Source organism: Lissotriton vulgaris, chromosome 11 (assembly GCF_964263255.1).
Source record: "Lissotriton vulgaris chromosome 11, aLisVul1.2, whole genome shotgun sequence".
Lineage (NCBI taxonomy): Eukaryota > Metazoa > Chordata > Amphibia > Caudata > Salamandridae > Lissotriton > Lissotriton vulgaris.
The window spans coordinates 907,307,482-908,460,914 of NC_141699.1; the positions used below are offsets into that span (position 1 = coordinate 907,307,482).

Here is a 1,153,433-nt window from a genome sequence, read left to right on the forward strand (position 1 = left end):
TTTTGAAAACTAGACACTCGGGCAGTCCAAGGTAGTCCAACCACTTGTGTGGCTTTCACCTGTTTTTCATGCCAAGGGGCCCTTGAAAACATCGAATTGTGGCTATAACTCACTGCGGGAAGCAAAAAATGTCCTACCACCCAGCATTCTACCACCTCTTCCAAAAAAACTGGTACCTCACTTGGGGGGTTGGGCCTAGCACCCGAGACAGGAAAGGGCCTAACATGCAACTTGAACACCACATTTTTCCACTGCAAACTAACCTTTTCTCTGTCTGCAATTTGGGTAGCTGTTACTTTTAGGCACTAATTCAGCCGGCACAAAATGAAAACTAAAAACCCCGCATATTATTGAAAATTTAACACCCGGAAGGGGAGGGGGTGGGGTCCAGGGTGGAATGTGTGGCTATCACAAGGTTTTCACAAGCACTTGCAAACCTCAAACTTTGGCTTAAATTGCATTTTCCTCACATTACTGCGAGGGAACCTACTGAAATCTGAGGGAAGCCACACATTTCCTGTCACTCAGCATTCCCCTAAGTCTGATAAAAGGGTAGTTTACTTGTATGGCTGGGCCTAGTGCCCACAACACGAAAGGGGCCAAAACACAACCTGGACACTTACAATTTTTCCACTGAAAATTACCCTTTTGTCTGCAATTTGAGGGCTGCCGATTTTGGCCCTAGCTCAGCCGGCACCCAGGGAAACCTACCAAGCTCACACATTTTGAAAACTTGACACCTGGGGAAGTCTAGGGTGGTGTGACTTGAGTAGCTTTCACCAGGTTTCCTTACCCAGAAGGCATTGTAAATCTCAAACTTTAGTTAAAAACACACATTTTCTCGCATTTCTGTCAGAGAAAGATTTAAAATCTGTTAAGATTCATAAATATTTTACCACCCAACATTTCCCTATGTCTTTCGCTAAAAATGGTACCTCACTGATGTGGATGGACATACCACCAGAGGCAGGAAAGGGCCCCAAAAGCAATGGGGAGACAGCAACATTTCCTCTGGAACAATGACTGGATTTTGCAATGCTGGTAGCTGCGGTATATTGTTGTAGGCTCAGAGGACACAAAGAAAATCTACCAAACCCAGACATTTCTGAAAACTAGATGTGTGGATCCCACAATATTTTATTACTCACAATGCCCTGCAAACCTCAAACTTTTCCTAAAATTTAGCATTATCCTTGTATTTCTGAACCATAAACGTCCGTAATCTGCAGCGATAAAAACCCTACCCCACTTTTAAGGCTTGGGGCTACCGCCGGCGACAGGAAACATACCAAACCAGGGTCAATGGGAGTCCTCTAAAGAGGCACATCACTCTAGACACCCCTCGGTGCCTAGTTTTAAAAATTGACTGAGCCTTTGTTGTTTGTACGCCACTTTGCTACATTGTATCCAGAGGAGGACTTCAATGCCCAAGGTGCCCTGCGGCAGCAGCTGCATGCATCAGTTACACCCACGGCAGCGGGCGCTTAAAAGCAAGATTAGACTCCCAAAGCGCTGGACGCGCGCGCCCGTGCCCGGGCGAAGCCCGGGCAAAGGGCTGGCACCTCTGAGCCCTTCAGAGGATGAAAGAGGCCGGGCTAGGCCAGGCTATTAACATCTACAGGACAGGACGGGTTGCGGCCAAAGGACACTTGCTGAATTTGACTCGAACTGAGCCTTCAAGGTATTGGGTAACCAATATGATTGACATCGCTTTTTATTTATATTTTGTTTCCCTATTACTCTGCAGACTGTATCAGATTGTACTGTATTGATCGACTGGTGGGGGAGGAAAGTATGAGTAAGCGCACAGGGCAGGGGGTGGTGGGGACACTAGATGTATTCCTATTAAGGGCAAAGTCAGCTTTAATTCATGAAATTTCCCTAACTGAGCGACGTCTTTCATTAGAGCCAAGTCGTCCCCCTGCCATGTGAGTGTAAATGCCCCCTCTGAAAACATCAATCCTACGCGGAACTCCCCCTTACCGGGAGACCATCACATATCGGCACCTGACTCAGAGATTGCTGACGGTATTGAAGTATCTGATAGCACTACGAGACCGAATGTAGTCACTAGGGGCCAGAAAGTTAAAATCAGTCAAGGGACAAACTCAGCACCCCCATCTAAGAAAAGAAAGGCCCAGTCTGCTACTAAGAAAAAAAATTCCCCCCTTTAAAGGCTATGGGACTAAACATAAGGCATTGGAGAAGAAGGTTTGTACAGGACATTCCACGGCACCTAAGGACACTGCTCAAACAGCCCCTATTTTATGCCAGGAAAATGATAATATTGAGTTTTGGAAAAAGTTGGAAACAGTAGTTTCAGCCCTCTTGAACCCACTAATGCTTAAAGTATCTGCTCTGGAGGAGAGTGTAGCAAAATTTGAAAATCGGGTGGGTAGTCTCCCCCAGAGTGACCTATCAATGCAATACTAGGGGCACCTCAACAAGTAGATCCTTGGGTCTAAACCACAAGGAGATTAGGATAGGAACCCGTCGAATGGGGCTGTGTGCCGGCAGTACCAACAAGATTCCTCCCATAAAACTAATGCTTCGGCTGGGTCTCGGCCACTCCATCCAAGAGAACCACTTTACACCAATAACCAAAAACAGCCTGTACAGGGTTTGAGGCAGCGAGTGGTTGCTAAATATACAAAAAGAGATTCTCCCCGCTAGGGATTTTTATAAACAGGGAGCCTAGACTTTAAGTGATTCAAGACATCTGAATCCAACTAGGGGTAATCTGACTGGCCATAGTAATTTGCACCTTCTTCCCGAAGTAACACCATAAACGGTCATAGTGGCCAATGTTTCCCCCCTGTTATCGGGGGAGCTGGAGCATTGGTAAACACTTAGGAATAAGTCTTTACACCTACCAAGTGCCAGAACAGATATTACAAACCCGCTATTCACAGAGTTCAAGATGGCTCGGCAGATTGGCTGGGTAGGTAATTCTAAAAAGACCTTAAATGGAGATTGTGTAGTCTTAACTTTTAGGACTCCAGCTCTGGTCCGAACAATACTAGGTCAGGGGGGTGATGGCAAGTCAGCACAATGGGGATAAACATCTTAACCCTGAACATTTTCTACCAACCATATAGATCCTCGCAGTTTATGCCAGAGGAAGACAGATCAGACAGGTTAAGGCAAATTAGGTATGCTATCCCAGTCAACAATCGTTACAATATCTTTAACACTCTAGAAGATATTGACTGACTGGCTCCACAAAGTAGCAACACAAATCAGGACGAGGGCCTATCTAGATCTTGTGGTAATGTAACCCCCTTCAAAGGTTCTAGTGTCTAAGCCACCGCCTATTACATTAGAGTTGGAACTGTGCGAGAGCATAGCTCCAATGTCCGTATTCTGTGAGCCCCAAACACGAGTAAACCCTCACATGGGAAATTCAAGTTTGACAGTTACCTGCTGCTTGGACAGTTACCTGCTGCTGTGGATACCGTTTCTGGTGCTTACTTTGACCCCTAATCTCGCCAGTCACCTTCCTGCCTGCTGGTCCCCCCCCCTGCCGCTAGGAACATCGCGGTCGCCAAGCAGGGGGACCACAACTCCCAGGAACCTCTACGGCACGACCCCACCCACCGACGCGCCCGGAAGGCGCTTTAAAAGAACGTTGCTCCTTCGGTGGAGCGGGTGGTTTGGACAGTTACCTGCTGCTTGGACAGTTACCTGCTGCTGTGGATACCATTTCTGGTGCTTACTTTGACCCCTAATCTCGCCAGTCACCTTCCTGCCTGCTGGTCCCCCCCGCTGCCGCTAGGAACATCGCGGTCGCCGAGCGGGGGACCACAACTCCCAGGAACCTCTACGGCACGACCCCGCCTACCGACGCACCCGGAAGGCGCTTTAAAAGAACGTTGCTCCTTCAGTGGAGCAGGTGGTTTGGACAGTTACCTGCTGCTTGGACAGTTACCTACAGCTGTGGATACCGTTTCTGGTGCTTACTTTGACCCCTAATCTCGCCAGTCACCTTCCTGCCTGCTGGTCCCCCCCGCTGCCGCTAGGAACATCGCGTTCACCAAGCAGGGGGACCACAACTCCCAGGAACCTCTACGGCACGACCCCACCCACCGACGCGCCCGGAAGGCGCTTTAAAAGAACGTTGCTCCTTCGGTGGAGCGGGTGGTTCGGACAGTTACCTGCTGCTTGGCTAGTTACCTGCTGCTGTGGATACCGTTTCTGGTGCTTACTTTGACCCCTAATCTCGCCAGTCACCTTCCTGCCTGCTGGTCCCCCCCGCTGCCGCTAGGAACATCGCGGTCGCCAAGCAGGGGGACCACACTCCCAGGAACCTCTACGGCACAACCCCACCCACCGACGCGCCCGGAAGGCGCTTTAAAAGAACGTTGTTCCTTCGGTGGAGCGGGTGGTTTGGACAGTTACCTGCTGCTTGGACAGTTACCTGCTGCTGTGGATACCGTTTCTGGTGCTTACTTCGACCCCTAATATCGCCAGTCACCTTCCTGCCTGCTGGTCCCCCCCACTGCCGCTAGGAACATCGCGGTCGCCGAGCGGGGGGACCACAACTCCCAGGAACCTCTACGGCACGACGCCGCCCACCGACGAGCCCGGAAAGCGCTTTAAAAGAACGTTGCTCCTTCGGTGGAGCGGGTGGTTTGGACAGTTACCTGCTGCTTGGACAGTTACCTGCTGCTGTGGATACCGTTTCTGGTGCTTACTTTGACCCCTAATCTCGCCAGTCACCTTCCTGCCTGCTGGTCCCCCCCGCTGCCGCTAGGAACATCGCAGTCGCCGAGCGGGGGGATCACAACTCCCAGGAACCTCTACGGCACGACCCCGCCCACCGACGCACCCGGAAGGCGCTTTAAAAGAACGTTGTTCCTTCAGTGGAGCAGGTGGTTTGGACAGTTACCTGCTGCTTGGACAGTTACCTACAGCTGTGGATACCGTTTCTGGTGCTTACTTTGACCCCTAATCTCGCCAGTCACCTTCCTGCCTGCTGGTCCCCCCCGCTGCCTCTAGGCGCTTTAAAAGAATGTTGCTCCTCCCGCGTCGCGGGACGCGCGCAGGCGGTCGTCGGGCTGAGCCCGGGCAGAGGGCGGGCCGTCTGCGGCTGTCAGAGGTCACAAGACGCTGGGCTGGGCCTATCCTCTTATGTTTCTTGGCCGGGACTACTCGAACATTATTCCAGTAAGCTGTCATCCTTCCAATATTGTTATTGCTTTCTTTTGTATACATTGCTTGAGCCATCTCATTGCTTGATACCAACTTAGTGGTTTAAAGAGGTTTAATTAGACTTGTATTATTAACACTACACACCATGACCTCACGTGTGCCTAAAGGAAACTCCTCTTCAATAGGAGGGCTAAATAGAGGTACCCTAGACAACTACATCACCAGGGTCACCTCTGAAATAGAAAAATAAATTGTATTGGCTGAGCGACGCTTGTCCGTCGAGCTTCTTAAGCACAAGTGCTCATCCTTGGGCACAATACAATTAGCCTACTCACCACATTCCAGCAAACAAATAGTAAACAAAGGGCATGATTTATCTAGCAATGATAGTATTCCACTACTCCTGCAAGATAGAACTCCTTCAATCGACATAAACAGTGAACTAAACATAAACCCTTCACCCTCTCTTTCCAACTCGATACTAGAGGTAGAAGTTTTATCAGATACACTCCCACCCATAGCAGAGATGTCCCAAAAAGAGAATAAACTCCCCAAGAATCATAATCGAGTTCAAGGACCACCAAAAAAAAGAAGGAAAGGGGGGAGTGGACCTAAAAAAAACTACAATAATCAAACCAATCTTGGTAAATCTCCCAAAGGCCTCTCCAATAATACAACAAGGATACCTACCTTAGTCACACCTCAACACCACTTAACAAAAGAAATACCAAGCCCCGATCTATTGGAAAGTATTGAACAACTATTTAGATACTTCCTATTGCCTCTCATTGAGAGATTAAAAAGAATGGCGTAGCAACTAGGGTCCCTGGAACTTGCAATTGAAAAAAATACAGGGTTAATTAAGGACTTATCAAAGACCACTGCAGTACCTTTATATACTATGCCACCTCTAAAATCAACTGTCCAAAAGGAAGTATATATAAATAACCCAACCAACCCAAAATCAAATAAATCACCATCTCCCAAATTATTGAAGCAAAACGAAAGCGTTAAAACTAGGACCAAGGAGGCACAGGGGGGGAGGGAAATCTTATCCTACAGGAAGTGTCCCGAATTCTCCTCCCCGTGATAATCTTGCTGGGGTAAAAAAGCCTAAGAGGCTACAAGTTGAATTGCCACCTGAAGCGGTCCCATTTGTGGTGGTTTTCACGGGAGTCCCAGTATTAGAGGATGGGAAAAGAGAAGATTACTATCAGCTAAAAAACAAAGTCATATATTGGCTGCGACAGAATCGACCACTTCCTCCAAACATAAATGGGGAAATTCTACATGTACGGTGACTTCCCTGGCTGGGCCATAGAACAAAAGATACAGTGGGCGATATAATTATCATTAATTTTAGAGATCATAGAGCAGTCAGATACATTATTGAATGGTTCTCTGAAAATGGAAGTAATCGTATTATACCACACGATATGACCTACTTCTACCCCCGTCCCCTACTGTAAATATAACTCATTCCAGGGCTCCATCCCGATATCAAGATGAATGATTTAATTTCCCTATTCCGGTCTACAACCGCTACGCGGCCCTCTCGGGTATGGAGGGAGGGGACTGCCTTCATTCCCGGAGCACTCTGAGGGAAACCACGGATAGTACACAAAGAGATCTACCCACGAGTAGTAAGCTAAATTCTTGCCATAACCTCCCTGATCCTCGTTCTAAATTTATACAGATTCAGGTAACAGGTTCAGATCTGTTGGTTAACCCTATTGGGATAAACCAGGTCCACCCTCTCCCGGGGCCACAAAAGGACTTAAATCCTACATTAACAAGCAAACCTTCATTAGGTACTGTGGGATGCACTGGGAATGGAAATAAACCTCATATTTCTTCCTTATTCTGGAATATAGCAGGTCAACGCGCAAAGTTAACAAATGATGAATGGAATGTCTTTATCCATAAGTTTGAAATCTTAGCATTCCAGGAGACCTTGATGAGATCCATATAGAAGGATTTAAAACCTACTTGTCGCCAGCACAACCATCGACATCGGGCCGCGCAAAAGGAGGACTAACTATATACATCTCAAACCTCCATAATACAATTGAAATAACCCCTATCAAACTGGAGGCAAATTTCCAGATTCTTAGTTTAATTCTAAACAAAAGGGATAATTTCCTTATAGTAAACTTCTATAATAATCTCCCTGATGGAGAAGCAGTGACCTTGGTATCCTTAATTCGTTTTCTATTAATATCTAAAATAAGGAAGACACCTACAGAGGTGGTAATTATTTTGGGGGGGGGGGTGGGGATTTCAACCTGGGACCATGCCCAGTCAGTAATCGTAATATCTGTGGTATTCACGATGAGAGAAATAACCCCATTCCACATTTCAGACACTCAACCCTAGGCAGTTACTTAAATGAAACCTTGTTTCAACTAGCTCTGGTACAAGCTCATAATCTGGACAATGGAGAGATATTAATGGCCCCTACTTTTCATGGGAGAGGCCACCAAACCATCATAGATTACATCCTGGTTTCCAATGGAGAGAGGATTATGGATACAGTATTTACCACACATACAAACGCATTGAGTGACCACTATCCACTCAGCATTTCTTTGCCACTGTTCCATAATCCAAAAAGCAGTCTCTGCACTATTTTAGCACAAAATAATATATCACTGAGTAGGTTAAATGGATACGCGTTAAAATGGGGAAAAGTAGATCCCATAGCATTTACTAAGTCAGTGATAGTAAAGGCCTTCCCCTCCATTATGAAATGCTTAGCTCCAGACACACCGCAACTGGAAGTCATTTCCAATTTTGGTGTGATTATTAATGCTATAAACGAAGCTCTCTGGATTGAAATTAAACATAAATCAAAGAAGAGGAAGGGATGGTTCAATCATGAGTGCACGGCCGCCTATTCAAAATTAAAAACTGCGTTAAGGAAACCAGTCAGGATCCTCCATGAGATAACAAATCTTAAAGAACTACAAAATACTGCATTAAAGAATAGGAAAGCAGAGATAAAGAAACAACTCTGGGACCAACTCCATGAAAGCTGCACCCACAAATATAGTGTCGCTTTCTGGCAAGTGGTCAAGTCCCCTTTTTTAGCTGATAACACTAATTATCCAAAACTAGAGGTGGCAATAGATGAAAAGGATTGGGTCCACCATTTCTCTAGGATGTTTGCGACTGACACAGAGGTTGTCAACCAACAGGAACTAAACCCTCGTGTCCATACAGACACCCCCTATCCCATTGACCTAGAGTTTTCATTGGACCAGGTTGCTCTCGCTTTGAGAGCAAGTAAAAATGGGAAGGCACCGGGTCCAGATGGCGTACCCATTGATCTTTTTAAAGCCCAGATGGACCTCTCGACCCCCCTGCTAACCAGAGTCCTAAACGCATCATGTGCAACGGGCCTTATGGAATCATGGTCCAAATCCATATTAGTTCCTATTTTTAAAAGGGTACCGGGGGTCGGTAACCTGCTATCGTCCAATCTCCCTCTTAGACTCGCTTGGTAAGGTGGCGGGTCGAGACATACATTATGAAGTGTGGTGGGAGGAGGAAAAGGTTAAGGGGTATGTATGTGGACAGGCAGAAGTTAGCTACAACCAAGAGCTTTTCTTACTTTGGTATCCTATTTAATCAAAGTAATTCATGAGCTCAAACATTGTCAACAAAAAAGCTAGCGTTTGCAAAGACAACAGCTGCCCTCACCTCCTTCTCTAAGAAGCTAGGCAGGAAACCCCCAGCACAGCTTATTCAGATTACTAAAGTTAAATGTATTACATCGGCAGTGTATGGGGTGGGAGTTTGGGGTTTTGTTAGCCAATTCAAGTAGTACAATTCCTCTGGGCTTAACCAACGGAAAGTAATCTCACCTTTGGATTTTCGGCGACCCTGCTGCCTGCTGCCTGCTGTTACTAATACCACTGGCCGGACCCGCTTCGCGGGTCCCGCTGCGCGGTTAGCAGCGGCCGCCATACATCGCATTCCAGCAAGGGGCTGGGCGTCTCCACTGACCGGCAGGGCTGCGAGCTTGCAGCGGGGGACTCCAAGGACCAGGAGTCCCCGCGCGCCCGTCACCACCTGGGCTGCTCTCCCTGCCGGCTCCACCCCCATCCACCTTTCTTAATCGGCGGCCAAACACTCTGCAAGCGGATTCCTCTGGGCTTAACCAACGGAAAGTAACCTCACCTTTGGATTTTCGGCGACCCTGCTGCCTGCTGCCTGCTGTTACCGCTACCACTGGCCGGACCCGCTTCGCGGGTCCCGCTGCGCGGTTAGCAGCGCCCGCCATACATCGCATTCCAGCAAGGGGCTGGGAGTCTCCACTGACCGGCAGGGCTGCGAGCTTGCAGCGGGGGACTCCAAGGACCAGGAGTCCCCGCGCGCCCGTCACCACCTGGGCTGCTCTCCCTGCCGGCTCCACCCCCATCCACCTTTCTTAATCGGCGGCCAAACACTCTGCAAGCGGATTCCTCTGGGCTTAACCAACGGAAAGTAACCTCACCTTTGGATTTTCGGCGACCCTGCTGCCTGCTGCCTGCTGTTACCGCTACCACTGGCCGGACCCGCTTCGCGGGTCCCGCTGCGCGGTTAGCAGCGGCCGCCATACATCGCATTCCAGCAAGGGGCTGGGCGTCTCCACTGACCGGCAGGGCTGCGAGCTTGCAGCGGGGGACTCCAAGGACCAGGAGTCCCTGTGCGCCCGTCACCACCTGGGCTGCTCTCCCTGCCGGCTCCACCCCCATCCACCTTTCTTAATCGGCGGCCAAACACTCTGCAAGCGGATTCCTCTGGGCTTAACCAACGGAAAGTAACCTCACCTTTGGATTTTCGGCGACCCTGCTGCCTGCTGCCTGCTGTTACCGCTACCACTGGCCGGACCCGCTTCGCGGGTCCCGCTGCGCGGTTAGCAGCGGCCGCCATACATCGCATTCCAGCAAGGGGCTGGGCGTCTCCACTGACCGGCAGGGCTGCGAGCTTGCAGCGGGGGACTCCAAGGACCAGGAGTCCCCGCGCGCCCGTCACCACCTGGGCTGCTCTCCCTGCCGGCTCCACCCCCATCCACCTTTCTTAATCGGCGGCCAAACACTCTGCAAGCGGATTCCTCTGGGCTTAACCAACGGAAAGTAACCTCACCTTTGGATTTTCGGCGACCCTGCTGCCTGCTGTTACCGCTACCACTGGCCGGACCCGCTTCGCGGGTCCCGCTGCGCGGTTAGCAGCGGCCGCCATACATCGCATTCCAGCAAGGGGCTGGGCGTCTCCACTGACCGGCAGGGCTGCGAGCTTGCAGCGGGGGACTCCAAGGACCAGGAGTCCCCGCGCGCCCGTCACCACCTGGGCTGCTCTCCCTGCCGGCTCCACCCCCATCCACCTTTCTTAATCGGCGGCCAAACACTCTGCAAGCGGATTCCTCTGGGCTTAACCAACGGAAAGTAACCTCACCTTTGGATTTTCGGCGACCCTGCTGCCTGCTGCCTGCTGTTACCGCTACCACTGGCCGGACCCGCTTCGCGGGTCCCGCTGCGCGGTTAGCAGCGGCCGCCATACATCGCATTCCAGCAAGGGGCTGGGCGTCTCCACTGACCGGCAGGGCTGCGAGCTTGCAGCGGGGGACTCCAAGGACCAGGAGTCCCCGCGCGCCCGTCACCACCTGGGCTGCTCTCCCTGCCGGCTCCACCCCCATTCACCTTTCTTAATCGGCGGCCAAACACTCTGCAAGCGGATTCCTCTGGGCTTAACCAACGGAAAGTAACCTCACCTTTGGATTTTCGGCGACCCTGCTGCCTGCTGCCTGCTGTTACCGCTACCACTGGCCGGACCCGCTTCGCGGGTCCCGCTGCGCGGTTAGCAGCGGCCGCCATACATCGCATTCCAGCAAGGGGCTGGGCGTCTCCACTGACCGGCAGGGCTGCGAGCTTGCAGCGGGGGACTCCAAGGACCAGGAGTCCCCGCGCGCCCGTCACCACCTGGGCTGCTCTCCCTGCCGGCTCCACCCCCATCCACCTTTCTTAATCGGCGGCCAAACACTCTGCAAGCGGATTCCTCTGGGCTTAACCAACGGAAAGTAACCTCACCTTTGGATTTTCGGCGACCCTGCTGCCTGCTGCCTGCTGTTACCGCTACCACTGGCCGGACCCGCTTCGCGGGTCCCCGCTGCGCGGTTAGCAGCGGCCGCCATACATCGCATTCCAGCAAGGGGCTGGGCGTCTCCACTGACCGGCAGGGCTGCGAGCTTGCAGCGGGGGACTCCAAGGACCAGGAGTCCCCGAGCGCCCGTCACCACCTGGGCTGCTCTCCCTGCCGGCTCCACCCCCATCCACCTTTCTTAATCGGCGGCCAAACACTCTGCAAGCGGATTCCTCTGGGCTTAACCAACGGAAAGTAACCTCACCTTTGGATTTTCGGCGACCCTGCTGCCTGCTGCCTGCTGTTACCGCTACCACTGGCCGGACCCGCTTCGCGGGTCCCGCTGCGCGGTTAGCAGCGGCCGCCATACATCGCATTCCAGCAAGGGGCTGGGCGTCTCCACTGACCGGCAGGGCTGCGAGCTTGCAGCGGGGGACTCCAAGGACCAGGAGTCCCAGCGCGCCCGTCACCACCTGGGCTGCTCTCCCTGCCGGCTCCACCCCCATCCACCTTTCTTAATCGGCGGCCAAACACTCTGCAAGCGGATTCCTCTGGGCTTAACCAACGGAAAGTAACCTCACCTTTGGATTTTCGGCGACCCTGCTGCCTGCTGCCTGCTGTTACCGCTACCACTGGCCGGACCCGCTTCGCGGGTCCCGCTGCGCGGTTAGCAGTGGCCGCCATACATCGCATTCCAGCAAGGGGCTGGGCGTCTCCACTGACCGGCAGGGCTGCGAGCTTGCAGCGGGGGACTCCAAGGACCAGGAGTCCCCTCGCGCCCGTCACCACCTGGGATGCTCTCCCTGCCGGCTCCACCCCCATCCACCTTTCTTAATCGGCGGCCAAACATTCTGCAAGCGGATTCCTCTGGGCTTAACCAACGGAAAGTAACCTCACCTTTGGATTTTCGGCGACCCTGCTGCCTGCTGCCTGCTGTTACCGCTACCACTGGCCGGACCCGCTTCGCGGGTCCCGCTGCGCGGTCAGCAGCGGCCGCCATACATCGCATTCCAGCAAGGGGCTGGGCGTCTCCACTGACCGGCAGGGCTGCGAGCTTGCAGCGGGGGACTCCAAGGACCAGGAGTCCCCGCGCGCCCGTCACAACCTGGGCTGCTCTCCCTGCCGGCTCCACCCCCTCATTCACCAATCCCACCGCCATAAAAGAGAAGCAACACCCCCGCTGCGCGGGAGGGCGCCGGGAGCAGCCCGGGACAAGGGCGGGACCGTTTGAGGCCGTTAGAGGCCTAAGAGGACTGGCCTGGCCCACCCCCCTTGGTTCGTGTCACTGTCATCGTGCCTGGACTTCGTGATTAGTGAGTACTCTACAGGAACTATAACTGCCACACATCATGTGTACTCGGGGTATTCGCAGTAAGACTGCACTGGGTTTGACCAAGTCAAATGGTACCTTGGATGATTTTCTTGTAAAAACAAACTTGGCAATAGATGCCGAAATCACCAAAATGCAGAAGAGGGTTTCAATTGAGCTAGACGCTGCGCGCAGGCTCTCCCAAACATTTGCTAACTCCAAAAAATCTTCCCTGGTAAACATTGCGTCTGCTGCATCCCCCCAACAGGCTGCACGCCCGCTCCCTCTGTTAATTCACGCCGACATTCATCATCATTCTCCCCCTTCTTCTCCTCCACTCCCATTAGACTCCTCCTTTATTTTCACTCCCATGCCCTCTAAACCTACTGAGGGTCATGTGCCTACTGAACAGGGAATCTCTATCACTGTGCTGGACATCCCTCCCCCTTCCTTTTCTGTAGTAAAAAGTAAAAACCTAGATTGCCAAGCCCTGAAAAAGAAAAATAATGCAAAATCTGCTTACGCTCGCAAGAAAGCAAAAATTGCAAGGCAGCAGTTTTTCAATCATAGAAGAACTCTGCCCAACACAGGGGAGCTCAAGCAAACATCACATTCGGCCACTCAGCCAACAGGGGGTGATAGCGATCTTACCCATTTTAACATTTCTGCTGTCCCTGTTTCAGAGAATCTTGCTGTCTCTGGCGACAACTTAACAGGGGGAGGGCAAAATGAGCTAGGGAGGGACATGGACAAGGCGGGTGATGATGAAGATTTTCTCAAAACAGTCTGGGTAACTTTAAAACAACTATTGTCACCTTTTGAACTCAGACTGTCACACATTGAGAATCACCTTCTTGAAATGGATAAGACCTTAGTATCCCTGGCCACGCTTAGCCTAAAACAGCTGGAAGCAACATATCCCCATATTAATGAGGGTGCCCCCCAGGTTAGTAATGATGGCATCCAACCTGTACCAGCCCCTAATGCTGGCATCCAACCGGCTCTAGCCCCTAACAAGGCCTCCATTGCTCCCTCAATTCTGCCCTCACCTTTGCCCCCCCCATTACCCAAACCTACTCCAATTCCCAAACCCCGGTCAATTGCAAATGTCTCTGTTCCTCCCCCATCTAATTCATCAAAACCAGAGATAAAACCCCCCAAAAAACAGGTGCAGCCCAAAACTTTTCCTAGAGCTGACCAGAAGGCAAACAAGCCTATCACCCCTCTTTCACAGAGCACATTTAACCAACACCAAAATCATCAGAACTTTCGCAGGGGCTATATTGATCTCCCTCCTGATGCCGGGCCCTATGTTGTCATCTTGGCTGGGGTACCTCCGCTTGACCCTGACACTGTGGAAACCCAGTGGTCCTTAAAGAACAAAGTGATCTACTGGCTAAATGTTAATAGGCAGCTCCCTCATACCACCAGGAGCAGGGTCTTAATGGTCAGGCGAGTCCCATGGGTGGGGCGCACTTATAAATCCATACCGGGAGACTGCATTGTGGTGTCATTTGCAGACCCTCACACAGCCCAACTCATCACCACGTGGGATCCATATGCGACTGACCAATCCATCGTCACTAAACCCCTTACCTTTTTTTACCCTCCAAAACAGATAGTAGAGCTACCTGGGGCCTGGTCTATAGCCCACAATCGCAGATGGAAGGGGCAGGGGCAGGGATGGCAATCCACTAATAACTGGTGGGAAGGAGCACCCACTATGAACAGGTTCGAATGCCTAGATCAGGTGGATTGACTGGGAGCCGTCGATTTCTCACCCCCGTCGAGTGCCCAAAATTACTTAATGAATGCCAGTAACAGTGATAAATCACCACCCATTAACAAAAATTCAACCCTTTGGGGGGCGGAACAATCCTGCCCCGACCAGCGTCCCCTTGCTGTGCGGGCCACACAACATTTAGAGATGGCACATTCCCTAGTTCCGTTAGACGTAACGGGGAACGTGGGCCAACCATACCAGAAAAAAAGCAACTCCAAGCATTCACTTCTATCCTGGAATGTAGCAGGCCTGGGTAATAAGATCACCCACAAACCTTGGTTGGAGATCGTGCAGAAGCATGGCATTCTCTGCCTGCAAGAAACTTGGCTCGTAGAGGAAAGTCACATTATGGGGTATCGAACATTCCATTCACCCGCTGTTCCCTCTCCCCAGGGTCGAAATAAAGGGGGTCTGTGCATATATACATCGAATGTAGGGGATATAAAAGTATATAACTTCCATTCTGATCAATACTTCCAAATCCTTTCATTCAAATGGGGCACCACACAAAAGGTGATACTGGTGAATTTTTATAATAACATGCCAGCTAATGAAATGGAATTGATTTTGAACAAAATGACACACCATATTCACAAAGTGAGAGATCAAAACACGGGGGACCACACAGTTCTGTGGGTGGGAGATTTTAATTGTGCCATCTGTCCATCTTCTGAGTTAGGTTTGTGCGGCCTTTCAGATCACGAGGAGGATGGCCCTTTTCACTTCTCGCACACCAACCTGGGGTCTCTCCTTAACAGTATTATATTTTCTTTTGATCTTATCTTCATCAATCAGGCATGCTCCCCCCCAGTTCCCTTTGCCCCAACATATAATGGAAGAGGCAGTGAAACTACAATCGACTTTGCACTAATATCACCCACTAAACCCAATTTTATAACTTTCTGGGAGATCGGGGATGACCCAATGAGTGATCATTATCCTATTATCTTTGGGGTAAGGCTCTCAGAGGGGAAAGCAAAGGAATCCAGCGGGCCTCTTTATCCACTTGAGGTCACTCTAACAAAGATAAACGGCTATGTGATAAAGTGGGAGAAATTGAACCCTACAATTTTCTTTCACAACCTCATAGCATCTTGCTCTACAGACATATTTGTCTGTTTAGAAGAAGACACTGATCCAAAGGCGATCATGGCAGCCTTCGCTAATATCCAGCGTTACATAAAAGATATGCTAACTAGGAGCCACAAAAAGAATGGGAAACACACATGTGGGTGGTTTGACTCCAGGTGTACAGCTGCCCTAAAGAATTTGAAGAAAGTTTTATCCGCCATTCCCAAAGACAGGGTTCAAATTTCCCAGGCGAGACGAGAGTACAAGAGGGAAATTAACCATCGGAAGGTGACAATGAAGAGGGAGGCCTGGGAAGCTTTGGGGGAAGCTGCTAGGAATAAGGACACTAACCTCTTTTGGAAAGTTATAAGATCAGAATATATCACAAAAGATAGTGACAATTGCATAGACGTAGCAATCACGGCAGAGCTCTGGGTAGAACACTATGGCAAACTTTACACCAATAGCCAGGGGGACACCCAGAACCAACAAAAGGCAACTTCATCCTTGAATAAATCAACTAAGGATTACCCGTTAAGTGACCCCCCAGTATCCCGTATCCAATTAATCTGGTTTTTACCTCCCTAGAAGTGGAAGATGCCATCAGGGAAAGCCCGTCAGGGAAAGCCCCTGGCCCCGACCACACCCCAGTGGACGTTTACAAAACAAATCTGGATTTCTGGGCTCCCCTGTTAACTAACGTCTTAAATATGGGAAACAAATGTGGCTTAATTAACACCTGGTCAGACGCAATTGTAGTGCCCATCTTTAAAAAGGGGAACAGGGACGATCCTGCTTGCTACCGTCCAATATCGCTATTGGACGGCCTCATGAATATTGCAGGAAGGATCGTTCTTAAGAGGATTCAGCACTGGGAGACAGAGAAAAAGGTCATCTCGGAACTCCAATATGGGTTCCGTAAGGGATTGGGTACCCAGGAACAATGCTTAAACCTGTCCTTATTGATCTCCAAATACACTGAGGCTAAAAAAGGGGACCTGTTCGTTACCTTTGTTGACCTTAGCTCAGCATTTGATTGTGTGGACCACCTGCAGCTCTGGTCAGCTTTGGAACATATCGGGGTGGATCCTATCATAATCATATTCATAAAAGAATTATACAGAGATGCCGGTGCCAGAGTGAGGGTCGGGACCCAGGGACAATGCACACAGAAATTTGCCATAAATAGAGGGGTTAGGCAAGGCTGCATACTTGCGCCCCTCCTATTTAGTTTTTATATAAACTCCATCGTAGAGCATTTAATAAATCTGCCAAGTGATTACCCAGCTGTCAATGGTAGGCCTGTACCTATTCTTTTATATGCCAATGACGCGGCAATTATGTCTAGGACTAAGGTAGGGCTGCAGAGAGCCGTGACTGAATTTTCATCCTACATGGGGAAAAGAAACCTGAAAGTGAACACCTCTAAAACTTTCTCCATGTCCTGCACCCAAAAAAACAAAAGGCCGCAATGTTCAATATATCTTGATGAGCAAAGAATTGAGATCACGGACACGTTCTGCTACCTGGGTGTTGTCTTTGAGAGGAAAGGAGGTTGGAAACATGCAGTATCTGCCAGGAAACTTGCCTTCACCCGTGCTATTGGGGCCCTGCGAACCTTCGCAGCTAAAATCGGGGGCAAACCGATTGGTGAGATGTTACAGATCTATCAAGCCAAGTGTATAGCGACAGTCACCTATGGAGCAGGCCTATGGGGCTTCGAAAATGTGTCCTCACTACAAATCTGTGAGAACCTTTTTATCCGCTATTTACTAGGTGTGAGCAAAACTACTTCGACTTTTATTACCCACATTGAGACTGGCCTCAAATACCTTAGCGACACTATAAAGTTATCACCGTGTCTGCTTTGGCACAAAATTTGGACCACTGTGGAATGCCAATTTAACAGAGAACTCATCACGGACTGTAAGACCCTGGATGGCGCATCCAAAATCAAATGGTTACGATACGTCCAGCTGATGTTCTCTAACATTGGACATCCCGAATTTTATGATGATCCACAGTCTCTAGAAAACTTGTCCAGGCCAGCTCTCAAAAAACTTTTAATCACACACCTAGAAAGCGCCAGATGGAACACTGAGAAACTTAAAAGCACTACCTTGAGTTACCAAAAAATTACCCCTATTGAAGGTTTACAATTGTATCTCAGGATTGAAACTGCACCTTACCCTCGTATGCTCTTACTAGGCTGCGTTTAGGGACCTTCTTTCGTATGGTCACCTTCCCAAAACAGAATGATTGGACTTCGTCAAATCTAATTTGCCCATGCGATGATCATTCCTCGCAAAGTAACATTCATATTATGTTCTTTTGTAATCTGTACTCTACCCCGAGGGAATTGTACCTCTTACCTCTTCTTAAACGCTGGGGCATAAGAACATGCAAAACTGCTTATCTGAAGTTACTCTTGTTAGATGAGGTGTATGTTATCTTTGTTGTTTCTCGCTTTTTAATGTCAGTGATGAAATACAGAAACTCTATGATGAAAGCCTTACATGTTTAAATTAACTAGACACTCGAATATGAGGCCTCTCGTTTATATGTTTATCACTGACTTTTTATATATGGAAAAATGTTTTATAGATTCTTTACAAATTTTCTTAACGTGGAAACCATTTTTAAATTTATGGTATAAATTGTACTTGTATGCTTTTATGATTTTTCAGATAAATCGAATAAAGCTAAATTTGATTTGATTTGATTTGAAGTAGTACAAAATTCATTTTTAAAATATCTTATCTGTCCCAGCTAGCACCTCTTCCTTTGCTTGCCACAATGAGCTGGGTCTCCCGTTTATCTCAGATCTCATAGAACTTGAACCCATCCTGTTGTGGCACAGGATTTGGCTAAATGAGCCAACCAAGTTAAATAGAGAGATGCTACAAGATTGTCGTAATTTAGAGGGGGTTATGTATAAATTCCTTGGATTAGGTATGTTCTTAATTTTATGAATGACCTAGAGCCTGCAGAATTTTTTACTGACCCAAACTCAATGCAAGGAATCCCCAGAAAGAAGCTAAGAATAGAGGGGATCCAGCACCTGGGCTTAATAGGAATGTCAGAAGAGATCCTAAAGCCCAGTGTAAAACAACATGAGCTAATTTTAACCTCTTCTGACATTGAACCATATTTAACATTTGTTTCGGGTAGTTTTGACAGGCGACTTTTAACTTAGTTTAGGTTGGGTACTGTTCACAGATGATTGACTTTTCCAAGTATGAACGATTGGTCACGGACACTGCAACCCTGTCCATGTGAAAATCAGGCTGAGCAGTCCAACACACACTTAGTTGTATTCTATACATTTTATATAGCATTAAGTAAAGTGTGGATTCTTCCACTTTTAAAACAACAGGGGCTAAGGCAATGCCGCCCAGCCTTAATCAAACTGCAGTTCTTGGAGAACGAACATGTAGCTTGGCGCATAGCAATATTCCTGAAGAAAGTACTGCATTTTAGAAAAAGTATGATATGTGATGAATTTTAATTGTGATGAATTACTATTGAACAGATTGAATCTTATCACTGTGTTTTTTTAACTCTTATATTGAATTTTATATACTGTTATTTTTCTATGCGTAATATTAGGTCCTGCTTGTATTTTTAGGAATGTTTTCAAGCTTTTATGATTGTCACAAAATGCAGTTGAATAAGCTTTCCTTGACTTGACTTGACTGAGTTTGGCAAGTTTCCCTGGGTGGTTGCAGAGTCTGGGCCCAAATACCGGATCTACCTACATTGACAAATCAGGTAATTTTTTTAGGGAAATTGTTGATGCCTCCGCAGTGCATTTTGGTCCTTTTCTGTCGCTGGTTCTATACCACACACACAGGTGAGGACCCATTTTTATCAGGAGGCATTTGGGAATGCTGGGTGTTGGGAAACGTATGTCTTCCCACAGATTCCAGTACTTTCAATCACAGAAATGTGAAGAAAATGTGTATTTTTAGACAAAGTATAAGGTTTGCAAGGGCTTCTGTTTAAAAAATCATTGTACGATCTACACAAGGCACAGCACCCTGGAGTCCCTAGTTTCCAGATTACAAAAATATCCGGGGTTGGCATGTTTTCTACAGAGTCAATGTACATTCTAGCAATGAAAGTCAGAAAATACAAATATTACTGCACAACCATCCACTACTCAAATACACACACAACCTGGCTGTTTTTGGCACAAGAATGAGTGAAAAGTTAAAAAAGTAAAGTTTATTAACCAATTAGTTCACAAAAATGAAAACACAGAATTTACTGATAATTAGATAATTGAAATTTCAGGATACTGAACATGACACCATCCTCTTTACAGGCCATTTACGAACATTTCATGTGTAACACACAGGAAAACACTCACACTACTAGCAGCAGACCCAACATATTACAACTCTCACATCAATAAATGGTATCATTGGAGAGCCCTTCACTTGCATAAGCCAACAGGAATTGCACAACAATCATGCTACCAATCATCCAGACTTCAACCAACATACAAACACAGCAGCAGCAAGTCAGTACACACACACTACCTGCAAGCCACCACTACACGCACCGTCAGTCAACTGCCAAGCCACAACACCAATGAACTGCCACCACACACACCACCAGTCAACCCCAGCTATGCACACACTGCATGTCAATAACCACTGCCAGTCTACACACACACACGCAAACAGTCAAAACACTGGCAGTCAACCATCACTAAACACACACACACACCACAAGCCAGCCACTAATGTACACACATGCCAGCCAACTGCCATTACTCCCACACACACCTTAAGTCAACCGTCACTACACACACACATTGCCAGTCAATAGTCACCACACACACACACCTCTAGTCAACCACCATTATACAGACACAGCTAATCAACCATGACTACACACACCACCAGTCAGCCATCACTACATGCACACCGCCAGCCACTACAGGCACACAGCCAGTCAACCTTCACTACACACACTCTGCCCATCAACTGACAATTCATACACCACCCACGCACACACACAGACTGCCAGCCAACTGCCATGAAGCTCCATGTCACTTTCATTTCTAAAGTATACAAAAAAGTGATGGATGGAATGCTTGAATTATTCTTAGTCACTGGTAAATATCCAGGCTGCATCCCAGACCATCGTTATTCTGAAAACCATGCCACTTCAGTTCAGCTGGACTGTTCTCACTGGGGCAGGGTCAAGACTGATTTGCATATGGACTAGGAGACACTCGCAGTTCACTCCATACACGGACCACTCTACGGCGGGTCGGGGAGGCCGAAGCAGGGCTCCAACCACAGAAGACGACCCGGCGCCGGGATCTAGGTTCAGTTGTCTGGCGCACCAAATCGAGACTGAGACGGAAAATGAAGAAAGTAATCCTATGTCAGATGTGGAGGAACAGACTGAGCACTCTCTCCACCCTCTAGTTGTCGCCATCCGAGAACTGGAACAAGGAGCGACTGGCAACTCGTAGGAGCGCGAAATTGAAACCCAAGATTCCCACTCCTGAGAAACTGTAGAGCTGAGATCTGAAACAGCAGCTTCCTAGCCATGGAGACACGCAAGTTACAAGCACTTTTTCATTTGTGTGGGCACACACTGTTATTTGTTGGTTAGTTGACACCTCTCGTGGCCCGCACGGCACAGGTAGTCCCGTCCTACAGTTGGCTGGACAATCATGCCCAAGTGCCCTGTTGGGAACCTGTGTTTAGGGCCCTAGAGATCACCTAGTTGGGATCCCAAGTGGGAGGGCGACAGACCTTTGCCACCTGGAAGTTCTGCACATCAACAGTTGTACGGATGGGATGGACGGGAGGGGAAGGTGGGGTGGGGGAGGCGGGGATGCGGGATTTTCGATCAGTTTGGTTGAAGGGAAGTTGGGTGGGGGGGGGGGGAACGGTTAGTTGAATGCAGTCATCTGGAAATGCAGGCATGCACCTTGATACACCGTACCGCACATCCATCGCAGGGACAAACAGTGACTGAGGATCGAAAATTAAGAGGGGACTGGTGAATGCTTACCTCAAGAGAGTAGCACCGGATATCATTTTATTACAGGAGACGCATCTTAGAGGTACTAAATGTGCGTTCATAGCGAGGGGCCGCCATACAGTCCTGGCACATGCAGGATACACGTCAGACTCCAGAGGGGTGGCGATACTAATTAAAAAATCGTCCCCGTTTTGCATCACACGCACATGGCTAGACCCCCAGGGGACATATGTGGGAGTGCAAGGGACATGGAAAGGGGGCAGGTACACTATAATTTCGGTCTATGCTCCGCCGAAACTCCAGGCCCGCACACTTAAAGCAATCACATCCATTCTCCTGGACACAGCGGATACCATACAAGTAGTAGGTGGCGACTTTAATGATGTAATGTGTGAAGTGCAGGATCGTACAGGGACAGCACGTAGGGGGGAGACACAGACAGCCCTGGCGCAGCTGATGACTAATATAGGACTCACAGACGTTTGGAGGTGGCTCCACCCTACGCAGACAACTTACTCTTTCTACTCAGGGGCACATAGGGTCTTTTCGAGGCTTGACTATATATTCACTTCGAGACAATACCTAACAGCGGACGACGTGGCGGAATACAAAGCGAGGGGTATCTCGGACCACTCACCCTTATATGCACAGATGGGACGGGTGCGGGGGAGGGGGGGAGCCGAATGGCGCTTAGCGGCGTGGGACCTTCAAGTGCCGGAGATTTTACGTGGCATCAGAGCTGACATTAAGGTGTATGTGGCTGGGAATGAAGGAACAGTCGACTCAGGGGTCACCTTCTGGGAGGCGATGAAACCGGTCTTACGGGATAGAGAACAGAGTATTTGGGGGAGGATCGACGAACAAGACAAGCCGAGGTTGCGGGCCTGGAAATAACAATCTTGACCATAGAGAAGGAGTATCAAACACGAAAAGACGCAGGGACTCTCCGACAACTGCTAGATACCCAGAGGAGGTACAGGGAGGTGGTTTCAAACGAGGCACGGACCCAATCCCTGGCAACCCTTCACCGTCTATATGACGTTGGGGATAAGTCCGGAAAGATCCTGGCTTGACTTAGCAGAAAGGAACAGGCGGCAAGGTAGGTAGAACAGATCAAGTCGGTGGATGGAAGTCAGGTCCGCACTGATGAGGCGATAGCAGACGTGTTTGCGTCGCACTATGAGCACTTCTATGCGGCTAAAGACCTGGGGACTAGTGAGGACGCGCTGCAATACATAGGACACACGGAGGTACCCACACTGTCCTCCGAAGCGTGCACAGCACTGGAGGCGGATGTAACGCTAGATGATATATCTGAAGCCATAGCCAAACTGAAACCGGGTAAGACGCCGGGGCCGAATGGATTTCCGGCGGAGTTCTTTAAGCGAACGACTGATCTCTTGACACAACACCTTAAGGCCCTCTTCACGGAAGCATATCAGGTGGGGAGCTTACCACCGGACCTCGACCTAGCTACCATCGTTCCGATCTATAAGGAAGGCAAGCCGAAAGACGAATGTGCCTCCTTCCGTCCCATCTCCCTCCTTAATATGGAATGTGAAGATTATAGCGACTATTCTAGCAAACCGCTTGAGATCGATTATTCCAGACCTCATACACATGGGTTTCTGCCGGATAGGGCAACCAAGTTAAACCTCCGACGCACACACAATTGGTTGCAAGAAGTCAAGGGAAGGAGAGAGCCTCATTGGTTTCTTTCCCTCGACGCGGAGGAGACATTCGACGCGGTACATTGGCCATTTCTGATGGCGGCGATGCGGAGGTTCGGCCTCGGCCCGAAATTCCAGAGGTGGGTCCAGCTTCTTTAGACGGCACCGAGAGCGTGGGTTCGGGTGAATGGGAGGTTATCCCGCGAATTCCGAATCGAAAGGGGTACGCGCCAGGGCTGCCCTTTGTCCCCCCTTCTATTCACACTAACCATTCAAATCCTGGCGGCGAAGATACAACAGAATCCAGAGATTTGTGGCTTCTCACGGGAAATATCAGCTACCGCGCCAGAAAAAATATCACTCTATGCTGACAATGGGCTACTGTTCATTACTAAACCTGAAACTACGGTCCCGGAACTGTTTAGGGAGTTAGATGGTTATGGCGCAAGGGCGGGTCATACCATTAACTGGCACAAGTCGGTCCTCTATGATCCACAGGGAATGGAACAAGGGGGGAACTTACCGGCGCAACTGGTCAACACCTCGGAAGGATTTCAGTACCTGGGTATTTACATTACCCTAGATGGGAAACTTTCATTCAGTAAGAATACAGAACGGATAATGGGTAGAGTGGTGGCGGATATGACCAGGTGGAGGCAACTGCCGCTCACCCTATTGGGTCGGGCTGCAATGTACAAAATGATTGTCCTCCCTAAGTTCCTATATGCGCTCCAAAACGAATATTACCCGCTCCCGGCTACGACGATACCCAAAATTCACGCGGACCTTCGTACTTTTCTATGGCTGGGGAAGCAACCGCGGGTAGCCTTGTCGACGCTCCAATGCCACCAATATAGTGGGGGGATTTCGCTCCCCAACCTAGAGGCCTACTACTGGGCAGAACACTTAACACTGATAAATGATTGGATGCACGCCCCAGCGGACCACCCGACCTATGCGTTGGAAAGGTTCAAAATGTCCACCAAAAATCTATTGTACTATCTCTACGGAGGTATGGTGAGGGTACCACTTCTACCGGCAACGGTAATCACACTGAACGCCTGGACCAAGGCCACAAGGCGAATGGGTTGGGAAAAGAGACCTACCCGGCAGACGCCGTTATGGCACTGTCAATGGTAAAAGAACTCAGTAAACTGCGCGGCTTCCGAAGGTGGGATGACATAGGCATATCGAATATCGGGGATGTGATTGCTAAGGGGGAACTGAAGTCCTTCCAGACACTTAGGACTGAATTTGGGTTGCACCACACACAACTCTTCAAATACATGCAGTTGAGACATGCTTGGAGGGCCCAAAATATCACGCTCACGGAGATACCGGAATATGCACCATTGGAAGGTAGGCTTCTTCAGAAACAGATAATGGGTTAGGCGGTATCCCTCACATATAAAACTTTGACCAACAACATGCTAGGGGACTTGGCATGGCTGAGGAGCGTGTGGGAAGCGGAAGTGGGAGATATGGAAGATCTGGACTGGGAGATAGTCCTAATGCACCCCCGGGAGGTGGCGATCCAATCGAGACTACGCCTCATCCAGCTGAATGTGCTCCACAGAACCTATTTTGATAGGGTACGACTCCTTAAAATGAGGAAAATAGAGGATCGGACCTGCCTTAGATGCCGTCAACAGCAAGGGGACTTCTTTCACACTATCTGGGCATGCGACAGGATACAAACATATTGGACGCACATATTCACGGAGCTAGGGGAGGTCCTAGGGGTGGCTTTGTCGCAAGAACCAAAATTAGCACTATTAGGCAAGACAAACGAGGTGGACCTGCCACGTCCACTGCTTATCTTCCTGGTGCTCGCATTGGTGGTAGCAAAAAGGGACATTGCAAAGTACTGGGGGGCAACGGAAACACCTGACATAGAGGAATGGAGGAGGGGTTTGGACTTATATATGGCGGCAGAAAGAGTGACTTATAACGCAAGAGGCTGTCCCAAAAAGTTCCGAAGAGTATGGGCAAAATGGAGGCAATACCATGGATTGGAGGGTGGGCAGTAAGGAGGGGGAGTCCGGGGAGGGGGGGTTGAGACCATTACGGAAATACCACATGTAACATTGCCGACGGTGAGAGCTTCGAATAGGCACACTACAGGGACAAGGCGGTGTAAACGAGACCAAGAATAGGATGATGTAATGTTTGTGCTTTGTGGTGGGAGGGGGGGTGTAGAGGGGGGTATGCTGCATTTTACCATGCCTGTATAATTAAAGTTATGAACACAAAATGCAAAAATTAGAGTTTTAGAAACAAAAAGTTGCGCAAACGGCTGACAGTGGCTGAATGTTGACGCCACGCCAGCAGATGTTTCACTCTTTACATATGCTTATTGATGCGACAATAGAAACAAGTTTAAAAAAAAAGACTGATTTGCATATGGCTTGATGCAAACTGAGGTGCCATGGTGTGCAGAACTATGATGGACTGGGACACAGCCCAGGGTGATTACCGGTGACTGAGATTAATTCAAGCATTCCATCCATCCCTTTTTTGTGTACTATAGTGTAGCACCCTAAGTGGGATGGGTATGTCCAGACTTGGGTCCCATGCACACAGTGCCACTGGAACAAGCTATACCTGGATAGTGAGCCCTAACAAGGGTAGAACCAGTCCTGGGTTGCTTGTGTTACAGTTTATGGAGGACCTGGCCTGGCCGTTCGGGCTGGACTGCTCCCGTTGGAGCAGGACCAAGACTGATTTGCATATGGCTAGGTTCAAACTGAGTTGACATGGTGTGCAAAATAGCAATGGACTGGGATGCTACACTGGTAATTACCAGCATTGCTCCCTGAAAGGTGCTCACATACCCATGCTACCCCAAGTGTCCAATGTCTTGTGTGAAGCACGCGCACACATCACAGCACATCACATCCATGCGAGGGATCGTTTTGTACTGCTGCTTTTAAAATGCGAGTGGTGCAAAAAACAGTAATTTCCTTCCTGTTCCCCTACTTCTTATAAAAGACATGGGTGGGACGCTTAATTGTGATAGTTTAAATGCTTCAGCTGAAGTGTCATTCACTCAGCCTCCTGAAAACAAAGCAGATCAGACTGCTAAGCAAGCCTTTCTGCCATGGTGCCGATGCCACCTCCCTGAAAGAAATGCAAATGTGCGCTATGAGTTAATCTGCATATGTAAAGGGTAATCTGCAAATGGAAGGATGCTTGGGAGCCGGTACTGGCTTTAATTGATTGAATCACTCTAAGCTTTATGATGACAAAGATTTATTCTTTTGAGTGGAAGTGCAAAGAGTTAACAACTGAGCTGTGAAGTGAGTGCTTTCAATTGTAATTGTATTCATATAGTGCTTACTACCCCATGAGGTGTTGATGAGACAGTAATGTAAAATAACTGATTTACGTACAGTCTGGGTACTACTGAAATCTATATTTTGGAAGCACCATGTTATCTTAAACCTTTTTGCGCATTTTGTTGAAGTCTATCTTATACTGTGTGTAATGTAAGTTTAAAATAGACTTATATATCCATAATGCATTCAGTCACTGGCTGTGACCTCATAGCACTAAAAATACACAAGTCGCTATTCTCCTCTGCCCCAACCAAGATTCCAATCTGTGGCTCTCTGCAGTGCATTAACTGATAGAAGTTTCATAATGTACTATAGTGCATTTCCGACTAAGCAACAACTTTTAAAATGTATTTTTCATTTAAGCTGCATGTTATTTTATATGTAGCTACTTGACAGACCAAAACAACTTCCAGAATATATCCACATCTTGTAGTATAATAAAAACACATAGAATGTGCGTGCCCCCCAAACATAAGCTCCACTTTTTTCTTTCCTACAAAAGATTAAATATTTGTAGTGATTGCTGTTAGACTTCAGTAACTCTCGCATTTTGACTACGTTTTGGTTTGCCTCCAACAAAAGTAGGCTGGCATGTATAATGTTGGTGCAGGTTAAAAGGTCAAGTACCAGACCTCAAAAAACATGTAGGTAATGGCCCAGTTGGATGTGTGTTCTTGCCTAAGTTGTGTAGGATAGGTTACTGAACATCAATTTGTACAGTACCAGCCTGGGAGCAACAATGTCCCTGTTCTACATTTCACATTTTACTTACTCTTGCATTCCCTAACAGTATTTGCTTTTTCACAATGGGGTAGCTATAGTTTCTTTCTTGAAACATATTACTCATGCATAGTACTTGGTGTTAGGAGTTGCTCATTTGTATCTCTGTGAGTTTAGGTTGTGGGTGGGCCACGGTTGAGACCTGTGGAGTTAAGTCTGAACACAATGAGAATTCCTCACTGTGCCTCTTCATGATTCCTAAAGGGGTTGAGAATACTTATTCGTCTGATCATTGGCCTCTCTGCAGAGCACACAGAGCAACGGTGAGGTGCATCTATTGGAATTACTATTATATGCAAAAGTGTGTTAATCAGATGCTACATTTCTCCACCCTATGAACAATGCTGCAATTGAGAATATTTTGTAAAATCTTTAGTAAAATATTATAATGGTACAACCATTGGAGTTTCTAAACCTGGAGTGTACTTGCATGTGTAACCAATTCATGTCATGGCGTGTGTATCCAAATTGCAAACCTGTCTTAAGACCCCTCAAGTGGTGCTGTATGTGTGGAAAGGCACTTTCTTTTCACTTTTTTAAGCACAAATGAGGATTGGCATTTTCACCGATGTTTGCCGCTGCACTTGCATGCATTGTCAGGTTCTTGGCGCACGTTAGCCTTGGCTGCAGCGCAGAGACACCTTACACTGCCGCACACAGAGGAAAAAAAATAGAGGAACCATTGATTACCATTGGCTGAGATTAATTCAAGCATACCATACATTAGGTTTTTCTATACTTTTATTTGAACCTCAGGATAAATGGATTACATACACAAAGCAGATATAGAAGAAAAAGATTAAACATTCAAGCTTTTTTTCACATTTAAAATAGCCCTCCTATTGGTAGAAGATGAAAAACCAACTATGTGTACATGAACAGCAGGTTTTACTAAGCACATCAAACAACCTTATGTCAAAACAGAAAATATGCATCATTCCAGACCCTAGTTCCCGTTGCCTTTTACCCTCATGGTTGCTCCCAATATTTGAGTTGCGAACGGTACAAATAAAAACACGTACATAGTCCAGGATTAGAAGGACACTTAGAGCAGTACATATGTCTCTCCTTATGTACTCCTCTTTGTACATAGACTCTATTTCTCCGATTTGGAGAGACTTTTTTTGGGTGTTGGAGGAACATATTCAGGAAGGTGGCAATCTTTTAGTTTAATACACCACACAAGAAGGGCCTGAGGAGATTTAAAGACCAAAGATCAAGTAAGAAAAAAACATACAGCTTGTTTCTGTTCCGTGATAAAAAAATAAATGTGTGTAATTTAGGCATTCGTAATCAGCAAGTAAAAAAGTCTAAAGATAAAGAGAAAAGAGGTGTTTCTAAAACAACCTCAAGTTTTAGCATGTTTGAGGTAAAGGAACTCATGTTTTGTATATTATCACGGCGTGTTGTATGTGCTCTCTTAACATTTATATTGGCCAAACAAGTCTATCTCTAAAGGCATGACAAAAAAGTAGCAGAAGCGGGCATTTGAACGCCCATAAAACCATACTTGTTGTGGAAAGATGTGGCAGACACAAATTCGTGCCTGGGAAGGGTGCCCGTGAATGGAAGAGCACTGGCTTATCTCTTCCTGGTTTCTGAAGTCATCTCCACCAACTAGAGACTCACGGGTTTAGTGATAGACATAGAAGACAGACTCAGAGTCTCAATAGAGGAGACCAGTTGCCTGATGGTGTTTCAAAAACACACGTCTAAGAAATTATGGGAGTTGTGGTTCCTGCGATTGAGTAGTTATGTGAAGATCTTGTAAATATTTTATAAACTAAGGGGAAGAAAAATAACAATTTTGATTATAAAGAGGGCCAAGGCACATATATATATTATCCCATGAAGAACCGCATTGATTACCCGCTTTTGCATCACAAGAGGGAGAGTTAAAAAATAATATTAAGGAAGTGTGTAGACAGAGGGGACATGTAATAGTTGAACCCCAAAATGGGTCGAATTACGAACTCTAATTGTGTTCCGATCAGTTGTCGTGTAGCACAACAGAGAAAAAAGTTACAGATAACTCGTCATTTGTTCGAAATTTACAGTGTGGTAAATATTCAGGGTTCCAATGGGCAAACTTATAAGTAAGGATACAGGCAGTACTTATACGAAAATTGCTCATTGTCAGCGATAAAGTACTAGATTGAGCAATTTGAATCTATGTCCTCTTACCCAGCTAGTCACAAGTGCCTTTAGGGTGTGAACCAAGGTACTCGACTGATGTGGTACTACTTTTAGCAACCTGTCTGGTAACACAACTGGATGGGGGTTTCACCTGTACGATCGGGATAAACTAAACCAAGGGATTTCATCATTGAGACCTAGACTGGTGCTCTTTAGTCTGAACACCGAGCGTTGCTCTTTCCTAAAGAGATATTGTGACATGTTTGTGATAGGTTGTCAAGTCGTCAGTTTATCTAGTACTGTCCATTTAAAGTAATTGACATCATAACCCTTTTTTCTAGAAGTGTGAGGTGAGCCTTGTAATCTGTTTCTTGCAACGGATAGTGCTCTTGTGTTCCAAAATGCAAGTTTTGAGCTTAGTAGTTGTCATACCCACGTATCTCAACCCCCCAGAGACATGTGATTAAATAAATCAAGCACTCTGAGGTACAATTGGTGTGCTGTTTTTGCTCCCATGGTCGGTCTGTGCCTATCTCAACATGCGTAGTGTGTAAGGTTTGGGCACAAATGCTGCACATGCCACAAGGAAAATGTCCTTTTACAGGTGGGAAGTTTCAAAGCGTAGTATGTTGGTTTCTTGGCTCTGTGTGTAGTCTTGTGTGTACCAGTTTGTCTTTGAGGTTTGCACTTCTTTTAAATGCAAACATTGGTCTAGGAAGAGAACGTGATGCTTTATTCAAAATCTTCCACTTTTTGGTAATGGATCTCTGTATTAGGCCTGACGTATTGCTGACACAATTCAATCTGTTGGTTGGTTCCTTTGGAGACTGTGCTTCAAGAATAGCCTCACAGTTGTTATTCCTAGCTCTCTTTGCCCACCTTTTGATCAAAGTACGCGGATATTGACAGTTTCTTACACACAAGTTGTTGGACCGGGCCCTTTTCAGGGCCATCCCCAACGTTTTTGCCTTCCTCCTGCATTTTTCTGATCTGTTGTTTTGGTTTTATGACTCTGGACTCTTTACCACTGCTGATCAGTGCTAAAGTGCGTGTGCTCTTTCCTGTAAACTTGGCAATACATCTTAGTCGACACCTGTGTGGCCTATTTATTTTACCCTTAGTCCTTTATACAGTGATATCCTATATACCCAGGACCAGTAAATTAAATGCTACTAGTGGGCCTGCAACACAGCTTGCACCACCACAGAAGTAGCCTTTCAAACCTGTCTCAGGCCTCTGCCACCTCTTTTTTTACTCGTTCTGTGCTGCAAAGCGCTGTGCCCAGGTATGTCTCTGGATATGCTCCTATCCATGACAGGCTATTTAGGTCATCATTTGAGAGTGTGTCAACCAAAGGCTTTTCTAAGCAAGCCCGTCTGTGCCTGTCCGCTGCAGGACTGTGCCCAGAGCCTGTCCCCCTGGCCGATTACACCCTCATAGCGTACAGCGTAAGAGCTACTCCAGAGCTGCATTTCCAGCTCTTAAACCTTCAAGGAAAGTCTACAATTGCCCTATATTGAGCCCTACAACACCAGATACTATTCACTCCTTCTGCCCTGAATGCAACACAAGAGTCATTTACCCAAACTCTCAAAAGGTAGTACCGCCAATGGTTTCCGGGTTGGTGGAAGTGTCTATTTAGGCTAGCTCCTCAGACTCGAAGATCAGTTGTGTGTTTATCAATGCTAGGTCACTGGTCTAACACCATTTTGAATTCTCTGAATTTCTAGATGTACTTCAGTCTGACCTGATTTTTATTTTTGAAACCTGGGCTGAGCAGACCTCGTGCCCCGGTACTTACAGGATACACTATTTTGAGATTGGCCAGACCCCACAATAAGGGTGGTGGAGTAGCATTCATCTCTTGCAATTAATTTTCAACCATTTTTACACAATCCTTATCCTCTGAGTACTAAGCCTTTATGTTCAGTTTTAAACTAACCAAATTGCAGTCCTTTAATGGCCTTCTTCTATACCGCCCATGCCAAGACTCTCCTTTATCCACGCAATTAAATCGCTTCTTGGAATCCTCTCTTTCTAAATCAGATTCCACTTTATTAGGTGACTTCAATTTCAATTGTAATTGAAGTCATCCAAAAGGATCCTGATACAGAACTTCTGGTTGATAATGTGTCCTGCTTTGGATTTGGTCAGTTAGTAGATGGTCGTACGCACCTGGCTGGGCACACATCTGATGGAGTATTTACTAATAATTTTGCCTTCACTAGCCCTACTACACTTCCCCTAACTTGGTCAGACCACAGGTCAGTACTCTGGGAAATCAAGCTTCCATTCAAACCTCTTTCTGCTGAGACTGCTGGGAAATCATTTATTTCTCATGCCCCTGAGTTAAATTCTATTCTCGCTGGTTCCCAGCCAGAGAAGCCAAAGACATTGATCCAATGTTAGCAAACTTTTCAGGCCAGCTGAAATCTACTGTTTATAAATTAGTCCCTACAAACACCACAACACTTAGAACAAGTAATCCCTCTGCACCCTGGTTTAATGACACACTTAGGGTTATAAAACAAGGTTGTCGCAGACAGTAGCAAAATTGTGGGAGAGCTTGTGACCTGATTAAAAAAGAAAATATAAACAATGTGTTGCGCAAACTCTTATTGACCATAAAATCTGCCTGCTCCATTAAACAAATAAAATCTGCCAGTAATTCGACCAAGGCACTGTTTCAACCTGTTACCAAACTCTCCACACCAGCTAATAAAAATTCAGCAGAAAGTAGTCAGGGCTTCTGTAATTCACTAGTGAGTTTCTTCCAACAGAAAGTGGAGGTAATCTTTAATAGATTCTCCTCCAGCATTTCTGAATGCCAAAATAGTAATGCTATTAGGCCAGTGAACCCTGGCAGGATCTACGTTAGTGAGTTTGATCATCTTACTGAGGATCAAGTCAAATTGGTCATCCTAAATACGAAGTCAGGATCTCATCGGACCCTTGTCCGCCTCAGATCATCAATCTAGTACCTGGTGCAGTGGCCCCCTACCTGGCAAAGATCTTTAATGCCATGTTTAGTTTGAGAGTGTTTTCTAAACAGTGGAAAGCAGCCATGGTTATTCCATTGTTGAGGAAATCAAACTTAAATGTGCTGGACCCTAATAGTTATCGACTATTTCCAGGCTTCCCTTATTGGTCACGTTGGTAGAGAAGGCCATGAATATGCAGCTGGACATTTGTTGGGAAAACAGCTATCTGCTAGATGGCACACAGTTTGATTTCTGAAGTAGTCACAGCACAGAATGAGTGCCAATTCAGACTAATAAAGAAATTAGGGTCTCAGTGGATAAGAGTGGTAATGCTGCCCTTATCCTGCATTGACTTGTCTGCAGTATCAGAGCTTAGGGATTGAGGGTGTAATTCTGTCTTTGCGGCGTTCCTTCCTTACAGATCGTATTCAATCTGTTTCATTGGAAGATTTTACACAGGAGCCCTTCTTGTTACCTTCTGTGGTTCTACAGGGCTCATCATTGAACCGAACTTAGTTTAACCTTTACGTAACACATTTGGCAACTCTGATCAAGTACTTTGGGCCGTCCCTAGTTTCCTATGCTGACGATACCCAGATTGGTCTCCCCTCCCACTTTGTTGAGCAAGAACATTTTGTATAGCCACATAAGTCAGTAAGCATGCTTGTATGTGCCAGGACCTCCCCTTGGTTTTATGCTGACTATGTAACCTATGCATATATAAGGCACCTGTTCTCTGTACTCCTTAGACTGGCTCCTACAGTGGCCTGAGGGTACCGTATGACGCAGTCTCCCTCATGTGAGGTTAATAAATGCATTGTTTTTATATTACAGCTTCCATGCCAATTTCTTCTTTGTTGGTTGAAAGGACAGACGAGCTGGGCTCTCTTCCAATGCTGGGTAAGAAGGTCAAAAGCCTTGACGGTCTGGTTGTTCATAGAGCAAGTTTATAAGGTGATCTCTGCATCCTTCTATAATTAACGTATTAGCAAGAAAATTGCTCAATTTCTGCCATTTAATCTGCTAAAGACAGTTGTTATTGCATTAGTCTTATCTGGAGTAGACTATTGTAACAGCCTTCATCAAAACCTTCCTAAAAGGCCAAAGGCAAACTGTGAGTCCTTCAAAACTCTACAGCCCGATACTTTTGAAGATTCCTAGATTCTATTTGGCCTCACAAGCCATAAGTGGGCTACGTTGACTCGCTGTAGAGAAATGTATAGTCTTCAAGGCCCTTTGTGTTGCTTTCAAAGCACTTCATGGTCTAGGTCCAGGCTATCTGAAAGAAAGGTTCAGATGATACAGGCTGGGTAGGACCCTTTGTTCTAGCTCTGCCATACATCTGGTAGCCCTTCCTGCAAACTGTCTTCTTTGGGTGGCAGGAGTTTTGTCATCTGTACTTCCCAAAATTGGAGCCTTCTCCCTCAGGATCTTAAATCAGCCACCTCATTGTCAGGTTTCATGAAATCTATGAAAACCTGGTTGTTTAGTCATGATTAGCTGCAGTTGGTTGCCTATAGTATTGTCACTGGCAGCGCAAAGATGTCTCCGGGCACATGTTGCGGTCTACAAATTAAAAATCAAATCAATCATTAGGTGATGTCATGGTCTCAGCAGGGGAGGGATTGGGTTGGCAGCAGAAGAGCCAGTGACGGCAAGTGTCGGGGAGGCTGTGGGGGAAGCGCAAGTGCTTTTCACACGGGTGGGTGCCAGGAAGTGCTGGACACATAATTAGCACCTGTGAAGTGGTAATAAGGATGTGCCAAGCACGTCCTTAACACCCACCAGTTAAAGAGCAATTGGGTATCATGAAATTCTATTAAGCATCTGACCTATCTGGCCCTGTGCTGGGCAGCTTGTTCGTAGATGAAATCATCAAAATTCCATTACAGTAACAAATGTTAACACAAAAAAGCAATCAGATCATTAGTATCAATAGGTAGTTGTGTGAGGATAGCCGGAGAGGTCAAGATCTGTTTAGGACTACAAAGCAAAACCCTGGTTTTACCTCCAAATGAAGTTATTACTTGCTCCATTTATACAGAAATACATGTATGTCATGGGCATGTGACTTCAAGTGAAGTCCTTCAACTCTATTCAAGTATAACAAGCCCCTTACAAAGAAAGAACAGAGGGGATGGAAGGTGACCCCTTGGAAATTCCACAAGAGGTGGGCAAGGGTGACAAGGGAAATGGACAGTGCTTCACTAGCTGAGATGTGAGCTAAACAATGCTGTGGTCAGAGAATCCCACTATTGATCTCAGACCCAAGGTGAGCCACCTGTGATCCACAGTGTCAAAATTCCTGGAAAGATTGAACATAGTCTACACTGTGTGCTCTACATGGTCCACTTTCTTTAGAAGGCCATCTCATACACATAAAAAAGCAGTGTGGGTTCCTGTAGAATGTCCTTCTGTACATAAACATTATTTCCTGTGGCATGTTACTGCTATAGCCTGCCCCCAATGTTTTCTATAGGAGTGTGTTGCAATACTGGTGTTTGGCCGCGTGGAGTGCTTGATTTGCTGAACTACATATAAGCCTGATTTGTCATGGTTATGGCTGTAAGACCATTAAACATTGTGTGTTTTGTGGATTTCAATTGTGTTACTCTCATGTGGACGCATGTTTTCTATAGGCCTGTCCTTCCCTAAATCCCTCCTTAAATTTCCCTAAACCCCTCCTATTTAGTAGTAATTATTACCCACCCCCTTCCCTTCCACATTTACTACTAAATCATATGCCTTCATATGTGGAGATCTCTGCCACCTAGGAAGAGAGTTTCACATGAAAAGGGAGGTGAGACAGAGGTGGAGATATCCGGTCGTAAGTTTGTGAATGGTATTTTCTAGTTCATAAAGCAGTTATACTGGATACTACTTTAAATACTCCAAAATGCCTTTTGTGAATATTACCCATCATCATTAAACTACTAATTTAAAAGTAGCATCTTCGTGCTTACACAGCAGCTGTAGAGCTGGAAATTAGAGGGATGACCGAGGCTCTTCGTTGACTACTGTATAGACGTTTTAAAATACCAAATAGAAAGGTTTGCATCCCTCAAATATTTTGATATGAGATCAGTTCTGTGGCTCTGATACACACTGATATGCATGGCTGAGATTTGTAATACCTAAAAGTTCATGCCATACATCAATCAATATAACTTGCATTTACTGGGCAAGCTTGCAATTCAGTGTCTTAGAGGATTACAAAACAGACTTTAACCGCTTCGACGGGGACGAAATTCCCCCGCGGTGCTGGGGAATTACGCGTGTGCACAAGTCGGACGGCCCCCAGACGGACGGGGGCCGTCCGACACATGCACCAGGTTAAAGTGAAATTAAGATGCAAGGATAACGCGGATTGAACTACAAGTTGGTGCAGCAAAGAACTATTAAAGACACATTTTCACTGTTCCCAAGAAGATAGCTATGGAACATGAAGAGGTAGCACACGTCAGCTGAAATGACTTTGGCAAGGCTTGACCAAATTTAGATCCAAAACAAATATGCTACAAACTATTTGGGTGGCTTCTGGGTTGCCCAGTACAAGAGTCTTTGAAGATTGTTTGCATGGAGTAACTGTTACCATGCTCTAAGTTTGGCTGCATTTACTGGGTATAGTGAAGCACAGCTAAGGGTGTGACAAAACATTTAGGGTGAGTCTCTGAACTCTCAAATATTGTTAATAAAGGTATGAGACATCTAATTGTTCTGTATTTTTTGTTGAGGTAATATTGTTGCTATTCTTCTATAATATATACCATAGTTGTCATGTATGCCAGGGTTTTAGAGTAGGTAGTTACACTTACTCATAGTTACGCCTACTCATGGTCAACCTTACATAGTCACAGCACAGCCAATGGTGTTAATTCTAACTATCAATCTAATCTTACTGAGGTTAAATCACAATATAAATATCTTGGTATTTTGCTTATATGACTCAGTGCATTTGGTAGAAGATTCTCAGGGCATGCATGAAGACTTCTTGGAGCAGGTTTGAAGGTTCTGCTAGTTAATCTTTAATGTAAAACTTATAATCAATCAATCAGAGTACTTGTAAAGCGCGCTATTTACCTGTGAGGGTCTCAAGGCTCTGAGGGGAGGGGGTGCCGCTACTGCTCGAAGAGCCAGGTCTTGAGGAGTCTTCTGAAGGCGAGTAGGTCTTGGGTCTGCCGTAGGTGGGTAGGGAGGGTGTTCCAGGTCTTGGCGGCGAGGTAGGAGAAGGATCTGCCGCTTAAGGGTGTTCGTTGGATGCCGGGAACAGCGGCAAGGGCGAGGCTGGCGGAGCGGAGCTGGCGGGTGGGGGTGTAGAACCGGAGTCTACTAAGTTCAGGTACACTGGTCCGGCGTTGTGGAGTGCTTTGTGTGCGTGGGTGAGGCAGTTATGCCATGGCCTAGATTTCTCAAGGGCTTGAGTTTCCCTTGCGTCAGGCAAGGTGAGGCAAGGCAACGCAAGCCCTTAAGTCAAATATACTAAGCTAAGCAGAGCCACCTTGTGTGGCCATGCTTGGCTCAGTAAATCTGAAGTAAAGTAAGGCAACACAAGTTGCTGTCTTGTGTAACTGGGTGGAGCGTGTGTGTTCCCATGCATCCATCCATAGTTTTTGGCATATTTCCAGATATAATAAGACTAGCCAATCTGGAAATGTGTCAAAATGAAACGCCTTCCCAGTAGATTTGTGACATGGAGAAATAGGTTTATTTCTCCTAGTTATTTCCTCTTTGTGTGTGTGCTGCAGCACACACACAAAGAGGAGCACACACATCGGCAGCACACATAAGAAGAGGAAAATGCCTCTGATGATTGTTTTTGTGCAGGAAGGTGTCCCTTCCTGCAAGAAAGTAATCCTGGCTTTAACGCAGTCAGCCTTGCACTAGTGGCGCAAGGGTGCCTGCATTAGTGCTCGGCAACCACAAGTGTAGAAGCACAGAGAGAGCAGGAGTTCACGATATGTTAGTAACTATGGCACATTCCTGCCCTCTCCATTTGATGCAGCTCAATGCAGCAAGTTGCCTTGTTGCATTGCATTACACCAACTCTTTGTAAATCTGGCCTTTAGTGTTTTGGAGGAATAAGTACTATTTATTTCATCCAATAAAATCCGACGCAGAATTTATTGGGTGTGATAAATAGAACCTATTCTAAGTTTTTGAGGAATAACTTGTGGATTTTGGTACTGAGTTCACCAAATCTGCAGGCTGCTGTAAACACAGAATGGTTTACCCCAGCTAATTGTCAATAGGGATGAACTGCTGAAATTTAACAGAAAGGATGAGGTATGTAATGCCCCCCAGTAATGGCCGGGTGTCGTAAATACCACCTACCTTGGAATTCCAACCTGTGCATAAACCTCAGAATTCAAACAGAAGTTGCTCTGCAATGGTCAAACTGACAAACTCAGAATCAAGGCCTAAAGATTAAGGGGCTTGTTTAGTTAAAGTGCATCTACACAGTGATGTGACCTCTATCCAGGAAACCCATTTTAATAAGAGTGACTCATCCTAGCACCAAATGGGATGAGTTGGACAAGTCCTTGGTGCCTCCATTAGCACCTTCTGTTGAAAAATATGTATCTCTCTTCCATCTAAGGCTCAGTGTACTAAGCCCTTGTGTTGCTGTTGCATCATGCAATAAGAAGATGTAATGCAACACAGGGGCTTAAGTGGCATTTGCAGAGTCGCGCAAAGCCACCTTGCGTGACTTTGCGTGGATTAGTAAATCCAGAGTAATGCAAGACAGTGCAAATCAATTCCTTGCATTACCCTGTGTTGAGAAGGCATTCCACGGGAGGATGTGGACGTTTCACCCATGGATATTGATGCATTCCCAGATTCACTAAGGGTAGTAAACCTGGGAATGAATCAAAATGCTGCACCATATCAACAGAGGCGTAACAAGGAGAAATATTTGTATTTCTATTTGTTTGCTCTTTCTACATGTGCTGCATTCTGAAGCACACATGGAAAGAGGAAATTACTTTTGAACATTGTTTTATGTAGTGAGGTGTAACACAGGCACCCTTGCAACATGGCACAAGTGTGCCTGCGTTGGCACTAGGCAGCACTGTGTGCGCAAGCTCAGAGAGAGAACAGGAATGTGCCATATCTTAGTAAATATTGAGCATTCCTGCCCTATCGATTTGACGCAGCGTGGCACAGGAGGTTGGTTGTCTTGCCTTGTTGGATAAAATGTTAGTAAACCTGAGTTTAGTGCTTGATCTGGGAATTAATAAAGAACTCAGGAGTCCGTTTTGGAGTAGGACGGGCAGGAGAGCTGTGTTTCAACCTGCCTCTAGCTCAAGTGCTCAACGTGAACCTACTCAAGCAACTGCAACACTTGCTCTTGTCCGTCCATTAGCAAATCAGACTCTTCAAATGCATTGGACACAGCAGGTGCTTTTGGGATTCTTCCGGGATCTTCGGCATGAGACGCTAGGACTCTGTGTCCATCATAACCACTCCTACTGGCCCGCTATCATTGTTGTGCAGTTTTATGTCAAACGATCTTGATACCTTGGATGTATGATACACTAGCGGCATATATTACCAGGTATTGTCTTTGACAGCTCTGTGCAACTTAAGTAAGCTGCAGGTACTTGATTTCACTGAGGTTTCTAAGTTTGCTTCCTCTTGGGAGGAGGGGGCGTGGACAGGCGGCAAGGCAGTTGCTGCCGTCAGGGCAGTTGCTAGTGCAGAGGCGGCCTTAGGCATGTGCAAGCTGTGCACCTGCACAGGGCCACCAAATCCCAGGGGCCACCACACCAATATATATCCTTAATATAATAATCCTCTGAGGTTGGATACATATTTGCGTGGCGGTCCCTGGCAGGGATTTGGCAGCCTCCAGCTCTGTTCCACTTCCAAATACCCTGACCCCCCCCCCTCTTCACTGGCCTCCGTGCTCCGCCCCACCTGGACCCCCTCTTCCGGGGCCCCCTACCTACGCTCCCTGCCCAGTTCCGCCATGAGCCTAGAGCCGCCCCTGGCTAGTGGGATCGGCAGCTGCAGAGACTGAGGTCAGATTTAGGTGCTCTTAACAGGCAAATTAAGAAAGGTGAAAACTTGTATTGCTGGGCATGGCAGAGCACAATTGAGTTCATTACATTCTTCAAGTTGGAGTACCCGAGGTCACTCCCTCATATCCGGATTCTTCAGATACATCAGACACTGTGAATACTTCTGAGGATACAATTGATTAGGTATGCAGGATTTTAAAAGCATTTTAAAGGCACTAAAACATTTGTTAAACACTTGTAGGCTTTTTAAGCACTTTTAATTACATTTTAGAACTTCTAGGCATCAAAGTGATTCAAATATTGTTGGACAGAACTTATATCAAGCTGACGTTTCTTTGCAGTGGGTGGAGGCGGTGGCGGCAAACCATGTACTAAAAGGTGAAGGGAAGGAGGAGGTGGATTCTGTATTAATGCAGTAATGAGACTAAAACTCTGTTGACGCAGAGATCTAATTAGCGGTACTTCGCTGCTTGAGTTTTGCGTTGAAAACTGAAGCTACAATAACAATATTTAGAAGTATAGTGGATGTTGTAGAAAACATTTTAAATCAAGAAGAGAAGGAGGCTATTAAATATACAACTAATTTGGAAATTAGCAATACTGCAATTGTGTCTATCAATCAGTGAAACAATCCCCAAACCTATGAGTAAGATTCTCAGACTAGCTGAATGTTTATCATTTGGATTTTGACACTTTAGAACCTTGGTTATAATGTTCCTAGAGCCCTGTATTCTCAGGTCCTCGTTGTCAGTGGCCCCACTGCCCAAGGGACACCATAAGTGCTACCTGCGGGCATTTATGGGGCGGTCTCTCTGGAGCTCGTGAATGTTAAGTAGGCAGCTGCTCCTTTATCGAGGCCTTACAGCCATTCTTTTAGCTTATTTTTTTTCTTTTTTATCTCGGGGGTGCCCAGCGCCACTCGAGCACACCCACATGCTTCCAGTTTTGAGGGCAGTCCAGGTAGCCCACCTCTGGCTGACCGTGCTCGCAGCACAGAGAAGTGCATGAGTATGTAGTTCTTCTCTTCTGCCCGCTCCTGCGGGTAGGGATCTCCATAGCTGTAGCAGCCCCCCGCTACCCCCAGGCACCATCACGGGGAGCTGGGCAGGCCCACCACTGATGAGGGCAGTGTAGCAACACACCCCCATCCTTTTTTCCGTGCTCAGGCCCAGAGTTGGGGATCCTGGGCCCGTCTCCCTCTCCATCTAGGGGGAAGGTGAAGGCACTCCCTGCCCCTGGCTTCATCGGGGTGTAGATTTCAATGGCTTGGGCCTCCCAATACATAAAACTGGCTGTGAATTGAGATACCCAGGCCTTGTGAGCTCTGGGGAGGTGGCACCACGCACGCCCCCTTCCAGGGCTTGCAAATTAACAGTACTCCTTTTGGAGAGCCCTAGGTCCTGGCACATCCAGGGGGACATAAACCACTTTGGCAGTGGAGCTCCACGTGCTCCAACCTTGATGGGAAGGTCAAATCCTTCTCCTGCAGATATCCCAGGCCACGTTGGGCCAATTTACTTGTTCATGGGCTCATTTTGCTCCTGGCTTCAATATGTCCCCAATGGAGCACTTTCCTTAGACTTCCGACCTCTAAAGTGGCAAACTTTACAGAGAGCTTGTTCCACTTGCTCCCTACGCCAGCCTTTCGCCTTTTTTGTCCTCTGGAGCTTATCTCCTCCTTGGCGCAAAAGTCCAGTTTTTCCCCCAACTAGTCCCAAAGGGTTAGTAAGGGTACAATTTTCCTGGGGAGAGCCCCATTAGTCCTGGGGGCAACTGTAGTCACAGTCCTTAGTCCAGATGGATATCATGGGGTTCCTTTTTCCAGTTGTCCATGGCTGCCACCTCCAGTCCCAGTGTCCAGCAGAAAATCAAATCCAGGAAAGGGTTCTCTCTCTTGCACAAGACCTTTTATCTGGGGATGGAAGGTTCTAGAAGCAAGGCAACTCTGGCCTATCCTGGGATACCATATGGCCTTTCCGCCTCTGTCCCAACCCTCCTGGACGGACTGCGAGGACATTTCAAAATGACTTCACCCAGAAGTTACTGGTCACATGACCTCCGAGGGCCTCAGCTCCGTCCCTTGTTGACATCACTTTTAGGGCCTTTCCCACCAAATCTTCAAAGGGAGTCCCTTTCTGTGTTGGATCCAGAGTTCTGGGCTCCTTTCTTTGTTCAGTGGGCTTGGGGTGGCTCATCCCTGGCACATTGTGACAACGGATTGATGCAGATCCTTAATTTCCACCCCTTTCCTCCTCAGGAGCTGAGTCAAGCACTGTTAATTGCTCCCTTTGTGTGGTGAGGCCTTTGTTCCTGCTGCTGGAGAGAATTTTAATTAACATTGCACAGCAGGGTGACAGAAGGCCTGGGCTCTGATCCTGAGATGAGCCAGAGAAATATAAAAATCCTGGATGACCCTTAAGCTGTTCAGATATCTTCTAGGAACTCTCATATTTGGGTTTGACTTACAGATTCCACTCCAGTTCAATATGTCACTGGTCTCTGGAGGCCAAGGTAAAGCATAGTTGCACTCTAAGGCAGTCTTCCCCGGAGGTGTATAATGCAGTGTCATTGCAGACAAGACAGTGAAGCACACTGACTTTCCCTATGAGTGTACATTAACATTATGAGTCCTACCCCAGGTCAATCTCCAGCCCTGCAGAGCCCCTCTGCACCAGGCTACAATGCAGAGTTACTGAGCTGCACATGACAAGTCTCCCACATGCAGCCCTCACACGAGTGTGCCTGTGTGTGTACATATGTTCATGTGTAACCAACCATATGCCCCCTAACCTTTCTGCATCACAGGGGCTTTATCTTAAATGGAATACATTGTCAGTTAGCATGCAAAGGCCATTTGCTGTGAGTTTACCATGGGTCACCAGTGGTGGGGCTAACCCTCAGTAAAAAGGTCACATACCAGGTGGGCAAAAAACAAAAAAATCCATCACCTTACATAATGTAATTGGATTGCAAGTTCTTTTTAGGGGAAAGGCGGGGCTTTCTAAAACTCATTTTACTAATTCATGATATAAGAAAAAGTAAAAGAGCATTGAGAGGTTAGTCTGTTATGCATTCCTTGAAAGTAATAAGTATGATTGGAAAGTTTCCACAAATTGTGGAACAGAAAAATAGTAGTATTAATTTGCTCAGATTTTAAAACATATTAATTGTATAATGTTAGGTTCTACAGATTTTTAAATTATACATAAGGTTTGATGAATTGTACATTTTATAATGTTTTATAATGAGGTTTGTAATTGTTTAATGGACCACAGTCCCAATAAACTGATTTGTGACTGACTTTAGCAGTTTTATCCTCATATAGTGGATTTTAAATTCCACTCAGCTTTCCATGCAAGGTATTTCTGCCTAGATTTATTGGTGACCACTGAGTGACAAATTGTTCTTATTACATGTTCCAATCATGTGCATGTCATACTTGTCTAAGGGGAATATTTACAAGGAATTGTCGGAGCGCGGCGTTAGCCTCCTCGGCTTAACGCAGCGCTCCACCACTTCTGAAACTTAGGGCTGCACCGTATTTAGAAGAATACTGTGCAGCCTTGCGTTTTCCCCTGCACTGGTGCTAAGTTAGCTGCCTAGCCCCAAGGATTGCTTATGTGCAGGAAGATGTCCCTTCCTGCACATAATCTTAAATGGCGATTTGAAACTTCTATGTGTGCTGCTTAATCCAGCACACAGAGAAGTGGCAAAAATTAATTTTTTTAATGAATGTTTATGTGCATGAAGGGACACCTTCCTGCACATAAACAATCAATTGTGTTTTGCTGTTTCTATGTGTGTTGCACAACACAGCACACATGGAAACAGCAAAAACGAGGAGAAATTAAACATTTATAATTGTTGTGCCAGGGTAGGACTAGGTTTTCCTTGGTATTAATTCTGGAGCTGCCCCATATTTACGCCACCCTTGTAAAATGGGCCAGCTCCAAAATCAATGGGTGTTGCTGTGGAACGCCCACCGCAACACCCATTGCCCTCCCCTTTCATGTTAAGTATAGTGTGAAAGGGTGCTATATTTACAAGGCACTGTTAGGCCACTTTAACTGGCGTAACACTGCATTGTAAATAAGGCAACGCCCCTATAGCCTCCACAACATTGTGAAAAATGACATTGTGGTGGTAATAGGGGCTTGTAAATATGCCCCACATTCTCTAGATGGTTTCTGATCCTCACAATGTTTAATAATCTCAAATGTGATGATACAATTGAAGCAGTCGCAGAATATTGGCTGACTTATTTTACACTGGTGGCCTAGGTTTACACACATTGACATGCAGTAAAGGCCTGTGTATCCCATTTAAAAAAAAAATCAAGTAATCCCGGGGGTAGAGATAGAAAAATGTTAGAAATTATTAAAGAGCTGGACATTATTATATAAATGCAAGGAGGTCTCTAATATAAATCTTGCCAAGTTAACCAAGACCGAGCAGCATGTCTAGCCTGTCCCATGGCCAAAACGGATGAAAAGATTTTCTAAATGTCAACCAGCATAATTTGAAGGGAGGAAGAGATACTTGAGGCCTTTAGCATACCTACAATGGTGTAAGTAACATGGCGATATGATTCTATGAATGAAAAAGACATATCCAACATTTTTGACTAGCCAGAAAGACAATAAAAATATTATGTAATTCCTCAGCACCCATGACTCTCCAAAGGTCAATTGGGCGAGCCATAAAGACGGTGATAGTAGGTTCGGAATTCTGTTACAGTGAGTCCCAATAAATACACATAATGATCAATGCCCAGCTAGGTCCACCACTCATAAAAAACACATTTTAATTTACATGTATGACAGTAAAAAACAAACCAGAAGGTCCTTCCAACTTTTTGGCAGGGATAAAACTCTAAACATTATTCTAGCGCTTAAAAAATCTAATAGGAAGGGCTAGAAAGATCTGCAAAATCAATATCATGTTTTACACTGCTCAAGATCAGTGAGGAGGAATAGCAATACATTGTTTTTGTCCTCTCACAACTACTGGGACCACTTCAGGTGCATAAATGATAACACAGCCAATGGGTTGATCAGTATGTCTAGGCCGTTGTGGTATTTCTGCTGGCAAGAAATCTCTGTAAATTAAATCCACATTCAAGGCATCAATGCTATGCAGGTCATGAGTTCAAAGCCCATCAAGGGCAACTCTGCTGTCCATCCTTCTCAGCTCCATCAATTAAATGCCATACACTTAGATAATAGTAGATATTTACCAGCTTTGCAAATGATATAAGTCTGTGATGAAGGCTATATATCCAGCACTTATCCTGTGTACTTGTTTACCTGCAGGTAGGGGTTCCTGGCAAAGCTCAGTGGGGCTGAGCGAATGCTGCAGCAATCACACTCACGCCCCAATAGCTTGTCACCCAAAAGTGAACTTGGGATCTGAATGACTAAGCAGAGATGCTTCTGGTTGTCTAAGGAAAACTCAACAGAGTCAAGTTCACTAGTCATTTTGGGGTTCCTGTGCTATGAATTTGCAAAAAAGGTCCAGCAATGTTCAGGATTCCATTGGTATCTCACATTTGGCACAACCATAGCAGTTCCAATTGTTATAATCCTGTATGTCATTGACAGACCTATTCTGTCTGCAACAGACCTCAAAGCTCTTATGACATAGATCCTGAAGAGATACTGCACATGTTCTATGCCAGCAGCTGAGCAACAAGTCTTAAAGCTTCTAGTCAGGGTGAGCGCTTGAGCTATCCTCCATAGAGGTCTCAATAAGTAGGCTACGTGTGCTACATGTCAGAGAATTATCTTTGTCTCTGAGCAGTCCAGTACCCCATCTTCCTGGCAAGGCATTGAAAAGGGTATCTGCTTAAATGTTTCTTTCACGTCAGCCTTATGAGGAGCATCAACCTGCAATCCTGGTACATCATCTTCCTCTTAGCTGGTGAAGCAGACCTTCAGATAAAATCAAGATGAAAGGTGGACAACTGAAAGATGCTTCACATTAAAATCATCTCAACAGTATTGTTTAGCAATAGCACAGTGTTGTTCAGAACGGGATGGGACATACTATTGCAAGTAAGAATATTATTTGTATAACTGTTGCTTATAATATTGTACTTTAATTTCATTGTTAGTTATGTTTTTTTCTTCATTTTGTAAGCTATATTTTTATGCATTTCTATTTTTAATTGTATTTAGTGTTACATATGTGTTTTAATAATTTAAGCATTCTATGCTTTAGAAGGTTTTTGTTAATTTATTATTCAAATGTTATATTATTTTTTATGTAAGATAATGTATATTTTAATACTTTAAAATTGTAGTATTTGTTTAGGTTTTTGGGGTTGCATAGTTTTTCAAAATACATGAAACGTGTTTTAAAATAATAACTAATCTATTGTGTAATTTATTATTTAATTTTTCACTGATGTCTATTAAGTACGTAAATAATTATGATTTCATGGGGTAGCTGGGTTTAATGGGGAATAAGGGGGAAGTCTGAATACTGAAATAGTGATTTGAATATTTTCTCAACTATTAAATAGAGAATTAATTGTTTTGACACATTAAATATTAAAGCCATTCATGTTTTTATTTTATTTATTGATTAAATAAAGGTTGGTTTGTAGGATAGAATAAGTGTATAATATATATTAATATTTAACTATGCATGTTAAATAATAAAACAATGTATATTTGAAAGATAGATCAATATCTGACAATTAGAATAATATTACAAAAAATTATGTAGATTAATATGTTTACTCCAGAAAATGAACCAATTTCCCCATTGACACAAGTAATAGTATAAAGAAGAGCTGCCCTGGGTCAGTGCAGAACCAAACACGTGTTTTGTTGCATTTGAGGTATTTAAAGTTTATTCATGTAACTTGAAATTTGTGAGTTGATGCATGAAATGAAGACTAAATAAGTCGGAAGTATTGAGCAGAGATTGACACTCTGTTTCCGAATTGTTTGGCAAACGGTAATGAATTCACTTACAAAAAACCTGTATCTATGAACTTTAAAACCTCAGTTACAAAAAAAGTCAGAATAGCTCCTAATGATACGCCCCTGAACTCCTCAAAATCCAACATTTTCCGAAACAATGGTAGTGTGGATGGAGTGCGAAAAGTAAATCTACACTCCATTGAACACCTTCCCAAATGTTAGCTGGGTTGAATTTACAACAATTAACTAGAAACTACCCAACATGAAACACGTTCACCTGTGAAAGCAACATTTTAATTAACCCATTTTAATTAAAACTGCGGTGCTTGTGGAATCCATATTAGGAATGCTCATGTTACCTGTATTATTGATTTGCACCTCTCCTCAAGCGTGAAGTCTTGTTTAGTGCAGGCAGCAATAAGAAAGAATTTCCAAACGGTTTTGAGTTTCCAAACTCCTTTATGTTTTTATTTTACTTCCTCCTTCCTTCCACAAATTGTGTACTGTTTCAAAGTAATGCTCACGTGATGTTCACAGTGTGCATCATTGAAATGACGTGCACGTGTATGTTGTCAGATTTTCTGGTACTCCAAGGACCAGTGACGTAACGAAACTTGAGGGGCCCTCCCTGCAAGGTACATGGAAGGACCCCCCTCCAGACTCATTCAGGAGCTCTCAGGTCAGGGTACTGTGCAGAGGGGGCCCTGGAGCTTGGGAACCCCCTTCTCCGTTGGGGTTGTGGGGGCCTATGTTATGCCACTGCCTATGGCAGTGGAAGACTCGATTGCCATATTCGGTATATTCATACAGTACCTATCAAATGTGTTCAGGCTTTTTGAGGGCTCTACAATTAATTTATCTTTAACAGTGTTGAATGCTTTGGCTGAAACCACCTTCAAACAGTGCTAGCACATTTGATTTTGAGAATTGTGAAGTTTGATTATGTTTAACACCTTTGCTGCGGCGGCTATTCCGCCACAGCGCTAAGGGGGCGTCGAAAAGGTTAATGATTACAAGATTTAAATGGATACTCAAGTTGCCATCAGCATGGGAGTATCAGGTCTGGGTAGATACTCATGAGGAATGTATGGGGCCAGTCCCTCAATAAGGGAGTGTGAACGATTGATGGATTACATGGTACAGAGCCGGTGGGTGAGCACTACCCTAGTGCAGAAAGAGAATATGCAAGAGTGCAGGGATTCTAGTACACACCGTGATGGGTGAATGTGCGAGTGAAAGAGGGGCACTTATCCAGCCACCCTAGAACCCGGAGAACCTCTTCTTACTGCTACAGGAACATTTTAAATATAAGGATGTCAGCGGCCAGATACCGAAGATACTTTCCTATATTCTTTCAATGAAAATGGAAAACAACTGTCAGTCCCCCTTTTCCTTTTACCTTCCCTCTAACCCCTTCCAAGTGATCAGCTGCAGCATACAGCTGGTGGATACCTACATGTTTCCCTGGTTGTGAAAGAGATCATTGAAATAATAATGGGGGCTAAGAAATCTAAGCAAGAGCTGCCACTGGCAAAGAGACTCCAGCCTATGAGATGTAGCATCAATATCGAAAGAGCAAATATAGGTATATTTAAGAGTATGTTGGGCTTGCTAATGAGGACTGGAAGAAGTAATTTCCTGAGAAAGGTATCTTTGATATAGAGTATTTGAATAATTTAAGAAAAATATTATAAGATTCAATGGGCAAGATAGATGTGGAACTAGCCTGTAGTCCTACATTGGTTTGAGGAAGCCAGTTAAGGTAAATATGAATTTCAAGTATGTGGATTGAAGGATACTCGTGAGAGACCCAAATTCCAGGCTGTACGTCTGACAGGCAGCGTTTGGGCTTGCGTCAATACTCCCCAATCTCCTCCATACATATTGCCCGAATTATAACAGAATAAAAAAACAAGAAGAACCCTAAAAGTCAGGAGTATATATTATATGTATTGGGTTTTTCCATGCTGGCTGCACATGTGGGAGGAGCACCTATGGTTGCTCCTGAAAATGTAGCAGTACTGATGGATCAGCTGATATAATGGGTGCCGGCAACAATGTGCCTTCCAGCACTGTGAACAAGCCAAATGCAATGAACACAGAGAGACAGGCTGACAGAACATTCAGAAAGTGTGCAGCATCACATTGACTCATAGATGTTTATTTCTACTCAACTCAATGGTACTCACTTTATCGACCTCCGATGGATAAAAGGCTGAGTTGACCCACCAGGATTTGAACATGTGACCATGAGGTCGAGCAAAGGCCCCTGTAATGAACGCATTAGTCCACTTAGCCACTAGACCTGGCTTCACATCTATGCCCCTTGAAGATATGTATAGGTCAAGGTACATATGCATGGCATTATGTTAAGTAAACCTATAAATATGTAAACTTACATTCAGAATATTTTGGTCTTCAATATATTGTTCAAAATATTCTGATAGCATGACATTGTTGAGTCATATTCAGATGAAACATCAAGTCACTAACATATCCCTTAATTTAGTGACATTTTAGTGACAACCCACACAATTTCCTTATTTCCTTTGAGGGAGTATCCTGTTCCTGGAGTTAGAAGAGGAGTGACAATTCATGCGTCTTGTTCTCTAGCAGATCCCTTAACCACTAGTAAACAATTCCCTAGTATACTTGATAATCCTGTAAACGTTTGTGGAGCTGTAGACCGCTTTTGAGTATTACAAGCCAAACTGAGTAAATCAACTGTTATACCTGCTGCTCAGCCAGTGTGACTGGGGTGTGAAATTTTGGTGTGTAGAAGATGGCTTTGAAATTTTGGTTGAGTGAGAGAGTCAGTTGGAGAATGGGCTGAGCCACAGGAAGGCTGCTCCTGGTGGGGCTCTTGATTTTAATATCTAACTTAATAAATCATCTCACATCACCTACCCTGGACTACTGGGCATCTTTTAATTACAATATATTATGGCAATGAAAAACATAAATTGATGTTGGGTACCTGGCTGCGTCAAATCAGTATCATCACGGAGTGTGCCTATGTCATTCACGGTGGAGAGAACTGCCATACTAGGTGTTCTTGGATGGAGTGACAGTTGTCATGAGTTACACTCGATCTTGTGCACTCTGGGAAAATGGGGAGAAACCCGCAGCCATTGCTATACACAGCATTTGAAAGGGCCGAGAGATTGTGACTGTCGCACACCTTACCTTATTATCGGTGTCTCATGAAGGGGCTGCGGACAACTTTGTAGCGTCTACGATGCTTCCAGGTATGTAGAGGACGTTTGCAGCATCAATGTGCCCGGAACCACCCGGCGGTCTTCGCTTCGGCGTGAAGCCATCTTGCCAGCTGGTTGCTGTTTCCAAGTGTGTCTTTTCGGCCACATCATTTGCTCTGTGTTACAGAACAACAGCAAAGTTTCAGCAGATGAGAGGAAATTCATTGGACCCAGTTACTGAGGTAGTGAAGTAGATCAGTTTCCCAATTGATCGTTAGCACTGAGCGCAGTTGAGTAATGGCGAGGATTATGAAATGCAATCCAAAAGAATTACCCTGAGCCAATATGATTTTCTGTTGATGATGTGTATCCTGTTTACATCTAAGGCAGTGCCAATAAATAAAGACAAGACAAATTCAGCAAAGAGCCACAAGTTGGGAAAGGGGAAAAGGAATCTTCAGATACTGCGCTTTATGATGACCGATATCTCGGGGAAGTGATTGATGTGGAAGAAACAGACAAGCATTATCTTGATTTGGTGAAGTGTGGGTTTTGGCTTTTAGAGAGTATCACTGCTGCCCTAGTTTGAAGGCACTATCACTCGACTGCAGAGACAGTGTCAGAGGGCACCCTGAAGTTGGCACCCCCTAGACTATGCCTATGCCATTCAGAGTTAAGGTAACATCCATACAAAGGAGGACATTATGAAAATCTCGTGGATTTATTGCTTTGCTCATGAGTATGCATATATGGTAGTTATAAAATTAGCTTGCGTGTGCATAGTGTGTTTGTAAGGACATAGATTTTTTGAGTTGAGCGTGTCAGTTGTATGAGTTCTAGTGGTGATCTTGAGTGTTACTGGGGACTATTGATATATTTATACATTTATTTGTATGTCCTGCATGGGTGTCAATTTTCATTAAGGGTGTGTTGGGTAGTCCATTCAGTATTTCTTCCACAGTGTTGTTTCTGGGGAGTGACATGTACACTTTTGGGCCCAGTTGTGAGTGTTCTGAAGTGAGAGTTATATGGTCCTTATGTAAACCATGTTCTGGTCTTGAATGGTGTTTCAAGTGTTGTTCCACCCTTCCTATGGGGAAAGGGTGAAGGGCAGAGTTTTAGCCAAACGACTTGTGTTTGAAATTTGTGTTCCCCCCTTACTATGGGTTAGGGGTGAGAGCCAACTCATGGGTGTTTGAAGACGTTTTTTTAGTGTGCCACCCATCCTACGGGGTATGGGTGAAGGGCAGGGGTTGAGGCCAAACTACTTGTGATTGGAAAGGAATTCCACTCTTCCTTTGGGGTAAGGGTGAAGGGTAGAGAGTAAGACAAATTAGTGGTGTTTGTAGTTTTTGTTCCACCCTTCCTGTGAGGTAAGGGTGAGGGGCTGAGTTTATGTGTCAGTGAAGTGTTGTTCCACCCTTACTTTGGGTTAGTGTGAACGGCATTATTCAAGCCAAATGACTTTTGTTTTAAGCGTTGTTTCACCCTCACTATAGGCTAGGGTCAGGGGTAGTGTTAAGCCAAGGTTTTTCACCTTCCCCGTTGGTTTTCTCTTGTTTTGGATGATTCTCTACGGTGCCTCCGGTGATTGGATCCCTATGAGTGGCTTTTAGGTCAGCCTGGCCAGCTGACATGTTTGTGGCATTAGGGGTCTGTTTGGGGATTTGTGGTGTGGTAGAGTGTATGTTGTTGCTGGTTAGAAAGAGAGAAGATGAGTGTATTCTTATTTGTTTCTATGTAAAGAAGGGTTATGTGAGTGTATTCTTATCATTTGGTTAAATGTATTTAATTTATGTGCTGTGGCAACGTGCATGGTCCTTTCCAATTAATATATTTATGATATGTTGCTTATTCATTTTTAAATCATGTGTAATAATTTCCACCTGTTATTTCCATGCACCTTTACTACGTCTTGTTTGCTATAGTATACATGCATGCAAGAGCTTTCTATTGTTATTCTTGTAAAGAAGGGAGATGTGTTATACCTGCTGCTCAGCCTGTGTGCCTGGGGTGTGGAATGTTGGTGTGTGGGTTGCTGTGGAATGTTGTTTGAGTGAAAGAGTAAGTTGGAGAATGGGCTGAGCAGCAGGAAGGCTGGTGAGGCTCTTGATCTTAACATCTAATTTAATAAATAATCCCACATAACCTACCCTGGACTACTGGGTGTCTTTCAACTACAACAGGTACCTAGTAAATTCAGGAATGATTTAAAGGAAAATGAAATTGACCTCAGCAGGCTTCAGGTGATGAAGGTGCTTTAGTAGCTGCAAACAAAGGGTGATGCTGTGACTGAAATGAACACAGTTAGGCCTGACTGGACTGAAATTAGTCATTGTAAACATAACACAAATGAGCCATTAGCTTATTATTTAGAAAGCATAATGGATATTTTTGAGAGATACTCTGGTATAGTCCAACCTGCAGGGCATGCTTAGGAGGCTGAAAGTGCTGCTTCTGTTGAGGGCTGGAGGCCTAAGGAACAGGAGCAGCTCAGAGTGATCTGCATTGGTTGACAAACAGAAAACCTCTGTGTAGTCACACAAGAGAGAAAAAAGGAATCAAATGAGAAAAGATTAACGTCCTTACAGTTGCAATCTTTTCAACAAACTGTAAGAAGGAGGAACAGGGGAGGCCTTTATAGGTAAAAAAAAAAAATTGGTCAAAGAAAAAGATGGAAACCAAGATACTGGGTGAATAAGCGAGAAGGAGCTCCCCCGGAAGGTTCATGTTTCAGGTACAGACGGCTGAGTCATTGGAAACTGGATTTACCTGTTTTGAGTGTGGATGTGTTTACCCAAGCAGCGTAAGCCAATGTTACCTAGATTTTTCAGACTGAAGATCCAAATATCTAAGTACTATTGTCCTCATTAACCAAAGGGCCCCTTATGTGAAATGTGTGCTTAACAAAAGTATACTTCATACCTCATTGATACTGGTGTTTTGATTAAACTGCTTTAAGGACCTCAGCATTTCCCTTTAAAAAAAAATCTGAGGCACGTCCATAGGTGCAGCTAGCATTTCTAATCAGTGAGCATCCCATTACCAATCACATATCCATTACTCTATGTCTCATTACTAAGTAACATGCCATCTTGTTAAGTCTTACTTCTGTTGCAAGGTTGACCTTTTTTGTTTGCTCATAATGTGCCCAAAATAAGGGCACGGTGGTTCAAATGAATATTTATAATGTGAGCTAGTGAAAGTTATTTAATAGTAGTTCAAATTGAAACTATGTGTAAGTTAACAAGACCTACCAACATTTTGCAGACAGTGATCAATTGTGTAAATTAAATTGTACTTGCGATAGTGCCCCTTTAAAAGTACCAAAAACGTATGAAAATGAAGTTCTTGCTATTGAATGCAAAATCAATAATTGTAAGTGTACAAAATTGGAGTATTAGTTTAGAGGGGTATCCACCTCATGTAATAATGTCAACCTTGTGAGGGTGGAACACTAGAGTCACTAAATAAACCTGAGCTTAACCCTCTGGTTGCTATGGTACAGAGTAAAGAGGCTCAACTTAGAGGCAATGTGTAAAATATGTATTCAGTACCAAAACAGTAATAAAGCCACAACACAACACACACAAAATACCAAACAAATGTTGTCAATAAGAGAATATTTAAATTAAGAAAATTATACCAAACTACAAAAATCAAATGAAAGGACCAAACATTATGAATTGTAAAGCTTATATTAAAAATAGCGCCATAAAGCTTTGGGCACCAACTGTGGCAGCCATGCGGTTGTGCTTGACTGGTACCAAGACACGATTTAAGCCCGACATCGGTGTAGTGCAGGTCAGATACAGAGACCAGGTTCAACTCTGTCAGACGTTTTACCTTCGTACTTAGGGGTTCATTAGGATGATAGGCGGACTTTGTCTGCCCGCCATCCTGTCGGAATTCGGGACCGCCCGCCATAAGGGCGGGGGTCCCGTGGGGGGTATTAAGATGTGCCCGCCACAGTGGAGGGCCCATCCTGCATTTTTAGCATTGTGGCGGGCAGTGCTCTCTGCACCGACCGCCACAATGCTAACAATGCATTGATGCATTTGCATAAACAAAGCGGCAGGCACCGCGCGGTGCCTGCCGCTTTATTTATGCAAATGAAGGGGGTACCCCCCACCTCTCCTTCACTCTGGGGGCCCGCAGGGGGCCCCCAGAGTGAAGACCGCAAGCCTTTCCGTGGCGGCATCGCCGCCGCGGAAAGGCACCTACAGACGCCCATCATAATATGGCTGGCGGTGTCTAATAGACACCGCCACCATATTATTCCTTTTCCGCCCCGGCCGCAAGGCGACCGAGGAGGAAAAGCGGCGGAGGGTCTTTCCGTCTGCCGAGGTCCCCCCGCCATACTAATATGGCGGTGGGGAAACCAGTGTGGATGTCGGGCGGATCGCTACCGCCAGGCTGTCGGTGGCTACCGCCAGCCTGGCGGGGGAAATCCGCCCGACATCATAATGGGCCCCTTAGTCTCTGAAATAGAAGCCCAAAATCTTCAGTATGGCAAAGCAGCAGGCTGAGGAGGTCTTCACAGCGTTGAATAGCCATTGGACGAGGTCCCAGTGAAGGCAATGACTTTTGACCAAAAGGCTCGGATTGTGAGAAACTTGTATTTCGGGTCTAGACAAGATCACTCACTGGATACATACTTCTGGAGCCTTCACCTGGTGCAGATTTCTACTTTCCAATTGGGGTCTAATTTATATATTATATTAACAGAGAGGGTACTCAGTCACAATTGCAACTGAGTGCCCTCCCCGTCAATATAGGCGTCCCCCCATCGCATTTACATTTGGGCAGACACCAAGATAAGCAAACTCAACTGGAGCGTTCGGAGAATATACATTTTTAAGTAAAATGTAAAGCTCAGCTTTATATTCTATAGTGCAAACAAGCACTGGTGACTGATACGTTTAGAAACTTAAAAAACATTTGAAAGAGATGTGTTTGGCTCCTCTGGCTCGAGTGGGTTAGCAAAACAACAAGGAGAATGTTGGAAGCCCCTAAGGAGTATATGGAAAGTTACTTGGTCACCAAAGCAGTATCAAGTCCATTTCCACACTTTACATCAAGATGTCCATAGACTTCAATGGAATGGTCCTGATGCTGGGAATGCAGGTTTCTGAGCATGCTGAAAGATACTCTGGGTCGAAAAGGGGTGTCCTTGCACTTATTCTTCAGTCCATTAGTAAGGTGGGACAACTTTGGCCACAGGGGTTAGTGTCCCTCAAAGTCCTCTTTGGGCCAGTAGAAGCCCGGCTGGGCTATCAACCTCCGTATGAATCAGGTGCAGTCCAGCAGTCAGTGCAGCCTCTCTTGCCAGGTCCAGGGGTCAACAGGGCACTCCTTCATTGGTCATGTTTCCAGTTCCATTTGGATCTGAGGTTCAGTGTGCCAGGGGTGCTACATTTATGCCCAGAAAATGCCCAGAAGGGATGCTGCAAGCACTGGCCAATGGGCTATCAGGATCCCTTCTGCCTTGTGACAACTTCTGGCTATGTGTGGTATCTGGCATTGCCAGAGTGCACTATTCTGCCCACTCTCACGACGTTAGGAGCTAGCTTGGTAGCGCTACCAAGAGGTGCGGCTGCCTATGGGCTACACACCCATGAGAAAACCGGTTTGGGCACTGGCCTCCCCTCTCTGTTCCCTCCGCCATCCTGTCTACCTGATCAAAAGGAACATCCATCAAGAGTATAAGCGCCATTTGCCAACCAAAGGGGACTCTTCCTTTGAAGCTTGCCTTTTGGGCTAACACCCTGAGTAGCTTCCTGCAAGGAGGAGGTGACACCTTCCTTTGTAGCAGGCTGCTATTATTCCTGAGCCTGGGAGTTGCTCACCCTACTTACCCGGAGGCAAAAAGGCTGCCTGGTGGCCGGCAACTGTGTGAGAGCCCTGGACAAACTGGGCAACAGAATATAAACTTTCTAAAAGTTATCTTTCCTTAAAAGTGACATTGAACTTGACTTGAGCTTCACGTTGGGTTTAATGCCACAATACATTTGATACCCTATAGTTCTGTCTTTAGTTGTTGAAGTTAGTCAGAGTGAGAGGTCAGGCTGTAACTCTGTTAGTCAATAGGGTTACTAACTTTTCCATAGAAAAAAAACATAATTTGGAAGTTCAGCTGTCAGGACAAATTAAAAGTATACGCCCTACTTAAGAATATATAGCTCTGTGCCCTAGGGCTCCATAGACCTTCCACAGGGTAGACTTACATACATTGTTAAGAGGAGTGGAGGCTTTGACATTGGTTTAAATGGCAAAGTTGAAATAGCCTGTGAAAACTGCTCTTCCAGGCTGCAGTGGCAGACTGGGAGCCATTTAGTACTTTGTCACATATACGGTGGCACAACCAGTGCTGCAGCCATGGGGACGCTCTGCCTTACACGCCTTGGGTACCTTTGGTACCATACACTAGGGATTTATAAGTAAGCCAGTTTATGTCAATTGGGGATAGTCAATTCACAATATATTTTGTAATAGGTTAGAACACTGGCACTGATGTCTGGTTATCAGTCATCAGTGCACTCTGGGAGGCAAAATACCACCAGCTGTTTGTCCAAATTGGGGCAATAGTAGGGGGAGGGAAACCTGCAAAAAGTCTGTTTTCTCACAAACACTAAAGGGAAAATATAAGCTGGGTCCAATTCACATCTCTGAGCTTCTTTGAAAATTGATTTGATTTTTCTCCGCTCATTAAACCAAACCCTAGCACTGGGCAGAGCAGTGCTATCGAAGACAGGATTGAATTGCACTGGTTGAGTGTGTGAATTTGAAAGCTTGGTTAGCAGGAGATGCAGCTAGCCTGGAATGGGTTGTGCTGATAGAATGGATTGCAGACCCGGAATTGTTGGATTTCTTTGGGTGACAGCCTCAGCAAAGTGGGGTCCATCAGCAAAAGAGTACATTTACAGAGTTGTCTGGTGGTTATGAGGAAAGGTGAAGCTGTAGTTATTTGTCATGACATATCATGGAATACACTGCAGATCTGGCACTTCCTCTCTGTTTTTGGGGTGCACGTGTACCCCAGATATTTGTCTAGTATGGCTATAAGGCATTCCTGACTCATGAAGTTGGACACTGTAAGCTGTCCAAGGTGAGGAAAGCATGGTCCTGGGCAAGACCTCAAACTGGCAGAACATCCAAATCAGGCAACCAACTGCACCGCACAAAACTGAAAGACTTCCTACGTATTTGACACATGACTTCATTTTCACTAGTCCTGGCACCTTGGACAGTTCATGGCCCACAATAAGAGATACTGGTGCATTTGAGCAGCACCTCTTGGACATTGGGATGTTCTTGCCGGTTTGTCTATAGCAGTACTTACTAAGCAGCCTTAATGTAGTCAAACAGCACCCCTTACTGTTTAGCACACAGGTAGAAGAGGGCAAAAGGATATTTGAGCAGCAGCTAGCCTTTTATCAAATACAATTTTATGATGGGCAAATGAGCCTCGTACATTATTTTTACTGTGGTAGACATGGTTATTTCAGAATATTCCAAGAATTTCTCCTCTAAACTCCCTGTAAAGCCTTTGCACTTTTAGCAAAGTTCTTCACCAGTTTGTGTGATGAAGAGGATCCAGTTCACTCGCCGATCTCAGTTGTTCTAATTCTGGATGTTGAGCAGTCAATTCAATTCAAAGATACTTTATTCGGTAACTGATAGAGTTGACCTTTACTTAAGTCAATACAGTTAAAAATACCAGTTCCTACAAAGTTAAACAAAATATTAAAAACTTTACAAAATAGATTTGCGATATTTAAAAACATGTTTTAAAAATGCAGTTACAGAGGCTATAATAAATTCATTTCCTAGCGACTGCAAAAAACGAAACGCTATTTGACATTGTCTCAGGTCTGATCTTTTTAAAACTGGAATAATCCACATTTTTCTTGGGTTAGAATAAAATTTGCAAAAAAACATTACATGCAGTGTTGATTGGGTCGAGACGTCGTCACAAGGACATTTGCTTAATATTCTTGACCAGTCATTAGGAGTTGGAAAGCTCAGGCTTCTATGTAGAATATTAAGTCTCAACCGGGTCAATAAAAATCTCTCATAATCATTAGTAGTCAGGGTGATATACATTTGTATAGCAGTATGTGTATAGGTCATAGAATATTTTTAGACCGTGGACTTCTTCATTTCTATGGTGTTTCTAATTTCACACATTGCTTTAAAGTCTCTCCTAGATAGAGTACACAGTATATGTGAGCTGTCAAAATAATGATTTTTTTATATCGCCTACACTAATATCGAGTTATTAATATCGTAGGGACAGAATATCAATGTCAAGATTATCGTTGACCAGAATATCGACCTTAAGGTAAGTAATATGTTTTTTAATATCGAAGTTAGTAATATCGAAGTAAGTAATATCTTTAGCAAAAATATTGCTGTTAATAATATCGATATTAATATTAGTGGTATTTATTTTAGTATGCATTTTATATGTATGTTTAACATTTTTTTATGTATTTTTAAAAAAAATATATGTATTAAATGTTTAGAAATTAGTAATTTTGTTAAGTAAATTTTGAGTTTTAGTATCAGAGCGGGTTCTTGGTTTATAGGGGAATAGGGTGGGAAGTAATTAAATTCAAATTAATTAATGAATATGTTTTTATTTATTATTATTGATTATTAATTGATTGATTATTAATTGGTAATTAATTTGTATTAATTGATTACTTTATCATTATATTAATTAAAGTTAATTTATTATTTTATGTACTGTTATTGTTAATTAATTTATTATTAATTATGTATTAATTGGTAATTAATGTTAATTATTTGATTAATTGATAATTAAATTAATGATGTTAATCTTTAAGTGTAGCGGGTTGTGGGTTTATAGGGGAATAGGGTCTGAAGTAATTTAATTATTTATTTATTTATTTATTGTTATTGATAGTTAATTTATTGTTAATTATTAATTGGTAATTAATTTGTATTAATTGATTAATTTATAATCATATTAATTATAATTAATTTATTATTGTTATTTATTTATTGTTATTGTAAATTAATTTATTGTTAATTTAATATAACTTGGTAATAATTTTATGAATTGATTAATTGGCAATTACATTATTAGTGTTTTTGTGTGTTTAGGCAGGAATAGGGTGGGAATTATTTTAATGTTATTTAAGTAAATATTTATTCAATTGTATTGGTGTTTATTATTAATTTTTTAGTTAATACATTTTTAATGTTATTTATGTTACAAAAATGATTTAATTAATAAGTATGTTAATTTAACCCCTACGCTAACCTACATTTTCCACGCTCTTACATTCACTGGAGTTGGAATATTAATTTTAACCCCTCTGCTATCAATCAATCAATCAATCAAAGCATTTGTAAAGCGCGCTACTGACCCGTGAGGGTCTCAAGGTGCTAAGGGGTGGGGGGACTGCTACTGTTCGAAGAGCCAGGTCTTGAGGGGTCTTCTGAAGGTCAGTAGGTCTTGGGTCTGCCGTAGGTGGATGGGGAGGGTGGTCCATGTCTTGGCAGCGAGGTGGGAGAATGATCTGCTGGAGGCGGTCACTCTACAGATGCTGGGGACAGTTTGAGGGCTTGGTCTGGGGAGCGGAGCTGGCGGGTTGGGGTGTAGAAGCTGAGTTGGCTGTTGAGGTACGTTGGTCCGGTGTTGTGGAGTGCTTTGTGTGTGTGGTTGAGGAGCTTGAAGGTTATCCTCTTGTTGATGGGGAGCCAGTGCAGGTCTCTCAGGTGGGGTGTGATGTGGCTGTGGCGAGGGATGTCAAGGATCAGGCGCACTGAGGCGTTCTGGATGTGTTGTAGCCGTTTCAGGAGTTTGTCCGAGGCTCCTGCGTAGAGGATGTTTCCATAGTCGAGTCTGCTGCTGACGAGGGCCTGGGTGATTGTCCTTCTTGTTACGGTGGGGATCCACTTGTAGATCTTGCGGAGCATGCGGAGGGTGTTGAAGCAGGAGGAAGAGACGGCGTTGACCTGCTTTGTTATGGAGAGGGTGGAGTTGAGGATGAACCCTAGGTTGCCTACGTGGACGGTGGGTGTTGGCACTGTTCCTAGTACGGTCGGCCACCAGGAGTCATCCCACACAGAGGGGGTGGATCCGAGGATGAGGACCTCCGTCTTGTCCAAGTTCAGCTTCAGTCGGCTGTTTCTCATCCAGTCAGCGACGACCTTCATTCCTTTGTGGAGGTTGATTTTGGTGGTCCTTGGTGAGGGAGAGGATCAGCTGGGTGTCATCGGCGTAAGAGATGATGTTGAGGTCGTGCAGTCGGGCGACGTGGGCGAGCGGTGCCATGTAGATGTTCAACAGCGTTGGGCTGAGGGATGATCCCTAGGGTACACCGCAGATGGTCTTGGTGGCTTCGGAGCGGAAGGGGGGGAGGCGGACGCTCTGTGTTCTGCCATGGAGGGAGGAGGTGGTCCAGTCCAGGACCTTCTCTTGGATCCCGGAGTCGTGGAGGCGTGCTCGTAGTGTGCGGTGGCAGACCGTGTCGAAGGCGGCTGAAAGGTCCAGGAGTATGAGGGCCTCGGTTTTTCCGTTATCTAGCAGGGTCCTGATGTCGTCGGTAGTGGTGATAAGGGCAGCTTCGTGCTGTGGATGCTGCGGAACCCGGACTGGGACGGGTCCAGGATGTTGTTCTCCTTGTGGAAGCAGGTCAGTTGCTTGTTGACGGCCTTCTCGATGACCTACGCCGGGAATGGGACCAGGGAGATGGGTTGGAAGTTTTTGAGGTCTTTGGGGTCCGCCTTGGGTTTCTTGAGTAAGGCGTTGGCGTGCTATCCAAAACTTGCCCTATTGTTGCACTCACTGGGGTGGGAATAGTAATTTTAACCCCTACGCTATCCAACATTTTCCCTACTTTTGCACTGTTTGGAGTTGGAATAGTAATTTTATTACCTCCGCTATCTAATATTTTTTTGTACTATTTTAGTTAGACAACCCACCAAGGCATTGTATGACTGCGGCTCTGCATGACCTCATTTGGTTTTTCCTAAAGATCTCGCTGAGGACTGGTTTTTGAAATTCTAATAACGAGGGACAAATGCATAGAAGGTGTAGTAGCGACTATTCTCCTTGTTCGCACTGGCGGCATTCTTTTGTGGGCCATGTAAACTTCCATTTTGGGGTCAGATCCTTTGTAAGGAATTAACCCAGCCGCAGCAGTGTCAAGTAGTGCTTTTTGTAATGAGAGAAGTGTTCAGATAGGCACGGTTGGGGTTTCAGAAACTGATAGGATTGAATCACTGCCCATGCATGGTTTTTCTTAGAAAAGGCAGTTTAGTCCATTAACAGCGAGATTCGTTTAGTTGCACTGTTCACCATATTTTTCAACCCAGAATAAGAGGTTGTTGTGAGCCAAGCCTTTTCAAGGTGTAGGTCCTCAAGTGATTCTTTTTAAAACTGCAACAATAGAATTATTTTGCCTCGCTTGCTTTTCAGTTTCTTCACAGCAAAAGTAGGCTAAAGTATTGTCTTCTGCTTGCCTCATCCGCCAGTAATATTTGACCATCGCCCCTTGTCTGGCAGGTCTTGGATTTTTAAGCCTGTATTCCAGTCGAATTTGTGCCTGAGAAATATACAGAGGGATTAAAAACAGGCTCTTGAAGAAACAAGAGTGGGCTGGGTTTAAGGCGGCGGCATCTTTTGTGTTTAAGATTTCCTACCCATACGATAAAGTTGGTATAAATTTAGCAGCAATTAACTTAAGCAACTGACCTGTTGGGCAGCCTTTTAGCTTCTTTGAAAGCCTAAAGGAGTTGTTTTGCCTTATTTTTCCCTTGGTCCAGGTCTTGCTTATAGTTGAGTTAGTGGTCAAGTTGGAACCCTTGGTATTTGTATGAGTCCACCTGGGATATTGGTTTATCCTCCAATATCCAGGTGAATTTGCCTTTTGACCCTATTTTATGATGTCTAGAAAAGCACAACACCTTGGTTTTCTTGAAGTTTATTATTAGCTGAGCGGAGATGATATAAGTTCTTAGTTGGATCATCGCTGCAGGCCTATTGGAGTTTGCGCTAAAAGAGCAATGTTGTCCGCGTATTGGAGGCTGGTGATTGGTGTTTTGCCTAGTTTTGGGGGGTCAGTTTGAACTTGTTGGAGATACTTCTCAAGATCGGCGGTGTAGATATTGAATAGACAGGGGGCCAGCATGCACCCCTGTTTTAGCCCGTTTTTAGTTGGAATCTTGTTCCTTATGGTGCGGCCATCTCCTTTCCTTATCTGCACCACATATCTGAGTAAAGGTTGATTATCGCCTCCAAAAGCATAGTTGGTGCCCCCCAACTTTGCATTTTAGCCCATAACTTCTCTCTCTGTACTTTGTCAAATGCCGCTTTGAGGTCAATGAAACACGCGTACAGGGTACGGGGTGTTGCAAAAGCTTGATTAGCTAGGACTGTCACCGTGGAGATGTTGCTGAGGGTTCCCATTCCGGCCCGAAATCCGGTTTGTGTTTTTGTTATCAGATTTATGCGGTTGGACCAGTCTCTAGATATACATCTTGGCTTCAACGTCCATCAATGCAATCATTCTATAGTTAGCAGAATCTGAACGTGAGCCCGATTTATATATGGGATTTAAAATACTTCCTTGCTAGGAATGAGGGATCGTGCGGGATGCTAGCGCGTATGTGAACAGCAGGGTGAGGATACCAGACCAGAATGAAGGGTCATGTCGGAAAAGTGCATTTGGCAAGCCGTTGAGCCCTGGTGCTCCCTCAGGTCTTAGGTTTTTTATGATTTTGAGGACCTGATCTTGTGTGATTTGTGGTAAAAGTTCTGGAAATTCTGCCTTTAGTGTCTTGTGGGCTATTCCTGGTGTAGGAACTTCCTGGCTTTCATCGCCTAGGAATGGAGTAGTTTTGTATGTAAGATCGATATGGGCTCTCCAGGTGTCTTCCATTATTTCAGAGTTGAAATGCCGGTTCTTGCCATTTGATAACTGATTAATAACTTTGCAGAAGAGCTTGGAGGCTCTCTGTTTACTGGCATGAAGGAGTTTCGCCCAGAGATGTTCACTGAAGTTTTTTTTGGCCACCTTGATGCCCCTTTTTAGGTCTTTTCTTGTTTTTGATATTAAGTAGAGAATATCCTGGGAGGGTTCTGAGTCTTGAATTCAAAGTTGTCTTAAATATTTATTTAATTGAGTTTTTTGTTTCCTTAGGCTGTTGGGGAACCACGCTGCCCCTACTGATCTTCCTTATTTACGACCGTTGTCTTGAGAATTTGTTGTTTAGATCATGAGTGAAAGATACCCAGTCCTTTAGGCATCACAATTCGATTTTGAAATTCTCAAGAAGATGAATGCATGTGGCCAAGATGTCTACAATTTTTCCCTTTTTCCAGGTGAGTCGTTTTAAGTTATAGCATTGCATTGGTAGGGACATTGCATTATCTGTTATAGGGATTGCCGTACTTATAAGCAAGGTGAAGGTTTGGGGCTGATGATCACTTTCTGCCCTCTCTTTTATTAGGAAGTTCGCAATGTATGGGAGAATGTCCTGATCTATGAATGTGTAATCAAGGATTGAGCCTGTTTTTTGCGTAACCCTAGTATATGCTGGGGGGCTTTCTGACGGAACTCGCCCATTTAGCACACACATTGAGAGTTCTTTTAGCAGGAATGCACACCAGTTACTATGTGTATCACGTTGTTTGCTTGGTTGTGTGTGGCCTAATGTTTTTTCTTTCCTGCCATTTAAAAGGTTCATGTTAAAATCTCCCGACAGAAAGATGTTAGCTTGTGGATGAGCGAGTTTGAGAGTGGCTAATGTTTCTGTTAAATTCTCAATACTTGACCTCTATTTTGTTTGAGTGAAGGATGGATGTAGACGTTCAAACTAAAAGAGGACGAGGCCACTGGTTTGATGCGTGACATCCAAGTCGAGTCTAGATCTACTTCGGAAACTTCCCATGTAAGGCCAGTCGAGACAAATATGGAGAGGCCTCCTTTAGCTCTTCCATATTTGAAATCTCTCCTAGCCGGATAGATAAATTATTTATGTCCTACAATTGGTGTAGGGTTTGTCTGCCATGTCTCTTGGAAGAGGAGGAGGTCATTCTGAGTGATGAATGCCATAAAGTCTGGATCTTACAATTTTGTGATTAGGCCGTTCACATTCCAGGAGCAGATGTTCCAACAGTTAGCTGGTTTGATGCTTTGGATGGGTTTGTTCATGCCATACCGTGGCTGGTTCTGGGTGTGTTCTTCTGCCTGTAAGCCAGGGACATATTTGCTGCGGGGTGAGCGATGGTGATGATGATTTTCCTTCCAGTTTGAGCTGTACCATTGATTCAGCTATATTGATCCGGGCCTATCTACGTGGTAAATCATGGTTTTGCCAATGGTGTTCAAGGTGTCTAGCAGATGCAACCATACTGCAGATGGTGGAGAGCTGGCTCTCTGTTCCTGAAGTCGTTGGAAATCCGGGGATGGAAAATCCAGTGCGCAAGGCGACTCTCTTGGTTGGTCCCTTTTTTGTGACGATGGCATCGTCAAAGAATTTTCAAAGTTTTTTAGTTTAAAGTGCATGTCATCATGTTGGTTAAAGAGCAAAAGTTCCTGTCCACTTAAGTGGTCTTTTTCCAAAGACTGAGGTGGCGAGACAAATTGGTCCTGCTTGTTTGTGTGCATTTCAACGGAAACCTGCATGTCTGCAGAAAAGGCCGCCGGCCGCTTATGTATTTTTCCATAAGGACAAAGGATGTTTATGCTCGTCTGGAGTATTAGAATGGCCCCATTGTTACCACTGGAACTGGGTGAAGACTGTTGTTGCTGCTGCAGTGGTTGTGATTCTAAAGACAAAGAGTAATTGTGAATTAGTGCCTCCATTGTCTTCACGGTGTGGGTTTGTCCACTTTCTAGGAGACTTTTAGATGTTTCAATTTGCGAGCCTTGAACTTCTGAGTCTGTTGTGCACTGGGAGTATGGTCGTATCTCCCAAAGATCTTCAGTTACGGTTTTGTTACGCTTGCCACTTCTGTCTTGGGATGCATTTGTATAAATTTCACTTTGAACTTCTATAAATTCATTATTTGGATTATTATGCTTTGGGCATTTGAAATCGTTGGAGTCGTTATTGACCTTGTTTTTCTTGATGGCTTTTGGGGCCACATTTAAAAAGTCAGTGATCAATAGCCGTTTGCTACTGTTTGGGTATGAATGGTGCTTTGATGGCACTGATGGAACTAATGGAGTGCCTTTCTTGCCTCTGTCATGGGAGACATGTGGAGCCGACTCAGTAACTTTTTTGCTGCTGCTGCTGCTGGTGATTGGCTTCGTGCTTGCTAATCCGGGGGTTACTATCGTACCCGAAGTTGAAACTCCCAACACGTGCAGCCTGTTGCCGTCTGTTTGCCTCAGCCCTGTTTGGGTCCCTCCTGATGTGTCTCCCTGTGTGATTCCAAGTGTAGTACTGATATCCTCCATTCCTGGCATCGTAGGGCCGTCCTTTGCCATCTCCTGATGGCTTTTTATCTTTTTTAACCCCTCTTCTTGTTGTTCCTGATCTAATAGCGGGATAATAGGAGCGATTGCCAACCCGCTGGAGCTACTGCAGTTTGAAAATATGAATTGAGGAATGAGGATTTTAAGATAAATTAGAAGATTAACCTTTTTTTCACAAATGGTTGATTTCGTGTTATGCCTGAAAAATGTGAATTTAAATTAGTCAGACTGTGCAAATAAGTGATGTAGTTAGCCTGACTTTCCTATGAGAGCAAGGTGCAGGACTGGGGGGGGGGGGCAGTTGGATCAAAGTCATAGCCCCTCACAACCTCCCCCACACCGACTCCTCACCATTTGTCCCCCTAACCTGCTGCTTCTGCCTCAATTGCTGCTGGTCGCTGTCAGCTGGAGTGAATATGTGCTCTTCCTGCTGAGGGAAGGGGGCTCCTTGCCAGACTCTTTGTTTTTGCTCTGTACTGGGCTCCTTGCTGGGCTTCTTGTCGCGCACTGCGGCATGACCTGTGCTTTCAGCCGCCTTATAACAGCTCACTGCCACCTTCTCGTGAGCCTGGGGGGTGCGGATGCCTGAGCCATGGACCCAGAGCCGCTAGAGCCACACGGAGCCGCAAGTCAGTGGCTTGGCAGTTTGTTCACAGAAGATGCGGGTGGGGAGATGCGGTCAGGCGGGCGGGCGATGACTCGCCCGCCCCTGTTCCAGTTCCTGCTCAAGCTCCCTGCTGCCGGCTCCCGCTCCGTAGACTGTAGTCCGTGCTCCGTGCTCTTCTCCTCCTGCACTTCCTGCAACCTGCAACCGCAACCGCAAATTCCGCAATTTCTGCAACAGGAAGTGATGCAGGTATTCACATTTTTTCCAATTAGTTGTTAATAAATTGAATATTGTAGCAATTAACACATCTAATAGTTTGCCATTTATGTGAGAATCAGACCACCCTTCCCAAGCACTACCTAAAATATTTTTAGGAAATAGCATTCGTAAAATATGAATATCTAAAATTTCACTGATTTTGGACTAGACATTTTTTCCCAAAAACATTTATTGAGAGTCAATAAAAAAGCATATGAGCTAAAGTATCCTTTTCATTAGAATATGGCCAACATGTGGCATTGTTCGCTATTTTTTATCTCAGGGGATACATATAATTTACCTTAAATAAAATATAAGTTTGGGTAATACTAGTAGTTCTTAAGTAGAATAAATCGTAGACCACATCTTGTCCCACACAGAGTCATCCTAAGACACCAATAAAAGTACTTACTATTGTAATTCACTAAGCTGTTGCTCCCCTAAGGAATTTTAGATGTTTAAAATGTATGAAAAAGAGGCTTTTGGTCTATCATACATTGAGAAAAATGTTACGTTCTAAATCAGTATATAATTTACAAGTTAAGCTCTATCAATACATGTCTCAATCATGCAAACAAGTTTATCGTACTGATCTGAGGCCAAATTAGACAAGTCATCAACAGCTAGATTCATGAAAGAGCCGTTTTGCGAGTCCTTAATAGCGATTATTAAGGAATCGCTATTAAGGACTTGCAAAACGGGATTCATGTAGGAATCGCTAAATAAATTGCGATTCCTACACATTCCTTATTTGAGATTAGCAAATTGCTAATCGCAAATAAGGAATAACTCCTCATTCATTCCTATGGGCCTAAAGGCCCATAGGGATGAATGGGGGTATTCCTTATTTGCGATTAGCAATTAGCTAATCGCAAATAAGATAGCGATTTCAAGGGTGCCAGGGGTGTCCAAAGGACACCCTGTAGCACCCCTAAAATGCAAATTTACACAGGTGTTGCGCACACACATGTCCAAAGGACATGTGTGTGCGTAACATGCAACTGAGAAAAATGCACTAAAGTGCTTTTTTCTATTTTTTCGCTATTTACCACGAAGTCAGACTTCGTGGTAAATAGCGGCCAAATATTGCGAATTCGCAATTTAAAATTGGTTAATGAATTGCATTTAAGGAATCTCTAATAGAGATTCCTTAAATGCAATTCCTCGCAAATATGCGATTTCACAAATAGCGATTTTTGCATTTGGGATGATGAATCCTAAATGCAAGAATTGCGCTCGCAAAGGGCCAGATTCTGAGAATCTGGCCCTTTGCGAGCCGATTTTTCGTTCATGAATCTGGCTGTATGTCTCTGTACATTTTTTAAATATAAAAAAAAATTCGAATCTGGTGTACACAAACAGGGCCCTCAATCTCCATTTGCTGTGTGAGGAAAGTTGTTCATTATATGGTGTGGGTAGGGTGTTGAAATATTGATTACAAAAATATAGTTTACAAAAATATAGTTGTAAAAATATCGTTTACAAAAATATCGACACCCTATACCTAAACAGGTAAGTACATAAATATCTACTCAAAAATATTGTTGTAATAAATATAGATGTAAAAAATATCGACTTTTTAAATTAATTAATATTACATTAAATAAAAAATAAATATAAGTGCTATTAGCAAAATACATTACATTACTTTTATTTTTTGACTATTTAAAACAAATTAACTACACTTTTTCATTATAAACTTAATAAATGTGTACATATACATATATTTAACACATTACTTTATATAACAACAATAATACATACATATAATTAAAATATAAAATATATTATTAGTTAAAACATTTGATAGCGAAGGGGTAAAAATTACTATTCCCACTCCAGAGGGTGCAACAGTAGGGAAAGCGTTGGATAGCGTAGGGGTAAAAATTACTATTCCCACTCCAGAGGGTGCAACAGTAGGGAAAGCGTTGGATAGCGTAGGGGTAAAAATTACTATTCCCACTCCAGAGGGTGCAACAGTAGGGAAAGCGTTGGATAGCGTAGGGGTAAAAATTACTATTCCCACTCCAGAGGGTGCAACAGTAGGGAAAGCATTGAATAGCGTAGGGGTAAAAATTACTATTCCCACTCCAGAGGGTGCAACAGTAGGGAAAGCGTTGGATAGCGTAGGGGTAAAAATTACTATTCTCACTCCAGAGGGTGCAACAGTAGGGAAAGCGTTGGATAGCGTAGGGGTAAAAATTACTATTCCCACTCCAGAGGGTGCAACAGTAGGGAAAGCGTTGGATAGCGTAGGGGTAAAAATTACTATTCCCACTCCAGAGGGCGCAACAGTAGGGAAAGCGTTGGATAGCGTAGGGGTAAAAATTACTATTCCCACTCCAGAGGGTGCAACAGTAGGGAAAGTGTTGGATAGTGTAGGGGTAAAAATAACTAAATGTATTTACTCGTTTAAAAATTAACAAATCTTTATATTTATTTAATTAATCATTAATTAAATAATTATTCAATTAAAATGTAATTAATTCACTACATTTTCACTTAAAAATTCCACTACACATACCTAAAATTAATTAAACAATTAACATAATTAATTTACATAATTATTAATCAATTAACTAATTGAAATTAATTAACTATTATTTATTACACTATTTATATTCAATTAACACATTAATTAATCAATTATTTTATTATATTTAAATTACTTCGCACCCTACTCCCCTATAAACCCACAACCCGCTACGGAACTATTAACACTAAATTCAACATAACATACGTTATTAACTAATAAAATACTACAAAAAGAGATGTTCACTGAAGTTTTTTTTGGCCACCTTGATGCCCCTTTTTAGGTCTTTTCTTGTTTTTGATATTAAGTAGAGAATATCCTGGGAGGGTTCTGAGTCTTGAATTCAAAGTTGTCTTAAATATTTATTTAATTGAGTTTTTTGTTTCCTTAGGCTGTTGGGGAACCACGCTGCCCCTACTGATCTTCCTTATTTACGACCGTTGTCTTGTCTTGAGAATTTGTTGTTTAGATCATGAGTGAAAGATACCCAGTCCTTTAGGCATCACGATTCGATTTTGAAATTCTCAAGAAGATGAATGCATGTGGCCACGATGTCTACAATTTTTCCCTTTTTCCAGGTGAGTCGTTTTAAGTTATAGCATTGCATTGGTAGGGACATTGCATTATCTGTTATAGGGATTGCCGTACTTATAAGCAAGGTGAAGGTTTGGGGCTGATGATCACTTTCTGCCCTCTCTTTTATTAGGAAGTTCGCAATGTATGGGAGAATGTCCTGATCTATGAATGTGTAATCAAGGATTGAGCCTGTTTTTTGCGTAACCCTAGTATATGCTGGGGGGCTTTCTGACGGAACTCGCCCATTTAGCACACACATTGAGAGTTCTTTTAGCAGGAATACACACCAGTTACTATGTGTATCACGTTGTTTGCTTGGTTGTGTGTGGCCTAATGTTTTTTCTTTCCTGCCATTTAAAAGGTTCATGTTAAAATCTCCCGACAGAAAGATGTTAGCTTGTGGATGAGCGAGTTTGAGAGTGGCTAATGTTTCTGTTAAATTCTCAATACTTGACCTCTATTTTGTTTGAGTGAAGGATGGATGTAGACGTTCAAACTAAAAGAGGACGAGGCCACTGGTTTGATGCGTGACATCCAAGTTGAGTCTAGATCTACTTCGGAAACTTCCCATGTAAGGCCAGTCGAGACAAATATGGAGAGGCCTCCTTTAGCTCTTCCATATTTGAAATCTCTCCTAGCCGGATAGATAAATTCTTTATGTCCTACAATTGGTGTAGGGTTTGTCTGCCATGTCTCTTGGAAGAGGAGGAGGTCATTCTGAGTGATGAATGCCATAAAGTCTGGATCTTACAATTTTGTGATGAGGCCGTTCACATTCCAGGAGCAGATGTTCCAACAGTTAGCTGGTTTGATGCTTTGGATGGGTTTGTTCATGCCATACCGTGGCTGGTTCTGGGTGTGTTCTTCTGCCTGTAAGCCAGGGACATATTTGCTGCGGGGTGAGCGATGGTGATGATGATTTTCCTTCCAGTTTGAGCTGTACCATTGATTCAGCTATATTGATCCGGGCCTATCTGCGTGGTAAATCATGGTTTTGCCAATGGTGTTCAAGGTGTCTAGCAGATGCAACCATACTGCAGATGGTGGAGAGCTGGCTCTCTGTTCCTGAAGTCGTTGGAAATCCGGGGATTGAAAATCCAGTGCGCAAGGCGACTCTCTTGGTTGGTCCCTTTTTTGTGACGATGGCATCGTCAAAGAATTTTCAAAGTTTTTTAGTTTAAAGTGCATGTCATCATGTTGGTTAAAGAGCAAAAGTTCCTGTCCACTTAAGTGGTCTTTTTCCAAAGACTGAGGTGGTGAGACAAATTGGTCCTGCTTGTTTGTGTGCATTTCAACGGAAACCTGCATGTCTGCAGAAAAGGCCGCCGGCCGCTTATGTATTTTTCCATAAGGACTAAGGATGTTTATGCTCGTCTGGAGTATTAGAATGGCCCCATTGTTACAACTGGAACTGGGTGAAGACTGTTGTTGCTGCTGCAGTGGTTGTGATTCTAAAGACAAAGAGTAATTGTGAATTAGTGCCTCCATTGTCTTCACGGTGTGGGTTTGTCCACTTTCTAGGAGACTTTTAGATGTTTCAATTTGCGAGCCTTGAACTTCTGAGTCTGTTGTGCACTGGGAGTATGGTCGTATCTCCCAAAGATCTTCAGTTACGGTTTTGTTACGCTTGCCACTTCTGTCTTGGGATGCATTTGTATAAATTTCACTTTGAACTTCTATAAATTCATTATTTGGATTATTATGCTTTGGGCATTTGAAATCGTTGGAGTCGTTATTGACCTTGTTTTTCTTGATGGCTTTTGGGGCCACATTTAAAAAGTCAGTGATCAATAGCCGTTTGCTACTGTTTGGGTATGAATGGTGCTTTGATGGCACTGATGGAACTAATGGAGTGCCTTTCTTGCCTCTGTCATGGGAGACATGTGGAGCCGACTCAGTAACTTTTTTGCTGCTGCTGCTGCTGGTGATTGGCTTCGTGCTTGCTAATCCGGGGGTTACTATCGTACCCGAAGTTGAAACTCCCAACACGTGCAGCCTGTTGCCGTCTGTTTGCCTCAGCCCTGTTTGGGTCCCTCCTGATGTATCTCCCTGTGTGATTCCAAGTGTAGTACTGATATCCTCCATTCCTGGCATCGTAGGGCCGTCCTTTGCCATCTCCTGATGACTTTTTATCTTTTTTAACCCCTCCTCTTGTTGTTCCTGATCTAATAGCGGGATAATAGGAGCGATTGCCAACCCGCTGGAGCTACTGCAGTTTGAAAATATGAATTGAGGAATGAGGATTTTAAGATAAATTAGAAGATTAACCTTTTTTTCACAAATGGTTGATTTCGTGTTATGCCTGAAAAATGTGAATTTAAATTAGTCAGACTGTGCAAATATGTGATGTAGTTAGCCTGACTTTCCTATGAGAGCAAGGTGCAGGACTGGGGGGGGGGCAGTTGGATCAAAGTCATAGCCCCTCACAACCTCCCCCACACCGACTCCTCACCATTTGTCCCCCTAACCTGCTGCTTCTGCCTCAATTGCTGCTGGTCGCTGTCAGCTGGAGTGAATATGTGCTCTTCCTGCTGAGGGAAGGGGGCTCCTTGCCAGACTCTTTGTTTTTGCTCTGTACTGGGCTCCTTGCTGGGCTTCTTGTCGCGCACTGCGGCATGACCTGTGCTTTCAGCCGCCTTATAACAGCTCACTGCCACCTTCTCGTGAGCCTGGGGGGTGCGGATGCCTGAGCCATGGACCCAGAGCCGCTAGAGCCACACGGAGCCGCAAGTCAGTGGCTTGGCAGTTTGTTCACGGAAGATGCGGGTGGGGAGATACGGTCAGGCGGGCGGGCGATGACTCGCCCGCCCCTGTTCCAGTTCCTGCTCAAGCTCCCTGCTGCCGGCTCCCGCTCCGTAGACTGTAGTCCGTGCTCCGTGCTCTTCTCCTCCTGCACTTCCTGCAACCTGCAACCGCAAATTCCGCAATTTCTGCAACAGGAAGTGATGCAGGTATTCACATTTTTTCCAATTAGTTGTTAATAAATTGAATATTGTAGCAATTAACACATCTAATAGTTTGCCATTTATGTGAGAATCAGACCACCCTTCCCAAGCACTACCTAAAATATTTTTAGGAAATAGCATTCGTAAAATATGAATATCTAAAATTTCACTGATTTTGGACTAGACATTTTTTCCCAAAAACATTTATTTAGAGTCAATAAAAAAGCATATGAGCTAAAGTATCCTTTTCATTAGAATATGGCCAACATGTGGCATTGTTCGCTATTTTTTATCTCAGGGGATACATATAATTTACCTTAAATAAAATATAAGTTTGGGTAATACTAGTAGTTCTTAAGTAGAATAAATCGTAGACCACATCTTGTCCCACACAGAGTCATCCTAAGACACCAATAAAAGTACTTACTATTGTAATTCACTAAGCTGTTGCTCCCCTAAGGAATTTTAGATGTTTAAAATGTATGAAAAAGAGGCTTTTGGTCTATCATACATTGAGAAAAATGTTACGTTCTAAATCAGTATATAATTTACAAGTTAGGCTCTATCAATACATGACTCAATCATGCAAACAAGTTTATCGTACTGATCTGAGGCCAAATTAGACAAGTCATCAACAGCTAGATTCATGAAAGAGCCGTTTTGCGAGTCCTTAATAGCGATTATTAAGGAATCGCTATTAAGTACTTGCAAAACGGGATTCATGTAGGAATCGCTAAATAAATTGCGATTCCTACACATTCCTTATTTGAGATTAGCAAATTGCTAATCGCAAATAAGGAATAACTCCTCATTCATTCCTATGGGCCTAAAGGCCCATAGGGATGAATGGGGGTATTCCTTATTTGCGATTAGCAATTAGCTAATCGCAAATAAGATAGCGATTTCAAGGGTGCCAGGGGTGTCCAAAGGACACCCTGTAGCACCCCTAAAATGCAAATTTACACAGGTGTTGCGCACACACATGTCCAAAGGACATGTGTGTGCGTAACATGCAACTGAGAAAAATGCACTAAAGTGCTTTTTTCTATTTTTTCGCTATTTACCACGAAGTCAGACTTCGTGGTAAATAGCGGCCAAATATTGCGAATTCGCAATTTAAAATTGGTTAATGAATTGCATTTAAGGAATCTCTAATAGAGATTCCTTAAATGCAATTCCTCGCAAATATGCGATTTCACAAATAGCGATTTTTGCATTTGGGATGATGAATCCTAAATGCAAGAATTGCGCTCGCAAAGGGCCAGATTCTGAGAATCTGGCCCTTTGCGAGCCGATTTTTCGTTCATGAATCTGGCTGTATGTCTCTGTACATTTTTTAAATATAAAAAAAAAATTCGAATCTGGTGTACACAAACAGGGCCCTCAATCTCCATTTGCTGTGTGAGGAAAGTTGTTCATTATATGGTGTGTGTAGGGTGTTGAAATATTGATTACAAAAATATAGTTTACAAAAATATAGTTGTAAAAATATCGTTTACAAAAATATCGACACCCTATACCTAAACAGGTAAGTACATAAATATCTACTCAAAAATATTGTTGTAATAAATATAGATGTAAAAAATATCGACTTTTTAAATTAATTAATATTACATTAAATAAAAAATAAATATAAGTACTATTAACAAAATACATTACATTACTTTTATTTTTTGACTATTTAAAACAAATTAACTACACTTTTTCATTATAAACTTAATAAATGTGTACATATACATATATTTAACACATTACTTTATATAACAACAATAATACATAAATATAATTAAAATATAAAATATATTATTAGTTAAAACATTTGATAGCGAAGGGGTAAAAATTACTATTCCCACTCCAGAGGGTGCAACAGTAGGGAAAGCGTTGGATAGCGTAGGGGTAAAAATTACTATTCCCACTCCAGAGGGTGCAACAGTAGGGAAAGCGTTGGATAGCGTAGGGGTAAAAATTACTATTCCCACTCCAGAGGGTGCAACAGTAGGGAAAGCGTTGGATAGCGTAGGGGTAAAAATTACTATTCCCACTCCAGAGGGTGCAACAGTAGGGAAAGCATTGAATAGCGTAGGGGTAAAAATTACTATTCCCACTCCAGAGGGTGCAACAGTAGGGAAAGCGTTGGATAGCGTAGGGGTAAAAATTACTATTCTCACTCCAGAGGGTGCAACAGTAGGGAAAGCGTTGGATAGCGTAGGGGTAAAAATTACTATTCCCACTCCAGAGGGTGAAAAAGTAGGGAAAGCGTTGGATAGCGTAGGGGTAAAAATTACTATTCCCACTCCAGAGGGCGCAATAGTAGGGAAAGCGTTGGATAGCGTAGGGGTAAAAATTACTATTCCCACTCCAGAGGGTGCAACAGTAGGGAAAGTGTTGGATAGTGTAGGGGTAAAAATAACTAAATGTATTTACTCGTTTAAAAATTAACAAATCTTTATTTTTATTTAATTAATCATTAATTAAATAATTATTTAATTAAAATGTAATTAATTCACTACATTTTCACTTAAAAATTCCACTACACATACCTAAAATTAATTAAACAATTAACATAATTAATTTACATAATTATTAATCAATTAACTAATTGAAATTAATTAACTATTATTTATTACACTATTTATATTCAATTAACACATTAATTAATCAATTATTTTATTATATTTAAATTACTTCCCACCCTACTCCCCTATAAACCCACAACCCGCTACGGAACTATTAACACTAAATTCAACATAAAATACGTTATTAACTAATAAAATACTAGAAAAAATACTACTTTGACAACCAATACTCATTAAAAACACTAAATTACTTATAATTATTTAAAAAACGATATTTTTGTAAACTATGTTTTTGTAAACGATATTTATTACAACTATATTAATGTTAACGATATTACTTACCTGTCTGTCGATATTCTGGTCAAACTATATTTTTGACATCGATATTTCTTCTTGTAGATATTTCTGCGGCGATATTAAGGTTAGTCGATATTTTTAAGACGATATTCCCGCTCTGCACCTATGGTGTGGATGTGCGACCTCACCGTGAAATAAACCCACAAACCCATATCAGGTCAAGGAACCAAAACAGTTCAATAAGGAGGAAATGCAACACAATAAAAATTCAACACCAATATATAAAAATAGGTTGCATTTTTATCTTAAAATAGACACCTCAACAACAAAAATCCACTTGAGGCTTCTGGGGATGTGACTATTTAATGAAACAATCAATCACCGATTTTCACTTAGCGCAATAAATCATTGGCTCTATTGCAACTCACGGTTTAGGGTTAGCAATGACAAGTAATTACAAAACAGGGATAAAGACACTCTTGTGGCGGCCCGCTCTGGCAGGGAGCCTGTCACAGGGACCAATAATGTTCAGTTGAACAATTACCTCATATTCAAAGAAGCCTCCAGTCATTTCCAGGATCTATGGGTGCACCTCCATATACTTCTAAGGAGTGGTACTGACACAAGGGATACAGGATGTGGAAGATGCTCAAGGATGCTGAAGATGATGAGCTGGTATTGAGAGTCTTCCTTGGGTCACACCTCAGTTCAATGAACATGGTGGGACGCCTTTGGCCATAGGGCTTGATGGCATTCAAAGCCCGAGTGAAGTCCAGCCAAAAACAAGTTGCCATTGGTCTACTGGTCTCTGGATATAGGTGAACCATGTGTTCCCTTTAACTGGCAGTAACTTATATGCTCAGCAGCCAAACTGCATTCCAACATCTCTCCCAGGTCCAGCAGACTCAGGTATACTTTTGAGGGTTGGGACTCAGTCTCCCAGGCTGCACTTTGGCAGTCAGGGGTGATCCTCTATTCTTGGCTACAGCTTACCCTGGGCCCTTATTCCAGACTTCAGGTTCTCTTGACTATGCTGTAGGGTTGTTTGTGCTCTTGTTGCCACATACACACCTTAAGGGAGGCCCAGCAATGCTGCATGAGCCCTCCTTTGCACACCTGGCCAAGCAGACGTTTCCAGTGTATTTCCTGGCAGAAACTCCACTCGAATGACAGGGAACACAGCTACTTTCTTCAGGCCAGTAAACCCTCCCCACTCAAAGCTCACCATAGCTATGGGATGGAACTTTATATCATTGTCAGAGTTTACTATCTGGTTCACCTCATTAGGAATTATTTGGTCTAGGGAATCTAGCTTGACTATTACCATTGTTAAGCTGGCACCTGTATCTCTGAGAGTCTTTACCTAAATCCCATTGATTTTGGCCACTGTCTGTAATTTTCCATACTGGGGGTCAGGTAGCGAGTGTGTCAAAATTCCACCCCAGCCACTGATGCTAGGGTGGCCTCAGTGTACTCTTTGGAATCCCCAGGGACAACTTATACCTACACCCCTACACTGGCAAACACCCTTGGGATAGCCCCCTGTGGGTGATGTTTTGGTGCACACAGAGTCTCTTCTCTTGTGTCCTGGCTGCTGTCTGTCAAAACATACCCCAGCTTTTGAAGGGTCATAATTCTCTCCCAGGTACTTCCGCCCCTTGGATTGGGATTGGTCGTGGGACTCTCCCCACTGGGAATTCTTTTAGTGCTCTTTTGAGAACTCCTTCTGTTTGTCTTTGTTGCCAACATATTTTCCCTGAAGAGGAGCATGACCTCATTTCTTAGGATCACCTCCATGGGACTTCTTTAATAACCTGGCGTGCACCCATTCCTCTTGCATCTTACCCAGTTCTCTAGAGCTGAATAGTTTAGAATCAACCAGAATCAAGTGTAATGTCTCTATTAGACAGTTTGTAAGTATGTGCTCCTTAACCCACAAATTAACCAAATTATAGAGCACTTCATACATGTCTACCTTGTTACCCCTTAAACAGCCATTCAGTGCCTTTACTGAAACATCAACAAAGTTCAGCCATGTCAGTGTTGCCCCCTTATGTGGGTTCCTGAATTTCTGTTGTTACTCTTCTTGAGTGAGACAAATAACGCTATCAATGCTGCTTTCATGTGAGTGTAAGACTCTGCCACCTCATCCTCTAGGGTCAGAAGCCTATCTCTCAGCACCACTGGAACTAGTTTCCACATTACTGACACCCAATACTTGGCATCCACATTCCTCCTCCTAAGAGCTGTCTCTCATAGGAAGCCATCCACTTATCTACCTCATCCCACTTTTCATACTTAGGTACAATCCCTTTGGGAAATCTTGGATCATTGGCACCCCCTGCAGATACCTCAGTTTCCTTGTTGCTGCCACCATTCCCTTTAGACCTCAGGCACAGCATGACCCTCCTCTCCACAAGGGCCAGTGTTCTCTCCTCTAGGGTCATCCTCCTTTCCTTCAGGTCCAGGAGGCTTAGTTGGGTCTCGAGGTCTTTTGGCCTTCTGTCTGACATCAAGCTCCTCTTACTGCCAGCTACTGAGGGGAGCCTTGGGCGGATGGTGGGGTCAGGGTGTCTCTGTCTCCCTCATCCTCCTTGTTGATAAATCGCCTGTCTTCACTGCACTCCTCGCTGTCATGGGTAATCTTACTTTCCAGAAGTGCTTGGATCCCGTTGACTTCCTCCCAGGTCCTCTGGGCCTTCTGGAGATTCTCCTTTTTTGCTGTAGAGCCCAGGATGATCTTTCTGTCCTTGCATAATCCTCTCAACTCATTGATTTTGAGGTTGTACAGAGAGGCAAATTCGATCTCTGTTTCTTGAACTTTTTTGATGACTTTTAAAAACTTTTTCAAACATTTCCAAACCTTTTAAAAAGTTTGCAAACATTGTCTATAAGACTCTGGAACTTGTCCAAATGAAGCAAAACTGTTTGGTGAGCACAGTAACTCCTTTCCAGGTGTTGACGTTGCAGATTTGTAGGTTTTCAAACTTAGCAACCGAGTGGTACTGGAAAACACATGTTCTGGATCCCACATCTAGGCACCAATGTGAAGAAAGTGGTATATATCATATGATGTGACTGAGCAACCTGAACATGTAATGAATATGCAAACCTGTATCAGGACTAGTCAGATTTGGTTGTTAACCCTTAACTCAGATCTGTGTACCTGTGGCTCACAGCAGTCAGGCATTCTCAAAGGAACAAGGGTAAAGCATTAAGAAGTACTAAAACTGTTGAATGAAAAGGGAATGCAGCACAATAAAATACAAAACTAATTTAAAAATTACGCTGTATTTTTATCTGTGCATAGACATTTCAATGACACAAATCCATCAGAGTGTTCTGGAGGTATGATTTTTTAAACAGCAATAAATGAAAGATGTTCACTTAGAGCAATAAATCAACTTACTCACCATTTAGGGTTAGCCAAGACAAGTACCTTGAAGACAAGTATAAAGGACCTCTTGTAATTAACAACTCTGACAGAGAGCAGTCATATGAACAAATAAGGTCCAAGTTAACAGTGATCTTGCAGTCAGAGCAGTCTCCAGTCCAGTTCCAGGCACTGTGGCCGAACCACCTTAGATCTCAATGGAATGGTTTTGATGCAAGGGATACAGGATGCTTAAGATGCTCATGGATGCTGAGCCAGTGTTGGGGGCCTTCCTGGGGCCACTCTTTGGTCTACGAACATAGAGTGGTGAGTTTGGCCACGGGGCTTGTTGTTCCTCGAGGTCTGGGTGAAGTACAGCCAAAAAACATGTTGGCATTGGCCTATTGGTCTCCTTTTGCAGCAAAACTATTTGTTCACTTTAGCTGACAGTCATTTTCTTGCTGGGTGATCAAACTGCACTCAGATTACTCTCCCTGGTCCAGCAGACTCAGGTGTAACATTTGAGGGTCAAGACTCTATCTACCAGGCTGCACTCCGGCAGTAAGCACTGAGCAAGCCTTCTTGGTTACCAACTTGTCAAGGCAGGCTTCTTCAGTGGCCCTGTGGTTGTAACATGGAGTCATGGAGTCAGACAACTACTTTTGGAGTCACGTTCTCTGTCTTGGACTTGGGAGTGACTTTTCCCTGAGTGGGACACCACAGGTACAGTCATTTCTTTGATATCCCAAGTTGCAGCATGTGCAGTCCGGTCTTGGAGCAGCCCCTCAATGATTGTTCCAGGGAACAGGAGGGCAGTCCTTCTTCACTACTCTCTCCAGTACAGGCGTGGCCTGAGGTCTGGGTGTCATGGGTCCCATTTTTATGTCCAGTTCTTTCCCTTAAGGGATGCAGTGACTGCTAGTGAATGGGTTACCAGGTCCCCTCCCACCTGTTGCGTGCTTATCTAGGATCCTGATCGATACTGTGACCTTATGCCCCTATTCGGCTATAAATCCATTTATTCCCTATATTGGCATAACCGTTAAAGTGCGATATTCAGAAAGTCATCTCTGGCCTCACACGAACAGAGCCACATTCCAGCATAGTTCTCTGCCACTTCCTTTGCAACCAATTAGTGCAATGACAGAGCAGAAGTCACTATCTGATATTCCTAGATTAACACTCCGAGTTCTTCAACAAGATAAAAACTCAGCAAACCTGGAAATCCCCGCTTGCTGTGTTTTGATTAGTAATGGAACTCTAATGAGCAACTGATAGCTATCACTTCCTAGTGACATCTTTAATTGACGTCTTATGTCCAGCAAACTTACGTCAAACCAGGCACCTGTCAGGTATAAATATTACCAACGTTGCCTTAAGCAATTGCTGGTGTCCCATTCCTGTTGTATGCTGTTGTCGCCTGAAGCTGCTGATACCATTATCGCTGCTAAAGCGCGAACGATGGTGTGGTGTAACTAGGAGCTGAACAGCCGTCCCTCTGCGAAGAGCCCAGCAGATCCCAAGCTGCCCGCGGACGCTGTCCCCCCTCCTTCTCCTCGACGCGCTGAAGAAGAGACGCTGTCTTTCTCCTGCTGAGAAATCCAGCTCCAGCGTTTCTAGTCTGCCCTCGCGGGTGACTGGGATACCGAGTTCCCCCTGAGGGAGATACCAGACCTCCATCATTCTATTCAGAGGTATGGTGTTGACTAAACCCTTATTGAGAATTCTTGAAGCAAACCTTGGCAAAACCAACTTAACTTAAAGCTACTTACTTACTCCCCTCCCACGTGTTAGGCTTAGGTCAGGCACACCGGGGTAGGCTTAGTTAGAAGCACCAGTTGAGTATTTTAGCCTATTGTATATATGAATGTATATATGTTTTATTACTTTTAAATCATTGTATGGCTAAGAAACCATATCAATGCTTTTACAGTATTATCTCGCAATACTTATCTTACTGTACGTACTTTTTATCATAACAAGTCTTGCAATTGTGGCAATACATTTCTCTTGTATGAGAAGAAAGACTGTTCAATAAATGTTAACCTTTTATTGACAAACGCCCGTCTCTCTATTCTCTACATCTCGTGAAAGTAAACTGCACTAACCTGACTGAGTGAAATACATGTCTATTGTTTCACACGACCCTAGAGATTGACTCTTGATCTGAGGAGCAAAGTTGTCATGTTGCACGGTTGTTGGAAAGCTGAATCCCTTCTTGTCTGTGCCAGGGAAGCTGATCACTTCCTATGCAGAGAAGAAAGTTTCCAGTGACCTCTGAGCTAGTTGGTAACACACCCAATTAAGTTTAGCATAGTCAGTAGAGGCCTGGAAGATCCGCACTTCTACGTCGATACTACTGTTTATGTTATTCCAATGCGCAGGGCCTAGTGGGAAACTAGGAACTACACTACATGGCGCCCAAACGTTTGGTAAGGCGATAAACTAACGCAAGACTTTAGAGTAACTCAGTCGTGCATATTTCACACCCCTTTCTCCCGTAAATACTCCAATAGACGTCTGGAGTGGGTGAAAGGTTAAAATCCGCCCGAACTCAGTAGGAAGAGATTCCTATGTAAAGCTCTGGTTTATTCAACGTTGAAGGATACAGTGTTCCAAAATATTGTGCACCTAATCTTTGTCTCCTTGGAGACCTACTCTACAAAGCCTGCATTTATAAAATGTCAGACAGTGAAGAAGAAAGGGAAGCAGCTAGGCTGGCAGCCCTACTAATAGAGGAAGACACAAGTCTCCTACAGACAGACCCGGATGCAATTATCAATCTAAACTTTAAACTTTAAAACTTATAGAGAACGGACTGACACCACAAGGTGGTACAGTAATTTTCGTGATAGAGGCTCACGAATATCGGCAGGCAAAGGTATTCTATTCATGGATAAACTTTCCAGCGGCAAACGCTACAACAAAAGAGTTTCACTATTACAAAATAGAGGAACCTCCGGAAGAGTACGCTCCTTTCGAGGAGATTGAAATTCCACTTAAATTCCAAGAGCATCTGCTCTGGTTTAATGGCGCCCTAAAACATAATGATCACATTACCAGGCTCGGTCCACTAGGTAGACCAGGAGCAACGTGGCCGGTTCTAGCCAGCTACACACCACATCCTGACATTGCAAAAATGTCTAGAGAAGAGCTGTTAGTACAGCTAAAAACATTAATTAAAATACATAGGCAATTAGTCCAATATGTAATGCGGACTGCAACAGTCCAGCCAGCTGTTAATACACCACAGCTGACCCCTCATCAGGGGAACACTAATAAAATTACACCACTGAACATACAGTCATGTCTTGGTAAAACACCCGTAAAACGGGAACAAATTCCTTTCTGGTTAGCACAGAAAATCACTCAAATAGAGGCAGTATTTCCTGATACTACCCCTATAGAGAAACACAGAATCTTGACCATCTGCCTTCCTATGGGAATCGCACCACACGTGGAGGACTGCGACACTTGGGGTACAGTCTTTGCTTCCATTTACACAAAAACACACGGTGTTCCGTCTATGGCGGTAATACCAGAAGTGCTAAAACAGATTCAAAATGAATACGGACCAGAGCCAGCTTTAAATCTAGGTATGAAATTACTGAAAGACTTCAAGCAGGTCTCGGCTATATTATTAGCCAACATAAAAGGAGAAGCAGCATCTGTGGCGATCCGCCAGAAGTTGAAGGAAACAGATATAAAAGATCCAATTGAGCTTGCCAAAATCATAGAAAAATGCTATGAAGAATTAGGTAGAGACAGCTTGGGTGGAAAACCGGTTAAGCCCCAACTGCTCGAAAATCCTGAAAAATTATTTATTAAAAATAATTTAAACACTCCTAAAAAGAGCTGGGATGGAAATAAACAACTCAATCCCAAGGAAAAAGTTTTCCAGTACAGAGGAAGGTCTCCTCGACGGAGGGAAAGAACTCCGACTCGAGAACACCAGTCTCCCCAGAGGGAGCCCTCTGAGAAAAGATATAACCTTAGAAATAGGGATAATCTGAAAAAACCTGATAGATATCAAAGTATTGATACACGTCCCTCTCGATCTTTTTCGCAGAAATCGGAAAGAAGAGGACGGTCAGACCCAGGAGAGCACACCAAGTCCAAAGACAAGGAACCTGCTCAGAGTAAAAAATCTCAATTTTCAAAAAAGAAGGTAGCCAGTATTAGAGTAATCAACCATGCCGAGAATACTGAGGACACAGATGAAAAACGGGGAGTGGGCATTGACAATGTTGGACAGTGCAGCAGAAATCAGTATAGTGTGCAAGATCTTGATGAGTCATCTGGAGACAGTGGACACGAATGAATACATTCAGGTTGAAACTGCCGACACCAGACTTAGCGAGCCCCATAAAATATACGAAATAACATTGCGTATAGAGGGTGATAAGCCTAGGAAAATAAGAGGTCTATTTTGGGATAAACTCTAAAAAGGCTATGATATTCTGTTAGCTGAAAGAGATTGGCCCCCAGAGTTTGTCAGGGAGTGCCCTCGTGGCGAAGAAGTGATTATGCTTGCCTTCTCGAATCACATTCCGATTCACAAAAAATATATATATGCAAGGAAATGGGCAGTAGCCCAGGCACCTGCATTATATAAAAATCATGTAGGATGGGATGAGGACTCTCCTCCTCACAAAATCCAATTAAAAAGTGAACCAACTGCCCAACGGCAGTATCCCATTAAGCAAGAAGCTAAAAAACAGGTCAGGGAGATCTTAGATCAACTTGAATACCAGGGGGTGATTGAAACATGCACCTCTCAAATGAACAATCCTTTTGTTTCCTGTCTCCAAGCCAGACAATTCATATCGTCTAGTTTTGGACTACAGACACCTTAATGCATGTTGTAAAACTTTTGCAGTACAAAACTCGCATAGTGCAGCCCTAATGAATAACATAGTTAGGAAAAAATATAAAACGACATTAGACATATCTAATGGTTTCTTTTGTCAAAACATTGCACCGGAAAGCAGATATTTGACCGCTTTCTCAGCATTTGGGTCGCAGAAAAAATTCTGTCGACTCCCACAGGGGTTCAAGAACAGCCCAGGACTATTCTCAGCTAGGGTAACAGAGTTACTACAAATATATGATGATGAGGCATTATCTTACGTAGATGAAATCTATCTCACAGACGACGACTTGGATACTCACTGAAAAGAGTGAACACCATTATACTTGGGTTCGCAGCAGAGGGTTACAAATTTAACTTTAAGAAGTCTCGAATTGCCCATCTGACAGTACTATTCTTAGGGTACGAGTTATCAAGTGAAGGGAAAAGCCTAGCGGACAACTTCTTAGAGAAGTGCGCTGTACTCCAAGCTCCAAAAACGCTGAAGAATTTACAATCCATACTAGGTTTTCTGAATTTCGGAAGAACTTACATTCTAAATTACGCAGAGAGGGTTAAACCTCTCTACGAACTAATTAAACCTGATTTTAAACAAATCAATTGGACTCAAAAACACACAGAAATTTTGAGATCACTGCAAACAGACATGTTAGCTAAAACAAAATTAGATACACGTGACAACACACGCGATCTTGTAATCCGAGTCATCCCAGGAAGATGCGGATTCACGTACCTGACCTCTAATGAGGGAGAAAAGGTACCAATTTCAATTAAATCTCACTTGTACACACAAGCAGAAAAAACATTCAGTCACACAGAAAGAACTGTGAAAGCAGTGCAAATCGCATTAGCAAATGAACGAGAACTAGCACACGGCAAAAGGATTAATATCCTCACAGCGGAATCTGCCTTCGAGGCGCTATTCAGCCCAATAAACCTGCCTACAGTGTCACTGGATCCGAAATGGATACAGTGTATAGATTCTCTAGGAGCGGAAGATGTGAAATACTATTTCGCCCCGCAATTTGAAGAACTGAATGATTTAGAATATGAAGAAGAATATCCTCTGCCAATCGAACTTCTGCCTCTCCCACAATACGCCTGTATAATCTATACAGATGGATTTGTACAGCATTTTAACGTAGAGAGAAAATCCTACGATGCAGCATGTGCGATCATTAAAGGTCGTTGGCTGTGAGGTAAATTCAGACCGAAAGTAATAAAAACTGAATCTGTAAGAAACTGTTCGGTTCAGAGAACTGAAATCAGATGTTTAAAGATGGCGCTCGAAAATGCAGAACGTGAATTCCCGACACTTATCGTGTGCGATTCTCATTTTTGCGTCAACTCTTACAACAATAAACTGCAGAGGTGGATTGAAAACGACTACAAAGATGACACAGGTGCCACAATAAAGCATAAATTGCTCTGGAAACAGGTAGCTCTTTTACACAAAGAACTACAAAAGACTCACGTGGTACACGCACAGAGTCTTCAACCTGATGGCGTTCACGTTGCAGGGAATTCATTGGCTAATACAGCCACAGCGGAAGCAACTAAACCGGCTTCCGTAGCCACAAAAAAGCGTACAGGTAAATACATAGACGGGGAAACCATGCTGGCAGTAAAAACGACCGTAAAAGGCGACTGTGCAGCACTACCCGTGAACTATCCACTCAATTATGCATACATAATCGATGCAAACTCCGTTCCTTTTGCTCGAATCCCTGGAGTGGGGGACAGAGTAATTCCAAACACGAACAGGAGAATATTTTTAATAGTAGACGCACATATGGGTTTGGGTCCTAGGCACAGAGAGATCAAGGAATCACTAATTGAATTACAATCAGTATACTGGTGGCCTGGAATGAGTGTAGAACACCAAATATATGCAAACAACTGTGAAAACTGCAATAGGGATCGCAGTAGTGAACCTTGCTACCGGCTACCAATCAGAAAAAGCGTAACGCTGCCTACACCCCATCCTGCGTCCTATTAAACAGTTAAGTCTAAGCACACTTAAAAAATGAGGCCTCCAGCGCTCGGCTGACGCTAGAACGGTTATAAAAGATTTGCGAGTCTTTATCGGCACATACGCAATTACCACGTTCCATTCTGACCAGGGTCCTGCTTTCAGCTCTCGAGCTTATAAGGAGGCCATGGCCAGCATGGGAATTGGGTTGCGGTATTCTTGTCCGTCGCACCCCGAAGGGAATAGTGTGGTAGAAAGAAAAAAACGTGACATAAAGCAATCTATAACAGCGAAGGTATTAGGTTCAGGCGCTGGGTGGGTCAAACATTTAATAAGTGTCCAGACTAGTCTTAATAACTTGCCAAGAAATTCTCTAAAAGGTTTCAGCCCATACAAACTATTGTTCAGAATTAGAATGAACATTCAGGACCTCGATAGTCAAATGTCAGTGGTACAAGAAAAAACAACAGACTTTGACATCAAAGATCGTTTGGCTGTTTTACAGGAACTGAATGAAACAAGAAAATCCTTAAGCAACATAAAGTTAAAACAACAGCCATCTACCACTGACGAGGCACCACAAGCAACAGCCCCAGCAAGGCCTGTCTGGATTCCAAAGATTGGGGATCTAGTCAGAGAAAAGATCGCGGTGAAGAAGGAATTTGGGCCTTCTTACAGAAAAGCAGTACCTGTCTTGGCAGTCACCGGAACAAGATCAGTTGTACTACCGCCCCTTGCTGGTAAAAAGGAGAACAGAGTCGTGTCCATCGACCTGGTAAAACCACAAGCATGTGGCCTATAATCAACAGTAGGCCCAGTGGACTCCCAAGAAACAACAGAATACCCAAACTTGCAACAATCCAAGAGGTTCAAACTGAAAGACTAATCACATTCGATCAGCCTGCAGTGCACAGAGAAGGACTATGCAATAATTCCATGGAACTCGTGCCTCTTGAGACACAGATTGAAACAGTTCGTCAAGAAACACCAGTCTACAATAATGTGGCATCAGAAAATGCTACAGAAAGACAGATTGAAAGAACAATCCCAACAATTGACAGAACTGCCTCTGGTTATTTCATCAACTTCGACAACTTCTCTGAAGATCAAAACGACCCCGAAGTGATGCCAGAAACAAAAAAGTATTCTAAAGAAAATACAACAGGACTCCTTCAACAACTCAAAGAATTATATCTGGATTCACCGTTGATTGAGCATTGGATTATTTCAGGGGTATTCATACTCCTACTATGCCTAATTTTAATTTTAATTTTAGGGAAGTTTATTACAATTGAATGGACACAGCAAGTCAGAACATCAACCTAGTCCTGAAACCACACAGATCATCCCACGTGAAGAAAAGAGAACTGTCAACAGTAAATGTCACAGCAATTCCAATACCTGGTGGGGTAGTATGGGAGAAAACAGACTATGAGATCTATGGTCCGGTCGAAATCCTGAAGTATCCTCATCAACTGAAGGTTTCCTTAAGTGACTTTGTAAAACCTAGTACATTCTCTGATGATTGGGACTTTAACAGTATTAATGACATGATGTCTGATTTAGTAATGTCAGCTAGATTCACAGAACATGATTATTTACAAGGTTCATCTAGTTATGAGCAATTATTCTGCTACACACATTATGGTGATCATTACTTGCATAAATCTGCACAGCCTAGAAATGTTTTTATGTATAATCAATGGGAACATTGTGCTACACCACCTAAAAGCAGTTCTAAAGCATTTTTTGAGAAATTCAAATACTTCTCAGGGTTTAACACCAGTGATGCAGAAACGTTTTATTACAAACTGTTAGATAAAACAGGAATGAAAACAATGCTGACAAATTCTAAATTGATATATTCAGAAGCATTTTATGAAAAAATGATGACATTTGGGTTTGATTATTGGAAAAATAATATTGAAACGAAAACAATTTGGGGTACAAAAGATTGGCAGGTACAAGGCCTTGAAGCACTATTCAGAACCTGCATGATACCAGAACAAATGATGTTTTTAAATGACACAATACACCAAACATCCTGTCTTGGCCTAGCTAAGATCAAAGACCTTAAAACACTGTCTATTCCAAAGCCAATACCTGAAAATACAACTACAGATGTTGAGATAGACGTAACTAAAATTTTACATTTTAACAGAACACATCCTGATTGGAAAAAGTGGTTAATCTGGCCTACTGACACAAACAGCTGTCAAGATAGATTCCTGAACAAAACACAGGGGTTAGAAATGACCAGACTAGACCCTAGATACTCCCAGAGACAACATCCAGGGATAATAACAACATACAGTGTAGGGAAACTCTGCCTTGAATGGCTAACATCATCCACACTGGCTGAAATTAAGCAACACTTGTCTTTACTAAAAGATGGTGCTGATTTGCGTGATTTCATTCTTGGACCACGCAAACAGCGTCAAAAGCGTTTCATAGCGACCAGTATCTATGCTGCTGACAACGAGGCTTGGAAAGTCACACAGATTGAAACAGCAGAAAAAATACGAGAAATTGATCGTATTAATTTGGAGAAATCACTTTCTGTGGTGGACAATGGGTTAATGACTCTGTCTTCCAGAATATATTCGTTGGACAATATTGTATCCTCTGCCTTTGATGTGATAGATAGAGACTTGCTAATGTTACAACATGGCCAATCTCAATTACGTTCTATTATACAATTAGGCTGGACGCTGCAAAATCTTCGTTCAGGCTATGTGCCTTGGCGTTTAATCAACACAACGCAATTATTTTCCATTTTTAACCTTACTGATAAACAGATCAGTTTGGCACAGAAATGAACAGACTATACAATCCTGAGCATCGAAAAACTTGAGAGATTACCATTGACAATGTCAGAGAGTCCTGTCATTGAATGGATAATACACGGAATTATCACCATTCCGATAACAACTTTCCGATTTAAAAAGTGCCTTGAATACATACCTACTGGCCAGTATGAACAATTGGGTAAAGGATATGTAAAATCTGAATGGAAATTACCATACACACATTCTTGCTATAGTGACAGCGACAAAAATGTATTTCTTAGTGGTGAAAATTGTAAACATTCACTAAGCGGTATACTTTTGTGCCAGGGTATTAATTTACACGGAGCTTGTGATGGAAATTCTAACAACCTTTCATGCCACCAGCTTGTCACACCTGCAACTCAGATAGAGCCCTTCTTTATGCAACTCGCAAACGGGAGTTACATTCTTAGAACGGATCACAGATGTTGTGACCTAGTGCCAGGGAAAAGTTATCTAGTAAGTGTAACATCCATGGTCAAATGCTGTATGCAGGCATTGTTCCCGAGTGGGCCTGCAGACACAGTGACTCCCATCTGGCCTCGTCTGAATCTCTATTCTATACGAATTGATACTTTAAGCAAAATGAAGTCTGTGCTTTTGCAGACAACAGTGCCTATAACGTCATCAAAAGAGACGTATGATCTTCTAGTTGCAAGGACAGCTACTGAAGTTCATGAACTTTTATCAACAAATTGCCCCGTGCATTTCGTAGAAATGCTTAGCCAACTCCTTAACATGTCTAGTGCCACAGGCATCCCAGGCATATTTAAGTCGATTTTTACGGGACTGCTAACACCTTTTCAAGCAATTTTGGGAATCGTTCCTAATTTTGTACACTCTGTTTTTGGCGGCATACCCTTATTTTTGGGACTTGTAGCAGGGATTTTATTTTTGACCATCCTGCTTCGTTATGGCAAGCCAAAGCTCAGACATAGCTCCCATGGGAATGGAAGAGACAATCCTAGCAATGCGCTACCGGGACAGGATAACTAACGTCCTTGGATTGGCCAGGCTGAGAGATCTAAACATGACCTGGTTCCTTTCATTCAGACCTATATGGCAGAACTGTATCTTACCGGTACTTCGATGTATGCTATGCGGAGATGAGTGCGTGTTGGACATCTGTCTTTCACTTCCATCAGCAGTACCAATGGACGTCGATACTTTGCTCAGTCCGATAACGGCTCACGCATTGTGTTGTCCCCAGCGGCTACCAATCCTGATGACCGCATTCGTTGAGACTCCTGTGCTACGACTAGGTGGTAACAGTTGAGCAAGTGACAAAAGCAGCATCACCCAGGTACGACCTTCTGTGAGCATTGCTGCTCCCGACTATGATGACAGCAATCATTCTCACACCTGCCAAGTTACAGCACTATCGAATTTGGTTGAACTGTCACCTGATTTTGTAGACCAATTCTTTGAGAGCCTGTCTGATATGATGTTCTCACCGAACAGAAATAATAACTTTGGAGAAGCTTTCTGACACACAGCGTTCCCATGAACTCTGAATTCGGCCTTCAGTTTTGATCAACAAAAACTGCTAAAAGCGTTGGAACTCTATTTCCCCGTTCAAGCATTAATTCTTTTGAATTGGACATTTTTTAATATTGACCTTTTTTTTGGCACGAACAATTCTTTGCTTAAGGTAAAAACTATTCTTAGAGAACAGAAGCTTCAAACTTCTATTTCTAAACACATCCAGAGACATAATAACTTACATCAGCCTCTAGCACATTTATTGCAATGCATTTATATGTGATGATTTATCTCACCCTTCTTCTGTTTCAGAGATATTTCATGTGTAATTCTTTTTGCATAATCGTTCATTTATTTCATATGCTATAATTTTTGAATGATTTCTATGCTTCAAAAACGTACAGTACCTAAAATTCACGTATTACATTATACACCTATTTCGAATGCATTTATGTATTTTGGGGTGGGCAATGTTACACATACATCTTATTGCTCTAGTTTTAGTAATTTGATGGACATGAACCCGTGGAGTGGGTGTTGCGTGCTTATCTAGGATCCTGATCGATACTGTGACCTTATGCCCCTATTCGGCTATAAATCCATTTATTCCCTATATTGGCATAACCGTTCAAGTGCGATATTCAGAAAGTCATCTCTGGCCTCACACGACCAGAGCCACATTCCAGCATAGTTCTCTGCCACTTCCTTTGCAACCAATTAGTGCAATGACAGAGCAGAAGTCACTATCTGATATTCCTAGATTAACACTCCGAGTTCTTCAACAAGATAAAAACTCAGCAAACCTGGAAATCCCCGCTTGCTGTGTTTTGATTAGTAATGGAACTCTAATGAGCAACTGATAGCTATCACTTCCTAGTGACATCTTTAATTGACGTCTTATGTCCAGCAAACTTACGTCAAACCAGGCACCTGTCAGGTATAAATATTACCAACGTTGCCTTAAGCAATTGCTGGTGTCCCATTCCTGTTGTATGCTGTTGTCGCCTGAAGCTGCTGATACCATTATCGCTGCTAAAGCGCGAACGATGGTGTGGTGTAACTAGTGGAACTGCAGTGACATTGCTAAGTATAAATCTCAGGCAAAGGATCTTAGTATAAAACTAAGACAGAGGAAATACCCGGAAACTGTAATCAGAAAAGCATCAAAAAGGGCCAGGAATAATAACCGCGAGGCCCTCCTAGAGGATAATCCTCGGAGGGAGGAAGCCGAAAAAAGAACAGTATGTGTCACCACATATAGTCCAGTCACCAATCAAGTGACCAAGTTGATGAACAAACACTGGCGCACTCTGACGAGTAGCGGTCTATCTTTGGAGAAGCCATTGTTTGCCCATAGAAGGGGCAGGAACTTGAGAGACATGCTTGTCCACACAAGACCCCCCCCCCCCCACGAAAAAGGATCAAACAAGACTTCAGGGCATACATGGTCACTATCCATGTGGTAACTGCAACAACTGCCACCTCACTAAAAAAAGCCTGAATTTGACTTTCTCAAATGGGACACAATGGGAGCAACGTATGTTCACAAATTGCAACAGCAAGAACGTTGTATATCTGATCACGTGCCCCTGTGGAAAAAAATACGTTGGTATGACAACAAGACCTGTTAAAGTGAGAATCAATGAACACAAAAGTAACATCAGATGTAAGAAACTCACCACCAAAATGTCAACTCACTTTATCGAACACCAACACTGTGTGAATGAGCTGCAGTGGACGGTTATTGAACAATTACCCTCAGAGGTGGGCCTTTTGGAAAAAGAACAACGGTGGGTGTTCAGGTTGGGAACTGACACAACGGGGCTTAATGACTCTATTCCGTGGAGCCTCTTGAGATAATAACTGTCTCTAAAACATTACGTTGTTCATATCCGAAATCATGATGCCTTTGGTCTAGTAGGTCAGACTGCCATCACCTTACTATGTGCACATGGCCTCCCCGCCCTGCAACTGAGACTCATCTGTGCCCTGTAACTGAAACTCATTTGTGCGTTAATCCATTTCATTTTTGAAATCTAAAGGATAATGTGAGCCCCCTTTTTTAGATATTTATTGGGGCAAAAACACTAGTGTACAGTACATGCTTCTAATTTACAGTACTGTACAAAACAATTATCGAATAATGTTACTGTCTCCTCCATTTTTGAATAATAATTGTGGCCCGTTTTTTGAACCCAGCTCAGCCTAGGAGTACACGCTCTTTGAAACTAGTCGGAGGCATCGTTCCTCCTTGGCCTCCGCGGTACCATTCTTAGCGCTCCTGCTCCACGCATGTGCGGTCGCCTTGTTTGACCGCGCATACGTATTAGACAGTCTGCAATGCGCACGCGCGCCGGTAGTATTCCACAGGAGCGCAACACCGGACCTCCAGTGATTGCGATCTCCGTATTTGGGCATATACCGATTCTTATTAACTAATTAACCATCACCAATTACCACGAGGGGTAGTGTATTTAAGGGCCCTGACGCTACACAGGCTCACTTCATCGGAGCCGCGTTGAGGGAAGTTAGGCGAATGGCCAGTGCAGTAACCGTGAGTTTATGGGTGACAAAGACGAGCTTTTTTCTACAAGTATGGTAGATACAATACCTTGCCTTTTTTCCAACTGAACCTCGTTCATTAATGTTGTTTTAGGTCTTTTCTGAGCAGGAAGGAAGGATCCCCAATATACGCTTAGGCTCATGAGGTCTTACACTTTAGAACTCTAAGTAAGACTTTCTCCTTCTGGTTATGTGCTCTCTTTCCATCAGAGCAGAGAGTAACTCTGTGTTTTGTGTATGTATGTGTCAGTACAGTTATGTCCATTTGTGTCTTTTCTTTTCTTCACAGGGTCCCATTATTTTTGGTTTGACCTTGTGATACTCAGAGAAGGTTTTCTTCTTCTCCATTGATTTGCTTGTACTGTTGCATGTATTTATCTATGCATTTCTTTTTGCAGGTTCTTTCGCCAACTGGGCGCAACTGCATTCGCTAACACTAAAAACATTGTTAGGAATATTACACATTGTGGTAATTTTGTAATTTTTTAATAAAACACTTTTACATTCTGCATGTGAGTAAGGGGAGGGTAAGTGCATAACCCTTGTCCTGAAGAAGGAGGCTGTGACCTCCGAAACATGTTGACACTTTTACAGTGGTTTTCGATACCTTAACTCGTATCTACTTAACCACGCCCTGCACTTCTTTTAATAATACCAGCCGGGGATTAAATTAAAATCTTTTTTCCTCCCACGTGCCAGGTATTTTTTAACTTTTCACTTTTTTTCACCTCACCTCACTCACACCTTGGTTCTATATACACACACCCCCACACATAGTTCACTTCAAAGTGCTCCTGCGTATCCGCGAGTCGTAGCACGCCGCATCCCGTAGAGGGGTGCGAAGGCCCCGATGATGAAGCATGACACCAAGGGGCCTGTTGGTGTGTGAGGGGCATTTAAACAACACTGTGTGTCTCCCCATCACTTCAGGGATCACTACCACCTTGAGTGGATTCCACTTTGTTTATTTATACATTTAGGGAGACTGAATCCACTGACTCTCTCTCTCCCCCCCTTCTGTTAAAATTTGTGTATTGACAGCGCACAGCTGTGGGAGCCCCTTCCTATCTTTATTTCCACTTTTGGACGTACCCAGACACACATACAAAACACTTTAGTCTCAAAACCCTCCTGCTCTCCTCACCTAACAATATGGAGGACGAACATGGATTGACCTTTAGCGAAGATGACATCGACCGTATTCTGGCTGATGACAAACCCTTTGAAGGCCTTAGTAATAGTGACCCTGGCCCTGCTGTAGCAGATTGGGATGAATTAATGAATGTCCGGAAAACCCAAATTAGGACAGCCCTCCATGGCTTACTAATGAGGGAGTATTTACGAAGCAAGATGGCTCCACAAGGCTTACTAGTCAAAACAGAACCGTTTATTTTCCAAGATGACCTCGTTTTTAAAAAGGCATGGTCACTCATCTCGTGGCATTGTACCAGGGATTGGCTGGTACTCATAGTTCAAACTGCCGCAAGAAAGTCAGTGGAATTAAAAGTTGAGATCCAAAGACTAGAAGTACAGCTCAAAGCTTTCATTTCCCCTGCAGAGTTGAAAAAAGGCCTTGAGGAGCTAAATCAACAAATGAAGGATTTTGAGGCAACCTTAAAACAAAGCAAATTTAACAAATTCAAAAAAGATAAAGATCGCTTTACCCCTGAGAGAGCCTACCCCTACACCCGAGCTGACTACGTTATGAAGGACAATTCAAGTGATACTGACAGTGTCAACTCTGATAGCAGTAACTCAAGTAATAAGTCAGGAGGTTTTCAACAAAGAAAGCAAAGGGGAGGGTTCCGTCAGCAAAGGGCCCAATTTCCACGCCAGAGAGGCTGGCGAGGTTTCCAAGGACCTCAATTTAACCCTTACCAACCGCCTTTCCAATTCCCACAGTACCAGTTAATACCACCACAAATGGGACAAATGTACCCACAATGGGTTCCGGATCAAACCAATGCTCCCCAGAACCAACAGCCTTTTTTATCTTGGGGCCAAGGATCGCGCAGAGGGTGGAACAAGAAGGGCAACAACGTCAATTGGCAACCCGCAGAGGAGGCAGACCCACGGGTAGTAACGAGGAGCATGACGGCGAATCAGGCGTCATCGAGCAACAGGGGGACCTAGTTATCAACATAACTCCCTGGCCCCTCACTGATTTACAGATGGAGGTACTAAACAAAGGCCTAGGATATGTCCCCACGAACAAACCAGACATTTTCTTATTGCACAAAGAAATGCAGGAGTTTATTAGAACTATTAAACTGCGGGCTTTTTTCAAAGATAAGGAGCCATCCCCAGAGACCCCAGACACCGGTTTAAAACCGAGATCAACTTTTACACCATTGGATAATCAACTCCCGGTTGAGGTTCTGGCTTTCGAAAAAGCCGTAATGCAAGAATTAAAATGTCTAGAAAATAAACAGAAGATTTTTCAGAACATGTCAAGGATGGAAAATGAGGCCATTAAGGAGTTGAGGATGAATAAGAACCTGATCATAAAACCCGCGGATAAGGGTGGGGCAATAGTTATCCAAACCATCTTAGCCTATGATAAAGAATGCAGGAGGCTCCTTTCTGACAATAGGAACTATCAGATCCTCACTGAAGATCCAACTGAATCACTGAGAGTTCAGATAGGAGGCATGGTGGAAGAGGCACTTACCCATGATTGGATTACCAAGAAGGAGTCGGAGTTTCTGATACAAAAGAATCCACGGACTCCTTATTTTTACACCATACCCAATGTGCACAAAAACCTTGACAATCCTCCCGGTCGCCCCATTGTTTCAGGCATCTCATCTATTCTGGAACCCTTGTCCAAATTTGCGGATGCCTTTCTTAGACCAATTGTGCAGGCCACTGACACATATCTGAAGGATACTAAGGCAGTACTCCAACTGTTGAAGAACCAGACTTTCGATCCCAGCTCCCAGATGCTCCTCAGTCTTGATGTGGAGAGTCTCTATACGAGCCTCCCACACGAGGAGACTTTACAAATCATCGAGGAGGTACTACACTCTAAAAACTGGGAATACCACACCCCACGAAATGTAGTACTTGAATGTATCTCATTGGCCCTTACCAAAAATTTCTTTGAGTATGAGGGCACGCTCTTCTGGCAGAAACATGGGACCAGTATGGGCAGTACTTTTGCCCCGAGCTTGGCCGGACTATATGTCCATCATCTCGAGTCCACAAGAATTCTCCACCCAGACAACCCATACAGGACGAGAATTCGTACCTGGCGGAGATATATAGACGACATCTTGGTCATCTGGGAAGGAGATTTGACTACGGTAACTGACTTTACCGTTTGGCTTAACAACCAGAATGCCTTCTTAAAATTTACCTATCAGGTGTCTAACCAAAGCATGGTCTTTTTGGATTTAAACATCTATTATGAAGCAGGAGCCCTCAAAACTGAAACACATTTCAAACCAACGGCCAGGAACTGCCTCCTCAGATTTGACAGCTTCCACCCACGTCATCTGAGGGAGAATCTTCCCTATGGACAGTTCCTGCGTCTTTGGCGGAACTGCAGTGACATTGCTAAGTATAAATCTCAGGCAAAGGATCTTAGTATAAAACTAAGACAGAGGAATAACCCGGAAACTGTAATCAGAAAAGCATCAAAAAGGGCCAGGAATAATAACCGCGAGGCCCTCCTAGAGGATAATCCTCGGAGGGAGGAAGCCGAAAAAAGAACAGTATGTGTCACCACATATAGTCCAGTCACCAATCAAGTGACCAAGTTGGTGAACAAACACTGGCGCACTCTGACGAGTAGCGGTCTATCTTTGGAGAAGCCATTGTTTGCCCATAGAAGGGGCAGGAACTTGAGAGACATGCTTGTCCACACAAGACCCCCCCCCCACGAAAAAGGATCAAACAAGACTTCAGGGCATACATGGTCACTATCCATGTGGTAACTGCAACAACTGCCACCTCACTAAAAAAAGCCTGAATTTGACTTTCTCAAATGGGACACAATGGGAGCAACGTATGTTCACAAATTGCAACAGCAAGAACGTTGTATATCTGATCACGTGCCCCTGTGGAAAAAAATACGTTGGTATGACAACAAGACCTGTTAAAGTGAGAATCAATGAACACAAAAGTAACATCAGATGTAAGAAACTCACCACCAAAATGTCAACTCACTTTATCGAACACCAACACTGTGTGAATGAGCTGCAGTGGACGGTTATTGAACAATTACCCTCAGAGGTGGGCCTTTTGGAAAAAGAACAACGGTGGGTGTTCAGGTTGGGAACTGACACAACGGGGCTTAATGACTCTATTCCGTGGAGCCTCTTGAGATAATAACTGTCTCTAAAACATTACGTTGTTCATATCCGAAATCATGATGCCTTTGGTCTAGTAGGTCAGACTGCCATCACCTTACTATGTGCACATGGCCTCCCCGCCCTGCAACTGAGACTCATCTGTGCCCTGTAACTGAAACTCATTTGTGCGTTAATCCATTTCATTTTTGAAATCTAAAGGATAATGTGAGCCCCCTTTTTTAGATATTTATTGGGGCAAAAACACTAGTGTACAGTACATGCTTCTAATTTAAAGTACTGTACAAAACAATTATCGAATAATGTTACTGTCTCCTCCATTTTTGAATAATAATTGTGGCCCGTTTTTTGAACCCAGCTCAGCCTAGGAGTACACGCTCTTTGAAACTAGTCGGAGGCATCGTTCCTCCTTGGCCTCCGCGGTACCATTGGTAGCGCTCCTGCTCCACGCATGCGCGGTCGCCTTGTTTGACCGCGCATGCGTATTAGACAGTCTGCAATGCGCACGCGCGCCGGTAGTATTCCACAGGAGCGCAACACCGGACCTCCGGTGATTGCGATCTCCGTATTTGGGCATATACCGATTCTTATTAACTAATTAACCATCACCAATTACCACGAGGGGTAGTGTATTTAAGGGCCCTGACGCTACACAGGCTCACTTCATCGGAGCCGCGTTGAGGGAAGGCAGGCGAATGGCCAGTGCAGTAACCGTGAGTTTATGGGTGACAAAGACGAGCTTTTTTCTACAAGTATGGTAGATACAATACCTTGCCTTTTTTCCAACTGAACCTCGTTCATTAATGTTGTTTTAGGTCTTTTCTGAGCAGGAAGGAAGGATCCCCAATATACGCTTAGGCTCATGAGGTCTTACACTTTAGAACTCTAAGTAAGACTTTCTCCTTCTGGTTATGTGCTCTCTTTCCATCAGAGCAGAGAGTAACTCTGTGTTTTGTGTATGTATGTGTCAGTACAGTTATGTCCATTTGTGTCTTTTCTTTTCTTCACAGGGTCCCATTATTTTTGGTTTGACCTTGTGATACTCAGAGAAGGTTTTCTTCTTCTCCATTGATTTGCTTGTACAGTGGCATGTATTTATCTATGCATTTCTTTTTGCAGGTTCTTTCGCCAACTGGGCGCAACTGCATTCGCTAACACTAAAAACATTGTTAGGAATATTACACATTGTGGTAATTTTGTAATTTTTTAATAAAACACTTTTACATTCTGCATGTGAGTAAGGGGAGGGTAAGTGCATAACCCTTGTCCTGAAGAAGGAGGCTGTGACCTCCGAAACATGTTGACACTTTTACAGTGGTTTTCGATACCTTAACTCGTATCTACTTAACCACGCCCTGCACTTCTTTTAATAATACCAGCCGGGGATTAAATTAAAATCTTTTTTCCTCCCACGTGCCAGGTATTTTTTAACTTTTCACTTTTTTTCACCTCACCTCACTCACACCTTGGTTCTATATACACACACCCCCACACATAGTTCACTTCAAAGTGCTCCTGCGTATCCGCGAGTCGTAGCACGCCGCATCCCGTAGAGGGGTGCGAAGGCCCCGATGATAAAGCATGACACCAAGGGGCCTGTTGGTGTGTGAGGGGCATTTAAACAACACTGTGTGTCTCCCCATCACTTCAGGGATCACTACCACCTTGAGTGGATTCCACTTTGTTTATTTGTAACTAGGAGCTGAACAGCCGTCCCTCTGCGAAGAGCCCAGCAGATCCCAAGCTGCCCGCGGACGCTGTCCCTCCTCCTTCTCCTCGACGCGCTGAAGAAGAGACGCTGTCTTTCTCCTGCTGAGAAATCCAGCTCCAGCGTTTCTAGCCTGCCCTCGCGGGTGACTGGGATACCGAGTTCCCCCTGAAGGAGATACCAGACCTCCATCATTCTATTCAGAGGTATGGTGTTGACTAAACCCTTATTGAGAATTCTTGAAGCAAACCTTGGCAAAACCAACTTAACTTAAAGCTACTTACTTACTCCCCTCCCACGTGTTAGGCTTAGGTCAGGCACACCGGGGTAGGCTTAGTTAGAAGCACCAGTTGAGTATTTTAGCCTATTGTATATATGAATGTATATATGTTTTATTACTTTTAAATCATTGTATGGCTAAGAAACCATATCAATGCTTTTACAGTATTATCTCGCAATACTTATCTTACTGTGCGTACTTTTTATCATAACAAGTCTTGCAATTGTGGCAATACATTTCTCTTGTATGAGAAGAAAGACTGTTCAATAAATGTTAACCTTTTATTGACAAACGCCCGTCTCTCTATTCTCTACATCTCGTGAAAGTAAACTGCACTAACCTGACTGAGTGAAATACATGTCTATTGTTTCACACGACCCTAGAGATTGACTCTTGATCTGAGGAGCAAAGTTGTCATGTTGCACGGTTGTTGGAAAGCTGAATCCCTTCTTGTCTGTGCCAGGGAAGCTGATCACTTCCTATGCAGAGAAGAAAGTTTCCAGTGATCTCTGAGCTAGTTGGTAACACACCCAATTAAGTTTAGCATAGTCAGTAGAGGCCTGGAAGATCCGCACTTCTACGTCGATACTACTGTTTATGTTATTCCAATGCGCAGGGCCTAGTGGGAAACTAGGAACTACACTACACACCTTGTGATGACTACCAATAAAGTGTGGCATCTAGCTAGCCTAGAATGTACCATGATGCCCACTCCCAACATGGAAGAACCCCTCACTTGGTGTGTGGAGCCCTCCATCCCCATCCTAGAGGTGTGGCTACCTGGGGCTATACATCCAAGAAAAAAAACTGTTTGACAATGGCTTCTCCCTCTGTGTCCAAGATGCCTGCCTGTCTGCTAAAACAAAAGAGCAGCGCTTCTCGTGTGTGACTACCATTTGCTCTTCAAAGGTGGCTTACCCTTTTAAGCTCACCTTTTGGGCTCACACCCTGTTTGGCTTTCAGGCCAGAAGAAAGTCACGCCTTGTGCCTTGGCAGATCATTTATGTTCCTTCCTAAGATGTGTTCACACACAGTCACTGTAAAACCTTGGGCAACAAAGTGGCAACTTTCTGAAGTTGCAATTTCTGCAAGAGTTACAATAAATTCGAGTTTAGCAACAAGTTGTGTTTAAAACAACGATTTTGATACCTTGAAGTACCACATATAGCAGTCCCATTCAGAAGTTAGGACTACTGAGCTGTCAGCCTGTAACCCTGTACTTGTCAACGGGGCCAATAACCTTTATACAATAAAAACAACAATGTAGGGTTTTTATTGCCAGGACACATAATAACACACGTCCTACATTTTAATATAAACCACTCTGCCTTAGGGCTCATCAGGCCTGCCGTAGGGGTTGCTTATATATATTAAAAAGAAGGTTTGGGCTTTGCCATTACTTTAAATGGCAAAGTCGAGTTAGGGGTTTAAAGGTACTTTGCCAGTCAGCAGTGTTAGCTGGGAGTCATGCTTTGCATTGCTGTGCTTGTGGTGGTACAATAACATGCCAATTGTGGGTGAGACAAATAGATATATACTTTTAACGGGTCAGAGCACTGCTATTGAGGCCTGTTTGGCAGCACTCAGTGCACTTACAGAGTCGAAAGATCAGCAGCATCAGCCCAAAAACTTGGGGTGATCATGCAAAAAGACAGTTATCTTACTTTGGCTGTTTTTTTCATTTCATAAACATTCTGATAAAATTCCACCAAATTTGCTGAAAAAAAGACGAAGGCAACTTAATTGAGAGCATTGAAATGTGCAAATTAATAACAGGGAGTAATGTCACACAGTAGAAGAGGGCTTGCACACAATTTATTAAGGTTGAACTTACAGCTTTCCCCTCAGGCACCATACTTGAAAACCATTTATGTGGTTCTCCTTAACTGTAAAAGCAAGAGCAGGTTAGAAATTATTGAATAGGGAGGAAAAAACTCAGACAAAGAGCCCTCATTGCTTGCAGTCATAGTTATCATGGCTATGTGACAATTAATGTAAAGAACTGGTCCTGTGAGACTATGAATAAACAGTTTTATAATTCTAGGCATAATATGGGCATCAAAGCCATAATACTGCCCATGCATACATAAGGCAGAACTTGGCATAATTATGGTAATTCAAGGCATATTGTGGATGAGCATGGGATGATGGCCCTCGCTTATGAGGTTTGAGATTTTAGATTTCATTCAAATACTTTCAGCTACCAGAGCCTCTGGTGCAAACAGATCAGAGAAAACAATTATCATATTTACTGTAAATAATATAAGACGACTGGTGCATAAACAAAACATATAAAATGCAAACATGTGATTAAGAATAAGAGGCACATTAACTGGCCATTGCTTGACAGTATGACTTTGAAGGCAGTAATAAGCAAATGGCAGGGGCACAGCTTAGTCAGTGAGATTTGAGGGGGAGGACCCCAAATTTGCCAACAAAAAAGCAGTGAGTTTTATGGTGGAGGGGTGAGATGGCCAAAGTTCAAAATGGACTTCTGTGAGCGACTGATTTGCATTGGGTGGACCTATGTCTAGAGTCGCACAGTGGACGAAGAATGATGGGTTGGAATGTGACCTGGAGAAACTGCCACTGGTTAGATTGGTTGCAAGGACTCATCCCATCTCATTTTATGTGTTTGATGGCCAGTAGTATGCCTGTACAGTTGAGACTGTTTCAGCCTTCCAAGTCTACTATGACAAAGGTTTGTGAATTCCAAAATATAGAAAATGTGCATCTATTCAAGGAGTACTTCTATATGTGCAGATTTATTACTTTTTTGGTAAACTGATCACTATATATATTTAAACTACAGATCCAAAATATGAAAAAAACTCTTAGTGAAATGAAAACAATAAAACAAAACTGGACACAGACATAGTAGACCTGACTCCGGGCCTCTAGAGCCAACTATGAAATCAAGAATTCATTTGAGGGGTGTAACACCCCTACTGACACTACGCCTCTGCCCATCCTACTTGAGCCTGATAGTTCTCCCTGGGAACTCATGACTACCGTCACAAACAACACATTGCCCTGGGCTCCCGCCCTAAGATCACTTATTTTAATTTTATTTTCAGCTACAAACACTCTTCTTGGTCAATGCTACAAGAACAAAACACAAAGGTATCAATGGGTCTATAAATGAAAGTCTAGCCCTCCTGTGGCATCCTACCTAAAAACAGTGGAAAACAGGAAAACTGAAAGGTACCCTGATCTCAATGTGATCTAAAAGGATACCCATCAGTCACCACATGGAACCGCCCTTCATCATTTGGGATTCCTTGTAGACCAACCACTTGGAAAACTGCCTGTAAATATGGAGGCTTGGAACTAATTACTTCCAATGAACCTGGTAGTAACCAGTATGGTCTAAGTATAGATGTTACTAGCTTGTGAGTAAATGTGTGACTGATTTGCAGTGCATGTGAGAAAAAATAGTGAATAGTGGTGAAAATAAAATTGGGTGAGGGAGCAATATGAAATTTTATTCTGTGTTCTGCTCAATCCTCCAATGTTAAAAAAGCAGCAAAGGTAGTCTTAACAAATAGCTACCTGGATGGAAAAGGTGGTCGACATGTTTCAGCAAAACTGTAGGACAAATGTGTCCATTACCTTCATCAGGACCTAAATATAAATTATGCTACTGCAATTAGATAGTGCAAATATGAAAAAGGTACAGTGATTGCATGGGTGTCATGCTATGACAAAGAAAGAGATCACCTGATTTCCTAGGTGTTTTCTTAACCTGTAGCGGTTATGCCTGCATGTCACTGGTAGGAAGACAAAAACACAGACAGACAATAGGTATAAACACTAGACACAGTAGTAGACATATCGATATGTAAGTGATAAACATACTCTACTCAAACATGAATGTTTCATTCCAAATTAGGTTTTGCTATCTGTTTTTAACATGAAGGCACATAGTTATTGTTCCTGGATGTGACTCAGAGAACTTCATCTTACCCCAGTCGTAGGAGTTTGCAACCTCACCTCGCCTGGCAGCGGCTCAGGGAACGAGGGAAGCACCGCTCTGTTAAAAAGGAGGCAAAAACAAGAAAATAGTGATTGCTTCCTGTCAAATGAAAAGTATGCACAGCAGTGAAAATGTCACATCCATAATGGTTAAAAAGTCGATGTTTCAGTTGTTGTATATCAGGGCTGAATAGAACATCTAGAGAAAGGTTTGCCCTTAGCCTGTCCTGACGCTTAGTCTAGAAGGTAGTCTAGTAGCAATGCATAGTGTCACGGAGAAATACGCGTCTTATCCAGACAACCATTAACTTAATAGTTAAGGTTGCCATCTATCACGTAAGGGTAATGACAAATGCTCTATCGAGTCTCACACCGGCTGATGAGAAAGTTAAGTTATGATGGTACCGGCGAAGGAAATAGCCGCCCAAAGCATACAGCGTGAACCGCCATATGCGTATGAACAGTCACCTAAACGCCCACCAAGAGAACGCTTAGCGTGTACCGATGGATAGGATGTAGCAAGAGGAAATGACTGCCGGTAGCTACAAGCCGCTGCTCGTTGTGCGGAATAGGAAACTGCTTAGTGCGCAGAGCAAACTTACCTCTTCGTCGGTACTTCTCCGCCGGCTTCTGAGCCGACTGGGGAGGTACCCGAGCGGAGGGTGAGCCCCGCTTAAGAGCGGTGTCCCAATTGGATCTTGAGAATCATGTGACATTAACTCAAAGGCCGCTTGTTTGTTTACATCCTACGCGGAAGTGCTGCCTCGTATTTAGGCAGCATTCTGATAGGTCGGGACAATCCCAAGTTAAAAGTAGCTTGGAGTAGTGGCCTTTCTTCACGCTAATAGTGGCTGTAGTCGGAATATTTACACATAAAAATGTGATACTATTAGCGTCAACATATGTATTATTAAATCTTGAATAAATTAATACAGAAACTTAGATGTTAAGTTTTAGCGATCATATGGTGCTCGTCAAAACAAGTTAGTTAAGGTGTGATTCAGAACATAGGTATGATGTTGAGATAGTATCCACATCGTTCGGATATAGTATGTGTTGAACTCGTCGGAAACAATTTTAGGCGAATTGTCACTCCGGGCGCAAAACATCAGGAAGTTCTAACGATTCCTCATAAAAATTGCCTGAAAATAGTTTCAAAAAGATATTTATCAGCAGAACTATAGAGGATCCTAATGAATTTAACAAGAGGGCATGGAAACATTTTTTGTCAGTATGGTAACCTTCCCTCATTGCTGGACTATGAAGGGATGTATATATGTTGAGATTATCATGGTGGAATGACGCCCCCCAGTATGATCTGTCATAAGGTGGACCAAGGAATCTCGTCATTTAATCCTCCATTGTATTTCCCCAATTTGAATAACCATTTCTGTTCTCTGTAGAGTAGAAATTTGGTGAGGTCTGTAACATGAGGAGGGATGTATGGCTGTTCTAGAACAGTCCAGGTAAATGCAGTAGGGGCATGTTGTTATCCAGAAAATGGTTGGTAAGTTTGGTTGCCTGCCTTTTGCATCTGATGGTACTTTTGTGTTCGGAAATTCTGATTTTCACTTTCTGAGTAGTCATCCCTACATACTTCAGTCCACATGGACAGGTTACGAGATGAAACAATTTTATTCATTAGTTATGGTCTAATCACACTATCCTCAATGCCACTACAGGATTGTCTCCAATTGAAATGTTGAGGGGGAGAAAGGTGGGATCCAAGCTTTCTCCCAGTTGGTTGGTCTAGACCAAGACAACACTTTGACCCTGAGGAAGTCAGAGAAAGGGTGGTGAGACAGCAAAAGGTATACAAAGACACTTACGACAAAAAGTGGGGTGCCAGAACCAAGGCCTGGAGAACAGGGCAGTGGGCTCTGTTAAGGAAGCCCCAGGTGGCAAGCGGCAAAGGGGACAAATTCTATGAGCCAGAGAAGATAAAATTTGTAACAAACAATGTAGCGGCTCTGGAAAACTGTAAAATGTGGAGCATGGATAGACTCACAGAATGCCCCCCAAATTTGATTCCCACTGAAAAGGAGGAGGAGGACCGGTTTTGGTCCAAGGGGGGTTCTGGTCCTGAAAAAAGAGTTTGCAGGACAGCGCTCCCTCTCAGGTGGCAGAAAGAATTTGTAATGGCCTAGGCTAGTGTTCCTGTTTTGCTCACCTGTGCATTTTCCTGGTGTACTTCCTGTTCTTTTGACTCCTCTCTCTCGCTCTTTCTCCTTCCTTTCTTCTCTCTCTTTCTGCCCTTACTTTCCGCTTTCTCTCTTTTAGGGAGGGAGATGTGTTGTATCCTACATGTTCTCTCCCACTTTTCCCTTTTCCCCCCTCCTCCTTTTTCCCTTAGCCTCTTCCTTAGAATCCTCAGCTGGAGGCTGTTTAGAATGTTGGCCATCCTGTCACACTGTCACCTGTGGGACTGGCAATTGGAGGTGTTTACTTTCTACTTGCAATAAAGAAGTTTACCTTACCTTCTGGTGCCTTCAGTTACTTCAGAAGCCTTTCATTTTAGTTCATCAGTTCATATCACAGCATAGACAGACATTTATTAAAAGATATAGTTTTCAGAAACATTCCTAGCTCACTGCCCAACACAGTGCTATTAGTGAACTGGCAAGTCAGTCATGTAAACCCTGAATGTAGTCTACATTCTTTCATCGATCAAGCAAAATGACAGTCTATTAATTCAAATATAAGGGATGCGTGTACAGCGCACACCCTGAACGTATGTATTTAAAGGTGAATGCTCATGTTATGTTATGGTATATTATGTTAAAGTAATGTATTGAACGCAGACAAATACCCGAAGGTGTCAAGGCGCTAACACTAAGAGAGTAAGGACACATGTATAATGAGTTATTTAGGAATAGGCTAGGTTTTTAGGTTCTTTCTAAACAGAAAGAGGTTTGAAATTGGCCCTTTGGAAAGGGGAAGTGAGAATAAAAAAGTCAAGGCTCTGTGAAATAATGTATTTGCCTAGGATCATTCAATTTGGGCAAGCCGGAAATCCAGTATTGATTCCCGGCTAACTGTTTTCGCAATTCACTCTTCAGCCACCAGATGGGTCTCTCCATCTCTCTCTCTCTCTCTCTCGCTTATTTACATAAAAGGTCACTGCTTTGTCTTTCACTCTTTGCTGGCGAAGAATAAAACCGAGAAAGAGATAGCAGGCCCAACTCAAGGGGCCTAGACCCATCGACCAAGCCAAGAATGCATTTAATTGGGGGCTGTCGCATCCCAAACTCCCTGCACCCAAGCTGCGCCACTGACAAAGTGCTATGGTATCAAGTATAACATGGGCACTTGCAGACATTTTACCAAGGGCCAAAAAGTTTGGTTTCTGGTACGACAGAGGGCCACACATAGATACCAGCAGGGGGTGGTCGGGCGGGGGGGGGGTTATGTGTTTGTAGGGGAAGCAAAGTATGTACATCTACTAGCTGAATCGAACAATCCTGGCTTTCCAACGTGACCACATTTGTGTGATCCTGGACAATTGTTTCATTTTACTTTCCTTCATTTCCACATGTAAGAGGTCCTCGAAATGCATGACTTCCGAATGTGTCCTGCACAAAAAAGTTTCTTGTGTTGCATTTAATAAACTATAATGTTGTTCATGTATGCTAGCAACCCCAGCCTCCCAGAGGGTGCACATAACAACTGACTTGCCTCTTAGTTTACTATTTGCATTGTTGCCAGGGTGGTGGGGAAGCATGAATGTTTCTAAATTCACGTTTGCAAACTATCACCTTAAAAAAAGAATACTTCTCAATGCACTGATAGAATCTGATCTACTAAGGTGAAAGGTTCTGCATCTTTATAAATGAAGGAGTTCCTATAGTTAAGCACTTCAGGTCTCCCCAGCTTACTCATATCTTTAACTGCAATTAACGTTTAAATAAATTCTTGCCTGTATATTTCACATATGTTTTATGTTAGTGCTCTGTCAAGTAAACAGCAGCCTAGTGCTGATAATGACCAGAGGACTGCATGTAAAGAACAGGTTGGCCACATGCGGCCCCCGGGCCGTACTTTGAGCACCACTGAAGCATAATAACTTGGGCATTTCATTTCTTAACAGGAACAGGTAAATGGCACTGGCTGTTCAGGATCTCTCCATTATGTCTCTAGTAAGTTATAATTCCATCTGATATAAGCACAATCATTTTGCCTGCACCATTCTGGAATGTGTTTTTCTTTCTTCTTTGCTTATCACTTTTTATTAAAGGTTTGGTACCTAACGGGGTAAGGAGTATGGGGGGTAGAGAGCATGATACATGGAATAAACAAGCACTGCAAAACGGGTGCATCATGAGGTACAAATCATGTGGTAACCCGTCAGGACAAGTGTGCGCAGGGGCTCAGTGCGGACATCAACAGGATTTTTTCACGCTGCCGTAGGGCTGCCCAGGATGATCAGCACTAGGAGGGCTTGCAGGACATTGGATGGGGCATGAGGAGGGGAGGGTGAAAAAAAAGGGGAGGGTGAAAAAAAATGTATGTGCCCTTGGTGAGGTGATAGCCAGGATAGTGGGAACAGAAAAGAAAAGGAGGCAGAGGGGAGGCCCAGTGGGAGAAAAGAAAAGGGGGGAGAGGAGAGGGGAGGGGGGGGCAGCAGGGGTGCGAGAGGGTGGATGGGTGTCCAGCAGGGGCCAGGATAAGGTCATAGCGTCAAGGGTAGGGGCAGTGCAGTGCCCAGTCCTCCCGCAATGGACCGATAATTTGCCCGCCGTCATGGAGGAAAGGTTCCCAGGTAAGGAGGAAGATCCCTGCTTTGTCCTGTAGGTTATTGATGGCCCACTCATAAGAGGCAATCTGGTACATAGCCAAGATCCAATCATCATGGGAGGCGGAGATGGGTTAACTCCAGTGGGGGAGGATGCAGTTCCTTGCTGGGACAAGAGCCGTGTGGAGTAGACGACCCTGAAGGCACGAAATAGCTGTGAAGTCCACGAGGTAATGATGTAGGATCAAAAGACAGGGCAGAGGAACCATGACTGGCAGGGCTCTCACTTTAGGTGGCACCAACTGCCTCCCTGAAAGATTGAACCATGGGGCAATCGTAGAGCATATGAACTGGGTCACAGCAATCGCTATTGCATCACCAGCAGTTAGCATGTGGCAGCAGGCCTGTCGCTCGCAGTTTTGCCGGGATCCGGTGCCATGTATGTAGGTACTTAAAATGGAAAAGCTTGAACTGAGCCTCCTTGGCACCATGATCAAGCGCCTCCAGGAGTTCCGCCCAGTCCTCCGGTTCATATTCTGTCGGAAGCCTGGTTTGCCATTTGATGCAGAGATCATTCAGTAGGGTTAAGGAGAATGAATGGTGACTCAAAAGGTTGTAAAATCCAGACATCACTTCCCGGAAGCGACCCCAGGCTTTGAGGTAGGAAACCACAGGGGAGGACTGGAGGGACCAGGGGCTCATGTCTAGGCAGGGTATGAGGTAATGCTGCAGCTGGAGATACCACCAGGACTGTTGGGACAGGAGGCTGAACTCCTCCAGGAGCGTTGCGAAAGATTTGAGGGCATCATGTTCAAGCACTTGTTGGAGGGTGTGGATGCCCACAGTGCACCACACATCCCAGTTCAGGACCCCACCACCGATGCGGAGGCCAGAGTTACACCATAGATGTGCATGATCATGGAGGTTCCACCTCAACGAAGCGGTTCCACCTCAATGAAGCGGTGGGCCCTCTGCCACAATTTGATTATTGCTTGGAGGATCAGGTTCTTGTGGTGGAGGGTAGGAGCATCACCCCTATATAGGGGGTGTTAGACTTGGCATCTTTTGGAGTGTTTCCCCTGAGTTTTTGCTTTCTGACCTCCCGGTGTTGACCTGTTTATGCTGGCGTAACGTTTCTGTGCACTTTTCGCACTGCTGATCAGTGGTAAAGTGCAGGCGCTCTCTGTGTCAATTGTGTTATGGATTGGTGTTTCCATGATTGGATATTTGATTTACCTGTTAGCCCGCAGTAAAGTGCACTGCGTGTGTCAGGTCCGGTGAATCAAATGCTACCCGGGGGCCTGCAGCACTGGTTGTGCCACCCCCGCGAGTAGGCCTGAAAACGGTAACTCAGACCTGCCATTGCAGAGTCTGTGCGCAGTTTGTAACTGCCATGTCGACTAGGCCAGTGCACACACTGTCCGGTCCCTAACCTTCCCTTTTCTTACATGTCAGACATCCCTCAGGGAGGCCCTTGGTACCCCTGTGGGCAGGGTGCAATGTATGTGAAAGGTAGGACATGCCCTGGTGTGTGTGGCATGTCCTAATAGTGAATTACAGCCAATTTTGTTTTTCACTATTGCAAGGCTACCAGTTCCCCATAGGATAGAATGGGAGGGTTGTTTATAACATCTCATAAACATAACTGGCCCAGGGAATTCGGTAAGAAAATAAAAGTTAGTATGCCTGAACTCAGAATCTAAAGATGCATCTTTTAGTGAAGGTGATTGTTGTGAGAAGTTAGCCTGGCATATGATGTCCACTAATTCTAGTGGGCACCTTGCACCAGTCTAATTGACCCTTATTGATGGTGGTTGTAAAGTCAACCTTATAGGAAGCTATCCTAGTGGTAGCGTGGACCAGCAGTCTTTAGGCTAAGACTTCAGTAGGCGAGTTAAGCAAGTTGTTTTACCATATATAATCCATTGAATAACAAATGAAAGGACACCACACAAGGTATATATCAAATATATATGTATTTAATCATCTAAACACAACCCCTCTGCACTCTTTATGAGGTCAGAGGTAAAAATACAATACAAGTCACACAGTTAATATACGATAAGTTGCACTGTATACATTATGCCCTAGGGGCCTCACAAACCATATACTAAGAAAGTGGTATAAGTACCACATGAGAGTTAGAAATCAGGCCTGGGGCCTGGGGCCTGTGGAATCACTCGGGCTATACTAAACAACCAAAGGCTAGGAAGTAGGAGGCCCACAGGAGACGCGTGCAGTGTCTAAACACAGACACAGGTTACCATTGACTTTCTATGCGAAACGAAGAAGTTACAAATATACAATTTAAGGACACTTCCGGATGGACTAGGATGGAGCCCTTTTAAACTAGGACACTTCGAGAGTCAAGACCCACGGGAGCACCGGAGTACTCGTGCTACCACACCCAGGGAAGCCGGGTGCATAGGTGTCTTTTCGTGTCGGGTTTCGTCGTCGTTTTCTATGGAGAGCTGCAAAGAAGTGCTGCAGGCGACCATAGGAAAAGTGTCCGGGTGGATCCAAGGGTGGATCGGAGATGTGAAGAACCTGAAAGCAGAGGGGACAGAGTCTGAGTCACTAGTCAGTGACCAGGAAGGAACCAGGCGATGTCGGGTGCTTTAAGGTGTAGAAGGTGAGTTTGTCTCTTCAGCCACGAGGTCCAGGAGGTATCGACGATCACCAGGCGCTGGATTCGAGTTGTCCCACAATGGATCTAGATGACTGCGGTGTCGGTATCCGGATTGGACCCAGTCAGTCAAAATACTCTTTATTCGATTTTTGTTAAAATAATAAAAGGACAACATACAAATACAATTTTAAAAAACATCAATTGATCTGGTTACTAAATTTCAACATGTTAACTTCATTTTACCAAAAAGTTACAAAAGTTAAAAATTATTACAATTGTTAAAAATCTCCTTTTAAAACCAAGTTTGGATTAAAATAAGGCTATCTTTTCTTCCTTGATCTGAATGCAGCTGTTAAATAACAGGCAACACTGAACATAGTATGGGTATCTGCCAACATTTGAAGAAAAATTAAAGCTGGCCTTATTTGAGTAAAGCCAACAGCCCTTAAAACAGGAAGTAGATATTTTACCCTCTCCCTAGTGTAGAAACCACAGAAAAATGTAAAATGGAGGGTATCTTGTACTGAGAATTGATCACAATCACAGGGTGGTCCATCTTCAGGTTTTGACCACACAGGGAAATTTCCTAATGAATAGTGAATTAAATTCAGCCTGAATTTTGTAAGTAGGAGTCTATGGAGTGGGTTGGTCACAATTTTTAAGTACGGTTTCAGGGAGGGAGTGGTCGTTAAAACTATGTGCGCCCTTACCGAGGGTTTCCTCAGTTCCGACTCCTCTCTTGCCATACATGCTCTCTCCAAAAACGCCTGCTTGACCCATCCAATATCTTCCCTTCTGATGTTAATTGGGTCATTAAAGAGTTCCGATCTCCCCAGCGTAGAAAAAGTAGATCTGATATATTTCAGCCAGGGTATTCTCATGGCATTATCCCTTGAGATAACATCTTTAAGGATGGCGTGATTTAACGTTAACTCGGGGTTCAGCCATGTTTTAGACCAGAAAAGAAGTGGGGCTAGTTTTAATTTATCAACAATGTAGGGCAAGCCCCTTTCTTCATGGATCGAGAAGGTGGTGTGGAATTTGGGACATATAGAATTTTCCTAATAATACCATTTTCCACCCTCTGTATTTTTACCAAGTTTGCAGTGGTGGTTTCTGCCTGTGGGCGTTGGGGCTCCGCCCCGTTGCCAAAAGTGCTAGATCATATTTTATTTATTTTAAAAAATATACCTTTTTTTCCTTTTAAATATTAAAATAATTTAGTCTCCAATCTCCGTGACCATTACCGAATACAGCTAGGCACTGTCTGCCCGAGCAACCCCAATCACTGATACTGCCGCCGTGACTAGACGCAGGAATGTCAAGTGACGTGACTGACCCCTTGCGGGCGCAAAGAAGCTTAAGTATTTGCCGGCTGAGAACCTCACAGCCCTGAAGGCTGTGATGTCATCAGCTCGGCAAAGACCTAGCTTCAGGGCCCAGTCTCCACCCCCTGATGGCGTGGAGGTGAAGTTAGCCCCGGGCGTTTTAAATCCAAGCCCGGGATCGCTAACCCTCCACGTCAATCAAAGAGTGGAGACTGTCACCCCACCCTTTCCCAACTCATTACAGGGCGTGGTGAGACCCACCCTGTGACGAATTGGGAAAGGGGTGTGACAGGCGGGAAGCAGAGGATTCGAGTCTGGCAGAAGAGCGAATGGATTGGCCTAAGGGTCAGGAGTTTGTCTGGGGACCTGTGCACGGCAGAGGAGCTGAGCACCAAGACGGCAAGGCAACAGGTACGTTTTATTTAATTTTTTTCATGGACGCTGTCGGTGAGGGGGAGGTAGGGGTTGCATACACTGTGTAAGAGTGACCGGGCTTGTGCAACGTGATCCTGCAGTGTTAAACAAAAATTGTTGGAGGCTTTTTAAAAGATCGCATGTTCCCCTCCATAGTTATTCACAATGCTCTGAATTGTTCGGTCACTGAGTTTATGTTCGTCTCGATTCATTGGTGTATTGTTTTGGAGGGAGGCTCGATTCATTGGTGTATTGTTTCGGAGGGAGGCAAGTATGCATTTTCAGTTTGCTAAGAATTTCCCTCCATGTATATAAACGCAATCCCCCTACTTCAAGTGTGAAATTTCCAGTTTTGGTGAACACGTATAACTTTTTGCTTCTGCCTCGCAAAATACCACTCAGTGTAACGGAAGTCGATTTACAAACAAACGCACACATATCCTGCCAGGGTGAGATTTTAAACCATAAGTTCTGCAGCATGAACATAAAGTGTTGCACATGGATTTGGAACCTCGGGCGTCTTCGAAGCAAAGGCAAGTGTGTTAATAACTTACACTACCCAACCGAGAGCGAAAGGTGCAAGGAAACAACAACAAGAACACATGTGGGAGCCAGAGGAATTTTTCACGTTTCCGTGCACAGTCGGCCTTTTATATAAACATCTGAAACAACAAGTATACTCTGCAGCCACTCGTAATTTTCCTCCTAAATGTCACTCTAAAAACTATGTATAAAACTGCAATAAATTATTCCCTACTAAAACACTGATGCTCATAGTATACTACAAGTACAATGAATCCCTGTGACTAAAATATTCACGGCCATATCTCCTATGCATGCATGACAGGAAAACTACTTCTGGAGATTAACTCTCACCATGACGCTTCTGGGGTGCACACTCTCAGGGCTCACTATTTCACAAGTACGATATCGGGGCGGGGACTTGTTCTGTTAACGCCCCATCAGTTTAAAATTCCACCAGCCGCCACTGCAAGTTTGCATATCCCCACATAGCGGGCCCGTACATAGCAATTGGAACACACTTGCTGTTATATATTTTAATCACTGCCTCCATCGGTTTAGCTCCTAGTCTTTTTGTGAAGGCCAACAGAGCTGAAGATGAACGTGCTAGACTGAGACTCTTTGCTTTGATCTGGGGAACCCAGGACCCTCTTTGATCAAAAAGGACCCCCAGATATGGAAAAACTGGTACCCTAGAAAGAATCTCGCCCTTGCAGGTAAAGGATTTTTTGTGCAACATATTTACTTTACGTCCTATGATCATGGTATGGGACTTAGAAACATTAATTTTCAGATCTAAGTTCTCCATGAAGGAGCCAAAACGGTCCAGAAGGGCCTGTAGGCTGATACCGGTTCGTGCAATTAAAACGGCATCGTCCGCGTATAGGAGGGCTGGTATCTGTTCTCCTCCTACACGCGGTACGTCAGCCATTCCTGCTTCGAGGTGTTTCCCCAGCCCATTTATATAGATGGTAAAGAGAAGGGGGGCCAGGATGCAGCCCTGGCGCACCCCCTTCTCAGATTTAAAGCTGTCCGTACACCTTCCATCCCTAGTGGCTCTTATTTTGGCATTAAGGTCCTGATGTAACCTAGCAATAAAAGCTACCAGGTGTTCTTCTATACCTATCTCAAGAAGGAGAGTCCATAGCTTACTCCTGTTCACCAAGTCGAAAGCCGAGTAGTGGTCCATAAAAGCCAGATATACTGACCCCTCCCCGGCCACCGTATACTTGGAAACCAAGAGGTGAAGATTGGAACATTGTTCAAGCGTCCCTCTATTTTCACGAAACCCATATTGGATATTTGAGAGCCCCCCATGCTGTTCTTAATTATCCCTCAGTTTGACCAATAAGACTCTACCTAAGATTTTAAAGGTAGAGTCAATAAGGGAAATCGGGCGGTAACACCCTGGGTCCTCCCGGTTTCCCTTCTTGAAAATAGGTACAATAATGGATGTTGCCCATGTTTCAGGGAGGGTTCCTTGGTTTGTTACTCTGAACACTCTAGCCAATACTTTGCTCCAGAGTGTCGGGCAATATTTAAAAAAGTCCGCCGGCACTCCATCGGGGCCTGGTGCCTTGTTTTTTGTAGATTCCATTATGGCTTTATAAACCTCCTCTTCAGTAAACTCTACTGTGGCTAAACAATGGTCCATCTCAGTAATGCCTATGGTTTCATTTCGGTTGCCTCCATATATATTACTAAAATGCTGTACCCATTTCTCGTCAGGAATTACACAATCTGTAACCATATTATCATCCCCCGAAAAGAAAGAATGATTGATAATGTCCCAGAATTGTTTGCTGTTTTTAAGGACATCTATATTAAGAAGATCATTCCAAGCATTATTTTTGATCTCGTTTTTCCTTGCCTTAACGTTTGCTTTATAGGCCCGCCTCAAGTTTGAGATTAGTTCTTTATCTCTATCCTTGGCCTTAAGGGCCAATTTCAGATCTCTATGGGACCTTGAGCATTTGGTATCAAACCATTTGTGAGGCTTTATAGGGTACTGTGATAAAGGTTTTGTGAGGTCCCTGGCGGTTTGTGCACAGATAAAATTAAAAGCTGTAATAATTTGGTGATTCGAAGTAGTTTGATCCAAACAAGTTTCCAGTGGTCCCTCAATTTTGGGCAATAAAGTATCCATAAACTTTTCCTCCACAACCTTGCCCCATTTGAGCCGTCTGCCTTGATCACTGGGCACCGCCATGGTGCAAACCCGGGATTGTCCCACTTGTTTACGCCATAAGTCACTCCAGTGTATCTCAATCGACAGAGGGTTATGATCACTATGGGGTGTGGCAGTTGCTTTATAATCTCTCACCTTTGAGGTGAGGCCTAGGGAAATGAATATGTAATCAAAATATCGACCCATTGATTGAGCCTTTAAAAGTGGGTACCATCTCATTTATTACAGTTTTATATGGTTCATACATATTAAAACTAGCAAGCAGTAATTCAAGTGCCTCCCCTGTTTTGGTATGTTCAAAGTGAGGGATGCCAGCTCCATTTGGGGCCTCTGCATCACCTGAGTGGCACAGTAGTTTACATTTATGGCTATTGAAGTCGCCCATTAAAAGGATGTCAAAAGGAATATGTGTATTTTGACTGTAGTTATTAATAAAGTTCTCCAGATAATCCACGTGGTCAGTTTCAGTTTGTTAAAAGGCATTATAAAAGTTAGTTACGAGTATAATACACCCTGGGGAAACTGTCCATTCTATTGCCAAGATATTAGGAGAGCCTGAGTCCAGCTGATTAAAAATCCCTACTAAGTCTAAAGAAAAAAGTATAGTAAGCCCCCCTTTCGCTCTCCCAGCATTGCTAGAGCTTGCTGGTGTTGCGAAACTTAAGAAACCATCTAGGAAGAAGGTTGGTGAGGTGTTCCAAGTTTCTTGAAGAGCTATCACCTTGTATTTAGAGATATATTTTAGCCAAGTTGGGTCTGTCTTTTTAGCTCTCGTCCCTGCAACATTCCAGGTCAGGAATGTACATGGGGGTGGAGCCACCATCTCAGAAATTACTTGTATTGGTGTCGTTATTGGGGCTAATAGTCAGTCATTTGTGTTTAGGTCAGTTAAGGGATTGAAGCGGTTTACCAGGTCCAGGCTTAGGCCTTCACTATATTGTGTAGGTCTATTTAGTCTTGCTTTCCTGGTTACTGTTTGCCACCCCTTTCCCACTGGCTCTATATTGGGGGGTACATTCATATATGAGTTAAAACGGGTTTGCGGGGGATAAAAGAACCCTAAGAGAACCGCCCTGAGACTATCATTCTCCCGTATGTCTGATCCATCCCAAAACAGACTAGTCGGGCAATGAGCATTATTGAAATTTATCACCACACAGTCACCTTTCACAGTTTTGGCTTGCTTTCCCACCCACCCCACCCTTCTCGCCACAATGATACTGGAAGACGTATTAGATTCACCACTACTAGAGTCGTCACACCATTTTTTTGCCTTTCCTATGAGTGTAGCAGTGGATTCAACCTCGCCTTTCCTTAACGGGGGCACCCCTATAAATACGGCCACAAAAGGTACTACTGCTGGGGGCAAGTTTAGATGGATCTTACTTTCTAAATGAGTGGGCTCCCGTAGTATTGGAGGGACCTCCTGTGGGATGGTAGATATAAGTGGCTGGGGTTTTCCTGGCCCTACACTGTATACTGCCATGGAATCATTAGTAGGCACCAATAATGGTGGTGGTGTCTGCCGTTCACTTTGGCGTTCTGAGCCCAGTATATCACCCTTAGACGTACTATCAAATTTTTTCACTAGGTCGTCTATCAGGACACATTTTTTTAACAATCCTTCGAGGCATGTATTCATAGTATCAACTATGTCCTTCGCAATACCCACTAAAAGGGGTTCAATTTGTTCCTCGAAGAGAGCCTCAAGATGGTCCTTCAATGTCTCCTCCACCCCTTTTCTAGCTTGTGGGTCTCCCTCACCCTTCTTTCTCTTTTTCGCGGATGGTTTTGGATTACCAGGTGAGTCCAAAGTCACTATGGGTAGCAGAGTGTGGGGTGCGCAAGTTTGAGGTAGACTAGGAACAGTAGCAATAGTGGGTTTCATGATAATGACATCAGGCTCTAAGGGGATAACTTGCGCTGGGGTTAGTACGGTTGTAGAGGGAGACTTGGCTAATAAGCCCAGTTCTTGCTGTGCTGTAGCAATTTCTTTAGTTAAAGCCCCAACTGCGGAGGTAAGGTAGGACATGATGGAGTCAGAGTGTTTGGCAACTTTTGCCTTCTTCCCACCATCATCTGCTGTAGCTCCATTTTTGCGCTTACCCATTTTAGCAGCAGATGTACAATGGGTGGCCCAGCCCTGCCTGTTCCTGCCGTGGACTGCCGTAGACTGTCCCGCCCTTGTCCCGGGCTTCTCCCGGCGCGTGCCCGCGCGTGTCCCGTGGGACGGGGTACTGGCGCTGCCTTTATGCGCCTCCTGGCGCTGGTGAGGGCGTCACTCAAGTGGGAGGGGCCCCGGCGGAGCCAAGCCCGGCCGGGAACCTGGCGGAGCAAAGCCCGGCCCTCTGCTGTTGGTGCTGCGGCGCTTCGGGAGCTGCGCCCGTCCGTGATGCTGCTGGCAGTGTCTGTGTCCCCCAGCAAGAGTCCGCTGCTGGCGCTGCCTTTATGCGCCTCCTGGCGCTGGTGAGGGCGTCACTCAAGTGGGAGGGGCCCCGTCGGAGCCAAGCCCGGCCGGGAACCTGGCAGAGCAAAGCCCGGCCCTGTGCTGTTGGTGCTGCGGCGCTTCGGGAGCTGCGCCCGTACGTGATGCTGCTGGCAGTGTCTGTGTCCCCCAGCAAGAGTCCGCTGCTGGCGCTGCCTTTATGCGCCTCCTGGCGCTGGTGAGGGCGTCACTCAAGTGGGAGGGGCCCCGGCGGAGCCAAGCCCGGCCGGGAACCTGGCAGAGCAAAGCCCGGCCCTCTGCTGTTGGTGCTGCGGCGCTTCGGGAGCTGCGCCCGTCCGTGATGCTGCTGGCAGTGTCTGTGTCCTCCAGCAAGAGTCCGCTGCTGGCGCTGCCTTTATGCGCCTCCTGGCGCTGGTGAGGGCGTCACTCAAGTGGGAGGGGCCCCGGCGGAGCCAAGCCCGGCCGGGAACCTGGCGGAGCAAAGCCCGGCCCTCCGCTGTTGGTGCTGCGGCGCTTCGGGAGCTGCGCCCGTCCGTGATGCTGCTGGCAGTGTCTGTGTCCCCCAGCAAGAGTCCGCTGCTGGCGCTGCCTTTATGCGCCTCCTGGCGCTGGTGAGGGCGTCACTCAAGTGGGAGGGGCCCCGGCGGAGCCAAGCCCGGCCGGGAACCTGGCAGAGCAAAGCCCGGCCCTCTGCTGTTGGTGCTGCGGCGCTTCGGGAGCTGCGCCCGTACGTGATGCTGCTGGCAGTGTCTGTGTCCCCCAGCAAGAATCCGCTGCTGGCGCTGCCTTTATGCGCCTCCTGGCGCTGGTGAGGGCGTCACTCAAGTGGGAGGGGCCCCGGCGGAGCCAAGCCCGGCCGGGAACCTGGCGGAGCAAAGCCCGGCCCTCTGCTGTTGGTGCTGCGGCGCTTCGGGAGCTGCGCCCGTCCGTGATGCTGCTGGCAGTGTCTGTGTCCTCCAGCAAGAGTCCGCTGCTGGCGCTGCCTTTATGCGCCTCCTGGCGCTGGTGAGGGCGTCACTCAAGTGGGAGGGGCCCCGGCGGAGCCAAGCCCGGCCGGGAACCTGGCGGAGCAAAGCCCGGCCCTCCGCTGTTGGTGCTGCGGCGCTTCGGGAGCTGCGCCCGTCCGTGATGCTGCTGGCAGTGTCTGTGTCCCCCAGCAAGAGTCCGCTGCTGGTGCTGCCTTTATGCGCCTCCTGGCGCTGGTGAGGGCGTCACTCAAGTGGGAGGGGCCACGGCGGAGCCAAGCCCGGCCGGGAACCTGGCGGAGCAAAGCCCGGCCCTCTGCTGTTGGTGCTGCGGCGCTTCGGGAGCTGCCCCGTCCGTGATGCTGCTGGCAGTGTCCCCCAACAAGCCTTGACAACCGCAACCCACGCAGGCTGTCGAGATTGGCTCTGTTGCAAACCAGCAAATCTGTGGTGCTTCTCCTTTTAAGGGAAGCTGGAGCAAACCTAGAGCAACCAGGAAAGCAAAGTAAATTCAAGATGGCATCTTCAGGGGGCTCACTAGCCAATGGGCAAGGAACCAGGAAGACGTGTCAAGCTCAAATGCAAAGGCGGGGCCCACGGGACACTCGCAGAGTGTGGGGGCCTGGGCTTTGTTGCAAAATGGTGCTCAGGCTAGGGCTTCTTGTACCCCAATGCACAACTTACTGAGGCTTCAGGAAAGAAGTGCAGGTAGCAAAATGCAGGATGTCCAAGATACCCGGTCCCATATCTCTCGTGTCTGCCACAGGTCTCAGCTTTGCTGTGGATGTGGGTCGGCGTCAGAGAAGTCTAGAAGTCCAGTTCTTGAGTCGCAGAGTCTTCGGGGTCCGACGGGAGCATTGAAACTGCAGACCGGCAAAGTTGCTGTTGGTGCCTGTTTGCACAGGGTGGTCATTCCTTGACCACAAGGGAGATGTCTTCCATCTTCCAGTCAGAAAAGAATGTCGAAGGTCCAAGATATGTCTTTCAAAGATTCATCCAGGATAATCTAAAGTCCTAGGGACAGAGCTCTTATACTTATACTAAGAAAGGGGGCTTGATTACCTGACTAGGTCCCTCCTATGGGTGGACCTGAGAAGGGGGTGATTGCCCCCTTTCCATTTGTCCAGTTTCGCGCCAGAGCTGGGGCTGGAGTGCCCCAGCAACTGGTTTGAACCGGGCTATGCATGGAGCACCTTGTGTGCCCCAGGCAGTGCCTAGATGCATTCACTGAATGCAGCCCTCCCTGCCCCAATACTATGCTTGATTCCGTTCTGGGAAGGACATGGCTTTTGTAGTTCGGACTGGACTGTTCCCATGGGGCACAGGGTCAGAGCTGATTTGCATATCGCCATTGTCTAACCCATGGTGGTGTGGAGTGCAAAAAAACGATGGATTTGGGCCCAGATCTTTGGACTGGGGTGAATGTGTGACATTGATCCACATTCGGTCCATCACCTGTTTTGTTTGCCAATACTAGGCATGAGCGTGAAATCCGTTACGCCCGCGGATTTTGCGGATTTTGGGGAAATCCGCAATCCGCGAATTTTGCGGATTTCCCGAATCCGCAAAAAAAAAATCCGCGGACGTAACGGGTTCAAAAGTTGAACCCACACTCATGTAACTATTTTACAATGGTGCCAGCAAGCTGCCAGCGCCGTTGTAAAATAGTTACAAAGTTAGCTTGCACAGGAACCACTAGATAAAACGAACCAGGTGCTGCTTTATTTTATCTAAGTGCTTCCTGTGCAAGCTAACTTTGTAACTATTTTACAATGGCGCTGGCAGCTTGCTGGCGCCATTGTAAAATAGTTACAGGCACAGCTTTACAGGTCACTCAAGGGACCCCTGCGCCCTTCAGGGCGATTGCATAGTAACACACACATGGTCACTCGACCTAGTTGATGCTCAAATTCAGTGACGCATTCATTAGCCCAAAAACAATCATGAGCGTCTTCGAGGCTGGACAGGTGTGCCTCTTCCCAAATCTACCGTGGAAAATCAGCTGTGATGCTGGGTAGAGGGCGGCCTTTGAATGGTCGCTTGAACTAGTTGATGCTCAAAATCAGTGACTCATTCATTAGCCCAAAAACAATCATGAGCGTCTTCGAGGCTGGACAGGTGTGCCTCTTCCCAAATCTACCGTGGAAAATCAGCTGTGATGCTGGGTAGAGGCCTTTGCATCCTTGACTTTCATGAGCACAATCCCCGTGCTGTTCCTGTGACCAGGAGCTTCTTTCTCTTCATCTGCTGAACTGATCTTTCTCTGACCTTTTATTCACAATGGAGGCACATAATTGTGTTCGCACGGGTTGCTGCAAGTTCGCACGCGTTTTGTACAATTTCGCAATTTGCGAAATTGTACAAAACCCTCGCGAACTTGCAGAAACCCGTGCGAACATTAAAAAAAAAAAATCCGCGCGGATTCGCGGATTTTGAGGATTTTGGCAATCCGCAAATGAGCAAATGCGCAAATCCGCGGATTGCCAATCCGCAAAATCCGCTCATCCCTACCCAATACACAAAACCCCTGTCTGAGGAGGTGCCAGCACCTCCCTGGAAAGGAAACCTATTGTCCAGGCCACCCCTGCCGGAGTTTCGTCCAGCAACAGGAGGTCAGACTCCAGTCTGTGGCAGCAGCATCCATTTTGTGATGCTGAGGCTCTGATTAACTTTAACCGGGTAAAGCAGTAACTACATGTCTTCTCCCTCTAGAAGGGTGGAATGCTGCCCCCGCCGCCAGAATTGCCGAGGGGTAGTATTCCAAAGTGTTTGACACGTTTTGATAAAGCCAAACCAAAGTTAGCATTAACCGCGAGGATTACAATGCACTTAAGAGTATATGGTATGGCTATATCATAGAACAGCTATAAGGAGATGGTTCCGAAAGCTGCAGAGGGGTTCAGCTCGTGCTAGGGCACCCTCTCACATAAAAACCAAGCACTCTGCCTCCAGGATTGTCGAGGCCTACCATAGGAGTGGCTTATAGGTGCATATGTGTCTATATATAAAGGTAGATATAGGTATACTATATCTAAGTAAGGGGTGATTACACCACCTTACCCAGGCTGTGTGAACAGACCTGTGGTGTCAGTTTGGAAGGCAAACCAGGGGTTGCACAATACATGCTGCAGCCCCTGGTAGGCCTAGGGTGCACCTATGCCCTGGGTACCTATGGTACACTATACAGGGGCTCACAAGGGTGTCCCAGTAACCAATCTGGCATGTAGTAGTAAAATCTTTATTCGGTTTCATTTTTACAAAGAGAACCATAAAAGTGTACAAACATTTTATAAAATTTAACAATACAGACTAAAATTCAGTTTGGTAAGAGATCATCATTGACTTATCAAGTAATTTTAGAGGTTGTTATTTTCAAGGTTTAGCCTATGCTTAAAAATGCATTTTAAGAAGGTGCTAACAACTTTACACACGTAAGCCGAATTTAAGAATTGTAGCCATAACATAGCAGGGCGACATCTTCTAAAATGTAAAGATCGAAGCAGAGGGATTAACCAAAGTTTGCGATGAACAGAATAGAATTTACAAAACAAAACAGTATGCATTATTGACTGTTCTGATAGTTCATCGCAAGGGCAAAGAGTTAAACATTCATCCCAGCTGTTTCTTTTAGGGAATGCTACCACCCTGTGGAAAATGTTCAACCTAAATCTCGTTAATAGGAAACGGCATGTACCTAAAGTACATGGTATCAATTTAGAGAGAGAACAGCTGGGCTGTGGGTCTGATTAGCAGGCCCACAGCCACATTAAAGTCGAAAAAACAGAGAATCACAGCAAAAAGTGGGGGTGACCATAGGAAGCAGACCCTACTCTCCCACAATTGTTACATTCTGCGTTTGAAAATACCACTTTTAGAAAGTGGGTATTTTCTTGCTCAGTCATCCTGTGTGCCTCTGTTGGAATGTGCATTGCCTGTCTGGGGTTTGGATGACAGAAGGCTGGGGGGCCGGAGGGGCTCTAGATAGTCTAGGTAGGTCAGGAAAGAGCTGAACAGACCTGGGCTACGATGGGGGAAGCGGGAGGAGATTTCCTTGCACCTCAAAGGGCCTGGTCTACCTCTGACAAATGCCGTCTCCACCTCCTGCCAGGAATTCACACCAGAGAAGGCCCAACTGGTTCTGGCCGGGCACAGACACCCTCTGCCTGAAAGATCAAAGGATTTTTGGGAATAAATACTAGGTCCCAGACCCCTGAACTGGGGGACACATCTGGAACAAGAAGACTGCCAAGAAGGAGAGCTGGAGAGGCTGTGAAAAGGAACTACTGCTTTGCTGCGTGCTAAGCTGGGCTGACCTGCAGTGGCTGCTTCTGTCTTGGGCAGTAAAAGGCCTGGACTGGACTTTTTGCAATCCAATTTGTGAGTCTCTCCAAGGGCTTGAGGTAGAGCATGCCCCCTGTTCAAAAAGTCTCAGGAACAACAAAGACTTCAAGCTCTTCTGCCCTCAGCACTGTGAACTGTGTGTTTTGTGATGCAAATAGAGGAAAAGTAACTTGACGACGTCTATGACGCCGCTGCCGACTACGTGTCCTGAAGGCACCACAGAGGGCACCACTGCAACGCCGCACCGCAACCTTGGCCTCACCGACGACACCTGTTGACGCCGCCTCCGAGCCGTTGCTTGCACCGTGACCTGGAGGCTCCGCACTCAGCACTGCCTTGCTTCATGCCGAAGCATTGGCATTGCAGAGAGCACTGCCGCAATTTCACACCGAGACCCTGGCCTCACCAACGCTGCCTGTTGATGCCGCCACCGAACCGCTGCTCGCACCACGACCTGTGGGCACCACACTCGGCACTGCCATGCTTCACGAGGACACCTTGGCCTGCCTGACTGAGCTATCCCCACAAGGAACCCTTTTTAATCCGTGTATTTTTAGAACTGTGAACTTTTAAGTATAGTAGTGTGGATTTTTATCGTTTTTGGTCTTGTCTTAATTATATAAAAATTAGATATTTTTCTAAATTGGTGTGGTGTCCTTTTGTAGTGCGTACACTGTTTTACTGTTGGTCATGTGCAAATGCTTTACACACTGCCTCTAAGATAAGCCTGGCTGCTCGTTCCAAGCTACCAAGGGGGTGAGCAGGGGTTATTTTAGAAGTGTAACTCCCTTATCCTGACTAGAGTGTTGGTTTCTGCCTCGCTTTGGCGCAAGTCTCAGCTAGCCAGAAATCACATTTCTAACAGGGGTATAGACCCAAAGGGCAATACAACATGGTCCGCTCCATCATTACCCACAGTGGTGGGTCCAGCGTCCCAGAAAGCATGTAGGCAAGATGCGCCAACTGAAGGCCAGGGCGTAATTCTCGAATGAGGGGAGACCCAGGCCTTCACATGAACGATGGCCCAGTATTTTGCTGCTGGACACCTGGGGGCGGGTGAACTCTTTTTTATATCAATTTGCTGTACTAGGCCACAGCCAAACTTAACTGTAAGCCAAGCCAGTATCTTGTTTTGGAGTGCCTCACAAGGTTCATAATGAAAGGGCTTTGGGACATTCGAAATCAAAATATTTCTCTTATCTTGAATCTTGACTTTCAGTTTTCATTTGTCACTCCTGGCATGCAGCTTTCAAATATTAAGAGTGAATCAGGAGCCGCTCACCTGAGCTATCGCTCTCAGTGTCACAATCATAGTAATACCTTTTTATATTGTGACCATCTATGGTACGAAAGGGCCTACTCCTTTTATAATGCTGGTCCCCTGGATAATGAGCATCATTCTTGGTATACTGGCCCCTTCCTTTGCATAATGGCGCCCCTCCCTGTAACATTACCAGCCAAGCCATCTAGAGCATGATGGTACTAATACTGCTCTGACATCGTGGTAGTTATTCTTGACATATCATGGGCATCCGTTTCCACGCACCACTAGTTACCTGCAGGAAAAGCTACGGATGGTGGGTTGAAAATGTATATGATCGATTGAGGACTCCGATGACCCTTATGTCTTCCTCTGTTGATGGCAAGCCACACCCCAAGGCTGAGTGAACATTTAGAGCCAGATTTACTAGCATTTCTTGCAACAGGACACAGAGTTGCATAAAAGGGAGACATCAAAGATGTGCCACATTTACAATCATATGGCTCACTTCTGCTGCCTGCTTGCACTGATGTACTGTATGCTGCCTAGCACCAATGCCGGCACCTTTACAACATGGTGCAAAGGTGCCGGCGTTAGAGGCAGTATTGTTTTTGTACAGGAATGGACACCTTCCTGCACACAAAGTATCCTTAAAGGTATTTTCCTTTTTTTTCTATGTGTGATGTGGAATGCATCATACATAGAAAAAGGAGTAACAAGGCCAAATGCAGATATTTCTCCTCACTACTCATGGTTCTGGGAGGTGTACCATTTTGAAGTATCCCTAGGTATACAACGCTTTGTATAGCTGGTAATAGGCCAAAATCTATAAGCGCTTCTGGGGGAACACATGTACTCCACCCATGTAACGCCTCTCTACTGAAAGGTAATGCAAGGCATTGATACGCGTTGCCTTGCATTACATTGGATTTGCTAAACTACCCAGAGTCAGGCAAGATGGCTGTGCATGGCTTAGTAAATCCCACTAAAGGTTTGCTTTGCCTTGCGACAACTGGCAATAGGGCAATGCAAGCTCTTAGTAAATCTGGCCCTCGTGTTTTAAATAATAATTTATTGACTAAAGTTAACACATGTGACCAGAGGCAGCTGCTACTTAATGAGAGTGGTGAGACGGGGTGAAAAATAAAAATAAAAAATTCACTTATCTGCACGCCGGCCACCGCTGACTCTAGAAACAGGAAGCACACAGGCTCCCAGACTCCCCTAGCCAATCATGACGCTGCTGCCACCAACATCATAGCAGTGTCGTCCCGCGCAACGTTTCGGTGCTCATACAGGTACTCAAACCTGTGCATGTTCTCTACCCAGGATGTGCAATATAGCCGGGTGGAGAACATGCTAAGTGTGAATGACTGTTTGGCCGGCTCAAGATGGCTGGTCAAACTGTCATGTACACAGTGCTTAATTTGAGCCGGTGCTTTCAGGTGGAGGAGCCGCCACTGCATGCGAATCATATATTTACTTAACACTTGACGTAGGAATGTGTTTAAAATAACTACATGAATACATCGCCAATTAATATAAAAGGAATGGCCGACATCCATTTTAACCCCTTCACTGCTGCGGCAATTCCCCCGCACAGCTAGGGGGGGGGCCGCGCGGCGCTCCCATGCTCATGACGGAACCGCTCCGTCACGAGCCTCGGGCGCGCTGTGCTTGTGATGGAGCAGTTCCGTCACGGCCCCGCGCGCTCAATGGAATGCTCAGCGCAGGCATGGAATCCGCGCCGCGCAGGCACACCGAGCAGGCCGTGACGGAACCGCTCCGTCACCAGCACAGCGCGACTGAGGCTGGTGACGGAGCGGTTCCGTCACTAGCATGGGAGGGGTTGAAGAACTGCACATTATAGCCCGCATCTAGTCAATACTATTTTCTATGTATTGGTCTTTATCAATGTCAAGAATAATATATGTCAGAAAAAATCATTAATCAAGGCGCTGTCTCTCAGTCATCCATTTATTCATCCATCTATTTATGCCCTTATGTACACAGCTTCATCTGTGCACCGTCTCATCATTGTCTCTTTCACCCAAAGGCCCATCCACACCACCACACATGCAAACGTACCGGGTATTAAAGAGGCATGTGTACTTATTTTTAAAAAAACACAGACCTACTGGTTTTGTCAATGCTTGCATTTTTTCATGTCCTGTGGCCGTAATGTGTTTACATTTCCATCTAGATTCATATGCTAAACTAACTCCCTGCTAGCTAGCTTTCATTGCAGTGTTGTATAATGGGTCCCAGGGGTACTTGGCATGAGCCGGTGTCCCCCTGGGGTATTTCGAGCAATGGGATTATCCTCATGTGACCTGATTGGATGTTCGGGTGTGTGAGAGGGGCTGTCCAGGCGCGGGGAGGGAGAGGGAGGGCGACGTCACTCGATGCGAGTGAAGGAGCGGTGGCGTCGTGTTTTTGAGGAATTCCTGTCAGTGCTTAGTTATTTACATTGCGTTGCTGTTTGCTTCGACGGCGGTTTGAATATTCAAGCCATGTCAGCAGAAGATATTGCCAGAGAGGCAATAAGAGCACTGGTGGCTGTTGGGCGTACTGATTTATTACGGCCCGGTGCTGTGGTGGAAGGTTCTGTCGAAGTGAAGCATCCTCGTCGCCTAGCAGCGGAAGGGGTGGGTCGCGCTATCGCTGCTTGCAGGTCTGTAGCAGGTAGTACCACTGAGACTTTGTGTGTGGAGAAAAAGCCCACAAAGAGCGCGCTCTTCAGGCAGGAGTAGCCGAGGGAAGAAACCCCCACCCCCACGTTCTGCCTCAGCTCCATGTGTGGTGAGGGGAAGTCAGCTTGTCTTTGCACCTCACTCCAGGAAGCGGGCAGGAAGGCGAGGAGGTAGAGCCAGTTTTGCGCTAGATACTAGATTGCGTCATGTGCAGTTAAGTGAAGAGACTCCTTTCAGTGAGAGCAGTTCAGGAGTTGACAAGACGTCACAGGCGCCAAGTGTGTCTGTTTTGCAAACGGAAGCGGCATTGTCAGGAGGAATACCCCCATCGACCTATGCTGTACCCAAAGTGAGCAATAGAGTCGACATTGCGCCACAGGTTTGCTTCATTGGTCAGAAGAATACTTTAGTAGATTATTCCAGTGACAGCGAAGATGAAGACTTTGGACAGTTGGAGGTGGTGGAGTTTGAAAGCGCCATGGTTGGAGAACTGGCGTCGAATGAACAAAATATGCAAAGTGCGTATTCAGACTGTCAAGAGGTTTTGTTACCTCAGCCAAGAGGCCCCCGCGGGCTTTGAGTGATGCAGACTTTTGTTATGAGGAGCCCCATTCCTCTAGCGTTACATATGACTGTCAGGCGGTTGGGTGGGGTTTTGTGGGATCAGCAAAGTGGGGAAAATCCTGGTTGGGAAGAGGGTCAGAGTGTGAGAGGGGTTGGCAGTAAAGACAGTGAAAGTTTTGAGTTTTTTCCGGAATCTAGGCCTCCGCCTTGTCACCCACGTGTGGATTTTGATTCTGGATTTGGTCCACAGCAAGGGCAATGGGTTTGGGTGAACCATGCTGATATGCGCAAAAAACAATTCTCTGGTACTCCATTGGAACAGGTAAAAGGTAGGTATGGAGCGGTTCCTCGCTGGAGCAGCGGGAACTTTGCGGCGGGCTCTGGTCACATTTCTGAGGTACAGAGTTCTATTCCTGTCACAGCGAAGCAAAGTGCGGCTTTGGGGGCGGGGCGTGTTAGTAGAAGCAAATCTGGTGAGGATTTTAGGCCCTCGGCCGGGCGCTTTACACGGAGGCCTGTGTCTGAGGTAACATATCATGATGTCGACATTGGTTCTGGCTCTATGCCAAGCACTAGTTTTGAAAATGCTGAATTCCGAGATGTGCATGAGGGTGATTATGACGATTTTGATAAAGAAAATGAAATTTATTCAAGGGCTTGGGTGTCTAAAGAGGTGGCTGCTGGTTCGGACGGCCAGGTGTCTGGAGGGAGGGGGGACGGCCATCTCACCTCTGCTAGTGTATTTCAATGATCCGGAGCGGTTCTCTCTTCGGAGCGTATGAAGCATGGCGGACATCATCAGCGTGATGGTCTGAAGGAATTTCATCAGAGGGCTTCGCAGCTACCAGCAGGTAAGGCAGACTGGTGGGCTGCGTGGACACGGCCTTTGACAACCGGCCCATGTGTTGGGCCTGTGGAGGGTGGAAATGGGGTAATGGCGAAAGGTCAAGAGTTGGATTCGGGGGCACAGGAGACGCCACAGTCAACTTCGGGGTCTGGGGTTCAGAAGGAAAGGGAGGGAGGGGTGAGCCCGGTGTCATCAGTAAGTAGCTCTTTGCGCAGTGAGGATCCAAGGAGTGGTCGTACAAAATTGTCTTATATGGGGGTGGCCATGCCTTTGGGCAATCACTTGTCGCAGAGAACAAGGCAGAGGATTTGGAGCCACGATTATGTGGATATTTTTCGCCTTTTACATAGAGACCTGCAGGCCAGGGAGGGTTCTAAGGAGGAGGAGCTGGAATTGTCCCGCCGCCCCAAGGTGCCAAAAACAATAGAGAATTGGACGGCTGCTTTCATTATATATGCCAGTGTTTATTGTGAGCGTTATCCAGAGAGGGCAGTGTCACTTTTTAAATACATAGATATCATCAGAAGGGCGCATCTACAGGCGGGGGGCTATGCTTGGTTGAATTATGATGAAGACTTTCGTGCTAGGGTGAGTCTCTTTAATGATAAACCGTGGGGGGAGGTGGACCAAGAGTTGTGGCTACAATGGTTGTCGGGGCACCCCTCTTCCAACACGATACATACGGCCAGTGGTTTACCAATAACTTATCGGCCCTTTCTGCAGCGTACCGCCACAGTGGGGGCGGGTGGATTGGGGAGAGGACAGTTACCTACCACAGGAGCTTGTTGGGGTTTCAATCGTGGCTCCTGTGTGCGCCAATATTGCAAGTTCAAACACGAATGTGCACAGTGTGGTGGTAGACATGCCATTTTCCAGTGCTTTCCTAATCAACACCAAGGAGACCATGGGAGGGGACAGAGGGGGAGAGGTACACTGCCACCACTTATACCAAAAGGCTCCTACCCCAATTAGGCTTCAAGCGATGATGCAGTGTCTGGAGATTTACCCGGATAGTGAGGCGGCAGTAAAACTGATTTGGGGTTTTCAGTTAGGCTTTTGTATTGGGTATCAAGGTCCTAGAGTGTTGCGATGGGCTGATAACCTCAAATCAGCGAAGGAATTGTCTAATGTGGTTCGTTTCAAATTGCAGAAAGAGTTGGAGTTGGGTAGAATAGTGGGTCCTTTCTCACATTGTCCCCTGCCAAATTTGATGGTCTCGCCTCTTGGAGTTATTCCAAAGAAGGCCCAAGGTGAGTTCCGGCTTATTCATCATTTGTCCTGGCCGGAAGGGCAGTCAGTAAATTACTTCATCTCGTCGGATGACTCGACGGTGTCTTACGCGTCAGTTGATGATGCTTTACAGATGGTTCGCAGGGCTGGTGCGGGAGTGCAACTAGCGAAATGCGATATTCAAGCAGCTTTTCGTTTGTTACCCATGCAGCCCATGGATTTTGAATTACTGGGTATGTACTTTGAAAATGCATACTATGTGGATCGTGTTTTACCAATGGGATGTTCTATTTCTTGTTCCCTATTTGAAACCTTTAGCAAATTTCTGGAATAGTGTGTTATTCGTCGATCTGGGCATGCGGCAGTATGCCATTATTTGGATGATTTTTTGTTTGTTGGTGAGGCTGGTAGTGAGCAATGTGACAAGGTTTTGGCTTGTTTTCAGAATTTGGCAGGTGAGTTTGGAGTGCCATTGGCGGCAGGCAAGACGGAAGGTCCGACATCGAAGTTGGTCTTTTTGGGTATAGAGATTGATACCACAGCAATGGTGGCTCGTTTGCCCTTGGCTAAGGTGCAAGAGATCAGGTCTTTTCTGCAGGAAATCATTGGCGAAAAGAAGTTACAACTACGTCAGGTCCAGAGGCTGCTGGGTTACCTTACTTTCGCATGCAGAGTAGTTAGAGCAGGTAGAACCTTTTGCAGGCGCCTTGGTTTTGCAATGGCGGGGGCTTCTTTGCCCCATCATCACATACGACTGACGAACAAAATAAAGGAGGATTTGCTTATCTGGTTGAGATTTTTGGATGACTTTAATGGAGTGTCTGTCAATTTTGTAGATGAAGACACAGTGTGGCAGGTACAAATTTTCTCAGATGCTTCGGGAGCCCAAGGATTTGGGTTGTTCTGGGAAGGACGCTGGTGCCCAGAGCTTTGGCCGGCTCATTGGTTGGACCAAGGTCGTAGCATCGCCTTCTTATAATTTTTCCTGCTTTTGGTTGCATTGCAAGTGTGGGGTGAAGAGTTTAAGGATCGCTGTGTGTTGTTCCATATAGACAACATGGCGGTGGTGAGTCTGGTCAATGGTCAACGAGCTAAAGATGTGAGGGTTCTACACTTGTTGAGGGCGTTCATGTTGCGAATACTTCAGTTGAATATTGTGTTTAAGGCAAAGCATATTCCTGGGGTGAACAACTCAATTGCCGACGCTTTATCTCATTGCAATTGGCAGAGGTTCCGGGATTTGGCGCCCAGAGCAGAGAGACACAAGACACGATCCCTTCGATCATTTGGGACCTGGGGGAATGAGGATTGCAGAGCTGGTTGAGCATTCTATAGCGGAATCCACGAGAAGGAGTTACCAGCAAGCGTGGTCTGAATTTTTGCGCTATGCTTCGGATCGTGAGAAGGACGGTACAGCAGTGGAAAGTGAACAGTTTATGTTAGAGTTTGTATTATATTTGGTGGACAAAGGTTTGTCTCATACGACGATTTCAGGCAAGCTTGCAGGTATTTCATTTTATAGCCAGTTATTGTTAGGGAAAGTGGTTCGGATAGGTTTCCTTTTGAGGAAGATGTTGAAAGGTTTTGGTAAAAACAAATTGCATGCAAAACAGTTGAGGGATCCTATTACATTTGACTTGTTACGGCGTATTTTGGAAGTTCTGCCTGGTTGTTGTTACAATGAATGGGAGTTGGTACGCTTTAGGTTATGTATGGTGTGGCTTTTCTTTGGAGCGTTCCGCATTTCAGAACTACTTGGTCTACGGAACCAAGTTGGGATTCAGACGTCGGATATTCACATCCTTGGGGAAAACATCTTACAGATCAGGTTGAGACAGTCAAAGACAGACCAATCAGGGAGTGGGACATTGGTGAGATTGGGAGGGAGTGGGGTGGTGGGTTGTTGCCCTGTTGAAGAGTGGGGATCATTTTTACAGTCCGCAGTGTTTCGTTCTGGAACAATTTTTTGTCATAAGAAAGGGGATCAGTTGACTTGTTTTCAATTTTTGGCAGTACTGAGAAAAACTCTGTCATTGGTTGGGGAAAATCCAACATGCTTTGGTACTCACTCTTTTAGAATAGGCGCGGCTACGGAAGCTGCTAAGTTGGGTTGGGGGAAAGAAGAATTACAACGCATAGGGCGATGGAAATCTAACTGTCGTTACAGATATGTGAGATTGTAACGTAATTATCGCTGTGTTTATATTAGTAATGTTGGTTTTTGTATCACAGGTCGAGTTCTGGATTTCCCCCGCAAAAAGAGGACTTGGATTGTTGGACATTCTATAGTTAAATGGGCATCAATTTTTGCTGAACAGCAAACTTGTGGACGAGGGTTAGGTTTGTATAGCAAAGAACACGAGGTTTTATGGAAAGGTGTGGGTGGAATGAAATGGAAGGATTTATTTCCCTTGCTATCTAAATTAGCTGCGGCTTGGGGAATACCAGACTTGTTAATAATACACCTTGGTGAAAACGATCTGGTGGACTTGTCAGGATTAGCGCTCATTAAACAAATGAAGCTGGATCTAGAGGTAATTAAAGCCAATTGGATGGGTACTCGGGTGGTTTGGACTGAATTTGTGTATAGACATCAATTGAGAGGTGCCCGAGTACATGCGGCTGTAGAGTAAGCTCGCCGTAAGTTAAACAGAGCTCTAAAAAATGTCTGCACAGCTATGGGCATAACTGTGCTGGCTCATGAGCATTTTTCCAGCAAAATACTTCATTTATTTCGCAGTGATGGTGTACACCTGTCACAGATGGGGCAAGCATACTACATCATGGAACTACGTGATGCACTGGCCAACTTGTGGTATGTGGATTTATGATGTTCGCAGAAAGAAATATAACAAAACAAAAAAAAAAGAATTTTGAGCAAAAAGATAAGCAATGTAAGCACATTGGCAACAGGGGGATGCGATGAGAGGTTGGGTGGGGCAGGAAAACTCTGAGGGTTTTCCTGGGTGGCGTGTTCTTAAGGGATAGGATAATCTAGAGCAGATTCATCCTTTCTCTATGGGGAGGGGTTGGGAGGGTAGGTGGGAAAGAAAATGAAAGATGGAAATAATACTGGTTGATATGGAACAAGTTATGGATTGTTGTGTTGGCAAACAATAAAGCATTGGGGAATGGAGATGTATACAATTGGGAAAAAGGTTTTGGGGAAAATCGTACAAGGTATTGTTGAATAAAGATAATGTTGCAGAGTCTGTCTTTGGCTGTCCAAATAATAAAGGTGACCTTTTATGCTATTTAAGCAGAGTCGTGTGAGAGTCCTTATTTGCGCGATGGGTCCCAGGGGGACTTGGCATGAGCCGGTGTCCCCCTGGGGTATTTCGAGCAATGGGATTATCCTCATGCGACCTGATTGGATGTTCGGGTGTGTGGGAGGGGCTGTCCTGGCGCGGGGAGGGAGAGGGAGGGCGACGTCACTCGATGCGAGTGAAGGAGCAGTGGCGTCGTGTTTTTGACCCACCCACCCACCCTGGCTTTCAAAGAAGTCGGGAAGGGTGTTTTTTGTTATATGTTTTCGATGTACTCTTGTCCTGCTTATAGACACCAAAGAAAAAAGATGTCACTTTAGAGCACTATTGACAGGCTCCTTTTGTTATGTGTTGTTGGCATGTTCTAAAGGGATAGGATAATCTAGAGCGGATTCATCCTTTCTCTATGGGGAGGGGTTGGGAGGGTAGGTGGAAAAGAAAAGGAAAGATGGAAATAATACTGGTTGATATGGAACAAGTTATGGATTGTTGGCAAAGAATAAAGCATTGGGGAATGGAGATGTATACAATTGGGAAAAAGGTTTTGGGGAAAATCGTACAAGGTATTGTTGAATAAAGATAATGTTGCAGAGTCTGTCTTTGGCTGTCCTATTAATAAAAGTGACCTTTTATGCTACTTAAGCAGAGTCGTGTGAGAGTCCTTATTTGCGCGAACGGAACCCCTCATATCAGAGAATGACGTGCTTCACAACTTAAACTTCAGGGAGAAAACGAAATGACTTTTTATGATATCCGGAGAGCTGCCAGATAGTCTATAAATCTTCTGCGCCTATAACTTACACCTGCATGTGTTTACATTTAATAATTAATCTATTCATTTATTACTTTTATGCAATTTAGCTTTTGTATGCAAACTTCTTATTCGCTGGTAAAGAGCATTTCGTTGGCCCCTTTTCTGTACTGCCTTTCTTTTACAAATTTGAGCTAACTTTTTCAATCCGGAAAAAACTCTCACTGTATTTTGTTTGGTCGTGTTTTCCTTAATAATAAAGAAAACAGGCTAATCTTGTTTCGGACTGAGAAACAGTATCGAAACCTTTCGCAATAGTAACAATCTGCCTTAGTGAAAAGAGTGCTACTCGCCTCCTGTAGATCTCATCTTAAATAAAGCCCCCGTCCCGCCACCAGAGTGTGCACGTGAGACACTATATTGCGAACTGCGGTGAACGGGTCCACTGGTTTTCACTCACAGAACAGCAATATATTGAGTACATATGTGGTGCGACGAGAACCGTTCACAGGAGGGGGCGTGGGTCAGTCAAACATTAAAAGCAGGCACAGAAAGAGCAGACGCGGCATCTCTCTCATGCTAGTTGTGACGTGACTCCTTGACGTCTAGACCATAGCGCTGGGGGCAGGTGCTCTTGGGAAACCAGCAGCCTTCTTGGAAGTGAGCTCCTGAGCTCGAGGGAACCTGCTCCGAGATCCTGATTGGTGAGTTTTCATTGCATGCTGCCTTTGATATTAATTCATTTTAGGAGATGGCTGTTGCAGCCCCGAGGACATCTCCTCACTCCTAAAAAGATTATTAAACAATAAGTGTCTCCTGTGCGTTCTTGACCATGTTTTCTAATATTATTGTTTTTTCACGTTTCTGGTAACTTGTTTTTACATAGCTCTTTGCACAAGACATCTTTCCTTTCTAAGCGCTGTAAATGACAGGTGCTAATATTACTTAATTGAATGGTATTCGTTTATCGACATTGGATGGATAAAAGCGGATCACAGGTTTCAGCAAGGAGCTTTCAGCTTACGGAGTCATGAAGATTGATTGATTGATGTCATTTCTAACAAAGAAAACTTTGACAAAGCCAATAGGTCTAGCTGTTTTAGGAGACTCATGAGAGCGAAAGCGTAAAAGTTTTAGAATGCGCTGTTCTTTTGATGCTTTGTTTCATTAAACTCTTATATAAATATATTTAGTATGTGGAAAACAACTCTAAAGGTGGTTAAAATACATCTGGTGAACATTTTATGGTCATGTATTTGTTCTTGCTTCAGTATGGTGTGTGTGGTCTTCTAACGAAGTGTAAAATCAGCCGTATTGAAAGTAATTATTGTTATTCCTTTGAGTATTTTTTTTATGATAGCTTTGTTGTGTTAAACCCAGATCTTATGAGAAGCAGTTCACCCCAATAACGAGTCCCACATAAATGATATGTAACTTTTCATAATCAACATTATACCAATGTAATGGTGGGTTTTCATGAAGGATTATAAAAGAGAAGTTGGCAACATTATAATTATGCTAACAAACTCTAACCAAGTTGACAAACTTCGCCGCCAAATTTCAAAGTTAGTCACCTTTACAAAAATTCAGCTGCAGAAAAAAAGCAGCTTTAAGACGTTTTTGCGGGAAGATTGTTCATGCAAAATCATGTCTTGATGTAGAATTCTGCTCCAAAAAATGTAGGTTCAACTATGGTATTTTTTGCATATTTTTTCTCTCATAGGCTCTATTTTGTGTGATTGTTTCCCTCTCTATATATTTTTTAAGCCTGGCCATTCTGTGAGGCTAGCAAAGTGGACAATGTTTAAAAACATAACTTCCCAAAGACCAAAATTGACAATTTTTCAAATATCACACACCTATTTTTAAATTGGTCTGTAGAGTAGCCTTCCCGTTTCTAACGGCCAGATTCATGAAGCTGATTTGCGCTCGCAAAAGGCCAGATTCTCAGAATCTGGCCCTTTGCGAGCGCAATTTTTGCATTTGGGATTCATCATCCCAAATGCAAAAATCGGTAATAGCGAATTCGCAAATTTCCGAGGAATTACATTTAAGGAATCTCTATTTGAGATTCCTTAAATGCAATTCATCATCCATTTTTAAATTGCGAATTCGCAATTTCGGGCCGCTATTTACCGCGAGGTCAAACCTCGTGGTAAATGGCGAAAACTTAGAAAAATGCTTTTAAAAGCATTTTTCTAAGTTGCATGTTGCAGACACACATGCCCTTTGGACATGTGTGTGCGCAACACCAATGTAGTTTACCTTTCAGGGGTGCTACAGGGTGTCCTTTGGACACCCCTAGCACCCTTGAAATCGCATCCTTATTTGCGATTAGCAATTTGCTAATCGCAAATAAGGAATGTGTAGGAATCACAATTTATTTTGCGATTCCTACATGAATCCCGTTTTGCGAGTCTGTAATAGCGATTCCTTATGAATCGCTATTACAGACTCGCAAAATGGGTCTTTGATGAATCTGGCAGTTAATCTTTTCCTCGGGTATTTTTGCACTTCATGAAGAGAAGGGTGTCAGAAGCTATGAGCCCGATTGACGAAGAAAGTCAGATGATTGCAGGCAGGCTCCCCGCCTCCGCCTCGATGTCATCCTCCGACTTTCTAGAATTCACAAACATAGCCCGGGAGAACGCCTGGAAAGCTGCACCCACATCAGGCTTCCAGGAGAGTTTGGGAAGCCATGTGCCTCTCCCAGGAGGATCCTCTCCCCGTTGTGCAGAGTTCTACATAGTGAATAACTCTGCATAAGGACTTATGCAAATGCACATTCTTGTTTCTCTGTGTGGAATTTTTTTTTCCCTGTGGAGAAACCCCTTCCGCTACATACGCACCTTGGGCCATATTACAGAGAGTGCCCCAGGGGGCAATAGGTGTTTGCGCTCACTTTGCGCGCCACCAGGGCACTTAGGTATTACAGTAGGGGCAGCAGACGCTTGTGCGGCTCCTTCTGTAATACCGATCCCAGCGCTACCTGCAGAGGGCGTTCCCTCATTTGCATGGGGATGTGCCCCAGGCAAATGAGGGGATTCCTTCGCCTCTGCGCCCATGCCGTATTACACAGGCGGGCGGAGAGGCAAAGAAGCTGTTAGGAGGCGCACTGACAGTGCTCCCCCTGACAGCAGCCCTCACTGCACTCGCCTGCAAGGGAATCTCTAATCCTCTTTCAAAGTACAGGCGGATGCTGCCTGCACTGTGAAATCAGTGAGGGGCTTTAACCCGTTTACCGCGGCGGTGCGGGCGTTCGACGCAGTGGGCGGGGCTGCGTCGGCCGTTGGTCGTGTGCAGCACCCAGGAGGTAGTTCTCGCGTCTGCCAATGTCCGACGCGAGCACGCAATGGGTTAATGCAGCCGCTCTATTTTTCAAAGGAATGTGCTGCCCCCCAGGCCAGCGTAAGGTTGCAGCTGCCCTGGGGGCATGGCATTCCCCATAATGCGGTGCATTTTCATTGTTTGCGCTGGGTGCACCTTTTAAAAGGTGCACACAGCGCAGACAACGAAAATGCGCATTTAATGTAATGCGGCCCCTGATCTGGTGCTGTTCCATTCCCCTTCCCCTTCCCCTTCCCACCCTGGACAGGGATTTAGACCAGTCCTTGGCTATGATAAAAATCTCACCATTTGTAGTATGGAAGGCTGCCAAGATTTTGGTAAATGCATCCAAATGTACTTTTTTGTCAGCATTCACAGACTTCAAGGCTAACCAAGCACTGAACCACCCTTTTCCCCACCCTATAAGGGAGATTTAACGGTGAGGAGAAACTGCACAGAGAGTCCCAGACACATAAATTGGTCTTCCCCTGCCAGGAATCTCTTTGTGAGTTCCTCACAGCTGTAGGTAAGGTAAATGTGGTTGGAAACCTACTCTTTCGACCAGATTTCCCTTTGTGATCCGGGCCCTGTGTTGCCATAACATGTTAAAGATGAGAACACTATTGGGAGTCAGTGTTTCACAAGTCACATTACATCCTTGTATTTTAATGTTGGATCCTGTAGGTACTATTGCATTCCTGGGAGTCCCTAGTGTGCAGTGTAGTCCCTGGGCCAGTGTCCAATGGATCAGTGTGGTGTTGCAGGTTAATGTCCCTAGGATGCAGTTTAGTGAGGTGAGTAAATGGGCTTACATCTTCCTGAAAAACTTTTGTAAATTACTCACAGGTGTAATTACAGTAGATTTGGTCTTAGGGCTAAATTTACCTTTTTGAATAGGGATGCTTCAAGACAGGGGCACAATTTTAAGTCTGCATTTGACATGTCACATTGGATCATTGTTTTTTATTAATTGTGTGATCCTGGAAGCACAATTGTATTCAAGGCCCGGCCATGGGTCCAGTGCTGTGACTAGGGCAATGTCCATAGGGACCAGTGCGTGCAGGTTAATGTCTCTAGGATGTAGTTCAGTGTGGTGAGACAGTCTGCCCAGGGTGTAGCTGCTGTGCTTGGTTAGTGCTCCCACGATGCAGCACAATCTGGTGGGTATGTGACCTTAGTGTGGTGCGGTGTTGTGAACATAAACACAGTGCTAGCCTTTCTTCGTAAACTGATTACCTTGAGGTATTACTTAATAACCTGAATGTTGCAGAGTGGCATTTCATTCTTTAGGTTCATCAGGTTTGGATCTATGATTCACTTTAAGTTATTGAATAAACAATGGGTCTCCGTTGGAGTTTGGGGTGGTCTGCATTAGGCTGACCCATTTGATAGTTCACACAATAGAGAGTTGGGCACCTGGCTGGTGGCCTTTTTCCTCTGTAATGGTTCCCATATCCAAGGCAAGATGGCGTCAGGGAAAAAGAGTGAAGGGAGGTCTACTTGGCCATGATAGCACAACGGGACTTCCAACACTTAAGTGTTTTCTGAACACAGATCTCCAAAGTGGGTTTCATCATCATAAAACAATAGATGATAACTCCTATATGCTGAGAAATGTATGTGTGGTGTTTACTATTCGTGTCCAGGACCGTCATGACTGACATGGTGGTCTTGAAAAAAACAAACACTGGCGGGGATGGTATTGGAGACACCACACTGTATGGTTTAGCTCCTCTAATGCTTTCTTACCACCTTCAGGTAGAAGTGCAAATGATTTTGCTGATAGCAGAGCTGGGGGTGGCTCCACTGCTGAGTAGAAAACAAATTCTCCTGACCTCTACATGGGAGGGAGGAACCAAGAGGCGGCCGGTCATGACATTCGCCATTTGTTGGTGGATGTCCAATTTTCGCCATCCTAACGGAGGCCTGTTTTTCCTGAACTTGACTGGTGTGCCAAGCAGTACAATGCTATTACATGAACCACAACGAAACCTAATTCAAAGAACGAAAATTCTTCCAGTTGGTCTTTAGCACATGCTTTGAGGTCTTCTAGACTTACTAAGCAAGTAAGCAAAAGGGTATATGTGGACTCTTGGAGAACTATTTGGATGATAAGACGAGGCAGCCCATACTCCAAGATACAGTCATTTCCGAGATTGGAGTTCCCAGCAGGTTGTTGAGCCAAAGGCAAGCCTGACTAATAGACCTCTTTAGAAGGATTTTCTTGTAGTTAGGGCTCACAGATGTACTTCTTTGTAAATGTTTACATTTTTTCCTATTTGTGTAGTTGAATAGTAGACATTGACAAGGTTTATATTAAAACTCTGTGTTTGCCTCATCCGATGCTCGTCAAAATCCTTGCAGTTAGATCTGGAAAGGTCTCTAGAACAGTTTTTTACAGATGCGGGCAGCTTGTTTAGATAAAGGTTTCCCTAAACTAAAAATCACAGGTTTCCCACTTACTCTTGTCTAGGAAAAGGCTCCCAGGGGCAGATTTACAAGGGACTGGCGCTTCTGTAGAGATGCGTCTGTTTCTCTGCACCAGCCTGCGATACCCGTGCACCACCATGGATGCGCCATATTTACAATAAGGCACACCATGGCACAAGGATTGACAGATGCTTCACCATCAGAAATTCTGACGAATCTGTTGGCCCTAAAGTCACGCATTGCTGGAATCGTTTCGCAAGCACAACGCAACTCCAGCAATGCATTTTGAGGCCGATAACTATTGTACCTCGTCACTCTTATGCCTGCTTCAAGCAGACATACGGTTTTGACGGAGTGGCGTCTTAGAAGTGGGGCAGTGAAATCTTGTAGATTTCACTGCGTCACTTTTACAAGGGTAGTGTAGAAGCGGCCACAGAATGCAGAGACGATAGGTAGGGTAAACATAAGCCGTTTATTAGGTAGGTCAGCACCTCAGCTACGGGTCTTCCTCAGGAAATGTATCCAACTCACAAAAGGTGAATCCTGATTCGGGCAGACCAAGAAGTATAATTTAACCCAAAAAACGCCAGTCAATTGTTCCAGGCGTGGTCCTGTATCAAAGATTAACAGCGTCTTGAAACGGGTGCCTTCACCATAAGCTTATGGTGAAGGCACCCATTTCAAGACGCTGTTCAGGATTCACCTTTTGTGAGTTGGATACATTTCCTATTTTGTGCCTTTCCAATGAAGGAATAGCATTACAACCGGTGTTAAGCTTTTGGAAACACTCGAGAATACCATTTATCTGGTGGCCACCCTCATCCATGGGGCGCCATCTGCCTGCAGTTTAGGTTTATTCCCCTATCACGTCCTGAGGAAGACCCGTAGCTGAGGTGCTGACCTACCCTCCACAGCGCCAGGGTCGAAACGTCGACGCTCCCCACGCTCGTCTTCGATGCCTGTGCCCCATCCCGCCCCTATAAAAGACTATAATATAAACGTATGATTGATATACATGGGACAGGCTCAATACTAAAGGAACAGAACCTTAGCCTTTTTAGAACCCTTGGATTATATTTTTTACTTTTTCGTTCTTTCTTCTCACTTGAGCACAACAACTTTTGCACTTTCTACTGCGCCTGGCAGAATTCTCCCGACTTTCTTGGGAACCTTTGTAAATATGTATATATGAATACAAATAAATTGTTAATTAATTTTTCTATAAAATTTAGTGTTGTATGATTTGTTTGGGTACTTTGGGACAATACTGCTAACGCATTTAGCCTGTGTGTTTTTCTTGCCCTTTCTTTCAGGATTAAGTCCTAAAATAAGTAAAATGAATATTTCTTTCAAATGTGAGTTATTAAATTGTGTCTAGGATCCCAATGTAAATGGGCAGCAAAAAGTGACGCAACAGCGGCGCAAAAGTGATGCATGGAACTTATAATCCTTTCTCCTCCCCCCTTATGGTCAGTGTGACTACTGAAAGCAGACTGGAAGGGGACATTAGGCTGCTGCTTTCCCTGGACATCTGCAGTTTTGTTTGGAAAGGGACAGGAAGGGAATATAAGTGGTAGGTTGCTGGAAGAACTTTGAAATGCGGAGGGCTACAAGCATCTCTGTGAGATACAAATAGCTGAGATTGGCATCACTCAGGTTATTAGAACACCAAACACTCCAGTATTCTGGTAGACTGCATCATGACTGTTCTACTTCTTGGGTTAAGCGTTGGGGGATGGAGAGAGTCTTTCAGTAAAAATATGATAGGCATTTTCAATTTAAAAATGACAAAAGCAAGCAAAGTGTATCCACAACATGCAATATTGTGGAATGTTAAAGAACAGGGGCCATATCATGTTCCCATTTTCTGCCCTGTGCTCTGTGTAAGCTCAGAAAGGGTCTATGCACTTGTAATTGGTATCATCAACATTTATATTAGCTTAAATAATCTCTAAGTTAATGCATGTTTTGCTGAAAGGAGCGCTCGGAAATACAAAATAGTAGTTCTCTTTATGTCTTTCTACCCATTGCTCTTTCATTGTCTATTTCTTTCCCTACATCTTTTCTTCCGTCTTTTTCTTCTATTCTTCTGTCTTTCCCTATTTCTGTTTTTTTGCATTTTCTTCCTGTCTTTATTTCTGTGCCTTCCTCTTTCTTTGTCTTTCAATATTTCTTTCTTCTATTTTTCGCCTTGTCTTAACTTTTTCTCCCTGCTATTTCTTTTTTCTTCCCTTCTCTTTGCTTCTCTCATTTTTTAAAATTCTTTGTTCCTCTTTTTTTCTACTTTATTTAGCTTTCATTTTTCTCTATGTTTCTTGCTTTTACTTTCTTTCATTTTTGTTAATCTCTTTGTCCTTTTCTCCTTCCTGGTTCTTTTATTCAAATCATTTTCTCCTTTCCCCTTTTCAGTCTTACTTCTTCTTTCTTCCACCCCTTTATATTTATTTTTTCTTCCTTTCTATTTCTATCTTCTTTTTCCTTCCTTTCTTTCTTCCATTATTTGCTCCTTTATTCTTCTTACATCTTCTTTTTCCATTTGTTTCTTTTTATCGTCATCTTACTGTCTGTCCCTCGACTTAAATACTTTCTCCCATTTCTTTCTCTTTCTTTCTCATCTTCTGTCTTACTCTACCTTCTTTCTCTCCGAGCTTTTTCTTTCATTCTTTTCTTTCTGTATTTCTGGTTCACTTTTTTACACCTTTCATTCCTGTTTCTTGCCTTATTTCTATCTCTCCCTTCTTGTTGTCTTCTTCCTTTCTCTTTACTTCTTCATTTAATTTCATTATTTTATTTTCTTTCTTTCTTTGTTTCTCTGGGTCTTTCCATTCATTCTTCCTTCCTTTCTTAATGAGTGCCGAGAATCCTAAAGCAAACTCTTATATGTTTACTTGTAGATGTAACTATGAAGTCTACATATGCCTCGCCAAATGTAGTACTGCTAATTGTCCTTGTTAAGAATGTAATGCACATGCTAACAAAATACCTTTCTACTTTTCTTGTTTGTGATTTTCAACTAATGGACTTGAGGGCAATTAGCCAGATAGTGGTCTTTTTGGCCCCAACTCTCAAAAAGAAAGCAGCACCATCCTATGTATTGCATGACAATGAGACCACATGCCTCATTGAGGCACTCACCTTTGAGAGGTAATTCATTAACAATCGCCAAAGGACAAAACTGTTCCTGGGTACCACTCGGGAAATCCCTTTGCAATACAGCTCCTGCTCCATTAATATTGTGCGTTCTCTGGATTACTCCAGGGGTGATGTATAATTACCTGATCTTTCTGTACCCATGTCTAATACCTAAATTAAGCCTTAGCTCAAGAGGGCTTTCAATGATCAGAAGCAGCTCTCCCTATAGGACAGTTTGGAGACCCCTCAGTAATTGACGAATGGTCCAGAACACGGCAGCGAGGCTTATGGTAAATGCATGCAAATGTGAACTTCTATCGGAGTCCCAGCAAGGCTCCCTTGAGCTGCCCATGTTATGTTATGTTAGGTTATTATGACTTGTATAGTGCACGTATACCCTTAGGTGTCTTGGCGCTTCTGGTTCTCCATACTGTGTTTCAGACCACTGTTCCTAAAAGAGCCACATCTTTAGTTGCTTTCTGAACTCAATGCAAGAGGGAATTTTCCTAAGGTATAGTTGAAGAGTGTTCCATTCCTATGAAGTATTGTAACTAAAACTCCTCCCACCCCAGTTCATTTTTTAAAATTCTAACCGTAGGTATTTGCCGAGCGTAGAGGCCTGTTGGTGGAGTACCATCTGAAAAAGTCAATGTATTAATTTAAGGCATGTGGCTTCCTGAGCCCAGGCTTACCTTTCTGCAATCCAGAAGGCATCACTGCACTTGTGTGGGCCGCCTGAATTCTGACTCTCTTCATCTTTTGGTGGTTTCTCACTTCACACAGAGACACCTGAGGGAAGGATCTTTTCAATCGTAGCCCCACAACTCTGGAATCGGCTTGCACTCTCCATTGTCAGACAATTCATCACAGTGTCTTCCGGAGAGGTTTCAAGGTCTACTTGTTTGCTAGTCTTTTATCATTCAGATTTGTTGATTTCTCTATTCTGAAGTCCTAGCGGTGTGATACCATCAGGCGAGCCTTCGGTCAATGAATATACTCACTCTGTAAGTATACTCATTCAACTAGAGCTTAACTACTTAGCCTATACTTCCTTTTAATTTATCATGGTGAAGAATTTTGTGATATTCTTTCTTCTGGAGTTCTCCAAGCACTAGAAAATGTAATTCATTGCAAGCGAAGAGAGACTAGAAAAAATAAAATTAAAGTATAAGCGTAAAGTAACTTTATAAAGTCGATAAAGATAAACGCCGTCCTAAATTGAGACAATAGGTCTAACATAAGGATACGAATGCAAAGCCGAATGTTTTAACTTAGTACACGTGTACTTGTTGCTTTTAAGTGTCAAGGAATATCGGGATCAAAGTTCATTCTCCACTCCATTAGGAAGGCGCCAGTAGACCGACTGGAGGTGCTGAGCAGCATTATAAATATTCAAATAAACAGAAATCTATTTTTTTCAGAGGGTGATTATGTGCCAAGTCAACTGTTGAAAGACAATTTTCTGTTTCAGTGGAAAACAATGCAAGGGACATTTCCGGTGTGGGTGAAATGGGATCTTTCTTTGGTATAATGGTAATGAGCTTGATAATGTTACTTTTAAATGAACTGAAGACACAGTGAACGATTATTTTTGAGCTTGACATAGAGAAAATGTTTGCGGTTCAGTTTTAACTGAGTTTCCCATCACATAAAGACTTATGCGTCCAATAAAGGTATACATTGTTAGAAAAGTTTGTGACACTGTATACTAAAAGAGAAAGAAACATTCAGGTCAGGCATTATTGCAATGGCCGAGCAAGAGGCCATGGGTCCTAATGCAAGCAAAACAGAAGCAGCCAAATACTACTGGTTGGATAATAATAGCGCCAACAGTCCAAGTGCAGCAGGAAACTCACACCCAACTGTCCCGGTGGAACTGCACATGCTGCACCATCAAAAGCTTTATACATGAATCAATCAGCACTCTTAGGGGTCGATTATGATGGCGGACGGACCCGAGTCCGTCCGCCACCATAGAGTAGGAGGGAACCTCCGCATGGCCTGCGGAGTTCCCTCCTGTGCAATTAGGATGTGACCGCCACCCTGGCGGTCACATCCTCTATTTTTACCATTGCGGCGGGTGTGGCTTCAAGCTGCATCCGCCGCAATGGTAAAAATGCATACATTGCATTTGTATGCAGAAAGCGGCAGGCACAGTGCGGTGCCTGCCGATTTCTGCATACAAATGCAGGGGGGTACCATAGGTACCCCCCTTGTGCACCCCCCACCCCCCTTTCACACAGGGGGCCCGCAACGGGCCGCCGCAGTGAAGTTACACATGCTTTTCCACGGCGGAAAACCCGCAGCGGAAAAGCATTTTAAACAGCCCATCCTAATATGGCTGACGGTGTCTGAGAGACACCGTCACCATATTAGAGCTTTTCCGCCGCGGTTGTAAGCCAACTGCGGCGGAAAAGCTGAGGACGGAAACCAGGACTCACCAGCCATCCTAATGTGGCGGTGGGTCTTTGGTGGGTCCGCTGCGGTTTTTCTGCATCCTCCGGGCCGGCGGTGGCTTCCGCCGGCCCGGAGGATGCGGAAAAACCACAATCGTAATAGGCCCCATAATGTGGACCACATTTTTAAAAATGTTATGTTTAGATTTATCAGAAGTCTAATAAATCACTGTGACTGATTGTTCCCTTTCGGTGCTCTATAAACCTCCCCTCCACAGGCACCCCATTTCATGGGGGTTTGGTTGGCGCTAACCTGCACAGAAGTGGACCCAATGTCTGGTCTCTGTGGTGGGCATACTGGAGGGTTGCAACACATTTCTATATCATTCATAGGGACATAGCTATAACAAAATGTCAGAGAGCGGAGCTGCGCCAAATTTGGCAGCGCTGCACTCTGACATTTTCAAAAAGCAGGGATGCACCTATTTACTACAATACAGCGCACTCCTGTCTTTTCCCTAGCATTGGCACTAAAATTAACTGCCTGGTGCCAATGCGGGCACCCTTGCACCGTTGTGCAAGAGTGCTGCGTTGCAGGGAATGATTGTTTATGTGCAAGAAGGTGCCCCTTTCTGCTTAAAAACAGTGCATAATTACTATTTGTTCATTCTATGTGTACTTCGTTCTGCAGCACATTATTCATCGGTTGTTTATGTGCAGGAAGGGACACCTTCCCGCACATAAACAATCATTAATGGCTTTTTGCTCTTTCTATGTCGGTAGAATTCTACAGCACACATAGAAAAAGCAAAAACGTGGAGAAATAAAAGCATATGCCATTCTAACGCCTGCTCTTGCATAGCATTAGTTTTTGGCGCTGGCGCAGATTAACACTTCCTTGTAAATCTGGGGCTGCGTCAAAAAGGAATGGGTGTTGCAGTGGAACACTCACAGCAACACCCATTGCACTCCCCTTTCACGCAGATACCTGCGTGAAAGAGTAGCATATTTACAAAGCGGCGCCACTTTGTACATTCAGTGCAGGGCATACCTCCACTGGAGTATAAAAAAAGCGCCTCTCTGGTGGTGCTAGAGGCTTGTACATATGTGTGGACACAGACAATCCACATTGAGTATCTACCAAAGAAACAGTCGCCAGTTAGCTCAGAGCAATATTCAGAATGCTTAATTACAGCCTCTGTTACAGGTGACTGAATTGTAGTACAGGACAGTCACTGTTCTACTAAAAGCTGGTTATAAACACATACCCTGGATACACATATTTTTTGTCACTCACCCTCTAGGGCCTATTGGCAGTAACTTTACTAAATCCACTTCATTGTGGGCAGGAGCATCCCAGCCCTCAGGTGCATCTCAGCCCTCAGTGTGTGGCGGTAAAGATCTCCTCTCCCAAAAGCATCCCTTACCTACTGTGAGTAGTGCAATCGTTAATAGTAAGGCACTACTCCTCATGTGAGCAGGTGTGGAGATGTTCACCTGGTAGTGATCCATAGTTAGGAAATAGAATCATTTAGCAATTTTCACTCCCACTGGCAGCCTGGTAGTCACCCATTGACAACCCACCAGGGAACTGCAGATCCACGACCAGTAGCTCCTCTCCATCTTTTGCATTTTATACCTCGTGGGGATGGTTTGCAAGACATAGTTTATCTGTCTCTTGGTGACTTGATCATGGTCATTTAATCCTTCGGTCCCTTAAGATTTGGGTCTTCTTGTCATGCTGGGGCCCTTCCAGGAATGATGACAGGTCCCTACCATCCAAGTAAGACATGGCAGGGCTCAGCCAAGGTGCCCCAGTGGCTGCATCTGCACGCACCACTGTATTCCTTGTGAAGTCAATCATCCAACAACGATGGCTCCAGTCATGCAAGAACCTATAAACTCATTTGTTCTTGCATCATCTTTACTTCCTGGAGGAGATACATTGTCAATGTCCTCCCAGTATCAGCAAAGGGCACATCTGCACACTCCTAGATTTCTGCAGGGAGGGTGTTTCTAGGCCATAAAGCAGGGGCACAATGCAAAGACATAGAACCAAGGGAAAAACAATCCAAGATGAAATCATGGTTACAGAGGAAGTGAAGGGTTGAACATGTCAAGCCCAAGGCAGAGAAGGAAAACCATTTAAAACTTTCTAAGCGAAAAGAAGAAAGAATATCAGTTTCAGTAATCCATCAGTGATGGAGCAGACCACAGAGAGGATGAGAGACAGAGGTTTAATCAAGTGGCCATGTCATTGAATGACTGTGTGAATGAATGTTTGTTCCTTTTTATCGGGATTCACAATGTAAGGATACATTTCATTCTTAGATTTTGGATAGTAAGCTGAGTGTAAGTGATAACACTGTGGGTAAAGGAACACCAAACAACTGAATGTATATGAAGTAAAATACTATAAAGGTTTTTGCACCGTTTTTCTAGTAGCATGGGGAACATTTTAGCCAAAGAGAAGGAACAGCAATGGGAGCTTCTTTTTCACCAAACTTTGCAAATCTATCAATGGGTTGGTGGGGCAAAGGAAATTCTATAGGGCCAAAATGGCATCATACTTGAGAAAACTATACTTTGGTTACATTTTATTGATGACTTACTGCTCATATTGGATAGAAGTCAAAATGAATTCAAACAGTACTTTGCAGTATTGATCAAGAATGAATTTAACTTGTGATTCACCTACATAGGGTGTCCTTCAAGAGCAATATATTTGAGTAAAGATATATTTGTGAACAATGGATAACTATATATAGCTCTTCACCGAAAATACACACCAATGAATGGCATACTACGTGCAGAGGGATTTCATCCAAATACTCTTGATATGGAGCATCCCATACAGTGATTTATTTTGTTCATTAAGAGAAATTTCTCAACAGAATAAGATTTGAATAAACCGGACACCAATGCATATAAACAATTCATACATCTTGGGTACCCCATGAGGGTAATTGAAAAAGGATGACTAACAGCACGAGAAAGAAGAGAAAAGATCTGCTAATAACAAAAAATGAAAAAAGTACTTATGAATCGCAGAATGATCCCAATATCAGGATAGTAACCATGTTTTTGAAGGAAGCCACACAAATCATACAAGTTATGAAAGTCAATTGGAATATACTGAAAATTGAACCACAGGTGGCAGGAATAGTGGGAGATTCTCCAAGAGTAACATTCAGGCAAGCCAAAAGTCTCAAAGACAATTTAGTACATAACAATTTGAAAGTAGAGGAAAATGTCCCTCTCTGAAGGGTCACCCCGAACATTTTTTCTTCCGCCTCCTCTTTTTATGACCTTGTTTTTGTGGGCCTTAGGACTCTGAGCATTTTACCACTGCTAACCAGTGCTAAAGTGCAGTGTGTCTCCCAAAACATGGTTTCATTAACCTATCCAAAAATGATATATTTAATGTATCTATAAGTTCCTACTAGAGTGCCCTACCTGTGACCAGGGCCTGTAAATTAAATTGTACCAATGGGCCTGCAGCACTGATTGTGTCACCCACACAAGTAGCCTTTTAAACATGTCTAAGGCCTGCCACTGCAGAGTCTGTGTGTGCAGTTTACACTGCCATGTCGACTTGGCATTTAAAACCCTTTGCAAAGCCTTAAACTCCTCGTTTATTACATATGTCAGCCCTAAGGAAGGCAGTAGGCAGTCCATAGGGCATTGTGCTTTGTAAATAATAGGACATGCACTTTTCAGTTTTGCATATCCTGGTAGTGAAAAACACATTCATTCACTTTTCACCACTCTGAGCCCTACTCCTTTCATAAGTTAACATTGGGAATTCCTTATAACACTTTTAAGCTGTAATTTCTGATTGAGAAGGACTAGCTCTGTCATGTTTATATAATTGAAATGGTAATGATAAATCCTCTTTACTGGTAACGTTGGATTTAGCATTACTATTTTAGGAATTCCACTTTTAGAAAGTTGGCTTTTCTCTGCTCATAAAGCTCTGTGTGACTGCAGCCTGTGTCCAATACACATTGAGGTGTGGGTGAGGACAGCTTGACTTTGTGCTTCCCCCCTAGGGAGCCACACATGAATAAGGCTAGGTGTGTCTGTATGCCCATCTGCATCCTGATGGCTAATCCCAGGCAGGATGGGAGAGAGGAGCTGACACTTACACTGGAAAAGTCAGTGTTCTGCCCCCTTACAAAGGACATATTACCCCTCTGTAGCTAGTCTGGAGCTAGGGCACTTCAAAGACCCTCATTTGAAGTCACCCCCTCTTCAAAGGCACAACTGGACCTGTAAGGAAACTCTGTCAGGAAGGACTGCTGTGCTGCTATACTAGACTCAGAGATATCAAAGTCTCACGACTTTCTCTTGTGCCTGGTCCATTGGAAGTGGACCCAGGCGCTTGCTACAGTCAAGCCAAAGCATCTCCTGTCTGAGTGTAGCTGAACTGATGGATCATCGCTGTTGCAGGAGCAAGATCGGCACCTCGCATTTGGAACCAGCGCATCGCCTTAAAGAACCAATGCATCAGAACCAATGCACCGCTGCAGTGTTGGGAAGATCGATACATCCCTTCGCCTGCATGGAGAAAACCGGTACATTATCTCCAGACCCAAAGCCTCTCAGCTCTGCACATCATCTTCAGGACTGGCGTATCGCCAGCACTGCGTGAAGGAAATTGAAGCATCACCTCGACTATGGTATCGACACCAACGCATTGCTCGGTTGCACTCCGCATCTCACTGTTTCGACCAGGATCAAGGTATTTGTTTCAGTGGGCCTTGCGTGGCTCCTGCATCAGCCCTTCACTCCACCGTGTTTGGTCTGAACTCTTGACTTTGCCTCGTCCAGCGTGACCCAGATAACCCCCATAGTCGCTTATTGCTTCTAAGTGCATTTTTACATATCATTTTAGAAAAATCATATCTCATCATGTGCTCATTGGATTTTTGTCATTTTGGTCTTACTTTATTTATATAAATCAAATCTTTTTTTCTAATTTTGTGTGGAGTCTTTTTGTGGTGTTTTCATTTTGTTACTGTGTGTTGTGTTGCATAAATACTTTACACGCTTCCTCTTAAGTTAAGCCTGCCTGCTCTGTGCCAAACTACCAGAGGGTGAGCACAGGTTAATATATAGTTTGTATCTGACTGACCCTGACTTGAATTGTGGTTCCTGCTTGGACAGGGGGCATACCTCTGCCAATCAGAAACTCAATTTCTAACAATAACCATTCGAAAATAGTGGAAGAAGATACTGAGAAAACTGGTGGAAAAAATTAGAAAGGATTTCTAAAATGTAACCATTGCAAAGTCTGTGAAATAGCAATGCGCACAAAAGAATTCACGTCAAACAATGAACGTTTAAAAATAATAGACTACAATCACATGTACAAGTAAATACACAGAATATGTTCTCAAATCCCCATGCAACTTAATATATGTGGGTAGTACCATGTGCATGTTAAAAAAGAGAATCCTAGAACATCTCATATGATAACTAACAAATACAAGAACTATCCTGTAGTAGGACATTTTGAAAGAGCATATGATAGCAATTGGTAGAAGCTAACATTTTTTGGTACAGAAAAAAGCGTCCCTCTTGCTTTTTTCCTTAAAAAACAAAAGGTTACAGAGATTTCATTTTTAGACACGTGATTCACTCATACAAAACATGGGAAATTTAGCCGGTACAGTTAGCTAACTATAACCCGTGCCTCACAATACACTGCTTATGACCGCACATATTACATCACTAATGACATGGTCAGTGACATCAATGATGACATCACTGATGACATCATCCAGTGACTGTGAGTGTTTTAAAAAGGTTTATGAGTTTAAAATATATATACCAAGGTGTATTGGTGAATTATTGGGTGTAGGAGGCCTGTATGGATGATTCAGTGGGTGCATGACTGACTTTATAAATGAGTGATTAGGTGTCTCACTGAATGTATGGGTGAGTGACTGGTTGTGTGAATGCCTGTATCAGAGTGTTAGTTGGTGTCTAAGTGGCTGTATGGGAGTGTGAATGGGTACGGGAGTGGCTGCATGGGTGAGGGATTGGTTGTCCGAGTACACTGTTTAATAAGACTAAACCATGTCATGAGTGATGTAATATGTGAGGTCATAAGCAGTGCATTGTGGGGGCGTGAGTTATAGTTAGCTCACCAACTATAATGGCTGAATTTCACTGGTTTTGTATGAGTGAATCCTGAGCCTAACTAAAATGTCCCTAAAACCTTTGTTTTTATCCGGGAATTTCAATGGGTTCTTAAATGCTAATTCCTAACTGTAAAGTCCCTGTAACCTTTGTTTCTTTCAGTGAATTTCTGAGGTTTTTAAAATGCTAAATCCTAACTAAAATATCCCTCTATCCTTTAGTTTATTTCAGTGAATTTCTATGTTTTTTTAAGGAGTAGTCAATGGCAAAAGTCTTTTATCACTCCAGGCACAGTAGTAAAGCTTTGGATTGGGAAAATACCATTGATGCCAACCTGGAATGAATAAAAGCAACCCCCAACACGCGTCTCGCTGTCATTTTAACTATTCAGAGAGGTTTCGCTTTGTCCAGATACAGGAGAGCATCCAGTATAAGTCAAAACAATATCCTTATAGGCTTAGAGTCAGTCAGTCAAAAAAGCTTTAATATCGGTTAAAAACCATAAAAGCAACAGTGCATAATTACATAAGCTACCAATTGATCACCAGTGAGCAGCAATACATAGTATACATAGATAAACAATAGGCTTAAAACAATAAATAGAGTTTAAAATAGTAAAAACAAATAAAAACAGCCCATGGTATTGAAATTCCCTAGTATATACAACGAGGTACTACACAGTTAATGACTTGGGGCAGCTTGGTGCTTGAGTTTTGCTCTTCTAGAGCACCACATAGAAAACAGGTATCTGGAAGTCGCAAACACAATTAACGGGGAGGATCGTATTTCAGCAATCTATATACATCCCTGTAATCCCTGAAGCCCCTGGACTTGCATAGCCGTAGGATCCATTTAGCTCTGGCCATGAAGTATGAGGGGCAGGAGAGCAGAACGTGCAGATCTGTCTCCTCGGCTTCATCACACCCCAGGCTTAGAGTGCTGCATACATTATGCAAAAAGGAAGCAGAGAATTCTGGATGGATCCCAAGTTTAGGTGGCGAGTGGCTCAGGTATAGAGCACCCTACAACACCAGTGACATGCCGAACCTGCCCACCTCAAATGTCTATTATTATAGCAAGGTTTTTGAGCATAGGATTAGCATAATGCCATCCATGCTGAGCTAGAAAGGGACAAAAGGGCATATTTGTGAAATAGTGGTACAGCGCATTAAGTCACCTTACTGCGCTGCACTGCGTCACTAGGAAAGGGCAGGAATGCACCGCATTTAAGGTATACGGCGCATTACTGATATTTCCACTTGCTTTGGTGCCCTTTTGGTAGCCTATCGCCAATGCAGGCATCCTTGCAGAAGGACTGTCTTTTGTGCAGGAAGGGACACCTTTCTGCACAAAAATAATTCTGAGAGGAATTTTCCTCTTTCTATGTGTGCAGTAGAAAGCAACATTAAAAGAGGAAGTAACAAGGAAAAATAAAGATATTTTTCCTGGTTACCTGTCTCCTGGGGAGGCGTATCTTTTTGGTGCATTCCCAGATTTACAAAGTAAATCTAGGAAAGCACCAAAAAGCCTTGGAGGTGCGTGGGAACACCCATGGAATGCTTACCCAGGGCATAGTAAAGCAATGCAATGATTTGAGCTGCGCTGCTTTATTCCAGATTTTTGGAACAACTCAAATGAATGCATAGCGGCTTTGCATGGATTAAAAAATCTGACTTAAGGTTTGTATTGCTCTTGCACCACAGTGCGTGGTACAAGAGCGACAGAAACAGGGTCATAAATAGGGACCAAAGTCTTTTGCCATTTCTGCAGCAATGTCTTTAAGCATAGAATTAGCACAGCACCATGCAAGCCAAGCTGTAAAATGTCAAAAGCCTTTTACCATTACAGGCACAGTATTACAGCTTCGGATTAGTGAAATACCATCCAAGCCAACCTGGAATGAATAAAAGCAACCAGGACATGTGCCACGCTGTCATTTTAGCTCTTCAAAGAGGTTTAACTTTGTCCACACACAAGGAAGTGTCCAGTATACGTGTCACCAGGATGTTCGGTGGGGGGGGGGCTAGGGGTAAAAACCCGGAAGGAGACAATGAGATACTTGACTCTATTTGAGAATCCCTTTTATTAGTGAGAGCTATGCAAGTCTTTCATATATTCCGAATTCTTTCGTTCATGGGTTTTTGGGCCTCAGCTTGGAGTCTCTTCTTCTCTCGTGGTCGGGGTTCCACCTGATTCAGCAGTAGAGATGATGTCCCTCGGAGGAGGAAAAGAAAGCCACAGGTTCCTCATACTAGGCATCCCCACGGATGTGGACCTGCCGTGCCATAAGCTCCTGTTGGCTAACCTTCAGTTGGTGGTAGCCAAGAGAGACATTGCAAAATTTTGGGGGGCTCCACGACCTCCCTCGTTCATGGAGTGGAGATCAAGTATGGATCTCTACATGGTGGCGGAGAAGGTGACATACAAGGCAAAAGGGTGCCCACGGAAATTTCGAAAAATGTGGATGCCATGGATAGAGTATTATGGTTTAGACCTCAACATGGAAGAGGAAGGGATCGACTTACCACAAAGCAGGTCAGAGGCCGGACCTTGATGTCTGTGATATTTAGCTCACGGTTGATAAATGTACCTGTGTTGGAAATGAACCCATTTTTATGCCTGTATCCAATGTTGACCCATGATCATGTGTTCTCTGTCTGTTAATTACTGCAACATCCTCTGCCCACCATTGCTACTTGCTGCCCACTATTCAGCCCACATTGTATATTAATGATCGTCTTACATATATGTTTCACTCGTTAAAAATCAATAAAAACATTTTACAAAAAAAAAACACTGTGAAACAACAAGGAGTCCTCAATCAGGATCAGGGACCTGATAGATGGCCACACTAGATCAATTTATACTGGAGTACAAAACATTTCCTGTAACATTCAGCAAAACAATCAAAAGTGAACTTGAAACAACATATTAAAATAAGTGACAAAACTGTAGGGTGAGGGCCCTAGGGTAAAATAACAATTATTATCAACCAAACAGAAAATAAATGGAGAACCATATGTTGGGAGAAATGTCAAGTCTGTCAACATGGGGACATGTAAAAGAGAACACAATGATGCAGTTAATGATCACTCAGGAAAATCAATTTGGCCTGATTCTTGAAGTAGGCAGTGGAAATATTGGCTCTAATCTCAGTAGGAAGAGCGTTCCAGATTTTAGGCGCAAGGCAGGAGAAAACACGTTTGTATGTACTTTTCTTTTTGAATTTGGGAGGTTTCAAGAATAGTGTGGACGTACTTCTTAAGTTACGACCCGAGCCTGGAAGAACAAGCTTGTTCGCCAGATAGGCAGGAGCATTGTAATGCAAGGCTTTATACGTGAGGAAAGCTATTTTAAAACAAATCCTTGCTTCAATAGACAGCCAGTTAAGCTGCAAAAGGTCAGGTGTAATATGATGGTGTTTTTTGGAGCCAGTGATGAGCCTGGCTCATGTGTTGAGAGTGGCTCTGAGAGGGACCAAACTCGCTTTAGGAAGCCCCACATGGGTCACCAGACCATATTCAAGACGTGAGATCACCAGGTATTGTACTGCAGGCTGTATGTCTTCGGTTGGAAGGAAAGGTTTGGTTATCTTGAGGGTGTTAAGATAAAAGTTGGCACTCCTAATAGTGGCACTGATGTGAGCTTGCATATTAAGGTATTTGTCCAAGGTAATGGGGTGCAGTTAGGGCTGTGAGTTGCTTGAGCCAGTCCAGGGTAGGTGCAGAGTGATTGTGAGGGTCAATCAACAGGAATTCAGTTTAGAGGGTATTCAATTAAAGATGGTTCTGTGCTAACCATTGTTGAGTTTCCGAAAGAGCCTAATTTAAAGTTTTAATGTCATCTAGAGAGGAGATCTTCAAGTAACGATGCCTGTCATCTGCATACATGTGGTAATGAATGTTAGATTGGTTCAGAATGACAGTGAGAGGTTTCATAAAAAGGTTGAAGAGCGTGGGCGAGAGTGCCGAACCTTACAGAACTCCAATCCTGACCTGGATACTAGAAGCAAGGGACAGGTTGAGTTTAATCCTTTGTGTGCGGTTATTTCGGAAAGAGGTAAACAACTTTAGGACCGGTCCCGCTAGACCCATCCTACGTTGAAAAAGATTAATCAAGGTTTCATGTTTGATGGTGTAAAATGCAGAAGACAGGTCCAGAAGGATTAGAAGACGAGGGACATTTTGATCAAAGGATTTGAGGGCGTCCTCCACAATGTGCGTTAGTGCAGTTTCAGTACTATGCCCTGCTCTGAAACCGGATTGATATAGGTCCAGTAGTTGAAATTTCTCTATATGATTGCAGAGCTGCTTGTGGACGCATTTTTCGAGCAGTTTGGCTAACGTCATGATGCTGATGATAGGTCTGAAGTTCTTAAGATCAGATAGATCCGGGTTGGGCGTCTTCAGGATGGGAGTGACTTGCCCAATTTTAAGGCAATCAGGAATGCTCCCCTGCAGGATAGATTCATGAATAATGCGCAACCAAAGAGGTAGAATGGGCAAGTTGAGGTCTTTAAAATTTTTTGCAGGCAATGGATCATTGAAGTGATTGGCCGGTTTTAGAGTTGCAAGCTCCTCTGGAGATGTGGTGAGGATTAGAGGCTGCACCATAGTTGCAGCTCCAGTTCAATTTTCCAAGTTCGTTCCCCTTATTTCTTTGATGCCAGGTAAGGGCTGCATGATCGTTGTATAGAATGAAAGGCTTCCCCTCCAAATAATAGTGGAGCTTCTCAATACTCCATTTCAGGGCTAGACATTTTTTTCAATGGTAGGATATACATACTCCCTCGGGAAGAGTTTTCTGCTTATATAGAGCACTGGCCTCTCCTGCCCTTCCTGGTCCAACTAGGAAAGGACGGCTCCAACCCCTACACCGGATGCATCTGTTTGAAGTATAAAGGGCTTACGAAAATCAGGTGAGATCAATACAGGGGCAGTGGTGAGAGCAGTTTTCAGTCTCTGTAAAGCCTTGACCTCAGATCAGAAGGACACTTAAAAAGAGAGGGAGAAACTGTTTTTTTGAGCAGGTCTGTGAGTGGGGCTGGGATGTCTGAAAATTGGGGTATAAACCGCTTATAGTACCCTACGAGACCCAGAAAGGCCCTCAAGTGTCTTTTTGTTTTGGGAAAAGGGGCATGTACTGCTTTGATCTTCTCCGTTTATGGTTCGATCATACCCTCCCCCAAAAGATAACTAATTTACTTGACTTTCTGATGGGCAAGTTTCTATTTCTTGGCGTTAATGTGTAGGTGTGCATTTGGGAGTTCAGATAGGACAGCCTGGATATGATTCAGGTGTCCCGACCATGTCTTGCTGATATTATGATGTCATCCAGATAGGCAGATGAATACCTTTGGTGACATACAAGGAGGGTGTCCATGAGCCTCTAGAAAGTGGCAGAGGCACCATGTAATCCTAAGGGTAAGACAGTGAAGTGATATAACCCATCTGGGGTGGAAAAGGCTGTTTTGGTCTGAGGGGTTTAAAGGGATTTGCCAATAGCCTTTTGTAAGATTGAGGGTACTGTTAAAACGTTTGATAAGCTTGTCCACCCTTGGTAGGGGATATACGTCTTGCGTATAGACCTGATTAATGGCTGGAAAGTCTATACAAAATGGATACTACAGTCTGGTTTGGGAACAAGTACGATAGGCGAGCACCAGTTGGTCTTAGATGGAACTATGATACCCATCGCTAACGTCTGTGCGATTTCCTTTTGTAAGGCCACTCTACGGGCTTCAGGGACCCAATAAGGACTTAAGGTATTTGTTTGATTAGGACTCCCTCTTTTGTGGGATCAGAGTTTAGGGATAAGTTCACTCAAATGTTGGTTGATATTAGTTTCATTGACAGTGTGAGGGGACTTTATATCTAGCAGAATTCTCTGGACAGCACTAGGAGGAGATCCTAGCCATTTTTTTGTAGGTTGATGTGATACATCTAGGCTTTCGTGGGGGAAAGGCACTACAGATAGGTGACCCTACCTATATTTTATATTATTTCATAGGGGCCTTGCCATTCCTTTTTTAGTTTGTGAGTAAAGTTGGGTAACCGACTAAGGGTCCAATCACCTACGTTTATTTCTCTCCAACGCTTGCCCTAATCATAAAAGTATTTGAGTTTTGTTTTGGCTTCTCTGAAGGTTGTCATGGGCAATGGTTCTCAGTTTGCCCAGATATACTTTTATCTGATTGGCAGAATCTAAGAGCGCTTTGGCTGCACCTTCTTTCTCCAGGTTTCTTTTGTAATTTCGAGAAGGGTGCGAGACCTTCGCCCAAAAAGAAGCTCGAAGGGGGAGACACCCAAGCAGACTTTGTATTATGAAGAGGGCCAGTGGTAGGAGCTGGTCCCATTTTTTCCTTCCCCGGACAGCAATTTCTTTAGAGTGAGCTTGGAGATGAATGGAGTCCCCTGAACTGTAAGAATCTCTTGGGGGAACCCCATCCAAGAGAAAATCTCTATTAGGTGCTGGGCAGTGATAGTCGTGGTGGCTGTCCTTAAAGGTATCGCTTCTGGGTATCGGGTAGCATAGTCCATGATAACCAGGACATGTTGGTAACCCTACGTGAGCTTAGGCAAAGGACCCGCGATGTCCATACCTATTCAACCAAAAGGGTTTTCCTATGATTGGTAAGGTTTGTAGGGGCACCTTAGGGGGTTTTTATTTTGGAAGATACTACACTCTTGACAATATTGTTTGATTTGAGCATATATACCCGGCCCAAAAAACTTTTCAGTATGGCTTGGCTGGTCTTTTCGAATCCACAGTGGCCGGCTAACAGGTGAGAATGAGCAAGTCAAAGAGAACTAGTAGTTGAGAGTCCTCGCCCTCTTTTGCACTTAAGGTTGTTTTGTGTGTCTTTGGTACTTTGCCATGCATTATGGAGGGACCGATCATTCAGTTGAGCAACTCTAAAATTATTATCCATAGCTCATGGCTCTGGTGTGAGAAGAGCATTATGTGTGGATGTTTTCTCGGTTTCTTTCGGCATTCTGTTTATAGGCCATAAGGTTCCCAAGCAATAGATCATAGAAATAAGGATTGTCTAAACCCAAACTAAGCTGCGTAGGAAGGGAAGGAAGGACTCCAACCTCAACTACACTTTCCTGTCCCTCCCCGTTAAGAAGCGTTAATCGGGCCACAAGATAGTCTTTCGTGTCTCCATGTACACACCTGATCCCTTCTTTTCTATTGGGAACAACCTGGGTGGGGAGGACTAACTTACTTCTTATTACAGACTGTCCACATCCCGAATCCAGTAGGGTGGTCACTGCTTGATTATTTAGTTTCAAACGTACGTAATAGACAGGGCCCATCTCTTGGGCATATAGGAACGACTGGGGCAGGTAGCTGCGGTCCATGGGCTCTTCTTCAGTCCTTTCTTTTTTATTCTACAGACTTTGGCAATGGGACCTCATTCCCCGCAGTCAAAACCCTTGGGTCCTGAGGTAGAAGGTGGTTCTGGACTCCCAGATTTGATTCGTAGAGGCTCATAAGCGGGTTTGCTAGGTTTCCTTTCCTGTTTCTGGGAGTTAGATGGAGTAAACTTCTGATTTCTTTCTGGCTCTACTACAAAACTATGGGTCTGAGCCCGAGAATAGGTTGTAGCCATTTCAACTGTGTGGTCCAAGGTTAACCCTGCATGCTGTCTGAGCCATTTCTGGGTTCCAAAGGGGAAAGTATCCAGATATTGTTCAAGATATATTTTGTCCATTATCTCCTCTTTGGTAGATTCCAAAGGCTTAAGCCATCGATCCGCTGCATCTTTCAGCTTATAGAACAGGGTCTTTGGGGTGTCTCCTGGGGTGCCCCCTTTCTTTCTGAATTTTAATTGATGGGTTTCGTTGTCCACCCCCAGTCGATCCATGGTGTATTGTTTCTTTGATACGCTGCTTGGGCTTCCCTTATTAATAAAGGAGCTAGATAAAAAGGCCGTCGCTCGGGTGGCCAAGCACTGGCCCTGGCGGCCCTTTCAAAGTTGAGAAAAAAATCTAAAGGGCCCTCTCCTGAAACATATTTTTGCAGAGGTATCATAACCCCAGGTTTAACATGCCCCGACCTTGTCCCAATCCGGAAACCAATTGAGTTTGTCCTTCTGCTAGTTTTGTTACATTATCACTTTGAGACCCGATAGCGGAGGAGAATACCGCTATTTCTATCTCTGCTTACTTTATTTGTCTTTCCAGGGCCCTTTCCAGTTTAGTCTGGCCCTCTTTTAACTGATGTACTATGTGTTCAATCTTTTAGCAGATGGGAAATGCCCACATTCTCCACCACTTGTCACCAGGATGTGGGGATGTGGGGTAAGACCCCAGAAGGAGAAAACGTGATACTTGACTCTATTTGAGAATCCCTTTAATCAGTGAGAGCTATGCAAGTCTTTCATATGTCCTGAATCCTTTCTTTAATGGGTTGTTGGGCCTCGGCTTGGAGGCTCTTCTTTTTATATCGATGTCAGGGTTCCACCCGGTTCAGCGGTAGAGATTCTGCCCCTTAGAGGAAAAAAAGAGAGCTACAGGTGACTGTCAGGAAGTCGGTAACAGGCAGTAGGGTAGGGTAGCGGTGAGGGAGATATCACCCGAAAAGAAAAGAAACCTGGACTGCAAAGAATGTGCCGGGCACCACCACCAAGTGAAGTCCAGTTAAGTCACCGGCTTTGTTTTTAGCTTTTAAAGTTATGTCCTCCCCTTACTTCTTTTGCTCCCCGTGATCCCTCACATTCGGAGTCGTGCCTAGGACAGCCACGCTCCTCCGGGAGCATGACGGGGCGAATCCTGGGACCAGTGGCCTCCTGGCATCTCCTCTCTCTCTCTGGGATGGCTTCTCGGCTTTCCGCTGGAACAGGCATCCCGGCTGTACTCCACGCTCTGTTGTTCACCGGCGTCTCTCCGCTCTGTTCGGGTCTCTCTCCGCCTTCAGTGTTGCTTGCTGCTTCCTTTTCCGGATTTGGCAGCACTATTCCGCATCCCCATTGGCCAGGGGTTGTGTCTGTCATAAGGGTTTGTGGAACCCCTTCTCTGTAGTTGTTGGACTCCATAGATTTATAGAGACAGGCAGGTGAGGAAGCCTGTGCAGGAAGGAATAGAACTTCATTCGCCACAAACGTCGGGGAGTACAGTACAACTTCCCCTATGTCAACCTCGACCCCTTGACAATAAATACAAAAATACCTTTAGAGGCTTGAAGTGTTGCATATCTTATGCAAAAAAGATGCAGAGAACTCTGGGCAGTTCTAAAGTTTAGGTGGAGAGCAGCTCCTGTATAGAGCACCCTACACCACCAGTGACATGCTGAAGCTGCTCACCTAAAAATGGCTGTTATTCTAGCAAAGTTTGTAAGCGTAAGATTAAAATAGTGCCATCCACACTGAGCTAGCAAAGGAGAAAGTCTTTTGTTATTTTGACAGAAAAATCTTTAGGTTTAGGATTAGCACAGCGCCATCCACACCAGTATAAATGGAAACAATACCCTTCCAGGCTTGGGACTGCTCTCCACCTACACTTGGGAAATATTCAGTGTTCACTGCTTCTTTTTTGCATAATTTATGCGGCACTCTAAATATGAAGGGGTTTTGTACTGTTATAACGTCTTGCATTTGAGTTCAGACTTCGCAATGCATGCTTCCAGAGCCAGCAGCTAAGAGGAAAGGTAGAGCAGATCATGAAGCATAATTAAAGTAGCTGTTATGGGAATGAAAAATGAAATGGTGCTTTTCTTTCTTAAGGTCTGTTTTCCTAGTTATACGGTGACAATCAGAAAGGAGCTATGTATGTCAAAATGTTGAGTTTTTGCACTCTTTCAGTAATTATAGAAGCATTAGAATCTTTCTACATGTTTCTACCCAACCCAAGCTACTGCACTTTTTAATGTTTTTTTACACACAGGTAAGCTGCTCAGCTGTGGTCTGGAATTACTACTCTTGCTAAATTTGACATTTCTGACTTTTGTTGGTAATTTAACAAAATTGCTCCAGTAAGTGCTGGAGAGAGGAGCAAATAAGGATTTAGAATTCATTGAGATCATCTGTTATTTCTCCTTTGCCCTGTTATTTGTCTCTATATAAAGAATATTGTGATGCTCTGTCTGTTATTTCTGTCCCAAGGGTTTGATTGTGGAGAAGGAAGGGTTGTCTTTACTACTGAGAAACATCCAAGTATTGTGAGAATGCCAGATTGTCAAGATGGCCAACCTAGTACAAGTGCAATCGTTTTCATATTTTTGTAAACCAATGAATGGACCAGTTACCTCTCTTGTCAAACATACCTAAGTCTCCCAGTTTTCTGTTTTTACAGTTTTTTACAGATAAATACAGACATAAAACAATGTGTTTTCTATCTGCATTTATTTTTAAAAGTGGATAAATACAGAAAATTGGGCCTCTTTTAAGGGACTCTGCTGTCTTTCATGAATTATAGTTCAACAGCTGAGCAGATGGACAGCAAGGGAAATTAAAGAAACACAATGTAATTTCATTAAATGATACATTTGTGGTATAATGCTAATGTTTACCAGTGGATGTTTTGTTATATAATATTTGGCAGCTGAAATAGCTAAAACAGACAGATATCAAAGAATGAGTGTGCGTCAATCAGTTAAATAAATATGGAAATGTACAGTTTTACAACTTAATTAAGCGCAAAACACACAACAAATATGGATAAATACAGGTAAAGTGGGCAAAAAATAAATATGGATAAATACAGACGGAAATGCTAAAAAAATAAATACCATAAAACTGGGAGCCCTTAAACATACCATATGTGGGCATTCCACCCTGAGAAGAAGATGGAGGCCGACTGATCTCTTCCCCTGACATTGATCCAGGTGATTCCAGGCTGACACACAAAGCACCAAAATAGAACTGCGCTAAAGGATTGCCACATGGGTTGCAAATGTGGTGTCTGCGAGAGGAGTCATGGCCCTGCTTGACTGGGCACCTACAAAGACACAGTGCCAGAAACCATAAGCTGTAATTCTCAGTGTCATATGGAAAAGGTCCTTCTCCCTGCAGATACAATCTCTTTAAATAATTGCACTGTGTGAGTATGGCTTTTCCATGGGGTAGAAGATATTCAACAAAAATTCCTATGCCGCATGATACTGGATACAAGTTATTACCCAGTCCCTCCCTGGTATGATGAGTAACTTAGTGCACAAAAGTTCCCTTGCTTCCTGTTTAAGAACATGGGAGGCCGCCCCATCTGAAAAGGCAGACGTTAAATTAAGTGCCTCAATTGTACGATTGTATGTGCTGCCCGTGGCTAGTGGGCTGGCAGTTTGGCTCAAGATAAGAGGGTGCACTAACACCTGCATCCTTAGGGCTAGCAAAAGTACCAGTGCAAGATCACCATCTGCACTGTAGCCAAGAGCTTCATAAGCAAGTCCTCAGCCTCTCAATACTATTCTTTGTGTTGAACCACCACAATATTCTCCATGGTGAGAGATAAAGCAGGTGCAATACCCAAATCAAGGAAGGTGGAGAAATACACCAATGTACTACAGATTTGACCAGGGTCACGGGGGACTCACTTCGTAATCCACTTAATTTATATTCACAAGGAGACACCTGTGCCTCCACTAGGCTGATTTTGAAGGTCATACAAGTCTCGCAACATGCACTGGAAGTAAAAATTGGTGAAGTGTGTATGGACTTAAATCCTTAAACTGGAAGATATTGTGGCATGGTATAAAGACTTGAAATTATATTAAAACAAACTGGCAGTATGGTCTGAGGATGTCAAGCGATGCTCCCGCAGCAATGATCTTAGGGGCATATCATCAAGGCCAACATCGCCGCTTTTATGGCCGTTTTCGGCTGAAAAGCCACGACTGAATTACCTCAGTATTAGCAAGGACACGCTAATAGGCATCAGCGCGTTTCCTTGTGTCAGCCGCCGTTTCACTAACGCCTCGCATCGCATTGCATCTCTAATGAGATGCAAAGAAGGCGTTCTCTCAGGAAACAACAGTGAAAAAGTTGCTAACCGCACATCGCGGTATTTACAAGCCGGACCCCGACACCCATAGCGATATAAAAAGCTGCGCTAACCGCGGTTATCGCCGTAAGCTAACGTCTGCTAAATTTCAGACTTAGCTATATGTAAAAGGCAGGTGGATTGTCAGGCTACGACCACCATGGTGTATCAACAATTAATTCCCTATCGCTGCAGTGTCATACCTGGATTTCCAGTGATAATCCCGCATTTCGCTGCTATCGCTGCATTATTTTTCGCTTTGGAGATAAGCGTTGATAATAAAGCAATATCTCGGCGATGAAATGCAGCGATAGCCGGCAATATTTAAAACAGCGCTTTCCGATCATTATCGCAGCTCCTTGTTAATATGCCCTTTAGGTTTGTGGATTTCTCAGACAGAAGCAGAGGCCATCCTTCCGTAGGTGTTTGTGGAATTGTGGCACAAAACTATTCTTCACCAAGATGGAATCTCACTCTGCTTACATATAGAATGGGTCCAATTTTCACTTAATCTGAAACCACCACCAGGTGCTCCTGCCAGACCCCTGATTGCCAGGTAGCTGACCTCCAGAGACCAGGACCTTTTTACAAGGAATGACTAGGGAGAAAGGGGAAGGACACTATGAAGCACTTGTAATCCTGCTATTCACAGATTATACCACACTTGTGCAGAAACAAAAGCAATCCTTTGATCACGTCAAACAAAAGGTATGCACAATGGCCTCAAGTATGTGTAGAAGTATCCAGATAACATGATCTTCTAAAACAAGACATATTTCTTCGAATAGGTGTTACAGGGTTTGACGCAGATGGAAGAACACCCACAAGCAGTCAAATAGCATTTGTAAAGTGCAACACTGTGTCCCCTAAGGGTATCTGGGCAGTTACTGCACAGCGACTCAGATGGGAACTGGAAACCCCCTAACCCAAAGAAGCAAGAGACCAAAAAAGTGAAGATTTAGATGCAAATGACATACCGTATACCGCAAGTCATTTGATGATGCTGCTGCTTCTATGACAAGCAACAAGGATTTCTTGAGCAGAGAACCCACAGACTCAGAGAAAGAGGCAGTGAATCATGGTGGCACCACCGACAACCAGTGGCATAGCAAGGGGTGGGGGGCTAGGGGCGGTTGGTCCTCATGGGGTGGCAACCTGGTTCGCCAGAATCCCCCTGCTCTCTTACAGCTGCAGTAGGGCAGCAAACACTGGGACTGCCAAAGGCAGCAAAAGACCTAGCTAGGCCACTGCCGCCAACAATGTCTCACACCAGCCAGGCCTCCCTAGGGAACAAAGATTAGATAAGTGTGTTCTCCTCATCATTTGTGGTCTACTTTATCTAGATCAAGGTACCAGGCTGAGGGGATGGGGAGCATTCACCCTAAGGTGTGTTTGAGTGAAGTGGATTTCAACAGGGTTCAAGGGCAAGCACACACTTATTCATCACTGCAACTTCATCTTTTCTGATAAATCGATGCTTTGACCATGAAGCAAATTGTTAAAGGCATGTATTTCCATTCCATTGAGTTGAATAGTCTGACTGGATTAGAAATTCCTCTTTGGGTTACTTGTTTATTCTGGTAACATTACTTTTCACCATGGAAAGTTGCAGGCTAATTGAATACCACAGGCATAGGGGACAAGGGGTATTTTCAATAGATGCTTAAAGTCTCAGAAGTGTATGAATGGGCTATTAGTTGTTAGTACTAACATTTATCTCACACGTTAGGAGTGCGTAGCAACAAATAACCGAATATGTTCTCCAATTACATACAGTGCAGCATGCCTTAAAACATTTGATCCAATGGCAACAGACAAAAGGAGGGTGGCTCTTCCATAAGAAAAGACCTACAGACAGGCAGAGAGGGATAGGTCACAAACGCATATCCATATGGGACCACATTGAGCTGCAGTTTGGACGCGGTGCCCTGCCTTGAACAAAGATGCATCTACCAAGACATCAGCAGGGTTGGAATTTTAGATTTAGCTAGTGATTCGGCATACTCATAGGTACAGCAAATTTTAGCTTTCTTTAAACATCATTGTAACTCAGTCACATATTCCGCTTTGGTGTAGGGTAGGAATTATTACTTTCCAGTCCTGAAGAAACGCCACAGATCCCTTCTGGACCATATAGGTGTGAAACGTGTTGACCTCATTAGATACATTGAGAGACTCATGGTTCATAATATTCCACTAACAGCACTCACATCTCTGTTTTCAGCCCTGCCAACAGTACCACTTTATAAAAATCAAACGTAATCCTTGGGTAGTTTTCAGACTCATTTCACTTTACACACCACCCTACCTTCACATTCCCTCACTCCTCATAATGGAAAAATGAGATCTCCAATAAAGAGCCCTTTTGCGGGGACCGTGGGGCATTGCAGTTCCTGCCCCATGAGGAGCAAAGCCCGCAAGCGTTTGGGTGTGTGAGGGCTCGATCTTCTGAAAAGGAAGATTCCTTTGACCTTATAATATTCCAACCACCCCTCTTGTACTCTTTTTTTAGGAACAGCCACCCTGCTTTTTTATGTAAACTTCTAGATCTAAGCACGGATGTTGGACCTTCTTCATTAGATCTTGGTCCCCTCTTTTTTTTTTTAACAATTTTTATTATTTTCATTGTGATAAGACTGTACACGTTGACAATCAGTACGACAATAGTTCTGCAATGTTCTAGATATACAGTTATACATAATCGGAGTTAACAGAGACAGTACCACGTTAGGCAGTTCATCATGCAGTCTGTTATGGTTAGCAGTTCAAATGTCACAGTCCCATTCCCCCTCTTCTTCCTCGCCTGAGCTGGTGTCATCTTCTTCTGGTAGCGGATCGCACAGTTCCCCCCTATATGTGTTCCAATTAATCCAGACTCTGTTCCACTTATGAGGGCAAGCCCTAGATACATACACCGCTCTTTCAGTAAACATCAGTAAGTCCATGTTCCTGCTCCATTGTGCCAGCGTGGGTAGTTCAGCTGCGGCCCATTTCTGCGCAATATCTCGCTTCGCCACCATAAGGTCCAACGTGCCCCATATTAACCCATACCTGGATAAGTCATTTGGAGCCCAAATATTCAAAATACATTTACGTGGTTCTGGAGTTAGTGACACCTTTAGTGTTTGTGAAATCGTGTGCAGTATTTGACGCCAGTAGGCTGCTATGTATGGACAGTCTCAGACGGTACGGAACAAGGTAACCCCTGCACCACAGTTCCGAAGACAATAGGGATGCGGTGCCCTCTGGAGTTTGTGTAATGTGGTTCCAGTATAATACAAGCGATGTAGGATTTTTAATTGTACTAGTCTGAATCTTGCCGAGACGCCCACCTCCATTGGGGACACCAATGCTTCGTTCCACTCCGTATCATCCATATCGCCCAGTTCTTCCACCCATCTCTCGCGCAGTTTCAGTGTGGGGTCTGCGAGGTTATTCAATAGTTTTTTATAAGTAAGGGAAGTTGCACTATGCTGCATGTAGTCAGTGAGTAGTCTATCCTCCATTGGGGAGAATTCTGGGACGCCAGTCTCCGCTGGTATTGCTTGCAGTAGTGCGTGTCTGATCTGTACATATCTGTAGGTTTCAGTTGGACCCAGATCATACTGGTGCTGGAGTTGGGTGAATGGGATTACTGTCCCTCTGTCCCACAAGTCTCCCACAGTCGATATCCCTATGTTGTTCCATTGTGTAAACCCTTTACTCCTTCTTAGTTGCCCCAATGCTTTGGTGTCGCAGAGTGGGGTGAGTTTAGTGATTGTGTCCTTCGAGCCCAACTTAGCCTGTGCTCTGTGCCATATCGTGATTGTGTGTTTCGTTGGATTTAGCAACCTTGCCACCTGATTTTTATTATAGAGCGCCAATAGCATGCTATCCGCGCCCAATTGAACCCAGCCAGCCCTGTAGGCTGGATCGTCCCTGGGTGCATGAACCCATTGGTTAATTATTTTGAGTTGGGCTGCCCAGTAATATAATTGCAGGTTTGGCAGTGCAATCCCTCCCTCATACCAACTTCTATTCAGTTTGACGTGCAGGTCGGTTATTCCATAGCAGGTTGGAGACCAACGTTGTCACCTGCTGAAAGTAACGCGGTGTGACTGGGTAAGGTGATTTTTCGAGGGGGGTATAGGAATCTTGGGAGGGCCATCATTATGTAGAGTGATGCCCTACCAAGAAGCGTAAGTGGCAACAGTGCCCAGTGCTTCACATCGTTCGTAGTCGGTCTAGGGGTGGTTTCAGGTTCTTGTCATAGAATTCCATCTGGCTATCTGTGATATATATACCAAGGTATTTGAAGGAGGTTGTGGCTCTCGCAAGCGGGCATTCCCTGTCGAGTGCGGGCGCCGGCCCCTTCAGAACATACGGGACTGACTTCGACCGACCAGTTCAGTGTGTATCCTGACGCCGCCCTATATTCATCGCACAGTGCTAGTAATGGCGGTACACTTCTTTCTGGGTCTGTCAGATACACCAACATATCGTTGGCGTACAATGATGACACGCAATCTTCCCACCTCTCTTTCCAGCTAATGCCTTTCAACAACGTTGTATTTATAATCAATGCCGCCAGTGGTTCTAATACTAGGGCAAACAGCAGGGGCAAAAGGGGGCATCCCTGCCGGGTCCTTCTCGCCAGTTGGATTGTGCATGAAATGTGACCGTTGGCCACTACATGAGCAATTGGATTGGCGTATAGAAGGCGTATCCAGGCTGTGAATTTGGGGCCAAATCCCATGCGGGTCAGAACGCGAATAAGTGCCCCCATTCTTGCATCTAATGAGAGGATGACGGCTCGGTCCAGTAATAACGGAGGCCGTGCCAGCACCCCGTGTAATCGTCTGAGATTGTGAGTGGTGCTCCTGTGTGGCATAAACCCTGACTGGTCGGGGTGGATCAACAGTGGGAGATGGGTCATTAGTCTAGTGGCCAACAGTTTTGCGAGAATCTTCGCCTCTGCATTGATAAGAGAGATAGGGCAGTATGACGTGCAGTTTGTCGGTGGTTTACCAGGCTTTGGTATTGCCACTATCGGGGCCATTCGTTGATCTCGTGGGAGTTCTGCCCTCGTGAGACTTTCCGTGTACATAGCCAGCAGCAGTGGGCTGAGTGTATCTGACAGGAGTTTATACCAATCTATGGGGATCCCACTGGGTCCCATGGCTTCTACGGATTGTATTGCACGTATAGCTAGCTGTATTTCGTCTATAGTGAGGTCAGCTTCCAAATCCTGGACCGCCTCCTGAGGAAGCGTACTGGTCACAATGTGGTTAAGGGAGTATAGGGCTGCGTTTTCCGTGACCACACAGTCAGGGGTATACACCCTTTCAAAGTTGTCCGCCAGTATGTCCACAATCTCCTCAGGGTGCGCCCGCGGTTGTCCCTCTGTGGTGTGTAGTTGTTGTATGGCTCTATTGCTCCCCCACATCGTAGACCCTGTGAGTCGTTGCCGAGATATTATCAAGGACTTGTAGGTGGAAGTGGTCTCTATACCACTGCTGGTGTAATTGCAGAGCGTGAGCTAAGTCTGCCGGGGGGTCTGCCATGTGGGTTACATTCACTTTGTGCAGTGCCAGCTCCAGCTCCAAGAGTTCTTTCCATTGTTCCCTTTTGTGTCCCGTAATGGAAGCTATTGCTTGTCCACGAAGGACTGTTTTGTACGCTTCCCAAAGAATCGAGGGAGAGGCCACTGATGTTACATTTTCGGCAAAGTAAAGTTTGATCGCTTTCTAAAGGTCTTTCTTGATTTTTGGGATTTTCAGGAAATTGGGGTAGATGGGGTATATTCTCCTCCTAGTCTTCTCCTGGCTGGATAGAGTCAGCACTATTGGCGAGTGATCTGATATGCCCCTAGGGAGTATTTCATAGTATCAACCGCGTGCATCCCATTTCCCAGCAACAGAAAGAAATCTATACGGGACAGACTGTTGTGCACTGTCGAGTGATAGGTGTATTGTGCCGCAGTGGGGTGTTTGTGTCGCCAAATGTCTGTTAAGCCCAATGCTGTCAAGAAACCCTGGAAGCCTGTGGGACTAGATGTACGAGCCCGCGCCGGGAACTTATCTACCATCTGGTCTGCCACTGAGTTGAAATCTCCCCCAAAAATAATGTCTCCCTCCGGAAGATCCACCAAGAATTCTCCCAATGCTGGTAGGGCTGCTGTTTGAAGTGCCGGTGGTATATAAACTGATACTGCGAAGCGTCCCTGGTCATCTATTTTGTGTTGCAAGAGAATGAATGGGGAGGTTTTCTTCAGCAGAATACCCGTCCCTCTGGAGCCAGATGTGAATTCAGAGTGTGCTACCATTTTGTAGCCCCGTCGGTCTAGTGCCTGACATGCCCTCCCCGTGAGATGTGTTTCCTGCAGTAGGACTAGTACTGGGCCTTGTCGTTTGATAGCTTGCATTACCAGCCCCCTCTTGATTTTGTCTCCCAGCCCTCGGACATTCCATGTCAACATTCTTAGGGGCGGAACCGAGGTCGTCCGCGTCAAGCCATCATGGGCTGTAGATTGTGAGGTTTGTGACATAGTTGAGTGGTTTGGGTGTGACTAGTCCAGTCTCCCCTGATAGTAGAATACCTCTGTTGCCTCGTCGTGTGGCGTGTAGTACTATCTCGTTGTATCGTGTCATAGTGTGTGAAATATGAACAATAACAATTAAACTTGCCACCTCAACCCCCCTGACTGCCTCCCTGCTCCACAGACTTGCAACCGCCCGCCTCCCCAAATTAGCAGAGTGCTTATCCCTATCCCCAACCATTGTACTTACTTGTGGGGGTATGGAGAGTCATGATGGCAGTTGCCCCATCTGTCCTCTTTAGCCTCACCCGGTCAGAGTCCAAGGGCAACACGCCCTTCACAGCAGATGACATCCATTGTAGCCCCTTGAGTTAGTCTATTATGAGTCCGACTGGTGTTCGCCGTGTTCAGAACCCATTGCCGACGGGTCTTCCAAGCTGTCGCGTCACGACGTCTGTGTTTCTGTTAGAGGCTCGTGTCGCTGGCCTCTCTGGGCCTTGTTGTTGCGGCGAGGCGCTCCCACCTGTCACCAGCCCTCCAGCCATTCCTGTGCGGCCTCAGATGTGTCGAAGAACCATGTCTTGTTGTTGTCAACTATTCTTAGCCTTGCCGGGAACCGCATCGAGTAAGGTAGTTATTTCGTTCTTAGTGCTTTCTTGACTTCCTTGAAAGTTTTCCTGCGATGGGCCACCTCCGCCGTGTAGTCCGGGAAAAAGGCAATTGTTGAGTTTTGAATCTTGATCGGTGGTGAAATCCTTGCCGCCTGGAGTATTGCATCCCTATCCCTGAAATTGAACAGTCTGGCTAGCACTTGTCTTGGTGCCGCCCCTGGCTTAGGCACTCGCCGGGCACTCTATGCGCTCTTTATACAGAGAAAAAATGTGATAGTCCTTTGGGTTGCAACTTGGTTTTGATCAGTTCCTCGACATACAGGTCCATTGCTCGTTTGCCTTCTGACTCCGGCATTCCCAAAATTCGTACGTTGTTTGGTCTTGAGCGCTCCTCCTGATCATCCAGCTTGTCTAGCAGTTGTTTATTGACTGATTGCATTCGCTCCATCGCTAGTTGCAACTCCGAGGTATCCTGAATCAGAGACTTCGTCACCGCTTCCACTTGCGCCACCCATTACGTCATTTTGTGAAAGTCCGACCGCAGTAGGCTCACGTCGGTGGATATTGATCCTACCGTTGTCTGTACGCTGGACAAGGTCTTCATTATATCTTCCAATGTCACCTTCTTGGCCCCTTCTCCTTCCAGGCCCTTTCCTGTGGAATTGCGTCCTTCTGGCTGTGGTGGGTTGCCTTTATCATAGGCATATTTGTCCAGTCTGGCTTGTGCCATGGTATTTCTGGGCCCTCTGCCTGACATTATAGGCGGTATGGCGAATCCTCAAGTTGTGGGTGGCTCCTTACCAAAATATGTACTTATGTTGTCACTCCGTGTCACAGCTGCTATGATTAGAAATTTGCAGGTATGGACTTGAATGTGGCGTCAAGACTTCCGTGTATAGTATAATGTCACTGCAGTCTTTGCGCTGAGAAGATGTGGTAGGTTCGCCTTCGCTAGAGGTTGTAGGTATGGCTTTACTGTCGGGAGTTGCTCCCCTCGCAACCCCCGTCACTGGAATTGCGAAGCCCACCGCACCGGAGGCAGTTGGCGCATCACTATGAGTCCAGGGCTTCGCGTAGTGATTCTTCGTCACCGACTATGACCTTTGTACAGTCCCTCTTTGCGTTCTGTTCCTTATGCCCTCATGCAGTGCTTACCCCTCTGTTCCCCCACTGGCTTCTGCTGCCTGTTGCCTGAATCGGTGTTCCACTCGTGTATCCTGTGTGTTCCCCACAGCTGGGCAGTACAGTGTGGGTATGGGCTGTGCAGGACCGTCTAGTGACCGGGTATTTTCGCAACAGGATACTCACTCCTTCCAGATCTCATACGTGCTCGCAGGTAATGGGCTCGTCGCGTCTGTCTCCCGGCAATGCTCAGCGGGGGGGAGGGCGGGAAGGCGAATGCCGTGCAGGAGAGGATCTGCGTCAGACCACTTCCAGCAACCAAGGCCGCGCGTCCAGCCGGAGTGGCAGGTCTCAATCTGTGCCTCTGTCCCGTTTTTGTAGGAAAGTGAGCGGCCGGCGGGTGTGGTAGACTCCCCTGGTCGGGCGGGGGTGCACAACCCACATTTACTGCTCCTTCGTTCCGGATTGTGTCTCTCAGTCGCTCCTCTTCTCCACCGGAGTCAGGCTAAGTTCCGGTCGCCGTTGCTGCTGTGCCCTCATTTCCTCCCGGGCATGCGATCACTCAAGACCGGTGCTGCTGAACTGTGGTTAGGTCTCACCGGACTCTGCACGGCCTCTGGTATTCTGGGTGTCGGAAATTCACTGGGATTGCACCGGACGGTGCCGCTCAGACTCCAACCCTGGGATCAGCCTTCAAAGGCTGCTTTGTGGCGGATTTGAGATACGGATTTATGGATGGGGCCGCTTCGACCACAGAGCTCCTTTGTTACACAGCCACCATGCTTGGCTGCTAGCCACGCCCCCAGGTCCCCTCTTCTTTTGAGTGATTGCACAATGGCAACAGACACAACATTGACCTCACAATAAGCCATAAGCATCACCTGAAATGTGAATAGGATACTACATAAGATCAAGAGGGTACCATTCCTCAAATTAATAAAGCAACAGAAGGTAGATGTGATGCTTCTGCAGGATACCCACTTGTTGGGTAACACCTACTCCTTCTTGGCCAGGGAGAGGTTTTCTGTTGCAGCCCACATGGAATTTGGTAGGAGGTCCCAGGGGTGGCGATTCTCCTGTGAAATAGAAACCTGCTTTGCGATACATCAGACATGGCAAAACTGTTATAGATGCTTTGTCTCAATCAGAGGCATACCCCAGGTGGCCACCAGCCTCAATGGTGAGTCTATATGTCCTTCCACAATGTATTCCTTCTATCCTTTGAAGCATGCAACCCATTTTTTACACAACTCGCAGCCAATATCTTAATCATAGGGGAGACCTAAATGGAGTGACAAACTGGAAAATGATAGGACAAGGCAGTTACGATATCTCTAAAAGGGACTATGTATTTCAATGACTTACTCTTAGGCATAGAGTTAAGGGACATATGGTGCCATTTCCACCCTGATCACAAAGAGTTCCCCTTTTACTCCGGGGCACACACAGGACATTTTCCAAGCTAGACTATATACCTATGTCAGTTACTGAGTGTTATGTTGTTAAAAATATGCACTGGCTGGTGGTCTCTTTGATCATGTCCTAGTAGAAATGTAGATGCAGTGGGAAGTGGGAAATGGAAAATGGAGCATTAAGGGGAGGTATGGCGGTTGAGAGGATGGCACCAGATTGATCCAGAACCAGCTGCGGCTCGTTGATAAGAATGCCAGGGCTATGCCCCCTTTCATTTTGCATCCAGACAGCTTTGTTTTCTTTTATTCAATTGGAATATTTTGATTTGAGATTCAACATCTTCTACAGGCTCATTCCCAAAGCAGAATGACTGGACTAAAAACTTACCATCATGCCCATGTGATTGTAATTCTCCGCAATCCTCAATCCTTGTTTTATTGTTCTGCAAGTTCTATGAGGCTCCACGTAGACGCTGGATCGTTCCAATACTGAGGCAAATGGGTCTTCGAACTTGCCGTCCAGCTTTCCTAGTACTACAGATGCTAGAAAATGAAGTATATGCAAAATCCATTGTCTGTTTTTTAAAATTTTGTGTAAACCATCGCCCAAATCTTAACTAATTATTTATTGCTTTATTTCTTAAGTCATAATCATGTATTTTCTTTTTAAAATTTTGAAAATGTAAATGTTGTACTTTTATGGTTTTCTCCAAAAAATGAAAATCTAATAAAAATTTTGACTGACTGATTTATTTATATTAAAAATGTAGAATGTCGCTAGGCAGGTAGTGCAGAAACACACATCGCAATTTACTTTCCTGTCTTCCTACATGCTGTAGTGCATGTAAAAAGATTTGGCAGGTTAATTAACATATAACTGCCAGATGATCTCAAAGCCCCGAGGCCTGTGAGGTAATCAGCCCGGCAAAGTCATAGTGTGCAGCTCTATGGACCTCCTTCTCCTAACAAAGAAGTAAACTTAGCCCCGGGTGCTCCAGTCTGCATCCCTGTACTCAGGTACTTTTCCCAACGGGTCACCTCACTCAATCAAACCCTTTCACAGATCGTCACAAGGTGGGGTGTGATGAAAAACCTCACTGACTTCTCCCACCATGACGAGCTGTGAAGTAGTCGGCCAGAGACTGCAGCATGCTAGTCATTGTGTATTGAAGCCTGTGCAGCAGTTGAACTCCGCAAGGTTTTAATACATGCACGGTTACTCTCCTGTAATCTTCATTACTCCGAGTCGTGGTCTTCCTGTTCCATTCCTTATGCATGAGCAGTTTGCCTGCTCCACAGAAACGATTACCTAGTTGACGTCAAAAGACTTCTCCCAATATGGTGCTGCCTACTCAGCATGCATGAAGGGGAAGCACATCACTAGGACATCCTGAGAATACTAAAGAAACTCATAAGAAAGAAAAACAAAAAACAATCACCGTAAAAAAAACAGGGTGGGATGGATGGGCTCCGGAATGGAATGGAAAGAGCAGGACTTGAAGTAATGAAGATTACTGGTGAGTAACCAGGCATTACCTCCTCGTCCGTCTTCCCGCCCCATTCCTTACGCATAAGCCCAAACCCAAGTGCATGGTGATTGATCCACACAGAAACCAAGGATGATGTAACATACATCAGAGGCAATGCAAAAAATAGCACGAACCCCAGATCTTGTACAGCCGACAAAATATGAGCACCAAACCTTCAGGACACAGCTATCCCCAACCAAAGACAGTAGTGGGAAACAAACGTGTGGGGATAAGCCCATTGAGGAACCATACAAATGGCACACAGTGACCCTGAAACAATGCCAAGGATGAGGAAGTCAACACCCATTGAGTCACAAGGGATAGAGAAGGCACAAGACCCCACCCAAAGAGACCACAGGTGGCATATGAGGAAGGCCAAATGTATAGGAAATCCAGGTCGATGCAAAAGGCCTAAAATACATCCAGAGAACGGAGAACCACAACCTCCAAAGAAGATGTGGCAGGAAAAAACACAGGCAGGACAAAACTCTCAAAACTAACAGAAACTAGGGGTTCAAATTTGGACCACAAAATGCCAGAAGCACCAATGGAAGACATCGGACTGGTACTTGAGAGCAGGCGACCCGACTCAGAAGCAAAAAAACAGCAAAAAGCGAGCCAACAATGGAGAGAAAAAAGACATAATGGAACCCAAGAAGGCCAAAATGGAGACCCACAGAAAATGGAGAGGGGAGATCGACAGAGCCAACAGAAAACATCACAGGAAATAGGAGACAGACTCATTCCCCTACCCCAATAGCCAAAGGTCCACCAAGGATGACTGCAAGATGCTAGGGTCGAAGGTCTGTGAGTGAACCAGATCGTCTGAGTCACTGCAAGGGAACAACCCCGAACGAACAGGGATAACCTCACAAGAGCCAAACTCCCAGCTGGAGGCTGAGGAGAGAGAACGGGCTAAAAAGGGGAGCAAGCAGTGGTAATGAGTATATCGGAACCCACGAATGCAGACAAGCAGTCACGTCCTCAAGAAGGGGAAACCACAATCTCGAGACCAGTATGGAAAAATCAGAAGAACCGCTGTCAGAACCACCCAAATCTCCCAAGGACCTGGGAAAGCAAGGGCCATGGGACGAAGAAAGCATCGAGGGTCCACGGCTAACAATGAAGGAATCAGGCCCCAAACAGGAGGAGAAGGACAAATTCGGCAGAGGCAAACAAAGCAAGTCAGGGAAGGCCAAACCAGGAGAGAAATGGCCGAAAGAGAAGGGGACACCCAGTCCAAAAGAAACTACTGGCCCCCTCACCAGCTCCCGAAGACAGACCACTGGGAGAGAGTGGAGACTCCCCAAGGCCCACGAATCAGCCAGTGTACCCCATAGAAAGGAGAAAACAGAGACGAACCAGTCGACTGAGGCACGAACAACCAGGACGGTTGTCCAAACACAGATAGCATTTGGCCGAAGGAGAGGAGCGAAACAAAGACAATGCCTGCCACAACTCCACCAAAACCCAACAGTATGAAGACTGGAGAGTCCAGCAAGGCAGCATCAGCCCAGGGCCCAGGTAGTCTCCAGCAGCACCTCTTCCCCTGGCATACGCATCAGTCCACAAGACCACTGAGGGAGAAGGAACAAGCCCCTGAGAGAGCGAGAGGCGACAACCACCAATGGAGAAACCCCTAACCTCCGGGGTCCCAGGAATGAAAGCCACTGAACCATGAGAATCCTGAAACCAGGGAACAAATGGAGACGGCCCTGGAGAGCACAGGCAGTGCGGAGGCCATCTCTCCCAGACTCAGCAGTCATAGACGGGCAGACACCCAAGGTTGGGAAAGAACCCATTGCCATTACATCATGCAATTATGGTATGGAGGAACTGCATCACAGATATGTTTACTGTAACTGTACCCCCTATATGGGACTGCATTCCAGGAAGCCTCAATAAAAATGGTGCAGATGTGTTGGGAGGCTTATCCTTGAATATCAAGAGTATTTGTTTTTTCAAAACAAATGTTATTTAATTTTCTGCCATAGAAGGGCCTGAGGGGCCCAGTCCAAACACATATAGGACATTACATATTGACATAGCACAGTTATCTACATCGAAACATAACAAAGGCAAACTGCTATTCAACAAAATAATCTGGTGTGCTTTGTCCCAACTATGCTCCCAAGATTAGCCTTCCTGCACCCAAATGCCCAAACGTGCCTAAATTGCAAGGCTGTCCAGAACAATAGATCCGCTTATCATGGTTCATTGTCCTGTTACATTTCCACAGAGTACGGAGGCTCGAGAGGCAGGCCTCTGTAGTCGGCCCAACAGATCTTGGGATGCCTCTAGGGGCCACACATCCTGTGATTCTGGGCAAATCACTTAATCTCCCCGTACCTAACAAAAATGAATGTGTCCTCATGTAATGCCACTGGTGCTCGTGTGAAGCGCTCTGATACCCAATACCTTCGGGTCAAGTTTGCTCTATATAAAACTCCGTAAAATAAAATAAAAAAATAAATGATGCCTTCATACTTACAGTTCGGGTAGAGAAGTGTAGTTTGCCTCCGTTTGAGCAGCCAAGGACATGACACCACAGTGTAAGCTTATGTTTCAAACTTGTGAGGCTTCTGTTCGGTCTTTGCTGTGAGCCCTAGAATGCCATGGCAATCTCAATCTATGGTGGCATCAGAGTAGATTACTAGAAGAGGAGTCTGAGTCAAGATGAGACAGCATATGGAGCTTCACGTCTTTCTCTTCATCTGTCTAAATGAAAACCTCCTCTGTGTTGTCAAAGAAGAGTGTGCAGCAGTTATAGCCAACTCTCAGGCAGACCAGGAACAGGAGCGCATGGGCTATCTTAAAGTCTCGAAGGCGAGCTTTTGCCGCCGCAAAGAATTGATGTCGCTGCTGAACCACCCTGGTATAGTCCGGAAAAATCATGATGCGTTGGGACTCAAAGGAGAGAGATTCTTGCAGTCTGGCCTGTTTAAGGATATTGTCTCGGTCTTACAAATTAAGTATCCTAGCAATAATGGGCTGCTGCTTAGCGCTAGGCGGGGCTTCCTCACCCGGGCGCGGTATGCCGGCTCGATTATGAAGCAACGGGTAAGAGTGCCAGGTGGAATCCAGTCTACGATCCACTTGGCAAGGATCTTTTCTATGTCATCTCTCACTCGCCGCACTCTTGAAAGCCCACAAAACTGAGGTTATTTCTGTGGGGCTGTGTCTCAGCATCTTCAACATTTAAAAGTATGTATTATTTTTGTAATGTATGTTTGAATTTTGTAAAAGTAATGAATTTTATGTTAATTGTTGTGTAATTTAATTCTATAGCTGGTTGTGGGTTTATAGGGGAATAGGGTGGGAAGTAATTTATTTTTAATCTATGTTTTTAGATTCATTTAGAATTAATTAATTACATGTTAATTTTTCTTTGCATAAATTAATTCTGTTGCGGGTTGTGGGTTTATAGGGGAATAGGGTGGGAAGTCATTTAATTGAAATAAATTAATGTATAATTTTATCACTTAATAATTTAATATTTAATAATGTATAGAGCTCATTAAGTTAATTAATTTATTAATAATCAATTATACACTGATTAGTAATAGTTAATTGGTTATTATGTTAATTGTGTAATATTTGTTAATAATTTGTGAATAATTAGATATGAATTATTAACAATTAATTTGTAAATATGTTTATTAATTATATTGTTAATTGTAATTTTTTAATTAATTAATTGATAATTAATTATGTTAATATATTAATATGTTACAATATTGTAGGTGATGTTTATAGGGGGAAATGGTGGGAGGTAAATTAATTTTTACAAAATAATTAATTGTTAATTAATATTAATTATATTTCAGGAGTGGGTATATTAAATTATTCCCCTACCCTATCCAACACGTTCCTTACTGTTGCACCCACTGGAGTGGGAATAGTAATTTTTTCACTCCCGCTATCCAACGCTTTCCCTACTGTTGCACTCACTGGAGTTGGAATAGTAAATTGTACCCTTCCGCTATCCAAAGCTTTCCCTGCTGTTGCACTCACTGGAGTGGGAATAGTACATTTTACTCTCCCGCTATCCAACGCTTTCCCTGCTGTTGCACTCACTGGAGTGGGAATAGTAATTTTTACACTCCCGCTATCCAACGCTTTCCCTACTGTTGCACTCACTGGAGTTGGAATAGTAATTTCTACCCTCCCGCTATTTTATTTATTATATTTTATAAAGTTTTATATAGTGCGAACCAGATCCCGAGGGATATCAGAGGGCTGTACAGAAGAACAGTTGTAATCACAATAATGAAAGACAAGTGATACACAGCAGGAAGAGAGGGAGAATGAAACTCCAGCACAATATCGGATAAGATTACCAAACAGATATAGTCACAATAATCACCAACAAATGCTACACAGCGAGTAATGTGATTAACAGGTCAATAACAGGCTGCTTCAGGGGGCAATGCCAAATTAAGGTAAAAATGTGTTCATTAGGGAACTTTTGGCTTGAAGTTTACAATCAGTAATTGATGATATTCTGTGCAATTCTGGTGGAATAGAGTTCCAGATCTTTGGTGCCGCACCTGAGAAGGCTTGAGGACAAGTTCTCTTTTTATTCATGATATGTGGTTTCAGAAGGAAGTTGTTGGCGCTTCTTGAGGCTCTCTCGCCACATGATAGTTCAAGCTTTTGTGCTAGGTACCTGGGGGTGTTGTCGTGCAGGGCTTTAACAATAATCTTGAACTGGATTCGAACTTCATAGGGCAGCCAATTAAGAGACTTTAAGACTGGTGAAATGTGCTCATTTCGTTTAGTACCAGTAATTAGTCTGGCCGCAAAGTTTAGTGCCGAGTTTAGAGGAGCAACGGTGTATTTGGGAAGGCCACAGAGCGTACGGCTTCCATAATGTAGTCTCGGCAAGACCAGTGCTTGGACTGCTTGTAAATGTAAATGTGTTTGTATTTATATAGTGCACTTCTACCCTGAGGTCTCGTAGCGCTGTATTCATACCGCTGTGGAACCCTTCCTGGCTTTCCTTTGAGATTTCCACTCCTGGGCACCCCCAAAGTGAAGCCAGGCATCCAAGCGCTGCTGGGGCCGTTGTGGAGATTAAGCAAGCTATTGCCCAGAGTCACAAAGTGGGACCCATGATTAGACTAGGCACGAGGCGAGAATTATCAGGTCCAGGGAGATTGAGTCCAAGAGCCGCCGAGGCAGAAATTGAACCCTGGTCCCGGGCCAGACCTCTGCATCAGGGTCTGCCGCTCTAACCACTGAGCCACGCTTCTCCACGCTTGTTTGAAGTAATTTTGTGGAAGGAAGGGCTTGATAGTTCTCAGTGTCCTTAACAAGTGATTAGCTCCCTTACATACATTGCTGATATGATTTTTCATATTCAGGTGCTTGTCCAAGGTGATTCTGAGGGATTTGGCAGAGTCTATGATGAGAGGGGTGCAGTTGAAAGCAGTGAGGTGAGTCAACCAAAGGTCTAGCTTTAAGGGGTGGTTCGGGGGAGAGATGAGAAGTTACTCAGTTTTGGAGGTGTTGAGCAGGAGATGGTTCTCAGTTAACCAATTTTGAGTAGACGTTAAGGTAGAGTTGAGTGTTATGATGTTATCCAGGGATGAAATTTTCAAGTAAAGTTGTTTGTCGTCAGCGTTCATCTCGAAGCGAACATTCTTGTCATTTAGAGAATTAGCAAGAGGTTCTAAGAAGAGGCTCAAAAGGATAGGGTAGAGGGCAGTGCCTTTGGGGACAACCATGAGTACTGGAGAGGACTAGGAGAGGGAGTAGTTTGAGTTAACTCTTTGTGTTCTTTGGTGGCGGAAGGAGGAGAACCATTGAAGCACCAGACCTGAGAATCCCATCCTGTTCTTCAGAGTGGAAAGGAGGTTGACATGATTAACCGTGACAAATGTGGAGGAAAGATCTAGGAGGATCAGGAGGCAGGAGTCATTTTGGTCGAGTATATTTATTATGTCGTCCATAACGTGCGTGAGTGCCGATTCTGTGCTGTGACCTTTCCGAAAGCCTGATTCATGTTGGTTAAGGAGTTGGAAATTCTCCATGTGCGCGCAAAGTTGGAATTGTACACGTTTTTCGAAAGTTTAGCTAGAGTGGGAATGTTAGATATGCGGCGGAAATTATTGAGGTCAGATTTCTCAGCGTTTTTTTTTTTTAGTATGGGTGATACCTGTGGTGCTTTTTTCGACATTCCGGGATCCTGACTTGGGATAGCGAGGCATTTATTATCCTTGTCCATGTGGGGATGAGAGATTTCTTGATCTCTTTAAAAATGGTCGGGGGCAATGGGTCACTGAAGTGGTTGGATGGATTGATGTTCTGATGAATCCTGTAGATGTCTTTTTCACTGAAAGGGGTAAATGAGCTCCATAAGGCCTTGTTCTTGATGATCAGGCTAGTGTGAAAGGGCTTTTCAATGAAAAGAGGTGGTGCGGGCCCAGGAGCTGGTATTAGGTCTTTCTTGAATGCAAGTTTACTGGAGAAAAGTTGTGATTACTCAATGAAGAAAGCAGAAAATTCATCATCAGATGGTGGGCTGACAATGGAGACAGAGTGATATGTATCATTACACCCAACAATTGGTTCAGATGAAAAAATACAAAATTAACAATTAAACAATAAACAATAAATCGTAAAAGATAGAAAAATGAAGAAGCCTATGCACACACAATAATACATTTACAAAAACAGTTATAATTTATTATGGATATACTTTTTTTTTTAAAACGTTCCTAGAGAGAACAATCACGCTCAAAAAAAGGGGAGGTGTTGGCAAAACTAAAACAAACAATGCAAATGCCAAACAAGTGGCTGACATACAGACATAAAGAATACAGAAAGGAACAACAAAATAAATTATATGTCTTTTCACAGATTATAGCCACAAATAGCGTCGACGGCGTTTCAACCGCTGGATAACTGTGCGGTCATCTTCAGGACAACAAGTGCTTTTGAGCGAACAAATTCTGAATATAAAACAAGCCAGTCATGAAAGAAATGGCATACAAATGAGGCTTCCAAAATTGCGAATAGTGAATACCAAAGTGGAATCATCCAATTTGGGTTAAGGGGTGTAACTCCAACGCAAACTATATTATTTACAATGATATTTAGGATTCAATATTTTTGTACGTACCTGTTTGTAGATAGGAATTAGATATTCTGGTAGTCGAAATTTTTAAAGCGATATTCTGGCAGATCTATATTTTGATCGACGATATTCTGACAGTGATACGATTTTCTCCATGTGGCTCACCCTAAACCCTGTGCAGACCATTCCTATTAATCCTTCTTAGCTTCACAAAGTCCCTTGGCAAAATATGCCTGTAACATGCCTGATTACTGACCGGTAATGTGAAACAAACAGAATAGAGGGCAGGAGTGTAATAAGTCCAGAGGAAAGAAAAAGTAATTCTTTGGGTAATTAGGAATACTGTTAACTAATTGAGGTAATACCCCTAGTTTCCATTCCTCATCTGAGTGCTTGTACAGAAGAAGAACCAACAATAAGACATCAAACTGAAGAGACAAATTAAATGACAAACCATATCAGGATCGCACACCACCTGTGAGTTTACTATGGGTAATAGGAGTATAACCTGGGCACCCAGACACTGAAGACACATATTGATCCACACGTTCAGCCAACAGTGAAGGTCTTGGCATGAGACTGTCCATGATCATAGCCCCCCTTGATACTGCAGATCCTACTTCCATCAAGGTATGGCATGCCCCTGAGCTGAGAGAACCTTCTGAAGGGAAGGGTCTAGTCCAAGAACCCGGAACACAGTGATCCACCAGGGGTTCCAAGGCTCACCCACCTCGAGATCAAATGCAACGCTAGAATTATATGTTCCGAACTTTCTAACTCCCTCACGGCACCCCGCCATACAGACTTCAAAATCTTATGTTGATCCACTGTGACCTTTTGTGATGCGATCCAATCCTTTGAAATACACTTTTACGAGAATGGAGCTGCATGTGCGGGATGCTCTCTCTTACCGCATGCTTGATATGTTAAGAAGGACTGGACTTAACCTGACTGGTCTCAGCCTAGTTGGAATTATCACCGGCTGAGCGACAATCCAGATCTTCATCTTTGTTCAGCTCTGATGAAGTCGCTGAAGCAATTTCCACATGCGACGAAACACGTGTCGACTGATTCTTCCACTGATCACTGAATTTTAAGAAAAATGAAGAGGCTGAACATCTTGCAACATCTCTGAAAATATTTCCTTTCGTTTGATGTATTTTGTACTGTAGCACTTATATATGTGTACTGTGTAAACCTACTATTTATGTGTGCCTAGGTCTTTGTTTTTGCTAGTCCAAGAAAGAAGCCAGCCTAGGATGCTGCTCAGGTGTCCATCATTTACAACACCCCGTATCCCCCCCCCAAGAAATGTGCTGAAATGCCATTGCAGAAGAAAATGATTACGCAGAGGTTTCTTTTTTAACCCTCAAAGACGGAGCCTGTACATGGGCTACAAACGACTTGTTCATTGAAGTACCCCCAGAACATTCAAATTCAAGACCTGAGACTCATGGTGAAGATTCTTCTTCACAGATTTAGTTCCATCAACCCTTACCCATATGAAAAGTCTTGCACACAACAGTGCAGCACTAACAAATACTACCACACAACTCTCATGGAGGTAACATCAGAGAATAAATGCGATTATCATGCCGTCATGTAATTACATAATTCAAAGTAAAGTACTCTGCACCCTCATACATTGATAAAAAATATGTGACATAGATATTAGCCTGAACAGTAATGTACAGATGTATGACGTTACAACGCATGCTTTTACCATGCATGCCGTTACAACGCAGTTTTTACAACGCATACCATTACAACGCATAGCGCTTTGGGGTGCTGGATAGTGAATAGTTTAATTTACTATTCCAACTCCAGTCCCCGTGGATAGTAGGGAAGGTGTTGGATTGTAAATTAAATCTATGCCTTATCCTAGAGCGCCCCCCCAGCGCAATGCGTTGTAATGGTTTGCGTTGTAATGGTTGCGTCGTAATGGTAGTGCGTTGTAAAAGTTTCGTTGTAAAGGTTGTTCACCGTAATGTACAGATCTATGTGGACTTTCTTTAACATAAGTTTAAATTGCTGCTAACAACATCAGCGAGAAAGGCACCCTCAGAATTGATGAGCAGTGCACCAACCAATAAGGGCATCTCTGAATCAGGGAAATGTTTAGGGTCCTATCATGAAAGAGATCCATCAAAGTGGCAAAGGACAAAGAAGGAGGAACCTCATGCCACTTGTATTATATGTAAGCCATTGAATAATAGACATCTCCTTGGCCTATACAGTTGACCTTATAGACACTGGGAGGAACTATATCAGTTTCCCAAGAATTACCAGATCAAATACCACATGACCACCTGTAGTCCATAAAGCCTATCTTTGCCTGTGAAGCAAATAGACTTTGCAGGACTGAGATCTAGCTCTTTGAAGGGGGATAAGGACAATATCCTATTAGCCCCCTGCAAATACTTTCTTGTGGAAAGACATTCCTCTGAGGATGGTTATTTCTGACAGCCGAGGCACCTCAGCTGAATGGAAAGGAGGGTGTCTCTTGTGATGTGAAGCAGAGGGAGTGACAGGCGGCTAAACAAGGAACAAGCTTTTTGCCAGGTTGCTGCTGCCTGAAAGAAATACAAGCTTAGTGATACCAAAGAAATATTTTTTGGGAGTGGTAGTGTAAGGGTGTTAAGAGCTGTGGAGTGTGTACTTTTTAGGATACCTATTAAAATGTTTGTACTTTGTAAAGTGTGATTGCGTATTACTAAAATCTGTGGGCCATATTATCAAGAATGGCGATAACATTATTGACGCTTTAGGGGCAGGAAACTGCTGCTAAAGCGGCGATAAGGGGCTTGATAATATGCCCTTGTGAATTCCCATCGAATCCCAGGTCCACACCAGAACTTGGGCTTCTATGGGAATTCTCAAGGGCATATTATCAAGCCCCTTATCGCCGCTTTAGCAGTAGTTTCCTGCCGCTAAAGCAGTGATGAAGTTATCGCCGTTCTTGATAATATGGCCCTGTATTTTGAAAGCATTTTTTTACCTTAAACATAATTCTTTTTGCGCATGCCTGCACGTTTCATGCCCTCCTACCTTATACTGTAGAGTGCTGTGGCTCACTGGCTAGAGGCGGCAGACCCGGAAGCAGAGAACGGCCCGGGACCAGGGTTCAATTCCCGACGCGGCAGGGTCGTGGACCAGGGTCGGCGGACTCGATAATTCTCGCCTCGGTGCCTACTCTAACCAGGGATCACACTCGGCAACTCTGGGCATTAGCTTGCCTCATCTCTACAACGGCCCCCCACATTCGCCGGGGATGCCTGGTTTTACCTTGGAGATACCCAGTAGGGACCATCTCACATGGATAGCCAGGACGGGTTCCCCAGCGGTCTACAGCGCCACGACGCCTCAGGGCAGCAGTGCGCTTTACAAGACCACATACATTACATACATTACATTACATACTGTGTGTGAAGCAAACTTAGGAAAATAACGTATTCACTGTGCTTTCTGTCATAGGCTTGCACCACGTAGCACTAAAAACACAAAAGTTACCCTTCCCCACTGCACCAAACAGGATTCAATGCTGTGTCTCTGATTACACACACAGGCATCAGCAGTGATTACATTACCCCTTAGAGGTGTCCTAACATAAAAGTGCATTTACCACTAAATTGTTTGACTTGTATTTATTTTTCATTTACAGTGTGTGTTATTTTACATGCAAGTAGTTACCTGACGTTGACAGGTCAACAAAATAATCAAAAGAATATTTTGTTCTTTTTAGCCTTGTTTTTGTCCCTGTTTCCACACTCACTGCCACCGCACTCGTTGGACTTGGGATCACAGTTCCCATACTTTTTTCCAAGCACTTTGACCACTGACCTGGGCTCACATTTTGCAAATCTAGCTAGAAAGTGCCACCAGGTAGAACATTTTGGGCCTCGTTTATTAAATGTGTCGCATTGCTGCGTGAAAACAGCAATGCAGTGCTTTTCAGTGCACCCTCCTTTCGACACCATGGTTGGGCCGACTTTAGTGTACAGTGCTCCATTGTCACAAGGATTTACAGATAGGTGAGTATTCCTGAAGTATCTGTAGGCGCAAAAGTAATGCACTGCTGGGGTGTGTCTGAAAACAGATGCAACTCCAGCAATGTGCCCTTTCACATGGGCAGGACTGCATCAGTCTTATGCTTGCTGTGAGGCAGGAGTAAGATTTTGGTCCTGTGGCGTCCTAGAAGTGTTGCAGTGAAATCTCATTGATTTCACTGCACCAAGATAACGACCCTTTTTTGCGGGGGAACGCCCACCCTGCATACATTATACCTGACGCAGGTATAATGAAGCGCAGGACTTTATAAAGTGATGTATCTGCTTAGATGTGCCACTTTGTAAATATGGCGCAACATGGTCCATTTTTTACGATGCTGCAAAAAGTGACGCAACGGCAGTGCAAAGGGCTCATAAATAAGCCCCATTGAGACTATTGTGAGTGATGGAGGAAAAACTTGCAGATCTGCATTCGTAGACTTGCTTCCCCATCACTCATGCTTTTGCAGTGAATGGCATCTAACCACGGTGCAGACCCAAAGAAGGAGTAAACAGCACGTGGTCTCAATATGAGCCTAGCAAAGATAGTGGACTATAAAATGCACATCTACGTATGTAAGTTCAGAAGCTTTGCTTAGACTTTTTTTCTTGAGTACGTGCCTTGTTCCGGGCTCTGAGTTTGCTTTCGGGAAAAGGTGGGGTGAGGGCACGACACAAAGGAAAGATACAAACAAGCAAGAGACAGGCAGCAGAACACTTTTTGGAATAAGGGAAGACTGCATTAATACTTCCCAAAATACAGAGACATTCGGGCCCTCATTTAAGGAGTTTCATTGTACGGCAGCGCATCAAGTCACTTTTGCTGCGCTTCCCTGTGTCAAAGTGAAAGGACAGAATGGACTGGGCCTCATTTATGAGAAATGACGCATCGCTGCGTGAAAGCAGCGATGCGTCACTTCTCAGTGCGCACTCCTTGCGACATTCCTGATGCGTCATATTTAATGTATGACGCATCATGACGCAAGGCGTTACAGATGCGTCAGTATTTCTGACGTATCTGTAAACGCAAAAGTGACGCATTGCTGGAGTGTGTCACAAAAGTGACGCAAATCCAGCACTGCATCCTTTCACATGAGGCAAGCCCCATGTGAAAGGGCCTGCATCAGTCTTACGCCTGCTCTGAGGCAGGCGCAAGATTTTGACGCAACCGCGTCCTAAAAGTGACGCAGTGAAATCTCATAGATTTCACTGCGTCACTTCTACGACCCTTCCTTGCGTCAATACGCCCCCCTTGCATACATTATACCTGGTGCAGGTATAATGTGGTGCAGGGGTTTACAAAGTGATGCATCTACCTAGATGCGTCACTTTGTAAATATGGCGCAGCAAGGCGCATTGTTTACGCCACTGGTGCGTCACAAAAAGTGAAGCACCAGTGGTGTAAAAGTGACGCACAACCTCATAAATGAGGCCCTCTGTATTTATCCACTATGGTGATTTCCTTTTCTTTCCCCCTGCACTGGCTCTGCAGCCTAGCACCAATGCAAGCACCTTTGCACCAAATTGCAAGGGTGCCTATGTTGTCGGCAGGATTGTTTTTGTGCAGGGAGGGGCACCTATCTGCACAAAAACAATCATAGGAGGCCCCAACTCAGGCACCCTAACACCATGGTGCAAGGATGCCTGTGTTGATGGCAGGGTTGTTTTTGTGCAGGAAGGGACAACTTCCGGCACAAAAATAATCCTGGGCAGCTTTTTCCTCTTTCTATGTGTGCTGCAGAATACAGCATACATAGAAAGAGGAATAAACATGGAGAAATACAGTTATTTCTCCTTGTTACACCTCATCTCGGAAGGCGTAAAGTTGTGTCGCATCCTCAGGTATACATGGTTTTATAAATCAGGGGGAGCATTAACATCCATTGGTGTTGGATGGGAACACCCACCGCAACGCCCATGGAATGTCTCCCGAGCGCAGAGTAAGGCACCACAGCTATTTGCACTGGCTTGCCTTACTCCATATCCATAAGGCCATGCAAAGCCATTCGAAGTGGATTTTTTTGGCCTCATAGATATAATTTCAAGGTTTGCGCAGTCGGAGCATCACAAAAAGTCTTGGCAACATTCCACAAAACGCCTCACTTGAGGGTGCAGAAATATGAAAAATCATGTGTTTAGGAAACAATCAGGCACATGCATCAACAGAGAAACCGGTCGCAAACGGTATTGCGACCGGTATTTTGGCATTTGGGATGCATCATCACAAATGCAAAAATTGCAATTTAAGTAATTTCTAAATTGCGATTACTTAAATTGCGATTGCATTTAAGGAATCGCAAATTGAGATTCCTTAAATGCAATGCATTAAAGTAAAAAAAATCGCGATTTCGCTAATAGGGTTCGCAAATTACAATGAAGTTAAACTTCATGGTAATTTGCAAAAACTTTGAAAAATGCACTTTTGTGCATTTTTCAATGTTTCATGTTGCGCACACATTCCCTTACAGCATGTGTGTGCACAACATATGTGCACAGATCAATTTCAGGGTTTGCAACAGGGTGTCCTTATGACACCCTTGCACCCTGGAATTGCATGCGCAATTTGCGAGGACCTATTGGTACCTCAGAATATCTTTGTTCCCACTAAAACTGATGAAATATGCATTTCTCCTGCCAAAGCTACCAGAAGCTGCATTTCCTGAGGGAAATACATTGTCTCATAACGAGTTTGACAAAGCAATACTACGAGTGTTTTGATATTTATGGACCAGAAATTGCTAGGTCTGGTGTTTTTACACCCAGTAAAACTGTATGTGATGAAGGGAATGGGCTGGAGCACATAGGCGGAGACTGACCCCATTGGCCTCCTCCGAGGCCATAAGGGGAGCGGCGAGCGCTCCCTTCAGTGATGTCAAATCCTGCCGTCGTTACCAACCCCCTCACCAACTCCTGTTCGACACTCCTGACCCACAGCTCTCACCCCACTGGTGATCTGTTCCACCTGATCAGACAAGTGGTAAATCCAGGAGAGTAGTCCCTGGATTTGGGGAAACATGCAGATTTCTAGCTGTTATTTCTCAGTCTTCAAACCTGTTCCTTTTCCAGGGACCAAAACTCATACTGGCCAGATATAGGTACAAGGAGGCCAGCCAGAGTCGGAGCTTGGTGAACTGCAGGATCAGAACACAGAAGCCCCTTTCCCTCATTCCATGTCGCCCTGAAGCCCCCACTTCTGTCCTCACACCTACCAGGAGGCTTCAATGTGCGTGATCCAGCACATGGACCTGCCAATTTCCCAGGTGACGAAAAGGCGAGAAGAGGCCGATCAACAATAGCCCCGGTCGAGACTCTTTTTTCTAATAGATTAACTGGTTCTATACTACCATGGTTCTCTGCTGGTGGTTTAGGGGTCATCAAGATTATTCATTGAGAGTAAGAATTTCCCTTTCGAGCTCACAACCAAACTGATGTCGTCCTCAAAATCAGTGAGAACACCCAATGCCCTCCAACTCACCTGTCCTGCCACCTCCAGAAAAAAAGAAAAAAAAGAAATGCAGTTAGGAGCGTGCTTTATAACTGGTACAGAAATACCGTAGCTGTTGGGGATGATGTGGAAAAAAGGCAGAACTGGGAATAGATGCTTAAGTTATGGGAGATGCAGTGCCAACAGCGTGATGCTGGGACTCTAAAGTGGCGACGAGGCTGTGGAGAGACATGACTGTGGAGAGATGTGTAAATTGTGAAAAACTGTGGAGCTGTAAAGTGCCGTCGGGGTTCTGGAGATAAGGTAGTGGTGTGTATAGATGTGGCTGTGGAGAGATGGTGATGCAGGGAGGAGATTCTGCCGTTCTGCTAAAATGCAGGAGTAAGGGAAAATGAAGGGGTTGAAGAGAGATGAGGGGTCAGGGCAACTCTGGAGAGACGAGGGTGTTGTGGAGAGAGAAGGGGAATGTGAAGAAATTAGTGGACTGATATGAGATGGCTGTGGACAGATAAGGGCTGTGGAGATATGAGGCAGCTGTGGAGAGGAGTGGCAGTGCAGTTAAATGTAGGGGCTGTGGAGTAATAGAGCGGCGAACATTCAGAGCTTCTGTGGCAAAAGGTGTGTGAAGAGGTGCAGAGGCTGGGGAGATATGTTAAGAGAAAAGATACAGAGACTATGGAAAAATCAATAGGGATTGTGGAGAAGTGAATGGGTCTGTGAAGAGATGTGATGACGAAGAGACATACTTTTGCTGCTGCTGGGAAATGTGGCAGTGAAAAGGTGCAGGAGCGCTGTCGAGAGGCTGTGTAGTGAAGTCATTCATGGGGTGGAAAGAAAAGTAACAGTGAAGAGAAGCAGCTATGCAGACATTAAATAGGAATTCCGGAGAGATATTTAGGCTGTGGAAATGGGGGAGTGAAGAGATGCAATGGGTGTGGAGATATCAATGGAGACTATGGGAAGATGTGGGGGCTGTGGAAGGATGGAGCAGAGAAGTGATGGAAAGGATTTAGCTCATAGATGCGACAGTGAAGAAATGCAGGCGCTGTGGAGAGATGGGACAGTCAAACCATGCAGAGGTGTACAGAAACATGACAGTGGAAAGATGGATCGCTGTGGGTGGATATGACTGTGAAGAGACACAGGGGCTGGGGAAAGATGGGACAGTTAAACCTTGCAGACGAGTACAGAAACATGACAGTGGAGAGATGGATCACTGTGGGTGGAGATGACTATAAACAGATGCAGCCTCTGTCGAGAGATGGGACAGTAAAACCTTGCAGAGGTGTACAGAAACATGACAGTGGAGAGATGGGTCGCTGTGGGTGGATATGACTATGAAGAGACACAGGGGCTGTGGAAAGATGGGACAGTCAAACCTTGCAGAAGTGTACAGAAACATGACAGTGGAGAGATGGATCACTGTAGGTGAAAATGACTATGAACAGATGCAGGCGCTGTCGAGAGACTATGGACTATGGAGATGGATCGCTATGGGTGGAGATGACTATGAAAGATGCAGGCTCTGTCGAGAGATGGGACAGTGAAACCTTGCAGAAGTGTACAGAAACATGACAGTGGAGAGATGGATCACTGTAGGTGAAAATGACTATGAACAGATGCAGGCGCTGTCGAGAGACTATGGACTATGGAGATGGATCGCTGAGGATGGAGATGGCTATGAACAGATGCAGGGGCTGTCGAGAGTTGGGACAGTCAAACCTTGCAGAGTTGTGCAGAAACATTACAGTGGAGTGATGGATCGCAGTGGGTGGATAAGACTGTGAAGAGACACAGGGGCTGTGGAGAGATGGGACAGTCAAACCTTGCAGAGGTTTACAGAAACATGACAGTGGAGAGATGGATCACTGTGGATGTAGACGACTATGAACATATCCATGCGCTGTCGAGAGATGGGACAGTCAAACTTTGCAGATGTGTACTGAAACATGACAGTGGAGAGATGGATCACTGTGGATGGAGATGACTATGAACAGATGCACGGGCTGTCGAGACATGGGACAGACAAACCTTGCAGAGGTGTACAGAAACATGACAGTGGAGAGATGAATATATGTGAATGGAGATGACTATGAATAGATGCAGTCGCTGTCGAGAGATGGGACAGTCAAACCTTGCAGAGGTTTACAGAAACATGACAGTGGAGAGATGGATCGCTCAGGATGGAGATGGCTATGAACAGATGCAGGGGCTGTCGAGAGATGGGACAGTCAAACCTTGCAGAGGTGTACAGAAACATGACAGTGGAGAGATGGATCGCTGTGGATGGAGATGACTATGAAGAGACACAGGGGCTGTGGAGAGATGGGACAGTCAAACCTTCCAGAGGTTTACAGAAACGTGACAATGGCAAGATGGATTGCTGTGGATGGAGATGACTATGAACTGACTGATGCAGGCGCTGTCAAGAGACAGAACTTTCAAAACCTGCAGAGGTGTACAGAAACATGACATTGGAGAGATGGATCACTGGGGATGGAGATGACCATGAAAGATGCAGGTGCTGTTGAGAGATGGTTCAGTCAGAACCTGCAGAGGTGTACGGAAACATGACAGTGGAGAGATAAATAGCTGTGGATGGAGATGACTATGACAGATGCAGGCACTGTCAAGAGATGGGACAGTCAAAACCTGCATAGGTTTACAGAAACATGACAGTGGAGAGATGGATCGCTGTGGGTGGAGATGACTATGAAAGGTGAAGGGGCTGTGGAGAGATGGGACTGTTAAACCTTGCAGAGGTTTACAGAAACATGACAGTGGAGAGATGGATCGCAGTGGGTGGATAAGACTGTGAAGAGACACAGGGGCTGTCGAGAGATGGGACAGTCAAACCTTGCATAGGTTTACAGAAACATGACAGTGGAGAGATGGATCCCTGTAGGTGGATATGACTATGAACAGATGCAGGGGCTGTTGAGAGATGGGACAGTCAAACCTTGCATAGGTTTACAGAAACATGACAGTGGAGAGATGGATCGCTGTGGGTGGAGATGACTATGAAAGGTGAAGGGGCTGTGGAGAGATGGGACTGTTAAACCTTGCAGAGGTTTACAGACACATGACAGTGGAGAGATGGATCGCTGTGGATGGAGATGACTATGACGAGACACAGGGTCTGTCGAGAGATGGGACAGTCAAACCTTGCAGAGGTTTACAGAAACATGACAGTGGAGAGATGGATCGCTGAGGATGGAGATGGCTATGAACAGATGCAGGGGCTGTCGAGAGATGGGACAGTCAAACCTTGCAGAGGTGTACAGAAACATGACAGTGGAGAGATGGATCGCTGTGGATGGAGATGACTATGACGAGACACAGGGTCTGTGGAGAGATGGGACAGTCAAACCTTGCAGAGGTTTACAGAAACATGACAGTGGAGAGATGGATCGCTGTGGGTGGAGATGACTATGAAAGGTGAAGGGGCTGAGGAGAGATGGGACTGTTAAACCTTGCAGAGGTTTACAGACACATGACAGTGGAGAGATGGATCGCTGTGGATGGAGATGACTATGAAGAGACACAGGGTCTGTCGAGAGATGGGACAGTCAAACCTTGCAGAGGTTTACAGAAACATGACAGTGGAGAGATGGATTGCTGTGGGTGGATATGACTGTGAATAGACACCGGGGCTGTGGAGAGATGGGACAGTCAAACCTTGCAGAGGTGTACAGAAACATGACAGTGGAGAGATGGGTCGCTGTAGGTTGACATGACTATGAAGAGACACAGGGGTTGTGGAAAGATGGGACTGTCAAATCTTGTAGAGGTGTACAGAAACATGAGAGTGGAGAGATGGATCGCTGTGGGTGGAGATGACTATGAAATATGCAGGCTCTGTCGAGAGATGGGACAGTGAAACCTTGCAGAGGTTTACAGACACATGACAGTGGAGAGATGGCTCTCTGTGGATGGAGATGACTATGAAGAGACACAGGGGCTGTTGAGAGATGGGACATTCAAACCTTGCCGAGGTGTACAGAATCATGACAGTGGAGAGATGGATCGCTGTGGGTGGATATGACTGTGAAGAGATACAGGGGCTGATGAGAGATGGGACAGTCAAACCTTGCAGAGGTGTACAGAAACATGAAAGTGGATAGATGGATCGCTGTGGGTGGATATGACAGTGAAGAGACAGGGCCTGTGGAGAGATGGGACAGTCAAACCTTGCAGAGGTCTACAGAAACATGGCAGTGAAGAGCTGGATCGCTGTGGATGGAATAACTATGAACTGATGCAGGGGCTGTGGAAAGTTTGATAAGTGAAGAGTTGCAGGGTCTGGGAGAGATAGGGCAGTGAAGAGGTGCGAGATATAGTGAGATCGGGCTATATGGGGATACCGTGGGTTGGAAAAAGAAGGCAGTGAAGAAATGCAAGGGCAGTGAAGAGAAGAAGGGAAGGGGTGAAAAACATGTAGCGAAAGGAGGCAGTGAAGAGTTTCAGGGCCTGTAGAGAGACATGGCTGAGAAGAGGCACAGGTTGTAGAGGGATGTGACAGGGTAGGGATACCAGGGAGGTAGGAAGATGGGGTAGTGTGTGTGTATGTATGTATGTATGTATGTATGTATGTATGTATGTATGTATGTATGTATGTATGTTTGTATGTATGTATATATGTATGTATGTATATATGTATGTACCTATGTGTGTATGTATCTATCTTTGTGTGGCATAGTCTCACAAGGCTAAAAGCAGCGAAACACACTATACAGTGTCAAAGTTAAAGAAAGCATCAATGAGTGACTGGAAGGGAAGCTGGGGGCTAGGAGTGAAGTGGACAGTTACTTTCTTGTGGTGCAGTGCTCTTTAAAGAAGTGTACTTGCAGCTCTTGCCTAAATGTTACCTGGTGAAATACAGTTGTGATGGGTAGTGAAGAGATGCACAGGGTTTGGAGAGATGGGACCATGGAGGGGTGCAGGGGCTCTGTAGAAAGGAAGCCGTGAAGCGACGCAGGGGCTGTGCATGGGTGGGGAAGGAAAGATACAGATGGCTGCAGAGAGATATGACAGTGAAAAGATGCAGGACCTGCATAGAACTGCGACAGTGAAGAGATGCAGGGGTTATGGAGGGACGGAGAACTGAAGAGATACCAGGGTCATTGAGAGAAGCAGCAGGAAAGGAATGAGATGGGACAGTGAAGACATGCTGGGCTGTGGAGAGAGGAGGCAGTGGAGAGGTGCAGAAGCTGTGGTGAGTGTAAAAAATAAGAGATGCATGGGCTGAGAAGCGACGAGGAAGTGAAGAGATTCAGTCGTGTGGATAAACTGGCTAGGGGAGGTGTATCAGAGGCCTGGGGAGAGGAGGCAGTAAAGAGATGCAGGAGCCGTGGAGAGTCATGACAGAGAAGAGATGCAGGGCTGAGGAGAGTCATGACAGAGAAGAGATGCAGGGCTGAGGAGAGAAAGGGAAGATAATGGATGGAGGGGCTGTGAAGAAAGATGGCTGTGGGGAGGTGCAGTGTTTGTGGAGAGAAGGGACAGTGAAGGTATGCAAGGGCTGTGGGGTGAGGAGGCAGTGGAGAGATGCAGGAGCCATGGAGAGTATAAAAAAATAAGAAATGCAGTGGCTGAGAAGAGATGGGAAGAGATTCAGTGGTGTGGCAAACCTGGATAGTGCAGGTATGTCAGGGGCTTGGGGGGAGGAGGTAGTAAAGAAATGGAGGAGCTGTGAAGAGTCATGACAGAGAAGAGATGCAGGGCTGAGGAGAGAAAGGGAAGAGAATGGATGGAAGGGCTGTGTAGAAAGATGACTGTGGAGAGATGCAGTGTTTGTGGCGAAAATGGGCAGTAAAGAGATGCAAGGGCTGTGGAGAGAGGAGGCAGTATAGATATGCAGAGGCTGTGGAGAGTCATGGCAGAGAAGAGATGCAGGGCTGAGGAGAGAAAGGGAAGAGAATGGATGGAGGGGCTGTGGAGAAAGATGACTGTGGAGAGATGCAGTGTTTGTGGCGAGAAGGGGCAGTAAAGAGATGCAAGGGCTGAGGAGAGTGGAGGTAGTATAGATATGCAGAAGCTGTGGAGAGTCATGGCAGAGAAAAGATGCAGGGCTGAGGAGCGAAAGGTAAGAGAATGGATGGAGGGGCTGTGGAGGTAGGTGTTTGCGGAGAGATGCAGTGTTTTTGGAGAGACGAGGCAGAGAAGTGATGCATGGGCTATGGAGTGTTGTTCCTCTAAGGGAAAAACATTTACGAGGTTTGTGCAATGCCCTGAAGCAAATAGTTTCAATCACATTAAGCAATGAAGTCTTCACTTTCTGCAGACTTCAGTGCAAAAAAAAGGCTCAAAAAGTGTTTGTCTTGAACCAAATCATAAATGGTACATTGATGATAATGCAACCTTACTCAAGCCTTATCAACACATGTTCGTACTTGACCATCCCCTATTAGCGAACCCACCTTTCCCATACAGACCTACAGCAGGAAGGAGGTTACCCACAGACCTTATACCATATTATCTGCATCCCCTCCAGAGTCCCACCAATGGCCGCTCTAAGCAGAACCCTCCTCTTTGAGCACAGTGACCAGACACCACTCCTACATCAGGCTCAATGACTGAGTTGAGATCAGCAGGCCCACTGCACCCCAATTATCTTATCCCAACCAGTGTTAAAGACGACACTTTACATGTGTGTATTAGACCCAATGCCCCTTTGTTGTGGCACTGTGGACTTCAACTGAGGCTAAAGAAGATGGGACCTTGAACACTTCATTCCACAAGTTCAACAAGAGGGGACCTTTTTAGGTTACGAGGTCCAGGCCAGTTCAGGACCGCTTACCTGCCTTTTTCTATGACAAGCTCAAAAAGGGGAGGAGATTTGGATGCTAGCCTTTGCTTCATAGTTGGAGGAGATGTTGCTTATGTGCAGCAAGGTCAGTTTCCTGAGGATTTTAAACATACAACAGACCATGCTTAATTCTTTCCTTCTGTTGACAGGAAGCCAGTACAATTTCCATAGCCCAGAACGTCTCTGCGGGTAGGACAGATATGAGTCTGGCATTGTAATTTCATAGGATTTAGAAAATATTTTTTTTATTTTGAGTGAAGCCAAGGTCAATTATTTTGCAAGAGTCAAGTCTTGAAACAACCACGGTTCAGATAGGACAATATTTCCCAGAGAAGGGGAGCACCACTGGAGTTTTCCGGATTAGCTTCAGGTTGTTTGACCATTTGTTCTCAGCAGAATACCCCGAGGAACAAAAGATACAGCAGACTCACTGAATTCAAGGGGGCATATTATCAAGGCGAGCGATAAGAGATTATCACCGTTTTAGCAACAATAATTGTATCGCCCTATTAGCAATAATTGTATCACCCTATTAGCAAGCTGTCGTTAACAGCAGTTAGCGACAGCTTGTAGGCGATAGTGAGCGGTTAGGGGCCCGCTTTGCATGTAAGCGATATTTATCTCTAATGACATGCAAAGTGGGTGTACCCAACCTGTTAGCGACTGAAAGCAGTCGCTAACATCGCTATCGCCTATTATCAACGCAGGCTTAGCGATGGAAATATTCGCGCTAAGCGCAAATATCTCAGAAACCTAACGCCTGCTCAGACCAGTTCTTAGTCTGTATATCCAATGGGAGGTGGATATTCAGGCTAAGACACTGTTAGCGATCATGCCTGAATATCGCTGGACTACCAGCGATATTCACGCATTTTGCCGCTATCGCCGGAAATGTTATCGCTTTAGAGATAAACGTTGCTAATAGCACGTTATCTCTGCGATAAAATCCCGCGATGCGCAGCGATAAAAAAGAAATTTGCTAAGCTTATTTAGCGATAAATATTGCTAGCTGTTGCTAATATGCCCCAAGGTTTTCTAACTGAGGCGACATTATGGGCAAAAAGTTCTAAAGAAGAAGGTCAGATGGTAAGCATGGTTGGATGGTAGTTTTCCCAATAAGGAAGGTTACAAATTCCAGGGAGGGTATGGACTTAAGTGTATATTTCAAAGACTATTTGTGATGCAGATGTATTGGGGTGTCATTTTGTAAATTCTAGTACATTGTATTCATTATTTTCATTCCTGCTCTGCAATGCAGCAAATCATATATTTATATTTTAATGTTATATTTTATTACCAACTTCAGGGCTAATTCTCAAAGAAAGTAGTACATTTGCACTCATACATTTACAGATTTACTATTATTTTGGGGCTTCCAAAAATTCCCTGGAAACTGAATGCTAAGCTGCACCAGGCAGTGATTTTCATGAACATTTTTAGGAAGGTTGTGGGACACTTCTATGAGGTTCCACTTTATGCTGTGTAGAACTCTCCATTCCCAAAAAGTCCACATAGGGAGATTAGAATCTGCAGTGCTTATTTTTTTTTTGTCCATAGGGAACACATTTATCCCTGTGGATAAATCTCTTCCTCTAGCAAATCTTGGGGTAATGCATTCCTCATCCCACCCCCCCACAAAGGGATCTACACCAACACTGTGTTGGATTACAAATGTTACAGTTTCCATGGTTGAAAGGGGAACAAAAGGAGTTTGTGAATGCTGAATATTGTACTTGTTTATTGGTGTTCCCAAACTTGCTTTACATGAGGACACATTCATTTTTATTAGGAACTGGGAGATTAAGTGTTTTGCCCAGAATCACAGGATGTTGCCCGTCCTTGTCGTGACTCGAACCCAGTTCCCTAGATTGCAGGAAGCCACCCTAGCCATTAGGCCAATGGTTGCAGTGGCTTTTGACCATTGCAGTCGTTCAGAACAGGTTACAGGTTGATCACCTCACGATCCTTCCCCAAATTGTTGGACTGACACTGCTGGTTTTTCAAATCTGGAGTGCAATTGACCCTGCTGAATAGGCCCCAGCACACCTGCTCTTACCCCTCTATGTGTATGTGCAATTGGCTAATCTTCGGTTGGCATATTTAACTGACCTATATGTCCCTGGTATATGGTACAATGTGTACCCAGGGCTAGTAAGTTGAATGTCACTAGTGAACTGCAGAACTTATTGTGCCACTACTGTGACAAAGTGGATTTATGGCTCTAGGTCTGCCACTTCAGCCTAGTCGGGCAGCTTTTAAACTGGCAAATTAATATGGCAAAATAACCCTTTTACCAAGTCTTTCTTTTTAATATTTATAAATCACCACCTAATACATTCCTTAATAGCACATAAGGCAAAGTGCCAGGTAGTAAAAAGAAGGATATGTTGAATTTAAAATTTACATGTCCTGAGAGTGAAAACTCAAAATTTTCATTTCCATCTTTGTAAAGCGGGTGGCCCCATTGGCTAACATGAAATTTCACTAGCTCATGCACTAATTGCTAACTTCCATTTGGGGCCACCAAATCTAGTACTCTAATGTATCAAATTAATTGTTACATTGAACCCAATTTAATGCTGAAGTCAGATTTTAGATGACTTTTAATACCAAGGTGATTTTAGAAATTCAATCACACAAAAGAGGGCCAATGGAGATTTGAAGACTAGCGGATATTCACTCCCAAATCATACCTACAAAATACAACAAAATGCCCAGGTCTGAAGAGCTAAAGAAACTATATGAAGCCTAAGATGGAAAGGGGTATTCACTTATTAGGATGAAAACCCTCACCCACCAATGGTGGCATGCTTCACTATAGGGTTTCTTCTCACACCGCAACAGCAAGTCACATTGTGGGCTACAACTTCCAAACTAATTGGGAGGAGATCTTCGGATGTTTTAATATAAACCAATGTGAGTCAGTAGTCTGGGTGAGTGATGCAGAGTGTAAAAAGTGCTAATGTGTAACGGAGGGAGAAAAAAAGTAAATTGAAACTAACTCCACAGCAGATGTTAGACTTTATTAATGTCTGTTGTGGTCAGGATTGAAAATATGGACAAGCAAATACTCAGTGAGGGATGTATACAACCCTTATGTTCTCCTTGTTGGTCCAAATGTGTCTACCCTCAAATAAACCATCTCTAAGGTGCTGGGGCATTCATCAGGACCTATTTTGATTCACTTCTGCTAATCGCTGTTGTAATGACAATCAGTGCACACAATAAAAATAACACATTGATAAAATGGTCACCAATACTCATAAGGAAATCCACTTATTCAGGACCTGTAGAGGAATAAAGTATGGTCAGAACACCTTGGTTTTATAACAACACAATTAGCTGTAGCACTATTAAACTGCATGTAAAATCTGAGTGCCACCAACAACCCATGTGGAAACAATATATTTCCTAATATGTGGTGTCAGCATGCGGTCAAATTCTCACCATAAAACACGTTAGCTAGTCCTACCCGCAAAAGTCAGGTCTCACATCTCTGCTCAAGGTGTCCCTGACAATGTGCCCAGGGTGCACACTGACATTAGAATAGAGACTGAATTGGGCAAAATCTTTCGAGAAAAAAATAGAAGAACTCACTATTGCGCTCACAGACCCAATACCATGGACAAGGATAGGCCTCCAGAAAAGGGTGTAAATTAAACACACATGGCTAAGGACTTAATAAGCATTCCAAAAGTGCACAAGAGTGACCCATGCTAAAAGATAGGTAATGATCAGTAAATTCAATCAAAAGTTTAAAACCAATTAAAATAAACATCGACATGTAAAGAAATAAGGCTTCCCTCACAATGGCAACTGTTTGCTTATCCGTACTGTGGCCCCTAAGAGCCAGCAACTCGTATTTACAGATCTCTGGCACATCGATGGGCAACACTTTTGCCCCCAGTCTTACGAAGCTTTAAGTACACAATTCTGAAACCAGTCACATTTTCTCAGAGGAGAATATTTTTCGCTCCAATATTAAACCTGAGAAGTGTCATTTCGATTACATTTTGTTTATTTGGAGAGACGATGTAGAGGCTATTGCGTGATTCCAAAACTGGTTAAACTTGAGGAATCAATTTTTGACTTTTACATGTGATTACAGAAAGGAGAGCGTACCCTTTCTTGATGTATTGATTTACCCCTTCAAGGGTGCTCTTGAGACTGAGCTATACAGGAAGCCTATGGCTCAGAATTCCCTTACATTTTACAGGAATTATCATCCTAAATCTTTAAGGGACAACTTGCCTGTGGGACAATTTAAGGCAGAATCGTTCTCAAGTTTCCAGGTTTAAGGAACATACAAAGCTTTAACCACACAGCTGATACAGAGACAATACCCTGCACATCTATCTAGTGCACACCGCTACTAAATGAGGGAGCAGCAACAATCGTGCCGCCTTGCTAGAAACAAGAACTAAAGTGATGTCTCCAGACAGAATAGTTTGTGTAAATACCTTTAAAAGCTTTTCTACCTCCATAAAATGTGTGATTTTTAAGAAATGACGCATTTCAAATAAAGGTAACCATGCCTTTCAACAACCTCTTTTTGCCTTCAAACGAAGCCAGAACCTCAACGATCAGCTGGTACATACGAGGCTGCCCCATCCCCACCCGAGATCTATACAAGAGACATTGTGGGATTTAACTTCTGTCAGGGGCCATTTCCCATGTGGTGAGTGAGTGCACTAAACAACAAAAGGCACTTCACACCCCATGGGAACTTCCACCTCACTCAAATTGCAGCAGTGATAAACTCATTTACCTTATCACCTGTCCATGTGGTCTCCGGTATGTAGGGATGACGAATCGTAAGATCAGGTTACGCATCACAGAACATCGCAGCACCATTAGATGCAAATGGACCTCTTAGGTTTCATATACTTGTTTTAGCTGTTCATACCCGGGCATTTTGTTATGTTTTGACTTTAGAAAGTCACTACTTTCTTGCCCCAAACTTCTAGTGCCCCCTTCGGATTAATTGCAGTAGTGGTCACGAGAAACAGCCTGCTGCCCTCCTGCTAAGAGGTGTGAAGAGCTCCCATGAAGGGAAACAAAGGATCTGCTGGAGAGATGAGAAATAACCTCCTCATGCCAAGACAGCCCAAGGGAGGTAGCCACAGATGGACCAGTTTTAAAGGGACTGCCACTTCCGAGAGGCAAATATGAGTCACATCTTAGCTTGCCTGTTCCTTTGTGTAGGTAGAGATACTGGCATTCCCTCAATAAGGGGAATGCCACGGCATGACCGATTTTACAAGACGTGTTGCTCATTATACTGGACACATCTCACAGGTGTGCCCATGACTCTGTCCCCAATAAGAAGGTTCCTGACATCTTAGATTTGGGCTGAGAGATGCACTGTGGGATTGTTTAGTGCCACGTCCACAGAAAAGTATGTAAAAGTGTGTTTGGTTGTGCCATGGGAACTGTAGCCCAGTGGCTAAAGAGTCTTCCTCACAGACAAATTTGAAATTAGCATGAAAGTGGCACACAAGGCTTCCAGACTCAGAACACCATTGGCCTCGGAAAGAACAGAGGGTGGACTACACCTGTGGACCTCAGAAAGAAAGGCTGCAAAAAGGAAGACTGCACCTGCTGCACCTACTGAGCCAAGGCAGTACTTCAGAAAGAGAAAAAGCTCCTAAGGGCTGGACCTGCTACCTCTTGTGGCACGGACCAGTGAGGGATTCCATTGGCTAGTTGCGTAACCTGCTGTTAAGCTCATAGGCACAAAAGCTAAAGAAGCCCTGAACCTACAAAGTGCCCTGGTGACCAGTGTGCACTGAAGTCACCCTGGACTTCACTGGAGTAGCAAAAGAAATAGAGTTCTAGCCCCCAAGAGGTCCCTCTCAGGTACAAGGCCAATGTATAGCCAAACATAACGGCTTCTAAGCCCAGAATCTGAGGCTCACACACTTCCGCTTCTTCCCAGTTTGTAAGTAGCCTCGAATGCTGCTGAACATGAGGGCTTTCACTGGATCCCCGAACTTTGCTGATATGCTGACTTCTACCCCCAAAGCTGGACTCAAGTTGCAGAGGACTCCACCAATCTTACAGTGGAGGAGGAAAAGAACCAGAAACTTTTCTAAGTGCAAAGGTAAAATCTTGACCAAGGCAAACCCGTCGCCTGCATTTGACCCTGACTTCCACCACAGATAGCCAGAAATGTTTACTTTGACCCAAACTCTCAAGTTCGAGCCTCAGAGACTACCACTAAGAGAACAAGGCAGTGATTTAAATGCTTTTTCAGAAAAATTCAAAATCTTTTCAGAGTGGAATGCAGTGATTTATGAAAAGCTTTCAAAAATCATAACTCAAATTCACTTCATCAGATTTGTGTCATTTTAGTGTCTTTTTGAAGATAAAAATGTACTCTAGTTCTATAAATTGGAGTAGGTTTTTATTGTATTGCGTTTTTCACATAATTACTATTTTTGTTACTGAGAAAGTTAAGCCTGACTGTGTGCCACATCTACCCAGGGCTGAGCTAAGGTTTGTGACATTATCATTTGGTGTGGTCTCACAACCACCCTTAATGATCAACTTTTCTCACAAGTACATAGCGTGCACAGTAGCAGCCACTAATGATTGATTTCAGCATGGATGTCTCTTGAAAGTATTGATCCTCCCACTATTTAGATAGGGCCTTCTTTTATGGGACACTCCCCTTTGTTCTCAGTATTATTGATTGACCCAACAGAGTTACATCTGCATGAGGTCCCCCTCAACTTGTTGCCTTGAGCAAAGAGGCAAAAGATCCATTGTTGCTCCCAGTCTTTGACAGACTCACAGTTTGATTTAGAGTTTGGTGGATTGGGTACTCTGTCGCAACAGCATTGGAGTATGTCCTCCGCAAAACTAAATGTCCGCTCGCCTTATTAAGAGTCAGGAGGACTTTAAACATATCAGTGTATCTGTTTACTTTAGTTCAAACAGAGATTGCTTGGACGCGACTGTTTCGAAAGATCATACTATTTCTGGCGTGCTCTTTGTATTTGCGAGATGTAACTTTTTCCTATCACTCCAAAAGAACACAGTTCTTGGTCAGACTCTTTTTTATTAGATAACTTTTGTAGTCTTATGTGAGATTTGAAAGACATGTTGCTGCTCAAACTAATCTTAAAAAATGTGGCTGGTGTGGCACCAAGAGGATTTTAAAGATAACATGAGACAAAAATTGTAATATCATTATTCTGTAGAGTGCCTCTTGCCACAGTATTTCATCTTTGTATCGCTCTGTTGTGTCGGGTGTTCCACCTCAGTGGAACTTTTGTATTAACCTCAGAAGGATGAACAGCTGAACGTAACCATTAGAAACAAACAAATAGGACGTGGATACAGTAAACTGATTTTTACTGCCAGACTGTAACTTACTGCTGGGGGAATGTCCTAGCCTTAGCCAGCTGTGGAAATTTTAGCAGACCTACACTAGTGGTACGAAAACTTATAAAGCCGCTTGGCTCCACTGAGTTCTTTTTAACATTGTGAGATTTGCAGCCTGGTGCGCCAACACACCCCATTTTATGACGCCCTCCCGCCCAGCACCCAATGGCGGCCAACACAGATCCGAGATAGCGGGCACGGGCGGGAGGGGGGAGGACGCTGGTGCAGGACCCAGGGAAGCGGGTATTAACCCCTTCCATGCTGATGACGAACCCCAGCCGTCATGCACTACGGTGCTCGTGTGCTGATGATGGCTGGGGTTCGTCACGGCCCGCCCCTGTTCGTGTTGTTTACAGCACACCAGGGGAATCGCGGCCGCATGGAAGGGGTTAAAAAATTTAATAAAACATGTATCTTCTTGTCGCTTCCTCGCTACATCTCTCCTCCATAGTCCTCCCTTGATGGCCTGATCAAGAAGCACACCAAGGCTTCTAGCCAGCAATCACAACACTGCTATAGCAGCGTTGTGATTAGCTGACTCACGCAAAGCAGCGGAAGAAGGAGAAAATAAAATTGTAATTATGCAAGCTATTATCATTTTATTTTCCCTTTACTTCACCGCTAAAAATCATTGGGGGGACACATCTACCCCTTCACATCATTTGATTGTGGAGACTAAAGCAGTTGGCCCCTGCACACCATATACCCCTCCCCTGAATCATAACTTGCTCCCAAACCTGCCACTTCCTCTCTGTAGTGCATCTCAGGAGGGTGGCATGCTCAAAGGCAGTCTGATGCTGTGGTAGAGAACGCCCAGCCCAAGGGAAACCCTGAAGCAGAAACTCATCTTTGATGCTGCAACGAGGTTGTGAAACTTATCTTTTTGTGAAGTCAGGCAACATTAGAAAACTTCACCTAACTTTGGAATTCTGAATTTTCCAACTCTGCTACCAAAATATGGGGCTTATTTATGAGAGCCCTGCGCCACTTTTGCACCACATAAAGTCGTAAATGCGTGACACACTGCTCTCATAAAGATTTATGAAGCCACGCAAAGCCACCCTACATGGCTCCGAGTGACTTCATGAATCATGAGTAAGGAGACGCATCGCAAATCACTCGTCACCTTACTTTGCGCGCAGAAGGCATTCCATGGACGTTGCAGTGGGTTTTCCCATGCAAGACCCTTGGAATTTGACGCTGACGCACATTTACTAAAACATGTACACCTTGGGAAGCTTTAATTCCATACACCTCCCGATGTGAGGCTTAACGAGGAGAACTAACTTAGGAGCATATTACCAACCTACAGCGTAATTTATCGCTAAGTAGGCTCAGCGGTGACAATATTATCGCCGTGGTTCACCTGTTTTTATCGCAGATATAACTTGCTATTAGCAAGGTATATCTCTAGAACGATAAAAAGCAGGCGAAATTCGTGAATATCGCTGTAAATACAGCGATATTCACACATTATTGTGACAATGCTCTTAGCCATGTTATCCACCTTCCATTGGATAACATGGCTAAGAACTGCTCTGGGCAGGCGTTTGCTTCTGGAGATATTCGCGCTTAGCGCGAATATTTCCAAAACTAAGCCATTGTTGGTAATAGGAGATAGCGATATTAGCGACTGTTTCCAGCCGCTAACATCTTGGCACGCCCACTTTGCATGTCATTAGCGATAATTATCGCTGACATGCAAAGCGGGCCCCAAGATGATCGCTATCGCCTACTAGCTGTCGCTAACTGGTGTTAGCGTCAGCTTGGTAATTGGGCGATCAAATTATCGCCGCTTTAGCGGAAAAAAGTCCAGATAAAGCGGCGATAATGGCCCTTGGTAATATGGCCCTTAATTTCTCCTTGTTTCTTCCTCTTTCCATGCAGCACACATAGAAAGAGAAAAAACACCTCTTAGGATTGTTTTTGTGCAGGCAGTGCCCCTTCCTGCACAAAAACAATCCTGCCTGCAATGGAGGCAGGTGCCTGCATTGGTGCTCGGCTGTTGAAATGGTGCTAACACAGGCAGAAAGGACATGGAGGCACCGTATTGCTTAAATACAGGTCGTTCCTGCCCTTTCCCTTTGGGTGTCTTCCTGCGCTGCCCTACGCTAAAATGCCATATATTCTGCCCTAAGTAATTTGCACATCACAATTATGCACATGGCAAAGCAAAATAACATAGCTTGTGCATTTGCAAAATGCATGTTCACCCAACGGCCATCTTGATATTACCCAACTCAGTGGCACTCATTTTATCAACCTTGGATAGATAAAATGCTGAGTTGGGCCTGGATTTGAAAAATTGATCATGAGGCCAAAAGCAAACTCTTGCAGTGAATACATTAGCTCACTCAGCCTCTAGGCTCAAACCACAGAGAGAATTGGTGCATTGCATTCAAATGTACCAAGAGGCATGCTGTACTTTTCGAGGGCAGACACACACAAGACTGAAACATGCCTATTACCAGGAAAAAAACAGGGTCGATATAACCGTGAGCAGATTTCTCATTGAAGTTACTATTGATTTTCTGATTCACGTATTTGCCATGTGTCTCGTGGCAGACTAAGTACAGTCATTCGCAGTAATGCTGCGTGGGAAAACGGCAAAAGGTGAAATCCTGCCTTTGAGTTTATGAGTCTCAATTCTTAAGACATTTGACATGGGTGGGGAGGGCGCAGGCCACATAACCTTAAAACGGCAGATTTAATGGGGCCGGGCATTCATCAGCTGTAAGTCCGTGCTCGTGACGTAAGCCTGCAGGGTGGCCTTGAAAAGTGATGAGACCTGAGACCTCAGAAGTGCCTTGTAGAATTTGTGTGCGTTTCTGATCTTCCTAATCGCTTACATTTGGACTCTGCGTGAACTTTCTTCTTTTGAGCAGCAACTGGCTGTTCATAAGAGAGTGTCAATGCCTCTGGTTTAGTGTTTAAACCCAGCATGAAAGTTGGTCATAGTTCTAACCACGCTCACTTATTTATTCTTCTGCTGTCCTGGATCTAGAAATCATTTATGCCCGTTGAATGAGTTTGTTCACCGGGGCAGCAGACGGGAACTTGCTCCTTCTGAAATATAACGAGCGCGCTTGCAAACAGCGGTGTATGGCGGCTGTAGTCACTTCATGTCGGCATCTTCCATCAAAGCAACAAAATCCCGACAAATTCTAACCATTTTGAGGTCATGAACCCGAAGTGGGGAATAACCTGCAACCAGCCATTGTGAGGTAATGAGCCCGAAATGGGGAATAACGTGCACCTGCAGGATCAGTTTTATGGGTTATTTCCCAAAAATAAGCCCGATTCCCTTCCCCATATCGCTATAATTTACCCCTGCTTGGAGGTGGTGGTAAAGGGCAGGGGGAGAATGGGGCAGGAGGCTCTCAGGGGCTTACGGAGGGTGTCATCCAGCTGCCCCAGTTGTGCAGGAGGAGCCCGGGTGTTCGCCAGACTCCACAGATGCCTGTAAAGTCGTGGGCCTGAGGCCAGCAAACTTTGGAAATAATAAGAGAGAGACAGTACACACGGTTACTGGAACTGGCCCGAGCACCTGCTCCAGGGCCCTTTCATTTGCAGGGTCACCTGACTGGTGACGCATCTGTTGGATGGGTGTGGGGTTGGTGTATGGCCAGCCCTCCAAGGAGTGGCTGATAAAACTGGTAGCTGCTGAGACACTAGATTGTGTCCAGTAGGACACTACATTCCTCCCAAACTTTATTGAAATACAAAACAAACACTAGTCCAACCTGTGGGAGTAAACAACAATAAAAGAAATACCACAGGGTCCATCAACATCTAAAAGCGAGCAGCGGGAAAGCAGTCGACATGGGGCTGATAACACAAACTACAATGGGACATCTTCGCTTGCACCCATAATTTAGCCTGAGTGGTTCAGGACACGAATGCTGTCTTGGAGAAGTCAGCGCACTCTGGGAGCATACCAGTTGAAACATGTCCTTTGGTCTGAAGTTGCTCCACTTCGCTGACGTTGAGGATGATCTGTGGTAGGTCCCAAAACTTCAGTAAACAGAATGCGTCATGAGAGTGGTTGGAGTCCATTGTGAAAGTTCATGAAGGTGTTGCTTGATGGACTGAAGACAGTCTTGATGTGCTGTGAATTATTGAAGTCTCTGTTAGACGGCCTTGCTGCATCCTGGAGTCCGTCGGTGGGGCAATGTCAAGTCTATCTGTCTTGTTTGGGATGCCACCGGCCTGCTTGTGGGCTGCACTGAAGATGCATATGTGCCTTCGTCAAGGCAGCTGCAAGTTTACAGAGGAGCTGCTGCATAGTCGTTCGCACAAACCTCAGGGGTAGATGGGTCTTGGTCAAGGCATGCTCTCGCTGCTCGGATCTGATGAAAGCCAGGTTAGCAGGTAGTCAGTGGTTCTTCTTGTTAGCTGATATGGCAATGGTGTCGGACTCTGATGTTAGAAACTCCTGGGATGGTAGCATTTGACGGACTTGACATGGTCTGGCTTGATGGAGTTGCCAGCCATGTGGTGAACCTGGATGACATTTGGTGACAACTTGCCGTGATGGTTTCAAGCCTTCGTTCTTGAGTAGTCGACCACTGGGAGTGAGGTTGGCCACACATTTCAATTTCCTTTGGGGAGGCATCTTCATCATTGTGCCTGAATGCTGTTGGGTTGCTGATTTTTCGCTGACTGTGTCTGGATAGACACGCTGAGAAGCATGAGGCAGAGACTCTGTTTGCGTATGCTTACAGCTTAATCTCAGGTCTCCCACCGTGCAGTCGCCAGGTCGTTCTTGTGATGTGTCACCTAGTTAGCTTGCTGCTTGTGTGTCTGGATGCATTTCCTTAGCAGCTTGATTCTTCTTGAGCTTCAGGGATGGGCTCTCACAACTTTCCCTCTTGAATTTAGTCGGTCGTCTGGTTCTCAAGTGTAGACCAGCAAGTCATAACTAGATCTTTTCTTATAGGTGCGGTGCCCTGCATCATCTTCCAAATAGGCCAACAGGGCCTCTGAGTAGTCAATGGTCTGTGGACCATGCTGGCGAGGGTATGCAGACAAAATATCGATTTTTACATGTAGACATACAATAATGTCGATGTTTAAATAATAATAATAATTTCTTTATTCGGCTTTACACATAGGAAAACCATAAAAGCAACATTTAAAAATACAATTACATATTTAAATGAGTGATCATATTACAAAATAAAATAAAATTCAAACAAAGACAAATTAATGTATTTTCAAACAGAGTATCAAATTGTTTCATTGCATCGTCTGGAACTAGATCCAGGATACATTTTACAGATTTTTCCTGTGCTTCATAACGCATTTTAGAAAATTAAGGACAAGATAACAAACAAGTTCAGATTCTAGCAGTTGGAGACGTAGCATTGCAGCGCGACACTGTCTAAGTCCCCAACGCCTTAATAGTGGTAGTAGCCAGATTTTCCTGTGAGGATGATGGAATTTACAAAACAGTATTGTGTGTATGTTGGACTGTATGGATTCCTCATCACAGGGACAGGGAGGGGGAATTAGGTCCCATCTATTTCTCTCGGGAAAGGCTACTAATCTATGAAAAAGATCCAATCTGAATCTTGTCAGTAACATTCTATCATGCGTACTAGTCTGTAATGTTAAGTACGGCTGGATAGAATGTGTGACCTGGATCAAATTCGCATGAAGGACCGAGGATTTTGTCGACTCAGAAGTCAACCTCAGGGACTCTAAATGTCTCAGGGCCAGTTGTTTCAACACTCCCTTTGGAAGGTCAATAATACCTTCAGGTTGGAGATAGTACTTCTCGATGCCGAGATCCCTGAGGAAGTTTCTGATGTACCGAAGCCATTTTACTTTTGAGGATTGATCGAGAGCCATTGAGTCCACCACGATTGCCTGTGTCAGCGCATTTTTATCAGAGGTCCAAATGCACCGCCAAAGCAACAATGGTTGGATCTTTAGCAGATCCTCTAGGTAAGGAATTCCAAGTTCCACGTGGGATGCGTAAATTGAAGTGCATCTCGGTGTTGCTAAAAGGAATCTGAGGAAGGTGTTTTCTGCCACCTGGAGGGCGCTAACATCTACGTGTCCCCAGACTCCCGCCCCATACAATGCAATGGCCTGACACTTGGCACTATACATTTTTAATAGCTCCACTGGTGCCCTCCTCCCCAATCTCTGGGAGAATCTCATCAGGGCCACTATGGATCTTTTAAACAGGTGGCACCTTGCTTCTACTGCTGGCCTCCAAGTCAGCCTTTCGTCGATCATGATTCCCAAATACGGGTACTGGGCAGTTACCTCGAGTTTCTGATTTTCGAGATAGAGGTCCTTTACTCGTTTTTTCCCACTACCTGCTATCATGACAAACGTTTTTTTGACATTCACATGTAGGTCCAATCCACCCATGTTGTCCGTATATCTATTCAGGGATTTCTGTAATTCTCGCGGAGTGCGCGCCAGGGTGACAGCATCATCTGCATAAAGCAGAGCGGGAATCAGGCGCTGTTTTGCCCGCGGGAGATCCTGGCCCCCCTCAACATCTCTAGCTCCAAGCCGTTCGTGTACAATGAGAAGAGAAAGGGGGCCAGAACACACCCCTGCCTGACTCCGCGCTCCACTCCAAAAGATGCTGTCAGCTCTCCGTTTGCGCCAAAGCGCACCCTTGCCGATGCTTTAGAATAAAGCTCTCTCAAAAAGTCTAGAAGAGAGGGATCCACTCCCATTTGACCGTCCAGAGTTTTGCGTGCGAGACGCAATCAAAAGCGGCGGACAGGTCTACATAGACCATATAGACCGTGCCCTTCTTTGCTTGGGCATATTTGCCCAATATCAAGCTAAGATTGAGGGCCTGCTCTACCGTTCCAAACCCCTCCCGGAATCCGAACTGAAGGTCGGAAATAATGCCTCCCTCCTCCGTCCACTGCTGGAGTCGCTCAAGGATTACCCTGCCAACGACCTTACCCAGAGAGTCCAGCAGTGAGATGGGGCGGTAGCATTTCACGTCCTGACAGTCCCCTTTTTTAAAAATAGGCACCATGATGGAATTGGTTCAAGATTTTTTCAGTCCCACTTTTGCGGCTGCTGTACACACTCTGGTAAGAATGGGGGCCCAGAGATCCAAATTGTGTTTAAAAAGATCCACTGGGACCCCGTCTGGGCCTGGAGCTTTCCCATTTTTACTTGTTTCCAGTGCCACTAATAGATCGGGGATGTCGAAATGCAGGGGTATTGGGTATTCAACTGTTGGATGTGTGTTTTCTGTCCCACCTGCTGTTACTGTATTTTTAAAGATTTTAGAAAAGTGGGACACCCATGTATCTTCGTCTATAGCCACTTCTATCTTGGGACTGTTATTGTCTGTTAAGTAGGGTGATCTGACGGTACGCCTGAAAGCCTCGCTATTTTTGGAGACGGCACTAGTATGTAGGTCGTCCCAAAGTTTCTGTTTTAATTCATGAATTCTTAGTTTGCCTTCCCTTCCATATTGCTGCCTAAGGAGTTGGATCTGCTCCGAGTCTCTGGGTGTTTTATGCAGGGCCAGCTTTAGGTTAGTTAGGGCCACGGTACAACTATGGTTAAACCACCCTTTAATAAATGGGTTCGCGGTCCTTGGTTTCACCGTGAGAAGTCCCTTGATTTTCTCTAATATTTGGGTGACATTTTTTAGGACTTCTTCATCTGTTTCTGATAAATCCAGGCATTTAATTATATTTGGGTATGCCGCATTTACCAATTGTTTTGTAATTTCGGTTGGATTTATTTTTCCCCATTTTAATGTGTATCCATTTTGTTTACCTAACTCCAATTTATTCTGGGCACGAGTTTTCGCTATAGCTGTATATAGGGGTTTGGAATCAGTCAAGTAAAGATCAATCCTCAGAGCGAAATGATCACTAAGTGTATTAGTCAGAACCTGGAAGGGTCTAGCTATGCGTAGCAGTCCAGACGACAGGAGGATGTAATCGACTGTCGTTTGGTGTCCCCTACCCACATATGTTGGTTGGAGGGAGTTTGAACCTGAACTTGGCCTATAGGCTATTACAAGATCCAAGTCAGATAACAGGTTATTCATAGCAATCCCCACCTTGGTATGGGCAAAATTCATAAGTGGAGCATCGTGCTCATCCGCTATCCCGCATCAATGTTTTCCGGCCTGTGGGCATGGGTGGAGATTGAGATCCACTCCCCATAGAAGATGAATTGCCCCTTGTCCTGCCTTCGACTGATAAAACTGAGTTAATTTCTCCTGAATATTAGAGAGAAGAGTCAGGAATTGGCCATCCTCTAAGTTATTATAGAGGTTAATCAAGAGGATGGACTCCTTGTTCCTAAAGGAAAGAGAGAGTAATTGGAAATTTGGGTCAGAGTCGACTATGGACACTTTTAGGTGGTTCACGGTGTTTGCAATGTATGTGGTTAGCCCTCCCTTAGGTCTGCCTACACTACTGCACAGGGCTGGGATAAAGTATGTTTTATAGCCCAGGAGGTGAAGCTCTGTCATAGACCATGTCTCCTGGAAGCAGATGATTTTACCTTGCTCCAGGAAGTGCATGTCGGTCCCATCCTCAATTTTAGGGCGTAAACCCGCAACATTCCAAAAGAGGATAGGTATGGGCTGTGGCTCTAAATTAACCGCCGCAGCTTCGTTTGCTGAAATTTTTTTTTTGTTTTGGGCATTAACTGGGGTAAGTTAGAGTTAATGGATTCGATCTCCGTTAATGGTCATTCGACCATTTCGAGGCCACTAAATCTGTTCCTCGTCGGGATGCTGAACCAGGGATCCCAGCGAGGCGGCTCTCTATGAGCCGTCCTCAGCGTGTGCGGACCCCAGTCGTCCCATCCTCCTCCCTGATAGCGTGGCCCCGTTGTGTGCCAGGAACTATCATGGTCATGATGACGGGGCCCCCTATTTGCCTTGTGTTGGCATATTCGAAGTGACGGGGGGCTGCTACAGCCCAGGGGGTGTCATGATCGTAAAAAGGACCGTTACGCTGTCTTGAGGGGTAGAAAAAGGAGAGTGGTTTGGTCCCTATACCATCATTTACACTCGAGTGGTCCCAAGAGCAAATATAATCTACTGCTCGGGGGTCTTCGAATGTAATCACAATGCAATCTCCCGGAATTGTTTCTCTGCCATTTCCCACCCATGAGGTCCTACGTACCTTCAAAATCCTACATTGCCAAGTTGGCGGAATGGGGCGATTGATATTTAGCCAGTGTTGGGCCTTATTTTTCAAGAACCACATTGGTTCAGCGTTGTGGTCCACTAGCTCGGCCACACCTGTCATTACCACTACAAAAGGACATGCTTCCGGTGGCATATTGGCTGGAAATCTAACTTCAGAGGGTCCCCTAGGGCCATCTCTGTTGGATACTGGGGCCGAGGTTTTCGGGGCCGGAGTTTTAGAAGCTGGAGTTTTAGACGCCGTAGTTTTAGAGACCACTTTTTTTGGTGCCGATGTCTTGGGTGCAGGTGTTATTGTTGACAGGGCATTTCCCTGTGGCAAAGTTGTGGCAACATTAGTAGAAGGATTCACTGTGCTGTTATTATTCAGTGTTTCAGGGAGTGTTAATTTAGGTGTTGCATCTGAGGGTATAGGTACGTTCTTTTGTGTAGCTGCAGGCTTAGGGAGGGTATGTTTGTTCTGTTTGTTTCCCCCCGTTTTTTGGGCCCGACACTTGTTTGGATTGTGTGAGGTTTGTAAACTTGGATAGCTGATTCTCTATCTGCGCTAATCTTGCTTCTACTGGTTCAAGAAAGGATTTTGATAAGTCTGCGATCTTATTTAGCAGCTGGGAGTTATTACTATCGGTTGTTCCTTGCTCCAGGATAAAAGGGGAAACAGCCGTTACAATGCACCTGTTACAACGCACACCGTTACAACGCACACCATTACAACGCAGGATCCTTTACAACGCATGCCTTTACAACGCATGATATTACATAGCAGATGCTATTACAACGCATGCCTTTACAACGTAAGTATAGGTAAGTATATCATTTTATTAAACCTTTTTTTTAATTTCCAAAATATTAAAAATAATTAAAATAAATTAATTAAAGTTATTTTTTATGTATAGTTTGGGTTTTGGGGTACACAGGTATTTTTAGGGTTCAAGGTTGGGTTTGGGTTTTGGGGTACAGGGGTATTTTTAGGTTTCAGGGCTGGGTTTGGGTTATGGGGTACAGGGGTATTTTTAGGTTTCAGAGCTGGGTTTGGGTTTTGGTGTACAGGGGTATTTTTAGGTTTCAGGGTTGGGTTTGGGTTTTGGGGTACAGGGGTATTTTTAGGTTTCAGGGCTGGGTTTGGGTTTTGGGGTACAGGGGTATTTTTAGGTTTCAGAGTTGGGTTTGGGTTTTGGGGTACAGGGGTATTTTTAGGTTTCAGGGTTGGGTTTGGGTTTTGGGGTACAGGGGTATTTTTAGGTTTCAGAGCTGGGTTTGGGTTTTGGTGTACAGGGGTATTTTTAGGTTTCAGGGTTGGGTTTGGGTTTTGGGGTACAGGGGTATTTTTAGGTTTCAGGGCTGGGTTTGGGTTTTGGGGTACAGGGGTATTTTTAGGGTTCAGGGCTGGGTTTGGGTTCTGGAGTGCAGGGGTATTTTTAGGGTTCAGGGCTGGGTTTGGGTTTTGGGGTACAGGGATATTTTTAGGTTTCAGGGCTGGGTTTGGGTAATGGGGTACAGGGGTATTTTTAGGTTTCAGGGTTGGGTATGGGTTTTGGGGTACAGGGGTATTTTTAGGTTTCAGGGTTGGGTTTGGGTTTTGGGGTACAGAGGTATTTTTAGGTTTCTGGGTTGGGTTTGGGTTTTGGGGTACAGGGGTATTTTTAGGTTTTCCGGGTTGGGTTTGGGTTTTGAGGTACAGGGGTATTTTTAGGGTTCAGGGCTGGGTTTGGGTTTTGGGGTACAGGGGTATTTTTAGGTTTCAGGGTTGGGTTTGGGTTTTGGGGTACAGGGGTATTTTTAGGGTTCAGGGTTGGGTTTGGTTTTGGGGTACAGGGGTATTTTTAGGTTTCAGGGCTGGGTTTGGTTTTTGGGGTACAGGGGTATTTTTAGGGTTTTTTAAATACCTAATCTATTTTTTTAAATATATATATATGTAGAAAATAATTATTTAAAAATAATTTAATTTATTAAATTAATTTAATTTTAATTAATTACATTTTTTAATAAAATAATATGCTTACCTATACTTACGTTGTAATGGCATGCGTTGTAATAGCATCTGCTATGTAATGTCATGCGTTGTAAAGGCATTCGTTGTAAAGGCATTCGTTGTAAATGCATCTGCGTTGTAAAAAATGCGTTGTAACGGTGTGCGTTGTAAAAGTTTGCGATGTAACGTCATACATCCGGATAAAAGAAAAAAGGGGATTCCAGACTAATAGGGGCAGGAGTGTCATGTGCCGACTGATGGATGATCGCAGAAACTACTAGCTGTTCTGCTCTAGGGGGTGGATTCTCTAACATACTGGGCATATCGCCGATCTCATTGAGGATGGAATTTTTTGGATTGTTCTTTTGTTTCCTCATTGCGCCCTCCCTCCTCCCTCTTGCTTGCCTTCTTTCATCTGCTGTAATTTGGGGTGTAATTTGAGGTAACAGCTCTGGTGTTCTTTCTAGATCTGAGCTTATCTGAGAATCAGAAAGCTGGGAAGCCGACAGGTCCACATTGTTTGGCAGGCTACGCCTGCCCTCACAAAGGGTCCTCTGCCCAGCGTTATTATCTGGTGCGGGAGTTCTTGCGTCTGCTAAGTTACCCATGGAGGATCTCTTAGCGAACGCTAAGTCCAAGGGCACCCTATCTTCCATCAAAGAAATACTATGGTCAATAAATGAGTTTGCCTTGGTAATAAAGTCGTCCATGGGGCCTAACAGCTTGCCCACACCCCCTGATGCCTTGGTTTTGTTTCCTCTAGTTAACACCATTATTCCTGTTAGACAAATACAGGAAAATAAGTTCTAACATAAACATAAGGTCCATGAGACAGAATATTTCAAAGGTCGCAGGTGCAGAGTCAGTAATTTGACAGTACATACGTTTCGATGGAGATTACCAGAGGTGGGAGTTAGAGAGATGGCCCGGTCCGGACTCTCGCATCCTCGAACGGCCTCAAACGGCCCGCCCTTTGTCCTGGCTTAGCCCGGTGACCGCCCGCGCGCATCCCGCGTGGCGGGAGTTGGATTAGATTATATGGGCCTCCCAGGAGGGGGCGTGTCCGGTGAGGGAAGAGGGAGCAGGTGTGTGGAGCTATGCCTGCTGGGCCTCGCAGTCCCTCAGTATCCAGATGCCCTGCCCCGCAGTTCTGTGAACGGCGCCCGCGAAGTGGGGGCCGTGAAAGGTAACAGGAAACACCTTCTGGATCCTCATATTCAGGAGCAAAGTTTCAAAACGGCAATTTTAGGGCAAAGTAGCAGCACCCAAAGAGCGTGGTCCGTAATGCGCTGATGTAGAGCCAGGAAGGGGCGTGTCCAGTGAGGGAAGAGGGAGCAGGTGTGTGGCGCTATGCCTGCTGGGCCTCGCAGTCCCTCAGTGTCCAGATGCCCTGCCCCGCAGTTCTGTGAACGGCGCCCATGAAGCGGGGGCCGTGAAAGGTAACAGGAAACACATTCTGGATCCTCGTAGTCAGGAGCAGAGTTTCAAAACGGCAATTTTAGGGCAAAGTAGCAGCACCCAAAGAGCGCGGTCCGTAATGCGCTGATGTAGAGCCAGGAGGGGGCGTGTCCAGTGAGGGAAGAGGGAGCAGGTGTGTGGCACTATGCCTGCTGGGCCTCGCAGTCCCTCAGTGTCCAGGTGCCCTGCCCCGCAGTTCTGGGAACGGCGCCCGCGAAGCGGGCCGTGAAAGGTAACAGGAAAGACCTTCTGGATCCTCGTAGTCAGGAGCAGAGTTTCAAAACGGCAATTTTAGGGCAAAGTAGCAGCACACAAAGAGCGCGGTCCGTAATGCGTTGATGTAGAGCCAGGAGGGGGCGTGTCCAGTGAGGGAAGAGGGAGCAGGTGTGTGGCGCTATGCCTGCTGGGCCTCGCAGTCCCTCAGTGTCCAGATGCCCTGCCCCGCTGTTCTGTGAACGGCGCCCGCGAAGCCGGGGCCGTGAAAGGTAACAGGAAACACCTTCTGGATCCTCGTAGTCAGGAGCAGAGTTTCAAAACGGCAATTTTAGGGCAAAGTAGCAGCAGATGTTTAAATATCGAAGGGACATAATATAGAGGGTAAGTTATATCGATAGATTTAATATCGATATTAGTAATATCGATGTTTTAAATATCGATGTTAGTAATATCGATGTTAATAATTTCGATATTACTAATATCGATTTTTATACTATTTTTATGTATATTATTATTTATTTATTATGTTTTTATTTTATATTTATGTAATTTAATAACATTTTGTATTTTAGTACTGTAGCGGATTGTGGGTTTATAGGGGAAAAGGGTGGGAAGTAATTTAATTATACTGAATTAATTATTAATTATTAGGAATTATAAATTAATTTTAATTAATTGGCAATTTATTTGAAATAATTGGTAATTAATTTCTATTAATTGATTATAATTGATAATTATGTTCTGCAGTGGGTTGTGGGTTTATAGGGGAATAGGGTGGGAAGTAATTTAATTATACTAAATTAATTATTAATTATTAGGAATTATAAATTAATTTTAATTTATTGGTAATTAATTTTAGTTAATTGGTAATTCATTTTTATTAATTGATTAATTGATTAATTGATCATTGTTCTGTAGCGGGTTGTGGGTTTATAGGAGAATAGGGTGGAAAGTAATTTAACTGATATTAAGTAATATCGTTTTTTTAATTAATTGTTTTGTTAATTATATTATTGTTAATTAATTATTAATTGGTGAGTATTTATTATTAATTGGTATTTATTAATTTTTGTAGTTAATTATTTATTGCTAATCATGTTTTTAATAATTATGTATTGGTATTTGTAAATGGTTTATATTTATTTAATAGTTACGTTTTTTATTATTTTAAAATGTTAATTTATTTATAAGTATGTTATTTTTACCCCTACTCTATCCAACACTTTCCTTACTGTTGCACTCTCTGGAGTTGGAATAGTAATTTTACCCGTACGCTATCCAACACTTTCCCTACTGTTGCACTCTCTGGAGTGGGAATAGTAATTTTAACTCTACGCTATCCAACACTTTCCCTACTGTTTCTCTCTCTGGAGTTGGAATAGTAATTTTTACCCCTACGCTATCCAACACTTTCCCTACTGTTGCACTCTCTGGAGTGGGAATAGTAATTTTTACCCCTACGCTATCCAACACTTTCTCTACTGTTGTACTCTCTGTAGTTGGAATAGTAATTTTAACCCTACGCTATCCAACACTTTCCCTACTGTTGCACTCTCTGGAGTTGGAATAGTAATTTTACCCGTACGCTATCCAACACTTTCCCTACTGTTGCACTCTCTGGAGTTGGAATAGTAATTTTAACTCTACGCTATCCAACACTTTCCCAACTGTTGCACTCTCTGGAGTTGGAATAGTAATTTGTACCCCTACGCTATCCAACACTTTCCCTACTGTTGCACTCTCTGGAGTGGGAATTGTAATTTTTACCCCTCCGCTATCCAACACTTTCCCTACTGTTGCGCTCTCTGGAGTGGGAATAGTAATTTTTTACCCCTACGCTATCCAACACTTTCCATACTGTTGCACTCTCTGTAGTTGGAATAGTAATTTTAACCCTACGCTATCCAACACTTTCCCTACTGTTGCACTCTCTGGAGTTGGAATAGTAATTTTACCTGTACGCTATCCAACACTTCCCTACGGTTGCACTCTCTGGAGTTGGAATAGTAATTTTTACTCTATGCTATCCAACACTTTCCCTACTGTTGCACTCTCTGGAGTGGGAATAGTAATTTTTACCCCTCCGCTATCCAACTCTTTCCCTACTGTTGCACTCTTTGGAGTTGGAATAGTAAGTTTTTTACCCCTCCGCTATCCAACACTTTCCCTACTGTTGCACTCTCTGGAGTGGGAATAGTAATTGTTACCCCTACTCTATACAACACTTTACCTACTGTTGCACTCTCTGGAGTTGGAATAGTAATTTTTACCCCTACGCTATCCAACACTTTCCCTACTGTTGCACTCTCTGGAGTGGGAATAGTAATTTTTACCCTTACGCTATCCAACATTTACTTACATTTTTTAATTTGTTTTACATTTTTATTAATTGTTATTTATATTATTATTTTATGTGTATAAATGTATTTGTAATTTATTATATTTTTATTTATTTATAAATTATTAAAATACTTTTTTAGAGTTATTATTAATGAAGTATATACTATGTATTATATCTATATTATTATTTGTTTTTATTACATTATTTATTCATTTTAAATATTATATTATATTTTAACTATGTTTATTACATTTATAAGTATTATTTTGTTTATATTAAAAAAAATTTAAAAAACGATATTTTTTTAAAAACGATATTTTGGAAAACAATATTTTTTCTCTCGATATTTTTGTTAGCGATAGGATGTCGATATTTTTGTAACCGATATTTTTGTTGCGATGTTTTTGTAGGTAGATATTTTTGTAATCGATATTTTGTCATAGATCCGCTGGCGAGATGTCTAGTTGCTTGAGTCTCTTTTTCCAGGTGCAGCAGCATGTATCTTCTCTAGAGTCGGCAAACAGGACCAATCGGTGGTCGATTGTTTCCTTAGTCCAGCCACCGGCATCAGGTGTTGGGCTCTGGCTTGGTGAGGATCATGCAGTTGCTGATCAGGTTCTCCTCCTCAGCGACCTTCTTGAAGCTCCTACTCCATGTGTTCCCCTTCAGGGAATTGCTTCCACGGGCAATAAGGAGCTGTGGTGGTGGCAGCTGCCACTCAGGGTGTACAACTCTCCTCATGCCTGTTTCAGGCCTCTAATGACTCTGTCTTGGGACAGGGTGGGGAAGGACACTCTCTGAGAAGTCTTTAGCCCATTGCAGGGCAGTGCTGGTGCACTGGAGATGTAGAGGCTCTCCCTCCTGCATCTGGCCCATGCTAGGCCTTTCCACTCCTTTTGTCTCTGTGGAGTGCTGGAGCTCTAGGCATGTGTGTGGGGCTGATGGCAAGGCAGCTTCTTACATCTCATGTTGTGGGGAGCAGTGGTAGTCTTCCTCCTCATAGCATCAGTGGTAACGTCTCTCTTGCGGTGGTGGTCGTTCACACCAGGGGGCTTGCAGCGCTGTCTTCTTTCTTGCGATAGTGGCTGATGGCTGCTCGGGGTGCGTAGCGCTCACCTCTTTTGTCGGGGGCTTTTTCATCATTTGGAATTTTCCCTCAGGTCAATACACATTGATCCTTCTCTGGGGAAACAAATCTCTGGAGGCATGCAGTGGCGGCTATGCCTACTGGCTGATGAGTAGGGCCTTGCCGGGGACAACAACCTCCTCTGCTACTGTACTTCTTTTCTTCTTCCTGGGCGCTGCCTTCTTAGGCTTTCATTGATCTCGTGGCAGTACTTTGGTTGGGGAAGCGTTTCGGCTTCTTGGGTCTCTTTGCTGTCACTATACTCACCTTATGCCCCGCTGTTACTCCTTATATTGCGTGCATCTCTCCGCCCTCATGCTCGGGGACAGTGTTTGGGAGCGCAGTGGGCTTACTTCACTTATTGCTTGTGTCAGGCAGAAGGGCAACTTGCACTTAGCAAGAGTGTGTGTTCTTTGCTGCTGACACTCTTTCATGCCAGCATTTCTGGGCAGAGGCATGAGCTGGAAGCCTCCCATCTGAGCCTCTTATCATTGCTGATTCTGTGGGTCCTTAAAGTCTCTTAGGCCTATGCTGCTTTATTAGAAGTTGCGGGGCACCGCAGACCCATTGTCATGTGGGTGACGTGTTTTTCTTTTAGACTGGGATATTGGGTGTCGCTAAGTCATGAAGGCATACTTTCTAACGTTTTTATAGTTAGATCCTACTGTTTATGTTGGGATGTTTTCACATATGCTTCATATGCTTTTTCTGCTTTCTGTGTCTTCTTTAGTAGTTTGTACATTTCCAGTGGGAATGCAAATAACTTATGCTTTCAGTTGGTAAACCATTGATGTATGGCTTGCATTGCTGGTACAATCTGTGCACTTAAGTTTGACAAACAAACCATAGGGTTGATGGCTGGCACTGGAACATAAAATATTAGTAGGCAATTTACAGAACTGAGGGGCTTAAAACAGGTAATGCACATCTGGTCTGATTCCAGGGATAAGTCATTTGAACAATATAAACGGCAAGTTAGTTCTTAACACACAATAACATTTTACCTGCCCCAGGCACTAGTGTTTGTTGCCAGGAGTAATTCTATTGAGTGAACGAGGGTCAACAATGAACAACCACTGCTTCTCTCTCCAACCAGGCCTGCTCAGGACAACAACAAAAAACTTTAACCAACCTATCACCTTGAACAACCAAGTGTAGTAAAAAGCTTGGTGGACTATGATCATAAGAAATACCATAGGGGACCACTAGGGCTGCTCAAAGCAGTCAGCTTACTAAACATCATCAACTGGTCATCTGTCTCTCACACCATTTCATCCACCATACTGCTAAGCGCTGCATCTCATAACATGATAATCGCACTTTGGTGGATGGACATCACATATGACATGAAAACACTTCCCACCAAAGATCAAAAACAAAGACAACACCCTCCTAACCAGAAACTCAACATGGCATAACTTCCTGCCCATGCAGGCAAGCGCTTCAGTGCTCAGCATAAGTTAGCAAGCGCTATGTAAATGCTGCTGTACAATATAATACAATTGTTTAGAGAGTGAGACAGGCTTTCTCTGTTGCTTGTCTAAGTGTGACCAAACCATCTTCAATCTTTAATGCAGCATTTTACCAGTGCAAAATGGCTCAAGGGCATTAGAACACTTTACAAAAATATCTAGGCTATTTATAATTGTTTCCCCTATTTAGACTCAGGGAGATTAGGGTCCTTATTTAAAGCCTGGTAGTCTTTACTCTGTTTGCCAGGGTGGTGCTAGGCATTACATATGCCATTCTGATGAACAGAAGTCGGACATATTTAGAGATCACTGGTGCACAGCATTAATATTTGTACCCTCCGAGGTACCAATATCACGGCATTTCCTCAGAAGGAATCAAAAGTTTGGTGAAAGGGGGCCGTCTGTTTTGATTTCTATTCACCAACATTTTTGTTTTTCAAAAACAAACTCCCTAAGTGGCTGTTTGTATTTAAAAAAAAAATAACAAATGACCCCTCCCACCCAGGAATTATTTACACGTGCATTGTGGGGTCATTATTTTATTTCTGTTCAAGACGTATAGAAAAAAGGAAATCAGACTGTCTGCTATAAATAGGTCAGGCATCTGAAACCTTTACTGTGACAGCCAGCAGTCTGTCAGGCCATGAAAGTACTCTTTCTATCGATAAAGTAACAAGGGCACCGCTGATGGTCCGCCCCTCTCTAAATAGAATGATCAGACATGTTTAATGGAATGCCCTCTCTGCCAAATTCTAAGTCAGACCCTTAGTGGTTTGCTTGAAACTCAGGATGTTGAAGTGAAGCCAGGATTCGAGTATGGTTCCTCAAATTCCAAAGCCAGCTGCTCTGGCCACTAGATCCATTTCCTCCTTTCGTATGCTGCAAGGAGATAATCACATGAATGTATCTTAAGGCGCTTGATATGTTATGTAATGTTATTGCAATTTAAATAGGACTTATTTTAACACTTATGTAGCTGTGTTGGGCTCGCAGCAGACCAGTCAATTTCTACATTTGTTCTGGGTTACCTTTTCAGGGTCCGATTCTGATGCGGTAGGAAGGCCTCCTAAAGTCATTTGCTCCATCCGAATCAGATCGGGAACTTGTCTTTCCAACCGACTTGGAAAGGTTTCTGTTTGACCGAGTATGATACGAGTTAGGTCTTATGAATATCCCAATCCGAAACCAACGGCATTCAGAATGACTGACGGAGTAGAATCGTACATCTCTACGGGACACGTTTACAAACGACTAATTAAGACGCTGGATTCGGATTGACCTTCCAAATCGTGCCTTTCGGCTTGAATCAGCAGTCATAATCAGACTTTGGGGGCCCGTAGCAGGCCCCCTGCACCCAGAGCCTTCCCAATCGGGCCTGTGGCGGTACTCATGGGTCTCCCCTTACCAGCCATACACAGTGTGACAGGCACAAGGGGGTGCCCACCACAGGGTGCCCGATTTTCCCCAGCCACCCCTTTCTTCAATGGGAGCCTTTGCATTCGCTAGAGACATAGGCTCTGATTTAAGTAAATGGTAGTCCGGCCCAATTGCATCTGGAAGCATCCGTATGAATCGTACTTGGTCAGTCAGACTCTCCTGAGCCGAGTGGGTCGGAACCCATTCTCAAACCCATTTCGTCGGGAAGAGTTCCTAACTGCATCGGAATCAGGCCCTCAGTTGGAAATTTTAACTAGCTTAAGATAAGTGATGTATCACTGTAATGTATCATATTTACGTAAGTCTGTGGCACAAAGGCCAGGGAGGCTGATGCTGGAACACGGGGGATCACGGTTTGATCTCTGGCGCCGGCAGCAGGCAGCCCAGCACCATGTGACTCTGGGCAATTGCTCGCTTAATCTTCCAGATGACCGCTAGCACCTTGATGCCTTTGGGGAATTGTTTGCGATTTACAAATACAAATGCTGGATACTACTACCCCTGTTGAGGAGTGTAAGTGCTTTGCCTAAAAGTAGCTGACTGTGTCATAGGAACCCGGAGTTAGTTGTGTGGTCAAAAGTATGACAGCAGAAGAGCAATGCATACATTTAGGGGCACATTAGGATGGCGGGCGGGCTTTGCCCGCCCGCCATCCTAGCGGAACTCGGGACCGCCCGCCTAAAGGGCGGGGGTCCCGACATTGCCATTAGGATGCGCCCGCCACAGTGGCGGGCGCATTCCTCAATTTAACATTGTGGCGGGCAGTGCTCACTGCTCCGCCCGCCACAATGTTAAAAACAAAAGCACGCATTTGCATATTCGAAGCGGCAGGCACCGTGTGCCACCCCCCTTTGGCCTTCACTCTGGGGGCCCACAGGGGGCCCCCAGAGTGAACACCGCATGCCTTTCTGTGGCGGCATTGCCGCCACGGAAAGGCATTTAAAAAAGCCCATTGTAATATTGCGGGCGGTGTCTGACAGACACCGCCTGCATGTTACTCGTTTTCTGCCCCGGCCGCAAGGCGACCGGGGCGGAAAAGTGGCGGGCGGTGTTTGGCTCCGCAGCGGTCCCCCCCGCCATTGTAATGTGGCGGGGGGGGGAAAGGGTGGCGGGCGGGCATTTTGTCGGGCGGATCGCCACCACCACCATGGCGGTGGCGATCCGCCCGACATCATAATGGGGCCCTAAGTGTCTTGCATGCAGTCATTATATTTTGCCTGCTCTGTTCTGCCATTGGGCAGCTTTCAATGTTAAATGTTTTTGAACTTGAGAGTAAATATTAAAAGTAATAGTACATTTTAGATTGGTTGTGCTTATTAGTTCAATATAACTGATTTAAATAGTTTGCTAGGTAGTTCGTTTGTAAGTGACTACATATATGGTTATTCTTCCATCTGTAGTATAAAAGCCCATGCTTATTGATAGCTTTATTCTCTCTTACATAGATAGCCATGTTGTTAGATTTGGGGGTCTCTATTTGGCAGAGGTAGGTACCTTTGACCAAATTAGGACCCTTGTGTCTAGTCAGGGTAAGGGGGTACACTCCTAAAATAATCCCTGCTCACCCCCTTGGTAGCTTGGCATGACCAGGCAGGCTTATCTTAGAGGCAGGGTGTAAAGAATTTATGACCACATACAGTAATACAGTGACAACACTACAGATGGACACTACACAGGTTGCATTATAAAAATAAGTATTTTTATATAGACTTAACACAAGACCAAACAACAAAAATCCACATTACACTAATCAAGATATGCTTAAAAATAGATTGTTCACTTAAAATCTGTCTCTAGCAACAGACAACTCCAACGTGAGTTATCGCGATGTCGTGACAGGAGAAATCCCGAAGCCCGAAGTACGGCGTCGACCATGAGGTGCACGGCGTCGGGCCCGGAGTCAAACAGACCCCCAAACAGTAACTTTGAAAAGCGATAAAAAACAAAGACAGCTCACGGCGTCGGGGAGGTGCTGCTTTGTTGGAGCTGTGCAGCGGCAGTTCCCTACGACCCCAGGGAAGGTGTAGACTTGGTTCCTTACTGCAGCGCAGGGGACGTGAGATGACGTTTCCTTACTGCGTCAGGGAGGTGACGTCAGGATGGCCATGAAACCACGGTTCCTTATGATGTCATGCTGTCGATGGATTCTCGGTCACCCACGTCGAGGATAGGCTCCGCGATGTCAATGTCAGCTTCGGAGTCGATGCGGCCCAGCAGAAGGCGTCAGGACCAAGGCACAATTTGGAGCTGCGCTCATGGCTTTGGTCAGGTTACGGCGTCGCTCGCTGGCGTCGGTGTGGCACGGTGGCCGGCGTCGGGTCTACGATGTAAGTCGGAGCAGCGCGCACTGTTTCAGAGCAGAAGACGGCATCGCTTGCCGGCGTCTGTGTTGCAATTTCCTTCTGCAGGAGCTAAAACCACAGTTATAGATGTCGGCAATCAGAAGGGGTGAAGTCTTGTATCCCTGAGACTTCAGGCAGGAGGCAAGCTCAAGTTCAAGCCCTTGGAGATCTTCTTCAAGATGATGAAAGCACATTCAGTCTTTTTTCTCCTTTCTTTGGCAATGAAGCAACCCCTGCAGGCCAACCCTAACAACACGCAGCATAGGAATAGTCTCCTCCTTCAGTTTCCCGGTTCTTCTCGTCAGCAAAGGTTTGTCTTCATTCCCAGAAGTGATCTAAAGTTCTTGGGTCTGGGTCCCAATATTTATACTCATTTTCCCTTTGTTCTGTGAAGGCAGAGAGGCCTTTGCCTAGTCCAAACCAGTTCTGGTCAGTCCTGGAGCACTTTGTTTACAGGACTCCTTCTCTTCCTTTGACAGTGCAGGCCAGGGACATCAGACGCACCGCAGGAGGTGGAGCCAGCATATTAGAGGGAAGGCCCAGCCCTATTCAGGTTCCAGGTGCAACTCCTCCCACCCATCTACATGCAGATCTCTCTATTCAGCCCTGTGCTGACTCACCCTGTCTCCTGGAATCCCCTAGCCCCTGTCACTCAAACTCCAGACAAGGAATACACAACCTAGCAGAGGCAGGCTTGGGTAGTTAGGCGAGAAAATACCTACTTTCTAAAAGTGGTATTTTCAAACAGAGAATGTTAAAACCATCTTCACTAAAAGATGTATTTTATCATTCTGAGTTCAGGCATACTAAACTCGAATTTCTACCTAGTTACCTGAGTCAGTTAGGATTATAAGATGTTATAAACAAATTGCCCAATCTGGCCTATAGGGAACAGGTAGCCTTGCAATAGTGCAAACGAAAATGGCTGTAATTCACTATCAGGACATGCCACACACCAGGGCATGTCCTACCTTTTACCTACAATGCACCCTTCCCTTGGGCCTACCTTAGTGGTGACTAATATGTATAAAAGGGAGGTTTAGGGACTGGCAAGCGGGTGTACTTGCCCAGTCAACATGGCAATACCAGTCTACACACAGGCCCTGCAAAGGCAGGCCTGAGACACACTTTACAAGCTGCTCCGGTGGGTGGCACAATCAGTGCTGCAAGGCCACCAGCAGCATTTGATTTACAAGTGCTGTGCACACACAGTTCACTGTACTAGGGTCTAACAGCAAACCAAACAAGCTAATCATGGAATCACTAATCCATACATCAATCTACCATAGGGAGCACTTGCACTTTGGCACTGAATTGCAGTGGCACAGTGCCCACAATCATCTAAAACCAGCAAAAACATCAGAGGCAACAGCAAACAATGGAAGAGAGACCCACACCAATGGTGCCAGATGTAACACATGTCTTCTTCATGATTTTGGTGACTAAAAACCAAAGACTAATTCCATTTAATTATATTTAAGCATGGGCGAATTTTGCGAATCTGGCGTTCGCGAATTTGCGGATTTGCGAACTCGCAATTCGCAAAATCCGCAAATTCTCGCGAATTTGCGGATTTTTTTTTGTGTTGGCAAGGATTTCTGCCAGTTCGCGAGGGTTTTGTACCAGTTCGCAATTGCGAACTTACATGTCGGCTCGCAACGGTCGCGATTATGTTGTTTCTACGTCTGGGTCATCATCACAGGTTCCCAGCACCCTCTGTTTCACCCATGCCACCCTCTGGTATATCAATGCCACCCTCTGGTTCATCATCACTGTAGATTATGGGGGGAAAAAGCAAGCACACCTGCCCTGCTTCAACTGACATGAATTAATTTGGGGTTGATTTATTAATGTGTCACTGTTTTAAAATTCCAGTCTGCACCTGCTTCCTTATCTGTAATTTGCTTTCTGTTGCAGTGCAATTTTTTTTTCCAGGACCTTTGTGGCCTACTTGTAGCTATTCTATGATCCGGCTGTGAGGGTCAGAGCAGGGTCATACAATTGTTGCAACTAGCAACTGAACTCTGGAGGGGCCCCAGTCAGGAAGCACTACAGGGAATGGTTACTAATGATGAATTTGAACTTTTGCACCTGCTGCTGAGTGCTTTCAGTTTAGCAAAACTCGTTTTTCTGCAGAACAGCAAATGCAATGCCAACAAACTTACTTGTGAAAGTTTATTTCTAATCCAAAAGTGATCCAAAGAAAGTCAAAAGGCCTCAAATCCAAAAAAGGGCAGGCAAATGTCAACCTGAGGAGTTATTCTGATAAAAATCATCATTTTCAGAAGGTCTATGCTGCTTGCTAGTGGATTTCTTGTGCAGAATTGCAAATTTTGTAATTTCGCGAGTGCGAGATTGTTGCTGCCCGCCGCACCTACATGTTCGCAATTGCGAACTTACACCGCACGCCGCAAAACTGTATCACCAAGAAAAAAAAATCTGCTGCGTGCGAATTTGCGGATTTTCGGTAAATTCGCGAGCGTTCGCGGATTGCGAATTTACCGAAAATCCGCAAAATCCGCGAGCGGAATGGATTTTCCGCCCATGCTTAATTATATTTTAATACATTTGAAGTGTGACATCTGAAATGAATTGCTTGGGAATTAAATACTTTCAAGTGGAAAGAAGTGGATTTAGAGACACATAGGGTGCAATTACAATCTCATACAGAAAGCTTTCCTACCAAATTGGTTCCGGAATGCTTTCGGAACGACTCAGTTCGGGGGAGTCGGACCGAGCGATTTGGATGCATCCATATGCTTCTTGATACAATTCGGTTGGACTTCCATTGACTTTAATGGGAGCCTGTGTTCGAACATGAAAACAGGCTCCCATTGAAGGGATAGGTGGGGAAAATCGGGCATCCTGTGACAGACACCTCATTGAGCCTGCCAAACTGTGCATGGTTGGGAAGAGGGTACCCGTGGGTACCCCCAGGGGCCTGATTTGTGGGGCACTGGGGGAAGGGGGGCCTGCTACGGTGCCCCAAAGACTTTTATCGACATCTGTTTTGTTTCAGGCAAACTGAATCGGAACGGTTGTCCGAATCGGCCATCGCAATCGCTCACTTAGACACCGTGTCCATAGGCTCAACTCGGACCACCCTAATGGATTCCAGGCATCGTAATCAGTCCCTCAGAACTGGGTACGATTTGGTCGGAAACAAGGGTTCTGAATCGGATTCGGCAAACCTGAATCCGATTCTGAGCCCTTCCAACCGGGATTGTAATTGACCCCATGGTGTTATACGATGGATGCTATATGCTCAAGATTAAAGGATCCGCTGCACTGATTTAGGAAAAATCAGTGACTAACAAAATTGTTATTTTGACCCCGGGCACTGGGTTGAATTCAATATGTGTATATACACATACAGTTTAAAACATTCAGCAATATCTTTAAAAAAATGTATAATTTTGTAAAGATGTGCAAAGTTCCCTGCAGTAAACCTTTCTTTCACACTAAAGGTTGAAGCCCCTGTTCCACCAGCTTGGTCAGACCATCATTTAATTTCCTTTCCACGTAAAATCACAGCAGGTTTGTAAAGCTGGAAAGGTGAATGCCTACCGCCCTTGGCACTCCAACTCCGATGCAACCTTGAACACAGCTTGTGCCCAAGTCATGGTTGATAAAGCTGGAGATATTGACTTCACAGCCACTTCCTTCAATTTAAATCTTAAGAAGTTTGACACACTTATGCCCTTGAAAAAGAATGGTAGTAAAAGGATTTCCTCTACTGCTTCTTCATTTTCAGCGAGCTAAAAGCAGAAAAGCAGACAGTCAAAAAACTAGAGAGGAAGTGGCGATGTAATTTCACATCTGAAGACAAATCTTTCTACAGGGCTGCCCTTACACAGTTCTGGAAAAACATAAGAGAGGCAAAAGCTCTTATGTTTGCAAAATAAATCAATGAAGCAGCGGATACACCTAGAACTAGATTCAAAATTGTTGATTCTTTCCTAAACCCAATGGCGGGAAAACAATCAACGCCATCCTCTGAGGAGTTCTCTGATAATCTGTCAAGTTTTTTTCCACGAAAAAGGTAACAACATTTACTCCAAATTTAAAGACAACAAGAATCAGGTCTCCATTAGATCACCACCAAGGGCTCCAAATAATTTTCCCCAACTAACCTCTTTCAATAAGATATCATTGAAAGACTTAAATGATCATTCAAAATGCCAGATCGGGCTCTCCTTTCGATGTTTGCTCTTGTGCGAGCAACTCCATAAATTCAAAAATCAAATCTCTTTTTAATCTCTCCCTAGAAACTGGATCTGTCCTGCAAGCTGGAAAATGGCAATGGTGTCTTCCACTGCTAAAAAAGACTAACCTGGACCCTCTAAACCTGAGTATTTATAGACCCATGTAACTATTTTCAGGGCTAGGAAAGTTGCTAGAATCTTTGGCCAATCTTCAAATTACCAAATTCAGCATTAGATGTGACAGATTAGGAGTGGTGAACTTGTATGTTGCACCACACTCTTGCCACAGGGACTTCATATACTTAAAAATCGGTCTGGTCTGACACCACCTCTCTGGGAAACCCACACGGGAGAAAATCCCCATCAGTGCACGTCCCACCACGGGGCTGTCACTGTCCTGAGAGGGATTAATTCCGGGTACCGGGTGGCAGGGTCCACCAAGACCAGGATGAACCTTTTGCCCATGGCTGTCTTGGGATCCAGAGGCCTCACAATGTTAATGCCCACCTTTCAAAGGCGGTGCTGACCACAGGGAATGGCTGGAGAGGAGCCTTGCGCGTCCTCCCACTCTTTCCACTTGCCTGGCAGTCTGACAGGTCCTGCAATGAGTGTCTGAACTCTTGCGCATTTGGGGCCCATAAAAGTGTGTGACAAGCCTTTCAAAGGTCTCATCCTGCCCCAAACATCCTGCTAAAGGCACATCATGAGCCAGTCCCAGGAGAAAGGCTCTGAAACGTTGGGGGTACCACCAGCAAACAGGCTGACCCAGGCTCAGTAACCTTAGGCTCCCTATACAGGAGACCATTCTCCCAGTAGATCCAATGTGATCCAGACTGATCACTTGCTGCCTAGTTTGCAGCATGCTGCCGCAAACCCATAGGAGAAGGGCACTTGTTCTGCTCCTCACAGAACTCTTCCCTGGAGGGACCTCTTTCTTGCTGCCAATGGGTCAGCTCAGGCAGGTCTCCCAGTTCCGCAATCTCTTCCCCGGTAGGATCCAGGACATCCCCTCAGCATCTGCCTCCTCCCTACCTCTTCTCTTTAAGGCAGGCACCTGGGCCATTTTCTCAGGCTCCAGGTCCTCTTGAGCACCCTTACTGGTTGCCATAGACTGAGTGGTCACGCAGGCCCACTCAGGCAAACCCAACATCTCTAAATGAGCCCTTCGCTCCACCTTAGCCCAAGGGGAACTCTCCAAATCGTTACCCAACAGACAATCAACAGGCATGGCTGGCCTCACAGCTATTTGAAGAGTCCCTGAGACCCCCCACCCCACTCACATGGGAACCTGTGCCACCTTGCAGTGGCTCTCTGTGTTGTCAGCGGCAACAACTGGGTAAAATGCATTGGGGACTACCTGCTCTTCAGACACCAGCAGACAACTGACAGCTGTCACACTGGCTCCGGTGTCTCTAAGAGCTACCACCCTTTGACCATTGATGGTCACCCATTGCCTGTACTTTTTGGTGTTATCAGACAGCTGGGTCCTGGGGTCCACCTCACAGTTTCCTAAAGAGACAAGGGACATCTTTGCGGGACCCCACCCACCTTGGGCACCCATCTCTTCCCCCAGGACTATACTAGCCAACTGTCGGGGTGGTGCACCAGTGGGTTCTGTCATCCCATACAATGGACATCTAGCATCAAAAGAACAGTGGCCTACTATACCACACGTAAAACAGGTCTTGGGCCCCTTGTGAACAGGCTTATCTTTCGGGGCCCTTTCTGGAACTCCCTCTGTTTACCCTTGTCCCCCCCACTCTTCTGCTGGGGACGCTGCCCACCTTTGGCAAAGTCTCCCACATGACCCTTCTGGACCCAGGTGCTCACCCAGCGGTCCGCCTCTTCAGCAAGCTTCCTAGGGTTAATCAGCGTGCTATCAATAAGGTGCTAGCGTAGCTCTGGAAAACAGTTATTTGACAAGTGCTCCCATGCAAACAAATCATAGAATGCCTCAAAATTATCCACTTTACTACCCTTCACCCAACCATCCAATGCTCTGCAAAAGAAAGACACATATTCAACCCATGTGGTAGACTCCAATTTTCTACAATTCCTAAACCTTTGTCTCTATAACTCGGAAGTCAAACCAAATCTGGACATTAGGACTCTCTTCATGTGGGTATAGGGCATCTGCTCCTCTGTAGGTAAATCCGACAAAGTGTCCCTCCCATCACTAACAAAGCGGCCCTACAACCCCTCTCCCCAATCCTTCTCAGGGACCTGGTGGACTAACATTGCAGCTTCATAAGCCCTAAACCATTGAAAAATATCCTCATTCTTGTGGAAATCTTTAACTACGTCTTTGTGGATGTAGGCTCTTGCTTCTACAGGCACTAGCGGTGCGTTGCCACCAGAGGGAGGAACCTCTAAACGTTTGGTCTTGAGCTCAAATTTCCTCAATCCTCTCTCATGCTCAAAATGCATTCTCTTTTCCTCTAAGGCTAACTTCTTCATCTCTAATTACATCCCAAGCTCTATTTTCTTGCTCTCTATGTCTCTCTGACCATCCATTTTGAGCCTAGCTAGCTCCAACGTATGCATCCTCACCTTTGCTCTGCGCTCCAGCTCTCCTGGGACAATCCCTTGGAAGAATCACTGCTGCCCACCCCTGAAGGTGCTTTCCTCCTGATTGGGCCCACTGGCCCCACAAGCTGCCCATTTAAATCTGCTGCCTCCATCACTGGATTCTCAGGATGCTCACTGGCATTCCTAGATTCTGCCCCGGCCCTCAACTCCTTTTGGTATTCCTCTTTCCTGTTGAGGCCTTTCACAGAGATTTTAAATTTCTTGCACAAAGCTTTGAAATGAGGCACGGTGTAAGTATCGATTGTCTCCTCTTCCAATATGATGTCTACAGATATTATGGATGCTGATTTGCTCCTGGTAGAAAAATCTGGCAGTTCTCAAAAATCAAAAATAGAAAAGAAGTTCCAAGGAAAACTTTCAAAAAGTATGTTGTTGTGTTATGGTCTGCACTCACTAGTAGTGGACCAATCACTGTATATGAATAACAAATGCAAGTCCAAATCCTTACCGCTGACCACCACTGTTAGATTTGGGGGTCTCTAGTTGGCAAAGGTAGGTACCTTTGACCAAATAGGGACTCTTGAGTCTAATCAGGGGAAGGGAGTACACTCCTAAAATAACCCCTGCTCGCCCCCTTGGCAGCTTGGCACAAGCAGGCAGGCTTATCTCAGAGGCAGTGTGTAAAGCATTTGTGAACACATACAGTAATACAGTGACAACACTACAGATGGACACCACACTGGTTGTATTATAAAAATAAGTATTTTTATATAGACTTAACACAAGACCAAACAACAAAAATCCACAATCCACAATCCACAATACTGTACTCGGTTCCTTACTGCATCGCCGGGGGTGTGAGACGACGGTTCCTTATTGTGTCAGGGAGGTGACGTCACGATGGTGCCGAATCCATGGTTCCTTACGATGTCATGCTGTGGATGGATTCTCGGTCACCCACGTTGAGGATCGGCTCTGCGATGTCGATGTCAGCTTTGGAGTCGATGCGGCCCTCCAGCAGGAGTCGGGACCACGGTACAAGTCGGAGCAGGGGAGCGCAAATTGTGCACTGCAGGTACCATGATGCAAAGGAGAAACCTTTTCTGGGTTATGATTTGGTGTCTGGCCGTACACTTTTCCCTGCCCAAACTGTTTTTCATGACCTTCTGTACCATTTATCACACATTCCTAATGTTCCTTTTTTTAAAAATTACATTCCGGCCCATTGATTATACTTTATCCGGCCCCAGCCGGATAGTACGACTCGAGCCAGAGAGTACGGCCCCAGCCGGAAAGTACGGTCCCGGTGGGGAGAGAACACTCCGGGTGCGGAGAGTACGGTCGGGGTACGGAAATTCCGGCCCGAGTGCGGACATAAAGTTAGGAGTCGTAAGTGCATTCTGTGAATACCAAAAATCGTATGTGCCTTCTGTGAATACCAAAAGTAGTAAGTTTAGGATTTTGTCTCAGATTAGTTCTGTGAATCGGCTCCCTTGTTTTCTTGCCACAATTTATAACATCATTCGAGGAGGTCAAGTGTGGTGTCCCTCAAGGTTGGCTTGAGCCTGATGTTAGTTAACATCTATATGGCCTCCATCGTACAAGTCTGTGGTTTCAACATTGTATCATATGTGGACAACACACAATTGATATATGCCTTTAACCACCTGGATGAGTTAGTCACGGCCCATTTTCAGGGCTGCCGTAAGGCAGTAGCTGTCTTGATGCATCAGAATTGTTTATGCCTTAATTCTGATAAATCAGAGATGACCATCATAATTGGGTAATCCTCTCTTCCCTAATGATGTTGCTAAAAATCTGGGGATTAAGATTGATACCACCTTCTCCATTATGCCCCAAACTAAGACCATTGCATGAGTCTGTTTTGCCTTATTGAAAGCCCTGGGAAAGACCCTCAAGTTTCTGCCCGGAAATGCATAGAAAGACACCATCCATGTCCTGATCACATCAAGACTGGATTATGCAAATATCCTTCTCATTGGATCCCTCCAAGAGCTGATAAACAGACTGTAGCAGGTACAGAATGCTGTAGCCTGGTTGGTGCTGAATATTTTTTGGCAAAAAAACGGAGTTTGGTCCTGGGACAGGGGTTCAACTGGACCGTAATATAGTAGAGCAAAAACAATGTTGTCCCCCAGAATAATTTTCTCTCACAACTTTTGAGAATACAAACAAGGGAAAAAAACCTATTGTTTGTATGGGTTATTTTATTTAAACCCTTTTGACAGTTAATTATTGAGTAATTTTGAAAGACATTTTAAGGTAGAGAAAAGACACTACTTACACACATTTACACTATTTACACTATCATACAGACAATTCTATACACAAGACAATATATACAAATGAATTCACAATTATAGGCAAGCTTCTTTTACAATAAGAAAAACAACAATTCTGTTCGCACAAGAAAATAATCTTTGTGACAAATTCAACTTATTAAAAAGCCCAACCAGGGTCAAAACAACAGGAAAAGGCAACAGAAAAATCACTTTTTGCTCAGCAATCAGTCACAGTTAACAAATTACTGTTAGTTTTGTTTAGTCAAAAAATGCCTATTCGCCGTTATGCCGACGCGTTTCAAATCTGGAAATGATCACAGATTCTCTTCAGGGCTCTGTCAGTGTGGAATTCTATAAAGATAAAGGAAGCTTGATTTAGCCACTATTTACAAGGATTAAAAGCCTCCCCCTCAAAAACACAAGGGCAGAAGTCACAGAATTTTACCTTTTCTTGAGGGTAACGCGATCCCACGTTCCAATAATTCAAATAAAGAGGGGCCTTTTGTTATGCAGGGATTCTGTTAAAAAGATTACAACATGGGATTTAGTACTGAGCTTCTCAGAGACAGGAAGGTAGGTGGTCTCATGATTCAAAGCACACATTCCGTACCTTAGAATGTAAAAACGGGGGCACCACTATTTGTTATCTTCAGAAGTGGTTCATCCGCTGTATGCCTATTTGCACAGCCGCCTGCAAAGACACAGACAATGTGCTTACTTGACTCCATTCGCTTGTGCTAGATTAATCAAAAGCGGTTTGCCTAACAGTTAGCGTACCTGAGTATCTTTGTTGAGGGAGTGAGGGTTTTCTTCACAATTAAATCTGACTCTCGCAGGTGGGCCGGGGTGCCTCCGCGGTATCTCGCTGCGTGCTTCAATCTCGCTTGGATCTAAAAAAGTTATATTTAAATTGTAAAAGCGCGAAGGGGCTACTTGTCTAACGTACTACAGGAGACGCGCTGACACTCACCTCTCTGTTCAACCACGTACCAGGAAATGCAAACTCATTGGTGGAAAACCACCATGTGAGGCTGTTACTTCATAGCTAATCCGCCGCTAAGCATTGTGGACTTTGTAGTTACCCAGATACATCAAGTTTAAAGGCAGGAGATCTCTGATAAAGAATTGAGCCCCGTTTGGGTACTATTAAATTTTAGTATCAAATACGCTTCTTTTCGCAAAAGCATTTGATAGCTGCTTCCACTCAAATTAGTTTGGTTCAAGTTGAACAGCACAGTCCACTTGAACTCATTTTCCCCATGATTTTGATCGATAAAATGTTGGACAAGGGGCGCTGTGAGTACTTTGTTTTTAATGCGTGACCTATGTTGCGTCATGCGTGTGTTGGCCTGTTGGTTTGTTTTACCTATGTAAATTTTTGAACAAGGGCAAATAATCGCGTAAACCACGTTTTTGGTTCTACAGTTCGTGAAATTTGAATGGGTCCACGTTGTAGTAGTGTGACAGAAAATTTTCCCTTCGATCGTTGTATCGCAAGCGATACAATTCCCACATCTGTGGTGGCCCTCGATTGGTTTGAGTCCCCATTTAGACAATAAGTCGCTTTTGGGTTTTGGTATTCTGATATCTGCACGAACTAATTGTTGGCCAATATTCTGGTTCTTTTTAAAGGCAAATATTGGACGGGGGAATGGCATTTCCAATTCTTCTAACAAATGCCAATGTTTCAAAACCATCTGTCGAATTTTGTGAGTTTCCGCACAAAACGTGGTCACGCAAACTAAGCTTTCAAGTTCACGCTTCTGTTTTATCTCAAAGAGACATTCTCGTGGTGTGTAACGAGCCCTCTTAAACGAATGTTTCAGTAATTTACTTGGGTAACCTCGTTTTACCAATTTGTCACAAAACTGTTGGCCATGTTCCTCAAATTGGTCAATTTCTGAACAATTTCGCCGAATTCTCAGGAGTTGTCCGTAAGGCAAGTTCGCCCTCAAGTTTCTTGGATGCCAACTGCCGTAATGAAGGATGGTATTTTTATCCGTTTTCTTCCTGTATAAGGATGATTTCAAAACGCCTCCCACATTACTCATTTCCACATCAAGAAAAGTCATTTTGACATTGCTTGAGTCTAGTGAGAATTGTATGTCACGGTGTCTCGAATTTATCCATTGGTGAAAGGTACTCAAGTCGGCGGGGCTCCCCTGCCACAGGAGCCACACGTCGTCGATGTACCGGTACCAATGCATTATATTCTGTGAGTAGGGGTTGTTTGTCTCTATGAATCTTTTTTCATATTCCGCCATGTAAAGGACGGCCATTTCAGGAGCATCGCGGTGCCCTTAATCTGCATGTAGAAATCGTCATTAAAACGAAAATAGTTCTTTTTCAGAGTGATCTCTGCCAATCGCAGTATAAAGGATGTGGGAACTTTGTGGGGTCTCTCTCTGGATTCCAAATAGAGTTCAATCACTTCAAGTGCCTCCTCTTGGGGTATTTGAGTGTAAAGGGACGTAACGTCCATTGTCACCATTAATTGTACTGTATCATTAAACACAGTTCCCTCTACTTTTGACAGAAAATCCGTTGTGTCCCGTAGATATGCCTTCACTTCAGTCACAAACGGCTTCAAAAAGAAATCCACAAATTTGGATAAAGGCTCGAGACACGAATCGCACCCCGAAACAATTGGTCGTCCGGGGGGATCCGACGAATTTTTATGAATTTTGGGCAGAAAATATGCCACTGGGGTTCTAGGAAACTTTTTGATTAAAAATTCAGTTTCCTTGGGGCCTAAGAAACCACTATCTTTCCCATTTTGCACAACATCAGCAATCAAAGATTGAATTTGCTGTAAAGGGTCTTCCGACAATTTCCGGTACCAATCTTGGTTGTTTACATGCGAACAACCTTCAGCTAAGTATTTATCTCTAGACCAGATGACAACGGCACCGCCCTTGTCAGCCTGCTTTATCACCAATGTGGGATCTTCCTTAAGATTTTTTAATGCTGTCCGTTGTCCCTTTGTGATATTAGGTTTCACAAATTTCTGCTGATGTTCCAATTTGTTAATTGATGACAAAAGAATTTGTTCAAATGCCAATACTTGCTTGGGCACATTCTGGGTGGGTATGAAAGTGGATTTATTCCTAAGTCCCGTTGTCTCCATGTTGCTACTTGGAGGTTGGTTAGCAAAAAACGCTTTGAGACGGATTTTGCGGCAAAATTCTAATGTCTCAAGTTTTATTTTGGTGAAGTCTGTGCGTCTAGTTGGAACGAATTTAAGCCCCAAGTTCAACACAGACTCTTCGTCTTTTGACAATGCCCGAGTTGATAAGTTGACTACGGTGGACGGATTTTCTACGACTTGTAGTAATTCCTCCGGGTTCGCATTTCCCATTGTGGTTTGAACCTTACCTTTGACTGCTGGCCTTTGTCTAAAAAAGGAGTTTGTTTCTTCCCTCCTCTTGAGTCTGAACTAGATGACTCAGAGGACGAGGTTTCTGAAAAAGTTTTATATCTATTTCGCGATCTACCTTGGAAGTTTGACAGTGCTCCTCTAGATTCTGGTTGGGAGTAGAAATCGTCTTTTAGGAAGGGGTATGCTCTTTCCAATGTGAAGGATTTAGAGTCCCTTTCGTACTGTGCTGTTTTGTTATTAATTGTATTGTCTTTGAAGGATTGGATCTCTTTGTCGATTTTTTCTAAAAGAGCTTTAGAATCTGAGACCACCTGGTTGTCTCTGATCGCTGTGGTAAGTTCCTCAATCTCTTGCAGTTCTTTTGCGCATATTCTTTGGGCGGTTTCGATGGTGTGGACCATAAGGTCCCTGCTGCACTTAGTGTTTATGCAGCTAAAGCCCTTTTTATAGTCTGCATCCTCAGTAAAAATGACTGGGACATTTTTCACCTGGAGCCCCCACGGGATGGTCCCACCCCTTAGGTGCTTCAGGAGAAAATGACCATGAAGTTCCGTTCGAATCTGTTTCTTTCGGAGCCTAGTTAGTTTTTCGGTTTCGTTCTGTTGCTGAGCTGAAGAGCTCAGAGTGACTTCTGCAAAGGGGGATGTGGCTAGTAAATTCTTTATATGATTTTCCGAAAAAGACAAAGTGTCCTTCTCGCCCATTACTTGGGAAAGACGGGGTAGTCCTTCCAGGTAGCGAGCCAAACAATCACTCAAGAAACATTAAAGATTTAATGCCCTTGAAACTCTCGCGAGTGTGCACTCGCTCTAGAATTTGCAAAAAAACGGAGTTTGGTCCTGGGACAGGGGTTCAACTGGACCGTAATATAGTAGAGCAAAAACAATGTTGTCCCCCAGAATAATTTTCTCTCACAACTTTTGAGAATACAAACAAGGGAAAAAAACCTATTGTTTGTATGGGTTATTTTATTTAAACCCTTTTGACAGTTAATTATTGAGTAATTTTGAAAGACATTTTAAGGTAGAGAAAAGACACTACTTACACACATTTACACTATTTACACTATCATACAGACAATTCTATACACAAGACTATATATACAAATGAATTCACAATTATAGGCAAGCTTCTTTTACAATAAGAAAAACAACAATTCTGTTCGCACAAGAAAATAATCTTTGTGACAAATTCAACTTATTAAAAAGCCCAACCAGGGTCAAAACAACAGGAAAAGGCAACAGAAAAATCACTTTTTGCTCAGCAATCAGTCACAGTTAACAAATTACTGTTAGTTTTGTTTAGTCAAAAAATGCCTATTCGCCGTTATGCCGACGCGTTTTAAATCTGGAAATGATCACAGATTCTCTTCAGGGCTCTGTCAGTGTGGAATTCTATAAAGATAAAGGAAGCTTGATTTAGCCACTATTTACAAGGATTGAAAGCCTCCCCCTCAAAAACACAAGGGCAGAAGTCACAGAATTTTACCTTTTCTTGAGGGTAACGCGATCCCGCGTTCCAATAATTCAAATAAAGAGGGGCCTTTTGTTATGCAGGGATTCTGTTAAAAAGATTACAACATGGGATTTAGTACCGAGCTTCTCAGAGACAGGAAGGTAGGTGGTCTCATGATTCAAAGCACACATTCCGTACCTTAGAATGTAAAAACGGGGGCACCACTATTTGTTATCTTCAGAAGTGGTTCATCCGCTGTATGCCTATTTGCACAGCCGCCTGCAAAGACACAGACAATGTGCTTACTTGACGCCATTCGCTTGTGCTAGATTAATCAAAAGCGGTTTGCCTAACAGTTAGCGTACCTGAGTATCTTTGTTGAGGGAGTGAGGGTTTTCTTCACAATTAAATCTGACTCTCGCAGGTGGGCCGGGGTGCCTCCGCGGTATCTCAACCACGTACCAGGAAATGCGAACTCATTGGTGGAAAACCACCATGTGAGGTTTTCCACCAATGAGTTCGCATTTCCTGGTACGTGGTTGAACAGAAAGGTGAGTGTCAGCGCGTCTCCTGTAGTACGTTAGACAAGTAGCCCCTTCGCGCTTTTACAATTTAAATATAACTTTTTTAGATCCAAGCGAGATTGAAGCACGCAGCGAGATACCGCGGAGGCACCCCGGCCCACCTGCGAGAGTCAGATTTAATTGTGAAGAAAACCCTCACTCCCTCAACAAAGATACTCAGGTACGCTAACTGTTAGGCAAACCGCTTTTGATTAATCTAGCACAAGCGAATGGCATCAAGTAAGCACATTGTGTCTTTGCAGGCGGCTGTGCAAATAGGCATACAGCGGATGAACCACTTCTGAAGATAACAAATAGTGGTGCCCCCGTTTTTACATTCTAAGGTACGGAATGTGTGCTTTGAATCATGAGACCACCTACCTTCCTGTCTCTGAGAAGCTCGGTACTAAATCCCATGTTGTAATCTTTTTAACAGAATCCCTGCATAACAAAAGGCCCCTCCTTATTTGAATTATTGGAACGCGGGATCGCGTTACCCTCAAGAAAAGGTAAAATTCTGTGACTTCTGCCCTTGTATTTTTGAGGGGGAGGCTTTCAATCCTTGTAAATAGTGGCTAAATCAAGCTTCCTTTATCTTTATAGAATTCCACACTGACAGAGCCCTGAAGAGAATCTGTGATCATTTCCAGATTTGAAACGCGTCGGCATAACGGCGAATAGGCATTTTTTGACTAAACAAAACTAACAGTAATTTGTTAACTGTGACTGATTGCTGAGCAAAAAGTGATTTTTCTGTTGCCTTTTCCTGTTGTTTTGACCCTGGTTGGGCTTTTTAATAAGTTGAATTTGTCACAAAGATTATTTTCTTGTGCGAACAGAATTGTTGTTTTTCTTATTGTAAAAGAAGCTTGCCTATAATTGTGAATTCATTTGTATATATTGTCTTGTGTATAGAATTGTCTGTATGATAGTGTAAATAGTGTAAATGTGTGTAAGTAGTGTCTTTTCTCTACCTTAAAATGTCTTTCAAAATTACTCAATAATTAACTGTCAAAAGGGTTTAAATAAAATAACCCATACAAACAATAGGTTTTTTTCCCTTGTTTGTATTCTCAAAAGTTGTGAGAGAAAATTATTCTGGGGGACAACATTGTTTTTGCTCTACTATATTACGGTCCAGTTGAACCCCTGTCCCAGGACCAAACTCCGTTTTTTTGCAAATTCTAGAGCGAGTGCACACTCGCGAGAGTTTCAAGGGCATTAAATCTTTAATGTTTCTTGAGTGATTGTTTGGCTCGCTACCTGGAAGGACTACCCCGTCTTTCCCAAGTAATGGGCGAGAAGGACACTTTGTCTTTTTCGGAAAATCATATAAAGAATTTACTAGCCACATCCCCCTTTGCAGAAGTCACTCTGAGCTCTTCAGCTCAGCAACAGAACGAAACCGAAAAACTAACTAGGCTCCGAAAGAAACAGATTCGAACGGAACTTCATGGTCATTTTCTCCTGAAGCACCTAAGGGGTGGGACCATCCCGTGGGGGCTCCAGGTGAAAAATGTCCCAGTCATTTTTACTGAGGATGCAGACTATAAAAAGGGCTTTAGCTGCATAAACACTAAGTGCAGCAGGGACCTTATGGTCCACACCATCAAAACCGCCCAAAGAATATGCGCAAAAGAACTGCAAGAGATTGAGGAACTTACCACAGCGATCAGAGACAACCAGGTGGTCTCAGATTCTAAAGCTCTTTTAGAAAAAATCGACAAAGAGATCCAATCCTTCAAAGACAATACAATTAATAACAAAACAGCACAGTACGAAAGGGACTCTAAATCCTTCACATTGGAAAGAGCATACCCCTTCCTAAAAGACGATTTCTACTCCCAACCAGAATCTAGAGGAGCACTGTCAAACTTCCAAGGTAGATCGCGAAATAGATATAAAACTTTTTCAGAAACCTCGTCCTCTGAGTCATCTAGTTCAGACTCAAGAGGAGGGAAGAAACAAACTCCTTTTTTAGACAAAGGCCAGCAGTCAAAGGTAAGGTTCAAACCACAATGGGAAATGCGAACCCGGAGGAATTACTACAAGTCGTAGAAAATCCGTCCACCGTAGTCAACTTATCAACTCGGGCATTGTCAAAAGACGAAGAGTCTGTGTTGAACTTGGGGCTTAAATTCGTTCCAACTAGACGCACAGACTTCACCAAAATAAAACTTGAGACATTAGAATTTTGCCGCAAAATCCGTCTCAAAGCGTTTTTTGCTAACCAACCTCCAAGTAGCAACATGGAGACAACGGGACTTAGGAATAAATCCACTTTCATACCCACCCAGAATGTGCCCAAGCAAGTATTGGCATTTGAACAAATTCTTTTGTCATCAATTAACAAATTGGAACATCAGCAGAAATTTGTGAAACCTAATATCACAAAGGGACAACGGACAGCATTAAAAAATCTTAAGGAAGATCCCACATTGGTGATAAAGCAGGCTGACAAGGGCGGTGCCGTTGTCATCTGGCCTAGAGATAAATACTTAGCTGAAGGTTGTTCGCATGTAAACAACCAAGATTGGTACCGGAAATTGTCGGAAGACCCTTTACAGCAAATTCAATCTTTGATTGCTGATGTTGTGCAAAATGGGAAAGATAGTGGTTTCTTAGGCCCCAAGGAAACTGAATTTTTAATCAAAAAGTTTCCTAGAACCCCAGTGGCATATTTTCTGCCCAAAATTCATAAAAATTTGTCGGATCCCCCCGGACGACCAATTGTTTCGGGGTGCGATTCGTGTCTCGAGCCTTTATCCAAATTTGTGGATTTCTTTTTGAAGCCGTTTGTGACTGAAGTGAAGGCATATCTACGGGACACAACGGATTTTCTGTCAAAAGTAGAGGGAACTGTGTTTAATGATACAGTACAATTAATGGTGACAATGGACGTTACGCCCCTTTACACTCAAATACCCCAAGAGGAGGCACTTGAAGTGATTGAACTCTATTTGGAATCCAGAGAGAGACCCCACAAAGTTCCCACATCCTTTATACTGCGATTGGCAGAGATCACTCTGAAAAAGAACTATTTTCGTTTTAATGACGATTTCTACATGCAGATTAAGGGCACCGCGATGGGGTGCCCTTATGCTCCTGAAATGGCCGTCCTTTACATGGCGGAATATGAAAAAAGATTCATAGAGACAAACAACCCCTACTCACAGAATATAATGCATTGGTACCGGTACATCGACGACGTGTGGCTCCTGTGGCAGGGGAGCCCCGCCGACTTGAGTACCTTTCACCAATGGATAAATTCGAGACACCATGACATACAATTCTCACTAGACTCAAGCAATGTCAAAATGACTTTTCTTGATGTGGAAATGAGTAATGTGGGAGGCGTTTTGAAATCATCCTTATACAGGAAGAAAACGGATAAAAATACCATCCTTCATTACGGCAGTTCGCATCCAAGAAACTTGAGGGCGAACTTGCCTTACGGACAACTCCTGAGAATTCGGCGAAATTGTTCAGAAATTGACCAATTTGAGGAACATGGCCAACAGTTTTGTGACGAATTGGTAAAACGAGGTTACCCAAGTAAATTACTGAAACATTCGTTTAAGAGGGCTCGTTACACACCACGAGAATGTCTCTTTGAGATAAAACAGAAGCGTGAACTTGAAAGCTTAGTTTGCGTGACCACGTTTTGTGCGGAAACTCACAAAATTCGACAGATGGTTTTGAAACATTGGCATTTGTTAGAAGAATTGGAAATGCCATTCCCCCGTCCAATATTTGCCTTTAAAAAGAACCAGAATATTGGCCAACAATTAGTTCGTGCAGATATCAGAATACCAAAACCCAAAAGCGACTTATTGTCTAAATGGGGACTCAAACCAATCTAGGGCCACCACAGATGTGGGAATTGTATCGCTTGCGATGCAACGATCGAAGGGAAAATTTTCTGTCACACTACTACAACGTGGACCCATTCAAATTTCACGAACTGTAGAACCAAAAACGTGGTTTACGCGATTATTTGCCCTTGTTCAAAAATTTACATAGGTAAAACAAACCAACAGGCCAACACACGCATGATGCAACATAGGTCACGCATTAAAAACAAAGTACTCACAGCGCCCCTTGTCCAACATTTTATCGATCAAAATCATGGGGAAAATGAGTTCAAGTGGACTGTGCTGTTCAACTTGAACCAAACTAATTTGAGTGGAAGCAGCGATCAAATGCTTTTGCGAAAAGAAGCGTATTTGATACTAAAATTTAATAGTACCCAAACGGGGCTCAATTCTTTATCAGAGATCTCCCGCCTTTAAACTTGATGTATCTGGGTAACTACAAAGTCCACAATGCTTAGCGGCGGATTAGCGGATTAGCTATGAAGTAACAGCCTCACATGGTGGTTTTCCACCAATGAGTTCGCATTTCCTGGTACGTGGTTTAACAGAGAGGTGAGTGTCAGCGCGTCTCCTGTAGTACGTTAGACAAGTAGCCCCTTCGCGCTTTTACAATTTAAATATAACTTTTTTAGATCCAAGCGAGATTGAAGCACGCAGCGAGATACCGCGGAGGCACCCCGGCCCACCTGCGAGAGTCAGATTTAATTGTGAAGAAAACCCTCACTCCCTCAACAAAGATACTCAGGTACGCTAACTGTTAGGCAAACCGCTTTTGATTAATCTAGCACAAGCGAATGGCGTCAAGTAAGCACATTGTCTGTGTCGTTGCAGGCGGCTGTGCAAATAGGCATACAGCGGATGAACCACTTCTGAAGATAACAAATAGTGGTGCCCCCGTTTTTACATTCTAAGGTACGGAATGTGTGCTTTGAATCATGAGACCACCTACCTTCCTGTCTCTGAGAAGCTCGGTACTAAATCCCATGTTGTAATCTTTTTAACAGAATCCCTGCATAACAAAAGGCCCCTCTTTATTTGAATTTTTGGAACGCGGGATCGCGTTACCCTCAAGAAAAGGTAAAATTCTGTGACTTCTGCCCTTGTGTTTTTGAGGGGGAGGCTTTCAATCCTTGTAAATAGTGGCTAAATCAAGCTTCCTTTATCTTTATAGAATTCCACACTGACAGAGCCCTGAAGAGAATCTGTGATCATTTCCAGATTTGAAACGCGTCGGCATAACGGCGAATAGGCATTTTTTGACTAAACAAAACTAACAGTAATTTGTTAACTGTGACTGATTGCTGAGCAAAAAGTGATTTTTCTGTTGCCTTTTCCTGTTGTTTTGACCCTGGTTGGGCTTTTTAATAAGTTGAATTTGTCACAAAGATTATTTTCTTGTGCGAACAGAATTGTTGTTTTTCTTATTGTAAGAGAAGCTTGCCTATAATTGTGAATTCATTTGTATATATTGTCTTGTGTATAGAATTGTCTGTATGATAGTGTAAATAGTGTAAATGTGTGTAAGTAGTGTCTTTTCTCTACCTTAAAATGTCTTTCAAAATTACTCAATAATTAACTGTCAAAAGGGTTTAAATAAAATAACCCATACAAACAATAGGTTTTTTTCCCTTGTTTGTATTCTCAAAAGTTGTGAGAGAAAATTATTCTGGGGGACAACATTGTTTTTGCTCTAGAATATTTTTTGGCAGCACTCAATCAGATAAGAGCCTAAAACCACTACTTTGGCCAAAGAATAAGATTCAAAGCCCTTCAAGATTATGATTCAAAACATTTAGAGCGCTGCAACAGAAGGGCCCGTTGTATATTATAACAAGATCAAAAAGTACCAACCACTCAGAAACCTCCGGTCGACTCACCAAAGCTTGTTGTAAGTCCCTAAGATTCACAAATCAAGAGCAGGAGGCTGAGCCTTCTCTTTCCTGGTTACCAAGCTGTGGATCTCTCTTCCTGATCACCTTTTAACCATTACTTCCGAGATCAATTTCAAGGCCTGCTTGAAGACTCATATCTTTAAAGAGATATGATTTTCTTCTTAGTCTTCTTCTACTTTCTCCTCATGGAATATCTTGGTCCATAAGGGGGTTCTGTTAGACTCTGGTATTTGTCGGCAACTAGCGCAGAGACGCTCCAGTTGAACCAACTGTTGTGCTCCATAAAACACCATAATTCATTCATTTTATATACTTCCACTGGTTAAAAAACAGAAAACCATTGACATTCACCAGTTATACGTAACTGACATAAGTATAACTTGCACCCACATAGATTTCAGATGTAATCACTGATGTAATATGTGAGGTCATAGTCACTGCATCATAGCGAAGCAAGTTATACATATGTCAGTTACGTATAAACTTCAAATTTCAATGAATTTTTGATTCTTAAATGGTAGTGCTTTTCAGTGAATTTGTACGTTTTCTTCACGTATAGCTCCACTTTATCCTATGTTTTTTGCTTCTTTCAGTGAATTTCTGTGTTTTTTTAATGTAAAGTAATGTCCAATTAAGAAATTTTCCGTCCAACCTCCTTAGCTGTGCACCACTTTTGGGTGATGGCCAGAGGGTGTTGCCATTCGGGCCTGACCCCAGCACCTCAGCGGATGGAATAATATCCTGCAATCCATGGTCTTTGTCCATACAAGGAAGGCGGTTGACTGGAGGGCGTAGCCTGCAGCCAGGCCCTGCGCCTACCCCCGCTGGCAGCCAACACCCCTACAAGAACCCAACTAGCACAGACCCTCCTATCCCACATTTTCTTTCTTTTAAGTCCTAAAGTTGGCCCACAGAAGCACATGGGTGGCCACAATGGCTCCAGCAGTAGACCCATGGGATTGTGACAGGGTAAATTGATATTTTATCTTTGGCCTGGGGGTCCCTCTAGGAATACCCCATAAGGGCCAAGATTTCAGGGCACCCCTACTCTGCCCCCTATTACCTCTTTTCATTCAAACTTTCAAGACACAGGGACTAAATCCCTGTGTTCTGAAATAGCAAACTCAACAATTGCAATCATATTGCAGCCAGTCAGTGAGAGAACTTGGTACCATGGCACACCATGGTCCAGTTGCTTTTCCAGGGGACTGAACAGGCGACAGGGGAAAAAAGCACTTGCAGCTAATCAAAGCATGCCATTTTCTCTTTTTTTTGGTCCTACGGGACTCCTCTGGGACCAACTATCAACAGACAGATAATGTTTTAACCTTAATTTGTAAAAAAAACCAACTGAACAGATTCACAACAAATCACAAAAAGCATACTTCCCAAGTAAAGATCAGCTTTCTTTGCCATTTGGAGTAATTCTGTTCAGCCATTTTTCTGTATTGTGTAACTTTAACTGTGATAAATGCATGGTGAAAGAGTTGTTTGCCCCCCCCCCCCCCAATTTTCACAGCCCCCACTTGATGGATCACCAAAGCTTTCCAGGAAGGAGTTGAGGTGAATGAACATTTTGTTTTGGGAGAATTTGTGAAAAGTTGTCAAAGAACTCCAAAGTCTTTAATAAAACAAAATAAAATGTTCCCTAGCTGTGACTCACATATAGCTACCAATACTGTATATTATATATATATATATATATATAATAGAATGTATTTTCCATAGGAAAAGCATTTATTGATTTGCCAATATCTTTGGCGCAGTTTGACGAATCTTTGCGAAAGTATTAAAACTGATGGGGCGCTCCGTCAGCTCCTGTCTTGAAAGTTTCTTCAAGCGGGGGGGGGGGGGGGTGAGGGGGGCAAGAAAAAAGGGGGGTCCTTAAACGCATTTTCTCCATGTTCATTTCCATAGGAAATTTGAAACAAGTTACAGTCCAAACTGCTGAATGGAATTACACAAAATTTGGCAAAAAGGTTGGTCTTGGTCCGGAAAGCGACCTTTTTTTTAAATGGTGTAAATCTATTTCAGTAGTTCCAGAGGAATCTAAAAAAGAAAAAAATTGATATCTGAGCACAGAGGAGGAGTGTATGGGTTAGTGAGTGGATGTGTGTGTAGACCTATGAAACAGTGAGTGGGTATGTAGTAACTGGTATAAATGTGCCTATGGTTTCGATAATGATAGTCTGTATTTTAGAGTGGGTTATATTAGGGTGTGAGGAGGTGCATCAGATATTATGTGGATGATGTCATCAGTGATGTAATCAGTGATGTCATTTGAGATGTCATCAGTGATGTCACTGACCATGTCATGAGTGATGCAATATGTGATGTCATCAGCAGAGCATTAGCTCAACTAACTATAACGGCCAAATTTCTCTGGCTTTGCACGAATGAAATGTCCAACTAACTATAACGTCCCTGAAACCTGTGTTTTTTTCAATGAATTTCCACAGCTTTTTAAATGCTAATTTCTAACTATAACGTCCCTGAAACCTATGGTTTTTTCAGCACATTTCTAAGGTTTTTTAATTGCTAATTTTTAACTATAAAGTAGTAGTTGCGTCTGCAGAGTGGTGCAGAAAGTGGCCCGAGCCTCTTACCAGCGCTCAGGAATTCCACAATGTGGGACTTACAGGAGGTACCAGAAGGACTACTTGGCCGCCAAAGTCCCTCAGGAGTAAAGTGGACTTCATCCCCCAAACAGTACTGTCCTAGGATGTGTATTTGCAGAGTGGTGGAGAAATGTGAGCGTGGCCTCCAAAGGCGTAACAGGAGGGGTAGTTGGCCCCCAAGGTCAACCTTGGGGGCCAACTATCCCTCCTATTACATCCAGTAAGTCCCACACAGCGGAATTGCTAAGTTGTAATAGCAGGCCACGCCCCCTTTCCCCACCACTCTGCAAATACACTCCCTGGCATGCCCTTGGATGGGGATTAAAGTCCCCTACTCTGCTGGGGGTCCTTAGGGGCCAAATAGCCTACCTGATACCTCCAATATGCCCCAGATATTGGGATTGCTGAAAGTTGGGCACACGCCACACCTCCTTTCTCCACCACACTGCAAATGCACCTCCTGGAGCATTCTTGGTTGGCAGATTAAGTCCCCTTGAATCTTGAGGGTCCCTGGTGGCCAACTAGCCCACCAGGTACCTCCAGTAAGCCCCACACTTCTAACTTGCTGGGAGTGGTCTGAGGCTACTCCCCCTTTGAGGTCCTCAGGACATGTGGACCTCATCGCCCCACCAGCAGGGCGACAAGAGGTGTATTTGCACAGTGGAGCAAAAAGGGGTGTGACCTTGCACCACCTCTCAGAAATCCCACTGTATGGGGCTTACTGGCGATACCAGGTGGACTAGTTGGCCCCTAAGGACCCTTAAGGATCTAGAGGACCTAATCCCCCAACCCACAACATGCCAGGAGGCGCATTTGCAGTGTGCTGCAGGGAGGGGGCGGAGCCTCCAGCGATGCCAGCTTTTTTCTCCCTTTTTGGGGGGGATTACAAGGGGGCTGTGTGGCTCCACTTCTCTCCATATTTTCTGGGCCCTGAGGACCCCATCCCCCAGGGCCTGCCACTTTTGATTTTTGATTTTATTTTTTAAACGGGAAGGGGATCGCACGGCCCCCCTCCAGAGGTGGATCTCAGCCCCAGTGACCCCAGGGCAAGGCCACATATTGATATATTTTTTTAACGGAGGGGGCTGGGCAGCCGCCCTTCTGAGACCTTTTCCAGCCCCGGGGACCCCATCCCCCGGGCATTGCCTCGTATTATTTTTTCTATCATTATTTTTTCAGGGGGTGTTGAATGGCCCTCCTTCCCTGGGCCACTATTGGCCTCTGGGACCCCATCCCCCAGGTCCTGGCCAGCCTTTCTCTTTTTTTTTATTTTGGAGGGGGGATGCATGGCCCCCCTCCTGAGACCAATTATGGCCCTGGGGATCCATCCACCGGGGCCTGGCCCTACATTGGGGACCACAGGGGGAGCCCCAATGCCCCGTGGTCCCAACTTGCTCACTGCCTCCAGCGGGAGCCAGCATTGCTTTTGGACAAGGGGAGCTGCTGACATGCAGCTTTCCTCTTCCAAAAGCAATCTGCTTTGCCACATGGACGCCAGAGCAGGTTTTCTGCTCTCGCTTCCATGAAGCAAAGCAGTGTTTGCAATGACAGGGCGGGAGCTGCGCATTTCAATAATTAATGCCCTTGGGAGGTGGTGGTCCTCGGGCAGTGTGGGGGACTCAAGCCCCCGCACATTTTATTACAAATAGCCCTGGAGAGGTGGCAGTCGCTGGGGCTTAAGGGGGCCCATGAAGCCCCCCACTCCACAATAAGGAATTCCCCAAGAAGGTGGCGTCTCCAGGGCAGCATGGAGAGGAAGGAGCCCATCACAACACTTTTTAAAAAAGCCCAGGGAGGTGGCAGGTCCCCGGGGCTAAGGGGGCCCCGCACTCCCCCTCTACATAAATTTGGATTGCCCCATGGGACCTGGCCGACCGAGGACTTAAGAAAAATGAAGCGCAGGAGCTCACGTTTTGTTTTTTTAAATATTTTCTACCTATTCACGCACCCAGCGTGACTCTGGCCTAAAATAAAAAGCAAAATGCTTTTTTGGGCCTGTGGTCCCTGCAGGTCCCCTGGGCAGGCCTAGGGGGTCAGGGTGTTCCTACCCTGCCCCCTTGCTTGTTTTTTATCTTTTTTTAACTGTTTTCTTGTGACTCATTTATACCGAGCAAAAGACACACAATTGATGGACGGAATGCAAATCAAAACATTCACCCCAGTCAAGAGATCTGGGTGAAATCCATCATTCTTTTGGTCACCATGCCACCCCAGTTTAGACCTGGCCATATGCAAATCAGCCTTGACCCTGTGCCTCATGGGAACAGTCCAGCTCGAACTGCCAAACCAGGTCCTCCGTGGACCGGAAACAAGCATCCTAGGACCGGTTTCAGGGTTTTACCCCTCATCAGCCAGGACAGCTTGATTCCAGTGGCACATTGAGCCCAGGACCCACGTATGGGCATACCTGACGTACTTAAGGCGAGAAAGCAAAAGGCACACAATTGATGGACGGATTGCAGAACAAATCACAACATTCACCTCCAGTCAAGAGATCTGGGTTAAATCCATCATTTTTTTGCTCACCATGCCACCCCAGTTTAGACCTGGCCAAATGCAAATTAGCCTTGACCCTGAGCCTCATGGGAACAGTCCAGCCCGAACTACCAAGCGAGGTCCTTCCTGGACCGGAAACAAGCATCCTAGGACTGGTTTCAGGGTGCCACCCCTCATCAGCCAGGATAGCTTGATCCCAGTGGCACAGTGAGCCCAGGACTCACGTCTGGGCACACAGGTGAGCGCCGCTGAAATGAGTACATTTAAAAAGTTTCCATGTGGACCATGCTGAGGTCATGGACATAGAAGAAATATGCACACTCAGGTGAGGAATCCATGTTATCTTCACAATGCCTGTCAACCTACTATACATTGAAACAGGAATGTTATCTATATATATATATAAATGAAAGTATGTCTGTTTGTCCTTTATGCATTACTACACCATTCATACGATCGCCATGAAACTTTGGTAAGTTGTTGAGTACACTCCCGCGAAGGTTTCTGGCAAAAATAAAAAAAGAAAGAAAAATGTGTTAAATATCGGCCCCCCAGGGCCCTCATAATCTTTCCAATACTGAACGTTTACAGTTTACGGTGCGACTTGCTTTTGCAATGACCATCAACAAAGCACAAGGACAATCGCTGCAAGTGTGTGGACTAGATTTGGAGAATCCGTGCTTCTCACATGGACAACTGTATGTGGCCAGCTCACTCGCCGGAAAACCTTCTGATTTATTCGTGTACGCACCAGATTGAAAAACAAAAAATACTGTGTATCCACAAGCACTCGAAAAAATAAACAGAATTAAAACAACACTTTAAAATGTTTTCCATATTAAAATGAATAAGTTTCAATAAAAATGACACAATGTAAAGTGAATGTTATCATAACAAGTTTCCTTAAATTTCCTTTCTTCTGAGATCGCAGCAACGCGCGACGGGTAAGCTAGTTTAAAATAAAATGAATGAACAATTTAAACAAAACAAAACACACTTCAGCATTGGAAATGGTATATGCAATCATGGCTGTGCAAATATAGAAAAGTTTCAGACAATGTACTGATGACATGTAAATCATAGAATGTCACAAGGTTTCAAACAAACAATATGCCCTCATTATTAAGTTGTACCTATACATTGCGCAGTGCATAAGATATGTGTTGTAAATGGAGGTCACATACAAACACGTAAGTTCCTTTTAAAACTGGTGAATGAAAATAACATATTTGTGCCTACTCATCAAGCCCTAGTGGTCATACACTTTCTCCCTTGGTACACTACATGAACAGACATACTGGGCTCCACCTCCTGAAGACCATGTGCTAAGTACATATGTAACTAGTGTTGCACCTTGACACAACCAAGACATGTTGAGAGAACAGACCCAATGTTTGAGCCAATGGCATACAAAATTTAAAACAAAAGGCATGCACTGGAAAGGCTGCAGGGGAGTGGGAATGGCAAAGCAGGGTTACAAGTGTGAGATTAATTCTTTGTCAGAATTTAACCCATGTGGGATTTTACTGTTGAACATGATGATATACCTAGATTCCAGCTTCCTCAAAAGATGCTCTCTATTGTCTCCTCTGGGGTTTTTAGGAATGGTGTCGACTACATAATACACCTGATCTTTTGCTGAGCCTTGGTGGTGCTCATGGATATGTCTGGCAATTTTCTAGAATGTCCTAACAGCGCCAGCGCTGGGTCAAGGGCCATGTCAACCTCCACAATCCTGCTAATCTAAAAAAATGGAAACCCAGTATGCCTGCACTCCCGGGCACTGCCATGCCATTTTAAAGAAATCCGCCTGCGACGGGTGGCACCTGTCACACTCCGCTGAGTCGCGAAGTCCGTACCTGTGGAGCCGCTCCGGGGTGGAGTAAACTCTGTTAAGGTAATTGAAATGAATCAACCTATGTCTCCCATTTAAAGAGATGCGCTTAGTGTTCACGCAGCAGTAGCGCCACATGTCGTCGTCTATGGAGACCTGCAAATCTTTTTGCCATTCTAGGCGGTCTGGGGTGAACTGCTGCTCCCTGTGCGACATCGCAGATTTATATAAGTTGGTCAGCAGCTAGCGGGGCGACTCTGATTTAATGATGTCTGAAAGTTCGGGGACCTCAGGCGGTTCAGCCAAGTCGTTCCCCAGTAATTCCAAAAGGGCACTGCGAACTCGATGGAATGGAAATTTCAGAAACAGGGAGGTGTTAGTGCAATTCGCCACAACCTGGTCCCAGGTTTTGACCTTCTCGTCCTAGAATAGGTCCCCTGCAGTGTTAATGTTCAGTTTGTGTAGGGCCTGAACTACGCCTTTCTCTGCTATGGGGAAAGCCATTGTGCCCATTGCACCGGCATTATAGGTGAGTAAAGCAGTGCCCCACCCCGAAGCCGCAGAAGACAAGGCCACGCGTGATTTGTGGCTGTGATGGAATCCAAGATCCCAGTCCTGAGGTCCATCGGGCCGAAGACTGTCGTCGGGAGCAAACGGGGGGCGGCAAATACCCTTTCCATGCATACGTGGGGGACGCGTCCGTCACCGTGAACCTAAGTGTGCAGATGCACCGCTTGGGCTGCTCTATAGTAAAGCTCCATGTCAGGGGCTCCAAGGCCACCCATGGCGTATGGTAATGTGAGGGTAGTCCACTTCGCTCGGGGTTGTTTGCCCCCCCATGCCAGTTTGATCATAAGTTGCGTCAGTCTCTGAAAAAAGACTTTAGGCGGAACCATTGGTATGGTGGCAAACAGGAACAAGAATCTAGGCAGCACCACCATTTTCATGATCGAAATGCGACCTTGGAGAGAAAGCGGGAGTCTGCACCAAGCATCCACGTCGTCCTCGAGTTTACCAACGGCAACACCGTAGTTTTCTCGGAACAGGGTCTCAGAGTCAGTGTGGAGTCGAACTCCCAGGTACCGGATTGAGTTGGTAGTCAACTGCAGTGGGTATTCCATGTCAAATTCCCTGGTATCAGGGGTGAGGGGGAAGGCCAAGGTCTTTGCCCAGTTTACTTTTAAGCCAGAGAGGGCGCCAAAGCGCACCACCTCTCGTAGCATTGATGATAAGTTGTTTTCCGGATCCTGTACTTATAGCAAAGTATCATTAGTGTACATTGAGACAACAATTCTATATGTGGGGAAGCCTATACCCTCATTGCCGTGGTACTCTCTTAATGCACAGGCTAGTGGTTCTGCCACCAGTGCATACAGCAGGGGAGAGAGCGGGCACCCCTGTCATGTCACCCTGAGAATAGGGAAGGAGTCTGTGACAAGGTTGCCAAGGCGCAATCTGGCACGTGGTCGATAGTACAGTGCTCCTTTCATCTGGAGGAAGTGGTGGCCCAGCCTCATGCGACGCAGTACCAAACGCATAAAGGGCCACTCCACAGAGAGAAATACACCAATTGCTTTTTGATCCTGCTGTACATGTTGCATGGTGCCTAGTATATTGTACGTAAGGTTCCTGCTTGGGATAAAGCCAGCTTGCTCTGGAGCAACCAGCAGTGGCGCCAAGAGTGCTAGTCGATTGACCAGTATTTTGGCGAATAGTTTGGTATCGACATTTAACAGAGAGAGAGGTCTGTAGGAGCTGCAGTCGTCGTGCCCCTTCCCCGGCTTCAGAATGGTTACTAAGAGTGCCTCTCTCATGGAGTGTGGCATTTTGCCCTCCACGCAGATGTCATCGACCAGCGTCAAGAGGGGTGGAAGCAGCTGGTCCCGAAATGTTTTATAGAAACCCACCGTGAGGCCACCTGCCCCAGGGGCGCTGCCCGAGCGCATACCAGCCAATGCCTCAATAATTTCATCATTCTCAATAGAAGCATAAGAAACTCCCTGTGCGTGTTGGTGAGCGTGGGAAGATCTATGTGTTCCAAATATTCAAGGATTTCCTCATCTAAATCGTCGCTCTTGGAGGAGTACAAGTCTGAGTAGATGGCACTAAATAGGTGGGCGATTTCCAGCTCGTCCGTGAGGGTGATACCCTCCCCGATTCTCATCTCCGTCACCTGTTGCCTTCCCCTCTTTCCCTTCAACACTCTAGCTAGAACCGCGCCCGGTCTCCCCTCCTCTCCATACACCCTCGCCGTCACGTACTTTCCCATATGTTTAACTTCCCTATCGGCCTCCTCGTGGTATTCTGTCAGGAGAGCCTTTATCTCGTCCGCTACCTCTGCATCTGCCTGACTTAGTTGACGTTTCTCCAGCTGCCCTAACCGCCGTTCCAAGTCTGTCAACCGCTGTCTAATGGATCGGAGAACCCCTGAATGCTTAGTCATCACTATGCCTCGTATGTAGACATTGAAGGCCTCCCATACCACTTGGAAGTCATCTACCGAGCCAATGTTAGCTTCAAAGAAGACATCAATAGCTTCCGCAATCTCGCCTCGGAACAGGGGGTCAAGAAGAGAGTATGGTGGGAACTGCCATGTAAACGGGGAATGATTCTCCTAGGGGCTTCAAGCACCAAGAGAATCGGCGAGTGCTCCTATAAGGTGCGTGGAAGTACGCCGGAACCACCGCCAAGCTCCAGAAGAGACTCCAGCGGATCCAGAACGCCTCAGCCAGACTCATCCTCGACATCCCACGTAACAGCCACATCTCCGGACATCTGAGAGACCTACATTGGCTCCCCGTCAACAAAAGAATCACCTTCCGTCTCCTCACCCACGCACACAAAGCCCTACACGATCAAGGCCCGAGCTACCTCAACAACCGAGTCAACTTCTACGCTCCCAAACGCCACCTCCGATCAGCCAGCCACGCCCTCGCCGCCGTGCCCCGCATCCGAAGAGCGACAACAGGAGGAAGGTCCTTCTCCTACCTGGCCGCCAAGACCTGGAACTCCCTCCCGACCGACCTGCGCTTGACCCAAGACCACCTCTCCTTCAGGAAGAAGCTCAAGACCTGGCTGTTCGAGGAGTAACGGCACCCTCCCCCCAAGCGCCTTGAGACCCTACGGGTAAGTAGTGCGCTCTATAAATGTCTTTGATTGATTGATTGAACCATACAGTCCCGTATCTGACCAATCATGGAGGAGGATATGAGCCAGTAGTCTATTCTGGTGTGAATGTCATGATAAGCGGAATAATGTGTGTATCCCCCCTTCCCTGCATGTCTCGATCTCCACACGTCCTCCAGGTCAAGTCTGGTGATAACGCTGTGTAGAGTAAGCGCAGCAGCCGACGGCTTACGTGGGGGCCCAGAAGATCTGTCTAGGGTCAGCTCCGGCACTAAATTAAAATCCCCACCCCATAAGTAGTGTGTAGCATTGTAGTCTGTAGCAATTTCCGCAAGTGACTGATAGAAGTCAGGGGAGTCGTAGTTTGGTCCATAAACATTAAGTACTACGAGGTCCAGCCCCAAGCCTACACACCTTGAGACAACATAACGGCCAGCCGTGTCTGCTCTCAGGAGCGTCTGCGTAAGTTTGGACTTTGGGTTGGCCCAAGTTAACACTCCTCTGGAATGGGAGGTGAATCCTGATACAGCACTATTGTCCTCAAGCCCCCTACTGAGGAGTATTCTGCTTGTGGCCGGGAGGTGAGTCTCCTGGAGGAGTGCCATATCAATGTGCTGACGCTGTAGATAACTCAACACCTTCCTCACCTTACGATGGTCATTGTGCCCCCGGACATTCCACGTAAGTGCCCTAATCATGGCTGAGGATCGGGCAGTGCCTGGATCAGTGGTGCCCGACATGATACCCAACCTTGAGCTCCCTGTAGTGTAGAATCTTGTGTGTGTTTGCCTTAACCTGTGTGTGCCAAAACCCAAACTCAACTCTCCCTCCCCCTCCCAATTCCAACTCAGAATTTCCCCTGCCCCCCACCCACAGCGGACCACCCCCAACCTGGCCCAGCTGAACACTCTACTACCCACCCCCCACCCAACCCAAATCACAAACATCAGGACCTCCTGGAGGTCAACAAGGTGAATTGCACGCGGGGGCCAAGGTTACCATACAACAAGTGTGTCGTGCAGAAGCACCAAAAACAAGACTCTCAGTTTCAGCTCCTCATTGTAGTACATCTTATGCATCAGTTGCAGTCTCGCTATACAAGCCGGCATGCATACATAACATCCTCTAAAGTGTCCCCTCATCTAGCTTATATCGTCCCCCCGGCACATATCCTGGAGCTGCCACATACTGTCCCACCGTTCATGCCCTCTGAACCGTAAGATCATGTCAGCAGTGCTTATGTCCGTAATCGGGACATCACAGTCTCAATCAACGTGGTTGGTACTGTGGGTCTCATAGACCCCTGCATACGCCCCTTCAAACAACATGCAGAATGTCAGACCAGTCTGAAGATTGCCCTCCAGGCTGGCATAACCATTTGTTGAGCTTCATGCTGTCAGTGTCCAATAGGGGTAGATACACAGGCGGACTTCACTCCTGCTCGTCAAGCTGGCTGCTTTCATTCTCTCCATGTGAAGGGCTGACCCCGTCCTTCCGACACTCCTTCATCCATCCTTTGAGTGCTTGCTGTAGGGCTCTTGGATCAGTAAATAGGTGCGAGTGACCCTGTCGATTCACCCGCAGTTTTGCAGGATATAACATCGCATAGTCCAGCCCCAAGTCTCTGAGCTGGTGTTTGAACGGAGCAAAGTGTTTGCGGGCTTCCTGCACCCTAGCAGTGAAATCAGGGTAGAGTGATATCTCGGAGCCCTCAAATCGTAGCGTTTGTTTTTCTCTGGCTGTTTTGAGCACAGCATCTCTGTCTCTATAGTTGAGAAGCTTAGCAATAATGGGGCGCGGCGGCGCTCCCGGTCGCGGGTGAGGGCCCAGCGAATGATGCGCTCGCTCCACAAGAAACATCGGGGAGAAGACCTCCTCGCCGAGGAGCGTGACCAACAGTTATTCCACAAATTTCTCCATGTTGCCCATTGACGTCGTCTCTGGCAGGCCCGTGATTCGCAGATTACATCGGCGTGAACGTGCCTCCAAGTCCTTAGTTTTCTCCTGCAGGGCTAGCATCATTTTCTCGACCTTTTTGTGATCAACGTCAAGTACGGTTTGGGCCTCCTCCACCTCCGTGAGCCTCCTCTCCGACATATCGAGCCTCTCTGCGTGCTTGTCAATGCGCTCCGCCATCCTATCCATCCTGTAGTTGAGGGCGTCAATCTTTGCCCCCAGGGACGTCGTGCTACTTTGAAGACCTTTCTCCATGGCTAGTAACATGGCCTTAATGTCTAGGCCCGCAGCTAGGTCCTCTGCCGCGTGCGCGTTCTCTCTGTCCTCACCTGGGGACTCCTGCAACTTCGAGCATCTTTGTGCGAAGGATATCTTGCTCTGGGTTTTATCCCCTCTGGCCATCCTGCTCGTCAAAGCAGGCCACCTCCGGTCCCACGACACACTGAAGATAGTGACACCCCCCGTCGAAGCTCCGTATGGTGTGAGTGATTCGTTTTGTTTCGCCCTGGGTATGCCGCCTGTCAGCGCGAGGGCCAAGGCCTAGGGTGGAGCACTAGAGCACCTCAGGTTGTGCGCCGTGGCGCGCTGCAGCAGGGTTCTAGGGTGCATCCACAGCGTGGGCGCCCTTGTTGTGTCCTTAGCTCAGAGCGAGAATACCACCACAGTTCCCAGGTGCACTCTGCATGACTCTCCACTGCTTTAAAGGGCTGCCGGGGGGGTGCTCGTTGGCGATCCGGCTGGGTTGCACTCGATATATAAAAGAAGGCGGGGGAGGGGCTCAGGTGTTGCGCCTGGTGTTGGCTAGGCGCAGAAACGCCACGGGCCTAATGGCGCCGTTTAGCCAGTCAGTAGAGAGGGGCCCACAATGCTGATTAGCAAGGTCGCTCGTTGGCAGAGCCTGTGGGCGTATTGTCTGTGGGTTGTGGGGAGGATCGCCGGTACGGGCTCAACTCACGCAGCCGCCGGCACCAACGGAGTGCCGCTGCCAGCAAACGAGGATCCGGTGCAGCCCACCCGAAGTCCCCCCAGCACTAGAACTCAGGGAGCCGGACTCCCCCACGCATACAACCGAAGCGCTGGGATTCAGAGCTTGGTAAGGGCGCTGTGGCCGCCCGCAGTTGCGCCGGGCAGCAAGGTTCTTCCTTCCTCGCAGGCCAGCGAGGGGACGGAGGGGGGGGGGTGTCGCTCACCGCCAGTGCCCGGGCTGGGCACACGTAGTCCCGCAGTCCTCTGGTTGCTTCCTCCGGTCTGGCACTCCGGACGTACGCCGAGGCCCCGCAACCTCCAGCCTCACGTACTGCGACGAAAGGCGGTCTGATATGGCACTGTGGGTCGCTGCTCCGAGGCCCTGCACACCCTGGGGCCGCCGCGGTATTATAGAATATAACTCGTAATCATTTATGGGCCAAAAGTATTGCAGGATCTTGGTTACACAAAACCATGGATAGAAGCCTGTCTTAGATCATTTGAAATGAAATCCAAGAGAATTGCCTCTTTAAATCAAAAACATACTAACAGCACCAAAGCATTAAATCGTTATTGAAGCATAGCGAGCAAGTGCCCATTTTACTAAAGTGAAAAGTGCATTGTACAAATTAGCATACTGTGCCAAAAACTCATTTATGTGCAAGCCTGCTGCATACTGACGTTTAAATTATGCATAAGGTGCATGGTTCATTCTATCCTAAAGCCATATTGTGCATCTACTCCATTGTGAGGCTCATTTCATTAGAGAGTAACCAAAGAGCATAAAGATATTGATGGGGAAGTGCCCATTTTCACAAAAATGCAAAGTACTTTTGTAAAGATTGGCATTTATGTGCAGAAAAATCCATTTTGTGCAAACCTCCTGCGAAGAGAACTTTCAAAGTTGCAAAAAGAACCTTATATAATTGGGAAAATATAATTCATACTACAATATTGGTCTACTGTAATCTTAATCTACACATACTATGGAAATTAGTTAAAAAAAACTAAGTATCCTAAAACCGTCCAGGAGAAAACAGTGATTATGAAGTGCTCTTGTGCATAAAACCAGATAACCCTGGTAAAAGAATGATATACTCAATGCTTCTTACACAGATTGGCTACAGTGCATTGTTTAGTTCTAAATCAGTACTTAACTCATCTTTAGATGGATATAAAGATCTTCTTCAATGTTCTAACCTGCCGTGTCTTTTGTATTGAACCTCAGGATGTGTCTAGACTCCAGTTGCCTAAGGCAATGTTATCTCTGGCCTCCTCTCATCCTATTGGGTACTTGATCTAGTACAAAATAGCTGAAATCCTCTACCCTGCTCTCATGCACTGCTTCAAAATGTCTTGCTACAGGGTACAACTGATTTCTATGTTTAATAGCCCTGACATGTTGCAAAATTCGTTGATGGGCCTTCAGAATTGTGCTACCTATGCACAGCTTAGAACAGGTGCATTTCAACACATAGACAACAAACTCACTGTTGCAGTGTAATGTTTTCTAAACTCCATCAGAGAAAGTTAAGGCCAATTGTGAGGTATTAACCCCATACCATAACCCCATACTGACCTTGCAACTATGACACTTTTTGAAATAAGCCTTCCCATTAGCCACATCCCTCGTTGTTGCATTTCTGGACTACTGACCACCAAATCATTTCTCATTGGCCTTGCTCTCCAAAATGTCAGGTGTGGCCTACATGGGCCAAGGACAGGATCACTAGAAAGCTGATGCTAATGTTGTAAGATCTGCGGCACTTTCGTGTTCTGTGTGCAAAGGCCTGTAATCAGTCGAATTTCTTGCTGACTCTCTAACCCTGTATTTTTATCCGAGAACAGTCATTGTTCGTTTGTTTTGGAATTCGCTCTAGTTCTAAGTTCTAGTTTAAGTCTTTTGGCCTGGGGGTATCACTGCCATCTTCAATTCCAGCAGTGGAGAGCATTAACTTGAATGCCAGCAACCTAGACAATCGGACCATTACTTATGTGGACCCCAGAGGTGACACCATATCTCCTGCCCCTGCACCAGACATTAACACATCAGCCACCCTGATGAACATTGATGCACCTATTGGGGCGAAACGCAAAAGGAAACCAGCTAAACCAGTAAGCGTCAAGAGGAAGCAACCAACTCGCCCCTGTTCATCACGCACAACACTAAACTCTTGGATACGCCCTTCTACTAATCACATAACAGCCATGGCCCAGGTACACACACCAGCTATTAATTCCCCCAATCGCTCAATTGGAACTCAGACTGAGATTGATTTGTCCTTTACTGATAGTAGCAAGAGGGGCGACATGGGCATAAGCTATATTGTGGACACCATCACTGATAGTATAAAGACTGCACTTGATAGTTTTCTTGTCGCTCTGAGGGATCGTTTGCTTGTCCCAGAATCTGTGCCATCTATGCCTCAGCCTTCGATTTCCAACACTGTTCCGACCGCAAATCCCAGTATGATTGTGTCCTCTGATTTGGGAATGTCAGCTAAGCCTCTTAATAATGCCCCAGTCCACCACCAGACCCCGATTGATGTCCCCAATTTGAACTCAGGGTCAGGGTTTACTCAGTGTGAAATGTGTAACAAAATTCGGTTGTGTTTTGAACCTGGGAGTGCTGGTGGGTCAAATAAGAATATTGTGAATCGTGGGACAATCCGAACCTTTGAAGGTAATGCCACACAAATCACGCCATTTATTTCTATTTCTCCTGCGGCCCCAATTAATACTCAGGCTGTAGGTAACATACTGCGAGAGGGCGTTACTGACCCCACCTGTTCGTCAGACCATAGGGGCAATAGGGAGGTATTAAATCTACCCCCAGAAGCGTGCCCATATGTTGTGGTTTTAGCAGGTATCCCCCTTCTATGGGATAACCACACAGAATCATGGGAGCAATTACGTTATAAGAGCTTGGACTGGCTCTCCAAACATAAAAGGCTTAGGGCGTCACTAATAGAGAATATCATCATGGTACGGAGAATGGGATGGGTGGGTACGTCCCCAAAATGTATCAAGGGTGATTGTATAGTCATTAATTTCCGCAGACCATCCATGACAAAATCAATACTATCACTACAGGAGGAGCAAGCTAATTGAACTACCAGTATATGGGCCTTACCATTAGGCTATTTCTATAAGCCCTTACCAGAGGCACTCCGCTCTGACCTGCCTAGTACACCCCTGCCTTTATCAGGTGTAGATTGTCAAGATTGACTACCCACTTCTTTCAAAAACTCAGAGCCAAAGAAGGTCGAAGAGTCTGTAATTGGCCAAACTTGCCCCCTGTCTTGTGAACCCAACATCTCAACTGTATTTTATGATGAATTTACTCTCAAAATATTGAGCTGGGATGTGGCGGATTTGGCTTCTAAATTAGATTCACCTGATTTGTTGGTCTTGATTTATAGCCAAGACATCGTAATGCTTCAAGAGACCTGGGCAACCGGGACTTATTCTTGGAGGGGTTTGAATATTTTAACATCATATCCCCTACCCCAGACTCAGGACGGCCCATTGGTGGCCTTTCAACGTGGGTCAATATTAGGGCAGGGGGACGTGCTAGGGTTCTAGGCACTAATAATGATAATTTCCAGGTCACATTCTATACATGAGGGACTCCACTTTACATTATTAATTTCTATTATAACAATTTTAAAAATGTACCCAATATGAACTTTATTGATTGTTTAATTTTATTTCTAATTTACAAGCAGTTAATTGTGGCGTCAAAGTGAAGAGCATCTGCTTAGGTGGAGACTTTAACGTAAAAATCCCAAAGGGTATTCACTTAGCAATTGACCACACTGACACAACACGGTTATGTCGTAGAGGAGAGCAGCTGCTAGATCTCCTAAGTGCTTATAACCTCTTAGATGTTATGGAGCTTGCAGCTGTGCCCACTTGGGATGGCTACATAGAGCCCACCTATAGAGGCAGGGGTTCAGCCTCTACCATCGATTACATTTTCATTACCGCTTGTTTGGAAAACTGTGTGTTAAAAGCAGAGGTAATTACAACAAATCAGGGTGATCACAACCCAATAAATTTGACTCTGAACCTTACGTCCAGATTAACCTATAACAATATGCAGGGTGCCAGTGATTTGACTCCCACCACTGACAACATAGACTGGTTTGGCATGGTATAGATAAGAAAGCGGTATTCTATAGGATGGCTAGATCTTACCCCAACCTGATCAACACCTGGTTGACGTTCAGAGAGTTTAACCCTGATGTAGTCGGTGCTTTCTCGTAGCTCTGTACCGGTATTAAATCCCTGTTGTCTAGGCCCAATAAGAAAACTCATTTGGTTCTAGGCTGGTTTAATGCCAACTGCTCCTCAGCTAATAGAGCCCTTCGCAGGGCGCTTGCTAATAAACCTAGAGATAGCTCTCTCATTAAATCACTTAGGACAAATTACAAGAGAGCCATTGCAATTGGAAAGGAGGAGATTATAAAAGAGCATTTGGATAACCTCATTCTGGCCAATACTCTAAAAAATGGTAAGGAGTTTTGGTTGGCTGTTAAAGGCATGAGGTCTCTGGGTAACTGTATGTTGTCAATCAGGTGCAATATTTCCAGTGAGTCTTGGGAGGCTCATTTCAGTAAGATCTATGCTGCCCGATTCCCCCTACTCCTGTTGAAGAGATTATAACAATTACTATGGTCCAGATTGATTTATCGGATGTAGAGGAGGTCATTGATCAGAGCCTGGGATGTAAAGCTCCCGGGCCCAATGGGTTGCTTATCGATCTAATCAAAAGTCACCCTGATTTTTGGGCACCACTATTGCTAAATGTTTTTAACAGCTTAACTAATTCTCCCATACCCCATACTTGTTCATCCAGTATTATAGTGCCTATTTTAAAAAAGGGGGACTGCTCAAATCCGAGTTGCTACAGGCCGATCTCCTTGATCGATAAAACTTTGAAAATTATGGGGAGGGTACTGTATAACATAATCAAGTTTTGGGCCGAGGAACGCCAGATTTTACACCTGTGTCAGCTGGGGTTTAGGAGTAACATTGGTACTGTGGAACAATGCCTTAACCTCAACTTGATAATCAGCAAATATAATATAGCTAAGAAAACACCTGTATATTTGGCATTCATTGACCTTACGTCGGCCTTTGACTTTGTTAACAGATCTTGGCTATGGGCCACTCTTTTAAATTATGTACTGGACGAGTCCCTCATCTCTTTTTTAGCTTATTTGCACAAAGATCAACACGCCCGGGTGCGCATTAGCAGGGATGGTGAGGTCTCCAAAGCCATTGAGGTAGGAAGGGGGTCAGGCAGGGCTGCGTCCTGGCGCCCCTCCTATTTATGTTATACATTAACGATTTAAATAAGTCTGTGGCAACACTAACTCAGGATGTCCCATTTATCAATGGTAATAAACTCCCTGCATTGCTATATGCCGACGATGCAGTGCTGATGGGGCGTACCCTTAAAGCTCTCTTCTTCTTGGTCCATGGCTTTGTAGAGTTTATGGCAGCCCTGGATTTATGCACCAATTTAAAAAATCTTTTTTAATGGCGTGTGAGTCTAAGAAGCATTTTAACTCATCTATAGTTTTAAATTCCAACTGTTTACTGAGCACTCGCACTTTCCCATACCTTGGTTTGGTATTTGCATCTAACGGGGCGTGGACTGTTCATGTGGCCTACTGTAGGAGGAAGTTTACAAACTCTATTAACACTATACTTGGGATTCCTAAGCCAAGGAACATAAAGGTGGTGCCGGCAATTATTAAGATCTTCAGACTTCAATGCATACCAGTTGCAACCTACGGTGCTGAAGTCTGGGGGCACACTAATAGTGCTACCCTCCAGGGTGAAGAGAATAGATTTTGTCGTAAAATCCTGGGTGCACCCATTTCATCATCCAAATATGCTAGTCATTGTGAATTAAATTTGGCGTACATTGAAGACTACATTAAGGCTCTCCCAGCCCTATTCTGGTTGAGAATCTGGAAAAACCCCACTGCCCAACTCACCAGGGAGATAATCTTAGATTGTCTGAAATGCGACAAGGGGATAGACATACCATGGCTGGTTGCGGTCCGCCAAAGCTTAACTAGTGTGAACCATGAATTTGTATTTGTAAATCCCTCAGACCTTGGCTCTATCAGTAGTAAATCCCTCCAAAGAACACTCTATGCATCATACAAAAGTGCAAGATTGGCCACAGAGCATAAAAAATCGTCAGTCGCCAGATACATGCATATTGAGCCTGTCCCCCCGCGGTCTCTAGTCATTTGTTAAAACCAATTGGTAGTTGGGAAAGGGCTTACTCTTCCGGCTGAGGACTGACACAATGAAATTTATGCTCTCATTTCCCATGTTTTTCACCCCTAATCTCGACCTTTTAATCTGTCCGTGCAATAACTAACACAAACAGTTGATGCTGCACTTTTTATTCTTTTGTTCTTATTATTTAATTTTTACCAAAAGGTTTTTGATTACTTATTTTAAGGCTTCATGCGAAATCGACCATAAGGCAGATTATGGGATGGTGATTGCTCTTAGAGATGATGAGTTAATTTTTCGTGTTGGCTCTTTTTTTAATGCAAAAACAACAGTTGATGGACAGAATGTAGTGGTGCACACCCATAACTTTATGCGCCCCTGCTGAATCATAGTATTGTATTTCATGTTTTTTAACATAAATTGTCAAATGTCTTTTTAATGATTTGTCTTATTATTAGACAGTGCACTGTATTACTGGAGGCCTTTTTCATAGTTTTACAGAATGTTGTAATTGCTTTTTTGTCTTTGCACTTTTATGGATATGTATTTTTATCCGAATAAAGTTTATATTGATTGATTGATTGATTTCGTACCCTTAAGTAACTTCTGATCGTATCCCATGGCAGTGAACTTTTCACTAAGTTCCTGCTGGGCTAGCTCTATAGCTGTACAGTGCTGCTACAATTCCTCCACATATGGAAATTCTCTCCCTTCAGACAGAACAAATTAAGGAAAATGTTCGGAAAATACTTGTAAATTTCAAAACCTACACTCTGAAAGAAAATATTTTAAGCAAGGCTTTAAAAGTAGGTACTTTCTCCAAAGGTGACTACAACTTTGAAATTCGATCTGACATATCTAAAGCTACAATGGACAGACAGTGGGCACTTGGGAACTACATGTAAGATCTGAGCTCACTAGGAGCCACAGTCCAGATGAGGTTCCCAGCTCTACTAAGGATTATGTGGAGTAACAAGACATATAATATTAGAGAACCAAAAGAAGTTGAGATACTACTTAAACAAATTAAAGCAAAAAAATAAGGGCCTGATATGGCATAACAATAGCCTCACGAAGATGGAGCTCAAATAGGGCAATCAGAATTGTCCAATGACAGTAGGGAGGGTTCTCCAGGGGAGGGTGACAGGTGTACGTTTATTCTTTCTTTTGAGCACAAGTTCATATTTTTTTTGATGGGGTGCATTTGGGGAAAAAAAAAATAATAATAATTGTCTGATATGCAAGATACAAGGAAGCCAAGGTCCTGGTAACTGTACAACAAAGTTAATACCACTAAGGTCGGTGAGGAAGAGGGTAGAAAAAGATGACTGATCCTGAGGGTAAAAATAAAATAAAGATTATAACTTGGAATGTAAACAAGCTGAGAGTAAGGAGAACACGACAATTTTTTTTAATAACTTGAATTATTAAAATGTGATGTTATAATTTTACAGGAAACCCATCTCTTAAAATCTGAGTGGCCCGAAATGATAAAATATGAAAAATTTGTGGGAAAAATGTCTGTACAAACCAGATGTGCTGTATTAAGGGAGTGGCAATAATTGTTAAAAAACCTTGTAGAAGAGTATGTTGACTCAAAAGGCAGATGGGCAGCTGCTAAGATTAAATTAGAGGAAAAGTATTTTTTTGTAGTCGGGTATTACGGTCCAAATACGGTCGATCCAGTTCTGCTTCAATCTTTATACACTCAGCTAATTGACATATCCATTCCAATTATTCTGGGTGAAGATTTCAACCTATCATTAGATCCAAGGGAGAGCTCTAAATCTTCCTAAAATGAGGGAATGGCTGAATAGATTCAAAGAAGATTTGGGTCTAGTGGACATTCGGAAGAGTAAAGGCGACCAAAACAATAGATTCACTTACAAAAATCAAAAATATGGTTATGCTTCAAGAATTGACTTTTTCTTGATAGATAAATAGCAAGTAAAAATGTAATAAAAGTTGAATATGTATCTGCTCACCTATCCAATCACACCTTAGTTCAAATAGAAATAAGTCAAGGCCACCTTAAGGGGGAGGTTAGGTGGATGTGAGATCGCACACTTCTGTTTGATGAACAAGTTATAGAGAAGTTGAAGGTTATAACAGAGGAATACTTTCAAATTAATGCTAATGGAGAATTTTCCATTCAAGTAGTTTGGGACGCTTATAAAGCGGTTGTTAGAGGAATACTGATTGGCTTAGCAGCAAAAAGAAACAAGGAAACTAGACATACAATAAGTCAATTAGAGTCAGATATATTAGACCATTACACGATTTATGAGACAGTAACCTCTAAAGCAGAACAAGAAAGCGCAAAAGAGGTAATCTCCAAAATGAAGTGTGACTTATCAAACTATTTGGAGGAAAGGGTAAGGAAAAGATGGGAAGCTAGCAGATTGTCAAACTATAAAATAGTGGGAAACTTTTAGCATGGAAAATTAAGACTGACTCCAACAGGAATAAAATTATGGCAATATGTAGTGGCCTGACGGGTGGAAAGGTAGAGAATAGGACCGAAATAGAAGAAGCTTTTGAAGATGTCTTTCAATCTCTGTATGAGGAGAACCAATTACCTCATCGTCCCTCCCTCGCTTCCCTTCCTTACAAAATTGAGGCATCCCTGCCTCACCAGACACCCGTACCCACGTGATTTGTCACGTGGGGACTATATGTAGTCCCCAGCCCCCTCATACCTCCTGTTTTTTTCTGTGTCACCACTGTGAGACGCGCGTCCCACGCGCTGGCCGTTCTGCGGAGCTGCGGTCTTTTTCTCTATCTTGAGGGCTTCTCCCTCACTTGCTATCGCCACGAAGCGCTTGAGGGTTTTGTCCTCCTCTGATGAGGATGGTGAGGTGCCTGTCCCGGCTCGTAGGACCAGGTCCCAGGGTCCGGTGGATTCTTCTGCCCACCTGTCTGCTTCTGAGGTGCAGTCCATGATTGAGGCTGCTGTGTCTCGTGCTTTGGAGGCGAGGGGTGCTAAGCCATGGCGCAGGTCTTCTCGTGTTGCGGGGGATCCGGTGGACTCTCCCTCTGAGGACTCATCTTCTTCTTCTTCGGACTCTGCCATTCCTTTTACATCTTCGGGGAAGTTTGTGCGTAGGGAGGAGGTGCCTGCTATTCTCCAGCACATCAGGGAGAACCTGGGGTTTTCTCCTTTTGCTGCTCCCATGGGGTCCGAGGACATTTTTCCCCAATATGTTAAGCCTCCTGAACTCACTATGCCCTTTCATGGCAGCATCAAAGACTTGATTTCGGGGGAATGGCGGGACCTTGAGCGCGCCTCTGTTCCTCGCTTTTTACAGAAGCTTTATTCCCTGGAGGAGGGGGAGGTCTCTCTTCCTCACTCTGTGAAGGTGGATGCCATGTTGGCCACTCTTATTGGGCGCACTTCTATTAATCCTGAGGATTGTTCGCCTTCGGATGCCAGCCCGGCTGGGGCACCATCCTTACTCCTATCCCCAAGTCTCCGTCCAAGAGGGAGGCTCTACTGGAAGGGGTTCGGGATCTTCTGTCAAAGAAGGCGATCGTTCCGGTCCCGCTGGCGCAGCGAGGTCTGAGATGTTATTCCATTTTGTTTCTGGTCCAGAAGGTGTCAGGGGGATTCCGGCCGGTTCTGGACCTGAAGAGGGTGAATGGTTGGGTTCGGACCGTTCACTTCAAGATGGTGACTTTGCAGTCCATCATTCCGTTGGTGGGGGTCCGGGACTTTATGACGTCTTTCGATTTACAGAACGCCTACCTTCACGTTCCTGTGGCTCGGACTCATCAGCAGTTTCTTCGCTTTGCGATTGGCGGCTTCCACTTCCAGTTTGCGGTTTTGCCATTCGGGCTGAAGTCCGCCCCTCGGGTCTTCACCAAGCTCTTGGCCCCCTTGGTGGCCCTGGTCCACTGTCAGGGGATATTTTTACATCCTTATCTGGACGACTGGTTGGTTCATGCTCCCGCTTTCCGGTTGACTGTCGTTCACACAGACTTGGTGCTGGCCGTTTTGAGGGGGCATGGCTTTCTTGTCAATCTGGGCAGTCGTTCCTTGTTCCTTCCCAGGATCGTCTCTTCATTGGGGCCAGGTTTCGGATAGGTTTGGGAGTGATCACTCTGCCCGAGGCTCGGGTGGTCAAGATTCAGTCTCACATCCTGCCTCTGCTGTCCGATCCAGTGCAGGTGGCGGCACGTTGGCTGCAGGTTCAGGGGGATATGGCTGCCACGGTGTTTCTGGTTCCTTGGGCCAGATTTCATTTGCACACACTGATGGCTCATGTTCTGGCGCATTGGTCTCCCCATTGCCTTCCCCGTTCTTCTCCGATCCCGGTTTCCCCTCAGATCAGATCTTCTCTGGGTTGGTGGCTGGTTCGGGGTCATTTGCTGAAGGGTGTCTCTCTCTCTCCTCCGGCTCCGGTTGTGGTGACGACCGATGCCAGCCTCTCGGGTTGGGGGGCCTGGCTGGGGGTTCATCAGTCCAGGGGCTTCTGGTCTCCCGCTCAGAGCAGGATGTCGTCGAACTGGAGGGAGTTGGAGGCTGTCCGTTTGGCTCTGCTGGCCTTCTCCCAGTTTCTGCAGGGTTCCGTGGTCCTGGTCAGGACGGACAACGTCACAGCCATGGCTTACGTCAACAGGCAGGGGGGGACGAGGTCCTCTTCTCTGGCCCTAGTGGCGAGGCGGTTGTTTGTTTGGGCGGAATCTCATCTGTTGGCTCTCTCGGCGATCCATATTCGGGGGGTGTCCAATTCCCGGGCGGATGCCCTCAGCAGGGCCAATCCGTCGTCTGTGGATTTCTGCCTTCGTCGGGAGTTGTTTGTGGCTCTGACGTTGCGTTGGGGTGTTTCGGTGGTGGACCTCTTTGCGGATGTGGGAAATGCCTTGGTGTCCCAGTTTGTCTCCCGCTGTCGGGAGGGGTCGGCCTGGGCGGTGGATGCTCTCTCTTGCCCTTGGCCCCGCGGGCTTCTGCATGCATTTCCTCCTTTCCCCCTTCTTCTGCGCTTCCTGCTGAGGGTCCGGTCCTCGGGGGCTTCTGTGATTCTGGTGGCTCCGGCGTGGCCTCGTGCCTCCTGGTTTCCTCTCCGGGTGGAGTTGAGGTCGGAGGTGGAGTGGTTGCTGCCTCTGTCTCCTCCCCATTTGGTCTTCCCGGCGTTTCAACAGGATGTTCTGGGCCGGATGCGCTTGGCGGCTTGGAGGTTGAACGCCTAGGTCTTCTGCAACGAGGGGTTCCGGCTGGTTTGACCTCTACTCTGCAGGTGGCTAGACGCGCTTCGACCAACAAGTCTTACCTACGGCACTGGCGTTCTTTCAGTCGGTGGTGTCTTGTCAAAGGTTTGGACCCCTCTTCCTCTTCTTTGTTTGAGGTGATGCTGTTTCTTCAGGAGGGTGCTTCCTTGGGCTTGAAGGTGTCTTCCCTTCGTTTGCAGTGGGCTGCGATTAGGGCGTTTAGGAGCTCTTGGGGCAATCTCTCGGATTCTGAGGGGTTGGTGAGTCGCCTTTTTAAGGGTTTGAGTAACGTTCTTCCTGCCCCTCGGCGGCATTTTCCGACCTGGGATCTTTCTCTAGTCTTGGACGCCTTGATGTCATCTCCCTTTGAGCCGTTGGTTTCTGTGGATCTGCGCCTGTTGTCCTTCAAGACTTTCTTTTTGGTGGCCATTTCGTCTGCTCGCCGCCTGAGTGAACTGGGTGCTCTTTCTTCCAAACACCCTTTTTGTCGAGTTTTTGATGACAGGATCGTGTTGTGACCTATTCTTTCCTTTCGTCCTAAGGTGGACTCTCAATTCCACAGGGATCAGGAGTTGGTTCTTCCTTCCTTTTTTTGGTTCCCCGTCCTCGGAGTCTGAGGTGCGGCTTCACTCTTTGGATGTTAGGAGGGCTCTCCTGGTCTATTTGGAGCGGGTCGCTCCTTTCCGTCTCTCAGATTCCCTTTTTGTTAATTTTGGTCCTGTGAATAGGGATTTGCGTCCTTCTACTCCTTCCTTGAGTCGTTGGGTTCGTTCTCTGATTTCTTTGGCGTACAAAGAGGGGGGCACCTTTCTCCTTTGGGGGTTCAGGGTTGTTCCACTCGCTCCATGGCTGCTTCCTGTGCGGAGGTCCAAGGGGCTTCCATTTCAGAGATCTGCCGGGCTGCCACCTGGGCTTCCCCGCTGACCTTTGCCTCTCATTATAGGATTGGCCAGGAGGTTGACTGTGCTGATGTGTTTGGACACAGGGTTCTTTCCACTATGATTCCTGAATAGTGGTTTTTCCCCTGGTCTTCTGTGTTTTTTAATAAACCTGTTTTTTGCATACCTTCTTTGGTTGTCCTGTTTGGCTTTGTACATCTCAATTTTGTAAGGAAGGGAAGCGAGGGAGGGACGATGAGGTAATGCTTCAATTACTTACCGGTAATTGCATTACTCTGAGTCCTACTCCCTCGCTTCCCTTACTTACATCCCTCCCTCCCTCCCTGATGATCCAGGCTAACCTTTTGGTATGGTTTCGATCTGTGTGGTATTACAGGAGGTATGAGGGGGCTGGGGACTATATATAGTCCCCACGTGACAAATCACGTGGGTACAGGTGTCTGGTGAGGCAGGGATGCCTCAATTTTGTAAGTAAGGGAAGCGAGGGAGTAGGACTCAGAGTAATGCAATTACCGGTAAGTAATTGAAGCAGTACCTACTCTTAGGCCATGTAGTAGAATCTTATTTGAGGGAATCATTGATTTTGAAGTTTGAGGTTGAGTTAGGTGAATCATTAAACGCAGGAATTACTAACGAAGAAGTACTGAATGCATTAAAAAGATTAAAAAAAGGGAAAGCAGCAGGCCCAGATGCCATTCCCAATGAGGTCTATGTAGTCTTAAAAGAAACACTGACTCCTAGACTAGTGGGCCTTTTTAATCTGTACTAATATAATAAAGAGAGAGCCCAAACCTTTGAGGCAGGTAATCTCAGGAACCACAGCATCAATCACAACACCCAATACAGCGTTGGAAAGGGCAGTTGCAGCAGAAGGACATAGGCTATGCAGATGCCCACCATATACATTTAAAAGGTAAAAGAACCGTGCCAGCAAAGTAGTCCCTTGTAGGCGTGTCTGCGTTGTGCTCTGGGCGTGTGCTGTGGACGTGACAACCGCTGGCAGCGTGTGGTACGTTCCGCCCTTCATGCCATGTCTCATATCTTGTGCTGTGGGCGTGTGCTGGGGGCGTGGGCGTGTGCGGGGCGCGGGATTACGGAAAAAAAGTGAGCGTTGTGCCCAATATTTCTTTGTTTTTTCTTCCCAGGTTCTGCAAATTCCAGCTCCGGGTGTCCACCCTGCTCCCTTTAAATACCCCTGCACCCCATAATCATAACCCACCCTTATTCCTTAAAATACCCCAACACCCTTAAACACTAACCCATCTTAACCCTATCAATATACCCTGTACCCTAAAACCCAAACCTATCCCTAAACCCTAAAAATACCCCTGTACCCTAAAACCCAAACCTAGCCCTGAACCCTATAAATACCCATGTACCTCAAAACCCAAACTTACCCCTGAACCCTAAAAATACCCCTGTACCCCAAAACCCAAACCTAGCCCTGAACCCTAAAAATACCCCTGTACCTCAAACCTACCCCTGAACCCTAAAATACCCCTGTACCCCAAAACCCAAACCTAGCCATGAACCCTTAAAATATCCCTGTACCCCAAAACCCAAACCTACCCCTGAACCCTAAAAATACCCGTGTACCCCAAAACCCAAACCTAGCCCTGAACCATAAATATAACCCTGTACCCCAAAACCCAAACCTACCCCTGAACCCTAAAATACCCCTATACCCAAAAACCCAAACCTAGAACTGAACCCTAAAAATACCCCTGTACCCCAAACCTAGCCCTGAACCCTTAAAATACCCCTGTACCCCAAAACCCAAACCTACCCCTAAACCCTAAAAATACCCCTATACCCCAAAACCCAAACCTAGCCCTGAACCCGAAAAAAACACCCCTGTACCCCAAAACACAAAACTATATCTGAACCCTTAAAATACCCAAACAACCCAAAACATATACCTCAGAACCTCAAAACATATACCACTATACCCATACTTACCTTATCCAAACATTTAAAAAAAACATGCTGTCGTAATTTGACAATGGCCGAGTTAGCGCTTAGCTGTGCTACACGTTTTCCCGCTTAACTTGGCTATACTCGGAAACGCCATTTTGTGTGTTACGGCGGCCATCTTAGATCATAAGTGGCCTTGTGGCCAGCATGCCCTTTAGTCCGTCTTTCCGTGCCACTGACCACTCGAGTTTGCCCAGCAACAGGTTATTTTTAGTACTGGTCAAGCCTGTACATGCGCAGTCCCCACTGACCAGTCACCCCTTAGGAATGTGCCGCCAAACTGACCAGCGGAGTTGTAACCCCTCCAATGAGCTGGCTGTGTTCCAAAAATGACCATATATGTACATAATGCTCTGTAACTTTGTACCGCCTATCTTTTATTACCTGCATATTGTATAAAAGAACGGGTCACACCGATGTTCGGTGTGATACTTCTTGCATTACCGAAGGGTGCTGTAGGAATGTACCACCACCCCATGGGGTCTTAATAAACTTGTTCTTTGTACTTTTCAGTTTCCGTGCCAACAGTTCTTTCAATGTAAGTGGGTTATCTTCGGAACATGTAGGCCTTGGGAACCCGATACTACAATGCTTTTACCATTCATGCATTCACAACGAATTTCGTTGTAAATGTATGCGTGGTAAAAGCACATAAAATGTAATGCCATGCGTTATAATGGCATTGCAGAGTCATGGTACTTTCGTAATGAAAGTATGCGGAGTGATGGTATGCGGAAAGAAAGTTGCGGAATAATGGGTGTTTACCCTCCCCCGGTAAGTACATTGGTGGCACGGTGGCCCACATCTCCAACATACTCGGAACCCGATACTACAAATTGGCGACCACGAAGGGACTCATCGGCGACTCGGATGCCCGAAGGAGAGGTCCTGACGAAGGTTTGGAAACTCGCCATGGACGCGTACGCTGCCACCGAGTGACCCGAGTCTTGGCACCCGCGGTGTTTCTTCCTTTCCTTATGATCTGACCTTCCAGGTGGCACCGGTCTCCGACTGAGTTCTTGATCGTCTGCGTTGCTGGATAAAGTGCCGTTTGGCTGATTCGATTAAAAGACCTTGGCAGTTGGAATCTGGACCTTTGAGACTTTGGGTAAGATTTGTGATCGGTAAGGTAGTTTGCGAACGCTTACTGAAGTTCTATGATTTGTGATCGGTAAGGTAGTCCTCGGACGCTTGCCGAAGTTCTATGACCTATGACTTTGATTTGAGTTAGCTAACATTTGTGAATTTGTGAACTTTGAATCTATATGTGTAGTGCACTTCACATAGGCAGGCATGTAGAGATGTTTCTCTAATTTTGTTTTTATTCCTTTGAGCGGCACATCTGTGTGAAGTACTGTAAGTGCCATTTTTGCGGTATCACGCTTTCGTGATACTTTTTGAACATGCCTGTTTTCAGCACACTCCGAGGGATGTGCTGTCTTGGAAATGGTACCTCAATTAGGTTAGCGGAATCACAGCCGGCTCCCCCAGAAGGAACTCCAAATCGGGAGATGTATATCAAATTTGGCCTTCCCCCTATAATGTACAGTAAATTATGGAATAGGTATACTAAATCGGATCCTGAATTACAATGGCCTCTACATGGGTCGTTCGATTTGCGTAAAGTACAGTTTGTGGAGCAATGTTTGTTTCAACGAAGGTCTAGACAAAATATGTTTGATTGTGTACGAATGTGGGAGAAAGCGGTGCGTGAGCGAATGAAACGTGAAGTTGCCTTGGCGGACAAAGAACAGCGCAAGGCTGCTCGTGATAAGGCTTTACAGCTTGAGGAAAAGGAGGCTCAGGAGAAGAAAGAGAGGGAGGAACGAGAACGTAATTTGCAAACGACTGGTCAATTCCCTATTCGCCGACGCTTTATCCTGTCCTTAATAATGAAATTGATGATTTTTCATTGCTAGATCGATCACCGCCTCCGTACGTTTCGCCTACGGCTCCAGCTGCAGATTCGGATGACGATGGACAGGATAAGCCGGGAAAGAAGGGTGCATCTGGTGTCAGGTTTTCTGCGGAGAGATCCGCACATTTACGTAGTTGGGCTCGTAAAGTGAATACGAATTTTGTTTCTCAGTCTGAAGTTGTTACTGAAAGGGGTACTTGGACAGAACAAGAATTACTGTCTTTTTTGGCTACTTTGGCAGATGAAGTTGTTATCGCATATCGTCAACTTTCAGATACGCTAGAACCTAAGGCTGTGTCAGTTCACCGTGAGAATCTGGATAAAGGTATATTTGATCTTGCAGATGTTGATGCCCTTTACAAGCAACTGATCCAGCTGCGAGATGAGACTACCAGATTGCGGGACGAGCGGAAAAAGAATAAGGAGTCCGGGCCGGAGTCTAATGGGCAATCTAAGGAGTGTTCTCTCCGGGGTTCAGATAAGAGTTCTGCGATGCATGTTATGCCTATGCGTGAAGCCGCACCTTTATATGTTCCACCAAAAGGGGAAGGTACAGATGATGATAAAATGTCAAAGGATGCGAAGGGGTATTTTGTATATAACTGGGTGTATACGCCTTGGAATAGAGCAGATGTTATGGCGTTGAAAAATTCCTTGCCTGACCTTCGTAAAAATCCGGCGGCATTCTATGAAGGGGTGGAAGGGGCTATTTTGTCTTGTGTGATGACTCTTGTCGATATAGATCTGTTTTTTGGGTTAATTCTTCCGCCTGACATGTGGAGACAAATTCGTAAAAATAATGATGAAACGATACTTGGGGGAACATGGAAAGAAATAAATGCAGCTGATTTAGATAGGGAACCGGCATGTAAGCCTTGCCAGTTGATTTTAGACCTCCCGGCGGCTATTTTGAATAAATTAAAAACGCTCGTACCTTCTAAAAAGATTGATTGGACTATGTTAGCTTCGTGCAAACAAAAGCCAGATGAAACGGTTTCAGATTTCTTTACACGCTTCGAAGAGGCGTTTCACGATTACAGTGGTCAATCTTTAACAGATGATACGGGTCGGCATTTGTTTGTAGATAAGTATGTGACTAATCTCCTACCGGAGATTGCAAAGCGATTGAAATTGAGTGAAAGTTCCTGGGCCACGGCGACCCCTGCGTCTTTGTTAACTATGGCTCAGTATTATGAGCGGCAGGAGTTGGAGGCTAAAGAAAGTGTTGATAAAAAAGCGAAAGAATTGAAAATGAAGGTGATGTTGGCACAGGTTCGTGGAACACAGGGTAGAGGGAACGATAGAGGTAGACGAGGTGGAGGCAATACGTCGTACGGTCGTACGGATATAGCGGAGGATCAATGTGCTTACTGTAAGGAGTTTGGACATTGGGCTGATGATTGTCCGGTACTTCGTGAACAGCGTAGTCAGCGTGGTAGAGGAGGTGGACGGTCGAGGGGAAGTTACTCGGGAGCAAGAGGTAGTGGAGGTGATCGTAGCAGGTTTGACGAGAGGGGCCGTGGCCAGGATGAACGTAATACGTTTGATAGACGGAACCAGTATCAGATATCAGAGGGCGAGAATGTGGAACATCAAGATTATGTGCACGCATAGGATTGCGTAGGATGGGGTACGGAATCAATTGAAGTGCCGGTAGATCAGAAAGGACCATATGTAACAGCGGGCATTTTGGGTTCTACTGATCAATTTCTAGTCGACACAGGAGCTACTCGTAGCGCTTTGTCAAAAAACTTGGTTCCGAGGGCTCCCCTGTCTGGCGAAATGATAACATGTGTAGGGTTCGATGGGACACCCTCCCCTAGCCCATTATCAAAACCCCTTGCACTTTGTCTTGACAAATTTTTTAGTTTTGGTCAATTTTTGCTATCGCCCCATACACCAGATAATATCCTGGGCATCGATTTGCTTAAATATTTTCGAGCAACGATACGGTGCGCTCCTGAGGGAGTGCGGGTTATCCTGAATGACAATTATACTGACTCAGATAGGTTTTGTACTATACTAGACATTCCAGCTTTGGCCTCTCTCCCGCACACGTTATGGGCGACCTCAGACACGGATGTGGGAGAGATGCGTATTCCACCTATTCATATTACTGTTAAGGAGGGGGCCTCTCTGCCACGGGTGCCACAGTATAAGATTTCGAGGGAAGGTGAAATTGCCCTGACACATATTGTTCAAGATTTGATCACTGCAGGAGTGGTGGAAGAGGTTCCTTATAATGTCTGTAACAGCCCTATTCTTCCGATCCTTAAGAGAGATACTGACGACAAAGTCTATCGGTTTATTATTGACTTGAGAGAAATTAACAAAAATTGTCATTCCCCAATACCCGGTGGTGTCCGACATTACGACCTTGCTTACACTGGTACCACCAACGGCAACGACCTTTAGTGTAATTGACTTGAAAAATGCGTTCTTTTCCATCCCTGTCCATCCTGATAGCAGATATTTGTTTGGCTTCACGTTAAATAATAAATCGTATAGATTTTGTCGTGTTCCTCAAGGTTACACTGAGAGTCCAAGTATCTACAGCCAGGCTCTGAAAAGACAGCTTGATTCCTTTGAGTTACAGTCTGGGGTTGTCCTTATCCAGTATGTGGATGACCTTTTGCTTGCTGCAGACTCTTATGCACAATGTGAGGAGAGTACGATTGCTTTGCTTTCTTTTCTGGCACAGAACAATCACAAGGTTTCTAAGAAAAAGCTTCAATACTGTAGACCCAAGGTGACCTACCTCGGTCATCTTTTGTCTAAGGAGGGGCGTGCATTAACATCAGATCGAATTCAGGCGATTTTAGACACACCAGTCCCCCGCACGCAGAGAGATGTACGTGCCTTCATAGGTTTAATGTCCTTTTGTAGACAGTGGATTATGGGGTTTTCGCACATTATAAAACCCTTGTTAGCGTTACTGTCCAAAGCTACACCAATGCCCCTTGAATGGACAGATGAATGTCAAAATGCCTTTGAACAATTGAGACAAGCCCTCTGTTCTGCACCCGTATTAGGTACACCAGATTATACGAAGATTTTCACATTGTACGTGCACGAGAAAGATGGGTGCGCGTTATCAGTGTTAGTGCAAGCACATGGGGATAAGCAGAGGCCATGTGCGTATTTTTCAGCCATTCTTGATCCTGTAGCACGAGGGTTACCTGGGTGTTTTCGAGCAGTTGCAGCAACAGCAGTAGCTATACGGCAGAGTAAGGGAATAGTGTTATCGCACAAACTGTTGGTATTAGTTCCCCATGCAGTAGATGCCCTGTTAAATCAAACAAAGACCCAATATCTCACGAGCGCACGTTTGACAGGATATGAGCTCACACTTCTGGCGCCACATATCACACTAAAAAGATGCGCTACCCTGAACCCTGCCACTTTATTGCCCTATCCGGTCGAGGAGGGTCAGGAAGAAAAACATCATGACTGTGTTTTCCTGACCGAGGAACAGACAAAGGGTCGTGTCGACTTACAGGATATGCCACTTCCAGATGTGGATGGGGAACTGTGGGTTGATGGATCGTGTTTGAGGCTGCCAGATGGCACGACTTCCGCAGCCTATGCGATCACGACACTTAAGACAGTGGTGGAAACAGCTAGAATACCACAGAAATCGGCTCAAGCAGCAGAGCTGATAGCCTTGACAAGAGCCTGCGAATTGAGTGCTGGCTTATGTGTGAACATATACACAGACAGCCGGTACGCCTTCGGAGTAGCACATGACTTCGGGCTACTCTGGAGAGAGCGTGGGTTTTTGACTTCTCACAGAGTACACATTATGCACGGAGAACTAGTGCGTGATCTCCTAAACGCGTTGCTTTGTCCAAAGAAAGTAGCGATAATAAAATGTAGTGCCCACAAAAAGATCACCGATAAAGTGGGTCAGGGAAATGCCTTTGCGGACAGCATAGCGAGACAAACGGCTATGTCACGAACTGACTCCCCCATGTATGTGACACAATCACAGGCTGAGCGATGGAATAATGCTAGAGCAGAGATATTAGATATTCAGAAATCAGCTACTGAATCAGAACTTGCGGCATGGGCAGCAGATGGGGTGCTAGATGATGAAGGTTGTTGGAGAAGCAAGGACATGGAGAAATGGAAATTGCCTGCAGCTTACTTGCAAGCGATGGTCCAGATGACGCATGGGTTGGCGCACGTGGGGGCTCTTGCAATCACTCGACTGTTAACACGAGTTTGGGAGCATCCCGAGATTGCTAATACCGCTAAGAGAGTAGTGCAGACCTGCCTGATATGTTTGCAGCACAATCCTGCAAAGGGGACCCATACTCCGAAAGGAGGGTTCGTTCCACCTTCCGCACCATTCGAGGTACTCCAAATGGATTATATCCAGCTTGAGCGTTGCAACAACCTGAAGTATGTCTTAGTGGTGGTATGTGCTTTTAGCAAATGGGTAGAGGCTTTCCCCACGAAAGACAATACAGCTCTAACAACAGCTAAGGTGTTGCTTAAGGAATTTTTCCCTCGATTTGGAGTTTGCAAATTTTTGTGGAGCGATAATGGGCCTCATTTCGTCGGGAAAATTGTGGAGTATGTGCTGAAGGGGCTGGGGATTCAGCAGAAGTTTCATGCTGTGTTCCACCCTCAGTCGGCAGGTCTTGTTGAGCGGTACAATGCCACGTTGAAACTCAAACTGGCTAAGATTGTGGCGTCTACGTCATTGAAGTGGCCGGATGCCTTGCCGCTAGCATTACTCTCTCTCAGATCAGTGCCCCACTCGCGAACTGGCCTCACACCGTATGAGGTGGTGTTTGGAAGGCCTATGAATATTTGGGGAGTGCCCAAGCCGCGATTCATACATGATGTGCCTTGCATAATGATGAACGATTATTTGGCACGATTAACAAATGATTTGCTTTCTATTCACCAACAGGTTCGAGAAGCGCTCCCTGACAACTCTACTGGAGAGGGCCATGATCTTCGCCCTGGAGACCACGTTATGATCAGATCGTTTGAAAGGGCAAACAGCTTGGAACCGAGGTGGCGTGGCCCCGAGCAGGTCCTCCTGGCGACTCGAACAGCAGTACGAGTGACCAACAGAAAGCGGTGGGTGCACTCAACCCACTGCCGTCGTGTTTCTCCTGATCTGGTGAATCCTGCTGTGTTGACTGACTACAAGGAGATTCTGGAGAAAGAAAAGAGCCCAGCCGTGACGTCGGCCGAAGTTGAGGGAGCCTTCCCGGACCACACTGTTTCTGGACGAGAGCGCTATAATCTGCGGCCACAATAAGGAGAAGATTTTTGATTTTTCGAGACTGGTTGGTTACCGCTCTGGGGTTTGTGAAACGGAAACCGGGAATCTCAAGGGGGGGGGGATCAGTTCTGCCAAGAGTAGCGACACCCGTCTTGACCCCGGTGAAGAAAACAACGGCTACCTCGGAGCTCAGCACCGTATTTTTCTTTTTTAGGTATATACATATGTATATTTGAGACTTTGTGAACAATTTGAACTATCCGAGACATTAAGAACTTTTTGAACTATGGCGTCTTCTGCATCACGAGACAAAAGAATACTTGGTGCCTTCCTTTTTGTCTTGACAATTGTGGTAATAGCTGTGATAGCCTGGGTAGTTGAACTCGTGGTGCCTGCACGTGAACATTTGCTGCCGACTACCCCGGCTCCATCTGAACATTTTCAATTCACATTGCCCTATCATGAAGAACGGCACCAACAGACTTATTTGAACAATAGTTTTATTCAGATTCTGCATCATACGCATAACATGACAAATACGTCTAATTGTTGGGTGTGTGGGATGTTACCTGGGCACCAGAAGAAAGGGGGCACTCCACTCATTCCTCTCCCGTTTTCACATAATGGATCCTGTAATGCCTGGTACACTCTTCTCTTCACTTTGAGATGGCCAACAAAAGGGGGGGTGCTTTTCCGTTTGAATAAAATTTGTTATCACGACAGGGATGGGTATCCATGAGCTGAGGGTACTCGATTTGAATGGGAGGAGTACCGCCCCGATAATGCATCCGCCCCGCGTGTTTACAGCAATCAACGGAACATCAATGTATCCAGCTCGCATGTTATTAATGTTATTGCTACTAAAGCTGATCTGTGTATACGCAATAAAGGTACAATTCCGGTGGGGAAAAGTGAATGCAACACCACACTTACCTTTGACAGCCCGAATGGCATATCGTTTGTAGCATCTCGCAATACTTATTTCATTTGTGGAACGAAAGGTTATCATCAGCTTCCGTTGGGATGGTTAGGCACTTGTTATGTATCTTTTGTACTACCCCCTGTATTTATCGCCCCGCCAATGTATCATAATGATTATATTTTGTATCATGATTTTGTTTTGAATCGTGTCAAACGGACTGTTGTTCTGGACGATATCGACCAGACCGATACTGCCTTACAGCAATATGTGGACTTTAATTTGGGACTGTTTTCCTTTGTGGGGGCCGCCCTGAATAGTCGGAAAATACGACGATTGACCCGTGTTGTTGAGGCTGTAGCCAATGATACTGCTATTGCACTTGGAAATATTACGGAAGAACTTCAGATTTCTAGGATTGTTACGCTCCAAAATAGAATGGTTTTAGATGTAGTCCTAGCTGACCGTGGGGGGGCATGTAGAATTATCGGAAGTAGCTGCTGTGTATATGTACCTGACAATTCTCCATCTGTTTATGATGCCATTTCAAAATTGCATAAGATAGCTGCCGAAATACACCCGGATAATGGAACTTGGACTCTTTCAGGGTGGTTCTGGTCAATGCTTACCACTTGGGGTTGGAAGCTGCTAACAATTTTATGCATCATTGTGGGGATACTGTTCTTTGTATGCTTATGTATTCAATGTGGCCCAGCTTTCTGTTCTATGTGTTTATCGGCTTGCGTACCATCAAGACGAGCTCTTGCTCATGACAAAATGATGCTTCATAAAGAAGTAACTCAAATAATGCTAATTGATATTGAAGACGAACACCCTGATTATGTTCACTATGAGGTAGCTTCAGCTAAACGCTAAAAGGGTCGTCTGTCGTAATTTGACAATGGCCGAGTTAGCGCTTAGCTGTGCTACACGTTTTCCCGCTTAACTTGGCTATACTCGGAAACGCCATTTTGTGTGTTACGGCGGCCATCTTAGATCATAAGCGGCCTCGTGGCCAGCGTGCCCTTTAGTCCGTTGTCCGTGCCACTGACCACTGGAGTTTGCCCAGCAACAGGTTATTTTTAGTACTGGTCAAGCCTGTACATGCGCAGTCCCCACTGACCAGTCACCCCTTAGGAATGTGCCGCCAAACTGACCAGCGGAGTTGTAACCCCTCCAATGAGCTGGCTGTGTTCCAAAAATGACCATATATGTACATAATGCTCTGTAACTTTGTACCGCCTATCTTTTATTACCTGCATATTGTATAAAAGAACGGGTCACACCGATGTTCGGTGTGATACTTCTTGCATTACCGAAGGGTGCTGTAGGAATGTACCACCACCCCATGGGGTCTTAATAAACTTGTTCTTTGTACTTTTCAGTTTCCGTGCCAACAGTTCTTTCAATGTAAGTGGGATATCTTCGGAACATGTAGGCCTTGGGAACCCGATACTACAATGCTTTTACCATTCATGCATTTACAACGAATTTCGTTGTAAATGTATGCGTGGTAAAAGCACATAAAATGTAATGCCATGCGTTATAATGGCATTGCGGAGTCATGGTACTTTCGTAATGAAAGTATGCGGAGTGATGGTATGCGGAAAGAAAGTTGCGGAATAATGGGTGTTTACCCTCCCCCGGTAAGTACATTGGTGGCACGGTGGCCCACATCTCCAACATACTCATATTTTTTCACCACCGATTTGAAAAATGCACAGGTCTCTCTCATTGATGGCCAGCACCGACATACACTTTTAGACACACCTCCCGCCACAAGTTCTAGAATTGCAAACTTTAGAGCTGGGGAGCTACGTTCGAATCACGGCATCAGCTCAACATCCTGTGATTCCAGGCAAATCGCTTTGTCTCCCCATGCCTACCACAAATGAATGTGTTCTTCTGTAATGTAAATTGTGCTCATGCCATGTTGTCGAGTTCGTGCTATATAATATTGCAAGGAAACATAAAGTAGGGAAACTCGAGTTCACACACTACTGAACGCGCACTCTTAAGTGCATCAGCAGTGCACTGTGAATCGGAGCGTTTCACAGGCCTGTCAGAGATAAGAAATGCTATCAAAACGAAATCCTACAAAAGAATATACTACTGGCGGGCAGCAATTCATACCTGGACAGCGTCGGGACGGGCTGCTAGTACCATCTAATTGGAAGGTATAGCACTCGCTAAATCTTGGACTGATGCCACTATTAGCCTGATTCTGAAACCAGGAAAGGATCCCCTTAAATGTGAGTCATATAGACCCATATCCCTCTGAAATACCAACTATAAATTGTTTATGCAAATATTGCCTACAAGACTAGGAAATGTCACTGACAAACTTATATACATCAACCAAAAAAGGTTTTATAAGGGGGAGACAGCTACACAACCTCACTCACCAGCTCATTGGAGTCATCGATATTGCAACCCAAGAAAAGATCCCATTGGCAGTTCTCACCTTCGACGCTGCCAAAGCGTTCGATCGAGTGAATTGGTCATTTTTGCAGGAAGCTATATCTCACTATGGCCTAGGAGGGAATATTTCGAGAGCAATAAGGAACATATATACAGCTCCAAAAGCAAAAATACTTATAAATGGAAGCTTATCAAAAGAAATTAAGATTAAAAGAGGGACGAGACAGGGCTGTCCTCTATCCTCCCACCTCTTCAATCTATACGTAGAACCTTTCGCAAATATGATGAGGAGATCTCAGGAAATCGTCCCTTTTAAATTTAAAGGATGGGTCAATAAAGAGGCCCTATATGCTGATGCTTTAATGGTTTACACAAGTGACCTAAAGAAGTATTTTCCCACTATTACAAAGTTGCTAACAGATTTTGGAAACATTTCAGGTTACCAAGTTAATCTTCAGAAAACAGAAATAATGTACTGAAACTTAGAATCATCAAAAGTGGGAACAAAAAGCAGAATAAAATACCTGGGAATAGTGGTTTTAAAATTCCTTAATTGCAATTAGCAAATTGCGAATCGCAATTAAGGAATACTTTACCATTCATTTCTATGGGACAGGAGGCCCATAGGAATGAATGCGAAGTTATTCTCAATTTGCGATTCGCAATTTGCAAATCGCAAATTGAGAATAATTTCAAGGGTGCAGGGGTGTCCAAAAGACACCCTGTTGCACCCCTGAAATATGCATGGGTGCACATGTGGCACACATACATGCCCTAAGGGCATGTATGTGCGTCACATGGCACTTTGAAAAATGCTAAAATTAGCATTTTTCATGGCATTTGCAACTTACTACCAACTAGAAGTTGGTGGTGATTTGCGATTCCTTAAGGACATTTTGCAATTTTTTTTGCGTCCATACATTGCATTTAAGGAATCGCAAAATTTGCGATTCCTTAAATGCAATTGCAAAATAAGGAATCGCAAATTTTGCGATTCCTTGCTTTGCACCAGATTTTGGTTTACATACCATTTAGCTAATTCGCATTCGCAAGAGCCGAAATTCTGCAAATTTCTGCCTTTGAGAATGCGAATTTGCTTGATACATATGGCCCTTAGAGACTAGTATCCCCTATGGGGAAATGCTTTCGGCTGAGGCATATCCATACTAATTAAAGGGACCTAATGGAAGCTCAAGCTGAGAGCAAGGTACGTTTCCTAGACAGGGGGTACTCTAGAAAAGTCATTGACAACGCTATTCTAAAATCTATGCGTAAGAATAGACACGACCTGCTGACTGAAAAACTGACTAGTAAAAACAAAACCTCACTTAGAACAAATTCTGTGACTGATGAAACTAAAAAGTAATTTAGAATAATCATCCAATATAGCAAAAAACACAAACAGCTCCAATCCATCACGTTTGCAATTGGCCCATGGTGCTCAGTGACCCAGTGATTAGCTCAAAATTATCCATGAGACCGTCCATCACATACAGTAGGGGTCGACCGATGCGAGATGATCTAGTTAAAACTAGCCCAGAGATCATAGAGGCAACTAAATGGCTACAAACCCATACAGGTTTTTTTAAATGTAAAACCTGTAAGGCTTGCCAACAAGGTAACAATAAGACAATGTACATAACTTCTTTTGGTAAAAGAAATCGCAAAATACCAAAGTTACTTACGTGTAAAACCGAATGTGCAGTATATTTCTTTTCTTGCCCGTGCGACCTACATTGTGTTGGGAGCACAAAGTTACAAGTACACAAGAGAATTTTACAGCATTTGAGGGCAATCAATCAATAACCAAGATAACACATATCCGGTGGCAAACCAATTTAAGGACAAATATCAATCTCGTAGTCAAGATCTCAGGTACTATGTCCTTGACGCAATATCACTAATAAAAAAGAGGGACCCAAATACCAAAGGGAGTGGGCACCAAAAGACAAATGTCAAAAAATAGAAGTCCCCTTGGGTACATAAATTTGAGTAAAACTACTCACATCAACTTACAAGTCACAGTATGCTAGGTATATATGTAGTAATCAAAAAAAGGCAATGCAGCAACCCTAAATATATTGAATACATATCACAAATTTATTAAATACAGCAGACATTAAAAAAAGACCAATATGGTCCATATCAGAAAAACATATCAAAATACATTAAAATTGCATATAATTAAAGAGTCATACATAATGCATTGTAACGGGACAGAAATATAAGGAAAATGTAGGTTCCTATTGGTAAAAAAGGAGACACAAGAAAATGATGAGCACAATTAAGCTTTGCGTCAGAACTGTTTTCTCTCAAAATATAATGTGTTTCTCCTTTAGCATCGACGCGTTTCGGTGAATCACATAGATATCATCACCTTCTTCAGGAAAATGTATTACCATCCCTTAAAATCTTATATGAGGTATCGTGTTACGATTCACATATTAACCGATTGGTGCCTCAGCACTTTCTTATTTTCATTTCTTCAAGTCCATTCACGGACATAACCATGTCTGCATGCAACAGCGTAATTTTGTCTGTGTGTAGGTCAAAAGACATTCAATAAAGCTGGAACAAGAATCATTCCAGTGACGTTCCACTCATACGTTATTCGTCTGAATATGACGCAATATCACCAAGTAGAGGAGGTGGTGACAGAGAGCACAGATTGTGGCAATTAGAAACTAGATATATATTGGAGCTAAACACAAAACAACCGTTTGGGTTAAACATAACAGAAGACCTATTTACCTGTCTTTAATCATTTAATATCATGTTGACCACATTTTTAAGTAAACAAACATAATGAATTTAAACATTTAGGAATAGGTTTTATCCAATGTATTATGTCTATAGATTTTATCATGTATTTATCAAATATTTATTGACTTTTTAGTACCATATTTATTCATATTTATATATATTTATACATGCACACATTTATATCCGAGCAAAATCTATCTATTATGGATCTTATTTTACTGCTCATTAAATAGGGATTGCATTGTATTGTATATTCGAATATCAACGGATACGTAGAGAAATGTAGTTAGGTCTAAAACTGGGATAAAATGAATGCTATAGACAGGAACATCTTAATGTGTATTAGAATTCACGATCAGAATACTCTGGGTATTTAAACCACAAGAAGGCAGCAGGTACATTGAACAAACATAAAGATGATAAACACACAATGAAAAAATAAAAAAAACACGATTTATAAATATAAGAAGGCAACAGGAGAGCACTGTTTGGCCAAACAGCTCAGTAATGGTAACTGGGGCCCCAGTACCAGGAAATAGATGAGTCAATTGACTAAGGAGCAGTTGCTGTAGTAACGATATATGTAAAAGAATACAAAAAGCATTCATGCACTTTATTTGATGTCACAATTTGGATACATTTTAAATTCTATATGCACTTTCATTTGCACATAGTAATAATTTGCACAGTTTAACAGTCATTGGCACAATCAGGAAATTGAAAGATATATTTATCAAAGTTTGCATCCTTATGATTGAATAAGGTATTTTGCATCACTGGGTACTATAAACGAAAAATGTATAATGATTTGGGGTTAAGCATCAAAAAACGTTTTTAGATTTTGTATTTAGCTTTTATGAAATGCTTTTATCTACAAACCTCAACTAGCAAAGACTGTTGTTTATATTTATTGTATTGAAAAATCACGTGTCAATGATTTTACTTGCACCCGTCACTTTAAAAAGCCTATGACAATGCCAAACTACGTCATGTGATCAAGGCCTGAGGAGGGGCTGAAACGTGTCATGGCGATATGCACTACTAAAAAATAAAAATCAGAACTTACTTTTGTGGTCCGTATCTGTTTCTGCCCTCAAATTGTGCGGAGAGAAACGGGAAACTTTGCATATATATATATATACACACACACTCACACACACATATAGATATATATATATATATATATATATATGTATATATATATATATATATCGAAATCTGAGACCAATACAGACATACCACGTCTCATTACAGGATACAATGCTTACCATAAGCAAGTGAGGAGCATAATTTACAGACATTGGCCTATAGTTCGGAATGATCCGATAATAGGCAAATGCTGCACTAGGAACCCACAACTCACGTTTAGGAAAGCAAAAAGTATGAGGGAAGAACTAGTTAACAACACCCCAGTGCTGAAGAAGAAAGAACCGCCATGGCTAAAAACTAAAAATGGTTTCTTCAAATGCACTAAGTGCAAAGCGTGTCAATATGGCACCAACACTACACAGGTGGATGTGCCACATAGAAAAACCCCACTAAAGATACAATCTAACTACTCATGCAAAACAGATTTTGCAGTCTATGTATTACAGTGTAGCTGCAAAAAACTGTACGTAGGCAGTACAATACACCCGGCCCACGTAAGAGTGTTACAACACCTTAGGGCCATAAAAAATAATGACCCTACGTATCCAGTGGCTAGGCACATAAACATATCACACGCAGGCAATGCAGACAATATAAAATACTTTGTAATAGACCATGTGCCACATAGCGCGAGAGGGGGAAACAGACAGCTAGCCCTTAGGAGGTTAGAGTCACGCTACATCATTCTCCTCGACAGTAAGACGCCGCATGGCCTTAATGCTGATGAAGCACTGAGTGTACATTTATGAATCCGTTAGTGAGGTACATTATAAATTTATCTAAGTAACCCCCTGTACCAATCCTCCCAAAACAGAGATTAATATGCAATTATATGTATATATTTCACATGTCACTATCATAATGGAAATATATATTATGCTCACTGATTTAATTTGGTTATCCCTGATTCATCTAATCCTTACGGTTAGACATTGCTAATATGTGAATTAAACAATTAGCCTTGTATGATGCGCATGTAGCATTACCTATACAATGTGTTGCCAATGCCCACTTGGGCTCAATTCCAAACGTTTTTTTTAAAAAAGAAACGCACAGCGAACCATTATTTTCAAGGTTCTTATGCACAAATGGGCACTAGACCCAGTATTTTGTTTTTTAAGTACCAACATTGTTTTTGTACTTACACAGTCAATTCGAATGGTATATTTGTGCAAACACATTATGTTTTAAAATCTACACAACGCATTCAATTTCGTAAAAAGTGCAATGTTTTTTGGCGTTAATTTTGTAATTCGGCAATGATTCAATTGTCCAGTATCTATTTAATGAATTATATGTGGCTTAAGCTTTAATTGCTTTTATTAAGTAAGAGCGGTTAATTTCACATAACGCTGTAGTTTTCCAGTGAGATTGTAACTGGTAACCATGACTACAGGGAAACCACTGCGAGACCCAATCACATGTTGACATGTTTAAAAGCTAAGATCTAATGTTTGCTCTGTGTTGTGAGCAAGGCGGCTGTGACCGTCGAAACGCGTCAATCCTTTTGTGCACTGAGTAAATAAACTCTTGTTCCTGATTGTGACCCCACGGAGTCAGCGCCTGATATTTATGTTTGGAAGTCGGGATTGGATACAATATTACGGGGAAAGCCTGAGCCCCGCACGCTGACCCACCTTGATCTGGAGCACTTTCCTGAACGGGCAGAACGTTTTTTGGCATTTCTTCGAGGAGAAGAAAGGAAGGCGCCCCCCAAGCCAATCGATCGGAAGGAACCTGCGCGAGCGACCGGCACGAACAGGGTGAGCGGGTTACTTCGTGTGCCGGAGGGCATCGGGGAATCCAGGTAAGCCTGCAAGTGCTGCGAGCAAACGCGTGGATTTCCACACAGGTGGCTTATGGGAGAGGTAGTCCGAAACGGAACTCTCAGATAGACCGAAACGGACAGTGGGTGTCAGGAACGATTGAAATTTATCTCAAAACAAGTGCAGGATGGCGGAGGATTGGGAAAGGGAGCGCTTAGAGGCAGCGCGAGACATCTTTGAAGATGTAGACAAAAAATCCAGCACTGGCAAGGGAAGTAGCAGTGACAAAAATAAAACAACCAATGAATCGGATGTTAAAACACTACTTAGAGAATATGAAAAACTACGCAAACAAGAAATCTCTAAGTGGTGGGAGTGTACTTCTTTACGCAGGTACCTGGAGGTTAGCAGGGTACCCAGAGGCCTAAGAATTCTTCTTGCCCCAACATATGACAATCCGGATCCCAAAATGTTGGAAGAATGGGCAAATAATAATGCACAGTCATCAAAAAACATGCTGGAAATTCTGATAAAATATGCGACATCCGACAGAGAGAAACTTTTGTCGCAATTATCCAATGTTGCCCAAGATTTAGACAAGCAAGAAGATCAAGATTTTATAACCAAACAAATGACTGATATAAAAATGCGTGTAAGTAAATATGAACAAACAATAAAAGACCGTAAAGCTGAGAAATTTCAAAGAGACCGCGCAGACTACACCAAAGGTCGGATCTACACGTTTGCAAAAAAGTATGATAGCTATAGAAAGAAAAGACAAACTACCTCTGACTCAACAGAGTACAGAACACCAGAAGAATCAGAAGTAAGTTCTGGAGCCGAATCTGAACCGGGAACATCGGGGACGAAGACGGCAGAAGAAGAAATTCCCACTCCTGCAAATGAGTTGGATTTTTTACGCGAGGAAAGACTGAGAACCCTAAGGCCACGTGGCCGAAGGAATTCTACACAACAAGAAAAACCTGCAACCTCACGAAAAGCAGAAAACGCAAAAACAGGAGATGGAGCAAATGCAAACCTGCAAAAAGACAATACAAGGAAACAGAACTACAGAAGATACAACAGGAGATAATGGAAACACAACCAGAGGAAAATATGCAAAATAAAAACACAGTCATTAATCTTACTAACATGGCTCTCACCAAAGAAGAAGAAGAAACCCTATCTTTAGGATTAACGTACTGTAAACGAACAAACTTCAACTACACTCAGACCAGAATAGATTTGCACCAATTCACAAGAAAACTAAAACTGAAAAAACATTTCTTCAATACTCGAGAAATGAACAGTTCGGAAAACACTGCATCAGGAACCACAAATTGGCAAGTCGATGACATGACCTTTATCAGGGAAATGGCGGAATTGGACAAAGATGTATCAAGTGAAATCATGAACACCCAGGAGGTAGCAGAACATGCAGGTATAAGTATTGGGAGTTCATCCAAAACGAATTTCAAGCCAAAATCTACATTTTGCCCGATTATGCCAAAAGACTGCATAGACATTTTTTCCGAAAAAGTGATCTCTGATCTCAAAACCCTATCATGGTCAAGCAGCAACAATTTCAACAAATCACATGTAAATGAAAGAGTTGCTTATGAGAAGGTAATGACCAAAATAAAAGAAAAAAGTGATGTAGTAGTACGTTGGTCAGATAAAGGCGGCAACGTAGTTCTCTGGCCACTGGAGATGTATAATGCTGAAGCACTGTCACAACTATCTGACAGGGATTGCTATCAGAGGATTAGTGAAACCAACATCATCAGCATAAAAGAAAGATATCACAGAAGCCTGTATGACTGGAAAGCTGCGGGGACAATATCGAAGAATGAATTCGAGTTCCTACGAAACAATTACCCCGTCACGCCGAATCTGTACCTAATCCCGAAAGTGCATAAGGACTCGACTTGCCCACCGGGAAGACCAATAATTTCCGCTATCGGAGGCCTTTTCGAAAATACCAGTAGATTTGTGGATTCCTTTCTACAACCCTTCGTAAAGGACCTACCCTCATATACACGAGACAGTGGAGATTTTTTGAAAAAAATCTATGATATCAAATGGGAATCAGATTTTGTTTTTGTCACACTTGATGTTCAAAGTCTTTATACGAGCATAAGACACCAAGATGGACTTAAGGCTATTAGACACTTCCTAGGGGGCCGTAGTCTAGATCTGTACAAACACACACAAATGTTACTGCAAATGGTTGAATGGGTTTTGGAAAACAATACATTCAGTTTCAATAAATTACTGTACAAACAGATACAGGGGACTGCCATGGGTACTTGCTTCGCCCCCAGCTATGCTAATTTGCATATGGGCTGGTGGGAGGAGCAGGTACTCAGGGTGAAGTACTTGGAAGAAATGACAGAAAATGTAAAGTTTTACTGTCGATATATAGACGATATCTTCCTAATTTGGAAAGGGAGTGAACTGAGGGCCCAAGAGTTTGCAGAAAGGTTGAACCAAAATAGTCTTAACCTTAAATTTACTTGTAACACAAGTACCATAGGGATAAATTTCCTAGATCTGGAACTGTGGGCCACAGACAACACAATTGAAACCAACACCTACCGTAAACCGACAGCTGGCAACACCATTTTGCACGCTGCCAGCTTTCACCCTCCCAACCTCATTGAGAGTATACCGTATGCAGAGTGTCTCCGCATGAAAAGAAACTGCAGAACAGTTAGTTCATATAACCAATCTAAAACCACACTTTTCAACAGATTAAGACTTAGAGGATACCCAGAAAAAACACTGGAAAAGGCAGAACAAAAGTGTGACCCAAAAGACAGAAAAGAACTATTGTTCAATGAAAAAAATCCAAAATCGAAATCTGAGACCAATACAGACATACCACGTCTCATTACAGGATACAATGCTTACCATAAGCAAGTGAGGAGCATAATTTACTGACATTGGCCTATAGTTCGGAATGATCCGATAATAGGCAAATGCTGCACTAGGAACCCACAACTCACGTTTAGGAAAGCAAAAAGTATGAGGGAAGAACTAGTTAACAACACCCCAGTGCTGAAGAAGAAAGAACCGCCATGGCTAAAAACTAAAAATGGTTTCTTCAAATGCACTAAGTGCAAAGCGTGTCAATATGGCACCAACACTACACAGGTGGATGTGCCACATAGAAAAACCCCACTAAAGATACAATCTAACTACTCATGCAAAACAGATTTTGCAGTCTATGTATTACAGTGTAGCTGCAAAAAACTGTACGTAGGCAGTACAATACACCCGGCCCACGTAAGAGTGTTACAACACCTTAGGGCCATAAAAAATAATGACCCTACGTATCCAGTGGCTAGGCACATAAACATATCACACGCAGGCAATGCAGACAATATAAAATACTTTGTAATAGACCATGTGCCACATAGCGCGAGAGGGGGAAACAGACAGCTAGCCCTTAGGAGGTTAGAGTCACGCTACATCATTCTCCTCGACAGTAAGACGCCGCATGGCCTTAATGCTGATGAAGCACTGAGTGTACATTTATGAATCCGTTAGTGAGGTACATTATAAATTTATCTAAGTAACCCCCTGTACCAATCCTCCCAAAACAGAGATTAATATGCAATTATATGTATATATTTCACATGTCACTATCATAATGGAAATATATATTATGCTCACTGATTTAATTTGGTTATCCCTGATTCATCTAATCCTTACGGTTAGACATTGCTAATATGTGAATTAAACAATTAGCCTTGTATGATGCGCATGTAGCATTACCTATACAATGTGTTGCCAATGCCCACTTGGGCTCAATTCCAAACGTTTTTTTAAAAAAAGAAACGCACAGCGAACCATTATTTTCAAGTTTCTTATGCACAAATGGGCACTAGACCCAGTATTTTGTTTTTTAAGTACCAACATTGTTTTTGTACTTACACAGTCAATTCGAATGGTATATTTGTGCAAACACATTATGTTTTAAAATCTACACAACGCATTCAATTTCGTAAAAAGTGCAATGTTTTTTGGCGTTAATTTTGTAATTCGGCAATGATTCAATTGTCCAGTATCTATTTAATGAATTATATGTGGCTTAAGCTTTAATTGCTTTTATTAAGTAAGAGCGGTTAATTTCACATAACGCTGTAGTTTTCCAGTGAGATTGTAACTGGTAACCATGACTACAGGGAAACCACTGCGAGACCCAATCACATGTTGACATGTTTAAAAGCTAAGATCTAATGTTTGCTCTGTGTTGTGAGCAAGGCGGCTGTGACCGTCGAAACGCGTCAATCCTTTTGTGCACTGAGTAAATAAACTCTTGTTCCTGATTGTGACCCCACGGAGTCAGCGCCTGATATTTATGTTTGGAAGTCGGGATTGGATACAATATATATATATATATATATATATATATATATATATATATATATATATATATATATATATATATATTTTTTTTTTTTTTTTTTTATACAATTTGCCCGAAAGCTTTTCAGAGGGCACACAGCAAAGCTTCCGCCATTCGGCATTCACACACCAGCTTGCAGTGAAGGTTCCGATTCAAACTTTTAGAGCCGACGCGTTTCGAGGCGGAACTGCCTCTTCTTCATGGGCTGTTTGTTTCGGGCGTGCATCAAGGGCTCACATAACTATGGTTCCGATTTATAACAGGAAGTGTCCCAGCCCCCAGTGGGCGTTGTTCTTGCCTAGGAGCGTCACAGCTCCCTTTAGGCGCTGTAATTGCCAGTCTGTAATCGGTGCTTTCTGGGAACCGTAGTTAGTTATGTGAGTAACATTAAAATCCATTAGTGGGATTGGTGTACGTCCTTTAGTTGGATTTTAGAACTCACTGCTCGCTGAGTTCAGAGGAAGCGTTGCGCTGAACAGGTGTAGATTAGTACTACTCCACAGCCTCGCTTGTCAGTCTTGCGATGGTGCTCAATCTGCACGGCAGGGCAGCCGTGTAAGAATTTTTTTATACAATTTGCCCGAAAGCTTTTCAGAGGGCACACAGCAAAGCTTCCGCCATTCGGCATTCACACACCAGCTTGCAGTGAAGGTTCCGATTCAAACTTTTAGAGCCGACGCGTTTCGAGGCGGAACTGCCTCTTCTTCATGGGCTGTTTGTTTCGGGCGTGCATCAAGGGCTCACATAACTCTGGTTCCGATTTATAACAGGAAGTGTCCCAGCCCCCAGTGGGCGTTGTTCTTGCCTAGGAGCGTCACAGCTCCCTTTAGGCGCTGTAATTGCCAGTCTGTAATCGGTGCTTTCTGGGAACCGTAGTTAGTTATGTGAGTAACATTAAAATCCATTAGTGGGATTGGTGTACGTCCTTTAGTTGGATTTTAGAACTCACTGCTCGCTGAGTTCAGAGGAAGCGTTGCGCTGAACAGGTGTAGATTAGTACTACTCCACAGCCTCGCTTGTCAGTCTTGCGATGGTGCTCAATCTGCACGGCAGGGCAGCCGTGTAAGAATTTTTTTATACAATTTGCCCGAAAGCTTTTCAGAGGGCACACAGCAAAGCTTCCGCCATTCGGCATTCACACACCAGCTTGCAGTGAAGGTTCCGATTCAAACTTTTAGAGCCGACGCGTTTCGAGGCGGAACTGCCTCTTCTTCATGGGCTGTTTGTTTCGGGCGTGCATCAAGGGCTCACATAACTCTGGTTCCGATTTATAACAGGAAGTGTCCCAGCCCCCAGTGGGTGTTGTTCTTGCCTAGGAGCGTCACAGCTCCCTTTAGGCGCTGTAATTGCCAGTCTGTAATCGGTGCTTTCTGGGAACCGTAGTTAGTTATGTGAGTAACATTAAAATCCATTAGTGGGATTGGTGTACGTCCTTTAGTTGGATTTTAGAACTCACTGCTCGCTGAGTTCAGAGGAAGCGTTGCGCTGAACAGGTGTAGATTAGTACTACTCCACAGCCTCGCTTGTCAGTCTTGCGATGGTGCTCAATCTGCACGGCAGGGCAGCCGTGTAAGAATTTTTTTATACAATTTGCCCGAAAGCTTTTCAGAGGGCACACAGCAAAGCTTCCGCCATTCGGCATTCACACACCAGCTTGCAGTGAAGGTTCCGATTCAAACTTTTAGAGCCGACGCGTTTCGAGGCGGAACTGCCTCTTCTTCATGGGCTGTTTGTTTCGGGCGTGCATCAAGGGCTCACATAACTCTGGTTCCGATTTATAACAGGAAGTGTCCCAGCCCCCAGTGGGCGTTGTTCTTGCCTAGGAGCGTCACAGCTCCCTTTAGGCGCTGTAATTGCCAGTCTGTAATCGGTGCTTTCTGGGAACCGTAGTTAGTTATGTGAGTAACATTAAAATCCATTAGTGGGATTGGTGTACGTCCTTTAGTTGGATTTTAGAACTCACTGCTCGCTGAGTTCAGAGGAAGCGTTGCGCTGAACAGGTGTAGATTAGTACTACTCCACAGCCTCGCTTGTCAGTCTTGCGATGGTGCTCAATCTGCACTGCAGGGCAGCCGTGTAAGAATTTTTTTATACAATTTGCCCGAAAGCTTTTCAGAGGGCACACAGCAAAGCTTCCGCCATTCGGCATTCACACACCAGCTTGCAGTGAAGGTTCCGATTCAAACTTTTAGAGCCGACGCGTTTCGAGGCGGAACTGCCTCTTCTTCATGGGCTGTTTGTTTCGGGCGTGCATCAAGGGCTCACATAACTCTGGTTCCGATTTATAACAGGAAGTGTCCCAGCCCCCAGTGGGCGTTGTTCTTGCCTAGGAGCGTCACAGCTCCCTTTAGGCGCTGTAATTGCCAGTCTGTAATCGGTGCTTTCTGGGAACCGTAGTTAGTTATGTGAGTAACATTAAAATCCATTAGTGGGATTGGTGTACGTCCTTTAGTTGGATTTTAGAACTCACTGCTCGCTGAGTTCAGAGGAAGCGTTGCGCTGAACAGGTGTAGATTAGTACTACTCCACAGCCTCGCTTGTCAGTCTTGCGATGGTGCTCAATCTGCACGGCAGGGCAGCCGTGTAAGAATTTTTTTATACAATTTGCCCGAAAGCTTTTCAGAGGGCACACAGCAAAGCTTCCGCCATTCGGCATTCACACACCAGCTTGCAGTGAAGGTTCCGATTCAAACTTTTAGAGCCGACGCGTTTCGAGGCGGAACTGCCTCTTCTTCATGGGCTGTTTGTTTCGGGCGTGCATCAAGGGCTCACATAACTCTGGTTCCGATTTATAACAGGAAGTGTCCCAGCCCCCAGTGGGCGTTGTTCTTGCCTAGGAGCGTCACAGCTCCCTTTAGGCGCTGTAATTGCCAGTCTGTAATCGGTGATATATATATCAAGCTCCAAACTGCCCCTCTGGCACCAAACACCAAAAGTTCCCAAAACTTGCTCCGTAATCATGCACAAATACCTAGACAATCAAAAAGTATGTTGTCTTTAACATGCAGTATGGTTTTGAGCATATTCAATTATAGGCAAAAATTGCAAAAATTGTATCTTTGTCGTAGTTAATGAATCACCAAAATTGTATAAATTCAAAACATTCAACTCATGTTCTTATTCATTCAATTGATTCAAACCAAGTTACCTTTATAGGGTGTAATATTCCTCTAACTACTGAGTATAGAACTGTACTGAAAGTGCTTATAAGTGCTGTATAAAGTGATTAGAGTGCTTAAAAAATTAATAAATAACTAATCACAGTAAAATGTCTTGTGACTGTTGTGATCAAGTAGATAAATTAGATTGACTTGATCACCCAATTTGTTTGGAATACAAAATAAGATGTAATAAAAATTGAAAATAAATGCAAAAAAGGAACAAATAAATAGAGTTGCAGATTGCTGATAGAAGTTGCTATCAAAAAAGAAGACTCAATGCAAGTCATCATAAAATTACTGAAATTATAAATATGTTCAGCTTATAGTGAAAAATTACGGAGGTTTAGGGTTGCTTGTCTGACTAAGAATTCATGAAATTCAAATAGATTCCTGCTGCCATGTGACGTACAAAAGTATAGGGGAACTGAAGACATAAAAGCTTCAAATGCGGGTACAAAAATGTGGATCAAAGTGTATATATATATGAGTGACTAAATAGATGGCCATTTTTCCTGTAAGTGCTGGTATTGCACGACTGGTGTGAAAACATCTACTCATTCTATATAAATAAATAAATATATAAATATACCCATAAATATCATAGTATAAAATAAGTATAAAACTAATTATGAGCGTATCCATATACAATATTAATTACTTATCACCTGTAGTAACACCTGTAAACATAGAAATACTGTAAATTAATATCCCTTGACTGGTGTAAACAATCACTCCAACCTTCTACATTCATAAATATGTAAACATATAAATATGTACATATATAAATATTTTAATATAAAGGAAATGTAAAAACCTGTCATATGGTATAGTTACGTTGTTTTCATACCAGTTCCGCATATCTAATGGAGCAATGTTGTCTACAAAAAATTGTACAGTTCCTCCCCATTGTGCAATCCATTAGGAGTACAGGTGTTTAATTCTAAAATGAACTTGGCTTCCAACTGTCTAAGGACTTTTTCTCTATTTCCTCCTCTTCTCATTGGTGGTGCTGCTGCTAAGACATGCTACTTCAGTTCTTCCAGTCTATTCCTATGTACCGCCTTAAAGTGTCTGGTCACTGGGTAATTCATGTCAGAATTGACTATCGCTCTCAGGTGCTGAAAAATACGTACATGCACCTGAAGATTGGTACTTCCTGCGTATTGTAAGTTGCAAGTGCAACCCAACACGTAGACAGCATATTCTGTCCGGCAGGTGTATCTTGCCTTAAGGTGGTTGATGGATGCCCCAAACACGGTAGAGTACTGTGTAGTGTTTATTCCAAATTTGCACGCTCTACACATGTTGCACTTAATAAAACCGTTACGGGGTGTTTACCACATTGTACCAGGATGACTGACTGGATTGGTCAATTCAGGACTGGGCTTGACTAGGGCATTGTACATGGATTGGGACTTTCTGAATGTCAGTGTTCGGGGGGTCGGGAATAACTGGCTCAAAATCATGTCAGTTAGAATTATTGGCCAGTGTTTATTTATGATGGTCCTGATCTTTTTGTGTTGACTACTGTATGTAGTAATGAATCTCATAGAGTTGGTTTCTAAGTTCTCTACCACTGTATTTCCTCTTCTCTTGAAACCCGATTTCTTGGAGCAAGTTAATAAATCATTTCTGGACTTGGTTCTGACTTTGGACAATGCGATGTTAATGACCTGATCACTGTACCTCCTGGCTAGGAAACTGAGTCTGCTTTCCTTGACACATTCTTCAAAAGAATGGTCGGTGCTACAGATTCTTCGTAGCCTTAGGAATCCCCCATATGGGATACTTCTCATCAAGTGGGATGGGTGAAAACTGGACGCATGAAGCGTCAAATTTCCGGCAGTGCTTTTTCTGTGTAGGGAGGTCTCAATACCATCTTCTCCTATACTGACATGAACATCTAAGAAGTCAATAGATTTATTATTGGCTTCTGCAGTGAACGGAAGGTTCAATTAATTGACATTGAGTTCCTGGATAAAGACTGATGTTTCAGACCCCTTCCAAATGAATATATCGTCTATAAAACGCCTCCAAACTATGATGCGTTCTTCCCATGTGTCTTTGTACTGTGCCCGTAGGACCTGCTCCTCCCACCAGCCCATGTGTAAACACGCGTAGTTGGGGGAGAAGCAGGCCCCCATTGCCACACCCCTGATCGGATGGTACACATCTTGGTTAAATAGAAAGTAATTGTTCAGAAGACATAGTGTGATCATTTCTATGATCATTTTACAGTGTTGGTACTGTTCAATTGGTTTACTCTCCAGAAAATATTTAACAGCTTTTATACCATCAACATGATTTATACTTGTGTACAGGGCACAAACATCAAGTGAAATCAGAAGATAATCCGATGACCATGTAATCTCTTCTAGTTTTTCAAGAAAATGAGTTGTGTCCTTGATGTAAGACGGCAAGTCAACCGCTAGTTCTTGTAGATGGTAATCCACATACTCTGAACTTTTCTCCAGAACTCCTCCTCTAGCATTGATATTTGGTCTTCCAGGTACAGGCACAGTTTTTTTTATATATCTTAGGTATAAAATACATAACAGGAGTTATCGGGAATTCAGTTTGTAAATAATTAAACTCATCATTAGTGATTAGGTTATCTTGTTTCCATCTGAACAGTTGTTTCAAGCATAAGGAGTTCAACGTAGACAGTTGCTGTGCATTCGATTTGGCATAACACTGGGCGTCATTGAGATGTTTGTTAGCCTCAACCATGTAGTCAGTTCTGGGCCATAGAACTATATTTCCCCCTTTATCTGATTGTTTTATTATTACCTTGTTATGTTTTTGTAGTTTTGCCATCAAGTCCTGATATTGCTTGAACTTGAAATTGGTGCCCGTTTTGCGTTGTTTGTATATATCAATCCAAGATCGAAAATAAATCCAGTGCATTCCTTACGCTGTAGAATTCTTTATTGCCACGATGTCAAGGTCAGCAAATTTCAGCTTTACATTCTTTCTCAAGTATGCTCACACACACTCACACATATATATTATTATATATATATATATATATATTTTCGGCATAGAACGTCCGTGGCCACAGCATGCAGCAGCAAAATAGACGAGGCAAACCCGATTTCTGTGGTTGTGGTAAGTTTATTCAAGTTCAATGCTCATCACCACTCCGCCATAAATATATTCAACGTCCGCTCGTCAAACGCTGACCGTGGCCCCTCGGGAAGTGGCACCAATGCCGGCCGAGCACGCCGGTAATTCAAAACTTATATATATATATATATATATATATATATATATTACCTACTGGCGGTCGCCAGTAGGTATATATAGTTAGGATTTTTTTCCTATGGGATTTTTGAAAATTCTATGTCGAATAACTTTGGCGTTTGTGGACGGAATTGGCTGAAAATTTGAGGAAAATGGCACATTTTGTGTTTGAGCAGCCCCTGAAAATTTGGGGGGGTTTCGTCAAGGGGGGGGCCGAGAAAAAAGGGGGGGTCCCAAAACGCGTTTTTAACATTGAGTTTTCCATAGGGCGGTTGGACTCACTTTTAGCTCGAACGGCTGAATGGATTTCCACAAAACTTGGCAAAATTGTAGATATGGTTTGCCCGACGTGCCTTTGCTATGTCTCAATATATGTGCTCCAGTGGATTTTGAGAAATTAACGTTTTAAAAAACAGATATATCTGTGACAGCGCTCCGGTTAGCGCCCCGGTTCGCGTACCTGACGCGTAACGGAACTTCGCGAAGCGAAGCTGATTGGCTCTCCGGTGTCTGTCAACATTCTAAACAGTCCGGAGCGGCCGCCATCTTGTCTCTCGGTAGGATCGAGAGACAAGATGTTGTGAAAAACGAAGGGGGAAAAGAAGGAAAGGGGGCAAGGTAGACCCCTCCTGACCCCCTAGGATTGATGAGGGGGATATTAAAGTGCCCCGCGGGGCAAAAAATAAAAAGAAATTTTTTATTGCAATTTTTCCCTGTAGAGGCGCGTCCCGGTACGCGAACCGGGCAGCTAACCGGGAAGCTAACCGGGAAGCTAACCGGCAGCGTAACGGGAGTCTGAGGAGAAGCTTATTGGCTGTCAACATTGTAAACAGTCCGGAGCGGACGTCATCTTGTCTCTCGGTAGGATCGAGAGACAAGAGGAGAAAAAAAAAGGGGGAAATGAAGGAAAGGGGGTAAGGTAGAACCCTCCTGACCCCCTAGGATTGATGAGGGGGCTATTAAAGTGCCCTGCGGGGCAAAAAAAAACAAATTTTGCGATTTTTCGCGGTAGAGGCGCGTCCCGATACGCGAACCGGGCAGCTAACCAGCAGCGTAACGGGAGTCCGCCATCTTGTGTTTTTGGAGCGTCCGGTTCGCGTACCGGGTAGCGTCCCGGTAAGCGTAACAAGGGGAAAACCAAGAGAAACAGTAAAAAACAAATTTAAGGGAATAATTTCCACCAAACTTTGTAAAATTGTAAGGACTGTTTGTTTGATGTGCCTTTGCAAGGCCTCAAGATATGTGCACGTGTGGATTTTGTCTAATTAAGGTTAAAAAAAATATATATATCTGTAAGCGTGCTCCAGCGCGCTTACGTTACGGGTTTTGTTTGCGCTGCAGAGCCAATACGTCACGGTTATGCGACGCGTCATGAGGCGTCTCACGTGGCTACATGATATGTCACATAAAAAAGAATATATTTTACAGCTATAGATATTAGCTTTTAAAAAACCAATGAAATTCACTGAAAAAACCATAGGTTATAGACCATATATAGTTAGGAATTTGCATTTACAAAACCTTGAAAATTCACTGAAAAAACCATAGGTTATAGACCATATATAGTTAGGGATTAGCATTTACAAAACCTTATTTTACTCGCACAAAACAATTGAAATTCGCATATATAGTTAGTTGCAGTAACTATATATCGCGCACCCGCAATCCACTGCTGATGATGTCAAATATTACATCATTCATGACATGGTCAGTGACAGCACTGAGGACATCACTGATGACATCTCAAATGACATCACTGATGACATCACTGATGACAACATCCAGTGACTGTATGTTTCTGTAAAGTTAAAATATGTCTTACATATTGAAGAATGAATGGATGTATAAGTGTCTGGATGAAGGATTTAGTAGGTGCATGACTGACTGTAATAGTGAGTGATTAAATGTGTCTCACTGAGTGCATGGGTTAGTGACTAAACTGTCTTAATTTGTGCATCATTATGTCTGTTGTTCTGTAAACTGCTGCATGTGTTGATCAGTAGCTATATGAGTAACTATATGGGTTATTGATTGGTTGCCCAAGTATTTGTATGGGAGACTGAGTGTGTGTGAGGGTGGCTGGGAGGTGTATGACTCTGTGCATAGATGTGTGAGCAATTGATTCACTAGATGTATGGGTTCAAAAGTGCATGTGGAAACAGCTGTATGGGTGGTTGACTGTGTGCATGAGTGTATTGGTGAGTGAATGGATATGTCAGTGCGACATGTCAAAGTAAGTACATATGTAAAACACAGTACATGTGAGAGTTGACATATATAAATAACTGTGCATAAGAGCCAGTGATTGTGTGAGTGGCTGTATGGATCATTGTGAACTTGTATCAGGGATTGTATAAGAGAGTAAATATTTGTTAGTATATGTTTGAATAAGTAAGGTGTGTATAACTGTATAGTTGAGGAAATGGAGGTGTGGTTGATTCTTTGCATGACTGACTAGGTGTGTGAGTATCTCCATGGATGAGTGACAGTCTGTGAGTGTCTGTTTACACTGAGTGTATCTAAGGTTATATTAGAGTCTGAAGAGGTTCATCGTATTATCACATGAATGATGTCATCAGTGATGTGATCAGTAATGTCAAATGAGATGTCATCAGTGATGTCATCAGTGATGTAATTTGAGATGTCATCAGTAATGTCATCAGTGATGTCATTTGAGATGTCATCAGTGATGTCATCAGTGATGTCATTTGAGATGTCATCAGTGATGTCATCAGTGATGTCACTGACCATGTCATGAATGATGTAATATGTGACATCATCAGCAGTGGATTGCGGGTGCGCGATATATAGTTACTGCAACTAACTATATATGCGAATTGCAATGGTTTTGTGCGAGTAAAATAAGGTTTTGTAAATGCTAATCCCTAACTATATATGGTCTATAACCTATGTTTTTTTCAGTGAATATATATATATATATATATCCTACTGGCGGTCTGCAGTAGGTAGTTATTGTTAGGACCAAGTTTCCATAGGAAAAGCATTTTTGGGATTTACTTATAAATTTGGCGTCGTTTGACGAATCTTTAAGAAATTTTCCCCAAAATTTTTTTTTTCAGCTCAGCTCCTAGTATGTAGGGCTCAGCTTTCCAAACTTTTCATGTTGGGGACACACATTTTGGAGATGCATCATTTTGGGACACAGTAAGGCAGTGTAGCGAGCGAGCATAGCGTAACAAGCCCAAACCACCTAAGGGGGGTTCAGGGGGGGTTCTCCCTCCAACTGTCTCTATCCCTCTCTCTCTCTCTCCCTCTCCCTTCCTCGTGTCTCTATCCCTCTCTCTCTCTCCCTCTCCCTCTCCCTCCCTCTTGTCTCTATCCCTCCCACTCTCTCTCTCCCTCTCCCTCCCTCTTGTCTCTATCCCTCTCTCCCTCTCCCTCCCTCTTGTCTCTATCCCCCTCTCTCTCCCTCCCTCTCCCTCTCCCTCCCTCTCCCTCTTGTCTCTATCCCTCTCGTCTGTCTCACTCTTCCTCCCTCTCGTCTCTCCCTCCCTTCCTCTCATCTCTCTCTCCCACCCTCCCTCTCGTCTCTCTCCCTCCCTCCCTCTCGTCTCTCTCTCCCTCCCTCCCTCGCTCTCATCTCTCTCTCCCTCCCTCCCTCCCTCCCTCTCTCTTGTCTCTCCCTCCCTCCCTCCCTCCCTCCACTTTCTCTCCCTCCCTCCCTCTTGTCTCTCCCTCTCTCACTCCCTCCCTCTTGTCTCTTTCCCCTTCCCTCCCTCTTGTCTCTTTCTCCCTCCCTCGCTCTTGTCTCTCCCTCCCTCCTGTCTCTCCCTCCCTCCCTCTTGTCTATCCCTCCCTCCCTCTTGTCTCTCCTTCCTTCCCTCTTGTCTCTCCTTCTTGTCTCCCTCCCTCTTGTCTCCCTCCCTCCCTCCCTCCCATCTGTCTCCCTCTTGTCTCCCTCACTCCCTCTTATCTCCCTCCTTCCCTCTCGTCTGTCTCCCTCTCATCTCCCTCCCTCCCTCTCGTCTGTCTCCCTCTCGTCTCCCTCCCTCCCTCTCGTCTGTCTCCCTTCGTCTGTCTTCCTCTCGCTTGTCTCCCTCTCATCTGTCTCCCTCTTGTCTTGTCTCCCTCTCTTCTTGTCTCCCTCTCGTCTTATCTCCCTCTCGTCTTAACTCCCTCTCTTCTTGTCTCCCTCTCTTCTTGTCTCCCTCTCGTCTTGTCTCCCTCTCGTCACCCTCCCTCTTGTCTCCCTCCCTCTTGTCTCCCTCCTTCTTGTCTCCCTCCCTCTTGTCTCCCTCCCTCTTGTCTGTCTCCCTCCCTCTGTCTGTCTCCCTCCCTCTGTCTGTCTCCCTCCCTTTGTCTGTCTCTCTCCCTCTGTCTGTCTGTCTCCCTCCCTCTGTCTGTCTCCCTCCATCTGACTGTCTCCCTCCTTCTGTCTCCCTCCCTGTCTCCGACCCTCTGTCTCCGACCCTCTGTCTCCCTCCCTTTGTCTCCCTCCTCTGTCTCCCACTCTCTGTCTCCCTCTCTCAGTCTTCCTCTCTCTGTCTCCCTCTGTCTCCCTCTGTATCCTTCCCTCTTTCGTCGTCCCTCTCTATCCGTCCCTCTGTCTCCCTCCCTCTCTCTGTCTCCCTCTCTCTGTGTCTTCCTCCCTCTGTCTTCCTCCCTCTGTCTCCCTCCCTCTGCCTGTCACCCTCTGTCACCTCACCCTAGCTTTTGGTGCAGTTGTAATTCAAAGAACACAGATGTCTACTGTTTCTCCTTAATGGAGATAGCTTAAGTCTGAAACATTGTTAAGAATCAAATGAGGTTTCATTCAAACTAACATTCCCTTTAACTCTAAAATAAGTATTGGCAAAGCCGTGCCAGTTCGGAAAGGTGCCACATTGTGCAAATTGCCATTAACATCTGATAATATGCTGGCAAGAATAGCACATACTTTTTCTTTTAATCTCATGATTAATCACCAGTCCAACAGGATTTATGCAAGGACAAAAGTCACATGCTACATTTTCTAAAAGACTTGTGTCCTACAATAGGACATAAAATAAAAGTTGGAAATACAGCATAAAATCAAGAAGGTGCAAACACCACAGTACATGCTATTACACATGGATGCTAATAACATTTCACTTTCCAGCATTTACTTGTTAATGCGGCTTTGTTGTGAATCGCCCGGTCCCCATAGAGCAGAGTGTCTTGGAGTCTGCGCTGCTGCGGCTGACTCCGAGACACTCTTTCAAATGAATGCCTCTTAATTAGCAGCAGTTATGTGCTGAGTGGATAGAACGACCACACAATCCACCAGGTACCTTTCTTAGACTTAATTTTTAATTGTTAAAACAACAGGTCAAACATCTGAGAATAGTGGTAGTGTGTTAATCCAACTAGTAGATACCGCCATACAAACTTCCACGTATTCTGATAGCTGAGAGAGCAGGACTGTATCTCACAAATAATTAAGAATAGATGAGGACTCTCAGCATATTAAGCTCTCAGTATCCTAGACTATACGGTCCATGTGTTAGTGATAGCGATATTCTGTTTATGCAGATACACCTTCCCCTTCCATGTAACATCATTGGAACAGGAAGTGTAAGGGAGAAATGTGAAATCTAGACTTTTTGGTCCTCAACAATTGGATATAGTGATAGCAATATTCTGTCCATGTAGACACACCAGCCCCTTCAAAGTAATATCCTTGGAATAGGAAGTGTAAGGGAGAAATGTGATATCTAAATGTGTCTTAATAGACCCCACCCAAGTAAGCATTATGATATGATCTTGGCATGATTCTTTTTTCTCTTTTAAGTTTTGCATAATTAGATTGTATTAATGATAATATGAATACTGTAAAGGTTTTAACATGAATGTGTGAACAATTGTATGCATATTTATTGTAGGGTATCTGTTCAGACCCCTAAACACGACAGACATCCAACAATAGTCTTGACAAAGGTGGACCCCATTCTCGCCCTGAACCACCGAAACGCGTTGACGCTTATCTTCTGTACAATTCAAGCCTTTTCCTCCCATGTTTATATAGAAATTGTTTGTGATGAAACATGGTAGTTACTATAAAGCAGCTTTGAATGTACCACTTGTATTCAACAATTCTTATGTTTTAAAACTTCTGTCTGTCTTTTGTATTGTGCAGGTCACAATAGATTGTGTTATTAATTGTATTTTTTAGTTTTAAACTATTATGTCTAGAGAATTTTGTGATGTATAGGTAAAAGATGAATTGTTTTTATTATTTACTTCTTTAATAAATTTTTTTGTATTTTATCTTTGAGATTGCATTAGTTTTGACTCTATATTTTACCTTGAGGCTATTTTTAAGCTTTTCCTGTATTTATCTCAAGGGAATTAGTTAATTACTGAGTGCCCTTAATACTGGTGTCATCCCACGACACACCCACCATTTGCAGGGGACACAGTACTGTGTCGGGACACACAGTTTGGAAAGCTCTGGTGTAGGGTGTACACAGAGGTAGTGTGAATATTGCATAGACCATGGAAATCACGTCTGCAAAACAGCGATGCGCGGTATTGCGGCAATGTTCAGTAGGCTTGTGCAAATCATATCGGGAAAAGAACAATGCGCCGTATTGTGGCCTTTCTTTAATATAATGTGCAGTAATGTTTACTTATAATGCAGTGTTCACTTTTATCACGGATAGTGTTAGTTTGTTAGAGGAAATTTTATATTATGTGGGAGGGCATGTTCTATCCCTGTGCGCGGAACAAAATTAACGTTTAATTGGCTGAGGTGTTCCAACAGCGAGCTTAATGTTGATTGACTGTAAACCATTGAAAGTAGAAGTCTTGCTAGCCATTCCCTACCCCTCCGCGGAGTAGCAAGGACATCTGATTGTCTCACATGTTCCAAGCGGGACCTTCCAAAGCTTAATGATCATTGGCTACTAACCATTGAAAGTAGAAGTGTTGCCAGCCATTCCCTTCCCCTCCGCCCAGTAGCAGGGACATCTGATTGGCTGACGTGTTCGAAGCAGGACCTTCCCAAGCTTAATGTTCATTGGCTGTAAACCACTGCAAGTAGAAGTGTTATCAGCGATTCCCTCCCCCTCCGTGGAGTATCAGGGACATCTGATTGGGTAACGTGTTCCAAGCAGGACCTTCCCAAGCTTAATGTTCATTGGCTGTAAAGCATTAAAAGTAGTAGTGTTGGCAGCCATTCCCTCCCCCTCTGTGGAACACCATGGATATGTTATGGGCTAAAGGGCTCCGAGTACAAGTTTGCTCCTTATTGGCTGGGAATGGTTCATTGTTGTCAGCCATTTTGTGACGCACTTCAAAGGAGTACAGGAAAAAAAAGTAGTAGAGGGGGCGGTAGGAACACTATTAACTCTGCACAATGGTCACAAGGTGGTGGACAGGGACTGTGAAGGTAAAAATTGTTTTTTATATATTTTAAGGGCCATTTATATAATTTGCATGGGGCCTACAAATCACGGCGGGAAAATAACAGAGTGTGTTGCGGTCTTCTTTTTATTAAGTCTGCGGGTGAGATACTTCCCAGGAGCACTTTTTACTTAGAACGTGGTGTTTACTTTTCTGATGGGGAGGTGTGGTTGCGCTGCAAAAATTTCAGTCTAGGTTTGAAACAGTATTTATAAAGCAATCACTAATATACTGTCTTAGGAAAGTGAAGCTGTATATATCAGAGGGGTGACAAATAAAAACGCAATTCATAAAATATCCCTTAAGCGTGGCTACAGCCTGCCTTTTTTTTGTCACCTATAGTTTGTAAAAGTATTGCCCCATATTCTTGTTAATGTAAAAGGGCATCAGTTACTTTTAGATAAAGTAGAAAAGAAGCACTACAAGAAACACTCCCGCACTACATCATCTCAGGTCACAACAACAATAAGAAGTAAAAAACAGTTAAACTCAAAATACTTCATATTACATAGAAATGTACGCTTTATCGATATTTTAAATGAAGCACTATGTATACAATTTATTTTTTAAGCAACTACTATTTTATAAAACATTAGCAGTGTTACAAACTGTGAGGTAGTAAGTTATCAATGGAAATAACTGTAGTATATGTTGTTAATTTCTCGCACAGATAGATCTCCAACCCCTTTGAACTACTCTAGTTACAGTATTAAAATATACAGGGTGAGTTTAAAGTATTCCACAGGAGTACAAGAATGAGGACCACATCAAAATAAATCTAAATGTTTATAATTTCTATTCTGTAGAACTCGGGAACGTTCTGTCGTTGTGCTTAGAGGTCACTCACTGCTCCCCTAAGAGATCACGTACTTCTTTAAGAACATATAGCATAGTAGTATAATATACACTACTGTTGGTATATAATCTATAGGGAGAAGGAGAATAGGAACCACAGAAGAGAAAAAGAGAAATATCAAAGTATCATTCAGAAATGTAGGGTTTATCAAAGGCATTCAGTAAGAAAGTATCTATGCAAACAATCTTTTTTTAAGTGCAATTCCGAAAAATATTCTCATTGTAAAAATATCCGATCATGTAAGTTATAAAGGTCAGTAAGCAGTATTTCAGTTGGTTTACTCCTGGCTGCCAACAAATCTCCAACTCTTGTTGTCTGAAAAAATAACACTGTACTACAATATAAAGAGTGTCACTGATGCCAGACAATAGGAAAAGAAAAAGAAAGTTCTGAACACAAAACAAGATGAATAACGAAATATTTTTCAGCGGTGAATATGTTCAAAGGTTCTTTTCTCCAGGACTGTGAAATCTTTCGTCTTCGGGTCGACGGGTCATGAACGCCAGTATGAATGTGAATATTACAATATACATACTCACACTATATGATTCCAAGGGGGAAACAGAGTAAGAACCAGAAGCTACTGACTTTACATATAAATTTTTAGTCTTCGCACCCACGGGTCATTAACGCCCCTGAGGTCAAGTATAGTGTCAATATTATAATATACAAAGTCACACTATATGAGCCCAAAGGAGCTAGAAAAGGAACAGTGTTTTCTCTATTCTGTCTGTTTCTAAATACAAGCTGCTGACGTTACATATAAATGGAAAAAACAAGCAGTAATACTTTTTTTCTAAATACAAATCTTTAAATAATCACAAATAGCTACATATCATAAATATCTGCTATGCCATATTCAAACAACTTACAGCTCCGTAATATATTTTGACCCCCAGGGCCAAGAAAAGCATTTATTTTTTAACAAATCGGCCGAACTCAGGCTGGGTGCGTGAATCCAGCCGAGAAAATGAAAAATAAAGTGAAGCGTGGGCTCCCACGCTTTGTTTTCTTTTATTCCCTGGGTGGGCTAGGTCCAGGGGGCAATGCCCAAATAATAAGTGGGGGACCACATGGGCCTGCAGGTCCGGGGGACCGCCATCTTCCCAGGGCTTGTGTAATTAAGAGTGGGGGCATCCCAGGCCCCCCAATCCCTGGGGAATGCCACCTCCCCAGGACTTTGTTTAATTATGGGTGGGTGCCTCACGGGCCCCCCCAAACCCTGTGGACCGCCACCTCCCCGGAGCATTATGTTATTATGAGGGGACCACCACTTCCCCGGGGATTAAATATTATTAAACAAATTGTTGGAGGCTCCAGCCCCTCCCCACACTGCCCCGGGACTACCACGTCCCTGGGGCAAACTTTAAATGAAGTGTGTGGGTCCGTTGCGGCCCCCGACCCCAGGGACCACCGCCACCCCAAAGTCGGCTAATACAATGTCACGGGGTGCCCACCCCGTGACAATGACGTTTGCTATCGTTGGCGGAAGTGCTCCTGCCCTGCCATAGCAAACACTGCTTTGCTTCTTGGAAGCGAGAGCAGGAAACCTGCTCTTCCTTCCAAGAAGCAAAGCAGAATTGCTTTTGGGCAAGGGGAGCTGCATGTTAGCAGTTCCCCTTGTCCAAAAGCAATGCCCACTCTTGCAGAAGGCAGGGAGCTGGCTGGAACCGTGGGGGCATTGAGTCTCCCCCCATGGTCCCCAACTTGAGGGCCGGCCCTGGGGAATTGGGTCCCTGGGACCAGAAGTGGCCCGAAGGGAGGCCACTCGACCCCCTTCCTTTTGATGTAATTTGAAAAAAAATAAGGCCGGGCCCCAGGGAGAGGATCCCCAGGGCCATAATTGGCCTCAGGAGGGGGGCCACACAGGCTGGCCAGGCCCCAGGGGATGGGGACTCTGGCTTCAGAATTGGCCCAGGGGAGGGGTCCATGCAGCCCCCTCCCGGGAAAGATAAAAAAATAAAAACGAGGCCAGGCCACAGGGGATGGGGTCCCCGGGCCAATCATGGCCCAGGGAAGGGAGTCCAGGAGACATGTTTGCAGAGTGGTGTAAAAAGGGGGCATGGCCTTCGAGCACTCTCAGCAAACCAGCTGTATGGGGCTTTCTGGAGGTAACAGAAGAGCTAGTTGTCACTCATGAGGAAAGGGGACTTCATCCCCCAACCAAGAGGGCGAAAGAAGGTGCATTTTCAGAGTGGTGAAAGGGGGCGTGGCCTGTGTCCACCTCTCAGCAATCCCACTGTGTGGGGCTACTGGAGGTAAGAGGTAGGCTAGTTGGCCCATGAAGGCCCCCAGCAGCGAAGGGGACTTCAATCCCCATCAGAGAGCATGCCAGGGAGTGTGTTTGCAGAGTGGTGGGCAAATGGGGCATGGCCTGTTATGAGAAATTAGTAATCCTACTGTGTGGTACTTAATGGAGGAAATAGGAGGGGTAGTTGGCCCCCAAGGATGTCCTTGGGGGCCAAATGCCCCTCTTGTTACCTCCAGTAAGTCCCACACAGTGGGAATGATAAGACGTCTTCGTAGGCCATGCCCGCTTTCTCCACCATTCTGCAAACGCGCCTCCTGGCAGACTATGGGATGGGGATGAAGTCCACTTTACTCCTGAAGGACTTTGGGGGCCAAGAAGCCCTCCTGGTACCTCCTCTTGTAAGTCCTACTCAGCCAAATTCCTGAGCGCTGGTCGGAGGCCCAGCACCCTTTCTCCACCACCCTGCAAACACGACTACTAGTTAAAGAAGCATTTGCAATATAATAGGTTTCGCTTTTGAGAGAGTTTGAGCTGGTGGCGTTGTAAATGTAAACGTTTCTTACTAATGTTTTTTGGTGTACAGTGGATGTACATTGTCTGTAGTGAATTATGTGGTATGTTGTGTAGTGAAATTATGTGAATGGAAAGTATGTGGTATTTAGTTTATAGGAATTATGTGGAGTGGGATTACGCATTTTGGAGAGTAATTATATGGTATTGTGGTCTGTGTTGTGGAGTGGTACCTCAGGTTTAGTCTTCCTCATTTCCATAGAAGCTAAACGATAAACTCAATGAGACACAAAAAAAGAAGGAACTACTGAGGAGCAATTCTGGACCTAGTCGGAGGTATGAGCAGGGCCACTGGAATTATGTGACTGTTCGGCTGCACCAATTTTCACATAATTAAACATTTTCCCCATTTGCCAAATATTCTATCATCTGCTGCCTAATCTGCAGATTTGAAATAAAGCCTTGTTTCTAGCTCAAATGGCTCAAATGTTCCCAAAAATGCAGCTTCATGTGTTACAGCGTGGTGGAAGGCCCTTTGCAAATCTGTAATGGTTACGTGCTATTTATTGCTTAATGTGGATGTAAAATTCTCTTGCTTCTTTGTACACTCATCTTGCCTCTTTCTGTTCCTCTTTTGCCTCTTTCTGCATTTCTCTTGCCTGTTTCTGCACTTCCCTTGCCTCTTTCTATAGCTCTCTTGCCTCTTTTCTGCACCTCACTTGCCTCTTTCTGCACCTCACTCTCTTCATTCTGCACCTCTCTTGCCTCTTTCTGCACCTCAAGTGCCTCTTGCTGCACTTCTCGAGCCTCTTTCTACACTTATCTTGCCTGTTTCTATACATCTCTTGCATCTTTCTGCACCTCACTTGCCACTTTCTGCTCTTCTCTTGCCTCTTTCTGAACCTCACTCTCTTCTTTCTGCACCTCTCTTGCCTCTTTCTGCACCTCTATTGCCTCTTTCCGCAACTCTGTTGCTTCTATCTGCACTTCTCTTGCTCTTTCTGCACCCTTCTTGTCTCTTTCAGCACCTCTGCTGCTTTTGGTGCACTTCTCTTCCTTCTTTCTGCACCCCTCTTGCCTCTTTCTGTACTTGTCTTGCCTCTTTGTGTACCTCTACTACCAACTTTTTCTGCACCCCTCTTGCCTCTTTGTGCACCTCTGTTGGATCTTTCTGCACTGCTCTTGCGTCTTTTTGTACCTTATGTGCTTCTTTCTGCAATTCTTTTTCCTCTTTCTGTACTTCTTTTCCTTCTTTCTGTACCCCTCCTGCCTCTTTCTGTACCTCTCTTGCCTCTTTGTGCACCTCTCCTATCTATTTCTGGACCCCTCTTGTTTCTTTTTGCACTTCTGTTTTTTCTTTCGCCATCCCTTTTGCATGTTCCAGCAACTCGTTTGCCTCTTTCTGTACCTCTCTTGCCCCTTTCTGCACCTCTCTTGCCTCTGTCTGCACACCTGTTCCCTGTTTCTGCACCCCTTTTGCCTGTTTCTGCAACTTTTTTTCCTCTTCATGCAGTTCTCTTGCCTCTTTCTGCACCTCACTTGCTTCTTTCTGTACTTATATTGCCTCTTTCTGCGCCCTCTTGCTTCTTTATGCACCCCTATTATCACTTTCTGCACCCCTTTTGCCTGTTTCTGCAACTCTCTTGCCTCTTTCTGCATTCTCTTGCCACCTTATGTACCTCTCTTCCTTCTTTCTGTACTTACCTTGCTTTTTTCTGCACCTTTCTTGCTTCTTTCAGCACCCTTCTTCCTTTTTTGCATCCCTCTTGCCTCTCTGCTGTGTTCTTGCCATTTTCTGCACCTCTCTTGCCTCTTTCTGCACCTCACTTGCTTCTTACGGCACTTATCTTGCTTTTTCCCCACACCTCTGTTGCTTCTTTCAGCAATTCTCTTGGCTCTTTCTGCACTTCTGTTGCTTGTTTCTGCACCTCTTGTGCATCTTTCTGCACCACTCTTGCTTCTTTCTGCACCTAAGTTGCTTCTTTCTGCACCCCTCTTGCCTATTTTTGCACCCCTTTTTTTTCTTTCTGTATCTCTCTTGCATCTTTCTGCACCACTTTTCCCTCTTTCTGTACCTTTACTGCCTATTTCTGTACCTCTCTTGCCTCTTTCTGTACCTCAGTTCCTTCTTTCTACACTTCTCTTGCACTTTCTACACCTTTCGCTCCTCTTTCACCACCTATTGCTTCTTTATGCACTTCTCTTCCTTCTTTCTGCACCCCTCCTGCTTTGTACTTGTCTTGCCTCTTAGTGCACCTCTCCTACCTTTTTCTGCACCCCTCTTGCCTCTTTTTTCACCTCTGTTGGTTCTTTCTGCACTGCTCTTGCCTCTTTCTGCACTTCTCTTGCTTCTTCCAAACCTCTGTTGCTTCTTTCAGCAATTCTCTTACCTCTTTCTGTACTTTTCTTCCTTCTTTCTGTACCCCGCCTGCCTCTTTCTATAACTTTCTTGCCTCTTTGTGCACCTCTACTATCTCTTTCTGCACCCCTCTTGCCTTTTTTGTACCTCTGTTGGTACTTTCTTTCTTTCTACACTGCCCTTGCTTCTTTCAGCACCTCACTTGCCTCTTTCTGCACTTCTGTTGCTTGTTTCTGCACCTCTTGTGCATCTTTCTGCACCACTCTTGCTTCTTTCTGCACCTCACTTGCTTCTTTCTGCACCCCTCTTGCCTATTTTTGAACCCCTTTTTTCTCTTTCTGCATCCCTCTTGCATCTTTCTGTACCACTGTTCCCTCTTTCTGTACCTTTCCTGCCTATTTCTGCACCTCTCTTGCCTCTTTCTGTACCTCAGTTGCTACTTTCTACACGTCTCTTGCACTTTCTACACCCTTCGCTCCTTTTTCACCACCTATTGCTTCTTTCTGCACTTCTCTTCCTTCTTTCTGCACCCCTCCTGCTTCTTTCTGTACTTGTCTTGCCTCTTTGTGCACCTCTCCTACCTTTTTCTGTACCCCTCTTGCCCCTTTTCGCACCTCTGTTGGTTCTTTCTGCACTGCTATAGCCTCTTTCTGTACTTCTCTTGCTTCTTCCAAACCTCTGTTGCTTCTTTCAGCAATTCTCTTGCCTCTTTCTGCACTTTTCTTCCTTCTTTCTGTACCCCCTGCCTCTTTCTGTACCTTTCTTGCCTCTTTCTGCACCTCTCCTATCTCTTTCTGAACCCCTCTTGCCTTTTTTGCACCTCTGTTGGTACTTTCATTCTTTCTACACTGCCCTTGCTTCTTTCAGCACCTCACTTGCCTCTTTCTGCACTTCTCTTGCTTGTTTCTGCACTTCTCTTGCGTCTTTCTGCACCTCTGTTGCCTATTTCTCTACCTCACTTGCTTCTTTCTTCACTCCACTGGCCTCTTTCTGCAACCCTCTTCCTTCTTTCTGCACCTCCCTTGCGTCTTTTTACACCCTTTTTCCCTCTTTCTGTACCTCTCTTGCCTCTTTCTGTACCTCAGTTGCTACTTTCTACACGTCTCTTGCACTTTCTACACCCTTCGCTCCTTTTTCACCACCTATTGCTTCTTTCTGCACTTCTCTTCCTTCTTTCTGCACCCCTCCTGCTTCTTTCTGTACTGTCTTGCCTCTTTGTGCACCTCTCCTACCTTTTTCTGTACCCCTCTTGCCTCTTTTCGCACCTCTGTTGGTTCTTTCTGCACTGCTCTTGCCTCTTTCTGTACTTCTCTTGCTTCTTCCAAACCTCTGTTGCTTCTTTCAGCAATTCTCTTGCCTCTTTCTGCACTTTTCTTCCTTCTTTCTGTACCCCCTGCCTCTTTCTGTACCTTTCTTGCCTCTTTCTGCACCTCTCCTATCTCTTTCTGAACCCCTCTTGCCTTTTTTGCACCTCTGTTGGTACTTTCATTCTTTCTACACTGTCCTTGCTTCTTTCAGCACCTCACTTGCCTCTTTCTGCATTTCTCTTGCTTGTTTCTGCACTTCTCTTGCGTCTTTCTGCACCTCTGTTGCCTATTTCTCTACCTCACTTGCTTCTTTCTTCACTCCACTGGCCTCTTTCTGCAACCCTCTTCCTTCTTTCTGCACCTCCCTTGCGTCTTTTTACACCCTTGTTCCCTCTTTCTGCACCTTTCATGCTTGTTTCTGCACCTCTCTTGCTTCTTTTTGTACCTATGTTGCTTCTTTGTGCACTTCTCTTGCATCTTTCTGTACCCTTTGCTCCTCTTTCACCAGCCATTGCTTCTTTCTGCACTTCTCTTCCTTCTTTCTGCACCCCTCCTGCTTCTTTCTGTACTTGTCTTGCCTCTATGTGCACCTCTCCTACCTTTTTTTGCACCCCTCTTGCCTCTTTTTGCACCTCTGTTGGTTCTTTCTGCACTGCTCTTGCCTCTTTCTGCACTTCTCTTGCTTCTTCCAAACCTCTGTTGCTTCTTTCAGCAATTCTCTTGCCTCTTTCTGTACTTTTCTTCCTTCTTTCTGTACCCCGCCTGCCTCTTTCTGTACCTTTCTTGCCTCTTTGTGCACCTCTCCTATCTCTTTCTGCACCCCTCTTGCCTTTTTTTGCACCTCTGTTGGTACTTTCTTTCTTTCTACACTGCCCTTGCTTCTTTCAGCACCTCACTTGCCTCTTTCCACACTTCTCTTGCTTGTTTCTGCACTTCTCTTGCGTCTTTCTGCACCTCTGTTGCCTCTTTCTGTACCTCACTTGCTTCTTTCTTCACTCCACTTGCCTCTTTCTGCAACCCTCTTCCTTCTTTCTGCACCTCTCTTGCCTCTTTTTACACCCTTGTTCCCTCTTTCTGCACCTTTCAGCCTGTTTTTACACCTCTCTTGCTTCTTTTTGTACCTATGTTACTTCTTTCTGCACTTCTCTTGCCTCTTTCTGTACCCTTCGCTCCTCTTTCAACCACTTTTGCTTCTTTCTGCACTTCTCTTCCTTCTTTCTGCACCACTCCTGCCTCTTTCGGCACCGCTCTTGCCAATTTGTGTATCTTTGATACCTCTTTCTGCACCCCTCTTGCCTCTTTCTGCACACCTGTTCCTTCTGCACTGTTCTTGCTTCTTTCTGTACCTCATTTGTAAATTTCCGCATCCCTCATGACTCATTCTGCACCCCTCTTCCCCCACCTCTCTTGCGTCTTTCTGCTCTTCTCTTGCTTCTTTTTGCACTGCTCTTGCTTCTTTGTACACCTCTCTTGTAAATTTCTGTATCCCTCTTACCTCTTTCTGCACCCTTGTTCCCTCTTTCTGTACCTTTGTTGCCTATTTATGCACCTCTCTTGCCTCTTTCAGCAACTCTGTTGCTTCTTTCTGCATCTTTTGCCTCTTTCTGCACCCCTCTTGCCTCTTTAGGCACCTCTATTGCTTCTTTCTGCACTTCTCTTGCTTCTTTCTGCACCTCTGATTTAAAAGTAGTTTTAATCCCCCTGCTCTATTATGTACTAAGGCCTTAGAGGGGAGGTCATGCCAATCATAGGGGTACCCCAAACCATAGTGTACCCTAGTGTATGTAGTTGATTTCACTGTATTTTAAGTGTCTTTTAGCATAGCACTGGCTCCAGGGCTGGTTAGTCAGAGTCAGTTACCACCAGTACCCATCAGCAAAAAGTTTGGGGCACAGAATGACTTTGCAAAAAGGCCTCTTTCAGCACCTCTGTTGGTTCTTTCTACATATCTCTTGCTTCTTTCTGCACCTTTCTTTGTTTTTCTGGACTTCGGTTGCCTCTTTCTGCATTTCTCTTGCTTCTTTCTGCACCTTTCTTCCTCTTTCTGCCTATGTCCTACCTATGTAAGCATAGTTCGAAATGAGCATTTAAAAAGCATTTGAAATTTACTGAAAAAAACATAGGCTTCAGGGACGTTATAATTAGAAATTAGCATTTAAAAAACTTTTGAAATTCACTAAAAAAAATAGGTTTCAGGGATGTTATAGTTAGAAATTAGCATTTAAAAAACCTTAGAAATTCACTGAAACAAATACAGGTTTCAGGGACGTTTCAGGGACGTTTCAGGGACGTTTCACGGACGTTTCACTGACGTTATAGTTAGCTGGACATTTCACTCATACAAAACCAAAGCAATTAGCCATTATAGTTAGTTGAGGTAACTATAACTCGTGCCCCCACAATGCACTGCTGATGATGTCACATATTACAACACTCATGACATGGTAAGTGACATCACTGATGACATCTTAAATGACATCACTGATGTCATCACTGATTACACCATCAACGTGATAATCTGATGCACCTCCTCACACCCTAATATAACCTTTGATACACCCACTCTAAAATACTGACTACCATTTTCGAAACCAAAGACACACCAATACCAATTACTACATACCCACTCAGTGATTCCTAGGTCTACACACACATCTACTCATTCACCCATACAGTCATTCATACATGTAGTCACTCATCAACCCAGCACTATCATATGCACTCATAACCTACACAGGCACTCACACACTGCCACTCATCCATAGAGTTACTCGTACACATAGTCAGTCATGCAAAGAATCAATCACACTCCCATTTACTCACCTATACAATTATACACACGCTGCTTCACTTAATCATACAGATACTGACACATACTTACTCCGTTATACAATCACTGACACAGGCACACATTCATCCATACAGCCAGTCTCACAATTAGTCACTTTCACATATATACATATATATAGTCCAACACTCACATATACTGCCTTTCATATGTAGTTACTCACACATATACCACTAAGACATCTAAACACGTACCAACAGACCCATACACACACTCTCCCTCCCATACAGCCCATCACAGATGCACTCTTGACCCATACACCAAGTGATTCACCCACTCACACATCTATGCACAAAGTCACACACCCTCCACCCGCCCACACAGACACTCAGGCACCCATTCAGATACACAGACAACCAATCAATAACCCATATAGACACTCATGTAGCTACTCACCAACCCATGCAGACACTTACACACCAACTGACAGACTGATACAGACATTCACACAGTTTAGTCACTAACTCATGCATTCAGTTAGACACGTTTAATAACTCACTTATACAGTCAGTCGCACACCTACTAAATCATCCATACAGACCTTTATACACCCACTCACAACCACACACACTCAACCACACACACACCCAACCACACACACACACAACCACACAAACACACACACACACCTTGAATTGGGTGTCACTATATTATTCTGAAGTTGGGCACATGCAAAGGGTTTTCAAAGAAGTTTGACACTATATAAAGGAAGAATAACATCGACAAAGGTTTAGTTTTGAAAAAAGACAAGCTACACACACAAGTAAGACGTGACAATTTAAATGTTGCGGAAAAAGTCTTGTTCTGCATACTTTTAGGAATCATTGTGTGTAGTACGCATATCCCTTTTTTTTTATAAACTTGGGGATGGTGTAGTACAGTTTATATGTTTTGTTTGTTTTTCCTTCTTTTAATGTCCAGATCGATACAACGATCATAGCTCCTGTTTGAAAGAAGGGCTCACAGAAGGACCTTAGATGACTTATGCGTTCCCTCATAGGCTGGTACGAGAGAGAGTAGCTGTTTGAGGGTGATTACAGTGTTTGTTATAACTGTGTGTTTGTAGATGAGAATAATGGGAACAAATAGGTAGAACTTTTAGTGACACAATGTTGTGTTGTGCTTCTTCCATTTGACAGTTTTTCTAAGGATGATGTGGCCAACTCGGGTGCTGTTACGACCAGTATAGCCCTGAAGAATTTGCCGAAAAATCACAGGCATTGAAACATGTTGGCATGTGAAATGGGTATGCATAAATAGCAACCTACACACATTTTTAATTTGACAGCTCACTCCTACTAAATAATAAAGTATTGTGTGAAAGGTGTGCCTGTTAATTTTAATTATACCTTGTCACTAATAGAGTGTGTACTTATTTGTCACTCTCTTTTGCACCCACACTTTCCTATGTTTAGTTTGTTGGACACTTTTTTGTTGTAGACGAGGTGACTGCCGATGATGAGAACAGTGGGCGTATCTGGTGAGTACCTGCCAGCTATCCCCTGGGTGATTTGCCTGTGAGGGGTCACCTTGCCTCTTCCACATTTTTTCATTTCTTTCAAATTCACTAATATTTGGTGTTTACTGCCTATTCAGAAGTAGAGTTGGGAGATTGAAGTAATCAGTCACCAATTGTTTCTACTTTGGAGAGACTGTCAGTGGAATGGAAGTTTTTTAGAAAATGAAATTTGTTAAGGCATTTGATATATGGCAATTAACCATAAGTAAGGAATAGGTTATTTTGCAAAACAGCCAAAAATGTTGTGATATATACACCTCGTAAGGTAGATAACGACAAGTGATCTACATACTATATTCTTTCGCCTTGTGGTGCGGGTATTGTGGATTTATATAATTTTTGAGTGGAGGGCTACCCGTATCCCCTAGATATAACCTCTGGGCTCCTTGTTGTGGATACATCTTGATTCTTACCAACTTGATCACCTCCATGAAATCCAGTGTTCGCAATGTGCCTCTGCACTTGAGCATTCACATTATTTGGCATAGGAGCTTGTGGCAGCTATAACTGTGGAGCAACTACCTGCTGCTGCTGCTGCTGCTGCTGGTGCTGCTGTTGATTCACAACCACCTCATTCTGCATCTGTGGATTTAAATTTTGATTTACCCCATTATTCTTTTGAGCGGATCTACACTTGTTCTTCCAATGTCCATACTTTCTGCACCCATGACAAGGAAATTTCTCCTTAGCCTCCTCTCTACTCATTTTACCTCTACCTCCACTAGGTACCTGACCATTTTGAATCTGGCCATTCATCTGAGAACCACTGTTTCCTTTTTGCTGCTCTGCTACCTTCAATTGTGCCCGAATCATTTTCTCTTTTAACTTTTTATGTCTCCTTTCAATGTCGTCACTACAATACTTTGCATGCCTCAAAATGTAGTCAATTGTTTTGCTCTGCCAGCAAATCAAATGCTGCTGAATCATGTTACTAATCTCTGGTTTAAATCAATCCAAACAAAAAACAATACACAGAATGTCCCATATCTTTGTCTCCAATATTCTCGAACCCACTGTAATGTTTGAATACCTGCAACAACCTTTCATAGTAGGCATGTACTGACTCCTTTGGTTGGTTGGCCTGTCTATCTTAACCCAATCTGTTTCCTTATGGGAAATGTTCCCTTTCAGAAAGGTTATTACCTGATTATACTTTCTCATCACCTCATCAGATGGTGCACCTGTTTTAGGATTTCTAGGATATTCTTCTTTTAGCCAATCGACAGGGATCTTACACTCTGTCCACAAATCAGCTGAAACGACAATCTCAAACAAATCATCTAGCTCTTTTAACAAAACCTTTGAAACTGTCACAAACCTCTCTACCTGTTTGTACCGCTCAACTGTTTTTTTTCCTTAACCTAGGGAAATTGTTTGTAAAATAATATATCCTGAAACTAAGACGCTCCTTTACAAGCTGCCTCTTCTATCTTTTTTGTCCATCTACCTTACCATTGTTCTACTTTTCCCAATGTTTTCAAAATATTCATCAACTCCTTTATCTGTAATCTTTCTCCAGATGCATTCAAACTTTCTGAATCCTTATCAGTAAAATCCATCCTGTAGGTTTTCTGCAGCACTGTTGACTTCCCTATGTCTAGTCCATATTCACTAGCAGCCTCTGCTATTTTCTCATGAAAATTTCTTGCTCTCCAAGTAATAATTTTACACAAAACAACAGCTCTTCATCTCGGTAAGTCCCTAGTCTATCTGGAATTAATGTACCAATAATTATCTCTTCCAAATCTACTCTCAATTGACTCACATTTATACTCTGTGATTGTGGTTTTCATTTTTCCATTCCCTTTATCCAATCTTCTAATTCATCTGGTGAAAGACCACTGAACTCTCTGTAATTGGAGTGACATTCAGCCGTATTTTCCTCGGGTCCATTTGAGTACCTCTCTTAGAGGTCTCAGTTCTCATCTCACAAACCGGAAAATCTAACAACAAAGTATTTCTGTCTGCCTGTCATCCTCATCCGCTACCGTCACCATTTCACTCCTTACACTACTCCTTGGAACTGCCAACGTATTTACTTTTGGTAAATACTGTTTTTCTCCATAAAAAGAAATTATGGGGCCAATGGTCATTAGTGATGCATTTGGGATCCTTTCACCTGAAGTTTCTTGATATTGCGAAGGTCTTTTGGTCAAAATGTCATCTAACAACTCATCATCAGAATCGTTTGGGTCATAGCCTAATCTTGAAGTCTCTATATTTTTTTTTCTCTTTACATTTACCTCCTGTCTGGACTTCTGTAACTAAAACTGGATATAAACCCTCAGTTACTACAGCTCTCATAAATCTTTTAATTTTATCTTCTCTTCTCACAAAAGGATATCTAGTCATTATAATTCTGTATCTCCTGCCGCCTCAATATTTCTCTCTTTCGAATGCTTCTACCTCCCATTCCTCTAATACTTCATACTATGTAGGTCTGGGAAAGCTATACCACCATCATCCATTGTAAATTCCACCCAATTCTCTAACCAAGTACACGTATGGTATCCTCGCTCCAACATCCTAAAGGAAGCAGGGGTTCTGGGAGGTGGAATAGGAATTCCCTCTCTAGTCACTATTGGTTTGTCCTTTTTAAAGAAATTCTTAATTTTCTTAAGCAACTTCATTTTCCGACTCTTTTTGGTAATCTATCTCAGAAAAACAAAGAAGGAAACCTTTCCGTATTTCTACTTATTCTATTTGTCTGTTCGCGTTAACCCTGGTTGTAGGACTACGCTACGCTCGCGGAGCGTGTGTAGTTTGCGCTACTATGCGCTACACAAATTGCACGCAGCACTTTGCAAAAACGCGTAGCGTGGTGGGCATTTTTTGCTTGCTCATGGTCCTCAACGTCCAGTTGGCGACCGCGAGCGAGCAAAATCAACATCCCGGCAAGACTTTTTCCTCGTTCGCGATCAGCAACATCAAGTTGCCGATCGCGAGCGTGGAAAATATACCTCCCGGCGAGATTCTCAACACGGGGAGGTCAGGTTTCTCATTGCGAGTGGTCGTGTATGCTAGCGACTGCTCACAATGAGAAACTACCAGTCCGCGTTGAGAAAGCTGCCACCCAAGTACAAATCTACTCGAGCGGCAGAAAACGACCACTTGCACTGTGCAAGATGCCGTTTGCAATGATTGCACAGTGCGGACAAGCATCCGGCACTGTGCAATCAGCGCGAACAGCATTTTTCCTACCGCACTACGCAGTTTGCGTAGCTACGTGTAGCTTGCGTATTGCAAAGTGCACTTCGCGTAGCTACGCCTAGCGCTACTACGCAAACTATGCCCAGGGTTAGTTCTCATCCTAGACCAGCGTGAATCACACCAACCGTCCAATCAGAGCTCCACTACATAAGCAATGTCTCAACCAATACAAATACAGTTCAAGTAAATCGACCAATCACAGCTCCCTAAAATCCCTCTATCTGATCAATGCCAGTGCGGCTTTTTCTGACGGCAGTATTATTCCTTCTACTGACCCTCCATTTACAAAATAATACGGCAATGTATTTCTATGTTTTCTTAATCAAATTCTTGTTAGAAACAACACAAAAAATGCTACTTTGTCTGCTCCACTAGATAAAGAGATATTCTTCACTTTTCAAAGAGAAATTCTTTCACTTCAAGTAAAACAACTACCAGCGCCATTTAACACCCAAACAAGCTACAAGTGGACTTGCTACTTCTCTAGGGATAAGGCCAAAGTTTCAAAAGAGGACTTTTATTTTAAAGAGGTCTTGTTACTGCCCTGGGGATATGGCCAGAGTTTCGGAAGTGGCCCCTTCGCTATTTTAGACACTTTACTTACATACGAAATTGTCCCTAAATATAACATCTACAGGCTTCCCCTGTACAGTATTATAACAGACAAAGTACTTCTCCAGTGTGATAACATATCCACACTCTTCTTCTGCCTATTTCAGGCTAAATCTCCATCCCGGGATCTTTCAGGTAACTATGTACCTGTACTTCTAGACAACATAGAACAGGACACTAACTTTTCATGTTAAGAATATATAATCAATAATCAATCATTATTACCAAGCTAATCAAGAACTAAACCATCCTCTGCTACCAGAAAACTGATCCAGCGCTACACTTTATCAGGGATCAATACTCATTAACCTTTCATACAAATGGCCCATACACATTCACCCAACTCATGAAATCCATGTTGTGCTGGGGGTCAAGTTTTAATGACGTGAAAAATCGCTTTTTCACAGGTTCATGTCTAACGTTTCTAAATACATAACTAAACCTCTATATCAACTCTCTTTCCTCTGGTCGATGGAACAATTGGTTGAGTAGTTGATGGTAATAATAATACTATCTAACTATCTAGTTATCTAAATAATCACAGACACATTGTCAGTGATATTGCTCTCCCACCCTCGCAGCTCCACCATTAAGTGAGACTTCCCCATAGCCCCTGCACTCACGAGTGTTGGTGTTCGAGACCCTCCTCCACCCGCAGGTTATGCCTGCGCCTCATCCCTGGTGGTCCAGTGGACCTCTGTCTCCGTCTCTCACTCCTCTTTTCCTCTCCTGCTCCATTTTACTTGTTTTTTCACCCTCATTTTTTATCTCTCGCTTTTGCTCTCCTTTTGTCTCTTTCCTCCAATTTCTTGCCCTTTTCTGTTTTTATTCCACTTTTACTCCACTCTTTCCCACTTTTTTGCCCATTTTTTCCCGCCACTTCTGCCCCCGTGGTGCCTCCCCCGAGCTTGACCGGCCCAAGCCAGTTCCCCTCTTTTCTCCCACCTCCCAGCTGTCCAGCCCTCCGTGGCCCCTACTTAATGGCGGCCGCTCTGGGGACAGGCGAGCAAGAACACTGACTCATTGTCAGTGAAATTACTCTCCCACCCTCTCAGCTCCACCATTAAGTGATGCCTCCCACGAACCTCTGCACTCTCGAGTGTTTGTATTCGAGGCCCTCCTCCACTCGCAGGTTATACCTCCGCCTCAACCCTGGTGGTCCAGGAGGCCTCTGTCTCCTTCTCGCGCTCCACTTTTCCTCTCCTGCTCCATTTTACTAGTTTTTTTACCCTCATTTTTATCTCTCCCTTTTACTCTACTATCTCTTTTCTCCACTTTTCTTGCACTTTTCTGTTTTATTCCACTTTTTCCACTTTTTTTGCCCGTTTTTCCCTACCAATGCTGCCCCCGCGGCACCTCCCCCCCCAGCACGACCAGCACGACCGGCCCAAGACAGTTCCCCTCCCCGCTCCCGCCTCCCAGCTGTCCAGCCTTCCCACTGGCGCCAATGGCAAGCCCGTCTGCACCCGTCCGTGACCCGACCGCAACCAGCGCCAGGAACCCTGGACCTCCACATCACCAACGCTACAACCCAGCGGCACTCCCCGTACTCAACCCAGGTCGCAACAACAACTGCAATCTAGCATTACCAGCTGACACCTACAGCACCGCCAGGAACACAGACCCAGCACAACCTGCCCACAAGAACACACCCGAAATGAAGACCCTGCAATGCATCCTCCTCAATGTCAGATCACTTCACAAACACACCACAGAAATCTGGGACCTCCTCGACAGCACCACCCTGGACGTAGCATTCTTCACCAAAACCTGAGCCAACACCACCTTGGGACCAGACATCGCCATCCCCATTGCCATTCCCCAAGGATACAAGATCTCAAGGAAGGACCACCACACCCGCCCGGGAGGAGGAATCGCCATTGTAAACAAATCCACCCTCCGCCTGAGCACACTCCCCAACGAGCCCACAGATCTGATGGAACACCTTCACTTCAGGATACTGGCCAGCCCTACCACCACCCTCTGGGGAACCCTCATCTACCGACCCCCTGGACCTCATTTGCCAACTCCATCACAGACCACGCATACCATCACATCCACCAACTACACCCTGCTGGGAGACCTCAACTTCCACCTTGACAACCAACTAGACCCCAATACTGTATCCCTCTTGGACAACCTCAACAACATTGGACTTCTCCAGACCGTGACCGAACCCATGCACTCAGCGGGACACACCCTCGACCCCCTCTTCACAACAGGAAACTCCATCACTTTCAGCCACACCACCAAACTCCCGTGGACAGACCTTCGATGAATCCACTTTTCCTTCAGAACACCCACCACCCACAGACACCATCACCTGCTCCCATGGGGAAACTGGACCAAAATCACCAATGACCAAATCACCTCCTCACTCAGCAACTCCACGCCGACCACCGGGGAAGATGACGACCCGAATACCGCAGCACGAACTCTGTACAGATGGATCACCGACAGCGTCAACACCATAGTCCATCTCAAGAAGAAGAACAACACACGCCAGAAAGGCCAAATGGTTTACCCCCAAACTTTGAGAGTCCCGGTACACCTGCTGCCGCCTTGAGAAGACCTGGAGGAGCTCCAAATCCACAGAAGCCCATAACAACTTCAAAGCCGACACCAATGCCCACCACCAGCTCATCAGACACACGAGGAAAACTGCAATTGAAGACAGAATCTCCACTCAACAGCAAAGAACTCTTCAACATCATGAAGGAGTTCGCCCAACCCACCAGCGAGTCAACTGACATTCCTCCCTCACAAGACCTCTGCAACAAACTCAGCACCTTCTACCACCACAAAATCAAGGACATCTATGACAACTTTGAGGAAGACAACCAACACACTGACAACTTTGACGAAGACAACCAACACACTAAACCCCCACCAGCCACCCACGACACCCTGAAGCCAACAATTGACAGCTGGACAGCCCTCACCAACGAAGACACACTGAAGACGATGAGGTCAATCCACTCCGGGGCCCCCACCACATCTTCAACAGAGCCGCCAACACCAGCGCACCCATGCTTTGCCACACCATGAACCGCTCCCTGGTGAACGCCTCCTTCCCCGACAATTGGAAACAGAACGAGAACAACCCTATCCTAAAGAAGCCCTCGGCGGACCCCACCGACCTCCATAAACTACAGACCCATCTGCCTGCTCCCGTTCCCAGCGAAAGTCATTGAGAAAACCATCAACAGCCAACTCGCTACCTTCATCGAAGAGCACAACATCCTCGACCCGTCCCAATCAGGCTTAAAAAAAAAACACAGCACAGAAACTGCCCTCCTTGTCACGCAACAGATGATATTCGCTCCCTACTGGACAACGGAGAAACAGTAGCCCTCATCCTCCTCGACGTCTCAGCAGCCTTCGACACGGTATCTCACTGCACCCTAAAACGCAGACTCCAAGATGCAGGGATCCGGGACAAGGCTCTTGACTGGATCTACTCTTTCCTCTCTGGCAGAACGCAGCGGGACAGACTCTCCCCTTTCCTCTCGGACCCTACACCAACCACCTGCAGAGTTCCCATGGGTCCTCCTTCAGCCCAACGCTCTTCAACGTCTACATGACTCCCCTCACCCCCATCTTCAGAGCCTATGGACTCAACATTGTTTCATACGCAGACGATACCCAACTCAACCTCTCCCTATCCAACTCAGCCAAACACGACTTCCAAGGAGGCATGGAAGTTGTCGCCAAATGGATGAAAAGCAGCTGTCTACAATTCAGCACCGACAAGACAGACGTACTCATCATGGGCCCACACCCCGAGGCCTGGTGACCCCCGGCCCTCGGAAGCCCACCCACCCCCATGGACCACGCACACAACCTTAGAATCATTCTAGACTCTGAGCTCAAAATGGACTGCCAGATCAACTCCGTTGCATCCTCCTGCTTCCACACCCTCCACCTCCTACATAAGACCTTCAAATGGATCTCCCTCGAGCACAGAAAACCATCACCCATGCCCTCGTCACCAGCAGACTCAACTACAGCAACACACTCTACACCGGAATGAACAAAACCCTCACCCGCAAGCTACAAAACATCCAGAACGCTGCTGCAAGACTGGTCCTCAACCTACCAAGACACTGCCGCATCTCCCAGCACCTGCGCACACTCCACTGGCTCTCCATCGAGGCTAGAATCACCTTCAAGAACCTCTCCCACGCACACAAAGCCTTCCACAACACGGAACCAGCATACCTCAACAGCCGACTCAACTTCCACACACCCCAAAGAACCCTACGATCAGCCCAGCTCTCCTACGCATTGGTTCCCCGTGCCAGAAAGACCAGATTTGGGAGGCCACTCCCTTTCCTTCCTCGCGGCCAGAACCTGGAATGCCCTACCACTTTACCTCAGACAGACTACATTACTCCCCATCTTTACGAGAAACCTAAAAACTTAGCTCTTCGACAGACCCCCTCCTTGATGGACTGGAACCTGCACCTCCCCAGTGCCTTGAGACCCTTATGGGTGAGTAGTCACACTCTACAAACACGTGATTGATTGATTGATTGATTGATAAGATTAATAAAGTTTATCTCAAATTCAAGCGAAAAATTAATGCTCATCGCATACAGGTTACAAATGCAAACATAGAATATCACAAAAGGGAGAGAAAAACATCAGCAATAATGCAAACAGTGTCATACTCATCAATGAACGATATGCATTTGATGGAGTGGAAAGATGAAGAGACATAAGTTTCAGCAAAATAATGTGAAACAATATACATATACCGGAGGGGATTGATGAAGAAACATAGGTTTCAGAGACAAAAATACATTTGCAAATGATTATGCAAAGTACGAGTCATGAAGATAATGCTAACTCAACGGATCAGTGAAATGCCACACCCCTGGCCAAGGAGGTAGTGCGGGTCCCCTGAAATGGAGTCAAAGTACAAAGATTTCAGATCTCAGGGGCGGGACAGAAACAGGAACAGCTAGGCCTCTCTGCAAACCGACAGAGACGAATCACCCCTCTCTCCTCTCCAGACGACCCACTCGCCACCCCCCAAAGTTACCCCAGTTATACCCTAAAACCTACATGTCCAACCCACGTTAGTTGAAACAATTTATTAAACGGATTCTCCTATTGAATGGTTTAGGGGGTGTTCAATCACAACACCATGATCACATTCAGAAATCTGCAGATCATTGTTATACATCCTTTCACATTACATAATTCTTGACTAGTACATTCATTTTAATACTTGTAACTTTTTCATTATTTCACATGAGTCTTTCAGCTACGTCCGCGGAAGAAGTCTTGGGTCCCACGGCCAGTCTCATCTTTTGGCAGAAAAACAATATTTTTCGTAGCTGATCAACCTTGACTTTTCAGGCACTTCTGCAGTGCACAGCTTTTCTGTCTATTTGTTGGGTTATTCGTGCTCTCTCCAGCCCCATCTATCATGTCAATTTTAGGAAAATGCAGGCCCATTCGGCCCACTATGATGAATAAAATATAAGCACTCATTAATTACATGGAAATGCACTTACCACCCACCTTTGCACATGTTAATATTTTTCTTAGCAAAACTATAAGCAAAAGCGGCATTATTTATTATTATTTTTAAAGCAAGATGCAAGATGCGAAATGCGGCCTAGTCATGCATTAATTTTGTTTCTTTCAAAGCGCAATGTAAAATTGCGGCCTAGTTCTTTCATTTATTAGTTCACATTAGTGCACACATGCGCAAAGCGGTTTCCCATGTGTTTCGTGTGATTTGAATGTTAGTGTCCACTGCACACTGTTTGTAAGTATTACGGGAGTGTCAATTCAAGCAGGTTTCTTTTTGCAAAACCCTGCTCCATCAGCAGCCAAATGGCATGTGTAAGTTACCATCAGGTGGAAGCAGGCAATAACCATATGGAAGGTTTGAAAGGCCTCCTAAAACAAGCCCGAACATCCACAATGGCTACCCTTTGTGCCATGATGATGAGGAGACAACACAGGAAAAGGAGAAGACAGTAGAGTTTCTTTAGGCAGTCATCCTTTTTGAACAAACAGAGGAGGCGGATTGCAGAAGATACAGACTAAGCAAGGCTATTATACTAGATGCTGTGGTTGAATATCTGACAAAATATCCACAGACAGAAATAGACCTACAAAAATATCTATTACTATTACTGGGGGCCGATATTGCCGACCCCCTGTAACAAAAATACAGCCCCCAGGGGTCCAAAATCGGCCCCCACCCTAGCGGCCCACCGGGGAAACGCCCGGTGCCCGCTAAGGCCAGTCCGGCCCTGGCAGAGGTGCAGGTGGGGGTGCGGTTCGGAATCACTTGTGACCCCTTACGAGCCAGTGAGTGCAGTGAGTGCAGGTGAGCTCCGGGGAACAGTAGTTGTTGCACCATGTAGGAGGGACTGACTGGGGGGCATGTAGTGCTAACGTGGAATTGTTGTTGTAACGCTTCCACGAAAAGAGTGAGAGGAGCATTGCCTGCAGACGACACCCTCAACCCGGTGTGGGACGGGGGAGTCGATAGTCTCTGTGCCAGGCGCCCCTAGGGGGGCAAAAGGCAGAAAGGAATTCAGCTAGTTTTTACTGCAAGGAGCTGACTGGTGTCTGGTCCGGGGGGCTCCTGCTCCTAAGGAGCCTAGCCTGAAGCAGTAGCAGGTAAAGAGGCAATTTGAAAACTTGGCAACTAGACAAACAACTTGACAAACAACTTGACAAGCAACCGGCACTGTCTATTGAACTTACTGCTCCAGAGGGTCTGTGGCTAATACTAGGACAGTGACTGTGGGGCTGTCAACAGCTACAAAACTCTTCGAGGAACTTTTGTGGTTGAAAAAAAGGGAGACTTTTATCAAAAGGCCATTGAAGACAAAAACACCCAAAGAAACACACATTCAGAAAAAAGTGAAACTATGAGGTCAGGACGAGAGAGATCTACCTTTCCTTCAATAAAAAGGAAGGAAAAATGACAAGGTTCTATCGCAAAGAATATCAAAGCAAATACAGAGGGGGTGGCTCAGATTTAATCAGTGTATAGAATGTTTACAAAATCCATCAATATACCAAGCAAATTTGATTTCTTAAAGGATCCAGCGGGTGCAATGTTATCCCATCACAAGGGACTGGATCAATTACCTGCACCTATTTCACCAATTACACCAATAGGAAAAACAAACCCAAGGAATGGTCAAATCAACACCAACAAAAGGAACAATGCAGGGCCCATGAATCTAACTGGGTCCCAGGCGGAACAAGAATTTAGAGAACACATGGACCAATCATGGGGGTCTATTATGGATCTGGAACTTTTGACAAATGCTACAAAATCCCTGAGATCATTCTCTGAGTATTGGGCCTCACCAACCAATTGAGGTACAAGTAAAAATCAATAAGCAACCTTCAAACCATATTCAATATGTGGAAGAAAACCAAAACAAATAGGTCTCAGTAAACACAACAAAAACATTGATTCTTACAGCACTGACGCCTAGAACACAAAATATCATAACAAATTAACTATTGGTAGGAAAAAAATCAAAGCCCAAAGGAGCCAAATCCCACATATACTCCGGAAAACAGGTCTCTGAATAGTAAAGATAACATACAAATTCATGCAACAGCAGGGAGTTAAACCTCCAGCAATATCCCGGTAAAAGATAATCTTCGCCAAAACCGTGATAGCTATCACTCTGTAGTAACAACTGACTCAGGAACAATATGGGATATCTTCTTTAAAACATCTAAACTCACATTAGAGGCTCTGAATTATCAATCAAATAAGATGGATGACCAAGTGGACTTGCTCAATATTGTGGCAAAATCAATATCAGCGACTGATCAAAAACTTGCTAATCTGAATATAATAATAACGTGGGCTCAAGCATACACAACTACATTAAACACAGACTGCACCTGTGGCTCAACAATTGACAACTAGCATCAATCCCGGAAGTGCTGTCTACTCTTATTGAGGACCTAAAAATAAAAGTAACTAAAGTAGGGGGTAATAAAATACTTACGACGACTGAGCAAATCGCTAATGAAAAGGACCCAAAAACGGTCAGCACAAACACAAATACAGATCTAGTAACCAATAATCAATTGACAGTAAATTGCGTTAAGCCGGATACGGAAGGTAGGCAGAAAAATTCAGTCAGCACTACCCAGCCACATCTGTCACGACGTACGAAGAAAAAATTGAAAAAACAACTGAAGTGCCAAAAGACTACACAAATTAGAAGGAGTTGGGGGCAGTCAATGTACGTCTCGACAGAGCCAGTAAATAAATCTGCTCAAAACCAGGAGAGGCAATTGCTTAAAAAAGCATATCCATACATTGTACCTAGAGACTTTACTTTATGCATTTCCTTTGTACTCTCCTAGATGGGCTTCGCCCCTTCTGGTACGCTGAAAATTCAATAAAATTTATTGTTAAAAAACAAAAACATATCTGATATTTACTAAGACTCAAAAACAAAATAAACCTCTGGGAGAAGGTCCTGCTACAGTAAAGATCACACATTAAACTCACCAGCTACTCGAGAATCAGAGCCCATTGTAAATGGAGAGGCAGTAGAGAAAGTCTTACAAGTCACAATTGAAACCAGTATGGACAAAACCGATTGCCAACTTTCTAAAGTGACACTTGGTGAAGGTACAAAAAAAACTGCCTCTGACCAGTAATTTTTCCAACACACACAGAGAGTCACAATGTGAAGGAACAATACAGTTACAACTTGTGTCTAGCATGACACTAAATTCCGCCTTTACTAGCAACCCATGCAAAACCATTTTCAGCCACAATATAAATCAAAGGGTAGGCACAATACATTAAATAGAGGGAAATCTACTAAGGCACCTTCAACACATATCATCATTGTCTCATATAAAAAGTGGAGATATGGTTAGTGTTCAGCTTGAACCAAGGAATGAAGATATCCCCAACAAAGATACTATAGTGACCTGGACCAACCATCATATGCTGGAAGCAGTGCTTACAGAAAAAATCTTTAAAAACTGGGGTATTTCAGTAATGGAGCCAGAGCAAGAAAAGTACACATTCATTTTACTTGAATCAGCTAACACAAGAAACCTCACAATTAAAGCAAAAGATCACTTGCATGGTATATTGAGAGGAACATCGAAAATACAATCTGATCAGAAACACCAGAATTTCACCATATCTGTAAGAACACAGGAAGACACGATCACAAACAGGACAGTAAATGAAGATGCACTGCAGAAAATCCAATGGAAGGATCAACCCAGCAGGGTAAGCAGAGAGACACAGCATAGTACTAGCTACTCCCGATGTTTAAGTGGACATTTCCGATGTTTCGTTGACTCAACAAGAGTTCCCTACCGTAAATCCTTTAGTATTTGAAAAGTCTAGCATATCTTGCCCTAAACAAAATAGAAATTCCAATCTCAAAATCGTTTCCTGGAACGTGGCAGGCATACATAAAGCTCTCAAACAAGTAATAGCAAAAAATATATTGCTGGAAGGAGATATTATATACAATAAATATATAACAAACTTGGGCCACAGATCAAGTACATCTGGAAGGCTACACCAGTTTTCATAAATTAGCAATTAAACACAACCGGTATGGCAGACCATCAGGAAGAATATCTATTTACGTAAAACATCTAAAACTGCTGACAGTAAGGAAGATAAAAACCGAGTCAGATATGTTACAGGCACTCGTTGTTGAGGGAAAAGGGTATAGAGAAGGCAGCGCTTCAATCCTAGTTATAAATGTATATTTAAATGTGCATGGTCCATCAAAATTGAAAGCTACAAAAACCATTATAACCTCAATACAAGAAATTATATGCACTCACCTGCTACCAGCTAAAGTGATTGTGGGTGATTTCAATCTTCACCATCTGGGAATGAACACGAGCAACAGGACATACCTAACCAGCTCTGAAAGAATTTGTAATACCTTCTTGCAAAACTATGATCTAAAGTCCACCGAGGTAATATTAAAAAATTGCGATCCCAAATGTTCAGGAATGACCACATTTAAGATTTGCTCGACAACTGACTATATATTTCCTTGTAACCAGCTTAATCAGAAAATAGTTCATTTTTAATTCAAATCACACAAAACCAGTGACCTCGCAATTCTCCGTGTTGAATTGAATATCACTATCAAGCAACAGGAACATTCTTATGCAATTTCTTATTCAATAGGGACTGAGGAATACTCGTTAGTCAGAAGGTTAAAATGGAATTAGCACCAGTCCACCTTATTTAACACATGGAAAGATAAACAAGCAGTTGGAGTAAATCATCCAGCAATCAAGCCCAGTATGGTTAATTGGACGGCGTGGATTTCAGCCTTGAAAACTGCTCTCAGCAATAACAATAAAGCTTGTTTTCAAACAAAGACGAAAATTACACCACAAACTAGTTATAACAAAAGAAAACTAAGTGTTATAACACGCACTCTAAAGAGGCCAAAAAGAGCGCTTAGGATTGCGGGGACCCAAAAAACAAGGGACAAATGTAAAGATTTATGTAATAAGTGCAAACATCTGTTATGGTCTCTCAAACAAAACAAATTAGAGGAGGACTGGATAACGATACATGAGCTGACAAAGCCTCACAAGCAACGACAGCTTTGGCAATATATAGCCCGCCTGGAAAACGGTAAAGTAGACAGGTGCAACTCCGTACACGGAGACGCATGGCAGAGACACGTCTCCACAATTTATATTGAAAAGGAAGGGTGCATTGAGTTAGGAAGCACAGTAGAACGCCCCATGGTGAGCACAAACATAGAAGTGGAGGCTACAATGGAATTCCTGGGCAAAGAACAAGACTACCTTGTCATTGAAAAAGTAATAAAGATACAAAAGATGGGGCACCCAGGCCTAATGGTCTTCCAGGAGCAATCTTTAGAGAAGACCCTGCATATTGGGGAAAAATGCTATCAAACCTTTTTATCGTATGTCGATTATAAGCGAAGGTGCCCGACTCATGGCGCAGGTCATTTCTACAACCAATATTCAAGAGATGCGATTATACAGAACCAAAAAAACAAAGATTAATTGCTCTCTTGGATATTGAAGGAAAAGCCTATGCAAGTACCCTATTGATAGAATTAAATAGATGGATCAAGGAGAATTAAATCCTCCCTCCCTATCAAACTGGATTTTGCAAAGGCTGCTCTACAATTGACAACATCGTGGCCATGTCGTACCTAAGCCAGCAAGAAAATGTCAAAAACAAAAACTCAGTCTTTGCCTGCTTTGTAGACTATTCAGTGGCTTTGATGGGGTGCCTCGATATAAGCTTTGGGCTAAACTGCACAACTGGCAAATTCCAGCAGGTCTCCTTAACGCCATCATTTTGCTGTTTATTAATACTTCGATTAAAGTAAAACTAGCAGATAAAAATACAACAAATAAGTGCTTCACAAATCGTGGTCTAAAAGAGGGATGTGTACTAGCCCCTACATTGTTTATTTTATTTACTGCCGATCTGGGAAAGATGCTCCAGAATCTTGCAATCCCCAAAATCAGAGCCAATGAACTTCAAATACTACAATACGCTGACAATTTAGTGGTGATGGACCACACAAAAATTGGACTACAAAGGGGTCTAAAAGCCCTTAACAATTATAATGAGAGAAATTAATTAATAATAAATTCTCAAAAGACTAAAGTAGTTATTTTCGGTCATTGTCCAAAAATAGAATTATGTAAATGGCACATAGGCAAAGAGATTATCTCGGCTGCAAAATCTTATAACTACCTTGGGTGCTGGTTAAGTGATTCGGGCAAAGAGACGCTACATCTGCATAAAATGAACGCCAAAGCACAGTCGACAATCTATGCCCTGTGCAAATTGCACAAGAAAAATGCAAAGCCCAACGACAGTCTCCATCAGAAAAGTACCACAAGCCAAAATCAGGGCAACTGTGGGATACGCACAACAGGCATTGCCAGGTAAAATGGATTCCATGTTAGAAAAAGTTCAATGTGTGAATAAAAATTCCTAGACAGTTCAAATATTGAAAAACAAGTGACTTAAAATAACACCAAAGAAAGGTAAGACCAAAATCATATAAAAACAATCACAGTTTTAATGAACATAGTTAAAAATCATATAGAATACTAGACAACAGAAACTATATGATGACAGTACAGTAATAAAAAATCTTAAAATTCATTCACAGTGTTAATCCTAACACATGGACAGCCTCAAAAAGACATTTTGTACAATTATCGTACATGTCCTGGAGCAGTGGCAAATAAACTCGAGTTATTGTACTGTCATCATACATCATGCAAGACGGCCTGGTGTGCGGAGCGTTGGCTGGCACTAGCTGCGGTGAGTAGGGGGTGGCTCGTCCCTGGCTGGTGGCTGCAGAGGCGGGCGAAGGCCATGGCCTGCAAGCTGTGGCTGGGGCTGGCGGGCACGACTTGCTGCGGCTGTACCTTCTTTATCGCGCCACGTTGCTGGTCCTCAGCATACAGCCAGGTCTGGGGCTGTCGGCTGAGGCCGAGGGGTGAGCTCTGGTCGGCGCATGCCCTACACCGCCTCCTAACAACCTGCCAAGCTGCCTCTGAAGGATCGTTCCTGCCGGGGTACCTCGAACCTGCATGAGGGCTTAACCGATGACGGACAGCTTCTTCTAACTCAAGCCTGCACAGAGATATTGCCCACCACGTAGCAGTGAAGCGGTTGCTGCTGTCCTATGTTGCTGCTTGCATTGATCCCTCACCTGAGTGCGTGGCCTCGCGTGGCTGCCTGGTGGCCTGTTGGGTGACCTGCTGAGTTCCTGCTGCTTCTCCACTGTGAGCCCTGTTTTTCTCATTTTGACTTCTCCATGATCTCTGTGGTGTTGGGCCGTGGGCGGAAGGCCTACATCCTATGAGTGTAGCCTCTGCTTATCAGTTACACTGGCTAGTGGCTCTTGCAAATGTTCTCTATCGAATAGGGGTAGCTCTAACCCGCGCTTTGGTACGCTTCTGCCTGCTGGAGTATATCTGTCGTCGGTCCCTGGAGCGCTACTTTGCAAATCGTTTCTGGGCCTGGGGAGGCGCCTGGTGTCTAGCCCCACTGTTCATATCAGAGGATGCACTGGGGGGGACCTGCTCCGTGGGACAGAGTGTATGGGACGCCTTATCATCAAGATACCCAGTGTACGTAAAAGTGCCCCGCAGTTGTCATCAGATCTGCCACCATTGTAACCTCCTTAGTGTGCCCGGCGGAGAGTTCGACTTAGCTCGGCCTGGGCCTGACTGCTGGCTGATACCGGGTCCCATAGAAGAGGCGCCCACTGTAGCTTCGTACCTTGGCAATCGAGTGGCTCAGTTGTGGGTAGAATGGGGAGGACTGATGTCTCAACCTCGCCTCACATTTGAAGAGCGTAAGTCATCCAAGACCCCACAAAAAGCTGCCTCTAATTCTGAGGCGGATGCCCAGGATGGGGGCCCTTCCACACTAGAGACAACACTGTTGGCCATGCAACGTAACCTCCAAACCATAGAGGGCACTATGGTTGCGGTACTTCCGCGCCCGACCACATGTCATCATAACTCGAAAAGCAAGGTGCCCATGTGGGAGAGGTTGAGCAATATATGTCTGCCACTGAGGATGGTCTGAGTGAGGTGGCAGGGAAAGCACTCATTATGGAAAAGGTTCTCTCCCTTATCCAGGCCAAGAATGAGGTCTTGGAAGCCCGCTCCCGCCAAAATAACATTCGAATTACGAGGCTGCCAGAATCAACGAATGTGGGCAAAATGGAGACCTTTGCTGAGATCTTGATTAAGGATAGCTTTGGTACTGAATTGCTATCCACCATGTTCATCATTGAACGGGCCCACCGCTCCCTCGCAGCTAGGCCTGTCATGGGTGCTCCACCCCACTCCACCCTGCCCTGTTATTGCGAGGGTATTGATTTATAGGGACAGAGACGCTATCTTGCGCATGGCCACAGAAAAGGGCACTATCAAACACCAAGGTAACACACTCTCTTTTTCCCCTGATTTTACTGTAACGGTACAGGCTCCACGCAGGGAGTTCGGGGCTGTTAAAAAGTTCTTACAATCTGAAGGTGCCCCGTACGCCATGTTATATCCTGCCCGTTTGAAGATAGGCCTGGATGGAGACTCAAAACTTTTCACCAATCCCAAGAAACAGCTGTGCAAATCCCAGGCACTATCGGAGGCTGAGGAACAGTAGGAATGCGGGGTACACACGAATATTCTGTCTTGCCACGTAGCCCCACTGGGCAGCCCTATCTCTAAATTGTTGAATGTTCTGACTTTTATGCATTCCATGTTTATCCTCCCTGCACAGGTGGACATTATAGAGAATTATTTTTATATTTTGTCTCTCTTATCTCTCTGCAATGCACTACTGCTTTGTCATGGGGCTTTATGCTGTACTCTGACCAGGCACAGATGCTGTTCAGCTCAGCCACCTCCTGTTGGGGACGCTGAAGTAGGTGGGGGGTAGAGCGATGGTGGGGGCAGGGGGGACTGGTACTTTCAGGCTTAATTCACCTTTTCATTTGCAGGACCAGGCATGTACTTTTTATTTCCCCAACTGACAGGCCTATAATGACTTTCTTGACTCAATGAGTGTGACTGGTAACCTGGAATGTCCGAGGCCTCAACACCCCCAGAAAGATTTGATCCGTGTTGGCTTGCCTAGATAGAATGGACGTCCAGATAGCCTATTTACAGGAAACCCATCTCACGAAACTGTCTGAAAAAAAATATTGGGAATCGGTGGGCTGGGGTGCGTGTGATATCCTCGTATTCTAGTTATGCAAGACGGGTAATGATCCTGGTCAAACGTGGGGTCCCATTCGCACAGACACGGATGACTCAGGCCGGATTGCGCTAGTGCATGGGCAATTGAGTGTGTTGCTAGTGAATGTGTACGGCCCGAATATCGACAACCCGGCCTTTTTTTCTGATGCATAGCGCTGCATTACTAGCTTCCTGGAGGTGGAGATACTCTTGGATGGTGAAATTAATGTTTGCCTGCACTGATTGATGCTGGTCGTTTGTGGGATGTGTGGTGATTGCGGCACCCTGGGGCGCGCAAGTGCACTTTTGTTACCTCTATTCATGTGACCTGGTCTTGCCTGGATTTCTGACTGGCCACTGAATCTGACTGTACCTGGGTGGTGGAGGTCCGCCATATGGTTCATACACTCTCTGACCAATCTCCTGTGCTCATGGAGCTGCAGGTTCCTGCGTGCCAGCGGCCTCCGTACACTTGCCGTTTGAAGCCATCCTCATTGTCTGACCCCATCTTTAAACATGCAATTGGGGAGGCTATTCACAATTTCTTCAAGGAAAACGAGGGCTCGGTTGACAGCAAAGGCGTCCTCTGGGAAGCATTCATGGCGACTATTGGGGGGGGTGCATGGGGGCGCAAGCGGGCATCTTGATGGACTTGAGGCGTAGGATTAATAAATTAGCTGCAGAAATCTCCGCTTTAGAACGATCCTACGAGTCAGACCCTTGCCCATCAACACTCTTGGCGATCCAGGATTGGTCACTGAGCACAACGACACAATTGATCAAGAGATGGCCCATAGGTCTAGACGCAGTAAGGCTCGATATTATGGTGAGGGGGGCAGACCTCGTTGCTCCCTCGCTCAGAAGCTGGCTGATCCACACAGCCAGGACTACATTACAGAGCTTCTTGACGAGGCGGGGGAGGCACATTACACTACGGCGGAAATTAGTGGGACCATACTGGACTTCTATGCCAAAGTGTATGAAAATAAGACCGTTGTACACCAGGACTATATCTACGCGTACTTAGATGATGTTGCCCTTGGTTGGCTGCCTTCGAGTCACAGGGAAAATGTTATGCAACCTTTTGACAAGGAGGACGTGAAGCTTGCTATTATGTCCCTCCCCACATATAAGGCTGCGGGATTGGACGGGCTCCTTAGTGAGTTGTATAAGTCTTATGCGGATATGCTGGCCCCCAGACTTCTTGAGGTCTACACGGATGCGTATGAAACAGAGAGGCTCTCTTGGTTATGCTATTGAAGCCTGACAAGGCATCTAATCGCTGCGACTCCTACAGGCCCCTCTCCATTATTAATATTGATGCTAAGATATTAGCTAAGATGATTGCTCTTTGACTTCCTTTAGTTCACCTGCTGGTGCTTCCTGACCAGTCAGAGTTTGTGCCAGCCCGGTCCACCACGCACTATCTGCGCACGCTGTTCTCCACCCTGCACTATTTCGACTTTCGACGATTTTTAGGCCGTTGCGGTGCTGCTTGACCCAGCAAAAGCATTTGATTCCCTTCAATGGGATTACATGTTTACATTCCCTCCACCCACAGTTCCCCTACTTTTTCCCCCCAGTTCGGCCACTGGCTAGATGTAAATAAGAATTTTGAGCCTTTGGTGCTGGGACCAACTCAACGGAGCAAATTCATTCCTGTGCATGTTCAGGGTCTGTGCTACCTGTATATTCTAGCATCAGGGAGCTAGCAAGCAATTTTAGCTGTAGCAGGAGGGTATCACAAAGTGCTTTTTCCAGGGTGTTTTGAAAAATTTGAATGCAATGTTAAGCGGAATAAATATACATATCCCTTTTCCAAGCAGTCCTGCAGATTTGCAGAAACCTAAATAGATTTTTTTTAAATCAAATTGCAGATTTACCTAAGGTAATCGACTGTGTACATGGAACACACTGATATGACCCCTTCTGCGTACCAAGTATCTTTATGGGGATAAAAATCAAAAACACTTCCTTAGCAATGCAGGTGGTGTACAATGCATACACTATTATAACAAAGAGTGTTGCCCTAACAAGCCTAAATGTATGGTTTTTGGCAGTTAAAAGGCCCCTAATATACAAATGCGGGTAGGCACAAATGACATTGAGCGTTTCTCTACCTTTGAATATTTGGGAATAAAGTTAAACCATAACTTGTTCTCAACCTTGCAGCTAGAGCAATGTCAAGCAAATTTACAACAGTTTAGCTCGAGCATAACAAGAAGGGACAAAGCCTCAGTCTCAAAGGAAATTTCACCTGCCATTGAAATGTATAATATCAAGGCATTAGCGATAGCGTTATATGGAGCAGAACTATCGGGCCACACGAACTGTGATATGTTATCTGTCACAGAGAGTAGAGTACTCAAATCCCTGCTACCCAGAGTACCCCACTCATCCTAATGTATTTAGATCTTGTCCATAAGCCTACTGCACAAAAGGTACCCAGTCGCCCAATTCTATACTGGCTTTGTCTGAGGACAACCGATGAGCTTGCTCTTTACTGAGTTGGCATAGGAAAGTGTATCCATTCTATTGAAAGTGCAAGAATACCATGGCTGAACTGCATTAATTTCACATTGACCAGTTTGGAAATGGGAAGGTTCTGGGAACACCCCACAGACATGACGATGAGTTCCCGGTCATTAATCAAAGAAAAGTACTGGAACTTTGTGATGGAGTAGAGTTTTTTGTACTGCAAAAGTGGAGACATTGTGGACATTTTTCTGATTTTAAAATGGTACCATCCTTAGAACACTTTATGGAGTATGCTGTACCTCCCCTAGCTCAGAAGCTGTATCTTGAGCACCAAGACCTACTGTAAAAACTGGAGACACCCCCTGATATTTCTGACAAAAATTCTGCTTGTATTACTGAGACAGAAATGATGGCCCATCTTATCTGCTACTGCAAGGACTGTCTCACAACAGAAAAAATTGATAGTTCTGCTGTGCAGGAATATTGGCTGCACACGATACAGTGAGGCACTAAGAATTCTCAAATCTGACAATTGCACTTTAGTGGGTATATTGAACCCCCAAATACTTGGTGTCTGTCTGGTTGTTCAGAGCACAGCTCCTAATAGAAACATGCTACTGATGAATCATTCTTTTAAATCTCATTATAAGATATTCTTAACTTTTTTAACATTTTAAAACCAATTGACTAGTTTATATAAATTGTTTATGAACTCACGCACCTTTTACAAAGTTTACTCTAGGATAATGATTTGGCAAATAGATTTTCTAGTGGTCAGTCCTATTACTAAGGAATTGCATGTGTTGAATTGTGTTTTTAAGAAAATTATCTTCTGAAGTGAACTATTTTAAGGATGATAGTTATTGAAAATCCAATTTGATGATATGCGTGTATTTTTGGTACCTTTAAGGAAAAGTATCTCTTAGTAAGTTACCTTTTCCCTGCCTGAAGCGACTGGAGGGTAATTTGCATTAATTTTCCTGCTTCCTCCCAGCCTGTACTTGGCATGCATGAGGTTTGAAATTCCTCCCAGGGGCTACACAATAGGAAACTGTGATTTAGCAGATCTGCTGGGTTCACGCATAAAACTTGGGGCATACTTAAAAGGAAGTGCAGGATCTCAAGACAGTTCTTGTGTATCTACTGTTTGGTTGCTAAATAAATCCAGCTTATGTCATACCAGACTTCTGTCCCTCAGTTTGTTGTGGGTACAGTGGCTGCCTTTAACTGAAGTTTAGTGTTCGATGTGGGAGGACACTAGGAATATTATAGTACACTCCCCTCTCATATGCCCAGCCATCAGAGCCCAAGTTAAGTGTGGTAGAAGACTTTACCCATCTTGAAAATACTCAAAATGGGCACGGTTGGACCTGGGAACTTTTATCACATTGATTAGAGCTTGCCCAAGAATCATTCCCACCCACTGGCTAGTGCAAAGTATAAATGTGGCATCTTCAGGCAACCGCTGCAGATAAGACCCTATACCTGCAGGGGTTCAGAAGAGGAGTGGACCAGCTCCCTCTGGTAGCTTGAACAAAGACATGAACTCCAGGGATATAAGGCTAACCTCCGGTTCAAGCTACAGACATACAACCAGCTTCAAAAGGTTTTTTCTTCACAGTACCCAGCTAACCAGTGGAAAGCAGGCCTGGGCTGGGCCCTGTTGTTAGCCACTACCCGGTGATTCTCTATGTGACTCCCCCAAGGTTCTGTGGGGGCTCTATAAGTGTACTTCAGTGGTGGATTAGGACTTAAAGTATAGAAGTTAAAATCTTTAACCAGGACAAGCCTGGTTTGTGTATACGACCAACGTGCCATTGCGGCCATCCTCAAATTCTGCAGATGTCCTTCTACAGTGACCATTTTTGGCGCTATTTCTATTGAAAATGTTAAAATTTCATGTCCCTTTATTGGATTTTTGTCATTTTGTTATTAAATGTAACTCTATTTTTCTAATTTGTTTGAGATCTTTATTGTTTTGCATTTTAATTCATGACTGTTTTGGTAGTGCATAAATACTTTATGCATTGCCCTATGTTAAGTCTGCCTGCTCTGTGTCGAAGCTACCAGGGGTTGAACTCAAGTTAATTTAGTGTCTTTGAGAGTTCACTCTGGCAAGGGTTGTGACTAGAACTTGAGGTTGGTAGTCTCTCACCCCAAATAATAATCAAATTTCTTATAGGTAGTTGCTGCTAAACGCTGTACTGAGCAACAAAGGCCTGAAGACAGTTTTCTGAGTGACACTGTCAACACCTCTGTGGTTCGGCTTCCTCAGCTGTACCTCAACATAGTGTTTGTACAGCTTCTGAAATGTCAAACATTCGACATGCCATGCATTCAAGACCATTCTTTACTGTATTTTGCAATTCCATCGCTCTATGGATTAATTCACACATCGCTTTACACTGTTTCTTTTGGACTCGAAGCACTGCACTTTCCAGTTATCTAAAATTTTCTGACAGTAATGGCCAAATCAAAACCAAGAAACAAAACAAAGTCGTCGGAGCAACCCACTTATACTTAACCAAAATGTCTGTCACGCCACCAAAAGACCGTCTAACATCTCGCCTTACAAATCATCACAAGACAGGGCGACAGTCAGGGCAGCAGTCCTTCGCAGCCGTCGGAAAGGGGAAGCCTCGCAGAAAAAAACCTTCGGTCCACATCGACATGCAGGGGTCGATGAAGTGGCGGCCGTCCTCCAGAATTTCCTCACGGGGCTCCTCACAATCTTCGGGCTTGGACCAGTACCACTGAAGTCGCCCCACGTTGAGCGCCAGTTGAAGAACCGGGGTTTAACCCAGCAGCGTCAGGGGCACGCCTAAGATCTTCGAGTTCACCTGTCTTGGTATACAGAGACACAGAATACTTCTGGATGGCATAAGAGACCAAGTTTATTAGCTGCAGCTAGTAACAGTGATCCTAGAAATACATCACGGTGTAAATTCTCAGGAGACTGCTCATTTTACTAAGGCGAGAAGTCTCCTTTTATACCCAATATTCACATTATGAATGTACACCCACTGCACAAAATTCAAGCCAATAAGGTACATTTTCAAACAAAGTATCACATAACAATAACTCAATTTACAGTATCCCAACCCAAAAGTTAATTATTAGGAATGTCCCAAATTCAATCTCCACAAGCCGGACAAACCTATAATTGAAAGCATAACCCATGTAATGAAGAAACATAAAAAGAAACAGTAACAGATGATGAACAAGATAAGGCATGTGCAAGGAAACTAAAAGTTAACAATGTCCTGAACATTGATTGGCAATCTCAGACAAAGATCGATCGGGAAATTGGCTTTGCGAGGTCAGTTTCAGGTGAAGAGGTCAGTTTCTTACTGTTCATTTCAGAGTCAAAAAGAAACCTTAGTTAATGTATACATGGACTAAAAAGGCCAGGCCACTTTGTTCGCCAGGCTACCTTCACAGGCCTACGTGAGGGCAACACAAAATGGTGGCACAATATAAAATGGAGTCAGTCTCGAAAATTACAGAACTTCAGTTGATGGAGCGGATGTACTTAAGCCACAGGAAGGGGTAGATGCAGGGGGAAAAGAACCTCAGAAGGTGGTGTTTATTTCCCTCAGCAATCCAAATTGGAAGGTCACCTCGATGCTGACGCTGGCAACCTCAGTATGGAAGTCGGGCACTACAGTGTGGATGTAAGCAAACTCCTGGTATGTATCCCACTGCAGCTCCTTCATTTTTGCAGATTTAAGTCAAAAGCTGGCCCATCACACTTTGGGAATCCAGGTAGACTCCCAGGACGTGGATGATGGAAGCCTGGGTGTGAATATCCTCAGCTGGCTTTCTCTGGGAGCCCACATTTACCCTCCCAATAAGCCTACCCCAGGCCCTGACCCCTAAGCACAGGGTCCTGGTTCCTCCATGACTAGGGTGGTGCTAGCTGAATCAGCAACCAAGACTGTGTTGCACAGGATGATAGTCACTGTGCTTGGGACACAGGTGGAGGGGCAGTGGTTACCGTGTTGTCGTAGCTGTCTGTGGTGGGAGATGTGGTTGTGGGCAAAGTAAGTCCCACTGTTGGCGTCCGCTGAGGCTTACCAGATGGGCCAGGACCGTCATCCATGTCCACCCCTTCGGGAGCGTTGTCATCACTGAGGGAGTCTTGTTGAAAAGGAGAGGAACTCTGTTGGATTTCTAACCGATGTTCTGGTGCAGTGGTGGATCCATCTGTTCAGAAATGGAGAACATTGTTAATGGTGGAAGAGAGGTATCTACATCTGCGCTATTTGTATCAAGGTAATAGTTAGAGTTTAGTATTGTCGGCTGTTAGGTTGAAGTTGGTTACTAGACATTTGTTGACATTTAATCAAAGTATTAGATTTCATCAGCTCATTAGGTGTGAAGCTATGTGGCATTTTAGCTTTAGGAAAGACATCTACAAAGCTCAGCCACCAACACAATGTTGTCATACCATGTGGTTTTGTCCATTTCAAGGCATCGTTGTGTCTAATTCAGACAAACACCCAGCTTGTTTGTAAATGTAGCATTGTTCGTCATGTGAGAAGTGCAGAGTCAAAGGGTCACCTGGCAGTGCTAATGAGATGACTTTCATTCATGGCTGACATATATTAAGGGTACACCATTGTTATATTGTCACTCATGCTGGGAATGGTTTCAGTTGATGGGTCCAGGACAGCTTCAAGCAAAGCATGCATGCGTACATCTGAGTGAGTGCAGCTTGGTCTGTGCATTGCACTGACAATGATGGGTAAATATCAGTTGTAAAATGGGAGACTAGTGAGAAGGGGCAATAGGAGTGTACCATCTTGGTAAGAGTTGGCGTGACAAGGCCTCATGGTAGTTGTAGTCACTTAAATCTCACTTTAACAACACTTGAGTAATGGTAATCTGCATGAACTGTTGACATCAGTTGTAACATGGGAGACAAGTTAGAAGAGGCAAAAGCAGAATTGCATCTTGGTTAGAGTTGCAGTCACAGGACCTCTTGGTAGCAGTGGTGGCTTTTCAATGTCACTTCAGCAACACTTCAGTAACTGTAACCTGCATTAACAGTTAACATCAGTTGTAACATGGAAGACAAGTGATTAGGTTTAAAAGCAGTGTATCATCTTGGTTAGAGTTGGACTGACAAGGCCTCATGCAGTCACTTCAATGTCACTTTAGCAACATTTGACATACGATCAGTATACCATAGCTGTTGTCAACATGCATTTGAGGTGGACCATACATTTACATGTTTACACATATCATAGGTCCTGGATAGATATCTTAATGGAAATCCACCTACAGGCAGCATTGCAACATGTGGCATGTCATGGAGTTGGAAACAAGTGGAATTATACGCAATAGTATACATTGTCACAGACAAACCACCATCTCAGATACTTTGTGTATTGCATGCTAGGAAAGTAGATAGAGGACAGAATAGGAAAAGCAGAGTTGACAGCAAACAGGACATTGCGATATTGTAGCAGTTATTGAAGTGTAACTTACCAGAGTCCTCCCCCCCACTATTCCTTACTATTCCATACTGCCTCTCAGTATGCAAGATAGTCAAGACCTTCTCCTTCCAGGGTAAGAGTTGTAATTGTGCGCTGGGAAGGCCACAGCCAGTCCCCTGAACGTCCAGGTAGTGGCTCTTGTACTTGGTACGGACTCTCCGGATGAGGTCTTTCCACCTCTTCCTAATGTCTCCCTGTGTGTGCAGGGTGTTACCAACTGCATTCACTCTGTTGGCTAGCCTGTCCCACACTTCTAATTCCGCACTGAGATGAGTATGCTAGAATTGGGACCCAGAAATGTATGGCTCTACTCTTATGATTTCATCCACAATGACTATCAACTCTTGCTCAGCTAAGCTAGGTAGTTTTTGTAGGCAGGATGAAAAAAACTAAAATGTGAGTGAATATGTGAATGAAGAGCAAACAAGTGATGAAGGTAAAACAGTGCAAAAATAATTTCAAGTGATGGGGAATGCTAAATGTGAGGATGGAAAAAGGAGTGCCTTCTTTGAAAAGTGCAGTAAATGGCTGTCTTGTTGGGCTGCAGTTTGGAAGCAAAGGATGCTGGTCAGGGATGGGGCGTGTTTTATAGTGTGTTTGCAGGCGTGTCCACTTGATAAAGCACATTGGGTGTATATTTTTTAAATTCATCGAATGCTCACAGTTTTGTTTTATTTTTTTGGTTTATACCGCAGCAGTCAACTGCTGCTGGGTAACCGCCGTTTGTTGAGCATCTCTGTGGGACCGTGAGTATGAATGTGTAGTCGTAATATGCCTAACAGGTGGACCATGGACCTGATGGCGTTGTACGCACCTATGACCGTTCAGACTGCCGTGGTACAACTGGGTAGATCACTGTGGCCGTGGTCAGCGTTTCAGACAGCACAGCTAATAATACTGCGGGTAGTAGATCGCCGGCGCAAAAGTGACATGAATGATGTGGACGCCATTCTAGGGCGGTCAGACCTCCAAACTCATAGTAAGCCCCTTACTGCAAATGGTTCTGTGGAGACCCGGAAGTGCTAGGATAAATAAATGCCTTTTTCAAAATATCATATTGTACAAATTTATGTACCAGTTATTAGTTTAGTATTTTGGGCCATAAATATCAAAGACTTTTAACATTCTGAATCTATGGGGAAATGTGTTACTACATTAGAGCTTTGGACTATAAAAGAAAATAAACTTGTGGATGTTATATAAGATAGTGGACACTTATGCGTCTAGAATATTGCACCTAACCATTTAGTATTTTTTTAATTCACATATGTGGCATATTAAAACTACTACTCCAATAATTCAAGTTTTTGTTGGACATGATGTAAGAAGTAGATTGCATACATGAAACATTTGTACATACATTTTTAGCAAAGTGAAAAAGCATGACGATGTGTATGCTGAATTTAATATTATTTTCATGCACCTCTTTTTTTAATTACAAAACCCCTCCAGAAATTTACCCTTACCTTTTATGGTGGCTACTGAGGCTGACACCACTTACTGCCTCGGATTCGCCTAAACCTATATCTTGTTCCACATCACACTCCTCTACCAAAGTTTATAACTCAGCATCAATGAATATACACTTTCCCTTCCCGCTGCCATCCTCTGCAAAATTCTAAGCAGATTTTTTTTTATAAGTTACAAAATAAAGAAGTAAATCATTATATGTATACAGTACAACTTTTAGCTCTGCATTACAATAAGAATCTTAATGCGGACCCATGCTATCTTTCCACCTGGATATAGGTTCCCAAATTCTCAATCCTCGCATCTTACCCCTCACACCTTTCCGAGCATATATAGGTTTCTCCAGATTATAAGCCACTAATAAGTTAGCCAGCCAATTTTGCATAGCAGGTGGGTTTCTATCGAGCCATGCCCTGGCTATGGTCAATCTATATACTGCAGCGGCCACAAAGATAAATTCTCTCTGCGTATTTCCCCCATCTGGGCCTATCCCCAACAACAACAATGAGGGGGTTAGAGTTATTTGAATATCCAATGACCCATCTAAAAAGCGTTCTATATTTCTAATCAAGGTGTGCAATTGGGGGCAAGTAGCAAATACATGCACAATATCTGCCTCCAGGGAGTTACACCTCGGGCAGGTGATTCCAGTAGTACCTCCCCATTTGGCTATTCTCGCTGGGGTAAAATATCATAAGTACAGAGTTTTATAATGCTGTGATTGAAGGGGAGCAGAGCACAATACCGTACGAGCCAATTCAAGTGACTCCTGGAATATTTCATTCAGAATGCTCAATTTATCTACCCATTTATTACAATACCTTTCCATATCATCTGCTTTCTCTTTCAACAGACATGCATACAAAGACCTGATTGTGCAATCCGCCGATACCTGTATTTTCTCCATAATTTCATTTCTTTGATACCTTGCAGGCCCTCCTTGTTTATTACTCAAAAAGCTCCTGACCTGCAGGTATTTAAAAAACGACCTCCTATCGATATCATATTTCGCCGTAAGGTCTGCAAACTGTACTATCCCTTCCGTATCCCTCAAGTCACCGATCTGTACTATTCCCCTTTCAGCCCATCTAGCCATTGTACCATTCGCAAAGACTGCCGCCGGGAATGACCTATTCTTATATAGCCTGGTATATCTATTAAATCTTCCAAGACCTGTCTTTTTTAGAAAAGCATTCCAAATCCTAACTGCTGTTTTAAATCTGGTCCTCTTATAGTACCCATATTCCGTGCAGTTTAAGAAGCAGTTTTCTGCTTCCTCTCCTAAAACAGCCGCGTAGACTTCTGTCGACATAGTTGTCACTTTTTGCTCATTACCACCCCCCCCCCATTAACCCCTGCATATATTGTAAGGCAGTGGCAAAATAATACATTCTAAAATCAGGTACCCCCCACCCCCCTCTCTCTCTCGGTAAAGACATAAATCTGTAAGCCCTCCTGGTCTTACCCTGCGCCCAGATAAATCTATTCAAAATAATCTCTAATGAGTTAAACCATTTAATTTAAAAAAAAGTGGGGTAGATCTAAATAAATAAAGAAACTTGGGGAGGATTAACATTTTAATAATATTAGTGGTGCCTACCAAGAATAGGTGTAGGTTATTCAGTGTTTCCAAATCCGACTTTACCCTTGGTATTAGGGGGGAGATATTATTTTCTCCAACTTTATCTAGATCTGATGAAATAGCCACCCCTAAATAAACTGCAGTGGTAACCACCCGTGAGTCATTGCAGCTAGAGTGGGCATTTTCTATAATCTGCGTCTTTGATCTATTAAGACTATATCCGGAGACTTGTCCAAACAGCTCAGCTTCGACTTCCACCTCTCTGATTGACAAAAGAGGAGCTGGGGTAAGTATTGCCACGTCACCGGCGTAGGCAAGTGTTTTAACCACACCTCCATTCACCCTCATGGGAGAAATAAGTAGATTGAGTTCGAGCCTACGCAGGAGAGGCTCTAGATACAGTGCAAACAACAGTGGGGATGAGGGGCACCCTTGCCTCGTCCCCCTCCCAATGTTAACAGCTGCTGAGTACCCTCTGTTAACTCTAATATTAGCCATAGGTTTATTATATAACGCCTGTATAGCCCTAATAAATCCTTCTCCAATACCGCACCACCCCATAGTCTGCCATAAGTAATCCCAAGAGACCCTATCGAATGCTTTTTCAGCATCCAAAAATAGGGCTGCCATAGGGTCTCCCAGGACACCTGCCGCATCAAACATGGTAACAACCGTCCTAATATGCTGCGTTGTCCCTTTACCGGGAATAAATCCATGTTGTGCTGGACTTACCAAATTCTCAATAATCCCTGACAACCTTGTGGCTAGTATTTTAGAATATACTTTAACATCAGCGTTCATCAATGTTATCGGCCTATAAGACCCCGTGGCTTTTGGATCCTTCCCCTTTTTCAAAATTACAATAATATCCGCCCCCCCCCCCCATGATTGGGGGATCGACTCCCCTTTTTGTGCCATAACCATGATGTTAAACATATCAGCCATCAGTGAGCCTTTAAATACTTTATAAAACTCTACAGGAATCTGGTCCGGTCCTGCTGCCTTATCCGATGGTAAACTGCTCAATGCAACATTAAATTCATCCATGTGTAGTACGGCTTCTAAAGCTTCACTTCCTTCCTCAGACAAATTTGGGGGAGCAATTTCTCTAAGATATCTTGCAATATCGTCAATATTTCTTTCCTTCTCGGGAGTATATAGGGTGGTGTAATAATTCCTAAATACTTCTCTAACTAAGTCAGCCTCTCCTACCACATTACCCTGCTGGTCCTTAATCTCTTTGATATCTGATGTAGCCAATCTCTGTCTAGTACGCACGGCCAAAATGTGCCCTACCCTTTCGCTCAATTCATATGCATTCTCTTTTTTAGTCAGGTAATTCTTTGCAGCTTTCTCGGCAATACCTTCTATGGCTTCCGCTTTTAGAGCTATAATTCTAAATAAGTGTATTTCTAACGGGCGATTCTGTAATATAGCAGAGGCCAAATCATCTTCCTCCTTTATCAACTTCAATCTTACTTCCTCCAGTCTTGCTCTCTCTTTCTTCTGCCTTGCTAAAACAAAACTTGTAGTCTCCCCCGTATCCCCGCCTTTAAAGCATCCCACACAACACCTGGTGGTGCAGTTTCTCTATTAATCTCCCAAAAGAATTTAATCCATTCCTCCATATATTCTCTATAGGCGGGGTCTTTTAATAAAGCTCTTTCAAAAGTCCACTGTGTTCTGATATTTTGTTCCTGCCCCATTTTCAAAGTTAATATCAACGGGCTATGATCTGACACTATCCGAGGCTGCTTCTCCATTTGCGAGCCCTGCATTAATGATCTTGAAATTAAGAAGTAATCTAACCTGACCAGAGTTCTATGTGGGGCTGAAAAAAATGTACTGCCATCTAATTGTGGGTGCAGCTTGACCCATGGGTCCACCAAAGAGTTATGTAACACCAAATCTACCAAAGCCTTATACACTTTCTTTTTCCTCCCCCCATACTGTCCTCCTGTCTGCAAGAAAGAGCAAGATGGCGGACGCTGGATTGCTGTGTGCAGTCGCATTCATCCCCTCTCCAGCCTTAAGGATTCCAGACGCATGATTTCAAGATGCTGAATACCCTGAATGGCGCCTGTATCGACATCGTATGCTGGTTCTAAGCTGCTTGGCGTATCTGGTACGAGGCCTGCCATAAAATACGTTCAGAGGTGTTTTCTGGTTATCACCTGGCTCAAGAAAGGTGCTAGGGGGCTGATGAGCGCGTTCGGGCTCAAGAAGAAACAGCAGGCACAGCAGGCACAAGCGATTAGGATGCCCGCAAGGACTCCAAAGCAAGAAAGGGAGAAAGAAAAAACGATGTCGGGAGGAGTATCTGTGAGCACCGAGGATTTGAACAAACCCCCTCGCAACCCTGGTGCCATCCCAAAGACAGGAATCCCAGCCGGGGGGAAAAAGAAAACCGAGCAGAAATCCAAATCGGCTCCTACGGTGCAGGATAATACCGCAGCACAACGAGCGGCGATATCTAGAAAGGCGGGGAGAAACGGAGAAAAACAGAAAGGCAAAGAGTCGACGCTGCGACAGCCTACCATTACAGAGGCCTTTTCGACGAAATTACCCTCGCAGCACACAGAGGATACTGCCGGCAGCAGAGGCAGACGGGACAGCGGCATCAGCGGTGCTGGTAAAGACGGCGAGCAGCAGGATCTTCGGGAGAGCGTCCTCGAGGACGCCGTGGACGCAGAGACTGAGGTTGCTAGGCAACGCCGCAGACCCGACTCGGTGAGTGAGCCTGAGCATGATTCAATCACGGAGATTCCCGCTACAGTCCCGACAGAGCAAGCAAATCAGGCACTACGGCCAGAAGGAAGAGACCTCAACCCTGCTACCACTGTGAAATGCAGAGCTAAAACTGCTGAGGGCTCGGGGCAGGGTGAATTTGAATTTGGTAACGCTGACATGTTGGGGGCCCTGATGCTAGTAGAAAAGGAAATGAACCTAGCAAAGGGAGAGGGGGAGTCTTCTAAAACATGGGGAAGTACCCTTAGCCTCAAAAGTAAAGATGGAGTGGGTGAGGGAGCGGAAAAGGCTGAAGGAGGCTCTGCTGAAGGAGACTGTTTTTATTCCCTTAATGAGGAATCGGAGTTAGAGCAAACAAGTGTTGGGAGCTCAGAGGAGTCCTCTGGCTCTGGCTCTGAGTCCAGCACAGATAAAGATACTACTCAGAAAAAGAAATCGCTAAAGTTATCCAGGCAGCTTTCGGGGGGTTTTGAGGGGACCCAAAAAAGATTAGTCTGGGACTACTCAGCAACCTCACAGTCGTACTGGGAGGAGGATGGCAATAATCCAGAAATCCCACCTGGAGGTTCAACGCAACAGATTCCTGTAGAGCTCCTGTTTAATACTCTTAAACAAATGCAAACGGAGGCCAGGGCTGAAAGCCGGAGAGCAAGGCAGAATGCCAAAAAAATCCAGAACACAATGAGAAAAATGAATAAACTATATGATGAACTGGCAGAAAGGGTAACAGAAGTGGAAGAACAGACAGGCAAGTTGGAAGAAGATATGGGGGACTTCAAGACCTTTAAGACGGACCAGGAAAAACTTTCAGAAGATTTCCAATGGAAGCTGGAAGATTTTGAGAATCGTCAGCGAAGGAATAACATTAGACTCTTGGGTGTGGCAGAGGGGATTGAAGGGCAGGACACGAGGCGATTTGTAGTGAATATGTTGAAGGGGGCTTTCCCAGAGTCAGAATGGCAATGGGAGAAAGAGATCCAACGGGCACACAGATATCCCTTCACAGTGAAGCAGGGAGTAAGAAAGGATGGGCAGGGCTCCTTTCCCAGAGCAATCCTAGTAAATGTGGGAAATTTCTTGCTAAGGGAGGAAATTATCGCTACGGCTAGACCTGATAGTAAGAGAACATTTGAAGGTACTTCATTCTTCGCTAGGCCTGATTTTTGCCACGTAACGGTAGAGAGAAGGTGGAGGCTTAGACAGCTGATTGCACCATTACAGGCATTAGGGTCAGAAGCATATCTTCTCTTCCCTGCTAAGTTGAAAGTGGTGACAAAAGGGAAAATAAGAATGTTTAATTCAGAAATTAAAGCGCAGCAGTTTCTTGAAGAACTGAAAAACCGGAAAGGGGGCTAAAATGCTGAAAATACTGCATATGGTGGATTGAAACTAATGCATAGATCTGCTTGATGAAAAGGGTTGGAAAAGGGTTGATTTAGGGAGTATTTCAGCTTGTGATTATATAGGCTGAGGGGGGATGCGATTGACGCAATTCAAAAGCGGCCACATATAGGTCATTTTTGACCTATTTGCCAGTAAAGGGGGGAGGGTGGTAGTGGGAGGGGAGGGAGGTGAGGGGTGGAGGGGTGGTGGGTGGGGGGGGAAAAGGCACAACTCTTTGGTATTCAGTGTTTGATTCAGCACATTGTTACATGGTGTAGGTTTAGAGGTATATGGTACACAAAAATAGTAGGTTTTCGCATAAGAAATTTGTGGCATTACGATGACATGTAAGATTGCTTCTATTAATATTTGTGGACTCAATTGTGTTAGCAAGAGATTGAGAGTGGCGGCCTTGTTAAAATCTTTAGAGCTGGATTTGGTATGTCTACAAGAGACACACATAGAAGGAACAAGAGCATATCTATTGGAACAACTTGGACTTAAAGTTTTAGCAAACACTAAACAAGGGACAAAAACAAGAGGAGTTGCAGTGTTGGGTAGAAATAGTGATATAGTAGTAAGAAGAAAGAAAGAGGATCAATGGGGAGGTGGGTGATTCTTGAAATTTGTTCTAAAGGGGAGATTTTAACATTGGTAACAATTTATGGCTCTACTGAGGATGATCCAGATGTCCTACAATACTTGGATATCGAACTGTCTCAATGGCCAGAGCCTATTGTATGTTGCGGGGATTTAAACATTCATGTGCCAGATAGCTCTTTCTTGCAGACAGGAGGAAAGTATGGGGGGAGGAAAAAGAAAGTGTCTAAGCAGATTTTTTAATGGATTTGGATGTTGAATTAGCAGTGATGGACTCTGCCCCTCTCCCCATTTCTCTAACACTGCAGCTGGCTTATTTCCTGGTTTGATGATGTCATCAGTGACTGCATTTGCAACATTAACAAATTGCGAATTTTACCATTGATTGCAATTCCACATTTTATAAATGGGAATTATAATGAATAATTATCACATTAAATGAGATGTTAGTACATAAACATTAATAAATTGCATTTTACGAGTCATTATTTTTTGCAAATTAGATTTTGTTATGTCACCCTTTATTGAAATTAAGACCACAGTCCCTACTTGAATTCTGTAAACTAGAAAGATAGCTAATTCCATGAATATCCTGTTGTTCCTAAATATGGCAATGATTTGATCTTAACTCTAACTCCATATTCGTGACCTTACGAATATTCATAAGAACATTTTTCTCAATAATATAATTTCAGGTTACTTCTCTGTTATCCAACAGTCAATACAAAAATAAAATACACAACAGGCAATGGGATTCTGTGAAGGGAATCCTGTATTCAAGTAGCAAGTTTCTGCCTGCAGTAACATTATTACACAATTGCCTAGCATGGATTTGTGCGGCAGAAGGGAATTTATACCTAGCGCTCCGGGGGCCGTATTATATATTTTCATTGTTTGCACCGGGTGCACCTATTCAAAGGTGCCTAATAGATGTGCGGGAGGGGAGAATGGTGCCAAAGAATTTGATCATATTGTCCGGTAATAATGTAGTCCAAAATGCATTCTCCGATATACATATTCATTTATTGGGAGCAGATCCAACGAGCTTAAATCAAATAGAAAGAACAGCAGTCGACACGTGTTTCACCCATGGGGCTAAACAGGCCAGAGGCTTATTCAAGGCCATAGTCTTTTTAAAGTCATGTAGCATGTAAGTAGTACTCCTGCAGTCACTGCGGTCCTTATGGAAAGAGCCCCAGGGGCAGCACATTCATGTGAAAACAAAGCGCGGCTCTGTGTTTTACAGTGCCGGCGACACTGCCTGCACTTTTACAGGGGATTAGAGATCCCCTTGCAGGCGGGTGCAGTAAGGGACTGCTCCTGCCTACAAGGGGATGTCTGGGGACCCCATTTCGCCCCTCCAGAGGGTTGCTCTGAGGGGGTGCACTCCCAGTGCGCCCCCTGAGAGCTTCTTTGCCTCTGCGCCCATGTCGGTTTTATGGCGTGGGAGCAGATGCAAAGGAATTCCCTCATTTGCATAGGCCACGCCCGCATGCAAACAACGGAACGCCCCCTTAAGTTAGCACTGATTCTTTGAGTACTCCAGCGCTATCAGTATTCCTGAAGGGGACGCACAAGCCTCTGCGCCCCTTCTGTAATGCCAAAGTAGCCCGGGGCGCACAAACACCTGTTGCGCCTCCAGGGCACTTACTGTAATACGGTCCATGGTCTTATGTTTGTTTTTTTACATTTCCATATGCATTCATTCATCTTTATTTTTGGGTTTTCTTTTGGGGTTTGTGAAAAATAAAGCTGCAGCTAGTATATTTATGCAATTATTGAATTTATAAAAGTACATTTATAATTGAATGTCTAAAGAGTTTTTTATGCAACACATACCCACATATGATACATTAATACATTGAAAACATGAACACTGGCACTCAGACACATTCATATGAGCAGCGGTTTAAGCTTCATTGGAAAACGTTGTGCTTTTTGTCAAATGTTCCACAACCACTAGAATAACTGTGCGGCCTTGGTTAGTTAGTAACTTGAAAATATAGTCCAATAAAACTGCTTGTCAAGCTGTAGGTGAAAGAGGCAAAGGTTTACTTTGAGAGCTCTTAATTTGGGCATAGGTTGGGCATGGTTTTACGTAACTTTTAGCATCAGAAAATCAATATTGAAAAAATATATGGTATGATGGTTAAACCCCCTTTGAGGCTAAATTAATGTCCCCCTATTTTCACTCTCCAGCTTATCTTGTTGTGATAAAGCATAACCCTTCCTTTCTTTGGATCTTGTCTAGAATGTATCACAAAACTGTACAGAAAACAAAATCCATCTGAGTTCTCTAGGAGTAATTGCTCGGGTTAACTTCAAAAATTACATATTCCTGTAATCTGTATATGTCTTTATAGTGTGTTTTGCTTCTAACAAATAATGCCTCAATTCTAGATCTTGTGAAAGCCACACGTTTCTTATCACTAATTATATAAATAACTCTGCTGTTGAAACACCATTGTGAGCTAGTAGCCTTCCGCTGTGCCCCCTCCCCCTTGCCCCCCCTACCTCTCCCTCCTAGACTCTTCTCTCTTTCCCCCCTTTTTTCTTTCTCTTTCAGAGGAGAGAGATGGACAGGGGGTTGGTCAAGCATATATTTTGATGTAACCCGGCCAGTAGGACTGATACCGCCAGCCCAATGCGCCGAAGATTACATGTTATATGTCATATGTGTTAAAGAAGTAAAGCAGGGACGGACAAGCATATTTTTGTTCTGGGTGAACTGTTTTATCAGCAACCATGCCACAATGGAGGTCACCCCTGTATTGACAAATTAATGACGATAATATGTTATATGTTATAAGTGGTAAAACCAATAAAAAATATTTTTTTTAAAGAAACATTCTTGGAAAAGTAAGCAACTGGGTGAACGTGGGCAGTCTTGTGTGTTTTCTGAGACAAACCACCACCCATCGCATGATAAGAATCATACATCTCAATAATGAAGGGACACTCTTCGTTGAGATGTTGCAAAATGAGGGAACTATAAAAATGTTCCTTCAGAAAAAAAAGCCTGATCTGCTTTTGTTGACCAGACAAAGGCTACTCCCTTGCAGAATTACTTGGTAATGGGCCTTACAAATTCAGACAACTGATTAATAAACCCCCTAAATAAGTTAACAAAACACAAAAATGTCTGAACTTGCATAACTGATGTAGGTATAATCCAATGTGCTAACACTGCTACTTTAATTTCGTCCATCTGCAGGCTTTCAGGTGTAATGGCGGGCACTCTGTGAAATGTTGGCTACAGGGTTAGTCCTGTTGTTTTATGTTGGTCATCACTATGTTTTGATCCCGCCAGATTAGTGCAATCGATTCCTAGCTGCTGAATGAAAATCTCACTGCTGCTATTCTTAATTTTAATTGCGCCGTTTGTGTAGTTTGTCTTCACTTTTAATCCTCTGTCTTCAAGTAGTAGCCGCAGTCCCCGTTCCGCCACGGCCTGTGCCGGTTGAGCGGAGGGACGGTAATGCTCACACTTTACTTCCGGTTGCTCGCCTAGTAGCGCAGTCAGCATTCCAGCTTCTGCACCACATTCCCCAGGTCTACATAAGGCAATGCAGGGCGCAGATGCGCCGGCGGCGCGCCAAAGGCAAGCCCGTCTGCGCTCCTCCGTACCAGACTTCCGCCAGCTGCCAGGACCCTCACCATTCTGGTGAGTGGCCAGCAATGGCAAGGATACAATACTCTAGCCAAGAGCTTATACATCTTAATAAACTTTATTCAGAACAATTAGCCTCACAGGGCAACACAGCTACTAGCAACTTCAAGACAACCCATGCCTCAATGAACCAACATCATGGAGTACACCCCAAACACTATGTAATTTGGCTCACACAATAACTTCCAAATCATTAAAAGGGATATATTCCAATGCACGCTCCATTCCAAAACATACCATGGAAATATGGAGCCTTATGGATATGGAGTCACCAGATATCTGTTTTATAACAGAATCTTGGCTACACGAACACTCCTCTACAGATGTAGTAGTTGCCTTCCCACCCCAATATACCATAACCGGGGTGGATAGAAAGAACAGAAGAGGAGGAGGCCTGCTCATTGCTACAACCTCTGGTGTGACCATTACCGCTTTAGAATCTACTTGTGCTGATCAATTAGAAATATGTATTTTTAGAATAGACAGTCTATCTCAGGTTACCTGGAGAGGAGCTTTAGTATATAGACCTCCTGGCCCGAAAAATGACTTTACATACAAGCTGCTAGAGAGAAATGCTCCACATGTGTTAGCCACTGACCTTTTCCTCTTAATAGGAGACTTTAATTACCATGCAGTGATTCTAGTCAAATTGTTGTCTAAATACTAAGATATTCTGTATCTGATTCAGTAAGTGCATATCCTCAACTACAGTAAATTTATACAATTGATTGTAAATTAAAGTTGTAGTCATAATTTGTATACAAGGGTAATATATGTGCGTTCATCTTATAAAAAAAAATCACAGAATTTCTGATGACAAAGAGGTAACAAAATAGAATACCCACCCACTGGTAAAATGATCACTCTTGTGTGGACCTTAAAGGGAAATGCACAGAAACAATTATGCTGGCAATACTCAGAATGTAACTGATGTGTACTGGCACCCCATTCTATACTAGTTTATTTAAGGTCAGTTAAGGCATGCCCCAAATTACCTTAAACTGTGGGAATGAATGAAAACAAAACTTTTTCTTGATCATTCCCTTAACAGACCAGTACAATCACATGTGTATGAAATCTCACTAAACTTGAAGATAAATTAGAAGAATTCACTGCCTTAACAATCTTAGGAATCTATTTCCTAATAATGCATTTGTAGGGATTCCATTTAATATAATTCCCTGAAGCTCCATAATATACAAATCCTGTCTCTTTCCATGCTTTCTGACAAAGTGATCTTCTTATGAACTATCACATGGGCCACAGCTGAACATGTGGTATTCACAACCCAGGTATGAACTAACTTGACTTTTTCACTCAACAAGGTAATTATTTTCATTATTGAGGATTCAAGTTTTCGGGCAGCTGTTATCTATCAACAGCAGTGTCACTACTGCCTGACTCTTAAAATCTTGGTTTCATTCTACAGTTTTCCACAAATATTCTTCCACTCCACAAGAAGACAAACTGTTTGCATGAGTTATTTCTCTCTTTCCTCTAGGCATGTATAGAATTAGACCCTATTATACCTTCTAACTGCATTGGTGCAGAAGTTGCTTTAATCCTATTCTCATCTACTTTATGTCAGACTATTAAAAGCTTTTGACTATTCTCAACACAATCATTTAAACTCACCACACATAGCGGAATGATTAACTAACTAATTATTAGGAGGATTAACTACCTGGACCAAGAAATCTTTCTTGGCAATACTTTGAAAAAATAAAAATGCCCTCTTAGTGTCTGGCCAACCAGTCGCACTACCAATCAATGAATGTGTTAATATAACTCAATTCATCTTCACTTTGTTTCAAATGTTACAACTCACTAGTTAAAGAAAGAACACTTGACTTACAATCAAACTACTTCTGCATCTGTTCAGAAAGAACAGAAGAATTATAAAGCAAATTATAATTCCTCTTAATCAAGGAAATACTCCAACAGATCACATTTTCATAAAGGTATAACACAACGAAAGCAACCTTGGTGGGATCATTTTAAAAAGTCACAAGTTTGCATAAACAAATGTAACTGATAATAAATGTTTCTTTGGAACTCCGTAGAACCTCTCTGCGGATGGTAAGGGTGTAATTGGAGTGAGCACAGAACAAGGATGTGTGAAAAATGTATTATATCTCAAGGACGGTGGCAGTGCCCAAGAACCTGATCTCTTATCCTCTGTAGACAAAGGTGCCTGACTGTTATTTTAATTTTCTGTCTTCAACAAATTATGTATCTTCTGTTTATTTGACAGTAACTATGAATGCAGTGACTTATCCTCTGACAGAACTATGGTAATTTTTGATTGTAATTTAATTATGACCTCCAAGATCTGAGTCCGAATAGTGTCCAGATCTATGGGATGGACGATAACGTGTCGTAGGCAATATGTCATTATACACTACAATTGAAGATGTGAAGAGGACCAGTACATGGTCGACCAAGTCATGCAGGTGGAGGGCGGTGGTGATCAACCATGCCAAATGCAGTGGATAGTGGGAGGAACCACCAGGCATTTACTGCATCCTCAAAGCCCTTGGACCTCGCAATGAGTTGGAAGCACCATATAACAATATCAATACAGTGCAATATAATTCTTATAGGAAAATTAATTTAAAAGGTTAAATAAAATGTATGGGGATCAAATTTATTTATTTGTACCTCCCAAAATGGCAAAGATTGGAGCTGCAATCAAGGAGCTAATAAAACATTCTGCTAAATGATATTAAAGATTATATCACACAATTGCCTGAAGGACCACTGTGCTGGTTCACACAAAAAGAAAAGCAGGTGAGGGCAAATGGAAGGAAATGTTGATAGTTCTCACCAAACCGTCTTTAAAATCTGACCAGTGACTAGTGAGGTGTCTGGACTCATACACAAGAAAACACAGGAAAGGACTTGAGGCACCGTATGACACACTCATCTTAATAGTGTGATGGAAAGGAGGTGAAGATGGAATCGATTAATCCGAACGAATGAGGTCTGAGGTATCTGCTTTCAGTGATGCTGCTCCTAGTATGAGGCAACAAGCCTATACCAATATTTGGTTAATATCAGTCAGTTGGGATTAGTGACACTAACCAATAATAAACCTCGTTCTTCGTGGTACCTGCTCACCTTTAATGACAGAGCAGGCGTGGGGACATCTTCGGTGTGTTACCGGGCTAAGCACCTGTCCGTTCATTTACACTCGGTGTAAACTGCAAATAAATGGGAAATAATGTGCACAGAAAAGGATAGAAGTCCAACACTCTTCATTCCAACAACTTTTAATTGTTCCTATAGTAGTTAATTCTGGAGGGTGCTGGTAGTTAAGAGATCCTGACCAACTTATAAACAAAGTAGAACCTCAATGGCGTCCTTATCACAGCTATTTGGCCGGACAACAAATGTGATCTATTCAGTCACCACAACTTTGATACACAATTTTTTGTAATTTCATTTATTAGGTAAACTTCCAATTAACCTTCAGGTATCAAATGGAAAATAATTCAATATTATATCCAAAGTGATTTATACTTATATTCGCAATAGTTATATCCGCAAGCCTGTTGCATTTCAGTCAAAGAGTCCAACTTCAGGGGCAAATCTAAATAAAATGAGACAAAAACAATCATGTAAGCGCTCTGTCAGCCAATTTCACATATATATTCATCAAGAAACGTTTGTCCAAGAGTTAGATGCCTCTCTGTTCCAATAGTCTTTATCCTGTGAGTCCCACCTCTCGCTCCTGTATAGCTGCTCAACATTTTAAGAGCCAGTGTGCGTGTTATTTACCTTTACACAGGCCTGTCAGAAGTCAGTGTGAGGCCTGGGGCCTCATTTATGTAAAGTGACTCAACGCTGCATGAAAACAGCGATGCGTCACTTTTCACTGCGTCCTACTTGCGACACCAATGATGCGTCATATTTACAGTATGACGCATCATGTCGTAAGGAGTTTCAGATACGTCAGTATTTGTGACGTATCTGTATGGTGCAAAAGTGACGCATTGCTGGAGTGTGTCACAAAAGTGACACAACTCCAGCAATGTGTCCTTTCACATGGGGCAAGCCCCATGTGAAAGGGCCTGTGTCCGTCTTATGCCTGCTGTGAGGCAGGCGTAAGAAATTGACGCATTTGTGTCCTAGAAGTGGCGCAGTGAAATCTCATAGATTTCACAGCGTCATTTCTACGACCCTTTCTTGTGTCAATACGCCCCCCTTGCATACATTATACCTGGCGCAGGTATAATGTTGCGCAGGGGTTTACAAAGTGACGCATCTACTCAGATGCGTCACTTTGTAAATATGGCGCAACAAGGCACCTTTTGTACGCCACTGGTGCGTCACAAAAAGTGACGCACCGACGGCGTGAAAGTGGCGCACAGCCTCTTAAATGAGGCCCCTGGTGCCTAAACCTAATGTGGGGCCCCATGGATGCTTCTTCCTTTTGGGCTCCAGTATGCAATTACTGAAACCGAATTTAATTAATGGAAAGAGAAAACATGGCGTCTCACGTCATCTTGTGGTTTAGCCACTCAAGCTGAATAACTAATAAAGAAAAAGACTGGATTGTTTCAAATAAATATTTATAAATAAATGTTGCCGCAGACGTGTGGAACCCTGGAAAGCACGGGTGCCGAGTATAATGCCTTTCTACTTCCCCTTGTGACTGTCATGCAATTATGCACTGTTTTGCATGTGCAGTTTACACCAGATGCAGGGACCAGAGAAATGTACGCTTATCTCCTAGGGTGCTAAAACGGATGCTTCCAAGTCTTATGCATCATTATAATTCCAGTACAATTCTGGGTGATAAATACTGCGGAGTGCCAAATTTACCGGGTGCACTATTACTGCACTGTTCAGATGTGAGAGTTTTAAAAAGGAGATGTAACACAGTAACATCCTGGGGTCTATTTACAAAATTCACATGCAGTGCAAAGCCAAAAATGCTGTGCAGCGTTACATAAGGAAAGAGAGCGTCATATCTACATAGATGCGGCACTCCCATACTCTCTTACCGGCGCACAATCAGGCTGCCAAACAACACACACACACCTCTGCCTTAGTGCAAAGGTGTCTGCATGCATCTACTATAGGTTTGGTCTGAAAGGATACCCTTTGAGTACAAAATACTATAGTTACAGCAATTGTAAAAACATCTCCTACTTTGTATGAATGCTGCACAATGCAGCAAAGTCGGAAAAGAAAGGAGAAATAAAAGCATTTCTCCTAGATAGTGCCTATTTCAAAAGGGTGTTATTTTGTTATGCAAAACCCCGTCTACTTTTTTTACGCGATAGGGTTTTACGTCAAAAACCATGGGGAATATTTGCTTATATTTCATGCAATGCAGGGCAGCAACCCAGGTGACTGTGCTGCGTTGTGCGAAAGGGAGACAGCAGAAATGCTCCATATCTACTAAGATATGGTGCATTTCATCTGTCAGGAAACAACCATTACAACACAGCCATTACAAAGCACTACCTTTACAACACAGTCATTACAAAGCACTACCTTTACAACGCAGTCATTACAACCCAACATCCTTTACATCGCATGCAATTACAACGCAGCCATTGCAACGCATGCCACTACAACGCATGCCATTACAACGCATTATAAGGTAGGTAATGGGAAACATTCATTTTTAACCCCACACTATCCATCACTTTCCCTACTTTTGCACTCACTGTAGTGGAAATAGTAATTTTTACCCCTCCACTGTCCAACACTTACACTACTGTTGCCCCAAAGGTATAATGTGTTGTAATGGTATGCGTTGAAATGGAATACTTTCTAAGTGTAGTTTCTAAAAATGCGTTGTGATGGTCTGCGTTGTAAAATCATGCATTGTAATGGATGTTGAGATGTAAAAACCACGTTGAAAATGCATGCATTGTAAAAGTTTGCGTTATAACGTGTCCTATTCCTTCTGTCTCCAAGCGCTGGTGCACTGTGTGTAGCTCAGCACCAACACAGGCACCCTTGCACCATGGTGCAAGCATGTCTACATTACAGGCAGGATTGTTTTGGGGGCATAAATGGAGATCTTCCTGCACAAAAACAGTCATTAGGGGCGTATTGAAGTCGGCATGCATAGAAAGAAGAAATAACAAGGAGAAATAAAGATATTTTTCTTCATTATGCCTGCTTCAGGGAGGGGTAACTTTTTACCCATTCTAAGAATGCATCAACATCCATGGGCAGATCATTGGGAATGCCTATGCTTCACCCATGGAATGCCTGTGGAGAGGTGTGGCTCACTGGTGTGAGGCGGCAGACCTGTAAGCAGAGAACGGCCCAGGACCAGAGTTCAATTCCGGACGCAGCAGGGTCGTGGACCAGGGTCAAAATGGACTCGATAATTCTCGCCTCGGTGCCTACTCTAACCAGGGAACACACTCGGCAACTCTGGGCATTAAGCTTGCCTTATCTCTACAACGGCCCCCCACAGACGCCAGGGATGCCTGGTTTCACCTTGGAGAAACCCAGAAAGAGACCATCTCACAGGGAAAACCAGGACGGGTTCCCCAGCGGTCTTCAGCGCCAGGATACGCAATGGAGTCGCAGTGCGCTTTACAAATACACACACATTTACATGCCTCCCTGGTGCAAGTAAGCAAGGCAGTGCTCTGCGGTGTGTTGCATTACTTTGCATTTACTAAACCACACAGAGTGACTTTAGATGGCTTAGTAAATGTCAAAAACGATTTTGTGTCAGGGCTGCTCCATAAAAGGGGTGCAGCCCCGACACAAAACCTTAGTAAATCTGCCATCACGTGAGTTGGTACTCGCTGTATGAATTCTAATAGTGTTTCAGGCGCTCCATAATTGCGATTTGCATGGCAAGGGGTTTGAGGGTCTTACTGTGCCTATCGAATGAATTTGTAACATTCATCTGCCTGCCTCACCACGGAGTATTTACCTCAAGGCTCAGAAGACAATGTAACTGGCTTGCATCTTTGTTGCTTTCAGCGGTTATTACAATACGCGTACCTTGCGAGCTGGAACAATGTAACAAATTATACTTTTAAACATCTGTATTCTTGTTGCTGAGCATTGTCAAAAGGCTGAGCTGTGCTCCAAAGCCGACACAGAGAGCACAGGCAGCCAGCAAGATACATAATTGCCGGATTTAAATGAGGTAATGTGTTTGCACATTGCCTGGGGGCATCAGGTTAACCCTAGTGAGCACAAACCAGAAGACCAGGCCGCAACAGAGAAACGTGCAACTTTACAAGTGACACTGCATCCGAAGGGCTGGTGGCTACATTTTCTTTTAAATAGTCTAAAAGTAGGCGCAAAGCACTAACACGAAAAGAAGACATTAGCAATTACACAATTTCTTGTACTTAATGTAAACAGAGTGGTGTAAGAAACTACAGAAGCAGAATACCAGTAAAGTTAGATATTTGTGCCCACATGCATCAAGCATTTTTGGAGTCGCAAACGGTGCGATTCCTTACAATCGGCCGTTTGCGATTCCAAAAATGCTTTTTGAGATGCATCATTGGTTTTTGTTGAAAATCGCTAATTTTGCGATTTTCTAAAATGCGATTGCATTTAAGGAATCGCAATTTTGCGATTCCTTAAATGCAATGCATCATTCTTTAAAAAATTGCGATCTTGAAGATTGCAAGTGCAAATTACCATGAGGTTGAACCTCGTGGTAATTTGCGAAAAATGTTTAAAATGCTCAAATTAGCATTTTAAACACTGTCATGTTACAGACACACATGTCCTTAGGACATGTGTGTGTGAAACATCCATTTTAAAATACATTTCAGGACCCCCCCTGCACCCATGGAATGGATCAACATTTTGCGAATTCCAATTTGCGAATTCGCAATTACCATTGATTCCTATGGGCCTTTTGGTCCATAGGAATCAATGGGAATTGCGAAATCGCAAATTGGAATTCGCATAATATTTGCGATTCGGTAAAAATTGCGATTTTTACCGAATCGCAAATATTATGCACTTTCAATAATGCATCCCGTTTTGCGATTCCTTATTTGCGATTCGGTAAAAATCGCAAATTTGGAAACGCAAAACGGCAGTTTGATGCATGTGGGCATTGATGCCTTACCAGGGAGGCAGAACTTTAGTCTCAAAAATGCTAACAATTGTATTAGGAACCTTTATTAAGCGGTATGTGTGTCCTTTCAGTTACTATTACATTATTGAAATCATAAAGTGAGTATAACTCCAGCGGTGTTTTCATTAGCCTGTATTTAATCTATAAAAAAGGCCCATGCATGAAATTACTTATGGTGCTTGTATTTGTTCCCATACAGTATATTTCATATGATTGCCACCTAATGCTGATAGAGGAGTGATTGGTAAGTTGACACACAGGCTAATTTCACATGAAGGGTTGTCTGTGTGACTGAGACAGTTGAGGGTTGGGCACAAGCCACGGTCCACGACCCTTTGCCGAGGTTTTACGGTAGTAAACAAGATCCCTGGTGACAGTGTAGGGCAAATGGATACTTCTTTTGCAACTTTTAATGGATACCACATAAGGCGTGCCTCCTAACTATCAAGTAGGACATATCCTGGGCCCTTAATATAGTAGACAGAAAGTCAATGGACAAAATGTTGAAAGGTAAGCCTGTATAGATTCTCCATACCCTTCACACATATATATATATATATATATATATATATATATATATATATATATGTATGTACTTTATCCAACAAGGGGCGGGTTTAAGTCCTTTCAAAAACAAATCTAGTTTTGTCCCACTGATGCCAAAAGACTCGATTGATACCTACCATGACATGATCATAAAAGACCTGAAGCAACTTAACATAAGTACTAAAAAGAACAAACATCAGCGTGGCGCTGTGTTCAGGAGACTTGCATATGATAAATTGGTCAAAAAACTTGGTGAAAATTGTGACATCGTGATAAAAAAATCCGATAATGGGGGTAACCTTGTTTTATGGGCTAAAAAACAGTATATAACCGAAGCTTAGAAACAACTAGGCAATGAGCAATGTTATCAAAAAGCCACTTCCAAAGAATATGAGAACGCTAGAATGACCCTGCAAAAAATGTTAGCCCAGTGGAGAAGGGAAGGCCTGCTATCTAATGATGAAAGTACATTTCTATTCAAAGATCACCCGGTGCTACCTGTTTTGTATCTTATTCCTAAGCAGGTAGTACCCGTACCTGGCGGGCCTATCATATCTGCTATAAATAGTGCTCGCGAAAACATTGGTCAATACATCGACCACTTCTTACAGGATTTGGTTAAATCACTCCCAAGTTTGTAAAGGACACTGGGGACTTTCTGACAAAAATTCAAAATGTAGAGTGGTCCAATGATTTGTGTCTAATGACTTTAGACATAGAATCCTTGTATACAAGTATCAACCATATACAAGGATTAGAAGCGGTCAGACATTTCTTAGCCATCAGACCTATTGAACTGTATTCGCACAACAACATGATTGTGGAATTAATTGATTGGTGCTTACACAACAATTTTTTCCTTTTCAATAACACACTGTACACACTGTACAAACAGAAGAGGGGAGTCGCCATGGGGGCCTGTTTCTCCCCCAGCTACGCGTGTTTACACTTGGGCTGGTGGGAGGAGCAGGTCCTTAGGCGTCAATACAGGGCTGTATGTGACCAACATATGGCGTTGTATCTTCGATACATCGACGATGTTTTCATCATTTGGCGCGGTGACATAGCATCCGCACAGCAGTTCGTCGATAGTATCAATAATAACAACTTGAATCTAACTTTTACTTCCCACATACACACCACTCAAATAGAGTTTTTGGATGTTAAGCTTAGGATTGTTAACAACAGATTGCAAAGCACTTTATACAGAAAGATCACGGCTGGCAATATTACATTGCACGCCAATAGCGCACATCCTAAGCACCTTATCGCTAGTATACCCTACGGTGAGGTCCTTAGACTCAAACGTATTTGCAGTGATGAGGATGACTTTCAAAAGTGTGTTGAAGATATGCGCACCAGGCTAAGTGTGAGAGGCTACAGCAATAAAATCATCAATGCGGCCATTAACAAAGCTGACAAACGCCCCAGAAGCAGCTTATTCAAAGAGGGGTCCTCTCAATCAATATCTGAGAATACCAACTCAGATAACCCCAGACTAATTTTGACCTACTCACGTCAGGAAAGGAAAATCAGAGCCATTGTACACAAACTTGGCCTATTGTCCTCACTGACAACGTCCTGGGAGAACGGCTATCAATTCCCCCCGCTGTGACTTTCAGAAAAGGTAGATCCATGGGTAATGACCTGGACAAAAATTCTCCAGAGACAAGAAAACCGACACTGTGGTTACAGCCTGCAAATGGTTTCAAAAAATGCACTGTGTGTCGGGCTTGCAAATTCGGCTGTAATAAGTCGACATATGAAACCCCTTTTGATACTTCCCCTATCTCCATCAAGGGGAGTTTCAATTGCAAAACGGACTTTGCTGTCTATATCCTGACATGTACCTGTGGTTTAAATTATGTGGGAAGCACTAAGCTACAGGTACATGTCAGGATTCTACAACACTTGAGAGCCATCCTCCATAATGATGCTGCCTACCCCGTGGCTAGGCATTTTGCGAAGTGCCATAATAAAGACATCAATTGCCTCTCTTATTTCATCATTGCCGCTGTTCCAAAATGCAAAAGGGGCGGCAATAGAGAAAAGAAATTAAGACAGCTGGAGACCAAGTTCATACTAGAATTAGATAGCAAATGGCCAAGGGGGCTTAATAACTCGGAGGAAATGTACACATACTTGTAAATAGTGTTTTTATATTTATGTATTACTACAGTTCACTGAAGTTTCGCATTTGCACTTTATCCATAGTCCATGATTATACATAGTTATTCTGCAACGTTTACTCTCATGGCTCTCTTTCATTTTTAACCCAGTTTATATTGACTGTTACAACAAGACATAGTTTTCATGGCTTCTTCCATACGTCCTACGGACATTGGTAATATTGTTTTCAATATTCGATTGTATGAAGACATACACTTGTATGTACATAATATTGTTCAGCTATGAATTTCAATATTGTTGACTTTGTCGATATAATCTGCACAATGGACACTTTATATTTATTACTTTTTGCATTTTTGCACAAGACTAAGCACTTTTGGGTAAATTTTGCACTGTTCATGGTCAAGCAGGACTCAAACTAGTTCTGATTGAATGTATGAATGACGGGGTCAGTATATTTTATATAACATTTGATCATAGTAGAGCTTGCCTAAGGATTTCGCAGTTTGACAAACTTGCCTTGGGTTTTAATCAAATATTTAATGTTGTATAAGTTTTTATCTATGCATTTAAGCAGCTATTATCTTCAACATCATTCCGAAAGACGAGTAGTTACTCGGTAGTCTTTCCTTCATATTCATTCATCACGTGATTTGTAGTCCACACAACAGAGGGGGTGTGCACATTGGTGTAAAAAATGTATAGAACCCAATAGTAGTGTACTGTAAATAACCGGGCCCTATTTTTTATAAACTCCATTAAGAAGTCTGTGCCTCATAATAAGACGTGACTCCACCCACTCTCACACAGAATGCGTGAGGTCCTCCTCTCCTTGTTTTGTTATGCGCACACATGTATTTATTAATTTACAAGAGGAGCATATTACTGCATTGTATATAATTGAAGTTTTTATAATAACTGAGAGGAATAACGATGTTTAACACATTCTGTGGTTACTTGCACAACTTACAAGGTAAGTCCTCTGTTTATGTCCTTGATTGTATCCACGTTAAATGTCAATGATTTCAAAGCATTTTTTCACGTGATCAAGCCGTTTTCTGGCGAAATGCGTTGTGGAATAAACAGCACTGTTTGGATTTTGTGATTACCTCTTCTTGTCCTGAGAGCGTGTTTTATGAACTTATGGTGCATAAGAGCAAATGATTGTCGGAGTAACTGCGCCGACGTACACGCCACCTTTCCCGGGTGGCGGAGATCCAGAAGGAGTAACTTGACTTGTTGACTTGTGGAGATATATATATATATATATATATATATATATATATATATATATATATCTCCACGGACTCCTCTCAAACAGGAAAAGGATGACAAGCCACACCATCAGGTACTGGGGAAAGTTGTTTATTCGGGCATAGCAAGCGGGGGCCGAGATAAAAGGGGGGTCCCAAAACGTGTTTTCTCCATGTTAATTTCCAGAGGGCGGTCAAACTCACTTTTAGCCCGCACCGCTGAATGGATTTGCACCAAACTTGGCAAAATTGTAGAGACTGATAGCCCGATGTGCCTTTGCTATGTCTCAAGATATGTGCTCCAGTGGTTTTTGAGTAATTTAGGTTCAAAAATATATATATATCTATAGGCGAGCCCCGGTACGCGCACCGGGGACGCACCGGCCACGCTAAGCGACTTGCGCACGGAAAGCTGATTGGCTCTCGGTGTCTGTAAACATTCGAAACAGTCCGGAGCGGCCGCCATCTTGTGTCTCGGTAGGATCGAGACACAAGAGGTGGCAAAAACAAAGGGGGAAATGACCATAAGGGGGCAGGGTAGACCCCCCCTGACCCCCTAGGTTTGATGTGGGGGCTATAAAAGGGCCCCGCGGGGCAAAAAACTGAAAAACAATTCGATTTGCGCGGGGGGAGCACCCGGTACGCGCACCAGGGAGCGGACCGGGGGAGCGTAGCATGGGGAAAACTCAGTTTATTCACTGCGTCACCTCTGCGACCCTTTCTTGCGTCAATACGCCCCTTTTGCATATATTACACCTGACGTAGGTATAATGTGGCGCAGGGGCTTACAAAGTGACGCATCTACCTAGATGCGTCACTTTGTAAATATGACTGAATAAGGTGCATTTTTTACAGCACTGGTGCGTCACAAAAAGTGACGCACCGGTGGCGTTAAAGTGACGCATGGCCTCATAAATGAGGCCTTCAGTCTTCTAGTCATGCGTCATATTAAATATATGACGTATTATGTTGCAAGTACTTACAGATACGTCAGTATTTCAGACGTATCTGTATGCGCAAAAGTGATGCATTGCTGGAGTGTGTCACAAAAATGATGCAACTCCTGCAATGCATCCTTTCACATGGGGCCAGGCCCCATGTGAAAGGGCCTGCATCAGTCTTACGCCTGCTGTGAAACAGGCGTAAGATTTGGACGCAACAGCGTCATAAAAGTGACGCAGTGATATCTAATAGATTTCACTGCGTCACCTCTACGACCCTTTCTTGCGTCAATACGTCCCTTTTGCATACATTACACCTGACGTAGGTATAATGTGGTACAGGGGCTTACAAAGTGACACATCTACCTAGATGCGTCATTTTGTAAATATGACTGAATAAGGTGCATTTGTTACAGCACTGGTGCGTCACAAAAAGTGACGCACCGGTGGCGTTAAAGTGACGCATGGCCTCATAAATGAGGCCTTCAGTCTTCTAGTCATGCGTCATATTAAATATATGACGTATTATGTCGCAAGTACTTACAGATACGTCAGTATTTCAGACGTATCTGTAAGCGCAAAAGTGATGCATTGCAGGAGTGTGTCACAAAAATGATGCAACTCAAGCAATGCACGCCTGCTGTGGAACAGGCGCAAGATTTGGACGCAACAGCGTCATAAAAGTGACGCAGTGATATCTCATAGATTTCACTGTGTCACCTCTACGACCCTTTCTTGTGTCAATACGTCCCTTTTGCATACATTACACCTGACGTAGGTATAATGTGGTGCAGGGGCTTACAAAGTGACGCATCTACCTAGATGCGTCACTTTGTAAATATGATTGAATAAGGTGCATTTTTTACAGCACTGGTGCGTCACAAAAAGTGACGCACCGGTGGCGTTAAAGTGACGCATGGCCTCATAAATGAGGCCTTCAGTCTTCTAGTCATGCGTCATATTAAATATATGACGTATTATGTCGCAAGTACTTACAGATACGTCAGTATTTCAGACGTATCTGTAAGCGCAAAAGTGATGCATTGCTGGAGTGTGTTACAAAAATGATGCAACTCCAGCAATGCATCTTTTCTTACCCTTCCACACCCCCGTTCCTTTTCAACATTTTCTTTGAATATCCACATTCCCCATGTTCACTCTCCTTCACCTTACTTTCCTTCCCAACACTCACCTTCTTGCAGTCACCCTACTTCACTTCCTTTCTCCTCTCATACCTTTCTGTTCTTTCTTACTCATTTTCCTTTCCATTATCAATGCACTTCACTTCACTTACTCTTTTTCATTTTTTTAAGAATATAGCTCTTTGATGAGAATTGGAGGTAGTTCTGAAAAGAACTTTTTTTTTCTTCTTGTTCTTCTTTTTTTAGAACAGAAACAAAAACAGGGAATGGAAACTGCTCAACAGGAGCAAAAAAAACAAAAACAATTAGGGCTGGGAACGGCAGCGATGGTTCTCCAATGCTCGAACCATGAGCAGGACACTTTGCTCCCCAAAGGTAAGTAGTTGATCGCAGTATCTGCATTTCAGGACACCTTTGTTGAATGCAGGCTGAATGTTTGGAACCAGCTCCTGCGATCGCCCCCTCACAGATGTAGTTGCTCCTCCGGTGGATGTAGAGGCCCCATCACTGGGAACCTCTTGTGCCATAGCCCTGACACTTTCCCGGGCAAAATTGTGGGGGTGCTTCCTCTCCACATGGCGAAGCATTGTGGAGTTCCCAAAAGAATATTTTTTTGGGGGGTCACCCCGTGACAGGACTGTATGGCAGATCCTGCACTCCACTTTTGGAGCATTCACCTTTTTCTGGTCATCTGGTATGGAAAAAAATTTCCAGATGAAATGCTCTTTCACCTTTGGCTGAGGAAGCTCTTTATCAATGAATTTAGGCTCATCTTCACTGCTGGATGGTCTGGCAGCCATGATTAACCAAGCAAGATCGAAGAGAAAAAAGGCAGGTCTTTCAGTCACAAAAGTAAAAGAAGAAGTGAAGGAAATGGGTGGGGATTTCATTCTTTGTAAAAAAAACTGTTAGCAACCAATGAAAAGTGTTATTTTAAGGTCACATGGCTTGACGCGCTGACGCTGCGCGCACCGGAGCGCTTCCGGGGGTGCATACGCGGCGCGAACGTAGGCGCTTCCTGGGGCGCATATGCCGCGCGAACGTAGGCGCTTCCGGGGGCGCTTACGCGGCGCGCCGAAGTGACGTTTTGATAGTTTCACGGAAATGCAAAATTATTTTCATTTCCTCATTCAAAAAAACTGCTTTTATATGTATGGTACTAAATGGCTTGCGTATTTATTTACTTTTCATCCATATTTTTTTACACGAACGCAAGTAGCGCTCTGGGTGGGCTCTCCGGAGAGCTTACAGGTGCGCGGCCCCAGAGCGCCCCAAGAAAAACTAGTAAAAAAAAAATGTATTATTTAAAAAAATAATACTAATTAATACTCACACAAAACAGCATATTAAACAAAATTGTAGGTTACAAACTCGATATAGAAAGGAATTAGCATTTAAAAAACCTATGAAATTCACTGAAAAAAACATAGGTTTCACACCAGTTATAGTTAGGAATTAGCATTTAAAAAACCTATTAAATTCACTGAAAAAACCATAGGTTTGACACCAGTTATAGTTAGCTGGAAATTTTACTGACATAAAACCATTGAAATTCCCACGTTATAGTTAGTTGGACTCACTATAACTTGCGCTCCTGCAATGCACTGCTGATGACGTCACATATTACATCACTCATGACATGGTCAGTGATTGGGTGTTCCACCATCAAAAATTTCCTTTCCTCCTCTGAGATAAGTCCGTTTTCCTTCCATTCATTCAATTTATTTCCCAATTCTGTTTTGTAGTTCAGTGTCGGGTCCTTGGATAGGCATTCATAGTTCTTGAGATCTTTCAGCTGGCGCATGGCTTCTTCGATGTAATCTGTTTTGTTCATTATCACTATATTTCCGCCCTTGTCGGCTGGTTTTATTTCTATAGTTGGGTTGTTTTTCAAAGTTGTTATGGCCAGCCGTTCTTGTTTGCTGAGGTTTTCTCTCCCTTCTGATGAGATCGGTTTCATTTTATCCAATTCGCCTAATACCAATTCATAGAATGTGTCAATCTTGTTGCCTGGGTTCATGATTGGGCAAAATTTGGATTTATTTTTAAGTCCGGTGATTCTTCTCTTATCAGTTGTGACGTCCATTTCTGTGAGTAATTGTGTGTCCGTGATTTGGGATGATGTGGTGTCATGAGCTAGTTCATATGCAGTGCGTAGACATGGAATTTTACTGATATTATACTCGCCACTTGCTTCATCCGTAAGTTGGACCTCTTGTTGTGCCAGTTCTTTTCTTGGTTGGGGATGCTTTGTAAAGTGTTTCCTGAGTTTCAACTTCCTTATATATTTATAAAGATCGATTTTTGTATCCACAATGTCTTGATGTGATTCAGGGCAGAACGATAGGCCTTTATTCAAGAGAGTTGTTACTGCTTGGTTTGGTGTGTAATTGGACAGGTTTATAATTAAATTTGGTGGTGTTTTGTCGCAAGGTTGTTTCTTCTTCATTTTTTGGATTGTTTGCGATTCCGCAGGTTGTACCCGCTTGATTTTGTTTCGTCCTCTCCTTGTTTTACGTTTTGTCCTCTTGATTGGTATGTTCCTCTCCCCATTGGTCGGGATGTTTGGTAGTTTCTGTTTCTTGATTTGCCTTTCGGTGCCTGTTGTTCCTGATAAGACAGGGTCAGTTCCTCTAAAAAAGTAAACCTCCTCATGTTTCTGTTTGGTCGTTGTTCACCATCACTGACCTCAGATTCAGGCTCACTTCCAGAGGTTGTGGGATCTGCCATTGGTTTCCAGTGTTGTTTAAGGATGTCATATTTTTTCGCAAACGTCAGGATGGTGCCGAATTCATAGTCATCCTCATCCCTGCGGAACTTTCTTTGCTTTCTCAGTTTCACCTCTTCCTCATGTTTGTCAAGATTTTTTTCCATGTCACTGCGTAATTTCTTAAGGGTGCCCTCATCTTCCTTAAGGGCTGTAATTTGGTTTTCAATATCCCTGATCTTGTCATGAAATTCTTCCACATCTTTCCTTGCGTATTTTATTATAATCAACATCATGTTGCGCGAGCATCCCATGTTGTTAATGCCCCATTCTTCTAGCATCTCTGGTTTTGTGTCAGGGTGATTAGGAAGCGTGAAAATTCTCAAACCTCTCGGAACCATCTTGTTTTCTATGTACTTTTCCAGGGTGATTATTTCCCATGATCTGGAGATTTCCTTGCGCATCAATTTCTCTAATTGCGCAAACAATTGTTTTCTAGAGGTAGCAGTTGGTTGTTGTTCTTTACTAGCTTCTTCCCTGCGTTCTGGTCTGTCTTTTCCTTTCTCAAACAGACTCTCTGCTGCTGTTGCTCTTTTTGCTACGCGCTCTTCCATGATGAAATCCTGATGGTTTGCCAATTGTTTTATGTAGTTGAGTATTGTCACACTTGGTTGTGCTCTAGTGTAGTTTGCTGCGTAGGAACTTCTGTTTGTTGCTCCAATTACTGGTGTTTGTAAAGGTCCTCCCTATACTGGGAAACCTTGTCGTACTGCACTGTTTGTGACTAACGCGACCTCAGTAGATAAGATAAGGTATCGCTACTGTTACTTTAAATCTCTTTCATTTAGAGTTCTTGGTATTGTGGCCGCACCTCGACATGTATTCTCGCCGCGTTAGTCACAAACAGTGCAGTACGACAAGGTTTCCCAGTATAGGGAGGACCTTTACAAACACCAGTAATTGGAGCAACAAACAGAAGTTCCTACGCAGCAAACTACACTAGAGCACAACCAAGTGTGACAATACTCAACTACATAAAACAATTGGCAAACCATCAGGATTTCATCATGGAAGAGCGCGTAGCAAAAAGAGCAACAGCAGCAGAGAGTCTGTTTGAGAAAGGAAAAGACAGACCAGAACGCAGGGAAGAAGCTAGTAAAGAACAACAACCAACTGCGACCTCTGGAAAACAATTGTTTGCGCAATTAGAGAAATTGATGCGCAAGGAAATCTCCAGATCATGGGAAATATTCACCCTGAAAAAGTACATAGAAAACAAGATGGTTCCGAGAGGTTTGAGAATTTTCACGCTTCCTAATCACCCTGACACAAAACCAGAGATGCTAGAAGAATGGGGCATTAACAACATGGGATGCTCGCGCAACATGATGTTGATTATAATAAAATACGCAAGGAAAGATGTGGAAGAATTTCATGACAAGATCAGGGATATTGAAAACCAAATTACAGCCCTTAAGGAAGATGAGGGCACCCTTAAGAAATTACGCAGTGACATGGAAAAAAATCTTGACAAACATGAGGAAGAGGTGAAACTGAGAAAGCAAAGAAAGTTCCGCAGGGATGAGGATGACTATGAATTCGGCACCATCCTGACGTTTGCGAAAAAATATGACATCCTTAAACAACACTGGAAACCAATGGCAGATCCCACAACCTCTGGAAGTGAGCCTGAATCTGAGGTCAGTGATGGTGAACAACGACCAAACAGAAACATGAGGAGGTTTACTTTTTTTAGAGGAACTGACCCTGTCTTATCAGGAACAACAGGCACCGAAAGGCAAATCAAGAAACAGAAACTACCAAACATCCCGACCAATGGGGAGAGGAACATACCAATCAAGAGGACAAAACGTAAAACAAGGAGAGGACGAAACAAAATCAAGCGGGTACAACCTGCGGAATCGCAAACAATCCAAAAAATGAAGAAGAAACAACCTTGCGACAAAACACCACCAAATTTAATTATAAACCTGTCCAATTACACACCAAACCAAGCAGAAACAACTCTCTTGAATAAAGGCCTATCGTTCTGCCCTGAATCACATCAAGACATTGTGGATACAAAAATCGATCTTTATAAATATATAAGGAAGTTGAAACTCAGGAAACACTTTACAAAGCATCCCCAACCAAGAAAAGAACTGGCACAACAAGAGGTCCAACTTACGGATGAAGCAAGTGGCGAGTATAATATCAGTGAAATTCCATGTCTACGCACTGCATATGAACTAGCTCATGACACCACATCATCCCAAATAACGGACACACAATTACTCACAGAAATGGACGTCACAACTGATAAGAGAAGAATCACCGGACTTAAAAATAAATCCAAATTTTGCCCAATCATGAATCCAGGCAACAAGATAGACACATTCTATGAATTGGTATTAGGCGAATTGGATAAAATGAAACCGATCTCATCAGAAGGGAGAGAAAACCTCAGCAAACAAGAACGGCTGGCCATAACAACTTTGAAAAACAACCCAACTATAGAAATAAAACCAGCCGACAAGGGCGGAAATATAGTGATAATGAACAAAACAGATTACATCGAAGAAGCCATGCGCCAGCTGAAAGATCTCAAGAACTATGAATGCCTATCCAAGGACCCGACACTGAACTACAAAACAGAATTGGGAAATAAATTGAATGAATGGAAGGAAAACGGACTTATCTCAGAGGAGGAAAGGAAATTTTTGATGGTGGAACACCCAATCACCCCCACCATATACTTCCTCCCCAAAGTTCATAAAACTCTGATAAAACCTCCCGGAAGACCTATAATCTCCAGTTGTGGCAGCCTGTATGAGCATGTGTCCATTTTCGTTGATCACTTTTTGGCTCCGATAGTCCCCACCTTGAGCTCTTATATTAGAGACACGGGGGACTTCATGCGTATTCTGATGAATACTGAATGGCAGTCCAATTACTTATTAGTGACAATAGACGTCATCTCGCTATATACATCAATAGAGCACGAGATAGGCGTGAAAGCGATACAGTACTTCTTACAGCAATGCCCGATAAAAGAACGAGAACACTCTAAGATGTTGATCGAAATGATCAGATTATGCCTCTACAACAATGTGTTCCTTTTTAACAAAAAGGTATACAGGCAGAAATGCGGGACAGCCATGGGAGTTTCTTTCTCTCCAAGCTATGCTAACCTCATGATGGGGTGGTGGGAGAGGAGCATAGCTTGGAGAGAGGAAAACGACCATTATATGGCACAAGTAGCGTTATGGTTACGCTTCATCGACGATCTCTTCCTATTATGGAAGGGAACAAGGTCTGAATTCCAAAACTTTTTTGATGAACTGAATAAGAACACTGTAGGTCTGAAGTTCACACATACCATCAGCAATAAGGAAGTGGTGTTCCTGGACACAAAAGTCTATGTCAACAACAACCAAATCCAAACAACAACTCATAGGAAGGAAACGGCAACGAACAGCCTATTGCACGGACGCAGCTTCCATCCTCGAAAATTGAAACAAAGCATTCCTTATGGAGAACTGCTAAGAATGCGAAGAAACTGTTCGGAGGAAACAGAAAAAGAAAAAAACTTCAAAGAAACTACAGTAAGATTCACACAAAGAGGGCACAAATATCAAGACATAAAAAAAGGAGAAGAAAAAGCCAGAAAGAAAACAAGAGCTGAAACCCTACTGCCCACGCAAAAACCTAATAAACAGGATAAGGACAATGATAAAGAACCGCCAAGGATGATCGTCACGTACAGCAAAGAAAGCTATAAGATACAGACAATACTAAAAAAATATTGGCATTTAATTCAAAAAGATCCTGACATAGGTAAAAACATTGGAGAGAGACCTCTAGTAACCTATAGAAGAGCATTGAACCTTTCGGATCACTTGGTGCACAACCACTTTGAAAACACCAAAAAAACGAACAACTGGCTGACAGACAAAAACAAAGGATTTGTAAGATGTAAAACCTGTAAGGCTTGCAAAATAGGAAAAAATGTCAAGACTGTAACAGATCCAGCGGGCAAAGCATTCACAATACGGGAAAATATAACCTGTGAAACCAGTTTTGTGATATATATGCTCCAGTGCTATTGTGGAAAAAGATACATAGGCAGCACAACATGCCTTCTAAAAAAGCGCATCCTAGAGCACATCCGTGCGATACAAAATGGGGACTCAACATATGCAATGGCCAAACATATAGCAAGTCACACCAACAAATCATGGCTAGATGTGCAATTTTTTGGTCTAGCAACGATTCCACAACATGAACGTGGCGGAAATAGAAAACTAAAACTATGCAGAATGGAATCAAAATTAATCATGAGGTTCAAGACCAAGATCCCGACAGGCCTGAATGGGGATGAGGAGCTTTATTTCCACTTGTAAAAACATTTTTGACAATCCCTATCTACAGCAAATGACTAAGTACCATTATGAACTGTGTCACTACTAAGAGATACTTCTATGAAAATAGTTGACAGTTCCCAGAACTGCACATACATAGTAACTAATTGATTAATTGTACACACTTTTTGGTTGGTATCTCAATGTAAGTTTTGTTTATGGCGACCAATTAGTGGCAGTGGCAAGGGCACTCAGCCCTAGAAACTAAAGAATTCTGCACACGGGAATGTAAAAACCATTAATTATTCCTTGTAAATTGGAACATGTTTCTTTACAAAAGTTGCAGACTGTGAACACTGCCAGGTTGCCAAAAAGTGCGAATTTTGGGACTATAACTACAATTAAGGCACTCAGCCGGAATTGTGACATCAAAGCCAAAAATGTCATTGCTTGAATTTTATTAACATGAAAACCAGTGTAAAATTCGTTATATTTGAAATGTCAGTGGGAATTTCCCATAACTAACTACATGTCCCATAATGCACCAAGTAACTACAATCACTTAAATACTGAAAGTGAAGTAGGACAATTGTTTATGCCGCCGTGAGAAGGAACCAGAAGGTTTGAAACGCGTAGGCTTGTACTTGTGCACTGAATAAATCAATAACTTCTGACTAACGGAGTCCTGGAATAAAAAATTTTTTTGTGAGAAATACAAACAAACGGAGCCCTGTCCTGGCTTCGACTCCAGCACCGACCAGCTAAGCGCTCCCTCTGCGACAGGACAGCTAGTGTTGAATATATATATATATATATATATATATATATATATACACATACTCTGGAAAAAATTAAGGTGCTAAGATGTGGAGTTAAAAATATTATATCTATGCTCAAGGGAGTAGTCAGAAAATTAAAATACCCCCACTTCGAACCAAAGCTCTTATGGCACCAAGCAAGGGAAGCAAGGTCATTGTTACTCTCTCCCCAGAGGTGTTCTCTTGTCTTTTCCACCCAAGCATCTACCCGTTCATCCTTTCATTCTTCCATCCACCCGTGATTTCCACATTTTCAACTTTACATTTTGTCATTCATTCATTCTTTCGTCAGTCAGTCTTTCACCATTCCGTCCATCCACATCCATATTCAAACCTATCCCTCTATCTTCAAACCTATTCATCAAAGCAATCTATCTATCCACCCTTTCACTCTTCCATCCCTTCACTCATTCATCCATCTTTTCACTGCATCCATCCACTCTTTCACTTTATCTATTCATCTCCCCTATTCACTCAGCTGTCTATCCTTTGACTCATCCATCAACCCTTCCACAGACCCATCTACCCATTCATTCATTTACACTTTCACCCATCCATCCACACTTTCACTCATCCGTCCATCCATACAGCCTCCCATTGCCAAAGTTTAATCCCCATAACTCCATTTAATGGAACTGGCGGCTGTTTTACATGTCATGACAGCCAGTGTATTGTTGTTCCATCTGACTACTTCCTGTTTGGGCGCCAAGATACCCGTAGGGTGACAGTTGCGCGATACAAATACAAATACAAATACAAATTCACTAATTCATCCTTAAGTCTATATTTCAACTCGTTCAACCTTTTACTCGTCCCATCTATCCACCCTTTCTCGCCATCCATCTGTCCTCCCTTTTACTTACCTATCCATCTTTTCACTCATCACATCCACCCTATCACTGATCCATTCATCCACCCTTTCATCCACCCACCCTTTCACTCGTCCATCCATCCATTCTTTCACTCGTCCATTCTTCTACCCATCTTCCCTTTCACTCACCCATTCATTCACCCTTCCACTTACACATCCATCCATCCTTTCACTCACTCTGCCATTCGCCCTCCTTTTCTCATTAATTGTGAACTTTTATCTGCCAAGTTGAAGACAGAATAGGCCCATGAAGAACTCCACCTCCACCACTGCTGTAGCAACGCACCTGAAACCCATCCCTACATCCATCCACCCACTTACTCGCCCACCTTTTTATCCATTCACCCTCCCTTTCTCTCTTCTATTCACTCTTTCTCTCATCCATCCTTTCATCCATCCATCCACTCATTGATCCATTATTTTACTCATCCATCTATACATCCATCCTTCTTTTCACTCACACTTCTTTCCTTCATCAAATCAACCACCCTTTCATGCCATCTATCCATCCATCGGTGTATCCGCCCTTCCATTCCTCCATCTAATCTTTCACTCCTCCATTCAGAAACCCTTTCATTCATCCATCCTTTCACTCATCTATCCTTACATCCATCCTTTCACTCATTCAGCAAACTATCTACACATACACGCTTTCACTCAGCCATCCATTCACCTGTTCACTCACACATCCATCCATCCTTTCACCCACTCATTTCCACATTAATTATAAGCCTTTATATGCTGAGTTGCCCATCAAGAACTCCAACCCCACTATAGCTGCTGACACTGGGGGTTACAATACAACTACATCCTTCATCTCACTCATCCATCCGTCTTGTAGTTCATCCATTCATACTTTCATGCGGTCCACCCGTCCATACACTCATTCACCCCCTGTTCCACTCATCCGTCCACCTTTTCACTCAACCATCAATCCTTTCTCTCATCACCCATCCAACCTTTCACTCATTCATCCATTCAGCCACCTTTGCATCAATCCACCCTTTCCACATTCATCCATCCTTTCTTTCACTCATCCATCCATCCTTTCATCCTTCCGTTCATCCATCTACCATACCTTTCATATATCCTTTCTATTCTTTCACTCATTCATCCTTTCACTCATTCATCCATCTCCCAATCCACCCACCCATCCATCCACCCTTTCACTCTCACATCCATACATCCATTTATTCACTCATTCACCCAACAAAGGACATTCCCTTCCTATCACGTTAATTATGAGTCTGTGTCTGCCAATTGCAGACAGATGAGTCCCATCAAGAACTCTGCCCCTGCTGTAGCTGCTAAAGCGGGGGATTCGCAACGCCCCTGCCTATGCTTCCCCTATATGCACTTATCTTGCATTTTTGTCCATGATATTATGATACCAAAATATTCCTGTGCTTGCTATTCCATGGTGCAATCGAGGGAAAAATTGTCCTCGTATCAGAGAAACAGTTGAATTTGTATTCATTTGCCATTCCCTGCACATAATTAAAACAACCACATATGTTGAGTCCCTTGTAAGTTAAAGGTAGACATATTTAAAACATTAAAATGTTTTCTCCAAACTCCTAATTACACCTAAACACAAACAGAAAGAATGAACTGAGAGGACATCCTGAGTACAGACCAGCTCTTAAAAAGGGTATTTCATAAAAAAGGGCAGTGATGGGTCAAAAACGTCAATACATGGTATTCAAGCATCTGCATGATACGTATTTTGTTCTTTATTTTTATGAAGTTCACCACTACACAGGTGACACACAACACATAGCATTTGATGATGCCCTTTTTGGTCTTTTATACTGAGATGTAGTAATAAGGTATGTTATCAGTAGGTCACATATATGCAGTATAAACTAGTATCACCAGTGGCTTGAGGACTAATCAATACACCCACCTGAATTATGCAGCCCACTGTGGTCATGGGAGAGCAGCAACACTTAGAGTCTGGGACACAGAAGCCATGGAGTCTGTAGTCCCCAGTGGTGCTCCCACGTGCCTTATCGTGTTTTCATTGTTCTGTCCATTGTTACCACTATGGTACAGAAGCAAAGATCTTAAACTGCTACTGGAGATTATGTCTGATTTTAACAGTAGATCATGACATTTAGGAGAAATATTACACACCTTTTCTCTGAAACATTCATTAATTCAGGAAACTTCGCTGTGATTGGTGTGCATATTGGAATTATGACAAAGAGTCTGCAAGAAAGAAATAAGGTGCCAGGAAGTGCAGGGTGACGGAAGAAAGAGGCATGAAGTGGAATCAAGACCAAGCAGCCTTGCTATTTGACAACCCCAGCATTTGGAGGTGCTGGAGGGGCACTTGACCACTGTACAGTATGAAGGAGTTCCTGTGTTCATGCACACAGGGCAAGTGCACGAAGAGAAGACAAATACCATGGAGGAAACAGAGATCAGCCTGGCTAGTCTGGACTGCCTCAAGAATACCACTAGGATATGCACCTGTTCTACAACAGATATTCAGTCGTACTAATTGCAACCCAATAGCCAATGCAATTGGTACTGTCAAACACAATCACCCTATTACCCTCTCTAGTTATGCTGGTGCAGGCATGCCTAGAGTGTTCCTGGTAGATGTCCATGGTGGGTAAGATTATGAATGTCCCTGTGAATCCCGTTGAGTGATTCTTGGACGCTGTTTTCAAGTCAAGGCTAGGGAAGAAGAACTACAGTGCCCAGAAGTCCTAGTGCTGTACGAATGCGCTAAAAGAGGGACGCTGACCCGTGGTGCAGGACGCGTGCTGGAACATGCGCTGGAGCGCACCCGGGTCAAGGGAGGGCATTTCTACGCCTGTCGGAGCCCGGAGGAGGCTGGTCTGGGCCACCCCTCTAAGATCTATGACTACCTAAGGTATAATGTCCCGTGTTTATTTGCTACTGTCATTACCAGCTCCATGTCATTGGTATTACTCGTTTGCACTATAGACAGTATCAAGGTTCTCTATTAGGATGAGCAAGCGAGAGGGACAGAGTGCCAACTGGGCGGAAGCATTGTGGGGACACTTGACTCATTTTAAACTAGGGCTACCTCAGTTCTAGCACATGAGATTGAGAGGACAGAACGCCACCTATCACTGGAACCTTTTCTCCCAAAAAGGCCCTCTCTGGGGGGGGGGCGTCTTCTCACATCACCCCTGACCAACCTCTGCTAACAGACAGGGTAACGGAAACAGAAACATTTACGGGATCTATACCCCAGGAACCAGTATTGACTAGCACCTCACCATGAGCATCCACTAGGGCAGCAGTTGCGAAAAACGTTCGGGAACCATTCTTGAAACTGCTGTAAAGAAAAAGAGGGGTGGGGACCCACAGAGACCAAAACCAGCGAAAGCCCCGAGATGAATCAACAACGGGTGGCATGACACAATTGAACTAGTACAATGTGGCCCAAGTCGTACAGATACAATAACCTCTACCCCATGCCCTTTGATGAATGAGGTTATGTGGCAGAGACTAGATCTCTGGTTTCTACCATGCTTGATCCCATTTCATTATGACTAACAAGACTGAGGAGTAACTAACTGGCCTAGAATCCCAGGCTAAAAATAGCGTTCGTGCATTGGAGGCATTATTAGTAAAGACTGGATCAACGATTGGCCCAGAGCCCCAAATTCATCAGGGGATACGCAGAACAGATTCAACCACAATGCCCACAAAGACAACATCTGCTCCCCCAAATCTGGCATATCCTTTATGTAACAACTCTAATATTTGTGACAGCGTAACCCCTAGTATTACAGTTGGCACTTCTAGTAAAACTGCCCATAGCCATCTAAGTCAGCCCAGCTCCAATGACTTAAATGAAGTGGGGGATAAAACAAACCAACAAATGAAAAATTCTAATACTGCACCTACAGGTCAAGATAGAATCCAGACAGGGTGGAGCTGTCAAGGTGATTACCAGAGGGAAGCAAGATCAGTTTCTGGGCCACCGACGACTGTAACTCAGACTTAACATCTCCCCCCCAGTGGCCGCTGCCCTGGTTCTGGTGCTGAGTAACGTACCACCATTGCGGGAGGGACAGGCAGAATCGACAGCCCAATTAATGTCTAAGGCCCCCACTGGATAACCCAAAACCTTGGGTATGTTCAGCAAGGAAAGAAATGCGGGGAGACTGTGTGGTTCTAAATTTTAAAATTAAATTTGTTGTCAGATTCCTCCTATAACATTTAGGTAATGGTTCTTTTAGAAGTGAAGAGCTCCCAAGCACAATTGCTTGACAAGTTGATGAAAGGAACCCAAGCATCAACAACTCTCAAGAACAATTGTATTTTAAGTCCAGACACTCCACCCCTAAGTGAGACTAAGGGTGACCTGGCCGTCCTGGTAACAACTATACATTTATATATAGTTGGAGACATTTTTTACCAAAGGAAGAGGAAGTAAATTGACAGTACTTACCTTATGACAAGATATTCTGGAAATTCAAAATCCGAGGTACTTATAGGTGACGATATCCCACATCATAGAAAGAGACAGCAAATTTGGAAACACCAGACTAATTGACTAGATACTGATGAAGTTATAATTTAAGAACAACTTCTTAAGAAACAAAGTTGATCATTCTGCAACAACTTTTCAAGCTGATTGAATACAGCCAAATCAAAAAAACTTTTTAGATTGTTTTAAAAATGAAAATGGTGTCCTGAAGAAGGTGACGATTTCACTCACCGAAACGCCGCGTCGACAACATTTTCTTCCTAGAACATGAATTGTTTTATTATGTATTATGTTTTTTTTAATAAATATGATGATGTTTTTACAAATGTGATTTAACAATATACAGAGAAAAGCTGGATAAATAAAAGAAGAAATATAAATCTATTCTCCTTGCTCTCCTGCCTTGCGATTTACTGCATAATGTTGAGAATGTGTTTAGGTTTAGATATCATATAGCTGTAAATTTGTTGATCTACTGTGAGACTCCATGTTATACCCTACTGGACTTCAATTTATTATTCATTCAAGACCTGTAGAGATCTTCTCCTTACGTATTAAGGAAAAGGGACTCTTGTATTTGTCTTTTGTAAACCCATCCCCTTTTCCAATAAAAAGGGTTCCTCCCTATATGAATTGTTTATCTTTTAGAAGTTCGCACGTCACTGTATTTCCATTGGGATTTTCTACAGACCTCCTTACCCACTGACAATAGGGGACTATCTACAGCACAGGGAGGGACAGATATGAGGGCCTTCATGTGTAAACTCAAGGTTAACAGGCCTGAGGCTTGAGAATAGATTTGCACCTTTCTCCGACCTTGAAGCCTGCAACTGACTACAGTCAGTGAAATCAAACTCTCAAGCAAACTGTGAAAGCCAGCCCATCTTGGCCCCTGTTATTGGTGAGAGCCCACAGTCATCTATAATACATCAGGGGGCACAAAAAAAACATCCTAAATATATCCTCATGGAATGTGGCTGGCATCATTCCCAAACTGAGCGATAACAACTGGCAAAATGTTTCCACCGAAACAGGTTGGAGTCAACGATCGATTATATACTTTTAACAATTCCTCTTAGTACAAGTGCCTCCAAGGTAGGAAACTCCTTCTCGATTTTTAGTGACCATGCTATTCTATCCATAGAGCTGAAGGTATTTATATGGGACACACAAAACCACAAGCATGTTGAAACCCCAATTGTGGCAAGGAAAATGGAGTTTAACTGAAATGGACCCACGCTGATAAAATTAAGTTGATCCTAGAAATTATACTAAATACACAAGACAAAATTCTATTGTCTTTAGATCCAGGAGCCGAGGCAGTGGAAGTTGTGTTTGCTTTTTGGGACATTCTAGAAAAAGTAAAATCGGCCCTCACACGAATAAAAGCACCAAATAAAGCAAAAGGTAGGGGCTGGTTTGATTCATCGTGCACAAAGCGAGGAAGGCTCTGATGCAGGCTTTGAAAATTAGGCCCAGAATCCCAGAACAAATAAAATTATTGCAGGCCTCATACAAACTGGCACGGAAAAAAAAAAAAGTCATCTAGGAGGACTTATGGGTGGACTTTGACAAGGCAGCCAGTATGGGAAACAGCTGTGATTTTTGAAGGCTAGTAAATCCACCACATGTCAAAAACCCTAGCAACGCACAATGGATCCGTTCCCAGCGTCCTATTTCAGAGAAATCGAAGGTCGTCAGAAACAGCTCCTGTGAGATGGTAAACCCTGTATAGCGTTCTCAAAGTTAACTCTCGAATGGTATGACAGAGGAATAGGGTTACCCAACCCAAAGGAATACCACTAGGTGTCCCAACTGGCGGCAATCAATCATGGGGTGTAAGGTCAACCAAACGATCCTGGATTTGCCATGGATAGGTGGCAGCTCCCTGGGGGAGAATATACCAGAGCGTTATATGCTGCGCCCAGCAGATTTCAGCTTACTGGACCCACGTCGCACGATGTCCAGGTATGGCGTTCAGTCAATAGACACCTGAAGTGGGAAGGCAAACTTACACTAGCCACACCACTCTGGAACTCTGAGAAATTAGGGAACCTCTGGAGAGGAACTGTCCACACATTCGATTCACTCAAGCTGCAGTACAGTTTGAATGATAGTGAGTACTTCTGTTACCTTCAGGTTCGACATGCGATGCTTTCCCAAATCCCCAGGGGAGCGGCACTTCCAGACGCCTCTCTCCTAGAAGACAGGGTGCTAGTCGGACACCTTCCTGAGAAGACCATCTCTCTGATCTATAGGAAATTAATAAATAACATGGAGGATGCATTGCTTAATCTCAAAAGACACTGGAATGAAGACAGCCTAGAACTAGAAGACGAAGGCTGGAAGGAGGCGGTTTCTTCCTCGCGAGTGGTGGTAATCTAGACAAGGCTGCAGCTAGTGCAGCTTAAAATACTACATAGGACATATGTTACAGGTCCCCGTCTAGTTCGAATGGGTCATTCACAGAGCGGAGAGTGCAGAAGGGGATGTGGGGAACTGGGGGCATTTATTCATATATTATGGCACTGCCAACACATACAATCATATTGGAGGGAGGTCCAGTGCACGCTGCGGGCGGTCCTAGGGATAGACTTGCAGCTAGAGGCTTGTAGAACCAACTGACCTGAACACTTACACAATGCAATAGGCAACCTTAACTTTCATGGTAGCGAAGCGTAACATCGCTCAACTGTGAGGGGCTAGACAGTCGCCTCGGATAGGGAGGTGGATGGAGGATCTGGACTGGTGCATGTTCAGGGAGAAGTCAGTCTATATTGCCAGGGGATGCCCGGGGAAATAGAATACGGTGTGGGAAGCTTATAACCTTTGCAGGGGGGGGAGATCTGTACCCCACCAGACCGTTCGATAGATGCGGATAGGCTTGAGACCCCTTGATCTACCTAATACAATAACTGTGTATCATTTTGAATGTGTGTAAAATGTTTTTGATGAATGATGGTGACACCTGCTTGTAACCACCTGATGTGTTTTGGCCGAAATGTTTAATAAAAATAAATATTCGAAAGAAAAAACACTAGCAACCCCACAACAGACACAAATGTTGATAAGGAGGCATGGGTTTCACGTTTTGAGAAAATGTTTGCCCTAAATTTTCACACCCCAATCTCCTCCGTGCTTTCGGAGCAAAAGTGCCACAACCCTCTATCCTTCTCACTTATTGAAGTCAAAGCAAGGCTAGGTTTATGCAGTATGGGAAAGGCCCCAGGTCCCAATTGATTTCTTTCAAGATAATCCAGACTTATGGGTACCGCTTTTAACGAACGTCCTGAATAGTATAGCTCTGGTAGGCCTCCCCCCCTTTGTGGTCAACAGGTGTCATTGTCCCAATCTATAAAAAAGGAGACAGGGCCAACCCCAAGAATTATAGACCGATTTCCCTGCTGGACACAACATCGAAGCTCATGGGCCGCCTCCTCCTCTCTAGGTTCGAGGGGTGGGCTAAGGATAAGAACATCTTAATCCAGGCCCAATATGGATTGCGGAAGGGGTACTGTGGATCAGTGCTTGAATTTAGAACTGACCATAGAAAAATATACCAGAATGAAGGACGAAACGATTTACATGGCATTCATGGACCTGAGTGCTGCGTTTGACTGCGTGGTACATGCTAAGCTATGGAATATAATGGAGACGGTGGGGGTTGACCAAGCCATATTAAACTTCATTAGACAACTATATCTACACGCTGTGGCATCAGTCCGCTATACTAAAAATGGAGACTGTAAGTGCCATTTTAAAATTGCCAGGGTAGTAAGGCAGGGCTGGGTCTTGCCCCATATCTCTTCTCCATATATACAAATGGAGTCAAGAAAGCACTTACAGTGGCCTCCTGGGATGTCCCTGTCTTTGACTCCCAACCGCTACTAATACTGGCTTACACGGACCACGCAGTGTTAATTGCCAGAACAGGGCTTGGCTTACAACATCTGATAATCGTGTATGTCTCTTTTATGGATTCATTACAATTGAAGGTAAATCAAACTTATGGTCAGATGTAGGTAAGAACATATTACCGATTCCTAAATACCGAATTTTACTGATTCGGTATTTAGGAATAGGTAAATGTGATGTAGCAAATGATTCGGTAAATATTACCGAATAAGTAATATTCGGTATTTACCGATTCGGTATTTACCGAATCGGTAATTCCCATTCATTCCTATGGGCCTGGAGGCCCATAGGAATAAATAGGAATTACAGATTTGGTAAATAACGAATCTGTAATAAGAGGAAGACTTACAAGGGTGGCAGGGTGTCACATTGACACCCTGTTGCACCCCTGAATAGTGCATGGGTGCACATGTTTCAAAAAGGGGGTGGTGATGAACAGAGTGTCTGAATTAAGCAGACCACTCTTACCCAGTCAAAGATCAGGGCTTGATCCATCACCGTTATTTAGCTCACTGCATCACCCCAGTTCAGAACCTGGCTATATGCACATTAGTCTGACCCAGTGCCTCATGGGAACAGGGCAGACCAAACTACCAAGCCAATTCTTCACCGGAAAGGAGACAAGCTTCCGGGGACCGGTTTCTGGCATTTCAGCCGTCGTCGGCCCGGCTTGCTTGAATTCTGGTGGTGCAGTGAGTAAGGGACTCATGTCTGAGTATACCCTGCCACACTTGTGGTGGCCAAAAACGATTCAAAAAGGGGGTGGTGATGAACAGAGTGTCTGAATTAAGCAGACCTCTCTTACCCAGTCAAAAGATCAGGCCTTGATCCATCACCGTTATTTAGCTCACTGCATCACCCCAGTTCAGAACCTGGCTATATGCAAATTAGTCTGACCCAGTGCCTCATGGGAACAGGGCAGACCAAACTACCAAGCCAATTCTTCACCAGAAAGGAGACAAGCTTCCGGGGACCGGTTTCTGGCATTTCAGCCGTCGTCGGCCCGGCTTGCTTGAATCCTGGTGGTGCAGTGAGCAAGGGACTCATGTCTGATTATACCCTGCCACACTTGTGGTGGCAAAAAACGATTCAAAAAGGGGGTGGTGATGAACAGAGTGTCTGAATTAAGCAGACCACTCTTACCCAGTCAAAAGATCAGGGCTTGATCCATCACCGTTATTTAGCTCACTGCATCACCCCAGTTCAGAACCCGGCTATATGCAAATTAGTCTGACCCAGTGCCTCATGGGAACAGGGCAGACCAAACTACCAAGCCAATTCTTCACCGGAAAGGAGACAAGCTTCCGGGGACCGGTTTCTGGCATTTCAGCCGTCGTCGGCCCGGCTTGCTTGAATCCTGGTGGTGCAGTGAGTAAGGGACTCATGTCTGAGTATACCCTGCCACACTTGTGGTGGCCAAAAACGATTCAAAAAGGGGGTGGTGATGAACAGAGTGTCTGAATTAAGCAGACCACTCTTACCCAGTCAAAAGATCAGGGCTTGATCCATCACCGTTATTTAGCTCACTGCATCACCCCAGTTCAGAACCTGGCTATATGCAAATTAGTCTGACCCAGTGCCTCATGGGAACAGGGCAGACCAAACTACCAAGCCAATTCTTCACCAGAAAGGAGACAAGCTTCCGGGGACCGGTTTCTGGCATTTCAGCCGTCGTCGGCCCGGCTTGCTTGAATCCTGGTGGTGCAGTGAGCAAGGGACTCATGTCTGAGTATACCCTGCCACACTTGTGGTGGCAAAAAACGATTCAAAAAGGGGGTGGTGATGAACAGAGTGTCTGAATTAAGCAGACCACTCTTACCCAGTCAAAAGATCAGGGCTTGATCCATCACCGTTATTTAGCTCACTGCATCACCCCAGTTCAGAACCTGGCTATATGCAAATTAGTCTGACCCAGTGCCTCATGGGAACCCGTGCAGACCAAACTACCAAGCCAATTCTTCACCGGAAAGGAGACAAGCTTCCGGGGACCGGTTTCTGGCATTTCAGCCGTCGTTGGTGCATGTATGTCTGCCACATGGCACTGTTAAAAAAGCCTAAAATTGTTTTTTTAACGGTTTTCGATATTTACCACCAACTTGTAGTTGGTGGTAAATAACGAATCCTTAAATGAGGAATGCACTCACTTGAGTGCTCCCTACATTAGGGATTCGGTATATTACCAAATCGGTATCTTAAGTATTCGGTAATTTACCGATTCCTTAAATTTCCGATTCTGTAAATTACTGAATCCTTCAATTTGGCCTCCTACCTCTGAAAAGCCTAATACCGATCGGTAACGGACAAAATTCAGTAATTTCGGCCATTACCGACCGCTATTAGGCTACCTACACCTGGCCCTAAGTCTTTTGTAATAGTAGCTGGGGCAACAAAAAGCGATAAAATGCCAAACCTTCACGCAGATACTAAAAGAATAGAGGTGGTGGACTCCTTCCTCTATTTGGGGGATCTTTTTGACAAAGACCTATCATGGTCAAATTTAGTGGAAGGAAGGAAGATGGTAATGGAGAAGGGCATTACTGCTGTTATATCCTTTGTTCGAAAACTGGGCGCAAAACCCTTACTACCAATAAAAAATATCTATCAGGCTAAAGTAAAGGCAGCAGCGACTTATGTGGCAGGGGTGTAGGGTGTGGTAGTGTCAACATCACTGCAAACATCACTGCAAACCACTGAAAATATATATTTTTCATCCATAGTGGGTCTCCCTCTTTTCTTCTCAAATCACATCTTACACTTGGAATTGGGCGTGCCCTACATTTCAGACTCAATACAGCTAGCCCCAATTCTCCTTTGACATTCGATCTGGCGGAGAGACACAGTGACACTCACACAAACAATAATAAAGAGTTGCTTAAGCATGGGCAAGTGGAAGATGTCTAGGTGGCTTAGCTATGTGGAGTCAGTACTAAAGGAGATTAGTCTCCCTGAACTTTTTAAGGTCCCACTCTCTTGTAAAAAAGTCTCTAAACAAAAGATCACCAACATGTTCTTACTGATGTCTAAATATAAGCAAAAGGAATACCATAAAGAGAAACATGCGGTCTGCATAGACCGCCAAAATCCTCCTCTAATAGAGGGAGGGGGGTACTCTTATCTAGTGAATGTCAACAGGCCACAACACAGATTTATATTATTGGGGTTCCACACGAACATGATCCCTCGATGTTAGGTTATCCGGAAAAAATATATAACCACTCGGATTTAAGTGTGTGTCCATGTGATAATCTCTCACCACAAACCGAATTGCACCGAATTGCACCTAGTCCTATTTTGCAGGCTCTAGGAGAAAGAAAGGAATGACTACCTCAAACCAATTTTAAAGCAAGGGAATTTTAACCAGTGCTGGGTGGCACTATATTTTTTTAAATCATTATGTGATCCCATGGTTTGCTATTTGGTAGCAACATTCTCATGGGCATGTATGAGAAAGTGGAAGGGGGCGGCACTAAGACCAGTGAGCTTGTAACACGATAATACAACTGTATAGTTTTAGTAGATGAAATATTTTTTATTGTATTAGGGTCTTTATTCTAGAATTATTGGTGAATTATTTGCTGTTGTTTTTTAAAAAAATGAAGGATTATATATTTATCAGTGCTTTTATGATCATTTTAACTTGATCAAATAAAGATTGAAATTGAATTGAATTGAATCGAATTGAATGTCAGGCAATGTTGTAAACCACAGATGCAAAGGTAACAGATGGCAAATTCCAAACTGTTCAATCTCTGAAAAATGTTCTTTTTTTTTAAAATCTTTTTTATTGTTTTCATTGTTAGCTTTGAAAAAGAATTCAGGTTGAACACAATCACATTTTACTGCCAATGTACATTCCCATATCATCAATACAATCATTACATATCTATATTTTTTTATCTCTTGTGGTTCCCCAGGCAGTCTCTCTAAGTGTCTCCCGTCGCTCTCCCTACTGCTCCCCACCTGAACTGTCTCCATTGTGATCCGGTGGTGGCTCACATATGTCTCCCCTGAACCTGTTCCATGCTCCCCATATCTTGCTCCATTTCTGGGGACAGCCCCGATTGATAAATACTGTCCTTTCCGCCACCATGGCCATGTCCATGTCTTTACACCATGCTGCCAATGACAGCACTTCCGACGCCCCCCATTTTTGCCCTATATCTCGCTTAGCCCCAGCGTGGTCCACTTCTGCGCCTGATGAGTAAGGTCATTCGGTTCCCACACGTATAGCAAGCACCTCCGTGGCTCCGGAACCAACAATACCCCCTCAGTCTGCGATATCGTTCTCATTATTGTTTTCCAGTAATCAGCTATCTTGGGGCAATGCCATGCTGTATGGTAGAAGGTCCCCTCCTCCCTGCAACCTCTAAGGCAATATGGATGCGGTGTTCTGCCCATCTTGCATAGAGTGTATCTAGTGTGGTAGGTGCAGTGCAAGATATTAAGCTGTATTAGCGTGAGTCCTGAGGGTATACAAGGTATAGAGTCAAAATATCGAGTTTTTATTATCGACCAGACATAATATCGAGTAAAAAATATAGAATAGACATAATATCGACTAGACAGAATATAGACTACCAAAATATCGACTAGAAAATTTTTATATCGAATAGAATGGACATAATATCGAATCAAAAATATAGAATCGACATAATGTCGACTAGACAGAATATAGGCAACAAAAATATCGAATTTAAGGTAAGTTAATATTAATTTTTAATTTTTGTGTAATATAATTCTGTAGCGGGTTGTGGGTTTATAGGGGAATAGGGTGGGAAGTAATTTAATTCTAATTAATTAAATATGTTATTTTATTTATTGTTATTTATTTAGAATGAATTGTTAATTTATTATTAATTGGTAATTAATTAAAATATAATTGGTAAAAAAATTTAATTGATTAATTGATAAATATGTTATTTTAGTCATTTATTTTCTGTAGCGGGTTGTGGGTTTATAGGGGAATAGGGTGGGAAGTAATTTTATTATAATTATTTAAATATGTTATTTTATTTATTGGTATTTTTTGGAAATAATTGTGAATTAATTATTACTTTGTACATAATTAAAATATAATTTGTAATTAATTTTAATTGATTCATTGATAAATATGTTAATTTTATTAATTTATTTTCTGTAGCGAGTTGTGGGTTTATAGGGGAATAGGGTGGGAAGTAATTTAATTATAATTAATTAAATATGTTAATTTATTTATTGTTATTGATTTTGAATTAATTGGTAATTAATTATTTATTGGTAATTAATTAAAATATAATTTGTAATTTATTGTAATTGATTAATTGATAAATATTTTACTTTTATTACATTATTTTCTGTAGTGGGTTGTGTGTTTATAGGGGAATAGCTTGGGAAGAAATTTAATTGTAAGTAATTACATTTTTTAAATATTTTTGGTTGTGTCTAATTTTTATTTATTTTTATAGTGTAAATTAATTTATTGGTAATTGGTAAATAATTAGTATTAGTAGGTAATTTTTATTATTAGTTATTTTTTATTTGTAATTTTAATTGATTAATGTATTTTATACAATTGAAAAATATTTTTATTATTTTGTAATTGGTATTAATATTTATGTTATTTATATTTATATATGAAGTATTTACTTTCCCTACTATTGCACTCACTGGAGTGGGAATAGTAATTTTTACCCCTACGCTATCCAACGCTTTCCCTACTGTTGCACTCTCTGGAGTGGGAATAGTAATTTTTATCCCTACGCTATACAACGCTTTTCCTACTGTTGCACTCTCTGGAGTTGGAATAGTAATTTTTACCTCTAGGCTATCCAACGCTTTCCCTACTATTGCACTCTCTGGAGTAGGAATAGTAATTTTTACCCCTACGCTATCCAACGCTTTCCCTACTGTTGCACTCACTGGAGTGGGAATAGTAATTTTTACCCCTACGCTATCCAACGCTTTCCCTACTGTTGCACTCACTGGAGTGGGAATAGTAATTTTTACTCCTACGCTATCCAACACTTTCCCTACTGTTGCACTCACTGGAGTGGGAATAGTAATTTTTACCCCTACGCTATCCAACGCTTTCCCTACTGATGCACTCTCTGGAGTTGGAATAGTAATTTTTACCCCTACGCTATCCAACGCTTTACCTAATGTTGCACTCACTAGAGTGGGAATAGTAATTGTTATCCCTACGCTATCCAACACTTTCCCTACTGATGCACTCTCTGGAGTTGGAATAGTAATTTTTACCTCTAAGCTATCCAACGCTTTCCCTACTGTTGACTCACTGGAATGGGAATAGTAATTTTTATCCCTACGCTATCCAACGCTTTCCCTACTGTTGTACTCTCTGGAGTAGGAATAGTAATTTTTAGCCCTACGCTATCCAACGCTTTTCCTACTGTTGCACTCACTGGAGTGGGAATAGTATTTTTAACCCTATGCTATCCAACACTTTCTCTACTGTTGCACTCTCTGGAGTGGGAATAGGTATTTTTACCCCTACGCTATCCAATGCTTTCCCTACTGTTGCCCTCTCTGGAGTGGGAATAGTAATTTTTTCCCCTACGCTATCCAATGCTTTCCCTACTGTTGCACTCTCTGGAGTGTGAATAGTAAATGTAACCCTCTCTCTATCCTACGGAAAAAATATTGTATATTTTTTGTTAATAATATGTATATATATATATATATATGTTTTAAAATATATATTTTTAAGTTACATTAATTATTTATTACTTTTAAGTTTATTTAAGTATTTTAAGTATGTTTAAATTAATTATATTTATTGTTATATTAGTTTTAAATTACTTTGAAGATATTTAAACAATTCGATATTTTGACTGTCTATATTTTTTCCTATCGATATTTTGGAGTCGATATTTTTGTACTTACCTGTTTGTAGATAGGAAGTCGATATTCTGGCATTCTATATTTTTACCTCGATATTTTGGCAAGTCGATATTTTGACTGTCGATATTCTGTCAGTGATCCGGTATACCCACCTCCCTCGGTGAGGCCAGTGCCTCCTGCCACTCTGTATCATCTAGGTCACCTAAGTCATGGGTCGATTTATCCCTAAGAGGTGCTGTGGGATTCTGTAGGTTATTAATTAATTTACGATAGGTGAATGACGTAGCTCGCTTTTGAATGCAATCCGTTAGCAGCCTGTCCTCCAAAGGGGAGACCTCAGGCATCTCCGTACCCTGTGGTAATGCCGCGATCATTGCGTTTTTAATCTGTGTATAGCGAAAAACTTCTGTCTGTACAAGCTCATAGTGTTGTTGGAGCTGCTCAAACGTGATCACATTCCCTTTGGCCCAAATGTCACCTACTGTGGAGATGCCTATGATATCCCATTGCTCAAAGCCCTTGCTGTTTCTAAGTCACCCCAGCCGTTTAGTATCCCAGAGCGGAGTAGGTAGGTTAAAAAACCCCTGCCAACCCAACTGAGTCTGCGCTGTATACCATTTTGTAACTGTGTGCTTTGTGGGCCCTATTAGCATTGAGATGTGTTCCTTATTATATAGTGCAGAGAGCATATTTCCTGGCCCCAGGAGGAACCTATCTGCCCTGTATGCTGGGTCTGCCTGTGGAGCATGTATCCACTGGTTAATGAACTTTAATTGCGCCGCCCAATAGCACAACTGTATATTAGGGAGTGCTATCCCTCCATCGTACCATCCTCGAGTCAGCTTATTCTGTGCTATACGCGCCGGCTTGTTGCCCCATAGCAGTGTGGACAGTGTGGACACCTGGGCAGAAATGTTCTTAAAGTATCCCGGAAGTGCGGGGAATGGCATGTTTTCCAGTGCATATAGAAACCGGGGCAGCGCCATCATTTTAAACAGCGCTGCTTTTCCCAACAATGTCAGTGGCAGAGATTCCCAGTGCACAACATCTCTCTTCAGACGCTCCAGTGGGGTGCCAGATTTCTAGAGAAGAAATCATCTGGGTTAGTTGTAACATGTATGCCTAAATACTTAAACGAGTCGTTTGCGATCTGAAGCGGGCATCCAGCAGGGAGTTGCGGTGGGGGGCTGTGTAATATGTACATAACAGATTTGAACCAGTTGATGGTGTATCCCGATACCCTTCCAAAACGTTCACAGATATTAAGGAGAACAAATATTGAGCGTCTAGGGGCGGCCAAGTACACTAATATATCATCCGCGTATAGAGAGATGTGTTCGTCCCACCCTTCTGTCCACTTGAGGCCCCTTATCATTGGCTGAGCTCCCATCTGATGCATGCCGCCAATGGCTCGAGCGCCAGAGCAAAAAGCAGTGGTGACAGGGGACAACCCTGGCGTGTCCCTCTTGCAAGCGGGAAGTCATCAGAAATGTGTCCGTTAGCTGTAACATGTGCCAGAGGTTTAGTGTACAAGAGGCGAACCCATGCACAAAACTTGGGGCCGAAGCCTAGATGGTGAAGCACTGTGAACAGGAAGGTCCACTCCAGCATATCGAAAGCCATCCGCGCATCCAATGATAGCATGACAGCTGCCTTTTGTAGGTACGGAGCTCTAGCCATTACCCCATTAGGGCGCCTAAGATTCAGTGCAATGTTTCTACCCGGCATAAACCCGGACTGATCCGGATGTATTAGATTCGTAAGATGTGGTGCTAGTCTAGTCGCCAATACTTTCGCGAGGATTTTAGCTTCCGTGTTTATCAATGATATCGGGCGGTATGAGGTACATTCTATCATAGGTTTCCCTGGCTTAGGAATGGCCAATATAGTAGCTAATCGTTGGTCAATCTGCAATTCACCCTTCTCCAGGCTATCAGTGTACATGCGCAGTAGGTGTGGGGCAATAGTTCCCACCGTTTTCTTGTACAGCTCAATAGGCACCCCATTCGGTCCTACCGCTTTGCCGGACTGTAATGACCGGATCGCGGTTTGCAGTTCTTCCACCGTGAGGTCCGCCTCTAACTCTAGGGCCTTCTCTGAGGTAAGCCTGTGCATTGCTATGTCTTTAATGGAGGCCAGTGCCTCCTCCATTGTCATTGTGGATGATGAGGTGTATACTCTTTGGAAGTGTCGTGCTAGTGTTCGGACTATCACCCGTGGATCCGCCGTCGTCTGCCCTTCCTCTGTTTGTATCTTTGCTATCCCCATGTTACCCCGCTCCTTCTTATCTAGCCATGCCAGAAGCTTTCCTGCTTTGTCACCAAGTTCATATATTTTATGTCTAGTGGCCTTGACCTGGTTTCCTCTCTAAGATATTCTCTATATTGTTGCTGCCTGATGTGTAGGTTCTGGGATATAGCTGGTGTGGGGTCAGCCGAGTGTTGCGTTTCAGCCTTGTGCAAGTCTAGTTCAAGGTCATGCAATTCTCTCTGTTTCTCCCGCTTGTGCCCTGCAATAGAGACTATGGCCTGCCCCCTGACTATGACTTTATAAGCCTCCCATAGGATAGTCGGTGAGCTGACTGACGGAGCATTTTCTTCAAAGTAGTGTTTTGTCTCTTTAATGACCGCTTTCCTGACTTTTGGTTACTGCAAATTGCCGGGGTAAATACGATAGACCCGCTTGCGAGTCTCGTGATGATATGAAAAAGTCAACAGTATCGGGGAGTGGGCCGAGATGCCCCTAGGCTTTATTACTACATCTTCTACGCTCTTAAGACTATCCATTGAGGCCAAGAAATAGTCTATTCTAGATAAATTGTTATGTACCCCTGAGTGGAAGGTATAGTGTCGTGCCGTTGGGCGGTGCTGTCTCCATACATCAGTAAGTCCGAGTGCCTCCATAAAACTCTGCAGGCGAGACACACCAGATACTTGTGTCTTCACCGGGTATCTGTCCAAGGTGCCATCTATAGTTGCATTAAAGTCCCCCCCCTATCAGAAATTACCCCTCCGGCAGGTTAAGTAAATACTTGCTACAGGCAGGGAGCGCTATTGCATGCAGGGCAGGAGGAATATATACTGACACCACATTGACCGATCTACCCTTCCATTGACCCATGAGGGCCGCAAATCGACCCTGATCATCCTTTTTTGTTTTATGTATTATGTATGGGGATTGTTTCTTCACCAGAATGTCAACACCTCTGGAGCCAGAGGAGAACTCCGAGTGTACCACCATCTTATACCCCCACCTATCCATTGCCTTACATGCAGTGGCAGTGAGGTGTGTTTCTTGCAGCAGGGCTAGCGTCAAGGCGCAGCGCTTCAGACTTTGCAGAACCAGGCCTCTCTTTATCTTGTCCCCCAGTCCATGCACATTCCACATGAGTAGTGTCATTCTAGCAAAGAATACAATGTTAAATTATCATTTAAAAATTATTAAAAAGCAGTTATTCACATGCATAAAGAAAGGGGCCCGTCTCCTAGCTAACCACATAGCACCCAGAAATGTGACTACAGCACATGCATTCAAAGGACAGTAGTCCGATCTAAGTATACGGAAAGCTGTGCTGTGGCTACTTCTGCCTAGTTCCTTACATAGGGGTGAGAGCCAGAAGGAGCAGACACGAGCATAGGCGGGACAAGCATAAACAACAAGGGCTACAGTTTCCTTCAGATGATTTCATGTAACACAAGCCGGAGAATCAGATGGTGCCCATTTATAAGTAAAATCTGTAAGTGGTAAGGTGTCTGCTTGAAACTGGAAATATAATTGTCTAACTAGTGGTACAATTGTATGCATCAATTGTACTTTAAAATGCTTTATTTGGCCTCATTATTTCACAAAAGGAGGATGAAGAGCCTCTTCTGTCCTCTGGAAGAGTGTGCGCTTTCTTTCTTTGCTCTTTAGAATAACATGGCAGACACTGCTTAATTTGAGCTAGTGGTTGCATCCGTGACTCACCAACACTCGTTTTTGGGGACAGGTGCCTATTTTTCCACCTCATCGTTATTATATATGGGGTAACCCGAGAAGAGTCCTAGGACCTGGGTATCAAGTGTTGCAGATATGGTGGTCCTAGACACAGAATTCCACACACAATTAATCCAAAATTACTCAACTCAATTATTTTTTCATATGAGAAATTAATTCCTAAAGTGAAAAAACAAGAAACACAATAGCCCAAAAATACACAGGTGTCCAATACAAACACAAAAACAGGTTTGTTTTCACGTTTTAAAAGTAGAGGAGAAAACTCTACTATTTATTCATGATAAAAAATCTCCTCATAGAGCAGTATACAAATATACAATATCTACAATTCTGAACAGAAGGGGTTACCGAGAGAGAATAAAGTGCATAGAGTGAGAAATTCTTGTGCTCGTGCAAAGGAAAGAAAGGACCACGCGGTCAGGGGATATTGAGTAGTATGGTCATTGAAGAATCTGTTGGCTTTGATTCTAGACAGAGCCTGCCCTCAAACGTTGGTCTGTAAAGGAATTGTAATTGTCTTTACAGCGATCACTTCGCTCAGATGGTTTTCAGTCTTCAGAAAGGGTGAGTGGGCAGGGGCATAGGAGATGCAGGCTCACTGTATGGAAAAGATGTCGACGTTTCGACCCAAGGATAAAAAGGGCAATTTGTATCCTCATAGGCGGGTCTTCATCAGGACGGGACGGTGAAGGGAAGGAACATAGTTACATTGCATTCATGTAACCCCAGAAGTGTAGGCGGACACCCTGTTAGTGGTGCGCCTATTTGCCAACTGGTCAATTCGTTAAAAGAGAGCCGATCAAACGTGCTCTCGAGTACCTCGCTCTTTCGGCGAAAGATGATAAGTTGGATATTCAGTGAAGCAATATACACGCTGTGTCTCCTCCGTAGAACTGCGCGGCCTATCAATGGGGCTCTGTCTGTAACCGACCCGTCCTGATGAAGACCCGCCTATGAGGATACAAATTGCCCTTTTAATCCTTGGGTCGAAACGTCGACATCTTTTCCATACAGTGAGCCTGCATCTCCTATGCCCCTGCCCACTCACCCTTTCTGAAGACTGAAAACCATCTGAGCGAAGTGATCGCTGTAAAGACAATTACAATTCCTTTACAGACCAACGTTTGAGGGCAGGCTCTGTCTAGAATCAAAGCCAACAGATTCTTCAATGACCATACTACTCAATATCCCCTGACCGCTTGGTCCTTTCTTTCCTTTGCACGAGCACAAGAATTTCTCACTCTATGCACTTTATTCTCTCTCGGTAACCCCTTCTGTTCAGAATTGTAGATATTGTATATTTGTATACTGCTCTATGAGGAGATTTTTTATTATGAATAAATAGTAGAGTTTTCTCCTCTACTTTTAAAACGTGAAAACAAACCTGTTTTGTGTTTGTATTGGACACCTGTGTATTTTTGGGCTATTGTGTTTCTTGTTTTTTCACTTTAGGAATTAATTTCTCATATGAAAAAATAATTGAGTTGAGTAATTTTGGATTAATTGTGTGTGGAATTCTGTGTCTAGGACCACCATATCTGCAACAATATTTTTCCACCTCAAGCATAGATCCAGAGCAAAAGTGAGAAAACACAAAGGGGTGAAGAAGAAGGGAGAGAAAGATTCAAAACAGTGGCAAAGGGTGAAAGCAGGGATGGAAAAATATCCTACAACAGTGAGATAAAGAGCAGGCAGCATGTAGTGACTGAACAAACAGGCATGTAGTGAAATGAGGTCTGGGCATCCTTCCGATTGGACATTCCCTGGGACCCAGGACTGATGGCTGTAAAAATGAAGTGCTCTTTGCGGGTGTTTACACACCACCTCTGGCGCACATTCCTTAACACCTTGGCTGCTAGGGGGTTTTCCCCTCCTGTGCTGGAACTCATTTTTTCCCATTGTTCATGACAAGGTCAGCTCGTCATAAGCACAGCGCAGGTAACACCCATGACGAGCTGACCTTGTCATTAGCATGGAAGGGGTTAAGGGCCGTCAATACACTATACTGAACAACAGCCGAGTGTGACTACATCACACTCCAGTGCCAAAAGTGTCCAGTGTTTCCCGGTGCATCCTACTAGAAAGTTCAGGCAGAGCATATGAGCACTATTAAGTGTACATTGCCTCTGACACCATAGATCTCACAAATTATTTATTTTCAAAGTCCTATTTATTGACAATGAATGCTTAAATACTTTTAGCACATTATTTTACGAAGAGTTCAAAGAGGTACACATTGGGTGTAAACAAATCATTTGTGATTATCTCCTTATATCATAAAGCACATTCAACATATATTACAACAAATAACTTGCTGACATCAAAGTAAATCAACGTGAGACAAATAAACAGTACACAGTGATAACATTAATAAGTTCATATATCAACATTATCTTTAGAAATTGATATATCAGGGTCCTACTGGGAATCTAGGAAAGATTTTATGGGTATCCTAGGGGTATGGTATCAGTTATTCCCTCAAAGGAGTAATTAATTGTCCTGTATCTAGCCAGGGAAAGTCACTTGTTTCAAGAAGAGTTTTAGGCCTTAGTGTGAGATGCGTCTCTAACTGTATGTCCTATTATTTAACTGGATCATAGGGCATGCATTTCTCCTGGCTCTGGAGTTGAGCCTAAGCGTTTTGACCTTTTTAATCTTGACAGGAGAAGTTGTTTGGACAGGTCTTCATCAGGGCTCGCTGTAGGTGCTGTGGGACATCATGTTACACCTGGGGAAGGGTTGTAAGGGGCATGTTTTAGTACTTAGATCTGAGATATAGGACCAAGAGCTGTGCTTTTTTTTGGTATTTTCAGGTGCTGATTAGTACATATTAAGATCACGTACCCAATTTCAGTGGAGGCGATTCTGCATGTCGTATTTACATGTTAGTCGCAGGAGGCGATGTGGTGATGATTCCCACGGTGGCGTTGTGGAACTGTGGACCCGCAGTCTGAATGTACTGCGAAAAAAGTGAGGAAATGAATTCAATGTCATAGTGTGTCAATGGCGTCCTATAGACATATATCATGTTGCATTGTGGAGCCTAATGCATGGTTCGTGGGAAACAGCGGAAATATCCTGTTATTTGTGTCTTTAAAATGCGTGAAAGGGTTACACTTTGTTATTCAATCTGGTTCTCAAAGATACTTAATGAGTCTGGGGCCCGCCATGGGCATCGCGTACCTGGGGGTGATCGGTGTGATCGGTGTCCGCTTTTCCTTTTTCTTTAGATTCGGCACGGCGACCTCTCGCGGAGCAGTCTATCCGCGGGGTGGAGGCACGAAGGTGAATGCCTTTCTTTGATTTCAGCGTCTCCTCGCAAAGCGTGTCGCTCCTCTACCGGCTCTCGCTGTGTTGGGTTTAAACAGCGCGCGTCCGGCGTGGAATCTTTCACCGGGGGTGTGAGAGAAAGAGGCGTTCCCATTGGTGGGTTCGCCGGCTTGTGTGCATCGGCGCTCCTGATTGGTCAATGTCTTCGCGTCGTGAGCATGTGATCTCGTTGCTATGAGATCGGGACGCTTTTTGCAATCGACATAGAGGAAGACCGAAGTTATTGCACTGGGTTTTGTGTTATGGTTAACACGTGAAGCTGGATATTTCCGCTAATTCATTTAGTCCATGATTTACAGTGTCAAGATACATGATGGTTTTTGCTTCTTGCTTTGACAAGTTGTTGGCCACATTTTTGGCTTTAACATGTCTTACCACTGTCCATTTGAAGTCGTCTGGTCCATGATGTTTTTCAATACAGTGGGGGACCATGGGTGCATTTTCTTTCTTACATCGAATCCTGGAACGGTGTTGGGATATTCTTGTTTTTATGGGTTGGCTCGTTTTGCCAACGTACGCAAATCCACAAGGGCATATGACACAATATATAACGTTACAAGTGTTACAGTTTGTGAACACGTCGTGTTTGATTTGTTTCTGGCCGTATGAGAATATTGATCCTTCTATAGTGCTGTCGCAGGAAATACAGTTTCCACATTTGTGGTGTCCTCTGACAGGTGGAAGGTTCAGAAGTGACTGAATGGAACTTTCTTGCCTTGGCAGTGATGTATCTGCTCAACCAGTTTATTTCTCACACTCTCGTTCTTTTTCAGTGCGAAGATAGGTGGGGCATCAAAAGGTTTCAGGCTCCGTACTGTGTTCCAATTTTTGGAGACTATTTTCTTGATTTCTGTGGTCGCTCCAGAAAAGGTTGTCACGCATACAATTGGGGTGTCTTCCTTGTTCTTTTCTTTGGGGATCAAGAGGGTGTCTCTAGGGATGTACCAAGTTCTCTTCATGGTTCTCTTCAATAACTTCTTGGGATATCCTCTCTCGCTCAACTTATGCATCAGCTCCTGGGCATGGTAGAAGTAATCAGTTTTCTTTGTACAATTCCTACGCAATCTCATGAATTGACTTAGTGGTAGATTTTCACGGAGATTGCGTTGGTGGAAGCTGGAGAAGTGTAGGAAGGTGTTCCGGTCAGTCTCTTTGGTATATAAGGTGGTATACATGATGCCATCTTCGTGTTTAACCATCAGGTCCAAAAAATTGATTTGTGTTTTATTGTATGCCAAGGTGAATTGGATGTTGGGATTGCGGTCATTTAGCCAGACAACGAATTCTTTTAGTTGATGTTCTTCGCCTCTCCATAGCATGAAGACGTCGTCTATATAACAACGCCAAACTTTTATATGCCCATCAAATGGATTGTTGTTGTAAATCCAAGTGGCTTCGTATAGGGCCATGTACATGATGGCCATTTCTGGCGCAAATGGACATCCCATGGCCGCCCCCATAGTTTGGAGGTATTGGACGTTGTTGAATTTGAAAAAATTGAATTTCAAGCAGATTTCCGCTAGTTTCAGTAAGAAATCTGTGGGGACATTGTGTGGTCTTTCTCTCTTTTCAAGGAAGAATTCTAGGGCTTCCAAGCCTTCTTCTTGGGGGATATTGGAGTATAAACTCACAATGTCCATGGTGACCATAAGTTCCATTGACTCATCAAAAGGTTGGCCATCTAGAAAATGTATTGCTTCCATCGTGTCTTTAATGAAGCTTGTAGTCTGGCCAACAAGGGGTTTAAGGAAGGTGTCGACATATTTTGCTGGTCGTTCCAGGATTGAGTTGACTCCCGAAATAATTGGACGGCCAGGAGGATTCCTGGGGTCCTTATGGATTTTGGGTAGAATATACATCAAAGGTGTTCGTGGGTTCTTGTTTATCAGATATTCTCCCTCCTTTTTTGGATAGCCAGCCTTCCTTACGACCTTGATTTACTAGAGTTTCCAGACGATGTGTCAGTTTATCGTTCCAGTTGTCATTCGTTTTTTTATAATACTTCTCATCCGCAACTTGCCGTTGGACTTCAGCTTCATACATTTCACGTGGGAGGATGACAATCCCCCCACCTTTGTCCAGCGGCTTGATGATGAGACTTTTGTTGTCTTGGAGTCCCTGTAATGCAATTTTTTCATCCATTTTGAGATTCCATTTGATGTATCTTTTCTTCCTCTTTTCGAGCGTATCGAGATCACGCAACACGTTCTTTTTGAACGTTAACAGTTCCACAGGCATCTGACTGGAATGTGGGAAAAAGGTGGAGGGGTTTTTTAGTCCAGAGTAATTCCTAATCATTAGGTCTTGCTGATTTTCGAAGATTTCCAATTCACCTTGGCATACAATAAAACACAAATCAATTTTTTGGACCTGATGGTTAAACACGAAGATGGCATCATGTATACCACCTTATATACCAAAGAGACTGACCGGAACACCTTCCTACACTTCTCCAGCTTCCACCAACGCAATCTCCGTGAAAATCTACCACTAAGTCAATTCATGAGATTGCGTAGGAATTGTACAAAGAAAACTGATTACTTCTACCATGCCCAGGAGCTGATGCATAAGTTGAGCGAGAGAGGATATCCCAAGAAGTTATTGAAGAGAACCATGAAGAGAACTTGGTACATCCCTAGAGACACCCTCTTGATCCCCAAAGAAAAGAACAAGGAAGACACCCCAATTGTATGCGTGACAACCTTTTCTGGAGCGACCACAGAAATCAAGAAAATAGTCTCCAAAAATTGGAACACAGTACGGAGCCTGAAACCTTTTGATGCCCCACCTATCTTCGCACTGAAAAAGAACGAGAGTGTGAGAAATAAACTGGTCCGAGCAGATACATCACTGCCAAGGCAAGAAAGTTCCATTCAGTCACTTCTGAACCTTCCACCTGTCAGAGGACACCACAAATGTGGAAAATGTATTTCCTGCGACAGCACTATAGAAGGATCAATATTCTCATACGGCCAGAAACAAATCAAACACGACGTGTTCACAAACTGTAACACTTGTAACGTTATATATTGTGTCATATGCCCTTGTGGATTTGCGTACGTTGGCAAAACGAGCCAACCCATAAAAACAAGAATTTCCCAACACCGTTCCAGGATTCGATGTAAGAAAGAAAATGCACCCATGGTCCCCCACTGTATTGAAAAACATCATGGACCAGACGACTTCAAATGGACAGTGGTAAGACATGTTAAAGGCAAAAATGTGGCCAACAACTTGTCAAAGCAAGAAGCAAAAACCATCATGTATCTTGACACTGTAAATCATGGACTAAATGAATTAGCGGAAATATCCAGCTTCACGTGTTAACCATAACACAAAACCCAGTGCAATAACTTCGGTCTTCCTCTATGTCGATTGCAAAAAGCATCCCGATCTCATAGCAACGAGATCACATGCTCACGACGCGAAGACATTGACCAATCAGGAGCGCCGATGCACACAAGCCGGCGAACCCACCAATGAGAACGCCTCTTTCTCTCACACCCCCGGTGAAAGATTCCACGCCGGACGCGCGCTGTTTAAACCCAACACAGCGAGAGCCGGTAGAGGAGCGACACGATTTGCGAGGAGACGCTGAAATCAAAGAAAGGCATTCACCTTCGTGCCTCCACCCCGCGGATAGACTGCTCCGCGAGAGGTCGCCGTGCCGAATCTAAAGAAAAAGGAAAAGCGGACACCGATCACACCGATCACCCCCAGGTACGCGATGCCCATGGCGGGCTCCAGACTCATTAAGTATCTTTGAGAACCAGATTGAATAACAAAGTGTAACCCTTTCACGCATTTAAAAGACACAAATAACAGGCATTTCCGCTGTTTCCCACGAACCATGCATTAGGCTCCACAATGCAACATGATATATGTCTATAGGACGCCATTGACACACTATGACATTGAATTCATTTCCTCACTTTTTTCGCAGTACATTCAGACTGCGGGTCCACAGTTCCACAACGCCACCGTGGGAATCATCACCACATCGCCTCCTGCGACTAACATGTAAACACGACATGCAGAATCGCCTCCACTGAAATTGGGTACGTGATCTTAATATGTACTAATCAGCACCTGAAAATACCAAAAAAAGCACAGCTCTTGGTCCTATATCTCAGATCTAAGTACTAAAACATGCCCCTTACAACCCTTCCCCAGGTGTAACATGATGTCCCACAGCACCTACAGCGAGCCCTGATGAAGACCTGTCCAAACAACTTCTCCTGTCAAGATTAAAAAGGTCGAAACGCGTAGGCTCAACTCCAGAGCCAGGAGAAATGCATGCCCTATGATCCAGTTAAATAATAGGACATACAGTGAGAGACGCATCTCACACTAAGGCATAAAACTCTTCTTGAAACAAGTGACTTTCCCTGGCTAGATACAAGACAATTAATTACTCCTTTGAGGGAATAACTGATACCATACCCCTAGGATACCCATAAAATCTTTCCTAGATTCCCAGTAGGACCCTGATATATCAATTTCTAAAGATAATGTTGATATATGAACTTATTAATTTTATCACTGTGAGGTTCCGTGACGATTTGAACCCGTGTTTTCAATATTGTCGGAAATACATCATATTGGTATCAGCGAACCGCAAATGATCCATTTAGCATATCCTGGTGTTTTCGCTACGCTACGAGCAAGAGTACTCCTGTTACAAACACATTTCCGATCTATCCATGGCATCCATCTTAGATTATGGCAGCCATTTTGTGTTTCTTGCCCTCACATACGCAATAACCTCTGATTTCTCCATTTCGATTAAGGACACGTAGGCTTGGCCGGCGATTCACCTTTCTAGTGACACGTGCACCTTGGAACAGAACACACTGTAGCTGCATGACTCGACAAAGGCTGCCTCTTCTGCCCGAGGCCAGTCCTGCTATACTGGTTCTCGTGTCCGTTGGCCTGATTATGATTAGGCGGCCAAAGCTGGTAGCCTTGCCCATTTACAACCCACAAACATCCCTTATCCTACTTTCCTATCTTCCACACCTGGCTCCGTTCCTTTCTTTCTGAATCTTTATTAGGGGGAGGTAACGAAATTTACGATGAGGCGGTCCGGCTCTTGAATGCAATATTGACAAGGGATTGTGATGAACTAGTGGGAACCCCTCTTCGTAATGTTTGACATCAGATATTATCAACGATTCCTGTGCAACGCCAAATATTTATTGTTTAGGACACAAAGGTTTGGGAATGTACTAACATGTGAAGAATTTGCCTGAAGCCCAATTTTTAGTATATAAGGAGCAACCCTCTTTGTTCAATTTGAACAGGCTCCTAGAATCTGCCCGTGTGTAGTTTCTGTGACTTCTGTGTCCCTGCAGTAATAAACCTTTGGTCTTTGACGCCACCATCGAGAAGCCCGTGTTTCTGTTTATTTGTGCACCAAGACAGGTGGAACTCCGGGGTCTTCGGGTGTTGTTCCCTGACACCTCTGGACGGAACCAAAAAGTCCAGAACTCCAATTGGCGCCCAACGTGGGGCGACGTCATTCGGTACCGGTCCAAAAGCCTGAAGAGTTCGAGAAGCTTCGTGTGAAGATTCCTGAGGGAGGCGCCCCACTTCATCGATCCCGGCATATCGCAAAAGTGGCCCGAAGTTCTCTTCCACGAGGGTTCCCGTTCAGGATGGCTGCAGTGGGCTGTTGCCTTGACCGTCGCCCTGTCTTGGACCCGAGGTGCAGTCCTTAGTACGGCGAAACGTGACGGGTTTCTCCTTGGTGACGTCTTCAGTGCCTCAGTTAAGTATTTAGTGGTTGCTAGCTGGGTAATTCGTGAGGGTTGTTAAAATCCTTTTGGTTCTTGGTTTGGTTTGGTTTCGTAAGATTATCACTGGTTGTTCTGGTTACGATAATCTATTTGGTTTAGTTTGGGTATCGATACATTTGTTCGCTTTTGGTAGGCCTAAGCTCTTGGTTCGAGTGCACATCCCTGTTTGTGTTGTTTGTTCTGTGTTCCGGATTACAAAATGGTAAGTCGGAAAAATTGTATATTGTCGTGTTTTGGTTGCAACAGTGATTCACGATTGGAGGACTCATGTCTGGTTCCTCCGATTGGGACTCCTCTATATGATCTTTATTGTAAGCATGGTGTGGGTCCTATATCTTATAATGAGGTGTGGGTCCGCTATACGGAAAAAGACGGTGTCCTTAGTTGGCCACTGCATGGTAGTTTTGAACCCGAAATCCTTGATAATTTGGAAGCGAAATTGTTTAGGAAGAAAGCGCGGCCGGCAATGTTTGATTCTTTCCGTTACTGGCGAAAAGAATCTAAACAGAGAGAAATTAAAAGGTTGAAGAAAGAACAGAAAGAGCAAGAGTTGACTTTAGAACAGGCTGTTAAGCAGCTGCAAGTCAACGAGTCTGAGAAGGCCGTAGAGGTGGCCATTAGAGAACATAATTTAGCGATTGACAAGTGCTATCCTGCCTTGCCATCGAAAACGACTAAGATAGTAGAGGACTCCGAAAACGATCCTCTGTTGTCTTACTTGTTACAGTCACCTCCACCGTATGCACAAGGTGCTACGGCTCCACCTGTACCAAATGTTCAATTGCCGGTTGCTGGACAACCTGGTATTCCTGCTCCTGCCCCTCAGAATCAAGCTCCTGTACCTCCTGTGGTTAATGTAAATGTTCCTACGGCCCCTCCACTTCCTGGGTTGCCGACTTCTCTACCTATACCTGTATCGCTTACACCTACTGTTTCACAAGCTATCTTCCTCGATACTCCTACTGTCCCGTTATCTGTTCCAACTGCTACTGTATTCTCTGCATCTGCCAGTATGTTGACTCTGCTTTCTGTTCGTCGAAGAATCACTGATTCTGTTTCTAACATTCTGTCTCCTTTCTATAAATCTTTAATTAAGACTCCTACTTCTGACTCTGTACAAAGACGTAGTCAGCTCCCAAGTACTGAGGAACGGGGAATATTAGATTCCACGGCTCTCAGATGGATTTCGAAGAGTAGAAGATATAATACGAGAGATGTATTAGATACATTTATGCAGTGGAACGAACCAACACAACGATATGTTTTTGACGAGATGTGCTCTCTTTTACGTGAGGAACTAGAAGAAGATGACTCTGAATCGAATTTAGAAGACTTAATTAAGGTCCAGAAAGAGTTTGCTGCAGGAATGATAGTAGGTCAAAATATAAAAGAAGCGATGGAACTGATTTTAAGTTATAGGAATGATCCATCGCTCCGTTCACCGAGAGACTTAGAGAAAAGTAGTACGAAGCAGAATCGCCAATATCCAATGAGGGAGGTTCCTCCAATTTGGCGCGATGCTGTACAAGCTGATGCGGTTCGTGGTATTGCAGCCGCTCCGGCGCAATTCCAGAGAGTATGGATACACATTCCGTTGAAGCGAGCCGAAGTGTTAGCAGTGAAACAGGCTTTGCCAGATCCGCGTAAGAATCCTGCTGGGTACTATAAGGAATTAGCACAGACAGTTGAGGCTTGTGTAATGAATCTAGCGGATATTGACATGTTATTTGGAAATGTAGTACCACAACCGATTTGGGCTAAGATACGTAAAGAGAATCATCCAGTTGCCCTAGGTGGTGATTGGGCAGCTATCATTGCAGCGGATGGCCAGCAAATAGGTGGTTCCAAACCCGAACCTCTAATTGCTAATCTTCCAGGTAGAATAATTGACTTAATGAAGACTCTGATGCCAGCATTGCGTGTTAATTGGGACAAGTTGTCCGCATGCAGGCAAAAGAAAGACGAAAGTGTCTCCGACTTTTTCACGAGGTTCGAAGAGACTTTTGTAGATCACAGTGGTCAGGATATGAACACAGAAGGAGGACAGAGATTGTTTGTCGATAAATTTGTACACAATTTGCTACCTGAGCTATGCAATAAATTAAAAGATTCCGAGAGTGCGTGGGCTGTCTCTACAACTGCGCAAATACTTGCAACTGCACAGTATTATGAAAACAGGGATAAAGAGGAGAAAGAGAAATCAGATAAGAAAACGAAAGACTTAAAGACTAAAGTTCTTTTGCAACAGGCGTATCCGCCTCGCATGAATCAGACCAATACGCAGCAAGGGTCATATCAAAGGACAGATTATAGTTCACCAAGGCCTCAATATCAATGGAATCAGTGTGCGTACTGTAAGAAAGAGGGTCATTATAAAAATGAGTGTCCAGTCTTAGCGCAAAATAACGCAGCCGCAGCTCAGAGAGGTCGTGGTGGTTTTGTGCAGAATTCTAGAGGTCGAGGACGAGGTGCTATGCCTCCACAGACGAATGATCGCCCTCCCAATCACTTTGATCAGCGAAATGGACAGTCTGCCCAACAAAATAGATCTCAACAGTATCATGTTGAGGACTATTGTGAAGTGGGTGAAGGATTTCAGCAAAATGAGTACTAGGACAGCCATGGACAGAGAGAGGGAGTAGTATCAGTTCCAGTGGATCAGAGTGGGCCTTATGTCGCAGTAGCAACATCAGGTGTAGTCGAACTGTTTCTGTTGGATACTGGTGCTGCAAAAAGTTCTATCATTCATGCGAAACTCCCTGGCGCACCTTTGTCCGGCTCAACAAATGTTTCTGTAGGTTTTTCAGGCGCCCCTGTTTACAACCCCGTATCTGGTCCTTTGTCTATTTCTGTGGGACTGTGTCAATTGAAAGCACCCCTGATTTTGACGACAGGTTGTAATGAAAATCTGCTTGGTTTAGACTTGTTAAAACGCCTATATGCGACATTGTACTGTTCTCCGGAAGGAGTACAGCTTACGTTGGGTAAAAGAATCACCTCTCCGATGTACTTGTCAATGGATGCACTCCCGCCAGAGCTGCGTTCACTCCCTGATACTCTTTGGGCGACTGGTCCTAATGATGTAGGCCTTTTGGAAATACCACCATATGTAGTCACTTTGAAAGCAAATGTAAAATTTCCACGAATTCCTCAATACAAGATCTCTACTGAGGGTGAACGTGCACTTTTACTGATTGTGCAAGATTTGATTAAGAAAGGTGTGGTTGAAGAAACTAGAGGAAATGTCTGTAATAGTCCTGTATTACCGATTTTGAAACGAACTGATCCTTCAAAGCCTCCAGTATATAGATTTGTTATAGACCTCAGAGAAGTTAATAAAATTGTGATTCCGCAATTTCCTGTGGTTCCAGATATTACTGCCTTGTTAACATTGATTCCTGCTACAGCCACATGGTTTTCAGTCATCGACTTGAAAAATGCCTTTTTCAGCATTCCGATAGCAGAGGAAAGCAGAGATATTTTCGGCTTCTGTCTAGGAGGTCGAAGCTTCAGGTTTAAACGCGCTCCACAAGGCTATTGTGAGAATCCATCCATTTACAGTCAGGCATTAAAAAGTCAGTTAGATTCCTTTGTACTTCCTCCTGGTTCTGCTCTAGTGCAGTATGTAGATGACCTTCTAGTGGCTGCTGATGACAAGGAAACTTGCAAAGCAGCTACGATTTCGTTATTGCATCATTTGTCTAATTTGAATCACAAGGTGTCACCTTCGAAAATGCAATATTGCTGCCAAGAAGTGACCTACCTAGGTCATCTCTTGTCAAAGACGGGAAGGAAGTTGACCCCAGAGAGAATAAAAGCAATTACGCAGATGAGTGTTCCTCGCACACAGAGAGAAGTACGTGCCTTTCTAGGTATTACCTCTTACTGTAGGCAGTGGATCCCAAATTTTTCTCTTTTAGCAAAACCATTGGTAGCTTTGACTGGGAAAAATGTTCCGAGTCCGGTGCCATGGTCTGATGAATGTCAGGAGAGTTTTTCTGAGTTACGAAATGCACTTTGTTCAGCTCCTGTATTGGGCACACCCGATTACAGCAAACCATTCACGCTCTATGTTCACGAAAGAGAAGGTTGTGCGTTGAGTGTTCTGACACAGAAATTCGGTGATAAACAACGCCCTTGTGCGTATTTTTCATCAACATTAGATCCGGTAGCTAGAGCGTTACCTAGTTGTTTGAGAGCTACAGCGGCAGCTGTGGCTTCCATTCGACAATCTGCCGGTTTGGTGATGAACAACATGCTAGTGGTCATGGTTCCTCATGCTGTGGATACACTCATGAACAGAACCAAGACACAACACCTTACCAGTGCGAGATTATCTGGCTACGAGCTAACACTGCTAGCGAGTCATATTCAGATCAAAAGATGCAATGTATTGAATCCAGCAACACTGTTGCCGGCTAATCAAGAGTCGAGTGATTCCGAGCCCCATGATTGTTGTTTCAGAACTGAGGAAGAGACAAAAGGACGAATTGATTTAAAAGACACTCCATTGTCAGATCCAGATGGCACGTTGTATGTTGATGGGTCATGTTTTAAATTGGAGAATGGTGATGTGACTGCTGCCTATGCAGTAACGACTTTGAGAACGATTGTGGAAACTGCAAGAGTGAGTCAGAATTCTGCCCAAGCTGCAGAATTAATCGCCCTAACAAGAGCGTGTGTTTTAGCTAAGGGAAAGAGAGTGAATGTGTTCACAGATAGTCAGTACGCGTTTGGCGTGGCCCATAGTTTTGGCCGTTTGTGGAAAGAAAGAGGTTTCATTACGTCCCATGGGACTAAGATTCAACATGGTCAGTTAGTTAACGACTTGTTGGAATCTCTAACCTTGCCGACTGAAGTTGCAATAGTAAAATGCAGTGCTCATAAAGCAATCACGGATGATGTTGGTCGTGGGAATGCTTTTGCTGATGAGACCGCTAAACAGACAGCTAGAGATATGATGAGTAGAATGTATGTTGCTACGTCTGCAAGATGGATTTCCGAGTCTGGAATGTGTGAAGATGCAGTGGAAAGTGTGAAAGAGATTCAGAAAGAGGCAACTGAGGAGGAAAAATGTGCATGGAAAGAAAGTATGGGCAAGTTGGATTCGAGTGGGTGTTGGATTGACTTGTCGGAACAACAGCGTTGGATGTTGCCTGATGCGTATGTGCTTGCAGTGGTGACAATGGCACATGGAGTAGCGCACATAAGTTCTAAAGGAATCTGTAAAATGTTGGCTCCAGTCTGGAAGAATGATGGTATTAGTAAATGTGCAGAGAGAGTGGTGAAAAATTGTATGGTATGCCTGATGCATAATCCTGGCAAGGGAACTCCTACTCCTGCTGGTCACTTTGCTCCTCCCTCTTGCCCCTTTGAAGTGATTCAGTTAGACTTCATTCACATGGATCGATGCAATAACTTAAAATACGTCCTGGTGGTAGTTTGTGCTTTCTCCAGATGGATCGAAGCATATCCACTAAAGGACAATACTGCCCTATCTACTGCCAAAATTCTTCTCAAAGAATATTTCCCTAGATATGGAATGCCACGGATTGTATGGTCGGATAACAGAAGTGAGTTTATAGGGAAAGTTATGCAGAGTGTGTGTGCCGGTTTAGGTATTAAGCAAAAATTTCACGGTGCAAATCATCCCCAGTCTGCTGGTTTAGTTGAGGGTTACAATGGCACCCTCAAACTAAAACTTGCTAAAATACAGGCATCCACGGGTTTATCTTGGCCAGACGCACTACCTTTGGCTTTGTTATCCACGAGAGCGACTGTGCATTCTAGAGTAGGGCTTAGTCCATACGAAATTGTCTTTGGCCGTCCCGCTAACATTTGGGGAGTGCCAAGGCCAAAGGAATTTTGTTCTCTAGAATATCCAATGTTGATTGACTACCTTTACGACTTGACTGCTAAATTGAGTCTTATTCACCAACAGGTTTTCGATGCATTGCCAAAGCCTCCGGAGAGTCTAGGCCATCAGCTGAAACCCGGCGACCACGTTGTGGTGCGCAATTTTGCGAGGACGAAGAACCTTCAGCCCAGATTTGTTGGATCCTACCAAATTCTGCTAACGACGAGAACTGCTGTTCGTGTGGCTGGTCGCAAGCATTGGAAACATGCAACACATGTCAAACGTGTGCCCCTACCACTTCCTTACGACGACTGGGTTAAGAAGGGAATTGGTGCCTCTGAATTCGAGCAAACACCCAAGTTTGTCCCTTTTGGCAATGCTGAATTGATAACTGACACTTCGAACTCTGACTCTCCTCCTGAAAATACTCCTTTGAACTCTGAACATTTGTCCTCTGCATCAGAAGAAACTCTGTCATCTGCGAACCTGAACACTGCAACATCTACTAATGATACACTATTTTCCGATCAAACAGTTCCTGCAAAACTAAGATACAACTTACGATCTCGTAATATGGACAAATAAAGCAGGAAACTGCCTATTGTGATATTCTGAATTTTGAAACTTTTGCCATCAGCCAGGAAGTTTGCTATTGTTTTATTGTTTTCAAAAATTTGCCTTGCCGTCTGGGTAGCCGTAGGGTCGTGGCTGTGTGCCTAGTTGAATTTGCGGGGGTCTGACACAAGGTCGATCTTTCTGTTGGTTCTGGGAACTCCCAGGGCTGATAGAGGCATTTTCATCTACGTACACATCATCAGTGGTCGCGAGCGGATTGTAGAAGATGGAGCTTCCTGCGCTGCAACGAGAAAATGTGATTTATGTTCGCAGAAACAGACTTTACAGAATCCTTCATAGTAAATGTTTTCTGATGCAATGTGCTATTACATTTTTAATTGTTTTAAGAACATTGGTGGGCGGAATCGTTTTTGGTATAAATTTAATCCTTGTGCCAGTAACTACAGTACCTCCCCTTGATCCTGCTACTTCTACTGTTTCTTCCATACACTCTTTTCACTCATTTCCTGAACATGAGCAAGCTCGACGCTCAGAATTTATCAATAACACTTTCGTACAGCTCTTGCACCAACACCAACTGGTAGTTAACACTACAGACTGCTGGGTGTGTGGCTTGATACCCCACACTATGGATAAAGGCATTCCCTATCTGGTTTTGCCTTTTAGCTATAATGGATCATTTCAGGCCTTTCAAACCATCTTTGCTTATGCCCTTGAAACCTATCCTCCGCGTCCACCACGTTCCACTAAATATAACTCTGCCAACAAAGCTTTAGTCCAGGGAATTATTGACATGATCAAGGACGTCAATAACACTCCATCTTACCCTAGAGACGAATTGCGAGTATATTTGAGTTAGAATTCTTCAGAGTATCGCCTTAGTTTAGGGGAAAGCAAGCGTAAAAGCTCAACTCCAATCTGGGTCGTACCTCACCGAGGTCAGGTCTGTTTGCAAGGAAATGGGAGAAATCCGAGAGCTCAGCTAGGGAGAAGTGAGTGCGTAGAGACTTACGTGTTTCCGTCTAACTCTTCCCCTGCTTTTCTCACTGCTAGGGGTACCTACTTCATCTGTCAAGACAGAGCGTATACATGGTTGCCTGCTGACTTTTCAGGATCATGTTATATTGCTCGATTGTTGCCTCCGACATACACTGCTTCATCTGACTATCATAAGACCAGAATAGCAAGAGGTGTCTTCAGCAAGGAAGATACCGCTGGCCAGGAAGCTGGAGACTTCTTCAAAGGTTTCCTTCCGTTCTGGGGCCTATGGCCAATAGTAGAAACATACGTCAACTAACACGGGTAGTTGAATCTACTATTACCGAAACTGCTGGTGCCCTTAGCAATTTGACAGCTGAGCTTCAGGCGGATAGACTCATGATGTTGCAGAACCGTATGGTTCTAGACGTAATACTTGCAGATCGAGGTGGGGTATGCAGAATGATCCAATCGAGCTGCTGTGTCTTTATTCCCAATAATGCTCCAACAGTCTATGAGGCGATCTCTAAGCTACACAAGATTTCCGACTCTATACACGTAGACAAGGGAAACTGGTCCTTCATGGAGTGGTTTTGGACTCTGATATCAGCGTGGGGATGGAAGGTTCTGATGGTCATTGGTGTCATCTTAATATTCCTGTTCTCGTGTTGCCTGATTATCCAGTGTGGTCCAGCTCTGTGTAGTCTCTGTGCTGCAACCTGTTTTAGAAAACCACCTGCGTTTGGAGAAAAGGCGCGAGAAAGGATGATGATACAACAACATGTCACTGACCTGATGAGCATAGAATTAGATTCTGACATAGACTGAGTAATTGCCTATGTAAGGGCAAAAGGAGGGTCTGAGGTTCCGTGACGATTTGAACCCGTGTTTTCAATATTGTCGGAAATACATCATATTGGTATCAGCGAACCGCAAATGATCCATTTAGCATATCCTGGTGTTTTCGCTACGCTACGAGCAAGAGTACTCCTGTTACAAACACATTTCCGATCTATCCATGGCATCCATCTTAGATTATGGCAGCCATTTTGTGTTTCTTGCCCTCACATACGCAATAACCTCTGATTTCTCCATTTCGATTAAGGACACGTAGGCTTGGCCGGCGATTCACCTTTCTAGTGACACGTGCACCTTGGAACAGAACACACTGTAGCTGCATGACTCGACAAAGGCTGCCTCTTCTGCCCGAGGCCAGTCCTGCTATACTGGTTCTCGTGTCCGTTGGCCTGATCATGATTAGGCGGCCAAAGCTGGTAGCCTTGCCCATTTACAACCCACAAACATCCCTTATCCTACTTTCCTATCTTCCACACCTGGCTCCGTTCCTTTCTTTCTGAATCTTTATTAGGGGGAGGTAACGAAATTTACGATGAGGCGATCCGGCTCTTGAATGCAATATTGACAAGGGATTGTGATGAACTAGTGGGAACCCCTCTTCGTAATGTTTGACATCAGATATTATCAACGATTCCTGTGCAACGCCAAATATTTATTGTTTAGGACACAAAGGTTTGGGAATGTACTAACATGTGAAGAATTTGCCTGAAGCCCAATTTTTAGTATATAAGGAGCAACCCTCTTTGTACAATTTGAACAGGCTCCTAGAATCTGCCCGTGTGTAGTTTCTGTGACTTCTGTGTCCCTGCAGTAATAAACCTTTGGTCTTTGACGCCACCATCGAGAAGCCCGTGTTTCTGTTTATTTGTGCACCAAGACAGGTGGAACTCCGGGGTCTTCGGGTGTTGTTCCCTGACACCTCTGGAAACCCACCAATGAGAACGCCTCTTTCTCTCACACCCCCGGTGAAAGATTCCACGCCGGACGCGCGCTGTTTAAACCCAACACAGCGAGAGCCGGTAGAGGAGCGACACGCTTTGCGAGGAGACGCTGAAATCAAAGAAAGGCATTCACCTTCGTGCCTCCACCCCGCGGATAGACTGCTCCGCGAGAGGTCGCCGTGCCGAATCTAAAGAAAAAGGAAAAGCGGACACCGATCACACCGATCACCCCCAGGTACGCGATGCCCATGGCGGGCCCCAGACTCATTAAGTATCTTTGAGAACCAGATTGAATAACAAAGTGTAACCCTTTCACGCATTTTAAAGACACAAATAACAGGCATTTCCGCTGTTTCCCACGAACCATGCATTAGGCTCCACAATGCAACATGATATATGTCTATAGGACGCCATTGACACACTATGACATTGAATTCATTTCCTCACTTTTTTCACAGTACATTCAGACTGCGGGTCCACAGTTCCACAACGCCACCGTGGGAATCAGCACCACATCGCCTCCTGCGACTAACATGTAAACACGACATGCAGAATCGCCTCCACTGAAATTGGGTACGTGATCTTAATATGTACTAATCAGCACCTGAAAATACCAAAAAAAGCACAGCTCTTGGTCCTATATCTCAGATCTAAGTACTAAAACATGCCCCTTACAACCCTTCCCCAGGTGTAACATGATGTCCCACAGCACCTACAGCGAGCCCTGATGAAGACCTGTCCAAACAACTTCTCCTGTCAAGATTAAAAAGGTCGAAACGCGTAGGCTCAACTCCAGAGCCAGGAGAAATGCATGCCCTATGATCCAGTTAAATAATAGGACATACAGTGAGAGACGCATCTCACACTAAGGCATAAAACTCTTCTTGAAACAAGTGACTTTCCCTGGCTAGATACAGGACAATTAATTACTCCTTTGAGGGAATAACTGATACCATACCCCTAGGATACCCATAAAATCTTTCCTAGATTCCCAGTAGGACCCTGATATATCAATTTCTAAAGATAATGTTGATATATGAACTTATTAATTTTATCACTGTGTACTGTTTATTTGTCTCACGTTGATTTACTTTGATGTCAGCAAGTTATTTGTTGTAATATATGTTGAATGTGCTTTATGATATAAGGAGATAATCACAAATGATTTGTTTACACCCAATGTGTACCTCTTTGAACTCTTCGTAAAATAATGTGCTAAAAGTATTTAAGCATTCATTGTCAATAATAGGACTTTGAAAATAAATAATTTGTGAGATCTATGGTGTCAGAGGCAATGTACACTTAATAGTATTTACCTTGATTCCAGCCTCTGATCACCTTAACAGAATCAATCCCCTGTGATTTTTGCCGAGCATATGAGCACTGCACCCAGGTCGCCGGTAGACACAAATTAGAATACTAGAAGTGCCCAGTATTAATGCTGGACAGTGAGATTCATTTTTCAGGGCCACTTGTCGGCACTGGAGTGGATGCAATGTTGCACCAACAGGTGCACTGTTTTTATAGGATAGGAAACATGTATAAGGTGCGATAGAGACCCCCCACTCCACCCAGCACCCCTCCCCCAAAGCCTTTCAGCGCTACAGACCACCATCGAGTTTTGAAAGTTGTGAAGCCCTGGTTCTCGAATGGATATAGGCCGGGTCGATCAGTTAGTGCAAACTGTCTTTTTTGCTCCAGATTGCCTGTGCTGGTTTTTTTCGAACTCCGCGGTGATATACCGCCCTTTTATTGCATGCATTATAATGCAAGACAGTCATATCGCCACATTCCCCTACTTCACAAACTCAGTATAACAGGTACTTGTAATAGTCCTAAACAGACGATAGGTAGGCGTGATAATATTAAAAACAGTAATACTAGTTTTGGCTTTGCAACGTAATGCGAGGCGAAGGGATGGGCCCAATATAAGTGTAGGTCGACATTATTGGCATAGTGTCCTGCGACTATATCTGCACCCTGCACCGTTCCCAGAACTCCGCTTTGCAGATGTCAAAATAGTGATTTGTACAAGAGTGCAGAAAAAGATGCGCACTAGGACCAGGCAAGCGTCCACAAAAAGCCCAACAAAAGACCGGATTCGCCGTGGTAGCACTGCACCTGTACGCCGGCCCTGATGTAAACAAGCCGGTTTGGTCCTCATGTTGCAGCTAAGCACAGCCCCGCTGCCTGCCGGCTCTTCCTTGCTTCTCTCCTCCGGCTTAGTACCCCGACCAATCGGCTGGGAGAGTATCCTCCCGAACCGGCATGCTTCGTGAGAGGTACCCGCCGCCGATCTCCAGCCCGGACCTGCCACCCTCATGCTACAGCTGGCCGTGAGTTATAAGCAAGCAATTACTGCTGTTACACGGGGCGCCGTGTACTGCGTGCGCGCCGCTTTTGTTGATCTATACATATGCAGCACTGTGCAGGTCATTCGACAGTGACCATGACATGTAATACGGTGTGCAGCTGATAACAGCGAAGGCACATATTTATTTGCATGACCGCCAGGATGAACCTTCACCAGGCTCAGTGGAACGGAGGCGGGCTGTACGCAGGGGGCATTCACCGGCCACAATAAGCGGCAGGTGCGACATTCACGTGCATACGCAGAGCTACTATTCCATAATATTGGCAATACTGCGCTATTAGCATAATATAGCTCAACAAACTGGAACAAAGTACAGATTCCTGCATAACTTGCTCAAGGGTCAGATGTTTCATAAGGTGATATTTCGTAGCGATTGGTTTGCAATTGCTTTCTGTGCCCGCCTTGGTCTATGCCCCGGTTTATTACCGGATCCGGTTTGTATCCAGCTGCAGGCGGATTGTTACATGTTGCTGTTCTGTACCGGCTTGGGTGAATTGGACTGAGCTGGTTTTGGTAATTAAATGAGACATAGACGGTCTGTTTTATTTTGTGTCATATGATTAATAAGGATTCGCCGAGCTATCACATGAGGGCACATGCCGCCGCCTCCTGCCCTGGAGGCAGGGACCGTGGTTTGTGCCAACCGGCGACCATGACCTTTACGCAGACAAGAAACCCTCGATATCTGGATGTTTGCGTCGCCAGGCTGCTCGGATAGTGGCTGGGCTTCGCGGAAGCACGGACGCTTAACTTCACCCTGACGCGGGCGCGAGCGTGCCTGCTCCGTCGATGCCTCCCTCAAACCAGACCGAGCCGGTATGGAAATGAAAGGGCGCAGCGTTATGGTGCCGCGCTGTAAAAACACACACAGACACCGCACCGCCAATGACTGGTGGCGCCTCGTCGAGGTATCTGTCCACAAAGGCAGTGGCATGACAACAGGATAAGCCAGGCTCGCCACGCGCCGGCGGCGTGCAGGTAAGCAGCAGGAAGCCTTCCGGCTACGAGTCACCGCTGTCACCTCACGCCTCAGAGCGCGCGGGGAATACCTCAGGTGCGCGCCCCGGCCTGAACGGGGAACGCCCCGGCGACGCCCTTTCAAGGGCCCCCACGCGCAGAAAGCATCCTGTCTGGGAAGGGGCTCGCGCGGACTGCTGCGGCACCGGGTAACTGCCGGTCATGCTTTGTGTCAGACACGCGCTCTCCGTCCATCCCTCTTGTGCACGCATGCCATCTGTGACGAGGGGACAGGCCTGAGATGTCACTCTTATTGTGTGGTGATAGCGGTTGTGCAGCGTTTTCTATCTGTGTCTAAGCGCACGAGGGCCTGAGCTCTCTGCGGGCTCGGGTCAACCCAATCCAGTCACGGTGTAAAAAGGGCTGCGCGAGAATCCTCCTAAATCTTTCGAAATGTCACTCTTCTGGTCTGTCTGCCTCCCAGGGCTGTCGGATCATGGATGGCTCGCGTCTCAGGGACATGTTATGCAGGTCCCTGTCACGACGAGGTATTCTCTTGTACTTGAAAGTGAACTTTAGCTTTTCAAAGCAATGCTCCACGTCTCAAGTTTACTATACCTCCGCGCCAAAGACTTCCGGCGAATTCCAGGCGCTTGATGCATGAGAGGGTGTCCCCATAGGCCACTGATAATAAACAATACATGGGTGATGAATGAATAGGTTAAAAACTAGGGCAACAGAAAGTAATAAACATCAGCAAGCCATTGGACGATGGAAGACAACTCAGTGGGTTAGTGTGTTTGTTAGTACTCCGTGTATGATACACGTTCTTCACGACCTTAATCTTTTTAGGCCAATGCGTCCCATCATGAAATACGTTGGAATGAGAAAAGTGTGGTGGTTTCTGTTAGAAGAGTGGATTAAGGAGCATAACTAGGCATCCTTACCAAGAGAGGCGTGGGATAAATAATGGATGAGGATGGGTGGATGCATGAATGATGTATGGATGGATGCATGCATGATGGGTGGATGCATGATGGATGGATGGGTGGATGGATGGACGTGGGTGCATGAATGAATGATGTATGGATGCAGGATGGTTGGGTGGATGGATGGGTGGATGCATGAATGATGTATGGATGCATGCATGCATGATGGGCGGATGCATGATGGATGGATGGGTGAATGCATGAATGAATGATATATGCAGGGTGGGTGGGTGGATGGATGGGTGGATGCATGGATGCATGCATGATGGCTGGATGCATGATGGATGGGTGGGTGGATGGGTGGGTGCATGAATGAATGACGTATGGATGCAGGATGGGTGGGTGGATGTATGGGTGGATGTATGAATGATATATGGATGCATGCATGCATGATGGGTGGATGCATGATGGATGGATGGGTGGATGCATGAATGAATGATGTATGGATGCAGGGTGGGTGGGTGGATAGATGGGTGGATGCATGAATGATGTATGGATGGATGCAAGGTGGTTCGGGCTCGCTCCCTGCGCTCGATCGCTGCGGTGCAATATGCAAATTAGTTTACGCCCCACCACTTACAAATGTCACCAGCTGCCCCTGCATGTAAACTAAAATCCTAAATCCCAGACAGCGCAACCTGACTACTATTTGAATTCCTCTCTGTGCGCTCTCTGTCATTGTATCCAGATATATCCGGGATCGGACTGGGGCAGAAAATAGGCCCAAGCACCTAAATAAAAATGACCCATTTTTAGGGAATTAGAAAGGTAAACAAGCACTGTCAAAGCCAATAGGATTAGCCTAGGGGAGATCTATGGACTTTGGCAATGTTCATTTTTTAGTTATGTTGCACATTTTGGAAGGTATGGACTGTTACTGTATAGCATGGTATGTTATGGTTTGGGCTGTCATTCTATGCTATGGTATATGACCTCTCGTGTGTATGGTATGGTATGATCTGTCATTGTATGGTATGGTATGATATTTCAAGGTATGGTATGGCATGTAATTGTAGAATAAGAGTTGTGTGATAGGGCCTGTCATTTTAAAGTATGCTATGGTATGATATTGTCATTTTATAGTATGGCATGGTGTGTTTTGGCAGCATTTAGCCTGTCATTGTATAGTATGGTATGGCTTCACATTATATTGTACTGTAAGGTATGGTATAGTACGATATGGTGTGGCCTGTCATTGTAAGGTATGGTATGGTATGGCCTGTCATTTTATAGTATGGTATGGTCTGGTCTGTCATTGTATGGTATGGTATGGTTTGCCATTGTATACTATGATATGGTTTAGCCTGTCATTGTATGGATTGGTGTGTTCTGTTATTGTATAGTATGGTATGGCATGTCATTGTATATAGTATGGTATGTGGTGGCCTGTTATTGTATATAGTATGGCACATCATTGTATAGTATGCCATGGTATTGTCAGGGCCACTGGAATTATGTTATTGTGTGGAGACAGTGATTTTCTCATACTTACAGATTTGCCACATAAGCCATCAGCAGCAGCATAATTCGCAGGTTTTACCCCAAAATATTTTTTTCTAGCTCAAACAGTACAAAAGGTATTAAAAATGCAGCTAAACATGTTGCTGTGAAGTGAAAGACCCATTGCAGAGCTGGACTGATCACCTTTCTCTTGCTTATTGCTATATTTGGGTATTAAACTGATACTGATGAGGTGCAACCAATGCACAGACAGTGTTACCAAGTTTTAAAGTGATGAAATAATAAAGTAATACTATCACAAAGTGTGTTGCATTATGCTTCATAATTTACCTTTTCGTGCCTCCTAATTTACTCACCCCTGGCCCATAATTTGGCCCTACCCTACAGCATAATTCCAGTGGCCCTGGGTATTGTTTGGTATGGCCTATCATTGTATAGTATGGTATAGGCTGTCATTGTGTGTATGGTCTATCATACAGATAATACATCTCCCACTTCCTTTAGTTAGCCACTTTTGTTGCAATCTGCATTTTTCAGCCTGGTTTAAACATGGTTACTTGACCCCGTCCTCCCGCCACCAGTGGCCGGCTGTCCATGCCTTTCTCATGGACAGTGGGCTGTGTCTCAATATTTGTTTATGGGAGAACAAAGGTGACAAAACCAGAAGCTTTACTTAAAAGGGTGGAGTGCTGTGAACTGTGAAGAGGGAAGGCCTGCCCATTGACTCCCTGAAGGACACTGAAAATATATCTGTCTGGACAAACGTGAATGGAACCTAGAAATTCCGAGCATTTGGCCACAAACAGGGCTTCCGAGCCAGTCATGACCTATCAGCCCGTAACAGTTGCTACATAGTGGCTTGTAGTCTGACACGAGGAAAGACGAAACTAAGCATCCCAGAATGTAAGGTCCTGGTTGCTTATAAAGTCAAACTGACTGAATGAGAGAGGTTGTGGCGATGAGAGCGACTTTGGAACTGTATTACTGCACAGCACATGAAGTAAGCTTGGGGTGATAACTGATTTTGTGTGTTCATTCAGCGATGCTCATTTTTTTGACCTCAGAAAGATTAAAGACTGAGTTGGGCCTTTGAATGACCAATGCAATTGGAGTGAATGACCACAGGTTTATCTAGTGAAACAACAAACCACAAAGCCAATGTGAACACAAAGGTATTGTGAAAGCGTTCTAAGAAGAAGCAGCCAGTCAAACCAATCCATTCGTTAAAATTCACAGGCTCACCCTTTTAATAGAGGTTAACATTTTTTTAAAGTTATGATTGACAAGTACAATTTTTCCTTTCCCCCTGCCTCTGTAAAATGATTTGTCTGCAAACACAGAAAGATGACACAACATGCCAGATGCTCGGAAAGGCTTGCGAAGCTGAGAAAGAGTCAATTTATTAGGCAGGTTCCAGCTTCTGATATCAAATCAAATAGTTTATTTGCAGAGTTACTTAAAACCATTACAATGCGTGCAGAGGATAAAAGCATTTGTAAAATATTAATTCGCAATAATAACATTTCATCATAATTAAAATATAAACAGTTCTGTTGTTTACAAGTTTAGAGCGATTCACATTTGAACATGTGAGAGCAACCTTTTCTGTTGTCAAATGCTGTGATTGTTACTTCTCCTGAGAAAAATTAATAATCCAAAGTCTCCATTCATTAAATCTGGTCAGGTACTTTTATTCATACCTATCACTTGTGTTAAATAACACTTTTTTTTGGAAAATTGTACTTTCTTTGGCAAAAAGGGAAAACATATATAACATATTTACACATATACCATAATGGTGGTATATGTGTAAATATGTTATATATGTTCTCCCTTTTTGCCAAAGAAAGTAACATTTTCCAAAAAAAAGTGTTATTAAACACAAGTGATAGGTATGAAAAAAAATACCTGACCAGATTTAATGAATTTTTGTATTTGGTCTGTGGAATAATTGTATCATAAACAACGAGTGTGTGGGCATTTTTTGGTTTCTTTACTCTATTATAATGAGCCAGCCCACCCTCAGTCCCGACAAAAGGACCTAACTCCTTTGTGTATAGAGTTTTTTCGGAAGCCTGTCTGATTTAGCAGGATTATTTAATTGTTCTCTGCCCAAGGTGTTAGTTTGTCTAGCAGTGTTCCCGCAAAATATTTGTCCTCATTATCGATCAATGCTACTAACCGATAATTGGCTGGCAAGGCCTTGCTGCCGCTTTTGTGGATCGGGATAATCGTTGAACCTTTCCAGGAATCAGGGATGGTGCCCAGTCGTCTTTCTTCCAGGAATAATGATTGGAGTATTTTTGCCTATTCTTCCTGGCTTTGTATAAACACGGCAGGCGGGATTCCATTCGGGCCCGGCGCTCCTTCCTTTCTTCCCTTCCTGATCTGTTTCGTGATTCTTAGATGCTCAGTGCCGATTGGCCTTTCTTCCTGATGGTGGATTAAAATAGGAGATTTGGATGTATCATTTGACGTTGGTCGGGTAACGGCGGATCAGTCAGGGGAAATACTATTGACTCTTTCCCTTATTCCGGTGTTAATATATTGGCTGTCCGAGTCAGGTCTACTTTGCTCTGGTTCGGGCAGACTATTGCTTGGACTGTTAAAGTGGGAATTTAAGTAGCTTGCCCAAGTTTCCTCCAAAATGTGGGAGGTAAGTCCTCCGTGATGCGGGTGGATAATTGTATTAACTGATTTACAGAAGCGATTGCGGGCGTTATGCTTTATGTTATGCAGAAGTTTTACCCAGAGGTCCTGTTCATAGTTATTATTAATAGTCCATTTCAGCTTCTTTAGTTGAGTTCTTTGTTGCCGCAGGGAAGTAAGGAGCAATGTGTTCCCAGGATCATGACACAGAGATCTTATGTAGCCATTTATCGTTCTCTTACGGACTTTTATTTGCTCTCTTTGAGCCTTGGATGTCTTTTTCTCTTGTGCAGGCTACAAAAACTCCTAATTTTTATGTCTGTGGCCTTTATGTTGGTGAGGTTAGTGGTGAAGCATTCCCAAGTTCGTATCAAGTCTTTTTCAAGCGGTTGTGGGAAAAAAAGGTTGATTGCTGTGTCTGTTAAAGACTCTATGCTTTCTGCCATATACTTAATCCTCTCAATAATTTATTGTGTAGCTTGAGCCTAAATGTGGAGCAGGATGAATGCTGGGCTGAGAGTTACCGCTAAGATGGTCTCTTGTGGACGATGGTCGCTGTCCCCCTTGTCGCCCATTCTAAAGCCTTCTAATATCAGTAAGGTAGCTCAGCATTTTAATGCAATTCATCTATACTACTATAATAAAGGAAGAACTTTCAGCCTTTGAGGAGGGTAAACTCGGGAACCACAGCGCCAATCCACACACTCGATACACCGTTGGAATCGTCAGGGTGTGTAGATGGTTATAGGCTATATAAATCTATTTTTAAAACGTTATTTCAAAAATTTACAGTAAAAAAAAAGTAGTCCCTCCGAAGTAGCGCCGGCCGGGACGTGCATGCTCATGTCAGGAGCGCAGGGAGGAGAGGCGTCCAGGAGCCAGACGAGGAGCGGCGAACATGGCGCGGGGGAGGAGCGGTGATGTGAGGAGCAGCGGACAGGCCAGCGGCGGTCAAGTGAAGCGGCGAGGAGCGGTAAACTGAGGAGCGGCGGCTGAGGTAAGGGGACCCATGTCGGACCAGGCGGGGGTCGGGGCAGGTGCTGGATGGCCCGGGCGGGGGCCGGGCTGGGGCCGAGCTGCTGCAGGGGCTTGCGGAGGTCGGGGCAGGTGGTGGACGGGCCGGGCGGGGGCCCGGCTAATAGCTGTGGGACAGGACTCTCCAGGGCTTAGGAGACAGGTCTTAAAAGAACATCTATCTGGTTTAAATCCCCTCGACCACCGTATGTTTATGCCTCCCGGAAGTGAAAAGGAAGCTTACAAATACTGGCGCCTACGCGTTTTTCTATACCTCCGACTGCTGCTCTCATGGAAGGTGTGGAGACGCACAGAAATCCTGTTTCTGCGAATATGTTTAAATGCATGTTTGTACTTCTCAGAACTTTGTGGTAGTGATATTTTGCACATGAACATTCTGTTGTAAACTATATTTTCAACGGGGCGGGCGGGCGGGGGGCGGAGAAGCCTGATTGCTTCCGGACAAGGTCGGGACAGGCTGCTAGTAAGTGTATATTTGCATAAGGTAAATGTCACATTATCCCATCTTTTTGCTTGAGGCTGTGTGTTCTCTAAATCTAATATATGATGATCCCACTTCTAGACTTTTTTTGCATCAAATCTGTCTTAATAAAATGTGTGGCTATTTGGCTGCGGAACTGTGAAGTGTGACAGGGAGAAAGGGCTTGAGCACCTCTATGTGATAGGATACAGGACTATGTGTAAAGTTTGTACAGGATTTGGTGTTTGTAGGCATGTAAAAACGCTTGAGTGAAGTGAGAAGTGGGGCACAGCAGCCAGAGTGGCTGACTCCAGAGTGTGGGGCTGACGGTTAGATCGCCGGCAGCAGCTCAGCTCAGCTCAGCTTAGCACCATGTGACTCTGGACAATAGCTTACTTAATCTCCCCGATGGCCCCCAACGCCTTGAAACCTTAATGGGTGATATGTTTGCTCTTTCCAAATAGGAATTATTACTATTATTGTGAGGGACTGTGTCTTGTGAGTTCAGATGTGTGCTGAACACTTGGATTGCAGTATTTCAAATGGCACACACAGTTTGAGTTGCACTTATGAAGTTTTACAAGAGAGCCTTTCCCCTGCCTCTGGTACTGCTCACTCCAGTAGAGGAGGCAGTGGAAGTCTCCCTCACTTTGTTGTCACTTACATGAAAAACATAGAGGGCTTGATTACTGAGGAAGAAGAAACAAGAAAAACAAGAATGACAAGAAACATGAGGAATGGAGGAAAGGGCAAGCAACAGGGGAGGGAAGGAGCAAGTAACACCCTATGATGGTGGGAGAGGTTCGGTGCAAGCAGTCACAGGGCACAGGAGGGAGCAAGCAACAGTGTAAGGAGAGTAATTGGGAGGTGGGATAAGCAAGAATGTTGCATGGGGAGAACATGCAGATACAAAACGAAAAAAACTAATGTTGCACAAAACATGACGATCCGAACCCCCTCCCCAAAAAAATATAGTCCAAATATATTTTTTCCGAAGCACAGCGCCAGAACGGGAATGGGTGGGGGGGGGGGGGGGGGGTAGAAGAAAATGTCCCTGCTTCACAGTATACGGGTACTAATCAAGTGGAATTAATCTGTGCTTGCTCTGTGCTCCTCAGATAGGAACAGAAGTGACGTATTGGCTGTGCTAACCAATTAGGAGGCAGCAAAGAAGAACAGCACTGGAGTCAACCTGTGGTAAGCAGCAGGCTGGATCAAAGTCCTTTAAGTAAATCCAACAAGAAAGCTTAGGCAACGGACTTGTAGAAAAGCACCTCATGACTGTGCTGCAGTCCTAATAAAGAAAAGGTTCGTGCACACTTCTCGGCACCCGTTGCCTTTCAGTGCCACTGGTCACAGATTCAGAAACTATATTGCATAAAGAGCAGTGCACTTGAACAAAAAACTTTTCAGTCTCTCTATTTTCTTTCAATCCTTTATTTTCAAATCCAAATGAAGTTTCACAAAAAGACAGCCAACGTGTTTGGTTCAATTCGGCAACAAGGCAAGTGAACTTCTTCAGGGCTCTTTAGATCAAACAAAAAGACTCAGTAGTCATTAACATTGGTCAGTTCACAAGCTGGAAAAATATGTAACCTTTCGGCGAAAGTCTACCTCCAACTCTGCATCGGGTCAGCTCAATGTACCAGTAATCGTATAGATGAACAAAGGGATCAATTCCCTCAATCAATATTCATAATTCCCAGTGGCATAAAATCCGCCTTAATAAGCGGTCGCCTACGCCTCCCAAACAAACACCATCAGAAGGCTGAAACTCAGCCCTGAATATTGATTGAGGGACTTGTGTAAACCTATGTGGCAACCAGGGGTTTGTGGTTTTCGTGGAGTTCAGCATGCTGTTTGACGATTTCCATGATTACTCTCTTCTGCAGACAGCAGAGGGATTTCCCATTTTTATTTTGCCTCGGAAGGTGGGGAAGAGCTCCTCCAACCTCCTGAGTGCTTGTGTGGCTAGTTCAGCCCCCGAGCACTGAAACACATAGGAGCGGTGTTGTTGGAAAGGGGAGAATCTCCCCTTTTCAATGGTACCCTTCCCTAGTGGATCCCTGCTTCGGGATCACTTCAGGAGACTGATCCCCAAGGAGGGATCCACCCACTAGCACCAGAGAGGGGGAGTGGTGTGGATCCACAAAATTCCACCCACCCCACATTCCCTAAAGTCTTCTGATAAAAATGGTACCTCCCTTGTGTGTGTAGGCCTAATGCCCACAACAGGAAACGTTCCAAAACGCAACATGGATACCACATTTTCACAGTGAATACAGGCCCTTTTTTTGAAAAGTGCCTAGCTGTATATTTTGTACCCTAGCTCTGCCGGTACCAAGGAAAACGTAGCAAACATATACATTTTTCAAAACTAGACACCCAGGGCAATCCAGGATGTGGTGACTTGTCTGGCTCTCATCAGGTTCTGTTACCCAGAATCCCTTGCAAGCCTCAAACTTTGTAAAAAAAACAATTTCCTCAAATTTCGGTGGTGGAAAGTTCTGGATCTGCGAGGATCCACAAAATTCCACCCACCCCACACTCCCCAAAGTCTTTCAAGAAAAATGGTACCTTACTTGTGTGGGTAGGCCTAGTGCCCGGGACAAGAAATGGCCCATAATGCAAAGTGGACACACCACATTTTCACAGTGAAAACGGACTCATTTTTGCAAAGTGCCTAGCAGTAGATTTTAAACCCTATCTCTGCCAGCACCTCGCAAAACCCAGCAAAGCTATACATTTCTGAAAACTAGACTCCCAGGGGAATCCAGGATGGGTTGACTTGTCTGCCTCTCACTGGGTTCTGCTACCCAGAATCCCTTACAAACGTTAAACTTTGTTTAAAAAACCCCACACATTTTCCACCAATTTCTGTGATGGAAAGTTCTGGAATCTGCATTGATCCACAAATTGCCTACCACTTAGCGTTCCCTCAGGTCTCCCGATAAAAATGGTACCTCACTCGCGTGGCAGGGGCCCAAAACGTATTGAGGAGACATCAAAATTACCTATCACAAAACAAGCTGGTTTTGCAACTGGGTCACCTGGGTTTTTGGCCCGGGCTCGGCGGCCATCTTGGCAAACTACAAAACCAATACATTTTTTTAAACTAGACCCCCCAGGGAGTCCAGCAAGGTATGACTTGCATGGAACCCCCAATGTTGTCCTACCCAGAACCCCCTGCAAACCTGAAATTTAATTGAAAAAAACACTATTTTCACATATTTTTATGAGGAATCACCATGCTGCCACAAATGTCCTACTCCAAAGCATTCCCCTTGGAATCCCGAGTACAATGATACCTCATTTGTGTGGGTATCAAATGCAGAATTGGCTAAAAAAATGTTTTTAAATGTAGCGCTTAGAACTCTTGGTGCTATACCCTTAATCCCTATGTTTGTGGCTCTTCCAAGTCACAGGCCCTTGCCTCACCCACATTAATGAGGGCTCATTTCACTCTGGAGATTGAGGGGAATGCTGTGGGGTAGGACCAAATCCACACCCTTCTGAAAACTAGAGACCCGGGGGAGTCCAGGGAGGTATGGCTTGCATGGATCCCCATCATTTCCATAATCAGAATCCTCTACAAACCTCAAATTTTGATGAAAAAATAAAAATGTTCTCAAATTTCTGTGTGGGAAAGTTGTAGGATCACCAGGCTGACACAAATTTCCCACCACCCATCGTTCCCCCAGGTCTCTCGATAAAAATGGTATCTCACTCTTGTGAGTGGGTCAAGTACCCGCGACAGGTAAGGGCCCAAAACGTATTGTGGAGACATCGAAATTACCTATCACAAAACAATCTGCTTTTGCAACGGGGGTCACATGAGTTTTTGGACTCGGGCTTGGGGGCATTTTAGGGAAACCCACCAAACCCACACATTTCTGAAAACTAGAGAGCCAGGAGAGTCCAGGGAGATACTTTTGTGGATCCTCAAATGTTTCCATACCCAGAATCCCCTGCAAGCTTCAAATTTTGATTAAAAAATCAAATTTCTCTCAAATTTCTGTGTGGGAAAGTACTGGAATCTGCATAGATCTACAAATTTCCTACCACCCAGTGTTGCCCCTGGTCTCCCGATATAAATTGTACCTCACTTGCATGGGCGTGTCAAGTACCAGCGACAGGCAAGGGTCCAAAATGTATTGGGGAGACATCAAAATTACCTATCACAAAACAACCTGGTTTTGCAAGGGGGGTCACCTGGATTTTTGGCACGGGTTGAGGTACTGAGTTTTTCAGAACCGGTACTAATCCGGTAACCCAGCGGTGTCAGGGCAACACCCAAAGACCCCGGATTCCCCTGTCTTGGCAAACAGAGACACGGGATACTTCTTGATGACGTCAAAGACCAAAGTTTATTGGTTGCAACCAGGGACAGAGATCTTCGAAGTACACACGGGTAGTTTGTCAGAGACTGCACACTTAGATAAACGGAGCTCGGTCTTTTATGCCGAAAATCATGCCTCAGGCAGCATTACAATTTACATTTGGTGCATACAAACTGACCAATGGCAATGTAGCATTTCAAAAGTAGCAAATGACGACAGTCAAAGACAATCCCATTTTCCGTTGTCCTGCCCACCAAAAACGATCGCACATATGCTTGGTTTCCTGTTCGATCAGGCCGGACAAACCCACCATAAACCCTTCAACCCAGATCGATGATCAAGTCGTAAAGGAAAGGCAAAAACAGATGGAAAGGAGATAGAGGAGTGGGAACGGTGTGCCATAAACTCGGGGCACGTCCTGTCCTTTGATCTTTATCAGACCAGCTGCTGAACAAGGAACTGGCTCAGCGGGGTTCGCCCCAGGCAAGGAGTCAGTTCGGCCAGGTCAACCAGAAGTCAGCTAAGGCGTACGTGTCTCAAGGATTTCTCGGCCACAGTCATCGGGCCTATGTTAGGGCAACCATACAAAATGGCTGCCGTATACAAAATGGAACCCGGAGGTTCAGACTAAACCCTTGAATATAGAGTGTTCTCCTATATCGATTCATACGAAAACACTCAGACACGTTACACTCGCCATTTGCGGTCTGTCGAGACCAAAATCGTCCATTTCCGACGATCTTCACAAATCGGGTTCGGAACTATCGAACCTCATTTGGAACCACGGAACCACAGGGTCTCGGCTGCCATTTTGGGAAACCTATAAAACCCACCCATTTCTGAAAATTAGACACCTGGAGGAGTCCAGGGAGATAAGACTTGAATGGATCCCCCAACATTTTCCTACCCAGAATCTCCAGCAAATCTCAAATTGAGCTTGAAAAATAATTTTTTTCTTAAATTTCTGTGTGGGAGATCTCAGGAATCTGCATTGATCCACAAATTTCCTACCACCCAGCGTTCCCTCAGGTCTCCCAATAAAAATGGTACCTCACTCGCGGGGTGGGTCAAGTACCCTCGACAGGCAAGGGCCCAAAACGTATTGAGGAGACATCAAAATTACCTAGCACACAACAAACTGGTTTTGCAAGGGTGTCACCTAGGTTTTTGGCCCCGGGCTCGACGGCCATCTTGGGAAACTACCAAACCATCACATTTTTGAAAACTAGACACCCGGGGGAGTCCAGTGAGGTATGACTTACGTGAATCCCACAATGTTTTTTCACCCAGCACCCCTTGCAAACCTCAAATTTAGCTGGAAAAAAACCCATTTCCCACATGTTTTTGTGTGGAATCACCGTGCCGGCGCAAATGTCCTACCCCACAGCGTTCCCCTTAGTCTCCTGAGTAAAATGATACCTCACTTGTGTGGGCGTCCAATGCAGAATAGGCTAAAAGCGTGTTTTAAAGAAAATATAGCGCTTAGAATTCTCAGTGCTACACCCTTAATCCCTATGTTTTTGGCTCTTCCCAGTCACAGGCCCCTACCTGACCCACACACATGAGGTATCGTTATACTCGGGAGTCTGATGGGAGCGCTGTGGGGTAGGAAATTTGTGCTGGCACAGTGATTCCACACATAAATATGTGGAAAATGTGTTTTTTTCAGCTAAATTAGAGGTTTGCAGGGGATTCTGGGTGGGAAAACGTTGGGGGATCCACGCAACCATACCTCGCTGGACTCCCCCGGGTGTCTCATTTTCAGAAATGTGTGGTATTACTAGTTGCCCAAGATGGCCTTTGAGCCGGGGACAAAAACCCAGGTATCCCCCTCCCCCCCCCCCTTGCAGAACCAGGTAGTTTTGTGATAGATAATTTTGTTGTCTTCTCAATACGTTTTGGGCCCTTGCCTGTCGCAGGTACTTGGCCCACCCAAGTGAGTGAGGTACCATTTTTATCGGGAGTCCAGGGGGAGTGCTGGGTGGTAGGAAATTCATGGATCCTTGCAGATTTCAGAACTGTGCCACACAAAAATTTGAGAAAAAGTAGATATTTTCATCCAAATCGGAGGTTTGCAGGGGATTCTGGGCAGGAAAATGCTGAGGGTCCATGCAAGCCATATGTCACTGGACTCCCCCGGGTGTCAAGTTTGCAGAAATGTATGTGTTTTAATGGGTTCTCCAAGATGGTCACTGAGCCCCGAGCCAAAACCCCAGGTGACCCACAAAAGCCATACCTCCCTGGACCTCCCTGAGTCTCTAGTTTTCAGAAATTAGTGGGTTTCGTATGTATCCCTAGGTGGCCGCCAAGCCCGGGACCAAAAACTCATATGACCCCCTTTACAAAAGCACATTGTTTGGTGATAGGTCATTTTGATGTCTCCACAGTATGTTTTGGGCCCTTGCCTGCACAGGTACTTGACCCACCCACAATAGTGAGGTACCATTTTTATCGGGAGAACTGGGGGAACTCTGGGTGGTAGGAAATTTGTGTCAGCACGGTGATCCTACACAGAAATTTGACAATTCATTTTTTTATCAAAATTTGAGGTTTGCAGAGGATTCTGGGTAAGGAAACGTTGGGGGGATCCACGCAAGCCATACCTCCCTGGACTCCCCTGGGCCTCTAGTTTTCAGAAATGTGTGGATTTTACAGGTTTCCCTAGATGGCTGCCACTAATGTCCTTTGGGGAATGTGGGGTGGGTGGAATTTTGTGGATCCACACAGATTCCAGAACATTACACCACAGAAACGCAAGGAAACTGTGTTTTTGTTTTTTTATAAAGTTTGAGGTTTGCAAGAGATTCTGGGTAACGGAACCTGGTGAGAGCCAGACAGGTCACCCCATCCTGGATTTCCCTGGGTGTCTAGTTTTCAAAAATGTATAGGTTTTCTAGATTTCCCTAGGTTCCGGCAAATCTAGGGTTCAAAATCTACAGCTAGGCACTTTGCAAAAAAAGGGTCTATTTTCACTGTGAAAATGTGGTGTCCACGTTGCGTTTTGGGCCGTTTCCTGCTGCGGGCAGTGGGTCTACCCACACTAGTTTTCAAAAATGTATAGGTTTGCTAGGTTTCCCTAGGTGCCGGCAGACTTAGGGTTCAAAATCTACAGCTAGGCACTCTGCAAAAAAAGATCAGTTTTCACTGCGAAAATGTGGTGTGCCCACATTGCGTTTTTGGCCATTTCCTACTGTAGCCACTAGGCCTACCCACACAAGTGGGGTATCATTTTTCTCAGAAGACTTTGAGGAATGCTGGGTGGGTGGAAATTTGTGGATCCATGCAGATTCCAGAACTTTACATCACAGAAATGTGAGGAAAATTTGTTTTTTTTTTACAAATTTTGAGGTTTGCAAGGGATTCTGGGTAACAAAAGCTGGTGAGAGCCAGACAAGTGACCCCATCCTGGTTTTCCCTGGGTATCTACCTTTAAAAAATGTATAGGTTTGCTAGGTTTCCCTAGGTGCCGGCAGAGCTAGGGTTAAAAATCTACAGCTAGGCACTTTGAAAAAAAGGGTCAGTTTTAACTGTAAAAATGCAATGTGTCCATGTTGCGTTTTGAGCCGTTTCCTGTCACGGGCACTAGGCCTACCCACACAAGTGAGGTACCATTTTTATCGGAAGACTTAGGGTAACACAGAATTGTAGAGCAACTGTTGTTACCTATTGACTTCTGATACAATTTTGGAAATTTGCAAATAGCTACTGTTTTTAAACACTATATTTTGTTCCAATTTCGGAAATACATAGGTGTCTTTCATCCCGATTTTTCAGTATATATATTTTCCCAAATTAATTGCTATATACCCGGTACACAATAAAAAAACATTGCAAAGACGCTGCTCAATTATTGGCTCTGGGTTCGTCAGGTTCTTTGTGACCCTACAAGACCTATGAAGCCCCACAACCAGAAAGGTCCAGCGGATGTAACGGTAAATTGCATTCAAACATCTGTCATAATTAGAAGACGTTACAGATGAAAATGTTGGCACAAATGGCTGTCTTTTTCTACTCATTTTCAATTTTTCCACTTTTCAACTGTTAGTTTCTATAAAGAAACTTTGAAGGATCTACACAAAGGACCCCTTTCTGAATTTACAATTTTATCTACGTTTCTACAATGTATAGCTTTCCAGGATCCATCATTGCTTTCATACCCATTTCTAATATTACCTGAAAGAAGGTTGAAAGCACACAAAAAAAATCAAAAAAAGGCTCTGTCCCAATAAAATGCCAGAACAGTGTAAAAATGTTGGTTTTCTGACAAACATCTGTCAGTCCCTGAAAGCTGCTGGGAAAATTGGGATTTCAGCCCCACAAACCCTTTGTTGATACCATTTGCAGGGAAAAAACAGACGCTTTCATTTGCAGCACTTTTTTCTCATTTTTAAAAAACAAAACAAAATGTAACTATATTTTGGATAATTTCTTGTTCCCCTCCAGGAGAATCCACAAACTCTGGGTACCTTTAGAATCCTCATGATGTTGGAAGAAAAGGACGCAAATTTGACGTGGATACCTTATGTGGTCAAAATGTTACAGGTGCCTAAGCGCAAACTACCCCAAATAGCCAAAAATAGGCTTAGCACAGGGGAGGCCTAGGAGCGAAGGGGGTAATAGTGAAATTTTTTTTGTTTGTGTGCAATAAACACTGGTGCTACATGTAACTCCTGCGTCTGATGGGTGCTGCATGGAGTTAAATCCTCTTATGTTAGGACAGTAATCATGAAGAGAGACTATCGGGTAATACTTTGGAATGTATGACATTACAACGTGGTCTTTACACCGCGATACGTTTACAAAGCAGTAATTACAACGCAAGTTGTTACAACGACTTGCGCTTGAGGTGCTGGACTTACGAATAGTATGATTTACTATTCCAACTCCGGCCTACGTAACAGTAGGAAAGGTGTTGGAATAGTAAATCATACTATTCCTTAGTGTATGGCGCCATCCAGCGTAAGTTGTAATGACTTGCGTTGTAACGGCCACGTTGTAATCGTATCAAGGTGTAAAGACCGCGTTGTAAGGGATGTCTCCCAATGCTTTGCCTACATACTCCAGTTCCCAACACTGGATTTTCTCTTATGCATCACTATACCTAAGTCCCTCCCTCCTGACCTTTGACATTAGGCAGAACAGAACGGTAGTGTGGAGGCTTTGACATACTGAACAGTACGTGCCCTGGCAGTGCCTTCAATTTAAAAGCCCAGGAAAGGAAAGGGATATAAAGGTTAAGTGGCAGGTAGACCTTTAAAATCCTGATGTAATATTCCTCGAGAGACTAAATGTGTATCTCTCAGTCTGGCAGGTTAGGGTACTGTAATACGTGTGGTAAGGGAATGCATTATCAAGACCGCATTTCATTACCAAATGCCCTGTGTGTCATTTGCCCTGCAGGAAGCAATGTTTCATGTCCCCATAGCAGTATCACTGAGACATAGGTTGCCAGAATTTTGGGGCTTTGCCTTTGTGGGGAAACAGAAAGCTCTATTGCATGTCTCTGGAAAGCATGCCCCCTGCCTTCAAATCTTCAAAGCAAGCTGTAGTGTTTTTGACCCCCCCCCCCCACTCAGCACACACACCAATCATGTTGGGGCGATGATACCTTTCCATGATGTGGAATAGGGCATCAAGTCAGGCTCTCTGTTCACAAGGGCACAACAGGTGAATCTCCCAATCCTAGTAGACCCGCTGCTATTATCGCCCTGGGCTGTAGAATACTGATAGCGAGCGGTGACATCAAAATGATTGTAGTGCAGGGCAGTCCTTTTTCGCTGTTACCTGCTTTGGAAGAGCAGCCTACCGATCTCACCAGCACTGGAAATTGTCTCCTCTAATCAGGTCCTTCATCCATCAATAAGAGGATTGATGGTGCATGTGAGTGTACTACAGATGTGTAGATTTTCCATATGTGCTCATCTATGTGCGAGGAATGCACGTGGAGAGTGAAACATGCATGTGGCACAGTGAATTCCCTGACAGGAAATGTATATGGCAGGGAGTCCCCCCGATCATACCAGGGATCTGTTCCAGTTGTTTGGAAAGCGGAGTTTTGCTGACATTAACAAAGGAGACACGGGGTCGCTTTGAAGTTACGAAGTTCCCTCTGCCTCTTCCTGCCCCATTGTTTTCTGGGAGAGGCTGCCACGAGAGGACAACAGATGTTGGAGTGGGGCAGCCTCTCTTGCCTTTGTGCTCCAGAGAGGAGAATTCCAGTTCCTCCAAGGCTCCCTCTTCACACTTGTCACAAAAACCATGGCTGAACCAGTATTTGCAGAATTCACAAAAGTGCAAGAGTGTTAAGAACCGCTCACAGAACTGACTGGTGGAATACAAAAGGATTGCCTGCAACTTGAGTATAAAGATCAGCACAGACATTCAGACATTGCACTAATATTTCCTAATCACAATCCTGGTCAGTGGCGGAGCTGGGGGTGAGGGGCAAAGGGGGCCATGGCAGGGAGGGCAGGAATAGGGAGAGGGGGGGGTTAGGGGACAAAAATAAATGAAAATAAAATAAAATATTAACTTATCTTCATGCCGCCGCCCACCGCTATGCCTTCTTCCTTCTTCTGGGCACAGGCTCCCAGACTGCACTGCGGCCAATCATGACGCTGCATTAAAACAGTGCCAGGACTGGTCTGAACACTGTCAACTTGCACCCCCAGGCAGACTGTGAGCCTGTGCCTGCTCTCTCCAGCCCCAGCTGCTTCAGCATGCATGACAGTTTGGCCCGCCTAAGACTGTAACAGTGCCCACCACTCCCCCACCAGCAGTGTCATTCCCCTGGACCTGCCCCCAAAAGTCGTCAGAGTACTGGGGGCAGGTCTAAGAGGAATATACTAAAACCATAATAAAATGAATTTAAAACCAGTTTTATTATTGTTTTATTTGAGGGTGGTGGCAAAGGGGGTCCTCCGGAACTGGGATTGGAGATATGGTAGGAACCACGCACCTTTGGCTACCTAGGAGTCCAAATTTACCACTCTGAAACTCAACTGATCAAGGCTAACATATTACTTGCCTCAGACACTCTATCACCTCCAGGCACACACCACAGGAAACAACCTTAACAGCACGGTCATTACATTGTGTTATCTTTACAACGCGGTTGTTACAACAACGGCTTTGTAACATCGCAGTAGCATTACAACACAAGTCGTTAAAATGACTTTCTCTAGATGGTGCTCTAAACTAAGGAATAGTATAATTTACTATTCTAACACCTTCCCTACTGTTGCACACACTGGAGTTGGAATAGTAAATTATACTATTCCTAAGTCCAGCGCGCCATCTAGAGCAAGTCTTTGTAACGATTTGCGTTGTAATGGTACTGCGATGTAACAGGGCAGTCGTTGTAATGACCACATTGCATGTCATTTTATATATTCCACACCACCTATCATTGGCCTTGCTACCCTCGTGAAAACGGTGATTTTTCCACGATTGTTATAGTTTTCGCTACCCTTTCTGCTCAAATTCCAAGGGCTGTTTTTATTTATTTATTTATTTATTTATTTATTGCAATTTTTAAAGCGCGCAAATACCCCTACGGGTGTCTCGGCGCTAGTGTTTACAGAGCTCGCTGATGGTGTGACGGGGGAGTTTAGGACAATGAAAACAGCCATGTTTTAAGGCTCTTTCTGAATTTGAGGAGCGTGGGGGCAGTTTTAATATGAAGTGGTAGGGTGTTCCACAATTTGGCCGTGGCGATTGTGAAACATCTGTCTCCCCAGCTGGCCTTTCTTGTCCTAGGGACGTTCAGCAGGTAGGCAGAGGAAGATCGAAGGGTCCTGCGTTGTTCCAGTGGGCGGAGAGCTCTTTTTAGAAACTGTGGTCCTGCATTGTTCAGAGTTTTATAGGCTATGCATAGAGCCTTAAATTTAATTCGGCTCCTAACCGGAAGCCAATGTAGTTTCTTGATATGAGCTGAGGTTGAAGTGAACTTAGGAATGGATAGTAGGGTTCTGGCCGCCGCGTTTTGTACTGTCTGGAGCTTGTTGAGAACCTGTTCTTGGGCATTCAGGAGAAGAGAGTTACAGTAATCGGTTCTCGAGAACACTAAGGTGCTGATGAGTGTTTTGCCCGCGGACTGTGGTAGGTAAGGAAGTAATTTTTTTATTTTTTTTAGAGTGTAGAAGGCAGATGATACAACAGCATTGGCGTGGTGTATGAAAGTAAGTTTATTGTCAAAAATGACTCCGAGGTTTCGGACCTTGACCACCGGTTGGGGGGGGGACCCCATCTGAGGTGGCCACCATTGAGGGGACCATGCTGGGCGCAAGCTCCCGAATGTCATCACCTCCGTTTTATCGGAGTTAAGTTTGAGGCAGTTTGATGACATCCAGGAGCTTATGGCCTTCATTCCCTCCTGAAAGTTGGCGGCGATAGATGCTCCGTTGTTGTGCACTGATAGTACTAATTGGGTATCGTCGGCGTAGGTTGTCAGGGCAATTCCATAAGATTTTATCACCCTCGCTAAGTCCGATACATAGATATTAAAAAGCGTTGGACTTAGCGAGGAGCCCTGTGGAACGCCACATGGGAGGGAGAAGGTCTGGGAGGTGAAATTACCCATCTTGACAGTCTGGGGGCGATTAGCTAGGAAAGAGGCAATCAGGTCTTTAGCTTTGCCTCTAATTCCTAGAGCTGAGACACGGTCGATCAGAGTGACATGATCGACCGTGTCGAAAGCCGCAGAAAGATCTAGGAGTATTAGGACTGCCGCTCCTCCCATGTCCATTGTCGTTCGAATTTCGTCGGCGGCCTTTAGCAGTGCTGTCTCCGTCCCGTGTCCCTGTCTGAAGCCAAACTGAGTGTCATCAAGTAGATTGTTGGCATTGATGAATTTCGAAAGTTGAGTGTTCATGGTTTTTTCGAAGAGCTTGGCTGGGAAGGGGAGACATGCGATGGGTCTGTAACTAGAGGGGAGCAGAGGGTCCAGGGTTGGCTTTTTTAGAAGTGGCTTGATGATAGCCTCCTTCCAAACAGAGGGATATATTCCTGTTGAAAACATGGCATTGCAAATAGTGGTCAGCGCGAGGGAAATGGCTTCTGGAATGAGGTTTAGGATAGCAGGGGGACATGGGTCTAGGGGGGATCCGGATTTCGTGCTGGTTATCAGGCGTTGAATATACTTCTGGTCAATGGTGTCGAAAACTGATAGAATGGGCGATGTATTCATGGGGAGTGCCATAGGTGAAGGTGAAGGGGAGGAATGAGAGAAGGTAAGGAAGATGGAACTGACTTTTTCCTCAAAGAAGCTGGCCAGAGCATCTGTTAAAGACTGGGAACCTTCTAGGCGCGGGGCAGGGGGGTTAGACAAAGTGGTAACCACCCGAAATAGTTCTCCAGCTGAATTTTTCGCCTGATCGATTTGGGAAGTATAGTAGCGACTTTTTTCAGCAACTATTAGTCTTTTGTAGATGGTGAGAGCGTTTTTGTAGGTCGTTTTGTCTGCGGAGTTGTAGTTGCGACGCCACTGCCTTTCAAGATTCCTGCAGTACTGTTTCTGCGTCCGGAGGGCTTCAGTGAACCACGGGGCTGAAGGTATTTTCCTGTTTCGATGGGAGGATTTTATCGGAGCAAGTATTTTACAGGCCGTATCTAGATTCGTCAAATAATTGAAGGACGCTATAATGGGGTCCTGCTCACCGGGAATATAATTCTCCTGCATACTCTCTGCTAACTGAGCTGTGTCGAGGTTTTTCCAGTCTCTATAGGAAGATTGGTTAGGGGCAGTAGGAGTGGGTTTGGTATGGTTTGTTTCAACCGTAAAACAAATCACTGCATGGTCTGTCCAAATGAGGGGGATAGTTTGGGTGACAGTTACAAGGGGACTATTGGTGAATATACCGTCTAATGTATGGCGTGCCTGATGCGTAGGAGAGTTTATCAGTTGTAACAGGCCAGCAGCTGATAGATCTGTGAGTAGCTGAATGGTATCGTGGTTGTTGGTGACTTCTAGGTGAAAATTAAAGTCACCTAGTATGGTGAAGTGAGGGGTGTCTGCGGCTGCTTCGATTAAATTGCCTATATTAGCGAGAAATTTGGCTCTTGACCCCGGAGGGCGATAAATTAGCATGCCTTTGAAGGATGATTTAGCCGAGAGGCATAGTGTGAAAATGAGAGACTCATATTCAGAGCAAATATAAGGTTTCGTCGTAAGTTTGAAGTGGTCTTTGTAGATTATAGCAATGCCACCCCCTTTTTTTATTGGCCTGTCTAATCTACAAACATTGTAGTTAGTAGGAGTGGCTGCTCTAAAGTCTGGTCCGGAGGCTTCGTCCCCCCAAGTCTCTGTGATGAATAATAGATCTAGGTTATGCGCATCAATCAGGTCGGCGATTTCTAATTTGTGCTTGGGGAGGGATCTTGCATTTATTAATGCAGCTTGAACCAAAGGGGGGTCGGTTGTAGAGTGGTTCGCAGCAGCTATTGTGCAAGTAGAACATGGAACTGGGCCCAGGATTGGGCTGGAGTATCTGAGATGAGGTAGGATATGAGGTAGGGCAGCTGTAGGCCTAAGTTGTAGTAATTCGGCAGAGGTGTATGTCCGTCTCGCCGTGTTAGTAGGTCGTGGTAGTGAAGCAGCAGGGGGGCTGGCCCCTGGCCCGTCCTCGGCGCGGACGAGCGCAGACGAGCTTGCCTTAAGCGCGCCTTCGGCGCGCCCGCTGCGCTCGTCCGCTGCGCTTCCGGTATTGACACATGTTAAATAGTGGGTGCTCTGACGTCAGAGGGGGTGTGGTCAGCCGAAGTGGGCGTGCCTGGTGACTCCCTCTAGCGAGGTGATGGCGGCGGTAGACAAGCGTTTGCAACCGAGACAGCAATTTGATCAGCTGCTCGGTATGCTCAGGGTGGTTGCTGGGTCAGTGTCAGGAACGTGATGGGCTATTATTGAACCTGCTGTGGAGCAGTGTGAGGCATAGGGTTTCTTAGTCCAAGCTCTGACTCCCGGCTGCTGTGGGTGGGCTGGCATTTCCTGACTATGATCTTTAATACCTGCCTGCATGGTTAGTCTGGGCAGCACAAATGCGGAAATATTCAGGGTGGCATCCCAGGAGCCAAATTTGGTGAGACCCCTGGCTGGCATGCCCACTCCAGCTACTTCGCTCCTCAGGGAGACGACAGGGTAGAATGGAAGCTATGATATTTCTCACGCTTAACCACATCTGGGTCCAACTACTCCAGTGGACCCACTACAAACTCCCTTACACTCGCAAATTACCTCTGTCTGCTTTAGCAATGCTCAACGTCCTGGGTGACTGGCGCGGGTTACGGGAGTGGATGGTTTTAGGAAAACTCTTTCTGGGGGATCTCTACAACAATGACAAGCTCAGATACCCCACACCCTTGTAGATGCGTTTGGATTTTTCCTCATCACGTCCTACTCTATGGCTCAGTTTGGGCCACGATTAGGGCCCACTGAAGGCACAGCGCCATTGAATCCCTGGTACACGCCCCCTACAGATAGAGCACATGACTTTGAGTAAAGTCAAGGCGATAACGCTGCTCTACAACGCATTAGTAGGACAGGTTATGATAAACCTACAGACCTGTGGACCCACTAGACAGAGTTAGTTACTGTCCCAGTAATGGACAAGGATGGGGATAAAATCCTTGAGGCCACAGTCCATGTCTCCAGAAATGACAGGTTCAAACATATCCAATATTGCTTCCTCCATTGAGAAAAACATTATCCTGAAGAGGATAAATGCAATGTTCACTGAAGTACATGCAACGTGCCTCCGATGCGTTGCCTAGGCGCGGACTTCTTTCCTATGGTGTGGGATTGCCTGGCCCTTCACACTTACTAGTACACTGTAACACACTGCATTACTAAGACTACCAGACAGCACATCTTAAATACCCTGACCTACCGCTTATTAGTACTATTTCCTTGACCTCTGGGAAAACTCATCCCATCCAGGTTTATAGAAGTCCAGCTGACGATGGCCTGGAAATCTCCCTGGGGACCAAACCTCATGCGGTGGTCATTAAATGGGCAGAATGTGGGGGTGCACATTTACACAGATAGGCGAGGCATGGGCTCCGGTCACCAGAACATGCAAATGCATGGGACACAATACTGAGGGACTGCCCCCACATAGATGGCTTAGGCAATTTACTGTTAGCCCTGATAGTGAAGAAGGTGGCTCGAACTTATTGTGTGTCCTTCCCCCACTCACGCACATCCTACATCACTATGCTATCCCCAAGCACCACAATGGGAGCTCCCATCCACCAGACAGTTACCCTGAGGATCGTAAGTGAATTATACCACTCCCGACCTTCAGAATACTTCATCCTCTATCATCCCTCCACCCCAGCAGGTTGATAAGTTTGTTTAGTTTTTTGTTTTGTCTTATTGTTCTCATGTATTGGCTTCCCTACTTTATGGGGCAGTATCCCACCTGTTGAACCAACTTTGTATTGCTGGTACACTGTAATTTTCCACTCTCTATTGGGATTTTGCCTGTTGCAAGCCCCTGTCACCTCTTACAACGAGGCATTTGCATATTAATATGTCATTTTTAGAGTTGACAAGCGCCGTTATAGGCTATTGTCATCATTTTATACTTATTGGTCTGGATTGCATTTAGAATTCCGAATATGAGTCATTGAGATATACAAAAAAGCCCCTAATGTATTTCAATGTAGGAACTCGTATGAGGTGTAATGATACAACAAACAGCTAATAGCTTGAGCTAAAAGGGAAATAGGCCTCTGGTTGGACCTGAAGCCCACTCTTTGTATATTTTAAAGAACTGGCATTAAAGCCGTATCAAAGAAAGCAATATTAATTGCCTGTATCACTATGGGAAACAGTGTTTACAACGCTTTCATTGCATCGCAGTACCATTACAACGCTGTCATTACAACAACCGCAATGTTAGTAGTGATGCATTACATTGCAAGTCATTACAACGACTTGCTCTAGGGGGGCTGGGGTATTGGAAATGAATTCCAACACCTTCCCTACTGCAGCGCCAACTAGTAATTAAATACTATTCCTAAGTTTAGCGCGCCCCCTTGTGCAAGTCGTTGTAATGACTTGCAATGTAAATGCATCGCGTACTAAAAACGCAGTCGTTTGTAAAAGCACATGTTGTAAAACATCGCGTTGCAATGTACCATATTCAGCACTACAGACAGCAAATGTGACTCCATTCTCAGGTGAGGGCAAAGGACAAACGTTACTTCACCTATGATGGCAAAATCCTTGGGCCGTCCTTCCTTGGGTGGGTGACCAAATAAAGTGTTATCCTTCGGGATGGTGCATTTTATGGTGGAACCTGGTTCTGTGCCTCCCAATGTTCTGCTATTAAAACATTCTTTCTTGGTCTCGGATACGAGAGATGCAACTCCTCAGAAGAATCTTTTAGCCCATGGCAGACAATAGTCTTTGTTCTTGTTTCTTGATCTGCCACTACATTTAAGCTTCCATGCTGTCACAAAACAATAAGCACATAACTGTAGTCACTTGACAGGCTATTTATTGTGTCATTGAGACAATGTTAACTGGACCAAAGAAGACACAAGTGCCGTGAACAGTCGCCGCTTGTATTCTGGTCACTCACGTTGTTCCCGTGTTACAGTTACGTCACGTGGCATAGTGGCGTAATTTCAGACGTTTCATGTAACAGGCATAATTCAGAATGCTAAAAATTACGCGCACTGCCCATGGCGTAACAGAGAATTTCGCCCAGGCCTTGTTGCCTGAAGCTGGAATTGGGGAATTCCTGGGGGTCTCGCAGTCGCTCTGTTTGAAAGGAGACCGCAGTGCTAAATTGTCACAGCAGCAACCTGACACACCAGCAGTGACATGTCGAAAACGTCGATCCAAAAAGTGAGCGTTATGTTCGTCTACATTTTGGTCCTATACTAATGTTCTAAGATGATCTTAACATAACATAAGCACATAGCACGCGCAGTATAAGCATGTGTCCTTCTGAGTACACGTCGCTGCAGATTTGATACAATATGTCACTTGTGAACTCGTACTTGTTGGGTCAGAGAAAACGATTTGCTTTCTCTCTAGAATCAGGATGTATCATGTTCTGTTTGTTCTGTCTTTTGTTTCTCTTGCCCTCACCATTACTCCTTTTCTACATCGTGCGTGTTTTTCATAATCAGAAAATGTTTAAAAAGATAACAGGAAAGATTACAATGTTTTACTTAATCGCACTGCCAAAAAAATCAGGGCTTTGCAAGAACATGCTTTAAAAACAAAAGAATATCCCATCAAATTAACACCACTTGGAATGTAATTTTTCTTTCTGGTGGTTACATATAGTTCATCTCAGCCTTGGCGTTCTTGCCTCGTGAGTATCTTGCAACATATCTGTCCTTCTTTTTAATTTGTGCCTCGCTGTGCAAGCAGATCACAGGCTTGACGCTGATGACCCTGGAGACATAATACGTATGAGTCATGGAAGGGACACGGCTAGCATCACCAGGGCCCATTTCAACACTATTTGATGATATTGAATTCACACCAGGATCGCTGCCGCTTGACCCAATTAAGGCCCCCTTACAATCGGAGGAGAGTGGAAAAAGACAGCCAGTTGCCAAAGGACATTGAAACAGATGGTGTCTTGGTTAAAAAGTTTTGTCGCTAGAAGTGCATTTTAATATATAAAAATGTTAAGCAAACACAGTCTTCTAACGAAATGTGGTTGTGGATACATAAAAATAATTAAAAAATATATATTAATAGTTATATATAGATAAAAACAAAAACAGACAAATATTTTTAGCAAATAGCATAGTTTTGCAACGAAATTTGAAAAAGCTGTGGATAAATTAGTTTGACTGGTAAATCTCAATGTCTGTTTTGTCTGTGTCGCCTCCCTGTACATACGGCAGCTGTGGTGGTTGGGCAAAAGGGGAAGAAGGACAAACATAGCAGGGGCACAGCCCCATCTGGCCCCGCTCTAGAGATTTTTTAAGGTATTTTTGCATGCATTTTAATGTCTTTTTCGGAAACCTATAATTTTCATAAAACAAATTCAGTAAAACATATCAAACACATACATATGCATACAAAGCTATATTTCAACAGAGCAGGCAAAATGTTCTGTTACATTTAATAAATCAGTATTTAGCAATGTACTAATCAGTCAACAAATTCATGAAGCAGGCACATTTAATCCTAACGTGATACATCTTGGGTGAGGCCAATCCGCCTCTTTGCATAAAACCATGTTCTGAAAAGAAAGTTAGCGGTCCCAAACTAGACATCTAATAGATCTTTCTTCGGTTGTAAATCACAGTACCAACTAAACAAAATGTATCGATCTTCACAAAGCTTGTCTCCTCAATAGTGACTACCACTATGTCATCGAGGTAAAAATATACAAGGAAGTTTAGATTTACTACTTACATCTACTTACCTTAACAATATGTTCAAGTCGACATTGTGGAGGCAATATTTTTGCAAGTTAGTATCTAAGAATTGATTTTGGGACCACTACTATCTTCTTACAATAACTACCTTCAAAAATCAGACATTACATGATTTCAAGAATTGCAGCAATCTTTTTCCCCTCAAGCTGACCTTGTTTTCTGTGCAAAAGCTAGAAAATGCTGCCACGGAACCCACAGCATTCATCTGTAGAAGACATCAAACCCATTTGACAGGGCTACTTTAGGCAATTAACTACTTCAATGTACATTTACTATAACATCGCACAGCGCACCCCGGCACCGAACGTTGTTGCTTTGTCTTGGAGGGAGAGAGCAGGACAGCGCCATATTAAAACAAGCATTGACATAGCCAATAGGTCTCGCCTTTGGGACCTTATAAGTGTTTAGCCGTAACTATTGGCACATGTGGAGGATGGTTGCACTTGAGGCAAAGGCGCACGTAGAGCATCAGGCACGGGAAGCTGGGTACTTCTGGAGCAGTGTTACAAGTAAGCTCACGTAAGACAAGCTTTATAGATCTCATTGACAGACATTCCTGTGCAGACAGAAAGGGTGTTCTGCAGCTGCAGCAAGGAGTGCCAGAACCAGTGTGTTTTCATAAGATAATTGTAGGACGGGAAAGAGGCATGTTCCTGATGAGTTTCCCTAGAAAGGTCTGTGCAAGGTGCACTTTTTGAAAACTGGGGTGCAGTGATTTTTTTCTTTTTTTTTTAGGATTACATGTTTTGAGAACTTTCAGTCATGGATCACTACTGAGGACAGTAACTGAGAGTGTCGACATGTATCCAGATTTCTCCTTAAACCACAATGTAAATTTGTGGGTACGTCGAGGCGCTGGGTTGAAAAGGGATGGCGCTGTATAAAACGTATACATAACACGTTAGCCCTTTGCATTGGAGTGATTTGTGGGCGGTGCAGGCATAGGCGGGAGGGAGGAGGTGGGTTAAACTTTTGAATGTGCACACAAACTATCTTGCCCTTTTCCGACAATAGTATGTATTTAAATATAAAGGAGAAGGACAATGTCTTTGAGCAGCCACAAAAGCATAAGGGGAAACATGCTGCTGTTCAAATGCAACATAAGCACAAGTGCTAAAGTGTAAAAATTACAAAATAATGAAGCAATACTATAACAAAATGTGCTGCTTTGCTACTCAAAATGTATTGCAGGTGTTGCATAATGAGCCATATAAACCATATATGTCATCCACTGAAAATCAAAGCAGGGTAATGCACCGTGGAATACAGGGATCATGGACTTTGGAATAAACTGACAGAAGAAACTACTGATAAAAGCCACTTCAAGTTCAAGAAACGTTTGAAAGCAGAAATCTTCCAACGTTCTTTGAAGAGGCACATGCCACATTATAGCCAATAAAGAAATGCCGATGTCACAACATATCTCCAGCACATACATGTTCCCATGGGTAAGGGCCCAAGCCCTCAAGCGGTGAGGATGACAGTGATGTGTATCACGATTACTTCTTGACATAAAATAACATATGACATAGCATAACATGATAACATTGAAGGTTCAATTGCAAATCTGGAACGGAAACTCAGCATTTAACTGAAACAATATTGGATGGTTTCAACCAGCAAGGCCCTGATCTAAACCGCATAGTAAAGGTGAGCGTGCACTGATACACAAACAAAGCAGCAGGCCAGGGAGAAGAGGGCCGGGTCTAGACGGCTGCAGAAGCTCTAATCGAAGACCTCAGATTGGAGCACCTTTCATGACCACACCCAGCTAGGGCTGTTGTCATCATTTCAGCAGACATGCTGAGGGATTCACATAAACTGTGCACAAACACCACATCCGCAGCATAATTCTACACCTTCATCACACATGCAGGCTGAAACACAAGCTCCCCGGGGGCGCTGGCAGAGACAGCACCTGCATTTCTACAGAGAATGTGATGTCTTCAATCTCGACACGGCTTGGTTTCTCCTTACAGCTCCCTTTTGGTGCCAGACGTCCCTTCAATTGAGCAACTATTGACAGTACAAGTGGGCCCTACACAGCAACTCCCGTCAGAGAAAGATAGAAAAGGGCCCACGGCCCTCTCCTTACCTTGAACTGGCAGTCGCACGTGACGCAGTCTCCAATCCTTAAACACTCCCCATCAAATTTACAGGTATTGGTGTCACAAAGAAAAAGGTTGTTTTCTCTGTCGTCCTAACCTCGAATGCAAGCGAAAGAAACAGTTTCAGCTTTGAGACCAACTCGGTGATTCAATCTAATTTTTAAACACAGATTTCGCTGGTACAATGATCACAAAAACAAAGACAAGCATCCAACACACGCCCTCCTCTGTCACCACCTCCTCTATTATTTTTGCAGTTTTATTCAGCGCAAGCTGGACCCGAAGGCATTGGAGCACTTTACATGAGCACTAGGTACAAAGCACATTTTTGGCAGGCAAGGGGGATTAAGTGATTTGCCCACAATCACAGGATGTTGAACCGAAGCCCAGACTGGAACCTGGTACCCCAGTTCTCCAGTTCCGCCTCTCTCCCCTATAATGTAAACACTGTTAATTTGCCTTTAGCAAATGCTGCTAGAGCTCATATGATGCTCTCAGTTGTAGTTTAGTGCCTGCTGCCTCCTGTTTCTCTGTTACATGCGTATGTTCAGCGTTTATTTCCACTCTTGCTAAGTGTTGCCGCAAACATTCGAGTGCACGCGAGGCTCCGACATCACGCGCCTCCTAATAAAGACAAACAGGCAGTGGGCCTAGCTCGAATGAAGATTGATCAACGCTAAGTTCCACTTGCAGGAGGGGTGCAAGGTCACCCGCAAGTAGCTGAGCCAGTCTCATTGCTAGATCTCTCATCCTCAATTTGCGCAGACATGCTAACAGATGTGGCCGAACCGGCAACTTCTAAGTGACAGCAGGAATTTAGATTTCAGCAGCTTCCCTCGATCGCCGCCCACCCCCGGCCCATTATGCTGCACAGACCCGTTACATTAGACGTCAAACCCATTAGGATTTGTCCTATCCACTTTTTGGTATCTCGCATGTGCAACTGAATCCCTTACTCGCTGCAAGAAGAAAAACAAGGCTTGTCAATTAAACAAGCACCCTTCCCTGTTAGAGCTCGCGCTGCAACGTGTTACCGTGCCATCAGGACTACAACAAGCCTCCTCTGTTGAGCAGGTGATGTGCCCACGCTACCTCATTCACATCCCATTCCGACTCTTGCCCTTGTTAACCTGGTGCAAAAGGCGTCTGTGGAACTTGGCACCATTCGGATGTATCAGGATGCATAGTTGGTGCCTTGTATTTCGCTCTCGGCACGCAACAGATTGCACCAAATGTTGCGTATTTTTTTCAAATACTTTTCAGGGGGAGGATAACCCCTGGCGTCATATGCTGCTCGTTTCCCGACTGTCTCTAGGGTTGGACAGTCCCTGAGGGCTCTCCGAGGTGTGACGCCTTGGGCTCCTCGCTCGTCTAGTCGTACCTCCGCCCGAGGTCTTTTTGATAAACAGGGGAGAGGCTTCTATGAGGGACCCACACAACACAGGGGTGATTCTGAAAGGGACAGATTCCAATTAAGCTAGCAGTCTAGCAGAACAATCTCAAAACATTGTAGAACCTCACAAAGTGAGCACAACAATGCACAACATTGATAATGAGGAACGAGGCTTAGGTAAACAAGTGCACGCTCCTCGCGCCGCAGCAGGTGGAGGCACGCGCACCTTGCGCTGCAGCAGGGGGGAGGAGTGGGGTAGCGCGATTCCCTTGCGGGAGCGATAATTGTTACCATATGGCAGCGCTCGCTCCCGCAAGGGAATAGCCACACATGCACGCATTGCCATTGAAGGCAATGTAACGCGTGCACGCTTTTAGCCTGAAAAAGGCATCCGATGGCTACAGGTCTCTTTCCTATGCAGCGCATGCATGCTGCATAGGCGAGACCTAAAAAAGGGTAACTGGACATAATATCGACTACATAATATCGAATGGACAAAATATCAAAGGAAAAATATCGACATTAACTAAATATCGACTATAGGAATATCGTTGGACAAAATATCGACTGAAAAAATGACAAAAAAATATCATTTACAAAATATCGACTCAGAAATATCGACCAGCCAAAATATCGATAAATAGTCAAAGTCAAAAATATCGAGAATATGTAGAAAAAATGTTTAAAAAATATATATATTTTATAAAAATATAAATAGTAGTTAATGTTTAGGAGCGGGTTGTGGGTTTATAGGGGAATAGGGTGGGAAGTAATTTAATAATAATTAATTAATTAATATATGTTTGTTAATTTTTTAATTAGATTTTAATTGGTAATTAATTAATATTAATTAGTTAATTATTGTATTAAGTATTTAGCATATTATTTTAATTAATTCATTGGTAATTAATTAATAATAATTAGTTAATTATTTTATTATTTTTTTGCATATTTCTTAAATTAATTAATTGGTAATTAATTAATTTAATTTAGTTAATTACATTAATTGGATTAATTTAATTATAATCTATAAATTTATGTTAATGTTAATTAATTAATTGGAAATAAACAATAATAAATAATTAATTCTATTAATTATAGCTAATGTGCTAATATATTTACTTTTTGTTATTGTTAATTATTATTTAATTGTTAATTAAATATTCATCGTTAATGTTGTGTAAATTACTATTTATAGTGTTCAGGGTCAGTTTTAAAATCTTTGTTAAAGGGCTATTTTTTTGGGTTCTGGGTCAGTTTTCAGTTTGTGGGTAAAGGGGTATTTAGAGGGTCCAGGGTCAAATTTCAGTTCTTGGGTGAAGGGGTATTTTTTGGGTTGAGGGTCAGTTTTCAGTTTGTGGGTTAAGGGGTTTTTTAAGGGTTCAGGGTCAGTTTTCAGTTCTTGGGTAAAGGTCTATTTTTTGGGATCAGGGTCAGTTTTCAGTTTGTGGGTAAAGGGGTATTTAGAGGGTTCAGGGTCAGTTTTCAGTTCTTGGGTGAAGGGGTATTGTTTGGGTTGAGGGTCAGTTTTCAGTTTGTGGGTTAAGGGGTGTTTTTAAAGGTTCAGGGTCAGTTTTCAGTTTGTGGGTTAAGGTTTTTTTTAAAGATTCAGGGTCAGTTTTCAGTTCTTGGGTGAAGGAGTATTGTTTGGGTTGAGGGTCAGTTTTCAGTTTGTGGGTTAAAGGGTGTTTTTAAAGGTTCAGGGTCAGTTTTCAGTTTGTGGGTGAAGGGGTTTTTTAAAGATTCAGGGTCAGTTTTCAGTTCTTGGGTGAAGGGGTATTGTTTGGGTTGAGGGTCAGTTTTCAGTTTGTGGGTTAAGGGGTGTTTTTAAAGGTTCAGGGTCAGTTTTCAGTTTGTGGGTTAAGGGGTATTTTAAAGATTCAGGGTCAGTTTTCAGTTCTGGGGTAAAGGTGTATTTTTTGGGGTCAGGGTCAGTTTGCAGTTTGTGGGTAAAGGGGTATTTATAGGGTTCAGGGTCAGTTTTCAGTTTGTGGGTAAAGGGGTATTTATAGTGTTCAGGGTCAGTTTTCAGTTTTTGGGTAAAGGTGTATTTTTTGGGGTCAGGGTCAGTTTTCAGTTTGTGGGTAAAGGGGTATTTTTGGGGTTCAGGGGCAGTTTTCAGTTCTTGGGTAAAGGGGTATTTTTTGGGTTGAGGGTCAGTTTTCAGTTTGTGGGTAAAGGGGTATTTGTAGGGTTCAGGGTCAGTTTTCAGTTTGTGGATAAAGGGGTATTTGTAGGGTTCTGGGTCAGTTTTGGGTTTTTGGGTGAAGGGGTATTTTTAGTGTTCAGGGACAGTTTTGGGTTTTTGGAGTACAGGTGTACAGGGTAAAATAAAAAACTTATACATTAAAGCTATTACAGGAAAATACAAAAAAATATAACATTACATTATTAAGTTTTACATTTATATAAAAAATATATGTATTAGCACCTTCCCAGAAAGTAGCTAGAGTGGAGTTGGAATACTAATTATTAATTGGTTAGTGTCCAGCACCATCACTGATATTAGCTACACTGGAGTTGGATTAGTAAATAATCATTGGTCAGTGTCCACCACATTTCCTGATATTAGCTTGACTGGAGTAGGAATAGTAAATCATTATTGGTCAGTGTCCAGCACCTTCTATGATATTAGCTTGACTGGAGTAGCAATAGGACATATTAAATTGGTCAGTGTGCACCACATTTGCATACATTTTTTCATTACTGTCTTATAATATTACAAAATAATGCTACATGGATGTTTTCACAAAACTTTATTAACCATTTTTGAAATTTTTATTGTGTACTAGAATACAATCACAAACAAAAATAACATAACATTATTTTGACTTTTAGTATTCGCAGAATAACACATTAACATTTATATACATGTTGTCAATAATAAAAAATAATTTGTTTACAACATAATTTCAGTAAATATAAAATATTCCCATCATTCACTTAGAGTTACAAGTATTTATATTGAAATAAATAAAAAAAATATTGTTTTATAAATTTCTTCCATTAATATGTAATAATGTTAATATTAAATATTTATATTATTAAATATATATATAAAACATTTATAATTTTAACAAGTAACATGACTATTATTACATTTGTTAGAAGACATTTAAATACAAAATACAATATTTGTTGATATATATTTCAGACAATGTTGTTTTTAAATTAAACATAGAAATCTATTATGTTGTAAACTTTATAACTGTATAGGGAAACAATATGTTTAATTATAGCATCTGGTATTGCCAAAATATTATTTAAGCTATTATATACTTTTGTTATAGTTATAAATTATTATAAATCATTTTGTAATAAATAATAAAAATAATAACAAATGTATTTTTTATTATTATTATTAATTAATAAACATAATCATTCTTTTATTATTTTCAGAAAAACATACATTCACAGATAAAAAAAATACATTTTTTCTGGGCATTGTTTATATATTAAATGGTTATAATTTTGATATTAGTAACAATAAATAAGTTATATTATTTATTATTATTAATTATTACCATAAACATGTATAATGTTTACTTAAAAATAAACACAAACTTATTCATATAAATGTACACAATAACAAAATATTTACATCTTTTATTCAAAGTCTTACATATTTTTTTAATATTATTAATATATAATAATTATTATATATTAATTTATATTAAATATATTTATTTTTCTTAAATAAGTTAAAAATATAATGAGTATAGTGTATTAATTTGTACATTTATAAATGTGTATGTATTATATTTTTTTAATATAACATTGTATTGTCTATGATACTTTTACACAAATGGTTTAAGGGGACTACTTTTTTACCGCGTAAGGTTATTGCGCTCCATTCTGGACTGGAGAAGCTCGCGGTTGGGAGTTGCTTCGCGTGGAGAGAGGTAAGGTTATTTTTACATACAAATTATAAGTAAGTGGTCATGTTTGAGGATATAATCGAACTTTGTAGTGTTTTTTGGTGTATGTATTAATTGTTTAAGTAGCGTTTTGGTGAAATGTCTTCGTTATAGATGCGTCGTGAATGTTTTAGTTCTAGTGTTATTTTAAGTGTTCGGAAATGTCTTCTTACATGGTTAATGTTAATTGTGAGTGTATTTACAAATGTTATGGGCTATTTGTGTGTGGGTTTCGTTATGTCTGTTATTTTACAGGTTCCGGTTCCTCGCATGAAAACTACATGGAAGGAAGCGTGTTTTTTTCCGGAGAAACTAATGTTTGACTTATTATGGTTATGTTTTGACATTTATCTCCTATTTTTCGTGTTTGCCAGGAGCGGTTTTTACACTTTTTCAACCTTTTTCAGGTTTTTGGAGGGTTTCGAATTGGATTGATGCATTGATATGCGTGACCGTTTTTTAAAAGTTGTGTGTATATCACTTTAAATACTAAAGTGTCCACACTACTGTTTTCGGGATTTCCTGGAGCGTTTTTTTAACTTTATTTTCGGGTTTTTGAGGGTTTCCCATATTGGATGTGTCCTATATTGGATTGGATTGTATGGATTGCATTTTGCTTGATTGCTCCTTTCTCATCTACAAAAATTGTAAGTATTTAATTTACAATTTTTATTAGGTGGGAAATGTCGATTTTTAATGTCATGTGTATGTGTGATGAAATTATAAACATTGCATATTTGTTACGAAATATTTTTCCTAATTTTGATAAGTTTGTCAAACAAATATGTATTATTTATAATTGATTACAAATGTTTATGAAATGTAATTTTACCATTATTGTAAGAAGACATTAGTATATTTAGTTGACATTTTTATAGTAGACTTTTAGCTATTATTGACAGGTATTCTAATCCTCTAGTTGTAGGGTATATTGTGACTTGACTTTGAAGTAGTCGGAACATTTGTTTAGTTTGTTTAGTGAGTTTTGGACCTATTTGGGACACTGATTGTTCCATTCTTAGTTCCTGATAGCTTTGTTCTTTTTTCAAAGCTTCTAGAAGGTTATGGAATGTGGGTTTGCCTCTGCTTGTAGTTGCTTGGAAAGCATTATGCCACCCTTCTACACTGTTGTTTGTTTTTGCCTCTTGGTTTAAAGTACTAAGATAGACATTCCACCAAGGGATTTGGAATTTGGGTTGGCGTCGATGTCCAGATCTGTGCAACCTTCCCACCCAAGTATCTTCGAAATAGTCCAGTAATGGGGTTAGTTTATCTTCATTCCTCTTGTAATATGTGCTGTCAATTAATAAATTGTAGTGTTCCGCTACATCTGTAACAGAGACGTAGGCCAGGGCTATCAATTTTTTTACTTGATAGGCAAAGGTGCTATCTGTAGAGTATAGTATACTTAAAGTAGATTTTTGGAGATGCCTCCATATGCTCTGATTAAAATGATAATAGCAACCCTGGATTTCTGTGTGGGGAAATGTTCTCAAAATGCTATTAATCATAGCTAATTCGAAATCAATAATTATTTTTTCGCCAGGGGCAAACCGAAAATGTGGAGGTCTGTGTGGGGTGCTTGGAACTCGTACCGAGGTGACATTTGTACGCCCCCTGTGGAGATGGAACTTGATGTCCATCTGTCTCCGTAGCGTCCCTTTCCCGTGGTTCCATGACTGTTATCCTGTTGTGTTACTCCCCACATGACCCGATGTCGATACCTGCATTGCAAGCTGCGTAGGGTGTGCGGCCCCCGATCTCCCCCAGTGATGTAAGCCCAACGTATGTGATGTGTCCTCAGCCTAATTTCCTTTTCTCCCTTTCTCCTTCTTCTCTTGTTCTTTCTTTCTTCCTTACTTTATTTCTTGCAGCTTTTGTTGTTTTATGGTTTATTTATTCTAATGTTCTTATATAATTGAAATTAAACCTGACTGCTCCTGTCTACCGTTTGGTGCACGAATAGAAATGCTACCTCAATGCTGCCTGGCCTCCGGGATGTATGGCTGAATAGCGGTATACCTTTTCTACAAATAAAGGTTTTCCAAAAAAAAAAAAATTATTATTATTTTTTCAGGAAAATAATTATTGATTTTCGTTTTGAGAACATTTAATATTTCTGTATAAGTGTTTTGCTGTTTGTTGGGTAGCAAACAGTAAATGAAAGGTATGTTAGAGTTATGGTATAAACCGTGGATGGAATACAGTTGATAAAAAGGTTTTGGGCATGGTTTAAATGTTTCATCCATCATCCATTGGGGACGCTGTTGGATTTTTCGTAAATTACTTGCAGTTGCAAACATAATGATTCTGTTTGTACTGCTTTCATTGCCAAAAAGGATAAATTTGTCTTTATTGTGTGTGATGGCCATTTCTGGTGAAATAATAATTTCCTCAAAAGTAGTTGGGTTGGGTTGGGTTGTGATTTTAGTGCGTGCAATTGTGCGTTTCAGGGAGTCAATAGAGGGTAGTTGACCTGAAGCATGGGCTGGGACTTTTACCAGTTCTTCTTTAAGGATTTGTGTTGTTGGTTTATCACTTTGTGTGCTATCACTTTTAATACTTTCTAAAGCATCTCTTATTTCAATTTCTGTGACATTTGGGGGATGATTGTGTTCCCTGGTAAATAGCACATTAGTTTCCTCAGTAGTAGCCCTCCCATAACATTTGTTGGAGTAATATTTGGTACACTTCCAAAAAACTTTTCTACCACTTTGTCTTTCCTGATTATACACATAACCCATGTAACATAATAGTAATTTATTTTTCTGTGACATGACAAATTCTGCACCTTCAGTCATTTTGATTTACTTGTTCTAGGAAAGAGTAGAAAGAAACAAAATCAAAACACATATTTTTCCTTTTGTGGTGCTAACATCATTAATGATGTATTTATACTTACAGTTAATCAAAGTAGTAGTCACAAATGCAGAAATGTATTTTGAAGGATTTTCTTGTATGTATGTCTTTATTTACTGTTGGTATGAAAATATAGAAATGCCACGTTAATGTTTACACATAACAAACGTTTTTCCTACAAAACAGCAGTTGTCATTTTTGCTTACTTGTACATTTGATGTAAACATTACATATACTTACTTGTTTAAATAGTAGACTTGTAGTAATTGGTGGAGTACATCAAGGTAGTACAGTTCAGATCTGTAGAGAAGATAGAAGAAATAAATGAAAATTATTATAATTAATATTTTGAACCATTGGGAAATGGGAAATATTTAAAAGTATACTAACTTCTAAATAAGTCGTTTTCTTTGCTGTAGGCAGAATAGCTGTATGATCTATTCAGAATATCTGTTGAGGAAATATAAAATATATAACATGTTGTTAAGAACATAGTTTGTGTTATTTTCGGCAGTTTTAGACAAATGACAAGTATACTTACATTTTTTACAAGGGTAGTCTTGTCTTTTGGTATAGCTTGTGTTGGATGTTTTTATAGGATCTGTAGAATAGATGTATGATGTATTCAGAATATCTGTAGAGGAAATTCAAAATATATAACATGGTGTTAAGAATATAGTTAGCGTTTTTTTGGGCAGTTTTAGACACATTACAAGTATACTTACATTTTTTACAAGGGTACTCTTGTCTTTTGGTATAGTTGATGTTGGATGTTTTATATGATCTATAGGGAAGATGTAAAATGCAAGATATGTTGCTTAGAAATTTGCAATTATAAAATTGGGTGTTTAATAACAAAAACATCTATACTTACATGTTTAATTAGTGTAGTTTTATCCTTTTTTGTGTAGAAATAGGAAAATCTCAGTATATCTGTAAATATAATGTTTAAAATAAATAAATAATCTTGTAAATTAGTGTTTAAAAACAGCAGTTGGTGTATAACAGAGCATTAATATATACTTACAATCTGATTTTCAACGTGAAGAAATATGACCATGTAATAGGAATTGTTTTGGAGTAGTTTCTATCAGAAATGTAGGAAGAGATTAAAATAAAATAAGTGTAAGAGTTAGGAGATGTAAGGAAAATAGTACACTTCTAATTTAGATTTCTAAATAATGCAGTGTTACTTACTTGAATAATTAGCTAGTGAGCTAGATCTTTAAAGATGTTTATTCTGGAACAAAATCTTCAGAGTGTTGGCTTCTACTTTCCATAGAGTTAGCAGCAACAAATGGTAGAATGCATGTATCCCTTTTATAGTATATGTATTTTGTGTGCTTTGATTTGATTGGTTGTAGGATGTAAGGAAGCATTGTATAGGCTAGTTTGAATTTTTTTTAGTTAATTGGTGTGTTTGCTGATGTGAGAATGGTGGTATGTGCTGATTGCCGCATTAAAGCAGGTTAGTTGTTAAATGAAATAGATTTTTAAGTGAAAATAAGTAATGAATAAGTTTGTTAAATGCAAAGAATATTTAGAAAATGATATAATGCATGTAATAGAATGTATAGCAAATGTTGATTAATAGGAATTTTATATAAGTAACAGGTATTATATGTAAAATGAATTTTGTATAGAGCAATGACTTTTATTGATGATTAATATGGTATTTTAGACATGAAAGTGTACAAAAATGAACTCGATATTTTTGTTTTTAACGATATTTTGGTAGTCTATATTTTTTAGTCGATATTTTTGTAGTTTTAGGGCTAATTTCATGTACAACGATATATTTGGAGTCGATATTTATAGAAGCGATATTTATGTACTCGATATAGTAAATACTCGATATTTTTGACTCGATATTTTTGTAATTTGTGTAATAAGTATAGAAAGTCGATATTTTTGTCGTCGATAATTTGTCAACGATATTTTAGTAAGTCGATAATGTGACCGTCGATAATATTTCAGTGATCCCTAAAAAAGATATGACACTGCTGCTCTAGCTCTTCCCAAGTACTGGTGCACAATGAGGCTCACTTGCGCCATGCACACACATTTGCACAATAGTGCAAAGGTGTGGGCGTGATATCTGTCATAGAATTTGTACGGGGAAAAACAGAATGCTCAGGCATACTTTTAAACTTTTCCTATTGTATATGCTGTATAGTGAAGCATACACACAAAGTTTGAAAAGTTTGTAGAAAAAATAACTTTTGACGTACGTTGCGCCTGCCTCAAGGATGTAATATTTTTTTTGTGCTAAGTCCTGTCTCCCATTGTTTGCCGAAAGGATTTGCGTATAAAAACGATGGTGGGAGTGTGAGAACACCCATGTTCCGTCCATGGGACGCCTCCATAAAGTTTATGTTTATGTTTATCTTTATGGGATTTGTAAAGCGCGTGACTACCCTTGGGCATCTCAGCGCTAGGAGGCAAAGGTGGGGGCAGTCAACATTTAGTCCTGTGGAAAAATCCATGTCTTCAGCCTTTTTTTAAAGGTGAGCTCGTTTTCAATGAGTCAAAGTTCCGGGTCTAGGCTGTTCCAGAGCGTGGGAACCAGATGCGTGAAAGATCTTCCACCCCATCTGGCTTATTCGATTGTAACCGCTTTCTTTAGAGATTTTGAGCTGGATCTAAGGTGCCTGTGGGGTGAATAGCGAGTGATCAGCTTTTGAATGGAGGCAGGACCTCTCCAGTGCATGGCCCTGTGGGCGATAGTCAGAGACTTAAATTTAATTCTGGCTTGGATCGGGAGCCAATGCAATTTACGCAATCCTTGCTCGGCTGATTGACGTCTGGGTATGTTCAGCAACATTCGAGCAACAGCGTTCTGAACAATTTGAAGGCTTTTAATGACATATTTGGGTGATCCCAGAAAAAGGAGTTGCCGTAGTCCAGTCTCGATATAACCAGAGCCTGGACTATTGTTCTCCTTGCATCCTCTGGGAGCTAAGAAATAATTTTCCTAATCAGACGTAACATCCCAAATCAAATCCCGGACAATTTATTAGCCTGAACCTCCATGGTTAAATTCTGGTCCAGCCACATGCCTAGATCTTTAATGGCTTCCTTGGGGGAAGGGGGTGGCCCCCAACTTGTTGGCCATAAAATTTCCAGTCGTGGATTAAAGATATTGCCCAGAATCATCAGTTCTGTTTTATCTCCGTTCAGCTTGAGCCTGCAGTTCGACATCCAAGACCCAATTTTTTCAAGGCAAGGGACAGGTTGCCGGTGGTCTGAATTAAGGGAGTCTGAAATTGAAAACACTAATTGCGTGTCGTCAGCATATGACACGATGGAGATGCAGAACTCCTCTATTAAATGAGCCAGAGGACTGAGGTAAATATTAATAACGTCGGACTCAGGGAGGATACCTGTGGAACTCCCCATGGTGCTGAAAGAGGGTCCGACTGAAATCCGGCCTGCATACATAGGAAGTACCTGTCGCTTAGAAATGAGGCCATCCATTTCTTTGCAATTCCTCCTATTCCTGCATTTTCCAACCTTTGGATCAACACTGAGTGGTCTACCGTATCAAAAGCGGCACTCAAGTCTAAAAGTACCACAGCTGCAGTTTTCCCTTGGTCCAAAATAGACTTGAGTTTTTCAGTGACCACCAGCAGGGCTGATTCAGTGCTATGTTTAGGTCTGAACCCCATCTGGGTCTGATGAATGACACTATTGTTTTCAAGGAAGGCAGAGATTGCAGTATTCACATGCTTTTCTGCAATTTTTCCCACTATTGGCAGTAGCGAAATTGGGCGATAGTTTGATAGATCGGCGGGGTCCAGATCTATTTTTTTCAGCAAAGGCTTAATGATTGCATGTTTCCAGGCTCTTGGAACTTGACCTTTTTCCAAGGAAAGATTAATTAGATTGCATAGTTGAGTAAGCATTGATCTTCCTCCCTGTACAAGAATGTGAGGTGGGGCTGGGTCCCGTGGGGAGTCTGACTTAATTTCTTGTAGTAATGAAAATATGAGGTCTAGAAATACGGCATTTAATCTGCGCAGACTGCATGGGGTGCTGGCCAGGGCGGAATCGATCGCAACACCAGCAGTGATATTAACCCTTGATGCTAAGATGGCCTTTGACCTTGTAAAGTGGAACTACTTGTTTGAGGTTCTGTCGCGTTTGGGACTTGGCCCACGGTTTACCGCATGGATTAGACTCCTATACGCTGACCCGGTTGCACAGGTAGTAGCAAACGGCCATATTTCGCGCACATTCCCACTGGGGAGGGGCACACGTCAAGGTTGCCCCCTTTCGCCATTTCTATTTGCGATCTCATTGGAACCCCTAGCTACTCTGATAAGGACCTCCCCGCTCCTGACTGGCATACGCTGGGCGGAGGGCTGGGAGGACCGACTTTCACTCTATGCAGACGATATGCAGGTATATCTCACAGACCCAGAACGCGGGGTGCCTGCTCTATTGCATCTCTGCGATAGTCATGGTAGGGTGTCAGGATATACGTTGAACTGGAGCAAATCAGAACTGTATGTACTGAAGGGACCGGCCCCAACACTGAATGCGGAATGCCCTCTGAAGATGGCAGGCTCGCCGTTTAAATATTTGGGTATCGAGGTTACTAGGGACCCCTCGGAGTTCATGGACAAAAATCTGGGGCCTCACTTGGAAAGACTCAAGCAGGACGTTAAGTTCTGGTCAGGGCTGCCTTTAATGCTACTGGGAAGGGCGGCACTGTGTAAAATGATGGCTTTGCCCCGATTTTTGTACATACTTGAAAACACGCCATATCCGTTGGCTCCAAGATTTTTTCAGAAAGTGTCGGCAATGGTATCCAATCTTTTGTGAGGGAACCTCCCGGCGCGCATCGCACAATCTAAATTGCACAGGGGATGGTACGATGGTGGGATCGCCTTGCCTAATCTAAAACTGTACTATTGGGCAGCACATCTGAAACCCATCAAATACTGGATACACACTCCACAAAACGAACCAGCATTTCAGGCAGACAGGGCACAATTGGGCACAAATAGTTTACTGGCTCCGTTGTACGACCAACGTAAAATGCGCAAATTGGTGGGGCCCACCAGACTAACTGTGGAGCTGTGGCATACAGCAACAGCAACACTGGGATGGAAGGGGAGAATAACCAAGCTTACCCCACTGTGGGACTCTCGAGCCTTAGGTAACATGAGAAACAGCAGAGGGTTCTCACACTGGGATACTATAGGTATATCTACAGTGGGGGATCTCTGGGAGAGGGGTGGTGTGATACCTTTTAGCAGATTGAGGGAGCTCTACGACCTGGGTGAGCGGGAGCTATATAGATACATTCAGATACAACATGCGTTACTGGCTGCTCTGCCCCCGGACACGGATCTGCCAGAATCGTCCCCACTGGAAGACCGCATTCTCACGGACTTTATGATGGAACGCGCAACGTCACTCACGTACCGTAAACTACTTAACAACCTACCGGACCCACTGACCCCTTTGAAGGAGAAATGGGAGGGAGACACTAGTGAATTGGACGAACATGAATGGAATGAGGCAATAGCATCGCCTAAGGAAGTGGGCATCTCCGCACAACTGAGACTTGTACAATTGAAAGTGTTACATAGGGTGTACTACACGAGGACTATGCTACACCGCATTCACAGAACACAACACCCTTACTGCCTTCATGGGTGCGGGGAGGAGGGCACGTTTTTCCACACCATATGGGACTGCCCCCGGGTCCAGGAGTTTTGGAGACAAATACTGCGAACAATGTCACAGACGCTGGAGATCTCACTGTTACCTGAACCAAAGAGGTGCCTCCTAAATATATGGGAACCTACTGATCTATCCAGATATGGTCAACTTTGGGTCACGGTGGGCTTGAAAGTGGCGAAACGCGATATTGCACAGCGATGGGGAGCGGCAGAAGTGCCAACAAAGACGCAATGGTGCCTGAACATGGATGGGGTTATGATAACAGAAAGGGCAGTATACTTCAATCGAGCATGTCCGGGGAAGTGGAACAAAATTTGGACCAAGTGGAATGTGTACAGAGGGGAGATATGTGATCCCTTACCGGAGGATGACCAGGATGTGTCAGATGGGGAGGGGGAGGAGGAATGAGGGTTCTCACAGAGTGTGAGGGAGAAGGATGCCATAGACCTTGGGTTTCACCAACGTTGTAGGGTAATATAATGGGACGAGTGGGGGAGGTCACTAGGGAGTATAGTTCAACGAAGCCGGTATACTCACACTAGCACGCATTTCAGGCAGTACTGGAGGGACCGGGTGGAGTTTTTAATGGGGGAACTTTTCATGATTCAGTTATACACGACCGATATCACACAAAACATGACCACAATGTGATTCCTGGAGTTTCTTTTGTTTTGTTGTTGTTTTTATAAAAATAGAAAATCAAGAACCAGTATTGATTGACATTATAATGACTAAAATGTACCTCATCACGGTGCAGTTACAATGGTGTTCAAAATATCCGACATTCTGACAATGACTTGATGATACTGCATGATGTTACAAGATCGTTATAACGGCCAGCCCGTTGGGTTGTAGGCCTTGAGCTGTGTAATTTTGAAGGTGCAATAAAGGTTTTTGAACAAAAAAAAATATGAGGTCTATATTTACCGGTGGGATGGAGGTAAGAGCAGGACCAGCCAGTTGATCTGGTTCCCTTAAATCGCTTCGTGATTCAACATGGGGGTTTAGTGGCGCTCCTAGTGTCATCATTGGATTGGGCGAAGAGAGTTATAAATATTTTCCACTTTTCTTTTAAAGAAAGCGGCCAATCCATTACAACTTTCCTTAGAATATTGTGGGCTGATTGCTCCCTGTTTTACAGTGGTAAGTCCTTTAACAATTTTAAAAATCTCCTTAGGGGAGTTGGAGGCCTTTGATATCTTTTCCTCAAAGAAGATAGCCTGGGCTTTCCTAATGCTCGTATGATAAAGCTGTATCGCTATTTTGTAAGATTTATTTAATTCATGGTCATATGAATTCCTCCAATCTCGTTCCAATCTTTTGCAAAAAATTTTCTGAGCAACCAGCATTGGTGAGAACCAAGAGGCTCTATTAGAATTTTTGTTAGATAGGGGGCCTGGCTTCCTAAAGTTCCTATCAATGGAGCCATTTACCCATGTCTGCCAGTTATCATGGGCCTCTTCTGGGTTTTCAGCGTCTGGAAGCGTGGTGGACTCCAGATCACTGATCCATGCTTCCGGAGCAATCCTGGGCCATTTTCTTCCTACTAATATGTGTTCTTTCTTTTGTTCCCCTCCCAGGGGTATTAGGAGATGCAGAGGGATTAGGGCATGGTCGGTCCATGGCATCCATATAGGATCTAGTACCTTCAATCTCGGGTCATTTGAAAAAATAGGGTCTAGAAGATGACCTTTCTCATGGGCGGCCTCCAATACCAGTTGTTCGAGCTGTAAGGCTTCCAGGTCAGCTAAGCATCTCCTAGCTGTAGGATCATTGAGATCCTCTAGATGTATATTAACGTCTCCTAACATTGTGATGGCACTCTTCTCAATGAGCATGCTTGCAACCAAGTCCGGGACTGTGTCCAGGAACTGCCCACAAGGTTCTGGTGGTCTATAAATTAGTCCCCCTGGAAAGGAGCTTATGGCGGAGAGAGATATTCGAAAACTGAGGGCCTCAGATTTATCTACATTCACGGGGCATATCATGCATTCAAATTGCGCTTTATGAATAATGGCTAAGCCTCCCCCTGTAGTTCCTACACTGTCCACGCGGGAAATTTCATATCCCAGGGGTAGGGCATCCACTATTTCAGGGGCTGAACTTTCCCTGAGCCAGCTTTCGGTTAGGAACAAGACGTCCAGGTTCTCGTTTTCTATTAGAAGTTTAATTTCCACCACATGCTTAGGTAGGCATCTGCAATTAATTAATCCCAGTTTCATGACTTTACATTGAGTCGTATTAATGTTTAGTTCCTGACCGTAGTGCACACTTGCTGTTCCCATGAATCCGCAGATCGTGCAGCACAGTGGTTGCTCTAAAATCATAGTGTGTTTACACAGTGGATGAACCACTGTTTTTAAGGCTAAAAGTTCCGAGCTAGTATAAAAGCGTGAGTTTCCTAGGGTTAAGGTGCCATGGGCAGGGTCCCTGGCCCCATGTCCCAGTGGGGCGTGGACGGCAGCAGACGGGCTTGCCTTTGGCGCGCCTTCGGCATGCCAGTGACGCCCCCACTGCGCGCGTCGGCTGCGCACCAGTGCCGGGCCATGCCCGATTTAAATAATATCTGCCCCCTAATGCAGTAATGAACTAGACCGCCAACTTCAAAATGGCCATTACTTAATGGCAACCCGGAAATAGTGAGGTTAGGAAGTGTATCTCCCTCCACAACAAGCAGCTCTAAAAGCTGTGGTGAACCGGGGAGTCACGGTCAGTTTTTCAAGCCCCAGAGCATTTCAATAAAATTTAAAACACTTATATGACAATAAAAACAGTTTAAAAACGAAGCGCTATCGCGCTGTGCAAAAACGCTAGCAGCAAAATGACAGTACTGATAACAGCTAAAAAAGCCCTCTCAACTAGCGTGGCACTTTCCCTGGCCAGCAAGGGATTAAATGTAGCTGCCTCCAACCTTGTCATCTGTGCATCAGCGCCATGCCCAATTTAAATATTGTCCGCCCCCCTAATGCAGTAATGAACTACACTGTTGACTTCAAGATGGCCGTTACTTGATGGCAACCCGGAAATCGTGAGTTGAGAAAGTGTATCTCCCTCCACAACAAGCAGCTCTAAAAGATGTGGTGGACCGGGGAGTCACTGTCAGTTTTTCAAACCCCAGAGCGTTTCAATAAAATTTAAAACACTTATATGGCAATAAAAACAGTTTAAAAACGAAGCGCTATCGCGCTGTGCAAAAACACTGGCAGCAAAATTACAGTACTGATAACAGCTAAAAAAAACCTCTCAAGTAGCGTGGCACTTTCCCTGGCCAGCGAGTGATTAAATGTAGCTGCCTCCAACCTTGTTATGCACTGCAAAGTAAATAAACCTACACCTAGTGCCAGTTTAAGTCACTTTTAATGACATTGTACTGATGCAAAGTGTTGCTAAATCTTGTCATTGGTACATAGAAAATAAGAAACGGCACGAGGCAAACTAGATATAGGTATAGTTAATCATGTCAGGAGGATGCCTCCAGATGGCTGGGATGAAACGTATGCAATTAGTGTTATATGAGACAGGTGACCTTACAAGCCTCTGGGATTTAATCAATCCTAATGGGTCCTCCTAGAGACACAGGTATCATGGGTTACTATACATAGAAAATGCCAATGTTTCTACAAATAAACTTTGACCATTCAATGGATTGGCTCAAAATGCAGCACATGCTTTGTGAATTTAAGTATGTCTGTGTTCCAAATATTGTGAAGATTGGTCAAGGGATTTAAATATTATTCTGGAACACATTCTTGGGTGTGCAATGCATACAGAATCGGCTTGTTCATTTTTGTTCTTTGATTGGGCCCACACTACTGTACACATTCACCAAAACATGGCATGAAGATAAAAAATTTCCAATAATGGCAAACCCGGGATGGCGTAGCAGTGGCGGTGCGCACCGGCGGTCTGATTGCCATATTATGAGATTGGCAGTCAGACTGTCATTGAGCCACTGCAACTGCTGGGGATCCATGCGGTGGCATGGTGGTGTGCGGCCCATAATATGCTGGTGGTGCCGCTTTGGCACCGCCTAGCATTTTACAAGTTTCCTCACTGTCCCAGTTTTCATCGTGGTTAGCCTGCCATAAAAAGTGTGGTGGTGAGAAAACTAAGGGGGCCCTACAGGGCCACCTTTTGTCTCAGTGCCATGGGGATGCATGCCCCCCCAGTTCCTGCACAGCATGCCGTACAGGAACTTGCTTTGGTGTTACCATTGCTGTGCCTTTCCAAGGCTCACCGCCTTGGACCTCCAAAGTACCACCTGCCAGACCACGAGGAAACTCGTAATCTGGCGGGCGGCGGTCGACTTTGGCAGTGTGGGAGTGGGAGTCGTAATCAGGCCCTTGTCTTCTAGAGTGCTTATCTTGCCCCTAGAAAGTGTACCATTTTGCTGACTTGACACATTTCATCTGCAGAATGCCACACTCCATGTGGACACTGCTTCAAAAATGGGCTGCTATCTTGTGCTTAGAGTATCATTGTTTCAAAATGGCAAGAAATCCGCCATGTTTGGAAGCAACATATTGGCCTTCCTCATTCGGTATGAAAATGATATGCTCTGCACAACACCATTCCATGATGGCCTCCCAGTGCGATTTTTACTAGGTGGGGATCTTAGAATGCTATTGATCATAGTGTACCTTTGTTTTATAATAACAAGATAGTTTACAAATTACTTCAGGATGCGACAACCATATTTGAACTTTAAAACAGTGATAAACTGCACGCAATACCGTTCTAAGATGACTGCCCATTGTGATGTTTGATATTTTACCCATTTTCTTACCTGCATGAATATACCTGCCACATTCAAGAGGCCACATTTTTCTTTTCTCTTATTTTATTATTTTCATTAATCCTGCATATGCTTGATGGTCTTTTTGTGTGTTTTTTGTGAGGGTGAATGCAAGAAGGAGCCAATGGGTGGATAAAAGGATTCCTGAGTATAGGTGATGAGTGGACTTGTTATCAGTTAGGTAGTACCTAAATTCCTCAATGACTAAAGAGGTACTTTCATTTATAAGCCACCCCAATCGCATTGCAATTCTTGAAATGGTGTACATCTCTTCAGTAATCTGAGAAATATTAGTGATTGCAAGAGCAACAGGTCTTGTTCGGAAACGTCAGTGTTATGTATAGCTTTATTGTTGGGATTCACCAAACAGGCCTTGTTAGAAATGGGGGTCTCTAGTTGGCAATGGTTTGCACCTTAGTCCAAGTAGGGCCTCTTCCTTCTAGTCAGGATAAGGGGGATATGCTCCTGAAATAACCCCTGCTTAGCCCCTTTGTAGCTTGGCATGAACAGCCAGGCTTATCTCAGAGGCAGTGTGTACAGCATGTGCACATAACCAATGGCAATGCAGTGAAAACACTACAAAAGGACCCCACACCAGTTTTAGAAAAATAACCAATATTTATCTGTGCAAACAAGGCCAAAACGATAAAAGACCAATATACAGTGATCAAAAATAGGTACTTTGCAAGTATGACTTAAAAATGCAGTTCCTTGAAATCAGTAGCTCTGTCCAGTGCTACTGCGATGCTGAAAACAACAGATTTCAACAGTTCCAGTTGACTGCGTTGATGTGGACCAGAGTTAGTGTCAGTAGACTCGTAAATAGTACCTTTGGTTCCGGCCAACCGCGTTGGTGCAGGCCGGTTGTGGCAACCTTCACAGTTGCGATATGAAGCATAGCAGTGCGGCGTGTGGTGCCCTCAAGTCACAGGCAGAGGCTCTGGGACGGTCGTCCATCGGCGCCAGTGAGACCAGGGCTGCGGTGCGGAGTCAGGCGCTGCTCGTGTTGGTGTTGACAGGTAACAGTGCAAGGGACAGTTACGGCTGTTGGGAGCTGGATTTGGCTGGCCCAGATTGCGGTGTGGGATGGGGCGGTACTTAGTGCAACTTACAAGCAGCGCCCCCACCACAGTGTGGTCATGGGTGTTGCAGTTAGCGGGCAGTGAGATCAGGGTTGTAGTGCGAAGTGCAGTGGTGCCCTCTGCTGTGCCTTCAGGACATGGAGTCTGCAGCAGTGTCAGTAGCAGTGTCGTCTGCTTTCCCCCTCTGTGCCAACTGAAACCGCTGTTCCAGAGGCAGAACGCAGAGGTAGGTGAGGTCTTTGCTGTCCCTGAGACTTCGTGAACAGGAGGCAAGCTCTATTTCAGGCCCTTGGAGATACTCAGCAACAAGTAAAGAAAGTTCAGTGCAGTTCTTTCACTGCCCATGGCAGAAGCAGCAACTGCCGGCCAACCCAACAAAGCAACAGCACAGCAACGGAGCAGTACTCCTCTTAGCAGTTCTTCCAGCTCTTTTTCTTGGCAGGTTCCTTGATCCAAGCAAGTTCTCTGAAGTCTTTTATCTCTCTGAGACTTCCAACAGGAGGCAAGCTCTACTTCAAGCCCTTGGCGAAAACTCTAGCAGCAGGAAAATGAAAGTAAAATCCAGTCCTTTCCCTGCCCAAGACAGAAGCAGCAAGAAGCAGGCCAACAAAGCAGAGCAGACCGAAAGAGGCAGTTCCTCCTGACCACTTTTCCAGCTCTTCTTCTTGGCAGGTTCCTTAGTTCAGCAGTAATCTAAAGTTACGGGGTCTGGGACTCAATATGTATATCACATTTTCCTTTGTTCTCTTGTGGCAAAATTCTCACAGCCCAGACCAAACCAGTTCTGTCCTCTCTGGCCCAGCTTCCCGGCAGGAGGTGGAGACAGCATTGTGCAAGGGAAACATAGCCTATTAATGTGCAAGGGAAATCTCCTCCCACCACTCTAGGTGGTCGAGGTGTGTCCTGCCTTTCCTGGATGAGTAATGGCTGGGCTGAATAGACCTGGGCTGCATTCAAGAGTAGTGGGAGACGTTTCACTAGCACCTCAATAGGCCTGCTTTTAGAGGGTTCTACATTCTGATGTAAACATTTCATAATCATGTCTAATTTGTTAGTTACAACCTGCTGTATGATTTGTTTCTTGTCTATTCTATCCCATTTTAACTGGAACCCATTTTGCCTAGCTAGGATTGGTTTACGGACCTTTTCTGACTGCCTTGGGAAAACATCTACACCAGTGACCTCAAACAGCAGTAAAGTATGGTCACTAAAGTTAGAAAATTGTGTAGTGGTTTCAATCCAAAACTTTGAGGCTCATTTTTGGGTTCCGAACAGACCTGAACAGGAAACTAAGCTGAATGCAAGATGGTGTACCCAGAAAAAGTGCTGAACCTGAGCAGATGCAACATCTTTGCCCCTGTCTTCATTATCCTCTCACTGGCTCCCTGTTGCTAAAGGAACTCATTCATAACTCTCTTCAGTTATGTAAATAACTATTTCTATCAGTTGGTAAATGTGACATGATCTTTCTACAATCTAAACTCAGGCTCCACTGTCAAAGCAGGAGACTCAGATCTGAGATGGATTTGCTTTGCTGCAGACCCAATTTTCCCCATTTAAAAAAATACAACTTAGTAGGAGATCATTCTCTGTAGAGACATATAAGCTCTGGAATGCATTTCTGAGCGAAATTTGAACATTTGCATCACAGAGAATTTAGAAGGGGTGAAGAAACCAAGCGGTTTCACAGAATGTAATTTTAACTGGGCGCAATTTAAAGAAACTACTGATCTGTGTACACAAACTGTGAACCTCCCTCTCACACTATTTTCCTCCACACCTCATGCATTATTGTATTGCGACATACCTGAGGTAACACGATAGAAGCACACTTCTAAACCCCGTGCTTGACACTAACGCATGCCTACCATAGGCTACACTTCAACCAACATTCGTTCAAGCACACATAGGAAATGAAGTGGACACTTGCTAGCCCACCTAAGAAGTGTTTTGTTCCTAGTAAAGGGTAGGAAAGTGCTTTATAAATGGCAATGCAAATCCTTCTGCACTTTATAAGACCACCCACCATGGTGCCCTTAAAAAGGTGTTGTGTTCTGTAGTGTCTAGTTTCAGTAGATTTAGCAGAGGACCTTTTAGGTTCACCAGGAATATGGGGTGCAAATAAGCATATTATAGCTCTCACCGACGCCTATGTATGCCACTGAACACACCTACCTGATGCAAAACATGGTAATAAAGCTTTATGGATCATGTACATAAATGCTTCTCCTACATAAATATTGATCGCCTGCATACTTGAATATTAAGAAATTGTAAACATTTTTTTTAAATATTGGCTGGTTTTCTACGGAGCAGTCACATTACTCTGTCAGTATTTGCAAACCTGTAGCCAATACATAAATTCTAGATTTTGAAGAGATGATTCTTTTTTAGGGGCTACACACAATGTCATCCCTGCAGTAGTGCATTTGATGATGTGTGCCATGTCCTTAGCCTCACGGCTTTACTTTTTCTTACATGCTTTAACTATTGAAAACTTCACTGGAAAAGAGACAAAATAACATATACTCTCCTGTTGAGGCTGGGATGAAATGTGGTGAGCTATTTGCAGTCAGGAAATAACCCTGTTACTGCTTTGCTAAGACATTAACCATTAAAAAGAGGTCTCGTCTAGTGTAGGTAATCACTCACGCATTCCTTTTACCTGTGGAGAAAAGAAACACACTTACTCAAAAAATGAAGCAACAATTTAAACGTCTGTGTACTATGCTAGTTATCTTAACGTTTTTTTAAAAATTCTTTCCTCTTTTGTAAAACTGTAATTTGAATATGTACTATGCATAGTTGTAGGCAGTAATCATTTGTTAAACTTTGACCCTATGTATAATGTTCATAGTTACGTAAAATCACTCGAGACAGTTTAATCTTACACTGGTAATGCTGCGTGGAGTTCACGGAACTCTGGTAAAATGTTCTTTCTATGGAATTCGGTAAGTTATTAACAGTATATTCAGAACGTATGGTACACTGTGCCAATCTTCATCTCAACTTTCTTTCCATCAGCGAGTATAACAGAAGACTTTAAGGAGAGCCACGCCTAGATTGACAGTAACTGATTGCCTGCCTACTTATAGCAAAAAGATCTTTGGCATGAAATTCTTGTATTTCATTGTTAATCAAAATTATGTGATGCTTGTCACTAGGAAATGTCTATATTTTAGAATTTCCAGTTTTCTTTTCTTCTATATTGTATTCTGTGTATACTTGAGAGGTTGTAAAACATGTATACTTGTGAAAGGTTGTCCGTTCACCCGTTAGCCTCAAAGGCATGGAGAAAAATGGGTGGAACTGATGTCAGCACTCCGACCAGGTCTTCTTGTGGCTCCGATGGTGTCACGCAGAGTCGCTTGCGGAGCCGTTCCATAGTGACGTCCTCATCTAGGTGGGAGAGCTGTGAGGGAGGTTTTTGTGAAGTGCTTTGCATGGGGTGGTTCAGGGGTTGAGGAATCTACAGGCAGATACTGTATCAACCAGAAAAAGCTTTACCAAATGTAAGTAACTTCTTCATCCTTACGAAACCTCCTTACTGCCTTTAATCGGGGAAATAGGGGTAGATCATTATGGTAAGGTTCAGACTAAGTGGTCCGGCGAAAGACTGAATGAAAGCAGGAGAGCAATAACTTTCCCAGTGTTAGAATATTACTTTGGGCCTGATTAATAAAGTGTTGCTCTGTGTGGAGTTGTGACTAATTCTTGAAGTAAATAACACCCATATAAAGGAGTAAGACACATCCACCTCGCAGCAGAGGCATGCAAAGGGTAGCAGATGTCATATAGCCACGGGAACATTAACATGGGATAATAGCAGAGAAGTTTTAATTTTTTGGCAATTTATCCTTTTATGGTTCATTCTGTGTATCGGGCTACAAACATTCACAAGAGAACCCCTCTAGCTGGTGTAGGTACCATCAAGAACAAGTGGCCCGATTCAAAGAACTAACTTACTACAAAATCCTAAACTTACTACCATTTTGGTATTCACAGAATGCACTTACTCATTGTGGTATTCACAGAATACACTTACTCATTTTGGTATTTACAGAAGGCACTTACTCATTGATGAGTAAGTGCCTTCTGGGAATACCAAAAGAAGTAAGTGCGTTCTGTGAATACCAAAATGAGTAAGGGCATTCTGTGAATACCAAAATGGAGTAAGTTTAGGATTTTGTAGTAAGTTAGTTCTGTGAATCGGGCCCTATATCCTTATAAGTCAAATCTCTCATGCGACATTTTGGCATCTTGCACATCCCAGTTATAAAGTAAATAGTGCTTATCCAGAGAAGAATTTTAGCATGTAACTTGGCAAATACTAAACCATTTTTTGTAATACAACCATCATAGTCCTAATGCTCCAGTTATCTAGATTTTTTTCAAAGCAAATTTTCTACATTATTTTCATTAAACTGTGTCAGCGCATTGCCTTGGCAGCATATATATGACCCTTTCTGACAAGAAATCTGCAGCTTGGCTGTCTCACAGTTTGTACATAGTGCAATAGATCTTTACTCATATCCTAGCTGATAAAATGACATTGTGCGTGCTTCCTCTTTCCTATTCATTTGGCTGATGCCCAGTGAAGCTGTTTAGGCAGCTATAGAGGAGTTTTGCTCTGGTTTACCCCATCGGCCGTCACCTACACAGCCGGACATTGGACATTGTTTTTCCTCATGTCCCCGTTGTGTTTTTCCTTCCTTTCCCCACCTCCTCCCTCCGTGATCCTGCGGCTGCCTCCCCTTTCCAGCCTTTCTCTCATCGTATTCTGTCACCGATACAAGGGATGTTTTTGGATCATTGGTCCCCATGTCTATCTCTCACTTTGACTGCCTTTTCCCCCTAAAGTACTTTCCCCCTTGCCGGTCTGCTTTCCTTACCCCGTTTAATCATTCCCCCTCTACCTTCCATTCCCCATCAGACGTGTGTCGTTCTGGCTATGCTATGCGCTAATAACTCATGTTATTGTGTAATCCCTATTTTTCTCAAATGTTTATACATGGCTCTTGTAACTGATGTAATTTTATTACCTGTAACTCGCTGATTCCTCATGTAAAGTGCTCTGATACCTCCGGGTCTAACCAGTGCTATATAAAACTCTGCAAATAAATAAAAATAAACATGGAAATGCGAGTAACTCTGCCGTATTTTGATATGGTCGGAGATTTTAGGTACACTATGTACCACAAATGCAAATATTTGACTTGTTCATCCCCATCCTCTTGTGACTGCATTGTATTGAAGCTCGTACCAATGAGATGATCCTGCACTACATTGGCAGACTGGAGCACTTCACATGGTAGTGCTTGGTTTGAAGAGTGTTGAATTGGTAGCCAGGCTCTGGAACTCCCTCCCTATACACCTGAGAGCAAACTGCAATCTCACCTGTTTGAGAAAGCTGGCGAAGACACACTGTTTATCTAGACCTTGCACCACTCTGCCATTGCCATATCTGCTAGCCCTGGGAAGCCCGTGTTTGGGTAGCCATGCGCTCTATAAAAATTGGGTAACATAACATAATTTGCAGTGTGCCCTTTGTGGGAAGGTTTTAGGTCCCGTATGTCATGACTGGAATGGATCTCTTATCCTGATATCCTTCACTGCCAGTGCTTAATTTGGAAAAGATTGAGTGCCCGAGCCCAAAGCTCTGCTTAGAAGCCTGCATGCAGCCAGTGCTATTAAATGTTGGTGCTGCAAATACCAAGGCTGCGTACTCTTGAATCCACCTCATGCCTCTTTCATCCACCAACCAACACTCCCTCAGCCGCGGTCGGCAGTAGGAGTTCCGGTAGGGCGGTGACGTGGGGAGGGGGAGGGGCAGAGTTGGGGATAGTAATGTGTGGATTACGGAGTTTAACAGGTAAGTAAACATATAAATAAATAAAACAAATTTCGTTGCGCGCACTGCATCGCATTTGGTGATGCAGTGCGCGCAACGAATTTCGTTTTATTTATTTATATGTTTACTTACCCGTTAAACTCTGTAATCCATACATTACTATCCCCCACCCTGTCCCTCCCCCTCCCCACGTCACCGCCCTGCAGAAACTCCTACTGCCGACCGCGGCTGCACTCCCTCCATCTTTATCTCACTCTTGCGGGTTCCTTCTTTCTAATTTGTGAGGGGTTTGCCTGCCTTCTTCTTTCACCTTTGTGTGTTTTTCCCTCTCTTGCTCTTGGTAATTTCCGATGAGGAAACATAAGTGCCAGTCCCCAAAAATGACTGCCTCTGGGCCCCACGGGCATCCACTGGCTCAAATTAACCACTGATCACTGAAATTAACCTATTCGCTGTTGTGTGGCTGAAATGGAATGAAGTGCACTAACATATAGCTGCCATGTGGTGTTACCTGCCATCCATGAGGGTGGTAAAGCCCCACTTCTTAGCGGGTGTTAGCTACTGAGGAGCAATCTATAGAGGTCAAGGGTTTATGCTGTATGGATCTCACCCAGGAGTTGCAGGTTTGAATACCAAACCAATGCATTGGCTACAGGTCACCAGGTTAAATACTCTGTGGAGTTCAGTCAGAAGCAACAGAGGAGTACTTCTCAGTAATCCACTGATTACAAGCAGCCACAGTAAATGCTGTTTTGAATCTTCCCCAGAGTGAGGAATCAACACAGTGAGTATCTGGAGCTGTAGGGAGTATTATCTACATTTGTAGGGTAATACTGTGGGAAGGATTTGATTAGGTTATGTTAACTTTTCTTGAGTGTCAATTGTAACCATTGGAGCTTTATCATGCTTGAGAATGAGGCAAAACTTAGATTTGATAAAAGAGATTATCCGGTGAAAAAGCCAGTTTTTCAGCATTTGTCTAAAAATTACATGGTCCTCGAATAAGCCTCAACATATCTGGAAAGGAATTTTAGAGCACTGCTGCTCATAAGGAAAATTATAATTGTTACATAAAGAATTCCTAGGCAACTACTGGGTCAAAGGCAATGCAGACCATCAACCTACAATGATAGCACTGCACTCAATGTGCCACCGTTAATATATAAAAAGTAAGTTTTATTAATAAAAAACTCTGGTTAAAATAGATACGAAATTCAAGAATTCATGAGGTTCAATATCAATCAACAATCAACATAGATAAAGTAACATGCCAATGAAACACAATATCTGACAGAAAATATTGGGGGACTATGTCGCAATGAACTTGATGAAGCCATGGGTGTCTCTTAATACAAACGGGCACAGAACATATTGTGCATGAGTGAGCCAGTCATTGATTTAAAAAAGAAACGGTATCTCAATGGGCACTTTGAGCAACACACACTGTCAAATGAACATTGACCATCAAAATATTACATTTGACCGAGGCAAGTTGCACGTTTTCCCTCAACTGATCAATTTTTTTTATCAAACATGCACTCAGTTATTGCTGTCACCACCTTCAGATACCTACCCAAATGGAGTAAAAGGATCTGAGTGTTGAAGGCAGGCGCGTAAAGTTGAAAACTGAGCCCGCTAATCTGATCTGTAGCAGCGTATACCTGTGCATTAAAATGGCATAGATGGAGATGACCCACTGGGGCGTCCATATGTCAGATCTTAAGGCATTCTTAGAGAGGCAGCAGTTGTGACTTTGTTTGGCCATAGTCAACCAAAAAGCAGATACAATAGTCCCAAGCCTTGCTCACTATGGGCATAGACTTCAAGCAGAACATTAGGATCCTATTATCGAATGTGTTGAAAACAAAGGAGAGGTTTAATATAAGCAGTAGGGATAAACCCATAACTGCAAGTCATTCAGCATGGCAATTAGCGATTCAGTTCCTTTACCTAATTGGAAACACACCACAAACTTGGCTTAATTTTCTATTTTTTTTATGAAATTGTATAACAGAACGACTGCTGTTGAAACTAGAAATTTCACAGCAAAAATAATATTGCAATGTGAGGACGAAATCTCCTGGCTCCGTGAGGTTCATAAACTTTTCAAGAAGCGGAGGAACTTTCGCCTTACATTATTTCAGAATTAAAGCATTATCCATTGGACAGAGCTGGTTTTTCAGAGGTTCAAGTGCTTCGGTTAACCAGTTGTGGAAGGGCAAGGGCCAAAGACATGTCATGATCATAAAAAGTTGACAAACTCTTATGATACTGAGTGAAACTGAGTAATTAAAGTATCACAATCTATATATATAAAAACAAAAGTATGTCTGTTTGTCCTTAATGCATTACTACACCATTCATCCGATCGCCATGAAACTTTGGGAAGTTGTTGAATACACTCCTGTGAAGGTTTCTGGCAAAAAAAAATTGTTCAAAGTTGAGTAAACTCCCGCGAAGGTTTATGGCAAAAACAAAAAAAACAAATTGTTAAATATCGCCGCCCCCCCACCCCCCGGCCACCCAGGGCCCTCATAATCTTTCCAATACTGAATGTTTACAGTTTACGGTGCGACTCCCTTTTGCAATGACCATCAACAAAGCACAAGGAAAATCGCTGCAAGTGTGTGGACTAGATTTGGAGAATCCGTACTTCTCACATGAACAACTGTATGTGGCCAGCTCACGTGTCAGAAAACCTTCTGATTTATTTGTGTACGCACCAGACGGAAAAACAAAAAATACTGTGTATCCACAAGCACTCGAATAAATAAACAGAATTAAAACAACACTGTGAAAATTTTCAAAACGGGGGTTTAACTAGCTGGTGGGCAACTGAAAATATTCTGTCAGTAAATAGGTTTAATGTCTTGTCAGGCTTTGAAGAGTGTGATTGACGCCCTGTGAATGAGAATTCCCTACTAAATACTTCCAGTGGAACATCTACCCTTGCAATTGTATCAGAGAAAAATGATATAACTACTACCCCCAGGGAAGAAATAGTACCTCACCCTTTGACCGAGGTGGGAATGGGAGAAACGGGGGAAATTGTGTACCAGTTGAAAGTTTGTACTCTCATGGAGGCTGTACCTAGTGTGGAAATAAGAGAAGGGATAATCCAGCCAGGAACTACCACTAGTGATATCTCCCCCAATACAGGAATAGGGAAACCACAACTCAATCCTGAGGTAGCTGATGGAAGTATAAAAATCCTCTTGTGGAACGTAGCTGGGTTAAAAAATAAGCTACTCACGCCTGAGTGGGGTACCTTTATGGCATCACACGACATCTGCCTGATGCAGGAAACCTGGGCATTGGAGGAGAGTGCCAGCCCAGGTTATGCAACCTTTGATATCCTGTTAACCACTAGGGGTAGAGGTCGCCCATCATGTGGTTTATCGATCTGGGTAGGCACACATTTGGGCGTCCAGGCAGTCCAATTGCCAACTAACGCTCTAGACGTCCAATGTGTGCTACTGACACCCCTAAACATGCCCCAACTAGCCGTAATAAATATTCACTAAAGGCCAGTCAGGAATGGACAGGAATCAAATACTATTAATGTTTTGGATCTTTTACATCCAGGCACTTGACCCCTCAATCGCTATAGTCCTTGGTGGCGATTTTAACTGTCAATTCAAGCCTCTGACCAGCCCCGAGCTGGGTGAGCAAGATGATGAAGACTCGTTTTGGCATATTTCTGACCCTAAGAATCCCCCTGTTAGGGCATGGACCCCGCTGGTCTTGCAAATTAAAACTTTCACCCTTGCAACGTCTCTGCGGGCGTGCATTGGGAGGCTTGACCCTGACCGACCGGGGTCAGCCACATTCAATAGGGTAGAACAAACTTCCATCATTGATTATATAATGATGGAAGCAAAACATTGGGATAGTTTGATGGAATTTAGGGTCCTACCGGGGCAAGATATCGACCATAATGCCCTTGTCCTATCACTCAAGCCAGGGAGCTTCGGGTTGACAAACCCTGATGCCAAACCCAATACTGAGATCTTGCCCCTCACGGTAGCCAACAATAGGCGTAGGGTTAAATGGCCCTATTTTCAGGACTCCCCTAGAAGGCTTGCTGATATATATGAGATCGCTGTACCTAGGATTATTGAGATGGGTGACTCTGGCCCCAACGGTCAAGCCGCAGAAATCCATAGGAAGTTGGCTCTCTCACTGGAGGGTTTGTTCTACCCAGTAAGTGGGAATAAACGGTGTGGGGCTAAGAAGACACACCCCTGGTATGATGACAACTGCAGGAAAGCAAAAAGGGATCTCGTCTCGGCAATCAAATCTAGAGATAGTGTAGGAATTAGGCTATCTAGACAGCTCTATAAAAAGGCAATTATTAAAGGTAAGAAGGATTGGGAGGAAACGAGGTGGGAGGAATGAGATTTGCGCTCCTTTCCAAGGATGCCAAGTCATTCTGAGCCATTGTTAGCTCAGGTGTAAGAGGGGGAGGGGAGGCCGTTCTCCCGAATATTGCACCCTCAGTGTGGGAGGCGCATTTCGGCGCACTATATACAAATATGGAATCTGGTGACGTTCATCGCCCAGGTTCCAAATCTGCCCAAGAGTATAGAACGACTAGGACGACGAATTCGTTCCAGGAAGGAGACGTGGCCCTTCCGCCATCCCCCGTCCCAGACCCCCACCACGAGTATCGACTGGTGAGCGACTCGGGCGCGAGGCTGCGGGTGGATTACCTGGAAGCTCCAGAGACTTACCTCCCTGAAATGCCAGAGATCATCACCCTGAAGGAGGTAGAATCTGCCATAGCAAGGCTGACCCCCAATAAAGCTCCTGGCCTTGATAAACTGCCTGGGGACCTGTTCCGATCTCAACCCAAAATATGGGCACCATACCTGGTTATCCTGTTCAATGCGGTTCTTACGGGGTTTGATTTACCGGACACCTGGTTGGGAGCTGAGATCGTCCCCATTTACAAGAAGAGTTGTCCGCTAACCCCATCAAACTATAGGCCCATTAGCCTTATAGATGTAACACAAAAACTAATGGGTAGAATCATATTGGACAGGATACAAGGGTGGATGGAGGAACACCAAATACTGACTACTCTCCAGGCCGGATTTAGATCAGGCATCTCAACCCTGGACCAAATCTTTAGGCTCCTGGTCTTATTTCGGAAAACAGCAAGAGTGGAGGGTGGCAGCCTCTACTTTGTCTTTGTGGACCTGCGGGCCGCATTTGATCTGGTCCCCAGGGAAAAGTTGTGGAAAGTACTCGCAGATTTGGGCCTCCCACCTTACCTATTGAACATTCTAACTAGATTGCATGCTGGCAATTATGCTCAGGTTAGGTGTGGGAGACATGGGAATCTTTTAGCCCGTTTTCCCATATCTAGGGGTGTGCGACAGGGGTGCGTCCTGGCTTCCACGTTGTTTAGGCTTTTCATCAATGGCCTTGTGGACGCCTTAAATGGTGTAAAAGACAATGATGCTCCCTGGTTGGCCTCTGTTCAGGTGCCCGCTCTGATGTTTGCGGATGACACTTTGTTGTTATCCAAAACATCATCGGGCATCCAGCGTGTTCTGTATGGGTTTGTATTATTCTGTGCCTCGCGGGGTTTGGAGATCAACTTGGACAAAACCAAGTTTAAGATCTTCAATCCCCCGAGACAGACCCGTCCGAACCCTGTCTTGAACAGTAATCCCCTGGAACGGGTCAAGACTTTTATCTACCTTGGCATCACGTTGACAGAAGATTTTGGCTGGGGTCACCAAATTGTTAAATCTGCGCTTAGACTATCGCAAATAGTAGGGGGTATCAGCAAGTTCCACACAACATCAGGATTTAAACCGGTAGCTCCAGTCCTTGAAATCTATGGACTCCAGGCGAGGACAGCAGCTATGTATGGCGCTGAACTCTGGGGACACAAGAATACCTATAGCCTCTTGAGGGTTGAGCAGTCCTTCATGAGGAATTTGGTGGGTCTACCACAGAGTACACCACTTACCCCCTTGAGGCTGGATTTGGGACTAGAGTCCATAAAGGAAATGGTAGCTGCCCGGCCATTGCTCTACTGGAGGAGGTTCTGGTCAGCACCGGAACTAGTATCCTTAGAGCTGAATTTTCGGAGGTCTGGGGTCATATAAAAAACAAAAATATTCCTTGGCTATCTCATATTAAGGCCCTCACCACCTATGTAGGATTGCCCCAGCTATGGGAGATCCCCGTGTTGAGCTGCCCGAGTACAGCTAGGGCACAGCTGTTAACCCTGGTGAGGGAGAAAAATCTACTTGCATTACACCGATTAACAACCCAGGGTAGGCTGTCTGTGGAGTTCCTCCTAGTGAAATCTGTACCTCGACAGGAGGAATTCCTAGATGTAGTCCAACCCCCTCTTGCGAGGAAATTATATACTCAATTGAGGCATGGTTGCCTGCCAATTAGGGCATTTACCTCGAAATGGGCTAAAACAGAAAACGTATCTAATAATAATAATAATAATAATAATATGAAATTTATAATGCGCTCAGCTTACCCGGGGGCATCCCGGCGCAACAGACCAGAAGGAGAGACTAAGCTAATCACTACTATGGAAACAAGTGGGTCTTAAGAAGTTTCCTGAATGGTAGGATCTTGGGCTCTGAGCGAATCTTGAGGGGCAGAGAGTTCCAAAGAGAGGCCACTTGTACAGAGAAACGCCTGCCCCCAGAACGAGCTCTTCTTACTCTCGCTAACTGCAAAAGGTGTTTTTGGTCCGAGCGCAGCAGACGTGGGGGTTTGTAAGGACGGGCCATGTTAGCAAGGATGGGGGGGCCTTTGCCATGTAAAATTTTGTGGGCTGTACATAGCGCTTTAAATTTCACCCGCTCCTTCACGGGGAGCCAGTGAAGCGCTTTGAGGGCCGGAGCAGCAGACTGCCTTCTGGGAACATCCATAAGGACTCTCGCAGCTGCGTTTTGCACCTGTTGGAGGGTTTTGAAGGTCGTTTCGGGAGCACCGAGAAACAGCGCATTCCCATAATCGAGCCTCGATAGAATTAGGCCACGTATCAACAGCTTCCTTGCTGGATCAGGAAGCAGAGGTAGCACCTTTCGAGCTGATCTCAGTAAACCAAAGCAAACCCCACGGTCTTCCTGGCATGAGTCCTGAAGGACAGGTCTTCTTCCAACCATACTCCCAAGGACTTGATCTCCTTCTTGTGGGATGGTGGGTCACCAAGAGACCGGGGCCAGCAGCTCGCAATAATGGAGGGGCTGGAATTGCCCAGGAGCATCAGCTCGGTTTTACCTCCATTAAGCTTTAGGGCGGAGATAGACATCCAACGATAAACATTGGCAAGGCAGTCGTGTAACACCTCAGGTTGTTCCGCCAGCTGAGTGAGGCCCACCACCAGCTGAGTATCATCAGCGTAACTGATGATCTTCACCCCCGAAGGGGCGACCACTCTTTCAAGTGGAGTCATATATATATTAAATAGGGTAGGGCTCAGTGATGAGCCCTGCGGGACTCCACATTGAAGGGGGATTAGGGCAGATTGCTCTGACCCTTCCCAGACTTGGTAGAAACGGTCAGAGAGAAAAGATCCCAACCATTTCAGGGCCGTCCCTGAGACACCTACCTCTGACAGACGTTGGAGGAGCACCTGATGACTCACGGTGTCAAAGGCAGCACTCAAGTCCAGGAGGATCACTGCCACTGACCCTCCTGTATCTAGAGTGCTCCTTGCCTCCTCCACTACTGCCAGCAAGGCAGTGTCTGTTCCATGGCCGGGGCGGAAACCAGTCTGGGAATCTCCTAGCAGGTGGTTAGACTCAAGATGGTGAGAGAGCTGACGGTTGACCAACTTCTCTGCAATTTTAGAAAATCCAGGCAGAAGTGAAATTGGCCTGAAGTTGGTCAAATTGGATGAATCCAGTCCTGGTTTTTTCAATAGGGCTTTCACCACAGCCTTTTTCCATCTCTGGGGCACTGTGCCCTGAGCGAGTGAAAGATTCAAGAGATCAGTCAGAGGAGTTGACAAGGTGTTAGCCACGAGCTTAAGATGTTTTATGGGAACTGGGTCACTCGGGGAGCCACTCTTCATCTCCAACAGGACTTTTATCACCTCCTCTTCCGAGAAGGGGCCCAAAGATGCTAGCTCAATCGAGCGACTTGTGAGGCTAGTAACCGGTTCATGGCTTTGAGGAATAGTGGGTAAGGAGGATAAGATTTTCTCTATTTTTGAATGGGAGAAGCTGGCCAGTTCCTCACATTTTTCTTTGGGATTATCATGCAACACTGGAGGGACCGGGGCATTCAGAAGTTCCTTGAAGATTTTAAACGATTCTCAAGAAGAATTGCTTGCTCTCTCAATCCTGTCGCTAAAGAAAATCTTTTTAGCGTCCTTCAGTGCGCTTTTATATTTCCTCAACTCCCTTTTGTAATTGGCCCGGCTTTCTTCCGTCTGCTCTCTCCTCCAAGCACGTTCAAGCCTTTTACAAGAGGTTCTGATGCACCTAAGTTCGGGGGTATACCAGGGGGCAGAGCCAATTCTTCTCTCCCTGACAAGCCTCCTTTTATTCGGGATCAGTAAGTCCAGAGAGTTAGTCAGCCATTCGCCCAAGAGCTGATCAGCGATGTTGGGGTCATCTACGGGGTGAGGACAGGTTCTAGCTAGTTCTTCCACCCAACTGTCCACCGGGAGCTTCGACCAGAGTCGTTCCACAATATGTTGTCTTGGTGCGGGGTCTCTCCGGTTCCCCAGCAACCAGCTAAACGGAATGAGATGGTGATCGGTCCAGGGGAGAGCCAACATCTGGAGAGCCTGTAGGTTCGCAGAATTAGCAAAAACCGCATCAAGCTGATGACCTCTAATATGAGTAGCTCCCATATTAACGAGATGTAGGTCCAGTGCCCCGAGCGAACTTAAAAAATCCCTTGCTACTACGTCATTGGGGTCGTCAAAATGAAAGTTGAAGTCCCCAAGAATGACAAAGTTGGACGAGGCAGCAGCCAGTGGGATAACAGCCTCCATGAAAGAATCCACAAAGTTCCCTAGCGTAGCGGGAGGCCGATACACAAGGAGGCCAGAGATAGAGACAGTAGAGGAGACGCGAAGGGTAAACTGACAACTTTCAGCGTTGTTGATGCCGCAGTCTACTGCTTTGCATAAGAATGTGTCTCTGTAGACAATGGCCACTCCACCCCCTCTCCCATCCGGCCTATCAAGATGGAACATGAGGTATCCCGGGGGGGGCGCGTTGACAATGTCGGGGTCGGAGCCTGTAGTCAGCCACGTTTCCTTCAGGAATAAGACATCCAGACTATGGTCCAAAAGGAGGGAGTGAACCTCCGTGGCATGACAAGGCAGTGATCTGCAATTAAGCAGAGCCATAGTCCGTGAGTCAAGGTCCTTGCGAGTGTTATGCGGGCCACAGGCAAGACAATGTTTAAATGCGGAACCCTCAGTCCAGTAGTAGCAACAGCTGGGGTGTCTGGCCGTGCGTAGAGCAAGCAGTGTGTCCCGCGAATACCTGTGAAAGGGGGTCCGAGGGCTAGAAGAGTTAAGCAGAGTGGTATGCCCTAAGCCCGTCTGGGCCCGGACGGGCACAGACGGGCTAGTCTTTGGCGTGTCTTCGGCGTGCTGAAGGTGTGCCCGCTGCGCTCGACCGCTGCGCTGTCGAGTTGTGAGCATGGTAATGAGGTGGAGGAGGAGTGGGCGTGGCTAAAAGCGATGGGCGTGGCCCCAAGTCACGTGGGAGCTTGACGCTGAAAGGGATATTGATCTTCCCTTTCAGGCGCTCGCTCTCTAAGCAATGTGCAGTTTTAAAATAACACAGCACACGAGTGTGCAGTCACAAGAAATAAAAGCAGTTTACACAAAAGTAAACCCCGGCTTCCGCCTCAGGGTCCTATCAGGTCAGCACCGGCTGCTTGCTCAGCCCGGCGTTTTGTACTTCCTGGGGGGGCGTGGCTAAAAGCAATGGGCGTGGCCCCAAGTCACGTGGGAGTTTGACGCTGAAAGGGATATTGATCTTCCCTTTCAGGCGCTCGCTCTCTAAGCAATGTGCAGTTTTAAAATAACACAGAACACGAGTGTGCAGTCACAAGAAATAAAAGCAGTTTACACAAAAGTAAACCCCGGCTTCCGCCTCAGGGTCCTATCAGGTCAGCACCGGCTGCTTGCTCAGCCCGGCGTTTTGTACTTCCTGGGGGGGCGTGGCTAAAAGCGATGGGCGTGGCCCCAAGTCACGTGGGAGCTTGACGCTGAAAGGGATATTGATCTTCCCTTTCAGGCGCTCGCTCTCTAAGCAATGTGCAGTTTTAAAATAACACAGAACACGAGTGTGCAGTCTTGCCCAGCATGTAATTACATTCGAGAAGATGTTGCCCATGTTATGTTTTTCTGCCAGGCGTATATAGCAATAAGAAAATGCTGGTTGAGCCCACTATGTAGAAACTTGAGCTTCAGGCAATATATGCAGGCGTGTAGAGCTTTAATGCACGACACCTTGCCACCTATTGTCTTTGCTGTTTCTCGCTTTTTACATGGTATGTGGCGACGAAGGAAAGGTTTTGTTTAAAGTCATTGTAAATATACCTGGATTAATTCTTTAAAAAAAAAAAAAAAAAAAAAACTATCTTATCTAAATTGCCAATCGATAACTATTTGTTTAATTAACTTCTTATCTGTAATATCAGTTGTTCGGTAAACAGAAATAATATCGAGTCCAAAATATCGATTGGACAAAATATCGAGTAAAAAATATAGACTGGACAAAATATAGACTAGACAAAATATAGACAACAAAAATATCGACTAATATCGACTAGAATAGCCAAAATATCGATTCAAAAATATAGACTAGACATAATATAGACTAGAAAAAATATAGACAACAAAAATATCGAAAATAAGGTAAGTTATTAATATTTAATAATATTTGAGTAATATAAATCTGTAGCGGGTTGTGGGTTTATAGGGGAATAGGGTGGGAAGTAATTTAATTATAAATAATTAATTATGTAAATTTAATGTAATTGTTACTTAAATAATAATTGGTAATTAATTAAAATATAATAGTTAATTAATTAAAAATGATTAATTGATAAATAATTAATTTTTAGTAATTTATTTTCTGTAGCGGGTTGTGTGTTTATAGGGGAATAGGGTGGGAAGTAATTTAATTATAATTAATTAATTATGTAAATTTAATCTAATTGTTAAGTAAATAATAATTGGTAAATAATTAAAATATAATTGGTAATTAATTTAAAATAAATAATTGATACATAATTAATTTTTTTAAATTTATTTTCTGTAGTGGGTTGTGTGTTTATAGGGTTCAGGGTCAGTTTTCAGTTTTTGGGTAAAGGGGTATTTTTAGGGTTCAGGGTCAGTTTTCAGTTTTTGGATAAAGGGGTATTTTTAGGGTTCAGGGTCAGTTTTCAGTTTTTGGGTAAAGGGGTATTTTTAGGGTTCAGGGTCAGTTTTCAGTTTTTGGGTAAAGGGGTATTTTTAGGGTTCAGGGTCAGTTTTCAGTTTTTGGGTAAAGGGGTATTTTTAGGGTTCAGGGTCAGTTTTCAGTTTTTGGGTAAAGGGGTATTTTTAGGGTTCAGGGTCAGTTTGGGGTTTTTTGGTAAAGGGGTATTTTTAGGGTTCAGGGTCAGTTTTGGGTTTTTGGGGTACAGGGATATTTTTAGGGTTCAGGGTCAGTTTTGGGTTTTTGGGGTACAGGCGTACGCTTTCTCTACTGTAGCACCCACTGGAGTGGGAATAGTAATTTTTACCCCTACGCTATCCAACGATCTCTGTAATGTAGCACCCACTGGAGTGGTTACATTAAATTTAAACCTTTTGCTATGCCACGGTAAATATATTCTATATGTTTTATTAATAACATGTATTTATATATATATGTATTATTATTATTAATTTTTACATTTACATTAATTATGTAATAATGTTACATTTATTTAATAATTTTAACAAAGTTTATATTAAATATATGTAATATTATAGTAGTTTTAACTTATTTTAAAGACATAAAAAAATCGATATTTTGACAGTCTATATTTTTAACACTCGATATTTTAAAGTCGATATTTTTGTACTTACCTTAGTGAAGATAGAAAGTCGATATTATGTCCCTCGATATTTTGTCATCGATATTTTGGGAACTCGATATTTTGGTAGTAGATATTATTTCAGTGATCCCAGTCGTTCATATTTATTGTTTTAACTACTGTGCCTTGTATGTATTTTAGCTGCACTTTTATGGTCTTCGACCGAAATAAAGTTATCATTGTTGTTGTTAATACAACACTTTAAAATGTTTTCCATATTAAAATGAATACGTTTCAATAAAAATGACACAATGTAAATTGAATGTTATCATAACAAGTTTCCTCAAATTTCCTTTCTTCTGAGATCGCAGCAACGCGCAACGGATAAGCTAGTCTTTAATAAAGAAGATGAGACAGATATAGTAAAAGCACCACTCAAAGCCAAGGTGGAGAAGGCACATCTTTTACTTTCTGAACATTTGAGAAAACATAAGGAGACAGGTTCTCTCACAGTTTTACAGAGTTTACAAGAGTTGGCATAAGGTCTGCAGAAGATTGTAGATCCCTTAGAATTGAAAAGATGTTTTTGAAGCATTTTGAGCTTGAGATGTCCTAAATGTGTAATATCCTTTTTAGAATCATTCAGCTGTAGGGACCCTATTTCTAAGTTCTTGAGGATCTCCATGGTTTAGAAATGATTGACTGGAGATGGCTAATGTTCAAAACAGCTTTGACCTTGTATTTAGTGCTCTGTTCAGGAGCACAGCTGGAACAGAAGGTGCATTGGACCTGGGGCCTTGAGGTGGGAGTGAGTTAACTGTGCCTGCTGGTGCAGACCTCGGGGAACAGCTCATGGGGGTACAGCAGGTACTGACTCATGAGCACTCACAACCTTGACCTGCCGGAGCAGGACAGGTTCTGACCACATTGAACCATTGAGGTCCTCATATGCAGCAACAAGAGTCTCTAAAACAGGTTCTGGCTAGTAGACAGGGTGCGGGAGAGCACCCTCAGGGGCATTATAGATATAACCCACATCTTGGCAAGATTTTACGGCTCTACCGAGTGTGCTTTCATTAGGCAGGCTCACACACACTGACCAGATAAGTGATGGGTGTGCAGCAGTGCCCGTGCTCAAGCGCAGAGCATACCACCCACCCCTGGCAGACAGAAAAGCAAAGTATAAAATGCCATGCTGTGTGGCCTATGGCACCAGACAAAAAAGTACTCCAAGAGGCACAGCCTCTCTGGCTGACAAGAAGGGGAGCTGAAGTCTGGTAACATAAATTGAGAAGAATATGTGAGACAGTGCACAACAGGCTGCTCTGACAAGTCAGTGTGGGCATGTGTTCTGATCTATGTTCGCTTTAGGGAGCACACCTGCGCGCCTGCACACCTTTCCTTTTAAACTGGAGCAGGCTCTCTTTTGGAACGCGTACGCCGAACATGCAGGAAGATTGACTGCAAGTGCTCATTTAAAATGAGTGATTTGAAAGTTTCTCTTGGTGCACGATGGCACTCACGCTCTGTGAGAATTCTTAAGAGAAGTGTGGAGGCATTCAGGGGCATTCTGTGCAGAATCGTGCTGATTTTACACACGTTGCCAGCTTGGGACTGCTACTTGGGTGTTTTATGTAAATAATTAAGGTATAGGAGGCTGGTGATTGGGCACTGTGCTGTTGGGCATTGTGTTGAGACCCAGCTGTTGGGATTGTGGGGCGTTAAGCAGTTTGTTGTGACTGGATACCCTCTCAGGTGATTAGTGTGATTCATAAATCAATTTATCATAACATAATGTAACATATGGGAAGGCACTTTCACTCTTGTAGAATAACTTTTATAAATTCTGAAAGCCTTTGTGTGATTTGTCATTCCCAGAGGATGCCACAAGTGCACAATCCACCTAGCTCTAGAATATTTTGGGCAAAGGAAGAGCAACTGTTTCTCGGTCTTATAGAAAAACATGCATGACAGACACAAGGTAGACACTGACTGTGCAGGATCCCATGTAAATGGAAACACAACAATCAGCAAAGTCCTGTACCCAAACAGCAAAGAATGTGAGTGTGTACATACTAGTCAGATACAATTTAGGAATTTCTCGGCCTTAGGCACAGTCTTATGCAATAGAAAAAGCCTTGTGCAGCTGTTGATGGAACTAGGCAACCCATTCAGAGCAGCAACTCTACCAGTATTTTGATTTGACAACAGTAACCACAGTAGGTGTGACTGTTGAGGGCTCTTTCCAAAAATTACCTAGGCCCTGGTCATACAACTATTTTTTTTTGCATAGGCCAACCACTTGATCCTCTTGGAGCTGTTTATAGTGAGAATATCAACAAAGCCCTCTCTAAAGGGTCGCAATTCCATAATGGCCCATAAGCGTACCCAATAAAGTACCACCGTTAGGGTGGCAAATGCAGATATAGGCTTAAGTTCAAGGTCCAATGTAAAAGGAACTAAGGGGGTGCCTCTATCCATTACTGTTAGAGCTTTTATGAAGTTCTCACTAGCTCCTGGTTGACCTGCGTGACAGTGGACCCATACTTCTGTGCCATATAATACAGCACCCCTTGGTTGGGCCGTCTCTATCACACCTGCTGAAAGAATCCAATACCAGAGTGCCTTTTTAGCAAATCTAAGAATAGCCCCAGCTCTATGGGTTAACAAAAGTGAGCTTTCAGAAATCTGTGGGGCCCTTGATCTGGAATCAGGCAGACGAAGCCCTAAATAGTAAATTCCTTGACCCTTTCCAAAGCGTCCCTTCCCAAGCTTACGGTACCCCTTCAACCCCCTGAAATAAGTTATATGCTAGGTTTTGGATGCATTAATTGTAAGACCATATAACCTACAAAACAGACTCAAATCTGTCAACAAGTGTTTGTAAACCAGCTCTGATGTTAGCTAGCAGAAATGTATCATAACCAAAGAAAAGGGCCAGAACGTTATGGCCTGCAAGCATGGGGGAATCATTGGCACAGTTTCCATTGATCCTTTCGTTGTGAGATCTGGACTTCTGGTTAACACTGAAGGATAGTTACCATTTTGTTCTCAAAATATACAGTGATAAAGACCAATATTCATGTTTGTATATGGCCTCACTAATTCAATACATCGCTTTAATACCTGCCAAATTGCTCTTTTAACATTTTCGAAACTCAAAGGCCCTCGTTCTGGGAGCTAGGTGATATTCATTTCTGCTGGTAACAAATATAGCAGTCGAATAGGGAATGACAAGTAATGCAGCAAGTACTGAATGAATTCCCAATGTCTTCTACTCTGGTATCTCACCGGTTTAAATCTGGTGAAATGTTCAATTGGGAAGCAGCTGAAAAATAAGGAACTAGCCTGGCAATTAGTTGTGGTTACTGATTCCTGCAGTAAGTCCCTCATATTTTAAGGGCACTGTCTGGATCCCAGTGCGGGACATTGTGATATTCCTGCATCCAGGAAATACTGATACCAATGGTATCCAACTCAAACCCCATTCATTACTATGAGCACCAAACTTGCTCTTTCCTATGAAAGGAAAAAATATGGAGGGAAGATCTACATAAATGTATGGAGTAGTGAACATTTTTAATAATACATTGCATTTGTAGAACGCCTAATATCCACAATGCTTATCTGTCTATGTAAACCTCTACTTACCCTGCCACTAGAATCACAAAAATGCCGAAATGTATGAATTCTAGATTTGCACATACGATTTACCTACAATTCCATATTTTTGGAGTTACAAAATTACAGATAAACCTTTCTGGCAAGTTTACTCATCATGCAGGAAAAGAGTAACCGTAAGGCAATAACAAGCGAAAGTCTGGCAGAAGTCAAAATCTTTTGCAAAATTCACTAGTTTCTGCTTTTTCTTCTTATGCAAAATAAGCTGCCATGTAGATTAACGGCTTCTTCTATACATTCTGAAATTAGGAAGGGGGTTGATACTTTCACAAACCCAATTTGAAAACGATGTCAGCATTCTTTTTATATCAGTACGAGTGACTTTTCAAAAAAATGGTTTCAGGCTTGCTTGGTTTCCCCATCTGTACATAGAAAAATCTCTTTGTTAGAGTTCCGCTTTATCTCATACCAGGTTCCTGATAGTAATTTAATGTTTTCTATTCACAATGTTTCTCTGCAGGTTTTGAATTGCTGTTTCCCCCTTATCTCAAATTTAAGATTTTTATCTGCTTAAGATGTCTTTTAAATTCCAAGGGTCATATAGTTTATTCCGAACAAGTGAAGCAATAACCTGCACACTCTACCTACGCAAGTGGAGCTGGAAATTTGCAAAGATTCTAAAGTTAAAGACAAGCAAATGGGAAATCCTGCAGAGTATTTACGGGAGAATTCTAGTTTTTTGCCCCTTAAAAAAAAGTACTAACTCCCCATAACTCTTCATGCCAGACAGAATTAGACAAATATTTTGGCAGGCTTAGTGCGAGCAGAATGCAATCTGCTTTAACATTTTATTTCACTAAAACAGAAAGTGACCTAGACTGAGTGCAGAGCTGCACGTGCACTAACTATGAGACTCAAGCGCAGCCTGCCCTCTGGCAACCATCCTCCGATTTTACAAGGTTTACGCAATAAATCTGAAGCGCAGGCCGAGCCCTCAGCACAGGAGATTAAAAGAACGTGCCTACATGCCGGAAAAGTTTTTTTTTTTTTAACGCGCAGCTCGTGTTGCTTGTATGAAGCAAGTCAATTTAATAAACAAAAATGATACCTGTGTTGATTGCAGGAGCTGGCGCTCATATAAATTCCTTATTTCACTCATGCTGGACAGGACGTTTGTGGTATCTTGGTTTTCTCTATGCTATCCTTCTCTACCTCTATTGGAATGTTCATGTGATGCATCTATCAGAATGTTGGTGATCTGCCTGACAGATTACAGTTGGCTGGGCTGAGCACCATGCTGGATGCTCCTGGTGGGGTCTCTCTATACATCTTGGAATAAAGCATCTCTAAACTACATCATCTCTTGTGGACATTTCATCATTACAACGTTGTATATTTTTAAACGTTTATTGGAACTTTGGCAGTCCTGCTGCACACTTCCAGCCGGATGTGCCCCGAGTCAGAGGCGCAACTAGAGCCAAATTTTGGGGGGGGGGACTAAGAAAAAATTTCGGGGGGGCTGAACCTTTAATCAGTAGGCCAGTAGGCAGAGTGGAGCTGCAGGGGCTCTTAGAAGGGGTGAAACAACCGCAAGGCCTGATTAACATTCAAATGGTCTTTAAAAGACCTTTGAAACCCGGAATCTGTCTCATCCCGGGCTGCCACACACGACTGGGGGTGGCTGAAGCCCGGTGAGTTCATTGGGTGTTGCGCGCCCGCCCCCAGTGCAGCCAAAAGCGAAAGCCCGCTCTCAAGCATTCTTCAACTTAAATAATACAACATTCTATGAAAGGCAGGCGCGATCTGCTCACGACGTTACATCACTAACGTGATGAGGACAGACACTCTTCAACTATGCCTGGACAAGGGTGGGACTTCCTATGAGACATACCAGGCAGCAGCTACAGAAGGAGAGCAGCGCAGCAAATTGTTTTAAGAATTACCGGTCCATCCATCTGCCGGAGGTGAAAAATCCTATAGACCCGGCCCGGTAAAATAAGTGCCTGTGCTGAGCACCGGAAAGCTCCGGCTCAAATTAAGCACTGGACTGAGGCTAGGGGTATAGGTGGGAAGGGTCAAGTGAAAACAGTAATGGGTTCATCTGAACTACTATATTCACGCCCTAATGTTGCAAATAAAAATATTTTTAGGTCGAGCCTGGGCGGCGCATTCGGTGCCCTGCGAGGCCTGCTGTATTTAGGTAGGGACTTGGAGCTATGACCACTTTCCGCCCACATTTTTCATTGGCTGGTGTCATTGTCCACTGCAAACTGTGGCTGTTCATTGGTCAAAAGGCTTAGTAGTCCCTCCTTAGTACCACCTTGTCTCAATTTGTAACCTCCCATTGCGACACCCTTTGTTACGTGGGTTGTTTCTTGGTAGGCTTTAATTACAGCCTCCAAGCACTATTTTCTCAAAGAGCATTGTCCTGCCTGCTGCTGCAGCCAGGACACGCTCTCTTCTAACGCTTTAAAAAAAATATTTATAGCACGCATTTGCAAGGCAATAAGTCTCACATTTGCGAGAGTTTAAGCTATTGGCTTTGTAAATGACAATGTCTTTTATTTACCTGTTTTAAAAACAACACATAAATAACAGGCATTGTCTTTTACAATGGCAATAGGTCAAACTCTCATAAATCCGGGGCCTATGGCATTGCAAATGCTTGTTTCAAAAAGTAGTAGAGGTCAGCAAAGCAGTCCTTGTTCCATTTAACTTTTTGACTTCATGTTGTATGGTGAATATGCAATGCTGCTTCCTAGGAGTATTTTATTTTCCCAGACCTGTTACAGTAATTTATTTGTTCATGCAGCTTATGAATCTTGTACAGCGGCATCATGCAAGCTCTGTTGCCTTCAAGTGTTTGGGTGAGTTTAGGGAGTGGATAGGGTTTATGATGGGGCAAGTTAGAACGCTCTGAAATTGCATCTGAAAGCAGTGTGAGTTTCTCCTAGTGCCTCACACTGTCAGTCAATCAATAAACTTTATTCGGTTTTCATTTACAAAACCATAAAAGTCCCATAAATACATACATAAAAACAGTAAGTTATTGACATAATATTAAAAAAGGGTCCACACAAATGAGTCATCTGTAAACGAGTCTAAGTAAATATACTAAACGTCCATAAAGTGCCAAGATCTCAATGATGCTTTTAAAAACCTACTATAAAAAAGATACAGTCATCCTTCAACATTTGTAGATACATAAGTGCTGGTCTGACTTGATTAAAATTCATTTTCTTTAAAATAGGAACTAGATAATACCTTCTAGGGACTACATACAGCTACATAAAAACATGAAGTGCAGCGAATCCTGTGGAGACTTTCCGTCGCAGCCACAGGGAGCTAGCACTTGACCTCTTGAGGCCCACTTTGGTCTAGCAAGCAAAAAGTGAAAAAGGTTAATCCGGAACCTTGTTAGGAGAAATTTCTCATGTGTCGACAGGGAACCCATGAGATATGGTTCTGGAACAGGCGTTGTAATTAGCGGAAGGTATGCCCGGACACTGGTTTCTGTGCCTCTTCTGCCTCCTGGTCTAGTCGCCTTTTGTTCAAGAAGGCTATCTTTGTTAATTCCACATCCCTTTTCACGATTACATCTGAGTTAGAAAATAGAACGCCCCACACAATCTGTTCAAACCCTCTTTTAATATAGATAAGCTAAGGGATACAAGCCATATTATCAAGGGGCAGGCACTCTTTTAAAATCGCTTTGGTAAGTATTAAATCACTATTTAGCCAACACTTTAACCAGAAGATCAGGGGGCGCAGAGCTAGAGTGTCACTTAGATAAGAGACCCCCAATTCCTTGTGGACTGCCATGTTCTAGGTTCCTTGTGGGATGCACAATAATCTTTTTTAAAACCCTTTTTCCGCAACCTGGAGTGGTTTTGTTGCCGAGTGCCCCCAGATCTCACTACCATAGGTTGCTATCGCTAAACTTTTAGCTTGATAAAATTGTAACATGGCTCCTGTCAGCTTCTTCCTCACTTTAGAAGCAAAGTTAATTATTGCTGCATTAACCCGGGCCAAATCCCCTTTTTTCTTCCGAATCAAGGGGTCCCATTTTAGTTGTTCATCAAATAAGACCCCTAAATAAGAGAAAACACGTGTGCGTGGGATTTTATCGTTGCCTGATCTAAACTGAAAGCTCCTTTTCGCTTGCTTCCCTACTTTCATGACATAGGACTTCGAGTTGTTAATGGTTAAGTCCCGATCTGTCATAAATCCCAGAAAAGCAGTTAAAAGGGTTTGCAGACCTAATTCAGTTCTCGATATTAGAACAGCGTCATCTGCGTAAAGCAGAACAGGAATATCCGGCCGTCCTACATAGGGGAAATCGGCCCGGTTGCCAACAGCACACTTTCTAATTCATTGATATAAAAATTATATAAAAATGGCGCCAGAATGCTACCTTGCCAGACTCCTTTCTTAATCTCAATGTCCTTGGTGACCTGTAAATCCTGGGAGTACCTAACATTAGCTTTTGTCGATGAGTGCAGGTCCTCAAGAAAGTTGACAATACTGTCTTCCACCCCCATTGCCCCCATGGACTTCCACAGCTTGACCCTGTTGACACAGTCAAAAGCGGATGACAGATCAATGAAAGCAAGGTGGATGGTGCCAGAATGTGCAACGGTGTATTTACTCAATACCATGTATAAATTGAGACATAGGGCAACGGTGGAACGCCCCGGCCGAAAGCCGTATTGGGCATCCGACAAAATCCTATTACCACTGAGTTGATAAGCGAGATAGGTCTGTAGCAATGAGTGCTATTTCTATTTCCCTTTTTTTTTGTAACTCTTTTTATTAAAGACAAAAATAAATAAAGACATTACAAAAAGGAAATCGACTCTCAGGTGAACACATACAGTTTCAACACATGGGTCATTGTGGCAAGGTACAGAATCAAATATAACAACATTTGACGCTAGGATCTTGGGGATTCCTGTGCTTCAAGGTCTAATCTCGGTGTAGGTGGTTCACAGATCTCTCCTCAGTGACTGTTCCATGCCCCCCACGTCTTCCCCCTCTTCTTCGGGCAACCCCTGGCTACGTATACTGCTTTCTCCCGAAACATACACCAGTCAAGGTCCTCCGCCCATTTGTTGACTCGGGGCGGCTGACTGGCACCCCCAGAGCTGAGCTATATTTCGCTTAGCCACCATGTATGCCAGCGTCACCCATTGTTTCTGGTACACATTTAAATCTGTAGGCTCTCACACATTCAACAAACATCTCCGGGCTTCTGGTCGTATCTCCGCACCCAAAACTTCCCACAGCACATCATGAATCGTCATCCAATATGTCTGTATCCCTTCACAGTGCCAGAGAATATGTATTAAGGTGACAATTTCTCCACATTCTCTCCTACAATCTCCACTCTCGGCTCGTCTCATTCGTACCAAACGAGGCCCAGTTATATAGGATCTATGTAATATCTTCAACTGCACAAGTCGGAGCCGCATCTGGATAGCGACTAATTTCGGGGAGGAGACCGCCTCCGTCCAGTCCTCATCATCAAGCTCTAACCCATCTGCGCTCCATTGGGCTCTAATCCGCTCCAATGGGTTCTCCATATTGTTGACCAATTTCCTGTATATCAGGGAAATAGTTCTCTCAGGAATATGCCCATCTAGTACACGGTCCTCAATAGGAGACGCCTCCGGGAGTACCTTGCCCTTAGGGACATGCGTTGTGAGGGCATGCCTCACTTACCGATCTATTTCCCGTTTTAAAAACTGGAACTATAGTAGAAGAAGCCCAGGACTGTGGACACCCGTTCTTTGCAGCGGCGTTAAATACGGACTCTTGAATCGGAGCCCAGAGCGAGGGATCTGACTTAAATAAGTCAGGGGGATCCCGTCTGGGCCCGGAGCTTTGTTAATAGTTAGCCCTAGAATCCCTTCCAAAATCTCACTCCTGCTGAAGCTAATCACAGCGTCCTTTCTATTCCTGGGTTCACTATGGTTGAGCTTGAGCGGGCAATCAAACATAGATTTAAAATGGAGTACCCACTCCTCCTCTGTGATATGGACCACTATGCCATCCCCACCATCCTTATAAAACAGGGGCCCATTCACAACGCTCCAGAACCTTGAACTATTCCTCAAGGTGCTAGAGTCAATTAGCTCATTCCATACTTCTTCCTTCAGGGTTCCCCTACGTTTGGCCAAGGCTAACATATTCTGTTCTGCATGCTCGGACCTCAGGTTGATTACTTGGTTTGGCCGCCAGAGCTTCCCTCAGCGGCTTAGCTGATTTGGAGCAGTGGGAGTCAACCTATCTGGGGCTATGTACAGCAATGCCACTAGCGGGCACACATAACAATTCCCATACTTTTGTTGCTAATACTTTATAGGCGCTAAAGATTTAGTTTGGGGTAGACCTCACCGATGTACATAGTTCCATTTTGTGGGCACAAGATAACTTCATGTTATTATCAAAAATATCAGGCGATACTTGCAACCACTTTAATCTATGTTTACTGTCTGTCGGTTTCAGCGTGCCACTGGAGGGGGCCCTACCTGATTTTACCGCTAAAGGGCCCGAGAAATTAACTGATACAGGATTATGGTCACTGAATTCAATATCTAAAATGTTAAAACCATTAAAAAAGGATTGTAATGATGCAGAGATTATGATAAAATCAATAAATGATCCTCTTCCATTTCCTTTAAACGTCGGTATAGGGAACTTAGTAAATGGATCAGATAAGAACATCGTAACCCCATGTCAAGATCATTCAGCATGTTATTCAACAGTTCCCCTTGAGAGTGGTGTTCAAACTGAAATCCCGGCATACGGGAACCGCCTAACTCTAAAATACAAGAAGTTGAGGGGTTACCACAGGGGTGAATATTAAAATCACCAGAAACCAGAAGGTTATAAGAACCTGGGCCCATGTATTTTTCTATAAACCTCCCAAGTTGGTAATATTACATTCCTCTAGTGGACAGGCCACCGAATTATAAAAGTTAAGAATTCCCCATCTAGTGTCCCCCCTAGTTGCTGACAGTGCCAGAATTCCCTGATGTGGAGTTAAAATCACCTGCAATTTGCAATCCACAGTGACGGAAATATAAGTAACCAAGCCACCCCTTGACCTGCCACTCACAGAAGAAGTGGCCAGAACAAAGATTGCCTTGTAGCCTTCTAAGAAAAGATTACAATCCACTGACCATGTTTCTTGTAGGCTAATTACAGTGTATTGTTTCACAAAACGTACCCATCGAGGATCTTGGAATTTATTAGCCAATCCAGCAATGTTCCAGGATTGGAAATTGTTGGGCCTCACATCTACAAGCTTCAGGGCTGGTTCCTTTAAAGTCTGGGGAGGTCTTGCTGGCAAGGGGCCGGGAACTACAGGAACCTGCAGTCAACCACAGTTCTTCAACCCAGATAGAGCTGAGAATCTATTTCCTAGCTCCACTGTTTGAGGATTATATAGCCGTCCCCCTTCTTCGCGTACATAATGAGCTGGGGTGGAGCGCTGTTGCAGAGGAACTTGTATATTTGACCATCTTCCTAGTTGGCGTGCCCTATGGCCATGCTCTGGCATCTCCCTATGATGAACTGGGTTATAAAAATAGCCCAATGGAAAAGCCTTAATAACAGAACCAGTTAATGGTGTGAGACTAAAGTCCCTGGATAGAATGCGCCCGGCAGTGAAGGGGTTATCAAAGTTTACAATAACACATTCTCCACTGTCCGTTTTACGCGAGTTCCCTACCCAGTTGACCCTACGTGCCATTAGGATATTTTTAGATACACGATGGCCCAAGGTGGTATTGTGTGAGAACCACTGAGTGAGTTTGTTCTTTAGTTGCGCAAAATCTTCTTTAACCCCGGTTGTAGGCGGAGATACATTCCCCAGTACCACTACATAAGGGGTAGATTCAGGTGGAACGTCTATTGTTGGGAGGTTCAGAGTATAATGATCCCTTCTCTCCAGCCCCCTTTCTCTATGCGACCTAGATGATCCTTCTCTACTAAGGGGCTGGCAGGAAATAGCCCGCACGTCGGGGCTACTAGGCCCATTAGTGTTACACCTATTCTTGTCTTGTGCCTCACCATTAGCTATAAGTCTTATGGTGGACCCACCCTCTGCCCCCTCCTGGGTATCTCTTTTTCCCCTCCTCACTGTATCAACTATGTTGATAGGTGGGCTCACTGCCGGGGTAACAAGAGGATTACGGCTGGGAATTCCCTCTCGTTGGGCTAACCTCCATTCTATTGCACTTATTTTTTTAAACATAGGGTCTAATAGCATGGATAACATGGTCTCTAACCTTATCCAGAAATTCCCCTCCTCGGGCCCTTGAGTAAATAAACTGCCATAGTCTGATTCATAGAAAGTGGAATACCCTCACTATCAACACCTGGGGGCGGAATAGATGGTGAGGGCCTACCGTGAGTTCCCTGAGTGGATTTTGGATTTGTACACCCTCGGTCCATTTTTTTTAAGTGGAAGATTCAAGCTTGGCAATCTGCCCTCTGGTAGTCGCCTTGGATTTCACAGTAGTGGGTTCATGCTCCTTGGGTGGACAAAGACCAGCATTTGTTGTTATAACTGATGGTACAGATAGAGATGGACTTGAGCTGGCAGTGGACACAACCTGGCTGAATGTCAGCAAAGGGCCAGGAAGTGCAGGGGTTAAGGAAAGTCTGCCTATCGGGGTTTGTGGATCAAGAGATAGCATTCGTTCTGTCAATTGAATTTCATGCACGAGGGCAGATTCCGCCCTCAGAATGAAGGCATCTAATGTACAAACCACACTATTCCCCGGGTTCACTTTCCGCTTACTCATGATTATTGTACAGTAAAACACCCTATATATAATACAACAGTCCTTAAAAAGGAATAGCCCTGTAATTATTAGCCAATTACTTAATGTGGTGTACAATGGGCAAAATGCAACATGCAATGTGCAAAAGGCAGGTCGAGGCTGAGACACACAGTACTGGAATCACTAAAGCAAGAACTCCCCAGAACCGTTATTACAGTCCTCAAAAAAGTGCTAAATGCATTAAAAAATAGTCAGCAGCATCTAATAAAAACAGTTAATCGAAGGAATGACGTTAAAGTGCAAAGTGCAGTGCAAAGTCCAGGCACACAGGACAGAGTCTATAAACCAGTATAATTTACAATACCAAGTATGGTGTAAATAGACAGTTCGCGACTCATTCAGCGTGGCAAAAGGATATTCCAGGTTTGCGAGGCTCCAAACAGTAACTCTACTGCCCTGGAATAAAAGTTAAATATCACGAAACAGTACCTGTAGAAGACCATGATAATAGATGAAAGGGGGGTGGCCCTGCCGTGCCTCTTCCTGGCGATGACGGGCAAGGACGGGCCCACCCTTGGCCCGGGCGCCGCCCGTGAGCCTCCCACACTGCGTGGGGCGCTTGACCTATTTGTAGCGACTCTAGGCGCAAGCTGGAACGTCAGAGGTGTGCCTCCGGTTGCAGGGGGCTGCTGGGAATTGTAGTTGCTGACTCGCGCTGGCCGTTTCCCTCATGGCATGCAGGAAAGCACCTAGCCGTTCCCCTCAAGGCACTGTGTCAGAGGTGCTGGCCGTTCCCCTCACGGCGCACAATGGCGGCAAGAAAGGTAGGTCTCGTGCCTCACACTGGGCCCTAAGGGTGTTCAGAATTCATGTTCATACAGTCTTTGGGCTCTCTGTAGAGCACAGAGTGGAGGTCTAATGTGTGCCATTTGGAACAAAGGAGACGTATAGCTGTCAAGATGTTGAGAGTGAAGTATTGGAGGTGGGAAAGTCAACAAATTAACAGGGTGGTCCGAGGGAAGGGTCTGGGTTGGCTTTATGAGCCTGTGTATGAGCAAAGTCCCAATAATGTGTGGTGTGTAAATTGGATCACTGAAATAATATCTACTCCCAAAATATCGAGTTCCCAAAATATCGATGACAAAATATCGAGGGACATAATATCGACTTTCTATCTTCACTAAGGTAAGTACAAAAATATCGACTTTAAAATATCGAGTGTTAAAAATATAGACTGTCAAAATATCGATTTTTTTATGTCTTTAAAATAAGTTAAAACTATTATAATATTACATATATTTAATATAAACATTGTTAACATTATTAAATAAATGTAACATTATTACATAATTAATGTAAATGTAAAAATTAATAATAATAATACATATATATATATATATATATATATATATATATATATATATATATATATATATATATATATATATATATATATGCATGTTATTAATAAAACATATAGCATATATTTACCGTGGCATAGCAAAAGGTTTAAATTTAATGTAACCACTCCAGTGGGTGCTACATTACAGAGATCGTTGGATAGCGTAGGGGTAAAAATTACTATTCCCACTCCAGTGGGTGCTACAGTAGAGAAAGCGTACGCCTGTACCCCAAAAACCCAAAACTGACCCTGAACCCTAAATATATCCCTGTACCCCAAAAACACAAAACTGACCCTGAACCCTAAAAATACCCCTTTACCAAAAAACCCAAAACTGACCCTGAACCCTAAAAATACCCATTTACCCAAAAACTGAAAACTGACCCTGAACCCTAAAAATACCCCTTTACCCAAAAACTGAAAACTGACTCTGAACCCTAAAAATACCCCTTTACCCAAAAACTGAAAACTGACCCTGAACCCTAAAAATACCCCTTTACCCAAAAACTGAAAACTGACCCTGAACCCTATAAACACACAACCCGCTACAGAAAATAAATTAAAAAAATTAATTATTTATCAATTATTTATTTTAAATTAATTACCAATTATATTTTAATTATTTACCAATTATTATTTAATTAACAATTAGATTAAATTTACATAATTAATTAATTATAATTAAATTACTTCCCACCCTATTCCCCTATAAACACACAACCCGCTACAGAAAATAAATTACTAAAAAGTAATTATTTATCAATTAATCATTTTTAATTAATTAACTATTATATTTTAATTAATTACCAATTATTATTTAAGTAACAATTACATTAACTTTACATAATTAATTATTTATAATTAAATTACTTCCCACCCTATTCCCCTATAAACCCACAACCCGCTACAGATTTATATTACTCAAATATTATTAAATAAAAATAACTTACCTTATTTTCGATATTTTTGTTGTCTATATTTTTTCTAGTCTATATTATGTCTAGTCTATATTTTTTAATCGATATTTTGGCTATTCTAGTCGATATTAGTCAATATTTTTGTTGTCTATATTTTGTCTAGTCTATATTTTGTCCAGTCTATATTTTTTACTCGATATTTTGTCCAATCGATATTTTGGACTCGATATTATGTCTGTTTACCGTGTAAATTATGCAACACACATCATGCAAAAATATAAGATGATGTCTTAAAAATTCCAAAAAGCATTTATCTTTAACATACGGAAGAGTTTCACTTTAGTATATCAGAATATTTCACGGCATTAAAAAGCATTTAATAAAATTGAGATTTTTTAAATATGAATTTAAAAACATTTATGACTCCTGCCAGGACAACAATGCCATTAGTGAACTAAGAGGTAAGTCAGTTGTCATGTGCACCCTACATATGGCCTATATTCTTATTATAGCCGGAAAAACAATATAGTTACATATATTAAATCGAACACAAGATATGTTTTGTACAGCGCACACCCATAGCTTACATATTCCAACATGATCTCTTTTGCAATAATGATGAAAAAAGAGACACATAAATGAAGCATTTGTTTAATATCACATAATCAGGTCAAACACGGAAGTTAAGATTGATCCCAGGTTTTTTGTTTTCACACTGTGCAACTCTGACAATAAATAGGTATCTTGTTCTCTCTCCTACTTTACATCATGTTCATGTTTGTCTTCAATTTTTGGCACATGCGCTGAGTGTGTGGGTGGCAGGTAGAAAGGTAGAAGCCACATGAAAGCTCAGCTTGTTTTGGTCTTCATGTCCAAGAGGATCTCAAGGGGAGCCAGAGTCAGGCATCTGGCTCAAACCTGCATTGGCTCACCCGCCTCTCCAAAGTGTTGACAGTGCCTAGTCCTAGTCAGATGCCCCAGTGGCTCTTGGGGCTTTCAGGTGTACCAGAGAAAGCTGGAGGATTGAAGAGCCAGCATAGCCTAGGTGAAGACAACAAACTGTGCAGTGTCAGCCCCAAGAGATGGAAACTCTAGCCACATGAAAGCTCAGCGTGTTTTGGTCTTCATGTCCAAGAGGATCTCAAGGTGAGCCAGAGTCAGGCATCTGGCTCAAACCTGCACTGGCTCATCCATCTCTACAAAGTGTTGACTGTGCGAAAGAGTGGAAGACTGATCCTTTGAGGGGAAGGAGGAAATGCATAATGAGAGAGAGCATGTCCTGTAATGGCATGCCATCCTTGACACTCTGGAGGAATCAATGGTCTGTAGAGATGTACAGCTAATGATATAAGTGAAATTGCACACTCCCTCCTACAGGCCAGCAAGAGGCTCTGGGCCCAGAACCAGCTGCATCTCTATAAAAATCAGACACCTGGATCAGACTGATGGCCGCAGTGACCTGCAGCAGTGACGCACCCGGCTGTCACTCTAAGCTTGTGCCATGAGGAGCACCACTTTCAACTCCTTCATGGCATTGGTGTGCATGAAGTTGCATTTCTCACACAACCCCGTGTTATGTTTGGGTTCTAGGCACCAGAGGTATATATCTGTTGTAGTCCAGTGTCAGGGCATAGCTAGCTCATCTCCTGTTGTCCAATAACAGGCATAGCTAGCTCATCCAATCCTTTGTTTCAATTTTGATTCTACTGCTTGTAGTCTTGTTGTTATGATGTGGTGAAAAAGTACATGCAAGAAATAAACATGACTGGACCAGCTAATCATGCCTGACATGGGAAACCTTGAGAGCTCTGTTGAATGCTTTTGCACACTATTCATTTCATTTCATGAAGCTTTATTCGGTTCAAATAGATGACCATAAAAGCACATACAACAACATGGTAAAAATAAAATAATAAATACAGTTAATACATAATTCATAATCATCACATCAGATAAGGTGTAGTTATTTATGTTAAAAAGGCATATCTAATCAATTAACCAGAAAAACAATTATATTTCTAAAAAATCATGCTTTTCCTAGCATTGATGCACCGATTTAAAAGCGTTGCAGTATAAAAACAGATATCCGCTGATTCCAAATTAAAAATTAAGTTCATAGCATGTGCAACTGTTCGTACTCCGTACTTAATAAACATAGGTTTCAGGAAAGCAATACGAAAGTAAGTGTACAGTTTGCAGAACAACAGAAAATGTACAGTGCTTTGGGTGGATACATTATCACACATACAGGGCCCAGTCGGATGATTCTTGATATTAGGATGGGCCACCAAACAGTGAGCCATTCCGAATCAGAGCCTGGTTAATACAAATTTGTGGGAATTCCTAGTCAACATGGTTAAATACAAAGGAAAACCTATAACAGTGGTATATTTGTTGTAAAAAATGACGGTAGACAAAGATCCGACTGCAATTGCCCGCTTTCTCCCCATAAATGTCAGGAAGATAGTTTTCATTTCAGATTTAGAGATCATAGATGCAGCACCAGGTTCATCTAAAAGATTGAGTTTAAAAATGGCCGAAAAACAGCCAACGACATATTTTAGCCAGGGAATGTTTTGATAATTATCCAGGCGTAAGCAATCTTCAACGATAGATCTATTAAATTGCTTATCATCCTCTAGCCAAATGGATCGCCAAGTCATCAAAGGCCTAAGGCCTAATAGATCAGTTAAGTGATTGACTGCAAGCTCTCGATGGATTAACTCAGTCGAGGCTGACTTGGGCAAACAGAGGAGCCTTTTTAAAAATAGATTTTCCTCCAGTTGTAAATCAGAGGCGCTACTGTGACCCCAAACTCCTGCCCCATACAGAGCTATTGTAGCACATCTAGCCTGGTAAATGTTTAACATATCCCTTGAACGACGATCCCCTATCTTAGCGGCAAATCTGTAAATACCGTGGGCATTTTTTGCAATTTTATTTCGGATATTAGTTAATTCATTTTTCCATTTCCTGTCATTAGAAAAAGTAATACCTAGGTAACAACATTTTTCCACCTGTTGCACCTTCTCTCTATCTATGAAAAATGTCTTTAAAACTCTAGCTTTAGCTCCACAGGCCATTGTGTACGTCTTCCCTTTATTTATTACCAGCTTTCTATCTTTAATGAAGGAAGAAAAACAGTCCATTAATCGCTGTAGTCCTACCGGAGTTCTTGATAATAAAATAGCGTCATCGGCGTATAAAAGCACCGGCACAGGTACACCGTTGATCTGAGGGGCATCAGCATTAACTTTTTTTTAAATGACATCAATTTCATTATTGAATAAAATAAATAAAAGGGGAGCCAAAACACAGCCCTGTCTAATTCCTCTTCTGACACTAAATTTTTGGGTGCATTCTCCTCTAGTACCGAAGCGCACACTGGTTTTCAGCTTCTCGTATAACCTGGCCAGGAAAAAGATTATACCTTCGGGTGCGCCTAGTTTCAGCAGCGTAGGCCACAGTAGTGCATGGTCCACCATATCGAAAGCACTACTTAGGTCTGCAAAGCAGAGATACATTGAGCCTGGTTTGGCTTCGGTATACTTCCCGATCAATAGTTCAAGATTGACACATTGATCGAGCGTACCGCGACCCTTTCTGAATCCAAACTGACTATCAGCTAGTATTCCATTCTGCTCAACCCACTCCTCCAATCTTACGAGCATGACTCTACTCATCACCTTGACAGAGGAGTCAAGGAGAGAGATTGGGCAATAATTCTTTGCGTCAGATCTCGTACCCTTTTTATAAATTGGTACTATAATTGATTCACCCCAGGTTGCAGGCGGCTCGATACACACAGCCGCATTAAAAACAGTAGTAAGAAGAGGTCCCCATACTTCTGGTGCTGCCTTATAAACATCTATAGGGGCTCCGTCAGGGCCCTGGGCTTTCCCTCCTTTACTGTTACGTATTCCGCATTCAATCTCCTGGACTGAAATGTCAAGTGGCAAGACTGACCACTGATTCTGATCGTTCACTAAAGGTCTATTGGTATCAAAAATATAAGAGAAATGGGCAATCCACCCTTCACTCGATACATTAGATGTTAACTCTGGAGTTTTGTCTTCTTTTAGGAAGGGGGAATTAACAGTGGCCCAAAATAGGGTACAGTTTGAGAGGTCTGTCGCTTGGTTCAAAGATTCCCAAGCCAATTGCTGTAATTCATGTTTCCTCAATTTGAGCTCACGCTTATACTCCATTCTCAAATGAATTAGTACATTTTTGTCCCTAGGCTTGTCTCCTAATGCCTGCTTGAGTTTAGTTAATGCGGCAGTGCATTGATGGTTGAACCAACCCGGTCCACTCCTACGTCGTCTGTTATTATGTCCAGTAAATTTGGCATCAATAGCTTTGTTGATTACGTTAAAAAGTAGTTGTACTCTTTCAAGGTCAAATCTATTTTCTAAAATAAAAATAATATTCGGCAGGCTCTCCTTGATTATAGAACTAGATAGTTCGTCGGCCTTTCCCCCTACCCATCTTAGCCTAACCCCATTGTTCCTATGAGGTTCTACATCAGTAATTGTATTACCTACAGCAACCAAACTACCTTCCCAAAAACTGGTATTCATGATAATTCGATTATGATCGCTTAGTGTAGTAGCTTCTATTTGCGGGGGGCACAATAAGGGATTATATTTGGTGACACGATCACATGGTCAATGACAGAAGTGGCATGCCAGTTTTTGAAAGTAGGAATTGCCAGTCCATTATTGTCTTTACAGCACTCCATTATTTCCAGACCATAGCAGCCCATAAGCTTATGCAGTTCTTCGCACACTATTCAAAGTAAATGTACTTAATGGCACACACATTTGAGTTCTGTCTTTCCTGTGCCCGTTTATGCTGTTGGAGTAAATGTCATTGGGTACTGTTATGATCAAGACAGTCTATAATACGTATGACGTAAATATGATTATTACATGCAACTAAGAGTGAGTCAAAATGAACCTTTTACAATTAAATTGAAGTAGTAGAACCAATTGACTGTGCTAGCTCACGCACTGCAGTTACCTGCATTGGTGGAGTGGTGTGGCTCACTGGTTAGAGGCGGCAGACCCGGAAGCAGAGGACGGCCCGGGACCAGGGTTCAATTCCCGACGCGGCAGGGTCGTGGACCAGGGTCAGCAGACTCGATAATTCTCGCCTCTGTGCCTACTGTAACCAGGGATCACACTTGGCAACTCTGGGCATTAGCTTGCCTCATCTCCACAACGGCCCCCCACATACGCCGGGGTAGCCTGGTTTCACCTTGGAGATACCCAGTAAGGACCATCTCACAGGGATAGCCAGGACGGGTTCCCCAGCGGTCTACAGCGTGGAGATACCCCATGTGGGGTGATTCATGCACTTTACAAGACATCATTAAATTACATTGTGCGTTTTACATGCTTTTGTTGCCACACACAGATAAAAGAAATTAGACGGAACATTGGTTATGATCTGGTGGGCCGATTTTTACTGCCAATTTCCTTGATATTAAAGCAAACGTTGCTTCCAGCATGCTGAAATCCATGCAGCCTTCCATACCTTGCATCACACCTTTTCCATGTGTCATTCACTATTTGGGGGACACTCTTATTGTGGTGCCTGGGCCTAACTTCTGTCCCTGTCCGACCCTGGATAATCACTTGTCACTGTGAAGTAGAATATGTTGGTATTGCCAATAATATGTTAGTTGATAGTCTAATGATTTCTAACATGAGCATTCTCATTTAAACGCACAGTTGCCTCTATAAGTCATCAAAAGCATTAACATAATCTCGCCCCTTCTCCCATGCACGCTGAATGTGCAGGGCCAGCTCTTGAGTTTTGCAGCCCTAGGTGAATTTACCCAACTGCTCCATCACGCTCGTGCCAGCAAGTTATTTATGTAACACATGTATTGCACCATCAACTAGGACCGTAGAAAGAGATTTCTGCTGCTGCCCTTTGGACCGTAATTAGGCCAGTCAGGCAATGATAGCACGTTAATTAATGAATTAAGAGATTGCTTTACATGAGGCACTCTTTTTGTTATTTATATTTATATATTTATACAATATTGTACAATATATATTATATATATATATATATATATATATATATATATATATATATATATATATATATATATATATATATATACTTTATTATTATTTAATATAGTTGCTACTCATCAATTTTTATGTCAAGGAGACGGACACATAAGAAGCATGTGTTACTGGGTTTGGTATACGATATTTGTAATCACGTGGCCTTTTTATTAGTATCAATATTATCTCATATATCATTGCAGAAAGAACATTTAAATGTAGCTTTCACTTCTTTTTCTATTCTTTTTCTTTTTTTTTATTTATGTATGCTCACATGTACCTCTTTAAATTTAAAGGAATACAGGACCACAGACTCAAAGTGAATGCATTTTGAATCAAACGGGCACGTTTAAAACCTCTTCTTTCCCCACCTCTAGGTAAATAGGATGTGCTCCTTGCATGTCTGTTTAATTGTTATGTTATGTTATGTTAAAATTACTTGCTATAGCGCACCTATCACCCTGGGGCATCTCGGCGCTGTTATGGATTCTGGTAGGAGGTGCAAGTCAGATAAAATTAATATAGATAGGTTTTTAGTAGTTTCCTGAATTTGCTGTATATGGGGGTCCCTCAAAGGGTTGTGGATAGCTTATGTCAGTATCTTGGGGCTATGTAAGAGAAAGCCTTGCCCCCGGTGCGAGTTTGACAAATTTGGGGAACACACAGGAGGCCTTGGGTGCTTGATCTGAGATTTCGGCCGGGTACATAGGTTGTGAGTTTTATCCCAAGAAAGCATGGGCTTTGCCTCTCAAGGCATTGTACGTAAGACAACACATTTTAAAGTAGGAGAGCTTCTTCACTGGGAGCCAATGCAATATCTTTAGCAGAGGTGCAGAAGGGGTGCTGGCGGGACGGTTCAGAACTAGTCTTTAACCCCTTGCATGCTCGTGACGGAACCATTTCGTCACGAGCCTCGGTAATGCTGTGCTGGTGACGGAATGGTTCTGTCACGGCCCGGCCGCGGCCTCTGCGCGGCGCGGCGCTGATTTCACGCCTGCGCTGAGCGTTCCATTGAGCGGGCGGGGCAGTGACTGAACCATTCCGTCACAGGCACAGCGCCACCGCGGCTCGTGACGGAGTGGTTCCGTCACGAGCATGGCGGCGCTGCGTGGCCCCCCCTCCCTCGCTCGCGCCGCGGCGGCGGAATTACCGCCACGGCCAAGGGGCTAATTTAAATTGTTTTGTTTGTTAAGAGTGATGTTTGGATACGGATTACACCCATACAGACATCTGAGTACCAGTCTGAAGCTGTGATAATCACGTTTACATGCTCTTCTACCCCTGGCAGTGGAGCGGTGAAGGTGTGGTGAAAGGGTTGGAAAGGTCAGGTTGTATGGCCAGCTCTGTGAACATGCTTCCTGTTCCTGACTTCCCACCCTTTGTACTCGACATATAAACATTTTTTTGTGGTGCTTCGAATAGCTGTGCTGCTTTTATAACACCTTTTCAATGTGTTTATGAGATGGGACAATCTGTATGGAGTTAATAATTCTTTGTGTGTATTAACCTGGGCATGGTAAATACACTTTAGAAGATAATTGTTGTCAAGGGAGAATTCATAGCAAGCCATCTATAAGGCATACTGCTCATTTTTAGGAAAATTGTTGACTTAAAGGTTCTTCAATGACGGTGGACACATGATTGAAGGTAAATCTATTAGTAGAGCTGTGATGTGGGTCGGATTGAGCGGCACCCTGATTAAGAGGGCGAGCCGTTTTGGAAAGGCTAACCACTTCCTAGTGGGCGATGTAAATTTATGTTATTCTTGTGCTCAGAGCTGAATTGTACACTGTCTTTTAATATCCTATGTTCTTATGAATTTTAGTTGTGCCGCAACGTTTCTTTGATAGCATTTTAAAAAGTGTTCATGCTACTGATTTAGCAACAGTATTTTCTTGCCTAGACCCCGGTCCACCACGGCGTATGCCGTTTGTTGCGGAGGGTCGCATAGGCAATTACTCACTTCCGCTTGGACTAACAAGGATGAGATTGCCAGTGCTCTAGTTGATCTGGCCCCCTTCCCTACTTAGCCGGGAGGAAGGCGCGGACAAACACAGCGGCGCGCCGGCGGCGCGCCGGCGGCGCGCTGAAGGCAAGCACGTCTGCGCCCGTCCGCGCCAGAACGCTGCCAGCTGCCACACCAATATCGTATTCTTGTGGGCCCCTTTCCCCGGTCATTATTACCCTTCGAAAATGGCTGTTATCACATCACCTCTCATCAGGTACGCACGGAAAGAACTTCTGGATTTAAATTCTCCCCTTATTGTGGCATCAGAGGCATTATTAGCCGATATTCGTAAGGCCCCTTGTGCTTTTAACATAGAGCGACTAGTAGAGAGTCGGACTGAGAGGGATGAAGCTCAGGCCGATTCCATCAGCCCAGCACAGGCGAAATGTACGGCTGTATAAACAACTGTATATTGGAAATGCCTGGTAATAAAGACAAAAGAGCATGCAGAAATACGAAAAAGATCACACTTGCTGCCTTTTCAGATAATTTTCAGATAGATCCAATAGACCTGAAGGCAAATGTCAACCTAGCAGCAATTCATCTGGAGTCAGCCGTTGGCAGGGCATTGGTTAGGATTGCTCCTTTACGAATGGTTAAATGCAGGGAGAAATTCTCACCCTGGTTTACAGACCAATTAAAAGATCTTAAGACCTTGACAAGAAATGCCGGGAAAACCTGGCGGAAAAGTAGAAACTTAAATGACCGTAAAACCTATCAAACCCTACACACTAAATATATGAGGGAAATAAGAACTGTCAAAAGAATGCACTTAGCTGAACGGATACCAAAGCTGAGAACTCTTCTAAGGAGCTCTATCAGATTTTAAAGGAATTTACTTCCTTTAAAAGTCCACAATCAACACCAAATACCGAAGAATAGACGGAAGAGCTCTCTAAATTCCTAGAGGATAAAATCATAAACATATGTAATTCCTTTGGACCGGATACTACATCTATTGAGTATCCAGAGCATGACTCATACATAAATGAATCTTCATGTACAGACGAATCCTCCCCGAGGTGGGCCACCTTTGAATTGCTTGATAATGAAAAACCATGCTAGTAGGGCGGAAAATTAAATCAGGCTCCCCCAATGATTAATTAACTTCTAAACTATTTGCCACCTTTGCCCCAGCGCTAGTGGATTATTTTTCTAGCCTTTTAAATAAATCTTTGGAAGAAGTGGAGGTTCCTAAAATCTGGAAGGCGGCAAGAGTCAGACCTATATTGAAAAAACCTGCCACAGATGCAAATGCTTTTACAAACTATCGTCCCATTTCCCTCCTGCCATATTCAGGAAAAGTGTTGGAAGCATTTGTAAATGAACAGCTGGTTAACTACTTGGAGACAAATGACCTACTCGATCCATCACAGTCTGGCTTCCGTGCAGCCCACAGCACGGAAACCGCATTGATCGAGGTTGCTGACAATATTAGGCTTGCCTTGGACAAACGTCAATCTTCTATTCTTGTCCTTTTAGATCTGTCGGCCGCCTTTGACACCATCTCCCACCAGATCCTGATTAGAAGGTTGTGGGAGTGTGGTGTCAGAGGGCAGGTATTGAGATGGTTTATCAGTTATTTGACCAACAGGACGACTACTGTACAAGTAGACAGAACTTTGGCCAGCACTCGGCCCGTCAAAAGAGGTGTGCCTCAGGGCTCTATTTTGAGTCCCTCGCTTTTTAATGTTTACATGGCCCCACTGGCCAAGGTGATCAGAGAATGCGGCTTTGACGTGTTGTCATACGATGATGACACGCAGGTACTGGTCACACTTGGCCCTGACGCAAATGAGACAAAAAGGCGTTTTAGAAACTGCATGTTAGAGGTAAAAAACTGGATGAGCCAAAACCACCTTCAGCTTAACGGCAGTAAGTCTGAGGTTATGTTATTTGCGAGAGCGAGTGAGCACTGGACCCAGGACTGGTGGCCTTCGAAACTGGGGGAGTGTCCTGTCCCAAAGGAATCAGTCCGCAATTTAGGCATCCACATGGATAACAACTTATTCATGAAGGACCAGGTTAACCATATTGTGGGCACCTGTTTCGGAATTATGCGGAGTCTACGCAGGATCTTGAAATGGATGCCAGCTGAAGCACGTAAAATACTGGTTCAGTGCCTGATTGTAAATAGACTAGACTCTGGTAATTCACTACTCCTTGCCATAAACGAGTGCCATATCAGGAAACTTCAGGTTTTACAGAATACGGCTGCTCGTCTGGTCTTAGGCCTGCTTCGAAGATCTCCTTCATTGCCATGTTTGAAAACCTTACATTGGATCCCTGAAAAAAAAGAATCACTTTTAAGACCTTATGTCTGGTTCATAAATACGTGTATGGATGGGGACCAAAATATTGGACCCAAAAACTTACATGGTATCGACCTGGCAGGCAGTTGAGATCGAGCACTAAGTTATTGCTCACGCCTTTTAGAGCTCAAACTGCCAGAAATGGAGGTTGTGCTTTCTCTTTTATGGCACCATCACTTTGGAATAAATTACCTCTGAGTCTTCGTACCGTCGTAGAACATACAAACTTTCGAAAAAAACGAAAAACCTGGCTTTTCTGCTAAAGTTCTTTCTATGGCTCCTTCCCTCTTCAGGACTGTCTGCATGCGCCACGAGACTCCTTTTGGAGGTGATATGTGCGCAATACAAATGTCCATACTAGACTAGACTAGGGATTGTGTTGCTCCTGCGTCACGTAAGGCAATGAAAGCCTGTAAATGGGATTTAATAATCCATGCAAAGCCACCTTGTGTGGCTCAGCATGGTTTGGTAAATGCAAGGTAATGCAAGGCAGAGCATTTCGCTATCTTGTGTTACCTTGGGGCAGAGAGGCGGTCGGTGGGTGGTGTTTGCATCCATCCAGAGATACATACGAGGTGGTGAGATGCACTCCTTCATTTCCCATTATATTCCTTATAAAACATACTCTTTAATTTCAACCAGGTCGGCATCCTCGCTTGCTCCGCGCTCCATCCAATTGCGCTGCAATGTAGTATGCACACTGGGGCACCATCTTCCGATCCCCATCAAGCTGCACAGCCCTTGTAACAAGTCCAATAAATTAAATTCCTAATGAACGTTTCATTTATTCCACCATTTTTACATGATTTATTCAACCTTTTTATCTGTATGTTGTCTTCAATTCATTTTACCCATTTTCTTCTTATTCATTTTCTTCAGCATAAACACAGGAGTGGACGATGTTTCTGCATGTCACGTTTATTAAAATCACCCAATGCATTTCGGTAAAAACCCTTCTTCGGGGGTGTCATGACATGTGCTGAATCTGTCTTCGTCCGAGATTCTAATCAAAAAAATCCTTTCGCATCTCACTCTGTTACCTGCCATCTCAAATTGCAAACCTGCGAAAAATTCATGCTCCTCTTGTGCGCGAGAACATCCATCCACCCATGGATTTTAGGTCATTCCTAAACTTACAAAGCTTTGTAAATCTGGAAGTGCCTTAAAATCGTACGCCTCCCAGACCCAGGCAAAGCGAGGAGAAATATCTTTATTTTTCTTCGCTGCTTCCTTTTTCTCTGTGTGATTTCAGGGGAAAATGCCTTTGAGGGTTGTTTTTTTTCACAGGCAGTGTCCCTCCCAGCACAAAAGCAATCCAGCTTGTGATGCAGACCCCCTTGCGCCATGTTTCAGGAGTGCCTGCAATGGCACTAGTCAGCACACAGTGCACCAGTGTAAGAAGGTAGCAGAAATGCACCATATCTGTGTAAATATTGGGCATTTCTCTTGTTTACCTTTCATACAACGCAGCAAGTTGCCTCGCTGTGCTGCATTGCGTGAAATGTTAGTAAATGTACTGCTAGATCTTTTGCCTAGTCCAAACCAGTTCTGGAGCACTCTGTTTACATTACTCCTTCTTTCCTTTCACAGTGCAGGGCAGAGACATCAGACACCCCACTGGAGGTGGAACCAGCATTGTGGAAGGAAAGCACTTTGTTGACATGATTCCTTCTCTTCTTTCACTGTGCAGGGCAGAGACATCAGACGCAACACAGGGGGTGGAGCCAGCACTGTGGGGGCCAGCACTGTGGGGGGCAGGCACAGTCCTATTCAGGTCCCAGATGCAATTCCTCCCTCCCATCTAGATGCAGGTCTCTCTATTCACCACTGGGCGGGCTCATTCTGTCTCCTGGAATCCCCCAGCCCTGTTACTCAAACTCCAGACAAGGAATACACAACCTAGCAGAGGCAGGCTTTGGATAGTTATACAAGAAAATACCTACTTTCTAAAAGTGGTATTTTCAAACACAGAATGTTAAAACCAATTTCACTAAAAGATACATTTTATCATTTTGAGTTCAGGCGTACTAAACTCGAATTTATACCATGTTCCCTGAGTCAGTTAGGATTATAAAATGTAATCATCTAACTGCCTATTCTGGCCTATGGAGAACAGATAGCCTTGCAATAGTGAAAAACGAAAATGGCTGAAATTCACTATTAGGACATGACACACACACCAGGGCTTGTCCTACCTTATACTTACAATGCACCCTGCCCTTGGGCCTACCATTGGGGTGTCTGATATGAAGAAAAGGGAAGGGTTAGGGACTGGCAAGTGGGTGCACTTGCCCAGTCAGCATGACAGTACCAGACTGCACACTAGCCCTGCAATGGCAGGCCTTAGACACACTTTTACAGGCTGCTTCTGTGAGTGGCACAACCAGTGCTGCAAGCTCACCAGCAGCATGTGGATTTACAAGCCCTGGGCACGCTCAGTGCACTGTACTAGGGTCTGGCAAGTAAACCAGACAAGCCAATTATGGAATTACTAATCCATACGTCAATTTACAATAGGGAGAGCATATGCACTTTAGCACTGATCAGCAGTGGTAAAGTGCCCAGAGTCATAAAACAGCCAACAACTGGTCAGAAAAAATAGAGGAGGAAGGCAAAAAGTTCAGGGATGAACCTTCAAAAAGGACCAAGTCCAACACAACCCCCTTCCAGCCAAAACGCAGGGTAGACCAATCACTACCTTGATGGGCTTCCCTGCATTGGGCGATAGAACATGGACCTGGCCCGCAACAGCAGGAGCATATTCCAGTTCTACGCCAATCTGAACCTATTTAATTGTGTGCTTATAATCAATTCCTCTGTCCATACTCTCAGGGCCCACCAAGCTAATCCATGGGGAACCCTTCTATTCACCTGTGGACACCACCTGTGCAGCATCTAACCTTAACTTAGTCATAGGTGTGTCCCAACAGATAGACAGCAAGTCACAGTGGCCACTGACAGAAGTCAGGGATGTGACCCAGGACTTATGCCTCTCAGGGCTCTCAAACCTCTGGGGGCTTGGTACCCTTTGACCATTCTCCCTCCTGACAGGTCAGGCATGACATCCTGGCACTAACCCACCAGCCCTAAGCCTGTTCCCAGTGGCTGGACCAGAGACTGGGGTGGCCTCTCCCATACCCGGCCCTCCTCCTTTGGGCTCTGTACCCTCCCACCTGGAGCGGTACCCCCTCCAGAATTGTCAGGGTGCCTGTAGCAGGTGTTCTGCACAATTCACCCACCAGTTCAGGGGTTCTATCCTGCAGCTGGGCTACCATGTCAGGGGGGACACCCTGAACCTGGCCCTCCAACCTAGGGTCTAAACGCTCAGGCTGCACCGGGGTCAGAGGCGAGGACTCCCTCCCTCTGCACCACCTTCCAGAGCACTGCACCCTCACAATTGGAGGGGTCCCCCTAGGAGCTACCTTGGTCAGGACACTGATTACAGTTGCCCTTTCCTCCAGTCAGACAACCTCTGAACCTGGCTTACCAAACCAGGGACCCAACCCTGCGGTTGAACACTTGCCTGGCAACCCAGGACTTCCTTTGGAGTGCATATACCCTCCCCGAGGGTGACACATAACTCATGTGTCGTGTGACAGTCGGCCTGGAGCAGATCTCCTGACTCCTGTCCCTCTGACAGTGCGCAAAGATCCCCGAGGACAGAAGTGGTGTCACCATGGTCACTCCTTGGTGACTCAGCCCTTCTGGCTGACCCCTGACCCAGTGCTTCCTCCACTGGGGACTCTTTCCCCCTCTCACCCCTCAGTCTGGACCTCTGTACCCTCCCAACTGTAGCCGCATTGCCAGACACCAGAACTGATACAGGCCTGATTACAGACACTCCCAGCTCACAAGACACTCAGGGATCCCCCTCAATGGGTGGCCCATCAGGACAGCCTAGGCTCCCCACCTGGTGTTCCCTTAAATAACCATCCAGGCTCTGAGACTGGGTTTTGGGCACCTGGGGACACACAGCCCCACACTCACTCCTCCACTGAGACATTACGTGAGCCCCTACACCACTCCCACTACAATGGGACATAGCTGGGCCACTCTGCACCACTTCCACTACTCTGGGTTGGAAGATACCTGAGCCCCGCCCCTCAGGGTCACTCACCAATGCCTCTCCAGACCCTCTAGACTCCACCAAAAGGTCTGCCTCCAATGTGAGCTCCCTGGGGTCAGAGAACTCACTCTCCAACAGGTGTTGGCATAGCTCTGGAAAACAGGGACTTGCAAAATGCTCTCCCATAATTGGATCACACAGCCCCCCCCGCCACAGGGGTTAACAAAACTATCCTTCACCTCACCATTCAGTGCCTCGCACAAGTACTCCACACCGTTCTCCTGAGATTGGCAAGACAGTATCTGACTGTCTCTGTCACTCAACCCACACTCTTCTGGGTGGTCTTCACACTCACCTACCAGGACTTCAACTTTGGGGGAACCCCTCTCCCTGCACCTCTCATCTAAAGTCAGTAAAGTGTCCCTCCCACCACTAGGATCATGAACCCCTGTGCCAGTAACCCTATTCTCCTCAGGGATGTTGCTCACTACTGGAGCTACCTCATGTCCTTGAACCTCGTGGTGTATGTTAACCCCTTCCTTCAAGTCAGGCGCAACATATCTTCACATCGCTTAACCAAAACCCCCCACCATATCATCGGACCCAAACCAAGCTGCCACCAAACTCACACAATGGATCACCCACAGCGCTGACGAATTAGCACCCTTGAAAAACCATCAGATCAAACAAGGTAACAAAAAGGCCCCCTGGTTCAACAATGACCTTAAGAAATCCAAGAAGTTATGTCGTACCCTCGAGAAAACCTGGAAAAAAACCCTACCACTAACAACCTGACCACCTTCAAGGACGCCATCCGCAAACATCACCAATTGATCAGATCCACCAAAAAAGCAGCATTCAAGGATCGACTCGACAACAACTCCCAAAACAGCAAGGAATTATTCAACATCGTCAAAGAATTTACCAACCCCACCGCCGGCTCCAACGACATCACTCCCTCCCAAGACCTCTGCGACTCCCTATCCTCTTTCTTCCACAACAAAATCGACATTCATAACAGCTTTGAAAACCTATTCGAAGAACAACCCACTCCACCCATCTCCGATCCAAAACAGCACTCTCACAATCTCTGCGCCTGGAACCCAATCTCTACTGAAGACACCATCCGTCTGATAAACTCTAGCCATTCAGGTTCACCAACTGACCCATGCCCACACCACATTTTCAACAAAGCAAACTCCATCATCGCACCCCATCTCCGCGATGTCATCAACTGCTCCCTCAACTCCGCTACCTTCCCAGAAAGCTGGAAACATGCCGAACTCAGCGCCCTTCTGAAGAAACCCACAGCGGACCCCTCTGAACTCAAGAACTACCGCCCCATCTCACTCCTCCCCTTCCCGGCCAAAGTCATCGAGAAAGCCGTCAACAGCCAGCTCGCCGCCTTCCTTGAATCCAACAACTCTCTCGACCCCTCACAGTCCGGCTTTCGAGCCAAACACAGCACCGAAACCGCCCTCATCGCTGCTATGGATGACATCCGAACGCTATTGGACAACGGAGAATCAGTTGCCCTCATCCTACTTGACCTCTCCGCCGCCTTCGACACAGTCTGTCACAACACCCTCATACAACGCCTCAACAACGTAGGAATACAAGGAAAAGCCTTGGACTGGATCATCTCGTTCCTCGCTGGAAGAACACAAAGAGTCCGCCTCCCCCCATTTAAATCAGAGGCCACCGAAGTCATCTGCGGCGTACCACAAGGATCATCACTCAGTCCCACCCTCTTCAACGTGTACATGAGTCCCCTCGCAACCATCGCACGACAACACGACCTCAACATCATCTCATACGCTGATGACACCCAGTTAATCCTCTCCCTCACCAAAGACCCCAACACCGTCAAAACCAATCTACACGAAGGAATGAAAGAAGTAGCCGAATGGATGAAGAACAGCCGCTTAAAACTAAACTCTGACAAAATGGAAGCCCTCATCTTAGGATCGTCACCCTCAGCTTGGGACGACTCATGGTGGCCACCGGCTCTGGGCACAGCACCCACACCCACAGATCACGCTCGGAACCTGGGATTCATCCTAGACTCCTCCCTCTCAATGACCAGACAAGTCAACGCCGTTACATCATCATGCTTCAACATCCTACGCATGCTCAAACAAATCTTCCGCTGGATCCCCACCAAAACAAGAAAAACAGTCACCCACGCATTAGTCACTAGCCGACTAGATTATGGAAACACCCTTTACGCCAGAACCACAGCCAAACTACAGAAAAAACTACAACGCATCCAAAACGCCTCAGCCAGACTCATACTCGACATCCCCCATCAAGCCCACATTTCCGGTCACCTGAAAGATCTCCACTGGCTTCCCGTCAACAAGAGAGAAATGTTCCGTCTCCTCACCCACGCACACAAGGCCCTCAACGACTAAGGACCCGAATGCCTCAACAAACGACTGTCCTTCTACACACCCACCCGCCAACTACGTTCATCCAATCAAGCCCTTGCGGAAATCCACGCATCAATAGATCCACCATGGGAGGAAGATCTTTCTCCTACTTAGCGGCCAAAACCTGAATTCTCTCCCCACTCACCTCCGCCTTACACAGAACCACCTCTCCTTTAGAAAGCAGCTAAAAACCTGGCTATTCGATAAGTAATGCACTCACCCTCACCCAAGCGCCTTGAGACCCTCTGGGTGAGTAGTGCGCTATACAAATTTCTGAACTTGAACTTGCTCCCTCAGCATTAGATAACTCAATTTTGCTGCCACCATCTGAGCTGTACTCCACCTTCAACTCAGCAAAGCTCATTTTCTGAGGGCCCAAAGATCTTCTCCTCGGGCTAAGTCTCTGGACCTCATCAATCTCTCTCAGCTCTTCGTCAATTTATCTCATCCTCTGCTCATAATCCAGAAGCCAGCTATCTTTTTCTGTTTCTCCTTCATTTTCAGGGAATTCCTCCTTCTCAGGCTCTGCTGGTATTGTTGCCTTCCAGCTGGGTAACTCATACTGAAATATGGATGCCTCTAGATCCTCCCTGGACCTTCTCTTCACAGGCAGCCCCCTTTCCTTGCAAAACACACGTAGCTCCTTCATTGTGTAGACAAACATGTGCCAGAAGTCGAGTTCCATTTTGCAACAACTAACCAGAGCCATAGTATCAAAAATACCTTCAGGAGGACACCATAAAACTGAAAAAACAGTATGTGGTTGTGTTTGGTCTGCACTCACTAGTAGTGTTCACCAATCACTGTACATGAATCCCAAATGCAAGTCCAGAATCCTCACCGCTGCCATCAAGCCCACATTTCCGGTCACCTGAAAGATCTCCACTGGCTTCCCGTCAACAAGAGAGAAACGTTCCGTCTCCTCACCCACGCACACAAGGCCCTCTACGACTAAGGACCTGAATGCCTCAACAAACGACTGTCCTTCTACACACCCACCCGCCAACTACGTTCATCCAATCAAGCCCTTGCGGAAATCCACGCATCAATAGATCCACCATGGTGGAAGATCTTTCTCCTACTTAGCGGCCAAAACCTGAATTCTCTCCCCACTCACCTCCGCCTTACACAGAACCACCTCTCCTTTAGAAAGCAGCTAAAAACCTGGCTATTCGATAAGTAATGCACTCACCCTCACCCAAGCGCCTTGAGACCCTCTGGGTGAGTAGTGCGCTATACAAATTTCTGAACTTGAACTTGCTCCCTCAGCATTAGATAACTCAATTTTGCTGCCACCATCTGAGCTGTACTCCACCTTCAACTCAGCAAAGCTCATTTTCTGAGTGCCCAAAGATCTTCTCCTCGGGCTAAGGCTCTCTGGACCTCATCAATCTCTCTCAGCTCTTCGTCAATTTATCTCATCCTCTGCTCATAATCCAGAAGCCAGCTATCTTTTTCTGTTTCTCCTTCATTTTCAGGGAATTCCTCCTTCTCAGACTCTGCTGGTATTGTTGCCTTCCAGCTGGGTAACTCATACTGAAATAGGGATGCCTCTAGATCCTCCCTGGGTCTTCCCTTCACAGGCAGCCCCCTTTCCTTGCAAAACACACGTAGCTCCTTCATTGTGTAGACAAACATGTGCCAGAAGTCGAGTTCCATTTTGCAACAACTAACCAGAGCCATAGTATCAAAAATACCTTCCGGAGGACACCATAAAACTGAAAAAACAGTATGTGGTTGTGTTTGGTCTGCACTCACTAGTAGTGTTCACCAATCACTGTACATGAATCCCAAATGCAAGTCCAGAATCCTCACCGCTGCCATCAAGCCCACATTTCCGGTCACCTGAAAGATCTCCACTGGCTTCCCGTCAACAAGAGAGAAACGTTCCGTCTCCTCACCCACGCACACAAGGCCCTCTACGACTAAGGACCCGAATGCCTCAACAAACGACTGTCCTTCTACACACCCACCCGCCAACTACGTTCATCCAATCAAGCCCTTGCGGAAATCCACGCATCAATAGATCCACCATGGTGGAAGATCTTTCTCCTACTTAGCGGCCAAAACCTGAATTCTCTCCCCACTCACCTCCGCCTTACACAGAACCACCTCTCCTTTAGAAAGCAGCTAAAAACCTGGCTATTCGATAAGTAATGCACTCACCCTCACCCAAGCGCCTTGAGACCCTCTGGGTGAGTAGTGCGCTATACAAATTTCTGAACTTGAACTTGCTCCCTCAGCATTAGATAACTCAATTTTGCTGCCACCATCTGAGCTGTACTCCACCTTCAACTCAGCAAAGCTCATTTTCTGAGTGCCCAAAGATCTTCTCCTCGGGCTAAGGCTCTCTGGACCTCATCAATCTCTCCCAGCTCTTCGTCAATTTATCTCATCCTCTGCTCATAATCCAGAAGCCAGCTATCTTTTTCTGTTTCTCCTTCATTTTCAGGGAATTCCTCCTTCTCAGACTCTGCTGGTATTGTTGCCTTCCAGCTGGGTAACTCATACTGAAATAGGGATGCCTCGAGATCCTCCCTGGACCTTCCCTTCACAGGCAGCCCCCTTTCCTTGCAAAACACACGTAGCTCCTTCATTGTGTAGACAAACATGTGCCAGAAGTCGAGTTCCATTTTGCAACAACTAACCAGAGCCATAGTATCAAAAATACCTTCAGGAGGACACCATAAAACTGAAAAAACAGTATGTGGTTGTGTTTGGTCTGCACTCACTAGTAGTGTTCACCAATCACTGTACATGAATCCCAAATGCAAGTCCAGAATCCTCACCGCTGCCATCAAGCCCACATTTCCGGTCACCTGAAAGATCTCCACTGGCTTCCCGTCAACAAGAGAGAAACGTTCCGTCTCCTCACCCACGCACACAAGGCCCTTTACGACTAAGGACCCGAATGCCTCAACAAACGACTGTCCTTCTACACACCCACCCGCCAACTACGTTCATCCAATCAAGCCCTTGCGGAAATCCACGCATCAATAGATCCACCATGGTGGAAGATCTTTCTCCTACTTAGCGGCCAAAACCTGAATTCTCTCCCCACTCACCTCCGCCTTACACAGAACCACCTCTCCTTTAGAAAGCAGCTAAAAACCTGGCTATTCGATAAGTAATGCACTCACCCTCACCCAAGCGCCTTGAGACCCTCTGGGTGAGTAGTGCGCTATACAAATTTCTGAACTTGAACTTGCTCCCTCAGCATTAGATAACTCAATTTTGCTGCCACCATCTGAGCTGTACTCCACCTTCAACTCAGCAAAGCTCATTTTCTGAGTGCCCAAAGATCTTCTCCTTGGGCTAAGGCTCTCTGGACCTCATCAATCTCTCTCAGCTCTTCGTCAATTCATCTCATCCTCTGCTCATAATCCAGAAGCCAGCTATCTTTTTCTGTTTCTCCTTCATTTTCAGGGAATTCCTCCTTCTCAGACTCTGCTGGTATTGTTGCCTTCCAGCTGGGTAACTCATACTGAAATAGGGATGCCTCTAGATCCTCCCTGGACCTTCCCTTCACAGGCAGCCCCCTTTCCTTGCAAAACACACGTAGCTCCTTCATTGTGTAGACAAACATGTGCCAGAAGTCGAGTTCCATTTTGCAACAACTAACCAGAGCCATAGTATCAAAAATACCTTCAGGAGGACACCATAAAACTGAAAAAACAGTATGTGGTTGTGTTTGGTCTGCACTCACTAGTAGTGTTCACCAATCACTGTACATGAATCCCAAATGCAAGTCCAGAATCCTCACCGCTGCCATCAATGTTAGATTTGGGGGTCTCTAGTTGGCACAAGTAGGTACTTGTGACAAATAGGGACTCTTACCTCTAGTCATGGTAAGGAGGTACACTCCTAAAATAACCCCAGCTCACCCCCTTGGTAGCTTGGCACGAAAAGACAGGCTTATCTCAGAGGCAGTGTGTAAAGCATTTGTGACCACATACAGTAACCCAGTGACAACACTACAAATGGACATCATACAAGATTTATATAAAAAATAAGTATTCGTTATATAGACTTAAACACAAGACCAAAAACAACAAAAATTCCCTTTTGCTCTTGCCTCCATTTCTCACTATCTTCTCCTGCCTCCATAATCTTCGAACAATGACTGCAAGAGAGACAAGGAGCAAGAGCGCGCTGGCAGCCGGACCAGCAAAAGGTACTCTGGACAAATATTTTGTTAAAGCGGGGTCTCTCCTGATTGATGAAATTACGGTTCTTGAAAGGCGTATATCCCAGGAAATTGAATGGGTGAAAAGATCCTCTTTAGGCCCCATAGCTCATACTAGGACACCAGAAAATAGACCAGAACGTATTGAGTTAGACATTGGGGGAAATGGGGCCAGTGGGACTTTGGTCATGTCTGACATAACTAACTCTACCCTTCATAGCAATGCGAATAGTCCTGACGAGTTAAGTTTACTAGCCCTACCCAGGTCCCATGAAACCCCCCCTCCCCCCACACCATCTATCACTGTAGCTAACATGGCTGACACTAACAGTATAGCTAGCGATCCTACTCAGGGGGAAAGGGAAGGAGCTATACCAAAGAGGAAAAGAGGGGCACAAAATCCAGGGGGGCGCAAGGTTAAAGTTGCAAAGCGCAACCCAGTAACTGCGGGCAACAAACAGGGTCCAACTAATAAGGGACCCGCACAGTCGGATCATACTCAGGCACCACCCATTATGAATTCATCCCCACAGGCATTAGACAATGTAAATCCTCCTCGCCCAAATGTAACCTATGGCGACGATGACATTACTATGTCCAACATTGGCGCTCTTTTGAAGTCACTAATAAGCCCCCTAGAAGCACGCCTAAAAAAGATTGAGGCCAGGCTTGTGATTATAGAGAAAGCAACGGTGCAATTAGCCGACACTTACAAAAGAGATAGCAAGGCAGCTAGAGGAGGGGGGAGCCTAGGAACAAGAAGACTACATTAGAGCCCCTAGTGAAGGTTGGCAATATAGCTCCCGTAACATTACAAACTCAGCAGCCCACACTACATACTGCTACCCCTCAGTCAACTGACTGCGCCGTACCTCCCAGAAACACTGAGAGGAAAGCCCCAGTTACACAGGGAGTACATTCAATTCAATTCAATTCAAATGATCTTTATTCTGGATTTGGTACATCCATAAAAGTACATACAGAATGAAACACATTAAAACACATAAAAGCATGTATAAAAGTTAAAAGCAGGATTTCCAATTGGGTTTGAGCAGCATATATAACATAAGGTGCATAATACATAATAAGGAGAAACATTAATCTGTTGGTATATGCAGTCGTAGGTTTCAGTTTAACCACTCCCAATAATCATACAGATCCAGACATACATATAGTTGATTCTCTGTACAGTTTATATCGAAATGTTAAAGTGCAATGTGCATTCAGTGGCCATTATACATGTTCCATACTTGCCCTTGATCTCACGCAGACTTTTATAAAAACAACTTACAGTATATAAAGTCCCTTAGGTTATATTTGCGGAGAATCGGTAATAAATATTGACGGGTATACAATTTATAATGGCCACAGAAAAGAAAATAATGCAACAAACTTTGTTTCCCTCCTTCTGAGCATGGGCAATCCAACTCTTCTAAACATTTGTTATAGCCAAGGGGGAAGCTTAGTAGATTAACGATACTTCCATCCCGGAACCTGAACAAAAGGCTCCGGTTCCATCTTCCTGTTGGGATTGACAAGTATCTACTGGGCTTGTTTAGGTTATCATTGCCTGAGTCAGTAAGTGAAAAATATTTAATAACAGCAGGTTTCATCAATTCAGATCTCATTCGTTCCTCCTTGTATAGGTCAAGCAATGCCCGTTTTACACAATTCTTATGAGCGGGGACAATAGTATTGGGAGAGCTGAACAAAGAGCCATGTCCCACGCTCAGCAGGCTATTCTTGACAGCATTTAGCCAAGGTATATGGTGGGATCTTTCGTATGATAAGCAATCTGAAATTATGCTGCGCGTTAAGGATGCCGCTGGATTTGTCCATATTTTTATCCAAAAAAGCGCGGGCCTTGACCTAATAAAATCAGCAATGTATGACAACCTAAGTTCATGGTGACAAATAAATGTGGGCGCACAAGGAACTCCCCCCAGCACCCTCCTACAAAATCTGTTTTCCTCCAGCTGGAGAGACGTGCTGTTACAATAACCCCACACTTCTGCTCCATATGTCCCAGTTGGTTGGCATTGGGTGCGATAGATGTTGAGCAGGGGGGTAATAACATCGGCCAATTTCGGTTGTCGGAGAGATAAAATTGAGTTGATTGACTTCCCAATTTTATTCCTCGCATGGGCAGCATGAGGCTGCCATGAGCCTGTGTTAGAAAAAAGTAACCCTAGATAGGGTAAAGTGGTAGTGCACTTTAATACATTGTCACCTGATTTAATTGAGGTAATGTTGTACCTTTTAGGTCCACAGTTCATAATGAAAGATTTTTTAAAATTGGTATTTAGGCCCAAATCGGACTTAAAAGCAGCAAACCCTGTGATTAAAGTACGTAAAGCATTCGGGGTACGCCCCATTAGTACTGCGTCATCCGCATAGAGTAGGGTAGTAATGGGGGAACCCTTTATAATTGGTACATCCTTAGTGATCTTGCTCAAAGTCCAGCTCAACCCATTAATATATAGGATAAAAAGCAGTGGGGCGAGTACGCAGCCCTGTCTAACTAAAAACCACTAAAAAAATCAGGCCAGTGAACTTGCCACCGGAGGCGAGTCCATATACAGTTATTCTAGCTGGCGTTCCCGAGCTAAAACCCGACTATAAAGAACCTGTTCTTGCGTTAAAAAATAAGGTGGTCAACTGGCTTAGTACACACAGACCTCTCCCTCATGGAGTATCGACCGAGGTTCTTATGGTAAGGAGAGCCCCATGGTTAGGTAGCTCAAGGAAATCAATCACCGGAGACTGTGTCCTAATTAATTTTAGGGATCCTAGGACCGTCTCCCATATATGCAGATGGCCGCATCCGGACCAGGGGACATCCATTCAGGCCCTACCCCTATCCTTTTTCTACCCACCAACAGCGTGGACACACGAGGAGGCGGGATGGGAAACAATTTCTAGGAGGGGGAAGGATGGGTTGGCAGAGAGAAAGGAGCCTACCACCATCCCAGACCTCAGCATTTTGCCCACTTTCCGACATTCAACAGGTATAGCTGTTTAGATATGGTTGATTGACAGTATCTGGCCGAGATGGGGGAGGCCGGTGGTCGATTGGGTGGACCCAAAAAAGGAAAAATTACCCACCCCACTGAATTTTGTGATAACTCCCTGGGAAAGAGTTATCGGGACGGGGAAAAAAAATACTAAGGCGGCTCAATTGACTAATGTAGGCCCCCAATCCATTTTGACAGATATTATAGTCGAACAGGAATTATTGCCAAGCCTATGTGACACGGACACCCCATCATTGAAAACTACGTATCACAGACCACCCTCTCTAAAGATATTATCGTGGAACGTGGCCGGCCTGGGGAACAAATTGAACTGCCCGGACTGGAGCTCATTTATAGAGGGTATGGAGATATGTATGTTTCAAGAAACCTGGACGAGAGGGGATGGCCACCGTCCAGGCTTTGCGACATTCTCCATCCCGGCGAAATGGGGGGGAAAGGGGCGCCCCTCAGGTGGTCTTGTAACGTGGGTGGCGGTGGACCTGGGTTTTAAAGCCAGATCACTTGACACAGCCTCGGAGGACATTCTGGGGGTCTTACTGGAGTGGCCTAATCTGAGCAGACTGGCCGTAGTAAATTTCTACTCTAGGCCACTAAACATCACAAAGAAGTCGCGTACCATCGATGAATTATCAGTTTTCCTCAGCGACATCCCCCAGGGTACACCCTTTTTGGTAGGAGGGGACTTAAACTGCCATTTGAGCCTCTCATAGGCCTACTGGATGAACTTTCTCTAGAGGAGGAGGTAGTGTGGTCCGTACCCCCTACGTCAGCCCCCCCTCCCTGAACTTGGACCCCTCTTGCCGTCCAGATCACTGGCTTAACCCTGAAACACGTTGTGCGGGCGTGCAATGGACGCATAAACTCAGACATTCCTCCCAAATGCACATATAATAGAGTGGGTAGGGAATCCAGATTGGACTACATTTTGGTCCAACTCGCTTTATGGTCGCATATCATTGATTTTAAGGTGATTCCAAGGGGAGATAGCGACCATAATGCGCTCAAACCGAAATATGCACTCCCCGGCTTAGATGACAGAGGGGAAGCAGCACCCGCACCAGTAACTGCGCTGCCATTAACAAACAATAGACGGAGAGTGAGGTGGGAGAAGCTAGCAGTGAATGCAGAGAAGATTTCAGGGCTTTATGCCTGGGTCATCCCGACATTGGTCAAGGTGGGTGCATTAATGGAGCTTGCCAGCACCCAGGACATACACGAGCAACTGTGGTTGGCACACGAGGATCTCATTAGGTCCGTAGCGGAAGTCCTATTTATCACAGGAAAGAGTGGGGGCAGCCTTTCCAATCGCCCCACTTGGTATAACGCTGCATGCCGTAAGGCCAAATCAGACCTGCTGATTTCAATTAAGGCGGGTACAGACAGATCTGAGATTCAGGCCAGAAGGAGGGATTACAAGCGCTTGGTCACCAACGCAAAGAGTGAATGGGAACAGGAGGAGTGGGAAAATCTTGCCACCTCATTAGTTGGCAGGGATTCCTGCAAATTCTGGCGCATTGTCAATACGGGGTCCGAGGAGCCAGTTTCGGCTATTGAACCCAATATTTCAGCAGAGGCTTGGCAGGACCATTTTCAGTCACTCTACATGGTTGAAGATGGGGCTCCAAATCAAGTACAACCGACCACCAGTGGCTCACTGGAAGGGGAACCTTTTACAGAGATGGAGGTGCGAGCCGCCATTGCAGGGCTGACATCGGGCAAGGCGCACAGACTAGACGGTTTATCTGGCGACCTATTTAAGCAGGAGCCTTATGTATGGGCCCCTTACTTGGTGCTGATAATCAATGCTGTCCTGAAGGGTATGGAGGTCCTGAGTACTTGGCTGGGCGCAGAGATTGTGCCGATATTCAAGAAGGGGTCACCTCTGCTCCCAGCCAACTACAGGCCCATCAGCCTCATAGACGTACCCCAGAAAATATTTGGTAGGTTGATACTTGACCGAATTCAAATTTGGATAGATGAATCTGCAATTTTGAGCCCCTACCAAGCAGGATTTAGAAAGGGGGTCTCAACCATGGATCAGATTTTTTGCTTAAATCTTCTGTTCTGGACAGCGGTAATCTAAGGTGGCAGTTTGTACACAGTATTTGTGGACTTACGAGCCGCCTTCGACTTAGTGCCAAGAGCTAGACTATGGACCGTGTTGGCGGAGTTGGGCATTCCAGCAGATATCCTCTCGATCTTGATAAGATTGCATCAGGGGAATTTTGCACGTGTTAGGTGCGGTAGGAATGGGGCACTTTCTGGAAGAGTCCCAGTTGACAGGGGGGTGAGACAGGGTTGTGTGCTTGCACCGTCCCTGTTCTGCCTTTTTGTCAACGGGGTAATTGCCCTTTGACTAGGATAGGTGACATCGATGCCCCAAAGCTCAACGGCAGCAGGGTGCCTGGCATCATGTTTGCGGACGATACCCTGCTGCTGTCCAAATCCCCCATGGGAATACAACGGGTCTTGGATGGGTTCTTGATATTTTGCATGGAGCGGGGGCTTGAGATCAATGCCCTCAAAACTAAATACATGATTCTCAACCCTCCCTCCTCAACACGCCCCAATCCCACCATAGGCACTCTGAGACTTGAGAGGGTATCTAGTATTGAATATCTTGGGGTGAATATTAACCAAAACATGACCTGGGACACGCACCGGACCAAGGCGAACATGAAATTAGCACAGCTAACGGGTGGCATTTGCAGGATGGTGAATAGGTCAACCTACAAACCCCTTGGTCCTGTGCTCCAAATTTATAAAATGCAGGCAACGGGAGCAGTCACCTACGGGGGTAATTGTGGGGTCATAAACCAGCCCAAAATCTGTTCTCCACTGAAAATAAATTCATTAGGCAGCTGGTAGCTCTACCCTCAAGTACCCCGCTCCACCCGTTGAGACTAGATCTGGGTCTAAGACCAATTACTGAGGTGCTGGGACTGAAACCAATTACTTTCTGGCGTCGAATTTGGTGTATGCCTGAACTTATGAATTATAGGACTGAGCTCCAAGAGATCCTATCTTTACCAATGCTACACACATTCCCTGGTTGAGATATATTAAACAAACTTGTGAGAACCTAGGAAGACCAGAATTATGGCTAGACCCGGGAAATACATGCTGTAGGATCCCACGCAAACTCCTCTCAAGGGATTTCTACGAGCAAAATTTACACGCATCAGTAGAGAGTACACGGGAGGGGTCCCTTACTAATTTGTTTATCAAATTTAAAGATTCATACTACTTAGAGCACGTCCTTGATGGCATTAGTCCCGTTTTGACCAGGAAATTGTTTCTGCAGTGGCGATATGGCACACTCCCCCTCAGGGCCTTTACCAAACGCTGGGGCCAGCCCTCGCCCACAGAACAGTGCCCGGTATGCACACACCCTCAGGAAAATGATCTGCACATCATATTTTTCTGTAAAGCTTATCGCAGCTCTAGGAAGCACTGGCTTATCCCACTTTTAAAAAACTTAGGTTTTAGACTTCATCTTCCAGCATACAGAATTTTAAAAACAGACTCATCACCCCTGATTGTGTTTGCGGTGGCAACATTTCTAACAGCGATGTGGCATACCCGCACTCGTCATATAAAGTCACTCACTGATTTGTGAATAATGAAATGCACTGTTGACTTTTAACAATAATGTATTGTAACTCTTTCAAAATGTTTAACTTAAGGTTTTTAATCTCTGTTTCATTCGTTATCGATTCTAAACCGATTTTAAATTGTAGGCATATCTTTTATGATTCAAGCAGATCGAAATAAAGATTGAAAATGAAACGACTGTTTGGCCAAACTTACCCCGGGCCTTATTTCCATCACCTTTTTTTGATCAGATCAGAACAAGCTTTATTCGATTTTTGTGATAAAATCCTAAAAGCATACATTTAGGAACATTTCAATAACACATAAGTTAAAAAGTGGCATAGGGTTAAAATGTAGGAAATAATTTCACCTTTTTATATGTTTTCGAATATTGGTACAACTAAGACTAATATTTAGCATTTTTTAATCACGTCTATTTCCCGTCCCAGATTAATACAAGGCTATTTAAGTGCTTGCTAAACCAAGTGAAAATAGTATTTCTTTCTAGCGAGCTAGCTTAATAAATGTGTTGTTTATCAATGTGAAATGCAAATTCTTAACTGTTTGAATTGTTCGATTTACTTTTGTCTTCCAGTTTCTTTTTTAAAAGAAGCCTGTTACCAAAATCGGATTGTATGCCTTTGTTCTCTATTTGTGTTCCCTATCCACGTCTGCTTTGGATGGGCACTCTAGATTGGCACCCACCTAATCCCTTATACTGCTGACTGAGGGTACAGAAAAAATATTCAACATGTTTACTTGTAACTTTCAGAACTTTCGCATTAATACAGAATTCTCTGAAGTGCACTAATGTCACGTGAGCCCCCCAAAGCGACATCTACATAAACGTACATGTACCCCAAGTAACAACAGACTGAGCACTGCACCACTTGGACTTCATTTTCTAGTCGTGGTTCTTTTTATAATTTTTGTTTATGCAGTTCAATTTACAATCGAAATTAGTTTACCCGTCTGTGATTTGTTTATGCTAATCTATAGGCTGTGTTTGCTTGTGCACTGTTTTAAATCTAATTTATACTATACTGACATTGAAGTTTTTCAAAGACGTTAGACTCATTTATCCACCGCTCCATCACTTTATTATCTGAGATTTCTTAATGTTTGCCATTAGAAATATACATCATACTATCAGGAAAAATATCACAAGTGACGCAATGCTGGGAAAAATATTTTGGAGATTGAGATATCAGCTCTCTGCATGCAGTCTGCAAAGGAAACTCGTCTGGCTGTGGGTGCCAGAATTAAATAAAACATTTGTTTGCCCAAGAGGCTTATCCTGGCCCTGTCGGCAAGAGACACATATTATTGCAGAAATCCCAATTGCAACCCAGCAAAAGATTAGGTTGATATGATAGGCTGGCTGGTTTTCATTTATTTGCAATCCCTTGGCTGGGTGGGAGTGAGGGGCTGAGGGGTTTGGCAGACATTGCTCTGGATATTGGGGGACCTTTCAGCTTATTTTTCTTAGCAAGTTCTTTTTGGCAGGCATTACTCTAGGTATTGGGAAATCTTTCACTTTACTTTTGTTGGCACTTTCATCTGCACAGTCAGGTTCATGATGCTATGATGAAATGCGCTGTAAACGTTATCAAGGCCTCTGTGTGCTCCCTTCTCGTGAAAATATTTTAACCTATGTCAGGAAAGTTTCTCCAGCAGATTATAATTATCTTTTTGAGGTGGTTGTCGCAGAACACAGAGAGCCAGCTTTTAACAATAAAACACCTACAGGGTTCCAGCAATCGCCTAGGTTTCCATAATGGTGTCCAAAAGCTAAGGTTGCTTCTGGTTATTCCCAGTTACAGCTGATTAAGGAAAGACTGTGCTAGACACTATCTTATCTGAGGTGAGGCAAAAGAATAGCGGAGGTGCACATGATAGAAGTAGCATTTCTTCCCTGATTGACCTACTCGTTCCTAACCATTTTCATGTATGACAGATTTACTATTCTTTTTCAATTTTCCTTCTCAATATTTGCTTTAACTTGATTTTCAACTGATGTATATATTTATTGTATTTTTATTTTTTATTTTATTTGATTATGTCTGCAAAGATTCACCAACTTATTTTGCTCCTCATCAATATTATTGTATTACTGTATTGACACCTTTTTATTTTCAATACATTTTATTCTGAACTTAAAAAAGAAGTAGCATTTAGTTTATATGAGAGAAATACTTCTTCAAAATGCCTGCGTTTATTTCAGTCCGAAGAAAAGGTCGCTTTTTGACTGGCCAGATGCTGGGTAGCAGGGTCTCAAGGAGAGAGTATCGTGGGGCAAAATACTGAAAGGTAAGTGCATATAAGGCAATATAGATTTAGTAGTCATGATTCCACATCTAAGTAGCTTGAGCTTATTTGTACCGTGTAGGTACACATTTAAGTGGAGTTAGGTATAGAAAATCTAGACTTAGTCACCTATTGATATTTCATTTATGATATTCTGCCCCGGGTATGGTAAATGTTGTATCACTTGTATAGCGCCCGAATCACCCCACATGGGGTCTCTCCGACGCTTGTACAAATACCGCTGTGGAACCCTTGCTGGCTTTTTCCCTGTGAGGCGCCCACTCCTGGGCGCCCCAAGGTGCAGCCAGGCATCCTAGTGCTGTTGGGGCTGTTGTGGAGATTAAGCAAGCTATTGCCCAGAGTTGCAGAGTGGGCACCAAGGCGAGAATTATCAGGTCCGAGGAAATTGAGCCCAAGACCCACCGAGGCGGGAATTGAACCCTGGTCCCGGGCCAGACTTCTGCATCAGGGTCTGCCGCTCTAACCATTGAGCCACACTTCTCCATTGTGTCCCATCAATAAATAAATACATACATCCAGGATTTGTTAAGCACAAACTAATCACCCCTAAGGGTCTCAAAGCTCTGGGGGTCGTCCGGGAGATTAAGTGAGCTATTGCCCAGAGTCACATGGTGCAGAACTGCCGCTGGCGCCGGGAATCAAACCGCTGCATCACACCTCTCTGTCGATATTCTGATGTCTGTATTCAGGGTGTACACCGGTAGCAGTTCAAATAACCCAGCAGACTGATCTATCCCTTGTAAAAATCTCTGTATGATCTCAAAGTCACAGGTTCGTAACCAGCAGGTCCATGCCACCTTGCATCTTCTGATGTCTACAAAAAAAAGACGAGTGAGTGAGGTAACAATAAATGCATTTAATTCAGTGCAAAGATACCCGGCGGAGTAAACGTGCGCTTTACAAACATGCATTATATTATTGATGAGTTCAGCAATTGTTTTTTGCGTCACATTCGCGACACTTATGTGGATTCTCCATTCTGATTTTAAAACTCTTGTCCGTAATCAACCTACATCTTTGATTAGAACGATCTGTGGTATTCAGTGTAAAATTTAGCTACAAATTTAGTTAGATACAGGTTAAGTGAATAACATCCCTGCTTTGTAAACGTCATTGGCTACCTGGTACTAATAGATCTTTTTTAAGGGGTTAATTGTACCTGGGCACTGTCCACCTCTTTGCAGCACTGCATATTTTGTTTTAAATGATTCTGCCAGGGGCAGCTCTAGGTTCATGGCGGCCCTGGGCAGGGAGCATAGGTAGGGGGCCCCAGAAGAGGGGGTCCAGGCGGGGCGGAGGGCGGAGGCCAATTAAGAGGGGGGGGTCAGGGTGTTTGGAAGTGGAACAGAGCCGGAGGCCGCCAAATCCCTGCCAGGGGCAGCCACGCAAATATGTATCCATCCTCAGAGGATTATTATATTAAGGATATATTTTGGCGTGGCGGCCCCTGGGGTTTGGTGGTCCTGTGCAGGTGCACAGCTTGCACTGTAGTGTAGTTCCTATTTTCCCAATAGGCCCTGCGCATTGGAATAACATAAACAGTAGTATCGACGTAGAAGTGCGGATCTTCCAGGCCTCTACTGACTTTGCTAAACTTAATTGGGTTTGTTACCAACTAGCTCAGAGGTCACTGGAAACTTTCTTCTCTGAATAGGAAGTGATCAGCTTCCTTGGTACAGACAAGAAGGGATTCAGTTTTCCAACAACCGTGCAACATGACAACTTTGCTCCTCAGATAAGAGCCAATCTCTAGGGTCGTGTGAAACAATAGACAGTTATTTTACTCAGTCAGTGGTTGTGCAGATTACTTTCACACTATGCAGAGAATAGAGAGACGGGCGTTTTCAATAAAGGGTAACATTTATTGAACAGTCTTTCTTCTCGTACAAGAGAAATGAATTGCCACAATTGCAAGACTTGTTATTATAAAAAGTACGTACAGTAAGATGAGTATTACGAAATAATACTGTAAAAGCATTGATATGGTTTTTTAGCCATACAATGGTTTAAAATGAATAAAACATATATGCATTCATATATACATTAGGCTAAAATACTCAACTGGTGCTTCTAACTACACCTACCCCAGTGTACCTGACCTAAGCCTAATACTTGGGAGGGGAGTAAGTAAGTAGCTTTAAGTTAAGTTGGTTTTGCCAAGGTTTGCTTCAAGAATTCTCTCTAAGGGTTTAGTCAACACCATACCTCTGGAATAGAATGATGGAGGTCTGGTATCTTCTTCAGGGAACTCGATATCCCAGTCACTCGCAAGAGTAGACTGGAAACGCCGGAGCTGGATTTCTCTGCAGGAGAAAAGACAGCGTCTCTCTCAGCGCGTCGAGAAAGAGGAGGAGGGGAAGCGTCCGTGGGCAGCTTGCATCTGCTGGGCTCTTGCAGGGGACGGCTGTTCAGCTCCTAAGTACACCACACCATCGTTCGCTCGTTAGCAGTGATAGCAGTAGTGATAGCAGCGATGCTATCATCAGCATAACAGCAGCAACTTCAGCGAGACAGCTTCAGCATAACATGCAGCCTTTGCTTAAGGCAACGTTGGTAATATTTATACCTGAAAGGTGCCTTGTTTGACGTAAGTTTTTGGACATAAGACGTCAATAAAGATGTCACTAGGAAGTGATCGTCTATCAGTGCTCATTAGAGTTCTATTACTAATCAAAACATAGCAAGCGGGGCTTTCCCAGGTTGCTGAGTTTTTATCTTGTTGAAGAACTCGGAGTGTTAATCTAGGAATCTTAGATAGCAACTTCTGCTATGTCATTGCACTAATTAGCTGCAAAGGAAGTGGCAGAGGAAGAGATTCTGAAATGTGGCTCTGTTCGTGTGAGGCCAGAGACGAGTTTCTGAATATTGCATTTGATCGGTTATGCCAATATAGGGGTATAAGGGGATTATAGCCGTATAGGGGCATAAGGTCACAGTATTGATCAGGGTCCTAGATTAGAACGCAACAGCACATGCCTAAGGCGGCCCCTGATTCTGCTTTTAAAGGGAAGGCAGATATCTTTTTCCTCCCAAAACTTATGCTCCTGCGGTAAGGGATGTTAAACTAATTTTGGGGCCCGTTGCACTTCTCTGGTAGCACCTAGGTACCCCATGTGCTATGCTAGAACCCATTTGAGCACATTGGACCACTGAGGTCCTCATACCCATCAACAAATGTCTCTAGTATTAAAATTCACGAATGTGTGGGACCAGCTGTCGTCAACTCTCCTCGCGGTGCGGGGGGGAGAAGTGTGGCTCAGGGGTTAGAGGCGGCAGACCCGAAAGCTGAGATCGGTCCTGGACCAGGGTTCAATTCCCCGCCTCGGCGGGTCTTGGGCTCAAAAATTCCAGGGACTTGATAATTCTCGTTCCGGTGCCTACTCGACTCACGGGTTCACACTCTGCGACTCTGGGCAATAGCTTGCTTAATCTCCACTATGGCCCCTCGCGGCGGGATGCCTGGCTTACCAGGACGGGTTCCCAAGGCAAGCGCCTTGATGCCTGCGGGTGATACGTGCACTATATAAATCGCAATACATTCACCTCAGAGGGGGACCCCTTGGGCAGGTCCGCTGAGAACAAATACTACACTCAGAAGCAGCAAGGCAGTGAGGGAATGGGTAATGGGGGCCCCGCACCTTACCTTGCATGGGGGCCCCATGAGTTTATTTTACGCCAATGACCCCATGCTCTTTCCTGCCTTGCTTGCATACTCTTTTGACTGTCCTCGAGGCAGAGTCTTAGCCTTCACAGTCACTCTTACTTTGCTCAAGCAGGAGCATGATGTATGTTGATTTTGTTTGTACCGCACATACCTTGTAACTTAATTACTTCTATAAGTGTGTTGTCACCAGAGGCAAAGGTCAAGAGAGGCTACCCCCTTTAGACTACTGGTTGTGGAGTCACAAATGGAAAAGTGCATAATCAATCAATCAATCAATTCATTTATAGAGCACGCTACTAACCCGTGAGGGTCTCAAGGCGCTGAAAGGGGGGGGGGGTCGCTACTGCTCGAAAAGCCAGGTCTTGAGGTGTTTCATGAAGGTGGGATGGTCCTGGGTCATTCGTAGGTGTGCGGGGAGGGAGTTCCATGTCTTGGCTGCCAGGTAGGAAAACGATCTTCCTCTTGCGGTGGTTCTGCGAATCCGTGCGACGGTGGCGAGGGCGAGGCTGGCGGAGCGGAGTTGGCGGGTGGGAGTGTGGCAGTTTTTGAGGTATTCGGGCCCATGTCGTGGAGTGCTTTGTGTGCGTGGGTGAGGAGCCTGAATGTGATCCTCTTGTTGACGGGGAGACAGTGCAGGTTTCTCAGGTGGGCGGATATGTGGCTGTGGTGAGGGATGTCGAGGATGAGTCGTGCGAAGGCGTTCTGTATGCGTTGTAGTCGTTTCTGAAGTTTGGAGGTGGTTCCTGCGTATAGGGCGTTTCCGTAGTCCAGTAGGCTAGTGACGAGGGCCTGGGTGACCGTCTTTCTGGTTTCGGTGGGGATCCACTGGAAGATCTTTCGGACCATGCGCAGGGTGTTGAAACATGATGACGAGACGGCGTTTACTTGCTTGGTCATCGTGAGGGAGGAGTCAAGGATGAATCCCAGGTTGCGTGCGTGGTCCGAGGGAGTCGGCACAGAGCCCAGTGCTGATGGCCACCAGGAGTCATCCCAGGCGGAAGGGGATTGTCCGAGGATGAGGACTTCCATCTTGTCTGAGTTCAGCTTCAGGCGGCTGAGATTCATCCATTCTGCGACGTCTTTCATTCCTTCCTGTAGGTTGGTTTTGGCGGTGGCTGGGTCTTTGGTGAGGGAGAGTATCAGCTGGGTGTCGTCGGCATAGGAGATGATGTTGATGCTGTGTTTGCGTGCGGTGGCGGCGAGGGGGCTCATGTAGATGTTGAAGAGGGTTGGGCTAAGCGAGGAGCCTTGGGGTATGCCGCAGATGATCTCAGTGGCTTCTGAGCGGAAGGGATGGAGGCGGACTCTCTGGGTTCTGTCGGAGAGGAACGCGGTGATCCAGTCCAGGGCCTTTCCTTAGATCCCTGTGTTGAAGAGACGGGTTATTAGGGTGCGATGGCATACAGTGTCGAAGGCTGCCGAGAGATCCAGGAGGATGAGGGTGGTAGTTTCTCCGTTGTCCATCAGGGTCCTGATGTCGTCGGTGGCTGCGATGAGGGCAGTCTCGGTGCTGTGGTTGGTTCGGAATCCGGACTGGGATGGGTCGAGCGAGTTGTTTGTCTCGAGGAAAGCAGTCAGCTGTTTATTGGCGGTCTTCTCGATGACTTTGGCCGGGAAGGGGAGCGGAGAGATGGGGCTGAAGTTCTTGAGGTCTCTGGGGTCCGCTGTGGGTTTCTTCAGAAGGGCGTTGATTTCTGCGTGCTTCCAGCTCTCGCAGAAGGCGACTGATGCGAACGAGATGTTTATGATGTTCCGGAGATGGAGTGCGATGATGAAGGGTGCATAAGGAATCTCTAGGACAAAAAGAAAGATTGCAGTAATGGAACACCTTCTTCAGCTAATAGATTTCTACAGAATATTCAGACTTTCGACAATAAAAAGTTGCAACTCACCAAAAAGAACCCTACAATAGTAATGTGCGTGTTTGAAATACCTAAAAGGAAGAGTCCCTCAATGACCCCAATACTTGAGGGGTTTGTGGTGGAAAACGTTACCTTAATGTTTATTAGTATGTTTTAGAATTAACTCCTCTTTGTCAGAAAGATTCACTCTCAACAAGGCAGCAGTAATTTGTAGTTATTATGTTACATGACAGATTTTTAAAGCTCTATGAGCAAAAGGCCCAAAATCATCACATCATGCTCTGTTTCAACTAGCGTTTGGTAACTGAGCAGTGTTCCTTTGTCAAACAGGAACTGTACTCTGTTGTTGTTTTTTACATTATTGCTGAAACCACCATGCTTATATTTTCAAATAGGCACATATACAATCACCAGACCAGTTATCACTCCCTCTAGCCCACGAGACCACGCCTCTCTCACATATGTGATTGCTCATCTTGAAGTGTGAGCTACCACAAGGTTACTAGACGCTGATATAGGAGGTTATTGTTCTCCGTTCTATGAGGGGACTGCTCACCGACATAATAAGTGGCTCCTCTTTGATGTATGATGCTACTCGTCACTGGCCTTTGAGAGTACAGCTACCTGAATATTTGTAGTTATTGCTTCCTGACAAACAAGCCCGGACTAGGAATTTAAAACAGCTCTGGTAAAAATGATAAATTCAGCCACCATGTGCAGACGTGCTAATGCGTGCTAGAACCAGAGCAAGTCTTTCAAAAACAAAATTAGTAGACTAAGTCCTAAATGAAGTATACTAAGGATATATTGTAATGAATTTTATGATGAAAGTTTTATTGGTTTGATACTAAAAGTATTTTTGTAACTGTATATTGTAAGATTTTAAATAATCAAACAATAAAGTAATTACTTGCTTACTTACTTACTTTAAAAAAGTCTTTCAAGTTGCTGCTGGGATCGTGTAACTTGACCACCACCCCTGGAGGCCAAAACTGTCCTCCAAGTGCCGGGGTTACAGCTTCCTGGCCCCCTGGGGCTCCAGCCTCCCGGGTAACTTCCCGCTTACCCGATGGCCAGTCCAGCCATGCTGACATATTTAGTTACTGGCCCCTCCTCACCTCAATGGATTACATGCTCAGAGGTCAGTCGCAGGAGATTATGAGAATATGCATCCCTTATCAGTCGCGGCCGGCATGACTCACGAGTGGGGGGCGGGGGTCGCATGGGATGGGGTGTTGAGGGAGGAAGTTTAATTTAAAATTAAAAGAAAGGAAAAAAAGTTAACATACCTTCTCTGGCAAGGTCCTGTGTCATGTCTGCTCCTCTGCTGGAAGCAGGAAGCCTCCCTTCCCTCCCTCCCCTAAGCCAAGCACAACACTGCAATGGCAGCGTTGTGATTGGTTGGGACACCCACATGGAGGAGCTGCCCCTGGTATGCAGTGATCTTTGCCCTTTATATCTTGAGAGGGGAATTACTCCTGCCATCAGCAGGAGTAAATCTCTGACCATTGCCAGGGCCAAAAGGAGTCGGATAGGAGCCTGATATTGTCTACAAATGTTCACGTTTCTGGATGTTTCCTAACTTCTGAGGGGAACCATGCCTTGAAAAGTCTACTTCCAGCCCCTTGAGTGAGGTTTACAGATTTCTGTGCACATGTGGCAAAGAAAGCTACACTTGTGAATCGATTTGCATTCAACCAAAATACTTTTGTGAATTTCTGACAGACGTACTAAGTAGTCAAAACATATGTTTACTTCTGAATCTACCTTTGTGAATAGGTCACTATATGTTGCCTGATAGGAGTTCCCCTTGTCTTATCACAAGAACATTTGCCCATTTTTTTAGTTTAGTGCACTCTTGTGGCTGGCGGTCATTAGCACCAACGCTGAGTGTGTTGTACTTGTGCATTGACAGAGGTCAGTCACAGGAAAATATTGTAAATAAGGAGCTCTTTGTCTACAAAGATGTCAGTCCTCAGGCGCACTAATACCACTTGGTCTATGTACAAATTATAAAATAAATAACCCATGTATATGCATACAAATGTGTAATAGTCACTCGAAAGGTAAATTAGTGTGCCTACTGATTTAAGCAATGGTGCTATTTAGGTGCTCTCTGGTGCCTGGCATTAACAGCTGTTTATGCTCGCCTTTAATAATGTAACCATTATTAACGGCCCAGCACAGAATTATGGGCTTGACCAAAGACATAATAATGAAAAACGGCCACATGCATCATTGCACCCGTTTGTGATTCCTAAATTGCGAAAATTAAGGAATCGCAATTTAGAAATCGCAAACTGCAATGCATGAACAATTCGCATTTATTTTTGCGATTCTGTATTTTTTCTTAATTGCGATTCACAATTTGCGAATCGCAATTAAGGAAAACCCTTCCCATTGATTCCTATGGGCCAAAAGGCTAATAGGAATGAATGGGAAGGCATTCACATTTTGCAAATTTTAAATTGCGATTCGCAAAATGTAAATGCAATTTCAAGGGTGCATGGGGGAGTCCAAAGAAACCCTCCCTGCACCCCTGAAATGTAACTTTAGATGCAATTTACACACACACATGCCCCAAGGGCATGTGTGTGTGTAAATTAAAACTTGCAAAAATGCAAATTGTGCATATTTGAAAGTTTTCGGTAAATTAGCATGAAGTTCAACTTCATGCTAATGTACCACTTCCAAATTGCGAATTCACAATTAAAATTGATCATGCATTGCAATTAAGAAATCTGAAATTGCGATTTCTTAAATGCAATCGCTATTTTAGAAATCGCAACATGGTTGCGATTCCTAAAATTGCGAAATGCATGATGCATTCCAAATTAGTCAATTGCATTCGCAAACGGCCGAAAAATGCGATTCGCACCGTTTGCGAATGCAATTGACTTTGATGCATGTGGGCATAAGACTCTGGTTTATATTACAAGTCTTTGCTTCAGGCTTGCAGCACTTGCAAAATTAATGCCACCATTCTAAGTTTTCTGATTGGCTGAGTCAATCTTATGAACAATGTTATTTGTGTGTATGTCATTTAATAAGAAATTGATCATCAACATAATGAAAATATCTATATATCTATATATCTATCTGTATTCACTAAAAAAACGAAGGTTAAAGTGAAGTTCCAAGTCTGGTAATAATAACTCACTTTACATTGAAAAAAGCCTCTAGAAATTCACGAAAAGCATAGGTTAAAGTGATGTTATAGTTAGGTGAAAATGCCAGTTAAAAATACAATTTTAAACCAAAACAAAACTGAAATTCACAAGTTCTAGTTCACTGAGCTAACTATAAGTTGGACTCATGCTATTTATTTGAATTAATTTATAAAGCACAACCTCATCCCCTAAGGGATATCCCGGTGAGAGACCTTATCTTTGCCAGTTCCAATCAAGACGCTAAAGTGGCTATAACCAGGTCTTCAACTAGGGTGGTTGGGGAGTTAGCTGACTATGACATTTTATTGAGCTATGGCATAAAGGATTATGTGGATCACGATGCAGTTAATATGTAGGCGTCAAATGTAAGTAATGGCTCATGCATCCAAATGTAAACTTTGTATTTGCAAATGCCAATAAAAAGAAAAATGAAAAAAACAGGTCTTCAACTTTCTCCAGATACAAACAAGTTCGGTACTACAGGTAGATTCTGGGGGAGATTATTCCAGTGGGCCGCTGCCAACAAATTAAAAAGCAACCACCCATTCTGAATTTCTTGATTCTTCTACAGAATAATAAAGCACGATTGCCTAATCAAAGATTTCGTATAAGCTTGTAAAATGTAATTGTATCCTGTAGAATAGCTCGACCCATATCATAAAGTGCTCTGTACGCATGGCACATTAGCTAAAAATGTTGTCTTTTCCCGGACTGGAAGCCAATGAAGATGATTGAAAAGACAAGACTGAACTCCTGCTAGTCTTGTTGCAAATCAATGTTGCTGCAGCATTCTGAATAGCCTGTCGCCACGTGAACAAATACTCTTTTTTTTTAATTACATTTGTACTTTATTGCAGATTCAGTTTTCACACAGCTCGTATAGCCTACAACCCGGGGGCCGGCAGCAGTTCAAAGCAGCATATCCTCAAGTTCTTGGTATATTGCACACAGCCTTTATGCCAGCATCCCTGGGGCCTGGCGGCAGCAAAGAAGTATTACCATGTGTACATAGCAGACCCCCCAGGATATAGCGGCATGGATTGGCAAATTTAGCGGCACAAAAATGAAAATTTAGCGGCACAAAAATGGAAATTTAGCGGCATTTTATTTTGGGTTTTTTGCAACACCTAACACAGATATCTTACTGTTTGGGTTATTTGACAATATGGAGCCTAACCTAGCAGATCTTTACACTTTCTATAACCACCAACTGGGGCTACCATCCTTTTTGTGCATGTTTCCATCCCCCATACACTCACCACACCCAGTCTGCACATCTTCTCCACCTCTCCCTATGCTCTACCCCCCGACTTTCTGCCTTCCTATGTCCCACTTCCATACCCTCCACCCTGTCCTCCCACTACAGACCTCACCTTTCTCTCTCTCAGCCAGAAGTCATAACTTCTATTTTATTCTATGTTTGCACAGATAATTCTCTCTCCGCCTCCGCTGCATCGACAAGTTCTTCCAATCAACATCTCGTGTCTAATCTCCCTCCATTCTTTATTCCTACATCCACCCCCGCTCCATGCTCTCCCTCTCAAGTTGAGACCTTCCTGAATCCATCGAACAGCCTAACTTTCCATTTCCAGCTCTTCACTCGGTAGAAAATAAACAGCCATTTAGGGGAGAGCTTTACAAATGCTATCAATCATTCACAACGCTTTGTAGAGTAAAGAAACTGAGGTGTAGGAGTTTTCATTACCCTTGCGTACTCTTGTATTCTTGTTAATTCTATCCAGTAATTCTGGGATGCCACTGACATTTCTGATTGGTCCCAGAAAGACTAATGCCATAAAGTAATGAATCTCTGACGATGACCCACTACAGGAACACGCAGCTGAAAGCTCTGGAACCAGTCAGGACCTGGGCTGCTTGAAGTTCCCAAAGAAGACAAAGAGCCTTACAGCCAGCATGGAAATAACACTGCTGAGTCACTCAGGGCTTGCAATTAGGGCAGAAGCCTGGACGTTTTACCCGCGGGCTTATACTGCCTATCAGTAAACACGCAGCCCTGGGGGCCGGTCGGCCACATCTCCACTGCCCCCCTCCCACCCGGGCAGCGCTTCTTATTAACGAAGCTGGTTTTACACTCTTAAAACTTGCCTGCCAGCTTATCTCCCTATGTGTGCGGCGGGCCCCCACCAGCGTGAAGGACGGACGTACCTCCTGTCTGTGTTCTGTTCGCAGGCCGGCTTTCCTCCTGCTCCGAGTCCACTTCCCTGGTCTCTGAGGAAGAGTCTTCATGTGCGTCACTGCCGCTTCGTGCTCTCTCCCCCTCTTGCTGGTGTGGTGCTGGTCTTCTCCCTCTCTCGGCCGCCGTCCTCGACCTCCTGGCTCCTTCTCTTCTCGGAAACGGGCGGAAAGACGGCGAACATGGCAAATTTCGCGGGCTTTTTGCCAAATATCGCGGCATTTCCAGAGATCGGCCGATTTCGCGATTTTTTTACAAATTGCGAAATCGCGATAAGCTGGATGGTCTGACATAGTTCCCTCAGCAAACAATTAAGTAGCCGCTGTACTGCATGCAACAACATAGGACCGCACTTCACCACTCTGCTAAAGGTGGCATACTACGTCCGAACCCCACAGGTCCATAGGCCAAAAATAGTGTCCTCTATGTAACTGTACTTAACTCCTTTCCCCTAACCTACCCCTCCCGCCCCAACAGTCTCCAACCCGCCCAAATCTGTGCCTACCTACCCAACTTGTTGCTACATGTCTATGTGTTGCCTGTGATAGTCATGTGACTGACCCCGCGTCCTCCACTCAACAGTTTGTATTTTCCCAATGTGTGGAAGAGGATCCCCAGATTGCCCTCCCGCTACCTTCCCACTGTATGTGCCTCATATCTGTACAGCAGTGTAGAGCGCCCGTTATGTGAGGAAGTCCTGGAAGACTAGACCGTTACTCCCATCCCTCGTTATGCTTAAGTATACAAATCTTCTCTCCCCTGGGTCTCGACATCCTCATCCTGTACCTCGCCTATTTCCTCCCCCTCTAGTTCAGGTTCAGTATCGTCACTGTCTCTGGCGCTTAGATAGGTCCTGTACAGCCCCCAGAAATTCTTGGGTCGATTTTTCGGAGGCAGCAATTCACTGTACGTCTCCGACTGTGTGCAGCAGTACAGCAAGTCTGACGCCCACCGTTTCTTGGTCGGTAGTGGCCCCCTCATCCAGCATATAGCAACTATGCGTTTAGCGGTCAGCAAGGCTATATCCGCCAGGCGCCTCAGGGCCACTGGTAGCGTTTTGGAATAACCCAGCAGCGCTAGGGCCGGACAGGGCGGGATGTCTACACCTAGTATCAGTCCTAGTTCAGAGAAAACCTCCTTCCAGAATCTATGGATCCCAGGGCAAGACCACGCCATGTGGATGAAGTCCGCCGTCGGGAGGTGGCAGCGTTCGCATTCCGCTGAACTCCTCAGTCCGTACCTATGCAACCTCTCCGGCCTGTACTAGACACGCTGCAAGTATTTGAAATGAATCAGTCTATGTCGGCTATTGAGTGATATCTTCCTGGTATTGGTACAGCAATAATGCCACATCTCATCAGAAATCGGCGTCTGTAAGTCACGCTGCCAGTCCAGTCTAGCCTTGGAGATCAGATGTTTCTTGTGTTGGTCCCCCAGCTTCTTGAGATTTGTGACCAGTTTGCTGGACGATGGGTTTTTAATCATATAAGTGAGTTCCAGCACCTCTGGCGGTTCGGCCAGTTCTGGTCCAAGCAGTTCCTGCAGTGCACTGCGTACTCTGTGGAATTGAAAGCTGTGCAGCAGCGTCTTCCCCGTCTGAGACTGAAGTACTTGTTGGAGAGTTTTCACTATCCCATTAAGGAATAGATCCCCCATCTTGACTATACCTAGTTTGTGTAGTGCCTTAATCACCCCTTTCTCTGTCAGTGGGGTAAGCCATAACGCCCACTCTACGTGCATGAGTGGTGAATACAGTATTCCACTGTCTTGCACGCGCACCAACTCATGCCATGCGTGATTCGTAGTTTTTATGGAGTCCAATATCCCAGTTCTGCGGTCCACGGGATGCCATATCATGGCCGGGAGAGGGGTAGGGTCTGCGAACAGACGCTCTAACTTTACATGTGGAAAATCGGGATTCCCATGAATCCATGTATGAAGGTGCGCCGCTTGCGCTATTCTGTAATAACGCTCCATGTCCGATGCCCCCAGACCTCCCATTTCATAGGGAAGCATTAATGTCTGCCATTGGACTCTGGGTTGTTTACCTCCCCACGCAAGTCTGATAAGTGTCTGCGTGAGTTGCCGGAAGAAGGCTCTGGACAGTACCACTGGGATGTTAGTAAACAGGAATAGGAACCTGGGCAGCACCACCATCTTCATTATCGCTATCCTTCCCATCAGGGACAAAGGTAGCCTGCACCACACCTCCACATCATCCACAAGTTTATTATACGCCACTCCGTAGTTCTTGCGTACTAGTATCTCGGGGTCAGTGTACAAACGTATCCCCAGATATCTTATGGAATCCGTGGTCCACTGTAACGGATACTCCGAGTCAAACGGGTGAGTCACCAGCGTCAGGGGAAGTGCCACTGATTTGTTCCAGATGACTCGTAGGCCAGATAGCGCACCAAATCTCACCACCTCCCTTAATACAGATGCCAGATTTACTTCCGGTTCCCTAACATACAGTAGGGTATCATCCGCATCCGTGGATATGCCAATCTTGTAGGTAGGGAAATTGATCCCCTTGAGCCCATGGTAATCTCTGATCGCGCACGCTAGAGGTTCTGCCACAAGTGCGTACAAGAGAGGGGAAAGGGGGCATCCCTGTCTAGTACCTCTGCTTATCGCTATCGGGGCAGTGACCGTGTCCCCTAGTTTCAGCCTAGCCGAGGGTTTGTAGTATAAAGCCCCCAGCATCTGTAAGAAAGGTTCACCCAACCCAAATTTCCTCAGGACTCTTAACATGAAGGGCCATTCCACAGAATCGAAGGCTTTCTCCATGTCTAAAAATATAGCCACCGCCTTATTGTCTTACTACACATGTTGTATGGTGCCTAGCACAGTGCGGATATTATATGTCAGGTTCCTTGCAGGAACAAACCCAGCTTGTTCCGGGGCAACCAGCTCCGGGACCAGTATAGCAAGCCGTGCAGCCAAGACCTTCGCATACAGTTTGGCGTCAACATTTATTAGGGAGAGCGGTCTGTATGATCCGCATTCATTGGGGGGCTTCCCCGGTTTCGGTATTGTGATAAGGAGTCCCTCCCTCATAGACTTCGGCATACTACCCTGTTGGCAAATATCATCAAAGAGAGACATCAAGTGCGGGATGAGCTTATCTTTGAAAGCCTTATAAAAGGCTACCGTAAGCCCGTCTGCACCTGGAGGACTGCCTGATCTCATCCCCTCCAGCGCCTCCAGGATCTCGTCTTTCTGTATGGGCATCATTAAAAATTCCCTCCGGAAATTAGCCAGGAAGGGCATATTGATAAAACTGAGGTAGTCGTCAATTTCCTCTTCTAGTTGTCCAGACCTTGACTGATAGAGCCTAGCATAGTAATCCTGGAACTCTGCAAGGATGTCGCTTTCCTCCGTAACCACCTCTCCCCTGGATGTAACCAATTCCTCAACTACTAGCGGCCGCCTGCTGTTGCGCATTAGTCTAGCCAGCAGTGAGCCAGGACGATCCCTCTCCCCATAGGTGCGTGCCGTGGCATATTTCCCCATGTGTTGAACCTCTCTATCCGCTTCCTCATTAAATTCTATAATCAGTTTTTTGATCTGTTCTTCAGTGTCGCTATTCGATGCGTGTCTAAGTTGTCATTCTAAGTCAGACAGTTGTGACTCGAGGTGTCTCAGCCGTTGCCGAATGGATTTAAGCACCCCAGAATGTTTAGCCATCGTCATTCCCCGGATGTACACTTTAAAGGTATTCCACACCGTTTGAAAACTGTCCACCGACCCCACATTGTTGTCAAAGAATGTATCTATGTCCTCTGCTAACTCCCCTCTGAAGACTTCGTCCAACAATGAATAGGGGGGAAACCTCCAGGTGAATGGGGGAATTCTCCTAGCTGGAGCGTCCAGGAGCAGCAGTAATGGTGAGTGGTCCGATAAAGTGCGGGGCAGTACTACACATCTCTTCACTGAGTTGAGGAGGGAGTGAGATGCGAACCAATAATCAATCCTCGTGTGTATATCATAGTAAGCCGAGTAATGTGTGTACCCTCCCCTCCCGGGGTGTCTATGTCGCCATATATCCACCATGCCCAGCTTAATCAGTTCCGTCTGCACAAGAACGGCAGATGCCGCTGGGCAGCGAGCCGTCCCAGCTGATCTATCCAGTTCCGGACTCAGCACAAAATTGAAATCACCCCCCCACAACAATCTTGACCCAACATACAGTCTGCACATGTCTGCTAGGGAGGAGTAAAACTCAGGATTGTCGTAATTGGGACCATAAACATTCACAACCACTAAATCGTGTCCTTTACCTGTACAACGTGCAAGAAGATACCGACCCTCCGGGTCAGCGGCTAACTCTGTCAATGCCATCTGTGATTAGGGATTGACCCACGTAACCACCCCCCTGGAGTGTGTAGTAAAGCCCGCTACAGCACAATTACCCCCTAGGCCTCTTGCGGTCAACATTTTACTCGTGAGGGGAAGGTGCGTTTCTTGCAGGAGAGCAATATCAATTCGGTGCCTGTGTAGATAGCTCATTACCTTCCTGAGCTTGCGATAATCGTTCAACCCTCTAACGTTCCATGTCAACACTCTCACAAGGTTGTGGCTACTGTCCAACCCTAGGACCTCAGTATCCGCCATCTTATCACAATCTGTTTGGTGATTTTGTGCACATTAGATCCCAGACACACAGCTGTAGTAGGCAACAAAACATCCCAACTTCTCCAGTTGACCATACCCAACGTGGTCAGATAGAAAAGACCACCCCCCCACCCACAGCCGACCACCCCCAACCTGGTCAGACAGCACCCACTACCACCCCCCATCTCTCCTGTGTAACAAATTGACCCAGCAATCCCTTGATTGGCCCTATCCAGAGCCTTGGGGCCGAAGGCGCAGGGGTAGAAGTCACCAGCCAAAAAGCAGTTAAACACAAGTCCAATACTGCAATGCTGAAGTACTCCTTCACGTTGCCCCCTACTAGCATTCAGCGCCCACTGTAGTCCTTGATCTGCTGTCAAATAAGTTGATTCCCCCTCATGTAGGCTATAACCCAGCACATTCCAGTGAGCAGTAGTCCCAACTCTACTCAGCCCCCCGCCGGAGGGGGCCCAGTTCTCCACAGCGCGCTGAGCAATACAACTTCATCAGTCAAACCCGAGTGAAAAAGAAGAAGGTGCAATGGGAGAGGGCAAACAAAACCAAGGAGGGGGGGGGGCGCTCCGCAACAACAGAGCCATCTTGGACCCCAGTTTCCCTGTGCAGGAAAAAAGGATAGAATCCGGGAATCTGTGCCCTCCTCACCATAACCCTGCACCAATGGGACAGTACTAGACACATAATTGCTCACTCATAATTGTTCATAGATAAACCAGAAAAGTCTCACCCAGCAATAGTCTCTTAGTGTTCTTGCGTGCCCCCTCTGGACTCAAGTATCCGCTGTACAATACTGTTCCGGCGGGGGAGACCCAACCTAAGGACCACTCCCCCAGAAAGGGATGACTCCCCAATATTAACACACTGGTATGGCCAAGCGGTTACTTGCAACTTATTCCTGGTCCTCCAGGTGTGATGAGGTAGCAGTTTCCTCCCATTGGCTTCTCGGACTATTCCTACGTTCTTTAGCCCACTCCTTCAGAGACTTCTGCAGCTCCTTGGGGTCAGTAAAGAAATGTGAGTGCCCCTGTCTGTTTATTTGAAGTTTTGCGGGGTACAGCATCGCGTAGTCCAGTTCGAGATCGCGCAGCTGTTTTTTGTATGGAGCAAAACGTTTCCTTTCCTCTTGTACCTTTGCCGTGAAGTCCGGGTAGATCGAAATGTCCATGCCCTCGTATTGTAGTTTCCCTTTTTCTCTGGCCAGTCGTAGCGCCAGATCCCTGTCACGGTAGTTCAGTAGTTTCGCTATTATTGGCCGTGCAGGTGCTCCCGGCTGTGGTTTCAGTCCCAAGGAGCGATGGGCTCTTTCCACTATGAACATAGGGGAAAAGACGTCATCCCCTAGTAGTGCTCTCATTAGTTTCTCCACGAACAGCTCCATTTTGCCAGTCTGAGTGGTCTCCGCCACCCCTGTGACGCGGATGTTGGAGCGTCTTGAACGTGCCTCCAAATCCTCAGTCTTGTCTTGAATGACCTGCAGAAGTCTGCCAAACTGCTTGCGATCTTTATCCCAGTCCGATTGTGCCTCCTCCGCCTCTGTCAGTCGTCTTTCCGCTATGTCGAGCCGTTCTGCATGCTTGTCTACACTTTCCGACATGCGGTCCATGCAGTATGTCAGGGCGTCAAGCTTAGTACCAATCAATGCCATGCTGTCCTGGAGTCCCTTTTCCATCGATACCAGCATTTCACGGATATCTGCGCACAGGGAGCCGTCTGGGGCGGCACTCCGCGGTGATGCCTCCGGGGCTGTCACATCAGGCCCCTTCGCTCTGCGCTGATCAAACGATAACTTAGCTTGTGTCCTGTCGCCCTTCCCCATGTTGTTCCTGCTGGACATCGAAGGCCACAACTTTGCCAACCACAGTGCGCGGCAAGGGTGAACCAGTGTCACTACGCAATCCTATGTAGTCCTCAAGCTCCAAGTAGCAGCTTGCTACGCAGCAAGAAAAGGGCCCAAAATAGCGGCTTTGCGCGGGACAAGTTTACAAGCGCGGGCCAGGTCCAGAAGCCTTATAGTACTTCCACAACAAAGTCACCCCTTCTCCACTACACCTTCAGAGGATTGCAATGTTAGATCGTATTGCAATGACCTGCACCTCTCGCGCTCTGTGTAGATCAGAGCCCAGGGGCACTTCACTAACGTTCCACCGGGCCAGGGTCAGCACACTGCCATCCTCCCGCAATGAATGCAGCCTCCTTCATGCACAGTCCCGCACTCGCTAATCGGCTCTAGCCTGCAGGCACCGGGGCCACGCGCTGCTTGACAGACGGCAGGAGTGTAACAGGCGGTCTCCCCCAAAGAAGTCCAGCATCCGAATGCTATTCCGAGTGCTCAGTGCCGCTGTGTCGGTGGCTGCGTGCCAGTCACCCTTCCGCCACAGTCCCAGTCACCGTGGTGCCACACATACTTCAGAGGGTGGGTCGCACCAGCGCGATGTGTCGACTCGTTTTCGGCGGCAGGCCCGCACTGCCGGCTTGTCCTCAGTCTTTTTCGCCGCACGTAGCGTGATGCAGCCCGGGTGCCGCCGCAGGCCAGTCCGTGGATGGCGGCCTGGTCCGCCCCTGCGAACTCCTTGCACCAGCAACGCTCCGATAGCACTGTTTTTCCAGCGGAAAAAGGTCTCCGTCTGCTCCGGAGAGTAGAAGGGAAGTTCTCACCTACTTTTAGGGCTGTTAGGGCACCTTAAGGATAAGTTTGGCGAATTTTATCGGGGCTTAGGCGAGGAGCTCAGCGCTCACACGTCTTTCATAGACGCTGGCAAGCTCCGCTCCCCGTGAACAAATACTCTTCCTGCCCACATAAAGCGTGTTCCTGCATCCACCATTGTATTCACGCTGCATAAAAAACTTCAAATAGTTTCCTCAGAACAGCAAACGGGCCGTCAGGCAAGCACTAATCACCAGCAGGCTGGACTCTTTACACCAGAATCTCCAAACAACTCCTACATAGATTCCAGACCATCCAGAATGCAGCTGCAAGACTCATATTCGACCTTCCACACCGTACCTACCTCACACCGCACCTCAGGAAGTTTCACTAGCTCCCCATTCACAGGTGCAGCTAATTCAAACTTCCCACACACACATACAATGCCCCAAACAGCCGCATACACTTTAACTAAACCACCAGGTACTTTCTGCCTCATTTCCCTTGCACACATTCCCACATCCACAAAACCAAAATTGGAGGTCCCTCAGTCACACCCAAGACATGGAAAGGCCTCCCTCAACACATCAGTGCCTCCTCCTCATTTCTTGTGTTCTGCAATAAGCTGAAGCCTGCGCACCGACCCAAGCGCCGGAATACCCTTTTGGGCGATTAGTGTGCTAAACAAATCAATATAATATAACATAACACATGTTATATCACCAATAACATGTTAATTTACATGTTTAATGACATCATTGAGGACATCACTCGTTACATCACTGATCACATCATCCGCCATGCTGCTGCTCAATTTACTCTGCTATCCCGTCATCTCTTTTTGTTAAAAATGTACATATTTGTTTGTAATCACGGAGTATGCTCTGAACCTTTCCATTGTGGAAAAGGTGTGTATAAGTACGTATATATATTTAAGCACTAGAAAATGTTTTTCACAAATGTTTTCTAACCATACATTACGAAAAGTTACTATAGCATGTTCCTGGGCATAACCTGAAAAACCTTTGTGATAGGCTACCCACCTCAGACACTACTTCCAATCCTGGACTTTTGTGAAATAGACTAATGCATTGTGGGCATGGTAGTCTTGTGTTGCTTTCATTAACAACAACTACCATCAGGTGGAAAAAGAAACAGAAAAATTTACTTAGCTGAAATTATGTCACTTAATTGTGCAGAATTTGGATTTTCCCACGTGAATGATGAACAGAGTCTGGACCTGGCGGACTTTTGCTAAACCAATTACCACTTACAGATTCCGAAAATTCACTCTACTTGACTAACTTTTTTTCTTAAGTACGTCTGTGCCAAGGGAGGAAAATGTTCCAACCGGGAAACATATAGAATACTACATTCGCAAAAGCCGTAATAAGTGTCTTTCTATTGTGGAAAAAGGGATGGGACATTTCCGATTTAGTTGTGGTGTAGCAGAAGAGTGTTCTCTATAGTGAAAGTAATGAAAGAAAAGAAAATACAACTACATGTGCAGATGGACATTTGTGTTACAATTATGAAGTTGGAAAGCTGCTTGACAGACCACTTGGGCATGTCATACAATGGAAGCAGATTGCTCCATGGGAGGTTTGTGAATCCATAAGGCTTGGAAATCTCTTTCCAGTATTTATTTATTTTGAAAGCTTTATATAGTGTGAACAAGACTCTTACGAGTATCAAAGCGCTTTACAGACAAGCATAAGAAAGAAACCAAAAAATTTTATTTAAAAAAGGGATAGGTGCAATTATCGCTAGTTGAGGATAAAGTGCCTCATTCTGAGTGCTCTGGGAACATGATGTATGTTGCTACCACACTGGAAATGACCGAAAAAGAAGGGATTCTTCAGGTCGATACAGAGAATTGTCATGCATCTTAGTAGTGCATGACAACCAATACAAGGCTTCAAAGAGCTTTTTTGAGTTGGTAGTGTTCTACTCAATGGGAGTGCTTCGGATGGAAGAGAGATGAAGAGTGTGAGCGTGTGTGTGTGTGTGTGTGTGTGTGTGTACATGCATGCATATGAGCATGCTACATATGTGTGTGTGACCTCTATGGGTAGTGTTGCCATGTCTTGCATGAGGGCCAAAGTTGTGCTTCAATCGAGTTTTGCAGCTGCTCCTGGGTGGCTACCGAAGTGATAGATCACATACATTAAATGTTAGTGTATAGATGGATAGAAGCATGTGAGTACGGTGTGGTCAATTTGCAAAGTATTTTGCAATCCACTCAGTGTGGCAGAGACCCCTCAAATCGTCGTCCTGCTGTTGCATTTAATGGTACAAATGTGCTTTATCAAGTGTTGAAAGTGTGAAAATGAACATTGTAGCACATTCGGATAGCAAGCATCTCTGGAATGGTTTACATATTAGTTTAAACTACATTGACTTTACACAGAAGGGAAGGTTGGTAACCCTTGAAAGTTTTAGTCTTACAATTATGTTCTATATTATGAATACCATCTAGACGTGGCGGTAGAACAGCCGTTGCGATGGACATTATGCCACAAGCCATGTTATGTGTTCCGATGAGCTAACCCTGAAGAGACAGGGAGCAACCTACAGGAATAGGTGTTTTTCAACTTGACACAGTAAATTAACTGAGGTGTGGAGTATGGATTAGAACAGGTGCAGCCATTATGAAGCCTGCATTAGTATATGCTGTGGAGTCCACCCAAGAAGGTCAGGGATTAGCCCAGAAGAAGTAGGAACTTTGCCACAAGTCACTGCATATATTCAGACAAGTTCACACCAAAAGAAAAAAGGGCCAGCCCATGGGACTATGTAAATGTAAAAAGAAGTATACTACATGGTTTGCCCTGTTCTAAACTGTAAAACTTTGTCCAATAACACCTGGTGACAATTGTGTATGGAAAACTGATGAGTCTGTACAATAATTGATCCAATATTTTCATTCGCAATTCAGACACAAATTTCGAATCAGAAAGCCCCTAGTAATAAACCCAGGGTAAACGTGGAGGAGATTTACTATTATCAGAGAGGTTTGAATGAATCTCCTTTGAGAAATGGCTATAGAAGACATTTTTGACAAGATTTAAGTCCATCTCAGCTTATTACGACATCTTCTATCTAGCTTCATGTGGCCTTAAACCTTAAAACTTTGATGGTCTTCCATGCAGTTGCTAAATCAAATTGAGCTGTAGATCTGAATATCTCACACCGGTCATCTCTGTGCTGTGGTCAAGCTTGAAAGTAAAATGAAGATACAAAATTGGCTCATACTTCAAGGTAATTAAAGTGTGTTTTTCACAATGAAGTATGAACAAAAAAAGATGTACATCATTAGCAAAGGTGTTTTTAGGCAGTTCCTTTTCAATTGGGAATTTCATTTTTGAAAACAAAGGTATTTTCTTCTATCCTACATTTAAAAAAAAACTCATGTTTTGCCCTGTGGATGGCGTTGAATCACTAAACCCACGTATTGAAGCAAGGTGTTATCTTCCATCAGAACAGTGCGGCATTAAGAGGCTGTTGCATCAAATGCTTTTGGCAGCACTTGGCAACCATAAGCGCAAACATGGGTATTCTGTTGTGTCAGGATCATGCATCATTGTCACCGATGTTTGCACTCACTCAGACGCAGATTCAATTAGTCACACTACTGAACACATGTTTTGCACCTAACGGAAAACACTTCATAATTAGTCATGCCCAAATTTAGCCTCCATGTACATTTTTCAACCAAATTCACAAAAACATGTTTTTTCGTTGTTATTTTCTGACCACAGCCGCATTTTAGTTTAGATTCTCTTGACACATTATTCTTGTTTCTTTCCAAATCTTACTATATAGTACCCTTCCATGAAGCAGAACCACTCACTTCTGTGATTTTGTGCTTAATTTGTACTTTTTTCATTTTTAGATTTGACGTGGAGTGGCTCTCGCACCATTCATGGCGAACCCATAGTATTCTATAGATATTTCAAGGAATGTGTTCAGCCTTTTTAGCCATTGGCTTCGGTGACTCATGAACCTTCAGTATAGGCTTGACACATTGTCAATAACATCTTGGATCAGCCCAAAGGAGTATTTCAGTCTTACCTTCTTTTTGTTGGTTTAGATGTATCTTTCTGCTACCATTGAAATGTATGAGTAACCATTTTACATATGAAAAATACACTCTGTCATCACACATCTAAATCATTATCTCATGTTATATGAAATATTTATAAAGAGCAATGTTTACCCGAAGGTATCTTGGCACTGCTTCCGCATTAAAGAAAGATGGTTAGTTATTGAAATTGAAGATGCTAGTTATTGAAAAAGCAAGTTTTTAAAGCTGCCCTGAAAGGCCAGTGTTCAGGAATAGATTTGATTTGATTTTGAAAGTTAGTTCCAAAGTTTCACGGCATTACGTACAAAGCCTCGCCCTCCTCAGGAGGCAAGTCTGTAGCTAGGGATTATTACATTTTTTTTGCGTTCCTAGAGGGCAATTGTCTGTAAGGGCAGTGCCAATTGGAGCATTGTTGAAGGTATTCAGGGCCTCTCCTTTATAGACCTTTACAGGTGATGCAAAGGGTCTTAAAGGAAATTCTTTGGAAAATCTCGAGTCAGTGGACCTTGTCTGGTGGAATGGTGGAGTGGTATTGGGGAAGACCTAAAAGCATGTGAACCCCAGTATTCTGCATGTCTTGAAGTTTGTTCAGAAGTTGTTTTTCAGTATTCAGGTAGAGACTGTTGCATTATTCAACAACAGGATGAGATAAGTGATAACTACTTTCCGTTACTGCTCTGGAAGATAAGGTAAAACTTTCTTCACCACTTACTTACATGGTTGCCACAAACAAGTTTATAATCAACCTGGGTTCCTAGATTTTTAGCTTTATCAACTGGGACTGGAAGAGTGCCCATTTCCTGTGGCCACTAGCTAGGTGACCAAAATAGATGTCTTTACCAAAGAGGACCACCTCAGTTTTTCAAGAGGTTAGTTTAAGGCAGTTTAGGTTCATCCAGTCTTTAATTGCAATCGTATGATTTTTTTATCTCATGTTGGTGTTATCATTGCTATTTGTCAGAGAAACAACTATTTAGGTGTCATCCGCATATGACGTGAGGGAGAACCCAAAAGATTTGACCAGAGTGGCCAGTGACCTGACATAAATGTTGAATAATATTGGGCTAAGTGAAGAGCCCTGTAGGACTCTTAAAGGCAGAGAAAAAGGGTTTGATGTAAAACGGTTACAGTTTGTTCTCTATCAGTAAGGAAGGAGCTAAGTAAGATCAAGGCTTTCCCTTTAAAAACAATTTCTGCTAGATGGTCCACCACCACGTTGTGGTTGACTGTTTCTAAAGTCGCTGAGAGATCGAGCAGAATCAAGGCTGCTTTCCCTCCAATGTCTAGTGTGGCTCTTATTTGTTCTGTAGCTGTAATCAGAGCTGTCTCAGTGCTATGTTCACTTCTGAACCCATATTGTGTGGAATCTAAGATTTGATTAGCTTGGAAGTATGTTGAGAATTGAAGGTGTATTGCTTTTTGGACAATTTTAGCTGGGAGTGGAATGCTTGAAATAGTACGGAACTTATTGGGATCTTCGGGGTTCAGATTTGGATTTTTCAGCATTGGTAGGATGGAAACCTTTCCCCATTGTTTAGGAAAAATTCCAGTAGTCAACCTGGTGTTTGAAATGATGGTAAGGTATTTAGCAATTATGTCTGTGGCCAATTTTATTGTAAGAGGGGGGCATCGGTCCAGTGGGGAGCCAGATTTTGTGCCGTTTGCTCCTTATTAAAGAGGGAGAAGTGAGTTAGGCATTTAGGAAAAGCTGAAGAAGGGTCAGTGTTTTTTTCTGTAGTTGTCCTGGCATGAGCAGTAAAAATGCAAAAGATTGTTTCTACTTTATTGAGAAAGGTTTTAGGTAGTGCATTACAGAATGTCTATATTGATTCAATAGTTCTAGTGTTAGAAGGAGTGGCCAAATTGGTCACTGTTGGAACAACTCTTTTATTGAATTTTTAGCCAATTAGATTTTATGTGAGAAATACTGTGTTTTTTCTTCTTCTATAGCTTGTTTATATTCTAAGCGGTATTTCTTGTTTTTATCTTTTTCCAGATTGCTGTAGTTGCCTCTCCATTGGCGTTCTTGCCTTCTACATTTTAATTTTAGTGATTTCCGTTTTGCGTAAACCAGGGTGCGGACAGATTCCCTTTGGTTTGTTTTTGCTGTTTTATTGTGGCAAAAGAGGATATGGTAGTGGTGAGCCAAGAAGAGTAGTTAAAGGGACAATTCATCAGGATCACCAATGGTAGGTGGAGGGGAACCTGTTAGTCATAAAAGGAATTGCTCAGTCTGAATCTGGTGCTAAGCTCTATTGTATTTTTGATTGTTTAAAGGCCTGATATTTGGTTAGTTTTCCGAGATTTTTCTCTCAAATAGAATGGGTGGTGGTGGAGAATCTGTTAGTTGTAAAAGGAATTGCTCAGCCTGAATCTGGCGCTAAGCTCTATTGTAATTTTGATTGTGTAACGGTCTGATATTTGGTGAGTTTTCCGAGATTTTTCTCTCAAATGGAATGGCACAATGATGAGACCATAGCAAAGAGAGAGAGAGTTCCATACCATCAAGACAGGGTTGTTTGAAAAACTGCCATCAAGGGTATGGCCTGTTAAATGGGTAGGGTAGTCCACCTTTTGAGTAAGGCCAAAATTAGGGCTGCTGTATCTTCATCGTTATATGTCTCTAGATGAAAATTCATGTCACCTGATAAAGTAAACTCTGGGTGCTGGAGGCGAAGTTCGAGAATTCATTCAATGTATATACATATCACATTTATTGTTGTGCACTGCAGTAGCAATTTTTCAGCGTTTTTTAGCTATCAAGCGCTGTTATATTCCATATAGGTACCCTGATATAGGCCCAGGTAACTTCATAACCCTTCACCTACATTCTTCCCTACATTATACTTATACCGGTTTACAAGGACTGACTTTTTACCTATATATGACACTGCATTCAGAACGCTGGTTTTGCTTAGTTTGAAATCTCATACATTATGCATGAGGATTCTTGGAACCTCAGCAGGACTAACATCTCCTGAATAATATCTGTGTATAAAGTTCATGCACAACATCATCCTTAGTCCAACACAGTAATACATCGAGGAAGGACCTCTGGGGAGACATATGGGTATATCTACATCACATCTTCCTATGATCGACAGAGAAGACCAGGACTAACCAGCCGACACACTGACCAGAGACGCTGAGGTTCCTGCATGCAGACACTCCAGCTCACAGTGGTCTAAACACATCCCTCGCGGGGTGTACAACTCGAGACCAGGACAGGTTCCACAGTCTCTCACTTCAGGTAATGGGGTCGACTTTATCCTAGAGGGGTTCTTGGCTTAACACCTACACACATGCTAGGTACACTTAGGTACATCTAGTTAGGGCGGCATCGTAGGAGTACGCATCTTTTTATTATCATGTATTTTATATACTTGTATGTATTCATGATTACTGCAAGATGGTAGAGCTCTACCATCCATTTACTTTCATAGTACTTCTAATCCTATATATATGCTACTGTCTAATGGTTGTTGCAGCTCATTTATTCTACACCAGAATAACAACTGTTCAATAAATACTTATTGAAAACGCCCAGTCTGTTATTCTGTGTATCTCTCTAAGACAGACTAAGCAAGCACAAGTGACCGAGCGAAAAGTAGTATATTGTTTCCACGGTCCTGAGGGATCAGAGTTGTCCTGTTCGATGGTTGCCAAGAACTATTCTCTCTCTGGTAAGAGGAGATTCTAGCGACGCTGTGAGCTAGCTGGTACAAAATGCCAACATACCCGGTGGGGGAGTTCAGAATCAGTCTGACACCAATCCTAGAGTGTATGCTGTCCGAATTGTATAGGTTTTATAGTAACTACACGACAGCGCAAGGGCCAGACTTTCTGGCTTTGGAAAACCTTTTATTTATTTCATATATTACAATCTCAGCACCAAAGAGCAACCAATCTCTCTACAAAGACAATTTTTATTTCAGCAGGTGCATCTAGATCATGAGCAGTTTTATATGTGTAGTGTTCAGTTAACGTTTGATTACCAAAATCACGATATGATCGGGAGAATCATATCATTTGAAATGCACTAGATAGTAGGCTGTACGGTTGTTGTTTTTCCTCATACATAATTTACAAATATTTTCATATTTTTACATTAAACTACACATTTTCTCAAATGAAGGCACAAGAAGATAAAGTGATTTTCCCTGATCGACACAATAGTTTTTGGTGTACTTCCAAATCCACGATAAGAACTGAGGTGCTTGCATACTAAGTTCAGCAACTTTGCTACAAATTGAAAGATACTCATTAAATCTTCACACCAAGAAGAGTGTTTATCTTTACATATTAACCAGCTGCCTCCACTCCTATTCCAAACCAAAAATGTTGGTCTTACTTAAACTCCCCAAGAACATCTGCCTGCATGAAGGCAGAAATAAATAATGCCAAGATGCTGGTTACTTAGTCAAAGAAAAAGTCATTGTTTCTCTACCTTCATTCAGAAGAAGGGTAAAAGGGCAAAGCACTAAGGCTGTTTTTTTCTTTAATAAACATTGATTAAACAGACTTAGACCATTTTGTGAATTCATGTGGTCTAAAGTAATTTCTTTACTTCTGTTTTCATATTTTTTAGCATATTCAAACATTATTGATAAATGTCCTTCAAAAAGACAGACTACCTGCTACATTTAACATGTATACACTGCGTTACTCAATTAATTAGACCGAACATATATTACAAAACATACATTAAATACAAAATTGCAACATAAAACAATGTGAATTCCCACTACAAGCAGTCAAAAATGTACAACAGCCATATATATGGTTATTTCCACACCATTAGTAATTGAAACCTGTGGAGGCTGTTGTCCACTGTGTACATATATTTAAAGGTCTAACAGGGCAAACGAAATTATTCAACCAAATGCTCCAGATAGACAATTATTTAATCATTAGGGTGTTATCCCAGGGAAAGTTAACGCTGACGCGTTTCGAGCCCCTCAATAACTCTTGGGGTTCTCTTCAGGGCTTGTGACTGGATGAGATCTGGAAAAAAGCGCAGTAACATTTTAATGTGATTTAGTTCTCTCTATCAGTTATTTATTGGATACTAGAATCCCAGAGTTTGATCAATGTAGTCACAAAAGAGGGCTTCAAACAAGGAATCTAGGAATTTGAATATCTATCTAAAAAGAATGCCAGAATCCCGGTAATCTATTTTTTACCAAAAATCCACAAAGATCTTAAAGAGTCACTGGGGAAAATGGTTGTTTCCGGTTGTGACTCTTTAATGCAACCAATATCCAAATACGGGGACACTTTCCTGAAACCTTTCTTACAAGAAGTACCCTTGTAACTAAGAGACACCATGGATTTTATAAACAAAACAGAAGGTATGCACTTTATGTTGCATTTTTGTATTTAATGTATGTTTTGTAATATATGTTCGGTCCAATTCATTGAGTAACTCAGTGTATACATGTTAAATGTTGCATGTAGTCTCTCTTTTTGAAGGACATGTTTCAATAATGTTTGAATATGCTAAAAAATATGAAAACAGAAGTAAATTAATTACTTAAGACCAAATGAATTCACAGCATGGTTTAAGTCTGTTTAATCAATAAACAGCCATTGGTTAGTGGTCATGAACTTCTCTGTATAAAAAGATTTGTATAGGCCCGTACTGACCTCTAGTAGGGCCAAACCCCTTGTTCACATGGCCTAAAGTGGTGCTCCCCCATTCCTCAAGCCTCGGTTCTAGCTGGTGAGCTTCTGTCTCAATGCCAGTAGTACTGGGGCAAACAAGACCAGAGTCCATCAGGTGCAATTGTCAAGTGACTGCATCAATCAGAGGTTAATTGGTTACCTCAGTCAACGTTGCTGGAACTCTCCTCTGGGATAGGAGTCCCAAGGGGTGACACAGACAGCCTTTGAGTTTTTGATGAGTGACTGCTCAGAAGCGGCAGTGCTTTGAGGAGTCAGGTAAAGGTAGGGCCTGTTGCGATGAATGATCTTAAGGTGCCCAGGGTGCAGCATTGTGTATTGTATTCCAGCTTGGCAAAGTTTTCACTTGATGTCAAATACTCATGCCCGGCCTCTTGGACTGTTAGCGTGAAATTCAGAAAAATGGAGGGATCGGAGTCCTCATGAGTCAGAATGTCAGTGACTGCTTTTCTCAGGCCAGGCGCAGGGCTGCATTCTGATCACTAAAGTTGACCTTCTAGAGAAAATTGGGCCCAAGGTGAGAGTCTAGGGCCCAGGGATCAGTGAGCCCTTTCCACAACGAACAACACAAAAAGCTGTCAGCTCCAAAGGGGGTTTCGAGACGCCATATTGCCTGTGTTTGTTGTCTCAGGCTTACCTTAAGATCCACAAGTTGTTGCACAATGATCGTCCTCCAAGTGCTTGTTCCTCACTTTTCTGACATTTCGCACTTTACTGATGTAAACCTGCTCTTTTATTATAGGCAGCTGTGTTGTACTCAAGAGTGGAAATTCGAGTTTTAGCTGTAGTAATCTGTTTTCATGGTTGCTGAGAGCAGTGATTAGCTTGTCCACTCTAGAGGTAAACATTTCAATCGCGTTACCTATAAAAGTCAGGCTTTACTGGATATGCACTACATGCGACTTCATGTCATCATCGTCCATTTTTGTGGTGGCTGAGATAATAGAGCTTGTTGTGATGAGTGAGCTATGCCTGTCTTATTGGTTTTAAAGTGCATTTTAGCTTACATAGTGTCTCTCTTCCCCATCATGTATACAAGGGTATAGGCAGTTGGGCCCTGCCTAGAGCCCCTCGTTCCCAGCGTGGTGAGGATGTATGATCATTGGGGGATGCTGTGGCTGCTGGGGAAGCTCAGCTATGAGTAGAGTCTTAACGCCCTACAGTATTTATGCCGCAGATCTCACCGTTCTCAATGCAGTCCACTCCTCTGCAGCTCACTCCCACGTTGCTAGGGCAAGGGACTGGACACCAGGAAGAATGTTACACAATTAATACATTGGGGTCCACATCCACTTTTATTCCTGACACGGGAGTTACAGCAGGCTCCCCCCAGGTTGGTCCCAGTAGCGTGGCACAGCAGCCAATCCATTTGCTGTATAGTGTCTCTACATAGCACAGGGTTAACTCAGACTTCACCAAGATGTATGTGCCTCAGTGGTGAGCATCAGTAACAGGCCTTGATGAGGGCAGCCACGTCCTGACCCAAGACTCCCGGGAGCCCCACAAGATCATGTCACCAGTGGTTGGTACTTTCAAGGGGATCCTCACCCTCTCTGCATATCCCCCAATACACGGAAGCTTGAGCAGGCTCCTCTCCATCCCCTTAGGGCACTCACCTGTCTCCATGGACCTGTTTGCATATCCTTCTCAATGCCCCTGTCCATGTTGCTACCTGCCATCACCACAGAGGGGAAAAAGTGGGACCTCCCAGCCTTTTTACATGGAATTCCATCCATGAAGCCAGGCCAAGGTAGGCCGCACCAACTGACACAGCAGTCGCCGCACCACCATTACCAGCAGTTATCACCCAGGTCAGAGCGCCAAATTCAGAGTGTGGCAGACTCCGCCATCTTGGACCTAGCCAGGTTAACTCACATATTCTGCATCTCTTATTTATTATTCCTTACCCTTCAATCTAATTCACTCATTCATCAGCTTTTACTCCTTATCCTTTACTCCTCATTTCCAATCTCTCACTCCTCAAACTTCCTCTCTTATTCCTTATGCGTTACTAACCAATCCTCGTCCCTCACTCCTCATTCCTTACATGTCATCCATTACCCCATATCACTTATTCATCATCCCTCACTCCTATCAGATCCCTCATTTTGAATCTCTCTCTTCTTAATCCGCACCCCACAGCACCCACTCCTCATTTTTAATTTTTTGCTACTCATTCATTACTTCTCACATTACTCCTTATCCTTCTTACCTCATTCCTTATACCTCACTCATCAGTCCTCAGATCTCACTCCTGATTACTCACCCCTCATTTCTCAGCCTTCCCCCTCATTTATTCTTTTGATGGTTAACGCATGTCTCACCTTAATTCGTATCCATCAGCCCTTATCCTTCCACATCCTTTACTCTTCATGTATCCCCTCTCACTCCTTAACACTCACTCATCATTCCAGATCTATTACTCATCCTACCTCCCCCTTGACTCCTCATTACTCAGCCCCTCCCTTCTTCTTCACTCTTCATTCTTTACTTCTCTTCTGTCATGCTTAGGGTCCGACTTACATGTTGGTAGAGAGGGAACAGTGGTTCCTGTCAATGCTTGAAATGTCCATCAGCAGACATTATAGAATTTGGCAGTAAGCATCGGTGTCAGGGCGACAGTGTAATTTACTCTATCGCTCGGTGGATTGTTGGCAGACCACCAAAATATAAATGAGTTCCTCAATGCCCTTCTTCTGGTTCTCACTTTTTTCCTCACCCCTCTGTCCTCTACCCTTACTCCTCATCTATCACTATCATTCAGTCATCCTTTATTCTCCAAACATAGGTCATCTCTCACCTTTAAACCCTTCACATCCCTCACTCTGCAACACTCAACCCATGTTTTAATGTTCTATCCCTCACCCCTCATCTCGCATTTGTCTTACCACATCCCCTCATCTTTTATTCCATCTCTTTATTTCCCATTCTTCAACTCACTCTTCATCACTGATTTGTCACACTTTATTCCTCACCTCTCGTATTTTTCTTTCCTCATCCCTCAAAGCTCATACCTCCCCCTCTGAGAAATGATCTGAAATGGACAAATGGTGATAACTTAAAATGTTGACCACACTGTCTGTTTCAGGACATTCTGATCACTTACATTTCATTACTCAGTTTTCTTTCCTATTTCTGTACCCTCTTGCCCGCACTCCTCTTTCTTTGTTTTTCATACTTTTTTAATCAACCATCATTCCTTAATATTATCTATCACTCTTCAGTGCTTAGCCCTGATGTCTGACTCCTCATCCTTCATTTCTCAGTTGTTAACTCTCATCCCTTACTTTTAATTACTCCTACCTGTAGTCTTCCTCCACAACTCTCACTTCTCATCTTGTATCTCATCCCTCATTCACGTTCTCCTTCTCCATCAGTTCTCATCCCCAAGACTCAAAACTCGTGCCTTATTCCTCTATGCTACTTCCTCACTAAATCACCCGCTTCCCTCACTCTTCATCCCTCATTCCACACTCTTGCCCCTGATTTCTAGTCTACAGCCATCCATTACTGTTCATCCTCTCTTCAACAGTAACACAGAAATTGGACAAAATATGTTTTCCTAAAATGTCCATCACCCTGACCATTTAGGATATCCTTAACCCTCCCTACTCATGACACAGTTCTCAATATTCACCCCATATTTCTCACTCATCATGCCTCACTGTTCCCTCATTCTACATCTGTCACTGAAACCACACCTATCAACCTTCGGTCCTCACACTTTATTTCTCATTCTTTACTTCTAATCTCTCACTCCTCATCCTCCATTACTCATTTGCCATCCTTCAAATGTGCTGTACCTAATCCCTTTTAAGACATCTCATTGCTCCCTCCTCATTCCTCAGTCATCCTCCATCATACTTCAGCCCTCGTCCCTTAAACCTTATCTGGCATACATCACTCCTCAAATGCCTTATCTGCCACTCCCATTCCTCATAACCCATCTTCCATGTCTCACCTCCCTCATTCCTCAGTAGTCACTCCTTATCTCCTGCAGCTCTTTACCATGGAAGTCATTTGGATGTAGTGAGGGGTCGCAACTGTGACCTCTGGCTTGCTCCCTGCTACTCCTGCCACTTTCTTTGAGACCCCTGGCTGCAAAGGAGGCAAATAAAGTACTTGCTCATCACTCATTCTTCTTCCCTCACACTCCCTTTTTTCTTCCTCAATTGTTACCCCTAATCCACGATTCTATATCTCTTGTTGTTTACCTATTCTTTTTGCTTTGTGTAATGAGTGAAATTAACAAAAGATGATGCCCTAAAATGTTCATCACCGTGTCTATTTTAGGACAATCTAATCCCTCACGCCTCATGCCTCGGTTCTTATTCCTCATTCCTAATCACTCATCCCTATCTCCAATTTCCATTATCCCAATGATTTACTTATCACCCCTCATTCATCCATTCACCACACCTGCTCCTTAACCCTCAACCCACCTCCCTTCAAAAATTGGAAAAAATACTGTAAACACTATACCTCAATAAATAATTTAGTACGGTGTATTTACAATTTTTAATATATTTAATTCTTTAAAATGTCTACCCAGTACTGCAGTAATACCTAGAAATGACTGTGCTACTTAATTTTTTTTTTAAATAACAAACATTCAAAGAAAACATACTTGCTAGGTACTAGCATGGTGCTTCCTAAACTTGCTTTAAAAATCTGTGAAACATATATTAAAAAATTTCCCTACCTATTACCCATTTAATAAAGTGATAATAGGGAGCGAACAAGACTACAATCTACTAGTTACCTATATCTAGGGCCTTTACCTAGAACACAGCCAAAATGTATTCAAAATTATATGGCGGCCTTATAATTTTGTAAAGAGAGCCATTAGCCAATCATATACTGCCTTATCCCTGTCATGTACCACGCAATACCGTGAAGTTACAGTGATATACTAGGTATATATTGTATTGCATTATCCTTGTGTAACGCATGGGCAACACACTATTTAAGTCAGATGCACAAAGTAATGCAAGGCCACCATGTGGTGCCCTGCATTGCTTGGTAAATTCGTAAATTCATTGTTTTGCATCTACATTCCAGCTGTTTCAACTACATCCATAATCCACTCCACTCTATTCCACTCCACTATACATCACTCCACTTTACGATATTCCACTGTGCACCACTCCAGTGTTCACTTTTCCACCCTATGCCACTCCACTGTATGGCACTCCACGCCACGCTGTTCAACTGTACTCCACTCCAATTTACGCGATTCCACTGTACCCTACTCCACTCTATGCCACTTCTCTGAATACCGCTCTACTCTACGCCACTCCACTTTGCACTAACTCACTGTACGCAACACCAGTCTATGCCACTGCACTGTGTAGTATTCACTCTACCCCACTCCACTGTATGCTACCCCGTTATATGCTGTTCCACTCAACGCAAATCCACTGTGATTCTTGACACCTTCCTTGCCTTTGATAGGCAGGCCAAGAGGATTATGTGCTCATATTTCTACATTATTAAAAGTTAAAAAAAAGGTATTTGCTTGTATTCCTTTTGAGCTCAGAGTTGCCCTAGGCACTGCACTCATTACAGCACGCCTTGACTACTGTAATGCTCTGTTCATAACCATTAATATTTCCACCCTTAATGTACTTCAGACTTGACTATTCAGAATGAGGCTACCCACTAGTCCTGGATCTTCCTAAACAATGGTCGACCAGAGAGGGCATTTGCTTCCTTCACTGCTGCTGGTCAGAAAGTGTGTGACCTTTAAAGCTCTCTGTCTCATTCATACTGCCCACCACTGCCAAGGGTTGTTGCATTTGAAAACAGTCTTTCACTGGCATATCCCAAATATACTGCTGAGGTCTGCCTCTCTCAGGAAGGTGAAAGAAAATTCCTAGATTTCATAAAGCCAACGCGGAGGGTGTGCTCTTAGTGTTGCCGCTGCTAAGCTGTGGAATACGCTAACTATACACATTGCAAGTCTCTCCTCCCATTCTTCCTTTCATAAGCAATTGAAAATGTGACTTTTCTCTCTGCCGTAAGTTATGGGGCTGGTCCTCTCTATTGTAGTTGCTCGCCTTAGCTAGTGCGTTGACACTTTCTGGTACAAAGGGCTCTATACATCTTTAAATACAAATACTGTAGGCCACGCTACTCTATGCTATTCCACTGTATGCCACACCACCGTACGACACAACACTCCACGCTATTCCACTATATGGCACTCCACTGTATTAAACTCTACTCTACACCACTTTACTCAATGCTATTCCACACTATACGACCTCAATCTGCGCAACTCCACTGTATGGTATTCCACTCTTCGGCACTCCACCGTACAGCTGTGCCGTACTCTGAATCCTAAATTACACTTATCTTCCTTTTCTCTACTCAGCCTTAAACCTTGAAAGCATCCTTTCCTCCCTTTACCTCTACATGCACCGAAAAACATTGTTAATTGAAAAAATAATTACCTCTGTAGCAATGTACTTGCGGTTAAGGTAGAAATACTAACCTGTGTGGTAGTTACCTGTGTGGTAAACTTATGTATTATAATGGATACCTGATAAAGGATGTTTCTTTCTTTTATTTTCAGTTAAATATTTGTCAAATTCATTTTAATTCATTCATTTTAGCCCATATCATATACTTTAAGAATATGATATTAATTTCAATTTCCAACCTTAATTTTAAAGCAAATCAACATTACTTCAAAGCATGGCATTTTCATTTAAACATGAGTCGTATTAATTAAACATGGCTGGTATTCATTTAAATATGTGCTTTATTTATTACAATGGATGCCACATTTATCTCAGATAGTTTTATATTCATTTCAAAAAGTGTCATATTCATTTTATTCAATCTCATATTAATTTTGATTTAGGGCATATTAATTTCAGCAGGTTGCATACTTGTTTAAAATTGGTTAATATTCATTTTAGCATATGCCATATTCCGTTCAATGGATGTTATACTTGTTTCAATGTATAACACATTCACATTAATACTTGACATGTTCATTTTAACATGGGCCATATAAATTTCATTGTATGTTATAATTATTTCAAAATATGTTATATTCACTTTTATTTGTAGCATATTCATTTCGGAGCATGCCATATTCATTTTAACGAGCAACATTATAATTTTAGTATTGTCAATCCATTTTAATGCTTGTTGAATTAATTTCAATGGGTCTCATAATCATTTCAACGCATTTCATAATCATTTTAGCCTGTGTCATATCCCTTTCAATGGGTTTTGCATTCATATTAACACTTGTTATATTCTTTTAAACAAACGTTGCATCCATTTTACCACATATAATATTCATGCCAATGTGTATCATACAACTTTCAATGCACTGCCTATTCATTTTGATAAATATCATGTTTATTTCAACGTTACACATATTCATTTTAGATTCAAACCAAATTAATTTGAATGAAGCTCATATTCATATTAGAACATGTCATATTAATTTTAACATGTGTCATATTCCTCTCAATCAATGGTATATTTGTTTCAAAAGATGTCATAATCATATTAACACTCTGAATATTAACTTTGCCATGTGTCATATCTATTTTACCTTATTTAATATCCATTTCAATATGTATCATATTAATTTCAATGCAGGCCATATTCATTTTGACAAATGCCGTGAGAATTTCAGTGTTGGTCATATTCATTTTAAGTCATGTCAAATTCATTTTAATAGAGCTTATATAAATTTCAAAACAAGTTAAAATAATTTTAAATTATCTCCTATTCATTTCTGTATATCTAATATTCATTACAATCTCGATAATGTTAATTTCAACTGAATTCATAGCCATTGCAACACATGTAATGTTCATTTTAAGGTATGTGATATTATTTTCACCGTACAATATACTCTTTTCAGACTATAAGATATTCACTGCTGTAGCTGATATTCATTTCAGCATGTGTCATAATCCTCTAGGCATTTGTCAGTCATTTCAAGAAATGTTCCATTCTTTTGTGATGCATATTGTAGTTATTTAATTGCTTGATATATTGTTTACAGTGAGTATCATATTTATTTCAGTATAGCTGATAAATATAGAGTATATCTGGTATTCAATTTAAAGTGTGTGTGTATTAATCGCTAAGTAGCATATTCACTCCACCATTCTTCTTATTTGTTCTTGTAAAAGTCAGATTCATTCTCCCAGGTATCATAATTATTTTGACGCATATGACATTCTTTCTTGTATGTATCATATTCATTGTGCAGCACGCAATGCATTTCAGGAGGTGTCCTATATGGGGATCTGTAATTTTATGTGAACGGCTTCCCATAGGAACATTACTTTACTGCCTAGCCTTAGTGGTGGAGGCACAGCACTGGAGAAATGAGAAGAGAACAAAGTTTGTTTGTTTGAGTTGGCTATACACCCACCCGTCTTTGCAAACATAGAGTTGTTTTTAGAAAAGCAAAATGCATGAAAACATCAATTTCATTTTGTAGTCTATGTTAAATGTAATCAGCTGCTATTTTTGTTGCAGAATACTGTAAGAAAAAATGGGCGCCAACGGTGAAGATATTGATGGTGACTCTGAAGATGACTTAAAACTTAATTTGAAAAGAGGAAGGCTTAATCCTAGCATAGACCGAGGATGGGCCTGGATGATCGTCCTCTCCTCCTTCCTTATTCATATATTTGTGATGGGCTCACAGATGGCATTAGGAATATTAAACATGGAGTGGCTTGAGGAGTTCAATCAAAGTCGAGGTTTGACAGCATGGGTTAGCTCCCTCAGCATGGGCATCACACTGATTGTTGGTGAGTACACCCTTATTTTTTATTTTTGCACAAATGCTTCAATTGTTAGTTCTTCTCTAGTGAATGCATTGAATACAGGGTGCCAACAGACGCTAATTATTTCTGACTATATTACTACCTAACGTTTTCTTTTAGTAATTCCTGCTATGAGGAACCCATGAGGAGGGCAGAAGATAGCCAGGTATTTTAAGAAAAATAATATTATTATTAAGGCATCTTATCATGTTTAAAAGGGCATTACTATGTAAATGTGTTTTTGCAGATACAAGCCCAAAAATTGCAAAGGAACTGTAGTTTACGTCCCTACGTTACCTCCCATTTCTAGATACCATTATACATTGCTCTTTCTATGCAAGTTCAGGAGAGACAAGGATCACCCTACTCACAGGGAACCAGGGTATAAGTTATATTTAAAAAAACATGGTACCTGTGGAAGCAATCAGACAGTAGCAATAATACTGATAATGATAATATTTGTTAAGCACAATGGCAATCAATAGGGAAAAAGATGCAAAAACTCAGAAGAACACTCATAGAGCCCAACGAGTAAATAACTTTCTTCTTTATAAATTCATGTAAAAGAAGGTGTAAGGTGTCCCAATTGAAATTAGAACCTATATATACAAGTGACAAATTGTGCCATGCTTTAAGGTTTCCAAAATACAAAAATGACCATTTCGACAGTATAAAATAATCATTTACAGCCTTCCGTGACAATGATGAAGGCTGAGGGCCCGATTCACAGAATGAACTTAAGACATTTGGTATTCACAGAATGCACTTACTACTATCTGGTATTCACAGAATGCACTTACTACTTTCGGGATTCACAGAATGAATTTACTACTTTCGGGATTCACAGAATGAACTTACTACTTTTTGGGATTCACAGAATGAACTTACTACTTTTCGGGATTCACAGAAGAGACTTACGACTACTAACTTTACGTCCGCTGCCGGGCCGTAATTTCCGCCACAGGGCCGGATAGTACGGCACTTTGGCGGACTTTACCGCACATCTGCGCAAATTCCGATAACGGGCCGTAAGTTACGATTACGGGCCGTATATTTCGATCACGGGCCGTAAATTACGATTACGGGCCGTAAATTACGATTGCGGGCCGTTTGTCATGTTAGCCAAGAGGAAACACCTGGCCAAGGTCCACCCATCCCCCAACATGGACCAGCTGACACACAGCAGCCAATCCCAGCCAACAGCTCCATTTTGCCATGGTGTATGCTGCCACTGCCTACCATCCCCCACCACGCTCCAGCTGAAGCTAATTAACACTAATTGACCAGTACCACAAAACACATAAAAGCAGTACACAGTGAAGAAACAGGTTTGGACACAGAGAGACTGTTCCTACAATGCTTTCAGTGACAGTGAACATGGAGCAGAGACGGAAAAAAAATTTCACTGCAGAGGAGACCACCATGCTAGTGGAATACATTGTAAGGCACCACAATCGCCTACATGGGCTACCACCATATTGCACCAGTGGGGCACAGAAGCAAGAACTATGGCAGCAGATAGCCACTGCTGTCTCAGCCCTGGGGGTGGAGAGGCGAACCATACAGGACATTAAAAAAAAGTGGCAGGACGAAAAGCAGAGGGTCAAGGAAAAATATTCCACGATAGAACTGCGCAGAATCCTCCCTGCTGCATGCCCTGGACCCCGCATCCAGCTCACCCGACAGGAGGAGGACATCCTGACAACAATACACCCCCACTTGGTCCATGGGCTGCCTGTCAGTGACGTCCGCCACGTGGTACCAGGTAAGTGGAATGAAAAGAAAATGTGCATGAAGAGATTGTCTGTGTTACACTGTCATGAAATTGTCCTAAGTGCATATAAAAATATGGTTAGTCAGAGACTCATGTGTCACCCACTACGCAGCACCACAAGTCCCAGAATGCTTTGCATCAGAAAAGGCTAATACCCCCCCACCCAATTAAAAACATGTGCACAGTACTGATGCCATACATACACAACCCAGCTAATTCAATAACTGTACATATTGACAGAAAATGTGCAATGACAAATGGAAATTTAAAAGTAAGTTTAATAAATAAATAAGCTAAAGACAAACATAAGCAGGGAAGCGCCAGTACCAATGTGACATGTGACCAATTCAAGCCTTGCGCAAACACTGATGTGTCGTGTACATATGGTTGTGCACTGTGGTGCAGGGATAGACAGATGTGTGTTGAATCTGATGGTGTGTAGGGGGGGCTTTGCTGAAGTTGTGTCGGAAGAGCTTTGCAACTCCAACAATATCCATGTACTGCCCATACCTAACGTGCTGTGCCACTCCTGACATCTGCCTCAAGCAGGCGTATTGTTGCGTCACAGCAGCCTCTGATAGGTGATACTGTGAAATAATGTAGAGTAGTGTATCCCAAACTGTGCTTCGCAGAACCCCAGGGGTCCGTAACACATTACCATGGGGTCCATAGGCATCATTTTTTAAAGCACAGAAATTTTCTTGTATAATTAGCAGCTTACCAGCAACAATAAACGTGTCAAGATAATGCCAGTGATCAATGTACCTGCTGGAGCATGAGGAGAATGTTGTTCTGTGGCAGCTGCAATGTAACAAATGTAGCACAGAGTAGAAATGTGCCTACTGCAAAGAAAGTATAAAATGCATCTTGAAAAGCAGTATTGTATGTACCTAGGATTGTGGTTACTGCTTTTGTCACAGAGATTCATTTGTTACTGTGCTCTTCATGAGTGACAATCATAATCTAGCAGAGGGACCTATAAACTGTCATCAAAGAGCTGCTTGCAAATTGCATGGTACCGGTTTGTAACTTAAACATCTCCCAGTTATTATTTATCCTGATGCTGCTAAGAAGAAATTATTGGGTAGAAAAACGTTTTGTATGCTAAAGGCAATGCTAGCCCCTGTGTCATGTTCTGAATACTGAGTTTGTGCTTTTCCAGACCAAGAACTCTTAAAACACTTCATATACACACATTTACATGTACGATTCTATGTCTCTATATGTGTGTGCTGGAAAGTGCTCTGACATTCTACATTGGTATGAAAGATGCTATAAAACAAATGAAATACATTTGACAGAGGGCCTATTACTTCTACATAAAACACTAAGGGCCAGATGTACGATCGGTTTTCAAATGCGCAAACGGGTTCGCTAACCCGTTTGCGCATGCAAAAACCTATGGGGCCATGTACATAGCCAATTTAGCAAGTTCAAATTTGTTTGCAACTCTCTAAATAGGTTTAGCAACTTGCGATTTGGAAGCAGCATTCCCTTCCAATTAGCGAGTCTCAAAAACATGTACAAATGTTTGTGGTCGCAAAACAGTCACAATTACCACCTACTTCAAGTAGATGGTAATGCATTTGCTAATGGGAAGGGGTCTCCGGGGGACCCCTTCCCCTTAGCAAAAGCAAGCAAAATAATATTTTAAGGGCAGGCAGTGGTCCCAGGGACCTCTGCCTGCCCTTAGCAAAATGTAAAGACAACTTTACAGTTACTTGATTGATTTTACAAAATGCATTGTAAACAGGCAGCATTTTCTTTTCTAAACTGCTATATTGAAAAGTTGGCCCCGACATGGTGGCCTGCAGAGCCCAGCAGGCCACCATACCTGGGAGGGCTGGCATTCCCAATGGGCTTGCAAATTGCGAGCGGCTCAATAATATAAATGAACCTCGCAATTAGCGACCCCATTGGGAATCCCAGACAGTGTCAAACACACTGTTGTACATTTCATTTAGTGACTCGCAAATTACCACTTGAAAAGTGTAGCAAATTGCGAGGCGCTACATTAAATAGTCGCACATCTTGACCCAAAATACTTAGTACTTTGAGTATTTGTTTTGTGTGCACACGTGTGTATTTTTCTCAAATTACTGTTAAAATGATTGAAATTTAACTCATACTAATTGCATGGGGGTCCTCGGCTTCCAGTGGTGACTCAATGGGGGTCCTCAGGAGTCAGAAGTGTGGGAACCACTGATGTAGATTACACTGACTCACTTGGATGCGGCATACTCCAAAGGAGTGCACACCCTGCCACCTCCAAGCTGACGTAGCGCAGGGCCTCACAACATGACGATTCACCATAGTAGCGTCACGGTGCAAATACTCCTAAATGTGTTGTCTGTTGTACACCACTGTTGTGTCACAGGAGTGATGCAACCACAGTGTAAATCTATTTTCCCCAGGGGCTTGTAAACCTGCCACTAAAGTCTCCAAACAGTACATCACCCTGTGCTGGCCTAAATCACAAAGCAGATGGTGAGAGTATCCTCTGATGTAAACATGTCCAACACCTATCCTGTTGTCCAATTTCCAATATGCCACGCCATTACATCCCCAACACACCACTGCTCCTACCTGCCCAGTCTGCGACAGTTCCACGCAATACTGTTATCACACAGAAGATATGGGCAAATCCCAGAAACTTTACACAAGCACATTTCCATTTGTCTACTTTTCTCTCTTCTCACCCATTGACACATCCAGCCAGAGCACCGACAACTTCAGTAGCAGAGGTCACCGCATCGCATAGGAGGATTCGGCAACGTACCGATGAAGGCATGTCAACCACACTAACTGGTAAGTCAAAGGAGATGGTCAAAAAGCATACATGGTCAGTAGACAACAGAGGGACAAATAGTGCCCAGCTATGTAAGACAACCATTTATGCTACATTTGCTGCATGACAATTGGAGACGTCAATGGACATTCACCGTTTACATATGACATTTGTGAACAGCGAAATACAAATTATAACATGTCTTGCCTCATCATACCTTTGTAAATGTGGCACACAACATGTATTACATCAACAGACCCAGAACGGGGAAAGCAATCCTGTAATCGAGGGCCACAACAAGTCAGAAGGGTGTATACACCATATTGTAATAGTGTTTGTAGACATAATCAAGAAGTAGCATTTGCACCGATACGGAAATGAAGACCAAACAGGGAGATAGCAGTCTCTGTAGTATTGACAATGCATACACTGTCCAACTTCAAATCTTTCATACATACTTTGTTCAGCACAGTCCACAGAGCTGATCATGTACTGCGTACATTGGATGGATAAATTTCGGACTTCAACAAAACACGATAGTGGACTTTACCTCTGGAGTCGTAGGCATGTCATTGTGCTATAGGTAGCATCAAGGTAGTGGGCCCAATCTAAGTTATATGTGGGATCACACATTACATAATGTATGACACACTACTGCAACGGTGGTGACCATGACTGCTTGTGCCCGTCCTGTGCCAGGAATCCAATGCATCACATGTGGCAGCAGGAATGTAAAGTTGCCAAACAAACTTATCATTCTAGGTACAATGCCGTCCTCCCATAACCCCAGACGCCCACTGACTCCTGCTACTAGGTTGGACTTCACATCTGCCCAGGGACCACAGACTGATCCGGTGCTGGGCCATGGTAAGTCAAGCTTGCTGAATGCCTATGAACTGTGCCTTTCACCCCCACCATATGTGTTGTACAACACTGTTATCCTGCATCACAATATGCTCACATGGGGCATTTGAACACATGGCCGATCAGACCCTGGTGGCAGATGAGATGCTGACACAAAATGTATGCCAAGTGTGTGCACAATGGACATACAATAGAACAATGTGTCATGAGAAACCTCCACAACACAACAGGCTTGCAAGTCAATGATATGCTAAATACCTAGGAAAATTAACATGCACAAATCAATATGAAATTGGCATGGCTGAGGCACACACTGGTGCCAGTTGTGTACCTGTGAGATGGGTGTAGGGGCTGCTGAGGTGATTCTTCATGCAGTTACACCTGCAAAATCATTTTGCTGAAGAGCAACAGGATAATCCAGTGCAGGTGCGAAGATTCAAAGCTTCTCACCTCCTCTGCAATGTGTGATCAAATCCAAATGTTGTCTTCTGCTTGCCTCCCTTCTACCATATCCACATGTATTGGCGAGTGTATGAAATATGAGGTTTGGATGTCTGCTGCACACACAAGACACTATCTGTTGTCATGTGAGTAGTACCATGATGTTGGAAATGGAGCATGGGAACAGAGAACACTCAAAGGATGGACATTAGTAATCTGCGTTCTCTCATTCAATAATGAGCTGTGTGACCTCATGGGTAGGGAAGCACATATGGGCAACATCAGGCCCCTGACAATTGCACATCTCACACATGAACTCCTTTCTGACTTCTCAACACACAACATTACACCCATGAAAATAGTCAGTCACAATGGTAAGGGTGAAATCAGTAACCTTCTCATACAAGCCTGTCAGTTGATGTGTCATCTAATTGATGTAAGTGCCGCATGGCTGTAAGGTTGCAAATGCTGCTTGTGAGCAGGTGCCCACTTGTTAAGTCAATGAGCTATGCATGCTGCACAGCGTCCTTGATTATCCACAAATGGCTAATGAGAATGTCATTTGTTCTCATAGCTACAATCTGTTGTACGAAAATATGGACATGTATTTCTCATCACAGGTGCTGACAGGATGAGACCACTGCAGCGGACACCATCCCGGGGGATGCATGACATCCTGGCTGCAGCTGTGAAACTGTCACGCACCTGTCCCTCAGGTAAATTGGGCATGAGGAGTGTCAACAGCTCAGATTACAAAGCCATTACATAGATCAAGATCCCCTTCTACATGGAATCAACAGTTGTTGATTACTAAGTGAAATACAGACCAGGAGTGACACATATGCATGTCTGTCATTTGGTGAGGCAGATTGTTGATAATGTTGTTTCTACCCTCTACAGCTATGTCTACAACTACTATGGTGAGACAGGTGCAGCAGGATAGACTAGGAGGGAACGCAAAGGGACAGAGAGTTGTGGCTGGAACTGGTGAGTTTGCTAGTATCATGTAGATCTCCGTGTAACACCTCAGGGCTATGGTGTGAGCGGCCATTTGTGGTGGTATCCAAACCAGATCACATGATCCTCATCTGCTGATGCAAAGTGCAGTAAATAAAACCCTGGTGTTGCTGCACATGTAATACCTGGTCAATCACCAATACAGTTGCAACCTCTGTGTTTCAGATGATGCTGTTAAAGAGGCTGACAGACCGACAACCAGTAGTGGCAGACGGGAAATCCGAGGGGAGAATCCCCTGATCCTCCAGGCAGCAATGTCGGCTGCAACTCATGCCCGAGAGGAGGAGGATCAAGAGCAAGAGGACGTTGCCTTTGAGGAGGATGATGAGTACAATTTGTTAGACTCCGGGGATGACAATACTGACGTCCCCGCCTCACATCTTCTGACAAGCAACGCCTGTCTGCCTCCTCTCAGACTATCAATACCACGGCAAATATCAACACAGACACAGCTACCACACATCCACTCACAGACATCACTCACTCACAGCCCTCACGTCCGGGACCGACATGGTGGTTCCCCTACCCACTCTTCCCTACGCAGTGAATCCCTGCCATTCTCTCCACCATCTGTGGGAAGTGCCAGCCCTGTTGTGGACCAGGTATCCCCTGGGAACCCTTCTCCTGCCCACAGACTTCTACCTGCCAGCCTCCCTGTTTTTGGACCTGCTCATCTCATCCCTGGCAGACACCAGCAGAGGGGGCCTGCACATGACTATGGTGGCCAGTGGGAGCAGGACTTCTTCCAACAGCAGGCAGGTGTGAGGCAGGACATTCGGGCCATAGGGGCTACCCTGTCTGACATATCTGGGTTCCTGCAGGACATGGCCCAATTCCCTCAGGGGGTGGACAGGGTGGGCCAAGCTTTGGACAGGATGGATAGCACTTGGCAGGAAATGTCTAGAAATACAAGAGACCTGATATCCATCCAAAGGGAAGAGAGTGCAAGACACCATGCCTTGGCCATGAAGATGATGGAGGGCATGGTGAGAGTGGTCCAAAGTCTACCTTCACAGCCAACGCAGGGAGGGGGACAATCATGTCGGCCTGTAGGACAGCACATCCCCACACCTGTAACACAAACTGCACAGCACCACAGCCAAGGTACACAAACACACCCGCACCCTGAACAGTCACTCCCACCACCCCCACTACCTGCCCAACCACCACCAACCGCTGCACAGTCACTCCCACCACCCCCACTACCTGCCCAACCACCACCAACCACTGCACAGTCACTCCCACCACCCCCACTACCTGCCCAACCACCACCAACCGCTGCACAGTCACTCCCACCACCCCCACTACCTGCCCAACCACCACCAACCACTGCACAGTCACTCCCACCACCCCCACTACCTGCCCAAACACCACCAACCACTGCACAGTCACTCCCACCACCCCCACTACCTGCCCAAACACCACCAACCGCTGCACAGTCACTCCCACCACCCCCACTACCTGCCCAACCACCACCAACCACTGCACAGTCACTCCCACCACCCCCACTACCTGCCCAACCACCACCAACCACTGCACAGTCACTCCCACCACCCCCACTACCTGCCCAACCACCACCAACCTCTGCACAGTCACTCCCACCACCCCCACTACCTGCCCAACCACCACCAACCACTGCACAGTCACTCCCACCACCCCCACTACCTGCCCAACCACCACCAACCTCTGCACAGTCACTTCAACCACCTCATCAACCAGCCCTTGTCCAGCCACAGACACCTAATGTGCAGACACCATTGGCACCTGCACCTCTTGATCAGCCTGGACAACACCCACAGACACGAAGGCGACGACCTCACCCCTCACCGCGTTCCTCCCCCCCACGATTGCGGCAACGCAAACATGACCGCCATTAAAATGGCTTATTTGTTTTGGGCTCCTTAGGAGTATTTTGACAATAAATATCTACTACTGTAATATTCTGTTGTGTAGTATGTCTCTTCTGACGATGTAGGCATGTGTGTGTGTGTGTGAGACAGGTACAAGTGTAACACATCATGGCAACACGTTGTAGTATGCATAGCATATGACTTACTAAATATGTGTCTATATTTGGCAATAGACATTCAAAATGAAGTCAAACTAGTCAGACAAAGTATAATACTGCAAAGTCATTTATGTAGGAACACAAAGAAACCGTCGGTTTGGAAGGGAGAAAGGAAAACAAATGATGATCTTAATGCAGAAGGAGAAGGGAACTTGGATTTGGGTGGGGCAAAACAAATATAATACGTCAGGTAGCGTCATGGGAACCAGTCTATTCACAAGGGGAGAAATAAATCATCGTCCAAAACAATGTCTCAGTCCAACAGTCAAGTGTCTTTCTGGTCATCATCCAGGAGCACAATGTCTAGCTCCTCAGGGTCAGATACATCCACACGTCTGGCTGATGCAGGAACAGGCACCACACGGGAATGTGACACACGAGGCGTATGGGGGGAACCAGTGTGGGCCAACGGACAGGGGGACACATTGACGGTGGTATGGGAAGGCACTTGGGAGATGAAAGAGGTAATGGCTGTGGTCAGGGACTGGAGTTGGATGCCGATGTTGTCCATAGATCGGACTAGGTCTGCTCGCATCGAGCGTATCTCCAGACACACCTGTAGCAAGATGCGAGCGGACATGTCTGGTTGACCCTCGACCATCCAACTCAAGTCCCCTGGCACAGCCACAGGAGGAACAGCACCGGCACTGGGGGGGGGGGGGGGGGGGGGGGGACACAGAAGGGACGTGGTGCCTCCGGTCCGGAGCCGATGTGTTTGGCTTGGCGGCCAAGAGTAGGGAGACCGGTATCAGGGGATTGAGCAGGAGCCCCCGATGGCATGGGGGACTCTAGAGGTACGGTGGGGCAGATGGCAGGCCCAGATGGAATGTTGGCCTTCCCCGGGGACACCTCTTTGTGACCCACTGGTGATGTATGTGTGGGTGAGGGGCCATCCCCCACATCATGGTCCGAGGTGTCCGGTTCGTCACCCCCCCCTTCATTGTCCACAGCCTCCACCTGGGACATAGTACCGGTGTAGTGTTCGTCTTTATCCCGGGTGGGTGAAACCCTCTGGCCTGCAGATGTTGATGGCTCCTCCACCTCCTCCTCCTCCTCCTCCTCCTCCTCCTCCTCCTCCTCCTCCTCCTCCCCTTCATCGCTAGTGGAAAGAGGGTTTAGCCGTCGCCGAACAGATGGTCTAATCCTCCGGACTTCTTCCTGCGGATCTCCTGTCTCATCAACCGTGCCTGCAGAAATATAAGCAAAATCTTGATGTGGTGGTTTTTCCATGCATGACGCTACACATACATAGAATAGCCTAGGTCCAAATTTGTTTAACTCTAATCACACTGTACAGTTATCAGGGGGCGATTTACAACTTCTGGCGCATCTCCGCTAATCAGCAGAGGTGTGTCTGATGAGTTGTAACGCATCAGCCCACCCGTGCGTCACCCCTGTTGGACCACATGTACTAAGCGGCACACTGTGGCGCTTGGGTGGGCAGATGTGTGATGCATCCCCGGTGGAAGAGCCGAGCTTTGCTGTAGTGGCGTGGCAATTGCGGAGCCGCCGCCAGCAAGGCTCGGGGGTGCACGATCGCTGACATGCTGCGGCAATCCTAACACCTGTTTCAAGCAGGTGCGTAGATTTGACTTCGCTTGGCCCTAATAGTGACTGAGTGGTATCTTGTAGTTTCACTCAGCCACTTTTAGGATGCAATCCTGCACCGTATGCATCACGTTGTAATAATCCAGCAGCATGGCGCTTTGTGTGCTCCGCCGCTGCGTCACTAAAGTGACCCAATGGCGGTGCAAAGAGGTGCAAGTGCCTTGTTGATCTGCCCATCAGTCCTTATGGACTAAGTGGTGGTTGGGAGCACACTGCCTCACAGTCCCAGCACAGTTTGCCCCTTTGCATCCGGGTATATGCTGTGTACAGTACTAACTAACTCCTGATTCATCTGTGTTTGCTGGGAATGCTGCCAAGTTATTCTGAGGTCACAGTAACACTCACAGGAACACAGCAAAGCAAGATGATTTACTTTGCTCTCCATGAAACTGCAGCTCTCTACTGATGAAGCGCTCATTCCAGGAACACGTGTCTAGGGATATACAGCAAAGTCAGCAGCAATTTTGGTGTATCACTCCAGATTATTCCAAAGTGAGTTTGGAATGTGTACTGCATTTACCAGGATGCAAAGGGACAAACCGTGCTGGGACTGTGAGGCAGTGTGCTCCCAACACCCATTCTGTCCATGCACTTACATTACATGTATGCACACTGTCATATACTGATTTGAGTTTGACATGGACATCTCATGTGTATTATTGTGGCTTGCGCAACTGAATTATCCAAACCTCAACCTTGGCATTGTTGTGATCTGTGTGTCGTGTCACTGCTGCATGTACCAGTTCAACTACAAGTCCACCAGAGGAGAACATGAAGAGTCCAGATATAAATGATATTGGCCATTGATATTGATTTGCAGCTATTTAACGTCTGGACAAGTGTCATCTGCATTGTAGCATTGTATGGGACAAGACAAATGTGGGTCACACATCCACGTGGGGTCTGGAGTACTCCTCTAGCTACATTGTGTGTCTAGCCTTTTGATGTCCCCACACATCTTCAGACAATCCAGTGCCACATAGTGACTTACTTGACTGACACGGTAGTGCAGTATCACCGCTGAACAGTGGTGGGCAGTTGTGTCAGCTATCTGTGCATGTGAAATGTCATACAGGCCACTGAGGGTCAGACGTCTGTCAGTGGTCACACCTTGCAGACCTATGAGAACTTGTGAGTGATGCAAGGATCTCAATATCTGTCTTGACTCCAAGGCACATGATGATCTGTCTCAATTGTAACACAACGCTACAGGTGCAATGCTAATCACAACATCCAATCCCCCATGGCCTGCCATGTGCAGACTGGACCGTCTCTGTACCATCGCTCATCCAATGCACACATCCGTTATGATGGACTTGGTACAATTGTAGTGGTGCTGGCAGAGCAGAATTCAATATGGATGCATGAGTGTGGCTCATTTACCCAGTTGTCATGAGAACATTACAACTCCCAAAGTGCACTCTGGCCTGTATAGTCCATATGCCACAGTGTGCCTATCAAAACTTGGTGACTGCTGCTTGGACATGGAATTGGCTAATGGAGGCATGGGACACACAATGGTACAGCACTGTTTCACTCACATCATACTCCCAGACTCATATTGCATATGATGAATTTACTAGGTCTATGCTGCTCGTGCTCCTCCAGCTGAGCATGGAGGGTTGGCCACGCTGCTCGCAGGACCCTCCTGTACAGTGGTGAGAGGCGAGGACGATGTACATGGTGCTGGGTGGATAGGCCAGCCAGCTCCGTAGCCTTGTGACGGGCCCACCGCTTCAGGTCCTCCCAGCGCTTGCGGCACGTCCTAGCCCTCCTGGTGAACACTCCCACTGCACTGCAGCGCTCGGCGATGTTGGCCCATACCCTGCCCCGGGCTGCAGTGCTCAGCTGTTGCTCAGGGTCCCCATATAGCTGAGGGAATTTCTCCAGCACCCCCTCCACCAAGATGTCCAATTCCCTGTCTGAGAAAGGGGGGGCTCTCTCCTCATATTCCTCAGCCATTATGGGGAAATTGGTAAGATGAGAGCAGCAGGATGCCTGTGGATCTGATCAGTAAAAGGGGATGACTCTGAATGACCACAAAATGGCTGCCAAGTACTTCCTGTAAAGTATTTCCTGTCTCCCACTTGATGTATCACCTTGCCTGTATGCAATGATGTGGTCTAGTTTATTTTCGTAATTTACGGCCCGATTTCGTAGTTTCCGGTTCCGGAGCGTCGTTTACGCGCACGCGCACTACGATACGCAACCGGAAACTACGGTTTGGCGCCGTAACTTGCGAAAATGACCCGGAACACATTATTTCATACAGGAAATGTTATACAGGTAGTGGGAGACAGGAAACACATCACAGGAAGTATTTTGCTGCCATTTTTTATTCATCCTGGGCCATCCACAATCAGTAAACAAATCCACTGCCATCCTGTTGTTCTGATGTAGGAAAAAGTGAAAGGACAATGCAGGTGTTATGCATGATTATGTAGCAAAAGGGGGAACAGTTCATTTCATGTCATTTATGCACTGACAGGGGGTAGGGGGCTGACAACATCCATCCGACTTTCCTATTCTCATACTTTGCATTATGGGACATGTAGTTCATATTGAGTATTCAGTATCAGAGTTGCACGACGTGTCATGTAACATTGGTGTGGAGAAGTGTGGATATGTCAGATACATATGGGGGCCGCTGTGTGCCCCAATTACGCCACAGTAGCGTAAGTTTATTGGCGCAGCAGCGCTACGCCAACTCCATGCTGTGGGGTATCTTCAACGTGACGCATCTGTGAAATGTGTCATATTGTATGGCCCTGCACCGCAGTTGTGCGTTCCTGCACAGGGGGGGGGGGGGGGGCGGCCTTCCAGCACACATACGCCACCAAACAGTGGGAGCATGAAAAGTACAAAATTACACTGTCATTTTCGTAGCCATGCTGCGTCCCAACCCTGCACCTGCTTGTAGGAGACGTGAGAATTGATGCTGCATGTTGGGCATCGGCTCGCCGCTTGCCTTGCTGGAGCTGCTTTGCGCTTGCGACCCAACTCCAGTGGTGCTTCACCTTTATGACAGCATAGGCTTCACACTTCTGTCTATACTTGGTCCACAGCGCACAGCTTTGTACATGCGGCACATCCATGATGGCGCAAGGGATGTCTGCTGTGAGGCACAATTACTTGGCCATCCCTGCTGATATGCAGAGATGCAACTCTTATTGTAAATCTGACCCATGGTGCATGATTCTAACATGACATCATCACTCACATTCTGGGCCCATCATTTGTGGGGGAGTCAATTCTCTAGTGGTCTTAGGCCTGAGTATGCAACCTTTTGTGATTTGGTGACCCATCCTTATGAGGTCCAGGTATGTCTCTCAGGACATGTATTGTTTGTCATCAGCGTGAATAGTTTGTTTAAGGGATGTCCACTACGCTGATCGCTGACATGGGCACGTGACCTGAGGCACAATCCACCTTTTGACTTCTGTCAGCAGCTGTGATTTGCATGCAGTTAGTGTGGTTTGGAAAGTCGTCTCAGGGTGGGATTTATGGACACTGTTGTGTCTGTCCACATTTCATCATTGACAACAGACAGCAAACCACATGTTGTCCGTGGCACTACAGGTTGCTCATGCAAAATATGTGGCAACTAGCAGATCACGGACTTGCATGCCCTGACGTCGGTCATGTGCAATAGCCCGGGCTCCCACATTCAGAGCTAGTCGAGGGTCGAGAGGCATGTGTAAGCCATGCATTAGAGCAATGTTGTGCAAAACACAACAGGCTAGTATAATCTTGCACACAACTACTGGGGAGTACAGAAGCACACCCCCTGTACGGTCGAGACATCTGAATCGCGACTTCAACAGACCAAAAGTGCACTCGATGATGGCTCGAGTACGTATGTGTGCCCTATTGTACCTACGCTGAGGTACAGTGTTAGCACGCCTGTAAGGGGTGAGGAGATGTGGAGAGAGTGCATACCCAGCGTCACCTGAGGAGGGAAGAATGGGAAGTTGTTAACATTTCACTCTTTGACTTTGACAGGACATGATCTATACATTCATACATGCAGTGTCTGTTGGGCCATGTTTCTTATTGTACAATCGTTACTATTGGGGGGCATTCATATATTTACTTGACGCATATCACCCATTTTCAGTGCTTGGTACTTACCCAGTAGCCACATGTTACCAAATTCTCCAGCATCCATACGCCGAGCAAGAGGTGACATGCGGAATATGAAGCTGTCATGTGTACTGCCTGGGAACGCTGCATGTTCATTGATGAACCTTCCACTGGCATCACAGACTGCTTGAACATTGATGGAATACCATCTGTGTCTGTTGCAGAAGATGTGTGCAATGTGGCGGGGTGGCTGAAGGGCGACATGGGTGCAATCTATTGCACCCAGCACACGTGGAAATTGTGCAAGGAGATAAAAATCTCTTGCTGCCTTTTGTCTCATGTCCAGTGTATATGGCATTTTGATGTAGTTGGGGGCTCTCTCAGTGATGCATCTCAGTACCTGATGCAGGCACCGCGACTGGCTCGCCTGGGAAATGCCCGCATGGTCACTAGTGACCCTTTGGAAGGAGCCAGTAGCAAAGAAGTGGAGGGCAGAAAGGATCTTGAGGTATGCTGGTATAGCATGTGAGCAGCAGGTCACAGAGTCAAGTTCCTGCTCCCACTCACATACCATTTCCAGGATTACTTCAGGTGGGAAACGGTACCTGGCCCTTACATCCTGGCTGGACATTCCAAATAGGTTGATCCTCTGCCTGTAGATCCTCTGTGCTCTCCTCCTCCTCCTCCTCAAGTAGTTTTGCCGCATGGCAAGGGGTAGTGCTACAAACACGTTCAGTGACATCCTGAAAAGGGTTTTTTGTGTCTGCTCAGCATTCATACATGCTGCAGGGCTGGGATTGGCTGCTGTGTGTCAGCTGATCCATGTTGGGGGATGGGTGGACCTTGGCCAGGTGTTTCCTCTTGACTAACATGGCAAACGGTCCAAAATCGCAATTTACGGCCCGTAATCGCAATTTACGGCCCGTAATCGTACTTTACGGCCCGTAATCGCATTTTACGGCCCGTAATCGCATTTTACGCAAGTGTGCGGTAAAGTCCGCCTAAATGCCGTAATATCCGGCCCGGTGGCGGAAATTACGGCCCGGCGGCGGACGTAAAGTTAGTAGTCGTAAGTCTCTTCTGTGAATCCCGAAAAGTAGTAAGTTCATTCTGTGAATCCCGAAAAGTAGTAAGTTCATTCTGTGAATCCCGTAAGTAGTAAGTGCATTCTGTGAATCCCGAAAGTAGTAAGTGCATTCTGTGAATACCAGATAGTAGTAAGTGCATTCTGTGAATACCAAATGTCTTAAGTTCATTCTGTGAATCGGGCCCTGAGTATTTTGGTTCATTTTATAAGCGTGTTGATGGCTTTTGGACCTCTCATACGGTAGTAGGTCCCATCAGGACCTTACAATGAGGGACACCTAAAATCAGATAATGTAGGAAAAAGGGATCCGTGGTCTAGGTGGAGTAAGAATGACAATGGTTGAGAAATGGCAGAAGGAGGGGGTATACTCCATTACCTGTGTTTGGAATGGTACTCTACCAGATAAGTAAGGTGCACACCCATGAAAAAGTGACTCAATTTCAATTTCAAAAATGAGTTGTAGGGAGTGACATTACTTACATGGGGCCAGGCCGGTGCTATTTGAGCAGAGACAAAAATGGCACCTGGGGTGTTTAGCTTCGATGGTCATGTGTAATATGGTTAAATAACTCACCCCAGTAAGTGGGAGGTGATCTGATAGTTTTTTCAGCGTGTATTCATTTACACGTCAAATGTATAAAAGGATAACCCAAATATGTATAGTTATTTTGGGAAATCAAACGAGAGGTAAAATTAAACAAATGGACCGGTCTATATACCACTCCACTCCTATAGAGAACTCTTACCACAAGTGAAGATTGTATATTAGATAGAAATCCTCAAGGACATGGGGACATTTAATGTCCTATCGGCAGTTGCCAAATAGCTTTACCACTGTGACAAGGATTGCTACTGTCTGCCTCCGCTGGGATACTGACTTGATTGCAGTGCGCGGCATGTTTATGTTTAACCCCTTCCATGCTCATGACAAGGTCAGCTCGTCATGGGTGTTACCTGCGCTGTGCGTTTGATGAACTGACCTTGTCATGAACAATGGGATTCATCCAGGATCACCACAGGAGGGGAAAACCCCCTAGCAGCCAAGGTGTTAAGGTAGCCGATCAGGTTGATTCACCAGACCAAGCGTGCAGTCCAGAGTACCAATTCTCTAGGCCATGCTACGATCAGGATTGCCGATCTAGCATTCCATTCTGCTCAGTGAGTCGGGTGTTTTTTGTAATAAAATTGCCTTTATTGAAAGTTATCGGGCACAGTTAAAATATATTACTTGGCTTATTAAAATGTAAACGAAGTTCAGTGAGTAGTTCCTGTGCTTCTGTGTTTAATGATATTAATAAAAATGAATTATAAAAGTTTTTGTGTCATGCATATCGTATCCAGGTGTGCACACAGTAGACTAAGTGCTTGGAGGTTCACATTTGATTGACAATAAAGTGTTCTTATATACTTGTTATTGAGCATAAGTTCTACAACTACAAATGTTAGTTTGTGGAGTAAAGAACGGAAATGTAGTCCGTGCTGATGGTGGATAGAAAGTAAGGAAGGAACGAAAAGATCAGTTAGTATGCTTTTAAATGGTTAATAAAAAGTATATGGCCATCTGCGCATTTAGCAGACCAGGGAATTTTCTTTGTAGGGATATATAATGTGCATATTATGAAAATGCGGATAGTAAAGAAGTAACACAAGGAACACTTACAGGGGTGAGTTTATTTATCCATATTAAACTGACAGTGTCTCAGATGGACTGTATCCATCTCAGCTAAAAACCCCATGTGTCTTTTTTTGTCTCCTCTCAAATAGCGCCCGGTTAATTTCTCTCCCTACATCTCATTTTTGTCACATTTTCAAGGGTGTGCACCTCACTTTTCTGATAGAGTACCGTTCCAAACCCAGGTAATGGAGTATGCCCCTCCTTCTGCCACTTCCCAACCATTGTCGTTCCTACTCTACGTAGACCACTGTTCCCTTTTTCCTACATTATCTGATTCCAGGTGTCCCTCACTGTAAGGTCCTGATGAGACCTCCTACCCTACGAGAGGTCAAAACACGGTTATAAAACGAACCAATGAACTCAGCCTTCATCATTGTCACGGAAGGCTGTAAATGATTATTGTATACTGTCTAAATGGTCGTTTTTGTATTTTGGAAACCTTAAAGTATGTCACAATTGGTCACTTGTATATATAGGTTCTAATTTCACTTGGTACACCTTACACCTTCTTTTACATGAATTTATGAAGAAGAAAGTAATTTACTCGTTGGGCTCTATGAGTCTTCTTCTGAGTTTGCGCATCTTTTTCCCTATAGTTTGCCATTGTGCTCAACAAATATTATCATTATAAGTATTATTGTTAATGTCTGATTCTTTCTATGCGAGAGCATCGATATCACAAGCTACTCATATAATGTTTGATTTAATTAGTAGGAGACACCGCTTAAATCAATGTATACAGTAGTATATATTGGGTTCACTCCTCTTTCTTATGTAATAATTTATGCTTTTTGTGATACAGTGTGGTAAGTTTTGTTAGAATTTAGCCTTGTACTTAACTCCTTAAATAAGAAATAATGGATTATGCTGCTCATTGGGCCCTTTCCCACCCTGGATATCCTTACCCTGTCCCCTTAGATCTAGTTTTTACCTTTTTAGAACTGGGAGCTGAGTCCCGAGTCCTAAGATGGCAGCCACCACATACCTTGTTGATGCGCTGACAGTGAATCAGATGTCCCTCTGAGATCTGACAAGTCTGCAGAGTTCCCACAGCATATGTACAAAGGTTTTGAGCATAAATTGCTCAAAAAAACTGAATGGATTTACACCACATTACAAAAGTACGCTTTCTGGATCAAGATTTAGCTTTCTGCCCAATTTGGTGTAAATTTGTTCAGGCGTTTGGGCTGTAACTATGTATAAGGGTTCCTATGGAAAAATGAATAGGGAAAGCATGTTTTTGGGGGCCTCCCTTTTTCTCAGCCTCTGTTTGAGGATCACATCGAAACTTTCCACGCACAAACAAGGCAAAAAACAGCACTTCTTTGCCTAGCTTATGCTCACTGCGTCACTGGAACCAAGCTGTACCTGGCTGATGTGCCCAAACTAGTTGCTTGTATTCCGGTTCAGGGATGACCTGGCCTGGAAGTTCAGGCTGGACTGTTCTCATGAGGAGCAGGGTCAAGACTGATTTGCATATGGCTGGGTCCAAACTGAGGTTTTTTTGGTGGGCAGAAAATGATGGATTGGGATGCGGCCCAAGCGATTTCCAGTGGCTGAGATTAATTCTAGTATTCCATCCATCACCGTGTTATTTTTGCATTTGCCACCCTAAATGCACTGGGTATGCCCAGACTTGAGTCCCGGGTTCACTGTGCCACTGGAACCAAGCCATACCTGTCAGAAGAGCACTAACTAGGGTGAAACTGGTCCTTGGTTGCCTGTGTTCCAGTTTAGGGAGGACCTGGCCTGGCAGTTCGGCCTGGACTGTTCCCATAAGGAGCAGCGTCAAGATTGATTTGCAAATGTCTAGGTCCAAACTGAGATAACATGGTGGGCAAAAAATTATGGATTAGGATGTGACTCTGGTTGATTGCCAGTGGCTGAGGTTAAATCAAGCATTACATCCACCACCTTGTTGTTTTAGCACTTTACAGTGGGATAGCCTGAAACATATAAAGACACTTAGGCAAAATGTTCATTTTGATGATATTACATCAATCAATCAGGGAATTGTAGGCGCGCCACTCACCCATGAGAGTCTCAAGGTGCTTAGGGGGGGGAGGGTCCGCAGATCTGTTTAGCTGAAGAGCCAGGTCTAGAGGGTCTTCATGAAGGTGTTCAGGGAGGGGGGTGTCTGATGTCTGCCGGAAGCTCGTTCCAGGTCTTGGCTGCAATCTTAGAGAAGGATCTTTTGCCTGCTCTGGCTCTGTGGATTCGCTGGGTTTCAGATCAGAGGTTTCTTTTGGGTACATGGAAGTGGATTCTGTCGTTGAGGTATTTAGGTCCGATGTTGTGTAGTCATTTTTAGGCGTGAGTGAGGATTTTGAAAGTGACCCTTTTCTCCACAGAGAGCCAGTGGAGACTTCTTAGGTGTTGGCTGATGTGTTCGTGTTGGGGGATGCTGAGGACATCACCCAAAAATAATTAACAGGGAGTAGTTGACAACAGGACCTTTTGGCTATACACTGATTCCAGCAGTGAGGAACGCTAAAACAGTCTACTGGGGGAAAGGAAGAGACTTTGTATTCAGGAGTCCTCCTGCCTTAGTAACTTCACACCGGCCACATATTGGGACATAAAGAGAGACCCTGACAATCACAGTGCAGGACGCTAATTCAATCTGTTGGGGGAGAGGAATAATTTAGTTGCACCAGGAAACTATAGTTCACAGAATCCTGTGTCCTCTGTAACTCCAGCCTATATTAGGACGGAAAAAAGCCCCTGAATCCCAGAGCGCTGGATGTAAATTCAATCTGCTGGAGAAAATGATTACTTTGTTGGACTGAGAAGACAACATTTTCCTAAGTCTCCCACATTAACATCTCTCACCTGCCTACATGCTGGTACACAAAAAGAGCCCATGACACCGGCAGCATGGGACTAGCCTGGGTGATGACTAGGCCAGTGGCAGGCTCATTAACACCATCCAATCTAGGCAAAGGAAGGGCAGGCCACCCCTTTGGCTTTATTCCTCAGCCACTAAGGTATTGTTGTACTTATACTTTTTTTCTTGCACCATGGCATATTTTACACCAATATCATTTAATGTGAATTTGCCGTCTCACGAAGTCTTTACTGTGCCAACTTATTCACAGGATTAGTTTTCTCAGGGAATTCCTACAGAAGTATGTGCTAGGAGTGCCCTCACTTTGTCTCACAACCTACTTTTACAATTCTGAAAGTATTTCTGTCATATTTGTTCGGGGTTTTGAAATTATTGCCATAGATATTAAATATCATCAAATAATTACCAAGTAGGAATATCATCTTAATCAAAATATACAGATATATCACTTTCAAAATAATAACAGCCAGATCTCATTTAGTCACTGAATCCCCTTGCTTGGCTTGGTTTTGAAAATAGCATATTCAATTTCATAGATTTGAGATATAAGTATCCACCACTCATTATTAGATGGTGGTCATCTTCTGATCCATTGTCGTACAAGACGTAACCGAGCAGTGATGATAGCAACAGTGACAATCAGGCCAAATATTTAGGAACCGATAGTTGAATACCCAACATGACATTAACAATAGATGGCTCAATATCACTGTGAAGATGTTGTATTGAGAAGCCCTCGTAATGAGTGTCTCAGTATTTTTCATTGTAACTTTCTGGTGGAAGAAAAGCATGACGTTTCCGAAGGGAACATACAGGCTATGAGATACCATTTTCCCTGGATAATGCTTGTTTTTGCTATGGAGTAAACAATGGAGAGGCATGTATATGCTCGCTTTGCAAGTGCTCTGGATTTGTGTTGCCATTGACTTTGCTAATGCTGAATGATTTTAAAGTGTGCTCGCATTGGCAAAGCCAAAAGCGGCAACCAGCCATCTTGGAATTATAGAATAGAATGTTTGCTTACTTTCAAGATGACCACTGTTGAAAATATGATAAACACTGTATGTTTGATAAGTCCAGTTTAATTCCTTTAACACCACCAACTTGATGCTGCCAGTCTCTCCAGTCCTCAGCCTCCTAACTGCCAACATATAGTCATTGCCATGGAGACAGGAACTAGAAGAGCAGAACATTAAAATAAAAGCATTCTATGTTACAGCTGAATGAATACAACGCATCCCCTATACTAAAGGTAAAAATACAAGAAAAGATTAAAAGAAACAAATACAACAACATTTGAAAGTAACAATAGCAAAAACTAAGGATAATAGGTATCATTTGGAATTATGATGCATTCAACACATAATCTTTAAAACGTGAAGGAACATGATGAGATCTCTGAGGAAATCTTTTGGAGGAATTCTCAGAAGATCTGGATAATCCAGAATCAAAAGAATTACATTTAAAGCTAGGAGGGAATGTAGACACATCACCGTCAAATCTGACAAGCTTAGACATATTCCACTTGCAACCATTTTGCATGGTTACAACATTTTTGTGAATGGAAGCAATAATCAAAGGACCCATATACTCAGTGATCCCTTTTTTATGCAATCTTGTTTTTTTTAAACTAAAACAATGTCACCAACATTCCAAAACTTGATTTTTACATAATTCTTAAAATCATACCTCTCCTTATATTTTGTTTGATAAGATTGAATCCTAGACTCTACTTCCTTCCTTTCCAAAGGAACAATGGCTTGAGGAGATAACCACCCGGGATTCAGTTTGGAATGAGCTTGTCTCCTTCTTAAAACTTGTAAAGGAGAACTCTACATTACATAATTCACGGCAGTGCAATGGGCCCACCATGTATCACGTAAAACATCTTTAAGAGAAACCTTTGCTTCTAAGGCCCTCTGCACACAACTTTTCACAACACGGTTCATACGTTCTGCAAGGCCATTGGCCTGTGGAGAATAAAGGGCCGTCTTGAGATGAGTTATTCCCAAGTCATTTAAAATAAATCTTCCATATCTTTTGAAGTGAGTTGCACCCCATTATCTGTAATAAGATACTTGGGAATGCCATCACGCGCAAACTCATCTTTAAGAAAATCTACAACAACCTTAGTGTTAATTATATTGACACATCTGGTGGAAACCCATTTAGAAGTATAATCAACTAGAAGAATCACAAATCTTTCAGCAGGAGGCAACAAACCAAAAGGACCCATGAGATCCAAATCCAACTTTATCCAAGGTTCATTGGGAATTATGACTGTTGACAGGGGTGCTAAATTGACACACTTGGATTATCATTTGAAGAGCATTGAAGACAATCTATTACTACCTGCTCTACCTGATGATCCATATTTGGCCACCAATATCTTTCACACAACCTTGACTTAGTGAGGCTCCTCCCAAGGTGTCCTTCATGTGCCAAAATAATTAAATTGGATCTCAAACCAAATGGTGGTATTAATCTTTCACCTCGTACTAAATCATCATGCAAAAGAGATAATTCACCTTTAACAGATGAGGAAGGAATAAGGTCAGAATCAACTCTTTTGGTGTGTGAGGGCCAGCCTTTGATCACAAATTCTTTGACTAAGGGAAAAAGGGAATCATGAATTCTAGCATCAGTCCATTCTTCTTAACTGATTGCAGGCTCTCTGACCCAATTGACTCATGGCAACTCAAAATCAGCAAAATCATCATAAACATCTAAAGGTAATCTTGACAAACAATCAGCTATTGTGTTTGATAATCCAGGAAGATACTGTACTTGAAAATTAAATTCTTCCAAACCTCCACTCCAACGTTTTAATGTTGGAGTTAACCTTTCACTCTCCATGCAAGAAAATACATGAATAAGAGGTCGTTGATCAGATCTCACAATAAAAGGAATACCCCAAAGATAACATTTAAAACGCTTAACAGCCCACACAATTGCGAGTGCCTCTCTTTCTATACAAGAATATTGTTGTTCATTCTTCTTTAATGCTCTAGAGGCAAAAGCAATAACTTTTTCAACTCCAGCATCTACCTGGGTGAGAACTGCACCAAGGCCTGAGAAACTGGCATCTGTGGTGAGGAAAGTTTTTTTTGTAGCGTCAAAATGACCAAGACTGGGAAGTGGACTGATGGTGTTCTTGACAGATATAAAAGCTTCATTGCAATCATTATTCCATTGGAAATGGACTCCTTTCTTTAATAAATTACTGATTGGTTCAACTACAGATGTAAACCATTTGATGAATTTAGCATAGAATTCAGCTAGGCCTAGAAAAGGCCTAACTTGATCTTTACCACAAGGGGTAGGTGCATCAACTATGCTCTTAGTAAGTTCAAGTTTTGGTGGTATGCCTTCACCAGAAATTACATGACCAAGATATGTGACCGAAGATACACCAATTTTGCATTTCTGTTTGTTAACAGTAAAACCTTTGTCAGATATTCTTTGTAATACTTTCCTCAATGTAGCATCATGGTCACATTCATTGGTATCATAAACAAGGATATCATCCTGAAAAAATAGGATGTTTGACATATCACCAAGAACCAACTTCATGATATGTTGAAAACATGCTGGGCTGATGCCAACCCGAAAGGCATCCTGACAAATTGGAAAGCCCCAAGGGGTGTTCCAAAAGACGTGAGATGTTTAGAGTCATCATGAAGTAATACCTGGTGGTTCGCCAAAGATAGATCTAATACAGAGAAAACTTTTGCTCCATTAAGCATAGTAATTGATTCAGCAATGTTGGGAAGGGTTGGCGATCTACCCATATACATTTATTGAGATCCCCGAGGTCCAAACACATCCTAATGTTCTTCCCACCATCCTTAGGAGCCAAAACCACTGGCGCCAACCACTCTGATGATTCAATCTCCTCAATTACATTTAGACTAATCAGTCTATCAAGTTCAGCTTTCAATGGAGCCATCATCATGTTAGGAACCTTCCTGACTTTGTGCACACATGGCACAGCATTTTTCTTAAGAATGATGCAATGTTCAAAATCCTTTAATAATCAAAGCTTATCCGAAAAAATTTGAGGAAATTCTTCAAAGAATTTGCTGGAGCTTGAATTGAAATCAATTAACATTACCTGGTCTGAGGACTTAAGGGCATTGGAATTAAGAATTATTCCCAAATCCCTTTGGTGTCTCCATCCTAAAAGGTTATCACCTCGATGTGCCATATATATTTTTCCAATAGTTTCTCTATCCTTAAAGTTTATTCTCATAACTGTATAACCCACTACATCAATGCTTGCTCCACCATAACTGATTGGATTGATGTCAGGAGAGTGTAATTGAACATCAGGAAAAGTTTTATTCCACACCTCAGTACCTACCATAGTAAAAGGAGAACCAGATGTCGCATTCTGGCATGAAAATAGGTTCAGCATCTATAACCCTATCACTTCTCACACTAGACACAGTCATTCTTGGGTTACTAAACACTTCTTCCATATTATCAATACTATAAAGCTTGTTGCCAGATTTGCAGACCATGGCATAATGACCTTTCATACCGCATTTAAGGCAAGTGGCAGATTTGGCATAGCAGTTGGGAAAGCTGGGGGAATGGTTAGTACTCCCACACCTATAACATTTCACTTTACCACGTTCAAAGTGGAATTTTGTTTTTGGATTAGGAGTTATTTTACGTACAGCGTCACTCACAGTTTGTTGGACAACTGTGGTGGAAACCTCATTAATACTACTAGGTGATAAGGTACTGTATGGGATAGGTTTGTGCTCTTTCATTTTTTTCACCCAACCAGAAGTGTTTTCAACCCCTTCAAATATAGAAATAGCTTCTTTTAAAGATAGATTTTTAAACAGAAGCTTTTCTTTAACTCTAGGACTATTAGTACATCATACAAGTTGATCAGGAATTAAGGACTCAGTTAATTCTCCAAACTCACAAGTTCTAGCTAAAGTCTTTAAAGATGCTATGTAATTTCCAACGCTTTCAGTAGGTTCTTGAACCCTCATGAAAAATGTGTGTCTTCCTAACACTACATTTATGTGTGACCAAAATAATTCTTAAGCATTTTCATGGACATTTCAAAAACATCAGCAGGTTGTCCAGAACCCTCACCAATAAGCAATTCATCAATGCTGTCATAAATGTTATGTCCTTCAACACCTAAGTTGTGGAGGTGAATCGATTGCTTCCTAAAAGCAGAAAATCTTTCACCACCTATGGCCACTAAGTATGAATCAAAAAGGTTCTTCCAGCGTTTCCATGGGAGCAAGGGTTCACCCTTCTCACATAAGAAGGCAGGAGGTTGGCTCATGGAAGTGGATGACATGGTACCAAAAAGACAATGAATAAAAATTAAGTAAAATAAAGACTTAATAATAATATTGTGTGTTTAAGTCTAAGCAAATATGAGCACAGTTAACCAATAAGCCAATAGACAGAAGAGTAGTCTATTTAAAAAAAATGAGTTCCAATGTTAAGATATATACATTACACCCTAATCTGCATTAGCCAAAGCGTAGAAGAAGTAGTCTCAAGTTTAAACTGCCAAAATCCTTTATGTGCAAAGAACTGCGATGTTTAAAATCACTTGCCGAGGAAATTTACTTGAGGATTAGTACAGCATTAGTCTTAGAGCGTTGTTATAGAAACGCTGGTACTGTACGCTGTTTCAGTAATTCACATTGAAAGCTTGCTGTGTTTATCGCGTTGCTAAGGAAACACGAATACAAAATGGCTGCACGTCGGCGTCAAGAAGTCGCGCGTTTTTTGCGTATTGAGTCAGCGGCATCCAGAAGGTCGAAGGCTCTTCGGCAAGATGGAGGACGTCATCGGTTCTATCCATGAGAGAAGAACACGCGCAGCAGCTCCCTCAAACACAGACTGTTTGAAGGTAAACAGAATGTCTACCAACCGCCGTCGCCAGTGTTAAAATATGATAAACACTGTATGTTTGATAAGTCCAGTTTAATTCGTTTAACACCACCAACTTGATGCTGCCAGTCTCTCCAGTCCTCAGCCTCCTAACTGCCAACATACAGTCATTGCCATGGAGACAGGAACTAGAAGAGCAGAACATTAACATGAAAACATTCTATGTTACAGCTGAATGAATATAACAACCACCTCTTTGCGTGACTCAACATCAACATCTTGAAGGTATAGAAAATAATGTTTTCATACTTTCAAGAGAGCCGCTAAACTGCAAGACACAATGTGACAACTCAACACAGCAGACTTTTTGAAAGTGTTGTAAAAAATATTTTCATACTTTTAAAGTGACTGAACCCCACTATTGACGTTGATAAGGCTGACACCTTTTGAAGACATCCGACATTGGCAAAGCCAATGGTGGTAGGCAGTATGGAGCATGACAGGACATCAGTGAAGGGAGATAAGGAAGTAGCAAGAGCTGCAGGGAATTGCAGAAAGACAACATTACGGGTATCCAAGCCTGCCAACAGAAGTCTGGTGTGTTGCAGAGAAGCCATGCATCTCAAGCCTGTACGGGCAGAGAAAAGGAGGGTATAGTTTGAGTAGTGAGGGAAAGACCTCAAGTCAGCTCTGAGTGTACACAACGCCAAAAAGAACCAGTGTAGCAGGTTAGCTGTCCTGCTATCCTGGGCTGCCAGAAGTGTGGTGCACGGCATCCTCTGGCCAGGCGTGGCCAGATGGGAGGTGATGAATGGGCGCAGACTGCACGTGGTCCGGCAGCTGAACTAAAACGTGTGTGTGTGTGTCACGTCAACTGGGCTGTGACATAGGCCTCACTGCGTACATCACCCAGTGGCCTAATGCCCCAGCACATTGGCGACAAGTGCAGGATGCATGCTCATGCACCCCGGGAGATACCATAAATGGCAACAAAAATTAGAGGTATTTAGAAAATACTGTGAACCCTTACCAACAGAAGATCCTCTTCTGGAAGTGCTATATAGATGACATCATCTTCTGAGGCAGTTCCCGATCGCACAACTCTGGGATGGCATCCTGGGGTCCTTGCAGGGGGAGGGCGCGGTCAGAGGGCTCACGTAGAGCAAGCTATGATGGGCGAGCGCCATGGGGCGACAACTCAGTAGGCGGAACCATCATGCATCGTGCCCCCCCCCCCTCCAGCTCTGGACACCGACCCCTACGCGCGCAGGCCACAGTCACGGTCAGCCATCCACACGAGTGCTCACCAGCAGACGCCACCTCGCACTTCGCCCCCAGCTCCAAGCCGTTGCACCGCTCCCGCAAGTACACTCCACCCCCCCCCACCCCTTCCCCTTATATGTTTACATGTTTGAAGTATCGGAATCCTGAATCCCAGCTGTAGCCTCAGCACCCTTCCACGCTACGGTGGACAGACGCCACTAGCCGCGCCCCCGACAGCAACTCCAGGCGCAGACGACATTTGCTACGACAACAGCTAGGCTACCCCACTTGACTGCTCCACGCACCGCTAGCCAGGCAGGCGACCGGCGAGGCACCACAGCCCACAGGAGCTGTCCCATTTCAAGTCTGCGTTTATTTGCGCGAGCGCACCACTGACCCACTAATATACTGACATATTATCAGTGTACACTGCTCTGTATAGAGGGGTCTTCTTTTAGCACCGTGCAAGCAGGACAGACATGTCGCGGCGCAGCCGCGGAAGCGACATTGGGACATGCCGATATGAACTGTTCTGTTTCGTTTGCTGAATTCATGGTTTAGTTCTAGAAAAATTGTAAAACAAGACGTCACTTATAGACCTGTTTATTTGCTGAATGAAAGTGATGTGACCGTAATACCTGAAGTTTAACCTGCCAGAGACAAGTGGGGCGCAACAGCACACCCTCCCCTGCAAACCCTCACCCTCAGGATCTACTGTCTTTTTGCAGCCGGCCTGCAGGGTTGTAGGCTTTGCTATATGTACTGCACTTTTGGACACTAATAAACGTCTTACAAAAAAAAAAAAATAGATGACATCATCTTAATCTGGGAAGGTAACAGGGAGAGTTTGGAAGAATTCCACAGTTGGATGAACACCAGAGATAAGTGGCTCAAATTCATCTATACAGCCAACAATAAAAGTCTAGATTTTTTAGACATTAACATCTTTACAGAAAATGGAACTCTACAAACCAAAACCTATTTCAAGCTGACAGCAAAGAACAGCCTAGTCTCGTACAAGAGTTTTCATCCCCGCCCTCTGAGGGAAAATATCCCCTATAGTCAATTTTTACGCTTGCGACGCAACTGTAGCAAAACAAGAGATTATAAGATGCAAGCTGAAGATCTGTGCACCAAGCTGAGACTTCGAGAATACCCGGAGAAGACCATCAAAAAATGCAAAAAAAAGAGCCATAAACCAACCCAGAGAGAGCTTGCTGGACACCACCCCCAGAATAATGGAAAAGGGCTTGACTACCTGTGTAACAACTTATAATGTGGCATCAAACAAAATAAAGAAAATCGTTCATAAGAACTGGAAAATCATGACATCAGGAGCATTAACCTGGCCGAAACCAAGATTTGCAAATAAGAGGACTAGAAACTTTAGAGCCATCTTGGTACATATCCGACCACCACCACAAAAACGTGGTGACCAAAGACCACAACTATGGGACAATCCGCCGGTGGTGGGTCATTATCCCTGTGGCTCATGCTCTGTATGCAATTTAACCACTATAACAAAAACTATCAGGTACCATACGAACTGTAATACCACTCATGTCATCTACATGATCCCCTGCCCATGTAGTTTACGCTATATCGGGATGACCTGTTGTAAGGTCAAACAACAGATAGGTGAACAAGGAAGCAATGTGAAATGCCAGAGAATGACAACAAAATGAGCAGTCATTTTGTAGAGGCAAAACATACGATAAATGACCTGAAATGGGATGTTCTAGAAACCCTAGCCACTAAAACACACAATGCAGAAAGAGTACTATTCGAAAAAGAACAAAGATGGGTGCATCGCTTACGAACCAATGAATGTGGACTCTACGACATCATACCCTGGTTAAGCCTCAATTACTAAAGAATCCGTACATGACATAAATTCAACAAAGACTGCCTGTTTGAAAAATCAAAAATATCTGACGAAACAAATTCATATTGACTTTCAGGCATAGTCCCTAGAAAGTACTTTGATTTCAATACCAAATCATTTGATGAAACAAATTCATTTTGATTTTCAGGTACAAACCCAAGCAAGTCCTCTTATTTCAAACCACATGTTTGCAAAATCTAAAACACAATCCATCAGGAGACTCCTGTGTTTGCACTACTTCTGCGTACAGTGTTCATAAACTAGACCACAACATGACCCTACTAAATGTGATGATCTGGACCGGATTCAATTGCATTATTCCTCTAAAAACCTTCCTCAATAAGAGAATAACCCCGTGGCAGAGCCAGCACAAGCAATGTACACAATTCCTTGCAAGGGATACCATTTCGGGTATTCCAGAAACAATGTAATAAATATCCTGTTTCCTTTTTTATTTTTTATTATTTGTTTAAAATGTTTTGAAGTCCACGCTGGACTCATTTTTTAGGAACTTAAAATCCCAAACTGGGTACTCTACACTGAGGTTAACGTCACTGTTTATAGAACGCATAGTCTTTTGTCTATTTTTATCCTTTGTCCCACACACATTAAAAGTACAGGAAATGAATCCCCCTCCACATCCGGGGATCGAGAGGGAGAGACAGCACAAGTCGTGCGCACCCTGCACACGAGGTAGATGCGACGTTTGAATGGAGTCTTCCCATCAGAACCGTAATGTATCAAGCAAATGCCGAATGTGAGTTTGAAATATATACATGTCATCTTTTCCAGCAGGCATACCCCTCTGGGACCACCCGACGAAGTCGGAAATTACTGACCAAGAGGTACGCTTTAGAGGGACAGCTGGGGGGTACCATCACATAACTTTGGAACGCCCGTTAAGAGTCATTTATCCATATTAACCTTTTGTCACTGTCCACACTAAAACATATTGATACCGCGGAGCTGTAAGTTTGTAAATAGCCCCGACATGAGTATCTATCGTAAACCGCTATGTTTGACAACCTATTGGTATAGACAAAGGAGTTAAGCGGCAAACATTATACTTCAAGCAAAAATACTTGGGTTTGTAAACTGATTAACGTTGAATCTAGAACACAGCTTTAGATGAGCATTTTGACATATCTAATTAACAAAAAACACGGATGCCACTGTTATGCACCATAGAATCTACAAAGCTATGTCGGAGGTTGCCCGCAACTTCCATTTGCCCCAAAAATAGAAACCTCAAATGCAGCATACAAAACAGAATATTTAGTAAGTTAAAAACTATTGTGTTACGGCAACACAGTGCTTCACGTATTTAATGAATGAAACATTTTTGACAATAGAACGAACGATTGAAGGGACTTCATTAGGGAACACCTCGAAAGTAGACTTCACGGGCATATGATGACCACATCATACCATAAGATCATAAGTACATAGTGCTCTGAACACGTACAATTGAGAATTAATAACTGAACAATGAGAGATTATTTGCCATTAGGAATCATACCAAAAGATCTTAAGTACATAGGGCTCTGAACACATACAATTGAGAAATAATACCTGAACAATGAGAGATTATTTGCCATTAGGAATGAGCGAAATATGTCATGTTAAGTATGTAGAGAATTGCCATTTTTTTAGTTTCTTTATTTATACAGAACCTGCTACAAATTGATACAAGTGCAGCACTCTGTTAAATGTACAGCATTCTGACACAATCTGTATATGTTTGTACGTCTTGTCTTCCTCCTTTTTTGCAGGTACTTTCAGACCTCCCCAAAGTCAGTTTAATATACCTAGACTAACAGAGACCCTAATATAAAGGTCATTATCAAATTTCTCACTAGTTTTAGGTCCTGATGAAAGCCTATCTGACCCCTCCTGGGCAACCAAAGGCTGAAACATGTCGACCTTTTTTATGGACTAAGATCAGTGCAGAAAACCCCTAACTCCCCTTTCAGTGCACGCCTAAGATTTTAAAACAGCCTGAACCCAGACCCAATACCTTTTCTATTTTATCTGGCCACTCATGCTTTTTAACATTTTTCACTCACTTGTAATTCACTGTTATTGATCACTGATCACTACTGGTTTAACCAGTGGTTTACCTCCGGGTGGAGGAAGCACAACCACATGATGATGCTGCCACATACCTATAAAGGCGGAGAACCAAGATATACCGCCATCCGAACCTTGGCATGTGATGGAGGGTTTTTTATTGGTACCGTGAAACGAAAGAACTAAAAAACCCTGGTGACCTAGGACAAGTGATCCATTCCCCCTCTAATTTTTTTAACAAAAACATAGCAACAGCATCTCATAAGACGCTGCCATTACGCGTGTATAGCCACGACAACCGCCCAGCTGCAGACGATCTTTGTCCCAAAGTGGCCCCATGCTGCATCAATGCAGACAATCCCCCTGCAACGAGAGAGAAGCTGCAACACCACAAGGCCAGTGAGCAGCAGGAGAGAGAGGAAAAAAAGCAGGAAGTGCACGATCGAAACCATCTTTGTGAGTACCTGCCTATGCCGCATAGCATACACCCCCTGCTGCCACAGCTCCAGAGATATAAAAAGGGGATCTGATAAGACAAAAGAGAAGAAAGCATATAACAAGGAAAATATAGCATTAAAGTCAGGGGCACACAAGACTACCTCACTGTCCCCACCAACTGTTGGCCTAAGCTAAAGTAGGAAAAAAAGGAAATAAAAGAAAAACAGTACTAAGAGGTGAGATCAACAACTTTAAGAGCTAAATAAAACACAGCGCTGCCCCTCATGGCCAATGAAGCGAATCCTGCTCAGGCCCAGCAAGAGAAATGAAACAGCGTTGACGACCACAGCCTACATGTGTCATCCACAATGCGGGCTCTGCAATCAAAGCCCTCATTGACCACGGACATCAGTCAAAGTAATGGGTGTCCAGCAATACAATTGACTCCAACCAAAGCCATTGTTAAGTCCTTCAAATACCAAAGTCTTCGTATATGAGAGTCTGACGCCTCGACCTCTCCAAGGGCGCATGATCATGCCAGTGCAGTCCAACGATCGCAAAATCACTTCTACGTTCCACATAATCGACAAAGAAGCCGACACCTAAGTGGGAAGCCACACCTCAGAAGACCTGGGGCTTGTGTCATTTGCCCGAAACCCCCCTGGTTAGGGTGGCTCAAGTCCACAATTGTCAAACTGCACATTGGCCCCACATTCACACGAGTGGCACATTGTCATCGCCGTGTACCATTCCATCTGTGACCTCTGGTGGAACAAGAACTCAACATTCTCAAAAAACAATGCATGATTGAGAAGGTATCGGGGGCTACACCATGGGTCTCCCCGATGGTAATAGCAGAGAAACCGAAGCAGCCTGGAAAAATACATCTCTGCATTGACATAAGGGCCCCAAACCGGGCAATCACACAAGAATGCTACATCACGCCTACGATGGATGACATTGTAGACCTTAGTGGCTTCAGGTGGTTTTCTAAACTAGACTTAAAAGCAGGATACCACCAGCTACCTCCAGCTGAAGAAAGGCGATACATTACAATGTTCAGCACTGATACAAGAGACTTAACTTTGCCATATCGCCAGCCACTGAAGTCTTCCTGAACACCATACGAGAGGTACTGTCTGGGCTGCCCTCGTGAACGTCAGTGATGAAATTTTCATTTATTCGCGAAGGCGTCAGAACACCACCATCATCTCTGGGCGACATTGAAGCACCTATGGGAGCATGGGGTCACTTTACACTGAGAGAAGTGCTCATTCTTTCAACCATCCATTGAATTCTTCGAGTCCATGTTTAATCAAGAGGGAGTATGTACTCGTGTGGACCCGACTAGGTTCCCCAAAAAGCCCTTTTCCACGCATATACAAAGGTGAGGATAGCCTGTTTAAGTGATTTTATTAGTATTTAGATGTAAATAGGTTAGAAGCTTGTTGCAAAACGGATGTCTAGCTGCCTCCTCTGAGTCTTCCTAAACGTTGTCCTCCTCCTCTGTCACACCGATGCCGATCTCAGGTGGAGAGACAGGTTACCAAGGGAAGAAATAAAGAAAAAAAAACAATCCTCAGGCTATTGCTCTTTCTTGGAGCTTAGAAGGGGTTGGCTTTGTGCACACCTCCACCAATACCTTACTAGTGCAGAGCCTAAGTGAGGGGTTGGTGGTTTATTTAGGTGCACCTTGCAATCCTGCCCACCAGCCCTTTAGTGTAAACAAATGTGTGCTAGGTACTTGCTTGTATCCGCGACCCTCCTGGGCCGTGCTGAGGGGAGAACCAGCCGCTTTCCTTCCCTCGTCGACTTGGTTTTCCTCTGGCTCATCTGTGACCTCCTCTATAGCCTGTACGCTCCGTTTTCTCTCCTCCATGTCTCCAGTCTCCTCACTCCTTGTGGTCCCTTCGTGTCATCACTCCTCCTTGAGCTCCAAACGCCGAACTCCCATGCCTTCCTCTGTTGGTCTTTTTCTATCCTCCTCGCTACAGACAAACTCTCTGCAGCGTATCTCCGGCACTGGAAAGCCCCCCTCACTTCCGGTTTGGCATAGTGCGGCTGCCATGTTGGAAGACCCGCATTTGAGTCGGGACTCACCACAGAGTACAAGTGGACCCCTGAAAATCACAGACTATCAAACAAGCACAGATGGTGACCTCTGTCTCTGAAGTACGCACTTTCTCAGCATGGCTACTTATTGTAGCAGATTCATTCCAGGACTTGCCACCCTCATAGAGCCCCTCAGACGGATGGTCGGTGGGTGTGGGCTTCCACGGAAAGAGGACTCAATCCAGAAGGTCAAGGACGCACTTCTCGACAACAATACAATGGCGTACTTCAATATAGCCAAACCCACAAAATTACTAGTAGACGCTAGCCCCGTCATGCTCGGGGCCAACCTAACCCAGGAACACAAGGCAGGCCGATGAGCAATGCTTGCCTTTGCCAGTAATGCCCTGACAAAGACTGAAGCACATTATGCCCAGATCAAAAGGGAGGCATTGGCAATTAAGTGGGCATGTGGATACTTTCATCTGTATGTGAGTGGTCCACCCTTCAAAGTTATCACAGACCATCATCCCCTCGTTCCCCTTTTTCGTGGGATGACTTCTCATCCTCCACCGAGGATCAAAACATAGGCTATCCAGCTACAGCAGTACCAGATGGAAGTAGAGAGCCCAGCAAACTTCCTCTCACGTCACCCGGTGCCACTGGAGGATACAAGCCTTGACACCCGGGATGTTGTCAAGGAATACCTCACTGGCCGCTTGCCCCAAAGCTCTAAGTCTGAGTGACATCAACAAAGCAGCACAGCCTGCCCCAGTTCTACAACAGGTGACTGCAGTTCACAGCGGAACATGGCAGAACTTTCTAATCGATGCCAATGACTGGTCCAGTCTGGACACAGAGAGATTAATAAAGATGTGGAGAGTTCAGGATGAATTTAGCACCACTCAAGGCACCACTCAAGGCGGAACACTCCTGCAGGGATCCCGCATTGTAATCCTTATCGCCAGCGGTGGCCAGCACAGGTAACTGCGGGACCGGCTGGGAGTGGGGAGAATTTGACAGAGAACAGAATAGGTTTAATTGAATAAATAAATAATATCTATTCTGTCATCTGTCTGCTTCCCCGCCTGCTGCGCCCCGCTCCATTGTGCTTCCTTGTGCCGGCCGCCGCTGCCGATCAACCAACAGCGTAACATGACGATGACCAATTAGGACACAATATGTATTTCTTGCTATTGACTCATTATTTGTGTGGTAAAAACTTGTGCATTCATTCACAAGGGCCAACTTTCAAACTTAAAACTGCAGATCAAGGTTTGGCTGCTCAATATCCATTTGGGCTACCTGATTGAGTGTGTCTTGTGTGTTTGTTTGTGGAGCCCCGCAGGAGTTTGTTTCTCTATCTTTTCTTCCCTCTCTCTTCTTTCCCCGCTTTATTCCTCTTTTCCTTTCTCTTCCCTTTCTCCTTTTCTCCTTTCTCTTGTTATTTCTCCTCTTTCTATTGCATAGTGATACTGTTGATGCTTTTTATTATGCTGATCACTAATTCTTTGTATTCTACAATACTTATATGCAATGTATCCAATGAATTATTTGTAACTCAGCCACCATTGATATATTATTCTTTATCGCTACTCATCACCTGTATCACTTTTTATTATGTTTTACTATTTATTTACTGCCTCAAATTCTAATAAAATGTTTTAACTTAAAAAACTGCAGCTCATTGTTTCATTTGAAATTCAAAGTTTCTTTAAATTTTGTAACTTCTGAGTTGGCTGCTTACTAACATTAAAATTATGAAACTTTGCCACTCTTAAAACAGAAACTTAATGTGACATTTGAAAGATACGGTCATTCAGTTAGTGGTGTTACTCCTCAAAGAATAAGGTATAAAAGAGGGCATTAAAGTAAGATATTTAAAAAAACATTTTCTCCAAATAATACTCTAGGTGCAGACCTATTTGCTTACATTACTAAGAAATTAAGGCTTTAGGTTCAATCTTTATTGCATGGAGGCCCAGCACTTGCTGTTGGTGCACTAGCAAGCAGTTTAAAGTGTGTGCATTAACCACAAAGTATCTTGTAAAACTGGTTAGTATACGTTCAAAATACATTACCTGTGGAAGAGATCAATGAGGCATAAATAGTGGCAGTGACATTACTCATAGGGTAGGGTTGTATTGCTAAGAAAGGGATTATGCTTTCGAAGAAAGGATTAAGTGCTCGTAGGCAGGGAGGGGTTAGAGTTTCGATGGATTGCTTCAATGTGTCATTTCAAGATGGAAGTTAAGCAGAGAATACCATTATAATGGAACGATAATATATGTTAGATGCCTGTGGGTCCTAATATGTGACAGCTGAATGGAATCATAATGCAGAGAGAGCTATTAAGTGTGTTACTAGCAAGTTGTTTAGTCATAAACCGGATGTACCTTTAGGTGTGTTTTCAAAACTCTGTGAAATTAAGAATATCAACAACGATCCTCAGATTTAATATCACCTTCAAGTGCAATTTGATTTTTTCTTCTTATGGTCTTTTCTGAACCACAATGTGCTTTGCTATGTTGTTATGTTATTTGGATTTGTTGAGCGCACTAATCACCTGTGAGGGTATCCAGACACTTGAGCGGATGTATGATTCTGCAACTACTGTCTATACCACGAATTCCTAAACCACGAAGGTTAAACAACGAGTAAAGCCTAACAACTTCGGGGCATATTATCAAGGGGGTTTATCTCCGTTTTTTTGGCTTTAAAAGCAAAGAAAGCGGAGATAAAATGATCTCCCTATTACCTAGCTGTCGCTAACACCAGTTAGCGACAGCTAGTAGGAGATAGCGATCATCTTGGGGCCCACTTTGTATGTCAGCGATAATTATCGCTAATGACATGCAAAGTGGACGTGCCAAGATGTTAGCGACTGGAAACAGTCGCTAACATCGCTATCTCCTATTACCAACTTTTGGAGATATTTGCGCTAAGCGCGAACATCTCCAAAAGCTAACACCGAGCAGTTCTTAGCCATGTTATCCAATGGTGGGTGGATAACATGGCTAAGAGCATTAGCTCGGTAATGCATGAATATCGCTGACTTTTCAGCGATATTCATGCATTTCGGCCGATTTTTATCGCTTAGGAGATAAACCTTGATAATAGCAAGGTTCCTAAGTGATAGAAATCGCCGCAGCTCGGCGATGAAAATATCGCCGCTAAACCAACAAACAATAATTATCGCTAGTTGTTGGTAATATGCCCCTTCATATTTAACAACGATTTCCTCAACCACGAAAAAATACCACCTTCTTACTGGCCAATAGATGGCGCTATTGATTTTATTTTCCCTCCTGAAACGTCCTTCTGAAGAGTGTATGTGCTCCTATAAAAATGTATTCATAACCTTCACTCGTAGTTCATATTTTGCATTGTTTTTCAGCTGTAAAATGGATGGAGATGCGAGTCATAAACATCTGCTTTTTCCCCACTGTTAAGCGTCCATTCAAACCTAGCGCAGGCACATTAGCAAATTAGGAGTTGGATTTCTGCGGCTGGCACTAATATTCTTCATTTATTTAACCACCCACTTTTAATATACTACTCCTTAAAAAAAAAAATTTAAGTATTAAAAAAACATTTATTCTAAGGATTGACCTACCGTTGAATATCAGCAAATTCTATATTCGCTTTTTCAATTTAGTGCATTCGAGCTGGATAAAACCATACTTTTCCCAAAACTCTTTTTATATCGCCAACCAAGGTGCAGACAAAACGATAATGCTAATATTAGCATTAAACAATGCCAATCTCAACATTCAATTGCAAACCTATTCTTTTCGTCACAGGATGAATTTTGATTTGGCAGAGATGAGTGACGTATCTCTCCAACAAAGCCCAATCGTAGTGAGCATAAGGGGATGGTAGGCGGAAGCATAATGGGATGTTAGGCGGAAGACAGCGGAGAGAAGTGACGTACAACTCCGGTGTTCTGTAAGTTGTTGTTCCGTCCTTCGTTGTTCCGGCCGACGTTGTTGAGTAGACTTCGTTGTTCTCTCCTCGTTGTTCCGGTGAGTCGTGGTTCAAACATCGTCGTTTAGGATGTTTCCCGCTTGAGCAGGTGTGTTGGCGTGTAGTCCCCGCAGAATTATTCGAAGAGTCAGATCTTCAGCCTCTGAAGTGAGGAGGAGGCCATGATGTGCTGAGGAAGGTCTTTCTGTGTTTTTGGGCGTGATGTAGAAGAACGAGCGATCTCCTGCTCTGCATTGGAGAATGCGCAGATGTGTGCAAGGGAGAGTGAGGCAGAGCACAGGTATCTGGCAGGCTGGTGAAAGTGCATGTAGTTGCTCAGGTATGCTTGTCCAATGTTATGTAAGGTTTTGTATGTGTGCGTGAGGAGTTTTAATTGGCTGAGTTTGTGAATTCGGGCCAGTGGAGCTCCTTGGGGTACGGTGTGATGTGAATGCTGCGCAGGAGGTCACGTAGGAGTCCTGTGACGGCGTTCTGGATGGTCTGAAGTCTTTGTATGAAGTGCTAGGAGATTCTGGCGTGGAGTGCATTGCCAAAGTCGAGCCTGCATGTGATGAGTGCTTGGGTGAGGGTCCATCTGCTGTTCTAAGGCAGCCACTTGAAGGTTGTTCTGAGCATGTGTAAGATGTGGAGGCAGGCTGTGCTCACTGCATTGAATTGTGCCATCATGGCGAGCTTGTTGTCTTAAAGTCCTCTACTAAAATCACTCTTGGACCTTGTTTTCCACTTAGCCTAGGTAATAATTGTTCCTCAAGTTTGAGCGGGATTTTCCTGCTGCCACCACTTTTATCTTTATTCTTGATGATGAAATTCCTGTGTTCAATGACTTCAGGTACCAATGCTTTGCATTTAATTATCTTTCCTTCTACCATTTCTAGTTTACTTCTGTTGTTTTAATGTTACCCCATGCTGCATTTTTTAATTGTATTGTTGATCTCATCTCCAGTTATGCCCCCTTGTTGGTGTAAAATGTGGTTGTACAAGTTTTTTCTGTCACTGCCAACTTTTATCTGATGTTTTGATGTGTGGGGTACTTGGAATGTAAACAACTTTTTCGGCATTGGTCACAAAGCACTTTAAATTCTTCATTTTTCCATAGGTCGCTCCCTTTTCTTTTTATTGGACTTACATGTGCCGCTTTTGTGAACCCCAGGACAAAAAGCCTGCTTCAACTTCACTCTCCTAGGGCAGTGACAATGTTTCATAATTCTGTAAGGGCATCTTATCCTGCAGCCCCCGTTTTAGATAATTTCCAACTGGGCATATGGAAACAATTGTGGGTTCATTGGTAAGCTAAGGTGAAAGAGATGTCTCCCCACAAATAACTTTCGTGTTTCAGAACTCTATACCCGTGCACCACTTGAAGCAACAACGGTGGTACTGCATAACAGCGCTATTGATATTGACTAGGCTGAGTTACATTGATTGGCCATGACTGGTGGCTGCTTAATTACACTTTGAGCTATTGATATCCTTTTCTTGTGGATTGGCATGATATTTGCAGCAGTGGCTCCTCCGCTAAGGCGGAGAAGCGTCGCCCCCACCTGCTGCTGCGCAGCAGGTAAACACAGAATTATAAAATGGTCATTACCATTTTATTAGTCTGTGTGCCATCATCCAGGCTAGCGTAAGCGTGATGTTGAGGGGCGGCGCAGACTGATTTCTGCATATTGCAAGATGACTGCTTCAAGTGCTCAGTGCGCATGACAGATTGGCTGTCTACAGCCGGTCAAACTGTTGTACACATTTCTGAGCCTGCAATCCCATTGCTGTAAAACAGCCGAGAGATTGCAGGCCCAGGCCCCCTGTATCGAAATAAGCACTCGCTTAGTCTGTTCCAACTAATCCTGGAGCTGGTAACAGCAGGAGAGCAGCTCCAGGGTTGGTTAGATTTGCATACAGAAAGTAAACCACTTTCCTTTCCTGCTCATTGTTTTCGGGAGCGGAGAAAGGCAACATATCAATGAGTTTTACGGTGCAACGATCCCTACCACTTTTTCTAAGTTGCTAGTGATCCAGCGGGCCTAAAGAAATTCTGTCTCATAAGCACTACTCTACACCACAATACTCACCATAATTCATAAATTCATCGCAAGGCCCATAAATGACTGAGACAAAAATTGACCAACTGAATCATGTGACCTAATTAATCAGAACTATTCACAAAACTATTTATATTTATATACATCTGCAGTTTATCATTGTCATTTTTATGAAATGAACTTTAATTAAGCCACCTAGGCAGTGGATTAACTAATGGTAACTAGACTCGAAATAATCAAGACCAGCTTGTCATTTCAAAATCTATTTTATTAACTTTATTAACATGTAAAGAGCATATTCAAAATATTAATTCTTTATTTGCATTTAATAAGCATCATTTTTTAAGTAAAGGCACATTAGACTATCAGTTCAAATCAAATCAGCATGAAAAGTATTTTAGCAAAAGAATCTCATTCCCTAAAATCCTATTTCCCTGACTAAACTAAATGGAACATAAAGGGAAAAGCATAAGTTCGGATTTCTCTTACGTGAGTCAAAAGTCCGTCAGCATCTCACGGTCACAGGAACGAGCCAGCCAAGCTCTTCCCAAGGGGCCAGGTTTTATACCTTTTCTTTATCTAAAACTAGCTAAAAGAATACATTTAGAAAGCCATCCTGTGAATTGATTGGCTGACAGCCGTCAGTCCATGTGAGATCATTGCCTCTTCTTTCAGAATCATATTTTTCCTTACCGCCTTTGTCCATTGTCTACGAGTGACATTAGCTTCCGAGGATCTTCGCAACATTTTATTGAATAACAGTTCGTTGCTTCCTCAGCTTTGGCCTTTCTGCTATATCCTGTCCTTGGCAAAGTTATACAACACGAGGCACAACCTGCACAGTTCAGTTCCACGTATTTGTTTTCTGAAGATTATAAACGACAGACTTTTTATTCATTCTTTGCTGTGCACAGCTCGTCATGACAGGACTTCAAAAACATCCATTTTAAGTTAGGCCTCAGGCCTCTTTTACGAAACTCTAGTATGCAAGAAAACACAAGACATCAATTAATTTAAGTAATGAAAGTCATTCTGTTACCCACCCCCTTCACTAATGTTAACCCATTAGTTTATGTTACCTAGCTTTAAGCACAAGAATGCAACAAACCTTTGCCACATTAAAGACATGACATAGACAAAAGCACATTTAAAAATAAGCACATGCTATTATTTAAACAGCCGCAATTAATGTTGACAAAACGAAAAGACAAAGTTAATTTATTATTTTAAACATACTGGCAAATGCAACAAGAGCACATAATGTTAAACCCGCATGTTCATGTAGGTGCACATTACTCTAGGTAGAATTAATACAAAATCATGCAAAACTCATTAATATTATTATTTATTATGGAAGTTCAATTCAGCGAATAAAAATGCAATTAATTTTAAAAGTTCGCTTCATCAACTCCCTCATCTGGGGATTTCAAAATCACCAAACAATACCAAAAATTTTACCAACATTTTAACTTTTGAAGACGTCACATTATGAAAACTTTCTGTGTTAGTAATTCTAAACTCCTGTATCAGCAGTTTGTCTGGAGCTCTCATATTGAGCCCTACGAAACTCTTCCATTTCTATCTCCTTCTCCTGAGCCTTTCTGAGTTTATAGATCCTTCTCTTTTCCCTCACATGCTTCTTTCTCTTGTGAATCATGCAACTAATTTTTAACAAAAGTGTCACTATAACAATGATTATTACTGGATAAAGTACTTTGCCAATGATTGAACTGCCAATTTCACCAAACCATTTCCCAATTGCCTCAAACCTTTTGCTCAAACGTTCTGAAACATTGTCACTTTCCATGGGTTCTATTTCTGAGTGAAATTCAGTGATACTTTTGATTAGCATCTCTATGTTCTGGCTTTTATCTGGGATATAAGTACAGCAATGCTGGACATGTAAAATCCTACAGACTCCTCCTTCTTTTGCTAGCAGAATGTCTAATGCAAGACGGTTCTGCATAACCATACTTCGGGTGGCAACAAGTTCAGTATTAACTAATTGGAAACCACTTGCAGTATCAGTGGGCAATCTGTCAACAATTGTGGAGACCTTTCTAATTTTAATTGCATTCAGGGTTATTCCCACCATAGGAATTATTACACCATATATGTCTCCCATGATCTCAGAGAAACTTTCTCTCTTGTACCTGTTCAGGTGTTTACCAATTTCAAATGAACCTTCTCCATTTCTGTCCACATGGAAATTTTTTGGAAAGACTAGACCAAGGTAGCACGTCTCATACCAATGGTCTGGGAGGCTAAAGTAAGCTTTGTTCCCACAAACAAAATAAATTCCAGGAACAATTGGATCTTTGCCACCTTTAAATCCCCATCCCCCTACAATACGATAAGTATCCTCGCATTGACTAGCACCGACAAAATAATTGTCGTACAGCGTGTTGTCTCTTCTAATACAGAATTTTCCACTAACAGGATCATCTATGTGAATAGCAGCATATCTATTTCCACCATTAAGCTTCTCATCCTCGAGCTGCCAGAATTTGGATTTAGTCTGTTTCAGCATCTCATTTCTTTTATAAATCGCCCTTCTCTCCTCAAACAACTTGAGAAAAGATCTTTCTTCATCTCTCATTTTGCAAGTTAAATTGTTCTTGTAAGCATATTCGTAGGTAAGTTCATTAGTTACCAAAAAGAATTCCCTCATCTGTTTAGCAGGTCTGACTTTGTTTAAGCTATTTATAACTTTCAGGTTAACAAAAATGTCATCAAAGTCTGAGTAATAGTACTCCAGACGACCTGCTTGATAGAACAAGCTAGCTATAACACTGCATGTAATGCCATAAGTAAGGGGTAACATGTTATATTTGACCCCTTCTGAAACTGAAGCAAGAAGCTTCACACAAACATAACAATCCTTCACATCCATGACTTTCACATATTCTGACAGAAGCCTTGAAAAGGAATTAGTAGAAAAACCACAGACAAATCTATCTTGGTGGATCTCTGGTTTGTGCTCAATAACTCTATTAGTTTTGCCTGCAACATCATGAACAGCTTGTTTAGATTCAGCTTTGCTTATCATATTAACCTTGTAGTCTACCTTGTCTATGCCAAGAGGAAAGATAACTGCCAAAATTAACCAAACTAATATAATTAAAATCACACAAATAGAAGACATTTTACAACATCTCCTAAGGATAGCACACCTTGAATTGTCAGTATTAGGCATCCTTTTTTTTTCTTTACAAAGTTTGTACTTAAAACAAAAAATTTTAAATAACAGTACTATATACATACCTCCCCTTTAAAAAAAAATTTTAGTAACCCTCTAATAGCTTTTCTTCAACCTTGCGTCTTACATCAAAGTGTTTTTCCGGCTAACACAATTTTTTCAACCTTGTGTCACCTAACACAATTTCTTCAGCCTTATGCCAAAAATAAACCTCAACCTAAAGAAAATAACATTTAATCAATGTCACTGTTTTCTTCCAAATCCTCCTGACTACTACTACTGATTTTCACTACTGGTGGGATGATGATGTAGGTCCACTCAGGAGACACACTTTTGATTTGGCTTCAATGGTCTTTTGCCCCTACTGCTAATTACTTCCATTTTCTTTCCTGCCTGACCCTTTTTATCTGAGTCACCCTTTTGACTTGATATCTCGTTAATCTGCTCCTTTGATTTGTTCACCAATTTGAATTTTAGATTTTCTTTTGGCCAATTTTCTCCTTTTCTCAAGAGTTTCTTCTCAGGCTCAGTTTCGTTACACTCAGCTTTCCAAGCCCTTTTTCTGAATTTTCTTATTTCAGACTCTTCATCACTCTCATCCGAATCTGTTTCAGAGATTTCAATTCTATATCTAGGAACTTCTTTACTCGGCAGCTTCACTCTGTTAGGAACATCATCCTTCTGCTGGTACTCTGTAATTCCCTATTTCCCTGACTAAACTAAGTGGAACCTAAAGGGAAAAGCATAAGTTTGGATTTCTCTTACGTGAGTCAAAAATCCGTCAGCATCTCACGGTCACAGGAACGAGCCAGCCAAGCTCCGCCCAAGGGGCCAAGTTTTATACCTTTTCTCTATATAAAACTAGCTAAAAGAATACATTTAGAAAGCCATCCTGCGAATTGATTGGCTGACAGCCGTCAGTCCATATGAGATCATTGCCTCTTCTTTCAGAATCATATTTTTCCTTAGCGCCTTTGTCCATTGTCTACGAGTGACATTAGCTTCTGAGGATCTTCGCAACATTTTATTGAATAACAGTTCGTTGCTTCCTCAGCTTTGGCCTTTCTGCTATATCCTGTCCTTGGCAAAGTTATACAACACGAGGCACATCCTGCACAGTTCAGTTCCACGTATTTGTTTTCTGTAGATTATAAACAACAGACTTTTTTATTCATTCTTTGCTGTGCACGGCTCGTCATGACAGGACTTCAAAAACATCCATTTTAAGTTAGGCCTCAGGCCTCTTTTACGAAACTCTAGTATGCAAGGAAACACAATACATCAATTAATTTAAGTAATGAAAGTCATTCTGTTACCCACCCCCTTCACTAATGTTAACCCATTAGTTTATGTTACCTAGCTTTAAGCACAAGAATGCAACAAACCTTTGCCACATTAAAGACACGACATATACAAAAGCACATTTAAAAATAAGCACATGCTATTATATAAACAGCCGCAATTAATGTTGACAAAACGAAAAGACAAAGTTAATTTATTATTTTAAACTTCCTGGCAAATGCAACAAGAGCACTTAATGTTAAACCCTCGTATTCATGTAGGTGCACATTACTCTAGGTAGAATTAATACAAAATCATGCAAAACTCATTAATATTATTATTTATTATGGAAGTTCAATTCAGCGAATAAAAATGCAATTATTTGTAAAAGTTCGCTTCATCACTAGTCGCCCCTGGATACTTGCTAACAGCTGTTCATCCCATTGGACTCCCATCTTAGCTCTTCTTAACTACCTGGGCAAGTGGATGGTAAATAAGAAAAATAAATCACTGGAGTGGGAGACAAATAGCGGCTTTTTAACCTCATGATGTATTCAGAAACAATTGTGTCTCTGAGCTTTGTCATCCTCTAGTACCCATGACAGTCCTGGTGTTACAGTGTTTAGGTGTGTTTGTCTCTGCAGTTGGGGATGGAGGCCATGAGTTGAGCACATGGGAGAGGTGTGTAGAATAGTATTGCAATTTCTCACAATTTCAACTTATTTAGCTGACCTAGATTGACTTGAGGAGTGCATCACCCACACACCATCAATTCATTACAGTTATGCTGAACAATAGGTGTTCTGTGCACATACATGCATTCTTTATATGTTGTGTAACCTTACAGCTTCTTATACCAAATAATATTAATTTGAACTAGGCTGATAGATCACCAGAGTAATTGAGAGTAGAGGATGTATGACGTTACAACGCATACTTTTACTCCGCATACCATTACAACGCGGTATTCACAACGCATACCACTACAACGCATAGCGCTTTGGGGTGCTGGATAGTGGTAAGTATAATTTACTATTCTAACTCCAGTCCCCGTGGACCCTAGGGAAGGTGTTGGATAGTAAATTAAACTTACCTCTTATCCTAGAGCGCCCCCCAGCGCTATGCGTTGTAATGGTATGCGTTGTAATGCCTGCGTTGTAGTGGTAGTGCGTTGTAAAAAATGCGCTGTAACAGGTGAATACCGAGAGTAGATGTCCTTGGAGGTACTGAACTCATTTCATGGCAATGAAGGGCAGTGATCTGTGTTGATTCTGAGCGGTAGGTCAGTTATTGGTTCTGGGACACCTGACATAGACATCTGCTTCCACTTGCAGGGTATAATACCCTGTACCTTCATCAGATATTTCAGACCCTGAATACCATACTCAGCAATGGCTGGTAAGCCTTTTCTTCTGGCCATGGAGTAAGTCCACACCTAACCTATGTGCCTCCAACTAACCAGGCCTTCTTGGTTTAGGCCCATCAGGTGGATATAGCTACTAGAAATGTGGGCCACCCAATCAGTATGTCACTTCTAGTCTCGGTTAAAAGCAGATGTGTTTGAAAGGTTCAAGGTATGCATGCATAATGTTGTGGAATTGTTGAGATGCAGGAAACTGAGCAGACTGGAACAACCTCCATTGAAGCAGGGAATCTCTGCCACCTAGGCAGAATTTCAACTTTTAGTGCCTGGAACATGAAGAAAAGACCCGCTGTCTCCAGGTTAAGGGACACAATTCACAACCACATCATAAGCGGAGCTGAAAACAGAGAGGAGAGGGCATTTGTAGTATCTCTCACAAATATGCAGCAGTCACTTGTGTTAATCTCTTTAAGAAAACATTTAGTATTTTTCAACCTAAAGACAACTAATGGCTGGCCATGGTGTCCCCTAAATAATAGCTCGAAGTACTAGAAATATACTCACAGTATATGGGTCAAGAAGTCAAATTGTCTTGGTAAACACAAGGAAGCCTGTAGAAGGAAATAGGAACAGTTCTTGGAGTAGGTTCTCCAGGAGCTAAATAACGGAGGATGTTAGTCACTATTTGGAGGCATCTTTATACTGGCGTTTGTGAAGGCCTACTCCTTTATTACAGATGAATGTGGGTTAATCATCAGGAATGTGCTCAGTAACAAAAGTGCAGTGTAAGCCCAGTGCTCAAGAATGGAGGTGGAAGAAAAACTACCAGGTGAGGAGGCCGTCTTGTTATGCTCCCTACCTGGTTCTCCATGATACGTTTTTTGTTTTGCTGAGGGTGTGAGGCCATAATTATCCTGCAAGATCTTTCTGCCCCTAGCTACCTGATTGTTCCTCCTGCTCTCCTGTTAGCCTCCTGAAGGAAGGTCTAGATTCTCCCTGATCACAAGCCCTCCCGTATACTGGCTGTGATTTCTGGAAAATGGGTAGGGTTCCACTTCACACTCATCACCTTTCCTTGTGCTTCCTGATTTAATGGAAGCTCCATGACTGAACCTCACCTCCCAAGTTTGAAACCCACTCTGGGATACCATTTGAGAGATGTCCCATAGGGCAGGCGAAGTGGCATCGGCTGTTGTATGCAGAGTGTGTGGAGCCTCGGAGTCATCAATTCCAGTTATTAATTATCACACCGGATAAAGGCCAAATAATGTTTATAGTCACTCAGTTGCAGTTTGCTATTTCCTATGAAGGGTTAACGGACTTAGGAGGTATCCACATATTTCATATATTCATGGGTGCAATACATTGTAAAGAAAAGAAAAACAACTCAAATTCCAAATTGGCTCAATTTGTAAATTTCAACATCTAGCAATGAACCATGACAATTTAGCTGTAATAACACAAAATGTTTTCAATTAACTAAATAGCTCTGACTATTCTATGTACAAATGTGCACATTCTTATTTGTTCCGCTGACTAGAAGAAGGGTCTGGAGTCTTCAGATTTGGGGCACCTGAATACAGACATCCTCACAAAGTAGAAGAGAGTCCTCCTGCTCCCCCCTTGGCTTTACACCGAATACCCTGCCTTGTGCACGCCCACATCCCCCTTTAAGCTCTATAGCTAGAGGACGTCTGCACTCATATTTTGTTAGTTGTTCCAGTGGTCCTCATGGTTAGGGCAACCTAAAGTAGGAGAGCCTCTCAAAACAGCTGTGCTCTTCCTTTTGTCCTATTGGCTCTCCACCCTTATTCCCTGTCCTCTGCCCACCCACATCGCCTTCAAAGCTATATCTGCTGCCACGCAAAGCCAACACGCCTGAAGACTACTCATTAGATTCAGACATTTTGCGGACGAGTAAGCAGAGTACTCTTTGTTTAGTGGGTTTGAAATTGAACTATACTATTTGAATTTGTAAATTGTGAGTTATAAAGGACTCATTTTTAATGTTAAAAACCTTGTACTAGACCAACAGTTCTCAACAGTTCTCAACCTTTTGATTTATATGGAGACCCTTCAGGAAGATAGAGACCCTGTCCTAAAAAATCTCTAAGTTTTGATCATCAAAACACAAAAATAGAGAAACAATATTCATCAAATAAATACACAAATTGTGAAATATTGTATTTACAGTACAAAGAATAAATATTCAAAAAACATAATTTGCATTTTAATATGAAGTTTAGAGCTTTTCAGAATTCAAAAATCCCTGCACTTCATTTTTTTTGTATATTTCACACTATTTACTTTCTCTTGCCCTTGAGAAGGCTTTACTGAGTGTGTAAACATTCCTATACTTTCAAAGATTTGCAAACATTGCCTATAAATTTCAAGGTTTATGTGTGTTCATATGTTCTTGCAGGAGTTCATGCCCAGGAATGCACAAAACCATTCCTGTGAACAGATTTATTTCCAAGAAAGAACTTGAAGTTAGCTGAAGGGAATGTTGGATTCAAAGATGTGTTCACCTTCCATTTTAAGGGGGATGGGTTCTGCCGCTGCTTTCTCAAGGCACTTTTGTGGGAGTTTGAATTTATGGGGGCCTGGGCCTGTAGAGTTGGTGGGCCCTAATCGGTGACTTTTCAGACCCAGAATCCTACAAGGAGCTAGCAAATACACTGAGATCTGTGTACCTTTTTGTGCTTCCGTGTTTACTAAGATGGCAGTGGCTACCTTTGTTAGAATGGGTAAGTCCACACTACAGTCTCCTGGGTGGCAGTGACACTGATTTCCTGTGGAGGAGGTGTATATAGAGCAACATTTGGAGACTCTCCACTAGAACTTGGATCACAGGGAAGTTTTTTGTCCTGGACATAGTTCTGCCCGTCTCACTCTTCCCTAGATTCCTCAAAAAATCCTTCTTGAAACGGGGCGCCACCCCCATTCCCTTCCTGCAAATTGCTTCTCCTTCACATTTATTGCCGTATTCTTTTGCCCTAAGATCCATCCCGCATTTGAAGTTTGCAACTTTCCAATCGGATGGACAAGGACAAATATAGAACTACGTATCCCACAATGCACAGGCCCAGTAGCGCTGGGATATAACCAGGTACACACTCAGCATCCATCTTGGATTTACCGCAGAACGCCGTAGGCGAGGACAAGGGAGCACACAGGTATGTTGTGCTCGCGCTTCTACCATGCATTAAAGACAAACTCTTGGTTTCTAGAACCTTTAAACTAACTCGTTCCGCTATCTCCACAGCGGATGCTTTCACGCCCCTTGAGAAATGGCAAATTGCAACGCGAATAGAAGGAAATAAGAAGTTCCAGTTAATAACAGGCGCTATTAAAAGGTATGTTTTTACATCAAATTCCCTGTTAGAAAATGGTGATCATCCAAGAAACCACACTTATACATCCCCCTTGTCCTTCTAGCGTTCACGATCCGGAGTCCTTGTGACATCCGTCAGGCACACAACGCCATGACGGCGGCAGTCGCCAGCTTCCTTCAATAAACCAGTTGAAGGTATGTCCATCCACAATCCACTTTAATCCCGTTTGCACTACGGCTTTACGAGGGCATTTTTTCTTATCGCTTCATTCATTTTTAGGTGACCCCCCGCCCCTTCCACCCATCGCCTTGGTAGTACAACGAGAAGTTTACATATAACCAAGAAGGCTTCAGCACGATCATACCTTGCGTGCCAAATCTCTGTCCCACGAAGTCCCTTGTTCTCAAACTTTGGTAGGTTTACTAATTGTCCTGAGTGTCACTCAGAAGCGAGGCGAGCCTAGAGTTCGATAGATTGAAATTCCTTTTCCCCTTTTCATTGTCCCCCCACAGACAGATTGACAGCGCCCTAATGAGACTCCGGGAAATCAATGCCTGGATTCGAAACGTGTCGGCTTGTTAAAAAGGAGTAACTGCCATTTAATCCTTTATACCAGCATTTGCTGGTGGCAATAACAGCCATAAATTGTCTTGACTCCTTCTTTTTCTTACTTTTCTCATTCCTTATTGATGCTTTATTCATTTATTACATTTATATATAATCACTGTCTTTTTGTGCACATGTATAAATTGTTTTCTGTTTGTATTAGATTTTCCCTTGATTTGTTTCATGACTGTTTATGTGTCAAGTTCAGTACATATTTTGTGTAGATACAATTGCAACAATCTTGGTGTAAATATGTGATATAGATATTTGTTTTTGTATGCCTTTAATTATTGTCTCTGATAAACTTTGATCAATTACGAAATAATTGGTATAAATAAAAGTACCTTGTCGAACTTGACAGTTAGCGTTTTCGACATTCCTCAAGTGTGGATGTAAATGTAGGTGGCTAGGCAGTTCTTGTGTGTTTGCTCTCTGGACATAGCTGTGGCACAGAGCAGAGAAAAGATTAGAAGCTCTGAGGATAGGAGTGGTACAGTATAGCCTGCAGAGGATAGGATTGGTTACAGGCTGCAGCATTAGGCTGGGCCGTGGGTTGGAAGGGACAAGGCTGGGGAGTTTTTTTATCACCTACTAAGTTGGAGCTGGAATGCTCCCCTCTCCATATATACAAGAATGCCACCTAAAGAGCACACGATGTGGCTCAATAAAAAGGATCCTAATTATTTCAACCTTAGGACCAAGATTTTAAAGAGTCCTAAGATGGGGGCCTTGAGGCAGCAGGGGTTCTGGAGGCTCTGGAATCATGTGGGCTCACGCAACGTGTTACCGGAGCCACCCATCGTGCAGGACATACACTGGATGGTATCTTCTCCAATGACCCTCGTCTGACTATTAAGGATCCGATCCATCTATCTTGGTCTGACCATCTGGCGGTTCCTTTTCTTTTGGAACGCCATAAGGTAGACTTCTGCAAAAAAGGGAATCACATAATGGAAACTACCAGAAACTTCAGGAATATCAATAGCGATTCCTTCGTGCCCTGGGCTGCAAGCCTTTCTATCACTGGCTTAGACAGCGTACAGACTGCAGTCGGCCACTTTGAACAGGTTACCACTGAGGCCTTGAATAAATTGGCCCCAGTACAGTCTCGCCGCCGAGCCAGAAAGAGACCATCTGCCCCCTGGTTCTCTGACTCCCTCAGACTTCTTAGGCAAGAAGTGAGGAGAAAGGAGAGGCTCTGGCATGCTAGTTGGGACCTCAAGAACAAGGAAGCCCATAAACTCCTTGTTAAAAAATATAAAGCTGAGATTGTGCAGGCTAAACAAGAATACTTTGTCTCCATGACCACCTCACTTTCCTCGCCGAAGGAGCTTTTTAAAACTGTTGACTCTTTAGTCAAACTGCAAGCCCCTGATCCTGTTATTCCTTCGCAGGACTTATGTGATAAGATCGCCTCCTTCATCCACACCCAAATTCAGGAAATTCACCTTGCCCTCGAGGAACAAAGAGCTTGTATCAGTGTGCCCACCGCAGGGGTTGAGATGAGCATGATTACTACAGACATCTCCCCACTATGCACCCTGGACTCTTTCCCCCCGCTGGCCTTGCAAGATCTGGAGTTACTGCTAAATAAGACCAAGTCTGGTTCTCCCCTGGATACCTGCCCACTGAAAGTCATCAAGCAGTGTAGGGAGACTCTCCTGCCACCGTTGCTAGAGGTAATGAATCTAGCCATTAGAGACGGTATTTTCCCTACAGAATGGAAGAAGGCGGTAGTAAAACCCCTGTTAAAAAAGGCCTCCCTGGATCCGGGGGTCCTAAAAAACTTCCGGCCTATCTCACTGCTTCCTGCTCCTGCGAAGATGCTTGAGGCACATCTTAACAAGCATCTCGCTGGTTTTGTAGAAAGCTCGGGATGCCTAGACTCCTCCCAGCATGGATTTAGGAGAGAATTTAGCACCGAGTCAGCCCTCACCATCGTGCTTGATAAGATCCGCACGACAGTAGATGGGGGCCAGACCTCCCTCCTGGTCCTGCTAGATCTATCTGCGGCTTTCGATACCCTCTCCCCCTCAGTACTTTTATCTCGGCTGAGGGAGGTGGGGGTGAAGGACACAGCCCTGGATCTTTTGACCTCTTTCCTTACGGGGAGGGAACAAAGAGTCAAGCTGGGGGAGTTCCTATCTCCATCCCGACCAGTGCTGTGTGGGGTCCCTCAAGGGTCGGCACTTAGCCCGACCCTTTTCAACATCTATGTGACCCCACTAGCCAAATTAATAAGATCTTTCGGGATGGAGGTAGTCTCTTACGCAGACGACACTCAAATCCTCGTCTCTCTTCCCCATTCAGATGTACTAATCGCCTCCAAGTTTAGATCTTGTATGGAGGCGGTTGGTCATTGGATGATTCAGAACTCTCTTAGACTGAATGGGGAGAAGACTGAGGTGATGGTGTTTGGGGGGAAAGAAAATATCTGGTCAGCCAATTGGTGGCCTGACTCACTAGGAATATGCCCTTCCCCTACAACATCTGCTAAGAATCTCGGGGTGTTGATAGACCCTGCCCTTGACTTGGGCAGCCAGGTGAGCAGAACCGTCTCCACCTGCTGGGGTTTGATTCACACCCTACGAAGGATTAGGAAATACCTTTCCTTGCAGGCTAGAAAACAAATAGCTGACGCACTCATTGGTTCTCGTTTGGACTACTGTAATGCACTGTATGCTGGGCTTAACAGGAGCCACCTGCAGCGCTTACAGGTAGTCCAAAACGCCATAGCCAGATTTGTTCTGGATATTCCCAGACGCTCCTCGGCCACTGCGGCCAGGAAAACGCTGCATTGGCTACCGGTAGAACATCGAATCCGGTTCAAAGTTCTATGCATGACCTACAGAGCCATCGCCAAAAATAGCGACACAGGAATTGGGTCCATCATTTCCCACTACATCCCTGGAAGGAACTTGCGTTCCTCCGGAAAACTGCTTCTGACAACCCCCCGCGTACGTAGAGCTAGATGGGGTGGCAGGGCCTTTTCCACTCTAGCCCCTAAATGGTGGAATGATCTTCCCCTGGACCTAAGATCCCTTCCGTCTTTACAGAATTTTCGCACTGCCCTAAAAACTCTTCTCTTTCAGCAAGCTTACATGTAAGGTCTTCTGTCCCTTTTCTGATTACATTGTTAGGCGCCTTGATACCTGCGGGTTATTGTTCTTGCGCATTACAAATCTCCTTCAAATCAAATCAAATCAAGGGATGGCCCAGTCCCAGGAAGAACGCTCATTATGTCCAGGCTGAGAAATCTGCTAGGTGCCATGCTGAGGATTGAGCTTCAAATGACTACAGTCATTGAATCATTAGAGGACAGCAAGGGCATGGAAAATGCAATGCATAACTACAAGGAGAAGGCCCAAAATGTGTTGGGGTTTGAACAAAGTGTACTTGCCACCCATCTGGAATCCAAGGCAGAATACCTGGAAATTGGGTTAAATCTAAAAAAAAACTCTGCATTTTGGGAATGTGACATTTTGATAATACTGAGATGTTAGAAAGTCCTAGAGGTGGCAAGAAATGTTCTAATGCAAATTTTGGGTATCAGTAAACAAAAGGCCTCTATTAAAGGCCTGCTGGAATGGTACTGTGATTGTCGAAGTGAGTAACCCTGAACAATAAAAAGTAATCTCCTTAGCTACAGCTAAGAAGAGGAATCTGCGCTTTAAGGCCATCAACATCTTCTCTTACTCAAGCCATAAGACTCTGCTGCGAAAAAAGGAAGTATAGGTCTATAAGAACTAGCCCACCAACTACAAACCTCCCTTTCATATCCAGTCAGGTTATCAGCGTACTCGGGGGGAATACTTTATTGTTTGTTAACCCTACTGTCAACCAAGAACATCTGGCTTCAAGGAAGGACAGTATATTACCAAAATTAGGAGAGGGGGTGACTTAAAATGGTCTCACTAGCCAGTTACTGTGTTATGACTCACTTTCAGGTTGGCCCGTCTTGTGGCTGGATGGTCTGAGGCAGTCAGACCTTTTATCCAGAGTACTTTTCATAGTTACTAATTTTCAGATTTTATTATTGGTACTTTGTCTCTCTCTGCTCTCCTTCCCCCCAGTTTACACCTGAGACAACATATCAGGCAGAAGAACTTCTGAAGATGTTATTAACCCAATTGGTTAAGACCTATTATTATTTTGAGACAGATGAGTAGATTATTGCTATTTCCTTCCTATTATTTTGTGAGTTCTGTTGTATAATGCAGATGATGTTGCTTTACTGAATTTTAAAATGTAAACTAAAAAAAGTACCTTCAGGGTAACTGGAAACGGCAACAGTAACCTAGAAGTGGAGATTTTCTATGTGAGGGAAGGTAGGAAAAGTAGATAACGCCGGTACAGGAAGGGCCACTGTGGTCTACTCAACGTTCCTACTATGAGCACAACCCACTGCCACAATTAACATCTACTAAATTGGATTTGTTACAGGTATGGTGGAACAGAAGGATGTTTTACTAGATGAATGTATTTTCAGATTTAAAAAGTTGAGGGCGCGGTCACGCTTACAAAAAAAACATTAATGAACATAAAAGTCTACTTGCACCTAAGGATATGACAAGAGGTGAGGTTCTGGAAATAGATGTACTAGGGGTAACATTTATCACAAATGCACATATATACTGATGCCATGCACTGTCACTTGGTTAAAGAACTATAAAACTGGATATTGTAGTAAAATCATTGGGAATCATGAATAAAGTCCTACCAAAACCTGGGAAACCCCCACTCTTATCACTGCTTAACTGTGATTAAAAAATACTCATCAATGGCATTCCCAACCAGTTGAAGTTACTGGTCTCCAGTCTGTGTTTTTTTTGTTCAAAAAGGGCACGTTCAGGGACCAGGTATTACAAAGGCATTGAGGAAGGTTCACCTGATCAAGACTGTGGGCCTCCCTAACAAAGGGGATAAAGCCCTGCAAACACACTTAAAGCATTCATCTCCTTTGACCAGAAGTGTTTATGAAAGGTCACCAAGAGAGTATGATATTTTCCTATCTTGATTCCCTTGATAAAAGTTTTGAATATAGCCTTATAACCCACTGTAGCTGGTTGTACCGGCCATTAAAGGCATGCTCCAGCATTAAAGGCCCGAGACGAAGGTAAGGGCCTTTAACAATGGAGCGGGACTTTAATGCTGGTATAGTCCAGCTACAGTGGGCTATAAGGCCATTAGAACATTCGACCACTAGAGGACAGAATGTTCTAACAAATAAACCAGAGGCCTCATTGAGCCAAATGTGAATGGAATCCCCTCGGGCTCTGTGAGCCCTTTGTTCGGAGCAACAGCTGTCAACAAACATTGGAATGTTGGAGCTCCGGGTTTCTACCGGCCATTGGAAGCCTGGAGCACTCCATTGTTTTTAATGGAGCTCCTAACAATCCCATGTTCTAATATTTAATTAGCCGATATGAAAACAATAGATAACACCACTGCAAACTTTCCTATCTATGAAAACACTAGACAAGGTTGGCTGCTGTCCCTGGTGCCATTACTCTTAGCTATGATTAAAGAAAGAGATGTAAATTATACCATATCAGTAAGTTCACAGAATAGTCTTAGTGGGGCAAAGTGATTGCAAAGCAACACATGGTACTTACTATGAAGGTGCCCCTTCCTCAGATCAAAAACTGCTTTGCATTGCTTTGAGTTTGTCGGACATTACTGGGGCAGATCAGAGCAAAATCTCAAAGAATTTGATGCAAATCTAAAACTTCTAAGATAGTTGAGCTAGCCATTGTGTAAAACCATAAAGCTTACTTGAAGCAGGAATAAACACGGGTAAATACGTTCATTTGGAAAAAAAACGATACATTGCTTGTGTGCTGAAATGCATAACACACATCCAGTGCCTCCGAAACCTTCTCAGATTGTCTAGGTATAGGAAGGGTATGCTTCCAATACATATTGTTAGCTAGACAATGCACGCTTATCGCTGAACCGTGGTTCGAGACTATGCATTGCTCAAGGCAGCTTTGCTGGAGTACCAGCACAGGGATGACATTCAGCCGGTCATTCTTAGTAGATATGGCACTGGATTGTTTTTTCCCACTTAAATAACACAGATTTGGATGCTGCTCTGCTTCGCATGAAAAATTGCTAAATCTGGGTCAATTTTGGCATATCAAGAAAATCACTGTGTTACTAGCCTAATAGCCCGTGTACACTCTAGTGCTGGAAACAGTGGAGGAGTGCCATCTGGCTGATGCTTTAAAATCATTTGGAACAAACGTGAAGTGTACTCCTTGAGAGGAAACTTTATAGAGATAACTGACATTAGATGGTGTTCAATATTTTGATTTTGATCTTAAGCAAATGCAAAATCATTTACAAATAACTATGTTGCAATGCTCTAATAACTGTGTAACCTTTGTAACGATGTAACCTGTAACTATGATCTGATGCTCATGTAAAGCGCTCTGATACCTCCGGGTCTAGCCAGCGCTATATAAAACCTTTAAAATAAATAAATTTAAACAAAGTGGGGATGGTGCTATTTGAGAGACCAGAGACTTCCAAGTACTATGTCACAATGCTTAAAGTACTAGCAATCCTTATATAGTAATACATAATTTTCAATGTACCACAACATTTGAACTAGATGGTTTGTGAGGGCTGAAAGTCACCCAGATCAAGTAGATGGTTAGAAAGCGTAAATTGAGCTTCGGGAGAAGGCAGCTGGTCGATTTCAGTTACTTCACCACACACATGCATGGCCAGGCTATGAATGGCTACCAGAGGGAGTCTTTATTTCAAGATGGCGTATTTTGAGAACTATGAACTTTGTAGAGCATACAGGCCTTGCTATGAAATATACACATATATACGTTCAAGTGTGCCAGCCATGTACTGTGCTCTCTATCTTTCATTCCCTGAAATATGCATAGATAGTAAGTTATGGGATAGGTAGTGTGAAGCAGCAGAATTCAGTGGCAATGTGTTAATATTATGCAAAGTCTTGTATGAAGCAGTCTGGACTCTTGAACTAGACAGCAGCAGAAAATGCTTATAGACTGACTTAGTGGGCAGGAAATTGTTCTTGTGCCACTCACGTACCAAAAGGTCTAAAAAATCAGTAAACTTATGTTCGTACACTTCCAGATTCTGCACTACCTGTAAATTAACACAGGAAACCAAAGTTTTTCACTACAGAAAACTGAGATTTCCCTAATGCCAAGAGATTCTGGGTACTACCCTTCAACTAGGCTACTCCTGCTCTGCCATCTAAACGCTTTGGGGGAGGCGTACGGGTGTGTGGTAGGGTTCACCAGGCTACTTACTGAGACTTGTATACAGGGCCTTACATTCCAGCTGTGGGTGCAAAAAGCCCTGGTTCTCACAAATGGCACAAAGAAGGTACTCTACAAGAATGAATTTGTTGACCAGGTAGTATTTTAAAAAGATACTTACATATGTGGCAACTAATGGGAAAAAGTTGAACCAAGTGGTAGGCGACTAGAAAAGAGAAATCCCTAACTATGTGTGACTAGAAGCATTTTATAAGCTTAAATGTGATATTTCGTAATATTGAAATGCATAAAACATTCGTTAGTTTTCCCCCCAAAATAAATATTGCATAATTATGTGACTTTGAGAAAACTAATTTTTCCTTCTGTTTCACGACAGGACCTTTTATTGGTTTGCTTATTAACACATGTGGATGTCGTATGACAACGATCTTTGGAGGAATACTAAGTGCCCTTGGTTGGATCCTGAGCGCCTACGCCACAAATGTGCTTTACCTCTTTATCACATTTGGGGTCTTAGCTGGTGAGTCTCAATGCTTACAGCTGATTTTATATTTATTACAACTGTCTAGATGTAAGTCTCAATTTAGTGCTACACAAACATTGATTGAAACCGAAGGTTTTTGTCGGTTGAGCATCTCTGTTCGGTCATCTACTAATGGACAATATTCCTACTTTCAGTGCTTATTACATGGGCTCTCATTGGTGCCAATCAGATAGAAAAAATGAATCATTGAAGATACGCGATAGTAAAAACTCAGTATGGGCCAGATTTATCAAGTGATTGCATTGCACTTGTGTCACGCAGGGTGTCACAAGGGCAAGAAAATCCATACATCAGATTTACCAAGAAACACAAGGCAACCTTGCATGGCACTGGATTACTTGGTAAATCGAGAATAATGCAAGGCAGTGCAAGTCGCTGCCTTGCTTTACTCTGCCCTGGGAAGGCATTCCATGTGTGTTCCCATGCATCCGCCCATGAAATTGGGTGCATTCCTAAATTTACCTTGAGTGACAGACCTTGGAATGCATCAAAATGCTATGTCTTTCCAGGAGAGGCGTAACAAAGAGAAATATCTTTATCTTTCTTCGTTGTTTCCTCTTTCTATGTCTGCTGCATTCAGTAGCACACATAGAAAGAGGAAAAAGCCTTAAAGGAATGTTTTTTGTGCAGGAAGGTGTTCCTTACTGCACAAAACAATCCTGCCTTCAATGCAGGCATCCTTGCACTATGGCACTAAAGGCCCCTGGTCCCGATCGCATTCCTGGTGACCTACACAAATCAGAACCTGGGCCATGGGCTAGTTATGTGAACATCCTCTCTAATGCAATAGCAAGGGGTGAGGAAAACTCAGATACCTGGAGGGGTGCTTTAATAATCCCAAAATTTAGAAAAGGAGATGCCAATTGTTCAGGAAAATATAGGCCTATTAGCTTAGTAGATAACCTTCAAAAAAGATTCCCCAGGTAGATTTAAAATAGATTACAAGAGTGGATTGAAGATCGAAGGAGTTTAACTCCCTTTCAGGCAGGATTTCATGCTAAAGGTAGCACTTTAGACCAGGTTTTTTAATTTGCCTACCTTTATTTGAAATATGTCCCGCTGGGTAACTAGAAGCTCTAAGTGGCATTTGTTGACCTGCATGCTGCATTAAATTTCATACCCCAGGAGAGTCTCTGGAGAGTACTAGCAGACATGGGAGTTCCAGTTGGGTTAATTAAATTTCTAGCTAAATTACATGAAAAACTATGCACAGGCCAGGTGGGGTGATAGAGGTGAGTTGACAAAGCGCATCCCAGTTGCAAGAGGTGTTTGACAGGTGTACATCCTGGCCCCCACCTGGTTCCCCTTATATATAAAGGATGTGGCTGAGGCACTGACAAAGAGTGTTAATGATTCTCCCACTCTCAATGGGGCTAAAACACCTATAATCCTGTTTGCAGATGATTCATTATTAATCTCCAAATCCACTATGGGGTTACAAAATCTGCTAAATAAATTTATGAACTTCTGCGATCACAAGAGTTTGGAATTGAATGCCACAAAAACCAAATTTATTGTCCTTGGTAAGAGCGCTAATAAGAGTTTAGTAATGGCTGGGAAGGACACTTTGGAAAGGGTCTTTCATTTTGATTATTTGGGGTGACCCGGTCGGACTAATTTAGGTGGATTCACCAAGTAAATAAAGGAGCCCTTATGACATCACTTAGATCTAATGCCATTTTACATTTTCAGAAGATTACATACTCACGATACGGCGAGGCTCGCAATAATGGAGAACACATTCGCTAGATCATTGCTCTCGGTCCCCGTAAGTACCCCCTTGATCCCACTTTATTTTGACACGGGGAAGAAAAGGTTATCTGATCTGGTGCATTTAAAGCTACTATTTCTCTGGGTCCGTGTCTGGACTACTACTGAATTAGCTGAATATAGAGATTCCTTGAGTTATGTAAAGAATATGGACCGTGCCTTAGAGAAACCCTGGTTAAGGTTTGTTCTTAAAAAAAATAGCCTTATCCGAGGGCCGAGGTGGGTATCTCCTCAACCATCTGGTAATATAATATTGGATTCCCAATGGCCCTGCCCTAGATGATTTATATATTTTACCTACAAGATGGTTTTGTCACTAGTCACTGCCAAGGTTCCTTTCTTTTTATTATTATTTCTCATTTTTCTTGTTAATAGTTCCGATGAGTATGGTTGCACACATTAATCCTGCGTGGGAAAGATTTTTAAACAGATAGTTAGCCATAATATGCCCAGAAATGAAACTACTGAGTGGGACATTTGGACATGCTAACAGATTGCCAAGATATAATATGTTAACAATAGCCTTCCAATGATACACCGTACCACCATATATAAGGTGAACAGGTAATGTGACCTCTGTCGGAGGGAAAATTAATTGTGGGCAGGAGGGGCCAGGGGACTCGGTGCAGCAGCTCAGAAGCCGCGCTGGGGAGACCGTGAGAGAGAACTAAGGGAAATGGGACACCTTAAGTTGCACCGGGGTAGTCCTGGAACGCTTGCTCTAAAAATAGGAAGAAACGGATATATGAGCCTTGGAGACTGTTTCTGAAAGTTGAACAAGTTTTATTACAAGACACAGCTTCTAGAAATATGCAATGATAGCAGTTTGATTACACAAAGTACAGTTCTGAAGCTGCTAAGGAGAGAGGGAGAGACTATTCTTTAAGTGCATTTGTGAGCTCTGAGGCAGTTTGAATAAACACGGTTGTGCTAGTTACATAGAAGTATACTCACATTTGCTTATAGTGAGAATCCTGGAAATACATTAGAATGCAAAGTACAAATTATTATTATTAGGTACGCTCACAACTCTATACTCAGTGAGATGTCCTTACACCACAATATAAATGCTTAAATGAGAAAAAGTTACAAGTTACAGTAAACATATGCAGATATAAAACGTCTTGTTGGAAAGCAGTTACACAGATGAAATACAGGTACAATATATATATATACAAAAGATGAACATTTGATCAAGGGCCCTTGGAGACAACTCTCTGCCTGAATACCTACAGACAGACGAGGAGTTGCCTGACGATTTTCTTGCGGGGCTCCTTTTTATAATGTCCAAAGCGTGAGACTATAATCACGTCATCTCACGCTATCTCGTATCACATATCCTTCTATAGCCTCTTACGCCCCTGCCTAGTACCTTCCCAGCATAAGTGTAAATGTGGCTCCTTCTCGTAATTGTGTGGCACGTACGCCAGTCTAGACTGTGTTCCTGGCATTTTGGCTGGAAGTCTATCATTAATTAGAAATGTGCCATTATTGCTTCAAAGGATTCTATTCATGCGTTTACTGATTTGCTACATTTATCGGATGGCTTACAGTAGCTGAGAACTTCCCTTTTCTCTGTTCACAGCTATCAGGTGGGGGCCTGGGGTGTGTTGCAAGAATAAGAAGGAACTTGAACTTTAATGTTCGTGAACCTAGCGTACTTTGGGGTGGGGGCCTTGTAACAGGAGGGCTGAGCCTCGCAGAAGTGGAGCCGGCAGAAGCCTGGGTCAGACCTGCTTTCTGCTTCTGTTTAAGCTTGAGAGAGAATGGCAGTGCTCAGGCCAATATAACTGAGGCCTATAACTTCTAAGCAGCTGGGCCTACACAGGTGACTATGCAGTGAAATTATCTCCCTCTTTCAATCCCCCCTCTGGTTCATATTTGAACCCAATCAAACGTCATTAAACATCATACGAACTGCATACTTAGCTGGAGATGGGGGAAGTGGCCAGGGTGAGTTATAAAGAGGTGGCTCCTCTGGGCTTTTGTCCTGTATTTTATCTAAATCCTCACTTGGTTTCCCCAATTTATCACACATTGTCTCATAGGGATTTAACAAGCCACCCCGTGATGAAAGTGGTGGAACTTCATGCACCTGGGCCTGGTACTGACTATTCATAGGAACATCTGGTAATGGGCGGGAGTCAGGAATTGTCACCTCCACTATACTCATCACGATCGCCTCTCCATCATCTCTCTTTCCTCTGCGAATTCCTGTATATGAACCTAAGCCTGCATAGTTCATCCCTATCACCTTATCGCTAAATCTTTTTACACAGTGTATCAGGATCTGTGTTCCAAAACACAACAATAACAGCACACAAAAAATAGGCATTAAAAATGTGAGTACTGCGGACAGCCATTAAGGCATCCAGTCCAAATTGAACCAGTTACTTAAGACATCCGCTTGAGCACCTCCTTCCTCATGCATTTCTTTCCCCAGATTGTCCAAATCCTCGATGGCCTTCGTAAGAGTTCCGTTGTCAGCATCATTTGCTAAAATGAAAGTACAGCAGGACCTTTTTCCCACCTTGGCGAACACACCACCACTCATTGCTGTTAGCTGGTCTAGAACGTATCTATGCTCTAGTACCATAAGTATCAAAGGTCGAAGTTCTTCTTTCACGGCGTTGAACCCATCCCGGGTGTTGTTGACAAGCTGCATCAGTTCATAGCTTGTTACTTGTAGCCAGCGAGCATTGGCTTTGGTCTGGAACATGGGGATAACTCCCCCAAAGAAAAGTTCGGCATCGTTGAAGAGTCTAAAGTCCTGAGGGATCTTATGAAATGGACCATCTGAGAAGTATTTCATAACTTCTCTCTTCCTGTGGTGAAGCAGGGTAACATCATCTGCCATTGGGTGTGCATGGATGTGGGAAATGTTCGCTGCTGGGATGACAAGATGCAATTCATGCATCGTGACGATAGAACAAAGTCCTTGCCATTGGGGGGGCAGCTGCAGGTAAATGTGCTCACCGCAAGCCCAGTAAATATCCATGAGACTGGAGGTGCCGTACTGTAGGTCAAAATAAAAAATTGTGTGACTGCAATTTGTGTTTCGACCCACAGACACTGTTCCGTTACCTAGGAAGCAAAGGAGAGGAGACTTTAGCTTGTATGCTCTTTTTGGTTTGTACTTTGTACCTTCATTGAAAGTGTATCTTCTAGTATCTTGTGCCCATATCGCAGCACACTCCCTCCCCACCTCCTTATTGGTGTCATGCTTGGTGTCAGGTTTGTTTCCTTGACCTACAAGTGAGTTTCTTAAGGAAGCTGCCTTGCATGCTAAGTCATGTGGACCATTCCACTTGTGATTGAAATAAATATTGGCCTTTACGCGCAAAATTGGTCTCTACTGACAAGGGCATGTGTCACATGTATGGTTAGCTTGTTGATATTCGGGTGAGTGGCATCTTGATGGGGGTGTTGGGAAAGTGAAGTATCCTAATGCTTTAAACTTATTCTCCCAAACCTGCAACATGTCAGCAGACACTTTCATCTCACGGTAAACCTCCATTCTCTTTTTAAACTCTACTGGATCAGAAACAACCACGAATGTGACATACTTGTCATCCCATTCTGTGACGTTTACAAATGCCATATTTATCTTTGCTGACTGGAGCTGAATCTGACCATGTATGCGGCAAAGAAACAGGTGTAAAAGACATTTGGCAGTGGGCGGTAGAATCTCTTTGGGAAGGAGCAGTTTATCAGCACCTACAGCGTGTGGAATGTGTGAGCACACACAGCAGGAGTCATTTGTGGCTTTTCTTCCCACCTCCCTCATGTCTCTATACCACATGTTATCTAACAAGGCGTTGTGGATGCCATAGTCCTCCACTGACATACTGGGGCGTTGGGAGTAGAAATCGGGTATAGAGTGCTGTTCAAATGTGTACACAACTGTGTCCTGGAGATCACTAACCCAGTCTGAGACTTGTACAGTGCGTTCCTCCTTACGTTGGGTACGTTTGGTATATATCCTTGGTGATTTATTGCGACCCATTTTATACCTGATACTCCTTTTATACTGACGGAAACGTCTAGGGACATCTTTCCCAGGGGTTTCTACAGTGATATCAAGTACCCCGTCCCACTCAGTGGTGTCTGCAAGGGGTGTGGAAGGTGTCAAGGTGGATACAGGGGTGTTGCAGCCAGTGCTGGTGCATTCCTCATCTAGTATGTTACCAGGAAGCGATTTGGGTATGTGATACCCTACTAAGGTGGTAGGCATAATATTGCTAGATATAGCTCTCTCTCTTTCAGATTGCACTGTAAACCAGTGGAATACAGCCATTGAAACAACAAACATAACAAATAGTATAAGAGTAGCTGTACATATCTTTTTAACTGAAATCTTGGTAGGAGGCGTTGGTCTGTTACTGTCTCTTATTCCATAGACCCTCATTCGATCTCCGTATTCACGGTCTTGGATCGTCATAGGATATAAGATGCCCTCCTTTCGGTTAAAGTTCAAGTCTCTGATGGTGCTGGATGGATCCTCACGTGGTTGAGATGAACCCATGCTTTGCGTTCAGCTATTCGGACCGCAGTGGGTGAAGAGTCAATGACTTGAAATGGTCCTTTGTACTTGGGGTCTCTCCACTTCCGTACGTGCTTCTTTATGAAGATCTGTGTTCCAGGGTGGATAGGCAAAAGTTCATCAGAAAGGGTGCCGTCCTTGCTCTTCGTCTTCGATATCTGAATGGAAAGAAACCTGGCAGCACGGGTTAGGGCACACAAGTAATCAAATAATTCAGATTTTACAATTTCTGAAGATGCTTCATTGTCTACTTTAGGTCTGGTGGAAGGAACAACCATATTCATTGATCTGCCAGTGACAAGCTGGTGAGGTGTAGGGTGGTGATCAGAACTGGGACTGTTCCTGAGTGAAAACAGAGCAATGGGAAGGCAATAAAGCCATTTCTTCCCAATTGTGGCACTTATTTTACTGATCTTGGCTTTGAGCAGACCGTTGAGGCGCTCACAAATGCCATTGCTTTGAGGGTGATAGGCTTAAGTCAACTTATGCTTCAACCCTAGCATTGTTGAAATTGTGTCAAAAATAGTGTTTGAAAAATGGCTGCCATTGTCACTGCGAATAGAATCTGGTATTCCCCAGCGACATATGACCTCACGAAGCAGGAAGGTAGCTGCGGCCTTAGTGTCACAATGGACACATGGTCCAGCTTCAATCCACCGTGAAAAAGGACACACTACCACAATGAGGTATCTGTAATTCTGGCATCTGTCAAGCATGTCAACATAGTCAATGTGAAGCTCTCTAAAAGGACCCTTGTTGGGTACCTGAGCTAAGTCTGAGTCACGTGCAGTATCAATTACCGTGGGTGGTGCTGGTGTTCTAATTTCAACTGTCACTGACACGGGGACTGGATTCTGATAAACAATTTCTGTCATTTGATATTTCTCAGGATCACTGAATAGTTCTTGATCCGTAATATTTCTTACCAGATGTCCAGGTTCAATAAAAATGACGCAGGCCCACGGATGGTTAAAGTCATCTCCTGCTATAAAGGCTCCATCTGTTGGTGTTATTTGAAAACACTGTATTCCTAGAATCATGTCTTTATCTGGAGCTGGCATATTCTGTGATTGAGGGCGGAAAAGAAAGTCTTTGGGAAGCTTCACAATGCGGCCTGCCATTTCTGGTGAATTGGCAATGACAATTTGTACTGCTGTTAAAAATGCTTGTTCATTCACCGGGCGGGCTCTCATTTGATCTCTCTAGGAAGAATCAACAGTGACAGCCATCATCCTGGTCAGTGATGTACCAGGGATGGACCAAGTCATTGTGCCATCCTCACTAAAGTGTATTGTCATATTTAACTTGGCCATGAGATCACGCCCCAAGAGATTGACGGGGGACTGTGTTGAGTAAAGCAAGCGCTGCCGAACACATTTACCTCCTATTTCCAATGGTATTGGTTTTGTGAAGGGGACCCTTGTTATTGCCCCAGAGAAACCCTGTGTGTCTGCACTCTGCTTGGAGATGGGCAGTGTTCCTTCCGTTATGCAGGAGAATGTTGCACCTGTGTCAATCAAAAAACTATACGTTTTGTTGTTGATCGTGACATACACAACTGGATCCTCTCTAATATTTGTGAGACACGACAACAAGGGACACACTAGGTTTGTCTGTGGGCTGTCCTAACCTGAATACCCTCCAGTCCGGTACTGCTGGATGGTGCCCTGCAAAACTGAATTTGCGGGCTGCAGGACTGTGGCTCCCTGAGGTACAAGGAACTGTGTCTGTGGCACCATTTAGTACACAGGTGTTTGTTGTTGAACCAGTTGTGGCTGTGTCTGTTGAACTGGTGTCTGTAATTGTACTTGCTGCAACATTGGCTGTTGTTGTACTGCAGATGGGTAGGCGTACACTACGTTGGGCTGCAGTGGCTGTGGCTGCTGCTGAACGTACTGTACTGGCACCTGAACTTGCTGTGGTTGCCCTCTGCCTGCTGACCTTTCATCATCTTGCATTTTGGTGCGGCATTCCCTTACCATGTGTCCTGGTCGCTGACAGTAGTAACACAGTGGAGGACCTGGCTGTTGTCCAGGTCTTTGGTAGCCCATTCCTCTACCCCTTCCTCGCATTCCAGTATTTGATGACCTTGTTTGTCTGTTATCATGATACTGCTGTTGTCGCTGATTGTTATTAGAGGGTTGTGCCTGTGTCTGTTGTGCTGCTGCCTGCATGTTTCCCTCTAATGTACTCTGGGTGTTTTGTGGGAATTGGGTGACAGTAGTCATTTGATTTACTGGGGTAGCTACCATAACTGTGTCCACAGCCTCCTTTTTCTTCAGTTTCTGTTGCACCAATTTAGCAGCTGCGTTTTCAATTGCTAATTGCCTCTTTTTCTCCTGTTCCTGTTCCTTCTTACAATAGTGAATGATGTGATGTTGTATTTCTGGCCATGGTTTGCATTCCATTGCTACTATCCCATCTAACTTGTCCTGTACTGCACTGGGTAATCCCTTCTTAACTGTATGGTAGAAGAACCTACAGTTACCTCCTGTCACATCCCATTTCTCTCCTAACTCTTGATGCCACTTTTCCTTCATTCTTGCAATGTATTGTGCAGGGTCTTCATTGCTTTGCATTGTCTGAGACATTAGGGACCCTATGTCTGGGACATCAGGGAATTTCCTGCGCAGCTCACTCCATAGGGCGGTCCTTACTATATTAAAAGTATTACCATCCAGTTCTGAGTTAGTGGTGGAAAGTCTGTAGTCAATACGTGTGAACATTTCATCTGCATCCTCTCCAATCAAGGAAGTGAGCAGGCTTTTTACATCTCCAGCAGCCAATGGCACACCTGCAGTGTGTTTCTCAAAGGCTTGTATCCACTTTCCAGCACCCTCTGTAAGGGGCGGAAGTTGCTTTTTCAAATTTTCCTTGTCCATAAGGGACCAAGGGGTGTAGATCGGGCGGTCCTTGATGTTTTTATACAGCAGGGGCAGCTGGCGCTGCACCCCTGTGGGCCCTGTGTTGTCATACCTGCGTGCGTATTTCTGCCATATTCTTAGGCCTCTAAGCATGTAGTTGTAGTCCCAGTCTTCATCCCCTTCCCCCCGTAAGATACAGTCTTCAGCAGTGGCCATATCCTCGGATTCAAAAGACCCCTCTTGCGGCCACACATTCATTTGGTATGCATTAGCTTCCGTCCATTCTGCCAAGTCGTCTGAAAATTTGTCGGCATAGTAGTTACTCCCTTCTCCTAGTACCACTATCTCATATGGTGTCAGTTCTTTGGATGCCAATTGTCCTGGCCTGCTAATGGCCATGCGGTACAGTGCTCCTGATCTGGTGGAGCGCAGGCGTGCTGTGCCTGATACATCATATTCCTGTGGGATATCGTCAGGTCTCCCATGGTTACCTAAAACTTCTAGATTCTCTACTTCTGTTCTTCTCTTCCCTCTCCAGCGTCCTTCCGCTCTTTTAAGCACATTTTGTAGTTCCAAATCGTCTATGTTTATCTCTGGTGCTACTATTCTGCGTGGTGTAGCTACAGGTAGTGATGCCTGGCGTATAGGTGTCTGTGGCAGTGACCTCTGGGGGTTGTAGTTAGGGAATGTTGGAGGGGCTTGTGTTAGGTTAGCTGCTGTGTCGCTCTGTGGTTGGGCTTCATAATCTAATTGTATCCATGGCTTCTGCTGTGGCCTTGTTGTTTGTATCCCACCCCTGTGTGACCTTACCTCATTTGCACCACCTGCCAATTCATTGAGTGTCGGTGGTTGTTGCCTTTCCCTAAACTGGCCTACCCCACCCATCAGTTCAGTCATTCTGTCATCTCCTCTACCTTTCTGCACTGGCCGCCGCTGATCAGTTACTGTATTGTTAGCGGCATTTCTTGAGCAGTGTGCAAGTGGCACGTCCTCAACTGCTCTGCCTGCTCTGTGGTATAAGTCTTGTTCTGTACTCCACCTAATGATGTCTCTATTAGTGATTGCTTCAGACAGGCGTTGTTCGCCATCCCTGTTTTCTTCGTTGAACTGTATCTGGTGTTCTTCCTCTCTGTTGGGACCAGTGTTAAGGGGTCGCCACTCCTCATAGTGTGTTTGTGTATCGCATTGCTGCCGGATGGGGGACAGAAACGGGCCATATTGTCTAATCCCAGCCCCGGAAGTGTTGTGTTCCCTAGTAATGGGTATTGGCGCTGGGCCGTGAGGTCTGGGGAGAGGCATGTGAGAGCTGTGCTGTGAACCGCCGGAGACCCTGTCACTCTCTTGATCTTCTTCTGGCTGGGGGCCTGGGGCACTGGGTGCAGGAGTCATCTTTATTGTAAATAGCGCGTCAATTTGACCTGGTATTCCAGATGTGGCACCCTGTATCACTGGGCTTTGGGCTCTCAAGAGTTGGTGAGTTTGTGCACTATCTTGTCTATTGTCTTGTGGACTGTTTGCAATGTCTGGGAAGACAATATCACGGTCTGGGACAGAGATATCTTCATGGCCTACAGCTGCCCTGTCATTTGATGTTGGTTCTAGGTCAGTTTTAACGACCAGTTCAGGATAAATGCGAGATTCAGAGTAGGCTGGCGGGGGTGCTGTGGGTGATTGGGCAGTTGTCTCATTCTCCCTAAAGACACTCCACATAGCGAGGGTGTCCTTACGCTTTTTAAGTTTACTACCAGAGTATTTTCCCTCCAGGAAGGTTCTAGCATGTTCTAGCACTATTCTATCAAAAGTCCCTTCTCTGAGCCATGAATGTGGCGCATTTCGTGTGAGTTCGTATAACTCGTTACAATGTTTCTTGATGCACTTTTCCTGTGCTGTAAAGTTTTTTATCACGTGCTCCAGGGGCGTTGTCATTGTTATTGTTATTGTTATTGTTAATTTAGATTTATAGCGCGCCCAATCACCTGCAGGCCTCTAGGCGCTTGGAAATCGATGTCATTACAATAACTTGGTTCACTCCTGAGAGAGATGCAGCTACAGGACTACACTGCAATCAAGGCTCTTCTAAACAGCAGGGTTTTCAGTGTATTCCTGAACCGCAGGAGATTCATCTCCCTGCGTAGCCCCTCAGGCAGCTTGTTCCATAATTGGGGGGCCAGGACAGAGAAGGCTCTCCCTCCCTTAGTCACTAATTTGTAGCGGGGGCAGACCAGTAACTGAGAGTCTGATGATCTGAGTGTTCTCGTCGGGTTGTACACTTCCAGGCGGGCTTTGATGTAGGCCGGCGCATGGCCGTAGATCGCCTTATGCGCTATACAGAGGCTCTTGAATTCAACCCTCTCCTTAACAGGGAGCCAATGAAGGTTTTGGAGAAGAGGGGAGGCCTTTGTTCGTCTGGGCACTCTGAAGATTATCCGTGCGGCGTCGTTCATTACGACCTGGAGTCTGTTTGTCAACATTTTTGGGAGGCCAAGATACAGGGCATTCCCATAATCGATCCGGGAGATGACAGTTGCTGCTACAATTGAACGTATCATCGAATGAGAAAGGAAGGGAGCTATCTTTCTCAATTGTCTGATGATGTTCGTGCAAGTTCCAACAACAGCGGAGACTTGACTGCACATTGACAGGTCACAATCTAATTTAATCCCCAGACTCTTTACGTTGGCACTAGGCTTTGGGGCTGATCCAAGCTCAGCAGGCCAATACAGATCACTCCACGGTGAGGTGGTAGATGGAATTACCAATACCTCGGTCTTATCCGGGTTGATCTTTAGTAGGTTTTTCGTCATCCACCCTACGGTGTACCTCAGGATATTTTGAGCTTGGGTTTGTGCTGTCCCTGTGTTATCGATACTCAGCACTAGCTGAGTATCGTCAGCATAGTTGTAGACTCTGCAGCCCAACTCAGCCAGGGATGCAATCAAAGGCTGCAGGTAAAGATTGAACAGAAGTGGGGACAGTGCGGAGCCCTGTGGAACTCCGCACTCTAAGAGGCCCACTTCAGATATTGACTCCCCAAGTTGTATCCTCTGAGTCCTTCCCAAAAGGAAGGATCGCAGCCACTTGAGGGCCAAGCCTTTGATCCCAAAGGCCTCCAGCCTTCCCAGGAGCAGGTCATGGCTGACGGTATCGAACGCCGCTGACAGGTCTAGTAAGATCAGGGCGCTCGGCCTTTTGCCGTCAGCCATGCCTCTCAGTTCGTCCAACAACGAGAGCATCACTAGCTCGGTGCTGTGATGTGCTCGAAACCCTGCCTGTCGCTCATGCAGTAAGCCATGGGATTCGAGGTACAGTGATAGAGACTTCAGCACGTGTTGCTCTAGGACCTTAGCAAAGAAAGGCAGCTGGGAGATCGGCCTATAGTTCTTCAGGACAGCCGGATCTGCGCCTGGCTTCTTCAGCAGAGGTATAACTCGCGCCTCCTTAAGGTCACCAGGTAAATACCCTGTTTCTAGGGACCTATTAAGGAGAGAGATGATCCGAGCCTCCAATAGCGGGCGTGCCACACGGAAGATACTCGGGGGACATGGGTCCGCTGGGGAACCAGATTTAGTTTTCCCCATTAGCTGCTCTAGACTCAGCTCGTCCAACTCAGGGAACTGTACTAAAGAGCAGTGAGTAGGATTATGAACCTCAGAATGTATAGTGTCACAATTCACCACACTACTCTTAATATCCCGGATAATAGTCTTTACCTTTTCTAAAAAATATTCCTGAAAGGTGTTAGAGTTTATGGGAGACTCAGAGTTCTCCTGTTTTTTACTCAGCTCTGACAGGATTTGGAATGTCTCCTTCTGGATATTCCTGGCCTTCTGTAGGCGAGACTCGTAGTACTCCGCCTTGGCTTGTGAAATAAGTTTTTTATACAGGTGGAGTGAGTCTTTATATTGGTTCCTTGCAGTATCCTGCTTGGTTTTCCTCCAGATTCTCTCCCGAGCTCGGAGCTTTCTTTTTCGTTCCCTTAGTGATGGGGTAAACCATGGAGCCTCTTTACCAGGTCCCTTAATTGACTGAGTTTTTTCCGGCGCTATGTGATCAATAGCTGTATTCAGGCTCTGAGTTAGGACCGCATATTCTACGTCCAGGCTTCGATCAGAATTCGTCAGACAAGTCATTTCCGGAAGCACAGAGGTCAGGTTTTTTAAATCAACCTCGGCCCATTTGCGGGTCCTTCTAGTACCTCGGGGTAGGTGCTTTAAATGATCTTTTATGTTTACCTCACAGGTCACTAGGTAATGGTCAGTCCAGATGCAGGGAACCACATCCTTGAGAAGGACATTTGGGTCTGTGGACCATACTAAGTCAAGAGTATGACCCTTGATATGTGTGGGTACTTTCACAAGTTGACTAAAACTCAAAGCGGACATAGTGGTGTCCAGTTGGCGTGTTGGTAAGTCCCATTGGGGGCTATCCCAATGCAAGTTAAAATCTCCTAATATCACAATTTTTTTGTACCTTGTACATAGATCTGACATAATAGGTGTAAATAAATCATTAAAAAGTGGAGATGAGTTGGGTGGGCGGTAGATTGACAGAATCACCCAGCAGGAATTGTTTAGGGAAATCTTTATTCCTACTAGATCAGCTAGGTCCACTGTTTCTGAAATTATCTCTTTCACAGATAGGGATTTTTTAAATAAAATCGCTACCCCACCCCCCCGAGCCGACCCTGCGCGGTTCTGCCAAATTGCGTCATAGCCATTAGGGAGGGCAGCAATAATATCCGGCATGGAGTTTTCACCCATCCAGGTTTCTGAGAGTGTCAGGACATCGAGGTCTCTATCCTGAAGTAGGTTATAGATCTCCACATGATGACTGTGAAGCCTCAGCCTTGTGTGTGTGAGGGGAAAAAGGTGTACCTCCACTAGGGGCTAAGGTCAGTGTCACCCGCTGTAAGTCTGCTGTGTCTAATCCCAGGGTTGATATTAGTGCCAAGATGACTGTACCCACCAGTGGCGGAACCTGGACTGAGGATACTGATGGATCTTCAGCAATGACAGTAACGCGTCAGTCCTCTATATGTATTGTGACTTCTACTCTACGGTCTTGCGTGGGCTGTCTGTTCATATCCTAAAATTGCCTTGGGGGTGGGCAATTGGTGGCAACGAAGTCTGACAAGTGTGCTCACTGTTTACCATACGGGTTTGTAAATATGCCCACAGTAAGGGGCAATGCGATTTGAAGGGGTGTCTCTGCAGTTGTTCTGAGATACTGGATGAAGGCTGTTGTCCCAGCTGTGCGTGCAGCTCTTGGGCATGTAGCTCGCAAGTCAGGGGCAAGTCGGGAACTGATAGTGCCTGTAGAAAAGATGTGTAAAATTCGCAGTCTGGTGAGGTGCGAGTAGCGTGTGAGTCTCCCTGCCTCCCCTGGCAGTTTGTACTCTGGGAAGATGAAGTTACTGGAGGCGGGTTGGTGAGGGCGATAGTTTCGCAATTCGCTAGACTTCCCACTGATTCTGTGGGGGGTTCTTCAGTACTATGTGGTGCTGGTGGGGACATCCGTGATACTTGCAAGGGTATATCTTGCGTGTCTCCCAAGGAGGGGGAACCCTGTAATCCCTCACGTATGAATTGACTATTGTCAATGTGGGGTGTGTAGGACTGTACTGGGAGGCACAGCCACGTCAGCTGTAGTGTAGATATTTTTACCTCAGTGCCTAGTGTGAGTGGGAGTCCCAACAGTCTCCACACTCTAGCTACCAAGGGAATCTGGTGTCTGTCAAACTTAGTTATAGTTCGTGCACCAGTGTTCTGTATTGCCACTGTCTTGTTGTCCAATATGTGCAGGACCACCTCAACTGGACGCTGCCCACTATGGTTCATCTGTACTCTCTTTGGTTATATGTGCATAAATGTACCGGAAATCTGCCTGACCTCCTATCAATCGTTTTCGGGGTGGGGCAGTTTACCACAAGCTCATCACCTAGTGCTTCTATAATGATCGAATAAACAGCCTCTCTAACCTCTTCTTTATCTGGGCCGTTGTAAATACCTTCTGGGGAGTTGTCAGGAAATTGCAGGGCATTAGGGTGGTTACCAAAACAAGCCTCAAGGACCTTGCTCTGCAAAGGGTTGCGAGGCCACAATGATGTTCAATAACAGGTGTCTCTAGTCCCGGTGTTGTCATAAAAATATGCACTAGTATGGCGTGTGTCGTAATGTATGTCCTATAATCCTGTACCTATTCATTTGTGTGGAATTTAGTTAAAAAACAATTTTTATTATTCTGAATGACCCTTAGTCATAAAAAAAAACGCAGGGTGCTTCTCTGTGTCCTCCCTCGTGAGCCTGCAGTGCTTGTGGAGGGAGGGGGCAATCCTGAATGCCAAGTGTGCACTCAGGAGAATAGCAGCATTAAAAAAAACAATATATCTGTGGTAATTGTGGTGCTCAATATGCTGTATCTGTGCAGAAACTCTTAGGTTATCAGTGGCGGGTCAATGCACATGGGGATGCATAAAAATGCATTTACAATCTCCCTAGTTATTGAATCTCGCTAACAACCCAGTCTTAAAATGATGTTCACAAAATACTTGCAGCAGTATCCACTTAGTGGGCCATTACCCGTAAGTGGTAATATTGGTTTTGGGCCAGGCACAAAAATGTACCACAATATTATACCGAAATCAATGTACACAATTTATGATCAATCAAAGAAACAAAGAATAAAAATAATCAATCACAATGAACGTAGATATCAGTAGTATGGTCTCTCTACAGTCAGCCTCTGTACCAGCCAGTGACTCCTAACACAAAGACCATGAAAAAGAAATAATCACACAAGAGTTTGCTCTATGAGCCAAAAAAAGAAAAAGAAACCTCTGCATGTACCATTAGACACTAAGCGCTAACGTGCAGACACTTGTACTACTTGAATTTTATATTACAAAAAATTGCGCACTGTGGCCACTAGAGTGCGTTAGAATGTTCCCTATACACGTGGTGTACACCAAAAAGTAAATATTAAGACACGTTTAACTGGTGAAAATACAATGGCTAAAATGATAAATGTTCCTGATCACATAGCAGGAATTTCCCTGGTCACACAGCAGGGATAAGCAATGTCTGAAAAATGCCGTTAGCTACGCGGATCTTCAGATTAGCTTCATCTCCATTAGTAATGAAATGGAGGCCCCCTCTTTCCTTATACAGAGAGGCAAACTGAAACAAAATAATGACTTGAATAAATATTGGAAAGGCGACGGCTCCAACCTTCCCCTTCCCTGCGGTGGTATATTCCACAGAGGATCCCTTAAAACATTTCACTTGAGTAAATATTGGAAAGGCGACGGCTCCAACCTCTCCCTTCCCTGCGGTGGTATATTCCACAGACGCACCTTCCCTTCCCTGATAATCTATTAGATTTAGTCAGAGGTCCTCTCTTTCCTTATATAGAGAGGCACTGCAACAAAACATAAGCGTTGAAAGGGTGATAAATCCACCCCTTCCTTCCTTGACAATCTATAGATGCGTCAAAGGTCCCCTCCTTAGAGAGGCACTTCAATCAAAATAAATGTTGAAAGAACTGCCACATGCGTTCTTTCCTTCCCTGTTTTCTATATGCAACAGGGGCTCCCTTTAACCGCTAAATAAATGCTGAATAAAAAGCTAAATGTAAAAAATAAGCGTCACAGGATGACAGACACAATTCTTCTTTGTGTTTACACGAGGCTTTGGCAATAACATGGGGCTATTTATAAATAGAGAACACGTAAATCACAGAAATGACCCAACTGTCAGGCTCAGTCTCCACTTAGCACACAATCCCTCCTCTGCGCAAGATCAAATGGCGAAGTCAACAGACAGGAAGCATGGAAAAACAGACAGGAGTACTGCTGCATTACAATAATACACACCTTTCCTCCGCACTCAAAGAGAGAGAACAATAGCAGCAGGGGGGGCAGTCAAATGATAGCAATGTTGCAATAAAAACAAGTTTTAAAAAAAAGGTTTGTTCATGACTGGTGTAAAAAGTTGGGTTTCAACAGAGTGGGACTCACCTGAAGGCGGAACAGCAGGCCTTAAAATCAACCTCTGATTACTAGTGTGGCAGGAAATAACAACCAGGGGCACTATTGGCCATCTTAATGAGCAGTTCTTGGCATTTAAACCTCCTTCGGTTTTTTTAAAGTTACATGGACAATATAACACCACCATTGGCCAAGAGCTTGTTTATTAGATTTAGAACAGGCAGTTTGCCCTTTTGATCGTTCAGCAAAAAATCGGAATGAAAATCTCTAGTCTGATTCATGTCCAGCTGTCTGGCATGAATTCTGAGACTCTTGACCATATTATGTTTGTCTGTCCTAAATATGGTGATGTGTGCAGAAAATGGCTACGCTTGATCTTCTTGTCCTTGGATATATCACATTGTAGATAGGTGAAACAAATCTTGATGACTGACCCATCTGGCCGAGTTGTTTTTTCTGTGAGCCAGTTCTTGCTCAATATCTGGATAGAGCGGGAGACGTTTTTGAAATCTTTGTAAATTTAGCATTTTAGTGCACAAAATGTCCTGTGGAAACCATTTTATGTATATATGTATTAGGTATATAATTGTGTTTTATATAGTTAATAATTAAGGGCCAGCCCGTTTTTAAAGCACTTTTCAGAACATTACACTTTATAAAACACCATAAACTGTATACATCTCTAAAATCTGGGATTAATTTTAATTACTAATCTAGACATTACAGAGATAAGACTATTAATTTGAGGGACTATCTTGTTATTCCAACAGAAACAACTGTAATGAAACTGCACTGCACCTGATCTGCTGAGATTAATTTTATGATTTTATTTTTATGTTTTACTACAGTATATTTATGCATTAAGGATATTGACTGAGGCAAAATCTGTTATTTGCTTTACATGGATGTTTTGTACCTTTGATGGTTATGAAACTGAATAAAGGATCTGTGATGAAGTATAGAGAATCAAACAATGCATGGATGTGAATAGAAAAAAGAATGTGAATATTTGGGTGGACATCTGTTCTTCACTTGTGACATTACTTTCTTTACTAAGTATAACTGATGTCTGGGGGGCGTGGCTTAGCCATGTAGCTGAATGGCCGCACAGTAGAGCGGCATCCGCCGGCCGAGTGAATTAATCCAACATAACTCCGTTCAACACGCAACACCACGGTCCATGCACAGAAGACCGTCGAAGGGAGGAGCCAGCATTCCAATGTGACCTTTTTGTGTGGAAACAGTGACGTTAGAGGACGGAAGAGATCCTGAGACAAAGCAAGGCCTGCCCACGCAGCCACTGACCTGGATTTTGGCGTCGCCCCAAACATTGATGAGAGGGCACCGGAGGACGAGACACCAGCAGAGACCCTGAAGGCGGTGGAAAGCGAAGGGAACATAGAAGGGTGGACTCCGGTAACAAGGGAGAGAAGTTACAGTGGAAAAAGGAGCACTCTGAGCCCAAGCTGAGCATGCTGCTGTGGTGGATCTTGCCGGTGCCCATAAGCGAAGTTATCACAGTGCGACGACGGACCTGGAAGGAAGGTCGGGAGGTACGGACATTCACAAGGGGCGAAACAACAGATTGCAAGAGCTGACCTGAAAGCTCTGGCCGAGGTGAGCATCTGCCTGTGCCCTGACTGATTGGCTGGGTGCGTGAAGAGTAAAGCGGCTGCGGAGCCGCCATTTTGTAGAGCCCGGAGAGACATCATAGTGGCGCAGGGCTTGAAGAACGGACCCGTTCTGTTAACTGCGGAGGTCGCTCTTGAAGTCTTATTGACCCACTCGGCAAGCAACGGGCGGATGGGGCATATGAAGGAGAATTAACAGCGGATTGCTGCGGTGCCTAACACAGAAGTAGGTGGGTGCTGGGTGATATTGGAACGCAACAGGGTTGACGCCGTGGCCACTGGATAGAGACTTCACATTTGGAGGGCGGCCTGTAGCTACACCAGATGACCGCAGCGCTCCCAACTTCAGCTATGGGGGGGGAGGGAGGGGGGGGGGGGGACTGTGCTGCTGCAAACCCCAAAACGGGCAGAAATCCCCCCACAAGTGAAGTATGACGATATTGGCACTACTGCACGGATACTGTACTGCGACATCAACTCTGAGGATATTATACTTGGGAGAGTGGAGTGACAAAATGGGGAAGCCAGATACACGACAACCAAGAATAAATTTCGACAAAAAAACTGCCAAGGGGGCGGATGTTGACACCAGCCACCAAGAGCAGTCTGAAGACCATGCAGCACACCAACCGCCAGCCCATGATATTCGGGAAATGTTTAAAGATCTAAAATCCAGCCTTCAGGGCCTAGATACCAAGATGGACTCACTGGCTGAGAGGATGGACAGAATAACGTAAAGAGTGGAAAAACAGGAGGGCCTCATGAGCGTACTGGAAACAAGAGGGACAGAAACGGAGGAGGGGCAAACGGAAATGAACAAGAAGCTACGGGACATGGATGATATACTTTATGCAATACAGCAGACGAATGAGGATTTGGAGGCCAGGTCTCAACGTAATAATATACGAAATACAGGAATTGTGGAATCGACTGATACCCAAAATATGGAGAAATACATCGAGACGATGATAACGGACCTCTTCGGACAGGACTTGTCTGCCATGTTTCTTATCGAACGAGCACATAGCACGTTGGGACCAAGACCAAGACCTGGTGCGCCAGCACAGCCAATACTTGCATGAGTTCTGAATTGCAGGGACAAAATACTGCTGATGGCCAGGGAGAAAGGTGAAATACAATACAAAGGGAATAACATAGTACTATACCCCGACTTCACACTCCAGGTTCAGGCGGCCCAGAGGGAATTCATTCCTGCTAAGAACATTTTTCAATAACTCGGTACCAAATATACCTTGATATACCCTGCTAAACTGAGGATTCAGGGGCCTGGAAGCCTACCTTTTTCACGGTCGCAAAGGCAGCACTAACTTATGCGACTCAGATGGCTAAGGAACACAAACAACGAGCAGCGACCAGTGAATCACAGACCGAAAACAATCTAAGTGACAATGATTGATGGACATGAGCCTGTACGCCAGATACGCAGATAAGTATCACCCACTGAACACTGTGATACTATGCTTTGCCGCTCTTAGGCGGAAGTTATCATGATAGACTTCAATGTACCTGTAGGTGGCTAGGCTATAGGTTGATTTACACGATTAGACGGATAAATATTGATGTATGGAACATTCTAGCTCCTTGGATCGGGGATGTGTGTTAAGCACTCGGCCACCCTGTCACAAGCACAGGGGAGTGTTGCCGGCAGACTCACGTACCCCACTTGGATGAATCACATGTGTTCACTACTGTGGACCATATGTTTACAGTTATGGGGGAAGAGGAAGGGTCATTCACAAACTGATTGGGGGGTTGGTGTGGGTGGGGGGATGGGGAAATGTTTACCTTAATAGTCCTGCCATGTCAAATGCCACAATTCATGAGACAAAACTGTTTGGTACATACCTGTTCACTCCTTTGGGACGGCTTAGTACATAGGTCCGCCTCACAGAATGTTGTTTTTGCATTACATACCTTCGCCCATACATTGACCTCATGTACGATAAACGTTGACCATGCATATATAGGTTACATGCGCTCCTCATGACAGCGCTCAAGTGCCTTTCTTGGAATGTGAGAGGCTTGAATGATCACAGGAAGGCCAGGCTGGTCCACTCTTATCTCTTACGACATGCAGTAGATATCTGCTTGCTGCAGGAGACTTATTTAACGACTGCATCTATTAACGCACTCAAACACACCAGATGGGGAGATAGTTGAAGATGGGTTTTTGAACTATTCAAGGGGAGTGGCAATTCTTATTCGTAGAGGACTCCAATGGAAAACGCACCACAGGATAATAGATAGAGAAGGGAGATACATTCTGTTGCAAGGCACACTTTACAACACCCATGTGGTGATCATAAACACTTACGGACCGAACACAGATAATCCTACCTTCTTTCAAATCATAAGGCAGAAAATCCAGGCACTGGGAGACTCAGTGATTTTGTGGGGTGGAGATTTTAATGTTGTTCAATCGCCTATAGCAGACAGGTAGGGAGCGTCCCGCGAACAGCACCCGAAGGCGGCAGAAATGCTGCTGGGAGTTATAGAAGACTTTGGCTTACTGGACTCCTGGAGAATGCTGAACCCGACAGCTAGGGAAGGTACATGTGTGACTCATCATCGCAATGCATGGTCCAGACTGGACTAGTGGCTAGTATCTAGAGACATGCACTCCTGGGTGACAGATGCTACACACTATTCCTGCACCTTATCTGATCACGTGCCCACTCTGATAAAATTGCAAATCCCTCTACCGTATCGACAACCTTTTAGCCTGCGTTTCCCAAAAGGAGCACTAATGTATCAGGTTTTCCGGGAAGAATTAAGAGACAAAATGAACGACTTCTTCACATTGAATGAGGGGACAGTGGACTCGCCAGGGATGCTGTGGGAAGCGTTTAAAGTGTTTACTAGGGGAAATTGCATGGCACTCAAAATGGGGGTACTCAGGGACATACGAAATACACTGCACAGGTTGGAACGTGAAATAGGTGAGCTAGAATGATCGATCCAAATCACCCCATCCCCTGCTGCTACGGCCCAGCTTATATCAAAATTAACGGATTACCATTCGAGGCAGAACGGGAAACGGCATATATGTATAAATACTCGCAAGCAAGATAATATGGGAGGGAGATAGAGCCGGGAAAACATTGGCTGGCCTGCCCAGGACCCCAAGGGGTCTAATTATATCACCGAGTTGCAAACAGAGAGTGGCAAGATGGCTAGAACTCCATGTGGCATACTGCAAACAATGACACACTCTTACCAACAGCTATACACCTCCCATACAAACCGACCCCAGTCAGACATTACAGACTAACTGGATACCGTAGCGCTGGCATGGTTTAACAGGGGTGCCCAAGAATACATCAACCTACCAATTGCGGTAGAAGATGTGAGGCAGGTAATAAGTGGTATGCTGGCAGACAAATCCCCATGTGCCTACGGACAGACTGCAGCATTTTACAAGGAATACGTTGATATTCTTGCTCCCCGTTTACTACTGGTCTATCTAGAGCCAATGAACACGGGTATTTTACCCCCTACTCTTAGGGAAGCCACAATAATCATGTTATTAAAGCCTGATAAAGACCCTACTAAACCAGATTCATATCGGCCACTGTCGTTAATCAATTTAGATGCCAAGATTTACGTCAAATTACTTGCAAACAGATTGCAGCCGATGCTGCCGCAGATTGCATTACCGGATCAATCTGGGTTCATTCCGGACCGCTCAACGGCTCATAATTTACGAACAATATTTGGACTGTTGCACTACCTGGCTCCTCATGTCCAGGCAGTTGCTGCCTTGTTGGACGCTACGAAAGCGTTTGACTTTTGGAGTGGAAGTTCCTTTTCACCCTCCTGCCCCGAATGGGATTGAGCCCTATGTTTGTGAAACAAATGCAAATAATATATAATACTCCGATGGCAAGAGTGAGGGTAAATGGGCGGGTGTCAGAACCGTTTGTTGTCACGAGAGGGGCAAGGCAAGATTGCCCGCTAACGCCATTATTATTCACAATTGCCACTGATCCGCTGGCGGCTAGACTCCATCAACATCACACACAACGGAGTATATGTTTCATATCTAAGGGTTTATTGATATCCATGTATGCGGATGACACGAGAATTTATCTAGTGAATCCCAGAGACAATTTTAATGCAATTATGAGAGAAATGGTTCAGTTTGGCGGGTTAACAGGGATACAAATAAACTGGGTGAAATCCATAATGCTACCACTCACTGATGACACTGCCCCATGCACTCCTGGGTGACAGATGCTACACACTATTCCCGCACCTTATCTGATCACGTACACTACAATAACTGATAAACAATCACAATTCTGTTGTTCACAGTTAGAACACCTTTCACCAAAGTATAGAATGCGGCTCATACATTACAATTTCTTGCAAAGAGTGTATCGAACGCCGCCTCAATTACAATGCATGGGCTTACAACCTGACACCAAGACGCAACATTCATGCACCTGGCCTGGTACTGCAGGCCAACAGCACAATACTGGGTCGAAGTCGGTAGACACATTGGGGATATCATGGAAACTTAACTACACCTTACTCCACTGGTGGCATAAATGGGCTTTGTGCTTGAGATCCCAAAGGGTTCCCGCAAACTCACAGCTATGCTGCTGTTATTGGCAAAACGTCAGAAGGAAGAAGCAATGCCCTCCAACGATAGCGGGATGGCTTTATGCAGACACATACTGCAGGGATCAATTAACAAATTATTGGGAATTAATGCCTAACAGGTCTAGGCCTTTAGACATCTGGGGACCCTTTGTGAATTGGCTGAGTTCGGGGGGTACGGACCTCCAGGACGATCGCTAGAGTGAGAACCTCATGTCTGGTGGAGAAAAGAGGATTGCTTCACTTAGATGTTTGTAGAGGTGGTTAAAATTATGTTGCAACAAGCGGATGAGACATGATACTATACATGGAATAGGATGGCAGAAGCGCACAACAGATACATACAAATTGTACAGAAATGTATTCATCGTTGAACTGGCATTTTAAGTAATGGCAGGGAGGGGGGACAAGGGGGGTTTGATGGGTTTTATTGGGTTTTATAGAAGCTCATAGTGATGTATTTCAATATATTGTATTTTACAACCGCTGCCGGTCCCATGGGATGTCGGCTTGACAGCTGTGTTAAACAAGTTTAAAGTCAGATTGCATATGCTGCAGGCCCCAGGGTTCTAGGCACATAGCTGTGTGAACTGTTTCAATTGTAATAAAAACTTTTTTTTAAAAAAGTATAACTGATGTCTAAATAAATCTTTATTTCTTTTAACACAATCTTGCAAAGTAATATACTTCGAAAAATTTAGTGATTCATTTATGCCACGTAAAAAATCTATAAACAAATTGGTCATAGAAATGTGCACTAACCAGCACATATTAATTAGGTAATCAAATTTTTAAGGCACTACTTTCAGTGATGGTACTGTCTCCATGCTCCAAACATGATGTGGACAAAGGCGAGAGGGGTAGACATATACAGAAGAACGTGAGAATATCTATTTGCACGCTCTTAAAGTCCGTATCATAGGGTTTGCTTTTGATCGACTCTTGCTTGGGATAATAAACTGCAAAAAAGATTGGAAGTTTGCAATTTCAAACTTCTGTCAAATCTTGTGTAGTATCTAATTGTGTCAAAGCACTGAGTTCATTTTGTTTGGGGCTTTTGTTCTACATTTTTTCAATAATCGACCACAGAATAGTTTCTGGTAGAAGAAGGCCACTATTATGTTACCACCCTTTGAACTTTCCATTTGGAGTGGTCAAATAAAAAGCTTGCTTTTTGTTGGATTATTGGTGAACTATTACCCACTCCACCATAAGTTTGCCAACTAAGTTTCACACAACCCTTGACAGAAATGGGATGAATATAGACAGCATAATTAGAAGAATTAATTTTTGGTCCTTATCCTCTTCCCATGCACTGTTATAAACATAGATCGAAAAAGGGATATGATACTATTTTTCAAACAAAAATGCCATTATATCCTATCTAGCTCTATTGATAATATGCTTAAGTGAAATAGAAATGTAGTTGTCAGGGTCTCTTCTATAATTTATTGACAACCTCTTAAAACACCACTCCTCCTTTTCCATGTGCACAACTATTTAGCATTGAGACAATATGATCAAAGTGAAGGACATTACCGGAGTGTCCTCTCGTTTGGGTTGTATTAAAGTTGTAAATCAGGCTCTTAAATTTTTGATGGTAAAATTCCCATAATTGTTTTATAGATTATGGGCTTTTCATGGGACTATTTATGTGGTAGGTTACAAGAAACATCAACCAATTTACAAAGTGACATAAACAACCACACTCTGAGGTCAGTTCTAAGTAAAAAATATTGGTGCTTACTCCAATCAGCACCTAGCCACTAACGACGCAGCACCTAGCCACCAACGAGGCTGCCGGCTGATGCTGAAAAAGCAATAATATCAAATCAGAGGGGACCCAATGCAATAACTTCATTACATCCAATAAGATAACAGTTGTTTGTTAATTTCTATAAGTCTTCTTTATTGCAAAACTAATTTAAACCACATACAGCTAAGACTAAAAGACTTCTTCAAGAAATAAGTCACTAAAACACCATCATGTGAGCAATACAGTAGTTGTCATCTCAAAGGACTGTGACCAGCAAAAAGAATATCCAAGGTCTCAAATTTTAACAATATGTGTTCAATCGTTGTAGTGTAATGTATGTGGAGGTACCTAAGTCCGTAATCTCCACTGTACATAACAAGTTGGCATTCTCATACACAAGAAGCATACCTGTTTTTTTTCTGGTGATGAGTCTTCGCCATTTTATCCCATTGAAATGTATTGCAGTGAATGTTGTTTGGAGGGTCACAAGAAGGAGCATATAGAAATGGTGGTACCACATTTTAGTCACAATATACATCATTTATTTGAGGTGCCATACTCATTGTAGGAATTGTGGTGAATTCTACTTCACCATGTAAAAAAAAGCTGATGCCCTGCTGAGATTTGATGAACCATGTTTGAGTGAAAACTTTTTTCTCTCATGATTCTATCGTGTGAATCATTGTTAGTGTCCAGAAGCTAAAACGAGGGCATATTTTCAAGGAATTTACAAAAATCTTCCTTATCCATGGGAGAAAATGAATGACATACTGAGTAAAACATGTACTTCTAAAAGCAGCAGCAGTAAGTCAGATGATTGTAATGTGTTCTGCTGCAGCTTCAACGCAGAGTTCGAATGTACAAATGGAAATACCAACATTCTATATTAATGAAAAAAGTGATGGACTTCTGAACATCATTTTTACTGGAATAGAAACTGCTGAAGTTAAAGCCTTTCCTTTAGAGGAGGGTAAAGTAAAAGACCTTCACGGTGTTAGGACAGTAGTGAAAACAGCTATTTTCAAAGAACTGTGAGAGGGAGTTTGCGTTTTTAGTTATTTAACACATAATGTACATTTTAAAGGGCTAAAATAGATAATGAGAGAGGTCACTACTAGGCCCAGGTGAGATTTCTTTTATAAAATAAAAAAAACAAAGGGGATGATGGATAGAGCGTTGACAATACAAACACTCACCCCGAGTCAACTGATCTGGGTTTAATCCATCACCGTTCTTTAGCGCACTCCGCCACCCCAGTTCAGACATGGCCATATGCAAATCAGTCTGACCCTGTGCCTCATGGGAACGGTCCAGCCCGAACTGCCAAGCCATGTCTTCCCTGGACCGGAATCAAGCTTTCCAGGACCAGTTTCTGGCATTACAGCCGTCTTCAGCCGGGCTTGCTTGAATCCAGTGGCAAAGTGAGCAAGGGGCTCACGTCTGAGCATACCCTGCCAACTTAGGGCGAACAAAGAAAAACCAAAGGGGATGATGGACAGAGCGTTGACAATACAAACACTCACCCCCAGTCAACTGATCTGGGTTTAATCCATCACCGTTCTTTAGCTCACTCCGCCACCCCAGTTCAGACATGGCCATATGCAAATCAGTCTGACCCTGTGCCTCATGGGAACAGTCCAGCCCGAACTGCCAAGCCATGTCTTCCCTGGACTGGAATCAAGCTTCCCAGGACCGGTTTCTGGCATTACAGCCGTCTTCAGCCGGAGTGAGCTAAAGAACGGTGATGGATTAAACCCAGATCATTTTCATTTTCATGAAGCTTTATTCGGTACATAAAAAACAATGACCATAATAGCACACAAGCAATATATTACAATATAACTGTACAAATTAAAAAAGACGAATGTTTAAAATATCATACTTTTTCTAAACTGAATAGATTTACATATAAAAGTAGCAATATAAAAACATTTGTCCGCAGAGTTCATGTTATAAATCAACTTCATGGCTTCATCCACATTAAAAATACCATACTTTACAAACAATGGTATTAAGTAAACACCCCTAACATCCAAAAATAGCGTACAGATTAGCATGAAGTGCAGGGTGCTTTGTTTTGAGTGCCCATCACATGGGCAAGGGCCAACAGGATACTTCTTTGGTTGGGGGAAGGCCACAAGAACGTGTGCCATTCCAAATCTAAGTCTAGTTAAGACAAATCTATGGGCTGGTCTAGTAACCAGGCTCAAGTACTGCTGGAAGCCTTCACTTTCAATGTATTTATTATAAAGATGGACTGCGGTAAGGCAACCATTAGCTGCTAGACGTTTTTGGGTTCTATACAACATAAAAATATTTTTCATATCCTGTTTAGGGATATTTCCAGCAGAACATGGGTCTATCAATATGTTGAGTCCATAGATAACCTGAAAATTGTCTACACCATACTTAAGCCAGGGTATCTTAGTGCAATTATCCAGGTCTGGACAGTCCTTGATGGCAAGTTGATTAAAAACTGTCTCTTCCTTACGCCAAATAGCTCTCCAAAGCATGAGGCCTTAACAAAATAAGGTCACCCAAATAGGCAACCCCAACTTCCCAGATCAGTTGACTGGGGGTGAGTGTTTGTATTGTCAACGCTCCGTCCATCATCACCTTTGGTTTTTCTTCGAGATTTCTTTTATAACAGCATAAGCTCGTGTAATTTCTGACTTTTCACATTAATGTATTGTTAGGACATGGTTTCCATAGGAAAAGGGTTTTTTAGCTTGCTTATAACTTTGGCGCTGTTTGACATATTTTTACACATTTTTTCCAAAAAAGTGCCCTACTTTGTCTAGTTGTGCATGGAAAATTTTGCCGTGATCCATTAGGCCGGTTCTGAGAAAATAGGGAGGGGTTAAAAATAAGTGCATTTGCCATATTAATTCCGATGGAGATTGTAGATATGACTACAGCCCAAACCGCTGAACGGAATTACACCAAATTTTACAAAAAGCTAGATCATAGTCCAGAAAGCGTGCTTTTTGGGATTTGGTGTAAATCTGTTCAGTAGTTCTTAAGATATTCATGGAAAAAGAAACATAGCTATCTAGAGGTGTGAACTGTCCGCAAATCTAACATATCTCAAGCTGAGATCTGATTGGCTGGCAACACTTCAACCAGGAAGTTTAGGCAGCCATTTTGAGACTCAGACTTAGCCAAGTCCCCAGCAAAAAGCTAAATAAAAGAGAAGTGGGCAGTGTAGGAATACAATGACTCCATAGGCCTGGTGCTGGGGTCCCCCAGGGGCCCCCAAGGGTGAAAAAACAGCTTTAAAAATAAAAAGAATTATGAAAATTGCAAGTATCAGCAAATTACAGCAAAAAGAAAACAAGCACAGTCGTTCACACTTGTTTGTATTTGAGCGTCCGGATGGGGCATGTCCTGGGGGCATATTGATTTATACATTGGTGGAAGAGTTGCATGCGGCCCTCTCTTTCTATGGCCAATATGGGCCCCATGGACTGCCACCTCCCCAGAGCAAGGCCAAGGTGTAAATATCAGAGGGGAGGCATGTGGCCCCCCTCTGTTGGCCTTTTACGGCCCGGGGACCACCACATCCCCGGACCAGGCTGATTAAAGTTAAAGGGGAGGGGCCCCATGGCCTCCCCCTCCCAGGCCATTTGCAGCCCCAGAAACTACCACCTCCCTGAGGCAGACCCTTAAATAACAAAGGAGGCGGGCCATTAATGGCCCTGGGGACTGACACACCCTAGGGCCGGCTCCCTGTGTCCCGGGGTGTTTGCTCTCCCTTGGCAGGATCTTTGACGGCTCCGGCCAAGCAGGAGCAAACAGTAAGTCAACTCCCAGCTGGCGTGAGCAGGAAAACTGCTGCCGCCCACAGATAGCAGACTTTTGATCTGTTTAATCTGTTTTCATCTACTAAAAACCTGCCTTTTTAATCCCTAGCATACTGAACCCTTAACCCCCTGAATCTGTTGAATTTTAAGGATCCTTGTCTGCTCCCAGCGCTCTGAGACCTTCGGGTGATTTATGCGCTATACAAGTGAAATAAAATGTAAATGTAAATGTTTTCCTGCCCACTGTCAAGTTATTATAGATTTCTGGTTGAAGATGCAGAGGAACAATCACATTGCTGAAATACACACAAGGTCACTGGAGACATTTCCACGTGGTCCATTACGCAGCTGTAGTGTCGAAGAAGCACTAGACATTTATCCAACACACAAGCACTTACTAAATACCCAGTAGAAAGTACTCCAGTTGGGTAGACATGTTGTACAAAGTTGTGGACTCTTGTTGGATAAAGTGGCAGGTGAGGTTCTGTTCTGGCCCAGTTACTAACACAGCTGCTGACGCACCCACTCGAACACCCATTCAGCCAATCTTGCATCCACTCACAGCCCCACCCTGCCACTCACACACCAATACAGCCACTGACATATCCACTCACTCACCCACAACATTACTCACACACCCACTCACAGACCCATGCAGCCACTCACATTTCCACTCACACACCCACATAACCACTCACATACTCACTCAGAGACCTATAAAGCCACTCACAAACCCACTGACAGACCCACACAACTACTCACGCTCCCACTCACAGACCCATACAGTCATTCACACACCCACTCACTGACTCACAAATCCACTCACACACTCACTCACTCACTCTCAAAACTATGAATTTCTACATGTGAAACCTGAGCCTAACTATAACGTCCCTGTAACCCTTATTTTTTTCAGTGATATATGGGTCGACGATGTACAATTAGTCAAGTACAAATTATATTCTTTTACTATTCATGAGATTTCTTCAGATAGTTTATCGCATACGTATTTTAGTTCAATATGTGTGCAATGTTCAACAAAAAAACAGCCATCACATTTCACCCTTTGCCGCACAGGACTGAGGATTTCGCTAAGCTTATTATGAAAGGGAAATGCTGTTAGGATGCACTTCCATTTGGCTGGGATTGCTGGTATTAATTTTAAACTGGTGCATAAGATGCTGTGGACCCTAGGGGTGGCGGGTTGAATCATAAATAGCATAGCCTGCATTGGCCTAGCCTTAGTATAGAAAGAGAATGTGAAGTGTCAGTCACTGCAGTCTGGAAAAAGGAGAGTCTTGGCACAAGTCCCAGGTCCCAGTTAGGTTTGGGTTTTGAGATGTTATATGAGCAAAAATCCTAGTAGAGGAGCATTGAACAAAGACAATAAACAAAACGCAAACAAAGTGCGAGTGGCTGCTGGTCACGTCAACGGCAGTTTTGCACTTGTTAGAAGCAAATGGCTCCTCGCATCCAAAAAGATACTCAAGGGCATATTTTTTGCAAAATAATGGTTCAAAATCCCAGACTAGACTGACATGTAAATTATGTTTAATTTTTGGGCATTTTGCACAATTTTGGGAACGGCAATTATCCCAATTTCACCTAGGCCTAATCATTACCTAAGTCCATCATTCCATTTTCACAGAATATCCCTACTCTCTGTTGGTGAATACAGTTTTAATTTTAAAATAGTAACAGTCTGGCAAAAGGTTTTATTTAATCTTCCATTTAAATGCATGGAATTCGATTTTTTTGATACTTCATGCCCTTTGATGACAGACTTCCCATTTAAGATACATAGATTTATACAGCTATCAGTAGTAAGACCCTCTGAATTAGTTTCTGTTTGTATTTACTTTTTCGATTTACTTCTCCCACTTCCTTTTGTCAGTGGTAGCAGCTCCCTTCTTGAAGATGCACAAGCTTCAAATCATATTGATTATGAGTTAAATATAAGAAAAATATAGAATACGTCTGAAAATGTATATTTATTGTCCACAAAAAGTCTCTATATACCTTGGAAAGAAGTACATTCAAAGATAATTAAAACAATGTTTAAAATAAGAAAACATTGTGTAAGTTAGGTAGAACAATGAGGCTTTCATTTTAAAACACCGTGAAAGTGCCATGGACTACACAATTTTGTTTTCAGTCTGGGAACTCTTAAAACATGTAATACACACTGATGGAAAGGAATGTTTTTGTCGACTCATTTATTTCATCAACTTGTAATAGCAGAGACGAGAACCATTTTCAAGCACGTTTTGAGCCTTCTGCATAGGAATGTGAATGAGTTTAAAGGTGCCTTCTCCAGCCGCATTTCTCCCAGTGCAGGCACATCCTGTGATCTAGGTGAACATTCTAGTCAGTATCAGCACTCTGTAATTTTCACAGCCAGCTGTTTGTGCTAGAACTCGTACTGGTGGGTGGGTTAATACTGTAATAAGAGTTGCTTGGATCTAGCGATGAATCTCCTGGGTAAATTACGACCCGCTATGATCCAATCACAATGCCACATTCCAGTAGTATACTGCTGTCTGATTTACAATTCATGTTTGTTTTCTTAATTTATTTTTAGCTAACCTGGTCTCCTTTTATGTTTTTTATTTAATGTGTCATTTAGGTAATGGTAATTTATAAAAAAAAATGGAAAACTATATGAGTATATAGCACTTAATGTGTGGCTATTTGTTTGCACAAAGACATCTTTGTTGGTTTCAATGATGTGGTTATAGTAATGACTTTAAATAATATTAGAACATTGTAATGTTGCGAGCTCCATTGCAGACAATGGAGTGCTCCCTGCTTCTGCGGGCCGGTAAAGGCCAGCAGAGCAACATTCCAATGTTCTACAAAGGCTTCTCGAAGCTCGAGGGGATATATCCCCACGAGCTTCGAGAACCCTTTGTTTAATTTGTTAGAACATTCTGCCCTCTAGTGGCAGAATGTTCTAATAGCCCTATAGCCCTTCGTAGCAGGGCTACACCGGCTGTTAAAGTCCCGCTGACTCGTTAAAGTCCCTCGCCTTCGGCTCGGGCCTTTAACGATTCAGCGGGCCTTTAATTGCCGGTATAGCCCTCTACGGCGGGCTATAAGGCTATAATACAGATCAATAATCTGAACCTGGTGAGCTATTAACATGGCGGTTCACAGGCATTCGCTTTTCAGGTTAAAAGTATGAGAGTATCATAATGTTTATATCTGGTTCCCAGGTGAACCACATCTATTATGAAACGTAGTTCCTCGGCTAACAGAGGTTGTTAAATTAGTTTGTTTGGAACTAGACTTTTGTGGTTGCTCGTTTTAGCTCATGTTTGTTACTGTATTTTTATTCAAAAATGTCTCGAAACATCACAGTGTCAAACATTATGGTCACCTTTCGGAGCATCTGGAAAAGGACCTCCAATGTAAAAAATTATTTTTTAATTTTATGATAATAACCTCTAATGGCTTCCATCTTGCATCCCAACAGGTATTGGCAGTGGAATGGCATACCTGCCTGCTGTGGTCATGGTGGGGCAGTATTTTCAGAAGCGGAGGGCTCTTGCCCAGGGCCTTAGCACAACTGGGACAGGGTTTGGGACATTTCTGATGACTATTCTCCTGAAGCACCTCTGCAGTGAGTATGGATGGCGGAATGCAATGCTTATCCAGGGAGCCGTCTCTCTGAATCTGTGCGTCTGCGGGGCCTTAATGAGGCCCCTAACTACAGCGGAGGAGGCGAGCGAAAAGGACATTGAATCCAAGAGATCCGCGGATCCTCCGGAAATGATTACATCACTTGAACCGGAAGCTGTAAAACCCAATGGCATTTTATGCGACCAGAAAGACGGAGACCTCACAAATAGAGACGTCGTTGACAAATCACCAACAATACAAAGTAACAGTAAAGGTGGAGGAGCAAATGAAAAGACTTTGAGGACCGTGTGTAAGCTCCGCCTTCTGAAGGAAATTAGCCGCATGACCACAGCCATCAAAAAGGGCTTTTGGGCATGGCACTCGAGTTACTTTGGAGCCGCATCACTGTTTACCAATAAAGTATTTGTGGGCTTCGTCCTTTGGGCTCTCTTAGCCTACTGTAGTTTTGTTATACCTTTTATCCATCTCCCAGAAATAGTACAGATGTATGGACTTTCAGAGCAAAACGATATTTTTCCATTGACGTCCATTATAGCAATAGCCCATATTTTTGGAAAGATAATTCTTGGCATCATCGGGGACTTACCTTGTGTCAGTGCATGGAATGTCTTTATTCTGGCCAATTTGACCTTTGGTATCTGCATTATTATTTTGCCGCTCTGCCACATGTATGCTGGTCTGGCCGTTATTTGTGCCTTGCTTGGATTCTCTAGTGGTTATTTTTCTTTGATGCCTGTCGTGACAGAAGATTTGGTCGGGATTCAATATCTGGCCAATGCGTTTGGGATCATCATTTGTGCAAATGGAATATCTGCTCTGTTGGGACCACCTTTTGCAGGTAAGGGACTGCATTGAAGAGCAAAGACATGTTTATCCTGTAAGTTGTTTTACGCCTTTCCGTTTTTGTTTACTCCAGAATTATAAATGTTTTTACTATCAGAACCTATTTAAAATTGGATTCGAACATCCCACTAACAAAAGTTTCATTAACTGCTCTTCTTTTAGTGTTTTGTAAAAATACATGCAACTGTATGGGATTCTTGATGTTTTATAGCATATTCGGGTTGTATTATGTATAAATGTGCTCATCAGCTTGTAGAATATTTAATACATCCTTCTCTCCACTCATGTACTCACAATCCCAGATTTATTATGACTTTGCATTGGGGTTGTGGCACTTTGTGGCATGGCTATACCGCAAAATAATTTTTGCCATTTTCTAAGCTACGCAAAGCCCCTTTGTCTTGCTTTAATTTGCACCGGGTAACGTTACTTGGGTGGGGCGGGAGCGTTCCCATGAATCCACCCATGTATTTTGCTGCAAACACAGATTGACAAAGACTTGTAAACTTTGGTTTGCTCCAAAACAGTGTGCCTACTTGACAGAGGCGTAACAAGGAGAAATATCTTTTTCCTCCTTTTTAGGTCTCGGCCTGACGTAAGCAGCGCATGCGCTGCTCTCATCATACAACGCATCTTTGAATCAATACAATTCCAGATGCCCTGTCCCAGCTCCGCCTTCAGTTTTCATATGTGCGCTTCATTTGGCGTCACCAATTATGCCAAAGGAAGTGCAATGATTGCACTGAAGGCATGTCAATCGCTGCTTGTTGCCACCCTGTCTCCTTTTAGCCATGCCCAGTGGGATTGGATCTCTTACCCACAGCGTGACACAGTAGGTTTATTATTTGCTTGCAGCACTTTTTTTGTATGCTTGTTTTTACAGCGTGCGCGAGTTTGTTCTTGTTTAAAAGAATGGCCAGCGCTTGCGCCTAAGGGTAAACGCACTCAAGTGGAAGAGCTGCATGTGTGCGCCGTATACTTCTAAGATTTCATTTAACTACTTTCGGGGTTAAATGCTTGTTTTTACAGCGTGCGCGAGTTTGTACTTGTTTAAAAGAATTTCCCGTGCGTGCGCCTAAGGGTAAACACACTCAAGTGGAAGAGCTGCATGTGAGCGCTGTATACTTCTAAGATTTCATTTCACTACTTTCGGGGTTAAATCTTGGATTTTGATGATGAAATTTCAATGTGTATTTGACAGGATTGAAAGTCTGTCCTATGAAAATTAGTCATTCGCAGAAAACTGTGAGACGATAATAACTGCTTTCTCCTCTTTTCCGCTCAGATGCTAATGCGTCACAATAAAAAGCCTCAGCACGTGTAACTTTATTTGCATTCAACGAACATTATAATAAAAAATGTTTTCAAATAAACCACTAAATAAGAACGTGATCCGCCTGATCCAAACATATTCCTTCATGAAGAAAAGACGGTGACACCAAGAAATCCCGGCGACTTCATTCATGTACAAATCAGCGATTTTTTTACTCTTATAAGTGCTGAAACCTTTGCATGGTTTGAACTCTTCCTCTCGGTGAAAAAGAAATCCTGCCCTGCAAGCTCTTTCCTAGTCTGCAGGGCTGGAAAGGGCAGAGAGAGGCGGAAGTGAATGGCATATGTGCTTGTGAGGGAGGGGGGATACAGAAAGAGCGTGCATGCAGAAAGAGCGTGCATGCAGAGGCGCAACCAAACTCCCTTTGCGGCTTCCCCCTGTCACAGCTCATCCACGAGCAGGCCTGCTGTGCCCTCTCGTCTGAGTTTAGGTGAGTGAGTTGTGGTGTGGATGTCGTACACAAATCGCCAGCAACAGGTTGCGACACAATCGCTGTGGAAGGAGGGGAGATTCTCAGCCTGACACAGCTCAGTGACAAGGCTTACTTTAGCTAAGGACTGGGCTGATGACTGCAAGCAGAAAGCGGGGAGACTAGACTGGTGGTCACGGAGAAGCACTGTATTTTATTTCTTCCTGTGTGCTGGTGAGCTGTTTACCTTTAATGTTTATAGTAATTCAGTGGCACGCTTTGAAAAGAAATGCTCTTTTTAGGTTTCGCCTGGCGTCCACTGCGCAGCAGTGTTCGCGCAGGCGAAATCTTATATTAGACAGTACAGGGCTTTGTCCCGCCTCTCTCTTCCATTGGCTAGCTCCATAAATGGAGGCTAGCCATTGGAAGAGAGATCTGTCAGTCATTGCCCGAGCAGATTCGTGGGCGTTCCGGTGATTTTTTCGCTCTCCGCCCCTTTAACAACGCCATGCGGCGGTGGGCGGTTGTTTTTTTTTTTTTGTCTCTGCATGTTTGTTTAATTTCCAATGTGTGCTTTGCAGGGGTGGGCTGCGCGATTTCACTTTCCTTGATTTGCAGGTAAGAAGCATTTTTTACTACTTTTTTTTTATCCCGTTCCCGCCCCCCCTCCCGCTGTCCGTGTGCCCGTTCCCGCCCCCCCTCCCGCTATCCGTGTGCCCGTTCCCGACCCCCCTCCCGCTGTCCGTGTGCCCGTACCCGCCCCCCCTTCCGCTGTCGGTGTCTCCGGCCCCACTTGTTTACCAAGTTCTTGGATAGAAATTGTTTCTACCGTCTGGTACCTGGAGGGCACCTTCAAACAGTAAAGGCAGCCATGCGTGCGGTAAATACCACTAGGAAATCTGGATAGAACTTTGGGAAGTATTAGAGGACTCTTCTAAATATTATCTGCTTCTTTACAAGATTAGGTAAGATCTGGTATCACATTTTTATTTGACACAGTGGGGGAACACAGAAAAAACATGAAACATCTGCCAATGTTCGCGTTTGTTTTTTTATTTTTTTTGTCTTTGCATGTTTGTTTCATTTCCAAAGTGTGCTTTGCAGGGGTGGGCTGCGCGATTTCACTTTCCTTGATTTGCAGGTAAGCAGCATTTTTTACTACTTTTTTTATCCCGTTCCCGCCCCCCTCCTGCTGTCCGTGTGCCCATTCCAGCCCCCCCTCCCGCTGTCGTGTCTCCGGCCCCACTTGTTTACCAAGTTCTTGGATAGAAATTGTTTCTACCGTTTGGTACCTGGAGGGCATCTTCAAACAGTAAAGGCAGACGTGCGTGCGGTAAATACCACTAAGAAATCTGGATAGAACTTTGGGAAGTATTAGAGGACTCTTGTAAATATTATCTGCTTCTTTACAAGATTACGTAAGATCTGGTATCACATTTTTTTTTACACAGTGCGGGAACACAGACAAAACGTGAAACATCTGACAATGTTCCGGAAAATGCTTGTTTTATATTTGCGAACTCCATATAAATTGCAGTCGCTTCTAGTAATGATTCTATTAATGTGCACAGCATCTGAACTTCCTGCAACCCTATTTTATCAGAGTACCTAAATTAGGTAATTGCATTGTTCCATGTCTGCTACATCTTTACTTCCTGTATAGAGCTGCAGATATCTGGACATATAAATTGCACATTTAGACCGAGGACAGCTGTGTAAAAACAAGCATTGAAAATACAACATGTCTCACCTTTTATTGAGTTAAAGCCATTTGCTTTGCTATGCAATACCATTAGCAAAGCAAATGGCTTTAACTTAATCAAAGACGAGACCAATTGCATTTTCCATGCTTGTTATTTCCCCTTTCTGAAGCACACATAGAAAGAGAAGTATGCCTCTAAAGATTGTTTTTGTGATAGAAGGTATTACTTAATGCACAAAACAATCCTGCCAGTAGCACAGACACACTTGCTCTACGGTGCAAAGGGGCTTGCTTTGGTGTTAGGCACCACACTGCGCCAGCGCAAGGAGAGAGCAGAAATGTGCTATGTCTTTGTAAATAGGGAACATGTCTGCTCTCTGTGCTGCAAGTTCCCTTGTTCTGCTGCTGTGTGGGAATTAATAGTAAATGTGCCCCACAATCTGCATAATTAAAGTATGTCTCCAATTCCAATATACCTCACTAACTCCTCCCATATAGGTAAAAATAAAACCACCTGTTTCAACCGGGCATTTCAAAAGGGCACCCAGGGGTATGATTGCCGTATAAATCCTGCAATACAGTACAACATACACTGTGATTTTCCTCATTTTCCTTCTTTTCCCAGTGTCAATGTGTATATCCATTTTTTTGATAAAATAGTGTCTTCTTTACCATGTTGAGGATTACTTATTGTTCAGCTCCTCATAAATAAAACAAAAAATACATGTTATTTACCATTTATAGCTGTGAAATAGTCAGATGCTGCTAGTAATATTTGCTCTGTTCCTTCTCTTCTTAAGGAAATACATACGTAGGTTCTTAAGTGTTCCATAATACACGTAAAAAGAAATACTAAGCACTACCAAATATGAATAATTACTGGTGCAGAGTCACTGTATCCAGGGATCAAAGTCCCCCTATATTCCCCTTAATCTTTCTTTATCTTAAAGTAAAGTATGTTTGGAATGTTTCAGGCTTAGATGCACTGCTACCCCTCTCATGCACAGTTTGTGCTATCAGTTCTGCAGTCTTAGTCCAACTGTTAACCTTATCACCAATGCAAGTGTTCCTTGCCAGTCATGGTCAGGAGCACAGCATTGTGTCAATTCCTACTTCACTCCTACAGGAAGAATATGCGCCAACTGCATGTGCATAAACAATCCGATCTCTGGCCCAGGGGCAGCACATGTGGCGAAGCTACTCAGAAGCTGGCTCGAGGCAGCAGGTAGTGTTGCTGGCAGTGCAAAAAAACAATGCAAACATTCAACCCCAGTCACAAGGATCTGGGTTTAATCCATCATACTTTTGCTCATCACACCACCTCAGTTTGGAACCAGCCATATCCAAATCAGTCTTGAACCTGTTCCTTAAGGGAACAGTCCAGCCCGAACGGCCAAGCCAGGTCCTCCATGGACCAGAAACAAGCACCCGGGGACCGGTTTTGGGGCATCACCCCTCATCAGCCAGGTTAGCTTGAATCCAGTGGTGCAGTGAGCACGGGACCCAGGTCAGGGCATACCCTTCCCACTTAGGGTGACAAATGCGAAAGAAACAATTGATGGACGCATTGCTGAGCGATGCAAACATTCACACCCCAGTCACAAGGTTCTGGGTTTAATCCATCATTCTTTTGCTCACCATGCCACCCCAGTTTGGACCCAGCCATATGCAAATCAGTCTTGACCCTGTTCCTTATGGGAACAGTCAAGCCCGAACTGCCAAGCCAGTTCCGCCCTGGACCAGAAACAAGCATCCTGTGACTGGTTCCGGGACCAGAAAACCGCATTCGACACTTCATTTTTCTTGGCACTATTTTTCATTCAGACTTTAAAAATTCATATCGCTGGTTCTGGGTACTGGATTTTTGGCGTTTTGGTGTCATTGTATTTAATAAAAAATTCTCTATACTTCTAAATTGTTTTGGGATATTTATTGTGTTGTCTTTTCACTTTATTACTGTTTGAGTAGTGCATAAATACTTTACATATTGCCATTAATTTAAGCCCGAATACTTTGTGCCAAGCCACCAGAGAGTTAAGTGCTGGTTTATTTAGTGACTTTTGTGATTCACATTAAACATTAGTTCTTACCCCCTTCCCTTAATACTTCAATTTCTTACAGTAAGGCTGCATAGGAAGTAATATATCAAAAACACAAGAGGGAGGTAGAGCAGATGGTTGGATTCGTGCTCCACAAAGATACTTAAATAAACACAAGAAATCCAACACTGGAAGGGGAAGGAGATGGAGAGAGAGAGTGATCAATCATTGTTGAAGCACTCAGTGTTTTGAAAAATACCCCTCACACACCAAAAGGCCCCTTGGTGTCATGCTTCATCATCGGGGTCTTCGCACCCCTCTATCGGGATGCGGCGTGCTGCGACCTACGGCTACGCGGGAGCACTTGTAGTGCTGACTATGTGTGGTGTACAGTGTGTGGGGTATGTTTTTAAGTGAGTGGTGGGGTGTAGTGAAAAATTAAAAAGTACCTGGCACATGAGTATGAAAGAAAACATTTTTTATTCTGGTTGGTACTGTTAAAAGAAGTGCAGAGTGAGGTCTAGTCTGTTGTATTAATGAACAGGACCTCTGGTGTGCGTTGTCGTCGACATGTTTCGGAGGCAAGCTCCTTCTTCAGGACGGGGGCACGACCTCCCCACCTTACTCACGTCTCGATTTATAAAAAAAAGTGTATTTACAAAAAAGTGAAATTTAGTATATAGGCTAAGTGTGCCTACAGCGGTCTGCTACAAGCACAATGACTTTTGAAGCTTGTTTGTTGGCTTCATGAGCAAAAAGGACGTCAGGGGTGTTGCTTCAATTGCAATATGGACAGGACGCTATGATCGCCGCCTTACCCCTCACGCTGCTCCGCTGATAAACATACCCCACACACTGTACACCACACATAGTCAGCACTACAAGTGCTCCCGCGTAGCAGTAGGTCGCAGCACGCCGCATCCCGATAGAGGGGTGCGAAGACCCCGATGATGAAGCATGACACCAAGGGGCCTTTTGGTGTGTGAGGGGTATTTTTCAAAACACTGAGTGCTTCAACAATGATTGATCACTCTCTCTCTCCATCTCCTTCCCCTTCCAGTGTTGGATTTCTTGTGTTTATTTATGCATAGGAACTAAAACAGCCCAGACTAAAATGGGAGACCCAAACCCTGTTGTTTGAACAAGAGGGATTCACATTCCCAGACCTACCTTTCTGCCCATGCCCAATTCACTTGTCATTGTTATCTCTCCCCTCCTTTTCAACCTCCCTTTGCCATTGAATATTCCATAACGTGCTCTATTCACATAAATACTGCTGTTTGCCTTAAACCGACCCTCCAGTGGCGGCTTCTCTGCTAAGGCGGAGGAGTGTCGCCCACTGCTGTTTGCAGTGTAAAAAAAGAAAATGATAAAACTTCTCGGGTAGCCCAAAACAGTCATGCACACAAACCATGTTCTCCATGCAGGTTGCATTACAGCCTACATGGAGAACATGCCTACCCCTGCAGCGCCTGGCTGAGCGTCGTGCTACAGGGTGCTTGGGAGCCCTGGTTCTTCCTGTCTCCCCCAGAAGCCAGGAAGAGGACGTAGGAGAGGCAGAGGCCGGCCGGCCGGCCATGAGGTAAGTGATTCTTTCAACCTATTTCCCCCCAGCGCCCCTTCCCCCCACCCCGTCCCACTGCTGCTAACAGGTAGCAGCCGCAGCTGCAACCCTCCCATCTATTGATGAAGGCACTGTGAAATAGACTATCTGAACATGGGACAAACTCTGTATTAGAGCCAAGTTTGAAAATATATATATTCCGGCCATCTGCTAACACACAACCTACTCTTAGACCTGACATGCAAAGAAAAGGTGTGCGTACAACTAGCAGTGATTAAACTCTCCCAACTCGTTGGCATTTTCACTGAGGACAGATTCCTCCCTATTGAATATGTTTGAAACAGGCCACAGTCTACTCCAGTAGACTTTTTCCTATATCCCCACAGGTAGCATGAAAATTGCATTTAGCATTTTTCCCAAGCTCTGCCAACCTTTAAAACTTTTGCGATTGCCTAGAAGTTCCCCTTACTCAAACAACTGACCTCTTAAATTAATATCACGGTCTAAAAGGAGCACCAATCTGTATCCCTTGAGCCAAAGGGTCATGAGCTATGGAATTATAAGTGCAATTAAAAAATGACCAGTGGGAATTTTGCTGCACCTAATTGTGGACATAGACATATTCTTATTAAATCCGTACATATAATCTATCAATCTCTAGATAGGTTACATAGACGTGGGTTGAGAGGAGATTCCAAGTCTGACAGATGTGTGGTCTCAGCAGTGGGATTTCCTCATCTGGTGTGAGAATGGTGGACATCTGCTTCAATCTCTCGCTACTTTATCCTCTATCACAGGGTAACTCACCCACAACATGACACTATTCACTTTACTGGGATATGTTAAAGACATACCAATGGCCTTCAGAAGTCTCATTGCACCAGCGCTGCTACTAGCAACAAGAGGGTCACCATACTCTTTGGACGGTCCTTCACCCAAATCTAATGAGTAGCTGAAAAACATGATTTATTGCAATGTACAATGTGTAGCCTCTAAGGGAGTTGCTGTCGTTGTTCTGTGATGCAGATGATGTCATTACGAGTGTGTGTGTGTGTGTGTGTGTGTGTGCGTGTGCGTGGGTGTGTGTGTGTGTGTCAGCCTTTCTTGTCACTTTACTGTTCTATGATGCAGGTGATGTCATTACGAGTGTGTGTGTGTGTGTGTGTGTGTGTGTGTGGGTGTGTGTGTGTGTGTGATGTGCAGATGATGTCATTACGAGTGTGTGTGTGTGTGTGTGTGTGTGTGTGTCAGCCTTTCTTGTCACTTTACTTATATTTTGGGTAATAAACTTTTGAAGTATATACTAACAGGTGAGTTCACTAAGTCTCAACTCGGAGAGGATAGCAATTCGACCTGCCTCATGAATATTAATGAGGTAGGTTGCAAGTTGCAACTCAATCCGATTAGTGGCCATTACAGGGATGGTGGCCAGCTAGGACCAACAGACCGCCATGTTTGTGATTGCCTGTACATAAAGTAAACTTTTTTGATGTAATCTATTTTCCCTGAAGGAAATGGTACTGCATATAAAAAAAAGTTTTGTTTTTGTGAAAAGTTTGTTTTAGAGCAGGTAGTACCCCCCAAATAACTGCCTTCTCCCAGCAGTTTTTTTTACATTAACAAAAGAAAAAGGGGTTCCCAAGAAACCCTTTCTGTTTGCTGATTCATTGCCACCCCAAATCGAGAGCCCTTAATTTTTAACCATTGATATATCTCATACTGAATCGATATTTGGAATGGTCGCCTAAAACATACACCTTAAAAACAGCTATTCAGTATGGCGTCGCACGCCCATTTTAGGAGAAAATTTTGCCATTGCCTAAAATGGCTTTGGTACATAGCAAAACATGTTTACAGTTGCAAACTGTGATCCTGAATGTTTGCGACTATAAAAACGTTTACTATATCTGGCCTCACTTTTTAAACCTTTTAAAATTTAATGGCTTCAATAAATTGTCAGTAATACTCTAAAAGTGGTAGTAATCATGTATTTAATAAAACTTGAAGGTAAACCCCCAAAGGAAAGTGAGTGTGTGTTACATGGACTTAATAATTTATTGATTTTCTTTTATGTCATGGACTTGCCACCTCACAGCTGCTTGAAAGTGTTTTCTAAGTGACCGACAATGTTCAACCCTGTATGAACTGTATGAGTTTAGACCCCATCCTGTGTAATTTTATCCCCAAGTCCCTTGAGGGAGGTCACTCAAGTGAAAATGTAGCATTCCATTTAGAGGGGTGGCTGAGCACTGGGCGAGAAGGGCGAAAGTCCATAAAACAGGTTAAGGCCACTGATCCCTTATACTGTATGGATCTGTTCAAAGGAGGAGTGCTCTGTGTGACACAGGGTAGGGTGTTGTATCAAGAGACACACAAAAGGTGATGGGAGGAATGCTTGTCTAACCACTGGCAATTGCTCAGTGGCATCCCAACCCATCGTTCTTTTGCTCCCCATCCCACCTTCGTTTGGATTCAGCGACATGCAAATCAGCCTTGACCCTGCACTGATGGGAACAGTCCAGCCCGAACAGCCAGGCCAGGTCCTAACCGAACGGAAACACAAGCAACCGAGGACCGGTGGTGTCAAGAACACTTCAAATGGTCACATTGCGCTCAGAGGAACATAAAATCTGGACTGGACAGAGATTGTTCAAAATACTTTTCATCCAGACAATCAAGACACACTGATCATGCTTGCGATACAATATGTAGCTAATCAGCCTTTTCTGCATCTTCACCCCAGATTTTCACCTCTTCTCTGGACCCTATTTTTGCTACACTTAGAGCTCTGTGCACTCTACCCTAGCTAAACAGGAGTAAAGTGCCCTCTTAAAAAAGCGCTTCTCCCTGACTGACATATTAAAGTTGGCTATAAGTTCCTACTGTATGGTGCACGAAATGTACCCAGGGTCTGGAAGTTAATAGCCACCTGTGGACTGCCATACATATTGTGCTATCCACAGGGATTTTTAACTTTTCTTTTGAATGATATGGACTATGGTCAGGCCAGAAGTGTCAGTTAAATAAGTTGACATATGGCATATTTGAAAGTACACAGGAAGATAAATTGTTGTTTTAGTGTAACTACAGTGGCTACAGACAGGGGCATAGTTTGGTCAGTAACATTGAGGGGATGTGAGCTTCAGATTTCTAACAATTACACTGAATCAAATACATTAACAAAAGCAGGGCAGGAGGGACCCTTAAGGATCAGTAGGAAGGGAGAGTAGTGTGGATCATGAGGGGTACTCATAACTCAATCTTTAGTAAAGTAAACATTTTTAGAACTTTAAAACAGAGACAAGGGTGTGTGTGTTTGTCTGCATGTGTATATAAAAATCCCAAGTGAAATATGTCAAACACCTCACCATAGCAGACTTAAAGCACCTGTACACCATCTATTTACTACAGAATACATTTATTAGGGGGGTGTCACGCCCCAAACACCCCCACTGATGCTATGCCCCTGGCAACAGCTGCAACACGATATCAAAGTGTTGAGACTCTAAAAACCTATTTTGCAAGCCCAGCAAAGTCCAGCAAAATTTGCATTTATATTAAAATAATAGTGAAAAATAGATTATCATTTACAATTGGCATAGTAAAATAGCAGAAAGCACGGAAGGCAGAGCCCAGTGCCCATTAGGGCGAGCTGCCACTCTTGACGAGTAGTAGTATATCTATACTACTAGTTGCCAATTTCCTTTATCATAAATCAGCAAATCTGTATATGAATAATTGTTGCTGTGAAAGACTTCCTTAACTAATTCACATTAACACTTACATTTGAGAGGATAATATTGTATTGATATATTGCATTCTAATATTTATCCTTAACCTGTGTTTTCAGCTTGGAAAAATCTGTTTAAATAATGAGTGTTTTTTTCTTCTTGGTTTTCCAGGTTGGATCTATGATGTCACACAAAAATATGATGTTTCCTTCTACATATGTGGATTCTTGTACATGATTGGAATCATGTGTCTGGTTCTTAAACCCTGTCTCAAACCCAAGAAGAAACTTGGCAAAGAAACCTCAGAAATGGCCCCATTGTAAAAAAAAAATGGACAACAGCAGCATCAATGTGCAGACAATTTTTAATCTCATTGTCAAAACCAAAGTTCGCAAGACTCTTAGCAGTGTCGCACGTGCAGCAGCGAATCAGAATTCGTTTTATGGATCTATTTGGACTAGGGCGATGGAAAGGGATTCCCAAACTTTGACTGGCCAGGAACTCCTATTCACAAGGGCATTAACTTGGTTGGAAAGACTATTAACCAAGCAACCAAGTGTTAAACTGTTCAACATTAAAAAACAACTGGTATTTTTGTTATGTTAATAGAATTGCATTTTTAAGGTGACTAGTATATAATAGTAATATTTTCTCCCATTGGGTTCCGTATAGCCCAATACTGGCCGGTAGGGCATTAATGACCTCATTTTTACTGGGAGGCCTGAACTTTCCTTACCAGTCTTTATTGGACTATACATCCTAAATACTTTGAAGCTGTTGGTTGATTAAGTAGTCACAGGTTAATGGAAATAAACAATCCCAGCAATAAAAACATACATTGGTCAATAAAGCAATAAGGCCTCCACATCACACATGTTAGTTCCATGTCCCCACACCCTTATTGAGCTTGGGACACACATTTACCCACAATGGCGGTCAGTGTGAGAATGCAGTCAACAGATGCTACTGTTTACAAACTTTGGAATGAGACTCCTGAGCTGTCATTGGCTCTATTTTTTTAGCAATGACACTAGTATTACAACCAAAATGTTATAGCTACATATTGGAAAGTCAGCCAATAAATTATACTGTTATTGGAAGTGTGGATTTCATATCATGGATATATACATGGTGTGCAATCAACTAATTGCTAGTTTACATATATCATAGGATGTTACCAATCCTGAAAAGGACTGCATTAAATAGGCAAACAGGCTAGAATTCCACTTGTAAGCAAAAACGCTAAAAGCTCAATTCAAGTTGACACAAATCTGCAGTGCTCCTGAATTGCTCTGGCTTTTGTGATTATCTTGCACACTGCGCAGCTTATTATCAGAATGACTCAAAACACTAGATCAGATCGCACATTAAGCATCAGTCCTTTTTCCATAGGTTTTCAATGGTGCCACAGTGTTGTCAATGTCTTAAGCCAATTTTTTGTCATATCTGCTTCTTACTGCAATTCTCAATCTTTGCAAAAATGGCAAAGAGCAGGTCCCTCTAAGGTGGATAGTGTGGAAGGAGCTCCAGCAGGCTAAAAAAGTGGCGCAATACTGACTTCTTTTGGGGTCTTGTATTTTTTTAGATAATTATGAGCCTTTCATTTTGTAGATCATGGAAAAATAATTGCCCTTTTCCTGTGTGGTTTCTAACATATAACACAAACGAATATAAAGATCATATTAAAAAAGTGAATAATGTTCTGTGAACATGTATTTGAAAAGATGGTGCTGGTGGAATGTTTAACGAACTGGCCCTCTTTGCAGCACAGAACACAGCACATGTGAGGTTTTTGAAGGTGGGATCCATTCTGATGAGTAGGTCACCAATCCAGAACACTCGAGGCCTTTGTGTATGCACATTTGTGATGATATGTATTTGTATTAAATAGTTTTACTGTCCCGGAATCACAGACATCAAAGGCACAATTGCTACAACTGCAAAAATTCATGCTTTGGCCTCCAAAGCTGAACACATGGAGGCGTTCGACCCATGGTCTTTCTTTTCTCTGTCTCAGATAACCAATAATGGGCCACCATTTTTCACTGATACACTTATAGATGTGCCAATCAATCAACTTCATGTGAATTATTTCGAAGGTCACCTGCTAAAATGCAACTTGCCATATGATATATTAAATGTTATCCATAAATTGTGCAGGTCAGTGCTACATTTGAATCCTTAATATGTTTCTCCACAAAGATGTTGTGGAAATCAAAGGGTATATTTACAATGTTGGAGCATGTTTTTACTCCAAAATTGGTAACTCCGCACTCCGACATTTTTTAAACGGAGGGATGCACCGGATTTACAAAAATGCGGTGCACCCCTGCGTTTCCCCTAGCGTTAGCACTAAAAAAGCAGCCTCTTACCAGAGCAGACACCCTTATGCCATGCTGCAAGGGTGTCTGCGCTGCAGGGGCAATTATTTACAGGAACGGACAGATTCTTGCACATAAAAAAATCTTTAAAGGTGATTTACTGTTGCAGCACACATAGAAAGAGCAAAATACGAGGAGAAATTTATAATTTCTCCTCTTTTCTTCAGTCTAAAACCTGGTATTCCCTGGTCTTAGTTTTTGGTGCTGCCCCATCCTTGTAAATATGGGGCAGCGTCAAAAAGCAATGGGTTTTGCAGCGGAATGCCCACTACAATATCTATTGCACGCCCCTTTCAGTTAAGTGAATTTTGAAAAGGAGCCTTATTTACAAGGCGGCATTACGCCACGTTCAGTGGCGTAACACAACCTTGTAAATAAGGAGAAGGGGATATCGCCACCAGAACGTCACGAAAAGTGATGCGCTGATGGCGATATCCTCTTGAACATATTCCCCAAAGTGTTCGGCATGTTAGCTTTCTGCACATGCTGCCATCTTTTCATTTATATAAGCCTTTCAGGCCAAATGTGAAATATTTGCATTCTTGGAAGTGGACGTACTGGTTGTTACCCTAAAACGCATCACCTATTCAAGCAATAAGGTGTCTGTTGCTAGATGTTACAGCTAGAGTAATTAACGTTTTTACTTCATCTCTCTCTCAAAACCAGCAAAATATCATGTCAGAAACACAATTTACATGTTTGAACATTCCTACAGAGTTGGTTTTGAATGTTAAACTGTGTCTGTATGTCCATAATGCACGCTGGGATATGTGCAACTGGAACTTGAAGAAGAAATTGGACTCTAAGGCGATTTCATTGTTGGCCTGTGGCTAAGCCGTTGCAATACATAGCCATTCTTCTAAATTCTGGGACCAAATCTACATGATGGCTTTCTACTTCAGCTTGCAGTTTTTATCTGGGAACAGGTGGAACACTAGACGATGTTGATAGTGCGACAGCTTTTCTGGCAATGCTCAAAATAAATGCAGTATTTTCAGTTAGGACCTCGGTTCTGCTTGTAGGAGTCTGTACATCTTAGATATTTTGGACTGTGAAACAGCAGGATAAACAACGTGGGTGCACACCTGCATGTGTATCTGAAGGATAAATATACATGCAGTTTGATTACTGTGCATATACACAAAGAAAGAAACTTTATGTGGGGTTGTTGCTAAAAGACAAAGGGACACATTTATCAAATTTTCACACAGCGCTACGCAGCAAGCCACCTTTCTGCGTTGCATGAAAGGACAGCAAAGTGCAGTATTTAACTCCTTCCATGCTCATGACGAGATGAGCTCGTCATAAGCCACGGTGCTCCGGTGCTCATGACGAGCTCAGCTCGTCATGAGCCGTGGAACGCTCGCATGCAGGGATAATTCCCCTTCTGTGCTGAGCGTTCCACGGGAAAGGGTGTGGTCATGACGAGCTGAGCTCGTCATGAGCACAGGAGCGCCGTGCCTCTTGACGAGCTCAGCTCGTCATGAGCATGTGGACGCCGTGCGCGCCCCCTCCCCCCTAGCACCGCGGGAAAATAACCCCCGCAGCGTAGGGGTTAACACCATACAGCATATTCCCGGCCTTTCCATGGGTTGGCAGACTCTTGGCTGCCTGGGGCCAACAAAGGTTGCCTGCATTGTAAGCAGGATTGTTTTTTGTGCACAAAGGGACACCTTCCTGCACAAGAACAATCATCTGAAGCATTTTGCTCTTTCTATGTGTGCTCCAGAATACAGCACACATAGATGAAAAACACAAGGAGAAATAATGGTATTTCTCCTCATTACGCTCCACCTAGGAAGGTGAAGCATTTTGACGCATTCCCAAGTCTACCATTAATGGTAAATCTAGGATTGCACCAAAATCCATGTGTGGTTGCGTGGGAGCACCCACATTCCACCCATGGAGCACGCCCTGAGGCAGAGTAACGCGATGCAGCGATTTATCAAGCCATTCAGGGCCATGCAAGGTGGTCTTGAGTGGCTTGAAAAATCTGAGTTTGTTGTTGTGTCGCCCTTGCGCCCCTTTGTGTGGCACAAGAGTGATGCAACAACAATGATAGATATGCCCAAGTGTACATCACAAGTAGTGTAAATTGTCATGGCCACTTCAACGTTTTTTGGGTTAAAGAAATCAATCCATGCTCCAGGAATGAAATGCACTTTTTTCACACTTTAGAAAATTATATTCTAGCAAATAAGAAATTCTTCTGAGCCCGCTGATTTTCTTCACCTGCCTGACACTCCTTAATGGACACTTTTATCTCCATTCCTCTTATCCAGTATGGCACTGCCTGATGCACAAGGCACAGAGAAGGACGGTGCCAAACATGTCACCAGGTTATTCCATCAATATTAACTTGGCAGACATCCATTAAGTCTTCCCAAAATTGACCATACTTTGAGCACTGGTGTTTCAGTAGAAGATCCACCTTAACGTTTAAACCTCACAAATTTAGAACTCTCTGGGGCATATTATCAAGAAAGCTCGATACATTATTGCAGCTTTTATCGGTCCGCAGGAAACTGTCGATAAAGCGGCGATAATGGGCTTGATAATATGCTCTATGGAATTCCAATCGAAGCCCATATTAGATGTGAATATTTACAACAAGGGGTGGTGAGGGACAGAGTCTCTGAATTAAACAGAATACTCTCACCCAGTCAAGAGATCAGGGCTAGATCCAACACCGTTTTTTAGCTCACTGCACCATCCCAGTTTCAGAACCTGGCTGTATGCAAATTAGTCTGTTCCTGTCCCAGTGCATGATGGGAACAGGGCAAACCAAACTACAAAAGCCAATTCTTACACTGGGAAGGAAACAAGCTACCGGGGACCGGTTTCTGGCATTTCAGCCTCTTCGGCCCGGCTTGCTTGAATCCTGATGGTGCAATGAGCAAGGGACTCACATCTGAGTATACCCTTCCACGCTTAGGGTGGACAAAAATATTTACAACAAGGGGTGGTGAGGGACAGAGTCTCTGAATTAAACAGAATACTCTCACCCAGTCAAGAGATCAGGGCTAGATCCAACACCGTTTTTTAGCTCACTGCACCATCCCAGTTTCAGAACCTGGCTGTATGCAAATTAGTCTGTTCCTGTCCCAGTGCATGATGGGAACAGGGCAAACCAAACTACAAAAGCCAATTCTTACACTGGGAAGGAAACAAGCTACCGGGGACCGGTTTCTGGCATTTCAGCCTCTTCGGCCCGGCTTGCTTGAATCCTGATGGTGCAATGAGCAAGGGACTCACATCTGAGTATACCCTTCCACGCTTAGGGTGGACAAAAATATTTACAACAAGGGGTGGTGAGGGACAGAGTCTCTGAATTAAACAGAATACTCTCACCCAGTCAAGAGATCAGGGCTAGATCCAACACCGTTTTTTAGCTCACTGCACCATCCCAGTTTCAGAACCTGGCTGTATGCAAATTAGTCTGTTCCTGTCCCAGTGCATGATGGGAACAGGGCAAACCAAACTACAAAAGCCAATTCTTACACTGGGAAGGAAACAAGCTACCGGGGACCGGTTTCTGGCATTTCAGCCTCTTCGGCCCGGCTTGCTTGAATCCTGATGGTGCAATGAGCAAGGGACTCACATCTGAGTATACCCTTCCACGCTTAGGGTGGACAAAAATATTTACAACAAGGGGTGGTGAGGGACAGAGTCTCTGAATTAAACAGAATACTCTCACCCAGTCAAGAGATCAGGGCTAGATCCAACACCGTTTTTTAGCTCACTGCACCATCCCAGTTTCAGAACCTGGCTGTATGCAAATTAGTCTGTTCCTGTCCCAGTGCATGATGGGAACAGGGCAAACCAAACTACAAAAACCAATTCTTACACTGGGAAGGAAACAAGCTACCGGGGACCGGTTTCTGGCATTTCAGCCTCTTCGGCCCGGCTTGCTTGAATCCTGATGGTGCAATGAGCAAGGGACTCACATCTGAGTATACCCTTCCACGCTTAGGGTGGACAAAAATATTTACAACAAGGGGTGGTGAGGGACAGAGTCTCTGAATTAAACAGAATACTCTCACCCAGTCAAGAGATCAGGGCTAGATCCAACACCGTTTTTTAGCTCACTGCACCATCCCAGTTTCAGAACCTGGCTGTATGCAAATTAGTCTGTTCCTGTCCCAGTGCATGATGGGAACAGGGCAAACCAAACTACAAAAGCCAATTCTTACACTGGGAAGGAAACAAGCTACCGGGGACCGGTTTCTGGCATTTCAGCCTCTTCGGCCCGGCTTGCTTGAATCCTGATGGTGCAATGAGCAAGGGACTCACATCTGAGTATACCCTTCCACGCTTAGGGTGGACAAAAATATTTACAACAAGGGGTGGTGAGGGACAGAGTCTCTGAATTAAACAGAATACTCTCACCCAGTCAAGAGATCAGGGCTAGATCCAACACCGTTTTTTAGCTCACTGCACCATCCCAGTTTCAGAACCTGGCTGTATGCAAATTAGTCTGTTCCTGTCCCAGTGCATGATGGGAACAGGGCAAACCAAACTACAAAAGCCAATTCTTACACTGGGAAGGAAACAAGCTACCGGGGACCGGTTTCTGGCATTTCAGCCTCTTCGGCCCGGCTTGCTTGAATCCTGATGGTGCAATGAGCAAGGGACTCACATCTGAGTATACCCTTCCACGCTTAGGGTGGACAAAAATATTTACAACAAGGGGTGGTGAGGGACAGAGTCTCTGAATTAAACAGAATACTCTCACCCAGTCAAGAGATCAGGGCTAGATCCAACACCGTTTTTTAGCTCACTGCACCATCCCAGTTTCAGAACCTGGCTGTATGCAAATTAGTCTGTTCCTGTCCCAGTGCAAGATGGGAACAGGGCAAACCAAACTACAAAAGCCAATTCTTACACTGGGAAGGAAACAAGCTACCGGGAACCGGTTTCTGGCATTTCAGCCTCTTCGGCCCGGCTTGCTTGAATCCTGATGGTGCAATGAGCAAGGGACTCACATCTGAGTATACCCTTCCACGCTTAGGTGTGGCAGGGTATACTCAGACATGAGTCCCTTTCTCACTGCTCCATCAGGATTCAAGCAAGCCGGGCCGAAGAAGGCTGAAATGCCAGAAACCGGTCCCCGGTAGCTTGTCTCCTTTCTGGTGAAGAATTGGCTTGGTAGTTTAGTCTGCCCTGTTCCCATGATGCACTGGGCCAGGGACAGACTGATTTGCATATAGCCAGGTTCTGAGCTGGGATGGGGCAGTGAGATAAATAACGGTGATGGATCAAGCCCTGATCTTTGGACTGGGAAAGAGTGGTCTGTTTAACTCAGACACTCTGTTCATCACCACCCCCTTTTTCTAAATCGTTTTTGGCCACTATAGGTGTGGCAGGGTATACTCAGACATGAGTCCCTTTCTCACTGCTCCATCAGGATTCAAGCAAGCCGGGCCGAGGAAGGCTGAAATGCCAGAAACCGGTCCCCGGTAGCTTGTCTCCTTTCTGGTGAAGAATTGGCTTGGTAGTTTAGTCTGCCCTGTTCCCATGATGCACTGGGCCAGGGACAGACTGATTTGCATATAGCCAGGTTCTGAGCTGGGACGGGGCAGTGAGATAAATAACGGTGATGGATCAAGCCCTGATCTTTGGACTGGGAAAGAGTGGTCTGTTTAACTCAGACACTCTGTTCATCACCACCCCCTTTTTCTAAATCGTTTTTGGCCACTATAGGTGTGGCAGGGTATACTCAGACATGAGTCCCTTTCTCACTGCTCCATCAGGATTCAAGCAAGCCGGGCCGAAGAAGGCTGAAATGCCAGAAACCGGTCCCCGGTAGCTTGTCTCCTTTCTGGTGAAGAATTGGCTTGGTAGTTTAGTCTGCCCTGTTCCCATGATGCACTGTGCCAGGGACAGACTGATTTGCATATAGCCAGGTTCTGAGCTGGGATGGGGCAGTGAGATAAATAACGGTGATGGATCAAGCCCTGATCTTTGGACTGGGAAAGAGTGGTCTGTTTAACTCAGACACTCTGTTCATCACCACCCCCTTTTTCTAAATCGTTTTTGGCCACTATAGGTGTGGCAGGGTATACTCAGACATGAGTCCCTTTCTCACTGCTCCATCAGGATTCAAGCAAGCCGGGCCGAAGAAGGCTGAAATGCCAGAAACCGGTCCCCGGTAGCTTGTCTCCTTTCTGGTGAAGAATTGGCTTGGTAGTTTAGTCTGCCCTGTTCCCATGATGCACTGGGCCAGGGACAGACTGATTTGCATATAGCCAGGTTCTGAGCTGGGATGGGGCAGTGAGATAAATAACGGTGATGGATCAAGCCCTGATCTTTGGACTGGGAAAGAGTGGTCTGTTTAACTCAGACACTCTGTTCATCACCACCCCCTTTTTCTAAATCGTTTTTGGCCACTATAGGTGTGGCAGGGTATACTCAGACATGAGTCCCTTTCTCACTGCTCCATCAGGATTCAAGCAAGCCGGGCCGAAGAAGGCTGAAATGCCAGAAACCGGTCCCCGGTAGCTTGTCTCCTTTCTGGTGAAGAATTGGCTTGGTAGTTTAGTCTGCCCTGTTCCCATGATGCACTGGGCCAGGGACAGACTGATTTGCATATAGCCAGGTTCTGAGCTGGGATGGGGCAGTGAGATAAATAACGGTGATGGATCAAGCCCTGATCTTTGGACTGGGAAAGAGTGGTCTGTTTAACTCAGACACTCTGTTCATCACCACCCCCTTTTTCTAAATCGTTTTTGGCCACTATAGGTGTGGCAGGGTATACTCAGACATGAGTCCCTTTCTCACTGCTCCATCAGGATTCAAGCAAGCCGGGCCGAAGAAGGCTGAAATGCCAGAAACCGGTCCCCGGTAGCTTGTCTCCTTTCTGGTGAAGAATTGGCTTGGTAGTTTAGTCTGCCCTGTTCCCATGATGCACTGGGCCAGGGACAGACTGATTTGCATATAGCCAGGTTCTGAGCTGGGATGGGGCAGTGAGATAAATAACGGTGATGGATCAAGCCCTGATCTTTGGACTGGGAAAGAGTGGTCTGTTTAACTCAGACACTCTGTTCATCACCACCCCCTTTTTCTAAATCATATTAGATGTGAAGACATCTAACATGGGCTTCGATTGGAATTCCATAGTATTGAGCTTTCTTGATAATATTCCCCTCTGTTCCAGAATGTGCTTCATGAAGCTGACTTCTGGAAATTGTAAAAATGGTTGCAGGCATAGCCTTTCTGATAAGTATTCCTTTTTTTTTTGTTCAGAGCACATATGCCATAAAGTCATGTCGCGAAATAACAAGTACAAGGAACCATAGATGGACATAGGCAGATAAAAAGATGATAACCTGCTGAACAAATAGCCAAACCGTAAGAGATGTCTTAAATCTCAAGAGAACTGGTTCAGTACAAATAGACTCTGGCAAGGATTTCCAGCACTTGTATGCTGTGAGGGGCAAGGCACTGTCACCACATCTTACTGTCATAGACGTAGCAATGCATCATGGTGCCCGCTACCTCAACCAGGATCATACCACTTTTTTTTCAGTTTAACATAGAGTGAACCCGACCCGAAGATATGGTAGCGCTTTACATGAGCACCAGTTACATTACACAAGGACACATTCATTTTTGGGGGTTTTTAGGCATGAGGAAATTAAGTGATTTGCATTAAATCGCAGGATGTTGAGCCAACACAGAGACTCGAACCTGGTTCTCCAGATCTAAAGTCCGCAGCTCTGACCGTTACCCCACTTCCACTTAAATCAAGCAGCTAAGAAATCTGGAAGGTTCTAGTATATGGACCTAGGCATGATGGACTATAGTGCGAGCAGATTCCATATCTTTGAAAAGGCCGCCACGCAGGCTCAATTTCCATAGTTAAATGGGGACTCAACTAGGGATTAACTGGTGACACATGAAGGTGAAGATCAATTAAAGGTAGGGTTATTTTGACGGACTGTAATTGCTTGTCACATACACTGGCCACTTTTGGCATTTAGGTCTCAAGGAATTAATTCCTGTTGGTATAGATGCCCAGATTGCAATATGAATTAGCTGGGGTTGGCCTATAACCAGAAGAAAAAGACTAGAGCTAGAAGTACAATTGGAATCAAGGCGCGTTAGAAGAACGTTGGTGGAATTAAGGATTTAAAAATGTATTGCTATCCATAAGTGGATTTAGGAGAGGAAAACGGCTAGGGAGGAGCATTGTTGAATTCCAAGCACAATCCTGATTTACTGTGAGAGTCCAAAGATCAGCTTTGTCTCTTCTGTATACATGTAAAATCAGCCCCATGCAAAATGGAGTCATTTGTGCAGGGGTTCAAATAAATCAATTCATTTGTAAATGTTAAATAAAAATAAAAACAGACATAAGATAGATTCTTTTGGATCTTCACATCTGATTTATTTGAGCTCAGAGCAAGAAGGGGGAGGGCAACAGTTTATTTTCTATCCTTTAATATGACTTCAGACAGCCCAGTGCTAAAACAGAGTAGCCTACAGTGCTTTGGACAGCCTAGTAGTCAGAATGGTCGGTATGTACGTGCTTCACCACCACCACAATCCACCAGCCAACTCTGGCCATCAAGTACTAACAGAACCATTAGCGCGCTGCTTCTGCCTGGTGAAAGCCCACCTGAAAAGAATCAAGCAAGTTTGTCCAAGTTTGTCTTAGATATGCATAGACATGAATTTCACAACCTAGTTGATCCGTAAAGAGCTAGCTGTCCAATGCCCTTCAGCACTGGTTCGCTTATTATTAGATGTCCAGAGTAGCAGCTCCAAGTAGCCATCAGCCAAGAAATTGCCATAAAATATATATATTAAAAAAGCAAAAAAGTAAGTGGCTCTGCAAGGAACTCACAAAAGATTTAAGCCTCACCTTCAAAGGGACAGCAACCGTCCAAAGTGGAAAACATCCAGTAATAGGATTACTAGAATGCTTTGCCTCAGCACAACATTATAAAACACCTCCAATTTTGCCAGGAGTTCTAGTTGTAATACAGAGATATAACTCAGTAATTCTGGCATTTCTCAGTCAGTCATTGACACCAATGTCTCCAGAAGCCTTTTGCTGCCAGAAAAAGCATGTAGATTTACCAGAAGAAACAATGGGGCATATTATCAAGACAGGCGATAAAATGATCGCCGTTTTAGCGGCAGAAAACTGCCGCTAATACGGCGATAATAGGCTCGATAATATGCTCTATGGAATTGCAATTGAAGCCCATGTTAAATGTGAAGGACATCTAACATGGGCTTCAATAGGAAGTCCATAAAGCATATTATCAAGCCCATTATCGCCGTTTTAGCGGCAGTTCTCTGCCGGTAAAACGGCGATAATTTTATCGCCTGTCTTGATAATATGGCCCCATGTTTCTACCGGTTACTTACAAAATTAAAAGGACAGGAACTAAATACAGTGTCAATTGCTGCCAGTAGGGATTTTACTGGCGGACGTCTATTACTTTAGTTAGTGTTCGAGTTCACGACTGGGGCTTAACCGAGGCTTTTGGATGCCTTGTTTCACACATTGGCAAATGTTCTAATACTTTATTCCCCTGGCTTTAATATTCGGGCCTTCTCGCATGATGGTGTGTATTTTTTATTTTTTTGACCTTGTGCAAGTCACCTGACTGCTTTCTTCAGGGCATGGTTACAGGCCTAATGATTTAAGATAGATCGCTCTATTGTTACAACAAGAACCTAAAGTAGGATACTGTAATTTGTCAACATTAGAGGTGACACTCCCAGACAGAGCTGACTGTTGAGAGGGAAAGAAGGCCACACATGGGCGGAGGACCAGGGGAGAGGGTGGATAGAGCAGTTCTAAGATATGTAACCGGACAAACATTTCTGAAGGAAAAACACAATTTTCTTCTACACATGTATACAATTTGCCCACAAACCCTTCTTGAATCTACAGATTTTCCAGGGCTGTTTTAGGTCCCAGTCCCCCACGCGGGGATACTCCTTTACGTGATGCTTTAGCGAACATTATATATATATTACATATATATATTACATATATATTATATTATAATGATTGCAAAGAAGCAATTGTCAATGGTGCAGACAGTGCCATTGCAATGGGGCTGGTGGGGAGAGGCCAGCCTTCCCACCGGTCCAGCTACTTCTCATCTACAGTATTGTTCGGGCGGATGTACGTTGTAACAACGCATGCCTTTACCACGCAAGTCTTACAACGCAAGTCGTTACAACGACTTGCGTTGGAGGGCGTGGATTTAGGAATCTTATCATTTTATATTCCAACACCAGTCCCCGTAACAGTAGGGAAGGTGTTGGAATATAAAATTGCAAGATTCCTTATCCCTCAGCGCCATCCAGCGCAAGTCGTAGTAACGACTTGCGTTGTAATAGCTGCGGGGTAAAGGCACTGCGGTGTAAAAACCGCGTCGTAAACGATGTTCTCCTGTTCGGGCTGCTGCTTGATATGAATAATTTTTTTCATGGCAGAAAAGGCAAGGGGCACACTTTTAAAGGTTCCTGCAGTAGGTTCACCTGTTATGGAAAGCGGGCAAGCAGAAGACACGACAAGCTGCCTGTTGCATGGTGGAGTGCCTGCCAATTACCCACATGCAGCAGGATGTCAGAACAAATCAGGCAGGGTAACCCTCTCCCTAGGTGAGCACAGCTATATGCCTAGGGCAGTAGGACACACATGAGGACAGAAGTCTACAGGAAATATGATGCAGAAGTAAAACAATCAGCTTGAGTTTACAGGACTTTGGCAAGGAATGTTGACTAGTAACACTAGACTATATTTACAATGTTGTAGCTGTTTAATGAAAAGTGTGTTTGGGATGCTTTGAGACATTCATACCTACTACAATTGAACTGTCGCTGTATCATGAAAGAACAAGATGGCGGAAAGAGAGCAGTCTGGGGGATTGGTGGTCCGGCAGGTTGGCAGGTGGAGATCGCCGAAGGAGAAAGGAAGTAAGGTGAGATCAGGGCCGGCTTTAGGGCAGAGCGAATGGTGTGGCCGCACTGAGCGCTGACCCGTGAGGACACTGTGCATAACAATAACTTATGATTGGAGAGATGAGGGGCACTTTTGCCCAGTGGTAGTGAGAGAATTCGAGGTGGCGGTCATGGGGTGTGAGGCCGCCAAAATGATAGTCGCACCAGGCGCCACCAGCGCTAAAGCCGGCCCTAGGTGAGATCAAAGAAAGAGCTGGAAACAAAGCTGGGCCTTTTGTGTATCACCAGGCAGACTATATAGACCAGTGGTCCTTATCTCCCATCAACCTCTGTGCCTGTATTTATCGATAAGAGTTAGGACGTTATATATTTATTTTTTTATTTTGGTGGCAATTATGCAAGAAAGATTCTGACAGTCAGTTAACTTTAATGAACTAGATTGTTCTCTAAGAGTCAGGAGGTAGAAACTGAGCAGTGTGTCATGCAGATTTTTCCCTTGAAGGCAGCCGCACTTGGTTAAGTAGATACCACCTGAGGGTCTTCTTAGCAACTGAAAGTCCATCAATTTCGTTGTTCTATTACACGTTGCTCTTGTATTTCAAGTAGTCGATGGCAGCAGATATCAAAGAAAAGGATTCAGATGGAGAACATGGGGCCCAGAAGGTCTAATGGGCTAAGAGTGTTGCATGATGGGAGCGTGCACTTTTGATGCCCAAGTGCCCACTGTTCTGTGTGTCTGACAGAAGCCTAAAAAAACATTTTGAATACACAAATGCCAAAATAAATGGGTTTGTCGATGGTTGTTATTGGTTCTCTGTACATTTATTGGCCTTGGTGCCACACCTTTGATTGCTGACTGAAAGAAGAAAAATGGTTTCAGTAGTAGAAAACATCCAGGGGAACATTTACTAATCTTTACGCAATGCAGGGCAGCAAGCAAATATGCTCCATATTTACAAAGATATGGAGAATTTCTGCTCTCTCCTTGTACTGGTGCTCTCTGTGCAGCCTAGCTCCATTGCAGGTACCCTTGCCCCTTAGTGCAAGGATGCCTGCTTTATGGGTAGGATTGTTTTTGTGCACTAAGGGACACCTTCATGCGCAAAAACAATCCGTAGACGCATTTTTCTCTATGTGTGCTGCAGCACACATGGAAAGAGGAAATAATGAAGAGAAATAAAGATATTTCCCCTTGTTATGTCTCACCTTGGCAGCATATCATTTGCAAGCATTGCTAGGGTTGCGAGTCTTTGTAAATCTAGGGATGCACCAAAATCCATGGGTGGATAAAGGGGTACGCCCATGCTCCACCCATGGAACACCCCCTAAGTTGAAATGTACATTACTCAGTGCAAGCAGCTGACTTTTGTTGCATTTGTTTACAAAGCCACTGAAGGTGACGCAAATCATGCCATGCATGATTTTGTAAATATTACTCGAGCCTTTGGGTTCTCCTCACGCTGGTTTGCATGTCACAAGGACAACCCAAAGGCTTCCCAAATATGGGCCCAAGTGTGATGACGTGGAAGTTGATGTTCTGCAAACAATAGTATGGCAGGAGTTGTGAGTTAGATTATCATAAACACCCATAGCATTTGACATATATATTATGTTCTAAATATTGCTTACAAAAATATCATCCATCTGGAATTTGTCTTATATTAAACCAATATTGGTGATATGTTTCGCATAATATTTCTGTCATACAGTATTTTTATTACAATATTCTAGTACCATACCTATAGCAGGAGGATATTTTGTCACTCGACATTGTGACATTTACCTTTAGGTGTTTCCACAGCAACCCTTTCTGTTGGTCCTGTCTACGGGGTCTGTCATTGGCAGATTTCCTTGCAGTACATGTGTCAGTTAGCTCAGTCAGTGGCTCTGTTCCCCCGGTGTTGTACATATCTACAGGTGTGATCAGTGGTACTCCTCCTTGTTAGGGATGGCAACGTCTTCACCTGTATATTTGCCCATCGATCCTATCTTTTGGTCCTCCTTCAGCATTGTCAAATTATGCTCGAACTAGGTCCGATGAACCAGAAGAGATAGGCACAATCCCTGAAGAAGGTTCATAAGAGCAGAGGCTGACTCATAAGAAGGCCACGGGTCAGTGAAGTCACAAGTCACTACTCTTGATATCAGGGCCTTCTGAGACTATGCCATCAGAATTCAAAAGGTCTTTTATTGGTCTCAAAGCGACTTAACATAGTCACTTTCCAGAAATTTCCCAAACTAGAGCAAGAGGCTGATCGGATGTTTGAGATCATAATGTCATAGGTCGCAGGTACCTTCAAGGATTTAGCCCCAGATCCAGTAAATGGTGTCTTTGAAATTGGAAAAAGTGTCCTCGATTATCATTGTAATATACTTTTGAATATATTGCGAATCCTGTAGGATTTCTTGAATAGATTTTATTTTTGCAAACATTTTGAACAGTCCTATCAAATTCATCAGTCAACCTCATAAGTCAACACGTTTCACTTCAGGGAGGTAGGAGTGCCATGTGCAAATCAGAGCTTTAAACACGAAACCCCCCTCCTAGCCAATTTAGTGTAGGTTGACTCTCTTCTGCCTCTAATTAAAATCGTCATGACCATCTAAATCTAGACTCAGCAAAGTCTTCAAGTGGCCTTAACTGGTAACCCTGCATACATTGCATTATTAGAACATTGGACTGTTGAGCACTACATTGAAGACAGTGGAGTGCTCTGGCCTTGTAATGGCTGGTAGAAGCCTGGAGAATCAACATTCCAATGTTTGTTAACAGCAACAGCTGTTAACAAAGGTCTCTCGGAGCCCTAGGGGATTTCAACCCCCTTGGGCTCCATGAGGCCTCTGTTTTACACATTGGAACACTCTGCACTCTAGAGGCGGAATGTTCTAATAGCCTAACAGCCCTCCAAAGCAGGCTCTATCGGCCATTAAAAGCCCGCTCTCTTTATAAAGGCCCTCACCTTTGGCTCAGTCCTTTAACGCTGGAGCTGGGCTTTAATGGCCAGTAGAGCATGCCACTGCGTGCTGTAAGGCTACATTAGAACACTGAGTTGAGGGGAGCTCCATTGAAGACTACAGAATGGCTCAGGGCGAATTATGACTGATATAATATGTGTCCAACATTTCATTGTTTGTCGTTCTGTTTCTCTCTAATTTAGAGCACTCTACCTTCAGTAGGTGTAATGTTCTACCATGATATCCCTTCTGCCTTCAACTATACTGGGCATCAAAAGATCTTTCCTTTGTTATAGGTCCTCTCCTGTGGTATATTATGCTATAAATTAGCATTTGACAATATTCCTGCTCTCATTGCCGTTTTTCAGTGGAAAAAATGTGTATAATGTGCTAGTTATTTTTAACTTCACCTGGATGCTCAAGCTTTGTGGACCATGTCAGCTTGTTTATTTATGAATACATCACTATAAAGGTAAACATCCTAGCACATAACTGCTTTGGCCATAAGCGGTGCCTTGCTTATAATTCCTTACTAGTCAAAATGTGTTAGGGAGCTATTAATACTGTCTGAATTGTAGCCACTCAGGACAAATGTACTTGCTCCCAACCTCTCAGAAATGTCCTTCAGACATAGCTGAACAGACTTATCTTGCATATAATATTCTGATTGTTCTCGTCCTTTATGAATGATGAGTGGAGTACATACAAGAGCACTATGATATAATATCCTGATTACTGCAAAACAGTTCCCCAGCAGAGATTCTATCACTATAAGACATCACCACCTAAAACCACAATGCCAGAGAATCTAATTGCACAGACTTAATATGTCATAGTATGAAGCATCAATTAATCTTCTGCGCAGACACTTTATCTTAGTTATAAGGTAGTATTTTCATAATGTTGTCACTTTATTGGACACATGATTTCACAGTCTCTTGATTCATTCAAAGGAATATCTGTGCTTAATTTACAAAAGAATAAATTCAGGGTCCCAAAGTTTTGCTCAGAAGCTTATGGTCGGCGCTATCATAGATCGGGGTGCTGCATACAAGGCTTGGTTGCACCTGATGCCTCTTCAATATACTACTAATAGACAGTCCCTAGCTTTTTATCTTAGTCTTCAGGTTCTTTTTTCCCTGCGTTTTCCCTTTTCACTGTTTTTGTGTCTTCTCTTTCCCATTTTGTGTTTTTCTCTGTCCTGCTCTGGTTCAAAGTCTATGGAAGCAAACAATAAGTGTTGGTACCCCAAAATAAGTGCTGGAGGGTCCAACCTTCATTCGCCGGCTCAAATGAGGACATGAGGATTATATAATGCTCTAGTTAAACCTGGGGACTCCATAGTCTGATCCATGTTGAGTTTTCAGGATAGCCACATGAGATTTATTTGCAGATAATTAATCTAAATGGGTATAATTTACATAGGCATTGGTTGTCTGATGTGGTATAGGTCCCTAGTTTACTAACATTGAATACCCTGGAACCTTCTCAAAGAAACTTCTGCACTGCACTGCTCAGAGAGATCACTAAGTCAGTGTTTAACAACAGGCAGGCACACAAATTTTACAGATTCCAAGATGCTCATGAAAGTGGACTGTTAAATTAAGAGGAGTTACCTAGGTTATCTGAGAAACAAAATAGGAACTGTCAAAGCCAATAAGTTTAACTCTTGCACTCAAGTACAAGCAAATACAATAAAAAAGTTCCTGCTGCATAGCTAAAATAAAATACAATTGCATTGTGCGTACAATGCATGCACAAGATAAACAAATTAAATGTGAAATGACAGTGTACTTTGTAGATGTAAAATAGTTCCTTATGCAGTAAATAGAGGTAGATGAATGCATCCAAACAGCATACAGAAAGAAGGTGAGACTAAAATATACCCATGGGCTGATCCAGATGTGACTAACAATATATCAGACAAATAGCTGAAGGTTCCTGAGCCAATAAATCAATCTTTAGAACCTAGGTTAAAGTTTTAAAATTAAGAAGTGAGTAAAACTACATTTCGGAAATAACAGTGAGAAACCAAAATGTAATATTCAAATCCAGTCTCAGTGCTTAGCAATTAATTTGAAAATCAAAAGTTGGAAATGTTGTCACTATTTCTCATAAATAATTTTTTAATAAGATTTAACACCACTCTGAATCTTTGTCGCACCTTTAACTATAAGACTAACGTCAACACTCACCCTAACTGGTATGCATACTAACACCAACTCACAACCCCTATAGAGAACATTGACCTCATCATTTACCCATTCCTGTTTCCTAATCGTAAAACTAGGCCTAAGCCCACAGCAATCTGTTACCTTGCCCCTAATTATAACAGTATTCATTTTCATAACCCTGCCTGTTACCCTTACACGTATTTCACCTCTAACTTTAACCTAAACACTAATCCTATCCACACTGTTTTCTATTTCTAACCCTAAAGGTATAAATAGGAATAACCCCACATTTACCCTTAACTTTACCCTTTCTCTCACTGTACTCAACACCTACACCAGCTGTAATGCATACACTAAAACTTACCCTTACTCTAAAGCTAACTTTACACATTTTAAATGTTTTTTACATGTTCATTTTTTCTTCCCAGATTATTATTATTTTTTTCTAGCATTTATTTGTGATGTTTTGGTTTGCTCACTTTTTATTTTACAATTCAGGCCTACTGCCGGCTTTAATCAGCAAAACCAAGGGCTCTTAAATTATGTATAGAATACAATGTGTATCGTGTGACTGATGCAAGCACTTTTATGTGTAAAACCAAAAATATAATGTAAAACATTATTTTTGTACGAGTATTTTCCTGTACATCTCTCACAAAAGTATTTATAGCATCAATTTCTAAGCTCTTGTCGATTCAATCACTTTTTCTGAAGACCCACGCCAATTGCCGTTGGAACTCCAGGGCAGTAATGCTTTTTGTTTTACTTTGGATGAGATACCACTATCTCTAATGTAAGTTTATTTATATAAAACCCTATGTAGCCTAATAATCACACTTACTGATCTATTCACTTTATTGCCTTTTCTTTCAAGTATAGGTAAACAATATCACTTATCTTGCACAATGATAATTCAATATATACATGCTATGCACAGTTACCAATAATAAAGGATGTTCAGTGAACTCCATCACTCTAAAACGTTTGTTTGCTTCAGTACTTCTTGCATTAACACCTGCATTTATGAGAATAACAGATATCGCGACCATGTATAAGATCTGTTGGTTGACCTAAAAGAGAGTAGCTCTTGTCAAGCATTTTGCCACATCCACGAGTACAGTATCCTTTTTTACAAGAACGCTTGAGCTTATGTTCATCAGTGTTTTATAATGGTTAAGTTAATAACTGTTTGTCACTCTGCTATAAATCAAGGGAACATGTTTTAAACGTATATCAGTCAAGCTGTCAACTTTTCCACCTTTTCAAATATTTTTGTACACGCATCTATTGAATAAAAGTTTTTTCTCCAAAATAGTTGGCCCAATTTTTTTCTTGTGCATATTCAAGATATTGTATTAGTAGATACTGCAAGAAAAAAGATAGATGTAAATGTATCTATTCGTTTTAGACAAACTTATTTAGGCCAGGGAGCGCACATGATCATCAAGGAGTTGTCAGTCATTTAAAATGTTTATGGACATTTGTATGACGTTACATTTCCCATATGTTATTTCATTTCTTTTTTATTTTTTTTAAATTTTAATTCATTTTAAGTGTTTCAATAATTCCAAACAAATTGTCTGCTGTCACTTCTTGCTGCTTTTTTCTGGAAGAGCCTGTACAAGGACATTTCCGAACGGTAACTGAGATGAGTATTCTAGTCTTGATTCAGATTGATTGTGATAATCGTGATACTGGAGTGATGACACTTGTTTTGCAACAAAGAAGTTTTCTTAAGGTTGACAATAAAAAGAGGCGGGCATACATTTTCAAAAATAAAATATGTAAATGTTTAAAGATTTTAGTATTATTGTTATAGTTGTTTTTCTTTAAAGGGTTTTGTTTAGAACAGGGGTCTCCAACCTTTTCTGTAGTGAGAGCTATTTCTGTTAAGTGAAAATCATTTTGAGCTTCTGAAGGCTAAAAAACTTGTGCACTGTTAGCAGACACTCGCACGCCCAGCTTCAACTTCTTTAAGGCTAATGTCCATAGAGCCTGATAGTACGGTTTGAACAGAATTTTATGACCAGGGGCACTATGACAGGGCTGTCATGTGTGTCTTTGAAAGCGTGGTCTTTGAGGATGTACTCCAAAAGTTGGAGATCTGGTTCGAGAGAAGGTGGCAATTAAAAAGGAGTTTGATCCATCCTACCGCGCTCCTCTCCTGGTCCTTGGTTTACAAGGTACAAGAACTGTGATCTTGCCACCACTGCCTGGTTCTAAGGACAAACACTTTGTCTCCATTACACATGTCAAACTACACCATGTGGCCGATTCTACATGGTATGTCATGAGGTGTTCATGCTTCTACACAAGACTTTCCTTTGCAGCATGTGAACACCACAGATGCTGATTCTCGCAGGCTTGGAGGTGGGGGACGCTGAGTCCTCCACCGATAACATGACCGAAAGGATAACTATTGCTACTATTGCGTCTTCTACAGCTGATGTTATTTATACTGATCCACCATTGGTGAATCCTTTTGTGTTGGATTTTCTGAGCCCTATTACTGAATCCCAGCCCCACATTTTTCAGCTAAGTACCTCCAGGTACTACATGGATCAAGATGATTTTTCTTGAGACAGTTTTTCTGTTTTGAATCCGCCTCCTGCACGGATTTGATTTTTTAATTCATGGTTGTAATGCACTTATCTAGTCCCTCCTTGAATATGTGGCTGGACCATACCCTCCTTGGTTTTCTTGTTCATGTGGATTGGATTTTTAACTGCTTTTGTCCAATTGATCGATGGCCATTGCCTCCCTGAACGTTCTGCTATGGAACTGGTCAACAGGGTGTCAGCACCTCATTCTTTGTCACAGAAACTGAAAAGAGACTTGTCCCTCATCATGTTTCAGCCATTCCAGTGACCGATGGGATTGTTTGGGATAAAGTTATTTTCGAAATATTCGCCCCTACAGAGACCCTGTAGATACCATATGTGTTCAAAGTTTCTATGGGTGATGTAATAGTAATCGGGTTAAATTCAGATGAGTGGGATGTTGAAACTGTAAATTCTATGCTTTCAGAGCTGAAGTATTATACTGTTTTGAATTAGAAATCTACTACCTATGCCAACATGTTCTGTTATCACTATTATGGGCATCATTTTCTACAAAGAGCCAGTACTCAACGTGCATCATTTAATTATATGCAGTGGGAACATTGTCAGACTCCCCCACAAGGGAGTTCCAAAGCGACTAAAGACAAGTTCATTTATTTTTCAGGATATGACACATTAGACCCACATGTCATATTTTTCAAATTAGTTCCTACCTCACCAAAAAAATATATACTTGCACAGACTAAGCTCATATAGACAGCTTAATTTGTCAACAAGTTATCCCTTAAAGGCTATGATTAGTGGAAGGGGACAATTGATTTGAAATCAGTTTGGGGAACTTAATCTTGGCAGGTTCAGGGAACGGAAACCTTCTTTTGAGCCTGCTTAATTCCCATACAAATGATCTTCTTGAATGACACCATCCAGCAAATTACGTGTCCGGGCTTGGCAAAAATTCAAGTAATTAATGCCCCAAAAATTCCCACTATTGCCCGCTTTGATAATTGACAAAGTTTGACAAATTATACTGAAGAACAACTAAATAGCATGGTGCAGAATGGTACATTTAATTCCACATTTACATATCCTAATGGGTGGTTATTGTGCCCAGTAGGCACTAATAGTTGTCATGCTCAACTTCTTAATTACACACCTGGGTTCAAATCAAATAGACCTGATCCCCGATACTCTCAAGCACCACATTCTGGCATTATTGCCACCTATTTGGTGGGAAAGTTGTGTCAACATTAGTTGGAACATTCCACCCTGGCTGCAGTGAAACAACATCTCTCTCTCCTGTCTGAAGACATTCATTTGTCAGATTTTCTTTTGGGCCCTAAATCTCCACGTTTCAAAAGATTTATTTATATCACTGATAATGAAATTTGGAAATGATCCCAGATCGAAGCTGCTGCACGCTTAAGACAAATTAACCAAGATAATCTGGATCAATCAATCAATCAATCACAGAATTGTAAGCACGCTACTCACCTGTGAGTGTCTCAAGGTGCAGGGAGGGGGTTGAGCAGCTCCGTTCAGTCAAAGAGCCAGTTCTTTAGCGTCTTCCTGAAGATGTTCAGAGAGGCGGCGCGTCTGATGTTAATCAGGAGCTCGTTCCAGGTCTTGGCCACGATGTAGGAGAACGCGATTCTACAGGCCCTAGGCCTGCTGAATAACGCTCACGTGGTTCTTATACCACTTTCTTAGTATATGGTTCGTAAGGCCCCTAAGTGCAACTTATCGTATGCTAATTGAATAACTTGTGATGTACTTTGACCTCTGACCTCATAAAGAGTGCAGAGGGGTTGTGTTAGAAATAAATACATATATATTTGATATATACCTTGTGTGGTGTCCTTTCATTTGGTATTCAAGGGATTATAATTGGTAAAACAGCTTGCTTCACATGCTCTCTGGAGTCTTAGCCTATGACTGGTGGTCCATGCTACCACTAGGATAGCTTGTCTATAAGGTTGACTTTACAACCACCATCAATAAGGGTCGATTAGACTGGTGCAAGGTGCCCACTAGAATAGTGGACATCATATGCCAGGCTAACTCCTCACACCGAGGACGAGTCTGATTGCTGTGTTCTGACTGTTCTAAAGTTTGCAGGGCAGCGACTTGTTGATTCCGGCGTGGAGGGCGTTGCCGTAGTCTAGTCTGGTGGTTATGACTGCATGGGTAAGTAATGTTTTTTTTTTATTCAGGGGGGATCCATTTGAAGGTCTTGCGAATGATGCGGAGGGTGTTGAAGAAGGTGGAGGCGATGGTGTTGACTTGTCGGGTCATGGAGAGGAAGGATTTAAGAACGATGCCGAGGTTCCGGCCGTGGTCGTCGGGGTTGGAGGGCTGCCAAGGGCTGTAGGCCTCCAGATAGTGTCCCAGGTGGAGGGGGCTTTGTCCGAAGACGAGGACCTCAGTCTTCTCCGAGTTGAGCTTCAGGCAGCTGTTGCTGATCCAGGTTGCGATGTCCTTCATTCCTTCTTGAAAGCTGAGCCTGGTGGTGATGTGGTCCTTGGTGAGGTAGAGGATGAGTTGGGTATCGTCGGCTTAGGAGACAATGTTGAGTCCGTACTGTCTGACGATGGCGGCAAGGGGGGCCATGTAGATGTTGAAGAGTGTAGGGCTGAGTGATGATCCCTGAGGCACTCCGCAGTTTATCTCTGTGGGTTTAGAGAGGAAGGATGGCAGTCTGATTCTCTGGGTCCTGCTGGTGAGGATAAAGTGCTTGCTGTTGTTGATAATAGTAAACCAGCCTTCTCCATGACATGAGCCCAGACTATGATTTTTGGCTACACTGCCTTTAACTGATGGCTTTAACCTAACAGCCATCGTTGTGAGATCAATATTTTCAACATACTATCTACGTAATATTTGGTCCTAAAATCCTCTACAAATTGGTATTTGGATATAAAATATCGCTACAATTTAGAGCCCTGAAGAAGTCTCTTCGGAGACAAAAAGGGTTGGCTAAATAACAAAAGCGATTTGGTGAACATAGGATTTTATTTGCAACTTTTGTTAATAAAGAATTCAACTTTATTTACAAAAAACAATCTGGACCTGCCATTTTTCTTCAACTTTATTTACCAAGAACAATCTGGACCTGCCATTTTTCTTCAAGTTCAATTGACAATTTGTTTTTTTTACACTAAGAGATATATTGCAATGTGTGCGGATTCCTTTTCTCTTCTGTTGATAATAGTATTAATACTTTGCATTCTCAAATTTACAATTTAAATAACATTGTGTTGTCTGTTGTCTGTTATCAATATTATGCAAAGTGACATGTCAACACTGTATCATGGGCAAAGTCAGATTAGATTTATTGTGCAGTTTAGCTGGTTGCTTCAAACACGCATGTCTGCCCTTTAATTTAACATGCTAACAACAACTGATGTCGATGAAAGATGCAACTTACACAATGCTGCATTTACAGAAATTGAAACAACTTTCATTCACTATAGTGGAAGCACATTCGGCTGTGTGGTTTAACACAGCATTATTTCTTTACCTATCTCAACATTTCAGTTCACAGCTTGCATGAAACATATTCCTGTTGATAGATATGAACCCCTTGGGTGCAGCTTCATTCATGAATTATAGTCACTTCCCTGTAGATATAGTTGGGAATGGGCCAATAGGGAAGTTTACTTCACTGAAGAAGAATGTGAATCAGACATTCACTCGTTTGCAAACACTTTAGAATCCACAATGCATGTAATACTTCAGCGCCAAATCTGAACTGTTATTTAAAATGAATTCCAGTTCCCACAAATCTTCCCATTGTTACGGTCCTGTCAAATGGAAGTTATTAAATGCTTAGCGATCAAGACTGCTGCGGAATGTGAGCTTGGTGCACCTATATTTTGTCTGTTTCCCAGCTCATCACTTGTTGCAACAACTTCTTGTCACTCCTCCACATGTGATTGTAGATAGCTCTTTGTAGCCTTCCATTCCAACTTTGAAGGCAGACTTCAACAAGATAAGCAGACTCAAAGCATTATTTTTGCAACATGAGATATCGCTCACATCTGCTCGTGAAACATTCGAATTGCAGGTAGCTAGAAATTCTAGTGAAATACAATCATCGTTAAATACAAATCTTCTCCTGCATTAATGCCTCTAATGCCGTCAGTCTCGCACACTTTTTTTAAAGTTTTCGACACCAGCCTCGTCAGTTCATCCAAACTGTCTTTGGAATAATACCAGCTTTTATCCATTCCATTTTTTCCAGTGTATTCAGAGGATTTCCGCTGCCGTTATTCCTCAATTGTGGCATTCTCATCCTATTTCTGCTTTGCGCAATGGATGCTCCTTTTGCTGGCCCTCTGGAACTAAAACCGCCCCAACACTATTGTGAGCATATGCTTCAGAGGTTTGGAATATTTCTACTGCAAGAGCTGAATCTTGACTGGTCCTTAACATTCCGGCCTGCCTGGTTTACCTGCATACAATCCAGTCTTCCACTGCCTCTGGTGTCCCTTTGAATGGGCACTGGATATTTGCCTGGCTTCGCAGACACCCGCTGCTTGGACATTGAACTGCTAATGAGTCCTTTAATGACCCATTTTCAGGACTATCCCTTAGGTTTGCAACTTCATCACAATGCGAGGTTTGAGCCACTCACTTTTGAGGAAATATGTGCATTGGCACATGTATAATGGAATACAGGCTCTACAAATACAGCTGCAGGTTGCCCTGTAAGTATTCCAGCATCGGCTGAGAATGAGGATCACGTCTGATCTTTGGAACTCGTCACTTGGGCTGTTGGTCAGTCATCTTATGCTGAATCCGACTCCTTTATGAAGTCCCTGGCCTTTGAATTGTCAAGTGACAGAATGGAATCATTTTATGGACCATGATTCAATTATTTTCCGAAATTGACAATGCCATTTAAAATTTTGAGAATATGGCTTTTACAAGCTATGCTTTGAGTTTGTTTATCTTTTAATTACATTCATACCATTTAGTGCTTTTTATTGTGCTGTTAGCCTGACCACAGGGTGGGTGTTGTGTGTTTCTTGCATGGCCCATTGTAGTTTTCCCAATGTTAGCCCAACTGTGCACGTTGTAGGCCGCTTTTTTTTGCACACGTCACAACAAACACACTTGCCTTTGTGCCACATTGTATTTTCACACAGAATCTGCACATATTTTTGTGTTTTATTCTTTTCCTGGGATTTAGTCTGAACACACTAGACAAGGTCAACCAATGATGCCCCTTGTTATTCTCTCTGGTCAGACTCTAATTAGCACTTACACATAACTAGAGAATGCATCTGCTGTTTGTGAGCACACATGTCTTGTCATTTAACTGAAGACAGGGGTTCTGTAAAATCACACCACTGAGCGGAGGTCCTGAAGAAAGAGTGCTGCATCAGCTCAGAAGTAGAACATCCATCTATGTATGCTGAGGTACAGGATCTGCCACTAATCTTGGAGATCTTAAATATATAATGATTTAGCTTCAGTAGAAAAGGGGGGGTAGGCTAATCTGTCATATAACATGACAGAGCTTTTTATGGTATATGGTTTGTTAACCAAGCTAATGATCATTTTGGTATGCATTTGTTGTCTATTTCTGGCACACATGCTGCATCTTAGAGCACAATAGTTTAAATAAACATTATAAACTTCCTTTGTGTCTCTTGTTTATCTTTTTGAGAACAACTACGAGTGAGAGAGCAAAAGGGTGTGTCCTGTCACCACTATCCTTGAGTGAGCCGAGAGTGTTGTGTTCTGGGGTACCCACTCACTTGTTTTCTGGAAAGGTTAGAAGGGCAAGCGAGACACTAAAGATATTCGGTCTTGGGCCCATAGATATTGAGGTGGTATGGTGACTCAGGGGTATATTCACAAGAACTTGTGCTAAATATCACCAAAAAATGCTAACGCACCTTTACACATCACAGCCCACTGCGGGAAAATAACCCTGTGTTAATGTGGAATTCACAACACCGCGTTACCATGCGATAGTTCGCGGCCAATGTCCGAGATACAACCACCGCGATGGAGATAAAAACACAAGCCCCAACGGGGAAAAAGACGCGATGGGCCAAAACGTGATGATGAAATTGCAGGCCTGCAATACACACATGGCAGGTGGAAAAAATCACTATAAAAGTAGAAGAAAAAACACAAACACAAACCGACCAACACCCAAGCACCATGGAGGTAGCCAGAGCAGGCGCAGAGGACGAGCGCAATCCCACAAGCACCCTGGACAACCAGCCCGGGACCTCTTGGACAGGGAAGGGCAAGGACAAGAAGAAGAGGAAGACGAAGTTCAGTCCGCAGGAAAACAGGATCCTGATCGCGGAGATGATGGAATAAAATCAACAACTGTTCGTCAACTCCAACGTGTCGTTCGGCACCAAAAATGCAATATGGTGGAACATCGTGGACAAAGTGAATGCCGTCAGCGAGCACAAGAGGTCAGTGGACGAGGCCAAGAGGCGATGGATTGACATCAAGCGGAAGACCAAGGAGAAACTCGCAGCCAACCAGGAGGCAGCAATGCAGACTGGAGGTGGGAGCACAGCGCCACAGCAGGAGCTGGATGACTTGGAGGAGCTGGTGTCGATAGTCATCAGTGTGGAGACTGTAGTCGGAGTCGGGGGAACGGACACTGCAAGACAGGACACAACACAACAGCAACAGGGTGAGTGACCACCAGGTACTGGAGGGACGGGTGGAAAGGCCCACAATAGCACACATGCACAATCAAGCACACCACAGTGCACACCCACAATGACCATGGGTCATGGCCCTGATCTACACACTGTCACAATATACATTGCCAGGCTGTATGTCAATATGTTTCATGCGGCCACATACATGTGGACACATTGTAATACACCATCTCCCCTTCACATTGCTGGGGCACCGTCAACACCCCCTGCAAAGTAGCCCCATCCACTCTTTACTGATGACGAGTAGGACACCACAGCATGGACACCCAACCCTCCAAAACATCATGGATATGATCCGCTACTCTCCTCCAGGATGAGGGCAGACCAGCTGCATTGAGGAGATCCCACCCACTACCCAAACCACCCAGCAGGAGGCACCCACAACCTAGGCTCACTGTGCCACTGGAATCAAGCTATCGGGCTGAAGAGGGGTGAAACCCCGAAACCGGTCCTAGGATGCTTGTTTTCTGTCCAGGGAGGACCTGGCTTGGCAGTTCGGGCTGGACTGTCCCCATGAGGCACAGGGTCTAGACTGATTTGCATATGGTCAGGTCTAAACTGGGGTGGCATGGTGAGCAAAAGAATGATGGATTTAACCCAGATCTCTTGACTGGGGGTGAATGTTTGGATTTGTTCTGCATTCCGTCCATCACTTGTGTGTCTTTAGGATTAAAAACAGTGCACCAGCAACATGGATTTAGCCGCATTGGTTTGGTGGACTACAGATCCCAGCATGCCCAACACGTGAGGCGCATGCGCAACTTTGTACATGTCTCCGATTTTTAAACTTATTTCTGCTGGATATATTTAATACTTCTTAGATGGCCGAAACCTAATCATAATAGCTTTTGCACTAACAAGCCTGATAATAATAACCTACCTATGTGATATAACGATTTTTTACCGTCACTTCATTCAGCAATAGTGCATGAGCAGGGAACTAGCACCAGTTCAACAGCATATGCGCTTTATAGTTTGAAGCAAGGGTTCCCCACGCCTGTTTTTGATTTACATCTGGGTACTACAAAAGCGAGCTCTCTGGCCACAGACACTCACCTCCAGTTGCAGGCTCATTCTGAGCACGGGGTATCGACGGAGAGGTGGGTGTCTTGGCGGGGCTCTGCCCCATTGAACTTGGAGGCTTTTGCATGTATGTTTTGCCACTCCGTTTAAGATTACAATATCCATGTCTCCCCATGTCTTTGCATGGTTTCAATTAGTAAGGGGTTGAAGCGGCAATGGAAGTGTTTCTCTCATGGTCGCTTACTCTCTGGCCTGGCAAGTCTGTTACTTTGCTTTGGCAAAGTGTAAATCGCTAGATGTTCCATACTTTTTATGCCACATGTGCAGCCCGATTGTATGTGCACACGTGAGGATCTATTCATTGAGATACAACTAACGCTAGATGCCTGGTACAGTCTATGTAATCCATCAGGTTTTCCTTCATTTATTGCTCCTAGTACTTTATGACTACCCTAGTTTTTATGATTCAGGCACATTGCTAATAGACTTTGAGTAGTACATACAGTATAAATGACAGTTGCACCACTATTGTTCTTCCCTCTAGAGTGGTGCCCCCATCCTGAGTTGTCGCCAGGTTGAGGTGGAGTTCCTTGCCCAGCAAAAGCGGGTAAGAGTTTCTCTTGTTCTATTTTTTCACTTATAGTAGATTGAAGCATTAACTTATATTACCTTCCCACAGGTTGCACAGATTTGATTAAATGGTTCTGTTTCCATTAGATAACTTCACCTTCTGGAGCAGATGGACCATGAACGTTTCTGGTTTTTGTATCCTTTTTTGTTTTTTCACTTGAGCACTGTAGCAGCAGCATCTGTATAGGTCCTGAAGAAAGCCTCGCCATACTCAGGGGCATTTTAGGCTGAAACATGTTGACTACTATTTATTTATTTATTTATTTATTTTTAACACTTGTAAAGCGCTGCTTATACCCTTAGGCGTCAAGGCGCTAAAAACCAATATTAGCTGAGAAGAAATGGGGGATGAGAGAATGAACAGATTAGACGGATGAGAAAAAGATTACTGAGAGAAAAGCCAGGTTTTCAGAAGTTTGCGGAACTGGAGCAGTGTAACACTTTGTCTGATGTTAAGAGGCAAGGTGTTCCAAAGTCTGGGGGCCGCCACCAAAAAGCGTCGGTCACCCCATGACACTGTTTTGGTGCGAGGAACAACCAGTTGGTTGAGAGTGGCTGATCGTAAAGCTCTTGTCGGTTTGTAGCGTTGAAGTTGGTTTCTTAGAAAGTGTGGTCCTTGATTATTGATTGATTTGAAGACTATACAGAGTGCTTTGAAATGAATTCTTTTTTGTACAGTCAACCAGTGAAGCTCTTTTATGTTTTTGGCAATGGGTTCGAATTTTCACCATACCACTGCGACTTAAATCAATTTCGCTGGTGCACTGTTTTTAATCCTGGCAGACGGTGCTCCTGAATAAAACGTATATTCTGTGCCCACAAGCTAGTTTTATTTGCACTACTTGCACATTTTGTATTTCCTTTGCGCTGTGCCCCCACTCACACTATTTTGCTCATCACATGTGGATTTAGAATATCCTAAGAAATTAGAAATTTAAAACGTCCCTGAGCTCCTCCCTCTCAGAGAAGGGGTTGTAACCCTCAACAGAACTAGGTTTTTCCTTTGAGAGGAGAATCCCATATGATGAAGCATGTCACCTTTGGTGAGTGAAGGATTTCGGCCTGAAAAGGGAATTTCCCACAGCTAGGTCTGTGTGTTATAGTCTGTGGCTTACAAATCTTGTATTCACCAATATTCTGCACAAAATCGACCCAAGGAATTTGTACATGTTTTTTGGCATATGCATGTCACCAGATGTTATTGTGCGACATCATGCAGATTATTTGGTACATGTTTGGGTGTTGTTGATGTGGCATATCTGTGTTTGGGGGGTGCCATTGAGGGGGGGTCCCGGGGGTGGTGGCAGTGGATGTTGTGGCCTTCTTGGGGCTCTGAACTGCACAATCGTTGTCTCCATGGCATCTCTGGGTCTTCAGGTTTGGCTCTTGGCTGGGCTCGCTTTCATGCTGTGGGTAGCCATCCTGCTTAGCACCAGCAAAAGGCAGGTGTTAAATCCCTGCTGCTACCGCGGCTTATCGCCTGTTTTTGGTTCGCCTGGCGGATCTGGCATTTCGTAGTGAAAGTGGTGTTGTGGTTTTTTCATGTGTTTTTCCATGGGAACGTCTACTCTGCATCTCATTAGGGTTAGTTGGTGGTGTCAACCGCGGAGGTAAATTTCGGGGCAGTTATCGCGGGAATACTGACGATGTCTTCAGTTTGCACCAGCTTGTGAAAGGGGTGTTAAATCTATCTCCGCTTTAGATGTTCTCCCCTCCAAGGAGATGATATAGCTGCCTTGACACTCTAAACACAACTGTGACTGCTTGGTGAAGTTTAATGGAAAGACAGGAAGGATCATTTCTGTACCCCCCTCTGATGCCGATAGACTGGTGCTCGTGGTTCGAATTAGGGCAGGAACACGAGGTAGCAATGACCTCAAAGACGCTGAAAGCCACAATAATGGGGGACCTATACAAAGAGGGTAAAGTGAAAAGTTGGGAAAAGATAGCGACAGATTTGGAGGCCCCGACAAGTATGATATGCTTTCATTACCATGGGCTCAGACAGGCATATGGACAACCTTGGGAGAAGACGTGAAGAACCGGGTTTTCAAGTACCCAGCGGCGTCAGGGACACGCCCAGAGTCCTCTAGGTTCCCTTGCCTTGGTATACAGAGACACGGAATACTTCTAGGTGGCGTCAGAGATCAAATTTATTAGCTGCAGCTAGTAGCAGAAATCCCAGCAATACAACACGGTGTACAACTCAAGAAACTGCTCCATTTTACTAAGGCGAGACATCCCTATTTATACACAAAAAGGTACATTTAAAATGCACACCCCTGCACCAAAATTCAACCAATAGAAAGTACATGACATCACACAGCATCATACAGTAAAGCTCATTTGACAGTGTCCCAACCCACAAGTTAATATTTAGGCATATCTAAATAATAATCTGGAAGGCCCGCACAAACCCTTAATTGAAAGCATAACCCATGAAATGAAGAAATAGTCAGGAAAAGTAGTTTCAGATAATGTGCCAGATAACAAATACGTAAAGAAACTTTAAAAGTTAACAAATGTCTTGAATAGTGATTGGAAAAGGTAAATAACGATCTTGCAGGGAAATTGGCTTGGCAGGGTCAATTCCTAGGTGAAAGGCCAGCTTCTAAAATTAACTCCAGCGCACAAAGAAATCCCTGGTTAATGTGTATATATGATTCACAACAGGTCAGACTGCTTTGCTCACAAACTAACTTCTGAGGCCTATATAAAAAGTAACACTAGACGCCAGTCACGACACATAGCAAAAACCCATGTTTCAGAAAAGAAAGTCTTTAAGGAAAGAAACCATTTAGATATTGTTTAAGATAACATATGCACAAGGAAACTAATGGTTAACAAGGTCCTGAACAGTGATTGAAAAACTCAGACAACGATCAGCTAGCGAAACTGGTTTTGCAAAAGGTCAGCTTCAGGTGAAAAGGGTTACTCTCTCTGCAGTTCATTCAGAGTCAAACAAACCCAAATTAATATATGCACGAACTCAGAAGGCAAAGCCACTTGTTCGTTGGGCCCACTTCACTGGCCTACGTGAGGGCAAGATTAAAATGCAGACAGGTTTGAGAATTTCAGAACCACAGACGTACTAGAACTCCTAGGTATGCCTGCTCTGACCACCACCATAAAAGACAGTGAGCCTTGTAAGATCGTCAGTAAACTCTATGCCTCTGCACAGGAAGCACGCAGCCAGCTAATGACCAGAGCTAGACTAGAATGGCAACGAGAACTAGGCGGGAACATTGATGATCAAAGTTGGAAATTCTGATGTGAAATGATCAAGGGTGTGTCGTAAAATGGCCAACATAGGCCAATACAGTTTACGTACTTTAATAGGATCTATTACACCCCAGAGAGACTACACAGATATGGAGGTCTTGACACGGCAGAGTGCCATTGATGTGCAGACCAAACAGCTAATTTGATACATGTTGCCTGGTATTGTCCTGTGATCTCTGCTTTTGGGAGGCAGTCTTCCGAGAATTAGAGCAGATCACTGGGATAACATTAGAGTTGGATCCTCTTCTGGTTCTACTGGGATACACAAAAGAGGTAGGGAAACCAAACCGCAAACTAATAACAATGGCGCTACTATTAGCTAATTGCTGCATAGCAATGAGATGGGCCAAAGGCCCTGCGCCCAAAATAGAGGAATGACACAGGGACATGACATACTGGAACACCCAATCGGGGGAATACAATGACTTGCTTCCACTACGCAGCCGATCTAAAAACATATGGGAAAGCTACCGGACGTACCTAATGAGCAAAGAAACAACAGAACCCACAGAAGAGAATGCCCGGAAGATGCTGCACATAGAGACAGTGCCATAAACGCTTACCTACTGAACATGTGAATTATAGGTGATTTACAGGTTGAAGCCTGGGTAGAAATCAAGAAGAGCGCTCTGTATGCTTAAACCCAGTGATATACATATGGAACAAGAAGCTGTTTCAATGAAGTACATTCTCTATGTCACAATGTAAGAATGTGAAGTAACACGATGTTAACAATAATGCTGTATGTAAGCTATGTGCTAGAACCAGTCTACTATTCTAACTGTTTATTTTTTTTTTTTTTTTAAAAGACCTTTATTGTGCACTCAAATAAAAACACAGCTTATGGCCTACAACTCATGGGCCGGCCGCGACGTTAGTGGTAGCTCTCTAATGTCTCCGGTAAAGTACACAGCCATTTAGCCGACAAACCTGGGGCCCGGAACGTAGTATTATCCATCGTACAGAGTAGCATTCAGATCACTGCTCGGATAAGTCAAAGGTCTAGTGTATTTTAATTTTATAACTAACTTGCAACTTAGGTTCAATATAGCAAACTTTCACGCTGGTTAGCACCATGTCCACAGTAACACACATTTTGACACACAAGTGTATGGAGACTGGGGCGTTAGATATACTGTGTCAAGTGAAGCCTCACAATGTTCCCTACCCCAACTACTTCCCCTTCCATTCTCTGTCTAGTCCCCCTCTTCCTCTTCTTCTGAGCTGACACTTTCATCTTCTGGTAACGGGTCACATATATCCCCTCTGTAGGTATTCCAGGCAGACCATATTCTGTTCCATTTACGGGGACACGCACTGAGCACATACACCGCCCTCTCCGTAAACATCAGCATGTCCATGTTTCTGCACCACTGTGACACTGTGGGAAGGTCAGATGCACCCCATTTCTGAGCGGTGTCCCGTTTCGCTACCATTACGGCTAGTGTGCCCCATATGTGGCCATATCTAGACAAGTCTGTCGGGTCCCATATATTTAATAAACAGGTTTGAGAAAAAATCAGAACCACAGACCCTCCTTTTGCCATTACGTAGGCAATAACCTAAACTCATGTCAATCTGAATCTAGGTCGATATCTATTCTCATCAGGTCATCAAGGTGTTGCTGTAACATCATCTTATTATCCTTCACTTCTCTCGGAACTGGTCTTCTCACACAGATCATAGCACAAAGACTACAAATGGCGGGACAACACTGGATGCATAAACAACACGAGAAAAGGATATCTAACGCCATACCAAGGAACGTCAGAATCTTCCATCCCCATTTGGACAACGACTCCCATAACCATCCCATCAACGACCAGTCTTCTTCGTCCACATGAATAGACTCAGAGATCTTATGTAGTCTAGAGATGGCTTGGTACACTGTCGGGGCATTATCTGGTATGAAAACGCAGCAACTAGATCTAATCAATTTGCATACCCCACCTCTATCTGCAAGTATAATATCCAAAACAAAACGGTTCTGTAATGTCATAAGGCGATCCGCTTGAAGCTCAGCTGTAATATTGCTAAGGGCACCAGCAGTCTCATTTATAGTGGCCTCAACCACTCTTGTAAGCTCACGAATATTCCTACTATTAGCCATAGGACCCCAAAAGGGTAGGAAACCCTTGAAGAAGTCTCCAGCTTCTTGTGCGACAGTATCATTCGCATCGATTACACCTCTACCATATCTTGTCTTATGGTAATCGAAAACAGCAGTGTATGTAGGGGGAAGCAAAAATGCCACATAACATGTGCCAGAAAAATCGGATGGCAACCATGTGTATGCTCTATTGTGACAAACAAAATACGTGCCTTTAGCTGGCACGAACGGAGGAGATTTCTGGGACGTATAAACATATGTGTGAACACACACACTCTTACCAAGCTGAGCTCTCGGATTCTGACCATTACCTTACAAACAAAGATGACCTCGGTAGGGTACAATCCAAATAGGAGGAGACCTTCGCTGTCTTTCTTTCTCCGTCAACTCATCTCTAGGGATAGCGTTATACGCATCGATATCTCTAATCATATCAACTATTCCCTGTATCAAGGCATTATTACTTGCATTGTCTTTGACGGAACGTACAGGAGAGGCTTCATTCGCATAGATAAACATTGATTGGAGTGCCCAAACTGACCCGTTAGGCGAAAAAGGCAAAACCAAATATGGCATTCCCTTATCTGTAGTATGTGGCATAAGACCACACACCCAACAATTCGTGGTATTTATGACTAGCTGATGCTGATGCAACATCTGTATAAACGAATTGTTCACAAATTCTGATCTTCATGTCTGTTCATGTACAGGTAACGTATGAAACTCATGTGAAGAAACAGTAGAAAAAGAAAGAGTAGGTTGAGAAGTTGGTGCAGACGTCAATTGTGTAGAAGAAACAAACCAGAATATAGTAGCTAATAGAATACATAAAAGTATTAAAATAGATAAAGCTATACCACACTTAGAGAACAACATTCTATAATATCGGTTTTTCATCTCTTGCTTTTTATCGTCATTCCTCAATACAATCTCCATTTTCTAATGTCGCTCACGCAATCTTGACAGAGTACTTCAGCTGTGATTATTAGCAGGTCGTAGGGACACTGCAAGTCCTGCAGACCTACTGCCACTACTCAGGTCACAAACTGAATCGTTGGTAGTCCTACGTGACCCTACAACTGGCAAATGGTAACCAATCAAAAATTTAACAGAAAACCATAATACAATTTCAGAAAAAGCAAGAGAAAAAGAAAAACAAAAGTCAAATGCAAAATACTTGAAGAAATTGTCTCTTTTTGATCTTAGTGTGGAAAAAAAAATGTTCAAAGTCCCTTTATTTATACCGAGATCGGAGGTTGTAACGTGATTTAGTCGGCACAGTTTGGTCCGTAAACAAAAAGTTCTGGATTGGTGGTGTCAATCTTTAGATGAGGAGGCACAGCAGCTTGCAGAACATCATCATCCTCGCGTTCTGACCGTGTCCATGTCAAATGAGCATCACTAAAAGGCACAAATGTGGGGACTCGCTCGCAATCTGTATCAGCTATACCATCCCTCATCCACTGATCATACGGTAAAGGCAAAGGAACTTTTTTCGTATGGGTGGCATGCACCCAGTTCTTTTTGCCAGCTACTCTAACAGCAGTTCAAGGCCCAGATGTAGGTAAAATAGATTTACCGATTTTTAATTACCGAATTCTACCGATTCGGTAATTAAAAATCGGTAAATCTAAGGGGTGGATATGTAGGAACATCCAGATGTTCCTTTTACCGAATCGGTAAATATCTGTATTTACCGATTCTGTAAATACCGACCGGTAATGCCCCATTCATTCCTAAGGGCTTTGAAGCCCATAGGAATGAATGGGGCATTACCGGTCGGTATTTACCGAATCGGTAAATACCGATTTTGACAAGGGTGCAGGGGGTGTCACTTTGACACCCTGTAGCACCCCCAAAAAAGATTCGGGGGCCATGTGGCAGGCATACCTGCCCTAAGGGCAGGTCTGCCTGTCATATGGCACAGGTGTGCATGCACACATGTGCATGCACACCGGAATCGGTATTTTACCATGAAGTTGGATTTCATGGTAAAATACCGATTCTGTAAGGTTTGTGGGACTCAGAAGAGTCCCACCTACATCTCATTGTTACCGAATCGGTAAAAATACCGAATCGGTATTTTACAGATTCGGTAAATTTACCGATCGATAAATTTACCGAATCTGTAAAATATGTGGCCCTACATACCATTTTGTGAATCTCGATCGGTAACGGCCGAAAATACCGATTTTCGGCCGTTACCGACCGACCTACATCCGGCCCATAGTGACCAGCAATACCAAATAGGGACCAGTCCATCTAGGCTCCAAATTCTTGGTACGCTGGAAGTTCTTGATGAGGACGTATTGACCAGGTTGGATTGAATGTCCTGAATCTGTAGTAGCTGTCGGCAAACTGTCATGGACCTGTTGGTGGAGAACATGTAATTTAGCAGTCAAGTCATGTAAGTAATCCACCAACATAGGGTACTCAATACTGCTGTATTCTTTAGGACGAGGCACACCCCAAACATTCGCAGGACGACCAAACACAATTTCATACGGACTAAGTCCCACTCGAGAATGCACAGTCGTCCTTGTTGACAAAAGAGCCAACGGCAAGGCATCCAGCCATGTAATACCAGTGCTTGCTTGTACCTTAGCTAATTTCAGCTTCAAGGTACCATTGTAACATTCAACAAGTCCAGCAGACTGGGGGTGATTCGCTGCATGGAACTTCTGATTTATTCCCAATCCAGCACACACTTTCTTCATGATTTGACCCACAAATTCACTCCCATTGTCCGACCATACAATTCTCGGCAAACCATACCTAGGGAAGTACTCTCTCAGCAAAACCTTGGCTGTAGACAAGGCAGTATTATCCTTTAGGGGGTAGGCCTCTATCCACCTGGAAAAGGCACAAACAACCACAAGGACATACTTCAAATTGTTGCATCTCTCCATATGTATATAGTCTAGCTGTATCACCTCAAACGGATACGTCGGAGGAGCAAAATGACCAGCTGGGGTTGAAGTTCCCTTACCAGGATTATACTTCAGACAAATCATACAATGTTTCACCACGTTCTCTGCACATTTTGGAATTCCAGCATTCTGCCAAACTGGAGCCAACAACTTGCATATTCCCTTCGAACTTATGTGAGCCATTCCATGAGCCATTGTAACCACTGGGAGCACATACGCATCTGGCAACAGCCATCGCTGATGTTCTGACAACTCAACCCAACAACCTGTCGAATCCAACATACCCGTAGTTTCTCTCCAAACACTCACTTCTTTCTCAGTCGCTTCAGCCTGAATCATTTTCACACTTTCTATTGTGTCTTCACACATCCACCAGCCATAACCCAATTAGCTGGGCCTGCAACATACATACGGCTCATCATATCTTTCGCCGTTTCCTTCGCAACTTCATCTGCAAACGCATTCCCTCGACCAACATCGTCCACAACTTTCTTATGCGCACTACACTTCATGATTGCAATCTGCTTTGGGAGAGTGAGAGATTCCAAAAGTTCATTCACCAACTGCCCATGCTGAATTTTCGTTCCATGGGAAGTGAGGAACCCACGCTCTCTCCACAAACGCCCAAAACTATGGGCAACTCCAAATGCATACTGGCTGTCAGTGTAAACATTCACTCGCTTTCCCTCTGACAACACGCATGCTCTAGTCAGTACAATCAATTCTGCTGCTTGCGCAGAATTCTGTGGTATGCGTGCTGTCTCAACAACTGTATGTAAAGTTGTAATAGCATACGCTGCAGTCGTTTCACCATTCGGAAGCTTAAAACACGAAACATCTACCCATAGGGTACCATCAACATTCGCAAGGGGAGTATCCCTGAGGTCAACTCTAGCTTTTGTTTCTTCCTCTGTACGAAGAAAACAATCATGCTGTTCCTGAGTATCCGTCTCTGTAGAGATCGGTAACAACGTAGCTGGATTCAGCACATTACATCTTTTAATGTGCACATGACTAGCCAACAATGTCAACTCGTAACCTGACAGACGTGCACTAGTAAGGTGATGTGTCTTAGTCCTGTTTAATAAGGTATCCACTGCATGTGGGACCATCGCGATCAACGTGTTGTCCAATACCAAACCAGCAGACTGTCGGATAGAAACAGCCGCTGCAGCTGTAGCTCTCAGACAACTCGGCAACCACTTAGCAACTGGGTCTAACGTAGAGGAGAAATACGCACATGGACGCTGCTTGTCCCCAAATGGTTGTGTCAACACTGACAACGCACAACCTTCTCTCTTCTGCACGTGCAACGTGAAAGGCTTACTATAGTCTGGGGTACCCAACACAGGAGCCGAACACAATGCATCGCGTAGTTCAGAAAAACTTTTCTGACATTCATCAGACCAAGGAGGAGGATGTGGAATATCTTTCAGAGTCAATGCTAACAGAGGTTTCGCCAACAGTGAAAAATTGGGGATCCACTGTCTACAATATGATGTAATACCTAAAAAGGCACGCACTTCTCTCTGTGTGGATGGTACATTCATTTGCACAATTGCTTGAATTCGTTCTGGGGTCAATCTCCTTCCCTCCTTCGACAAGAGATGACCTAAGTAGGTCACTTCTTGGCGACAATATTGCAGCTTTGAAGGTGACACTTTATGATGAAGGTCAGACAAATACCGCAACAAAGAAAGAGTAGCCTCTTTACAAATCCTTTCATCATCAGCAGTAATCAACAAATCATCAACGTACTGAATAAGAGTAGCACCAACAGGTAACACAAAACCATCAAGCTGAGTTTTCAACGCCTGACTATAGATGGAGGGACTTTCACAATAACCTTGGGGAGCTCTCTTAAACCGGAAGCTTCGGCCTCCTAATGAGAAGCCAAAAATATCCCTGCTCTCCTCAGCAATAGGAATACTGAAGAAAGCATTCTTCAAATCGATGACAGAAAACCAAGCTGCCGAAGCAGGAATCAAAGTCAACAAAGCAGTGATATCAGGTACCACAGGAAACTGTGGCACGACTATCTTGTTTACCTCTCGAAGGTCGATCACAAACCGGTACACAGGTGGCTGAGAAGCATCAGTACGTTTAAGGATAGGCAAAACAGGACTGTTACAAACATTACCTCTCGTTTCCTCAACTACACCCTTCTCAACCAGATCATAAACAATCGCTAAAAGAGCTCTCTCGCCATCGCTCGAGATCTTGTATTGTGGAATACGAGGTAGCCTAGCATTTGACTTAAGTGTGACAACATAAGGTGGAATCTGCAAAAGACCAACATCATTTGGACCTGTAGCCCAAAGTGTATCAGGAAGCGAACGCAATTCCAGTGGCAAACAATCCTTAGACAAATACATTGGGAAAATCACTTTCTTACCAAGGGTAAGTTGTACTGCTGAAGGAGAACAATGTAATGTCGCATATAATCTTTTCAGCAAGTCCAAACCCAACAGATTCTCACCACAACCAGTCGTTAAAATAAGTAGAGCTTCCAATTCACAAGGGCCAATCGAAAGGGACAAAGGACTAGAAACCGGATTACGAACTGGGGCGCCTGAAAATCCTACTGAAACATTGGTCAAGCCAGACAAAGGTGCGCCAGGAAGTTTAGAGTGCATAATAGAACTCTTCATCGCACCAGTATCCAAAAGAAAAGGTTCTACCGCACCTGATGTATTCACTTCAACATAAGGTCCACTCTTGTCTACTGGAACTGACACTACTCCCTCACTTTGTCCTTGGCTGTCCTAGTTATCATTATAACGAGAACTCTCACCTTCGACATAGTAATCCTCAACATAATACTGGGCAGACTGACCACTCGGCACATTCTGTCTGTCAAAATAATTCGCAGAATTCTGTAGGGAAGAGGAACGCTCATTCTGGGGAAACACACCACGTCCCCTACCCCTAGGAGCTTGCTGAAAACTACCACGACCTCTCTGACCAGATACACCATTTGCACGCTGTAACAAAGCCGGGCAATTATTCTTGTAATGACCTTCCTCTCTGCAATAAGCACACTGATTGGGGCCAGGAAAGAATCGCTGAACATAAGGCTCGGGCTTTTGTAAAAATCTCTGAAATTGTGGAGGTTGCTGAAACTGAGGCTGATTCTGATGAGGCGGATAAGCTTGCTGCAAAAGAACTTTCGTCTTTAACTCCTTAGTTTTCTTCTCCACTTTATCCTTCTCATCTTTATCCCTATTCTCGTAATATTGTGCAGTAGCCAATATCTGGGCCGACGAAGAGACAGCCCATGAACTCTCAAAGTCCTTTAACTTATTAGAAAGTTCGGGAAGCAAATTAAAGACAAATTTATCCACAAACAACCTTTGACCACCCTCCGTACTAATATCCTGGCCACTATGATCAATAAACGTTTCTTCAAACCTAGTGAAGAAATCAGATACACTCTCGTCTTTCTTCTGCTTACATGCTGCTAACTTATCCCAATTCACTCGTAAAGCGGGCATCATCGTTTTCATCAGATTAATAATTCTACCTGGTAATTCTGAAACTAGAGGTTCAGGTTTAGCACCTGCCTCCTGTCTACCATCTGCAGCAACAATATTCGCCCAAGTATCACCTAATTCAGCAGCATGATTCTCATGACGAATCTTCGCCCACAAGGGTTGAGGGACTACATTACCCATCAACATATCGATGTCAGCTAAATTCATAATACACGCTTCAACTGTCTGGGACAACTCCTTGTAATGACCAGCAGGATTCTGACGAGGATCAGGTAAGGTCTGCTTAAGAGCCAAGACCTCTGCTCTCTTCCAAGGGACATGTACCCATACTCGCTGAAAATGAGCCGGAGCGGCCTGAATACCCAAATTTACATTAGCCTGAACTGCTTCTTTCCATACCGGAGGAACTTCTCTCATAGGGTACTGTTTCACTTTCCTCCTAACAGAAGAATCAGGTTCATACAATGTCTGAGGCGAAAGCCTAGATCTGAAAGCAAGTATTGTCTCTACGGCATCCGTAACATCAGATTCCACTATCATCCCTTTGGCAAAATCTGATTGAACATCAGGCACATCCTGCGGAATCGGACCCAACTCATTATCTTCCCATTCCTGACGCAAAAAAGTACACATTACATCAAAAACATACCTTTGCTTAGGCGGTTCCCACTGAAAGCAAACATCCATAACTGCTGGCAAATAATACCTCGAAGCATTTAAAATCCACCTACGAGCCAACAAATCCAACACTGTCTGTTCTTCAGAACTAGGAAGCTGACTACGACTCTGTTTACGTTCTGAAACAGGGGTCATATTCAGTGACCCAAACAATGGTGACAACAAATTAGAGACAGTTTCTGTCATTCGTTTTCGAACAGAAGGAGAAGAAGCAAACATAAGAACAGGAGAATAAGTATTCTGAGGCAAGGAAGGCGTAGGGACAAGAACAGTAGAAGTCGAAGATGCAGAAGCAGAAGGCAAAGGAGTTTGAGGCAAAGCTGGTAGCAAGGCTGGCGACCCTAGAATGGGTTGCGCAGGAGAAGGCAAAACCATCTGTGGGGCACCGGGTGGCTGAACAACAGCAGGAGGTTGAACAACAAAGGGTGGGACAACTGGGGGTAATGGAGGCGCAGTAGCACCCTGCACATAGGGAGGAGGCAATCTCAGTAAATGAGAGATCAAAGGATCTTTTTCAGGGTCTTCCATCACTTTCGGAGGAGAAGCCGGCAAGGCCGGATAACATTTATCTATGGCCATGCAACGCTGTCTATCTAAGACTTCACTCGCACGCTCTTCTCCATCTTCCTTAAACTGTCTAGCAGCTTGTAATACTGACATATTTTTATCTTTCCTATCTCTCTTTGCTTGCTTAATTTCTCTCTGTTTGGCTTCCTTACGCCAAAGGCGGAAAGAGTCAAACATTGCCGGCCGGGCTTTCTTCTTAAATAGCTTAACTTCTAGATTGTCTAAAATCTCTGTTTCAAAACTACCATGTGGGGGCCATTGTAAAACACCATCCTTTTTAGTGTAGCGGACCCATACTTCATTATAAGTAATAGGGCCCACTCCGTGTTTTGAGTAAAGTTCATAAGTCGGAGTTCCAACCGGAGGTATCGGACATGAATCCTCCAATCGGGAATCCCTGTTACTACCACAAACAAACAAATTACCAAATTTACCAAGACCAGGCATCTTGCTCACTAGTCTGGTTTCAAACTTCAAAGGGGATCAAAAAATGATACACTCGTAAATATACAAGCCCTTCGGCTTTGGATACTGCAGCAGCCAAATCAAAACCAAGGAATCAAACAAAGTCGTGGGAGCGACCCACTTATACTTAACCAAATATCTGTCACGCCACCAGAAGACCGTCTATCGTCTCGCTTTACAAACATCAATTGGAGAGTCCAAGACAAGGCGACAGTCAGGGCAGCAGTCCTTCGTAGCCGTTGGAAAGCGGGAAGCCTCGCAGAAAAGTCCTTTGGTCCACGCCGACATGCAGGGGTCGATGAAGTGAGGACCCTCCTCCAGAATTTCCTCACGTGGCTCCTCGCAATCTTCAGGCTTGGACCGGTACCACTGAAGTCGGCCTGCGTTGGTCGCGCCAACTGGAGAACCGGGTTTTCAAGTACCCAGCAGCGTCAGGGACACGCCCAGAGTCCTCTAGGTTCCCTTGCCTTGGTATACAGAGACACGGAGTACTTCTAGGTGGCGTCAGAGATCAAATTTATTAGCTGCAGCTAGTAGCAGAAATCCCAGCAATACAACACGGGTACAACTCAAGAAACTGCTCAATTTTACTAAGGCGAGACATCCCTATTTATACACAAAAAGGTACATTTAAAATGCACACCCCTGTACCAAAATTCAACCAATAGAAAGTACATGACATCACACAGCATCATACAGTAAAGCTCATTTTACAGTGTCCCAACCCACAAGTTAATATTTAGGCATATCTAAATAATAATCTGGAAGGCCCGCACAAACCCTTAATTGAAAGCATAACCCATGAAATGAAGAAATAGTCAGGAAAAATAGTTTCAGATAATGTGCCAGATAACAAATACGTAAAGAAAATTTAAAAGTGAATAAATGTCTTGAATAGTGAGTGGAAAAGGTAAATAACGATCTTGCAAGGAAATTGGCTTGGCAGGGTCAATTCCTAGGTGAAAGGCCAGCTTCTAAAATTAACTCCAGCGCACAAAGAAATCCCTGGTTAATGTGTATATATGATTCACAACAGGTCAGACTGCTTTGCTCACAAACTAACTTCTGAGGCCTACATAAAAAGTAACACTAGATGGCAGTCACGACACATAGCAAAAACCCATGTTTCAGAAAAGAAAGTCTTTAAGGAAAGAAACCATTTAGATATTGTTTAAGATAACATATGCGCAAGGAAACTAATGGTTAACAAGGTCCTGAACAGTGATTGAAAAACTCAGACAACGATCAGCTAGCGAAACTGGTTTTGCAAAAGGTCAGTTTCAGGTGAAAAGGGTTACTCTCTCTGCAGTTCATTCAGAGTCAGAGAAACCCAAATTAATATATGCACGAACTCAGAAGGCAAAGCCACTTGTTCGTTGGGCCCACTTCACTGGCCTACGTGAGGGCAAGATTAAAATGCAGACAGGTTTGAGAATTTCAGAACCACAGACGTACTAGAACTCCTAGGTATGCCTGCTCTGACCACCACCATAAAAGACAGTGAGCCTTGCAAGATCGTCAGTAAACTCTATGCCTCTGCACAGGAAGCACGCAGCCAGCTAATGACCAGAGCTAGACTAGAATGGCAACGAGAACTAGGCGGGAACATTGATGATCAAAGTTGGAAATTCTGATGTGAAATGATCAAGGGTGTGTCGTAAAATGGCCAACATAGGCCAATACAGTTTACGTACTTTAATAGGATCTATTACACCCCAGAGTGACTACACAGATATGGAGGTCTTGACACGGCAGAGTGACATTGATGTGCAGACCCAACAGCTAATTTGATACATGTTGCCTGGTATTGTCCTGTGATCTCTGCTTTTGGGAGGCAGTCTTCCGAGAATTAGAGCAGATCACTGGGATAACATTAGAGTTGGATCCTCTTCTGGTTCTACTGGGATACACAAAAGAGGTAGGGAAACCAAACCGCAAACTAATAACAATGGCACTACTATTAGCTAATTGCTGCATAGCAATGAGATGGGCCAAAGGCCCTGCGCCCAAAATAGAGCAATGACACAGGGACATGACATACTGTAACACCCAATCGGGGGAATACAATGACTTGCTTCCACTACGCAGCCAATCTAAAAACATATGGGAAAGCTACCGGACGTACCTAATGAGCAAAGAAACAACAGAACCCACAGAAGAGAATGCCCGGAAGATGCTGCACATAGAGACAGTGCCATAAACGCTTACCTACTGAACATGTGAATTATAGGTGATTTACAGGTTGAAGCCTGGGTAGAAATCAAGAAGAGCGCTCTGTATGCTTAAACTCAGTGATATACATATGGAACAAGAAGCTGTTTCAATGAAGTACATTCTCTATGTCACAATGTAAGAATGTGAAGTAACACGATGTTAACAATAATGCTGTATGTAAGCTATGTGCTAGAACCAGTCTACTATTCTAACTGTTTATTTTTTTTATTTTTTTTAAAAGACCTTTATTGTGCACTCAAATAAAAACACAGCTTATGGCCTACAACTCATGGGCCGGCCGCGACGTTAGTGGTAGCTCTCTAATGTCTCCGGTAAAGTACACAGCCATTTAGCCGACAAACCTGGGGCCCGGAACGTAGTATTATCCATCGTACAGAGTAGCATTCAGATCACTGCTCGGATAAGTCAAAGGTCTAGTGTATTTTAATTTTATAACTAACTTGCACCTTAGGTTCAATATAGCAAACTTTCACGCTGGTTAGCACCATGTCCACAGTAACACACATTTTGACACACAAGTGTATGGAGACTGGGGCGTTAGATATACCGTGTCAAGTGAAGCCTCACAATGTTCCCTACCCCAACTACTTCCCCTTCCATTCTCTGTCTAGTATCCCTCTTCCTCTTCTTCTGAGCTGACACTTTCATCTTCTGGTAACGGGTCACATATATCCCCTCTGTAGGTATTCCAGGCAGACCATATTCTGTTCCATTTACGGGGACACACACTGAGCACATACACCGCCCTCTCCGTAAACATCAGCATGTCCATGTTTATGCACCACTGTGACACTGTGGGAAGGTCAGATGCGCCCCATTTCTGAGCGATGTCCCGTTTCGCTACCATTACGGCTAGTGTGCCCCATATGTGGCCATATCTAGACAAGTCTGTCGGGTCCCATATATTTAATAAACATTTGCGTGGTTCTGGAACCAGGGAAACATTGAGAGCCTGCGACAGAGTACGCATCACCTGACGCCAGTATTCAGCTATGAGTGGGCAATCCCAGAGTGTGTGGAGCAGTGTACCTTCTTCGCCACAACCACGAAGGCGATATGGGTGCAGCGCTCTATGTAGTTTGTGGAGCGTGGGTCTAGTATAGTATATGCGGTGTAAGATCTTAAGTTACACTAATCTAAATTTGGCTGAGATTACCACCTCCCTCGGGGACGCCAAAGCCTCATTCCATTCCGAGTCATCTACCTCTCCAATCTCCTCTGCCCATCGCTCTCTCAATTTCAGTGTAGGGTCTGGTAGGTTATTGAGTAATTTCCGATATGTAAGTGAAGTTGCACTGTGTTGTATGTAGTCAGTGAGTAGTCTGTCTTCCAGTGGTGAGGATTCCGGGACGTCGGTGTCTACCGGTATTGCTTGGAGTAATGCATGTCTGATTTGCCGTATCTGTAAATTTCGTTTGGTCCCAGGTCATATTGTTGTTGGAGTAGGGTGAATGGAATCACAGTACCCTTGTCCCACAGGTCTCCCACCGTGGATATGCCGATGCTGTCCCACTGTGTAAACCCTTTACTCTGACGCAGAGGCTCAGTGCCCTAGTGTCCCAGAGGGGTGTGAGTCTAGTGATCTTCCCCCTCCAGCCCAGCGGACTGTGTGCCTCGTGGGTCCTATCAACTTTGTCGCCTGGTGTTTGTTGTAAAGAGCGGCCAGCATGTTGTCTGTTCCTAATTGCGCCCTGTCGGCCCTATAGATTGGTTCTTCCTGTGGCGCGTGGACCCACTGGTTAACTATCTTAAGTTGTGAGGTACAGTAATACAGTTGCAGGTTCGGCAGCGCAATGCCCCTCTCGTACCAGCTTCTGTTCAATTTGATATGGGCGATGCGTGCCGGTCTGTTATTCCATAATAAATTAGAGACTAACGCTGTGACCAGCTTGTGCGCCAAACCCATACTGTAAACGCTTGGACAAATTCTATAGCTAGATTCGTAAACTGTTGATTCTGCATCTTCTGTCTCCAGCAAGCCTAGTTTCCTCACGAATAAAGAAGAACCTTATACAGATCTTAAAGGTCTCCCACCATTCACTAAGGGCCATATGTATCAAGGCAAAATGGGTTCGCAAACGCCGAATTTCGGCGTTTGCGAACCCATTTTCGCTAAATGGTATGTATGAAACATTTTTGTTGCAAAATAAGGAATCGCTAAATTTGCCATTCCTTATTTTGCGATTGCATTTTCGGAATTGCAAATTTTGCGATTCCTTAAATGCAATGTATCAAGGAAAAAAACATTCCAAAATGCCATTAAGGAATCGCAAATTACCACCAACTTCTAGTTGGTGGTAAGTTGCGAATTCTTTCAAAAAAGCATTATTTAAAAAATCAAAAGGTGCCATGTGACGCTCATACATGCCCTTAGGGCATGTATGTGCGCCATATGCGCACACATGTCATTTTCAGGGGTGCAGCAGGGTGTTCTTGAGACACCCCTGCACCCTTGAAAATATTCACAATTTGCGATTAGCAAATTGCGATTCGCAATTTCCCCTTCATTCCTGTGGGCCTCCTGGCCCATAGAAATGAATGTGAAATTATTCCCTAATTGCGATTAGCAATTTGCTAATCGCAATTATGGAATTTTAAGGAATCGCTAAAAAGAAGCGATTTTCTACATACATACCATTTTGTGATTTCTAAATAGCGATTCCTTAAAAATCGCTATTTAGGAATCGCAAACCGGAAATGTTGATACATATGGCCCTTATAGAGGTAAAAAGATTTTTTAGGGATTGCCATTTCTGATAATGATACCTTACCTTTTCCCAAGAAGCCTTGTCCTGGAGTAAATTTTAATTTTGTTTCCACAGTTCTTTCCTCTAAGAGGTATGAGGTTATGGTCTGAAAAGAAAACTGGAAAGAGTGTTTGCTGAAACTACCTTTCAGATGGATTTGCAATAATAAAATCAATGTGGGACTTAGTGGAAGAATTTGAACTAATCTAAGTATATCCTGGATCGTTAAGGTGTTACACTTTGTAAGTATCCTGTAAATGAAAGGCTGCACTGATATTCAGCAGTAATTTGGAGCTACTGTTAAGGTACACTGTAGAACAAGACGTTCTGTCTTTAATAACCAATAAGCAGTTAAAATCCCCTCCCCAAAATCATTTCTTGTGTATAAACAGAGCTGTTGTATTAAACCCAAAACATTATAACTGCATGATTTTGAGGTAGGGCAATACAGATTAATAAGGTGAATTTCATGTCCAAACAATATACCATCCAAACATAGTAATCTGACTTTCGGTACCTGTTGTACCTTTTCAATAGACAAGTCTGAACTGCAAACTAAAATGCCAATTCCTAGATTTCGGTGAAAATTGCAGCCTGACCAGACTGAAAGGCCACAGTTCACATTTACTGTAATTTTGTGTCTTTAGAGAGTTCTGGAATCGACAGCCGGGCCCAGAGGCTCAGAGGTGAAAAAACAGCAGCATCTGTCCAAAAACTTCTGGGGGGGTTATCATACAAAAGAGCTCATTTACTACACCGACATACATACATACATACAAGGTAAAACACAAAGTCATAATTTCAAGTGCTTAACGATTTTTTTCCTCAGAGTCACAGTTCACAGCTCTTTAACAGTAGAAATAAATGTCAGCAGACAGCGTATTGTAGTACTTACACAGACTTCAGGTTAAATGTGGACACGGTGTACTAAGACCAGGAACAGATAAGGTCAGATTAGTGAAGTGCCAGTGACCAACAGTGCTTGCCAAGTTCAGCCTCCAACAGTCAATCCAAAAATACAGAAAAGGGGAATTCTCAGACTCCATGTTAATTTTACAGATTCACATTCCACACCTAGGGCCTCATTTATGAGGCTGTGCGTCACTTTTACGCCGCTGGTGCGTCACTTTTTGTGACGCACCAGTGGCGTACAAAATGCGCCTTTTTGCTCCATATTTACAAAGTGACGCATCTAGGTAGATGCGTCACTTTGTAAACCCCTGCGCCACATTATACCTGCGCCAGGTTTAATGTATGCAAGGGGCGTGTATTGACGCAAGGAAGGGTCGTAGAAGTGACGCAGTGAAATCTATGAGATTTCACTGCGTCACTTTTAGGACACTGTTGCGTCAAAATCTTGCGCTTGCCTCACAGCAGGCGTTAGACTGACGCATGCCCTTTCACATGGGGCTTGCCCCATGTGAAAAGTAGCATTGCAGGAGTTGCGTCACTTTTGTGACACATTCCAGCAATGCGTCACTTTTGCGCTTACAGATACGTCAGAAATACTGACGTATCTGTAACTCCTTGCGACATGATGTGTCATACATTAAATATGACGCATCAGGAATGTCGCAAGGAGTGCGCACTGAGAAGTGACGCATCGCTGCTTTCACGCAGCGATGCGTCATTTCTCATAAATGAGGCCCCTAATGTGTACACTGACTCCAACTCTAACTCCTACACGCAATTACTTGAATTACTGAGACAGACACTGATGGTCTGTGAAGATTGCAGTTGGTCCTTCTGTATGGTTGGACATTAGCTCCCTCCATCAATGGCTCCCTGGTTGGTCACAACCTAGTCACCTGATCCAGTTTCCTGGGGTGAGCACAACATTGCCATATTGAGCAGCTCTGCCTTGGTTGAACTTTGGAACAGCACTGCCACACTGAGTTGCACTAGTCAGTCTGAGCAGCACTGCTGACAGCCTGGCACACTAAGCCAAAGGACAGTGTGGTATATTGGAATAGTATGTTTGCATGAGACATACAGTTGTCGAATAGGAAACACAAGCAGATATATTTATTCTCTTGTGATAGATCATGGAATACTTAGGTATTGTGGGAATTTATGTACAAAACTACCAATGACTTTTTGCAACTTATTTGTGTTATTACAGTCAGGACTAGACTGGGAACACAAACCAGCCCTGACAATTATGCCAGCCAGCCCCAGGTGGGGGTGGGTGGGGGTGCTAGCGAGAAGCAGAACTGCTTCATATTAGCTCTGCTGCCGCTTTTGTTACAGGGAGCCAATATTGCACCCCTGCTGCAAAACCGGTCCACACTAACAAAACCGGGCCCCACCAGTTGAAAACCGGCAAACACCATCCAGGCCCACCAGGAAAACACCCTGTGCCCGCTACTTCTAGTCCGGCCCTGATTACAGTAGTCGTTCCTTAATAGGGGCTTCAGTGTGCAATGCTGCCTCATTAGAGACTTCAATTTCTGTCTCTTGCCTCTGCCCATAACTGCAAGTTATTTAACTTAGCAGTGTTGATAAAAACAAGACTTTTATGATTTTTGTGAACATTGTTAATGAGCGCTTGCTTCTCCTCCATGCTCCTGATAACAAGAGGAGGAAGGCTGCAGGGGCTGGGACTCGATCCAGCAACAGAACACTATTTAAAACAAGGCACACTGTAGGTAGATGTCTTAAATGTGCATGTCTGAGGGGCGTAATTAAACTATGATCCCCTCACACAGGCACAATCTATTATATTTAGCAGACATATTTTGCATACCTCAGGCAGCACAGTTTATCTGCTAGAATGAGGCTATAAGGACACACATCAGTGCATCCCTGAGGTCAATGAGAAGCCACACATAACAGCAGGGGAAGGATCCCAAAACTGTCTCGGCTTCTGATAGGCCACAGCATCCAGGACTATCACGAAGCTAGGAGAGGGAATAAGGGGAGACTGCCGACATGTTATCCCTAGCCCTGCTCTGTCTGTCTTCTTGTTAGGAATTATGCTTTGCTGGTTCTGATATCTTGGTCTGGATTCGTGGCCTCCTGCTGCCATTGAGTCTCTGAGTTGCCAGCAAAGGAAGCAAGGTAAAATGAAAAAACAATGGGGTATATTCACAAGAACGTGTGATAACTACTGCAAGAGTAGCGTAACGCAACTTTCAGCATCGAAGCCCATCGCGGAAAAATAACCCAATGACATTGTGGAATTCACAACACGGCGGTAGCATGCAATAGTCTGCCGATATCACGGACAATGTCCGCGAAACAACCACCGCGACGGAGATAAAAACATATTCCTCTATGCGACAAAACCTGCGATGGACACAAGCATGATGAGAAAGCAGTGACAACCAGCGTGAGGGCAGCAATACTCATGCGCAATGCGGGGAAATGGTACAAGACCAGCACACCGAAAATGCGACTGAACAAAAATCAACCGACAAATGCACCCTGGCCAAATGCAGAGGACAACATGTACACCACACCATCCAAGCACCGTGGAAGAAGAGAACCGACAGACACTTCACATTAAAGAGACCAGTGGCAGACAGAGCAGAGCCGCAGGAGTGACACAACATCCCGGGTCAAAGAGCACCTCCACCACATTTCAACACAGGATACAACTGGTTCAGAACATGTGCACAACCTGCCACATCACATCTGGAACGCAGGGAAACGTAACAACAAAATGTACAAGTACAGGCTGAGACCTGCAAAAATGTTTATTCACACATGCAGTGCACCTAGACATTCTCTACGGATGCATGATTGCCATGGACGGTCACAATGTGACGTGTTCATGAGAAGTAAGTGTCAATGATGGTATTCCTACAAGCCATTCCTGCCGCTGCTGCAGTGGGATGTGGCCCACCTGCCCCATCACCACCATCATCAGCCGGTACCTCCGGAACTGGGATCCATGATGCCCTGGTGCGAACACAGATGTTGTGCTACACACAACATGCAACAATCAGTTTGCACACGATGTCCGGGCTGTACAGGAGGTTCCCACCTGTGCCGTCCAGGCACCTAAAACATGTGCGTTCGACAATGACCCTGGTACGTATGTGGGCCGCATTGTTTTGCCTCTGGGAGGGTGTGTTCGGATCTCAGAGGGGTGTCATCATCCAAGGGCAGAGTGCATATCCTTGATCACCTGTGACAGTGCAGGGAGAAAAGAGTCAATACTTAGTTCGGCAGAATGTGATGGAAGGTCCACCAATCCAGTGATGCCTGTGCTGGCTGTATGTGGGTTGAGTGTTCGCCAGCCCGCAGGGATGAGCTGATGCTGGCAACCACACCAGCAGTCTGTAAAGGGTGCAGGGGTATGCCAGGATGACCATGGAGCATTCAGAAAGCAACTTAAAACTTGGATATTCGACAAGTAATCTCCCCTCCTCCCTCAAGCGCCTTGAGACCCTATGGGTATGTAGCGCGCTATATAAATTTCTGACTTGACTTGACTTGACTTGAGTGTTGTGGTCGTGTCTGGTATGTGGACGTGTAGTTTGACATGTAGAATACGATTTGGTCACGTGTGATGTGCATCCCCACAGTTGTGCATTCTGTTGTTGAGGCATTGTGATGTGTGGTGTGTTTATTTGGTACTTACCAACAAGCAGTCCCGTTCCATATGTGCCATCCTGGAAGCGCTGGTTGATGATGGACTATCAGAAGATGAAGGAATCATGCACACTGCCTGGGTAGTTGGCGACGACATTGGTGAAGAGTCCCAGGTGGTCCACTATTGCCTGCACATTGATTGAATGCGTGTGCTTTCCGTCGCGGTAGTGGTGTGCAATATCTGGAGGGAGCACAAGTGGGACATGTGTGCAGTCGATTGCCCCCAACACAGCCAGGAATCCGGCTATGGCGTAGAAGCCTTGCTTGGTCTCCAGCTGTTCCGCCGCAGTGTTGGGGAAGTGAAGGAACTGTGGTATGAAGCTGAGGATGGCATCCAGGACAGGTGTGATTAACTTTGATAGGGCTGGCTGTGAAACCCCTCCGACTCTGGCAGTTGTCGATTGGAAGGTACCAGAGGCCAACAGGTGCAGCACAGCCAGCAGCTTTGTCTGCGGAGGGATGTTGGTTCTCCGCTGTGTTGGGACCGTCAGCCTGTGGGCGATGTTGTTGTTATTGTTATTGTTAGTTTAGATTTATAGCGCGCCCAATCACCTACAGGTCTCTAAGCGCATGTGGGTCATGATGGGGTGAATGGTTCTCCTTTTGAGCCTGTAGTGGGCAATTACTTCTTTGGGCGTTAGATCTGTGAGTATGGAGCGTTTTCGGTAGGTCCGCTGTCTTACTCTGCGCTGCCTCTGTGGTGGTCCGGGGGGTCGGGTCGGGTCGCCCTAAGTGGGATGGGTATTGCCAGACATGGGTCCCTTGCTCACTGTGCCACTGGATACAAGCTAGCCTGGCTGAAAGGGTGACATACCCTGAAACTGGTCCCAGGATGCTTGTTTCCATTCCAGGGAGGACCTGGCCTGGCAGTTCGGTCTGGACTGTTCCCATGGGGCACAGGGTCAAGGCTGATTTGCATATGGCTGGGTCCAAACTGAGTTGGCGTAGTGGGCAAAAGATGGGCAAAAGAACGATGGATTTAACCCAGATCTTTTGACTGGGGGAGAATGTTTGCATTGTCAGCATTGCATCCATCATTTGTTTGCTGTAACACTTTTTGCACTAAGTGGGATGGGTATGCCAAGACGTGGGTCCGTTGCTCACTGTGCCACTGGATACAAGCTAGCCTGGCTGAAGAAGGGTGACATACCCTGAAACCGATCCCCTGGATGCTTGTTTCCGGTCCAGGGAGGACCTGGCCTGGCAGTTCGGTCTGGACTGTTCCCATGGGGCACAGGGTCAAGACTGATTTGCATATGGCTGGGTCCAAACTGGGGTGGCGTAGTGGGCAAAAGAACAATGGATTTAACCCAAATCTTTTGACTGGGAGAGAATGTTTGAATTGTCAGCATTCTGTCCATCATTTATTTGCTGTAACACTTTTTGCCCTAAGTGGAATGGGTATGCCCAGACATGGGTCTCTTGCTCACTGTGCCACTGAATTCAAGCAAGCCTTGCTGAAGAAGGATGACATACCAGTCCCAGGATGCTTGTTTCCGGCCCAGGGAGGACCTGGCCTGGCAGTTCGGTCTGGACTGTTCCCATTGGGCACAGGGTCAAGACTGACTTGCATATGGCTGGGTCCAAACTGGGGTGGCGTAGTGGGCAAAAGAACGATGGATTTAACCCAGATTTTTTGACTGGGGGAGAATGTTTGCATTGTCAGCATTCCGTCAATCATTTGTTTGCTGTAACACGTGTTAACAATTAGCCATATTTCTATTTATATTATAGCACACCATAGTATGGGCCATAGTATGGACCTTGGTTACAACAATCTTATGTTCTGGTCAATTCCCAAGGCAGTGAATATTGGAATACAGTTTACTTTTTGTTTCTTTACAAGTATATATGTCTTCAAGTAGGCCATTACATATCTACATAGTTTCTGTGGGAAATATCGGTTACATCGCGGTGCTTACACCGCAATACCTTTACAACGCGGGGATTACAATGCAAGTCATTACAATGACTTGCGCTGGATGGCGCTCAAAGCTAAGGAATAGTATGATTTACTATTCCAACACCTTCTCTACTGTAATGTAGGCTGAAGTTGGAATAGTAAAATCATACTATTCCTAAGTCCAGCGTCCTACAGCGCAAGTCGTTGTAACAACTTGCCTTGTAATGTCTGCGTTGTAAAGGTATTGCAGTGTAAACACTGTGAGGTAACGTAGTATATTCAGTTTCTGTCACAAACAACGTGATAATATATGATATACTGTTTTTTCTTCAGGTCTCCTTCCCAGCTGTTCCCTTCCTATCCGTTCCTCACTTGATCACTTCAATAGTCTGCACTATTATAGCTTTCAAGCTATCAAGTGGTGGACCATTCTGAGCATCACTGCGATCCTGAAGATTCGACTTGATATACTTAGGCATGACAAACTATACTTATCACAATATTGAAAAGAGCTTTCATAATACAAGTACACATTGTAATCTGAACTATGCCTCCTGTCATAAGCAGATACATGCATACCAGGAAACATTATATATTACACCACAGGATGCATATGTATATCAAACCATGCCAACTTATATGTGTTGCTTATATGTACATATAGGTACATATATGGAAGGTTAAACCTACTACTAATAACCACAATAATTGCCATGTGTATAGTTATGTATATGTGGGTTAATTACAGTTATTTGAAATCATAGAAATGTACTACATGATAAATGTGGACAGCAGACCATGTAAATATTGCTGCTCCTTTATACATATGGCTGTTCATAGAGAGGGGTTGTGTTTAATCAAGTATACACAACTTTACCAAAGACAGTGAGAAAGAGAGATAGATAGAAGATAGATAGATAGATAGATAGATAGATAGATAGATAGATAGATAGATAGATAGATGTATAGATAGATAGATAGATCGATAGATAGATAGATAGATAGATAGATAGATAGATAGATAGATAGATAGATAGATAGATAGATAGATAGATAGATAGATAGATAGATAGATAGATAGATAGATAGATAGATAGATAGATAGATAGATAGATAGATAGCGAGAGAGAGAGAGAGCGAGAGAGAGAGAAAGAGAGTTTGTGTATGTGTGTGTGTGTCACTAATGTCATTCTATTTCTACCCCTATCCAAACTCTACAAAACACACAAGAATTGAACAGCACAATTATAACGAACTAACACACAAGTGGAAAACAAAACAAAATTGTACTATCCTACAAATTATTCATCTTGAGTTCTGGAGTAGCGCTTCAAAGTCTCGTGTGGGGTTGTAATCTCTATACAAATACATTTACAATTTAGTATGTAATTATTGGCATGAGGGTGCACCAATAGTAACAAGCATTGGAAATGCAATAGGGCTCGCATTAGAAGAGTTGGAGCTATTGGTCTTGTAATTTTAATAATTTTTTAAGTATTAATTTTGTTATTGTAAATGGCAATATTTATAGAATTTGCAAATGTGACACCTATAGCATTATTTAAAAAATGTTTGTGTCATTTGTAATAAAGCTTGAAACATTGACAGAACATATTTAAACAAGTGATGCTGTGGTTGTGCTGAGTGATGCTGTGGTTGCATTCAGCTAAAAAAAAAACATCCTGCCAAATAAAAAAAACACAGTTTTCCGCATCGCAGACACTTAAGAAAAAAGTATTTGCTTGCACAAGGCCACTGCATAAAATAAAGTTACTAAAATTAACTCACTGAACCTATAATGTTTACAAAATCATACATGCAGAAATCACAGGCGGGTGCGTAAACACATAAGGTAGCATGCACGCAAACACACACCAGAAGCTCAAACATATGCAGAAAACATGCACACGCACACAAAAGTTTCACACACACACGACAGAAGGCAGGAAGGTTTAGAAGGTAATTGGACCCAGAGCAGGGAGAGTGGACCGAGCACAACGAGTTGCAACACAGCCGTGGAACAAAAGCTTGGCCACCATGTCAACAGATGAAAGGAAACCTGATCCAAGACATAATAACTGTGCCCTAATGCACGTAATAGCATAAAACGAAAGTCTGTATGTGCACCTCCAAGACGAGACAGCAGCTGCCAGAGTCCCTCGCCTTCTATGGCGGTGAGAGGTGTTTATTGACAGAATTGTGAGAAGCCGCTGATGTAAACAAGACTGAAGAATTGTGATGACCTGCTGCATTAACTATAAAGTAGCAAAGAATAGTATCTCTCACAACGTGTTTTAAAAAAACTGAACACCTCCAGAGGGCAGCAGAATGAGTCGGGGCATCGCATCGCCAGACTGATTGGCAAGAAATTCCGTAATAAAAAATAAAAAAAACAAGCAAGAGCTATAAGATGTATGCAGGAACAGGCTGCCAGATGGTGCGAAAGATAGCATTTACAAAACCGTGTTTGAAGCAGCCTGAAAGGGCTTGGCGGACCGCAGACTTGTCAACGAGCTCTGCTCTTCATCATGTCTGTCACTGCTGCTGCCTGCCCGCAAGCTTTTACTGCCAGCAGATACATGCAAATGCTTACAAACATGTACACAGACACACGCACACACATACACACAGGCGGGTGCGTAAACACATAAGGTAGCATGCACGCAAACACACACCAGAAGCTCAAACATATGCAGAAAACATGCACACGCACACACACAAAGGTTTCACACACATACGACAGAAGCCAGGAAGGGCTGTGGCATGGGTGACCAGCCTGACGTTTCTGCTAGTGCCGGGCCTCACATTGCATCACATATTCGGCCGAAACCGCAGTGTAATTAAATGAAGCATGTTCTACTCATGGAGTTCACACAGATCACTGCAAGGCCTTCTCTGGTATATGATGCCAGATTAGCGCGGGAGATGTGTGCCATAGCTTCCAATGAGTTTCACAATTCACTGTAAACACATGTTAACGAAATGTGAGCAACCTTCGCAATGGGGGCACTGGTGTACAGTGTTGATAATGAAAACACAATATTTAATTATTTTATGCTGTGTAAACCATCGCATTGCGACCTCGTGCATGCAAGTTCTTTACGCTTGTACATAGGCAGGTGAGTTAGAGGTGAAAGTTTGTGTACACCAAAAAGACGCACGATTACTCTGATTCCTATCGGTATTTCCCGCGAAAACAATGTGAAACCATGTCGTTTTTAACAACATAATCCAAGAAACGGAACAAAATCAGTGCGCAGAACGCAGCAAGCTCTCTAGGAAAACAATATCCGTTGAAAACACAGTGTTGATAATGAAAACACAATAATTAATTATTTTATGTTGTGTAAACCATCGCATTGCGACCTCGTGCATGCAAGTTCTTTACGCGTGTACATAGGCAGATGAGTTAGAGGTGAAAGTTTGTAGTATGACAGAGTTGTGGCGGAGTTTTTTACTCTGTGTTTGAAGCATCGTAATACAGAAATTTAAACAAGATTAATTAACAAGTTACAAAAGAATAGCATGGCAGCTATTTTTAGTGCTGAGGCTGCTGCGATGTTAAACAAGCTGTCACACCGGGAAGTGAAGTGAATAAATTAGGGGAGGAGAAGCACACGCTGAGAATCTTGTGGGAGGGAGGCTGGGCTGCCTTTGATGTGGTAATGCGAGGCAGGCAGGCAGGCGGCTGGTGGCATTGTGCACGCGCTTTTTAGGGCTTGCGCTTGTGCAATGACCTAAAAAGCGCACATGCACTTGAAGAAATCGCCAGTGGAATCGCCAGTGTTTAAAGTCTGTTTAAGCCACTTTAGAGCTTCGCCAGCTATGCGCATGCGCATCAGCAGGCGAGCCCTAAAAAGCTGGCACTGACACACTGGAGGTCATTCTTAACATATAGGTAGCACTCAAGGCATGCCTTTTTTTTAAAATGGTGAACCTGTGGCAAGCATTACACCTCACCACTTTCAAAGATCACCAGCCACCACTAGTTATCAAAGACACCATTGGGCACCCATTTGTCAAAGTTCGCTTGTTGGGAGTACCCACTTCCCTGCTTTTTGGAGACAGTCAGAGTTACTCATCATGCAGCTCTTTGCACTTAACAGGTCTTTTTTTGCATTAAGACTGGTCCCGCATAGGGCTTGCAATGTGGCTTACATGTCCTTTGAAGAGCACCTGAAGGCAACATAACGTTTACTATGGCTCCTACTACAACCCCTTCCTTCAGAGACCTCATGGACAAAGACAATTTAACAGCACGCTTGGCACATGCCGCTGCATTGCTTTCCACACACCATATCAACTAGTCACCAGTCCCGCAGAGGCCAGGGAGCTAACTAAGGCCAGCCTGGAAAATATGCTTGACAGTCCTTCCTGGCCTAATGCATGCTGCTGAATCCCCCAATCAAAGCGCACTGCCTCCATTGGTCATAATATAAGCAAGTTGGGACAGCCCATCAGGCCATAGGCTGGAGGGAAATGTCTATCTCCTTCTCTTCTTTCCTTCCTTGCTCCATCCCTCAAATCGGCGACATCAAATATGTGCCCTAAAAATGCGCAATTTACAACTAAAGCCCCCTCCCCTCCCCGTTTTTTTGTGGTAAAACCTCTTATGGAAGTACCTTAAAATGCTAAACACGTCTGCACAATGTTACTGGCCCAACGTGGTTTGAGATGCACCTCTTGCCGAAAATGTTCCTGACAGTGCACCCGCCTACGCACTACTGAAACAGTTCGTCGCAAATAGTCTTGCATCATGAATTGCACATTTGGGCCCTTTTTTGTTCCCGTCCGATCCTGGCTATAAGCCCCGAGAGGACAAAGAACAATACGTCACAACAAATCGGAAGAAACCATCCATTTGTGAATACGTCACCCCGCAGGTAGCCTACCCTTCACTTGCTTTATGGCTTACTAGCTTAGCTCTCCGAAAGGTTTCTATGTAAATAAAACTGAAGGACACAGAGATGTTCCTCCATTTTATACGAAAAGGGGGAAAAAGAGGTAGACATGGTGCGCCTAACTCGGTCTACGAAATTGATTTGGTTTAGCTAATACTAGGAGTGTGAGACTAGGAAGATAAAGTCACTAGGAAGGTCATGTTTTTTAAATTAAATTCGTGCTGCATACCGGCCGTTTGCAGATTACAATCACCGGAAATACCTACTAAGAAAGGGGGAGTTGGTGTTAAAGGGATGCGAACTAGAGATCGCCAGTAGACAGATAAAAAAACGCGCGCTCTACTCGACTATAAATGACTGGGTACAAAATGGTTTAGGACATCCTGTTATGGTAAGCAGAGGAACACCCTTTAAGATAGGGCCTCATGGAGTCGCTAATTCTGAAATGTGAGAACATGCTTCCGACATATAGCATCAAAAAACAAACGGTAAAAAACCCAGTTGTTTTAACATACACAAACACCGATTACACACCAGCAAAATCATAAATCTTCCCTTTGAAGTTCCCTCAAAGTACCACAAGAGGGCAGACAAGGTGTAAACATAAAGTGACAGAGCTCCTATAATGGCTGAGAGCGAATGAGAAAACTTAAAAGCTAATTTTAGGAGCTGAACGTTGTCTGTTAGGCTCTTTAAAATCGACGGTTTTGAACAGTGAGGCTCCAGCGGCGCAAGCCTTTCATAATGCACCGCTGAAGCCTCACTGTTCTTGATGCTGCGCGGGGTAAGCCTCTCAATCATATCTATGAGGCAAGGCAATGCCACACAACATTACTTTGCTTGGCCTCATAGATAGGAGGGAGTAAGACAAAGCAGAGCAAGTCGCTGCCTTGCCTTACTCTGTGCCAAGGAGGCGTTCCATGGGCGTTGTGGTGGGTTTTACCATGCAGCACCCATAGATTTTGACGCTGCCCCAGAATTACTTAATCGTGTAAACCTGGGGCAGCGCCAAAACCTTACGCCTTCTCAGAGCAGGCGCAACAAGGAAAACATTTTTTGTGTCTCCTCATTTTTAGGTCTCGCCTACGCTGTGCGCATGCGCTGAATATGCAAAAAGACCTTTTGAAATCGATCCGGTTTTGCAGGCAAAAACGTGCACGCGTTGCATTGCTTTGAATGGCAACGCGTGCACGTTTGGCGATTCCCTTGCGGGAGCGAGCAGAGCGCTCGCTCCCGCAAGGTAAACACTGTCTGCTCTCGGCCACACTAAGCCCCCCAGCCCCCTACTTACATGAGGGTTTGTTTTGTGGGCTTTGTCCTACTTTGCGACCTGTTTATCAAAACGTTAAGAAGTCTTCAAGGACAGACATCTCTTCTATTTGGGAATGCGGATCACAAGCGTGATTTGCTTGAAGATCTCAAATTAAAATGGTTGAATTTTCACACAACAATCGCAAATAGATATCTGCACGATACAGAATACAACATTACAAAGCTCGCAGCAAAAAGCATTTAAACAACAATTTTATCCATATGGTCCTTGAAAAACTCAAGTATTCGTCCAAGAAACTGCAACTGGAAGGCTGCAAAATATCAGTACTGCTACCTCCAATTTCTCATAAAACGGAATAGGACCTCGCTGCGGTGTCAGTTATACGATTATATTGCAGTACCTGTGGAAAATGAATTCCTCTCTACCCAGTATTGTTGTCCTATCCAGTGTGTTTCTGTTCTCGCTGTACCTAGTGATGTGGCAGGTGTGTGCCACACACACTTGTATCGTTTATCTGCGATGCTTGCAAGGACTCCCTATTTACTTTTTTTATTGTACAAGCTTTATTCGAGATTATTTCTCATAAAAGCACAGCATAAAATTGAACATTACGGAATAAAAACATAACATTTACAAATATAAATTCATATAGGCATTCTGTGCAGCTCATACAATATTAGCGTAAAAAATTTACATGTGACAAAGTAGTTTTACATTTTTAGACAATAAAGATAAAAGGAAAACCTGATTAACTGATCCCCCCCAGAAATCGTCGCCTGATTGCCCAGGCCCATCCCAAGTATTTAGCTACCCCAATGACTATCGATTCATGAGTTGTTGTACACAAAATTCTTAAAGCCACTGCACTGTCACGTGTCCCCAGGTTTTTGCATACAGGTGTGAGCCATAATCTCCTGGGTGATGAGTAGGCTTTACATACAAATATAAAGTGGCCTACACTCTCCTCAGCATTTTCACAAACTGGGCAAAACCTACTAGTCGACCTATGCCAACCTGCCGTTAGTTTTTTTAGGGGAATAGATCCGGATCTTAGCTGGAAGACTAGCTTCCTATCCATTGGTACCGTAATAGTATCCCAATAATTTTCTAAGATAGGAAAATTTTTTGTCTCCAAGAAACGACCAGCCATAGAGTCAGACCTAACGTCTTTCAGCAGTTTACCACCCACCCAATCCCAATATTCCCTATTTACTCCGTGCATGCTGTTGAGCCCTATGTATTTTAAAGGTTTTTTTATTTTTTACACATGTATTACTGTACCAGTGTCCCTCTCACCCTCTACGTATGGTTGCATCTCATGCCAAACGCGGAGCCCCTATCTTCGTATCCACTGCAGTGTTTAACAAGACTCACCCAGTTGAAGCTGCCATCCTGCCTTGGGAGTCTAGCTATCACGTGATTTTTCAGCTGAGTGAGAGTACCTCGTCAAGCAGGCAGCTTGAGTTCCACGCCTCTTTCTCAACCAGACAGACTCTCTGAAGCCGAGCTTCATACTATGGAGGAGGAGCCGCGTGCCAGCATTCTCCTCCTGGAGCCCCGCCTCGCCTCTAACTTGTTTAACTGGCAGACTAGAAAGCTGCATTCTCTAAACTTATGGTAGGATAGACAGCCAGGGACAGGCAAAGCCAATAGGTTGTGCTTATCAAAGCAATTGGCTTTGCAGAACCCTGCCAAGTTCACACATCAGAGGTTCCACTATTGTATTTCAGTGTGGTGTTCTGTGTCACCTCACTAAAATGCAGAAGTTGCGCATTTACACCACTTCCTGTTATCACACATGCCAACAATGCATTCTAAACAAGCATTGGCATAGCCAATAGGTCTCGCCTTTGGGACCTTATAAGTATTTAGTTATGCAGCACAATATCCTTACTGCAACAACATTAACTGTTGCATGGCTAAACACTTATAAGGTCCCAAAGGCGAGACCTATTAGCTATGTCAATGCTTGTTATCTCTTTACATGTGTGCTGTGTTCTGCAGCACACATAGATAGAGGAATATGCCTGTGGTATTGTGCAGAAAGGTGCTTCCTGCACGGAAACAATCCTGACTGCAATGCTGGCACCCTTACACCATGGTGCAAGGGTGCCTGCATTGGTGCTAGGCAGCGAACTGCGCCAGCGCATAGGTAGGGTGACCAGGCGTCCCGGTTTGGCCGGACGGTCCCGGTTTTTCACCAGCTGTCCCGGCAGATTTTATGTAATGTAGCTCCTGTCCCTGTTTTTAGAGAGGGTCGACTGAAAACGGCGGGAGGTGCTTTTTTATGTTTTACAAAGCATAGATAGTTAGCAGTTGTTTCAAGAAAGCAATTTAATTAACAGGCAAGCTTTTGGGTTTAAAAATTGGATTTTGGGGGGCGTGGCCAAGATGGCGGCCTGAGAGGACGCAACTTCACGGAGCTCCTCGTCCCAATCCCCCATTGCCAGAGCCTAGTGGCAGCAGTCGCCCCGATTCCGGCGAAAAAGGCGTCCCACAGCGAGTGAACCACCGGCAGCACCCTCTGGCTACGATCGGGGGCGTCTGATACCGGGGCGAACCCCTCTGCTGTTCTTCTGTGGTGGCACCATAAATTAAAACGTCATCCTGGAAGCATAAGGTCCTTGGTATGCCCTCTAGAATGTGCTGCATGATCTTCTGAAATACAACAACCGCTGAGGCCAAACCAAATGGCATCCTGCAGAACATGAATGTGCTTAGGGGGTGGTGAATGCCGTAAGTACTCTGGAATCCGGGTGTAATTCCACATGGTGATATGCCATAGACAGGGCCAGAACACTAAAGCATGTTGCCTCACCCATAGTGCTAAGGATTTCGTGTATGCGGGGCAAAGGGTGTCTCTCAATAAGTACTCTGTCAGTAAGATCTCTAAGATCAATGCAAAATCTGATGTCTTCCCCATGCGCCTTCCTAACAATGACAATGGGGCAACCCATTCGGAACAGTCAACAGGTTGGATGATGCCTAAATCCTTTAACCTGATTAACTCATGCTTAAGTGGTCCCCATAGGAGGTGTAGCATGGGTCTAGTTTTGTGGTATAGTAGGTTTTGCATTACGTTTTAACTTAATGCGGTGCTGGAAGTGTCTGAGAAGCCCTAATTTACTAGAAAGTACTTCAGGGAACTGACTACAAATCTGTTTTCCTGTTACCTCTTGGTATATGACAAGCACCTGTTCTGGATTGTTAGGGTCAATGGTGATACCAAGTTCCTTCTGGTGTTGCCAACCAAGGAGGTTAGACCCTTCTTCAACAATATACATTTTGCCTGTAGTGGAACGGTCTTTGAAAGTGATATGAGATTTCACCATCCCCCTTACTGGGCTGGAATCCATGGTGTAGCTACTAGGGAAAATGTCTACATCCAGTAGTTCATTTTCCTTGTAAATCTTCATGTTCTTCAAGTCAGAAATATTGAGATATGTAAATGGCGAGCAAGAGTCTGCAAACATCTTTACTATTTTCCCATCTAAACCAATCTCACATTGGGGGTACTTTATCTGATTTACCCCATTGCATTCATGAATCTGAAAAACAATTTTCTTCACACTCTGCATTTCATTTTGTTTTCAGACATGTCGATAACATCAGATGGTTATTGGCGGTACTGCGGCATACTCTAGCTAGGTGCCCTTTCTTGTTGCACTTTCTGCAAGTAGATGTTCTGGCTTGGCAATTAGGGTAGTTAGCTAAGTGGTTGCTACTACCGCATCGATAACATTTGAGTCTACTCGTTTCGTTAGTGCATGAGTGGTCAGGACTCTGCTCTTTCACTTTGCAGACTGTATCTTCTACACATTAATTGGCAATTTGTAACACTTGTTCGTTATTTGTATGTGTTTTCATTTCTTTGATACATAACGTTGTGTGTTCTACTGATTTTGCTATTTCTATAGCATCGGGCAGATTATGTTGCTTCTGTAATAGTTGTACACCTAACGAGTTGGTCTCTAATCAAGGAATTTTTAAGATCCCCAAATTCACAAAGTTCACTAAACCCTCTCAGCACTGCAACGTAGTTGGAAACACTCTGTTGCTTACCTTGAACCCTGCTAAAAACGTGTGTTGTTCAAGGACGATGTTAAGCTTGTCCCCAAAATGTAATTTTAACTTAAGTAGGGCCAAATGGTAAAGATCTATTTCTTCATCAGCAACATTTGAACCTTGGTGTATGTCTGGTAGTGTGTCAAAAACAATTCTGCCGTGAATACCAAGATTATGCAGTAAAATATGCTGCTTCCTTATTGGACCAAACTTCTCCCCTCTAATAGCTATTAAATAAGATTCAAAAAATTCCACCCACTCCCTCCAAGGGCTATTTGGTTCCCCAAACTCATTTAGAAATGGCGGAGGTTGAGCCACACTTGCCGCCATCATAGGAAATGTTAGAGGGTGACAGATGTAGTTGACAGGGGTTTAAGGAAAATAATAAAGGTAGAAAATTGTGAGTATCACTATAGCAGATGTGACACATGCTTGGATGTGCGTGTCACCGTGTGAGAAGGTAAGAGTATTGATCTAAAACTAGTTAGTGTACCTATCACTGAGATAAGGGTGACAGGCTTGCAACCCAATTGGTGAAGAAGTTAGCAGGAGTGTGCCTGTCACTGAAATCACTGAAGGTGCAATTTCTAAGTGTTAAATTTGTTAGTGTGCCTATCACTGAGATAAGGGTGACAGGCTTGCAATCCATTAGCTGAAGAAGCTAGCAGAAGTGTGCCTGTCACTGAATCCCATTCTCGTCACCAGTGTTACAAAGATGAAGACGGCAGGTAAAGTTAAGATACGTCTTTATTCTACCTCCACGATTCCACATTCAGCAGCTGCTCTGCCATGAACAGGTTCTGTCACCAACATTCTAAGGTAGCCTCTTGGCCAACAGTAGGGTTGTACCAACCGTGGAGAAAGAAGGAGGGGGTAGAAAGAGAGGGAAGGAAGGAAAGAGGAATGTACCAATGCAGGAGAGAAAGGAAGAGATAATGGGGAGAACAATTGGAAGGATATAAAATACAACATTGAGGTTGTTTGCCACTGGTGCCGAGGGTACTATCATACTGTAGCTCTGCAAACTGGGCCAGGTACAACTCATTCCACGCTTGACTTTCAGGGTAGTGTGGACAAACAGTCACATGCTTCTTTGGTGGTAGTGTAGGGGCAAGAGTTCAGAACTCAACAGTCAATTAACAGACATCATAAAAACATTGTCAAATCCAGTGTTGGTCTTCTTAGTAAAATAAAGTACTACTAAATACTACAGATTCGAAGGGTGATTCAGTTACAGGGCTGTATACCAACTCTTTGATCAAAGGAAAATAAGATAATCCATATGGTGCCCGCTTCCTCCCTCATTCTCTCTCTCATGTGACTCTGGCAAAGATATCAATAAACCTATAGGCAAGGCACAGGTTCAGATCACTAGGGTAGGTCAATTCAATTCAATTTTGGCCCACTAAGTCTGTGGCTGAAAAGGTTACCATTAGCAGCAACAGTTTCCCTCTACTTATGTTTGGGCACCGTCTGTCAGTTCACCCAGACGAGGTGCCGCAATACCTACTCAGTGACACTGGTGAGTCGCAGGTATGAGCTGAAGCAACTGGCATCTTCAGACTTGTGAGGAGTGGTGAGACCACTGACCGCAATCTAGCCCCCTTGCGGATCTTGGATGCTAAGCAATGCTCTCAAAGGGTTTATCTTATTAGTGAGTCAACACAGGTGCTCGTCTTCAGCAGTGGCTGCTATTGAGGCTTGTTCAGGCAGATACTAGTCTTGAAGGCTGATGCAGGTGGGCACTTGTCTTCAACAGTTACTGCCCTGGAGGCTGAGGCTGATGCTGGCAGGCAGTCATCTTCGGCAGATGCTGCCCTGGAGGCCTGTGCAAGCTGGCACTGGTGGTTGCTGCTAAGGAAGCTGAGACAGCAGCTCCTCTCAGGTGGGCACCTCGGTTGGCAGCAGGATCACTCGGCCTCGGGTTGATAGCAGTAATGCCATTATTCACCAAGCTTTTACACAGAGCTCATGGTTGGACCTGCATGAGATATTGGAGGACCATTTAGACTTCGGGTAAGAACATCTACACTCCCTCCCAGTAGTCAGCTACATTTGGATGCTCCCCGCCCCAGGAACATGTTGGACATCTCCTCCTGGACAGTTTCTGTTCTTATAGGACCCTGGCTCTCCTTTTCTCTATGATCAGGCAAACAGGCTTCTGGGTGCTTAGGTAGGCCCTCCGTTTCTCCAGCAAGGTGTAGACTTTAGGTAATGTACCAGCATTCCTGGTAGACTGGCTATCATGCAGACATCAGCCCTGGTCACACAGAAGTCCTCTGAGTACTCTGGGAGCACTCTTCCTTGAACATGAAGGACTTCTGGGAACAAAGTAGGGTAGTTTGAATACCACTTTAATGCACATTTGTGACACAGGAGATGTGAATCTACTGTCTCTGGCATCAGACCTGGCTTGAATTGTTTCTCATTCAAATGTCGTTTCCAAGCAGCTCTCCAGACACAACCTTTGTACAAATTGATGGTTCTCATACCAGGTATCAATGGGCCAGGTTCCAAGTAGCATGGGCACAGTGAAGTGTACGTTCTCTGGACCTTCCTGCCATCACCTTTCAGAAGCAGTAATCAGAAGGATACAAATGGATAGGCCCTGCCTGAAAACGTCCTCACCTTGAACAACAGAACCACCAGTCCCACCCTTCGCTCCTACATTTTTCAAAATGGCAGTGCTAACAGGGTTATCATAGAATTTCTAAAGGTAGTCTTGACTCCAGCCTTCTCACATCAATGTCAGGGTCTCTACCCTCCAGCCACAGGAATGCAGGCAATACACCTCCCCTGTCTGGAGACATTTACTAACACTTCATCTTGTGCCATGATAAACCAGCCCCACTGCTCAGGCCCACACAACGCAGAGTGCAACTTCCATGCATGTACTACACACACTGCGCAGATACACACATTCAATATACATAGGGTATGTCAGCCTATGTTTCTGGGTTTCACATAATAGTGAACTTTTACACAAGCATAGTCAGTAGATCACGCTATAACTGACAGAGAAAAATGTGTGGTCACTCTGTAAATTCACAAAATATGGTATGCTGCCTTCACCACTTTACATGAGATATCCAAGGCAAGGGCAGTAGTCTATGTTCACATTTGGTGGCATACTTGGTGCACCCCTCCAAGTCAAAGTTCAGGTCCTGGACCTTGCCTTGTCAGCGATAGGCCTAGGTCTCTGCTTCCATTCTAGGTTAGCATAACCGCAGGGCCAAAATAAAAGTCAGGATTCAGAATTCACATGCAGTTGGGCGCTTATTGTAGGGGGTACATGCCTGTGTACCATGCAGGGGACATTCCCATCCCAAAACTAAGAAACATCATTAACATGCACAAATCACGACCCTCGGTGTTAGTTGCCTTGTTACCTCTTATGGAGGCATGTCTACCTGTGTATGTCCTTGTATCAGACTGTGGTTCTCCTCTACTTTGGTTGGTGCCTGCCTTGATACAGAGGGGGCTAGTGTGGTTGATTAACATGGCCTCAGGGTTCATGTATGTTTCTCAGCTCCAGCTTAAGTTTCTGGGTATGTTATCTTGGGGCGTGCTTCTACGTCTGGGACAAGATGGCAGGGCTGCTCTGCTCTGCCCGTGCTGTTGCAACCATAAGGTATTGTGTTGCAGTGCTTGATGCCAACAACGTAGGCATTAGGGAGTGGACTCTCGTGGAGTGTGCAACTTTACCTGGAAGCTGACATTTTGTTGATTGGTGGTTCAGTACATCAAGGGGTGGCCGCTTTGAGGGGGGGTCTTCCGTTTTCCTACATTCAGCAGAGGGGCTTATTTGCGTATTGAGATGAACCTATTTGTAGATCTTCCTCATCTTTTGGGCCCCATCTGACTACTAGCTGCTGGGTTTTCAACCCTGAGAGTGCACTGAGGCCTGCAGTGCTAACCAGACCTCAGTGCCAGTATGCTAACCTGTTGTGTTTCTATCTAGGACCCTAATTCGATATTCCCGAGTCATGCCCTTATGTGGTTATAACAAATAATATCCTTATAAAGGCATAAGAATCATATCCATATTTAGTAATAGCCCATGCAGTCCAAAACACGGCAAGGCTACTCCCATAGACTCCTAGAAAGCACAACGCGTTCTTTAAACAAACCAAGCCTCCAGCAGCCCGGGAATTCCCCCTGCTTTTGTTTTGATTTTTCACAAGAACTCCTGGAGTCCAGAAAGAACTGTTAGTTCTTAGTGACGTCTTATGTCCAACTTTACGTCAAACCCGGCACCTTTCAGGTATAAATATACCAACGTTGCCTTAGGCAAACACAGGTGGTTGGGAGCAGAGCGACGTTCTACTTGCCCGGGAGCCCAGCTGTTATGAGAGCCGAAGGAAACCACCCCTCCCCTTGACGCACTGAGAGAGACGCTGTCTTTTTCTCCAGCCGAGAAAATCCAGCTCCGGTGTTCCCAAGTCACCCTCGCGGGTTGCTGGGAGATCGAGTCCTGGGACGCGAGATACAAGACCTCCTTCATTCTATAACCAAGGTACGGAGCTGATTAAAACCTTAGAGAGAATTCTTGATTCCGATACTTGGCAAAAACTTAACTTAACTTAAAACTGCAAATTTACTTACTCCTTCCCACGAATTAGGCTTAGGTCAGGTACACCGGGGTAGGCGTATTTAGAAGCACCAGTGGAGTTCGTAGTCAATGTTTTTATGTATATATATATTTTATCCATTTTAAAGTATCATATGGCTAAGAAACCATATCAATGCTTTTACAGTATTATTTCATAATACTACTTTTACTGTACGCACTTTACTTTATGATAAGTATTGCAATTGTGGCAATTCATTTCTCTTGCATGAGAAAGGAGACTGCTCAATAAAATAACACCTTTTATTGAAAACGCCCGTCTCTCTATTTCTCTGCACTCTGGTGGAACTAAGCATACACGATTGACTGAGTGAAATAGCTGTCTATTGTTTTCACACGACTCTAGAGATACACTCTTTATTCTGGGGGAGCAAAGTTGTCATGTTTATGCGGTTGTCAGAAACTAATCCCTTCTTGTCTAAATCAGGACGGTTAACCTGAACATTCGAGAAAGTTTCTAGTGACCTCTGAGCTAGCTGGCAAAACTAATTAAGTCTAACATAGTCAGTAGAGACCAAGATGACCTCAGTCCTACGTCTACACTGCTGTTTATGTTATTCCAATGCGCAGAGCCTATTGGAAATATAGGAACTACACTACATGGCGCCCAACGTTTATAAGGCGATGAAACTAACGCAAGACACTAAAGTAACTCAGTCGTACTTTTCACACAGACCCCTTTCTCCCGTAAAAAACTCCAATAGACGTCTGGAGTGGGTGAAAGGTTAATATCCGCCGAAACTTAGTAGGATGAGAATCCTATGTCTTAGTTTTGGGTTTAGTCAACGTTGAAGGATACAGTTTTCCAAAATATTGTGCACCTAATCTTTGTTTCCTTGAAACTTGATCTGCAACAAAACTTTCTGTCAGTAAAATGGGAGAAGGTGAAGACAAAAGGGAGCAAGCTAGAATAGCAGCTCAACTCCAAAATGAAGACCCGAATGCTATAATCATTCCGGTCAAAATAAGAAGAACTATAACTCTTAAACTTATAGAAAATAGACTATCACCAAGAGATGGTACGGTCATATTCGTGAAAGAGGCACATGAGTATCGGCAGACAGAGGTGTTCTACACATGGATACATTTTCCAGCAGCACACGCTGTGACAAAAGATTTTCACTATTACAAAATAGAGGAACCTTCGGATATATACACTCCTTTGGAGGACGTTGAAATCCCACTAACTTACCAAGAGCACCTGCTCTGGTTTAAATGCGCCCTAAAACATCAAAATCACATCACCAGGCACGGTCCACTAGGTAGACCAGGAGCCACGTGGCCGGTTCTAGCCAGCTACACACCACATCCAGACATTGATAAAATGTCAGATCAGAAACTTTTAGCTCAGCTAAAACTATAAATTAAAATACATAGACAATTGGTCCAATATGTCATGTGGACTGCAACAGTCCAACCAGCAATTAACATCCCACAACTGACCTCTCATCAGGGGAATACAAACAAAATTACACCACAGAACATACAACCATGTCTTGGTAAAACACCCATAAAACGGGAACAAATTCAATTCTGGTTAGCTCAGAAAATAACTCAAATAGAGGCAGTACTTCCTAATAGTACACCTCATGAAAAACACAGAATTCTGACTATCTGCCTCCCAAGAGGGGTCGCACCACATGTGGAGGACTGTGACACTTGGGGCACGGTCTTTGCTTTCATCTACACAAAAACACATGGTGTTCCGTCTATGGCGGTCATACCAGATGTTTTCTAAGACAAATTCAAAAAGCATACGGTCCAGAACCTGCTTTAACTCCGAGTATGAAATTACTAAAAGACTTTAAGCAGGTCTCGGCTTTATTATTGGCCAACACAAGAGGAGAAGCAGCATGTGTGGCAATCCGTCAGAAATTGAAGGAGACAGATATTACAGACCAACCATTTGAACTTGCCAGAATCATAGAAAAATCCTATGAAGAGCTAGGAAGAGACAGTTTGGGTGGGAAACCACTAAAACCCCAATTAACTGAAAATCCTGAAAAAACATTTATTAAAAATAATCTAAATACTCCAAAAAAGAGTTGGGATTGTAATAAACAATCCACTCCCAAGGAAAAACGTTTCCAGTCCAGAGGAAGGTCTCCTCAATGGAGAGAAAGATCTCCTGGGCGAGGAGGCAAGTCTCCCCAAAGGGAACCCTCTGAGAAAAGATACAGCCTTAGAGATAGGGATAAATTGAGAAAACCTGATAGATATCAAGATATTGATACACGTCCCTCTCGATCTTTTCAGACTTCCTCACAGAAATCGGAAAGTAGAGGACGGTCAGAACACAAGGAAGAGCACGTCAAGTCCAAAGACAAAGAACCTGCTCATCAAAGTAAAAAATCACAATTTCCCAGAAAGAAGGTAGCAAGTATTAAAATTAAACATGCCGAGGATTCTGAGGACACAACTGAAAAACGGAGAGTGGGCCCAGACAATGCTAGACAGCGCAGCAGAAGTGACCATAGCTCGCAAGATCCTGATGAATCTTCTGGAGACAGAGGGCACAAATGAATTAGGTATGGGCGGAAAATCCGTTTCGCTCGCGGATTTTGCGGATTTTCGGGAAATTCGCAATCCGCGAGATTCGCGAATCTCCCGCAAAATCCGCAAATCCGCGAGCAGCGGATTTTGCTCGCACTGCTCGCACTGTTCGCGTGAGTTCGCGGCTTCCCAGTACAACTTCGCGCCCCGCGAATAAGTGCTAAATTGCAGAAATACGATCTTAGCAAAACTGAAACTACTTGCCAGGTTCAAAAGTTCAGGCTCATCATTAGTAGCCATTTCCTGTAGTGCTTCCTGAGGGGCCCCTCCAGAGTTCAGTTGCCAGTTGCAACTATTATGTGACCCTGCTCTGAACCTCAGAATAGTTAAACATATGCCACAAAGGTCCTGAATTACAGCTAAGGGAGACAAGCAGGAGCCAGGCTGGAAGTTAAAATCCATTAATCAGCCCCTAATTCATTATTGTCAGTTGGGGCAGGGCAGGTGTTGTAACTAATTTTGCAACAATGAAAGCACTTAGCAAGTGCAAAAGATCACTAATCTGGGCGCACTAAGGAAGCAGGTGCCAGCTAAAAAAATATTCTGTGACACATTAATCAGCCCCAAATTAATTCAGGTCACTTGAGGCAGGGAAGGTGTGCTTTGCTTTGCCGAAAATAATGTACACTGGACAACCAGAGGGTGTGGTGATGAAACAGAGGGTGGCATGGGTGGGCCAGAGGGTGGCATGAGTAGTCAGAGAGTGGCAGTGGTGACAGAGAGTGGCAGTGATGAAGAAGAGTGTCCCAAACAGGCTGGACACGTAGAAACAACAAGTTCGCGAAACTTGCGACCCGACAGGTAAGTTCGCAATTTGCGAAAGTGTACAAAACCCTCGCGAACTGGCAGAAACCCGCGCAAACACAAAAAAAAAAATCCGCAAATTCGCGAGAATTCGCGGATTTTGCGGATTGCGAGTTCGCAAATCCGCAAAATTCACGAACGCGAGATTCGCAAAATTCGCCCATGCTTAAAATGAATACATTCAGGTGGAAACTGCAGACACACGAGTTATGGTGCCCCATACACTATATGAAATAACATTACGTATAGAGGGAGGTAAAACTAGGAAAATAAAAGGTCTCTTTTGGGAGAAACTTTCTAAAAGCTATGACATCCTGATAGCTGAAAAAGACTGGCCACCAGAGTTTGTCAGGGAGTGCCCTCATGGAGAAGAAATGATTATGCCTGCCTTCTCAAATCATATTTCAATTCATAAAAAATACACATTCGCAAGAAAATGGGCAGTGGCCCAAGCCCTTGCATTATACAAAAATCATGTAGGATGGGATGAGGACTCTCCTCCACACAAAAAAATCCAGTTAAAAAATCAACCTACTGCACAAAGGCAGTACCCAGTTAAACAAGAAGCTAAAAAGCAAGTCAGGGAGATCTTAGATCAACTTGAATATCAAGGGGTGATTGAAACATTCACCTCACAAATGAACAATCCTTTGTTTCCGGTCTCCAAACCAGACGATTCATATCGCCTAGTTTTGGACTACAGACATTTAAACTCCTGCTGCAGAACTTTTGCAGTATAAAAATCACACAGTGCAGCACTAATGAACAACATCGTGCGCAAAAAATATAAAACGACATTAGATATCTCTAATGGATTCTTCTGTCAAAACATTGCACCTGGAAGCAGGTATTTGACCGCTTTCTCAATAATGGGGTCGCAAAAACAATTTTGCCGACTTCCACAGGGATTCAAGAATAGCCCAGGATTATTCTCAGCAAGGGTAACAGAGTTACTACAAATATATGATGATGAGGCATTATCATATGTCGATGACATCTATCTTACAGACGATGACCTGGAGACTCACTTAAAAAGAGTGAACACCATAATACTTGGGTTCGCATCAGAGGGTTACAAATTCAACTTTAAAAAGTCAAGAATTGCCCATCTAACAGTCCTATTTTTAGGATATTAATTATCAAGTGAAGGCAAAAGCCTGGCAGACAACTTCCTAGAGAAGTGTGCAGTACTCCAAGCACCAAAAACGCTGAAAAATTTACAATCAATACTAGGTTCCTGAATTTCGGTAGAACATACATTCTAAATTATGCAGAGAGGGTTAAACCTCGCTATGAATTAATAAAACCTGATTTCAAACCAATAAATTGGACTCAGAAACACACAGAAATCTTAAGATCACTACAATCAGACATGTTTGCTAAAACAAAATTGCAAACTCGCGACAACGTACGCAACCTTGTAATCCGAGTCATCCCAGGAAGATGCAGATTCACATACCTGACCTCTAATGAGGGAGAAACTGTACCTATAGCTTACAAATCACACTTGTACACTCAAGCTGAAATAAAATTCAGTTCTACAGAAAAAATTCTGACTGCGGTTCAAACTGCTGTAGCAAAAGAAAGAGTCCTAGCCCAAGACAAGAGAATAACTGTTTATTCAGCAGAATCAGCCCTTGAGGCATTAACATGTCCACGCAATCTGAATACAGTGGCATTAGATCCAAAATGGATACAATGGGAAAATTCTCTTGCTACAGAAGACGTGAAATACTATTTTGACCCGAAATTGAAAAAACTAGATGATCTAGAATATGAACAAGAATATTCTCTGCCAATCGAAATTCTGCCTCTCGAACAATATACCTGCGTAATCTATATGGACAGATTCGCACAACACTACGATGTAGATAAAAAATCCTACAATGCAGCGTGCGCGATTGTCAAAGGTCGCTGGCGCTCTGGTAAATTCAGACCTATGATTACCAAAACTGAATCACTCGGAAACTGTTCAGCTGAACGAGCTGAAATAAGATCTTTGAAGATGGCGCTTGAAAATGCTGATCGCGAATTCCCCACACTAATAGTGTGCGATTCGCATTACTACGTCAAGTCATACAACAGTGACCTGCAGACATGGAGCAAAAATGGTTACAAAGATGACACAGGTGCCACAATAAAGCATAAAACGCTTTGGGAACAAGTAGTTCTTTTACAGAAAAAACTACAAAAGACTCACGTGATACATACACTGAGTCATCAACGTGATGGCGTTCACGTTGCAGGGAATTCATTGGCTAATAGAGCCACAGCGGAAGCGGTTCAACCGGCTTCCGTAGCCACAAAAAAGCGTTCTAAAAAACACATAGATGGAGAAACCATGCTGGCGGTAAAAGCCTTATTAAAAGGCGATTATGCAGCATTACCTCTCAACTATCCACTCAGTAATACATACATAATTGATGCAAACTCCGTTCCTTTTGCTCAAATCCCTGGAATGGGGGATAGAGTAAATCCAAACACGAACCGGAGTTTTCTTGATTGAAGACGCACACATGGGACTGGGTCCGAGGCACCAAGAGATGTTGAAATCTCTAATAGAATTACAATCAGAATACTGGTGGCCGGGGATGAGCTTGCAAATTTACAAATTTGCAATGGATTGTCCAGACTGCAACAGAGATCGCAGTTGTGAACCGGACCAGACTATTGCCAGGACACCTTTATTAGAAAGCATCAGGCGATCTATACGCAGAAATCTAGCCGGAGAAATGCGTCCCCATAATTATTAAGACAAAATTCACTTGAAAATGTAGACGCCAGCGCTCGGCTGACGCCAGAACTGTTATAAAAGATTTGCGAGTCTTTATCGGCACATACGCAATTGGCATGCTACATTCTGACCAGGGTCCTGCGTTTAACTCTCAAGCTTACAAAGAGGCCATGACCAGCATGGGCATTGCATTGCGGTACTCTTCTCCCTTCCATCCTGAGGGAAATGCGGTAGTGGATAGAAAAAACCTTGACATAAAGCAATCTATAACGGCAAGGGTATTAATTTCAGGTGATGGGTGGGTCAAACATTTAATAAGTGCCCAACGTAGTCTTAATACCATGCCAAGAAATTCTCTAGGAGGTATCAGTCCGTATGAACTTTTGTTTGGTACTAGAATGATTATCCAGGATCTGGATCGTCAAACTTCAGTGGTGGAAGAAAAAACCTTTGATATCAAAGACCATTTGGCTGTTTTACAGGACTTGAATGAAACAAGAAAGAGTCTAAGTAACATAAAGTATAAGCCAACAACCACTGAAGAACCACCTGTCCCAGCAAGACCTGTCTGGATCCCAAAGATTGGGGATCTGGTCAGAGAAAAGATCATGGTGAAGAAGGAATTTGGGCCTTCTTACAGAAAAGCAGTACCTGTATTAGCTGTCAGTGGAACAAGATCAGTAGTACTACCGCCACTTGCTGGTAAAAAGGAAAACAGAATTGTTTCCATCGACCTGGTGAAACCACAAACATGTGGCCGATAATAAATAGCAGGCCCAGTGGACTACCAAGAAATAGCAGAAGACCAAACTTTGCTACAATCCAAGAGGTTCAAACTGAGAGACTAATCACATTCGATAAACCTGCAGTAAATAACAAAGGACTATGCAATAAAGCCATGGAACTTGTGCATCTTGAAACCCAAATTGCAACAGTTCGTGAAGATACACCAATCTACAACGATGTAGCATCAGAATGTACAAATGTAACAAAAGAAAATGCAAAGATCAATGGAAATCCGGAAGCAATCCCACCAATTGACAGAACAGCATCTGGCTATTTTATCAACTTCGATGACTTTTCCGATGATCCAAGTGAACATGGAGACAAGCCAGCAACAAAAACTTTCAAAGAAAAAATGACCGGGTTTTTTCAACAACTAAAAGAAACATATCTGATTTCACCATGGATTGAATTTTGGACTGTGTTAGGTGTATTTTTCCTCCTGCTTTGGCTCATCATGGTTTTGTGCTTGGGTAGATTAATTGATGGAAAATATAGTACAATGGACACAGCAGGTCAGAACATCAACTTGGTCCTAAAGTCTCACATTGAGAAAAGAGAAATATCATCAGTAAACATCACAGCCAACCCAATACCTGGTGGTATAGCAAGGGACAAAACTGACTATGATATTTATGGCCTGAATGAGCTCTTAAAGTATCCACACCAGTTTAAGGTTTCCTTAAGTGACTTTGTGATACCAAGTAGTTTCTCTGATGATTGGGACTTTGAAAATATTAATAATATGATGTCAGATTTAGTAATGTCAGCTAAATTCACAGAACATGATTATTTACAGGGTTCATCAAATTATGAAGAGTTATACTGTTACAATCACTATTGTCATCACTATTTGCATAAATCTGCACAATATAGAAATGTTTTTAATTATAATCAATGGGACCATTGTCCAACTCCGCCAAAAGGCAGCTCAAAGACATTCTATGAGAAATGTCCATACTTCTCAGGGTTTAACAATAGTGATCCAGAAACGTTTTATTTTAAAATGTTAAACAAAACAGGAATGAAAACAATGTTGACAAATACTAAATTGATTTATTCTGAAAAATGTTATGACAAAATGTCTACATTTGGTTTTGAGTTCTGGAAAAACAACATTGAAACAAAAACCATCTGGGGTACAAAAGACTGGCAAGTACAAGGTCTAGAATCATTATTTAGAGCCTGCATGATCCCAGAACAAATAATATTCCTGAATGATACCATTCAACAAACTACTTGTCTTGGCTTAGCTAAGATAAAAGACTTAAACAAACCGTCTATGCCGAAGCCCATACCTGATAGTAATGGCACTACGGATGTGGAAATAGACATATCCCATATTTTTCATCAAAATAGAACATATCCTGATTGGAAAAATCCAATGAGGAGGATGATCTATGGGACATTCCTACCCTGACAGATCCAGTGACCAGGGCATGGTCCCCTCTTGCTACCCAGATAATGCCCCTCACTCTCTGCCACTCGCTGAGGGCGTGTAATGGTCGGACCGAGGGTGATATCCCGCCAAAAAATACCTTTAATAGACCGGGATACGAGTCACGGATTGACTATATAATGGTTCCAACCAGGGATTGGAGGAGGGTGAAAGACTTCAAAGTTATCCCCAGATTTGATAGTGATCATAATCTGCTCTCACTAAAATTCGAGATCCTTGGTCGGCAAACAGATGAGGTAGATACTAATGCACCATCACAGCCCGACCTTGTGTTATCCAGCAATAGGCGTAGAATCGAATGGGCCAAATTGCTGGAAAACCATAACAACATTGAGAGAATCTATGCACTAGTCGTCCCCACCCTGGAAAAAGTAGAGCGCTGTATGAACCATTCAGCCAGCGAATCCGAGACCAATATCACAGGCAGTTTGGGTATTCAGGCACAATTGTCTGTTCTCGGTAATATCCACTCTGAGTTATGCACCAATCTTGCAGAGGTACTGAATCCAGTCGTCAGGCCTCACAAGTCCAAACAGAGAAGAGCGACCTGGTTCAATGCCTCTTGCAGGGAAGCAAAAACCCTTCTGCTGGAATCACTCAAAGCACGAGACACTTTAAACACTATTAGGGAGAGACGAGCAGCCTACAAATCCGCTCTCCACACTGCAAAAATAGATTGGGACGAGGAGAATTGGACAAAAATAACAGCTGCCCTCGCTTGTCGAGACTCACGGACCTTTTGGCAAATTGTTAGGCACGGCTCGGCTGAACCACTTGCAGCAGTCGAGGCCAACATAGCACCATCCGTCTGGGAGGAACATTTTAAAAATCTATACCAACCACATAGCAGTGATAGTGGGAAAAGTGAACTTGTAGGAGTGTCCCCCAAGTTCAAAAATAGTGCAATTGCCATGGATGGTTTCAGCGTAGAGGAAGTCACCCTGGCAATCTCCTCCCTGTCTGCAGGTAAGGCGCCGGGCCTAGACAGGCTTCCAGGCGATCTTTACAAGCATGAACCTAAAGTCTGGGCTCCCTATCTTGGGGTGCTATTCAATTCCATTCTGGAAGGTCTGCCAATCCCTTCCACCTGGCCAGGGGCTGAAATAGTGCCAATTTTCAAAAAGGGGTCCCCCCTCCTCCCGGCAAATTATAGGCCAATAAGCCTAATTGATGTAGCCCAGAAACTTTTTTCCAAGCTTTTGTTAAATCGCCTACACGAGTGGATCAGGGACTCCAACATCCTTAGCCCCTTTCAAGCAGGCTTCAGGGAGAAGGTCTCCACTGTGGACCAGGTCTTTCGTCTTGTCCTCATATATTGGAAAACGGTGCAGTTGGAGGGTGGCAGCCTCTACACTGTATTTGTGGACCTGAGGGCAGCGTTCGACCTGGTCCCGAGGAACAAGCTTTGGGAGGTCCTTGACAAACTGGGGGTCCCCGAAGGTCTTCTGAATATGATAATCCGCCTCCACTCCAATAACTTTGCCCAGGTTAGATGCGGCAGGATGTGGGAATTGTCTGAGAGGTTCCCCGTTGGCAGGGGGGTAAGGCAGGGTTGTGTGCTTGCACCAACCCTGTTCTGCCTCTATGTCAACGGGGTAATCGCCCACTTAGCGGGTGTACCTAACTCTGATGCCCCAAAACTGGCCGCTGAGAGGGTCCCAGCCATCATGTTTGCCGACGACACACTGCTATTATCTAAGTCGGCAAAAGGCATCCAGCGCATGCTTGATGGCTTTGTGGACTTCTGTGAGGCCCATGGATTAGAAATTAACGCCACCAAGACGAAATTCATGGTCCTCAACCCCCCACAGAAATTCCACTTTAGTCCAAGCATTGCATACACCAAGCTGGAAAGAGTAACAACCTTCGAATACCTGGGAATTGTGTTAAATGACAAATTCACCTGGAGCTCACACCTGGAGAAAGCTGCACTTAAATTGACCCAGCATTCGGGAGGCATAATGAAGCTCTTGGCAAGCAACAAATCCTCAATCAGGCCCATTGGCCCTCCACTACAGATTTACAAATCCCAGGCCAAGGGGGCTGTCATCTATGGATCTGAACTCTGGGGCCATGAAAAAACATCAATGCTGCTGAAGGTGGAAAATAAATTCATTCGTAACCTTGTTGGGCTACCACCGAGCACCCCCCTTGTCCCCCTCAGGATGGACTTAGGCCTATGTCCACTTAATGAGGATCTGGCTCTACGCCCACTGGCCTTCTGGCGTAGACTATGGACAACTCTAGAATTGGCCAGTTACAGGGAAGGACTCCGGGAGGTTCTTGCTACTCCATGTGCTGGAAAATTAAAATGGCTCAATTCCATCAAACTGGAATTGGAGGCCCTCGGTCTCTCAACAATGTGGTCTGACCCCCTGAACACGTGCCATATCCTCTCTAAAAAGGAACTAGCCAGGTCATACCGTGAAAGTAAACTTTCCCTGATACTTAGCCACCAACATCTCGGGACCTTGACAGCTTCCTTTTTGTCCCACAAGGTGAACTACAACATGGAACAAACTCTGGACAAAATTTATCCCTCCTTATTGAGAAAATTATACCTCCAGTGGAGACATGGATCTCTCCCCATCAGAACTCTCACATCCAAATGGAGTCATGATCCAAGTAGCACCTGTCCAGCGTGCAGAATTTCAGACGAAAGTGAGCTCCACATTCTTTTTTTCTGTCCAGCTTATCGAGAGATCCGAAGGTACTGGATTGTTCCCCTATGCAGGAATCTCGGATTTAAGAGGTGTCTGGCCGCCTTTAGAGTCCTAAAAACTGATTTGTCAGACCATATTGTGTTCGCTATGGCCAAGTACCTGGGCGCCCTCTGGTCTATTAGAAGGAAATGTCTTAAAACACAGACTTGAGTGCAGACCTGTTTTTAGTATACAAGGATTTCTTTTCAGTGATGTTTTTATGAATTTTACAACTTGCTGTATAAATCATTTAAATGAATTGCTTTTATAATCGTCTTTTATGGTAAATTTCTACCGAAATAAAGATTTTTGAATTGAATTGAATTGATTGGAAATATGGTTGATCTGGCCCACAGACACAAATTACTGTCAAGATAGATTCCTGAACAAAACACAGGGGTTCAAACTGACAAGGCCAGACCCAAGATATTCCCAGAGAACACATCCAGGGATAGTTACAACATACAGTGAAGGGAAATTATGCCTTGAGTGGCTACAGAAATCCACACTGGCTGAAATTAAGCAACACTTGACTTTACTTAAAGAAGGTGCTGACTTGCGAGATTTGATAATGGGACCTCGCAAACAGCGTCAAATACGTTTCATAGCGGCCGGTATATACGCTGTATACAACGAAGCTTGGAAAGTAATGCAAATTGAAACAGCAGAAAAAATACGAGAAATTGATCGTATAAATTTGGAAAAATCACTTTCTGTAGTGGACAATGGGTTAACGACTCTGTCCTCCAGAATATATTCACTAGACAGTATTGTATCATCTGCCTTTCCTATAATAGAGCAAGTCTTGCTAATGTTACAACATGGTCAGTCCCAATTGCGTTCTATTGTACAGCTTGGCTGGACGTTGCAAAACCTACGTTTATGCTACGTGCCATGGCGTCTAATCAACGTAACGTCATTATTTTCTATCTTTAACCTTACTGATAAATAAATCAGTTTGGCACAAAAAGGAGCAGACTATAAGATTCTGAGCATTGAAAAACTTGAAGGATTACAATTGACAATGTCAGAGACCTGTCATTGAATGGATAATACACGGAACAATTACAATTCCGATAACAACTTTCCAGTTTGAATATTGCCAAGAATATATACCAGCAGGCCAGTATGAAAGGTTGGGTAAAGGATACATCAAATCAACCTGGGATTTACCTTTACACACACAAATGTTATAGTGAATGGAAAAAGGAGGTATTGCTTAGTGGCAATAATTGTAAAAAATTACTAAGCGGTACACTTCTGTGTCAAGGTATTAACTTGCATGGAGCCTGCGAAGGGTCTTCAAATAACCTTTCATGTCACCTGCAGGGCACTCCTGCAAAACAGATATAGCCATTTTTCAGACAGCTTTCCAACGGTAGCTACGTTTTAATAAATGACCACAGCTGTTGTGGAATGGTGCCAGGAGAATGCTATCTTGTAACTGTTACTTCCAGGGTCGTTTGCTGTATGCAAGTATTGTATCCAAACAGCAATCCAGACATGGAGGCGGCAATATGGCCTTATGTGAATATCTCTTCTATTCAAATTGATACTTTAAGCAGAATGAAGTGTATTCTTTTACAGACCACTGTGCCTCTGACCTCGTCCAAAGAAACGTATGATCTGCAAGTTGCAAGGACAGCAGCAGAGATACATACCCTTTTATCGACAAATTGCCCCGTGCATTTCGTAGAAATGTTAAGTCAAATCTTAAACATGTCTGATACCAGTGGCATCGCACATGTATTTAAGACAGTTTTTTCGGGACTGTTAGCACCCTATGAAACAGTTCTGGGCATCTTCCTGAATTTTGTCCATTCTGTCTTTGGCGGCCTACCTTTAATTTTGGGACTCGTGGCAGGAATTTTATTTTTGTTCCTTCTGCTCCCATATGGCAAGCCAATCCACAGACAAGACTCTAGCAACCATGGAAGAAACGATCCTAGCAATACGATACCGAGACTGTATCACTAAGGTCCTCGGATTGGTTTCTTTCATTCAGACCAATCTGGCAGGATTGCATCTTACCTGTGCTTCGATGTCTGCTATGCGGAGAAAAATGCGTGTTGGACGTCTCTCTTACACTACCATCAGCAGTACCAATGGATATTGACGCTTCGCTTTGTCCATTAATGGCTCATGCAACGTGTTGTCCCCAGTGGCTACCTATTCTGATGACGGCTTTTGTTGAGACTTCACCATTACAAATAGGTGGCGGTGAAGTACGAGAAGAAAGCAGCACCAAACAGGTACAACCTTCTGTGAGCATTGCTGATCCAAACATCGATGATAGCAATCACGCACAGAACTGCACAGTTACAGTATTTTCAAACTTGGTCGAACTTTCACCCGATGTTGTAGGCCTTTTGAATTTTTTGCGAGTCTGTCTGATATGATGTTCTCTCCTAACAACAAGAATAACTTTTAAAAACAATGAGCGCACAGCATTCCCTGAACTCTGAATTCGGCCTTCAGTTTTTGATAAACAACGCTACTGAAAACATTTGGAACTATTTTTTCCCCAGAAAGCGAAATCATTTTTCCACTTCCAAAATATTTACTTTTTTTGGCACATGGTACTCTGCTTAAAGTAGAACTATTCTTAGAGAACAGAGCTTCTATTTTTAGAGACGTTAGAGACAATATTTACCTCAGCCTCTAGCACATGTACAGTATCGTATAAATATGTGATGAAATGGTCTCGACCTTCTTTTCTGTATACAGAGCCATTTCATGTGTAATTTTCGCAATTCATTCAGCTGATATATATATGCATTTAACTGAATGATAACCCTGCTTGAAAAGCGTACAGTACCAATACTCAATTTCGTGTATAAACCATACACCATTTCAAATGCAATTTATGTATTTTGGGGTGGGTTAGAAAACACACATTCAATTCAATAATCTTTATTTCGTTGCAATTGCACCATAAAAGATATACAAATACATAGTATACATAAAATACATAATATACATGGCCAAAATGTCATCATCAAATGTACAAAAATGTACAATTCAAAAGTGCTAATGCATGACCAAATGCTATCCCTAGCCTTCACAGTTAAATCACGGGAGTGGGCTTAAAACACACATCAAAAAATAAAACACACATGCATCGTTATATGTTTATATTGCTTATTATTTAGTAATGATGGACATTAATACATGGAGTGGGTGTTGTATTTCTATCTAGGACCCTAGTTCGATGTTCCCGATTCATGCCTGTATGTGGTTATAACAAATAATATCCTTGTAAAGGCATAAGAATCATATCCATATTTAGTAATAGCCCATGCAGTCCAAAACACGGCAAGGCTACTCCCATAGACTCCTAGAAAGCACAACGCGTTCTTTAAACAAAGCAAGCCTCCCGCAGCCCGGGAATTCCCCCTGCTTTTGTTTTGATTTGCACAAGAACTCCTGGAGTCCAGAAAAAACTGTTAGTTCTTAGTGACGTCTTATGTCCAACCTTACGTCAAACCCGGCACCTTTCAGGTATAAATACACCAACGTTGCCTTAAGCAAACACACAGTGGTTGGGATCAGAGCGAAGTTCTACTTGCCCGGGAGCCCAGCTATTATGAGAGCTGAAGGAAACCACCACTCCCCTTGACGCACTGAGAGAGACGCTGTCTTTTTCTCCAGCCGAGAAAATCCAGCTCCGGTGTTCCCAAGTCACCCTCGCGGGTTGCTGGGAGATCGAGTCCTGAGACGCGAGATACAAGACCTCCTTCATTCTATAACCAAGGTACGGAGCTGATTAAAACCTTAGAGAGAATTCTTGATTCCGATACTTGGCAAAAACTTAACTTAACTTAAAACTGCAAACTTACTTACTCCTTCCCACGTATTAGGCTTAGGTCAGGTACACCGGGGTAGGCGTATTTAGAAGCACCAGTTGAGTTCGTAGTCAATGTTTTTATGTATGTATATATTTTATCCATTTTAAAGTTTCATATGGCTAAGAAACCATATCAATGCTTTTACAGTATTATTTCATAATACTACTTTTACTGTACGCACTTTAATTTATAATAAGTATTGCAATTGTGGCAATTCATTTCTCTTGCATGAGAAAGAAGACTGCTCAATAAAATAACACCTTTTATTGAAAACACCCGGCTCTCTATTTCTCTGCACTCTGGTGGAACTAAGCATGCACGATTGACTAGCTGTCTATTGTTTTCACACGACTCTAGAGATACACTCTTTATTCTGGGGGAGCAAAGTTGTCATGTCTATGCGGTTGTCAGAAACTAATCCCTTCTTGTCTAAATCAGGACGGTTAACCCTAGTATATGGTAACAAGGGTATCCATGGCATGTAAGGGCTGCAGCAATGATGCTCCCAGCCTACCACTGCAGCCTAGAAAAGCAATGTTAAACCTGCTAGTCTGACTTTGGCTTTTAAACCAATGGAAAATCCCCCACTTCCCTGAACAATATCTAGAAGTCACCTCTAAAGGAGGCCTAAGGCAGGGAGCTGTATATTAAGTGGGACATATACTTTGATATGTCCTAATTGTTAAACTTCCAAATTATTGTTATATTGAGGATAAGCTAGTAGCCCCATTAGCTAGTATAGAGTTGAAGGCTAACACCTAAGTCCCGTTAACCTCTGAATGGGACTACTAAAATGGGTACTGCAAGGTGTCAAAATAACCGTGGCATTAAACCCAACTTGATGCCCACCTCGAATTTAATGTCACTTTTAAAGAATAGCAACTTTTAGAAAGTTGCCACTCTGTTGCCCAGTTTATCCATTGGTCTCTCACAGTTACTGGCTGCCAAATAACCTTCTGACCTCTTGGTGAGTAGTGTGAACAACTCCCAGGCTCAAGAATGATAGAGGTCTGCCACAGAAAGATGTGCTACCTCCCCTTTGCAGGATTTCAAAAACAAGTTGTAGGAAATTGGGTTATTGGTTGAGGGAGTGAACCCCTACTTAAACAGCTACCACAGTCTCTGTCAGGCAATACCAGAAGCAAACACCACCTATGCTCAACCCTCTGGTAGCTTGGCACAAAAGCAGTCAGGCTTAACTTAAAGTCAATGTGAAAACACAACACAAGAAAAAATCTGACACCAATTTAGAGAAATAGAGTAAAATGTCATAAATTATTTGACACCAAAAGAACAAATATCCAATCATTAGAACCGGAAATAGGCAAATTTTAAGGTTCCAGGTAACTGAAGTGCCGAAAAGCAAAAAGTGTCAATCGCAGTTATCAAGTCATGTGAATTTGAGGAAAGTCAAAAGCTCAGACTGACGGTGATGGAGCACAGGCCAGATACAAGGACCAAGCTAGTCCAACTGAAAGAATTACCTTCAAAGTCCAGTGCATTGAGATCTGTTCACAGTGGAATGGGCCGCGAGGAGCCTTGAGAGCGTCACAGCTGGTTGTCGATGTAGCACAAAGAGCATGCTGGATGTCATGGACTGTCATCGCTGTAGCGTGAAGATCCTGTTAAGCGTCACAGACGGTCATGCTGGAGCTTTGTGTTGGGGGTCACTGTGAGCTGATGCTGCTGTAGTGCGAAGTGCAGATCTCGTGCTGTAGCGCGAAGAGTCCGGTTCACCGGAACTTTGTGTTGGTGGGTGACAAGGTTAGTAAGATCTTGGCACGAACAGGCCCATTGGCGTTCGCAGAGAGCCCAAAACCTCAGGAGAATTCAACTGATGCCACACTAAGGTTCCACAATGTGATGGCCACTTCCTGGGGATCAGGAACTCGCTCCATCAGAGACCAGAAGGGCTCAGGCAGGTCCAGTTGAAGGTCCAGGCAGCAGATCAGCTTGGTGTATGCAGAGAGGTCTCTGGAGCTTGTTATGTCCCTGTAGCTCAAATCAAGAACCCAGCTCTGACCCTTGGCGTCACTTCAGCTTGGGATGAATGTTACAGGTTCAGTTTTCCTTCTCTGCAAGCAGGGCAGCAGAGTAGCACGGTAACAGAGTAGCATTCCTTCTGGCAGCTAAGTAGCACAGCAATCCTTCTTCTGTTGTATCCACAGGTCCAGGAGTGTACTGAATAGTTGGGTCTGAGGGTCCAATATTTATATCTGGTGCCCACTTTGAAGTAGGAGAAGGTTCTGGAAGCTCCCCTTTGACATCCTTAAAGTGTCCTGACACCTCTGCCCTGGCTCCGAGAACAATACAGTAGCGACTAGTCATTTGTGTGAAGGTATTGCATAGCCTATTCAGTTGCAAGTGGGGCTCTGCCACACCCCATCCCACCCTGCCAGATAATGGCCCAAGTAGGCACACCTAATCCCCTATTGTGTGGCTTTCAGGGAGGAATAAACAAAGGCCATCTGTCAACTTCACCCCAGTCATGTGAGGCTACAGGCGCCAAAGAGTTACTAAAGGAGAATTTTAATTACAATTTTTCAGACACCAAACATAATGTTCCTATTTGCTCCCAACTGAAAGTTTTCTCATATTAGGTGTAAGAAGTTAACTTAATGTTATCCTGTGGGATAGGTAGGCCTCGCAGTAGTGGCAAATGAAATTAGGATTTTCTTTCTCTACCAGGACATGTAAAACATAAAAGTACATGTCCAACTTTTAAATAATGCACTCTGCCCTCTAGATAACTTATATGTGATAAAAAAGGAAAGCTTGGGCCTGGCAAGAGGTGTACGTTCCAGGTAAAAATGGCAGTTTAAACTGAACACAATGGCTGCTGTGGCAGGCCTGAGACAAGTTTATGGTTTAAATCTTTTATTAAGTATAGACATAATAAGAACAAGACCCTCGGCTCCCGTGCCAAAATGCAAAAAGGACCACTAGTTCGCAATGAATGTCATTACCAAAGGCAATAAGCATGGAGCAGATCGATAGAATTCAACAAGAGAGATACAAATAAAGAATTTCCAAACAAACCCCCCACCCATCCCTCGTCCACCAGAAAACAGAAAATAGGAAGAGTAAAAGAGGAAGGGGAATGCAACACATTGTTTAGCTGGATTTTTTATGAGTCTTCGTAGCATCATCACTTGGGATCTGCGTGTCTTGGGATCTGCGTGTCTGGGAGACGCAATAGTCGAAGATAACTGGGGCATGTCAGCTCCCGAAACTCGGAAACCAGTAGAGTCAAGAAGGGCCTCCACAACTCGGGGAATTCCGACCCCCTCCCAGCCAGTGTAAGCGTGAGTTTCTCCATTCCCAGCACCACCCATAGCCGTTGAAGCCAATCGGAGAGCGTGGGGATCTGAGCGGTGCGCCAGTGAATCAGGATTTTCTGCAAGGCTGCTCCTATGGCAATCGCTATCAGCCGGCCCCTTCGGGACTTAAGTGGGTACGCTAATGGATTAGGTAGGCCCAAAAGTATGTAGGAGGGGAAACAAGGGATTTAAGTGTCTAAGTGAAGATCTATGTCATCCAGGACCTGGGACCAATATGGCTGTATGTGGGTGCAACTCCAGAGGATGTGTTCCAGTGTGCCTCTCTCCCCTCACCCCCTCAAGCATAAATCGCTGTGTCCAGGGTCGAAGCGATGTATGCGCTCCGGCGTGTAGTACCAATAGGTAACTATCTTGGTTAAGTGCCTTGCCCTGTGGTAAATGCCCTCCCATTCCTTGTGACTTAGGGTTCTCCCTAGATCCTTTTCCCATCGGGTGCAGCCTGCATTGTAGGTGTGTGTGGTGGGACTGAGGAGCATCTGATAGATATCAGATATGATCTTCTTGTCAGAGGTGCGAGTAATCAGCCACTTTTCATAAGGAAATAGCAGCCATTGTGCTTGGAGCCTAACTTGAGGGTGTAGTGTCCAGTGGCAGACCTGAAGGTATGACAGGCGTTCCGCCTCCGGGGGGCGATAGTGTTCCCTGAGCTGTGGAAATGGAATAATACCCTCCAAATCAAAGAGGTGCCCCAGGGACCTGCAAGGAGAAGAACGCCAGACTTGAAAGGCTCGGGCTTCAGTTCCTGGTTGAAACTCTGGGTTATCAAACAAGGGCATGAGAGGTGATGGGAATGTGGTCAGTTGTGCGTGAGTATTGTTGCGATCCCAGTAGTCCATGATGGTGTTCGTGATGTATGACTCGTACAAGTTAGCTGGTCGGTGAGATTTGTGGAGAAAGGGGATCCCTTGCAGTGGTCTGCCAGCAAATGCCTGGTCCTGGAACAGCCAGTGCTTTTCTGATTCCAGCCACTGCCATTCTACCAAATAACTGAGCTGAGCAGCATGAAAATATAACTGACGGTCAGGTACCCCCACCCCCCCTTTCCCGGAGGGAGAATTGCGACCTGATGGCGGAAACGCAGCTTGTGGCCGTGCTATATATATCGTGGGAGATCTGCCTGTGTCTACTGGATCCAGCCCTGCGGTGGTTAGAGTGGAAGTGTCTGGAATATGTATAAAATTTGGGGGAGTATGGTCATTTTAGTAGCCGCTATCCTACCTAACAAGGATATTGTGCAATGTTTTCATCGATGCAGCTCCTTTCTGACCCGTGTGCGTAGGGTGGAGTAGTTAATATCGGTGGTGGCCTGAATGGTGGGAGCAAGCTGGATGCCTAGATGCGGAATCGCCTCAGTTGACCACCGCATCGGGTGCTCATCCTGGAGGTAGGCTAGAGTACTTGGGGAAAGGGAGAGACTAAGGGCCAGTGATTTATCCTTGTTAATTTTAAAGCCTGACCCTTGGGCAAACTTGTGCAGTTCCGTGAAGAGGGCCCGCACGGACGTGATCGGGTCCGAAAGGGACAGAAAGACATCATCAGCATAAAGGCTAATGGTGTGGGTATCCCCTCCAAACTTGATCCCTGTTATTAGAGGTTGGCAGCGGATTTTGAGTGCAAGGGGTTCCATGTAGAGTGCGAAAAGGAGGGGGGACAGGGGGGCAACCTGTCTAGTGCCCCTCCCAATCGCGAACCGGGATTACAAGTGGCTGTTGACGCGGACCGTCGCCATGACCAATCTGTAGCAGGTCGGGATGCGAGTGCGGAGCTTTTCACCAAAGTCAGCCACGATCAGTACCATCTCCAGATAGGGCCAGTGCACCCTATCAAAGGCCTTTTCCGCATCTATGGCCAGGAGCATATACTCGCCCTGGGTGCGGGACCCTTTCTCTATTAGGTGTAGTATGCGCTTAGTGTTTTCACTAGTCTGCCGTTGTGAAACGAAACCGGCCTGGTCAGGTACGACTAACTATGTCATGTAGGCCGCTAAACGGGTCGCTAAGATGCCGGTGTATAGTTTAATATCTATATTGAGCAATGAGATGGGTCTATATGCACTACAGGCCATCGCGTCTTTTCCGGGTTTCGGAATTACGACTACTGCTGCCTCCAGTATCTCCCCAGGAATGGCGCCAGTGAGCACGAAAGTGTTGAACAGTCGGGTCAGAGTGGGGGCCAGCTATCTGCAGAAGACCTTGTAGAAGGCTGCCGTGTAGCCGTCGGGCCAGGTGATTTACCTACTTTAAGGCGGGATATTAATTAATTAATTAATTGTGTGTTTGTAATGCGCTAGAATTACTCCCAAAGGAGTATCTCTGTGCAGTAGACCGCTGGGGAACCCGTCCTAGCTTTCCCTGTGAGATGGTCCCTACTGGGTATCTCCAATATTACTGAGATGACCTCCTCCACTTGTATGGCCCTGTCAAGATAGTCAGCCTGCGCTGGGAAGAGGGAGGGCATGCCGGACTCCGCTATGTAGTACGCACTACATTGGAGATCAAGTGGAACCTCGGTGTAGAGATTTGCATAGAAATCTCTGAAGATTTCGGCTATAGTCGCGTCGTCTGTTACCGGCTCGCCCTCTAGGGTACGTATGGTCTGAATTCCTTGTCGATGTCTAGTCTCACGATGTTTGTTGGCAAGGAGGCAGCTGCACCTGTCCCCCCGTGTAATAAGAGGGTCGCAGCCTAAGTGCTGCATATTCTGCTTTATCTTGATCTAGGGCTGCAAGGTGCTTCCTCTCTGTGCAAAGTTGGCGCCATGCTCTGGAGGCTCCCGTCCTCTGGTGAAGTTGCTCAAGTTCCGAGACTCTCTGGGGGAGTTCAGCCCTCTTACGTTTCCTATCTCGGTTATGGGCTGAGGAGATCGCTATGAATTCCCCCCGGAGCACTGCCTTCAAAGTTAACCACTGTGTAGCTATGGAAGTGTCAGGGTTAGCCTTAATGGAATTAAAGTCTGTGATGGCTTTCTGGATTTGGGTAAGGACCGATGGAAGCTGCAGCAGCGTGTCATGCAAATGCCAGTGCCTGAGAGGCCGTGGTAAGCATGGGAGGTGAAAGTTAACCAAGACCTGGGAATGATCCGACAGAGAGGCCGTCAAGATATCTACATTAGTTATATAAGTCTGGAGGGAGGAGGAGCCAAGGAGATAGTCGAGGTATGCATAGGTTTTGTGTGCCCCTGAGTAAAAGGTGAAGCTGCGAGTGTGGGGTGAGAGTGGCGCCAGAGGTCAGACAGTTTCAGCTCCTGGAGGAATGCTTGTCCCGAAGGAGGGAACACTTCGGCCTAGTTTGTCCTCTGGCAGGAGCGATCGAGTTCGTTATCAAAGACCACGTTGAGGTGCCCTCCAAGGAGTAAATGCCTATCTGAGGTAGCGGCTGCTTCCCGTATAGCCGTGAGGAGAAATGTTGTTTGCCCTTCGTTAGGTGCATAGATGGACCCCACTACAAAAGGTCATGTCACCCAGCGAGAACTGGTATGTCAGTAGGCGACCCCTTATCTCTGCTTGCTTCTGAAGAACCCTCCCCGAGAAGGACTGGGAAACCAGAATGGTCACCCCTGCTGATTTTGTAGCGTTAGAGGAGAACAATTGTATGGGAAATGCCTTAGCCCTCAACCTATAGTGATCTTTGGAAAGGAGGTGAGTCTCTTGGAGTAAACATATGTCGGCCCCAGACTGCTCAAGGTAATGTTGTAGTGTAGTTCCTATTTTCCCTATAGGCCCTGCGCATTGGAATAACATAAACAGCAGTGTAGACGTAGGACTAAGGTCATCTAGGTCTCTACTGACTATGTTAGACTTAATTTAGGTTTGCGCCAGCTAGCTCAGAGGTCACTGGAAACTTTCTTGACTGAATAGGAAGTGATCAGCTTCCCTGGCTCAGACAAGAAGGGATTCAGCTTCCGACAACCGCATAAACATGACAACTTTGCTCCCTCAGAAATAAGAGTCAATCTCTAGAGTAGTGTGAAACAATAGACAGCTATTTCACTCAGTCCGATGTGCATACTTACTTTCAGCAGAGTGCAGAGAATAGAGAGACGGGTGTTTTCAATAAAAGGTATTATTTATTGAGCAGTCTTCCTTCTCATGCAAGAGAAATGAATTGCCACAATTGCAATACTTAATGCAAGGTATAGTACGTACAGTAAAAGGAGTATTATGAAATAATACTGTAAAAGCATTGATATGGTTTCTTAGCCATAAGACACTTTAAAATGGATAAAATATATATACACATATACATAGGCTAACATGCTCAACTGGTGCTTCTAAAATACGCCTGTAAAAGTAACAGACCTAAGCCTAATACGTGGGAAGGAGTAAGTAAGTAGCAGTTTAAGTTAAGTAGGTTTTTGCCAAGAATCTGACTCAAGAATTCTCTCTAAGGATTTAGTCAGCACTGTACCTTAGGAATAGAATGTAGGAGGTCTGGTATCTCTCTCTCAGGACTCGATATCCCAGTCACCCGCAAGGGTAGGCTGGAAACGCCGGAGCTGGATTTTCTCGGCAGGAGAAAAAACAGCGTCTTTCTCAGGGCGTCAAAGAGGAGGGGCAGCGTCCGTGGGCTCTCTGCGTCTGCTGGGCTCTCGGCAAGTAGATTAGCTGCTCTGCTCCGAAACCACCACCGTGTGTTTGCTTAAGGCAACGTTGGTATATTTATACCTGAAAGGTGCCAAGTTTGATGTAAGGTTTGGACATAAGACGCCAATAAAGATGTCACTAAGAACTGGCCGTTCTTACAGTGCTCGCAGGAGTTCTATTACAAATCAAAACAAAGCAAGCAGGGATTTCCCAGGTTGCTGGAGGTTTGGTGTGTTGAAAGAACCCGTTGTGCTTTCTAGGAATCTAAGGAAGTAGCTTTTGCCATGCCTTGGGCTGCAAGGGCGATTTACTGAAATATGGATCTGTTTCTTTTGCCATTATAGTGGTATTTATTGATTACAGCCGTGTAAGGGCATAAACTGGTAATATTGATTCAGGTTCCTAGATAAAAACACTACAATGTAGTATAGCCCTGCATTTAATCGGGTTGTTCAGGCCGCGCACATTAAGGGTAAGAACTTTAAGAGAGTTGTGCGCCATCAGAAACCTGGGGTCAGTGTTACATGCGATACGCGGCGTTGGTTGTGTTGTGCATTGACTAATCCTGTAATGTGAGGGAGAGCAAACGGTGACCAGCGGTTTGGATTGGGTTAGAGCATCAGGGGTACCCAGGGAAGGTGGACGAGGGGACCCAAACCCTATAAAAAAAACAAAAAACAAAATCGCACCAGCAACAGTGTCTCAAGCAAGAACAAAGAATGCAAAAATACAGAAAAAAAACATTCTCTGGGATATAGTTTGCCAACCCGGAAGGGCCGGTGGTTGTCAAGTGAGGGCTCATAACGTGACCAAGAGGGGGGGGATCGGATCCTCCCACCGTCCACCAGAGACTAGAGAGTCACGGCAAGGGCACATAGTGGTCAGTATCTCACTCGATGTTGGACTGCGTTCAGGCCAGGGAGTTGGCCGCGGAAGCAAGGGCCTCCTGCTGTCCCTTTACGACATCTGCCTTGTTGGGCTTTTGGACTCACCTTCTCCTCCGTTGACGCTGCCAGCCCGAGGGAGCGATCTCGGGTCCCGGGCTGTTACTGCGCTGGTCAGTGTCCTCGTCCTCAGGCACTGCCAGGCCCAACAACCGACATGACTCTGTGAGGGAGCACATCTGGTGGAGCTTGCCATCTAAGCGGAAGATGAGCCGGAATGGGTGTCCCCAGGAGTATGTGATGTTGCGCTGTCGAAGATGGTCCGTGACCGGTCAGAACTGCCTACAGCATTGCAGGGTGACCAGGGCAAGGTCTTGGTACAATACAGGAGAGTGGCCTTGATAGGAGATAGGAAGAAGGGTTCTCGCTTTGGCCAGGATAGGTTATTCAGTTTTGAAGTCTTGCAGGGACACCAATATATCCGCCGACCCTGTGCGCTCTGTCCAACACGATTTCGATGGCCTGTGCGGCTGCCAAAATATGGCGGGAAAGGCCTTGTGTAAAGGCGAAGAGATCTTTGGTGTCCTCGGACAGCCTTACTCCTTGGATACAGATGTTATATCGTCGGGATCTATTCTCAAGGTCCTCCAGGTGTGTTTGAAGATCCAGCTGCAGGTCCTGGAGCCGTATGACCTCCTGTTGGAGCATGGTTATATCTGCTGTGGTGGTGTCATGTTTAGTCTCCAGTGTTGCAACTCGCTCCCTTTTTAACTTCATCCACGTCTCTGCGGATTTCCGGCATCTCAGCCGTCAGATCCATCTTCACCGTTTGTATGTCAGCTCTAAGGGTGTTAAAGAGTGACTCCAGGAACGCCTTAGTGATAGGCTCAGTCCCAGCGTCTGGGGCGGGCTGCACAGACGCCATTGAGGGGGATGCCGTAGCGGTATCCGATACAGACTGGGCCTTCCCAAATATATCCTGCAAAGTTTTCTGCTTCCTCGTCCCGGCCAAGGACATAATCTTGAAGGCTCCCAGGGAGTGTCCGAACCGGACGAGGGCATCCGTCTAAGGTTTGGGGGGGAGGAGAAGCCTCCAATACCACAACCCGCTGTGACAGGGTTCTGACCCCGCAACCTCCTTATCTCAGAGATCCTCAAACGTGCCGAGAGGAAGAGCACTCCCAGCAGTCCAGCGACGTGGAGGGCACAATACAGTCAGTGCATCCCAGGGCCCCCCGAAGATATTCCACGTCCCCGAGCGCTGGCGCAAGCCGCTCCCGGAATCCCACTGCAGCTAATCCTATGACCCGCTGGGCACAAGTTTATGTCCGCGCCTCCATCCACATGTCCATGCCTGCAGGCCTCAGCTGGGGGAGCAACCCACCCGCGTCCAGAATAGGCCGACCAGATGCGAGTCTAGGCACCCCCACCAGAACGCAGCCGCTCCCGGAGTCCTCGGTAGCCTGCGCTCAAGGGGTAGGAACTAGTCAGGACCAGTGGCTGATTGCCGGGGATCTGCAGTGGGCGCACTAGGAAGCAACACCAGTGGATCGCTCCCCTCCGTTCTCACCTTCAATGTCCGTGCAGCTACGGGTGTCCAGCTCCGTATCTGACGCTGTGAGCGGTCGGTGTACAACTCCCTGGTCCGGATCCGTCACAGCGGTGGGTGCGGGGGTCACTGCTTGAGGGCACCCAGGTGTCCCACCTCTGCAGCGCCGTCAGACCCAGGTCTCCCACCGCACAGGGATGTGGCAAATGGCGTCACTAGGCCAGGCCCAAGGACAGCCTCGCTGGTTCTAGTTTGGGGGCAGCAGGTCCGGCCCCCCGCATCTCCCACAGGCGATGTCACTGGTCTCGGGTCCAGGAAAGGCGCAGCATTCATCTGCGAGGACGGCTGCAAGGCCGCACCACCGTCGCTCCCCCAGTGAAGGCGGGCCAGGGAACGGGCTTCACCTCCGCCTCCGTATTCCACAGCAGGTCCAGCGCCACCTCCCATGTCTCTCGGCGCACACCATATGCCGCGGATGCCTCAGAGCCGCAGGGGTAACTCCACTCCCCTCCGCTCATTCTCGGGGGACCCCGACCAGGATCGCCGTCACTCCAGCGCAGCGGCGGGCTCGTCCGGCAGAGGTCGCGATATCGAAAGCTGGCTGCGGAGGTCTGTTGTAAATAACGAAGTCCTTGAGCCAGGTATATTTAATAAGCTGGATTTAATTAAGCTTAGTTCCAGATTAAGTTCCAAGTATTTGAGTATAAGATAATAACCCCACCAGGAGTGGCCTCCCTGCCACTCAGCCTGCCTGCCATCAACTGCCTCTCCACACACCAGCCAGGCACCCAGGATTCTATGATGACATCAGGCATTCCAATACCCACACCAGCTGAGCAGCAGGGAAGTCACACAAGCTAAGTATAACAAGGTCGCCACACGGAGGTCTCTGTGGCGGACCGCCCCTGTTGATAGCACTCTGCCCCGCTGACGGCGTGTCCGCTAGGCCTGTCTTCGGTTCCCTGGCGACCAGCAACCACAGTCAGCCACCGATTGCAGAAGGGGACGGTGCGAGTATCCGCCGCCAAATAGGTGCTATTAGGTGCTGTTAGTGGCGGACGGCGGGTAGGAGCACAGATGAGCACGTCCTACATTGTCGCTATCTTGGCCACGCCCCCCGAGACAAGTTTAAAGGGCTATTTAAGCGTGTGACACAAACAGTGCTACAGGCTCAGTAGTAACATTACATTTACAGACCCTGGTTACATGTAGTACCACTTTTCTAGGGTCTTACAATTAAAGTAAATATTCCAGTTGGGTGTAAGTCAATGTTACCATGTTTAAAGGAGGGAGAACAAGCACTTTTGAACTGATTAGCAGTGGTTAAGTACAGGGAAAATTTTAAAAAGTTAATTAACTTTATAAAAAATCTGTAGAAATATTTGTGTATTAAAAATTATTGTACATTATTATATTTATTTTAAATACAGAAAAATACAAAAATGCCAAAGCACTATTAACATAATTTTTAGTTAAATCTTCAATTTAATCATGATACTGACTTGCTACCTTTTCTTTTTTGCAGCAGTAACTTACTGGTTGAGAGCTGTAAGTCTGCACTGCGGAGTAACTTTATGTTGCACCCGATAACCGAAGAGGAACACAATATATGAATCCCGCAAATTAAACAATTGGAGAGAACTTCAATGGGCTTGTTGTCTTTCATGTTCCAGAGCTCCTGGCTGCTGCTCCTTTTCTCTTCTCTCTACAATGCCAATTACCTGCTTGAGGGTTTGCAGCTGCTTTTAAGGCAACTCCACAGCTAGTCCACTTTAGGTTTTCATTCTCCTTTCTGTTTCTATCATGGTTATTTCACCTTTGGTTTCCTCCTGATTTTCACAATCAATCATTTTTCTGTCCTGTGGTGTTTGCCCTAAGTGGGGCGTGTATGCCGTGGTTCCGTGCATACTGTGCCACTGTAAGTAAGCTATACCTGGCTGATGAGCCCTAATAATGCTGAAACCGGTCCTGGGTTGCTAGTATTCCGGTTCAGGGAGGACCTGGCCTGGCAGTTCGGGCTGGACTGTTCCCATTGTAGTCGAACCAAGACTGATTTGCATCTGGCTGGGTCCAAACTGAGGTGGCATGGTGTGCAAAATAATTACGGATTGAGATACAGTCCAGAGTGACTATCAGTGGCCAAAATTAATTCAAGGATTTCATATATTACTTTTTTGCATACTACACTGTGTTGCCTAAGTGGGACAGGGATGCCCAGACGGGGGTCCCGTGCACACTTGCCGATGGAACTGCGCTACACTTGACTGATGAGCCCTATTTAGGGAAAAAACAGTCATGGGATGTTTGAGTTCTGGTTCAGGGAGGACCCGGCCTGGCAGTTAAGGCTGGACTGTTCTCATTGGAGCAGGGTCCAAAACGAAGTCGCATGGTGTGCAAAATAACAATGGATTGAGATGTGGCCCAAGTAATTACCAATGGATGCAAATAATTCAAGAATGTCATCCATCGCTTCTTTGTATACTACAGTTTGCCACCCTAAGTGGGGCGGGTAACCCCAGACATGGGACCCTTGAACACGGTGACATTGGAACCAAACTAAACCCTGCTAATGAGCACTAATAAGTGTGAAACTAGTCTTGGGTTGCTTGTATTACAGTTCAGGGAGGACATGGCCTGGCAGATCTGGCTGGACTGATTCCATTGGAGCAGGGTCAAGGCGGATTTGCATACAGCTGGGTTCAAACTGAGGTGGCATAGTGTGCAAAAATTGACTAGTATGCAGCCCTTATTCCATCCATCACTTTATGTATACTACAATGTGTTGTTTGACGTCATTTCCTCTTCCTGCTCTTTTACTATTTAGAAACCTCAGTCTGGTTTTAGGGTGTGTCGCTACAAATCTGAGTTTCTTCACTTGTGTCCTCGCTCCCTCCACTTTCTGTTTTTAACTTTTCAATCTTCCTCACCTGAATTCCTGACTGCTAATTTTCTCCAACCCTGTGAAGACCAGGTAGGTTTTTTTCTGTCTTTGGCTTTTTACCTCCTTAGAAGGAGGCAGCTTCTCGAAGATACTTGTAGCGAATTACATGTGTAAATTACTCACCAATGTAATTTACCTTTGTGACTAGCCACCTCAAGGTTAAGGTGCGATAACAAAAAGTACTCGCTAACTTTAATGTCCTGTCAGTGCTTTTATTACATGAAAAAGATTTATATTAAAAAGTAAGCAAATAATTCATTTCAATATAAGATAAACAATTACAACCAAATCATAGCACCTCTGTGGGTCCAAGTTACAATTGTAAACATCTACGCTCAAATCTCTCATAGCCCTAAGCATACAAAAGCCATCCTTCATATATGTCCCAGACATGATGAAGACCAAGGACCCAAGTTTTGCAAGGGGAAGAGTTGCTAGGTAGCATTGCTCAGTTTTACAGGTTAAACAGCTAGGCCCCTGGCTAAAATCTCGGTGCAACAGCACCAGCCACTACCTAGAGTGGGATGAGATGGTGGTAACCCCTCTCACTAGGACCGGGGGTACACCTTAAAATGTGATTCACAGGGAGCACCTTGTGTGGGTGTGAATGAGTGTTAACCTCACTGGGGGAAAACAATGCTATCCAAAAAACAAACAAGGTAAGGGCGGCCTAGCTTCAGAAAGGCATACGAACGACCTTGCTTCCAACAGAGACCCATAGAGAAACTTTTTACTTTTGTTCAATAGGTCTTTGGCTATTATTCAGGCTTTTCATGAGTTGTGCCCAGGAGGCATTGCCAACTATGCAATGTCACAAAGAATGTTTTTCACTTCTCAGGGTCACTCTGAGGGATGCCTATAGCGACAGCTTGCAAGGGATATGACACCTAAAGTAAAAGAATACTGCAGGAAATAGACTGAATAGGAATGTGCAGCAAACAGTATTGAATGCCTTTGTAATAAAGATTTGAAGTACTGAAAGTTGCAAGCACAACAAAACCCCTGGATTATAAATGACAAGAAAAGATACATTTGAAGTCTATTGTTCAAAAGTGAGTATTCTTCCAATAGAAAGGCTTAAAGAATTAAGTCAGGAACAAACGGGCACCAGTTCAGGGTGTGAAAATCCACAGTGCATGGCATCAAGAACTGAGATGGGCTTGCTCTATGGTAGGGCCTAGAGAGGAAATAGCAACAAGTGACCCTTTTGGTTCTCATCTTAAGGATTTTTTTAGCCCTAGGCTAGACAGATTTTGGGGCCACTGTTTGGCACAACTTTGGATTTTATTTCCCATTTTCTGAGACTTCAAGCCTGCATGATGCCAAAGAAACTTTCAGAAAAGGGTGTATATCAAAAACAGTTGAATTATACCTTTCCAGGGGCCCTAAAATCCTTTAGATGACTGAGCACACAGAAGCAGAGATAGGCAGAGAGGAGAGAAGTTGTCATACGTAAATTGACAGCCAGAGAGAGAAACAAAGTTCATTTTAAATAGAAAGAGAAACAAAGTTCACTTTCCCTGGGGGCCGTTTGGAAGTTAGGTGCATGTGCAATTGCCGTCTTTGCCAATGCCTTAACCCCTTCGATGCTGATGACGAGCTCTCGTCATCACCCACGGGTGTCGTGTGCTGATGACGAGCTGAGCTCGTCATGGTGCCACTAAAATGGCATTTTCCAGCACAGGAGGGGGAAAACGCCTAGCATCCAAGTGGTTAAGGAGTCTCTGCGCTTGAACCTAACGTGTGCTGTGTTGAGCTATAATACTCCACAGTCCAACCACACCCCAGTAAGAGGAGATGCCGCGTAAGGGCCAGAGCTGCTGACTCTGTTACTAGAAAACAAGGTTCAAGTCCCAGTATCGTCTCAACAGCTACTCATTTTGAGCAAATCAATTAATTTCCCCATGCCCGATTAGGACCTTGTATAGTGCAATCCGGTCCTTATGTAAAGCGCTCTAATGCTCTTGTGCCAAGTTCGTGCTAAGTTCATGCTATATAAAGCTGTAAAAAAAATAGAGTGTCCTTTAAACTCATGCCTAGACTTTATTTTTTGGCTTTTTTAGTCCTGTATCTGTAGAGGTAGCAGCAGTATTGTTGCACTCAAGAGATCTCCTCGAATGTTTCTTTTATGAAAACATCTTCATGGTGCTGGTCTTTCACTTCTTGTTTATCCTTGGTAGTTCCTGCTTAAAGGCTCACAATGTTGCTCTTTTTGGCCTCCTTTGTATGGCTGATGCAGAGGAAAAGGGGGCTTAGCATTTGCGTCTTCCGATGATGCAATACAGCTCTCTGCTCATCACTTCCGCTATCGAACCAGAGGTGGACGTCTGCCTCCATGCCCTGCAAGCAATCTTTGCTTTATTGCTAACGATTATTTATGGGTCTCTACTTGAGCTTTAGTGATGCGGTTGGTCCGAGCAGGAAACAGGCCTAGTAGCTGGCACGGGCGAGGAGGCATCAGTTAGTTTGCGTGCAGGCCCTGCTCTAGCGACTATCATGCAACATTATACCTGTCGTCAAATAGGAGATGGGCAAGTGTAGACTAAAAGATTGAGTGTCACCAAGATACTCCACCAAAGACAGGTGTAGAAGAAATTCATCGCTAACCTTTGACAAGATTATCAACCTACCAAGCACGCTTTTAGTTGCTTTACCAGCATGGAAATTGAATCCATCGACCAGAACAGTAAAGATCCATGGTATTCTTAACTACAAGTATTTCACAAGGAACTGCTTTCATTCCTCAAACTTTGAAACATTGAGCCACAGAACCCATTTCAATTTTCTTTTGCATGATACTTGGAGCGTCCAAGAACACAACTAAAATACAAATGGAGCAGGAAAACAATGAGTATATGACCCCTCTCGGGTCAATATAGAAAGCCCTCACTAACAAACCTGGTTGGTGACATGCTTCATCATCGGGCCCCACTGGAGAGGCCGAGTGCCTCCCCAGTGTGCTACAACGCCAGATCTACTGCGAAGCAGGTTTTGTGAAAATAGACGTGAAGTGAGTGATTAAGAGATGATCGTGATGGTTAAAAAAATGTCTTCAGTGTCTTAAAAAATAGTTTATTACTTGATCACCGGGACAGACCTAAAACCCGCTCCGCAGTAGATCAGGCGTTGTAGCACACTGGGGAGGCACTCGGCCTCTCCAGTGGGGCCCGATGATGAAGCATGTCACCAACCAGGTTGGTGAGTGAGGGCTTTCTATATTGACCCGAGAGGGGTCATATACTCATTGTTTTCCTGCTCCATTTGTATTTTAGTTGTGTTCTTGGACACTCTTTTTTTGTTTAAACAAATATAACCGGGGACTAAGAGTGTTTCCTGACTCTCCCTACCTCTCCTTTTGTTGTTTCATGATACTTGGAGCATCATTTGTGCAAGCCCTGCCCTACCGACTTATCCGCCAATAATTCTTGCAAATACTTGGAACATTGTTAATGGCTAAGTTATCAATGTCCTATCACCAGTGTCGCCCTAGTATTACATTAATTCAAGGGTGGCTGAAAGAGAGGATGCTCAACAGTGGTAGGTACAAGTGATTTGTGATGAAGATCATTACAACTGTTCATGCGTTGGACTATCCATCCATCCTACACCTTTTAAAACCAAGAGACTGGAGCGCATAAAAGCTGGTATCTTTTCCGAGAATGCCACTCATTTTGCTAAGTGCCAGGGCGGATACACTCTATGCCAAGAAACTCAATTTTGTAGACAAGAATTACGCAGGCACTGATTGACCATTGAAGAACATTTGCTGAAAAAGATCATGTGGTACTCAGCATATGTTTATTATGGTATGGATCCAGAGCATGCAACAGTGTGCATGTGTGTACCATTTTAGCAGTCTATATAGCATAACACATTTTCCACCATAACCAATTTAGTTATCCATTACTTATTGTTAGCCAATACAAAATGTACTATGGCAATTGCTCCAGGACATTTTATACATTTTTGTTTTTGACTTCACATCTGTTCCCTTTATGCCTTAGAATGGCCCCGTCCCCTGCACCCAGAGTGAAATCTTCAATTGAGCCTATAAATTGGATGAGAATTTGGGGAGGGGCGACACCATACCAGTATTTTAATGAGTACTTTCACTCAGATGAATTACAACCCACATTGTTTGTAATCGCGGAAGGCAAGATACTGACATATGGCAATTTGTACTGACTGTCGTCTCTGTGTAATTGATCAAGCTCTTGGCTACAGCTTGTGGTCTGTGGGAGTTTCCTTGGGGCTTTAATTGTAGGATTATTTTTTCAGCTTTTGTGTGTTCTACTTTTTTCCCCGGTCATTAAATTCTCCCTGAGGTTGCCATGACACATAAGCACATATGATGCTCTCAGTTTAGACGGTAGCACCTTAACTAGCAAATTCAGCTTTTTGCAGGTGAGGGTTGAAAGAATGTGATCTTTTGAACATTTTAGGATAATACACGACTTAAATCTTACTAGAAAATGTGTTTCTTTCACGAGAGGCAACAGCTGTGCAGCGGATCACTAGCACAAGTGTAGGCCATTTTAAATGTACATTAAATGGCTTTCTGGAAAAAATACTGCACGAGAGCGCACACGCAGACAGCCAAGGGCCACGCCCTCTACGTCACGTGTATGGTAGAGACAAGGTGCAGGCCAGTAGTGGGCGGAGCGCCGCTCCTCTCCCATTCGTCTTGTGCGTGCGTATTATCAGAAAAGCTCTGAAAGGGCTCGGACGAATTTAATACATTTCTTCTCTATTTGTCACACTATGTACTCCGCTTACGTGTATTAACTCTAAAACCTCATGTGCTGTCATAGCTGAGAGGATGACCTTAAGTAGCAGCATTTCTAAAATGTTAAAGTTGTATCTACTAACCAGAAATGCATGCAGAATCCTATAAACTGGAGATATGACTCAAAGTGTGACGACGTCACGGGCACACCTGGACTCGCGCCAACATACGTGCCCTTTTCACACAAGGAAGGTGCACTGTACTTAAAGGCTCACATTTTCCGACTTTATCGGCCTGGAGCAACACAGACGTCACTAAACGTAGGTTGAAACAAATTAATTGTTTTAGTGTCATAGCATATATGAACAAGAACTGGCAAAGCCAATAAGTCTGGCGTTGGGTGGCAGTCTTTGGGCTTTGCCAAGGCTTATTTTGTTTAGTCTTTTTTTGCAAAACTTTATTATTGGATGAGCTGCTGGATGTTCACTGTTATCAACTAAGAAAACATTAGCTGAAAGTAAAAATATTTTTGGTCTAAAAATAAATAAATCACACAATGTCATAGTCCCTCACACTGAAAAGAGCGACTGTGTGCTGCTGCGCATGAAAGAGCAAAATGCTATCACTCACAGTGAAGTTAGCCAGTGGCTGAAGCAGACTAACCCTTTGCCCCACGTTGTATGGATGGAAGAAATATATGAATGACACAACACACCAAAGGATGAAGAGGGCTGGTTGAAAGCCCCTGTAAGCAAGAATGTAGCATACAACATTTTAGTAAAATCAAAAGGTTTTGGCTAACCCCAAACCTAAAGATCGGACTACTGTTTTCAGGAGACACATGGTGTTCATTTAAATGGAAAATCACATTTAAAATTATCAGATTACAACTGTGCCCCTATCTAGCCACTCTTCCCATCACTTTGCGACACATCTTAAGAAAATTAAAAGACACCTTGACATTACAGTAGGTTTTATTTTTACAGAAATGTGCTGTCCAATTGGAAAACAAAACAAAAGGATACATATGTAAATAAATCACACACCGAAATCTTTATATACTTGGAATAATATGGTATTACATATTTAAAAAATGAAAATTTAAAGATATACAAGCAAAATAAGAGGAAAATTGGCAAATCAACATTTGGGAAATTAAATATTGTTTTTTGAAGCACAAGTGTTAAGGAAGAATTGTCCAGGTAGTATTTACCCTTGTTATTTTCAATTCTAAAATGCAAAACAAAATAGCAATTCAGGGCAAAGTTTCAGCTTGATGAAAACTGCTCAAGTGGCTGCAATGGCACAATATGCACAGTTACACAGAATGACTGATGGCCAGCATATGCACTTACCATTCAGAACATATAAGCACTACCGGATAACTAACATCACACTTAGTTATAAATTCACATGCTAAAGGCACTTCAGGTGTTTTCGTAAACGTTCTTCAAAGTTGACGCCCTTGACTGAGGTCTTGTGTTAGTACTTATACAGAATTAAGGATCATAAACTATGTTGCTTAAAACATATTCCAAGCACATTAGAAGGCACGCACAATAGTAAAACACACATTGCTGTAATAAAGAATTCTGTAATGAGCCCACCTATAGCCTCGGATTGAGGTTGTGAATGAACAGATATCAATGTCCCAGTAAGCCACTTTATACAAAATGGCTGCCCGTAGAAGCCGCATTTTAGGGTTCTAGCTGAATTTTTATCCGAATCTGAGAAAAGGTATCCTAAACACAGAGGTGGATTTTAGGAATAAATACATGGAAGTTAATCTGAAGAAGCATTGGCACGGGAAAGGCAGCTTTGGCTCCCTTCCATCTCGGACCAGTGCCCTGGGCACTCATGGGACCCTCTAATGTTTTCACGCCCATGTTATATAACATTGAGATGTTCTGCATTAAGGGCAATCAATTGAGTTCAATGCATCAGAACAGATGGTACTGATGCTACTACAATCCTGCAGGTTTCGTATGCACATGACCAATCTTCTATGGCTTGCATAATTAGGAATATACATAAACCCGTTATAATGGTGTACACATTTGTATAATTATTAAATCAAATTCAAATACACTAAATAAAAATGTCATTATGATCGACTCATGCTGTATTCACAAACGTACCCCTCTGGGTGAGGTCTGTGGATGTACTACTATTGAGTTTGCAGTTGTTTTTTTGTTATCACTTTAGGCACAATATGGCACATCATTTGTTTCCCCACTTTTCTTGTGTAGGCTTAAGACAATCCATATTGTTTAACCTGGTAACAGTTTCTTGCACTGGTGGTTAGGGAAGCTGATCATTTTATAAATTGACCTATTTGATTCTGTGTTCTTTGGATTTGAATGACCCGTAATCCTTTAGTTTCTCAATACTAAAAAAACCTCAGTCTTCATCACTGCCAAAATTATATGTTTTATTTGTGGGTACAATTCAAAAGATACACACTATGGTCCTCGGTATGACCAGCTGGGTTAATTGTGATATGAGCAGTAACTGCTGTTATTGTACATATAGTCATTATTTATTTTGTGATAGATACCAGCTTGTAAAACCTGCTGATGTTTATCAAGGGGAAAAACGGCCAGTATGTTTTGGAACAAGTAGATTTTGGTGCAGTAAGTGTCAAAATCTGCACAATACTCCCTCAAAAACTCATAATTAAGTGGTAGTCCTCGCAGCTGATAAATTCTGAAGCAGTGGAGTCAGAACACCCTAAGTAATGGGCCACTCATACTGCGGGCCCTACGTAGTTAGAATGAGTCAACACCTATCTCCTATAAATGTACCCATCTATCACAGAAGAAAATGATATCAAGAACACAGAGTTTAAGTTACAAAAAAAGATTTCCCTAAGAAATAACATGTCAAGCCTAGAAGTAGTCATGAAAAAGATAGGCAAGTTACACTACATATTTCCACAACAGGGCAGTTGGTTTTTATCCCTTTCCTGTTGTCCTTGTAATGGCTCTAGGCTGCAAACCTGTCAGCATTTTGTGTTTCTTTGTAGATCTTATACTATTCCTAGAATTCAATTTTTCCATCCTATTTTCCATTCACACGACTGTAGCTCAGCCAAACAAAGACTTAAACTCTTGCACTGCTTGCCAACTGAATTTGTTCGTCACACTGTTATTAGCTTTATTTGTTCCTCTATTAGGATTAGGAAAGACAAATGACAGTGACAAGCCACTTGCTTTGAACCTGCTTGAATGTTTTCTATTACATTGTTTGCATTTTAATTGTTTTAAACTGTATGATTATGTGCTGCTCCTTTTTTATGGTCTTTTGGCCAAATAACATTTATTGAACTGAACCCTACATATTATTCAAGTTTTCCATTATTCTGTCACATATGTTCACTTTCTAAAATGGTCTCAAGCCACTGTCAATGGCACATTTGATTCCAGAAGTTTCTTTTACAGAATATCATATTTATCACTATTTGTTTCAAGACATAGAAGAGGTCTGATATGGAGCTGACATTGAACAATATAGGGGCCATTTTCCTTACCAAAGCAAGCAAGATAGGTCCATTCTGCCTAATGAAACCTAATTTACAGATTTAAAAGCCTCCATTGTAATTTTATAAACTATTTTATTGTTTTTCCACTGGAGGCAGGAAACATCAAGGAAGTATGTGTCTTGATCTACAGAAACAGTTAGTAGCAATCACGAGTGCGAAAACACAGGCTATAGAAAACATTTGCTCTGAAGCAAATGTGTAGCTGTGCAGGGTGTTTTCGAGATGCTTTACGTATCTATAGGACATGCTTCAGGGGACAGAGTTTGCGTGAGACCAACAACACAATATTTGCATATGTCTGAATTCTAATTGTTTCCATACCAGATATATGAGCGAGCGGCTGAAGAGGCACATTGGAATTTCATACGTTCTGTAAATTTCTATACAAGCTCAAGTAACATGTTAGCTGATTCCCCCCATAAGTCAGTACTCTCTATTCAATGTCATACTATGGTCACAGCATTTCAAAGTATCCTTCTATAAAAACAGAGCACATAAACACAGATGTGTAAGGAGGTAGTAATAATACTCCTTTGTGATTTAAGAACGGTGTGACTATTACGTGGGGACACCAGAAATTGAGCTTTGTTGTAATAAGGATGAAATCTGTAGTCATAAAACATTTTAATGTTGTCAGGTTAATGCACGTCTTTAGCTGGATGCCTTGAATGTTTCCAAATTCAAATTTAAATGTGGAAGATACTGAAGTAGTGCTCAAACCGGAGTACTGCTTGTAGTTCAAGAAATAAAGGATCTATTCAATTAAGTGAACAACTACTCTTCCACATTTATAAAGGAAAGATTGTCCATCTTTTTTATGCCACACATGGTCCATTTATGTTTCGCTTGTGGCAATAAAGGTAAATAAATGATTTGCCATCTTTAAGGCATGCCATTTGTTCATGGAGAATGCAAGCAATCAGCACAGTAACATTTCATTTGATTGATATATTGCACCCATACACAACCTTGAAGGTGAAGGAAATGGTTCTCTGTCTTAGAGCTGATAAAGATTTCAAATTGTAGGGGTGATATTGGAAGCCTTAGTAACCGCTCTTGCTGCTGTATTTTGGAAGACCTGAAAGTGGTGAATCGATTTTCTGAGGAACCAGCTAAAAAGTCAGCTTCAACAGCCTTTGCCACCAGTTCCATTCTGAAATAACAGCAAACCTCCTCAGGAATGTCAGACAATAGTGGGAGAACCAGGTAATTCACGAAACCTCACATTCCGAAAGAGACCAGCATAAACACACCCCTAGCATCTTCACCTGATGTAGGGAAGAGACGGTAGCTGTAAAAAAAAAATAGGACAGCGCTTTCGTATTATATGTCCAGAATGTATTTGCAAATGATCGGAAAATAAAAATGAACATGCATTTTTAATTAACAGTGACTTTTTAGTGGAAATCTTTGGCCAACTTAGGAAGAAAAGTAGGATGGGCCCAATGAAAAACAGAATAAGGTCTTATTCTTACTTTATAACAAAACGCACAATTCACTTATGAGTGGGTCATACAAATAGTAGGATGTGGCTACTTTTACTAGTTAGTGGCATGGATAGGGCATTACTTCAAAAGACATAGCGAACTTTCTCATGGACAAATAATGAAAATGAAAAACCTGCCTGATGGGTCAACGATATTTAGCTGTCTGATAGCCACATATTAAATTAAGAGGAACAATCTATAGATTGTTGTTTTATTTGGCAACTGTCTCAACTACTGAAGAGAATCTATTTCCTCAAAAAAGGTTCAACGTCTTCTGTGATGGCAACTATCGAGATGCGCTCCATCACACTGACTGTCCTCAAATCATGGCATCCCAGTAGGACTATAACATCTTTAAGAGTCTCAGTGAATTCTCTTCTGTTTGATTGTGTACTTAACTGGCTAGGCATTTAGCCTTGATCAACACCTAGAGGCTATAATGAACTTAAATGGCTATAAAAGCAAAGTAATATTTCAGTCGTGGACTTACTCTAGTACTCTAGAACATCATATGTGTCTGTAACGTTTTTATGGTAGAATGACACATTTTGGAGTTAACGACTAGGTTCCACCAGTCAGATTTGATTTTGTCTTAATACCTGACTAATTAATCCAAAAACATAAGAGGTACAGCTACCCATGTTTTCTTTCTACTAAATTTCTGCCATTCTGTTACTTATATTGGGATACTTTTTTTTTTATCAAAATGCTATCAAAACTCTAAGGCAAACACCTTGGAATAAGAAAGAATGAGCAAATAACCCCCTGAAACTTACAATCCATTGAAGGAGGACAATGGATTCCCTCAATATGAAAAATACACCCCATTAAGATAGCACTGTAGAAATTGGCACACATTTTGAGTTCTCAATCAATTAATTAAAGGAGAATTCCAACTTAATTTGTATTTTAATCCAGAAAGTCCTTTCAGAAACTACACTTGGACTACTTATTCACACTTTTGTGGTCAAGTAAATATTAAAAACACTTTGAAAGTACTTCTTCAAACCACTGCACCCTCTCCAGCAACCCCATTCCTCATGGCACACTCTGAAAATTAAGTTGCATGGCACTTTAATCTCAATGTATCCATTTGCCTCTTTTGTCATAATGCATAGAGGAATCATGATGCTATCCGGGTTAAGAGCCATACAGTGTAATTTTTAGGAACTATTACAGCTGTGACTGCAGTGAACCCAAGCACTTGCAAAAACAAGTTGGGCCTGAATGGCACCTAATGATATGGAATTGGAAGCACTGTAAAGTCAGTGAAAAGGGATTCCTGAATATAAAAAAAAAACAGTTGTGCTACAGTTTTTCACCACTAAGTTACACCAAGAATTGCAAAAAGTATCATATATCTTACAATGCTTATGAAAAAAGGAAAGATGTTATTATTGAAGTATATTGACATTGTTTTAAATCTAAATATAACAATGTAAAAAAAATGTAAAACGTTAATAGTTTAAAAATAAACAATCTGTTGTGTTTTACTGTTGTGCACATTTTTTTGCCAATTGTAATAATTTATACTATTGACAAAACTGGGTGGAACATCAGCGGTCATAAAGAGCAGATTTGCAAGATTTTACTCAAAAAGGAAGGTGGGAGATAATTTTATATTATCTTTTTTAAGAATAGCTTCCAAAGCAATATATGGGTTACAAAGACTTCATTTAGAAAAATACGTTTGTTAAGTTGAGATTTTAAGTTAGTGATGTTTAGATAATAATTGAATACATAAGTGACAGTACCAGTTGAAATGAAATCTGAGGGGGTTAGAATAACACAAGTGGTATTTCAAACGGTATTTAGTGTATTTTTTCAAGGAGTGAAGAAGAAAATACAAATTGAAATAACAGAACTCTGATCAAACACAATCAAACTGCGTGAACATTGTCTATAATCAATGAATGGAAGTATTGATTTAAAACAACAGTTGTGGCATGTCTTCGTTGGAATCGCCACGGTTCTGCCTCCTTCTGCGGAGCTGCATTTGTAACTGAAGTTTGTTTGTGAAGAAGATTTGCTTCCAGCCTCGCTCTTTTGCCAGTCCTCTCATTGCAGGGGTAATGGTATCACACAGACTCTCAACAATTTTCTCCCAAAGCTGCTCAGAATTGCATATCTAGGATGACAGAGAGAATTTGTTAAAATGTAAAAACACACCCTCAACAAACTTCAAGTTTGAACTTCAATATTCTGTTTTTCCACGCTAGCGTGTGTGTGCGAAAGAGTGAGTGGGAGAGAATGTAAATATATATCATGATTCTTAGTACGAGGGTTTAAGGGGCTCGTTTACAGTTTAGTGGTGTGGGAGCCCTGCTGAAGATCAGTGGGGCTACCACAAAGCGTGCGGTTCCCCTGTCCCATTTAGAGATGGGGACCCACAGATTGTGCACAAGTGGAGCCTTTACTGGTCCACAGTCACTAATGGCAGCCAAATCGTTACAGTGCGTCAAATATAGTACATTTTGGCAATATTTTGACATTGCAAAAAAAAAAAAAAACTTGTCCACAACTATTCCCAATTCTGCCCAGTACCATCCTCTGCTCCAGTAACGAATCACGTCAATTTTGGTGTCACAGTTTGGTTCCAAATTAATGAAATTATGTTATTTTGGTACTGAACGTAGCAAAAATGGCAGTTGAATAATGCTGCATGAGTTCAGGACTATCTCGTGTCCGGTACTTTTACTTTAAACAGAAAGAGCTGCTTCTTTTAACTACTGAAACATGCATTACTATTATTTTTTTGCAATCAGTTATGAGCACATGGGTAGCAATGGCACCCATGTAAGTATTTATAATGCATTGCTCATTTGCATGGACTCACATTTGCAATAGATTACGGGGCACATAGGGGACATGATCAAAAGCCGTCCGACAACAACTAAAAACCTTTTGTTTGCGATGAGTGGGATGGATGCAAGACAACAGTGGCAGCTGTGGCTGAAAACAGGTGCACTACTTCATTATTCCCTAATGCCCAAACAGCTTGTGCTGTCCTGTATTGGCTGCAGTGACAACAACAAAAAATGACGCTCTAAAATCCATACCCTTTTAAGTGCAGAGCAAGAGACAATAAAGAATCAGGGCCTTAGAGGGAAATGAAAACCTCGGTTAAAAAAAAAATATTTGGCCCACAATCATGAAGGGATAATGGGCCGAGTCACTGTAATATAGCATCATTCACGTATACATTAATCACTGATACAGGACTAAGAGCGGTAAAGAGAGGATTAGTTATGAGATTGCCACTTTTAAATAAATTAGGTGTAAAAGAGAAAAATGACCATTGCAGTACAATAAACACTTAGGGAGATAACATGTTGACATATTTTAAGTAGAAGAATGGATAAACAAAGTCAAAATAATACGAATAGGCTGTAATATTAAATTGTCTGGAATTCCATGGGCTACTCTACGCTTTCATCAGTAGAACTTCATGCTCTCCTTTACCTGCGTTAGTTTCAGAGAGGGAGCAATACATTAACAACCTGCAAATTGTTTAATAAGAGTGTGAAACAAGATTTTAGAAATTAAGAGTTAATTGTCAGAATCATAAAAATGTTTCATTAGATGTTAAAAAAAGAAACTATTTCTAGTAATAGTTTATTATCAAGGTACTCCTTACTGAATACAAAAACATAGGATATCTCTGCTCCTGTGCGAGATGTCGGGAAATTTTTCAAAGTGTTGTGTAGTTTCCACTTATCAGCAGGAATTGCACGTTTGTGGATGACATAGACTTTGGAATGGTGCCACATGAATCTGTGCACCCCAGCAGGATGTGTTGATCCTTGTACCAGCTAACTCACAGTGCCACCATATGCCCCCTAAAACGAAGACAGGAAGCAAACACTGTTGGCAACCGAACATGACATCTCTCTTCCCTCAGGAACCATTGTGACAGACCTAGAACCTTTCGCTCATAGACTTGTGCTCTTGTTTGCTCAGAGAAAATATACAAAGACTACACAATGTGACATTTTCAATATTTAGACTCCCCGAAGGCTCCTTCGCGAGAGTAAGGTATGGCAAGAATGGGCAACTGACGGCTCCGTTCCCTGTTGACAAGGGGGTTAGGCAGGGTTGTGTGCTCGCGCCGACCCTTTTCTCCCTCTTTTCAAATGGGCTGATAGAAGACCTTCTCGCCGTCAAGGATATAGACTCCACGAAATTGGCTTCCCGTAGATTTCCTGCATTAATGTTCGCGAATGACACCCTGCTGCTCTCAAAGTCAGCTATGGGCATGCAGCGTGTGTTAAATGCATTGCCGTAAAAAGGGGAATCTTGTGGTCAACATTAATAAAACCAAATACATGGTTTTAAATGCTAATTTCATTAATTACCCTCATCAGATGATGGAGGACAGTCCCTTGGAAAGGGTATCTGTCTTCGATTATTTGGGCCTCACGCTGAATGACAAAATGGGGTGGGACCCTCAGATGGATAAGGCTAATTTAAAATTAACGAAGGCTGCGGGGGGAATTTTAAAAGTTCAGAAGAATTGTGTTTTAAAAATTATAAGCCCACCTCTTGAAATATATAAAGTCTAAGCTAGGTCAGCATCCCTATATGGGGCGGAATTGTGGGGGCATAGACTTTCTAACGCCCTCACATTAACTGAAAATAATTTTATCAGACAAATCCTGACCCTGCCGAAAAACACACCACTAGTACCGCTAAGGATGGATTTAAATATTCTTCCAATCGCTGATGTTATTGCAACACGTCCGCTGCTTTACTGGCGGCGGTTGTGGAGTACTCCCGAGCTGGCCAGCTATAGGGAAGAATTAAAAGCGGTATTGATATCACTAGGGGCAGGCAGTATACCTTAGTTATCATTTGTAAGGCACTCTTTTAGCGCAATTGGTATGGAGAATCTTTGGATAAACCCGGAAGTTTCCTGGTTAGCTACTCCTAAGAAAACTCTGACAAATGCACTAAAAGAGCACAAATTAATGGAAATTTTTCGGTTAGCAAATCTATCGAGCCTTACATACGGGTTTCTGGATTTTAAGTGTCAATATAAATTTGAGCAGGTGCTAGATTCTATACAACAGACTTTAGCAAAAAAGCTGTTCCACCAATTTAGATATGGAACTTTCCCGCTACACGCAATCACAAACAGGTGGGCGGGAGTTCCAAATCGCCCTTGCCCTGGATGCCTTGCGGAGGAGGAAACTGTAGTCCACGTAACCCTCTTCTGAGCAGAATATAAAAAAGCTAGGCAGAAATGGATTATTCAATTGTGTGGGAACCTGGACATTAGGAATTACCCAGATTTTTTTAGGATCCTAACAACAGATACTGACCCGGTTTATGTGGTTGCAATAGCAAAGTTTTTCTTTTCTATGTGGTCAATTCGTAGGAATTTGTTAAAATCGGACTAGACCACTAGTATTGTATAGCACCCTCTTTTCCTTACCTGGTATCATGGTTAATCTATGGAGCTTTTAACTCTAGTCAGAGGTGGAGGGAGATTTAGTGGTATGTAATTTGGGATCGGGAGATCAGTGCAGTATGTTTTTGAATTTTATGAATTTGTACATCTAATTTAAACTTTAAAAGTGTGTTTTACATCTATGAAATTGCCATAATGATGATTTTTAAATAATGGTATTGTTCTATTATGCCTAAACGCCAATGTACGTTATTAATTTTTACATTTAATTTACCCTGGATCTGTAATTGTCGAAATTAGAATGTGCTTTTATGGTTATATCCAACCGCAATAAAGTTTTTTTAATTGAATTGCAATGGCAGCACTTTTCCTCAGTCTTCCTGGCTGTTCTTCTTTGGCAGAGATTCCTTCTTGATCACAACGTTTTTCCTAGTCTAAAGTTCAGGGGTTTCAGCTCAGATATTTATACCCCAAAAGTCTTTGTTCTTCATGTGTGAGGGGTCCTGGACCCAGTCCAAACCAATTCTGGGTGCACTCTGCCAGTGCACATCTTCTTCCTTTGTAAGTGTGGGCCAGGGCCATCAGACGCACCGCAAGAGGTGGAGCCAGCATTGTGGAAGGAAGGCACAGCCCTATTCAGACCCAGGTTCTACTCCTCTGACCATTCTACATGCAGATAGGTCTATTCAGCCTAGTGCTGACTCACCCAGCCTAGCCTCCTGGAGCCACCCCAGCCCCTGGCACTCACAAACCAGACAGTAAATTCACAAACAGGCAGAGGCACACAGAAAGGTTGAATAAAGAAATAGCCACTTTCTAAAAGTGCTATTTCCAAACACTGAACTTAAAAACCATCCTCCCTAAAAGATGCGTTATTATGTGTTAATAAATTCTGAGTTCAGGGATACCAGACACCAATTTCTATCTTGCTGCTATGGGAAGACATGCAGGTAAACATATTACACAGCATTCCCCATTCTATCCTATGGGCAAGATAACCTTTCAATAGTGATTTGGCAGTAAACAAGCTGCTTAAAACTCCTTCTGGATAAGCCTAAAATCTGCTCTCCACAGCTACCACTTAGAGAGCTTTCTAAGGTTGTCCAAGCCCACTAAAATCACCATAAGGGTTGTCTGGACTAGTGCAAGGTGCTATAATTAAATAAGCGTGCACTATATACTAATCCAGCCTTGTACATTAATTATTCAACAAATAGTAAACTTTTTTGGCTTGAAAGTAAGCGCTGCAGCGAGAGCCACAGAATTGTGCTAATGGTGTTTACCATCTAAACTTTGAATTCCTCTGTTAGATGATTGAAAGTTTTCGGATGGATTCAAATGTGTTACACTAAAAAGGCAAATATATGTGTCAGGCTTACCTGACGGGGGAGGCATGGAAATGGAAATGTATCAGAATTGTTGTTATATGGGAATTAAAACCAGGAATACAAAAGAGAAATGTTAGTCTGAGAAAGCTGTCATAGCATCACACAACACTGAGAGAAATTTGCCCAGAACAGCAGCAAGGTTGAAGAAGGTACCCTGAAGTTAAAAACCATAACAGAGAGTGGAAACCTCTCATCCAAATTGTGGTCTAGAAGAAAGGTAGGTCTCATCTCATGATTTAGCCCCTCAAAAAGACCTGTAGCAACTAGCACTAGATTTACCAGTCTATGAGGTATGAATTTAGTAAAAGTTTCCCATAAACTCCAATTCTGATTGATGCACAGGTGATATTTCACTATATCAAAAGGGAAGCAGCATCAGAAAATGGAGCGAAACCATAGACCATAAAGAGCGGGTTTCAGAACCGATGTGATGGGCGATAAAGAAGCAACATTAAAGGGCATTTGCTCCACTCAATGTCATTGAGATGCTATTAATGGAACTATCCAGAAATCTACTTTCGCAAAAGGCCTAAGGGCAGATATTTTCTTCTAAGTCAAGAATACATGCATCCGAATGAGTGATGAGTTGCTAATGCTTCAGCTAAGACACCACCTACAACTTAAAAAATGTGTTTTTCACACAACAAATCGATGAGTAGATTACAGTTAAAAGTGCATAATAAGTAATTGAGAACATTGAGCTTAGGGTCAACACCTGCTAGTACAGTACCCCTGTAGCTGGCCCACTATCCGTTTTAACTTTAAGTGCATAAGGGTCAAAGATCGAATATCAAAAGGAGACCTCAATGTTACTGGTCACTTCTCTCTGCACGCGATGACTGATCCTTTGGCCAGTAGTGACTTGAATGTTTAATGAGTTGAAACTAGAGGTGAGATAAGTAAACCTGCACATGAAAGTGACTTGCCTTGACAGCTGCTTATCTTAAAATGTAGTATTGAAGAACTTGGAGCCAGAGGCCCCGTTAATGTTACTCCCAATTGCTGTCAAAGCACTTAAAAAAGATGACCTTTTTGATCTCCTTATACTTTTTTCACTCCTTATTGCAAAATATATAACAGTATTTTTCCTTGAATACTTCTGCTTCAATGATTACTTCAACAGAACACCATGGTAATGCCAGAATGTTTCTGTTGCTTGGGTAATATGTACACATAATTGTAATGGTTGATATTAACAGTTGAAAATATTGTAGAAAACAGATAATAGTATTATTGAGCAACATTTAAAAAAATACTTAAAAGTGGAACAAATTTCGCAGATAGTCATAAACATTTTGAATTTGTATTGAGCACCGATTTTTAATGTATGTGCCTAACATTCAGAACGTTATTGTGTTTTTGAAATAATTGATGGTTGAATTACATTTCTTGAGTTAATGAAAAATGTTCACTTTTCTATTCGGATTTTGGAAACTCTCTCTGTCCATATGTGTTTGATGGAATGTTTTGACTATACTGCTCCTCTGCTGATAGAGCTTCTAAACTTATTTTAACAAGCAGAGGATCTCACAAAACTTTGGATTTGTAAATTCACCTCATAAAAAAAGTTTGCAATGGCAAAGTTGTGCAGCGGAGAAATGCATGTAGATAACAACCAGAAAACTATCAGAGGGTCTGCTGATCAAAATAAAGGTCAGCGAAACAGCACTGAAAACACTGGTCTATCACTGTGTTTAAAAAGAAACTGGATGACACAAACAAGATCATTAATGAGTTTTAAAAAAACCTTACAACATCTAAAATAGGGAAGTTTCAGAAGGATCTAAAGAAATTATTAATGGAAATGGTGTTTTCTTACTCCAACCCAGATTTCCAAAGTAACAGAGCTGAGAGAGAAGCTCATCTGGAAAATCTTCCTCTTCCAAGTCAGATTACAGCGACACAGACGCCCCAAATCCCAGAATAAGAGATACTAGATATAGGAGGAGACAATACCAAAAACAATATTTTAGACCACTGCAGTTCCAGCAGCCACCTATGGGTTGGAATCCTTACCAAGGGCCCCCTTTACAAACCCCGTTTGGCAGCCTACCACGGTCTAATACTGGATGCCTTTTTTTAGCAGGAGGTGTAGGGAGGGGCAGAGGAAGAAGTAGTAGTAAGCTTTATTTCGATATATAAAAACATATCATAAAAGCACAACATCACAGTATAAAAACAGTAATCGAAACAAAGCAACTTACAATTCATTAAACCATTAGAAAAAAAGGGGACACATTATTGGATCGTCAGTTCTTTAGTGGTTCTTATACGCCAGGCCCAGCCTAAGAATTTTGCCAAACAGATGGCAAAAATAGGTCTTGTGTCTGATAGCAGTATTCTTAAAGCTTCCTGGTGTGAACGAGTTCCCAGGCTCCTGCAAAGAGGCTTTAACCACCTCCGTCTAGGGGCCAAATAGGCTCGACACTCAAATAAAAAGTGTGCAATGGATTCTGTTTTTAGCTCACAGAATGGGCAGTAGGGTACAGTTTGCAGGGGTGGTTTCCAGGTAGAGGTAAACTGGCATAAAGGTAAGACCCCAACCCTAAATTTAAAATATAATGCCCTATCATGTGAACTGTGGATCAGGTCCAAATATGGTTCTCTGAAAGGGATATCTTTAACCATCAGGAAATTGGCAACAGTTTTTGGATGGTTTGGTTTACCAAGTCTCTCGTTATCCACCCAAGACCAATAAGCCTTCTTCAGTTCTTGTTTGGGGGGTGCGGTTTTATTTTCCCACGCAGCTCCTAGGCCAAGCATGTATAGTGCCTTCTTGACCTCTCTAAGCCAGGCGATCTTGTGCCAGCCAGGTAAGGACAATACGTCCTTTAGGGCATCTGCATAGCTGTGGAGTTCGGGGACGTTCCAAATTCTGGACCACAGTAATAAAGGGCGTAATTTAGCTTGCTCGCAGATTGGGCGAGTACCTGCGTCGAGCATGAGTGGGATTGTGGGGGTGCTCTGGGGTAGCCTCATCAGATCTTTATGAAATTTATTTTCTAGGTGGGCCAAGGTGTCCACTCTCTGGGTTCCCCAAAGTTCCGCGCCATACAGTGCTGCACTCACAACCCTACCCCTATAAATATCAAGAAGTGCCCCAATCGGTTTTATGGAGGAGGCACGCTGTTCTTTGAGTAGAGCACCAACAACCCTCTTATGGGTTAAAAACACTTTTTGGTGGTGGGCCTTCCAGCTCATACTATCACAAAGACGTATGCCTAGATAGTCAAATTCTTTGACCCGTTCTAATGAGACAGAGGAAGAAGAAAGGATCACAGAGGGCAGTGAAACACCCCACAGCAGCAGAGGAAGCAATCCCTACACCCAGGGACGAGCAGAGATAGGGTGTAGTGGTCCATTTGACTGACAAAATACTTACCGACACACAACTTAGGGCCAGATTCCAATATCGCTAGGAAAGCCCTCCGTACTAATCGGATCCAGAGGGCTTTCCGAGCGAAACGTGCTCCTGGGTGCCCACCACACTGTGGATGCTTGGATCGGGGGGACCCATGGACACACTCCCGTGACAGATTTGGAGGGCCCCGGGTAAAGGGGGGCCTGCTACGGCCCCCCTAAGCATGATTCCGACAGCTGCTTCATCTCGATAGACCAAAGCGAAGCGGCTGTCCGAATCGTACTCTAACAGTCGGCATTCGGATCCATTGCGTGGCATCATTTGGCTACAAATGAGCCGTACAGACTGGTTTGGGTCCCGGAAACAATTTGGTCGACGCGTACGCAATCTTCACATCGTACTTGTTTTTTCGGACCTGTGTACGATTCGTTGGGAAACAAGGGCTACGAATCGAATCTGGGTAAGCCAAATCTGATTCGGAGGCCTTCTGAACAACATCGGAATTTGGCCCTTAAAGTACTAAACAGCAGGTTAGGATATGTGCCCTCTCAGAGACACAATACCTTTCAACTGAGGAAATATTTGGCAGAAAGTTTTTGAAAAATTCGCCTTAAAGCATTCTTCAGAGAGAAACCTATGAAAGAAAATAACAACAACACAGGCTTGTGAAAAACATCAAGGTTTAATCCACCAAGTAATACCTTACCAGTAGAGGTACAAACCTTTGAAAACATTGTGAGCAAGGAAATTGATGCACTTAACAAAAACGTCAGGCACTTTCACAACACTTCTAAAGTAGAAATGGAAGCATTGAGGGATCTGGCACAAGAACCAGGGATACTAATAATGCCAGAGGACAAAGGCAGAGCTGCAATCGTATTACTAGTTGAGATGTGTAGGCAAGAATGTTAAAAAACTACAGAAAAAGAGCAGAAATTATTTAAAAAATGGAGTAAAGACTCCAACACAAGACATTGTTGTAGATATAAAATGTATAATCAAAGAGGCGGAAGAAAATGATTGGATCACTAAGCACGAAGCAGAATTTATGAAGAAGTCTAATCCGGTAGTGCTGTACTCCTACATTTTACTAAAAAGGCATAAAGATAACATTCCATCCCCAGGCAGCCCCATTGTAGTAGGCATAGGATCAGCATTGGAACCACTATCAAAGTTTTGGACCATTTCCTGAGACCATTAGTGAGCAGAATACCATCATACATAGAGTTCTACCCCAACAATCAATTGCTGATGACACTAGATGTTGAAACCCTATACACAAGCATACCACCAGAGGTGTCCCTTAAAGTACTTGATGGACAATTATCTGAATTGGAACCGTCAGCCCTATCACCAAGGGAATTTATATTGGACTGCGTACATACAGCTCTGACCAGAATTTACTTCAGGTTTGAAGATGACTTCTACCTACAAACCCATGGGCAGTACTTTCGCCCCAAGTGTGGCTTACCTATATATACACTATTTCGATAAATAGTATATTTACAGGGATTGCAATCCCTACCTTGAAAACTGAACGTTTTGGAAATTATATATAAATTATATATTTGTGGTATGGCCCGGTACAGAGGAGTCAGCCTACTAGTTTGCACTGTGGCTTAATGAGACTAATGTGTTTCTTAAGTTAACCATGTCTCACGGCAAAGTAGGAATTCCAATTTTGGACCTCATGATAAGACCTGTAGACTGCACTCTGAAAAGTGAGTTGTACCACAATCCCACAGATCGGAACAACTTACTGCAGTAGGACAGTAACTCTCAGGGACAACCTCCCAGTTGGTGAATTTCTCAGGCTCTGACCCAATTGCCCTGACAAACAGGATTTCCTACAGCATGCACAATGTCTAACAGTGAAGCTGGCAGACAAGAAATGCCCTCAGAAAGTGATACACAGGGCTCTGAAGAGGGCTTCCAATACACCAAGAGATGCATTATTGCAAACCTCACAGGGAACCATCCCTGAAAGTCTGATGTGTGTGACAAAGTTTAGCCAGCATTCAAATATGGTGCAGAAAATTGTAAGGAAGCATTGGAACATTTTAACATTCGGGTCATTGGAGCTGGAAAAGCCAATGTCCTCATTCAAACAAGTAAAATCCATAAAAGACGAATTGGTACACACAAGCTCTAAAGTCCAAAGTAAAAAACCCAACTTAATTTACGCCAGGAATCTACCACCCATAGGGGGACTTGCTCCAGTGGGCCATTCAAATGTCTGTAGACTCACAAAAAAGGCAAAACAACTGGACTTGAGCCACTAGATGTCGAAAGAATACAACAAAACCTATAAGATACTTCCTTGAATATAACCATACTGACAAAAACTTTGAATGGGCCATTATAGAGCATAGCTCCTCATTTGGAACAAACACTAATAAAAGACTGTTCTACACTGAACAGAGATGTATACACTACTAGGGGATATCTAAAAACAAGGCCTAAATGACGGGGTACAATGGACACATCTATAGTCTGCCGCAGGGCCTACCAAGTTGGAGATATGCCCCTGAATCGCCGTGATTAATTAGCAAGGTAACACCTGATCTGGGTTTACATTACCCTGACAATAAGAAAAATAAGGGGTCGCCTGTCTGGAGAACAGTATTCCTCACAGTACTGAGTTCTGTAACTGAGTATGTTGTTAACTCTCCAAAGTGATCCGGCCTCTTCTTTCAAACACAGGCATCCTTATTAGGTGTTATTGAATGCATGCACAGGACAGACACCATTATCTACTATAAACATATCTAATAGCAAGCTGAGGATCAACTTATATGTGGTATGAAGTGTATACCCTCAGTGCACTACAGGATGTTCATTCACTTTGTAAAAACTGCACTAAGGGATGTTCAATCTCCCTTTTTTACCTAACCCGGTCTTCAGCAAACAATTCCTTTTCCCTTGCATGAAACTCAGTCTACTTGTTCTATCGACTACATGTTCATAGCACCCAAGACCATAGCTAATTCAAAGTGGCCCTTACAGGATTGACAGCAGCGCATTCACGCAGTTGTTAGTTGGCTGGCTAGCTGCACTCTTTAGGAGCTGAATCTAGGCTCAGAGCACCATGATACTAGATAACGGGTCAGCACGCTCCTCTTGACAAAGTAAGTGAGCGAGTGAGGATGTATGGCAGCGGTTTTCTCATCTGGAGCACCATGATGTTTGGAGTACGCCACAACGTGTGCCGGTCACTACATTTGGTTGAATGCTGGCAGTGAGTGTGATACAGGTGAGCCTTTGTCATGGCCGGACATTTCCCCCTGGCACATACCTTAGTTTACAAGCTTTAGCAATCAGGGGGCATTGGTGTGTGTTTTACAGCATTTGTGTTACTTAGCACAGGGTGCATATACAGTTAGCCGTGTCAGCTTTCTGGTCAAGAGAAGCTTGACGGTTGAAGTACGCCATAGAGCATGCTAGTTGATACATTTGGTTTATCGTCAGCTGTGAGTGCGATACGGGTGAGCCACAGTCACTTTCGTACATTGTTGCCCTTACACACAACTTACATAGTCCTACCTTAACAGCCTTATTGAACAGAGGACATAGATAGCAGTTGAGTCGAGTAATAGCATTCTAAGCACTATGCCCATAGAGGTCAGATTGCGATATGCTTGGAACATGAAACAAAATAATAGTAACATGCATGTCTGTCTATTTCCTAACCGTATGTATGTCATATGTGCATTGTTCAACGCTACATTGCTACAAGCATGATAATACTCACGCAATTTATAATGGGGTTTTTACGTAAAAATATGTCAGATATCAAGGATGATCAAACGAATAATTTAATGATTGCTAGGTGTGCTTCATGGACGACTCAAATGAATTGAAAAATAGTGGTCTATTTACCACAGTGTGCCAACCTGTGACAGTGGGCTGTTTTAATGTGTTTTTCCTTGTCCAGCATGGTATTTTCATACACATGATAAGACTATGACTACAAAGGAGGCGTTTCCCCACACTGAGCCATGAAGCCTTTAGTTTAGTATGATTCGGGTAAGTGTGTAGCTCCATACCGGAAAGAGATTTGTTTGGTCTTGTCAGTACCAACACCAAGTTTATTGAGTTATAATGCATGACTTTTGTGTTCGGTGTCAAACATGCTTATCTAAATACTTTCCATACTAATTCATTGTTTGTAGTGTTCACTTGATGGTGGCTGTTAAGTTGAAGTTATGATTTTATCTTTACAGAGTTCCCTTTGAGTAGGGTCTCTTTTCGAAGGGGTTATGAAATATCTAAATGTTTGGCATATTTCATTATCAGCTTTGGGTCATAATACAGACGAAGATTAATATTCCTTGGTTTTTGTTCTGACATACAGGTGACGTCCAATTAGACATTTTACTGGCAGGATAAATTCTCCTTTCTCGCATGGTACAAATGCATAGCACAACTAGGGAGTCCCAATACCCTGACAAAGACCTTTGACCATCCTTGGCATACCTATAGGTCGAAACATGTTGGTAATTGATGGATTCCATATAGTCAGATGAATCATTGCATATCATCAATGGATCATTCTGTTTGAGTTTAATCGATACCAGGAGTATTTAATAATAAAGAAAATAATAAAGATTGATAAAAACTCCCGGATGCACAGACATCGGTCGAGTCTGCTGGGGTGGCATTGTTTCTTTCCCAGTGTTAGAGGTCACCGATGATGAAGCATGCCATGATGCGTTGTGGGTATGATGACCTCTTGCTTCCCAACTGTGAAAAGACTGGGGGAACTATGGGTTTGTGAACTCAAGTATCTGTGTTGAGCAGAGTTTTGATATAAAGAGGACATACTTGAGGATGCACCTCTTTACTCTCCTGTGGACGTTGACAGTAATGGTTATGCTCATCAACTTCAAATTAGGACCTGGTAAATCTGCCTCTAGTAAAATGTACTCTTAGGATAGCCCTCCATTTAGATAGATGATATTTAAGCATATGCTTGACAAGGTAATAACCTGACACATTTGGACCTATGTTAATGAAACGCAGTGAGCCTGCAGCTGTATGTAATAATTATGACTGCTGAGGACAGGTGATGGTACCTGTTGGCACTACAATGTTTACTTAAATTTTGAAGTCAAATGTCTCAATCCTGCAATTAGTATGTAGCTTATATTTGAAATTTCAGAAAAAAATAGTCTACCTATGTATCAAAAGCAGGCATGAAATCTCAGATACTAGCTGTCACTCATTTACAGGGAAGGGAGCTATAGAATAATCAGACTTTCTAGGAAGAAAGTCAAATCAAGAGTCCTGTGTTTCCTGGAATAAGCTTGGGGAATAAAAAAGGCAAAGGCCAAAAATATTTCACTGCCTCAAACCAAATTTTGAATTCTCTGCCAACAAGACTAGACTTGTTTTAATACAGTAAAAAGAAGGGAAATCAGGCCTGGACCATTTTTAACTTCTAAAGTACCTGGGCACAAAAAGCACATGAAATTTCTTTGCCTTTCCTATGTCTTTTATTTAGTTTTCTTCTAATGCTGATTTCCCCCATCCATTTTTTCCTAATCATCTATTTTTCTGTGTTTTATCGAATTTAAGGTCTTGGTCATGTACACCTGCAAGACTAAAAGTGTTTAATAACAATCTAACTTGAAGCTAAAGATACTGTCATAAGATGCCATGTATGAGCCTAAAGTCGAACTCCATGTTTTCATAGCAAAGTAAATCGGAAGGAATATTCAAGATGTGTTGTTATGTTAAATGTTATGTTATGTAAATGTTATGTTAAGTGTTGACTCTGGAAGAACATTGTTTGTATTTACGATCCTGAACCCCTTGCCTGCGGTCGGAATTCCGCTCCTGTGTGGCACATTCCGATCGCGGGCGTGGTCGTGACGGCTCCCGGTCGTCATCAGCACACGAGCTCTGTGTGCCATGAAGGACGGGAGCCATCACCACCATGCAAGGGGTTAATCCACGTGTAGTTTGTTTGGTGCCTATTTGCTGGATTTCAACGGTTTTCCTGATAAAAACCTCTGTGACTCGATCTAACACCAGGAGATCAAAAAACATGCAAACATTTTCATACAAGTGGGATTCAAATTAGTTACAAGGAGAATTACCTTTCTTTTGATGTGGCAGCAAATAATAACATTTAAAAAACAGTTGTCCATTTTGGTTAGGATTGAACTTTTAATTAATAATGAAAGCTTAGGAATATCTGAGAAACCAAGCTGATGATTACACTTACCATATGATCTTTCCTGAACAGGACTGTTATATTTTCATATTACTTTCTATGGTAGTCGCACATCATAATTTCTATATTACTGAAACTGACATGATTAATCGACTTTACGTCAGCTTGGTGTCCAGCACTTTTCCCATCTCCCTTCATTCCAACTTGGTTTTAGAAATTTCTCATATCCGACTGTGCGTCAAACCTGTGGTTTCTTATTACAACACCTTACCTTTTTTTCTCTTATTAATTGTAATCACAGTTTACCAAGTTCTAATATTTGTTTGTATGTATTGGTTTTATTTCTAATATGTTTTCCTTAAATCAACCTTTACGCGCTCTATCTCTGTCTCCTTTCTGTCCAACTTCACTTCCCTCCGTTTGGATTGCAGCCATTCTCCCTGCCTAATGTCCGAAGTTCAACAGTGTTTTGCTACCATCGGCTGAAATTGGCACTTTTCAAAACAAGTTTCAAACACAATCTACTCTCTCTCTATTCTTTTTACCTGAAATTTCTCTTTTGATGCTTTGTTATTATTAGTTTAACTTCATTTGTGGGTTTTCATTTTACATTAGGCATTCCCCTCCTAAACTCCCCTAGGTCCCCTCTGCTGAGTTCTTGATCAGGTCCCTAGCGCCAGGAAGCCGCTCGGCCACCGTGCGCTTTATTAAATATTTTATTCATTCATTCATTCATTCATTAGATGCAATCACTGCAGAGAGACCTGCTGGTGTGAAGAAGGACCTGGGTTTAGCTCAACAGCAACTAGCACAATTTCCACATTCATGAGATAATAGCAAGCATCTCCCAACTTTTGCCATGTTTCATTTTCTTTGGCAACAGAGCAATGGAGGGGCTCTCTACAGAGGGGATAGTGGAAAAGGTAATTGCACGGATTAGTGTTCCTTAACATTTCCATTAAGTGCAAGTACATTACTGTTTCCAATTTGCCAAATTGGTTGGGTGCTTTTTATACGTTGGTTAACAATAACTGCCTGAACAGCATAGGTCATCATCCAGGATCCATGAATAGGACTGATCCTACAAGGTGAAAAGTATACAAAACAGTACCCAAATGTTAAAAAGAGTGTAGTTTCCACTATTCAGTTTAATCTTTTTGAGCCGATTAGAATTTTTCATTACTTGTACCTTTTTCATTACTTTGCAAAGGGCTTAGATTAAAAAAAACAAAAAACTCTAGGCCAAATTCAAAAGGGTATGTGCGCGAACATGTTATATTTAGGCAGACAAAAAAACTCTGTATAACTGAAAATTCACAGTAGTGGTTCACAAAACGTGAATTCACATAACAGCCTTATTTCAAGTGAGAGCCAATCTTTTGATGGGGCTTATTGTGGCATTCCTGTGCCTATCATGTCATTGTCCCCTGAGTACTTGTTGCACTAGCCCATTGGTCAGGATCGCTGCTCAATGTTACTCAGCTGTTGCAAGTCGTTTTTGGCTAATTCCAGACTACTAACGTTTATTTTTAACTGATAATATGCTGTGATGCCCCACAGTGGACACTCCAGAATGGATGCTAGGGCCCTGTCCATATTAGCCAGGGTGGTCAAGTTGGCTAAGTCTTAACCTAGACGTGTTCATTGTATAGTTGAAATTTGTATTGGGGAGGCATCTTCTAGAGCTCTCCCAATAGCCCTACTATGTAATATTTCGAGCATCTCACTCTGAGATATTGACGATCATATCTCTTTGTCACACAACATGCACGTTTAGTGACAGACTATATGGTAGGCCCAAAACATTTGCCCTTGCCTTGATATGCTTTCTGCTCCTGCCAGGTGTATTGGCATTGTATTTGTACTGTATATTGTATAATGATTATTTCCATCTACTCAGCTCAATATTTTTTTAAAAAAATCTTTTTATTAAAAACCACAAAGAAAAACATCGGGAGACAATTACCGCATTCACATTTGTCATAAATACATTTCCATACTTCAAAATATTAAATACAGACTATTGTTAAAGGATCACAGGGTCTCATGCGTCTCTACCTCCTCCTGACCTATCGGGGGGGCACAGATATCACCACGATATCGATTCCAACTCTCCCAGACCTTCCCCCTCTTTGCAGGACAACCCCTTGCAACGTAAACCGACCTCTCTCTGAACCAATCCAGGTCTTCCAGCCATCCTTCAACACAAGGTGACTGACTAGCTCCCCACAGCTGAGCAATGTTACGCTTGGCTACCATATGCCAGCGTCACCCATTGTTTCCCATACACACTCAGATCCATGGGTTCCCAAACATTCAAGATACACCTGAGGGCTTCCGGAACGATCTCCATACCCAGAGCGCTGCGCATCTCATCGTGGATCTTTACCCAGTATTCCTGTATCTCCACACAGTGCCACAAAATATGCATGAAGGTTCCAAGCTCACCGCACACCCTCCGACACTCCTCACTATCCGCCCGACCCATTCGAACCAGACAGGGCCCTGTGACATATGACCTGTGAAGAATCTTCAATTGCACTAGTCTGAGCCTCATCTGTATAGCCACCACCTTTGGAGAGAAGACCGCCTCCCTCAAGTCCTCGTCATCCAGTTCCACCCCATCAGCACCCCACTGTGTCCTAATAGTTACCAGCGGGTCCTCCATATTGTTAATACGTTTTTTGTATATTAATGAGATGGTCTTTTCCGGGAGGTGGCCGTCTAACATTCGATCTTCTAGGGGGGATGTGTCAGGGAGTACAGTGCCTCTAGGGATGTGTGTGAGTAGAGCATGCCTGACCTGGAGATAGCAGTATTGCTCGCTTTCTCGAAGGTGGTACTGTTGCTGGAGGGAACTGAATGTGTGAACAGTGTCCCACCCCCAAGCATCTTTGATCTGCGTGATCCCAATAAGATCCCATTTATCAAATCCCCTGGATTTCCACAAACTGCCCAGCTTCTCCGAGTTTCACAATGGGGTGACAAGTGTAAGTTTCCCCTCCCACTTAAGGTATCGATTGGCCGCGTGCCACACCTGCACTGCGTGTGCCGACGGTCCCGCAAGGGGGAATCATCTAGGTCTGGCATACAATGCCCTGGTGAAGTCACCCCCTGGGACCTGCCAACAGTCCATAGTGTATACGGGGTGTCCGGGGGGGGGTCGGTCCTTAAATGGCATGGTTCACCGCCGCTAACTGGGAGGCCCAATAATACTTCCGTAGATCCGGCAATCCTATCCCACCGTCATACCAGTGGAGAGTAAGCTTGGAGAAGGCTATACGAGGCTTGCCGTCCCAGAGAAGCTGCCTCTGAAGGGCCCCTATTTCCCAAAAATAGGACGATGGTACAGGGTTCATCGCGTTCTGAAGAGCGTACAAGAATCGAGGAAGGGCCATCATCTTGAAAAGCACTGCCCTACCCAAAAGGGAGAGCGAAAGTGCCTTCCACCTCGCCACATCTCCCTTAAATCGAGTCAGAGGGGGGCCCAAGTTGTTGGCATATCTTAACTTTGGGTCAAACGTAACATAAATGCCGAGATATCAAAACGCCACCGGTTCAATTTGTATCGGGCAAGTACTCGGGATTACCGGCGGATCTCCTCTAAGGACAAAGAGCACTGATTTCGACCAGTTGATTGCAAATCCGGAGTATCTCCCGAATATCGCAAGTACATCAAGAAAACAAATCAAGGAACCCCTGGGATTGGTGAGGTAAAGCAGGATATCATCCGCGTATAACGAGATATTGTCCTCCCATTCCAGCGTCCAACGCAACCCTCTGATCGATCGGTCCCACTGAACCCACGCCGCTAAAGGTTCAAGAGCCAGGGCAAAAAGGAGCGGGGACAAGGGACATCCCTGCCTCGTACCTCTACCCAGAGGGAAGTCATCGGACTTATGATTATTCGCTACTACTCTGGCCAGGGGGTCAGTTTATAAGGATTCATGTACGCCTTATTACACGTTCTCCATCTAATCATAGGCAATATAGCCTGACCCGATCAGCCTGCAGCGTTAGTGAAAACCTTCCATTACACGTAGCTGAAAGCCGTTCTCCTGAGAAATAGTACAACTGTAGCAAACTGCTGCTTCTGCTCGTAAGGCCTGTCAAGGTTGTAGGTGGGGGTAGGTTGGATAAGCACATTCCAGGAAGCGCTGTGAGGACTCTCTCGTAGCTAGCAGAAGGGAGTCACCCTTTCGACCTTGCTATAACGAGCTGGGCTATACTGAAAAGGCCTATTGTTCCATATATGGTCTTTCCTTTGCATCAACCTGTACCAACTTGTATTTTTCCTTCTTAGGTAACGGTTTTCGAAATGTAACAGTATATATGTGATCTGTTGATAATGTGCCAGCAGTCTTCTCGGCGGACCTCGAGGGGTTAGGTCCCAAGAGGCTCCTCTGGCAGAGTTTGTTTGTTATAATAAACAATTGGACCTTCTACACTGCCAACTGACTGATTATTGGTAATTGGTATTAGGGCTATTTGTAAGTATAGCTCAATTTGGGTTGTAATTTATTTTTCCGTACTTCAGTTGGCGACTCCGCCGGGACTCCGCGTAGGGGTCGTCCCTCTGTAACCAGAAAAGAACGGGACATTGGGAGGGTTGATCTCAATCGGGGGAGGGGGATCGACCAAAAAGTTTGTGGTTTGCTCCACTCTCCCGATTGAGAGAGCCCCAGCTGCTAGTGACCCCACGCCGGAGTCCTTCGGGTGTAACCAGAGAACGGACCACGTTGGTCCACAGGAGTTGGCAGTGAAGAACGCACTATTGAACCTGAGTGCACCAGGTGAGTGATTTGTCTTGTTTTTGTGTTGGATATCCTTTGGATTTGAATTTGGAATCTGGTGGCTTCAGGCCACGGAGAACTCGAAAGGGGGTCTGACAGGGCAGTATTGAGACTGCACGGGCAGATGCTCCTGTCTTGGAATATTTTGGAGCATAATAGAGATTAGGACCAGATGCCTTGGTGTAACTTGTGGAAAAAGTTCACACCCGGCCGGACTGCGGGCTTAGCCAGAATAGTCCGGGAGGTGAACCATGAATGTTGCCAGATGGTCTGTAGGTCGGTCTGTGGTTTGAAGAAACCTGTGTGGCTATCTCTAGGCAGTCTAAGGACAAGACTGTTTGATTTTGTTTTTGGGTCCTCTTGTTTTCGGAGGTTTTGGATAAAAGTTCTCCATAGGTGGGAGTCGACGGGCTCCACCTTTTGCTTGGAATAAATTTGTTTGTCTTTTATGTTAATGTAAAACTGTGGTCGATTTGTTTGTACGAAATTGAGTATGAGTGTAAACATGGCCATGTGTATGAGAGTGTTGTAAATAACCTTTTTCTTTTCAGCTAGAAGTAGTAACATTCTAAAAAGGGGGCAATGCCGTGTTTTAGTAAGTTATGCTTCGGCTGTATTGGCCAGGGAGGTACAAGACTGGACGAAAGCCAACCAGCCCCTCCAGAGGGAACCCCCAGCCATGATATGTATTGTAAACATGGTATTGGTCCACTCCTATTTAATACCTTATGGAATAAGTACACCAAAGATAATGTAGAACTACAATGGCCAAAGACAGGATCTTTCGACGAGAAAAAGATCCAGTATCTGCAAGATCGCCTGTTTGCTAAACGCAGCAGACAATCTATGTTTGATACTCTTAATAAGTGGCAGAAGGAGGCAAAGTGGAGACGTATACGGGCCGAGAAATTAATAAAGATACAGCAAGGGCAGACCATAACTCAGAAAGCCATTGCTCATGATAAAAATCAGACCCAGCAAAATATCGAGTGTTTAGATAGACAGTTTAGGTTACAGGTAGATAAAAGTTATGTGACTCGAAATGAAGCAGATGAGATAGAGGATTTATTGAACGTGCGGCCTCCCCCACCGTATGCGCCTCAACCCATATATCCCGCTGTGCCTCTTCAGCCAGCCACCGCTTCCCTAGCCTCCGCCCGGAGGCAGACGTGTCTCTCGCTCCCCTAGGTACTACTCGTGCCACTTCTTCCTCATCGAAAGACACTGCTACCCTTATCCCCGACACACGGCTACCCCAGGAACTTCCAGTATAGTTTTGGCAGCTCCAAGTCCCATATGGACGTCTAAATCAGCTAGTGCAACCCTCGAGGATAGAGAGCGTACTCCGTTAGGGGATCCTGGAGGAATGAATGGTAGACGATTATTTACGAGAGCCTCTTTGGGCTATAGTGAGAGAGAAGCTATAGCGGACCAGGAGTTAAATGGATGCAGAAAGATGTATATACAATAGCCGATTTGTGGAGTACCATGAGGGATCTCGAACCAGTTATGCAGCAACATGCTTTGCATCAAATGTCCCGCTATCTTATTGGTGCCTGGGAACAATGCTTTCAAGACGGAGCGGCACCTCAAATATTGTATGACATCTTGGACCGAGCTCATAAGTTCGATCTAAGTCCAGCGGAGGTGTACAAAAACGTAGAAACCTTAGTAAAATACCGAGGCAGAATGTTTGTAAAGTGTCCCAACTGGGATTTTCAGCATCCATCCCATGAGGAAAGTACATCCTATTTTTCATCCTGAAGTGCCTGAAACGCGTGATGATAATAACCAGGTTACCAGAGCTCGAGTAGACGCACGGTTTCAGGATCAATGGGTGTATACTCTGTGGAAACGAAGTGAGGTCCTTGCTTTAAAATCACAGTTGCCTGACCCCCGTAAGAACCCCACCGCTTACTACAAAGAACTAACTGAAGCTGCATTCTCGGTTGTAATGACGCTAGCAGATGTTGAGTTATTTTTCGGGTTATTGGTCCCTGTAGACATACGGCGACAGGTTCATGACACTGATCATGCAGCAGAACTGGGGGGAACTTGGAACAAATTGAAAGATTGGGACCGAGATCGCAAACCTGGAGATAAGCCTAGGAATGAAATTACTACTCTTCCAGCAAAGATAATTGCTTATATGCACACACTGATTCCCCCCGTAAAGTTGATTGGGATAAATCGACAGCTTGTAGGCAATAGAAAGGCGAAAGTGTTTCTGAATTTTTCACAGGTTTGAAGGAACTTTCATTGATTTTAGCGGACAGGACCTAGCCACAGAAGGCGGGGTCCGGTTGTTTGTGAATCGGTTTGTGACCAACTTGATACCTGAAATTTATGCTCGGTTACAAGCTGTCGAGAGTACCTGGACTACCTCTACTCCTTCCGTGATATTAAGCATGGCCCAATATTATGAGCACAGGCAAAATGAGAGCAAGGATAAAGTGGAGAAAAAGGCCAAGGATCTTAAGACCCAAGTATTGTTACAGCAAGTCGTTCGAGGACAAGGAGGAGGGAGAGGAGTCCGCGGGCCTGTATCCAGAGGGGTGGGGACAGGCAGAGGCGGAGGCGCGGCCCAGCCGTTAGGGTTAAATCAGTGTGCTTATTGTAAACAGGAAGGACATTGGAAAGCTCTTTGTCCGTTACTGCTTGCCCAGAACGGAGCGGTTCGGGGACGAGGGCGTGGGCGAGGTGGCCCAGATCGGAGTGATATGCGTAGAGAAGAAGCTGCTCAGGGCAGGCCTGAATGGAACCATTTTGACAACCCTCAAGGTAGGCAATACTATAATGAAGATTACGCATTTGGAGATCAGGATGGATATGTTCATCCTTAGGACAGCCAGGGACAGAGTAGGGGCCAAGTGTCGATCCCAGTCAATCAACAAGGACCCTATGTGAGAGGGGAATTGATGGGGACTTCTGAGAATTTTCTAATTGACACAGGAGCAATGAATAGTTATGTTGCTCAATCATTGGTTCCAGGGGCGGCTCTGTCCGGGCAAAATAATGTATCCGTGTGATTTTCAGGAGTTTCGGTAGCAAGCCCCATCTCTAAACCCCTCCCCTTCACTATTAGTCCTGTTACTATTGATTCGCCTTTTCTATTGACTTCACATTGTGGTGAGAATTTATCGGGTTTAGATATGTTGAAAAAGTTGAATGCTAAAATATATTGCTCCCCAGACGGTGTTTATTTAAGATACGACCCCACACCGACAACATGAAACAATGTTTTGCTAAAAATGAACCCCTTCCACCTGAGTTTGATACCATCCCCTCTGTGCTATGGGCAACAGGGGATGCAGATGTTGGTAAATTAGACATCCCACCTGTTCATATTACCCTGAAACCTGGTGTGAAGTTGCCACGTATACCTCAGTACAAAATTTCGCCGGCTGGTGAGCAAGCCTTGCTCTCGATTATTCAGGATTTAATAGACAAAGGGGTGGTTGAGGAAACAGCTGCAAATATTTGTAACAGTCCTATTTTGCCGATTTTGAAGAAGAGCTCTGATTCTGGGTCCCCGGGGAGTATTGATGCATATCGTTTTGTGATAGACCTGCGGGAGGTTGATAAAATTGTAGTGCCCCAGTACCCTGTGGTGACTGATATTACCACCATACTCACCATGATTCCACCGACTGCCCAATATTTCTCGGTCATTGATCTGAAGCATCCCGATTCATCCTGATAGCAGGCAGATCTTCGGCTTCCCGTTATCTGGCCGAAGCTTCAGATTCTGCAGTGCACCTCAAGGCTATACTGAAAGTCCAAGCATCTATAGTCAGGCCCTTAAAGCACTATTGGACGATCTAGTGTTGCCCACAGGCAACATGCTCTTGCAATATGTGGACGACTTGTTGATAGCGTCCGACACAGAGTAGGGTTGTAAGGATGCCACTGTTAAATTGTTGCACCACTTGGCGGCGAAGGATAATGAGGTGTCCCTGTCCAAATGTCAATACTGCCGACAGGAGGTGACCTACCTAGGTCATCTACTGTCGAAGGAGGGTAGGCGGTTGACTCCTGAACGTATTACTACTATCTCTAACATGTCTGTCCCTTGCACCCAACGTGAAGTTCGCGCTTTTCTTGGCATCACTTCTTACTGTCGCCAATGGATACCTAATTTTTTTCTTCTTGCTAAACTTTTGTTGCATTTAACCACTAAAGATCTGCATGAACCCCTCCCTTGGACGGATGAATGTCAGCATTCTTTTGACTCGTTGAAATCTGCTCTGTGTTCTGCACTCGTCTTGGGTACTCCTGATTACCGTAAACCCTTTGTACTATACGTGCATGAGGTCGACGGTTGCTCGCTCTCAGTGTTAGCGCAAGGATTTGGTGGTAAGCAAAGACCTTGCGCTTATTTTTCGGCCACATTGGAAAATGTTGCCAGAGCACTCCCTAGCTGTCTGAGGGCCACTACGGCTGTTGCCGTGGCCATCCGGCAGTCGGAGGGGCTCGTTCTAAATTCCAGCCTAACAGTGATGGTGCCACACGCTGTGGATGCATTGTTAAATAAAACTAAGACACAGCATCTTACAAGTGCACGCCTCACTGGTTATGAATTGACACTATTTGCTCCACATATTACGATTATGTGATGTGCCACGTTAAACCCTGCCACATTGCTACCACTCCCTTTGAGTGAAACTGCAAATGATGTACATGATTGTATATTCCGAACTGAAGAAGAAACGAAGGGTAGGATTGACCTCACTGACATTCCTCTATCTGACCCCCAAGGGGAGTTATATGTGGATGGGTCTTGTTTCAAGTTAGCAGATGGCACAACAACAGCTGCATATGCAATCACCACGCTAAAAACATTAGTTGAAACTTCTCGAATTTCCCATCGATCAGCCCAGGCTGCTGAACTGGTGGCATTATTACGAGCCTGTGAATTAAGTGAAGGACTTGAGGTTAACATCTACACAGACAGCCAATACGCCTTTGGCGTAGCCCATAGCTTTGGGCGGCTGTGGAGGGAGCAGGGTTTCCTCACCTCTCATGGTCAGAAAATACAGAATGGTCCCTTGGTGTTGCGATTACTTGATGCTCTAACCTTGCCCAAAAAGCTAGCCATAATAAAATGCAGCGCCCATAAGGCAGTAGTGGACGAGGTGGGCGAGGGGAATGCTTTTGCTGATCAGGTCGCTAAGCAAACGGCTCAGTCCACAATATCGACTATGTTTGTAACCTCTTCGGCAAGATGGGTGGAGGAATCTGACTTGTTTGATAATACCATAGAGAGCGTGAAAGAACTACAGAAAGAAGCCACTCCAGTTGAATTGGAGCGATGGGAGCAGGAAGTGGGGAGATTGGATGAAAATAACTGTTGGGTTGATTTGACGGAAAAGCAAAGATGGCTGTTACCCAATGCGTTGGTACAGGCCGTTGTAACTATGGCCCACGGCCCAGCCCATATTGGAGCTAAAGGAATTTGTGCTTCATTAGACCCAGTATGGAATAACCCCAACATACAAAGGACGGCTGTCCGTTTGGTTCAATATTGTATGGTCTATTTGCAACACAATCCGGGGAAGGCAGAAAGTGTTTTGAGTGGAAGTTTTGCACCCCCAACTTTACTGTTTGAAGTATTCCAGATGGATTATATCCACATGGAGCGCGTCAACAATTTAAAGTATGTGTTGGTAGTGGTTTGCGCCTTTAGTAAATGGGTTGAGGCATACCCAACTAAGGAAAACGCCGCCTTGGCTACAGCAAAGGCTCTTATCAAAGAATTTATCCCAAGATATGGGTTGCCCCGTTTGATTTGGTCGGACAATGGGGGACACTTTCATGGGGCCCTTGTTAAACACATCTGTGATGGGCTCCAAATACGACAGAAATTCCACGCAGCTCGGCACCCCCAGTCAGCAGGGTTGGTGGAAAAGTATAACGGAATATTGAAACTTAAGATGGCTAAAATTCAGGAAAGTACTGGTTTAAAGTGGCCTGACACACTACCCCTGACCCTCATGTCATTACGAGTTACCCCTCATTCGCGTTCTGGTCTCTCCCCCTATGAGGTCATCTTTGGACGGCCAGCTAACATATGGGGGGTACCCAGACCGCGGTCATTTACTGACGTTGAATATCCTATGTTGATCGATTACCTGTATACCTTAACTAAAGACCTCTGTTCTATTCATCAGCAGGTAGCATCTGTACTGCAGCCTTCGCCAGAGGGCCCCGGACATCGATTGGAACCTGGCCAGTGGGTGCTGGTCAAGAAGTACGAGCGGGACACCAGCCTGGCCCCGAGATGGTCTAAACCTCATCAAGTCCTGCTTGCTACGCGGACGGCTGTAAAGGTGGATGGGAAGAAACACTGGATCCATGTGTCCCATCTAAAACGGCTGCCACTTCTGCTTCCTCATGATCAGCAGCAATCTGGGGGGATTTTGGCCTAGGAAACTGAGAGAGCCACTGCATTTGTTCCCTTTTCCGACGCCTGCGAAACAGAGCAAAGGCAAGGAGAAGGAGTGACGGAATCGGGCGAACCGGTCCCAGTTGAATCCGCAATTGCCCTAAATCCTGTCACTGATATTCCAGTAAGCAGAGGCTCCGATGAAGGGAAAGTGCCTTCTTTGCTATTTGCTGATCAGGAAGTTCCGGGTCATGTGCATACAACCTACGGCCTAGAAAACATCACGGTGCCTCAGATCCCACGGTTAGGAGATCAGGAAAGACTTGAATAAGAAAGGGTTTGCTAGATTCTGGGTCTGAGGTACTGAGCGAGACACTGGACTTAACCCGTTGAGAGCTGGAACTTTGTTGTTGTGCTCTGTTCAGAAAGAAAGACTGACACATGTAAACGGCCAGGTTGTACATCGGATTTCTTTGATAACGACGTTTTGTTCTCTTGAGATGAACGATAGGCGTCTGCCTGTGAGACTCTGAAGGACACAGGGAGAAGAACCCTCTGGCAGGACGGACTGCTGTGCCCGAGTTTAGTTTTGGACTTTTAGTTAGAAATGTACCCTTTTGGTCGTATTGTACCTGAAGAAGAGCGTCCTATTGCACTCAGATATTTTCCATTTTATGAGCCAATGTTTTCTGCCTGGACCATGCGTGTAAAAGTAGCCTTTGTTTTAGTAATTACAATCATATTAGCCATCTTTATGAGTATATTCATATATTTAGAGTATAAGTAGAGTATAAGTACCCTATAGCTATGATGCCCTCTACCATTGCCCCGCCTGAACACTTGATGTTCACATTAGCACCACATAAAGGAAGACACCGCCAGACTTATGCCAAGAACGTGTTTGTAGAAATGCTCCACCAAACCCATAGTACCACTAATATAACCGATTGTTGGGTTTGTGGGCTCTTGCCATCAGTCATGCATAAACATGATTTATTTCTCTCCCTGCCCTTATCCTATTTAGGCAGCTGTGAAGCGTGGTTTCAAATGTTCTCTGCTATGTATAACCATTATGTGGAAAACCCCAAACAGTATTCAGAAAAAGACTACAGTATGATTCTAGCTTACTTTGAAACACACCAGGGATTCGATCCAGCAGGAAATGGGGGGGGGGAGGGATCATTGGACCCAGAGGCCTGTATGAATTTGTATACTGCTAATGAAAACTGTACTTGGCTGAAAGATGAACGTTTATGATTTTGCCAGTTTTAATAATTCTCAGTATTTTCAGCAGTTTGTCACCAGGTATGTCCCTAGTGAGCACATTATGCCCGTCCCCATTTTAAATACCTCCTCCGATTTTTGTGTGCAGGGAATTGGACATGTTCAAGTTAGAAATAGTATTTGCAATTATACCTATAGAATGAAAATCTTCAGCAGCCCTCCACTGTTGACACCACCAAATGTATACTTTGTGGGGAAAATGCTTACACTTGGTTGCCGCGGGAATGGGCGGGCAGTGCTACCTGTCTTTCTTGTACCCCCCTGTGTACATGGCACCATCAGATTACCATAAAACCCACCAACTTTATGGCACAAAAGCGGTTTCCAAGAGACAGCGAAGACAGCTCACAATGACTGAGGTCGATCAGACCGAAACCTCATTGAAACAATTTACAGATTTTTATAAAGGATTAGTCCCTTTCTGGGGGCCATTATTCAACAGCCGAGAAATAAGACGGTTGTCCAGAATAGTAGAGAATGTCATTATATCACTACTGAGATCATGACCAATATTACTGTAGAGCTTCAGGCTACGAGGCTCGTTTCGCTCCAGAACCGGATGGTTCTTGACGTTATGTAGGCTGATCGGGGAGGAGCATGCCGGGTGATCAGCAGCTCCTGCTGTGTGTACATTCCAGACTCCGCCCCCACGGTTCATTTAGCTATTCAGAAGTTGCATCGCATTGCGGCAGAAATGCACACCGAGAATGGGTCCTGGTCCCTCTCTGGTTGGTTTTGGGGACTTCTTTCGACTTGGGATTGGAAATTACTGATGATAGTAGCTGGAGCGGCCGGTATCCTCTTCACTTGCTGCCTTTGTATGCAATGTGGTCCAGCTTGTTGCTCCTATTGTGCCACCAAAGTGACAGCCATGCTTGTCCCATCTCCTGTTCCCTCTAAGACTCAGATGCTCCAACAGGAGATCCGTGAGTTAATGGCCATTGATGAGGAAGTCTTCCAGGATTAGTACTTCCTTTAGGTAGCTACATCACGCTAAAAGGAGGGTTTGAGGAACCAGAATTCGATTTAGGCCTAGTAAAACATGTAGTCACTATTAGTAATTAACGTGATGCACCTATTAAGCAAATATAGGGATTCAAACACTAATAAGCTTGCATATGTGACAGCTTAGGGATTCACGTACGCCTTATTACACGTTCTCCATCTAATCATAGGCAATATAGCTTGACCCGATCAGCCTGCAGCGTTAGTGAAAACCTTCCATTACACATAGCTGAAAGACGTTCTCCTGAGAAATAGTACAACTGTAGCAAACTGCTGCTTCTGCTTCTAAGGCCTGTCAAGGTTGTAGGTGGGGGTAGGTTGGATAAGCACATTCCAGGAAGCGCTGTGCGGACTCTCTCGTAGCTAGCAGAAGGGAGTCACCCTTTCGACCTTGCTACAACGAGCTGGGCTATACTGAGAAGGTCTTGTGTTCCATATGTGGTCTTTCCTTTGCACCAACCTGTACCAACTTTTATTTTTCCTTCTTAGGTAACGGTTTTCGAAATGTAACAGTATATATGTGATCTGTTGATAATGTGCCAGCAGTCTTCTCGGCGGACCTCGAGGGGTTAGTCAAGTCAAGTCAAGAGATTTATATAGCACACTACATACCCATAGGGTCTCAAGGCGCTTGAGGAAGGGTGGGGAATTACTTGTCGAATATCCAAGTTTTAAGTTGCTTTCTGAATGCTAGGTGGTTCTGAGTAAGGCGAAGGTGAGTGGGAAGTGAGTTCCAGGTTTTAGCTGCCAGGTAGGAGAAGGATCTACCTCCCATGGTGGTTTTGTTGATGCGAGGTACAGTGGCAAGGGCTTGGTTGGAGGATCGTAGCTGACGGGAGGGGGTGTAGAAGGACAGTCGTGTGTTGAGGCATTCGGGTCCAAGTTCGTAAAGTGCTTTATGTGCGTGGGTTAGGAGGCGGAAAGTAATCCTCTTATTTACGGGGAGCCAGTGGAGGTTCTTCAGGTGACCAGAGATTTGTTCTTTACGTGGGATGTCTAGTATGAGCCTGGCTGAAGCGTTCTGGATGCGTTGGAGTTTTTTCTGGAGTTTTGCGGTGGTACCGGCGTATAGGGTGTTTCCGTAGTCCAGGCGGCTCGTGACCAGTGCGTGGGTGACCGTTTTTCTAGTTTCGGTGGGGATCCAGCGAAATGTTTTTTTGAGCATGCGAAGAATGTTGAAGCAGGATGATGAAACGGCGTTGACTTGTCTGGTCATCGAGAGTGAGGAGTCCAGGATGACGCCCAGGTTCCGTGCGTGGTCCGTCGGGATGGGTGCTTTTCCAAGGGTCTCTGGCCACCAAGAGTCATCCCAGGCGGAGGGGGAGGTGCCTAGGATGAGGACTTTTGTTTTGTCTGAGTTCAGTTTCAGACGGCTGTGCTTCATCCACTCGGCTACTTCTTTCATTCCTTCGTGTAATTTGGTTTTGGCGGTGTTAGGGTCTTTGGTGAGTGAGAGGATCAGTTGAGTGTCGTAAGCGTAGGAGATGATGTTGAGATTGTGTTGGCGAGCGATGGCCGCAGGGGGGCTCATGTATACGTTGAAGAGGGTGGGGCTGAGTGACGATCCTTGTGGCACGCCGGACTGTGAGGAGTCGAGGGATTTGTTGGTTTCGAGGAAGGTGGCGAGCTGGTTGTTGACAGCTTTCTCGATGACTTTGGCCGGGAATGGAAGAAGCGAGATGGGGCGGTAGTTTTTGAGTTCGGTGGGGTCAGCTGTTGGTTTTTTTCAGAAGGGCGCTGAGTTCTGCGTGTTTCCAGCTTTCCGGGAAGGTGGCGGAGTTGAGGGAGCAGTTGATGACATCTCGGAGGTGTGGTGCTATGATGGAGTCTGCTTTGTTGAAGATGTGGTGAGGGCATGGGTCAGTTGGGGATCCTGAGTGGATGGAGTTCATCAGGCGGATGGTGTCCTCAGTGGAGATTGGGTTCCAGTCGTTAAGGATGTTCAAGGGGGGTGAAGGTCCTGCAGAAGGTTGGGTGGGTTGGTCTCCGGGTCGGTTGTCGAAGCTGTTGTGGATGTCTGCGATTTTGTTGTGGAAAAAGGAAGCTAGGGAGTCGCAGAGGGCTTGGGAGGGGGTGATGTCGTTGGAGTTGGCTGATGGGTTGGTAAATTCTTTGACGATGTTGAATAATTCCTTGCTGTTGTGGGCGTTGTTATCTAGTCGGTCTTTGAATGCGGCTTTCTTGGCAGACCGGATTAGTTGGTGGTGTATGCGGGTGGCGTTTTTGAAGGCGTCCCTGGTGCTGGTGTTTGGGTCTTTTTTCCAGGCCTTCTCGAGGGAGCGACAGAGTTTCTTCGATTTCTTAAGATCATCGTTGAACCAGAAGGCGTTTTTGCTGCCTAGTTTGATTTGACGTTTTTTCAACGGTGCTAGGATGTCGGCGCTGTTGGATAGCCATTGGGTGAGGTTAATGGCTGCTTGGTCGGGGTTTGAGGAGTGGGCGGGGGGGTTTAGAAGAAGCGATGAGGAGATCTGGTCGATGGTGATTTTGTTCCAGTTTCTTCGCAGGGTGGGTTGAGGATGGTTGTGGATTGTGGTCTTATTGTAGATAAAGTGAACGCAGCTGTGGTCCGTCCAATGAAGAGCTGTGGTGTGACTGAATGAGACATGTTTGCTGGAAGTGAAGATGGGGTCGAGTGTGTGACCTGCAATGTGGGTGGGGGTAGTGACAAGTTGTTTGAGTCCGAGGTTGGCGAGATTGTCCAGAAGGGTGGTGGCGCTGTTGTCATTGCTCTTTTCCAGGTGAAAATTGAGGTCTCCCAATGGAATCTAGTCCTCAGAGGGGAGGGCGTGTGGGGTGATAAAGTCAGTGATGTCGTCACTGAATTGTGCACGGGGTCCTGGAGGCCGGTAGAGGAGGGTGCCTCTGAGTGTGGTCTTGGGGTCGGTGTGGATCTGGAAGTGGAGGTGTTCGGCACTGGCAAGGTTGACGTCTGAGCTGGTTGAGATGCGGATGGAGTTCTTATGGACGATAGCGATGCCTCCTCCTGTTTGCTTGATGCGGTCCTTACGGATGATCTTGTATCCTTCCGGGATGGCAATGGTGATGTCTGGGGCTGAAGAGGCATTCATCCATGTTTCTGTTAGGAAGGCGACGTCCGGTGAGATGGTGTCTAGTAGATTCCAGAGGTCGATGGCGTGTCTGTGGACCGAGCGGGTGTTGAGCAGGATGCATTTTAGGTGGTTGGTGTCAGGTCTCTGTTTGGTGTTGGTGGATGAGGAGTTGGTTTTGGTGCCGTCCAACTTGCAGGAGTTGCAAGAGAAGGGTCCATGGGTGTGTCCAGGAGCGGCTTGGAAGCAGTTGGGGGAACGGCCGGGGTTAAGGGCTAGGAGGGTGGTGGCATCGTAAGTGATGCGAGTGGGCTGGGCATTACGGGAACCAGGGGGTCTGGCGCTGGGTCCCAAGAGGTCCCAAGAGGCTCCTCTGGCAGAGTTTGTTTGTTATAATAAACAATTGGACCTTCTACACTGCCAACTGGCTGATTATTGGTAATTGGTATTAGGGCTATTTGTAAGTATAGCTCTATTTGGGTTGTAATTTATTTTTCCGTACTTCAGTTGGCGACTCCGCCGGGACTCCGCGTTGGGGTCGTCCCTCTGTAACCAGAAAAGAACGGGACATTGGGAGGGGTGATCTCAATCGGGGGAGGGGGATCGACCAAAAAGTTTGTGGTTTGCTCCACTCTCCCGATTGAGAGAGCCCCAGCTGCTAGTGACCCCACGCCGGAGTCCTTCGGGTGTAACCCGAGAACGGACCACGTTGGTCCACAGGAGTTGGCAGTGAAGAACGCACTATTGAACCTGAGTACACCAGGTGAGTGATTTGTCTTGTTTTTGTGTTGGATATCCTTTGGATTTGAATTTGGAATCTGGTGGCTTCAGGCCACGGAGAACTCGAAAGGGGGTCTGACAGGGCATTATTGAGACTGCACGGGCAGATGCTCCTGTCTTGGAATATTTTGGAGCATAATAGAGATTAGGACCAGACGCCTTGGTGTAACTTGTGGAAAAAGTTCACACCCGGCCGGACTGCTCTCGGAAAAGCTGGCAGGTGAGATTGGGTAGCACCCGGACAGATCTGGAGCGGCGCTTGAAAAAGCGGGCTTAGCCAGAATAGTCCGGGAGGTGAACCATGAATGTTGCCAGATGGTCTGTAGGTCGGTCTGTGGTTTGAAGAAACCTGTGTGGCTATCTCTAGGCAGTCTAAGGACAAGACTGTTTGATTTTGTTTTTGGGTCCTCTTTTTTTTGGAGGTTTTGGATAAAAGTTCTCCATAGGTGGGAGTCGACGGGCTCCACCTTTTGCTTGGAATAAATTTGTTTGTCTTTTATGTTAATGTAAAACTGTGGTTGATTTGTTTGTACGAAATTGAATATGAGTGTAAACATGGCCATGTGTATGAGAGTGTTGTAAATAACCTTTTTCTTTTCAGCTAGAAGTAGTAACATTCTAAAAAGGGGACAATGCCGTGTCTTAGTAAGTTATGCTTCGGCTGTATTGGCCAGGGAGGTACAACACTGAATGAAAGCCAACCAGCCCCTCCAGAGGGAACCCCCAGCCATGATATGTATTGTAAACATGGTGTTGGTCCACTCCTATTTGATACCTTATGGAATAAGTACACCAAAGATAATGTAGAACTACAATGGCCAAAGACAGGATCTTTCGACGAGAAAAAGATCCAGGATCTGCAAGATCGCCTGTTTGCTAAACGCAGCAGACAATCTATGTTTGATACTCTTAATAAGTGGCAGAAGGAGGCAAAGTGGAGACGTATACGGGCCGAGAAATTAATAAAGCTACAGCAAGGGCAGACCATAACTCAGAAAGCCATTGCTCATGATAAAAATCAGACCCAGCAAAATATCGAGTGTTTAGATAGACAGTTTAGGTTACAGGTAGACAAAAGTTATGTGACTCGAAATGAAGCAGAAGATGAGATAGAAGATTTATTGAACGTGCGGCCTCCCCCACCGTATGCGCCTCAACGCATATATCCCGCTGTGCCTCTCCAGCCAGCCACCGCTTCCCTAGCCTCCGCCCGGAGGCAGACGTGTCTCTCGCTCCCCTAGGTACTACTCGTGCCACTCCTACCTCATCGAAAGACACTGCTACCCTTATCCCCGACACACGGCAACCCCCAGGAACTTCCCGTATAGTTTTGGCAGCTCCAAGTCCCATATGGATGTCTCAATCAGCTAGTGCAACCCTCGAGGATAGAGAGCGTACTCCGTTAGGGGATCCTGGAGGAATGAATGGTAGACGATTATTTACGAGAGCCTCTTTGGGCTATAGTGAGAGAGAAGCTATAGCGGACCAGGCAGTTAAATAGATGCAGAAAGATGTATATACAATAGCCGATTTGTGGAGTACCATGAGGGATCTCGAACCAGTTATGCAGCAACATGCTTTGCATCAAATGTCCCGCTATCTTATTGGTACCTGGGAACAATGCTTTCAAGACGGAGCGGCACCTCAAATATTGTATGACATCTTGGACCGAGCTCATAAGTTCGATCTAAGTCCAGCGGAGGTGTACAAAAACGTAGAAACCTTAGTAAAATACCGAGGCAGAATGTTTGTAAAGTGTCCCGAATGGGAGTTACAGCATCCATCCCTTGAGGAAAGTACATCCTATTTTTCATCCTGAAGTGCCTGAAACGCGTGATGATAATAACCAGGTTACCAGAGCTCGAGTAGACGCACGGTTTCAGGAACCATGGGTGTATACTCTGTGGAAACGAAGTGAGGTCCTTGCTTTAAAATCACAGTTGCCTGACCCCCGTAAGAACCCCGCCGCTTACTACAAAGAACTAACTGAAGCTGCATTCTCGGCTGTAATGGCGCTAGCAGATGTTGAGTTATTTTTCGGGTTATTGGTCCCTGTAGACATATGGCGACAGGTTCATGACACTAATCATGCAGCAGAGCTGGGGGGAACTTGGAACGAATTGAAAGATTGGGACCGAGATCGCAAACCTGGAGATATGCCTAGGAAGGAAATTACTACTCTTCCAGCAAAGATAATTGCTTATATGCACACACTGATTCCCCCCATAAAGTTGATTGGGATAAATTGACAGCTTGTAGGCAAAAGAAAGACAAAAGTGTTTCTGACTTTTTCACACGGTTTGAAGGAACTTTCATTGATTTTAGCGGACAGGACCTAGCCACAGAAGGCGGGGTTCGGTTGTTTGTGAATCGGTTTGTGATCAACTTGATACCTGAAATTTATGCTCGGTTACAAGCTGCCAAGTGTACCTGGACTACCTCTACTCCTTCCGTGATATTAAGCATGGCCCAATATTATGAGCACAGGGAAAATGAGAGCAAGGATAAAGTGGAGAAAAAGGCCAAGGATCTTAAGCAAGTCGTTCGAGGACAAGGAGGAGGGAGAGGAGTCCGAGGGCCTGTATCCAGAGGGGTGGGGGCAGGCAGAGGCGCAGGCGCGGCCCAGCCGTTAGGGTTAAATCAGTGTGCTTATTGTAAACAGGAAGGACATTGGAAAGCTCATTGTCCATTACTGCTTGCCTAGAACGGAGCGGTTCGGGGACGAGGGCGTGGGCGAGGTGGCCCAGATCGGAGTGATATGCGTAGAGAAGAAGCTGCTCAGGGCAGGCCTGAACGGAACCATTTTGACAACCCTCAAGGTAGGCAATACTATAATGAAGATTACGCATTTGGAGATCAGGATGGATATGTTCATCCTTAGGACAGCCAGAGACAGAGTAGGGGCCAAGTGTCGTACCAGTCAATCAACAAGGACCCTATGAGAGAGGGGAATTGATGGGGACTTCTGAGAATTTTCTAATTGACACAGGAGCAATGAATAGTTCTGTTGCTCAATCATTGGTTCCAGGGGCGGCTCTGTCCGGGCAAAATAATGTATCAGTGGGATTTTCAGGAGTTTCGGTAGCAAGCCCCATCTCTAAACCCCTCCCCTTCACTATTGGTCCTGTTACTATTGATTCGCCTTTTCTATTGACTTCACATTGTGGTGAGAATTTATTGGGTTTAGATATGTTGAAAAAGTTGAATGCTAAAGTATATTGCTCCCCAGACGGTGTTTATTTAAGATACGACCCCACACCGACAACATGAAACAATGTTTTGCTAAAAATGAACCCCTTCCACCTGAGTTTGATACCATCCCCACTGTGCTATGGGCAACAGGGGATGCGGATGTTGGTAAATTAGGCATCCCACCTGTTCATATTACCCTGAAACCTGGTGTGAAGTTGCCACGTATACCTCAGTACAAAATTTCGCCGGCTGGTGAGCGAGTCTTGCTCTCGATTATTCAGGATTTAATAGACAAAGGGGTGGTTGAGGAAACAGCTGCAAATATTTGTAACAGTCCTATTTTGCCGATTTTGAAGAAGAGCTCTGATTCTGGGTCCCCGGGGAGTATTGATGCATATCGTTTTGTGATAGACCTGCGGGAGGTTGATACAATTGTAGTGCCCCAGTACCCTGTGGTGACTGATATTACCACCATACTCACCATGATTCCACCGACTGCCCAATATTTCTCGGTCATTGATCTGAAGCATCCCGATTCATCCTGATAGCAGGCAGATCTTCGGCTTCTCGTTATCTGGCCGAAGCTTCAGATTCTGCCGTGCACCTCAAGGCTATACTGAAAGTCCAAGCATCTATAGTCAGGCCCTTAAAGCACTATTGGACGATCTAGTGTTGCCCACAGGCAACGTGCTCTTGCAATATGTGGACGACTTGTTGATAGCGTCCGACACAGAGTAGGGTTGTAAGGATGCCACTGTTAAATTGTTGCACCACTTGGCGGCGAAGGGTAATGAGGTGTCCCTGTCCAAATTTCAATACTGCCGACAGGAGGTGACCTACCTAGGTCATCTACTGTCGAAGGAGGGTAGGCGGTTGACTCCTGAACGTATTACTACTATCTCTAACATGTCTGTCCCTTGCACCCAACGTGAAGTTCGTGCTTTTCTTGGCATCACTTCTTACTGTCGCCAATGGATACCTAATTTTTCTCTTCTTGCTAAACTTTTGTTGCATTTAACCACTAAAGATCTGCATGAACCCCTCCCTTGGACGGATGAATGTCAGCATTCTTTTGACTCGTTGAAATCTGCTCTGTGTTCTGCACTCGTCTTGGGTACTCCTGATTACCGTAAACTCTTTGCACTATACGTGCATGAGGTCGACGGTTGCTCTCTCTCAGTGTTAGCGCAAGGATTTGGTGGTAAGCAAAGACCTTGCGCTTATTTTTTTGGCCACATTGGAAAATGTTGCCAGAGCACTCCCGAGCTGTCTGAGGGCCACTGCGGCTGTTGCGGTGGCCATCCGGCAGTCGGAGGGGCTCGTTCTAAATTCCAGCCCAACAGTGATGGTGCCACACGCTGTGGATGCATTGTTAAATAAAACTAAGACACAGCATCTTACAAGTGCACACCTCACTGGTTATGAATTGACACTATTTGCTCCACATATTACGATTATGTGATGTGCCACGTTAAACCCTGCCACATTGCTACCACTCCCTTCGAGTGAAACTGCGAATGATGTACATGATTGTATATTCCGAACTGAAGAAGAAACGAAGGGTAGGATTGACCTCACTGACATAACTCTATCTGACCCCCAAGGGGAGTTATATGTGGATGGGTCTTGTTTCAAGTTAGCAGATGGCACAACAACAGCTGCATATGCAATCACCACGCTAAAAACAGTAGTTGAAACTTCTCGAATTCCCCATCGATCAGCCCAGGCTGCTGAACTGGTGGCATTATTACGAGCCTGTGAATTAAGTGAAGGACTTGAGGTTAACATCTACACAGACAGCCAATACGCCTTTGGCATAGCCCATAGCTTTGGGCGGCTGTGGAGGGAGCAGGGTTTCCTCACCTCTCATGGTCAGAAAATACAGAATGGTCCCTTGGTGTTGCGATTACTTGATGCTCTAACCTTGCCCAAAAAGCTAGCCATAATAAAATGCAGCGCCCATAAGGCAGTAGTGGACGAAGTGGGCGAGGGGAATGCTTTTGCTGATCAGGCCGCTAAGCAAACGGCTCAGTCCACAATATCGACTATGTTTGTAACCTCTTCTGCAAGATGGGTAGAGGAATCTGACTTGTTTAATAATACCATAGAGAGCATGAGAGAACTACAGAAAGAAGCCACTCCAGTTGAATTGGAGCGATGGGAGCAGGAAGTGGGGAGATTGGATGAAAATAACTGTTGGGTTGATTTGACGGAAAAGCAAAGATGGCTGTTACCCAATGCGTTGGTACAGGCCGTTGTAACTATGGCCCACGGCCCAGCCCATATTGGAGCTAAAGGAATTTGTGCTTCATTAGACCCAGTATGGAATAACCCCAACATCCAAAGGACGGCTGTCCGTTTGGTTCAATATTGTATGGTCTGTTTGCAACACAATCCGGGGAAGGCAGAAAGTGTTTTGAGTGGAAGTTTTGCACCCCCAACTTTACCGTTTGAAGTACTCCAGATGGATTATATCCACATGGAGCGCGTCAACAATTTAAAGTATGTGTTGGTAGTGGTTTGCGCCTTTAGTAAATGGGTTGAGGCGTACCCAACTAAGGAAAACACCGCCTTGGCTACAGCAAAGACTCTTATCAAAGAATTTCTCCCAAGATATGGGTTGCCCCGTTTGATTTGGTCGGACAATGGGGGACACTTTCATGGGGCCCTTGTTAAACACATCTGTGATGGGCTCCAAATACGACAGAAATTCCACGCAGCTCGGCACCCCCAGTCAGCAGGGTTGGTGGAAAAGTATAACGAAATATTGAAACTTAAGATGGCTAAAATTCAGGAAAGTACTGGTTTAAAGTGGCCTGACACACTACCCCTGGCCCTCATGTCATTACGAGTTACCCCTCATTCGCGTTCTGGTCTCTCCCCCTATGAGGTCATCTTTGGACAGCCAGCTAACATATGGGGGGTACCCAGACCGCGGTCATTTACTGACGTTGAATATCCTATGTTGATCGATTACCTGTATACCTTAACTAAAGACCTCCGTTCTATTCATCAGCAGGTAGCATCTGTACTGCAGCCTCCGCCAGAGGGCCCCGGACATCGATTGGAACCTGGCCAGTGGGTGCTGGTCAAGAAGTACGAGCGGGACACCAGCCTGGCCCCGAGATGGTCTAAACCTCATCAAGTCCTGCTTGCTACGCGGACGGCTGTAAAGGTGGATGGGAAGAAACACTGGATCGATGTGTCCCATCTAAAACGGCTGCCACTTCTGCTTCCTCATGATCAGCAGCACTCTGGGGGGATTTTGGCCCAGGAAACTGAGAGAGTCACTGCATTTGTTCCCTTTTCCGACGCAAGCGAAACAGAGCAACGGCAAGGAGAAGGAGTGACGGAATCGGGCGAACCGGTCCCAGTTGAATCCGCAATTGCCCTAAATCCTGTCACTGATATTCCAGTAAGCAGAGGCTCCGATGAAGGGAAAGTGCCTTCTTTGCTATTTGCTGATCAGGAAGTTCCGGGTCATATGCGTACAACCTACGGCCAAGAAAACATCCCGGTGCCTCAGATCCCACGGTTAGGAGATCAGGAAAGACTTGAATAAGAAAGGGTTTGCTAGATTTTGGGTCTGAGGTACTGAGCAAGACACTGGACTTAACCCGTTGAGAGCTGGAACTTTGTTGTTGTGCTCTGTTCAGAAAGAAAGACTGACACATGTAAACGGCCAGGTTGTACATCGGATTTCTTTGATAACGACGTTTTGTTCTCTTGAGATGAACGATAGGTGTCTGCCTGTGAGACTCTGAAGGACACAGGGAGAAGAACCCTCGGGCAGGACGGACTGCTGTGCCAGAGTTTAGTTTCGGACTTTTAGTTAGAAATGTACCCTTTTGGTCGTATTGTACCTGAAGAAGAGCGTCCTATTGCACTCAGATATTTGCCATTTTATGAGCCAATGTTTTCTGCCTGGACCATGCGTGTAAAAGTAGCCTTTGTTTTAGTAATAATCATATTAGCCATCTTTATGAGTATATTCATATATTTAGAGTATAAGTACCCTATGCAAGCTATGATGCCCTCTACCATTGCCCCGCCTGAACACTTGATGTTCACATTAGCACCACATAAAGGAAGACACCACCAGACTTATGCCAAGAACGTGTTTGTAGAAATGCTCCACCAAACCCATAGTACCACTAATATAACCGATTGTTGGGTTTGTGGGCTCTTGCCATCAGTCATGCATAAACACGATTTATTTCTCTCCCTGCCCTTATCCTATTTAGGCAGCTGTGAAGCGTGGTTTCAAATGTTCTCTGCTATGTATAACCATTATGTGGAAAAACCCAAACAGTATTAAAGTATAAAGACTACAGTATGATTCTAGCTTACTTTGAAACACACCAGGGATTCGATCCAGCAGGAAATGGAGGGGGGAGGGATCATTGGACCCAGAGGCCTGTATGAATTTGTATACTGCTAATGAAAACAGTACTTGGCTGAAAGATGAACGTTTATGATTTTGCCAGTTTTAATCATTCTCAGTATTTTCAGCAGTTTGTCACCAGGAATGTCCCTAGTGAGCACATTATGCCCGTCCCCATTTTAAATACCTCCTCCGATTTTTGTGTGCAGGGAATTGGACATGTTCAAGTTGGAAATAGTATTTGCAATTATACCTATAGAATGAAAATCTTCAGCAGCCCTCCACTGTTGACACCACCAAATGTATACTTTGTGGGGAAAATGCTTACACTTGGTTGCCGTGGGGATGGGCGGGCAGTGCTACCTGTCTTTCTTGTACCCCCCTGTGGACATGGCACCATCAGATTACCATAAAACCCACCAACTTTATGGCACAAAAGCGGTTTCCAAGAGACAGTGAAGACAGCTCACAATGACTGAGGTCGATCAGACCGAAACCTCATTGAAACAATTTACAGATTTTTATAAAGGATTAGTCCCTTTCTGGGGGCCATTATTCAACAGCCGAGAAATAAGACTGTTGTCCAGAATAGTAGAGAATGTCATTATATCACTACTGAGATCATGACCAATATTACTGTAGAGCTTCAGGCTACGAGGCTCGTTTCGCTCCAGAACCGGATGGTTCTTGACGTTATGTAGGCTGATTGGGGAGGAGCATGCCGGGTGATCGGCAGCTCCTGCTGTGTGTACATTCCAGACTCCGCCCCCACGGTTCATTTAGATATTCAGAAGTTGCATCGCATTGCGGCAGAAATGCACACCGAGAATGGGTCCTGGTCCCTCTCTGGTTGGTTTTGGGGACTTCTTTCGACTTGGGATTGGAAATTACTGATGATAGTAGCTGGAGCGGCCGGTATCCTCTTTACTTGCTGCCTTTGTATGCAATGTGGTTCAGCTTGTTGCTCCTATTGTGCCACCAAAGTGACAGCCATGCTTGTCCCATCTCCTGTTCCCTCTAAGACTCAGATGCTCCAACAGGAGATCCGTGAGTTAATGGCCATTGATGAGGAAGTCTTCCAGGATTAGTACTTCCTTTAGTTAGCTACATCACGCTAAAAGGAGGGTTTGAGGAACCAGAATTCGATTTAGGCCTAGTAAAACATGTAGTCACTATTAGTAATTAGCGTGATGCACCTATTAAGCAAACATAGGGATTCAAACACTAATAAGCTTGCATATGTGACAGCTTAGGGATTCATGTACGCCTTATTACACGTTCTCCATCTAATCACAGGCAATATAGCTTGACCCGATCAGCGCCATTTTTTGTGGCCTAGTCTGCCTGCAGCGTTAGTGAAAACCTTCCATTACACGAAGCTAAAAGCCGTTCTCCTGAGAAATAGTACAACTGTAGCAAACTGCTGCTTCTGCTCGTAAGGCCTGTCAAGGTTGTAGGTGGGGGTAGGTTGGATAAGCACATTCCAGGAGGCGCTGTGCGGACTCTCTCGTAGCTAGCAGAAGGGAGTCACCCTTTCGACCTTGCTATAACGAGCTGGGCTATACTGAGAAGGCCTTGTGTTCCATATATGGTCTTTCCTTTGCACCAACCTGTACCAACTTGTATTTTTCCTTGTTAGGTAACGGTTTCGAAATGTAACAGTATATATGTGATCTGTTGATAATGTGCCAGCAGTCTTCCCGGCGGACCTCGAGGGGTTAGGTCGCGAGAGGCTCCTCTGGCAGAGTTTGTTTGTTATAATAAACGATTGGACCTTTTACACTGCCAACTGACTGATTATTGGTAATTGGTATTAGGGCTATTTGTAAGTATAGCTCTATTTGGGTTGTAATTTATTTTTCGGTACTTCACATCTAGAGATACCAGTACCGCCGGCTCCTGTATCGTCGGGCCCGGCCCATTATTCCGTGCAGCCTTCGTAGGTTAAGGGCCGTATTTCAAAGCAGCATGAAGCCGGATTGGTCCGGGTGGATCAGGGTGGTGATAAATTTAGCAGGCCTTGTCGCCAGTAGCTTCGCCAGAACTTTAGGTTCAGCGTTGAGCAACGAACTAGGTCTATATGAGGAGCAGAGCGTCCTGGGCTTACCCGCTTTGTGAATGAGTGGAGTGGTGTGGCTCACTGCTTAGAGGCGGCAGACCCGTAAGCAGAGGACGGCCCGGGACCAGGGTTCGATTCCCGACGCGGCAGGGTTGTGGACCATGGTCAGCGGGCTCGATAATTCTCGCCTCGGTGCCTACTCCAGTCAGGGACCACACTCGGCAACTCTGGGCATTAGCTTGCCTCATCTTCACAACGGCCCCCCAGACCGCCGGGGATGCTTGGTCGCACCTTAGAGATACCCATTAGGGACCATCTCTCAGGGTGAAGCAGGACGGGTTCCCCAGCGGTCGAAGCGTGGAGATACTCCTCCAGGAGTCGATTCCTAGCGCTATATAAACACGCAATTAAATTAAATTAAATTAATTAAATTAAATGACCACTATATTTGCTACCCGCTGGTCGTATGGGAGCTGACCCCCCTCTTTACTCTCTACAAACATGGACCGAAGAAACGGAGCAAGTTTATTTGCACTCAATTTATACAGCTCTATAGGGATTCCGTTCGGCCCCCGTGGCCTTCCCGGAGTGCACTCCTCTGATGGCCTGTGCCACTTCGTCATTTGTAAGTGGGGAATCTAAGTATTTCTGGTTATCATCCGATAGTGTGGGCATCCGAATGTCATCGATCATTGTTGCGTTGTCGGCCTCTGTGTATAGCCCCGCAGAGGTATACACATCCCCATAGAATTCTGAGAATTCATTTGCTATGGCTTGCGGGTCAGTGATCTTCTCAGAATCACCTCTCTGCAACTCCGGTACCAGTCACGACGCCCACTCTCCCTTCCCAAGCACTGCTATCAGTTTGCCCGCTTTATCCCCATGTTCATAGATCTTGCTTTGGGTCTCAACATACTGTGCTCTGGCCCTATCTCTAGCAAGGCCCCTATAGTCATCCTGGTGCAGTTTTAACCGGTGTATACCTTCCGGAGTCGCGCCCCTGGACACCTCAATCTCCAACCTAGTCACCTCCGCCTCAGCCTGCTCTATTGCAGCCTGCCACTTCTTCTTTTTCCCCACGACCAAAGATAAAACCTCCCCACGAATAAGTCTATACGCCTCCCACAAGGTCTGTGCTGAGTCCACTGAATCCTTATTCTCTTGGAAGTACCTTTCCTTACGTTACATGATTTCCTTCTTAATGGCGGAGTCTCTCAAGTGCCATGCATTGATAGGGTCTACTCTGCCTACAGCAGATTGGCCAGTTTCCAACTGGAGCCAAATTGGTGAGTGATCGGAAACTCCCCTTCCCAGGTGTCGCACCTCCCGAACCGCAGCTGCCTGGGCCGCCGGTAACAATACCTAGTCTATTCTAGACAGGGCGTGTTGTGCGGCGGATGCGTGTGTATAATGTACCCCGCTCGGGTTTCTCAACCTCCAACCATCAATAAGCCCTGCTGTTTCTAAGAATTCGGGAAGCCACCTCTGCGCCGGCCTCAGAGTTCGGGCCGGATGCCTGTCTACCTCTCCATCCATGACTGCGTTAAAGTCGGCCCCCATCACCAGTAGACCCAGCGTCAAAGTCAGGAATATAGTGCCCAGGTCCCGAAAAGTATCTGATTGAAGGCTTGGCGGAACATAGACGGACATGAAAGTGACAGTTCTTCCCTCTCACTTCCCCGACACGCTGATATATCGGCCTCGGTGATCAGCCCACGTGGCCTGTATGGTTAGTGGAAAGGATTTTTTAACCAAGATACCGACACCCCTAGACCCAGTGGTGAACTCAGCGTGTGCCACCATTTTATAACCCCCTTGTGTAGGGTCATGCAACGATTACCAACTAGATGGGTCACCTGTAGTAGCACTACTTCTGGGGAATGTCGCCTAATCAACTGGTTCACCATTTCCCTCTTAATTTTGTCTCCCAGACTGTTCGCATTCCAACTAGTCACATTTATCTCCGATCCCCATCTAACAGCTGACATTGTAATGGTAAGGATTCAACCCAGTCTTAGCATTGTCACCAGATGCAAAAAGAATAAGAAAACAGATTGCAAACAATACTGCACTCAATACAATCCCAAATTCGAAAAACCCCACTTGCCCCAACCCCCATCCTCCCTCCCTGCACCCCTGCATATGGCTGTCACTCTTCCCCAACTAGCAGTGTGCCTGTCGCCCAATACCTAACCTACAAGCTAACTAAAGGTAGTAGAAAGGAGGAGGACCAACACCCCACCCCGCCTCCTCCTCACCAGCCCCCCAAACACTTCCTGGAGTCTGGGGCAATCCACAGCAATAGTACAGTTCGATGAGTCAAGCAAAGAAACTGGCTGCGGAACCGCCCCACCCCCCTACATACCAATACTGCATGCAAATTCCTACACCATTCATCATTCTTGTTCTCGCTGTTCATCTCCTCCGCCTCGGTCTTGTTCCTCCGGCCCGCTCGGATACCTGCTGTCCACCCAGTCCGATGCCACCTCGGGGTTATCAAAAAAGCAGGCCGTTCCTTCGAGTTCCACCCGCAGGCGAGCCGGGAACATCATGGCATATTTTAGTCCCTTGTCCCTGAGTTTCTTCTTCACTGGTAGAAAACTCTGTTGTTGTTTCTGTACCATCTGAGTAAAGTCCGGGAAGAAGGAGAGCGTCACATTTTCTAACCGCAGGGTGGTCCCCGCTCGAGCCGCCTGTAAGATCACATCTCGGTCACGAAAATTCAGGACTCTCGCAATCATCGAGCGAGGGGGGCTCCAGGCCTGGGCCTCCCCCCCGGCACTCTATGAGCGAGCTCAATTGTGAAAAGGTTGCTCAGTCCCTTGGGCTTGAGGTAATTGAGGACAAGGTCTTCGCCAAACAGATCCGGTGCCGGGCCTTCTGATTTCTCGGGCACCCCGAGGATGCGTATGTTATTGCGCCTAGCCCTTCCCTCATACTAATCAAGCTTCCGGTCCATCATAGTACGTGAGATCTTGAGGTCTTGTACCTCCTGTTGCAGCAACGCCATATCATCGATTAAGCTGGCAGTCTTGATCTCAAGCGATGATTTAACCTTTTCAATGGCTTTCTTAAGATCTGCCCATATCAAGTTGACCTCAATCGTGAATGTATCTAACTTATTGTCCAGAGCTTCCATTTTTTGGCCCAGGGACGCCTGGACCCCACTTATGGCTGCCATGGCATCCGTGAGTGTCGGTTCAGTGGGAGAGCCCACAGAGTCACCCCCCCCCCGCCGGCCAAGCCCCTTTCAAGTCTGTAGGGGACCCCTTGGAGGATCTGGGCAAGGACTTTTCGGTATCTGGCTTGGTCGCCATCTGAACGCAGTTAATTTACCCCTGCCAGCCGCAGATCTTAAGAACGCGTCCGGGAACTCAGGGCTAACGTGTCCCCTGACCACTCTGCGACTGTCCGCCGCATCGCCGTGTTCTGATGAGCCGTGGCCAGTTAACGTCCAGGCCCCCTGTTCAACCAACAGGCGGGGCCGAGCTTCCCAGCCAACGCGGCGTCAATACTGGTTATTCAATGAGACAATTGCCAATTCATCACTGTGAGTGCCCGCAACCCCTGCCGCATAAAGAAATCAGTGCAGTCCACCTTCTTGACTGCTGGGTGCAGGGATTGTAGAAAGCACATTACCACTCATGTCCAGATGTTCCACTGTATTCACCAGCAGCCTGACGACACACGCGACTCCCACAGGCGGTGCCCAATGTTCGAAGGCACAGGGGGCGCCACTCGCCTCTTGGCATAACTCGGGCACACACGCCCCTCCACAGCCGCTTTCACCAGAGAATGACACCGCGGCACCCCGTCGCCGATGCAGGGCCAATCACACTCGACCTGGGCCCCTCCCAGGCCAAACCCCCCCACCAGTCCGTAGATCCTCTCTCCGCTGCTAGGCATCTCCACTGCCACCAGCCGCCCGCCGCTCAGTTGAATAACCTGGTGCCAAGTGTCCTCTGTTCCTCCTTGCCACCAGTTTTCAGCGTTGGCCCCTTTGCAAGTGTGGGGCAGTGCAGCACAGTTATTTCCACCCGGGGGGGCAACACTGCCAATCCATGGCCTACTGGGGTCAGAGCATGTCAAGCGCCCCCTTCTCGTACCGCAGCTCCTCACCTCCGGTGGTCTGGGGTCTCCGCACTCCGGGGTAGGGCTCCGCTTCCACTCGAGGCGTGAGGTTGTGCCTTTCTTAATGTTCCAAAGGGCAATTAGAGCCGACCTCGCGGGGGCAGGGGCCCTCCACAACGGCGCCGCCACCCTCCGACTCTCTGCCGAGCCCTCCGCAACCCTGGGCAGTCAGCCGATGGGTCTCGGCGCCGGACCAGAAACTTCCGGTTTTCGGCCCCGGTGTTTGTGACCTTGGCGGCGGGTACTCCTGCCACTCCAGCTCCCCGATTCAGGCGTGTATAGGCTGCTGATCGCCAGGCGGCATATCTTCGGATCTGGGTGTCACAGGCGGCCCGGAGACACAGCGGGGAACACCGCTTCTTCAAGGCAGTCGGGTGGTGGGGTTAACGCTCAGGATGAATTCCAGAATGATGAGGCTGGACGAGGAGGTCAACGGAGCCGTGCTGTCAAGCGGCCATCTTGGTCTCGCGCCTCAGCTTAATATTTAGGGCCAGATTATGAGTACAGTAGTCTGAAGGCTCTACCCGTGGTGTCGGTCCAACCGCCGCCTATGCATCGAACTGCCTCCAACCCGCCGGCAGCGGCGGTTAGGAAAGCAGCGGGGTATGGCAGTGCTGATGCAGGCACCACCGTCGAAATTGCAAGTTGCATTTTCAACGACCTTTTCATGGCGGCATCCTGCCATGGAAAGGTCATCGGAAAGGCAGAGAAATTTTAGCTCATTGGAAAGTGTGGCTGGGGGCTCATGTTGTTGCCCCCCATTATAGCACTGTAGTGTGAGCACTTTGTGCCATGCACGACATGGTGAATGGCAACAGTGTGCCCATTACTGTGCAGGCGCAGCAGTGCCGAGGCATTGCCGCAGTTAGAAAGCCGCTGGCGGTATATAGCAGTAAACTCGTAATGCCCAGCAGTAAACCTGTAAAACGGCAGCCTCGATGTTGGCGGCATACTCCAGACCACCGCAATGGAGGTCCGGCAGTCAGACCCCCAATCTTGTAATCAGACCTTTCACTGTATTTCATATATTGTATAGCTAGTCCACTCGACTCTGTATCTACATTACATATTACATTTTGTAAATTGCGCCCACTCAGCTCCTGTGCCCATGCACCTATGTGGACACTAAACCAGTTGGACTTACGCTTTGTGACACCTACTGGTTCTAGTTTGGATAAGTAACCTCAGTCAATGTACAGTAAAGAATCTTACCTGCCCCTTCACGCACGTGCAATCACCCCTGCGCCTAAGGGGACAACAATCCGGATAAGGACATATCTCCCCAGCTCTCTCCTCCCACATTACCAACAATCTGAATGCCATAGGAATGGACTAGTTTTTAATAAACTATCCCATAAACATAACAAAAAATGCCACGAGAAATCTCAAACAGAATCTTCAACCATAACAAAGAAACTCTTATTACTGATCCCTATTTCTGTTACACTAAGAGTACCCTACTGAATGACCTCATCTTCACAACCACGCTGAACAGCTAAGGAGGAAATCTCTATCTTCCTCATTCAACACCACCATCACCAAGAAAATCCCACCAAACACAAACGTACTATTGCGCCATCCACGTTATACAATGCAGATGCCACCATCTCCTTAAATTATAACAGCACCATGCTCATTTAATCTTTAGATCGAAATCTTGAACTCTTCACAGATCTCTTCTCCTACCTCAAGGACAAACTGGACATGACCACCCCGCCCACCAACCCCCTCACAGCTCCCCTCTGACTCCTCCACATCTGATAACCTCATCTAATGCCCCTCTTATGCCTCTCTCCCATGGTGATCAGCCACCCTTTTTCAGGCTCCCCTGCAGTCCAACTCCCTCAACGTGAATGCTAGCACTTCCTCACGTCCTCACCATTTCGACATTCCCACTGCCCACTATTCTATATATCCCAACATTTACACTCCTCTCTACACGACCAATACGCCACCGCCCCCTCTCAGCCATCCATCACTAAGGCTTTGATCATGAACCCTTCCACTGATAGTTTCCCCAGCTGCCAGGATTTAGCTAGTTCTCTACACTAAAGTGCTCCTCCCACCAGGAACCTTAGGAGTCGCTTTACTGACTCTACTATTGATACTATCATTCTTAACTGCAATTAATTAGGGATGACATTCTCAAAATAGTTCACATCACCCACAACCTGGAACACCAATGGTCTTCACATCTACCTCACCTCCTGACTACCTACACTTCAACTCCTAATTACCAATCTGTCTCTTCCCATGCTCACTCAATGGCCATACATCCTTATTGGAACTCCACATCGAACCATAATCATTCCTCCCTGCTCTATAGACTAGTCAGTCTGCTATCGTGCAACAATATACTCACCCTCATAGACTCCTACAACCATGTTTCAATGGACGTCACTCTACCCTCTACAATAATCGAAACTATTATCACTTACCACCTCAGGACATCCCACCCCAGCAGTAGGTAGATTAATAAAATGAACCTCAAACAAGTCTTCCTCTCACACCTGCTCACCATTACCCTCAAAACATCCCTAAAATCTGTGTTACTCAATTGCATGTGAGCTGTGAAAAGCGCAGCGGACAAAGACTATATCTCATACTTACCCATGACATGGACATTCTTATGCTTACTGAAACCTTGGTTGAACAAATCCTCAACCCCAATCCTCGACTTACTAGTCCCTCCCAGTCATGACATCATCAGACTAGGCCGTGTAGGACGTCCTGGTGGTGGCCTAGCCTGTATATATAGATCCACTCTATCTTTGAAACAATCACTTGCTCTTCCACTAGCCTTGTGCGAATACCTTAGGATCAACATCACCACCAATGACAATTCAAGGTTCTCTCTTCACATGTTCTACCATTCCCCCAGAGATAATCACACTTTTATTGAACAGATCATGGAGATTGTGTCCTCTAACATAGAATAACACAATACCCAGTTCTTTCTTGGTGACTTCAACATTCATTGGAACAATTCCAGCGACCCTCTAGTGAACAGTTTCAAATTCTTCCTCCAGGACCGTAACCTTATCCAAGCCTTCAACAGCCCAACCCATAACAAGGTGGAGACCCTTGACTGAATCATTTGAAAACAGAACACTATACAAATTAAATCCATCCTACCTTGCGACTGGACTAACCATCGTTGCATCACCTTCCTCATCTCAGAAAGGGCACGTATCTCTAATGGTCAACCTTTGAGAGCCAAACACTGGCTCAAAGACACACATAACATTAACCCACTACCCATGTCATCTCATAGTAAAGACATCTTACTACTGCCTCCATCCATGAAGACCGCTCATGACCTCACTGAGGATGACATCAATTCCACGGCAAAAATCATGGACACCCTGGCACCCAAACAATTAAAGAGAATACCGACCAAATGAACAAACCCTTAGTTCAACTGTAACTTAATGAGGAACACCAACTCCTCAGACTCTCAGAAAAAGCATGGCGAGATACCCCCTCCCTGTTCAACCTCAAACTGCTAAAAAAAAAAGACAAAGTGCCTACAATAGGCACATCAGAAACTTCAAAAGCATCTTTCTTCCAAAATCAACTAGACACAGCAATAAATCGACCAAAAACACAGTTCAAAAATTATAACACACCAGTCGAACTGGAAAACGATCCCCCTTTATCTGACAATAAAATACTACCCAACTGCATGCCCTTCACCTCCTTCTTTGCTGAGAAAACTAGACTTAAATGATATCCAGAATGCTATGCTACCATTCGAACCCTCTCTACACAGTGCCCCCCATGATCAAGGAAGGACGCCAGAGTCACCCATTACGCTCATCCAAAAATAGTGCTGCCTAATCTAGTTTTAAAACCTTCGGCGAAAATGACATCCTAAAGCTACTGACCTCTTTGAAATACTCCAACCACTTCAATGACCCTCTTCCATCTAAATTACTCAACCCAGCTCCTACTCCTGAAGTTCTATTTCTATAGCGCATGGCTACCCTGAGGCCTCCCAGCGCTGATAATAGAATGGCAGGGAAGATCAAGCCACGGCGCAATGGAAGCATCCCAAACAGATGGGTTTTTAAAAGCTTCCGGAAGCCCAGAAGATTATCGTTCTCTTGGAGGGCAAGAGACAGAGAGTTCCAAATCTTTGTGGCATTAAAAGAGAAGCAGCGTCCGCCCCATCTCGCTTTACATATCTTCTTAGTGGTGGCCAGGCACAAAGAGCTGGAACGCGGGGTTCGGTGAGGGAGATAGGGGGTGACCAGAGAGTGCATAATCGCCAGACCAGTCTTCCAGATGGCTTTGTGGGCCAAACACATAGCCTTAAACTGTATCCTGGCTGAAATCGGGAGCCAATGGAGTTTCCTCAATGCTGGTCTTGTGGAGTGCCATCACGGGGTCTGAAAGAGCAGGCGGGCTGCACAATTCTGTGTTACTTGCAATTTGTTGATCGTAGCTTGTGGGGCTCCGAGATATAAGGCATTCCCGCAATCCATGCGAGAGAGTATAAGGGCCTGAACCATAATTCTTCTTGCCTGGAATGGGAGGAGGGGGATGATTTTACGCAGCATTCTCATGAATCCAAAGCAACAAGCTGAGAGTTTGGCTGCCTGGTGGGCGAAATCGAGAGAGCGGTCGAGCCACATGCCGAGGCTCTTTATCTGTGTCTTTGGGGGTGGAGCGGGCCTAAACAAGCCGGCCGCAGGGAGGCGGGGACAGAGGACGAGGGATTACAGAAACATTTTGGAGAAAAGAACTCATACAAAAGATCCTTCTCCGCAATTGCCCCCAAAATCTGGAACTCTCTCCTTACCGAGATCAGAAGTAACGCATTCACACTCCTCTTCAGAAATTAAGTCAAAATTCTACTATCATACAAATCCCTCTAACTCTGAGGTCTTACCTCCCTCACCATAAGGAGCAACTTATCCCTGCCTGTTTTTGTCGTGGACTCTATAGACATCCTTACCCATCCCCTCGGGTTTCAACACTATTCTTTCTCCTGCGTCTAGTTCACATTTACACAGCGCTCTGTTGCCTATTGTTCTTTGCCTGACCTAATATGTCCAGTCAGTTTGTTTTCATCCCCACTCTTACCATTTATGTTTTGCAATCATTGTTCTTCATCCCTGTACGTTGACACAATTTGTATTATAATTTCCTTGGGTCATTATTGTAAAGTACTCCGTCACCTGAAAGGGTCTTGTTTGCGATAGACAAAACACCAAAAATAAATAAATAAAAATAAAAAGTACACCTGCAAAAGGTAGTAAACACCCTCAAACGACCAAATGTATGCATGCTATATTTTCACAGAAACGCTGACGGAGCCTGTGGTGAAGTGTGCCAGCTCATGCGGAAACTGTAGTAGATAGTTTGAAATGGGCCGCAATAAATGATTGTTAAAGAGCACATTTGTGGCTTAAGATTAGCTCTCTAGCACAGATAATTTACATTGGAGAATTGTTACAGCAGCAGAAGTAGGGCTGGATTATTAACAAATTGAGACAACGCCATGTGACGTTAGGATTTGCCCCTCTCCTATACTCCGGCAAGACCACAATACTTTCCAGTGAGCGGTTGTTCCTCGTACCCCTGTCCTGATGAGGCCCAAATAGTATGGCTGAAACACGTTGACAATTTAAGAAGGAATCCGTTGAATATTGTATTGTGATATAATAACGGACTTGCACACAATAAAGTTGGCTTTGAGGTGGAGAAGATACCTCTAATGTGCAAAGGAAACCTTACAGTGGACCGCATTGTATTTTTGGAACAGACACTTGTAAAAAATCTGGGGTCTAGTAAATCAATAATTTTTTTGAAATGTTGTAATTTTGTATGTGTTGTATATGTATGGTGTATATATTTTTGTCTGATTATTCTCTTTAAAGTTGATACACCAAAAAAAGACTATTGGTCCTAACCAGATATGAACTAAGAAATAAATTATGGGTTTGACCAGGAATGAATAATGAATGCGACTTATTGAAAAAAATATATATGAATTTGAAAGGACATTGAACTAATATATAGTAGTAATTAATTGTACCCTATTTTAACTATTTAGGATATTTGTTCCTCCACCTCATTTTTTTTTTGTTTTTCGAATACATTGATAGCTCAGAAAGTAGAGGAGGATTTGGGCAAACCCCTTATATATGTGGTGTAACATTTTCACACGCAAGCGTACCATCGATGTTAAGACAGTCACAGCCTCTGACAAGTACTCCTGTAATTATTCAAACTTTAAAAAAAAATCAGATCATCACTTCAACTCTAGGAATGGCCCTACATTAGCCATTTCTTTTTTTATCAGGTTGAGAATAAATAAAATGTTTAAAAAAAGATAAAACTAACGTACAGTTGTGTCTGTTTTACATTCATACTTTCAAAATTAGATTAAACAAGCATTTACAATGCAACGGTTTCGCCTTTGTAAAAGTTAGACCTATAGGCATTGTAAATGACAAATTTTGTATTTATGTGTTGGTTTTGAAAACAGATAAATAAATGGCATTGCCATTTACAATGCCAATAGCTTAATCTCTCGCAAAGCGAGACCTATTGCATTTGCACCCGCACGCACACACACAGAACTGGTGAGGTGCAAACAAAGGTGTTGGTGCCGTGTAAACAAATTTTTAAAAAACACTTTTCTTCCAAACCACAAATTCAGAAGTTACAGACCAGAAACAAATCCTTATATAGGGAAGCCACTGCAGCCTGGAACTCACTACATCCTAACCTCAAGACACTGACTCCAACCAAGCTCTACCTTCCATAAGCATCTCAAATGTCCAGACAATGCGTAAGACTAAACATCGTACTGTTTCTAGAAACTGCTTTTATAAGTCTTAGCTCTGTTAAAAATGTTTGTTATTTTGAATTGTTGTTAATGTAATCCCAAAGGTTTATCCTATGTTGCAGTTGTAAAGAACCCTCATACAAAAGCTCTGCTATACAAATGAACAAATAACTAAAACAGAACTATTACTAAAATAAACGTCAGTCTGCTGAGGTACACTAGGAATGTTGGTAAAACACTGTGGTCAAACTAAGAACACCTGTAGAAGGAAGCAGTTTGATTAGGGGGAAAGCAGATCGGTAGTAAGAGATGGAAAGACAGGGCACGACAAAAAAGCAGATGTTCTGGACCATGACTCTTTTGGGTCCAAACAGGCAAATGTACTGTAGTACATAAGCAAGCAGCGAGACTGATTCACCAGCAACCAAGATGGCAATCTGCCAGACCCTTACTACGAAAACTCCACTGGCTCCCCATTTCCCAACGAACAGCCTTCAAGATGGGCTGCTTAATTTTCAATCTATACTCTCTATACTGCCGGAGCCCTAAATTCCTTAATTGCCTATTATCTAGGTACACCCCCTCCCGAAACCTGCGCTCAGCCCACCAACAGCCGTTAACTTCCCCTGCCTTCAAGTTACAACACCAGGGTGGACGCAGGTTTGCCTCCTTGGCCCCCAAATTGTGGAACTTCTTTCCACTGGAGATTCGGTCTTGTAACAACATTCTGACCTTCAGTAAAATGCTAAAGACATGGCTGTTTGAGCAGGCTCATGAGTAACTTTATCCTATGGTCCGACAGACTTTGGAGTTAGTGCCATGAAACCATCCGGTGTACGCGCGCTGTAGACATTTTTTACAACAATATAAAAACAGTACATTCCCATCATCTGAATGCCTTTAAGCGCTTTCGGATCCCGGGCACCCACTACAAGCGACACCATTCCTTCAGCGTTTCATAAGCCTAGCCTTTACAGCATGTGCATTGCATTCTTAAAGCAAATGGCTGTCCTCATGTCAAGAGTCCGTAGGTCCAAGACTGCTGCGAAACCATCCCTCATTTATATCCTTTGTGATATGTAACACAAGAAAAGAGGCAAAACATGATGGGCTCTTCTGCATACTGAATTTCAGTATTCTACCTTTTAACACATCTGATGATCAGTAAGCACAAACTTTACTTGTGCTACCTCCTTGGCTGGTAAAGATGAAAGTCCACAAGTTTAAACTTTTAATAAACTCCCCAGACAAAGCCTAGCTTGAAGACAAAGTGTGCATACCAATGGGCCTCGTTGCACATCGCCTGCCGATCAACCCCAGGCCACTTGCCACACAGAAGGTAAGGTAGGGATGTCTCTTTGTGGGGCCCACAAAAGACTTGTGCTCTCTCAAGGGAAGACAATGTCCCAAAGCGTGCCTCCCCCAACTCACAGTCAGTGGGGCATCCGCGTAGCAGAGCAGAAGGCCAGGCACACATGGGGCCGCCCACATTGTCATGCAAATGTCTTCTCACAGCGGCGGCCCAGCTGCGGGTCTAACGGCTCTCGGCCTCTGCGAATAATTTAAAGTAATTTAAAGTGTCCAAAAGGACCGAATGGAGCTGATGAGACGTGCACAATGACAACACGGAGCTGCTCAATACTTAAGGAAAGCAGAAACGTCTGTATTGTGTGGCACACTAAAGACGTTTGTTGGCTAAAAAAGACTTTCTAGAAGCAAACAGTTGAAAACACCTGACTGACAAGCTGCAAATAGAGGTTAAAAAAATAAACTAGTTTGCATATGGGTGAAAGAAAAGGTTGTACGGGAGCTTTCATGACGGGCTCCCTTACAAAAGCAAGAATTTAAAGCGATTTCATACTTAAACCATTGCCCGATCTACAGTGTGTCTTTACAGGTGTGCTTTGCTGCCCATTCAAGCCACAGACACGCTCAACACAGTAGCACCATATTGTAAATTCTTTTTAGAGTAGTAAAGTGACAATAACCAAACAATAGCGATCTACAACCCCAGTTTAGTACAGCCTAACAAAACATTTGATTGACAACATTGGTATCACATTGCTTCCAAATAAAACACTGCATCTCGTTATTCAACAGATGCGCTTGCTTGTTACCAAATATTGCACATAAATAAAAATCTCTGACGCATTAAACGGCTCCGCCTGCATTACAGGGTTTATCTGTATTGGTCACACTTTAAAAACAAGCACCCTGGATGAAATAATAGCAGGCCGCAACCAAACACGGCGTGAGCAACACTCAATCAACAGCGGGAGGGGGGCAGGAACGGGCACACAGACAGCGGGAGGGGGGTGGGAAAAATTCTAGAGAACTGCCATGAGATGCAATCTATGGAAATTGCTGGAAACGTGAGGTTTTCTGCAGAAAATACCATAACCGATATTAAAGTACAAGTTAAGTGGCGGAGTTAAAGACAAACGGTAAATGCAGCGGGCTTACCCCAAACATGAAGGAGTTCTCGTCCGTCAATGCTCGGGACGAGAGCTTCGAAAAAATCTATAAAGACATAAGTGAAGCACCGTTAGTAAACTGGTGCGTTTTTGGGTAATGCGGTTCTAAAAATATAAGATTGGCACATGTTTTAACCGTACCCGAAGTGGGGAGGCAGAAGGTAGCCGGTCTCGCCGAAATGTTCGAACGCCAAGGACGCGTAGTGTTCAAACCTACCCAGAATGCTAGGCGGCTTTAAAGGGATAGAAGCAATATTGTTGATACCGCGGAAGCTGATGAGATACGATGTGCGAGTTAAGCAAGTGCGGGTGTCTATGATCAGATCGAGATCGAGAAATGATCTGACTGGAGTGAGTTATAAATGTGCTCCAGATACGGAACAAAATAAAAGAAAACATGTGACAAAATACGAACTGGTGTGATGCTTTTGAGTTGCAATGAGTGCCCAAATGCATGAGAACTAGTGATAGAAAACGATCGAGACTTGAGTGTAAAGAAAAGGAGAGGAAAAGCATATGAAACCAAGGGAAAGGTTGAAGTGGTTGAAGTGTGATGTGAAGCCAAAAAGGGCGCATAAATGTTGCCAGTCCCAACATTGCGCGTGTCACGAATGCAGCCTCACTCCACCCACCATCAAGGACATGTCAGAGATGTGTACCGGGTGCCGGGCTCGCTCCTAGCCAGCAGCCGCCTCCTTCGCTACTACAGCCGCCGGGAAGCCTAGCCCTAGCAGCGGGGCACACGTCACTGGGCCTGCCTCCTGCCGCCGATGTAACCAATGGGGGACGCCGAGGGGTAGAGACAGATTTCAATTGGCCATTAAGGAGCCTTGTAGTTTGGCAGAGGCAAGAAAAACGTATAACGTTATTTGGCTCAGTCTAGGTTTTAATAATCCCTCAAGTAAAATAAACAGATATAAGCATTAAGAGGAGCATTTGGGGCTGTGTGTAGTTTTTACAACTTATGCACTGCAGTGCATAGAATAACAAGTCTAGAACGGAGCAACAGGCCGTTTCGGGATTCGGGGGAGTGTTTGCGTGCTCTCCCCTTCCCATTGGCTGGAAGGTAAAATTCCAGCCAATGGGAAGAGGAGAGGGCGGGGCTTAAAAAAAGACCCAGAAACGCTCCCGAATCGCGTTTTCACCAGAAAGCGTGATTGACAGCCTCTGTCTCCCAATGGCTAGTCTCCATTTATGGAGCTAGCCAATGGGAAACAGAGGCGGTCCGAACATCCCTACTGTAGACAAAAGTTTTCGATCTGGGAGGGGCACTGCGTGCCCTCACCAGGTCGAAACCTAAAAAGGACCACGAGGCTCATGCTACGATTTTCTCAGTGCAACATACTTTGATATTGTCAGTGAACAGGTTTTACAAACGAAACGTAAAAAAAATTGAGAGTGTAACGTCTATATTTTGATAGCCCATAAACATTTAGAAATAGATATTGCAGGATTAATCAAACATTCACTGGTCAGAAAGCTAGTTGGATAACATTCAATTCTTACCTTTTGAAACGTGCGCGAAGTTTGTGAAAGTCTTGCAATATCTTCAAGATCCAGGAAGGTAATAATGTTTAAAAGAAGTGATTTAGGAAGTCGTTCAAGAAAATCAAAGTTGCCTCGGCACAAATTGAGGACGTGGTTCAGGGTATTTCCACCAAACACTATGGCAACTTGAGCTGTATTCCGAAAAACAAAAAGTCAATAATTAACATTGCAGTAGGCTATAGGTCACAAATGAAAGATTATGAAGCATCTTGTGCAGAAAAAAAAGACATAGATTGTAAAGCCAGAGCTCTCTGCTTCTGTGCATGTTGTCTTCCACTGCCCATCATACAGGAACAGTCACTAAGAGGTCTGATCCAATGAAGGCCCATGGGGGAGGAAACAGTTAAACACTAAATCAGGACCCCCACTGGCCAAGAGTTACATCACAATTTAATATATAACACAAACAGAGATCATTCACTGTATGTGGTACTGTTATTTTTAGAAAGTATTCGAAACTCATTTGTATTAATAGCACCATCACACATTATATTATAAAGCACAATATGCTATTTAACATAAAAATGTAAACAAATATACAACATAAGAAATTAATTCCAAAATTTGGAGAGTGTCCTAGACTTGAAAGTTAAAGCCAAGGCCGTTTACAACAGGTAAGTGCTTTTGGGTTCATGTAGTCCCATTTTGAGGGCTCGAGTCCTTTAACACCCAACACAGGGTCAGGTCTCTGTGTACAACTACGCAGATGATCTCCAGCTTATTTTTTCCCTTTCCTCTTCCCCCAAGTCAACGTCTAATGTCCAATCCATCATGACTTTCATCCAGGACTGGATGAATTTCAACCACCTGAAACTCAATCCCGATAAAACGGAGTTGGTGTTGACAGGTGGTTGCTCCAGTCCCTGGTCCCCTTCTTTTTGGCCCCCTTCTTTAGGTTCCCCACCCACTCCTGTATCTTCCGTCAAAACTCTTGGGTTCAAAATCAACAACCAACTTTCCCTACACACTCAAGTCTCTGCAGTGGTATCCTCAGCCTTCCTCTCCCTCAGGACAATTCGCAGAGTCTCACGATTCTTTTCCCCCGACGCGCTCAAGTTAATACTCCTGGCCATGGTAACATCTCGCCTAGATTACGGCAATGCCCTCTACCATGGCATGCCCGACTATCTCATGAGGCGTCTTCAACTGGTCCAAAACCAGGCCGCTCTGCTGGTTTTTAACTTACCTAAATCACACCATGTAACTCCCCTCCTCTTCTCCCTGCACTGGCTCCCTGTCCGGCAGCGTGCCTTATTCAAGCTCGGCTGCACCATCTTTAAAGCCCGGACAGGCTCTGCCCCTTCCTTCATTAATTCAGCCATTCAAAACTATATTCCCTCACGAGATCTTCGATCCTCTTCCCACCACCTTCTCGTGGTTCCCCGCTTCAAACGGAAGAAGTGGGGGGGCTCCAAGTTTGCAACCGCGGGCCCAGCTTTTTGGAATTCCCTCCCATCTTCTCTAAGAACTTGCACCCAGTACCCTCTTTTTCGCAGAGACCTCAAGACCTTCCTCTTCACCCAAGCCTTCCCATCTTGAACGGTCACTTTCCCCACTTCTCCTACTCCTCGAGTAGCAGTTGCCAGTTAGCGCCAAGAAACCGCTAGGTGTACGAGCGCTTTACAAATCCATTCAAACTCAAACTCAAACACAGCTCATTGTTAGAATCAAATTTGTGTTTCCCGTTTGCCAATTTTGGATTGAAATTTACCGCAGCGTAATAGGTTCAAAAAGGCACTACTGTATGAAGTGGCATGTAAAAAAATATAGAATTTGAAGTAATAGTGCCGAAGCACCTAGCATCTCATATGTTGCACTGCTTGAGAACCTCAGCACCTGTGGATGGAAGCAAGTACTCTTCACCAAAGAATGGGTTAATGGCCTTGATCTGAACATGCTTACTACGCCAGAATGAGCAAAGCATTTATTACGATGTATGAGGTATTGCAGAGTAACTTGGCCATGCTCCCTGGCGAGTAACAGCTCTGGCACAGTCCTCATCACTTTTTTTCTGAGAGGAGAGGCCACACCTCTTTGCAGATCCATAAACCTGGCAGAGTACCAGACCACTGGCCTGAGGGGCTTCGTTCCTTGGGGTGTTCTGGTCTTAATCTTATTCTACATGGAGCACAATGATTTGGAAATAGGCCCTTTCCCAAGGGAAGAGGTGTGGTTCAGGGCCAGGGTGGCTGCCTTCAGAACAAGGGGGCTCACAGTTGATTCCCCAGCACCGGCGGCAGGGTAGCCCAACACCTTCTGACTCTGGGCAATAGCTCGCTTAATCTTCCCGACGGCCCCCAGCACTGGGACACCTCTCCGGGGGTAGCTGTGTGCTTTACAAATGCTAGTATATTATTATTTGGCTGCTGGTCACTGGACACTACAGAAACTGGCCCTGGTATGTGTTCTTGAATGTTGCATCATAAACGTTATAGGCAACTATTTCTGCATACATTTCGTTTTTACAAAAAAAAGAGAATTTACAGACATGTCTACTTCCATACCAAAAGAAATATAACTGGAACAGTTTTAGAAGGGTTTCTGCCCCTGATTTAGAGTTTGGTGGAAGGGTTACCCTATGAGAAATGGGACTGATATACTGCCTATGGCACTTGTAATAAGGTGGACATCATATCAGTGAAGTTTGTAATGAAGTAACCTGTAGATCAAAGTCTTAATCAGGTCTGGGTGCCTGGCCAGTCCTTAGTTTATTCTTTGCCTTGTATTTGTGCTGCTTAATTCCTTCAGATATGGCCAGATGCATAACCTCAATTAAACCATGTAATACACCTATAAAAACCTGCTATGTATAAGGCGTACTTGTTCTTTTTTTATATTAAAGTGGTAGAAATCCGACATCATCCCCCCAGAGGCAAATCACTATTTTTCTTGTACTCCTTTGATTTCATAGGATATATAATCATGTAGCTCAACTGAGGATACTGCCTACATTTTGTGACGGGTCACTATTCCGACTCTGTAATTCACTAATTCTTGCTCTAAACTCCCCACTACCTTTAATGTCATATTTTCTATGACATTTTCATTAGTTTTAAGGACCGTGTAGCTGCCATTATCTAACTTCAGTCAAGGTTTCTGCTAAAGTCTAATATCTCAAAGTTTTCCTGCACCTATATAATTCGTCTGTAATTTTATTTCAATAAAAAACTTCTATCCACATTTGTTTTGTGCAAAACTGAGTGTACTGCTCTCACTTTTTTGATCAAGGTTCTTATATTCAGCAGTGTAACCATTTTGATTATCTGTCCAATTCTCCTGCTGTTCGTTCACCACTACCACACCCATCCAATATCTCCTGATTTAATATTTCCATTTTAGTATTTCTTCTACTCACAGGCCTGAATTATATTGTGTTTGTACCTTATTCCAGTTCTTATTTACTGCTTTTTTCTTACTAAATATTACCACTACTATTAACACTAACACATTTGGAATTTTTGTTTGCTATAAAAACACAGAGATTCAAATATTTTTGGGCCTGTGTCTTTGGTCCAATCTTGAAAACCTGTCTCCTACTTGAACACTGAGGTATCGTTTTTCCTTTATATTGAATGTTCGTCCTCACTAGTCTGGCAGCTGATAGCAAACAAGGGAAACCATTAGTAGTAATGGGGTGACCCTGTGTCCCTCAGAACCTGGGTATGTGCGATATAGAAGGAGTGGTTCTGTCGGAAAAGAGGCAATTTCTTTTGTACAATGTATAAAATACAGTATGACTGTTCACTTTAGTAATAACCAATATAACAGACAAGTGATACACAGGTTCAACAATATTTTTTAAGGACCTAATCGTAATACTTAGAACACACCACAACAACCAGCGAGTTATAGTCACAAACTGAAAATTGTATTATATGAATACATATTATTGCAAAAGGCTGTCAATAAAACAATACAATACACAACAATAAGGTGATTGAAGTGCAAGAAAGGTGACTTGTGGTGATAGGTGAAAAAAGTGCTGTACATATACTACATGAAATGGATAACATAAAAAGGGGTTATGTTGAACTGTCCATTATTTCAAGCATGAATACACGTCCACTGTATAATTTTTATGATTAAGTCAGGGAAGCTGCATGGACTAGTCTGGTTGCAACGTCGACGTTTCGACCCTAGGTCAGAGCGCAACTTATTCTGCGTCACAATCGAGCCTTCATCAGGACAATTTGCAATTTTAAAGATTTAAGTGACAATAGTGTCTAGAAGCCAGCTGCGGCCGCAGCAGGTAAGAGCAGTGGGCCGGGTGGGGGGAGATTTTGAGAGATGACCACAAGGGAAAATTAAGTAAATAATAAAATGTTCCCTAATGGCTGTCTCTCGAAATTCCCCCCACCCGGCCTTACCGCCCCACCGCTCTTACCTGCAGGGGCCGTGGCTTCTAGAAGCACAAAGTGCAAACTTTGGTTTTCTGGTCACGCTGGACTCGGACACAGTCACAAGTTCAGGTTGACCACAGTGGAGCGTGGGCCAAATACAAGGACCAAGTTAGGCCCGCTGGACAAAGTACCTTAAATCCTGGTTGGGAAGTGTTGCGAGATCCCATGTTGAGGATACGTTGTGAAGTAGCAGCTCCGAGAAAGCTGCTGGGCTGCAAGGGAGAATCCAGTGTCTTCGTTGAGAATGCTGTTGGGGCTTTAGATGCAAAGTCCTGTGTGGAAGATGTGAAGCGCAGTGGAGGTCCTGAGGAAGCTACAGGATTTGATGCAAGGTGCTGCTAAGAAGATGAGTCGCACTGTGTTGGTTCTGCTCACAGGATCATAGAAGGGCTGGCAAAGCGTCTTAAGGCCCACTTCCAAGGTCCAGGACTCGGGTGACACTGCTTGGGGGCAAGCATCACAGCAGGTAGAGTACAGGTGCTGGTCCAGTCCTTCTCACTCAGGCAGCAGGGCAACAGAGTATCAGCCCTTTTTACAGAGCAGCACAACAGTCCTTCTGAGTCTTCCACAGGTCCAGAGGTGCACTGAAGAGTTGGGTCTGAGTGTCCACTATTTATACCCGATACCCACATTGAAGTAAGAGAAGGAGGTTTCCACCCCCAGAGGTATCTGGAATTTTCTGCCTCCCCACTGTGAGAAGTTTGCCTGGCATATGATGTCCAATAGTTCTAGAGGGCACCTTGCACCAGTGTAATCGAGCCTTATTGATGGTGGTTATAAAGTTAACCTTATAGAAAACTATCCTAGTGGTAGCATGAACCAGCAGTCTTCAGGCTAAGACTTCAGTAGGCGAGTTAAGCAAGTTGTTTTACCATATATAATTTCTCGAGCACCAAATGAAAAGACACCACACAAGGTATATATCAAATATATATGTATTTAATTTAAACACAACCCCTCTGCACTCTTTATGAGGTCAGAGGTCAAAATACAATACAAGTCACAGTGTTTATATACGATAAGTTGCACAGTATACGCTATGCCCTAGGGGCCTCACAAACCATATAGTAAGAAAGTGGTATAAGTACCACGTGAGAGTTAGAAAGCAGGCCTAGGGCCTGTGGAATCGCTGGAGCTACACTAATCGACCAAAGGTTAGGAAGTAGGAGGCCCACGGGAGCCGCGTGCAGTGTCTAAACACAGGCGCGGGTTACCATTTACTTTCTATGGAGTTCGTAAAAGTTACAATTATGCAATTTAAGGACACTTCCGGATGGACTAGGATGGAACCCTTTTAAACTAGGACACTTCGAGAGTCAAGACCCACGGGAGCACTGGAGTACTCGTGTTACCTCACCCAGGGAAGCTGGGTGCATAGGTGTCTTTTTGTGTCGGGTTTCGTCTTTGTTTTCTATGGAGAGCTGCAAAGAAGTGCTGCAGGCGACCAGAGGAAAAGTGTCCGGGTGGATACAAGGGTGGATCAGAGATGTGAAGAACCTGAAAGCAGAGGGGACAGAGTGTGGGTCACTAGCCAGTGACCAGGAAGGTACCAAAAAGGAACCAGGCGATGTCGGGTGCTTGAAGGTAAAGAAGGTGAGTTTGCCTCTTCAGCCACAAGGTCCAGGAGGAATCGAAGATGACCAGGCGCTGGATTCGAGCTGTCCCATGATGGATCTAGATGACTGCGGTGTCAGTATCTGGATTGGACCCAACAAGCCTTGGCAACCGCAATCCACACAGGATATCGAGATTGGCTCTGTTGCAAACCAGCAAGGTCGGTGGCGCTTCTCCTTTTCAGGGAAGCTGGAGCAAGCCTCGAGCAACCAGGAAAGCAAGTTAAATTCAAGATGGGATTTTCAGGGGGCTCGCTAGCCAAAGGGCAAGGAACCGGGAAGACGCATCGAGCTCAAATGCAAAGGTGGGGCCCACGGGACACTCGTGGAGTGTGGGGGCCTGGGCTTTAGTGCAAATGGTGCTCGGGATTGGGGCTTCTCGTACCCCAATGCACAACTTACTGAGGCTTCAGGAAAGGAGTGCAGGTAGCAAAATGCAGGATGTCCAAGATGTCCGGTACCAAGTCTCTCGTGTCCGCCATGAGTCTCAGCTTTGCTGTGGATGTGGGCCAGGGTCAGAGAAGCCTGGATTTCCAGTTCTTGAGTCGCAGAGTCTTCAGGTTCCGACGGGAGCCTTGAAACTGCAGACCGGCAAAGTTGCTGTTGGTGCCTGTTTGCACAGGGTGGTCACTCCTTGACCACAAGGGAGATGTCTTCCGTCTTCCAGTCAGAATGGAATGTCGAAGGTCCAAGATCTGTCTTTCAAAGATTCATCCAGGATAATCTAAAGTCCTGGGGACACAGCTCCTATACTTATACTAAGGAAGGGGGCTGGATTACCTGACTAAGTCCCTCCTATGGGTGGACCTGAGAAGGGGGTGATTACACCCCTTTCCCTTTGTCTAGTTTCGTGCCAGAGCAGGGCTGGAGTGCCCCAGTAACTGGGTTTAACCGGGCTATGCCTGGAGCACCTTGTGTGCCCCAGACAGTGTCTGAGAAAGCATCTGCTAATGCAGCCCTCCCTGCCCCAATACACAAAACCCTGCTGGCACCTCCCTGGACAGGAAACCTATTGTCCAGGCCTCCCCTGTTGGAGTTTCGTCCAGCAGCAGGAGGTCTGTTTAACTTTAACCGGGCAAAGCAGTAACTACATGTCTTCTCCCTCTAGAAGGGTGGAATGCTACCCCCACCGCCAGGACTGGCGGGGAGGGGGGGGGGGTAGTATTCCAAAGTGTTTGACACCTTACACGACATGTTTTGATAAAGCCAAACCAAAGTTAGCATTAACCGCGAGGATCATAATGCACTTAAGAGTATATGGTATGGTTATATCATAGAACAGCTATACCGAGATGGTTCCGAAAGCTGCAGGGGGGCTCAGCTCATGCTACGGCACCCTCTCACATAAAACCAAGTACTCTGCCTCCAGGATTTTCGAGGCCTACCATAGGAGTGGCTTATAGGTGTATATGTGTCTATATATAAAGGTAGATATAGGTATACTATATCTAAGTAAGGGGTGATTACACCACCTTACCCAGGCTGTGCGAACAGACTTGTGGTGTCAGTTTGGAAGGCAAACCAGGGATGGCACAATACATGCTGCAGCCCCTGGTAGGCCTAAGGTGCACCTGGGTACCTAGGGTACACTATACAGGGGCACACAAGGGTGACCCAGTAACCAATCCGGTATGTACCTAAAGTACATGGTAACAATTTAGAGGGAGAACAGCTGGGCTGTGGGTCTGATTAGCAGGCCCACAGCCACACTAAAGTCGCAAAACCAGAGAATCACAGCAAAAAGTGGGGGTGACCATAGGAAGCAGACCCTACTCCCCTCTACCCCCCCCCCCCCAAACGCAGGGACATTAAACTAACCGTGAACAGCTGAGTCTTCATGTTCTAAGTGGAAATATCTGGAGAGTCCAACTGCATTGGCATGATCAGTCCCAGGTCTATGTTCCACTGTAAAGTCCATCCCCTGTAGGGAAATGGACCACCTAAGCAGTTTGGGATTTTCACCCTTCATTTGATTTAGCCACACAAGGGGCTTATGGTCTGTCTGAATCTTGAAGTGAGTACCAAACAAGTATAACCTCAGCTTCCTCAGGGCTCAAACCACAGCAAAGGCCTCCCTCTCAATAGCTGACCAACGTTTCTCTCTAGGGGTCTGCTAATAAAACCTACTGGCTAGTCTTGACCAGCTTTATTCAGTTGTGAAAGCACAGCACCGACCCCAACTCAGAAGCATCTGTTTGAACAATGATTTCTTTGGAGTAGTCTGGACTTTGCAGAATAGTAGCAGTTCACAAGGCCTGCTTCAGGTCATCAAATGCCTTTTGACAGCTGACTGTCCACTGAACTTTCTTTGGCATTTTCTTGGAAGTTAAGTCATTAAGGGGTGTCACTATGGAACCATACCCCTTGACAAATTTCCTGTAATACCCAGTCAGGCCCAAGAAAGCTGACCCGAGTCTGGGTGGTGTCCAGTCCATTAAGGTCTGGGTCTTGCTCTGTAATGGTTGAACCTGGTCTCCATCTACCAGTTGGCCCAGGTATACAACCGGACTCTGCCCTATCTGGCACTTGGTAGCCTTGATAGTTAGCCCTGCCTTTTGCAGGGCCTCCAAAACATTCTTTAGGTGGATCAGGTGATCTTCCCAAGTGGAGCTAAAGACAGCAATATCATCTTTATAAGCTGCACAGTAGTCATCCAGACCTGAGAGGACTTGGTTCACCAACCTTTGGAGTGTGGCAGGAGCATTTTTCAGACCAAAGGGCATTACCACAAATTGATAATGTCCACCTGGGGTTGAAAATGCTGTCTTTGGCTGTGCATCATCAGCTAGTCTGATCTGCCAGTAGCCAGCTGTCAGGTCAAATGTACTCAAAAACTTGGCAGATGCCAATCTTTCAATGAGTTTATCTGCCCTGGGTATTGGATGGGCATCTGTCCTAGTGACAACATTGAGGCCTCTGTAATCCATGCAAAACCTCATCTCTCTCTTACCGTCTTGGGTGTGAGGTTTAGGCACCAGGACTACTGGACTGGCCCAAGGGCTCTAATCCAACATCATTTGGACCTCTGTCCTGATACAATCCCTGACATGATCAGGTTGCCTGTAAATCTATCTTACTTTTAACAGGCAGACTGTCCCCAGTGTCCACTTCATGAGTGCACCAGGTAGTCTGACTTGAAGTCAGTGAAAACATATGTCTGTAGGACTGTAGAACTTGTCTGCAGTCCTGCTGCTGTTGGTCAGTGAGGCTGCCTGCCAAGGCTACACCATCAACTGAACCATCATCAGGGTTCTGAGAAAGCAGGTCTTGGAGAGGGTCACTCTCTTCCTCCTGTCCCTCATCTGTAGCCATGAGCAAGCCCATGTCTGCCCTGTCAACATATGGTTTCAATCTGTTGACATGAAGCACCCTGGGAGTTCCAAGGTCAACCAAATAGGTGACTTATCCCTTCTGCTCAACGATAGTGTGGGGTCCACTCCCCTTGTCTCGGTGAGCTGTTGGGGCCACAGGCTCCAACACTATCACTTTCTGTCCTGGCTGGTAGACAGTCAGCACAGCCTTTTTGTCATGCCAGGCCTTTTGCAATTCCTGACTAACCTCAAGGTTTTTGGATGCCTTTTTCATGTACTCGGCCATCCTGGAGCGGAGACCAAGTACATAGTCCACACTGTCTTGTTTGGGAGGTTTGAGAGGTAACTCCAATCCCTCCTTCACCAGACAAAGGGGTCCTCTTACAGGCTGCCCAAATAGAAGCTCAAAAGGGCTGTAGCCAACCCCCTTCTGTGGGACCTCTCTGTAAGCAAACAAAAGGCAGGGCATCAGGATGTCCCATCTCCGCCTGAGCTTTTCAGGGAGACCCTTAATCATGCCCATTAAGGTCTTGTTGAATCTCTCAACTAGACCATTGCACTGTGGATGATAGGGAGTGGTGAACGTGTAGTTCACTCCACACTCCTTCCACATTGCAGTCAGATATCCAGACATAAAGTTTGAACCATTGTCTGAGACAGCCTCCTTCGGAAAACCCACTAGAGAAAACTCCCAGGAGGGCTCTTGCCACAACAGGTGCTGTTGTGGTCCTTAGGGTAGGGGAATAGCTTCTGGGTATCTGGTGGCGTGATCCACTAACACCATAATACATTTGTGCCCAGAGGCTGTTTGGGGATCCATTGGTCCAACAATGTCAAACCCTACACGTTCAAAGGGAACCCCCACCACAGGTAGTGGCATAAGGGGGGCCTTTGTGGTCCCACATGATTTGCCACTGGCTAGGCAGGAGACACAGGAGCGACAAAACTCCTTGGTATCCTCTGACATATGAGGCCAGTGAAAAAGAGGGACAAGCCTGTCCCAAGTCTTGTTCTGGCCAAGATGTCCTGCAAGGGGAATATCATGAGCTAGTGTGAAAAGGAAGCCCCTGAATGCCAAAGGTATGACCAACCTCCTGGAAGCTCCAGGTTTGGGGTCTCTAGCCTCTGAATACAGGAGCCCATCATCCCAGTAAACTTTGTGGGTCCCACTAGCATTCCCTGCAGCCTCAGCAGCAGCTTGCTGTCTGAGGGGTTCAAGAGAAGGGCAGTCCAACTGTGCCTGCCTCAGGTCTGCCCTGGAGGGTCCCCCTGTCCCAAGAAACTCAACCTGATCAGACTCAAGCTCTTCTGGTACAGTTTCCTCCTGGGTCTCACAATCAGCTTCCTGAGAAGGCCGATACTCTTCCTGAGGCAAGGGGGAAGGCACTGCCTTAACCCTACTGCTTCTCCTCCTGGTAGGTAACTGGTCCATTGTTCCAGAATCCAGTGCCTGTTCAGTGTTGCAATTTCTGACCTGTGACCTAGTAACAAGTACATATAGTAGTAGGGGTCATGCCCAAACTACCCTCATATACCTGAGCATTAACATCAACGATGTAGAATCGAAAAAATAATGGTAGAGAAGGATCAATCAAAAGTATTTATTTTCAACCAGAGTACAGTTAATTACTTTTCTGTTCTCTTATTCTAATTATAGACAAACTAATTTCTGCTCATCTAGCTTGTGTACATTACAAGTGACGGGAAAAGAACACTGTCACAACAAATTAATACATATACAATTTACATATATACACAATATACACTTCATTACAGAAACAAAATCACAATCATATATATGATACACTACATATATACAATATATACAACATATACAACATATATTCAACATATACACATATCAAGAAACCAATAATTGGTTACCCTACTGCGAACAAAGCAGACAGCGTGTATACTCTAGAATCAGAACAATACACTATAAGGTAGTCCCTATAGAGTCTGAGGAGTAACACCTCCAAAACTATACAAGGGGCGCTTTACTTTCTTCAGACAACTCTACTTGATGGCACTCCTTAAGAAATGTCGATGCTGGAGCGGTCGCGTTTCAGCCGGAGATTCCTTATGGCATCATCAGGACAGTGGATTCAATATTTCTGAACGGGTTAATGGCTCTCTTAAGCAAGACACAACTGGCAGGGACCGAACCCACTGCCGCCCTGCCAAAAAATGGCCCTTTGACCCTTCAGAGGGTGTATTCCACTCTCGAAGATGAAAAAATTGTGTCACCAGTCCACTTAATTTTTCAAACAGTGCAATCAAACAGACACTTAATACCTGCAAATTCACGGTCCCGTCACTCACAAAGGAACTGCCAACGACTTCCAACAGCAAGTATCCAAACGGCAAGGACATGTGCTGATATCCCTAACATTTCTGCATGGGTCCTATACACCACTTCAGCCCAAGCTGAAGTCTCCAGGTCATTGCCAAGCAAACATTCTATAGGGAGGTCTGAGCTAACCACAACCTTTTTGAGGCCAGTTACCCCTCCCCAGGAGAAATTAACAATTGCCATACTGTGAGTGGTAGTGACATTGCTAGAATTGGTCACTAGGTAATTTTTACCTAGTATGATCTGTCAAGGGTCCACAAAGCCAGGCGTCACCATTGTGACACTAGCACATGCGTCCCTGTAGGCCTGAGCCACTTTGTCATCCATTAAAGGAGTTTGTCTGTACTTGACCAAGTTATTGAGACTCACAGGAGAGGACAGAATTGTGGCCCCTTCACAGATCAAAACAGCTTGAGTTGGTATTCTGACTAGGCCAGAATCCATCTCAGTTCCCAGGGTTAACCCTACAACACCCTTCTGTTGAGAACCACCTCTTGGAGCGGAACTAGGAGGAACAGTTGCCTTAAGGGCAATGGTGGCTGGAGCTGCCTCCTTCTTGGCGCAATCACTGGTCCAGTGAGTATTTACTTTACAAATCTTGCACCATGGTTTCCTTGGGCCTTCTTTCTTCTTAGATTGTTGTGAACCCCCACCATTAGAAGCCTTTTGGGGACCTTGAGAAGACTTCTAGTCTTTTGCTTTCTCCCCACCCTTTTGGTCTTGCTTCTTCTGATCACCACCTTGGTTCTGTACCTTCTGCTTCACCCTGGTTCTGACACATTTGTCTGCCTTCTTTCCCAATTCTTGGGGAGAGGTCAGATCAGAGTCAATCAATTGCTGATGCAATAACTGGTTTTGACAGTTGTTAAGAATTTGTTCTCTCATAATAAGGTTATACAATCCTGTATATTCACTTACTTTACTGCCCAGCAACCAGCCTTCCAGAGCCTTAGTAGCGCAATCTAGAAAATCAGTCCAGTCCTGAGTCTGTGTCTTTTGGGTATCTCTGAACAGCAACCTGTACTGCTCAGTGGTTAGGCCAACCCCATCTATCAGAGTACTCTTCATGACATAGTAGTTGTCAGCATCATGTTCATTAACTGTTAGGAGCTTATCTCTGCCTTTATCTGAAAAGGAGAGCCACAAGATTGCTGCCCATTGACTTTGGGGTACCTGCTGTACTTTGCAAGCCCTCTCCAAAGCAGTTATCCATTTGTGGCGGTCATCCCCAATCTGATAGGTAGGGACAATCTTGTTCAGGTTTCTATGGTCAAGAGACGGTTCTCTATCTCTAGGAATTATGCTGCCACCAGTGGGCTCTAGCCCACACAATTTCTTCTCTCTTTCAAGAGCCAGGGTCTCTTTTGCAAGGGCAACTTCTTTCCTCTTGATCCTAAGCTTGGCCTCTCTCATCCTAGCGTTATGCTCTCTTCTCTGAGGGGAAGGCATCCTCCTAAGAGCAGAGGCATTGGACCCTACTGAGTAATCAGAATAATCAGAACCACTGGAAAGTGATCTGTGCCTTCTGTTTCCGCTGTTAGGCCTATATGGAAGGTTAGAGGGGGCCTACCATGGCCCTCTCCACCTCCAAATAGTCCTGTGTTGCCCAGGTCAGGTTCATCAACCTCATCATGGTCAGCATCCACTTCCTCATCAGAGACCACTGGATCTTCCCCAGTATTCTTCCCTGTGGAGGGATGGCCCCCCTCTCTACTACCTTGGTTACCTGGGTCTGATGCATTCTCTACATCATGAGCCACAAGGATATCTACCAGGTGGTTAAAGGTTGAACTCTGTCCTTCTCTCAGTCTTCTGACTGAACACAAACTTCTCAGTTCTTGAAAAGTGAATGTGTCATACTTAGAAGGCAACCTTGGGTTGTCTTCTGGCAGAGGCCCACTAGGCCCTGCTTCCAAGGACATTTCTAGTGAGGAGTGGTGTGTGCACCTACCTACACTACTTTTTTAGGGCTCGCCTGCTGATGCGCTTGCGCATAGCTGGCAAAGCTCTATAGTGGCTTATCCAGAGTTTAACCACTGGCGATTCCATGCAGTGCATGTGCGCTTTTTAGGTCATTGCGCAAGCGCAAGCCCTATAAAGCGCGTGCACAATGCCACCAGCCGCCTGCCTGCCTGGCATTACCACATCAAAGGCAGCCCAGCCTCCCTCCCACAAGCTTCTCAGTGTGCGCTCTGCATTGCTCCTCCCAGCGCATTTCTCATCCCCTAATTATTCACGGCCGTCCGGCCGTACTTTCAGTTTCACGGCCGCCAGGCCGTGTCTCCTTTTAAGCTCTCTGATGCTTGTTTTTTTTAACTTGTTATTAAATTCCATTCTGCGCCTGTAAACACTTTGCAGAAGAAATAATACCATTACTTGGATAATCTGATATAAACAAAGTAAAAAAAAAGAATAGAAATAGCTCCGAGTTAAAAAAAAGAACAGGTTTGATTTATTCCAGTCTGTGAGAAAGAAATCCTGTCCTCTTGAAACGGAAAAATCTCTGATCAAGGGCTCAGCCGAACAAGAATGAATCCGTGATTTGCGGCAAATAATGTCTTTTGTTGAGGTTTCATGCAGTAATTCATGTTGCTTTGAATCGTTTTTGAAGTATTGTGTCTGCATTGTTTCAGAGTCCGTTTTTGTGGCTGTGGAGCATTTGTGTTTGTGCATTTGGGAACTCTGTTTGTGGGTGTGATGGTTTCTTGCTAATCATGCTGGAGTGCTAAAGATCATATTTTTTTAATACGTGGATGGGCGTTTGTTTTTAATATATGCAATCAGGGCAGTTGGTCTCCAAATTGTCGCTTTAGTTTTGATGCGCCTTGGATGTCTTTGTGTGGACTTCACATGTCCCCTGACTTTCGGATTTTTTCCTCAATAGCTACAGAAATTGCAAATTTTTTTTTCGACCAAGACCCTTTTGCCAACTGCTTGATTGCTCTCAACGTGATAAAATGTCTTGCTCAAACACACCCTGTTGTTGTCATGATTTTAAGAGGAAAAACGAGGTTCTTTGATTACTTCCCATCGCTATGTTGAAGTACAGGGACATTTCTCCTCTGCAGCCGCGCACCTGGGTTCAGTTACCATTTTCGTACTCTAACATTTATAGTGCGGACACTTATACAGCCTTGGATGGTGGTAATGCTTACAAGACTCGACACCGACACCCCTTAAAGGCACCTTACGTGCTGCAACATGTCTCATCTAGGGACTAGGGCAGAAACCCCCCTATACTGATGGAACTACATGAACTCGCCTTGCCAGACAACACAATACTCAAAACCAGCTGCATCATTTATATAATTATCATGACTATCACCCGTTAACTCGTGGAAAAGCTCACCATCTCTGGTGGCTCTCGGTACACCCGTAGCCAGGCCACTATACCTCTCTCTCGCTTTCCCTTACTTCCCTCTCACTCTCTCCTCTCTCACCCTCTCTCCTCTCTCCCCCTCTCTCTCCTCTCTCCCTCTCTTTACCTTCCCCCTGCTCTCCTTTTTCTCCCTCTCCCCATCTCCCCCTCTGCCTGCTCTCCTCTCTCTCTCCCTCCCCTCTCTCTCCCCTCCTTCCTTCGCTCTCGTCCTCCCCTTCTCTTCTTACCCTCCCTCTCTCCCTCTACCCTCTCTCCCTTTCCCTCTCTCCCTTTCCCTCACTTCCCTCTCCCTTTCCCTCTCTTCCCTCTCCTCTCTCCCAGTCTCCGACTCTCTCTCCTCTCTCTCCCCCCCTCTCTCTCCTCTCTCCCCCTCTCTCTCCTCTCTCCCTCTCTTTACCCTCTCCTTTTTCTCCCTCTCCCCATCTCCCACTCAGCACCACCACAGCACCACTCAGCACCACCACAGCATCACTCAGCACCACCACAGCATCACTCAGCACCACCACAGCATCACTCAGCACCACCACAACATCACTCAGCACCACCACAGCATCACTCAGCACCACCACAGCATCACTCAGCACCACAACAGCACCACTCAGTACCACCACAGCACCACTCAGCGCCACCGCAGCACCACTCAGCACCACAACAGCACCACCACAGAACCACTCAGCAACACCACAGCATCACTCAGCAGCACCACAGCATCACTCAGCACCACCCCAGCATCACTCAGCACCACTCACCATCACCACATCATCACTCTCCTCTCTCCCTCTCTTTACCCTCTCCTTTTTCTCCCTCTCCCCATCTCCCACTCAGCACCACCACAGCACCACTCAGCACCACCACAGCATCACTCAGCACCACCACAGCATCACTCAGCACCCCCACAGCATCACTCAGCACCACAACAGCACCACTCAGCACCACCACAGCACCAATCAGCACCACCAAGCACCACTCAGCGCCACCGCAGCACCACTCAGCGTCACCACAGAACCACCACAGCACCACTCAGCAACACCACAGCATCACTCAGCAACACCCCAGCATTATTCAGCACCACCACAGCACCACTCAGCATCACCACATCATCACTCAGCGCTACCCCAGCATCACTCAGCACCACCACACTATCACTCAGCACCACCGCATTATCACTCAGCGCCACCACAGCATCACTCAGCGCAACCACAGCATCACTCAACGCAACCACAGCATCACTCAACGCAACCACAGCATCACTCTGCGCAACCACAGATTCACTCAGCGCAACCACAGCATCACTCAGCGCAACCACAGCATCACTCAGCGCAACCACAGCATCACTCAGCACAACAACAGCACCACTCAGCACCACCACTGCATCACTGGTTCAAATATGTTCTTTCAATGTTTCAAGCCGTTTTCAAGCTTTCACGCTTTATTACAAATTACAAAAAGATGTTAATATTTCACTTCTGTTCTTGGATTTTCGTCACAATAAAAAATACTGAACATAATCTTCACAAAAGTTATTTACAAAAATGTAAGCTATTGTCATTACAAATTAAATAAATTATGTAAGTATTAATTATTTAAAAAAATTAAAAGCATTGTTATTCGTAATATCAATACATCTAAGTCACATAAATACAAAACATGCATTACAAATGCTATAGGTGTCACATTTGCGAAAGTTATATCTTTTGCCATTGTAAATGACAAAGCTATTAATTTAACTATTTGAAAAAATAACACATAAATAAAAAAAAACATTTATAAGACCAATAGCTAAAACTTTCCTAATGCGAGCCCTATTGCATTTCCAATGCTTGTTTCCAAATAGAACCTCTCCAGGAGTTGTAGTTAGGGTGTGCTAAGCCCTTACTACCTACAACTACTAAGTTCAGTAGAACTTATGTATATAAGACTTGATTTATATGTACCTACAGGTACCTTGATATGATCTTTCAGATGATATCTCGAGATTATTTGGTAAAACAAATTGCAAGCTCTTATCCCACCGATGCCACCAATGTGAGAAGTTAGCCTGGCATATGATGTTCATTAGTTCAAGTGGACACCTTGCACCAGTCTAATCAACCTTTGTTGATGGTGGTTGTAAAGTCAATCTTATAGAAAGCTATCCTAGTGGTAGCATGGACCAGCAGTCTTCAGGCTAAGACTTCAATAGGCGAGTTAAGCAAGTTGTTTTACCATATATAATCCCTTGAGTACCAAATGAAAGGACACCACACAAGAGATATATCAAATATATGTATTTAATCTAAACACCACCCCTCTGCACTCTTTATGAGGTCAGAGGTCAAAATACAATATAAGTCACACAGTTAATATACAATAAGTTGCACAGTATACGTTATGCCCTAGGGGCCCCACAAGCCATATACTAAGAAAGAGGTATAAGTACCACCTGAGAGTTAGAAAGCAGGCCTAGGGCCTGTGGAATCGCTGGGGCTACACTAATCGACCAAAGGTTAGGAAGTAGGAGGCCCACGGGAGCCGCGTGCAGTGTCTAAACACAGGTGCGGGTTACCATTGACTTTCTATTAAGTTCGTAAAAGTTACAATTATGCAATTTAAGGACAATTCCGGATGGACTAGGATGGAACCTTTTTAAAATAGGACACTTCGAGAGTCAAGACCCACGGGAGCACCGGAGTACTCGTGTTACCTCACCCAGGGATGCCAGGTGCCTAGGTGTCTTTTCGTGTCGGGTTTCGTCGTCGTTTTCTATGAAGAGCTGCAAAGAAGTGCTGCAGGCGACCAGAGGAAAAGTGTCCAGGTGGATCCAAGGGTGGATCGGAGATGTGAAGAACCTGAAAGCAGAGGGGACAGAGTCTGGGTCACTAGCCAGTGACCAGGAAGGTACCAAGAAGGAACCAGGCGATGTCAGGTGCTTGAAGGTGAAGAAGGTGAGTTTGTCTCTTCAGCCACGAGGTCCAGGAGGCATCGACGATGACCAGGCGCTGGATTCGAGCTGTCCCACGATGGATCTACATGACTGCGGTGTCGGTATCCGGATTGGACCGAACAAGCCTTGGCAACCGCAACCCACGCAGAATGTCAAGATTGGCTCTGTTGCAGACCGGCAAGGTCTGTGGCGTTTCTCCTTTTCAGGGAAGCTGGAGCAAGTCTGGAGCAACCAGGAAAGCAAGTTAAATTCAATATGGCGTTTTCAGGGGGCTCGCTAGCCGACGGGCAAGGAACTGGGAAGATGCGTCAAGCTCCAATGCAAAGGCGGGGCCCACAGGACACTCGCAGAGTGTGGGGGCCTGGGCTTCGGTGCAAATGGTGATCGAGGCTAAGGCTTCTCGTACCCCAATGCACAACTTACTGAGGCTTCAGGAAAGGAGTGCAGGTAGCAAAATGCAGGATGTCCAAGATGTCCGGTCCCACGTCTCTCGTGTCCGCCACGGGTCTCAGCTTTGCTGTGGATGTGGGTCGGGGTCAGAGAAGTCTGGAAGTGCAGTTCTTGAGTCGCAGAGTCTTCGGGTTCCGACGGGAGCCTTGAAACTGCAGACCGGCGAAGTTGCTGTTGGTGCCTTTTTGCACAGGGTGGTCACTCCTTGACCACAAGGGAGATGTCTTCCGTCTTCCAGTCGGAATGGAATGTCAAAGGTCCAAGATATGTCTTTCAAAGATTCGTCCAGGATAATCTAAAGTCCTGGGGACACAGCTCCTATACATATACTAAGGATGGGGGCCGGATTACCTGACTAGGTCCCTCCTATGGGTGGACCTGAGAAGGGGGTGGTTACACCCCTTTCCCTTTGTCCAGTTTTGCGCCAGAGCAGGGCTGGAGTGCCCTAGCAACTGGTTTGAACCGGGCTATGCATGAAGCACCTTGTGTGCCCCAGGCAGTGTCTGGAAAAGCATTTGCTGATGCAGCCCTCCCTGCCCCAATACACAAAACCCTGTCTGGGAAGGTGCTGGCACCTCCATGGACAGGAAACCTATTGTCCAGACCACCCCTGCCGGCGTTCCGTTCAGCAGCAGGAGTGTCTGTGGCAGCAGCATCCATTTTGTGATGTTGAGGCTCTGTTTAACATTAACCGGGCAAAGCAGTAACTACATGTCGCCGCCAGGATTAGGGGGGGGGGGGAGGGGTAGTATTCCAAAGTGTTTTACACCTTGCATGACATGTTTTGATAAAGCCAAACCAAAGTTAGCATTAACCACGAGGATTATAATGCACTTAAGAGTATATGGTATCATAGAACAGCTATAAGGAAATGTTTCTGAAAGCTGCAGAGGGACTCAGCTCATGCTAGGGCACCCACTCACATAAAAACAAGCAGTCTGCCTCAAGGATTGTCGAGGCCTACCATAGGAGTGGCTTATAGGTGTATATGTGTCTATATATAAAGGTAGATATAGGTATACTATATCTAAGTAGGGGGTGATTACACCACCTTACCCAGGCTGTGTGAACAGACCTGTGGTGTCAGTTTGGAAGGCAAACCAGGGGTGGCACAATACATGCTGCAGCCCCTGGTAGGCCTAAGGTGCACCTATGCCCTGGGTACCTAGGGTACACTATACAGGGGCTCACAAGGGTGACCCAGTAACCAATCTGGTATGTACCTAAAGTGCATGGTATCAATTTAGAGAGAGAACAGCTGGGCTGTGGGCCTGATTATCAGGCCCACAGCCACACTAAAGACGAACAATCAGAGAATTACAGAAAAAAGTGGGGGTGACCATAGGAAGCAGACCCTACTCTCCTACACCCACCCTGGCCCCAGGGCCACAACAGCCTAATGTCAAACTCTTTGTGAGTGGCCTCAGGCAGTGCCTTGGTGATATGCAAGAGTGGTAGGTGACAGTTCCTTTCTTGGAGACAGTTCCTATTCCCCTTTGCACACTGTCTGGGAGCACAACACAAATGCTAACTCCCAGCTACACCTAGTCATGGGACCCAGGATATAGGCTACAGGCACCAAATAATTAGAACAGGAAAATGACAACATTTTTAAAGTGCCATTTTCAGGATTGCGACTTAAAATCTGACTTTATCATTAAAGAGGGGTCCTAATCAAATGTTTGCACTTATTAAATGTAGCAAGGCAACCCAGTGCTCTCCTATCAGAAATGTTGGTCTCACAGTAGTGGAAAAATAATTTAGGGGTTTTTCACTACCAAGACCTGTAAAACTTAAAAGTACATGTCCAAACTTTTAATTACAATGCACCCTGCTCTATGTGCTGCCTAGGGCCTACCTTAGGGGTGACTTTGATGCAATAAAAGGGGAGTTTAAGGCTCGGCAAAGGGGTTATTTTGCCATGTTGAATTGGCTGTTTAAAATTGCTTTCAGGCTGCAATGGCAGACCTGTGACATGTTTTAAGGGGTTGCGTAGGTGGTTGACACAATAAGTGCTGCAGGCCCACTAGTGGAATTTAATTTACAGGCCCTGGAGATATAGTATACCACTTTACTATGAACTTTTGCGGAAATTAAATATACCCATCAGGTGTAAGCCAATTTTGCCATACTTTAGGGAGTGAGCACAATCACTTTAGCATTGGTTAGCAGTGGTAAGATGCACACAGTTCTAGTGCCAACAAAATCAAAACTTAGCAAAAATAGGAGGGGTGAAGGCAAAAGGTTTGGGGTGACCCTGCAGAGAGGGCCAAGTATAACAGTGGGAAGTGAAGGTGAGTTGATGTAACTACAATTGGGACACTCAATGGCTTTTGCAAGGATTGACTCGTAAATTAGGGTAATTACTGTTTTTAAATCTATTTATTTTATTTATAAAGTTTTGTATAGAGCGAACAAGACCCAAGTGGGTATTAGAGCACTTCGCAATTAGGCTAGTATGGCTACAATAGAGGGAAAAGAACATTCATTATATAGATATGTATAGCTTGGTAATGCTGGGCTTCCCAAGTGCACAACAATGTAGTAAACAATTAGGGCATCACAAGAGCAGGCAGGATAAAGAGCCAAGGCTCTTTAGGGCAGAAACTTGTTAATTAATATTTTTTTCACTTCCTTTTTGAAAGAAGCGGTGGATGAGATTCGACGGACGTCTGGTGGAAGCGAGTTCCAAATCTTCAGGACAATGCCTGGGAAGGCTCTGTGACTCTTTCTGTGGAAGATCTGCAGTTTCAGAAGCAGTGAACTTGCAATTTGTGATGATCTGCAGCCCCATTGATAATTCTAGCTTTTAAGTGAGATAAATTGGGGTCTTAAAATGTAGGGTTTTGGGAGTCATGCAGGCAATCCATAGCTGTATTCTTGCTTCGTAAGCCAACCAGTTTAGGGTATTCAGGGCTGGGGATATGTGATTGTTTCTTTTTATACCAGTAATCAATCTACCAATTAATCAATCTGAAGCTCTTTGTGGGGCCAGGCTATGTTGGAGAAGACCATAAAGCGTGGTGCTACTGTAGTCTAGCATTGGTAGTACAAAAGCTTGCACCGCCTGCTTAAATTCTTCCTGTGGGAGGAATGGTTTGAGATTCCGAAGTACACTCATCTGGTATTTAGCTCCCTTGGTTACATTGCCGATATGATTCTTCATGTTCAAGTGCATGTCTATTGTAATTCCTAGGGATTTACCAGACACAATAATGTGGGGAGAGCAGTTGAAAGCTATAAGATGTTTCATCCAGCCGTCGATCTTGGGAGTGTGATTAGGGGGAGTGATGAGGAGGAATTCCGTTTGGAGGCGTTGAGCAGGAGGTGGTTCTCTGTGAGCCAATTTTGCGCGTTCATCAGTGTAGTGTAATGAAATCTTCTGGGGAGGTGATTTTCATATATAGTTGAGTGTCATCCGCATACATATGGAAAAAATGTTCTCAGAGTTCAGAGCATTTGCTAGTGGTTCAAAGAATAAATTGAAGAGTATTGGTGACAGGGCGGACCCTTGAGGAACACCCATAGTTACCTTAGAGGGCTGAGAGAGGGATTGATTCACCTGGACTCTTTAGGATCTGTTGTGGGGGAACGAAGTAAACCATTGTAGCGCATTCCCTGAAAGGCCCATCCTATGTTCAAGAATGGATAGTAGTTTGGCGTGATTAACAGTGTCAAATGCAGATGATAGGTCAAGGAGAATCAGGAGGAAAGATTCCATTTGGTCCAGCATTTTTAAAATGTCATCTATAATGTAAATGAGTACAGATTCCGTGCTGTGACCTCGGTGAAAGCCAGATTAATGGTTGTTAGACCTGGCATCATTGGTGTGAGTTTCCCTTCCATTTCTACTATTTGCCTCCTCTGTTTTTTATATGTTTTTGCTGGTTATATGCGTTGGGCACTGTGTCACTGCTATTCAGTGCCCTAGTGCAAGTGCTCCCTATGTTAAATGGATGTATTGATTAGTGATTGCATGATTGGGTTATTTGATTTACTTGTCAGTCCCTAGTACAGTGCACCATGTGTGCCCAGGGCTTGTAAATCAAATGCTGCTGGTGGGCTTGCAGCACTGGTTGTGCCACCCATAGAAGCAGCTTGTAAAGTGTGTCTCAGGCCTGCCATTGCAAGGCCTGTGTGCAGTCTGTGACTGCCATGTCGGCTTGGCCAGTGCACCCACTTGCCAGTCCCTAAACCTTCCCTTTTCTTTATATTAGACCCCCTATGGTAGGCTCCAGGGCAGGGTGCATTGTAAGTATAAGGTAGGACATGCCCTGCTGTGTGTAGCATGTCCTAATAGTGAATTACAGCCATTTTCGTTTTTCACTATTGCAAGGCTACCTGTTCTCCATAGGCCAGAATGGGCAGTTAGATTATTACATTCTTATAATCCTCACTGGCCCAGAAAACATGGTAGAAATTCGAATTTAGTATGCCTGAACTCAGAATTATAAAATACATATTTTAGTAAAGTTGGTTTTAACATTCTGTGTTTGAAAATACCACTTTTAGAAAGTAGGTATTTTCTTGCCTAACTGTCCAGGCCTGCCTCTGCTAGGTTGTGTATTCCTTGTCCGGAGTTTTGAGTGACATGGCTGGGGGATTCCAGGAGACAGACTGGGACAGCCCAGCGGTGATTAGAGAGAACTGCATCAAAATGAGAGGGAGGAATTACACCTGGGACCTGAATAGGGCTGGGCCTTCCCTCTACAATGCTGGCTCCACCTCCTGTGATGTCTCTGCCCTGCACTGTGAAAGGAGAGGAGGAATTTTGTCAACAAAGTGCTCCAGGGCTGTGCCTTCCCTCCCCTGTGCTGGCTCCACCTCCTGTGGGGTGTCTGATGTCTCTACCCTGCACTGTAGAAAGGAAGGAAGGAGTCATGTAAACAAAGTGCTCAGGAACTGGTTTTGACTAGACAGAGGCCTCTCTGCCTTCAGAGAACAAAGGATTTTGGGGTATAAATATTGAGACCCAGTCCCAAGAACTTTAGATCACTTTTGAAACAAGTAACCTTTTGCCAAGGATAAGAACCAAGGAAGCTGCAGGAGTTTGGACTGCCCCACTGCCAGTATGCGGTTTGCTGGGTTGGCCTGCCGTGGTTTCTTCATTGCCTAGGAAAGGAGAAGGATTGTTTTAAGGACTTTCATCATCTTACAGAATATTCTCCAAGGACTTGAACTTGTGCTTGCCTCCTGCTGAAGTCTCAGGGACAAAAGACTTCACTACCAGCTCCCCCTGTGAATTTCCTTGCTGGGAATTCTAGCTACAGACATTTGCGAGTCGATGGAAGCGCGACGCATCGAGAGGAAGCGTGTCGCCGCTGCAGCTGAGATCGTCGCATCGCCGGAGAAGCGTGCCACCGCCGCATCTCCCAGGAAGCGTGTCTTTGTCAAAGCTGCCTGCTGTTGCATCACCGGAGAAGCGTGACCCCATCAAGAGAGTCTCCATCGCATCACCGGAGGAGCATGTCGCAGAGCCTGTCGTGGCTCCCAAGGTCAGAGGCGTCTACGCATCGTCATCGCATCGCCGCATCAAGGGCGCCATCTTCTCACATCGCACCAGGATCATCACATCGAGGCGGCATCTTGCGCATCGCAACAGGACCGCAAGCCGAGAATCTACACATCAACCCGCGCACCGGTAAGGATCACAACGCATCCCCTACTCTGTGCAAGCATTGAGGCACGACGCATCATTTCCCTCAGATCATGGAACTGACGCATCTCCCCTTTTGCGAGCCTTTTGGTCACTTTGCGTTACGCATCCAGGTACTTTGTTGAGAACTGTGTCGCATTTATCATCAACTTGAACTGAGCAACGTGTATCATCTTTAAGTCAACTTTAAGTATAGTATTGTGGATTTTTGTCGTTTGTGGTCTTGTATTAAGTCTATATAAAGAATACTTATTTTTATTGTAGGAGAGTAGGGTCTGCTTCCTATGGTTACCCCCACTTTTTGCTGTGTTTCACTGGTTTTTCGACTTTAGTATGGCTGTGGCCCTGCTAATACATACCAGATTGGTTACTGGGTCACCCTTGTGTGCCCCTGTATATGGTACCTTACCCAGGGCATAGGGACCCCCAGAGGCCTACCAGGGGCTGCAGCATGTATTGTGCCACCCCTGGCTAGCCTTCCAAACTGACACCACAGGTCTTTACCTGCAGCCTGGGTAAGGTGGTGTAAGCACCCCTTACTTAGATATAGTATACCTATACCTACCTTATATATAGACACATAGTAACCTATAAGTCACTCCTATGGCAGGCCTTGACAATCCTGAAGGCAGAGCGCTTGGTTTTGTGTGAGAGGGTGCCCTAGCATGAGCTGAGCACTCTCTGCAGCTTTCAGAACCATCTCCTTATAGCTGTTCTATGATATAGCCATACCATAATCTCTTAAGTGCATTATAATCCTTGCGGTTAATGCTAACTTCGGTATGGCTTTATCAAAACATGTCATGTAAGGTGTCAAACACTTTGGAATACTACCCCCCGCCCCCCCCCCCCCCCGCCGGGTAGCATTCTCCCCCTCTAGAGGGAGAAGACATGCAGCTACTGGTAAACCCGGTTAAAGTTAAACAGAGCCCCGGCATCACAAAATGGATGCTGCTGCCACAGACACAAGTCTGCCCTCCTGCTGCTGGACGCAACTCCGGCAGGGGAGGCCTGGACAATAGGTTTCCTGTCGAGGGAGGTGCTAGCACCTCCCCAGACAGGCTTTAGTGTATTGGAGCAGGGTGGGTTGCATTCAGTGAATGCTTTTCAGACACTGTCTGGGGAACACAAGGTGCTCCATGCATTTCCCAGTTCAAACCGGTTGCTGGGGCACTCAACCCCAGCTCTGGCTCGAAAGTGGATAAAGGAGAAGGGGTGTAACCACCCCCTCCTCAGGTCCACCCATAGGAGGGACCTTAGAGTTAGTCCAACCCCTAAACTTACTATAAGTATAGAACCCCAGTCCCTAGGACTTTAGATTACCCTGGACGAAACTCTGCAACATATATCTTGGACCATCGACATTCCATATCGACTGGAAGACGGAAGAAATCTCCTTTGTGGTCAAGGAGTGACCACCCTGTTCAAACAGGCACCAACTGCATCTTTACCGGTCTGCATTTTTGAGGCTCCCGCCTGATCCCGACAAATTTGTGACACAGGACATGGACTTCCAGACATCTCTGAGGCTGACCAGAGCTCCCAGCAAAGCTGAGATCTGAAGCTGACACGAGAGACGTGGGACCAAAACTCCTGGACATCCTGCATTTTTGCAACTGCACCTACTTCCCGAGGTATCCCGAAGTTGTGCATTGGGGTATTTGAAGCCCCTGCCCCGGGCTCCTTTTGCACTGGAGTACAGAGGCCAGCACTCAACGAGTGACCCATGAGTCCCCTTTCTTCACCGCAGCTTGAGGCGCCTTCGCGGTGCCTAGTCCGTTGGCTAGTGAGCCCCCACGAAGGCTAGTCCTTTGTTTCCTGAGCTTTCCTGGTTGCGCCAGACGTGCTCCCACTCCTCTCCAAAGGAGGAGTCCCTCAGACCTTGCTGGTCTGCACCGAAGCCAATCTGGCCATCTTGCGTGGGTTGCTGTTGCCAAGGCTTGTTGGGTCCAATCCGGATTCCGACACCGCAGTCAGCTAGATCCTTCGTGAGACAGCTCGAATCCAGCTCCTGGTCATCGTCAACGCACCCTGGTCCTCGTGGCTGAAGAGTCAAGCTTCACCTCTTTAACCTAAAATCACCAGACATCAGTTGGCATCTTCTCCTCACCATCCTGGTCACTGGCTAGTGACCCAGACTCTGTCCCCTCTGCTTTCAGGTTCTCCACATCTCTGATCCACCTGAACACTTTTCCTCTGGTCGCCTGCAGCATTTCTTCGCAGCTCTCCATAGGAATCGACGACGAAAACCAACACCAAAAGACACTTATGCACCAGCTTCCCTAGGTGAGGTAACACCAGTAGTCAGGTTCTCCCGTGGGTCTTGTCCTAGTCTAAAAGGGTTCCATCGTAGTTCACCTAGAAGTGCCCTTAATCTTTAAAATTGTAACTTGTTCGTTCTCCATAGAAAGTTAATGGTGATCCGCAGCAGTGTTTTTAGACACTGCACGCGTCTCCCGTGGGCCTCCTGCATCCTAACCTTGGGTGGTTATAGGTAGCCACAGCGGTTCTACAGGCCTTAGGCCTGCTTTGTAACTCTCACGTGATTCTTATACCACTATTTTAGTATATGATTTGTGAGGCCCCTAGGGCATAACGTATACTGTGCAACTCATCGTATGCTAATTAAGTTTCTTGTATTGTACTTTTACCTCTGACCTCATAAAGAGTCCAGAGGGGTTGTGTTTAGAATAAATACATATATATTTGATATATACCTTGTGTGGTGTGCTTTCATTTGATCATTCAAGAGATTATAATTGGTAAAATAACTTGCTTAACTCGCCTCTAAGTCTTAGCCTGAAGGCAGCTCTCCACAGCTACCACTAGGATAGCTTTCTATAAAGGTTGACTTTAAACCTACCATCAATAAGGGTTGTTTGGACTGGTGCAAGGTGCCTACTAGAATAGTGGACATCATATGCCAGGCCAACTTCTCACATTTATAAAACCTGTGTTGTGTCCATCTGTAGTGTTTTCACTGTATTACTGTGTATATTCACAAATGATTAACGCACTGCCTCTGAGATAAGCCTGTGTACTTGTGCCAAGCTACCAAGGGGGTGAGCAGGGGTTATTTAGGAGCGTAATCCCCTTATCCTGACTTAGAAGTAAGGGTCCCTATTTGGACAAAGGTGAATACCATTGCCAACTAGAGATCCCCAGATCTTACATTGGTGGTCAGCGGTGAGGATTTGGATCTAACAATGGTGTACCAAGAATTGGAATTTCTCAATGTGTATGCAGAGTTGCAACTGCACACACTTTTCTAGAAGAATCGCCAGAGTGGGGATGTTGGAGATAGGGCATACGTTTTTGAGATCCACACTGTCTGCATTAGTTTTTTTTTAGAGTGGAGGTTACCTGTGCTGCTTTTAGGCAGTTGGGGCTAGTGCCTTGCAATAATGAAGCATTAACAATCTTTGACCATAATGGGGAGGATGGGAGCTTTTTTTTCTATGAAGACGGGAGGTGGTAGTGGGTCGCTGATGTGGTTAGAAGGTTTGATGGCCGTGTGGAGAGTGAGGGTTCTGGCTATACTAAGTCAGGGGACTGGATGGGGTATATTCATGTATGTTTCAAAAACACCCAATAACCGTTATACATAAAATAAGAGAGGTTACTGTTTGTCAGTGGTTACCACTTAAGCACTCTACCATGCCAAATTCTAACCTGAATAGTATGATAAAAAAAGAAAAATACATTATTTTGTTGAATAATCTATGGAATATAATGATGGTCTAGTCTAATTACAGCAATGCAAAAACATTTGCACTGCCTGAGTGCCCGGTGGAAACTACCTAAAGAATATAATACCTTTGTTATCAGAAACTCATACACAACTGAAGCTCTGGATAGTGTACATTAAGTTTAGTATATTTAAACTGTATGATTTCTTTTTTTACATTTTTGGGGGAATTCTTATTAAGTAATATATTTGACTGTCCATTGTCAAACCTTTGACCGAACAATAAACAATGAAATAAAAATGCATTTGAAAGAGATCTAAGGGAGTTGAGGCTAACTAACATGCTACCAGTGATTCTGACACAAAAGTAAATTGATACTTGTATAGCGCACTACTCACCCGCAAGGGTCTCAAGGCGCTTGTACGTACGAAAATAAAAAAAGTTATGACATATAAGAGTTAGGTGCTGCCTTCAGCTCATATCTCAGTCCTGCCAAAGTACATCAAACTTAACTCCCAGCCCAATAACGTGTGAATGTTTAACATGATATGGGTTTCAAAGTCCCATTGATCATGCATAGACATGCAATAAGGGTTGTATGATGGTATCACTAAGGTCATGGAGCAACACTGTACACTACTGGGGATGTGCATGATGGTTTGTGAGTTGCAATAAGAGAGTGAGTTGGTAAATATATAATGGTGGATTCTGACATGTGGAAGATGTGTGGAAATTGATGGTGGGTGTATAAATGTATGTTGTTGGGTTTGGGCACATGAATATGGCTGTGTGGTTGTGTGATATTGGGTGTATATACTAGTGGCTGTGCGAAATTAAAAGGGTGGGTGAAAGTCATATTATATTGGGGGGGTGGTTGTATAATGCTTGGTGTTTTCCAATATGATAGTGGGTTTGTGTATAATGCAACTAATGATGTTCTATGATATGTTATATTGTGTTTGAAAATGTGTTTGAAGTAGTAAAGAGAGTACGCGAAGGCTTACTTTGAATGGTGGGGTTGAGACATTAGGAAATTGTTATTACATTTTTTTTTATTTTATGGTGAAGCCACTGTTAATATATCAGCCAATTTTAGCTCCCTTTCAACAATAGTTTAGTAGGGTATTGCACTATTTAGTTTAGATTTTTGTGCATTGGTATATGATATTGATTGTGTAGATATCTGATAGTAGATATGTTTGAGTACAATTGTGAGTGCGTTGGCATATGATGGTGGGTCAGATGGACAAATGATATGAGATATATGAAGGGGAGTGTGCTGCCATTGGTTTGTAGGTATAGTTTTGTATTTTGTGGGTTGTGTAGACATATACTGGTCGTATGTTGGTGTATGATATTGGTTGTGTGGACATAGGATTTTGATTGTGCGGATGTATGATGTTGGTTGTGTGGACATATGATGTTGGTTGTGGGGATATTTGAAGCCGGTTGTCTATACATATTATGATGGGTGTGTTAGCATAAGATATTGAGTTGTGTCGATGTATGATGCAAACATAATACACTCATTTTAAATTCTATTTGCAAAGAACAAGGATTTAGCTCCGAATTTGGGTAGTCATGGCTGACAACTACCTTGGTGTCTGAATTCAAATAGACAACTTTGATGGTTAAAAAATATCAGGCACATATAAACTAACAACTAAATATTTAATATGTACCTTGCAGGGAGGTATCATCCAGGAAATCCTGGTGAGATTCTCTATATTCTCCAGGTCTTGCATCACGAAATTCACTTCGAAGAGAGATCTTCCACCATCGTAAAATCACCTGTATTTCATATTTAATAATAAGACTCGTGAATGTAGAACACATAGTAAATAGTGATTCATCATTTTCTGGCAGGCAACACCGAAACTCAAGTGCCTTCAATTATATTTTTGATGGAGCATCACATAACATGGTAAGCTTCAAACAAACATTGTAAATTGTTTGTTTTTAAAAACATTTTCAGACATGCTGTAAAATAAAACGAGCATCGATTTGCAAATCACAAAAGTACATCTTAAATCATATTCTCCCTGAGCCATATATAACAATAAAACTCCTTTGTAGATACTATTGTACGTTACAGGACAGTAGATTACTATACATATGTAACTCGAGATAGCCATATAGATTATAGTCACCAAACTCGTTAAATGATATCCTAGGCCACTGCATTTGGTGTGCTTGGAGAAAAAAAAATCTCTATACCGTTATTCTGCAAATTTATGCACATTTAATACATTAAGAATATCCTTAGAAGACTGTACACTAGCTATTTGCATATCTGTAGTTATTATTATATTATTTAAGAAAAATAATGAGTGCCATTCATATGCCTATGCTAAAATGAAGAAGGCGAAGTAGTACAAGGAAGTCGACCTCCTAATAATATATGCAATGTTTCCTTGAATGTTTACATCCAAATTTTAAAAAGTTTACGGTATTCTATTAACGCACGAAGATTCAAATTTTAGTTAAGACATTGTGATGAAACCGGTCATATCAGTAGGACTTCACGACTCCCTACCCACAGCAAGGAATGCTATAATCTGCATTGTGTAGAACAGCCCTCAACTCACCCTTAGCAAAGTGTGACATCATCTCTGAAGTACGGACAACTGTATCATTAAAAAAAAAATACACCCTTTGTTTCTATGGTCATAGTTTATGCAACAAAACAAATATGAAAAATGTGTCCTGAGCAACTCAAAATATTTTAATCGCACACAATATAAAGAAATCTCCCCTTATATATAGAGCTACGAAGTAGGTGTATTTCAAATATTTAAACTGATAAACTTTCCATCACAAAAGGGTTTGAGAGACGGAAGGGTAGTGGTTTAGCTCAAATGGGATATATTGCAACACATTTTTGAGGTTATCATTCGATTGCTACATTGTTGGTTGAATTTGGCATGAATAATTATTGAATTAAGGATTAAAGTCCTAATTAGAGATGTAAATGTTGCCCTAAATGTATGGCAAAGACAAGAAGATGATGGACGGAGCACTGAAACTTTTCAGACACTCACCCCCAGTCACAGATCTGGGTTGAATCAATCATCGTTCTTTAGCTCACTTCACCACCCCAGTTCAGACTCAGCTATTTGCAAATCAGACTTGACCCTGTGCCTCATGGGAACAGTCCAGCCCACACTGCAAAGCCAGGTCTTCCCTGGATCAGAAACAAGGATCCTGTGTCCGTTTTCGGGTTCACACCCCTCATCAGCCAGGCTAGCTTGATTCCAGTGGCAACGTGAGCAAGGGACCCACGTATGGGCATACCCTGCCAACGTAGGGCAAACAAAGTAAACACAAGATGATGGATGGAGCACTGAAACTTTTCAGACACTCACCCCCAGTCACAGATCTGGGTTGAATCCATTATCGTTCATTAGCTCACTTCGCTAACCCAGTTCAGACCCAGCTATATGCAAATTAGTATTGACCCTGTGCCTCCTGAGAACAATATAACCTGAACTGCCAAGCTAGGTCTTCCCTGAACCAGGAATAAGCATTGGCCAGTAGTTTGGGCTGGTCTGATCCCATGAGGCACAGGTTCAAGACTGATTTGCATATAGCTGGGTCTGCAATGAGGTGGCAAAGTGAGCTAAAGAACGATGATGGATTTAACCCAGATCTGGGACAGGGGTGAGTGTCTGAAAAGTGTCAGCACTCCGTCCATCATCTTCTTGTGTTTGCTTTGTTTACCCTAAGTTGGAAGGGTATGCCCAGTTGTGGGTCCCTTGCTCACTTTGCCACTGCATTCGAGCTAGCCTAGTTGATGAGGGGTGTTACCCCAAAACCGGTCTCAGGATGCTTGTTTCCGATTCAGGGAGGACCTGGTTTGGAAGTTCGGGCTATTCTGTTCTCATGAGGCACAGGGTCAAGAAAGATTTGCACATAGCTGGTTCTGAACTGAGGTGGGGAAGTGACATAAATAACGATGATGATTCAACCCGGATCTGTGACTAGGGGTGCGTGTCTGAAATGTTTTTGCGCTCCTTCCATCATCTCCTTGTGTTTTCTTTGTTCGCCTGAAGTTGGCAGGGTATGCCCAGATGGTGGTCCCTTGCTCACTTTGCCACTGGATTCAATCTAGCCTAGCTGATGAGGTGTGTTACCCCGAAACCGGTCCCAGGATGCTTGTTTCCGGATCAAGGAAGACCGGGCTTGTAAGTTTGAGCTGGCCTGTTTCTATGAGGCACAGGGTCAAGACTGATTTGCATATAGCTCGGTCTGAACTGAGGTGGCGAAGTGAGCTAAAGTACGATGATGGATTAAACCCAGAGCTGTGATTGGGGGTGAGTGTCTGAAAAGTTTCAGGGCATTGTCCATCATCTCCTTGTGTTCACCCTAAATATATGAACATGAACTTACAGAATATAGCCTACTTGTAAACTAGATGTTGCATATAATGTCCCCCACAATATAAAGAAATCTCCACTAATATATAGAGTTACCAATGATGTGTGTTTCAAATATTTAAGTTGAAACTTTCCATCACAAAAGGGTTTGTGAGAGGAGAGAGCGATGATTTAGCTCAAATGGAAAGTATTGCAACCCATTTTTGATTTTATAATCCTAAATATGATTGAGAAACTGTTGGTTGAAATTGGCATCAATAACTAATGAATTTAGGACCAAAGTCCTACTCAGAGATGTACATGTTATCCTAAATATATCAACATTATCTTCCAGAATGTAGCCTGCTTCTAAACTAGATGTTGCAGATAATGTTTACATCTAGATTCATACATAATGGCAATATACAAATGACACTGACAGACCCATGATCACTTATCAATACAGAAGTTAAAATCTTCACCACTGCCCTAGCAAATAGACTTTAGAGTCTACTGGCTTCGCTGGTCAACCTGGATCATTGTGGCTTTATACCCAACCGTAGCGCCCAACACTGTATATGTGGCGTTAGCCCACCTTAACCAAATGAAAGATCCATGCTCCTTTTTGCTGGTCGACTTAAAAAAGGTTTTTGAATCGGATGACTACTTCTTGTTAGACAGTGTCCTCAAGCACATGCGGTTCGGACCTCGATTTAGGAGATATACCATCATACTCTACCTGGTGCCTTCTATATAAGTCCAAATTGACGGAGTGATCTCCAATCCATTTAGAGTCTGTAGAAGGACCAGACAGGGGTGTCTACTGTCTCCCCTCCCCCCACCACTTCAGCGTCGCAATAGAACCCCTTACCCAACCGATCCATTGTGATGCTCAAATATTGGTGATGGCAATGGGGAGATCGAGCGAAAAATAGAATATCTCTATACGCTGAGATATTTTACTATTTCTAGCCAAACCTCAACTATCTGGAGCTCGTCTCGTACACATCCTGGGTATATGTGAAGCAGCTTCATGCAAATTGTTCCAAATACTTACTGGTCCCACTATAAGGAGATCGGAAAGGTATCACATGGCATAACTCCCTTCCCATATGGCACTTGAGCTTTCTATACCTTGGTATTTATAAAGCCTGGAGCCCGGGTTGACATGGAATCTCAACCTTTCTCCCCTTCTCACTAAAATAAAAAAAGACCCCCAGAAATGGTCCAAACTTCCACTCAATATTTTAGGTAGGGTGGCCTTATTGAAAATTATGATCCTTCCACGTTTCCTTTACACACTACAGAGCTTTCCACTGCTGATCCCAAATAGCTGGTTCACAAGCCTAAATATTTGTAGAAATGGCACACACTCTCAAGCCACCAAACTGAACTCTTAGGTCTCCCAGAAAAAACACAGTAGAAGGAAAGATCCTTATGGAATGACTGGGAAATCCAGGATCTCAAACCGTGGTTATCAATGCCCCTGACAGATTTGTGGCCCTTAAACAAAAGGAGGAATAGGTTTGGCCCCTCGATGGCTCTTCGCGTGATTGCTTTCTGGACCCAATTGAGGTTGATCCAACTTACATATCTTCACAGTATACTTTTCACCCAGGCAGATGTGGCACGCAACCAGACTCCCTTCCCTACCTGCTTTTGAAGCCATAGTCTAGATGCTGACTTTTATCACCTAATCTGAACCTGCCCTAAAACCGTCTAATATTGGCAAACAATAGAAAGAGTGTGTAATGATAATGACATCCAGAAATATTGTGCCAATCATCAGTTTATTTAGTATACATAGTCTTACCAGACGCCACCGCTGTCACACTTCTCCAGGAAAGTTCCAACTGCCCTCCTTGGAACTCTCCATTTAAAGGAAGTAGTGAAATTATAATAACATCCCATTTTCATGACATATGTATTACAGTGGAACACAACATGCTATCCAATTTTTTATACAAAAACAAACTTGAAAACCCAAAATGAAAAATGGGAAACAATTACAAAACAAATGCAATATGTTATAAGAATAAAATAAATAACTCAAACTGCACAATAGAAATACAAAATGATAAAAATGTACATCTGAAGACACAGAGAGCCCACTCTTGGACTGAAAAGATTTACCAAGATTACTACAGCTCCCATAGGGTTTTTTAGAAATAGCATCTTGAACCTCTTTAGATACTTTGACATTATTTCCGACATTCCACCAATGTTTCCCTTCCACATACTCAGTTGACCTTAACAGTTTCTGTATACTTGGCATCCCCCATCTTTGCATAACTCGTTTTCTTAACCCATACTGGGTCACCCACTTGAAATAGAACACATTTCACACTTTTTCTGGAATCATACCTTTCCTTTTTTGTTCTTTGGTTCTCGACAACTCTCTGGCATAAGGCACTGTGAGCAAAAATCAACCATCACCCTGTCCATCCTCTATAACAGTCCATTGGTTTGAGGATGATAGAGGGAACTTTTCAAGTGTTTCACACCTGATTTTCTCAATAATTCCTCCATATCAGTATTTACAAATTATACACCATTATCCAAAATTACATGTCCTGGAAATCCTTCTCTGGTAAACACATCCTTCAAAAATGTCACAGTATTACTTGAAGAAGGCGTGGAAAACAAACTTATCTTCAGCCATTTACTATGATAACTCATCAGGACAAACGCATATTGTACATGATGCTGCAAGAAATTGAACGGTCTGAGCATATCAATGCCCAGCTTGGCCCATGGTCTGTCAGGATATTGGATGGGATGCAATGGGGGCAAAACTACTTCAAACCTCTTTTCTGATGTGCTACACACCACACATTCTTTAACTTCGACACCAATGTCCTTATCCATTGAAGGCCAACAATAATACGCCCCGGGCTCTCCTCTTTGTCATTGTTAACCCCAAATGCTCTTTATGAGACAATTTGATAAGCTTAGGATGCAGTATTTCAGGTGGAACATACTTGTCACCCCTCATCACCACTCCATCCTCCATGGACAATTCCTCAGCAATTTTACTATAGGGCTGAATCTCTGGGCTCAGACACCTTTCTTTAGGACAACCGTTGATAATATATTCCTGAACTTCATTCAGCACTACATCTATTTCACTCGTCAGGCTCTATTATTTTTCTGAGCATGCTTCATACACAGGCATATCCACAGCAGCTATACAACAACTCTCCACATCATCTTAAGTGTCTATTACTTCCTGGTCATTCACGGGCAATCTGGAAAACATATTTGCAGTGACATTGTTTTAGCCTGGAGTAAGTGCAATAACAAATTCATATTATAAAAGCTTTGTGGTAAGGCGAGCTATACAGGGAGTGTTAAACTTGACTCTCTCACCAGTAAGTATGTTCAACAGAGGCTCGTGATCTGTTAGAATAATCTTCTCCCCCATACATAGGACCTAAACTACTCAATGTTCAGAAAGCAGGTCAGCAACTCTTTTTCAAATCACAGAGAAATTGAGCTGAGGTTCCAGAATTGATGCAAACTTACAGTAATTGGTCCACATCCCTAGTAGTCGGTTAGTACTGCACCTAGGTCCATATTTGCTCGCATCAACTGTGATGGTGTATGGGAATGTAAGGCTCTCGCCCTAGTCACTTCTCTTTTAACCATTTTGAAAGTCTCTTGAGAACACTCATCCCACTCAAATGGGAAAACTTTTCTTTAAAAACTTTGTACGTTTTTTCTCATTTTGGTAGCATACCCAGCATTGATCTCGCATAAAATTCACAATGACCAATAAATGAGCGTAACTCATCCTTGTCCTTAGGGGGTGGAAAATTCACAACCACCTTTACCAAACCAGGTCTCGGATAGATACCTTTCCCAGAAATTATGTGACCCAAGAATTCAACCTTGTCCTTCCAAAACTACCACTTTCCTTCTTGACTACCATTCCCCTGTCTTGAAAAATCTAAAGAACCTTCCGTAGTATGGTGTCATTGTCTTGCAACTTCTTTGCGAAAATCAACACATTGTGGAATACATGTATGTACTCGAAGGGGTAATGACTGCTGTGTAATGTCTGGGTGATTCTTCCAATTCATTTTTTTTTTTTTTAAGTTCATGATGCATAAAGACAAAACTGTTAATTAATCACATGCGAGGTATAAAAACATCTGATACAAATAGATAATCACTCTGATATAAACAGTTAAAAACACATTACATGATGTGGGGGTAAAATACAGATGATCTTCCAATAATTAAGACAATACAGTACATATCAGGTTCATATTCTGTTCTCCAGCCATTTCTTGACTGGGGCCCAAAGGCGTCTTCCCATCTCTCGTTTTTTAGCGCCTTTAAGATCATAGAGGCAGGACTCAATATTATATATACCTAAGAATCTAGAGATCCACATCTGATAAGATAGGGCTGTAACATCCTTCCAACCGGCCGAGATCAGAATTCTGAGCACAGCAACCGACATAAAAACCAAAGCGGCCTGGTCCTCTGTCAAAACCAATTTAGAATCTGAGCCAAATAACATCAGTGTTGGGGATAGATCGATCTTGTGACGTAGCAGCCACTCCCAAAATTTCATAACTGCAACCTGAACCGGGGCCAGCCGCTCACAAGTAAAAAACATATGTAGTAGATCTGCTTGCCCCTTATTACATCTCGGGCAGCAATCATCGTTTCTGACACCCCAAGCAAATAATTTAGCCGAGGCGAATATTCTTCCAATTCAACCTGATGGTTTACTGAAGCTAAGTCAATTTTTGAAAACGACTCGGCTTCACCCAACATATCCAATAAATCATCTCTGATCAGTTCATCAGTGAAATCTGCAAACTGATACTTTGCACACAGTTTCCTCAACACACTGATGTATGGGTCCAAATGTTCTGATGGAGATTGAGGTATTTTGAACAACTCATGTCGGAAGACAACCAAGCTAGGTTGAATGTCAAACTTTTCCTTTAATTTCTTTACCATCTCTTGGTATTCATCAAGTGCTTGACCGTCTACTGGAATTCGCTCTGGAAGATGTATGTACACTTCTCTCCCCTAAAAACCCAATGAATGTAACAATATATGTTTTTGCCTCTCTGCCTTGTAGTGAGACGCCTCTAAAGCCTCAAGATAAATTGCATATGCATCAAATCATTGATTCCATGGTATGGCAGGACTTCCTGGTGATTCCAAAAATGCTGGTGGAGGATGTCCTGATTGCATGATGGAGCGTGAGAACGAAAAAAAACTGTAGTCACTACAACCAGAATATACTTAACACACCACCAAAGTAAGCAATGCCCATGGAAGCGTCCACTGAACACCACAATGACTTTTGCAATATGAGTAGAATATGTGTAACTACAGCATTGATCTTACAAACAATACCAAAACTGTGCACAAAATTGATGTAAATATGAATATTCACTTGTGCAGTCTATCCATGCATAATATAAAATAGCGGACATTAGCAAAATAGCACACTCCAGCAGAACACATAAGCAGAACACATAAGCATCACTTACTATGCTGGCTTTGCTGTGCGTATAAGCAAAATATTATGGATGTCCACTTATACGCTCTGTCTGCTTCCTTTTTAATGAGGTACGTTTTTTTTAGAATGTGATGCCCCCAAAAAATGAGCTGTGCACATCAGTGTAAAAATGCACAAAATACGAAATGGATTAAACTGATATGCTCTGTCTGCTTCCTTTCCAAATATATATATATATTTTTTTTGTAAGAATGAAATACCCCCAAAAAATGAGCTGTGCTCATCAGCGCAGAAATGCACAAAAAACCTAGTGGGTGAAACATACAATATTCTGACCTGCCACAATCCTTGTGCACATTAGTGGAGTGGTGTGGCTCACTGGTTAGAGGCGGCAGACCCGGGAGCAGAAGTCGGCCGGGACCAGGATTCAATTCCCGACGCGGCAGGGTCATTGACTTGGGTCAGCGGACTCGATAATTCTCGCTTCGGTGCCTACTCTAATCAGGGGTCCTACTCGGCAACTCTGGGCATTAGCTTGTCTAATCTCCACAACGGCCCCATCAACGCCGGGGATGCCTGGCTCCACCTTGGGGACTCCCAGCTTGGACCATCCCACAGGGAAAGCCAGGACGGGTTCCCCAGCGTTATACAGTGCCAGGAAACCAACGGGTAGCAGTGCGCTTTACAAGCTCAAACATTAAAACATTAATTAACAAACAAACATAACAGTTTGATGCGCTATTAAAGTGCTCATCAATGATGTTTTCCAACAGTCCACAATGTTTGTTACTCAACAAACACCAGTGTAGGCAAAATGGAGGCCGTGACAATCAAACTATGTTTCACAAAAGGCGCCTGAACAGGGATCACATAGGAACTTTCCCCTGCACACCAGACAATCTCCGAACTAGACGGAAGCAAACCCAGAACCCTGCCTAAGCTACAACGGTTGCGCCCTTTTTCTGAATTACTCTGACTTAATGCAGATTTTGATTATTTTTGCAACTTTTATTTATGTTTTGTATAAAAATACAGCAGGGAAACATTACCAAATTGGTAGATAAGTAGAAGGGGAATCCCGAAATACCAGGCCATATGGTGGCCAATCGAGCCCAGGGACGTGGCTGAGTCAAGTTAAGAGTTCAGTTTAGTCCACTCTTAGAATCAGCAAGCTGAGTACATCGTTGTGGCCACCAGTTCTTGTAGGGCCATTCCCAACCTCTTGTCTCAGTCAATGTACTGGGAGTTGATGATAAACCTTGCCAACCATGCAATAATATCGAAACCAACAGAGGGGGGAGAGATTGGGTGGGGAGAAGAGAGGGTGGGAGACAATTGGGGTGGATGGAAAAGCTGGTGGGGTGAAGGCCCGTGCCTGATAAGAGCAAAGGAGTCAGCCGCGCAGATTTTGATTTTAATGTCATAATGACTTTATATTTTATCCACATTAAAAAACCCATCAAAAAGACTAAATGCTACGCTACACCCTCACATAAGATATAATTTCCAACCACATAGAATGGAAGGACCTTGCTTTAACCTATTTCTCCCATTGTCCGCTAGGCGTTTTCCTGCTTTGAAAGCAAATAACTGAGACTATTACATTTTGCTTTACATTGTCCTCAAGATAATGAATTCTAGTGAATTTCGCAGATCAAAAAGGGCATGCTCTTTAGATATTACACCTTGCTTTGGATGCCAGAAAAAAGTTGTGCTCTTGATGCAGCAATGCCACTTTGGACAATGACAGTGTCTTTGGCTGAAAGGAAGCTAAAGGTATTATAGGACTTAAGGAAAGTGTAGTAGCTATCATGAAGTCTTATACAACTGATCATTTAAGACAGTCAGGGCATAAGTGAAGGATTTCAAAGACTTCTCCTTATATTTGGGTACTAGGTGGAAACCCCCTATCATTTCTTACATTGAAATGGCCTCTTCCTCGGTTTTGGCCAAACACAAAAACAGTGATGGGTTTACTTACTTTAAAGGCATGTCTGGAGTTGTAGGGAGTTGATTCCAAAACAAGAGAAGGGTTTTATACTTTAAATCAGCTTATTGCCGGATCCCTGACCACATAAAGTAATGATGAAGCTAAAGGCAACTCAAATGAGTGGCATAATTCCATAAGTGCCAAAGCAAGACACAAAGTATGAAATGTGGCAAAGGTTTCACCTCATAATCAAAAGGGGATTAGCAGATGTGTGGTGAAAATAAAAGAGCTGTAAAATCGACCAACTGAGTATGTAATAGTAAATCCCGGGATGATCTTGCAGATGCTTGTGATTTCGCTGGTCACAGAATTTTATGGAATGTGGTGGCTGGCAGATGAAAGAGAGCTGCCTTTCAGCTGCAATGGATGAGATTAGTTTGGACGGTGGCTGGCTCATTTATGTCACTATACGATTTTGGTGATTATGACATTTCTAACTGTAGGACAACTTTGGCTAGTGAAAGGAAATTAGTTTTATGGGATTGCAGAGGTAGTTACCACAATCTTGGATAATTTATTCAACAACATTTCTGGCTCAAATGTGCTCCTCTTAGAACGATATAAAGCAAATCCAGAATTGTAGACCCTATATCCCAGTAAGGTTCTCATAGCAATTTGAGGGCCCCTGCCATTGACTGAGAGTTTGTGTCCAATGGAAATCACCTGTATTTGAAAAAAGATGATTGTAGTGACTCTTGTTGCTAGATTCTTAAATTTTTTCTTGACTCCAGAAAAGTTACTAGGTGGTGTTTATTCGGTAAGTTGCACAAATAGATATCAGTTAATATCTCAGACATCCAGCTGGGTGCAGGATCAAGACTGATTTGCATATGGCTGGGTCCAAACTGGAAAGGCATGGTAAGCAAAAAAACGATGGCTTTAGGCCCAGATCTCTGTATTGGGGTGAATGTATGACATTGATCTGCATTCTATCCATCAATTTTTCTTTTTGCATTTGTCACCCCGAGTGGGACAGGTATGCCCAGACGTGGTTCCTGTGCTCTCCATGCCACTGGAGTCAAGCTATCCTAGCTGATGAGGGCTGAAAGTCCGAAACCGGTCCTAGGAATGCTTGTTTCCAGTCCAGGGAGGACCTGGCCTGGCAGTTCGGTCTGGACTGTTCCCATTGGGTGCAGGGTCAAGACTGATTTGCATATGGCTGCGTCCAAACTGGAATGACATAGTGGGCAAAAAAAACGATGGCTTTAGGCCCAGATCTCTGCACTGGGGTGAATGTATGACATTGTTCTGCATTCTGTCCATCAGTTGTTCTTTTTGCATCTGGTTTCTAGAGGGGCAGGGAACACAGGAAAAGTATTTAAATTCTTACTTGATGTCTGCAAACTATGGGCCATATATATAAAGCTTTTTGGGAGGTCACAATCGCCCCGATTCACAGAAGCTTTTTTGCGATCCCAACTGCATTTTTAAAAGTAGAAAAGCCAAATTGTGATTCAGTAACGTGTTACTAAATCCCAATTTTTTTTTACTGATTACCAAAGGGGGTGGTAACCATTTGCAAATAGAAAGGGGTTTTCAGGGGACCCCTTCCCTTTTGAGAATTTAAAAAGATATCTTTTTTTAAGATCAGGTAATGGTCTCATGGACCAATGCCTACTCAAACAAAAAAAAATAAGACACTTAAATATTCTATTTTTCTTTTGAAATGCATCCCGTTTTCCTTTAAGGAAAACGGGCTCCATTTCAAAGACAAATTGTTTGCTTTTTTAAAAAGATATCACAGGCATTGCGGTAGGCTGACCCCAGCAGGCAACCAACCCTGTGATTTCTGTGGTTACTTGTGGGTTACAAAGTGCGACCTACCTCATTAATATTCATGTAGTATGTCGATTTGCGACCCCACTACAAATTGTTATTTTAAAATATCTTTTTTAGTACATTAGGATTTGCGCAATTTGGAAATTGCTTTTCCTAATTTTCTACATATTGCCAAATGTTTTTTCAAGAAGGCCATTCATCTAGCATTTGTGGAGCTTTCCAGTCCTTCTGATATTGTGTACAGATTCAAGCTTTGGGCCATCATGAAGTATTTGGGAGCCAATCACGACCTAATCTATTTGTTACAATAGACCCACATGCACGAATATGTGTCAGTGAGGTACAGCGGAAACGGGGAGTGTCCCACTCCCTTTGATTAGAAGTGTACAGCAGGGGTGCACATAAGCCCCGTTCCTTTTTATCCTATATATTAATGGATTGCGAGAAAGCACTTTCTTGTGTGCCCGCAGATCCTCCGCAGGAGAGTGGTAGGCTATTTCCACCACTACTCTGATGATGTACTTGTCTCACATATTGCATTGGCCTAGAGAAGTATGTCAATTTTATGAATGCACTCAGCCTCAGACAAATCTTAGCAAATCGTAGATAATGGTTCTGGGCCAGATTACTATTTAAATTAAAGAAATCTGAGTTAATATCCTGCTTGTAGCTTTTGCTACCCGCCTTCCGATTTCATTTGGCTCATCCCCTTATTCATCCTCTTTACTTCATCTTTCTTTACACTCCTCTTTTTCTCCATGTGGCTTGTTTACCTTTCGCTCCCCTCCACTCTTGCTCCATTATCATCTCTGTAGGAGAGTAGGGTCTGCTTCCTATGGTCACCCCCACTTTTTGCTTTGCTTTACTGGTTTTCGACTTAGATATGGCTGTGGGCCTGCTAATCAGACCCACAACACAGATGCACTCTCTCTAAATTTACACCATGTACTCTAGGTACATCCACAATTTGGAATTGGTTCACCTTGTCAGCCCCTGTAGAAGTGTACCCTAGGTACTCAGGGAATAGGTGTAAACAAGGCCTACCAGGGGCTGCAGCATGTATTATGCCACAACTGGCTGGCCACTCAAATAGACACAACTGGCTGATCACTCCTTGATTAGGTATAGTATTCCTATACCTACTTATATATAGACACATAGTAACCTATAAGTCACTCCTATGGCAGGCTTTAACAATCCTGGAGGCAGAGTGCTTGGTTATGGTTGAGATGGTGCTCTAGCATGAGATGAGCCTGTCTGCATCTTTCGGAACCATGTCCTTATAGCTGTTCTATGATATCGCCATACCATATACTCTTAAGTGCATTATAATCCTCGCGGTTAATGCTAACTTTGGTTTGGCTTTATCCAAACATGTCGTGTAAGGTGTCATACACTTTGGAATACTACCCCCTCTCCAATTCTGGCGACGGGGGGTAGCATTCGACCCTTCTAGAGGGAGAAGACATGTTGTTGCTGACTATCCCGGTTAAAGTTAACCAGAGCCCCAGCATCACAAAATGGACGCTGCTGCCACCGACACAAGTCTGACCTACTGCTGCTGGGAGTCCTTCCAGTCACAGAGGTTTGGACAATAGGTTTCCTGCCTGGAGAGGTGCGAGCACCACCCCAGACAGGACTTTGTGTATTGGGACAGGGAGGGCTGAATAGAATGAGACACTGCCTCGGGCACACTAGGTGCTCCATGCATACCCCAGTTCAATCCGGTTGCTGGGGCACTCCAGCCACAGCTCTGGCGCGAAACTGGACAAAGGAGAGGGGGTGTAACCACCCCCCTTCCTGGTCCCACCCACAGGAGGGACCTAGTCAGTAATCCAGCCCCTTTTAATTGTATAACAGTAGGAGCTGAGTCCTGAGACTTTAGATTTTGATCCTGACTGAAACCCGAAATAAAACTCTGGACCTTCGACATTCTGCTGAAACTGAAGAATCTCCCTTGTGGCCAAGGAGTGACCACCCTGGGCAACCAGGCACCATCCACCAAATCAACGGCTTGCTTTGTCGACGTTCCCGCTGTAACCCGAGAACAGAGCCTGACAAGACCCAGACTTCCAGACCTCTCTGACCCTCTCTTCATGACTGCAGCACAGCTGAGATCCGTGGAGGCGAAGAGACACGTGGGACCGGACATCTTGAAAAGCCTGCAACTTGCTACCTGTGCAGCTCCTGAGGCACCCTCGAAGCAGTGCACTGGGGATTGAGATGCCCCGATCCCGATCTCCATCTGCGACGAAGATCAGCCCCCCACTCTCCACGAGTTCTTTGTGGGGCCCTTCTGCTTTTGTTCTGCTCGTCGCGTTGTCCGGTTGCTGGCCCGTTGGCTAGTAGCCTCTGTGACAACAATCCTTTTGAACCACATCGCTGGTCTGGTTGCTCCAGACTGGCCCTTGCTTCCTGCAAAGGTGAAGCACCCCAGACCTTGCTGGTCTGCACCAGAAGCCATTGTTGTATCCTGCGTGGGTTGCCTTTGCCATGGCTTGTCGACCCCAATCTGGAAGTCAACCCTTCCATTTGCGAGATAATTCATGGGACAGCCCGTCTTCAGCACCTGGTTGTCGACGACGCCTCCTGGTCCACATGGCTGCCAAGACAAGCTTCAAGACAGCACCTGATTGCTCCTCGACGTCGTCTGGTTCCTTCCTGGTTCCACCCGGTCACTGGCTAGTGACCCAGAATCTGTCCCCTCTGCTTTCAGGTCCTCTTCATCCTCGATCCACCCTGGCATCTTCCTCCTGGTCACCTGCAGCATCTTCCTTCAGGTCTCCATAGGCTTCAACGACGAAACCTGACACATCTTCACACCTATGCACTAGCCGTCCGTGGGTGAGGTAACGCGAGTACTTTGGTGCTCCCAAGGGTATTGACTATCCAAGTGTCTAAGTCTCTAGTTGTTTCCTCCTAGCCAAACCGGAAGTGTCCTAAATCCTTCTAAATCTAACTTCTAAGTTCCCATTGACTTAGCATTGAATCCCACGTGTGTGTAAAGACACTGCACGCGCCGCCTGTGGGCTTCCTACTTTTAAACTATTGTTAAGACAGTGTAGCCCCAGCGATTCCCTAGGCCTTTCCTTTTCTCGTGATGTGGTACTTATACCACTTTCTTAGTATATGGTTTGCTTCGCCCCTTGGGCCTAACCGTAAATTGTACAACTTAACGTATAATAACGGAGTGTCTTGTTATGTGCTTTGGCCTCTGACCTCATAATTAGTTCAGAGGAGTGTGTTAGAAATAAATACATATATATATTTTATATATATCCTGTGTGGTGTCCTTTCATTTGATATTCAAGGGTTTACATATGGTAAAATAGCTGGCTTTACACTCCCTCTAGAGTCTTTTAGCCTAAGACTGTTCTGTTCACGCGATCACTAGGATAGCTGGTCTATAAGGTTGACTTACAACCATCACCATAAGGGTTGTTTGGACTGGTGCAAGGTGATCACCAGAATAGTGAAAACCATATACCAGGCCAACTTCTCACATTGGTGTGCAGCAGTTGGGATTGGAGCTTGCTGTTGTTTTACTACTTGTAATCTTGAGATATAATTTGAAAGATCACATAGGCACCTGTAGGTACATATAAAAACAAGTCTTAGTATTCTTAAGTTCTACTGAACTTAGCTGTTGTAGAGCAAAGGGCCTAGCACACCCTGACTACAACTCCTAGAGAGGTTCTAGTATGAAAACAAATAGCGTAGGTAGATGCAACACCACACCTCACTAGACCAGGTCTCAGACAGCGAACCCCAGTGGATCTCTGCCTGCAGAGGTTGATCCTTTGGGGACTGCCTCAAGATATGAAGCCTTAGCCCTCCAAGAGTGTACTTCTAGAAGGCTAAAACAGGGTTCAAACCCTACCCTCAGGTTCCTGATTGAGCTCTTAGAAGAGTATGATGCTCAACCGACAACTAGAACAGCTGCTTCAGGTAGTACAGATGAAGTGCTGTCTTCCCCAGATGATACCCCTGATACTGTTGTACCAGATGAGGAAGATGAGGAAGATTCTTACCATGAGGTAGACAGCCAGGTCCCAGTCAGAAGCCTTAGCCAGGCTAACCTAAGCATACATGGGAGTCAGTATGGGCAGCCCCCATACAGACCCCCAAGTGGGCTAAACCAGAGGAAGATCCCACTCCAGGGAATCTCTCCAAGCTAATGCTTCACATGGCTCTGCTCAGAGAGAGATGACCTCTCCTCAGAGAAGGGAACATGAGGCCAGAATGAGAGAGGCTAATCTAAGGATTGAGAGGCAAGAACTTGAAGTTGCCTTGGCCAAAGAGAAGCTTTCTTGTGCTAGAGAGCACAGAGAGAGTGGGTTAGAACCCACTGGTGGCAGCAATATCCCTAAGGATAAGGATAGGTCCTATGATAATAGAAACCTAAGCAAGATTGTGCCCCCTACACAGAAGGGGATGACATCCACAAATGGATAACTGCTTTGGAGATGGCCTGCAAAGTGCAGCAGGTACCCCAAAGTCAGTGGGCAGCAATCTTATGGCTCTCCTTTTCAGAAAAAGGTAGAGATAAGCTCCTCACCGTTAGTGATGGGGATGCTAACAACTACTCTGTCCTGAAGAGTGCTCTGATTGATGGGTTTGGCCCAACCACTAAACAATATAGGTTGTTGTTCAGGGATACCCAGAAGACACAGACTCAGGACTGGACCGATTTTGTTGATTGTGCCACTAAGGCTCTGGAAGGCTGGTTATTGGGATGTCAAATTAAGGAATATACAGGATTGCATGATTTGATCATGAGAGAGCAAATACTTAATAATTGTCAAAACCAGTTACTGCATCAGCACCTGATTGAATCTGATCTGACCTCTCCCCAAGAATTGGGAAAGAAGGCAGACAAATGGGTCAGAACCAGGATTAAGCAGAAAAACCAGAACCAGGGGGGTGATCAGAAAAAAGTAGACAAGAAGGGTAATGAGCAGAAACCAAAAGACCAGAAGTCTTCACCAGGCCCCCAAAAGGCACAGGGAGAGGGTGGCTCCAAAAAGAACAAACAGAAACAAGAAGGCCCAAAGAAGCCCTGGTGTGGATACTGTAAGTCAGTCACTCACTGGTTTAGTGAGTGCACCAAGAAAGGCACAGCACCAACCACCATTGCCCCTAAGGCAACTGTTCCCCCTAGTCCAGCTGTTAGTGGTGGTTCCCAGCAAAAGGGTGTAGTAGGGTTGACCCTGGGAACTGAGATGGATTCTGGCCTAGTCAGACTACCAACTCAGGCTGTTCTTGTCTGTGATGGGGACATAGTAATGCCCTCTACTGTAAGTCCCAGTAATCTGAGCAAGTACAGGCAGATGTCTTTAATTAATGATAAGCTGGCTCAGGCCTACAGGGACACTTGTGCCAGTGTCACCATGGTGACACCTAACTTTGTGGACCCTCAATAGATCCTACTAGGTGAGAATTACCTAGTGACCAACGCTAGCAATCAATCAATCAATCATGGCATTTGTATAGCGCGCTACTCACCCGGAAGGGTCTCAAGGCGCTGTGGGGGTAAGGGGTACGTTACTGCTCGAACAGCCAGGCCTTGAGCTGCTTCCTGAAGGAGAGATGGTCTTGGGTCAGCTGAAGGTGGATGGGGAGGGAGTTCCAAGTCTTGGCTGCCAGGTAGTAGAAGGATCTTCCTCCGGCGGTGGCTCTGCGGATGCGTGGTACGGCGGCGAGGGCGTGGCTGGTCGATCGTAGCTGGCGGGTGGGCGTGTAGAAGGTCAGGCGGTCGTTGAGGTACTTGGGGCCCAGGTCGTGGAGAGCCTTGTGTGCGTGGGAGAGGAGCCTGAACGTGATTCTCCTGCTGACGGGGAGCCAGTGCAGGTCTCTAAGGTGGCCGGAGATGTGGCTGTGTCGGGGGATGTCCAGGATGAGTTGTGCGGAGGCGTTCTGGATGTGTTGGAGTCTTTTTTGAAGTTTGGCTGTGGTTCCGGCGTAGTGGGTGTTCCCGTAGTCCAGTCGGCTGGTGACGAGTGCCTGGGTGACGGTCTTCCTGGTTTCAGTGGGGATCCATCGGAAGATCTTGCGGAGCATGCGCAGGGTGGTGAAGCACGAAGAGGAGATGGCGTTGACTTGTCTGGTCATCGAGAGGGAGGAGTCCAGGATGAAGCCCAATGCCACTACCTCCCATAGTGTGGCAGTTAACTTCTCCTGGGGAGGGGTAACTGGCCTCAAAAGAGCTGTTGCGAGTTCAGACCTTCATGTAGAGTGTCTGTTAGGTAATGATCTTGAAACCTCAGTTTGGTCTGAGGTGGAGTATAGGACCCATGCAGAAATGCTGGGAATATCAGCACATGTCCTTGCTGTGACCAAGTCACAGGCCAAAAAGTCCTTACTTGAACATTTGCTGGATCCTAGAACAATGGACCAGACACCACTCAAGAGAAAGAGCAGTAGGGTTAAGGCAGTGCCTTCCCCCCTGCCTCAGGTTGAGGATCAGACCTCCCAGGAGGATGATTCTGAGATCCAAGAAGGAACTGTCCTAGAAGAGCTTAAGCCTGACCAGGTTGAGTTTCTTGGGACAGGGGAACCTTCAAGGGCAGATCTGAGGCAGGCACATTTAGACTGTTCCTCTCTTGAACCCCTCAGAGAACAGGCTGCTGCTGAGGCTGCTTGGAATGCTCAAGGTACTTATAAAGTTTATTGGGATGATGGGCTCCTTCATTCAGAGGCTAGAGATCCCAGGCCTGGTGCTTCCAGGAGGTTGGTCATACCTCTGCAATTTAAGGGCTTCTTTCTTACCTTGGCCCATGATATTCCCTTAGCAGGTCACCTGGGCCAGAACAAGACTTGGGACAGGCTTGTCCCTCACTTTAACTGGCCCCACATGTCAGAAGATACAAAGGAGTTTTGTCGCTCCTGTGTTACCTGCCAAGCCAGTAGCAAATCAGGTGGCACAACAAAGGCCCCCCTCATACCACTACCTGTGGTGGGGGTACCCTTTGAGAGAGTGGAGATAGACATTGTTGGACCAATGGACCCCCAAACAGCATCTGGGCACAGATTCATACTGGTGGTAGTGGATCATGCCACCAGGTATCCCGAGGCTATTCCCCTGAAGACCACAACAGCTCCTGTTGTGGCAAGGGCCCTAATTGGAGTTTTCTCCAGAGTGGGGTTTCCAAAGAAGGTTGTTTCTGACAGAGGTGCAAACTTCATGTCAGGATATTTGACTGCAATGTGGAAGGAGTGTGGTGTCAACTATAAGTTCACTACCCCCTATCACCCACAGTGCAATGGGCTTGTGGAGAGATTCAACAAGACCCTCAAAAGGGATGATAAAAGGTTTACCAGAAAAGCTGAGGCGAAGATGGGACATCCTTTTGCCCTGCCTTCTGTTTGCTTACAGAGAGGACCCACAAAAGGGGGTTGGCTACAGCCCTTTTGAGCTTTTGTTTGGGCATCCTGTAAGGGGACCCCTATGTCTTCTGAAGGGAGGATGGGAGTTACCTCTCAAAAAGCCTAAGCATGGCATAGTGGACTAAGTACTTGGTCTCCGCTCCAGGATGGCTCAGTATATGAAGAAGGCTTCTAAAAACCTTGAGGCTAGCCAAGAACTCCAAACAGCTTGGCATGACCAAAAGGCTGTACTGACTGTGTACCAGCCAGGACAGAAAGTGTGGGTGTTGGAGCTAGTGGCCCCAGCAGCACTCCAGGACAAATGGTCTGGACCCCATACTATAGTTGAACAGAAGGTAGAAGTCACCTACTTGGTGGACCTTGGGACTCCCAGAAGCCCCCACAGGGTGCTTCATGTCAACAGACTCAAAGCATATGTCAACAGGGCAGACATGGGCTTGCTCATGGCTACAGATGAGGGGGCAGGAAGAAGAGAGTGACTCTCTCCCAGACCTGCTTACTCAGAACCCTGGTGATGGTTCAGTAGATGGTGTAGTCTTTGCTGACAGCATCTCTGAACCTCAGCAACAGGACTGCAGACAAGTACTTCAGTCCTTCAGACATCTGTTTTCCCTGACCCCAAGTCAGACAAGCTGGTGCACCCATGAGGTGGACACTAGTGACAGTCTACCTGTCAAGAGTAAAATCTACAGGCAACCTGACCATGTCAGGGACTGTATTAGGACAGAGGTCCAAAATATGTTGGAGCTGGGAGTTATTGAGCCCTCAGAGAGCCCTTGGGCCAGTCCAGCAGTACTGGTGCCAAAACCTCACACCCAAGATGGTAAGAGAGAGATGAGGTTTTGCGTGGACTACAGAGGTCTCAATGCTGTCACTAGGACAGATGCCCATCCCATCCCCAGGGCAGATGAGCTCATTGATAGATTGGCTTCTGCCAAGTTCTTGAGCACATTGGACCTGACAGCAGGCTACTGGCAAATCAGATTAGCTGAGGATGCAAAAGCCAAGACAGCATTTTCGACCCCAGGAGGACATTATCAATTTGTGGTAATGCCCTTTGGTTTGAAGAATGCACCTGCCACTTTCCAAAGGCTGGTAAATCAAGTTCTCACAGGACTGGATGACTTTTGTGCAGCTTATCTAGATGATATAGCTGTCTTTAGCTCCACCTGGGAGGATCACCTGGTACACCTGAGGAATATTTTAGAGGCCCTGCAAAAGGCAGGCCTCACTATCAAGGCTACAAAGTGCCAGATAGGGCAGAGCAAGGTCGTGTACCTGGGCCACCTGATAGGTGGGGGTCAGGTTCAACCACTGGAGAGCAAGATCCAGACCATCAAAGACTGGACTCCTCCAACCACCCAGACACAGGTCAGAGCTTTCTTGGGCCTGTCTGGGTACTACAGGAAGTTTGTTAACAAATATGGGTCCATTGTGATACCACTGAATGATTTAACTTCCAAAAAGATGCCAAAGAAAGTTCAGTGGACAGTTAGCTGTCAAAAGGCATTTGATGACCTGAAGCAGGCCATGTGTACTGCACCTATTCTGAAAAGTCCAGATTGCTCCAAAGAGTTCATAGTCCAAACAGATGCTTCTGAGTTGGGTGTGGAGCTGTACTTTCACAACTGAATATAGATAGTCAAGACCAGCCCATTGCTTTCATAAGCAGAAGGCTGACCCCTAGAGAGAAACGTTGGTCAGCTATAGAGAGGGAGGCCTTTGCTGTGGTTTGGGCCCTGAAGAAGCTGAGGCCATACTTGTTTGGCACTCACTTCAAGATTCAGACCGACCACAAGCCCCTCCTGTGGCTAAATCAGATAAAGGGTGAAAACCCCAAACTTCTTAGGTGGTCCATTTCCCTACAGGGGATGGACTTTACAGTGGAACATAGACCTGGGACTGACCATGCAAATGCAGATGGACTCTCCAGATACTTCCACTTAGAACATGAAGACACAACTGGTCAAGGTTAGTCTAATGTCCCTAAGTTTGGGGGGGGTTGTGTAGGAGAGTAGGGTCTGCTTCTATGGTCACCCCCACTTTTTGCTTTGCTTTACTGGTTTTCGACTTGGATATGGCTGTGGGCCTGCTAATCAGACTAATCAGACCCACAGCACAGATGCACTCTCTCTACATTTACACCATGTACTCTAGTTAAATCCACAATTGGGAATTGGTTCACCTTGTCAGCCCCTGTAGAAGTGTACCCTAGGTACTCAGGGCATAGGTGTAACCAAAGCCTAACAGGGGCTGCAGCATGTATTATGCCACCCCTGGCTGGCCACTCAAATAGACACAACTGACTGATCACTCAGCTGGGGCAAGGTTGTGTAATCACCCCTTGCTTAGGTATAGTATTCCTATACCTACTTATATATAGACACATAGTAACCTATAAGTCACTCCTATGGCAGGCCTTAACAATCCTGAAGGCAGAGTGCTTGGTTATGTGTGAGATGGTCCTCTAGCATGAGCTGAGCCTGTCTGCAGCTTTCGGAACCATGACCTTTTAGCTGTTCTATGATCTCGCCATACCATATTCTCTTAAGTGCATTATAATCCTCGCGGTTAATGCTAAGGTTTGGCTTTATCCAAACATGTCGTGTAAGGTGTCATACGCTTTGGAATACTACCCCCTCGCCACGGGGGTAGCATTCCCACGCCACGGGGATAGCATTCCACCCTTCTAGAGGGAGAAGACATGTTGTTGCTGACTATTCCAGTTAAAGTTAACCAGAGCCCCAGCGTCACAAAATGGACGCTGCTGCCACAGACACAAGTCTGACCTCGTGCTGCTGGGAGTCTTTCCAGTCACAGAGGTCTGGACAATAGGTTTCTTGCCTGGGGAGGTGCGAGCACCACCCCAGACAGGATTTTGTGTATTGGGACAGGGAGGGCTGAATAGAATGAGACACTGCCTGGGGCACACTAGGTGCTCCTTGCATACCCCACTTCAAACCGGTTGCTGGGGCACTCCAGCCCCAGCTCTGGCGCGAAACTGGACAAAGGAGAGGGGGTGTAACCACCCACCTTCCTGGTCCCACCCACAGGAAGGACCTAGTCAGTAATCCAGCCCCTTTTAATTGTATAAAAGTAGGAGCTGAGTCCTGAGACTTTAGATTTTGATCCTGACTGAAACCCGAAACGAAACTCTGGACCCTCGACATTCTGCTGAAGCTGAAGACTGAAGAATCTCCCTTGTGGCCAAGGAGTGATCACCCTGTGCAACCAGGCACCATCCAACAAATCAACGGCTTGCTTTGTCGACGTTCCCGCCAGAACCCGAGCACAGAGCCTGACAAGACCCAGACTTCCAGAACTCTCTGACCCTCTCTTCACGACTGCAGCTCAGCTGAGATCCGTGGAGGCGAGGAGACACGTGGGACCAGACATCTTGAAAAGCCTGCAACTTGCTACCTGTGCAGCTCCTGAGGCACCCGCGAAGCTGTGCACAGGGGATTGAGAACCCCGATCCCGAGCTCCATCTCCATCAGCCCCCCACACTCCACGAGTTCTGCGTGGGGTCCTTCTGCTTTTGTTCTGCTCGACGCGTTGTCCAGTTGCTGGCCCGTTGGCTAGTAGCCTCTGTGACAACAATCCTTTTGAACCACATCGCTGGTCTGGTTCCTCCAGACTGGCCCTTGCTTCCCTGCAAAGGTGAAGCACCCCAGACCTTGCTGGTCTGCACCAGAAGCCATTGTTGTATCCTGCGTGGGTTGCCTTTGCCATGGCTTGTCGACTCCAATCCGGAAGTCGACCCTTCCATTTGCGAGATACTTCGTGGGACAGCCCGTCTTCAGCACCTGGTTGTCGACGACGCCTCCTGGTCCACATGGCTGCCAAGACAAGCTTCAAGACTGCACCTGATTGCTCCTCGACGTCGTCTGGTTCCTTCCTGGTTCCACCCGGTCACTGGCTAGTGACCCAGAATCTGTCCCCTCTGCTTTCAGGTCCTCTTCATCCTCGATCCACCCTGGCATCTTCCTCCTGGTCACCTGCAGCATCTTCCTTCAGGTCTCCATAGGCTTCAACGACGAAACCCGACACATCTTCATACCTATGCACCCGCCGTCCGTGGGTGAGGTAACGCAAGTACTTTGGTGCTCCCAAGGGTATTGACTATCCAAGTGTCTAAGTCTCTAGTTGTTTCCTCCTAGCCAAACCGGAAGTGTCCTAAATCCTTCAAAATCTAACTTCTAAGTTCCCATTGACTTTGCATTGAATCCCGCGTGTGTGTAAAGACACTGCACACGCCGCCTGTGGGCCTCCTACTTCTAAACTATTGTTAAGACAGTGTAGCCCCAGCGATTCCCTAGGCCCTAGGCCTTTCCTTTTCTCGTGGCGTGGTACTTATACCACTTTCTTAGTATATGGTTTGCTTCGCCCCTAGGGCCTAACCGTAAATTGTGCAACTTAACGTATGATAACTGAGTGTCTTGTTATGTGCTTTGGCCTCTGACCTCATAAAAAGTTCAGAGGAGTGCGTTAGAAATAAATACATATATATATTTTATATTTATCCTGTGTGGTGTCCTTTCATTTGATATTCAAGGGGTTACATATGGTAAAACAGCTGCCTTTACACGCCCTCTAGAGTCTTTTAGCCTAAGACTGTTCTGTTCACGCGATCACTAGGATAGCTGGTCTATAAGGTTGACTTACAACCATCACCATAAGGGTTGTTCGGACTGGTGCAAGGTGATCACTAGAATAGTGAAAACCATACACCAGGCCAACTTCTCACAATCTCTCTCTGCCCTTCACCTTCCATCTTCTTTTGAGCTTCAACTCTATTCAAAAGCTTTGTCCCTTCCATCTACCACTCAGAATCATAAAATCTTTATTCGGTTTTTCAAGCAAAAAAACCCCATAAAAGCACAATATCACAGTTAATATATGTAACATGATAAAAACTTCATATACAATCATAGAAAAACCATATGTTAATAAAACATTTCATTAAAATATATATTATTAACAACAGCCACTAGTGAGCAGGTATAATAGTAGCAACATTTATGAATAATTAATTCTCCCTGCTATTTCTAAGTTTTAGGGCTGATTTTAGGAAACCAATCAGAAATAAAGTGCTTTCAGGCTTTAACAATTGCACGTAACAAAGGGCTGGTCGGACCTGGGTAAAATTCTGGGCTTTAGGAAGAACCTCCGGGGTGCATCATAGAGGGGACAAATAAATAAAAAGTGCACCAAATCCTGCGGAGACTCGTTGTCGCAACCGCAGGTCGGTAGCACTTGACCTCCATGAGAGCCCCTTGGGACAGTTAATAAAAGGTGATAATAATCCAATCGGAACCTTGTTAACAAAAAACGCTCATAACCCGATATGGACCATGATAAATAAGGTTCCATTAATGGTGTAGTTTTCAGCATGGCGTGTTTGCGGACACTAGGTTTAATTAGTTCCACCTCATCTCGATTCATTTGTTGTAATAAAGAGAAAGATTTTTTCACATACTCCACGTCAGCAAGAATAATTGAATCAGTAATTAAAAAGAGTTCTGGACGCCCCAATGCAAGAAAACAGACTTTTAAGTATTTTAGCCAGGGGATTTTGAGCATACAATCCCTGGACAATATTTCCTTTAAAAGCAGGTGATTTAAGACCAAATCTTTGTTAATCCAGCATTTCAGCCAAAAGGTTAATGGCCGTAGTGCTAGGGTATCACTAATAAAAGGTGTGCCAGTTTCTTCATGCACTATTAAATTGGAAGTTCCCTTTGGGACCCCCAAAAGCTGTTTCAAAAATATGTTCTCAGCCACCACAATATCATCAGCTGCCACATACCCCCAAAGTTCACTACCGTAGCTACCTAGTGCCACACTTTTTGCCTGGTAGATCTTTAGTAATGTAGCGATAGGTTGTTTTCCCATTTTCCTGGCAAAATTAAATATAGCAGCGTTTGCCCGAATAATTTCACCCCTTTTCCTTTGGAGTAATGATGATATGATGATACTTGTAAAGCGCACTGTTACCCCATCTCGGGGTGTCCTGGCGCTGAAGACCGCTGGGGAACCCGTCCTGGCTTTCCCTGTGAGATGGTCCCTTCTGGGTATCTCCAAGGTGAAACCAGGCATCCCGGCATCTGTGGGAGGCCGTTGTAGAGATGAGGCAAGCTTAATGCCCAGAGTTGCCGAGTGTGATCCCTGGTTAGAGTAGGCACCGAGGCGAGAATTATCAAGTCTGTTGACCCTGGCCCACGACCCTGCTGCGTCAGGAATTGAACCCTGGTCCCGGGCCGTTCTCTGCTTCCGGGTCTGCCGCCTCTAACCAGTGAGCCACACCACTCCCCCTTTTAGGTCCCCATTTTAACTGATCGTCGAACAAAACTCCCAAATAAGAGAATGTGCTAGTCATGGGAACCTTCCCCATATTTACCCTAAATGAGTACAGTTTCTTGTTGCGCTGCCCCGCCTGCATTGTGTAGGATTTGATGTTATTAATAGATAAATCATGGGCAGCCATAAAACCATAAAAGGCACTTAATAAGGATTGGAGACCTCTTGCAGTTCTAGCCAAGAGGACGGCGTCGTCTGCATATAATAGAACAGGCAGACCCTTGCGGCCAACATAAGGATAATTAGCTCCAGTGTTGAGTAGGCACTCCTCCAAATCATTAATATATAAATTAAAAAGAAAGGGGGACAGAATGCAGCCCTGCCTAACGCCCCTATGAATGCTAAAATCCCTGGATACCCTAAGGTCCTGCGAGTACCTCATTAGCCTTTGTGTCCCAATGCAGGTCACTCCGAAAATTAACCAGAGTAGGCTCCACTCTCATGGCGCCCATGGACTCCCACAGTTTCCCCCGGTTGACCCAGTCAAGCGCAGAGGAAAGGTCCATGAACGCCATGTAGATGGTGCCCAGCCGGGCCATGGTGTACTTCCCAAGGACCATATACAAATTGAGGCATTGTGCCATTGTGGAGTGGCCTGGCCGAAACCCATATTGGATTTTAGAAATGACCCTGTGTTCATCGGCCCAGGCTGTCAATCTGTTCAGGATTACTCCTCCCACTACCTTGACCACAGAGTCAATGAGTGAAATCGGCTGGTAACAGGTGGTACTATTACGGTCTCCTTTCTTAAATACTGGCACTATTGTAGAAGTCCCCCATGACCTTGGGCAGACTTGTTCTGCAGCTGCATTGAGCACAGCAGTAAGAACCGGCGCCCATAGAGACACTTTGGATTTAAATAAATCCGGGGGCATACTATCTAGTCCCGGTGCTTTGTTGCTCGACAGCCCCAGAATGCCTTTCTCAACCTCACTCATTGTGAAGAGTGGTAAAATTACACTTTGTTCACCACTATCCACTTCTGTCTGTGGGGTATTGCTATTAAAGATGAGACTAAAATGAGACACCCACTCATCTTCAGTAATGTTAGTACCGACTGAGTTATCCCCTTCCCTATCAAACAGTGGCTTATTAATGATTCCCCAAAATCTCTCACTGTTACAAAGAGTGTTGGGGTCTAACAGTCCTTGCCAGGTTTTATCCTTTATTTCTGCTTTGCGCTTTACCAGGACCTTTTTATAAGTCAGGCGTAGCGACCGGATCAATAGGGGGTCTCTGGGGCTAATCTTCAGTGCTGCCTTTAATTCTCGAGCTGCTTTTGAACAAGAGTGATCAAACCATTTAGGGTGCCCGCATGTGGGGCCCGATGACGGGACAGTTAGCATGAAGCCTACTTTTGAGACAATCCCATCAAAGGCTAAGAGGATATCTGGCGGAAGAGATGCAGAGGACACACACGATGATAACTCAGGGGCACATGTTTTATGGATCTTATCAATCAATCAATGAAATCTTTATTCGGATATCAAAGTATCCATAAAAGTGCGAATACATAAAAAGAAAGAAAAATAATCACTGAACAATTAAAAGAAGCATAAAGTAGGTCCGAGGTCACCTTAGACCATTTTAGACGACGCCTTCCATTCATGCATTTCAAAACACCCTTGTTTGTCGTCTTTGCCCGTAAGTTTAATAGGTTACCATCCAGTAAGATACAGACTGGGTTATGGTCACTATATATGCTTTCCTGGATTTTAAAGCCCGATATAATTGATTGTAGGCCATTAGAAAGCAAAATGTGATCAATAAAAAAAAACCCCGGTGTAACATTTGAATGTAGGAACGGCTGATAGCTACAAACATCCACCAAGGACATAGCTGAAATTAGGTCAAATTCATTTAATAATTGATTCAGCGTGTCTCCCCGGCCAGAGTGTTCAAAGTGAAGGCCCCCCATCCTATGGCAACCCAATACTCCCATGGCAGTATTCATAGGATTCCCACAGGGGTGCACATTAAAGTCCCCCATAATCAGAATCCGGTGGGAGAAGCTGTCACAGTGCTGTATAATAAAGTCGCCCAATTCAGCAATCCTACATTCCCCTCTAACATTTACAGCATTGTAAAAGTTAATCAAAGACACCATTGCATTCCCTCTTTTTATAGTGACTGCTTGAATATCAGTGTTGTTGGTAGTTATTGTTTTAACAACACAGTTCAAGGCTAAGTCCATATATAAAGCCAAACCCCCTTTAGCTCTGCCACTTCGGGATGGTTCAGCCGGCACAAAGAAACTTTTATAGCCTTCTAAAAATATATCACATTCCACCATCCAGGTCTCTTGCAGGCAGATCACCGGAAATGTCCTTATGAGCTCTACCCACTTTGGGTCTTTAACCTTTCCCGCCAGCCCAGCAATGTTCCAAGAGATAACATTGTAGGCCAATTCTCTGCATACAGCCACATGCAGGATTACTAATGGTCCCTTGCTGCTAGTTGCCAGACTTTCCCCTACTGGAATTAGATTGATTGTCCCCCCCCCGTATGCTGGATTTGGGAGGGTAATGGCAATACATTGGCGATTATATTGACCTTTAGTCAGTCGCAGTCTTTTAAAGTAGACAAAGCTGCAAATCTATTTGGCGCTAGTGGGAAGGATAAACCGTGATGATCCCCCCAGGTGTTATCCACTACAATGCGGACGGACTGATAGTTAGATCTATCAGATCTAGCATCAAATCCGGGTCTATGCGTCTGACCATTAGTGTAAGAGGTGGAATTAGTACTATTTGGTAGAGTAGGTTGATAGAAGAAACCCAGGGGGAGCATCTGTATCCCAGAAATGGGGTTCATCTTTCCAGCTGGGTACTCTCTGAATAAACTCTCGACGATCCGGCGGTCATTAAAGTTCACTATTATACAGTCGCCCCCACCTGGCTTTCTTGAGGTACCCACCCATCCCACTTGTCGTGCCATAATGATGTTACGACCTATTTCAGGGCCTGCTGAAGGGTTATTGGATAGCCAATGAATCACCTTGTTCCTAAGCTGGTAAAAAACCTCTGTAGAACCCTGTTGGATGGGTGGGACGTTACCCAGGATAACCACCAATGATGTAGATTGCTGAGGCAGATCTATTACCCCCGGGTTCCGCCTACTGGAAATTATTTCACTCGGATTCCCTCCACTGATACGCCCTGAAATGTGTGGTTTTCCCTTGATCTTATAAGGGGCCAATTCGTTAACACATCATCAACAATACCCATCGGCACGCTAGCTCTAGTACCCTGACAACTCCCCTGAAGAGTCCTGGTGCTTTAAACAGCATCATCATTGGGGTCATCTGATGCTTGTATTGTATCTAACGGGGAGGTCAAATGGGTTGGATGAGTTGACGTATTACTTGGGGCAGCAGGGTGAAAGAGGGGGACTGATTCATAACTTTGAGCCTAAGCTCTATGTCAGACAGCTTGGACATAATAGGTGCTAACCTTTCCTCCAGTATAGCATTTAGTACTAGTTTTACATTTTCCAGTGAATACTTCTCACTACCGGGTACTCCCCCCGATGCTGTGGTAGGTGCATGCATTTCATTGGGTTTTGATTTTTTCGCTTGTCCCATGGTGGCCTTACACTTCCTCTTGAGACTACCAGCGAGACGACCATTAGTTGGGGGGAGTGGTGGGGGAATTAGACCGTCTTGTTCCTCAGCTAGCGCTCCAAAAGTCTTCCCACCTGACCCGCTTATCCCCGTATTGACAGTATTTATAGTGCCTTCTCTATTTGCAATGGTTACTATTGGATACAAGGGCTGTGTTACCACCACTCCCATATCCGTCGGTATAACATTAGAAGCATCGGAGGCTAACATTTCACTGGATATTCCTCCAGAGGATGGACCAGCTAACATAACGTTAGAAATCTCATCGGCATAACAGCTGGGCACGCAACCAAGATGGCTGCATGAGCACAGGGCTCCCGAGACCCTCGTAACCTCCCGCATATATCCTGCTGATTATCCTGACTTTTATATACGTCTTCGTGAAGACGAACCACTGGGGAGGCAAAAACTGCAACCAGAATCCAGATCGGACCCCGGGAGCCGGAGTTGTGGCGATTGGAAGATTGCGGACTGCGCCTCTGTGATGCCCGGCTGTGGAGTTGGCATGGTGCCCGAGATGTAATCGAACAACATCGGCACTTTCGGTTTTGCCTACTGGAGAGACCCGATACTGGGAGTGCCTCCCTCTCGCCGAAGGCAACTGTCTGGCTTGGCACTCGAGTGTGTGTATTTCACGGATTGACCTGCCCTGGAGAGACGCTCGAGCCATGTTCTCGGGCTGATTCTGAACTTCCGCTCGAGGGACCTTTGAGGGCTCCATCTTTCCACTCAGTCTGACTGTTCCAAGTTGACCGACGTCGATTGCTGCCGGGCATAGCCTACCATTCAGCCGCTTAGTTTGCACTTTATCCCCCCACCCCCATTTGGGACCATACCTACTACTTCCCACAATGGCGGGGAAACCGGAGGGGGACAAACAGAAGTCTAAGACCACTCGGCGGTGTGGCTTTGCCCAAACTAACATCATGGATCGCTATGCCCAGGCTAAGGTATCGCCCAGTGGACCGGGTGGGTCGCTGGAGGGAACAAGAGATCCAATGACTTCAGCGGCCGAGCCGACCCTACAAGAGGTCATGGCCGCCATCGATGTGATCAGATCGTCCCTCGGGAAACAAATGGAGACTCTCGCCCACAAACTCGACACGGTGGCGATTGATGTGAATCTGATTCGCACGGACCTAATGAAAATGAATGTAAAGGTTAAATCGTTGGACATTAAGGCTTCCAGTCTGACTGACGACGTTGTTGAGATACAGACGGAGGTTCGCAATTTGAGGGCCTCCAATGACCTCTTTGTGCGTTGTCTGGAGGATTTTGAAGGAAGGGCTAGGCGGAACAATATCCGTATCATCGGAGTTCCAGAGAAGGCGGAGGATCCGGCAGCTGACCTCTTCGTGGAGAACCTCATTGTTAATCACCTTGCACCCAAGGGACTGAGTCATTTTTTTACTGTGTAACGGGCTCACAGGGTTCCGGGTGGTAAACCCCAGAATGGTGCCCCACCGCGGCCTACGATAGCACAGATTTTTAACTTCTGTGATAGAGACGCTATCCTTCAGGCCTCGCGGGCGGGCGGTGCCATAAAGTTTGAGAACTCTACCATCAGTTTTTATCCAGACTTTACCCAAGCTGTTCAGAAGCAGAGACTTGGTTTTCTTTTTTTTATTTTTTTTTATTTTTAAAACCTTTATTTGAAAAAGTGCACACAGCTATTCAGCCTGACATCCCGGAGGCAAGGCAGCATATATAGACAGGAGAGCGATAGTGCAAGAATCAATGTCACAGCACAATGAAGGTTGATTTTATTGTTTTTGTTTCATAAAGGAACATAGAGAGAGAAGAAGAAAAAGGCGCCAGAAAGGCGCAGAAAGAGTGGCAATGGGGTAGAAAAAACCAGTGAAGCGTTGGCAGTGGGGTAGGGGGGGAGCAGTGGGAACACCAGCACGGAAACAGGAGAATAGATCAGGATAAGGGGGGGGAGAAGAGAAAACAGGATAAAATTTTACAACGTGTCACAGTTGGTGTCACAGGCTATGGCGACAAATGTTCCTCTAATGAGACAGGTTCCGGGGGTACACAAATGTCTCACCTATAGGCATTCCAGGCCCCCCACACCTTCGACCACTTTTTGGGCTTACCCCAGGCAACATAGACCGTCTTTTCCCTGAACATACACCAATCCATGTTGGCTTTCCATTGCACCACCATGGGAGCTACCGAAGCCCCCCACTTCTGAGCGATATCGCGTTTAGCCACCATGTTGCCAAGGGTCACCCACTACGTCTGAGCCACATTGTGGTCCGTCGGTCCCCAAATGTTGAGGAGGCATCTCCTAGCTTCCGCATTCGCTACCACCCTAGTCACTTCATCCATAATCAGGTGCACTCGTCTCCAGTAGGAGGCTATGGCGGGGCATTCCCAGAGAATGTGCATAAAAGTGGCAAGGGCACCGCAGCCGCGGCGACAAAGCCCATCGACCGAGTAGCCCATATGCACAAGCCGGGGGCCAGTCACGTACACCCTATGCAGGATTTTGAGCTGCACCAGCCTGAGACGGGAAGAGATGGCGACCTCCTTAGGGGAAGAAACTGCACTCTGCCAATCCTCATCATCGATTTCCAATCCGTCACGCACCCACTGATCCCGCACACCCAGGAGGAGGTCAGTGCGAACATTAATAAGTTTCTTATAAGACAGTGAGATGGCACTGTCAGGCATATGGCCGTCCAGCACCCTGTCTTCCAACGGGGAGCTTTCTGGAATCGCCCCCTCATCTGGTTTAGCAGAAAGCAATGTGTGTCGCAACTGGGCATACCGGAAAGACTCTGAGGTACCCAGCTGATATTCAGCCTGCAGCTGGGAGAAGGTCTTGATCTCTCCTCTCGATAACATATCATCCACCCTGGAAATACCTAGGAGGTCCCACTTATCAAACCCTTTGTGTGCCATAACTTGCCCAAAATGTCTGAATCGTACAATGGGGTGAATCTAGTCAGCCTGCCATGCCAGCCCTGAGCCTTGGTGATTGCCCTCCAAATATGGACCGCCGTTCTCGTTGGGCCCGACATCCGCCTGTCCAGAGACCTCGAATAAAGCGCCCTGTAATAATTGCCGCCACTCAAGAGCCACTTATCCATCGCGTATCCAGGGTTATTTTCCGGACCATAGAAACCATGATTGATGGCCGCCAATTGGGAGGCCCAGTAGTATCTACGCACGTCTGGTAGCGCTATACCCCCGTCGTACCACGGAAGCGCAAGCTTCGTGATAGCGACGCGAGGTCGGCCATCCCAGAGCAGGGCACGTTGAAGGCCTTCGACCTCCCGGAAGTATTGGGCGGGAACCGGATCTTGGGTGTTCTGCAGGGCGTACAGGAACCTGGGCAAAGACATCATCTTAAATAATGCCGCGCGCCCCAGTAAGGAAAGCGGAGGTTTGCGCCAACCCTCCACGTCTCGCCGGACGCGGAGAAGAGGGGGAAGCAGATTGTGTTCATAGCGCGCCTTCGCATTACTAGAGATATAAATCCCTAAGTATTTAAAGCCCTGGCTGGCTACCTGGATGCCGCAGCCTCTAGGGAGGCGCGGTGTGTCCCCTTTCAGTACATAGAGGGAAGACTTGGCCCAGTTAATAACGAGGCCAGAATACTGGCCAAAAAGTCTAAGTACATCACATGCCACAATAAGTGACCTGCAGGGGGAAGTGAGGTAAAGCAGAATATCATCCGCGTAAAGGGAGACTCTGTCCTCGAAGCCAGGGGCCCAGCTGATACCATGTAGATCCGGGTGTGTCCGTAACAAGGCCGCGAGTGGCTCAAGAGCGAGCGCAAACAAAAGAGGCGACAAGGGACAACCCTGACTGGTGCCCCTGTGAAGGGCAAAAGTCGCCGAGATACGGCCATTGACGGCAACGTTAGCCAGTGGGTCAGCGTACAAAAGCTTCACCCATCCCACAAACACCGGGCCAAAACCGAGCTTCGCCAACACCGCCCAAAGGTAACTCCATTCGAGAGAGTCAAAAGCCATTGTGGCGTCCAAGGACGCAAGGACTGCCGGCTCCTCAAGGGTGTGGGCCCTGGCCAGGGCGCCGTGGAGTCTACGCAAGTTAAGGGCAGTGTTGCGGTGTGGAATAAAGCCCGACTGGTCCGGATGCACTAAGTTGCCGATAACACCAACCAGGCGATTAGCGAGTATCTTGGCGAGAATCTTAGGCTCAGCATTCAGGAGAGAAATGGGACGGTATGACCGACACAAATCTCTCGGCTTCCCTTCCTAATGGATGACCACAATAGTGGTCAACCTCTGGTCAAGGGGAAGTAGGCCAGTCTCCCGTGCTTCCAGGAACATGTTACGCAGGTGTGGGGAAACCACATCCGGCCTGATCTTATATAACTCAACTGGGATACCATTGGGACCAGGTGCCTTGCCCGATCGCAGTGAGCGGATCGCAAGTGCGACCTCATCCACAGAGACGTCCCTGTCCAGGGTGCCGCGCTCCTCGTCCGACAGGCACAGGAGATCGACAGCCGAAAGAAACACTGTCGAATCGGTCTCAGACCGGTCCAAGACAGAGGTGTAGACGCCTCGAAAGTAGTCAGCGAAGGACTCGGCAATGGCACTTGGATCAGTGACGACAACTCCGTCCTCCCCCACTAGCTCGGGTACAACACGGCTAGCCATCTCCCTCCTGTCCAGCCAGGCCAGCAACTTCCCGGCCTTGTCGCCGACGTCGTATATCCGACCCTGCTGTTCTTTAGCTAAGGCAAGGGCAGCGTTTGTAGCAAGGTCACGGTACTCCGACTGTTTGAGGGAGAGGTCATGTAGGAGAGCGGGATCGGGCTCAGCCTCCAACTGGGAGTCAAGCTCCATGATCTCCTCCTCAATGCGTACTAAATCAGCATCCCTAACTCTACGGGCTTCCGCTATAAGAGCAAAAGCCTCGCCCCTCAAAACTGTCTTAAACGCCTCCCATAAAGTTGCGGCCGACGCAACCGATCCCTCGTTTTCAGTAAAATAGAGAGCGATGGCCTTGGCTAGGAGATTACGAGTCTTGGGATTACGGAAATACCACGGGTTAACAACCGCCGGTCGGTCCGACATGACAATGTCAAAGTCAAAAGAGACCCACAGCGGGGAATGATCAGAAACACCCCGTGCCAGAAAACGAGCCTCAGAAACAGCAGGCGCGTGAGCAGCCAATGTAAGAACGTAGTCGATCCTAGAAAGACTACCATGGGCGCCAGAGTGGAAGGAGTAATGACATTGCGTGGGATGCAAAAGCCGCCAACTATCTACCAGCCCCAACGTCTCGAGGAAAGATGGCAGCCACAATTGGGAGCCACGGAGGTCTCTAGGCGGATGGCGGTCCAAGGAGCCGGAGCAAACCGAGTTGAAATCACCCCCCACTATCAGCAATCCAACAGGCAAGTCCAAGGTCCTGGAAAGTGCTAGACTGTAGGCCAGGGGGAACGTAAACTGAAAGTAATGTCAGGGCACGCCCTTCCCATCGACCCGCCACAGCGGCGTACCGCCCCCTCTCATCGATCACAGTGGTGTCGACCTCAAGTGGAAGGGACGTACGAACAAGAACACCCGCCCCCCGAGATCCCGAGGAGAACCCCGAATGAGCCACCATTTTGTACCCTTTACGATTAAGCGCTTTACACGTATTTCCAACCAGATGCGTCTCCTGCAGGAGGACGACATCTGGCATATGACGTTTAATCAATTGAATCATAACTCCTCTCTTAATACGGTCACCCAATCCGTTAACATTCCAACTGAGAACCCGTAGTTTCCTACCCCCCATCATCGTGACCCCGGCCCCACCCAACCCCAGCAAGCCTCAACAACAAGTGAAACTGATCAGTATATACAACCCATTGCCTAAGAGATAGAAAGAGAAAGGAAAGAATAAACAAACAAACTTCCCCACCACCACCCCCCACCCTGCACCCCTGCAGCAGACTAAAAAGCCCCCCCAACCAGCAGTGTGCCTGTCGCCCCATAAACTAATCTACAAAAAGACCCTAGAGGAGTAAGGAATCTCTGCAATCCCCTCCCGCCACCGTCCATGTAAAAAACAGAAGAAATATCAAAATCAGAAAAGCATTGGTATTAGCAGTCACAGACATCAGGGACACCAACCGCCATAATCGTCACAGCAGAACCTAGTCCTAGAAATCAGGGCCACCAGTTGCGCCACCGGAGTGTTCGTCGTGTTCTTCCCGGCGTTGCGGCAAAGTGTCCAGCCAATCGCTCGCATTCTCTGGCACATCGAAGAACAGAGCTCGGTCCTCGTACTCAATCCGTAGTTTAGCAGGGAATAACATAGAGTACTTAAAACCCATGTCTCTTAGGCGCCGAGACTTGGTTTTCTTGGGGTAAAAAAAGAGACTCAGTGAGATGGGTCTCAAGTACGCCATTTTTTTTTTCCGGCCAAGTTGCGAATTGAACATGCAGAGCGGACCTATTTTTTCGACAGACCGGAAGTGGTGGCCGACTGGCTGGATACTCTACCGACCCATCATTCGCGGATCGATGGACCAGGAATAAGCGCTATCATTGTCTGGTTCCTGGGGTCTTTCGGGGGCCTCGAACTGTGGTGCACTAATTGTGTAGTATGATTCTGTGAGACATTTGGGGGGGTTGCGGGGCTATCGGTGGGTCTTTTTCCTCCTCTGCTTGACTTTTTGTAGCTTCGTTTAGATGTGGGGGCGACACGCACACTGCAAGTTGGGGTGGCTTTCTAGTCTTATGCAGGGGTGCAGGGTGGGGGGGCTTGTAACGGGCTGTTGGTGGGGGGGGAGGGGTGATTTGTTGGTTTTCCAGTTTGTTTTTCCCGCAAGGCACAGTATTGCAAGTCTTTCTGATTGAAGCGCTGGTTTCTTCTCGGGGTTGGATCTTCTTCCTCTTGTGGGATGGGAGTAGGGGGTTGAGGCTTATGAGCTGGAATGTGAATGGGTTGGGGGGGATAGGATAAAGCGTGGAGGAGTGCTGCAACTATTAAAACGTCACTCCCCGGATGTGGTCCTACTTCAGGAGACTCACTTGATGGGAAATACATGCTATGCCATGAATAGGAAGGGGTATCGCTTGGTTGCCCATGCGGGGTTCTCCTCAGGCTCCCGGGGGGTGGGTATCCTTATTAAGAACTCTCTCCCGTTGGAGGTTCATGCAACTGTCCTCGATGATAGAGGGCGTTATGTTGTTCTTACTGGTCGATGGGAGGGCAGGACCCTTTCCCTGGTCTCCGTATATGTCCCTCCTGGCCTACAGTCAACTACCTTTGCAGACCTAGGACGGGTTATCCTTGCTCTCCCCGAGGGATCATTGCTACTAGGTGGTGATTTTAATGCTGTTGTATCTGGTATTTCTGATAGACACCCACCTAGGGACCTCAAGGTGGCGCAGAATTGGCTTCATTGATACTCTAGGCCTGGTAGATTGCTGGAGACTGTTGCACCCCTCTCAGCGGCAATACACATTCCATTCTGGTGCTCATGGTAGCCTCTCGAGGATCGATTACGTTTTGGTGGCTGCTGCACAGGCGCCTTTTGTCACTGAGGTTAAACATATGGCTCGGGGAATATCTGATCATTCTCCTTTGTGGCTTCGGATTGAATTGTCTTCGGAAACCGAGGGGTGGGTGGCCCCAATCAACCCTTGGTATCTCTGCAACCCTAAAACTCGTCACGATTTGATAAAGTCACTTGAACAATATCTTTCAGAGAATGAGGGCTCTGTTTGGTCCGTAGTGTCGCTTTGGAAGGCCTTTAAAACAGTTCTCAGGGGCCAAGCCTTGTCTCTGATTGCGGGCGTTAAGAAACGGAGAGATGAGGCGGTAGTGAAGGTTGAGACTGAAATAGCAGACCTGCAGTTAGATCTGGAACAGGAGGTCACCCGCGCAAAGACACATGTATTGCGATTAAAACAGTTGAAATACAGGGCGTTGGTCACGGATGCAGCTAAGGCCATGAGTCGAGAGCAACAGGGTCGTCTATATGATGTGGGAGATAAAGCAGGTAAATTGATAGCATGGTTGGATAAGAGGGACACAGCTAGTCGAGTTGTGCATGAGATTGAGACGGCGAGTGGTGTGCGGGTCGCGGACCCTGTGGAGATTGTTGAGTGCTTTGCTGATCATTTTCGGACGGTTTACTGCCCCGTGTCGGATAGGCCGGAGGAGGACTCTCATTTGTTGCTGCGGGACATTGCTCTGCCGAGTCTTTCAGATGCAGATAGAGAGCAAATGGATAGTGCAATAACTGCTGTTGAGGTAGCCCTTGCGATCCGTTCCTTGCGGTCTGGTAAAGCCATGGGTCCTAACGGGCTGCCGATAGAGCTTTACAAGTTGCGGCCCGACAAGATAGCTCCCTACTTGAGAGATATGTTTTTAGAGTCTCGTGAACGTGGTTCTCTCCCCCGGGATCAGCGACTTGCGACGATTGTTGTTATGCACAAGGAGGGGAAACCGAGGGACAAGTGTGGGTCGTACCAACCTATATCTCTTTTGAACGCCGAGCCTAAGATTCTTGCAAAGGTACTGGCCAATCGATTGATTACTGTTATTAGCGAACTGATCCATCCGGATCAATCCGGTTTTATTCCCCATCGTAACACTGCGCTGAATCTTAGGCGTCTGCACAGAGTTCTCGCGAGGGCTGCGACGCTACGTGAGCCGGCCATTTTGGAGTCCTTGGATGCCACAATGGCTTTTGATACTATTGAATGGCCTTATCTGTGGGCTGCGTTAGCTAAATTTGGGTTTGGTCCCGGTTCTATCGGCTGGGTGCAACTTCTTTACGAGGACCCCCTTGCGCAAATTGTAGTGAATGGTCGAGTCTCGGTTCCGTTTGGTCTCGGGCGAGGTACTTGTAAGGGGTGTCCTCTGTCACCGCTCCTGTTCGCCCTAGCCCTCGAGCCCCTCGCTGCATGGATCCGCTGGGAGCCCTTAATGAGGAGTATTCAGTGGTCCTCTGAGTATGAAGATCGCATCTCGCTCTACGCAGATAACATTTTGCTATATCTGACCTCGCCCAGGAAGTCGTTGATGGTTTTCTGCGATGTCCTGGCCTTCTTTGGTAGAAACTCTGGTTTAATTATCAATTGGGCAAAATCCTATTTGTACGTTCTTTCTGGTGACGTCCCCCTCCTTCCGGGTAACTGCCCCATCCAGGTGACACAGACGGGATTTAAATATTTCGGTATTTGGGTCTCTATGGACCCTGTGACTCTGTATGAGAGGAATCTTCTCCCACCTCTGACCAGATTGAGGCAGGACGTTGCGGGTTGGTGTAGACTTCCGCTCTCGCCGTTGGGATGCGCGGCCCTCTTTAAGATGATGTCTCTGCCTCGTTTCTTTTATGGCCTCCAAAACACTCTTGATATAGTCCCCGCTAGTTATTTTCGTAAAGTTGAGGGTCTTCAAATCAAACTGATATGGGACGGTAGACCCCGCATTGCGCTGGCCAAACTAACGCTCCCGGACATCAAACGATATTACTGGGCGTCTCAGCTGGGGGCCATTAATCAAGGTATGTATGGTCCCGAATTGAACCCTGCTTTCGCTATGGATAGATGGCTGCTGCCTGGGGGTAACTACTATAGGGCACTATACTCTCTGGTCAAGTCATTGTCGGGGCCTACTAAGACGGCAGTTCGTGTATGACAAGATGCAACTAATTCGATGGGATGGAAAGACCGCCTGACTTTAGTGACCCCACTTTACGACTCTGACAGACTTGGTAAACTGTGGAAGACAAAAGGGTTCGATAAGTGGGACCTTATTGGTATTAGCAAGGTGGGAGACCTCTGGGTTAAGGGACAAGTGAAATTGTTTGATACTTTAAGGCAGAGTTTGAATTAGGGAACTCAGAGTATTTCCGCTATGTCCAGGTTCGCCATGCCTTGATGTCAGTCTTTTCGATGGGGGAGGCGGTCCCTGAGTCGTCCCCGCTTGAAGACAGATTGCTAGATGGTCACGTTCCAGACAGTATTATTTCCCTTGTCTATAAAAAGTTGATAGGTCAGACCTCCTGTTGCCCTTACGTGATCTCTGGGTCCGTGACGGCCTCGAATTGGATGATGAGGACTGGCAATCGGCGATCTCCTCTCCCAAGGAGGTCGCGATTCCAGCGAGACTTCAGCTGGTTCAGCTTAAGATTCTTCATAGGGTGTACATCACGGGCCCCCGTCTGGTTCAGATGGGCTTTTCCGAGGAGGGTTTGTGTAAGCGGGATGTGGACAGGTGGGGACATTTCTTCATATTATTTGGGAATGTCATGAAGTTGCGGCTTATTGGAACGGGGTGTAGGATGTAATGAAAGAGGTTACGGGTATTGCTCTCTTACCGGAGGCCAGGCGCTGCTTGTTAAATGTCTGGGAGCCTACGGATTACAGCGTAGCCCAGACCCAGTGGGTGACCCTGGAGGCCATGATTGCTAAGCGTGATATTGCACAATTGTGGGCGTCCCAATGGCAGCCTACAGTTGAAGTATGGAAGGAAAACATGGACTGGTGCATGTTTAGGGAAAAAACGGTGTATCTGGCCCGGGCCGCCCCCGGAAATGGCATAGAGTATGGGGGCCATGGAACAGGTATCGTGGAGACTTATGTCCACCAACTGCAGTGGATAACATCGATATCCCACTCTCCCCCTGACCCCACATTAATGTTTGCATTATTGTCTGCTTACTGTTTCGCCCCTGTACTCCTCCCTTCCTTATAGTGATTACTGATTATTTGATGTACTGTTTATCCGACCTCATTTGAACAAAGCGCTCTGTATATTGTTTTCTTGCCTTGCTTGTTATACCTAATAAAAATAAATATGAAAAACAGAAATCTCATCAGCATTAAAACTCTCCCAGAGACGTTGAAGAGGGCCCACCGGAGATCTAAAAAGGCGCCTATGCACCAGTTCGATCTCCTTGTTGATGACTGCGACTGTCCTAGATAAGAACGCGTCCATGGTTATGACAGTTGTTTTTGTAGTAGCTAATGCCCCCAATGGAGCTGTCTGTAACTTCTTTCTGACCATGATGGTAAGGCTAAGGCAGGGGGAAGAGATGGCCTTACTTATTATCAGGTAACAGCCTAGTTATAATAGCCAGTTAAAATATACAGTACCAGTTCAATAGAAGACAGCATATAGCAAACAATCCATGAGCAATCAACCAGCCGTATGAGAGTTTCTGTCCAATAGCTAAATAGCGTGGCCCAGCCCAGCCTCCTCCGGCTGCGGAAGGGCCCGCCCTTGGCCCGGGCTTCGCTGGCGCGCGTCCTGCGCTGCGGGAGGACGCGGCTGATCTTAAGGGCCTCAGTCGCCCTGATGCCGCGTCACCAGCTGTGCGCACCGCGAGGCCCCCTGGGAGATGTGGTCCGGAGCCTCGCAAGTGTTTCCCAGCGTGTTTCCCTCTCGGCGCCCCTTTCACAAGCAGGGCAGGGCAGAAGATACTGGCGAGACAAGACCTCCTTGTCCCCTTGAGGTGAGCAGGTTCCAAAAACAGAAGAAAGCAGAGGAAGCAAGTACCACTCTTGTACTTCACTCTCACTTCAACTTTCACACATTCTTCATCCCTGCTCACTCCATCTCCAATCCCTAACTCTCATGCTCTCCCCTCTCTCATTGCCTCCCTATCTTACCACCTAACTCTTGTTCAGCCTTCTCTCTAACTTTCTCTGCTTTCTTCCCTTCTAATTTATTTTTCTTTCTTCTTCTTGCTTTATGATCTTCAGTTCCCGCCCCTTCTTCTCATCGATTTCACTCCTTCTCCTTATCCCCGCCTTCTCCTTCTTGTAATCCCACTCTCTTCCAATCTGTCCTTCCCTCTAGTTCTCATGCCTTCTTCCTTGTCTCCCCTTCTCTTTGTTCTTGTTTTGATGTATATAGTTCCAATTGTTTAACTGTTACAGTGACCATATTCTTTGTGTTCTCTGTAGGACTATGATAGCACCACGGTTCCATGTAAAGCACTATTAAAACCTTTGGTGTTTGGCGCTGTATAAATGTGATAAAGCAAGTATGCAAATTATTGACATATAGTGGGCACCCTTGATATTATGATGTCCATTCCTAGCAGAAGGGCAGAAGGTAGTTCTATCATAACAGGCTATCCTTGGCATACTGTGGGCATCATTGGTATTCTAGTGTCTACCTTTAACGCAATGGCAGCCATACTTGGCATGCCATAATCATTCTTGGCCTTATGGTGCCCATTCATGGAAAGTGATATATTCATGAGGCATAATCAATCCATGGGAGACATTTGCATGAGTAAATACTTGATAAAAATAGCAAGCTTGTTTTGGGGGGCTAAATATCCATTTGCAAAACATTTTAATTATTTTGAGGCAAAAATGTGAGGATTTGTTGCACAAAATGCCTACATTTTATTTAGCAGATTTGAGAATGTTTACCAAACATGACAAAAACATCAGAAACTGGTAAGCAGATGTTTGGAGACACAATTGTGGCATTCCAAACTGTATTTAAATCTAACAGGTCAATGGCAATGAATTCTCCATTGGGGAGATTTATTCCTGAAAGTATGTTCTTGGAACCAAAAGAAACTTGCTGCTATGCCCATCATTTCATAACTTCTGTAGAGAAACATTTTGTTTACATAAAACAATGCATTATAATATTGCTGGAAATGCTATCTGGTGTGCTGGGTTGATCACTAGCAGTAATCCTGCATGCAGTGGCCACTAATGTAATCTTGTCTAATGTAGTTACTATTGCGCCTGTGAAGTCGGTTAGAATCCATAGATAATTTTATTGATCAGAAGCAGCACTTCCTTAGGAAAAGGTTGGAGGTTCATCATTTAGATTAATTATTTTAGGATGATACATGTTTACTGAAAATGTGGTCACTTTGTAGCCAAGTGGATATTTGCTTGGGGCAGGTGTAGGAAAGTGTCCCTTTTTGCATGGTTACCCTCCACTTTTCACTGATATCTGATGCACTTTGAGTGTGCATTGGGTCCCTGCCAATCAGGTTCCCAGTGTCTGTGTTCTTTCCCAAAACTGTAACTTTGTTTCCACAATTGCACACATCTTGCACACACCTTGTAAAAGGTACCAGTGGTACCAAGCGCCTTGTGACCAGAGAGGGTCTCTAACGGCTGCAGAATATATTGTACCATCCTCAGAGACCCCACACCAAACACATACAAACTGCCATTGCAGACTTTTTGTAACTTTAAGCTCCCTTGAGCAGCGGGCTGACGAGCCTGGGATCCCGCACCTACGCACCGGAGTGGTACTATACCTGGCAGATATTGGCAGCCATCGGCGACCCCAGAACACTGCCTATCCCTGCTGACGAGGGTTGAAAACCCGAAACACGTGTCCAGGGATGGCGAAGACAGCGAAGATAGCAAGATCGAAAGATGATGCATCGCGAACACTCTACTACAATGACCAGAGTCCTTAGGGGCAACTTCTGCCGGTGTGTGAGTAGTGTGCGACCCCACCCCCTTTTTGTAACTTTAAGCTCCCTTGAGCAGCGGGCTGACGAGCCTGGGATCCCGCACCTACGCGCCGGAGTGGTACTATACCTGGCAGATATTGGCAGCCATTGGCGACCCCAGAACACTGCCTATCCCTGCTGACGAGGGTTGAAAACCCGAAACACGTGTCCAGGGATGGCGAAGACAGCGAAGATAGCAAGATCGAAAGATGATGCATCGCGAACACTCTACTACAATAACCAGAGTCCTTAGGGGCAACTTCCGCCGGTGTGTGAGTAGTGTGCGACCCCACCCCCTTTTTGTAACTTTAAGCTCCCTTGAGCAGCGGGCTGACGAGCCTGGGATCCCACACCTACGCGCCGGAGTGGTACTATACCTGGCAGATATTGGCAGCCATCGGCGACCCCAGAACACTGCCTATCCCTGCTGACGAGGGTTGAAAACCCGAAACACGTGTCCAGGGATGGTGAAGACAGCGAAGATCGAAAGATGATGCATCGCGAACACTCTACTACAATGACCAGAGTCCTTAGGGGCAACTTCCGCCGGTGTGTGAGTAGTGTGCGACCCCACCCCCTTTTTGTAACTTTAAGCTCCCTTGAGCAGCGGGCTGACGAGCCTGGGATCCCGCACCTACGCGCCGGAGTGGTACTATACCTGGCAGATATTGGCAGCCATCGGCGACCCCAGAACACTGCCTATCCCTGCTGACGAGGGTTGAAAACCCGAAACACGTGTCCAGGGATGGCGAAGACAGCGAAGATAGCAAGATCGAAAGATGATGCATCGCGAACACTCTACTACAATGACCAGAGTCCTTAGGGGCAACTTCCGCCGGTGTGGGAGTAGTGTGCGACCCCACCCCCTTATTGCAGACTGTGTTGTGGTGCAGACAAAACGTAAGAGTCTACATGGCACACATCCCTGTGTACCATGCACACCAACCACTGCCTGTGGCATAGCTATGTCACCCCTCTAGCAGGCCTCACAGCCCTAAGGCAGGGTGCACTATACCACAGGCAAGGGCACAACTATACGAGCAATGTGCCCCTACAGTGTCTACACCATTCACATACATTGTAAGTGCAGTGGAGCCATACTGAGTACATGGGTTGGGGGGAGTTTGTCATTAGAATCTCCACAACTCCATGATGACTTCACTGAATGCTAATGAGTTAACTCATCAGCATAATAACCCCACACTGATGCCAGTGTTGGATTTATTACAAAATGCAACTCAGACAGCATCTTATAGAAGTCCCCTGAATAACAACCAACTACCTTGTGTCCAGCTGCTGGTCTGCACCATGTCTCTGACCCTTTTGGCAGCAAGAGTGGCTGGAAAATAAGTAGTCAGGAGAGGTGTGTCTCCTCTTTGCCTGGACCACCTCTAACATGCCTCAGACTGAGGTGAACCCCTCCATAGAAAATCCTCCATCTTGAATGTAAGGATTTGACCCAATCAAGTTAGGGGGATGCCCCCTCCCCAAAGGGATGGGAGATTCTAAGGGTGTAGTCACCATAAAGCCAAGTAGCCCATTGGCTACCATCTACCAGTACATATAACAACCCTAAAATCAATATTTAGGGACATCCCTGAACCTTGATCATCAGATTCTTGTGACCTAAGAAGAAAAGGATGAAGAAGACGTTGTGCAAACGAGCCTGAAAGAGCAATACTAGCCTTAAGAAAAGAACTGTACACTTACAAAGGAACAATTGCTAAAACTAAAGCTGAGTACTATGAGAAACTCTTCCTACAGGCACCCAATAGGGTCAGGACAATCTTTAATATAGTGAAGGATTTGTCCAAACCAGACAGTACGAAAAATAAGACTGTAGTCACACAAGAGCTATGCAACGGCCTGGAAGTGTTCTTTGAAGAGAAAATTAATAAAACCATTGATGGCCTGGAACATAATAAGGAGGCCGGGATGAATAATACAAAAGATTCATTGGAATCAGTGATGTTAGAGAAGCAGAATGAGGGAACAGACAAAGATACACAGGTAACTATTTGATATTTATTTTGATATTTATGGGTACTTATAAAGCGCAAACTTTCGCTCCGGAAGGAGCATCTTGGCGCTGAGCATGCGAGTAGTGGAAGGTAAAAGGTGATACATGGTGAAAACTAGGTCTAAATGGCTATGGGTCAGTTTCAGATCCCCACACATGAAGAATTTAATAAAACAGCTTTAAGTGTCTCATCTAGATCGCCAATGGACCCCCTTCAGCATAGACTGTGGAAAGAATTCAATCTTGAGCTATTTTCTCGGCTCTACCAAATCTGCTGTCAGTCGCTGAGTAGTGGTATGGTCCCTGGGTGTTGGAAGAAGGCAGTGGTGACCCCTTTATTGAAAAAAGCCACACTGGATCCCCTATGCCTATCCAACTACAAACCAACTTCTCTGTTGCCTGATCCAGATTGTGGAAAGACTAGTTAGAAAAGCTCTTTCACAATTCTTAGAAGAAGAAAATCATCTATTAGACGAAGTCCAATTCGGGTTTCGGCCCGCATACGGCACGGAGGCAGCATTGGTGACAGTCCTGGATGAGATGAGAATGCATGCTGACACCGGTCAGGTGGTTATACTGATACTACTGGACATGTCAGCCGCATTTGACATGGTGAATCATAAGATTCTACTTCTAAGGCTTAGGGAATTTGGGATTCGAGAGACGGGGCTTAACTGGCTTCAGTCATACCTGTCTGACAGACAGCAAGCAGTGGCTATTCCTCTGTTTGTCTCTAAAAACAATTCTATGAGGCATGGAGGCCCCCAAGGATCAGCAATAAACCCGATCCTATTCAATAATTATTTGCGCCCTCTCATCTCCAATATTAAATTCTTCTGAATCGAAGCTGTGAATTATGCTGATGACACACAGCTTATTTTTTCACTAGAAGGCTCTAAAGCAGTGTCTCTGGAAAGTATCCATGAATTTATGCAAAAAAACTCAAAATGGCTAGGGGACAATTAATCGGGGTAAAACAAAGAATTTACACTGCACAGCGAATAAGATACCTCGCCTCTCCCAGCTGATTTCTGGCCTCTTCCAACAGATAACCCGCTGATTCCATCGAAGACAGTACGTAATCTGAGGGTACTATTTGGTACTATTTGATAGTAATTTACAACTAGACTTGCAAGTAAACAGAACAATCGGCACTTGCATGTCTCTGTTTAGAACCCTACGGAAAATAATTTCGCTGCTATCAACGTCCACCAGGACACAGGTGGTGAGGAGTGTCATCATGAGCAGGCTAGATTACTGCAACACCTTCCTACTTGAAGCACCAATGTTTCTGATCAAAAAATTGCAGAGAATCCAAATATTAGCAGCCAAGCTAGCCTTGAATAGACAATGTAGGTCCTCGATGTCCTTTTCACTGAAGGATCTCCACTGGCTGTTGATCCTGCAGAGAGTACAGTTTAAATCACTCTGAATTGTCCATAAAATAGTACACATAGTGGGACCTAGACCACTGCAGAGCAAATTCTCCTAGTAAGTCCCAGCTAGAAACCTCCACTCATCATCTGCCAAACTAGTATGTACAGCCTGATTTAAGATGACCCGGATGGGAGGTAGATAATAAAGGATAATTACGCACTTATATAGCGCACGACTACCCGGAGGCATCTCGGCGCTTGTACGAATACCGCAGAGGAACCCTTCCTGGCCTTTCCCTGTGAGGAGCCCACTCCTGGGCACCCCCAAGGTGAAGTCAGGCATCCTCGGCGTTGTTGGGGCCGTTGTAGAGATTAAGCAAGCTATTGCCCAGTGGTGCAGAGTGGGGCTCATGATTAGAATAGGCACCGAGGCAAGAATTATCAGGTCCGAGGAAATTGAGCCCGAGACCCGCCGAGGCGGGAATTGAACCCTGGTCCCGGCCAGACTACTGCATCAGGGTCTGCCGCTTTAACCATGGAGCCACACTTCTCTAAGGTAGATCTTTTAGCTCTGCAGCCTCGCGTCTGTGGAACAAACCACCACTTAATCACAGACAAACCGAGAATCTGCAGAACTTCAGAAAGAAGCTGAAAACGTGGCTCTTTCCTAGAGACTAACATGGCTTAGCCTTAGTGCCTTTGTCTTTTCTGCCGTATGGTTGCATGTTGCACAGCGTCTGCAGGATAATCTTAAGCGCCAGGATACCCGTCGGGTGACAGAGCGCTATACAAATCCATATACAATACAATACAATACTACTGCTTTGGCCCCATCCCAACTGGTATGTCTCCTGCTCAAAGACTTGGTGAAGAAAATTACGCCTGTCCCATGGCCAGCGACTTCCTAGAACCCAAGGAAGACTGCCATTCTTTGGCAAAGACCAGATCCACTGAGGACAGCTGCCATGTCCAGAAAAAATCTATCTTCAAGGATTGTTGATTCCGGATCCAGGCGGATCTGCGACCCCCTGCCACTCTATACCCGATGACCACGGCCTGAGTTTGAGTGGCTCGCCTGTCCTGTGAAGTCTCCCCAGCAATCCTGAAATTGTCTTCATTGGTGGTTGACCTCTCCTGGACTCCACAAAGTTGCCTGCAGCCTCAACAGAAAGGACCCCCCCCCGACCGCAACTGGCTCCAGTAATGAAAACCTGACACCAAAAGGCACCCTGCATCCTCCACCCCGACCTTGTAGAACGCAGCTGACAGTACCAATGTGTCCCTCAACTCTCCAACTTACCTGCCCAGCTGGTGGTCACCTTCATCCAGCCTCCTAGCTCAAGCCTGAGGCCTCTTTGTGCAACCGAGATACCACATTGAAACGCATTGGGCGTCAGCCGCTGATTTTGGACCCTGCAACCGGCCGCCCCTGTGACACCGGTGGGGTAGATTTGGTGCTGCCTTGTTGCCCTCCATGTGCTGATATTAACCCCTGGGGCAAGTGCTATGAAATAGCAGGTACCTACCTGCAAACGTTGCACCCAGCCGCCCCAATTCCACAGGTGGTGCAGTACCTACTTTGAACTGACCCTTGCCTGATGTTAGTTCAAAATCCCTGAAGACTGGACTTGTAAGTAAAGTACTTACCTGTTAATGCATAAAAGTGTTTTCCTTCCATAAGATTATATTGCCTTCTCATCCTATTGCATACATAAGTCTACTATTGTAAAATTCTACTGTTCTAAATCAATATCACTAAAGTATTTCTATTACTGTAAAGAATTGCTTACTGCCTTGCAAAACAATTCCAACTGCATTTGAAAAGTATTGCTATTTTTAAACTGTTACTTACCTGCAACTGAGTTCCTTTTGGTTGTAAGATTAAAATAACAAAGTAATACTTTTTTATACAAAACATTTGATCTGGATTCAATCTGTGAGTGTGTGCAAACATTTCTTGGGGGAACATCCATAACAACTCGGTCAAAAGACTGCGCTGCCATTACCACGCGTCTTTTACAATGCAAGTCGTTACCACGACTTGCGCTGGAGGGCGCTGTAGACTAAGGAATAGCAGATTTACTATTCCAACACCTTCCCTACTGTACGTAGGCTGGAGTTGGAATAGTAAATCTTACTATTCGTAAGTCCAGCACCCTACAGCGCAAGTCGTGGTAACGACTTGCGTTGTAAAAGATGCGCTGTGATGTACCGCGATCTAAAAGATCGCGTTGTAACATCATACAACCCATTTCTTGCATAGTGTGTACAAATAAATGCTCAACATAGCCCTCTGATAAGCCTAACTGTTCGACCACACTACCACAAATAGACCTTTTAAGTATTATCTACTTTAGCATCTGTAAGTCTTTGGGGATCAACTGTATTCTGTCCACACTATACCTTACTTTGGTATAGTATATGCAGAGCCAGCTTCTTACAGCAGGTGTGTCACAAGAAGTGTGACATGGTACAAAAGGGTTGACCTAAGAAACACACCTTGCATCACTGCCTGGTTGTCCAGGGGCGTATTTGGGATGTGAAGCCTTTAAATGTTTGCTTCTCTTGGTATTTGGGCCTAGGGGCCCAGAGTCAGGCATGCTATGACTGCATTGGTTTGGCTTGTTATTCTGATTTCTTTTCTAGTTTTAACATTTTCATATTTTGAAGTTAAATATATATATATACAATAAACAGATAATTCTTATCTTATCTTATCTAATATATATATATATAAGTGACTGGCTTACCAGAAAATTATTAAATCAGCACCCACAGAAGTACTCCTTAAATGGATGAAAATGTACTACTTTTTGGAATTCACAACCATTGGTATTAGTAGGCCTAGAAACCCAATCTGGCCTCAAGTTTCCAGGCATACTACTTCAATTAAACACCCAAAAGAGGATGGAACAAATGCTTGCAAATAGTCTAACCACTGCAAATCACTTGGGATAACATTCCGAACCATCGTTTTTCACCCACTGTGCCACTTTGGACAGAGTGACTCATTAAGGTTTTGGCAGACAGAGTAAAGACATATAGGGTGGTGTAGGACATTATGTTGTCTCTACTAGCTAAATTTTAACATCTCCACGAGCCCTGAAGTCATCTCTATATAATGTCAGGAACCGCCGTCATGGTTTTGTTTGTCAGTATAGGAAAGGTTTGCCGGACAGCTCTGTCACACATGGCAGGCGGCCATCAACCCATCAACCTTCTCCTTTTCTTTTTTTTTTAGAAGAGTAAAAACATTTTATGTAGCTGCTGAATTCCTTTTTTTTAATTTAATTTTTTTATTGATTTTAACCCCTTTTTTTGCAAGGAATGCAAAGTAGAAATCATACAATATAAATACATTAAACAGAAAAAAAACAAATCAAACAATCAGAACAAAACAAAAAGATATATACATAACATATGTACAGTTTCCCAGATCCAATCCGTTATAGGTGCCCATATCTTAACTCCAATGGCCCTCTTTCTCCTTCCTTTAGTTTTATAAATAGCCAATTCCAAATTATACATTGCTAATAATCTTTCACTCCAGCTGAAAAAAGAGGGCGGATCCGAATTGATCCAATCTTTTGTAATATACGCACGTACTACAGCCATACAAATAAAGATAAAGCATATCGTAGCTTTAGATCTTATTTGACCAGATATTTCCATGCTAAGACCAATCAACAATAATTCACCAGTTATACTCATCGGTCCTCCCAATATTAATTGCAAGAACTGTTCAAGTGATAAGAAAAATTCAGACAGTTTGGGGCATGCGAAAAACATATGTACAGCGTCAGCAGCAAATTGTCCACACCTGTTACACTTGGTCCCAGTGGCAGTGCTCCATTTAGAAATCTTTCTTGGAGTATAATATAGATCGTGTATAGCCATGTAATGCTGTGTTTGCATCATTCCTGTCATAAGAACACGATTAGTCAGCAAAGATGATTCAGCAATATTAACTTTGGCTATCCCTAGTTTAGTTACCCATTTCGTTTGACAACTTTCAAGATCATCTGGAAGTTCTGCGACAAGATAAGAATAAAATTGTCCTACTGATGTTTTTTTCCCATACTCTCAATGAGTGCTGTTCTGTCCCAGGACCTAGAGTCTGCAAAAAACTACGCATTTGGAGAAATTTGATAAATTCATTTTTAGGCAGACAAAAATTGTTTTGCAGTTCAGTAAATGAGACTAAATGTCCCTCCTGGAGCAGGTCCCCTAAACATTGAATTCCTCTAATGCCCCACCTATTGTCAATTTGATCACAAAAGATAAAAGGTAGTAACTTGGATGCTGCGAACGGTGTATACACATTTAATTATGGAATTCCAATCTGGCGCTTAACCAATTTCCATACCACATATTTTAAATGTGTTTTTTTTTAAATAACTAGGTTCGACTACTTTGACCAGACAGACCTTTATCGCCTCACCCATCCCAAGCTCATAGATAGAAGGGGTATTGCAAGACAATATCCGGGCTCTATCCCCCACTACCAGTGGGCTGATGAATTGCAAAGATGCTGCAACATAATAAAACAAAAAATAGGGTATTCCCCAACCCCCCCCCCCCCCGGTCTTTCTGCAATAACATCTTTTTATAAGCTCTTCGTTGTCGCTTATAACCCCACAGAAATCTAGTGTAGATCCTCTCTAGTCTTTTAAAGCATATAGCTGGGAATTCGATCGGGATTGTGCTAAACATATATAGAAGTTTGGGTAGTACCAACATTTTTAGCACATTGGATCTACCATGTAAAGACAAATAGAGGTGATCTAACCTCTCTAATACTGAATTTATTTTGGTCAATGCAGGGTTCATATTTAGTTCTGGGATATTGCATACTGGAAGTGAGATCTTGACACCTAAATAGGTGACTTCTGGAATGGTAATTATGTTAGACGGGGATCTTCACCGACATGAAGAATCTGAGTTTTGGAAATATTCAACTTATAGCCTGAAACTGATTCAAACTGGGCCGCTAATTCATTAATGACTGGAAGTCTAGTACCAATATCTGTTGTAACTACTACAATGTCATCCGCAGAGGCGAGGGCTCGATAATCTATATGACATAAGCGGATGGGTTTGATATTTTCAGCCACATTTAGCTTATTCAGAAAGGGGTTGATATATAAAGCGAACAAGATTGATGAACACGGACACCCTTGCCATGTACCACGAGAAATTGAAAACAAGGAAGATGTTTGACCAGCCAAACGTATAACACAGTGGGGGAATGGTAAAGGATAACAGGACCAAATCCTTTCCGGACTAGAGCTTCCCACATATAAGACCAGGAAACCCTGTTGAATGCTTTTTCAGCATCCAACAGGGTTACCCCAATCGTAGAGCTCGTTGCTTGTGCCCAATCCAAAAGGGCGATCAAGCGCCGAACATGATCAGTTGTGTCGCGTCCGGGGATAAATCCATGCTGAAACTTTGACACAAGAGGTGTTATTATGCCAGACAGACGCAACACCAGGATCTTAGAATATACCTTGCTGTCAGCATTGATAAGCGATACAACATCACCAGGCGTCGCGTTCCTCACTGAAACATGGATGAACGCCTCCTCAGCCCCCGACATCGCCATCGACATCCCGGATGGATACAAGATCATCAGGAGGGACCGCGTCAACCAGACCGGAGGAGGCATGGCCATCGTCCACAAGAACACCATCCGCATCACGACCGACGCCAACGACACCTTCACCGCCGCCGAACACCTCCACTTCCAGATTCACACCGACCCAAAGACGACCCTCAGAGGCACCCTCATCTACAGACCCCCAGGACCACGCACACAATTCAGCGAAGACATCACGGACTTCATCAGCCCACACGCCCTCCCCTCCGCCGACTACATCCTCCTAGGGGACCTCAACTTCCACCTGGAGAACAACAAGGACCGCAACACCGTCACCCTGCTGGACAACCTCGGACTCAAGCAACTGGTCAACACCCCCACCCACTACGCTGGCCACACGCTTGACCCCGTCTTCTCATCCAGCAAGCACATCGCCTTCAGCCACTCCACTGGACTTCACTGGACCGACCACAGCTGCGTCCACTTCAGCTTCAGAAAAACCACTACCCACCACCACCCGCAACAGGTTCCTCACAGAAGCTGGAGCAAGATCACCGCCGACCAGCTCACCACCTCCCTCAGCCAGAACCCACCTGCCAGCACACCGGACCCCAACGAAGCAGCCCGCAACTTCACGCAGTGGCTGACAGCCTGCGCCGACGACCTCGCACCACTGAAGAACCCTCCCAGCAAACCCAGAAGTAAGAAGGCACCCTGGTTCACCGACGTACTCAAGGACTCCAAAAAGACCTGCCGCACCCTCGAGAAAGCCTGGCTCCTCGACCGGGCCACTGATAACATGACCGCCCTCAAACACGCGACCCGCAAGCACCACCAGCTCATCCGCACCACCAAGAAGAAATCACTGAAGGATCGACTGGACAACAACGCCCACGACAGCAAGGAACTCTTCAGCATCGTCAAGGAGTTCTCCAACCCCAGCACCGGCAACAACGACATCACCCCTTCACAAGATCTCTGCGACTCCCTCGCCTCGTTCTTCCACCGCAAGATTGCCGACATCCACAACAGCTTCGGCACACCATCCTCGCAACCAACCGTCGAACCAACGCACCCCACCACGACCCTCCGCACCTGGACCGCAGTGACCACCGAAGACACAGCCCCCATGATGAACACCATCCACTCCGGATCTCCGACTGACCTCTGCCCCCACCACGTCTTCAACAAGGCCGACTCCACCATCGCACCCCAACTCCGAGACGTCATCAACACCTCCTTCGACACCGCCACCTTCCCCGAGAGCTGGAAGCATGCCAAGCTCAGCGCACTACTGAAGAAACCAACAGCGGACCCCACCGACCTCAAAAACTTCCGCCCCATCTCGCTCCTCCTTTTTCCTGCCAAAGTCATCGAGAAGATCGCCAACAGACAGCTTGCCACCTTCCTCGAGACTAATGGATCCCTCGACCCCTCGCAGTCCGGTTTCAGAGCCAACCACAGCACCGAGACCGCCCTCATCGCAGCCACGGACGACATCCGAGCCCTTCTTGACAACGGGGAAACAGCGGCACTCATCCTCCTGAACCTCTCTGCCGCGTTCGACACTGTCTGCCACCTCACCCTAGTCCAACGCCTCAGCAACACCGGCATTCAAGAGAAGGCATTGAAGTGGATCATCTCGTTGCTCGCTGGAAGAACACAGAGAGTCCGCCTCCCCCCGTTTCGTTCAGAGGTCACCGAAGTCATCTGCGGCGTCCCGCAAGGATCATCACTCAGCCCCACCCTCTTCAATGTCTACATGGGACCTCTCGCAGCCATCGCACGCCAACACAACCTCAACACCATCTCCTACGCCGACGACACCCAGCTGATCCTCTCTCTCGCCAGAGACCCCGACACCGCCAGAACCAGCCTCCACGAAGGGATGAAAGAAATGGCCGAGTGGATGAAGAACAGCCGCTTGAAACTGAACTCAGACAAGACAGATGTCCTCATCCTTGGACCATCACCCTCCGCCTGGGACGACTCCTGGCGGCCCCCAGCCCTGGGCACCGCCCCCAAGCCGACAGACCACGCACGCAACCTGGGCTTCATCCTGGACTCCTCCCTCTCGATGACCAGACAAGTCAATGCCGTCTCCTCTTCATGCTTTCACACCCTTCGCATGCTCCGCAAGATCTTCCGATGGATCCCGACCGAAACCAGGAAGGCGGTCACCCAGGCCCTCGTCACCAGCCGGCTGGACTACTGAAACACCCTCTACGCCGGAACCACAGCCAAGCTACAGAAAAGACTACAACGCATCCAGAACACCCCCCCCCCCCCGACTCATCCTGGACATCCCTCGACGCAGCCACATCTCCGGCCACCTGAGGAACCTGCACTGGCTCCCCGTCAACAAGAGGATCACGTTCAGGCTCCTCACCCACGCACATAAGTCTCTCCACAACCTGGGCCCAAAGTACCTCAACGACCGCCTGACCTTCCACACGCCCACCCGCCAGCTACGGTCCGCTAGCCTCGCCCTCGCCGCAGTACCACGCATCCGAAGAGCCACCGCCGGAGGCAGATCCTTCTCTTACCTGGCGGCCAAGACATGATACTCCCTCCCCATCCACCTTCGGCTGACCCAGGACCACCTCGACTATCCACCTTCGGCTGACCCAGGACCACCTCGACTTCAGAAGACAACTCAAGACCTGGCTGTTCGAGCAGTAGCGGCCCCCTTCCCCCAAGCGCCTTGAGACCCTTCCGGGTGAGTAGCGCGCTATACAAGTATTTTGATTGATTGATATAGGTCTATATGAGGAGGGCATTAAAGGTGGCTTGTCTTTTTTAAGAAAGATTGTAATTATTGAATTCCGCCACAAGACAGGTGTATTCCCCTTCTGAGCTTCCAAAAAGATTCATCAACACACAAAAGGGGGAAGGGCCAAAATTGTTTAAACTCCATTACCCCAGGCCCCTTGGAGCAAACCAAATAATCACACACAAGGGGTATATGGAGTACACAACTACAACACAGGAAAATTCTCCAATTTGAAAAAAACTGCCCTCGCTCACATACCGAGGTATGTGACATGCTTCATCATAGGGCCTGCTAGAAACGCCCTGGTGTAGCCACATCCAGGGCGGAGCATTAGGGAGGGGGAAAAAATAATAAATTCCACACTACAAGACGTACAACACAATCAGTCAATACGTACAACGAATAACATACATGAGTGGTAGAACGTGCAGTGAACACCTCGTGGATAAGCTGTTAGTGCGACAAAAAAGTGCAGTAAGGATGTGTTTAAAACTGATTAAGGGTGCCAGTAGAAAGAATTGCTTTATTAGACCCAAGTTGATACCCTTATCAGGATTAAAAATTATGAAAAGGATGGAAAAAGTCTTATTGAGAAAATAAGGTTCCTCAAGACTTCAATCCTACCACTGCTGAAGTCAACATGTTTCGACCGCTTCAGTTGTGCCTCAAAAGGTCACTTCGGTCTTCCTCAGGACTGTCGAAATCAAATCCACTCATTACCCATGCCGTCATTTGGTCACAGGGTCTCCCGAATGGAGTAGGTCTCGTAGATCCGTACTCTTCCGGGTCTTCCGATCATTCAGTGGAGCTAAAGTCCCCAAAAATAAGGGGAGAAAATTCACTAGAAAAGAGTAATGAATAATGAGAGGGGTGCGGGTGCTATCCCCCCATTTTTTCACTCAATTCCTCCCCTAAAATTTATGTTTCTCTAACTAGGGTATTGCTCCAACTTAATGAATGAACTGTGCTCACAAACGTACCGCAATAGGACTCAATAGTATGATATTATAGCCTAGGTTTTCTTTCCAAACATTCCAGGTGATTAACTTTGATCACTTAATCTTGAAGCAAATTATTCTATAAGCGATATGGTAATAAAATAAGCAACACACTCACGTTCCCATAGCCAAGCCTGGGACCACCATGAACCCACACACACTCCACAAGTGAACCACTCTTGAATTAGGCACATCGTTAAAAAGTCTCCAATGAGGCTAATGACCCACAGGTGAACGAGACTTACCGAGTTTATGTGCTACACAAACTCGAACTGGTGTCTGTCAGTGGGGGTCTGCCTGTGAACACAATCTACAAGGGAATGGAGCGTAAAAGGTATTTAGCGTCATCCCCTCTGCCGAGCCAGCGTCATTCAAATCACAAGGAGAGGCGCCGGTCTATTCAACCCTCACCCGTTCTCCTTACCGTTCTATTAGGCTAGCCCTACCAAAGAACTCCTGTACCTTAAGGCACCACGTAGATGAGAGACGCGGTGTCCGATAGAGTATTTACCGATGAGCCATTGCCCGTCCCGCCCCTGCCGTCTGACGTCACGGGCGTCAAAGTGTCATGACGTCGGGCGTGGCAAACCATTGGGAGCAGTCGGGAGATGTAGTACCGACTGAGTCGCTCGTCTCCAGGCATCGTCACACACAGGCAAGGGGGACTGATATGCACAGCGAGCGCTAACAAACCTCACCAATACAATATATAAACAATCTTGCTTAAGAGCGATTATGCGGAAAGGCACATTTACAAATGACTAATTCGGTAAATTGATATCGAAGGGGCCCGTCAGCAAGTGATTGGTGATCACTGTCCCAGATCATCAGTGCCTATATTCGCAATCATAAAAGTTGCATAGATGATGAAAATAGGAGGGGGGAGGGAGGACATTGTCAATAGATATCACTGTCCCAGGTCATCAGTGTCTATATTCGCAATCATAAAAGTTGCATAGATGATGAAAATAGGGGGGGAGGGAGGACATTGTCAATAGATATCAGTAGTCCGGGATTGAATGGAAAGGAGGAATATATGATGTACATCCTTCATGATGCTTCACCATGGCAGAACAACCATCCCCACTAGGGGGTAGTCGTGACTAAAGTGACCCCATGTTCTAAGGTAATGATTGACCATGAATATCGACCGGAGTTCATAACCCTCATGTAACTATATCCTATGTGATATCCCAAGTGTGTTATTTCATAGGGGACGACCACCAGGTGTAATGTATAGAAGATATCATCAGTCATCGCTACTGAGAAGGTGGTCAAAATGTCCATGGCCGTATTGGTAAAATTGTTTTAATTACTGTCTTCCCAGTGCCTGCCAGGAATTATCATCGTTTAATCCCACTTTATGGCTTCTCAAGGCGGTAAACCCATCGTTGTTCTCGCTGCAGTAACACCCTTTGGTCATCATTTTGATGTCTGCTAGATTTTACCTTCTCTATCACAGTCCATTTAAGGTCTTCTATACTACGTCCTTTCTCAAAAAAATGGGCCGTGAGTTTCGTGTTTGTCTTGCCACATCTTATAGTACTCCGATGGTCCGTGATTCTGGTGCGTACCTTTCTACTTGTCATCCCTACATACATTTTTTGACAGGGACAGGTTAACAAGTAGATCACTCCCTGGGAATTACAATTGGTGTGAGATCTCTGTTCCCAGGGAGTGTGGAGCCCTAAATCAATTGAAGTGGAGTTGTTAGTCAAGTGGCAGACACTGCATGCACCGCAGCGTGTGTGTCCGGTCAATTTGGGTAAACCTGTCACAGTGGTGTTCTCTCTTGCTAGCCCCAGATCCCTGGGTCTAGTATGTATGAGAAGATCCCTCAAGTTCTGACTGCGTCTGAAAGAAAACAGGGGTGTCTCAACCTTCATACCCCCTGTATTGAGTATCTTCCAATTCTTCAGAACCAACTTTTTAATCTGATGCCGTATTAAAGGTGGATACAAACACCGGTTTCTTGGTTTGGGGTCTCATGTTTTTGGACAATAGTGCGTCACAGTTGGCATTGAATGCTCTTTTCCGTGCTTTTTTGATGACTCGGATAGGGTATCCCCTCTGTTGTAATATCGAGGTCAGACCTTTCGCTTCCTCAGTGAAATCATCTTTTTCCGAACAATTGCGACTTCCAAAAAGACTGCCATTAATTCTTCTTTTAGGCCTGTTCGAAAAACCCTAAAAGATTCGAGAGGAATGCCGTCGGGGCAAACAGCCTTACCCGACGCCAATGATATTAAGGCTGCCTCGACCTCTTCCCATGTAATAGGTGTATCTAATTCCTCAGTTTGCTCAGTTGTCAGTATGGTTTTCAATATTAAAGCTGAAATCTGCTACATTATACTCAGTACCACAAGTAGTTGTCTCTGTATACAATTTGCTATACAATTTTCCAAAAACCTCAAATACTTCGGCAGGTTTGTCATGAATTTGCCCCGAATCATCAAGAATACTATCTATCCTTCTAGCAACCTCTTTCTGATGTAGCCTTTTAGCTAATAATCGCCCCGAATTTTCTCCCACCTCATAAATCTCTGATCTATAAGCTGCGATTTGTGCAGCTAGTTTTGTGGCAAAGTTCTAGTACAGTGTTGCTTTCTGAATGGCAAGATCCCTTAAAATTTGAGCAGTGGTCACCCCTCTACCAATTGCCGACATCAGTTGGATTTCAATATCTCGTAGTTTTCCCATCTCAATATCATGTGCCTTTCTTATTTCACGTCGTTTATTAATTGAGTAACTTAATGTTTCTCACCGAACTCCAGATTTAAAAGCATCCCACACCACCTGAACCGAAGCAGACCCATGATTAATTTTAAAAAACTCAACTATCCATTTCACCATCTGCTCAACATACAGGGGATCAAATAGTAATTTGTGCTCAAATGTCCAGGGTCTCTGAGGAGATCTAAAATTAGTATCCAACTCTAAAATATTAGGGTTGTGATCAGAGATTACTTTAGGTAAAATATCAAACCTGACGTTATTAGGGTCATTGACATATCCAGCAGTTACAAAAAAATAGTATAAGCGGAAATGTTTTTGATGAGGGGCAGAGAAAAAAGTACTCTCTGGGGCTCCCATTCCCTGTAAGTGGCCTACATCGACTAACCCAAATTCTTTAATAAGCCCTCTAGTTGCCCTAAAGACTTTATTTTTCTTTCCCCCCATAAACATAGTTGCTAGTTATATCAGCCTTTCCATCCAGGTGAGGATTAAAATCCCCGCATAAGATTAAAAGGGGTGGCCAGGCCGCAAGCTCTATACTAAGATGATTCAGCATGTCTGGACCATCCAGATTAGGGCCGTAGATAGTACATATAGTCAATGACAAACCTTCCATAGACAGTTCAATGATTACCCAGCGACCAAAAGGATCTTCTTTCACACGCTTGGATACCCCCCCTCCCGTATCTTTTCAAAACATCCACCCCTCTTGTGGTTGTACCCTGCCGTGTACACCCTACTAATTCAAGACCCATATCTTTAAGCCAGCTTCTATTATTCCATGCTTTGTGGGTCTCTTGTATGCACAGTAAATCAACTTTCATAGATTTAAGCATTTGGGCCATTATTCCCCTTCTCCTCCTGTCATTTAACCCACAGACATTCCATGAACACACCGTGAATTTACCCATTCTTAAAGTATTTTAAACCTAGCTTGAAGAGAAGTTTTTTTGGTCATAATATTACCTAACACACTAAAGACTAAGTACACAATTGTAAAGTCTTTATTAGACAAATCTTGGCTGTAGTTTGTGCTTAATACCACTTCTCTGCTATTCCTTGCCCCACACACCACCCCTCCCATCCCACCCTTGCTACCCTGAAGGCCACCCTCACCCACCCCAAAGCCGACCCAAATGAGGCAAAGGGACAGAGCTGTCCCCATTGGTGATGAAGAGAAAGGCTGGTTACCCCCCACCGATCATCCCCCACCCCCCTGAACACCAACAAAATTGTAAGCACTATGAAACATAATTTTACTTTGATCAGAGAAAATCATCAGACTAAATTGTCTCTAAAAAACCCCTGGCAACAATCTCAGACACAAAAAAATGTGTTTTCTCTTTATAAATAATCTTGAGCTTGGAAGGATTTAGTAAATAAGCTAGGGCTCCCTTGGCTTGAAACAGTGGTATAAGCTGCCGCAGATGCCACCTCTGCTGGACCGTAGCCTGGCAGTAATCCGAACGTACAAAAAACTTGACCGCCTTCCCCTTCCTCTTATGGTCTGGTCTAGCTATATCATATAAAGCTTCACGTGATAAAAAGTTATTTAAACAGATCAGAATCGCTTTAGGTTTCTCATCAGAGGGCCTAATACCACTCTGCTTATGGAAGGGGAATCGATGCACTCTCTGTAGTTCAGCCACCCACCTCCATTGCGTCAGTTCAGGGAAGACTTCTGAAAACAGCTCCTGAACAAATTGTCGGATGTTACTTCCTTCCGCCCCTTCCGGGATTCCTAAGACTCGTAGGTTGTTCCTCCTCGATCTGTTCCCAAGATCAATTAACTTCCAATTGATCTCATCCTTGAGGGCACTTAGAGAGGCAACTTCAGTTTTCTGTTGCGCCATTTCATCTTCAACCGAGTAAATTCTGACTTCAGCCTCACCAATCCGAGTGGCCAGTTCATTAGTTGTCTTGACGATTCTACATACTGTATTCTGAAATTTGCACACCTCCCCTTGAATCCGCAAGGCTTCTGCTTTTGTCTCTTCACGATGCATCATAATAGCTTGAAGGATAGTAACTAAAGTAACTTCACTCTCAGTATGGTCTCCCAGACTGGGGTTAGAAAGGCAATCCCTTAATTCAGCTGTTATACCAATTGTTCTGCCAGGATTGGACTCGTCCGAGGAGAGGCCCAATATAGGGGATCCGTCATTTCCACAACGATCTCTGGACAATGATTTGGGCCCAGACAACGATGTTACTGCTCTGGCTTTACGGACTGTACTTCCCCCCTCCATTGGACTACCTTCTTCCTCCTCCAAAGGAGCTGAACTTGCCAAACTTATTTCGTCTGGCCAATCACCTTCAATACTCTCAGGATCAGAGATATTGGAGAGGTCCGACATAGAATAAAATTTGCCTGCAGAATCTCCAGAATCCGCCTCAGTATTTACTCATAATCCCAGCATTTTCCAAAGATTTGTCTGAATTAGCATCTGCCAACTCTGTAGTATAGCACCATGAAGTAATACAATATTTTCAGAATGAATGTCTAAATTAGAAATCTCATCCCTACTCTCAGTCGCCACCTCTTCCGTCTCCTCTTGCTGAATATTTTTCTTAGTGTTTTGCTGATCAGCAGTTTCAAATTGCGAAACAGTCTTACCTTTGAATTGAGTTTTCTTTTTAAACATTCCTGGAATTTTAGGCTTTGTACCTCCGACCTCGCTGTCTGTTCTAACCTGGTTCAAAAGACAATATGCAGCATTAGAAGTTCCAGTGTCACCCACATCAACGTCACTGGAGATCAGACTCGCTGAATTTGCCAGATCCTCGGGGGCACAGGCAGCACCCCCCCCTGTATTAGCGGCGGCTGCTGCTCGAGTCTTCGGCCCTTTCCCCGCAGTACCAGTGGCGTTCTTAGGCGCCATTGCATCGCTGAATCTGCTGCAGCAATCCACCTCGGGTATTCCAGGTGACTCCGTCCCCGAGTGGGGAATGTTGATGCCGAAGCCTGGAGGACGATCAAGGAAAGCGTCCAGAGTCCGCACTGACTCCTCGTAATCGGGACGCGGGGACAGAGGCATGAACACAGACGCCGACAAATCTGCTGAAGGCACTGAACCCGCTGGTAGCGACAAAAGTCATTCAACATATCCAGGACAGCCAGGTGAGAAGCTAACGCCGAGTTTTCCAAGCTCAGAATCACAGGGGCGGTGGGGGGTTCTAGTCTGTGAGGAGCTTCACATCGCCTGCCTCACTCGGACAATGCTGTGTCCGCCATCTGGCCTCTCCTTAGCTGCTGAATTCCTACAACATTGGAGCATGATTTGGAAAATCGGCCATCAACCTTTTCCAAAGCTTTTTATTTTTCAAAAACAAACTTCCAAGGCGGGAATTTGTTTTTGAAAAAAGGAAAAAAACAATGACCACCGCACCCGAGAAGTTTTCTCCAATGGTGTGGGGACAATTTTTATTTTTTACACTGTCCCTCAACAGCAAGATACACTTGGATATAAGGGGGAATAAAATAAAAGCTATCAGACTCTATACTGTAAACTGGGCAGACAGTTGGATGGTTTACCTCTAACAGTCTCTTTTCTGTTGGGCTGCTGAAGGACTTTTTACACTGACAAAGTACATTTTACTGACAGCGTAAAACTTGCAGTTCGCCAAACTCTGAATCGGGTGGGCAGACCTTGAATTTGGCAGAAAGGGTACTCAGTACTTGTTCACCAAACTCTAAAGTCCCAGGGGTCCATCTAATGCAAATCAGTACTGACCCTGCTCCCCGTGGAAACAGTCCATCTCAAACCTCGATCATCTCACCCACTCACACTATGGCCCACTGCATTTTTTATTCGGTTATTTGAGAATTACAACTATGAATCTCACTGACACTCTGTGGTTCCTGGTCATGTATTTCACATCCTGTTATACCTGACTTTTTAGTTTTAGCCAGCAGCATCTTGTACTGATCACAGTTTCACTCTCATATTTCTAAGTAAAATAATGAAACAAGGCCCACAGTGCAGAGGAGCATTTCTTACAATCCTCCTCCAAAGGTGTGACATTTAACCTGGAGTGAATGAGAGGTAAACAGAGCCTGGCAGATATGCTTTTAATTTAGAGTGAAAGATTCCACAGGCACCTTGGTCAGTCCTTTCCTTTGTATACATCAGCAGGATACATAACGGGATTTGAAGATTAATTGTATCATCACAAGAAAAAGTCAAACAACTTCCACTATGACAACTCCATGTCTCCTAGTGTAATGGAACTGGTGCTCATGTGAAGAGTTCCAATACCTTCGAGGCGAGTTGACGTTATATAAAACTACAAAAAAATGCTAAAAACGTTAAGTCTCGCTAAGGGTGTCAGGCACCATATTGGCCATTTACCTGCTATCCCGAAGCCACGTGCCACTTGAGAGATTCTCAGTACAAAGTCTTAAATCTTTGAGTTAGTCAACATGGCCACATTACTTCTGCATGATTCCAACCACTGGCCATTCACTGCTATATTAACCGTATTACTGGACTCGTTAAAATGTCTGCATTTATTAGAGCTGATTAACCGTCGCCCATGACGTCAGCGCCTGCGGCTGAATGCCAATAGAGCAAGGGACCACATGAAGTCCCCTGCGTGACATATCAGCTTCTGCTGCAGAGTAAGGGGACACTGTTTGGAAAAGGGTCTTCCGGTTGGTTTCTAAAAGTTTACTTTAGCTTTTAGGCTAAATGAAAATGCGACGCCCATTAATGAGTAAAGAACTACAGCGGCAAGAACTCGCGAGAGGTGTACAGTGTTGTTCGGAAAGCCCATAGGCAAGTGGGGCCATGGTCTCCTGCACCCTCCCTTAGGCTCCCCCATCGCCCAACTCCCTTTTTTTCAGCAGGACACCTACCCTAGCCCTGAACCTACCTCGTCCTGTGTGATGAGCACCTGGTAGAAGTCTTTGCTGGGCGCTGGAGCCTGCCCGTTCGTTTCATAGATGATCTCAGGCAACCACGATGCCATTTTGGGACGCTTATTCGGTCTCCAGGGCAACCAGGAAGAGGCGGGGCTTAGAGGTCACCGAGACGGAAAAAAAGACAAACGCCACACGAAACAATTTTAATTTTTTATGTCGGGCGCGGGGTGAACACGGAACAAAGGTAAGAACACCACTCAATGTACAATGTCCGGAAATAAACTAACAGGGAGAATGGTGACCCCGGGGGAAACAGTTAGAGGAACCCAGGGGGTCATGACCCGGCGGAAGGACACTGCTGGCGCTGAGACAAGGGGGCGCTTTCGAGACAGCGGCGGGGTGGATTGTGGTGCGGGGCTCTTCAGGCGGAACACAGGTGAGGCGGCTCAGGGAGGCATTCGCTGGGTGGTCGGGAAAGGGATGATTCTCAGTTTTGTGATGCGACGGGTAAAGTAGTGCGTGGGAGACGGCGGAGTGAGACTGAGATGTGCGTTTGCAGCTGATCCTGGAAGGCAGTAGAGCCGGGGGAGCAGGAGCACCCCGGGAGCCTGACGAGGTGAGGGGATCTAGGGAGTCAGAGCTGGAGTCTTCTCACTGTTTGGGTCTGATCCGACGCCCCTGGCCCTCTGGGCCTTTGTTGACATGTGTTGAAAAGTTTATTGTGTGTTAATACTCCTGGGGGAGGGGGAGAGGCGGAAGGACCTGAGTTACCCCCACTGGCAGCAAGGTCCTTGTGTCGGAGGCAATAGTATCCGAAGCTGCGTTCTCTTGTGGCGCCTAAACACCCCTTACAAGGTAATGTGTTTAAGATTAGGCCTGTTATGATTGGGCCTTGTAGGGACGGAATACTATGTGTCCTGTGTATGTGAGACATTAGGGGAGTAGATGCTATTAAATGGGGTGGAGGTAAGGAGGTTGACATGGGTCTTGGTGGCGGCAGTATAAGTTCTAAGTTTTCTGCAGTGTGTATGCAGAAGATCTGACGGGGTTTAACACTGTTGGGTGTGCATAAAACTGTTCTGATATTTCAGTAAAATCCCATGTGTGTTGTGTAGGTGGGATACGAATTATTTTACTAGAGGAGCTCCTTTGTTGATGGGGTGGACGATCAGTGAAGGGGATAGACGGGGGTCAAAATAATGGGTCCTTAGTTGCGCGTGGTCTGTGTAGCTTACTAATAGCCCCCCTTCCCAATTTGTCGCCTAAAGTACGAGCACCCCCTTTTCATTCCCGAGTGCTAGAGGAGTTCTTTATTGTTGGGGTGCTGTGAAGGTAGTGGGGCAGAGTGAGTCCTGCTGGGGTCGCTGTGCTCTCTGATACGTCTCCTGCGTCTGGTTGCCTTTGTCTGTATCCTTTCAGTACCTTTTTATTATTTTGGGGGTTGGGAGTGAGAGGGTAGATTGCTCGGTATAATAAATAATTGTCTGGCAGAGAGGAGGACCCTGCGGAGTTCTTCTATGCCCTTGCGCATTTTGTTGTGGTTGTCAAACGGTCCCGGCATGAACAAAGGTGCAACCGCTCACAGGCCAGTCACAACCCGGTGTCGTGTTTACAGCGCTCGCGCACGGAGTGTGTCACTTAGTCCTGGCCTCTGAGGCGTCGGACCCCTTATTCCCAGGGTGTGCAGGCGCCTCTTCCGTGTCTGCGCTGTCCGGCGTGTGGTCTCTCTCCGCACCTCGGGCGTGCTTGCTTGCTGCCTCTGTGCGCCACTTGTGCGTGCTGCGTTTCTTCCTGTGTTTGTACACACACTGAGCCTCGGTGTTCCACTCTATTTTTAGGCACATATGAGACACACTTATTTAAGGGCGTGAAAGTGACACACTTGTAAGATTGGCACCATCTCACTGGTGTCTGGACCCCTCCCCCATGTCCAAGTAAACCCCATACGCTGTGCGGGCAGCCTAGAACCTTGATGAGAGTGAATGTCTGTTCCCGCACAGTACAGCCCTTGCCATCGTTATATAGTCTGTACAAAAGGGGGTGGTAATGGACGGAGCATCTGAACCAATCAAACACTCACACCCAGTCAAAAGATCTGGGTTTAATCCATCTCCGTTCTTTAGCCCACTCTGCCACCCCAGTTCAGACATGGCTATATGCAAATCAGTCTGACCATGTGCCTCATGGGAACAGTCCAGCCCGAACTGCCAAGCCATGCCTTCCCTGGACCGGAAACAAGCTTCCGAGGACCGGTTTCTGGCATTCCTGCCGTCTGAACTGGGGTGGCAGAGTGGGCTAAAGAACGGTGATGGATTAAACCCAGATCTTTTGACTGGCTGTGAGTGTTTCATTCAGATGCTCCGTCCATCACCACCCCCTTTTGCACCACATCGTTATATAGTCGGCATGATTTAAGTGAACTAACTCTTCAGAGGGGTGAGAGTTACAGTTGAGAAGTAATACGGTACCACTGTATCATCTTTCCAAATCAGTGCCGCTTGAAAGCTTATTTCTCAAATCAAAAACATTGATAGATCAAGTGGATAGTTTTTGTGTGTTTGTTTTAGAGCTATGGCATTCGGGATTTCCATTCCAGTCTCTACATTTCGGATTGTTCACTGGCATGCTAGCATCTCCATTAAGCAGCATCCCTGATTTCTAGGCTGCATTATTCCTGTTCTTTCGTAACTGACATTATCATTTGTTTAATTAAAAAATACATGGATCATTTTATTCAGTGGTTTGTTGCAACTTTTTTAATATAAATAGGTGTATTTTGTATACAGGGGAGTGACCAACTGTCATCAAATTCTACAAACCCCTGGTCTGTTACTGGAATGGAAGCAATTACCTGATTACAAAACACTTCAGCCAGTCAATATTCCCTTTTTGTATTTATTTATTTATTTAAAACATTTGTAGAGCGCGGCTGTCACCTGGCAGGTATCCTGGCGCTGGTAGCTACTCCTGGGTTATTGGGCGGGGGAGGTGAATTATGGGCGAGCGGGCATAAAGGAGGGGTGGGGTAAGAGCCATGTTTTGATTCGTTTCCTGAAGGGTAGGAGGTGTGGGATTTGGAGAATATCGGCAGGCAGACTGTTCCAGAGCTTGGCCGCAGCCACTCTGAAGATCTTCCCCCAATCCTGGCTTTCTTGCATCTGGGTACTTTCACAAGGCAGGCGGTTGCGGACATAAGTGTTCTGGTGGGAATGTACCACGAGAACAGACGTTGAAGAGGTCTAGGTCCTGCACCGTGTAGTGCCTTGAAGACCAAGCAAAGGGCTTTGAAGGCGATGCGTTGCTTCAAAGGAAGCCAGTGCAGTTCGGCCAAGGCAGCGGTGGCCGAGGATCTCCTGGTCCAACCAAGAGCCAGTTTGGCTGCTGCCGACTGAACTCGTTGGAGTCTGTCTAGCAGTGTCGCAGGGGATTCAAACAGGAGAGCATTACAATAGTCAAGGCGACTAAGGATAGTGCACCTGACTATCAAAGCTCGAGCTGAAGATGGTAATAGAAGCAGAATTTTGCGCAGTGAGCGCATAAGGGCTGAGCAGGTGGCGACTGTTCTTGAAACCTGCGTTTCCATGCTCAGTTGGTGATTTAGCATGACGCCCAGATTGCGAACACTGGTAACAGGTAGCGGGTTGTTGGAGTTTTCCGGGGGCCAGAACTCAGCAGGCAAAGGGCGGGAAATGCGGCTCGCGGGACAGAACAGAACCTCGGTTTTCGAGGAGTTAAACTGGAGGGAGTTCCGGTGCAACCAGTTGCATACTGCAACCAGCCAGTATGATCAATTCAAAATAATTACAATATATGTACAAAGTCCTAAATATAAATGAAGTTTTATCAAGAAAGGAGGGATACTGTAAAAGTTGCAATGACGGGCATATGCGGTCATCAAGGACATTACACATTTTATATGCCAAATTTAAGTAGATGTCATAAAAATGTCAAAATCGTGAACATACCTATGGCTAGAAACAAGATAATTGCTATGCAAAATACCTTGGCTGTGCAAAAAGTACATGTGCATATTGTTTTAATCGCAAGCCTAGGTAATGTAGGTAATATATAGCAGTTTTGGGCAGATATTAAATCAATGTCATGAGAATTTGGGAATCATGAATAATACCTGTGGCTTAATATCAGCTAATTACTGTGCAAAATAATTTACGTGTGCAAAACAGTGCATACGGACTGAGAATTATATAGCAGATAGTTCTCTAATCATGGGCTCGGAGAGCGGCTAATGAAAATATTTTAAAGATCTATCCAAGTAGATTAAACCTGCCATATAAAACGTTAAAATTCACTGTTTTGGTTATTTTAATTGGAGCAGTGATCAGTATTATTAATGTCCTTTAAATTCTACTTGTAGCAGGCTTAAGTATTTGTCAAATTTCACCAAGTCACACGGGCACACTCTGTTAAAAACCAGGATTGTTGCCTCTTTGCAGGTTCGTATTCCCTGTTGGAGGAACAAAGGTTTTAGCAGGGTGTGGTGCAGATTTATTAGTGGTGGGCAGCAACACAGAACAACTTGAGAAGGTAACGGAATATAGATATCTGGGAGTATGGTTCACGAGTAACTTGAAATGGACCACCTATCTGGAAGCGTTAAATATTAGGGCAACAGCCTCTATAAAGGGCTTAAAAAGGTTTAATAGCTTCTACGGAGACTTGTCAGATGGGCCGGCTATAAAGGCCTACCTGGCAATGGTCCCGCGCAATTCCTATATGGTTCAGAGGTTCTCCTCCTTAGCGGGAAAAAAGGTTGGAATAAAGAGGAGGGTATGATCCTAAAAAGCTTGTTCTCGTTGCCGAAATCAGCAATGGTACAAGCAGCAAGATTGGAGATAGGAGATCACTTCCTGGGCAATTACATCCAGGATGGCACTAATACTGTTTTGGCAGCGTCTGGAGACAGGGGAACCTCCCAGAAAAATATCACAGTGGTGTAGAGAGGAAATTGCCTCCAGCGAGTTATCATGGGCTAAAGAAACAAGACTCTCACTAAAGGAAGCTTATGGGAAGCTAGGAATAGAACTAGATACCCAGTTAGGACACACCAATATAGGCAAAAAAGAACTACGGTCATTGGGAGTGGATGTGTCCTGCATATGCGATCAAGAGTTTCTCCGGCAAAAAATATCGGTGTCCCATATGATCCAAGTATGGATTTCAAAAGTCCTCTCCTACCCTTACTTGGATAGGTTGTCGAATCGGCACTTAAGAAGAGAGGTTTTAAAACTGAGAATGGGTATAAACCCCTGTTATGTAAATACCAGGGTTAAAAATTACATGATAAATAGTAATGGCAATTGCACATGTACGTTAGGTACCTCCTGTGATATTATTCATATTTTATTAGACTGTAGGATGACCCTTGATATACTTAAGGAGATTTTAGGCCCGCTATTAAAAACTTATAGGATTATGAATAGAAAGCAAGCTGTAGATCTTCTGGTGGGGATGGTAAATCTGGATATAGTTTGTGCTTTTGTGAAATACATGAGCAGAGTCAGGGGGTTTCTCCAGGGTACAGAGGTATAGGCGTATGGTAACGAGATTGCACTTTAATGAATGTATTATGTTTGGAAGGCCTGGTCACATATGATTTCTCATGTTCACCCTTGTGATTTTAACATCCTAGGAGGATACTGTTTAATAACAAAGCTATTGGGGTTTCCTCCCGGAAAGGACTGAATTGCAATTTTATAAATGTTACATATTTTGTGTTTTTATAAAGTTTTATAAATGTATTGTGTATACTTTTATGGTTGTAACAACCCAAATAAAGTTTTAATGACTGACTGACGGTCAATATTCCTTTTTTTGTATGATCAATTCAAATAATTACAATATATGTACAAAGGCCTAAATATAAATGAAGTTTTATCAAGAAAGGAGGGATACTGTAAAAGTTGCAATGACGGGCATATGCGGTCATCAAGGACATTACACATTTATATGCCAAATTTAAGTAGATGTCATAAAAATGTCAAAATCGTGAACATACCTATGGCTAGAAACCAGATAATTGCTATGCAAAATACCTTGGCTGTGCAAAAAGTACATGTGCATATTGTTTTAATCGCAAGCATAGGTCATGTAAGTAATATATAGCAGTTTTGGGCAGATTTTAAATCAATGTCATGAGAATTTGGGAATCATGAATAATACCTGTGGCTTAATATCAGCTAATTAATGTGCAAAATAATTTACGTGTGGAAAACAGTGCATACGGACTGGGAATTATATAGCAGATAGTTCTCTAATCATGGGCTCGGAGAGCGGCTAATGAAAATATTTTGAAGATCTATCCAAGTAGATTAAACCTGCCATATAAAACGTTACAATTCACTGTTTTGGTTATTTTAATTGGAGCAGTGATCAGTATTATTAATGTCCTTAAATTTTACTTGTAGCAGGCTTAAGTATTTGACAAATTTCACCAAGTCACACGCTCCACTCTGTTAAAAACCAGGGTTGTTGCCTCTTTGCAGGTTCGTATTCCCTGTTGGAGGAACAAAGGTTTTAGCAGGGTGCGGTGCAGATTTATTAGTGGAGGGCAGCAACACAAAGGGTGGCCAAACATTTTCTTTTTAAATTTGCAGTGTGCACTTGACTATTCTGGAAAGGGAGTGCCATTTTGTGTTCATCTCTTTAGTCTGTAGACACATCAACCTTGCACCTATGATTTGTCTTAAGCATATCTTTCCGACCGAGTGCTGGAGGTATGGCAGTGGTCCAAGACAAGGTGGATCGTGGGTGTCTATGATGTGGCCACAGCTTCAAACAGCGGAGTGCACTTTGACTTTAATTTGGCCAAATCAGATAGCATTGATTGCAATTTTGTCTGCCTTTTTAAGGATCGTTTTAAGTGCTGAATGTGAAAGCAGTTTGTTATGAAGCACAAACTAAGTCTATTTGGAGTTTGCCCAGTGATTTGTTTAAATAATTCGACCAGGGATTACTGAGTTTGCCACCCAGCTTTTGTTTTTGGTAGCAGACATGGTTCATAAGACAATATTACTATATATATACTATATACACTATACTTTTTTTTAAAGATTACACTAAAAATACTTGAAATATAGTCTTATAATTTCTACCTCCCTTCTAAAACAAACTTTTTTACTAAAATCAAAGTGCAACCACAGACAGTTCACAGTGCTGAGCAACTATGCAACATTTTAATACCCAAGTTAATGCCAGCAACAGACTGAAAAAGTTTCAATGCAAAGGCATCTGGCTTTGGTAGCCGAGCAGTAATGCACCTTCATTTTTACTGATTGAACTTGGGGCAGGGATTGATAGTCAAGTGGTCTTGATCAAAGATGTTTGACCATAGCGGATTGGGCTTCTGAGCCTACTTCGTCGATACTGATAGCTTCAGAAAAGTGTTTGCTCAAATCAGCAAATGGTTCAATTTTCAGTGTATTTTTCAACCTGGTGAGACTTTTGAAGAGATTCATCTCCAATTCTTCATTTGTAGTGTGACTCTGGCGCTAAGCCACATTTTAGTGTACTTGATATTTGGGAAATTTTGCAGTTTGTTGATCAGCTTTCAATATCTAGCTGCTCTCACGGAACCCAATCTGCACCTGACTGGTGACTTCTTCAATCTTCTTGCCCTCAGTTGCTGCAGGCACCCAAGCTTCCAGTAGGTTTGTGCAGACACAACTTGGTAACTAAAGCTAGGCAACACTCCGGTTTAAAAGGATGGCTTGCAAGGGAAACACACCTTAGTTGTGAAACCTAAACAATGTATTCTTGACGTGCTGCTATCTGTACTGGGTAGGTGAGAAAAGTATCTTCAGAAATTACTACAGTTTGCCGGTGGAGCAAGTTTGCTAGCAATGTTTAACACCCCCCCCCCCCCCCCCCCCCCCACACACACACCACCTATAGGGTATTTGACTCGGTTTTTGTTTGTACCAGTTTTTCGTACAGGACCTCTCCTTAGAGCCTTGCTCCCCTAATACAATCTAAAAAAAAAAAAAAAGCCCGGTTGGTGCTGCTTTACCAGGGGCTTAAGATTTAATGCTTTTTTAGCCACCCATGCAGTCACAACCATTCTTCATCTCTGAGTGACCGCCTGACATCAGATTCCGGTCTAGTTTTGTGTTTTTTTTAAATTCAAAATACAGTAATGTAAATTGAGATAAGCTTTGGACTGCTTGTACAAGACAAACAATACAAATAGTCTGTCTAGTCAGAAAGAGGTCCGGTACAAAAGACCCTTTCCCAGAACCTGACATTTGTGAGATCTTGAAGGAGACTAGATTAAGACCTCAGTCTAATGTTAAAGAGGAGGAGAGTGGAGGGGTGATGGAAACTTTAAGGCATGAAGTGTCACATCTTCACCCCAGCAGTGTTAAGAGACTTTCCAACTGTTTCTTTGCATCTGCATTTTGCATCTATATTTTGTCAGCGTTATCTTGAGTTCATTGCTGGAGCAGAGGCATCTTGTGGGCACCTGATGGGTAACTGGGCCAGTCAGATACTTGAGTTGTAAGGGCTTTATTAAGGTTCCCCATAAGGCACATTGTTGTGACGGTAAATTGGTCCGTAATTGTAATACAGGCCAACTTCAGTGGGTTCTTTGCGAGAGGGACTTATTTCTAGACCAGTGGTTCTTAACCTTTTTAGTTCCTTGGGCCCCCACTTAATTATCACTGGAACCTGGGGACCCCCACTGAATAAATATTAGAACCTACCTTTGTTAATATTGCACCAAGAAATAGAATTTTGAAATTGAATATGGAAGTAAGAATACTTTAACACTGCTTTCCGCTTTCACCTGAGGTTCGATAGAGAGGTTGCTGTTGAAAATTAACTCTATATTCCTTACTGACTAAACTCGAGAAAGGGGATTTGCAGTGCCTAATCAGTCAGGCTAAATGAAGGCAGTGTGGAGGAGCTTGAGAAGCAGTCTTATTCCCACTGAGGCAAAGTAATTCATATTGTATCCATCACTAAAGTATTCTCGAGCAGACTGACTCTTCAGATGGAACACAAACGCTCCTGTGGAGATCAAACTTTATTTGGGTGTCATCATTGTAGAGCTGACACTGGTGACCACAACTCTTGGTCTGTTTGACCAGAGGGAAGTTAACAGCAATTGAAAAGCAGAGCGGACTGACTGGAGACTTGAAGGGGGTTGGAGTGGGACGCACTGAAGGTAAATGAGGTGGCCGGAGAGACAAAGGTGCCTATAAATGTACTTTTGGGCGTGTAGGAGAGGAATGATCTAACCCACTTGTGGGCAGTGCCCCAGTTTTATTAGTTATTGATCTATTAGATTGATTAGAATTTCTGATCCACAGTAAGCCTAGAATAATAGGGGCTCCGTTCCTCCCTCTGCCTCAGGTCTAATTTTTCTAACCTGTCGATCAATATAGTTTCTGTATCCCAGGAGGGCTTCAAACAAGATGGAAATTTGAATAGCAGCAAGACTTTTTTATTTTAAAAGTAGCATCTCAGTTGATCATTGACCTCTGCTTATATGATTTTAGCAATGTAAGGCAGGGTCTGAAGTTTTGTGGGTTAGATGGATCTAAAGGGACTTTTTAGGTCTCGCGACCTATCGATGTGCGCAAGCGCATCGAGCGGAGCGAGAATTCATGTGGCGAAAACATCTTCAAACCAAAGGGCTTTCAGCCCCGCGGTTTTCATGAAGTTCACGTGAACATGCACGCGCATCGCATGCAAGCCCAGCCCAGCCTCTCGCATTCCCAGGCTCTCCCGCCCCCCATCCGGCTTCCCCTCCCCTAGCAGCACTCCTCCCACACCAGCACCTCCCCCTCCCACACCAGCCTGCCTCCGCTCGCTCGCATTACCGCCCTAGCAGCACTCCTCCCACACCAGCACCTCCCCCTCCCACACCAGCCTGCCTCCGCTCGCTCGCATTCCCGCCCCCCCCCACCATTTGCCAGCATACACTCTCCAAGTGCTTCGTACAGGCCCACTTTGGTTCTGTCCCACACCACAGTGACTCTGCTACCACCAGGGCAAACCCGCACGTATGTGCGCTGACCTACCCCACCCCTCGTCCAGTCAAAGATGTATTAGGCATGACCCCCCCCTTGTGGGCACTTTGATGTGGTATTAACCTCTCAAGGCACGTCGTCAGTGTGACCTGTGGAGTGCAGCACCCCCTGCCTCCTCCATCTATCTTGCAGGATTTACTCAGCCTTGTTGCGCTTCCCCAGTGACGCAGGGCATGTACACTCTGGACGAAGGGGCCTCCCCTCCCGATCCTCTCTTCCGTTGCTCTCTCAGTGATTGGTCCCACGCCTAACGCCCGCACCTTTGTTCGCTGCTCCCAGTAGCGGCTGCGTTACTCTGCTACTCTCAGCCCCCTGGCCCTGGCAACACCCCTGCTTCGGACTGTCCTGACACCTCGAGCCCCACTGCACCATCTCAATGTCTCATCTCCTATTGAGTCTCGACGTTCAGCGCGGGACTACGTACAGCTCTCCCCGCTCAGTACAGCAGACCCATGCTCAGCCCAGATTGCATTTCGTCTGCACGACTACTCTGGAGACGTCACCGCCATCTTGTGTCTCCCAGGGTCAAAGGCCTCCAGCACGGCTCCACCGCTCGATCTGGTAGGTCTGTGGATGGAGTTTGATACTGGTTACACTGGGGCTGTGGTCATTGCTTTCTTGGAGTTTGGAACGAAGTACAGTAGCAGATTGGTGACGGATATTAGGCAGGGGCTTCGGAGCCTTTCCTGTCGGCTGCTGGCCACGCCCCCTGCGAACATACCATGTTTGAAAACCCAGATTGTTCATAAATATCTCATAAACATAACCCTTTAGCCCTGACCTTCTTTCCTCCTTCACAACTCATAATCTAGCAATAACAAAAGGGGTCTAACTAAATATTAAGCTCCTTCTTATGTATCTAGATGAAGATGTCCTTTTCAACAGCCATTATTTTCCCACTTAGCTGGCTAAGTGAGCTAAACACTTGCTTTTGACGTGAATGCTGATTATCTGGTTCCACGTTCATATCCAAACTAGGCCAACTCTGCCTTCCATCTTTCATAGGCACATGTATACCATGAAACTGGGTAATAGTAACACTGTTCGACTTACAAGATTTGGAAACAGCAGAAGTATGATATGAAGCATACTTTATAAAAAAAAAAAACATAAACTAGTATTATTTTATTTAACTACAATTGTGCTGTATGCTCCGTAAAGCCAGTAACTCAATCATTGGAATGATTTGGACTAGATAATGGGAGATTTACATTTAAATCGCATGCAAGCCCAGCCCAGCCTCTCGCATTCCCAGGCTCTCCCGCCCCCATCCGGCATCAGGCTTCCCCTCCCCTAGCAGCACTCCTCCCACACCAGCACCTACCCCTCCCACACCAGCCTGCCTCCGCTCGCTCGCATTCCCGCCCCCCCCACCATTTCCCAGCATACACTCTCCAAGTGCTTCGCACACGGCCATCTGTTCCGCAGCTCCTGCACCTCCCCTCTCTCTCCTGGCACACAGCCTTACTTGAAGGGGCTTCGGTTACTCCCCTGCTTCGTACCATCCCCTCTGTCTCCAAATGCACCTCTTTCACCGACTCCTTTCTCTCCTCTCTCCACCCTCCCCCCATCCCACCCCTTCAAACCACCTCACCCTCCTCTAATTCCATTACCCGACTGGCCTCTGTCACCGCTCCCCCTCCCCCTTGCCAATAGGTTTCGCATTTGGAAAGTTTGAGCTATTGGTTTTGTAAATGACATTTTATATTTATATATATATATATATATATATATATATATATATATATATATATATATATATATATATATATCGTTATTGGCATTGTCAATAACAATATATAAATATAAAATGTCATTTACAAAACCAATAGCTCCAACTTTCCTACTGCGAGACCTATTGGCAACGCCAGTGCTTGTTTAGGTTGAAGCCCACCAGGCATTACATCTTCGGGACATTAATAAAGCTGACCTACGAATGCATTCCACCTGTTGCTTTCTATTGGCTTTGTTGGTTGTAACTCAAATTTTCTGTCTATTTGCTTTAGGCTGCCCAGCTTGAGTTTGCCCCTCCTGTTGCCCAAACATTGTTTACTGTATTCTTCCATAAACTCATGTTCTGTAAACAGACATTTAAATCTTGTTCTTATCTTGTCACATTTGTTGTGCGTTCAAATATAGAGGTTAAATGTCAAGCTCCCTCTTCTGAGGGATCTTGGTGTTTACTTTTCTTTCTCTGACTTCACAACGAGATAATTGATGTGGCAATCCTGCTGAGTATCTATGTAAGCGGAGAGGGCGTAGGATGGTTTTTTTCCTGGCGCACAATAAAATATTAACGGTGCTAATGTTTCAGAATGTATCAGAATTATTACAAAACGAAGGACATTTTTCTGCATTTTTTTCTTACTTTCTATTGATCAAACGAAAACATAAAGCAGCAGTACACCGGTGCACCAAGGTCACAGTATACATATAAATGTCATGAGTTGGTTGACATTCAGACAATCGCATTGCAGATCCCCATGCAAAACCAGATTGTCCATATCCAAAACGTCCACCAGTTTAAATCGTTCACGTCACAATTCAACTGTCGGAGGCAGGCATATGCCCCCCCTATATCTGGTCCAGCCACCCTCTTGTATCCAATTTTCTGGGCCATCCCCTGTATTTAAAGACTTCTTCTTCTGCTACCATTGCTCTATCCATCATTTTTCTGCATTTTTGTGTGTGATGGAAACCAATTGAGTAAGATCAAAATACATTAATGCTCTAGATGATGACATTTGCACACACTTTCGTTTTGTGTACTAAAACCGTATTTAGGTGCAAATGCAATGGTCATTTCAATTGAAAATGTGTTGTCTGTAAACAGTGTGCTACCACACCATGCATACTCCTCACTTTGACCTTCCACTCTATCGCACCCCACTCCATTCTACGCCCCTCCACTCTTAAGACACCACTCAACGTAACGACACAACACACCGCCTTAACTGCTTAACCGCAATGGAAATTCCGCCGCGGCGGTTTAGCATAGTGGGTGGTGCCGCGTCGGCCAACTGACGTGCACAGCACTACGGAGGTAGTGTGCGCGACGGCTGTTGGCTGGCGCAAGCAGCGAAGGGGCTACTCACCCTCCCTCCACTTACCTCACTCCAGTGTACCCCAGTCTCTCACCCTACTTCTCTAGAGTCTACTCGGCTCCAATCTACCCCACCCCAAATTACCTACCCAATACAATCTACCCCATTTCACTCCAATGTGCCCTACCAAAATCCACTCCGCTCTACCGCACACCACTCCAATGTACCCCACTGTACTCTACTCAATTTAACCCAGTCAACCCCACCCACTCCAATCTACCCATGTCTACCGCCCTCCACTCAAATTTACCCCACTCTTCTCCAGTCTACCCCATTCCAACGTGCCCCAGTCCAACTGTCACACTCCAGACTACCCTACTCCAATTTACCCAACTCCATTCCAGACTCCACTGCACTCTACCCATGCCACAGACCCTCTATCTACCCTACTCCAAAGACCCTTTATCTACTCCACTCCACCACACTCTACCCCACCCTCTCCACTTTGCTGCAATCAACTCCACTCTACCCCCCCCCTCCACCGCAGTCTACTCTCCCTCGCTCCAGTCACCCGACCCTACCCCGCCCTACTCTACCCCACTCCAATCTACTACTTCACTACAGTCTATTCCGCTTCACCACAGTCTACTCCACTTTACTACGTCTAACCCTTCAATCTAACCCAGTCAACCCCACCCCAGTCTACCGCACTCTGCTCCAATCTCTCACACACCACCCCAAACCAACCCACTCCACCGTAATTGAACACACTCCGTTGTACCCCAATGCAATGCGATTCCAATCTACACCAGTCCAGTTTACTCCACTGCAATCTATACAACTCCTCTCCAGTCTAATCTACCCCACTCCTCTCTATCACACTCAACAGTACCCTAATCTACTGAACTCCACTCCAGTCGAGCACACCAAACTCCAACACGTTCCAATATACCCATCTCTAATTACCCTTATTTACTCCACTCTGTACCCCATTCTACCCCACACTACCCCAGTTCAATGCACCCCACCTTACTCTATCCTAATCTACCCAATTCCCTTACATTCTACCCTACTCACCACCCAAATCTAACTCCCCACAACCCATCTCCGACCGGTCCAATCTGCCCCACTCCAATCTGCCCTTCCATAATCCTCTTCACTCCACCCTAATCTAACCCACCCCACTCTAATCTACTTTTTCGACTCTACTCCAATCCACTGCACCCCACTCTTCCCCAATCTACCTCACTTCAATCTACCCCAATATCTCATCCCACTCCGAGCCACTACACTTCACTATTCCCCAATTTACCCCACTCCAATCTACCCCCCTCTACCTCACTCCACCCCAGTCTACCCCACTTACTCTACTTCACTCTACCCCACTGTACTCAATCTAACCCACTCTACCGCACCCCACTCTATCCTTATTTATTCCATTCCACTTTACCCCAATCTACCCATCTCCCCCAATTTAATCTACCCCACTCCACCAACCTTTTCCCTGCTGAACAGGCACACTAGTTTACATAATGGCTAAAACACAATGCCAAGACCTATTGCATAGGCTAAGCCCATTAGATTTGTCAGTGCCTGTTTAACAAGTTTCTTGGTTTTGCAGTTGAGTGCTGGCAGATATCACCCTGAAGGCAATGCATTGATTAGCATGCAGTGGTCTCATTTATTTTATTTATTTATTTTTAGCTCTTTCATAGCGCAGGAATTTGACCCCCGAAGAGGTATCTCCGCGCTTTTGTTCTTTCCGTGTGCTGAGCCAGACAAAGACACCTGTATAACATTGGTGAGAGGCTACTAGATAGAGAATAGGTGCGTCTTCAGGCATTTCCTGAATGCAGGCAGATTAGAGTTTAGCCTAAGAATGAGAGGCAGGGAGTTCCAGAGAGTGGGTCCCTTGTATGATAAGGCTCGGCCTCCCTGTCTCTCTCTTTTAATCCTAGGTATCTGAAGCAGGGCTTGATTTTTGGAGCGCAGGGTTCGACCTGGCTCATAAGGTTTAAAGATTTCTGTTAAGTACCTGGGGCCAGATCCGAACAAGCATTTATGAATGATGCAGCATATCTTAAATTTCACTCTCTGACGAATGGGTAGCCAGTGTAGCTTATTTAACAGAGGACGAGAGGGGGATCTGGCTGGAGCATTTAAAATCAGCCTAGCAGCCGTGTTCTGGGCTACTTATAGCCTGCCTAGCTGTTCCTCATTAGCAGATATGAGCAGCCCATTGCAGTAATCCAGCCTGCTGAATACTAGGGTCTGCACTAGTGTTTTTCTGTGATGGTCTGCTAAGTAGGGGAAGACTCTCCTCAGTAGGCCAATCACCCTCAGGCAGGTTCCTGTAACCTGTGTGGCATGATCTTGGAGTACCAACGACTGATCAAGCTTAACACCTAGGTTTTTTACAGTTTCTTTTGGGCATGGGGCCGTACCTAATTCAGGAGGCCACCACTCAGGTGACCAGAGGAGTGGGGCATCTCCAAAGAGCATGACCTCAGTCTTGCCTCCATTACACTGCAGGCAGTTGGAGGTCATCCATCCGGCTATCCCTCTCATTCCTGCAGCAAAAGAGCTTTTTACTGCTGGTGTCATGTTCTGGAAAGGGAATAATAGCTGGGTGTCATCAGCATAAGATATTGGTGTGAACCCATGTTCTCTCACAATTTTTGCCAGGGGGGCCACATATACATTAAAGAATGTGGGGCTTAGGCATGAGCCCTGTGGAACCCCCTTTGTGAGCTCCCTAAAGATGGAAGAATGGGAGCCCAATCGAACACTTTGTGAGCGACCGGATATAAAGCTTTTTAACCATGATAGGGCCATTCCGTCGACCCCTACCCCCTCCAGACGACTGACGAGGGTGTCATGAGACACCGTGTCGAAGGCATCGGACAAATCTAACAGCACCAGAATCATAGAGCCTCCTCTATCCTGTGCCATCCGGATGGTATTGGTCACGGAGAGGAGAGCTGATTCTGTGCTGTGATTTGGCCTGAACCCAGATTGAGAAGGGTCCAGACCGTCCGCTGCCTCGATGTATTTAGACAGGTGAGTGTTGACGTGCCTCTCAGTCATCTTACTCAGATGGGGTAGGAGGGATATTGGACGGAGGTTGTTAAGGTCAGACCATGGTAACGCAGTATTTTTGCGGACAGGGTTCACGACTGCCTTTTTCCAGACACTGGGAATCTTTCCTTCCTTAAGGGAGAGATTAATCAATGATTTAAAGCTCGGGGCTAACAAGCTGCCTAATGGAGCTATCATCTTTGCAGGTAGTAAGTCTGGGTGAGCCTGATTTGATTAGGTTATATAGGGTAGTGACTTCTGACAGGCTGATCTCTGGAATCAAAGTAAGCCTGCTGCTTTCACTCTGGGCTGGCCGGGGGCAGGAAAAATCAGCAGTATCCCTGACATTTGATGCTTTGGTGATTTTCTCGTAAATCTGTTCAATCTTATCCTCGAAAAATGCGGAAATATCATCGCATAGAGTTTGACTGAAATCATCCGGGCTTTCGCAGGCTATAGGCTTGACAAACGATTGCAAGATTTTATAAAGTTCTCTGGTAGAGTTTCCTGCCTCTGTTATCTGTAACTCGAGTCTATTTCTCCTGGCTTGTTTTATGTGTTTATAATAGTTGGATTGTGCCTCCAAATGTTTTTTACTAATGGGTGTGTGTGTTTTCCGCCACATTTTCTCCAATCTCCTACATTGTTGTTTCTCTGCCCTTAGATCTTCCGTATACCATATTTCCTGCTTAGTTTTAGAGCATTGTTTATGTAGTTCCAGCGGTGCAAGTAGATCGATTGCTTCCTGGAGTGCTTTATTAAACTTGGATAGGCCTAGTTCAATGTTGTCGTCTTCGGAGAGAGTAGGCTCTTTCCATACTTTCTGCAATCCTTCTACAGTTATTTTGTGCCATTTCCGTCTCCATATTGCAGGGAGAGGTTTTTGGCGTGGTGGTTGAGAACCTAATAAAGTGAAACTTAACATATAGTGGTCTGACCAACTGATAATAGTGGGAAGGCAACATGTTATTTTAGGGCAATTAGTTAAGATTAGGTCAAGTGTGTGCCCACCCAAGTGTGTTGGGCCCTTGTTCTGGATTTTCAGTCCCAAACTAGAGAGATCGGCGAGCAGGGATATGCTATCCGGGTGATTAGGTAAGTCTATGTGAACATTAAAATCCCCAAGTAGAATAAAATCTTCCTTGGCTCTAAAATAAGGGGCTAATAGTTCCATAAGAGTGAGTGAGAAATCTGAGCATGGGCCAGGAGGGCGATATACTAATGCTCCTTTCCACTGTGTTTTAGAGGAGAGGGAAATTTTGAAAATCATTATTTCCATCTGAGCATCACACCTTTGATCAAGTACTGCGACTTTTAGACTCTCTCTTTATAAACAATAGCCACACCCCCTCCTATTTTTATCGGGCGATCTAGATGAAGAATCTTATATCCAACAGGGATTCCTAGCATAATTGCGGGGACTGTATGGGGTTTTAGCCAGGTCTCCGTGAGAAAACCGATGTCTGGCATGTCTGTGTTGATAAGGTCCCATAGTTGCTGGTAGTGTTTAGGTAGGAAACGTATGTTCAGTAGGAAACATTTTAGTCCTGAAGGTCCCTTTCCAGCGATATAGCTATCGGCAAGTATACTGGCTGGACAGGACAGAGGGTGTCTGAGGGGGCTGCTCTGCCGGGGCTGTAGTAGAAAAGACTGGTAGATTGTCCCTTGTTGGACATGTATAAAAAAAAAAAAAAGCCTGAAAGCGACATTTTACACATGGAAACGGACCCTCAAAATTAGGCCACATCTCACGCATACAGGTACCAGGAGAAATAGGTTTCAGACTAAAAAGATTTTTCCTTGAGTAGGATATTATAGTGCTAACCTGTGGGTCAGGAGTCCTAGGTGTTGAAGCCATGGCCCTTGGTCCCGTTCTGTCGCGGACGGGCACAGACGGGCTTTTCTTCAGCGCTTCTTAGGCGCGCTCGAAGGCGCCCCCTGCGCGCAACCGCTGCGCGCTTAGTGAAGAGGAGTGGTTAATAGCCCTGATTAAGGTAACGACTAGAGCGCTGACCTCCGCTCTAGCGGAAGTGGATGTGGATGTGGATGTGCCTGGCTCTTACCTGTCTGCCCTCCGCTCTACGGCATTAATTGCCGAGTCGGACCGGGGCGGGCAGGCTGCAGTATCGAGCCCAGGCAATGCGGGGAGAGTGTCAGGAGAATTTTCAGCAGTTAGTTAATTTGGATTATTAAATCAATCACAAAAATTTAAAAACGATACCAAGTTTAAAAAATGCGTCCTAACTCCTCGCAGCCCTCGCAATAAAGACAGACAGTCTTTGGTCTTACTCTGCCAGCGGGGGAACAGCGGGTCGGGGAGACACTGCCACCGTCTCCCTACCGCCACTCCCTTAGATATTGTTTTAGGTCTCGGCCTGCGTAGGCTGCGCTTGCGCAGTCTCGCCGGCGAGATCTTATGTCTTATAAGAGGGGGCTTGAACCTGTGCCTCTTCTCCATTGGCTGGCTTCCTAAACGGCGGCCAGCCATTGGAGGAGAGCGTTGCTTGTCACTGTAAGCCCTGTCCGTTTAGAAATGAGGGGCGTGTTTTTTTCCTGTCCTTTCTCTCTGTGACGTCATCAGGGAAAAAACACGCCCCCCCAGTCTGAAAAGGACAGGGCTTATCCGCAGCTGCTACCACCATTTTGCTTGTTATTTTCCCCCAATGCTTTTTCTTATTTCCACAGGTAGGTGGAGTGAGAATATTTCTACAACCGATTAGATCATTGATTACAAGCGCTTTCACAGTAGTCTGTAGCGATGCTGTGTTGCTATGTATCTTACAAATTATACGGAACCCAGGATATTTTACAAGTGTTTTCTATCTTGAATTATTATTATTTTTTTTTAAATTTCTTTTTTGTTCTCATCTTGCGATTATCGTTATGCATGTGGAGTACCAGGTTTCTGCCTCGTTATTTTTAATCGACACTGCCCCTTGTTCTCTCTTGATTGGGGAGTTTTTGACCATTTGTTATTTGAGGAGTTTCCTTTGCTCGTCACATATCAATGCCTCTGGCTTGGGTTAGATCGGGGGGAGCTAGCCAGCTTGGCTACTCGGCAAGTACCTTACTTGTCCACCAGAAGATAAATCGCTTTAATCATAGGACTTAAGTTTGTTTTTATTTGGGGTTTAAAAATGATTCAAAGATATCCCAAAACTTAAATCTTTTGCTTACATTTCCTAGCTTATCAAGTTTGTTAATTCTTATTGCCGAGTTTAGCCATTCTGCATGGGTTGGGCAAGAGGGTCCTATCCATTTAATACATATTTCTCTCCTTGCTAGAGCTATTAGTACAAAAAGGAGATTTTCCTGCTCTTTAGTTAGACCCCCTTCATTATCTGAGCTCAAAATCCCAAAAAGAGTAAGAGTCGTACTTACAGTGATTTGTTTGGCCAGGATAGTGCTCAAGGTCTTACCGACTTGATCCCAAAATTCCTCCAAATGTGGACAACTTTTAAACATATGGATGTCATTTGACTTTTCTTCTCCACATTTAGGGCATTTCCGTATTCCAGCGTTTTTGAATTTGGACAGTTTTTTGGGGGTCCAATATGCCCAATGGATTGTATACAGATGATTCCTCTTCAGAGCCGCGGATTTCAAGGTTGACCAGCATTTAGCTACAGATTTTTCCCATATTAGATCTAGATCTGTTATTACAGCGTCTTTCCATATTTGGGCTTCCATATTAGCACTGTCTTCGTTGGCTGTTATCAGAGCCCAATACCACTTAGCCACTTCTTTTGGTAATCGCGTTGTTGTGATCATGTCATCCTCCAGGTTTTCATTACCATGTATACTGGGTAGAGTTCTGGACCAACTTGACATTTGATAATACTTAAATTTGGATAATGTATTGTTCGACAGTTCTTGAAGTTCTACCCAGGTTTTTAAATTTGGGCCGTCTAGTATTTGCCCCCAGTATTTGATGTCGGCTCTTTTTAATGCTAGTGCAAGAGTATCTTTTAAGCATTCTGGGGTTCCGGGGGATTCCCAAATAGGAGCCCACTTACTGTAGTATGGTATATGTAATATGCCTCTTATTTGTGACCACATCTTTGCTGCATCTCTCAATATCTTAAGCTTTATTTTTTTGAAGTATTTGGGATGTCCATACTTAAACAGCGCATGATCCTCTGAATTTGTGATTACTTGTAAATAGGCCGAGTAGTTTTCATGATTTTTCAGTAGAGGTTTGATGTTTTTAAATTGAAAGGCTCTGCAATATTCCACCAGGTCTGGACTGGCCAGCCCGCCCTCCTTCTTGCTCCTCCTGATCTTTTTCCATGCAATCCTCGTGCCCTTTGCTGCCCAAGTGAAGCTTGTTATATCTCTTTGTGCCCGAGCTAGTTCTGCTTTCCCGAACTCCATTGGAATTGTATTAAATAAAAAGGTGAACTTTGGCAAGATGGTCATCTTGATTATATTTGATCTCCCAATCAGACTCAATGGTAGAGAGGTCCATGTCTCAAGTAATTTTCTTACATCTCCGGCAACTTTATTCAAATTCCTGTTTGCAATCTTCTCTATGTCATGGTTTATTAAGATTCCTAAATACCTGATTTCATTTTTTATGAAGTTGTTTTGAAAAGCCGTATTCCATGTCATAATTTCTGTCTTTGTTTGATTCACCAAATATCCTGAAATTTTACCGAATGTAGTTAGAGTTTTCTCAATACTTGCTTTAGCTTTTGGGTAATCATCAGTAAAGATCATTAAGTCGTCCGCATAAAGAGCAATTTTTTTCTCCCAACTGCCATATTTGAAAGGTGTTATTTCGTTGTTGTTTCTTAGCTTGTTTGCCAGAGGCTCAATATATAAATTGAAAAGTAAGGGGGAGAGTGGACAACCCTGTCTCGTTCCTCTGGTTATTTTTATGTTTTCTGTCAAACTGCCATTTATTAGGACCTTTGATTTTGGATCTTTATAGATCAGGTTTACCATACATGTAAAGTGCGGTCCAAAGTTGTTCTTGATCATAACTTTCTCAAGAAAGGTCCAGTTGACCCGGTCAAACGCCTTTGCGGCATCAACAGCGAGTATAGTAAGCGGAGTTTTCTCACTTGTAGCAACGTCTACTGCAGTTAAGAGTTCTTGCGTTACTTCATGTAAGTACCTTCCTTTAATAAAACCTTTTTGGTCTTGATGTAGTAAGTTTGATAGTACTTTCCCTAGTCTAGCTGCCATTATTTTTGTAAATATTTTGTAATCAGCGTTCAATAGAGATATTGGACGGTATGATTCACATTTGAGTGGGTTCTTTCCGGGTTTCAGAATAATTGAGATTATGGCATCATTCCATGAATCAGGCATTGGTTTCTGTTGTATTAAAATTAAATTGATTAGTTTGGTTATGTGAGGAAGTATGGAGTTATTTAGTTTCATATATAGTTCATTTGGAATAGCATCCGGTCCTGCTGCTTTTCCCTTTTTCAGACCTTTAATTGCATCTGCCACTTCTTCTTCAAGGACTTCTTTATCTAGTGTTTCTCTGTCGTTTTCTGTCAGTTTTAGGAGCTCTGCATCTTCTAGGTAGGAGTTAATCCTTTGCTCTGAGGGATTTAAGTCTTCCGTATACAGGTCTTTAAAAAATTTCCAAAATTCTTGCTTGATGGTGATTTCATCAGAAGTAGGATTATTTTGACCATCCGGAATGATGCTTTTTACCTTGTTTTTAGCTAGATCTGTTTTGAGTTTCCATGCTAGCCATTTTCCGCATCCCTCACCATATTCATGTTTCGCCAGTTTGCTGGAATCCCATTTTTTCTGTAATCTCTCCTCCAGGATTTGATTAATTTTATCTTTATGCGTTTGTTTTTTGTTGATAAGATCTTGCTTCTTAACCTCTTCATGTTCTGCGGATATAGCGATATCTAGGCTACTGATCTCTGTTTCTAGATCTGATATCTCTCGCTTTTCTTGTTTATTTTTGCGAGCCCCTAAGCTCAAGAGTTTACCCCTTAAGACTGCTTTATAAGTATCCCACGTTATTTGTTCTGTGGTATCTGACACATTTAATTCGAAGAAGATGTTTGTTTCTGTTTCTAGTTCCTTTATAATTTGTTCGTCTTCCAGCAAGGCTCTTTCAACTGTGAATCTCCTTTCGGTTATATTTTCTGTGATTTGTAGTTCTAATTGTACTGCTGAGTGATCTGACAGGTGAGCTGGCAGGTGAGATTTTTTTTACTTTCCTTGCTATTTCGTTACTGATCAGAAAAAAGTCCATCCTGGATTTGTGACCCAGTTTTTTGTTGTGCAAAGTGAATGGGTGTGATTTTTCTCCTTTATCCTTTCAAATATCCACCAGATTAAGGTCCCTTTTGTAAGTCCCAATCCATTGTCTCATTTTTTTTAGGTTAGTATGTCTACCTGGAGGGAATCTATCAAGTTTTAAATCCATTACTAGATTAAAGTCACCCCCTAATATTATAGGAGAAGTGACTAAAAGTAGCTGCGAGTATAAATTTCGCAGCGGATCAGCATCATCTAGGTTAGGACCATAGTATCCTGCAACTGTAATGGGAGAATTTCCTATTTTTGTATTGACTATTGCCCATCTTCCTTTGCAATCTACTTCTGAGCTGATTATAGTTGCATTTAGGGACTTTTTAAAGATTATCGCTATTCCCTTAATATTGACTTGTTGTGTTGTGCAGATTAAAGTGTCTACCCACCATAGGTTCTTAGTTATTTGATCCCATTCTTCCTTTAACAAGTGGGTTTCTTGTAATATTATCTCACTTTTCTCTGTTCTGATATATTCTAAGATTTTATTTCTCCTGCTTTTTGTCCTTAACCCATTCACATTCCAGGATAAAATTTTTACCTCTCTACTTTCACTCCCCATTTATTATGTTCAGTTGTTGTAATTTTTTTCTATACTTCACTCCCTGTTGTTTTGATTTCCTGAATTTTCGCAGATGAGGTATTTTTTGGTTCTTTTTCCCTATTTTGCTCCCCACCCTTTTTCGTGTATTTTCGTACTTTCTGATTTGTGTATTATGGTTACCCTCCCCGGGGAAGCCTCCATCTTCTTCTCCTTTGGTTATCTTTGTAACCCTTTTATTCTATCTTGAATTATTGTTCATTGTTGTTTTTTGCGGGATGTCTTGACTTTTATGCCTGTAAGGAGGGGAACTTAATTTGACAATCGTTGTGGTTGTTTGTTTTCACCCATATTCTGGGGTTAGGTAGTTGATTTATAGCCATTACCAATAGCAGCGGATGGCAGCTTAAGATGGCGGCTCTTTTTCCTTAGTGAAACTCGATCTCCCTTTCAACAGTCGTCGTCATGATCACATGATCGGACCTGATCATGTGACTCTCCACATGTACCTATCTAGAGGGGAAGAGTCGAGTCGGCGTCTAGTGCGGCACGGAGCAATCTACACGGAACTAGTTTACTTGCTGACTGCAAGATTCCAGGTACTCTATTTTGACTGTGTTTAGAGGACGCTGTATGATTGCTTATGATCACTTTACAAATACTTATTGATGTGCTCCTAATGGATCATTAGTTGCATCCCCTTGTGCACACCTTCTTGTGCTTGGTTAATCCATTATTGCAGCCTTGTACAACCTCATCACGTATTGTCGTGACACTATTTGTCTAGTGCAATGTGATTGAAAATGGTTTACTTTTTTGCTTTTAGTAACGCTTGAATTTTCATCTGAGTTTTCATCTTTACATCTGGGTCTATTGCAGACTTCCACGCTGGCATGTAAGTTCTCGGTCTACAAATTAGTTGGGTTCAGAGTTTAAGCACACATTTTCACGTGTGATTTTTGCCCCCTACTCCACATGCATGTTTGCACGAGTGTGTCACTTTAAGTATTGACATTTTGACGGTATGGTATTCATAGAATGTAAAGTAAATGTGCCACTTTTGATTTGTAGCGATGCTCCCTGATGATGGGCTCTATGCCCGAAATGCATAGGAGGAGTTGAAGCATGATAATGCCACATGTTACATGCATTAATCACGATGAAATATTGAAATAATTTCCTCAATATTAATCACACAAAAGTATGGAAGAAGAAATCTGAATAAAAAGATTCAAACATCACAAGGTGAATTATATAATTTTTTCATGGAGTCCTTGGATTAACCAAGCACAAGAAGGTGTGCACAAGGGGATGCAACTAATGATCCATTAGGAGCACATCAATAAGTGTGAATACTGACGCCTATAAAAAGGGGCGTTACCCTTGCAGTACCCATAATTCTCAATACTAACTACATAACCCTCATTTGAAGAGGCGGTCAGGCTGTGCACCAATCTCCACATCGTTTTCACTTTACAAATACACCATCAGCAACTTTTACTTTGTACGAGCCAACTTATCATGGTTTCGCTGCCCGGTGAAGTTCTACTTTGGCGCTACCGCGTGACATTTATTTTCCTACGATACAACGCACTGTTGTCATTCATCTGGAGGGGTGAGTGTTACCATTCCCTTTTCTTACATTTCTATTATTTTATAATACTGACATTGCAGTGAGACACTATATATATTGTTTTCCCACACAGACAGTGAAACTTTTCTGAATCTATTAGACCACGATTGAGAACAAGCGTTTTTATCCATTAATAGGATCGGCTTGCAAACTATTTCCTGACGGTGCATAATACTTAGGTGAGGTTTTATATAGTGTTTGCTATGCGTTCAGGTCATCTCCACGAGGTGCCTTGATAGTATTGGTGTATTGGTGATTTGAGATCTGCGGCAACCTTTATGACTGAAGTGCATTTTTTCCAATGACAATTAGTCTGACTTGGTATAGGGGTTGGGTGTGTATTAATCACGGGTTGACCATAGGTTTTTCTTTTTTGACCTCGTATTATTAAGTAGTTTGTGTTATAGAAGATTTTTTTTACTGTGATCACTCCATGATGGGAGAATATGCTTGACAGCATCTGTCTTTGTTTAGTTTTATGTATTGGGAGCTTTTTATATTTGGACACCTGAGTTTCAACTCCTTGATGGCATCGGTGAATTCTTACTTGACTCGCTTGATTGGTGCGTTTTGAGCTATGAGAATATCTAACAATTCCATATCACAAGCATGCATCTATCCTAGGTGTCCACATAGTGAGCAATGTGCTTAGATATAAATAGTGTATGGGTACTTGGGATCTTTTCTTTTCGCACGATGAAGCCATATTGAATATTTCTTTATTATCATATCTTGCTAGTCTTATTTTCAGCAACATCACTATGGCGTGTGATGCTTGTTAACTAGTATTTACTTTAGCACACAGTCTCTCGGTCCTTTTAAGGTCTCTGGTAGCATAGGCTCTGTGTGTGTGTGGCTCTGTGTGTGTGGCTCTGTGTGTGTGTGTGTGTGGTTCTGTGTGTGTGTGGCTCTGTGTGTGTGTGTGGCTCTGTGTGTGTGTGGCTCTGTGTGTGTGGCTCTGTGTGTGTGTGTGGTTCTGTGTGTGTGTGGCTCTGTGTGTGTGTGTGTGGCTCTGTGTGTGTGGCTCTGTGTGTGTGTGGCTCTGTGTGTGTGTGGCTCTGTGTGTGTGTGGCTCTGTGTGTGTGTGGCTCTGTGTGTGTGTGTGTGGCTCTGTGTGTGTGTGTGGCTCTGTGTGTGTGGCTCTGTGTGTGTGGCTCTGTGTGTGTGGCTCTGTGTGTGTGTGTGGCTCTGTGTGTGTGGCTCTGTGTGTGTGTGGCTCTGTGTGTGTGTGGCTCTGTGTGTGTGTGGCTCTGTGTGTGTGTGTGTGGCTCTGTGTGTGTGTGTGGCTCTGTGTGTGTGGCTCTGTGTGTGTGGCTCTGTGTGTGTGGCTCTGTGTGTGTGTGTGGCTCTGTGTGTGTGTGTGGCTCTGTGTGTGTGTGTGTGTGGCTCTGTGTGTGTGTGTGTGGCTCTGTGTGTGTGTGGCTGTGTGTGTGTGGCTCTGTGTGTGTGTGGCTCTGTGTGTGTGGCTCTGTGTATGTGGCTCTGTGTATGTGGCTCTGTGTGTGTGGCTCTGTGTGTGTGGCTCTGTGTGTGTGGCTCTGTGTGTGTGGCTCTGTGTGTGTGGCTCTGTGTGTGTGGCTCTGTGTGTGTGTGGCTCTGTGTGTGTGTGGCTCTGGGCGCTCTGTGTGTGTGTGGCTCTGGGCGCTCTGTGTGTGTGTGGCTCTGGGCGCTCTGTGTGTGTGTGGCTCTGGGCGCTCTGTGTGTGTGTGTGTGTGTGTGGCTCTGTGTGTGTGTGTGTGGCTCTGTGTGTGTGTGGCTCTGTGTGTGTGTGTGTGGCTCTGTGTGTGTGTGTGTGTGGCTCTGTGTGTGTGTGTGTGTGGCTCTGTGTGTGTGTGTGTGTGGCTCTGTGTGTGTGTGTGTGTGGCTCTGTGTGTGTGTGTGTGTGGCTCTGTGTGTGTGTGTGTGGCTCTGTGTGTGTGTGGCTCTGTGTGTGTGTGTGTGTGTGGCTCTGTGTGTGGCTCTGTGTGTGGCTCTGTGTGTGTGTGTGTGGCTCTGTGTGTGTGTGTGTGGCTCTGTCTGTGTGTGTGTGGCTCTGTCTGTGTGTGTGTGGCTCTGTCTGTGTGTGTGTGGCTCTGTCTGTGTGTGGCTCTGTGTGTGTGTGTGTGGCTCTGTGTGTGTGTGTGGCTCTGTGTGTGTGTGTGGCTCTGTCTGTGTGTGTGGCTCTGTCTGTGTGTGTGTGTGTGTGGCTCTGTCTGTGTGTGTGTGTCTGTGTGTGTGTGGCTCTGTCTGTGTGTGTGTGTCTGTGTGTGTGTGGCTCTGTCTGTGTGTGTGGCTCTGTCTGTGTGTGTGTGTCTGTGTGTGTGTGGCTCTGTCTGTGTGTGTGTGTGTCTGTGTGTGTGTGGCTCTGTCTGTGTGTGTGTGTCTGTGTGTGTGTGGCTCTGTCTGTGTGTGTGTGTCTGTGTGTGGCTCTGTCTGTGTGTGGGTGCAAATGCAATAGGTCTTGCATTTGCGAGAGATTAACCCCTTCCATGCTGGTGACGAACCCCAGCCGTCAGGCACTACGGTGCTCGTGTGCTGATGACGGCTGGGGTTCGTCATGGCCCACCCGTGTTCGTCCGGCGGCCGCACACGGGGAAAATCGCGGCCGCACGGAAGGGGTTAAGCTATTGGCATTGTAAATAACAATGCCATTTATTTATATGTTTTAAAAACAAAAATAATGTCCTGAGCAATGCCAATAGCTCTAACTTTAACAAAGACGAGACCATTGCATTGTAAATGCTTGTTATATTGATCTAGCTGGCCTGGAATCTGGACATGAGTTGAAATCTCTCATTTTGCCTACTTGCTGTATATCAGTACTTCATACCATTGTGAAGTAGAAGAATGACGAACCTCCATTTAACATACAGAGAGAATCTTGATTTCATTAAAGACAACGGAGGCTAACATTATGCAATAACCTTTATTGCTGCCCACAACGTGCAGCCCTTTAAAGAACATATTACATCATAAACGAAACATTCCATAGAACATAATATAATGTCATGGTCACCAGGCATCGTCCTCTTAGAGCTGCGACAAGGTAAAGTATCTGTTACTTTGACTTCTTTGTTAGTTGCATTTGATAAGTAAGCAGCTCTCACAGTGACGCTGTGTCTGGAAAGAATAGAAAGAAAAACAGGTAATATAAATTGCTTAAGGGATTTAAAAAATCATTAAACAGTGTGAAATGTATAACTTTTAGTAATATATATCTGTAAAAAACGACTTATATGCATATTTTCTTTAAAATCCACCAAGGAGTGGTGGATGGGATAATGTTAGCCTCCGTTGTCTTTAATGAAATCAATATTCTCTCCTTATGTTAATTGGAGAATTTTCATTTCATTACAAGACCAGAGGCTACCATTATGCAAGTTCAAAGCTGTTTAATGCTACATTGCTTATGTGTTCCACAGACAAGTCTGCTGCTTTTAACTGGCCATTGCGCCACAGGATGAGTGTGCGCCAAACTTGGATAAGACTATCGCTGCTTCAAACATTGTTGTTCTTACCTATCTCAAAATTGTATCAGAAGATCCTGCCTTATAGGGTTTTACAAAGGATATTAGTAACTGACTTTCGTCGTTGGGTCGAACATCAATCATTCTTTGTTCATAGCTTTTCATACAATTCACCATGCATAATTTTGGGTAATCAGTAAAAGAAGGATAAAAATGAGTTTCAGACATAGTTTTGGTCCTTTTCCATATCTCAAAAAGTACTCCATCTGGGGAATAGACTCTGTTACAGGTCTGTAGTGCCTTAACATCTGACACCCCTCTAAAGGATATTAGACAAAGTAAGATTGCTAATTTAATCGATAACTTTTCTTTCCGAAAAACAATGATCAGGCCAAGAGGTGAAAAGGTAGAAGATAAATGAACATTCTATAGTGGGTCATATTTGGCCCTTGGAGGGCGTCTGTCTTATTCCCTTCATTAATGTACGTATTAAGAGGTTGGCCATTAGAATAATCATTTAACAGTGAGTGGCCTGCTGAAGTTCCTGATCTGTAGCAGTTAACTGTTCTATAGCATAAACCTGATTTAAATAACTCTGCTAGGTAATTGGCTAAGTTTACTACAGGAGCGCCCATGGGATCCAGATCCCATTCAGGCACCAACTACACAATTTTCTCCATTCACCAGTGTATCCTTTCCTTGTTCCTGGTGCCCAATACTCATCCAGTATGTTTTTAGCTTCTCCTGAAAGGCCAGAGTATCTTCCTGAACCCCTGAAATCCTCCAAGCAAGAAGGTTTATTTTTCCTTCTAGAAGAATAGGGTACACCTTTCCTTCTTGTCCCTGAAGGTCTAAACTCCCTGGGATAAGGTGTGGGACCTCTATTGCCAATTCCATCACCCCTGGAAACCTTATTTGAGTATTCCAAAGGCGCATAATTAAAATTATGCAGCAACGCTCAGTTCGAACTTTCAGCAGAACCCTTTCAATCAGTGCGAAGGCAGCGAAGGCGTAGATGCTCTGTTTGTTACAAGATTGGACCAGAACATTCACTGCATCGTCTTGGGGATCTGGTCTCACACTGAAATGTTAACCTGCGGGCAAAATGGTCCACTTGGAAGGGGCCCCATAGGCCCTGAATTTTCTTGAAGATTATTGGAGTCAGCTTCCAATGCTTGAATCTCTTAGAAACCTCGAATTCTAATCTGCCCATGTGTTTAAATGGCCAGGGATGAATTCTGCTTTTAGAATGATCTTTTGATTCCAACAGAAGTACCAAATTTTCTTGGCGAGATCTGCAAGTATCCTTGACCTCTCATAAGCGGTTGATATAGGAGACAGCTGTAAAGTTGTCTATGTTGATCAAAACTGTGCTGTTTTAGTACCAGCATTTCTAAGCAATTTATTTGGAGTGGGAGTTCTTCTTGGGACCATTTCCCACCTGTTTCCATTTCCCCTAATTTCGCACCCAAGCCTAGATCGCTTGCATCTGATTCCAGAGTGTGATCCGGGTTGTTCCCGGAGATCGCTTTCCCATTCCAGCTGTCTAGATTGCTCAGCCACCATAGGAGGTCCTCTTGAGCCTCCAATGACAGGGGAACTGAGTGGCCCTGGGGAGATTGCCTGAATAGAAGAGGATAAGAAGCAAACTAGTCTCAGTAGTTCCTGTAAGCTTACTATGCTTTTGGACAATGCATAAGTTACTTCCTTTTTTATTTTGGACAACTTCTTCAGGGGCGTTGTAACTGGGTCGAAATGGTGTTTACCTGGAATCCTTGCAATTCTAGGTCCTGTGTTGGGGTCCTAGCTTATTTCTATGTTGATAATACATCCTAATCTTTCTAAAAGGTCCACTGACCGTTTCATGTGTATTAGTAGTTCTTCTTGACTTTGAGACATCAGTAATATGTTGTTCAGATAGATTACTAGCCAAATTCCTCTTCTCCGGCAGGCAACCACTGGTCTCAGAACCTTGGTGAAACACAAAGGAGCTGAGGAGAGGCTGAGGGGGAGACAACAAAATTGGTAGATCACTCCTTTCCGGACAAATCTTAGGTATTTCTGAGATTATTTGTCCATAGGGATTGAAAAATAAGCATCTTTGAGGTCCAGCTTCACGAGCCAGTCTTTCTCTTGTAGGACATCCCTTACAAGATGGATACCTTCCATTCTAAAGTGTCTGTACACAAGGAAAGTATTTAGTTCCCTCCAATTTATTACAAGGTGCCAAACGTTGTCTTTTTTTTCTTTACTAGAAATATTGTGCTCACAAATCCTTGACCAGAGTTTTTTTACCTTGCGCATAGGTCTCTCTTATAACATTTGAGTCACTTCTGTGTCTACGAGAGTTTATTGTTCCTGGTCTAAGGTAAGTTCCCTTGGTTGGCGAGGCTGGTAAGGAGTTGCGACTAAAATCTATTTTGAATCCCTTTATAGTATCTGGAACCCAAGAGCTGTTTGTTAATAAGGACCAACAATGAAGTGTAGTTTTCCTCCTACCTTTGGGTGGAAAGAACCAGAGGGGAGGATCCTTACCTTGCTGTCCTTGACCATGGAATCTACCTCTGCCTCGTACATGAGTGCTGTGGCCTCTTTGCAGAAAAAAGGAGTTGTTTTAAACTAAAGTATCTTCCATAACCTCATTGATTCTGTTGGTAGAAGGGAGACCTGATGTGTCCACGACTGACAGCCAGTCCCATCCTGTCAGCCCTTCCAAAAATTATACCTCCAAATATGTCATGTTTGACTGGGCCTTCCTAAAGGCAGTGAAGGTGGAGTTTTGACAAAATGTTTGCCAAAGTAGAAGGCATTTGTGTCTCCTTGGACATTTTTGTTTGCCTGGTTTCCCAATTTTTGCGTTCATTCGCATTAGTATAGCCCTTCTCCTTTCCGAAGTAAGCCCTGCATTGGCAATACCGAGAAGGCATAGAGCATGTTGGCTCCATCCTCTGAGGAGTTCTACATCCTCTGGAGCTCCTTTAATATCGACCTCTTCTGCTAAATCTAGGATTCAAGCCACGGGTCCGTGTCCAGCATTTTGTTTTGACATCGCTTGAGACAATGTTCCAGTCACTTTCTAGAATCTCTTCCGGTTTTTAACAGGAAGGTCATTAAATCGTGGTCTTAATTGGGTGTCATCCCTGATTTGCTATCCAAAAAGGGTCAAGAGCCTTCTGCCCTCATTAAGTTTCGTGTGTCCTTCTCAAGGGGTTTCCTTATCCAAAATCTATATCTATACTACTATAATAAAGGAAGAACTTTCAGTCTTTGAGGCGGGTAAACTCTGGAACCACAGCGCCAATCCACACACCCGATACACCGATGAAATCGTCAGGGTTTGTAGATGGTTATAGGCTATATAAATAAAAAAAGTTATTTAAAAAATGTACAGTAAAAAAAAAGTAGTCCCTCCGAAGTAGTGCCGGCCGCGACGTGCGTTCTCATGTCAGGAGCGCGGGGAGGAGCGGCGTCCAGGAGCGCGACTAGGAGCGGCGGACATGGCGCGGGGGAGGAGCGGTGACGTGAGGAGCAGCGGACAGGCCAGCGGCGGTGCGAGCAGCGGACAGGCGGGAGGAGCGGCGGCTGAGGTTAGGGGACCCATGTCGGGTAAGGCGGGGGTCGGGGCAGGCTGGGGACGGGCCGGGCGGGGGCCCGGGCTGCTGGACAATGTTTGGGCAGGGGGGGAAGCCTGTTGCTCCCGGACAGGGTCGGGACGGGCTGCTAGTCTGATATATTTTGCTACGTGGTCTAAACGCCACCAATCAGATCCCCTAGGGTGAGTGATGCAAGATGGATTAAACATCTCCAAACCCGCTGAGTCTTTAATGCAGCTGGAATTACTGGGGTTGTCTAGATCCTCATCAATGAGGTCATCGTCAAATTTCTCAGAGGGGTCAAATACATATTCATCTGTCTCATTGACAATTAATTTGTAGTAAATAATCATCAGTTGGTGAAATTAAATCTTTTGTTGCGTGAAGGTCACTTGGTCTTCTTGTGTCGCGAGGGACACCTGCACTTATTGCTTAGAAAATGGTCGATCTTTCTCTTTGTGTCACTAAGAGCACCCACATCATCTGTAGCACACAGGCTACAGAGGGATAATACCCGGTCTTTTGCAGCATGCAGGTGATCATGCGGTTCAATATGCTTGGTCTTCTTCAAAGCTTTACCTCCCTTCTTGGGTGGAGGGTTTTACTCTTCGGAGATATCAGCTGAGTCATCCTCCGCAATGTGGTCTCTCTTCCTTTTACTAAAGGCTGCCTCTTTCAATGAGGGCTTAAGCTGTTTCTGAAATTGATTCAATAGTGTATTCTCTGTAAGGAGGATCATTTAATTGAACTGTATTTCATTCTGACATTTTGGGATAACGAATTCTTAAGAGCAAGAACTCTTGTAGGTTTTTTTTTTAGTAGTATTCCAATAGATATAAGGCAGTGCGTACAAGTAGCCTGTTAAATAGAAAATTGATATATATATTTTTTTTTAATAACTAGAGGCAAGTTGTTGAAAGAAATTGGTCTTACAGCGTCAACCGGTAAAGATTAGCCTGTTACCACGGTTCTGAAATGTATTGCCATTGAGCTCTGTGTAGTCACGGCAGCGCACAGGGCGAGCGGCCGCGGCCATCCTTGATTTGTTTATTTATTGCTCGGTGGGTCCCAAAGGGAGATCCCGCCTGAGCTAAAATGGGGAAAGTGAGCCCCCCACCGCGGGTGTCGTGGGGGCCGTCGGGCAGGAAACAAGCAATCCGACGTCGGCTGTGTCGACGGAGCAGACAGTCAGCTGAGGCAGGGGCACACAGACTCTCACATGAGCGGCGGAGAGCGGATTACGATAACGGAAAGGCCGTTGGCTCCATTCTGCCAAGTGACCACAATAGGTCGGGTAGCTCTTAAGAGCGTTGTCTGTAGAAATAAATAGAACATTTGAGGAGTCATTTGAAAAGTAAAATCCAACCATAAATTGGAAGGGTGCCAAAACGAAGGGGTAATTTACTTGCCTTCCATGTCAGTTCAGATATTATTTTCTGTTTTTAAGTAATAAAACAACCAGAATACATTCTTAATACAATCTTAGTAAAAGGCACTACACTTATGGTAATGAGATCTTACTTAACCTTGAATAGGCAAACTATACCTCTTATATTTAATAGCAAAGGAAAAACCTTGTATTAAAAGTAATAAGAAAGTACAGAGACAAAATAAACAAGTACTTAACTGTCCATGAGCAGCGGATGAAAGAGGACGATACCTGGTTACTACGACATTATATTCTGTTCAATGAAATGTTTAGTTTTTGGTGTAATATGTTCTTTAAAGGGCAGCAGTAAAAGTTATTGCATAATGGTAGCCTCCAGTCTTGTAATGAAATTAGTATGGAGATCACTGGCTTTGGTGGGTAAGTTGGTGGTGTCTATGCAGTCTTGAGATTATGGCACCAATGTTTGATCCTTTTTTTTTATTTATTAAAAGCTGGTCAGATTTAGAAGAGGATGCATGGATTTGCTTTCACTAGATATAGTTAAATTCTTTATAGGTCTTGAAGACCTCTAGCTCTTTTCTGAATACTGTTGCGTAATATATATTTTTTTCTTTATATTGATGATCTCTTCTAACCTCGAACGATTGTCAATGTCTGGAAGCCATTAATTTAATCAACATTTGAAACTTTGCTCTTCGTGTTTTATTGGCTTTAGTTCATGTGCGCACCACATGTGGTTGCATCTACTACATAGCAACTTTTATAGGTTGTTTGGGGCAGCCTTATCAAGGCAGGAATGGAGCTTGGGCCCCAGCCCTCTTATAGTAGCCTCAGGTTCACATATGATATCCCATTTGATATTTAAATTGTTATGGTCCTAGATAAATTCCTTGAGGTTTGTTGGAATAGGAATGCCACCTTACATGATCCACAGACCTGTTCTGTAGCCTGCTGAGTTTCCTACAGTAAACTGGTACATTGACTTGTATTTTGTTCCTGGCTTCGTGGTAATCATGCATGTATGAAGAGGCCTAGTCCTGTCCCGGACGATGTGAGGCCCAGGACTTGCCCGGTGATCAGCAGGTTTGCGTCAAGCATGCTCTCATAGTGGACAGTTTACCATTGCCCATGTCCTGGGTGTCACACATAAAGCGGTTGCGACAGCATACACGTTAGACCAGAACTTTTTAGCTGGTCAACCTGGGTGGCCGCAACAGCACATCGCTGCTGTGACCCTGATTGGTCTGTGAGGCCTAAATTGAAGGTTGAAATTGAGGATTGTGCTGTGGTTCTGGCCCAGCCATACTGACTCTACCCAACAATGTTGTCACCAAGGAAAGGCTGCTGCAAAGACAAAAAGTATGTATACGGAGTCTCTTACCCACTATATGGCCTTGGCACAGGCATGGTGAGGTTTCACTGTGACTGGATCAAAGGGACTGAGTTGCGCTACATAGAAGTCACACATAGAGACTTGGCTACTTTCTGTCCAAGTAAACTAAGGATAAGCACAAGTGACCAAGGTGCTCTCTTAACCTCATGCTGATAATCGAGATAGTCTGCACCTGTGCCTAATGAATCCCTCTGCCACCAGATACAAGGGGTTAGGGTTACCCTGGAGGGGAGAGGATACTGGATAGGAAGGATATTGCATCTTCTGTCGGACAGAGTCAGGGATACAAACCTGTATTTTCTCGCTTTTGAGTGTGTACAGGATTGTACTAGGCCCAATTTCAATTCCGTAAGAGGCTTTATTCGAGTAATTCTCATAAAAGCACATTACATACATAAATTTAAAACATCATTAAAACATCAATAAATGGACGCCTCCAAAAAATCAATTACAATGCATAAAATATTGTTAAAATGGCGATTTTACAGGTAGCAAAAGTTTCCACAGTTGATCAATTATGTGCAAATACAACAATCCCTATATGGGTAGTCTCTCAGCTATAGCTTTCTGCCTGATAACCCATGCCCACCCCAAATATTTAGCTGTTTCTCTAGCTAATGGCAAGCATGAGCTAGTACAGATAATTCTCAATGCTACTGAACTACTAGAGGTGCCTAAATTCTTACAGGCAGGTGTTAGCCAAATTCGCCTTGTAACGACATAGGCCCTACAAGAGAATAGAAAGTGCCCAATAGTTTATTTTGTGGCTCCACAGACAGGGCAGGTGGTGTTAGATTATCCCCTCCACCTGCCAGTTAGGGACCTAAGTGGAAGGGCTCCTATCCTCATCTGAAAGAGAAGTTTCCTGTCCCCTGGCTTGGTTATGTTGTCCCAATACAGTTCCATGGCAGGGAATGATTTAGCTTCCAGATATCGACCTGCCATAGATTCCACATCGGTTTTTCTCCAATCCCGCTTAGCCACATAATCCCAATAAAGCTCCTTAATTGTTTTTTTACTGGGAAAAGCGACTCTTGGCGGATTGTCCCAAAGGAATTGAAGGCCAAGCACACACAGCAAGGTTCGAAGATCCTTTAGCCATTTTATCCTGAGAAACGCGTCCGCTTCAATCATTGCTAGAAAGCCCTCGGCATAGTGTTTAAGCTCTGGAGTAGTCTAGAGCCGTCTCCAATATAAAATCGGGCTAAGCCTCGCCAGGTCTCCCACGGCCTTTCTACCCAAGTCGTATCTGAGGGGGAGCAAGGGGGTGCTTTTGGGAAGACCCGTAATTTTCCTAAACTTGTTTTCGGACTCCTGCATAAAGAGGAGCTTCCCGAATCCCCACAGCTCTGCCCCATATAGTGCTGATCCCAGGGCTTTTGCCTCATATACGTTTAGAGCTGGCGCTATTGGTTTGGACTTTGATTTTCTAAGCTCAGCCCCAAGGGCTCCCACTAATTGCCTGTGCCTTAGTACCGCAAGATCGATGTGCTGGGACCATCTTAGGTCATCAGTTACATAAATACCAAGATAAGTAAAGGCTCTAACTACCTCTACCGGACGTTGGTTCATGAACACCTTGGACCGAAAATTACGATGAGGGTTAAAAGTCATTAATTTAGTTTTTGCTACATTGACTTCTAAACCGTGCTCCTCACAAAATTCATCGACAATATGGAGGGCACGTTGTAGGCCACTCGGGGTCTTTGATAAAATCAGCGCGTCGTCTGCGAACATTAAAATCGGTACCTTAATGCCCGCCAACGAGGGTGCATCTACATTGGTAGATAACATTCTTGCAACTACCCCGTTAATAAATAATGAAAAAAGCAAGGGGGCCATTGCACACCCTTGCCGAACACCCCGTTTAACCGGGAAGTAATCTGTGACCTCCCCCTGCCTACCCCACTGGATTTTAGCGAAATTAATCTCATGCAACCTCATAACCAGGGTTAGTAGTTCCTCAGGTAGTCCCATGCTCCTCCATACTGACCACAGCTTAGTCCTGGGGACCAGGTCGAAGGCAGCCTGCAGATCAACAAAAGCTGCATACAGACTGCCTTCCCCTAGCACCACCGTTCGCCACTGTAGCAAAGTAAAGCGGAACACCTGGTCCACCGTACTTGTGGCCTTCCGGAACCCGGCCTGATAAGGGGATAATGCATTATGCTAATCAACCCAGTCCATAAGCTTGTTAACCACCATCCTCCCCACCACCTTTTGGATGGTAGCTATCAAGCTTATGGGTCTGTAGTTACCCGGCAACCCCCGGTCTCCTTTCTTATATATTGGGATGATAATTGCACCCTTCCAGGAAGACTGTCCTAATGCACCCAGGGCAACAGCATTAGAGAGAAGAAAAATCTATTTGCCCCATCGTTCCCTATCGTTAATAAAAAGGTCCGCCGGGACCCCGTCCAGGCCTGGTGCTCTGCCCCTAGACACTTTACTGAGTGCCAATAACACCTCTCTATGGCTGAAAAAATTTACTTTAAGAAACACAGCCTTGAATCCATCCATCTCCCTGCCAGGTATAGATTCAGCATATTGTGGCTTAAAATAATTGACCCAATCCTCCTCCGGGACATTATTATCAGGACCCTCGGGGTCGCCGCCTCTTCCCCATTTAATAATTCTCCAGAGAAGCCTGGAATCTTTAGTACTACATGCTTCCTTTAGCTCACTCCAGTGTAACTCATCCCACAACTTTTTTGCAGTAGCTATGCTTTCTTTATAGTTCTTTCTGGCACTACGAATGACAATCTGTTCCCTAGTTTTAATAGCTGTGCCCAGAGCAAGCCTAGCGTCCCTACAGTGCGCATTATACCACTTTGCAGGCCTGATTGGTGCCCTATTAGTTTTCCTAGCTGTTTTCTGGAAGTAGGATTTAATAGCAGAAAAAAGTTTATCATGAACAACTGTAGCTTCACTTGACCCTGGCGTGACTGTAGTAACCTGCTCCAGTGTTTTTATCGCACCATCTACCTCTATGTTGATGCTATCCATGGACTGTTGGTTAGCCAATACACAAGGCCATTTCAGCCGACTCATATCATTTGTGGGAACAGGGATGGGGAAACCTTCCCACTCTATTTTTGGCTTCCCATTCAGGGTTGGCCACCATTAGGCCCAATTTGCAAAGCCATAGTAGGACCGATACCAGGGCTCAAGTGGCAGTTAGCCTTGTTGCCCCTGAACAGCTTCTGACATATGTCTTAGTTTTAAAATATCTGGTTTCATTGTACATGTGTTTGCAGTGCATTTTTTTGTAGGGCGGGGGGGGTGGTTGGTTGTTAAGCTTAATGTTCATGCAGAAGTGAACCATGAAATGTACTAAGCCAAGCTTTCTAAAGGAATAATTAAAAAGGGCTAAATGTTAAAAGTTTAGAACTGCCCCATGCATGGAACTAACTAATATTTCTTCAAGTTAACATTTACTTTGACCAGGGTCACAAGACTGTCAAATTAAGAAGTAAACTCTTAGAAACAGTCTTTTGTAGACCAGTATCCAATAAATGTTTGTAGAGCCCATATTCGAATATTCATTGAAGTCCGCCTGCAAAGGTTTTAGCCCCCACCGGTATTTATGAAGTGTGGGATGGAGTCCTGTACTACAGAACAGTATGCCTGCTGTGCGGCCTATGGGTCTGCCTTTTTGTCTAGCAAACTTGGGAGATCCTCTAACCTTATGACCTAAATCAACTCAACACTGCACTGCATGTGGTTCCTGTTTTAGGGCTTTGAGGGCACTAAAATAACTTTTTTCCCTCTTAGTTTCCTGTTCTTACATCCAGACGTACTTTTTTAAAGGTTATTTTAAAGCCTTCCGCGATGCCATTTGTGGGTGAAAGGGTGAATGAAAACCTTTTGAAAATCACACTCCTCTCCCTTAAAAATATATGCATTTTGTTGTATAGTAATATATAAATGCATTCATTCCACTACCCAAGATGTCAAACATTAAAACTTCAGTGTGTAAATAAATGTATTACTACTTACAGGGATGTGGAATTCCTATAGCCCGACACCCATGACATTTTGTTTGGGGGCATGGGCAACATGTTTTTCATGTGTATTTTGTTTTCTCGACAAGCAGGCCCAACCCCCTACAGCACAAACCCTTTGGCTGCCAGTTTACAGGACCACATTATGGATGCCTGCAGTTAAGGTTATATTTGTGTCCATGTGTTAATGCTGTTCAAACTTGTATTTTTGGTTCATTAATGCAAGGGCCTTTATTAGGGTGAGCGCTCCAAGTAAATGTTGTACGCTCAGATTGCACTACTGAATGGTTCCAGCATAAAAATGTGTACATACGTTTTCAATGTTTAGCAATATGAGGCTATGTATAATGCTCTTGGAATGCTTTCTGATTAGATGCAAATATTTGCAGAAGCTTGAAAGCAAAATTGATAATTCTTTGCTTTCAAAATTAAGTTCAGAAAAATGAAAAAAAAAATTGGCTAAAATACTGTAAAATATTTGGTATCTGAGTCAGCCAGCTCATGCTGTTCTTGCAGGGAAGTCCAGACAGAAGAATCGAGGAAATCCACATGATTAGATCATTGAGTGATCTATGTGAACAACAGTAGTTAAGGAACTGGTCTCTTATTTGGTCAAAACCAAACATTTAATTTTGCAGCCTTTTATGTAAGGCTTAGCTAAATTCAGACACCATTCGTCCTATGGTGGTACAGTGGAAGATAGGCAGTGTCTAAGTATTCACGCTTCTCGATGACAAATGTGGTTGCAATCCATCTTCGCCAGTGAGACCCTTTTTTGCTAAGTGTTAGAAACTGTCTTCACTGAATGTGGACTTTGCTAAAACGGTGAACCCACACAGTTTGAGAGACGGAAAGAACAAACGATTTTTCTCATTACAATTTACAAGAACTTTGACCAATTGTAAGTGAAACACTGCCTCCCTGTCTTGGTGGCCATAGTTTTATGCATTGCCAGAACATCTCCTTGTGCATGGTGTGAGGATCTTGATCACATTCTGGCACCATCCAAACAATGTAGTCTTAAAATAAGTAGATTGCCAACTGATCAGGGAACAGCATGATGCTGACCCGTACATCATTACTTCTTGCCTACAAATCAGCACAACTGCTGTCTGCTGCAAGTGTATTGTTAGCTTACAGTGGGCCTAGAGCTTCTTATTAGGATGTGAGAACTTTCCTTCATCTTTCCTCCTTACTGTCTGGAGCTAATCACAACTCCAAATATTCCACCCTGCAACCACAAACTATCCATTCAACACCTAACTCTCCTCAAACAGGAGATATTTGTTCTCTTACTCAAAGGAGCTACAGAACCAGTCCAAGTTCAACATCAAGGAACAGGGTTATATTCATTATACTTTCTCATTCCTAAAAAGAAAGGTCACTTCGACCCATTCCCTATCTCAGACCCCTCAATCACTAAATCTTAATAGATCACTTACACACAGTCACCCTTAAGGAAATCGTACCATTACTGCAAAACGTTGACTCTTTGTCTGCCTTGGACCTCACTCTTCAATTATCGCACCTAGTTCAGACCATATGGCGCTTAGCAGTACACCTCAACATTCATCTCCTTGCTGAACACGTACCAGGGACAAGCAATCAAGTTGCAGACCTTCCCAGCTGGACGCAATAAGTCCCATGAATGGGAACTTCACCCCAAAGTTCTCCTACCATACTTTCACAAATGGGGGTTTCCACAATGTACCTCTTGGCAACGACAGAAAACGCAAAATGCCCAAACTTCACAACTAGGTTCCCACACTCGCTATCCAAGGGCAAAGCTGTATGCATGAACTGGTCACGGATATTTACCTAAGCTTTTCCACCTCTCCCACTACTTCCACTAGTAATCAGAAAGCTCGGGAAGACTCTCCCTCTCCCTCACCCTAGTTCTGATAGCTCAAGCCTGGGCTCGTCAACCATGCTTTACCACAAAACTGGAAACTCTCACTAGGCCCACACCAGAAGCTTCCCTCTCAACCCCGGACCTTCTCACACAGAACCATAGCGAAATAAGACCTCTAAATACCAAGGAAATAAACCTTGCTATATGACTTCTGAAGTACTATAATTTGGGTACATAAACCTACCGTAACAATGTATGGATATTCTTAAACCAGCTCGTAGGCCTACAACTAGGAAATGCTATGCTGCCTTATGGAAATGATTTGTTAAATACTGTCCGCATAAGAAAAACCTGTTAGATGCACAAATACAAACCATTCTTTATCTGTTACATCCTTAAACTTCAGCTCTAGCCTACACTTCAATATGCTTAAACCTTGGTGGGATTGTAGTCTACCTGCAAAACAGAAAACATTAATCTTTATTCAAAATACCTGTCATTAAAGCATTTATGGAGGGACTTAAGAGTAATTCCCCCTAACACTTCCTCCAACCCCAGCATGGAATCTAAACATCGTTCTGGCAAGGGTCATGGGTCCTCCGTTTGAGCGTCTACATTTTTGCCAACTCCAGAGTTTATCTTGGAAAGTAGCTTTTTTTAATAGCTATCACTTCAATCAAATGTGTCAGTGCGCTCCAGGCACTAACCTTAAAAGAACCATTCTTCCAACTTCATTGAGACAAAGTAGTACTAAGAACAAACCCAAAGTTCCTTCCTAAAGTGGTCTCACCTTTTCATATTAACAAATCTCTAGAATTACCTTTCTTCTTCAGCAACCTGATTCTGTTGCAGAAAGAGCTCTTCATACTTTGGATGTCAAGAGTTTAAAATGTATTCAAGCAACAGAACCAAAACTTTCAGGAAAACTAATCCATTATTTCTTGCTTTTTCACCTTCTATTAGGAAGCAGTTTCAAAAAGAGGGAGAAAAACAACAGGCTTGCCAAGGCCTGGCCTCCTGGCTTTGCTGATGTTGATTTGTTCTTGCATTAGTTTACTCTTTACTTTTTTTGCAAATATGCACCACCAGTAGACAGTGGTATTTTTTAATTTTGTATTTGTTTTACACTTATGTCTATTGCGTTATATTTGCAAAAAAAATAAATATATATATATATATATCTCCCCAATTGTACCCACATTGAGCTCCTACATAAAGGACACGGGCGACTTTTTACGAATACTGATGAACACAGAGTGGCAATCGAATTACTTGTTAGTGACAGTCGACGTTCTATCACTATATACATCCATAAGCCATGAAATTGGGCTACAGGCGATTCGTTACTTTCTTCATCAACAACCAGTCGGCAAAAGGGAACACTCGAAGATGTTAACTGAAATGATATCCATGTGCTTGTATAACAATGTCTTCCTTTTCAATAAAAAAATCTATGAACAACGATGTGGAACAGCGATGGGAGTTTCCTTCTCTCCAAGCTACGCTAATCTCATGATGGGGTGGTGGGAGAGAAGCGTGGCTTGGAGAGAAGAAAACTAACATCACATGGCAAAGGTGGCCCTCTGGCTGAGATTTATTGACTATTTATTCCTTTTTAGGTTTTGCCTGGCGAAAGCTGCGCTTTCTGCGCAGCTTTTTCGCGCAGGCGAAAACCTGATGAGAACAGTAGTGTGCTTTAGCTCGGCCCTCGTCATTGATTGGCTGGCTCCGTAAACGGAGCCTTGCCATTGGACGAGGGGCCTGTCCGTCAATGCCGGACCAGACACGGGGGCGTTCCCGAAATTCTTTGGCTTTTGCCGACGTCACGGGACGCCGGGAACGCCCCCGTGTCTGGTCCGGCATTGCCGGCACTACTGCGTCTCTTCTCCCCCGTTTCCCGCCCCGTGACTGGCCGGCCGGCCAATCCTAGCGCGGCCGGCCGGAAGTGCCCGCCCCCCGCAGCCCGGGGGAAGAAGGAAGACGGCAAGCAGTATGGCGGCGCCCGCGGGGCTCCCGTGGCCTGGAGGGAACCGCCGCCGTCGACGTTGCCGGTCTCCCATGCCGAAGAGGGAGACCGGAGAAGTGCCGCCGTCGCAAGGTGCAGGTGAGTCGATTTTTTTTTTTTTTTTTTTTTTTTTTTTTTTTTTTCCCTCCTCTCTTCCCCTGCCTTCCTGCCCCAACCTCTCTCCCCCTGTCTCCTACCTTCACTCCGCTGTGCCTCTCTCCCTATGCTGTTGTCTGCTGCCGCGTCTTGTTAACACTGCAGTCTCTTGTTTTTAAGCATAGCCTGTGCTGTCTGGGAAATGCTTTATGACCCAGACCAGACATAGCACCCCTATCCAAATAGAGACGGGGTTTACCATGGGGCCCGACCCTCTTTCTGGGTTATGTTTTTGAATAAACCACCTTCAGGAAACAAAGATGACGGGGACGTGTTAACCCGGGTTGCAGGGGTTTGGGGAGCATTGGTTTCTTTGCCCTGGGAGGGAAGAAAGAGACTGCTGCTTGCATGCAGGCAGGCAGGCAGGCGACTTTGTTTGGCACTGGCTGTGTCTGCGGTGCCAGCCCAGGATTGCTGTATGGTGCAGTGTTTGATCAGTAGGCAAAGGTGCTGTGGCTCAGAACACCCCTTCGGTTCTTTTGTCTTTCAGACCGCAGATCGGCCGACTGGGTATATATATATTTTTTTTGTTAAACCCGTGCCTCCTACTGATTTTTTTTTTTTTTTTTTTTTTTTTTTTTGCAAACCCATGATTTTGGTTGCCGCCAGGGGCATAATAACACGGTGGCACAGATTTGAGACACCCTTTAACCGCGAAAGCTTTACCACTACCCAGAATGAATCAACTGTATTTCGCCGCACTTTTGCACCAATGTGCTCGAAATTACTGTTCTTCAAATTGCATCAATATGTTGTGTTTTCAAAACAGATTGGATTAATCTAAGTATTATAAAAAAAGACAACACAATTTGTCTGCCTCGGGAAGCTTTCGATTTGTCATGTGTAGAATTGTAGTTCAAAAGAGCTATTTAGGCAGGTGCTTTTTTTGAATTGTATGCGTGATGGATGAATGGTTCACCCGTTTTTGACCAGCGTTTAGGAGTCTCCGCCTTTCTAGGCCATTGGGTTATTGCTAATTGACGGGCACTGAAAGTCCTTTCGTATGCCAGCCCACACCGAGGCCTTTGTGAATTGAGGTGGTGATCTCACGCAATTACACAGTATGCCGGCGTCCACTTAAGTAAAACTCGTTATAATTGGCACTCTGCCTGCCACTGTTTGCAGCAGGGCCAACGACTGAAGAAGCATGACATGTGACGGCCCTCTCTCCCCGTGTAAAGTCGATGCACTTTATGAGTCTGTGTTACACCTGTTGTGTTCCGCAATGGATTGATCCTTTTTCCAGTAACTCAGTCCAGTGTTTTAAGAGATATGATCAGCTCTCCTGGGCGTGAACCGATTTGCTGTTAACGAAACTAGAAACACATGGAATAATAATAGAACCGGCTTTTTCGAGCACCTACCTTACACGTTAAGTAGTATTTCTGTTTCTGCAGCCTGTCCTTTCTAAGACACACTTTTTGATGTCGCATGCAATATTAAACTGAGTATTAAAACAAGTTAGCTGACCCAGTTTCCTTTCTGACAATTTTAAGAGTCAGTTTTAAGTTTTAATACCTGACCATACCTCTGGTTATGAAGCTCAGATTGTGTAGTACTAACTGTAGAGAGATGCTAAACATTGTATTGCATTGATTACGTGACTGTTATGTGCTCCAAAATGAATGTCATGTAGAGTATGGATACCAAGTGACTACATGCATTAGGACACTAAGTATTGTATAGTAGTTGTATTTCTACAATACTTCATACCACTGACACACCTGACGTGACCACTTGAGATCTGTCATCAGTCGTTGCCTGCGTTTTTCACTGTTATTCTGGAAATGCTCCACTTTGAGTCACCGTGTTTATTAGTACATTTATCTGAATTTTGAAATGGATAAAAGGACACATTCAGCGTGGAGGGGCCACCGCCCCCCCCCCCCCCCCCCCCCCCCCCCCGAAAATTACTTCACTGAATGGGAAACGTTATTTTAAGCAGAATAGGGAATAATTTTACCCGGGGCGTGGTAGTCGCGCTAGAAATGCAGCTTTTTTGGCAGGCACACAGATAAAAATAAACAAATCCGGCTTAAACAGTAATGTTGTTGTTGGCAGCTTTTTATTAAAGTGCGTTTTGCTTTGTGTCCTCGGCCAAGTGGTGTTCTTATCTCTGTTGGTGGCGTGGTATCTCCTGTTCACATCCTGGAGGACGTCCCAATCTGTGACAGTCTTCCTGTGGTTTGCAGTCCAGTTTTGCCCACTGTGTATTGTTGTGCATTCACCTACTACGACAGTTTACTTTGTATGTTCAGTGCTTCAATTCTTTAGCTTCTATTGCTGGGTTTAAAAAAAAAATATTTTCATATTCTCGGTTATTGTACTTGTGTTTACCGCGGATATATCAGTGTGCCTCACTTAAGTGCCATTTCTTAGCTAAACTGCTCTTTAAAATTGGAGGCTAGCGCAGCGTACGAAGGGGGTGTTGAACGGCTCCTGTCAGGATTGGGAGGTGGGGGCTGCGTCATGCGCGCGCAGTTTATTTTTCCGGGTATCTCGCGCTCTCCAGTGACGCCGAGATTGATGGATCGAATACAGACTGCGCAGAATGATAACTAATGCACACCAGAAGGGTCTGGTATCCTCTGTGGATGAGATCTAAAGCCCTGTGACTCGCATTAAATGTAGCATACTTCTGCTCTGTGTGGGGGGGGCTCTGTGTGGGTGTATGTGTGGAGGGCGCTGTGTGGTTGTGTGGGGGGGCGCTGTGTGTGTGTGTGGGGGGGCTCTCTGTGGGTGTTTGTGTGTGGCATTTGCGAGAGATTAAGCTATTGGCATTGTAAATGACAATGCCATTTATTTATGTTAAAAAAAACATAAATAAAAATGTCAAGAGCAATGCCAATAGCTCTAACTTTAACAAAGGCAAAACCATTGCATTGTAAATGCTTGTTATGGAAAGGTACAGAGTCAGTGTTTTACACATTCTTTGCTGTCCTCAATGAAAATTAAGTAGGGTTGAAATTTACATGCACCACCAGTACGAAGGAGATAGAATTCCTGGACACAAAGGTTCACATTGCTGACGACAAGATACAAACTACCGTCCATAGGAAACAAACGGCCATAAACAGTCTCCTTCATGGTTTAAGCTTTCACCCACAAAAACTAAAGAAGAGCATACCGTATGGAGAACTATTACGGATGAGAAGAAATTGCTCTGAGGACACTGAAATGGAGAATAAATTCATAGAAACTAAAGAACGTTTCAAACAACATGGCTATAAAACAACTGATCTCAATAGATGCGAAACCAAAGCAAGAACACAAACAAGAGCGGATACTCTCCTAAGTAGGGAAGAAGAAGTAGAACGTGCCAAAACTGAACCACAGCAGAAAGCAGAAGTGTAGGATGAACAGCCACGGATGATAATGACTTTCAGTAAAGAGAGTTACAGAATACAAAAGACTTTAACTAAATTTTGGCACGTACTTCGAAAAGATCCGGACATAGGAATAAGCATTGGAGATCGTCCATTGATCTCATACCGAAGAGCGCCAAATCTTTCCAATCATTTAGTTCAAAGTCACTTCGAAATGAAAAAAACCTGAATCCTGGCTAGATACGAGAAAACTAGGCTTTAGCAAGTGCATGACGTGCAAGGCATGTAAGATAGGCCGAAATACTAAAAACCTGAAGGACCCAGAAGGACCCAGAAGGTAAAAACTTTGAAATCAGAATGAGCATCACATGTGAATCATCTTTTGTCGTCTATATGATGCAATGTTTCTGTGGTAAAGCCTACATTGGCAGCACTACGTGTCCCCTCAAAATACGAATACTACAGCACATCCGTGCAATTCAGAATGGGGACTTTTCCTATGCAATTGCAAAACATATGGCCAGTCATCAGGCAAAAACATGGTTACATGTAAAATATTTTGGACTGGCGACCATTCAACAACACGAAAGAGGGGGGAACCGTACACAAAATTGAGACGACTTGAATCTAAACTAATCATAAGGTTCAGAACCAAACAGCCGGCTGGTCTGAATGGGACGAAGAATTGTATGTTCATTTATGACACTGGACACATTGACATTAAGACTGCCATACACAGCCTTGAAAGATGAATCTTGCAAATAATCAGTAATGCCGTTGATTGACCGAATCCAATGATCTACCCAGACTGTTGATATTTTGGACCAATAGTCACCCTTAAGATTAACCTTACAATGAGGATGGTGATACACAGTGGGGGACCCAGGGCACTCAGCCGGATACTGGATATGACACTTAGTCTCAAGTTACACACAATCATTCATCAGGTACACTGATTTGTGATCCAACACTTTTGTGTAAAACACGAATGAAAGAAAGCGCTTGTTTCCTATAATCATTGGAACGCTTTCAGTGTTGTAACATAATTTTACCCGCTGATACACACCACCCCCAATGTACAAAGCACGATATTTGCATAAAGTTGTAATAATTTGAAAACTACATTGTCCAGCATGCACCAGGCACTACATGGGCGTGCAAGGGTATAAATATAGAAATCGAAAAGGGTCAATTGACAAACACTGCCGTGAACAGGAACTACAGTTCGAAACGCGTAGGAGTTTTGTGTCACGTTTGGAATAAAATAACTGCTTGAAAACCAAGAAGTGTGTTGCGACCTTATTTTTCGTATGGAATTAATCTTCACTTATATATCCAAGCTCCAGTTTGTACCAAAGATCACAGGGCACTTATGGGCGGGGGCTTCAGCACGCCTGTACCGCGTGTTAATATTCAGGCTCAGAACTCAGTTCTCCCTCCATAAACAAAGCAAAAAGCACCCCGTGGTATAGCGGTCAAAGTTGTTTATTCCAGCAAACGCAAAGTGTGCACAGACGCGTTTCGGACGTCTAGTCCTTCGTCAGTGTTTAAACTGGTGCGTAAAATCAAGCTTCATAAATTTTTCATGCTCAAACCATCTATAGATAAACCCAAAAAGACAAAGAAAAAGATTTCCAACCAAATAACCGATTTCCTTGAAAGTGAAGATGTAAATACTGTTGAATTATTGGAAGTATCGGATTAGGTCAAACACAGGAGGAATGTGCCGACACTGTGGCACGAATGAGAAGGGCAGGGATTGAACAACAGGCAGCATCAACTGAGTTTAAAGCACCATCTCAGTTCAACCCGCAAATGCCCTACAACGCAATTGATACATTTTCGGATGCGGTCATTTTGGACCTAAAGAAATTCAGAATGAGAACAAAAAAGAACAAGAGCACAAGAGTAATCTGACCATAGCTCAGGCAACCACAATCCGTGATATGTGGACAAAAGAAGATGTGGTAGTGAAGCCCTCTGATAAGGGCGGTAATATTGTGCTATTAAGCAGAGGACAATACTGTCAGGAGTCATTGAGACAACTAGAGAACCCACAAGACTGTGAAATCAAGTAAAGAGGAATATCTACAGAGTGTGCATGTTTACCATGATCTTCTTAATAAATGGTATAACAGACTCCTGTTGGATATGGACGAATTTTTATTCCTGAGAAACCCTGAACCGATAGCACCCACGTTCTACCAATTGCCTAAGGTGCATAACGATCTAAAATCACCTCCTGGCAGACCTATAGTCTCCTCTAAGGGCGGACTGACGGAGAATCTTTCTATTTATATTGATCCATTTTTGGCACCCCATGCCATTAAGTTAAAATCGTATGTGAGAGATACTAAAGACTTTATTAGTCTAATAGACACTATTGATTGGGACTCTAATTGAATACTCATTACATCACAAGTTTGTATACCTGTATTCAACATACTAAGGGGATTGAGGCAATCAAATTCTATCTAAACAAAAGACCAGCGAAACATATAGAACATGGGGTAATGATTATTGAGCTATTAGAGTTTTGCCTAACACACAACCTATTTATGTTCCAGGAAGACTATTACAAACCGGTGTCCGGGACTGCGATGGGAACCTGCTTCGCCCCCCAGCTGCGCGAACTTGTTCGTCGGCGTGTGGGCGGAGCAGGTGGCCCTCGCAGGAGATAATGCCAAATGGGCGGCACAGGTCCTGGTGCGGAGGCGTTACATTGACGACCTCTTTCTCGTGTGGAGGGGCTCCTTCAGCGAGGCAGAGGACTTTGTGAGGGTTTTGAACAGGAATAATTTGAATTTAAAATTCACCTGTGAGATAAGCAGAAGGGAGGTCCATTATCTAGATCTTAGGGTTTTCAGTAATGACAAAAAACTGGATACAACTTTATATAGAAAACCCACAGCTGGGAATAGCATATTGCATGCAAGAAGTAGCCATCCTCCCAGCTTAGTTCGCAGTATACCATATGGAGAACTATTGAGATTACGACGGAACTGTTCACGAGAGTGTGATTTCTCTCAGGCAGCTAGAGAATCTATTGAAAGGTTTAAAATCAGAGGCTATGATAGCGCCCTTTTAGAGAAAACATACAGTGAAGTGCTCAAAATTCCCAGAAGCACGCTGCTATTACCAAGAGAGAAAACCAGTGAACCAACTCATGTAACTAATACATTTCGAATGATAAACAATTTCTCTGATGATGCCAATTACCTAAGAAATACTCTAACCAGGCATTGGCATATACTGCAAACAGATCCTGTAATAGGTAAAGATGTCCCTGAACGTCCATTGATTACATTTAGCAAACTAAAATCCATTAAGGATAAAATAGTACAAAGCCATCTTATGCCACCAAAACCAAAAAGTAGCGGTACTCTGAAGGAAATGAAGGTTTTTTTTCCCTGCGGGAAATGCAAAGAGTGTGAAAACAGCAGGAGAGTACTCACTTATAGGGTGCAGGGCCTACCAAGAGGTAGAGAAATCAACAAGTTTATCACATGCTCGACCACTTTTTTTTTTTTATTTATTTATTTATTTTTTTTTTGTTCCTCATCTCAACCATGGCTGGCCCGTCAGTACCGTGGACAGGGAAAAAAGAGATGTGGAGAGTAGACATGCTGCCTCAGTGCAGGACTGGTTGGGGTGCGATCGTATTACGGAACCGACAAGACCCTACAGCAATGCCGTTATCTCACTCAATCTCTGGCCCCTATGCACCCATCGACAGGTGAATGCCATTAACCAGATTCCACTATTGCTGTTACCACTGATTCGCCTTAAAACAAGGACGACAGTGATATAGCGAAGAGAGTGTGTCATGGCTTCGTAATCATTGGAACTGGGGGAAAAAAAAAAAAAAAAACCCAGCTCGAGTTATTGGGACCAATCAAGTTTCGACCAAAAAGCTCTTTTATCTGGTTTTCCAGCCCTGGAAAGATCCATTTTAGATATTTGTAGCATGGAGGAACACCAGTCGTATAAGGTCGGGGGAGAAGCCTCTTTCCAGCGCCTGCAAATCTCTCGTCGCGCCGCCAACATTGAGTAGAACAAAAGATTGTTGTTAGCATTACGTTTCGTGTCCACTACACCAAAAATTACTAAGCGGAGATCTATGTTCACGATGGAGCCTGTTGAAGATGTTAATCTGGTGCCTATTGATTGCCAGTAAGATATTAGACGTGGGCAATCGTAAAACATATGCGCATCCGAGGCTGCCTCTTGGCCACAACGGGGACAAGCCACTGGTATACCTGGTGAAAATTTAGACAACCTCTGAGGCGAATAATAAGCCCTGTGGAGGGTAAAAAGGTGGTTTCTACGAAGCCAGGCAGGTTTAACGATATCCCAGAGAACATTGCAGGAGGTTAGCCAAAGTTCGTGCAAGTTTATTGTAGGCAATAGGGAGCCCCAGAGCTGTTCTGGAAGATGGAATTCTCCGTCTATCTCTTCTAAGATTAAATTATAGAAGAAGGAGACCTCCTTGGGTGCTGGTGGCCTATCGAGTAGAGAAGATTCCAAGTGGCTACTTCCTCCTAGAGGTGGTTGTTGTCGAAAAGGTGGCCCTATTTTTTTGTGCTTGTGCCCAACTTGAAATTTGTAGGAATTTTAATCTAGAGAGATTGGGACCTACCATGCTGACTAGGTGCTCCCAGGAGAACATATCCCCTTCAAAAAATAGATCTCCCCATGATGATATACCAGCGTCTTTCAGTGGGCTAATCAATGTGTCTTTGGTCCGGCCAGGGGATGCTCGACCACTTTTGTTGTATATTGCTTGACATGCCCATGCGGCCTTAAATATATAGGGAGCACAATCAATAACGTAAAACTGCGGATTTTGGAACATCAACGGGCGATTACAAATAAAGATGTGAAATATCCTGTGGCCCGCCATTTTGCTAAAGTACATCAAAGCAATAGGGATCTATTACAATATTGTGGGCTAGATCACGTTCCAGCACAACCCAGAGGTGGAGATAGGCTTATGAAGCTGCGAAGACCAGAGTTGCGCTACATTATTGATTTAGAAACTAAGACCCCACAAGGTATGAACAGTGGGGAGGAATTAACAGCACATTTGGGAAAATAATGGACAGATGAGCTAGAAGGAATTGAGTATATTTACCTGTGCATTGTATCCACTGCTTTCTTTTCTTTGTGATAATTATTGCTGATTTTAACTTTTATCGTTGAGGTGAATGAGATTATATTGATATGACCTCCGATAATCCCGCCATGAATTTAAATTCAAATGAAAATGTTTCTGTCCGGAGAAATTAAATATTGGGTCTTAGAGTGTTATGTCGTGCAAACTGACAGCTGGTGTTATGTCGATACACGGCTTTATTGTATAAATGAATACCGGCTCAAGGTGGCCAATATGCCGATACACGTCTTTATTTATTTTTTTTTTTTTAATTTTTGAAAACCTTTATTGCACGATGTCAAAAGAACAAATACGGGCCTACAACCATCCGGCCGGCCTCGACAATGAATTAAGCATATCCGTACACATTACAACCACAGTAGTTTGTCAAACAGAGCTCAGTAGGTTGAAATTACACTGGGAAAAATACGCACTACTGAGGAGGAGAAGTGAAGGTTCATTTTTATAAAGGTTTTGTATATGAAGAATAATTACCAAAAAGACTAGGTAGGATCAATGACCAGACACATCCCCCGGACTGAAGTGGGTTACGCGCAGCGAGCAATCAGCGAGCAAGAAAACAACTTCAAAATGGCGGCACCAAAACAATACTATAGGATAGACAGTGTCAGGATACGTTGCTTGCCAATCGCTACCCACCCCTTACAACCAACGCCATTGACCCAGGAAAAAGGAGAAGAAAAAGGAGCACATAAAGAAGAAAAACCAAGGCCCATAGAAAACAAAGCGGACAAAGTAATATCCCCCCCCCCCCCCCCCCCCAACCTACACGCATGCAGAGGCTAAGGCCTACCCCCCCCCCCCCCCCCCCCCTAGCAGTGTGCCTGTCGCCCAAAAAAGAGTACCCGAAATGAAGAAGAGAAAAGGAAAGAAAGAAAAAGATAACATTTATCATCGGAGGAGGGCTAACCCAAGATAACCAAAATAACCGACAGGAGTGTACCTGGCCACCACTTCCCCGACCCCTATGCAAACCATACCCAACGTCCAGCTTCCCCGTCAGTCCATCACAGTCCCAGGAGTGTAGTTACCGGTATCAAGGCAAGAAAAAGACAGACTCAACCCTGACCCCTACGTTCCAGTGCGCCAACACAGTGCAGTAGCGGCGTAGCCCCGTAAATCAGGAAGAGTAGCCGATGTGACCACCTCGAGAAAGGGCAACGGCCAGGAAGCGTCATCCAAAGCAAGACAGCGGTATCCACAAGAGTACAGTACGGGCAGGCACACAGTAATAGTCCACCAAAATTAGGTAACGCACTTCCAGGTAACATGTCCAAGGTAAACGGAGCAGTCTTGTCAACAGCACCCGCTGGCGTTGGTAGACCTGGCATCCCACGGCGGACTTCTGCTTTCCGTCCAAGTATAGAAGGCACTGCGCCCTCCATAGTTGCAACAGTCAGAGTGGCGGCGATGTTAAGTTCACTTTCAGGTGACTCCTCTACGTGTCCCCGGTGAGGCTGCACACAACTATCGAGCCCTGGGCTCGGCGATTTGCTCCGCGCACAGCCGCCCGTCCGTTCAGCCAAGGAGAGAACGGGCACATCATCGTCCAGTCGGTGCTCCAGTTCACGGGCGTCGTAACAAAAAGCAGCTCGCATATCAGCCAAAGCTTCCAGGACGTCGCCAATGCTCACGGGCATAGCGAGAGAGGATGAGATGTCAGCTCCCTGCCCACAGAATCCGCAGGCGTGTGTCGACCCTCGATCCCAGTCCTCGGCATCCATGTTAGGCGTTGTTTATTAGAGCAGCTCCCAGGCAAGCAGGACCAGGGCGCAGGGACAGGGCAGCAACCTCTAGTTCAGCGCCACGCACGGGGACAACACAGTGACGGTCCAACCAGGCCCTGTGTGCAAGCGCCGATTACTCAATCCGAGTGGCCCCCTCCATTTCACTGCGTAGCGAGAAATCAAAGAGAAACTTCCGAAAAGGGGGATACATTTGTTGCATCGGCGGCAGTGAAGCAATGTAGCGGCGAGACTCCAAAAGAAACTGTTGCGCTACTTCTGAAGATCTCGGCGGTCTGTCGCGTCTCGGGGCGGTTTCAGAGTTTCGTGTAATGGCCGCCGTTGTTGCCTTCTAGCCGGACGCTGCCGAGAACAAAGGACCGAACCCACTCTGCAGTCGCCAGCAGGAGTTCAGGGCAATTCGGCACTCCCAGTGCAGGAGGAACGACGGGGATCATACCATCGGATGCAGCGTCGCCTCTTGGACCAGTTACCGCACAACAGGCACGATGCAACCAGCAGGAGAAGAAGCGGTACGGGAGGGAAGCGGACGGGTCGGCGGAGCCGAGGGCTCAGGCGGCCATCGCTGTTGCTGGCTAGGCTCCTCCCCCGATACACATCTTTATTGTTGTTACTAGACGCTTTTGCGCTGTATTTAAAGCGCATCCCAATATGTTGATGTCTGTATGTTACAGTACTATTATGGCCGCCCGATTTGCATGTGAAACTAGAGTGTATGAGCCGTCATTGCTTTCAATGTGGAAGTCGCGATGACTCACTCAAATACAGCCGCCTCACTACATGCGATGTTGAAACACTGACGAAGGACTAGGCATCCGAAACGCGTCTGTGCACACTTTGCTGTTGCTGGAATAAACAACTTTGACCGCTATACCACGGAGTGCTTTTTGCTTTGTTTATGGAGGGAGAACGGAGTTCTGAGCCTGAATATATATATATATATATATATATATATATATATATATATATATATATATATATATATATATACATACATAGTAATTTTAACATATTTATATCAATGTTATTTATGTTTAACATTATATGTACATAACATGCTATTTTTGTATAATTTGATCTAATGCTGCTAGCCAATTTTGCACAGTTTCATGCATTTAAGCGGAAATACTTTATAAATGTTACTGAAAAACACAATTAAGCATGTAATATAAATGTGCTTTTAATTAGCTTTCATGTCACTGAAAAGGAGTGCTATAAACCCGGTTAACATTCAGCACTTTATTATCATAGTATGTTTTCACTGTTTATCACCAGGTCACGTGGTGAAACCACGAATGAGAAAAAAAGTGTGTGCTTTATTTAAAAGTGACCATTACTGCATGTCCGTTATGTGATCAAGGGCAGTCCCTGCCCGAAACGCGTCGTGCCTAACAACCTGAAATGGATAATAAACTCCTTCTGTGACACTCGTTGAGCTGCGTGGTGGTCTGTGATTTTCTGTGGTCAAAACCATTTCAAGCAGAAACTGATATATATATATATATATATATATATTACCTTTGCTTGATAAATATGATTGATTGAAAGAATCTTTATCGCTATCACTGCAAATTTGGCAGATAAATGAAAGGGGGATGTTGATTAAATCTGTAGCCTTGAGCCTTAAGTTTCGGATTTAAGGATTGGACTGGCTATTGCTTTTGTTTCAGGCTTTCATGTACTGACTTCTGTTCTCGTATACAACAAATGTAAGTCTTGGTCGGAATCCTGAACATTATGATAACTTTCAAGATGCTAAGCCACCAATTTGCATCCTACATGATTAGCCAAGCAAAGAGCAACTTAATCTATAACTTGACTATAACCAGAATGAGCTTCTCCTAACTTCCTTAAGAGTCCAGCCGCTCTAGCTTAGTGCCAGTTCAAACCTTCATTCACATTTAGTTAAGAAGTCTCATTATGAAGCACCTGTGAATTTGGTTAAATGTTAGGGGGGAGGAGTTATGGATACCTAAATAAAAAGCTTTCTGGCATTTCCAGAATTTGATTTAAGTGGCTCTGTGTTTGTTAGATTTCTTTTGGGTTTTTGGTCTGACTTTTTGTGCATATTTGCTTCATTGGTCTTGCTCCTGTTACTTTTGAAATGGTACGCATGGGCTTTTGTTTCACTTTTGTAAAGCTTTGCGTGCTGATTACCAGATAGGTCCTTATTTCTTTGTATCTGATCATTGTTCTCCAAGCTGTGGGGATTTTGGTATGTTTTGCTTGGTTTTGTTCGTGAAGCACTGTTATGTAAAAGATACTTCAATCAAACCGAAAAGGTAGGATTAAAACTGGTCAATGGTAGGATTGCTTTCCAGAAGCTGATAATTGCAAAAATAACAATTGATGGACAGAATTCAGAACAATGTCGTACATTCACCCAAGTACAGATATCCGGCCCTAATTCAATCGTTTTTTTGCTCCCCATGACATTCTAGTTTGAACCCAGCCTTATGCAAATCAGTCTTAACCCTGCTCCCTAAGGGAACAGTCCAGCTCAAACTGCCAGACCAGCTCCTCCCTGGACTGGAAACCAGCATCCTCCTGCGACTGGTTTCGGGGTAAAACCCCCTCATCAGTCAAGCTAGTTTTACTCCAGTGCATGGCGAGCATGGGACACACATCTGGACATACCATGCCCACTTAGGCTTTCTTGCCGTAAGTGCGCCAGGCATGCCCAGACATGGGTCTCGGGCTCAGTGTGCTACTAGATTCAAGTTAGCCTGGCTTATGAGGGGTAAAACCCTGAAACCGGTCCTAGGATGCTTGTTTCTGATCGAGAGAGGACCTGGCGTGGCAGTTCGGGCTGAACTGTTCCTGGGAGACACAGGATCAAGACTGATTTGCATATGGCTGGGGTCTGAACTTGGTGGCATGGTGAACAAAAGAACAATGGATTTAACCGATATCTCTTGCCTGGGGTTGAGTGTTTTGATTTGTTCTGGATTCCCTCCATTTGTGTGTCTTTTACTTTCAGAAGCTGCTAAGAATTAATTACCTAGGCTTAACAGTCAGTTAAGGATTGTGAATTCAAATTTTTTTTATGTTTAAAATGGGTTTGCAAATATATCTAGAACTGTGCTCTTGGTCGAGATTGAACGGCACTGAGATTTTATTTTGGAGGTTAAGTTGTAATTTGTGCTATGGTTGCTATTCCGGTCTACACATTTAGGTGCTGGCCTCCCAGTGATCCCTTACCCGCATTTTTGTAGTGGTTTGGAATAGAGTGCCACTTTCTGGAGTATTGAGGATTTCTTACTGCAGGGCTGCTGACGTTCTGGTCTTTGGCATTACTGTTGTAATGTAATGCAAATGTAAATGCTGATCAAGGGTGGTAAATCAACAGCTGTGATTCCTCTTTGCTATCCCTTCATTTGATACAAGTCCCATCAGTTTAGCTCCATGGGTGCCCTCTAACTGCACAAGTAATCCCTGTCACTTACTCTAAGTTGGTGATAATAAATTGATAGTTACTTTCACAAAATCACTTCTTGCCTCCTCCCACAACCTAGAGGCTAGTGCCCTAAGCACAGTAGTGACTGGTGCTTGTCTATATTGTTAACTACTATGTGCTTAGGTCACTGTCTCTTTGGTGATGTCACAATCACAGATGTAAAAAAAAAAAACGTATAGCACTTAGAGTTGCTCCTTCTTCCTACCTAAAACCTAACCTGATTTGTCCCCATTCTTTCTGTCATGAGCTGTAACGAAATGGGCATGCGAACAATGTCCTCGGAAAGATGGTACCGTCGCTATTGGATTATTTTGCAGACTTTTCATTTCGGTAGCCGGGAATGAGTACTGCCTCGAATGTCTGAAATGAAGTGAGATTTCTAACCCAAACATACTTTTTTGTGAAACTGTTCAATTGTTCTCTTGAATCACGCTATGCAATTTGGTGGCTTCAATAGAAGCTCTTGTGTCACGTTTTCAGGTGGTAAATCAAATTCATATGGAAACAATGAAGTCTCTCTGTTTTGACCAAGTTGGAAAGATTGACTGCAAGTGACTGTCAGATAGGTGTTTTTAAAGACCTGTTGTGGACCATTTCCTGGTTTCATGCATATGGTGAGATGTTCTGTAGTTTTTGTTGTGTACCTGCGGTTTATGCTTCTAGGTCAGTCTGACTTAACTTTGACAGTCCTGGCTCACCTCTCACAGACCAAATCTTTGATCTGTCACTGTATTAAATTCTTAGTGATTCTTTGGTATTTGTATTAAACCAGTTTGTGCATTTTGAATATTAGTTGTGAAATAAGTAACATTTAGAAAATGTTCATTGTGATTAACCCTTTTATAGTGTAAATCTAAAACTTGCCCCCTAGGAAGTTTACTTAAACTCCAACACCTACACCAAATCCAGTTTGCTGGCATGCTTACTTAAAATAGCTCCTCCAACCCCTTTTCTGAAGAAAAGTAGCTGTCTTCTAAAAGTATTATGGGTTCTAAAGGCTAATATCAGAAATGTAAATCAGTCAATGTTTGCCAACTCTTTGCTAGAAAAAGATATTGATATGATGGTTGTGGAATACTGTTGGGTATGTCTGAGTTTAGGGCAGTGTTGACATGTAAATAAGAAATGTGATAACAAATGTGAAGAAGTCTGTGTTTCATATTTATTAGAAACCTCACATAGCTGCTCAGCACATCCATATTCTTAAATTTCACTTCCAACAAAATAACACAACAACTACATTACATCATCACCTGGCATCTGCAGAGCGTAGGCTTTCAAGGACAGGTCCTAGCTGAGTCCAGCTGTTAAAACCGATTTTCTCCTTGTGGTCCACTCTTTTCCAGGAACCCGACTAAGACCACATCACCTCTCTCATTAGCCCCCTCATTACTCCTGTAAGGCTCTTTCTTTAGTGTTGCAGCACTGTAAAGAGAATAGTCTCCCATTGTGCAATAAAACTATGGCCTTCACCCCTGCCTTTCAATACCCTGTCCCTCCACTCTGAAGCCATGAAGGTCACCATCACAGGTGCTGCATGCTCCACATTACCAGTCTGTGATCTCTGCAGCCACTAAAGTGCACTATACGTGATTTGACACTTTTCCTCATCGATCAAGGCCAGAAAACTGCCTAGCACTTCTCCTCTTTCCTCCAGTGGCGATTCTGCAGTATTTGTGCAAGGACCCCAGTATTCAAACAGATCCCGCTACATACAATCTCTAGGCTTTCAGTCTGGATTTTCGCTAGCACGAAGTCCTTTAATTCTGAGCATTAACACCCGATTTCTTAACCTAAATTGGTTTGCTGATTTCGCTTGCTCCCTCTCTAACCTTGGCACATTGCTAGGCCATCCAGATTTCTGAAGAGTGCCAGTCTTCTCAGTCAAACCAGATCTCTGCTCTGAAATAGATTGTAGATGGGTTACTCCCCCCACCATCAACTTCTTTTAACTTCGCTGGGCCTGCGTCTGACTCCAATTTGGTATTGCTTGATGCTTCTTGTGATGGGGGAAAAACCATCTTTATTGCACCCTCCTGAGGCCGCAATTTGAGCCTTCATTTTGTAGCCCTATGACTCTGTGAAGCATTGTTCATGGGTATTTGCAGTGCTCTTGCCAATCCTTCAGCCATGAGGCTCTGGTGTGGACCAGAGACATAGTGAACTTCTTAACCAACTAATTTCAGCTGGCGGATGACCCCAGGAAGTCTGTGTTATATCTTTGGCGAGACACTTTCCCAGTACGCTTCCCTTGATTCCATCTATTATTCCCAGTGGCCTTGGTTACGCTGTGGTCTCAGCCCTCTTCCTCTCACCTTCCCAGGTGCATCTCTTATGTCCACATTTCTAAGGCAGCGATGGGCTGTCATCTCTGGGTGCAACATCCTCTGGTTAGCCACCATCACCCTAAGCCCCCACTATCTAGTGCATGTTATGATCTCCAACTCTGTTTATGCTTGGGCAGCGAAGAGAGCCCTACGCTGGCCGTTATATAGGAGCCCAAGGGGAATGAGCTGGTCTTTTTTTATTTTTTTTTATATACCATTAAGTATTTTCCTTTATAGTGTTAAAATCAGAAGAGCAGTTTTCAGACCGGTTGTTACAACAACACAATTCTTTCATTCGCGCCCATCTGTTTTCCATTTGTTAAAGTCTTAATGTGTTTGGTGTATCACCTAGTATTGTTTTCTCTGATTTGAATATGTTGTTTAGTCCTCTGTTCTTTGAAGGGCATCTGGTGTCTTATGAGCAGTGTCCGCATTTATGCCAATTGTGAAAAATTGTCTTATGTTTTTCATCCCTTCTGGTAGGTTTAAAATGTTTTTCCATCAGTCAGGGCCAACTCTATCAGGTCTCTTTTATGTTACTCGTATTTGGGAACTACAATCCAATTGAAAGCTATGAATACTTTAGTTAGTAAGTAGTCATATGCTGTGAATCAGTTTGTCATTGTTTTTCCTCTGTTTGTAAATTTTCTCAGCTGGCATTTTGATATGTTTGCATAGCCTTGCTTGTGCTGTGTGGTGTAGTCTCTATTACTGAACGCCAACACTTTTTCATTAATATTCAACCCCATACCATAAGTAGGAAGTCGGCCATTACGGCACTTCATCTATTACACCATGAGACCCGTCTTGGGTATATTAATGCCGTTTTTGTTGTGTGGTGTGGGTTCTGTGCAGGTAGTGAGTCAACTTAAATCCCATGTGAGCTAAAAGACTTAACTTGTTCACATGCTTTATTCCAATCAGAGTTTATTGGGTTGGGGCAATACTGTACCCATCTTTCACTTTTGTTGTGTTCCCCCTCTGTCTGGTTAAATGTAATCAATATTGTAGCTGTTATCTTAGGTTTATCTGAGAATGTAGCCCGAAACTCTGTGGTTGAATGTGCTATCTTTGTGTCTTGAACTGGACCGACTAATTCCCCAAAATCTCTCTTGCTTCTTCAAAATTAGTTCATTATTCTGATGTCCATCTGCAATTGTTACATCATTTCTCTCTCCCGCTGGTCATTGATATTTCTCTCATTTTCCTTTTTTAATGGTTTTGTACACCATACTGGAATATTGGGTATAAAGAATAGACCTGTTAGCCCTGTTCGCATTGCTTGTAATCCATCCTTCCCAACCGTCTGTCTGCATATGGTAAATATTTGGCCTGCTTCGTCTCACAAATACCTATGCTGGTGCACCTCTCGGATTGAGTTCCTGCTATTTAATTTTCCTCCCAGTTGGTGTTCATATTCAAACCAGTTTACCACATGCCATATTTGTGAAGCTATACATAACCGTATTGGATCAGATAACCCCTAACCCATCTCCCCCCCCCCCTCCCCCCCCCCCCCCCCCCCCCCCTACACTGATCCACAGACTTGCCTGCCCCATGGCAATGTACAAAGCGTATTAGTGTATTTAGGTCCTTAGACAGTTTAAAGGGAATAAGATGCGTAGAATTGTTTAGCAGGTAAAGGCAGCTTTGTAAAAAAAAATCTTTTTGGCCAGCCCAGCCAATTCTCTACATGCTCAATATGAATTGACTGTTTGTCAGTAGTTACATGAATGCTGAGATATCAGGGGGTTCTGGTCTTCCATTTTATGTCTAAACTTGGTATCTCCGGTTTCATCCATATATTGTTATTTGTCAAGGGTTGATAGCTTGGATTTGCCCCAGTTTGTGACTGGCCAAAGCTTTGAATTTGTCGTGTTCATTAAGTAGAATAGTAATTGACTGCACCTGGGCCTTCAAATGTATTTGTGCGACATCTGCATGCAGTGAAACTACATATATTCTATTGGCTGATTTCATGCCCTGTGGGGCGGGGCTAGAGCTATGCGTAATATACTCACCAATGTCTCCAATTGCGATAGCTCCTCTGCTATGGTGGAGTAGGGTAGCCACTCTGCCAAAAAACATCAGGAAAGGAAATACAAAACTCTTGTTTATTTTTCCTTTTCTGCCGGTTCTTTGGGGCGGCGCCTGGGGGGTGACCGCACTGAGGGGAGTGGTAGTGCACTCCCTTCACTGCACAGGACGGTTTAGCTGTCCGTCTCCGGCTGGTCAAACCGTCATGGGCAGTGAAGCTCTCCAACTCCAACTCCAGCTGCATCGCTTAGGTTGGAGAAAGCAGACACAGACCCCCAGTCTGTTCTGGAGCGCTAATCAAGTGTGCTCAGGTCAATCCTGAAGCTGGTCTCCTGTGAGAGCAGCTTCAGGATTGGCTGCAGGGCATTCTGGGAGCCTGTGCCGAAGCAAGGAGCGCCACACGGCCAGCTGAAGGTACGTTTTTTCTTTTTAAATTTTTGCGCCCGGCCGCAACGCCACTCATCACAAACACCTACTGTTCTCCAACCCGATACCAAACAGTGAATGCTGCAATGGACAACAGTGTGTCTTTTTTCCTAGTTTCTGATTATCTGAAATCTATTTTTACTGTACCGGTGGGCTTTGTTAATGTTTTATTCTGCTTTAGATATTTGATCAAAACTGTTCCCAAACCCCACCAAATGGGTGGAGACTGTGTGAGTACATTCTGGGCCTTAGGGGAAGTGTTTTTATATCCAGCATATGTGGCTAAGAAAGGTGAACCTTGATGCTAGAAGTGTTAGGCTGCTCATATGCATGTTTCAAAAAGTGTGTGAGAAAAGATGGCACCTTTCAGACAGACAGATATTTACCATTCATGAAGTTGTCCCCGTTATACAGTTGAAGGACGTGGAGTGTGAGCCACCCCATTGATTTATAGTACAGCGCCCAGGAGTTGTAGATGCTCAGCCTATATAAATAGACCTTCTACTGTTGTTTCTAGTATATTTTCTTTGGGTCTAGCCAAGGAATGGTATAGGGCCGACCCAGGTAGATGGCTATTATGCCACCATCTGTGCTAAATGCTCTTAAAGGGTGCAGGGGAAAGCATGTTGACCTGCCCTGAAGAGTACCTGGGGATCCCACATAAATGGGGAACTATGCCATCTGCAGTATTACAGCCCCTGGTGGTCCATCTAAGGACAGCTGTCCATGTAAATAGGCAATATTCAGTCAGTCTCAGCACTTGCTTTTGTGATCAATCGGGAAGCGGCTGAGAAGGAACCCTTCATGTTGTCATGTGCCTGTGTGACTAGGCATTTTGGGAGATTTGTTGTGGCTAACCTTTTTCTTGTCAGCCATCCTGTTATGCGTTGATCCTAAACATTTAATTTTTAGTTTGAGTAAAAGATTCTTGAAAGAGTTTCACTCTAGGTTTTTTTTTTCTCCTAAGAAAGCATGTTCGCTGTGACTAAAAAGAACAACCTTGACGTGTTTAGTGGCTGTAAATTTGCTAGTCGAATACGTGTCTTCAAATGGTAGTGTTTATACTCAAGCGGGTCGGCACCTTTTGGTTTCTGTTCACCCCTGCTGAATCACTACTGGAAACCAAGGACCCGTGCCTAAGCAATTTCGAAGATTTAAACCGCAAAGCATTACGCAAAAATAGTGAAATAAGTGGAAATCAAAGAAATACAAAATGACATTTTCTTTAATTCAGAAGTCCACAGATGTTTCATTCAGTGCGAAGTTTGGAGCTTTTCAAAACGGGCTTCTATATCTAAAAGACAAAGCAATATGCTAGACTTTGGCACATCACTTTCTTTTAATACAGGCTCGCACTTTTGTCACCTACATCAGGGTTTCAGTTGAGGCCATCATTCGTCCATACTAAATTCTTTTTGATGTATTTGTGCTGCTCCCATGAATCAAGCCAAGGGTACCAACTAATATTTTTAGCCTTCAATTTCAAATTTATACACTTATTAACATTTGTAATGTTGCTTTTTCAATGTATTTACGTAATCTGCTTAAAGATCCCATGTTATAGATCATATTGTATTGCATAATTAGGATTTCAGTACTGTTACTGCTTCACCTCTTCATGCAACTGGCTCTGCAATTCTCTATCTTGCGATTAGAACCGAACACTTGCATTTTTGGATATACTGCTAAATGAGCTAATATTTAGTTATAGGACTCTTGCACCAGCTACTTGCTTTAAGAAGGGACAGTAGCATTAAAGTGATACCTTGGAGTGTTGATCAGTAGCAAAGATGGTATTATCTTGCAGCCTCCTGGCTTTCTAGGTGTCAGTTTCTGCATCAAGTTTTAGATAAGCTGTCTGATCACTGTATTTTTCCGTGGCTATCTCTTTTCAGATTGCTCCCTGTTTTCATTCAAACCATTTAAAGTGTGTTAATGTGGTTATGCTGTTTGGTTACTATATTAATTTGTTCATTGCTTTATGAATGAAAACTGGATGTTTGAGTGCACCAACGCTTGCATTGATGTAGTATCTACTCAACTCTCAAATTATCCTGTTGTCTTATCCTAATTCTATGTAGGCTGAGTAAATTTATCTGCTCGCATATGAGGTGGTTTTGTGCTTTTATAAATATGTGACCATGTTCAACCTTTGATCATGCAAGGAGGTCGAACTTGCACAGATTTTGCCTAGTCTTTCTTTAAATATTTTTTCTTTAGTTATTATTTTTAAACTTAAGGTGATCTTTCATCAATCCTATCCATGTTAGATATGGTCTATCTGTACATTGGAAAAAGTTTGCTTTCAAATCTACAGCATCTAAGGTATAGCTGCATTACACGAACCAATGTTACCGCCATAAAACTAGTCATTAAAGATTTATGAAGAATAGCATAGGTGTATTGAAATATTTACATTCCTGTATGAAGCAATATTAAAGGTGATTCTCCTTCGTGCAGTTAGGTTGTTTAGCATTTGAAAGCGGCTTAACCTTAAGGCATCATTTGTGTAAATTGTATTAAAATGTTTATCTGATATTTAACAATTTGCCCTCTTCGTGAGTTTAGTATTTCTGAGATTTCCCTTTAAGCTTGTGGTTTCTGGAAGCACCCCATTAGACCGAATCATACAGTTGAAGTCAGTGGTGAGAGATCCACGGTAGGCCTGCTTGATCTTTCAGAATAGGATAGTAGGTTTCACTTCCTTCATGATGGTCACAAGTAATTATGGGAAGAAATGCTGATCGTACCAATGCATACTGCTTTTGAGTCAAACATTCATAAACCTTTCACAATGGATAAACTGAAAGGAGATTTAGACTACATTTGAGTTCACTGGTTTAATCTAGACTACCTCAACCCCTGTTAAGCTATTTCAGAAAGGGTTTGGACTCTTGGTCTAAAATAACGCTGTAGCCCAAATTCATGATATTGACATTTCTATTCCCTTCAAGGTCAAAACAATAACCTTAACAATTGAAAAAATTCCCTAATATCTGGCACATATGTTCCCGAAACTTTTCTCAGTAAACTTGTCATGGCACCGTTCAATACTTCCAAACGCGAGCACACACTTAATTTTAAATATAGACCCAATATCTAAGTGAGAAATTCTTTTTCTTTTGTTCTTTATTTTCTTTCTTTCATTGCCCAGCCAACACGTGTTTTGTTGTGTTGGGTGTTTCCCATGACCTACTTCAGGGTTAAAAAAACAACCAAACAAGAGTTTGGTTGTAGTGTGAAAAACAATACACTACACCCCATACATTCGTGTTTATAGTGGAAACCAGAATACATAGTCCCAAGTAACAAAGTATAATGTGGAACACCATCTCATTTAAACACAGAAAACCAATTCATGGTATACGTCTATACTTGCATATTTACTCATCAAATAAAGTTTAGTGCCATGGAGTGGGACGTGGTGCAATATATTGCTATCTTTTGGGGTATACGATGTGGATATATATCTCCTCCAGTGAGCTTTCATGCCATGCTCCCACATTTACACTGTGATCCAAACATAAAAATCTAAAAATTTGCATTCTCTCATTTATCTTGTTACGCATCTGAATAGCAATGTAAAGGTTCGTGTAAAGGTTTGTGGTCCGTATACCACCTCCAATGGGCTACAACAACATACAATCATAATTATCAAATGTCTCCAATCAAGACATCGTACCTTGTCGCCGGTTGTATTTCGTCTCGGCCAGACTGCAAATGTACTGCACTCGAGGAATATTCTGTGTAATGATATGAATAATATCATTCCTCAATATTAAGACTCTAGACTTAATAAGATTTTATGTATCTTCGAGTCTGTATCAAGTGTCCTCACCTCAGTATCTTGAATCGTGTGATTCCAATATTGATCCTTATGTAACATGCCAGGCTATTCTATTTTTATGCACCTATTTCATTTATGCAAGTGTATATAGATGCTTTCACAATCTAACAAACGAAAAACAAGACAGGAAGTCAACCTAAGACTCCTCATTGCCCTCAACACATATTATTCAAGTACAAAGCCCATCTGCATGCCACAGTAAAACATACCTCATCTGTAAAATTTGCTGGGTATCGCAACCTTTTTGATTTGCCACAGGCCAAAAGCAGGTCTACTAAATGTGTGGAAAATGTATACTTTTCTGTTGTGGTCTGTTCTAGAAACTGCTTTATCTCTAGAGCCACCCTCTCATTCCACCCCCCCAAATTCTTAATAAATACATATATGTATGTAAGGGCTTTCAGTCTGCACTTTTAATTAATTGTGTTTTCAAGAATCATTCCTATTTTCCTTCTCCCACCACAAAATACTTCATTGGTTCTGCCCACTACTGACTGCTTCATTGGTTGTGCCTTCTTCAGTGGTCTTGCCCACCGCAGCCTACTTCAGTGGTCTTGCCCCACCGCAGCCTACTTCAGTGGTCTTGCCCCACCGCAGCCTACTTCAGTGGTCTTGCCCCACCGCAGCCTACTTCAGTGGTCTTGCCCCACCGCAGCCTACTTCAGTGGTCTTGCCCCACCGCAGCCTACTTCAGTGGTCTTGCCCCACCGCAGCCTACTTCAGTGGTTCTGCCCACCACAGAAGACTTAATGTGGCAACCCACTTTGAAACCATGAGTTTGCTTCTTTGTGAGTGATATTTTGCTTGTGCACATCCACATACAAAGAAGTTTGCTTCAGAGCCAAGGCTAGTGGACTAAACTCCTTTAAGTTCCATTTTTTTTTAAATGTATTTTTGTGCTGGGACAACCTGTTATATATATTTTTTGAAAACCTATGTACTCTCCCTTTAGACTGGCTTTTTGACTTTTTAGTACTTTTAAACTTTTATTTGATGTTCTTTTTTTTGCAAACACATTCATCTTAGGCTTGCTAAGGTCCAACCTACTGGCTCGACCAGTGCATGGCAACTTATTGACTTCAATCAATGTCCTTAACTATTCACTCTTACCAAACTGCCCCTCTTTAATGAGTAAAAACTGGACCCACATAGATTGAATGCTTTGTCCATGATCTCCTATTTAAGATCATGCCTGGTTTTGCCATACCTTTAAAGTGCATTTGCAACATCTGGCATCAATAATTATACAGTGTCAGTTATCAGTATACCATTTTACTGCAATAAAAGTATACAAGTTATACACACTTCTCTTTTCCTTCACATGGTAGGGTGTTTGGCATTCAAGAGATCTCCTCAAAATTCTCGACAAACTTGATCCAGGTAGTAAGGGCTGTGGAGGCTTTGCAGCCTCATGTTTTCCTTCAGTTTTATGGTCCATGTAAATGTGTGTGTCTTGTAAAGCACACTGCTACCTGGAGGCGTCCTGGCGCTATAGACCGCTGGGGAACCCGTCCTGGCTTTCCCTGTGAGATGTTCCCTCCTGGGTATCTCCAAGGTGAAACCAGGCATCCCCGGCGTTTGTGGGGGGCCGTTGTGGAGATGAGGCAAGCTAATGCCCAGAGTTGCCGAGTGTGATCCCTGGTTAGAGTAGGCACCAAGGCGAGAATTATCGAGTCCGCTGACCCTGGTTCACGACCCTGCCGCGTCGGGAATTGAACCCTGGTCCCGGGCCGTCTTCTGCTTCCGGGTCTGCCACCTCTAACCAGTGAGCCATACCACATCAGGTACAAGTTCAGACACAGTCCAATGGCAAAGTACTACCTTAACGAGCAGCACGGAGTGGGTCCAATTTTTTTGTGTGATGAAGTAAAGCTCTGTAGCTTGACTGGAGGTAGATACATTTGTTGAACAGCGTCTCTGGCAAGTAGAATGACGGGAAGCTACCTCAGCATGTTCTAGTTGGCAAATAATGATTGATAGTTATTAAGCAAAGTCATAAAAATTGACGTTATAAGTAGGTAGGGATTTCTATTTTTATGAATAGATTAAACGAAAAAGTTTACTTTCTTGGTCCAGGTTATATTCCTTGCTCCCTGGATGATGCTCTGACATTGTAATGGAGGTTCCGGCGTCATTTTGCCTTCTGTTATATTTGTTTTTCAGAATGTAGTCCAGAAAATCTGCCTCCACAAATCTTGGGCAGTATTAATCGCCCTCTTCTCCTCCATCTGAACTAGCCTGCAGCGTTGCACCTTTTCCTACTGACCCACCGGCTGCCTTATCAGACTGGAAGGAAGAATCGTCTAATGCATACTTCCTATATGCTAATGTACTGTTCGCTTCCTAATTCCATCTACACATGTAGATGAGCAGTGTTTACCTCTTTGTGCCCTGGCACGTTTCTAGATTTGCTGCTGTTGGAGAAACACCACAGTCCCTACAGTTGTCTGTGATTTTAACAGAAAAAGCATCGTGAAAGTGTACACAACTGCTTTTCTCTGTGCATTTAGTCTTCAGGTCGGGCGTTACTTTTTAATCTGCTGGTTGAAGCTATATTTTTAGAAGGCCTGCGGAATAGATTTCTACTCGTATCACTTGTACTTAATTCTTAACCTTTGAAATGCCCCATATGAAAGTTGGTTTATCTGCTGACCAGGGTTTTCTCAGAGTGAAACCATTTCACCCAAAAGTGGCCACTGAATTTTATATATCTTTGGTTGTTCCCTTAAGTACTTCCTCCATTCTCTTACCTAAAAGATGGAAAGGTTACACACACCAGATCCCAGAATGATTATGCACAGAACTCAACACTTGGCATACTGTTAACTGTTCATGAGGTTTGATGGGCGAAAGGAGTGTGAAAACAAGTTACAAAGGAAAGTACCTGTAGGTGGCTTTCCTTATCTGTGAAATATTATTAGGGACTATTGGCTAAAAGTGTCCTTCTATGTGTGGGAATGTGTTCACAGAACCCCAGGACTTTTAAATCTTCATCATTGTAAGTCTGCAGTTCTTGTACACATTGCATATCACACATGGCTATTGAGCAAATCCATAGTTTTTTGTAGCCGCTGAATCCCGGATGATTGCAGCCTCCACCTTTTGTGTCATTGATTTGAAACTATATTTGTTTAAACCACCTACATCAGAAATATTATAGACCGACAATTTTTAATTGTTGGATGTTTATTTGTTTGTAAGGTGGAATCCTGAGGATTCAAGATATTGCTTAGTCCCATTCTTGCATTGTTTTTGCTCGTAAGCCAATGGCCTGTTAAATGGGGTGCAAGGTTGACTGAGCTGTTATGTTTCTCAGTGGTGAACAACCTATCAAGTTGTCTTTGTGTTGCCTGGACACCGTAAAAAGTTAATGTGTCTATTCTTAATACATGGATGTACATTTCCACAATTCTCTCATCCCTGAATTGAGCAAATGACATAAAGAACATCTTAAATCTGAATTTCGTTTGAAGATTGATTGTGAGATATTTAGTAGATACACAACATAAAGTGAATGACCGTTGTAGATGTAAATGAATCCCTTAAAGTTAGACTTGCTTATGACATTCCTAGGAAGTGTTTCCGGAGTACCTTTTTCATTTGTTTAGTATTGTCTAAAGACAGTCTTAGATTTCTGTTGTTGAAAGAGCAATTGTCGACAACACCAATGATTGCAGGGATTTGGTTCAGCCGATGCTCATCATTGGTTGGCTTTCTTGTCACTCATTTACTTGCTTCTTATTCACAGATTTTTCCTCCTCCTTTTTAGGTCTCGCCTCTTAATGCACATGCGCATTGAGCGAGACTATAGGGGCTTAAATAAGGTTTACCAAGACTGGCGATTGACTGGCGATTTGATGCTGTGCCCGTGCGATTTTAGGTCAATGCGCAAGCGCATTGACCTAAAATGCGCGTGCACATCATCAAATCGCCAGTCAATCGCCCGGCAGCACTCCTCCCACACCTTTTGAAGTGATGCTTAACTTCACTTCAAAGGCCCCTACTGCTTCACACCCTCATCGCCGCTCTCCCCGCTCCGCCCCCTCCCCTGCCCGCCGTGTCGCATTTTTCCTCCCCCCCCCCCCCCCTCCCCTGCCTTCCCTCTGTCTTGTTTGTAATCTTGGCTCTCCCCGCTCCGCCCCCTCCCCGCCGTGTCACATTTCTCCCCCCTCCCCTTCTCTGCCTTCCCTCCGTCTTGTTTTGGTAAAACATAGACAGCATACAGCAAACATAGAGGCATACGGACCCCTTTCACCCGCGCCCCCCTCCCCAGCAGTCTCCTAGCATGCTGCGTATTCAGTAAAGCTAACACTTCCTCCCTGTACACACACACAAACTTAGACCCAGGCAGTGTATTTAACACATACAGACATGACTCCATCCAACACAATCATCCTTATTAGCTCTATAGCTGTAGCTCAACCATTGCCAAGTGCAATTTAATAGCCATGAATCTTCTTTCAAACGCATGCTTTGTGGAGGTGGGGTGGAGGAGGGCTGGATAACGATCTGACTCGGCTCATGGTCCTTCTGAAACTTGGAGCCCACAACGCGCCGAGCTCTCATGTGGCTTCTGACTGCCACCTACACTCAACTCCAACCTCGAGCACAAAGAAATACAAATAAAGTAGGGATCTTTGCTGTAAAAAGAAGCGCAAACGTGAAACCTAGCTAGTTGCAGAACTTGAAACCATAGAACCAGGCCTCAATCCCAGCTTCCCGATGACTAAATTGTGTGATCTTAGTCAATGTTTTTTCTCTGAGACTCTTTCTTCATTATCTCACCAGACACCTTCAAATTCACGAGTTCAGGTTTACGTTGTACCATGACAACTGCCTCAATTCGCTGGTGACATTGTGGTCATGATGGAGGGAGGGCATCAGTGTTTTTAAGTTCATGTTAAAAAAAAAACAGTGCTTTTAGAAGTGCTTCTCAATGCCTTGGTATGATCTGCAGTACTAAGGTGAAACGCTTCCTCGCGTTAATAACAGACTGTTTTTTAATTCTGAAGAGACTTTACCTTGTATTTACATGACATCGTTTGCCTGATTTACATGCCAAATATATTCAAGGCTCGTATCGTGCACGAACTCTGAGGTAAACCCGGCTATTCAAGGCTCGGCTCTGGCTCTTTTAACTTGTCGACTCGGTCAGATCTGATGTTATACCGTTTGCACCCCCACCTGACCCCTCCCCACTACCACCCCCCACTTTACCTCGGAATCCAGTGTGGCATGCTCTGAGGTAGAATCCCCCTGCCCCCTGCCCCCAGTGATGTGCATGCCCAGCGGCAGCCGGCAGTCCTCTGCCCGCATCCCAGCGGTGTGCACGCTCAGTGCAGCCCGCAGCCCTCTGCACCCCTCCTCCTAGTGGTGTACACGCTCACTGCAACCTGGAAGCACCCCCCCCCCCCCCCCCCCCCCCCCCAGGTGTGCACGCTCAGTGGCAGCCCGCAGACTCGCCCCCCACCCCCAGCATGCGCATTGAGCGACACACACGCATGCACTTGCAAACAGACTCACATGCATGCACTCACATACACACACCCAAATGCACACTCAGACACACACACATGCACGCACACTCACACATGAATACTCCCACTCAGACACACATGCACACAACTAGCGGCAGCCAAGGAGTGTTATGTTTTCCCATCACAAGGAAAGCATGTGCAGCACATTTTCTGCCACGTACGAGAAATATCACAAACTCTTGCGTAGATATTTTTATGTTATTTTGTATGCTAAAGTACTCATAGAATAGAAGAGTAGTTAAATACTTGGTCACCTAGAGCTTTGACAAGGACATTCTCTGCCTTTTCCAGGAGAAGTAAAATGTGTTTCTTCTTTGCCGCTATGCAACCACACAAATGGCCAAATAGCTGATGCCGATTCACAATTAATTTGAAAAAAAAACGTCTCCGTAAGTCAGGAGACAGGCAGGAAAGGCTACAAAAAGAAGGTAGCAAGCCTCACCTGGCAGCAGTGTATTAAGGGGAGCTATTTTTGGTTCATTAAAATGAGCGATCACGCACTAGTGGTCCGTGACCTGTTCTTTGCCTGGATAACCTTGATCCAGCTTTTGCCCATGACCAGGATTATGATGCATCAACCGTCTTGTTATTTTGCCACTAACTTTAGCAAGAAGTGGGCTACACTATGGTAACATCACTCAGTGCTTTGTTATCTTGGATGTCAGAGAAACGACAGCCAACTAGCACAACTAGTGGCAGGCTGAAACACAAAGTAAATAAAAAACAACATGTAATCTTTATGACAGGGATTACACTGCCACTGACAAAGGTAAACAAAAGTTAGCTCGGGATCTGCAACACTGCATGTTCTTCTCTTCGCTCAAGTTTGACTTGCAACTGTGGGGAGGGGGTGGTGTATTCGCCAGAGCACTTCCACCTCATAATCTGGAAGCATAAATCACCCCGCCCACCCCTCTCCCCATTGTTCGGCTCCCATTTCCTGTAAAGTTCAATTCACAGTTTCTGTATTTTGTGGTCGCCTTTACATGGTGCATTACACAGTGAGTTACAGCCCTCCGTTCACGACAGGCGACACTGTTTCAAGCTGTTTTCAAACTTTCAAGCTTTATTACAAATCACAAAAAGATGTTAATATTTCACTTCTGTTCTTGGATTTTCATCGCAATAAAAAACACTGAATGTAATCTTCACAAGTTATTTACAAAAGTTTATGCTATTGCCATTACAAATTAAATAAATTATTTAACAATTTAACAAAAAAATAAAAGCCATTGTAAGTAACTTTGGTTTCAACCAAATTAACGGAATTTAAAGTTGGGGGACATACAGTAGTATGCCAGCATTCGTCTGTATTGCGACTAACACACAGTCAAGGCAGGGACTTAATCATTGTAAACTTTTATAATAATATTGTGGGCCCTAAACGAGATGATAGTCCCCGATGTTGAATGTGCTATTGATGCTGCAATTGTCCATTCAAAGAACAATTTTGCAATATTGTGGACAGGCGATTTTAACATTCAAGCCTGTAGACATGCTCGGAAGGGGATTTGTGGTCACCACGAAGATCATGTAGGGGGGCGACAGCGCTTACGTTTATCATTTCCCGCATAGTAATTACGGCAGCGCACTGAATAACCTAATAGCCACATTTAATCAGGAACTGCTTGAATGTACAAAAAACAAAAATAATGAATTGTGCCCAACATTTAGGGGGAGAGATGCCCATTCTAATATTGACCATATTTTGGTGTCAAATGGTTTGCTTTTCTCCAATGTTTGGGTAATAGAGCAGCCTGTGAGTGATCACAACAGTATTTCAGTGGAGTTAATGGGTTGGGGCCCAAAAACCGTTGTGCATGGTAGATCTGTCCACGGGATTTCAGCTGTGAGACCAAATGGTACGAGAATTAAATGGACTAAAATTGACCCTAACAAATTAACGAAGGATATTATTTGTAAGTGTACCAGAGAGGTTGAATACTGCCTTGCACCTAATGTGATGGCGTCCGCCGTTCTCTCTCATTTTATGAAAATTACATGCACAGTTGAAAATTCTTTGTTAAAAAGAAATAGAAGGACTAAAAGAATTAAAACTGTGGGGTTTGACAAACATTGTGCCAAGACTCTGAAAAGGCAAAAAAGTGTACTTGATGTTAAACCCAGAGATAAAGAAAAAGTTAGAGAAGAACGTATTAATTATAAATTAGCCCTGTAAACTAGGAAAAGGCAGTTACAGAACGATGCCTGGAATAAACTTGATATGGCCGCTGCAACTAAAAACCATAAACTCTTTTGGGAAACTACAAATGGCCCATTCTTAAAGAATGATAATATACCTGAGGTAAGTTCCCACGTTAGCTGTCTTGCATGGATTGCACATTTCTCTAAGATTTTTAACTCTGATTTTAATCCAGATGGGTCTACTTTATGTTTTAAATGGCAGAAAATGCAGTTGTTTTTAACTTTAAATGAAGTGACAGAGGCAATTAAAAACAGTAAGGGGGGTAAAGCACCTGGGCCCGATGGGGTACCCAGGGACTTTTATAAACATGAAATATCACTATGGGCCCCAATTTTTTAACTCGTTATTTTAATGCGGAAGATAATTTACCACTGACATGGGGTCAATCAATCATTATACCCCTCTACAACAAGCATTGGAAATGCAATAGGTCTCGCATTAGGAAAGTTTGAGCGATTGTTATTGTAAATGACACTTTTTTATTTATGTGTTGGTTTTGAAAATAGCAAAATTAATAGCTTTGTCAGTTACAATGTCAATAGTTTTAACTTTCGCAAATGTGACACCTATAGCATTTGTAATGCAATGTGTGTTGTATTTACGTGACTTAGATGTATTGATATTACAAATAACAATGGCTTTTATTTTTGTAAATAATTAATACTTAAATAAAAGTTATTGTAATTTATAATGGCAATACCTTAAACGTTTGTAAATAACTTTTGTGAAGATTATGTTCAGTGTATTTTATTGTGACGAAAATCCAAGAACATTGCATTTGCACCTACACACACACAGAGCCACACACACACACACACATATAGATGTGGTGGTGGTGGATCTGGGGGATATGGTGGTGGTGGATGTGTTGGTGGATGCGGTGGTGGATGTGGTGGTGGTCATGGATGTGGTGTTGGTGGATGCAGTGGTGGTGGATGCAGTGGTGGTGGATGTGGTGGTGGTGGATGTGGTGGTGGTGGTGGTGGATGTGTTGGTGGATGTGTGGTGGATGTGGTGGTGGTGGGTGTGGTGGATGTGGTGGTGGTGGGTGTGGTGGTGGGTGTGGTGGTGGATGTGGCGGTGGATGTGGCGGTGGATGTGGCGGTGGATGTGGCGGTGGATGTGGCGGTGGATGTGGCGGTGGATGTGGCGGTGGATGTGGCGGTGGCGGTGGATGTGGCGGTGGATGTGGCGGTGGATGTGGATGTGGCGGTGGATGTGGCGGTGGATGTGGCGGTGGATGTGGCGGTGGATGTGGCGGTGGATGTGGTGGTGGTGGATGCCGTGGTGGTGGTGGATGTAGTGGTGGTGGGTGTGGTGGATCTGGTGGTGGTGGATGCCGTGGTGGTGGTGGATGTAGTGGTGGTGGGTGTGGTGGATCTGGTGGATGTGGCTGTGGATGTGAAAAGTTTGAGCTTTTGGTGTGTAAAATGTAAATACATTTTATTTTTTGTTTATGTTTTTCAAAATATAAAAGTATTAATTTTGTTATTAGAAATGCCAATAGTTATAAAGTTAGCAAATGTTACATCCATAGCATTAGTAAAGGTACATGTTTAGTTTTCCCCTGTTTTACATGTATTGATTTGACAAATCACAATGTTTTAACAAGAACAGAAGTGAAAACATTTAACATCTTTTTATGACATTTGTAATAAAGCTTGAAACATTGACAGAAAATATTTGAACCAGTTGTTGTTGAATGGTTGTTCAGATTGATGCTGTGGTGGCGCTGAGTGATGTTGTTTTGGGGACAAGTGATGCTGTGGCGTTCAGTGATGCTGTTGTAGCACATAGTGATGTTGTGGTGCCCCTGAGTGATGCTGTAGTGGTGCTGAGTGGTGCTGCTGAGTGGTGGAAGTGTGCACTGCCCGCTGGTGGTGTGTGTGCCTGGTGGAAACGTGCACTGACGGCTGGTGGTGTGTGTGCCTGGTGAAAGCGTGCACTGACGCTGGTGGTGTGTGCCTGGTGAAAGCGTGCACCGACGGCTTGTGGTGTGTGTGTGACTGGTGAAAGCGTGCACTGATTTGGTTGTGCATGTGGTTGTATGTGTGGTTGTATGTTGTATGGCGGGCGTGAAACTTAAAGTACGGCCGGCCGGCCGGCCGTAAAAAAATAATTAGGGGAGGAGAAGCCCTTTGATGTGGTGTCACGGCCAGGCGGCCGTGAAAAAATGCAATTAGGAGAGGGGAGAGTGATGAGGAGAGTAGTGTTGAGAGGGGAGAGTGGTGGTGAGAGGGGAGAGTGGTGAGAGGGGAGGAGAGAGTCAGGCCTGGAGAGAGTGAGGAGAGGGGTGAGTGAGGACAGGGGAGAGAGGCGAGTGAGGAGAGAGAGAGGGATTGGAGAGGGAGTGTAGTGGTGAGTGGTGAGAGGGTAGAGTGTTGAGTGGTGAGAGGGGAGATGGGGAGAGGGTAAAGAGAGGGAGAGAGGAGAGAGAGAGGGGGAGAGGAGAGAGAGAGGGGGAGAGAGAGAGGAGAGAGAGAGAGAGAGGGGGAGAGAGGAGAGAGAGAGGGGGAGAGAGGAGAGAGAGACGGAGAGAGGAGAGAGAGACGGAGACGGGAGAGGAGAGGGAAGAGAGGGAAAGGGAGAGAGGGAAGTGAGGGAAATGGAGAGAGGGAAAGGGAGAGAGGGTAGAGGGAGGGTAAGAAGAGAGGGGGAGGACGAGAGCGAAGGACGGAGGGGAGAGAGGGGAGGGAGAGAGAGGGGAGAGCAGGTAGAGGGGGAGATGGGGAGAGGGTAAAGAGAGGGAGAGAGGAGAGAGAGGGGGAGAGAGAGAGAGGGGAAGAGAGGAGAGAGAGGAGAGAGAGGAGAGGGGGATGGAGGAGAGAGACACAGACGGGGAGAGAGGGAGGAGAGTTAAAGGGGGAGAGGGAAGTGAGTGAAAGGAAGAGAGGGCATGGGAGAGGGTAGAGGGAGAGAGGGAGGACGAGAGCAAAGGACGGAGTGGAGAGAGAGGGGGAGAGAGGAGAGAGGGGGAGAGAGGAGAGAGAGAGGGGGATGGAGGAGAGAGAGACAGAGATAGGGAGAGAGGAGAGGGAAGAGGGAAAGGGAGGGAGGGAGAGGGAAGTGATGGAAAGGGAGAGAGGGAAAGGGAGAGAGGGTAGAGGGAGAGAGGGTAGAGGGAGAGAGGGAGGGTAAGAAGAGAGAGGGAGGGCGAGAGCGAAGGACGGAGGGGAGAGAGAGGGGAGGGAGAACGAGAGGAGAGCAGGCAGAGGGGGAGATGGGGAGAGGGAGAAAAAGGAGAGGGTAAAGAGAGGGAGAGAGGAGAGAGAGGGGAGGGGGGAGAGAGAGGGGGAGAGAGGAGAGAGGAGAGATCGAGGGGGATGGAGGAGAGAGAGACGGAGATGGGGAGAGAGGAGAGGGAGGAGAGGGAGAGAGGGAGAGGGAAGTGAGGTAAAGGAAGAGAGGGTAAGGGAGAGGGAGAGAGGGAGGGTAAGAAGAGAGGGGGAGGACGAGAGCGAAGGACGGAGGGGGGAGAGAGGAGAGAGAGGAGAGATCGAGGGGGATGGAGGAGAGAGAGACGGAGATGGGGAGAGGAGAGGGAGAGGGAGAGAGGGAGAGGGAAGTGAGGTAAAGGGAGAGAGGGTAAGGGAGAGGGAGAGAGGGAGGGTAAGAAGAGAGGGGGAGGACGAGAGCGAAGGACGGAGGGGGGAGAGGGGGGAGGAAGAGAGAGAGAGAGAGAGGAGAGCAGGCAGAGGGGGAGATGGGGAGAGGGGGAAAAAGGAGAGCAGGGGGAAGGTAAAGAGAGGAGAGAGGAGAGAGAGAGGGAGAGGGTGAGAAAAGAGAGAGGAGAGAGGGAAGTGAGGGAAAGGGAGAGAGGTAGACAGAGAGAGAGGGAGAGAGAGAGTGAGGGGAGGGAGGACGAGAGGGAAGGAGGGAGAGGAAGAGCCTGGTGGGGGGCGTGAATGCGAGAACCGAATACTCTGAGCTTTCCAAGTGTTTGTGAAAATTTATTCCTAACTAGCTAAAAGCGTCAGAATACGTGCATGGTTATTACGATCTCTATATTCCAATGTGATTGTCATATCGAAAATAGTATAGCTCAGCTGCTCGTGAAAACTTAAAGCTCATTTTGAAATGGGTTCTCACGAGCTGCAGTTACAAATATGATGTCATTTGTTTTTAATTGGTTATTTTTACCGTGTTTTTATAAGGAGCCCTCGGTGGAAAAAAAGTGGTGAAGTCCGTTTTGTATGTTTACAGATGAGCGCTCCGTAATGTTGTGTGCAGCTGTCCCGGCATCCCCTTTGACTGGTGATGGCTGAATCATAGAGTGATGTTAGAGCGGAAACCCGGGTCCCCTGAATCAGAGTTGTTTTAGGATCCACAGTGTTCCGGTCAGACCTAGGCTCTCTCTCTTGAACATGGCGGCAGTGAAACAGCATCAATCGCTGCTTGAAGAACCTCCGCACCTCAATGGAGAGTTGGAACTAGAGGACAAGGATGATGAGGCAGATACCAGACGGCAAGGCTGTGATTGCGTGGAGAGAGGGGAGGTGCTGGTGTGGGAGGGGGAGGAGTGCTGCTAGGGCAAGGCTGTGATTGCGTGGACAGAGAGGGGAGGTGCTGGTGTGGGAGGGGGGAGGTGCTGGTGTGGGAGGAGTGCTGCTAGGGAAAGGCTGTGATTGCGTGGAGAGAGAGGGGAGGTGCTAGTGGGGGAGGTGCTGGTGTGGGAAAGGGCAAGGCTGTGTTTGCGGGGAGAGAGAGGGGAGGTGCTGGTGTGGGAGGGGGGAGTTGCTGGTGTGGGAGGAGTGCTGCTAGGAGAGGAGTGAATGCTCGTGCATGTTTGCTCACGTGATTCACGTGAACTGCAAGAAAACCGCGGCTGAAAGCCCTTTGGTTTGAAGAGAAAATAGCCGACTTGAATTCTCCCCTTTTCCCATTCCTGCGGAATGGTAAAGGCGAGACCTAAAAAAGGATCTAGGTTAGAGGCACGGAATTACCGTCCAATCTCGCTTTTGGACTCGACAGTTAAAATCCTTAGTCGAGCCCTATTAGTGAGACTGGAAGCCTGGGCCGAGGAGAAAAACATCTTGTCCCCGGTGCAGTATGGGGTTCCGTAGGGGAATAGGTACAATGGAGCAGTGCGTGAACCTGGAACTCCTAATCGGCAAGTATACTAAAGCTAAACCTGGTAATCTTTACCTGTGTTTTGCCGACTTGAGTTCCGCGTTTGATCTGGTGGAACATGCACTACTCTGGCCCACATTACTGGCAATGGGTGCCCCCACCGAAATTATCCATCTGCTTGCCCGTTTGTATAATAACTTATCAAGCAAAGTAAGGTTTGGAACAGATGGTGAGTGCACACCTTTTTTTGAAGTTAAGAGAGGCATCCGTCAAGGATGCGTACTCGCCCCCCTACTATTCTCTCTTTTTATTAATCATGTTGATACAACTTTAAGAAAGATTAACGCAGATGCACCAACTATAAACGGTAACCCTATCCCAGTCCTTTTATATGCGGACGACGCGGTCCTCCTTTCTAGGACCCACAATGGACTGCAACATTTAATTAATCAATTCCACGTATTTATTGAAAACAGGAAATTAGAAATTAATAAAGGGAAGACGGTTACCATGGTGTGTGGTAAGAAACCAAGAAAATATAAACCCTTTTTTTTTTTAGAAGGGGGGAGATTAGAATCTGTTAACAGTTTCTGTTATTTAGGCATTACCTTTTCAGGAGATGGGAAATGGATAAATGAACAAAAAAGTGTTCTTTTTAAAATGGCCAGGAATACAAATTGTATTTTTAGATTTGCTGCTAAATTAGGGGATCGCAGAATTTATGAAATGCTAACCCTTTTTAGCACCAGATGCATTTCTTCAGCTATATATGGGGCCGGAGTTTGGGGGTATGATGCACAGAGTGCCAAATCTGTTCAGCGGAAGGAGAATGTGTTTTTAAAAAGATTAATCAGTGCCCCAGCTACAGCTTCAACGGAGTTAATACATAAGGAATTAGATTTGTATTATGTTAATGACCTAATTGCCCTCCGTCCTCTGTCCTTATGGCGTTCAATTTGGGCAAAGGAGGAGACAAAGTTTACGCAGGACGTAATAAATGATTGTATTAAACTAGACCGCCGATCAAATATCCCTTGGCTGAATCATATACATCATTGGTATAAAACATTGTATGGTTTGGATATTTTTAATGATTTAATAATGGATCCCATACTATCAAAGCGGGAATTGAAGGTCTCGTTTTTGAACTATACAGCAGAGACTAGATTGGAAAAATATAATAAACAGAGCACATTCAATTTCTATCAACAATATAACATCAATGCAGGTTTCCAATCTTACCTTGTAACAGTTAGTATTCCCTCCCATCGATTTGTGTTAACCCGTCTCTGTCTAGGAATTGTGCATCACCTTGTGGCCTTTCCTGTGCCTAAAAAACCTGGAACTTGTTTGTGCCCATGTGATGGTAAATCAAAACCGAGCACATGTCACTTTATATTATCTTGTACTTTTTATACCTCTTTTAGGAAATATTATTTGAAACCCATCTTTTTAACCTCATAGATGCTATTAAACATTCCTCCCCAGTGCTGCGCTGTCCATTGGAACTAGTGCTGAATGGACGTCCAATGGTCGTGCGCAGCACTGGGGAGGTAGTGCTGCCATCGGCCAATGCACCGAGGCAGCACTTAAGGGGTTAAAGTATAATACGCATAATTTACAAACTGCAATGAAACTAGTGTTTGATCTAGAGTCCCCAGATGTATGTTTTTATGTGGCCACTTATATTTTAAAATGTCTTTCTGCAAGAAAATCAATTATTGTATGAATTTCTCTCCAGCTGCTAAACGTACTATGCACTTTAAAAACAAGATGTTGTTAACATCATGTATTTTATTATGCTAATTTGCACACATATGTTTGTCGGACTAATTGCTGCTACTGTAGAATATTCACTGTTGGAATGGCATAGCATTTGCACTTTGTTCCACTTATCATCATTCTCTGTGAATAGCTAGTCTAGGTGCTGCTAATTGCATATTGCACTTTAGGAAAGATGCTGTTGAATTTTCCTCTTGAATTGCTAATTTGCACATATACTAATATAGAGACGATTCTTAGCACTTTAACTGCATATTTGCACATAACTAAGGTCGTATAATTGTTAATATTACAGTTAAATGCATTTTTCGAATGGCCTAATGATTATGTTCTATAGATGCTGCTAAATGCATATTAAGATACAGAATTATCTGTATAGGGTTTTTCGTTTTAAGCCCTATTTTTCTACATTGTGTTTTATGGTAACTTGCTTTAGTATTGTGTAATTTTTTATGTCTGTTGCTATATGGTTGTATTTTCTTTACAAACCGAATAAAGCATCTTTGACTTTTGACTTTACATCTAAGTCACGTAAATAAAAAACATGTTGCCTTACAAATGCTATAGGTGTCACATTTGCAAAAGTTATAACTATTGGCATTGTAAATGCCAGAGCTATTAATTTAGCTATTTTAACAAACACATAAATAAAAAAAAATGTAATTTATAAGACCAATAGCTCAAACTTTCCTAATGCGAGACCTATTGCATTTCCAATGCTTGTTGTGTTCGTCAAACATCTCAAGCGTAGATGACTTGTCCTTTCACGGCTCAGTCAAAAAACTATTTTTTCACGTTCTTTAGCACTCTATGGGAGTACATGGATTTTCTTGTTCTCTTCCCTGTGCTGCTTCTCCCTCATATGCCCATTCTTATATCCCCAAGTTAGCCCATTGCTTGCCCTGCCCTTTCTGCTGCTCTGCATTGGTTTTTCTACCATGGCTCCCCAGGATCCCCCGCCCCCCCCCCCCCCCCCCCCCCGCATTTAGGAAAAAAAAATATTCCTTTAACTTTAAGGCCTTTTTTGGTTTGTTTCCATGAAGCCTGCTAGCTGCAATTTGCTGCTGAGCCGCTGCTTTCTGAACAGGTGCTTTTAAACTCCCTTTATTAATTTTTAGGGCGCACAGACAGTGCAGCTGTCTGGTTTGCTGAAGAAATCTATGGGACTTTCAGAAAGGTGACCTAGGAATGGATTCCGGCCGTTGCTTACCATTGGCTTTGTGGTTTCAGCTCACATATTCTGTTTTTCTATTTTATGACTTTATTTGTTCTAGGGTGTCCAGCTACAGTTCATCCCTCCCGTTGCCCAAACCTTGTCTACTGTATTCTTCCACAGACTCGCTTTCTGTAAATCCACCTTTAAATCTTGATCTTATTTCGTTACATGTGCTGTGCTTTCAAAACCATAGGACCTATGTCCGCCTCTCTCTTGCAGGGAGCTTGGTGTCTATTTTTCTTTCTCTGGCTTCAAAGTAAGAGGATGTATGTGACAATCATGCTGCCTGTTGGGGGTGTTCTTGAGGAAGGCTGTAATGCTGTTTTTCTCCCTAGCACACAACAAAATGTAAATGTCTAAAACTGAGCTGTACTGCCAATCAACTCCATACATTGGGTGATGACATTTCCACACATTATCGTGGTTTTATCAGTAAAACTGTACGAGTGCAAATGTAATGGTCATTTCAGTTGAAGATGTGTTGTCTGTAATGGCAGTACTCTGCTATGCATACTCTGTAACCCCCCCCCCCCCCCCCCCTTTGCACTATTGCACTCTACACCACTCCACACAGTGCCCCTCAACTCTGCGTCATTGCACTTTTGTCTGCACCACTCTATTCTTCGCATCTCTACTCTACACCACTCTGTTCTTTGCAAATGCACCCTACACCATTTCACGCCACCCTACTCTGCAACACTGCAACTTATGCCGTTGCACTCTATACCATGCATACTGCTCTGTGCCACTCAACTGTACACCAGAGCACTCTGCCAATCACCTCTACGCCACTCTAATCTACTCTGCACAACTGCACCCTACTCTGAAACAATCTACTCTGCGCGACCCAGCTCTGTCCGCAACTCTATGCCACTTTACACCAGTCTACCCAAAACCAATGTACTTTACGCCAACCCTGTTCTACTCTACACCACTGTACTTTGACCAGATACTCTGCATCGCTTTACGCCAACCCATTCAAACCCACACTACACCACTGCACTCTACATCTCTTCACTCTACTCTGAAGCAATCTACTCTGTGCCACTGCAATCTACGCCACTCCATTTTAAGTTACTCTGTTTTAAACCGCTGCCCTCTACACGATGATTCAGAAAAGGGGGTGGTGATGAACAGAGTGTCTGAATTAAGCAGACCACTCTTACCCAGTCCAAAGATCAGGGCTTGATCCATCACCGTTATTTAGCTCACTGCACCATCCCAGCTCAGAACCTGGCTATATGCAAATCAGTCTGTCCCTGGCCCAGTGCATCATGGGAACAGGGCAGACCAAACTACCAAGCCAATTCTTCACCGGAAAAGAGACAAGCTTCCGGGGACCGGTTTCTGGCATTTCAGCCGTCGTCGGCCTGGCTTGCTTGAATCCTGATGGTGCAGTGAGCAAGGGACTCATGTGTGTTCATCACCACCCCCTTTTCTGAATCATTTTGTCCACCATAAGCGTGGGAGGGTATACTCAGATGTGAGTCCCCTTGCTCATTGCACCATCAGGATTCAAGCAAGCCGGGCCGAAGACGGCTGAAATGCCAGAAACCGGTCCCCGGAAGCTTGTTTCCTTCCCAGTATAAGAATTGGCTTGGTAGTCTGGTCTGCCCTGTTCCCATGATGCACTGGGCCAGGGACAGACCAATTTGCATGTAGCCAGGTTCTGAGCTGGGATGGTGCAGTTAGCTAAAAAACGGTGATGGATCAAGCCCTGATCTTTGGACTGGGTAAGAGTGGTCTGCTTAATTCAGACACTCTGTTCATCACCACCCCCTTTTCTGAAGCACTGTACACGATGGCACGCTTCCCCACTTTAGTTGAAACCAATGCACTCTATGCCAATCTACTGTGCCACTGCTCTGTGTGCCACTATACTCCACTATCGAGGAAAAGAGAGAGGAACCCTAGTACTGTGAAAAGGGACGGGGTATCCTGACCCGGAAGCTGTTCGTTGGTAGCAGGGAGGGCGAATTGTTTTTACAAGATTGTTATTCTTTCTGTTGCATTATTCTCAGAGCAACCACAACAGTACTTCATCGCCAATTGTCAAACTGCGAAAAACTCCGATATCGTATTTTTATGTCGCGGCACATTTGTTTGCTCTATGGATGTATCAATGTAGATACGATTCATTTTTTAATATTTATCCAGAGTGATTTGTTATCTGTGGCGCCAACGAACCAAACCCTCATTGAGTAGCTATTAATACTAAGTTTTCCATTCTCAATAAAAACGCCACAGAGGAATATTTCCCCTTCTGTTTTCCAGCAAAATAAAATGCTAAAACATTTGTAGAAAACTCTGTCCTGAAGACGGTGAAGGAGATGCATCTTAACGAAACGCTGCATCGACTTTTTTAGTTTTCTTGTGATGTTTACCATTAATAATGTATTAAGAATAAGATTTTTTACCTACATGTGACCATATTGTTTTAATTGTAATAAAATCTTTTGATACTGTCATTATCGTTTGTACGTGTTTTTATTATCGAACTATCTGCATTGTCTGTTGCATAACCGTTATTACAATACAAAGTTATGTGTCGAACACATGATCCATACAAGTTGAATAGGGACTCACTTTGTCTTTACCACTATACTCCACGCCACACCATGTCACTGCGCCACTCTAGTCTGCGCCACTCTAGTCTGCCCTGCACCCTGCCAGTGCACTCTAGCCCACCCTACCATGAACCACTGCACCCTGCCAGTGCACTCTAGCCCGCTCTATGCACCACTGCCCTATGCCAGTGCACTCTGCCCCACTCTACTATGCACCCTGCCAGTGCAGTCTACTCCACTCCTGCATTCTATATCACTCCAGTCTAGGCGACCCTAAACCAATGCGCCCTGCCCTGCCCTGCGCTGCTCTGCCTGCACCGCTCTGCCCTGCGCCGCCCCGCTTTGCGCCGCCCCGCCCTGCGCCGCCCCGCCCTTTGCGTTGCCCCACGCTTTGCGCTGCCCCGTCCCGCCCCACGCTTTGCGCTGCCCCGTCCCGCCCCACGCTTTGCGCTGCCCCGTCCCGCCCCACGCTTTGCGCTGCCTCGTCCCACTCCACGCTTTGCGCTGCCACGTCCCACGCCACTTCACTCTGCCCCGCTCTGTTAAAGTATCTTGGAATCCTGTGCTCACTGCAGCTTGCTTTCTGTAACAGGTAAATAAATGTGTGTTACTCTTTGCTATTGTTGCTTTTTTTTTGTCGTGCACAAACTTGTGTTATGTTGAAAAGTGAGGTAACTGATATTTCACAAGAGGAGAAAATGTGGATTGAACAGTTATTTTCTGTTCAGATATCTCAATTAACTTGGCACTTACATCTGAATCTATTGTACAGTATGAATCGAGAAGTGCAAGCACTTGTTTGCTTCATTTGTTTGACTGTTTGAGGTTTTGTAAAAAGGCTTAAAGTGACCTTGTGCTAGATGATATTTATATACTGATCTTCCATTTTAAATGGGTGTTTTTATTTGTTCTGTAATATAATGCTGACTTCTTTTATTGCAGTTGTGAACCACTTGCCACAACACAGATTGGCACTTCAGAATCCTTTTGTCCAGCTCTTCTCCTGAGCATAAGGCTGTCGCTGTGCGTGAGAGGCATGTGGCCGTTTTGAATCTCGGCCAAAATTGTAAGCACTTTCATTTGTATTTTAAATTCCAGTAGTCCACTCACATAGCATCTTTGTCTTACTACACATTGGGTTGGATCAGCAATGCACTAGGATTTTCACCAACACTGTCCCTTATTTCTTTTTATTCTGTACATTGCCTCTTTAGATGTATAACTTGATTATGATTTTGTATTTACATTAATCAGTTTTTGTTCTCTATGCGCAATTATATATCGATAGTTGTACACTGTTCTGCAGGTTCGAGATTTTTCTGAAACTTTGAAGAGCATCCCTGTATGAGTTGTGGTTCAGCCAAGAATGTGCCTCAGCACAGTACCTGCTTTTAATATAACACATATTATAATCCAGCAAACTTTCTACCAGCTCTAGCCTTTTCTCTCCACTTCTCATATGATTCCCTCAGAGGTTCACACAGTGTTGCCTGCACGTTATCCTACCATCTTTCATGTTCCTCCCACACCAACAATGACATCTGTGTGGCCCAAGGCCATTTAGAGACCATTTGTTACTAACTCTTAACAAATGTACACAATCTTGTAAATGAGAACTTCGAGTACTTGCCTTTATAATCAGTTAATTTCTGAAGATTTGCTTTTCATCTTTTGCAGTTGTATAACATTGTGTTGTGATTCAGGTGACCGGACCACTGTTGTGCTTTCCTTCAGATTGCTACTGCCTTAACTAGTCACAAGCCACTGGTTTTCAGCTGTCTGTGGAAGAACTTCCAAGATTTGTGCAACACTGAACAGATCTATTTCCAGACTTAAACTAAAGAAGTTGAACTGCTTTTGGCACTGTGAATGTAAACCAACAGGCTCGAGCACTTTTTTGCACTGGTGGCACAGAAGCAGTGTTTCAGTATACACGGTGTTAGCTTGTATGTTTGATTGGTTCAGATGCTCCGTCCATTACCACCCCCTTTTGTACCACTCAAACACTCACACCCAGTCAAAAGATCTGGGTTTAATCCATCACTGTTCTTTAGCCCACTCTGCCACCCCAGTTCAGACATGGCTATATGCAAATCAGTCTGACCCTGTGCTTCATGGGAACAGTCAAGCCCTAACTGCCAAGCCATGCCTTCCCTGGACCGAAAACAAGCTTCCGAGGACCGGTTTCAGGCATTCCAGCCGTCTTCAGCCCGGCTTGCTTGAATCCAGTGGCAAAGTGAGCAAGGGACTCACGTCTGAGCATACCCTGCCACACTTATGGCGGCCAAAAGCGGTACAAAAGGGGATGGTGATGGACGGAGCATCTGAATCAAACACTCACACCCAGTCAAAAGATCTGGGTTTACTCCACCGTTCTTTAGCCCACTCTGCCACCCCAGTTCAGACATGGCCATATGCAAATCAGTCTGACCCTGTGCCTCATGGGAACAGTCCAGCCTGAACTGCCAAGCCATGCCTTCCCTGGACCGGAAACAAGCTTTGCCACTGGATTCAAGCAAACCGGGCTGAAGACTGCTGGCATGCCAGAAACCGGTCCTCGGAAGCTTGTTTCCGGTCGAGGGAAGACGTGGTCTGGCAGTTCGGGCTGGACTGTTCCCATGAGGCACAGGGTCAGACTGATTTGCATATAGCCATGTGTGAACTGGGGTGGCATAGTGGGCTAAAGAACGATGATGGATTAAACCCAGATATTTTGACTGGGTGTGAGTGTTTGATTGATTCAGATGCTCCGTCCATCACAACCCCCTTTTGTACCGCTGTATGTTTGGGTAGCAGGTTTCATGGTGGTCGCCACTAGTTTCGATGTAATGTTCACATAATGTTAAAATTCATTAATTGGAAGCACTGCTTTTTTATCACCACCTAACATTGGCACCAAAAACCGCACATGCGCCAATCTTTGGAAATAGTGCTTTATAGGTCAAAGTCTGCTAAGTGCATCTTGGGGACTCTCAGAAAGTTTATCTAAGAATGCATTCCGCCTGTTGCTTACAATTTGCTTTGTGGTTTATAACTCACGTTTTCTAACTTTCCATTTGCTAGCTTTCTTTGATTAAAGCTGTCCATCTTGAGGTCGTTCCTCCCGTTGCCCAAACATTGTGTACTATTTTCTTCCACGCTCTCTTTCTGTAAACAGGCCTTTCAAATCTTGTTCTTATCTAGTCATGTTTGCTGCACATTCAAAGACAAAAGTAAAATGTCAACCTCTCCCTTCCAGGGAGCTTGGTGTTAATTTTTCTTTCTATGACTTCAAAGTGAGCAGGATTTGTGCGACAATCCTGCTGAGTACCGAATGGTAAACCCAGACCCAGGGTGCACAACCTACAATCCCACTTGGCTTCCAAAACGTAAACAAAATATGAACAAAATGATAACTGTAGGAATAATTTTATCAAAATGAAACTGTTGTCCAATGCTTTAATTACTTTATTGCTGGTGTGGTGATGCCGGTATTCCAAATTCATACAGGATACAGCTCCAAAGTTTTATCAGCAGTATATGCCAACTCAGTTCATCAACAGTAGCATTTACATCGTAAACCCAATGCATTTCGGGAAAACCCTTCGTCTGAGGGTAACAGTATTGTGAAAAACTACAAGGTCTTATAAGGACATGCCATGGGAAAATGGTCTGTGATTCAGGTTTGATCATTTATATCAATGTTCAATGCAAAATGCAGATTTGTTCAGAAACCAGTAGGCAACAAGCCATAGAAAACAGGGTGAAATTAATCGAAGGTTCCAGGAGGAGCTCTTGAAAATAACATCACCAGACTAAACAAAACAACGACTCCGATTTACCCATCCAGTCTGCATTCAGACTATCATTTTTTGATTTACTGAATGAATTACCCCTAATGGGGCTTAAGGCAAAAGTATACAACAGAAAACAACTGACTGCAATAACTTCTTGCTTTGCCACTGTTTTCACCCCCAGAGTTTAAAACCACATTTGACAACATAATTCGAAGAATACAAATAATTAGATTCAATACACTAGGTGATGCCAATGGCACACATTTGTTCAGTAAAACCATATTTCGTTGCAAATGCAATGGCCATCTCAATTCAAAATGTGTTGCCTGTAATCAGTGAGCTACCACATCATGCATGCCCCACACTGCGCCACTCCAGCACCTTCCACACTGTGCCTTGCTACGAAATGCCTCTACACTAAGACAATCTGCGACATTCCACACCATTCTGCTCACGACATTACAATCTATGCTGCTCACTCCCCTCTAAGCTCCTCTACCTGACCTCAATCTACCCTACCCACCACTCCTTAATCTATCCCCACTCAAACCCAATCTATTGCCACTCTAACCCAATCTACCCCACTTCACTATGATCCAAGCGAACCAATTTACCCCAAACTAATCTACATCAACTCTATTTACTCACTCCACCCCAATCTACTCCAGATCACCCCAGTCTACCCCACTTTAACCCATTCTACCCCACTCTAACCCATATTACCCCACTCTAACCCCGTCTACCCCACTCCACTCAGTCTAACCAATCAACCAACCCCAGTCTAACCCACTCCACCCCAGTCCATCCTACTATAAACACCTCTCTCAAAACCACCCCACCCAAATCTACCCCATCTCATCCACTGCAGTATATCCTACTCTATCACAATCTACCTCACTTCACCCCACTGCACCCTACTCCAATTTACCACCACTCCATTCCTGTCTACCTTACTCCACTCTAATTTACCCCTCTACAATCTTTCCCGCTCTTCCCCAATCAATCTCACTCTACTCCAAACTCGACTCCAATCCAACCCACCTCTCTACCCCACTCCTCTACCCACTACATTCTACCCCAAACAACTCCATACTACCACAAGCCTCTCCAGTCAAATCTAATCCACCACACTCCAATCTACCCTACCTCACTCGACCCAATCTGCCCCACTCCAATCTGTCCCGCTCTACTCCAGTCTGCCCGACTGCCTCAAATCTACCCCACTTGAATCCATCCCAATATAGTCCACCCCAATCTACCACACTCCCTCACTCAACTCTAACCCACTCCACCTCACTCCAATCTACCCATTCCATCCCAATCTACCTCCCATCATAACAATCTACTCCATTTCTGCCCACTCTAGCCCAGCCCATTCCATTCGATTCTACCTTACTATAATCCACTCCAGTCTACCCCACTGCAACATACCCCACTCTACCCAATCTCTCCCGCTCTACCCAATCTCCCCAGTTCTCCAATCTATCTCAAACCACCCTGCTCCATTCTACCCCACTCCACCCCTAAGCTTGTTAAACGAACATCTTAACCTTGGTCAGAGTTTTATGATGCAGTATTGTGTGTGTTATTTATGATGTGGTTTTATCTGCATATTTCTAGGGTGAATATTGTAGTGGTGTAACAATACTGTTTATCTGGCAACTTTAACGTTATGACTTTAGTGTTGTGATCCTAATGAGGCGTTGTCCAGTTTATATTAGTTTAAAATTTAGGGTAAGGGTGGTGTTGCATACAGAGTGCTGATTAATTTCTGATTATAGCTCAAATATGGGCTACCAGAAGTGTGAGGAGTACAGGTAATTATACAGAGTGATTGATGGTCTTCAACATTTTCAATACTCCCCTCACCCTGGGTCTTTAAGAATGGACAACAGCTTCCCCAGATTGACTAACATATTTTTTCACACTCACTAAAACATTAAATACTGCATGCAAGCTGAATAATTTTATGGGTGGTTAAGAGCATACCTGCTAAAAAATTATATATACACAGCAGATTTGTAGTGATTTTGATTTTTGAAGGGTAAAACCTATTAAGCCAACCACTTATTTGACATGAGATTGTAGGTTAGAGGGGGATGTTAAGAACATTTATTAAAAATCAATGTTCTATGTACTTTTTCCTACAAGAAATATGATTTATGAATTGGAAAAGCAGCAAGCAATGTGTAAGTGTACTTTGTATTTTACCGCAGTATCCTACCCATACACCAGCTGGCTCCATGTCAGTGCAACATCTCCAGCCAGTTCTGGCATTTTAGGCAAAATCACTTTGCATACGGACTTTGTTTTTAGCCCACCTCTCATTGTGATTACAAGTCCCAAAATGCATTGCAAGGTTGGTTAAAAATTCTGCGGCTGGCTGTAGGTGTTTCACAGGAAATGGGGCCACTTGGCCGCTCTGAACAGATTTACAATTCAGACATTGTAGTTCAATTTAGTTACCCCTTTTACAAATGCTAACGAGTCAACTATGGCGGCTGGCAGCCCGGTCTTCTGTAAAGTTCAAAATGTTAAACCTTGTATGATCCTTTATCAGAAATGAGGGGTAAGGAGGCTTAAAGAGTTATTTGAGCACCACTTTGACATCTACTTTAAGCCAGGATATGAATGACAAAAGAAGTTACTGACGACCTGTTAGAGTGGAAACTATTTTCATTCTCTAAACACACAGCACTGTTTTCAGCATGTTAGTCTGTGTTGTCCAGGGGCATACTAATTGCTTTTCTTGGGCAGATCCTGCACCCTATCTCAAATCAATTTGTGCCCCCATGGGACAAGCCCACTGTAGGAAGACCTCTGCTATCATGCACTATTTGTGGCGTTGTCCGTTTTGGCTTTTAGCGATAAGAGAAGTCTGAGAACTAGTTGTTTTTTCTGCATTAGTGTGACACTGGGTGGGGGACTTTGGGAGGGTGAGCAGTCCTTATACTCGTTACCAAATAGAGGTTTAGGTCCCAGATACACAGATCCGACAGCCCCCTTAGTTAGGGTTATGACGTAAGCAAATTCAAGCCAACTTCTTGGCCATGTTTTCACAAGACCCGTACTATTCTTCACAGGAATTTGTGACCTTGCAAGAGAGTCTCTCTTTTGGGGTGTTGTACTGTTTCCCTGCTCCCATCCTTCCTGGTTGGGGTGCCTTGAATTGGTGAAGCAACGAAGTGCTAGAAGTTGGGCTCCAAGGCAATTTGATTACCTTCCCAAATCTGGCCTATTTAGGTCTTGCGACCTATCGATGTGCGCAAGCGCATCGAGCGGAACGAGAATTCAAGTGGCGAAAATCTTCAGCCCCGCGGTTTTCATGCAGTTCACGTGAACCACGTGATTAAACATGCACGTGCAAAAGGCTCTCCTCCCTCCCCACATCAAAGTCATCAATCACCCTCCCACAGGCTTCCCCAGCGCTGCCCCGCCCCCTGCTTCACACCCAGGTCATCTGTTCCCTGCCAGACCTCGTTTAACTTGTTCCCTGCTTGCCTCTCCCCCGCCCCCCTCCCCCACCACAGCAATGCCGAGGGCTGGGTTTCACTTTCAGCACGGCAGAATATGTTATCCCAGACTGTATGTACCTTCATATGACCACCTTCATATGACCATAACTATGCTCGCATTTCTGTGCCCTCCGATTTTTTCACCAGACGGTGTGTATCTGCATAGGACCATAATAATGCTTGTATTTACGTGCCCGACGATTTTTTTTCACCTAGCGTCTAAATGTTTCTTCGTGACTACATTGTCCCTGATTGCTCCGTCGATTCCGACAATTGTTGCTTTGAATGCAAGTATATTCCAACCTGCGCTACCTGGCGATACAAACTCATCACGGACAACATTGCCTCCCATTCTGTTTGTTGTTCCTTCATTCATCACACCCACTCGTCCCTCCCAGTCCACGGGTCTGACCTATCCCTGTCCACCACCCCGTTCCTCCCCTCCCCCTGTTCCACACGTGACTTGGCCACTCCCCCCGCCATCCCGACGTTACTTCCGGAGTTCGTGGCGTTTCCCTGACTACGCAAGACTTGTCTGGGCTTCTCCGTGCTGCATTACTTCTCCAGAGGTACGTGTTTCACCGTCCTCTACCCTCTGCTCGCTCTAGCTGTCCATGAGCTGCCCGATCCCATATTCAAAGTTATTTTTTCCCCGATGCAGATCCAGTCTCTGCTTTCCTGATCACCGGTGGGATCAGACGTTATTTCTAAAGTCAACACGCCGTCTTTCTTCCCTGAACGACCCGGCACTCAGGTTAGTTTCATACTACACTCCCCCACGGGTACGCCTTCCAACGCACATTCTCAGTTGATTTACCCTCATCCCTTGACTTTTCCCCACGCAGCCCCCGGATTCATTCAGACTACCTCCCTGCCTCCTTTCACCGATATATGGTCGATCTATATCCCGACAGGTATTCACATATTCAGTTAGTCCTGCCTCGCTCCTGCCCCGGCTCTTCCGCCTTAGCCTTCCCAACTCCACGCCTTCCTCTCCCGCTCCTGTTGCCCCCACCCCTGCACCTCCCTCCTCTCCCAAACCACCAGCCAATGCCCTCCACGCACTCACAAGCCCCTCGGGCTCGCCATATATACCTTAGTCGCTTTTTGTCGCCCTGCGGATACAAGCACACACCGATCTTGTACCCTGTCTGTTGGACCTGGCCATCCCCTTTCCAGTTCCTTCCCGCGGAACCAAACCCTGACCACATCCAGACCCTTCCTCATTGCCACCCGCAGCTAGCCCCTCCAGTTACTTGGTTGACTCAGTCCATGCCCTTCGTGGACATGACCGTCCTCTTTTCCACCCAACAGAGCGGCTCGAGCACGGGCTACCACTTGCTCCCCAGCTTTGTGGACACGACCGTCCTCATTTCCACCCTACAGAGAGGCTCCAGCACGGGCTACCACTTGCTCCCAGCCTCTCCTGAGCTCACTTCCATTTGCCACCACACCCATTGTTGTATCTTGCACGCCCTTATCGGCCACCACGCCAGTCAACTTGTTACTAGAGTTCCTGACTGTCCCCCTAGGCTCTCCCCTCACACCCTTCAGATCCTCTTTGCACTTGCCCAGCCCTCTCAGTACTCCCTAGTGGCCCTTGCCAGGCGCGTCCATAGCACCATACCATTCCTGCGGTTGTCATTCTCCTTGGTTTGTCCTGACCCCTCCCCCTTCTCTCTCCCCTTGTACAGTACTGTTCTCCACCCAACCCAGTCCTGAAGATGATCCCAATTCATGAGGATCGAAACGCCGTCGACCATTCAGCCTAATAAAAAGCGCCACCGACAAAGTGGCTCATTTCACTAACAGCCTACCTACATCAACAAGCACTGGCGTTGCCAATAGGTCTTGCAGTATGAAAGTTGGAGCTATTGGTTTTGTAAATGACAAAGCCCTTTATATTTTTAAAATGAAAACAAAAATAAAAGGCATTGTTATTTGCAATTGTAATAGCTCCAACTTTCCTACTGCGAGACCTATTGGCAACGCCAGTGCTTGTTTTTTCTTGCATTGTACATTAACCAGGGGCTGCAATATTTCAGATTAGGTCTATAGAGCGAGTGTGACACCTGGTGGCTGGGATACCAGAGTATCATGCAGCAGGTCACAAATCAGTACGTTGTGAGCCACTCATTTATGCAATATCTGGTATGCCATCATGGCTTAGTTCTGCCTCCTGGTCTTTGATCGGAGTTCTTGCCTGCCATCTACTTTTGTACTTGCACTTTTTTTAGGTCTCGCCTAGTGTTGCAGTGCATGTGTTGCTCGCTCTGCGAGACCTCTTTTGATCAGGGAGATTTCGGAAGTGGATTGGAAGCCCCACCCATGATTTTTATTGGCGTACGTCACACTTTATGTTAAACGCTCGCTTTCTTATTGAAGTGAGGCTTGTTTGTTCCCTCCCTGTCTCCTTTTCGGCTCGCCCACCCGGGATGGATCGTTTGCTCGCGGCTTGACACAGCGTCTCTTAATTAGCCGCCAATCACTTTTTTCTTGTAGTACAACAATGGCAACGCCCTGCAGAGGAGTTCTCCGTTGTGCGCTCTGCTTTCGCAAGGGCGCTCGCTCTTACCAGGGTGCTGAATAACATGAGTGCCAAATGATACCCAGGGGCCATACCAGGCGATGCTGCGGTCTGACTTATTGATTTAAAAAGCCGTCCTCAGACCCGCTTACCGTAGTTCTGCTAACAATCCACTCAGCACAAGTCCCTCTGTCCTCGCTATTTTTATCTGGACACTCTGCAACCATGCCATTTCCCGTGTGCTCTTCTAGAGCTGCTCGCGCGCACATAATGTGTGGATGGAGTGAAGGCAGCGATGTGGGATGCAGAGTGCAGCGTACAACTGCACCTCTCCCGAAGGCTGCTACATTCAGCCCGCCTCACTCCCACAAGTGACTACCACCGGCTGCCCCCTCCCCCAGGATGCTGGAACATTCAGCTCCCTCGCACATTTATCCCCTCCCTCCCTAGGGGGTTGACTCAGTCAACTTGTCTCACTATCACAGGTGACTAGCACATTCAGCAGCCCCCCACCTACACAATAGAGGGTGCAATGAACTTTCACAATCGGCACCAATTTCCCACACGCAACAGCAACCACACTGGTTACTGCCCAAAAGGCACCAATTTCTCACCCCAAGTGATTGCAGCTCCACAGAATACTGTTAAATTAGGCGCCAAATTTCTTGCCCGGCCCTCCCTCATTCAGTACTGCACCTCAACACAGGGTTATTTCTACAACCAGCAATCCCCCAGCACCATGGTGACAGGCGCAATCAGCGTCTCTTCCTCGCAGCACCCTCTCCGCATTCAGCACCTTCCGTCCCATACGCACGCCCCGGCACAGGCAACCGCAGCAGTCCGCAACCCTTCCTCACTCCCAGCGCACTGCATGCCCAGACTGCCCGAGGGTGCGCCCCTTTCTCATGTTACACGGACATCCAGCCGCACTGCCAGAATCAGCTGGCTGGTAGAAAACTGGAGGCTGCTGCGAGGGGAGACCCCCCCCCCCCTCCCCCCCCCTTCCCAGACCGAACTACTCTGGTGGGGGCTAAGGAGGTGTGCCTGAAAGGCTGCATGACTTCTCCTGCTGAAAGTCCCTTTATCTCCCCGTAGAAGCCCAGGCTGTGCTCTCACCCTGGGAAGGAGTGAAGTGACTTCAAGCAGAGAAAGTTACAAAAAGCTGGCGTTAGGACAGGAATGCAGAGGGCAACGAGTGATGTCTGAGAGGGCCTCTCCGTATCTCCATCCAACCCTGACGGAGGTTGATTCACACTGCAGACACTGGCGTTTTGTCTTTACTGTTTTAGTGCTTGTCCCTGGTTTAAATTTGCGATCATTTTCCTTCAACTTTACAGTTTATAGGCAGCTGTAACCAACCCGCCCTTCTGCCTCTGTACACAGTGTGTATTTATTGTTAGAACTGGGGCAGTTGCTGTTGTGTTCACATACAGGCGCAATTTGTTCTTAATAATGCAAGAGAACCGGGGGTGGGAGCCAAGCGCAACTATTGGCGAAGTAAACTTGCTAGATAGGGCTTTAAGTGAAATGAAAAAGCTGTGGGGTCTCTCAAAGGTGCGTGGCTGATGAAATTAGGGCATGCCTTTAAAAAGAGAGCTACAAATCTGTGCTTAGCATAGTGTGCTGCCGACTAATAATTTGCTGCTTCTGTCATTGCATCCAAACATATAATACATAGGGTAACCAGATTCTCAAAACCAGTATTAGCAATGCAATAGGTCTCGCATTTACGAGATTTTGAGCAATTGACATTGCACATAACAAAGCCTTTTATTTTTATTTTAGTTTTTAAAACCGAAATTGAGGGCATTGTCATTTACAATGCCAATAGCTTAAACTTGCGTGAATGCAAGACCTGTTGGATTGCAAATGCCTGTTTAGGCCATTGCTCTAGACAACATATGTGCGCTGTCATGAACCGAGACATGCTGTATATGCTGTGTGGTCTTACAGCCCTCCCATAGGCTTCCCATTTGCTGGCACCATTGTCCCTCCATCTTTCGTTCTCCCCATTTGTCAAGGGCATGCATATGACATGCCTCTTCCGGTGTTTAGCCCTCTCCGAGAGCACTGCCCAACTTCTTTTAAACATATTTAGCTGCTATTTTCATCCATTGTTTCGGGGACTACTTTTTTATTTTTTATTTATCCCGTGCCCATGCTGCTGCCTGGCTCCTGTTGCCCGCAGCCACCGCTTCCTCCTCCTGTGGTGGGGACCTACAGCCGGTCTGTTTTACCCGTTTTTATTTTGTTTTACTACAAATTACTTTTTTTTGCTGCTTTCAGCATTTATTATTAGTGTGCGTTTGTGGCCCGTCTTACACTGCTGCGTTTCATGTTTTGCTTTTGTCTGAACATGAAGTGATTTACCCAGAATATCAGGATGTTGAGCTTATGCCACCAGGATTTAAAACTAGTTCTCTACATTTCTTATATTGGCATCTATGTCCTTAAAGCCACATCTTAAAATTGAACCTACCTGTGATCAAGAAGGATGACAAAGGTTATCTATGAATGCTGCTCAGGCAAACAAGGGCTGCCTCCGAACTGGGAAGAATGCCTGCACCTGTCCATTGATTCATAGTGCCCGCTATGTGGCAGGTGCTAAACTCCCATACCAGTGATGGCCATAGTAAACGCATTTTTTGTACAGCATCTTTGATTTGCTTCGAGTTTAAACTTTGCACACTGAGCTGCGCAGCAGTCCCTCAACCCATCAATCTGCTGTAGTGGGCGCATTCTTGCGAATTGTGTTGAAATTGTACCAACTAGTGCTGTGTGCTTGTCTAAGTTGTGTGTTTTTAGGTTTAGTTTTTTGCTGCAACATTTGACTGTTCCGTTTTTTATTAGGTCTTACCTGAGCCAGCGCGCATGTGCTGCTCTGCGAGGATTTTAGTAAGGGCTTTTAAACGCTAAACAGACGCTGGTGAGTGTACTAATTTCTTTTTTTTTATCAACCGCTATTGGGCTTTGCATGCGTCTTTCTAAAAAAGACCGCACGCAATTGGTCCAAGGCAGGTGCATGTCCTGCCTTCTGTCCTCTGGCCTAGGGTACTCGGAGCGAGCAGCAGCATGGCCGGGTGCTATCTTTTTTTAATTAGCAACGTGGAGCGCGCAGGCTGCCATCTGTTCCGTATCAGGTTTTAGCTTTCACTTTTGCGTTTTTAAGCGTGCACACCACTCGTGGGCTTGTTTTGTGAGCTTCCACGTGCGCCCCTCCCATCCTCTCCTCAGCAATTTATTTATTCTCACTTTCACGGTGGGAGTGCGGTAAGGTTCCCACAGCGTATGGCAGGAGGCCTTCTGTCCCTGCTCAGAGTCTTGATGGTTAATGTTCTTCCTGCTCGCGCAAGCCACCTGAAATGCCCCTTAACATTCCAATAGTTGTTGCTCTGTAACTGCTAGCGGTACAAAAGGAGGTGGTGATGGACAGAGCATCTGAACCAATCAAACACTCGCACCCAGTCAACAGATCTGGGTTAATCCATCTCCGTTCTTTAGCCCCCTCTGCCACCCTAGTTCAGACATGGCCATATGCAAACCAGTCTGACCCTGTGCCTCATGGGAACAGTCCAGCCCGAACTGCCAAGCCATGCGTTAACTGTTAGCCGCAGTTTTTGCTGCGGACGGGAAAGTTTTCCTTCGAAAAACCATGACCAAATTTGTCTTTGTGTTAAATGGTAAGTATTTTGGGGCTATTTACAGTGCCAGCTTTGGGACTTCGACAAGGGATTTATAAGCCTAGTAATTTTCGCACAAGGTTTTTTTTTTGGAAGGGCGAGTTTAGCAGCTCTTGAGTACAGAGCTGTTTTGTTGCACCTTCATCCTTAACTTACAACTCTTCCAAGCTAATTCGCACTGCTTGGGCTCCTGGTCTAAGTACTGATAAAGCATCTGCCCCGAAAGAATACTTTACAAACCAGCAATGCTGTGTTATGTTGCATGCCATACTCCTTAACAAACTAGCAAACTTGGGTTCAGGTTAAGATGTGAAATGAACTGAGCATGCCATCGAACTCTGGGCCCTACTCGACTCTTCCTCCCCTGACGTCGCCTTCCTGACGGAGACCTGGATGAACCCCTCCTCGGCACCTGACATCGCCAGAGCCACAGGGACCGCACTAACTAAGCAGCAGGAGAGGAAGTTCCATCGTCCACAGAAACTCCCTCAGAGTCTCGACCAGCACCAACAACACCCTCCGCACTGCTGAACACCTGCACTTCTAGATCCACATCGACCCCCAACACCACCCTCATCGGAACCCCCATCTACCGCCCCCGCCCCCCCGACCACAGTTAAGCGACTCCATCGCAGACTAAGTCAGCACGCACGCCCTTGCGTCCACGGTCTACATACTACTTGGTGACCTGAACTTCCACCTCAACACCGACCACAGCTCCACCACCCTGCTTGACAATCTTGCCAACCTCGGACTCAAACAGCTCATCACAACTCCCACCCACTCTGCCAGACAACCTCAACCCCATCTTCTCCGCCAGCAACCACGTTACTGTCAGCCACACCACCGAATTCCACTGGACTGACTACCGCTGCATCCACTTCACCTTAGAGAAGCCCACCGAGCACCACCACCCACAACGGGCCCCCCACTGCTGCTGGAGCAGACCAGCTAAACACCACCCTCTCCCGAAACTCACCTACTGACACCACCGACACAGTCGCCGCAAACTTAAGCAATGGATTGACGACTGCGCCAACACTCTCGCCCTGATCAAGAAACCCTCTAACAGACGCACGGACAGAAAGGCCACCTGGTTCACCGCAGAGCACCAGGCATCCAAGCAGGCCTGCCGCAGGCTCGAGAAGAAGTGGCACCACAAACACACTGGACAGCAATTAAGCCTACAAGAGCGCTATCCGTGAAGGAACTCTCCAACCCCAGCGCCAACTCCGACATCCTGCTATCTCAAGACCTCTGCGACTCCCTAGCCACCTTCTTCCACTGCGAAATCGCTGACATCCACGACCGCTTCAACAACCAGGCCCGACAGATACCGACACCTCAGACTCACCCCCCCCCCCCCCCCCCCCCCCCCCCAGCAACACCGACCCCCTGCTCTCCTGGACTCACGTCAATGGCGAAGACTCCATCAAAACCATGAACACCATCCACTCTGGCTCACCATCAGACCCCTGTCCGCACCACATCTTCAACAAAGCAAGCTCCACCATCGCTCCCCATCTCCGAAAGATCATCAACAACTCCTTTGAGACCGCCACCTTCCCGGAAAGCTGGAAGCACACGGAGATCAACACCCTTCTCAAGAAACCCAAGGTGGACCCCAAGGACCTCAAGAACTTCAGGCTCATCTCCCTACTCCCATTCCCGGCGAAAGTAATGGAGAAGATTGTCAACGGGCAACTGACTTCCTTCCTCGAAGAGAACATCCTGGAACCATCCCAATTTGGATTTCCACAGCACCGAAACAGTTCTCATCGCTGCCACTGACGACATCAGGGCTCTGCTGGACAACGGCGAAACCGCAACCTCATCCTCCTGGACCTATCGGCTGCCTTCGTCGTCTGCCACCACACCCTACGCACAAGCTTCCACAACGCAGGGATCCGCAACAAAGATCTGGACTGGACCTCCTCCTTCCTCACCGGCAGAACCCAGAATGTTTGCCTCACTCCATTCCGATCTAAAGACCTCATGATCATTTGCCTCGTACTCCGAGGATTGTCCCTCAGTCCGACACTATTCAACGTCTACATGGTTCTGCTTGCCAAGATCGCACAACCTCAACATCCTCTCATACGCGGACGACACCCAGCTCATCCTCTCACTCATCAAGGCCCCCGCCACCGCCAAAACCAAACTCAACAAAGGTATGTAGGCCATCGCAGAATGGATGAGGAACAGCCGCCTGAAACTGAACTCCGACAAGACGGAGGTCTTCATCATCGGATCCAACCACTCTTCCTGGGAGAACTCCTGGTGGATGGCCGCACTGGGAGCTGCACCGACGCCCACTGACCACACACGCAACCTGGGGGTCATACTGGACTCATCGCTGTCTATGAGAATCCCCTACCGCTCCTTGGTTTTCCGTAAAGTTGATGGAGAAAAAAAGAAATTGCAAAAAGTTGGAGCGCCTCTGGAGGGCAAATTATTGTGAAGCAGCAAAAAACTGCTACAAAAAAGCCCTCCGACGTTTACACCAATCTATAAAAAAAGCCAAAAAATTATTCTTTGCAACCTCAATTCAACAAGCTGAGCAATCTAGTAAAGAAGTCTTTAAGATTGTTCAATCCTTTTTTTAAACCAAGAGCCATTGACACTGAGAATTCCATCAGAGAGACTCTGCGAAGATATCTCGGACTTTTTTGATAAAAAAATTATCCAGGTCTATGAGACCTTTTCAAACCCCACGCCCACTGTAATGGAGGACTTCAATATAAAAGACTCGCCCCCTTCCCTTCTAGCCCAATTCCATCACATCTCCCGTGATGAGGCCATGAGTGAGCTAAGCAAATGCAAATCGGGAGGCCCAGACGACCCTTGCCCACCAAAACTCTGGAAAGTGATGTCGTCCGCTATTGCTACACCTCTCCTCCATATCTGGAACACATCCATTGAAACTGGTACGTTCCCTGACTGCTGGAAACATGCCACCCTCCTCCCTCTAAAAAAAAAGCCAAATGGTGCCCCAGACGACTTGACCAACCTACGCCCCATTTCCCTGCTAGCAGCCCCCGGAAAAATGCTCGAGAAACTGATTCAACGCCAATTGAACAGTTTCATAGAGAATAACGGTATCCTTCATGAAACACAATCGGGTTTCAGAACTGGTTTCAGCACCGAGACTGCCCTTATTGAGGTTGCTGAGTCAATTAGATGGTCTTTAGACGAAGGGGCGTCAACTATGCTGGTGCTCCTGGATCTATCGGCCGCTTTTGATTCAGTAGACCATGGAAGATTGCTGTTAAGGTTAAGAGATACAGGTCTGGAGGATAGAGCACTGAACTGGCTTCAATCCTACTTAACAGATCGCTCCCAGAAAGTTGCATTGGGCACTTTCTCCTCCAAACCAAAACGGCTCTGGTGTGGGGTCCCCCAGGGGTCTGCACTCAGCCCGTTACTTTTTAATATTTACTTAGCCCCACTTTTTACCTTGATCGCCAAATGGGGGGTCAAGGCAATCTCATATGCCGATGATACTCAATTGGTTTTCCCCTTTGTTGAAGTATCTGAGATTGCTTTCAGTAAAATTAAGGGCTGCCTTAAAGACATAGCCAATTGGATGAACACTAATAAACTTAAGCTGAATGCATCCAAAACGGAAGTGCTATTCTTTGGAAAAAATACGCGTCCTACTCCAGACTTATGGTGGCCCCCGGAAATGGGACCAGCTCCAGCCCCTGGATCTAATGCGAAGAACTTGGGAGTAAGATGGGACGAGAATCTCTCTTTCTCCTCGCATGTTCAGCAGGTCTCCACAGGTTGCCTTCACAAACTTAGGAACCTTCGCAAATTTCTATCTCTCCTACCTCCTGAGTGCCGTAAAACGGTAGTCCACGCAACAGTTACCTCAAGACTGGACTACTCGAACGGCCTCTACCTTGGTCTCCCCAAGTATCTGGTGCAGCGCCTGCAGATCGTGCAGAATGCGGCTGCGAGACTTATAAAACCGATTCCATTTAAACATCATGTCTCTCCGCACCTTCGCGAACTGCACTGGCTTCCAGTGGCGAGCAGAATTAAATTTAAAGTTCTTACCCTGGCGTTTAGAGCATTAAAAGGTACCTGCCCTAACTATTTAAAACTTAGACTCACCCGCTACCATCAGGACAGACATTTACGCTCCAACTCCCTGCTTCAGCTAACTATACCAAGAGTTAGGAAGGCCAGACTTGGGGGTAGATCCTCTTCTGCCGGTACAGCGAAACTGTGGAACGCCCTGCCTCTGGCCATTCAATCCACCTCGACAGAAGCAAGTTTTAAGAAACTCCTGAAGACCTGGCTTTTCATGCAAAAAACCTAGACATTTGTCATAGCTTCTGTCTTAAGCTGTAAGCTCTCTACTAGCGCCGGGACACCTCCTTGTGAGGTAGCTGTTCGCGCTTTACAAGCATCAGTATTATTATTATTATTATGTATGACCCAGCAAGTCAACGCTGTCTCCTCCTGCTTCAACACCCTCCGCATGCTCCAAGATCTACAGATGGATCCCCACTGAAACCAGAAGGACGGTCACCCAGGGCCTCGTCCGCAGCAGGCGGGACTACGGCAATGCCCACTACGCGGGAACTGGAGCCAAACTCCAAAAACTACTACAAAGCATACCGAAAGCCTCGGCACGCCTCATCCTCGACATCCCCCCCCCCCCCCCACAGCCACATCACAGCCCACCTGAAAGGCCTGCACTGGCTCTCCGTAAACAAGAGGATCACCTTCAAGCTATTCACCCACGCTCACAAAGCACTCCACATTGCCTGACCAGCATACCTCTACATAGGACTCTCCTTCTACACCCCAAACTGCCACCGTCCCCCGCATCAGACGAGCGACCGTCCACCGCAGATCTTTCTCCCACCCCGCCGCCAACACCCTCCCCTTCCGCCTACGACAGACCCAGGACCTGCTGCAGTTCAGTAGACTTCAAGACCTGGCTGTTCGAGCAGTAGCAGACGGCAACCCCCCCCCCCCCAATTCTCCCCTCTCCCCGCCGCGCCTTGAGACCCTCACGGGTGAGTAGTGCGCTTTACAAATGGATTGATTGATTTAAAAATACAAGTCCATACATAACTAAAGATCTACAGTAACGTCCAGCTGGTCTAGTGTACGCAACCATTCTAAAACAGCCTAATATGCAATTAATTATAAGACTTAACACTAACCCTACAAACTAGCTTACACATCTGCAAAGCACCTCTACACCTAGTCAGGTGTAGTAAGTGCTATTTTAAATCTACACTGCAGTGTCCACTATCAGCTGAATTGCCTTTAGATGCTTAATCTCTTCCTATATTTTTCTGAATAAAAAGTACAGTTTCAGAGGTTCAAGGTGGCTCCTTCTTGAGTCTTTTGAGGCCCTTAAAAGTGAGTGCGAGGCCTGAGCAGCAGGGTGAATTAGTGTGCGCTGGTACACTGCACTGGGTTGAGCCGCCTCCCTTCCCCCCTGAATCTTACTACTTTGATCTCCTTTACCTGTTTGCTGATTTAGATGAGATGGTCTCATGTGTCCTTAAAAGCTCTTGCAGAGTTTGGAGTCAACAATTCTGACTGTTCACACTACTACGCTGTTCACTTATGCATATGTCCAGGTCAGCAATGTGTGGTGCTGGATGTAAACTTTAGGCTGGAGACTGAGGCTACAAAGAGAGAAGATATTTAGTGTCTCCGATCACTATGGTGTGAAGCGTGTCAGTCTCCTTTCAGAATAAGTCCTTCAGGGGGTATATTTGAATTTTTGTAGAATATTGATGCATTTATATACACCTTTTAATTTCTTTTCAGAAAGGTGATGTGAATTTTGCACGGTTTCAAATTTGAATGTAGGCAGAGTAACTGTTTTCCGAATTCCATGAACAAAAACTTTCCAACACCCATTGTTTTGCCAAATGCATATTACTCAATTGGTCACAAACGGACTCAATTTTAGTCGCCTACTGCAGCGATGTTTGTGTCCAGTAATTTTCAGGGGATAATAACAGTAAATAACTCTTGTGATAAATCAACTTGCTGGAGAGATCTGTGTTGTCTAGTCAGTGTTGACTGCTCATAAAGCATCATAGAAAGTTAAAGCATAACCTGCAGATCCGATTTGTATTTTATCTAGATAGCGGAGAATTCCTGCTTTTGTCAGATCCTTCTATTTGCAGCACATAAGTTAACATCCTTCTAATATAGCACAGTGAGCTGTGAACCAGAATCAAACTGGCATTCAAACTGCAAAGCATAGGTTCTAATTTTCCCCTCCACTTTCGTTATTATAAGAGCTTAAACAATTGTCCCTGTGGGTAGTTTTAAAGTCTTATTGATTAGACACCTCCTCTCTCCCCTCCTAGCCACTGCTTTACGTTTTCGATCCCGACTTTGTTTTCCCAGACCAAGCATTCATATCTGTATGATGTAGCTCCTAACCCTTGTAACACTCATTGTCTTGTGTAACATTCTCTGTACACTGATTTACTTAAGTGATTAATTGTCTCTAGTTTGCGAGATGTAAAACGCTGTGACACCCTACATTGGGTTGAGTAGCGATTATAAAGGAAATTAAATGAAGAGTAAACGTTTTTAAATTGTTGTTAATGTGATTACCCAACAGAAGCTACAAATGTCAATCTTATTGTGCATGCATCTCTTACCTGCAGGAGTTCACCAAAGTCAAGAAACTGCCTCCAAATTATAGTTTCGCTTAAATACTTGTAAAGTTTTTCTCCATCGCATTGGCATTTAGCTTTTAGTCTTCAGATACCTCCCAACCAGGATGAGACTCCTTCAGAAGGAGTGCTGATATCCCTAAAACGGAGCCCTTTGTATTCGGCCCAGCTGGAAGTTAAAACTATAAATCCCGTTTACCTCTGGTTGCTGCTCCGAACTAAAAGCAGACATGCGGGTGCTTCTGATGTGTCCTGGAGTCAAAACTTCACTGGGACAAATTCACCATATTTCACTGGGACCACCCTGGATCCATTCAGTAATAGCTGCCGATTCTTGGATTGGATCATATTTCAAGGCTAGTGAGGATGGCAGTTCATTGTATTCACATTGTGCCACATATCCAGGCATTCTCAGTGTAAAGTAAAATTAATACATCGATTGAAACAGACTTTTAGAAAGTAGCAGATGGGTATTTAGCTACCTGGTGTCTCACACAGTGATCAGTGGTTTCCTTATAAATGCATATGCATCTCGCAAAACCCTTTAATAACTGGAGTCCTTAAAGTACACTTTAAGAAGGTGAATTTCCTTGCTGAACACAAGCTGATACACTGCAACATTCTAGGCCACCCGACTCCCACAAACACCCCAGACTTGAAAATGTATAACATCTATAGAATTAGAACTGGGCTACGCCCCCTCCGACCCTGGGTCTTCCTAGGGTAAACTTAATCCTCAGTGGAACATAAATACACTCCACATAATCCCACTCAGTGTGACAGTTACACGCCACATAATTACTCTACTCAATGCAACAAATGCACCCCACATACAACTCAGTACCACATAATTACAAGCCACATAATTACACTCTACTCAACGCAACATAAATACACTCCACGTATTACCACTCAGTGCCACATAATTACATGCCACATAATTACATGCCACATATTTACGCTCTACTCAATGCAATATAAATAGACTCGACATAACACCACTCAGTACCACATAATTACATGCCACATATTTACTCTACTCAATGTAACATAAATACACTCCACATAAATGCACTCCATACCACTACCACTAATCAACATAAATGCACTGCACATCATTACACAATTTCACGGAGCATAAATTCACTCAACACCACAATTCCAGGCCACACAATCCAACTCCACACATTTTCAATACACACATCATAATTACACACCAAGCAACATATTTCTACTCCAGAACTCCACAATACATAATGTACCTCCAATCCACCCCATATAGTGTCACCATCTGAGCACCAAACATCATTCACCACCACCATTTTGCATCCGCACACCACCTAAGCATTACGTCAGTCTGCCATTGGGATCTGGCATCAGTTGATTCTCCTCTAGTGTCTGTCCGCTTCTCGTGTTCTAATTAAATTGTTTTCCAACCTCCACTTCCCCGTTATTTATTTCCCGCTCCCCATAACAAAACAAATTATAACAAACCAGCATGAGAACAGGCAGGAATAATATGCCAGCAGTGCAGGTACAAAAAAAAAACCTGAACACGTTTTCAATGTTAAAATCTTTTTTTTTTTAATCAGGTTTTTCAGTTGTATATAATGTAGTCTTCATTTGTATAAAGATAGCAAAAATGCTTAACACTTTTTATTATAACTTTTCAACATAATGCACAGCAGCCACAATGCTCTACAACATAGCCAACGGTTCTGACAAAACACATAAGGGCCCAAAGACGAGACCTATTGGCTATGCCAATGCTTGTTTAAATATAGCAGTGGTAATTCTGCAAGACCCGAATCTGTGATTTTAACAATTTCACTCTAACTTGCTCAGCAGGTGCTCAACCCATTGAGCCACTGCAGTGCATATACTTTTCATAAAGCAGATCTTACTTCCATGCAGTTAAGTTAATTTTCCTTACTGAGCTATTCAGCAGACGCTTAATCCACCTAATTGCTGTATCAAACACACTCTGTATAAAACATCTCTTGGATGGTGGGTTACAAGGCAGCACAGGAGGGGGCCCTCTTTAAAATGTTTGGGTTTTCCACCACTACTATAATACGATAGGTGTGGACAAAATAATTGAATATCTGTATTTAATAATTTATTTGTAACTGCAGCCCCTAATTGAAAGCAAACTTGTTCGGTGCCACAGTAAATGAAACAATAAAACTAATATTTGTTAAAAAATGTATGCTTGCACCAGATCTTTTCTTAGCTGCGTGGCATACTATAAACCGGTCTATTTCTAAAATACTACTGGTATCATTTTTAAAGTGTGTAAAAGCAGGTTCACATGTTCGCAGTGTATCCTGGAATACATTTTTCTTTCTTTAAAGGATGCAAAAATGGATTCTCCTTTTAAGGAAGTATAAAATATGCCGAAGTAATTAATATGCATACTATCTCAAAGGTTTTGTTTCAACACATATAGCAATTTTAAATATGTTTAATAGCAGTCCCAAGTTTAAAAAATAGATAAAAAATACGCACTCTCCCATTGTGGCGTTAAAATATTTTAATAATTCTAGCATATTTGGGACTCAAATTGCTGAGACAAATTGGCTATGCCAATGCTTGTTTTGTATTGTTTCATGTGCAGGACACAGTAGGCTGTGTTTCCTTGACCGCTGAATAATTCCGCCCCATGCTGAACCTGACTGGCTTCTCTCTGAGACGTTTGACATTATTGGGGAGACTTAAATGCAGGCACCTTTCTTCTCTCTGCCTGCCAGGCTCTAGTTTACTCTTGTATTGTATTTGAAGATATATAGAATTGTTGTTCGTAAAGGAATGCCTCTGTATGATCACCCCTAAGTTTTTTGACTGATGCTGCTGGTTTTGTGACTGAGGGTGCACTGAGGCCTCTTAACTACAACTAAAAGCCTGGACTCTGAAGTGTGTCGAATTGGCTATACCCATTTGAAAATGGCTAGCTTACCTGCAAGTCCCTAGTAAATGGTGCCCTGGCATCCAGGGTATGGAAGTTAGAGGGGGTATCCCAGGACTTGCAGCACTGATTGTGCCATCCTGGTGGTGTCCCAAGTGAAAACAAATCTGCCACTGCAGACTGTTAGAGCAGTCATGCACTGCTAGCCCGACTTTGCCATTGAAAACAATGCCTAAGTCACCACTTCCCTGGACATGTTTGTAAGTCACCCCTCTGGCAAGCCTACTGATCCCTAAAGGCGAGGTGCAACAGATGACGCCCAGAACCTCTAAAATGAATCACGTGAAAATATTTTTTTTTACTGTTGAAAGACGTGGTTGCGCAATTGGCGTGTACAGGGTTACACACTGACCCCCTCAGCTGTGCTAATTCCTGAACAGTGCGACCAAAGTGGGCACGCAAAGGTATCAAACAACTCTTTACATTAAGCCTTACTTGTATCAAGTCAAAATTAATGTAACTTGTTGCAGTTTGCAGCTTTAGCAACGCTGCCACTTTATTCCCTTTAAATTCCTGTGCCTTCCAGGCACACATGGAGCTTGCTCCTGGATCCTGCTTTTTGCTCTCCTAGGGAGACGTGCTAATGAGTCTCAGAAAGGATGAACAATGAGGGATTTTAGGCTAAGGAGGTGTCACCTTCCTCCTGCAGTAAGCCACTCGGGTGTTGGCACCAAAAGGCAGGCTTCAAAGGATAAGCCGCCTCTGAAGCATAGATGTGTAGTCCATGGGGAAGGGCTACCCTGTTGTTAAGGTGGACAGGCTAGCACAGGAGGCAGAGAGGTGAAATCAGTTGCCAAGCTGTTTTCTCCAGAGGCGTGTAGCCCTGAGGTAGCCACATTCAGGGGGTGGGCTAGGGAGGTCTGTACTGCATGAGACTGCATGAGGCAAGGGACAAGTGACGGCAGAAGAGGTCGAAAATACGTTGCATATCATTAAAAGCGGATCTCCCAGGGATTCTGCCCCGTTACGTATTCTCAAAAGGGTAGCACCCACGATCGCTTCCCCCCTCACCCACCTTATCAACGCCTCCCTTCAACAAGGAGTCGTCCCTCCCAGCTGGAAGGCGGCAGTCGTCAAGGCACTACTAAAAAAAACCCTCCCTTGACCCTGCCGACCTGGCACACTACAGACCAATCTCCCTCCTCCCGGGAACTAGCAAGATCGCGGAAAAACTTGTGAATAGAAAACTTTCACAATTTCTGGAGAGCAACAACCGGCTAAAAAGCTCGCAGACGGGATTCCGCCCCGGGCAGGGCACCGACATCGCCCTCCTCATGGCGGTGGAGGAGGCCAGAGCACTCTTAGACGAAGGAGGATCAGTGGCAGTGATCCTCCTCGACCTCGGTGCGGCCTTCGACACCGTCAACCACCAGCTCCTTATTCAACGACTCAGGAGTGTCGGTGTTGAAGGGACGGCTCTGTGCTGGCTATCGTCCTTTCTGAGTCAACGCTCCTTTCAAATCTGGGAGAAAAACACCCGCTCCTCTGACACTCCCCTCCAATGTGGCGTGCCTCAGTGCTCCTCCCTGAGCCCCACATTATTTAATATCTACATGTCCCCATTGGAGGAGGTTGTTATTCCGTTCGGAGTGAGCATAGTCAACTATGCTGACGATACACAATTAGTGTACACAATTAGTGTAAAGCAGCGTTTGTGTGTGACTGTGTACAGCATTGTTAAAGTGTGAATGTGAGGTGTGTGTGTGTGACAGCAAGGTGTGCCATTGTCAGCCACTGCTGTTTGTTGAGCGCCACCGCTGTTTGCGAGCTGTGTGTGTGTGTGTGACAGCAGTGTGCCATTGGTAGCGATTGGTTTTTCTTGAGCACGTCACCATAGTGCGCGAATTCGCCACGTTTCTGAGTGACTGTGTACATACAGCATTTTTAAAGTGTGAGGTGTGTGTGAGTGTGTCCACGGTGTGGCTTAGTTAGCCGCTGATGACTGCGGTGTGCATCACCTCTGCGTGCAGCTGTGTAGTATTATTACTTGTTTGTATAGGTTATCATTTGTTGTCTGTGTGCACTGTGGCTGAATCTCAATGTGCGTTGTGTGTGTGGCTGCCGGCTGGCATCAATGTGGGCCACTGATGTGTTTTGTGCGCCATTGCTGTGTGTGGGTGTGCAGCTCTCCGTGTGTGGGCCGGGTCACAGCCTTTTCCAAGGTGTCTTAGAATGTTTGAGTTTTCTAGCGCCATTACAGGAGGTGCAGCACTAGGTGTGCGGGAAGGGGCCGTGCTGCAGCCAGCACGTCCTTTCAAACTGTTCATTTAATCATGAGGTTTTACAGAGGGGAGCTTGCCCCCCAGGGGCTCGGAGTGCTGTACAATATTTATAAGCAAGTACTAGGCGCAGCATGCCTACTTCCTATGCGCATGTACACAATCTCACCAGGTGTGATAAAGGGACACATAATTACTGGGGCGGGGGGAGGGGTTGCACAGTTTAACCTATTGGCATTGTAAATACCAATGCCTATTATGCTTTAAAAACCAACATGTAAATAAAAGGCATTGACATTTATCATACCAATAGCTCAAAATCGTGTGAATGTGAGACCTATTGCATTGCAAATGCTTGTTGTTCCTCTGTAAGCCTTGCTGCTCAGTGCCACAGCTACCCATGGTTGAGCTGAAGGTTTTTACAGATGAAACCTACTGGACCTAAAATGAGTTGGTAAGTGTATTACACTGTGCAATCGTACAACCACATCATATAATGCACCCCATTTCCTCATATTGTTCCTCTTCCTTTTTGTGGAGTTGACCATGTGGGTGACTCCAGGTGGAAGCTGCAACACTAACTCTTGCAAAGAGTTTCCTGAAAAATCAAAACTACATTAGACAGCTGTTTGTCCAGGAAGTCTTTGAGGCTCCCTCTTTCTGGAATCATTCAAGGGATAATGGGTCACCCTTCTCTGATATTTCTGGTAATTGTTCTTCATTGTTTTATAAGTCCTGTTCTAGTAACTTAGCTTTACCAATAACTATGTATATTTGTAATGTTTTCATATTTTTTTTTTTTACATTCACACGTTCCCTGGTGATCAAGACCCCAAACCAACCACAGCCAAGCAAGCACCCATTGCCCAAGCGACTGATACTTATTCAAAAAGGCGCCTGCTCTCTAGCCCGCTCAACCCACACCCGTCGGAACTATACTATCTGGAGTGTGTGCCGGAGAGCCAAGTGCCAAGGCCTGTAAATATGCCTTGAGTGGGTTCCAGATATCCTTCGGTCGGGACTTAGGTGGGAGTAGCGTAGCGTATAATTCAGTGTTTCAATAGGTGAGACTGGCAAGCCATGCACTTTTAGTTGGAGATGTGTTACTACCCAAATGAAGCGCGATCTCGCGTTTAGCCAGAAGCATTGCCAGAGCAATACATTTGCAAAGTTTCTTAGGTAGATTGCGTACATATCCTAAAAATGCAACCTCTGGGTAGGGGGCCAATTCCAGTTGTGTCATTTGCAATAGTGTTTCAAAGACTGTCCAAAAGTCAACAATCCTAGGGCAAGTCCAGGTCAAGTGAGAGAAATCTGCATAAGGGCTGCTACATTTGCGACAATTGTGGGGGTGGGAGGGGTCAATAGCGTGAAGCTTAGCCGGGGTCATGTATGCTCTCCAAAGGAATTCAAAATGTAACAATTTATGCTTGCTATTTAGTGAAATTTCCGTAGTCTCCGCACATCAGAAGGCCCATTGGTAATCGAGAATGGGGTTACCCAGATCTGGCTCCCACGCCGCTGTAACCTTGTTATCATGGCACAGGATTAGCTGTATATAGTTTGGCGATCAGTCGAGTCCCGTTTGGGGTAGATATGACAAGGGAAAGAGGTTGGAAGGACTGCTGCTCGGGTAGAGAGGGGGGGGTATTCTGTAATTTTGTCTCGCAGCGCTCTTCGCACTCCGGCGAATATAAACTGGTCCATGAAGCTCAATCCAGTCCCTCCCACGCCCCCTACATCCTCAAATACCCCCCCACCGGGGATCAAGTCTCCACATTTTGCCATGGAATGGGATTTAAGAACCCTCAAGACTAAAGCCTCATCCATAATAGGAAGCCATGGGTTGTGTGCTATAGGGATGTCGGAGGAGTACAGGGAGCAGTTATGTTATGTTATATGTTATATAATTTTGTATAGCGCGCGGATGCCGCAGCAAAGTGGCGTCCCGGCGCTTTGGAGAATAATAACACAACACGACAGAAAAGGTGGAAAAGATGGGCCTAGATTGTAGTAAAAAGGAAGGTTTTAAGTGCCTTTCTGAAAGGAAGCAACTCCGGAATGAAGCGCAAGGGGGCAGGCAAAGAATTCCAGAGAGTAGCCGCCAACACTGAGAGAGCGTCCGCCCATCCTAGATTTTTTGAAACGTGGCACAATGGCCAAATTAGATCCAGCAGAGCGAAGAGCTCTGGCAGGGACATAGTGCTGGATAGTCTGTGCAAGGATGGGAGGGGAGGCTGCTTTGAGAATCTTAAAAGTTAAGCAAAGAGCTTTAAACTTAATTCTCTGCCCCACCGGCAGCCAGTGGAGATCCTGGATAGTCCGACGGGCCGAGACAAACTTCGGAAGGCCAACAAGCATCCTAGCTGCCGCATTCTGAACTCTCTGAAGACGCGATAGCTCGGCCTGATTAAGGCCCAGAAACAGGGAGCTAGCGTAATCTAGTCTGGTAAGAACCAGGGCTTGGACAATAATCTGTCTGGTCTCCGCATCGAAGAACTTAAAGATTGGTCGGAGACACTGCAGGGTGCCAAAGCAGGTGCCAGCCACACGTTTTGTGTGGGAAGTGAAGAAGAGTTTATGGTCGAACCACACCCCAAGGTTTCTAACCTCAGTCACAGGGGAAGGGACGGGGCCAAGATCAGAAGGCCACCACTGATCTCCCCATAATTCACTTTCCCTACCAAAAATAATGACCTCGGTCTTAGAGGCATTACGTTGGAGCCGATTGTTCGCCATCCAGCCGGCCACAGCTTTTAGAGCTGACTGAAAGGTGGGGGCATCCATGTTTGAGTCGCCATTAAGTGCCACCGCCAACTGCGTGTCATCGGCGTATGACACTAAGGAGAGACCAAAACTGTGGGCTACCTCCGCTAATGGCTGAACATATAAGTTAAACAAGGTAGGGCTCAGGGCCGACCCTTGGGGAACACCCTGGAGTATGGGGCGAGAAGCAGAAACAAAAGGGGGTGTGGAAACCTTGAAGGCTCGATCTTTAAGAAAGGAGTGAAACCATTCAAGTGCCACCTCTCCAACTCCTGCTTCCATCAGGCGATGTAAAAGAATCTGGTGAGACACCGTATCGAAGGCGGCACTGAGATCCAAAAGGATCAGTGCCGCCGTCTGACCCAGATCCAACAGATGTCTGATGTGTTCCACCACAGCCAGGAGGGCAGTTTCTGTGCTGTGGCCTGCACGAAACCCATTTTGGGATTTGTCCAATATATTTGCTTCCTGCAGGTAAGAAGATAGAATAGCATTAGCATGAGCTTCTGCTAATTTAGCTGGCCAAGGAAGAAGGGAAATAGGTCGGTAGTGTTCGGGCTTGGTGGGATCAAGGGCGGGTTTTTTAAGAATTGGGATAACCGTCGCCTGTTTCCAAGCTTTAGGAACACTACCCGTGCTGAAGGACAAATTAATAAGGCCATGTAGAGCAGGGAAGCAGCCTTCAGCGAATTCCCGGAATTGGAAGGGTCTCATGGGGTCGTCTGGGGAGCCAGATTTAACTTTAGTCGTCAGGGCAGAGAATTCATCCAAGGTCGGACTAGGAATAATCAGTAATGGTTTATGAACCAGTGACGTAGGGCTAGTCTCCGCAATAGGAAGCTGGGCGAATGACTTATAGATAGCCTCATTTTTTGTCGAAAAGGTGGAGGCTAAGTCCTCACAGTGCGTCATAGAGGGTTGGAGGGCGGCAGTATCAGTCCTTTTACTAGTAAGGTCCTTACACACCCTGAAGATGACGTTGGTGCTGTTCTTGATCTCCTGAGAGTAAAAAGCCGCCCTGGTCGTACATATGGCCCGATGATACACTCTAGTGCAAGCCCTATAGGCTGCCTTGAGGTCAGTATCATACGTTTTGCGCCACGCGCGTTCTGCCTTTTTACAGGAGATTTTGAGTGTTTTGAGGGAATCATTATACCAGGGGTTAGAAGGGCTAGATCTGGTCTTGCTCCACTTAGCCGGAATAAGTACATCTAATGCGTTATTTAGCCACTCGCAGAAGCTGTCATAGCCGCGGGAAACTTCAGTGCCCAGTGATCCGTGAGAGTAGACATAATGCCCAGCTTGTTGTGGACACCGTTTGGATATCACTGGGGTCGCGGGGAAAGCCTTGGGGCAGTATGGCTGATAGTCAGATTCAGGCCTAGTGTAGGGAATGCGGGCATCTCGTTGATACCAAGAATATGAAAAAACTGGCCTGTGTGACCAGATAATACATTCGAAAGTCTGAATCACTGAGCCCTCCCTTTTCGTACGATAGTCATGGTGTCCCACCATACCCTGGGTCTTTTACCTCCCCATGCAAGCCGAATAAGATGGGACTGGAGGGTTCTAAAGAAACTATCTGGAAGCGGGATGGGAGTTTTGTGGAACATATATAAACTTTGGTAGCACAATCATCTTCATGAGAGCAATCCTACCAGACATAGAAAGTGGGAGCCCCAGCCAGCGCTTCAAGATTATGCATAGCGGTGCCATAGTTGAGCCGTAGCATCTGTTCTGCATCGCGTTGTACCTGTATACCTAAATACCTGACTGACTCGTCACACCATCCCAGTGGGAACTCCTGGTCCCATTCAATGGTGCTGGTGGTCAAAGGTGACAGGACAGTCTCCAATTGATACCTAGTCCCGAATGCCCACCAAATCGAAGAATATCCCTGATCAATATATATTTGAAATATACTGAGCTGTGCAGAGCACATTGTCCGGAGCTGTTGGGTAGTTTTGCCCTCCCATCCATCTCTAATTTGGATGTACCTACCGAAAACAGATTAAAAAAAAAAATAGTATTTTACTTATGGTGACATGTTAGATTTGAATAGGATGTCTGGACTCACTTTTGGGCCAAAGCTATTCTTTGGATAAGAGCCTTCTTCCCAAAGAGAAGTATGTAAATCAGGCCAAATGTCTCTTTGATTGCTTTAGATAAGGTTTCAAATGGTGATTCCCTTTTTATGCCCCATCTGATCAACCACCAATGGCTTAAACCAGTCCTTTTACAATATGGGACTGATGACTGGGAGGAGGAGATGTTAATATGCAAATGCACCAAGCCATTTAATTTTCATTTTGCATTTATATTTTATTTGGCATGCCTGGTACTGGAGCAACTATAAAGCAATGTGAATCTCTGAAATTACTTTGATTCAATACATAACCATGTTGTTGCATTTTTTCATGATTTAAAAAACTGTTGGTGTTTTGTCTTAAATGATGCTGTGTATTATTGGAAATGAAGTGCATTAACTTTATAGTGCACATATTTATGATTTTTTGTAATCTCAAATTAATTCTGTGACTGACTGATAAGCCTATAAAGCCCAAAAACCCATGTAGACCAGAAAAGCTAGGCAACCTGACCCCTACCCTCAAAGGAGTCTCACATGTCCGTGTCTTCTTCCACCCTCGCATTGTGGTGTTCCACAACCATACCACTATCTCTGCTGCCAACAGACGGGCCTGCAAGCTAGGTCTTCTGTACAACATATTCAAGATTTTTTTAGGTCTCGACCTCTGCCAATGCGCTTGCGCATTGCAGATGTCGAGACATATAGAGGTAGAACAGGGAAGCTGACCAAGAGGGCTTTGCCAGGCGGATTACACAGAGTGCATGTGCCCGTGCACCCGCTTGCCATTTGTTCCCCGAGCCGCCTCATATCATCGCATCAGATGCCGAGAGCTTCACACTTCAAAGGAAGGCTCTCCCCCGCCCCCTCTGCGCAATGCCACTTCCAGAATCAGCCCTCCTCCCCGCGCTGCCTGTCCTTCAAAAGCAGCTCGTTCAACTTTCAAAAGAACTAAGAGTCAGCCTGAGGAACAGACGGTACACTCAGCTCAATTTATTTTTTCACTTAAAATCCCAATTTAAAACGTTTATAAAAGTATATATTTAACATTTTCCGTGTTCCGGGAGAATACATTTGCCTCCTTTGTTAAGGTCAGACCCCAGTAACTTTATTTAAACATGCCTGCCACCTACCCCACTCTCTCTCTCACTACCCCACTCTCTCTCGCACTACCTCACTCTCTCTCACTACCTCACTCTCACTACCTCACTCTCTCGCACTACCTGACAACCTCACTCTCCCTCACTAGCTCTCTCTCGGGCTCTCGCGCTCTCTCTCTCTCTCTCGGGCTCTCGCGCTCTCTCTCTCTCTCTCTCTCGGGCTCTCGCGCTCTCTCTCTCTCTCTCTCTCGGGCTCTCGCGCTCTCTCTCTCTCTCGCGCTCTCGCGCTCTGTCTCTCGCGCTCTGTCTCTCGCGCTCTGTCTCTCGCGCTCTGTCTCTCGCGCTCTGTCTCTCGCGCTCACAGTACAGCCTTCTACTGCCACCACTACCATCCAACCCCCCCCCCCCCCTCCTTTAACTCCCTGTTCATTTCTCCTGTGCGGATCTGCTGCTCTTTCATCTCGCCCCTTATGTAACTCCCTGTTCTCTTCTCCTGTGCGGATCTGCTGCTCTTTCATCTCGCCCCTTATGTAACTCCCTGTTCTCTTCTCCTGTGCGGATCTGCTGCTCTTTCATCTCGCCCCTTATGTAACTCCCTGTTCTCTTCTCCTGTGCGGATCTGCTGCTCTTTCATCTCGCCCCTTATGTAACTCCCTGTTCTCTTCTCCTGTGCTGATCTGCTGATCTCTTCTACATACATCCTTCTGTAACCGCACACTCGCATACATACAACCATGCACACACATACAACATACATACAACCACACACACACACACAACCACACACATCTATCGCCCTCACTCCAACTATCTATCGCCCTCGCTCCAACTATCCATCGCCCTCGCTCCAACTATCTATCGCCCTCGCTCCAACTATCTATCGCCCTCGCTCCAGCTATCTATCGCCCTCGCTCCAGCTATCTATCGCCCTCGCTCCAGCTATCTATTGCCCTCGCTCCAGCTATCTATTGCCCTCGCTCCAACTATCTATCGCCCTCGCTCCAACTATCTATCGCCCTCGCTCCAACTATCTATCGCCCTCGCTCCAACTATCCATCGCCCTCGCTCCAACTATCCATCGCCCTCGCTCCAACTATCCATCGCCCTCGCTCCAACTATCCATCGCCCTCGCTCCAACTATCCATCGCCCTCGCTCCAACTATCCATCGCCCTCGCTCCAACTATCCATCGCCCTCGCTCCAACTATCCATCGCCCTCGCTCCAACTATCCATCGCCCTCGCTCCATCTATCTATCTATCGCCCTCGCTCGATCTATCTATCGCCCTCGCTCGATCCATCTATCTATCGCCCTCGCTCGCTCCATCTATCTATCGCCCTCGCTCGCTCCATCTATCTATCGCCCTCGCTCCAACTATCTATCGCCCTCACTCCCTCCATCTTTCGTACAACAGCAGCATCACTCGGGGGCGCCACAGCATCACTCGGGGGCGCCACCACAGTATCAATCTGTGCAACAACTGGTTGAAATATATTCTCTCATGGTTTCAAGCTTTATTTCAAATATCAACATTTTTTGTGACATTTCACTTCTGTTCTTATATTTTCGTCACAATCAAATACACTGAACATTATCTTCACATAAGTTATTTACAAAAGTTTAAGCTATTGCCATTATAAATTACAATAACTTTTATATAAGTATTAATTATTTAAAAAAAGAAACATTGTTATTTGTAAAATCAATACTTCTAAGTCACGTAAATACAAAACATGTTGCATTAAAAATGCTATAGGTGTCACATTGTCAAGAAATAAAAGTATTAGCATTGTAAATGACAAAGCTATTAATTTCACAATGTAAAAAAAAACACATAATAAATTTGTCATGCACAGGCCAAAAAACTCAAACTTTCCTAATGCGAGACCTATTGCTTTGCAAATGCTTGTTTCCATTCTTGTTTTCCCCCATCTCCAACCTGTCTAGTTTCAAAGAAGGCTCTTCCTGAAGGTCAAAATCCCAATCTTTTATATTCTGATCCGCTGCAATGTGCTGTGCTAGTTCTAGGGTGAGGGACCAGAATTTGCCCTCCTGTACATACTCTTCCACATCATCTCCACCATGACAAGCAGCTCATCCCAATTCCATAAGAGAATCTAGAGGGTTTCGTTTATTGTACCAAAAGTCTTTTGGAAATTACAAGTTGGTGTTCCTCGTTAATTACACTGTGAAACTGGGGTCTAGATATTGTCTTGAATATTGCCACCCTGCTAACAGCAAGAAGAGGTTGGCTTCTTGGGTTTTGCACTTCATTCCTAAACTTAAGGAACCGCTCATCATATTTATGTCTCAGAACTCTGTTTTTGGCCTAGTCCTAATTGCTTACAAGTGTTTAAGCTCTCCTTCAAAGGGGCAGTTAGACTAACCCCATACCCTCGACTCCACTCCACCCAAAGATGCCAATGGAAACACCTGATTTCTCTAAATTATTAATAAATCTCAAATATCTAGTGTATTCCTTAAGTATGTATATGAGCAAAGCGATGATGTGGCCAGGATTGATAACATATAGCATAATAGCATCTGTTTATGAAATTCTGTCTTCCTGATCCCAGCATCACTGAAACTTCCTCATAAGCCAGTCACTCGGTTTCAAGCAGACTAGGGGGGGGTCCAAAAATTGCAAACAGCAATGGGTAGATGAGCACACTCCTGTGTAGTCCCTGTCCCAAAAGTCAAAGACTTGACAACGCCAAGTTTATCTTTTACTTTCTTAATCTGAATTGGCATACATCACAGCAAACCACCTACTAATCCACTGCTTTAATACTGGTCCAAAGTTTTTCTCCTTGGTAACTGAAAGCAAAATTAGGTAGGTAAACGTATCTGAATTTAATATGAAATAATCCTTTCTCAGCATAGTATGATTTTTTTTTCTGTTCTATTTTGATCTAGTGAATGGTAATATCTGGAAAGGGTATGTCCCTTCAGGAGAAAGGTGCCAATGTCCAACCGGCCTAATAACAATCCAGGGGGGTCACTGCGACGTTCACTGAGGAACACAGCCGGGACCCATCCACAAGACGACTCATCGGGTGGAAGGTAAATCCACTTCTGCTAATAAATATAAAATATGACCTAACTACTTCAAATACATTTGCATGTTTGTCTTGGCAGGTGTAATGTGATTTATACTAACTGATACCCTGACTACATTGAAGCGATGGTTAGAAAACATATGTTTCACATTTGAATTATAAAGCCCTTGATATGCAGTGCCCCTTACTTATTTTTTTTTCCACATACATTTTGCGCACACATGTATGTTTTTGGGAAACTGAATTCCCCCTTCCTCTAATGTAGCGTTTATAAACCTGTGTTTTTAATTAAAATCCAATGATTATCGTAGTGAATATCAAGGACACAATATCGACTAGTCACAATATTGTGACCAGAATACAAAGGGATGAAATATCGACAACTTAAGTGCTCAAAAGAGGATATGGATTTACTACCCGCAACTCGACGTCTGCGTACCTTGAAGATCTATATTGTTTTGCAGAACTTGTATAGTGCTTACTACCTCTACGTGGATATGCTGAGTGCTTGCCTACATGGATACCATGCTACACCATGTAGGATTTGTGATTTGGAAGGATGTTGTCTTTGTTTTGATCCTATGGGGAAGTGTTTTCATGTCTCGCGTGATGGCCACTGAGGTGCGGATATCATGTGTGGAAAGCAGCACAAAGCAGTGTGGTAAATGAAGTGTGAGAGACAGGTGCGCTGGTTTAAGGTTTTTAGTATTCTGGTAGTTTTGAACAGCTCTGCAGGTCCCTCCATGGTATTACTTATGAAATAGCCTGCATAGCTGGGTACTGCACTGGGTTGTCCAGTCTGAGATTTTGCATATAGTTGTGGTCCTGAGCTGGCCTGGTTGAAAGGGAGAGCGAAGGGAAACTATCTGTTTGGATGGGCATTTTGATTATCATCCCTTATCTGAGTGTCTGTGAGAAGTACAGAAGCTGTCAGATATTGTCTGTCTGTCTCTCTCCTGCATTGGTGGGCTACATTAAAGACCTTTAAATTGTCCAGCATTGTATTACAAATCCCTTCAGTTATTTCACGCCTGTTCATTTCGGTATATATACAACACCGAAGGTAACTTCCCCTGCACAGACTGAGCAACAATTTTATGCAGGCGCCACTTAACAAAAGGTGCTATCGCTTTTGGCTTTTTCTCCCTTGACCAGTCAAGTGTTGCAGATGAATGTCTGTACATAGGTAGCCTGATTCTTCAGCTTCCAACCCCAGAGTTTGACAGTCTTGGAGAGAACCTCACTTTCACCTTTATGTTGTTCTCTTGGGGGTGGGGGGGGTGGGGGGGTTGTCATGGTTTGTGGAAAGATTGGGGTAGCATTAGTTCTTATCCCAAGTAGATAGCATACTATATTATATTAGGGGGAATCATGGCTCCCTTCTTGCCACTCTCCTACATGTTATCTTTCAGATGGTTCCCCAATATCAAGATCTCCATTATCCCATTTGCTGGCTGATTGCGTATCTCAGTCCAGCATGGGGTATTAATTTAATTTTTACCTCACTTTCTTATTTTATAACATAATTTCCTCTGACATCACTATTTAAGGAGGCCAGAATCAGTGCACATTTGATTGAAAATTCTTCTGAGGTATTTTTGTTGTCAAGTTCATTTCCAACCTGGTTTGTTTTTGTCCTGTATTTTAAGTTTCCTCCTCCTTTTCCCCTCTATGCAGTTCCATAATTTCTTCCCCCTTCTTAGTTCAGATCTTCTTTTGCTGAGCTATATTTGTCTATGTGTTACTGACTGCTCCTATGTAGCTCTCAAGTCCTCTTCAATCAAGCCTATTTACTTATGATGGCCCAGGATGTATTTAAATATGTTTAGTGGCTTTTCCATCCAGTCTGTGGCCGGTCTTTAGAAGCACTTGTTGCAGTCAACTTCAATTGCTGTGCAAGTAGGTAAAGTAATGTGTTGCCTATTCTGAAAATCCAGACACAACAGGAAGGTGTCTGACTCTGCCAAGCATAAGATACAAACAGACCTTTCCACAGTACCTCTTCCCCTCTGCGATGTTCAAACAGCCAAGAGCAACTTATCCAGCGGAATGCAGACCGTAGCCACCTGGATGAAGGACAGCTACCTCAAGCACATCTTGGACAAGACTGAAGTCCTCATCCTGGGCCCCACCCCCTCTGCCTGGGACAACTCCGAGTGGCCCGCATCGCTCCACCCCCGACACACCCACAGACCATGCATGAAACCTCATCATCCTGGACTTCTCGCTCTCAATGAACTGCCAGATTAATGCCATCTCGTCATCCTGCTTCTACACACTCCACCTGCTCCGGAAAATCGTCAAGTGGCTCCACACAGTGTCCAGGAAAACGATCACCCACGCACTTGTCAGCAGCAGACTCGACTACGGCAACACACACCTCGCAGGCACCACACAAACTCCAAAAGAAGCTACAAAATATCCAAAAGAAGCTACAAAACCTCAAACTCCTCTGCCAGGCTCATCCTGAACATCACCTGCTGCAGCCACATCACCGGCCGTTTGAGACCCCTTCACTGGTTCCTGGTCAACAAAAGATCATGTACAAACTCCTCACACAAGCCTACAAAGCACTCCACAATGCCGGACCAGCACACCTCAACCACTACCTCTCCTTCCACACTCCCACCAGACATTGGCGCTCTGCCCATCAGGCCCTGGTCACCATCCCACGGATCTGCAGGGCCACTGCTGGAGTAAGATCCTTCCCCTACCTAGCTGCAAAGACCTGGATCTCCCTTTCTCTGCATCTCAGGCAATCTTTATCTCTGCCGCAATTCGGAAGGACCACAAGACCTGGCTATTCGATTAAACAGCAGACCCTCCCCCGCTCTGAGACCCTTACGGGTGAGTAGTCTGTCTTCAAGAACATTGATTGAGGGATGGGTGCCATTATGCTGAGCCGCCCCCTAAGTGTTGTGAGCTTGAGGGCGTCCCTGTATCTGCTAAGTTTCTCAAGCCCTAACTTAAGTACACTTTCATTTATAACATCAATATGAACTTCTACCTCTGTTATCTGTACATAAGCTTTTTTTTAGGGTGATGGCTGCAGGAGCTGCCGGGTAAAACTGGACGGTGGGGATGCAGGTGCAAAAGACCCAGAGATCACATCTTGTGCTTGCTACCCACCTGTAGTGATAGCTTTTAACTAACAAATAACCAACTGCAATGAAAACATTAAGATGAGTCTAATATATGCTATTCCTAATCCAAAGTCTCATTGTCTGACCCATAGTAACCTCACCGTATGGAAAACATTCAGAATAAGGCTGAGTGCATGGCGTTAGTAAATAAGGGAATGCCTCATTAATAACATTTGATGGAAGAGCTGAGTATTTCTTTCTCCTGATGCTCCACTGCCTTACCAATGGCCTAATGACCCGGAGAAGAAAGCTAAGCTTGCAGCAATGAATTGCAAGTTTGTGTTTTTCACACAAAAGTACAGAACCACACTTAACCTTTGAGAATGGACACATATCCAGCTCCGCTATCCTCATGTAGAAATTGTCTGTGTTGACCATGAGCACAGGATTATTTGCATATTTCCACAAGCACAGTATTGGGGAAAGAGTGAGATTGTTGGTGAAATAGAAAAAACAGACACTATCGCGCTTGGCAGCCATCTTTGAATGCTAATTTGTATAGTATCATTCTGGTAATGCTCCTGTGGACAAATGTTGCATATCATGACATGGACTGCAGTAATTCACTATGGACAATGCCATTCCAAGATGGCTGCCTATTCTAGAAATATTTGGTATTCAAGATGGAGCCCAATATGGAAGAAATAAGTGGCAACCAAGTGCACCAGTTATGTTAATGGAGAGTTGCATAATGCTCAGAGGAACAAAAAAATAATTGAAAGTGGACCAATAAAAGGAAACCAAGAATTCTTGCAGTGCAAAATGTCGACCTTCGGGTTTTATCCGAGCTCAATTTTGAAGAGTAGTTTAAGCATCTGAAATAACTGAACTTTTCTACTATGCTTTTGTTAGAGTTGTGGGTGATAAGATATATAGAGAGTAACTCCATGACAGGTAATTTTCCCATTCCCCATTATGAAGCTGATGTCCATATACATGGATTAAAATGGCAAGCTGCCAATAAAGCCTACGTCAGAACAGGAGTCCAAAGTAAGTAAGGAAAAATATCCTTGTTTATGGCAAAAGGATACAGAGGTGGTGGGTGGAGTTGACTTTGAGGCTATTTATATTGGACCCTTCATCAATAATGTTGTTTTAAGCAAATATATAAAATTGCCTGAAGTGATCACCTTGGAAATATTCGGGCCAAGGACATTTGTCATGAGAGCAGCTGTAGCCACTTTGCTTCTTATAGAATAAGACTTACAAGCAATTGTTACATTTTTTGGGTGCATAATATGATACGTGACACTATCTGTATAATGTAGTCTGTTATGAGGAAGTCACACAGAACCCCATAATAGATAGTTGTTTTAACTATTGCAAATCTTTTGTCATCTCTAATCAAAATGTAATTGTTTGTCCTTTTACCATCTAGTCATGGACATCCCCTCTTTGCTTGTAAAGAAGCATCAGGTATTGTTAGAAGGGAAATTGTCTGATTAAGTGGGAACTGTGAGGTAGCTTTAGGAAGGAAACCAGGATGAGTTTTTAGATTGGTATTCTTAGACCAACAATGATGAGCGCTTCCTTGCTGGAGTTGGTGTTAGAAGTTTGTGATCAGCTCGCTCACCTGACCAGCATGGTTTCCCCTGCAATAAAAGTCCTCTCCTTAGTGACACACCAGGTCAAAGCCTGAGATGACGTACTTGTGTGAGGTAGTAAAGCTGGAAATGGGCTATGCATATGACAGGGAGAAGGCGCAATCTTCCATATAATATTGCTGAATGTAAGTAATCACAACCAAAAAGATGAATTTATATTCTTATATTGTGTATGCCAGTGAACCAAAAATCATATGAACAGACCAGATTGTTCACAGAATTAATTCATTACTACTCAGCCATTTCATGTTGACTTAATTATCAACAGAGATCACGTAGTTGGCCATAAATTGTGGTTATTCACAACATTATGGTGCTCCTCTTAGGTATTAGAACAAGGAAATCTATGCTTTGGAGGCTGGAACCGTTCCAGTGGCCACAAACCCTATGCGGATAGCTGTGTCCTCATTAAGATTTTGTCTTTGTTAAAAAGCACTTTGCTCTTTTTCACAACCATGCTGATTTGTATCTCAGCCTTACATTTCTTTCATTGGAGTTAATCCGTATGTGTCCTAAAGAGAGTAGGTGGTGAAAGGAAGGTCTCCTCTGCCAGGAGGAACATTGCATGAAGAGACTATTGTAGTATTCGTGAACTGCCATGTCCTCAAAATCTGTTGGACTGATCACAATATATTCTCTTCCTTCATAACCACAGTTCACATCCTCTGTGTTCGATATGCAGATGCTTCACAGATCGCTCACAGGAATACACTTCTGTTGTATTTTCCCAAAAGTGTAATATTTTGATATTTTATCCCCCCCACCCCCAATAAAAAAAAGCTTTTGAGTTTCTGGTACATTTTACTATCTGTTTTATGGATTTACTTCAAATTCAATTGTAAAATTTGATTGGATGAACCTGCAACTGTGCCGAGATGTTTTACTGGTTGTTTATGTATGTAAAAAGCATACCACTTTACAAAGCTGCACAGTTGTTTAAAAATATTACGTAAACAAAAGAGGGGTTGTATTGGTGGTGACAATGATTCTAGCACTCAGGGTAAGTTTTGGTATTTGTTCCAGAAATTTTATATCTAGTATACCTTATGGCAAAACCTTGTAGGTGTGAAGAAAGTGTAGTGAACACAAGGAATTTGAGAAGGCACAATTGAAAACGACTTTGCATTTCCTAGAAAGGGAATTTACAGAACGATTAGTGCAAGAAGCAACTTTATTTCGCACCACTCTGGTGCTTAAAGTACACAGATCAAAACATTTCAATGCAGATGATAAATAGAAGTTTAAAAAAGTGCAAATTGCAATCACATAACTGGAATGCCACAATCCTAAAAATAAACCAATAAAAACATTACAGTGCCTGTAATGTTTACAAGATAAAACAATACAGATACATTACATTTAACCAACAGCAGCAATCATGAGTTAACATAAGTACCAGCAGCTAAAACAGTGACTCTTGGAATACTATGGATACATTGTTAAAGGCCTTGCGAGATCTCACAGCGGCAAATATGGAAGAAGCAAGTGCATAGGAAACAAATTAAGTTTCTAGTTGATAAAATAAAAAGAAAGCTGAAGCAGGGTTGCAAATAGAAAATGTTGTTAAAAGGGGAATAATAAAAAATCTTCCGTTCTTGACTGTACAAATGGCAAAAGAACAATACATGTGCAGTTGACTGTGTCGCTCTATTACAAAGGCAAGGTGGTAAAAGATTAATCGAATATAAATTGTGTGTGTTTCCCAGCATTAATGGAATAAAGTTGAGACGAAATCTAGAAGCAATTGATAAGTGAGGGGGACGCCTCGCTGTACTTGTGCTCTGACCTGCTGGAGATTGCTGTCATCAACCTACTTCTTGCGGAACCCGCTCCGCGGGTCCCGCTGCGCTGGGAGTCTTGCCTGCTGCCATCGGAAAGGGGACGCTGAGGGAAGTTCATTTGCCGGGGCTGCGAGCGAGTGCGCGCGCTCAACTGGGACTGCATATCCCAGGAGCGCCCGCCTGCCTGCCTGATCAGTTCCACCTGGGCCGCTCTCCCCGACCCCTCCCCCCTACACGGAGCCCTTATTAACTGCATCTTTGGACCTGGCGAGTGGGACGCCTCGCTGTACTTGTGCTCTGACCTGCTGGAGATTGCTGTCATCAACCTACTTCTTGCGGAACCCGCTCCGCGGGTCCCGCTGCGCTGGGAGTCTTGCCTGCTGCCATCGGAAAGGGGACGCTGAGGGAAGTTCATTTGCCGGGGCTGCGAGCGAGTGCGCGCGCTCAACTGGGACTGCATATCCCAGGAGCGCCCGCCTGCCTGCCTGATCAGTTCCACCTGGGCCGCTCTCCCCGACCCCTCCCCCCTACACGGAGCCCTTATTAACTGCATCTTTGGACCTGGCGAGTGGGACGCCTCGCTGTACTTGTGCTCTGACCTGCTGGAGATTGCTGTCATCAACCTACTTCTGGCGGAACCCGCTCCGCGGGTCCCGCTGCGCTGGGAGTCTTGCCTGCTGCCATCGGAAAGGGGACGCTGAGGGAAGTTCATTTGCCGGGGCTGCGAGCGAGTGCGCGCGCTCAACTGGGACTGCATATCCCAGGAGCGCCCGCCTGCCTGCCTGATCAGTTCCACCTGGGCCGCTCTCCCCGACCACTCCCCCCCCTTCACCTATTAGCGACCTCATTCTACATTAAGCCCCTTGTATCCCCGCTGCGCGGAAGGGCGCCGGGAGAAGCCCGGGACAAGGGCGGGACCGTCTGTGGCCGTCCGGGGCCGCTGGAGGCCGGGCCGGGCCACGCCATTAACATCTACGGTCCAGGTATTGATTAACCCACTGACTTTGTAACTGATTTGTGAATTGCTAGTTTTTTTGGTGGGCAGAAGGGGGGGTTTCTTGCACTATGGCTTGCTCAACAAGTACCTCTACCCTGTTGCCTCCTGTGGGTGAAGCAGAGCCTGCTGTCATGGGCCCTCTTGACTCTTACTTCAAGCGTTTGCCACAGGATATTGATAAAGAGATCGCTCTGGCGGAAAGACGAGCCGGGCGTAGGCTCTCGATAGAGCTTTTGAGAAACCCGCCCGAGAAAAATCAAGGTCTGAACTTTCCTGCGCTGGTTACACCTCTGTCATCCATTGTTTTACCAGCCACCCAGGACCTATTACTCGACTTGCCTTTGTACACTGAGTTAGCTGCTAATTCTTCATCGGACACTGTAGCAAATCTATCTGTTGCGCATTCTGATGTACCTAGCCAATTAGCAAAAGGGAAAGGAGCTTTAGAAAAACACTGTGTACAACTGGAAGCGATTAAATCTAAGCCCGGTGTTAAAAGGAAATGGGGAGTCACTGTAAAAAAATCACAACCTCAAAAACCTGCAAGAAAGTACAGGAAGCTGGGTACTAAATCGTCTTTAAGCCATGTCCCTCCAAAGAATGGCGTATTAATGCCAATGGAGGAGGCTGAAGCAGCCCCAGTAGAAGTGGACCCTATAATCATGGTGCCTTCGACAATGTTGGCGGTGCCAGCCCCAGATCCAACTATCATAGCACCTTCGGGGTCACTATCTCCCAATCACGATCTCCTGTTAGAAGTAGAAAAATTAATGCGTTCCCTTCTAAATCCCGTAGAACTAAGACTTAAAAAGCTACCTGAACAACTGGACCATCTAGAACAAGCTAGCCTAGATAACTTTTTTTCTATTAAATCCCTAATCAAGTCTGGCAAAAAAACGGGTGAGACTGGGAAACATCAACAGACAGTCGATAAAGATCACGGAGCCGTGTTGGTTGATTTACAATCCCCGCCTGTAAGTGGCATTCCTGCACAGGATAATAAAGGGGGGAATAGCAAGAATGTATCTGATCTAATGCCCACCAAAACCACTAGTAATTGCGGGAAAACTAAGCCCAATAACATCACCAACAAGGGTAGTAAGGATAGCGTAAAAAATCCACCAACCACAACTAGCAAAAACGCCACACTTTTGCCGACCGGACCGGGAAATACCATGGCCCAACGGTCAGGAAATGATAAAATCCACACTAGTAATGGCATTGGGAACAATGCTCACCGTAACGGGAATGGGACAAATTCCTGTGTGACGGTGGAAAACATCCCTGCACAGAGTTGTGTTCCTTTAGAACAAGTACAAATAAAGACCCAAATAACTAAATTGCCGACTAGGATCCCGCTAGTACAGCTCACCCCGGACTCCTACCCATATGTGGCCATACTTACCAACGTCCCACCCCTAACGGAGGGCCAAAGAGAAACTTATGACATGTTAAAAAATATGGCCATGCTTTGTCTTTCTGTCAATAGACCACTGCCAGGGGGAGTGGATGGCCTGATAATTGGGGCTAGAAGGGTCAATTGGATAGGGAATACCTTAAAAAAACAGGGGGGTGAGTGTATTATAATCAACTTTCAGGATCCTAGGGTTGTGGGGCTGATTACGGGAACGGGTTGGAACATTAATATTGGTGGGATTGGGGTTGTGGACCTTACTTTCTTTTATCCCAGACCGGTGATCTACCCAGGGGGCTGTAGGGAGCAACCGAGACCCAGTCTCTGTACCTGGGTAGAGGCTGGCCCCCCCGCTGCTCCCATATTTAGATCAAATAATTGCTACATGCAGGCATTTAACCCCTATGATGGGCAGGGGCAGACGAGGTGGGGATGTTGACGGAGACCAGTTGAACAATTACGTTTGGAAGAGGAAATGGTTGGGGGAAGTAACCCTGATGTAACTTTGGTAGCCTATGATGATGAAACGAGCCAAAAATCCGAAGTGGCGAATGTGAGGGATGGGGGCATTACTGTATGTCCGGAGGGGTGTGTGGGTATACCGGCCCTCCCAACTATTATATGCACCAAGGAGGGTACAGATGCAAATTGTACAAATATTGTTCTAAGAGAGGATTGTGACTGCGGGAAGCAGGATGATTTGCCGCCCACGGCACCTAAAGAAAAGGGGATTTGTGTAGAAAATACCCTGGAGAGACTTCTGTCATGGAATATAGCGAGGCTGGGGGCTAGATTGTTGTCACAGCATTGGATTGATTTTGTAAGTGGGTTTGAAATGTGCCTATTCCAAGAGACGTGGGCTTGTGACCCAATTTATTTTCCGGGTTACCTAAATTTTTGTATACCAGCAACGAGAGGCCCCAGGGGAAGACCTATGGGAGGCCTCGCAGTCTGGATTAAGCAAAATTCAAATGTAAAAGCAAAAATGATTGATCTAGGTTGCAAGGATATACAATTTTTGAGATTATCCGTAGGCAAGGGTGGCACGATAGACATTTATAACATATATGCTAGGGGCAAGAGTCTGGGGAATTCTGCTACCTTAGAAGTTCTATCCGCTTCCCTTGAATCCCAGTCACTTGGAAACAGAGTAATTTTGGCTGGCGACTTGAATAGGACATTCGAGCCCCTAGAAAACACTGCATACCCAATAGGTCTAGAGGAAGATGCCCTTTGGGGCATCCCAAACCTTAACCTCCTACCTGTGAAGCGGTGGACAAAAGATATTTTGTCGTTGAATGCGTTGTCTGGAGTATGGTCTGAGGGCCCTTAATGGCAGGACAAAAAGCGACCAATGTGGTAATTGTACATTCAACAATGGACATAATAAAAGCAGGATCGACTATGTCATCTGTAGTCTTGAGTTATGGTGTGGCGTGGGTGACATGGAAATTGTGGGGAGAGTAGAAAGCGACCATAACCCCCTCTGTGTCTCCCACTCATGGTGGAGGGCCGCACGAGCCAACCCTGTGTCAGGTAGTGAGAGCGTACCTGTTATGGCCAATGACTCAAGAAGGGTGAAATGGCCATATGTCCTGGCCAATTTGGCCACCTTGGAGTCTATTCATTTGGAGGTAGACAATGCTATTGCCGCCATGGAAAAAGTAGATCCTGTATTACCAGGCTCTGTCCAAATAACTGATATACATGACACATTCTTTTCTTTGATAAAACCGCACTTTATTAAACCACTGAAGACTAACAGAAAACTACCAATCACTATGGCAACCTGGTTCAACAAACAGTGTAGGGTAGCTAGACTGGAGTTGGGCAGAGCACTCAAAAGCAGGGACAAGGCCTCGATTAGAGTCACCAGGAAATATTATAATGACAGTATCCGAAAGGCTAAGAAGCAGTGGGATGAGGAGTACTGGGAGGAGCTACTTGAGGCTTCAGGGCAAAAGGATTCCAGAACTTTCTGGAAAATTGTGAAATGGGGAAGAGGGGGCGCCCCCAATAAACCCGACAACAATGTCGATGAGGCATTGTGGGTCGAGTATTTTAAACCCCAGTATGCTGAGTGTAGGGATATAGTGGCCATAGAATCAATCCCTATGGTTTTTTGCAAGGGTGATCTATTCCTAATCAAGGATGCGGAATTTGTAATTTCAACTCTGCAGGGGGGAAAAGCCCCCGGGCTAGATGGAATCCCTTCAGACATTTTCAAACACGACAAGGTCCAGTGGGCAAAATATGCGACCCTGTTGGGAAATGGCTTGGCCAAAGGGGCAAAAATCCCCAATATATGGAAAGGGGCAATAATAATACCGATTTTTAAGAAAGGCGACCGGTCACTCCCGGTAAACTATAGACCAATAAGTTTGCTGTCTACTATGCAAAAAGTAGTGGGGAAGATGCTGGTAGACAAACTTATGGTCTGGGTAGATGACAACAATGCCTTATCCCCCTTCCAGGCAGGATTCAGACGTGCAACCAGTACGGTCGATCAAATTTTTCGCTTCACCATGCTACGGTGGGGGACTGTACTCCTGGGTAAAGGCAGCCTCTATGTAGCATTTGTAGATCTAAGGGCTGCCTTTGACCTGGTGCCCAGGTGCACGCTGTGGGAGGTTCTGTCCAAAATAGGGGTCCCACTTGATTTGCTCACGTTAATAATGCGTCTTCACGAAAGCAATTATGCTAAGGTTCAGTGGGGGAGGAATGGGGAATCCACTACTAACTTTCCGGTTGAGCGGGGGGTACGGCAGGGATGTGCAATGGCGCCCCTGCTGTTCTCCCTGTTCATTAATGGCATTGTAGATAGGATTTTGGACGCAATGGTTGACGCACCTACGTTAGCGGGCATCAGAGTTCCAATTCTGATGTTCGCCGACGATACCTTGATTGTGTCTAAGACCCCGTCGGGTCTCCAGCGAGCCCTGAACATATTCGACGCATTTTGCAAAGAACGGGGTCTCGAGGTTAATGTAAATAAAACCAAGTTGATGGCCTTTGGGCAAAAGCGCCAATCTCAACCCAAGGTATTTTTGAACAATATCAAATTAGAGTTAGTAAATGTTTTTACATACCTCGGGGTGGAGATATCAAGTAAACTTGGATGGTCAAGACACATAGAGAAGGCGGTGTTGAAACATCAGCAAATCTCAGGAGCCCTTAGGGTCGAGCAAGTAAAATCCAAAACCAGGCCTATAAAACCTGTTCTTATGGTTTATGACGCAAAAGCCCTGGGCGCAACCCTTTATGGGGCTGAAGTCTGGGGCTTTGAGAGTCTTACCACCCTTCAAAAATCTGAGAACAGGTTTGTGAGAGGGATAACTAGTCTTCCCCAAAGTACCCCACTAATACCGCTTGGCCTTGATCTAGGCAGAAGATCGCTTAGTGACCGTGCCCGACTGAGGCCTATCCTCTATTGGAGACGGCTGTGGACAACCATGGAAATAAGACACTACGCTGAGGGGTTCCTAGCATTAGCCAAATCAGATGTTTTTCGTAAAATTAAATGGCTAAAAATGCTAAGGGACGTCCTTGCTGAGCTTGGGCTCTCCAAACTATGGGAAAACCCCCTCGGGGAAGTATTCCCTAGTAAATCCAGTATCAAAGAAATATACTGGGACTACATTGACCAAAAACTTTGGAGGAGCGCAACCTCGGAATCCATGGGGGGTAGATTTATGGAAATCAAACAAAGACCATCCCTTGAAAAATATTGGGACAGTATAACTGTCCCATTAGACAGGAAATTATTTTTCCAGTTAAGGGCAGGTTCTCTCCCCCTGAGGTGTTTGACGTCCAGCTAGAGAACTAGTAGTGGTTTGTGCTGCCCGTCATGTGGGGCTCCCAATGAAAGCATCGCACATTTTCTTTTTTTATGCGAGGCATATGCAAATCCAAGAAAATCTTGGTTGGCTCCAGTATGTAGGAATCTTGGTGTCCGAAGTGGTGTTGAGGGGTTGAGAATTATTTGTTCCTCCACTGAAATGTCCATCGTAGTTGGAACAGCAAAATATTTGGGGTGGGCATGGTCCATAAGGAGGAGGGCTCTATCCCCTAATGTGTTTTGAATTTTGCATTTCCCCTTGTTTGACTTATCCTTGCAAACATCTACTGGGAGATATATATGAATTTTAACTACAAAATGCGGCTAACATGTATGGTATGAGTTCTTAGTGTATAAACTTTGGGAATGGTCCGTAATGCGGAGGTTTCTATATCTCAACATGCATCTAGTTTTCGCATATTATGAAAAAGCTATTTTATTCTAAGTGGTAACAATTTTAATGCTTATGTATTATGTATTTTAAGTATAAATTTATTGTAACAGAATGTATGAAGTTTTTAAAAAAAATGTATGAATTTATATGTCTGTGCTTTTATGAGTGTATAACTCGAATAAAGCTTTTTCAATCAATCAATGATAAGTGAGCAAAAGAAAGAGGGAAGTTCTGCTGATTGGGAAGGAAAAACCCAAAAGGGTAGAAGCTCAGTTGCAGCTCAAATTAATTACAACTTATAGCACCGAGGGAGAAGCCATTAGAAAAAGCAGTAAAGCTGGCGCTTGATGTAAAATGATCCCATCGTAGGCCCCCTGCTGCCATGTAAACTACGGTTCACAGTAATATTCACGTTCAGAAGAGCAAGATCTATGCGTGATGAGTTAGTAAGAAGTAGCCCAGAAATGAATGCTAATAAACTGGTTGAAGGGAAGCCATGGATTTCGAAAATGTAGTAAATGCAATGCGTCAGTATGGAGTAAAGAGAACTTTGTACGCTACACCATTTAATGTCCCACAAAAAAATAAGAGGAACGTATAACTGCAGAATGGAGTATGCAGTCTACGCACTGTCTTGTCTGTGCAGGCTACTATGTGTAGGCACCACAATTCATTATGTCCACAAGCGAGTTTTACAACACGTTTGAGCAAGCCGTCTTGTGTATATATATATATATATATATATATATATATATATATATATATATATATATATATATATATATATTCATATTCACACACAATAGCAGCCAAATGAGAAACAACACCAAAGATTGTTTAGAAACTGTTTTAATGCTCTGATAGCAGAAGAAATTTTTATAACTCACTGAGCATAGAAAGCTCCCAGGCTGCATTGCAAACACACAGTCTAAAAAGACTGAAAAGCTAACCTGTAGCTGCATAGCAATAAACTGACACCGTGCCTTTAAGGCACCCATGACCACAGCTCCACTAATTTCTGTTTTCTGACAGAAAATTACTTCACTTTTAACAACTTTTTTACTTACTTTGACATTTAACATCTAGTCAAGTAAGAAACTGTCTTTTTCAGTCACTTTAGTGAACATTTTCATCTGAGAATGCCTTCACTTTTTTACAAATGTCCTTCTTGTGGCAACAAGAAGGCAAAATCAGACAACTACGACGTTTGTATCCTGTGTCTGCCTGAGGAACATGATCCAGGTACCTGTCCTCATTGTGAGCACCTCTCAGGAAGAACTCTCAAAGACGGAGAGGATTCGCATTTATGGCCTGGCTCACAGGTCATCCAGAGGAAGGTCTCAGATTAAGAAGGGCTCCAAGAAGGCTAAAACATCTTCAAAAGAGAAGTCTTCACACCCTTCAGCTTCAGCGCCTGGCTCGGCGCTGAGAAAAGAGCAACCGGTGGGTCATCTATCATCAGAACTGCCGTCGACGGCGAGCTCTCCGTCGAAGAGAACACCAGGTACGTCGACTAATCTAGTTCCGTCGTCGAAATACCCTCCGCCGTCGTCAACCAGGCGGCGAACGGCGTCGCGGGAGGTCACTCCTCCGCCGTCGTCAACCGGGCGACGTTCGGCGTCTAGGAATGTGACACCGTCAACCAGGCGACGGTCGGCGTCGAGATCCAGGACCCCTCCGCCGTCGTCAACCTGGCGACGATCGGCGTCGAGGGAGGTCGTTCCTCCGCCGTCATCCAGGCGACGACCGGCGTCGAAGTGTGACCCCTCCGCCGTAGTCTAAGAAACGACGTTTGGCGTCTAGGAACAAGACCCCTCCGCCGTCGACAACAAAACATCGTTCGGCGTCGAGGAGGCATTCTCCATCGCCGTCTCGTCGACGCTCGGCGTCGAGGGTGACCAATATCCCTCCGCCGTCATCGCACAGACATTCGACGTTGAGAGAGAGGACCCTGTCGACGGCTGGTCATCGCCGCTCGGCGTCGAGGCTCCGCCGACTGCTGCTCATCGCCATTCGGCGTCGAGAGTGTAGGAGAGTAGGGTCTGCTATCGTATGGTCACCCCAAATTTTTGCTTTTTGCTTCACTGGTTTGACTTAATGTGGCTGTGGGCCTGCTAATCAGACCCACAGCCTGCTGTTCTCTCTCTAAATTACTGACAATGCACTCTAGGTGCATTACGAATTGGAACTGGTTCACCTTATAGGCCCTTGTAACAGTGTACTCCAGGTACTCAGGGCATAGGTGTAACCAAGGCCTACCAGGCGCTGCAGCATGAATTATGCCACCCCTGGCCTGGCCTCCATATTTGACACAACTGGCTGTTCACTCAGCTGGGGTAAGTTGGTGTAGTTACCTCTTACTTAAATATAGTATCCCTATATCTAAACCTATCTGGACACATGTTAACCTATAAGCCACTCCTATGGAAGGCCTTGACAATCCTGGAGGCAGAGTGCTTGGTTTCATGTGAGATGGTGCTCTGGCACGAGCTGAGCCCGTCTGCAGCTGTCGGGAACAACTCCCTTAGCTGTTCCGGGATATTTCCATACCATATACTCTTAAGTGCATTATAATCCTCGCATTTATTTGCTAACTTTGGCTTTCTCAAAACATGTCGAGTAAGGTGTCATACGAATTGGGATACTACCCCCTCGCCAATTCTGGCGACGGGGGTAGCATTCCACCCTTCTAGAGGGACACGACATGTACATAACCTGAACCCCGGTTAAAGTTAAACTCGAGCCTCAGCATCACAAAATGGATGCTGCCACCACAGACACAAGTCTGACCTCCTGCTGCTGAGAGTCCTTCCAGTGAGGGAGGCTTGGACAAAGGGTTTCCTGCCTTGGGAGGTCCAAGCACCACCCCAGACAGGATTTTGTGTATTGGGTAGGACAGGGCTGAATAGAATGAGACATGCCTGGGGCACACAAGGTGTCCCCGTGCATACGCCAGTCCAAACCGGTGCTGGGGCTTTCCAGGTTCAGTCCTGGCGCAGAGCTGGACAAAGGAAAGGGGGTTTAACCGCCCCCCTTCCTGGTCCCGCCCAGAGGAGGGACCTAGCAGGTGATCTGGCCCCCAGATTTGGAATAAGAGTAGGAGCTGTGTCCCAAGACATTCTGCTGCACAGAAGACTGAAGTGCATCTCCCTTGTGGCCAAGGAGTGACCACCCTGTGAATACAGGCACCATCCAGCAACTTGACGTGCTTTGCCACCGCCTCCCGCCAGTGCCCGACCCCAGAGCCCGACAAGACCCTGACTCCCAGACATCTCAGAGCCCGATGCACAGTCCCTGAAAAGAAGAGACCCGTGGAGGCACCGAGAGATGTGGGACCGGACCTCTTGAAAGACCCCCGAGAAGCTGACTGCGCAGCACCTGAGGCGCTGTGCTTTGGGGTTTGAGAAGCCCCATTACCGAGCCGCATTTGCACCGAAGATCAGCCCCCCAGCATCTCCACAATCTGCGTGGGGCCCTTTTGCACTTTGCCACTCGACGCACCATCCCGGCCACTTGCCACGTGGCTAGCGGCCATCTTGGTGACGAAACCTACCAACACCGCTGGTCTGGTTGCTCCAGACTGGCCCTAGCTCCCCTGAAAAGGAGCACCCGCTCTGACCTTGCTGGTCCGAGTGAGAAGCTTGCATCGATTCCTGCGTGGCTTGCATTAGCCAAGGCCTGTTTGCTCCGATCACGAAGCTGACACCGCCATCAGCTAGAGCCTTCGTGGGACAGCTCGTGACCGACGCCTGGACGTCCTCGACATCTTCGTGTCCACGTGGCTGCAGAGACCATCTTCACTTCTTCGCCTGTTTGCACCCGACATCGCCTGGTTCCACCCTGGTTCCACGGTAGTCACTGGCTAGTGACTTTGAACATTTTCCCCTCTGCTTTCAGGTCTTCTACTCTTCAGATCCACCCCTGGATCCCCCGGAACTCTCCACGACGACCCGCCTGCAGCATCTTCATCTACAGGCTCCATAGACCAGTGCGACGAAACCCGACACACTTTGAGACATATTCACCCGCTTCCTGTGGGTGAGGTAAACCTGGCACTCCGGTGCCCCTGCGTAGCAATACACCTTTAGTGTCTATGTTCCAAGTTGCTAAGTTCTAGGTCATCCGGAAGGTTCCCTTTTCACTAACTTTGTAACTTTTACGCACCATTGACTTTACATTGGTGCATGCGTGTGCTTTAAGCGCTGCACCAGAGTCCCGCGGGCCTTTCCCGACTTCTTCACTGTTTGTCCCGAACAGCTCCAGCGATGCCCTAGGCCTATTTCCTTTTCGATTCGTGGTACTTGTACCACTATTTTAGTATATGGTTTAGGTGGCCCCTAGGGCTCATCCATATTGTGCAACTTTTGTATATTTAAACTGCGTTTTGTTTTAACGCATTTGCTTCTGAGCTCATAAAGAGTATAGGGGATATTTGTAATATATATGACCAAGAGCCCGTGAGCTCGAAACGCGTCGTTTGTTTATGCCCAAATAAACAACTTCTCCAAGTACCTGATGGTGTGGCTTGTCATCCTTTTCCTGATCGAGAGGACCTTGTGGATATATATATCTATATCTATATCTATATATATATATATATCTATCTATCTGTGTGGTGTCCTTTCATTTGGTATTCAAGTGGATTGTGTATGGTAAAATAGCTTGCTTCACATGCCTATACAGAGTTTAGCCCAAGACTGCTTTGTCCACGCTACTAGGATAGCTGGTCTATAAGGTTGACTTACAACCAATCATCATAAGGGTTGCTTGGCATGGTACAAGGTGATCACTAGAACTAGTGAGCATCATATACCAGGCCAACTTCTCACAGAGATCGTAGATCCTCGCATCGATCGCCGTCTAAGCATTCGACGTGGAGATTGATGGCTACGTTGACTCCCCAGAGGCATTCGGCATCGAGAGAAAGACATCAGACTCCGGAACGCTCGACGTCGAGGCATTCAGAAAGAGCTCGATCGTCGTCGAAACTCCGTAATCATGGTGACTGAGTCAGTTTCTCGCCATTCCACGTCAGTCTTCTGGTTCTTCGACAACATCCTCAAGATCCAGAAGTCCTGTCCACAGATCGCCTGTACGGCAGCCAGATCCTTCGGCTGCGGAGGTCAGACTGTCACCTAGATGGTACAAGTCTTTGGATCATTGGCGAGAGTCAGGGGCTGCCAGGCGTATGCTAGAGTATGTCAGTCCTCCGCACAGATCTCCTCTCCAGAGGCTGGTGGAGGAAGTGGACAGACGGTCCCCCCCCAGGCGCCAAGCAAGCAGATCGCCTGTGAGATGACCAACCAGATCCTGCTCTACCAGAAGGGAAGATCCGGTTAGATCTCGTTCACCCAGAAGAGAGGATCCGGTCAGATCTCGCTCTCCTAGAAGGGAGGAACACCCAAGGAGATCATGGGAGAGGAGGCACGGTGCGCACCGTAGACGTCGAAGAACTGTCTACTTCATCTACCTCTTCTACCAGGTCTTACAAGAGGGATTACTCTCCTACGATAATGGATAGTCCTGTTTCTAGATCCTCTCCAGTGGATGACATAGGCACTTACCTAGATGTCCTACAAAGGGGAGCTCAGAAACTGAACATTGAGATGTCTGTCCCCCAGGTGGCTACGACAGTAATTTTTGAAACTTTGCACAAAAAATCTGTCTCTCGCCCGCTGCTGCCTTTCGTCCCGGGGATAATGGATCCGGTCAAGGACGTTTTCCTTACTCCAGCAACCATCAGAGCGGTGCCGGCCCGCATACAGAAGAAGTACAAATCCGCTTCGTCTGACCCAGCTTTTGAACAATCTGACCCTCCAGCGGACTCTATGATAGTGGCAGCTGCAAGGAAGACTCATGCAGTTGCTGCTTCCTCTTCAGCACCACCAGATAAGGACAGCAAGTCACAGGACTCGTGGGGTCGCAAGGTGTGCAATTCAGCTGCCTCCACACTGAAAGTCTCGAGTACGGCCGCACTGTTGGGCAGATACGATAGAGCCTTATGGGACTCAATGGAAAGGGATAAGTAAAAGCTTCCAAAAGAAGACCAGAAGGACTTCGAAGAAATTATGACAGAAGGATGTCTGGTGGCGAACCAGTTAATAAGCACTGCAGCGGACGGTGCAGTTCTCGCGGTACACTCCTACTCACATGGGGTTTGTGCCAGGAGGTCAGCTTGGTTGCGTCTCACAGGTTTGAAGCCGGATGCTCAACACCGCATCCTAAATCTCCCTTTTTCGGGGTCCTCTCTCTTCGGACAACATGCTGACGAAGAGATGACGGATCTGGATACAGTAAAGGCGGTGGGTCTGGAAAAGAAAAAGAGTTCAAACGCCGTTTCAAGACCAACAAGGGAAGAGGGGCTCAACAGAGGGTTCAAACCCCTCAGTGGTCCCAAAATAAGAACCAGGGGAAATCCCAGTTTCGAGGAAAATCCAACAGAGGTAGAGGTCGTCACCAGCAGTCCTCTACCACATCAAGAGGAGTAAAGGCCTGAGCAGTAGCTTCCTCTGGCGCCGTTGCCCACTCCAGTGGGAGGAAGTGCTTCACAACACCTGGCAGAGTGGGTCCGCATCACAAAAGACAAATGGGTGCTGAATATACTGCACAATGGATACAGGCTAAGTTTCCGTGCGCTTCCAAGGAGCATTCCTCCAAAGAGGTCTTTCCCTCACCAGCTACGCTTGCTCAGGAGAGAGGTGAAAATCCTGCTACAAAAAAGAGCTATAGAGGAAGTCCCCCCCCCCCCCCCCCCTCTCAAAGGAGAAAGGGAGTGTATTCCAGATACTTTCTTGTTCCTAAAAGAGATCAGGAGGACAAATTCATGCCCATGCTCGCTCTTCGTCTCCTAAACAAAGCCATCGTAAAAGAAAAGTTCTGCCTGTTAGCTCTTCACCAAATATGCCCACATCTTCAAACCGGAGATTGGATGTGTTCGCTGGATCTGCAAGATGCATACTTTCACATTCCAATTGCACTGCGGCATCGCAAGTACTTAAGGTTTGTCATAGGAAACAAACACTACCAGTACAAGATGCTACCCTTCGGACTCCAGTCCGCACCACGAGTCTTCACCAAATGCATGGCAGTGGTGGCGGCTTTTCTTCACAAGAAGGGACTCTTCATCTATCCGTACCTGGACGACTGGCTCCTAAAGGGTCCATCTCCGGTACGGGTAGCACACGATCTGCAACTTTGCCTGTACCAGTTGCACAGGCTCGGTCTCCATGTAAACCTGGAGAAGTCAGTCCAGCGGCCGACACAGTTCATCCACTACCCAGGCTCCGTTCTGGACACAAAGTTGGGAAAAGCGTTTCCTTCGGAGGAGAGACTTTGTTCCATGAGGCAGAAATGTGGGATTCTGCTAGAGTCTCTGTTTCCAACAGCCCGACAAGAAGCATCCCTGTTGGGTTCCATGGCATCCTGCATTTTTCTCATCCCAAACGCCAGGCTGAGAATGCGGCCTCTACAACAGGCTCTCGAAGACCAGTGGGACCAAGCGACAGGGCGTGGGGAAGATCGTATCACTCTTTCTCAAGCAACGAAGGATGCCATCAAATGGTGGACTCTGACGAGGAATGTGCTGGTGGGAGTACCGTCTCACCAACCTCTTCCTTCCCAGTCTATAGTGACGGATGCCTCTCTGCAAGGCTGGGGAGCGCACATGGGTCCGCTTCAGATGCAGGGTCAGTGGTCTGCGCAGGAGCAGACATACCACATCAACATGCTGGAGCTCAAAGCGGTGTTTCTAGCTCTCAAAGCTTTCTTTCCAGCAATCGAGTCCAACTCGGTCCTAGTTCAGACGGACAATACGACCACCATGTTCTATCTGAACAAACAAGGAGGCACGCGATCTCGCCCACTCTCCCGAGAGGCTCAAACCATCTGGGACTGGCTTCTCTCTCGAGGTCTCACAGTAGTGGCGGTGCACCTTCCAGGCGATTGAATGTCAAAGCAGGCACACTCAGCAGGCACTTCGAAGATCAGCCAGACTGGGTGCTAAACAACAAAGTAGTAGAGCTTTTTCGTTGCTGGGGTCGTCCGGCCATAGACTTGTTTGCATACGACGAAAACACCAAATGCCACGCCTTCGCGTCCAGGTTCCACCGGCCAGGGACGCAGGGGAATGCTCTCCTGATGAATTGGTTGGGAACATTCGCTTACGCGTTTCCTCCCCTGGCTCTGATTCCGAAGGTAGTGTCCAAGCTCCTGAGGTCTGACATGGAGATGATCTTGATAGCTCTGGACTGGCCACGGCAGTGGTGGTACCCGGACCTTCTGCATCTGTCTGTGTCCACACAGTCGACTTCCTTGCAGGCCGGACCTGTTGAGCAAGATGAACGGGAGGATACTTCATCCCAACCTCCCATCACTGAACCTAACCGCATGGCACCTGAGGTCCTGCAATATGGACATCTGAACTTGCCTCCTGAATGCATGCACATTTTAAAGGAGGCTAAGAGGCCTTCCACGAGAGCGTCCTATGCGTTCAAGTGGAAAAGGTTTTATATATGGTGTAGAGATCATCAACTGGATCCTACTAAAAGACAGGAGGAGGTAATTCTGCCATACCTCCTTTCCTTGGCAACTTCTGGATTGAAATATGCTTCCATTAGAGTACATCTGTCAGCTACAGTAGCGTACAGGAAATCGCCTAATCAGATTTCTTTCTTTCAGGTTCCGGTGGTTAAGGACTTCCTCCAGGGGTTGAAAAAAGTCTATCCCCCTGTGCGAAATCCTTCTCCTCCTTGGGAATTGAACCTGGTTCTATCCAGGCTAATGTCACTTCCTTCCAGGTACGGGTACTGTGTAATATTTTCTATGTCATACTGAAACTGCCCAAATGAGGTGGAATCATGTGATGTCTCTTCCTGCTGAGTTTTATTAAATATGCAATGTCACACACACTTTTTGTTAAATAAGAACAAATCAACACAATAATCATACTTGATTATTATACCCCTTTGCAATCAAAGAATGTCTTTGAATGCAAAAAAAAGTCTTATTCCAAATATTAGGTGAAGAACAGATTTCTCCTGGGAAAAGTTTCACTACACTGAAATCAATGGTATTAATTGATCTCGACCATACAAGCTTATTCTCTCGTCCACATTCAGCCACGACACCTATAGTGTCACCAGTCTCAGCAAAAAGGACCAACCAGGACCCCAAAAGTCAATTATGTGAAACGGTACTCAAAAACAACTGATATGCAAAAATAGAAAAGTTCATTTTAATAAAATTCCATAGAGCTTACAAAATAATTAAAAAACTCTTATGAGCAATTTCATAATGTGCAGAAAAAATAAAAAACCCAAATATACTAACAATGAGGAAGAATTATATAAAAACGAGAGAACAACAAACAGTGCATAATCATAAAAACATCCTAGATTTGTTACTCCACATTGAATTCATTGTAATATCTCATGGATGTCCATCAATCAAGTAGTTTATTCAACACCCAGTCAGATCCTTGGATGTAACACCATGTAAGGCTATGATGCGTCGACGCGTTTCGGTGGCAATTGTATTATTTTAAGCCACCTTCTTCAGGAATGTATATTAACCGTTCAATCCCAATAAAAACCACGAAAATATCCTAATCAGAAAACCTATAAATAGGTTATCTACTCAAGCATATCTACCCAATGGTAAATTATATTACCTAGTTTCCCACCCTTCAGTGCTCTTACCTCCCCCACCCAGATCAGAAGGACTGGGCAGTGTTGGTACATATTATCTATACAGCGGAAATTAAACGATTAAAAAAAATGATTAAAAAAATGTGTAATAGGCATCATCCTTTTATTTACTCAACATGCATGCTAGATGGTGATAGAGCATAGGCGTGTCCAAACCTGGTTTTAGAGAACCCATATTCACAAGATCCCTAAAGGGGGCATCTCTAAACATAGTATTGTAAAACACAACTGTCCATAGGGTCCCCACTTCACCAATCATACATCCATTTCATATATATATAATATATATAATCATCTTGCGTTCAAGCAATGTCCCATTTATCATTTCCTATCTAGACGAGACAGGAAGGATAGAGCAATTCCACCCACCTCTTGATATCTCCGGGGTGGTTCCGAAATTTTTTACATATGTTAAAATTAAGCGGGGCTCCTTAGTGCTCCAAACGCTTCTTAGTGCTCACTCTATAGAAAAAAGGAGGATAATCGAATTATGTCTAATATCAAACCCCATTCTTATCTGGGGTTGGGAGATCTTGTGGCTTCCCAAACCATTTTAGGACCTATCGGTAACTTGGGGGTTGTGTATCCTCCACTTGGGGGGGGGTGTTATTTTGCTGATAATAAAAGAAACCAGCGTCTTCTCTATTGTCAATAGTTAGAGTGGTAGTATGTTTTCCTGGAAATAAGAGCATACAACAGTGTTCTATTCCTAATCCCCAATTAATTTAATCAACCCCATATCCTCCAACTTTGTTGGTGAAACATACTCACCAGGATCAAATAGCTACAGAGGCATATGCGGCACAGCTTACATGCGTATGTCCCCCATGTACGTCCACTCTTTTGTCTGATATGTGGGGTAAATCTAAAGGAAATACCATATTTATAAATGTTTATTTTGTATATATAAAAAAGAGACTAACCTTCTCTCACTATTCATATAGTTGGTTACCCTATTAATTTAAGAATGAGAGTTCCATCTTATCAAGTGCCCCTACTCTTTGTAACCCAACATAATGTACTTTGAGTCAGCCCAGTTATCTGTTTAGCCAGTATATCCTCTTATCTCCCCACCCTGTTAGTGGCAATCCCTGGGAAGAAATATCACCTATCATCTTGTGATCTGAATAGAACCACAAGAGAGGAACCTCTCAAAGTAGTTTGCCCGCGGACATTAGTAACTCAGTGCGCCCTCCCTTACTGCCTATACTAACCCCATGGCAATTCGGCTCTCCTTGCCTCTCGGCGGAATAACGACTCCCTCTCGACCTTCATGCAGATAGGCGTATGGCTTTTGCTCACTCCAGTTGTCCTATTTAAACATTGTTGAATTCACGGCTCCTGGAAGAAAGCGCGCCCGCCCGGCAGCGTGCAGAAACGCCTCCACGCTGCTGCGGGGAATACGCGCATTGTTGTCCAAATTAAAAGGGCGATATCCATGCATGGGATGTCACGTGTCCTTGTCGTATTTTAAAGGGCAATGGACTATTGTTTTAATACTAAGGGTCCCACATGGTTCATCTAATCAATGTAGAGCCCAGAGAAGATATGTCTATCGATTGGCCCATATAGTATATCCTTTTCCAACTATATCTTAAGTTGTAATTTATAGGATCAAAATAGCTTAACTAGAAAAAAGCGATATTATGAATACCTTTTCCAGATATTTAATTTCTCGCTGTCACTCTGGTTTCTACCTGTCCGGTTTTATATGGCATGACCGATTTTTTTTAATGTTATACTGGTACAAAAAAATGAAAAATAAAACACCTAAAAGCGATATTGTCGCCTTATCAGTAAAATAATTTGCACAGTAAATGTTAGAAGAAAACACTTTACAATATGTTATACAGCTGCCCTAATGACCCCTGACTGATTATTAAACAAAACACGCAGAAAGGCCAAATGAAGACAACTCTATATAAAGTTCTACGTAAGAATCATGCACGGACCTTTGCAGAATATTAAAACGTGAACAGATGACCCGTATTTTTCTCTTGAAATGATGGTACCCGTAACTGCCACACGAGAGAGAATATTGTGTAAATATTATTTGGTTCACTAAATCACGAATTCTGCCATCAGAACAGGGGACTACCAGTCCATACATGCCAACATTTAAAATAAGCATTTGCAATGCAATAGGTCTCGCATTTACGCTAGTTTTAGCTATTGCCATTGTAAATGATAATGACTTTTTTATTTTGAAAACCTTTATTATATCTTTCAACAAAAAGTACAATAATAGCCCTACAACCACAGGGGCTGGTCACCACATGTAAGCGATACGTATCAGGAGTTCCAATAACACAGCTCTTCAGCCGGCAACCCTGGGGTTCGGCAGCGGTAAAGGATATATGATGCATTTAAAATATTTCGGATCAAGGATATACATAAGGTTTCATTTTACATTTAACCCCCCCCCCCCCAAGACAAGATAAAGAAGATACAGGATATCCGGAGCCTCACACTCGAAGGTATAATAAATGCGGGTAGGTGTAGGACCAAGTTGAAGAAACAGTAAAGACGCAAGCGCGTAGAAGTTCACTGAGGGTGAAGAACAAAACTACCGATCTCTCATCGTAGCCGCCCACCCCAGACCCCGCCAACTGGTATACTTCAGGATGAAACCGAAAGTACTGCTACCGGACCCTGCAAGAAGAAAGAAAAAAGGAGCCATAGAACACAACAAAGGCAAAATAACAAACCCCCACACCCCCCACCCTGCACCCCTGCAATGGCTACGGCCTACCCCACTAGCAGCATGCCTGTCGCCCAGAGGAATACCCTAAAAAGAGAAGGAAAGAAAAAGGGGCCATAGAACAAAACCAAGACAAAATAACAAACCCCTGCCCCACCACCCTGCACCCCTGCAATGGCTACGGCCTAACCCACTAGCAGCGTGCCTGTCGCCCAGAAACGTCCCTAAAAGAGAAGAGAAGCGGAGGAGAGAGAAAAACACACTCCCGGACTCCCTTACCCCCCACCAGTTGCGACCACCCCGAAACAAGGTCAAAATAGAATACAGCGAAATACCCAATCAATCCGGGGAAGCATAATATATACCACCCGACTCCCGCACTTTACAGGTCACAATCCCAGCAGTAGATTAAATTATTTTTCCGAACCCTGAAAAAACACAAGTAAACCCTGGCCAGTACGAATCTTCACTAGAGCACTTTTAACCCAGACCACAGCAAAAATGGGAGAAGCAAAGCATTCATAAAAGTTCAAGTCAGTATGAGCGAACCGAAGAAAGGATAAAAGTTCACGATATCCACAAAGCAAGCAAGGAAAAGCATGGAAGGATGACAAAACTCTCCAATAGCCACAGGAGATCTCATTGAGGCACTCAAGGTTGTCCATAGCGATATTCAGCAGGATATGGCTCAAGCAGGGGACGCTAACAATGTTCACGGGCGCGCGATCTGTCTTATAGGGATCAGCAGCGCACACGGAGTCAGGCTTTCGCACAGGGTCCTCAAAGTTGAGCAGAAAATGTTCCTTGGGTAGTACAGCTGGCTGAGATGATGCCAAAAAGTCGCCGTTCGGTCTCCGGTGAGGATCATCCACTGTTACCAACAGTGCCTGATAGTTGGCGATTATCTGTTTGTTGAGTGCTCTAATGGCCGCCATTACGGCATGCAACGGTGGTGTCTTCTGTCCCCTCCATCTCCTCTCGGTTAGGGACAGAACAGGATGTGAACCCCGGAGGTCGACTATTCCGGGGTAGCAGCCACAACCGGAGCAGACAACAACAATGGGCGCTCTCACCTCAGGATTTCTGCACCTTCGCCGCTGGTCAGGGCTCCCGTCCGCACCCCCCGAAAGGCTTGCGATGTCTCCGGGCATCTGATACAGGGCCGCAGCAAACGAGGTGTCACACTGCGGCGTGTGCGGTGCAAGCAGGATATGAAATCGCCGTTAAAAATAGGTAAAGTGTGTCTCCGTTCGGGAGACCGGACGAAGCCCAAAGTTTACAGCCGATGTTGTTCAACTCCAGCCCAGATGGGTTGGAAATCGAGGCCCCGGCTTCCACGCTGAGGTAGGCCAAGAATGAAACACTGCGTATCTTCGTCACCCGATGTGGTAAAAAAGTTCGGGATTGCGCCTTCAGATTCAGCCACTCCTCATGTACACGGGAGTCCTTTGGGAAAACAGGATAACTTGCAGGATATACGAGCTGCTGGCGGAGGTCGGCGGAGCCGGGAGCTTATGCGGCCATCTTGCTTGCTAGCGTAGCTCCTCCCCTCGACAATGACTTTTATTTATGTTTTAAAAATCAAAACATAAATAAAAGGAATTGTCATTTACAATGTCAATAGCTCAAACTCACGAAATGTGAGACCTATTGCATTGCAATAGCTAGTTGGATAAGGTGGTGCCTCTCACCCATGCCTCATTCTTACCAAAAGTGGTGACCCCATCTGGGTAAGTGTGTCCCGCTGCTCACCATTTTTGCTTCCCCGCATCCCTCTAAGGAAGAGGAGCATCTCCATCGCCTGGACCCATAAAGAGTGTTGTTCTACCTTGACAGCACTCGGGTTCCGGTGGATGACCAAGTCTTCGTATTACGTGGTTGCTAAAAAAATCTTTAAAAAAAAAAAAGGCCTGGCAGTTCAGAAACTAATGTTTGGCCGTTCTCTGTTTTTAAGATCTGCTACACTCTAGCTAAAAGGCAACCTCCTGAGGATTAAGGGCCATTCCACCAGGGGGAAGACAGTAATCACTGCATTCGCTCGTGGTGGTCCAGTTCTGGATATCTGCCAGGCAGCAACATGGGCATTTCTGCACACGTTTGCCAATGCTTGGCTATCTATTCAAAGGTAAGGGATCTTAATCTAGATGTGTCTATCAGATGAACAAGTTACTTACCTTTGGTAACGCATTATCGGGTAGATACCATATCTAGCTGCAGATTTCCTAGACCCACCCATGCCTCCCCGCTCTGCTTACTCATTTTATAGGGTAGGGTGGATTCTTTTTCAGAGCTCTGATTGTGACGCACAGAGCTCTGTTCACTTCAAGGCTTTGCGCTTCTGGCATAGAAAAAGTGAAAAGGAACTGACGTTCACACACCTGGGTGGCTCCTATATAGGAACTGTGTTGTCCTAACTGAGGTGGTTTCGTCACAAGAAGCCGTACAGAGCCACCCGAACGCATGCAGTGGTACTGCTCATGCAAAAGTTTCCGGATCCAGTCTGGCAGCTGGGAAAATTCAAAGTAAAGGAATTTGCAGCTAGATATGGTCTCTAGTAGATAATGTGTTACTGATGGTAAGTAACTTGTTAATTAGTGAACATAAATTGAGAGGAATGAATTAACACATGATTTTTTATTTTATGATGTGAAAAGCATGATAAAATGCAAAACTGTATTTTTATGTTTTTTGGGAGAATGAACACTTTAAAAGTAGTGGCGGCTGCTCCAATTTAAAAGTGGTGCACCAACACTAATGCGAGGGAGTGGAGAGGGATGTAAGGGGGAAATAATAAATTAAATCACTAACCTGCCTGTGCTCCTCTCCCTACGCTGGTGCACACTGCCCAGGCTCCCAAGGGCCAATACAGATGCTGCTGTCATGCGGGTAATACTATTTACCAGCATGAGAGTAACAGTGATTGGCCTGAGCGGGCTGACTTGAAGCTCGCTCAGGCAGAGGTAGTCTGTGCCTGTTCTCCACCCAGCTGTGCAATACAGCTTGGGTTGGAGAAATAGAAGTGTGCATGTTGGTTTGGCCGTCCTAAAACGATCGGCCAAACCGACATGCTCACTTACATTGCCAACCACTCCTCCTCCATGCTACTAACGTGACGCTCCATCAGGATGGCCCTGTCCTAAGATTCTGCTGGCAGTTGTATTTATATAGTGATTACTGGCTCAGTAAAAAAAAAAAAAGAGAGAAAATAATAAAACAATTTTATTTTCAATGTGGTTATGCTTCTTTGTCATAACGGAGGAGAGCTGTCCCTATTTAAAGGTGTTATCTAAAATGGCAGCCTCCTTATGTTAGCATAGCCGGAGTGCGGCCGAAATAATTGACAGCGTCACAGTATAACATTGCTATATGAAATAGCCTTGGTGTACTGGAGTCTGGTCTTGGGGGAAAGTCTAGCAAAGAAGGTGAGTTTTAACGGAGGGCCTGCTCCATCATGCCAGCACCCCCCTCGTTCAGGTGCACTGCAGCAGGCGGCAATTTGCGGCAGCATACGTATAAACATTGGAACTTCATTTACTTGGTATTGGTGAACTAAGCTTGCCTTTTTTAGCCTTATGTATGTATTTAAAAATATCATCTGTTACATGTGACCTGGTAGAACGTCCTAGTGGTATACGCCTGCTTGTAAGCCTCCATTGGATATGTTAATTCTAAGTCTTCTAGATATAGAGATTAAACTAATATGGAATTCTTCTTTTTTATTTGAATCATGTTTAACAGGGACTAACTTAAAGCCTTTGCTACAGTTCATTTAGTTGTCACAATTTTTGTCTAATTTAATAATTACTTTATTTTACCCTTTGTTTAGTAATGGCCATTTCCTCTCCTGTTTTTTGCTACTGTTAAAGTGATACTTCAGTTTCCAATGTAAGATCATCCTTGTTCCTTTCAAGAGATATCTAATACTCTCCAAGAGGACTAAGGTTCTTTGTGGTTATGTTAACCATTCATTCTTCATCACAGAATAGAGTGACTGACACTAATAATTGTATGAATATATTGGTCACACTTAATATCAACATAGTTGTACATATGAAATATTGAGCAGATTCTTATCTCCTGATTCTATATTTAAGTAATCTAAAGTAATTGGCTTTATTTGCTTCAAATTTATGATAAGAGTTTACTTTTCTGCTGACAGGTCAAATTTAGGGCAGGAAAAGCAAAAAGCAGTTAACCCTCCTGAGAGTAGAAAATCGATTTCTAAGTCACCCAAGGTGCAGACTCATACACCTCCTGGGCAACCAAAGGGAAACGTTTCTAAAAGGTAACTTTTTTAAAAAAGGTTTTTGAATTCTGTGTGCAATGTTTTGCTTGCTTTAATGGGTAGTTTTGGGTCTCAGCACAAAGTTAGGCTAAACACGTAGTTCTTCTATCAGAATCTTTATGATGTCAGTTAGTAAACTAGAATTACTTTGTATCTGAATTCTTTCATTGGTAGGTCTGTTACATTTGCAAGTCTTGATTTCAGTAATTCCTTAAGAAAAACATATGTTACCTTATCATGTAGGGTTATCTGTATGCAAACTTTCAATAGATTTAACATTTTTACAGTGTCTCAAAAAGCTGATGGGTAGAGCGTGGGAGACTCCTGGAAATGTTGGAAAGTTTTGCATTTATTGGAATGCTCCTGCTCCATGTCCTCATTCATCTATTGTTTATTGGGAGTATTGCCTACAGTCTTCAGCAGGAATGTGTATTTGAATATTTTTTCTTGTCACTTAGAAGTTATCAGTCCCATTAAAGACACCTGGGTATCTGTCCAGCAGGTCTTTCGTTTCCACCCAGGAATGTTCACTCTAGAGAATAGGGAACTGAAAATTTTCCTTCTGAAGAATGAGACTGTTCTATTACCCTGATATGGGAACATCTTCTTATTTTGTATTTTTTCTAAAGTAGAGTGGAAATAGTGCTAGAACTTATAGTTAATCGTTCAGGGAATAATGTGTTTGTAGGCTTGCTCCTTTATCCCAGCCTGGTTGATTGTTATAAAGAGCCAGGGGCTTGCTTTAGAACCTACTCCTCTGCTTTGACATCTCTGTACTGTGGCACTATTGCTGAGAATGACTCATTTGACTTTCACACTTCTGGTGCGTATAAAATGAATTCAAATTGGCAGTCTTCATCTAATATTGTGTCACAAGCCTTTGCTAAATTACACAAAGTGTGATTTTGTGTATTTCTTTTGTCCTCTATTTGAGTTTGAGTACTGAAAATCTGGTTAGGTGCGTTTACTTTGCCATTTGCAATGTCTGCTTAAACTTATGGTGGTTGAGTTTGACCTCTTTTCTAGAAGCACCTGAAGATTCTTGAGGACTATTGGAAGGTTTTTAAATTTGAGTTTCAAGGTCTACGACAAAACAGTGAAGGGCACGTTAACAGAGTGTGCGTCCATACATAAGTGAAATATTCTCTATATACCTGGAGGAGAATGCAACCTGAAGTAAAAATGCCACAGTACTCGCATGTTTCACATCACAAAGTGTCTACACATCTTCCTAATTTTTTCTCCACAGATTTTCATCAGGAGACAAAACCTTCCTGCAATGTCTACCATAGACAACTAAGATTCAGCTGTTTTCCTCCTCATGCGTCCACCTCCACTCTGCAAGAGATACAAATGAGTACTCTATGGCATCAAGTAAAACGTCCTCCAATGGGCCCCAAATGTTCTTGGGTCTGTAAGATATGGGTATCTGCTTTTCATAGATCTCTAGCTGCTCGTTGCAATAAATAAGGGTGTGTAGCCACCATTTCCTGCTCTGAGCTCTGCCTCTACCCCTGCAATATGCCACCTGATGCTGTGCTATTAATTGGGCTGTGGCCACAACTGGTCTGCAAACGTTTGGTATGTCTTTCACCCTCTAGCAGTGCAACCATGGGATTAATTGGCGGCTCCTTACTGCTTCTTTGAAAGGGCAGCCAGTACCTTCCCAAGTACGTTCAGACCGCCTTACAACTCAATGCTAAATGCTGGAAACTCGCCCCAGGTCCCCCACCGACTATAGGCTGGCTTGGTTTTAACAGCCTGGTGGAAAGACAGCTTGTACAGCACACCAGGCGGTATATGTGGGCTCTGCAGTGGTACATGAAGTCTTGAGCTCTGCATCAAGGAGACTCTCTGACCACAATGATTTTGGAGGTGACTAAAAGAGATCTTCAGTGGTGGTTACTGGACCTCGTTTGGGTTAGCGGCATACCCTTCTCCCTACCCCACCCAGAACTGACATTTGTGCCTGATGCTTTCCTTCTGGGTTGGGGAGCCCACTTGAAAGAGGTGGAGATCAAAGGATTCTCTTCTCTGGCAGAGTCCTGGCTCCATATCAGCCTCATGGAGCTGAAGGCCATTCACTTGGCGTTTAAAGGCTTCCATCCGTCGCTCAAAGGAAGGAAGGATGGTATAGGTGCTAATGGCCAACACCACCTCCATGTGGTATTGCTCAAGCAGGTAGTTGGGGTAACTAACCCTGTGGCAGAAGCCACAGCACCTGTGGAAGTGGTTGGACCATCACATAATTTTCTTGGTGGTGGACCATCTGGTAGGATCTTTGGATGCCATGGTGGATAAACTCTGCCTCAGACGCGTAGCACCTCAAGAATGGCAATTGCATCCAGAGGTGGTGCAAGGTCCCCCCACCCCCGTAAGGAGAGACTTGGCCTAATCTATTCATCACAGTGGAGCAGGTGCATGTCAGTAGTGGTGCTCGCTGGCGTTTCCAAGAGAAGTCTAGTTAGGAGACTTGCTCCGCTTAGCGTGGAACTCGGAAGAAGATCAGGACTGATCAGGCCCAAGAGATGCTAGTGGCCCCGGTTTGGGCATGGAGAAATGCTATTCAGAACTCTTGGGCGAGAGCATCTGCCCTTCAATTGGGCTACCTCTCCTGTAGGATCTGGTGTCACAGCAAAAGGGCAGGGTTCTGCACCCTGGCCTGAAGAACCTTCTGCTTGCTCCATAGTCGGATGATGTCAGCTTGGCAGCCAAGTGTCCCTCGGCATACTGTGTACGTCAGTCGTTTGGACAGGTTTGTAGCTTGGTGTGGCACTTCAGATATACCCACGCCAGGGTAAGTTATGACGTTGTTATTTGTTTGGTCTCTTGCCAAGCAAGGCTTTGCTCTTGCACAGTTAAAGGGTACCTTTTAGCTCGTTCTGCCTTTTTGTCGTTGCCAGATTAACACTCGTTTTTAAATTTCTTTTTTGATGTGTCCCTCTCCTTTTGTCATGCCACAATGGGACCTTAAATTAGTCCTCACTTACTTGAAATGTTCTCCGTTTGACCACTTCACCGCTGTACGTTGCAGGTTATCAATGTAAAGATTGTGTTCCTTGACACCTTAACATCTGAGCAGTAAGTGAGCTTCATGCTCTTTATTAAATGGCTGTACACTACCTTTTCCCCAGACACACTGGTTCTGCTGTTGCTAGCAGCCTTTATACCCGAAGTTGTGGTGCTGAGGCAAATTGATCAAACCATCACCCTGCAGTAGTTCTATGCTTCAAATTCTAATGAGAAGGGCTATATGGGTGGGACCCCAAAAGAGCACAGAGCTTTTTTGTGTTTCTTGCCAGAGAACGCCGAGGGGACAAGCAGCGCTTTGTGGGGTTTGGGGTAGTAAAAAAGGCAAGACCTTGCAGAAATTGACTATTTCCCCTGGATTGTGGTCTGCAATATGATCTGCTATGCACTGGCCAAAATACAGTCTGCAGCAGGAATGCAAGCTCATTCCACCAGGGCGATAGCTGCTACCTCAGCTTTGGCAAGTGGAGTTCCTATCCTAGACATCTTCGAAGGCGGTTACATGGACGTCACTCCATACTATAACAAATCACTACTGTCTGGACAGTTGGGTTCGCTGAGGAGGGACAATATAACCACTTGGTCCTGCAGGACTTTCTGGTTTGAGTCCATTGACCGACCCACCTCCAAATATGTACCGCTTTGTTATCGATTCAAAAGGTGAGGAATCTGCGGCTAGAATGGTTTATCAGAAGAATAAGTTACTGATCATCAGTAAAATCTTTTCTGGCAAAGATTATCAAACTACACCTTCCTCACTGACTACAAATCCATTAATAAGATCTCAAGTCTGGGTGTAGTGAAGGTTTATTACAATTCATCACAGTCTTACTTATTGCTCCTTTTCTTATTACTTCTGCCCCTCTGCAAGCTTTTTGGGACCCCCTCCAGGATACATGAGCGCCTAGAAGAAGAGAGGAGGAAATGGGAAGGAACTTATGCATACTGTACGTTTCTTAGGAAAAGTATTCCTACCGATGTACATTATAACATTATTTTGGAACAACGACCACCTGTAAATATCAAGTCATCAGTTGAAATAAAACACGCCATTATCAAACTAATAGGGCCTCCTCGCGTCTATTGCCGCCCGTCCCTCCCACATGCCCATTGTATCCATCTAGGAAGGAGAACTTTAGCATTAAGAACCCTAACCTTTGTGACGGCCTCGAAGGCTTGCACTGGCGTAAACATTAATAAGTTTCCCTTGTGAAAGTGGCCGCTCTTGAAGAATAGCCATCTGTACAGCAGTCAGTATTTTCTCAGTGGTTGCAAAACGCATTTCTGCAGAGGAATATAGATGCGATTTACATGCAATCCGCACGCTCACCTTTGTTAAAGGTGATATAGGTAAATCCAAATGAACCTGCTATGACACGGATGACTAAGTTTGTGGTAGTTACACATGTATGTAAGTGACGCGTTGCAAGTAAGTCAGATTGTAAAGATCTGAGTGCATCTGTGTCTTTTTATCTCGAATGAGAACTGGAAAAATCGGGGTTTATCAATTCATAGTGATTTAATTCATGGATTGTGATCAATAGCTACAAAACTCTGACCTCGGCGGCTTACTTGGAAACAACTTTCTCAATTTTTTATCAAAAAAAGATTGATGGCTCTGCGTTTCGGCAAATTTCCAACTCTTGCCAATAAACCAACTTGGAAGCACGTTGAATCTATTAAATGTCGTTATACAAAGGAAGATTTAATCCACATAAAATGCCATTGTAGAAAGCTGAATAAAGAGCGAGTGTCCTTTTTGAAGAATATCTTTCTGGTTAAAAGAATTCGCACATGTAGGACAGCAGTTATCGGAGGTTAGGACTCAACGGCTCCCCAAATGAACTGTAAGCTGATAAAGTTTCTGCTGCCCTTTGAAAATGGATTGAAAACAAATACATTATTGGCTACTTAAGTATTATTAGGACAGAGGACTAATCCTGAAGGTAGCCAACAAAGCCCTCCTTCTGACCTCCTGTAGCCCCGAAGGAATTGGCGTACACCGCCGGCGGAGCACGCCGGTAATCCGTAAATTTCCCAAAGTTCAGTACGCTCTCAGTGAAAAATCCACACACCAGCTCAAATTCCAAGGGTTTTTAATCTGAAAAACATGTTTCGGCTTCCCTGAAGCCTTGATCACGTTCAATGGAAAGTGCCCACAATCGTGTTAATAAAGCATTCGGCAATCAACAATTCACATGTGAGGTATAAACTTAATAAAAGGACTACAAAGGCGTCGTGCCTTACACCGAAATTAAGCCGCCATGATGGAATGGGACAGTTTGCACATATTCAACAAAATGTTCACATAAAGTGCATAAACATGAGGAGCAGGTGTTTAAAAAATATATCTACATAGAATACATATAGAAAATCTAGTGTTGATAGTGTCTTGTGCTAAATCAAATAAAAGTTCAAATAAACTTGTATTGTATTTCAGCTACGTGTAAGATTAGCACATGTCTATCTTGTGCCCACGGCAAAAACCCACTCAAACTCATTCATTTGGTCAACAGTAGAACACAAAATAATCTTGTTAAATGCATTTCCTCATAGTTTCTATACATATGTTAAAATAAAATTCAAATAGTGCAATCATCTCAGCTTGATAAGTTAGTTCATATCAATTTTGTGCCCACTCGGCGAGTAAATACTTAAATTATTCTCATTGGCCAGAAGGCACACATAATATTCTTGTTAAATACTTTACATCATGTATACTTAAGTATGTAGATTAGACCAATCTGCATACTTATTGTGATACTTGGTGTGGCCATCAGTTCAAATGAAATTATACCCATGTAAAATACATGTTTGAATTGTTCACTGTCCAAGTACGGCATCAGTCCCATATCCTGTCTAGAATACTTGCACTTCGTTGGTCAGAATGCTGATCGTATTACAAAGTGCTCGTGTGGTGAGGAAAAAGAGGATGGTGTGACCCGTGCTTAAAAAGATACATTGCTCAATCAAATATTTTCCTGCTGAGAGAAAAGGAATCTATTGATAATAGAAAATACAGTCCCGTGAGTGCCACCAATTAAAATCAATACATTTTCTCTCGTATGCACTGCACATTGAGGATATGTGATGTTCTAGGAAAGAAGGCAAAAATAGGTCTAGAATTCACAAGTGTTCCCAACTAGTCATGTTGATTTGAAGAGAATCTAGAAGATGTACCTATGTGTAGGTTAATGGTGTGTCCATCAATGATGTAATACACTTAAAAGTAAAATGTATTCCCTTAAGTGTATTGCCAGTTCTTCATCCTGGTTGAGCCTACCAGGTTCTTTGGTCTTAGATTCTCTTTGTCTTAGCTTTAACATTCTGTTACCACCTCTAGGATTTTGTTTTATCTGCTCTAGAATGAAGAATCTAACTTTTGGGGTGTCACAGAATTGTTTGTCCCTGTAATGGCGGGCAACTGGATATTTTTCATCGTTATTTTTGATTGCCCGTAAATGTTCTAAGAAACGTTTTTTAGCAGCACAGGTTGTACTCCCTATGTACCATCTTTCACAGGGGCTTACTATAACAAACAACGTGTGTGGTACCGCATGTCCAAAATTGTTGGACCTCCATGTGATTCCCGTTATACTGAATATCCTTTGTGAAGACACTATTTTTGCAGGCCTTGCAATGGCCACATGGAAAGAATCCCTTGAGGCCATGTTCGGAGCCTACCGCATAGGTGGTTACGTCGCTGTGGACAAGAAGATCTCTTAAGCTTTTGCCTTTCCTGTAGGTGACACTGGGTCTATTGGGCAATTCATCACCTATAACTCTGTCGCTCTTGAGGATGTTCCAATTTTTTGCCACAATCCTCTGTATATTCTGTGATTCAGCATTGTAGGTGAGAATCAATCTGGTCTCACTAGCCACTTGCTCATCTTTTTCTTTGGTCTTGTCACTAAGAGTGTCGGGTCTAGTTATAATATCTGCCCTTTCTTTGGCTTTCTTTGTTGTAATAACGGCCCCCATGCCACTGCGGTCCTACTTCAGTCGGTAGCAGCGGTACGAGGGGACACAGTGTGGCGATCGTGGACGTTTGGAACCTACCTTGGAGACTCTTGTACCACCTACCTGCGAAGTGACAGCGAGCCCACACCTAAGTGCAGTAGTGTGGCTCACTGGTTGGAGGCGGCAGACCCGAGAGCAGAGGACGGCCCGGGACCAGGGTTCGATTCCCGACGCGGCAGGTTTCTGGACCAGGGTCAGCGGACTCGATAATTCTCTCGCCTCGGTGCCCACTCTGATCAGCGATCACACTCGGCAACTCTGGGCATAAGCTTGCCTCATCTGCACGAACGGCCCCACCAGACTGCCGGGGATGCCTGGTCTCACCCTGGAGATACCCATTAAGGGACCATCTCTCAGGGAAGCCAGGAAGGGTTTCGCAGCGGTCGAAGCGCGGAGATACTCCTCCGGGAGTCTATCCTAGCGCTATATAAACCCACAATTAATTAATTAATTAATTAATTATGTGTTTTCCTTGCTCCCCATGCCGCCGACCTGGAGACACAGCCATGATGTATTCTGGGAGTTGCAGTTGGGACATTCATGCAACGAGCAACAGGTGCGCTGAAACATTTGGGGAGGGGCATTTAGGGCACGCTTACATAATTACAGCAGCAGTATTGGGTTGACAGGCAACAGGACTCTACGCAGTGCACTGAAGAAGGCTTAAGAACGATACGCATTCGCCGCTACTGTTTTGGTCCAAAATAAACGTGTCTCTGTGCTGTGAAACCCCTCTGGCCTCTGATAGCTTTCTTTGAAGTAATGTATCGTCCTATATTGCCGCGCCAGCCAGGGACGCGGAACAGATGGCCCTGCTGCACAAAGAGACCCAGACTATAATCTGGCACCACGTTGCTTGTCGGCGTTTGTTACTCGGGGTACCGAGAAGTCCGGAGACCACCGGCTGCGAAAAACAAGTACTGGAGAACGGAGGTATTTCACCTCCTGTAGGGGTTTCTATTGTTGTAATGACGGCCCCCATGCCACTGTGGTCCTACTTCAGTCGGTAGGAGCGGTACGATGGGACACAGTTTGGCGATCGTGGACGTTTGGAATCTACCTTGGAGACTCTTGTACCACCTACCTGCAAAGTGACCGCGAGCCCACACCTATGTGTTTTCCTTGCTCCCCATGCCGCCGACCTGGAGACACAGCCATGATGTATTCTGGGAGTTGCAGTTGGGACATTCATGCAACGAGCAACAGGTGCGCTGAAACATTTGGGGAGGGACATTTAGGGCACGTTTACATAATTACAGCAGCAGTATTGGGTTGACAGGCAACAGGACTCCGTGCAGGGCGCTGAAGAAGGCTTAAGGCCGAAATGCATTCGCCGCTCCTGTTTTGGACCAAAATAAACGTGTCTCTGTGCTGTGAAACCTCTCTGGCCTCTGATTGCTTTTTTTGAAGTAATGCATTGTCATATATATTTTCTCCCCTCTTAGTTGTTTCATTGAAATTGATTATTTTATTTTTATGTTTAGGTTCTTTTATCCTTGTGTGAATATTGTAAAGAAAATTTGTTATGGTTTTAACTAACTAAACAATAAAGATCAAATAGTCAATAGTGATTTAATGCGCTGTGCTTAAGCAGGTATGCAAGTTCTACCAATAAGGAATCCTAACCAGGATTGTAATTATTTTTGCGATTTGTTTGGAGGTTGCAGTTGTGCGCATTTCTCTGAAAAGTGAGGAGCAAGCCACTCCCCCTCATGATTAAGTTACTTTCCAAAGAAAAGGACACTTAGAAAAACTATATTAGATTGCTTAAAGTTCAACTTATAGCCAGTGTCCGCAAATCACAATGTAATGCGAGCTACTCTGGCTAAATGTGGGTGTAACTCATTGTCCATCAGGTTGATATCCTCTACATAGGACAGTGTGTTGTGGTCAATATTATGTAGAATGTACACTATACCGGCAGCAAACAGTCGTGGACTGTTTTTATATCTCATGGCTAGCTGTGCAAACCGACATTGAAATCAAGCACCGAGCAGGCTGTCCAATCTCTGCTTTCAGGTGCAAGTTTTTTGCAGAAAAAACAATGTAAATATCCATAGTTTTGTATTTTTTTACATATTATATTACTAATTGCTTTTACTTTGTGTGTTTTGTATTGGAAAAGTATGTGTGACTGTTTAAATGTCTATAGTCTAACACTATGCAATTATACCCTGCTACCTCCAATTGGGATTGTAGTTCCCTAACCGGTGCTTTAGCATCTCGTTTAATGGGGTATTGCGGTTGCATTTGTGGGGTGGACCTTATGGTTATAACATAAGGAGAGTCCATATCCCAGCCTACATGATTGTGATCTAATGCTGGGGATTGTGCAAGAGCCCATTGTGTTGCATAAGCGTGTTTGACTTCATTATGGTCAAAATAAAGGAATTCCTATCCTCACCCTATTAGGGATGTTTGGCCAAAACTGCGGGCACCATTTCACCTCCGCTGAAAGCATGTTGTAAGGCAATGTGAAGTTCTCCCAGAATATTACCCAAATGGTGCTTTGTATGTCACCCTCAATTTGTATATCTAAGTTATATAATCTATCTGGAGGGGCTACACTACACGCCTGTCTAGGGTTTCAACTGTAATAATGGTATCAGCTGCTTTTGCTGCCAGAAACGCCTGGCGATTCTGGCGCACTATTCTGACCTCTGATGCGCTGTGGAGGAGAGTCACCGCCCAACCCCTGTTCAGGAGGAGGGTTCTCTGTGTCTGTGGCTTACTTTGCCGTTACAGCTGCAACTTGCTTTTTTTTCAATGGGGTGTTGTATTGAGAAAGATTTTCCTCCTCCTTTATCTTCACGTCAGATGAGCATTGTGAGTCCCTCTGTTTTTGTGTGCTCTTCCTGTCTGCAATCGGAACACCCTCCTCTCATATACTGCTTGTCAGTTGAGTACTGAAATATGATACCTGTCTGGAGCCTTGAATTGTGTGTGATCATGCAAATTGCAGCACCTCTGAGGGCTAGAATTTCTGCATGATTAGGGGGGGGGGGGGAGGGAATTGGCCCTTAACTGACTGAACGATTACAGAACTTATATTAGGCACTGAAGGAATTGGGCTTGCCCTGGTAGGCCAGCACTTGCTAGTACTGCCAACAAGGTGAACAAAACATATGGAGTTCAGTGTATATATATTCTAACCAGACCAGCATATTATCATTGTAGCTCTTGAGCAATGAGATTCGCTATATTGGGGAATTGTATGTAACTAGCTAATGTTGGCTAGATAGCCCTGTCATTTAAGGGGACCTGTGCGTACTGGTGCAAGTGCATGCGGATAGGCACCTCAGAATCAAGTTTGATGTTCCCAATGTGAATGTGGTATTCTTAAGAGCAGATATACTCTATATTGTGTTGGTGTTGCAACAACTGTGTTCATTAAATGTATTGCTATTGGCATCCGCAGCCGTAAAGTTTACCCCAGAATAAAAGACTTTAAAATGATAGCCGTTGTGGGCTTCCACTGTGAAGACGGTCACCTGCATTTTGTAAGGCCATGGACAGTTAAATGTGCATGGACAGCAGGTCTGCAATTAGAATAGGCTGTGGCTGCACCATGATCGGACCAGCAATGGAAAGAAAGAGCAAACACAAAAATGAGTTTTCCTTTTAAAATTTTAAGCTTGGAAACCCCAACAGTCAAAATATGGTGCTTCCTAAATTAATCCCCAACACCGCGGACGTCTCCAGTGGTAGGTGTAACGGTTATGAATGGCATGCACAAGAACTAATCAGGAGACCCATGGATAAGTACCAGACCATCTTTGGTAGTGCTATTTTGCAGGGATTCTATTTGGAAACCAAACTGTCCGTAGGACCACAAGATGTCAGAATGTAGAGGCTGAGTCACCATAACACATCAGTAGCCATGGGCCTAAATTCGACTAGCTTACAGTGCCTTACCTGCCCTACTGTCCTTCCCAGAGTAAATGTAAATTAGCAACCTAGAACACAGCACTCTAGTCCCCAAGGGAACTGTGGAAATGGACCACCACCTTTTGTTTCCTTATTTAATCGTGTCCACAGTAAACTAAAGATAGAGACAAGGAAAGTTAACAATATATATTGAAACTATTGTGCTCTATTATGAAGCAACTGTGCTGCGATTTGAAAACCTATACAACTGAGCAAAGTAATCAGCATTATAAGGAAACTGTATACAATGAAAAGAGATTATCATGGCAAAAGACATCTGCCTAAGTCTACCCTCCCTACTTAAGCACAGTGATATATCCGTGATCACTCTGGGATTAGAACTGGACCCCATACCTGCCATTTGTCATTGGGTGGTCTGCATCTCAGTGTTGCGCAAGGCTGGTGTGCATGTTCCAGCACCTTTACTCTCTTCTAGAATCCTCCTTTGTTTTCCAAAGGGCAAGTCTCACTTTCTATGATAAGTGCCATGCTAAAACTCAGCACCTGTGCCTCTGTGTTATGTCTAAATGTTAGGATATGTTGCTGACCGATCTCAGGAAAACCGAGCACCATATTGTTCGACCTTTTACTAAATGTTCAGACTGAATGCCAAGAACTGAATAAAAGCATGTGCAGTGTATTTCTAAAATAAAATCATGGCACAAATAAAACGTGTTATGCATCTGTGCTAAGCAGCCTACAACGTGATGTTAGGCTAAAATAAGGCAGAATCATAGTTGGCCCTAAAGGGAATTTACTACACTATAAAAGGTGGAACCCAGGCAGGAGGGATGCAAACTGTCCTTGTGAGGAGCATATCCTAAGGTAAGTGGCTGTATTTTGTGTTGAAGCAAATGCTGCTTTCCTTTTCCTATGACCATACCTTCTTGCAGCACAAAGAGACTTTAGTCCCTGAATTCACTTTTTGACCACGTGACTATAGATATATTCCGTGTACATCTGGAGCTGAAGGTGAAGGCTTTAGGTTTCATGCAAAAGAGCCTGTATTCTCATTGAATATTGGGATTGGTGGTGGGCCTCACAGGTGCTTTATTTTCAACTAGATGTACTGAGTCAGTCGTGGATTCAATCAGGTGACCCTTTCTAATCCAGACCTGTGCCTTACACGTAGGTCAACTTTTGCTGTCTGGTGACACCCTGTTATCGGCATAGAACCTATTGATTAGTGTCACATCTACTTATTGATGATCAGGCAGTATGGGGATAAATCGCACATATTTTTTTACACCCCACCTTTTCAGTTGTTTGTGGGATGGATTGTTGAAACTTCAGATATCAGTTTACCTGGTAAGGGGTTGGTTTAATCGTGTAATTCTTTTTTTGATGACCAAACACTAGCCCTTCTTACCTCCCGTTTTCACAATACATATAAAACTACAACAAAAGTATAAAACTGGTTTTAGATATTCTTTAGGTTTAAATACAGTGAACAAATGATGTAAAAAGGGTAGCCCATGTCTAGCTGTTATATATTTTTTGAATTAGCATTAGTTAATGACAGGTTAGGTTGCAAAAGCAGTAAATAATTAATTATGCCCAATTTGCCCATTCAGCTAATTTATCTAGGTGAACTCGCCAAGGGATGATCATGGAAACCTAATAAAAGGGATGAGAAAGCATACAGTCTTGCAAATGATCTGTTTGTGTTGCAGTAGTATCTGGAATGAAGGACATTACACATTTTATGATGTTTGGAAGTTTTCCTATGATACAGGTTGCTTTTGATGCATGATGGGACGCTGGTGGAAAGCACTGTTTTTAGCTTTTTTGCCACAATCAAATGCATTAGTTATTTTGCATTATCAACTGGTGGGCTCTTCAATTCGAAGTTAGTCATTTGTATAATTTTAGTTGTATTTTAATATAGCACTTTGTAAGAATATGAACCTCATGCAAGATTGTTTCTCTTTTTAGAAGTGGAAGCTCATCTAATGTGTTGATACCACAAGAAGACGACCCCAACATTTTAAATAATACAGAAAAGAAGCCTGGGCACGTGCCCAAGAAAGAGACTTCTCGAGGTGTAAAGCGCAGTGCCAGCCCTGATTACACCAGGACCCATTCTCCTTGTACTGCAAAAAAATCCAAATTGCTTGTGCACAAAGAGGCTCATTCAGAAACTAACAGAACATACAAGACTAAGAAGAGGCACATTGACCAAGAACAGCCTTTGAAATCTGCACAATTGCCATCAACCAGCAAAATCCATACCAGAAAGGGTGGAGCTTCAGGTAGTTCCCCGAATCAGAAAAGAAAAAGAACAGATAGTTTATCTTCTTTGAAGGGTGTGCCAGCAGTTGAGGCATCTGGTGTTTTCGAAAGGTCTTCAAAACCCACCAAGCTGGCTTCAAAATCGGTGACCTCAGCCAAAGCTGGGTGTAGCACCATCACTGATTCTTCCTCTTCAGCATCTACATCTTCATCCTCCTCTGCTATTGCTTCTGCTTCTTTCATTGTACCTCAAGGTGCAAGAGGGAAACCTGGAAAAGAACAGAACAAGACCAGACGATCCCGTTCTGCATCTAGCCCCAGTCCTCGAAGGAGTAGTCGTGAGAAAGAGCAGACCAAAAGCAGTGGATCTTCGAAGTTTGACTGGGCAGCTCGCTTCAGCCCAAAAGTTAGCTTACCTAAAACAAAACTGTCTCTCCCAGGGTCTTCCAAGTCTGAAACATCAAAACCTGGACCGTCTGGGCTACAGGCAAAATTAGCCAGTAAGTACACCCAAGTCAAATCTATTATTTCTTTAGTTAATGTCGAGTTTTTATGTTGGTGATCGTATTTTAGGCCAGTTTTCATTTTGCAGGGTATTGTTTATTTTTGGTGTTGGAGAACTAAATTAATTTGAAGGTTTCTTTGCTAAGCAAATTAAATTAAAAGAAGTAGAAGCTTTTTTTCTCTTTTCTGGGGGGCTTGATGAAATGTATTCATCCGACCTCCACATATGCGAGTAAAATTGTACATGTGACATGAATTAAAATAGAATTACTTCTGTTCTCTCTACTGCTGATACCGTTTAAAAAGGTAGGTGGTGTAGTATTTTCTTAACCTTCTGAAGTATCCTCTACCATTTCAGTAATAGTTACTTGTCTAGCTATCTCTTACCTAGATCTGCTTCTTTCTGAGGTCACCTTAATGATCTTGTGTCCTACCAACATTTATATCATTCTTACAGAGTGCAACATGTCTGGCCATTGATATTTAGCCTTCACTCTTTCTGATAGATGCTTCTCTGCACAATATATGGCGCCTCATTTCTTTCTACTTTGGATGTGGCATTACATGGGCGCAAAAGGTGCCACCCAACGCACTGACCTCTTCTCTTATTTTTTTTGTTCAGCATGGACCCACAGTTTCTTTCCTCAGATCATTTTTCCTCAATTTTCGAAACTTTGTTCAGAGATGTCTCCCTGTGCAATTTCTGTGGTAGACCAGTCTATTTTGATCTGCATGAACTCTGTCTGATACCTGAAGTCCAAGCACGGCTTTTATGTGAGCAGTGTGGCTGCATGCTCATTTTAAGGAGGAAGTGGCCAATCTCTTCATGGCAGAAGCTTGAGATGAATGACAAGGGAAGCAGTGGGGTCAGTGATCTAGGTCCTGCGAAAGGTCTTGATATGGCTCACCACGGATTAGTAAGTGCAAGAAGAGGCACAAGAAGTACCACAGCAGGTGGATATTTATTTAAATCTGAATCTGGATTTGGTACTGGTGCCAGAGACTGAGCCAAAAACTTCTAGGCCCTTGCATCAAATCAACTTGGATAGCTGCCTTCACCCAAACTACGCTGGCCCTTTTCTGCACCACCGTTGCTCCCTCGGGTGTATCAAGGAAGCTTTGGGTTCAAATCTGCACCTAGAGTTAGGGATATGTCCTGATTGTGCCAGATCTTAGCAGGTTGGGGATCCTGTTATTCTAGTATCTTCACAGCTGCCTGGTAAAATCTGGCTTTCCAAAGCCAATGTCAAACCTCCTGCAGGCCACTATCTTCCTTCTCTTTGACCTGAGGTGCTCCATCAACCTCCTCTGGTTTCACTTCCAGCTCTTCCAGCCATTTCTTCTTCATCGGGAGGAATTTGAAAGTCTGTCCCTCAAGGGCTTCTTGCCTCAAAGTGAGGTTAGAACATTCTGCCTATGCATGTGGTGTTTCAGGAGGTAGCTTTTTTTTTTGCGCTGACTGTTCTGGACCGGCTTACCTCCTGCATCTGGCTGGTGGACTGCAGTTGGTGGCACATGTGTGTCCGCCAGTTGTGGTTTCTCTTCTCCTTTCACTGGGGAATCCTCATGGCCAGTATCTGAATTTCCCCAGAGGTCTGCAGTTGTGTCTGGTGACAGAACGCCTTATATGCTAGAATCTTTTGTGTCCCTTACCATCAGTGGCCCACGTTGTCTCCTTGCACCATTTGGGCCGTCCTATCGATGCACTAGGGATCAGAGGCCTTTGGTCACTTTCAAGTGGAAATTTCATATGTGCCAGCTCGCACTTCATGCAACCTGCCTGGCTTTGAAGGTGTTCCTGCTATCCATCTGCAGCCAGTTGGTCCAGATCCTAACGGACAACATAACAGTGATGTTGTATATACCAACAATAAGGGTGGCATGCTCTTGCTTCCCCTGTCTGGAGGTGCTGAAGCTATGGTCTGAGACTCAGGCTCATGATATCTGGCTGATTTGTTAACCATTTGGCAGATTCCGTGAACATGTGTACTAGTTTTCATCTGTTGCCTTCTTCCCAAACACACGTGTCATCTTAATCTGAATGTGCTTTATTCCATCTTTGCCCTCTGTGCGATATTTTCGGTGGACTTGGGTGCATATATGAGAGCACACATTGCCCTCTTGTATTGCTCACTGCTGTGTCCTCCATTTTTTTGTAAAACATTTTATTGCTTTGTACACAAATTCACGCAGCAATACAAACCATGAAAATTGTGTACTGGCATGGCAGATATAGTAATCATTGAAGTAAAAGGAGACATAGGAGTTCACATGAAGATATGTGCAGACTGAGACAGTTGTGAGGAATCCTTACATGGGTACTTTGCAGATATATATATATATATAAGTGCCAGTGCAAGGCCAGACACTCCTCCTCCTACCCACATAATCCAACTCTCCCATTCTCTAACAACCTTAAACCACCCCAGCTCATTTGACCGCAGCTTCTTCATCAGGCCCTAGGGGTGTAGCAGGGTCTGTCAGGGATTCACCGTATGGTCCCTCCTCCACCTTAATTCAACCCTGAGGGTTTAGTCTAGGGCAAGCATACATCACTGCCTCCCTTGCTGGTAGGATTGGGGTCATGTGCACCCACCTGTCCCCTCTCCGAATCGCCTCTCGCTTACATTCCGCCTATTTAATCCCTTATTTCCACCATTTATACAAATGACTGCGTCGTTAACTGTCCATGGGCAAGAATAAGTGTAAAATCTGTGAGCCTATCAGTTACCTTGTGAGCTGCACTGCGTCTGTGGAAGCCCAGCAAGTGCCATTGTGAGGTGCTCTCAAAATAACTATAGGTGGCTGTACGGAGGACCTGTAACGCCATGTCCCAGTAGGTCCGCACAGGGCAGATCCATAACATGATAAAGATTGCATCCCCCACACCATAGCGGAGGCAAGCTGAGGAGGCCCTAAACATGCCATGGAAGTGCTGTGGTGTGAGCTGTCCTGTGCAAAAAAATTTAACTGAATTGATTTAAACCTTGCACTGCGGGATACTTTAGGGGTACAGGCCAGGGTCCCTTTCCAAGCTGTGTCAAGAGGGTGCAAGATTCGCCACCCATCAACTTTGTAATGGAACCAAATCCACCTGGGTTCCCTTCAATTAGGGCCTAGGAGGGATCCACGTTTAACTGCCCTAGTCTCCACAGTTATAAGTAAGAGGTAAAGGAGGCAGTCCTGTTATGGAGGCAGTCATGTTATGGAAGATCTGCAGTTACAGAATCCCACCAACTATGCACCTTGCCTGTCCAGGCCCTGTATAAAAGAAAATGCCTGGCCTGAAGTTGTAAGTCTCCTGCAAATCACCTCCTGTGAACAGATCTCCCAATATAGTAAGACCTGCCTCAACCCACATGTGCAGGCCTTCCCATTTCTCACCGGAGTGGGCTAAAACTGTGCCGTCACCAAGGGGTGCTCAGAAGTATACGGAACCCTTGTGTTTGCCCTCTCCATCACCCTGGTCCAGACATCTTGCAGTCCTTACCAATATATTGTCACCACATACTACGAATGTGTAGCTTGTTTCAGCTGGAGCCGGATTCATAGTTCCCAATGGGGCAACCCATGCTCTGTGGCTCAAAGCATCCCAGAGGTAAGAAAGCCAGCTGGCCACTCACTGTAGCTGTGCCACCAAAGTAGATAATTCGAGATCCAGTGCAGCCATTTCTCCCCTCAACCGTGGCAAAAAAGCTCAAATTTTGCAGGGCCATGCAATGTCTAGAGAAGCCCGTGTACAGGGTCAAGAGAACGCCGTCCAATTCCCGAATAAGAGTTCCGCTGGTAGAGCGGCAAACCTATAAAAAAAGCAGTTGTATCCCCTTTTTCAAAACCTGTATTCAGCCTCTCACCGTGAGAGGGAGTGTGCTCTAAAAGGGGACTGAGTATTGTAGCGTCGAGAGCCCTGCAGTAATTACCCTCAAATCTTTGCTCCTCTGATCTATATATTGCCACATAGTTTGAGCCCATCCCAAGCAGGGTGGCATATAGGAATTTCCAGTGGAGGGAGTTAGACCCCCTCCGGATGTCTATGGACCGCATTAGAGAGTTCAACTCTCAGCGGGGAGGGATTATGCCTTTTGCTAACTCCCCATTTTAAGCTTCAGTTAGTTTAGGTGCCAGGGATGCAGCATAGGAGGCATAGAACTCACTGGGAAACCCTTCTGACCTGGACATCTTACTCCATGCCAACTCCTTAATTGCGTCCTTCACCTCCTGAACAGAGAGATTGGCGCTGATCCTCCCTGCCGACTCAGGGTCCAGAACAGGAAGGGAGAAATCAGCTACTACGAAGGTACGTCCCCTTCTGCTGCTGTCACGCTAGAGGTGTACATCTCACGGTAATACAAAGTAAAAACTCCATTAATCTGCTCCTGAGAGTTCACATCCCGTCCAGTGCCATTCTGAAATTGGAGTATTGTTTTCCTTGCTCTTCTCCCGGAGGAGACCAGCCAGCATGCTCCCCAACTTATCTCTCTCCACATTAGCAATATAATCCTTTTAGTCATACTGCCTCAAACGTTCCAAACCATTGCTCTCTTTCCTCGAACTGATGTGCCCTACCTTCAGCCTCCACACCTAGATCCTGGGACAAACCATTCAGTACCCCCTCCTGCCGCTTGATGTTGGCATGCAGTTGTGTGCTTACCCTCAGCTGATTGGAGATCGTGCCCCTGCACTACTACCTTGAGGGTGTACCACTCAACCCCGAGCGATAGTTCAATTCCCGTAGTCTCCTGACAGGAGAACTGGGGTTTAGTCGCCCGGTTGGGACATAAGCATTGTGGACTGGCCAACTAGAAGTACAGAGTAAGGGGTTCTGGCCAGAGTACGTCCTTGCCAAATATTGCGCATCCACCAATCGCTCATATGACATCGCATTGCAGCGAAACATCAAATCCAAACTAACATATAATCTGTGTAGGGCAAAGTGAAAGGCGAAGGCTCTGACCCCTGGGTTGCATGCCTGTCAGCTACGTATGAGCTCCCTTTGCCCTAACCAAGTGCGGACAAGCCCTGTCGATTTATGTGCTGGGGATGCTGGTGACTGGGGCTAAGACTGATCTCAGTAGGGGTCTACCACATAGTTGGAATACCTTCCAGTTAACCTTGGATAGTGCAATGCAGTTGCTAGTAGGGGACGTCAGGCTAGCCAGGAAAGAATGCTGGTCAGAATTCGGGGCATACAGATGAAGTACCAGATCCTTGCCATCCAATCGATCCATCACCAAGACAGCGCCCCTCGGGGTCTACCTTTGCATTATGCAATTGGAAAGGCACGCCGGGCCTGATCCAAATCAGTTCCCCCTTGCAAATGCAGAGTATGCTGTGTGGTCGGGTTGCCCCCTCCACCTGTTTCAGAGATCGCTACCCTCAGAGTCTGTTAAGTGTGTCTCCTCCAAAAACGCTGTAGTGCCCCTCTGCAGTTTATGTATGCAAGGTCATTATAGCGCTTGGATTTTGTCTTCAGTCCCCGCACATTCTAAGTAATCAAAAGAATGCGATCTGACATTGTCGTTCTAGTGTGTGTGTGTGTTCCCAGCCAGTCACTGCACACAACCTCCTCCACTGCACGTACATGGACAACGAAAATAACAAAAAAGAAAATCCCAACTAACCAACAAAGCACCCACATCCCCTACCCGAACTGTGCCATAAAAGCATCATATCCAATCAAAGTAGGCAATGGCCCTCAAACTAAAGCCCTTTAACGAGGCTAATAGGTTCCATAACTTAAGGGTTTGCAGGGTAATGAGTTTTGCAAGTTCAACAATGTCCACCAGAGGAAATGCCCAATGCGAGAACCAAAACCATGCAAGCCCTGCCCATACCTGACTCCTCCCCAGCCTTAAACGAAAGAAAACAAAAGGATAAACAGTCCTATGTATACAATACCACTTACATGTTCCAGTCCGCGTGATGCGAACCAATTATTCAGGAGAGAGTTAAATTGGTTAACTGCTGTGCCCTGGGTAAACCCAGACAATGTAATGTAAAAATTATTTGTAGAGTGCTCGGACACCACTGGTTTCATGGCGCTTTAGAACAGATAAGCACGAGGTGGAGGCAGGGAGCAGGTATTCAGTCATCATATGCTTGTGGAACAGGTGGGTTTTTAATAGTTTCCTGAAGGATATGTAACAGGAGGTTAACCGGAGTTCGTAGGGGAGAGAATTCCAAGTCTTGGGTGCAAGAAAGGAGAACCCAAGGCCGCCGTGTTTCTTCTGCTTAAAGGAAGGGACAGAAAGAAGATTGTGGTGCAAGGAGTGCAGGTTACGGGAGGTGACATAGCGATGGATCCTAGATGTTACAAAGGCAGGGCCATGGCCAGTCAATGATTTGAAGACGGTGCAGCCAAGTTTAAAAATACCACGTTTCGCCACTGGCAGCCAATGAAGCTTTTTCAATAGAGGGGAGACGTATTGATACCTAGGTTGACGGAAAACCAGTCTCGCCGCTTGATTCTGCACCAGTTGTAATTGGCGAAGTTGGTAGGCTGGGATGCCAACGTAGAGAACATTGGCATAATCAAGGCGGGAGATGACCAATGCCATAATGACTAGTACATGGGCCTCAGTGGTCAGAAACCTGGAAATTTTTCGGATTCGCCATAGGTGGAAGAAACATGCCTAAGTAACTGCCTTGATCTGGGGTGTGAGAGAAAGATCTTTGCTGATGGTAACCCCTAAACTCTTTACAGAATCAGAAGGGGAGGGAGCGGAGCCCCAAGACGGTGGCCACAAGTTGGGGTTCCAGGGATTAAGGGAGCCTCCTGTTAAGACCAGCTCCGTTTTGTTGGGATTCAATTTCAGTTGGCTTTGGCACATCCATTCGGCAATAAAGGTCATAGTAGACTGAAAGTCGGCGATGGGTGTGGAGTTAAGATTAAAGACCATTTGAATGTCGTCAGCGTAATTGAAGATGGAGGCAGGATGGTTGTGTAGGGATTGAATCAGGGGTTGCATATATAGGTTGAATAAAAGTGGTGATAAGGCTGACCCTTGTGGAACCCCACAGGTAAGTTTCTTAGGGGTGGTTGAAAAGGAGGATAGGTGAACAGACTGGGAGCGATGGACTAAGAAGGATCTGATCCACTCTAACGCTGTGCCCCGGATGCCGGCGCTGCCGACACGGTCGATCAAAAGAGTGTGATCAACTGTGTCGAAAGCGGCAGACAAATCCAGAAGCACAAGGGCCTGGGGGATGTTATCAGCTCCCTTCCTGAGCTCGTCCATCACAGCCACAATAACAGCCTCAGTGGAGTGTCCCGGCCGAAAACCCGCCTGCTGGGGATCCAGAAATTGGGAAGACTCAATGAAGGAACTGAGACAATTGGTCACATGGGCCTCTAGAATTTTACTAAGAAAAGGGAGTAGGGAAATAGGGCGGAAGTTACTCAGTTCTAGGGAATCCGCATTGGGCTTTTTGAGAATGGGCACTACGGCAGCACAAAGTGGTTTCTAAACCCGGTATCGCCGATTTTGAAGGTGACCACGTTTAATTTCCCCCTTTCCCGACCCCTCTGGTTTCCTACCCATCCCACGCAACCACACTGGTTCACTAAACGGGTGTATCTCGTTATTTCTGCCACCGAGGATGTTAATATTTAACGCAATGTGAATGTATTTGTTATATTGGTTAATTCAGAAGGTAAAAGCGTTTGTTTTGCTTTCAGAACTCTTTGACAAAGGGCAATCCATGCCCGAAATGCATCGGAGTATTTCTTTGGAAATGTTTGTCTTCAAAATGATGGGATATAAAAACTTCGAAATTTTGTGAATTAACACGTCAAGGACTTTTTGCAAAACTGATGAATAAATAACGAACCGATAAAAGCAACATAGGAGTCTGTCTTCATTAGACGAACCATAGAGTGTGCCCATTAGCAAGGATGCGTTTACTCCCCATGTAACGCACACAACCTGTTTTCACCTTACAGAAGATGCCATTTTCTCCAGTCAGGGATTCCTCTGCTGAAGTCAAGAACAATAAATCATTATGAAGATCTGAGCTTCATTAATCTTGATATATAGAAGCACACGTTGTCTCTCTCAACAAAGGTTTTAAGAGTTCAGCTCAGTGGTGGTGTGCGTTAACCATGTGAACTGTATTCGAAGGTAGTGAAGCTTTACATTTGTGGAAATCCTCAATTCAATATTTTGATTATCGCTGTTAATAAAAAAAGTTTGCATCATCCTCCCGTTTTAGGCGGTCATCTGTGGGGCAGAGCCTTCCACTAGTTCTAGATGAAGACTGTTTAACCTAGTTTTGTAACTTAATCATGTAAACCTTAAATGCTACATTTAAAGTTACTTCAGTAACAATTTGGTAGTCTATTTACGCTGACCTAATTTCACAGCAGGTTTTAGAAAATGTATACGCTTGACTTGAGTGCTTTTTTTTATTTTGCATAGATTTGAGGAAATCGACAAAGAAACGCAGCGAATCGCCACCTGCAGAGCTCCCCAGTTTGCGGCGGAGCACACGCCAAAAGACCACGGGCTCCTGTGCTAGCACCAGGTACGAACTGTTCTATTTTTGAATACCTGTTGACTCTGATTCAGTGTTCATATCGAAGCGCTACTCATTCAAATAAAATACAAGAGCAACATACCTCTTGAGAGCATGTTACCTGTACTCCTCTAAAAGATCGTACACCATGTCAGGCTTTGGGGACTGGGGAAGAGATAATTTCGGCAGCAATGAAGGCACAGTGAATGTATTTTAATTCACGTTGCTTTCCTGTTTTCAGGGTGTTTTGGTTCAAAATGCATTTGGTTATCTTGTGTGTATATATGTACTCTTTTTTTTTTTTTTCCTCCCTGCCAAAACCTGTTTCCCTCCTTTCTGGGCCGTAACAGGTTTCTTTGTGTAGTTGTTTTTTTGTGGTTCTTTATCTTGGGATTTTGTTTTATATTTGTGAAGGATGTTGGATTGACTGTCCTCTGCATGGTTTTGCGAAACTATGCTTCCCTGCCATCGTATTTTATTTCTTCAAATACTTGTTTTTTATCTTCGGTTAGCCTGAAAAGCACGAGGGACTAGTGAAAACTCCATATAGTTTAACACCAGGTTAAGGCTTAACTGTCTGTGCTGGGGGGTGGGGGAAATGCAAGAGGCACCTAAAGTGCGTATCACCTTTCCAAGTGAGGGTTGTGGTTGTCCCTGGCTGTGCGGTGGTGGCAGCACGATTAACGTTTTGCTGCACAGATCTTTTTACCTGTACCCTTCTGAGGAGACTGTCTACTGGCTAGCCCTGGTTAAAGGAATATCCAGTACAAATACCTGGAGAATGAGTGCATGACGTCTGTAGCCTATCATGTCTCAGACATCGTAGGATGTAGGTTTTGTTTCAGGGATATTTGAACAGGGCTTGTGAAGACTTCCTAAAGTGGTGGTTTCCCGTGTGACTTTAGGCATGTTGATTTTATGCTGCTGACATTTCAACCTCCACATAGACCCTTGTGTCGCCCTCAAAAACCATATACAGGTGTGTGGTGGATGGAACACATGGAGACCCCCTGCCCATTTCCCTGTGCCCTTTTCCCATTTCACCTGTAGCTGAAGCAGGCCTCTGTCAGAGTCCAGTAGAACTAACTCAATGATCAATCAGAGCTGGTCTGACTGTGTATTCTCGCCTCTGAGGCTGTGAAATCCATAGCCTCTATGGGTGGCACTGTACCTTGGGAGGGTGTTTGGTGAACAATTACTTTCACCTCCATTTTGATGTTGGATGTAAAATGTGGTCCACAATTGAAGCATGATGCTCATTGAGTATTGGAAAAGCATACAAACTTTGAAATGTTGCAGACTCTTTGGTTAGTTCTGCCATTCTGCCTTAATCACTTGGGGGGGGTGGGGTGGTGTAGAAGTACTGAACCCCTTAACCATCACTTCGGCTTTATATCATTGTGACCTGCACACCAGTGAATGAAGGAATGAAGGAAGGTGATAACATTATTGATTTGCGTACCGTTAATTTAGAGTGGTCCGAATCACCTGCTTAGTTGCTTTGTTGTTATGATCTGGGGAGGGACTCGCATAACTGCTGAGAAGCTCAACTGTGCCTGCAGAAAACCTAACCTTTTCTTCTGTAATACCTCCTCAAAGCCCAGTTGATGAACAACTTGCACGGTCGAAAGACTGAGTTTGCCTTAGGGAACCTGGAGGAAGTAAGAGCATTTGAGTTGTGGGGATACTTGTCAACATGCATGAATGCGCTTATACTGTGCTGACGTATCCTGTGCGTGCAGTCTTTGTCCCTTTTCATTCAACTTCAGGGGGACAAGTTTGCAGTTGCCTTTTACATTGCTAGTGTGAGATCTGGCTCAGCTGGCTGTAAAAAAGCAGTCTTCACTCAAGAACATATAGAGCTATCTTTTGTTTTTATGGTTCTGTAACGGTTGAAGCTGTGCTGTGATGAAGCCTAATCCAAAACTGTTCGGCTTCCTGTTGGTGCCAACAATCACTGCAGTATATGCCCACCAGTTCTGTGGATGACCCTGCCTCCATAAAAACATAATCATTACTGCTAGTGCCCCATATACACGCTCAATAAGGATCACTTGGATATTGGGCCACCTCCCAATAATTTGAGCTTTTCTGCTAATTTCATCAGTCCGACTTAAAAATGATAAAGCTTTTGATTCTACTTGACTGGATAGTGTCCCTTGCCCAGTCACCAGGACATGACCCTGTAGGAACACAGGGCTTTCCAAAGTCTTTCAGATCTAACTACTATAAAGCTACTATTTTTTTGCAGCATCATGTAGTAACATGTGTTGCTGCATGTTCGTATTTCCCAAAAATATTCATAATGGAAAATCAGTGTAACCAGTTTTAATAAGATTATGGGAAACAAAAATAAACAAGCCTTGGCAAAGCCAGTAGGTCTGAAATTGGTGGTCCGCTTTTTAGTTTTGTCAATGCCTGACTTGTTTTGGCATGGTTTTTGTAAAACCTTATTGGTGTGGGAGCTGCCGGACCCTCGCCGTTATAAAAAACATTGGCAAAAGCAAAAATTGTTTTTGGTCTCAAAAAGCACACACTGCCACAGTAGTTACTGGCCCTGAACAAAACGACTTTGTGTGCCGATAGGCTACTTGTGAAACTCACAGTGAAGTCAGCCAATAAAGAGAGAGACATAATTTTAATAAACGCAAAAGGTTACGGTCAACGCCAAACCAAATTGGGGCCCAATTATTGAAGAAAGTCTCAAAAGTGCACCCATGGTATATGTCCTTGCATCAACTGTGGGTTTACAGCTTTTGTGAATTCCCAATAATTTAAAGAAGTAGGACAAGAAATAGTACTCCTAGAAAATATTTATGAACTGCATTTTAGCATGAGCAGATTTGCATGCATAGATTTGCTCATGCGAAAATCTGAGTGTTTGCAAGTTCACTTTCCCTCCAACCACTTTTTTCCCAACTCTGGAATGTGGTTTACGTCTGCCATTGTCAAGAGTACATTTCCAACATTTCTCAGTGTGGGAAAATATTAGAAAATAGTTGGTAACCCTTAAAACATGCAAGTTAGTAGGTTTGCACAGACTCAAAAGGGCATTCTAACCCTGGAACTATTACTTACTGCTACCATCAGCCCCAGTATTTAGATATGTGGAAACGTGGCAACATAAGGGGATTGCAAGTATTCAAACATTACTATAGTACGAGCCCTGGCATATTCGGAGAGGCTATATCAGAGCTCCTATATAATAAGAGTGCTGCCCTAATTAGTCGCTGCACTACATGGCACCAAAAGCACGAGTGGATTTTGTTACAGGACAAGTAGATTTATGAAGCACTTGCCCCATGGACAAGTAGATTTTTAAAATTAAATTCCACACCCCTGCTGTACCTATTGACTCAGGTCAGGTAGTATGTACGGGTTTCCCCCTTTTTATACAATAGTCAAATACTTCGACTTCGTTACTTAGTCAGGGCCACTGAAATTATGCGACTTTGTGGCTGCTGTGTTCAGCATAATTATGGATTAGTCCCATTTGCCATACAATCCATCATCTGCTGCACATAATTTTCAGAATCTAGCAGTTGAATATTTGTTTCTAGCTCAGATTAGTCAAAAGTTACTTGCAAAGAAAGGTATACGTGTTACTGCGCAGTGGAAAGCCCTTAACTATTGACTGGTCATTTGTAAGCTGTTTATTCCAGTATTTGGATTTCAGTCTGGAGCTGATGAGGTAGAACTTTTGCCCAGACAGTGTTAACTTGTGTACAGGTAACAAAATAATGAAGTAATGCTATCTCAAAATATGCCACATTATACTGCATAATTTGTGTTTTGTTGTATAATTTAGTAAACCCTGCTGCTTAACTTGGTCCTCTCCTGCCATTCCAGTGGCCCCACTTAGGGTATTAATTAATCATTTAAAGTTTAACACTGTTTAATACTGCAGGAAAGCACTGCATTCCATAAATTTTGAAAGCCAAGATTTCCTTAAATGTTGTGTGTGCTCTAATTAAAGAGCAGGATAGTGCGAGCTATTGATCTCCATTTCTTTCAGTTTTTTGCTACAAGATTCTCTTCAAATTGTGTTGGCCTTCTGAATACTATGACTCTCGTAATGCTTTGGTCATATTAGTTTGTCCTTCGGGCTCAATTGCTTCATTCTGTCCCACTGCCTTCCGGATGAACTTGCTATTATTTTCATTGTATACATAGCAATAAATATCCCATACCAGAGAAGAAAATGTTGCTTACTTGTCACAACAAAATTCTCTCATGGATATCTTCGCCATCCTTCTCCTCTGTAGAGCAACAGAAGTAAAAGCATTGATTAGATCCTAATTCCTTCACTTTCACAATCCATAGTGTATCAAACTTCTGTGTGGCACCAGGCACGAATTTGGCATTTAATTGACAGCATAATATTTCCTTTATGTGGGGCTGCATGCTCATGGAAACCGTGTACTTCAGAGTTTTCTCTTTTATAAAGTGTCGATTGTATTACAAGACAGCAAATACAACACAAATATTACCTTTTACTTACGCACTGTGTTTAGCTTTATCACACAGTAGTTTTTCCCATACATTAAGTGTTATGGGACCCACTTATGGATGGAGGTATGAGTTAGAAGTGGTGTCAAAGACAAGTAACTTCTTCTTTTGCTTTCTCTGTGTGCTTGTACCTTTCCCGTTTGCTTACAAAAGGTTAATGCATGAACTCTTTGATTAGGAAGTAGTATGTGGTGGTTCATTATACTAACTAAATGCTTTTAGATTAATAATATACAGAGCAAAATGTTGACCATAAAAACTGAATTTAATTTCTTTTTTAGTCGGCGAGGCTCTGGCCTAGGCAAAAGAGGAGCAGCTGAAGCTCGCCGACAGGATAAAATGGCAGATCCTGATAACAACCAGGATGGAGCTAATTCTTCAGCTGCTCGCACAGAGGAGACGCCTCAAGGAGCAGCAGGTAATCACTCTTCCATTATTGATAGATTGATATTTACCTGGGAAGGAAAATATAGGTACATATAAGTGGCCAAAAGGCAAATTCGATTTTTATAAGAAAATGGTGGGCCTGTTCCTTAAGGTTATTTGCATGAGGAGCTACACTTAACATCTTGATGAATAATTGACCAGACAGTAGTTATGGTTGATCTTTACACTTGTGAAGAATTCCAGAAATTGTTGATCTGTTTACAGCATGAAAGCGAATAAGTTTATTTACTCTAATGAAATGAAAGTAAGAAATGGGTCGAAACCAACGCACTTGGGAATTTTTCGTTAATGATACCTCTAACTCCAATATACAGTTCACTAAACAAACCAAAGGCAAAAATAAGGTTATAGTTGGGTGAGAATTTCAAAACATTCAAAATCACTGAAATTCACCATTTGCCCTAAGGTAACTAACAACTTCAGCATGCACAGTTTTCCCTTATATCATTTCATTGCAAATATCGCAGTGATTTGATCAAGGGTGTTATAGAAGATTTCATGAGTGTTTGTAATATGTGAGGTAGTTAGCAATCCATGACAAGGGCACGTGTTGTAACTAGTGGTTCAGTGATTTTCATACATATTGACAATGTTACGTTCTCATTGAAATTCTCACCTAACTATAGCGTTACTTAAACCTTTGGTTTTTTTTGTGTGCATTTCTACATTTTTTTTAATATAAAGTAATATTTTATCACCGTACGTAAACCTGCGCTCAGACCCTACTTCCAAAACCATGTAGGCAGTCAACCCCATGCTGTGCACTGCCTTTGGCCGTGTGTGCCAACAGTTATTCTGCCAGATTGTTGATCCTCTTATGTTAATGAAACCTCTTTAGACTAATTAAAAGTCTTCTTTGTGTGATCCCACTTCTGGTTAACCTTCTTGCATATAATCCCTTCCTCTACTAACAATGAAATAAGTTTAAAGTTTCTAGCCTCGGTGGGTACATTATCGTTGGGGACACTTCAGATAAACGTGAAAGCACCGGCCCCCAAACTACCTACAAGTCCTGTTTTTGCTCAGCTAAATTGAAACTAAGTTTCTACATAGCAATAACATCATACAATCTGGAGTGCCTGTGGTAGGGGAGTGGGGTCTGCATTTTTTCCTCCAATATTCTGCTAGTGAAGTCTTGGCTGCCCCAAAAGGTGCCACGTAAGATTGTTCTGTGTGCCGTGGTTTGATGCTTCAGTACTGGTGATCTCATCCTGAGTAGTAATACGGTAGAGGTACTGAAGGAGAGGGTGCACCAAAATAGTTTTGAGTTTTATGGCAACCTCGGTCTTGAATGGCGGAATGCATAGGCGTTTCCACCAAATATTTTTCACATCTTCGCTTGCTTCAATTCCTGTCCAGCATTTTGGATCCACCAGTTGGTAGACCTTGTTAAGCTTACCTTGTGATCAATACTAGTCTAGTAGCAATTTATGGTGAGCTACCTTTCTCAGCGTTCCTTACACAATTTGATGCAGATCTCTCTAGATCAGATACCATTGAAAATCTGTAAATACCACCTCAACAAATCTGAGATACTGGGTTCTTTGGGCTATGTAGTCAAATGGAGACGCCTCTTAAAAGGAGTACATATAACTGAAAGATTATGCTTGTGGCACCATAAGCTTACAGAACACATTTTTCAAAGGGGGTTGGGTCCCTCATTACGGTCTGTTTCCAACCTGGTTGTAGCAACAAATGCTGTAATGGAGCATAGTGGAATATTTATTTTCTCCTGTATATGGAAGTTTGCTTTGTACCCTTTAAGATATTTATGACGTTATTCAATACATTTGAAACCATAAGGCAGTCTCCAGCCTGCCAATTCTCAAAAGGATCTGGGTGGAAAGCATGTACGAATGTCTGAGTGAGCCTGATTGAGGTGAATAGGTGTATGTGGTGTTGAGTAGGAGGTCAAATATAGTTCCCAGTTGAGTTCCATACATGAAACATCGTAGATATTGGAGTGCTGTGGTAAGTGTTAACTGGGTGATCGCATATTTGTGTTCATATGAGGTGGCTAGGCCCTTTATTGCCCTATCATGTGTATTCATAGCTTAGAAGCAGCTCTGGTGCACCAATCTGCAAGAACCCTCAGTTGAGCTGCCCCTTAGTAAACCTCCAAATCAGGAAAAGTGAGACCATCCTTCTATCTAGGTTAGCACAATATTTTCTAGAATACTCTTGATAAATAGAGCTAGAAAACTAGCAACTGCAAAGTGTGTATAAAGGTCTGGAAACATTTGCAGATAAATTGAGGCAGCTCTAACCTGTCTAAAGTTCATATTCTTAAGTATTGGGCTTTCCCCCAGTTTATTTTTTATAAAATTGCAAAACATAAAGTAATAGCATCCAGACGTGAAACCTGATAGCAACAATGGCTAAGAACAAAACCATGTGACCAGGCCTTAGGAACACAAAGTAGACAGTAAATCAAATTCAGTTTAAATCTGGTGAACAAGAATCTGTGACTGTTTTGTTACAAAAGCCAAATAAGATTCAATAGAGGGCATAGTTTATAGGAGAGTTAAAGATTTAACTGACAAGTCACACAAATCCACATCTTCTATAAGGACAGTTCTATATTTTAGAAAGGCATTTTTATCTCCGTCAAGTCGGATTTAAAGAGTCTGGCTTAAGTAACAATATGCCCAAAGCCATAGGCTAGGCTAGGCACACACCTACTCAGTGGCAGGATACCTTTGCAGGTGAAGGGGTGCTTAACAAATACACATAACATAGCACAATTCTGAAAGGAGGACATGATTTAGCTGTGCCATGGATTCTAACTCTGAAATCCAACCTGAACAGTCCTTGACTATTGCCTACAAAGTCCAGTCTCCAGTTTAAGTCAGACTGAAAGCCAGAGTAAAAGAGGTTGTAATTTAAGAAGGTTGGAAATAGAGCCCTGGCTCAGCTCCTCCTGAACCTCAAATCAGGAGTGACTCTGAGGTAAGCACAGGAGGCTTCTGTAAAACCTATTTTCCTCACTTTGCAAGGGGAGATTGCTAGCATAACCCCAAATGTCCTATTTGTAATAAGATGTTGCTACTCTTTGACATTATAAATCTTAATCAAGGCTTCAATGGGCTTGTTACCAAGCCTTGACGCAAAATCAAACAGTCAAGATTGTTTACATATCCCACAAAAGTGTGGTAAATTAATGATTCTTAGAGTTGTTATAGTACCACTATAAGTATTCAGGGAATCAATAACATTGGAATCATAATTGTTACTATTAAAATTGTAAAATTAACCTCAGAAAATGTGAAAACCATTATAAAATTGCTCGAACAGTTATCAATCAATCAGTGGCATGGAAGTTCATGGACAACGCAACCAATGCCAGCAGAACACCTTTCACCCATTCAGGTAAAACTGTTCAAAAAATAAATTGTTTGATAATGACCAAGTTTCTTGTTAAAAAAAAAAAAGAAAAAAAAAGATTCCATACAATTTCATAACTGTACCATTCAATCTCCCTTTTTGGAGTGTAATCCTGTGACTTACCAGCTTAAGATGTATAGCGTGTCCAAAGCAGGAGAATCAGTTGAAAAAATAATATTAATGAACATCTCCGGTTGACCATCTTATCGAGTGGGTACACCTAACAAGTCAAATAATATTCTGTATGGCAGAAAAAACTTCTGATGGATACATCTGCCAGTGGATTCCTCACCTTGTGAATATCCCCTTGCGTCAGCAACATTCGGAAATTCTTTTTGTAGCTTCGCGCCGACGACGTCACAGAAGCACGGCATCGCGCGTGGCTCCGATGACGTCACCGACTCCATAATAGGCCCACGTCGGCGTGATGACATCAGTTCCCTTTTTTCTGCGTCATCTACGCTAACGGTTTTTGAGGGATCCTCTGTAGTGTTAGTAACTTTGTTATGATTGTGGTTTTCTGTGTCTTTTCCAGTGTAGATAGTATACTTTTAGCCATGACATATTTGTGATAAGGTTTTGTGCCAAATTGATTGTATGAGGCATATTTTCTAGCCTCTTTTTATAACCCAATGAATTTCTGAAATGTGTTAGTGCACCATTATACATCTGGCAAACCATGAACCTAATGAATTAGGATGCTTAATAGAAACTGACGTAATAACTATGGTATTCACTGCAGTCTATTGAATGTACAGATTTATCTATGTCCATTTGGTGTCACTGTATCACATTTCTATATTTAGATATATATTTAAAAAATAAAATGAGATAAAAAATATATTTATTTGTATTAATAAATTTTGAATTGATATTTTTGTGTCTATTTGGGTCAGTACTTGTTTGCTTTATATATTATTGGTCCACTTGTCGAAGTGTTTCCTATAAATTTATTCACATGTGTCCAGTGTTACTGTCTCCTGTCGTGATGTCGACTAAGAAGACTGGTTTCAAACCGTGCGGTGATTGCGGGAAGATGATGTCAATCACGGACCAGCATGATGACCGCATATGGTGCCGGAGTTCGGATCACGACGTCCAAGGTTGTCATTCCTGTAAGAAGAGGAATCCGAAAGCCCTTCGTGAACGTGAGGCGAAGCTCCTGGTTGCCAAATTAAAAGGTAAAGAGACCAAGAAGAGTTAGAGGTCGCGATCGCGGCGGTCGAGGTCCCGGTCGAGGTCGGCTTCAAAGTTGTCATCGGGGCATGCTTCCAGATCAATGAAAAAGAAACATAAGAGGAAGCGTTGTTCAAGGCACCATTCAGGAAAGGAGTCGGTTTCGAGAGCGAAGTCGCCTAGTAGACTGCATCAAAAGGATGTGGTATCACCTTCTCCGGAACTCTGTGTGGGATACAGTTGCTCAAGTGCTGCCTCAGTGCCCGAAGGAGGGCCGGACCGGACTCTCTCGAGCAGTTGCCGAAGGGAGAGAGGCAGCGAAGTTTACCATCCGGTGTGGGCTGGATGCCGCTGACTCACTAGGCAGGACGATTTCCACGTCAGTAGACCTTCGACGCTACGCCTGGTTGAGGTCGACTGGTTTTTCCGGGGATGTCCAGTCCACCCTTAGGGACATGCCCTTTGGCCGTTGCCTATTCGGTGACATTGCAGACTGCGTGCTAGAGCGCTTCAAGGACTCTCTAGCTGTGGCCAAGTTCTTGGGCCTCTCCACCACCCGCCCCGTGCAGTCTGCTTTTCGCCCCTTTCGTGGGTACGGAAGGGGTGCCCAGCCCAGAGCAAGCTGTTCAGCCCCTGTGCAGCCATGGATGTGGGAACCAACGCTGTGGGTCTGGGGCGCCAGCGGGCAGGCCAGTCCACCACAGCCCCCTCTGCGGCAGCCTCCAGACCCTCCTAATCCTACCTTTCAGGGCCACCAATCGCCAGTGGGCGGCAGTATTCGCCATCACCTCCCTCACTGGTGCACCATCACGCTGTACAGGTTGGTTTTGCAAATAGTCCAAAGGGGCTACTCCCTCTCCTTCGAGGCTACTCCTCCATCCATGCCACATCAGTAACATCGGATGTCGGAGGATCATTTGGCCCTTCTCCAACAGGAAGTTTAGGCACTCCTGGGCAAGGGTGCCATCGAGCGAGTTCCTGTCCCAGAAGTAGGTTGTCGTTGCTATTCCCACTACTTTCTGGTGCCCAGGAAGGACAAAGGCCTGTGTCCTAAATTGTATCTCAGGGACGTCATCCGCTTCCTCCAGAAGAAGTTCAAAATGTTGACACTGGCTCAGGTCTTGTCTGCCCTTGACCCTGGAGACTGGATGGTAGTGTTAAATTTGCAGGTCACTTTTTTCTCATGTTTGGCTGGAGCCATAGGCATATTTGTGTGGATTTGTCCCAGATTTTGCACATATTTGGATTTGATTTTGCACATTTTATGTAGAGTATTGTTGGTTTTGGACCGCCTGTTGGTCCAGACAGTTCGCTGTTCCTGCAACTGATTTTTATTTTGTTCGATTTGGAGAACAAAATCAGATGGAATTCAAAATTGGTTCTGTCTAAATTCATGCTTCCAGTGACAGATTTTTCTGCAGAAATGACCAGCAGTTCTCCAATTTAGAAAACACATTAATTCGGAGATTTTTCTCATAAACCCTCTACTCCTACTTAGGCTTGTTCCAGCACCAAATCACTCCTCGTTCTAACTGCTTGCATCCCAAAATTGGAATTGGCAATCACACCAGAACTTGCATATGGCACAAAATCGAAGTCTGACTTAATCATCAAATTATTACTACCCCTCTGAATCTGTTTTGTCTGTGCAATCCTGAACCTCTCCTTAATTTTATTTTGCTTGACATTAAAGAAATCACTACAGTGTTTGGCAAACTTGAGTGTCCTGACTTCTTTCATCCTTTCAAATGCAGGAGAACCTTTCTGAGGAATCCTACCACCTTTCATAACAGATACATTTGAAAATGCTAAAAAAATATTTAATACAGCACCCATTATTCTCATTCAAACTCATTACAAAATCCTACAAAAGTTAACCAAGTCAGCCAGTTCCAGTGTGGCTATGGCAAAAGTCAACCAATCCTAGGACGACCTACGTGACTAATGACGAAGCCTCACCAGTCCCAGCACATCAGTCTGCAAATTACGTGATTTCTCAGTGGGTAGAAGTCAACACTATGCCTTACGCCACGAAACACACTCATAGACAAATGAAATCTTGTCAGCTCAACCTAAATAAGAGGGAAAAACTAACCCTCTGCAGTGCCAGTTGAGCCAGGACTGGGCAGACGAGCTGGGGGAGGCCAGTGTTCTGGACACTTCGCCCAAAACTGGATTGGTCTCCTCTCCAACCGTGGCTACGGAGGAGGGGGCTGCTTACAGCATGGTGTTGACTAGGGCAGCCAAGGCCTTGGCCCTTGAGCTCCCTGTCGCGGCTGTGAGGACTAACCTCCTCACTGAGGTTCTCAAACTGCAGGCAAGCTCCTCCGAGCCTCTCCTGCCGTTTAACGAAGCCCTCACTGACGTTCTAGTGGGCACCTGGTCCAAGCCCTCTACGGGCCTTCCTGTAGATCGGAACTTGGCCCGACGCCACCGCACCGGCTCCGGGCGACCCCAGCTTCCTGTCCATTCACCCCACCCCCGAGAGCCTGGTGACCAAGGCCTTTACATCTCAAACCGCATTCCCGACCGCTCCTCTGGTTCGGGAATCTATAAGGTACGATCAGTTGTGGAAGAAACTGTTCTCCTCCTGGCGTTTGGGGTTGCCGTCTATCAACACCGCCTTACTTTTGGGCTGTTACACCCACTCTGTGGGATACGGTTGCGGAAGTGCTGCTACAGTGCCCGGTGGAGGTCCAGGCAAAGCTTGCCCAAGCGAAGGGATGGTATGCAGCACGCTATTCGATACAGTGTGGACTTGATACCACGGACTCTCTGGGTAGGGCAATTGCAACGGCCGTGGCGGTTCGTGGCCACGCCTGGCTGAGGTCCGCCAACTTTTTGGGGGATGTCCAGGCCACCCTTATGGACATGCCTTTTTGGTGACTAGGCGGACAGTGCGCTGGAGCGTTTCAAGGACTCCAGGCCTACGGCCAAGTCCTTGGCCTTGGCCAACGCCAGCAAACTTCTGCTTTTCGCCCCTTTCGTGGCCAAGAAAGGGACACCCCCACACGTCCAGCTAGCCACAGGCCGCATTACCAACCTCAACACGGTCGCGGTAACCGCCGTGGCTGTGCCGGGGGACAACGGCAAGGTCAGTCCACATCTGCCCCCGCAGCATCTGCCTCCAAAGTCCTCCTAGTCTGAGCTTTCAGGCCCATTTGATGTCAGAAGGGGGCAGGGTTCGCCATCACTTTCTCCACTGGCGCTCCATCACATCGGACAGGTGGGTGCTGCAAATCGTCCGTAGGGGCTACTCCCTCCCCTTCGAGGCGACCCCTCCAGCCATGCCACCGCAGTACCACTGCATGTCGGGGGATCACTTGCAACTTCTGCAGGAGGAAGTTATGGCCCTCTTGGCCAAGGGGGCCGTTCAGCGCTTTCCTGGGCCAGAAGTAGGACGTGGTTGCTTCTCCCACTACTTTCTGGTACTCAAGAAGGGCAAAGGAGGCCTACGTCCTATCTTGGACCTCCGGAGCGTCAATGGTATCGTTGGACTTCCAGCACGCATATTTCCATATTCCCGTCCTGCCGGACCACCGTCGTTACCTGCGGTTCACAGTAGGCCATGAGCACTTTCAGTTTACTGTGCTCCCCTTTAGTCTTACCAGCGCCCCTCTGGTGTTTACGAAAGTGATGGCGGTGGTCGCAGCTCATCTGCGTAGAATCTTAGAAGGCGTCAGACTGGATCCGGAAACTTTTGCGTAGCAGTACCCTTGCGCGTCGGTAGGCGTCGTCTGCGGCTCTGCGTCCGTCGTCGTTGGCGCCAGGATGACGTCGCCGGATACTTAGACGCCGCTCTTGCGCGCTGACGTCAGTTCTTATTCTTCTTTTTCCCGTGCCAGCAAACACCGATCCGGAAAAAGTGGTACCCTTAGTAAATTTTTGACTAAAGTTTTTCGATCATTTTTGATCTTTCTTCGAAGTCTAACGACTCAATCTGAAAGAGACACGTTAGTGATAGATTCCTTACCTTAGAATATCCCCAGGCGTCAGACTGGATCCGGAAATTTTTGCGTAGCAATACCCCTGCGCGCTGGTAGGCGTCGTCTGCGGCTCCGCGTCCGTCGTCGGCGTCGTGAGCGCCGGGATGACGTCATCGGAGTATATAGACGGCGCCCATGCGCGCTGACGTCAGTTCTTCTTTTTTCCGCGCCAGCTAGCGCAGATCCGGAAGAAGCTCTACCCCCAGTCACTTTTTGACTGAAAACTTTTTTGATCTTTTTGATCCTCTACTTAGTCGTTTCTCGACTATCGGTGCCAGGGATGCCCGGGTTCAAGCCTTGCTCGAAGTGCGGCCGACTCATGTCGGTCACGGACCCCCATCGCCGGTGCCTGAAGTGCTTAGGCCTCGACCACGACGATCGAACCTGTGACGACTGCCGGGCCCTGACGTCGAAGGCTAGGCGGGAGCGGTCCCGCAAGCGTCTCGAGCTGAGGCAGTCGGCCCCGCGCCGCTCCAGGTCCCGGTCCCGGTCCCACGGGAGGTCGAGGGACAGGTCGCGAGGTCGGAGTCATCGACGCTCCGGGAGTGGTCACCGATCGTCTGGATCCAAGTCCTCAGGTAAGAGGCATGAGAGGTCGGAGCGACACCATCGGTCCTCCGACCCGCCCCGTCGCTCGCTCGATGCGACCGGGGATTCGGGCGACACCGCCCACGCGGCTCCGCGGGAGTCGCAAGCGTCGCCGCCTGCCCCACACCTTCGGGTCCCTGGGCACGGCGCGTCGCAGGAGGAGGTCGAGAGGTACCTCATGGCCATGAGGGCCCTCCCTCCTCAGTCGGTTCCCGTGGCGCCTTCGGGCCGATCGGCTCCGTCTGGAGGTCCTTCCGGGTCGGGTGCTTCGGCCCCGACGACGTCGGGTACTTCGGGCCCGGCGCCGCTGGCGACTTCGGTCCCGGCGCCGCGCGACCTCGCTGGATCCGGCTCCGGATCCGGGACCTCGCCGGTCGACCTTACGACCTCACCGGCGCCGTCCCTTCAGGTGTCGTCCCCGGCAGCCGTAGTGGTTGCCGACCCCAATGCTTCCTACGGTCCGCCTCAGGCGTCGGAGGGGCGCCGCTGGGCGCCGATTCCGTCGGCCGTCGGAGAATTCTATCTCCACGAGGAGGCCCTGGCTGTTGATCCTGGTCTCCAGGAGCTGGGTGACGAGGAGCAGTGGGAGGGGTCCGAGGACCCTCTGGCACGTGATTGCCAGTCTCATCAGGACTGGACATATGAGCTTGGGGAGGCCAGTGGTATTGACACATCGCCAGACACTGGATTTACGTCGCCCCCGACTGTGGCTTCGGAGGCGGGTTCTGCCTACAGTGTAGTGTTGACGAAGGCAGCTAAGGCCCTACACCTTGAGCTCCCCGTCGCGGCCGTGAGGACTAATCTCCTCACTGAGGTACTCAAACAGCAGTCCGGCTCCGCGGAGCCCCTTCTGCCGTTCAATGAGGCCTTGTGTGACGTTCTGCTGGGCACTTGGTCCAAGCCCGCCACAGGTCCCCCTGTGGATAGGAACGTGGCCAGACGCTACCGCCCGGCACCGGGCGACCCTTGCTTTTTGTCCACCCACCCCACCCCCGAGAGCCTGGTCATCCAGGCCTCCACTTCCCAGACCGCGTTCCCGACGGCCCCGCCCGATCGGGAATCCAAGAGATATGAGCAGTTCGGGAAGAAGGTCTTCTCGTCTGTGAGCCTAGGGCTCCGGTCAGTGAACACCAACTGTCTCTTGGGCCGCTACACCCACACTCTGTGGGACACGGTTGCGGAGGTGCTGCCACAATGCTCTGAGGAGGTCAGGGCTAAACTCAGCCAAACCCTTGCGGACGGCCGAGATGCAGCACGTTTTTCCATCCGGTGTGGGCTGGATACCACGGACTCACTGGGCAGGGCGATGGCAACGACGGTGGCGGTTCGACGCCACGCCTGGTTGAGGTCCGCCAATTTCTCGGCCGATGTCCAGGCTACTCTCCTGGATATGCCGTTTGATGGCCGTCGCCTCTTCGGCGACAAGGCAGACCATGCGCTGGAACGTTTTAAGGACTCCAGGGCCACGGCCAAGTCCTTGGGTCTTGCGGCCCCACGCCAGCAATCGGGTGCCTTTCGCTCCTTTCGTGGCCACGGAAGGGGCGCCCCACCACGGACCGCCAGCCACGCGCCGCAGAATGTTCAGCAACGCGGTGGCGGCCGTGGGAACCGCCGTGGCGGTGGTCGGGGCCAGCGGCGAGGCCAGTCCACACCTCCCTCAGCAGCCCCCGCCTCAAAACCTTCCTAGTCCGAGTTTTCAGGCCCATGTGACGCCTGTGGGAGGCAGGGTTCGCCATCACCTCTCCCACTGGCATACAGTCACTTCGGACAGGTGGGTGCTGCAAATTGTCCGAAGGGGTTTCTCCCTCCCCTTCGAGTCTTCCCCTCCATCCATGCCACCTCAATGCCACCGTGTGTCGGGGGATCACTTGCGACTTCTGCAAGAGGAAGTTTCGGCCCTCTTGGCCAAGGGGGCCATCGAGCGCGTTCCTGGGCCAGAAGTAGGACGTGGCTGTTACTCCCACTACTTTCTGGTACCCAAGAAGGGCAAAGGGGGCCTACGCCCTATCTTGGATCTGCGGAACGTCAACGGCTTCCTCCGTACGGAGAAGTTCAAGATGCTCACTTTGGCTCAGGTCCTGGCTGCCCTGGACCCAGGAGACTGGATGGTAGCGTTGGACTTGCAGGACGCCTATTTCCACATCCCCGTCCTGCCGGCCCACCGGCGTTACCTGCGGTTCACGGTAGGCCACGAGCACTTTCAGTTTACCGTGCTCCCCTTCGGCCTTACGAGCGCCCCACGGGTGTTCACGAAGGTGATGGCGGTGGTCGCAGCCCATCTGCGCAGGCAAGGGGTGTCAGTCTTCCCCTACCTCGACGACTGGTTGTTGAAGGCGGGCTCGCCCCAGACAGTCGTCAGCCACCTCCAGACTACGGCCGACCTCCTGCACTTGCTGGGGTTCTCCATCAATGTGCCGAAGTCACACCTGTGTCCCTCTCAGAAGCTCCTTTTCATCGGAGCGGTTCTCGACTCGGCGCAGTTTCGGGTTTACCCACCCGAGCAGCGGGTTCGGGATATTCAGGCTCTGATTCCTATCTTCGGGCCGTTATCCCGGGTCTCGGTCAGGTTGACGCTGCGGCTTCTGGGACTGATGGCCTCCTGCATCCTTCTGGTGCGTCACGCCAGGTGGCGGATGCGGGCTCTGCAGTGGGACCTGAAGTTTCAGTGGGCCCAGCATCAGGGCAACCTGTCCGATCATGTCCTGATCTCGGAGGGCACTGCGAAACAACTGCAGTGGTGGCTCACGGACCGCGACTGGGTCAGTGGCAGACCCCTCTCTCTACCCCAGCCGGAGCACGTAGTTGTGACGGACGCGTCCCTCCAGGGCTGGGGAGGCCACATGGGAGAGGCGGAGATCAGAGGCCTCTGGTCTCCGGCGGAGTCCCGACTCCACATCAACCTTCTGGAGCTGCGGGCGATTCGTCTTGCACTGAAGGCATTCCTCCCCTCTGTCAGGGGGAGCGTGGTGCAAGTGTTCACCGACAACACCACCGCCATGTGGTACTGCAACAAACAGGGCGGTGTGGGGTCGTGGACCCTTTGCCAGGAGGCTCTGCGCCTCTGGCAGTGGCTGGAACATCAGGGCGTGACTCTGGTGGTTCAACACCTGGCAGGTTCTCTGAATGCCAGGGCGGACGAACTCAGCCGCCGGTGCATGATGGATCACGAATGGCGTCTGAACTCGGACGTGGCGCAAGGTCTCTTTCGACAGTGGGGAGAGCCTTGGTTAGATCTATTCGCCACAGAAGAGAACGCGCAATGTCAGCAGTTCTGCGCGTTGGAGTTTCCAAGGCGGCACTCGCTCGGAGACGCTTTTCGTCGCGAGTGGAGCTGCGGCCTGTTGTACGCCTTTCCGCCTATACCACTTCTGCCCAGAGTGCTGAAGAAGATCAGGCGCGACCGGGCCCAAGTTATCCTTGTGGCTCCGGACTGGGCTCGAAGATACTGGTATCCCGAGCTACTCAGCATGTCAGTCGATCCCCCGATTCGTCTGCCCCTTCGGGAGGACCTTCTGTCGCAGCAGCAGGGGACGGTCCTGCACCCGAATCTGTCCAGTCTCCACCTACAAGCTTGGAGATTGAGCGGCGGCAGTTGAGGCCATTTGACTTGCCTCCCGAAGTCTGTGACATCATTCTGGCAGCCAGGCGTCCCTCCACTAAGTCGGTATACGCCTGCCGGTGGAATAGATTTGTGGCATGGTGCGCAGCAAAGGCTGTGGATCCCCTCTCTGCACCCCTTTCGGAAGTGCTGCTCTTTCTTCTCTCCCTTGCCCAGCAGGGCTCTGCTCTGGGCACTCTTAAAGGGTACCTCTCTGCTCTTTCAGCCTTCTTGAGGCTACCAGATCAGCCTTCTTTGTTCAAGTCCCCTATAGTGAGTAGATTTCTGAAGGGCATCACACACATGTTCCCTCCTGTTCCCTTCGTGATGCCCCAGTGGGACTTGAACCTTGTTCTCACCTATCTGATGTGTGCTCCCTTTGAGCCACTTCATAACTGTCCTCTTCGCCTCCTTACGCTGAAGACGGCCTTCCTGGTTGCCATCACCTCTGCCAGGAGGGTGAGTGAGCTCCAGGCTCTTTCTTCTTCTCCGCCTTTCCTGTCTGTTCATCCTGATAAGGTGGTGTTGCGTACACGACCTTCCTTTCTGCCCAAGGTTGTCACGGCCTTCCACATCGGGCAGTCCATCACCTTGCCCACCTTCTTTCCGCCTCCGCATCCCTCGAAAGAGGAAGAGAGGCTCCACCGTCTGGATCCAAAACGTGCGCTCTCCTACTACCTGGACCGCACTCGCCAATTCCGGGTGGATGACCAACTCTTCGTTGGTTACGTGGGCGCGAAGAAGGGAAAGGCTGTACACAAGAGGACCATCTCCAGGTGGATCATCTTGTGCATCCAAGCATGCTACTCCATGGCGAGGAAGGAGCCCCCGGCTGGATTGCGGGCTCACTCCACTCGGGCCACGGCAACGACAACTGCCCTGGGCCGCGGTGTCCCCCTGCAGGACATCTGTCAGGCAGCCACGTGGGCCTCGCTGCACACGTTCGCAAGACACTACTGCCTGGACAGTCAAGTCCGGAGGGATGGCTTCTTTGGCCGTTCCGTCCTCCAGGACTTTCTGGTGTGATATTGGTTCGCAGACCCACCACCGGGGTTGGTATTGCTGGGGTATCTATTCTAAGGTAAGGAATCTATCACTAACGTGTCTCTTTCAGATGCACAAGTTACTACTTGTGTAACGATATATCTGTAAGAGACATTAGTTAGTGATAGATTCCTTACCGCCCTCCCATCCTCCCCGTTCTGCGAACCGATATTTAGGGTTAAGGTCATCCCCTTTCAGGGCCCTAGTTTCAATGGCACCAGTGTTAGTTCTATCATGGCTCTGCGTATCTGGCGCGGAAAAGCTGTGTTATCAGAACTGACGTCAGCGCGCATGGGCGCCGTCTATATACTCCGATGACGTCATCCCGGCGCTCACGACGCCGACGACGGACGCGGAGCCGCAGACGACGCCTACCAGCGCGCAGGGGTATTGCTACGCAAAAATTTCCGGATCCAGTCTGACGCCTGGGGATATTCTAAGGTAAGGAATCTATCACTAACTAATGTCTCTTACAGATATATCGTTACACAAGTAGTAACTTGTGCGACGGTGCCGGTAGGGATGCCCGGGTTCAAACCCTGCGTCGACAGCAACCGACTGATATCGGTTACCGACCCCCATCGCCAGTGTCTACATTGCCTGGGGCCCGACCACGATGACAAGTCGTGCCCAGACTGCCGGGCCTTGACGTCGAAGGTAAGGCGGGAGCGGTCCCGCAAGCGCCTCGAGCTCCGGCAGTCGCCCCCGCGCCGTTGGAGGTTCCAGTCCGGAAGGAGGCTGAGGGACCGGTCGCAGGGCCGCAGTCATCACGGCTCAGAGTCGACACCACTCCTCGAGCTCCAAGTCGTCAGGTAAGAGACACAAGGAGTCGAAGAAGCGACATCGCTCTTCCGACTCGCGACGCGGCCAGGGTGTTGGGCTACACCACCCACGCTGCTCGGCGTCTCGGCCTGCTCCATACCCACCGGTCCCTAGGCAGATCGCGACGCCGGAGATCGATCGATGCCTTCCTCACGGCCATGAGGTTGCTCACTCCTCAGTCTCGTTCCGCGGCACCTTCGGGCCAAGCGGTCCCTACTCGGAGCCCAAGCGGACCTAGTTTCTTCTGCCCCGGCGCCGTCTGGTTTCTTCTGCCCCGGCGCCGTCTGGTTTCTTCGGCCCCGGCGCCGTCTGGTTTCTTCGGCCCCGGCGCCGTCTGGTTTCTTCGGCCCCGGCGCCGCAGGGCCCCGCTGGATCCGGTTCCGGATCCTGGTTGTCGCCAGTCGGCCTTATGACCTCGCCTGCGCCGGCCCCTAGGGTGTTTGCTCCGGTGCCGTCCGCGGACGACGTCTTCCCCAGTCCCCCCCTCTATGATTCGGCCCCATCATTTTACCCTGAGTACCAGGAGATGGATGGCGAGGTGGGTTGGGAGGAGTCTGAGGACCCTCTGGCATGTGAGTGCCAGTCTTATCAGGACTGGGCAGGTGTGCTAGGGGATGCCAGTGGTTTGGACACTTCGCCAGACATTAGTTTTGTCTCCCCTCCTACTGTGAAAGCCCTCCTAGTCCGAGCTTTCAGGCCCACGTGACACCAGTGGGCGGCAGGGTTTGCCATCACCTCCTCCACTGGCGCAACATCACTTCGGACAGGTGGGTGCTGCAAATTGTCCGAAGGGGCTACTCCCTCCCCTTCGAGGCAACCCCGACAGCCATGCCACTGCAGTACCACTGCGTGTCGGGGGATCACTTGAATCTTTTGCGAGAGGAAGTTACTGCCCTCTTGGCCAAGGGGGCCATCGAGTGCGTTCCTGAGCCAGAAGTACGGTGTGATTGTTACTCCCACTACTTTCTGGTTCCCAAGAAGGGCAAAGAGGGACTACGCCCTATCTTGGACTTGCGGAACGTCAACCGCTTCCACCGGAAGGAGAGGTACAAGATGCTGACACTGGCTCAGGTCTTAGCTGTCCTGGACCCGGGAGACTGAATGGTAGCGTTGGACTTGCAGGACGCTTATTTTCACATCCCCGTCCTGCCGGCCCACCGGCGCTACCTGTGGTTAACGGTATACCACGAGCAATTTCTGTTTACCATGCTCCCCTTCGGCCTTACCAGCGCCCCACGGGTGTTCACGAAAGTGATGGCGGTGGTTGCAGCTCATCTGCCCAAGTTAGGGGTTTCAGTCTTCTCCTACCTCGACGACTGGTTGTTGACGGTGGGCTCGCTCCAGACAGTCATCAGCCACCTCCAGACTACGGTCGACTTCCTGAACCTGCTGGGGTTCTCCATCAATGTGCCAAAGTCACACCTGTGTCCCTCTCAGAAGCTCCTCTTCATCGGAGCGGTTCTAGACTCGGCGCAGTTTCGGGTTTACCCTCCCGATTAGCGGGCTCTGGATATTCCGGCTCGGATTCCGATCTTTCAGGTGTTATCCCGAGTCTCGGTTAGGTTGACGCTGCGGCTCCTGGGGCTGATGGCCTCCTGCATCCTTCTGGTGCATCACGCCAGGTGGCGGATGCGGGCTCTGCAATGGGACCTGAAGTGTCAGTGGGCCAAGCATCAGGGCAACTTGTCCGACCATGTCTTGATCTCGGAGGGCACTGCAAGACAGTTGCAGTGGTGGCTCGCGGACCGCGATTGGTCACCGGCAAATCCCTCTCCCTACCCCAACCGGAGAACGTAGTTGTGACGGACGCGTCCCTCCAGGGCTGGGGAGGCCACATGGGAGAGGCGGAGATCAGAGGCCTCTGGTCTCCGGCGGAGTCCCGGCTCCATATCAACCTTCTGGAGCTGCGGGCGATCCGGCTTGCACTGAAAGCATTCCTCCCCTCTGTCCGGGGGAGTGTAGTGCAGGTTGTGAGAAGTTGGCCTGATATGTAGTGATCACTATTCTAGTGATCACTGTGTATCATTCCAAACAACCCTTATTGATGATTGGTTGTAAGTCAAACTTATAGACCAGCTATCCTAGTAGCATGGACAAGAGCAGTCTTTAGGCTAAACTCTAGAGGGCGTGTTAAGCCAGCTGTTATATCATCACATATACCCCTTGAACACCAAGTGAAAGGACACCACACAAGTTTGTTATGAAAATAAAAGGATATTTATTTATAACCAGTCTACCCTTATCTCTTTAAGTCAGGGAGCTAAGCACACAACAAAACTCTTAAGAAAATACTTTAAGTTGCACAATTTACACAAATGCCCGAGGGGCACGAAAAACCATATACTACAAAAGTGGAATGCGAAATACTAGCAGGTAAGTAACAAGAACCAGAGGCTTTAGGATCGCTAGGACTACACTACTGAACCTTCAGGTTAGAAGCAGGAGGCGTAGGGGGGTCGGGTGCAGAGTGTGCACTCTCACGCGGGATGCGGGACAAAGTCTATGGATGTTAGTTTTCGTAAAGTTACTGTTATCGGACGAATCCGACTAGATAGGCTGAAAACGAAAAAGGATCTGGACACTTAGATAGTGAACCTACGTTGGAGCACCGAAATGCTCAAGTTACCTAGCCCAGGGGCTGCGGCTGCATAGGGTTCAAAAGACGTCGGGAATCCTCGTTACAGTCTATGGAGCCTGAAAGAAGAAGTTGCTGGCAGGCGACCAGTGATGATGTCCGGAGTGATCCAAGCCTAGATCGAAGATGGAGACGACCTGAAAGCAGAGGGGACTCAGTTCTTAATCACTAGCCAGTGATTAGGTGGGCAACAGGATGGCACTGGATGAAGTCACCTCGACCAGATGAGTGGGCGACGCTGGACTCTGCTGGCCCTCGGACCAGGAGGCGTTGTCGGCGACCAGGCTGGAGGTGCGAGCTGTCGCACGAAGGTGTCTGCTGTCGGCGATGCTGGACCCAGGATGGGGCAACAAACCTTGGCAAAGTCAAGCCCATGCGGTGGAGTCAAGATGGCGTCTGGAGTGGACCAGGAGGGTCCGGGGTGCTCCTCTCTTGGAAGGGAGCGAGGGCCAGTCTGGAGCAACCAGACCAGCGGTGCAATCGTCGTGGTTCGTCGTCAGGAGGGCCACTAGCCAGCAGGCAAGTGACCGGACAACGCAGTGAGCAGCAAAGAGCAGAAGGGCTCCACGCAGATCTTGTGGATGCTGGGGGGCTGGACTTCGGTGCTGGAGCTGCTCAGCGTCAGGGCTTCTCAAACCCCAAAGCACTCACTCGAGGATCCCTCGGCGGTCGTGCTGGTTAAGCGTTGTGCAGTTTTAAAGATGGCCGTTCAGGTCTCGTCACACCCACGAATCTCAGCTGGGCTGATGATGCAGGTAGAGGTCAGAGATGCCAGGGAATCTGGGTCTCGTCGAGCTGGGCAGTCTTGATCCGGAGGATGGACTTACAGCAAACCGCGATGCTTAGATGGGTGCCTGCGGGTGCAGGGTGGCTACTCCTTAGCCACAAGGGAGAGTCTTCGGAAATGGTCAGGAATCCTTTCGTGGAAAGTAGTCAAGATTCAGAATTATCTAATTTGGGAAGGGGGCCTGCTCCTACCTTTTATTCAAAAAAAAAAAAAAAAAAAGGGGCAGGCACGCGACTAGGTCCTGCCCATGGGTGGGACCAGGAGGGGGATGGTTACACCCCTCTCCCTTGTCCGGACTTTCCCCAGCTCAGGGGCTGGTGTGCCCCTGGAACTGGTTCAAACCGGCAGATGCATAGTGAGCACCGGGGTGCCACTTGCAGTCACCTTCCTCTCAGCCCTGCCTACCTGGGATACACAAAACCCTGCCCGGGATGGTGCTAGCACCGCCCCTGAAAGGAAACCCTTTGTCCGATCTCTCCTCGCTGGAAGGACTCCTAGCAGCAGGAGGTCAGACTTGTGTCTGTGGTGGCAGCATCCATTTTGTGATGCTGAGGCTCGAGTTAGCTTTAACCGAGGTTCACAGTTAAATACATGTCGTGTCCCTCTAGAAGGGTGGAATGCTAACCCCGTCGCCAGAATTGGCGAGTGGTTAGTATTCCACTTCGTATGACACCTTACTCGACATGTTTTGATAAAGCGATACCAAAGATAGCAAATAACCGCGAGGATTATAATGCTCTTAAGAGTATATGGTACGTGTAATCATGGAACAGCTATTAGGACTTGGTTCCGCAAGCTGCAGACGGGCTCAGCTCATGCCAGAGCACCATCTCACATAATTCCAAGCACTCTGCCTTCAGGATTGCTAAGGCCTGCCATAGGAGTGACTGATCGGAATACATGTGTCCATTTTAGGGTTAGATATAGGAATACTATATCTAAAGCAAAGGGTGATTACACCACCTTGCCCCAGCTGTCGTGCAGCCAGTTGTCAGATTTGGATGGCCCTGGGTACACCTATGCCCTGGGTACCTAAGGTACACTGTACAGGGACTGATGAGGTGACTCCGTATCCAATTAGATATGTACCTAAGGTACATGGAATCCATTTTACAGAGAGAGCAGTAGGCCTGGGGCCCTGAATAGCAGGGTCCCCGGTCAACTAAGTCGAAAAACCAGCAAAACACCAGGCAAAAAGTTGGGGGTAACCACAGTCCGATATCCACCTTCCTACACAGGTGTTAACGGACAAACCCACTGCCATGTGGTACTGCAACAAACAGGGTGGGGTGGGGTCGTGGACCCTATGCCAGGAGGCTCTGCGCCTCTGGCAGTGGCTGGAACATCAGGGCGTGACCCTGGTGGTTCAACACCTAGCAGGTTCCCTGAATGCCAGAGCGGACAAACTCGGCAGTCGGTGCATGATGGATCACGAATGGCGTCTAAACTCTAACGTGGCGCAAGGCCTCTTTCAGCAGTGGGGAGAGCCTTGGTTAGATCTATTCGCCGCAGAAGAGAACGCGCAATGTCTTCAGTTCTGCGCGTTGGAATTCCCAAGGCGGGACTTGCTCGGATACTCTTTTCGTCGCAAGTGGAGTTGTGGTCTGTTGTACTTCTTTCCGCCTATACCACTTCTGCCCAGAGTGCTGAACATCAGGTGCGACCGGGCCCAAGTCATCCTTGTGGCTCCGGACTGGGCACGGAGATTCTGGTATTCCGAGCTACTCAGCATGTCTGTCAATCCCCGGATTCGTCTGCCCCTTTTGGAGGACCTTCTGTCACAGCATCCGGGGACGGTTCTCCACCGAACCTGTCCAGTCTCCACTTACATGCGTGGAGATTGAGTGGCGGCAGTTGAGGCCATTTGACTTTCCTCCTGAGGTCTGTAATGTGATTCTGGCAGCCAGGCGTTCCTCCACAAAATCGGTATATGCCTGCAGGTGGAACAAATTTGTGGCATTTTACACAGCAAAGGCTGTGGATCCCCTTTCTGCCCCTCTTTCAGAGGTTCTCCTCTTTCTTCTTTCTCTTGCCCAGCAGGGCTCTGCTCTGGGCACTCTGAAGGACTACCTATCGTCCATTTCTGCCTTCTTAAGGCTACCTGATCAGCCCTCTTTGTTCAAGTCCCCGGTTGTAAATAGGTTTTTGAAGAGCATTACTCATGTGTTTCCTCCTGTTCCTTTCATAATGCCTCAGTGGGACTTGAACCTTGTTCTGACTTTTCTGATGTGCGCTCCCTTTGAGTTGCTTCATAACTGTCCTCTCCGTCTTCTTACGCTTAAGACTGCTTTCCTGGTTGCCAGCACCTCTGCCAGTAGAGTGCGTGAGCTCCAGGCCCTTTCTTCTAAGCCTCCTTTCCTTTCAGTCCATCCGGACAAAGTTGTGTTGCGGACGCAACCCTCTTTCCTGCCCAAGGTAGTCACAGCCTTCCACATCGGGCAGTCCATCACTTTGCCCACCTTATTTCCGCCTCCACATCCCTTGAAAGAGAAAGAGAGGCTTCACCGTCTGGACCTAAAACGTGCGCTCTCATTCTATCTGGATCGCACACGCCAGTTCTGGGTGGATGACTAACTCTTTGTTGGTTACGTGGGCGCTAAGAAGGGACGGGCGGTGCTCAAACGGACCATTTCTCTATCGGTCGTCTTGTGCATCAAGGCTTGTTACTCTCTGGCTAGAAAGGAGACTCCTGTGGGGCTACGTGCCCTTGCCACCCGGGCCACGGCGGCTACTACTGCCCTGGGTCGGGAGTCCCCTTGCAGGACATACGTCGGACAGCTATGTGGGCCTTGCTGCACACGTTCGCAAGACACTACTGTCTGGACAGCCAATTCCGGAGAGATGGCTTTTTGGCCCGTTCCGTTCTCCAGGACTTTCTGGTGTGATCATTGGTTTGCCGACTCACCACCGGGGTTGGTATTGCTGGGGTATCTATTCTAAGGTAAGGAATCTAATACTAACCTGTTTCTTCCAGATGCCCAAGTTACGTACCTTCGGTAACGATATATCTGTAAGAAACAGTAGTTGGTATTAGATTCCTTACCGCCCCACCCATCCTCCCCGTTTCTATGAACCGATATCGAGGGTTAAGGATATCCCCTTTCAGGGCCCTAGTTTCATGACACCAGTGTTAGATATTATCATGGCTCTGCGTTTCTGGCGTGGAAAAGCTGTGTATAAGAACTGACGTCCGCGCGCGAGGGCGGCGTCTAAGTACTCCGGTGACGTCATCCCGGCGCCAATGACGGACACAGAGCCGCAGACGACGTCTACCGACGAGCAAGGGTACTGCTACGCAAAAGTTTCCGGATCCAGACTGATGGCTGGGGATATTCTAAGGTAAGGAATCTTGGACTAACTACTGTTTCTTACAGATATATCGTTAACGAAGGTAAGTTACTTGTGCATCATTACCGAAGGTAAGTAACTTGTGCATTTAGCTTGGTCTCAGGTTTCAACTAAATTCTGTGCCAAAGAACAGGCTCAATTTTTATCAGGTCTGAGATAAATGGCAACCTGAGCTCTGAGTGACAGACAAATGCAGAAATACTACTGGGGTCAGCTAAAATATATCTCAAGAAGATGTTCTCCACCGTTTCAAGCGACTGAGGCTTCACGAAGCCCCATACTCCCACTCCATACATAACTGCAGAGACGCATCTCGCTTTGTAAATCTGTATAAGTTCCTGTGGTGGTCTTCTCCCTAATTTCTTTGCAAAGTTTACGAGGGACGTCGTCGTCCTAGCCATTACGAGTTTTTCTGCAGTAATGGCTCGAGTCCATGAATCATTATGCTCAAACAATATTCCTAGGTATGCAACGCTTGTAGTGTGCTCTATTTTCTGGCCCTCCAGGAACATGTCCCTACATATGTGACTCCCAGCCCCATATCTCATGATGTAAGTTTTAGAGGTATTCACCTTAACAACCAGATGACCCATAAACTTAGTAAAACTATTTAAAACCCGTTATAGACCTATTTGCGTACAGGACATTAAAACTGAATCGTCTGCATAAAGAAGGGCAGGAATGGGACGCCCAGCTATTTGTGGAAAGTCATTATTGTCCTTAGTTAGTGCTTCACATAAACCATTGATATAAAGATTAAAAAGGAAGGGAGCCAGGACACAACCTTGCCTGACTCCTTTCCTAATGGGAAATGGGGCTGTGCGCTCTCCACCTGTGCCAAAACATACTCGTGCCGAAGCATCAAAGTGTAGTAGTTTGAGAAAGTGGATTATATGTGTATCTACCCCTAGCTGTTCTAGGATAGCCCATACATCCTCATGTCTCGCAGAATCAAAGGCGGCAGCGAGATCGACAAATGCCAAGAACAGTCTACCTTTTTTCACTCCTGTATTTTCCCATTAGAATAGATAAATTAAGATTCTTCTCCACAGTCCCCAGATCTGCCCGAAAACCATGTTGTATGTCTGCCAGAATAGTATTTTCCTCAGCCCAATCACCTAACTGTTCCAATATTAGGTGTCCCCATACTTTGGTCAGAGCATCCAATAAAGAAATAGGTCTATAGCTCTTTAGGTCTTGGCGATCCCCCTTCTTAAAAATTAGGACAATGGTAGATTCCACCCATGTGGTAGGAAAGGGGGCTAGGCAGCTGGCATTTAAAACCTGTGTGTTGATTGGACCCCATAGTTCATGGTTGGTTTTAAAAAAATCTATGGGGACCCCACCCGGACCCGGGGTCTTCCTCCCCTGAGCTTGCATCAAGCGCACAAATTACCTCCTCCAGTGTAAACCTAAGCTTGTGGTACATAGTCTTGGGGTTATTAGCATTTTCCCTAAGCATACTATTGGGGGTGGAAACAGTATTTCCATCAACATTATACACCCTCGAGAAGTAATCAAGCCACTTGTGCTCTGCTATAGCGGCCTCTATAGATGGCCCCTTGCCTCTATCACCCACTATGCTTCATGGAGTGATTCCCAGGCCTCGTTAATCACTGGCTTTCCGTTCCCTGAGAGCTACTCTGTATTCCCCCCTTGCACTCCTTATACCTTCGATATTGTTGGGAACCTTATGTAGTTCCCTTATCAGGTTAGAGTATGCTCGAGAACATTTTGAATCTAACCAGCCACGGGTATTGTTTTTATTATTCTTTGAGACAAATAGTAAATCCTTAACAGCCTCGGCTATTAACTTAAAGGACGAGAGGATGCCAGATGGAGTTACTGACTCATCCAAACACATGTTGATGGCTGAGCTACACTTAAATTTCACTTTTTTAGTTGTAGACACAGGGTCCACTTTCGACCATCTCAGGTTATAGCCATATATCTTATTAATGGTGATGTCTGTTAAAACCTGGTCTGTTACATCTTGCCTATGTATTTTACTAGATGGAATTGGAACTGAGAGACACAAAGGATAATGAGCGCTCAAAGAGTTATTATCCACAAACCACGAGCTCAGTCTGTGAGCACGACTATTCGATGCAAGAATATAATCTATGGTAGAGTGACATCCCCTACCATTAAAAGTGTGGGACATAGGTGCTGGTGTACTGATTAGTTAGCAAAACCCAGATTCATGCGAAAGATCAAATTATTATACAAATCCCCCAATGGAGAATGACAGAAGTGGGTGTTACCGATACCTTCCTCTGGAAGAACGCCATAGGTTTTCCTACCTCCGCTTGAGCAAAGTGCACAGTTAAAGTCACCTACCATAATCAACATCATGTCTCTATGATATTTTTTATGTGCAGACTGCAGATTATGTATTTGCGATAAGACATCTCTCACTAAAGCCGGAGGTATATTGTGGTAAATGTTTATCAGTAGTATACTATAGTTACCTTCAACGTGAATTAACATTAGTTGATAATAAGGTTCCCCGGCAAGGAGCACTACCTTTTTCAAAGCCAACCTATTTAAAATGTACATGCCAAGACCTCCTTTTGCTCTACTGCTAGACTCTTCAATAGCTGGAGTATTTGAAGTCTTAAAACCATTGATGTGAATTGGTTCCTTAGCCCACATTTCTTGCAGGCATATAATATTAAATGTTGTTATGAAGTCCCCAAAAAGTGTATTTGTCTGCTTAGACAACAGACCAGCAATGTTCCAATATACTATTTTGCAACATACTTTCTCTACAAGGACATGTTGGGATGGAGTATCTGATCAACTCACCAAGCCACAATCACTACTAAATGGAAGCGGTTCTGTCATGGCAATACTTCTAGATTCGTAGTGGCCTTAGTGCTGGAATACAAAGGGGCCATGTCCTGAGCCTCCACAGAATAATGGGTTTGTTTGTCTTGGGCTACAGTAATATTAACTTTACAAATCCAATCACTATAAGTTATTTTCTAGTCACATTCAAAAATCGCCCCTCGTGTCTATTAAAGGTGGGTGGGCTCAGATGGGCAACTTCATAAATCTAGGTTAATGTGCTCACCAGAAATTGTGTATTTGTATGGCATGCTTGGTTACCGAGAATTGGGCTTCTAAAATCCTACACCTATAAATGCCAGTAATCCTTTCATCCAGTGAGTAAGCATCTGCATCATGCAAGAGTTTGACTTGTCAAGTTACCAGTCCAGATTATTCAAGCATTTCATACAGTATGAATTGGTAAGGCCCTCCACCCGGCCACAATTGTAACTTTTGCAGTTAGCTTAAACAGTCAATACACTACTGTGTATGTTATGCCCATTTGTATGGCCTAGCTTATCATCCCTGAGAGTATCCAGGTGCTGGAGCAGAAATGAAAGACCGGCGGTGCTCCTAGTTCAACGGCCAGTTCTTCAGTTTCCTGCAGAAATTGAGAAATGCAAGTTGCAGTCCTGATGTGTTGAGGACGTTTATTCCAGTTCTTGGTGACAATAAAGAAGGCACACCCTCCTTACTTCTGTGAATGCAGGGGGACTCGTACGAGAGAGAGGTGGAGTGTAGCTGTTTGAAAGGTTGGTAAAGTTGGTGTCAGTTGTTGAGGTATGCTGTTCTATGTTATGGAGGGCTTTGTAGGCGTGGATGAGCAGCTTGAATCTGCAACATTTCTGGATGGGTTACCAATGTAGGTCAGTGATGTAGGTAGCGATGTGATCACTTCTGGGCATGTCTATAATGCATCTGGCGCCCTTGATTTTGATGTTCTGGAGTCTTTGCATGAGCTTGTTGGAGATGCCGATGTAGAGAGCATTGCCATAGTTGTTTGCTGGTTATGAGGGCCTTGTAACCGTGCATCTTGTGTACGTTAGGGCCATTTCAAAATCTTGCAAATCATTCCAAGGATGTGGGAGCAGGATGCAATCACAGCTTCGACCAGTTTGTTAATTGTGAGCTTGTCTTCCAGGATGAAGCAGAAGTTTTTGACATGGTCTGTGTAAGTGTGGAACTTAAGTTTCTCCCATTGGATAACATTGCTAGATTTTCACTGAAAGTTTCTAAGTGTGAACTTTTAAAATACCTTTATATTCCTTAAAAATCATTGCAATAACCTAAACGCTTTTAGTACACCGTTTTCAGCTTAGACCCTAGGACTGAATCTAGGATTCAGTCCTGGAATTACAAAAGTAATCTACAAAGTAATCAACTGCATTTATGTAGAAAAATAAATTGAGCTCAATGTTAAATTGTGTTTAGAATTGTGTTGCCTACTGCAACCCCTGTACCTATTGTGTTTACAAAGTTATTACCTTTCTGCTAAGTAATTAGCTAAGATTACTCATACATGAGAAAAGTATATTTTGATACCTGTTGGTTCTAAAAATAAAACTATCTCTTTTAATATAAAAAACAATTGGCCTGGCGTTTAGTCCTTGAGTGTGTGAAACCTTTTGCTGACTGAGTGTGTACAACAAATGCTTTACCCTGTCATCTGGTACGGTCTTACTGCTCGACCAAGCTACCACTTTTGAGAGCAAGATCAGCCCTGACTTTAACCTCTGTTATACCTCTGGGGGTGGTGGCCTCTATATACGCACTGTACATTACTTTGGTCCAGTATATATGGAACCACTTTCTCACAAGTTCTCTCGCATCCAGTTGGCCACGTTAACAATCAAAGTGGTGTTCGTGTAGTTGAGGGAGAGGCTGAGTCGAGTGTTGGCGTAAAAGAAAATGTTGTTGCTGTGGGCTCTTATGATGCAGGCGAGGGGTGTCATGTACACATTGAAGAGGGTTAGGCTGAGGGAGGAGACCTGGGGGACTTCACAGACGAGCTTCTTGTGTTCGAAGTTGAGAGTGTGACTTGTTGAGTCCTATTAGAGAGGAAGCAAGCAGTTCAACCCTTTGATTCCTGAGTCCTGGAGTTTGGCGGTGTGGGTGCCATCGCAGACTGTGTTGAGAGCTGCTGAGAGGTCTAGCAGGATGAGTGACCGGTTCCTCCTTTCTCCATGATGGTCCTATGTCGTCTGTTGCTGTTTAGATCGCGGTTTCAGTGCTGTGGTTTCTGTGGAACCCTGACTGAGTGGAGTTCAAAAGGCGGTGGTGTTCAAGATGGACAAAGAACTGATTTTTTTTGTTATCTTTATTCAGGAATTCGGCCAGGAATGAAAGTAGTGAAATGGGCCTAGAGTTGTAAAGATATTTCAGGTTGGCTGAGGGTTTCTTGAGGAGAACTGTGACTTTTGCGTGTTTTCTGCTCTCTGGGAAGTTCAGCTGAAGATGGACGGATTGGTGATGGTGGTGAGGTTGGCGCTGATCAGTGTGCTTCGCAGGTTTTACATGTAATGAGGGCAGGAGCCTGCGAGACCCTCAGTAGATTATCTACATTATTTTGGCTATGTAATGTGTTGTGAGAGGGCTCCAGTTTGTTAGGTAGGTTGAAATGCCTCTTTGTATGCTCACCCTCGGGTTTTTCGACTGAGTGTGCACTGAGGCCTGATAACCAAAAATCAGTGCCAGTGCCCTGACCCAAAGTGTATGTTGAATTGGCTGTACCCAATTGGAAATGACTAGGTCCATAATATATGGTAACTTGATATCCTGGGCATGTAAGTTAGAGGGGTACCCCAGGGCTTGCAGTGCTGGTTGTGACACCCTGGAGATCCCCAAGCAAACTAGTCCCCAGTCCTCCACTTCAGACTGGCAGAGCAGTCGTGTACAGCTAGCTCTACTTTGCCATTAAGCCACTACCTCCTCTATACATCTGCGTAAGTCCACCCTCTGGTAATCCTAAGGCAGGGTGGAACATATGACACTGACAGGGCATTAGTATTACATATCCTTACAGTGCACACGCGAAAACTGTTTATAATGTGGAAAGACTTGGTCGCTGTAGGAGTCTGGCTTAGTATATGGTGCACACTTATTTAAGTGAAGAAACTTGCACTAATCTATAGACAACCCTTATGGTGGTTTTAGTGGTCATCGACAACCATAGAAAGCTCTCTAAGTGGTAGCTGCAGAGAGCAGCATTCAGTATTGGTCAAAGAGTGTTAAGCAGCTTGTTTTAGCAGAACTAATCATATAGTGTAGGTTAAATGAAAAAGAACCATGCAGTGTAGTAATAAAAATGGGTATATTTTAGTATACACACTCGCTAATGCATTCGTGTATCTCCTACCCTTAGATATCAACACAATACTTCAAATGTAAACGGGTAAGTAAGCACAAATACACATTGGCCTCCAGGGGGAGACCAAACCAAATACTAAAGAAGGTGAATGCAAACTGCAACCTAAGCAGAGGCTTAAACTAGAAAACTAAAGAGCTGGGGACCCAAGGAGCCACCAGAGGTAAGTACCCGGAAACCAGAAGGTGAGAGTCCGGTGGAATCCAAGGATGGATTCTTGAAGAGAAGAACCTGCAAGCAGAGGGGACAGTCTATGTCACTCGGAGGTGACCAGGAGGCACGGAAAGCAATGACCACTGATGACGGAAAATGTAGGAGTGATGAGGGTGACCTTGTTGCTGCAGCTTTGAGGATCAGGCAAAGCTGTGGAAGACCAGGAGCTGTTCACAAGCTGTCTTAAGTTCAGAACCAAGGGAGTCTGTGTCTGGCCAGCAGCAACAGATGTGGTTAAAGCAAAAGGTACAACGTTAAGACCAGCAGGGCCCAAGGGACTCGCCAATTACATTCAGGGGCACCCTCACACTAATAACCAAGCACCCTGTCCTACGGACTGAAGTGCCTGCCATGGGGGTGACATAGGTTTTAGCTATAGTGCCCCAGATTTAAGGAAACTTATATCTATGGTGAAGGGTGCAAGCACCCGGTCACACAATGACAGGCCTGTAGTCACAGTTTGAGTGGTCTCTCATGGGTGTGCAGCCCATGGTAGACCCCGGGTACCTTAGTACCATATACTTGGGACTTGCAAGAGTACACCAGTGTTCAATTGTGGAGTTCCCAAAGTATTTACCATTGACAAATTTAGGGAGGGAGCACAGTGACTGGAGTCCTGATTATCGGGATCCCATTCAGGCTTGTCAGCAAAAAGTGCGGGTAACTATGAAAGCAGATCCTACTTTCCTGCAGAGTGCAAAAAGCACTGGAAATAATGAGCACCCTTGACCAGTCCCTCTGTCTATAGAGGATAGCTGTGAAATCTGACACCTGGTGTGGACCAGGGCTACTGGTTCGGTATGCTAGAGCTTGACCCAACGTAGGAAGTTAGGACCCATCCCAAACACCCCCAACACCGGAAGCAGATGGGGCCAACTAAGCGTGTCAAAAGCTTTTTTTAAATCCATGGAGACCGCCACTGAAAGGTCAGCCTTTCCAGTCATTGCATCCATGATGTGGCACAAATGTTGAATGTTGGAGTGCGTTGCCCTTTGTGGCACAAACCCACATTGGTCCGTGTGCACCAGAGAGTGAAACATCGAGAGCAGTCTAATGCCCAGGAACTTACTCAGAATGTTATCATCTATGTTCAACATTGATAGCCAGTGATGGGAAGTAACCTCTAGGAGGTCCCTGTCCAGTTTTGGAAGCACCACTATGAGAGCCTCACGAAGGGGCCCTGGTGGTATGCCTCAAGATATATTTCCAGTGGACGAGGAGCAAGGATGGCACTAGGTGGTATTGAGGTTTGATTATGGAAACTCGCTATACCCTGGGTCACCTAAATAAGTCACCGATAGGTTACAGGTTGTACAGAACGCAGCAGCTACACTACTACTTCATATACCTAGGAATCAGTCCGCTAGAGCGGCATTGAAAGAGTTGCACTGGTTACCAGTCCAGACCAGGATTAACTTTAAATCTGTTTGTCACACAGAGCAATGTATGGGAGAGGTCCAGCTATGCTACGAACTCTGATCTCCCTCTAATTACCTCGCCACTGTGTCATATCAGGCTCAAATTTTTTGATGACCATTACAAGATTAGAGGTCAAAGTGAGGAGGAAGGTCATTTGCACATCTGGTGCCCAAACTCTGTAATAGTATGGACCCAGAGTTGCGACGGATTGCTAACGAACGGTCCTTTAGAAAGAAACTCAAGACTTGGCTGTTCCCCTAAATGCTCACTCCAGACAGCTGTCCTTACCTCCTTACCTGTTATAGCACTGGGATGCCCGCGGGTAGCCATGCGCTCTATAAATCCCTAAACCTCAAGGCTGTGTAGTACTCCCCGGGAAACTCATCCGTTCCCGAAGTCTTATCACACGCTATCTGGTGAATTGCTAGGTTTCTCCTTTGTCTGGAGAGGTTGCTCCAGGTCTAGCAGTTGTAGCGGGGTGAGGGAGGGAAGGATTGCAGCTCTTGGGGAGGTGAGGGGGGGGGGGAAGAAGAGTACAGCCTCTCAAAATATTGAGCGAACACCTCATTAATGTCTTTCGGAGTGGTTTTCAAGCCAGCTATATCATTGCTTATGATGCTCACCAGGGTCCTGGGGACTTCCGACCCCAGCATCCAAGTCAAAGCGCCCCCCGGTTTATTGCCATTGGTGTGCTGGCAGGACAGGGATGATTTATAGTTCAGGTTACAGAGTCTCTGCACCTCCTCTAGAGGCTGATGGTGCAAGGCTGTCAGTTGGGTGTGTGTGTCAGGTGCCAACACAGCCTTAAGCTCTGTGGTCTGCACGCAGGCCTCTAAAGTCAGAACACAGAGTGAGAGATGATTTGGCACCCCATGCAGTGGCAATGCAATGCCCTCTCATAACCGCCTTCATGGCATCCCACTCCAACCTCCGGGAATCCACTAACCCAGCTTTCTCCTCAAAATATTGGGAGAGACGCACATCAATAATGTCTTTGCACGCTTTGTTCTGCAGAGCCTCTGTCTGAAGCCGCCAAGTCGGGACAGGAGCACTCACCCACCCACCCCCACTTTTATGTAACCAAGAGTGGATTATGATCAGATAGGGTCCTACCCAGGTTTTCAGAGTTGCATATGAGGGGATGGCAGTCCACACTGCAGAAGAAATAGATTAACCTGGTATGGACCGGATGACCTGGTGCATAATTAGAATACTCTGCCTACCTGGTGACTCAGCTGCCAGACCTCATGTGCAAGGTGCCAATGCAAGGCAATCCCTAAAACGTAGGTGTCGACCCTCTGAGCACAGCGGTGTGGTTCGCTATATGCGATTGGATAGCTCTTTAATCCGTTGATCCTTCAAAAGATGGTCTCACAATTTTCATTGTCCAGCTTTGTTTTTTAGTTCATTTATCCATGATTTCATTTCATGTTCATTCACCAATGTTAATTTTGTACATTACATAGATCCAAAATTCTTCACACTGATAAGAGATCAAATCCCAAAGCATTTCATGTACACTTCTTCAGGGGAATATAGGTAAATCGAAATTTAGTAAACAAAATGAGTTCCACTCCTTGAACATTCCATCATTATAAAACCTGTTGGCATAGTATAACGATTTACATGTTCTAATCAAATTAAAGAGGTTGTGCATATTCGTTACATATTCACTACATCATGACTCTGTATTCGATTTAAAAGCTAGTGTATTAAACGAACTGAATGTTATTAAGACTTTTGTTATCAATAAAGAACCCTAGTTGACAACCGCTCGGTTAGGTTATGAGTCTTTTTTTATGTCACTGAAATATCTCAAAACGTATCTTCATATTTATCTCACCGGTTTGTATCCGGTTACACTATCCAAATTAGTTATTAAAGGACGCCATTCCTTAAAAGAGTTTAACAAACTTTTTATGAGTTTGTTCTGGAAACTGACATCTATGCGTGCACGCTATGGCTAAGACTGTGTTCTAAGCCTTCAGGTTCTCAGAGTACATTTATCACTCCGGTAAAAGCTTACCTCATATTCAGTTATTCTCGTGTTCGGCTTGGTTGCATAGGGATGTTCGAACGCTATGGCGTTTTTTCGCACCGGTTAATTATGGATAGTTAACACTAACGACGGACTCACGGTCACATGATTGCGTCGAGAACCGTGGGGGCCATCTTTAAATATGTTGATGGTATAAGACTCAAATGCTGTGGTAGCATATAGGTTGAGAATAATCATTGTTTAACCTAGGTTTAATGTGAATATAGTATGTGTCGCTAAGGCGTTACAAAAGCCGGGTGTACAATGTTAATTAAACCAAAGGTTTTAAAGCAAGCAAATATAAACATGAGCAAATGTGAAAAAGATATGTTACATTATAACATGTTACGTTATAAATATCAGGCAAATTCCAAATGGTCATTGAGTCCTTTTGGTTTCATAGTTTATTTTATATATCCAACTGTTCTCCCTCTGTAGTAGGATTTTGTTATATTTTTCATCATATTTTTTGATTATCTCCAAAATATGAATTTTGCGCTCCACTATGAGCTCTTTCATTGAAATGTGTTTCAACTGAAGACTTTGTTTTTGGTTCTTATATTGCTTTTATGTTCCAGGATACAAATTTTGATTTTTCTACTTGTTTTGCCCACATAAACTAAGCCGCAGGGGCATTTAAGCAGGTAAATCACATTTGAAGTGTCGCAAGTGGCTGTCACTTGTAATTTGATAGGTGTCCCTCTTAATGGGTGATTGATTGTGATTCCTCTGATTATATTATTGTAGTTGCTGCAGTTATGACAAGGTATTGCCCCTTTGTATTGCATGCTCTCAGGTGTGTTGGTAGGTTTTAGAATTTCCTGGATGTTACGGCTCCTAGTGTGTGCAAATATTGGTGTATTGTTGGAAATCCCGTTGAAATCTGGCTCATCTGCTAATATTGACCAATGTTGGTTTATGATCCTTTTATATTGGTGACTTAAGGTGGAAAATGTGGATACAACAACTATCCTTAGTTGTTCTGATTTGCTTGTCTGTTGTAGCAAGTTATTGCGATGTTTTTTTTTTTTTATTTATTTTTTTAGCACATTTAGTTATCGCTTCCTGAAACATCTCTTCTGGATATCTACTTTCTTTGAATCTGGTGACCATTGTTTCAATCTGAGTTTGTAGTTCTGTTTCTTCTGATTATTATTTTGATTCTGCAAAGTTGTGAAAGAGGTAAATGATTTTTTAACGGTAGTTGATGGAAATTCTTGTAATGTAAAACATTATTGCAATCTGTGTGTTTTTTTTTAAAAGAGGGGTTACAATTTTGTGATCTTTTATCGATATGAGAACATCAAGGTATGAAATGGAGGTATTGCTTGTTTGGTAGGTGAATTGGATCTGGTCGTTGATTGTATTTAGATCTTCTAGTGCTGTGTTAAATTCTTCCAACTGACCTTGCCATAAAACAGAGGTCATCAATGAATCTCAAAAATAAATGTGTGTTGTTGCCAATTTTCCCGACTGAGAATGTATTTTTCAAATGCATTCATAAAGGTGTTTGCGTATACTGGAGCGGCACAGTTTCCCATTGAAGTGCCGGTTAGTTGTAAATAATGCTCTTCTTCCCAACTAAAGTATTGTAGCAGGGTTTCCGTTCTCCCACAGAACTGTGCACAGAGATCTAGAACCTGGGTGAATTAGGGTGACCCAAAACTCACCTTAGTATCAGAAATCCCCTTACCGAGCTAGCTACAGTGTCTCATTGGTCATAACAAACTCCCAATGACTTGGACAAACCAGAACATGAACTTAGGGTACCTCAGGTATCGTGGAACACATGAACACTCTTTCGCTCTATAATCATTTCAAACCACAACGGGGAGTAAAAGAACACACGTGCAAGTTTGAAATATTTATTTTTCAATGCAAGGTTCTCAAACGCAGTATCTTATATAATACCAACATACATATTATAAAAATCAGAGTTATCAGCATAGTCACTAGTCCATAGTAAGCGAACGGTGATAGCATATTATAATGCAAAAATCTATAGAAATCTGTATCGCCTATATTTCGCGCACCCTATTTAGCATACTATATTATATCTAAGAAGGTCTCATTTGGGTTTTACCAGGGCGGGCCCATACCTCTAAATGTCAGCAGAAGATCACATCATCAGCTACCAACTCTCTGCATGCGAAGCACCATCAAGTGTGTTTTTGCATTCTCAGTAACTCTATCTTAAACCCGCGTAGAGCCCAATGTTGGCAGCAACATTATTTGTGTTATGTCTAATGTGGTGCGAGGATCAGGCCTTCCAGCAACCTTGTTAGGTTATTCTTAGAGGCTATAGATCTCGGTGTGCACACAGTGTACCAAGTGTACCAAGCACGACTGATATCAGAGCAATAACATATTATTCTCAAATAAATCACATCTTTCGTCTAGGTTGAAAGCTACAGTAATAATTATGTGCCGTGTGCAAACTGAAGCCGAAGGAAAATATGTCGTTTAAACATTTAATAAACTCATGCTAACTTAACACAATATATAGAAAAGCATTAACTATATGACAACCCCCAATGATCCGAGGACGGTCAAGAAATACGCCAATAATATAACAAAAGGCATAACATGAAAGCAGAGTTCAATAATATTGAGCCAAGCTAAATGTATGTATGTTTATTTAAAAATTAACAATACAAAAATATGTATGAATGCCTATAGTGGCCAAACCAAAATGTAAAAAATCTCGAACTTGAGGCCTAATATAAAATCACAGGCCTAGAACATATGAAGTAGATTGTCCGTAAGAATGGCACCATTCAGAATTACTAAAAAGTCACATGCCAGTATAGCGATAAGTCTTCAAAGCCACTCATGGGTGGATAGAATATGCAAAATAGGTAGCCACAGCTTCCAACATGAAATCACTGTCATCATCCGAAAACAGTTAAGCCATCCAATTAAGCAATGGGAAAGAACACGTGCTCCTCCAACACCGGACCCTCTAGCAACATCAGAGGACAACTCGTGGGTTCTCAAGAACGCTATGTGCCAGAAACTCATGCGCCGCTGCGGGGATGTCCCACTGACCCATTAGTCCATGCATCGCTGCCAAGGCCATAATCCTTTCGCCAGAACAAACCAACTCGTGATTAACTACGGGTCCCATCAGGTGATTAAAATCGACTTCAGGAGATAACGGCAAGCAGAGACACAAATCAATGGCCCAGTCAAAATCGCAGCTCAGGCAATGAAACACAGGCTGGACACATGTGAAATAGGAAAATCGAAACGATAATCCAAATGCCGAGCTTAAGGTCGCAAGCGGCAGGGTGCCATAGTAATCAAGCATCCGGTTGCGAAACAGTGTCAGAAGGGGCTGAGCGGCTTCTTGCGCAGGATGGGCATCCATGTTTTAGGAAGCAGAATAATATTAGAACGCCTGCAGCTAACGCCAGCAAAACAGGGAATCCGCCAAACAAGCTCGAAAATATTGAATGAAAAAATGCGGGGATGATACCAAAAATCTTTTCAAATGTAGTCACGAGACCACTGCTAACCAATTTAAAAAAAATGAGCTAAGCCAGACGTGGAGGAGGCATTAAAGATTTGATGAACTAATTCGCAGAAATGAAACGGCAAGTCAGTATTTAAAAGTGCCTGCACCTCTGTGCATGTGTTAGCTATGTGAAGGACGTAGGTTTCACGGGCCGAGCTCAGGGCCACTTCTTTTTGAGACAAAAGTGCCCTTATTCGGCTCATACCAATGAACTCCGCTTTCAAGGTTGGGATGCGCGGCCAGATGGAAACATCTGAATTCCCATGCGGCGTGGGTGGATATAACACGTTCTTGCAACACACCACACGTTCTGATACAGTAACCACATAGGCGATACCGCCCATTAACCCACAACACTCCTCGTTATTCAAAAGTAAATAACTACCGTTTGTCAATAAAGTAAATGTGGGAACTATTGCAGGAACCGGTGTGCCTTTTTAAAACACGTGCTAAATTAGGCCGGTCCTGATTACAAGAACCATGCAACTGGATGTGTCTGCATATCAGCGAACGGTCAGGCGACTGTGCATTCTTCACCATTCAGATTCACTTCCTTTCCATCCTTCAGGCATCTGTACGTGTATGGTAAAGACCATGCCTCATGTAGGAAAGCACTGCCTAGTGGTTCATATCGCCCTATTGCAATATGTTGCATACAATTAGTAAATTTATATAAAGCAAAAGGTAAAGTAATAACACCATGGATAAGCCATGTAGCAGCAGCTGCCTCAGCTACAGAAAAGGGCAAAGATTCTAACTTCTCTATGTGCAACATAGAAAATGATGCATCTCGCATGGAAAGCATGCGCTGCTCGTCAGTCAAATTAAACGGGGCAAATAGGGATGACACGTTCATGTAACTCCAAGGAACGCGACCAGCTTTCAGAGTCTGTAGTGTCCATGCAAACTGCATCACAGAACGCAATTGATTTTGTCCATGGTACAATACAGATACTTCATCATTTACAATGTCAACCACAGAAGAGACAATATTGTTCAACGTGTAAATTTGGGAAGAAAGCATGTTAATACTGTTATCGACAACTGCAAGCACTTTTTTCAAATTTGCTTGGTCAATCGCCCTTAGGCGTTTGGCAGCCTCAATTTGTGAATATTTCCAAATTTCATTGTAAACCGCATAAATCCTCCTTTTAGACCTACCATTAGCCGGGCCTTTTATAAAATCATTTAAATCCACATTATCATTCAACTGAGACAGATGTAGTTTAACTGCAGCTAACGTGGAATGTTGTAACCAATTCAGATACAATTTCCCCACAAAGTAGTGACAGTATAATCAGTTTCAAAACGTGGATCAGGTCTGACTTGTGTGAACCCTTTAGCCAAACCTAAAAAACGACGTTGGCAAGAATCAGCACTTCTTTGCCACATCAGCCAACCCTTTGGATCCAAACTGGATGTATTAAAGGACGAATTGTGCAATAGAGCTTGTAACTCATGAATGGACAATTCAGTATAATTACCCCATCCTGAATATTCATCCAATTCGGGGATAATTGGTGTATTTAATTTTTTAGAAGTAGCCAATCCAAAGCATGTTGTTTGGAAAATGGATGAATTTAGAAACAACATGTGATTCGGGATGATACATGCACGGTGCAAAGCCTCAGTGCCTTGTACCTGCCAATCTTTGGTACCCCAAACCGTTTTAAGGTCAATAGTTCCTTTCCAAAACTCGTAGCTATCCACAGCTAATCTGTCTAGAAAGGACTTCGAATACAGCATTTTTGTATCGGTAAGTCTAACTTTGGACATGGACTTTTGTGTCATTTTGAAATAAAATGACTCAGGATTTGATTGATTAAAATCTGTGAAATAAGTGTATTTTTTCAGAAATGTACTGGAGCTGCCTCACAATGGAGCAGGGCAATGTTCCCACTGTGTGTAATTTACAGCAACCCTCCTGGAATTTGTCTTATGTAAAAAATGATTACCATAATGTTGAAAACAAAACAAATCACCATAATTAATAGAATCTAAATATAAATCCTCAGCATCAAAGGCAGCATAGTATTTCAAATCAGAGAATAATGCTTCTACGGCCTGAATATCCCAATCATCAGAACATATATTTTGTTTAATCACATCCCCCATGTTTACTCTAAGCACATTCGGAACATTAATCACTTCAGTGGGCCCATGTATTTGAAATCTAACCGCATCCCACACAATCCCATCAAGGACAGGCCAAGCAGTAATGTTGACTGTATTCAAGTTTCGTTTCAGTCTGTGTGCTGAATGTGAAGAGGAAAGAGAGGCCAATGTTCCATTAAGGTACCGAATTCCTGTTCTTTCTTTAACATAGTGACCATCGATCAGGCGGAAAAAATAAAACACAAAACCAATTGACATAAAAGGTAAAATGAAAATAGAATCAACCAAATGTATGTCCAAGGGGGAATTAAAAAATGTTTTTTAAATAAGGTGGCATATTTTGCAATAGTTGAGGGTTTCTTTGAAAGTTCCGAAACAGAGTCAAAAGAGAATCTTGACTGGTCGGCCAAACGAGTCTGCAAATCTGGCATAGATAAGTCAGCAGGATAGGTGTAGTTCAGCTCATCAATGTTAGTAACAGGAATAGTATTTAATAAAGGACTGAATATGGTAGGCATCTCGAGGGACACCTCCTGTTCTGCACCAGAAGTGATAGCAGCACAGAATGCCTCACCATGGAAGGACAGGATATAGCCGGTGTCATGCTATGAAGAATCGGCCACCCTGTGTGTCTTGACATTGTCAATAGAGATAAATCTGTTTTCCTTACGACCTGGAAGTGGTGGTAATATGACTGTTCTCGTGCCCTTCACTCCAAGAACTCGAACCGGTGCATGATATGAGGGACCAAACTCTTTCTTGTTATCGATCTTCTCTCGAACCAGTTCTCCAACTTGGGGTAGCCAGCCAACTACCGGGATCTGCAACGCATCATCCGATGTGAAGGGCAAATGTTCCTTTGCTAGACTGTCTCTGGTCTTTTGTAGATCCTGTAAAACATTGCAATGTTCATCTACGTCAAAGGCCGTGGCCTGGGCCTTGCAGTCTAGACCGTCGAGGTCAGGGACGTACATCTTGATACCAAAGAGCATTTCGTATGGGGTCCGCCCACCCAGAGACCTTCTAGGGAGATTATTAAGCGCACGCTGCACGCCATTGAGGTGGGCTAACCAGTTTCTGCCAGTGCCTATAACTCGAGCTGTCAAAGATTGCTTTAAGTCACGGTTCATTCGTTCAACTACACTATTTCCCTCGGGTCTGTACAGAGACGAAAACTTGACTTGGACCCCCAACGAAACCATAGCATCCTTATACGCCTTAGAGGCGAAAGCCGGACCCTGGTCCGAATGGAAGGTACCACAGGCAAAAATCCCTACAAAGACTCGCAAATCTTTAATGACAGTCCGTGAATCAGCGCTCCGATGAGGCCAAACCCACACAAAGCGTGTGCATGAATCAACTGCTACTAAGATGTACTTATATGCAGTATCAGAAGAAAAAGGACCGCAGTGATCTAAATAAACGCACCCCAGTGGTTTATTAGAAATGTACAACTGTGTCTGAGGCGGACGCGCAGCAGTTGAAGGTTTAATCTGCTTGCAAATGTCACATAGAAGGACATAATCGCGCGTCTGTTTGTACAGTCCCCGCCACCAGAACCTCTGTTGTAGCTGAGTTACAGTGGCCGAGACGCCCGCTTGCGCAGATGCCACACCTTCATGAGCCGCTGTAATCAAAGCAGCCCTGCGATCCGAGTTGGGAATTAAACGTTCGCTAACTTCAGGAATTTTCACATAAGGAACCTTATCGGGACTTAAGTGGTATGTGTATTTAGAAGGGAACCCCGCAGGATATTTACTTCCCTTCTCAGTAGCAGCAACCGCTGCCAAGATTTCATCATCTATCTTACTTTTGGACCTCGTGACTGCTGCAACTAAGTATTTTGATACTGCTGACTTCGCTGCTTCATCAGCAAGCGAATTTCCGACAGCGTGGACCCCCACGCGCTGATGGCCAAGAGTATGAATTACAAACACGAGTGGCAACTTCTCTTTGAGTTCTGCCACTCGGACCCAGATCATTTTGTTTTATAGTGCTACCTTTGGAATCACGAAATTCATTCTGAATCTAAAAGAACAAGTTCTCATTGTAAGACTGGACACAGTAGTAAGAGTCACTTACAACCAAAGTCGTCCCACTCGGATCTGCGTACTCCAATGCAAGCATAAGAGCACGAAGCTCTGCCAATTGTGCGGTGCAGTCTCCAAGCGTCTGCGTGTGCACGACACTGGACTTGAACTCATCGTTCACCATGGCACCGACCACAATGGCGCAAGCGGAAACGTAGGCATGTTTAGAGCCATGCGCAACCTGCGCCGAACCATCAGTGTAAATGATGCAATGGAAATCCTCCAACGGCCGCATTGCTAAAGGAGCAGGATGAACAAACTCATACTGTAAGAACTCCTGCGACCGTAAAGTGGCGTCAAAAATAAACGTGACATCCTGGGATGACAAGGATGCAGCCCATTAAATCCACTGAGGGTGCAAAGCTTTAGAATTTGGTACACTGGCTTTTGTAACTGCCTCCAAGGCAGGACACGGGGTAACAACCAACATGCGTTTTCCCTGTGACAGGGCACGTTCCTTGAGAATTGCCATCTGCACAGCCGTCAAAACTTTCTCCACAGTGGAAAATCGCAATTCAGCCGAAGTGTACAAGTGTGACTTGTAAGCCATAGGTACTGTATCTCCTTCATTAAAAGTTAGGTACGTGAAACCTACCGTCCCCGGGACAATTCTTATCACCAGGTTGGTCTGGTTATCACGAGTCTGTAAGTATTCAGAAGCGAGCAAATCAGCTTCAATGATTGCAGAATAGCTGAATGCTCAGGCAGCCAGCATGATTTGGAAAAAGATGGGTGTATCAAAGCATACAAAGGCTTGATACGCTGGGCATATTCCGGAACGTATGTCCTCCGAAATTCAAAAAGCCCAGTAAAGATTGTAATTTTTTCAGTGTTGTTGGAGAGCGCAACTGTGCGCACTTCTCCAGGAAGTGAGGAGGCAAGCCTTTTCCTTCATTAGTTAGTTCATAGCCTAGAAACAACACTGTGTATTCTGCAATGTGCGACTTTGCAAAATTAAACTTGTAACCCATGTCTGCAAAGTTACAAATAATACTGTTCACTCGACACAGATGCTCCCAAAGTTCGTCGTCTGTGAGATAGATATCATCCACATAGGAACAAGCATCAGGGTCGATCCTCTCCAACAGAGACAATGCGTGCGGAAAATACGCCAGGACTATTCTTATAGCCCATTGGGAGACGCCGAAACATTTTATGGACACTGCCGCATGTGAACGAAGTCCATTGGGAACTTAGACTGTCCAATGAATGGGCATAAAAACCATTGGAAATGTCAAGCGTGGTTTCGAAGCGCTTACGCACAAGACTATTTACAAGGGCAGAGCCGTGAGTATTCTGTACTGCACAGTTACGGCAATGCGAGTTTAAATGCCGGTAATCCAAAACCAAACGGTAAGAGCCGTCCGGTTTGTTTACAGTAAAAAGGGGGTTATTCATCGGTGACACACAAGTTTCAATTACACCTTGATATTCCAATTGTTCAAGGAACGCTGCGACTGAAGCTTTGGCTTCACGTCGTATGGGATATTGAGGTTGAGGCTGCGGCTGAGACCGTAAAGGAATCTCGTGGTTCGGGACAATTTATCCCAGCCACACTGATTACGGTACACAGCCGGTGCAAGCGCCAGAGCCCACTCTTCTGCAAAGTGCAGCGCTTCCACTCTCGAAACTGTGTTCGCGAAACTGGGGAGGATCACCTCCTCCCCTCGTGGAGCTGCGAGCACAAAAGGTGGGGGCCAGTCAGCCTCTGAAAGCAAAATGTCATATGTAGACAAAAGATTTTCCCAAAATACCCCTTTAACGGTACGCTGTATGTCACCTTCAATTAACAGGACAATTTCAAAAAGTCTATCAGGGGGAGCAACTCTTGTATCTGCTGTTTCAATCACAACATAAGTGTCAGTCGCTGTCACCTTCAGTAGTGGACGGAGGGCCTCTCTCACTATGGTAATCTCCGCCGCGCTGTCCAGCAAGGTCAGAGCCCAAGTCAGATTCCGAAGCCTCGTTCTCACAATCTGGGGCATATCGATGCGCTGTCAAGGCTGCGACTTTCTTCTTGGCAAACTGCGGTCTCTGAGGCGTAGAGCCCTCCTGTTTGTCTGCACTGCTGCGCGGGCGGGGCTGACCACGTCCTTGCTGGCCACCCCGGCCCCTGCCGCCCCCTCCACCACCGGTTGACTGAGCCGATGAGTCCTGAAAGGAACGAGGAGAGCGTTGGTTAGAAGCCTGAAAACGTTCAGGCGATTTAATCATCGCGCGGTCGCGCAATCATAAACTCGTTCCGACTGCGCAGGCAACGGAGACGCAGGGCGCGAAACCTGTGTTTGTTGTTGTTGTTGTTGTTGTTGTTGTTGTTGTTGCTTACCCTGATTCTGTTTTTTAGGCCAATTTTGTTTTTTGGACTTGGGCTGAGCGTTCGCCTCCGAAGACTGTCCCTGGGGCTGCTTTTTCTCCTTATCAGAAAAAGTCTTAAGACCCTTGGCATTGCAGCCAACCATTTTATAAGCCGCCACAATTATCCTTGCTAACTGACGGGGTTTGTCCGCGTCGGGAATCAACGCCAAGGCGTTAGCCACCCGGAAGTTCACTGCATCCCCCTTGTCATTCGCAAGGATCAGATCGCAAACCACCTCAAAGGAGCCACACAGGCGCATACCCAACTCAACCGCTGACTCTGGTCCGTGATCATCTTGAACACGTTTAAGGACCGCAGACAGGTTGGACATAGACGGGGAGCCAAAGCACCTCGAATAGACCGCTGCAAAAGTCTTACCCCATGTTTCACAGTCAACAAGCTCAGGGGCCAAGTCTTTCGGCAAACTAAGCGTAAGAATCCGGTGTTTCTCACCAGGATTCGTATTAGGAAACACATGGTCGAATTTCTCGGCAAGCCAGAAAGGAAAGTCATCCTTATCCTGGGGCTTCTTGCCCATTACGGAATTCACCATGACAGGACTGATTTCCAAACCAGCCTGACCTGCTTGAAGCTGCGCACCCCTCGGGGCTGCGCCTTGAACATTACGACTCGTGTAATGAACAAGTGCCCTAGTCACTTCAACCGTGACCTCGTGAAGACGTCGCAGGTCACCCACGTTACAAGTGGCGCGATTAAGGTGAGGAGTAAATCCAGCCAAAGCGGGCCACGGTGTGCCCGGAATGGACAAAGGACCTAACCTCGGAGTGGTTAAAGCATGTGGTAGGGCGCCACCAAATCAAACTCCATGCTGCCAAACATCAATAGGTACTTCCTGTGCTCTGTACGGAGCATATGCAGCAGGTACAGCTGACTGAGTGTATGAGTGGAACACAGCAGAATTCGCGTCCACTGGCGGAAATGTCACCCATGAATAAAACAGTTCGTAAGGGTAAGCATGTTCCGCACTCACCACCAGAACCACAGACAAGCCTTCCAAAGGGACATCATAAGCCCGTAAATGGTCCCGCACCGCAATGCGACTATGCAGCGGGATGTCCACGGCTTGTGCCATGACTGCACAGGAACGTGAAAAAACAAAGATTACTTTGTAGCACAACTGGGTCGTAATTCAAGGAAACCGTTTTTAGATGGATTTAAGCTTGAAAAGACCTATTTCAAAAATAGGTATGTTTTTCCGACACCGCCGTTTTCCGGAAACGGGAATGAAGGGGTTAAGCTATTGAATGATATACTACTCGAGTGTCATGATATAAGGCCAACAACCGTTGGGCGCCATGTAGCAGGGTTTCCGTTCTTCCACAGAACTGTGCACAGAGATCTAGAACCTGGGTGAATTAGGGTGACCCAAAACTCACCTTAGTATCAGAAATCCCCTTACCGAGCTAGCTACAGTGTCTCATTGGTCATAACAAACTCCCAATGACTTAGACAAACCAGAACATGAACTTAGGGTACCTCTGGTATCGTGGAACACATGAACACTCTTTCGCTCTATAATCATTTCAAACCACAACGGGGAGTAAAAGAACACACGTGCAAGTTTGAAATATTTATTTTTCAATGCAAGGTTCTCAAACGCAGTATCTTATATAATACCAACATACATATTATAAAAATCAGAGTTATCAGCATAGTCACTAGTCCATAGTAAGCGAACGGTGATAGCATATTATAAATCAAAAATCTATAGAAATCTGTATCACCTATATTTCGCGCACCCTATTTAGCATACTATATTATATCTAAGAAGGTCTCATTTGGGTTTTAGCAGGGCGGGCCCATACCTCTAAATGTCAGCAGAAGAAGATCACATCATCAGCTACCAACTCTCTGCATGCGAAGCACCATCAAGTGTGTTTTTGCATTCTCAGTAACTCTATCTTAAACCCGCGTAGAGCCCAATGTTGGCAGCAACATTAGTTGTGTTATGTCTAATGTGGTGCGAGGATCAGGCCTCCCAGCAACCTTGTGTTAGATTATTCTTAGAGGCTAGAGATCTCAGTGTGTAGACAGTGTACCAAGTGTACCAAGCACGACTGATATCAGAGCAATAACATATTATTCTCAAATAAATCACATCTTTCGTCTAGGTTGAAAGCTACAATAATAATTATGTGCCATGTGCAAACTGAAGCTGAAGGAAAATGTTGTTTAAACATTTAATAAACTCATGCTAACTTAACACAATATATAGAAAATCATTAACTATATGACAGTATCTTTGAGATAATATGAAAGTTAGTAGTTTCATTATAGAGATTTGAAAATCTTTATCCATGTCTGATGTTAGTAACATTTCTTCAACAGCTTCTATCCCTAAATTGTGAAGGATAAAGGTATATAGAGATTTGATGTCGATGGTACATAGCCAAATTTCATTGTCATCATGTAGCTAGACGTGTGCCAATTTGTGTAAAAAAATCAGTTGTCTTTGACATATGTTCTGTTGGATTGAACCAGTTCCTGTAAATGTGCATCAAGAAATTGATCTATTGGTTTATGGATGCTCCCTCTTGTTGTCACTATTGGTCTCATGGGTGTATGTTTAAGATCTTTGTGAATTTTGGGGAGCATATATAAGGTTGGTGTCCGTGGATATGGTTGGCTTAGGTATTTCTTGTTTTTTTTCTGTAATGAACCCTTTGTCTTGAGCTTTGTTGAGGATGCAATGTAAATCCTTTTGGAATGTTTGTTGGATTGTGGCCAAGAGGCATGTATGTCTGTCTCTTACATGATCATTAACTTGGCTCTTGTAAAAGGTGTTATCCATTAATACAAGTGCGCTCTCCTTTATCTTCCCTTTGGCAGATGATGTTTTGGTCATTTGATATTTTCTTTAAGATGTTAAATTCTTTTTTAGAAAGATTTTGTAATTTGGTTCTTGATCTGAAATTTATTTTGTCGATGTCATTCTTGATAACATTTTCAAAAATATTAAGCGTTTTGTGGCTTACTGGAGATTGGTAAGAACTACTCATTTTTAAAAATTTGAGTTGATTATCTTCTGTTTTTTGTATCGCGTTTTCAAAAAAGTGGCGGAGTCTCAAATTCCACATTAATTTGAACGCACTTACATCTAGCACCAATTTATTTGTGTGATGTGTTGGCACAAATGATGTACCTTTTTGTAAGTTTTTAATGTCCAATGACGACAGTTTATATGATGATATGTTAATGACCAACTTATGTGTGTTTAGTTCTTCTTTCTGTTGCGTTTGGGTCCATGGGTTGATGCTTTCATGGGTGGTTGTTCGATGTTTATTGCCCCTCCTGGGTCTCCCTTGTCTCTTTGACTTGATTCTAAAAAAGATACATTTGTAGTGTATTTCCAGGTGGACATCCTAGACCAACGTTGGATTTTTTTTAGTCTCATGCATGCGCAGGGTGCCCCGGAGTGGGGGCAACAGTCCAAGTCTGTGTGTATGCAGTTAATATCAATCACCCCCTCCCTACATAACCTAGGGGTCCAGCAACCTAGTTTGGGATAAAGTGACTAAGATTGCACCCTGGGATGTATTCAGTGCATAAAGAGACACCATTTAAAGGGGTGCCCATCCAAGGTGCCCACCAGGATTACGTAACATCCCTCCTCATCAACAAGTACTCTTGACTTTATGAAGGGTACCTCCGGAGCGATCCAGATAAGGACCCCTCGGGCATAGGCAGAGTATCCAGTACCAAATACCTGCCCACCCAAGCCCTTACCCACTTTGCTAAGTTCCCCTGCGGTCAGGTAGGTCTCCAGAAGACCAGCAAAATGAATGTGTCTGCGCCGGAGATTAGCATTTATCCTGTGGCTGCTGGCAGAGATCGCTATACCACAGCTGTTCCAAGAGACCGGTGTGGGCCATGTGTACAGACTACATACCCTGTGATTCCCGGGTCCCATTCACCATACCCCCGCATCTCGGTCACTCTTGCAACCAGCCAGGCCTGATCGCATAGCTGCAGGCTGGGTGGGCAGGATTATTTGAGGAGTAATTACGGGCCAGCATCAGAGCTCCACCCACTGCGTTTGATAAGGCTGCCATCTTGGCCACTCCACTCCTCCCGTCAGACATCACCATGGCTGCCTTCTTTGCTCCTCCCCACCCTTCTAAAGAAGAGGAGAGGCTCCATTGTCTGGACCCAAAAATAACATATTCTTTATAAATCGCACCAAATAGTTGCAGTAGTTGACCGACTCTTCGTGGGGTTTGTTGGTGCTAAGAAGTCACTGCAGAAGAGGACCATCTTTCGATAAAGGTCTGCTACACATTGGCCAAAAAGCAACCCCCTTAGGGCTTGCGTGTCATTCTACTAAAGTCAAGGCTGTGAACACCGCCTCTCGGTGTTGTGACTGATTCCTACGGGCCCCTCACTAAGCGCCTTGTTTATACACACCACTGTATCCGCATTCTTCTTAGCTCCGCACTTCTGGCGTAGGAAGTTGCAAAATGAAACTTAGTGCGAGTAGGTGGCGCCTATATAGGCATTGTACACATCCCTTCTGACGCAGACAGTGCAAACGTGGAGTCCGACTAGATAGTCTCTGTTGGACCCAGGGTCACCGGTCCACCTAGGGTAGGGTAGCCTGGCACAAGTGGCAAGGACTAATCTCAAAGGCAATTGTTTTATGTTTGCGTCACACTCTTCACAGCAACCCAGCGCCCATCCACTAAAAATGACACTACACCAGATTAGAAAAATATGGAATGCTTTATAAAAATTCTTTGAGTTATCTTATTCCGTTAGTCATGTATTGGTTACACACATCGAGCACTTCCACATATGATTACCTGCATCCATGAGAATTCAACATTACATTCAGTTCAAGAACCTTGTTCCCTAGAGGAAATGAGTTCAGTAATTCCACTTAATACTCTAAGTTTCAGGCCTTACTTTTGTAGGTTAAATAAGGTTTAGCAGAGAGAAAACACAGTAAATTTACCCAGAAAAGCAAAATTAAGCATTATCACAGCATGGAAATCGTTTTGCACATGTTCTTAAATAAGGTTCGATTATGCGTTGCTAAAGCAGGCGTCGGAATCATTTACTCCTGGTCAAACTAGGATGAGCATTGAATTCCGTCAATAACAGTCATTTGATCTGAGAACTTACGATACCCTGGCTTCTGTTAAACGTTTTTATAGTTTAACAGTAATTCAATGAATGGCAGTTTCCTAGCTCCAGTAGGGAAGTTCCATAAGTTAAGGCTCTCCTGGCTTACACAAAATCAGTTAACAGAATTCAGGAGAGCTGGCCACCCGTTAGGCCCCGTGGGGATTTCTCTATCGTCGTATCCCTCACCAGCCCACAGGACCCGGCTTACTTGTGGCTGGAAGTTGTTAAGTTCGGAATCAGCCGTCACGGGCAGCCGAAAGAACCTAAGCCATCGCCGGCAGCCTTTTCGTAAAGCGCCAGCTCCCTCCCAGGCAAGGCCGACTATCACACTGGGCCTGCACTGGGAAAGAGACTCTTCCGATGTAAGGCCCCGCTGAGACCTTCAGTGGATTAGTCCCGCTCCTCAGGACAGCCGCGATCCGTGGGCCTGCGCAGGAGTGGAGTGTCTATATATATCGGCGGCGCCCACTCAGGAAAGCCTACAGGACCTCCTCTGGGCCTGCGCCAGGGGAGGAACACCTTCGTGCAGTGCCGCCCCCTCAGGGAAGCCTTCGCACCGAGGGGCGGCCGCACTGGCCTCAGCTCGACTCCCGGCTTCTCACCTCGGGAGGGAGTCGCGCCACTTACTGAAGGGTACACCTAATCACAGGGCCCCAGCCTGATGTCGCCAGCCACGCTACTTCCCCACGCTACTTCCCCACGCCACAACAGAGCCTCAGTAGATCCGTCCGGGAGAGGGAGTCAAAGTGAGCGTCCTACCTCACGCACCAGTAAGTGGGACAGTATTCACGCATTACCACCCTCCCAGGAGCGATGTCGCTAGGAAGGAAACGGGGGAGGAGGGTTCCCCAGACCCTCAGAACAGTTCTCACTCCCCCAGGACAGCGCTGCAGTATGGGATAGGCAGTGCAGGCCCCACAGTTACTCTGGGTCAAACTGAGAGTGGTAATTCCTTCATTTGTATAGGGAAAAGAAACACCAGAACAAGATCCATCTAGATGACAACTTGGCAGGGTCAGGTCTATATGGAGAGGGGCAAAGACAGCAGAAGAGAAGCAACCCTAAGGAGTAGTCAGCCCCTCCAGTGCCCTATCCCCCTCACGCCACAGCCTGTACTCCAACCAGCTCTTTGATGAACAAAATGGCCGCCCAGGTTCTGACCTTATATACCCTGGGTCCAGTTCACTAGAATGGGTCAGAAGGTTCTAGATCCCTCTACACTAAGCTATGGGCCAAGCTCCGGGGTAAAATCTTGACAGTTTACATGCCACCATTTTGTGAGGGTAACAGCTCTACCTCCATTTTATAGGGGCACCTGCACCTCACTACCAATAGGTGTTAATAAGGCGCCCAGAGTCCTAGGGTCAACACCAGAAAAAATATGTAGTGGACACCCAAAAAAAATAGAGAGGCTAAAAGGGAAAAAAAATAAAAATTAATTAGGAGGGACCACCCAAAGGGCTGACGGGTCTAACAGTCTCTACCAGATAAGGCATTACTGAAGGCAAGTAACTTGTTCAGCATGTTGATAATTTAGTTACATACTTAAACGTGTGTATTGGCCACATAGGTCGATATAAGGGGATTGTGTCTCATTCAGACTTGAAAAGTTAATGTTGGGAATTTTTTTGTAACTTGTATGTAATGCAGATAATTAATAGTTAAAAGGCCGGCCTCCATGTCTTTGTTTTGTCAATCTGTTTACATTTCCAAACCTTCTTTCACCAGCATCATTAACCAGGTAGCTTGTACATTGGAGGATGTGGTCTTGCGTGTCAGTCTTTCAGACTATCTTTGTTGAGGTTGGGCCAGCCTAGAGGAAGAGATAATCCTGTTTGGTTAATGTTTATTTGTATAATATATTTTCAAGGCAAGTTGTTTTCACAGCAACCCATTTTTATATTGAAGTTTTTTTTTAATATTGATAATTTCTTATTTTTCAGCTTCTAGTTCAGTTCCTGGGGCTGTGGGCCTCACCACCTCTGGGGAGAGTGAGTCGGATGATTCAGAAATGGGAAGGTTACAAGGTATGAGTTACTTACATGTACAAAAATGTTTTACTGAATTTTAGTTGGATCATTGTTGTGTGAACAGTTTTTTCTAAATGGATGCAGATCTTGGTTAATATTTCCTTAGTTTTTGTTGCCACACTTTCATACTGCTGTAACTGAAGTCTTGACCGGTTTATTTTTAAGTCAGACAAGGGTAGGAAAAGTAAAAGTGGTAGATATCACCGTGAAAGCTCTCTCTCAAGCCTGGGCTGTCATCTCACTCCACAGACCGAAACCCAACCAGTCTTCCTTTAGCGAAAAAACGTTATCTCAGAGTGGAAGTAGCAGGAAGGCTATCTGCAGAAAACTAAATAAAGTGGGTCTGCATTCATTTATTGAAATGGTCTGGAAATGAGTATTGGCAAAACCAGTACGTTAAGCAGTGGCCGTTGCCCTTACCATGCTTGTACTCTTCCCACTCGCACCGGGGTGCTCCAAGGTTGTATTTTGGCTCTACTGCTTATTGTGGTTTATATTAACCTGTGTTCAAACTTGATCAGTCACTAAGGACATTGCAAAAATCAAGCACGCCTCTTTGCTGGCACTGCTTTATGCAGATAACGCTGTACTTGTAGGATTGTACTCCAGGGTCCTTAGATTATTGATAGAATCCTTTGTATCCTTTATGAGCAAATTGAAGTGGGTCCCGAATTATAGTAAATTGCACATGGCGGCATGTGAACCTAGCAAGAAACTCCTGGCAAAGATTATGGTTAAGGAGAACACTCTAGGCAGTGTAAATGACTTTAACTACTTATGGGTTACTTTTAGTAGTGCAGGGACATGACACACATGGTTCAGAAGTTCATGCTCAAAGCTCAGCAGAGCAGCCAGAGTAACCTTTAACTTACCTCAGTGGGATGGAAGGAAGGTGTCGTCTCCCCAGTCCTTTACATTTACAAATATCCGTGTGTCTTGGCGGCAATTTATGGAGGTGGGGTTCGCACCTGTAGGCAGATCATGCACTTAACTGCCACAAGCTCCCATTTAATTTTGCCCACCGCACTTGGGCTAATGCATATTTGTGAACTGTTTAATTTGGCCCTAATTTTGTTGTGGATTAGTATCTGGTCTAACTGCGAGGCAAATGCAAGTTATTTTGGACTGTTTTCGCTTGGATAATGGATTTTCCGTCTGCTGGTTAGCCTATGTACGTAAAATTAGTTGCTTTGACCTGATCGACCTAGTTTGATTCACCACATGAAATTAGGAAATTGAATAAGATGAAGATTAAATCGATGTTTGGAGATCTTTGTCACTCCCAGAGTGTAGGAAGCTGGATCTTTGTATAGTGGACCACAACGAGGTACACTGTGTAAAGAGTCCAGGCAAACCCCAGTTAGTTTAGAGACACGAATGAAAACCCAAATACTCTCTTTTGTGGTAGTGAGAGTGAGCAGTTAGGCTTATCAGAGGGCATTGCTAAGCATTTGTTGTTCTCACAGGGCAATAAATGAGACTTGCCCAAGAATAAATCAGACCACATTAGAAAAATAACTCCTATTCTTAAGTAACTTTTGATACCAAGAACTTCCTTATCAAGTAAGTATTTTTTTTAGATATGATTTTAAAAGGTACTTAAATAGTTCCATTTATTGCGTCTTTACACAGCAATGCTTCCCTACTGGAGAAAAGTCATATGTTGCATACAGAAAATTGCGATGGGTTTCTGGGGGAGGGGGGGCGACGATCTCCTTCCTAAGGGACCTAGGTCCAAAATACCACCAGCAGTTACTGGTTAACTGCCCTGGGGCATCCGGGTGCAGAGGTGCTGGGCGGGTTGGTAAGTTGTGTATGCTACACCGGTAAAAAGAAATGGGAGGGGGGGCACAGGCTGCAGCCGGGGAACTTCGGGACCAGTCCAGGAGCTTGTAATGGGGGGCAGGGGTCACCACGGTCCTGGGGACAAGGGGTGCACAGCCGCTTCACCGGTACCTGGGCCGGGGCGCTCTGGTGCAGAGCAGAAAGGTTGACTAGGCTCGTGCTACGTAGAACCTTGTGGTTGTCGGACTTGGCCAGTTGAGGGTACAAAATCAGGATAGCTGGGCCGCTCTGAAAGTGGGCCTCTCAGGGGTGTGGAGTTTAATAAAATATCTACTTGTACATGGGGCATGTTGCTTCATAAATCTACTTGTCCTGTAACAAAATTCACTTGCCCCTTTGTTGCCATGTAGTGCAGCAATCTCATTATAAAAGAGCTCTGATGTAGCCTCTATTATACCAGGGCTCATACCATAGTGATGTTTGAATACTTGCAATCCCCTTATGTTAGCATGTTTCTGCAGATCCACACACTGGGGCTGAAGATAGTGGTAAGCAATAGTTTGAGGGTTAGAATATCCCTTTGAGTCGGTGCCAACCTACTAACTTGCATGTTTTAAGGATTTTCAACAACTCTTCTCTAATCTTTTCCCATACTGAGAAATGTTGGAAATCTACTCCTGACAAAGGCAGACGTAAACCTTCTACCAGAGTTGGGAAAATAGAGGTTGGCCGGAAAGTAAACTTGCAAACAATTCAGATTTTTGCACAAGCAAATATACACATGCACATTTGTTCATACTAAAATGGAGTTCACAAATATATTCTTGGAGTACTATTTCTTGTCCTACATCTATAAATTATTGGTAATTAACGAAAGCTGTATAGCTGCACTTAATACAAGGACATATGCCATGGGTGCACTTTTGAGACTTTCTTTAACAATTGGGCCCCTAATTTGGTCTGCCATTGACAGTGTCTTTTTGTGTTTATTAAATTCTGTGTCTCTCTGTATCGGCTGGCTTCACTGAGTGACTGCATTCTGCTCTTTCACAAGGAGCATATTAGCACACAAAGTAGTTTTGTTCTGTGTTGGTAACTACTGTGGCAGTGTGCTTTTTGAGACCAAAAAAACTATTTTTGCTTTTGCCAGTGTTTGTTTTAATGGTGAGGACCTGGCAGCTCCCACACCAATAAGGTTTTACAAAGAAATAAAAGCAAACCTAAACAGTGAGGCCCTATAGTTACTAGCACTTAACCAGCTATCTCCAAAAACAGTAAATAGAGGGAATCAGCCATAAGAGTGTGTGCACCAGATCAAAAACACCCTCTGTCAAAGTGTGGTCCTGAACTGTACAATGTTCAACATAAAAAGCAATCAGTGCACCACAATGAATCTGTTCCATAAAGTACAAAATCTGTATCCAATGTTTTCTTCAAATACTCCTTATTTCGACTTGCAAATGATTCTAGTGTGACGGGCCCTACTCCATTAATTTAACTTAATTTGCTCAGAGGAAATGCCCATCCCTGGGGCTTTCATAAGCTCTAGGAAAGGGGCACCATGCGCCCCTTCCTTTATGATTGTTCATGTTCCCAGCACCAGGCCCACCAGGGGGCTTAAATTACAGCAGCGCAGGAGCTTTTTTTTTGTGGCCTGTAAGACTGATACCATTTTCTCTTTTTATCGCACTTTAATTTGCTGTTACCCTTTGGGATCACATGGATTGGTGATGGAATTGAGAAAAAGAGAAAAATTGTAACTTGCGGATGACTGTGACTGAGGAGTTTGTGCCGTCATACAACGTATTGTGGATCACATAGCATATGTGTGTATGTGTGGGTGTGTATATATATATGTGTGTGTGTGTGTGTGTGTGTATGCGTGTTTGTTTATGCGTGTTTGTGTGTATATGTATGTGTATGTATATATATATATATATATATATCCACACAGAACACCCCTCCAGCAGGAAAGGATAAGAGGCCACACAAGGGGATTCAGAGGGAGCCGTTAATTCAGGACTGCAAGGCAAGATGCATTTCGGCGTGAGAGCCTTCTTCTGTTGCCACAGCTACCGCGTTGAAACCCCACCCCACGTCTTTAAGTGTATATATATTTTTTTTTTGCATCCTTGGGTCTTCATTGGTAGTCATAAATGTTGAATATTAATTCCCTGCAGCCTGCTCCGACCCCGGGACACCTTCTTTAACATAGTTAAAACTTGAGGAAAATACAATTGAAGAATGTCAATCATTCAAATAAATTTTCCAGAGAGTCTCCGTTTAATCTGTCTGAGATGTATTTTCCTTCCGAATGCTGATATTAGTTGAAGCTATTAAATAGCTTTTGAAAGTGCAGTACTTTGTCCTGGAAAAGCTAACTTTGTACCAAAGGCATGAGGAGAATAAACAGCCTGATTAACTAATACTGACCGAAGTTAAAAAGATGCCTGTGCCTTTAAGAACCCCCAGAAGCACTTTATTCCACAATGCATTCTAGTGGCAGTTTGGCTATGAGTTAGTTCTTTTTTCCGGGTCCTACAGACAGGATCTCTGAAGAAACCATGTGTTTTTTCACACCTTTAAAACATCTATGTTCAAAGCATGTGAGCTGCAGATTGCACACTGTGCAAATTGCACACTGTGCATAGATCACCGCCTAGTGTTGGGCCCCGATGTTTGCAGTTTGTTGTTGTCCTGAAAAGTTCTTTGGAAGTCACAAGATAGGAAACTCATCCTTTGGACCACATTGTGCATGGGCATCGGCTCCATCCCCAGATTGCTTTTTTCCGCCATCGGGCTCGGATG

The 1,153,433-nt window shown here is 44.5% G+C and overlaps 3 protein-coding genes across 21 annotated transcripts in view; 2 read left to right on the forward strand and 1 right to left on the reverse strand.

The window, feature by feature from the left end:
- Positions 1–132,890: 132,890 nt before the first annotated feature.
- On the forward strand, positions 132,891–671,200 carry SLC16A14 (solute carrier family 16 member 14). Of its 5 annotated transcripts, none has more exons than XM_086944042.1 (5): positions 132,891–132,996; positions 565,832–566,109; positions 623,411–623,554; positions 656,028–657,032; positions 667,987–671,200. In XM_086944042.1, exons 2-5 carry the CDS (start codon positions 565,848–565,850, stop codon positions 668,136–668,138), a joined length of 1,563 nt encoding a protein of 520 aa, XP_086800168.1. In that variant the 5' UTR covers positions 132,891–132,996; positions 565,832–565,847; the 3' UTR covers positions 668,139–671,200. The 5 variants fall into 5 exon arrangements, with proteins under 5 accessions (XP_086800168.1, XP_086800166.1, XP_086800167.1 ...); XM_086944040.1 differs by lacking the exon at positions 132,891–132,996 and adding an exon at positions 417,287–417,540; XM_086944041.1 differs by lacking the exon at positions 132,891–132,996 and adding an exon at positions 418,289–418,556.
- A 99,707-nt stretch (positions 671,201–770,907) lies between these two features.
- On the reverse strand, positions 770,908–925,898 carry FBXO36 (F-box protein 36). Its single transcript, XM_086944045.1, has 4 exons — positions 925,767–925,898; positions 862,657–862,765; positions 833,159–833,331; positions 770,908–777,107 (listed from the first exon to the last, which is right to left on the reverse strand). The coding sequence occupies exons 1-4, from the start codon at positions 925,860–925,862 to the stop codon at positions 776,907–776,909; spliced, it is 579 nt and encodes a 192-aa protein (XP_086800171.1). The 5' UTR covers positions 925,863–925,898; the 3' UTR covers positions 770,908–776,906.
- A 25-nt stretch (positions 925,899–925,923) lies between these two features.
- TRIP12 (thyroid hormone receptor interactor 12) overlaps positions 925,924–1,153,433 on the forward strand; it is a 1,206,981-nt gene continuing 979,471 nt past the window's right edge. For 8 of the 15 annotated variants that reach the window (XM_086944046.1, XM_086944051.1, XM_086944053.1 and 5 more), the window contains exons 1-8: positions 926,152–926,371; positions 1,009,892–1,010,015; positions 1,043,167–1,043,313; positions 1,073,045–1,073,170; positions 1,086,083–1,086,879; positions 1,095,301–1,095,406; positions 1,100,188–1,100,324; positions 1,148,754–1,148,837. In XM_086944046.1, coding sequence (XP_086800172.1) covers positions 1,043,216–1,043,313; positions 1,073,045–1,073,170; positions 1,086,083–1,086,879; positions 1,095,301–1,095,406; positions 1,100,188–1,100,324; positions 1,148,754–1,148,837 — 1,348 coding nt within the window. In that variant the 5' untranslated portion in view covers positions 926,152–926,371; positions 1,009,892–1,010,015; positions 1,043,167–1,043,215. Of the gene's footprint in view, positions 926,000–926,098; positions 926,372–1,009,891; positions 1,010,016–1,043,166; positions 1,043,314–1,073,044; positions 1,073,171–1,086,082; positions 1,086,880–1,095,300; positions 1,095,407–1,100,187; positions 1,100,325–1,148,753; positions 1,148,838–1,153,433 lie in introns of those variants that run through there. The other 7 variants (XM_086944048.1, XM_086944050.1, XM_086944057.1 and 4 more) reach the window with 5 other exon arrangements.

Bases quoted from the DNA above. Each gene is read 5' to 3' on its own strand.
- FBXO36 (XM_086944045.1), bottom strand. From the start codon at position 925,862: ATGGCATCGTGGTTGCCTGAGATCATCTATGAAACGAACGGGCAGGCT. The intron at 833,332-862,656 runs GTACATATTAAA...TTCGGAATACAG, and splicing joins GGATGATACCTCCCTGCAAG to CTCAAGTTGCCATAGTGTTT. The intron at 777,108-833,158 runs GTAAGAATTGAA...CTGTCATCCTAG, and splicing joins CTTCGCGCACGTTTCAAAAG to ATATGCAATTCTGAGCAGCT.
- SLC16A14 (XM_086944042.1), top strand. From the start codon at position 565,848: ATGGGCGCCAACGGTGAAGATATTGATGGTGACTCTGAAGATGACTTA. The intron at 566,110-623,410 runs GTGAGTACACCC...GTTTCACGACAG, and splicing joins GGGCATCACACTGATTGTTG to GACCTTTTATTGGTTTGCTT. The intron at 623,555-656,027 runs GTGAGTCTCAAT...GCATCCCAACAG, and splicing joins CACATTTGGGGTCTTAGCTG to GTATTGGCAGTGGAATGGCA.